At 39.1% G+C, this 814,033-nt stretch overlaps 4 protein-coding genes, 2 non-coding genes and 2 pseudogenes across 48 annotated transcripts in view; 4 read left to right on the forward strand and 4 right to left on the reverse strand.

The window, feature by feature from the left end:
• Nucleotides 1-184, reverse strand: part of PLAGL1 (PLAG1 like zinc finger 1) — a 109,397-nt gene extending 109,213 nt beyond the window's left edge. For 8 of the 9 annotated variants that reach the window (XM_040627914.1, XM_040627915.1, XM_040627916.1 and 5 more), the window contains exon 1: nt 56-184. The gene's annotated coding sequence lies outside the window, so the exon portion shown is untranslated. The remainder of the gene's footprint in view (nt 1-55) is intronic. The other variant, XM_040627895.1, reaches the window with a different exon arrangement.
• A 29,016-nt stretch (nt 185-29,200) lies between these two features.
• On the reverse strand, nt 29,201-29,956 carry SF3B5 (splicing factor 3b subunit 5). Its single transcript, XM_008695031.2, has one exon. The coding sequence runs from the start codon at nt 29,807-29,809 to the stop codon at nt 29,549-29,551; it is 261 nt and encodes an 86-aa protein (XP_008693253.1). The 5' UTR covers nt 29,810-29,956; the 3' UTR covers nt 29,201-29,548.
• A 25,171-nt stretch (nt 29,957-55,127) lies between these two features.
• Nucleotides 55,128-64,581, reverse strand: LOC103666979 (annotated as a pseudogene).
• A 6,283-nt stretch (nt 64,582-70,864) lies between these two features.
• Nucleotides 70,865-185,011, forward strand: STX11 (syntaxin 11). Of its 30 annotated transcripts, none has more exons than XR_005834388.1 (9): nt 70,867-71,141; nt 71,227-71,407; nt 115,525-116,479; nt 147,002-147,061; nt 166,604-166,750; nt 175,017-175,073; nt 177,292-177,358; nt 183,382-183,835; nt 184,252-185,011. XR_005834388.1 is itself a non-coding variant. In XM_008695028.2 (4 exons), exons 2-3 carry the CDS (start codon nt 71,341-71,343, stop codon nt 116,391-116,393), a joined length of 936 nt encoding a protein of 311 aa, XP_008693250.1. In that variant the 5' UTR covers nt 70,865-71,141; nt 71,227-71,340; the 3' UTR covers nt 116,394-116,396; nt 116,516-117,529. The 30 variants fall into 30 exon arrangements, 5 of the variants coding, with proteins under 5 accessions (XP_008693250.1, XP_008693251.1, XP_008693248.1 ...); XR_005834387.1 differs by having other exon boundaries at nt 184,778-185,011; XR_005834394.1 differs by having other exon boundaries at nt 183,779-183,835.
• Nucleotides 141,918-141,999, forward strand: TRNAL-UAA. The gene has a single exon. It is a non-coding gene; the product is annotated as a tRNA-Leu (tRNA).
• A 9,634-nt stretch (nt 185,012-194,645) lies between the features above and the next one.
• UTRN (utrophin) lies at nt 194,646-679,811 on the forward strand. 6 transcript variants are annotated; one of them, XM_040627923.1, is made up of 75 exons: nt 194,646-194,772; nt 199,826-199,996; nt 295,818-295,879; nt 310,924-311,016; nt 312,447-312,524; nt 312,881-312,973; nt 315,086-315,258; nt 317,630-317,745; nt 318,426-318,586; nt 322,554-322,757; nt 323,672-323,853; nt 324,560-324,710; nt 325,866-325,985; nt 327,633-327,734; nt 330,673-330,780; nt 331,063-331,242; nt 332,110-332,279; nt 335,781-335,904; nt 339,291-339,378; nt 344,810-345,051; nt 345,216-345,396; nt 347,951-348,096; nt 348,752-348,964; nt 362,469-362,582; nt 363,242-363,397; nt 367,155-367,325; nt 369,101-369,280; nt 373,364-373,498; nt 375,285-375,434; nt 376,727-376,888; nt 377,325-377,453; nt 378,158-378,331; nt 380,222-380,377; nt 386,780-386,950; nt 392,385-392,564; nt 395,279-395,407; nt 395,716-395,886; nt 398,281-398,442; nt 398,885-399,022; nt 403,855-404,043; nt 404,916-405,088; nt 414,032-414,182; nt 415,376-415,551; nt 419,413-419,548; nt 420,803-420,940; nt 424,175-424,250; nt 431,844-432,058; nt 434,148-434,265; nt 437,621-437,826; nt 439,634-439,788; nt 453,630-453,819; nt 534,404-534,576; nt 547,188-547,344; nt 572,489-572,618; nt 589,298-589,566; nt 594,841-594,987; nt 597,383-597,461; nt 600,958-601,018; nt 614,664-614,725; nt 616,373-616,447; nt 622,571-622,772; nt 628,226-628,311; nt 632,051-632,208; nt 633,757-633,923; nt 634,841-634,952; nt 649,526-649,662; nt 655,042-655,080; nt 655,306-655,371; nt 656,416-656,481; nt 665,186-665,344; nt 665,722-665,962; nt 668,569-668,677; nt 670,104-670,196; nt 675,378-675,400; nt 677,779-679,811. In XM_040627923.1, the coding sequence occupies exons 2-75, from the start codon at nt 199,918-199,920 to the stop codon at nt 677,785-677,787; spliced, it is 10,287 nt and encodes a 3,428-aa protein (XP_040483857.1). In that variant the 5' UTR covers nt 194,646-194,772; nt 199,826-199,917; the 3' UTR covers nt 677,788-679,811. The 6 variants fall into 6 exon arrangements, with proteins under 6 accessions (XP_040483857.1, XP_040483853.1, XP_040483855.1 ...); XM_040627918.1 differs by lacking the exons at nt 194,646-194,772; nt 199,826-199,996; nt 295,818-295,879; ... (46 more) ...; nt 439,634-439,788; nt 453,630-453,819 and having other exon boundaries at nt 534,392-534,576; nt 670,077-670,196; XM_040627920.1 differs by lacking the exons at nt 194,646-194,772; nt 199,826-199,996; nt 295,818-295,879; ... (46 more) ...; nt 439,634-439,788; nt 453,630-453,819 and having other exon boundaries at nt 534,392-534,576; nt 670,107-670,196.
• Nucleotides 399,975-400,883, reverse strand: LOC103666938 (annotated as a pseudogene).
• On the forward strand, nt 560,781-560,887 carry LOC121102336. The gene has a single exon (XR_005834455.1). It is a non-coding gene; the product is annotated as a U6 spliceosomal RNA (small nuclear RNA).
• Nucleotides 679,812-814,033: the final 134,222 nt, after the last annotated feature.

Raw genomic sequence — 814,033 nt, forward strand, 5'->3', positions numbered from 1 at the left:
CCCCCCCCCCCCGCACCCCTACTGCTGCCGCCGCCCCGCCCGCCGAGCGCCTCACCTTCAAGTCCTCCGGCTTCGCCGCCAAGTTTCCCCCTCTTGGAAAGTTCTGGGGTCCGATCCCGGGGCCCGGCGTGGGCAGCCGAGGGGAAGCGGACGGTCTGGGCGGCCGCCGGGCGAACAGCGCGGCTCCGACTCGGCGGCGCGGAAAAGGAGAAGGGGAAGGGGAGGAAGGGGCGGGGAGCCTCGGCGGGGTGATCCCCTCCGACCCCAGCCTGCCCGCGTTAGCCGCTCGCAGGGACTTGAGCGCTGATTTTCCGCCCCGCCGTTGGCGACTCTGGCTCTCTCCCAGTCGTCATCACCGCCAGTGCCTAAGACTTTGGGCTCTGGGGTCAGGCTATTTTCAATTTTGTTCCACGACTTACAAGTGTGTGATCTCGGGCAATTTACCCCTCTTTGCAAAATGAGGAAAACAATAGTACCCATCCAGGGCGAATCCAGGTTTTGTGGGGCCTGAAACTTAAACAATGAGGAGTGGCGGGCTTCTTCAAGGGAAGAAATAAAATTAGACTCAGGGCTTATGGAAGGGACTTGGACAAGAGACGAGGCCTGAACCTTCACTAGCTTTACACGCCAAATGCCTTGTTGGGAGAATGAGATGAAAGGAACCACGTGAAACCCTACAAATCGGCCTGGCACACTCGACAGGTGTTGTTTATAGTGATATATCTTTGTAGCCGGTCAGGTGGACCTGGGAGGGGAACAAATAACCCTGTCAATTATGTGTCAGGTGTTTTAAATACATACTGTGCTTAATTCATGCACGTCATGCCAATTTTACAGTTCAAAAACCCAAGGTTCAGAGAAGTCCTATGATGTGCTCATGGTCACATAGAACCCAATTCTGCAAGTACCTGGTTTTTCCACAATTTTACCTCACAAATACTAATATGTAAATATCTTCTGTAACTTTTTTGTTTGAACGAGAAAAGAAAGAAGAAGAAATTCCCCCATGAGAGAACAAAGTGTCTCAGAAATACCTGTGTTTCTGAATTTTCACTGCAAAATTTCCCCAGTTCGATACAACAGCAAATGGATTGCCCTTGAAATCCCACCCACTGCCTGTGAAGTACCCTGTTGCAAAATCAATAAATGGCTTTACTTAAATGTGTTCAGGTTACACATTTGCTTGCTCTGCTAGCACTGTGTGTTTACTTTTTCTATCGATTATTAATACTACTGCAATTCAGATTGATGGGTTTATAATCTATCCCCAAAGAGTTTATAAACTAAGACAAACAATAACATAATGAAAGGAACTCTCCTTGTGGAAGGCACCTTACATATCTTTCTCATCGAAGCTCCGCATCTCTTTGCTATAGATATAGTCACCCTCCATTAACTGACAAAATCTCAAAAGAATAATGTCTCTAAGTTCACACGGATACCCAGAATTTGAACCTAGTTTTGCTTGGGACCTAAACCTTGGCTCTTTTTCTACATCTTGGAGAAAAGAAACCAGCAAAAATACATGAAGTCACTATGTCTTGCAAAGTGCGGGAAAAGAAGATGTCAAATTCTAGTGGTTCTTTTCCAAATTAAGTTTCTATAGCAGAAAACTAAAACATAAAACTTAGACAATTTGGTTTTCTGGAGTGAGGAAAGGAAGAGTGACAAGTATAGTGTCAGGCACATAACAAACAGCGTATTTGTTGAATGAACTAATTCATAAAAGAATTCGTGAAACGGTATTTGGTGGTATTAAGTCACAACCTTTCGGTGGATGTGATTCTTGTAAAATGACAGTATAACAAAGAGGTGTCCATTCCCCCTCCCCTCCGCTATTTTTTTTTCCCACTGTATCTACTTTTGGGTCACTATTAACCAGTAAAATGGGCAAGCCAAATTTTAAGAGCGAGCAGAAGGAAGAAGGAAAGAACAGAGAAAAATAAAAGGGCCATAGGCAAGAGAGGAGAGGGAAGGAAGAGGGACATCCTTGCCTTTGCCTGCTGCTCAGAGGAAAGATCTTTTATCTGTAAGAAATATGAAAAAAAAACCCTCAAAGTTCAAAGGACATGAAGTCCTCTAACTAAATTGTGAAATTGAAGCCATAGTTTTGTTTTTATTGTGTTAGTGTAAAAACAGTAATATTTTGTTAAGACAGAAAACAAAACCTGCATTTAAGCAGTCTGTGCAAACCCCACCCCCACCCCGCACCACCCACCACCCACCATGTTAGTTCTGCAGTGGCTTTGGACGAGGTGGAGGATGGGAGGTTGCACATTTAGATAAAGAAAGCAAGTTCACTACCTCTCCCTTAGGCAGGGAAGCATTCATGCAGGAAGTGAACTTTCAAAGACTTTCAAAAACAAATTCAATAAAGGAAGTGAGAGAGGGGGGCATACATGCAACTTTCAAGGAACAGGTGATTTTTCAGAAATTCCAAGGAGGGGATGCAATGGTGGTTCTAAGGAAGGGAATCACAGCTAACGTTTTAATGTTTACCCAGGCAAACTGACTCCAGAGTCCATGCTCTTTAGCCCATGCTGGTAAGCACTTGGAAGTGGAGAGGTTAGACCATCCGATCTAAATATGGCAGGCTGGAGAATAGAGGGTGAGGGCAAAGGAACTCTGGGTGCTTTCTTAAGTGATCTGGATAGGAAGCTCTTGAGCCTGAAGTTTAAAGCCGATGGGTGAAGGGCGGCAAAGGGTAAAACAACAACAACAACAACAACAACAATCTGTTCAATGAATGAATATGTTGGCTGAACTGAAATCCGAATCGTCTCACGTATAGCAAGAAAACAAAACTGACTTTACATATCCAACTTTCATTCAATAAATATTATTTAGTATTTTAATCTAGCATTTTTATCATAATACATACATACATCTCTTAAATGAATAAACATAAAGTTAAGCATATTGAGATAAAACGATAACTCTCATTCTACATTTTTTTTCTGTTGAATACAAGTCCAGCTCTGATGCTAAGCAATTGAAGCATCATAATTTTTTTATCATTACATTCTCTATTTTTACTAGATTAATAGCAAATCACTTACTTATTGTATAATTCTCTAACAAGGCCAAAAATAAATGTATCGCTAAAAACTATAAATACATACCTACATTCAGTAATTAAGAAGGATACTTGTCTCTACTCACTGATTTCAAGAGTGAGGTTCATAATATAATGCATTCTGAAGTCTTATAGCTTTTTTATTGCACTAAAACTATAGAACTCTATTAAAATTATACAAAATATAAAATGCAAAAAAATGTTAGAAATTTCAGGAAAAGATGACACATACACTACTTGTTGGAGAGGTCATCAAGAGGAGTAATCTCCAGTTGACCTGAGAGACTGCCCCAGGCAATTGGAGTCTCACCATCCCCTCCCCGGTTCTTGGAATGTCTACTCTGCCCACTGTTCGTACAGTAAGAGCCATCTTCAAGGACACAGCCTTGAGAGAGTTAGGTGTTGTTGAGACCATCTAGACTGTGTATGTGATTGAACCCAGTAAAGGCCTCCATATGAACTTTTAAGATTCTGGTAGGCAGGTGTGGAGATCTACTCATCTTGTGGCCACCCAGACAAGCCTTAAAAGTAAGTTCCTTCACTTTTTAATCTGCTACCTACAAATCTGGAGTGGTCGGCCTCTTTGCTTTTCCTCGCCCTCCATATATAGGGCCAGTTTGTGAACTAACACTACTGTAGCTGGAATTTTAACAGACTCTCTCTGAATTCTCGTCAGGTTACGCAGACAATAATAGTAAGGATATAGGAGTTTTGAAAAACATAATTAACAGGCTTGTTCTACCAGACACATATTAAAAAATAATAATAAGTAAAGCAAATTTATTCCCTAAACCCAGATTGAGAGAACAGCTCTCTTTAGTTACATACCTAGTTGGGACAACCCTCATCTCTTCATCAAATTGCACAGGCACATCCAGTAGTCCTCAACTTACGGTATCTGAGTTATGTACAGTTGGCACCGTCGTGCACTCTATATTATACCTCCTCTCCCACCCCCAACTACCTTTCATGCACCAAATTCTGTTCCAGGCCATCATCTGCTTACCAAAATGTCAGGCTTTGGGGGAACCCTGAGTTGTGCTGGGGCCTTATGGCCCCAATGCCCACTACCCTATACCGAATGATGGTGTTCTGAACTTCTGCCTCCCCACAGATGGCATCTTGAAGGAGGCTGGGGAGTCATGTTCCAGAGCCTGGAACCCACTGCGCCCAGGGGGTGATGGGGAAGTTCTGGCAGTCAGCCTCTCTCTAGTAGTGACATCTTCAACTCTGCTCCCCTCTTCTGTTCTAACTACACAGCCTAGCATGGCCCTGGAAGCCAGGTTTAATCTCCCTAGGTACCCAGGACAGGAGTAGCCTGACATCAGCCACCTGTCTACCTCCCTGCTTGGCATTGCAGGGTGGGGGTGGGGAGGCTATAACTCCCACTTGCCTCCCAGGCTCCTCAGTCTTGAAGGATCCAGGGTTTACTGAAATTATAATGAGGAATTTTGCAATCATTTCTTTGTTGTAGTAATGAGAGCCATTTATAATATTTATGGTTTTCCTTTCCTTACACATTTGCCTTTTGAACACATTTCAGGAACTCATTAGTTACCAATATAAGGGACTGTCTTAGCCAATACATTACTCCAAGGATATAGATTTCTCTTCTCACACCACAGCCTCCTGTTCTGCCCCTCCCTGTCTTGCTTCCTTCCCCCCCCCCTTATTTTTCTTTATGACCTTTAATCCCTAGAACCCCTTCCTATTTTCTCAGTCCATTATCTCCATTCCGACTTCCCTTATCTCCCTACCCAGTGGAGGTCAGTTGTTGTTTTATTCGTGTTGTGTTTTTAGTATTTTTTTAATGCACGTTTCCTTACCACCAGGAGACCCTTCATTCCATAGACCTCCCTCCCTTCCCAGTCAGGAGTCTCTCCCCATCTACTTTCATTCTTACTTTCCCAAATTGTTACATGTTACTAGAACAACAGAAGAGTATGTGGATTGGATCCACTGTGAATTCATACAATCTGAGAAGAGCATTTATCCCTTCTTTTTTTAAAAGATTTTATTTATTTATTTGACAGAGATAGAGACAGCCAGCGAGAGAGGGAACACAGACAGGGGGAGCGGGAGAGGAAGAAGCAGGCTCTCAGCAGAGGAGTCTGATGTGGGGCTCGATCCCAGAATCCCGGGATCACGCCCTGAGCCAAAGGCAGAGGCTTGATTGAGCCACCCAGGCGCCCCAGCATTTATCCCTTCTTGCATCCTTTTCATCCTCTTTCCAAAGCATGCTCTTCCTCAATCCTAAACCTTTTCCATCCAAGACCTCAGCTGATGCCCCTCCTCACTGTCAACAGACAGGATTGCCTTCAAATAGAAAAGTACTTCCTCCCGGAGCTGCCACAGATACACTTGCATCTTTCCATTCTTTTTCTTTCTTCCTTCTGAGAAACAATTCCTCCTTGCAAAAGCTAATCCCTGTGCCTTAAACCCCAAACCCTCAACTTCTCCAGGACTGGACTCTATCGGTTGTCACCTTTTACTTGCGTTTTTAAAGTCCTCCACTTTGTTGGCTCTTGGGTCTCTGCCTTCAAGCTGCGTCCTCGATTACTCTTTAAATAGTAATTATTAACATTAATATAAAATTTCCCAACAGCTCTGCTATTCCCCTCAACTATTGACCTGTAGTCTATGTTCCCTTAGCCTCAAACTTTATGAATGAGTGTCTATCCTCATTCCTACAGATTCTGGCCCTTACCCTTTGCAGAACGCCTTAGAACAGCACACCCACCACCTATCCCCTGGAATCTGGACTTTCCAACCATTCTACTACCTCCTTCCTTAGAAATCAATAGTCACATCCACTGGGCCCAGCCTTAGCATTATTCACTTCTCTGAACCATTTACCAGGTTGACCTGTCCTTCCTCCTTCACATTTTCTTCCCCAAAGCTTTTTTTTTTCCCTTAAGGAATTTAGAGGATTTTTTTTTTAATTGGCTACATGACAACTACTTGATGTTACCCTTATTTAGAGGTCTTGGTTCCTTTGGTAGTCCATCCGGTTGAACACTTTAAAAAAGCCAGACTCCTGGGCATCCCATGCCATAGATCAATAATCCAAAATTATGTAGATTTTATATACCTAGATTTTATATACTTTTTCAATATTCTCTATCTGTAGACTTTCTGGGGAGAGAGAGGAGGAGTTGTAAACAGGCCCAAGGAAATAGCTAACAGCTGTAAGTAGAGGCAAAGCAATGATTAAGAAGCTGAAGGAAATCCTACATGAAATGATCTGTCTGTCCAAAGCTATGATCTCCGTATTGAGGAAATACTGCCAACCCTGGAAGAAAACAATTCCTCACTTAGCTTCTGTGATTCTGTATTTCCTGGTTCTCCAAACACTCCAAACACTTCTTTATCTCCATCCTTTTCTCTTCCCTTTTCCTAAATGTAGGTAGTCCTCCAAAGATCTAGCTTCAGATCTTTTCCTTTTCCTGTCATCTCTTACTCTCTTTTCGGTTTGTGTTCTGAATGAGCTTATTATTAACCACTTGGAGGCACACAAATTTCAAATCTCTAGCTCCAAAAGATCCTGAGTCATCTTCCCCTTGGATCCTATCTGTCCTTCTAACTCAACATTCCAACCTGAAGTCAGTATTATGTCACTATAACTAGTTTCCTATTTCAATTTTTGTAATAACAGCACTGCCAATTTCCTAGACACCCAGATCTGAAACCTCAGTGCATGTTTTGTTTCTTCCCTGTTCCTTCTCTCTCATTTCATACTTCTTAAATTCTATCAAAAGTGCACTTAGAATAAGCTTGGCATATATAGCTCTATGATACCTATCTTTGTCTCGAATTATAGTATGCAGCAATTGTAAGAGAAAAAATCTGTAAGAAGAAATTAAATAGTATTATTCAGATACTTAAGTTAACATCAAGGATAGTCACTCTGCAAAAAAGTTATTTATGGCAAGTACAAGATGTGGACCTCAACTTCTACCTTTAGAATTTAATTTTTTTTAAAGATTTTATTCATTCATTTGATAGAGGGAGACAGCCAGTGAGAGAGGGAACACAAGCAGGGGGAGTGGGAGAGGAAGAAGCAGGCTCCTAGCGGAGGAGCCCGATGTGGGGCTCGATCCCAGAACACCGGGACCACGCCTTGAGCCAAAGGCAGACGCTCAACGACTGTGCCACCCAGGCGCCCCTAGAATTTAATTTTAATGAGCTAAAATTACATGCAGTTGAAATATTTTTACCTACTAGAAAAATTAGTAATAGTTTAAAACTACATATCAGTCATTTTACAGGGTAACTTAATTTCATTATGTGTTAAGGACTGAATTACGTTTACTCAAAATTCATATGTTGAAGTCTTAACCTCCAAAGTGACTGTATTTGGAAATAGGGCCTTAAAACTTAAAACTTGTGGGACTTCATCAAGATAAAAAGTTTCTGCACAGCAAAGGAAACAGTCATCAAAACAAAGAGTCATCCCACAGAATGGCAGAAGATATTTGCAAATGACACTACAGATAAAAGACTGGTATCCAAGATCTATAAAGAACTTCTCAAACTCAATACACGAGAAACAAATAATCAAATCAAAAAATGGGCAGAAGATATGAACAGACACTTTTCCAATGAAGACATACAAATGGCTAAGAGACTCTTAATCATAAGAACCAAACTGAGGGTTGCTGGAGGGGAGGGGGGGGGATGGGGTAACCGGGTGACGGACATTAAGGAGGGCACGTGATGTAATGAGCACTGGGTGTTATATAAGACTGATGAATCACCGAACTCTATGTCTAAAATTATCATATGGTTTCACTCACTTATGGAACGTAAGAAATAGCAGGAAGATCGGTAGGAGAAGGAAGGGAAGAATGAAGGGGGGTAAACAGAAGGGAGAATGAACCATGAAAGACTGTGGACTCTGGGAAACAAACTGAGGGCTTTTAGAGGGGAGGGGAGTGGGGGACTGGGATAGGCCGGTGATGGGTATTAAGGAGGGCACATATTGCATGGAGCACTGGGTGTTATACACAAGTAATGAATCATGGAACACTACATCAAAAACTAAGGATGTACTGTATGGTGACTAACATAATAAAAAATTATTTAAAAAAATAAAACTAATAATACACTATATGTTAATTAATTGAATTTAAATTAAAAAATCATAAGTAAATACATTTCTGTTTTTTAAGCCACCCAATCTGTGAATTTTTTTTTATTATGGCAGCCCTAGCAGGCTAATACATTATGAAAATTTTAAATATACAAAGAAGAAAAAATAGTAAAATGAGCCCCCCCAAAAAAACCATTGCTAAAACTTAATATTATTACCAGATTTGGCTATATGCATATCACATATATTTTTTCTTTTCTTTCTTTTGCTGATGTGTTTAAAGCAAACCCCAGACATCAGCTTACTTCATCCTTTCTTACTTGATGACACACCTCTTATACAATATCTATACCATTATCACACTGACATAATCAACGATAACTTGGAATTGTATAAAACCCAGGTCACATTCAAACCCTCAACTGTCTCAAAAACACGTTTTCACAACTGTTTCTGGTATTGTTTTGTTGCACTTTAATCAAGATCTACACAAGTTCCGCCCAGTACATTTGATTATTATGTCTCCTCAATTCTATTTAATCTTTTTATTTTCCATGTCATTGATTTGTGGAAGAAACCAGGTCTATAACGTCTGAATGTTCCGCATTCTGCATTTGTATGTTTACTTCTTTCTTAGTGGTACTTGTTCCCCTATCCCCATATTTCCACTCTGTTTTATACAGTTCGTATTTTTTTCTCTACCTTATGGGTCATTCACAAAAACACTTCTTTCAGGGATGCTTTTTTTCTGAATTCATTTCAGTTGGTTTTTAATGTTTTATTCAATAGGCACCAATTGTGATAAGTTAGTCATAGTCTAGTTTTTTCTTTAAGATTAGAATGATGATATAATGTAGGATTTGAAGATATACCAACAGGAGTTAAATAAAAGAAAATTATTTAGAGGAAATTCCAGAAAGAGTTATCATTGTTTTATATAGCTATGATCATTGATTCAGTATGTCTACTATAAGAATATTCTCTCTTTAAAAATTTACCTATTTTAAAAGAAATAAAATTTTCCCATATATCAATTCTCTTTCTCGATTATGAGGGCTACATTTTTAGATGTACAGAAGCAATTATTTTTAAATTACTGGAGGTATTCAGCTTATATGTGTGCAGACATGTTATTTTTAGTAGTGTAGATGGGGAATCTTGTGTTTCATAGATTAAAAACCAGAGCTCAGTGAGTTTTACTGTCTTTCCCAAGTAAATATAGATATTACAGTTAAGTATGTTATCACATATGTATACAGAGGGGAGGGGGGTGGGGGAATGGGATAGGCTGGTGATGGGTAGTAAGGAGGGCGTGTATTGCATGGTGCATTGGGTGTTATACGCAACTAATGAATCATCGAACTTTACATCAAAAACCAGGGATGTACTGTATGGTGACTAACATAATATAATAAAAAACATTTAAAAAAATTTTTAATAAGTATATAGGTTTTAAATATTTTCTCTAGACTTGATAATTTTTCAATATTATGGAAATTTTATAAAAGATACAGTGGCACAATTATAATTACTCACATTTATTGGGTACCTACAATGTGCCAGGTATTAGTTTATGCTCATTATGTGTAATAAAACATTTGACTTCACAACAACCCTGTAAATAGGTTTTAGAATTATTCCTATTTAATGAATGAGGAATCAGTCACAAACCAATTAGGTTTCTTTCCAAGTTTTTTCTCGTAGCCAGTAAGTGGCAGAGACAGGATTTGAATCTAGGCAGCTTAACCCCCTGATCCTTAGAGACCTGATCCTGAGCCTTAGATCCTTACCCTTCATGCTGTGCAAAGCCTCTGTTAAAGTGGCCTAAACAGGGACGAGGAGGAAGTCACTAATTAGTTCTCAGCCTGTAGAGGCCAGTGCCCAATTTCCTTGTGGCTCCGTGGGGGACTTCTCCAGTTTTGGAGGGGCTTCAGGGAATCCCCATCCAAATAAAGCGGTGTGGGATAGATCTGAGAATACTCTTGAAGATCAGCGGAAAGCCCCGGCCATTGAGAGACTTGAAAGAGTCTAGCAATTTCCCTCCCTGTCTCTTCTGACAGAACTAGTCAGAGCTAGCTTACAGAGACTGCAGCAGGTCAAGAAAGAAGTGGATGTAAGTGCCTTTGGGAGAATGCAGACCTAGTCTTTGTAAGGCCACATTGTCTAGATCGATCTATACCATGCCTTCCAAGAACATGCAGGAAGATGAAGTCTGCACTTTGAAGATCAGTTCTGAGGGAATTGACTTAGGTGAAAAGTTGCTTGTCATACACGCCTTTTTATCCTTCATGCTGAATACCTCACTTTAGATCTTCAAAGACTTCTGTAAAGAAAACCTTTCTAGAATAAAAAGACATTGCATTAAAGATGCAATTGATTTGGTAGAGTTCTGTTTTGTTCTGTTGCAAAAATCCCTCTGTATATCTAAAACTTAAGTTTGAACACATTCTAAAGCTTTATATTTTTACTCCCCCCACCACATTTTATGTTTTTGATGTCACAATTTATATCTTTTTATCTTGTGTAACCCTTGACAAATTAATATAGTTATTTTTACCACTTTTGTCTTTTAACGTACATACTAGCTTTTTAAGTGATCTATTAGCCCATTACAACATTAGATTATTCTGAATTTTACTATATATTCACCATTACCAGTGAGATTTATACTTCTGTACGTTTTCCTGTTACTAATTAGTGCCCTTTCATTTCAGCTTAAAGAAGTGCTTTCAACATTTCTTGTGAAGCCAGTCTGGTGGTGATGAACCCCTTTAACTTTTGCTTGTCTGGAAAACCCTTTGTCTCTCCTTCAATTCCAAATGATAATTTTGCTTGGTAGAGTATTCTTGGTTGGCAGTTTCTTTTTTCACGTTTTGGATATATCATGCTACTCCCTTCTGGCCTGCTATGTTTCTGCTGAAAAATCTGCTGGTAGTCTTATCGGGTTCCCTTGTACTGAACAAGTTCTTTTTCTCCTGCTGCTGTTAAACTTTCCTTGTCTTTAAGTTTTGACACTTTAATTATAATGTGTCTTGCTGCAGGTTCTTTGGGTTTATCTTATTTGGCACTCTCTGGGCTTGCTGGATCTGGATGTCTGTTTCCTTCCCCAGCCTATGGAAGTTTTCAGCCACTATTTTACCAAATACATTTCTGGCCCCTTGCTCTCTCTCTTCTCTGGAACCCCATAAGGCTAATGTTCTTCTGCTTGATGTCATCCTTTAAGTCTCATACGCCATCCTCACTCTTTTTTCATTCTTTTTGGGATGCTCTGATTGGGTGAATTCCACCGTCCTGTCTTAAGTTTACGTTGAGTGTGCTCTTGAATCTCTCTGGTGTATTTTTCAGGTTAGTTACTGTATTCTTCAGCTCTGCGATGTCTCTGTGGTACTTTCTTATATTTTCTATCTCTGTTGAAATTCTTACTTTGTTCATCCATCCTTCTTCTAAGGTCAGGGTATGTTCTGATGACCAGTTTGAACTAACTGATGACCAGTTTGAACCCTTTGCTTTTTTCCCCTAAGACAGAGAGAGAGAGAGAGAGAGAGAGAGATGGGGGGGCAGAGAGAGGGGGAGAGAAAGAATCTTAAGCAGGCTCCATGTCCAGTGCAGAGCCCAACACAGGGCTCATCTCAAGACCCTGAGATCATGACCTGAGCCAAAATCAAGAGTTGGATGCTACTCTCAGACTTAGTGCCATCTTTTTGGAAACCTCTGCTCCATGAGAGCCAAGTGGAGGAAGAAGCGAATACACAGGCTAAAGCATAAAAGAAGAAATATGAGGCAGAGGTCCAAGTAAACTGCTAGCTTGTGCATCCCTGGAGCCACAGGAGCAGAAATAAGGAAAGCTAGAGGCCAGGAATGCTGGATTCAATTATTGCCTGCATGCCAACTTTCTAGGGCTTGATTCAATGGATCTAGACCATCCATCGCCATCTGACCACAACAACCACCTTTGAGAGACCCACCATGTTCATACCAAAACAGTCCCTTTTGGTCCTTTGCCCTGGACCTGTGACTTTCGGGACAAATTCTGTTTTCATTTGTGGCTGAATGTAACAAGTGTACAATAAATCATCTCTTCTGCTGTCTTAGCTGAAGAAAAGAAAAAAGAGTTGGATGCTTAGCCAGCGGAGCCCTCCAGGCACCCCTTGAACTCTTTATCAGGTAAATCACTTATCTCCACTTCATAAGGTTTTTTTCTGCAGTTTTATCTTGTCCTTTCATCTGGAACATATTCTTCCCTTTATTCATTTTCCTTGACTCTTTTTGTTGGTTACTATGCATTAGATAAAACAGTCTTGAAGGAGTGGCTTCGTGTAGGAGATAAACCTTATTGTTCAACCCTGTCCTAGCTCTTGGTAGTCTCTCAAACCTTGCTGATTATCCAAGCAGTCTACTCTATTTTTAGTGGCTCCCAGTATTTGAGGGTGCACCAAGACCTGTTAGTGTTCCAAAGGTGAAGAGCTCAGCCAGCATCTAGATTCAGGCTCATTAGAATCCAGCAGCTTTATGCAAATATGCCTCTTGGGGGGGGGGGTGGAGACTGGGACAGGAGTGTTTCTGTCTGCTCCCTTTGCACTGAGCCCTGGGGGTAACAGCCATTTAAGAACTGTTTCTTTCCTTGCTACTGTCCTGTTGAACCCATGAACACAAGCCTCACTTGCACCAGAGCCTGGCTATCAAGGGATGTGTGCTCTGGGTGGCAGACCCAAAATCTGGGGCATCAGACGTGCACACAAGCTCTTCTCTTGGAGATACTCATCTGGAGCACAGCAGAGAGATAGCATAATGATGGCATAGCAGGCCTCCCTGGTCTCTGGATTGGATTGTAATCAGCCCTGGATACGCGTCTAATTAGAAGCCTTCCCTCAGGCCACAGCCACGAAGACAAGTTAATAGACCTCTTTTACAGAAAGACTGGGGGTGTGTTTTAATCTGCTGTCTCATTGCTGGGCTCTGCGTAGAGGGTAGCTGGTTGAGAAGTATTTCTCCATTTTTTAAAAGATTTTATTTATTTGACAGAGAGGGAGATAATGAGAGAGAGAGAGAGAGAGAGAGAGAGAGAGAGAGAGAATGCAAGTGGGGGAGTGGGAGAGGGAGAAGCAGGCTCCCTGCTGAGCAGGGAGCCTGACGAAGGGTTCCATCAGAGGACCCTGGGATCATGACCTGAGCCACAGGCAGATGCTTAACCACTGACCCACCCAGGTGCCCCAAGTCTTTCTCCATTTGTAACAGTCCCACAAAATCCGCAAGCATTAGCCCTGCTGGCCGCCAGGGCCGTGAGAGTCAGATTTGTCTCCTGAGCAGCAGCCACAAAAGTTGGGGTGCCAGATGAGTGTGCAAGCCCCGCCCTGGAAGTTACTAGCAACCAAGAGTGAGGCAGAGGGAGAGCACAAAGATGGCACCACTGGCCTTCATCCCCAGGCACCACCTCAGTAGACTTCTTGATGTGTGCCAACCCAGAAGCCTGCCCCTCGTGCTGAAGTTCCAAGACAAGCAAATAGGTGTGTTTCACAGAAAGACCACGGTGTGTTTCAGTTTGCTGTCTCTGCACTGCGCTCTGTGGGTGGGAGCCAGCCAAGAACTATCTGTCCTTTTGTTACGGTTCCTGGGACCCCCAAATGCATGCCCCACTGGCCAGCAGAGCCAGGCAATAAAGGGGAGTCTCCTAGGTGGAAGCCGCGCAAACCAGGGCCCCACACACATGTAGGAGCTCTACTCTGGGAGATACCCGTGCTCTGGAGCATGGCAGAGGGAAAGCTCAAAGCTAGCACCAGCCCTCTGAGGTCTCTGGAGAACGTTAAGTCGGGGCTCTTAGATGTGTGTTTAATTAGAAGCCTGCCCTTCAGGCCACAGCTATGAAGATAAGCTAATAGGCCTCTATCATGGCAAGGCTGGGCGCCTCAGTTTGTGGTTGCCTCTCTGCTGTGCCCTGGGGGTGATAGCTGTTTAAGAACTCTTTCTCAGTTTGTTATAGTCCTGTGGGATCCATGACAATAAGCCCTGCCGCCAGGAGAGTCTAGTAATCTAGAGGTGTCCCCTGGGCTGCAGCCACAAAAATCAGGGCACCAAATGAATGTAGAAGCTGCTTTCTGGGAGATACTGGTGAGCTGGAGAGAAGCCAAGGGAGAGAGTAAAGATGGCGCCCACTGGCTCCTATCTCTGGAGAGTGTATCAGTAGGCCCCTAGATGTGTGCTAAATTACATGCCTGCCCCTCAGGCAGACACCTTAAGATAAGCAAATAAGTCTCTTTCACAGAAAGTTTGGATGCTTTTCAGTCAGCTGCCTCTGTGCTGAGCCGCAGGTTGGGATGTCTGTGAGGGCCCATTAAGAACTGTTTTTCAGTTCACTGCAGTCCTGTGGATCTTGTGCATGTAAGCCCTGTTGGCTTTCAGAGCTAGATATTTGGGGCACTTGGCCCTCAGGTGCAGGTCTTAAAAGGGAGAAGCTGGGGGTTGTGAGTTCCCTCCTGATTGTGTGTTGACACACCAGGGGTGAGGTTTGTGGTAAAATTGTGTCTCAGCCTCTCCTACCCACTTCAGTGTGGGTTTTTCTCTTGTTCACCCAATCTGTAGGCGTTGCTCAGTTACTTTTTGTTTTGTTTTGGTTTGGTTTTTTTTCCAGAGGAAATTTTTCCATATGTAGCTGTAGATTCAGTGTGCCTGTGGGAGGAGGTAAGTTCAAAATCCTCCTACACTGCCATCTTGAAATGGACCTGCTCTTCTTTTATTATTTTCATTTCTATTTCTTTCTCAGAATATTTTCTCTGTCTTCATCCTCCAACGATAGATGACAGAACTTCCTCCTTCTCCATTCTTTACCTGCCCCTTCTATCTCCTTCATCCCTTTTCTCTCTACCCAGTCCTTTCTTCATATTGATTCCAGGCTCATCTTTTTTTTTTTTTTTGAGATTTTATTTTATTTTATTTATTATTTTTTTTAATGATTTTTTATTATATTATGTTAGTCACCATACAGTACATCCCCGGTTTCTGATGTAAGGCTCGATGATTCATTAGTTGTGTATAACACCCAGTGCACCATGCAATACGTGCCCTCCTTACTACCCATCACCGGTCTATCCCATTCCCCCACCCCCCTCCCCTCTGAAGTCCTCAGTTTGTTTCTCATAGTCCATAGTCTCTCATGTTTCATTCCCCCTTCTGATTACCCACCCCTTTCTTTATCCCTTTCTTCCCCTACTGATCATCCTAGTTCTTATGTTCCATAGATGAGAGAAATCATATGATAGTTGTCTTTCTCTGCTTGACTTATTTCACTTAGCATTATCTCCTCCAGTGCTGTCCATGTTGTAGCAAATGTTGAGAACTCGTTCTTTCTGATAGCTGAGTAATATTCCATTGTATATATGGACCACAACTTCTTAATCCAGTCATCTGTTGAAGGGCATCTCGGCTCCTTCCACGATTTAGCTATTGTGGACATTGCTGCTATGAACATTGGGGTGCATATGGCCCTTCTCTTCACTACGTCTGTATCTTTGGGGTAAATACCCAGTAGTGCAATGGCTGGATCATAGGGTAGCTCAATTTTTAACTTTTTAAGGGACCTCCACACTGTTTTCCAGAGTGGCTGTACCAACTTGCATTCCCACCAACAATGTAGGAGGGATCCCCTTTCTCCACATCCTCTCCAACAATTGTTGTTTCTTGCCTTGTCTATTTTTGCCATTCTAACTGGCGTAAGGTGGTATCTCAGTGTGGTTTTGATTTGAATTTCCTTGATGGCTAATGATTTTGAACATTTTTTCATGTGTCTGTTAGCCATTTGTATGTCTTCATTGGAAAAGTGTCTGTTCATATCTTCTGCCCATTTTTTGATTTGTTTATTTGTTTCTCGTGTATTGAGTTTGAGAAGTTCTTTGTAGATCTTGGATACCAGTCCTTTATCTGTAGTGTCATTTGCAAATATATTCTCCCATTCCGTGGGCTGCCTCTTAGTTTTTCTGACTGTTTCCTTGGCTGTGCAGAAACTTTTAATCTTGATGAAGTCCCATAAATTCATTTTATCTTTTGTTTCCCTTGCCTTTGGGGATGTGTCATGAAAAAGGTTGCTTTGGCCGATGTCGTAGAGGTTGTTGCCTATGTTCTCCTCTAGAATTTTGATGGATTCCTGTCTCACATTGAGGTCTTTCATCCATTTGGAGTTTATTTTTGTGTATGGTGTGAGATAGTGGTCAAGTTTCATTCTTTTGCATGTAGCTGTCCAATTTTCCCAGCACCATTTATTGAAGAGACTGTCTTTTTCCCACCGGATGTTTTTTCCTGCTTTATCAAAGATTAGTTGCCCAAAGAGCCGAGGGTCCATTTCTGGGCTCTCTATTCTGTTCCATTGGTCTATGTGTCTGTTTTTGTGCCAGGCTCATCTTTAAACAGCATAACTGTGAACAATTAAATCTCTGCTCAGAAATCCCCATTACCCCAATACTCATAATATGGAGCCCAAACTCCTTTGTTTGGGATTGGGGGTCTTTCACAATCTGCCTCCAACATAGTGAAAACCTTCCACTCTTGACTTTCCCTGAATGACTCATTCTGGCTAGCAGCATCTTTCCTCATAAAGGACATATTTTTACCTCCATTTTTTTTTTTTTGCCATCTATTCTAGTCCTTCTGGAATAACCTCTCTCTTTTTCCTTTTTGTTTACTGGAGTCACAACCTTACTGAAATGCCAAGTTCAAGACCCACTTCTTTCAGAAGAGGGTCTCTGATTACATGATACAGCCCAATCTCAGAGACATAAAAATGTGATAAAATGTGCATTTAAAAATAAATAAAATACAGGGATGCCTGGGTGGCTCAGTCAGTTAAGCATCAGCCTTTGGCTCGGGTCGTGATCCCAGTGTCCCGGGATCAAGTCCCACATCGGCCTCCTTGCTCAGCGGGAAGCCTTCTTCTCCCTCTGTCTGCTGCTCCCTCTGCTTGTGCTCTCTCTCTCTCTCTGACAAACAAATGAAATCTTAAAAATAAATAAATAAAATACAATATGTAGCATGTAGTCGACTGACTGAATGTTTAACAGCCTTAGCATAAGCATCTATAGAGGACCACTGTAGTGTATTTTTGTTCAGTGTCCATTCAATCTTCTCCTGATAACTGTCCCCATATTTCTCTCAATGGGTCCACCCCGTTGCCTCCTGTAGGATCAGGTACCTCTGGAAGCAGTGACTCCACATACAATCCCGGGATGGAACACCTGACCCAGGCTAAATTAGTCGATGTATTAATACCCCTGTCCACAACGACTGGTTTAGGGCAAATCTGGGATTGGAACCTGGAAGTACAGAGTTCCTGGAGCTACTGGCAGCCATCAGGAAGTGGAGGCAGCCCCAAGGAATCAGAAATAAGAAATTAAGAGAGAAAGAGAGAAACAAAGTTCGGCTCACGTGTTTGAGTCTTGGATCATCAAGTACCAAGACAGAAGTACCTGGACTGGTAATGACATGAGTCCCTATGTTCTCTTCTTACCTCGGACAGTGGATCTCAACACCTTCTTTTGCAATTAAAATAATCCTGACTTAGAATAAAGAAGACAGATCCTTAGCTATAAAGACACATTCAACAAATATTTATTGCATGCCTATCATATACCAGCACCGTGCTAAAAATAAGTAAAATGTATCTCCATTTAAGCTCCTTTTAGGTAGGAAGCGAAAAGCCTCCAGCAACCTTGCCCAGGTCAGTGTGGCATTCTACTTGGATTCTTTTGTACACCCTGAATAGAATAAATACAACTTCACGTGAGTGGCTTAATCAGGAAGAATTGCTGTAAGTATTACCATATAACAGATAAAATTTGGACTTTATTAACCACATGTTTGTGGTAAACTCCATCCTTTTGAAAACCATAATCTCTCATTACAAAAAATTAAGACGTGACACCAATTTAAAATAGAGATTTAACATTATCTCTTCAAACCAGCAGGCTGTTTCAAGGAAGCTGCTACTAAAGATACTCACAGAAATTAGTGGGTAGTTGGAATTAAATCCTTTTTAGGTTTATGTGCCATGCACTACCGATATTCAAGGTTCAGTTACTTGGTGGAAATCTGGAAGAGAAAATATTCAGCAGATAAGGCTGAAGAACAAAGAGAAGGAGTACATTCATTCAAGTGTACAGCACTTGGTATACAAATAAATGTCATTTTCATTTCAAGGCTTAACATGGCGGAGAGAAGCCAACTGATGTTGATTATCAACATGCTGGGCATATAAAATTGCATTTTAGCATTCCCACAAATAGTCTGACACCAAAGATTCCAGCAATTTAGAGATAGTCGGAAGAAAATAGACCACTTCAAGCTCATAAAAATCAATATTATCACAGGCATACTTTAAAAAATAAGGTCGTTATTATTAATACTAATTGGAGTTTTAAAACTCAAAGCCTAAGCAAAACAGAGTTTCTGCAGAAATTTATACATGTATTAAATTATTATTTGAAACTTAAAAATGGACATGCATGCACACACAGTGAGAGCCAATTTTTACCTTGGTAATTGCTTAGGGCCTTGTGCCTGAGGCAAAAGTAGGCTTTTATATAAATTAAAAAGGATACATTAGAATTGAAAGAGACCTTAAAGGACTTTAAAGTTACCTAGATGTAGAGCAAACCCCTCATTTAGAAAGGAAGGGTAAATTGAATAAATACAAATACAACTTTCACGAAGGCACGAGGCAGTCCTCATTTGACCAAGAACAAGTTTGAGGCAACAGGCTTTGAATAACAAAGAAACTTTCTGTATGGTGAAATCTGTATCTATATATCTATATGTATGTAACTATACCTCTATCTATCTATCTATCTATCTATCTATCCTAAATATAATTCTTCTAGATATACAGAACCAACAACCATTACCTCCAAACACTGGTGCTCCAAAAAGTGGCTGTTGGGAGGAACCCTGGCCTTTTGCTGCTCATATGATGCTATGGTGAAGACGTGCCCTTTGTATGGCTCTCTGGTAACGGTGTCTAGACAGTTGCGTCTGCTTTCCCACTAGGAATTATTTCCAAGAGTCCTGGCCTGGGTAGCGCTGTAGTCTGTTTCTCATTATTACATTTGTAACGAGCAAATTTACTGGCTTAATTAGTGAATATGCTCTCACTCAAAAAATACTTTTGTTAAATAAATTCATCACCCTTAAATTTTTTTCAGAGATTTGGTATAGAAGTGTGAAAACCCAGCTAAAATAGAATTAGCACATTAAACATACTCAAGCGCTCCTAATACAAATGAATAACCCCTCCAATCTTCTGTACAGACTCATAAAAGTGCACATAGTATTAAACATTCTCTTTTCCATTAATTATGCTTATTTTATAAAAATAAATGTTATCAAACTATGGAATCCTTCACAGCAATAGGTTTTATTTACTATCTCTTAAAGAAATCGTGCCTCTATGATGCAAACTTCTGAGTGTGTGAAATTTAATTAGCACCACTTGTTTTAATCCGCGAATTCTAAAGAAGTTCTAGGGCTGAGGGAAAAGGTTAAAGATGTGTTGGCTTCACTACACTAATTATCTGTTAATTATCTTATCACAGAACAGCAAGAATCAAGAGGAGATAAATGGGATGGGAGATAGAGCAAAAGCCAAAGAGAATACTGAAGAGAGAAAGAAAAAATGAATGTCAAATCAGCTTCCAACCTCGAGTGTAAATATATTAACTTTTCATAATTCAGACTCTAATAATTACAGGTCCATTGAAATTAACTGGAAGACGAGGTGCCTATTTAGTCCTACGCTACCCCATTATCTTCATCAATCCCAAAGCGGGCCCTCACTGAGATGTATTTATCTCAGATTTCATTTTCCGTAAATCAATAGCTATTTTCTACTACATATTGGAGATATTTTATTTTTAACAAAATATCCTTTCCCCAAGAAACTAAGCAAGAATTCCTATGCAATTCTATAAAAATGGATATTGTGAAATTGCTTATTCAGTCAAAAATGTATTTTGAGATTTACGTTGCTTAAGGCTTTCATTTTATGTGAAATTGTCGAGTTATTTGGGTATTTGATATTTTTCACATCATTTATTTATATGTCAAGTGGCAGGAACAGGTGTGCAATTCTTTGAAAGATATTGAGGCTGGGGGGGGGAACCCTATCTTGCTTATCATACTTGATAAGACTAAAACCATTTAGGTGAGGTTTTTAACACATCACAATACATCAGAGTTCTGCTTTGAGCCTAAAGGGTGGCAAGATCCATAATCAATCTATGTTTAAGTCCATCTCAACTTCACCCAATTCCCATTGCTTCTTGTATATTTGTTCATTCACTTTCTCATCATTCAACAAATAAATTTATCAAGTGCCTACAGTTCTAGAATCTGGAGATCCATGGGTGCACTATGTTTTCCTTGTTAATCATCACCTTATTTTTATCATCTTTTCATCTCTTCCATGCCTAAGACTGTGCTTTATATGGTCTGTTGATAGACCCTACTAGTGTTGTTGGTCAACAAATATTAAAGCATCTATAGGGTGTTGGATGCTAAGCTACATGGCAGACAAAATCAGCTAAAATCATTGCCTGTGTTGAATACCTTATCACTCAAAGTACAAGTTAACCTAGTAGGAAGAAAAAGGTTATAAAAGAAGGTCAAATCCTAAATTTCATAGGAAATATACACTGTGTTCTTTTGAACTCATTTTTAGAAAAATTCCTTCCATGGCTTATACTCTTTTTTTTTTTTTTTTACAAGATGGGATGGAGTAGGTAAGGATAAAAGAAGGGCTCTTAACATAGGGAATATATTAAAAAATACTGTAATCCCTTTGGTAACAGATGGTGACTAGATGCATCATGGGGATCATGGAGGTCTGGGCTCGCTTTGTAATGTGTAAAACTATCGAATCACCATGATGTACACCTGAAACTAGTAAGATATTGTATGTCAATTATACTTTCATAAAAAATTATGAAATCCATTTTTTATTTTTTTAAAGATTTTATTTATTCCTTAGAGAGACAGCATGCACGTGAGTGGGGGAGGGGCAGAGGGCGAGGGGGAGAGGGAATCTCAAGCAGACTCGCCAGGGAGATGGGAGCCCATCGCAGGGCTCTCACCAGCCTGAGATCATGACCTGAGGCGAAACCAAGAGTCCGTCGCTTAAGCAACTGAGTCATCCAGGTGCCCCGATGAGATTTATCTTATATTTCACTATTAAAGTCTAAACAAATTTAAGTTTATTATTTTATATTTTATTTATATTTATTATTTTATATTAAGTTAAATATTAAGTTTAAACAAAATTCTTTTAAAAAATTAAAGAAATTCTCTTTCAAGAAGTTGGGATGATTAAAAATGCTGAGTGGGGGGGTTAGATAACAAATGAAAAGGGTGGGAGGGGAAGGGGCCGTGTGGAGGAAGGAAGAGGGAGAAGCTGGGCAGACGCGGACGACAACAGCAGAGCACAAGGAGCCGCCTCACAGAGACTGACCTGTTCAAGCGTCTGTCACTGCTGATTCTAGCCTAGTGGCCCTTCTTCCCCACACACTGTGAGATCCATGAGGGCAGTGACCCTGTTTGCCCCGGTGCAGGTTCAATAAACAGTCATTAGATGAATGGCTAATAGTACAGGTTCTGAACATGAGAACTCTACCTTTCAAAACACGGGATTCACGTTTGTGCCCTGAGTAGGACACCCTGCCCACACTGGGGCACGCATGTGAGGATGTTCCACTGTTTGAAATAGCGAAACGCTGGAAACAGTCTAAGAGCCCTTAATTAGGGATTGGATCTATAAATTGTGGTATATTCCCATCATGTTGCATTTTTTAAAAAAGCTACATATCTCTCCATCAGGATAGATCTCAAAAATATAATGTGGGGAAAAAGCCTCAAATTATATGTACAATATAATGCTATACATATATACACACACACAGCATATATACAGACACAACTTTATCAAGACGTAATTCACATATCATACAATTCACTCATTTAAAGGGTACAATTCAGGGGCCCCTGGATGGCGCAGTTGGTTGGGCGACTGACTCTTGGTTTCAGCTGGGGTCGTGATCTCAGGCACGGTTGTGAGGTCCTGATCTCAAGGTCGTGGGATCAAGCCCTGTGTCCGGCTCCCAGCTCAGGGAGGAGTCTGCTAAAGTTTCTCTCTTTTCCTCTGCCCCTCCCTGTGCTTGCTCTCTCTCTCTCTTTAAAATAAATAAATAAACCTTAAAGAAAGTGTGCAATTCAATGGTCTTGATGTTATTGATTTTTAAAAATTATAGTAAAATTCCTGTAACATAAAATTTGCCATTTTAATAATTTTTAAGTGTACAATTCACTGGCATTAATTACATTCACAGTATTGTGCAGTCATTACCATTATGTTTTTCAAAACTGTTTTGTTGCCCTAAACAAAAATTCTGTAACTATTAAACAATAACTCACCCTGGTGCCTCCCTACAATCCCTCGGGTAATCACTAATCAACTTTCAGTCTATGGATTTACCTATTCTAGATACGTCAAATTAATAGAATCATACAATATTTGTCTTTTTGTGTCTTGCTTATTTCATTTAGTATAATGTCTTCGATTTTCATCTATGTTGTAGCATGTATCAGAACTTCATTACTTTTTATGGTTGAATGATATTCCATCATATATATTATATACCATATTTTGTCTATTCATTCATCGTTGTTACACACTTAGATAGTTTTTACCTTTTGGCTGTTCTGATAGTGATGCATCGAAATTGGTGTACAAATACCTGTTTGAGTCCTTTCTTTCAATTCTTTTGGGTGTATACCTAGAAATGGAATTGCTGGATCATACGTAATTACGTTTAGCTTTTTGAGGAATTGCCAAATCTTTCCATTGGTTTATTTTTTAAAAACACTAAACACTTCGATAGATAGATGATAGATAGATAGATAGATAGATAGATAGATAGATAGATAGATAGATAGACAGAGATGTATGTTTGGTCAAATGTGTTTACTGGAAGAACATTCACAGAAGTTATTATTTTGTTGGTAGGGATGGAATGCACGTATGGAAAGACAAAAACTAGGCTAGGAGAGGTCAAAGGAAACAGTCTTATCTGTAATGCTTCCTTTTATTTTTTAGAAGGGCTACCTACACATAATTTGCAGAATTATCTTAAAAATAATTAAGAGGAAAGAACATTTGATACAATATAAACAGTTGTTAATTTGAGGTAGAAGGAATATCCATGCTATTCTTTGTATCTTTCTTATTTTTTTAATTAGAAAAATAATTTTTTCTAAGAAGTACCTATCACCTGATCCTCATATCGAAATTGATGAAGGAGGTAGGACTGTGATTTTATCCTCATTGCAAAGGCAGAATTCTGAAATGGACAGTGGTGGACCAGAACCAGAGACTCGGGTTCTGGGTTGCTCATGGGAGGGCTTGGTGAGGAGACGGAGGCTGAGGAGGAGGGCACCCTAAACTCTTTGATGCTGTGTGCCACAACCCCTAAATATAGCTTCTTAATTCCCCCCCTTCTCAATGGTATGATGACATTTCTGTTTCAAAAGCCACCGCTTTGGTGGAGAGACGTGAAGGAAGAAAGGATAAGATTCAGTAAAACAGGAGGATAGCATGATAAGAGGGATGGCTGGAGGACAAGATAACTCACAACAGTGGCTAGGAAATGAGGGAAGTGGAGAAAAGTAGGGATTCTGAGGTCATGCAGATCAAAGAGATAGGGGCTCAAAGGGCCATTTGTGGCAGACCATTTGTGCTGTGTGAGAGATAAGATGGATTCTTCCATGTCCTGGTGTCCTACCCGCACCCCTCACCTCTTCCCTCACCCCTTATTTCTGTGCTCAGTGATTAAGCGGGCAGGTGTGTGCGATGGGTGTACTGCAGGTAAGGAAAAGGAAATGATGGGGAGCCTGAAGGGAATGTGGGATGTGAGATAAAAAGCCAGTTAAATTAAGAACAAATTATCATCTCTCTGAAATAGAACTAACTGTTGGCTGCCAGATCATTCACTACTGATCCCTTGTCAGTATATATCTTCCAGAACGAATAAAATTAGTGAACAATATTGTCCAAATTCCTCAATAACATTGTTTTTTATGCCCTTGCCCTGGAAAAATAGCTTTGTCCCTAGTTTGTACAGTATAAGTCTCCTTTCTTTCTAATATCTTAAAGTTGCTAGTCTCAGAGAGATGAAAGGAATCATAGCTGAGAACAAAGAACGCTTCACTCACAAAGCTGAGGGAATTACAGTCTAAGAAGGAAAGGGAAGTTATCTGTGGTTATGTTTCCACCTACACATCGCCACCAAATCCATTTCCCTCAAGCCCAGGGTTGAATACATTTACTCTATTCAAATTTCTTTCCTTGCCAAAAGCAGTATCCCCCCAAAAGTATTTCTCAACATCATCTTGATAAGTGTTTCTTGAGAAATGAAACTCCAAGATCAAATAAGTTTAGGAAGTGATGAGTTAAGAAAAATTTCTTACTGCAGAACTTTAAAAAACTAATCTGAAGCATGACCTCCAAACTGTGGGGGCATTTCTGAAAATTACTTCACCGAGATATTCCCCTCTCTTTCTTCTCCCCTCCCCAACCCCGATCTATAACTTTTCGTGGAATTAGAATTCTGTGAAACATAGTTTTGGAAACTTTGACCTACCCTCTAAGAGCCTGGATGCTGGAAATCAGATTTGAGTTTAAGTTCCTGCCTTAACACTTACTAGCTGAGTGATACTAGGCAAACAATTTAGGTTTTCCTATGTCTGTTTGCTTACTGGTAGAATGCGATAATAACCTTCACAGGGTTGGTGTGAAGACTGATCGAGATAACTTATGAAAGTGTTTGGCATGTAGTGAGTACTCAGTAAACAGTACCTGTCACCTCATTGTTATTCTAGGATTTGAACCTTAACTTACTTTTCCAGCCTTATGAAAAAAGGAGTCAGAGGGTGGGGAATCTTATAGCCCACCAGAAGTTAATGAACATAATGGAAAGGTTTTAAATGGGAATGAGTGGTTTGAATTCTGCCCCCCTCGCTGGGACAGCTGGTATTATCTCCAAAGGCTCATCCTGCTTTGCCATTGTCTTAACACGTATACATCCTACTTATCACTCAAGGTCCTCCTTTATCACTCAAGCCTTTCTCAACAACGTCCTGTCCTGGCAGTTGGCAATAATCTCTTCTTGTAAACTTTAAAGCCTTTCTTCTATATCTTTCGTTAGCACTTACCACTTGCTACTATGAGTCGTTATTTCTGTGCTGCTGTATTTATTTCCCTAAGTGGCATCCTTTTAAGGGCAGGGTCCACATTATGTCTCATGCTTGAAAGCACAATACAGAGATTTGCAGTGTTCACTACGCATTTATCAAATGAAAAACATGCTATCACTTTATAGTTCACAGAGTGGCTTTCTAATGACATCGGTGTAAATGAATATAGAAAGAGTTGATTTTCTCCAGTTAGCAGAAATCTACAAGTCTGGAGCTCTTTCCAAAAGTAATTTCTATCAGAGCATCATCTACTGCCCTCCTGTGTTTGATATGAATATTATTTTATACCAGAACAAAAAAAGAATAACTGGCTCAATTAAATTTATTTTGACTGCATTTTGTTTACTTTCAGATCCTTGAATCAATTTTTCCCATACAAGTCATTTTTCCTTTTCCCATGAAAATTATCTTTACTCAATACATTTCATGTTACTTTTTTTACTTAGAGTTATACAGTATATAAGAGCTTTTCATACTGGTCTGATACTCCTTCAGTATAATCTACTAAACTTGTTACATTTTCACTTTTTTAATCTGAGACAATAACTAATTTCAAATTATTCTAATATGATTAGACCTGCTTGGGTAACAGTATATATAAAACTGTACTTTGGAGCTAGAAAGGCCTGGTTCAAATCCCAGCTTGGCCACATAATAATTGTATAACCTTGGGCAAATTACTTGTCTGAAACTTTTTCATGTGCAAAACAAAGGTAATACCCCCCCAAGGTTCAGTAAGATAAAACCCTTCACACACCATAAAAACTATTACTATTCAGAAAGCATGTTTTCAAATATCTTTTTTTCTTTGGTATTACCTATTTCGGTGAAGTTGAAGACTGCCTAAGGATATGAATTAGAATGACCCAGCATATTATCTTGATTGAGCTCTGTCTTTCCATATTCAACACTCAATATTTATTGAATTCTTGTGAGATGCCAGGCACCGTTCTAAGCACCTGGCCTTGTGCAGCCTAACAATATGAATGCTAGCCACCTCATGAAGTCTTTCTCTAAGTTCCTAACTTCCCTTTAAATTCTTGCAGGTCTTATTGTCCACATTACTTTTGGATTCTTTATACAAGCTACCCCATGTTATGTATCCAGTCCCTTCCTATCTCCTGTGCAAGCTGTCATCTCTCTTGGTCTACTGCTACAGCCGCTAGTTAGGGACGGAGTTTCACTCTCATGCCACTTTGTATACCTTCATTAAGTTTTTTAAGGATGGGGATTTACAGCTTGAATCTCTCCTACTCTTTGACATAAGGGGGGAGAAAGCATTAGCGTTGATACTTTTATTTAATTGCTGACAATTACAATCTATTCTGTTACCTCAGTCTATTCTCAACATAGCAGCCAGAGGGACCCTCTGAAACAGCAGGTCAGTTGTTTTCCTTGAAGTGATGTCTCTTTTCATTCATTTCTTGAGAAAAATGCCTACCAAATACTCAAGTCTAAATAACCATAGTTTAATCTACTATCGTTTTTCTCAAGCAAAAATGATGGGAAAGGAATTTCAGGGAATCTGTAAATTCAACACTATTTTCATAATATGAAGATTTGCCATTTTTAGCTGCTTTAGCATTTGTACAGATGATACAAAAGCAACAGAGAGTCAACCAGCACTTAGCACGAGTCAAGGTAGTGGCACCAAGCTGCTAAGCAGTCTTCGTATTTTCCACTGGCATGCACTCTCAAAAAAACCAAACATAACTAAAAAGTCAACTCAGTTTCACTTTAAAATGTCCTTTATGCAGTAAAAAGTAGTAATTTTATGAAATCTTAGCCCTTAAGGGCACATGATTTTAAATATTTTGTGTGACAAAATTGGTAGTATGCATAAAGCATTTCTGCTGCTGCCAAAGTACGATGGATTTAAGGGAAAGCACTTATTATTTGAGTTGCAAACTGAAGTGTGTGTGTGTGTGTGTGTGTGTGTGTGTGTGTTTCCTGAAGGAACACCATCTTTACTTGAATGATAGGCAAACTATAGTTACTCAGAATTGGGTAATTGGCAGACATTTTCTTGAAAATGAGACAAGTAGGACTGTCACTTCGAGGAAAACAAAACAGTATTTGCTACCAGTGATCAAATTGAAGCTATCAAGCAAAACCTAATATTGTGGAAAACCTATACCATCACTGTGATTTTTTTCAGCTTCCCAATACTGTTAAGACTTTCCTGATGAAATCAGTGGTGGTATTAGTATGATTTTTTGATGTGTATTATGAGATGTGTCAACATTGAAAGGCCTCTATTAGTCAGTGGGCCAATACTTTCCAAATGAGGGACGCATGATGTTACAAAATCATGTCTGGGTAAAGGATCCTTTCAAAGTTCAAGACAGATGAATGGATTCTAATGTAACAGAATGAGAAGTTCATTGATCTGAGTCCATGTTATAACTAAGTTTTAAGAAATTACCACTTTGGAATTTTGCTAGAGAATTAAAGACTATCCACAATTATTTGAAAAGGCTATTAGAATATTCCTCCCTTACCACATATTTTTGTGAAGTGGACTTTTCAAACTTCAGCCAAAACTTCGTATCACAATAGTTCAAATACAGAAGCAGATAGGAGTCCATCTGTTTTCTATTAAACCTGACATTGAAGACATCTGAAAAAGTGTTAAAAAAAAATTCTTCTCACTAAACTGCTTTTGGAAAAATGGTTATTTTTCATAAAGCATTTTTGCTAACATATAATGGTTTTGTTATTGTTATCTTTACACAAAGTACTAAATACTTTAAAATTGTTTTAATTTCTAATTCGGTGACTATCAACAGCTATAACCCTCATCAACAGACTCTGTGGGGTCTTCAAGAATTTTTAAGAATGTAATGAAGTCCCAAGGCCAAAATGTTTAAGAATTACTGATCTAAAATATGTCAGATCACATTACTTAATAAAACCATTTGTCCCAATGGCTCCCTATTTCCCTCAGGACAAAAGTCACAAGTCCTTGCACTGGCCTACCAGGCTGTACTCTTATCTGTTCCTCCTCCATTACCTATCCCTCTACTCTTCCCCTTGCTCACTCCCCCAGCCACATTTGCTTCTTTGATGTTTCTCCAATAAGCCAAACACAATTTCAGTATTAGCACCATTGCACTGGCAGTTCCTTCTGCCTGGAAAACAATTCCCCCAGTTTTCCCCAAGGGTATTTTCCTTCCCTTCCTTAAGGTCTTTTCTCAAGTGTAACCATCTCAATAGTCTAACATAAGCATCTTGTTTAAAACTGCAAACGTACTGTTACTCCCATCCTGCACACCACCTTCTAATACTTGTTTATTCCTACAATTTGTGCAGCCTCCCCCACCTCCAAGTATAACATAAGCTCCAAAAGCATGGCAAAATACCCGCCACATAGAACTCAACAAATATTTGTTGAATGTTGAATGAATCAAAGAACTCGTTTGACAGCCTGTCATTTTTCAGGGATGCGTCCAGAATCCCAAGAGAGAGGATGCAACTTACACACAGAGGAGTGGGCAATGCTAGCAAAGATTTTTTTGAATGGAAGAAAATGAAGGAGGAATACAGTAATCACAAACCTCAATACTGAAGGCGTTATGGGTCTGAAAAAAGGTGTTGGGAGAGTGTGCAAGGTGAATTTTAAGTGTCTGGCAATGAACGCTGGCTTTGTGCTTAACTCCCCCACCTCCCGCCTCTTTCTTCTCCTATGAAACCAAAGTCCCCAGAGCCTTCCCTGGACCCCTCCACCCGAACACAAGTAGTCCACACGAAAAGACTGAAAAATTTATAAACTTTATGGAAAAAGCAACGACGACAATCAACTAGCCAAAAAAGAGCCTCCAAATCCCGTCTCATTCCAGTGCCTTCTCCCCTCTCCTGGTTTTAGGATCTCTCCACCGTCTCAGTTCTCAGGGGTCCTGATGGTCTCCCAACGCTGTGTTCCGAAGGGTCCACAGGAAGGCAGGACAGGCCGGACGCCCCCAGGTAAGCACTTCTGTACAAGAAAGGGACGAGAAACAGAAGCAATGGAGAATCGGTGCACTTGGGGCAGGAACACTCGGGAATGATGGCAAACGGGAGGAACTCAGGTGAGGCTCCTGCACAGCAGTGACAAGACGCGGGTCTCAGTTCTCCTCCGGCTTGTCGGCTGGCGGTCCGCAAGGCTGCAGCATCTTCTCCATCAAGTTGAAGCGAACTCGGGCTTTGCTTTCATTCTCCGCAATCGCGAAGTAGTTGAGAAGGTCGAAGTGGCCCATGTAGGAGCAGTAGGAGTCGCGGTGCTGGTTTACCAGCCACTCCCACTTGGTGGTATCGGCGTGGCCCGTGCCGATGTACTTGGACTGCAGGTGCTCCAGCTGGCTGTGGATGGTGTAGCGGTCAGTCATCTCGTCGCTTTCCCTTTGCTCCCAGGTCAGAGGCCACAGAGGAGAAGCAGCTGCTCTAGATTTTCACGCGGGAGAGAGGCCACAGCACGGAACCTCCAGGCGGCTCAGTCGCAGGCGAATGGCGTCACAGTTACGAACCTGCGTGGACTCGCCGTCCTAGGGCTCAGAGGCGGAAGCGGAAGTGTATTCTGTCACGGAATTGGAGTTGCCTAGCCGACGCTACAAGTCGGCCGCCCTCCACAGAGAGCCCCTCCCCCTTCGTAGAGCGTTGCATTATGGTTCACTTAGCGGCCCTTTTTTTAAACCGGGAGCTTTGCATGCCGGGACCTGTGGTCTCCGAGGGTTTGTGCACGGCCGCTTCTGGGACCCGTTGTCGCGGTTTAAGAGCCCGCCGGCGACCTAGTGGAGCATGGTGTCGGGGAGGCGGGGAGCAGCCTTGGAAGGTTGAGAGCTGAGAAGAAATGGGAAGCTCACGTAGGACAGCGCCACAGGCAACCGTGAAAATGAACTCGGTATAATTCTGATTTCGGAGCTTATGTGACAGCCTGGTAGTCCCTTCACAGGCAGGGTGGATCACCCTGAAAATCAGTAGACGCAAGTTCTGGTCCCGACTACGTGTTTTTTAAGTCGTGTAGAGTGAACGTTATTTCAACGCTCGCAGGGCCGCCGTTTCCTGCTTGGTGACCGAAGTCCTATACCAGTTCTGACACGTTTCGGCTCCCACACCAAGCCCCTCCTTCCTCTCCAGCTTAATTTGATATCCTCCCTCCAACTCCTCGCCCCACCCTACACACCCCCAGCCTGTATTTCTCAACGTTCCGTGCAGCTCACTTCTCCAGTTCTTTGTACTAGATGTTCCCTGCGCTTGGAATGCTTTTGTTCCCTTGGCAAACAGCTTCTCTCTTTAAGTCAGCTCAAAAGCATCTCCTTAAAATCGGCTTTGGCCACACCAGACAGATGTAAATTCTCTTTCTTTTTTCTTCTTGTACATCTCTTCATTATTATCACTTTCTACCCTACTTTCTGGCTTAAGGACTTCCTCATGTGAATTCAAACTACTTGAGAAAAGTAATTTATACTTTTTTGGTGCTATTTTTTTAATCATATGCTTCTTTTATGATATCTTTTTATGATGTGCTCATAGCCCAGTAGAGTTTGTATTCTCAAAAAACATTTGATGAATGGATGAACAACTGTCTGGCAGCCAAATAGAAGGAACTCTTTACTGGAAGAAAGATAACTTTAAAATAGTTTTATGCTGTTACAAATTTGCAGTTATGTACAGATGAATAAGTCTAGAGATCTAATGTACAGCATGATGACTAAAGTTAATATTGTATTGAATATTAGGATTTGCTGAGAGTAGATTTCAGGTGCTCTGACCACACACACACAAAGGTAACTGTGAGGAGATCGATATAGTAATTAGCTTGACTGTAGTAATCATTTCATTATGTATATATATCAAATCACATTGCACACCTAAACAAACAATTTTTATTTTTTAAAAAAGGAATTAAAGGAAAGAAAATGAAAAAAAAAATTCCTTATGAGATCAAATGCCTGTACCAAAAAAGAAAAAAAAAAGTCTTATTCTTTGGTTTAAAACCATATTATAACAAACATTTCATCCCTAAAATGTAGAGACTATTATAAGACATACCTATGGATTCACCGTCCAGATATATCAAAGCTTGCCATTTTGCCATTGTTGTTTCCAACTTTGTTATGTTTGTTTTGGTTTTGGTTTTCAAAGAAATAAAACTATACAAACAAAGTTGAAGTTCTCTGTGTTCCACTCCCTAATCTATTTACTTTAGGAAACCAGTTTGAATTTAGAGTTAATCATTCTGGAGTCTGGTTGGGTTTGGTTTTGTTTTTGTTTTTGATTGCTGAAAGTTTATGTATCCAAGGGACAACTGTCATGCATGTTTTGAAGCTTTACATAAATGACACCCTGTGGGTATTTTCCCTCATCAGAATCCATGGTGATATATGCAGCTTTAGTCCATTTTTCCTGTTGTGTAGTATACTGTTAAATTAATATATCATAATATGTCCATTATCGCAATAATGGACATTTAATTTCACATCTTTTCTATAAGGAACAATGCTGCAATAAGTATTCTTGCACATATATTCTTATACACATGAAGGAGTTTCTTTAGGGCATATATATAGGTAAAAATTTGTTGAGACATAGGGATGAGTATCTTCAAGCTTTGCTCGTTTTTGCCAAATGGCTGTCCAAACTGGTTATACCAATTGGCTTTCCCAGCAAGAGAATAATTCCTATTGATCCACATCCTTACCAAAATTTGGTGTCCTCAGACATTAAAATTTTTTTTTTCAAATTCAATGAGTAGAATAGAATTTCACTGTGTCTTTAATTTGTCATCCTTGCTTACTAGGGAGACTGGGCATGTTTTTTATTTTTATTTATTTATTTTAAAAGATTTTATTTAGTTATTTGACAGAGAGAGAGTGTGGGGGGCAGGCAAAGGGAAAGCAGACCCTCCACTGAGCAGGGAGCCTGACATGGGGCTTGATCCAGGACGCTGGGATCATGACCTGAGCTGAAGGCAGACACTTGACCCACTGAGCCACCCAAGTGCCTCTGGGCATGTTTTTTTTAATGAATTTATTGGCCCATTATATTTCTGATTTGTGAATTGCATATTCGTATTTTTTGACAATTTTGAAAATTGGGATGTTTGTCTTTTTCTTACTAATTTTTTAGATCTTTATATATTCAGAATACCAAGCTTGCTAGTTATACGCAATGAAAGTATTTTTTTTCCAGTCTGTGATACATCTTTACCCTTTCCTTATGGCATCTTGTACAGAAGTTAAGTTTAAAGTAGTGAAATGTGGGACACCTGGGTGGCTCAGTTAAGTGTCTGCCTTCTGCTCAGGTCATGATGCTGGGGTCCTGGCATTGAGTCCCACATCTGGCTCCCTGCTCAGCAGGGAGTCTGCTTCTCTCTCTCTTTCTCTCTCTGACAAATAAATAACTAAAATCTTCAAAAAAATAAAAATAAAGTAGTGAAGTATATCAGCCTTTATCATTTGTGCTTTTTGCAATTGGGTTAAAAAAATGAAATCAAGCAAAACTTTTTTTACCTTAGGGCCATAAAAAAGTTTCCTTTATTTCATTCTAAAAGTTTTATAATTTAGCCTTTTTATATTTAGAGATTTAATCTACCTGGAAGTTTTTGTTTTGATTTGTTTGGCTTTAGGGATCTAATTTTCAAATATTTTCCTATATGACTAACTAGTCCCCTGTGATAAGGATCATTCATTAAATAGTACCACCTTTCCCTACTCATCTTTAATGCTTCTATTGTATATGCATAGATCTGTTTCTGGGTATTCCAGTCCATTAGTCTCTTTGTCTATGTGCGCATCAGTAACACAAGATGTTAATTATTATTTTAAAAAAATTTTAAAGATATTAATTATTATACCTTTATAATAAGTCTTGATATCTGACAGGGTGAAAGCCCATACAATTTCCTTCTTTTAGAAGTATCTTAACAATTCTTTTTTTTTTTTTTAAGATTCTATTTATTTATTTGACAGAGAGAGAAAGAGCACACACATGCAGGAGGAATGGGAGAGGGAAAAGTAGGCTCCCCGCTGAGCAGGGAGCCCAATGCAGTTCTCTATCCCAGAACTCTGGGATCATGACCTGAGCTGAAGGCTAGACGCTTAACTGACTGAGCCACCCAGGTGCCCCAACAATTCTTGATCCTTTGCTCTTCCACATGAATTTAGAGTTGACAGTAAAATCCTCATGGAAATCGTTATTATGTAGTCAAAGCCAGGGAAATTAATACTATTTCCGTATCATTAAGAATGATTCTAAGGACATGAGAGAATTCCTCAAATTCAAATCCCTTTAGAACTCGACGGAAGATACTTTTATATGTAGTAATTAAGAGCTAAGCTGTATTAGTTTGCTAGGGCTGCCCAGAGTACCACAGACTGAGTGCCTTAAGCAAAAGAAATTTATTCCCTCATAGTTCTGGTGGCTAGAAGTCCAAGATCAAAGTCATCACTTTGGCTTCATTCCCTCTCTCCTTGAGTTGCTGATGGCCATCTTCCCTCTGTGCCCCTCTGTATGTCTGTTTCCTAATCTCCTCTTCTTATAAAAAGGTCAATCATATTGTATTAAGGTCCACTCATATAACCTCATTTTACCTAAAGGTCCTCCATTCAAATGCAACCACATTGACTTACTGGGAGTTAGGACTTCATCATGAATTTTGGGGGGACACAATTCAGTGGTAATGGTTTTATACAGTAATGAGGACTATATAAGAAAATTTGTGTCTTTTTATATATTTGTAAGTTTAATTAATTAGATTTGTGAGCACAGTTTAAGCACATGAAAAAGCTTCATTTGTTAAGTCAGACAATTACAATACTTACAAGTAAAATGCAACATATTACATTAATAAGTGTGGTTTCAAATGTTGAAGAGTAAGAATTTGGAGTGGAACTAAATTTTATCCAAAGTCCTCTTAAGAGTGATTGTGAAATTTTGCTAGACTTATGAATAGCTTAAGATTTTTAACTGAACTTGCAAGCTTAAGGAAAAAAGGTAGTTTTTTGTTTTATAACTTTAATAAACAGAAGATTAGCTTTTAAAATCTACACAGATCTCTGAATGGTATTTTGTACATTTCCCCAAATGAACCTCAAAGTCACCGAAAAACTTCCATTTAACAAGACCAACTTGCAAATAACAGAAAAACCCTGCTTCAATTTTAATTGTTATTATATTGATTTTACAGATTTATTTGGGGAGAATTGTTATCTTAACTATATTGAGTTTTCTCATCCATGTACATAGGAAACATTACAATTTATTTAAGTCTACTTTTTTTTACTTTAAAGTTTGTATAATTTTTTCCCATAAAGGTCTTTCACATCTTCTGTTAGATTTATTCCTGAGTATCTGCTATATATACTTAAAGATGTTCCTTGTGAGTCTTGGGGCACCTCGGTGGCTCAGACGCTTAAGCGTCTGACTTGGAGGTCATGATCCCAGGATCCTAGGATAGAGCCCCACATTGCAAGCAGTCTGCTCCCTCTCCCCTCCCCCACCCCTTCCCCCTCCTCCTCCCACTCCCCTTCCCACTCACCCTCCCCCATCCCCTCCACTAGTGCTCTCTCACTTTCTCTCTCTCAAATAAATAAAATATTTAAGAAAAAAAAAAGATGTTCCTTGTGAGTCTTAAATTGTGACCTACTAAGGAATATCACAATTTCTTACATTTATTGCCAATAAGGAATTTTGGTCTCTAACCACTGACCTTAGAGAAGGCATGGGAAGACATACTAGGAGAGTTTTTACTATTTCCTGACCCAAGATATTACCTCAAGTCAATCCTGCCTCTTACTTCTATGTAACTATCAAATACTATCTTACAATTTGGCATTTGAGTAAGAAAAATATGCAAGAAAAGATGCTGTTGGAAAAAATATAGAATTAAAATCTAAAAGGAAAAGAAAAAAATATATTTTTAGACAGAAAATTATATTTTGTCTTGTCTGTTTTTTAATTCTGGAAGTGCAAGGTAACATTTTCTTTTTCATTATTCTTGTTCTTGTGCTGACGGCTTTACATTTTTTTAAAAGTTGTTTCATATTTTGTTCTTTTTTTTTTTTTAAGTAGGCTCCATGCTCAGCGTGGAGCCCAACATAGGGCTTGAACTCACAACCCTGAGATCAAGAACTGAGCTGAGATCAAGAGTAGGATGCTCAGCTGACTCAGCCACCCAGGTGCCCCAAAAGTCATTCAATGTTTTGAACAGTCAAGGTGTCATTCAAAAACAAAAGAAGTATACAGAGGATGCAGTTTCTAACATCTGTCTATTTTCCACCCCCATCCTCAATAAGTAACCATGGCTATGTGTATCTTGTGTATCCTTCCAGAGACTTTTTTAGTGGATGTATACAGGCAAAGACAAATATAAATGATATTTTACTCCTTTTAAAATGTAGATGGTAGCAAAGTGCTCAAATGAGTTTTTTGGTTTTTGGTTCATCTTCTTCGACCTCTCATGGAGATCATCCTGAAGCAGTACATGAAGAGCTTCCTCATTCTCTTTTTTCAGTCTTGTTTTATAGCTAATATTTCACTGTATGGATGTATCATACTCTAAATAACCACCCTCTTATTGCCAAATGTTTTCTGTATCCAGAAATTATATTTACATTTTATTATTATTGCAGAAAAATACAAACTTCAAATTGACATGAACTAAAGTCACATTTCCTTTGGTGGAAAATTATTTCAGATACCACTTTTTGTCTGTAAGCAAGTTTTAAAATATAAGGATTTTCAACATGTGCAAGTGTTGATACCATGTTTCACACTAGGGGTCGCCAAAACAGTATTTAATGCCAACAAATAGACCGGTGGTTGGGAACATTTTGTAATGAAGCATCGGGAGTTTCTCAACCCCGGTAAGCAGGAACCGTACCTGGGGCCGAGAGGCTGAAGACAAAACTTTGGTCTGCTGTATTTTTAAAAGCACTAAGGCTCTGATAATTTAGGACGAAAGCAAGCAATCCTTCCCTTCTCGTCGTGCAAATTTTACTTCGGGGTTTTATCTTTAGTTGGATTAAACAGTAATGTGGAATTTAGATGATATAGAATTTGGGAATTTTTTAAAAGAAGTTTGCTAGACATGATCTTATTTTCCTGTGGTTAAAAATGTCTTTAGCTTCAGCTTTTCCTTCCTGGATATCCTGGGTTTCATATATCTGAGCAGATCTACAACTCAATTTTTGAAGGGTTTTGCCTCTAATTGGGCATATGTTTTGAAAAAATGAAGTGTTCTGTATTCTTTGTTATAATTGCTCCTGGGGAAAACATGATGGCCACAGGTATGTATTCTTTTTTTTTTTTTTAAGATTTTATTTATTTATTCGACAGGATAGAGACATCCAGCGAGAGAGGGAACACAAGCAGGGGAAGTGGGAGAGGAAGAAGCAGGCTCATAGTGGAGGAGCCTGATGTGGGGCTTGATCCCATAACGCCAGGATCACGCCCTGAGCCGAAGGCAGACGCTTAACCGCTGTGCCACCCAGGCACCCCCAGAGGTATGTATTCTATAACTCTTCATTTGAGATATAAGAGGCTGTCCCTCTCTGTTCTTTAGTGATTATATTAAAACACAGGCTGGTGCAATTTTTGAACAAAAATTTCTCTGGAGAATTTTCACAAAGGAACTTTGAAGTATTATATACATGTTCCATTCATTGCAGTGATATGAAATCTTGCAGCACCAAGATTAATGGTTGACATATCATTAATATCAAATATTAAAATAATATTTATTGAATAAATGAATGAATGAATCTTTATGACAATGTCTTGAGTGACAGCAAAGGATTAAAAACAACTTTACTGCCAATAATAAAGGAATAATCACATAAATTACGGTGTAATCTGGGTACATATGATATATTTCACTTAAATGTAAGTTCTTTTGAAATATGTAATTTTTTTCTCCATTATATCAGCATAATGATTTACCCATTGCTGGCACTCCATAAATACTTGTTGAATTAGAATACTGTTCTCATGCTGGATTAGTCAGGGAGATACCCAAAATCTCACAGCATCCCCCAGGAGCTGGCATTAGCCACCACAAAGTTGCCACCAATCTTTATCCTAAGCTTAAGAGATGTGGATTGCAGGGGAACAATTTTTTCTATGGAGTTAATGGTAGAAAAAAAAGACCTATGACAAGGTTTTACAAAATTGTGAATATACTAAATTTTAACTGTTATAGAGTTGCTTCAATGAATTATCCAAAAGGATTGCAAGGAAAAGTTTTTCACAGCTGAGCCAGGTGCTTGAACATCAGTAATCACAAATTAGAACACAGAATCTAAGAACAAGAAGTGACATGGGTGGGACTGACCTTCTATGCAACATCTCAAGTACCCAATTAAACATGTGGTTCATTTCAGTCTACCTAGAGTAAAAGGTGCAGGTAAAACTGGAGGAAAGGAGCTGAGCTTAGACTTTCCTTTGATTTGAATTTGAGCAAGTGTAAGATTTGTCTAGTTCCTAAGGTAGATTTAATGCCTCTTGGTTTTATTGTTTTGTTTCATTTTAAGTAGGCTCCATGCCCAATGTGGGGTGTGAACTCACAACCCTGAGATGAAGAGTCGCATGCTCTACTGACTGAGCCAGCCAGGCACCTCAATGCCTCCTAGTTTTAAATCAACACAGGGAACTTTTTTTCATTTTGATTTTTTAGAATAGGCATGTGTATAAAAGAGAACTGATGACATCCTTTTCAAAGTATGATTTCTTTCACTTTCCACAAGTTGCACTTACTTTCATGCATCAAACAGACCATGTTTCAAAATCTCTGTGTGAATTTTTGTGATTTTCTTCATTCGTAGTATATATCCTTCATATGTCACCTATGAGTGTTTCCTAACTTAGAAATCCCAAAGGATCTGTGTTAATAAGCTGTGTATAATGGTCCAAAAAGAAAATGACATAAAAGGGCGCCTGGGTGGCTCAGTCGGTTAAGCATCTGCCTTCAACTCAGGTCATCATCCTAGGGTCCTGGGAGCCCCACATCGAACCCCACATCGGGCTCCCTGCTCAGTGGAGAGCCTGCTTCTCCCTCTCCCTGCAGTTCCCCCTGCTTGTGCTCTCTCTGTCTCTCTGTAAAATAAATAAATAAAATCTTTAAAAATAAACAAGTAAATAAGAAAATGACATAAAAGCAAACCTCATAATTTTAATGCTGTTAATGTGGTTAAAGTAGCTTAAGGCCAAAAAGGAATTTGGGGGTGGAACAGATTAGCACACACAGCCATGGCAAAGGACCAGTGGTGTCATTTGCTCACCCGTTTTTCTCACTTTTTCCTCCGATTACATAAACCATTGTACAAATGCAGTTTCAAATCTCTCTTCTCCCAAGTAGTTATCTGCCTCTAGGTCTCTTTTGGCTTTACATCCTTTAAATTCTAACATTACATCCACTGAGAACTTCTCTAATAATATGTTTCAGCAAGTTAAATGCTTTAGTTGTTTGAGGAACTGATTTGTTCTGTAGAGATATGAAAGCATTCCAAAGTCTCATCTATGGAGCCCTCAAGATAGCTAAATGCTGTTGGCATACTTTTTTTTTTTTTGAAAGATTTTTTTATTTTTAAGTAATCTCCACACCCAACATGGGGCTCAAAACCACAACCCTGAGATCAAGAGTCACGTGCTCCACTACCTGACTGAGCCATCCAGGCACCCCTGGCATACATTTTCATTTCTATGTTTCTGTCCCTTGATTTGCTAGGATAATCTTTGTATTTGGCTTAATAGCTTTACTTAAAAAGGTCCGAAAAGCCCCTGCAGTTTGTCTCAGTTTTAGTGCAGCTCTGCCCTGAGACTAAGACAAGAGTGGGCCTTGCCCTGGGCCCCCCTCACTGCAGAGGGTCTCGTTTGGCTTTCCCCTAGCTACACCCTCCCAAGAACTGAAAAGTCCATGGGTCAAGGAAACATACTCATCCATGCTCCCACTCCCCCAATCCCTGACTCAAACACACACAGACTAAGCTGGGAAACACAAATTCCAAGTACAAATGGCCCCAGCTCACTTTCAGGACCTGTGCAGGAGTCTGTCCCCCTAAGGGCGGATCTTGCTGCTGATGTGCACACCCCACGCTGCAGTGTGCCCCGGGAGTGGCTCGCTGTTGGCTGGGATGTTTACCTTGTGAACTCAGAGAGGCAGGTTGAGAAATCCCATCTGAAGAGTTTGGATTTGGAGACCATGTAACTTAGAGATGATTTTCAGAAGGACTCGGGTGCAATCTGTAGATTATCCTGTACTTAAACCTCCCCCAGGTCCCCATCCAGTCTCAAATTCCTTACTGGCAAATAATCTTACCATCATAAATGGTATACTTTGTAACAATGACTTGTTCCAGGTGGTAACCTCAGTTCTCCTAAAATGAAACTTCTTACCACCTTCAATGTTAAAGCTGCTTCATTTAGAAGGTGAGTGAGTTTTCAGAGGAAGATTTATAATACAAGGATGATAAATTAAATCATATCATTAGAATTAATATGTTAGATTGAGTACTAGTCTGTTTATGTAGTTAAAGTGTAATACTTTAAAAAACTTTGGCATTTTAGTCTGAGAGATTAATGTTGTGATTCTATTTATTTAAAATGTGAAATTGACTTATAATTTCAAATTTAAAAATGAATGTGACCAAATTTGTAAGTGGTATTCTAATATTTAAGAGAAATGGCTTTACCAAATACATGTTAAATTTAGATTTGTAAGAGGCCTTTGAGATGCTTTGGAATATTTTTCTTACTAGGAGCATGTGCTTGCTTGATCAGACATTTGAAATGCTTAAAAACAAACTGAATATATGAGGGGCGCCTGGGTGGCACAGCGGTTAAGTGTCTGCCTTCGGCTCAGGGCATGATCCCGGCATTATGGGATTGAGCCCCACATCAGGCCCTCTGCTATGAGCCTGCTTCTTCCTCTCCCACTCCCCCTGACTGTGTTCCCTCTCTCGCTGGCTGTCTCTATTCTCTGTCGAATAAATAAATAAAAAATCTTTTAAAAAAAACTGAATATATGAAACCCATTAATGCAGTTAAAGGAAGTCGATGGATACAAAATCAATATAAAAAAGAAACTGTATTTCTGTATTTCAGTAAGGAGAAAATAAAATCGTCCTGGCACAAATGGATACTTGCTATATGACAGAGGTATATTGCAGGGAGGTGGGAGAAAAGACAATATTTCTAATAATAGTATCATATGGTTTCACTCAGATGTGGAAATATAAGGAATAACGCAGAGGATCATAGGGACAGGGAGGGAAAACTGAACGGGAAGAAATCAGAGAGGGAGACAAACCACAAGAGACTCTTGACTCTGGGAAACAAACTGAGGGTTATGGAAAGGGAGGTGGGGGGGATGGGGTAACTGGGTGATGGACATTAAAGAGGGCACTGATATGATGAGCACTGGGTGTTATACGCAACTAATGAATCATTGAAAACTACATCTGAAACTAATGATGTATTATATGTTGGCTAATTGAATTTAAATTAAAAAAAAGAAAGTTGCATGCTAAAAAAAAGAAAAACAATTCAATTTTGATAGAAACATTCTGTTATTTTTACAAAGTGGAATTGGCTATAACAGTTGAATTAAACTTAGCAATCATGTACTCAAAAAAAGAGTCAAGATTAGTGCATTTAATTACATAAAAATGAAACACTTCTGTTCTAAAAATACCATTAGAAGAATAAAAACACAAGCCATAGACTGGGAGAAGGCATTCACAGTCCACGTAACCAAACACCACCACCACCAACAACAACAAAAATCTTGTTCCCAAATATATAAAGAACTCCTTAAATTTGATTTTTTAAAACAGGCAAAATCCAGTAGAAAAACAGATAAATGACTTGATCATGCATTGCACAATAAAGATCATCCAAATGGCTAGTAAACACTGAAAAGTTTAATAAACAGAGAGAGGTTGATTAAGCCAATGAGATGTCACTGCACACCTACCATAATAGCAAACTTTTAAGTTTTATAATGCCAGGTATTGGTGGGGAATTCTAAATTTTGGTGGGAATGTAGTACAAGCACTTTGGAAAACAGTTTGGGGTTATCAGAATTGAAGATATTTATACCCTATGTCCAAGCAGTTCCCCTCCTAGATATATCCCTGAGAGAAGTGGTTCTCAAAGTAGAGTCCTTGGATCAGCAGTATTAGCATCATCTAGGAACATTTAGAAATGCAAATTCTTGAGCCCTACCCCAGGCCTACTGAACCTACTCATCTACTGGGGATGGGCTGTGGGAAGTCACAGTGCCTGGATAGACAAAATCAGACTTGTATATGCCTCCCTGGATGGGACTAATTGAAAAGCAAAGGAGGAGTGCCTGGAACACTGGGCCTCCTTTGAAGTTTCTTGGCTGAAAGCAGCCAGATTCTTACTGCGGCTCAAGGCTCTCATCTAGGGAGTCAATGTTTAAATTTTGAAGAAAAACAGGCACCTGTGGTGGTCACGTATTTCACAGACTCCTTGCCCCCTTGTTTTGTGCTTGTGCTTGGTGTATCCATATGACCCCAATAAAAGTGGAGACAAAGCTTGGCTCGAGGCTTTTGCCACTAGACCGTCTGGTCCGCAGGTCGGTCCTTTCTCCCACTAAGGTGTCTGGAGTAATTTTTTCATTCACTGTCTCAGGGTTTGCTGGCCAAACCCAACAATGGGGTCCAGCCATCAATGTTTTAACAAGCCCTCTAGCTGAGTCTGATGCATTGTGTGCATGTATATATAGCAATACATCAACAAGGGAGTTCACAGCAGCATTATTCGTAATAGATCCCTAAAAGGAAACAGGCTAAACGTCCACTGTTAGTAGACAGGTAAATTCATTTTTAATTTGGGAACAAAGGAAGTATCTTTATAGACGGAGTCAGAAACAAATGGGAGAGCAAAGGCAAGAGTTAAAGGAGAAGATAATTTGATGGAATAAGTTGAAGATCAGATAAAATCTAACTGGGGAGGTTATTTGAGGTGAAAAAGAAACGGAAAGTCTTTCTGAGAGACTAGAGAAGGAATGCAGAAATTTTACTGAGGGTGGGAGAACAGGAGGAATTGATGAAGCTTTCTCATCCATGAGAGCATTTATTTTCTTTATTTGTTAGGAATCAGGGTCCTAGCAGAGAGGAGGGGATGGGCTGGGTGGCATGAGGAGAGTTATGAAGGTTTGAAATATCTCAGGAGCGGACTCGGATAAGATGTGGAGCAGCCCAGTTCTAACTGCACGTTTGGAACCTGTGACAGTCAGCCTAGGAATGATAAAATTGCACAGAACTGGGGCGCCTGGGTGGCTCCGTCGGTTAAGCCTCTGGCTCTTGATTTCAGCTCCGGTCATGATCTCAGGGTCCTGGGATCGAGCCCTGTGTGGGGCTCTGTGCTCGGTGCAGAGCCTGCTTGCCCTCTCCCTCTGCCCCTTCCCCCACTTGCTTTCTCTCAAATAAATAAAATCTTTTTCAAGAAACTGCACAGAACTGCCTTATACTTGGGTTGTTCTGTTATCTCTCTGGCAATTACATTCTTCATCCAGTCTTTGCGAACTAGTTATTTCAAGTAACTGCTTCTGTTGAAGAAGCAAGCTGCATCTCAAATACTTTTTTTTTTTTTCAGAGAGGGACAAGGTGGGAGGGCAGAGGGAGAGAGAGAACCTTAAGCAAGCTCCACACCCAGCATGAGCCTGATGCAGGGCCCAATCTCACAACACTGAGATCATGACCTGAGCGGAAGTCAAGAGTCAGATGCTTAACTGACTGAGCCACCCAGCTGCCCCTCAAGCACTCTTAATACAGTGTTACATTCTGTAATGGCTGCTCAATAAAAAAATTAAATCAGTGATGGAGGGTTAACAAATGGTGGTAGTTAGCATAGCAATTTAAGGCAGGAAGAAAAAGTTCAGCTTTGGCTGATCCCATAAGAGGTGATGGAGCTCAGACTGGCCATAGAGCTCATCTCACCTTGAAGCAGGAGTGTCCACAGTGAGTATCTCCAGGTCAGTCAGTTATTGGAATAGGCTATCCAACCTAGGGGAGCTAATGTCCCAGACAAGGGGACTTCTGCTTGGCCAAGGTCAGTTCTCTAGAAAAGGAGGCATTTGTGGGCCTTTAGAATTCAAAATTACCAGCAGCCTAGAGATTAGTGCATTAAGCTGGTTAAGGATATCTGGACAAAACCAGCATCCGCTACAGTGCACCACTGGTACCCACTTAGCTCTACTTCCTTCTCACCAGGTTTTTGGTTGATCACAATTTCTGGGAAAACTAACAGCAGAAAGATTAGTGGATCAAATGTCGCTTCTCACTGTTGCAGTGGACCCCAAGTTTGTAACTGATGTTTGTCATCTCCCTTCATCACCACCCACTCCAGATTCCCCTCCCCTCCTGTTATCACCTAGATTGGTCCAGGTGGCTTCCCTGGTAGGCTGAGGCAGACTCTCATCTCATACAGGTTACCTATAGGATACCCTACTATTATTGGGCTGTGGGTACTGTACTTCCAGGTATAAGAAAACCAAGGGACACACTAGTAGATGACGTGAGTGTCAAATATATCTGCTTCTTATGATGATAAGAGTCAAGTAACCCCAACAATATGGTAACTCCTTTCTTTGCTGGCTCATTTACAGCAGCCATAGCTTTAAGTTTAGTGGTTTTCTTACTATGTTCTTTGGTGGAAACATCCCCTTCTGGGAACCGAGACCTTTAGACCCACAGAGCCTAAACTTGTGAGAACAAGAAATATAATTTCCCCCCAAAGAGTCACAGGAAGTAATGGTGGGACCATTCTGGCTTTTATTCGTTGGTTTCCAGACCCACATATTCTACTGAATGGGGACACAGCCATATAGTGGTTGATGGCTTAAGATATACTCTGCATCCTGAAGAATAGTGCCCTGTCCCTTGCAGGATATCACCAAGCTTGTGCCTTGGCTGTACCTTCAAGATGCTATTGCACTGTTCTTTTAGGCTGGCAGTTTCTGGATGGTGCATATATATGATCTATAATCGTATACCTAGTGCCATACTTCCTTTACTACAAAGAAGGTCCCTTGGTCTAAAGATGATGTTAGGTGTGACCCGATGTCAGGATATCATGTGCTTTATGAACCGTCACATAGTGGTGATAGCTGAGGCACAACAGGCAGGAAAGGCAAATCCATATCTGGAATAAGTGTCAATCCCATTCAAGATAAAAAGGTGAGGGGGGACCTGTAATATGTAATCCATTTAGAGACCCAAAGGGAAGTTCTATGGAAATTCCATATGGCCTGGATCCCTTTGGACCATCATGGCAAAGAATTAATAGAGAATTAATATAACATTGGGGCAAGACCATGACTGTATGCTATTATCCAACCTGTATGATGGCAAACTGTTTCTGATCCTCATTCTGATATAAGATAAATAGATATAGACCATGTATCTGCAAACCATACACCAGAGGCTGTAGGAATCTGTTATAGTAAATACGCTACATCTAATATAGCAGGTGCCAATGAGGCTACTACTTGGATAAGTTTGTAGTAGCTCAATGTCATGCTCTTTTATTCACCTGTTAAGCCAGAATGGTGAATTAAATGGGGGATGTAGTGAGACCCATCACCCCTACATCCTAAATTCTGCCATTCCTCTCCTGAGATGAAAACTGTTTTTGATTTACAGTCTTGGATGAGAGTTGAGAGTATATTTTCAGGGACTTCTACTTGTCCGTCTTACTACAACTTTCCGTATTCTACAAATCAAGGAACTAATATGAAGGTTCCTAGCTATAATTTATTGTTACTCTTCCCCCCACAATTCTCAAACTACAGATTGTGCACTAGCTGGTGTAGCTCTTTCCCTTTTAGCCCATCAAACTCACTACATGCGAAGTCTGAGCAATCTCATCTCTATAGCATGCGAGGAGCTACCAGTTCTCTACCTGCTAGTAGTGACTGCCAGCTGACCAGTGAGTGATTCAACTCCAGATCCACACTCAAGAATCTATGTCTTAGGATGACTTTCAGGACGAGTTATCTTAGGTTGAAATTCCAAATAGCAGAACTTGAGGAAAAACAAAAAGTATATTTGCAGTTGTTGTTCCTGGTAGTTTCCTTTTTAAAAATAAAGATTTAATTCATTTATTTATTTGAGACAGAGAGAGCAGGTGTTCATGTGCACACATGTGAGCAGGTGAGGGGCAGAGGGGGAGGGAAAGGGACAAGCAGACTCTGAGCTAAGCAGGAACCTGACCTCACCACCCTGAGATCATGACCTGAGTTGAAACCAAGAGTCAGACGCTTAACCCACTGAGCCACTGAGGCACCCCAGCAGTTTTCTTTTTATTTTTTAATTTGTAATAATTATTGTTGTTATTATTATTAATTTTTAAAATTCTAGTAAGGTGAACATACAGTGTTATATTAATCTCAGGTATACAATATAGTGACTCAACAATTCATTACTAAGTGCTCATCACAAAAAGTGTACTCTTAATCCCCTTCACCTATTTCACTTCTCCCCCCACCCACCCGCCCTCTGGTAACCACCAATTTGTTTTCTATATTTAAGAGTGTGATTTTTTGTTTGTTTCTTTTCTTTTCTTTGTTTATTTCTTAAATTCCACATATGAGGGAAATCATATGGTCTTTGTCTTTCACTGACTGACTTATTCTACTTAGCAGTATACCCTTTAGATCCATCCATGTTGTTGCAATGGCAAGATTTCATTCTTTTTATGGCTGAGTAATATTCCGTTGTGTATATATACCACATCTTTATTCATTCATCTATTGATAGACACTTGGGGTGATTTCATGGTTTGGTTATTGTAAATAATGCTGCAATAAACATAGGGATGCATATATTTTTTCAAATTAGTGTTTTCATATTCTTTGGATAATTACCCAGTCGTGGAATTACTGGATCACATGATACTTCTATTTTTAACTTTTTGAGGAGATGCCATACTATTTTCCAAAGTGGCTGCACCAATTTGCATTGCCACCAAAAGTGCACAAGAGTTTCTTTCTCCACATCCTTGCCAACGCTTGTTTATGTTTTTGAGTTTAGCCATTCTGACAAGGGTGAAGTGTTATCTATACATTGCAGTTTTAATTTGCATTTCCCTGATGATTAGTGATGTTGAGCATCTTTTCATGTTTCTGTATGTCTTCTGCACATTTTAATTGGATTACTTGTTTTTTTGGGTGTTGAGTTATATAAGTTCTTTATATATTATGAATATTAACCAGAATATTCTAGATATTAACCCTTATTAGATATATCATTTACAAATATCTTTTCCCATTCAATAGGTTATTTTTTGTTTTGTTGATTATTTCTTTCACTTTTCAGAATCTTTTAATTTTGATGTAGTTCCAGTTGTTTATTTTTGCTTTTCTTTCCCTTGCCTTAGGAGACATATCTACAAAAATGTTGCTACTGCTGATGTCAGAGAAATTATTTCCTGTGCTCTCTTCTAGGATTTTTATGGTTTCAGGTCTCACATTTAGGAATTTAATCCATTTGGAGTTTATTTTTGTGCATGGTGTAAGCAAGTGGTCCAGTTTCATTCTTTAGCATGTGGCTGTCCAGTTTTCCGAACACCATTTGTTGAAGAGACTGTCTTTTTCCCATTGGATATTCTTTCCTGCTTTGTCAAAGATTAATTGACCCATATAATTGTGGGTTTATTTCTGGGTTTTCTATTCTGTTATATTTATCTATGTGTCTATTTTTGTGCCAGTACCATACTGTTTTGATTACTACAGTTTTGTAGTATATCTTGAAATCTGGGATTGTGATACCTCCAGCTTTGCTTTTCTTTTTCAAGATTGCTTTGGCTTATCAGGGTCTTTTGTTGTTCCATACAAATTTTAGGATTATTTGATCTACTTCCATGAAAAATGCTGGTGGTATTTTTGATAGGGATTTCTTTAAATGGGTAGATTGCTTTGGGTACAATGGACTTTCTAACAATATTCATTCTCCCAGTCCATGAGCACAAAATATCTTTCCATTTGTTTGTGCTATCTTCAATTTCTTTCATCAATGTTTTATAGTTTCCAGAGTATAAGTCTTTTACCTCCTTGGTTAAATTTATTTCTGGGTATCTTATTATTTCTGTTGCAATTACAAATGGTATTGTTTTCTTAATTTCTCTTTCTGCTACATCATTATTAGTGTATAGAAATCCAGAAAACTGCTGTATATTGATTTTGTATCCTTGACCTTACTGAGTTCATTCATCAGTTCTAGTAGTTTCTTGGTGAAGTCTTTAGAATTTTCTGTATATAATATTATGTCATCTGCAAAAAGTGAGAGTTTTACTTCTTGCTTACCAGTTTGGATGCTTGTCTTTTTCTGGTCTGATTGCTGTGGCGAGGACTTCCAGTACTATGTTGAATAAAAAAAGTGAGAGTAGACATCCTTGCTTGTTCCTCATCTTAGGGGGAAAGCTCACAATTTTTTCTTATTGAATATGATGCTGTGGGTTATTCATAAAAGGCCTTAATTATGTTGAGATATGTTCCCTCTAAGCCTACATTGTTGAGGGTTTTTAGGATGTTGTACTTTGTCAAATCTTTTTCTGCATTTATTGAAATGATCATATGATCTTTTCTCTTGTCAATGTATTATGTTGATTGATTGTGAATATTGAACCACCTTGCTTCCCAGGAATAATTCCACTTGATTGTGGTGAATAATTTTTTTAATGTATTGTTGGACTTGGTTTGCTAATATTTTGTTGATGATATTTGCATCTATGTTCATCAGAGATACTGGCCTGTAGTTCTCTCTCTTTCTCTTTTTTTGGTAGTTTTTATCTGGTTTTGATATCAGGGTAATGTTGGCCTCATACAATGAATTTGGAAGCTTTCCTTCCTCTTCTATTTTTGCACAGTTTGAAAAGAATAGGTATTAGTTCTTTTTTAAATGTTTGGTGGAATTCATCTGTGAGGCCATCTGGTCTTGGACTTTTGTTCATTGGGAGGTTTTTGATTATTGATTCAATTTCATTGTTGGTAATTGGCCTGCTCAAATTTTTCTATTTCTTCCTGATTCCATTTTGGGAAGTTATATGCTTCTGGGAATTTATCCATTTCTTCCAGGTTGTCCAATTTGTTGGTACATAATTTTTCATAATATACTCTTATAATCCTTTGTATTTCTCTGGTATTGGTTGTTATGTCTCCTCTTTCATTTCTGATTTTGATTATTTGAGTCCTCTCTCTACAAAAGAATATTTTATTCTAACGTGTTGGAAATGAGGAGCATAGCTTAGAAACTCATCTAAGCAAGTCTTGCACATGAATGAGGGTGGGGAGTGGGACAATTCCTTCCCACTTCACAGCAGAACATCAACAGCTTTTTCATCTTGAGGGCTTCACTGTCTCCACAGTGGTACACACAGCTATGCTGGGAAGACCTGTCAGTAGATAGCACTGTGATTCTGCAGGATGGTGGCAGCAAGTAACAGGTGCAGGCATTCATGAGTATATGTGTGAACCCTCTGGGAATTCTCAAGCATTTTCTAGAATCACCTACTCAGTGTCAGGCTGATAGATCCTTGGTTACAGCTCTAGTATACTATGAACACTCAGCAATGTACAGACACCTAGCAGATTCTCAATCCATTTTTCTACTCATCCCTCCCCAATTCAGTGATTTGACTGCTGCCTTTCTGTCACCAAGGAGGCAACCCTGAATACACATTTTAATTACTGTCAGTTTGAGGAACACTTGCTTCCTGACACACCCTCCTATATTCTCGCAATTAATGACAGTATCTATGAAAATCTGTTACTTTTTATTAAATTTCAAAATGGCAACAATTTTCAAAGTGGGTGGAGCAATCAACCTAGAAAATCTAGTATTCAAAACTAGCTTTTGCAAAAAGATACTGTTTTGTTGTTCTTGTTGTTATGCTTTGTTTTGTACCTAAATGATTCCATGAGTCACTGCCTGAATATTTGTCTTTTCTTTTGTTTTCCTTGCACTAGAAAGTTAACTGACTTTCCTTGTATTAAAAAACAACTCAAAATTGGATAGAGTTAGAACTGAAAATATTAACCTTATAGTTTATTTTCATTCCATCCATACACTTCCCTAAGCCTTCTTCTAGCTCAGGATTCAGCTGGAGTGATATGTCATCCTGAGCTCTGATTGGTGCCTCAACTCTTCCCATACAAATTAGGGTTAATACAAAGTGCATTAAATAGTTTTAATACGATCAGAAACAAGAACTATGGACACAAAAAGAGGTCAGAGAGGGTACAGATGAGGGATAGATAATATAAAAGGGGACAAATAATATAAAAATTACAAAAAGGTTAATATGAAATCCAATTTTTCAGGAAGAGGTGTCCTTATAAGGCCAATATGGGGTTGATTTTCAAATAATTTATTAATTTTAATTGGGAGTTTATTGTTTATTTCAAATTCTATAGCTGTATCTTCCTGTCTGAATCTAATACACAGACAGCTAATTGAGAAACTGAGAGAAATTGGCCAACATGGACAAAAGATTAATAATAAATAGGTCTTGTGGTCATATTTAGCATAAACAATTTAATGTTGAAATTACTTTCACTTCTACCTGCTGTCAAAAGACAATTAGCAGCAATCAAACTGTAATTTTCTTTTTTTATTATTTCTGAAGAAGCCTGAGAGTTAAAATAGAAAGTAAAGTAACACGAGTGACACACTAAATGACCTAGCAAGTGTTTGGCTGAGATAAGTTATAACACTTCTGCTAAAAATTGAAAAACTGTCACTTCCTTGTTAAAGCTGAAAATAGCTCTTACAAGTTGTTCTTTCTGATGCAAATCCATATTAAGCTTTGTATATTAACACAAATGACTCAAAACAATTCCACGTAAGTATGTATAGACTTAGAGAGAATTATGTAATAAATAATACTAGATTGTTGATAATAAATAATACTAGATTGTTGATAAAGCATTTAATCCAGTTTAAATGAGTATTTTATCAAAAGAGACCTGACTTTGAGATTTTTCTTTCCTTCTATAAATTTAGTGGTTACATACCAATTCCATTTAATAAATATGTGTTGTGCAGCTATTAGGTAAAAATTCAAAGACTAGGTGCTCCCAGGACTGCAAAGGTGAGTAATATGTAGTGAATACTGTGTAATTTACAATATAATCATGGTTATGAATATGAAAATTTATAACTTATTAGAATGGAAGGCAGCATGAATTCAGTGGCCATTCTGAGAACAGGTAAGTTATTTTTAATAGAAGTGATGAAAAATGAGTTTATAAAAGTAATATCATTTGGGATAGAATTAGAATTCTGTGCAGTGTTTCAAAAGCTAGTGATGGGCTTTTGGGGAGCTCATTCTGGTGGAGGGTCTTGTCATGATCAAAGTTATGGAGAACTGAAAGCTCATGGTATATTCATGGAATGGCTAGTTGAGAGGATAAAGAAGGGTAGGAAAGAAGAGGGAGATGAAATTGAAATGGTATTATGGAGGATCTTAATATCATGTTAAGTAAAAGGGTTTGGACTTAATCTACAAATAGTAGGGACCCAGTGAAGATTATGGAACAAGAGAGTAATGTAATTAAACCTTTACTTTGAATTCATGACTAATGACAGCGACCTAGGAGACTTTGAAAGTGCAGGCAGATTAGTTAGGCCAATATAACACAGGTGGAAGAGGAGGTCACATTTGGGAGAGCCTTGAAATGTTAGGTACCGTGACAAGGACAGTTTTTTGTCTTCCAATATCCATTTTCTCCATCTTCCTTTGAACAAAGATTAATTCTTGCCTCCCTTGCAGTCAGATGGGACCATGTATCTAAGGTCTGGCCAATGGATGAAGAGGAAACTGTGCAATTTCTGTGGGATTATATCAAAGGAAGAGGTTTCCTCTTTATCTTTTCTCCTTTCTGATTGTTAGAATATAGTGCTATAGACTAAATGCTTGTGTTCTCCCAAATCCCTATGTTAAATCCTAATTCTTTTTTTTTTCTTTGACAGAGAGAGAGTGTACAAGCACAAGAGGGGGTGGGGCAGAGGGAGAAGGAGTGAGAGAATCCCAAGCAGGCTCCCCGCTGAATAAAGAGACAAACATGGGGGCTGGATCCCAGCATGGGGGCTGGATCCCACCACCCGAGATCACAACCAGAGTAGAAATCAAGAGTCAAACTCTTAACCCATTGAACCACCCAGGAGCCCCCTAATTCTTCATTTTGGTGAAATATTTTGTTCCTGTCTTTGCCTGTTTTATAACTGGATTGTTTACCATTGAGTTTTGAGAATTCTTTATATATTGTAGATATAAAGCCCTCGTGGCTTGCAAATCCTGCATTCTCTTTACAAGGTCTTTCACAACAAAAAAGTTTTTAATTTTGGTAAATTACTAATTTCTTCTTTTATGGATCATACTTTGGCTCTTGTCTAAGAACTCCTTGCCTAGCCCTGTCCCAAAGAATTAAAAACAAAAAACAAAAACGAAAACAACAAAAAAAGAGCACACATCAACCTGTTGAAGTTAGTGATATAGAGAAAAATCTTAAAAGTAACTAAGAAAAAAGTTATGTCAAATATAGTCTTTGTAGTGCTGGAAGGGAAGGTACAAAAAGAATAATTAACATTTTAATTTCATATATCTATTTATCTGTCTATCCATCCACACACATACACATACACACACACACACACACACACACACACACACACACACACGGGGAGGTGTCCTTACACAGCTGAATGTGCAGACTATGTAAGGCTGATACCTGAGTTTGAAGAGCAGAGCACAGGTGGACAGGAAAGCAAGATGGATGTAAAGTGGGGAAACCAAGAAGCTTACAAGGACAGACTGAAACCCTTGTCAGTTCTCATCACCCCAGACCTTGATGGTATCAGTGTCCTGCAGAACCTGGGGCCCCTCAGGATGGAGCTAATCACACACACCTGGCCTAGGAGTCAGACAAGGTAAAGGAGGATCCTGGGGGAGGTGGCGCAGTCAGAAGCCTGGCTGCTGCTTTGTACCAGTGAGGTCATCCAGCAGATAAACAACCATAAAAGTGAGCTGCAAAAATTTCTCCCAAATCTCATGCAAGACTCTTTCCTGTGGCCCTTCCTACACAGAAACATACAGGCAGGGGAATTCTGGGAAGTATAATTAAGCCTTGCTACCACACGTGATGTTTTGGTTTATTTTAGAAAAAGTTTAATAAAGTGAACATAATGATAAAGATACCTGAAAAACATTTGGAGGAAGGAGTGTGCTTGTTTGGTAGATTGAGATCTAGTTTACTGTGGGATCCATACCCCAGAAGGTTCATAAACTTTGCTTAACGGAAAATATATCTGGCTTGGCCCCAATAGAAAACAAGTTCTTTTTAGGTGAGATTTTGATGAGAATCTGTTAAATTTACTTAAATGAAAAGAACCAAGAAGGAAAATGGAGGTCTCTAGAAGAGCACTGGCAGGAAGACTTTCCTTCTCTAAAATAAATAAATAAAAATTTAAAAACACCCCCAAAAAGAAAAACCCTAACCCAGTCTCATCCTTTGGGTCTCCTGGTAAAGCCTCCTAGGACTCAGAGCAGCAGATAGAATGGCTCAAAATGGATCTGGGACACAGACCGAGAACAGCTAGCTCAGTGAATGATATCTAACTCAGCCAAACTTCCTAACATTTACCAAAGAGCCTGAAATAGTTATGATGATAAATAATCTGGTGTAGGGTTTACATTTTTTTGTGAAACTGTTCTTTTCCACTGGTGTTAAAACATATTCATCATCATCTTGACAAATGCCATTAATTTTCATTTTTCCTCAAATGGAACATTGCCCTATAAATTATTTTCATAGCAAAGAGTGACTCAACTCTCAATAAAAGTGATTTATGGAAATCTGCCATGTTCTCACTCTGCTACTCATAAATTTTCCGCATGTAGTCAAACTTCTTTAAGTGTCCTGAGTCACAATAACTCATAGCCAGGCACTGAAATGCAATTCAACTATTTGAAAGGTGAACGCAAATAATGGGTTGATATGTCATTCAAGTAATAACATAAGAAAGCAAGCAGCTCAACAAAGTCAAAGCACTCAATGAACGTAGTTCAAAAAGTTGGTGGATTTTAACTCATAAAGTCAATGCCATAACAAAATACTCTCTATTGCACTCTCACTTCAAGTACAAGTTTAAACAGTCAAGCATAAATCTCTGGCTATTTCTTTGGAGTACATTCAGGGCTCACCCTCCCTCCCTCCCTCCCTTCTTTCTTTCCTCCTATTTTCAAGCACTTCCATGTACACTATCTTATTTACCTCTGAATAGAGGTATTATCCCCATAATGCAGACGATGAAACTGAAACCCAGGAAGTTTAAATAACTTGCTCACTCTATCCAGTCAAGAAAGCTAACACCCTATAAATTGAAAGCAGGTAACTTGCTTCCAAACACTCCAACTTCAATAAAATATTTTGTAATATTTTAAAAGGCCATTTACCTGCTTGCTGACTCTGTAACCTATACTTTCTGTGACCTGTCATCTTAAAAATCAGTCTTTTGACTTCACTACTATGAAGACCCTGCTTTGCAAGGAGGAAGCGTTAGTATAGCCTTATAGAAAAGCCTTTTTAAAATTTTAAATCCTCTTTGCAAATTTATCAGGTCTATAGGAGTTAAAATGAATAAACAAACAAAACCAACTCAAGTGGCAGTAGTGACCTTTGAAAGCCACTCTTTAGGTCAAGAGACAATAAGTTGACTATGGAGACAGAAGTCATCAAATGCATCCGAAACACAAATAGCCAGCTCAAAATCAGCTCAAAAAAGAAACGCTGCCAAAAGCTTGTGTTTGTCTGTTTAATCTTCTTCAACAAGCATTGGAGAATACAGAGTAGTGTGGAGGGTTTTCTCAGACATGTATTTTCAGGAAAGTCTACTCTTACCCGCCACTTTCCCTCCATTCACAATGATAATATTAATAGTATTTATTTGAGTTCTTACGTGCCAAGCACTCTCAGATCTTTACCGAGTAAACTCACTAATTCTCATGTAGACCCTGTGACATAGGTGCCCTATTTATCTTGGCTTTCAGATAACAAAGCAAGCAGAGAGAGGTGAAGTAACTTGGCTCAGGTCACCCAGCCACTATGGGCAGAGCCAGGCTCTGAGCCCAGATGGTCTTACTCTTAATTTCTGCATTATATTGCTCTCCAGCCCAAGCTTCATTGGGTCCCTTAGATGTGTTCCTGTTCACCTGAAATCTCCTTCCATAGCTGGGACCATCTGTACCAGTATAGTGCCCAGTACTACGAATGCTCAGCAAAGTTTATTGTATGATTGATAGAATGAATGAAGGAAGGAAGGAGGAATGAAAGAATGAGTATACAAATGTGTTCTGAGAAGTTGGAAAAAGAAGAGACTCTTTTTAGAGTAGGTGGGGTAGGAAGAAAAGGTTCCATCAAGAAGCCTTGAATAATGGTAGAATTTCGGTAGGTTGAGATAAAGAAAAGGGAATTTCAGGTGGAAAAATTATATAAAGTTGGAGACATTGGAAAGCCTAGAGATACATTCAGAGAACAGCAAGTTGCACCAACTGGCAGTGGCTTAGTCTTGGGTTACATGAATGAAGGTGATGCAGGGAGAGGTCTGATCAGGTTAACTTGACGTTAGTTGGCTGAATTTTTTTTCACCTTAAGAGTTTTTATTTAAAGCTGTATATAAGATTACTTTATTCCTGCATCTTCTCAATTGTTTCTTCCTTATATTTGCCCTTTTCCTTTCCTACTTGGCGAGATTTGGCATTATATTCAAGGATTTTTTTCATGGCCTTTGTCCACTTTTAGTCTAGTGATAACCACCTTGCTAGGCTGAATGGCCACATGGACAGGTGAGCCATTTGCCTTCTCTCACTGTACTCGCTCAATGTAGATGACCGATTTCTTCCTGTAAACCTTGGCCAATTTGCTGACCTTTGCAGTGTCCTTGCACAACCTGTACTTCATCATCCTTTTGAATGGGCACGGATCAAACATTGTACTTCTATCTCAGCTCTTTGGAAAGAGGGGAGGACATAATCTTCCTGCGAATGTGGGAAAGGGCATAGAAATGCTTTTTATGGTTCTTGCTCCAGTCAGGAGTCACAAAGGGATTGAACTTCACTTTGGCCGCTAGTGCTTCAGCGATGGCTGCAAAAGGAAAGAAGTGCTGAATGTCTTAAATAGCAGGCTGAAGGAATTACTGTTTAAGGAACTGGACACCTCTGGAGGAGTATGAAAGAAGATGTAAGAGGATGACAATCTTGGAACTGTGCTTTTAGAAAACTAAATGGGCAATAATATGTCAGAAATTCAGAGCAGGACCTGCTGCCCTATAATGAAAAAATACCTGGATGAGTCTCAGGAAGTCTGTGAATCCTTGAAAGACACACAGAATTTTGTCTGTATTTGTGTATGTACACATTTCCACTGAGACTGTCTACAACCTCTCGATGGTTTTCAAAAATTGTGACCCCCTACCCCAAACAGGACTGCCCCAAGGCAGGCATCCAAATAGATGCCACCATTCCATATATCTAAATATCTTAAGATTATAAATGAAGTTAAACTGTTAAATAAAATCTGTTCTTCATCCTATACTGTTATCATATGATCTGGCAATCTCACCTTTCAGTTGGTGAGTGGATAAACAAATTGAGCATATCCAAACTATGGTATATTATTCAACAATAACAAAGAAATGAGCTATCAACCCACAAAAAGCCACAGAGGAAATTTAAATGCATATTATCTAGCAGAAGAAGCCATTCTAAAAAAGTACATACTATATGTACTTCCAACAATATGACATTCCAATTCCAACTATATGACATGTTGGAAAAGGCAAGACTGTAGAGACAATAAAAAGATCAGTGGTTACCAGGGGTAGGGGAGGCAGGATGAATAGGTGGAGGAACACAGGAATTTTTTAAGCAGTGAAACTATTTAGCATGATACATGTGGATACATTTGTCGAAACACAATTCAAGAAAATTCACACACACACACACACACACACACACACACACGCACACACCCTCCAGAGAATACAAACTATGTGCTTTAGTTAATAACGTATCAACAGTGGCTCATCAACTCTAACAAATGTACCCCCTAATGAAAAAGGAAGGCTAGGGGTGGGGGGTGTACTCTGTACTTTCTACTCAACATTTCTTGTAAATATAAAACTGCCCTCCAAAATAAAGCCTATTAACTGAAAAATTAAGAGGAAAAATGCAAATTATAATGAATATAAAAACTTGAGAATTATTTAAATGGACCAGAATTGTATTAATTTATTAATTTGTGTATTTGGAAGCTGATACTGGTACATAAACCTAAGATTCTTTCTTCCTGATTAATTGATCTCTTTATTACTATGAAATTACTTTATCACTACTAATATATTTTTTTAATTCTTCTTTTTATTTTAATGTTTTTTTATTGTATTATGTTAGTCACCATACAGTACATCCCTGGTTTCTGATGTAAAGTTCGATGATTCATTAGTTGCGTATAACACCCAGTGCACCATGCAATACGTGCCCTCCTTACTACCCATCACCGGTCTATCCCATTCCCCCCAGCTCCCTCCCCTTTGAAGCCCTCAGTTTGTTTCTCATAGTCCATAGTCTCTCATGCTTCATTCCCCCTTCTGATTACCCCCCTTTCTTTATCCCTTTCTTCCCCTACCGATCTTCCTAGTTCATATGTTCCAAGGATGAGAGAAACCATATGATAATTGTCTTTCTCTGCTTGACTTATTTCACTTAGCATTATCTCCTCCAGTGCCGTCCATGTTGCAGCAAATGTTGAGAACTCGTTCTTTCTGATAGCTGAGTAATATTCCATTGTATATATGGACCACAACTTCTTAATCCAGTCATCTGTTGAAGGGCATCTCAGCTACTTCCACAGTTTAGCTATTGTGGACAATGCTGCTATGAACATGGGGGTGCATATGGCCCTTTTCTTCACTACGTCTGTATCTTTGGGGTAAATACCCAGTAGTGCAATGGCTGGGTCATAGGGTAGCTCAATTTTTAACTTTTTAAGGGACCTCCACACTGTTTTCCAGAGTGGCTGTACCAACTTGCATTCCCACCAACAATGTAGGAGGGATCCCCTTTCTCCACATCCTCTCCAACAATTGTTGTTTCTTGCCTTGTCTATTTTTGCCATTCTAACTGGCGTAAGGTGGTATCTCAGTGTGGTTTTGATTTGAATTTCCTTGATGGCTAATGATTTTGAACATTTTTTCATGTGTCTGTTAGCCATTTGTATGTCTTCATTGGAAAAGTGTCTGTTCATATCTTCTGCCCATTTTTTGATTTGTTTATTTGTTTCTCGTGTATTGAGTTTGAGAAGTTCTTTGTAGATCTTGGATACCAGTCCTTTATCTGTAGTGTCATTTGCAAATATATTCTCCCATTCCGTGGGCTGCCTCTTAGTTTTTCTGACTGTTTCCTTGGCTGTGCAGAAACTTTTAATCTTGATGAAGTCCCATAAATTCATTTTATCTTTTGTTTCTCTTGCCTTTGGGGATGTGTCATGAAAAAGGTTGCTTTGGCCGATGTCGTAGAGGTTGCTGCCTATGTTCTCCTCTAGAATTTTGATGGATTCCTGTCTCACATCGAGGTCTTTCATCCATTTGGAGTTTATTTTTGTGTATGGTGTGAGAGAGTGGTCAAGTTTCATTCTTTTGCATGTAGCTGTCCAATTTTCCCAGCACCATTTATTGAAGAGACTGTCTTTTTCCCACCGGATGTTTTTTCCTGCTTTATCAAATATTAGTTGCCCAAAGAGCCGAGGGTCCATTTCTGGGCTCTCTATTCTGTTCCATTGGTCTATGTGTCTGTTTTTGTGCCAGTACCATGCTGTCTTTGTGATCACAGCTTTGTAGTACAGCTCGAAATCCGGCATTGTGATGCCCCCAGCTTTGTTTTTCCTTTTCAACAGTTCCTTGGAGATTCGGGGCCTTTTCTGTTTCCATACAAATTTAAGGACTATTTGTTCCAGTTCTTTGAAAAATGTCCTCGGTATTTTGATCGGGATAGCATTGAAAGTGTAGATTGCTCTGGGTAGCATGGACATTTTAACTATGTTAATTCTTCCAATCCATGAGCATGGAATATCTTTCCATCTTTTTATGTCTTCCTCAATGTCTTTCAAGAGTGATTTATAGTTTCTAGAATATAGGTCCTTTACGTCTCTGGTTAAGTTAATTCCAAGGTAACGTATGGTTTTTGGTGCTATTGTAAATGGGATGGATTCCCTAATTTCTCTTTCTTCGGTCTCGTTATTCGTGTATAGAAATGCAACTGATTTCTGAGCATTGATTTTGTATCCCGCCACGTTACTGAATTGCTCTATAACTTCTAATAGTTTGGGAGTGGCTTCTTTTGGGTTTTCCATATAGAGTATCATGTCATCTGCAAAGAGAGACATTTTGACTTCTTCTTTGCCAATTTGAATACCTTTGATCCCTTTTTGTCGTCTGATTGCTGTTGCAAGGACTTCTAGTACTATGTTGAATAATAGTGGCGAGAGTGGGCATCCTTGTCGAGTTCCTGATCTTAAGGGAAAGGCTTCCAGCTTTTCCCCATTGAGAATAATATTTGCAGTAGGCTTTTCATAGATGGCTTTTATGAGATTGAGAAATGTACCTTCTATTCCTACACTCTGAAGGGTTTTAATCAGGAAAGGATGCTGTATTTTGTCAAATGCTTTTTCGGCATCGATTGAGAGGATCATATGGTTCCTGAGTCTTTTCTTGTTGATATGATGTATCACGCTGATTGATTTGCGAATATTGAACCACGCTTGCATCCCAGGTATGAATCCCACTTGATCGTGATGGATAATCCTTTTAATGTACTGTTGGATTCTATTAGCAAGTATCTTGTTGAGGATTTTGGCGTCCATATTCATTAGGGAAATCGGTCTGTAATTCTCCTTTTTGAGGGGGTCTTTGCCTGGTTTGGGGATCAAGGTAATATTGGCCTCATAGAATGAGTTTGGTAGCTTTCCTTCTGTTTCTATTTTTTGAAATAGCTTTAGGAGAATAGGTATTATTTCTTCTTTGAATGTTTGGTAGAATTCCCCAGGAAAACCGTCCGGGCCTGGAGTTTTGTTATTTGGAAGGTTGTTTATCACTGACTCAATTTCTTCATAATTAATTGGCCTGTTTAAGGAATCAATTTCTTCCGGTTTCAATCTTGGTAGTTTATAGGTTTCCAGGAAGGATTCCATCTCTTCCAGATTGCTTAGTTTATTGGCATATAGCTGTTGATAAAAATTTCTAATAATCCTTCCAATTTCAATGGTGTTCGTCGTGACCTCTCCTTTTTCATTCATAATTTTAATAATCTGGGTCCTTTCTCTTTTCTTTTGGATAAGTCTTGCCAGTGGTCTGTCAATTTTATTGATTCTCTCAAAGAACCAGCTTCTAGTCCTGTTGATCTGCTCTACTGTACTTCTGGTTTCTGCTTGATTGATTTCAGCTCTAATTTTGGTCAACTGCTTCCTCGTGCGTGGATTAGGCCTGTCCCTCTGTTGCTGTTCCAGCTTCTTGAGGTGAGAATATAAAAACTGCATTTTAGATTTTTCTATTCTTTTGAGTGAGGCTTGGATGGCTATGTATTTCCCCCTTAGGACTGCCTTTGCAGTATCCCATAGGTTTTGGACTGTTGTATTTTCATTCTCATTGGTCTCCATAAATTGTTTAATTTGATTTTTGATTTCCTGGTTTATCGAGTCATTCCTGAGCAGGATGGTTCTTAGTCTCCAAGTGTTTGAGTTTCTTCCAAATTTTTCCTTGTGGTTGAGTTCCAATTTCAGAGCGTTGTGGTCTGAGAATATGCAGGGGATAATTTCAATCTTTTGGTATCGGTTGAGACCTGTTTTGTGTCCCAGAACATGGTCTATTCTTGAGAATGTTCCATGGGCATTAGAATAGAATGAGTATTCTTTGGTTCTGGGGTGTAGTGTTCTATATATATCTATGAGGTCCAACTCGTCGAGTATGGCATTCAAAGCCTTTGATTCTTTGCTTAGTTTTTGCCAGGGTGTTCTGTCTATTTCTGAGAGTGGAGTGTTGAGGTCCCCTACTATTAATGTATTTTTATTTATATGTCTCTTTATTCTGGTTAAGAGTTGGCTTGTGTATCTTGCTGCTCCCCTGTTGGGGGCATATATATTTATAATTGTCATATCCACTTGTTGAATACTTCCCTTAAGAATAATATAGTGCCCTTCTGCATCTCTAACTATAGTCTGTAGTTTAAAATCCAATTTATCTGATATGAGAATTGCTACCCCAGCTTTCTTTTGAGGTCCATTTGCGTGAAAGATGTTTTTTGGGAGCATTTAGGCCATTTACATTGAGACTGATTATTGAGAGATATGATTTTAATGATGCCATGTTGCCAGTAAAGTCTTTGTTTCTATAGATTGTGACTTTCTGTTCTGTATCACTCTTGGGGCCTTTCCACTTTTATAGGACCCCCCCTTAATATCTCCTGTAGGGGTGGTTTCGTGGTTACGAAATTGGTCAATGACTGGCAATTCTGGAAGGTCTTTATTTCTCCATCAATTCTGAATGACAGCCTTGCTGGATAAAGGATCCTTGGCTGCATGTTTTTCTCTGAAAGAGCTTTAAAAATGCTCCCCCAACCCTTTCTCTCATTCCAGGTCTGTGTAGACAGGTCTGACGTAATTCTGATGCCTTTGCCTTGGTACGTGAGAAATTTCTTTGCCCTGGCCGCTTTCAATACTGTATCCTTGGATCTAATATTTGCGAAATGCACTATGACGTGACGTGGCGTAGGTTTGTCGTGGTTGAGCTTGGGAGGGGTCCTCTCTGCCTCTTGGACACGAATGTTTGTTTCCCTTGCTAGATTAGGGAAGTTTTCAGCTACAATTTGTTCAAATATCTCTTCTAGACCTCTGTTTTCTCCACCCCTCGGGATGCCGATGATTCTACGCATTGGAAGGTTTCATTAGTCAGTAATCTCCTAAGCTTCCATTCCTGAGTGTGGATTTTTTGAGTCCAGATTCTATTTTGTTTTTCTTCTACTAACCCATCCTCCAGTTTGCTGATACGTTCTTCTGCCTCATTCACCCTGTCCGTCAGATACTGGTTTTGCCGCGCATTTTGGCTCATAGAATTTTAATTTCTCCCAAATTACTTCCTCATTTCTGCCCTTAGAGATTCTATATTCTCATTAACATTTTTGTTAATACTTTTTCAAGTCTACACATCATCTTGACCATGACTGCTCTGAATTCCATTTCTGATAATTTGGTTATATCATATTCATTAGTTCTGTGGCAGAGGCCACAGACTCGTTCTTTTCTTTGCTGGGGGACTTCTTCTCATCTTCGATGAGGAGAGTTGCTGAGGGTTTCCAGAGCCCAAATTATGACGGGACCAGCCATGCACCCTGTTTTATAGGGATCTTAGGGATGCTTGCTCTTGATGTTTCAGCCTGCCTTCTGGGGGAGGAGGCCTGCCACGCTGATACTCAGCGAACCCTGTTTGGGTAAGTCCAGTCCCCATGCACAAGGGGATGGGGATGGAGCTACACTGTGAGCCGGTATTTCCAGGCTTTTATTCTCTGGCGGCTTTCCCTGGCGGTTTGCTGTGCCTCTTCTGAGAGTCAGAGTAGCAGTGGCCGAATCTCAGCCTCTGTCTCAGAACAGAGGGATCGCGGACCATTCTCCATTGATGTTCTGGCCACTTTAACTCTGTTACTGTTGGTGCTGCTCAACCCTGCAGCGTCCGGGATGTGCGCCCCACACCTGGCGTCCCAGCCCTCACTTCCAGGGCCCTCGCCTGTGTTTCTAATACCGCCAGCTGCCAGCCGCCAGCCACCCCCACGTGCTCTGAAGCTCCGGCCCTCAGTCTGGTCGTGCGCGTTCCCCGGCTCACAGTCTCAGTCTGCTCTCTCGTGGGTACCGGTCCTGAAGTCCGCCCACTCCCCTGTGCAGGTGGCTACCGCTTCCTGGCACCCGAACGCGGTGGCTCCCTCCCCCTTCCGTTTATCTTCTGATATCTGTGCACGGTTTCACGGCTCCCCACTTCGTACCTCAATACTCAGCGCTGGAGATGTTCATTTGTAGAGATCCAGATGTATCTTCTTGCATCTCAGGCTAATTCTGTGGATGTTCAGGCTGGTCTGGTACCTATCTAGCTCGACTCAGGGGACCGGATGAAAGAGGGGTCCCCTACTCCTCCGCCATCTTAACTCTTCTCCCCGCTGTTTGAATTCTTGTTCAGGTCCTGCCTGCACCTCCAAGCCTCGCGGCCCCCAGGCCCATTCCTGCCGCTGGGTGCCTCCACCCGCCCCCCACTCCCCTATTGCTCCACTCCCCACTACTAATATTTCTGCTCTCGAATGTATTTTGTCTGACATTAATGGAAACACTCTTGCTTTCTTTTGATTTGAGTTAGCATGCCACATCTTTTTTCCATTCTTTTGCTTTTACTCTGTTTGTCTTGATATTTAATAAGTGATTTTCTTGTAGGCAGCATATTGTGCTTTGATTTTTATCCAACCTGACCATCTCTGCCTTTTAATTGGGTTGATTAGACCACTAACATTTAATGTGATTATTATGTATTAGATTGAAATCTAATCTTGCTATTTGTTTTCTATTTGTTTCATCTTTGTTCTCTTTTCCCTCTTTTTCTGCTTTCTTTTGGATCATTGAGCATTTTAATGATTCCATTTTTTTCTCTTTTGTTGGCATGTTATTTTGTCATTTTAGTTGCTTTGGCTTTATGGTGTCCCTTATTCATTTATCTCAGTTTACTTCTGAGGGATATTATACCATTTTACAAATAGTTTAAGAACCTATTTTAAGGTTTTACTATTGTCATACATTTTTATTAACATATTTTATAAATTCCACAGTACATTTTTATTCTTTTTGTTTAAGCAATTAATTATCTTTTAAAGATACTTTATAATAAGAAAAAATGTTGTATATTTATTTATGTAGTTACCATTTCTGGTATTCTCCATTTTTGTTTGTAGATTTCCATATTTCCAACTAGCATCATTTTCTTTTTGCCTGAAAGGGCTTCCTTTTACATATCTTATAGTCTGCTGATAATAAATTCTTTCAGTTTTTATATGTTTGAGAAAATCTTTATTTCACCTTCATTTGTGAAAGATACATTCACTGGATATACAATGATAGATTGACAGATTTTTCCCTTAATATTTTTTCTTTTAGTCCTCCATTGCTTCCCTGGTATATTATTTCTGATGTGAAATTTGTTATCATACTCATCTTTTTATCTTTTCTCCTCTCTACATAATGTGTTTTTTCCCCTTCTGGCACCTTTTAAGATATTCTCTTTATCGCTGGTTTTGAGTAATTTAGTTATGCTACGTTTTGGTATACTTCATGTTTCTTGCGTTTGGTTCACTGAGCTTCTCAGATCTGTGGGTTTATAGGTTACATCAAATCTGGAAAAGTTTTGGACATTATTTCTTCAAATATTTTTTTCCATCTCTCTTTTCCTTTAGGGGACTCCAAGTGTGTGTGTGTGTGTGTGTGTGTGTGTGTGTGTGTGCGTGCATGCATTGAGGTTTCCCACTCTTAAAGAGTAGGAAGAGTAGATTATGTATTATACCTTGCTGGGTGCTAGGTATCAAGTGTTCTTGAAATTTGTTAAATTACTTGGAAACAGTTTGATCCTACTGAGACAAAAATTTTCTGACCACTCCTTCCTATAAATTATGAGGTTTTTTCAGTCTGTTTTGCCAAAATAGGTACCATTTCTGGTCTTGTGTAAGCAGCAGTTACTGCTTGCTCCAATCCTTTTACCTGGTTTTGCCCCCAACCCCAGGTAGTTTTCTGAAATGCATTAACTGATAAATCCTCTGCTGAATACTCTAGGTGGATCTTGTGCAAATCTTCTGTGATCTCTCTATATTCAGTTCTCTCTCCCCAATATTCTCTCCTGCGAACTTTAGTCACCTTGGTCTCCCTGGACGTTCAGATTCATCTCAACTCAGGAAATCTGCCTGGCTTCTTCTCTGTGCCATGTGCTGAAAACTCTTTCAAAGCAGCAAGCCAGGACAGGCAGGCCTTACCTTGTATGTTTTCCATATTTTGGGGATCACAGTCCTTCATCATTTAACATTTAATATCTTGAAAATTGGTGTTTATATATTTTGTCTCTGCTCATTATGCAGTTGGGAGGGTAAATCTGGTCCCTGTTACTCCATCATGTTTGGAAGCAGAAGTCAATGTGTAAGTATTAACTAAATAGTAGAACAGTACCTAGGCTCATTTTCCTCAGTTGGGTGCAGAAAAATGACTGTTAATAACCAAGACTTACAGTGCAATTCCACCAGTTGCTGGATTTATTTTAATCTTTTAGAATTAGAAAGATATACAAAATTATCTGGCCGAAAATGATAAAATGCCTGGGAATAGTCTAAGGTAGAAGGCATAAGGATAAAGGATTATACTGACCATGAGCTAATAAATATTTCAGCTTAGGGATTAACTATTCTAAAGACTTTTGTACAACCCCAACATTTGCCGTAATAAAAAGTTTAAAAAATTATCCAATCCAACTCTTTGATTTTAAAGATAGGAAAACCTGTTAAAAGAGGGTATGTGGTTGTGTTGGGGTTAGCATGATGATGATAATGATGATGATGATTACTACACTCAGCAAAGTACTTTCTCATTTCATCCCGCACAAAACAAAGAAATAAAAGAAGCAATGAATGCTTGCAGAAAGGTGAGTAGGTCTGACTTACTGTGATGGAAATTTGTGGTTGTTGCAAATAAAGCTGAAAAGTGATGATGATGATGATTATAGCAGCTTACTGCTTTCTAGGCACTGTTATAAGTAGTTTGCATGAGTATAAGATAGTCTGCAATTCATATTTTTTCACATTTTGATATTTCTGAAGTCAGGATGGATCTTTTGACTGTAGTATAGTACAGTTACTGTCAATCTGAATGGTTTAATATTTTCAGAGAGGGTGTACCTTTGTTTAAGCCAGTCGTCTGGTGACATAATCAAACCAGTCCACTATGAACTATCTATTTGAGGCCTTTTGTCCCACACAGTTAATATGAATTCAGACTCCAGATTTCTATGACTACCAACTTCATACAATTCTCAGGGGAGATTTTTACCTGCCTACATCTAGTGTCAAATTGAGATACAAGTAGGGCCTGGATTAAGACAAGATGGTAGGCCTGCAATGAAGAGTTGTGGAAGGATAAAAATTGGTATGACTAGAAGCAGATTTTAAAAGCAATTTCTATCAACATATTTTTTCCCACTATACCTGACTAACATCTTGGTTCTCTATGGCAGTAACAATAGTAAAATAGGTAATATTAAACAGGACTATCTTGAAACTTTTGTTTCCAATTCCAAATGGAGCTTTATATTGTGTTTGTCATAAATTTATGTATTCTTCTTTTCCAGATGACTATAAATGCAAAGTAGAGTTTGTTCTGACACTTTCAACAATGGATAGATCATCCACACAGAAAATCAATATGGAAACATTAGACTTATACCATGTATTAGAACAGATGGACTTAACAGAAATTTAGAGAATATTCCATCCAACAGTAGCAGAATGCACAGATCTCAAATGCACATGGAATGTTCTCCAGGATACATCATTTGTTAGGCCACAAAACATCTTTTAATAAATTTAAAAATATTGAAATCATATTAAGTACCTTTTGACCATAATGATATAAAACTAGAAATCAGTTACAAGAAAACTGGAAAATTCACAAATATGTGGAGCGCAAACAACATGCTACTGAACAACGAATATATTAAAGAAGAAATCAAAAGAGAATTAAAAATTTCTTGAGACAAATGAATATGGAAGCACAACCTACCAAAACTAATGGGATGAAGCAAAAGCAGTTAGAAGAGGGAAGTCCATAGTAATAAATGTCTACATAATGAAAAAAGAAAAACCACTTAAATAAACAACTTTACTCTACACCTCAAAGAAATAGGAAAAGAACAAACCAAGCCTAAAGTTAGCAGAAGGAGGAAAATAACAAAGATGAGAGTGGAAATAAAGGAAGTAAAGACTATAAAGACAATTGAAAAGATCAATGAAACTAAGAGGAGGTTTTTTGGAAAGGTAAACAAAATTGATAAACCTTTATCTAGACTTACCAAGAAAGAAAAAGAGAAGACTCAAATAAATAAAGTTAGAAACAAAGGAGGAGATGCTACAACTGATACCACAGAAATACAAAGGATCATGAGAGACTAAAACGAATAATTATATGCCAACAAATTGGACCACCTAAAAGAAATGGAAAATTCCTAGAAACATACCACTTACCAAGACTAAATCATGAAGAAATACAAAATCTGAACAGACCCAAATAAAGTAATTAAATCAGTAATAAAAACCCTTCCAACAAAGTCTGGAACCAAATGGCTTCACTGGTGAATTCTAACAAATATTTTAAGAATGAGTACCTGGGATGCCTGGGTGGCTCAGTCGGTTAAACATCTGCCTTCGGCTCAGGTCATGATCCCAGGGTCTTGTGATCGAGTCCTGCATCAGGCTCCCTGCTCAGCGGGGAGCCTGCTTCTCCCTCTCCTGCTCCTCCTGCTTGTGCTCTTTCCCCCCCCCCCTCTCTCTCTGTCAAATAAATAAATACATTCTTTAAAAAAAAAAAAAGAATGAGTACCAGTCCTTCTCAAACTCTTTCAAAAAAATAGAAGAGGACAGAACACTTTTGAACTCATTTTACAAAGTCAGCATTACCTTGATACCAAATCCAATTGAGGCCAACTACAAGAAAACAAAATTACAGGCCAATATCCCTGATAAACATAGATGCAAAAATCCTCAGCAAAATATTAGCAAACTAAATTCAACAGTATATCAAAAAGATCATACACCGTGATCAAGTGGGATTTATTTCAGGGATGCAAGAATGGTTCAACATCCTCAAATCAATCAATGCAATATATCACATTAACAAAGTGAAGAATAAAAACCTCACAATCACCTCAATAGATGCAGAAAAAGCATTTGACAAGGTTCAACATCGATTCATGATAAAATCTTATAATCAACTGGATATAGAGTGAACATACCTTAACATAATAAAAGTACATATGACAAGCCCATAGCTGTCATCATGCTCAATGGTGAAAAGCTGAAAGCTTTTCTTCTAAGATCAGTAGCAAGACAAGGACGCCCACTCTTGTCACTTTTATTCAACTTAGTACTAGAAGTTCTAACCAGAGCAATTAGGCAGGAAAAAGAAATAAAAGCCATCCAAATCAAAAAGGAAGAAGTAAAACTTCCTCTATTTGCAGTTTACATATAATAGATAGAAAACCCTAAAAACTTCCCCCCAAATTTTTAGAACTAATAAAAAAATTCAGTAAAGTTGAAGGATACAAAATCGATACACAAAAATCAGTTGTGTTTCTATACCATGCCAATGAACTATCAGTAAAAGAAATTAAGTAAACAATCCATTTATAATTGCATCAAAATGAATAATATATAAAGAATAAATTTAACTGAGGAAGAGAAAGATCTATACATTGAGAACTATAAAACGTTGATGAAAGAAATTGAAAAAGACACAAATAAATGGAAAGATATTCTGTGCTCATGAATTAGAAAAATTAATACTGTTAAATTATCCGTACTACCCAAAGCAGTTTGATAGGGATTCAATGCAACCCCTATCAAAATTCCAATGGCATTTTTTCACAGATAATATGGTATTGACATAAATATAGACACATAAATTAATGGAACATACTAAAGAGCCCAGAGATAAACCCATACATATGTGGTCATTAATTTTCCATAAAGTAGCCAAGAATATACAATGGAAAAAGGATAATCTCTGCAATAAATGGTGTTGCGAAAACTGGACAGACAAATGCGAAAGAATGAAATTGGACCTCTATCTTACACCATACACAAAAATCAACTCAAAATGGATTAAATACTTGAATGTAAGACTTAAAACCGTAAAACTCCTAGAAGAAAACAGGGGGTAAGCTCCTTGACATTAATCTTGGCAGTGATTTTGCAGAGAAGGGAGGGAAAAAATATCAGAGTAGAGGGTGGGGGAGAATAAGCAAAAATAAACAAGTGAAACTACATCAAATAAAAAGCTTTTGCACAAGAAACCATCAGTAAAAAGAAAAGGCAACCTACCAAATGCAAGAACATATTTACAAATCATGTATCTTATAAGGGGTTAATATCCAAGACATACAAAGGACTCATACAACTCAATAGCAAAAATAAAAACAAAACATCTTAAAAATGGGCAGAGGCGCTGAACAGACATTTCTCCAAAGAAGAATGGTCAACAGGTATATGAAAAGGTACCCAACATCACTAATCATCAGGGAAATACAAATCAAAAGTACGATGAGATATCACCTTCCACCTGTTAGAGTGGCTGTCATAAAAAGACAAGAGGTAACAAGTTGCAAAGGATATGAAAAGAAGGGACCCTCTGTGGATCATTGGTGGGAATGTTAATTGGTGCAGCGCATATGGAAAACAGTAAGAAAACTCCTCAAAAAATTATGGGGTGCCCGGGTGGTTCAGTCAGTTAAGCATCTGCCTTCAGTTCAGGTCATGATCCCAGGGTTCTGGGATCAAGACCCGCATGGCTCCCTGTTCAGCAGGGAACCTGCTTCTCCCTCTCCCTCTGCTTCTCCCCTGCTTGTGCTTTCTTTCTCGCCCTCTCTCAAGTAAATAAACAAAATCTTAAAAAAAATAAAAATGAAACTATAGTATGATCTAGCAATCCCACTTCTGGGTATAAATCCAAAGGAAATGAAAATAGGATAGTGGTATCTGCACTCCCATATTCCTTGCAGCATTATTCACAATAGCCAAGATAGAGAAACAACCAGAGTGTCCATCAATGGGTGAATGGATAAAGAAGATGTGGTGTATATATACATACAATGGGATATTATCAGCCATGAGAAAGAAGGAAATCTTGCCATTGGTGACAACATGGACGGACCTTATGGGCATCATGCTAAGTTAAATCAGTCAGATATAGAAAGGCAAATACTGGGGCACCTGGGTGGCACAGTGGTTAAGCGTCTGCCTTCGGCTCAGGGCGTGATCCTGCCATTATGGGATCAAGCCCCACATCAGGCTCCTCCGCTATGAGCCTGCTTCTTCCTCTCCCACTCCCCCTGCTTGTGTTCCTTCTCTCGCTGGCTGTCTCTCTCTCTGTCAAATAAATAAATAAAATCTTTAAAAAAAAAAAAAAAGAAAGGCAAATACTACATGGTTTCACTTACATGTGGAAACTTAAAAAAAAAAAAAAAGTCAAACTCGTGGAAACAGAGAGTAGAAAAGTGGTTTCCAAGGCCTGGGGGTTGAGAGAACTAGGGAGAGGTTGGTAAAAGGGTACAAACTTTCAGCTATGAGATGAGTAAGGTTTGAGGATTTAATGTAAAACATGGTGACTATAATTAATAATACTGTAAGTTTATATAATTGAAACTTACTGAAAGAATAGAACTTTTTTGCTTCATCAAAAAACCAAAAATCAATGCTGTTTATTTTAATATTTTAATTTTATACTTCTAATATGTAGATTTGTTCAAACTTTTCAGTTTTCTATTTTAATTCCAGTATAGTTAACATACAATGTTATATTAGTTTCAGGTATACTATAGTCTAGCGATTCAACAATTCTATACATTGCTCAGTGCTCATCATGATGAGGGTTCTCCTAAACCCCTTCACCTATTTCACCCATCCCCCCACCCACCTCCCTTCTGGTAACCGTTACTTTGTTCTCTATAGTTAAGAGTCTAGGGGTGCCTGGGGGGTTCAGTTGGTTAAGTGTCTGACTCTTGATCTCAGCTCCTGTGTTGATCTCAGGGTCTTGATCTCAGGATTAAAGCCTCATGCTGGGCTCCATGCTGGGTGTGGAGCCTACTTAAAAAAAAAAAAAGTTAAAGCATCTGTTTTTTGGTTTGTCTCCCTCTTTTTTTCCCTTTTGTTCATTTGTTTCTTAAATGTTCCACATATGAGTTATTTGAATTTTATAGTTTTCTAATGAGGCTGTAACTATAAGGAATTTATACCATGTTTATGTAAGTAACATTGTATTTATATTATATTCAAGTAATTTGTCAACACTGAGTGTCAGATATTTTTTTCCTTGAAGAGGGGTCTACTCACTACTTAAGTTGGAGAGATAATGTCCTAGGACCCTGAAAAAAATAAGGCATGAATAAATTATATACAGCACTCACATTTGCATTGTAATCAATCATGAATTCCAATTTGCCTGGGGGCATTTGTTTTGTAAATGTTTCTTTGTGACTAGGGATGTAGAATTGTGGCAAAAGTTCCTGTTTCATAATTGACTATGCCTATCACCAACTTGTAGAAAATAGCGTTTAAAGAAATCAGCTAGAGTGGCCTGCTTTCAACACTGAGACTTAGTGATGCAAGGCCATGTCAGCTCCTACCAAAGATTCCTATTCACGCTCTGGACGTGTAAGTAAGGTAAGGAGCTGTGGACTGAGAGGAACATCTGTCAGCTTCCCCAACGTCTCCTGAACAAGATCATCATCCCAAGGGCAGGTACCTGCAAGAAGACTGTCCACTGAATCTGTGAGTTTACTGCTGAGACTTCAATGTGTTTTCGCTGTGTCACTTCTAGTAAGCTCATCTTTAAAACATATTCATCATTTGAAACCCGTTTGTTTTTTGTGGTGCCAATATTGTACTTTTAAATTTTCCTTAGGATCATGGAAGGATGCTGGCCATGGTCCATGTGCTTACAGAAATTATAAACCATTTTTGAGGAAGGACTCAGTCCTTTTGAAGATTGTGTTAAAGGGAAAAATAAGACAAAGTCATGCAGCTGCAAGACGAGGATGAAATGGATGAAGAAAAAGAGAAGAAAATCATGTCTCAGTCCCAAAGTAAGGCTTTTTGGTGTAGAAATAGATGGTTTCTAAATGAATGGCACAAATTCATCTAAATGAACAAAATATGGATTATAAAAATGTTCAGTCTGTGAAAGTTATGTTTGTTGAAAACAAATTTAATTATTCCAATTCAAAACCAATATTTAAAGACTCATGATGAAGCCATAACTTTATTATTAAAAGGCATGGCTTATGTGTTAGATTCTGTTTATGCTTTTCTGTTTCACTTTCATCAGTTCCGCACGACAGGGCGATGGTGCAAAAAGGGGGTTACCAGAAGGGAGTGTTGAGTAACAGTCTCATCTTAAAATAGTTTTGCAACTTGCTATGCGAAATCACAGTTGCAGAAAAATCATCAAGAGCCATTAAGCAGATCAATTATACTATCTCTAGACCTGATATTTTTTTAGCCGATTCTTTTTCACAATTAGAATGTTCTATTTGTATGCATAGAACAGCCGTACATGCTCACCTTTGAGCCTCTTGCGTGTATGCCAAGATATCAGAGGGAAGTTTTCACTTAATTGCAATTTGGGTTAAAATAAAAATACAGCCATGTCATTTCAGGAATTGTAGGCAGGAATAAGATTTAATACCAAAATAGTACATTTTCACCACTAATTTTCTCTTCCATCTTGTGTACCATAAACAGAAAAATAAGCTCACTACACAATAAGAAATTTGCTTTTCTATGAGTTATCTGTTGCATTCTTTTCTTTCTTTCTTTCTTTTTAGTAATTTTTCTAAGCTTATTTAGATTTAGACATCAATCTTTGAGTGCAGGTAACAGGATAAAAGAATCATTTGCTTCAGATAGTCTTTATTTTTTGGTTCTTCTGTGGTCTCTAATGTTGTTCTTGGATTCTTAATTGGTGGTTAAGAATATGGACTTTTGTGTTGGATGCAAGGATTTGAATCTAGGCTCCTTTGCTTGCTGGCGTTGGGACAGTAGACAGGAGACTTTAAGGCTCATTTCCTCCTCTGTCAAATGGGGTTGAGCTGTACACACCTCATAAATTTGTAATGAGAATTAATATATGAAAGTATTAGCATAGTGGTTGGCATATTGTAACTGAGCAATAGGTATCAGTTATCTCTATTTTTTTTTTGAAGATTTTATTTATTCATTTGTCAGAGAGAGTGCACAAGCAGGGGGAATGGCAGGCAGAGGAACAACAGGCAAAGGGAGAAGCAGGCTCCCCACTGCGTAAGGAGCCTAATACGGGACTCAATCCCAGGACCCTAGGATCATGACCTCAGCCAAAGGCAGATGCTTAACTGACTAAGCCACCCAGGCATCCCCAGTTATCTTTAATATAGGAATTAGCATTATGGGTTTGTATATTTTTAAATGAGCTGATGTCTGCTAATAATTATACATTTAAATATTGAGCTTCAAAGGGTGTCTTAGTCCATGAAGACTATATGCTATAGCAAAAATACTCTAGATTTTATGGCTTATAAATAGTAGAAGTTTATTTGTCACAGTTCTGGAGGCTGGGAAGTCCTAAGATCAAGGTGCCAGCAAATTTGGTATCTGGTGAGAGCCTGCTTCCTGGTTCACAGATGGCTACTTGCTGTGTTCTCACATGATGGAAGGGGCTAGAGAGCTCTCTGGGATCTCTTTTATAAGAACAGGAATCCCATTCTTGAGGGGTCCATCCTCATGACCTAATCACCTCCCAAGGCACTTCCCAATATCATCACATTGGGGATTAGGTTACAACATATGAATTTTTGGCAGACACAAACATTCAGTGTATAGGAAAAGGTTAGAAACTGTGTTCTCTGGTAAGCTCTGTATGTTGAGTAATGATGGTTTGTTTGCAGTACTGAGGTATAGATTTTCTCACATCTAGAAGAAATTTAAAGCTTATCAGATGTTAAGATATTTAATATCCTCAACATTAACCTCTTTATTTTATAGCCTTCTTTATATATTTCCACAAATAATATTTTATGTAGAGAAGCTATATGCAAGATTTGCCTATGAATCAGAATATTTTTCTAGTCTGAGTGTACCAGAGAAAAATTTATATTATATGACATACAACATGGTTTCTTTATAATGCTAACCGGTAGATTAAAATAAAGAGATGCTAATATTATCAGGGAACATTTCTGGAAGAACTGTAGGTATAAAATTTTCAGAGCAGGGATTTAGACACTAAGGTCTAGCTGATTAAGGATGGCTGTTCAGGGTCCCAACATGAAACAGATGGCACATTCAAATTAGAATGATTCAATGAAGGTTTGTAAATAAAGGTAATATTATAAAGGAATAGGCAGAGTGGAAACCATAGGGACTCCCAGGCTGTCATACTCCAGGCCTGAGAACCATGAGTAGGGAGAGGTATTCAGAATGAGGAAGGAGAGGGAATCATATAGAACAGACCATCTTAGAGGAACAGTGACCTTCTGCTGAGGAACACAGATAGCCCTTCTGCTTGGAATAAATTCCCTGACCTCATCCCGTGCTTCTGCTCCCCTGCTAGATCCCTCTATTGGTTAAGCCCAAGGTAACCCAAAAGGGAGGAGCCTGTTGCAATAATCCATTAAGATCAATCACCCAGGGTAGACAGCAGAATGGAGGGAGGTAGAAAGTAAATCTGAAGGGGCAAAGAGAAGATGTCTGCACACATGCTAACATTATTAAAATCTAGAATTTATTTCTTCTTGTTATTACATTCATTGGTGGCCAGTGTTTATAAAAGAGCTGAAGCTTTATAAACATGCACTAGACAAGATCCTTACAGCAATTAAGTTTCAAGCTACTTTTCGAACAATGAGAGAGAAGAACGCGGCTTAAAAAAGAAAAAACAGTGCTAGATCCCTATTCCTAAATCTCATGACACCTGGGTGCCACCCTCTAAAATGTTATCTCAGTGCCCTGAGTTTCCGTGTTCAGCTCAGTGCTTACTTTTGTCATTCATTCACTCATCATTCAACAAATATTTATTGAGAGTCTCTAATGTCCTAGAAATTGTGTTAGGCTTTGGGTAAAAAGTAGTAAGTGGAAACATAATCTCCATTCTGAATCTAAAAATATTTTTTGAAACCAATGGTTTAGTAGATAACTGTTTGGAGTGACACAGAGAAAGACTTACATAATTCAGCAAATCTGTGTTCATAAAGGTAATCATCGAGAGCAACAGAACCACATGATCACCGAAAGTCCACATCTAATATTTAAACATAAAAATTTGAGACCTTGCATGGCAGCCATTTATAGACTAAGGGCCATAGACTTTTTAGGTAGCATATTTCCTCCCTCCTAAAAGAAAGCCCTTTATCTTAGATTTTAAGCTGTCCAATTCTGGAAAAGCTGATCCAAATACGATTTGTGAGACAAAGCACAGGGCGCTAGCAGGATCTGGAAAGCACTGCCCAGTATGGTAGCCAAAGAACTGGTAATGTTCATGGTGATGTTCTACTCTGCACAGTCTGATATAGGGGACACTAATTCCCACTAGTTATGGTGGCCCTTGTGCACTGAAAATGTCACTGAGACTGAGGAACTGAATTTAAAGTTTTGCTCAATCTAATTAATTTTAATTTAAATGGCTACCTGTGGCTACAAGAGTGGACAGTGCGGGTCCAGAACAAGATGTGCAAGATGGGGCTTGTTGGTTCATTTCATCTCGTTTCCCTTTTCAACAGGGTTAACAACAGCTGTTCGTTTACTCATACAACACCCCGTGCCTAGCAGCATGTCACATAGGGAGGAAATCAAAGAGAGGTCATTAAGAAGTAACAAGTGTTGGCAAAGATGTGGAGACATCAGACTCCTGTGCTTTGCTAGTATGAATGTAAAACGGTGCAGCTTCTGTGAAATGTGGTGTGATGATACCACAAAAAAATTACACAGAGAATTACCATAGGATCCAGCAATTCCACTTCTGGGAATATACACGAGAAAAATGAAAGCAATGACTGAAAAAGAAATATTATTCAGCCTTTAAAAGGAAAAAGAATCGGACACACGTGCTATAACGTAGATAAACCTTGAAGCCATTATGCCGAGTGAAACAAGCCAGTTACAAAAGGACAAATATTGTACCATCGCACTTATACGACATGTCTACAGTAGTCAAATTCATAGAGACAGAAAGTAGAGTGGTGGCTGCCAGGGGCTGGGGAGTGGGGGACTGGAGAATTAAGTGTTTAATGGGTACAGAGATGTCAGTTGGGGGTAGATAAAAAATTCTGGAAATGGATGGTGATGGTTGCATAACAATGTAAATGTACTTATGGAGTTGAACTTCACACTTTAAAATGGTGACAACGGTATATTTTATGTCACATATATTGTATCACACACAAAGAAGACAGGTTAAACATATGTCCTCAAGGAGTTTGCAAAGAGAAATTGTGGTTGGTGATTGCTACATGGTGGGTATAAAAAATGACTATATGGAGGAGTTATACCTGAGAGGGGTGGCTGAGCTAGATGACCTGAGATTCAGTGGGTTTATGAGCGCTTCGAATTTGGGATGGCAGTAGGATACAAGATGGTGTATACAGAGGACAGGATTTCATTTCATGTAGCAGCTATGGCCCCCTCCAAGAGCTTGTCCTGCTTTATCGGGTTTACCTAAAGTCCTCATCCATATTCATGGTTCAAAAAAATCCAGACTGCAGGTGAGAGTCAACCTTGCCAGGAAAAATGTATAAAACATAGGAGACCTACCTGGGAGCCTAGCAGGGGGTGGGCACATCAATTGCAGAAAGCCCAGGTCAGTCTAGACTTTGTCATTATCAATATCTTCAGCCCCTCCTCATCTAAGTCTCAAAGATCCCACTCTCTGACAACCAACTTGTATTTTTCCAACTGAATCTCTCTAATCCCTGACTGCACAATTCCTTGACACCCAGGAGCCTCCAATCCATTAACCTAACACTTTTTCACTTTGCCCTAACACCATCATTCATGTTCTCTCTTCTCTCCTTCCTTGGTTTAAATGCTATGGTCCTTCCCTATAGTCATTCCTTTGCATAGATGCACCACGCTCTTGTCCCTCTCTGCTCCATCATATTCAGCTGGCAACTCCAAACTCTGGTTGTATCTGGACCTCTGCCTAGCACTATTTCTACCCAAATAGGCAAATGAGACTGAGGAGAATACACAGCTATACCCACTGGCCTCCCTTTATAACATGGTCCCTGACTTCGAATGAACCCTTAGCAAACTGACGATATTTTCAATGTCTATATTTACTCTCTCACTGTCCCTGGATGATATTTCATACTTTCTATCCTCTTCTCAAACTTCCTCCCTTTCCACTGATAACCTTGTTTCTTCATTGATAAAACATTTTCTGCCTCAACATTTACCAGCATCTGTGCCCATATGTTCTGCCTCCCCTCCAGCTATCAGAAAAGGATTCCATCTTCTCTATCTTCTCCAATTTAACCCCAACATTCCTTTTGTGCATTGGACCCCATCCCTGCTCATCTACTCCAGAACATTGCTACAGCAATGATCTTTACTCTTCCGCATCATCACATTTTCCTTCCCTTTTGGCTCATGCCCATGAGCACACAACCAGGCATATGTTCTAATTAAAAATAAAAATCTCTCTCTTGACCATGTGTTTCTTCCAACTACTGCCCCATTTTTCTATCTCCATTTACTCTTTTTCCATTCTCTCTGGGCCCAATCCAGACAGGCTTTGATCACTACACACCACCAAAATTCTTATCAAGTGTGCCATTGACCTCCAGGTGGCCAAGCCCATTGCTGTTTTCAGTTCTAATTTTACCCTCTTGGGGCACCTGGGTGGCTCAGTTGGTTGAGCGTCTGCCTTGGGCTTGGGTCATGGTCCTGGAGTCCTGGGATTGCCCCACTTAGGTCTCCCTGCTCAGCAGGGAGTCTGCTTCTCCTGCCCCTCTCCCCGCTCATTCTCTCTCTCTCTCTCTCTCAAATAAATAAATAAAACCTTTAAAAAATAAATAATTTTACCCTCTTTAGCAGCATTTGATAGAATTGCTCATTCTTAAAACATTGTTTTCATTTGGTCTCTGGAACACCACTGTGAGTCTACCTCTTATATCACTGATTATACCTTCTCATTCTCCCTTTTTGATTCTTCATCTTCCTGATCTCTGACCTTTGGAGTGCCGCAGGGCTCAGATTTCACACATGTAAATTCTATCCGCACATCACCTATATGCTAAAGACTCCCAATTGATATCATTACCCCAGACTCATCTATATAAATGCCTTCTTGACAACTCCAAACTTAAAGTGTCCAAAATGGAACTCTTAATCCCCAGCAACCCTTCCCTCCCCAGCCCCACAACTTGCTTCTCAAGCAGTCTTCCCAGTTAACATAAGGAACCTCTTTTCTTCTAATTGCTCCAAGTAAAAACCTTGACTCATCCTCACTCCTTTTTTTTTTTTAAGACTTTATTTATTGGGACACCTGGGTGGCTGAGTTGGTTAAGTGTCTGCCTTCGGCTCAGTTCATGATCCCAGGGTCCTGGGATTGAGCCCCACATTGCACTCCTTGCTCAGCGGGGAGCCTGCTTCTCCCTAGGCCTGCGGTCCCCCTGCTTGTGCTCTCTCTCTCTGACAAATAAAATCTTAAAAAAAAAAAGATTTTATGTATTTATTTCAGAGAGGGAGAGAGAGAAAGTAAACATGAATGAGGGAGAGGGAGAAACAGACTCCCTGCTGAGCAGTAAGCCCACAAGGGGCTCAATCTGATCCCAGGACCCTGGGATCATAACTTGGGCTGAAGGCAGATGCTTAACCAACTAAGCCACCCAGACACCCCTCATTCTGACTTGTTTTACTCTCTCATGTCCTACATCCAATTAACCAGCCAGTCCTGTAGGCTTCTCCTTGGGGATATATCCAGAACCTGCCCACTTATTAGCTCTACACTAGAATTTTGAATCAGTGAAGGTTGTCAGAGAAACAGAACCATGTATATATGAATGAAACATTTATATTATGGAGGCTGAGAACTTCCAAGATCTGTAGTTGGCAAGATGCAGACCCAGGAAAGTTGGTGGTATAATTCCTGTCCGAATCCAAAGGCCTGAGAAGCAGGAGAGTAAATGATGTAACTTTTAGCTTGAGGCCAAGTCTGAAGCCTGGAAAAAACTGATGTCCCAGCTCAAAGACAGGCCCAGAGAGGACAAATTCTCCCTTTCCCAGCCTACTGTTCTATTCAGGCCTTCCAACAGATTGGATGAGGCCCACCCACACCGGGGAGGGCAATGTGCTTTACTTATTCTACAGATTCATCTAAAACACCCTTACAGACACATCCAGAATAATCTTTAACCAAATACCTGGGCACCCCATTGCCCAGTCAAGTTGACAGATAAACTTAACCAGCACAGCTTCTTACTGGTTGGACTTCCTCCATCCTCTCCCCTAATTTGTCAACATAACAGTAAAAAGCAACAACAGCAACAAAAACAAATGCCGTATCAGGTTAATATCAGGTTACTCCTCTATTAAAAATTTTTCAACGTCTTCCTTTCTCAATCAGGGTAAAATATTAAAACCATCATGACCACCAAGGCCCTACATACTCTGTTCCCCAACCCTAGCTCCACCACCCATTGCCCTTCCCGCACTCATTCTGTTCCACCCACACTGATCCTATTCCTAGAAGCCAAGCATGCTCCTGCCTCAGGGCCTTTACATCTGCAGATCTCTCTGCTTGAAATGGTCAAAAGCCAGATATCCACATTGTTTCTTCCCTCAACCTGTTACCTTAGAGGCCTTTGAAATAAACCCTTTGTTTTTGTTTTTAATTTATTATAACACCCCTCATCTCTCTTATTTTGCTTTACTTTTAAAATAAACTTCATTTTTTAGAATAGTTTTAGATTTACAGAAAAATTACGAGGATAATATAGAGGGTTCTCATAAAACATGTCCCATTTGCCCCCATTATTACCATCTTACAATTACTATGGCACATCATCATAACTAATGAACGAATCTTGGTACTATACTGCTAATGAGAGTCCATACTTTATTCAGAGTTTCTTAGTTTTAAAAAAATATTTATTTATTTGAGAGAGAGAGCACGAGCATCAGTGGGGGGGGGGCGGGGTAGAGGGTGAGTCTCAAGCAGAGCCCTCAGGGGGAGCCCTCTAAGGTTCCATCTCACAACCTGGAGACTGAACCCTGAACTGAAATCAAGAGGCAGACTCTTAACTGATTCAGCCACGTAGGTGCCCCCTCCTTAGTTTTTACCTACTGGCCTTTTTCTGTTCTACGATCCCATTCCGGATACCACATACATTTAGGTGTAATGTCTCCCTAGGCTCCTCTAGGCTGTGGCAGTTTTTCAGACTTTCCTCATTTTCGATGGCATTGACAGCTTAGAGAAATATTGGTTGGGTACTTTGTAGGATGTCCCTCTGTTGGAATTTGTCTGATGTTTTTCTTATGATAAACTAGGGTTATGAGCTTGGGGGAGGAAGGCCACAGAGGCAAAGTGACATTTTCATCACATATCAAGAGTGTATACTATCAATATGATTTACAACTGTTAATGTTGACCTTGATCATTTGGCCAAGGTCCTGTTTTTTAGGTGTCTCCATTGTGAAGTTACTCTTTTTCCCCCTTTCCTTACCTTACTTTTTGGGAGAAGTCACTATCAGTACCCCATACTTAAGCAGTGGGAAGTTATGCTTCTCCTCCTTAAGGATGGAGTACCCTACATAAATTTTTCCAAATTTTTCTACAGGGGAGATTTATCTCCTCTCCACCATTTATTTATTCATTCAACTACTTATATCATTAGGAACTCATGGATTTTCTTTTTACTTTGGATTGCAGTCTAATACCACTTTTTTGTTGCTCAAATTGTTCTAGTTTCAGCCATTGGGAACTCTTTGGTTGGCTTCTGCATTTCTCTGAAATTCTCTATCAGTGAGGGCTTTTTGGGGAGCATTTAACTTTTGAGCCTCAGTCTTATTTTTCAAGATACTTACCACCGTTGCACGTAATATACACTTTATCCGTTTATCTTTCCTCACTGGAACGCCAGGTCTTCCAGGGCAGGGTCTTGGCGCTATTTTTAACCAGGGTAGTATCCTCAGTCCTTGAGTGAACGCTCAGTTGGTACTAATAATGAATGAACTCAGCCGGGGTTCAGGGCTGCTTGAAGGGATGAGTCCGAGGGGGCTCTGGCAAGGCGGCGCTCAGCCTCCCCGCCCCGCCCGCCGCCTAGCGGGTCGCCCCAGGTGCAGGGCCCGCCCCGGCCTCTGGCAGTCACTCCCACTCTCAGAACCCGCCGCACGCGCCCGCGCCGCGCCGCACGCAGCTGCCCGCAAACGTCACCAGCGCAAGGGGGATTCCCGGGGAAAGTCCGGCGCCTCCGGCCCCCCCCTCCCCGCTCGGGGGTGGGGGAGAGGGTGAGGTGCCTCGGGCAGCACGCGGAGAGCGCCTGTGGGCGCACAGGAGAGGGGAGGCGGCTGGAGCGGGCCCGCCGGACCGCCAGCTCTCGGGGCGCACGGACTCCGGGCGGGGCGGGGACGGGCGCGCGGGCGGCTGGCGCTGTCGTCCCGGGGCGGGGCCTGCTCCCCCAGCTGTGGGCGCTGCCGACACCAGGGGCCGGGCCGCCGGCGTCCAGATGCGGCGGCGGCGGCGCGGAGCTCGGGTGGCTGAGGAGGAGCCCAGTCCGGGCCGCGGGAGGCGCCGGGAGCCTCGCCGCCAGGAGTCGCGCAACAGGTTTCCTTCCTTCTCACGACTCCCAGCGTGGGACCCGCGCCCGCGCAGGACAGGGCTTCTCGGTTCGCACGCTTGGTCCTGTTCCTGGTTCGTTTTTTCCCTTTGTACCTCTTTTTCTCTCCTTAACTGCCCCAGGGGCGAGGATGCTCCCCGCTAGGCTGTGCGTGGAGAGCCGCGGAGGGGCGCCGGGGTGGCCTCGCTGCCTGGGGCTTCAAGGGATGTCTTTGGGGGAATTTCGGGTCTGGCCCGGGTGCTCACGCCGCCGCCTCACGTCTCAGGGAACGCGGCCTTGGGTTTCTCACGTACAGCGGAGCGACTTTTTTTTTTTTTTTTTTTTCCTCCCGGTGGGCAAGGGACTGCGCATTTAGGGCTTCATCGAAATTATTTCATGTACCTATCGATAGGCTTCCCTTACGAAGTGTGCACCTAAGACTACTGGGGTTTTAAATCGAGAGGCTGAACTTCTTTTGAGTTACCGGGGGACATTACTTCGGTGTGATCACCTGTTCACTTCCTATTTTATTTTATTTATGAGAGTAAGGCGGGGGGAGAGGCAGGGTAGGGAGGGTAGAGAGATAGAATCTCAAGTGTCTCCACGCTCAGCGCAGAGCCGGACACGGGGCTTGATCTCAGGACACTGGGCTTGATCCCAGGACACTGAGATCAAGACTCGAACCGAAATCAAGAGTCTGCCGCTTCATCAACTGGGCCATCCAGGTGCTATTCACTCCCTATTTTAGGTTGCACTTTCTCATGAACACCAGAATGGGTACTTCTTGACTTGAACTTGACAATATGACTCAGGAGCCAGGAAATACGAAGACCTTGATATTGCCCTGATATAGTTCCTTCCAAGCTCACATAAAAAAGACTTTATTTCTGGAAGAATGAAGACAAGAAATAGTGGCAAGGTGACTCCAAGAGCCACACGTCCTGAGAGGGAATGCTAGACTCCCCTGACAATAGCTGAGCTCTGTATTACTTCCTGTGGTTCTCATGCACTTGTCGAAGCCGTTTCTCAGCAAAGGGAGGAGTTGTTATTTCCACACGGGTATCCAAAAATGACTCACAGGGCTGCTCTTTTAATTGTGAGACTTTGTTAATGAACTTTTGAAAAGTGAGGTTGGCTCAGGGTTGTGTGTAAAGTACGACTAAGATGTAAAGTGCGTGTACTGCTAAACTGGGGCTGGTGGTATAGGAAGTTAACAGCTCAAGTTTTCAGTTTCCTAAAGCGCCTGATGGTACAGCCTACCAGCTATGGTCACTAGGCTGATGTAAGATAAGCATTCAGATCATGTGCTTTGCTTTGCTGCAGAGGCCCAAGAGAAAATTAAGTTCATTGTTCAATAACTGTATGTTATTACTTTCACTGGTATAGTAGGGTAGAAATATGTCATTTTACATAGTGATTGAGTGTCACTCTCTGAATCCAAATGTTTTGGACAGTTTGTCTTTAGTAAATTAGTCCCACATGAAAATGGTGGATGCCTGTTGAAGGTGATATATCAAAATATTTAAGGTCCCATTGCAGCTGGATGACTGTACACTGTCTCACACAGTAGAGACGGGGAGAGCATCTCTGTCGGAGCTGAGTTGGAGCTGAGGTCAGCCCAGCAAACAGTTATCACGTACCTTCTCTGTGCCAGGCTTTTCACGGAGCTCTGGTTATATAATCGTGAATAAGACAGGGTGATGCTGAAAAGGGCCATAAACACTAGTGTGGAAGATTGGAAAATCCAATGAAGGAGATGGGCGCTATGACAAATCTGTGTCCACAGTAGAGCTTCTGTCCCAATATGACTGATGTTTCTGCAGATCTGGGATTTTGAATGAACTGTGTCATCATTGCTGGAAGAGTGAGGAAAGTTTTGAGTTTGATCCTCTACTTGTCTTTGTAGACAGTCTGTTGTGCTTATACAGTAAGTATTTCATTCAATGAGTGATTTAAAAATGTGTTAATTAGAAAGGCATGATTCTTAAAGTGTTTGAATTAACCATATTTCATATTATTTAATAACCATGTAAAAAGAAACCCAGCCTGTTATTACCCTTAGACAATCACAGGCACTTAGAGTTTCTTACATTTTAATAACAGAGTGGCTAGTTAATGGCCTATAACTTTATAACACCATATTGAAACAACTTTCTGATTATTGTTTTTTATAGTTGAAATCAATCTTTTCTAATACATCATAGCTGTACAAGTCAAAATGACTAAATCTACTGTGTCACGGTTTACTGTTGAGATTGAAGTCTGCTGGGGTACTTTTGGACTTGATGCCAAAATATATTCAATTTCTACAATTCCATAAGGTATTCCAACTGGTGGGGGTAAATATGCTAAATTTGAGACAATTCTACCTTAATTTCCATATTTCATTTCTCCCTCGAGGGCCTCAAAGTCACCTAGTTACTTTTTCTATGAGAAAGAAAGGATTGAATGTGTTCATCATTGTACTCCCTGACCTTGGTACAGGCATTACTCATAGCAGGTGTTAGGAAGTATTTATTGATTAAATAATGAGCCTCAATATAAGAGGGGGAGTTGTCAGGAAGATGGAGGGATAGTTGACCCAGCAGAAGGATCAGCACTGTACTGTCAGGGAACTCCAGCCTGGTCAGTATGGGCACAGGGTGAGGGCAGGGGAGACAGATGGGGCCACATCACAAAGTCCCATGTGCCATGTTGGACCTGTGACTTTATCCTATAGAAGTCTTCAGCAGGTGAATGACATTGTCAGATATGTGTTTTGGAAAGACAATTTAGAATCAAAATGGAGAATAGATTGGATGAGCACTACACTAGCCTTAGGGAGACACACAGGAGATTACTGTAATATTTGAGAAGAGAAATTGGAGAAAGCTTGAGTCAGGCAGTGATAAGGAGGAGTGCAAAAGAGGGAAGGAGCTGACATGTCTAATAGGCAAGACTTGGCCATATCTTTAGGGGTGGGCAGTGAAGGAGAGGAAGTTTAGGATGACTCCTACATTCCTACTTAATGACTAGGATTGAAACATAAGTAGAAGAATAGGTTTGTGCTAAAGGACCATGAGGACCTTATACAGTGCTTGGCACATAATCAGTGCTCATTAAAAGTTTTTGAATGAATAGTAATTAAAGCTAAAATGTATAGAGTGCTTATTAGTGCCAGACACTGTTCTAGGCTCATTATGTGACTCCAGTCTTTTACTTTTCATTGCAAGTTAGGTACTATAATAACTAAAAACACCTGTTTTTGACAGGTGAAGAAAGTATAATGTTAGTAATTGATAGAGCTAGGAACTGATCCCATGCACTTGGTTCCAGAGCTTATATTCTGAACCACATTGCTTTGATAAGGTATCTCTAAGAATGAATGAATGAATGAATGAATGAATGAATGAATGAAGTCTCAGACACTGTGGTAAACTCAAATTGGAGTCACTGTCTTGAAGCCAACAATTCTTTCTCGTCCAGAGATGGCCCAATATATAAGATGGGCTCTCAGCAGCCTTATTGTGCTGCATGGCATCCCTCCCCTACCTTCACCCCAAGATATATTTGGTTGATCTAGGAATAAGTCTAGAATAATCAGAAATTTTCTCCTGGGAATTTTAAACACTTTTATGGTATGTTACTCTCACTCTGGCTGAGAGTTTCCAGAACTTCAACAAATGTGTCTTTAGAGCTGCCTTGATTACCACTCACCCCAAACACTGAATGTTCACTGCTTTGCATTTCTTAGATGCAGTCAATGATCTGTTGCTGAAATCTGTAGTATCCCTCTTGTGGGGAAACAGAAAGGTTGGCCAGGGGATATTAATCTACAGAGCAGGATCCAATGGTAGAAGAATTGCTAACAAATTCAGTCAGGTGCAGAACTCCAAATCTTACACTCCTGGTTTGTGATCTGCCTTCTGGGGCCTGTTTTACTCTGGTTTTACCCTGAAGCAGGTGGTTACCTGCCCCTCTTGCCTCTAACTTCCAGAATGTTACTAAGTGAAGCTGGCCTGCAGTGTCCCCTGTCCTCTTGATTTTAACTAGGCAGAATGACTCAGATTTCTAGGGGTTGGGACCTGTTTTCTATTTTTAGCATCCAGGTAGATTCCTTTGGTCCCAATTAAGGTATTTTTGACAAACAAGCCCAGCTCCCCACTTCTCCCCAAAATCTGGCCCCACCTCTTCACTGTTCTCATTATTTCATGACTTGGATTGAGAATTTTATATTTTTTCAGCAAGTAGGGTCTAATTATCTTTTTCTCAAAAACCTCTACTTTGAACTATTTAAAGATTATAAATACTGAATTAATGTTTTACCTAAACCAAATCAGCAAACTTATCTTAAGTTTGAAGTTTTAAAATATTTTCTCCATGCATGAAGGAAATATTTCATTCAGGATTTCTTCAGGCTTAACAGGATATCAGGGTATTTATAGCTTCCCACTATATGGGAGACATGAAGCCTTCTGGAATGATCCAGACCACATGATCACCCCTTTGTCTGAATTCCTATGTGCCTGTCTATAATTCATTCAGTGCTCAAATAATAAGAAAGGGAAGGGTTTTGGTTAATATTTCATGTGGGTTTGTCTTGCCTCTTCATTTCAACTGTGGTTTCTCTGAGAGCAGAGAATCACTGAAGTTGGGGGCTTTTATAGGTCTCTCAGCTTCCTTCCAGTTATAACCATTCTGTGACTTTTGCTGATAATAAAGCCATCTGTCAGATTAAGTTGTTTGTTAGCTGCTCCTTCTGTATCTGTAAATACCAGATATTATTTGTATATCTCATTTAAGTTCTTGGTAAGGCTCAGTATTTGGTAATTTTTAATACAAAGCATAGTTTTAGGGGTGCCTGGGTGGCTCAGTCGTTAAGCGTCTGCCCTCAGCTCAGGGCGTGATCCCAGAGTCCTGGGATCGAGCCCCACATCAGGCTCCTCGGCTGGGAGCCTACTTCTTCCTCTCCCACTCCACCTGCCTGTGTTCCCTCTCTCGCTGGCTATCTCTCTCTCTGTGTCAAATAAATAAAATCTTTAAAAATAAATAAATGAATAAATAAATAAAATAAATAAAGCATAGTTTTAGAATTGATAACTTCCACTTATTCTTCTTGAGCTAACTCAGTGTTTTCAACTTGATTTGTGTATTGTTTGGTTGTTTTTTTTTTTATCTTTTTAGTGGATACAGTATCAAGGTAATTCAGAAAATACTTAGTTGCCTGGAAAAGTATTCCTCATTTTATTTACTTGTTTCTCTGTTCAAAGATGTAAAAAGATATTCTATTTACTCATTGCATAACTTATTGGGTAAAAATGTGAGTTCTGACTTTACAGGGTAGTGGAAATTTCTCTGTTGCTGTCTTCATATGGAAACAGAGTGAACAAATATTGTTCTGTCTTCTCTTTCAGTTTCAGGATTGCCGTAATGCTCGTCTGACCTCCTGGTTTTATTTCTAATTTTTTCTTTTATTATGTGCCTCGCTGTATTGATTACTAACACAGATCTGTTGATTTGAGAAAGTAGCACCCAGTGTGTAAGCTGAATTGTATCATATTGGTAGATATCCTACATCCTCCTCCCCTATTCCTTGATTACTGCATAGTAATCCAGGATATAGTGATGTGAGCTGATAGTATTATATAGCTCTGCATTAGTTACAAAGTATTCTCATATATGTTTTCTTTTTTAATTCTCATAAAAATCTGGCAAGACAGAAATGGTAGTATTGTTGTTGTTGTCTGTATTTGAATTCTATACTTGAGGAAGGACACACTTGGAGAAATTAAGTGACCACCCGATTACCCAAGAAGTCAGGTGCAGGGGCCCACTGCACTGTGCTGTCAGTGCTTGGCTGAAAAAGGCAAGTTCAGCATCTTAGGTCCCATTCCCTGCAAATAGACTGTGAGATTTGCGTACAGGAGGTTTATCGGGAGATGCTGTGGAAACAGCACTTGTCAGGAGAAAGAGCAGCAGGATTATGTGGAGGGAGAAATTGAACTTCAGTGCATGTACAATGACGGCCTCAATAGCAGGAAACTTTACAGCAGGAATGGCCCTTCAGAATTGTTCTGCAAGCAAGGGAGCTAGTCATCTGCATTCCCTGCATTGACTAGTCATAAGATATGGACTACACCCAGTCACGAGAGCCAGTCTTGAACTTAGCAGCTTCCTTCAGTCAAAAGCAATTCCTGGAGCTCTGAGCCTTCAGTAGCCAACATTTCTGGCAACTGGGGGAATGAGGGCCTTGATCCTGAAGGGGATCAGAATATCACACCATCCACCACCATGGTGTGGAAAGAGCATTCTCCTCTGCTACAGCCTTGTTTGTGTCTTTCTGACCCAGACTGTTGCCCTGCTGAGTGGAGGCCAGAGAGCTGGCATTTTTTCCAAGGCCCTTAAGGATTTAGAATACCTGACCAGATAGCAAGAAGACAGAGTTGCTTTAATCCTAGGAATATTAGGAGCAGAAGAGGAGCCCGATGAGGGAAGGCTGGGATGAGTGGAGTGGTGGTGCCTGGTGGAAAACTAACTTCTGATGCCCACGGCTAACAAAAAGCCCTTGGCTGTCCAGACCCAGAACAAAAGTGTAATGCATACTGGCCTTTGCTGTAATTCTGGGCTTTACCATTGTTGAATGGCAAACAATTTTGTGATATTAACCTACATTTTCTCTCTTTTCTCCCTTCTTCCCTCTCTCATCCTTCTACACCTTTGAAAAGCCCCAGACCAGTCCAGTGACTCTCAATATGTAGCCTGTAGATTACAATCATCAGAATTACTTGGAATCTTAAAAAACAACCCCCCCAAACCAAACAACAAAAAAGAAAACAGAAAGTCCAGGCCCACATTTGATATCTATTGGAACAGAATCTTTAAGAGTAGAGCCTATGAATTGATATTTTCAAAAAATTTTCTCCAGGTGATTTTTATACATACTATAGTTTGAGAATCATTGACTTAAACTGTTATGCTTTTGATGGTGACCAAGCCTAGTGGGATTCTTCAAATAAGCAGAAAGTTATGAAAACTGTGGGACAACAGAGGAACACTTGAGCCTTAATCCCAGCAGGTCTGATAGAGCGATATTCACCCCTGGTCTTTCATAACAAATCCCTGGTGTGGTCATGAGAGACTGTCCTGAATTCCTTGGCTGACTTCTGCCCCAGATTGCTGGAAAGAGAAAGGGATGGATCTGACTTGGCCTTTTGCTAGCTGGGTGAGAGATGCCAAATTCCTCGAATAGTCATAAGGGGGAAGTCAGTGAATTTATAGGAGTCAGTAAACTTTCTAGGAGAATAAGAAGGTTCCAAGAAATTTTATTTCAGATGAAGTTTTGAGGTACTGTCTTATAGCTTTAAATACCATCCAGTAGGATGAGAAAGAGAACTATGACAAGAAAATATATTATCTTATTGAAATAGGAAATAATTATTGTTCTTCAAAGGTAAAAGCATTTTTAAACCTACTAATTCTGAGTCCGGTCATTGTGGGAAGTATTAGTCACCTAAAGAAGAGTCTGATTAAACTCCTATGACAGTTTGATGCTGTATGCTGGGAGCTCTGGGGTACATGGCAAACACAACAGGTACAGTCCCTTATGGAACTTAGGGGCAAGCAGAGAGGATGGGCAGTCAAACAGTTAACAATAGAATATAGTAAGTGTCAGGAAAGAGGAAGTGCCAGAAAGTGTGAGATCATAGAGCCAGTCATCCAGCTTAGTCTAAGGTCAGAGAGTTTCCCATTCTCCTGAAATGTATAAAAATAGAAGCTATGAGGCTGGCTTTGGTTCTAAGACAAAGGGCCTCTTTGTAACAAAGGACAATCTTTTGCTCTATCTAGTTTAAAATCGACCAGTCCTTCACGTGTGTGTGTGTGTGTGTGTGTGTGTGTGTGTCCAGTGTGTGAGCATACACGTTGGCAAAGAGAGGTCAAGAACCTGACTCCTTCATTTAATGAGGAAAATAGATAGCAAGGAGGAGAGAGGAAGTCTCTTTGCATCTCATTCGATGTGCCATTGCTTGAAGTTAGTTAATGTTTTAATATATAATATATAGTAAAAGAAAATACATGAAGGCTCTGAAAATTATGAGCTTATATCCCAATTTTTTAAAAGTTAATTTTAAGAATCTGATGATTATGGCCTAGGAGGGTGCTTAACAGCTTTGTCTCCGGGCTCTGTTACAGATCAAGTTTGAAGCATATTTGCTTAGAGGTCAGTGTCTATTCTCACCCCTCATCTTCCCGCTTCACATTCTTGGCCCTGGTGAGAGAGGATGCAGCAATGGTGTTGAGGTTCAGAACCTCCGCCTGGCCTGGCAGCTCATGCCAGGCCCTTGTTCTCCTTTTTCTGGTCAGTTCTGGCTCTTTCAGTATTTCTGTACCTGTTTCCTTTCCCCCATAAATTATAAACTTCGTCAAGGGCAGGGATTGTGATCTCTGGATTTTTAAATCTTTGAATCTCCTGCAGCTCTTCTGTTATACTTTATTTACATTAAATAAATAACCTAAAATATAATATCTGAATTAAGAGGTGATCCCTGGGTTGAGAAAGTAACCAAATTAGCTCTCTTTTGAGAACATATTTCTTGTTTAACCTGATATCACAAAGCAAATATGCCAAGTGCTAACATGTGCATATTTATCCTGTGAATGTCTATTTTAATTACTAAAAATACCATCCACTTGGCTGAGTGTAGGGAAGGGAGGATTAAGTCATCATGGAGCAGCACTTATTCGATGTAGATGGAGGTATAGAATGTTCTCTCTCTCTTTTTTTTTAAGATTTTATTGATTTATTTGATAGAGAGAGACAGCCAGCAAGAGAGGGAACACAAGCAGGGAGAGTGGGAGAGGAAGAAGCAGGCTCCAGCAGAGGAGCCTGACGTGGGGCTTGAATCTAGAATGCCGGGATCACGCCCGGAGCCAAAGGCTTAACAACTGAGCCACCCAGGCACCCTGGAGGTATAGAATGTTCTTAAGTCAACTTAGACACACTGTCTACACCCTCCAGCATCTTGGAACAACATTTATACTAAAAGTTAGAATTAAGAACCATAGTGCAGGGGCGCCTGGGTGGCTCAGTCAGTTAATTGGTTAATCGTCTGCCTTCAGCTCAGGTCATGATCCCAGGGTCCTGGGATCGAGGAGTCTGCTTCTCTCTCTCCCTCTGCCCCCCTCCTGCTTGCACCCTCTAAAATAAATAAATAAATAAATAAATAAATAAATAAATAAATAAAATCTTAAAACAAAAACATAGTGCAAGTGAAAATATAACTCAGGCTTGAAGTGTGACTTTCAGTGAACAGACATGTGATGTCCTATGATGACCATTTGCCGTGTTTTCTTATATCTTTCTTGCCATGCTTTGGCATGTTCCTTGGTTTATGTCAAGTATGACTCAATTTATGCTTTAATTTTTTGTCTTGCTTTTACTGTAAATACTGTATATAGGAAGTACATGAATGGTTAGGAAATCATTCTTGACATTTGTTCTTCTACTTTCTATTTTGTGTAGTTCAAACTTGATTTATTGCTGAAGTAGAGGTTATAAGTTGGGCCACTATGAATCTGGTTGGATTCTCTGTTAATTGTAAATTAGTTCAACTTCTATATTTTCATTAAGAATGGGAATTTTTCAATAAAAGGCTATGTGGGTAAAATGAAATATTTTCTCCTTTTGAAAACTCTTTAGAAGATGGAGCTTGTTCCCTAAAGAATCAAAATGCCGGTGGTGTCAACTCATCTGAAGAGAGGAAAATCCCAGTTAGTATGTTTTTGTTGTTGTTTAATTGGAAAATCTGTCAAGTTCTTAATTGCTCTTTGCTGAAACTCAGAGTGCTATAGACACTTTCTCTTTCTGTTGATGTCTAGATACCTATACCCACCACTGATAACACCGTGAACACAGAATAAAAATTTTTTGAGGGCTTCAGAGGGGAGGGGGGTGGGGGACTGGGATAGACCAGTGATGGGTAGTAAGGAGGGCACATATTGCATGGTGCACTGGGTGTTATACGCAAATAATGAATCATGGAGCACTACATTAAAAACTAAGGATATACTGTATGGTGACATAACATAATAAAAAATTATTTTAAAAAATTCCTCTAAATAACTTCTAAAAATTTTATTTTTAATTGAAGCATGGTATGTACAATATTATGTTATTTTTAGTTGTACAACATAGTGATTTGACATTTATCTACATTACAAAATACTAACCACAATAAGTGTAGTTACCAGCTGTCACTGTACATTATTACAATATTATTGGCTATACCTGTGCTGTACTTTACATTCCTGTGACTTATATATTTTATAACCAGAAGTTTGTACTTCTTAATCACCTTCACCTACTTCTCCCCTCCCATCACCTCCCACACCTCTGCCACCACCAGTTTGCTCTCTGTATTTATGAGTCTGTTTCTGTTTTGTTTTTTCATTTGTTTTGTTTTTTAGATTCCATGTGCAAGTGAAATCATATGGTATTTGTCTTTGTCTTACTTATCTCACTTAGCTTACTGAGTACCCTCCGTGTCCATCCATGTACACAAAACGTGTTTTCATTTTGTATTCTTTCCATCTAGTCCTAGTAACTAAAGCATAGGTAAATCTTATATTCTGACTCCCCCACTCATTTTTGGCTAAGATAATAAATATAAACTAATGTATTATTTTTAATTTGTATTTATTTGCTAAATAGTAGATGGTAATTTCATATTTTTATTAAGAATATTTTGTCTCCTGTGAAATGCCTTTCTACATATTTTGCTCAATAATTTATTGTCATGTTATTTCCTTACCAGTTGGGGTTGTCTCTGCACATAATATTGAGTACCTACACAATGTCTATTATGTTTTGTGCAAATATTTTCTTCCGGTCTCTTGCTTTAATCCTTAATATTTGCTATTCTTTTTTGTTGCAGAGAGATTCCACATTTCATTTAGTCAAATTTGGTTATCTTTTTCTTTGAGATTTCTTCCATAGCCTCACATCTCATAGAAAGTTATTTTCCCAGAATACTGATATTTAACTTTACTTTCTTTTAGTGTTTCTGTTATTGATTTTACATTTTTAATTCTTTGATGTCCCTGAGGCATATTATATGGTCTCCAATAAGGATTAGAGAGGAATAAATTCTTGCTACTCAATTAAACCAGCCTAGTTGCTAATAATTCTTTTACTTTGCTATTACTTTTTGATGGTTGCTTCTTCATACACCAACATTTTATATATAATTGATCTATTTCTCAATGTTGTGTTCATGTCCATTAATCTAATTTTTATGTTTGCAAAATTCCTATGCTTTTAATTATTGTCTTATGACAAGTGGTAATATTTGCTAGGGCTTTCCCCATTTCAGCAGTGCTATTTTCTTTTTAATTTATGAAACAACTTTAATCATTTATTGTTTGAGCTTTATTTAAGGATCATTTTCTTTTTTTGGAATTTTTTTTAACCCTGGAGGGAATTTTGGATTTCATTCAGTCAAAAAATTAACTTGGGGAGAATTCCAGATTCCATTTATAAATGAGTGTTAAGTGTTCATTCTAAAGTGGAATCTGTAAAGGAATGGTTATGTGAGAAAGAGAGAGAGAAAGAGGTAAGCAGGCAGTATGGAGAGCTCCTGGGTACCCCCCAGCCAAAATTTACAGCATTGCCCTTTTAGTTAGTGTTTTGGATTCCCGGAAAGCCTATTTTGTTCTTTTTTACTGCTTGCTTGCTTCCTTCTCTCTCTCTCTCTCTCTCCCTCCCCCCTTGCTTTCCTTTCATTTCTTTTCTTTCTCTAGTTTTTAATTTTATCAAACATACATACATAATTAAAGACTCAGCTAGTTCTATAAAACTAATGAACAATGAAAATCTAATGAAAAAAGGCCAGTGGCGCCTAGGTGGCTCAGTCAGTTAAGCATCTGCCTTCGACTCAGGTCATGATCCCAGAATCCTGGGATCCAGCCCTGCCCCACGTCAGGCTCCTTGCTCAGCAAAGAGTCTGCTTCTCCTCCCTCTGCCTGCTGCTCCCCCTGATTGTGCTCTCTTTCTCTGTCAAATAAATAAATAAAATCTTAAAAAAAAAAGAAAAAAAGTCAGTCCCTTTCTATTTCATCTCCCTCTCCCCCAAGGCAACTATATTTACTATGCCTTTTCTTTATTATGTTTACTATGTTTACTGATTCTTTTGGTATTTATATTTATATCTCTAAAGAACATGCTTCCATTACTATTTCTTGGTTTTTCCGTTTGGGGCATTATCTGTTGATTTCCCTGTGCAGAAGCTGATGATTTAGCTCATTTTAGCCCTCGCAGCCAGAGACATGCCCCCCGTCTTGTTCCTTCATCCCATCCTCCCAATACAGCAGCATCCTCATTTGAGTTAGATCAGTATTTAATAATTATATGCTTATGGTTATGAAAATGCTAATCACAGGAGATCCATGTTTTATATCAGGATTACTGTCCTATAACTGCATAATCTGTTTTTGCTTTCCTAGAGGTTAATTGTCTAGGTTTGTTGCTGCTGTTGGTGTTAGTTGAGTTTTATTTATACTTAACAACCTATTCAATACCAAATTATCTAAATCTTCTCCCAAGAAATTTTGACCCGTCAGTAATTCTGAGTTTCATCTTTCTGAAGAAATCTCTCATGTCGCCTACTCACCTAATCTAGACAGATGTTCTTTCCAGTCAAATGCCCAGCTCTCATCCTAGAGTTTCCCGTTGCCATCGTCCTCGGCTGCTCTCTGCATCTCGCCTCTGTTGGATTTCAGGTTAGGATTCTTTTTTTTTTTTTTTTAAAGATTTTATTTATTTATTCGACAGAGATAGAGACAGCCAGCGAGAGAGGGAACACAAGCAGGGGGAGTGGGAGAGGAAGAAGCAGGCTCCTAGTGGAGGAGCCTGATGTGGGGCTCGATCCCATAACGCCGGGATCACTCCCTGAGCCGAAGGCAGACGCTCAACCGCTGTGCCACCCAGGCCCCCCTCAGGTTAGGATTCTATAGGCTGTGTCTTTTTTGCTTCACTTCCTTGTTTTGTTGGAATGCATTCCCCAGTCTCTTCCCAAGAAAGAATATAGGAATATTTTTTTCGAGACTTGTCTATCCGAATATGTTTTTGTTCTACTTCATATTTGATGGTTTGACTGAGCTTAGAATTCTGGGTTGAAAATACATTTTTTTCGAAAGTTTAAAGATCTTGTCCCATTATTTTTTAGTTTCCAGTGTTGCCATTTAGAAGTCTGGAGTGTCTCGACTCTTGATGCTTTGTAGATGATCTGTTTCTATACCCACTGCCCACCACCATATGATGTCTTCTCTCTGAAATTCCTGTTATTCAGAAATTGAATTTAAAGGCCTGGACCTCCAAATTTCTCATCCTCTTTTTACTATTATTTTTAAAGATTTTATTTATTTATTGGAGAGAAAGAGAGAAGAGAGAGTGAGAAAGCACAAGCTGGGGGAGGGGCAGTAGGAGAGGGAGAAGCAGACTCCTCGCTGAGCAGGGAGCCGGATGTGAGACTTGATTCCTGGACCCTGAGATCATGACCTAAGCTGAAGGCAGAAGCTTAACTGACTGATCCACCCAGGGGCCCTAATCTCTTTATTGTTTTTAACTGCTTTATTTCTCCCTTTGTACTTTATGGAAAAGATCTTTCATTCTCCTGCCTGTAGGATATGGGTAGCTCTGCTGGGCCATAGGTGAAGGAGAGGGCTTGGAGGTCCTCATTTCATATAAAAGAACATTCTCCTCATCCTCCTTTCTTCACATAAGTACCTCTCCCCTGGTGTAGATTCAGAGTCTAGCCTGTACTCTCCTGCCAAGGTGGGCTAAGGGATGACAGATCTTCCCCCTTCTTAAAAAGGCTTTGACCAAACTCAGTCGTTACTCCATTATCACCTCCTCTTACATAGGTATTCGGCCTTAAATTCTGATTCCTGGGTATTTATCTCATGGTTGTTTCTTGGCCTTCTCCACTGTTAGCTTAGGGTTCAACTTTTAAAATATCTGCTAGGTTAGTTATCCCTTGTCCACTTGCTTTATAACTTCCAGAATTTTACTGTTGCTCTCTTCTCTCCGCTCATTCTCCCTATTGGTGTATGCCTTTGTGAAAGTTCTTTTAGTGGGATTTTGGAAGGGAGCAGGAATACCATTTAATTTGCCTTTTTATCCAGAATATAGAGGTCATCTTTAAGAATACAAATGTGTTTTCCAGAACGAATGGTAAATTAAGCTATAAGCACATAAGGACGGATATATTCATCAAAATAGCTATTATTGCCTAAAAAGTAGAGACTGGAAGATAGGACTGGGATGCTTAAGTGGACAAGTTTGGATTTGCCTGAGGGGTGGGAAGGGGGGAGGGTCATCTCTGATTGGAGGGCATGTCTAGAAGGAGGGCAGATACAATGGCCGTAGTGGAGTTTCTTTAGGCCAAGACAGATTGAAGGCAGTAAGTAAAAACCAAATAACTCAACTATCATCAACAAACTTTCTGTTGATGTTCATGGAAAGTGTGTATGTTTACCATCAGGAGTAAAACCATCAGTATTGCATCTGTTGAGAAGTCACTCACTGCGTGTCAGGCACCTTACTGAGCACCCCTTGAGGTTGGTAGTGTTATTCCAGTTTGCTCAGAGCTGGGAGTTCAATGCAGGTTTATTAGACTTTGCTTCCTCTTTTAAATACAAACCTATTATATCTTTGTGTCATAGTGGACACCAGTTATTGAAACTAAGAAACTTACTGTCATTGTGCAGAAAACCAAAGATGTATCTCCTTCATTATCTTCATAGTTCTGTCTTCAAGTGTGTCGAAAATCAGGAAGTTGCATAAGTTGGTTTTGGTTTCAGCCCTGTCTGTACTTTAAATATATCAGAAGCCTATTTCACATTTCTGAATTTTCATTTTTTTCTTTAAAAGTGCTTTCTATAAGCTTTTTTTTTTTTCTTTTGCTGTTGTTGCTTATCTAGAAAAATACTTTGAAAGGACTGAGACCACATCTCTTTTGCTCATTGAGCTAATCTCATCCTCTCATATGGCCTGGCACACAGAAGGTACTCACTAAATACTTGTTGAATAAACACAGAAAAGTCTCTCTCATAGTAGCTCACACAAACACATGTGTCCTGAAAGACGTGCACAAGAACAGCAATCCCATAGCCTATTTTATGAATGTTACTTAAAAGCTAGTTCACTGGGTGCCCAACTTGGTTTATAAAAATAAAATAAACCTGATATGCCATCATTTCTATACTGTCATATATGTTTTAGCTAATAAAATTGAGCTATTTTAATATAATGCTAAAATCTAATAAATGCTCAACAGAAAGTTATGGTATTTAAAATTGTATGCATTTTGTGGTTATTGGAATTAATCTACAGGGATATCGACAGTCTGTGCATGGGGGAGTAGATAAAATTATTCTTTAGCTAGAGAATTTTCTGCAATTTTGGACAGATAGGAATTTTTTAAAAAGATTTTACTTATTTATTTGAGAGAGAGTGGGTGAGAGAGAGAGAGTGAGAGAGCACAAGCAAGGAGAGTAGCAGGCAGAGGGAGAGGGAGAAGCTGCCTCCCCACTCAGCAGGGAGCCCTATGCAGGACTTGATCCCAGGGTCCTGGGATCATGACCTGAGCTGAAGGCAGATGCTTAACCGACTGAGCCACCCAGCCACCTGACAGATAGGAATTTAAAAAAAAAAATTTTTTTTTAAGGATTTTATTTATTTATTTGACAGAGATAGAGACAGCCAGTGAGAGAGGGAATACAAGCAGGGGGAGTGGGAGAGGAAGAAGCAGGCTCATAGCAGAGGAGCCTGATGTGGGGCTTGATCCCGCAACGCCGGGATCACGCCCTGAGCCGAAGGCAGACGCTTAACCGCTGTGCCACCCAGGCGCCCCGACAGATAGGAATTTATCTATTGATTCCAATTATGAATATTACCAATACCACTGTAAAGATGCAATTTCCCTTTTATCCGAAATAGAAGCCCCCACACAAGGGAAATTGTAAATTCTGTTAATATTAAACGGTCTGTAAGATTACTTTTCAATGCCTAAAGGTGTTGATTCTATATAGCACTAAACAGCATAACTGCTACGTGGAACGGTTTATGTTGGGGTAAATGTGTAAGGAATTTGGTCAGCCCCTGCTTTTTAGTTTGTTTTTCAGGGAGTGATAGTTTGTCTTCCTTTGACAGGCACAATGTGAGATATTCCCTTTGAAATAAAAGTTTTCATTATAAATGAGTCTGTTTCCTTGGCCTTCCTTCATACGGTAAATGAAAAACATCCAACGCACACTTTGCTGTGGTTCTGAGTGAATACAGGGCGTTAATATTCTGTCCCCTGAGTAATTTAATAATATAGAAACTGGTAATAGAGTAGTTGTGTGTTAGAGGGTCATTTTAGATCACATGGTCTGTACACGTTTCTTAAGGGGTAGTGCTTATAGTATTTTGATTAAACTACCTAGTGAAGTAAACTGATTAGGGGTGGCACTGGTACAAAATAATTCCCAATACCATGTTTACAAAATACTTTAAAATACATAGAGTGCTTTTACATGCATTACTTACATCATTTAATGATCTCCTCCATCCCCACCTTCCCCAAAAAAGACCCTTACGAGATAGGTAGCGTCATTACTGTTTTACAGGTGAGATATCTGCCACTCTGAGGCATGAGAAGTTTTGCTCGACTTTGTACAGCTGGAGATGGAAGTGAGGCTAAGTCCTCTCACAGTCAGCTGAGCACCCTCTCTCCTACACCACGTTTGCTTTCAGGACTCATGTCAGCTAGCTGAGGGGCAAGACTCCTTCCCTCTGTGGTCCTGTATCCGACTGGAAAGCAAAACAAAGCCGACCACTACTAACAATAAAACTTTACTAGTGGGGTGGGGAATAGGGCTTGCCTTCATGAGACGTGTGTGAGGGAGATGCTCAGTGGATGTTCACTGAATTAAAATTGTTAATCTGCTCCCCAAAGAAAACCTGGTCACTGACTTTATGAACACTGAATCTTGAAGATAGCGGTCCTCAGACTGACTTGGTACCTTAAGACTCTTCTACCGGCTCTGGGGTGTGTGGAATTGGGGTCACCATTTTGAGATTCTTAAACATGAAAGCAAAACAGAAAGGTTCTCTTCCTTTTTAGAACTTCCTTCCCGTTTCCAAGTTGTTTTCATTGTTCCTGATTTCACATGCACAAAAATGTTGGTGGTAGAAAGTACAGTGGGACATGCCCTACAGGCCTGCATCCCTGAGGGATGTCCCTGGCAGGAAGAGACCCCAGAGAACTCCTCTGGTTTACCGTGGAACCATTCCATATTTCTCAGTGTTAGGATCAGTTCTGAATGTTGTCTTTTCACAACCATATAAGATAGAAAAGAGTCTGGATTGGTTTTTTTATATAGTTATTATATATAGTAGTATTAGATGATATGAATTTTTTACTTCCATGTAAAACAATTCTGTATGATTTGATTTCTCTTCCTCCTCCTTCTTCTTTAAAAAAGAGCATGTCTTGGGACACCTGGGTGGCTCAGTTGGTTAAGCATCTGCCTTCTGCTCTGATTCCGGGGTCCTGGGATCAAGTCCTGCATCGGGTTCCTTGCTCAGTGGGGAGCCACTCCCCTGCTTGTGCGCTCTCTCTGACAAATAAATAAAATCTTTAAAAAATAAAAATAGAAAAGCATGTGTTGCTTTTGTACTCAGAAAAAAAGAAATTTTACAATAAAGGAATTGAAACAAAAATTATTCAAACCCCCAAATATGAGTGTTCACTTATGACTATAGGTGAGATGGGTAATGAACTGTTGGTAGCATGTTTGCAAATGCACTATTTATACTAATAGTTGCTAAATATCCATTGGGTTTTTGAGTGAATTAAAAATCATGGAAGAAATAATAACAGCATATCCAGAGAGCTTACTCTGCCAGGCACTCTTGGAAGACCATTTTGTGGATTATCTCATTTCATTTTCTCCACCATCCCATGCATAAAGTATTTATACTTGGGGAAGATAAGGTAGAGAGAAGAAATGTGACATAAGCAGAGGTTTGAAAAGCACCCATCTGTTAGGCAGTGCCCTCTCTTCCTGCTGGGAACCCTGAAAGCGAAGCAGTCGAGGCTACACCCAGCGGCGGCAGAGCTGGCTGTCCAGGCTAGACCCAGCGGTGGCAGAGCTGGCTCAAGACTTAGCCACACTGTTAACATTTCCCTGAGCATATGCAGAATCCTAAGCAGATTCTACAAGTCAGAGAAGTATCCTGATTGCCTTTAACACTCTGAGAGGTTAATAGGGCCATAATCAATTTCTGATGTCTCTTCGAAATCTAGTTCACATCCCTCTACTTTTTATTCTTTTTAGTATGACAGCAAGAAACATCTCTGGTCCAGTCCTGGGTGACAGAGGAAGGTGTGGAATATGGCAGTGGAGTCATGGTTGGAAGTTGCATTTTGTCTGCCCAGTGTTCTTTATTTTGGCAATCTGAGCAACAGACTTGTGATACACTTGAAACCGTCTACCTCCATTTCAAAACTGGCTCTTCAAGTTCTTGGAACCTCTTATCAGACTGAAACTCAGCCACGGTTAAACGTGCTGTGTCTTTGTGCTGGCCTGCCCCCACGGCTCAAGAACTCTTACTTAGCACCCTGAATTACTAAACAGTTTCTGGCCTTTCTTGTGGAGGCTGCTTGTGTGTGAGATAATCTTTTTTTAGCATCTTTTTTTTTCTCCTTCTTTACTATGATTATGACCACAATCTTCAAAAGGAAAGGAAGGCTGTCCTCAGACATGTTAAGAATCACATACTCCCTTTTTGTGTATGCTTTATATTAATGTTTGCATACAGTAGGAACTGAATATTGTAAATGTACACTGCGTTAAAATCCAAGTATGCAAGTGAACTGTGGTCGTCAAGTAGGTGACATACAGCATCACAACAATCATTTGGTACATGCTGCTTGTGTTTGCGTTTTTATTTATTTTTTACTTCCCTCCCAAAATTAGTTATATTACTTTATTTTTTTATTTTTTACCTATTTTTTTAATTTAAATTCAATTAATTAACATACAATGTATTATTTGTTTCAGGGGTACAGGTCTGTTATTCATTGGTCTTATATAATACCCAGTGCTCATTACATCACATACCCTCCTTAATGCCCATCACCCAGTTACCTCATTCCCCCCCTCCCGCCCCCCAGCAACCCTCAGTTTGTTTCCTAAGATTAAGAGTCTCTTATGGTTTGTCTCCCTCTCTGGTTTCATCTTGTTTTATTTTTTCCTTTCTTCCCCTATGATCCTCTGCCTTGTTTCTTAAATTCTACATATCAGTGAGATAATATGATAATTGTCTTTCTCTGATTGACTTACTTAGCATAATACCCTCTAGTTCCATCCATGACGTGGCAAATGGCAAGATTTCATTTTTTGATGATTGTGTAATATTCATACACACACACACACACACACACACACCACATCTTCTTTATCCATTCACTTGTGGATGAACATCTGGGCTCTTTCCATAGTTTGGTTATTGTGAACATTGCTGCTATAAACATTGGGTAGCAGGTGCCCCTTTGGATTGCTAATTTGTATATTTGGGGTAAATACCCAGTAGTGCAATTGCTGGGTCGTAGGGTAGCCCTATTTCCAACTTTCTGAGAAACCTCCATACTTTTCCAGAGTGGCTGCACCAGCTTGCATTCCCATCAACAGTGTAGGAGGGTTCTCCTCTCTCCGCATCCTCTTCAACACCTGTTGTTTCCCGACTTGTTAATTTTAGCCATTCTGACTGGTGTGAGGTGATATCTCATTGTGGTTTTGATTTGCATCTCCCTGATGCCAAGTGATGTTGAGCACTTTTTCATGTGTCTGTTAGCCATTTGTATGTCTTCTGTGGAGAAATGTCTGTTCATGTCTTCTGCCCATTTCTTGATTGGATGTTCTTTGGGTGTTGAGTTTGATATGTTCTCTATAGATTTTGGATACCAGCCCTTTATCTGATATGTCATTTGCAAATATTTTCTCCCATTCTGTGGGTTGTCTTTTGGTTTTGTTGACTGTTTCCTTTGCTGTGCAAAAGCTTTCTATCTTGATGAAGTCCCAATAATTCATTTTTGCCTTTGTTTCCCTTGCCTTTGGAGATGTGTCTTGCAAGAAGTTGCTGCAGCCAAGGTCGAAGAGATTGCTGCCTGTGTTCTCCTCAAGGATTTTGATGGATTCCTGTCTCACATTTAGGTCTTTCATCCATTTTAGTCTATTTTTGTGTATGGTGTAAGGAAATGGTCCAGGTTCATTCTTCTGCATGTGGCTGTCCAATTTTCTCAACACCATTTGTTGCAGAGACTGTCTTTTTTCTACTGGATATTCTTTTCTGCTTTGCAAAGATTAGTTGGCCCTAGAATTGAGGGCCCATAGATTTGACCATAGAATTAAGGGTCCATTTCTGGGTTCTCTCTTCTGTTGCATTGATCTATGTTTCTGTTTTTGTGCCAGTACCATGCTGTCTTCATGATTACAGCTTTGTAATAGAGCTTGAGGTCTAGAATTGTGATACCACCAGCTTTGGTTTTCTTTTTCAACATTCCTTTGGCTATTTAGGGTCTTTTCTGGTTCTGTAAAAATTTTAGGATTATTTGTTGCAGTTCTGTGAAAAAAGTTGGTGGATTTTGATAGGGATTGCTATGTTTGTATTTTTAAATCACAAATGAAAAATCTGCATTCTAAATGCTTGAGCATTTACTTTAAAAATTATGATTTATCCATGATTCATGTCATTCTCTTAGTTCCGCTTTAAAGAAGGATACTTACTATGAGGTACAGAGAAACCTCAAGGGGAATGTCAGTCAGCTTTTTCAGTATAACAAACTACCCCTCAAGTCATCCTGTTAATTTCTCACAGTTATGAGGATTAAATGAGGTAATTCATAGAAAGCTTGTACAACAGTATGTGGCGGAGAGTAAGTACTGGGTGTTTCTTCTACTTGACTCAGCTGAACTCAGTCATCTGGCTACAGTGGTGGGTGACCTGGGGGCTGCCTCTATCTCCATGTGGTCCTCACCCTCCAGGAGGCTAACCTGAGCCTCCATGTAGTGGTTTCAGTGTTCTCAGCAGTACGAGAGGGCAAGCCCCATTGTGCTGTGTGCTTCAAGCCTCTGCTTGCATCATGATTTCTATTGTCTTCTTGGTCAAAGCAAGTCTCCTGGCCAAGCCCAGATTCAAAGGGTAGAGAAATCGACACAACTTCTTGCTTAGAGGTACAGCTGAGAATTTGTGGCCCTTTTTGTGCAATTAAGTATAGTCTGCCTCTGGCAAAGTGTATTCACGTTTCTCCCATGGTCCCCTTCATCCTGGGATTCCCAGAAGTCTCATTATGGCATCAGCTTCTAAGTCCAGAGGCTCATCCATGATCTGCATCACTTCTGGACACTTCTGGGATTCCTCAGACCCAGCTCTTTGCATGCGGATCCTCTTGATTCTGAGACAATGAACAACAACAACAAACAAAAACCAGTTATCTCTCCATACATACCCAACGTAGAATGATGAAATAGGGAAAGCATAACCAAAAGACATAATCCATTAAAACAAAAACACATTCACAGGATACAAATAACCATCACAGTTCCATGGCAATTCTATCCAGGTCCGTGTTGCTGGTCCCCGTGCTCCTGGGCCAGGGGGTGATTGGTTAGGACCCAGTTCTGCATCTCAGGACTGGTTCACGAGTACCTATTTCTCCACTGCTCCTGGCTCCACCTTCTGAAACATTCCTCTTTTCCCTTAAGAAATGGCTTATTTCTGCTTCTAAATAGCTTCTTTAGCCTACATCCTCCTCATAGGAAAGCAGGTACCCAGAGGCCTCTATTCCTCTGAATTATTTCTGCCTTGCGTTTGTGCTTATCAGGAAAATTCTCTTTAAAACCTTGTGGATTTCCTAAGAATCCCATAGAGTCCCCGCCCCTAAAACTCACATCCACACTTTTTATCAAGACAGATCTCTCTCTACTTTGGGCTGAGTGTCACGCTGCCACGAGATCACACATTTAGGCATCTCAGAGCCGCTTTTGCCCGGCTGAGAAGGTCTACAAAGCACCACATTAAATTTTACCAAGGTCTTTACTCTGAGGCCACTTTTTCCTATAAAAAAACTTTTCTTCGAACTGAAGAGCCTGAAGGTAGACGGTTTTATTTTCCAATCTTGCGAATTCCGGCTCTTCTCTGTTTTCTCTACCTAATGCTTATTAACTAGATCATTCAGGTTTTTTAGCACACCTCTGTCTTGCAGAACCGTATATGCAGCTAGAAGCACTCAACGAACACGTTCAGCCTTCTGCCTGGAGACCTTCACAGCTGGGTCCAGCCTTCACTGTGTGCATTTTCAATCTTCCATGCTGCCACAGACACTGTCTTGCTGCTACCTAATACGGTTTCTTTTCCCCCGACTGCTGCATAGTTTCCTCATCACTTTTTCTACCTCCACTCACATTTTGCATGCCATTTTCCCAGTTTTTGCTAACAGCTACCTCACTGCTTTTCACCTGCTGTCTAGTCCCAAAGCCACTGCTGAATGTTTTAGGTTTTTCTTATGGTGGCATGCTACTTCTAGGCACCAATTTCTGTATCAGTTAGTTTCTGCTGTGTTGTACTGCGGCTTTCTGTGGCAAGCCCTTTTGCACAGTGCCTTACAAGATGCTCGCATCATCCTTTTTTTTCCTCATCATTATATTTGCTGATGTCCCATTGGCCAAAGCAAGTCCCATGGCCATACTCCAATTCAAGGAGTTGGAAAATAGTCTATATACCTCTTGATGGGAAGAGCTACAAAAAATGTGTAGTGAATTTTTGTTTTACACTTCCCCAAAAGAGTATGTACAAGTTTGGAGAGGCTGAATAGGGGCACTTGGGAGGACAGGTCAAAAAAATAGGATGTGAATTGATGGACATCACATCATGGAAATAATAATGAAAGCAATTTGATGCTTTCACAGTTCAGAGACTATGAGGTACTAAAATAGTATAATTAATAACAATTATTTATCAAGGTTCCTTTATTAAAGTTCCATACTTTACATATATTAGAATCTTTTGCTATAAATGGAAATGTATATTCCATAGAGTTTCCCCCCTTACTAATAGCCATCTCTTTACCATTATTTGTAGGTTACATAAATATAATGAGCTCCTCTTTCCTCATCTTTAGAATTAAGGCATGAGTTTAAGATACTCATTAGTCTTTCTGCTTTTCTGATTTTACTTGACATAATTATTGGATTGATTGAAAAGGCAACACAATAAATAACTTCCCCTTACCCATCTGATTTTCATACCCATTGAAATAGGAGGAAAAAGCAGAGGCCAAAGTGTTGCCTTTGTTACCAACAAAGATGAGGTTGGAGGAAGTGGCTTCATTGATGGGGACTGTGCTTTATGTCCCTGAACCTAGAGTTAGATGGACGTGCCCTCACCATCAGCTGACCTCTTCACTCCCACACAGAAGCAAAGGGAAGGAGAACACGGGTTCTCAGTGGTAAGCCGCCTTTCAAACGGAAGAGGGAAGAAGAGGCTGGGCTATCATGGGTAATTTCTCCTTCTAGGTTCACCAATCAGATAAGCAACTCTGTGCCCTTTGGCAGGAGGAAGTGGCAAGAGATGGCTAGAGGGAGGAAAATGTCAAAGTGGTGACAAATGTTTCTTCTTAGCAATACTTACTCCATATATGCTTAACTCTTCACACAGCTTCAGTGCAGGATTGAGTGGACAGAACATGAACCTAGGATCTGGACAGATGTGGGCTTACATCCCAGCCTTCTCACTTACTCAGAAACTGGCTCCTATTGGACACTCAGTTTGTCACTGACATTAGCTTTTCCTTCCTTGCTTTACTTAGTAGGCTTGATTCCAGAGTGTAGTTGACCCACATGTAGTTTACCATGATTAAATGTTTGGCTTGTATCTAATTTCTTACTAACTTCTACAGCCTGTAAAGGGAATGAGAGGAGTATCTGTAGCTGGGAATAACTGAGGTAAGGTTTGACATTTTAACCCCGAAACCAGAGAAACATTTGAAAACAAAGTGTTATCACCACACAGTTCAGAGATGTTAATAATGACAATCTGAGTCACCTCTAAATTGTATCCAACATCTTCTCTTTAAGGAATGAAGTACATCAATACATTTTAGAAGAGGATTTCCAACAAAAATGAGTGAACACCTTTCCTATTTGAAGGGAGAAGATTCAGTTAGGCAAAGTTTGCTTACATGGAAAAACCTGCAGTGATGACTTTGGATAACTGAGATTTTTCTGAGCTCATGTAAAAATTGTCAGCTAGAAATAATAATTTGTTTCCTTGAAGGATTGAAGAGGAGTAAGCAGCCAACAGGATTAGAATCAGTGGCTCACGGGACTTTGTCTCAGACAAAGAGGAACAGGAAAAAAATATCTACAAATTCTGTGGGATTGTCCTTAGCTGGTGTTATGAGTTGGGAAAGAAAAGGTCATTAATGATTCTTGAAAACTCTACTGATTTCCCTTTTTTAAGAAAATACCCTGCGGAATACTTATAAAATATGAAATTTAGTCAAAGACATAATGGATGAACATTTATTCCCCACGATGTTTTTTTTTTCCTACAAAGATTTCTTCTGTATTTTTTGTTTGTTTCACATTCCAGGGCCAACGCTAAATCAGATGTAGAATACAGCAACTGGTTTTGTTTGTAAATCCTCATACAGATAGGAGTGGAAAAACTTGTACAGATAATTTGAACTTTGACCCTGGAACTCTATTGTCTTACTCTCTGCCTTGCCAAGCTCATTCATTAGCCTTTCCTCTGTTATCACTTCCACGGTCCTGACTGTAAAATTTCTATTCCCAAGTATCAGTGCTTGGTTATTTCAACAGTTGGGTCAATCGTAACTACAGTGAATCTTTTTTATAAGAGAATTGTCTATGAATGTTAATTCTGTGTACTTTTGGGAAGTTGCGATGAGTTACTTCTGTCTGATAGAGTAACAGAAGCTCTAATAATGAAAGCATTGCAATGTTTGGGAAACTCTGATGTGAGGAAGTTATGAGAAAGAAGGTAATTGTTCTAATGGTGCAGAGGTTTTCATGTGTTTATTCAGATCTAGGTTATTAGATGCTAATAATTGTTGCAGATATAAAACCTCAATTGGAGAAGAGTATGGTCTGAATGCTTGGGTCCTTCAAAATTCACATGTTGAAATGGGAACCCCCAGCAGGTCTTTGGAAGACAATTAAGTCATGAGGGTGGGGCCCTCATGAATGGGAGTAGTGCCTTTATAAAAGAGGTCCCAGAGAGCTTGCTTGTTCCTACTGCATTGTGAGGACACAGGGAGAAGACAACCATTTATGAACCAGGAAACAGGGCATCACCAGACACAGGACCCAACCATGCTGGCATCCTGATCTCAAACTTCTGGCCTCCAGAGCTATGAGAAATAAATTTCTGTTGTTTATAAGCCACCCTGCTTGTGGTATGTTATAGCAGCTCAAATGCACTCAAATTTTGATTTAAATTTTAGTTAGTTAGGATACAGTGCAATACTGAGTTCAGGAGTAGAATTCAGTGATTCATTGCTTACATACAACACCCAGTGCTCATTGTAAGTGCCCTCCTGAATGCCCATCACCCATCTAGCCCATCCCCCACATACCTCCCTCTATCAGCCCTCAGTTTGTTTTCTATCTTTAAGAGTCTCTTATGGTTTGTTTCCCTCTCTCTTTTTTCTTTTTCCCCCTCCCATATGTTTATCTGTTATTTATCTTAAATTCCATATATGAGTGAAATCATATGGTATTTGTCTTTCTCTAACTGACTTATTTTGCATATATATATTTATATATTATATAGATATCACAGGAAGAGTAAAGATTTCAAAGCCTTTATCAGGGAGTCTCTGGAAAAAGAAGCTAATATAGATTTGTGGTTTACAGATGGGTTCTCAAGTCAGTTTTTCTGGATTCAGGCCTCAGCTCCACATTTATTAAGATTGTGTCTTTAAGCAAGTTGCTTAATTTATTAGGCCTCAAGTTTCCTCTCCTGTAAAACAGGAATCCCGGTAGGGCCTCACAGGGACTGCGCAGTCCTTGCACTCTAAAATACTGATAGAGCTGATAAATGTCAGCTATGGAGCAGACTGTCTGGACTTGAATACAGAAGTAGCTGCTTTGATTTACAGTGCATATCTGCAGAATGCATTTGAAAGCATCAATATGTAAAGTAAATATATGTAATTAAATATGTAAGTAAAATCCATACTGCCCACTGGCTATTTACTGGCCTTGCATACTGGACTGCCTTCTCTTCAAACATTGGCTGCAAAGGCTGACTGAGGGAACTGAAAAGTGAAAGTTTCAGGAAGCATCAAATGAATAGAGTGATTAAAAAGTGGAGACTATCTGCTCTTTTAGATTAGATTCCTCAGAAATGCTTTGGAAAAACTGGCTTTGCTTTAGTGAAGAGGGGAAGTAAGAAACATTTGTTATTATTTCTTCTAGCTTCAGACTTTTATAATTAGAATATATCTCGAATAACACTCCTTAGACTCTCACGTTATGCTTTGAGTGAACCACAAAAAATTAAACAATTAAATGTGTTCTTGCCAATGCACTTTGGATCCCAACACAACTTTTGTTTTTGTTTTTTAAATTAAGCTTTAGAGCAGTAAGAAGATAAGTCTTTCTAGGGCCTCTTTCTATTTTAGCCTATAATTTTCCGAAATTCAAAGAAGGGTTTTACCTCTTAGCTGTGTTATTTTTTAAGTCAAGAAATAGAGCAGAATGCCAGGTTTTACTCATTTGAGCGAAATTACTATTTGTGGATCTGAATCAAACTGTTTGGGAAAGTACACTTGTTGGCCCGCTAAGTATTGTGTTCCTACGTTGTGTCCTTGAAGGTAACTGTTAACTTACCATGTCATAGGACCTATGGGACTTCCTGGCCCCACTGACTGGGCAGGAGGGTCAAGAAGGGAGCACTCAGGGCAACCACACAGGGCTGTGCAGACTGTGCCCAGTACAAGGGTGACTCGCCACAAAGATGAGGGAGACTGGAAATCCAACCCATGCCCAGTTTGCCAGACGCTGTGCCCTGGTGTAGGACTGTATCACTCAGAGAAAAGGGCACCCTTCTAGCATTCACAAGAATGTCATATGGTCCTACACAAAGGCTCATTAAGATGCCAAGATTTAGACATAAAGACACATTCTGATTTGTAATCATCATTTTATGTTTACCAGACTTAAAATATTGCTATAAAATCAGAACCTAGGAGATACAGATTATATGACCTGAAAATCAGAACATGGACACTTCATTATTGAAGTAAGGGAATCATTACTCAAAAGTCCTTATTTGGAACTATCTATCGTGGGGATGGATATTTTTAGTTTCATTAATAGCTGATAACTTTATACACAGTGTATGCACGCATGTGTGTGTGTGTGTGTGTGTCTCTCTCTCTAAATATGTTTTTTTAGTTCCCATTGAAACAAGAATCCAGAACTTTCTGAACTCAAGTAAAGAGGAATAAAGTCTCTAAAAACATTTCTTTGTCATAAATACAGAAAGGAAGTTCCTTCCATGCTTTTGGATTTGTTCCCTTCCTGTAATCTACAAGTTGATTTTCGTAATAAACCTCACATGATTGGCACTTTGCCTTGCATTGAACTGTGTCAAGTCTGAAGTTTCTCACTACTTGTAAAAATACTTAAACATATTTCTGTGAAACAAGGAAATGTATCGTTTCTGGGAATAGGCAAATTTTGCTTAATGTATGTGTTTAATGTAAAATAATATATAGATTATATAAAGTTCTCCTTTTAAATTAATTCCCTCTTTAAAGACCTTATCTCCAAATACATTTGCATTCTGAGGTGCTGAGGTTAAGGCTTCAATATATGAATTTGGGTGGGTGATATAATTCAGCCCATAACAATGTGTGAACGGTTTTGTTTTTGTTCCCCTTAGAATAAGTAGGCAAAAGTTTCTGTTGTATGGTCAGAGATATGACCGTGTGTTCTGTTTACAACTGGTTCCCTTAGAAGCAAGTAGGAACTTTCATGGCTGTTCTTTGTAGCATCCAGTATATGGGTTATTTGTGTATTATAACCCCCACTCATTGACCTTCTGAGGTATGTACAAACCTGCCTTCTGAATCTTTCTTTTCCTATCTTTCTGAATCTTTCCCTATCNCGTTTGTTCATCACCCAACCTGAGGACTATTATAAGTTGTCCAGAACGGCATTATGTTTATGGATCAGAAGCTGTCATAATAATTATCTATGGAATGGGTCACAAGTTTGAGTGTGCATTGGAATCAATCTGAAGATCATCTTAGATATACTGAGTCAGAAACTCTAGGGGCCCAAGAGTCTGTAGTGTTTGCAGCTCTCCAGAAAATTCTATTGCCTTCTAAAGTCTGAGAACCTCTGAGCTACCATCACTTCTCTGTTCCTATATGTTCCTATAGTTTTGTACATAAAATCTAATTGCCCAATTAGAAGGCTTGTGCAATTTCCCCTTCCTTCCCTGTGGGACCTTGTTCTCAGGACACATGATATGCATGCCTGAAAAGGAAATTAAAAGACAGAAGCAGATTTCTGGTAGTTGGTCATAAAATTTCATTTGAATTCTTCATCTCTACATGACTCAAAGCAGGATTTATCTTAGCAACTTTATGAATATAATTTACCAACATGTATTACATTATTCTTAACATAGTGAGACAGGATAGTCAATAGAATTGTTTAATTTTTCCATCTCTATAACATAGTTTCCTTTTTAGGATCTCACAGTACAGAATCAACCTACTGGATATGTAGATTAATTTGATGTTCTTTCAGTGCCGGCTTCTATGTTTTGGTATAACTACAGCAAGATATACATTTTAACCTTTTGGGCGACATTCTTAGAAATAGCATCTTCTTGGTTGACTTTTTTAAAATTTATATATATATATTTTTAATTTTCCCCAACTTTTTATTTAAATTTGTCAGTTAACATACAGTGTAATATTAGTTTTAGATGTAGAATTTAGTGGTTCATCACTTACATACATTACCCGCTGCTCATCACAAGTGCCCTCCTCAATACCCATCACCCATTTAACCCACCCCACTTCCTGCCACCCCTCCAGCAACTCTCAGTTTGTCTCTATAGTTAAGAGTCTGTTTCCTGGGGGCGCCTGGGTGGCTCAGTTGGTTGAGCATCCGACTCTTGATTTTGGCTCAGATCATGATCTCAGGGTCCTGGGATTGAGCCCTGCATCAAGCCCCGCATCAGGCTTCCTGCACAGTGGGGAATCTGCTTCGCCCTTTCCCTCTCCCTCTACCCCTCACCCCTGCCTGCACGCCCTCTCTCTTTCTCTCTCTCAAATAAGTAAAATCTTTAAAAAAAAATTCTTTCCATATTTTGGATACTAACCCTTTATCAGATATGTCATTTGCAAATATCTTCTCCCATTCCATAGGTTGCCTTTTAATTTTGTTGATTAATTCCTTCTCTGTGCAGAAGCATTTTATTTTGATCAAGTCCCAATAGTTTATTTTTGCTTTTGTTTCCCTTGCCTCAGGAGACATATCTAGGTAGAAGTTGCTATGCCCAATGTCAGAGAGTATACTGCCTGTGTTCTTCTCTAGGATTTTGATGGTTTCCTCTCTTCGATTGATTTTCTGTTGTAGTTTTCCTAATGCTTGTTCCCTGGCAACCAGGAGACCTCTGGGTCAGTGGGACCAAGTCAGGCTGGGGTGGGTTGGGCCAGGCAAGGTTGATAGGAAGGCAAGGTAAATGCCACCTTCTTGTCTACACCTCCATAGAGAATCTTTAATTCCCCACACTGTTCCTTTCACTCTTCTTACCTGATTATGGACTTGAACCTGCAAATGAGCTTAGGCCTTCACTTGATTTAGGATCCATGCCTTTATGGTTTTCAGGTCTTGAGAAGGAATGACTATCTCTGCTTCTTCCAAGGCCATTTTCTGTATGATTGAAGTGTGTTTTTCTGCTCATATTATGAATGAGATGATTCCCCCAAATAGCTTTTGTGTGGCTTTAGGAGAGCAATACAGAGCATGAGACCTGTCTAGGACTAGTGGGAGACCAGCAAACAGATTCCTAATATTGTGGTGTGTGGTGCTTTACCTTAATCACCCATTCATTACTTTCCATTGTAGTGCCTCCTAAGTCTTGGCCAAGAAGCAAGGATGACACCTATTCTTACCTGGTTCATCAAAATATATCCATTCTCTGTACCATCTACATGTTGCATAGTAGAATATATTGGATACTAACTTAAGCAGATAGATACAGCTCAACTCCATACCAGCTAACTAATGTACTTTGTCCAGGTTGCATAAGGTGTTAACTAATTGCAATGCATATGTCTTAAAGAAGGACCTTAAGGAATTAGTCTTTTATGCAAATAATATTTATAGTTTTGTGGGATTTTATTTAATTATAAAATCTACATGGGGATCATAAAAATTTTGGAAAATACAGAAAAGCACAAGGAAGTAATTAAAATCATTTATAATTCCACAATCCAAAGAAAACAACTATTAACATTTTGATATATATTATTCAAGTCCTTGTTTCAGGATGCATTTGTAGCAGCCCTACACATCGTCTTCTCTTTACCTAGTTTTTCTACCTAAGATGGTATTTCCTACCATTAGATAGCCTTCTAAACTGCAATGATTTAGCAGCCAGTAACTCATTTTTACACATTTAAAGTATTTCTGAATTTCTGTAAAAACAGCTTGGTGATGAAAATATTTACAGCAATGGGCTGCACACACTCTTGCATAAATTTTTGGAATAAATGTACACGGGGCAACACAAATACACATTTTAAAAGCTTTTAATACATATTGCTAACCTCCGCCCCCAGAAAGATTCTATCAGTTTGCTCTCCTACCAGCATTTTTTCAGAGTTCCCAGAATCCTCACCAATTTTTAAACACCATTATTATTATTATTATTATTTTAAATCCTTGGTGGGGCAACTTGGTGGGGGAAAAATTGCAGTGCTTAAATTTGCATTTTCTTGTTTAATAGTGAAGTCCTTCAGGACTCACTTTTATATATTTACTGAAGAAGTTAAGTGTAGTGGTTCAGTAGGGCTGCTCTGGGGCCCAAGTGTTCACTTCCTGGCAACCATGGGTAAGTTTCTTAATCTCCCTATGCTTGAGTACCAGCTCTGATAATGACAATACTTACTTCATGGAGTCTGTATGAAAATTAAAAAGGGAATCACATGACAAGTGCTTAGAAAGCACTTGGTATTACAGGAAGCACCTGATACGTATCGGCCACTCCCATGTTCTCTAGCATTTAGATTTCTTCGTATATGAGTTGTCTTTTCGTTGTCTTTGGGCAAGTGGTTTTGTTTAGTTTTGTTTTGGCAGGAGGTTTTAGTATATTAAGTATTTTAACCCATTACCTGTATATATTGCAATTTGCCCCAATTTGTGGTTTGCCTTTAAATTTTGTTCAAAGTGAGGAAATTTGGGGGTGTCAGGAAATTCAGGCTAGGGGATGGCATAGTTTTGGTCCAGCCTGGGTCTTTTTTCTGCCTCTCAGTCCTGCCTCTAGGACAGTCACTTCCTTATCATTGGGACGGTCTGATATTGATTCTTGTCACCAGATAGCAGAAATGGCATTTTTTAAGCAGAATATTAAAAATCATCATCTTAGAATAAAACTTCCATTTAATTTATATAAATAATGATCATAGCAGATGAGAGGCCATGGTTAATATTTCACCATTTCCCATTTATCACTAAATTCAACTTGTCAGCATTCTATGGTGAAATAAAATTAATTACTTCAACTTGAGAGAAGCTTTTAATTTGCGATCAAGATCCCCCATAGATTGAGTGTCCGTTAAGTGCTACTACATTTTCCTTCTTTTCTGCAAATTATGCAATAGGAAGAGAATCTTTCTAGCCACAAAATCTTACGCACAAGGGAAACACGTTCATTATTTTGACATATACACATGCTACTAAAAATGAGAGTTTTTCACTTCCTTGGAAAAAATGACATAGAGAACATTATTTTACCTTGCTATGTAGAAACGAATTAGAACCACCCTTATGAACACATGGAAATTCTGCTTAAGCTGCTAACTTGTTTCAAAAAGTCATTAAAAGTACTACTATTGCAGATAGCACCTGAATGCATACACAGATGCACAATCCAATGTAAAAGTAGCACCCGTGTTCATCCGTGTGTATGTCTGTTCCAGATCCAGTTTATACTCCACCCTGATTTGCTCAGTCTCCACTACCCCCTAGTTCTCGGCTGTCCGACCAGTGAAGAGCCAAGAACCCAGCTGCTCCCTCTATCTCCTCATCCCTAATACTGTCATCTGTCTGCCACCCCCGAGGACCAGACTTTGGCAAAGCCTCGGTAACGTCTGCTGTGGTGGCAGCCACCACAGCTCCTGTGCGTGGGGGGTGACCTGATGCACCCACAGAGGCTTAGGTGCCCTCATGCCTGGTTTCACAGCAGCACCAGGTCATGGGCACAGGAGTTGGTTTCCCCAGTGACTGCCCTGAGAATGTGTATAATACAACCTGGAGGAGTAGAGGGGTTCTAATGTCCATTGGCTGAAGTTTGACCAAGAAGAGACAGGAGACAGGAAGGAACCAATGAATAAATGACTCCCTTTTTCTCCTTCTCATGGACAATTCCAGGTGCCATGACTCCATGTGTCTTTCTGGAGACTTCCAGTTGACTAAGCAACTGGCTGTGTTGTTTTGTGAAGCTGTAGCCAGCTCAGTATTTGTCTCTGTTCTTTCCCATCTCACTTCCCTGTTCCCCCTCACCCTGGTGGCCCTGGGATTGTATCGAGAGTAACATGTTGGCACATAAAATTTGCTTCAGACTGTCTTCTTCTGGGGTAAGGCAGCATCTGAGAGCTTTCATACACATTTAAATGAATATTTTAAGGAGATAATGCTAAGTGAAATAAGTCAAGCAGAGAAAGACAACTATCATATGATTTCTCTCATCTATGGAACATAAGAACTAGGATGATCGGTAGGGGAAGAAAGGGACAAAGAAAGGGGGGGTAATCAGAAGGGGGAATGAAACATGAGAGACTATGGACTATGAGAAACAAACTGAGGGCCTCAGAGGGGAGGGGGGTGGGGGAATGGGATAGACCGGTGATGGGTAGTAAGGAGGGCACGTATTGCATGGTGCACTGGGTGTTATACACAACTAATGAATCATCGAGCCTTACATCGGAAACCGGGGATGTACTGTATGGTGACTAACATAATATAATAAAAAATCATTAAAAAAATAAATGAATATTTTATATTTAAGTACCGTATTTAGAATTCGGATACGAATAAAATACCAACATGTGCATAACAACAACAACAGCAAAAGTACAAATATTGCTACTATGTGATGGTTAAATGGGAGTGTGTTATGTTACTGCTACTAGGGTTATGTATGATTGAAATTTTCCATACAAAAAAATTTTCAAGTAGGTTTGTTAATGATACTTACTACTAAGGACCTTGGGAAAAACTGAACATCTTTTGTTTCCCACACTTCATCTGGTTATGCTGTGTGATTGCTCCTTAGATGGGTATCATCTCTCCTACTTATTAAAATCACATTAAACACTTTCTTATCTCTTTCACTTTTAGTATCTTCCATCAGAATATATTTTCAGATATCGCCCCCCCAAACAGGCACTCAAACTGAAGTCTGTATCAGTGATAATGAACAAAGCAGAAAGGAAATTTCAGCGTCTAAGTTTTATACTTCCTCATTAGATTTTTGTCGTTATTTTGTTGTTTTACTTCAAGCATGTTTTACTTTTATAACATTTTTAAGAGAAAACACTTTAAACCATGATTTACATGGTAACTGTATTAAGAACTGTTACGATGCATGGGACCAGGCATGCTCAGCAGTTGCTGAACTAGACAAAAAACAGCACTTAGGCCTCGACTTACTATGCCTTGGAATTACGTTGATTGTCCTTATTTAAAAATCTTTATCCTTCCAAATATTTTCTTCTTCTTTTTCCTTTTTCTGTGCCTGTTTTGATCTGCGATTATTGGAAAACATAAAGCAAGAAAAAATGATTGGTTACTAATGCAATCTGAAATTTTAAATTGCTGTTTGAGTTCCGAGCTGCAGATGCCTTGTGGACTATGAAGTACGACTGTATTCAGGCGTCTCGGTCACGTTAGTCCTCTCCTTGAGAGCAAAATGTCATTAGCACCTTTAGCGTATTCGTTGCCTACCCTCAGGAATAAAGAATTGGGAGCGCTGTGCACAAGTTTCTTTATTTTAAGCTTTAATGCTCTCAGCGCAAGTATTTGACTCGCTGGAGGAGTTTAACCACAGTCTCTACTTGCAGGCAAAATGAAGGACCGGCTCGCCGAACTTGTGGAGTTAACCAAGAACTATGACCAGCAGTTCCCAGACGGGGACGATGACTTTGACTTGCCCCACGAGGACATCGTGTTCGAGACGGACCACATCCTGGAGTCCTTGTACCGAGACATCCAGGACCTTCAGAATGAAAACCAGCAGCTGATGGCCGACGTGAAGCGCCTGGGAAAGCAGAACGCCCGCTTCCTCACGTCCATGCGGCGCCTCAGCAGCATCAAGCGCGACACCAACTCCATTGCCAAGGACATCAAGGCCCGGGGCGAGAACATCCACCGCAAGCTGCGCGCCATGAAGGCGCTGAGCGAGGAGGCCGAGGCCCGGCACGGCGCCAACTCGGCCGTGGCGCGCATCTTGCGGGCGCAGTACAGCGCGCTCACCCGCACCTTCCAGGGCGCCATGCACGAGTACAACCTGGCCGAGATGAAGCAGCGCGACAACTGCAAGATCCGCATCCAGCGCCAGCTGGAGATCATGGGCAAGGACGTGTCGGGCGACCAGATCGAGGATATGTTCGAGCAGGGCAAGTGGGACGTGTTCTCCGAGAACTTGCTAGCCGACGTGAAGGGCGCGCGGGCGGCCCTCAACGAGATCGAGAACCGCCACCGCGAGCTGCTGCGGCTGGAGAGCCGCATCCGCGACGTGCATGAGCTCTTCTTGCAGATGGCGGTGCTGGTAGAGGAGCAGGCCGACACCTTGAACGTCATCGAGCTCAATGTGGAGAAGACCCTCGACTACACTGGCCAGGCCAAGGCGCAGGTGCGCAAGGCCGTGGAGTACGAGAAGAAGAACCCATGCCGGACCGTCTGCTGCTTCTGCTGCCCCTGCCTCAACTAGCAGGTCGGTCTGGCCACCCCACCCCACCCCTGACAGGAATGGCCGGGAAGCATACTGGGGAAGACCTGGGGAACTTCTGCACAGGGGTGAGTTTCCCCAACCCTGTGGTCTTCTGTCCTTAGAGAAAGAAGAATTTTGAGGTGCGAGAATTCCGACCCAGCTTGTGTTTGGGAAGGGGGCTGATGCCATCCCGTGTTTCTTCAGTAAGGACAGGCACCCACTGAAGTTGTGTGAGGTCATTATAAGGCACATGGCACCCTTTCCCTCTTAACGGAAGCCAAATAAAGAACTGACGTTGTAGCTTACTGTAGGTAAGTGTCCAAGGCACGCTTCCTAACGAAACTCTAGGAGGAAGTCAGTTCTGCATTGGCTGATAGTATGAACTCATTATCAAGACTTAAATTCCTTTACCTTATCCTGAAAGTCCCTTGGTTCTGCTCAATTTCACAGGACACGGATCTTGAGAAAAACCGTGCATCTTCATCTGGCTTATCCTGTGTGATTCCCGCCTAGATGTATACCTTCTTTCTGCCCACCTCCCCTACTTATTAAAATCACATTTAACACTCATTATTTCCTTATTTCTTTCACTTTTAGTATCTCCCATCTGAATATATTTTGGATTTTTTTCCAAATATTTTTAAGCACTGAGTTTTGAACACGCACTCAAATTGACGTATGTTATCAGTCATATTTTATATATTTTTCATAAATAACTTAAAATTTATCTTTTTACTTGACGATACAAATGCACATAAATATGTAAATGTAAAGTACTAATATTAACACATGTACATAATGATCAATTGGTTTAACTTGACTTTTGTAAATATGGTCTATAGATATTAAGAGCAACACTTTTACTGGTCATTGGTGTTGGTTTGCTTGTTTTGAGTTTATCTCACTCCCATCTCCATTCTCACAATTCTATTTTGAACCACTCTGTGTTGGTTGTAGTGGTAGAGACAGATGTCAAAGGCTAAAATGCATACGGAACTGGAGATTATAAAATAACGTTCTTGGAAATACTGCCTTTGTTTTATTGTGAACTGTTCCTTTCATGTACCTAAATGGAGTAATTTAAAATAAAATAATCATGTTTCTCAATTTAGCTTAATAAACATTTCATTATAATATCCCCTTTGCATATTTGTATCTTGGCCATTTAAATCTTAGTTTGCTTTATCAATTATTATTCTTAAAAATTCCTCTACTAGCTGCATGAGGCTGCAACATCTGGATGGAGCTCTGAATAGAAGGGGAAAAGATGAAAAAGAATTCACTTATGGGTGTCTGGTTTTCTCTCCTGAGTTACTTACAATAGTTTAGAAAATCATCACGTTTTAGAGATTTGGTTTTGTTTGCAAACTTTGTAATGCCCTTACCCATGTTTACCATACTTCCTGTCTTTCTCTGAGTCAACTTTTAACTGTTTTTACTTGTTATTTACTAAATGAGCACGTTTACTCAGCAGTCAGAATTCTCGGGTCTTTCATAAGGCGAGATTTTAAAAAGGAGTAGAAAGAAGAGCATGTGAACTCTTTGGAATCTGCTGATGCCCCTGCTTATGCCCATGAACATTGAGCCCTGCATCTAATTTTAATTTCATGGTTAAATATGAGAATTGTGGGAACCAAGTTTCACTGGGCTCCTCTCAAATTTCTCCTGATTTCTTTCTCAGCTAACCCCACGGATATGTTTCACTTTTAACTGAATTGCCTTTCCCTAAAAAAAAAAAAAAAAAAAAGTCTTCACACAGCTCCATTGCTATGTCTTTCGTTGTAGAGAAGTGATATTGTGAATAGAGACCACCAGCTAGTTTCCCTGAGAGAGAATGGTTCATGAATCTGACTTCTTTAAACCCATAAAGCATTTTCTTTGCCTAGAACCAGTCATAAAAGTAAACAAGTTTGCAGGCTCTGTGTATTTTTTTAATTCCCCACATTTCACATTGGAGAATTAAGTAAAAACTGCACTTTGATTTACTAAGAGATTAGTGAACAGCTGCCCATGACAAGGTAAGAATTTTTCTTCCTTCTTTTTAGTAACTCTCTGAGTGTCTCATAGAAGTTAAGAGTACTGATTCATGACCTCACTCTCTTGGTTTAAATCCTGACTCTGCCACATACTAGCTGTATGATTTGGGTACATTACTTAACCTATTTTTGCCTCAGTTTCCTCTCTGTAAAATGGACATAATAAGGCCTACTTCATCGGGTCGTTGTAAGGAGTAAAGCCTATCTATGTTCGTTATTGTTATTATGTAGCTTTCTGGTAGACTGAGAGAGCTGTTACTAAGTTAATTAATAGTTATTAACTTATGAGGAAAAAGAAAGGTTTATTTCTCTCTTGATAGTCTTTAATAAAATAGAATAAAGAAACCAAGACCTATCTTCTTTGAGTACTAGGGCTTTTTTTTTTTTCCTACCACAAAAAAGCCATTTTCACAATGGCATTTTTATTCCTTCTTATATCCAAACATGTTCAGAAAAAGTATTAGATGTTCTGCTCAAAATTAGAAGTTAAGCAGGAAGCAGCTGTCCTGCCCAATTTGGCAAGTATATTCCCCTGATCTTCCCAAGCTGTGAGTCAGTAAGTCCCAGAAAGGGTTCAGTTGTGGAGGCCAGGTCACAACAGACTAAAGGGAACAGTTGGCTTTTCCCCCGTCCTGCCCGGTTTCCCTGAAGCCCTTCCTGGCTCTGACTGCCATGCCAAACAGTGTGTGAAAAGCTGGCATTTTCCCTGGAAAGGGTACTCCAGTGCTACCACGAGGTTCTATAGAGTTCGGCTTTACCCAGTCCCATGAGGCTCTGTCGGCAAACTCTGAAAGTTGACCTTGGGCAAGAAGAAAACTTGGTGGCAAAGCTACTAATTTCATACACTAACATCATTTAATGTACAAAATGAAAGAACCAATCACAAAGAACAAAAGATCCTTCAGGGGCAGAAGGTGGAAATCTACTTCTAAAGCTACTTTCACATATGCAGCGACTCCTTCTAACTAGCCAAATGCCCAACCTTACAGTCACGGCCACAGATTATAGGCAGTGACAACTCCAGAAAGATCAGAAATAAGGGAGAGGCTCACCTACGATGCATCAGTATCCAGGATAACGTGAGTTTGAATTGTTTACAAGTCGATCAATAATTCAAAAGTGTTCGAACTGTGACATCACGGGAGTAAGTTTATGGCCTTTCGAAATAATGACTTCGAAAGAAAACAGTGTTCTTCTTGTGCTTCATACTTATTTAAAACCAGTCCCGATGCTTTACAGTTGAATGTCACATGCACATATTTTCAGGCTCTACAGTGTAAAATTCCTATTCTGAACCTGCGGAAGATTGTGTACAGCTTAAAAATAATAAAATAGGGTAACTGTCATCTTGGATTTTGTGTAAAAAAATCCCACCATTCTATTTTCCACCATCAAACAAATTTCCACTCCTCTCTTTGAAATGTACAAGGTATCTCTAATGCAGCATGCAGTTCACTCATTTGTAATCGGGATGATAGTTTGAAACATCCAGTTGCCGTCAAAGTAACAGTTGACTTGCTTTTGGTAACAAGAATTGAAAATCCTTGCAATTAATAAAATGGGGTTATTAGAAACAGAAAATGAACAGGATCTAGAATGCAACCTCACCCTCATATAAATATTGACCATCTTTATTGACAACATGTGCTGTAAAGGAAGGATGAGATGGCCTTATATACTGGAGACTTTTATTGTAAAGACTATATATATATATATATATATATAAGAAAGAAGGCTTTCTGACCTGATAACATGGGTGAGACTGCATAGGATGCTTTTATTTTTTATTTTTTTTAAAGATTTTATTTATTTATTTGACAGAGATAGAGACAGCCAGTGAGAGAGGGAACACAAGGAGGGGGAGGGGGAGAGGAAGAAGCAGGCTCCCAGTGGAGGAGCCCGATGTGGGGCTCGATCCCAGAACGCCGGGATCACGCCCTGAGCCGAAGGCAGACGCTTAACGACTGAACCACCCAGGCGCCCCTGCATAGGATGCTTTTAAACCAGTGATACCCTAAAAACTGAGAAGTGAGAAACGACACCACAACACTATTATTTTCTAATTCTTTTTTTTTTTTAAGTAGGCTTCACATTGGCATGGATGCAGGGCTCGAATTCATGACCATGAGATCAAGACCTGAGTTGAGATCAAGAGTCAGACACTTAACCGACTGAGCCACCCAGGTGCCCTTCTAATTCTTGATATTTATTTTGAAAGTATTTTTTATACCCCATTTTAATTATAAGCATCTCTACATTTTCAAAGTCTTATAGGCAACTCTTTAGACATATCCTTCCCTCTGTATCCAGGTATCCCATAGTATTCTGTAGCAGATACAAATAACAGAGCATGAAAATTATATATTTGTCTCCCTATCTCTCTGTTTTCAGGTGGGCCCAGCTATGCGCATGTGCCAAGTTTTGCTATCCCAAACAGAAAAGCACTCAGAGCCATTTAGCAGGAACTCACATGTAATGCATGTGTTTCTGAATTTCTATGTCAGGATCTTTGCACTGCTCCATCAGTGTGCTCCCCAGTTATGTGCCCCCTTTCCCTGGTACCTCCTGCTGATCCTGTACTCACACTTGAGGATTTGCTCTAAGCCACCATGAATATATTCTGGAACGAGGCAGGGAAAGAAGAAGGAATGAGGAAATACCCACACCTATCAAAGCTCACTGGCTGAGGCTGAGTAGTACTTGTTTTCTAAGTGTTCTTGGAGACAGATGGTGCCTCATACCTGTTCTACACTCACCCCCACTCTGTTTCTTTGTTTTGCTTGCTGTGTGTGTGGATTTGACACCCAGCCTAACTCTTCACTCTTCAGTGTTCCTACTGATGGTCTAGTTTGTTTAATTGCTTGCTCTAACTCTACCACCTGACAGCTGAACGTCTGCAGGTTTTCCTGGCTGTTTTTTTTCACCCTGACTTTCCACTTCTGTACACTGCTGGCACTACCCTGAATCTGACCCCACTTTGCTCAAAAGTCGTCCCATCCCACAACAGATAGAAGTAATAATACCCATTGGTAGAACACCTTTCAGTTTCCAGGGTGCTTTGATCTCATTTTTTTTTCATGATAATCCTGTGAAGTAATATTGCCATTTCATTTTTTCTAAGAGGTGGGAACTGAGAATGCAGTCCTCTAATATTTGACAAAGTTACGTATTTGCGAGCGTCTATTTCTTCTTCTCATACGACTACGCTTCTCTCTGCATGTTCACATCAACGTCAAGCTGGAAGCATAAACTACATGACGAAAGTATGCATTTTCCTTGACTGATCTCTGTAACGTTAGGAAATCCGGCTCTTCCCTTGGCCTTCTGGCTCTGCATTTCTTTCTCCTACCTTTGTCTCCCACTTCTAAGTCTCCTTCACAGGTGTCTCTCCCTCTTCCCAGCCTTCATTGCGGAGCCCGCATCCGCAGCCAACTTCCCTGAGCTATTTCTTTCACTCTGAGGGTTTCAAATACCACCTTTCTAAACACTAGTGGTTTCCAGCTCTGTACCTCCAGCCCTGACTTTTCAGCTGAGGCCCGAGTCTGTACATCCACCCACCTAGCAAACATTTGCAATCAGCTGTCCCACCGGAACTTCTAATGCTACGGACCCTGCCATGTCCTCCACCCCAGCTACTCCTGCTCATTGTATCCTGCAGGTGGCGTCACCGATCACTTTCTACCCCACTGAGCAAACCAGCGCCCTTGCGGCAGCCTCCTCTCTAGGCCACTTTGCCTCCCCTGAAATTCATGCACTTCTCTTACACACAGTCCCTTTGCCCTGGTCAGACAATCGTCCCCTCCTGCCTCAGTTACTTCAGCAGCTTCTGACTGGTCTCTGGCTTCTAGTCTTGCCTTCTTAATTCAATCTCTATACTACAAGCCAGTGTTTTTTTTCTTTTTTTCCTTTCCTTTTTTTTTTTTTTTTGGCCATTACTCTGCTATGTTGGAATTTTTTTAAATTGTGGTAAAGTACATATAGCATAAAATTTACCATTTTAGCCATTTTAAAGTGTACGGTTCAGTGGGGTGAAGTACACTTCTGTTGTTGTGCACCTAATCTCCAGAACTTTCTCATCTCGCAAAACCGAAACTCTGCACCCGTTACACAACACTTCCCCATTCCCTGCTCCCCTCAGCCCCTGGCAATGACCATTCTACTTTCTGTCTCTATGAGCTGGACTACTGTATGCATCTCACGGAAGTGGAATCATACAGTGTTTGTCATTCTGTGACTGGATGATTTCACTTAGCCTGACGTCCTCAAGGTTCATCCATGTTGTAGCCTGTGTCAGAATTTCTTTCCTTTTGGTAGCTGAATAATACTCCAGTGGACCACATTGTGGTTCTTTGTTCATCAGTTCATGTCCTCAGTCTGCTTAGAACTCTGATGGTGGCCCCGTGCTGTTGGGATAAGGATTCAGGCCCCACCTGCTTCTTCAGCCTCCGCGCCCCTGCTGTTCATTACACCCCTCTCTTCTCCAGCTCTGGCCGTTCCTGTGGGCTGTTTCTCTGCCTGGATCACGTCCCAGGATTTCTCCCCTGTGTGAGTCTGGGGGCTCTGAGAAGCTGGCTCCAGGAAGGGATTCAACATGCAAAACTTTGATTCGGGGAAATGTGTTAGAGAGACACTGAGAGAACATCACAGCTGCCTTAGTGTCCCTGCAGCGCTCAGTCACGGAGGGCGGAGAGGGGCTCGGTGGTGGCAGTGGATGGATTTCAGCGCCCATCCCTCAGGCGTGCTGGGGCACTCAGTGAGGTGCGCTTTTCTGGCCAACACTGCCCTTCTCTCCACCACGCAACCTGTGCTTCCTCTGCGAGACTGCTTTTTGATTTTTAAGGGCAGACAATATCATCTTATTTGTTTTTTGATCTTAGCGTTCCGCGTAGTATCTCTGGCTTCATAGTACTCAAACATTTGTGGTTTGCATGCAGAAATAGAAATATTCAGCATTTGCTTTCTGTTATGGACGACTTTGTGTATACCTTTATATAATGCGTTGGGGCGCCTGAGTGGCTCAGTCAGTTGAGGGGTGGACTCTTGGTTTCGGCTCAGGTCATGATTTCAGGGTCCTGGGATCAAGCGCTGAATCAGGCTCTGCACTCAGAGGGGAGTCCCCTGAGGATTTTCTCTCTCCCTCTGGCCCTCCCCCTGCTCACACTTATAAGCTCTCTCTCTCTCTAAAATAAATAAATCTTAAAATAAATTTTAAGTAAAAAATGTGTTTATTTTATAGCATAAAGCCCAATATCTAGTCTCCCTGCCCAGTGGAGGGTCTGTGTGGGGTGCTGGGCCCATGCGGGTGGGAGCAGTGTCCTGGAAGTAGGGGTAGGACTTGGTGAGGGGCGGAAGGTGGGATTGGAAAAAATGGGGAGGAAGTAGCTCATCCAAGAGAATGGTCAATCTGAAACAGCTGTGCAGAGAGAGAATGAAGGTCTGAGTCACGAGCGCCGCCACAGAACTGGGGACAAACCATGACCGGGAGGGAACGTTTCCAGGCAGAGCCTTATTAAAGGTACAGACTCTGGCTGGATGCAAAGAAACTTGTAAAACTATGTTCTAATCTGGAAGGACTTATTTTCTTTTCATTCTTCCAGCCATATAAAACAAAGATTATTTTTTTTAATTTAGGGACACAATGTATTGGCTTGAGTTTCAGCCATACACATTCCTCTCTCCTGTGGCATCTAGCAGGGTAATTTATGCAAAATACCTTGCTCTTGGCTCCGAGGCAGAAAAGGCTGCTTCGGGGTGATGGCTTTGGACGTGAGTCCTGAGCTGTCCTCGGTCACTGAGGTCTCTGTACAGATGAGGTTGCCCATTCTCCGACGTATTTTAGGAGACCTGTACATACAGACTCCTTAGAGATTTATATAATGCTTACTCTATACCAAAATGTTCAACTGCACGTGTACTTTGAGAGAAACAACTGCAAGATCCCTCCTTTCCCTGCAGGAGTTGAAGACCAAAGAGAGACTGCAATGACCCTAAACTGCCCTCACTTTTATTGGGGAGCTCAGCTGGGCTGCAAGGCCTCAGCTCTGTCCCCGCTGCAGCGGGCCTTGCAGACGTACCATTGCGTGGCCCCAGGTGCCTTCCAGAGGACAGCAGCTGGTGCTCTAGCTCTTTCAAAACACAGCTTGGGACCCAATCACGGAGAGAATCTCCAGGGGTAGGAGGCTATACAAGGAATGTCACCCCTAGATAAAAGAAATTATTTAGCCTCCATGTGACACAGAGAGGAATTTCTCTGGCAGCTAGGAATGTTTAACTAGTTCATTCTTTTGCCCTGCCCTGTGGTTTCCCCTGGTCTAATGCACCCTTAAAAGGGCAGAGATGAGGTAACACGGTTTCTCTTCATAATCTTCATCCCCGTGTTGTAATCGGGTTCATGAAAAAACCTGTCAAACAAGAAATGTTACTGAGTGGCAGAATGTAAAAACATGTACTTCCCCAGGAGAAAGTAAAACTGTCTGGGAAAGGAAAGAAAGTGCCTGTTCTTTTAATGTTATAACTCATCTCTAGGGGAGCTTCTTGTGTTTGGCACCCGCATTGGCCATTATCAGTATTTGAAGTAACTCTGCAGAAAGTTCCCATTTCCAAAAAGCTTCATTAGCACAAGTTGCCCTCTTCACGCCGCTAAGAGTCTCAGTGCTACATGGAAAATGGACCCGCAGAACGTGAACGTGGTGGCAAGTAAAACTTTCCTTCTCGATAAGAGACAAGAGATTTATAGGAAAATTTTTGGAAGGAATAATCTAGTAGCGGGAATGAATTTTAGATTTAAAATAAAAAGAAAAGGAGAAAGGACGACCTCTTCGTAAGACAGAGGGTGGGTCAGAAAGCAAAAGAACCCCGGGCATCCAGAAGTGCAGAGTGGAAGTAGGAGGTGTGTCAAAAGGGGACCAAAAATTAGAAAGGGGAAGCTGAAAATACAAAAAGGAGATTTTCCTGTGAACTAATCCAATTAATTTTCATCAATGTATTAACAGAGAAATTATGAGTCAAGGACTTACTTGGTTAGCAATGGCTCTAACTAGAGGTTGGTAGGCTTTCTTTTTTTTCTTCCGTGTAGGCCTTGTGAGTACAGTTCGGTAAAATTGTGTATTCTCTAAAAAATTTGTTTGGGCTTAAATTCAATGTGGTAAGTGGGATGAAAATTTTGGAAATTCCTCTTAACATCTAAAGGTCTTTGTAGTTTTGTGATAATCCAACGCCTTTGTATTCATTTCCATATTAATTTCTTTTCCTGTTACTTTTTTGGTAAAAAAAAAAAAAGAAAAATGCCTGCCTGTTCTCACAGTTTGATAGAATATGATTGCCAACCCTCTTCTCATCCTACCATTGCATTGTTCTCTAACAAAAAATAAAACGGAGGGAAAAGGATACTATTAAAGCCATTTAGTTTATTATTTCTTTGCTTGGTCTGCTTTCTTACTCAGAAGAAAATTTAAAATACATATTTCCATTTTCGAAATTTTCACAGTCTTAAAAACAAAGTCGATACAGTTTCTACCTCAAATGAAAGCTCACGTAATTAAAGGTACCTCACACAGCACCTGAACAACTGAATCGTCTCCTTAAACTGTATTGCAACAACAAAAGGAAAAATTCACGCATTTAGATTTATGTTACCAACTCCTTTGATTTATCCGACAGGAGAAAGAGACAATCATTTGTGGAAGGCCACACACCGTGGGTGGGCTGACTGGCAGGATGTGCCCTCCCCACTGCCGCACCTGCACAGCACACAGCCTTAATAAATCATCTCATGCGGTTACGGCCACTACGAAAAAGGGGGAGGGCAGTGGTTGCTCCCCAGGGCTCGGTAGCACAGCAACACAGTTGCCTCATATCTGTTTCAGGATATTGGGTCAAGTGAGTTAGCCCACACGCTGACATGAGAAATGGCCCAGACTTCTGCCCGTGACTCTCTCTTCTCCGTACTTCTTTGTGGGCAATCTCATCCATCCCAAGGCTTTGCTCTCGCATGGTGGTAATTTCCAAACCTTTGTGGAGAGGAGACTGACCACCGACGGCTCCGCAGCTCCCTTCAGTTTGCCTAACGAGGAGCCAGCATGTAGTCGGCTTCACCCAAGGGCCTCCAGTGCTGTCAGCGTGAGTAGGCAGCCTCCCTGAGCAGCTGACCCCCAAGCTAGACTTCCTTCGGCTTGCAAGACTGCTCTTATTCTCACCTCTGGAAAGTACTGTTTTTGAGCAGTAGGGCTCAGCTCACAATGTACCCAGCTGGGTCCTGCAAAGTATACCATGGGATGAGGCAAGAGGACACGGGCATCATGGCGGGGCCACCCCTCTGCCTGCGATTCCCGCCCGCACCAGGTGACGCTGTGGCATTTGCCTAAGCCTTTCACTCAATAACCTTTATCTTTAGCCTGAATCTGTCGCCTGAGCTCCAGATGTTAATATCCTACTGTCTGCTTGTCCTCCCTTCTCCAGTGTCCCACAGGTTCCTGAGACTCAGCATTCTGTCCTTCCCCTATGGACCTCCTTCAGTTAATGGAATCGCTATCTTCCCAGATCTAGAGGCAAAACATCAGAATCACCTTCAGCATTCTGTCCTTCCCCTATGGACCTCCTTCAGTTAATGGAATCACTATCTTCCCAGATCTAGAGGCAAAACATCAGAATCACCTTCACTTTCCACAACCAAATGAAATGAAATTTAAATTGTTGCCAATACTAAAGAGAGAGAGCGAGATTAATATTTATGGACTATTTTGTGGTTAGCAAAATCGGAAATGCACACCAGGTACTTGGGGTGCAGTGTGAAGGCTGATACAATTTCCTGTCCGGACTTTCTTAATTGACCCAGCATGAAAGTGTTTCACGGATCAGGAATTATATTTTGATTTACTCTTAAATTGATATAAACCTTCATGTTAATGTAGTTGATCATTCAGTAAATGTCTAGGGGCGCCTGGGTGGCTCAGTCGGTTAAGCATCCCACTCTTGATTTCAGCTCAGGTTGTGATCTCATGGGTCCAGGGATTGGTGGGGGGGGGGGGTCTGCCTGAGATTCTCTCCCTCTGCTCCTACCCCCACTCACTCTCATGCTCTCTCTCTCTCTCAAATAAATAAATCTTTAAAAAAAAATTTCATGTCTACCAGGTGCAGATCTGGATACTAATTAATTTGGGTTTGAACTTCCACACATCTTTCTTTTACATAGGTGAGCTACCCGGGACAGCTTCCACAGGCCTGGTATTCCTGAATCATGTTTAATGGCTCCTTTTCTCATTTTCACAAGTGTCTGGGTTTGGATGACAAATTATATGGTCACCCAACATATATCTGATACATAATCTGGGTGTTCCCTTGTTTGACATTTTCTAAGCCGACCTTGCCCTTTAATATCTAACCAGTTTAGGGGTGGCTGGGTGGCTCAGTCAGTTAAGCGTCTGACTTTGGCTCAGGTCGTGATCTCAGGATCCTGGGATGGAGCCCGCTGTCCAGCTCCCCACTCGGTGGGGAGTCTGCCTGTTTTGCTTCCCCTCCCCTTCCCCCTCCAGCTTCTCTCCCCTCACTCTCCCCTGCTTGCGCACCTGCCTGGCAGGGTGTGTATGTGGCCCTGCATGCTCTCTCTCAAGTAAATCAATAAAATCTTCAAAAAATTATAATTAAATCCAACCAGTTTAGTCTGAGCCCCCATCCTGAGTGGCTACAGAAAGACCCTGCCTTTTGTTAGATTGTCCCTCTCCTTGGTGTGAAGCCCATGGAGACTGAGGATGTGGCCTTTCTTTTCTCACTTCCTCTTTCCAAGGCCATTATTTCTTACTAGCCAAAAAGACAAACAAAAAATTTAAAGTAAAATATCACAAGGAAGGGAGAAAATTAAGAAAAACTAAAATGTAGAAATTAAAAGTATAAGGGTTAAACTACACATGTAGTGAAAACAAGCTGTTACAAGATCCAATGATCACATTTAATTATAAGATAAAAATTAAAAGCTACCACATGTAAAATAAAATAAAAACATGGACATAGATTTAAAAAATTCTCAACTAAATTGGAAATAAACAAAAATTAAAAGGATGAAAAAGCAAGAATATTTTTAATGGAAATATAAAGGTGATGTAAAGCAAACAAGAAAAGGGCTGGATACTTAAAGAATGAAGAACTAAAATAGGAATGTGGGAAATTAGATAAAATCAATGAAATGCGATAACATATATAAAGTGCTTCTCACAGTGAAGTGATGCTGACACAGTGCTCCATCAGACAAAATTTGTCTCTAATAAATTTGGAAAATGAAGGAAGAGATGGGAAAGAGGGGAGTAGGGAGTAAAGAACCCCACTGAAAGCAAGCGAAGAGTCCCTGGCAATATTCCCACGGAGACTTCTCAGTAGTTGACTCCCGGAGACCTGGGAGATAGGAGGCAGAGGCAATTGAAGCTCCCTTCCCCTGCCCTTTGTTCCGGTCCTCTGTCCGCCCACATGTCCTTATGGTATCTGTGACCCAGAGCTGTCTGAAAGAGCCTCACCACAAACAATTTTGGGAGCGAGTCAGGGTTGGTTAACTTCCCCCATGCTCAGCCACCAATTCTGTTCTTTGAAATCCAGAAGAATACCAGGCTCGGGTATCTAGAAGTGTCTGGGAAGTACTTGTTAACCCCCAATGTAAGCAAACCGATGGCTTTTCATTCTCACCTTCAGATGAGAAAATATATCTTAGTGTTGATGGTGTTTAGTGATAATATGATCATTAATTTAAATAATGAAAATCTATGCTATATTTCTTCATAATATAATTGAGATAAAGAATGAGTTTTAAAGTAACCTGGATGTTGAAGCATTTAATTGATGTTGAAATAAAAGGGTGTTAGAATAATGTTGTAGTAATCAAAACAGTATGGTACTGGCTCCAAAACAGACACATAGATCAATGGAACAGAATAGAGAGCCCAGAAATAAACCCATGTATATATGGTAAATTAATCTATGACAAAGGAGGCAAGAATATGCAATGGGGAAAAGACAGTCTCTTCAACAAATGATGTTGGGAAAAGTGGATAGCCACATGCAAAAGAATGAAACTGGACCACTTTCTTACACCATACACAAAAATAAACTCAAAATGGATTAAAGACCTAAATGTGAGACTTGAATTGATAAAACTTCTAGAAGAAAACACAGGCAATCATTTCTCTGACATCGGCAATAGAAACATTTTTCTAGATATGTCTCCTCAGGCAAGGGAAACAAAAGCAAAATTAACTCAGTTGTGCCTATACCAAAATTAAAAGCTTTTGCACAGTAACAAGGCAATCTATTGAATGGGAGAAGATATTTGCAAATGATACATTCATTATGGGGTTATATCCAAAATATGTAAAGAACGTCTACCACTCAACACCAAAAAACTCAAATAATCTGATGAAAAATGGGCAGAAGACCTGAATAGACATTTTTCCAAAGAAGTCATGCAAATGGCCAACGGACACATCAAAAGTTGCACAATATCACTCATCATCAGGGAAATGCAACTCCAAAGCACAATGAGACATCACTTCACACCTGTCAGAATGGCTAAAATAAAAAAAGATAAGAAATGGGGGAGAACTGGCAGGGCCCTCCGAACCCCTGCCGACCTTCGAAGGCGCACCGAACCAAAACGCTTGGGCCCAGGCTCATGTTCACCAGCACCCTCACCTCGGCCCAACTCTCCGCTCGACGCACAGGTGGTGTATCGGGCCTGCGGGGCTCCTGGAGGCTAACCCTAACCATAGGTCGGCCACCCCAGGGCACTTCCCAAGGGCCTGGGCGTTGCAACGCTGGGGATGGGGACCCCGAGCTCATGTGCCGCACTCACCCTGCTGCCCTTCAGCCACCCGAGCCACTAGAGGCCCCGCCGGTCAATCAGGGCAAGAGATCGGGCAGGGAGAGGAGTTAAGATGGCGGAGGAGTAGGAGACCCCTTTTTCACCCTGAGTCGAGCTGGATAGGTACCAGACCAGCCTAAATAACCACGGAATCAGCCTGAGACGCAGGATGATGCATCTGGATCTCTACAAATGAACATCTCCAGCACTGAGTATTGAGGTACAAGAGGGAGCTGTAAAACCGTGCATGGATATCGGAAGATAAACGGAAGGGGGAGGGAGCCGCCCGCTTGGCTCCGGAAGCGGCAGCCACCTGCACGGGGGCAGGAGGACTCACAGAGGCACCGGCAGAGAGCGGACTGAGACCGGTGAGCCGAACGCGCAGGCCACCAGGCATCTCCCGGAACACCGAATCCCGGTGTGCTCACGGGATCCAGACTGAGACCGGGAATCCCGAGGCCGCGGGGCGGCTGGCGGCTGGCGGGCCACCTGCACGGGGAGCTGGCGGACTCCGCACGGCACCGCGAAACAGCAGACTGAGACCTGAACCGGGTGCACGCGCCACCAGGCTTCTCCCGAAACTCTGGAATCGAGGTGTGCTCACCGGGCATAGACTGAGACCGGGAGACCCGGAGCCTGCGGGGGCGCCGGTGGCTGGCGGCATTAGAAACACAAAGGACAGAGACGCCGGCCCTGGAAGTGAGGGCTGGGACGCCGGGTGTGGGGCGCACATCCCGGGACGCTGCAGGGTTGAGCAGCACCAACAGAAACAGAGTTAAAGTGGCCAGAACATTAGTAGAGAACGGGCCGCAATCCTTCTGTTCCGTGACAGAGGCTGAAATTTGGCCGCTGCTGCTCTGACTCTCAGAAGAGGCACAGCAAACCGCCAGGGAAAGCCGCCAGAGAACAAAAGCCTGGAAATACCGGCTCAGAGAGTGCCCATCCCCATCCTCCCTCGCAGGGGACACGGAGACTCTACCCAAACAGGGTTGCCTGAGTATTGGCGCGGCAGGCCCCTCCCCCAGAACACAGAAGGCAGGCTGGAAATCCAGAAGCCCACAACCCGAGGCGCCTGGGTGGCGCAGTCATTGAGCGCCTGTCTCCGGCTTAGGGCGTGATCCCAGCGTTCCGGAAAGGAGTCCCTCATCGGGTTCCTCCGCTGGGAGCAATCCCGGCGTTCCGGAAAGGAGTCCCTCATCGGGCTCCTCCGCTGGGAGCCTGCTTCTTCCTCTCCCACTCCCCTGCTTCTGTTCCCTCTCTCGCTGGTTGGCTGCCACATAAATAAATAAATAAAATCTTTAAAGAAGAAGCCCACATCCCTAAGATCCCTATAAAACAAGGGGCACGGCCTGGGACCCAGTCAATAATTTGGGCTCTGGAAACCCCGCAACCTCTCCTCATCAGAATGACAAGAAGAAGAAGCCCCCCCCAGCAAAGAAAAGACAGTGAGTCTGTGGCCTCTGCCACAGAAATAATGGATATGGATGTAACCAAATTATCAGAAATGGAATTCAGAGTAACGATGGTCAAAATGATGAGCAGAATTGAAAAAAGTATTAACGAAAAGGTTTCTGAGAATATAGAATCCCTAAAGTCAGAAATGAGAGCGAATTTGACAGAAATTAAAAATTCTATGAGCCAAATGCAGGCAAAACTAGAGGCTCTGACGGCCAGGGTCACAGAAGCAGAGGAACGGGTTAGTGAATTGGAGGATGGGTTAATAGAGGAAAAAATGAAAATAGAAGATGGTCTTAAAAAAATCCACGCCCACGAATGTAGGTTATGGGAGATTACTGACTCAATGAAACGATCCAATGTTAGAATCATCGGCATCCCCGAGGGGGTGGAGAAAAACAGAGGTCTAGAAGAGATATTTGAACAAATTGTAGCTGAAAACTTCCCTAATCTAGCAAGGGAAACAAACATTCGTGTCCAAGAGGCATAGAGGACCCCTCCCAAGCTCAACCACGACAAACCTACGCCACGTCACGTCATAGTGCATTTCGCAAATATTAGATCCAAGGATACAGTATTGAAAGCGGCCAGGGCAAAGAAATTTCTCACGTACCAAGGCAAAGGCATCAAAATTACGTCAGACCTGTCTACACAGACCTGGAATGAGAGAAAGGGTTGGGGGAGCATTTTTAAAGCTCTTTCAGAGAAAAACATGCAGCCAAGGATCCTTTATCCAGCAAGGCTGTCATTCAGAATTGATGGAGAAATAAAGACATTTCAGAATCGCCAGTCACTAACCAATTTTGTAACCACGAAACCAGCCCTACAGGAGATATTACGGGGGGTTCTATAAAAGTAAAAAGGCCCCAAGAGTGATACAGAACAGAAAGTCACAGCCAATACAAACAAAGACTTTACTGGCAACATGGCAACATTAAAATCATATCTCTCAGTAATCAGTCTTAATGTAAATGGTTTGAACCATCCCATAAAACGCCACAGGGTTGCAGATTGGATAAAAAGAAATGACCCATCCATTTGCTGTCTACAAGAGACTCATTTCGAACCCAAAGATGCATTCAGACGGAGAGTAAGGGGATGGAGTACCATCTTTCACGCAAATGGACCTCAAAAGAAAGCTGGGGTAGCAATTCTCATATCAGATAAATTGGATTTTAAACTACAGACTATAGTTAGAGATGCAGAAGGGCACTATATTATTCTTAAAGGAAGTATTCAACAAGTGGATATGACAATTATAAATATATATGCCCCCAACAGGGGAGCAGCAAGATACACAAGCCAACTCTTAACCAGAATAAAGAGACATATAAATAAAAATACATTAATAGTAGGGGACCTCAACACTCCACTCTCAGAAATAGACAGAACACCCTGGCAAAAACTAAGCAAAGAATCAAAGGCTTTGAATGCCATACTCGACGAGTTGGACCTCATAGATATATATAGAACACTACACCCCAGAACCAAAGAATACTCATTCTATTCTAATGCCCATGGAACATTCTCAAGAATAGACCATGTTCTGGGACACAAAACAGGTCTCAACCGATACCAAAAGATTGAAATTATCCCCTGCATATTCTCAGACCACAACGCTCTGAAATTGGAACTCAACCACAAGGAAAAATTTGGAAGAAACTCAAACACTTGGAGACTAAGAACCATCCTGCTCAGGAATGACTCGATAAACCAGGAAATCAAAAATCAAATTAAACAATTTATGGAGACCAATGAGAATGAAAATACAACAGTCCAAAACCTATGGGATACTGCAAAGGCAGTCCTAAGGGGGAAATACATAGCCATCCAAGCCTCACTCAAAAGAATAGAAAAATCTAAAATGCAGTTTTTATATTCTCACCTCAAGAAGCTGGAACAGCAACAGAGGGACAGGCCTAATCCACGCACGAGGAAGCAGTTGACCAAAATTAGAGCTGAAATCAATCAAGCAGAAACCAGAAGTACAGTAGAGCAGATCAACAGGACTAGAAGCTGGTTCTTTGAGAGAATCAATAAAATTGACAGACCACTGGCAAGACTTATCCAAAAGAAAAGAGAAAGGACCCAGATTATTAAAATTATGAATGAAAAAGGAGAGGTCACGACGAACACCATTGAAATTGGAAGGATTATTAGAAATTTTTATCAACAGCTATATGCCAATAAACTAAGCAATCTGGAAGAGATGGAATCCTTCCTGGAAACCTATAAACTACCAAGATTGAAACCGGAAGAAATTGATTCCTTAAACAGGCCAATTAATTATGAAGAAATTGAGTCAGTGATAAACAACCTTCCAAATAACAAAACTCCAGGCCCGGACGGTTTTCCTGGGGAATTCTACCAAACATTCAAAGAAGAAATAATACCTATTCTCCTAAAGCTATTTCAAAAAATAGAAACAGAAGGAAAGCTACCAAACTCATTCTATGAGGCCAATATTACCTTGATCCCCAAACCAGGCAAAGACCCCCTCAAAAAGGAGAATTACAGACCGATTTCCCTAATGAATATGGACGCCAAAATCCTCAACAAGATACTTGCTAATAGAATCCAACAGTACATTAAAAGGATTATCCATCACGATCAAGTGGGATTCATACCTGGGATGCAAGCGTGGTTCAATATTCGCAAATCAATCAGCGTGATACATCATATCAACAAGAAAAGACTCAGGAACCATATGATCCTCTCAATCGATGCCGAAAAAGCATTTGACAAAATACAGCATCCTTTCCTGATTAAAACCCTTCAGAGTGTAGGAATAGAAGGTACATTTCTCAATCTCATAAAAGCCATCTATGAAAAGCCTACTGCAAATATTATTCTCAATGGGGAAAAGCTGGAAGCCTTTCCCTTAAGATCAGGAACTCGACAAGGATGCCCACTCTCGCCACTATTATTCAACATAGTACTAGAAGTCCTTGCAACAGCAATCAGACGACAAAAAGGGATCAAAGGTATTCAAATTGGCAAAGAAGAAGTCAAAATGTCTCTCTTTGCAGATGACATGATACTCTATATGGAAAACCCAAAAGAAGCCACTCCCAAACTATTAGAAGTTATAGAGCAATTCAGTAACGTGGCGGGATACAAAATCAATGCTCAGAAATCAGTTGCATTTCTATACACGAATAACGAGACCGAAGAAAGAGAAATTAGGGAATCCATCCCATTTACAATAGCACCAAAAACCATACGTTACCTTGGAATTAACTTAACCAGAGACGTAAAGGACCTATATTCTAGAAACTATAAATCACTCTTGAAAGACATTGAGGAAGACATAAAAAGATGGAAAGATATTCCATGCTCATGGATTGGAAGAATTAACATAGTTAAAATGTCCATGCTACCCAGAGCAATCTACACTTTCAATGCTATCCCGATCAAAATACCGAGGACATTTTTCAAAGAACTGGAACAAATAGTCCTTAAATTTGTATGGAAACAGAAAAGGCCCCGAATCTCCAAGGAACTGTTGAAAAGGAAAAACAAAGCTGGGGGCATCACAATGCCGGATTTCGAGCTGTACTACAAAGCTGTGATCACAAAGACAGCATGGTACTGGCACAAAAACAGACACATAGACCAATGGAACAGAATAGAGAGCCCAGAAATGGACCCTCGGCTCTTTGGGCAACTAATATTTGATAAAGCAGGAAAAAACATCCGGTGGGAAAAAGACAGTCTCTTCAATAAATGGTGCTGGGAAAATTGGACAGCTACATGCAAAAGAATGAAACTTGACCACTCTCTCACACCATACACAAAAATAAACTCCAAATGGATGAAAGACCTCGATGTGAGACAGGAATCCATCAAAATTCTAGAGGAGAACATAGGCAGCAACCTCTACGACATCGGCCAAAGCAACCTTTTTCATGACACATCCCCAAAGGCAAGAGAAACAAAAGATAAAATGAATTTATGGGACTTCATCAAGATTAAAAGTTTCTGCACAGCCAAGGAAACAGTCAGAAAAACTAAGAGGCAGCCCACGGAATGGGAGAATATATTTGCAAATGACACTACAGATAAAGGACTGGTATCCAAGATCTACAAAGAACTTCTCAAACTCAATACACGAGAAACAAATAAACAAATCAAAAAATGGGCAGAAGATATGAACAGACACTTTTCCAATGAAGACATACAAATGGCTAACAGACACATGAAAAAATGTTCAAAATCATTAGCCATCAAGGAAATTCAAATCAAAACCACACTGAGATACCACCTTACGCCAGTTAGAATGGCAAAAATAGACAAGGCAAGAAACAACAATTGTTGGAGAGGATGTGGAGAAAGGGGATCCCTCCTACATTGTTGGTGGGAATGCAAGTTGGTACAGCCACTCTGGAAAACAGTGTGGAGGTCCCTTAAAAAGTTAAAAATTGAGCTACCCTATGATCCAGCCATTGCACTACTGGGTGTTTACCCCAAAGATACAGACGTAGTGAAGAGAAGGGCCATATGCACCCCAATGTTCATAGCAGCAATGTCCACAATAGCTAAATCGTGGAAGGAGCCGAGATGCCCTGCAACAGATGACTGGATTAAGAAGTTGTGGTCCATATATACAATGGAATATTACTCAGCAATCAGAAAGAATGAGTTCTCAACATTTGCTACAACATGGACGGCACTGGAGGAGATAATGCTTAGTGAAATAAGTCAAGCAGAGAAAGACAACTATCATATGATTTCTCTCATCTGTGGAACATAAGAACTAGAATGATCAGTAGGGGAAGAAAGGGATAAAGAAAGGGGGGGTAATCAGAAGGGGGAATGAAACATGAGAGACTATGGACTATGAGAAACAACCTGAGGGCTACAGAGGGGAGGGGGGTGGGGGAATGGGATAGACCGGTGATGGGTAGTAAGGAGGGCACGTATTGCATGGTGCACTGGGTGTTATACACAACTAATGAATCATCGAGCCTTACATCGAAAACCTGGGATGTACTGTATGGTGACTAACATAATATAATAAAAAATCATTATTAAAATAAAAAAAAAAAGATAAGAAATGACGTGTTGGTGAGGATGTGGAGAAAAAAGGAATCCTTGTGTGGTGCTGGTGGGAATGTAAACTGGTGCAGCTACCGTGGAAAACAGGATGGAGGTTCCTCAAAAAATTAAAAAGAGAATTACCCTATGATCCAGTAATTTCACTACTGGATAGTTACCCAAAGAATAGGAAAATACTGATTTGAAGAGATATATGCACCCCTATGTTTATTGCAGCCTGACTTACAATAGCCAAGATATAAGAACAACCCATAGATGCAAGGATAGAGATGTGGTATATAGATACAATGGAATATTACAGCAATAAAAGAGAAGGAGATCTTGCCATTGGCAACAACATGGATGCATCTAGAGGGTATAATGCTAAGTGAAGTAAGTCAGTCAAAGAAAGACAAATACCATATGATTTTACTCATACATGGAATTTAAGAAACAAATGAACAAAGAAATTAAAAAAGAGATAAACAAGCAAACAAAAAAACTCTCCTAAGAATGGAGAACAAACTGGTGGTTGCCAGAGGGGAGGTAGGTGGGGGGATGAGTGAAAGAGGTGAAGGGGATCAAGAGCACACTTATCATGATGAGCCCTGAGCAATGTATAGAATTGTTGAATCATTATATGGTACACCTGAAACTAATATCACTGCATGTTAACTATATTTCAATGGAAAATAAAAGAAAATAAGATAAAAGAAAATAAAGGAAAAAAAAAGAATGGGTTTAAAAGTAAACTGGACCTTGAAGAATTCAACTGATGTTGAAATGAAAGGATGTGTTAGAATGATGCTAGGAAATGAAAGATTCTGGTAAAGTGCAAGTAAAGATTCTCTCAGGACAAGACACACCCTAGGAGGAAGCAGTTTCAGGGTTCCACACAACAGTTTATACACCGATTTAAATACAAGAAGACAACAAGTATACCCTCAGGAGATAGTCTTACCTAAGAGAAAGAGGTAGATGATAAGAAATCAAGCCAAAGGTGGGGAAGTTGAGGAAGCGACCTCTCAGGAATACTGTAGAGAACTTCAAGCATTTCACATGTACTGTTAAGAGCCTTTGGGAATGCTTGGGCTCAGGAATGCTTTGGCAGAAACCTACTGTGATAATGGAGACTCTAAAACCTGAGCCTGCCTCAGATCACCCAACTCAAGTGTGCATTCAAGAAGTTGGGGTGGGGCTCGAGAATCTGCATTTCCAATAAGTTCCCAGGTGTTCTGGACACTCTGAGAGCCACTGGCTTGTATTTAAAGACATGTTCATTTTCTTACATAAGAAGCAGATTGGAGGTATGTGGTTTCTAGTTGGAAACAGAAAAAGGCTTAGTATCTTCAAGGGACAAGGGGGTCCCAACTTGTATGACTGGGATTTCAAGGGTTGTGGAAGGGGGTTACACATGCTACTTAAACTTTTAATGTGAATCTGTTTTAGAAAAGATATTTGCATTCTGAAAAAATACAGAGAGAGAAGTCAGGGTAGAAGCCACACATCAAAGGAATCTGGGGAAAAACTGAAAATAAATGGGTGCACTTGGAAAGTAGAGGTAATCCATTCAAGAGTTTGAGAGCAAATGGAGAAAGGAATATTGGACGTTGGCCAAGGGGTCAGCAAGACTATTCTTTTGAAATAAATATGTGAAAACAAAATACATGCTCGCGAATATATCATCCAAGCTAGAAACACTAGCTGGTAGGTGTATTAGTCATTATAGGTGCATAAAAATAACATCAAACTTAGCTTGAAACAATAAATATTATCTTACATACTTTCTGAGGGTCAGGAAATCAGAGCTTGGCTGGTGGTTCCTGTTCAGGGTCTCTTATAAGGTTGTAGTCAAGATGCTGGCCAGGGCTACAGTTAACAGAAGGTTCGACGGGGCAGGAGGACCCATTACTAAGCTTGCTCCTAGGACCTCGGTTCCTTGCTGGCTGCTCTTCACCACCTGGGCCTCTCAAAGGGCTGCTCATGAAATGACCATTGGTTTCTGCCAGAGGGAACAATCCAAGGGAGAGAAATCAAGACATCAGCAGCAGTGATGACCTAGTCTCTGAGGTTGTGTATCACCTCTTCGGTTTTATTCAATTCATTAGCAATGAGTCGTTGGATTCAGCCCACATTGCAAGGGAAGCTCCATCTCTTAAAGGGAGGAGTGTCAAAGCATTTGTGAACACATTTTTAAATCACCAAAAAATGCGTAAAGAATATCATGGCTTAAATAAACACACATGCACAGTGAAAAATATTTTAAATAGAGTAAAACATTTGCCCATAAGAAGTATGTCAAATTCAATTTCCTGAACATGAAGCCATTTCCATGCTGCAAAATTTGTCTTAATATTGTCACTTGCTTCCTAATTTGTCAGTTGTAACAAATGTCACTGCATAGTGCTTTTCACATTTTGTTTCAACACTCAAGTGGATATTTGTCATGCCTTGCAGTTGCCAGCATCTTTTGAACATCCTTCTGATGTTTGGGGAATGTCCTCCATTTTAAGGCCTGCTTCCTAAGGTAGAAGCCAGAACTTTGCTTCCTAACCTCCCTGTGGATAGGACCTCGGGATGGAACTTGTGTTCCTCCACCCAGAGAGTCCCAGGAAGGATGTCAATCTGGAAAAGGGCAGCATGGCCCAAAACCTGGTTTCCAGTAAGGAGGAGGGAAAGGACTCCAATGATGGACTCACACTTGGACTCTTCACTCGGGATGCTGCTTTCCCATGTTGACTTTATTCTCAGAGAGCCTGTTTCTATGTAATACTCTCAGTGCTCCACTATGCTATCCCAGTTTGTCAGTCTCGGAGTTTTCATTAACTATTGTTTCATTAAAAAAAAAACAACAACAACCAAAACTTAGTGGCACAAAAAACAAAACAAAACAAAACAAACCAAACCCTGACACATTTTTATTCTGTCCATCGAGTCTGTGAGTTAGAAATTGGAAAAGAATACACTAGCTTGTCCCTGCTCCATGATCTGCAGACTTAGCTGGAAAGATCCAATGGCTGGGTCACTTGATGGCGACGTGCTGGAATCAACTGGAGGCTCATTCACTTACATTTGCAGCAATTAATATTGACTGTTGGTTGGGCTGTTGGCTGGAAAAAGTACATGTGGCTACTTGGGTTTTGTCACAGTATGGGGGCTGGGTTCCCAGAGCAAGCATCCCGAAAGAACAAGATGAATGACCTCAGAAGTCGCAGAGCGCCCCTCTGCCACAGACACAAGGCTTTGCAGATTCAGTGAGGAAGAACACAGACTCTACGTTTTGATGGTATGGGTGTCAAAATCACAGTGGTGGAAGACGAAGTCATGTGTGGGTTGGGAGATATTGTTGTGGTCCTCTTTGGAAAAATACAACGTGCCACACAGCGGACTGAAATTTTCTCATCTCCAATAGCTCAGTTGCCTGTAACTCTGACTAGACTAACCTGTGTTCCCGCCCATCCTTAAACAGCGACCAAAGAAATTTAATACATCTCCAGGCTGCAGAAGAGGCACTTGGGTACCCTATGACATGGTGGTGCTGTTCAGAACTGGTTTATACCAGAAGCTTTTTGGAGGCTAAGTCTGGGGTTAAATAACAATATTCAAATAGTATTTTTGCGATGGTCCAGAAGATCATGGAGGATTTGATGGCTGGACGGTGGGCAAGCTCTGTAAGGGTTTTGAGGTGCCGGCAGCGGGTCTAGGAGGCATCTTCTTATATTTGAGTGAGTTTGTAACTGGGCTTCTAAATCTGGACATGGTGATATAAACACTTGCTATACAGGGTTGTTTTAAAAAATCAAATTAGATAATACATGTAAGGAGCTTAGAGCAATGACTGCCACATAGGGAGTACTTAGAACATTTTTATTACTACCATTTTAAGTACTCTGAAAGCCCCATTTTATGAAATCCGAAACCTCTTGACAATTTGGCGAGGTAAGATGGAGATGGCATTGTCCCCATGTGTCCCCATGTTCTGGTCGGCGCGCTGGGGTGCACCAGGCCTCACACTCAGTAGGAGGGATACCGTTGAGGCTGGGACGAAGATGCGCGCCACCGGTACGTCAGTGCTAAGTGGCCAAGTGAGCAGGGGCAACTCCGCCGGCTGCTGCCCTGAAGGGCTTTCAGGGGCAGTCCATGTTCTTAACCGGAACCCAGAGGCTGAGGGACACCCCAGGTCAGGGCAATATGCCCGGGGATCACAGAGGTTCGAGGAGGTAGCAGGGCGGCGGGTGACTTTCACAGTGACCCAGCAGGTGAAGAGCCAGCGGGTGGGGTCCCGCACAGTCAGGTGAACTTGTGCAGTCTCCAGGGTGATACAAGTTCTAGGTCAGACAGCCGCCTGCACTGTGGGAATAAGGGCGTGGCTGCCAGATCGCGCTCAGGCCCCAGGCTCCCCGACCCTGCACAACACCTAAGCCTTGGCTCTGTGGTGGAGTCGAGGTGCACAGAATGGAGGGAGAGCACTGCAGAACAATGAAGAGAACCTAAACTTCCAAGCGCACAGGTGGGTCGTGGGAACAAGGAGGGCCCTCACCGCCCCGCGGCCGTGCAGCGGGTGTGGTGCCCACAGCCAGCAGGGAGGGCCACTCGTGCCACGCGCCCTGCATGTGGCGTAGCGCAGGACAGACACGAATTTCTACAAACTTCCTTCCTGTGGGAGTTGTGAGGAAGAAAAGCGGTGCTGCTGCTCAGGCAACTCATTTCTTGAAGTTTATTCTATTTAGAATAAAACCAACCAAACCCCACCCTCGGGGCTCCGTCCTTGCACTCCCATTCCCGCGCGCCTCCAAAACATGCTCCTAGGAATCCCGAAGTTTACGAGTGTGTTTGTTTCCCGCGCCCGCGCACCTCGAAACCGAAAGCACAACGGGCTGCGCCTGAGTCGGCCCCGAGCGAGCCGCCGAGCTCCGCCGCCGCCACAAGCGCGCCGAACTCGGCTGCAGTTGCCCTCGCTGCCGCGGCGGGCCGGGGGCAACAGTGAGCTGCGGCGGCGGCGGCGGGAAACGGAGGCTCTGGCTGGGAGGTCGCTCCGGCTTGGGATGGGAAAACCGGGAAAGCGGCAGCGAAGGATCCTCAGAAATTCTTGAGGGAGGGTGCGAGGACGATGGAATACAGCTTGTAGGAAGAGTGAAAAGCAGACCGTTCGCCTGTACCAGGATGGCCGAGTGGTTAAGGCGTTGGACTTAAGATCCAATGGACAATGTCCGCGTGGGTTCGAACCCCACTCCTGGTAGATATTTGATTTTGCTTTTTTTTTTACTTAAAAATTTTATTTATTTTTTTAAACATAAATTTCACCGAGCACACCACGCGTTGAGCCCAAGAATTCCGCCTTCTAGCTGGGAGAGACGCACCCTTCCCCACCCCTCCCCAACACACACAACGCGCGGCTTCGCTTCCTGGGAGGGAAACGACGCGGCGAGCGGGTTGGGCGAGGGCCCGCGAGCTGGGGGCTGGCGCGGGGTGGGGGTGGGGGTGGGGGGCTGGCGCAGTGGCAGGGGGCTGCTGGCGTGAGAGGGGGCTCGTGCGGGAGGGGTCCGGCGGGCGGGGGGCGTGGCGCGCGGGCGGGATCCGGCGGGCGGGGCGGCCTGCGGGCAGGCAGGCGTCTCCCGGGCCCCAGCTGCGCGGCGTCAAGTGCTCGCTGGGCCGAGCCAGGGTGGGGAATCCGCGGCGTAGCCGGGCTCGGGTTCCCGGCTGCAGAGCGAGAGCAGGCCGGGCGGGGCGGACGCGTCTGCTGTGAAAGCTTAGTTAGATAGCTGCCCCTGCAGAAAAGTCAGAGAGATAAATCTCTACCTTTTTCCTTTTCGCAAAATTAATTGTGTGCACGCAGTTCTTCCATTAGCTCCTTGAAGGCGGAGACGGTATGCATCACGCCTCTAAAATCTTAGGACTCTAACTTACATTCGGCTTAGAATTTTAAAATACTAAAGGCATGCTCTAGTGTTTTTTTTTTTTTTAATACTAAATATGAAAGTAATCTAAAACCTAGAGGAAAAAGTTGCAACTACAGTGCAAAGAACACTTGAAAAAAGAATTTGTAAGATACCGACTAGATGCTCCAATACAACCATTAAAATCGGGAAATTAAGACTGATAATTTACTACATCTAGTGCCCAAACCGCATTCAATCACCGGTTGTTTGTAGTAAAAAGCTCCAGTTCAGAAGAATGTATTGCATTTCCTTGTCACATCTCCTTCGGCTTCTTCAATCTGTAACAAGTCCTCGGTGGCTCCTGAATTTCATCTTGACACTTGTGAAGAGGACGGGCCGGTCTTTTTGTAGAATGTCCCTGTGTCAATTTGGATTTGTCTGATTAGAGTCAGGTTGTGCTTCTGTAGCAAGAGTATCACAGAAGTATCACATTGCATCCTCCAGGTGGAGTGATTTTGACGTGTCCTTTTAACTGAGTTTAAGTCACTTGATTAAGCCTCTGCCGGCCTTCACCACTATAAATTCACTTTTCCCCTTTGTGATTAATACATATTTGGGGGGAAGTGCTTGAAGCTATATAAATATCCTATTACTCATGAAACTTTCCATTTTATTCAGTTATTTGTGGAATCATAAGTAATCTAAGTATGCACTTATGGTATCCTGTTTGAATAAATGCTTACAATCCATTCTATATTTGTTCGATGCTCAAAGTGTCCCAGATTTGGCCAGTGGACATCCATTCAAGCTCACTTTTGACATGTCTGCATCATTCGTTAGCACGTCCTTACTTCCTAGTCCAAGATATTCCTTGCTTACCTTGTATTTTCTGTGACCCAGCCCTAGAATCAGCCATTTTCAAAAGATTTCTGGTTCTCTTTAGCAAAGAAGGGTAATTAGAAACCAAGACCTCAGTTTAGACGTGCTCACTCTTTTGATGTGTTACTGTTCCCAGACCCTCTGGATGGACAGAATTAGGGAGAGAATGTGTGTGTATGTGTGTGTGTGTGTGTACACGTTTAAATTTATCTACCCTCTACTTATATTTATATCCAGGAGTTTATACCAATACCTCCAATTCTGAGGCAACACTGCAGATTTTGTTTTAGTTTTTCTAGCCATATTTGTAATTCCCTAAACTTACCAATGTAAAATTTACCTTGCTTGAGCCTATCTAATGTCTTTAGAGTTGAATTGCTCAAGAAGGGAAAAGAAGGAAAGAGGAAAAGAAAGTGTCTAAGTAGTTTGGAAATGAGCATCTTGGCAACATCTAAGAACCAGCTCTGAGCCAGTCGCTGTTAGACACTAGGGCTGTGCAGATAAATAACCCAGCATCGTCTCATGGAGCTCAGTTAGTGAGAGAGAGATTTTAGTGAATCATTTATAATGACAAAATATGAATTATATCCGAGATGCTAAAGGAGCAGTGTGGGAAGCCCTAGCTCTTTCCCAGAGTGTCAGCTTTAGTTGGGAACGGAAGGAAGAGAAGTAGGGCTCTGGGAGGGGAGGAAGAGAGGTACAGGTGGGGTAAGCCATCTTGAAACCATGCTAAGTATGGTCTCTGAAGTTCACTAAGGAATTCAAAACAAGAAGCAACCTGACTAGAGTTGCATTTGGAAGTTTCTCTATCGACATAGAAACTCTTGGTCTGTCTATATAGGTTTGGAAGAGGGGGGCATATTGAACTGGAAGGAAATATTTTTGGGTGAAGATTATTTAATTCAGTCAATAGCCAGTTCAACTGAGCTCAGTGTCCCTCTCTCTTTCTCCTTAAGGCCAAGCAAGAGAAAAACAAAAAACAAAACTTGACGCCTTTCCAGCCTGAGCACAGGGGCTTGGGCTAATTTAAGTGTTTGTATTACTATGCCCAAGTGCAAATATGGAACAGTACTACCAAGAGTAGGCAAAGAATAGTATGGAGTTTTACTTTGTTTCTTTGAAACTATATTGTAAATCAAGCTTCTAGTTTGTATTAATCAGTTACTGTGCATTAGCAGAGATGGTAAAAGACTCCTGAGTATTCTTCTTAAGACTGCTGAAATTCTGCCAGATTACTCTGAAGTGCTATGAAGAGGGATGAAATGATGTCTGAAGACTGCTGGTCTAGAAACAAGAAAATCTATTAGATAGATCCTCGGGCACTGAATCACAAATTTTCTATTGATTAGTATGTAGGGCCTACTTAACCACAACCTTCACGTGCCGATTTAGGTGGAATCTTTTGCTTTACTATTTCCCTCTCTGCATAATGTTTTATCACTGGTTTCCTCTGATTAGCAGTATTCTCTAACTGAATTTTGATTTACTGCAGCAAACATTAAGAATACGATTCAAATTATAAACAAACATTCAAATCACGCGGTGACTCAGTAGAAAGAGCCCAGGCTTTGGGGTAAGACAGGTTTACCAATTTTCTCAGGTTACCAGTCTGCCTTTTCTCATTTGCAAATTGGAAAATAATATTTACCCCCACTGAGTGGTTGTAAGGCTGAATGAACTATAATAATGCCTTCTTAATGATAATAATAATAAGCATTGTTAATAATATTATTAATATTAATATTGTTATCATAATAATGCCTTCTCACAAATCTAGGTGTTTCATACCTCTCACTTCTCTTCCCTTTTCTGGACCCATTCTTTGTGGGAAGTACAGAAGAACCACACTATGCAAGTGGGAAGAAATCTTACCTTGCATGTAAAGACCACTTTCAATTTTTCAAAACACTTTTACATCCACGATCTTCCTGGATAAACAGGTTCAGACAAGACTCATTGTACTTAGGTGGTAGATACAATTATATACCAATGTCTTCAACACATGAAAACATAATGCTTCCCTTCACTCAAAATAATATAGGGAGAGCTAGAGAACATCAATAGTTCCTAAAAATTGAAATCCTGTCCTAAAATGTAACAGCATCTTTACTTTCCCATGAAAAGTAGGCCTGTTATATTAGACTCTTTATTTTTAAAAATTCGTAAAAGATTCTGAATTTAAATTTGAATCATTTGTAGGTATACCACCACTAAACTTAGACTGATTTTCCAATAATTATTTTAACAATAAGAAATTAAGTAACTACTTAATTTGAATTACAACTATAAGTATGGGTTTGTAAGCATTCTGTATGTGGGTTTGAACGAGTTGTAAGTTATTAAAAATTGTTAGATTCTTTTCTGTTGGGCATCCTTACATAGAACTCTGTGGAAGACTGTTGCCAATACATTTAAACAGTGACACCTACTGGTAAATTGGAGGCAAATTTATGTGTTAAATTCAGTCAGCTTAATACTGACTATAAAATGCTGATAAATTGTTGTTCCACAGTCACTATGTGTAGGAGTACATTAAGGCTATTGTCTTATCCAGCCGGTATTTTGACTTTCTTTTTTCTCTTTCAATCATTGATGATAAATCGGCCATTGAAAAGATTCCCAAATCACTGACCAAGTTTGCACGAGCCATTATTTTAATTGTACGAACAGGGCCTTTATCTCATCATATCCATCATCTTTGTTTCAATATATTTTTTTTCAAACTCAGAAACTATGAGATTGAAGACGAATAGAGATTTGGGTTAGCCTCTGACTTTAAAACACAGAAGCCATGCCCAATTTGGGAAATCTTGAACAAGAAGCTTTCTTTGTCCTCAGTACCAAGTTGGAATTTGGAGATCTTAATTATTCCTTTTGTGTTACATTTTGCTTTTAGGTACAATTGCAGCTAATTAATGAACAATTTGAACACACATCGCACATTTGCTAATTGTTCAAATGAGATCAGTGTGATGCCTCCAGATTTCACGGGTCTGTTCAGTTACAAGGATGCTATGGAGGAGTCAGGGAGCATAATTCCAGGCTCCTTACATCTACACTCCTGCTGGAGAGAAGGCCACTGCGAACCACATGGTTCATTTGTGAACTGCGTGGTTTCATTTTCATTTAAATAGATTTTGATGTCTCTGAACCACTTATCAGAATACCTGAAGCAGAGGAAGCAGGCGAAAGGATGGGCAAAAACTTTATTGTGGTTTTCACGAGAAGGAATGGGTGAGGCAGGCTAAGCAGGCTTAGGATTTGGTAGTTTGAATAATTTCAGCAGGCTCTGGGGTGTGGGGACTGTTCTGAGGTGTCTTGCATCTCTAAGAATTGGCTAACCCTGGGAGGGGCAGTACCTCCCTGATCAGCAAGGGCCCAGATGCCAGAATGTCAGAAATACAGAAAATAGGAAAATATAGTTAATTTAGTATGGGTTCAGGTATCCTCACCCTTCTTTTTCTTCTCTTTCTCCTTTTGCAGCTAGGGTGGGCCTTACCTGTTTAGAAGAATCAGGATCCAGAAGCCCAGGGAGGCAGACACGTAAGTGGTTTTTGAATCATTTCCATCTGGGGATGCTATACACGGTACTTGTGCAATTCACATCTCAAATTTACCTCTGGGTTTAGATAGTCTTTTCAACTGTTTTATTCATGGCTATGGTATAGTGATGTTCATAAGTTACTGCAAAAGGTAACTTGTTAAATTGCATTGAAAAGATGGATCATAAAGAAGAGTGTTGAACATTTGTGTCAGTTCTACAATCTCCTTTGTACATAAATGCGGAAGTATGTGTATTTGTGAAATACACAGCCCAGGTCCTAAGAGGCAACGCAAAACTGGGGCTCATCGTCAGCCAGCCCAGATTTCAAACCCAGTTCCAACCCTGATTAGCTGTGTGACTTTGGACTGCTTATTGCACTTCGCCAACTCTTTGATTTCTCTTCTGTAAAATGGGGGTGATAATAGAAATACCTATCAAATGATTTCTTGTGAGAGTTAAATGCGCTGTTGACAAAGTGCTTAGAAATTGCCGATGTTTGGACAATCAATTGATTAAACTATGGCCATACTTTAGTGATTCTTATAAAGTGTACCTATAGATTAACTATAAGACCAGTTTTGCTACAAAGGTAAAAGGTGTTTGTGGAATTGATTCTGCTGTTGGATATACATCGTATTTGCTATAGCAGTTGCAGTAAGGTGAGATCGTTAGCAAAAGATTTTATCTATCATCTATCTATCTATCTATCTATCTATCTATCTATCTATCTATCTAAGGGAGAGAGAGAGCTTGCACAAGCAGGGGGAGTAGCAGGGAGAGGGAGAATCAGGCTTCCGCTGAGCAGAGAGCCCAATGTGGGGCTCAGTCCCAGGCCCCTGGGATCATGACCTGAGCTGAAGGCAGACGCTTAACTGACGAGCCACCCAGACATCCCAAGATACAATTTTTTTTTTGAGAGAGAGAGAGAGCGCGTGCGTGAGCAGAGAGTGGGCACATGTGTGTGAGGGGTGGAGGGTAGGGGCAGAGTGAGAGGGAGGGAGAGAATCCTAGGCAGGCTCCGTGCCCAGCATGGAGCCTGACTCAGGGGTTGATCTCATAACACTGAGATCATGACCTGAGCCGAAATCAAGAGTCAGATGCTTGACCGACTGCGCCACCCAGGCGCCCCAAAAGATATTATTTTTCAAAGACATGAAATTTGGGAGAGGGGCATAGATTGCATTTTTCTGATTTGTTCACTAAACTTTTTTCCACTGAAAGTCTTTAAATGTCTAACTTTCCATCAACAATCTTTTCTTAAATAAAATGGGTAATTCCTTGAATAATTTTTATGTTCAAAAAATAGCACAGAGTTCTAAACTCTAACTTTTCAAATTCATGATAAGTGAGCTTATTGTTTTCCCCTGGGTGTCACACCCACTGGGTTAGTCACAAACAGCTATATTAAGGATGTTGTTCACATTTTTTAAACGCTAGCATTCTGGCCCACCCAGTTCTGCTCTGATTTTAAATGCAACCTGACTTGATTTTTTTTTTAATTTCACATAAAAAGAAAAATAAAAATAAAAGACCTCTATTACTTGGGAGATGTTTAGAATAATATGTAATGTTATGCTTTTAAGTGGCAAAGTGCTTCATGGAGTGTAGACTGGCCTTCGAGTCTGTGATGATGCAGAAGTACCCCTTTACTGTGACTCAGTGCAATGCCTAATCCTATTAGTGGACTACAAAGAACGACATGTAGAAGGATGCACAGAACCAAAATGAAATTTTCAAGTGGCTTAATGAGTTGAAATGACCTCAGTAATATACTAATTGAATCAATTAGTCAATTTCTTTAATCCTGATTTTAGTCTCCCATGAGGAATCCTCAGACCAAAGCAAAATGAGGATGAACTTGGATAATTCTGGGTGGAGAAGCCCCTTGGGTAGATCTGGAGTGAAGAGGATGTTTTCCACTGGGTTTCTCTATTTTGCTTCTACATCTCTGCACTGTAAACCAGTCTAATGCCTGCTTAGAAAACACACAGCTACTGCTGCCTTTTGCCCATGTTTTCAATGTCTAGGAAAGTCTTGTAGAGAAACACCAGCACTGAAAGGTGGGCAGCCTGTAGTCCAACTGAACAATTCATTCATTCATTCATTCATTCATTCATTCATTCATTCAGTATTTTTTAAGTGACTAGAATGGGCAATGCCATGCTTGTTGCTCAGATATGGCAATGAATAAGAAAAACATGATCTTGTCCTCATAGAGCTTACATTTAGGGAATACAGGCACTAAACAAGTAATCATAACGTTAATTCTTTCGCAGTCATAGTTTTCTCCTAGAAGTGTGGGCATAGTTTGGAGCAGGAGAGAAGCGGTGGTCTTTCATGGAACAGATAGAATGTGAAGGGACAGTTTCTATCTGCCTATCACCAGGAGAGAGCCTGAATTCAGCCCACAGAGAGAGAAAGTGAAAGAAAGAGGGGGAGAGGGAGGGAAAAGAAGAGGGGAGGAAGAAAAACAGAAAGAGGAAGAGAGAGAGAGAGAGAGGTAGAGACAGACAGACAGACAAAAACCCAAGGCCTCACCCAAATTCCTGGAGCCAGTTGTTCTGAAATCAACTCCACATTTACATTTCCAAGTTAAGACTGTGAATTCTTCTTTTGTGTGCGGCTTCTTATTTGAAGCTAAAAGAGTCCTGTCCCGAATAACATAGCTTTTAAGTATTGGCATAAAGTTGGGTATCTTCTTGAATAGCAAAGGAGTTAAAAAAAAAAAAAAACTGTAATATTTCAGAAGGGGAACAAGCGATGGCTTCATGAGATTTAATCATGGGCTGTTGAGTGTTAGGGTTGGAAAGGATTTACTTAGACAAAGCTTCCAATAAAGCAGAAATCACCCACTGGCCACTCCTGGCAGAGGTCAACTCATCTCTAAACTAGTGGTCATTAATAGTGTTAGCACTGACCTTAGGGAGCATTCTGGAGGAATGTGGGGGCACTTTGGGCTTGTCATAATAATTTGGAAGAAGGTTCCTGCCATTAGGGAGGGGTCCGGGGTGCTGGGCATGCTGCAGTGTATGGGAGGGCCACGTAATAAAGAACGATCCTTCATCCTACAAGCGTTTGGACTGACCAGCAGAATATTCCTGTAGGTTAAAAGCCTGTTTGTCTGAACCTGCAACCTAACTGCACTTTCCATGTTAAACACAAAATGTTTTTGCAAGTTTTTAATATGGAGTGAATTTTCCAAGTACCCCACTACCATGTAAATCAAGGAAAAATTGTACCTCATTTTACTTAGAACTTCATCAAGAGCTAGTTTCCATGTTAGAAAACACATCACTCAGAGCAGCAGCACTGTTTGAGTAATTGGTATTTGATTCGCTAGTTCAACACACGTGCCTCAGCATACATTTGCTGCTGTTGTATTCCTGATGATGCGGTGGGCTCTGTCTTCTATGGTATGGTCGTGCTCTCGCACCTGCACATGGAGATATCCCATAGAACCGGATGTCTTCCACCTCTTCACTCATCAGGCTGGGCCTTTCATCCAACTCTGGCTCGTTTGTTCTTTTGCTGACATAGGCTCAGCCTGCCTGCTCGTGCCTCTTCTTGAAATGCCTGCTTCCCATATTCTCCTGAGGCCAAGTAGGCAAGATTACATCACCCCAACCTCCTTGCATCAGTTGACTAGGCCAGGGGTGGGTACCTGACTCAACAGGGCCAATTACGTTTGCTTCCAATCATTTGCAAGGATACATAAGGTCATTTTCTGCTATGTGCACAGAGAAGCAAGATATCCTGATGTGCAGAAAGAGAGATGGGTGAAGCAAATGCAGAGAAAAGCAGAGATGAGTGACCCTGTGGCCAAAGAGAGAAAAAGACACCAGTGAGCAGCTGCTTTGGTCCTCAGTGCGTTTCCTACTGCAAGTTTCGGACCTCAGGAAGCCTGGCTGGGTACTCTTCTGGTTGTACTTGTGATCGAATGGTTCCTGTCGCGAAAGGTTGCCTTCGACCTGGCCGTATGGGTGCACCAGCTCTTCAGACCCGAGAGTCAGGCAGATGAGTCTTGATCTACTCTAAGGTTTAAATTTCTCCTCTAACACTTTGCTAGTTCAGTTGGACTTATGTAACTGATTTTTAAAAACTTGTATTTGAAATTGTTTAAAACTTTCTGAAAAGCTGTAGAAACAGTGTACCCTTTACTCAGATTCCGTATTTGTGAACATTCTACCACGTTTGTTTCATCCTTTTCCCGTTCTCACTCTCTCTAATTCGCTACACCATTTGAGAGTAAGTTGTAGATGTGACACCTATTACTCCTACATGTTTCCCAAAACACAAGGATACTCTCCTATATTACTAGTTATAATCATCAAAATTAGGATGCTGATATTAATAGAATATTACCACCCAACACACAAATCCCATTCAAATTTTGATTTCCTCAATAGTATCGTTAATAAACACCCTTTCTTTTTTGGTTCATGTCTCTAGTCAAGGCTCTTCAATCATGAATAGGTCCTCCTTCCTTTTCTCACCTTCGTGACCTTGACTCTTTTGAAGGGAATGATCAGTTATTTTGATAGAATTTCTCCCAATTTGTATTTGTCTTCCATTTCTTCATGATTAGATCCCAGTTGTTAACTTTTGACAGGAATGCCAAGAACGTGATGCTGCGTTCTTCTATCAGGAGGCACATGATGTCAATTTGTCCTATTTCTGTGATATTGACTTTTAAACTTGGATAAGATGATGTTAGACAGGTTTCTCCATTGTGAAGTTAATTACCAAGTATTTTGTACTTCCATCCACTAGTATTAACTTCTGTTGATGATTTTTATCTGAATCAACTATTTCTATGATTTTTGCCAAATGGTGATTTTTTTCTATGTCCATCATTCCTTCTACATTTCTTAGTTAGCATTCTGCTATAACATAGACTTTTCTCCCTCATATATTCATTGAATTATTAAATATAAGCTCATGGATTCTTATTTTATTCAATTGGTTATAGTCCATACAGTCATTAAAATTTGGCTGTTTAAATTTTCCCAGATTTGGCCCATGGAACCCCTTTCAAGCTGGTCATCTCTTCTCCCTGACTCCATACATACCAGCCAAGAGAGTTCTGTGTACTTCCTCCTGACCTGACACCATCCCCAACCCTGCACCATACCCATATGCCAGGTAGCTCTGAATCTAAATGCTGAACTCTACACAGCTTTTAATAGCCTTTATTTCAGCTACTCTTTTAGGTTATTGAGATCATTTTAAAATTTTGATTCTGTCATCTGTGCATTCGCTGTTTCTCCTGCTTTTAAGCAACCCAAGCTTTTAATACATTTTTATCCAAGTTGTTGATAAAATCTTGAATACAACAGGGGCCAAGACTTTCTTGCCATCCGAGATACTTTTTCCAGGCGGAATTGATACATTAATACATACTTTTGTATGTTGTTGTTCAACCAGCTCGAAACTTACATTTAGTGGCTCTCTGGTGCAGTTATTCATTGTGACCGCAAGCATGTCTTGAGATTTTCTTCTAATTGTGTGCCAAAATTAAAATGCATTCTGTCTACGCATAGTGTAGTGACCTTATAAAAAAATAAAATTATAGGGCGCCTGGGTAGCGCAGTCGTTGGGCGTCTGCCTTTGGCTCAGGGCGTGATCCCGGCGTTCCGGGATTGAGTCCCACATCGGGCTCCTCGGCTGGGAGCCTGCTTCTTCCTCTCCCACTCCCCCTGCTTGTGTTCCCTCTCTCGCTGGCTGTCTCTCTGTCACATAAATAAATAAAAAATCTTAAAAAAAATAAATAAATAAAATAAAATTATGTTAGTTTGACCTAAGATGAAGTAAATGAACCCATGCTGACTTCTACTGCTCATTGCCTTCTTATCGGAGGGGTTAAGTAACTTGCTCAAGTGAAGACCCGGAATTGGAACCCAGGCTGGTATATCTACCTCTAAAGCTTTGATTTTTTTTCGTAATGCCTCCATCAGCTTACATGGAGATGGAGAAGGACCGCCTCTCTGTTTTTACATTTTATGTTACTTTTTTTTTTTTTAAGATTTTATTTATTTGACAGAGATAGAGACAGCCAGCGAGAGAGGGAACACAAGCAGGGGGAGTGGGAGAGGAAGAAGCAGGCTCATAGCGGAAGAGCCTGATGTGGGGCTTGATCCCATAACGCCAGGATCACGCCCTGAGCCAAAGGCAGACGCTTAACCGCTGTGCCACTCAGGCGCCCCCACATTTTATGTTATTTTAATGAGACTTTGTCAGAGTGCAGGTCTTGGCACTTAGGTGTGCTGAAGGGCAAGTCAAAGGTTAAGGCCCAGGAGTTAACCATTACCTCAGTTCTCTGGGGGTATACAGCAGCCATTCTTCCCAGTTTCTTAATCCCTTCCTAAAGTGTCCTACTATGTTGCCCATTTGATGTATAGATTGAAACCTAACTTAGAAAAGCAGATGTGGGTCTCTTTGATTAAGGGCAAAGCGTTTCTAAAACACAATTATGAAATGAAATTATTTGTACATGTGAAATATTTACCCAACATTATTTTATTTCTCAGAACATCAGTATTTCAAATATTATGGGTGTCTGTGCGACTTTTTAGTTCAGGGAAAGTTACGAATTTTGTTGTTGTTTCCTTTTTTTTTTAACCCCTTTAGTCTGAGGCTCACTGCAGCTTAGAAGTACCACAAAAAACCACAAAAGGTATATCCACTCAATGAAGGTGGCTTTGCTAGACACAGAAAGAAGGGGAAACCAACAAAAATCTCAAGTACCAGGAATGGTCCATTGAGGCTGTTTTGCTGGATTTGGTGAATGTTGTGTGGAAAGATCACATTCTTGTGGTTGTGGTTCTGTTGAAGGGATAAGAACACAGGAAGAGGAAAGATTCTGAACAAAGGAAGATTTAAGTTCACTAGCAGGGAGAAAAATCCCCACAGAAGAGTCTGTAAATTCAAGAGAAGTGGTGGGAGTCCTCATTTCAATGCTTGCAGATGAACTGCACAAAATAATAGAGACACTTCTGTGGGGAACAATCCCAAGCTGGCGGCCGTTCAGACAAGTCCACCCACCAGGACTTGGCCACTTACGGCTCTACAGCCTTCTAAGCTTCTGGGATAAGGGCTCCCTGCCTACCCCCTCTCAGGGAAATGGCCCATGGGCCCCAGAGCCCATCTCTCCTGTGATGAACCTGAAGCCGAGTGAGCCTGAGGACCCTTGAAAAGAACCCTGCAAGTTCACCGACTTTTTCCCCATACAAGTATCTTTTTTCTCTACAAAGTCTTCCTGAAGAAGTAGCATTTCCATCACCTGTTGTCATCAAATAAATCTAGATATTTTCTCCTGGCTTTATTCATTGTTTGAACACAATATTGTGGAGACTTCTGGTTGCCCACCTCCCCCCCATCTAGTCTCCACCTCATCCAAAATAATTGAAACACAATGTTTGACAGGAACACAGAGCTGCCTGGAATATAGACCACGTTGTACAGCTTTCTCTTAGCTGCAAGCAGCAATGTGAGTAAGATTTGGCCAGTGACATAGGTAGAAGTGCTACTGGAAAACTTCCAAGAAAACATCCTTAAAGGACTGTGTGAGCTTGCCCTTTGTCTGCTCCTGAGAACATGGATACGACTGGTCCACTGGACCACAGGGAAGGAGGCCACAGCCTGGGGCTGGGAGAAAAGAAAACTAAAAAGAGCTTTTTCTGGAGGTCTCATCTTAGTAAAGTAAAACCACTATCACAGCTCAGGACTACCGAACTTCAGATGTCCATGAAGACTGGAATAAATTGTTATTTGGGGAATACAAGTTTCTTTTATCTGCAGTCACTAGTCCTACCTCATAGTAGCACAAATCAGCATAAATATTAATATTAGTATAAGAAATACAAGAAAGAAGTCACTGACCATTGCACTATACTGACACTTTAGCTTTTTCTTTTTAGCACGTATTTTCTCAGTCTTGTCCTGAAATACTGACATACAATTTAAGGGAATTGTTAAATTTCCAACCTGACTACCTGAATATCAACATAGCAAAAAAAAATTGTCACATGCTTACTTTTTTTTTTTATTCTAAGCGAAATTATAGCCAATGATACCAACATTAAGATGTCAGGCAAAGCAGACAGTGTCTCTACGTACTTTTTTTTTTCCTTTTAAGTTTCTTTAGGGCACTAAAGGAGGAACAGAGTTTCTGTAACTGAAGGCTCTGGTCGCATTTATGTGTTCCTCTTCTCTGAATCCCTCCATTCTCTGCCTCCCCCGAAACCCTCAGATATATGAGAGTAAAACTTAGGAGACAGATGGGTGCCTCAGTTGGTTGAGCATCTGACTCTTGGTTTCAGCCCAGGTCATGATCTAATGGGTCGTGAGATCAAGCCCCACATTGGGCTCTGCGCTCAACTCAGAGTGTGTTTGGGATTCTTTCCCTCTTTCTCTCCTTCCCCCTCTGCCCCCCCATCACTCTCTCTCTCTCTCTCTCTCTCTCAAATAAATAAATAAGTCTTTAAAAAAAACTCAGGAGAGAGATAGGCTAGAGATATAAGATGGGAATCATCAACCTAAAGCTGACAATGAAAGCAAAGGAATAAATAAAATTACGCAGGAGTAAGGAGATGAGCAAGAAGAGAGTCCCTGATGGATTTCTGCAGAAAATTCACCTTTATGTAATGCATAGACAAAGAGATCTTCCTAATGAAGCCTGTGAGGAAGTGGTCAGAGATGCTGAAGAAAAACAAAACCAAACATTATCAACGTCTTCTATTGATCAACTGGTAAACAGCATCAACTTTCTGTGATCTGGAAAATAAGACGTGAATTGATAGATGGTCACTTCGATCTAGCAACTAGGAGGCCATCAGTGATGGCCGACACATGAGCAGTTTCAGGTGGCAGCAATGGGGCGTGGGGAGAGGTTAGGCAAGAGGTGGGGCAGGGCAAGATTCTGTGCATAGTTGTATCCAAGACTATTTCCAGCACACAAACTATTGGACTGCTTTTTTTTTTTTTTGTATTCAATGGCAAAGTCAGTGAAAAAGTCATTTATTTGATTGAGTGGACCTTCCAAGTCCTTTGAAGCAAATTAATATTTGTGTGCAAACCTCATCTATGGTAAAAGAAAGAGAAAACTGGGGGGCGCCTGGGTGGCACAGCGGTTAGGAGTCTGCCTTCGGCTCAGGGCGTGATCCTGGCATTATAGGATCGAGCCCCACATCAGGCTCCTCCGCTATGAGCCTGCTTCTTCCTCTCCCACTCCCCCTGCTTGTGTTCCCTCTCTCGCTGGCTGTCTCTATCTCTGTCAAATAAATAAATAAAATCTTTAAAAAAAAAAAAAAGAAAGAGAAAACTGGAAAGCAGCCTTTCTTGGAGGGTAAAATCTCCTTTATGGCACCGCAGTTCTGCCAAAGTGCTTCTCAGGGGCATCTGGAAAGGGAATGGAAGCCACCGCTTGCTTGGATATTCCCATTAGCCTTGAAAAGCATTAGACATCTAAGCAACTGCTCTGCTGCCTCCAGAATCAAGCACTTACCACACGGAGGGAGGCTGAAAAGTTAGAAAGAAGAAACCCAGGCAAAGGGCCTGAGAAACTGACCTGCCTTTCAGGGGCTAGAATTAGGATGGAAATTTGGAACTTGGAAGACTTTCTGGTTTTTCCTACTGTTTCTATTTTCTATCATTATTTCCTTTTTGTAAAAGCTTGGTATTTTGTAAAGTTCTCTAATCACGTAAAGACAGTTTCTTCCTATTATCTCTGTTTCTCAGTGCTTTGTGTTATCGTGTGCTAAATATATCTCACCATTTTATTTACTTCGGGCTGAAGTGCTGACACCATTATGTGACTTCTCCACATCCAGCTCCGAGCTGCACATTTCAAAGATAAATCACTGTAATTATTTATCCTCTTGAAAAGCAGCAGGAGGTGTAAAAGCCAAACTAATATGCACCTTTAGCTCATGTGAATGAGTCTTTGAAAACCAATTGCTCAGAACTCTTAACTTTGACTCTGTATTTCCAGATCCCCTAATGGTATGAGATAATTGAGGTTTGTGGAATGAGTTGGGAAATTTTGCTTATTTTTCAAAGACTCCCAACCATAGCTACATATTTATTAGGATTCTTATTGAGTCCTACAGGGTCAGTCCTCAGGGTTGGTTAAGTCACCAACAACCTCAGAAAGAACCAGAAAACTAGAGGTTTGGAATTCAGAGTGAACACTTCCGAAGCTAGGGCTCGAGAAGTTTCTATTTGGTTGCTTTGGTTTATTTTTAGAAGGCAATTCTTGTCTCGCTAGCACTTTCCTTAGGTAACTCAAAATGCAATCATTATCACAAATTCGAATCTCCTTCTCCTTCCTGATGGCAGAAAATGAAGTTTGCTAAAATTCATTTCCTATTCCACTCTGAGGTGGAAAGAGAAGTTTTCTGAAAAACTCTTTCCTCAAGTGGATGGACAAAAAATTGCCCACATTATAACTTGACCTGACTTTGAAAGGATAATACGCATAAAGGCAATCACTATTTTTATTCAGGAAATGTACTTTCAGGGCCTTCATGTCAGATAACAACCTATTACCCCAACAGAGTTGCCAAGTTCTACTAATTTTTTTTTCTCCTGCTGGACAAATTTCTTGGTTTATTGCTGGAGAGTTCCTTTCAGCTTCTTGGGAAAAACCTTGGCTGGTCAGAAGTGGTTCATGGTTTCCTTCTCTCTACTCCTGCCTTTTTTATTTTAAACACTTTCAAAATGCAATCTCTTAATCACATGCTATACAAGGAAATCTTGATGGAAAATACTAGGGTTTAAAATTTCTCAATAAGCAAATTTTTTAGATGATGGAAGCTAATCATAAGCAGAAGCCAAGAATATAATTTGCAGAATTCCAATTTGTTGAAGGCTAGTTTTCTAAAAGCTGATTTATAGAACATTCTGATATGTCACATTTATGTGAATATTGTAAACTTTTAAAAAATATTCAATTTCTCAAAATTCAGCATGTTCTATGGGAATCCATCATACTTTTTTTCTTAATATGCAGGATCATTTTAGGTAAATTCAGATTCATTTTGATGGTTTTAAACTTGAAATTAAAATGTAAAGCGGATAGAGATGTGACAATATTCCTGTTAAAGCTAATACATATGTCAGAAATAGCAATAAATCTGCTAAGGTGTTTGTTCGGTAAATGTGCTTGATGCTAATTTAATGTGTGGTGACTAGCTTAGGACATGTCTACCCTGTATAGTGCAGTATATACGCTGCATATATCCAGGGCATTATTCACACGAACTATGTTGTGAATGGGTCCACTCACAGTTGTGCAGGACAGAGACTGTAGACCTAAGATAGATCATAAGATGTCTGGCTCCAGCCAAGTAGCATGTTGGGAGCGCCATTAACCAGATCAACAATTCCAATTTAATTTGGAGGAACATACATATCCTAGTAGTTCAAATTAAGGGACTAAAGCAAGGCCAGAAGCATAGCTTGTAGGATATGTTAGAATTATCTGGAGGAGATTTAAAAAATTCTTATAACCAGTTTGCACCCCAGACCAATTAGTTCTTGGTAGGATCCAGGCATGAATACTTATTTTTTAAAAGATTTTATTTGTTTATTTATTTGAGAGAGAAAAAGAGCGTGCGCGCATGAACAGGGGGAGGAGGAGAAGAAGGAGCAGAAGGATAGGGAGAATCTCAAGCGGACTGGCAGGCAGGGCTGGATCTTATGACCGTGAGATCATGACCTGAGCTGAAATCAAGAGTCAACAGTTGAACCCTTAACTGACTGATGTTCGTGCCCCGAGGCACGAACGTTTTTAAAAGCTTCCTGACTGATTGCAATATGCAAGCGTTATATAATAAATAATTTGATTGGCACTTGTCCCTGGTTCTTAGGGAGGAGAGAAACTCTAAATTCTTGGAATTCCCCCAGTGATAGGAGTGCCTTTGTTTTTCCGTAGTGGGCCCTTGGACCACACCTGAGTTTATGCTAAGTAGATGACTCAGACTGGGGACTGGTCATGACTGAAAGACCAACCATTTGATTAAAAGCTGAGTTTTGAGCCTTAGCGATACTAGCACAGACTTTCAACTTCCAAGGAGGAGAGAAAGGCTCGAGATTGGGTTCAATCATGTAGCCAACGATTCCGTCAATTATGCCTACATGATGAAGTGCCAAGAGTTTCCATCAATTATGCCTACATAATGAAGTGCCCAAGAGTTTCAATAAAAACTCTGGGCACTGTGGCTTGGTGAGCACATAGATGTGCTAGGAGGGTCCTGATTCCATGGAGAGAAGCCTTGGAAACTGTATGTGAGACCTCCCAGATCTCACTCTCTGTGACTCTTCATTTGACCTGTCCTGATTTATATCCTTTACAAAAACCTGACAATCATATGTGTAGCACTTCCCTGAGTTCTGTGAGTCATTCTAGACTCTTATCAAACCTGAAAGGGCAGTACAACCTCCAAAATTTGCAACTAGTTGATCGGAAGTGCAGGTGGCCTGGGGACCCTGAACTTGCAGCTGGTACCTGAAGTGAGGGCAGTCTTGTTGGGGACTTCCCTTAAACCTGTGGAGTCTGAGGCTAACTATAGGTGGTTAACATCAGAACTGAATAGTAGAATTACAAAGATTTTATTTATTTGTTAGAGAGAGAGAGAAAGAGAGAGAGAGAGAGGCAGTCAGAGGGAGAAGCAGACTCCCCACTGAGCAAGGAGCCTGATATGGGGCTTGATCCCAGGATACCGGGATCATGAGCTGAGTCAAAGGCAGACGCTTAACCGACTGAGCCACGCAGGCTCCCCAAAGAGTATTATAGCAACAAAGTTGAGAACCACTCTTCTAGGAAAAGATGTTTCAGACCATTAAGGGAGTGCCAAAATCAAATTGTCCATCCAGGTCAAGGCAGGGACATTATCAGGGTCCAGTTAGCATGGGGTGGTGTGGAAGGAGGTTGAGGGCAGGCAGCAATGAGCTAGAGCTGCTTGACTTCAGAGTTCCATCTGGGAATGAGAGTAGAAATCATGAACCAGGACATGAGGTTAGTCATGAAAAGTATCTGTATGTTGTGGGACACTAGAGCTCAGTGCTCAACCAGATCACCTCCATTGTCCCCAGAGGCAGGCACATTGTCCCCCAGAGGCTTAGACACAGAGCCACAGACTCTTGGTGGTAGACCATCACCACCAGCAAATTCGTTGGAAGGAAGCTCTCTACTTCACCAGGGCTACTTTTATGAGTAAGGTGGAGTTGAAACAGCTGGTGCTAGAATTGTAGTTGCTATGGCTGGATGGATCTGGAGTCAGTGAGTATAAGATCTAAATAATTTAAATTCTTCCCATAAGTGGCTTCTTAAAAAAAAATATGCTGACCATCCAATAATTTGAATATATCTTGTGTCTTGCATTTCTTGATATTGAAGCCTAAATGAGACACTCTTGTCCAGGGTGGATGTCACTGAGCAAGGTCAGTGGACTGGCTGACTTCCAAGAGGCGGCCTTCATCCTAAAGAGCCTGCCACAGCCCGAGTCTTGCTCAGCTTCCCAGGTGTATCACTTTCATCTGAAGTTGGTTCTGCTCGGAGGAAACCTCAGCAGCCTGAGGTATATGACCCAAATGTGTGTCCAGTCATAATATATCAGTAGGAATGGGCTTTCTTTAGACACAGAATTACTTGGGAAAAAATGAATAAAAATATTATGGGGTGAGCATGCAGGTAAAACAAGATGAATCTGTTATACCGCACTTAGAGTGTCTGATGCTCTGAAGCCCTGTGGGACGGACGGCAGCCATCTCTACCGTGGGGTGGGCGCACCCTCTCTCTGACTAGCCTTCAGCCTCCCTGCATGGCCTCGGTCAGGCTCTGCAAAGCTTGCATCTGCAACTGTCCCTTTCCTTTGCTCTCTGTATTGATCAGTGTTCTCTGCTGATTGATTCATCTTTCTTTAGATGTGTTATTAACTGTAATCAGGTCACTGCCAAGTCTTACAGGCCTGAGAGCCATTTCGTCTCTTTATCAAGGTTACTTTACATCGCCCTCCGCTGGCCCATCGTGGAGTGATTTGACTCTCAGAGTACAATTTTCCAAATTTCCTCCAGATTTAAAAACACATTTTTAACTGGAAAATACATAAAAATATAAACATCATTCATAATTCCACCACTTCGTTGGAATATAATTATGTTCTCATCACTTACAAACTTTGTTTCTGGGTTGCTATGAGTATTCTGTTTTATGTATTTATTTGTTTGTTACCTATTTATTTAATCTACAGAGAGATAATTTGCATATAAAATCCACCTATTTTAAGTGTACAATTCAGTGAGTAAATACATGGAGTTGTATCCCAATCCAAGTTCAGAACATTTCCACCAGTTCAAATCGATTCGTAGACAATCTCCATTCCTCCCTCCAGTTCCAACAACCACTGATCTATATTCTGAATCTGCAGATTTGCCTTTCTGGACATTCACAGAAATGGAGTCATGTGATCCTTTTGTTACTTAGCATAATGGTTTTGAGGCTCATCGATGTGGCAGCATGTATTTGCAATTTGTTCCTTTTTATTGCATAACAGGCTTCCAGTGTGTGGATAGGCCACATTTTATTTACCCATTCACTGCTTGATGGAAGTTTGAATGGTTCCCACTTTTTGGTTATGAGAGATAATGCTGCTGTGAGCATTTATGTGCAAGTCTTTGTATGGACATATGTTTTCATTTCTCTTGGGTAGATACCTAGAAGGGAAATTGCTACACTATATGGTAAATTTATGTTTAGTATTTTAAGAGACTGTCAAATTCTTTTCTAAAGTGGTCTTGCCATTTTGAATTCCCACCAGCAAAGTATAAAGGTTCCAGCTTGTTCACATCATTGCTAACACTTGGTATTGTCTGACATTTTGAATATAGCCATTCGAAGCAGGTATGAAGCAGTATCTCACTGTGATATTAATTTGCATTTTCCTAATAACTGATGATGTTACCTATCTTTTCATGTGCTTATTAGCCACTTGTATATCTTCTTTGGTGAAATGTTCATCAAGCCTTTTGTCTCTTTTTCAAATCCAGTTGTTTGTCTTCTTATTATTAATTTGAAAGAGTTCTTCATATATTCTTGATACTAATCAGATATATGATTTGCAGACATTCTCTTTCTACAACTTGTCCTTTCATTTTCTTAATGGTGTCTTTTGAAGTACAAATGATTTTAATTTTTTTTTTTTTAAGATTTTATTTATTTATTTGACAGAGAGACAGCCAGCCAGATAGGGAACACAAGCAGGGGGAGTGAGAGAGGAAGAAGCAGGCTTCCAGCGGAGGAGCCTGATGTGGGGCTCGATCCCGCAACGCTGGGATCATGCCCTGAGCCGAAGGCAGACGCTTAACGACTGCACTACCCAGGCGCCCCTAATTTTGATACAGTCTAGTTGAGCATCCTTTTACAACTTGCTCTATGATGTATTTTGAATTATTTTTGTGCATATGATGTGAGGTAAGGATCTAAATTCATCTTTCTGCACGTGAATATCTAATTATTCCAGCACTATTTGTTGAAAACACAATTCACATTTTTCTTGACCCTTTTCCAAGAATCAATTGGACCATAAATATTTCTAGACTATAAATTCTGTCCCATCAATTTATATGTCTTTTTATATCAATACCACAGTGTCTTGATTACTGTAGTTCTACACCGAGTTTTGAAATTGGAAAATTTGTTCTTCTTCTTGACAATTCTGCTCTGCTTTTGAGTATAGTCACCACTTGGTATGGTTTTCTCTCACCTCTCTGGCTGTCAGTTCCCACACCTGGTTGCTATCAGGGTATCCAATACTAGAACACTCTCCTCCTTCCCCTCCTCCTCCTCTTCTTCCTACTTTTTCTTCTTGTTCTTCTCACCAGCTCTTGTTAATTATATGCTTTGGTCTGAAAACGAAAGAACACTGTCTTATATTGACGTCATGCTTTCTATTTCTCCCACCATGCATGGGTCACCAGCACAGAGAGGACTGGGAAACAATAGGCCCTGGTATAGTTTCAGAATGGAGAACACTCGCTCACTCACTCCTATATTGACATACGAAGTTCATAATACAGGAAGCAATTGTCCAACTATATTCACTGGTTTTACCTTACCCAGAGAACTGAGTTTATATCTGGACACACAATATGAGTTTTTCCAGTAAATACAATTTGTTTTCCCTCTGAGACATCAACTTTTTCCTCACCTAAGGCCATGCACTTCCAGTCAAGTTGTCTTTATTTCTTACTCCTGACTGAGCAGCATATTTGACTCTTTTGGTAACAGTGGTTAGCTCAGAAGAAAACATGTGACACATTCAGAGCTGGTAATGTACAATGAGACTTTTTCTGGATTTCTGAAAGATTCCCATTTGGCTCTACTAGACTTGAGATTGCAAAAAGGTAAGGCTGTATTTTTTAACCATGTTGCTCTTCTGAGGGAAAAGGCTCCCTGGATTTCTTTCTTAGAGAAATGGAGCTGTGAAATGAGAGAGACAGTGAATCCTGATCCCGGCCATCTTTCTGTGAGTGCCTGTTCCAAACCATGCCTTGAATGAAACTTACTCTGGAGTTTTTAATTATGTGAGCCAATAAGGCCTCCTTTTTGCCTAAGCTAACTGGGTTTTGTTTGTTTGTTTGTATGTTGTTTTTGGTTTTTTTTGCTATATGCAACCAAAATACTTTTTACTGATTCAGTTAAGAGAGACACTGATAATTTAGAATATAAACCCAGAGAATAATTGCCAGGGAGGTGAGTGTGACCAGAACTGTGTCGAAGGGGAATAGAAGAGTTTGACTTGAAGAAAGAAGGTCTGGTGTGTCTGTGTCACAGGAGAAGAAGGATATTAACAGTATGGGGGAGGAAACTAAAGAAAAGAGAAGTATCTCCAAATATTTAATTAGAATTGTTGATAGGAAGGTCCTGGGAAATACATGACAATGTTTTCTACATCCAGAAGGATTTTAAATGATTTATCAGAGATATAGTAGAGTGAATTCAAGTGATCCAATGGATGGTGTTTTTTAGAACTTTAGTCATTGAATATCATCTTTAAAGTTTTTGCCATATGGGAAAGGTACAAGTTGTACCATCTTTTGTTCAGTATTTTCCTTGCATCAACTCTTTATTCTTGTCTAAATAAGTTTATTTTAGAATGAAAGTTGAAATCACTTCAATACATTTTAGAAAAAGAATCAGTGGCCAAAAATAAATGTAATAAAACAAACCGATGTTATTAAATCCCAACTAGAATTTGCGTGGCCAAACCTCTGTATCTGTGATCTTGGGCTCTCTTTGTTAAAAGGAAAATTAATAGTTGAAGATATGATAACACCAAACTGATCATTTATCTTTCTCTGGTCAGAAGGATTAAACAAGAATTGAATAGGAAAGTTTTTTTCTCACTAAGCAATTCAGTGTTTTTAATGGCATGCCTGTGTGCCACCTAAAGTCATCCATCTATTCATACATTTGGAAAGCCTACAGCCTGGGTGTAATTCACACCAGCGCTTCCCAGTCTTCTCACAACTCGTCACACACAGAGAACCATATTATGTGGCACACTGGGGTAAACTAAGTCAGCTGCTCACCACCTGACACGACCAGCCAGGGGAGCTGACTCTGGCCCAGGCAGCATGCCACCCCCACCCTTGGGGTGGAGGAGATGAATATATTGATACACAAGAACTCTTGTAGTTAGCATTCTATTAAGAGTTCTTGCCAGGAGTCTACAATTCTATACTATTTACTCTTCAAGTTTCTGGAATCCAAAAATTCAGCTTGAAGTAGTTACTTTTTATATGTATGTCTGAGAGCTCATAGGCTGGGTAAAGACCATCCCTACACCTTCTGGAAAATTCTCTTGTGGGGTATTTGGCATCTCCCTTCATGCATATGACAGACGAGCAGCACTGAAATCAAGTTGCTATGTTACAGTGGGAAAACATATCCCCCTAGCTCCCTGACCACCAAATGAAACCACAGACAGCTTCTCTTCTTGGATTTATACTACCCTTTTCTCCAACTGATACGCTGGAAAGTCTGACTCAGTAAAAATGTGGGGTGTATGTGTGTGTGTGTGTGTGTGTGTGTGTGCTTAAAGAAACTTCCACAATCCTTCTAGTCTTACATGTATAAGTGCACTTTAGTTCTGACAACAATCAGTTCATTCTACAGCCAAAAGACAATCAGGTAAGAGGAAATCATTGTCTTTAAGAGCATAGCTTTTGGCTGGGGCTACCTTATTTGGAAGAATTTGAAATGTTGCTAGGGCTCCCGTGGCTCTATGACTGGAGAACATCTGATACCAGTTTGCAGATTCCATGATTCATTAAAGGATTTTGGTCTGTTCCCTACTCTTTAAGTATTTCCTCACAAACAGACTTGAGAATTTTTCTAAATGGACAGATTATTTCTCTGGGTTTGTTTCTGTCTGTTTTCTCCTGCATTGTCTTTTTTTCTAATTGCGGTGATTTACTGTCACTGGTGTTTTCCTTTCGAGCTCTTGGAGTTCGGGTGGGAGATCATTTTTGGCTTCAGACTGGAATGTCCCAGAATAACCACCGTTTAACAGGCTACTTGTGTGTTGCAATTTTAAGGAACTCTCGTGGTTGAGGCTGAGATCTATCTATAGGCACCAAATAGAGTGGAAATATTTATATTTCTGATTTCTATTTCTAAGACTCCCATCACTTCAAAATACATTTAGCCCAATTCTTTACTCAGACCTGGAAGAAGCAAAGCAGTGAGTGGACATCAAAGAATGTGCTACAGACTGAGTGTTTGTGTCACCCAAAATTCATGCGTTGAGACTGGTTCTGGGTAGTTTCGTCATAAGCATCTTTGCCACAAATGTTTTTGCTGCGTAACTAATCCATTGTCAGGCAATTTTGCCATAAAAGACAAAATCATGAAAAATAAAAGAGGGACAATCATTAAAAGGGATATAATGAAACATGAAAAATGAATGACAAAATTTAAAAGACTGTATTGCAAAATGCAAAACATTGGAATATATCTGAAATATATAACATAGGTAGGTTCATGGCAATGTTGCCCAAATAACTGATTTTATTTTGTGAATTGTACCTAAGTATTTGTCTTCAAAATATTTAATTAAAAAAAAAGCTAAAAAACCAAAACCAAAGTCTTTCATTCATAGCATTATACTTTTTTTTTTTTTCTTTTGCTTGTTGACTCGTCGCCTTCTTTGGCATCATGCTTTATCTTTTTTCACTAAAATTTCTTTCTTCATTAAGAGAGGTATCAGTTTCTAAATACTATGATGAGCATTTGTAGATGTGCTTTGTATTGAGGCATGAAAGCCCTTCACATTATTGTTTTTTTTGGCATATTGTTACATCTCCATTTATAGATGTTCCAAAATTCCGTGGGAAATGGGGCTAAAACTCTGTGCCACTGTGTAGACCATTATGAAGGCTAAGATTTATATAACATATATCTACAATATAAAAATGGATCTCTACATTAATGGAAAAATGAAACCAAACTATCAACAAGTTATTTTTTTAATCATTTACAGCAAAATTGTCTTATGGCCAATTTGTTATGCAATGAAAATGCTTGCAACAAAGATGTTTACAACAAGGATACTTACAGCAGAAATACCTGACAGAGTTTCAACTTCAAGCCCAGATGTGATGGTATTTGGAAGTGGAGTTTTGTGGAGGTAAGTAAGTCACGAATGGGATTCATGCCCTTATTAAAAAAAATAATAAAAAATTAAAAAAAGGCCCAGAGGACTCCCTTTCCCCTTCTTCCATGTGAAGACACAGCGAGAAGACAACTGTCTGTTAACCAGATACCGAATCTGCCGGCACCTTGGTCTTGGCCTTTCCAGACTCCAAAACTGCAAGAAATAAGTGTATGTTGTTTAATTCAGCCAGGCTATGGTGTATTCGTTATAGCAGCCCAAACACGTTAAGACTAAATGTTACAGTAAGAGGCAGGATTTTAATTCTAAGTGCTTTTCAATTATCCTGGACCTTGTTAAAATACAGATTCTGTGAAAATACAGATTCTGAATCAGTAGGTCTGTAGTGGGGACCAAGAAGTTGCCTTTCTGACAAAGTCCCGGATGCTGCTGAGGCTGCTGGTGCAGGCACCACATTTTGAGACCCATTGGTCTAAAGCATTTCCCAAATTTGCCTAAAGGTAAGACTCACCGGGGGTGGCTGATATACCGAACACTTACTCTTTCTCTTAAGAATATTGATTCAGAGGGGTGCCTGGGTGGCTCAGTTGGTTAAGAGTCCAACTCTTGATCTCAGCTGGGGTCTTGATCTCATGATCTTGGTCTCAGGGTCATGAGTTCAAGCCCTGCATTGGGGCTTTAAAAAAGCTATAGATATATATCTTAAAAGATAGATAGATAGATAGATAGAGAGATAGATAGAGAGAGAGAGAGAGAGAGAGAGATAGATGATAGACTGATTGATTCAGAGGTCTGCATTGGAATCTTCAGCCTGCCTTTTCAAGAGCCCCTTCGTGCTCTGGTTCCAGAGTACCTCTTTACCTGATCTGCTAGGACTCCTCTACTGTTCCATTCATTCATTTTCCTCCCATCCTTTCAATCTGTCTCTTTCTCTCCCCTCCCTCCTTTCTTCCCACATATATCTGTTGAGCATCTCCTTGGGATATAGATCTGAATAAGAGAGAGAGAGACTCTGCCTTTACAGACAATAGATAAGTAAACAGATAAATAGCAGAATTACAGTTTGTGACACAAGCTAAGAAGGAAATAAATATGGCAATATGATGCAAAGGGGTAAAGCTTAGGTGGTTTCCTAAGCCAAGGTTGTGAAGGGTGTTCTCTAAGGAAGACAGTTAATCTAATATTCATATCTAGCCCTCCAGTCTAAGCCATACTACTTGCTGAATGTGCCTGTGTTTGGGGGACACGTTGCCTGTGTTCATGCTGTTTCTTTCACCATGAATGCCTTCTCATTAATCCCATCTGCCAATTAAAAACCAACCTAAACGCCACCACCTTCATCCAGGTTCCCCAGCCATATGTGAGATCTCACCGCTCTAAGCCCCCAAAGCACCTGCTCACCTCTGATCTTGTCTTGATTTTTCTGCCTTAAATTGTAGTTGTTTTGTTATAATAATGGCTGCAGTTTATGAAAACATACTATTAATTTACATACATTATCTAAATTATTCAACAACACTGGCAGGTGATCTTATTATCTCCATGTCATAAATAAAGAAACTGAAACTTGGGAGAGTCTAGGTAACTTGCCCAAAGTCACCCAACAAATGAGTGACGGAGCTGAGATCAAGTATGCCCTCCCAATTGGTCTGTCCTATCTCCTGTAGCAGCTCTTAAGCAGCATGGGAGAAGTGACGACTTTGTCTTTATACCCTTAATTTAAACAAACAAATAAAGCAAGTTGTAGAAGAGCTCTAGCTTTTATGGAATACTGAGAGAAAAAAGAGAAGAGAACAGAATTCCCCTCCCAAATTATACTAGTTTGCTAGGATGCTGTAACAAAGTACCGTGTACTGAATGGCTTGAACAACTCAAGTTTACTGTCTCACAGCTCTGGAGGCTAGAAGCCTGAGATGAAGGGGTCAATAGGACCATACTGTCTCTGAAGGTGTCTGGGAAGCATTTGATCTGGGTCTTTCTCCCAGCTTACAGTAGTTCCTTGGCTTATGGAACCATAACTCCAACTAATCTGGACGTGGTGTTCTCCCCGTGTGTGAATCTCTGTGCCTGAATTTCCCCTTTTTATTAGAACACCAGTCCTATTAGATGACGGGCCCATCCTACTGACCTTGATTTAACTTAACTAATCACATGTGAAACAATCCCAGTTTCAAATAAGGTCACATTTTGGGGTAGCGAGGCTTAAGACTTCAATATATGAACTTTTAGGGGACACAGTTCAACCCACAATGTAATTCCACCACCTAGCATCTAGCACAATGCTGATCCCTAAGCCAGACAACCTGACGCAGTTGCTCTAGTTGTCCTCTCCTAAAGCCAACATGACAGAGGGGTCACGTGGTCAATTTAGACAAGTTGTGTTGCGCTAACATGGAACCTGGTTTTAGTTTTGGTCTTCGAAAGATTCTGTCAATCTGACATCAATATTAGTTAGCTTTTCACATAAGCAAAAGAGGTCATCTACTTAGTACCAAAAACTTGGTCTTCTTGAAGCTACTCTCACCTGTAATTCCTTCTGCCTCTCATGAAAGGGGGAGTCAATTTCTGTGGATAACATTGCAATACCTACAAGTTATGTTTGATGGTGCTTAAAAATACTTAAGTTTTATTTCAAAATGGGTTTAGCTTAGTGAGTTTCACTAGGTTTCAGCAGTAAAAGGAAATGAAATATTAATATCAAGAACTATTCCCATCAAGAAAGAAGTGGGGCTGGTAATTTAGGAAGCCCTAAATGGGAAATGATCTCTACAGAGTACATCATAATGCCAAATCGGTTAGCATGTTGCAAAGTCAAAATTTTAAATGTAAGGTTCAACCAAGCACAAGGCGCAGGGGCATGTAAGTGTGAAGAATATTGAAGAGGCCAAGTGTAGCATTTTGCTTAAGAGATTGCAGATTTCCTAGGAGAAGGAATCTCTCATCTCACTCAACTCTGCTCCTCAGCAGTGCCTTGCCCAGGGCATTACACAGAATCACTTTTAATACCTTAAGTTGAATGAAGTGTTTTTTTGGTTTTTTAAAAGTATCTTATCCCTCTTAATTGAGATAGGAGGCATTCACAGTTACATTGAAGAAGTTAAATAAGATGGGTGGTGGTGTACTATATACCAGGAACTGTTGTAAGTACAAGCAGGGAATGAGGTAGACTAGTATCTCCATCCTAAAGCTAAGGGAACAGAGATGAAATAGCTCACCTAACTAGGAAATGGTAGCCATGGGAATTCACACGTAGGCTCTTTACACTGAAAGCCCACATCGTGAACCATTGTACAATATGTCAGTTAACACCACTGGTGAGCAGTCGGAGAGAGCTTTTTTCCCCCCCTAGAGAATTCTTCAATTGGGATGTTTACTATCAGCTAATCAGTGTGTTACTTCTGTTGAATTTCACAAATTCAGTATGGTGACTAAGCATTCTATCTTTGACAGTTCTCTAGACCTAAATTTAAGCCCTGGCTTTGGCATAGCTTGGCTATGAAACCCTGTGTTACAAACTTTTTCAAGACTCCATTTCATCATCTGTAAAATAAGGCCAATGATTCCTACCTCACTGAGTTGTGATTACATGTTTAAAGCATTAGACACAGTGCTTGATGCATAATAGAAACTCAAGAACTGTTATCTAAAATGTATACCTATTTTATAAGTAGTATTTCATTGTATGGATCTACTCAACTTGATTATTCACTGTTGAGACATTTGGATTGTTACTAGCTTTTAACTATTACAAATAAAGCTACTATGAATATTCTTATACAAGTCTTTGTATAAACTTATGCCTTAATTTCCTTTGGGTAAATTCCTAGAGTGGAACAGGAGCATGCTTAGTTTTTAAGAAACTGCCAAAGGAGTTGTACCATTTCATATTCCCACTGGCCATGGGTGAGAATTCCAGTCCCTCCACATTCTTGTCAGTGCCTGGTATGGTCAGTTTTATTTATGTATTTATAGAATTTGTTTTACTGTGGTAAAAAATCATAGAATTTGTCATCTTCGCTATTTTTAAGTGTACAGTTCAGTAGTGTTAAGTCTATTTACGTTGTTGTGAAATAAAATATACATAATGTTGCTGTGAAACATCCTCAGAAACTTTTCCTTTTGCAGAACTGAAACACTATACCCATTGAACAACCCCTTCGCCCCCCCACCTCGCCCCTTCCAACCAGCATTCTACTTTCTGTCTCTACCTTAGATACCTCATAGAAGTGACATCATACAGTATTTGCCCTTTTGTGACTGGATAATTTCAGTTAGCATGATGTCCTCTAGAAGCATCCGTGTAACCTGTGATAAGATTTCTTTCCTTTTTAAGGTGGCATAGTATTCCTTTGTATGTATAGACCACATTTTTTTTTTCCATTCATCTGCCGATGGACATTTGTGTTTCTTCCGCCTCTGGCTATTGTGAGTAGTGCCACTATGAACATGGATGTACAAACATCTCTTAGACCATGCTTTCATTTCTTTGGGATATATATCCAGAAATGGGATTGCTAAATCATATGGCAGTTCTACTTAAATTAAAATAATATGTCTAATTAAATTAGTAATTAATTTAAGGTAATGAGTTAAATGAATAATTAAAATAGTATGAGGGGGGCACCTGGGTGGCTCAGTCGAGTCGGTTAAGCATCTGCCCTTGGCTCAGGTCATGATCCTGGGATCCTGGGATGGAGCCCTGTATCAGGCTCCCTACTCACCGGAAAGCCTGCTTCTCCCTCTGCCCATCCTCCTGCTTGTGCTCTCTCTTTCTAAAATAAATAAAATAAAATAAAATAAAATAAAATAAAATAAAACAAAATAGTATGAGGAACTGCCATACTATTTTCCAAGGTAGTTGTCCCATTTAAAAAATCCCACCAACAATGCTCCAACTTCTCTACTGTCAACACTAATTTTCTTTTTCTTTCTTTCTTTCTTTCTTTCTTTCTTTCTTTCTTTCTTTCTTTCTTTCTTTGTCTCTCTCTCTCTTTCTTTCTTTCTTTTTCTTTCTTGGGCTTTTCTTTGTTAGGAGGTATATATATTTTAATCTTTGTCCTTAGAAACTAGAGAGACTATACATGATTTGGAAATGAGACTACCAAGCAATGGCCAAAGAAGAATAATCAATCCATTCTATGCCTTCTCTTTCATCCAGAAGTGTATTACCTGCTATGATGATCATTGCCTGTCACCTGGAATTATTTTTATTTGTGCATTCACCTGAACCTACTTTTCCTTCCACATCAATTCAAGACCCCTTTTTACTTACTGGTATGCCAAGTGTCTGAGGCCTGACCATAATGCTGACATTCCGTGCCATGTTGTCTTTTGACTGACGTTGCCCATTTGGTATACCCCACTTTCCTCTGATCGCCACATCTCATTTGCTGCTAGAGAAAATATTGTTGCTGGATTTTTTCCTTCCGCCTATATCATGACAGAGTCCGGACCGACTTTCCCAAGTAACCGCACACAATTTAGAGATCTTTTGAGAACCAAACTGCTAGCTATTTGAGACTCATGTCTTACAAACTGATGAATACCTGTAATTCGGGTCTTTGAAACATGGCTTCTGTATTTTCTTACAATCTAATCTTTAGTCTTTCCTGATGCTCTAGCCCACACATCTATGAACCAGGGGAATCTGTTGGGAGGTTTTTGTTTACTGATGCAATCTTCTTAGGAATTATGGTCTGTTCAGAATTTTTTTTTTTTTCACTATGTGATTCAGTCTCCGTAGGTTGTCTGCTTCTAGGAATTTTTCCATTTCTTTTAAGTTACCCAATTGTTGGCATATAATTGTTCATAGTAGTCTCTTATAATCCTTTTTATTTCGGTAGCATTGGTTGAAATCCCCCCTCTTTCATTTCTGATTTTAGTTATTTGAGTTTTTGTCTTTTTTTTCTTAGAGAATCTAAGGGTTTCTCAATTTTGTTGATCTTTTTTAAAAGCAACTCTTAGCTTTATGATTTTTTTCTATTCTCTATTTTGTTAATCTCTACTTTAATCTTTGTTATATCCTTAAGATAATAAATTTTATGTTTTTTTAATCACAATTAAACCTTTTTTAATTAAAAAAAAAAAAGAAAGATGGGGCGCCTGGCTGGCTCAGTCAGTAGAGCACACAACTATTGATCTCAGGGTCGTGAGCTCAAGCCCCACATAGAGCTTACTTAAAAAGGAAGAAAGAAAGAAAGAAAGAAAGAAAGAAAGAAAGAAAGAAAGAAAGAAAGAAAGAAAGAAAATCAGTTTGCTTGGGGGAAGGAACAGGAGGGTGGGTTTATAAAGGACCATGAAGAAACTTTTGAGGCTAATGGATTTACTTGATTGTGATGATGGTTTCACAAATATAAAGATATGTCAAAACTCATCAGAGGCGCCTGGGTGGCACATTGGGGAGCCTGGGTGGCACAGCGGTTAAGCGTCTGCCTTCGGCTCAGGGCGTGATCCCGGCGTTATGGGATCGAGCCCCACGTCAGGCTCCTCCGCTATGAGCCTGCTTCTTCCTCTCCCACTCCCCGTGCTTGTGTTCCCTCTCTCGCTGGCTGTCTCTATCTCTGTCGAATAAATAAATAAAATCTTTAAAAAAAAACAACTCATCAAATCATACATTTTACATATGTGCTGTTTATTGTATATCATTATACCTCAATAAAGCTGCCAAACTACAGATTTTCTAAAAACAAACCATATTTACATTTGTAGGTATACATTAATACAAGTGATTTTTTCCTAAGTATAGTCTATTCAAAATTCCTTAACTAAAAAGTCAATATGAGTATAGTTGTCTCCCCTACATGTTTATAGCTCTCCAGTTTTGATTCTGATCTGCCGTTACAATTCTGAGCCCATTTTTCTCAGTTTTCTGCAGAAGAGGCAGTACCTCCAAGGATTGAAGTTCAACAGAGATACACTCACAAACATTTTCAATTAGGCTTTCATCATGACATCTTCAGATAGATATTCATCCCATCAAAAGAGGTTGTATCAATGAGATGATATTGTTCTCTTAATTTTTTAAAGCATGTAGCATTTATGACATTATTGCAGGCACTTCATACATTTAACATAGAAGTTTATTTTTTTATTTTTTATTTTTAAAAAATATTTTATTTATTTACTTTGAGAGAGTGAGCGAGAGAGCATTAGCAGGGGAGGGGCAGCGGGAGAGGGAGAGGCAGGCTCCCTGCTGAGTAAGGAACTTGCCACTGGGGCTTCATCCCGGGACTCTGGGATCATGATCTGAGCTGAAGGCAGATGCTTAACCGACTGAGCCACCCAGGCGCCCCAAAACTTTATTTTTCAAGAACTTTGTTTATCAACAACAAAACCAGCAATGATGTTATACTACCCCAGATGGCTTTAAGATTCTGTGTTGTAGAATTTATACAGTTTAAACCACAAATGTGACCACTTTTATACTATTGCCTTTAAATAAATCTAAAGTCCCTCTTTGTCAAAACAAACTGAACCTAAAACACTAACATGTGGTATATAATAAATGAAACTTTTTTTTTTTTTAAGTAGTCTCTATGCCCATCATGGAGCCCAATGCAGGGGCCCAAACTCATGACCCTGTGATCAAGACCTAAGCTGAGATCAAGAGCCAAATGTTAAACCAGCTGAGCCACCCAAGCAGCCCAAGATGAAACATGTTTTAAGGTAGCCAGATCTACGTGCAATTTGGCATTTTTTTCTTTGATTCTTAATGATTACCAATGTAATCACACCAGGTTCAATGCAATCACAAGACTCTTCCCTGCTTTTGTCTTCAAAACTAGAAATTCGCCCTATTCATCTAATTAATTCCATTATATACTCCACCCTCTTGGAGACATACAGCAATTTGAACTCCACATAGTGGCTTCATCTGCAATTTAAATCTTACTAGTTCCAATCACTCCTGTTGAAGGCTATGGCTTCTATGTAATTTATTCAGCATTTTGTTCAAAAGATATTTATTGAGCGTCAAACTATGTGCCAGGGCTCTATACCAGAGACACAGTAGCAAATAAGAAAAACATAGTCACTCTCCTAGAATTTATAGTCTAATTGGAAGACAGATATTGAACAAGCAATTATTAGATGGATGAGTGTTACAATAAAGGAATTCCAGGATGTTCTTCTGGGCTTCAGGAGGAAAAACCACCGGGTTAAAAAATGACTGCCCTCCAGCCCCCTGCTTCTGGCAATCCAAAGGAAAGATTCCACGTAGGGAGTATTTGTATCGAGAACTAGAAACAAGTCCCTGTAACTATTTTTTTTCCTTCCTTTTTAGGAATGTAGAAGCATCCTTCTTAGCAACTGGCATGTTTTCAGCTTAGCTGCTCCCTGGGTAAGACTAGGTATTTATAACAATTCTCTTGGTTTTCTCTTGGCAACTCCAGTTGTTCCCATTTTATTAGCTATCCCTGCCTGGGAGATACTTAGAAACAACCCACAAAAGGAGATTGCGTTTCTGTGTTTTCGAACAATAGCTAAGGCAGCTGTTGGACAACATCTACAAATTGGTTCCAGGAGAGCTTGAAGAGTTTTGTTTTTTTTTTTCCTTTATGTTTTAGATTTCTTGAAATACCTGGGAGCTCTCAGAGAAAAAAAGCCTCTGCTGATTTTTAAGGCTACAGTTACAAGTCCATAGTATTTTTGCTACGAAACCATTTGGGGGATCTCCACGCACAGTTAAGCTTGTCCGCGAGGAAGTAAATGAGCAACCTGGGTCTTCTGCAGGGTCCGTGGGTTCAACCTCAACCCCAGTGTCAGCAGCCACGAAAGAGCAGAAACAGAGGGTTGCATCTGGTTAAGAATACAAAAGAGAGATAAGATGCTTTTCAAAAGGCTAACCTAGGATTATTTTTCAAATCAGGGCTAAGCCAAAGAGAGATAAATGACTTGTTTACGTGCAGAGTCCTGTAGAATTTATGCCAGGCCAAGAATGCAAGCCGGCTCAAGTGAGTTACCTTTTCTCCCTGTTTGTCCCCCTAGCTCGCAGAGGAGGGGACAAGAGCTGTGGCGCCTGCCTGCCACGCAAGTCTCGCCCCCTCCCTCAGCTTTCTAACAGCCCTGGTATGCGGGAGGAGGGGTGCAGGTCTGTGAGACTAGGTCAGCGTTTCTAGTGAGTCTCTACCTCTTTGGGCTGGCAGGGATGAAAAATTGTCCTGGCGAGGGCCCTGGGATGACCAGGCAGCTCCTCCGTGTGAATGTTAACACCTGGCGGTAGAAAGAGCCCTGAACTTTGGGGAAATCATGTAACCTCTCTGCGTCTCATTTTGTTCTCATTTTAAAAGGGGCTAGAAGTCTGCGCAGCTGAGTCGCCTGGGATACTTGTTAAAAGTGGGTATTTCTGGCCCACGCCTGCAGATTCTGATTAGTGGTCGGACTTGGGGGTGGGAGGTGAGAGTAGGGTGAGGGCTGGGGGGATGGGTCGTGATCTCTATTTGAAAAGCTCTGACCTGTGACCGGTAGGGTTCTGCTCTAAAATCCTCAGGGATAGTTTTGGGAAACCACAAAGTTAATGCTCCCCAGGGAATGCACTAGTAGTGTACTAGATAAAGTCTCACAATCTATGCTGAAAATAAAGTATTTGTTGCTCTTTCCTCCCATCTCCCAATGAGTAATCTGGGTTGATCCCAGATAAATAGTAATAAAAACAATAATATAAAATTTACTATACAGCGGCCCCTGTTTTAAACATTTTATATGTCTCCATAAAATTCTCTCAACAATGCTGTGGGATAGAGTATTACTATTATCCCCATTTTACAGGTGAAGAAAGCCAGGCACAGAAAAGTCAAGTAATGTACACGTATAACACAGATAGCAAAGTGTCCTGGCTGGATTCAGGCTGGTTCAGGGGAATTTTCTGAGTGGAGAAACCCAAGTAGTGTCCCTTTTACTTCAGGAGGCAGTGGTGTTTTGGTGGAAAAAAGCCCAGGCTTTGGCATCACTTAGCCAAATTCTGGGGCAACTACTTACCAGCTGTGTGATCTTGGGTGACCTTACTTAGCCTTGCTAAGTGTCCTAGTCAGCTCAGCCTGCAGTAACAAAATACCATAGATGGGCTGACTTCAGCAACAAACTTCTATTTTTCACAGATCTGGAGACTGGGAAGTCCATGATCAAGGTGCCAGCAGGTTTTGTTCCTGGGGAGAGGCCTCTTCCTGGTTTGCAGAGAGAGAGGGGGCACTGGTCTCCTTCTCTTCTTAGAATGGCCCTAATTCCACTGTGCGGGTTTCATCTTTATGGCTTCTTCTAAATCTAATTAATGTTCAAAGTTTCTACCTTCAAATTCCATCACATCGGAGTTAGGGCTTCAACATAGGAATTTTGGGAGGACATAAACATTCAGTCCATAGCACTAAGCTTTGATTTCTTTATCTGCAAAATGTATATCATACCTACTTGTAAGGTTTAACAATGAAATAAGATTTTTATAAAGCCTTAGCTCAGTCTCATAATAAAAACAAGGTAAAGTATTCAAAAATTTCCTATGTATCAGGTACTGTTGAAAAAAAATCTGAAGAATAATAACGATTTATGGAATGCCATTCTTTCAGAACTATGCTAAATGCATTTATGCATTGTAGTCACTGGATCCTTCATAACACCCTAAGAGCATTATTAGTAAGTATTACCATCACTATTTTATAGATGGGGAAACTGAGAGGCTAAATATTTTCCTGAAGTCGTGGCTGGTGACTAGCAGAACTGGGAATGGAAACACATTGTGTGCTCTGAGTGCTAGGATATATTGCCTCTTCTGTTTATATGGGAATATATGAAATTCATTATTTAAAATGGTCATGAAATAAATATAGATGGATATTTTTGCCTAAGAGTTCCGAGGTTGCAAGAAATGTTTACTATGAGCCTCACAAGGAGAGAATTCAACTCTTTCATCTTAATGATGACTTATTTGCTGACTAAAAATAAAAATACACAGGGAGGGGGAATTGGGGAGATATTAGTCAAAGGGCATATAGTTTCAGTTACACAAGATGCCTAAGTCCTAGAGATGCACTGCACAGCATCGTGCATATAATTAATACTGAATTGTATACTTAAAAAACTGGTTAAGAGAGTAGATCTTATATTAAATTTTCTTTTAAAAAAAGAGGGAGGGTGGGAACTTTCAGGGGTGATGGTTATGGTTATTGTATTGTTCGTAGTGACAGTTTCATGGGTGTATGCTTATCTTCAAACTCACCAAGGTGTATACATTAAATATGTACAGCTTTCTCGTATGTCAATCACTTCTCAAAAATATGTGTATATATATAAAGACACATGATCTTACAATGGGACAAAATGGCCAAAAAGGAATACAGTAGCCCTGATCTCTGTTTTGCCCTTCTCCTCCCACCCTCCACTCTTGACATCTATTACCAAAGGCCAACTTCAAGGAGAGAAATATAGCTCTGAAATCATTGAGCCTGAGGGCAACATTCTTTTCTAGAATTCTTTAATGTGTGAGCTGTCACCCAGCCCCTAGTTTTCTGTTTCTGACTCATCAAAGGGGTATAGAAACATTTATACTCTTTCCTTTGGAAGAATTCTTCTGTGACCTTTTCTACCTCTAGCCCAGCCTGAACGTGTTGGTTAAAGACAGAAAAACTTAATTTTTAGAGAAGCCAATAAACAAACTGGGATTGAGTTTCCTTTTTAGGAAAATCTTCTGGATTTAAAAAAAATCAGTATTACTTTTAATACTAAAAAAATGTGTTGGTTATGAAATTCTTGGGAAAAAGTATCACAGTAGTATTGAAATTTTTTGAAGGAACTGCAGTATAATCACAAAACCACACAACTGGTATTAGAAACAAAGGCACTGACAGAAAAGCCTCTTTGCCAACATAACCGGAAAAATGATTATAACCACCGAATCTCTGTTTGGCAGGATCCAAACACTTGGCTACTCAAGGTAACCACTGGAGAGGCTGGAGGTCAAGTCCCGGGAAATGCCAGAGTAACCACACTATTCATCTGGCCAACCCCAGACAGTTCATCAATCACAAAGACAGAAAAATGAACAATGAGGACTTACAGAATTTAAAGACGTTAACCCTGGGGATCTTGGCACTGTTGATGCAATGACCCCTCAAGTGAATATTGAACAAACCATACCATTAGCCGAAGAAAGATAAGCAAAATATGTAGGGTTCTGGCGCAGCTGGATTGAGCCACTTGGGGGACTAGATCTCAGAGAAGGTTTTAGTAGGAGTGGCCTGGTAATAAATAACATTTTGTGATGATTAAACAAGGATTGTTACTCACAAGGATTGTGGCAAAACTCCAAGAAATAAGCCAAAATTTATTCATATGTTTTTTGTATTTTAATCTTGTTGCCGACCTTATCTTTGCAACGTGTAATTTTGATATGGTCCAACTTTCCCCATCCACTTCGTTTCAATTTTGTTTAATCATTATAGAAATAACCTTAAGTCCTGTAGAGAAATCGGTAAGTCACTTAATAGTTAAATACTTATTAAAACAATGACAGCAAGAAATTCTCGCTTTTTTTCTCTCCTCTCTTTTTTTTAAACAAAGATTGGTTGAGAATCCGGTGATCTCAGGCCTAAAGTATTTGGCTTTCCCCTTTGTTCAGGACTCCTGGTAAAGCAGGGATGGCCTGGTGATCTACAATTAAGATGACAACCCCTGCCCCCCATCTTTTGCCCCCAACTTAGCAAGTATAAATTAAGCCTTTGGGGTTTTAAAAGGTGCTCATTCGTTTAAAGACTGTTGATATTATTGCCGTTTTGGTTAACAGATTTGTAATTATTGTAACTAACCTCAGCCAAAAGATGAATTAGAGATTTTTGCAAATTCAAACAAAACCTACTAGTATTACTTTGAAAAACAAAAAACAAACAATGAAATAACTCCGCTTCCATAATTAATTTCAAAGGACAACCATCAACACAGTAGTCTGACCCAAAGAGTGGGAAAATTTTTAAAATATGTATTTTAAAGGATTTTGTAACTGCAAAACAGACAAAAGTCCCTCCACTTAAAATTTGAAGTTAATAAACTGCTCAGAAATCTTGCTAAGCTAATGAATGAGACCTGTTTCCTCAAACTGTCCCTAATCTGTTGTAGTTGAGGGGAGAAAAAGGTCCTTTTCCCACCCCTCCCCCAAGCGAAGAGCTGGAGCTGGAGGCTTGCTAAGAGGCCACAGGTAAAGGAGGGGTTTATCCCTTCCCTGTGCGCCTGGGTCCACTGAGTCCCCCTAGGACAGGATGCAGGTTGAGTACAAGTCTGGCTGGAATTCCCAAAAAAGAGGCACAGCCAGGATGGGGCGGAAGCACAGCCCTCCGAATCCACAGCTGCTATCAGTTTCCCAAACTGTTTTTAGAATCCTCAGCGCTGGGAGTGGAATAGGTTATGTTCACTTAGGATGGTTTGGTTTGCAAATCTGGGAAGAGAGCCAGATAGACCATTTTCTCCCATAATTCTGGAGGTGTTGTGTGCTCTCCAGAGATGTCAAGTCATAGACTCATAGAACTGGGCCTTCGGAGATTATCTAGTGAATCCATCTACTCATTTTACAGACCAGGTGATGGAGGCATTAAAAGTTAAGAACTTTGGGCCCCTGGGTGGCTCAGTCAGTTAAGCATATGACTTCGGCTCAGGTCATGATCCTGAGGTTCTGGGATCGAGCCCCTTGTCAGGCTCCCCTCCAAGCGGGGAGTTCGCTTCTCCCTTTCCCTCTCCTCCTCCCTCCATTCATGCTCTGTCTCTCAATCTATCTCTCTATCTATCTACCTATCTATCTTTAAAAAAAAAGTTAACTTGCCCAAGGTCATTACATAGTTGGTCTCTGATAGAGCGGGGACTTGAACCCAATGTTTTCTTCCAAATCATTCATGTTTGATAAACTAAGTAGATAGTACATTAAAAGTTTAGATATAATTTGAAGATTTATAAAACATGAATCTCAGTGTATATGTATTATATATATAATATAGATAAATTTCCTGTTATGTATGTTTTATTACAATTAAAATTATATAATACATATAAAATATATATAAAGTGTGTATGTGTATATATATGTATATATACATATACATACCACACTTCAGTGGTATTAAGTACCTTCACATTTTTACAATGCCCTCTTTCTACATGGAAATGAAAGAAGTCAACCAAAAATATTTTCCCCTTATTAGTCAATTACTGAATGGACACATACTATGCGGCCAACACCATGTTAGGATCAGACAGACTCTAGACCCTCAAGGAGCTTTTAATTTGTTCAGGCAACAAGATATGTAAATAAGAGGCTATAACTAACCATTAAAAAGCAGTATATGATATGTTTTAAATGAATGTACTGACAATAAAACGTTAAGAAGCCAAAGGACAAAATCATTATGGGATGAATACTTAGGAAAAGCTTCCAAGAGAAGATGGGCTTGAGCCACATTAATAAAAGGGAAGGAGAAGCCACAAGAGGACATTCCAGAAGAAAGCACAGAGTGACCAAAGGCATGGGGGTGCTCTACAAAGGACTTTTTGACAAAAAGTGGATTAAGAAGTCTGAGAATAGCAAGAGTAGTTTGCTACTAGACACAGTTGACCCATTTTATCCGATAGGCAGCTGCGGGCTGTTGAATACTTTTGAACATGATGACCACCATGCTAGTAAGTTGCTGTGACGGAGATGTGTAGGATGAATGGACTGAAGGAGGAAGAGTTGGATGAGTGAGGCCAATTAGGAAGCCATGACAGACGTTCAGGTACAGAGAAGAGAAGGGGTAATCGGTTTGGGAATGGGGAACACAAATGTGTGAAATAATGGAAAGGAAGAGTCAATAGAGCTTACTAATCCATTAGATATTGAGAATGGGGAAGAGAGGCAAGAATACTAGGTTCAAGCTAGGATTAAGTTAGAGGGACAAGAATTGTACCAATGAATGGACTGAGTAAGTCAGGAGAGAGAGAGAATACTAAAGGGAAGTTCCATTCTAGGTATGCTGAAATGGAAATGATAGAAAAACATCCAAGTAGGAAAGAAAAAGTGCACAACTGCAAGGTATTATTGAAAAGATTTTTAAGCAATTCTTTTAGTTTTCACCTGCATCTTTGGGAATAAAGTGTTGTTCTCAACCCAATTGAATTGGGACTGATTAAGGTGATCACAATGCATGATATAATCTTCATATGGACGTATAAAGACTGTAACTCAAAGGCAAATGTCAGGTTCATTTTATAATAATGGAGAAAGAATTGGAGAAATAAAAGCCTTTTAATATTGTATTCAGTTGAGAATAACCCTATGGAAAATTGAAAATATATCCAACAGCTTCAATACTGGTTTACATTAAGCTGCTGGGTTCAAGTATTTCAACATGATGTATCTGCTATGAAATAAGTTTAGAAAAATTAAGAGAAAACATTTTGTAAAATGGTTTTGTACTAATGGTATTGGGATCAGAGCAAACAAAGCTTTATTGTTTATGAAGTATTTTAATTTGCCATCATTCTGACCTAGAAATTTGATTCCCAGCAAAGGGAACTTTGTTACTTATAGAGAAAACATAAATCTGCGTTTTCCTCCTTCCTTTTTCCTGCAGGGAGGATTTATCCAGTAGGTGCAGTGCTTAGGGGTCAATGATATTTTTAAAGAGCCCATGAAATTTTATTGAATTTTGCCTAAGAAGAAGAAAAAAACTTGAAGTATTTTAAGTTATACCAAACAAATAATTTTAAATATTGATATTATAGTGGGAGGAGCCCAAAGTCAAAGTGCATAGGGCCCATGAAAGTCATAATATATCCTGCCTCCTGCACTTAGATCTGGGTCTCTGGTTCTAACCATAAACCACTGCTCTTTGCACTGTCTTGCATGAAATTCTGTGAGCTTGCTATTTTTATTAAAGTGAAATGTGCACATAATTTTAAGAATCAGCTAGTTCTACAAAGTTTGCAAAGACAAATAGTCTCCGACCTATTTTCTCCATATCCCTTTTCCCAGAGGCATCTACCTTGATCTTTTAAAGATACTTCTTCTTAGGCATCTGCCTTCAGCTCAGGTCATGATCCCAGGGTTCTGGGATCAAGCCCTACATGGGGCTCCCTGATCGGGGAGCCTGCTTCATTCTCTCTTCCTCTGCTGCTCCCCTGGCTTGTGCTCTCTCACTCTCTTTCTCAAATGAATAAATAAAATCTTTAAAAAAAATTAAGACACTTCTTCTATTGATGGACAGTGAGGTCAATAGACAAATGGATAGAGAAAATGTGGTGTATATATGATGGGATATTACACAGTCACAGGAAAGTTTGAGATTGTACCATTTGAGACAACATTTGGGTGGACCTAGAGGGTATTTTGCTAAGTGATATAAGTCAGACTGAGAAAAACAAATTCCATATGATTCCACTCATAAGTGGAATCTAAATAAATAAATAACAAACAAACAAAAAGCAGAATTAGATGATATAGATGACAAACTGATAGTTGCCAGAAGGGAAGGGGGTGGGGGGATGGGTGAGGGGATTGGGAGACACAGACTTCCAGTTATGGGATGAATAAGTTACCAGGGATAAAAGGCACAGCATTAGGGGGGAAAAAGCACTACTTCTGTTATTACCTGCATATCTTTAAGTACCAAGCTTGTGATATTACTTCTTGTTTTTTTCAGGTTTAAGTATTACCTGTTGACTTCCTGTCATGAAGATGAGGATTTAGATATCTTGTCTCTTCCACTCTTACCAAACCCAGTCATAAACACGTCTCAGCTCTTCATCCTGCTGATTGAGATTTAATTTTGATTGACTCAATGTTCAGGGTTACATTTTTATGACTCTGTAGGCTACTCAGTGTTGAGTCATATAGAAAACTATGATTACTTCTTCTTTACTGTTCAGCTTGTAGTTTTCCCTCAGTTAAGAATTGTCTTGTTTTCTCATTTGCCTAGTTTTCTATGTACGCAATTATTTCTATGTACACATGTCTACCAGATGTTGAAATATCTTCTTGGTACATTGATGTGTGTTGGGTATTATATCAATTTTATTTATTTTTTATCTCTTCTGAAGCACGTGGGCCTGTATAAGTCCAGATGTGTTGCCCTCATGCTTGGTGCATCATCCTGGGTAAATATGATAATTCCTTTGCATTTTTTCCTGTGTTGGATCTCTTTTATCCTGTAAAGCATGTCTTCCTTTTTCTTGGTTTACCTCCTTGTTTTGGTTGCATGTATTCTTTGGAAACTCCCTTAGAAAAGAAGTGTGTGTGTGTGTGTGTGTGTGTGTGTGTGAAGTGGGGGTAAAGTTTTTCACTGAAAAATCTTTACCCTCACACTTAGTTGAGAAGTTAGTTAGATATTTAATATTAGTTAGAATTAATTTCCCTTCAGAATTTTGAATGTGTTGCTCCATTTTCTTCTAACTTCCTATGTTGCTGTTGAGAACTTCAGAATTATTTGGATTCCTGTTACTTTGTATGTGATCTTTTCCCCTTCACCTTTCTGAAAACTTACAGCATCTTCTCATTGTCCCCTATGTTCTAGAATATCTCTATGATGTGTCTTGGTGTGGGTCTGTTTTTGTCACTGGACACTGGGTAAGCCCTTTCACAATGAAAATGCATATCCTGAAATTTTCAGAAATCTTAAATTATTTCATTGAGGAAATAATTGTTTTCCCTAGTCTCCCTTTGAGGGACTTCTCTTGGACTGGTCTTTTAATTTACTTATGCTTTCCTTCCTATTTTTCATGATTTTTTTCTTATTGATTTCTTTCTGCAAGATTTGTTCTACTTTATCTTCTGGTCTATGTATTGAGTTTTCATTTCTACAAACATGTTTACATTTTTTGTTGTTGTTCTCTGTGTCTTTATTTTTTTTTTTTTTTGGAGCTTCCTATTCTTATTTTATTAATTGAAAATCTTCTATTATCTTCTGTTGACACTAAATTTTTTTTCCCTGCCAACCTCATCATTGTTTCCTTCAAGTTGCCTTTTTCTGTTTATGTATTTTATTCCAACATTTATGTGAGGGTTTATATCCTCAGATGTCTGATAATTCTTTTTTTTAGGGAGGAAGAAAGAGGTGGGGGAAGAGAGAGAGAGAATCCCAAGCAGGCTCCACACCCAGCATGGAGCCTGATGTGGGGCTTGATCTCACCACCCTAAGATCATGACCCGAGACCTGAGCCATAATCAGGAGTCGGATGCTTAACCAACTGAATCCCTCAGATGCCCCAGATGCCTGATAGTTCTTAATTGTACAAGCATGACTAAGGGTGTGCAAATAAAAAAGCTGTGATGTAGGTGATGTGGGGCAGCTGTTTGTCTTAGCGCCTCTGTTGTCTATCTTTGAATTCTTCTTCTTAGGCTGTTCTCAGAATGTGCTGCTGGTCTCCTGTGTGGAGGATAAATGCCTGTCTGCCGTTATTCTGGGAGTGAGACTGGGAGGGGAGGCTGGGGATGTCAGCATACTCATACCCCCCTGGTTCTGGGCACAGTTCCCCTGCCCTTGACTTGGTTTTCCACACCAGAGATTCCCTGGTTTCTCTGATCCAGAGAATATATTTCTGATGTTCTGCTGGGGAGGGGGAGAGACAGTTGCTCAGCTGTGTAAGGAAGGCCAGTGACTTGAGAGACCTACCTACTACTTCTTACAACCCATCCTTTTTATCTTCTCCCCATCACCATCCTCCCCCAGGGTATCCAGTTTCTGGGCCTCAGGCTGAGGTTTCAGGGGAAACTAGATTTATCCTGAGTGGCCACCGCTGCTGACTTAGAGTGAAGCCTTTTCAGGCCTGCAAGTCAATTTCTACTCAACCACCTAGGTACAGCCTTCAGAAGTATTGCTGTCATTGCCATCTTCAACTTGTGGTTTTATGTCTTAAAATAAGCCTCTTTGGTGTAGTTTCAGTGGGGTTTTGGAAGAAGCAGTATTAGATGATGTTTTCAATCTCCATCTTTATCTGAAAGTCACTGCAATTGACTTTTTGACTATCTAGAGTTTGAAGTATTTAGCTTTTATACAAACACAGTGACTTACGGGGTTCTGATGTTTCTGAAAATATTTTATAAAAATTTATGATCATACCAACTGGTCTTTTTTTTTTTTTTTTAAAGATTTTATTTATTTATTTGAGAGAGAGCATGAGCACAGGCCCATGGGGGGAGGGTACAGGAGAGGGAGGAGCAGACTCCCGCTGCGCAGGGAGCCTGATGTGGGTTCCTGGGCCGGATCCCAGGACCCTGGGATCATGACCTGAGCCGAAGGCAGCCACTTAACCAACTTAGCCTCCCAGGCGCTCCATACCAACCAGTTTTAACACAGCTATTGTGTTAGCTAATGCCTTGCAAACTTCAGTAATGTTCCACTATTCAGGGAAAAATAAAATCTATGGACTTGAAGCACTGAGTTACATTAATTATAATATTACTTAAATGTGTACAAATGTAAGTATAGATTATTTATGCCTATAGCTCTTGTGCATTTATATAAGCAAAAGCAGAAAAACTAAATACAAGAAAATCACATGTTTAATTCAAATTAACAATATAAATTTAATGTGACTGATGTTATTTTAATGCAACTAAATTGCTACTCTAAATATAAACATGGTACTTACTGCTGTGTCATAGGTTCTTTTTAGTCCGCTGTCTGTGTGCTACCACGTGTTGCATGAGAAACAAATGTACCCCTCTCTCTGAATTTGAAGTAAGTATAGGGAAACCTTTTTTTATTTTTTTATTTTTATTTTTTTAAGATTTTTAAAATTTATTTATTCGACAGAGATAGAAATAGCCAGTGAGAGAGGGAACACAAGCAGAGGGAGTGGGAGAGGAAGAAGCAGGCTCATAGCGGAGGAGCCTGATGCGGGGCTCGATCCCATAACGCCGGGATCACGCCCTGAGCCGAAGAAGGCAGACGCTTAACCGCTGTGCCACCCAGGCGCCCCAGGGAAACCTTTTTTTAGATAGCAAGATTTGCTGTCGTATGGGCATCATTTAGCAAGAATGTATCCTCAACCTATTAAGCCTGCATCTGTTCCTTTCATGTTAGTCTAACAAACAAAGTAGCACTTCATGATGCCAAGACGATCATAAATGCAAACAAGAATGTGGCCCTTCTTTAAATTTAGACGTATCCTCCAAAAAAAGCTCTGGCTGCACACTTGAGTTGCGTGACGACCCCGTACGTCCTCAGATTTCTGGGACATCTCCTGGGCAGAGGGGACTGCTGTGCCCAAGCAGGGGCATGGTGTGTACCCAAGGAGAACTACAGAAATGGAAAACTCAATCCCAGGGCTCGATCTCAGGGCTCCGGGATCATGACCTGCACCGAAGGCAGACGCTTAACCAACTGAGCCACCCAGGCACCCCTTCTCCTTGCTTTTCTTCTTTCTGCATGAATGAAGATGCGTATTGGAAGAAGGGTACATTGGACTCGGTGACATGATTTCATTCTAGTGTAAGGCAGCCACTAGTTTGAGATCTGTGGTGATTGTAACTATGCCAAAAAGCAGTTTGCCCTAGCTTTGTAAAACAAAATGGTTGCATTTATTAAAACAATCAGTACTTAAAATTTTCTGCATAATACCAATAAACTGCCCAAATATTTTACCCTGTTACTGTGATTGGATCTTTAGCTCTTCCTTGGGGCCACGTGGCCATAAATGCCCAATAATCACCAAGGAGACCCTGACCTGTGCATCTGGGGCTCCAGCTAGCTCTTCGGGGGAAGGAGGCCACTGCCCTCCAGGCATGCGTAACATAGGATGGTGAAACCATGTGGCAATATGTGTTTTAAAAGCAGGGTAAGAACCCAAAAGAATTTGATATCCACTTGAAAACAGTAAGAGTGTTTCCAAGATGCAAAAAAATGGAGGGCCGGTTGGTTAATTTCATCACTTGATTAGGCTCAAGTTTAAGTCATGCTGGCCATCTCTCCACAATACAGAGGGGCCGTTGCCCAGAGGGAGGAGTCCAGGAATGGGGGGCCATGGAGACAGTCCAGTAAAGCCAGTCCCTTTCAAATCAGCCAGCTGGATAATGGAATGTTTGGCTTCCAGAGGGGCATCAAGAACATTGACCTCACCAAATCAAGCCTTCCTGTCGGCAGAGTGGTGCCGGAGCAGGAGGAGCACAGCCCTGGCTGGATTCTCAATGCTGGAGGGCTGTATCTCTTTGCAAGTAGACCTGAGGGTATATGCGGGAGCCTGAGCCTGGCCCTGGCTAGACCAGCAGGCAGACTTGGCTAAGGGTTAGGGCTCTTGCCGAACAGGGTGTGATTTAGGAAACATTTCAGTTTCAATATAGGGCACAATCCAGGCAGATGAAATATATGCAAATGGCTTGGAAATCTCCATGGTGATCCCACCTTACCAGGTTAAAGCAGTGGATGAATTTCGGTTAGCATGTCTAGCACTGCCTCTAGGGAATTGGGAGTAGGGGGGCTGGGAATCAAGCAGGACTTCAAGAAAAGGAATTGTTACTCCAGAAACTGAGCACCACACATACAAACCCTATGTTCTTTCTAATCCTCAAGCCTTCATCTGGGCCTCTTTTCCTGGTTACTTTTTACATTAGACTGGGCTTGGGCAGTTGCAAGTGATAGAATTCCAACACAAGCTAATGTTCATTAAAAAAGGGGGTTACAAAGAAGGAACAGCCCCTGTGCCTGAAAACCAGGGACCCTCACATCCTCAAGACTGTCTCTATTTTTTCAGCTCCTTGTTCGATGGTTTCATTTTCCCCCTTTGCAGGTACAGAACTCCTGCTAGTAGCAGGGGCAGGAAAAGGGCATGAAGGGATTGTGGGATAGTCTCAATTTTATGTTACTCCAGTGTATTAATCCGAAAGAGAAAAAAGAATTTTCCCTTCCAGTGTTATTCTGGAAATTCCTCTGGAAGGACATATGTGGATTAGGATAGATCTCCTTTTGTCCCTCTTGAATCAATCACTATGCCTGGGGTTGAGGCCTACAGTTGGCTGTACTTGAGTCATGAGCCTACCCTGATGCTAGGTGGAGAGGTGATTGACAGCCCCACAAAATTTGATTGGAGCAGGGAAGGAACAATAACCCAAAGGAAGGTGTAATGTTCCTTCACAAAGAAGGGAAAGATGCTGGGCAGAGGCAAGACGACAGATGTCCTTTAGGATTCCTATTCATCTGTTAAGGCTTGACTCAGGTGTCACTTCTTGATACCCCGTCTCTGTCCTTCTCCTATTGGGTTACACGTCCTTCTTCTGGGTCATGTTACATCTTGGCCGTACTGGTGTATCCATAATAACTTATAATTGTCTAGTTATGTGTTGGTCTCTCTCACTAGACAGCAGCTTTTTGAAGACAACCACTGTGGCTTATTGTCATTGGCACACCCAGCCCTTCAGCAGACAATGGGAGTTCCAGAAATTTTTTCAATAAAAATAAATGAAGATGATCACAAAACGGCAGCAAATCATCTTGAGTTTAAAAAAGGAGGAAATGACATAACAGTAAAAAACAGAGCAAAACAAAACAGCAAACAAACAAAAACCAGATACTGTGATAAATGCTCCCTATCAAGTAAATCATTTGATTCTCAAAACATTTGAGGAAGGTATTCTTTCTATTTCTTAGACAGGAAGCTAAAGGTTATGCAAGTTCCACAAGCTCATATGCCTAATAACTGTCAATTTAATAATTAGCACTCAGGCAACTTAAATCCAGCCTCATTCGCTTTCACAACTCTGTGTGCTGTTCTCCTCCTCCCGTTCCTGCTGCAGGTTAACAATGAACTTATGTAACCTAGGGATGCTCTCTTTATTTCTTAGTGCTTTGGACATTTTCCCCCAATAGATTCTTATTTTACCTAAATGCACTCCCTAGCCTGTTTTGTGTCTTTGTCATTTGTTTCTTTCGCCGCACAGTTAGAGGGTTGAAGGAGAAACTGTAAAATCCCTTCCAGTACCAACATCACAAAATTATACAAAGTAAATGAAACCAGCTTGAAGTAACAAGTCTGACAACGCCCACATAGGACACTCCTTTTACTCAGAAGGCTTTTGGTTCTCAGGGGCAGCACGCTGTGAAGGGGTGGGTCTGGCGGTACCCTCCACTCTGCTCGCCTCTTCCTTCTCTTATGGGGACCCCTTTCTTCTCTCCTTTTGTTCTGCCAGTTGCTCTTTTCTCCTCAACTGCTTAGTCTTTTTCTTTTGTCCATAGCTTCTTTGGACCCTGCATTTCAACGGCCCTACCTTCAACAGTCCTCTCCTCCCTGCCCTCCTGCGCACAGACTTCTCCTGCAGAGCATTTGGTCAGGACCGGCCAGGCTCTGTACCATAGGGCAGGCTGAATTGCCCAGAATGCTCCTGAGGTGTTAATGACCCTTGGCAACCTCAAGGGTGATCCACGACTGAACAAAACACTTGAGTTCAAAGAGATAAGGCTCATTGTGGGCATTTTGAAGTTACGATCGGTCCTGTGGGCAACGTTTTTCTTGTAGGGCAATTTCTCGACTCCTCCAATCATCCAAAGTGGCCTATTTGAGGCCGCTCCTTAGGGAACAATGGCTCTGAGTGAGATTCCCCAACCATCCTGATCTAACTTCAAGAATTGTTAAAACTGCAGCATCCTGGGCCTCACCAGACCTAACAAATCAGAATTTCTGGGAGTTGGTAGGCAATCTGAATGTAAAATATTCTCCTGGTGATTCTTAAGTTTACTCAATTGTGAGAAACTCTGCCTTCATTCTAATTATTCTCTAAAAGTTTCGTGCGTTAGTATTATTAGTTCCCTTAATTGTATTACAAAGAATTTTATTTATGTCTATTTTCAACTTGTACAATAAATACTAGATATTTGACGGAAGAATTCAACAACAATATTTAGCAAATATTCTGGTATCTATTATGTATAAGACACTTTCTTGACCTGGGAAAGATAAGAAAAGATGAATTCCTTAAACTTTGTCCCTTCCTTAAATGCTTCCATATGGGGCTTTATTCATAGTCAACGCCCAGGGTGAAGCTGAAGGAGTGCCTTGTTTTTAATACATTATGTAGTTCCCTATGTTTCTATTGTTTAAAGAGAAACTACATTTATATACTCTTGCTATATATATTATATTCATTATATACAAAGTTAAGTTAAGAAAGTTTTCTTTTGGGTTCTTATGTTAGGATGCAGTTCCTGGGGTGCCTGGGTGGTGCAGTCCTTAAGCGTCTGCCTTAGGCTCAGGGCGTGGTCCCGGCGTTATGGGATCAAGCCCCACATCAGGCTCCTCCGCTGTGAGCCTGCTTCTTCCTCTCCCACTCCCCCTGTTTGTGTTCCCTCTCTCGCTGGCTGTCTCTCTCTGTCAAATAAATAAATAAAATCTTAAAAAAAAAAAAAAGGTTGCAGTTCCCTACATATGAACGATATCTATGTAAAATCATGTCTATTGTATATACATACACATGCATATCTTTCTATATCTGAATCTCTATATACACTCCTCATCATATTTTCTCCTATGTCAAGGGCTTTGTCCCAGTGACATCAGTTCAGTTTTCTTGAATTTTTAACTGTTCCGTGGTGACTGTGGGGCAATTCAGAATCTGAGTTAATGTTAGACCCTGGGCCACCTTCCTACCACTTTCTCTAAACGCTCTACCTTGCTCTTTGAGGTGGGGAGACAAAACCCACTGAGTACTGTCATTACAAGCCAATGTCCCTGGTGCATGGACCCCAGTTGGAATGTTGGTTGCAGGTGCACTAACTGCTACCCACTGTCTGATAGTCTGTTTCCACTTTCCCCACAACTTGATTCTCAGGCTGGGAAAGAAAATCCCACTGTCTGCTGTATGGTAACAAAGCCTTCTGTGGTTAAAATCTTCCACTAAATGTGTTTTCTTCACTGCAAAGGAAACAGGGAGTAGGAGCAGCTTGGGACCTCCTCAACAGGAAGTTCTTTGTTTGGGCTCTGCCCAGGGCCTACAGAGAATATCGGTCTCTGCATGTGGGGAGAAGGGCTAGAAACAGGGCATAGGCTTCAGGTAATGCACCATCAGCCACTGAAGCTGGGGGTGTGGGTGGAGTCACTCCCTGTACAGATGGCGACTGTATTCTTACCAGTCTTTCCTTATGGCCTTTGGGGAAGCTTAACTAAACATCCCCTCAGAGTTTTAAAAACTCAGAAATTCTAGGTCCCCCCAAAACTGTGTTTTTTCAAAAACTTTGAGTTAAATAAAATAACATTTGTCCAGCACTTTGCAATGTACAAAGTGCTTTTCACTTACATCCTTTGAAGCAAGGAAATCCTTAAATGCTGCAATGTGGTTTTATATTAAAGGAGGAATCTGAGTTTCCTTCAGCTCAACCATGAGGATACAGCGTATGATGAACAGCTTTAAGGGTCTGTAGGATTATCAGTTAAACCTCAGTCTCCCTGGATACAGAGACTCAAATAGCACTTGATCTGTCCTTTTTTTTTTCTTTTTGACAATTATCACTGATCTTGCCTGTCCTTACTTGTTTACAGGATTTATCTCACATGCTAGATTTGACATTCTTTAAATCAAGATCTCTATCCATTTTTCCTTTGGATCATTCACAGGGCCGATGATGGAACTGGCAGTTCATAAATTGGCATTTGCTAAATGAATGAACCAATGAAAGTGAATGAATAAATTATGTGCATTTCAAGTTAATCATCCGGATGTATTGTGGATTTATACGGAAAAAAATCCCCCAAAGGAAGGAAGCTAAGGTAGAGACTTTATAAAGAACTATCTTTCAAGACCTCCGACCCCTCTAACAGCACTTAGGGACTGGGGAAACGTTCACTTTCTAACTAAATAAAAAACTAGTGAATTCTTTCTGGGGGGGAAAAAAAAGCATTTAAATCCCCTAGTGTTTTATCTTTGCTAAATCGTAAATTAACTTTCAAATATTAAGCCAGCAATAAGCCAGAGCTGCTCGCTTATCAATCATCCTTTCTCTTTTCCACGAACTAGGAACTTAGGTTGCTGGCCTCCCACCCCCGAATCATAATCATAGGAACACACGAGGAATGAAATATGTTATTCTCCATGTTTGTGTGTGTGTATATTGGAAAAATAGAAAAATAAGACCAGCATAGGCTCTGTTTGTAGGCACGACCGAATATAAAACGAAATGTCAAGTTTTTAACACTAAAAGCGACACTGAGAAAGCTAAAATAAATACACCCTTGGAACTAGGACCTACAAATCAGCAACGTCAGCAAACGGAGGTGGGGTGAGTGGAGGAGGCAAATGGAGATTTACCTCTAGAAGAGAACAAAATCGCCCGAACTGCCGGGGTTGCCTGGGGTGGGGGCGTGACTCACATTTTCGGGTAATCTGAATAAAGGGGATGGTGTTTGGGCGAGGCGTCCATTCTCGCTCCCGGCGCGTCGCACGCACCGGGAGCCGCGCGGGACGCGCAGCCCCAGGCCAACCGAGCGCCGGGCTAGCGGCTGCGGGCGGGGAGGGCGCGCGGGGCGGGTGCTGATTGACGGGGCGCGCGGTCAGGTGACCCGGGGCGCCACGTTCCCCGAGCCCAGCCCGCGGTGGCCGCCTGGGCCGGGCCCGGGCCGAACCAGAGCCGAGAGGGTGCTGCTCTCCGGAACAAAGTTGCTGGGCCTGCGGCGGCGGGGCCGGGGGCCGTGAGCCGAGCGGGCGCGGGAGCGCCGAGGGCGGTGCCGGCCCGGGGAGCGGTCCCGCTCGGCCGCCTCCTCCTGGGAAGAGCGAGCCCCGGGGTGCCCGGACGCGAGTCCGTTTCCCCGGGGGGGCGGCAGGGCGCCCCCGCTCGCTCCCGCGCCCCCTCCCTCTCAGCCTCCTGCGCAGCTCTCCAACAAAGGGGCAGGCCGGCGGCGGCGGAGGGGGGGTGCGGCGGCGGAGGAGGAGCTGCTGAAGCGAGCCGCTCGCGCACAAAGTTGTGGAGTCGCCTTTCCTCGGAGGAGGGGAGCGGGCAGCCGCAGCCGGCCGCGGGCTTTCTCCCGCCGAGGGCCGAGGAGGAGCCTCTGGTTCCCGAAGCCCATTGGGGCACCACGGCGAGCGGTGCCTCCTTTCTTCTGGGTCACTTCTGCAGAGGGAAAACTCTGTAGTGTTTGGCAAACTTGGTTGCCCGCGCTCCCGCTCCAGGTTTGCACTTGGACTGTTTTGTTTTTGTTTTTGGCGGAACTACTGGGGCAGGAAGATTGCACAAGTCGGGGGCGTTGTTTCAGTAGGGTGTCAAAAAAATTTTTTTTTTTCTTTCGGATTTGTCTGGTTCTTCACATTTCCTTTTAAAAACTCGTCGCCCCACAGAACTCACGCTCGCACACTCCCCCACGATCACTACGACCCAAACACGCCCGGAGGAGCCCTCGGCCCGCTCGGGACGCGGCGGCGGCGGCGGCGGCTGGCGGGCGACGCGGGCCCGCGGGTCCCGGGAGCAGGTAAGCCCGTGCCATGTCTCCGCCTCGGGCCGTGGGATGTGACCGCGGCCCCGGGGCAGTGGGGCGTGGGCTGCGGGGAGGAGGGACTTTCTGCGGCTCCTACCCTGTGACCCAGTCTCTTCTCAAGTCTGAGTCTAAGATGTCACCAACTTTAGCGTGCACTTTCCTCCGAACCTGAGTTCTGCTCCCCTCGGCGGGAGAGAGGGTGCCAGAAACGTGGCGAGAGCTCGGACGCGGAGGTTCTCGCAATCCGTCTAGGAGCGAATGACCCCAACTCCTCCGACCCGTGCAGTGCCGCCGCGGGGCTCCCCCAGCCCGCCTCCCCCTATGTGTGAGAGGGTCGCGTGCCTCGCGCTGTGATCTCCAAGAGGGGACGTGGCTTCCTCGGATGGCCTGTGACACACACCCCGGCCCCGGGAAGGCGGGGCTCCGAGGTGTCCGCCAGGACTGGGTGGGAAGAGGGTGGCGGTGTGGTGGAGCGGCAGGGGAGCGGCTCGCAGCCGTCTGGCAGGAAACGTGTTCACCCTCCACGCCGTTGCTGCTCTTGAGGGTGGGGCTCCGGGGAGGGGACAGGGGCAGCCAGTCGGTGCTTAGTGCCCACGGTAGCCTCTTCGACTTTCTCGGACTCTTGGCATCTCTTGCTGCACCAGGTAAGGTCATTCGTGCCTCCCTTTGGCCCCGGGTCCGAGGCTCTGGTTGCCCAAGGCCACTTAGAAAACCAACAAGGCACGAATTTTAGGCTGTGCAACTTTTAGAAGGCACGCTGTTACAGGAGAATTTTTTTTCTCCCAAGTCCCGGATTACGAAAGGGACTGTTCCAGGGTTGTTTCAAGGGAAGGAGAAAACGTGCCCGACCTCCAAGAGCCTGAGGATCCGCACGTCGTTTTACATTGAACTGGAGAGCCCCATATCTCACTTGGGGCGATCGGCTCCTCTTTCTGGGCTGTCCCGGGGCGCGTCTCCTCTTTCCCAGCCTCCAGCTCACCTGGATCACCAGGGCCTCACGGGTCACTTCCCGGTGCGGTGTTTGGGAGGATCAGTGCACCGGTTGCTGCAGCTGGAACGCACCGACTTTGCGGAAGCTTCGATTCCCCGGGTCCGGGCTTGGGCCGGGTCTCGCGGCCTCTGGGACACAAGGCAGCAGCCGCTTCCACTTATTTGTAACTCGCACGGGACTCAGGAAGTGCGGTTGGCCCCCTCCCTGCTGTTGCTGGTGGGCGTGGGGGCCGCGACCTGCGGGGAGCGCTGCGAACCAGGCGAGGGCTGGAGGAATGCGAAGCTCGTGGGTGCTTCAGCTTCGCGAGTACCCGGCGGCCAGGGCCAGGGTTTACGCGGAGTCATTCCCCGCCCCCTCTACCCGAGTTTATGGGACCGATGAGACAGCTCTTTAACTCTCCTTTGGGTGTTTACCTAAAATTTATTGCGCCTGTAAACAGTATTAATCACCCTAGTACCAACCTTCCCTTGGAGCGTTTCCGAGAGTGAATGGCAGTCCTTGGCACTGGGCGGTTTCTTGTAGTGTTTCAAGCTGAGCGGCAAATTCTTGGCTCCTTCGCTTCCCTTTCCACTATCTTCAGCATTCCTAGGTTTGGTTTCTAGTTTCAATGCATGGATGGTTTCTGCCCAAGGACGTATACCGCATTTCCGTCGTAATTGCACATTGTTGAACATATTTGTATTCTTACATTGTCTAATTGCCAATTGTTTTAAAATTGAAACATTGGCTTTACCTTTAAGGCCACCCCTCCACCCTTTCACCCCCAAGTTTATTGCCACATACTGATGGCTTCTGTTCCATATGACAGCCAGACACGTTCTGAAGAAAGAGTTGCTGAGTGTAGAGTTAAGTGTCTTAGTTTCAGTGAGAAAGATCTGGCTAAACTTTGCAAAACAGAATTCTGAGGGAACAGAGACCTGGAGCAGTGGTAACAATAAATGACAAATTGTATAGGGCTTAAAGCTTCTAAGGCAATAATATCCCATTCATTTATTCTCAGTTTCTCACCCAGCTTTGTGTGGAAGATGGCCTCTCTTACGCCCTATGGAAGTGTAAGGTCCTCACCTAGGCACACTGTCAGTGAAGAAACTTTGATTCTGTCTCCTGACAAGCAGTTATAAATAGCTGCAGCATTCAGCGATTTAGAAGGAGGTATCTTTTTCCCTGTGCTACTCAACCTGGGGTCGCCTGCCCATTCCTGGCAACAGGTGACGACAGTCCGTGGCTCTCACTGTTCCAGTGGCCTTCTGTGATTCTCCCTCCTTCCCATTCTTTCCTTGTTCTCTGGTCGTCTTTCTGCTGTATCTTTGTAGCATATAAAGGATTTTGATGATCTGGAAGAGAAAATTTGAGAAATTATCTTAGACTGGCAAAATTAAAAAAAAAATTCACGTGTAAATGAAGTAAAGTCCTGTGTAAACAGTTTACTTTTCTTTTTTATGGAGTGGGGAAGGTCTTTGTCAAGTGTTGATCTGAAGACCCTTAGCTAAGACCAGTCATGAAGGAGAGTGTCAGAATGCCTTTTAAAGGGAATAGTTAGTTGCTTTCCTGTAAAGAGAACTTTTGTTGGACAAAGCTGATTTTCCATGATAAAATTTTATATGCATTCTTCTGAACAAAGCTTTAAGTTCTTGACTATATTAAAAAATGCACTTAAGAACTCAGCAAATCTTTTACAGATATGTACCCCCAAAAAGGAACTTAATCACATAATAATCCCAAAGTCTTAACAGTAGTAGAGAAATATAAAAAATGAGAAAAAGTTTTTTATACTCAAAATTTGGCAGACTGATGATCTAATCCACATGGTCTTCTCTACAAGAGAGGAATTTGTTCCTAAATCTTTAGTAGTCCACTCGTTTTCTTCTGCCTCCAACTGTTAAATATTTCAAACATTTTTTCTAAGGTAATTTTGACCTCTTTATTATTAGAACACACACTTTTTCCAACTAGTCAGGAAAAAATATATTTTTTTACATATATTTATATTATAAAATAATATGTTATTTCTTGGAATATTACATATAATTAAACATAATATAAAAACTAAGTATTACATAAGTATGCCAAATGAAGCATATTATAAAATAATAATGCTATATGGCGTGTCCTTGAATGAAATGATTGTGTTGTCTAATCCTAGCTAGTAGTATACTGTGTTCTACTGTATGTTGTAATATATGAATTAATGCCCATTATTTGCAGGTTAATATTTGGGCATGTTGACTGCTATATTCCCAATTAAATGATTCCCAGTTAAATTTATTTAATTGGCATTTGGGGTCCACTTAAGGGGCTGTAAGGATACAGCGAAGTTGCTGGACTTAAAATTGAATTCTGATTCTGTTTGGGTTGTAGGGGCGATATGTTCCAGGAAGGATTAGGGCAATGCAGAGCTCTCATTATTGACATTCTTAAAAAAAAGGTGGTTCTGCCAAGTAGAATCCTCAATTCTTTAAGCTCTGAAGATGATTCTAATTAATTACTAAAGATTAAAATTATTTTATTGCTGGGGCGCCTGGGTGACTCAGTCGGTTGAGTGTCGACTCTTGGTTTCTGCTCAGGTCATGATCTCAGCGTTGTGAGGTTGAGCCCTGCCTGGAGCCCTATGTGGGGCTCCCGAGGTCAGCGCTGAGTCTGCTCAAGATTCTTTTTCCTCCTCCCTGTCCTTCCCTCTCTCCTCTCCCTGCTTGGGTGTTCTCTCATTCTCTCTCTCTCAAATAAATAAATAAATAAATAAAATAAAATCTTTAAAATTATTTTATTGAGTGATAGCTGTACTTAGCAGAATTCATATGATATACCTTCTAGAATAATATCTGTGTCATTGGGTATAACGTGTGACTATCCAGATTTATATTGAATCCAGACCATTTTTGAGATCAGACCTATATGTCCAACTGTCTTCTTTGTTATCTGCACTTATATAACTCAGAGGCACCTCACATTCAGCAAGTCCAAACCACATTCATGATTTCTTCCGCCAGTGGTTTATCTGCCAGTGTTCCTGAGCTCAGTGAATGACTCACCCTGCACGCATTTGCCCAAACCAAAACTCGGCAGTCGTTTTGCACCTTAGTATTCTAAACGACTCATATTCTATTAGTTCCCCAATGCTGTTGACCTTCTGTATTTGATATTTAAATATCCCATGCATCTACCCCTTTCTTTCCATGTACCCTTGTTTAGACCACAATCATTTCCTACCTGTAATATTATACTAGAAAGAAGAGTAAACACCCGTATGCTTTCTCTACATTCCCCACTTAACCATTTTCCAACATTTCCTTTCTTTCTTTCTCTCTCTCCCTCTCTCTCCGTATGTATGTATATAGGTAGGGAGATACCTGTACGTAGATAGATAGACAGGCATATGCTGTCCTGTTTGAACTGAAGTTGAAGTTATTATCACACTTCATTGGTAAATATTTCATCAGGTGTCTCCTGTAAACAAAGATACTCACTTGCATAATGACAAAATCATGAACCAATTCTACAGAACTTTAACACTGATAGAATGATATTGTCTAATAGTTAGCCCCAATTCCTATTTTTCACATTATCCCCCAGATGTTTATTTTTTTAGTTCTAGATTCAGTCAAGGATTACACTTGGTTGTCATGTTTCTTTAGTCCTCTTTAACCCACAAAGTTCCCCCTCCCTCAGGTGTTTTTGTTTTTCATGATGAAAATTTTGAGCAATCCAGGTCATTTATTTTGAAGACTACCCACAGTCTAGATTTGTCTGTTCATGATAAGCTCCATGGGGGTACTGTATAGATGATGTGGTATATCTCCCATTGTATCACACGATATTGGTCATATGAAGTTTGATCACTTAGTTAAAGTTAGGAATTAGTTTCCCCAAATTCTATTATGAAAAAATTTCAAATACGCAGAGAAATTGAAAGAAATTTTTATTCAACACCCATGTGCCCATGACCTAGGTTCTTGAATGAACAATTGTGAAATTCTGCCATACTCTTCATGGCTTCGCACTCATCATTCTTGTCCACCTACGAACCAGAATGATCTTTTCAGAAGGCAGATCTGATCATGTTACTTCCCAGCTTAAAACCATCTATTGGATCCCCCTTCCTCTTTAGAGAAAGATCAAGAGCCTTGACCTGGTCTCCAACACCCTGTCGCTGGTCCCGTCTACCCACTTCATGTAGTTCGCCAGATTTCTCTCTTCTTGGCTGTTTTCTCTCCAAAGACACTGGCTTAGCTTCTTGAATGCTCCATGATTCTTCCTGCCACTTCACGTGGAAGGCTCTTATTTTTTTCTCTTCCCACTTCATTTTTTTTTGCTAATTGAATTTTTCTCATCATTGAAGGCTTGGCTCAAATGACACTTCTTCAAGAAAACCTTTCCTAATTGCCCAGGGCAGGTCGGATTCCTCTGCTGTATGCTGATATTACTCTGTGCTTCTCATTCGTTCATTTGTAACATATCAGTATTATAATGAAATAATTCATTACCTAATTCACAGCTTAGTGTCTATAAACGTCATAATGGGAGAGTCTGCGTCTCTTTTTTCAGTCATATCCCCATTGCCCAGATCAGTGCATTACACATAGAGTGTGCTGAATAAATATTTGCTGAATGAATGGGTAGTATATATAACTATATTTATATATATTATAAAAATATATATGTATGTATACAGTTTTTTTCCAAGTCAATACATTCCCTTTTCTCTTTAGGTATTGATGTTAAGCTGGACCATTATAGGAAACTGGAAGTCTTAAGAAGAGGATTTAATACAATCTTTGGATTAAATTGAAACTCAGCAAAGATGGCCAAGTATGGAGAACACGAGGCCAGGCCTGATGACGGGCAGAATGAGTTCAGTGACATCATTAAGTCCAGATCTGGTAGGTAATGGAAGCTTAAGAAAATGATGGCTTATTAAGTATACGCTACTTAGAAGACATAAGTTTTTTGGCTTGTTTTTGCACTGTTCTTGTGAGACAAACTTCTTTTGAGAAACACAGTTCTGACAAATGACTATTCTATTGTAAAAGGTAACGTACTGTCTCGGAGTATCCGGTCTTAATTGCCAGTCCATTTTGGTCTTATTGCATGTTGATGGGCACTGCTTGGTGAAACTCCTACCTGTAGCTGAATGCTTTTCCTTGATGAGACTACCCCTTTCCACACAGATACACAGCTGAGCAGTTTTTTCTTGTTGGTCTGTTTTATGAAGTTGAAGGGATCACGTGCTTAAAATATGAAGTAGCAATTTCTGGTAAGGTGCATCTTCTTGAGTTTTGCCTCCATTACTGTATATCCTCACCCCTGTCCTTTTTGGGGGCCAGGGTTGGGTCACCAGGTGTCCTACCTATGCTTTCCTTTTTGAAACTTTTTATGAGTGTTCTGTGAAGGTATAGTTTTCACCTGGGTCCCCTAAGACAGATTGATGGTTTCATATGAACATTTAAATTGAGGACCTAATAATACCACTCCCTCCCGCAATCTTTTATATAACCGAGTGCTTTTTGACTCTGGCTGTGCAAATGAATCAGCTGGGGAGTTTTTAAAAAATGCAGATGCAGTGGCTCCACTCCAGACCTGTTGAATAATTTCTGTATTTTTTAAAAGCTTCGAGTATGATTCTGAGACAGGCTCTAAGGGGAGATATTTTTGAGCAGGCAAGGCCTTTCTGAGCTTTGGAAATTACACAGAACTCCACCCTGGGTGTGAACACTATACTTAAGTAACTTTGAGAGTTACTTTGAGGTATAAAATTACATCCAGTGTCACTTTAAAAATGAAAAAGGAACCTAAACTCTGTTTTTCCTCTGTGAACCATCTTTATATGATGTGAGGATCCTATTTCTTAATTATTTGAAATTGCAAAAATATGTATGGAAAATAAGCTGTAAATTAATAGAGATACATATTGAAGACACACCTTTCCCCCTGTGATATTGGTATCAGTTGGTTGGTAAAGATTTTGGTTATTACAGTCTTGGCTCTAAACATATAGCTACTATTGTGTAACTTTAAGGATCTTTTGGGGGTACAGTTTAATATCCTGTGTTAAAGTTCACTCTCAGGATGTTTTATTCCTCTAAATTTCTTTTTGTTTAAGTGCTTTAGTAGTATGAAGGGTGATGTAGATATACGGGATTATTAATATCTTCTTAAGAGCAGGGAATATATATCCAGAAATATGTAAATGTAGCAAGGAGGAAAATAAAAGACACAATGTATCCATGCTTGTCATGTTCTATAAATTGTGAGGTGGTATATTCTTAGTTTTCTGAGTCAATGTCCATTTCAGTAAGACCTTTGATATTTATAATTATGTATTTTAGCCATGTCCATAAAAAAGTCATCATATAAGTTTAAAAATATTGGGTATATATGATGAGTACATATAACTTCAGAACTCTAAGTTAAGTGTTATCATTTAAAAAGACTGACAATTCTCATACATTATTGGGGGACAGTTGAGCAGAAATTATCACGTTTTTACCATATGCATACCAATTGGCTCAATAACTCTATTTTTAGAGTTTTCCCCCAGGGAATACACAGACATGCACAGCAAGAAGTTGATCATGGCATTTTTATAATAGAAAAAAATTGGAAACACCATAAAAACCCAGTATTGAGGATTGGTTAAATCGTAATTTCCCAGTCATAATTTCCCATTATTTCCCGTAATTTGTGAAGGAGCACAGGTTCCGATGTATAATTCAAAAAAGGATTTTGTGAGCCAATAACTTTAGGAAATAAGTGTTTAACCTACTCTGTTCCTTTAGTGTGGGGCATCTCAACAGATCATATAGAATCTCAGTGGAACTAATTAAATTAGGGTATATCCATAAAGTGGAAGGTTGTACATTCACAAAAATGTTATGGATGTGTATAGAAGTACATTCTTGATATTGTTAAGTAAAAAAATGTGTGCAATATGAAGTCCTATATGTGGGAAATATTTTTTTCGAGAAGATATACCCGAACATACACTAAAATATTAATAGTGCCCATCTTTGTATTGTGGCATTATGATTTTTCTCTTTTTTGCTCATATGTATTTTCTAAAGTTCTTTAATGAGCCTGTATTACTTAGTTCTTGTAATTTTAAAGGCTCTCAAATTGCTTAGAGTGTTTTAATGCCAAAGCTATGACTGTTGTTTTGGAGGGACCTACTTCAAAACACATTGAAAAGCTAGCTGTTGCATAGCTGAGATACGAATCACATTCTTTTGGCTGGATTATGTTGCAAAAGCCAGTAGATAAATTTGGATTTGAATGGCTTATTAGTCCCAATCTTGCTTTCTGGAAGGTACTTTTTTTTTTTTTAATAATATTTTTTTATTTTATTATGTTAGTCACCATATAGTACATCCCTAGTTTTTGATAAAGTTCCATGATTCATTACTTGCGTATAACACCCAGTGCACCATGCAATATGTGCCCTCCTTAATACCCATCACCAGCCTATCCCATTCCCCCACTCCCCTCCCCTCTGAAGCCCTCAGTTTGTTTCCCAGAGTCCATAGTCTCATGGTTCATTCCCCCTTCTGTTTACCCCACTTTGTTGATTCTTTTACCGTGAATACTAGTAGACTGTGGTCAGCTCTTATAGTACTCTAAAATGTACATATTGAAAAGGGAGTTTTAGTTCATACCATGTCAAAAGCACCATCTACATGTAAAGGTCGTCGGATGTGTTCTATGCTGAATTTGTTGGCTTTTCAGTTTTTTAAAGGAATGTTTTCATATAAGAAAATTTTAATTCCAATCTCTTCCTGTTTCTTCCTTTTGGAGGACTGGATGTGGGGAGGGGTAGAGATTGGGTGGGGAAAAAAGCTAATATTGAGAGTATACTGATAAACTTACCTCTTGGTTTATGAAGAGTCTTTTCTTTTCTCCCCAGCCTTGAGTTTGGACAGTCTAAAAGCCTGGCATAATAGAAATATTTGTGCATTTAAGTTATTAGGATTGTTTATATTACCTTTATCCAGTATTAATTTGTTTTATGCTCTGTGTGAGGTTTAAAATTTTTTTTCAAGTCATTTGCACCATCTGAACAGATGTATGAAATCCTCAGGGGTAGGTGATGAAGTAACGTCATGAATGTAAAGACTGTACATTTCTTTATGGTTGTAGTACGCTTGTCTTGGATTTGAGTGAATTTCAGAAAAGAACTTGAAGGGATATGACCATTAATGGTTAAGGGTTGGATAAAAGTAGACCTTTCTGTCCCTAACTGAAAGACGTTAAGTCAAGTTTGTCATCAATGACTGTATCTTTGACAGCCTGAATTAGCTTCAGAAGGCTTAACAAGTTAGTAATGATTTTGAGAGAGTAGGCCAAGAATTAGAGATGGTTCGTTTTTTTTTTTTTTTTTTTTTGGTGTGTGTGTGTGTGTGTGTGTGTATGTGTATGTGTGAGATATATTGTCAATGTGTAAGCCTCTGCTTGGGCATTTTAAGCATGAAATAATAAAATGGTTTGAGATGCATATAAAATCAAAGAATATCCTTGTTGCTATTTCATTCTTACAATAGCTAACACACTTTAAAGCCAGTAATGTAGAATACATCATCCTTTTCTGTTCTCAGTGCTGTTGTAGTAATTTTTTTAGCACAGAGTCCCCCTAATGAGGGTCAACCTCAGGACTAAAGGCAGTGTGTCAACTAGCTACATGTGAAGATTTTGGCCATTTGGGGATTTGAATCAATAGACTCTGAGATGGGAAAGGGCCATTTGCTGAATGAATGAGGTGAGTCACACACTGTTGTACGATTCAGTATGCTCTTTAAAAGGCCTTGGGCAGGAAGCTGGAGTGTAACAATTTTATCATTTTTTCCTTCACCTTTTCTCTTCTTGCCTAATCCCAGCGTCTAATGGTTGAAGGAACCTCAGAGGCCGTATAACACGGCCATGACTGTGACATGTCTGTACCCAGCCCCTGCTTGGACATGTCCAGTGATGGGATCACACTGGTGATGATGATGATGATAATTCTAGCAGTTTACATTTGTTGAACGTAGACCACATGCTGATATGATGCTATGAATTTAATCCTAACAACCACTATTTTATAGAGGACAGACATGAGTCACATAGAAGTAATTTGCCACACCGGCCTGCCTTCTAATTCTCCAAAGGCCCAGGGCCTTTGCACAGCCCTCTTTTCCTTGTCTTTGCCTGTTAGGCTCCTTCTTGTTATTTGGATCTAGGCTTAAAGGTCATCACAGAGGTCTTCCCTGCTGACTTTAGAAAACAGATCTCCCAGTCACTCCTGACTATCACTATATTTAAGTTCCCTATATATTCTTATTTCTATCTGGCATTTTTCTTGGTGGTGGTGGTGGTGGTGGGATGTGTGTGTGTGTGTGTGTGTTAATGTCCCTCCAACTAGAATTTGTGTGTGTGTGTGTGTGTGTGTTTGTTAATGTCCCTCCAACTAGAATTTAATTCCAGAAGAGCAGGAACCACTACATTCCTGGCATCATGCCCAGGGCCTTGCTCCTAGTAGGTGAACAATGAATGGTTATTCAATGAGAAAGGCTACAGAGCTAGAAAGTGCCAGAGCTGGGATTAGAACTCGGTGCTCTGACTCCAGAAAGTCTGCATTTGACCTCTACATATTGCCGAGTCTCCTAATTTATAAGGTAGTTTATTCCATTGTCACTGGATGACTCTTCATTTGCACGTGAATCTATTGCTTATTAATTTTGCACAGTATTAATTCGACGTATACATCCCTCTGCCTCTTCCCTTATATCCATCAGGGTTGGGACCCTGGCCTATGAGCGAGAGCTTCTCTGGGCCTCCTTGTGCCACAGCCCTGCCAAGGGAGGGCCAGTAGTGGAAGATACATCCTGCTGCTCCCAGACTTGTCCTGTCCTTCCTTGGCTCCAGTCTCTGTCACTTTCTTTCTTTCTTTTTTTTTTTTAAAGATTTTATTTATTTATTTGACAGAGATAGACAGCCAGCGAGAGAAGGAACACAAGCAGGGGGAGTTGAACACAAGAAGCAGGCTCATAGCGGAGGAGCCTGATGTGGGGCTCGATCCCATAATGCCGGGATCACGCCCTGAGCCGAAGGCAGACGCTTAACCGCTGTGCCACCCAGGCGCCCCTGTCACTTTCTGTAAGAGTTAGCAAAGGGGAAAATACCAGAGGACAGGCAGTCTTCTGGATGGAAGGTAGAGAAATTGGTAGTTTGTTTCCGTTGTGAATTCCCTTTTCTTTTTTCCTCCTACTGCAGCTCAAGGCTTTACACTAGCTGGTGAAAAAACGTAGTGGATTTCAGATGCACTGCGATTTGGCACAATTTAAGCCCTGGTCTGATGCCCAGATGGATATCTCTGGGATTAAAAGAGTTGGTAGTGGTGGGGGAAGGGAGAGGGAAGAAAAGAGAGGCCAGTGAAAGAAAAATAAAATGAATTATTTAATATGGAATATTATACCTGGTTACATTTATAGCAGGTCTCCTGAAAATACACTGTGTTTGCAATAAAGCGAACTTGCTTAGCAAGATTCCGTTTTATAAAAATTATGAAGAAGATCACCTATTTGTTTATCTTCCAGGGGCCTTTCCTTAGGAAGGACACTGGTTACGTTGCATTTAGGGAGTCCTTGATTACACTTTCTCTTTCATTTAAAGAAATACCTGTGAGGGGATTTTTCCAAACAGCTTAAAGGGCTGTGAGAAATTGTTCTTTTTTTCTCCCCTGAAGCTTTCTTTCCTTGGCTGGAATACCTGTGCTTCGGAGGGAGCTCTTTGAGCAGGTTTGTTTTTTCCATGAACCCTGGGGATTTGTGGGGAGGGATGGTAACCCTGATGGAAATTCAACTCCGACAGAGAAGAGCAGCTATTCTTGTAATGCGTGTAAAAATATTCTCCGTGCTGTCGCCTCATTATGCTGAAGTAGTACAAACGTAGAAAAGTTTTCTGTGTTAATGTGATTCTCATGACCTGTTACTGTGCTTGTGGAAGCTTTGTAGGTGAACCATTCCTAATCAGGAAACATGAATTGCTGAGAATGTTCTAAGCAATGGAAGTACATTCATTATATGGACAGAATGGAAAACTCAATTTTATTGAACCTTACTTGAGGCCAGAAGTTTGAACTAGATGCTGATATGATGATTTTCTGGGAACAAGGGAACATGTGAGATCATTGCAGCAGTTGTAAATATTAGTTAAAATTTAATTGCGAAAGGATACTCAGGTGGTTTCAGATGTGTTGGCCAAGTTGTTTTTCCCTTTAGCTGTGTGTGGAGGCAGAGGTATTTACTACATTACTATTTTTAATATTTTTGTATGCCTCAACTGCTTAATAATAAACTCAAGTCAGCGTTTGAAATGTGAGTCATTGTGAGTTTTTAATATCGATTTACTCTTGAAATGATGGCTTGTGGACTGAGAAATCTAAGCCAGATGTAGCTCTTTCACTTTTGCTTCCTCTGCCCTTGGATTTACACCTGTCAACTATAGGAGGCCTTTGCACTCGGGCCTTTGAACAACTACCAGTCTAAGTTTTGTTTAAATCCTGTGGGTCTTCTGTCTCAGAAGCTTGTACTCTGGGCCTGGTTAATAAGGAAAATTTTTTTTGGTGTCTGTTCACGTGGCAGCTAAGATTAAGGTTTGGGGTGGTACAGTCTTACATTGGTTATGAGAACTCAGTTTCGTTAAAAAAAAATCAGTTCTATCACAGATGTTGAGCTCAAAGTGTAAAGTTACTAGAATAATATTTCATAGCTGAATATTTTCAAATAAATTTTTCTTTTGATGGGGGTGCTGACTGGTTAGTTGTTATAATTTCTGTCCAGTTCAATAATTTTAGCATTTAATTATGTAACAAAAATTTTTTTTTTGAAGGAGCGGAAAACGCACATAATAACATTTCTTACATAGCGGAGAAGCCCAATTAAAAATTGACTTTGTATCTCTAAAGTGGTACAACTTTGAAATAAATACATCAGCTGTAGTTTGAAAAGTATTATCGGTTTAGACATTCTTTTTTAATTCCACAGTTTTAATATTCGAGAACTTTTTTCATTCTACTTTCTAGTTAAGATTTTGGTATATGATATAGATATAACATTTACTGGGGGATGGAGATAGCATTTTAAGGTTGATACTCACGGATTGGTTCTCTTGCTCTTCATAGGCTATGTGTGAGTCATGTTATTTAACATTAATTCAGTAATTACCTAAATGTATATGTATGCTTTTATTGGGAAAGTTGGGTTTTGGGCTCATTGCTTGTGGTCTTGTTAACTCAGGCTGCACATCAGACCTGGATTCGGATTCAGTTGTGTGGGGTGGGGTCTGGACGTCGGAGTTTTAACAAGCCCCATTGCTTTATGGAGAAAGAAGGCCGGTTTAAGACTGTTGGAAGTATGGGGCGCCTTGGTGGCGCAGTTGTTAAGTGTCCACCTTCGGCTCAGGGCGTGATCCCGGCGTTATGGGATCGAGCCCCACATCAGGCTCCTCTGCTATGAGCCTGTTTCTTCCTTTCCCACTCCCCCTGCTTGTGTTCCCTCTCTCGCTGCCTGTCTCTATCTCTGTCAAATAAATAAATAAAATCTTAAAAAAAAAAAAAGACTGTTAGAACTAAGGTGAAAATGGTCTGTGCATTTCAGAGGAGTGAAGAGAGCTGTAGGCAAATGTTGAAGATTATTTCTACTTAGAAACACTGACCTTTAAGTGTTTTAAAATGGTAATGGATTCTTGGTATTGGACATTTTTTCTTTTGCTCTGTATTTTGAAGAGTTTGGGTTATGTTGAGCAAAGGTAAAACCATGGAGAGTGGGTCAGGGGAGTGATGAAATTTGGTGCATTTCTTATCGTGGCCCCTCAAACCAGAAAATCATTAGCAAAATATTCAGCAGCAAAGTATTTCTTCATTGAGCTCCTTGGTCTTCAAGTCAGTGTACTTAACCTCTTCTTGCTGCAAGTTTAATGTCATATCCTGAAGTCTTACATGGTGTCCTCGATCAATTCATTGTAAAAACTTAATGTGAATATTTTCTAAGAAATTATTTCTAAGACAGATATATTTTTGACTCATGGTGGGGAAAAAATTCTCATGTCCAATCCTGTATGCTAATTTTTCTTTTTTTTTCTTTTTAGTTAAGTTGTAATTTATTCATACAGTGGAATAATTTGAGGTAAAAAAATCACAAGGTTTTTTTTTTTTCCTGTATCAATATGGGGTGATTTCTAAGATGCCATACAAAGTATGAAACATAAACAACTTTTTGCTAGTTTTCTTATATTATTTAAGGTTAGAGACAATATTACATACGTATTTCCCTCCCTGTTTTTGTAATTTTAGATAGGTGACATCTAGTACTTATATTTAATATAACTAGACTTTCTTTTGATACAAAGTAATTTCCTTATCATTCTTATAAAATGTACTCATTTTAAAAGAATAATTGTTTATTATGTCAAAGATGAATTAGGAGTTAAGTGACTTTTGCACCACTATAGCAAGTTCCTTGAGGATCTGTAAATACACCCCAGAGGTCTTGAGATGTCCTTGTATTCATTTAACTAAACCAAGCCAAACACCAAACTCCCACTCTTACAGTCCTTGAGTTTTTTGCAGTAGTGTCTTTGAGCTCTAATCTTTAACCTCTTTGAAGATATAGGAAGGGATTTTCATTTCTTCATTGATTAAACAAGCTTTGCAGTGGATCAAAATATGTAATTGCTCTTTCTTTTTTTTTTAAAGATTTTATTTATTTATTAGAGATAGAGAGAGAGTGCGCACAAGCAGGGGGAGCAGCAGGCAGAGGGAGAGGGAGAAGCAGGGCGTCCCTGTAATTGCTCTTACAAAGGTCACTGTGTAGAATTTGAGGCAGGTGCAGACATTTACTCGTCCTGTTGCCCCCCCCTCCCCCCAAGGCAAGTGTCATATGTAAATTCCCTTGCTGATCAAACCTGCCACCTACCAACCTGGAGTGGTCTGCTCTTTCTTTGGGCTTTCCCTATCTTTTGCATATGGGGGCCAGTTTCAGATTTCACCCAGGGAACTCTTGAGGTTGTAAACCAACATATGCCCTTATCAGATAATATGATTTACAACATATTGTCTTTAAAAATTTTTAAGTATTGCAAGTATTGACTCAGAGCTGGGAGAATGAATCTGAGTCTTATTTTGTGTTGAAAGCTCCTGGCCTTATTCAAAAGCCACCTTCTGGGGGCCTCTTTAAATAAGTATGTTCTAGTTTACTCTGTGACCCTACGTAGTTCCTTCATAGGTGTTTAGAAAATGTCATACTGCAAAATGGAAAGATATTTATTTTTGTGTTTTTACCTGTGGCATCAATGGCCAGTTCTAGAACATGGCAGATCTTCACTCATAGATTAGATCTCATTTTAATACCATGTGAACAGAAAAAAACCAAAGTGACTTGAATTCTTTTAACTTATATGTGTTTTTTCCAGAGACATAACCTGTTATAGGTTAGGAGAGTGTTACTGTTTGGAGAATGTGCATATATGCTTGCTCTCTTTCTCAGACTGGCTTTATTGAGCATTTGTTGTAGGACAGATCTTATTCTGGGGACCTGGCATGGAGGCAGATTGCTCAGAGAGGGGCACTCATTTGCATGTATGTTTAAATGAAACATTTAGAGATGTCTGCCCCCATCTTATCTTCCTAGCAGCTCTGCCTTTCCCCCTGCCACCATGGTACTCTCTGAAGAGGCAGATGGCAAGGTGTGAGGACCACCCATGGTCCTTTTCTTGCCTTTGCGATGTGGCTTGCTTTGTTTTCTGTGCTTGGTTGTTTTTGCCCTCCCAACCCCCCAATTTTGAGACCTTCATTCTTCAAACAGTGTTAAGTGCTACAGAGCATTCTACTTTTGATCACCCAGCCAGAATCACTCTCTCCCTCTTGTTCAGTCTTTATTTTGATTTCTGGCTCTTCTTGCTTGTGTATGGTCCATGCTTCCCCAATTTGATTTTCTGATGCCAGCCTTTAGCTTAGACTCCACACACAGTAAGTGCTCAATGAAGGTTGTAAATGTTTTTTGAAAAAATTAGACATGCTTATATACATATCTTAGTCAATCAGCAAATGTCTGTTGTTCAATCATTAATGCTAGATGATGGGCTCAGAGGTGAGCAAGACATACGTCTGTTCTTAACATGCTCTCAGGCTAGTTGGGAGGAGAGGAATAAATAGACACCTTGCACAAAAAATAGTGTAATGCACACAAGGCCATAGGAACATGGAAGGAGTGAGGACAAGCTCTTGGCGTTGGTGGGGATAAGGGTATGGCTGGTATCAGCACCTTAACAAGAGGGAATTTGAGGTGTGGCTTGAAGGATGCTTAGGAGGTAGACATATGGACAGTGAGGGAAGGACCTGCCAGATTGGTGGAAAAGAGCAATGCATTTTGAGTCTGTAGCTGGTAGGTGAGTGTGGCTGGGGCATTGTGGATAGTGTGAGAGGTTGGGCCAGATTTTGAAAGCTCTTTGAAGCAGGTTAAAGAGTTGATCATTTCACTCTAGGTAACTGCTACAGGATTTTAAGTGAGTTAATGATGGGCTTAGTACTATTTTTCAGAAAGATAATTTGGTTGGCAGTGTGAAAGGTAAATTTAGAAGAGAGCAGAGTTGGAGGGAGGCAGAGGAGCAGGGAAGGGTTGTGAAAATAATTGAGGTTAGAAATTATGGGGGCTTGAACCAAAGTGGTAGAAGTGGAGAGGGAGTAGGGGAAAGGATCTGGAAGATGGTTAGCAATTAGTAAAAACATGTGTAAAGGCGCAATGTAAACTTCACCTGCATGGGGTTTGCTTTGTATTTTTCAGTCGGCTGGGTAGTTTTTTTTTCAAATAGTGTTTAATTCAGGTTCTGAGCACTTTTAATTATTAGCTTTTCCTCCAGAATGAATTTTCTTAACTTGCTTAATTTCTACATTTTATTTTATTTATTTATTTTAGAGAGGGAGAAGAGGAGGTGGGGGAGAGGGAGAGGGAGAGAGAGAATCTTAAGCTGGCTCCACACCCAGTGCGGAGCCTGACATGGGGCTCAATCTCACAAAGCGGAGATCATGACTTGAGCTGAAATCAAGAGTCAGATGCTTAACCCACTGAGCTACCCAGGCGCCCCTAATTTCTACATTTTAAAGGTAGTTTTACTCATCAGTTACATTGACTGCTGCTGTTTTTCTAAAGTATTGTCTCTTAGTCAATTTGTTTCAGTTACTTTGAATTGAATTGTTTCAATAGTATTTGTTTTTCTGTAAGTATATTCTGAAAGAAATGTCATGCTTCAGAGAAAAAGTAGATTAATTAAAATGAGAAGAAAGAGAAAGCTTATCATGTTTATTTAGTACAATATAAAAGTTCTTTGAAATGGTAGCAAAAGTAAAGTAATATTAATCTCATCTTAGAGTGCAGGTAATAGTCTTGGACAGCTAAAAGAAAATCTGTAGCAAAATGAGCCTGGAAAACTATTTCAGAGGAACTTTGATTGAAGAATAGAATGTTTCATGTGACTCTGTGAAGATGATGTCATCCTGTATTACTAATTTCAGCTCCAACAGATAGGCTAGAGTAAATGCAAATTAAGAATAAATTAAGAACAGATGTTGAGAAATACCTTTCATTTAGGGAATAATTAAATAGTGGAAAGGTCATTGGAGTTTAGTCAATAAAGCTGGGATGCTCAGAACTCATAATTATTCAAGTAACAGATGCTTTTCTTAATATGATGCTTTGCTGTGGAGGTTCGGCTAATGGGAGAAAGAATAGGCTGTTATTGTCGTATTGTTTTTCTTTTGAGTTCCATCTTCCAAATTCTTATATTCAGGAGGCTAACTTTAAATTCTGGTTTGTAAACTGGTATCTCAGAATGGTGGTTGTCTTGACCTCTAAGACAGAATAAAAGGTCTCATTTGAAAACTATGCATTGTTGCGTTGGGCATTGGTGGTGTGTAAGGTTTTGATTTGGCCAGTATAACTGTCCCTCTTGGTTGTGAATCTAGCTTTCTTTAACATTCAACTCTGTCTTATGTTCTGGAGATTGTTAGGGAAGGACTTGTCTGACTCTTTCTGTATCTATATTTATCTACTTTAGTCTATCTGTAAAAGATATTTTGTTTTATTTTAACTTTAATTATTATTATTATTTTTTTATTTCAAAGATTTTATTTTTAAGTAATCTTTACACCCAACCTGGGGCTCAAACTCACAAACCCAAGATCAAGAGTCATATTGCTCTACCAACTGAGCCAGCCAAGAGCCCCTGTAAAAGACATATTGAATGGCATTTTGTTACCTTGCTGGTACTATGTGTCAGCCACTTGGATTGTCACAGTGTGATGGAGACATAGCTGCAGTTGTCAATTGTTTTTCACCTAAAGAGGGCGGATCTCATCAGATTTGCTGTTCGGGAGAATAGATGCCTTGGGCTGGGGTGGTGGATGGGGCCAGACTGGAAGCCTGGAGGACTGCTGTGTGACCATCACAGTCGAACGGTAAGCAATACTGTGAACCTGAACTAAACAGTGGTGTTTGGGATAGAGGAGAGGGGTGAGATGGAAAGCTGTAGGCGGGGGACAGACTTAATGGAACATAGTGATATATGAGCAGTCTGCCTTCTGGTTTCAACTCTTGGCAGGTAAAGCTTTTCTATTAAGGCTTTGGTGTGAGGGAGGTGGGTAAGGGAATATATTTCAATAGATATCCAATATATAGGAGATATAGATACATCTCCCGGGAGAGTGGCCTGGGCTGGGATCACATCCTTGAAAATTGGCAGCTGGACCGTTGACTATTTTCCTCAGTAGTCCATGGAACTCTTTTAAATATATTCTTAAAATTCCTCAAAATTTCATCAAGAACTGGTTTATTTCTCTTTGTATTTTCTGAGATTTTTGACTGGCCCTAGAATAAGCCTCTGGAGAAAGAATTTAAGAGATGGTAAGATTATGGCAGTGGAAGATGAGAAATTAAGAAGTAGTCTTTGATTTTTATTATTTTTAGCAGATATTGGTACTTGACACCTTGGGAGTTGACTATATATTTATGTCCCAGGGTCATAAGAAGCCTACTTGCAAATGTTATTCTAGCTAACCGGGTTGGCTGGGGGAGGGAGAGGGAGGAGTTAAGAAATGCTTGCAATGTGTGCAAATTTTACAAATGTGCCTCTGCACATTTTCTGGGTAAAAGTGTCCACGGTTTTCATTATACTATTATAGGAGGCCTATGACCCACCAAGAAGTTGAATCTTTTTGGTGTTGTGTCTTTCATGGGGTTTCAGTCCTTTCTGATGGAAATGAAATGGGCTGTCGATACCCTGGCATGAGTTCAGGGTCCCACACTATTTTTTTTTTTTTTTTTTTAAGATTTTTATTTATTTGACAGAGAAAGACACAGGGAGAGAGGGAACACAAGCAGGGGCAGTGGGAGAGGGAGAAGCAGGCTTCCCGCTGAGCAGGGAGCCCAATGAGGGGCTGGATCCCGGGACCCTGGGATCATGACCTGAGCCCAAGGCAGATGCTTAACGACTGAGCCACCCAGGTGCCCCAGGGTCCCACACTATTGACACAACTCAGATTCTGGACGTTATGTTATAGCCCCTGTTGTCTCAGAGCCATCAGAGCAAAGGACCTGATTGCTAGAATTAGGATGAATAAGACACGAAGTTTGAAGGGCAAAATTTCTGATAATGTTTGACCCAGTTTTGCATATAATGAATTTTTATTTGTTGATGAATCTTCCCCTTTTGTTGCTAAAAGTGGCAAATAATCAGACATAAATTACTAATTAACAGTCTGGTTCAGATTTTTTCTTTTTAATTAATGGAACTTGTGCTTCATCAAGCTCAGGTGGAGTGGGTATCACAATGCCTTATTTTTTCTAACGTCAAAGGTAATTTCTTTTCCAAAAATATTGTTATATTTGTCACCTGAAAACAAGCCAGTCTTTCCCATACTCATGGAGTAAGAGTAGTAGTTCTCACTGGAGGACTCTACTGCCTGATGGCTCCTCATTTTACATTTGGACCAGACCCCCTGCCCCCAGCTTAAATCTCATGTCATCAAATTGCATCACCAACTAAAGCTCATTGTTGGGATGCCACTCTCTCCCCCCATCATTCCCTCTTATCTCTTGGTGACTTTAGGTCCTGGTTCGCTGTCACTGTCTATAAAAGTTACTCTTATACTTTGATTTCAGTGTAAGCATAGATGATCCTTCCAACACTCTGTCTCTCAGTTTTTGAACTTCTCTTTTTAGTGATCCTCTCTTCCCCTGCAATGGTACTATCTTGGCAAAACCATGTCGTCATTTATGACTGTGGCCCCTCCGTAATTTGAGTTTTAAGTGTCACACTTGCTGCCCATCATGTCTTACACTTCCGGCTCACTCCCTCTTATATCACTCCCTCTTATATCAGTCTCTGATCCAGTGGGGTCTGTAATCCATTGGGCCTGCCACCATTATGCAGTTGCCCATCCCTTCAGATCCCTTCTTTGCTCTTTACTGAGCATCCATGGTCAATCACAATCACGCCTTTGCTTTCCTCATCGTTCTTGCTTCATCACAGCTGTGTCAGACTCTACCCCTGGCTAAACCTGACTCTTCACCTGCTCTGTACGAGCCCCCATGCAGAGGCGTGAGGCTGGAGAAAAACACAAGCCTAATAATGCCTTCAGTGAAATTCATGATCACATGTGAGACCTTAAGGCTGTGTGGCAATCACTCTTCCACTGTTCTACATGATTATTTCATACTTCTTTTCTTTCCTGAAACATTTACCCCTTCCTCCCCATCCTGATGCTTAGCTGATGACATTGCCTATTCTTGTCCTAAGAAAATTGAAGTAAACTGAAGAGGAATCCGTAGTCTGCCTCCAACCAGCAACTTCCCAAGGCCACCCCAGCTGTGCCTCCTCTTGCTTGCTCAAGGACATCTCCTCTCTCTCCTCTGCATCCTTACTCTTTCCCTCTCTAGTGGGTCCTTTCTATTAGCATACAAGGTATTATTTTTCCTCTCCTAAAAGAACTATACTCTTGATCCCACCTCTGTCTCCAGCTATCACCGCATTTATATAAGAGTTCCTCAGGAATTTTATATGCCCACAGTTGCAATTCCTCCCCATTCATTCTCTCTTAAAACCGTTTTAAACCGGCATAGCCCCTACCATTCAACTAAAAGTGCGTGAAAAGTTGCTACAGACTTCCCTATCGCTCAATCTAGGGGTCAGTTCTCAGTCTTTATTTTATTCATCCCTCGGTAGCATTGATAGTTGATCATTCCGTCTTCCACGAAGCACTTTCTTCTCTTGGTTTCTAGGATATCCCATACTCTCGTGGTTTCCCTCTTGTTCTCCTTTTGCTGATTCTTCTTCCTAATGTTGGAGGGCATAGTCCTTGGACCTCCTCTTTGTCCCACTTACTCCCTTTCTCATCTTCCTTCCCCTGCTTAGAAAGAGCCCAGTGCTCTCCCGCCAAACTGCGTACGTCTGTTTCCTGTCATCCACTTGACAGCTCCACATGTTTGTTCAGATCTGAACTCTTGATCTCCCCTCCTATGCCTCTTACAGGCAAATCTGATTCTTCCAGTTGTTCAGGTTGAACATTTTGGAGGCATCCTTGTAGTCTTTTCTTTCTCTTAGAACCACATCCAGTCTGTCAGCAAATCCTGTTTATGCAGAATCCGGCCACATCTTACTATCTCCATAGTTACTGTGATGGTGTAGGCCACCATCATTCTTGCCTGAATTTCTACAGTGGCCTCCTCACTGGTCTCCCTGTTTGCCCCTTTGTCCCACTGAGGCTGGTCGCAGCCAGCAGCACAGTGAGCCTTTTTAAAATGGAAATAAATTGTATCACCCTGGGCTCACCATTCTGCAGTGACTTCCCATTTTACTCACAATAAAAGCTGAAGACCTTACAGTGATCCACAGGGTCCTGAGTGATCCTGCCTGACTCTGTCTCCCCTTACCCTTTTGTTCATTGTCCATAGCCATCGGCCTCCCAGAGCAGGCCCTTTGCCCTTGTGGCGCCTGCCTGGAGCGCTTGGCCCTCCGGTGACCGAATGGGTGACTCCCTCCTCTCCATGACCTTCCTGACCATGGGTGAAACTGCAAAGCCCGCCTTCCTCAGCACGCTGCACCACTTTCCCTGGCTTCATTATACTGCATAGCACTTATCACCCACTAGCGCACCTGACAATTTACTTGTTGGCCTGCTGATGTCTGTCTCTTTCCACTAGAATGTGAACTCCAGAGGGCAGGGTTGTCTGGGTTCAGTCGCTACTATCTAGAAAAGTACCTGGTGCATAGTGTATGCTCAATTAAATATATATTGAGTGACTAAACAAATTGTGTTTTTTATTGCTTTCAACAAATGTGTAATCCCCGAGACAAATATCATTTTGATCTTTATTGTTTCTTTATTGTACTGATTGATTGGCTCCATGCTCCTGTGACTGTTTCCTAGATGCTTATTGGTAGACCACTTGATGTTCTTAATAGTCACATGTGAAATGAGAAGGCTAAGGCCACCATAAAGTAGATGTGTGTCACGGCGGGGGTTGTCAACTGCACTTTCTTTTCCAGGTTTGTTCCTTATTCTGAGAATATGGTAATTTATTTGGCATGAGAATAACCATTTAATGAAAGGATGGATGGTGACCGGTTTTCTATGAGATGAATCCTGGCAGTAGGAAGCTTTCTTTAGGTTAAGCATTCCAAAGGGCCCAGGAATAGGGTTCTTTAAAGTAAGGATGCTAATACTTCACTTTGTTATGTGCTTTGCATCCTCCCCCTCCCGTCCTCCCTCCCTCCCTCCCTTCTTTCTTACTTGCTTTTGGAAACAAGCTTTAGATGGAGGCTCATTTTAGGAATGTGACAACGCATTGCAGTTCTCTTTAATGCAGGGTGGACAGGCAGGCGTAGCTTTCTATAAAGCAGGGTTTGGGGGGTGGGAGTGGCAGGTAGCTCATCCCAGGCCCCCGAGGGTTCTTCGTGGGTTTTGGAACATAATTTACAATCACTGTTGTAGTTGAGGGGCACCTGGCTGGCTCAGGGAGTGGAGCGTGGGACCCTTGATCCCGGGCTTGTGAGTTTGAGCCCCACCTTGGTTATGGAGATTACTTACAAACAACATCACTGTTTTAGTTGATAAATTCTGGAAAACTTGCACACCCTATTAAAAACAAAGATCTTACCTTAGTCGTAGAGGAGTTACGTTCTAATTTTGGTTCTGCAAGTAACTAGCTTTAGGACCTTGAATAAATCACTCAGTCTGCACAATTAATTGATTTGTTTGTAAGGTTAGGAGTGTGGACTAGATGACCTCACACTGATCACTTTATAAGCTCCAGAGAACCAAATTGCTGATGCTTAATTGTTGAAGTGGTGCTAGAGAAGGGTTGTGTTCTATTATCTTCTTCCTCATTGCTGGAATTTCAGTTTTGTGTGTACTGATCTTGTGACCTTCCCAAATACTGTATACACTTGGATTCTTACAAGCAATATTGTTTTGGGGATTATAGAAGGGATTATACAATAGCATTTGGGATAAGCATGTTATCTCTAAATTGGGTTAGGTATCAAGTATAGCGTGATGTTATTACTTTATACAAGATTTGAAAAACAGTGTAAGAAAATCCTATAGTATTTAAACATTTTATTAGCTCTCTCTTGTAGCTTGTAGTACATCTCTGAACAGTGGTTCAGAGTTACATTAGATGATGTGGTTTTGAATATGAGCATGGGTACATTTTGGCTCTGTGAACTTGGGCAAATTGCTTAGCTGCTCTGTGCCTCAGTTTCCTTATCAATAAGTCGAAGATAGTAATAGTACCTACTTCCTTGTATTGTTATAAAAATTAAAGAAATTAATATGTAAAGCACTTTGGTACATAACAGCCCTCAATAAATGTTAGCTATTACCAACATAATACAAATGCTTAGTATAATGGTGAGTGTATTCTTTTCAGTCTTTTAAAATAAGCATGTAACAATAGTTTTAATCATATCACACAAGCAAAATTTGTGTTTTTCTTTCCTAAGTAGATCTGGAATTTTGCTTATTGTTATTGTTATTTTAAGTAAGCTCTCTGCCCAATATGGGGCTTGAACTCATGACCCTGAGATTAAGAGTCACATGCTGTACTGACTGAGCCAGCCAGGCATCCCCAGAATTTTGCTTTTAAAATTCTTCTTTTTTGTATTTGATAAGAAGACCTTCTAGGATAGACTGAGAATTTATTTTCAGGTCATTTTATATACTTTTAGATGCCATGTTTAATTTTCATATGGAACTCATTTATTTTTTCTTGTGTGTTTACCATCTATTTGATACATTTTTCTGGTAGGATTTTTGAAAAAATAACTCTATCCATATAAAATTCCTCCTCCCTTTCCCCATTTCTTTTCTTCCCCCTTCTTCAAAGCCTTGGTACTGTACTCTTTTGTCTGGGATCACTGTAGTTGACTCATGGTTCTCCTAAGCATACTTTGCTTGAATCTAATTTACAACCATTTTATTTAGAGCATTTGCAAATCTATTAGTGAGAGAGAGGCTACGCTCCTGTACCAAGGAAACCTCAAAATTCAATGGCGTAAATAAGATCAAGGTTTATTTCTGTCTCACCTTATGGTTCGGAGTTGGTGGGTGGCTTGGGTGGCTCTGGTCTGTGTGGCCTCTCAGGGACCCGGGTCCCTTCGTTCTTGTTGTTTACCCTTCCACAGTGTTGTCTCGTCTTCTTGGTTATGGCCGGGCCCTCAGCACTATGTCCAAGTTCTAGTCCAAAGAAAAGGGAAGAGAGGGAGGAAAAAAAGCAATTTCCTTTGTAAAGGATGTGACCTAGTGGTTGTGTGCCCAAGTCTCTTGCCATCCCACTGGCTGCAGCCAGGTCACGTGGCCTCATTTTGCTGCCTTGGAGCTTGAGAAATGTATTTTGTGGTGAGGCGACCCTGTGCTGAGCTCAAACCTCCGGGGAGGGGGCGAGGGCTGGATTTCTGGTACCCAGAAGAAGGGGAGAATGGATAATCCTAAGTATACTTTTAGAACAACTTGGTGAGTCCAGTTTGAATTTAGAATTCTCCAAGTCCTCAGAGTTCTGTGCCAGAACACGGTGGCAGGGAGAGCTGGCATGGACTCTCCTTTGTTTTCCCATGTGGGCTTCGTTCTGCACGGAGGAAGGCTTTGCACACATGTCGGTGGTCACCCTGGCCAGACATCTGTGGTCTCTCTCCTATCCCACTTGGAAACAGTGGTGTGAGAAGTGAGCTCCTTGGGAAGTGAGCTCAGGGCTCATTTGGGCAGGATTACAGGGAGACTGGGTCCCTAGAGTGTGTTTTGAAAGAGGTTGTGGGCTCTCAGCATACATGTTCATCCGCTTGGCCCTGTGATCTCTCTATCTCATCGGGAGCAGTGGGGCTGGAAGGGGGCTACCATAAGAGCCTTGGAAAAGGCAGTGTTGCAGGCAGGGCCCCTGTAGTTTAGGTCTTAGGGTGGTACTTTAAAGAGAAGCAGTAATTTGATTTACTTCTTAGTTTTCCACTTTCCCCATGCTACTGCTTCATTAATACTCCTGTTTATCATTTATAGTGTACATGCTATATATTTAATTTACTAAGAGTGGAATATTTTTGGAATGAATGGAGTGTCGTTTTAATGGATGGTAAGGATGGATAAGGGCACAGTGAGGGAGGCTGGAGAATATTCACTTATTTAGCTTAATGTTTTCAACAGCTTAAAAAAACAACCCTTTGAGTGGCCCTTGTGATTCAGTGGCAGTTTGCCCAGACTCAAGGGAGCCAGTGTTGGGAATGAAAACTAGATTCGCTTTGAAAATCTAGAAAAAAAGTGACTAAACAAGTTATAAGAATATGGTTGATGGCCTGGGTCCTCTGAGAGCAAGTGAAGTGCTACAGCCACCTGGGTTTGTGCATTCTTCACGCTGCTCAGCCTTCAGCTCTTTCCTCCTCCAAGCCCTGTGCCTGGCCAGCTTAGACCAGGGTCCTGATTTCACCTGTCCGAAGGCAGGGCCACTGCTGCACTCAGCCTGACAGCTTGTCCAGGGAAATGTCCTTGCAATCTAGCATATCAGACTGCTCTTGGTACAGTCAGAAACCACCACCTCCTTCAGTTGAGGGATGGGTTATGATACACTCGCCATCTCTTATCCCAACCCTTGAACCAGGTGTGTTTTGGGATTATTGGTTTCTTAAAGTTTCAGATAGCTTATGGTACATATATCACATTTTATGCAGCGTCTCTGGGGGAGTTTGGGACAATACCCTATAATTAAATATATTAATATTTCTGAAGCAAAGTGTATGAATATTCATACTAACTGGGACACAAACAGGGTTATAAATAGCTTCAGGTTGGTTCAGGTCATGTTTTGCTGCCAAATGGGTTATGACAAAACCGTTGGTTCCCAGAACTTTTCGAAGGCTGGCATCGTGAATCAGGGATTGTGCACCTGGGATGGGGACTGTTTTCTCAGTGTTTACTCTGTGCCACATGCTCTCACGTATTGGATTTTGTAGTGCTCACAACAGACCTAGGAGGAAGGTATTCTATTATCTCTTCTTTATTTTCCTCCCTAACTCCCTTCCTTCCGTCCTTGGAAACGGAGGTGTAGTGAGGTTGAGTGACTTGCTTGAGACTAAGAGGAGGAGGCCAGGACCCCAGGCCTGGACACTTACCTGCTATAAAAAGTTTCTAATTTGCTTGTTTGAAACTTTGGAATACAAATTGCCTTGTAGAATCCTATTTCACGTTTAATGGTAGCTGAAAGACAATACGGCACTAAAAGTGCCATTGGAAGTAATGACCCCTCACAACATTGTTTCTTGATAAAATGCCTTTTAAGTTCACCCAGCAGGGGCAGGAAACGGGATCCCAAGACTTGCCCTTGTTTGTAGATGGTCCCCCTTCCTGCAGCTTCATGGGTCCTCCCCTAGGCCCGGCAGGGGTAGTCAGTCAGGGCACTGTTCTAGGACCTATGGGAGTGTGGGCAGGACCTGAGCACAGTATAGGGCGGAGAGGGGAAGGTTTGGGCTTTTGGTGTGATAGAAGAGGTCGGGGATGGGGAGACTGGCTGAGGTTCTGACACTACTTGGTCAGGGCCCCCATTCCAGACTCATGTTCCTGTTCTCATAGCAGTCACCATGGATGTTCCAGAAGCAAGCATCAGAAAGGGGGTGAATTTAGCCTATCTGTTAGGTAGAGCTGCTGCTTGGCTAGGTTTTGTGTGTGGCAGCTTGAATGTGGCTGCTTAGTAGGGATCTGCCATGTTAGAATCCTTGCACCTGCTCTGTGATGATTCCGTGGAATGAGTAGCTGTGACTGTCATTGGCAGATGAGAACACTGTGGCACACTCACACTCACTTAAGCTGCTTGAATTCATCTCCAGAGTTTTGCCTCATGGCTCCTTGTTACCCTGGTCAGGACAGTTCCCTGCACACGCCCTCCTCTGAAACGGAGGAGACAGCTGAAGGATTTCAGGATCTATCTCCCCCAAGTACTTCATCCTTTACCGCTTCTCTTGTTTCATTATGGTATTAAAAAGCACGTAGGCTGATATTGATTCTTATTTGGCCGTAAGTGGGGTTGGTTGGCACTTACTGGCCTCTTAGCTTTCCTTCATGTAGTTTGTGTTACGGTGGGCTCCTTGGTGTGCCATTGGGATTGGGAGAGGCAGTTATGTTAAAGGAAAACCTCGGAAATTAGAAGGTCTGGGTAAGTATGTTAGTATACCAATCCCTTTGTTAGCAGTACCTTCATTGACATGACCCTCATTTAAAATTCAACATCATTTGTTAAACTTTTACTTCACGTAATGTATACGTCTAGGAGTCTCAGCCAAAGTCAGCGCTTTTTATGGGAAGTATCTGGATATACATTAACCTTTTAAAATTGTAACCGGTTAGTTACACCATAAAAACTAGCAATGTGTGAACTAATTGGTTGCTTGCTAAATCCAGAGTACATGAGGAAAATTAATTTGATATTGCGAAATTAGTTCCTAAAAGCGTGGAAAGAGCCTGAGAGCTAAGCTTATGTGCTGGGACTTTTCAAACACATGATTTCATTTCCTCCCTACAGTAATTCTGTGGGGGAGATGTAATTTTACTGTTTCATAGATGAGGAAACATTTGAGTTAGTAGTCAAGTCTTACAAGTTTTTGGCAATATTTTAAAGATTACACTCCGGGACGCCTGGGTGGCTCAGTCAGTTAAGCAGCTGCCTTCGGCTCAGGTCATGATCCCAGGGTCCTAGGATTGAGCCCCTCATCGGGCTTCCTGTTCAGCAAGGAGCCTGCTTCTCCCTCTCCCTCTGTCTGCTGCTTCCCCTACTTGTGCCCTTTCTCTGTCAAACAGATAAATAAAATCTTCAAAAAAAAAAAAAAAAAGATTATACTCCATCTTATTCCAGAATCCTATAGAAAGTCACATCAGGAGTAGACTTTGAAAAAAATATATCAACGAAAATGCCGAGAGGGGAAGAATGAGTTGATTAGTTAGATAAGGCCAGGAGGGGTTAGTTCACAGAAGTTGTGCTTGCTTCAATATAAGGTGCCCCGTCCCATTGTCAAACTTTGGATGCAGATTTGTCTCAGAGTGTTGTATTAGGCAATGCAGAGAGGAAAATGGCTGTTACAAGATTGACATTATCCACTTTTTTTAAAAAAATATTTTTAATTAATTAATTTTTTAAAAGTAGACTTCACTCTCAATTTGGGGCTTGAACTCACAACCCTAAGATCAAGAGTTGCATGCTCTACTGACTGAGCCAGCCAGGAGCCCCTATCCATAAATGTTTAACAAGACGTTTACTAATGTGAAGCATAGTTTTTTCCCTCTGGCCTCAAGCCCGAAAAGGCCTTTTTTTCCTGGAACCTCATAATGGGACAGTGAATGATAGGGCGAAAGCTCTCTCTTCAGCTCTGTATGATATCTAGACTAACAGACTGTTGGCAGGTGGCATCCTTTATTGTATAAGCCAGGCACAAATTTATGAAATCATTTTTGAAAATAGAGATGGGAGGAAATTCTCCAGTGATTTGCCTTAAATCAGCAACTTTAAACGATCCTGGTATCTCAGTCAGTTATCAAACTGTTGTAATATGAGGATAGTACCTACTCTTTTTTTTTTTTTTTTTTTGAAGATTTTATTTATTTGACAGAGACAGACACAGCGAGAGAGGGAACACAAGCAAGGGGAGTGTGAGAGGATGAAGCAGGCTTCCTGCTGAGCAGGGAGCCTGATGCAGGGCTTGATCCCAGGACCCTGGGATCATGACCTGAGCCGAAGGCCGACGCTTAACAACTGAGCCACCCAGGCGCCCCTGGATAATACCTACTCTTATCTTTCTTTTCATAAATTGATTAAAAAAATTTGGTTCTCAGACTTTCCTGTCAAGAAATTCTTTGCTATTTGATCATGTCTCATGGAACGTTCCTTAGTTGTATATATATTTCTACTCTCATGCTATGTAATTCTTAATAGAAGCTTTCTTTCTGGGTTTTGTTCTTTCCTTCTTTCCTTTTCTGGAAATAGCTTCCAGATGGGATTATTATTATTATTTTTTTACAAACCTCTAGTCCTTATGTTTTACCATTGTCTGACCCATTATCTCTTTTCTGAGTTTCATTTTTGGCTTAGGTATTCTGCTTTTGGTATTTTTTAATACTCTGTGATGTATACTGAAAATACTTGGCCGGGGTTATGAGGCTGCACAATAATGTGGTAATGATACAGTGCTCTGGACTTCTCTGTCACTCCCAGTTTATTAAGGAAAAATCTGCCTTCACTGTATTCCTTCTTTCTTACTCCTCGATGTTTATTTAGAAGATAGCATGAAATATGTTGTTGCTTTGTTTCATTCCTTTCAATGTCTATTGAAAAAAAATAGAAAACAAGTTTGTTTAAAATTTGTTTGAATTGAATTTTTAAAATATTTAATGAGGCTTTTTGAAATTAACCTTCCATATTTTTCTGAATTAGGCCACACACATTTCACCCTTTCGCTATCATGGTGCAAAGTAGCGTGTCCGTTGGTCAGGACTTCCCCTGGAGAGTGCTGTTTAGGGGCATGTCTGAGTGCAGTGCTGTGTTCTCTACTTGAATCGTCTCTTTTGCCAAGACCTTGACACTTAAGCATTGGTTGCTAAAATGCTTTAAATTGTTTTATGAGACGTTTACTTGGCCTGGGAATTTAGAGTATTGCTCTCCAAGACTCATTTGGTTGACTAAAATCCTTGTGCCTCTTATTTTGTCTTCCTTTCTGTCGATAAGGGAGTCTAGTAGGTTTTCCTGTAGAATTTTATATACCATAAGATTTATGTGAAACTTTATGTCTATCTTCAGGCTTTGGAGCCAGGTTACTAAAAGTCAATTTTTAAAAACGTACCCTCTGGGGGCAAAGTGGAAGAACCAGAACGGTTGTGCTGTATTTGAGCAGGTCTGTAGAGTTGCTGCGACGGTTCAGTGAGTGAAGGGTGCTTGCCTGGCACCGTTAGAGGCTCTTTTATCCTTGTCATTGTTACTGTTATTTCCCGCCTTCATTCTTGTCCTCCCTTCCCCTTGCATCGATTGCTCTTGACTTCCTGGGGGCCGTTGAGGGAGATCGCCACTGCATCGCTTGGCCCAAGTTACCAGGGCTGGCTGAGTGGACTTTGGCCCTGGTTTCCAGCCTCTGATGCTCATGCACACACAGTTGGACCTTCTGGATGGATTTCAGAGGGTCGGGAGTCGGGGGGCAGCAGGAGATGGAGGAAGGATGGAAACCTGGGCAAGAGGGGCATTCTGGAGCAAAGGACAGTTGCTCATAGGAAGGATTGCGGAGGTACAAACATTAATCAAAACAAATTCATGTAAAAACATTAATCAGATAAATTAGTGCCACTTGCTCTGTTTTCCACCCCTTTCTTTCAGTTGTGGTGTGAAATATTAGAATCCAGACTCATGATGGATTCGCATAAGCCTCATTTACTACTGGGAGCATTCACCCGAGTCAGCTGTTTAAACTCTGTTAAGTACTTTTCCAACTCTGAGATTCTACTTGTGCTTTTTGTAGCAGCTTCTCTAATGGCCTCTTCCTGCTAGGGGGGATGGAGCGGGGGAAGGTACTGGTTGAAATCACTCAGATAAGCCTATTGCTCCAGTGGCCATATGGGCACAGATGTTTGGAATCAGCTGGTAATTTTAAACAATCTCTAACTCATCTTGTTAAATACATTTGCACATGTTTACTGTTTGCTTAGCTTGAACCTAAAACACTACATGAAGTAATGTGGTGTATAAGAAGCATTACAGTAACAAGAAGAGTAGCTTGAATGGTTTTTGCATGCTTACTATGCTCATCACTATCTAACTGTTTTAATATTACTTATACACCCATCCCACACCTTCCTGACACACCCACATATGTGTATATGTGTTTGTCCACCCTTGAATGTATATATAATATAGACATACACACATGAATTCATTTATTCATTTGTTCATTTATTTTTAAAATTTTTATTTATTTATTTGACAGAGAGAGAGAGAGCACAAGCAGGGGGAGTGGCAGGCGGAGGGAGAGGGAGAAGCAGGCTCCCCACTGAGCAGGGAGCCTGATGTGGGACCCGATCCCGGGATCCCGGGATCATGATCTGAGCAGAAGGCAGACCCTTAACCAACTGAGCCACCCAGATGCCCCCACATGAATTCATTTAATTCTCCCTATGAAAGTGGCACTTCTGTTATCATCCCCATGTTACAGTCAGGAAACCACAGTGGCTAAGGAACAACCCAGCCTAGCATAGGTAGTGAGTGCCAGAGTGAGAATTTAAATCGGCATCGCTCTGCCACACTCTTCATCACTACCCTGCAGAGCTTCTCAGTGCTTAGTCTCCAACTCCAAGCAAATAGTAATTATAGCTAATAAGTCCAAAGTTACTTTGTTATGAGAAAATCTAAAAAGCTATATAGTTTTAAAAAAGGAGCCTGGTTTCTGTTGAATAGCATGTATGGGCCTTTGTTTGGGGTTTGGCTGTTTCCGTTTGTTAAGTAAAGACTCGTTGGGATGTTTGTGTGACAAACAGTCTTTGTGACTCCCTACAGTGTGTCCTACCTAAGCGAGCTCCTGTTGAGTGTGTCCACTGATTTACCATCTCTCATCCGGGCACCTTTATCAGTTGATTCCCAGAAGTTTGCAAGTGGCCTTTCACAGTGGCCCTTCTGGTTGACTGTCGGCCAGGAATTTATTTCAGCCACCGCAACTCAACCTTGTAACTTACCATTGAGGGCTTCTATCTTTCCTTATTAGGTACTGGAAATTAAGGAAACTGACTTAGCACCCAGGGGCCTGTTAAATGAGACGGATATTTTGGTGGGCAGGGTGTTGAAAAAGTAAAAGGGTTTCACGGACCACTTCATGTCACTGCCATTGAAGAGTGTTTGACATGTAGGGACTGGGGATGTGTATCAAGGATTAGCGAATAGAACACTTTAGGCTTAAGTCATAGGAAAATGTGCAGGCAGGATTTGATTTTGACTTTTTTAGAAGGCACATTCTGTATAATTGTAGAGAGTGGTACTATTCTGGTTTGCCTAGGGATTCAAGGTCTGATTCCCCCATTTAAGTAACAAAGACATTTGTAGTTAGGAGGGAAACTTGGCAATTCTTAAATTTGGTGATTGGATTGATTATACTTCCTTCCCTATGCTATTAAATTATCATGACCATGGGGTGAATTGTGGATTAAATGCTATAAATATTATTTGTAAATATTTTAACATCATTCCTCTCTATTCCTTTTATCAAGACTAATTGATTATTATAATTGACAAAATTATTATCATTTGAATGAGAGCAGAACAATCCTCCCGCTCAAATTAATGACATGATGGGAAAGAGCAAGGAAATAAATTTTTCACATACTCTGTTTTGAACGTTAGGGACTGTTAAATATTCCTGATTCAGAAACAATGGAGCACAACATTAATATTTATTTGACTTTAATGTTTGAAGTCACTTAATATTATTTACTTTCATTTTTTTACTTCAGCTAATTCAGAAACATAAGGATTTAAAGAAAACGAAGGAAGACATTATGCATTTCTTGCTTTCTTTTATTTTTGTGATACATTAAAGATATATCGCAATGTGGGCAAAATAGGATTTCTAGGACTTCCAGTGACTTCATCAAACAGGCTATATGTGAGCTTCTAAACCAAGTAATTTTTTTTTAAAGATTTATTTATTTTGGGGGGGAGGGGCAGAGAGAATCTCAAGCAGACTGTGCACTGAGCACAGAACTGGACATGGGGCTCATCTCACAACCCTGAGATCGTGACCTGAGCCAAAACCAAGGGTTGGACGCTTAACTGACTGAACCACCCAGGTGCTGCTTGCCCAAATAATTTGGGCAAAAGTTTGCAGTTTTATGAATTTGCTGGCAAACCTTATCTTTCTTTGCCTGAGAAGTTTCCATACTCCTTGGGGCTCCATAGTCAATTTCACTGGGTTTTGTGGGAAATATTGGCATCTAGCTATGAAATTCTTTCTGGTTCAAAAGAAGGTCCTGAAAAATTATTTCTGTATTTCATAATGTTACTATTAAAAACATGCACGTTCCCTTTCAGCCCAGATGGGAATTACTGTCTGTGTTTTTAAAACTTACAGGCCGTCCTCTCTATTGGTCACAGGGTACTGAGCATTTGGGTTACAGGGCCATCTATATTTTGTCTTTCATTATTAATATACTTGATACAGTTATAGAGTTTTTTTTAGTAAATATAGATGAACTTTAGGTTTCTGTGTTTATTTTTTATTTTTTATTTTTTTTTTAAGATTTTAAATGAGCATTTGGGTTACAGGGCCATCTATATTTTGTCTTTCATTATTTGGGTTACAGGGCCATCTATATTTTGTCTTTCATTATTAATATACTTGATACAGTTATAGAGTTTTTTTAGTAAATATAGATGAACTTTAGGTTTCTGTGTTTATTTTTTATTTTTTATTTTTTTTAAAGATTTTATTTATTTATTCGACAGAGGTAGAGACAGCCAGTGAGAGAGGGAACACAAGCAGGGGAGTGGGAGAGGAAGAAGCAGGCTCATAGTGGAAGAGCCCGATGTGGGGCTCGATCCCACAACGCTGGGATCACGCCCTGAGCCGAAGGCAGACGCTTAACCGCTGCGCCACCTAGGCGCCCCTCTGTGTTTATTTTAACATATATTTTGAGAGATAAAATTTGAGTTTTTAATAAAGTTTTAATGCAATTTAGTATTTTCAGTATGTAAAGTGAATTGAGGTCCCCAAATAGAAGCTGTAATTTGGCTGGATTGAATTACTGAATGTACAGTAAATTTTCACATTTGAAGATAAAGGAAAGAAATGTAATTTGATGCTATATCTATAAAATTTTGCTATATATGAAATGACTATATTATCTTATAAATATTAAATTCAAATTCCAAATTGGACCTAATCATGAAGAGAATAATTAACTGACAGTTACATCTGATGTTATGAATATTATTGTACAAAGTCTGTACAATAAGATATTCAGCAAGATTGTCTTGTAGACTTTGAGGCTGTAAGAATCAAGTCTTGCCTGCATGCTACCGCTGTATGAAACCAGTGCCTGGCTTATGGTCATGAGACCCTTTTAGGACCCTACCTAAGAATAAATTGAAGAGAGCGGAACTTGTAGTTGAAAGTGGAAGAGTGGATATGAGTTTATCACTGCTTGCTGCCATGATAATTACAGCAAAAAAGAAAACAAAAAAAAAAAGGAATAACTAATACGGTCAAAGGGAAGTGAAGACAAAGTGGCTTTGGATGGGCAAGGCATCACATGTTGGAATATGATTGCGGAGGGGTAACTGCTGAGGGGTCCAGGGCAGAGGGTGGTGACAAGAGGCCTCCTAGTGCACCCCTCAGACTTTGTAAGCCTCCCGATTTAGAGTAACTAGTACTGCCTGAGGTTGGATCAGGGGAAAGTGGGAGATGTTTGGGCCTAAAAACTAGGAGTTTGGTTGCGATCTGTAAACAGTGTGCCTTCACTCCCAGGTCTTTCCTCTTCTTCCCTGCCTGCACAGGACCATATGGATTTATATATTCTCTGGAGAAATTGAACTCTGCCTTGGGATCCCTGTCCCAGAGAGAATGGTGCGGTTCTTGTTTGACACCAAGAAGATGAGGGGACACCAAGGGGGAAAACCCTAGAATTGCTGAAGCTATACCAGCCCCAAGTCAGAAGATGCTTTTATTGGGAAGATAGTTTAGTTACATCATGGAATTTGATGGCCTACTTCGAGTCCATCAGTTGGCAGGCGACACCCAAGCACATAGAACTTGGGCATTTGACTGCCTCGTTTTGAAATGTGAGGGGCTGCCAGGAGTCAGATGTTTGAGGAAAGCTTCCATTATTAAAGCCAAACCCAACCAACAGGAAAAAGAAACTTAGGGGAAAGGGAGGAAAATGATATATAATAAATATCCTCAGAGAGGTGGGAAAATAATTACATCTTTGAAGCAAGAAAAGAATGCTATAAAAATAAGATTCAGAGAATAAGAAAGGAATCTTGGAAATTGTATGGTATCAGAAATAAAAAAAACTGGAGAGACTTGAAGAATAGATGTAACAGATGTAAATCCTTAATTACTATAACCAAAATTTTATAAATAATGTCTGACTTATAATCAGAAAATAGTGTAAGTGCACTATTAGAAATGCATAAATGTGAGAACAAATAGATAATAGATGGAAGGGGGTAGCCCCTTGAAAGAAGGACTGAGGTAGGACTGCCAGATTTTGTTATAATCCTATTTGATTAAAAAAAGAAAAAGGCAAACTATGTGTATTTATTGCTTTAATAAAAATTGAGAAACGTGTAATGAAATATTTACTTTGGAGATCATTTTGTTGAAAAATTTTATTGACAGTATAGAAAATTCTGCACAGAATTAGTTTTTTGGCAGCCCCATAAGCCTCTGTGAATAATATGGTCCCCTAAATCTTTTCAGTAGTTGTCTTTTCTCAGCACGGGTTTCTAGCTGCAGTTAGGCATGGTTATTGTAATGTTTTGTATATCTTCCTCATGCCTGGCTGGACAAACTCGGTGGCTTTAGCAATCATTTATTGTGCATGTGAATTGTAAATGTCCCAATTATTTTGAGACAAACTTCTCCTCACATTACGGTGACATACTTTCTGTATTGCTAGTGATTATGGGAGTGTTTTCTGTTAGACATTTCACACATCGTGGTTGTAATGAAATACAAATGTTAAGGAACTAAACATTTGAGCACCAGGAGCAAGCAGATCTTCAAGCCGAAATGGTCTCTTTCCAGCATTTTTCCTGACTTACAAACTTTTTTTGTGTGTGTTAAGTGGCCTTCTGCTCTTCACTCTCACTTACAACCATGAGTGGCTGTTGTGGCAACATGGACCTTCACAGAATTGTAGAGCTGGAGGATGTTTTAAGGGTCCATCGTCTCCTCTTCTGTTGCCTGGTAGTTGAGGAAAGTGAGAGTCAAGGAGGAAGGAAATGACTTTCTCAGGATTAAACAGCGGTCCCAAACCCAGTACGCTCCTGCTGCTCTGGGCTCCCCGGGACCCTAAGGGAACTTTCTGCTCACTTTCCTTCAAATCTCATTTGATTGTCGATGGTTTTCTCTTGAATGTGCACCTGACAAAAAATGCTTTCACACCTTTCCAAGAAATGTTCTGGTGGGAATGAGGGGGTTGTCAACTTCTAGAAGGATTTTAGGTTTCTATTACTGTGTGAAGTTGAGGGTTTTTTGCTAATATGCTGGAAGAGATGTGACTCCTGCCTGTGGATTAAAGCAGGCAGACCTTGGGCTCCAAGTCCAAAGTGTCAGCATAAATAGGGAGAGGGGAAATGGGAGGAAGAAGAGAGCAAGGTTGTGAGGACATTTTCTGTCCTGTTGTTTTCCTTTTGGTGGGAAAGGGTGAGAAATTTATTGAACATAGCTGGAGCTGCTGAACTGAACTGGCCCCAAACTGTCTTAATTTGTGTGAGAGAAAAGCTGTGGTGTTTAGTCCTTCAGAACAATTCTCATCATGCAGCTGGGGCCTGCTGGCTGCCGTTAAGGTTCTGCAAAATTTGATTTTTGTACCTTCTCTGAACTTTTTTTCTGCTAACCCAGCCCCTGAATGCTGTTCACTGGCCTTCTAACTCCATCCAGGCTTGGCCTCTCCTTTCTCACCAGAGCTCCTTTTTTTTTTTTTTTTTTAATTGGTGTTGTGTTGTGGATATTAATGGTTGGCTGATTAAAGCAACTCACAGTAAGGTGTTAATGATTACTCTGTTACTCCTCCTGGTGGGGTATGTGCATATATTCACAGAGCTGTTACAGAAATAAGATGGGGCAAATCTTCAGTTGGTAGGTTGTAACTAAGGAAACACCTGGTAGAAAGGAGTGTAATCTATTTTGTGACCTTGCCTGCCTCGTATCCTCATTTTACAAATCCCAGGGCTCATTAAGTCAAATGTGTCTTTCTGGAAAAAAGTTGAGAAGTTTCATCATCATCAAGGATATGTCAAAAAAAAGTGCTCGATGTCATTAAAGACACAGAGACAATGTAAGTTTTTATCAATGGATGGATAGATAAAGATGTGGTACACACACACACACGCATGCACACATGCACGCACACAGAGGAATATTATTTAGCCATAAAAAAGAAAATTCTGCAAAAATTTGCAACAATGTGGCTGAACTTTGAGAGTGTAGTAAGTCAGACATGGATACTAGACAAAGATCAAATACTGTATGATCTCACTTGTATGTGGAATCTAAAAAAAAAACAAAAACAAACTCAAGCTCATAGATATAGAGAACAGATTGGTGGTTGCCGGAGGCAGAGAGTAGGGCGGAAGGAGAAGAGGAATGGGTGGAGGTGTTTAAAAGTATCAACTTCCAACGGTAAGATAAATAAGTCTTGAGGGTTAATATATAGCATAGTGGTTATAGTTAACAATATAGTATTGCGTAATTGAAAGTTACTAAGAGAGTAGTTCTCTCGCCACAAGAAAAAAAATTCTATGTGTGTTGATGAATGTCAACTAAACTTGTTGTGGTGATCACTTTGCAATATATACATATATTAGATCATTACATTGTAAACATATCGATTACATCTCAAAACAAGAAAGAGAGTATGTCAAGGATATCTAATAGTTGAATTGTACAGTAACTATTAAACTTGTAAATGTCCATTGAGAATTTCTTTTTTTATAGTTGTTCTGTACTGAAACTAATGAAATAAATATTTCTATTTATTATAAAAAATAACTTCTTTAATAATTCTGTTTATTTTGAATTGTCTTTCTTTCAGAAATGTTTTATTCCTTTTCCCCATGAGTAAAAATATGCTCAACCCATTAAAAACAGAATATAAGCATTTTTTGGTACATCAGATGTTTATATCTCATGATAATGATGGGGATTAAGGTTTTTGTTCTTTATCCTCATCACCCTCTACTCTTTTTGACCTCCATTGGCCCCTTTGGCAGTGTGTGGTGTACCAGATAAATGTTTTGAAATGCATAAAATAAACTACATGGCATTATAAAGGAAAAGCAATTATATTGAAATTCACTTATAAAATAGTTAAAAGAACCTGTGACAGAGTAATCTTTGTTTTTTGTGAATACGTTCAATGTCATGATCCAATTGTTGGTCCATAACTGTTGTGAGGGTATGACGAGCCAAATGATTTTTCAGCTGTAATGTGAAGTGAATATGGCTGTGATTTTTGTTGGTAATTCAGCCAAAGTTACTACAAATTGTGTGTTTTATGATCTGTCTTTGTAATAAAGAGGTGCAAATTTTTGTTAGGGGTTAATGAAATAGCTAATTTTCCTTCCTGTCCAAGTTCATGGACCCTTTGCCTTGTAATAACCCCTGATGAAGCTGATTGTTTAAGATCAGCATGTATATACTTAGAGCTTTGGCAGTGACAGCAGTGTGCCATGAAGAATATTTTTGCAGACAACAATTTGAAATGGAAAAAACTTTAAAAAACATATTTATTTTATTTTATATAGAGAGAGTGAGCACAAGCGGGAGGGGTAGATGAGAGGGAGAAAGAATCTCGAGCAGACTCTGTACTGAGCATGGAGCTCAATGTGGGGCTTGATCTCACAGCTCTGAGATCATGACCTGAGCTGAAACCAAGAGTTGGGTGCTTAACCGACTGTGCCATGGAGGTGCCCTGAAATGGAGAGAACTCTTTCTTGAGTCCTCCATATGCCAGGCACTGTACTGGGCATGGTCAACCAAATTGACAAACACAACAGTTTTGGTGCCCATCCTCTGGAATGTGGTGACTAGTAGAAGAAACCGATATCAAACCCCAGAATGTACACATAGTTAGATGTTTACTTCCTAGGGGATAGATGTCCTGAAGTGTGGTAATTGCGCGATGGGAAGGGGCCTGAAATGGGTGCTAGTGGTGAGGGAAGCCATATTTAAGTGGACGCTGGAGTGTTGACTGAGGGCAGAGCTTGGCCCACAGAAAACCTGAATGAGGACCGTGACTGGGAATGAAGTGAACAGAGGCTGCACCTTGAGGCTGGCAAGATATGCAGTTTGCATTTCATTCAGTAGTATTTTTAATCCTGGTTGAAGAGTGTAGTTTACCCTTGAGCTTGATGGCATACATATATTATTTAGCATATTAATGAGAGCTAGACACTTAAGAACATTTTTTATTGTTTAATTCCTAAACATTTTCCCTCACCCAGATTTTCATTTGGCACAAATTTAAGGAATACCTAAGGAGAATTGAGGAAGTGCTTGGCTCGTCTGCATTTAGCAATTCGAACAGTGATGTTTGTAGAAATGCATACCTTACCTGGCTGTTCCTAGCAGATAAGTGCTGTCACACCTGCGGATTTTAAGACCACAGGCTCCCTAGCCTGGCGGAGGCTCAGGTGGGGTAGACCAGGATTGGGCTGTGCACGGAGGCAGGAATGTAACCATTCTGGTCCGGGCAGTTGGGGAGGGACTCCTCTCTCCCTGGTTCCCATACTGTTTGGCTCTGCTCTTCAATTTGACTCCATCAAAGCACACTCTCGAGTGGACGGGTACGTAGAGCTTTGTGACTTCAGAAAACATGGATCGTTGGTTTCTGAATCGTAACCACCTTTGAAGGACATGCTGAGTCAACAAGAAATGGAAGTGACATCTGATTCTACACATGGAGACGACGAAGGGTCACAGGCAGGTAATGAACCCTCGCTTAGAATGTTATGGTTGCTTAAATTCTTGTCCAGTGGTTGTGGACAGGAAACCCAGGCATGACTCAGTTTGCCAAGAATTAGTGTGAAAATTATTGAGCAACAGATTCGAAATGGTTTTGTCCTCTGGGTGATCTTGGAATTAAAATTCTTTTTCTCTGAATGTTACGAAAGAAGTGAGTGACATGTAAAGAATCTTACAGTGTCCTTTATTAACAACGTTTCAGAACTACGATGTGCTCTGCTTACTAGCGTTGTTGATCTTCATGGATAGGGCTGCCTCCGGCCTCACAGCCTCATGCAGGACCTGGCACTTGAAGCAGGCCTGTGAATGTGAAGGAATTGGTGCCAGCAGCTAATGATACTCTGTGAAAATTATTCCATCACTTTTCCATGATGCAAGATTTGCTCAAAAGTGTTTGTTGTAGGACAGTCATGGGGGGATAGAAATTATCCTGCTCCCAACACTATAAATGGGTTAGCGAACTGTAGCCACGGTGCTACTCCGAATTTCCAACACGGGGTAATGAATTAGTGTTGGTGGGGCTCCTGCATTCGTTTAATTTGTCCATTCCTCTTTTGGTTTGTTCATTCACTCCATTTCATACGTGCTGGTGCCAAGTTCCATATAGAGTGCTGGGAAACAAAGACAAGTAAAGCAAAATCCCTGCTTACGGGTCCTAGAACACAAAGATACAGCACAGTGTGGTAAGAGGTATAATACTGTCACACAGGTGCTGTGGGACCACAGATGAGGGGGGATTAACTTCTGGTGTCTTTGCTCTTCCTTGGAGGGTCAGGAAATGTTTTCCAGAGGAGAGACCTGTGAGGTGGCAGAGGGGAGTGTGGAAGAGAAAGATTCCTGGCCAAGGGAAAGTGTGTGTAATGGCAAAGGCATGTCGGGGATCACGTGGTGAGATGCCATTTCCATATTTATAGTGTGCCTCCTCTCTCACTGCCTATGGCCCCGTCCATGGCTGGCTTGCCGCTCTGGGTATGGCCTCTTTTCAGGCTCTTTCCTCTGCCTGGAGTACCTGGCCTCTGGCTCTTGGCTAGCCCCTGCTATTCTCTCTGGGTTTGGGCACTGGATTAAATCGCCTGTCTTCCCAGATGCCTGTCCTGACTGCCCGTCTGGAGTAGGTCTCAGCTTGTCATCTCCTACCACTTGTCCTGTTGCTCATTTCAGCCCACTAGTCACAATGCCAATTGCTTTGTTGACTTTGTGGTTGATAGGTTCCCCCACACTGTGATCTCCACCAGGGCAGGGACCAAGATTTTCTTGTTCATCACTGGCCTGTAGGGATGATAGATCTTGCAAATGAATGAATGCAGGAATGGAAAGATGTCACTTAAAAAACAAAGCACTCTCGGGGCGCCTGGGTGGCACAGTCCTTAAGCGTCTGCCTTTAGCTCAGGGCGTGATCCTGGCATTCTGGGATTGAGCCCCACATCAGGCTCCTCCACTAGGAGCCTGCTTCTTCCTCTCCTGCTCTCCCTGCTTGTGTTCCCTCTCTCGCTGGCTGTTTCTCTCTGTCTAATAAATAAATAAATCTTAAAAAAACAAAACAAAACAAAACAAAAAAACCCCAAAGCACTCTCAATGTACGTGTTATTCCAGTTTATTCCTTGAATTTGAAGTAATTCTTAATTGGGCATTTAGGATCTCAGTTAAGAATTTTATTCAAGACCTTTAAAAGGTAAAAGAAAGTAGAGTTATTTTGGATCTTGGAAGGAATGACTTGAAAAATCTAAGCATTCTTTAAATTGAATATATAAGGATAAGAGTCATTCTACTTGGATTTCTTGTTATAAATAAAAGGGAAATTCATTAATTTAAAGAAAATTGAATGAAGAGTGCATTTAAATGGACTTACTCTTTTTTAAAAAATGATTTTATTTATTTGAGAGAGAGCACACGCACGAGTAGGGGGGAGGGGTAGAGGGAGAGGGAAGGAGAGAATCCCAAGCAGACTCTATACTGAGCACAGAGCCCAAAGTGGGGCTGGATCCCAGGACCCTGAGATCATGACCTGAGCAGAAGGCAGACGCTTAACCAACTGAGCCACTCAGGTGCCCCTAAATGGACTTTTTCTTTATGGTAATTTATAAAATTATTTATTACACTATAATTTTTATTTGTACTTCTCAGTTCTCAGACATCTCCTGATAATTTTGATGATTTAACTTATCTGTGCTCTGAAACTTTATTTTTATAATTAATATCATTATTTAAGCCCTTTATCTTATATAAATCAGTGATGTTCTCCCACTTTTTATTTAATACAGTATCCATGCCGCAGACATTCTCCATCCATGGGCTCAGTCTTATGTCATTTTCCTCTACTCCTTCTCTCAGTTTTTATAATTCATAGAATGGCTTCGTCTCTCCTACATCTCATCCGTACTTCTATTTATCTCACACACATCACATTTAGCACAGTTTCCATAACATATTACCAGTGGGTTATTTTTCTCTTGTTTGATATGATTAGACAATGAAATTTATTTTGTGTATTTTATAGTAATGGCAGGTGGAAACTGCTATGTGACATGGCATGTTGAAAGAAAGGAAAACCAAATTGCTCCAGTGGTTATGACTGTCTTCCCTGTTTGGTCTCCTCAAAATGAGAATCCCTTGTGCGTAGGTCTGTTAATGCCAAAGGGTGGCTGACAGGACTATTGGCTTCAGCCAGGGGTTGGATGGCTGTTTGGCAACTGCTGATCTGTTCATTAGTGAGAGCTCTTGCTCTCGGCTCCCGATTTCGACCTTCCGTTCTCTTTTTGAGGATGGGAAAAAGCACATTTGCATACTGCTCTGAAGGTAAGATTTTGTTACCTTTATTTGCGAAGACAACTTTTTGCTTACGTGCTCGTTTGTTTCAGTCATTCATTTGCTAAGTATATATTGCCCGCCTACTCTATACCAGGTGCTGTGCTAGTCACTAGGCATGAAAAAATGTTTGAGTATGATCAATGTTTAGATTATTTTGGAGTAAATTGTTTGGGGGAGAGAGTGATGTGAAAGAAGTCATGTGTCAGCAGAGACATATTTTGTGGTCCGTGTGGTAATTTCTTTTTTACAAAATTGCTACTGGCGAGAAAATGATGATGATTTGCACTTCTGACATCATTGCTAATGTTGGGTTTCTGGGCTTGGGCTCTTTGTGCTGCGGAGGCAAAAGGCGTTTTGAGAGGCTTAATTTAACCGGAACGCTGCACCTGTTGCTGGCTATTCTTGCGTATGAAATCCTGAACCTAGAGTCACTTGCTTTCATTTCCTTTTCCTCCCCCCTCATTCTGGTGTGGAGGGGGTCAGGGTAGTTGCTCATGTGAAGAGTCACCACCTTCTTCCTTCAGGGTATGATTTTAATGCCTTCGAGAGCAGAAGTGTTAGGTCCTTCTGTCCTGTTGCGGAAAGACTCCCACAGGAGCGGACGGCAAGATTCTGAGGCCAGTGTTTGTGCCAGAGTTTGGGAATGGGGTGCGGCGGGACCGGCTTTCTGCAGCTGTTGCTGCTACCTGATACTTGGAACCCACCTGCTGTTGAGGAACAGCATTTCCTCTTGGTTTCATATGGTTTTTGGCTATGACTCTGAGGAAGAGCGGAAGTACCGTATAGTATCATTTACTTTCAGGAAACTAAGTTGGAAATCTCTGGGCTCCATGTTGGTTAAGGCACTGCCCCGGAACACCGGTGAGCTGCTTTAGAAGGCTCACGACCGGTGGAAGGAAAAGCTGTGGGGCTAGGAGCTGGTTCTGAGGTTAAGAATGTGCAAAGTGTCTCTCTGTCGAGTGAATAAATAAAATCTAAAAAAAAATGTGCAAAGTGAATTTGTGTTTCATCTGGTGTCCTGAAACTCTGTTACTTCATCTTTCAAAGGAGAGTTGAGATATTGGTACAGCTTAACTTGTAGGAATTTTGCAGGCATCACTGAAAATAAATGTGAAGGAACCTTGAGGTTCAGAGGTCCCTGAAGCTGGTGGGTTTTTACTGAGCAGTTACGTACCCATGTTCCAATGGGGACATCAGGGCCTCCAGCGCTCTCCTGAGTTGGCAACCTCTCGGAAGATGTTTTAGTCCAACGTTTCCAATTTAAAACCAAGTTTGTTATATTTGCTTTATTTATACTTTTGTAGACAGACAGACTCATGGACCTTCTCCAAGCAGAAACACTTCATGGAAAGTAGAGCTTTGTGTGGAACGGTACCCAACTGATCCCAACCTGCGAAGTTGGACATGGCCTCTTAACCACCAGAGGCCTGACTTTTGTTTTTGCCTTCTTTCTGGATCACTGTTTTCTCTTTTGTACCTTCTGGAATTGTTTCCAAGTTCCACCCTGCTATCTTCCTCCCTGTTCTCTGTGACTTCTCAGAATACTTTAACAATACGCTGCTTGTGCGTTTCTTGCTTTCTGTAGCGAGCACTCCCACCTTGTTTGCTCAGCCTCTGCCCTCTCCTTTCCCTTTTTACAGGCTCCAGCCTGTCGCGGTGCTTCAGCCCGATCCCCGCGGTGATAGCAAGTGCCACGGCCTCCCTTCTGTGGCACTTGGTGTTGCGTCACTGTGCCTGGCCTGGGAACTGGTTCTCACTGCACTGCCTGGAACAGAGTAGGCGCTCAGTGATCCCGGCTTTGGGGCCTGGGACGTTGTTGCTAAGTGCCATGGCTCCTAAATTCTTGAGTGATAACCAGTACTTGCTTTTTCTGTTCCTCACCTGGTTACCTCTTGGAAACCCTATCATCTCAGAAGTCCTGGAGCTGATTGAAAATATGCCTGGTCAGTGCTTGGCATTGGTTCTGCCTCGTTATTACCTGGATCTTTCCTTCATAGTCTCGCCACGCTCAGCCCTAAGTTGTCGCAAGTAGATGATTACACCTCATTCCCAAGCTGAGAGGTAGGACCCATGGGAGTTTGGGTGGGTGTGCCCATAATTAGACAGGACTATCTTTGTGTGGTATCAGCTGCAAGCAGAATATACAGATGACTCACACATGTTAATACCCGTATCTCCTGAGTGGCCAACATCCTCAGATTTGCATAAGGGCATAAGAGCTCCACACAGAAGACATTGAATTGAGATTGTCACTGCAAGTGACTGAGGGGCAAAGTATTATATGAGTCCCATGTTTGGATTTGTAGGCTGGTGTGCCCTGTGGGTGTGACTTAGGTCACTTTTCCCACTAAATGTTTTTATTGCTAACAATGAAGAATAATTCCCCTGCTTCTCTTCTTCATACCTTCTCATGAAGCATGATGGTTCTAGAACCCTCTGAAACTGGAGAAGTTTTCCTCACAATGCCAGCAGATGTACCTCAAGCAAAAATCATTTGCTGACCTTTGCCCTATGGACCAGCAGGTTGCTTCTACTTTTAAAAATGATTCCGCCTTTATATTTCTGAAAGTGTCCTTCTCGCCTGGCCACAGCTCTCTACTCCCTTGTGGAGCCCCCTTCGCAGTTTTGGGGTGTGCCCCAGTGCTGCAGTTTTTCATTTTGCCCCCATCATAGACCTTGCCACCTCCGTCTATATCAGGTGGGCTTGTCACACGCACTGTGCTCTTTGGATGTGAGAGCCAGCTTGGGTTCCTCTTGCTGTCCTGCTCTGCTATTAACTTCTGCTCTGATGATGTCTTCCACATCAGCTCCTTTCTCTTTTTTTCACTAAATGTTCATTTATTAAGTCCTTGCAATGTGCCAGTCACTGTGCTAATGGATGGCAGCGTTTCTTTTTCACCTGGTTTATAAAAACAGAACATGCAAAAAATTGAGAAAAATCACTTCCATTTTCTTCCTTTTAAAATAATGTTTAAAAATTCCTCTTTCCTTTTAAAGCATTTGTGTTGTTTTATTCATCTCTTTTGGTGTCTCCTTACATAACTATTCCTGCTCCCTGCAGAACCCTGACGTTCCTTTCTTCTGCTAGGGTGGGATGCTTGCTTCTGGAGTGGCCATTCCAGGGACCCCTGCCTTCAGCAGCCAGTACTGCAGGGTTCCTTCTGCTGGCCTGGCAGACTGGATCCTGGCTTCTATAAAGCCTTGGTGTCACTCGGCAGCCATGTAGCGTCGGCCTGTTCTAACACAGATGGCATCAGCTCCTGGGCCTCACTTCTGTTGATTCCAGGCCGTGGCCATTTCTGTTTGGAAGTAGCATTCCTGGTGAGAAACCCTGCTACATGCGTGTACACACACACACACACACACACACACACACACACACACACACAGAGGAGCTTCCCTGGGAGGGAACCCTAGGTTCCTGCTCAGAGCCCTCCTCACCTGTCTGGGTGTAGAGCGTGGATGTGTGCACCTACCATCTCTCTCTACCCATCTCATTAAGCGATTTGGTGGTACTCATTCTTTACCTCTGAATCTCACTACTTTTGTGCAGTTTTTCTGAGCTAATTGTAAGAACGTTTATAATTTAATCCTGAAATACAACTTGTAGGAATTTTTTCTTTTAATTCATCATTCCAAGTAGGTATCTTTGACTGTTTGCATGCTAGGAAACAAAACTAATAATACTTAAAGTATGATTTCTTTCCTCCTTCACTGGCATGTTCTTAAAGTCTGCATCTGAGGTCAGCCTCTGCGTGATTGGGGATAAATTCTAAGCTCTTCAATGGTGGGTATTTTGGCTTAACTCTCTCTAATGTAATTTTGTTGATTATAATGTCATCCCATTCCATTAATATACTAATATGGAAACAAAGGCATGATTTCAGATTTTATTTATATCTTCGTGCTTTGGAAAAACAATCTCATGAGAAATCACTCAGCCCATTAAATACCATCCTTGATGTTACTTTTTTGGTTTTGCTTGTTTTTAGAAAAGTTTTCCTGGCTTTTCCTCTTTGTAATTGTTTCAACCATATCAACAGTAACGTTGTGAGTATTTTTAGATATGTTACTAAAATCATGTGAAAAATCCTTTTCATGTCAACATGTGGGATTTTGTTAGTAATCTTTAATGTGATCAAGAACTAAGCTAGAATTTCCTAGTTAGAAAAAAAATGACTTAAAATATCGTGATACACTCTGATTATTGGAGAAGTCGTATTCTAAACAATAATTACTCAGTTGAGAATATGAAAGGGATTGAATTCGACTGTGAGAATCTTGAGGGACAGAGACTATACCTTTTTTGTAATGCTGTGTGGATGGTCTGGACCACCAGGAGAGTTGGCTCAGATAGTGGAGACCTGTGTATACTTCATGAAGATGATTAGATTCCAACCCCCCCCCCTTTTTTTTTTTTGTCATGGGAAATCTTTAAGGATTATGAGACTAGGGAGTTGTAGATATTTTAGAAAGATCACTCTGGGGAATCTGTGGAAAGGTGGATTGGTGTGGAGAGAGCCTGGAGGCAGAGGGGACACTGCGGGTGGCTTCATCAGGAGATGGAGTGAAAGAGGATGTGGTTGAGATAGGCAGGAGGTGAGCAAGGCCGTGGATTTCACAGGCAGTTCCACCATCCCTCATCTGCAGTGATAGTAGTTTAAAAGAACTCTGAACACCAAAAGATACTTTCTTTGTAACTCATTTGACAGTAAGCCTGAGCTTGACCTGAATTCATTTGTTGGTGAAATCTGACTTGAACTGCTAGGATGCTTTTTAAAAGGCTCTACTTATTCTCACTTATCATTCATGACACACATTTGTTGCAGAACTATTAACGCGTTTGCTTAGGGGAAATTGCCCTGGATCTTGCTGTTTTGTTTTGTTTTAAAGTAACATATGCCCTCTGTGCTCTATTAACTTTGGTCAAGTGGGAAAAGTTCTAATTTGGCAAAACAACTGGTTCAAGGGTTTTGGAAAGGGCTTGCGAAGCTCCGTTTGATCTGTGTTTACATGGTAAGGTTGGTAAGACCGACAGAGTAAATACGAAGAGACTTGTAGAGGAAAAGAACATTCCTAGCCTGGAAGACTCCATGGTTAACGATGATACCTCCTCATTAGCATGAGAAGAAACAGAACTCTTGGAGGGATCAGAAATGTTCATGAGATAGTGCATGATTTATTGAAAAGGACACATCCTGGATTTTTGAAGTGTTGCTTGTGTGCAGGGTCTTGGACTGAATCATGAATCCCCAGGAAGACAGGACAAGTGGAGAAATCTGGACATGACCTGTACAGTAGTTTGAAGTGTTGCATCAGTGCTAATTGTATGGTTTGACAGTCATACTCTGGTTATGTAATATGGTAACGTTTGGGGCGTCTAAGTGAGGGGCATATGAGAACTCTGGGTACTATTTTTACACCTTTTTTTGGTAAATCTAAAATTAATTCAAGTTCTAAAATATGAGAAAAAAAAGTTGCTTTTCATACCAGGATATGGCATCATCCGTGCTGTTTTTAAGTAGAGAATATCTATTAGCTAGAGTGTAGTTTTCTTGGAGATTCCAAGTCTGTAACAGCAAGTCCTGTAAAATTTCAGTCAGGTCTCCTGCCTCCCCAATTATTTTTAAAGCTGACCTTGCTTTTATCATAAGATTAATTTAGCATTTTGTGATCTGAGAAAAATGTTTGATTCTCGCCTTTGTGCGTGTAGAAGAATTACGAAATGAAGCCAGTAGTGTCTAGAGAGTTCGCAGGAAGTGCTCTGACTCCAGTGTTCACTTGGGCCTCCCTGGTGTTGGAGGGTGTGGTTTGTCTCTAGTTTTCGTCAGCTGCTCTGCAGGGTTAGATGGAGGTTCCTTAGTTAGGACTGACAGTTACAGTGAGATGTTCAAAGCCAAGATGGTTTGTAGATAAGAGAAAGGATGAAGAAAATGCATGCCTTCAACAGCAGGGTCGGCTCCCACTGCCTGACTGTGTTGAAGCTGATGGGCATGTGCCTCCCCGCTGGAGAGAGCCTGGTCTCCCCATGGCTGTCTTGCTTCTATACCACCTCCTGTCGTTTCGGCTGATTCGTTCTGTGATTCTCTCTTGAGTCCAATCCTCTCCTTCCTTTTTGGTGAGACAGTGGACCTAGGCTGGCAGCCAGTTGCTGTAGAGCTATAAAAGAGCTAGTGGTATGTACAAAATTTGATTATTGCTGTCAACACCAGATTGAATAAGAAAGTGCATACCCTAGACAGATACTTGCAACATAAATGGTCTATTGGTTTCCCAAGAACTAGAAATGAGGTCAACGTGTAATCTAGAAGAAGGGGTCTGTGGATAGATGCATTTTGACATTGCAAAACAATTTTAAAAAGTGCCCTCCTATTAGATCTTTTTAGAAGAACTTTCTAGATACCTTTGATAAGCTGATTGTTGCTTCTGATTTTCTTCACCATCAAGTTTTTATAGCAACTCCCATAAAGCCTTTTTGCTTGTGTTTGATCAATGGTTTGCTTTTCCTGCATAGAATCTGCTTTAGAAGTTGTACTGGTTGACACAGACCATATTTGCTCCTGAGCTATGATGACATTTCCACTTAGCTTAATGTGAACGTTTTAGAAATTTCCCACAGTGGAAAGTTCTATTGGATATAGGAAAGTTCAGCGGCCAGTTTCATAGCTGTATGCCAAGAAATAACTAAAACAATGGATTACATAGTACAGCCTTGGGACATGGAAAATTTCTTAGGAGAGGGATGAATCATATTATTAATACGTGTTGTAAGGCTTGAGGTCTTATATTGGAAAAAAAGAAATTATTTTTAAAGCTTATAGCATTTTTGTTTTTTCTTTGTCATATTTTATTTAGGTTTTATTCTGTTTATCTTTCTTTTTTAAGGGATCGAGAAAATGAAAGTCCTAAGATAGGATGTTTTAGGAAAGAGATAATTAACATCTTTGTACATGAATTTGTTCCAACACCATAAAGTCTGAAGAAAACTATAATTCCTCTGATTTAGATTAGATAATCCCTTTGCTTTAGGAAAAAACCGATAATCTTTTTGAATTAGCATTTTTAAATTTGAAATTAGATAGTTCTTTGAATTAGATTGGACAATCCCTTTGAATTAGACTGGAAAATCCCTTTGAATTAGAATAATTAGTATCCTCCCCATATAACATTTCTTTTTTACTTGAAGTATGGATGACACACAATGTTACATTAGTTTCAGGTGTATAACATAGTGATTTGGCAATTGTGTATGTTACACTGTGCTTACAATTGGTAAGTATAGTTACCATCAGTCACCATACAAAGTTATTACACTATTATTGACTATATTCCCTATGCTGTACTTTTCATTCCTGTGACTTACTTATTTTATAACTGGAAGTTTGTACTTCTTAATCCCCTTGACCTGTTTTGCCTACCACTCTACCCCTTTCCCTCTGGCAATCACAAGTTTGTTCTCTGTATTTATGGATCTGTTTCTATTTGTTTGTTTTGTTTCTTAGACTCTACATATAAATGAAATCATATGGAATTTATCTTTCTGTGTCTGATGTATTTTGCTTAGCATAATACCCTTTAGCTCCATCTGTGTTGTTCTGGATGGCAAGATTTCATTCTTTTTTGTGGCTGAGTAATATTCCATTATATATATATGTATACATGTATACATGTATATACATATACACATATATACACACATATATACATATATACATGTATGCATATACATATATACATACACACACACACATATATATATACACACACACACATACACACACACACACACACACACACACACACACATATATGCCACAGCTTCTTCATCCTTTCATTTATCAAGGGACCCTTAGATTGCTTCCATATTTGGCTATTGTAAGTAATCCTGTGATAAACTTAGGGGTGCATATATCTTTTGACCAATATCACATTTTTCAGAGGTAAGGGGAAAATATTGCTAGTATCTGGATTCTGACTTGTTCCTCTTGGCTACCTTCAAAATTTGTGAGATTCTCAATCTTAAGTCACATCTGGTCTAAAATTTCTTCCTATAAATGATTATGGCTGTTCAGAGGCTGCTTTAGTTGAACCTATTTGTTTGTTTGTTTATTTTTTTTTTAGATTTTATTTTATTTTAGAGAGAGAGTGCATGAGCTGGGGGTAGGGGGAGGGACAGAGGAAAAGGGAGAGAGCAAATCTCCAGCAGACTCCCTGCTGAGCAAGGAGCCCCTCATGGGCCTCTGTCCCACGACCCTGAGATCATGACCTGAGCCAAAATCAAGTCGGACGCTTAACTGACTGAGCTACCCAGGCACCCCTGAAGCTATTTGTATTTAAGAGGAAGACACAAATAGACAGAAGGATAGGAATGATTTGTAAATGATTGAAATATCATATTTGCATTGAGAATTTCATCTTATACATTCTCTTAAGCAGCCCTTTGGTAGAGAATGAAGGGCCAACTGCTTTAGTGGAGATATGATTCAAAGGTCAACAGCTGTTTATCTGACATGAACCTGTACAGCTATACCAGTTAAAAATGTTGACATTTTTTATATCTGTTTGAAAATAGCCTGTGTTAAAGCCAGACACCTTTAAGATCTTATTTTGGCACTGTAGCCAGTACCCATTTTGATTAAGCAGTCCCTATGCCTTACTGGTTGTTCTGTATTTTGAGTATTGAGTCCTGCCTACAAGAATGGAGACATTTTTGGGCCACTAATAAAATTAGGCTTTGATAACCACCAGGCAAATGCATATCAAACCACAGTAAGGTGTCAGTTCATAACGACTAGGATGGCTGTCATTAAAAAGGCAGATAATAATAAGTGTTGGTGAATATGTAGGTAAATTGGAACCTTCATGCACTGCTGGTGGGAATGTAAGATGGTGCAACCACTTTGGAAAACTATCTGATGGTTCTTCCGAAGGTTAACCATGGAGTTACTATATGACCCAGCAGTCATATAGAGAAATGAAAACATGTCAGCATAAAAACTTGTTCATGAACGCTCCTAGCGACATTATTTGTATTAGCCAAAAGTTAACTACAACCCCAATGTCCATCATCTGATGAGTGAATAAATAAAATGTGGCGTATTTATACAAGGGAATATTATTCAACCATAAAGAGAAGTGAGGTACTGTTACATGCTACAACATGGATGAACTTTGAAAACATTATACTAAGTTGAAGAAGCCTGTCACAAAAGACCACATATGCTATGCTTTTATTTATATGAAATGTCCAGAAAAGACAAACCCATAGTGACCTGCAAGTAGATTCTCGTGGTTGTCTAGGGCTGGCTGGTGGGGGAGAAGACAGAGAGAGACTGCTTTTTGGGGTGATGAAAGTGTCCTGAAATTGATTGTGGTGATGGATGCCTATAACTCTGTGAATATGCTAATAATCCTGGAATTCTACACTTTAAATGGCTTAATTACATACTGTGTGAATTATATGTCAGTAAAACTCTTACAAGAAAAAATTGGGGCCACCTGGGTGGCTCAGTCAGTTAAGTGTCTGCCTTTGGCTCAGGTCATGATCTCAGGGTCCTGAGATTCAGTCCCACATCGGGCTCCCTTCTCAGCAGGGGGTCTGCTTCTGCCTCTGCCCACCACCCCCTCGTGCTCTCTCTCACTCTCTCAAATAAATAAATAAATAAATAAATAAAATCTTTGTTAAAAAAAAAAAAAAGAATTGGGCTTTGACCATGTGGCATAACCTGTAGCGGTGTGCTTTTTGCTGCTTGCTCCTCGCAACAATCCAAGGACACAGGTGGGGCCGCTGCTCCCATTTGACAGACTTGGAGATTGTATTAGAAAGTATTTTGCTGGAGTCCAACAGCTTCTTTTTTTTTTTTTTTTTTTTTTTAAAGATTTTATTTATTTGACAGAGATAGAGACAGCCAGCGAGAGAGGGAACACAAGCAGGGGGAGTGGGAGAGGAAGAAGCAGGCTCATAGCAGAGGAGCCTGATGTGGGGCTCGATCCCAGATCGCCGGGATCACGCCCTGAGCCGAAGGCAGACGCTTAACCGCTGTGCCACCCAGGCGCCCCATGGAGTCCAACAGCTTCTAATGTAGGAAACACATAGAGATAAGGAGGGGAAGAACAGGGCAAGTCCTGGCAAATTCTCTTGATCGTCCGTCAGCCTATAGCGGGGACAGAGATGGCTTTTACGTTAAGCCCCTGGGTATCCTGGCAAGGGTACATATTCTATGAAATATGAAAATCTTTGCTTATAAGTAAAAAGTTTCCATTTCGAAGCAGGAGAGAAAAAAAGAATAGAAAGAGAAGAGGGTGGGGCACTATGGGTAATGATTTTCCTTGCTTGTGTGTGGATAACGTGTGCCGAGCAAGAGACCACAGCACAGACACAGAATTGCATAGGCTGGAAAGTATGAGTCAAAAGTTTTACTTCTTATTTTATAACTGTGTGTGGTGAAGCTTATTTTTTGTTCCGTAATAGTAATGTGTAAGGAATTAAGAAGAAGTCCTTTTGAATTTCATTTCTTCAAGGTATCTGTGCATAATAAAGTAAAATAACAAGTCTAATTTCGTCCTTGAAGTATAGTTAATATGTAACCAAACTCTTCAGCTCGGTTGTGCACCTATTGCACATGCCTCTATTTATATACATAGTGGGTAGCGAGGTGGGCGGAGGTGTCCCTCTCCAGCCAACACTGTCAAAACAGGAAGCAAAGTCATAATCTCTTTGTTGTAGATTAGGAACATTCAAAGGCCCTGAGTTGTGACAGTTAAAAAAGAAAAAATTCGCAAAACAACAATCACAATAATAATAAAAACGACCTAAGGAGTTTTCACTGGCTGCGAAATGTAACTTCCTGTCTGGTATGTAGAGGAGGCTGGGTTAGCTTTAGTCAGATCCTCTCATGGGAAAAATAAAAGCCACCCCAAAACAGGACATCCCAGTGTGCAGTTCGCAGGCTGCTTTTGTTGTCCACTTCCTCTGCATCTTCTCCCTCGTCATTTAAGCCACTGTAGGTGATGAACAGCCCGGCAGCCACGCCGTTTCGTTGGAAAAAGTGCAGACTTGACTTGCCGGGGCGAGGAGCTCACCAGCCCTGCAAGCACTTACCAGGTAAGTTTGTCAACTTGCATGACTCCAGGCCCGGGAGGTTTTGAAAAGGGGACCACAGCAAAGACAGCGCTGTCTTAGTCACTTACTGAACCCGATTTGTTAAGTAACAGAGCCTCCGAAGACAGGGCCTGGCTGGTGAGGGGAACATACCAGTTTGTGCTTTCTGAAGCCACATCTGTCTAGACTCCGGGTAGTGGAGACCAAGGCTGTCTGCTTCATCCTTCTCTACAGAATGTGACAGTTTGCCAGTTATTGGCTTCTTTGGAAAAAAGCACTCGAGGGTCCATAAATCTGCTGTGACAAATGTGCTTCAGTTTACCTCCCTGTATTTCCAAAGTAGCTTATTATGTGGTTTGACTATTTATTGTCAAAAGTTTCCTCTGCTGTTGGATAGTGACAGAGCTCATCCCAGCGTGTACCTGATTTATTGTGCTGGCTAAAAAGATATTTTACCTTTTAAAATACGTAATATAGAGCTGATAAAGAGGCAAAGAGGACATTTGTACTTTGCGGGGCTGTAAATGAAGGGGGTTCCGTTTTAGTACCGTGCTGTCGAGGAGAAACAGAGATGCAGAACTTCACACTGGATGTAGTCATGCATGTTTCTCAGCGAGGTTTACTTCCAGGGTGACTTAGATTTTCTGATCCGATCAGATGTCCATGTCTTGTTTAATGTGTATATTTGTGTACTGGTTGTATAAGCTTTCTGAGGAAAAAGAACAAAAAAACAAAAACCCAAGTATTGTTTGACCTCACATTCATGCTTGAATGCTGGTTAGAATTTTTGCAATATGAGTTTTTTCCCTTCGGAATTGCTCTTTACCTCTTGTTGTTTTTCTTCCTAACTCCGTGTGAATGAGGTGGTCACTGCTAGTAGGCATGTTCTCTATGGAGCGCATTTAAACTAAAATATTTGAAGCAGTCCATATTTTCTTAATCAGTTTGGTTTCTTGGCCAAGTGTAATAGGGATCAGTGGGCTATAACTCACTTCTTGGCTATTACTTTTCTTTCTTATTTAAAGAACAATATGTTCTCAACTGAAAATTAAAATACTGTTCAGGGACCAGAATTAAAATCCCATGCATAGGAAAGCATTGTGGCATCATGGCCTTTCAAAGATATCTCTGGACTCTGATTTAATCTTCTTTCTCTGGCATTAATAGTCTCCACAGTCAGCTTGTGTGTGTGTTACTGTCTTGCTACAAAGGGCCTCAAGTGACTATGGTGGTGAAATCAAAAGACAGGAGAAAAATACAAACAAATCTTTAAATAGTAAGCACATTTCAAAATGAGTAGACTGAAGCTTTAAATATGAATTTTGGTCCATTTAGATAGCATTCTTTCCTGCCCTCTGATCAGTCCAAAGGCTTTAGGAAAATTGAAAACATTACAAAAGTTTTTTCAGGGCATGTTCTTTTAATAAAAATAGCAAACCAATGTGTACTTGATTTCAAAATCCACAAAGGTCTAGGCTCTCTTCTCATTGGTTTTTGATTAGCTGAGTATTTCCTTGTATCTGCTGAGTAGATCTCTAGTCATCTTGTTAGAAATGAAGATACAAAAAAACCCCCATTTTTAATGGATGTTGTATTTCATTGCAATATATGGCCTTTTTTTTTGGCTTCTAGAGCAGTCTCCATAATAGATTAAACTTTGGGATGAATTCTTTTTTTTTTTTTTTTTTGGGTGAATCCTTTATTTACAGACCTCAAGTAAGATAGAAAGAATGAAACCACAAGTTTTTTGCATTAAACTTTTGACAATACAGAGTTGATATGCAAATGACCGTTGTAGAATTTAAAGGGAATAATAAAAAACAAGGTATAAAGTGGAGTGAATTTTAGATACGTATTTGCTCAAAATCAGCCAGTCAGTGTTATTTTTGAAGTTGCTGATCCTTTGTTCTGTGGTGTGATCTGAAATGGGGACCCCAGTGTATTTTCCTCCCAGCCATCCACTGAGATACAACAGGGAAAAACTGAGGAAGTTGAAATCCAGATCTCCATATCACCAAATCTCTCTGTCATTTATCTTTCTTTGATACAGAATCTTTTTTTATCTTACAGTAGTAACCCAAAACTTTTGTGACATTCCTTTTCTTAATCTTGATGTCTGTGTACACATGATCAAGTGGTAAAAATAATCTAATTAGGGGCGCCTGGGTGGCTCAGTCGTTAAGCGTCTGCCTTTGGCTCAGGGCGTGATCCTGGCGTTCTGGGATTGAGCCCTGCATCAGGCTCCTCTGCTAGGAGCTGGCTTCTTCCTCTCCCACTCCCCCTACTTGTGTTCCCTCTCTCGCTGGCTGTCTCTGTCAACTAAATAAATACAATCTTTAAAAAAAAAATCTAAGGGAGACCAAAGTTTAAAAAAAGTCTTGAAAATGTGAAATAAAAAATTATTTGGTGCCATTCTACGACCTGTAGACATCTACTAATGCACAGATGATCTATGTCTAGAAATCGCCTTGCTCAGGAAGCCACTGCTGGGAGGCCCAGCTTTTCTCACCATCCTTCCTGCCTCCTTGTTGGCTGACAGGACTCTATGCCAGCCATTTCCTTTTTGGATGGATTGGTTAAAATATCCCCAACCTTGGCTCCACGTTAGAATCACCAGTGTTGAAGCCCCATGGCCAGAGATTCTGATGTAAGCAGGCTGCGGCCTTGACTTTGTAGCTTTTCAAAAACCCTCTGAGTGATTCCACTGTAGATTCAAGGGGGAGAAGCACAAGGTATGTTACTTGTTCCCTATAAGACTGAAAGCTCCATGAAGAGGGAAAGAAGGAAACTTTGTCACCATTGTACCCAGCACTTCACTGTGTGCCTGACATGCAGGAAAGGCTTAGTATCTCCTTGTGGAATGAATGAATCAATTCCTCTGAGCAACAGGAAGGCTGGAAGAGGGTTGGATCTCTTCGTTTCCTGTTGGTGCTGATGTAGGAGAGTATGTTATATTAGACTGTGAAATCCTCCAAATATCAGCTGTCATCTAGGAAGAGGCTCCTGGAAGAGATCACGGGGGAACCGGCTAACCTTGGGGCCCATTGAGCAGCCCTCTCAAGAGACAAGCCTCCCAGTTGGCAGTGTCTTCATGAAGCAAGGCAGGTTGAGAACTTTGGAATAAGAATTTCATCAGGGGCTGGCGTGTCTATATGTGGGAATGTGGAGGTGGGGCTGGTGGGGGACACTACCAGGAGGTTCTCTGGAAGGACCTGGAAGGACTAGTTTGAAAGGAAGGAGTGTGTTTATCTTTGCCAGATATTAAGGGCTTCCTGACCTGCCAGTTGATTGCATCAGAGTGTAGTGAAGTTTGTCTGGGAAAATTTCTCAGGCCTTGTGAATTTTTAGCTGATCTTAATGTTTATAAAGAAAATGCATTGGTGGTTGGGAAGACCAGGTGGAATATAATTTGCAGAGGTGAGAGAGAAAATTGTTAAATTGGAAGAAGAAGGGTGAACAGAGTGACTTGTTTGAAACAAAAGAATTTTGGGGGAAAATGAGATGTGTAACTAATATGGTATTGAACAGCCATTCAAGGTATGGACCCTGGTCTCAGTTCCCCTTACGACTGACTGTGTAAGTTACTGAACCAATGAGCTAGGTCTCCAACCCATTCATATTCCCCAGGGGGCATTTTAAAGCACCTTGCACACTATAGTAACATTCAAGGTAAATAAAAAGAATAAGTTCTATAAAACTTATAAAAATCTAGTCCGTTGATAATGGGCTTTGTCTGGTACCTAGAGTCTAGGAATAGGAAAACAAATATTTTGTTCATTATGGTACTTAAAATATATTTAAGCTGAAGCAGTGCACTCTGTCATCATTTTAGTTGTGTTTTTCCTTGGCATTACTAAAAGGTATGCTCATGACATGGGTCCTGGATCCGTTTCATGTTACAGTTGGGTTCTTTGACCCTTATTTAGAGGGCACCAGGTGCTTCCTACTCTAACCATTTGCAAATTCCAGATTTAATGGGAGGGCCAGCTAAAAGACTGGTAGGAGCAAGGACTGGTAGGAGCACTAGATAGGATCTGGGTGCAGTGACTCGTTCGATCCTGCCTCAATATTTTGCCCTTGATTTGAACAGTTCAGTGAACTGGCATCTCAAGTAGTTTTTTCCCACCGAACTAGAACTTTCATTGTTCTGCAGAGGAAGATGAGTCATAGCCTAGTTTTACCATTGTGTCAAAGTGAAATTTTAGTCTGGGACTAAAGGAACACAGGTCAGTCGTTCTGTCTAAACCACAGGATTGAAACTTGGACTGTGAACTGGGCAAAAGTAAGTGTGGCTCTCTGTGAGGGTGGCTGTCAAGTTACGTATTTTGTTGTAAGAAATTTTTGATCCCAAAAGTAATTTTTAATAATGTATTTAAGTACCTTAAAAAAAAACACCTTAAGAAATCAGCTTCTTTTTAAAAAAAATTAATTGCAGAATAAACATTATACAGAGTAGAAAATTGTCATTCTCTCTCCCCCTCCATAGCCATTGTTAATAGTTTTGTTTGTCCCGCCACACCTTTTCCTATGAATATACAAATGTGCAGCTTTATATCTAAGTTCCCACAAGCAGTGTGGTTTTTCTTTTTGAACCAAAGTTGAAACCATCCAGCATTAGTAGCATCCCATTAAAAAAAAAAGTTAGAAATAATGAAATGTGTACATATATCTTAGTTCATTTGGGTAATTGCCTGGGGCAGCTAAGTGTCTACTCTTAAGTTGCTGTCCATGAAGTGTGGAGATGAAAAGTAGTATATAAATGAATTTGCATTTCTTTTTTTCTTTTTTTTTTGAGAGAGAGAGGGAGAGAGCGTGCGTGAGCGAGGTGGGGGGAGGGGCAGATGGAGAAGGAGAGAGAGAATCTTAAGCAGGTCCCACGCTCAGCATGGAGCCCCACTCGGGGCTGCATCACGTGGCCCGGAGATCATAACCTGAGCCTAAATCAAGAGTCCAGTGCTCAACCGACTGAGCCATGCAGGTGCTTGAACTTGCATTTCTTTTTTTTGTGAAATCGAACTTTCCTACGTATGTTTAATGGCTCTTTGGACAAATTCTTCAGTGTATTGCCCTTCCATACATTGCACCCTCCCCCCCTTTTTTCTGTTGTTTGGATCTCTTTTTTTAAACTTACTGATTCTGAAGGAAATTCCTCCAAAATGGCAGATTTTGAATGACCTGAATTTCTTTTGAGTTTGAAGATGGTTAACTTCCGGCTTAAAAGACAGAAGTGATTTCTGGCTGTCTGGGATAGAGGTTTGGTCTTTGGATTTAGATTCTGTATTTTCTCTTTCTCTTCTGACTGGTGTCGCAGCTGTCATCATCATCCCTGATTGTGCTGAGACTGGTGATTCTTTAGGTGCCCTCACTATTTTATTACATTTTCCTCTACCGATACATTGCTTTCCTTGGGATGGTAAATCCGAGGGGTGTCTATAGAGTGCTCATTTTTCCATGTAATTTGTGGAGCACGATACACTTGGGAAGAGGCTGTGGAGTTGGACTTGCAGTTGAATCCCAGCCATCCTGCATCCTGGTTCTGTTTCCTCACTTACAAAATGGTGATAATGGGGCTGTTGTGAGTCTTTAAAGGTGTATCCGTGTAAAATACCTTGCACATTACTTGGCAAATTGCAGGAAGGATTATAGTAAATGGTGGCTGTTTTTGTTAGTAGAGCCTTTCAAGTTAATCCAGGAAAAATGAATACAGCTTAGTTAATAAATAAAGATAAGACATGACTTTAAATTAGGTCCCATATGCATCATCCTACTGAAAATTGACCAGTTTGTCCTCATCCTTCGATCTAGATCTAGTCAGTGATTTTTCACATCAAAGCATCAAGGCCATAATCCTATGCCAGACTCATTTAACTGCAGATCCAGTCCGTGGCAAGAAATATAGAGCTATACATGACAGTAAATGGCCTGCAGTTGCTTGGAGAATATCTTTGTGGCAAGGTGCCTGAAATGTTTTGCTGGTTTCAAAGTTCACTTTCATTTGTTCAGAAAGGTTTTTATTGTTTGCAAGCAAGCAAGGCAAGCAAAGCAAAAGGGCACACGGCCTCCCATATGATTCTGTGCTGTACGACCTATTTACCTTTTGGTACCTTATATAAAAAAGCTTTATTTAGTCTGCAGAGAGGACTGTTTCTCCAAATAGAGGAGAACTGTCATAATGGTCTGGAAACATGATAGATTTCAGTTTAATGCCACTGATCCAGATACTGTGAGAGGCTGGAATGCACGGAGGTTGTCAGATAGGCATCTCGCACAAATTCTTCCAGGTCACTTGCATAGCATCAGTGGAAATGCCTCATCAGATTGCAATCCTCTTGGCCCTCTTAGAGACAGCTCCTCTTGTCACACCAATCCTGACCTTTTTCTCCTGGCCCAGCCGGCTGGGAACCTGCTGCCAGAGTGAGTCTCCTGGCTTTGACCTGGCCTGTTTTCTTGTTCTAGTCTGGAATTCTGTGTCTTTAGCTTCTGTTTCAACGCTTACACAGTAACTCCCTTTCTGGTGTTAGTAGCTCCTGGATTGTGTTTGACAGCAGAAATTTATTTCCCCAGCAGATTCACTTTCTCTCTAGATAACTCCAGCCCACCCATGCAATTTGGTATCTGACATTGCTTGGAGAACTGTTTAGTTAGTTTTTAATAAATATTTAATGGCCAACTCAGAATAACTAGTGTCACAGCAGGAAAAGGAAAAGCGTAGTTTGTGTGTGTGTGTGTGTGTGTGTGTGTGTGTGTGATTTATGGGACGTTTGGGACTAGAGGAGAAAGACATCATGAAATGAAAATTCGTACTATATTTTATCTCTGCCATGCAAATTCTTTAAAACAATTGTTCCGTTCTATCTTTGATCATATGAATTTAAAAAATCATGGTGGATTTCATAGTGCTGGATTTTAAGCTGGGAGGTTATGGGTATTATGCAAGTATGTTGAGAAAACAATTCGCATGGCCCACTGGATCCTTCTTATCTGTCCACCTCCTTCCTACCTATTTCTTCTCTTGTTACAAGGAGAATCATGTTTTGTGATAAGAAGTAACTTTGTGGCTAAATGAACTGTGCACTATTACAAAAAAAAAAAAGTCTTTGAGATTGTATTCTGTGTATTTACTGAATTTGTTGCTGGGCTTCATGCTGCAAAATTTCTCAGAGTAATAAAATCTAAATAAAAATAAATGGTGTTGAAGGTATATCTACCTCTTGATTACTGAAATAAAGAATTGGCATTTACTTCCAATAACTTGGAAGTCTTCAGTAAGTAGTATGTGCCTGGTGTTTCATGGTGAACAATTCTTATCATAGTGGGCTCGTATTAGGAAGAAAGTCAGCATTGATTTCTCTGTAATTTTCTAAAATTTCTCATCTGCTTTGATTCTTAAATCAAGTAGTGTTTACTTTCTGTCAACCTTAAGTGATCCACACCTCTAAGAAACCTCTAAGAATTAGAAGTGAGGAAAAAAAGGAGCCCAAAATAAAAGATTGAAAGAACATTTATGGAGATCTACTGTTTTCTGGGTCCTGTTGTAGCTGCTGGGGTGTTTTAAGTCTGGTTTTATTTTTTTTTTTATTTTTTTTTTTTAAAGATTTTATTTATTCATTCGACAGAGATAGAGACAGCCAGCAAGAGAGGGAACACAAGCAGGGGGAGTGGGAGAGGAAGAAGCAGGCTCATACCAGAGGAGCCCGATGTGGGGCTCGATCCCATAACGCCGGGATCACGCCCTGAGCCGAAGGCAGACGCTTAACCGCTGTGCCACCCAGGCGCCCCTTAAGTCTGGTTTTAAACGTCACGATTCTCCTCACTGGTAGCCCAGAACCACTGTGTATACCCCACAGACTGCACAGAGGTGACAATCGACATTTGTTCCTTGGCGTGTGCAGTGCAGGGACATCTGTGAAGCACATTAGGCCCTCATCTAGTGACTGTTTTCTTAGTTCACACTTAGGTATTCAGTTTCTAGATCTAGGGCAGTAAATCAGAAGATCCAGCAGCAGGCTGGAGTATTGCAAAATATCAGCACAGTGACAATAATGAGATGTGCTGATTATACACAAGACCAAAAAGAAAAGATCAGTGCAAAATGCCTCAGAGCCAAGCAACCTGGGTCAATATGGCAGTAGCTTTTGCAACCTCTAACAGGCTGAAAGTGACAAACCATTAAGAGGTGAAAAAGCTTTTCCCCGTGAAATGGCTGCACAGTTGAGGAGAGCCAGTAGGGTTTTCTGGGCTGCAGCAACCGTTCGGGCTCTAGAATCCTATTTGCATATTTTGTCAGACCCCACTGAATTAAGACAAAGCCCCTTTCTGCAGCCCTGGAGTAGCCCGAGGTAGGCGCACATGCATTGCTGCTTTCCAGCTGCTGGGGCTGGTACTTTGTGGCCACCGTTCAGTGACTTCCAGAAGCACTGCACATGCTCTTGGTACTGTGCCATCCCCGCTGGAGGCAGGGTGTGACCTCAAGGTTTATTCTGCTGTTAAGTGATCAACAATTCACTTCTTTTCCAGGAATTCTTTCCTGACCTTCAAGTGTGGGTTGGGTGCCCCACTCCTCTGCTCCCACAGTTTCCCTCCTGGGATCAAATTCAGTGATGCCTAGATGTGTTCATCTGTCACGGCATTTATCACAGATTTTATAGATCAGTGTTTTTGAAAGTGTGGTCTGCCTCTGTAGGGTGTGGCCTGGAGACCTGCATTTTAATCTCTTCAAGTGGCCACTGTGCATGCTTGAGGACCTCAACTTTAGACTGTGACCTTGAAGACAGGCCCTATGCTTCTTTGTCTTTGAATCCTCAGACCTGCCTCAGCTCTTGGCACATTTTTGTGGCTCAGATATTTCTTTTGTTGTTGTTGTTGTTGTTCAATGAATGAGATAGAATTTCTTCAGAAATGTATGGAAAGCAGGTGTGCATGTGGAATCCAGCACAGTCAAAGCCAGGCAAATGATTCTCGACCACTTTTCTTTATCGTTTTATAAATCAACAGAATGTGAAACTGAAGATGTAATAGAGATATACCAGAATTAGCTTCTCTTATTTTCTTGCCCAAGAAAATATCCTGTATGTGATTATTTTTATTTTTACCTTGTTTGAAATAAACTTTTATTTTAGGGTGGTTTTACATTTATAGAGATGTAAAAGCAAAAAGTATGGAGAGTTCCTGTACGTCCATCACCCAGTTTCTTCTTTCTTCCCTGATTTACATCTTTTGTTACTGTGTTATATATGCTGTGTCACAATTAATGGATCAGTATTGATCCATTGTTATTATTAACTTATTAGTAATCTCATAGATCAAAGGCCTCCATAAGAGTTACTGTTAAAAGTTTGTAGATTAAGAGATGAAATACACGTACCAAGTCTTTCCTGAGGTTAGGGTTTTGCATTTGAAATATATATATTTTTAAAGATTTTATTTATTTATTTTTTTGAGAGAGAGAGCACATGTGGGGGGGCAGGGCAGGTAAAGGCAGAGGGAGAGGGAGAAGCACACTTCTGCTGAGCAGGGAGCCTGTTGTGGGGCTCGATCCCAGTTCCCTGGGATCATGACCTAAGCCGAAGGCAGATGCTGTACTGACTGAGCCACCCAGGTGGCCCGTGTTTGAATTCTTACCTGCAATCACAGTTGCAAGTGTAGTCACAAATCGAGAGGGCCACTTCCTGTGATTATGAAACAGATTTTTCAGGTGTCGGTCTTCTGGGATCTAGAAGAGGGGAAAGTTATTTTCAAAGGCTAACATTTGGTTAATATATCTGAAGTACTTCATAGTAATAAAAATACGACACCTCAGGTTTTGTTAGGATATTGTTTTATCTATTTATAGTATATTCAGGCAGAGTTGCTATTTAAAATATTTAATAACCCATAGGAGAACGGCGAGAACCTATCAGATTGATGTCCAATTAATCAGAAAGGGTGGTGGCTGGTAAGTATGTCCAACAGTCCCACTAATGTCTAAAATGCCCTAAAAATGTCTCTTGACATTGCCACATGTCTCGGAAGATCACTCCTTGTCGAAAGCCCCTGACAGAAAGCATTGAGAGCAGCCTGTTACTGCTCTCGTGAGTGCTATGGAAATATTTGCTGTCATTATGACTGTTGTCCTCCTTCATTTCAGTTATTTATTTCTGATACATTTAAAAACATACAGCGAAGAAAGACACATCAGGATTCTTTTCTCCAGTGAAATCGCCGCATGTGTCACAAATAAGGCTCTACTTTGGATAAGATTTACTCACAGTTTGTCAGAGCACATACATAAGGACTCTTCCACAGAGGACGTTTTCTATTTTCCTCACCTGCCGTCTTCCTGACATCTCAGTGCCCTGAAACTGGAGACTGGGAGGACAGCCTGTAGGTGTGGAATTGGAGACCAGTTGTTCCTCTGGGCTTCCTCCCACCACCCTGTAGCCTGCTTTGAGTTGATAACAGCTCTCAGCCAGGATAGGAGCCTGTTACTTTGGCTTATGCCAAATTCCCCTCGTTTCCTCATGATGATATGTTATTAGTATCCTGATCCCTCTTATTTGTTAAGTTAATCTGCGCTTCAGGGATCTCAGCAGATCACAGCATTTTGTTTTCAGGAACTTCATTTCATAGTATATGCTCTGGGGAGGTGAGACTAGAGATATTTAAGCCCAACAATTTAATATCTACAAATATTTGATAGTTAACCTTCCTATCCATTCCTCTTCAGCATTCTTGGAAGTAGATGCTTAAGTTGTTTACATAGGTAGTCCTGTTACTTATCTAAGGGATCCATTTTTCTGTTGAAAAACAGGACTGCCTTATAAGACTTATTTTTTAATCCCCGAATCCATAAGAACTGAATATCCAGTGGGACATGAGGACCAACTGAGATCCCCCCCATGTTAGAATCGTTGATCACGTGGCTTCTGGCGGATACTCTGACAACCTTATTTTTTTCTCCTTTGAATCCTCTCAGCAGTATTGGCAAACATTTATTTGTCAATATCCATTGAGTATTATAAAAAATAATTAAAAAATATCTAAATATGAGATAAAAGATCGGTTAAATCATTGTTAGGTCTACCCACACAATTAGTAAATGTGAAGAGAGTGGGTTTTACAACCATGTATCAGCTATAATCAGTCCATTGCTGATGGAGTGGAGGAAGGGTAGAGCCTATCTTTCCCTCACCACCACCTTGTTCCCAAGCACACTTGGGGCTTTGGAGTCAGACTGCCTTGGTTTTCAATCCAGGGACTTCCATTTACTAACCCTGTGAGCCCTGGGCAAGTTGCTTAATTTTAGAGTTTTTGACCTCCGCTGAAAAACGGGGATCATAAAAGCATTTACTTCATATGGATGTTGTGGAATTAGATTACGTAGTAATCCTATGTAGGAGGCATTCGATGCATGTTGGTAATAATGGCAACAATAATAATGTTACTACTACTAGTATTGTTACAATTATTAATACATTAAAAATTGTTTAAATTGCCATATATAATAGAGTTGCTAAAATGAGTCAGACTTAGCTGAATTAAAGTTTGATTCTTTTTGTTCATTTTCTTTAGGTGATAGTAAGCCATGAAATAACTGAAAGAAAGAGTGGTAAATATAAAATATAGGTTATTCATTCTTACACTGAACATTCAGTTGTATTGTTTCAGAATTTAAAGCACTAACATTTGTTGCTATTCCATGGAAATCCTTCTAATTTCTTGATAATAACTATCTTCTCAGCTTGTTAACTCTTGTGTTGTTAAGATAAGGCATTCCTGGCATTCCTGGAATAGAGCCTGTGGTTCTTGATCTCAAGGCTTTAAGTTCAAGCTCCCCATTGGGTGTAGATATTGCTTAAAAATAAATCTTACAATAAAATAAAATAAGGTATTCCTTATTTCATAAAAAAAATCATTCTTTAAAGAAAATTTCAAATTTCTTATCTCCAGTGTTGTTTTTTCTTTTAAAAATCAGAGTAATATCAAAGAATGTTAGAAAAAAGGAAAAAAAAATTCATTCCTATTTCTACCATGTTAACACAGTAGTAACTTTAATATCTTATCTTCCCGTTTAGTCTCTATATTCATACCTTAAAATAACTGTAATTATATCGTACTCCTAAGTTCTTATTCTGGTATTTTAGTTTTATATTATTTCGTAGGTATTTTTCAGCTTCTATTAGGCCGTTCTACTGTAATTTATTTAACTGTCTCCCTGTTTTTTGGTATTTAGTTTATTCCTAGCTTTCCAACATTATAGATAATGATAAGTGAAAATTATCTTTATTGATCTGTAACATGGAGGTAATAGAAATATCCTACGGTTGTCATGAGGATTATAAGAGTGAATAGATACAAGACAGGGTTTCTCAGACGCAGACCTCTTACCATTTGGGGCAGATAAATCTGTGCCGTGGGAGCTGTCCTGTGCAGTGTACGTGTTCCACAGCATCCCTGGCCTCTATCCCCCAGTTTTGATAAACAAAAATGTCTCCAAACATTGTCAAGTGTCTCCTAGGGGGCAAAACCATTCCCAGTTGAGAACTCCTGATATAAAACACTTAGAACAGCCTGGCACAGCTCTAGTGAGTGCTGTGTAAATATTTGCTATTACTATAATTGTTGTTGGTATCATTCTTTGTTCCAGTTATTTATTTCTGATAAGTTCCTAGAAATAGAATTTCTGGGACAAGGGTTTCTGACATCTATTACTAAATGCTTTCTAGAAGGACTGTGTTAAGTTTAATGCCCTCAGTAACTTTGAGATCCAGCCAATATTCAGATGTGAATTCCACATATTGTTTTATGTTCAATTTCTGTAATTACTAGTCAGGATGAGCATTTCCTCTGTTTCTTTACTTGTATTGCCCCATCTGAAGGTTCTGGTAATGGTTTTTGTTGATTTAGCCCTTCCCCCAACCTCTTCTCCCCCACTGCCCCTTTTTTGAGTTGCTTTACCATCCACCTCTTGAGGTTGAAAAGTCATACCTCAGTAACCAAGTCTGTGTTAAATTTCTTTGCTTGCCCTTTTTTTTTTTTTTTAAAGATTTTATTTATTCATTCGACAGAGAGAGAGACAGCCAGCGAGAGAGGGAACACAAGCAGGGAGAGTGGGAGAGGAAGAAGCAGGCTCCCAGTGGAGGAGCCTGATGTGGGGCTCGATCCCAGAATGCCAGGAACACGCCCTGAGCCAAATGCAGATGCTTAAGGACTGAGCCACCCAGGCGCCCATCTTTGCTTGACCTTTAATAGCATCCGAGTTGAACATTGTTGAGATCCTTTTAGATTATTGTGTTTTACTCAAACAGTCCTTTGCGATTTCAGATTAAGACATGGTAATTGACAGTGTCCCATAATAATAGAACTTTCAGGGTTTAAATATAACGTGGCATCCTCTTTTTTTGAACGATAATTTTGTGGAGGAGAGCTCAACTTTGTATTCTGTGATGTGTCCCCTAACTAATGTGGTTGCCTCTGGTTTACCCTTTTGGAAATAATCCTAATGTTGCTGTGGGAGGCAGTTGGTGCCCCACCCATATTCCTGGCTTTTAGCACGTCAGTGCCTGGGGCCTTCCAACTGCAGTCACTGACATTCCTTTGCCTGAGGGCATTCTCTGGCTGGAAGAGCTCACACCCAGGGTTGGCAGGAAGTGCCTGCCCGCTGCCAGCAGCCAACAGCCAGTGACTGCTAGTAGTATAAATCCCTTGCTCTCTTGCATCTCAGGTGAGCTACCCTTGAGACGAACATTTTACCCTGAGGTTCTCTGAGTTCCCAGTTGGATTATGATTCAGTGGTAATTTGCTCGAAAATGACCCTTTTATTAGTTACGTTTCCTTTCCTGTCTCATTTCTTCATTCTGCACCCAGTGTTTTTTGGGATCACTTCCAAAATAAACTGCAGTTGACCTTGAACAATACAGGTTTGACCTGCATGGATCCACATATATGCAGATTTTTTTCCCCAGTACATACAGTACAATACTGTAAATGTATTTTCTCTTCCTTATGATTTTCTTTTTTTAAAAATATTTTTTAAGATTTTGTTTATTTGACAGAGAGAGGGAGAGAGGAACAGAGAGAGGGAGAGCACAAGCAGGGGGAGCAGCAGAGGAAGAGGGAGAAGCAGGCTCTCCACTAAGCAGGGAGCCCGACATGGGGCTTGATCCCAGGACCCTGGGATTATTACCTGAGCCGAAGGCAGACGTTTACGAGCCACCCAGGTGCCCCCCCCTTATGATTTTCTTAATATTTTCTTTTCTCTAGCTTATTCTATTGTAAGAATATAGTATACAATACATATACAAAGAATGTGTTAATCAACTTTATGTTACTGGTGAGGCTTCCAATCAACAGTAGGCTATTAGGTAAGTTTTTTTGGGCGTCAAAAGTTACATGTGGATTTTCGACTATGCCGGGAGGGGGGGGTTGGCATCCTGAGCATTCAGATTGTTCAAGGGTCAGTTGTACTTATACATATGAATCCTTGTCTCAGTGTCCGCTTCTGGGGAGAACCTAAGTTGTTAGCCAACTTTTCCTTTGATCTTGACCCTTTTATTTGACCTCGATGAAAGAAGAGCAAAAATCAGACCAGGAGAATAGAAATCTTTTGAAGACCTGGCTGTATAGACAGTAAATGAATTTAGTTTCACTGATTCAAGAGACAACTGGGACAAGTAAATATTCTAGTTATGCTGCTGCCCAGGGAGTTTCGAGAAGGAGTTGCTGGATGGCATGATGGGATTAAAGCCACAGCAGGATGGCTTTTAGTGTCCCCACCTAATGTGACTTTCTGCCAGGTTACTTCCCGCCTTGGGTGGAGTCAGGCTTGCTGAGTGTCAGAAAGCCTGGTTTTTCAGCTTGTGGCTTTCTCCACATAGAGATTGACTAATGTTAGGAAGAAAAAAGAATCCTCATTTATTGCTTTTCTAATTTTGTCCTTGTTTTTGAGATATTATTAATGCTTTGGGACATTTTTTGGCTTGCACCTCTACTAGTTTGGCAGGCAGGGCATTATTTCAGTTGCAGGCTTAGTCCAGAGGGCTGTTTGAGTTAAAACCACTTCAGAATTGAGGGATGACCTGATGGGTCTATTTCTAGTTGCTAAAAGGGGCTTTGCGGGACGATTAAGGGTAACCCCTTTAAAATTGGAGGCACAAAGGGGCATCTGCATGGCTCAGTCTGTTGAGCACTGGACTCTGGATTTCAGCTCAGGTCATGATCTCAGGGGCCTGCGCTCAGCAGGAGGTCTGCTGGAGATTCTCTTTCCCTCTCCCTCTGCTCCTCCTCCTGCTCCCTTGAGCGAGTGCACTCTCTTTCTCTCTCTCTCTCCCTCACAAATAAATAAATAAATCTTTAAAATTAGAGGCACAGGTTGGTTGATTCCAGGGATTTCTGTCATTATGCTGCCACTTTCTTACTCAAATTTAAAGAATAGAAACAAAGGCCAAATTAATAGTAGTAGTAATAATAGGAAACAAAGAAAATTAGTAAAATAATAAAGTAAATATTTGCTTTGTTAATTAAAAAAATCAACTTATTCAAGCTGATTTCTAAAAAGTCAAATTTGTCTAGAATATAAGAGCTGAATTTTATGTGGGTGGAGTCAGAATGCTGAGGTCCTATGTGAGTATGCCACGCTAAGGCAGAAATTTTCTTTCTCAGGCACTTCCTGAAAGAGCCCTCCCAAGGAGGGTAATTGATCAGCATATTACATGGGCACCTGTCTCCCTGACCCATTCCACACTCTCCACCTGTGCCGTCATCCAGCTGGTTTCCTTTGGTGCCCCCTCTCCAGACTGCAAACCTCCAGGAGCACATGTCTTAAAGTCACATAGCTGTTTTGTTTCCTTGCCAGCAAAATATTGAATGTGGTTTCTCAAAAGCCAGGATCATCACACAGTTTCCAATGACCTTAGCTGCAGGTGAACGTGACCCAGAGTGAACCAAAGTGAATGTTGGCCGGCGTAGGTTTCACATTTTCTGTGTGAAAGTTCTTTCTTTGTTGTTTGTGATTAATAACTGAATAGGATATAAAGCCAAGTGATTTCATTGTTGAACCCAGACTTGAAGGTCATGAGAAACTGCGTGTTCATATTCGGCTTTGCCAAGATACGGTGAAAAGGTCAGCATTAACACCTGGATAGTTTTTGAAACATGGCAGAGAAACACAAAACAGTGACACACCATTCTTTATACAGTGTAAAAATTGATGTCAAGTAGATCGAATGATGTGTTGGACCCTTACGATAGATGACCAAGACCCTGAGTTTGCATGGGGAGAAATGCTTTAAAGCAAAGGTGTACTGAGGACCTAGTGTGGCCAAGTTGTTCAGAATGAGTTTGTTGTGCCAAGAAATGTGGCGAAGAGTTAGTTGTGGGTCTGACTACTTTGTTAATGGCTTGATCTTTAAGTTTAGTATCCTATCGGTTTGCTATTTGAAATAGGCTTTTGAATCAGGTTTCTTAGTACTCAGCACTTTGAATTTTATTGTTTTCAGTATTTCATTTAAGAGTCATACACAATAACTGATGAAAATACAGTGAGACTTAAATTTAAAAATAGTGAGACTCCTGCACATAACACATAGCATCTTCAAGAACTATCTTTTGTGCTTATTTTCTTTTCTGTGTATTCTCTAGGCTTTTGAATGTAGAAGTTATGAAAAGACTTTCTTCTAGTCTGTCATCTTTACTTTCCCCATTTGGAGAGGCAACTGCCCCAGTTCTTAGTTACATATTTGTAAACATACGTCCATTCGTATGATGAATTGCCACAAGACCTAGCAGCTGTAACTTTAAAACCCACAGGATGGGTTAATTTTGAAGACGACGCACTGAGAGCCTGGCTTTCGCAGGACTGGTGTGATGCAGATGCAGAGGGATGGCTGAGCCTGCTTGGGTCCTGTTCCTTCCTCGGTGATCACTTGCTTGTTTTCCAGCGGGGTCTTCAATTTCTTCTCCCGGGACAGCTTCTAGGCCCGAAGTCAACTGGTAGGAATCTGTGCGGTAGGAATAACTGTGGATGGGCGGAGACACCAACTACTCACTTCGTTCCCATTAGAATTTTTCCCTGCTGAAAGCAAACAAACCAAACCAAACAAAATCCTCTAAAACATTTTAATTTAATCAGACTCGAATGATCCTGTTGAAGAAGTTTTCTACATGGCTAACTCTTAATTTGTTGTGAATGATGAGAGTTTTACTCTTTTTCCCAAGGATACATCAAGTTATTTTTTTGGTAATTCAGTGAATATTTATTGTATATTTATGATGTGTAAGGAACTATGTGAGAGAGGCCAGGGGTTAAGACAGTTTTTTCCTTCAGGGAATTAAGAATCTCAGGAGGTGGGATGCCTGGCTGGCTCAGTCTGGTAGAGCTGGCATGCAACTCTTACTCTCAGGATTGTAAGTTCAAGCCCCACATTGGGCATGGAGTCTACATAAAATGGGGGTGGGGTGGATATAGGGGTGGGGAGGAAACTCTAAAGTCTTCATGAAAGAGGATGCCATTTGGTATGGAAACTGGTGGGAGCTCTGGGACCAGAGGAAAATATTCCAGAAAGAGGGTGCAGATCAGTAGGGGGTGTCTATAGGGAAGCACGCTGAATGCCATGCTAAGCAGGTTACTTTACCTGGTAGCGTGCAGATGTGCCTGACTAGAGGCAGTGAATGGCATTTGGGAGGTTTCGTGTGTGCAGAGTTTCATGAGCACAACAAGTTAATCTCTCAAAGGGGCTTAGGAGGCATATAGGTGGGCGGATGGTATGGGAGGTTGTTGTAATACACTGAGGGGAGGGTGCTGAGGAGCTGAACGTTGAGGTTGGTAGCTTGGGAATATCTTGGCTCTGTTGAAGAATTAAATTGAATTATGTCAAAGCTCACTTCATGGTTTTAATATTTAAGATTCTGCTGCCAGAAGCTGAGCTCACTCTCCTCTTGGGTGTAAGTATGGCTGAAAGAACTTGTGTGTGAAAGATTCTTTCCTCTCATATTTACAGTACCCATTGCTAGTGTAGGGGCTCAGCTGATACCTGCAGAGATTGCTTCTGATCGTGAGCTGCTTCCCGCCGCCGTCTCTTTTATGCTTTTCCTAGTTATTTTTGCTTGGAAAATAAAAGCAGGTGCTTAGGCCAAATTTCATTCTTTCGGGTCAGTTTGTGTGGGATTGCCCCTCTTTAGTTGTGTTCATAGGTGCTGATCTGTGCATTTTGCCCAGTTAGGGCTAGAGGCTTGGATAGTTATAGCTGTGCTCTCCCTCCTCTGTGTTTCTGCTTCTGATTTTATATTTCAGTTTGTGAGTCACAGGCAGAGATGAATGACTGAGAAATGTTGCAGATGAGTGGGTGTGTTTGTTTCCTATCGCTGCTGTAGCAAGCTAGCATGAATTTGATGGCTTCAAACAACACGAATTTACTATCTTATAGTTCTGGAGGTCAGAAATCAGACACAGGTCTCACTGTACTAAAATCAAGGTATTGGCTGCATTCCTCCTGGAAACTCTAGGGGAGAATCAATTTCCTTGTCTTTTCCAGCTTGAAGAGGCTGCCCCCATTCCTGGGCTCATGGCCTACCCCTACTTCAAAACCAGCAATGGTGGGCCAAGTCTTTCTCACATTGTGCTGGGTAACTCTAAACTTTCATTTTTTTTTTAAAAACTAGAACCTCTGCACAAATAATTTTGCACGGTGGTTAATTCCCCAGTCATTCCTGCTTGTTCAAAATAAATTTCACCACATTTGGGGGGGAGGTCAGCTGATTTTTAATTAATTTTAAAAAGTAGGTAGAAGCTTTTCTTTTTCATGTGTATGTGTGTACATATTATATTATGATGTATATGTTTGTCCCATGATGGGGAAAAGGGAAGAAAGGAGCCAAGTGCTTTCAACTGTACAGGCAAGGATTGGATTGAAATTCCGGAAAGGGTCATAAAGAGGAGAAATAACTTTGCTGTGACAAAAACATGTAAACCACTCATGATTCTCCACTTTTCACACTTTATTCTGAAGCCATGTACTTCAATTAGTGTGATTTAATGGCTTTCTCTCAGTGTTATTTGGCAGGATGTTTTAAGGAGAAGCATCCAAAATGGTTTTGAAGTGTATTTGGGAATAAAACAAGTGAGTAGCCAAACTAAAAGTGAAGTTTACAGAGTTTTATTTTATGAAAACTGAAGAAGGTCAGAGGTTAGTTAGCAGGGGTGTTTCTTTGTGGATTCTGTGATAGTTTGGCCTTTGGAATTTATTTTAGGTAAACCAAATATTATTAAGGCAGATTCTAGATATAACGTTCATTGCATTCTATTGCTGATGTAAGAACCCGGATGGCATAATTATCACATGAATATAAAAATTGATGTATTATAATCATACAATTCATGTTCACTTACTTGGAACTAGGGAGTATACCTATGGGAGATGTTACTTCCATGAAATTTCTTCCTGAATTTTTAGGAAGGAGTCTTACATGAGTTAAGGATTTCTTAAGAAAACACTTCTATGACAATAATAAATAAGTCACTTAGACCCACCACTTCTGCCTTGTTAATTTTATAGGTAGGATTTTTTCTGACTTCCTCCCCAGTTATCATTATATAGACAGTGCAGTTGCCATTGAATGCCCTTTAGAATTTTTAGAATGATAATATTTAGCATAATTTTTAGAAAATTTACATTTCTGAAATACTCAGATTACCATTAGGATTAAAGTAGGGTTTTGTTGTAGAGAAATACGATGTCAGTTTAATAACTGACGAGCTTAGCCACTGCCTAAATCTTTCATTTTCTTCTGATAAATTTGATTAGATTTTATTTTCAAGGAGGAGCTTACCTTCATGGGGGCAGTTGAGTTGGGTGAGGACCAAGAGGAAAAGTCTAGGAATGTTAAACCCCCGTATAAGGGGACGTTTGCGTTTCTTTTATTGCTGATAATACTTACTGATCGAAGGATTGGGGTCCTCTACCTTTGCCACTGCTCTTCCTTTGCACGTCCCCTTAAACAGCCATCATACAAGCAATTGGGACATGCACATTTAAGATGGCCTAATGCTGGACATTTATTCCTTCAGTTTCTTCATTCTGCAGTGTGTAGAATGACATTAATTAAAGGAACAGTGAGTCTAGCATGTTGTAGATCCCTCATAAACAATTTTTAAATAACTTGTTCGTTTATGTGGTTAAAGTTAGTTTTTATAGGGCAAATTATTTCTCTTTCTCTTTGCTTTAGGAAGGTGTTTGTATCGTGTCTAAAGGGAGAAACATACCTTTAGCGTTTAGAACTATGAATCTTAAGCTTAAAAATAAGATTAGCCCAGTGTTATGCTATGAACTACAGAAGAGGACCAAAGAGAGATCTAGTGCCTATTCTTTCATGATTTGAAAGGGTGTATCTATGCTGTGTGTGGCTTAAAGGGTGTTGTTTTGTTATGTGATCCTTTAATTTCTGTCTTGACCTTTCATATAATGAGACCATATAATATTCTTTTAAGATAGTGTTCTTAAAGTTTTTTTGGGTCAGAGAGTAACTTAAAAATTGATAGAAACTATGGAATTTCTGCCCCCACTCAAAAATCACTATGCAAACACATACTTCTCAGAACTTCAAGAAGTTTGTAAAGTCACTAAAACTTATCCAGATATGTAGCAAAATATAAACTTCTGTTCATTTATTCATTTTATTCATAGTTGTCCATTCATGTCTATAGCTCTATAGGTTTATAGGATTATCTAAGAGAAGGCTACCTTTTTTTTTTTTTTAAACAAAATATTATGTACTTATGTTTAAAAAGCCAAACATTTCTTTGGATAAAAATTATGCCCTGCTCCCAGGGGGGATAATACCCATCATTAGATGATTAAAAAAAATCTCTTTTGCTTGTATCCATATCTAGTGTATGTATCATAATATGTTTCAAATTGCCTATTTTTAATAAATACAAGATCATGTTGTTTATATTGTTTTACAGGGCTTGGCTTTTTTTTTTTTTTTTTGCCCTCGGTCTTTTTCCATGCCAGTATTGGTAGATCTATCATATTCTTTTAAACTACTACTTCACCCTTTATTTGGTGGACGTAAGTCTACAGACATACTAAAATTATTTGTAGATTAACTTTTATAGTTAACACGGCTGGTGGCAGAAATAAGAGGAAAATAAGGAGGACTGGTTGGAATGACATGTCAGTTGCTAAAACTCCCCTTTGTTCATCTTTTCAGAGAGTAGTTGTGTACGGTACGGCTGGGGGAGGCATACATTTTGAACAGGGGGTTGTGGCCAAGAAATAGGCCTCCACCTAACAGAACACCCACTGTGATGATTTACAATGTTTGAATCTCAGCAAAAATACCACTTGTATTCTGAATTCTTTTGTTTCAACTACATAACTCAATAGAAAGAAAGTTTCCTACAATTGAAAAGAATAGACACTGTTTACAGGCCAAGTTTTGCCTTTTAAGGCTGAATGTGCTTTATTTTAAGCTGCTCTTTCTTCTCAAGAAGACTGATATAAACAAGAGAAGGGCCCTCTGGTATTTCTATGCAAAGCATCACTCATACTGTTTCTTTTCTTTTCTTTTCTTCTCTTCTCTTCTCTTCTCTTCTCTTCTCTTCTCTTCTCTTTTCTTTTCTTCTCTTCTCTTCTCTTCTCTTCTCTTCTCTTCTCTTCTCTTCTCTTCTCTTCTCTTCTCTTCTCTTCTCTTCTCTTCTCTCTCTCTCTCTCTCTCTCTCTCTTTCTTTCTTTCTTTCTTTCTTTCTTTCTTTCCAGAGAGCAAGAGTGCCCATGAGTGCGTGGGGGAGGGGAGGGGCAGAGGGCTAGGGAGAAAGAGAATCCTAAGCAGCTCCACGCCCAGTGTGGAAACCAACGCAGGGCTCCATCTCATGACCCCGAGATCATGACCTGAGCTGAAATCTAGAGTCGAGTGGTTAACCAACTGAGCCACCCAGGCGCCCCAATACTGTTTCTTTTTAAATTAACTATTTTACTCCTGTTTATTTGAGTGCCCATTGCTATAACACCTGAGGAGCTCTGTATTTCTGACAGTATATCCTATGGATGAGTGGAGGCAGCTCGTCTGGGTTGGAATCTCTGCTTCAACTCTTAGTAGTTATGAAACCTCACACAAGTTTATGAACTTTGTCTCATCTGTGAAATGGAAGATACTCATAGCAGTATCTTGTGGTTGTTGGGAGGATAAGGCAAATGAAAAAACAACCCAGATGTGGGGGAAAATATTTGCAGATCTTACACAGTAGTTCTCCCTTACCCATGGATTCTCTTTCTGAGGTTTTAGTCACCTGTGGTCAGCCATGGTCCAGAAGCAGATAATCCTCCTTCTGACTCATGGTCAGAAGGTCACTAGTAGCCTAATGGTGTTTTGACAGTGTCTACGACATTCCCCTCACTTCATCTCATCACACAGACATTTTATCATCTCATATTGTCACAAGAAGGAGGGTGAGTATAGTACAAGAAGATATTTTGAGAGAAAGAGAGACCACATTCACATACCTTTTGTTGTGTATATTGTTAGAGTTGTTCTATTTTATTATTGGTTGTTGTTAATCTCTTATTGTGCCTAATTTATAAATTAAACTTTATCATGGGTATATACGTATAGGAAAAAACATAGTATGTACAGGGTTCAGGACTATCCATGGTTTCAGGCATCCATAAGGGGTCTTGGAATATATCCCCCACAGATAAAGGGAGAGTACTGTATCTGAGAAGGTTCTAATGTCCAGAATATACAAAGAATTCTTACAACTCTAACAATAAAATGACGAGTATCCCAATTGAAAAAAAGAGCAAAGATTCGAATAGACATTTCTCCAAAGACATACAAATAACCAGTAGACCTGTAAAAAGATGTTCAGGATTGTTAGTCTTTAGGGAAAGGCAAATCAAAATCACAGTGAGCTTGTACTTCACACCCACTGGGATGGATATAATAAAAAAATACGGAAAAAAAGAAGCGTTGCTGAGGATGCGGAGAAATTGGAACTCTCATATGCTGCTGGTGTAAACGTACGAGTGTAGTAGCTTTGGAAAAACAGTTTGGCAGTTCCTCAAAAAATTAAGCGTTGACTTGTCATCTAACCCGGAACTCCCCTCTAAGTTATATCCCTAAGAGAATTGAAAACTATGTTCACATTAGAGCTTGTACACGGATGTTCATAGCATCGGTATTCGTAACAGGCAAAAAATAGACACAACCAAATTGCCCCTCGGCTGATGAGTAGATCAACAAAATGCGGTCTCTCCATACAATGGAACATTATTCAGCTATAAATAAAATGCAGCATTGATACGAGTTACAGCATGCATGATCTTTGAAAACATAATGCTACGTCAGCGAAGCTTGGCACGGAAGGCCATGTACCGTATGATTCTATTTATACGAAATGTCTAGAATAGGAAGATCCATAGAAGGTCGAGGTGTGCTTGCCTTGGACTGGGGGGAGCTTGGGGGTGGGGAATGACTGCTCGTGGGGACAGGGTTTTTGGGGTAATGAAAATGTGCTGATCATTGTGCAACTTTGTGAATATACTAAAACCCACTGAATCGTACTCTTTAAATGGGTAGATGTTAACGGTGTGCAAATTATATCTCAATTGACAAAAAAGAAGATAGTGCGCGGGAGCTGGTACCATGCCTTCATAGTAGGGACTCTGTATACAGTAGCTACTGCTGCTGCGGCTATCATTATCATCATTATTATAAAAAGATAATTGCTTGTCATGTGGTTATATTATTTCTGGTTCTTCTCTTCAAATTACGCAAATACTAGCAATTTAGTGCTTGCAACACGTTTGTGAAGATCCGCATTTGTGAATAGGTTTTGTGATAGGGAGCCTTTGAGTGCCTCTGGGCATATGTGTTTTTCCCCTTTACCCGTACTGCATCTTCTTAGTGTGAAACATGGTACTTCTTTGACAGGTCATATGGCATTTAGAATTTTTTTTTTCTTTTTACTCTCTTTCATTTGATTTATCTGATTGGACATATTCAACTCCTGTGAGGGAGAGAAAGCAAAGAAACAAGGAATAGGATAATCTAGAGGAATTCCTCAGTCTTGGGGAAATTTCCCTTTCAATGTTTTCTCGTACAGTTAAACAGGGGTTTTTCTTTTTCTGGGAAATAGCTACATAGCTTGAGATTTACAGCAGTACAGTATGTTAACATAATCACACTTGTTTTTGAAAATCTTTTATATAAAATACATGTAAATACATGTAAAATACATGTTTTTGAAAATCTTTTATATAAAATACATGTAAAAATTGACTCTTTCTTTAGACTGAAATAACATTTGGACTGTGTTTGCTGAATATGTCGACCATATCCTAAACACTGTGATCCTTTAAGAACTACTAATAGAAGAGATTTGGGGGCATTTCATGTTTTTAAGGATTAAATGGTATTTATACAAGTATGTAAACTTTAATAAATTATAGCATGTTAGAATATTTGATTATGGCTGTGGAAATGCACTGTTATCTGCCTGTTACAGGATCTAAAATTGACCTGAGCTTTAACTTTCATTTCTGGATTTACTCTTTCAAGCTTAAAGGGTATTCTGCTTTCATTGTTATCAATACCGGGATAAGAAGATCATTTCAGTTTCATTGTAACTGAGTACCATGGTGGCCACCCCACCCCCACCCCCACCCCTGCTCTTTATATGGGTATTAGACTTGTCTTTGGTGATTATAGATCTCTACCCCCTGTCTGCCTTTGCCTGGCTACCAGTTTGCAACTTTGACCTTTGATAAAGCTCTTACACTGACTCTTTCCTAATGGGGACCCACCTGATTGTCCTGACAGTTGGATGCTTGGGTCTTGCTTGCTGGTTGGAGGATGTCCCTTGATGACTTTATGTTTTGGTACCCTTATTTTCTAGCTCTTGTCTGAGTACTGCCCAGGGGCCCCCTTTTCTGTTCTAGTCCATGGGCTGGTCTCCAGCAATTGTCACCTTCTGCATGGCAGGTTTAAGGCATGCTTCCCTGCCCCAAAGAGTAGCAGTCTTTTAATGAATTGTGTGCTTAACAAGTATTAATACTAAAATCTTACTTATATGTGAGTAAGTTATACATAGTTAGTTTTGATACCCAGTGTTATTCTGATTTGAATTTTTCTAAGTAATTATTATGTCTTAAATATTTATATCATTTATTTTCTTATTGGGAAGAAAATAGTTTAATCTGTCTGGTAATTTATACATTAAAGAATTATGTATACAATTACCATAGGTGTCTGTGGTTAGATTCTTTTATTAAAATTTCACTTTTAGTGAAGTGAAAAATTTACCACGGTAAAAATAGTCTGGCTTTATTACTTGATTTACAAAGTGAATAAGCATAGTTAATATTAATGATATTGTACTGTGAGCTAAGAAAGAAGATGTGTCCCTCATTTGTCACAGTGAGTGGAATGACCAAAGCGACAGTTTTTCAAACTCATTGACTGTTGTAGTTTTACTCTACCAAGTGACATTTATTTGTCTCTGTGCAAGTGTGTAATATACCTGTGTTTATATGTATAATTGAGTTTATCATATTCTAACACTATGTATTCACATGAATCTGTCAAGTTAAAATATGTGCCGTTTATCATTGTGTTTGGCACAATGATGTGTTTATATGTAAACTTTAAGATGTTGGGATTTAGTTTTGGTATGTGTGAATGTGAGCGGGAAGATGGATACGTGGTTTCTGTTGCTTTCCTGCCTCAGTGCCACGCACAGTTTCTTTTTCGGTTAGTTGCCGCCAACACTCCTGTGTGTGGCTTTGCCTCATAACCCACACTGTCTGCTCCCAGGCCCACTCTGGGTCTGGTTGCAAGTCAGCGTAGTGTTTCCTGGGATTGTGACTGGGTGTTGCCACTCTACCCTGTGCTTTGGCTTGCCCTTATTAGCGTTTCTTGGTTCTCCCATCAGTGGGTCTCTGATTTCTTTATCCACAAATAGTCTTGTGCAGAGTCATGATCCTCCTGCGTTTACAAATCAACCAAGCTCTGGCAAGGGAAATGATTATTCATCAAAACGCTAAACACCAGGATAAAATGTTCCTATTTAGATGAATCAGGGGTCAATTTAGTTTGCTAATGAGCTTCAGAATTGCTCTGCCTTTAGGGACTATTTTTATACTAGCTTTTCTTCTTTTTAATGTCCCTAGAAGTCACATTTTCATTCTTTGTCAATAATAAAAGGGTTCTTCAAGCACATGAAAAAGAAGAAGTGAGAAAGAAAATATGTGAATCATCTTGATCATGGTTTTAAAATTTTGTGGAAGGATGAAAAGGCCATAGATATAACAGTTTTTTTTTTTAATTGAAGTGGAAAAGTTAGAGGTCTAGATTGAATTATGGTCAATTCATAGTTTGTGTAGGCCCAATGAAAACATTACATAAACTCATCCAAGGATTTTTTTTTTTTAAAGATTTTATTTATTTATTTGACAGAGAGAGAGCAAGCACAAGCAGGGGAATGGCAGGCAGGGGCAAAGCAGGCTCCCTGCTGAGCAAGGAGCCCAATGTGGGGCTCCATCCCAGTACCCTGGGATCATAACCTAAGCTGAAGGCAGCCGCTTAACAGACCGAACCACCTAGGTGCCCCTGATTTTTTTTTTTTTGAATTGACAACCTGTTTTGGGAGCTGTATATAGTATGACAAGCAAAGGAAACGTTACTTGTCCTCATGGACTTATACAGATCAATACGTAATCAAACTGAGATAAGTACTAGGGAGCAAAAGAAAACAGGATGCTTTGAGAGACTGTGAAAAGTCTAGAAGTCTCTTCTGAAGAAAAGATGTTTAAAATTAGACCTGAGATAGCCATAGGAATTAAGCAGGTTGAGAATGGGGTGAAGAGTACTGTAGGCAGGCATAGCAGCATGAGCAAATATCCTGGGGCAGGAAGGGTTGGGTACACACATAGGACACAAAAAACGATGTGGTTGGAGCTCTTGAGAGGAAGGGAAAGTGTTGCAAGATAGTACTTGGCTTGGGTAGGGAAGGGTTAGATGAGTCAGAGCTTTGTAAACTATGTTAATATAATTGTTCCAAAGTTCATTGTCAAGCTGGCTAACATTTAGAAAGTGGATTAGAAAGGAACAGGAGCATAAATGTCAGGTTTTTGGCTTTAGGTTAGTGGATTCCAAGCAAGAGATGACAGTAGCTCATGTGGGAGGATCGCTGGGAGATGAAGAGTTGTGGCTGGATTCAAAGTATATTGAGCAATTGGAACCAACAGAGTTGGTGATAGGTTGTGGTGTCAGGTAGAATGTGGAATGCCGAGGATTGGTTTTAGGGTTTAGCAGGAACAAGTGAGTGGTTGTAGGTGCTGGGTACTGAACTAAGAAAGATTGGGGACTGAATTGATTTGAGAAAAGGCCAGCAGTTAAGTTTTAGATGTGTTAAGTTTGAAATGAGTCCATGAGATATCTCAGTGGAGAAGTCAGAGAGATGCTTGGAATTGTGCTGTTTTTATCTCTTGCTGCATAGCAAATTACTTTGAAACTTAGCAGCAAATCTACATTCATGATCTACTGCTGTACAACAAATTATCCCAGTCTTTAGCAGCTTAAAATAGCAAATATTTATTATCTCATACAGTTTCCTGGGTCAGGCATTTGGGAATGTCTTTGCTAGGTGATTCTGGCCCAGGGTCTCTCATGAGGTTGTAATCAAGGTGTTGGCCAGGGCTGCAATCATCTGAAGGCTTGACTGAGGCTGGAGGATCTGATTCCAAGATGGTTTATGCACATGGCTTTTGGCAGAAGATCTCAGTTCCCTCCTGGTTGTTGATGGGAGGCCGTCGTTCCTTGCCACGTGGACATCTCCATAGGGCTGCTTGAGTGTCTTCATGACATGGCAGTTGACTTCTCCTAGAGCAAGTGATATGAGAAAGTGCAAGGAAGGACAGCAATGCCTGTGACACAGTCTCAGAAGCCCTACATCATCGCCTCTGCCGTATTCTTCTTGTGAGTTACCAAATCTAGCTCACATTAAAGGGGTGGGGAATTATGCTCTACCTCTTAAATGGAGGACTAACAAGTAATTTGTGAACATATTTTGAAACCAGTACACATAATTTTGTAATTTAGTAGAGAGGTTTGGGTTGGCGATACAACACAGGGTCTTCTGCACATAGATGGTATTCAGAATTATGAGAGTAGATTAGAAACTACTTGCGAAGAGTGAATAAATTGAGATGTGGCCCAGGACTGATCTCTTAGGAAATCTGACCTCCAGAGGACCTGCTGCAGAGGAGTAGAGGAGAAGAAGGAAATTAAATCTGGAAAGACAAGGAGAGAGATTTTTGAGAGGCGAGGAGCAGTCTACTGTGTGGAAGGCTACTGAGATGTCTGTTTGACTTCACTTTTAAGAATTTGTTCTTTAAATGAATGAAAGACTGAATGAACGAGTAAATAAATGAGTCATGCATGTGTATAAAATTTTAACTCTAAACATGTTTGTTATAGAAATGCTTATAAACTTAAAAACAGGAAACAGCATCAGGAATGTACAATAACAGGGTGGTAGTGGGAAATAAATTATTGAATGTCCAGTCAATAAAATACCTATGGACCTTTAAAAGTGACATTATAAAAGCGTATGTACTATAACGGAAACATGCTCATAATGTCTTTTAAGTAAAGGTGATAAAACACTATGTTCTTTTTTCATTCCATTTTCATAAGAAAAAGACAAAAATGTCTAGGAGGATGGACACAAACATGTTAATAGTGATTGCCTCTGGGTGGAGGGAAATGGGGGATTTAAATTTTCTTCCTTTTGCTTATCTGACTCTTCCTTAATAAATGTGGATTGCTCTTGTAACAAAATGTTTTCAAACATCCTCCCAAGGCAAAGCAAAATAATTAGAATAATACTTATACTATCGGTACTTAAAACTTGATGGAGGAAAATTGTGACACCAAACTCTGGCAGCCAAGGCAGTACAATGTGTGACTGAAGTAGCTCCGTTGTCTAGGACAAAGGAGGACTCTGGCTGATCCGGGCAGCCTGCCTCGTTCCTGGTCCCCAAAGTGAGAGGATGGGATATACATTGCCTTCTAAAGCAATTTCACATCAACTACATGGATGTTCTTAAATTGTAGTGATAGCAGAGAGCATACTTTTATTTTTTAAAAGTTTTTTGAATTTCTTTTTGAAGATTTTAAGTAAGCTCTACACCGAATGTGGGGCTCAAACTCACAACCCTGAGATCAAGAATTATGTACTGTACTACTGAGCTAGCCAGGCACCCCAGCTTAGAGCATACTTTTATTTTATTTTATTTTATTTTATTTTATTTTATTTTATTTTATTTTATTTTATTTTAATTTTCATAGTTACAGATTTTATTTTATTTTTATTTTTTTATTTTAATTTTTTTTATTATATTATGTTAGTCACCATACAGTACATCCCCCGTTTCCGATGTAAAGTTCGACGATTCATTAGTTGTGTATAACACCCAGTGCACCACGCAATATGTGCCCTCCTTACTACCCATCACCAGCCTATCCCATTCCCCTCCTCCCCTCCTGAGGCCCTCAGTTTATTCTCTTCATAGTCTCCTCATGCTTCATTCCGCTCTCTGATTACCCCCTTTCTTATCCCTTCCCTACCCATCTTCCTAGTATATTCATAATGCAGAGAATATAGATAATTGTCTTTCTCTGCTTGACTTATTTCACTTAGCATTATCTCCTCCAGTGCCATCCATGTTGCAGCAAGTGTTGAGAATTCGTTCTTTCCAATAGCTGAGTAATATTCCATTGTATATATGGACCACAACTTCTTAATCCAGTCATCTGTTGAAGGGCATCTCGGTTCCTTCCACTCTTTGGCTATTGTGGACAATGCTGCTATGAACATTGGGGTGCATATGGCCCTTCTCTTCACTACGTCTGTCTCTTTGGGGTAAATACCCAGTAGTGCAATGGCTGGATCATAGGGTAGCTCAATTTTTAACTTTTTAAGGGACCTCCACACTGTCTTCCAGAGTGGCTGTACCAACTTGCATTCCCACCAATAATGTAGGAGGGATCCCCTTTCTCCACATCCTCTCCAGCAATTGTTGTTTCTTGCCTTGTCAATTTTTGCCATTCTAACTGGTGTAAGGTGGTATCTTAGTGGGGTTTTGATTTGAATTTCCCTGATGGCTAATGATTTTGAACATTTTTTCATGTGTCTGTTAGCCATTTGTATGTCTTCATTGGAAAAGTGTCTGTTCATATCTTCTGCCCGTTTTTTGATTTGTTTATTTGTTTCTCGCGTATTGAGTTTGAGAAGTTCTTTGTAGATCTTGGATACCAGTCTTTTATCTGTAGCATGATTTGCAAATATATTCTCCCATTCCGTGGGCTGCCTCTTAGTTTTTTTTTTATTGTTTCCTTGGCTGTGCAGAAGCTTTATATTTTGATGAAGTCCCACAAGTTCATTTTATCTTTTGTTTCTCATAGAGCGTACTTTTAAATGTAGATTCCCTGAAGGCAGTTCTGTAGGCAGAGGGCAGATTCCTGTATGTGGTTTAGGTATATAAGCTTTCTGATGATTTGATGTAACAAAGTGGTGAAGTTTGTATTCTCTTGAGAATGCAGAGCTAACATTCCCTTAGACCAGACTTTCACCCCCATCTCTGCGTGATGGTACCCTCCTGGCTCAGTAAGCCTGGTTGGGGTCAAGGAATCTGTGTTCCGTGGAAATTCCCTAGGGGAGTCTGATGTTTAGCTACGTCTGGGAATGTCTGCAGTTCGTTCAGATGAGGGTGACAGTCACTTTTCATTGAGCCTGGCCCTGAGCCCCTTGCTACATACTTTGATTATATTATCATTTATTCTTACTGCAGTCATTTTGAGTGTTGCATTTTTCTCCCCCTTTTACACTGGAGGAAAATCAGAGAGACTGAACGAGGTGTTGCAGGCATAAAGCTCTCAAAAAGCAGTTCAGTGGAGTGGTTGGGAGTGCGAGCTCTGCCTTGTGACGTAGTTGGGATTTGCGTTGCACACAGAATGTCTGGTCTGTGTCTGGTTTACAGCAAGCATTTAATAAATGTTAGTTTTATTATGAAAGCATATTTGTGGGGTGAGGCTCTGACAGCATCCTCAATATACCATCTCCCTATTCTAATCATCTTTTAGTGTTACCTTGTATATGGGGGCTGTTACATTTCAGTCTGGCCAATGCCCCTTTTACAGAGGTAGACTCTAGAACTCCATCTTCTAGACCAGAAATATTCCCGAATTTCTTCCCTCAGTCTTATCCCAGTGGTGCCAGATCGAATTAGGATTGAATGGAACTGTAAGGAAGAGAAACCCTACTATTCTGGGTTATAAGAAATAATTCCATTTTCTTCAGAAACTTTCAGTCTGAAGATAGGCAATCCAAGGCTGGTTGCCTGTTCAGGGAAATTGGCTGCTCCCGTCTTCCTGGAGAAGGGTGGAAGGCCCAGGGTAAAATATTGATGCCAGCTGTATCAGGGAGTTCGTAGCTCATCTGGAAGTTCCACCCATCACTCTTTTGCTCACCACTGGCCAAAAATGGGCTGTGTGGTTATCCCTAGTTGCAAGGGGAGGTGATTATTGTAATTGGCCACCTTGCCTCCAGGGGAAAAAATGAGATTAGACTTGTAGGCAAGAAGAGGGGAAAGGCGATTGAGAAGGTAACCAGCAGTATCTACAAGGAGTTTGAACAAGGAGTAAGAGGTCTAGAGGCATGGTCATTGTAAAAACAGTTTTGATTGTAGAATTTAGAATATCTGCATTTATTATCTTAAAGAATGATATGTTGAAATATGAATTTTAAAAGATGAAATTGGCACCAAGTGAAATTTCCCCATTCGTTCTCTTGGAGAATGTATGAGGTGAGGCATAGTAAATAGCTCTTCTTTGAAAGTCAGGTTGAAATGAGAAGGAAAATGTGTATTGCATATACCTTTTCCCCCCATTTTTGGGTGGTGAAATATATATAACAAAATGTAACATCATAACCATTTTTAAGTGAACAGTTCAGTGGTATTCCATACATTTACCATTATCCATCTCTATAGCTCTTTTCATCTTGCAGAATGGGAACTCTGTACCCATTAAACAATAACTCCCATTCCCCTCTCCTGCCAGTCACCGTTTTACATTCTGTCTCGAAAAATTTAGCTACTGTAGGTAAATGGAATCATACAGTATTCCACTTTTTGTGACTGGCTTATTTTACTTAGCAAAATGTTCTTAACGTGCATCCATGTTTTCTTCCTTATTAAAGGCTGAATAGTATTCCATTGTGTGTGTGTGTGTGTGCGTGTGTGTGTGTGTGTACACACCACATTTTGTTTATCTCATTCATCCATCCATGGGCACTTGGATTGCTTCCACTGTTTAGCTATTGTGAATAATACAACTATGAATATAGGTCTATAGACGTTTCTTCAAGATCCTGCTTTCAATTCTTTTGGGTATATTATTACACATGCTTGTACCTCAGACTCAGGTTTGCTAGCTTGTGCTTGTCCTGAGGGAAATGCTAAAGCTTTGAAGAAAAATTATCCAAATCTTTTTGTTTGACTCACTCTTTTTGCTAAAAACTTCAAGAAAAAATTTGTCATCATGAATTAGACTTCCTATAGTCCGGGATAATGGAAAGGAGAGAGTCACTGAAGTGTTCTCAGAGGCCACTGGCCGTTGGCTTGTTGCACTATAAAAGGACCTAGTTTTTAAAGTATCATTAGGAAGGAAACAGAGAAGAAAACAGAGAGTATTACCCGTCGTTTGCAAAGCTGTGTTGATTGTGCACATGGATGACCCTCTCAGATTCTGTTCTCCTAATTAAGAAATGATTTAACAGTGAGAGGAGTCTAGTGAAGGAAACTTAGAGTGAATCCGTTTGGTGTTTTCGTAAAAGTGACTGAAATGATTAGGACTCTTGAGTCTAAAATGATGAAAATAGAAAGGAGATATAATTACTGGGTATAAAGTCATTTATTTCAGAAGAGCAAACATGAACTTGTTCTTCTAATCTTCAACTGAATTAATTAAATTAATCTCCAACTAAGTTAAATTAATCTAGACTTTCTGATGCTTTAGAGAGGCACATTTTAGACAAAGAAAACAAAGAGCTGTTTTACACAGAAGGTGATCCCCCAGTTTGCTGTACCCAGAGATGGTATAGTCTGAAGTTATAAATTTTCAAAAAAGGCAAATAGACATTAGACCTACAGTAGAGTATTAAATAAAGATAGTGCTGATTTGAGGCAGGATCTTAATTTTCAACAGTAACTTCCAGGATGAATGATCATAAAGGATAACATTAGCATGCTGGGGAAGTGCCTTGAATATCAGGTTTCTTGCATTTTTTTTTTGTTCATACTGTGGATTTTATCTCTGTTGTCCAACTCTACTTGAATAAGCTTTTCAATAAAAAAGTATTAATGGCTCATGTGAACTTTTAACATAGTTATTAGCTATGTAAATTGAAAATGGGGGAATATGCATTTTCCAATCTGAGACTATTTAAATCATTTTACTTGTTAACTTTCAGTTTATACACTTTGAAGCCAGGAGTGCTGTGTTTCATGGGCTGATTTCTTAACGGTGAGGTCCACAGGAAGAAATCCTTGCTCCTGAAGTTTTAAGGGGAAACATAGTGTTCCTTTCTGGCATGTTCTTGGATAAAGAATTGCATTTTAATGTACTTGCAGTTTTGAAAATGTAATTACTAAAATGACTCTTCACCCTTTTAAATTATGTTACATTTGGTTTTAACTTGCCATGGCTTAATATTAGAATACTCTAAAATAGAGAAAAATTCAAAAAGTACTTCTGAAATACTCTATTTTCTATTTTAAAAATAATACATATATATGTATAATAAATGTATACACAGACACACACACACACACACACACACACACACACACACATACACTTATATACATACTTGAGAAAGTCCAGGTGGCTTGGTGTAATCTGTCAGTAACGTTTTGGTTTACATTAATCTTCTATTTTTGTCTTCCCATCTTCATAACTGATCAGTACCCTGATAATTTTACGTTGAAATACTTGGATTTATTGCAAGAAGCGTATTTTAAATGATGCAACTCCCTTTTCAACAATGTTTCCATAGTGCAGAGACGAGAAGAGGGGAAGGCGTGAACCCCCAGAAGCACAGTTACTTTACCTGTCCCCAGTTATCTCTTCAGACTGAAGTGGGAAACTCAGTGGAAAGACAGATAGAAGGAAAAGCAGTGTAACCTGGAGAGTTTCATTTTTGGAAATGTGTGACCTTCACTGCAGCAGTGTAGGAGCTTGGGGTTTGTCTCTAAGGGAGCTCTTCTTGCCTGCTGAGTGTTGGCATCTCCACTCTCTCCCTTCCTCCCTCCCTCCCGCATCCTTCCTGTCTGCGTGTAATTACAGACAGGCCATGTCTCCCTTATCCTCACCATCCCCCACCGAGGCAGGCAGACAGACAGACCTTCTCCCAGCCCAGTTTATTTTTATAGCTGCCACATTCTCTTCCCTTCCTACTTATTTACATTAAAGTAGAAAACCACACACCTTTTGCAGAATGGGTGTTTTAAAGAAAAAAATGGTACACAAGTATTATTTGTTATAGAAATTTGAAAACATAGTTCATAAAAATAGAACATAAGAATCTCTCAGGATCTTAGAAATAAATGGTGCTAATATTTTGCCTCTTGTCTTTCTAGTCAGTCCTATAAGCACACAATGTATAAATGAAACACTGTATACTCTTTAATGATCTGCTTTTTCCCCCTTTAATATATTGTGAAAATCTTAACATATCTTCACATATTCTTTCTTAATATCATTTTTTGGTGAGACTTTATTTTTAAATAATTTCTACACCCAGCGTAGGGCTCAAACTCACTACCTCGAGATCAAGAGTCACATGCTTCACTGACTCAGCCAGCCAGGCACCCTCTTAAATATCATTTTTTAATGGTTGTATTTTTGCATGAAAATATTGCATGAAAATATACTTTAAAATAATCCTTATGGGTGGGTATTTAGATTGTTTACAGGCTTTTTTTTTTTTTTGAGTACTTCGAAGAAGTTCATTCTTTTGAATGTGTCTAAGTACGTGAGAATCTAATTATTTCCTTAAGATAAATTTCCAGAATTTGTAGGTCAGTGGTCATATAATCTTAAATATGTTAGTACAGATGTTGTCGTATTGCTCCAGGAAACTTAAAATAATACACATACATGTTTGCCAACCCACAGCCAGCTTCCTTGCTCCCTTGGCAACAGTGGATACCAGCTGGTTCTGGGTGATTCAGTTCACCATCTTTCTTCAGGCATTCTTTTCCCAGCTCCTCTGGTCCTTTAACTTTGTTAAGTATGCCTTTCTTCTGAAAACTTGAGCTCCTGGGATGGTCTCCTGTAGGTGAAGACATTCTCCTCACCGCCCTAGTCTTTCATTGTCACAGACTTGCTTGACAACTTCACCTGAATATCTTGCTAACCCCTGATTCATGAGGTGCAGAGACTTCCTTTCTTTCCTAAGTGTTTTCTCTTCCTCTGCTTCTATTTCTCTTTTCCTTCTTTTTTTTAAATGGAGAGGCACTGCCATCCTACACATTGCCCGAAAACCTGGGACTTTTTTTGGCTTCTCTTCTTCTTCATTGCCCTTCTGGTAATTCAGTAGTCAAGTCATGGTAACCTCACCTGGACCACTCAGTGCCTCTTGCATCCATCTCTTCCTTCCTTTTTTTTATTTTTTTAAGATTTTATTTATTTATTTGTCAGAGAGAGACAGCCAGCGAGAGAGGGAACACAAGCAGGGGCAAAGGGAGAGGAAGAAGCAGGCTTCCCGCTGAGCAAGGAGCCCTATGCAGGACTCGGTCCCAGGACCCTGGGATCATGCCCTGAGCGGAAGGCAGACGCTTAACGACCGCGCCACCCAGGCACCCCTATCTCTTCCTTTCTAATTTCATTGCTACCTTACTACTTCTGGCTATCAGATGTCCATCATGGGCAACTGTAATAAGCCTCATGTTGGCTTCCTTTCTTCTGGCCTCTCTCTTTATGAATCCATTTTTCATGTGAAACTCACTACAGCACACTACTGATCATGTTATTCCTTGGCTCAGAAAAAGTCAGTGGTCCACATTGCTTGTTCTTTTGAACTTAGCTTGATTTTAAAAGTCCTCCACGATCTAGCTGCAGCGCATTTAAAATATTCAATGATAACACAACTGTCTGTGATCAAAAATCATCCAGCCAGAGAAACAACTCATAGTTTTGTCCCTGTGTCCTGTTCTTTATGCCTAGAGGACTTTATGCCTAGAGACAAATGCCCTAACGGTGTCTACATGCCTCAAATAAATCAATTCAAATGCAACTTATTCCGTGCATCCTCTTCTGATTCCCTCCTCAATCCCATCAAAAAGAAATATTTTTCCTCCACATTTATGAATGTATCTATACCTAAGATATTAATTATAGTTGTCCATCTCTTATTTATATACTTGTCTTATCCTCTCCCCACCCCGACCCTTCCCTCCATGATAACTTCTTGAAAGCGTCGTCTGAATCTCTTTTGGGACCAGCATAATAGATGCTCAGTGAAACACTATCTGGTGGTCAGTAAATGCCGCTTTCTGTTTCTTTGTTTCCCACAAAATAGATGAACAAGTAATTTTCATCTAAAGAGTAGGAAATATAAAACTTTAAGTGGTGACTATTAACAAAGAGTGGAAATATTTCCAATTCTTAGTATGTCTGTTTATCAGACAGGAAGTCTTATGAAACAACTTAAACTAGGTCGTTCATGCACAACTGTTAATTTTTGCTTTATTTTTGGTCAATCCTGTTTGCTCCCAATGCTTAAAAGTAGGTTATGAGCGCAATCGATTGTCCCACTGGGAGAGCTGCAATGAAAGCAGCTTCTCAAACCTGCCATGCACATTGGCATTCATTAAACGATCATTATGAGCAAGCAGGCTCAGAAACAGTTCATACAGCCTGTTTCATAAGCTTATAAGCGACAGCTCTCTGTCCTTCTGAAGGACATGAGAGTTTTAGTTGGAGTAAATGCAGCAGTATTCCAGAGCTGTGCCGTGTAGTGTGGGATGGCTACTGTGCCCTTGAACCATGACCAGTCTGAGTTGGGATGTGCTATAAATGTAAAATACACCTCAGATTTCAAAAGGGTAGTAAAAAAAAGTGTAAAATAGCAATAGTTTAAAAAATATTGAGTAAACGTCAAAATGATGCTATTTTGCATCTATATGGGGTAAAGAACACATATTATTAAAATTACTTTTACCTCCTTTTTTTTTTAACATGGCTACTAGAAAACTAAAAATTTAAATTTTTTATATATATAGCTTGCATTGTTCAATAGAACAGTGCTCTTTTAGAGAGAGGATTTAGTTAGACTTACCACCAGTATCAGGCCAAGGATCATCCCCAGCCGGTGGTTTTAAGGGATTGAGCCTCCCAGATGTGCCAGATTTTTATTCTTTTTAGTCAGTGGTGGAACCTGTCTGTAAAATATTTTGGCCAATCCACATTTATTGAATAAAACTAAACTCACCGGTGGGAGAGTGTTTCTAACCTTCTAATTATGTCAATTACCAAGCGCAGTAAAAGCACATTTCTCATGTTCATTAAATTAATTGGCAAAGTCTCTGGTGTTAATGGTGACAAAGATAACATAGCTTGGTAGAGGCCACCTCTAGGGTTTAGCCTTTCTAATTAAATTAAAACTTACCTTGTCTGGAGTTTTATCCTAGGTTGGGATAACATAAGCCTCTGAAATGGTTTGCGTGCTGGACTTTATGTGTTCCCCTGTGGCCAGCCTTTCCAGTGGTTACGCAACTTGCCTCTCCTTTCCTGTCTTTCCTCTCAGGATTCCCCTCCTCCACTTCACAAAAGAAAGACACACCACTCTCCCTCTCCAAATCTTACTGTGCTTCGTTACTGCATTATTGCAAACAAGGGGACAATGTTAGAATGCAAAGTAAAGAACATTCCCTTAAAAATTATTAAAATGGTTAGTGCTTTATTACATCCAGGGGCAAGGCTTTGTGCCTGCCATGCATGCATTCATGCATCCATCCATCCATCCCTCTCTGAATGAGAATTCTGATGGGAGCTGTTGCCCGGTTACCCTGGAGACACATATGAACATGGTTTATAAATAGAAAAGTCAAGTCAGACTTCCCTCGTCAGAAGATAAGTCTGATTGGCTGATTAGTTTGACAATGAGGACTAGTTTTGCCAATTAGGTAGTAGAAACATTTTCTAATAATTGAATGAGCTTAATTTGTGACTCCTTAACAATGTGCTGAAATTATATCTTTATAACTATTTAGATTTACCATAGATATTAATGCATGCAACTTAAAAATGTGCATGGGAATTCTTTTAGAGGTTCATGAACAAAAATGTTTGAAGCCTCTGACTTTAACACAAACATAGCATCACATTTTCTATGTTGCAGATGTATATTATAGGGGCACCTGGTTGGCTCAGTTGGTTAAGTGTCTGCCTTCGGCTCAGGTCACGATCGTAGGGTCCTGGGATTGAGCCCCATGTCTGACTGTCTGCTCAGTGGGGAGCCTGCTTCTCCCTCTGCCTCTGCCTGCTGCTCTCACCCCCCCCCCCACTTGTGCTCTCTCTCTTTCTCTCAAATAAATAAATAAAATCTTAAAAAAAATGTATTTTATAGACCTTGTACAGGAACTTTTTTTTTTTTTAAGATTTTATTTATTTGAGAGAGAGAGAGAACAGAGGGAGAGTGAGAGGGAGAAGTAGACTCCCTGCTGAGCAGGGAGCCCGATGCCGGTGATCCCAGGAGCTTGGGATCATGACCTGAGCTGAAGGCAGATGCGTAATGACTGAGCCACCCAGGTGTCCTATACAGGAGGTTGTAAGTAGAGAAAGAAAAGGTGCAGGAAGACACTCCAGGAAAGAAGTGGTATTTGGGGTTGCTTGAGGGTGGACACACCCATGCAGCCAGGTGATCTATATGGCTGAGAATTCCACCGAAATGGTGACCTAAGCCAAGACAGGTCCAGGGAGGGGTTTTGGAAAAGAATATTCAGAGAGGCAGGATGGAGGGATGTTTGGATGTTTAAAAAAGCAAGATGGGTGGAAGAAGGAGGTAAGTAATAAAAATTAAGAGGAGAGAAGGAGGAAAAGAGTCTCAGCCCTAGGGATTTTTCAAATGATGGGTTGTAGTCAAGGAGGCTGGTAGTTCTGGACATTTTGGAATATTCATTCTGGCCTCTAAGGTTGTGTAGAATTTTGCAAGTCAAATCTTGATGAGCTAAAGATAGTTTTTCTTTGAGTCTCGAATTCCTTGGGGCCACATTGCTCTTTGGGGCTACCCAGGGACTCTCCTGAGTGGCTGAATTGAAGGGCGGCACTTGAGCTTGCATGAATTGTGGTCTGGGTCTTCGTCTGCCTCAGGGTGCTTACGTGGGCCCCCACGCACACAGAAGTAAACGGAAGTAGTTCCAAGGAGGGAAGTCAAACAGTCCCGCCATACCTTTTACTTCATTGGAGTTGTTGGCTTCAGAATGTTATCACTGGCGTCTAACGATGCTCATTCACTCATTATTAATTTCTTGCTGCTTTTCAGTATGTATTTTTATCTGACTGTGATGACCCAAAGTTGTAATTATAGAACACATGTGGTCTACAGCTAAAGTTTTTCCAGCAGTTATACAGGAAATAATAGCATCCCTACATAGGAGTACGAGGAGATATTTGGGTACTAAAAGTATTTTCTTTTCCTTTGGGTATTTTTTGCAAGATTTTTTGTTTGAGAAATACTATTTATTGGACATTTTTGTTTTATTACGTGGACTTATTAGGAATCTAAAAGGAACCTAGACGAATCCCCTAGATTCTGCATAATATGGGGAAAATAATTAAATAATTAAAATGAGAACATTACTATGTGAATATTTAGCAGTCTTGAAAGGACATGTTTTTGCTACTATTTTAGAAAGTAGAACTTGTCATGAGAAAGTTTGAAGTCAGATCCCTGGAATGTTTTTTCCATTCAAAAAAATTTTTCCCCATTCTCATGAAAACTCATTTGCATAAATTTTCATACATCTGGAGATATCTGTTTATGAAGATGTCTGTAGACAGTTTGTAGAACATAAAGGATCTTTAATAGGAATAAAGTAAGAGAATTTCACAGATATTTTCTTTTTAAAAGTCTAGCTTTTTTATCACTAAAATCACTTAAAAAATTAGTTTTCTATTGACTTTTCATAACAGTGACTTATCATCGTTATGACTCATTCAGCTCTTCCTAAGTAACCTCTCCTTGTACTGTGACATTTCAAGCGATTTTTTCTTCTAAGGATTTTTAATTTATTTATTTCAGAAAGAGAGAAAGAGGGAGAGAGTGTGAGCAGGGGGGAGGGGCAGAGGGGGAGGGAGAAGCAGACTCCCCTCTGCGCAGGGAGCCCATGCGAGACTTGATCCCAGGACCCTGAGATCATGACCTGTGCTGAAGGCAAGACACTTAACGGACTGAGTCAGCCAGGCTCCTTGCAAGCGATTTTCATAAAACTCCTTCACTCCTGGGACAGAAATCCAAAATAAAGTGTTTGTATGTAAAATTTACAATTTCTGCCCCCATAAATTCAGTGCTTGTTCTTTTGCATTTGCAACATATATAATACAGTTTATGTCCAAGATGTAAAGAGTTTTTCCAGAAGATGTTTCCAGAGAAAAGGTTTCAAACACAATTCTGGGTACCTATAAATCTTACAGTCTTTAGGTTGAGTTTAGCAGCTCTAGAAAGTGAAAGTTGGAAAACATTCCCTCCTGTATTTAAAAAACTTGAATTCATCAACTAGAAAATAGGTAAGAGGTGAATAAACTCTAAAATTAGAAGATGGTCAGGAATTATTGGTTATATCTAATTTTGGAAATAATTCTTTAGGGAATAGATTGTTTTGCAGTGTTTTGTGGGTTAAATGCGAAAGAGCTATCTCTGAACCCCAGTGACTTTGAAGTAACGGGCTGTTGCACTTGGACTAGTTTAGAAAGTCTTCAGGATATCTCAGAGTTTGGTGGTTTTTGCATTTTCCAAGTGCAGTCTTATGGCCAGCGTCATTAGTCATTAGAGAAATGCAAATTCAAACCATAACATAGCACTTCACACCTACTAGGATGGCTATCATTAAAAAAAGGAAAGTTAATGTTAGTGAGGATGTGGAGACTGAAATCTGTGAACATTGCTGATAGGAGTATAAAATGGTGTAGTCGCAATGGAAAGCAGTTTCCATGGAAGGCAGTTTCTCAAAATCTAAACATAGAACGACCACATGACACAGCCATTCCATTCCTAGGTATATACCCAAGGGAACTGAAAGCAGGGACTCGAACAGGTACTCACATGCCAGTTTTCTTTGTGGCTTTATTCACAATACCCAAAAGGTAGAAATGACCCAAGTGTCTATCAACAGACGATTGGATGAATAAAATGTGGCATATAGGCGCATCTGGGTGGCTCAGTCGGTTTAGCGTCCAGCTCTTGGTTTTGGCTCAGGTCATGATCTCCATGATCTCAGCGTCGTGAGATCGAGCTCCGTGTCAGGCTCTGTGCTCAGTGTGTGGAGTCTGCTTGTACCTCTCCCTCTCTCCTTCCCCTGCTCGCTCTTGCTTTCTCTCTCTCTCCTAAATAAATAAATAAATAAATAAATAAATAAATAATCTGTTTTTAAAAAGTGGCATATACATACAATGAAATATTCAGCCATAAAAAGGAAGGAAATTCTGACACGTGCTACAACATGGATGACCCTAGAAAACACGATGCTAGGTGAAATAAGCCAGATGCACAAAGACAGGTACTGTATGATTCACTTACATGAAATATCTAGAAGAGGCAAATACATAGAGATAGTAGGTTAGATGTTACTAGCGCCTGGGAGAAGGGGGAATGGGAGAATTATCACACTTTATTTATTTTGTAAGTAGGCTCCACTCCCAATGGTGGGGTTGAACATACAACCCCGAAATCAAGAGTCACATGCTCTGTGGGCTGAGCCAGCCAGGTGCCCCTGTGAATGGGAGAATTATTGCTTCATGGTTATAAAATTTCTATTTGGGCAGATGAAAAAAGTTTTGGACATAGTGGTGATGGTCATACAACCTTGACAATGTAATTAATGCCATTGGATTGCACACTTTAATATGGTTAAAGTGGCAAACTTTATGTTCTGCGTATTTCACCACAATTTAAAAAAATTAATAATGAAATATACCAAAAAACCATTGAATTATAGACTTTACATGGATGAATTGTACGGTATGTGAATTGTATTGGAATCAAGATGTTAAAAAGCTTTGCAAGCATGGGAGGAGTACTGGATAAAGATATGGGGATTCTGATTTGATTTCTGGTACCACCTAACTTCATCTCATGGGATAAGCTGCTGATGTGTCTAGTTTCAGGATGGGGTTTGATCAGGTCCTCTAATTTTATATTCTTTCCTGCTCTGAGACGTGCTGATTCTGTGAGAGTAATAAGGTGGGTAGTTTGGGTGGGTTAGGTTGGTTCCNGCTGAAACAAACATTTTCCTCCAATGATAAAAATGACAGAAATCCCAAATACAGTGCAGGTGGGTGTGTAGACTTTTTGGAATCTAAGGGCTGCAGAATTGCCATGAATTTGGGAGGGAAGTGAATGGATCATGCTAGAAGAACCTGTGTTTATGTAAAGAGGTTGCTTTTCAAAGAATCCATATTTTCTTAAAAATTTTTTTTGAGCATGTATTTCTAACTCTGTACTTATCTTCTTTTTATGGGTATAAACATTTTTCAGGATTGAAAACTTTCTAAAGTTTGGAGTATTTTAGAATTATTCTTTTAATGTTATTATATGTTAAAACCCTCTGTTTTCTCCTAGATACACAATTATGTTTTAATTAAATATGCTCTTTTTTGTTAGGTATTGAGTTTGAGCCTGAAATGAAGAAGGTATTATTCTATTTTCTCTTACTCTGTTTAGAATGCCCCTCTTTGCATGAACCAGACTTCATCTGTCCTTCAGGATAGATTTTAAATGCCTTTTTTTCCTCATGAAACTCTGACCTCCTTGTGCTTGGCATTGAAGGCAGGCTGGGGAGTCAGTGGGACCTGGTTCTGTTTGTGACTCTTGACACTTGCGCAGTGGGTGACACTGAACAATTCATTCAGCTTTTGTCCCTGGATCTCAGGCTTCTCATTTGAAAAGTAAAGTTGTTTTCCTCTCGTCACTTCACCCACCTTCACATCTCCCAAAGAGACCATCGACTTGTGTTTTGCTTTTTATAGAGTGAAGTCTGAAAGTCTGTTTCAAATGCAGTTTTTGGCTTTAATAGCTTCAAAGTATAAATGCGATAAACATACGAAGATAACTTTTGAAATGTTAATTATCTAAACTCCACATATACTTAGGTAGTTTTGACAATTTTGAAAAGCACATTTTTAAGTTTGTTTTTTTTTTTCCAGGCCCTCTGAGGATGTCAGATTTTGAAACAAACTTGGAGTTTACACACTCTAATTGAGAGCAGTCTGTCTCCTCTTGTCTCTGTGTCTTTGACTACTTGGTTGTAACATTTGGCAGATTATTACATAATATTTACATATTTCTATGTGCCATTTTAATTCATGTTGTTTCAATAAATGAATTGGTGGTGTTCAGAGGCCAACTAAGTGGGTAGGAGACACCAAGAGAGGAGAATGATCTCACTAAGTCTTTGTGGTAGGTTTCTTTGGGCTTGATTAAATACAGTAGCCAGAAAAAGAAGAAGTGGGAGTATGATCTGAAATGCTTTCATTGCTTCCGAAATAATCTCTTTTGCTAATGAGAAACTGGCTTTCTAGGGTGAGTTGCATTTCATGAGAGGCTTTAATAAAGCCAATCCAAGTTTTAAATCATCCAACAAGGCATTTCTTTTTTGGCTTAAAGTGTAGGGACTTCTCCTCTGAATAGCTGCATTCGATGGAACTCAGGTTATTGCCAGCAAACTGGACACTCTTCAATTGCTTTGGAAGATGGACCGACGGATAATGCTTTCTCTCTAATACTAGTCTGGTTTTAATGGTGGTATACATGTTCCTAGGACTTGGGTGTCTCCATAAGGGAAACAAGTCTAATGTCTGTGCCACATTTCCAGTTTAAGATTTAAATTGAGATTTGTGGCTACGTTCTGCTGAAAGAATTTTTGATATGCATTTGAGCTGGTGAAGTGAAAAAAATTGCAAGCCAGTTTCCTGGAAGATTTATCAGGCAGTTTTGTTGATCTTTCTTGCTTCACTTCTCTCACCCATCACAGAAATAAAATTCCAGGCGAGACAGCAGCAGAGGCCCTTGGATCTGTGTGAGCATGTCAGAAGCATTTTAAGAGAAGCAAAATATTTAGAGGAAGAATTTGGAAAATCAGCCTTAAGGGATTTAACACATTTTTCTTCTCCTAATTCAGTCCCGTGTTTGTCCCCCTAATGGAGGAAGGTCATTAATGAATAAGATTTGCTAAGCCCCGAAAGGCTTTCAGAAGCTAAAGGGTTTTTCTAAAATCCAAATCTAAAGAAAATGCTTGTTTGGAAACTAGAATGAATACATTTAGAGTGTAAATTATACTAACTTATTTATATAAAATAATCCAGTTATATTTAAGATGGTGTTGTCTGCACATTTTTATTTTGGAGAAATTAAATGGCAGATGGGCTTGATAATGGAGAGCTGAATGACTTTGAGACTTTTGAAGTTCTGTATAAATTTCTAGGAAGAGCAAAATGATTGATCAGAAGTGCATGACTGAGATTTTTTAGTTGTCTTGCAACCACTTTGCGAGCATGTTTTCATCTCCCAGAAACAGGACCTGGGCCAGCGTTGTTACCTTAATTGTGGTGCAGAGGGCAGTTTTCTACTAGTAAGTGTTCCAAATTTGTTACATTTTAATCTCATAATTGAAAGGCTGCAGTCTAATTCCAGTTCTTTTACTGAATTCCTCTCTGGTAGAAAATAAGAGGGGTGTGTGTGTGTGTGTATGTGTGTGTGTGTGTGTTTGTGTGTGATAGAAAAGGGAAATGTGAACTAACACCTTTTTGGAGTATAAACTCTTTTCTCCCCCTTTTTTAACTGTACCAGGAAAATGAATACAGAGGCGTTTTTATAAATTTGGGAGTATTTTTGAAAGGTTTGGATGCCAGACAATTTATCGCTACAACCTCATACTTTATTTCATATTGGTTACTTAGACTCATATTCAAACTTTGATTTGACCCAAAGATCAAAGATTATTATAGAAACATTAACTTATTAATTTTTATAAACATCTCTGAATGGCAGGAATCTGTTTTTAGAATTTGATTTCCTTCTTTATGTGATAAGTTGAAAAGACTTGCTTACCATTTACAGTGCACATACTCATTTCTTTGTCCAGTCTACATCTGGAGAGGAACCTATGAAGTATTAAATATTTTAATGTTTTTGAAAATAAGAAGGTGAAATGCTCAGAAAAGAGGATAAGAAAAACACAAAATTTATTAATATTAATCCTTAAGAATGTTCCCCATTTTTATGGGGATAAAAGTTGTATGAATGTTATGAAATGAACATATATAAACATAATAAAATTTAATATTTATGACCTTTACATGTATTTTTGTTCATAGCATTATGGAATAATGTGTATGGTAAAATATACAAAAATAAATACTTTCTGAGGTGAATGGGACAAATAATTAGTTTTTCTAAGACTCCGAACGCTGATATTTAATATTATATTTATATTGGTGGGGCTGGTATAGTGCTCTCCGCAGGTCGATGTATGTGGCTGACTTCTAGTGTGTGTATAATCTCCGCTCTGTCCCTCTTAGGTGTGACTGCAAGGGGGGGGGGATTCAGAGTGTGTAAGCAAGTCCTCTTGGTTAATAAATGGCTTATATGTGGCATTGATCGATGGCAAAAAGCCTGAAATCAGGTCTGATGCTGACTGCATTGTCCTTTCTGGAAGGCAGGCTACCTCTCAGTGCAATTAACATCAAGAAGGTTCTTAGACAACAGTTTTGTTTTTCATGCTTGCCCCCTTTGTGTCTCTGAGTCAGTCTCCAATTACCTTTATGGTTGTGTAAAAGTGCACTCTTTTCTGGAGCTGCAGCTATCCTGTTTATTTCAGGAATGACCTTTTAATCACAAACTCTCCTTCCAGAAGGGAGTAAGGACCGAAGATACCACAAACTTGGTGAAGGGGTGGGTGAGCTTCTAATTCTGCTGTGAGAGATGCGTGAGGAGGTCTCTGTGGAGGGCAGTCCTTTGAGGTAGATGGACAGGGAGCAGAGCGCACGGGGGGCCTCTCTGTTCTTGTTTTGCTGTTACGAGGGGGGAGGCAGCCTGGCAGTGTGGATGGTACCCGGGCAGGCAGTGTATTCATACACACAGACAGAACCGCAGCATTCTGCAGGGTTCCAAATCCTCCGGAGGCCGCTTTCAGAACCAGTTAGGGATTGTTAATGTGCTGTTTTGTAGGTGTTAAGCCAACAGTGACTCTTGCTGGGTGTAATAGAGAACTGGGGAGCAGTTGAAGAGGATATCATTAGAAGTAACAGAGAGGGTACAATGGGTACTTATCTGCCATGTTTACATGTATACTGTAGTAATAATTATAGCAATAACAATAACAAAGAGCTCAATGCCAGCTCTTTGCCAAGTGGTTTCCGCTCATATTCACTAATCCTCAGAATGCCCTTGCAGGCTGGGTGTTATTTATCTCTCTTTTACAGATGAGAACCCGAGGCGAAGAGGCATAGTAATGATTTACCCGAGGTCACACACTAAGTGGATTGGGGTGCGGTCTATTTTATTCTAAAGCCCTTTGTTCTTTTTGATGTATCACATGGTTTCCTTGTGCTTAACTAAATCATTCTGCCCATCTTCAAGAAGTTCAAGATGCTGTAGTTTTTAAAGTCAACTTTTATTGGCTGTGGCTTAGAACACGAATTTGTAATCAAAACCAAAGTTGATCATTTAAAAAAAAAGACGCTGATTTCTCCACTTGTAAAATACTGATATATCAAGATCATTAAAACCTTGTCCTGGCAGTCTTCCTACAAGAAAACAGGTTGTGGAATACCCTTATGCTAGTTTTTGTTTTGGAGGGCGTAAGACTGGTACAAAAAAGGAGGAAGATCATGAGTTTCTTAGGTTTTTGTGGATAACTTCGATTTTTGTTTTGGACATGCTAACATCTTTATCAGGCTGAAATTTAATTAAACAAAATGCAGAAGAAAGTATTATGTGCAATAGTGTGAAAGTGAGGTGCTGATTCTATCCCACAGGCATGGCCGTAATGGTTGGTTGGCGATGGGGGGCCAGCTCCCTGGGGAAGGTGCCTGACCTTCCTGTGCGAGCTGACTCCCTCCGCCTTCCGTTCTTAGCTGTGGATCTCTGTGCCCGAGGAGCTACTTGCAGACTGCTACTTTAAACTCTGCTGGATGGGGATGATTGTATTTAGAACCCTTCCCAAAGGTACACACGTTCATACATTTCCCTTCTCTCCTTTTCCCTCCTACAGATGAACACAATGATGTGCAGAAGAAAACCTTTACCAAATGGATTAACGCACGATTTTCAAAGGTAACAGAGACTTTCAAACACTTCATGGTGATTCAGATGCCTCTTTCAGATTGACAGAGTTTGTTGGGAGGTGCAATGAATGTTCCCATAACATGGGAATCTCCTGAGTATGCAGAGACATTTATACTTTTTAAAAATTCTCTTTTCAAATATATTTAAACGGAAGTCCTGGTACAAACAGTTCATGGTGTAAACACCTTCATGGGATAAACAGCTTTTTATTTTTACCTGGCATTCTCCAGATACAGGCCAACAGTTTGCTACTTTTGACTCTGTGAATCCTGGGTACATTTAGGAAATGAATATATCACTAGGCAAATTTTGTGTTCCCTTAGCTAGACAGATGATGATTTCACTTTGCCTGGTTAAAATCAGCTTGTTACCCCGGCAGCCGTTTTACCTCCTGCAGAAACGGTTAGGGTTTTTCCTACCTGCGGGTGTGGCTAATACTGTTGATCTGCACTGTGGTTCTTTTTTTGTGCACTTTCTCACTTCTTTCCCTGAGGATCTACTCTTTCTTAGCATTTCTAACCGCTTGGAACAAAATCAGTGTTTTGAGTGATACTCTTTTTAGGGGCAGGGCAAACCGACAAAGGAATTGGCAGTGCTATTCTCAACCTCGTTCTTATGGAATTATCCATTCGGCATTGACACTGGAATTTGGTCCTTTAAATTTGAAGTGGGAGGGAAATTTGCAGGACTCCGCACTAGAAGGAGGAGAAATAAAGGTTTCTTGGAGACACATCATCATAGTCTTTTCAATAGTATGAAAGCTACTTTAATTACGAGTTATTTGTTTTCAAAATTTTCTATTTGAGAAGGTTGCAAAGGTCAAGAAAATAAACACTGGTATTTCTTTGAGGCAACGTGAGAATGTTTTAGGATTACTTTGTGCAGCGGCACGGTTTAAAAATTGCTTCACATCCCAGTGTTTACAGATGATTATTTGATTGCAGTGTTTTTTTAGGTTTTGCACGTTTTTGTTGAGGGATGTTTTATCTTGCCTCTGAGAATGTAAGGAATGTGGAAACGAACTTTGACAGAAGGGTCAAGAATATAGAAGTACTTGCGTAATTGGTGGTTTTATGTGTAGGATTTATTCCAGAGCAGACATAGGTATTTTGGGGGAAATTTTAATTTGTTTTATTTTAGAGGCACAGGTAACATCTGGGTGCTTGGGATTTGACAGTATCCGAAACTTTTGAAGTATCCATCTGCGTGTGACCATATTCTGGGCAACAGAGTTCCAGCAACTGAGAGAGTCTGGATATGAGAGGTTTTATCCCAGTGGTTTTATGGGTGCTCAGATGTGTGAGATTAGCCATCCTGGTTGCTATTGAGGATGATCCAGTGATTTCTAGGGAGAGCAAGTTAAGCAGACCTACTTTTTAGCAGCTCCGCGTGGTCATTGGGGAAGAATTACCGTAGAACTGATTTTAAAGATCATTTGGAAGCATCGTAGTCTTGGTAGACCTACGTTTGGGGGACATTTGAAACTGGGTGAATGACTTTTACCCCTGTTTATGAGAATGGAGAGAACTAGTGCAATGGGGCATGGAAAGGTGGAGAGTAGAAGAAGAGAGGTGACAACTGAGAAAGAATAATTGGAAAATGTCGAACTTTATCAGTATTGCCATGAATCTGGCTCAGGCTGGCTGGTACCGTGACAGGATTTGCTAGATGGTTGAGCTGGAGCATTACCCAGTAGACCTGCTTCATCTCCAGGCCCAGAGCTGTTGCTCATGGATGCAAGGCTGCCACCAGCCTGTCACTCATACCCAGTGTGGCCCAGGTACCCCCTTGCTGAGCTTTAAAAATATCCTCACTGAAGCTACTGTCCCTTGACTTCTTTTCCATTGGATGGTCTTCATTGTCATTGATCATTTGGGTCATGCACCTGAATTCTCTCAAGAAATAGCTCAGTATCGGGGCGCCTGGGTGGCTCAGTCAGTTAAGCGTCTGACTCTTAGTTTCGGCTCAGGGCATGATCTCAGGGTCGTGAGACTGAGCCCCACGTTGGGCTCCATGCTCCTTGGGGAGTCTGCTTGGGATTCAGTCTCTCCCTCGTCCTCTGCCCTCCCCCATGCTCACTCTCACTCTCTCTCTTTCTCTAATAAATAAATAAATCTTAAAGAAAAAAAAAGAAATAGCTCAGTATTTATTGCTGATTATTAACATCTTTAAAAAGACCTCAAATAACACAAAGTCCAGTACTACCAGGATAGTTTACTTAATGAACTTGATATTTAAACTTGTACATTTATAATGTATATATTATTCTGCAATATTAAGTGAGGGTTTTAGGTCCCATGTAAATTATTTGCCCCAGGAAGCTTGTAATTATTGCCAAGACAGTGAAAAGACCAGGTAATATCATTTTTAACATTTTTAACATTTTAACAGTTCCAGTTATATAAACTGACAGAGAAGCTAAAGGCTTATTTTGTTTGGAGAAAAAGTATCAAAAGTAGAGCTGACCCTGGAAACATTTCCTTTCAGATGACTTTGAGTAAGAAATCAAAGTAGAAGGAAAATTTGATAGTTCTAGAACAAACTTATCAAAGACATTATGAATATTTGGATAGAAAGAGATGGAGGGTTCATGGCAGTGACATTGAACTTCATCCACATGTTTTCTTTCCTCTGGCTGTCTTAAATCCTTAAATCAGATTGCTTCCACACTGCCCGTCAGGAAAGAGAATAACACATTTCTCTATGCTGGGAGATTTCCATAGATTCCCCATACAGCTTAATTCCACTCTGCTGGGAAAAGGTAGTTTTGGGGCATGGTGTCACTAGGTAATCCAGAAGCTAGCACAAGAAAAAAAAATTCCTGTTGAAGAGGATGAATTTGATTTCCTTTATTTTTTATCCAGGTCCTTTGGTATATTGTGGTAGCTTAAAATAGAATTATTGAGTCTGCTGCTTCCGTGCAGTGTGGGTCCCTCCCCAGAGCTGTCGGGCCCTTGTGCTGAAAAATGCAAATAGATAACTGATGGCATCTTCCACGGTTTAGGAATTTATTTAGAATTCCATCCCTGGACTTTTTCTTTGTGGTCCCCTGCCCGGCCCATTGTAATCATATATCAAATCTTATTGATTCCACTACTTATATATATTCAAAATGTCTATTTATCTCTCTCTTTTCTGACACATCCTTTTGCCAAGTCACTATCATCTGAGTTAGGAAAAAATGTGAAGACTTTAAGGTAGGCAAAAAGATTAGTGAGAGTCCTGTCAGCTCAGACATCTGGGTTATTGGCCTTCCCTTATCTGTGAGCTACTCTACAACTCTCAAGAGTTGTAGAAAACAGATAATAATGCAAATGATTCTTATCCATAAAAATGCAAAGTAGGTGGAATGCAATTGATTATTATCCTTGGATAGAACCATTTTTGCATCTGTTGTAAATTTATTTCTGCTTTCCTTTATTGTATATAAACATGTGGTCTTTTGAGTTCTCCTTTGAACCAGTCATAACACCTTACTGGTTCTCTTGTCAATGAGTTAAAGTCTTTGACACATGTTGATATTACGTGTGTATGAGACTCATGATTTTACTGTTTTTTTTGAAAATTATCCCTGAACACATGGACAGCTGTAATAATCTGCCAGCTGTTTCTGCCATGCAATGCTTTGCCTGTCTATTCCCTTCCTTCTACTTTCTACAGAGTAGCAGGAGTGATCTTAAAGTGTACGTTTCAATGCCCTTTTCTCTTCAGTTAAATCTATCAGTGGCCGCCCACTGTTTTTACTTGGCTTTTAAGGTCCTGAATTGTTGCCCACTCCAGTCTACTCCTGACTGCATTTTGCTTTACTCTGGTTCCCTCTTGATGCTCTAGTTATCACGATGAGCCTTCTCATGGCTTCTACCCTTTCTCCTTCTTCCATCTTTTCCTGGCCAACTCCTTCTCCTATTTCTTGCCTGAGCTGAAATGTCATTTCCCCAAGGATACCTTTTCTGAATTCCCAGATGAGGGTGGATATGCGCTATCCTCATAAAGCGTTATCCATTGATGCATTGATCAGAATTATACTTTAGACAGTTGCAGCTGAAAATATTTGTCTCTTCTTCCCTAATCAGTAGGATGCTCCTTGGGTGCAAGGATTGTTTATTTTGTTCACTGGCACCACTTCTGGCATTGGGGAGGCCCCCAGTGAGCATTTATAGGCTTGATAGATTAGTGAATGGCAGTGACAGAAACATATTTAAATACCTAATACTTTATATCCATAAACCAGTTGGAAGTGGTTATATTGGAAAGAGGAGGAGTGAGTATAGAATTGAGTACAAAATGGCATAAACAGTGTTATTTCATGAATATGAATACATTTTGCTGCATTTACTCACAAAAATTGGCAAACAGATCCAGCCACGCAGTTTCCCTATTTACCTGGTTTTTTTGGAATTGCACTGGAAAGGGTGTTAAATTACCATTTGGATTTAATACACAAGATTTTCACACTGGCTGCATAGGATTCTTCAAATAGAATCCTTCTATTAAATTTGGGTGATGAAAAATGAGATTTAAAAGTTAAAATCGGCTCAATTCATTCCTTGGTAAGGGATTTGGTGAAGAGCTTGAGAATATTGAATAATACGGATCTAAAACCGTCTTTTGATTTTTCACTATATGAAGAAGTATGATAGCTAAGGCATCATTCACTATAAATATACATTCTTTTTGCTGCAAATCCTTGTTGATATGTTACAGAGGTATGCTTTGGAGTTTGGGAATCCTGAGAAGTCAGTCACCCAGTGTAGAGGAGCTTATGGTTGATGGATTTTAAAAAGTTATGAAGAGCTCAGAAGAAAATGATTATCTAAAGGAGCTAAGAGTTAGGAAATTTAACACTTATTCGTGGATGTGCTCCTCATTTATTTATGACCTCAGGGAAATTATTAGCCAATTTTTTCAGGTCACTTGGTTTTTATTCCTTTAGCTATAAAACACACTTGATCGTCATTACTTGCCTTATACTGCTAAGAAATATTGAGGCATTGTTATGAAACATGATAGGAGATTATAATTACTTAGGAATGCTAAATTAGGACCCTCTCAGGTAACCCTAACTTGTGGTACCCCTGGTCTCTGCTATACATATATTTTAAAACAGAAACGGAAAAAAAAAAAAAAAAAGCATTGGCTCATTAAACCCACTTATTCCATTGTCTGGTGGGTAAAACGTGTTCCCTCTCATTTTTAAGAGCGTCTGGTTTGTTAGTGGACTGGTCTCCCAAGGGAGGCAGTGACGGCCTCGTTGCTTCACTGTTGGGAACTTCCTTTGGACTGCCAGCCTGCGTTTTCCTTGGCTGACTTTCAGAGCTGCTCATCTGGCAGAGCTGAGACATGCACATTGCAGAAGTTCTTTTATCAGTTTGGTGAGGCCATTCTCAAAAGAGGTTTAACAAATAGAGGTTAGAGAATGTGCAGACTTAAAAATGCTGAACTTTAGTTTGGGCAGATTTCTGCCTTTCCCTTTTGGAAGACAAAGATGAGCCAAGTTTTCATATAAGTCACTGAATTCCAAACTTGAAATTTAAATTGATGGAGCATAAAAGGAAAGTCTGTGAAGCATTTTTTTTTTTTTAAATAGATTTCAATGTGGAGAGCTATTCAAATGTGTTCCTTTTGGAGACAGTGGGACATTGCTTTGAGTGTCCCATTGTTTTCTCCTCTTTTTATGTTGGAAGTTGATGGTCACAAAAATGAGAGTGGGAAAAGATGTGTAGGGAGCTTTGTAGAAGATGGGGCAAGAAGAGCAGCCCGCAGGTGTTCAGTCTTCCTTTCCGTCTTGTGAGGGAGACAGTACGGGCTTCCTGTGTGACGGTCAGGAGCACCCACAGTAGAGATTTGAACCCCGTGAGTTACGCACTGTGGCCACTGTGCATGGAGCATGGCAGCTTAACTCATTGTTTTAGGCGCCATAACTGTTCAGTTGGTTCAGAAGTTTCAATTTATGTTTACTCACCATTACCTCTCAAAAGCAAACAATAAAGTGCACTCCATATTCCTAAACAGTTCCAAGCTATGTTTTGGCTACATTATGTAAGTTTGGTTTTGTTGTTATTGTTTGTTTTCATTCAATTTGATTTCTTTTGTTTTGGTTCCAAACAGTATACTTGCAAAATCACTTTCACCTGGCTACTGTGGTTAAGGTAAAAAAATAAAATAAATTTATTATGCTGTGTTTGTGTCTTGTACGTATTATTTAATAAATGATTTTGACTGAGCCCATTAGTATTTGTAATTGTTAAGCACATTTATAGTATTTGTTGATTCTTTTTAACGGATGCTCAGTTTTGAGGTTGATCTGCTGAGAGTAAATGACCTTTCACCCTTTACCTGGAAAGGGATGAGCCAAGCCACCGACCTTGTGCTTTTCCATTCAGCCTGAGTGACCCCACCATCCCCACCTTCAGAGATGGGCTCTGGTTGGTGCAGGGGTGGGGGTAGGCCTAAGCCGGTATGGGCCAGTGAGCGGTAAGGAGAGAATTGTTGAAGAGGTGGGGGAGGGTTTTGGGGGAAAGAAGCTCTTTCTGTTAAACAGAGCTAGGAGACCCTGGATCCGTTTTCAGCTGTACCTAACCTTAGGAAGCCTTTAGCTCCCATCGCTATAGGTAGCCGCCTGCCAACCACGAGTGGAGCCAGATTGGGTTGGGGGATGGGGAGAGTTGATACTGTTAATTTTGTTTTTGTCCTCTGTTGGGGAAATTAAAAAAAAAAAAAATCCTGCCAATAGAAAGACCTCTATTTGATATAGAATACAGAGCAAACACAATTCATTATTGTTACTATCAGATTTGGTGAATGTAAGCAGTTGATGAAAAACTGGAAGGTCTGGACAGAACTTCACACAAATATGCAGTAAAGTCAAAGCAAGAATGATGAACACTTATCTCCTGGAGAGATAAATGGAGGCACCTTGTCTGGGTCTCTTGTGTACCTCCTGCGAGACTCCTGAGTTACTCTGAGGTCTTTGTTATCTTGCATTAGAAAGCTGGAGATAGGAGTTTATCTAATTCCTGACCCAGAAGTTGGTGCTATTGTGTTTTTAAGGAGACACCCTGAGGGGAAAGAAAGGGCAGGGCAGCTGCCTCTCCTTTATTAAACAAAGGAAGTGTCATTTTATTTACCTCTATGTTATCATTATCAATGCCATAACTAATGCCTTGCCCTGGTCCCATGGTAGCCTGTGGTTTGAGGAACTGCACTCTCCAAACATCTCCACTGCTTTGCCAGTTGTGTATTGTTATAGATCTTGCCTGGTATGCATTTGGAGTGGGTTTATTCAGCCTGCAGACCTCACCTGGTTGTTTGTCCATGGAGTATGCAGTCGGCTCTGCCTCTGGCTGCCAGCTGTGTGAGCCCCACGTGTGGTTCCTTATCATCCCAGTTTGTCAGCGCTATCTCAGTTACTTTGCTTACCCGAAAATCAAGGTAAGACTTCTCTTACATGCTGTATGACTTTTGATTCTCAGAAAGGTATTATTTGGTTTAGTTTGTGCTTCATAGTATTTTGTAGTTTTTTAAGGAATCCTTGATTTGATTCCTGTGTGAACACTGCATAAATCATTGCTCTGTAGTGAATGTGTCGCTAGTGAGATTACCTGAGCCATGTTTCTCCAGTCCCTCACTCTCCTTCCTTTTCTTCCCTCCTTCCCTCCTTTCAAGCAAGCTTCTTCTTCTTTTTTTTTTTTTTTTTAAAGATTTTATTTATTTATGTGACAGAGAGACAGCCAGCGAGAGAGGGAACACAGCAGGGGGAGTGGGAGAGGAAGAAGCAGGCTCATAGCGGAGGAGCCCGATGTCGGACTCGATCCCGGTATGCCGGGATCACGCCCTGAGCCGAAGGCAGACGCTTGACGCTTTAACGACTGCGCTACCCAGGCGCCCCATCAAGCAAGCTACTAAAAGGAATCTTTTTCAGTTCTTAAGAACTTGTGCTGACCACCTTGGATTCTTAAAATAAATGGCCGAGAGCCATATGCTCACTGATTCTTTGTAGCAATCTTGCTGGCTTTCCTTTGCAAGGTGTTTAAAGACCTCCTGGCACACTACATCAAAAACTAATGATGCGCTATGCAGTGGCTAACTGAACATAATAAAAAAAAATATAAAGACCTCCTTAGGCATTTCATTGCACTCATTTTGCTCTTACTTTTCTCAGTCAAAAGCAGTGTTGCTTTCATCCTTTCCTTGTGGGGTGGAATCATAAAGTTGATATTGACCATCATGGTTCTTCATTTCATTAGTGAAGCTATAAGTTTATAGTTGTGATGAACCTAATTTTATCAGTTTGCTTAATCTTCACTAGACATACTATTCTTTGTTTTAATCTATTATTTATTTTATGCAATACACATCACAAAAAATTAGAAGAAATCCAAAGAAAGTATTCTTCTACTACTTTTAATTCCACTACCAAAAGTGTAACATTTTTGTTATAAAAAACTTAAAAAAAATATTTCTGTGTAAACATAATTAACCAGAATGGCCTTGTTCATAGTGCTCACTGATGCACTTACTGACTTTTAAGAAAATGAAGAATTACAAGAGCCAAAGGATGCTACGTTTGCATCAGTGCTGAGATTTGGGATTCATAAATGAAAGACTCTGGCTTTAAAAATGTTAAAAGAAATATTAAGTTATATTGCTTAGTTCTCTTTGAAGTTTTAAAATAACCGACCCCTCGCCAAAACTGATCAAAACCAAAAAACAAAAAAAAAAATAAGAGAGAGATGCTAAAGCTTACAGTACGTTATCAGCAGCTGGAGACCTCAGATTAATCTTAGATGAATCTGAGAAGAATGCAAATACATTATGGTATACATGCTGTATAGTATATGTGTACATATGTATATGCCGTATATATCCGTGTATATGATACGTGTGTGTGTGCGTGCACACACAGTACACAGTGGAGATAGTAACTGAATTGCATTGGCTGCCTCAAATCCTGTTTTGAAAATAGAGCATCAATAAATAACGGAATAGCTGAACAGTGTCAAAGGGTTCACATTTATTATTTGTTTGTAAGATAACATATCAGATATGTTAGTTGTGAAAGCATTTAAAAACTTATGTTTTCACTCATCTCCTTATTAAACCCAGTTGTAACTTGATTATTTATAATGAGATTAGGTAAATCATAGGACAGATGCTGTCTGTGTACTGTGTCTGTTACTTGGTACAAATTTGGCAGAACCACGCTCGCTCATGAGTCCTTCTTAATGTGCTCACCATGCTGTGTTGGTACTGGTTTTGTTTATGTCTAGGTTCTGAGGGCCTTGAAGCAAGGCCTGCATTTGTCAGCCACGAGTGGTCAGTGTCAGCCTAAGCAACTGCAGAGAGAAGGCACTGATCAGTCTTGCAAATGGAAAATCCAAGTCCTAATTCTGTCTGTGGTTGGTTGATTGTTGCTATAAAGACTTGGCACTTTGCCCTTCTAAGAACTCCAAACTACGCTTGCTAAATTTTACTTTCTTATTCAATCTTCTACAGATTTTTTTTTTCCTATTACCGCTACTACTATTGCTGAAAAACTTGGCCTCTATAATGGAAATAACTGTGACTTGGGAGTATTGAAGAAGGAGGAGAATCAGACAGTGTCAGATTAGAGACAGGGTGGGGACGTGATCGCAGAGGATCTTTTTCTTGGAGTTTGGATTGCCTTTGCCTATAATGGGAGCCCTTTGCCTATAATTAGAGCTATTCTGGCTCTTATGCAGAAGCAAAGGGATCAATTAGCCTAGTCCTGGAGGCATGAACTGGAGCGGGAGCCATGATGACAAGGAGAGGTGGTTACCTTTGGAATGTGTGTTTGGAGCTAGAAACATGAGGTGAGGAGTGAGTGAGTGGAAAAAAAAGAATCTGAAATGACCTACTTCTTTGTGTTTTGCTCTGACTGCTGGTGTCGTGTATTCAATCATGTTTTCTAGTCTTTGGATGGTGCGGTGTCTGCGTGTGTTTGTGCGCGTGTGTCCTTTCCACAGAGTTTATCAATCCCTCAGCGGACTCACTGTTGACTACGCGTACATCTCACCTGTGGTTATGCCCTGTGCAGAGATTGCTAACCAGTCGCCCGACGATCTGGTATGCCCGTGGACACAATTTGTTTATCTGCACAATGCTTTCAGGAAACTACAAATATCAGGAGTTGACACAGATACATTCAGATTTCCAGGTTCTTTTGAAAAACCAGAAGTCCTGCCCACAGTGAGCTGGGATTCCTACGTGGCTGCCGGTGGCGGGAAATGAGCACTAGCTGTCCCCGAAGCCTTTGGGCTGATTTCTCCAGGGGTGACGGAACCCATCAGGTTGGCTTTATGTGGTCGTACTGTCACAAGTCCCCATCAGTCTTGGCAGCTGCTGCCCTCCTACAGACCCTGGCTTCTCCTCATGCGCTGTGATGACAGTTTGTTTGTATCCTCTGACACTTTTTAAATCCAGTAGCTTCCATGTCCCAGCTGCTGGTATCAATACTGGTTCTTCTTGTCACAATGGTGGGGTTAAAGCTGGTGTCAGGAGAGTGCACAGAAGTACTGGGGGGGGAAAGGGTTGGAGGAGGACGTCACCAAGGCTGGTCACCTGTAGCATCTGTCATCTGGACTCATATCATGTTGCCTTTTCAATTTTTTAAGGTTAAATGTGACCCACAGCTTATCTACATTCCAAATTCAAGACTGTTCATTTGTACTATTTTGTGTTTATTGGAATACTATCAGAACCCTCTCTTGTGAATGAGGAGGGTGGCCTGAACTTGGCGTTTCTGCAGGGCCAAGCACAAAGGAGGCATTCACCATATATTTGTCTGATTGAATTATTAAACTGTATTTTCTCTGTCAGAGAAGGCTCTGCAAATATGTCTTTGTAAAGAATTAAACATCTAAATAAGAGGTTGACTGTCAGGATGAATTGGTTTTTAGTTGTATTCAATGATGACTTCTGACATTTCCAAACAATTTCCCAGGGTGGACCCCATGTTGAGAGCCTGTGATGTGAAAGCACAGATACACTGTAAAGCTGTGTGCTTGGGAAAAAATCGTCTTCATTTTGAGTTCGTTTCAATGTGATATATATTTTGTTGCTTTCTTTGGAAGTCATTAAATAGAACTCCCTCTATTCTGTCCCCCCCCCTTAAGTATTTCCTTGCTTCTTTGTCATAGTCCTGTCCCCTTGTAATTTTAGTGGCAGCTTAGCACAGACTTTGAAAACATGGATTTAGGAACTGGATTCTGTAGTATTAGATCCTGGTTCTGCCTTCACTTGTCACGTCACCCCTGTCTCCGTTTCCCTACTTCAAAATATTATTATCAAGAAATAACTAATACATGTGACTAATACATCTAAATCTCTATAAATCTCTTAGAACATTTCTAAGTCGTTGCGTTACTCGAAGAACATTTCATGTTTCCACGCCTGTTTGTGTACAGCCCACAAGCTAGGAATGGGTTTGACATTTTTTTGTTCCTGTTACAGTAGGATCGAGTAGTTTGGGTAGAGACCACCTGGCCGGCAATGCCTAATCTAGGTACTCTCTGAATCTTTCCAACAGAAATTTTCTGATCTCTGCCTGTAGGGCACAAAGCACTGAATCACCATACATACAGGTGTTACTCTCTTGGGTAGTAGATAGAACTTGCTCTTTGATATAGTCTGGTTCTTTCCATCTCTATATAGGACATTTGTAAGTTGTATTTGTCAGGAATACGTTCTTTTGTAGAGACTGGCCATGTGTGTGGTGAGTGTGGGTGTGTGTTTCTGTGGAAGCTTTGAACCACAGTTTTGGATTTGTACAAGCCCACGTACTTTCCTTTACTTTGTCCAGTGAGGAGATTCACAGGCTCTATTTCCCCCTCTTTGGCCATCCTGCAGGTGTAATCCTTCTGAGGATTCTCAATAGGAATATATACTGATAACACCATTACTGGCATGGGGTGGGAGAATGTTAGAGAAAGGGACACAGCACAAAACATGTATTTTATTGATCACCATCAATATTCATCTGAAATTTGGAGATAGATAGATTGTGTTGCTGTTACTGTAAGGTTTTGTTTTATGTTTTTAAAGAAAATAGGACATTTGTTATACTGCATAAATGATTGACTTCTAGAAAGACGGGTCTATGTCTGGGCTGTGTTTGTTTCAACAGAATGCTCCGCAGGGAGCTTTTCTCAAGGTTTGTTGCTCAGTAAACCAATGAACTGGACAAGAGAGGAAAAGAGTGTCTCTTCTAGAAAAATTAATGCTACTCCTTAATACCGTGTACTTTGCCACGGAGTGACAGTGGAGCTTAGGGAAGAATCTGGTGAGTTTGCTGTTGAATTATGGCTTGTCTCATGGTGCAGACCTACAGCGCAGTGTGGCGTGCTCTAGGCTGTCACGTTCATGGCTTTGGACTGGGCCATATCCCTACCGGTCATCATATTAGTGAATTTGGGACTGAGAAGGGCTTTGTCTATGAACTGACACTAACATGCACTCAGGTTTAGAATCTGCTTTTACCTTCTTGCCTGGGGTGAAGAAGTGCTTTTTTATTTGTCCTTTCAGATATTGTTGAAATTTTATGGCACTTTTATGATAGTAGAAACGCTGAAGTTATGCTCCTGCTATGAATGATAGTATCAACCATTTATTGAACATCTGTCATCTTAGTTTTTAACAGATGAGCAAATAGATGTGGAAGGGCCAAGTAACTTGCCCAGAGTTATATGGCTGGGGAAAGCCTTTTTTGTTAGTGATATCATTGATGGACATTCATAATTGCCATCTGGGCTAATATTTATATTTATATGATATTATGCGGGTTAATGTTATTTATTTTTGAAAATGGATTGTGGATTTGAGAAGACATTATTAGCTGCACTTGTTATCAGCAATTTTTAGAAAGTTATCAGCCATTCTATGTCTAGGTATCCATTTATTTATTTATTTATTTATTTATTTATTTATTTATTTATTTATTTTTTAAAGATGTTATTTATTTGAGAGAGAGATGAGTGAGAGAGAGCATGAACGGGGATAAAGAGCAGAGGGAAGGGGAGAAGCAGACACTTCCGCTGAGCAGGGAGGCTGATCTCAATCTCAGGACCCTGGGATCATGGCCTGAGCCGAAGGCAGACACTTAACTCACTGAGCCACCCAGGTGCCCCTAGATATCCGTCTTTATTTCTGAACCATGAGCTTTACCTATATTCCTCTTTCTTCATGCTAAGAGCAGAGTTATTCATCTCTCCCTGAAGAGGAATCTGGTTATTTGGTGGCTCGTTCTCTGAAGTGTACATATATTGGCTTTGAGAGGAGAAGGTAAGAGGTAGCAGATAACGAGGGCCACCTTTTCCCTTTGCTTTTACAGATGGCAGGTGGGAAGTCTTTAACATGCAAGGAGCTCCTCCTTGCTCTGCCTCCCGGAGTATCGCCTCTGGACCCTTGGGCCACATCTTCCACATCATGCAAATCAGTTTGTTATTGTGATCTGTGGAGATAATCCATGTGTCCCCGACACCATCACTGCTCACCAGAATGGCAGCTGGGACTAGAGTAGCAGCTTTGTTTCAGACACAAATAAGTCGTAGTTTATTTTTTTTAATGATTCTGTGGTGAAAACTTTACCATACTTCCCGTCATTTGGAGTATGTAAACTATTGAAAAGCCATGCTAGTCATCATTAGTTGACAATACTTTATATTTAATTAAAGATGTAAAAAATCAGGAGAGGAGGAAAAATGAAAAATGCTGAGTTTTAGGAAACCTCAGAGTGGCTCCCTTCCCCCTCCTCCATGTGAAGCTCACAGTAAAATCATGCTTCATATGACTTTATGTATATATATATTTTAAGATTTGTCTGTTTATTTGAGAGAGAGTTCACACACATGCGTGTGAGCTTGTGTGCGGGGGGGTAGGGAGAGAATTTTCTCTCAAGCAGACCCCCTGAGTGCAGAGCCTGATGCCAGGCTCCATCGCACAGTCTCACGACCCTGAGACCATGAGCTGAGCCAAGAGTTGGAGGCTCAACTGACTGAACCACCCAGGTGCCCCTGTTCATGTTTTTTAAAGTAAAAAGTGAAGAAGATGAAAGTTATCAGCTGATAGAACTAGGACTATTAATCTCTGTGGAGATTTCAGGTTAAAGGGAAATAATGTGATACAACATAATGATGTCACACTACATTGGGCTTTTAGTGGTCTAGACATTTTCACATCATATTATTTATTGGATTTTTAGCCTGTGATGCAGAGGAAGGCTGAGAGGTTAATTTAGGTTTACCAGTTTGTTAATGGTCAAACTGGAATTAAAACTGAAGCTTCCTGGTTTTGTGTGTAGCAGTCATCCTATTGTATACAGGATCTGCCTGTCGGTGGGTGGGATTTTCTGGCATCAGACACAAGGGTATGGTGGTCAATGGAAGTTGGTGCTATTTATCAATCAGGGATGCAAGTTTAGGAATTCTACAGGCGTTGCCATTCAAAATACTGGACTGGTACTGCACTTCGACACGGAGCCCAAAGTGTCATAGTTGTTTGAAATTATAGCTAGAAGTATAGGTGCGGTATTAGAGAGCTGAAATTGTGGACAAAATGACCTGTTCCTGTAATGGAAATGCCGCAAGACTCCATCATACCGTGAATGTAAAGTGTAGCAATGGAATGAGAGAATCTACACACTTTTCATGGGCCTCTGCACCCAGGAGATCCGTGCTCATTTATATTTTTTAGTGCCTCTCTTTATCCGTCCTTCTCAGGGGTATATACCATCATCAAGGCAGATGAACATTAACCATAGCTTTGTTTACTCCCTTTGTAAGAAATAATGCAATTTATATAAGAAATAATACAGTTTATATCATTCAGCTTAAAGCATTTGTTATGGATTTCAGAGTTCTCTGTAATTATGTTTCTTTCCATACAAGGCAAAGCTGAATAATCTGCAGCCCATCCAGACTTTTAATTGGAAAAAGATGAAACCACTCATTTATTTGCCACATATGTATGGAATTTCTGCTGCTGAAGAAACTGATAATTTACTTTTTCTTTTATAGAGTGGAAAACCACCCATCAATGATATGTTCACAGACCTCAAAGATGGAAGGAAGCTCCTGGATCTTCTGGAAGGCCTCACAGGAACATCACTGGTGAGAGGAGTCAGCTTTGAGAACCGGGCCAACAGAGTGTCTCTCATCATTATTGACTTAAAGACCCACTGGGGGTACTCACAATGTGAAGGCCCAAATAGAAAACATTTTTAAAAAGTATTTCAATGTATCTTTGATAGAGCAATATTGAGGCTTTATTGAGGGCTCTATTTTTATCAAAGATAAGATTATTTATTATAATTATAGGGAGTCCAGGAGAGAATTACAAAAGAAGAATGGCTATGGAAAGAGGGCATAACATTTTGAATAGTAGAAAACACATTTTTGCTTTTTAGAAGATGTTAGTTTTAGAAAACACATGTAAATGTTATTTAATAAATGTCTTAAGGAGTTGTTAAAAGCTATGGCCTTTATTTTTACTCAGTTTTTCAGTATTATCTTTGTTTCTTCATCAAACCCAACTCTTACTTTACATGCAAGTTACTTTATACTCCCACAGAAATAACTCTGCTAATGAAGAGGATGCATTTTATGGGTACAAACTTTAACACTAGAGGTAGAATTACTGTAAAAGGTATAGAGAAAGGCACTCCTGAAGATGAATTCCTTTCTTGCCAAAGTGTGAGGTGTTATACTCTGCCTTTTGCCTTCCAGATGGTGGGTAAGGTACCTGTTGGAGAGGCTGATCCCTCCCTCAGATAAGATTCCGTGGCCAGTGAGGCAGAAAGAAGCCTCCCAGATCACCTTGCCCCAGACGGCTATTCCTGCCTTCACAGTGGGCCCTTGTAATGGTACCTGGAACCTGGGATAGTGCCTCTGAATCCTCCCAGCTCTGTGCGCACTGGTGCAGTGTGAGGGTGACATGACTTCTCAGTCTTCCTATGTCCAGCCGAGCATTGGTTCCCAAACTTGTCTGCACATTAGAATCACCAGGGAAATCTTTTAGAAATTCCGAACCCCATGGGGCGCCTGGGTGGCTCAGTTGTTAAGCATCTGCCTTCGGCTCAGGGCGTGATCCCGGTATTCTGGGATCAAGCCCCGCATCAGGCTCCTCCGCTGGGAGCCTGCTTCTTGCTCTCCCACTCCCCCTGCTTGTGTTCCCTCTCTCGCTGGCTGTCTCTCTCTCCATGAAAGAGAGAAAGGAAGGAAGGAAGGAAGGAAGGAAGGAAGGAAGGAAGGAAGGAAGAAATTCCAAACACCTGCTACAGCCCAGATCCATTAAGTCATAATCTTTGAGGGTAGGGTTGGTACACAGGCTTGGTATTTTTTGAAGGCCAGTGTTCAGGCAAGTGAGAGAACTACTATCTCAAGATGTTAGTGGGGTAATTTGCATTGTCACCTCTAGCCTCCGTGGTGGCCTGAGAAGCCAGCCAGCGCTCCTGGCGAAGAGGGGCTCTGCATGCTCAGCTGCTCTGTGTGTTGGCAATGTGGAGAGTCTGTCTCATTCGATGTCATGTTTTGTTTTCTAGCCAAAGGAACGTGGCTCCACGAGGGTCCATGCTTTAAATAACGTCAACAGAGTGCTGCAGGTTTTACATCAGAACAATGTAAGTTTGCAGTGTGACTTTCGGGGTTCTTTGGTGCGATCAGGATTATTTATTGTCACACTGGCCATCTGTTCTGTGATTGTCATCAACTGATTTTTGGAAACATTTTTCTTACAATAAGTATTGAACCTTTTCTGTGAGTGAGGGAATAGTCATGCTTTTTCTGATTACTTTATTGATCTAGTTGTATAAATAACACATTTTTGAGATTTAGGTATACCTGATTCTCTAAAAGGAAATTTCTCTTATCATTCGCTTATATTGCTGTCCAAAGGTGCTTAACCAAAAATCCTGGCTTCTGGGGCAAAATTGTCGTAAGACGGTTTTTATGTTTGTTTTTGTTTTTCTCGTCATAGGTGGATTTAGTGAATATAGGAGGAACTGACATCGTAGATGGAAATCACAAACTGACTTTGGGATTACTTTGGAACATCATTTTGCACTGGCAGGTGGGGAAATTGTCAATTACTTCTTAATAGAAATTGACAATGGATCATTTGTGTGTTAGTTTCTTAGGGCTCTCATCACAAAGTACCACAGCCTGTGTGGCTTCAACAAGAGAAATTTGTTTTCTCCCAGTTCTGGAGGCTAGAAATCTGAGATGAACGTGTTAGCGAGGTTGGTTTCCTCTGAGGCCTCTCTCCTTGGCTTGCAGATCACTGCCCTCCTCCTGTGTCCTCATGGTACTCCTTCTTTCTGTGTGTCTTTGTCCTGATCTCCTCTTCTTCCAGTCATAATGGGGTAGGGCCCATCCATATGATCTCATCTTACCTTCTTGAGAGACCCTATTTCCAAATACATTTACATTAGCCGGTAAATGTATTTTTCTTCAAGAATTTTGGGGGGCACGGTTCAACTCATAGTAATTTGGAATGAAAGAGTCTGACAAACAGCTGTCTTCTCCTGGCATAGGAAAAAAAAAGTATCTTTTTTTAAATGTTAAATTTTAAAAAGTTGACATCATTTCAGATTTATAAAAAAAGTTGCAAAAATAGCTTAAAGAATTCCTGGATATCTTTCACTCAGATTCCCCAAATGCTGACAGTTACTATCTGTATTTCTGTGTTTTTTTCTCTCTTTTTCTCTTTGCCTGAATACTTCAATGTGTATTTTGTAAAAACAAACCTTTTTCCTAAAGTAAGAAATTCTCTTATATAACTAGAATATAATGTTAATATCATAGTATACATGTACAATATATAATACAGTGCTAATATTGTAAGCATATGATAATTATATTATACACTAAAATAATATATAATTATTAAAATCAGGAAGATAATATAAAAACAATACAATTATGTAATCTACACATCTTATGGAGATTTTGTCAATTGCCCCAGTAATCCCCTTTATAAAGAAAAAAAAATACAAAATCATGCATTACATTTATTTGTCACATCTCTTTAGTCCTCTTTAATCTGGAATAGTTTTTTGAGTCCTTCCTTGTATTTCATGATAGTGATCTTTTTGAAAAGTACTGGACAGTTATTTTGTCGAATGTCCCTCCATGTGGATTTGGCTGGTATTTTTTCATGATTAGATCCGGGTTATTCATTTTTTCCGCACAGGGGCCACAGAAGTGATGTTGAGTTCTTAGTATACTTTCCATTAGTTTTCCTTCTGGCAGTGTAAACTTTCATTGTTTGGGTTAAGGTGTCTCCCTGGAATGTGACTGCCCTTTGTTATTAAAAAGTAGCTTGTGGGGCTATACTTGGAGAACATAAATATTCAGCTACTTATCAAACTTTTTCCCATCAGGTTTCAGATCCATTCATAGTTCTTACTTGATCAGTTATTGTGATGCTTGGCAAATAGTGATTTTCCAATTTCATTATTCCTTCTACATTTATTTGTTGTCTTTCTACTTATAAGGAAGAGCTTTCCCTTGTCTCTTGTTTATCTACCTATTCCTCCATCCTTTCATTTATATATCACTGTTCACTCCTGGATTTTTACTTATTTGATAGGTCAAGAATCTTTCACTACCATTATTTATTTTGCAAGCAAACCCCCTTAAGTTGGCTCTTGTGTCTCTTTCATATGTCCACATCATTCTTCGAACACTTCCTTATAATATATGTACTACTTTAGAATAATATAAAATATTAGTTCTGTATTATAATTGTTATGACCATCATGAAATGTACTTCATTCTTTGATTTTGTGGTTAGTCAAAACTTCTTCCTTTCTTGTTTTTGTAGAAAATAAAAATTGTTTTCCTCTTATTAAAAGGTGTTTGTTAAGTGTATGGTATTACAGTATTACTTTGTGGCTATGGAAGTGATATTCAGTGTCACCAAACCTGATCTAAATACTGCTACGATGTAGAAAATACCATAATGCATAAAGGGGAGGTAAAAAACACCTCTAATTCCTAGTACCGTAAAATAATTACTGTTAAAAACACATTTATCTTTGCACTGTTTAAGGGAAATTTTTGAGGTAAAATGAATACCAATTACCTGATCCATAATGGTGAATTAATGTAATATTCCTTATTCAAGGACTTGATTCCAGCAACTATTTTAAGTTACAGGCAGCATGGTTGTTTTGAACAGGTAAAAGATGTCATGAAAGATGTCATGTCAGACCTGCAACAGACAAACAGTGAGAAGATCCTACTGAGCTGGGTGCGCCAGTCTACTAGGCCATACAGCCAGGTCAACGTCCTCAACTTCACCACCAGCTGGACAGATGGACTTGCCTTTAATGCCGTGCTCCACCGACATAAGTGAGATATGACCCTACTTAGATGTGGGCCTTACAGATTTGTATCTCCTCTCTGTCTCTCCCTTACTATTCCTCCCTAAAGCCTCTTCCCCTCTACCACCAATCTCCTCTCTGCACATGCTTAAACATTAAGAAAAGAAACATTATGCAAGAAAATACCCATTGAGTCTTCATTTCTGTAGGACTCAAATGCCATACTGCAATGTCCTTGGTTTCTTCTACATATTTATAAGTTTAAAAAATGTAAAATAATTCACATAGTTCAGTCCCACTCATTCAGCACTAACCAGTAATATAGACAATGAATTGTGTTAAGTTTTCATTTTCATACTGAAAGGGAAACTCTATAAATTCATTGCAGTCTCAATTAAATAAGGACAATTGATTTTTTTCATAAAACATGTAATTTATAAAAGACTAAAGGCCCAAGAATAGCCAGTACACTCCTGAAGAAGAACCGGATTAGAGTACCTCCCAAACAGAAATAAAATTAGTTATGAAGCTGTATTTATTAAGACTATGTATATAGTACTATAAATAAATACATGAATTTAATAATGGTCTGAATAATGTGAAATTGCAAACGTTTGACTGTTTTGACATATAAGAATGGCAGTTTCATATAGTTCAGCCTAACAGAATAAAGAACTCAGAAATAGCTCCATCCTCCTATACACCTGAGCCGATGTTGTAGGTGAGCAGATGAATGGATAGTATGGGACAACTGGTTACCCTTATGTGAATAAATAAATTGCATCCTTACCTCACCATACCCAAAAGTAATTCCAGATGCATCAAGGATTTAAATGTGAAAGGCAAAATTTATTTTATGTTTTATTGCTATTGTAAATTATTTATTATTTCAAGCTCTGTTTCTTGTATGTTTTTTGCTGATATGTAGAAAATGCAATTGACTTTTCTACCTCTTAGATCTCGAAATTTGTTAAATTTTTACAAATTTTACAAAAATGTTTCTGCAAATTGGGTGTTTCTGTAGGGTGGGGTTTTTTTTTTTTTTTTTTTTGACTATCCATGAATCATAATAGTTTCTTCTCTCCTCTTTTCTTCTCTTCCCCCCTCATTTGTGCCTTGTCCTTCAATACAATATTGATTTGAATTAGTGACAGTGAGTAGAATGTTTTGTTCTACATAATGAAGGGAGTGGTTTCAACATTTTACCACAAGATTGATCTATTTTGTAGCTTTTTTCATATACTTTTTATTCTACTTAAAGATCTCCCACACCCAAGTGTCTTCCACTTCTCTTATCAGTTTAAGAGGATTGGCCTCTCTTTCTAGCTGGTTTAGAGATGTTACCAAAGAACTTGAATTTTAGCCAAAGCTTTCCCCCAGCTATTACTTAATTAATTTAGCAAGCATTTATGGAGTGCCTTCAATGTGGTAGGTATGGGGCATATAGCAGAGAACAAAACAAGCAAAAATCCCAGTCCTTCTGGCATTTCCATTCAAGTAGAAGAAGGAAGACAATTAAAAAAATGATAATGTAGGTCATATAGCATTTAGAAATGGTAAACATGCTGAAGGAAATTAAATCAGCAAGAGGGGAGGAGGGACCTGGCATTTGGGAAGTCAATTGGTGCAGTGTCACCAGTAGGAGTGATAGGAGATGAAGTCAGAGGAGGAACTGGGTATGGGAATAGGGCAGGCAAAGCCCAGAAGTTAAGTGGGTCTAAGATGCAAGAACAGATAGAGTACAAAGAAAATGATCAACTTTTGGGTAAGTAAGAACAACAATAGTGTACAATTTGTTGGATTAAAAGAAAATCGAGATAGAAAGAAAATACTGGACAGTGGTAGTATGGAGGGGGATGATTGATGAAAAATTCTCTCAGGGTTTTGTTGCAGGGTATCCCGTGAGCAGATCAAAGCTGGATTTTCTATTCTGCTAATCTTGGTCTTTCAGTTGAAGAATTTAGTCCATTAACATTGATTGTGATAATTGATGTATTTAGGTTCATTTTTACTTCATATTTTAAGGTTCTCATTTCTTTTAACTTTTCGGTATCTTTTTTCTTTGTTGTCTTATATGGATAGGTTCTTCTTCCCTTTTTTTCCTTTACTACTTGGGAAATACTGTATACCATTTCTAATCTTTTTGTGGTTATTTCATAAATTTTAATAGGCATCTTTAACCAACACAAGAAACTTAGAATGTTTTACCTATTGTTTTCATATTGTAAATTACTTTAAAATATATATTTGACAAGCCTTTGGGATATAAAAGATAAAAATTTCTTCATTTAAACTCACAAGTAAAATAATCTAAAACCGAAATGTATTAAATTATAGCAGTGCCTACTTTTGTCCATATATTTCATTTTCATTCAGTTTTATTTACATTGTAATTTCAGACCTGATCTCTTCAGCTGGGATAGAGTTGTCAAAATGTCCCCAATTGAGAGACTTGAACATGCCTTCAGCAAAGCTCAAACTTATTTGGGAATTGAAAAGCTGTTAGATCCTGAAGGTATTATTCAGTGTTTAATTTCAACATTGATTTTGCTGTACAATTTGAATACTTGAAAAATAGTTTTTTCCCCCTTTTTAAAAGGAGTAATGAATTGTGGATTTTTTTTTTTTTTTTGAAGTATGGTGCAAGCCATTTCATTGCAGACTAGTTATTAGTACTGTTATACTTAATTCGTAGGATACTTCGGGAGGAAATTTAATTACATCATTGGAGAATGGTTACTTGATACTCGCATAATATTTAAGGTTTAGGAAAATGTAATTATTAGAGAAACAATTCAGTATTTGGCTTATTTAATTACAGTGCATTTTTATATGATCTTCTTGCATATGATGTGAAAACTAGTTAACAGATATTGCAGAGTTGAATTCTAGACTTATTTTCATATTATAAGTAGAGTCTGTGTCATCTTAAATGGTAGCTTATCTGAACATTTTGGGGAAGTTTTTAGGGAAGATTTTTAAGAAATAGGCTACTGAACAAAATAAATAATCTTCTTTGCTTTTGTCTCATCTATTATTATATGAAATAGAAATTTACTGAGCTCTGGTATTGCAAAGATTATATACTGGTATTGTTCATGGGTTCTAAGGGTAGTTATTTTATAGCTAATATTGAGCAATTCACATATTTTGGACATCTAATTTAAGCTGCTTCTTATTTTCTTCCACTTTTAGATGTTGCTGTTCAGCTTCCTGACAAGAAATCCATAATTATGTATTTAACATCTTTGTTTGAGGTGCTTCCTCAGCAAGTCACTCTAGATGCCATCCGGGAAGTAGAGACACTCCCAAGGAAATATAAGAAAGAATGTGAAGAAGGAGAGATTAGTCTACAGGTACAGGTCAATTTTTATTAAAAAGTTTGACTTGCCATATTTGTTTTCTCTTAGGTACTAGATTAGAACACTTTCAGAGGATTCTTTTCTTGACTGAGAACATCTTGGGTTCTCAGCTTACATAGGCATAAGAAGTTCAGTTTATCAGTTAGCGTGCTGTCATCCGTCACCTGCGTGTAATGGAAAACCGGAGCGCAACTGATTTTATTGAGAAGGAACAGACATTATTTTACACAATGAGGCTGAAGTTAGAGTCCAGCGCTGTGAGCACGCTGCTGCACGATAGGCTTAAGAACCTACATTTTCCCACCATCTGTTCATTTTATCTTTGTTGTCATGTGCTGAAAATGGTTTTCCCACATCAGCATAGTTTGTTCTAAGTATTAATCTTTCTTTTTTCTTTTCTTTTTCTTTTCTTTTTTGCCACCGAAAAAAAGATTTTTATCATTATATTCTCCCAAGGGCTATCAAAATATACACTTTATTTCCCCTTTCATTTAGGAGGAGTAATTGACAATAGGCTACTAGGTGAGTTTTTCATTTAAGGGCTTCCAGTGGTTTTATTCACCAGGATATAAATGTATATTTTGGGGGAGATATAAAGTCATGAATTTTTCTTCCTGTCTGAATTATCCTTCCTTCTTGAATTATCCTGTCTTGAATCAATCCATGTTTTCTTATTCTGTTTTAGTCTAAACAGTTCTCTTAATTCATAAAATGAGAGAATCTTAACAGTTGGTTGAGACCTTTTCAAAAGTCATTTGGTCCAACGTGTTAGCCAACTCAGCAACCAGGGGATATACGTGGATTTCAAAATGATATGAAATACATTTTAGAGAGACAGAGAACATGGGCTTGGAAGCTTAAAGTTCATTCCTGTTACTATTTGTTTTGAGTTGCTTACTTTCCTTTTCAACCACAATTTTAGCTGAAAAATCTGGATAAAACCACCCGCTTATAAAGGTAAGTCAAAGCACCTACACTGGTCTTGATAGACATTCAATAGGCAGCAGCTATCATTGCTATAACTTTTCCTTCTAAATTTGTTTTGACATTGCCATTTATCCTCATTTAAGAAGTTCCTTTTTAAAAAACTGTTAGTTAATTCTCATATAATGACAATGGTCTTGAATTGGCATAACACTTGTTTTTCATTCTCCAAGGCTCAGAGAACTTACTTTTCAGATTTTCTTTGGGTAGTAGTATCAATCCTTTTATGTTCTCCATTTCAAAAAAATAGCATGATTTACAGAAAAAGAAAATAACTTATTGAAGGAGAGAGGGCAAGAGATGGGCCAGATTCTGAACCCAGGACTCTTTAGTAGTTTTGAAAATCATTGAGGAAAAGCCCTAATGTTTTTTTTTTTTTCTTTTTAAAGATTTTATTTATTTATTTGACAGAGAGAGACAGCCAGCGAGAGAGGGAACACAAGCAGGGAGAGTGGGAGAGGAAGAAGCAGGCTCCCAGCGGAGGAGCCCGATGTGGGACTCGATCCCAGAATGCTGGGATCACGCCCTGAGCCAAGGGCAGACGCTTAACGACTGCACCACTCAGGCGCCCCAATCCCTAATGTTTTATAACTGACTTAAAAGAATGCAGAGAAGCATTTGTTTCGAGTAGCTTAGCTGTCCTTCATTAATGATGCCCCCTGCTAATTGGCTCAGATAATCTTCTGAGTTGCCTTTTGGTTTTAAAATCATTTCTTTATTGGATCAGGCTTCCTTTTGTTAAGAAAGATGGTATATTTTACTTTGTACGGTTAAGGCCATTTTAAAAAGGAAAGAAATTTCATTTGCGTTTCGTGATGTGTAGATAAAATAATAATTTCTGTTTGGTTCTCAGGATTACATGATAGGAATTGCAGAAGCCATTTGCTGTTTGATTAAGAGCAAGTGTATTAACATTAACCTCATCATTTTCATGCTTTCATTAGTGCTGTAGAGGCTGAATTAAATTAACTGAAGAAATAAAATGTGGTCAAGTCTTAATCATCTGCTCTTTGACAGAGTTCGCCTCCTGCTATTTTCTAGCGAACACTGATAGACTGCCTTCCTCTTTGGGCTCTTCCTACAAACATATGCTGTAGAGATTACGTCGTCAGCAAATAATTCTTGCATTTCTCTGTAAATCAAACTTTCAGTTGAAAGTCTCTCTTGTTTCAATTAATACCTTCTGAACATTTGCCGGTAAATAATGCCTTCCACCTCACCCCTCATGGATCCTAGGGCCCATCTAAGTGACTGTTGCCTGGTCACTAACTGTCCTTGTGCTCAGATGTCCTCACTGTAGTCTAGAAGTTTGATTCTAACTGATATCCAGGGTTATTTTGTCTCCACAGTTTCAGGATTTTAGGTCCAGAACTTACCTCATTTTCCCTTCTCTGCCTTTGGCCCCATCTGTGCCTTAATTAGCCTGGGTTTCATCTGTGTTCTCCCTGATTAACTCCTGCATATGGTTTACTGTGTCTGTTTGATTCTTCCGCCAAAATGTTTGTGGTGTGTGTTTTCTTTCTGTTCCAGCCTTCATGCTGATTAAAGGCCTCATCTTCTCTTTTAGTTTACAAGGCCCAGACTACCTCTGCAGTTCATCTCAGGCCACTGCACTGTAGTCATGGTGGACATTGTCTTCTCCTTCCCTAAGACTTTGCTCATGTGGGTTCCTGTCTATGAAATGCTCCGCCACCTACTATTTGTATGGCGAGCTTCCTGTCTTTTCTGTTTCCATGGGATTTTTTCAAAGAAGTCTTCCCTGAAAACCATCTCCATACACACACACACACACACACACACACACACACACACACACACAAGTCTGCACACACTGTTTCTTGCTGTCACAGTATTTTCGTAAACTGTGTTAAGAATTTTAAATTGTTTCTTATGAGTATTGGGAAAACAATGAAAGATTTTAAGTAGGGATGTCTTGTGATGTGATTATGTTTTCCAAAGCTCCTTCTGCTCCTCTCTGACAAGTGGATTGTGGAGGTGGGAGCATGGGTGACAGTGGTGAGCAGATGCTAGAAAAGTGAATTTGTCAATAGAAAGGTTATTGGTGACATTGTTCAAAGCCTTTTGAGGTGAGTGGTAAGGACCAAAACTGATCTGGAGTAAAAGGGAATGTTATCCAACTGTAGGTGCTAAATACACGAGCATTTCATATATTGTTCTCTGCAAGTTTTTGTATGTTTGAAACACATACGAATTGTGGATGAGAGGTAATAAAGTGGAGACAGGCTGCACGTGAATTTTAAAGAAGTGTTGCTCCAGACAGGAACCCATATGTGACCGAGATCGTTGATTTGGTTATAAGATTTTAAAGTATATGTGAAAATACTCCATTGCTTAGAAAGAGCTTGAGATAATTTTATCGCACAGGTCCTTAAAAAAGGCCAGCAAGTGAACTCGAGGGCAGTTGCCTCAAAAAATACCATCGGCACACCAGCCTGCATGTCTGACTATGTTTCAGTGTCTAAAATGCGATGAAAATGCAATGTAGTAAAACAGGGGGTCAAAGCAGAGTTCCAGTCTCTATTTTTCTTTAAATTATATCCATCCTTCAAGGCCCAACATGTTCCAGATTCACTCCAAAATTTTCCTGTTTTAGCCCTTAGTGAACTCAAATAGCATCCCTTGTTGGATCCATGGAATTTATAACTTTGCTAATAGCCATTTTATTTTTGTTCCAAAGTGATTCATGTGAGTTACTTCTCTCTCTCCAAGTGTATTAGAATTTCCGTGAGTACAGAATCCAGGAGTGCATTCCACTTTTGTGCTCTTTGCCTTCCTTGCACATTTAATAAATGCCTCCTGCCTAGTTCATGGCGTTGCGTGCCCAGCTCTTGAGAATTGGATGAATGCCGAGGTCATGGTGGAACCTCCCTTAAGGTTCTCCATACAGTGTGTGTTTGTTGAACGCCTTCTCGTTTTCATGATGCTTGTGGGTGTTTTCTTGGGGTGGTTCTTCTAGAGCTCAGCGCTGGAGGAGGAGCATGAGGGTCCCGGAGCTGAAACCCCGAGCACTGTCACCGAGGTTGACATGGATCTGGACAGCTATCAGATAGCGCTGGAGGAAGTGCTCACCTGGTTGCTTTCCGCCGAGGACACGTTCCAGGAGCAGGATGACATTTCTGATGATGTAGAAGAAGTCAAAGACCAGTTTGCCACCCATGAAGTAAGTAATCTGTAGCTGATGAGAGGATATACCCACCATGGTGTCTGCGCCCCAGTCAGGGGCTCTACCCCGATGTGTGTTGTCTACTGACTTCTCCACAGGGAGGTCATGGCGTATGTTAGGCCTTGTGATATTTAAATAGGGCTTTGTTATAAAATGGCTGTGGGTGATTAGCTGTGCATTGGAATTGGATTTCAGGTTTTAATCTTATCATGACTTGTATATTCTGTGGAGCCACTGACAAAAATTAATGTGTCGTACTGCTTCTTTCTGAAGTTACAGTTATAGTGTTATATTTAAAACACAGCATGGCTAATCAATACACCAAATCGTTAGGCTCTGAGTGCTCCCTAGAAAGTGACTGTTTGCATTTATTGGATCATGAAGCAAATGTCATATCCAGTGTTCCTGCATAATTTTATAAAATGAAAATATCCTATTGTTTTGAGAATATGTATATATCGTGTTGTATTTGATTATACGGCGATTTCCTTTGATTAAGTAGGTTTTTTTTGGTGTGTTGGGATATTAATTGACAGGTTTTATTTGCTATTTTGATTTGAAAATAATAGAAACGGTAATATTCCTTAAGCAGTTCCTCTTGGGTGAGCATGGTGTTTTATTTATTCTATTTTCTCATAATCCCATGTTCACAATTGGTAGCATGATCAGCATTTATTTAAAAACAGCTGGTATTATCAGATGTAACACTGTCCTCTTTGATCTGTTCCCCTTTTTACTTCGGCCAGCTGCTTATTTCCTATATTCAGAGCTTAAACAATTGGATCAAAGTCTACTTTATTTATTCTCTACATGGCTGCGTTTTTCTGCAGCACTGATATTAGGCACTAACAGTTTATTAAGATTTTTTCTTCCATGAGCAGCCCACAAATCATAATGATGTACCTTTCTAGGCTTTTATGATGGAGCTGACGGCCCACCAGAGCAGCGTGGGGAGCGTCCTGCAGGCGGGAAACCGGCTGCTAACACGAGGAACTCTGTCAGATGAAGAGGAATTTGAGATTCAGGAACAAATGACCCTGCTAAATGCTAGATGGGAGGCACTTAGGGTGGATAGTATGGACAGACAGTCCCGGTGAGTGGAAGCAAAAAAATCAACACTTTATTCCATCGACTGCGCTACCCAGTTTAGCTTAGTAAGAGAGCCTGCATGTCTGCAAAGACAAGATGATTTCAGAACTTGCCTTGTAAAATTTGCACCTTCCTTTTTGTAGTGTTGGCATTTTGTGTGATCTTTGTTTCCTCTTTGATATATTAACCGAATGAGTGGGTAAGGTTGGAACACAGAAATTAGCAGAAAAGGAGAAGACTTTCATATAGACGGTTATCTCTTCACACTATGAAAATCGGCTAGCCATGAACTCTATCTGAAGACAGGACTATGTAGTCTTTATCTACAATTTCATCTGGTAACATTTTTTTAGAGCAGCCCCCCCCCCCATGGTTCATTTTATTTCATGTATTGTGTATTAAGGAGCAAGCGGCATTCCATTGCAATTTCCACCTATTTAATAAGCAGGAATTCCGGATTGAAGAAACAATGATTCTGATATGAATAGAGGGGGCTGTGATTTGCATCCTTTGACTCCCATTTAATTGACTCCATTTAGGAAAAAAGTAAAAGTGTTTTTTTCTTGTTTCTATGTTTAAAGACCAAATGGTACTTTCAATGGTTAGGCCAGACTGCATTCCCTTGCCCCTTGTCTTTGGTGCCTGGAGCATGTGTTTGCCTTTGCAAAGGGAAAAGGGAGTGGGGCTGATGTGTGTTTGTCCCTGGACAGGCTGCACGACGTGTTGATGGAGCTACAAAAGAAGCAGTTGCAGCAGCTCTCGGCCTGGTTAACGCTCACAGAAGAACGCATTCAGAAGATGGAAACTTGCCCCCTGGATGACGATTTAAAATCCCTACAAAAGCTGCTAGAAGACCATAAAGTAAATCTGGCTCATATTTCTTTTATACCTTATCAAATATGAAAAGGCAGCACTTAGCCTTCTAAGGGCTGGTGGCTTCTGTCATTCGTGCAGAGATGGGACACTTCTTCAGTGTTCTCTTTTATTCAGTGTCTGTTAGGGTGGAGTTCGTGGGGGTGTTACTTTTCTAAAGCCCGGGATGACAGTGCAGATAAAATTTTACGTAAGTATGTGTAGTTTTCTTAGGAAAGTACTTAGTGAACGTTCATAAGGCTTTTCAGGGTTTTTGTTTGGACCCGTAAGTGGTTAAAGTCCCTAGTGTATTGGCATTAATGCAGGGGGTGGGCAAAGAGGCAACCCCTCAGATTTATCTCTACCTCATCCTTTAACGCGAGCTGTGTTTCTTCTGTGGTATAGGAGAGTGTCCGGCACTACATGAGGAATCGAAATTTGGTAGACAATATAATTTGGTCACACATTTAGAAGATAACTTTTCATAGTCAAGGAAGGGAAGAGTAAAATAGCCTCTCTGCAAATTGTTTGAAGAGTTTTGTTTTTCAGTGGATTATCTGGATAACTGATAAATAAAACTTAGGGATACATTAAACACGACTCACGAGGCATTTGACAACACTGTTGGTAGCATTTAAATAAATTGCCTATATACAAAAATTTTATGGCCTGTCATGCTTGGAGCCATGGAAAAGGGAAGAATGGAAGTTGTGCGTCTATCCTGAATTGCTTTCCTGGGTAGCTCATCTGAATAGCTTCTGACTTTCAGATACCATCCTACTTACCTTTCCCCTTGCATTATGCTTCACTAAAATGATCTGACTCTGTATGTTTTTTTTTGTCTTTTTTATCTTAATTTCTATTATATTCACTCAAGCCATCTATTCCACTTTTTTTTTTTTCCCGGAACTTATAATAAATGAGCGATGATATCTCATTTGCGATCTGTTGTGGCACTGCATTTTTCAACCTGCTTTGGTTCATAATGAAATGTAAAAATGTATAAGGGACTTGTTCATTAGTAGAACACTTAGGTTAATGATGGGAAATTTAAACACGATGCTTCATTAAGTGTCCTTAATTACTATCGACAGCTGAGTGGATTTTAAATAGGTAAATTTGAAGAGAGTAGAAATAACGGTGTATCTTAATCTTTTTCCCTAGCGTTTGCAAAATGATCTTGAGGCTGAACAGGTGAAGGTAAATTCACTAACGCACATGGTGGTGATTGTTGATGAAAACAGTGGTGAGAGCGCCACTGCGGTCCTTGAAGATCAGTTACAGGTATGGACCCTGGAGATGGGCTACTTGCAAGGACCCTGTGGTCTGAAACCCTGCTATGGCACTCCCCTATTCTTCAGGTCCTGTCTCACTGTTCATTAGGGGACTACCCTAACCTTTAGTCTGTGCTTCCCAGTTGGGGTTTCCCAGCTTCTGGGTTTACAACAGTACTTCAGTATCTTTCCTTCTCTGCCCTCAGGCTGGATGGGCAAGGCTGCTTGTGGTCCCCAGCTTCCTCCTGCAAAATGAAATCTAGATTGGGAAGCACAGGAATTGAACTTGACAAGTACTATACAGACCGACTTCTTGCTCAGAATCACTTGAGGACTTTGTTAAAATGTAGATTCCCGGGCTCCACACAGACCTGAAGCCCTGGGAGTGGGGCCAGTATGTGTTTGAGAATTTCAGCTGTGTAGGGTTAAATATCCCTGCGGCTTTGGTAGATCAACGCGTGAGTTTCAACAACAGTTTTGGGAACCCCAATAAATTGCTGCTTTTTGTGCAAAGGCTATAGTGTATCTGACAAGTGTTTAATAAGAGATTTATTAGTATTGTATTTGAACAGAATTTGGATTACCTGATATGATGTCACCAAATGATTTTCAGTCACTTTCAGACTATAATCTTATTATATGAAATTCTTTTTCTTTTATAACATTTAAAGTTAGCCAGTGGTTCTGAGCCTTTTTGCTGTAGCAGTACTTAGTTATTACAGTAACCTAAGAGCTAGGCATTCATGTCTTGCCTATTTAACAGTGAGGAGACTGAGATTCATTCAGAAAGGTCATGGGATGCCACTGAGATTTAAGTAGGCAAATTTTCACACCAAGACTGAAGACCTGTCTTTTGGCTCTGATTTCATGTTCTACAAAGCTTACTCTGATATTAAATATTGAAGTAGTATAATATGAATTAAATAATTCCTTGCACATGTAAGTAACGTAGAAATTAAATGTAGCATTTGTTCATCATTATTTATAAAATGGTAATAAAATAATTAGTTGGGAAAGTCATCATGAGTAATGATTTTTAAACAACCAAATTTATTTATTTAGCATTGCTAATACTCCTAAGATTCTATTCCTGATTTTTATGTAATATAAACAGAAAGAATCAATTAAGCATTTTTTTTAATCTTACAGAAACTCAAAACAGTTTTTGTAAGGTTAATTTTTTTTTTTTTTTGTAATTTTGGTATTCCATATGGAAATTTTCTTGGCATGTAAAAGGTGGTTAATTGATGCAATGAATTTTTTGAAAAGATAATTACAGCCTGAAAAATTTGAAGCACAAAAGGGTAGATATGTATGCTCTCTTCTGAAGATATGTGTAAAAATGTCAAATTGTCATATAAAAACCACTGATATGGAAAGAGCAGGAATTTGGAGTCAAAAGTTAAAGAATAGAGTTCTAGCTGTACCACTTTCTAGCTATGTAATATGCAACAGTTAAATTCTATGGAAATTAGTTTTTCTCATCTATAAATTTATAGGATTCATCTGTATTATTTTAAAGCAATTTTTATTAAAAATATTTTTCATAAATTGCTACTCTGTAGTAAAGGGCAATGGATGTCATGAATTTCTTTAAGGATCATTATAACTATCTTTTAAGGTTCTGTTGACAAAGGACGGTTTCTTCCTTTACTAGAAACTTGGTGAACGTTGGACAGCAGTGTGCCGTTGGACTGAGGAACGTTGGAATAGGTTACAAGAAATCAATATATTGTGGCAGGAATTATTGGAAGAACAGGTATGAAACTGTTATCCATAATGGGCAAGACAGATAGTGAAAAGTAACCTATCTTTAATGATGGCATTACGATAAACTTGTCTTAACTTTCCTTTGAAAGGAAATTACACAATGTTTATTATTTTCAAAATCAGATTTCTATGCATTTTATAACTGATCAGGTAGCCTATTCATAGAAATCACATTATATGGCTTCATTGTAGTAACACTTAATTTGATGTGTTAATTACTTAGAATGTTAGTAGTTAGACATTCTGCTTTCATGATTATGATTTTTTATTGTATTTGTGTTGGGTATTGAGTTTGAACTGGTATCAACATTATAGTGCCTAGCAAATTTAACTCAGTAAGTAATGCATAAATGAGTCCACTCAATGCTTTGTGAATTTTAAATCACCATTTTTCTTGATTTTTAACCAGAATAACTACTGAAATTAATAAGAAAATATTATTTAGCAACACCATTAATTTAATACTGGGTTAATACTGTATTGTTTCCAATAAAGATTACTACAGCAAATGAGACTTTCAGTCAGAGTGGTGGCCCTTTGCCCACCCTCCATCATTCCAGAAGAGCAACCATCAAAACAGAATAAAAATAAGCAAAACTTTTCTCCCAAAATGTCAAACATTTGTGGTTTTAGAAAATAAACAGATACTTTTTTCCCACATTTCAGTGTCCATTTAGATTCTAATGCATTTCATTTCCATCCACAAAAAACAACTATATTCTTTTCAAGGGATAAAAACAAGTGTAGGATGTTTTGTGGTTTACTAAATATGGTAGCAGAGAGAACATCTAAAAAGTAAGTTGTAAAATTTGTCCCAGTATAAATTGTTAATCACTACCTCCTGCCCCCAGTCTTTGGACAGAATTTTCTTATTAAGAATCCTTTGATGGATCTTATTCTGACTTCTGAAATATTTACATTTCACTTTATAAATGTTTATATTTACTTGGACCCTTGTATTCAGGTCAAGGAGTCACAGAGAGTAATTAAATTTTACTTCAGTAATGACAGTAGGAGACATTGATTGCTAGAGAAAACCAGTGTTACTCCTCTACTAAGTAAAATAATTTAAAATTTGGAAATACTTTTAATTTGGTAATTAAAAAATATTTTTAAAATAGGGAATGACTAGTATTTCGGCCGTTTTTATTACGTTAGATTTAAAACTAACCTTTGAATGGCTTTCTGTTAGTGTTAGGCATGGAGAGTCTTGTTAAGATGTAGAATTGGAGCCAACATTGGTACTTAATATATAGCTAACTTGCTTTTGCGTGGAATGAGACTAAATAAACTGAATCTGAATTAAAAAAATCTTTCAAGAGACTATCTTTCACTTGGTCGCAGAACCTTTACGACAGTTAGAAATGGGCTCTGAGAATTAGTTCCAAACTTGTGCAGGATAGGCCAAGTTTAAGTGTGGCATGCAGGTCTCCAACCTACCTTTCCAACTTCAGTTTTCCCTCCGTCCATCTATGTACCCGGGTTCAAACCCTGAATTCCCAGTTTGTAGCCCATTCCTAGACTGTCAGTGCCATGAGACTAGTGCTGGTTCTTTTTCACGGTTCTATTCCCAACGCACGGCACATTGTAACTTCCTCATGGTTTGTGTTATTGTTTTGTTTTCGTGTTTTTGAAAGAGTGAACGTATTCAGTTTGTTTTCTAGCCTCTGTTTTCATTTAAGATGGGGTATCTGCTATGGAATGTCTTTTTACCAGTTTTTTTCATTTTTGAGTTCTCCTCTTCCTCAAGGAACATGAAGTCATCTATAAACTACCTCATCATCCCCCACTACCCTAAAACTGGAAGTCATTTCTTCTTTGGATTTGCCATGATATTTAATGTGTGTGTGTGTGTGTGTGTGTGTGTATTTAATTACCAAATTAAAATAGAGTGCAGACACCATTATGTAATATTATATTTTTTATTACATAAATATATATTGTTATATATTACAAATATAAAATAAACTATTATAGATATATTTTTTATGGCGTCTGCACTTTCTTTTGCCATAGGTTATTTATGTGCATATTTTACGACCTTTACTATACTGAGGACAGGATCCCTGTTTGCCATTTAATTTCTTAATATTCACCTTTTTCTCTTTGGGGGGGAATATAGAAGCAAGGAATAACTATTAAACTGATAAATAAAATAGTTGGGGAAAGAATTGATCCTGCTGCGAACACAGAACCCAGATTTTCTCCTCCAACTATATAGAAAAGAGCTTCTGTGGCAGATACTATATTTTGGGAAGAATTATTCCAATGTAGCCATTGGGTTTTCCACCCCTCTTTCAAGTTTATCTTTCTACATTACTAAACATCTTCTGCATGTTGGCCAATGAGGTTTAAACATCTTTGTGTTGGCTTTGGACTATCCTTAAACTTTCTCTTTGAATCACAATTGCTGTTGAACTTGGAGCATTAGTGTGGTTTTCCTGAATGATGCTGTGGAAAACCGTTGGCTTTGGGGTGTGGGTCTTTGATCTGATTCTCTCATTAACTAACCAAGTGATCTTGAACATAGAATGGCTGATCTCTCTTTCCTCCCTGAAATGAGGGGCTGGGACAGGACAGTTCCCAAGCTTCCTCCTTCCTCTAGAGAGTTATAATGTGATTCTTTTGGAGACTTGGATAGTTGTTGTATTTAGCCTTTTAGATCCACCTACCACCCTGAGAGTTTAATTACCCAGGTGTGGGGCTAATGTCAGGTCGATCTGTTGCAAATCTGAGAAGGATACTATCTTAAACAAAGATGTATTTCTAGGCCATTCATGCCTCAAGCTTGGGTGTTTGAAGTCCTTCCTAGCCTAGGTAAGAGTGAAGCCTCAGTTAGCATAAAAGTTAGAGATTTGGGAACTTGATTGAATTGAATTACCAAATGATTCTCCAAATATATTTCTAACTTTTGCTATTACTTGTAGTGCTTGTTGAAAGCTTGGCTAACTGAAAAAGAAGAGGCTTTAAATAAAGTCCAGACAAGCAACTTCAAAGACCAAAAGGAACTAAGTGTCAGCATTCGACGGCTGGCTGTAAGTGTTGTCAATGTCGACATCTGTCTTGTAAGCCTGTGATGTTTTAGTGTTTCATATCGTTGGCTAATGCAGTTTAGTGAATACAGATTATGACTCATTACCTGACACTAGAGTGCTGCCGTGTAATGATCTAGAACCAGGAATCTTATGTTTTAGCATTAGTGAACTGCATAGCAAGTAAATTTTACTATGAAGTGTATGTTGACATTTCCTGACTGGGGAGCAGGAATATTGAGTCCTTTTAAGAGGGAGTCATCTAATAAATATTTGAAATACTAGATTTTGAAGGAAGACATGGAAATGAAACGTCAAGCATTGGATCAGCTAAGTGAGATTGGCGAGGATGTGGGTCAATTACTTGATAATCCCAAGGCATCTAAGAAGATCAACAGTGACTCAGAGGAACTAACTCAGAGATGGGATTCTTTGGTTCAGAGACTAGAAGATTCCTCCAACCAGGTACCTTTTGCTTTGGATTGTATGTTGTGCCGTGAAGTAGAAATTAAATGTTCAGGTTAGTTTTAGTTTTTATGCGGTAAAAGAATAGTAGGTAAACTGCAAACTAAAAAGCAGATTCCTTACGCCTAGCTTACCATAAAATTGAGAAATTGACATGTCAAAAATCTTTACTTTTCTGAAGTAAAATTTAATAGATCTTCAAAAAAACTTATTAATATCCAGTAATTTAACTCTTAGTAAACTGATAACGTTTAGATATGAATCCATTAAATCATCTTTAAATCTTAAATAATCTCATTAATTTAAAAAATATATATTAGTGAATTGATTGAAAATACAGCTTTGGTTTGTACATGGATGTTTGTAGCAGTGTTATTTACAATAGCACAAAAGTGCAACAGCCCAAATGTCCCATCAACAGATGGATGGATGAACAAGTGTGGTCTATCCATTCAATGGAATATTATCTGGTGGCTAACGACATGAAGTGCTGACACACGCTACAATGTGAATGAACCTTGAAAATACTATGCTAAGCACAAGAAGCCGGTCACAAGATTCAATGCACTGTCATTCTATCTCTGTGACATATCCAAAATAGGCAAATCCGTAGAGATAATAGATTAGTAGTCACCAGGGGTGGATGGGGGAGAGAGGATGGGGAGTGGCAGACTATTAATGGGTACGGAGTTTCTTTTGGGGAAATGACAAAACTTCTGCAATGAGAGAGCGGGGTGGTAGCACAACTCTGAACATACTGGTCACCACTGAGCTGTTACCGTTGAAGGGAGGACGGTATGGCCTGTGAATTAGAGCTCAATAAAGCGGTGACGAAACATTCAAACATCTGGCTGATTTATCCTTCAGGTGACTCAGGCGGTGGCAAAGCTGGGGATGTCCCAGATCCCTCAGAAGGATCTTTTGGAGACTGTTCGCGTACGAGAACAAGTAACTACGAAAAGGTTGAAGCAAGAACTGCCCCCTCCTCCTCCCCCGAAGAAGAGACAGATTCCCGGGGATCTTGAGGCTAAGAAAAAGTGAGAACAGATAGAGTTTTCCAAACACAGTACCACCCATCATGGATTTTTGTACTAATCACTAATCCTATGCACATCCAGATGTAATTATTGTTATGGAAATTCAGTTGCCAAACCTCTCACTAGCCCTGAGTTTTCTGAGTGTTCTCCTCCACACGGGCTAAGCACCCGAGGGTCTCAGGTGATTTTATTTATCCTGTGTTCAATCTGGAAAACTGTGTGGCGAACCCTTCCTTCTTCCTTTCCGCTGTCTGCTTCGGGAGGATCCTTGTTTGTTCCTTCTTCCACTGTGAGAACCCTGGCAGTTTTGCTTTTGATAGCTCTCCTGATTCTTTGTGCCTCTCTTTCCTCTTCTTGCCATTCAGAAATACTAAATGCAGGAAAGTCATTCCTTTGTAACTCCCTTTTTCCTCTCATTCTTTTTTCACGTTTTCTTTCTTCCTTTGTTAATTCCTTTGTCAGATTCATGGACACATTCTTTATGTTTGGCTTAAAGATCCAGTCTTTGACAGAAAACGTCTTTTTTTGGTCTTACTGATTCAGAGGAAACGCAGGCTCTTTAGAAAAGGACTAATCACAGCTGATATAACTTGGGCATTTACTAATGGCAGCTACTCTGCGGAGCTGGGCTGTGTGACACCCCGGTAATGTGCCTCACCCGTGCTCTAGCAGCCAAGCCGTAAATCAGCGCTTCTCTTCTGTCCCTTTTACGGGAGAATCCCAGTGCTTGGATAAATGGGCAATTATTTTGGGCCTGAATAAAAATGATACGATTTCCCCAATGTAGCTTCTGTTAGACGAAGCGGGATTCAATTTTACCGGATGATTTTCATTTTGATAATCGGGCTGCGTTTGTGCCTCCCGCCAGCATCTCCCTGCAGGGCCAGACCGCCTCCGAGGAGCAGGGGGCAGCTGCGGAGCCTTGGCTTTTGGAGCGAGCCAAGGCAGCACAGAAGAAGATGCTGCTGATGTTAACACTGCCATACAGCTCTTCTTCCCTGAGTGTTTATTTTCTGCCAGGTAGATCTGGTAGTGGGTCTCGCCAGCGCTGACTTGGTGCATTTGGAAGCAGGTTGTAAAAGACTAAGGGTGCAGAACTATGAAATCTACAACATGAGCATGTTGTTGAGAGAGTGCAGTCTGCTGGAGGAAACAGAATCCTGTACCAAAGGTGACCTAAACAATGAGGTCATTGATTCGCTCCCATTACAAGAAGTCCAGAGACACGGCATGTTGATGGGGTGGTGGGGCTCAGCACCCTGCCACCCTGCCTGTCCAAGTATGTGCCTTTCACCATCATGCTTGTCCTCTCGTGGTCCCGAGATCCTGCTGTACCACTGGGCATACAGCCTTGTATAACCTGATATATGTAGGAAGGGCAGTTTTTCCTTATCTTTTTTGTTTGTTTGTTTAAATCAGGGAGAAAGGCCTTGCCTAGAAGACATTGGTTACCTTCCCCCGTGGTCTCACTGGCCAGGATTCAGTCACTTGCCCCACCCTGGGTGCCTGGGACGTTGAGACTGTTTGGCTTTTTTGGTCTAACTGTGTTCCGGGGGAGTTGGACAGCACAGAGAAGTGTGGGGAGGGGTGTGTCTGTTGGTTGGGCACCCAGGTGTGAGTACCACACTCTTCTAGTCCATGATTTGACTGATGCAGAAATTCCTTCAGTTAATTCTTAGACAAGCAGAAGCTTGTGTATGTCCAGTTCATTATGTCAGAAGGCAGTGAGGTCTCGTTATTAGAAAGATTATTTTTATGGGCAGCCAAGTCTGCCCCCTTCATGTCTCCCCTTGTGTACTGGTTCTGTTTTCGGGGACGATGTAGAGTCCCAGCAGTCCTCTTCAGTGTGGGGCCTCGTCGGTATGGGAGGGGGTTTCACACTCCCATTGCTGTTGGCCTACAGTGGAGAGTATCCTTAACCACTCCGAGTGTGACCTGCCTTCGAGACCCTTTAATACCTTCAGTCTGCTGTAGAAACCACTATTAGCTTGTCTCAAAAATGGGCTGTCTGAGCAGATGTGAGCTCAGTACAGTTTAGAATACCTGCTTCAGAAATGGCAGTTTATGTCCCCCTCTTTGTCTTTCCTTGGTACTGCTGGTGGCTGTCTTTACCAGGGGGAGGGATGGAGGCACAATTCTTTCTGGTAATGGAGATCTCTGTTAATTTTCCGCTCTGTAAAAACCAAATATTCATAATTCACCAGAAACACTTTAAGCTGTTACTCAAAAAGAATCAGACAAGCTGTGCTTACCTTAAAGTACCTAAAAATCCTCAGCAGCTGTGTTGAGAGGCCGTGTGGGTAGAGGCCTGGTGAGGAGGACCCACCGAGCTCCACCATCTATAGCTTTGTGGCCTGGGGCAGTTATTTAAAACCTCCCTGAGCCCCATTTTTCCAGCATTAAAAGGGCTAATAATAGTCTAGGCCTCTCAGGGTTGTTGTGAGGATAACTTGAGTTAATAATACACGCAGAACACTTAGCAAAGGGCTGGGTACGTGGCCGACAATCAGTGAGTGTTCCCCTCTTGCCCCTCCTCATGGTGGTTTCCACAGGCCTTCTCGAGTTTGTCCACTCTTTTCCTTCCCATCGTCACATCTCTGCTCTGGCTCCCGGGACCACCACAGCTGCTATCCTTTGGTCTTGCCTCTCTTCTTTCTGCACGGTGAACACTATGTGATGAACACAATCATGCCAGTGCTTTCAAGCCTTCACTGGCTCTCTGTTGCCCTTCAGTTGTGCCCAGACTCCTTAGTCTGTCCTGCAGGGCCTTCTGGGAACGGGTTGGTGTGGCTTTCTGCCATGTTGGCAGTGGTCCTTCCCTACCTAGTACTCACCATTCCAGCCACACCTAGCCACTTGCTGTTTGCAGTGGGGTCCTCCTTCTCTTTGTTCTCCCTTTGCAAGGAATGCTCCTGGGCATAATACCGCTGTTGTGCTCCAGGAAGCCATCCCTCCCTGACTGAATCAGGAGCCATTACTGTGAATTCCTGGCATTCGCACCTGGCGAGTTCTCTTGTGTTTTTGCCCCAACTAGACTGGAAGCTCCACGGGGCCTGGGATTGTGTCTGAGTTACCTTCATATCAAGAGCCCAGTCCAGTGCCTGGCATATACCGGACTCAAGAATCACGTTAAATTAAAGGACGCATTGACTTTAAGGATCTCTTTACCTGTGTTTTCCTGTTAGTTTCTAATCAAGCCTTTTTCATTATCTACAGGAGTTTTCATTATCTACAGAAAACAAATGATTTCTTACAAAGTTTAAAAATTATTCAATTATCGAAACATTATTTATTAACACGACAATATTATTCCTCTCTTCAAACTTTTAATTTTAAATGCGTGATTTTATTTCGTGTGGTTACTCTACGTCTATGTTGCCTTTTTTTGAGGCATATTTAGAACACGTGCCTGGTGGGTGTTTTGATGGCTCTGTATCTTGAGCCAAGTGAAACAATAGAACAAGAGGAATGACAAACAGTAACATCTGAATCTTAAATCAGGTTTGATGCCGTGAGTGCAGAACTGTTGAACTGCATTTTGAAATCAAAGACTGCCATTCAGGCCGCAGAGATAAAAGGGTATAAGAAGATGCAAGAGACTTCAGAAATGAAAAAGAAGTTGAAGGTAAAACATAAAACAAAAATATCCTTGTGAATAAAATATTTCATCGGGTTTGATTTGCTGTTGACATAAAGGTGCGATGGGATCCAAAGGCTTCCTGTAAAATAAATATAGCCATAAGGTAGCTTTTAGAACATTGTAGTAAATTTTGAATCAATCAAGCTGGCTGGCAATCAGATCCCTGTGCGGAGGGACGTATTTTTTTGCCCCTTTTCCCTAACTGCTGAGATGTGCAGGAAGGAATGCTTCGAAGGTGATCCAGTTACTAGTATTATTTTTTACCTTGATTAGGTCTACCTTAATCTAGTCCCTAATAATTTATGACTTTGTGTATGCTGAAGATATTTTGCACTCTGAATGCAACAGATGATTTCAAATCTCAGAATCCCTTCAATATATCATTAGAGAAGAGACACATTTAAAAAAAATAAATACTGTGAGAACCTATGGGATCTTAGCTCTGCTACGTTGTACTTCATGTGTGTTACTGTAAATTGTGACAGGAGATTGTAGTGATTTAAATCTTTGGTGTTGATTAAGTGCGTGTACATCCTTTCATGACAAGTTTGGACACCTAGAGCAAGTGTGTACTCCCGTCCACGTTGGTGATGGAGTTTGTGAAGAGTTTGGAGAACATTTCCAAAACGAGATGTGTGTCAATATCAGTGATGTAAGGCAGAACCTGGTAGTGCCGTGGGGGTTGAGAGGAGGCCAGGACTGCAGTAGTCTCTGTATTCACTGGTGGAGCCCAGACGGTGAGGGAGCACCACGCTGGGACCAGAAGGCACTTGCTTGGAGCGGGGTGGGGAGGCACAGCAGGCGGGGGTGCCCCTGAGCAGAGGCATGGAGGTGGACACGTTGGTTGTGTGAGGTTTTTTTGTTCAGTTTAGTGCTAGGTGTGTGTGGAAGAGGAGTAGAGAGTTAAGGTTGGAGAGGCGGTTTGGAGTCACACCCTGGCTGACTTATTACGTTTGGGTGAGCACTTCGGACTGATTCCTATCTTATCGCTGCGTTGTATCTGTTCTTTATTTAGAGTCACCATGGACTGTTGGCTTCCAAATCCAAAGGATGGATTTGTTTCCTTATCAAACCTGCTGCCTCGGCAGCATTTGCCACCGTTTACCCTTCCCTTCTTCTTATAGTCTCACGGCCCTTGTCTTTTGTGGCCAAGGATTCTTCTAAAATATAAATCTGATCAGGTGGCTCGGGTGGTTGCAACTAATGGCTTCTCACCGCAATGGGGACAAAATCAACATGTCCTTGACGTGCGCCCGGAGCTACTGCCCTCCTGAATCCCGCTCTTTGCTCACTTCCCTGCCTTCACCACACAGGCTGTTTTCCATGCTCAGAATGGCCCTTATTCAGCCTTTGTGCTGTGTGGCTGAAAAGCCCTCTACTCCAGGAAGCCTCTTTTAGCCTCATTAGGAAGAGTTAAGTGATTCATCTTTGGACTTCCATGTTGCTTTGGCCGTACCTCTGTGAAAGCCCTTATTGCCTTTATGTCATTATTTGTTTCGATGCCTGCCTGTGAGTGCTTAGCAGTGAGGATAATTTCCCATCGAACCCTCTATTTTCAGCACTCAGCAAGTTCTTGGCTGATGGAAGGAGGGAGTGATGGCTGTGGAGAGGAGGACGTGGGAGGCTGTTAGCCTAGAAGCACCATTATCTGAGCCCCCTGTACAGGGGGTCGGGAGGGCCAGAAGGGAGAGCTGTGGTGCATCATTTCGTAGGCTTCTTACAGCGCTGAAAAACCAATAGATGATACTAATGGGCATTTAACAACCGGATTCTCAAAGGCAGAGAATTTGGAAGTTACAGTGATCTTTATGGAACAAGTTCCAGAAAATATTAATAAGTTAAATTCCATCCTATGATCTAGAAACAATTTTACTCCTAGAAGTTGTTACTGTAATATTTGAGGGAATAAAAATAAGGACTGTGTTTGTTACTGTGAGGCACGATTGGCAGTTCCCATGCTTTCCTTCGATATTTATAAGTTCACTTATTTTGTTGTTTTAGACACAGGTAGTGATAGATGCCAAAAGGGTTGGAAAAATGTAAAGTGAAGAAAAGTTAAGCATCACTTTAATCTCTAATTTTTCTTGGAAATTGGGGAAAGGGCAGCTTAACTGTGTTTTAGTGGAGGACTGCCTTGTTCCAACTGATGCCACAGCTGGGTGGAGAATCCCTCGTTCAGTCTGTCATCATCACACAAAGTAGCAAAAAATCAATGTGTATAGAACAGTTTGTAATAATTCTTCTCTAGTTTGGTGACTTTCTGCATTGATACTTAGTTTAACAAAAGCAAGTGGTGTTTCTTTGAATCTCTTGTTATTTCTTCATCTTTGACTGTAAACTAGTCACATTAAAGTTGTGCAGATCACAGTAGGATGCTTATCGGATAGTGCTTATACATACAGTAGTTAGAAGTGGGATTCTTCTCTGGGTTATCTGGTTGAAATAATACGGGTTTCCTAGAAGTTTTGATTGTGCAGTTATGGGCACTATTGGAGTAGTTAATTTTATCAGTTGTGGATTGAGGAGTGGGAGAAATTTCAGATACTGACTGTCCATGCATACACATGTGTGTGTGTATATGTCTTCATGATTTTGTTCAACCCTTCCTTACTACTTCTAGAAAGATTTTGTCTGCCTTGTCTTGAGATACAGGGACATTGAGAACATCAAACTATAGAGACATAAGTATTAAAATTAAGAGCTGCTCTTCAAACATATAGAACAAAATGCTTTAGTTTGTGTCCCAAATCATAGTCATAGTTTAAAATTATGTATGAATTATGCTTGTGGTTGAAGTTTGCATTAGATCCTAAACTTAATATAATATCAACAAATAATAACGAGGCTCAAATATTTCTATTTTTCTTGTTAATTAATTTTTGTCCAGTGATCTCGGTCATAGAATACTCAGTTCATTTGACTTGAACAGTTATTTTTATTGTGTGGCATGGACACTGAAGTTATGTATGTAAATAGATATCCTGGATCTAAAACACTAATTTTAATTGTTTTCTCTTGATAGGAACTCATAATTGTATTGTACAATTTTTTTCTTATAAAAATAATCAAAGTTTTTTTTTAAGTTACTTTTAAAGTAATCAAATTTGAATCAGTTTTTTTTTAAGGTAAACTTTTTTTAAAGTTTATTTGTTTAAATTTGCCTTTTGAAATTTAATCAGCTTTGGAATTCTGTAGGGCAGCTTGGAATTGCATAGTTTTGTCTTGTAGTATTTCTCCTATGTCAACTTTGACCATAACACTGAAAGATAATGTGGGAGGGACACGAACCCTGAAAAACTTACAATAGCGTGAACACTACGTTCATTGAGAAGAAAGTTTGCAGTATTCTTAAATTGGAATTTTATTTCCAGGGATTAGAAAAAGAACAGACAGAAAGAAGCCCCAGACTGGATGAATTAAACCAAACTGGACAAATCCTTTTGGAGCAAATGGGGAAAGGTGAGATGCTTGATTTTTTTTTTTAAAATGATTTTAGATGGTAGCATTGCATAATATTTATAGTTTGACAAATTATATGTTTAACACTGTAGACTTTTCCTTTTTTTTTTTTTTTTGCTAGAAAAGTGGTTTTCAAAATTTTTTTAGGTAACAGAATCTTTTTTCAAATGAAATCCTATGCTGAAGCTGGTTATATAAAACAGATAAAAGGGAAGTCGTTCTGCTTTTATATAGAGTCAGACAGCCCAAAACTCTGGTAACTTAGCGGAGCAGTTGAAATCCACTGCATGGAAGATTTTAGAATCTCCTTCTTTAGGTTATGTACTGGGAATTTGTTGTGGAGAGGGGTGGCAACAGAAAATTTTATTTTGGCGATATTTAGGGAATGAAGTTGCATTAAGGTAAATTCATTAAAGTTATTCGATTCTTGATCACTTTCAAATTAATATGTTAATTTACTGCAGATATCTTTTTATAGTTAAATTTGTTAAGGTGTTACTTGTATTTGAAATTTTTACCTTTATTTGAGGACTTTTTTTCTTTGCCATTAGCCCTCAGTGACTCAGGGGAGTGGAAAGATGAATATTTTTGCTATCGGGTTTGCATATGATACTTTGGTCTAGCTCTGAAAGACCTTTCTTGTAAGTCCTATTCTTATTCCAATGACGGTAAATGCTTTGGAGGTCTGCTGCAATACTCTTTGACATAAACCATACACACCCAAGGCAGAATTAGGAATATTAGTTTGATAAGAATCTTTGGTGTAGTGGTTTTCAATCTGTTTATTTTTTAACTTTTTATTCTGGAAAATATAAATATATGCAATGCAAACAGAATAGTATAATGAAACTCCTTGTAGCAATACCCAGCTTCAGTAATTAATGGTACTCTGCCATTCTTGAATTATCTATACCTCTACTCATTCCTCACCCCCGTGTTATTACTATTATTGTTTATAATTTTTTAAAAAGTGAAATTTGCGAGGCACCTGGGTGATTCACTTGTTTAAGTGTCCAACTCTTGATTTCAGCTCAGATCATAACCTTAGGATTGAGCCCTCATTGAGCTCCTGCCTCAGGGGGAGTCTGCTTGTCCTTCTCCCTCTGCCCCCTGCCCCCACCACTCACATGCTCTCTCTCTCTAAAATGAATAATTAAATCTTTAAGCAAATAAAGAGTGTAATTTACTTACATTTAAATACATGAAACTTAACTGTGTTGTTTTGACAAGCCTATACCCACATAACAGTATATAGAAAAATTCCATCTCTCCACAAAGTTCCCCGATGTCCCTTATGATTCATTGATCCTTCCCCTAAAATCACGTTTTTAAAAACTTTAGATTATTTTTGCCTCTGCATTTAAAAAAAATGTAAGTTAATTATACACACACACAAACTGGACATACACACATACACACATTTATACACAAAAATACATGGGTGTCCAGTATATGTCCATTTATTTGGAAATTATGCAAATATATCACTGTCAATCCATAGTTGTTAGTGCAGCTTAATTTCTTTCTTTTTTTAAAAAAATATAAATAGAGCAGGTATTTATTAAAAAAATGATATTTTCATTCAAAATCCTCCTGGCTCAATGTCTGGGTTACCTGGGTGTGAGCACCCCACTTGAAAGTTACTCTTTCAAAAATTTACTTTAAAGAGATCTAGAGATACGGAGAGACCATAATTTTCCTTGAGATGCAGATTCTTTCAATAATTACAATAAATTGTGTGTTAAATTTATGTCAGTTACAACTGGAGATTCTTCACTTGCACATCAATATTGCGGTTTGGGAACCAGGTTTTGTCTGGTGTGAACGTGGGCTACTTTCATGAGTCTGGGTACTGAATTTGCCCTCATTTCTGCATCAGCTTTTAGGTGGTGTGGCAGGATTTGGGTGCTAAGGCTGGTGGGGAAAACTACAGAGGAGAGAAGTTGGTGAGAGGTACTATGTTACAGTGAGAATAGCAGCAAACTGGGAAATCGGAGACCTTGAGGTCTCCTACCCTTTTCTAGTTTTGTGAACCTAGGCAAGTCATGTAACCCATTTGTGTCTTTGCTTCCTCACCTGGAAAGTGAGGCATTCACTAGCAGAGTATAGCCTTTGTTGCTTGCATTCTTACTGTGAATAGGCATCTACTAAAATACATACTCTGGAAACTGAGTTCACGTGAAAGTGCTACTTGTAAAATATCAAGTTCAATATTGGGGAATATATCATTCATGGCTTTGTAAAGGAATGAATTTCATGACATAATGTAGACTTGTTTAATTTCATGGGAAGCCCTTTATATTTTTCATCACCGTGTTTTTTGGAACATTGGTAGGACTGGAAATGCATTCATTACAGGATCCTAATTTTATTTATTTAGTTTTTTAAAGATTTATTTATTTTAGAGAAAGAGAGAAGGGGGAGGGAGAGAGAGAGAATCCTGAAGCAGACTCCCTGCTGAGCATGGGGGCTTGATCCCAGGACCCCAAGACCATGACCTGAGCCAAAATCAAGAGCTCGCTGCTTAACCCACTGAACCACCCAGGCACCCCCTAATTTTATTTATTTTAAATGACACATTTAGGGTGGGATGGGAATCTGGGCAATGGGGGCATTGATATGAATAAGGTGTTTATATTCTGGGTTTAATTTCTTGCTTTTTGAGGAGTGTCTGCTTCATGTTAGAGAATAAAAGTGATTTTTAAAAATCTTCCCCACTGTCTTCCCATTTCATCCATTATTCTAATTTTATAGTATTGTATATTACTTCTTTCCATGTGGTTTTAGTGCTGTTAATCCTACTGCTCTTATAAACAAGAAACGTTGAACAGAAATGAAAGCACAATTGGGTGCTTCTTGCCCCCCCCCGCCCCGATTTTCCCTAAGAAATTTGAAATAAATCCTGGAACACAGATAATTAACATAGAGGAAGTTTTTTTTTACAGAGTGTAATTTGGCAAGAATCTGCCTATGTAAGAATGTAGATAAATGATTCAGTCCATTAGAAAATAAGCCTTTGGTAAAACAGATGTTCCGATAATCACGTCACTGATTTCCTCAAACTAGTTCCATCAAAAGCCCCTCCACAGTGAAGTTTGATGGGACTTTTCTGCCTAGTGCATTTGAATTATGTTTTGTGGTATCTTGTAAACCAAAAAATGGTTTCATTTAATTTTCATTTAAGCAATGAAATTATCTGTTTCATTTAACTTTCTTGGCTATTATATTTGGTCTTCTTGGTTCAGCCTATCTTTTTCCTAGAGACTGTGAGCTAATAGAGTATGCGGGCACTTGGATACTATGGTTTATGAACTGCTGTTTATTATGACTAGCCTATGGAATTTGATAGTGGTCCTGTGTTTTGTAAATTTTCCTTCATTCCAATAGTGATAGACTGAAAAGTGTAAAGTCAAGTGAGAGTAAGTGTCAGGAATATGTTAAATTTAATACTTTTAGATAATAAGATGATGGTCTGTTGATTTGGGCTTTTGATTCGTCATTTAATAGTTGGATATTCTATGGAAATAGAAAATTTATAACTCAGGATGTCTGGGAGCAAAACAGTTATTTTAAAAGACAGTTTATTTTAGGGACACCTCGGTGGTTCTGTTGGTTGGTTGAGCATCCGCCTTCGGCTTGTCGTGATCCTGGGGTCCTGGGATCCAGTCCCGCGTTGGGCTCCTTGCTCAGCGGGGATTCCGCCTGTCTGCCTTTCCCCCTGCTTGTGCGCGCACGCACGCTCTCTCTCTCTCTGACAATTAAGTAAATAAAATCTTTAAAAAAAAAAAGAAAATTATTTTAAAAGACAATATATAGTTTTCCTTGCTTGATATGCAAATTATGCTTTAATTATTACTTCATATCTGTCCCACTTACAATATCAAGCTTGGAGGAAGGGAGATTTAAATTTTGAGAATTGGTTTGAAGGGGCAGAATGAATGAATTATAATGTATTGTCAGTGAATAACTACCTCTTACCTGTTTTCTAGATAAGTAGTGATAATTTTCTATCGCAAAATTTTGTCAGCTTAATCTTCTCTCTTGTTTAGCATAAATTGCCCCGACATGAAAGTGAAGCGGCTGGTGCTATTCCTTTGCCCCCTTAGAATAGAAATGATCTGGCAGATGGAGAGCCTAGATCACCATTGCTCAGACGGTTTGTCAGGAAAATGGTGATTGTTTTGTTTATGACCCTATTAATAGAGATGAATGAACTTGGACTGTGGGGTGGATGATTTGCCTGGGTCTAATATTCTATCCGATGCTGGCCAACGAACTTCAGCAACTGACATGGATGATACATTCAAATTATGTCATCTCATGTTTGCATTTCTAATTTTCAGTGGATACAGTGTGTTGTAGTATTTTTAAAATTGCATCGTCTCTGGATCCTAAGTGACCTTTTGTTTTACGTGCCATTTTATTCCTTAGAGATCTCATTACCCTGGATTTTGATTGCATATATTTACAAAGCACCATTGTTTTTTCCCCTCCTACTCAAATAATAACGATGTTAAGCCCATTCTTTCAACATGCATGCTCTCCTAAGGAGATAAAGATTCCTTTGTAGATTTCCCATACTTTTTCAGAGTAATTTTCAGAGCTTTGATGTATTTTATATTAAGGGAAGTGATAAAACTTATTATTACATATAACTTATTATTTCTACGAACATTCTTTACCTCTCAAATATATGAGAGAAAATGATAAGGTTTCAGTAATAAACATAATGCCAATTTCTTTTTCCTGTTGTGTTTCTAAAGTAGATCATCTTAGCCCGTGTTGATAATTTCGGTATTTGCTGGTCTGTGTGCGGCATGCCCAGCAGGCTTGCTGACGCCCTTGGGCCTGGCTGCTGGCTTGATGCTCCTACACTTACCACGTTGCTCCCCTGCAGTGGTTCTTGCCGTTCTCCCTGCAATTCCTATGACACTGTGGTTGGGTCACCAAAGACTCTTTGGAGTTACCTCCTCCATTGTTTAGCCAGCTGTCTTTTTTTGTGATGACAGAGGGTTTACCTTCTCACATGGGAACTTCAGACAGACCCACACAATTCACTGTATTTCCCAGTTCCATCTAGAAGCTGGAGGGTTGGGGGTTGGTAGGATGCACTACTCTCTATAAAAGGCCATGGCCCCAGCCCCACTGATGTGGCTTTGGGATAACTCCTCAACTACCCTTTCAAGCTCCCCCTCCCCCACTTTGGTCCAGGAATGAAAGAGTTACTCTTCAAGGCATCATTATAATTTTGTTGTTATGTTAAAGGGACTTAAGGGAGTATAATTTTGTTGTTATGTTAAAGGGACTTAAGGGAGTGATCTTTGTATGTGACATCACCTTATTTTGAATAGGTTAGAATGTTTATAACAAATTCAAAACAAGTTTTATAATAACATATGAAACGTCTGCTTATTTTTTTATGTCTGCATAGAGGGTATTCCTATGGAAGAAATAAAAAATGTTTTGGAGAAGGTGTTCTCAGAATGGAAGGATGTATCTCAGCGCCTGGAAGACCTGGCAAGAAAGATTCAGCTACAAGAAGATATAAATGCTTACTTTCAGCAGCTTGATGAGCTCGAAAAGACCATAACGGCAAAGGAGGAGTGGGTAAAACACACTCCCTTTTCAGAATCTCCCCGGCAGCCCTTGCCGAGTTTGAAGGAGGCCTGTCAGGTAAAGAGAGAAGCATCCAGAGCCTGAAAGCATTCTGTGCCCAGTCCTGTATTTAAAGGAGCTGCTACTTGTGTTAGGAACTTTAGGTTAATGCTGCTCTGATGAACTTTCTGTGAGGATATTCGTCTCCAGTCAGTTCCGTGACCCTCTTTTCTCTTCCGTAGCGGGAATTGACAGATCTGCTGGGCCTCCACCCCAGAATCGAAATGGCACGTGCGGGTTGCTCAGCCCTGAGGTCTCGTCCTTCTGCTCCGGATTTTGTCCAGCAGGCCTTCGAGAGCCTTCTGAACCGCTACCAAGCTGTGCGACAGGAGATCGAGCGCCGTCAGCAACAGCTGGAGAACGGTAAACCCCTTCTCTTGGTTTCATAGTAGATGACTCTACTCTCTTCTCTGTTTGCTGTCATTTAAAAAAATTACTCCCAGTATTTATTTATTTATTTATTTATTTATTTATTTATTTTTAATTTTTATTTTTTATAATAATTTTTTATTATGTTATGTTAGTCACCATACAGTATATCCTTAGTTTTTGATGTAGTGTTCCATGATTCATTACTTGCATATAACACCCAGTGCACCATGCAATATGTGCCCTCCTTAATTACTTCCAGTATTTAGACAAAGAGCACACTCACTCGTTTTGCACCAGCCACAACCTGTTTCCTCTGTGCCTGTTACTGTTCGGGGTCTTCAAATATAGTCAGGGTATTTCCTGGATCCGCACTTGTTTGAAAAAGTGCAAGCAGCTTTCACCTGCTCTAAAATCATGTTACTAGGATATAATGACTTTTAAGGAGTTTTTTGAAGGGTGCTATTCTCCCTTTTATTGAAGGAGGCCCGCTAATATCATTAGTAGTAGGGCCAAAAAGAATGATCACTTACTTCTGTTTGCTCAAAATGGTTTTAGCAATATCATTTCTTTGAAAAGAAATCATGTTTCTCTTTCAAAGTCTGACATTATTTATTTGTTTGTTTGTTTATTAGAGGAGGGAGGGGACGAGGGGTTGGGAGAGAGAGAATCTTAAACAGGTTCCACACTGGGCTCAACTTGGGGCTCGATCTCACAACCCTGAGATCATGACCTGAGCCAAAATCAAGAGTCAGATGCCTAACTGACTGAGCCACCCAGATGCCCCTCAAAGTCTGAAAAATTTTGAGGAGTTTTTACTTTTGGAATAAACCTGATTTTGGCAAGTTGCCTGTTAAATGTTTTGACAGCTCATTTCTCATATGTTCTATTTTTTTCTCCTTAGCTATATTGTGCAGTTTCAGGTCAGGAATTGTGTTGTATTATGTAACGTTATGGGTAATGCATATTAAAAAGCAATATGTTGAACTATATCCTTCCTTGTAGCAAATGTAGATTTTGTAATGACTTGTAGGAATCTGTATGTGAACATGGCAAGCAAATGTGTCATGTTGTCTTTCTTCTGGAAAGGCATTTGGACACCATGCTTTTTTGTTCATTGAATTCAGTTAACCTAGAGTGTAAAATAAATGTTTGAGAGTATTACTTTTTAAATTTACTCTTATAAAACATGCCATCATATTGATCCTTGTCAAAAATAAAAGCGTATTTTGTAACAGTAAATTGAAAAAGCAGTACACTGAAACATCGATTTAACATTGCATAATACAACACAGTTCCTGACCTGAAACTGCAAAAAAGTTCTAAGTCTATTGTTTTGTTGTTTTTAATTGTGGTAAAATATACATAACATAAAATTTATTATTTTAACCATTTTATGTATTTATTTTGTAAGTTTTATTTATTTGAGTAATCTCTACACCCAGCGTGAGGCTCAAACTCGTGACCCTGAGATCAGGAGTTGCACACTTCTCCGAGTGAACCAGCCAGGAGCCCCATATTTTAACCGTTTGAAAGTGTAGAGTTCAGTAGCGTTAAATATATTCTCATTGTTGTGGAACCACTCTCCAGACCTTTTTCCTCTTGTGAAACTGAAGCTCTGTACCCATTAAACAACAGCTCTTCCTTTCCTCCTCCCTCCAGCCCTTGGCAACCACCATTCTGCTTTCTGTTTCCATGCATTTGACTATTCTAGATACCTAGTACAAGTGGAATCATGCAACATTTGTTTTTTGTGACTAGCTTATTTCACTAAGTGCAACATCCTTGAAGTTCATCTGTGTGGGTAGCATGTGTCAGAATTTCCTTCCTTTGTAAGGCTGAATAATATTCTGTTGTATGTATTGTACCGCAGGTCATTTCTCCATTCCTTTGTCAAGGGCGTTTGGTGGCTGTGACTAATGCTGCTAGCTTTTTCACTCTTGCTTCTAGTTGGCTTCACATCTTTGTACTCCAAATGAGCTTACTTCCTTTCCACCCAAGTGTTGCTCGTCTGTGATTTTTACCTTGGTGACTGACATAGACATCATTCCGGCGGCCTTTTGCAGTCAGTACCTCTCAGAGGACCTGCAGTAGCCCGGCTGTGGCGTTCTGTGTAATGCCCAGCACTCTGTGGATGGCGGTTTGTCTACCCGCTTGAGCTCAGAGGAAGAGTGGTTGAGGGGATCCTGGCTTTCTTTTATTCTTTGTGTGGATAATGGGGGAAAAGAGATTAGAGGAGACAAAAGAAACATTGTAGTACCATCGTTAGAGACACATTTCATCGTGATGAAATGAAGAAAAAATGATAGTGAGTTGGTTAATATTTTAAACATCAACATCCGCAGGAATGAAGTCACTGTCTGACTCTCAGAAATGCCAGTGGAATGATTTATCTTAGTAGCTAACAGGGACCCTTTTAAATTTTAATTATGGAGTTTAACTTACTAGGTTTTAGGATTCACTTATATAGAGAAGATTAACAGTATGTATATAATAGTATTAGGTTCCTAACACTATTTTCTAAAAGTAAGTATTTTTAAATAAACAGAACTGAAGAGCCAACCTGGACGTGCATATTTGGAAACATTGAAAACACTGAAAGATATACTAAATGATTCAGAAAGTAAGGCCCAGACATCTTTGAATGTCTTGAATGATCTTGCAAAGGTGGAGAAGGCCCTGCAGGAAAAAAAGGTAATATATATTTTAGGTCTTAGAAGTCTAGGCTCATTTTTAATACCTCCTATCACTTATTTTGAAATATTTTTTCAGCTATTTAAAAAAAATATTAGTCATTTTTGGTCAAAATTGGTCAAAAGTTCCTTATAATTTGAAGGTTAGTTACTATAATGTAGTCCCTCAGCTAAAAGAAAAGATACTTATTGAGTATTACTAATACAATAAAAGCATATTTTCTCCTTCTGTTGTAATTAGTCTAGAATTCTCCGCCTGTTCATAATCTGCTAAAATATCTTTAATAAAATGGAATCGATGTGTTCTTTTTCTGAGTTGAATAAAAATGCTTCTCTGGTCATTTAGGATATAGGACTGCATTATTTCATCAGATAAAACAGATCAACCATTGAGCACTGCACACTTGGTCCTCACTGAGCGTATTGTTTTACTGGATTTTAATGTGGAGAATATATTATTTCTGGCCCACACACAATTCATGAAGGGAAAGCTTTAATTTTTTTGGTGATGCTTATTTTTTTTCATGATTTTTGTACAATTCTTTTTAAATTGTATACCTTTTAAAAAGTGATCTTAGGCTGTTTACAGCCCATATTATTATATCTATACAGACAAATTATTGTGCGTATTTTTAATCTTTAAAAATTCTTTCCAGGCCCTTGATGAAATCCTTGCGAATCAAAAACCTACATTATATAAACTTGCAGAAGAAACAAAGGCTTTGGAGAAAACTGTTTCTCTGGATGTAGAAAAAATGTATAAGCAAGAATTTGATGATGTTCAGGGAAAGTGGAACAAACTAAAGGTCAAGGTTTCCAAAGATCTGCATTTGCTTGAAGAAATTACCCCCAAACTCAGAGCATTTGAGGTAAATCCAGAGGCTAAAGGCATTTAAATTTATCAGAGAAGCAAAATGGTAATTTATCAAGTAAGACTCTAGTATCTATTATTTGGTTATTTTGCATTTTTTCATTTCCCATATTTATTATGTATGTAAGTTGGGATTTCTACTTGCTTTTGATGTGCTGGAGAATGCATTTATTTGCTTTTGCTTTGCAAAAGGACTTCTTCCTGGAGGTGAACTGGATCTTGAAGATAAGAGAAAATTACTTAAAACTAGTCAAAGTAATGTTTCAGGGATGAGGAACCTGCATGATATTCAGACTGGTGATTAGATTACAAGGAATTTTGTTGGAGTGGTAAAATTGCCAGGTAGTGGCAGACAGCTGCGTCCTTGCAGCTGGTTTTTGAAGACTTCAGACATTTGGAGGTAAAGATCTGAACCAGACCATCAATAAACAGTGTCAGATTGGGAAAGCAGGTAATTTGAGGGACATGAAAATCAGAAGTAGGATCCTTTGCTACATCTGAAAATGTCCACAGATGAAGCAGTGATAAAATTCCAGAGGAAAGGACAAATGTTAGGACAGAAGGAGAAAGTGATAAAAGTCCGTGTCAGATAAGACAGGATTTTAACATTTTACCTATGAGGAAGATGGAGAAGTGGTCTCCAACAAATCACCTGGTTTTCTACTAGAAAAGGTCTGGATGAAGAGTGAATCAATCATACTCTCCTCCCTATCTTCTTGATGTCTCCTTACTTTGGTCTTCTGTGTTGTGTTGTGTTTTCCCACTGTTGTATCTCACGGTGGACTTCTGGTATCATGCCTGGCCCAGAGAAGGCACTCAAGAAATATTTTTCAATGAATGAAATGAAATTAGTAATAGGAGATTTAAATTTGGATATATATATATCCAACATTAATATATAAATATATATATTATAAATAAATAAATAAATATGGATTTAGATTCCAAGGGAATATATATAGGAGAGTGTGTGTGTGTATATATATATATATATATATGTCTTTCATATGTATGTGAGAATTTGTGTAAAGGATGTTGTTAAAACAGTGAAAGGATTGAAAATGAAGACAAAATTCAGGAAAATGGTGTTTTAAACATCAAAACTATGGAACATTTGGTAGAAGAGGGGTGGGTAGACTATACAGATCAGTGTGAAGATATCCAGAAAGATGAGATGAGTGTGGTGACCACTGAACTTGCAGGGAAGCTTTGTGCCCCAGTGGACAGCTCTAATGAATGGCCAGGAGAATAAAGATGGTGAAGTTTCTGTGTGGGTGTGCGTGGTGGTCGTGGAAGGAACTTGTTTTTCCTAAGTGCAAACTGCAGTTCTATACCAAAACTGAGATCTCCTTAGAATAAAGCATTAATTTAGAATAGGGGTGTGTTATATGTAGCTTAGTATTTTTGAATCATTTAACTTGGTGAGTGGATCCATTTCCCCTTATATGTCTTCAGTTGTAGTTCTTCCCAAATTTAAAAACCAGAATTACCTTTATTCATGACTGTAAAATATGTGGTTATGGTCCAAGCATTGTGTTATCTTTGGTTCTCAATCAGGGGTGATTTTGCCCCCCCCCCAACGCCCCAGGACATTTGTTAATGTTTGGAGACATTTTTTGGTTGTCACAACTGTGGGGGGGAGGGGGTGTGCTATTTGCTTCTAGTGGGTAGAGGCCAAGGTTACAGCTAATGCATAAGATATCCCCCACAACAAAAGAATTTTCTGGCCCTAAATGTCAGTAGTCTGAAGGTTGAGCAATGTTGGATTAAATATTTCTCATCTTTTCAAAAGAGCATTGCTTTGTTTTCAAATTTAAATCTGAAATGTAGTTAGGGAAATTTGCAGGTGAAGATTAATCCAAAGGTTAATCTTATTTTGACTTTCAGAAGTGTATTTTAGGGTTAGCTAAATGTGTGCCAATATTTTAATATGGAATTTAAAGAGAATAAATAGAGTTCCAAAACACAAAAGAGAGCCTGTGGTTATAGTAATCCAGCCTTAGGCTTTAGTGGGTTGTTGTTACTAATTTAGTGACTAGGAACTTAGGGTGGCCAGTTGGAATGTGTGGCAAATTCATTCCATAATAAATACCCCAGATATTTAGATTTTTTTTTTTGTTATCACAGTAGCAGATTTGTAATGTCCAGCCATTCTTTATTTTTTTGTGTTTAACTACAAGATTGTTGACAGTATGTGTATTCCCTAACTGTGCAACTTCTTTACTGAAATATGTATTTTTTTATTCTAAAGAAAACTTTTACTCCTTTATTTGCTTTGCTTTGAAGGCATTACTTGTTACTTAACTACTTAAAATTCACTTAGGAAACCTTAGGTGTTCACCCAAAGCTAATTACAAATAAATATTCATTTGTAGGTTAGCATTGTTTCCCCCTTTTCAATGACCTGATGTACAGTTTTATAGCCATTTAAGTTCTATTTGTCTTTAAGGCATGAGGCAAAGGTTTTTGATTGAGTGCTGGTTTATGATGATGTTTCTTAGGAAAACAATGGTTGGCTTGTTTATTTTTAAAATGCATTTTTAATTATATAAGTAATACATAAAGAGTGCTAATTGTGAAGAAATTGGGTAACAGAAAAGTATTAGAGTGCACAGTTAGAGTTCCCTTTCCCCCTCAATACCATTTCCTTTCCTGAAGGCAGCTAATATTAACAATGGGTCCCAAGAGGACACAAAAAAACGGAAAGACATTCCATGCTCATGGTTTGGAAGAACAAATATTGTCAAAATGATCTATAGTTCCCAAAGCAATCTACACATTTAATGTAGTCCCTATCAAAATACCAACATCAGTTTTCACTGGAATAGAACAAACAATTCTAAAATTTGTATGGAATCACAAAAGACCCAGAATAGCCAAAGCAATCTTAAAAAAAAAAAAAAAAAAAAAAAAAGCAAAGCTGAGGCATCACAATTTGGACTTCAAATTATATTACAAAGCTGTATAATCAAAACAGTATGGTACTGGCACAAAAATAGACACATAGCTCAATGGCACAGAATAGAAAACCTAGAAATAAACTCACAGTTATATGGTCAGTTAATCTGACAAGGCAGGAAAGACTATCCAAGGGGAGAAAGACAGTCTCTTCAACAAACAGTGCTGGGATAACTGGACAGGAACATGCAAAAGAAAGAAATTGAACCACTTTCTTGCACCATACACAAAAATAAATTCAAAATGGATTAGAGACCTAAATGTGAGGCCATTTAGAGAACATAGGCAGTAACCTCTTTGACATCAGCCATAACAACTTCTTTCTAGATACGACTCTAGGAAAACAAAAGAAAAAGTAAACTATTGGGACTACATCAAAATAAAAAGCTTCTGCACAGTGAAGGAAACAGTCAACAAAACTAAAAGGCAACTGTGGAATGGGAAAAGATATTTGCAAATGACATATCTGATAAAGGGTTAGTATCCAAAACACATAAAGAAGTTGTAAAACTCAACACCCAAAAAATGAATAATCCAATTCAAAATGGGCAGAAGGCATGAACAGATATTTCTCCAAGGAAGACATACAGATGGCCCAAAGGAATGTGAAAAGATGCTCAACGTCACTTACCATCAGGGAACTGCTAATCAAAGCTGCAATGAGATATCACCACACATCTGTTAGAATGGCTATACTCAAAGACACAGGAAACAACAGGTATTGGAGAGGGTGTAGAGAAAAAAGAACACTTGTGCACTATTGGTGGGAATGCAAACTGGTGCAGCCACTGTGGAAAACAGCATGGGGGTTCCTCAAAAAGTTAAAAATAGAACTACTCTATGATCCAGCAATTGCATTACTGGGTGTTTACCCAAAGAATACAAAAATACTGATTCAAAGGGATACATGCGCCTTATGTTTATAGCAGCATTATTATAAGAGATAAGATATGGAAGCAGCCCAGGTGTCCATTGACTGACAAATGGATAAAGAAGATGTGGTATACACACACACACACACACACACACACACACACAGTGGATTATTAGCTATAAAAAAGAATGAAATCTTGCCATTTGCAACGATGTGGATATAGGGGGTGAGATAGGTGATGGGGGTTAAGGAGTGCACTTGCGATAAGCACCGGCTGATGTATAGAATTGTTGAATCACTAGAAAAAAAGGATCCTCGCTGGAGGATAACATATTCCAGGTAAAAAAGAATGTTAAGAAAGAATGTTACTAAATGAATGTTACTAATTCTAATTATTTTTTTGTTCACCCTAATAGAAACAAATGATGTTGGAGCTGCATGAGGGACATTTAAATAGTTAGGACACAGATGCAGGAGCTTGGAGTGTGAATCCCACTACCGAAAATAATGACGGTGCCTTTCATTGGCGCAGCTCATTTAAACTTCGAAAGTCTTTCATAACTCCGTGCTTACTTTTTTCCCTGTCATCCTATGGTACTTGTAAAAGGCTCTTGTTATTTGTTTGTGTGCAAATTTTAGTTTTCTGTTACTTGTTGGCAAATAGGGTTTTTTTTTTTTATCTGCCTCCATTTCCTTTGTGTGCATGGCTGGTTTCTCTGTACAGGTAGAGAGTTGGCCTGCATATTCTTATTCAGTCTCATGCTTATATACGTTCTTAAATTCTTTCTTTATCCATTCCATGCCAGAGTAATGACCTCAGTTCCTGTACTTAAGAATTAAAATGTTAATCGGTACTTTAAAAACTATTTCATAGAATATCCTCCCACTTCTTCCAGGCAGCAAAACATTTAAAAATACATGAACATTAATTTTTTTCGTTATTGATTCTACTTGATTTTCTTATGAATTGTGGGGATTAAATATTATAAACTTCTAGGAGGCTGGTTATATATCTCTTATCATCAGTAATGGTATCTTTGCATTGTTATCGTTGCATTGTTGTTTCTTTTCCCCTCTTCAAGATCTTCTCGGTGTGGTGTAACTGCAGAGTTGTGAAACCATCCCCAAGTCCACACAAAACTCTATCTGTATGTTTATTGCTGCTCCTGACTCTTTAGACACTCCTGCAGCCTCTCCCTGCTGTGTTTAGACTCCCAGAGAGTCTCTTGCCTTGGCAATCCCATTGCCCTTTAAAGCTGGCTCCCGCTTCCGATCTCTTCCCTCTCAAATTCCTCTTCCCCAGCGGTGCCAGAGTTCTACTTCTGGAAAGGATCTTGTTGTCTTTGCCATGGTGATACAGAGGGCACTCACAGTCGTCTCCTAGCTTCTGCCCCTTTCTTGTCCCAAAGCCCCTCCTGCACTGCCCCCCTCTCCAGTCCCTCCTTCATGAGCTGAGTCTGGTGAGGAAACAATGTAGTGGATCCCAAAGACCACATTGGACGATTGCCTTTCTCCGGAAATGTCACTTACTTGATAGGAATTCACATCTTCCTCATCTGAGCTCATCCTTTAAGAATAAGCTTGTTCTGCAACCAGTGTTCAGTCTTGCTCACCACCATGCCCACAGCTAATTATTCCCTCCTCTGGATTTTACTACGCACTATTTACACCCTCACAAAACCTCATCTCAGGCCAGCTTTTATTAAGGCTAGACCTGTGTGTCACTCCTACCCAAGGACTGAGCTCATTGACCACAGGAGCCCCGTGTGGGAAACAGCAGGTAAGTGGATGGGAATATCATTGCTCTGTAGGTGCCTACAGGCATCTTACTCAGTCGCATTTCTCTAGTGAGGTTGGATCTGTACAGTCTAAATGCCTGCTTTTCATAAATGGAAGGATTCTGTGTAGTCACACCCCTTCCTTCAATTGCTGACCAGTCAAATGTGCTCTGACCCAGAGTATGGAAGAGGATATGCTGGAGCTCTGAGAAAAGCAGAACCAGGCTTTGAAATGACTCTGGAAAGAATTTCAGAGTAAAAATGCAATGGTAAATACCTTGTAAGAGTAATCTGCAACATGGCTGATTTAACTCTTTCTAGGTAACATAATGATTTATACAATGATCTCATAAAGTTTCTTTTTTCTTTCCCATTTTGGATGCATTTTACTTTACTAAAGGTGCATTTTAAACCTTAGATTTAAGAAGTCTTCTTAGTTTCAGATAATAAATGTTGTAGCAATGTCATGCTGGTCTTCCCTATTAAATGAAGGAACACTTTTTAAAGAGTATCTTTGAGGTTCACTAATATTATAAAACCACACAAAATAGAAACCCCGTTACCTTAAATTACTGTTTTAATTCTGATTTCATCCTTCTTCTTGTCTGTTAGAAATTGTTTAAAAAGCTGTGGACATTCCAACAGATGGGGAAGGAACAAAATAAAATGCCAAGAATTTAGCTGTCAACAAAATCTTGGGAGGTAGCTGTGTACTTTGGAATCTTATTGTGTTTTTTTTTAAAATGTTTTTTTATTATATTATGTTAGTCACCATACAGTACATCCCTGGTTTTTGATGTAAAGTTCGATGATTCATTAGTTGCGTATAACACCCAGTGCACCATGCAATACGTGCCCTCCTTACTACCCATCACCAGCCTATCCCATTCCCCCACCCACCTCCCCTCTGGAGCCCTCAGTTTGTTTCTCAGAGTCCATAGTCTCTCATGCTTCATTCCCCCTTCTCATTACCCCCCTTTCTTTATCCCTTTCTTCCCCTACCCATCTTCCTAGTTCTTATGTTCCATGGATGAGAGAAATCATATGATAATTGTCTTTCTCTGCTTGACTTATTTCACTTAGCATTATTTCCTCCAGTGCTGTCCATGTTGCAGCAAATGTTGAGAACTCGTTCTTTCTGATAGCTGAGTAATATTCCATTGTATATATGGACCACAACTTCTTAATCCAGTCATCTGTTGAAGGGCATGTCAGTTCCTTCCATGATTTAGCTATTGTGGACAATGCTGCTATGAACATTGGGGTGCATATGGCCCTTCTCTTCACTACGTCTGTATCTTTGGGGTAAATACCCAGTAGTGCAATGGCTGGATCATAGGGTAGCTCAATTTTTAACTTTTTAAGGGACCTCCACACTGTCTTCCAGAGTGGCTGTACCAACTTGCATTCCCACCAACAATGTAGGAGGGATCCCCTTTCTCCACATCCTCTCCAGCAATTGTTGTTTCTTGCCTTGTCAATTTTTGCCATTCTAACTGGTGTAAGGTGGTATCTTAGTGTGGTTTTGATTTGAATTTCCCTGATGGCTAATGATTTTGAACATTTTTTCATGTGTCTGTTAGCCATTTGTATGTCTTCATTGGAAAAGTGTCTGTTCATATCTTCTGCCCATTTTATGATTTGTTTATTTGTTTCTCGCGTATTGAGTTTGAGAAGTTCTTTGTAGATCTTGGATACCAGTCTTTTATCTGTAGCATGATTTGCAAATATATTCTCCCATTCCGTGGGCTGCCTCTTAGTTTTTTAAACTGTTTCCTTGGCTGTGCAGAAGCTTTTTTATCTTGACGAAGTCCCACAAGTTCATTTTATCTTTTGTTTCTCTTGCCTTTGGAGATGTGTCATGAAAAAGGTTGCTTTGGCCGATGTCGTAGAGGTTGCTGCCTATGTTCTCCTCTAGGATTTTGATGGATTCCTGTCTCACATCAAGGTCTTTCATCCATTTGGAGTTTATCTTTGTGTATGGTGTGAGAGAGTGGTCAAGTCTCATTCTTTTGCATGTAGCTGTCCAATTTACCCAGCACCATTTATTGAAGAGACTGTCTTTTTCCCACCGGATGTTTTTTCCTGCTTTATCAAAGATTAGTTACCCAAAGAGCCGAGGGTCCATTTCTGGGTTCTCTATTCTGTTCCATTGGTTTATGTGTCTATTTTTGTGCCAGTACCATCCTGTCTTTGTGATCACAGCTTTGTAGTACAGCTCAAAATCCGGCATTGTGATGCCCCCAGCTTTGTTTTTCCTTTTCAACAGTTCCTTGGTGATTCGGGGCCTTTTCTGTTCCATACAAAGTGAAGGACTTTTTGTTCCAGTTCTTTGAAAAATGTCATCGGTATTTTGATTGAGATAGCACTGAAAGTGTAGATTGCTATGTTAATTCTTCCGATCCATGAGCATGGAATATTTTTCCATCTTTTTGTGTCTTCTTCAATGTCTTTCAAGAGTGATTTATAGTTTCTAGAATATAGATCCTTTACGTCTCTGGTTAAGTTAATTCCAAGGTAACGTATGGTTTTTGGTGCTATTGTAAATGGGATGATTCCCTAATTTCTCTTTCTTCAGTCTCATTATTCGTGTATAGAAATGCAACTGATTTCTGAGCATTGATTTTGTATCTCGCCACATTACTGAATTGCTCTATAACTTCTAATAGTTTGGGCGTGGATTCTTTTGGGTTTTCCATATAGAGTATCATGTCATCTGCGAAGAGAAACATTTTGACTTCTTCTTTGCTGATTTGGATACCTTTTATCCCTTTTTGTTGTCTGATTGCTGTTGCAAGGACTTCTAGTACTATGTTGAATAATAGTGGTGAGAGTGGGCATCCTTGTCGAGTTCCTGATCTTAAGGGAAAGGCTTCCAGCTTTTCCCCATTGAGGATGATATTTGCTGTATGCTTTTCATAGATGGTTTTTATGAAATTGAGGAATGTACCCTCTATCCCTACACTCTGAAGGGTTTTAATCAGGAAAGGATGCTGTATTTTGTCAAATGCTTTTTCTGCATCTATTGAGAGAATCATATGATTTTTGAATTTTTCTTTCTGGATAAAACCTATGACACTGATTGATTTGCGAATGTTGAACCACCCTTGCATCCCAGGGATGAATCCCACTTGGTCATGATGGATGATCCTTTTAATGTACTGTTGGATTCTATTAGCCAGGATCTTGTTGAGGATTTTAGCATCCATATTCATTAGTGAAATCGGTCTGTAATTCTCCTTTTTGATGGGGTCTTTACCTGGTTTGGGGATCAAGGTAATATTGGCCTCATAGAATGAATTTGGTAGCTTGGAATCTTATTGTCTTAAATCCAGAGTTACCAAGCTTCACATTCCCCCGTCCCTAGCTCAGGGGCCAGGCTGCGAGACGAGGTGTTTTAGGTTTAAAGGACTTGTTTTAATGACCTTGCATTTCTTTTCCATGACCCAGCAGCAGGTGTAGCCCATCTCAGACATGTACAAATCAGTGCTTTTGAGCTGTGATGGTCAGTGTAGAATTTTGGCCCTTCCAAACTAGACTATTTGATAGTTTGGTTTTCAAAATACCATATTAGTCAGTTTATATTTGTTTCAGAATTTGCAAGTGTAAGTGACAATGAGAAATGTTTGCTCTAGGTTAGTACTTACAGTGTATTTATTTTGTACATGTGAATTAATGCTAGATATTTATTGTAGAAGTTTACTAGTGTTTTAAAATGTTTTATATTGCTTCAAAAGAGCTGAGGTCCCCTAAAGAGGAGAGAACATTAGAAATTATCTGATCCTAAAACATATATAATATATTCAGAACATATAATACTATATATAGTAATATATATATTATATGTAACATACATGTGTGTATTCTGCAAGTGGCTGGAGGTGGAGAAAAAAGTTATTGTACATTAGAAACTCATAAGTGCATAAGCTAAGTGATTGTTTTAATGGGCAGAGAAATACTTACCCTGTGAGCTCTTGCTCTTTCTTTGGAATTTATTTCTTGGGTGATTGACTTCACAATGAGCAGAATTTGGGTATTTTTTTAAGGCACAGGAACTACCTGCCACAGGTGGATTGCGACAATATTTTCAATTTGGGGAAAGAGGAAGTATTGGGAGGGCAAAGCAGAGCTCCCTGTCTCCCACACTTGCCTGCACACACGCGGTAGCTAGGACTGATCTTACTAACTTCTTAACCCTTCCCAGATGGTGTAGCTGCAGGTGGGTGTCCTGCGAATGTGCTGCCACCAGGCATGCCTAAAGTTTGGGCCTTCCCTTATTTACTGGGTTTCCTTCCGCTGAGCTGAGTCTGGAAGATCTAGTAGCTCTTTCAAACAATTACTTTTAAACACCAGTAGGACAGAACAAGGATTGATGCTGGCAACAGTTAAAAACATTAAGCTGACTCATGCCAGCACGTACTCTCCCTGGCTTCTCAGTCCTGAACTTGGAAGTGGTAACTCTTTATGGGTTAATCTTGGTACTAAAGCACTTGGTTTTGTAGATCTTAGTAATAATAGCTAGCATTTACTGCACGCCTGCTCTGTACCAGGCCCTGTCCAAACATGAGCTCTGTTTTCCAGAACAACCAGACGAGCTAGTTGTCATTATTCCTGTTTTATAGATGAGCTGCTGAGGCTTAAAGAAGAGAAATTAGTTTCTCCAGACCTTGTGGCTGGTGAGGTGCTGACCTTGGTATTCATACTTGTTGCCTTTCTCTTCATGGGTACACTGCTTCTCAGAACTCAGTGTGACCAGGATTACGTGAAGAATTTTTAGTAGTGAAAACAGATTGTCAGATTCCTGTCTTTTCCTTTTGTTACTATTGGGATGATCAGTTGGTCTTCGTGGCTTGTCTGTGTCTGTTGCTTTCTTCTTCTCCTCCTCCTCCTCCTCCTCCTCCTCCTCCTTCTTCTTCTTCTTTTCTTTCTCATGTTGAAGGGTAAGAGAGAGAAGGAACAGGTGTGTGTGAATTGTGTGTGCTCACACAGGTCTGTGTGTATCTGGGAGAGAGAGGCAGGAAGGCGGTTCATTTCTCACATGCCAGTGACAGACTGTTGAGGCTACTCACTTCAGCTAAGGCTGGTTGTGATGAAAACCTCCATGGAGTGTAATGCTTCCCTATAAATTTCAAAAATCTTTGGTCCAGAAAACTATCCATTTTTTAACTTAAAACTGGAGTTAATGAATTGCCCGGTTATACAGCAGTAATGGTGTTTTGAGTTCTTAAAAGGTTTAGAATGGAGAGTAACGGTGCAGCAAGGGGCAAGTTAAATGGGCAGTTAAAAAAAAGTCCTCCCTGAACTCTGTAGATGCGTTTGTACTTTCTCTCTTTTTGCACTTTTATCTTTTTTGCATCCCACCTCCCCCTGCCCTGGGCCTGTCTTACTGCGTAGATCTTAAGACATGGAGCAGACACAGAAGAGATATGTCACCAATTAAAATAATCCATAGGAGGAAGAGTGCACGAGCTTGTGAGAATAGTGACAGGCAGGCGAAAGAACAGAGGGGAAGGAAGCTTGAGGGAAGCATACAACGTGACCGAAAGGGTTTTTGAAGCTGTGTTTGGAAGTGTGTGCAGGGTGCCCAGGGTCAATAAGAGAGGCTGAAAGGCCAAGCGAGTGCTTTTGCTTCCGTTTTCATCAGAGAAGGGCCCTGTAACTTGGAAAGTGTCAGATGGTCATCAGTGGGGGAACGTTCATGCCTCGATTAGGAGTTAGATAGGAAAACTACCCCAGATCCTGCAGATGCTACGTCTGCATCCCAGCTAATGTGGGAATTTTACTCTAGGTCTCAAGGCCACATCATACATCTTGTGAGAAATTACCAGGAAAACAGAGTTGGATGAATGTCCTGATTTGGGGGGAGCATTATTTTCTAGAAGTTAAAGACTTGCAGTAAGCTTGATGCCAGTTCCTGGCAGAACTGTAGATAAATGACAAACCAGAGATCTTGTGTACTCTTAGGAAAGAATGTGGTGGTCGCTCGGAGTCATCATAGACACCACCAGGGAGGCTTGCCCAGACTTATTTCCTTTAATTACTGCTTTCCTTTATTTATTTTTTGGAGGGGTACTAGATTATTTGATATACAGATTCATAATCTGCCATTTCATGTATGCTCTTTTGGTTCAGATAATGGCTCCCAAACTCATTTTTGGCAACTCTTGACTTCATCGGTAAAGTATTTGAGAAATCTCTTCCAACCTTATAAGAAGGAGGTGGTAAGCTAGTTAGATGCTAGTGTTACGTAGATTCCCATATTTTGAAAACTAAGCTAAAACTTTGTTGATTAATGAATGACATAGGTCCTCCTGGGGAAATGCTCAGGAAGGCCCTGTCATTGGCCCTGTTTTTCACCAGAGAAAAAAACTCAAAACCCACCAGCAAAAAAATTCCAGTAGAAAAAGGACACCCCACTGTCAGATTTGCAGATAAGATAAAGCCAGGAGGAATAGCTGGTACGAATGTGGTGAAACTAAAAATTCAAATCATTTTGTTGGTTTTTAATTATTACATTGGTAACTACTATTGTTAACATAACAAGGGAAGATTTAGTATTTATAAATACCAAGTCCTGAATTTATTCCAGAAGTCACTGAAGCAATATGAGATAAGGGAAATGTAATTTTGAGGTAGTTATGGGAATTTTGGAATCCTAACTAACCATAAATAATATTGTGACTAGTATATCCATAAACAAACAAATTGAAGAAAGAAACAAAAAACCCCACTACAGTAAGAAGAATAAAACTTAAACAATTTTAGATGGCATTTTATGAGTGTAAGAGTCATATGTGAAATAGGTTCTATCATTACCATTCATTCCAGCATTTTAAGGAGAAGAGTAGTTGGTTCTGGGTGGCATGTTATAAGGGCATTGAAAAAATTGATGTGGTTTCCTGAACATGTTGAGTGTGAACATGTTGAGTGTGGTGACTGCCATACCTGGATCTCATGTCCTAGAGACATCCTAGAAGGACTTTGGAATGCTTACCAATGGGAGTCTAAGGGAGGACACAGTCGCTGCCTTTAAATCTGAAGGTCCTTTTTGAGCAGGATTGGAAATGTACCTCCATTCTTAGGCGTTGAGCGCGAAGCAAAGAATCAACAGGATATAAGGGGACAAATTCAGCTCATTATCAGGGAAACTAACAAGTGAGACAGACCAGTGACAGAATGGGAGGGCTTGGGAAGAAATGACCATTACTTTGCTCTAATCCTGGAGATCAAGTTGGACCTACCTCATTGTATTAACGGCCCAGTTCCAACGTTACTGTCTCTCCTTTCTGCAATATGTTTTCTTTCTCACTTGTTTTTAATCTGTAGCACCGTACACGGTGAGGATTGCAGTGGATGCCTGGCAAATATTGGGTGAAAGGATGAAGCTGAGCTGGGACTGTCTTGAGTTCTTAGGTAACAAGGTGTCCAACAGCAGAACTAAGAGCAATCCATCTCTTGTATGCCCTCCAGAAGGCTATTCATTGATTCCTGCCTGGAGTAGCTAACTTTTGGAGAAAATTTGTTCTAAATTATATGAGAACAAAAGATTTTTTTTTTAGCTGATTACATCTAGAAAAGCATTTTTTCCTGTAATTTGAAGTTTTAATCATTGATATGGCTCACGTTTAAGCAAAGTAGCTTGGTTCACCGGAGAGTGTTTTGGAATTTTTAGAATGATCACCCAAACTGTCATCGCTTGAGGATTTTAGTCAATCATCCAGAAAATCATTATTTTCAAATCTGGAAGATATAACAAAAAGAAATACAATAAGTGAAAAGGATGCTATTGAAGTTGTGAAAAGTTGCCTTTCTTCCAGGAGCGATAGGTCTTGAGATGCTGGAGGTTGAGTGTCACTGAGTAATTTCCCCCTTTGTTATTGTGTTTGATTTAGGCGGATTTGCAAGTCATTGAGAAGTGGATGGATGGTGTGAAAGACTTCTTAATGAAAGAGCAGGCTGTCCAAGGAGACGCGGAAGGGCTACAAAGTCAGCTGGACCAGTGTTCTGTGAGTTCTGCTGACTTAGAGACTGCTGTAATAAATAACATTTCCTTCTGCTTCTTTGTTATTTGCTGTTATTAAAATTGCATGAATATGACATGACAATAAACCGAGATAAAGTATCTTTCATCAATAAACTTTTTTTTTTGACTTTATCATTATTAAAAGAATGACTGGTTATTCATATTTTCATTTTTGGCCAGGGGTACAGAATTTTGCAGAGGGAGAACAAGAGCAATTTTAATTCATCAGGAGCTGTATTTTATGTTCCAATGATAATTTTAGGGTCATAATTACCAATTGTATATTGCAGTTATTATGCCACATGGTGAGCCTTAAAGAAGAACGTGTTTAACAAGTGAAATTTGCCAGTAAGACTGCGTGCAATTTATATTTGGTGAAATCATTAGGCTTCTTAAAATTAATTGAGAGTACTATTCCCTGCCGAGAGTCAAGTATTTCTAATCTAATTTGGCAGATGGCTGTATGAAGCACCCAGGTGAAATGAATTTCTTAAGGAACAATATTTCTTAAGTAGTTAAATGTCCTAACTCCCAGGCAGTATGTTTTATAATATTTTCAGGAATGCCAGCAGAGACAAATTATAATTATGGCATCCACTCATATAGGAATGAACCCAACATGGGCTTGTTTTCTGTGTTCAGGCCTTTGTTAATGAAATAGAAACAATGGAATCATCTCTGAAAGACATGAAAGAAACAGAAGCTAACCTTCGAAGCTGTCCAGTTGCTGGAATCAAAACTTGGACGCAGACAACACTAGTGGACTACCAAACCCAATTGGAGAAACTTAGCAAGGAAGTAAGTCTTTCAGCTTTGCTGTGTGTGGCTTTTAAGAGGCAGACAGTGCCTTCTCTTCAGTGACTAAATTGATTTTATAGCCCATCCAGTTTGAAAAGCAGTGGTCTAGAAGAGCTACAGCATGGGCGGCAGGTGGGGGCAAAAGATGGATTTTTCTTTTAACGAAGGGAGGGTACTAACTGTCCAGTTTGGCTCCTTGGTGGGAATGAGCTTGGCATGTTCAACAAAGAACTAGAAAGGCAATGTAGTTGAAATAGAATGAAGAGAGGAGTTAGCGGGTGGGTAAGATCTGAAGTCAGAATGTAGGTGGGGTGAATTGTATATGGCCTTTGAAATAAAATTTCAAAATTTTATTTCAAGGAGGATTTCACACAGAAAGCAGAGGGTTTTGAGCAGGGAAGTGACATTACCATATGGATAATTTGCTCTGAGAAAGCCAGAATGAAAACAGAGAGATTATTTAAGAGGTTATTGCTGTCTTGGCCCTTCAGACTAGAGAGAGAGTGGTGGAGGTCATGAGGACTGTTAGGTTTGGACTCGATTTTGAAAATAGAGATAGGAGTCTAGTAATGGATGGGATGTGTGATCTCGAAAAGGGAAGGGTCAGGGACAGCTGAGGGTTTGTGCAGTGTGTCCACTTTGTGTGAATTGTGCTATTTGCTGGAGTGGTGGAGACTCAAGGAATGAGAAGCTTCTGTGAGAACAGGTAAAACAGTGATTTCCATTCTGGAAGGGTTAAGTGTGAGAGTATGAGGCATGCAGATGGGGCTCTTATCAGCACTTACTGCTGGAAAGAGAAAAGGGCAAGTCCAAGGATGCTGAGAGGTCAGCCGGTGGAGAAACGCCAGGAGGCTGTGAGGCCCCATGGCCAGATGGAGAAAGCTTTCCACAGTGCCCCGTACTGAGGATTGCTGAGGCCAAGGAGAACTGAAAGTCAGGCTTTAGAGCTGACAAGGTGGAGGCTTTAAATGACCCTGAGAAAAGGGTCTGGTGGCGTCGCAGGGAAGAGTCACATTGGAGAATGTTGAGGAGAGAATGGGAAGTGAGCATTTGGGACAACACGTATAACCAACTTTGAGGAGTTTCTCAGAGAAATGGGGTGGGTGCAGAGACTTGGGGATCCAAAGAGGTGTTTTTGTAATTTTTAGAAATAAAAGATGTTAATGCATATTTGCATGCCAAAAGAAGGACCTCACTGAGAAGGAGAAAACAATGAGGCAGAAGAGTTTGAGAGAAGATAGTTTCTGGAATGAAGTCTGTCATATGTGAGGATGAAGTCCACTCTTTCTGTGAAAGAGTGTTGGATAGTTTCTCCGTGGTGTTTGAAGGAAGGCAACTCTGGATACAGTAGGACTGTGGTGTAGTTCTCTTCTGATTGCTCCTGCATCGCTAGTGAGGTTACACAAAGCTGACGTGAGTGAGGAGGGGTGGAAAATGGGAGGAGAATGTGGGAAATACAGGACTGTTCCACAGACAGTGCTTAGATGGTACACATCTCTTCAGGCAGTGTTTTTATGTAGGAAAAATTGATATTTGCATCCTTGGAATATTTTGTTTTCATTGTTTTCCCCCAAATTCTGTATTTTGAATACGTTTAAACTTGAAGGTTGACATACAGAGAGAGAAGCCACATACCCATTCCTTAATTTGCCAGTTGTAATGTTCTACCACATTTGCTGTCTCTCTCTCCTTTACTCTCTTCGCACACACACGCGCGTGCGCACACACACACACTTTTTTCCCTGAAAATGTACTTTTAAAAAAAGATTTTATTTATTTATTTATTCATTATTTGAGAGAGAGAGAGAGAGAGAATGAGTGGTGGGGAGGGGCAGAGGGAGAGAGGGAGAAGCAGGCTTCCTACTGAGCAGGGAGCCCAATGCGGAACTCGATCCCAGGACCTGGGATCCCTACCTGAGCCGAAGACAGATGTTGAACCCACTGAGCCACCCAAGTGCCCCTAAAAATGTACTTTTGCCAGGAATTTGAAACTATCATGACACTTCATCCCTAAATACTTTAGCATGAATATTAAATGCTAAATACTTCTGTCATGAATAAAGACAGCCTTCTACAAAACCAAAATACTATTGCCACACTTAAGGAAATAATTTTTAAATTTCTTCTATTCTGGCCAAATTCAAATTTCTCTAAGTATGCTATAATCTGATGGTTTGTGCTTGAATTTTGAGTTTTGGGAAAAAGTAAATAAGGAAAATGGTTTGGAAGCGCCAGCAAGGAGCAAAGAAAGTGATAAATAGATAGATACGTAGATATTTAGATCTACGTATCTATCTACATAGATATATATGTACATACAGTTATGACGACATAGAAATAATTATAAATTACCATTGATTCATCATATGAGAGTAAATGTATGGGAAAATTTTAAGGGTCCTCATCATGGAGACAACCATGTGTTGTGTGAGTCATTACCTAAAGCCATTCCAGACTATTGTGTTTCATGGAATAGTATAAAGGTTGAAGAAGTTTTGGACAAATATAATGTTGCCAAATTTTTATTTTGCTAAGAAAGGATGGACATACAAAGTCAACCACAAATAAAAAGTCTATCTCATTTATTATATCTATGGTATCATGAAACAAGGAATATTTTAATGCCCAAAAATATAAAGTATATAATCTCAGGATAATTAATTATAGCTTTGAACTTTTTTTTTTTTTTAAGTTCATTGTAGTGTCTTTATTTCTCTCTGGATCTGTGAGAATTATATAATTGACTAGTGTCCAGAAACTACTAGTAAGGAGAATTTTCTGAAAGTGGAACCCAAGGTATCTGTATTTATATATACGTATTTTTTAAAAACAGCCGCCCCACTAAAGTGCTGACCAGCAGGACTGGGGAACCAGGGCTGCATAGACTGCTGGCTTCTGGAGCACCGTGTGGGGCAGGGAAATCAGAGCTTCTGTTTGGCCCCTTCCTGTTTTTATGTCTGTGGTCCTGTTTGGAGAGTGGGAACAGGAAAGCCTCTAAGCATTCTCTCTTTCTCTCACGAGAGCCGTCCTAGTCCTGTGCTGGCTTTTGGTCACTGTCAGCCTTGCAGCCAAGCAAGCCCCTGGCACCAGGACCACTCGTCTGAGTTGTGAGTGGGAGGAAGAGTGAATAGTGAAGTGAGCACTGGGTGATCTCCAGGGATGGTATCCACTCCCACAGAAGTCCGTTTGTGGTTGGAGGGAGGGTTCTCTGAACATATTTTTATATCAAGTATTCAATTATCTGAAATATTTAAGTTACTGAATGAGATTCAGACAAAACCTATTTTCTGTAACTTTTTTGTGTCTGTGTGCGGTATACAAGTATGGTAGATTATCAAGACCAGTGTACAGCAGTGTTTTATGGGAGAAATTGGACATTTTGGTTGCTTCTCGTTTTTTTTTTTCCATAATGAACAATGCTATAGTAAATTTCCTTAAAATATGTTTTTATTACTGTAGGTTAGATTCCTTCATTTGGGATTACTCTGTCAAAAGTTATGCAGTTTTAGAATTATAATAGATATTTCCAGATTAGATCAATATCCAAAATGTGGTGTAGCGTCCCAGTTATAATCATGTTTTCATTGTTCCTTATATTGCACAGCATCAGCACAAAGTGTATGAAGGATTTTATCTGAATGTTAAAACAAGACTCTTTGTGGAAAGTTATCACTGTGTCCTTAGATATTAGAAACCAGAACTTGACACTTAGTGTTTTAGCATTTGTTTATTTGGGTGAATGGCTTTTCCTTTCCAGATTGTTATTCAAAAAAATAGGTTGTCTGAAAGTCAGGAAAAAGCAGTGAACCTGAAGAAAGACTTGGCAGAGATGCAGGAATGGATGACCCAGGCAGAAGAAGAATACCTGGAGAGGGACTTTGAGTACAAGTCACCAGAAGAACTGGAGAGTGCAGTGGAAGAAATGAAGGTGAGCCTGGGCCAGTGTCAGTAGGCGTTATAGCTCCCCTTCTCCCTTAAATATGAATGAATGAATGAATTGGTGAATGAATGAATTGGTGAATGAATCTATCTATCTATCTATCAATCAATCTATCAATCATCTGTAAAGCACGAGATGTATATATAATCTTGCATAGTTGGATTTCAAATTGGAAAAAAAAATATGAAAGGATAGCTTCTTTGATTTCAGTAGGAGAAGGAAGCCGAGACTGCACATGTTCCATTTGGCCCATGAGTTGAATCCATGACAGCCTCTAAGACTGTCTCTTCCAAAAGAACCCCCATAGAGAATGACTCAAAAATTTAGTTTTATCAATTATGTTCACACTGTTGTGCCACCATCAGCACTATTTCCAAAAGTTTTGTCTTTTGTTAGGAACAAGGGCAACTTCCCAATTCGGTTGCAATTTATCTTCACTTTATCAAATTTATTCTTCCAGGGGAAACATATGAATATCAAAATTTTGTTAGAGCAGGTAAGAGTTGTGGTAGGAACATTGTCAAGGGATTTAATATTAGTTGGGTCCACAGGATGTATTTCCTGTAAACTTATATTCCTGTGTCAATAGTCTTGAATGCTTTCTTTTTTTGTATAATAAAAGAACTGGGCATCATTCCCAAATTTCTAACATTGCTTCAAGTGTCCTTCAGTGTTCTCACCAAAGGAGATAGTGTCCTAAAGGCTATTTTTTAAAAGAAATAAGATTAAGCCACACACTATTTTATGCCAATTTTAACTTGCCTAAAGTATAACTAAAGCAAAAATCTCTGTGTATCTATTTACAAAAGGATTATATTTCACCAGGGCATTATTGAATATGAATCAAAGTAAATACAATAAGAGACTTTAACTGTACTTATATGTAGTATTTTCACAGAAGCATCTTTTTAGTGTAGTTTTTTTGAACACTTTTTAAATATTCAGTATAAGGTATTTTAAAGGTAGCTTACCATGTTAAGAACCATCTTATTTAATTTATTCTCTTCCTTTATATTATTGGCATTGTAGTTTTGTGGTTTCTTAAAGTCACTAAGGATGAGAGCTTAGAGAAAAAAGTTTAAAACCCTTGACTGGGCAACATTCTGTTTGTTTTTATTCTTCCAAACAACCATTATGATTTTAAAAACCACTAGACTTAATTACTTTAACAACTGAGGGAAATTTAAAACCATTAAGCCGTAAAGAAAGCTAAAAGGGAAAGTGAAAACTGTTTTAAGTTGATTTTCCTGAAAGTGGGACTTCATCCCCAGTATGGAGGGAGAGTCAGGAAAGAAGCTATTTCTAGATTAGCTCTTCCTAGTATAACTTCATCATCTTTGAAATGTTGTTAATTATCAGAAGCATAGGTACACCTATGTTCCAGGAGAAAAAAAGATAGGTTTAAAGTATTTTTAAATAATACCTCTTATGGTGAAAATTTATTAAAGTTTAATATGCTCAGACTTACAGTGTTTAATTAAAACACCTCACTTAGATTATTATCATGGGCCCAAACTTTGAAAATACTTCATGTCAGTAACTGAAGTTGACTTAGGTGTTCATATTGCTTGTTATGAAATGTAAATGTTACAGTTAGCATTCTTATTTCAAAAGTACTCCCTCTAGTGATTACCTGAATAGTGTTCCAATTAGTTAGAATCGTGTCAGCATGTTAATTTTGGTTTAGTTATCTTTTTTAAAAAGAAAGAAATTGGTTACTGAGAGAGGGACACAGTTTTCAAGTTCATCCTTTCTTGGAACAGAGGGCGAAAGAGGACGTGTTGCAGAAGGAGGTGAGAGTGAAGATTCTCAAGGACAACATCATGTTACTAGCTGCAAAGGCGCCCTCTGGTGGCCAGGAATTGACATCTGAGCTGAATGTTGTGCTGGAGAATTACCAACTTCTGTGTAACCGAATTCGAGGAAAGTGCCACACGCTAGAGGTATGTTATTTTATCAGTGATGTATTTCAGAGACCAAACTCTGCAAAGTACTGACCATTTCCATATCTGGGAAAAAACTCGAATTTTCTTTTCCAGTACAGGATTGTAAAGGAAAAGTCGTTCTTGGATAACAGATTGATAAAGGGAAGTTGGGATAAAAAAAAAAAAAATAGGAAACCAAGATCTTCAATTAGTACAAGGTTCTTGGGAAAGCTGTTTCATAGAATTTACTTTTTTTAATATGTGAAATCAGGGTTTTCATATTTCAGGTGATCTGTAGGGTCTGTTCCAATTCTAAAATTCTAGAACAATGTGATGAGAGCCTCTCCTTTCATTTGTTTTACCTGGTTAGTACACAGAGGTGAACTGAGGTTTATTGTTATGACTGGTGTCTGAGAACCTGACAGAAAGAACTTGCATGTGTATTTTGCTGGACCATCCCCTCCCCCCGGCCATTGGTTGAAGATGTATCTGATGATGCCAAGAGTTTTTTGTTTTTTTTTTAAATAAAATTAAGTTTTCACTTGCTTGTGTTGACATTACCGTGACTTTGGTTGCATCTTACTGAAGAGATTTAAGAAGCATTTCAGTTTATAAACAATTTAATTTAAATTCAGTTCAACCTAAAACAGATGACTGTATGATGGTAAATCCTAAAATGGTAAACAATCACAGCTGTGATATTTAAATTCATTCAGTACTTGCTTGTTCTGAATCTATTTTGTGCTGAGATAAATATGTATAATTCAAACTGGTTAATAAGGAAGCTGTAAGTCAGACAAAACCTCATTTAATGTTAACATGCAGTTGATCCTTGAACAATGCGCAGACGGGGGGTGGTTAGGAGCACTGACCACACCTAATGTCACCCAGCTGAAAATCCGTTTATACCTTCTGACTTCCCCAGAACTTAACTACTAACAGCCTGCTATTGACCAGAAGCCTTATTGATGACATCAGTGGTCGAGTAGCACCTGTTTTGCATGTTGTATGAATCATGTACTGTAATGTGTTGTACCAATAATGTAGGTTAGAGAAAATATTAAGAGATCACAAGGAAAGGAAAGCACGTTTATAGTATTGTGCTGTGAAAAAATCCATGTATAAATGGATCCATGCAGTTCAAACCTGCATTGTTTAAAGGTAAACTGTATTGTCTAACATAAAATACCCGAGGTTACTCAATGGAGAATTTAAATTTAAAATTTTGTAAATATAATATATAATATTATGTATGCCTAATCTTGAGTCCTAGTGAATGATCTTGGACTTGAATTTTACTGTAGTTTTATCCATGTTTTTGTTTTCCTATTTATTTATAGCCAAGATAACAACTCATAATATGTTAAAATAATGAGCAAAGTCCCCAAGTTATACGAATCTAACAAAAGACCACCACGTGTTCTGTGTCATTTCTTCAAGTTGTGTTTATGACCCAGAGGTGACAATTTGAGGATGAGGAATGAAGTATGTATGTTGAGAATTTGGAATTGCTTTGGGAATTACTTTGGAATAATTTGAGAGAATTACTTTGAGAGAAGAGAAGGAAAAATGCCAGAAAAAAATGATAAGAGAGAAAAGATGAGGCCTTGGTATCTTTAAAGGGGGAAATGAGAAGATGAAAAAAGAAGTTCAAAAACTGAAATGCTCTTAAACGATGTCCAAGATGACTAAGGGATCTTGGGCAGAAATAGCCCAAATTCCTAAATTAAAGTAAGAATGTTTTTCTTTGGCAGGGTCCGACTTTATTACCTTGATTATTTCTAGATTCCTTAAATTTTTTAGATCATGAAATATTTCAAACTTACAGAAAAGTACAGACAATACTATTAACACCTATATAGCCTGTATAACCAATGTAAAACCTATGTATGTATCCTTCAGATTTATTTTTCCAGATATTGTTTTTAAAATAAAACAATTAGCATTCCAGACCATGTTTCCTCCTTTTCCAGCCCATACCATCTCTCTCAATCCCTCTCTTGAAGTAGTCGTTATCCAGGAGTTGGTGTTTAGATTTCCCAATCCCTGTTTTTATATGTTTAGTATATATGCTTATGTTTCAGTTATCTATTGCGATGTAACAAACCTCACCAAAACACAGTGGCTTACAAAAACAGCCATTTATGATTTCTTGGGATGCCGTGGGCTGACTTGGCCCTGCTGAGTGGCTCTTCTGCTCAGGGAGCTGCATTCATGTGGGAGCTCAGCGGGGGGCCTCTCCTCTGCAGCTCTTTCTCCACGTGGCCTGTTTTATGGCTTCTCTGCAGCAGGGCAGCTGGCTTTTAGGAGGGAGGGAGCAGAAGCTGCCAGTCCCCTTAGAGGCGAGGCCTGCAGTTTGTTAGATCACCTCTGTAGCTTCTTTTATTCTAAGCAGGTTGCGAGGCCAGCCCACATCCTGGGGGAGGAGAAAATTTCTCCACTTAATGGGAGTAGCAGCAAATAATGCGTCGCTATGATTAGTCTGCCAGAGTTCACTCTCTGGCCATAAATTCGTTCCATCGTTCCCTCATGCAAAATGCACTTAGGCTGTCCCAGGGACTCCCAAAGTCCTATCCAGTTTAGCATCAATCTCGAAATCCAGTGTCGTGTGATCTGCATCAGGTCCAGGTGCAGATGTGGCTGCTTGGAGCAGTTTCTTCAGGTGCAGGAGTGTGGGAGCAGGGCCTCTAAATCTGGTGACCTGGGCACAAAATAGACGGGTTATCTGCACCCCTTGTCCCCAACGTACATGGTGAGATGGGCACAGGAAAACCTCAGGGGACACTCCCATTCAAAAAAAGTTGGCGGAATAGAAGGAAAATAACAGTCACTGGTAATGGTGACTCTGAAATCTAGTAACAGTAGTTCTGGAATCCATCCAGGTACGTGTGTGTAGTCAGTGCCCTAGCCCAGGGGAGGGCCTGTTGCTTGATCTGGGACCAGTTTGTTCCTTTGGGAGCCATCCTTCTTTTCCCATCAGAAGTAAGGTTCTGGCCGCTGAGTAGATCTCGGTCTGCTTTCTGTCTGTGGAAATCTGGGGGACTAGACACCTTTTCCCTTTTAGTCTTAGCCAGGGGTTGGCAGATTATAACCTTAGGATTAATTCTGGTTTGTGGCTGTGTCTGTATGGTTTGTGAACTAAAAATGGTTTGTCTATTTTTAAGAGTGGTTCAAAAACCAAAACACACACACAATAAACAAAAAAGAATCTGTGACAGAGACTGAATGTGGCCTGTGAAACCTAAAAGACTTACTGTCTGGCCTTTTATAGAAAAATTTGCTGCCTCCCGACCTGCTAAACACACCTCTTGTGGAATGTGCTGGAACGTGCCTTCTCTGAGTCAATAGATCTGAAAGAGGATCGTCCCAGGAGGCTCCATGCTGGACTCTTTCTCTTAAATTTATTAATCAAATAGGCTCATCCTATATGGGAAAGGGTAGTTCCTCCCATAATTTTGCTCCTAGAAAGTGGAGTATAAATTTATCCCTTTCCTCCCAAAACTCCCCATAGGAATGGGGAATAAGTGATTAGGATTAATATAGTGAGTATAGTATAACTCCGTTTGGTAGAAAGTGACTCTCTTCACATGTAGACAAATTCATAGGAATTTAGGAAAAAATTGGGAAGAATATACAGCAAATTGTTAGATCAATGAGCTCTGAGTTGGAATAGGGTAGACCCCAGGAAATTCTAATTTCCTATATAATTGTTAAAAAGAGTTGCAGTTATGAGTACTAAAACCTTTCTATTAAAAAAAACAACAACGAATAATCTTTCCCTCCCGGTTTCTTCTACTAATTATATGGCTTTATTGTTGGCATTTAAACAGATCCTTGGAATTTTTTTTAGGGCACAGAGGGAGGCAACTCATTCTTCTTCATCCCCCGGCCCGCCCGCTACCAACTGGTCTAATATGATTTGTTGAAGAATTTTGTTTTTTCACTTATTGAAATTCCAACTTCATCAGTTTCTAAATTTTCAGATATGCTCCTATCTAAATGCAGTTGTTGTTAGTGGTTAGAGCGAATGTGTTGTACTGGAGATACAGCGCATCTGAAATGACTTCTTAGATGATGGAGCTTTTGTCTTGCTCACTCTAGGAGGTATGGTCTTGCTGGATTGAACTGCTTCACTATTTGGATCTTGAGACCAGCTGGCTGAGCACCTTGGAGGAGCGGATGAAGAGCACCGAGGCCCTGCCTGAGAAGGCAGATGCTATCAATGAAGCGCTGGAGGTGGGCACCTGCGTTGTGGGGGCAATGCTTTCTGTTGCAGTGAGGCCAAATGAGACTCCAAGGAGGAACATGGCGCCTTATGTTGGCACACACACTTGCTTTCTGGGTGGTTTTCAGCGTAACTTCTGTGGCCTGAAGTATTTATACAATCCTGTATATTTAGAGTATTGGTGACCCACTAACTCAGCCTCGTGGGGTGGGGGAGCTGTTTGATAATTGGTACATTTTCGTCATGAGTACATTTAGTGAAGCACCCTAGTGATTTTCCTGCTTGTTTTTACCTTTCTGGGATAAAACTGCCTTCTGTTATTAGGATAATTGCTCTCTTGTTTCTTCATAAAGTTATTTTTTTTTTTTTAAGATTTTACTTATTTATTTGACAGAGATAGAGACAGCCAGCGAGAGAGGGAACACAAGCAGGGGGAGTGGGAGAGGAAGAAGCAGGCTCATAGCGGAGGAGCCTGATGTGGGCCTCGATCCCATAACGCGGGGATCATGCCCTGAGCCGAAGGCAGACGCTTAATGACTGCGCCACCCAGGCGCCCCCATAAAGTTATTTTTGTTCATTAGTGGCAACCGCTGTGTTTGTAATAGCTCTTGCTCTGTTATCTTCCCATGGGAAGAGCTGGGGACAGGTTAGAGTGGTTTGTATTTGAGGCCTGGATCCTGTCCTAGGAGCTTGTCCCCAGGCCGAGGCTCGAGCTCCACGAGGCCAAGAAATGTACCTGATTTTTCATCGTTCTCAAGTTACCAGCACAGCGTGTGGCACACGATAACTTAATAACTTCTTTCTTCAGTGGATTAAATTGTGAAGAGTAGATTTGCTTCAAATAAAAGAGGAGGAAGAGGGTGCCTTTGCTTTTAAAATGGAAGGGACACAGGGTGGTAACTGAGTGGATGACTGGGCTGAAGGTTAGAAGTGAGTCCAAGGTGGGACCTGAAGTCTGAGAGCCAGGTGCGGTGCTGGAGGCAAGATGTCGCTTCTCAGGTAAAATCGCAGGGTGAGAGGTTGAGAGAAGAAAAAAAAAAGCGTGACAGGCTTACTTTAAAAACACATCTTTCTAATATGAGAATGAAAACATGTGCATTTCAGAAACATGGAAAATGGAGAGAAGTAAAAAGCAAGATAAGCACTTCTAAACATTTTGGTGTATTTCTTCCTAATTATTATTATTATTTCCTATCCACACTGGAAGGCAGTCCATTATAGTAATGGATAAACAAAGCCTTTAGAGTCTTAAAGTTGGAATCATAGCTCTACTTTTTACCGTGTGCTTTTGTATTTAAACTCTGTGAGCTTCAGTTTTCCCATCTGTAAAATAGGAATAGTATTTAGCCCATCCAGCTAATTAGATTTATGTATATACAAAGTGTGTATATAAAACAGTGCCGAGCATTCTGTGTCTGTTGTAGAAAAATGAGTACCTATTTTTAGTAGTATAGTCAATAACAGTTTGAGATAATTTTGCTTGTATTGTATTGTTTTCTGCTTTTAAACTTTGCATCATACCATGCACGTTTCCCTGTGTAATTAATAATTATTGAAATTATTTTTATGAAAGTCTCGTAACATGTATCATCATTCATACTGAGTTTTTAATTTTAGGGATTTATTAATACCATGGTGGATATTTTTGTAAGTTGACCATCTACCTCATTTCTGATCTTGTTCTTTAGGTAGATTTCTAGAGAATGTAATTACTTGTTTAGAAAAGTGGACGTTTTTAGGATCCTTGATAGGTTTTCGCCTCAGTCAATGCATATTTTGTCTCCTCTCCCTGTCTAGTCTCTGGAATCTGTTTTGCGACACCCAGCGGATAACCGCACCCAGATTCGAGAACTTGGCCAGACTTTGATTGATGGAGGGATTCTTGATGATATAATCAGTGAGAAACTGGAGGCTTTTAATAGTCGATACGAAGACCTGAGTCACCTGGTAAGAATTGGGGCACACGGGGTGCTGATAGGTTGTCACAGTATAGAGCTGACCGCAAGAACTTTTACCAAGGGGAAGAGTTGGTAACCAACGTGAATAGGGGTGTCATGGACACCCCTATTGTGGGTGGGGAAGAGTCGACCTAACACTTAGAAGACAAGCAGAACTTTGATGATTAAAAAAATCTGTCTTTGAGATTGTTTCTACTTATGAACTATTTAATTTCCTTGAAGGATATTATAGCTGTATGTAAGAATAGGAACTCATATTATCCTAGTAAATATTAGGACCAACTGAATTTGACTTAAGTTGCTGTTATAAAATGTCGTAATCTCTGGATACCTACTCAGAATGCATCACAACATGTGTGTTTGTATCAGTAAGTAGAGAAAGGAATTATCCTTTATAGGAGGGTTGGAGGGCTATTACATGCTTATTAAGACACATATTAAATAATAATGATTGATGTTTAGGTCGTGAATAGCATCAAGCCTATCCCAAAAGTGCAGCAGATAGTGGTTCAACATGTATGCAAATCTGTACAACTTGAGACTTCGGAAAAAAAGAGATTTCTATGTTCATTCTACTGATAGACATTCTTGTTATATTTTATGTTGTTATTGATAGGCTTATTGCAGATTCCTGTAAAGGTCCTATATATGTCATAGATGACATTTTTATTGTCTCTGTTTAATATGTTATATGGGAAACGTTTACTTTTTTTTTCTTTATTTTTGTTGAGATATAATTGAAGTATAACATATTACTTTCAGGTGATGACATAATGATTTGATATTTGTATGCATTGTGAAATGATAACCACGATAGGCTGAGCTAACATCCCTCACCATATATAGTCCCAATTTTTTTCTGGTGATGAGGACTTTTAAGATCGACTCTCTTTGTACTAGCAATCTGTTCTTGTCTCTGTGAGCTTGTTTTTTTTTGTTTGTTTGTTTTAGAGTCCATATATAAGTGAATGCTTTTTACTATTTGCTTTTCTCTGACTCATTTCCCTTAGCATAATGCCCTTGAGGGCGTTTTTATATTTTGTCATTGTATATAGAAAGAAGTAAAAATTAGTAATTCACTGTAAGATAAATAAGACACTAGAAGAATCTTTTCACTCTTACCTTTGCTGGTTACTATTTAGTTATAATGTAGGCCAAAGTTTTGAACTGACGCATTTATAATCTGTTTTTCTCTTGGCAACCAGAACATGGGGGTTTTCTTATATTCAGCTCTTTATATTGGTGCTGAGTAGCTAATGATTCCATTTTTCCCCTGTGTAGGCAGAGAGCAAGCAGATTTCTTTGGAAAAGCAACTCCAGGTCCTACGGGAAACTGACCACATACTTCAAGTCTTGCAGGAGAGCTTAGGGGAGCTGGACAAGCAGCTCACAACGTACTTGACTGATAGGATAGATGCCTTCCAGGTTCCACAGGAAGCTCAGGTACGGCCATGGAGTGGAGGGCTTTTGAGTCATAAAAAGAGCGTATGTAATGGCTTCCTAACCCACCAAGAGAACCGGCCCCTCTTGCCATTCCAAATTGAGTCAGTGAGACAGGCTGACCTTATGGGACCACATAGGGGTTTTGGAGTCCTTTTGGTCTCTCTGTGAGACCCTGGCAAATGATCACCATTTTAAAATTATAGTTATGAAGTTGGGAAAATGCCTTTTTTATAAATAAATGGTGAACATTAGAAATAACAAACGCAAGGATCTTAGTTCGTGTGTCCCACATGGAAGTCCTGCGACACAGGTGGCCTGTATTATTATTAAACGTATTAAAGCTTATACGGTAATCAACATATTCCTATGTATTGTGTGACTGTATGGCACTTTTAATAAAAAAGACCTTCTCCCCTTTCTAATCTCTTTGTTGTAGAAAATCCAAGCAGAGATCTCAGCCCATGAGCTGACTCTGGAGGAGCTGAGAAGAAACACACGCCCCCAGCCTCCGACTTCCCCAGAAGGCAGGAATGCCAGAGGAGGGAGTCAGATGGATGTGTTACAGGTGAAGAGGGAGAGCAGCTCCCTTTCACTTTTTGATGTGCTGGGCGTAAAAAAAAAAAAAAAAAAAAAAAAAAAATGAGGATGAGCCGATGACTTGGATGTCTTTGGTCTTCTCTATGATGTAAACAGTGGGATGGGAATGATGCATTGCACCCCGGGCAGAGAAACAGAAACAAGTTGTTGCATGGGTGGAAAATACGGAATCTGATTTTATAGTTGAATTGCAAAGAGAGAGCATGCTAGATTTAAAAGTTATCTTTATATAGATTTTTCCATTAATGCAGAGCCTCTGGTGTGGCTCCATTCTGGTGTGGCTGGTGGACTGGGCAGGTTGAGAGTATGGGATGTGGCACCCCCTAGTCCTTTAACGGTGGATGCAGGATTGACGTTGACTCTGGGCTTGCCGTGAAGGACATGTTGTTTTAGGTTCTTGAACTGGATTTTTCAAACAGGTGAGAAATTTTGTGAAGTTTTAATTCCGGCAAGGCCAGCTTAGCCTTTTCTTATGTCTTAGACTGATACTCTGTGAAGTAATTCATGACCCTGCGCTGTGCAGGGCACTCAGATGAGCGGGTAGCCTCTGTTCCTTTAAGGAATGTTTTTATACCTGCCTTCCCTTGCAGCTTGTGATTGCACCAGTATCCTCTGCTGAGAGGGATTATCATTCTGATGTGAATTGCTTATTTTGTTCATTTCTGGAAACAGAGGAAACTTCGAGAGGTGTCCACAAAGTTCCAGCTTTTCCAGAAGCCTGCTAACTTTGAACAGCGCATGCTTGATTGCAAGCGTGTGTTGGATGGTGTAAAAGCAGAACTTCATGTTCTGGACGTGAGGGATGTGGATCCTGATGTCATACAGAGCCATCTGGACAAGTGTATGGTGAGGCCATTGGGTGGACATTGTGTCCAGTGGGTTTTCCAGCAGCTAATATGGTTTCATCGAGTGCTGACGTACATGGCTTATTTAATAATTACCAGTCTATAGTGAGCTAAGAAGAGAGCTCGATGGAGAAAAACAGGTTAAAAATAAGAAGTGTGGTCCTGTCCTTTAAGGAAATTAGAAGAGATAAGAGAGACAGGTGGGAGAGAGTAAAATCAATTATTACAATGTAATGAGATAAGGAAGCTGGAATGGACATGCATATAACATGATTTAAAAAACAAGGGAAACACATGTTAATCACGGTATGAAGTTTGGGAAGATCTTGACAGAACGTGACTAATAAGCTAAGTTTTAAAGGATAAATTTGAGTCAGCTAGAAGAACCATACTGAGAATAGATGTCAGGACTATTACAGTATAAAAGAAAATCATTCTTAAGGAAAGTTAAACTTTGAATTTCAGCTTAAAAAGTTTAAGCCTAAAATATGAAAGAAAAAATTATACTTAGAATGGATGTCAGGAATATTATAGCATAAAAAAAATCATTCTCTAGGAAAGTAAAATTTTAAATTCAAGTTTAAACCTACGATGTGAAAGAAGAAATTATTTATAAGGCCTTATTACTATCTTAGTCTTGAACATTATAATTCAGTTGAGTAGAAATTTAAAAATAATGTAGCTAAGTATACACAGTCTTAGAATTAGTCTTCTCCTTGAGAAGAGTCACGAAGAAACTTACCATGACATTTGCTAAGACAAAAGTGTGGGGGGAGTTCTTTGTGCTTTTCAAAATTGCAGTCTCCTTGTTTATTACATGCTGAAGGTTTGTATACTCGAAAACTGGAATAGGTGAAAGAATGAACAAACAGGGCAAATTTGTGGTTGTGTGTGTATGTGTGAGTGTATATGTAAATAGTTATTGATTTAGTGAGACACAAAGACCAACAGAGCACTGTCCTTGACCTTGTATAACTTAGTCCAGTGGTCTGTTACTATGTGACAATGCCACAGGAGATGTTTCAGGTCAAGATCATGGTGGACGGAAATAAGAGAACTTACCCAGATAAAAGTTTTTTTTTTTTTTTAAATTATTATTATGTTATGTTAGTCACCATACAGTACATCATTAGCTTTTGGTGTAGTATTCCATGATTCATTGTTTGCGTGTAACACCCCATGCTCCATGCAATACATGCCCTCCTTAATACCCATCACTGAGCTAGCCCATCCCCCCACCTCCTCCCCTCTAAAACCCTGATCGTTTCCCAAAGTTTTTTAGTTTCAAGGTAACTAGGATGAGAACAGCTCTGAATTTGACCTACATAACTCCAATTTCTTGTAGTTACATACATCTTGATATATTGAGTATATATCTTTTCATCATATAAGCAATATGTGCTCATTTTGGTAGACTTTATACTTCAGAGAATTCTAAAAAAAAGAAAAAAGGTGAATGTTACTACTTGCAAATTTCAACAGCCAGAAATATAGCCAGCGTTGGCTTTTTCCTAATAGCATTTATGGTTTTAAAAAATATATAATTTAAAAAATGATAGACATTCAGTTTTTAGTCTTAAAATTTTTCCATTTTATGTGGGAAAAAATGTTTTTATTACGAAGTACTTTCATAAACCTTGAAAGTACATGTTTGAGGGTTTTTTAAATAAGTATTAATCTCTATTAGTTTATTTTCTTATCTGATTTTAAAAAGATAATACAACTTTGATTTCATTTCACTCATCCTTTGAAGCAAATCCGAGGAAGAAAAAACCCTTTGATCTCCATAGTTACTTTGTAGCTGTCAGTCTGTATAAGCCGTGTTCTGAAATGATTCCAATTAGCAACTTTCCACCACAGTATGTAAAATGTGCCTTGCTTTCTTTTAAAGAGACTCTATAAAACTTTGAGCGAAGTCAAGCTGGAAGTGGAGACTGTCATCAAAACAGGAAGGCACATTGTCCAGAAGCAACAAACCGACAACCCCAAGGGGATGGATGGGCAGCTGACTTCTCTGAAGATTCTCTATAATGACCTGGGTGCCCAGGTAAGGGCAGGTCCACTGCTCACCTGTGTCTCTCTCATTTATGTGCTTTAAAATCTTGCTCCTAGAAGAATGCATGTTTGAATTTTAGGGCACTAATAATTGTGCTTTCAATTATTACAGTATTTTAAAAATTATATTTCTTTACATCTGTATATTAATATCACAATGATGCATAATTATAGAGAAATTTACTTTTAACATTTAATCCAGACTCATTTTTATATTTTCAATGGCTAGTCCCTTTTCAGAAGTGATTCTAAGGAAACTCTACCAGTAATAGCCCCTGTATAAACTCAAGTTATTGGTCCTTGGATTTCTAAATTGAATAGTCTACTGAGAAATGTTAAAACATTGGGACTCTAATAAATGGTAAGTGACAGGAAGTTCACGTTAATCTAGCAGGATCTTTAAAATCCTTTTAAGAAACATCTATAACTTGGGCATCTGAGTGAACCTGCCGGGGAATTTTTGGCCATTTATCGTGAGTGACTATATTCAGGACATTGAATATCTTTTCTTACTGAGAATGCTGCCCTGAAACCAGGAACGCAAAGCAGAACAACGACAACAAAAGTGTTCAAGTGGCACCTACTTGGCGATATTGGAAAGCTGTGTTAGATAATATTTTCGATCCTTCTTGGGTTTTTAAATATTACCTAAGTTTCTACATAAGCCCAGAGAAAACTAGCTGAAATTTTGTTATCATTTTCGGATCAGCAAGAATGAGCAGTGCATACATTTCCTGGACAATTTTGACCTCCTCACTTCTGCAAGAGAAAATTGCTTATCTGATACATTTTCTATCATTTGGATACATTGCCCATCTAGAACACACGGTGTAGAGCTTCTTCTTGGTATTATACAGCTGAAGTTATTTGTCAACTATTACTGTATTTATTCATCAACTGGGCATTGTTTGGATAGGAATGGTGTTGCTAGTTTTAATATCAATTCTCCAGTTGTGACTATGGTTTTAGCATTAAGTCATTTTCTCATTCAACACAATTGAGACAGTACTGTGTGACAGGAATCATATAGGCAGTAGAGATACAGTGACACGCAAAAGCATACATTATCTCTTTTTCTATAGAACTTAGGATCACAAGAGAAGAAAACATTAATCAGGTAGTCATACAAAGTAATGTCACATTAGCAGTCTGAAGTGTTATGAAAGAAAGTATGTGGTGCTTTAATACCATATGATTTCCATCATATGTGGAATTTAAGACACAAAACAAATGAGCAAAGAAAAAAAGAGAGAGCAACAAACCAAGAAACAGACATTGGCTCTTAACTATAGAGAGCAAACTGATGGTTACCAGAGGGGAGGGGGGTGGGAGGGATGTGGTGAAATTGGTGATGGGGATTAAGAGCACACTTACCTTGATGAGCACTGAGTAATGTATACAGTTGCTGAATCACTGTATGTACACTTGAAACTCATTTAATACTACATGTTAACTACACTGGAATTAAAATTAAAAACTTAATAATAATAATAATAAAAGAAACAAGTGGGGAAAAAAAGAGCATATGTAATGGGGGATTTGGTCCAGTCTGGGGTTACAAAGCTTCCCTGAAGAAGTGGTGTGTAAGCCGAGATCTGAAGGATGAGTAGGAATAGCCCGGGTGAAAGCAGTGGAGGACCCTTTGAGGTTGCTGGGACAGCATGTGGAAAGGCCCTGTGGCAGGAGCAGCATGGTACATTTATGTGGCTAATGCAGAGAGAGCAAGTGTGGGGAACATGGTGTCGAAGAAAGGGATGAGACCAGAGCATACTAGTGTCTTAGAGTTTGTGATAAGGATTTTAATTTTAAGAACAATAAGCAGTGACTGCAGGATTTTAGCAGGGAGATAACAGGCTCATGTATTTGCTTTTTACAAGATCACTCACTGCAGTTTAGAGGATGAATTGAAGAAAGACAGCAATGGATGTGAAGGGAGCAGTTAGGAAGTCATCGTTACGTTCTTAGTGAGAAATGATGGTGGCATGAGCGAGGGTGGAGCAGTGGAGATGGCATGAGCAGATGGACCTAGACGTATTTAAGAAGTGAAGTGAGTAGGAGATGGTGATGGATTAGGATGTGGGAGTACAGGAGGTGGGAAGATGAAGGATGACCCCTGGGCTTCTGGCTTGGTTACATGAAAGATCATGGTGCCATCACTGGGAGGGGGCACTGGAAGGAAAGGCAGAAACATGAAAAAGTCTTAAGTATGTATTGGGCATGTTCGCATATTAAGGGCCTTTGTGAGAGTGAATTGAATATGTCAGGTACTCACAAAGTTATTCAAGTCTGGAGAATATATCTGGGCTGAAGCTAGGAATTTTATGAGTCATCTGCATAGAGATGGTAATTAAAGTTTTCAGTGGTGATGAGATTGTCTAGGGAGAGGATATAATGAGAAATGAAAAACTTTTACAGGCCACAAAATAAAAAATAAATGAGTGGGACTACATCAAACTTAAAGAGCTCCTGCACAGCAAAAGAAACCACCAACAAAATGGAAAGACAACCTACAGAATGGGAAAAAAATATTTGCAAATCATATATGTGATAACAAGTTAATATCAAAAATATATAAAGAATTCATACAACTCAATAGCAAAAACCCAAATAATCTAATGAAAAATGGGCAGAAGACCTGAGTAGACATTGTACCAAGGAAGATATACGAATGATCAACAGATACATGAGAAGGTACTGAAGCTTGACTGATCATCGAGGAAATGCAAATCAAAACCACAATGAGATACTACCTCACACCTGTTAGATGGGTAGTATCAATAGAAAGAGATAATGCTGGTGAGGATGTGGAGAAAAGGGTGTGCACTGTTGGTAGGACTGTAAATTGGTGCAGCTGCTGTGGAAGACAGTGCGGAGGTCCTCAAAAAATTAAAAATTAAAAAATAATGTATACTATAAATAATATATATAATAAACATAAATTAAAATTAAAAAATAAAAAACTACAGTATGATCCAGTAATTCCACTTCTGGGCATATATCTGATGGAAACAAAAGTACTACATTGAAGAGATATCTGCACCCTCGTGTTCATTGTAGCTCTATTTAGAGTTGCCAAGGCATGGAAACAACCTAAGTGTCCACTGATGGATATGGAAGATATGGTGTATGTGTGTGTGTGTGTGTATATATATATATATATATATATATATATATATAGTATATGGTATATCTCACTTAGCACAATGAGGGAATTGTGCTAAGTGAGATATATCAGACAGGGAAAGACAAATAATGTATGATCTCACTTTTATGTGAAATCTGTAAAACAACAACAACCAAACTCACAGAAAAAGAGATCAGATTTGTGGCTACCAGAGGTGGGGGACTGGCGGGTCTGGGAATTGGATGAAGGTGACCAGAAGGAACAAACTTTCAGTCACAAGGTACATAAGCCCTAAGGGTGTAACGTGCAACATGCTGCCTACAGCTAACAGGGCTGTGTGTGTACATAGGGAAGTTGTGAAGTTGTGAAGAGGGGAAATCCTGTGAGTTCTCATCACAAGAAAAAAGCCATTTTTTTTTTTTTGTATCTGTATGAAGTGATGGATGTTTAAAGTTATTGTGGTAATCATTTTGTAATATACGGAGTAAAGTCATTGTGCTATACACCTTAAACTTACACAGTGCTATATCTCAATAAAACTGGAAAAAATAAATTAAAAATAATTCTTAATTAAAAAAAAAGGGTCTGAATCAAGTCTTGAGGAAATTAGATCATTTAGTAAGAAATTTGAGGAAGATGTGTTTGCAAAAGAAACTGAAGTATATCTGAACCACACTTAATTTCTCTGTTCATCAGTGGACATTTGTTTCCATGTCTTGGCTATTGTGTGTAATGCTGCCATCAACGTGGGTGTGCAGATATCTTTTCTAAATACTGATTTCGTTTCCTTTGGATATATACACCCAAATGGGATTACTGGATCATATGGTAGTTTTATTTTTAATGTTTTGAGGAACCACCATACTGTTTTCCATAATTGTATACTTGAAATCTGCTAAAAGAATAGATGTTAAGTGTTTTCACTACTAAAAAAAAAAAAAGGTAACTATGGGAGATGAGGCTGGTTTGATTAACTTGATTATTGGAATCATCTCACTCTGTATATGTACGTAAAATGATCACATTGTACATCTTAAAAAATCACATGGTAGAAACTAAATATACATGTATGAAACTATAGTTAGTAGCGAGAAGTGGTAGCACACTAGGAGAGTGCTGGGGCTGGGAAGCCAGGGGAAAAGGGTTTTTTTGAGAATGGGTATAGGCACTGGTTTTGAATTATTGAACATTAAAAATGATGTCCACTTAACGATGTCCATGTAGGCCTGTTGCCCTTGGAGTCATTATTGAGTTCAGCAAAGACAGTTTCTGTGGAGTGATAGGGGCAGAAGGCAGAATGGGAGGAGGTAAGAAATGTGGGGAAGGTAAGAAAATGCTTTAGAGGATTAAGGGAGAGATAGGTGAGAGGAAGGTCTCAGGGGAGATGGAGCCAAAGAAGGAATTTTTTTTTTTTTTAAATATAAGAGACTGTGTGTGTGTGTGTGTGTGTGTGTGTGTGTGTATTCATTTATTTTTTTAGATTTTATTTATTTACTTGAGAGAGCGAGAGCAAGTGAGAGAGAGCGCCAGCATGGGAGAAGGGCAAAGAGAGAGGGAGAGGCAGACAGGAGAAGCAGACTCCTCACTGAGCAGGGAGCCCACTGAGTAGAGAGGCTGCTGAGCAGGGAGCCCCACGTGGGACTCCATCCCAGAACCTTGAGATCATGACTTGAGCCAAAGGCAGATACTTAACTGACTGAACCACCGAGATACCCCAAGATTTGAGTATATTTCATAGCTGATGGGGATGATCCTATTAAGAGGGAATGGTTGAATATCTAAGAGGGAGAAAGGATAAATGGTAAGGTAAGATCTCTCCAAGTTGATACTGCCTAATTCAGAATGCACTACATCTCAAAATATATTGGTTAGACTGAGAAGAGTGAATGGTTATAAGTTGAACTGTAAATTATTTTCTTCCTGATATGTACAAATCTTTGGTAGCATTAAGTTTTATGATGATTGTGTAGCTGCCTGGGCATGTCAAATCAGATAAGATCTTTTGAATACCTAATACCTTTTAATATAATTCTTGTATTTGTCTCCTTAAGTCTATACGGAGGGGCTATTAATTTAAAGTCATGAATTCTAATTAAACCCGTAGAGAAAATATTTAATTTTAAGAAGGAATTTAATAATAATCCATCCTTGAGGTATGAAAGAGTAAAATAGAACCTAGGGGACCAGAAAAAAGAAATGTAATTCCACATTACTTATTAAGAAAATTTCATCCCATACATATCACTCTACTACTTAGGTAATGCAAATTATCTCTACATATGTGCACAAAAAAAGAACACATTTTTATTTATGTATTGTGTTGTGTTACCCTTAAAAATGTTATCTCAGCTTTAGCTTATGAATGATAGTTTTGTTTGAGAGTACCATCACGTAATGTAAAGGGTCAGACCACGCTCAGTTCAGTGGCTGTGTCCCACTGATCATAGCCTTAGCCCCTTTCAGCTTCACTGCCCTGACCCGCAAGGTAGGAAGGAAAGTGCCTCTCAGAGGCTACTGTTGCTTACTGCACAGCACATGTAAGACTCTTCAGCGTGATATGGGAGCTATGTTAAGAGCCTGGTAGATGTTAGTTAAGTTCATTTTGCTTTCTGTCAACCACAAAAACAAAATAATAGTAACGGTTTATGTTGCATAGTCATTTATTGTATTTTAAGTTAATAGTTAATTGCAAAACAAAACTATGAGAATTATACTATTTCCCCCTCAGATTTCTAGAATATAGGGTGTATGTTTGTGTTTTTTAAACAGATTTCTTTCTTGAGAGGATTGTAAGGCATCTTCTGTTCAAAATGATAAAAGATACCATTTACTTATACCTTACTAAAGTTAAGGGTAACTTTGTTACAAGGCCTGGGCCAGCCCTCTGTGTATGTATCTTTTTCATTTGATACATAACAACCTTTGAGGGCTATGCCTCTACCAAGGTCATTTAGAAAGTAAGTGGGAAGAGCTAAGATGAAAACCCAGGGTTGCCTGACACTTAACCTCTATAGTATATTGTCCCCTTGTGGAAATACAAGAATGGAGTGACTTCAGATGGGAGAGGTAAAGGTTATGTATGTCTTGTGGGTCAAGTATGAATAGTTTGAATCTTTAGTTATTATTTGGATTCATTCTTTTCATGTTCTTTTCCCTCTTCCTTTCCCTTTCTCCTCCCTCCCCTCACTCTTTCTCTTTCCCTTCCCTCTCTCCCCCCTTCCCTCCTTCTCTCCTTCTCTCTGCCTCCCTCCCTCTCTTTCTCCTATTTAGGTGACAGAGGGAAAACAGGACCTGGAAAGAGCATCCCAGTTGGCCCGGAAAATGAAGAAAGAGACTGCTTCTCTGTCTGAATGGCTTTCTGTTACTGAAGTTGAATTGGTACAGAAATCCACGTCAGAAGGCTTGCTTGGGGACTTGGACATGGAAATCTCCTGGGCTAAAGTAAGTTGTAGTTCGGGTTGCCTGCCAATATTATGCCAGGGTCTCCCGTGGCATTTTGTTCAGGATGTCATTTATCTCCATTATTTTTTCTACTTCTCTATCTTAAGAAAAAAAGAAAAGACTATTTTAAAAGACAACAATTTTGGGGCACCTGGGTGGCTCAGTTGTTAAGAGTCTGCCTTTGGCCCAGGGCGTGATCCCGGCATTCTGGGATCGAGCCCCACATCAGGCTCCTCTGCTGGGAGGCTGCTTCTTCCTCTCCCACTCCCCCTGCTTGTCTCTCTCTCACTGGCTGTCTCTCTCACTGGCTGTCTCTGTGTCAAATAAATAAATAAAATCTTAAAAAAAAAAAAAAGACAAAAACTTTAAGAAGATATTTTTATTTTGATTCCAAAAACATTAAACTCACATGGCTCATCAGTAGGGCCTTTATAGGATTGTGCCTCTGTGGTGCTTAAAAACATTCTAATCATTCTAATCGTTAAAACATTCTAATCATTACCTTCACGATTGGTGATATTTTCTGAGTATTCATTTTTCACAAAGTATTGTGCTGAATTTATTTATTAATTCTTCTGTAATAACTTTTGTACCAGTAACTAATCTTTCTATTGCAAACGAACTGATGTAAAGAGCATAGGAACAGAATTAAAAAAAAAAAAAAAATCGATAAAAGATCCAAGCGTTTTCTGTAGCTCTGTAGTTATTTTGACATCAGAGATTAGAGAGTAGATTTGCCAGTTCTCCCTTTTTTTTTTTTTTTAAAGATTTTATTTATTCATTCGACAGAGAGAGACAGCCAGCGAGAGAGGGAACACAAGCAGGGGGAGTGGGAGAGGAAGAAGCAGGCTCCCAGCGGAAGAGCTTGACTTGGGGCTCGATCCCAGAACGCTGGGATCACACCCTGAGCCAGAGGCAGACGCTTAATGACTGCGCCACCCAGGCGCCCCCTGCCAGTTCTTTCTTTTGAGGTGGACAAAGAATTGAATGGAACACAAAGTACTTTTTTTTTTTTTTAGTGGAGGCGTTCTCTTTTCCTAAACTTACTTCCTAAGAAAGACGCATGTATACTAGAGATAAGTGCTGAATATATATGATCAATACGGTGATGGAAATTTATATAAAGCCACAGATATCAGTGTTGACATCTATAGGTGTTTGCTTGTAAGAAGTGGAGAGCAGATGCTATGAGGTCACGGATGATGGAACTATTTCTTAATTGGAACACTTTGTAGAGGTAACAGTTGAAAGAAAGTCAAGATATGAGGCGCTACAATAGTTCATGAAAAATATAGTTATGCCCTGGGCTGTGTGACGTGACAAGGAGATGGAGAAAGGGAGGCAGGAAAAAAAGGAAGAACACTGGAATTTGTCGATGAATGCAAAGCAATCAAACTTTCTTTTTGTTAAATTTAAGTGTTTCAAGGAAATATTCTTGTACAACACATTTTGAAGGCCATTTATTTTCTTATTAATAATGTAAGTCATATAAGCTAATTGAATGACATTTGCACAGTGTAATGAAAAAAGACTAGAGCAAAAATCATTTATACTCAAAGAACACACCGTTTCCATTTGTTTTTTAACACATATAAACACGTACGGATAGAAACATTTAAAAATAATTATATTGTGTCTAATGTTTCTTAACCTTGTTTTAAAAACTTTTATCTTTAATATTTTTCTTTATCTACAGGGGTTTTTTATCACATATTAGAGAGGCATACTATTTTATTGGGTATTTTTTATCATGCCATTCCTCTATTCATGTCTATTTAAATTATCACCAATTTCCACTATTGTAAAAAATGCTGTGGTGAATATACTTTTTTTTTTAAAGATTTTATTTATTTATTCGACAGAGATAGAGACAGCCAGCGAGAGAGGGAACACAAGCAGGGGGAGTGGGAGAGGAAGAAGCAGGCTCATAGCCGAGGAGCCTGATGTGGGGCTCGATCCCATAACACCAGGATCACGCCCTGAGCCGAAGGCAGACGCTTAACCGCTGTGCCACCCAGACGCCCCTGTGGTGAATATACTTAAAGCTAAATCATAGCATATATTCATGATCGTTTCTTTTTTTTTTTTAAAGATTTTATTTATTCATTTGACAGAGAGAGAGACAGCCAGCGAGAGAGGGAACACAAGCAGGGGGAGTGGGAGAGGAAGAAGCAGGCTCCCAGCGGAGAAGCCCGATGTGGGGCTTGATCCCACAACGCTGGGATCATGCCCTGAGCCAAAGGCAGACGCTTAATGACTGAGCCACCCAGGCGCCCCTCATGATCATTTCTTGAGGATAAATTCTTAGCCTTAAAAATATTGGTCAAGGGATATATCCATTTAAAATTCTTATACACATTATGAAATTGCCCTTTGGAAAAGTTGTGAATGAGAATTCCTATTTGCTCAATGGTAGGTAAATATCATGTTTTGGTTATTTAATTGCAACATTTTCCAAAGTTTAGAGGCCATTTGTAGCTCTTTTTACAAAATTGTCTTTTTTGGGCACCTGAGTGGCTGTCGGTTAAGCATCCAGTTCTTGATCTCAGCTCAGGTCTTGATCCCAGGGTTGTGAGTTCAAGCCCGGCACTGGGCTCCGTGCTGGGCATGGAGCCTACTTAAAAAAAAAAAAAAAAGCTTTTTTGTGGTTTTGACCATTTTGGTCTTTTAATTTAGAACTCATTACCTATCACAATAATAAATGCTTAGTGTGTTGTTGCATTTTTGTTTGTCTGTTTGTTTTGTTTTTTGCCTCTGCAGTTTCCTTTCTGTTCTGTATCTTTTTGTTTTAACCACTGTATTATATGTTTTTTAAAGAATTGGGGCACCTGGGTGGCTCAGTCGTTAAGTGTCTGCCTTCGGCTCACGGCGTGATCCCGGGGTCCTGGGATTGAGACCCACATCAGGCTCCTCTGCTGGGAGCCTGCTTCTTCCTCTCCCACTCCCCCTGCCTGTGTTCCCTCTCTCCCTGGCTGTCTCTCTCTCCATCAAATAAATAAATAAAATCTTAAAAAAAAAGAAAATATAATTCATCTTTTTCTTCTTTGTTTCTGTCTTTAGTGCCTTGAAAGTCCAACACTACGCTCTACTCCAAGGTTATATGATTATTTACTTATATTTTCTTCTAGCTCTTTTATAGTTTCATCTTTTACCTTGTTTTAATCCTTCTGGACCAAATAGTTAGCCATTTATTTCAGGACTATTTATTAATTATCCTTTCCTCTCTGATTTGACATGCTAAATTCATATATTCTTTTGCCTGTTGTTTTTCTCTGTTTTCTGCTTCACTGATCTGACCCTTCGAATTGTTCTTCAACTGTTTAACTATATGGCTTCATAATATATTTCAACATGGAGTTAACGGATTCCCTGTCTTTATTCCTCTGGGTTTCTTTGTGTATGCTCATATAAACTTCAGAAATATTAGCCTGAAATTATTTTAAAAAATTCTGTTAGAAATTTTGGTGTGAATTGCCATAAATTTATAGATTTCTTTTGACGAGAATCAGTATCTTTGTTATAATAAGTTCTCTTCGTAACATGGTATGTTTCATGTGTTTTTTTACATTAATTTTTTTATATTACTACATAATGCTTTGGTTTTTTTCTTCAAAAACATTATATATATATGCAAAGATGTTTATTCCTCATATTTATTTTTATAGGTATATAAAAAGTATGCTTTTTCTCTTTTTTACTAATTAGAGCTTTTACATAGGTGATACTGATTTTCTTGTATTTAATTTTTAATTATCTGTGTACTCACATCAATTCAATTCATTTAGTTGATTCTCATAATTTTTTTAAGGTAAGGACTTTTAAAACAATGGTACGTTTGTCTCTTCTGGTACTATTCATTTTAAAATTCCCATTTAATCTTATTTCAGGTTTGAAATAATGCAGATGGTAAATACAAATCACAAATTCACAGAGTAAATCTTTACTCTTCCCTAGAGTAAATCAAATGAAACATCAGTATGTAACATCACCACTTTCTCCGTGTTGTTTTCATATTTAAGAAACATTCATATTTTACAACATTTTAATGTATTTGCACTTAAAAATTATGTAAAAATTTTCAATGTAAAAATTTAAATAGCGTTTTCATTCCTGAACTTTAATAGCATTTTTATTCAGTAGCTTAAATATTATTTTCAGTGTAGTCATTTTCTTTACAATACAGTCTCTTAGTGTAGATAGTTGTGTGTACTCTTTACATTTAATTACTTGTAGCTAATTATTTCGTATAGTTCTTAACAACTGTTCTAGTCAATCAATACATTCCCAGTGAAGGTAGGTAGAAAGTCTTAACTTCAGAGAACATGGCTGTAGGTTGTTTTTTTTTCCTCCCTTCTGGAGAAGAACATTTAAAAGAAATGTTTTAGTGCCTTTATAAATATACCAGTATTTAATATGGCCAAGTGAATGTTTAAACCTTGACTCATCTGGGAATTTACAATTTTCATGCCTTCCAAAATGTAATTTAATGATGTGAGATTAAATATAAATGAGCTCCTTCAAATGATTTGTTTAAATGTTGGCTAAAAAAGGTACAATAGCAGTGGGGTAGATATGCTCATGTTACTTTTTGATTTTAGAACTCTGTAGTTTTAATTTTGGAATCCAGCATTTTTGCTGTATTTCTCCGAGTACACGTCTTGCCTGGTCAAACCTTATGAATGTGCAAATCAAATTATCATTATACCACCCAGACTATTATGTTTGCATATGGCAACTGTGTAACTACAGCTTCAACGTGCTAGTTCTCCTATGATTTAGCTAAGATGAAATATTTTTTATAATGCTCACACAACAGAGTGTCTATGAAGTCACCTAGGACAGGGTGTTATCCTTCCAAATCAACGTGGTGCACATCAGTAGTTTCCTATAGTAGTCTAGGAGATAAATTCATTATAAAATTTTGAGAATTGTGACTCTGGGATAGTTCTGCTTTGCCAGGTTATAGTTACCGAAAATAAAATTGATTCTTTCTCTTGAAAGCTATGATGAAGACACTTGGTGTTTGTGTGTAATAAATAGCATTTGCACTTAAAATTAATGAAATGATTACCTTTTCACAACTGAGTTTGTTACTTTTTTGTATTTGCATAATTGAACGTTCTAATTTTTAATAGGAATTTGAGAACTCTCAACATGTTAATCAGCTGTGGAGTTTTGGGAACCTTTGACATATTGTGAATTATTGGGGGAGTCATGGGCTACTAATGCATTTGTAGAAGACAAGGTTTTAAAAAATTAAAGTTGTATAAACTGGGTGTTATCTGCCAGTGCTGAATCACTAAATTCTACCCCTGGAACTAACACCACGCCGTGTGTGAACTAACCTGAATTTAAATAAAATCTTGAAACAAAAACAAAATCCTTTTCTAACGTTCTGAAAGATCAAGTGGATCTTGGTATTCTTCTTTTCTAGAATATTCTGAAGGATCTGGAAAAGAGAAAAGCTGACTTAAATACCATCACAGAGAGCAGTGCTGCCCTGCAGAACTTGATCGAGGGCAGCGAGCCTGTTCTAGAGGAGAGGCTCTGTGTGCTCAACGCCGGGTGGAGCCGAGTCCGCACGTGGACGGAGGATTGGTGCAATACACTGATGGTATGTTTCAGGGAAAATTGAACAATGAACGCTTTTCTCCTTTAATTATTTGGAAGCCAATACAGCTTTGATTAGAATCTTAAATCCTGGGGCACCTGGGTGGCTCAGCTGTTGAGCGTCTGCCTTCGGCTCGGGTCATGATCCCAGGGTCCTGGGATCGAGCCCCACATCGGGCTCCCTACTCAGCGGGAAGCCTGCTTCTCCCTCTCCCACTCCCCCTGCTTGTGTTCCCTCTCTCACTGGTTGTCATTCTGTCAAATAAATAAATGAAATCTTAAAAAAAAAAAAAGAATCTTAAATCCTGTTTTCTGTGTCACAATATTGTTTGGCTTCAAGTGAATTAATTTCATTAGACTACATGTTATTTTTTTTCCTTTGGAAAGATAGTAACTAGAAAGAGTTAAAAATGTCTCTATTAGGGGCGCCTGGGTGGCACAGCGGTTAAGCGTCTGCCTTCGGCTCAGGGCGTGATCCCGGCATTATGGGATCGAGCCCCACATCAGGCTCTTCCGCTATGAGCCTGCTTCTTCCTCTCCCACTCCCCCTGCTTGTGTTCCCTCTCTCGCTGGCTGTCTCTATCTCTATCGAATAAATAAATAAATAAAATCTTAAAAAAAAAAATGTCTCTATTAAGTAATAAACCATTTGTGACATACAGAGAAATATGTACTTTAATATCTTAGATGTGCCTCATTTGTTATATTTTAATGATTTGATTGTGTATTTAATTTTCATGCAAACATAAACTATATATATAATATTGATAATGTTCTAATAATGGCATACTAGCATCTGACAGCCTAAGTAAAAATTTTGACTACTAGCTGGGTGACATTGGTCAAGTCACTTAAATGCTCTCTTAATCTCATTTTTCTCTTATATAAAATGGACATTATTATAATTTCTACCTCATACAGTTTTTGTGATGATTAGAAGACATAAAACATGGATATTTGACTATATAACTATACTTAAAATAACCAGTTTTAGATATTATGATGATGCTTATGCTAATTATTAAAGGTTATATGTTGTTAGTCTTCGGTTATACCTCTGTTAATTATTTCATGGAAGTAGTGACCATTTAAATTTCACAGTGGTTTTCCCTCCCTCTTATACCAACAGTGAATATATGGCAACCTCCCTCTCTCTTCCCTTAGAGGGAGTTTCATTTATAAATTATTATTTTGTTTTGACGTATCTGAGAGGACTTTTTTTAAATTCACAGAATTACTGGGTAATAAATAGAGACAGAGAAAAATAAAGTATTGTGTGTTTGAACATTTACTGAAATCAGCCAGAATGTGTAGAGCATTGAAGCTCATGGGCTCACATCTTGGTCTGTCAGCTTCTTATCCAGAGTTCATTCACAACTTATTACCTGCAAAACTTGGGTAAATTACTTAAATATTGCTACATTTTAATTTCCTTATATATAAAAGAATAAAAGAACATATCTCACAGAGTTGTTAAATGTTAAATAAAGAATATGAAACTCTTGGCTTATAGATTATGTTCATTAAGTATCTTATATATTAATTTTTATCGTAACTAACTTTATTCCCCATTCTCACAGCCCGTCTATATTCTTCAGTCTGTTACCTTCCAAATTCTCCTTTCAAATAATACCTTTATAGTCCTATTAGAACATTTTTTAAAAAAAGATTTTATTTATTTATTTGAAAGAGAGAGAGAGAAGGAGAGAGCACGAGCCAGGGGTGGGGTGGGGAAGGGAAAGCGAGAGGCAGATTCCCAGCCGAGTGGGGAGCCGGACCTGGGGTTCCATCTAGGAACCCTGTGTTCATGACCTGAGCCAATGGCAGATGCTTAACTTACTGAGCCACGCAGGTGCCCCTGGAACATTGAACATTGAATAAGTCTGGTGGTTGTCAGTTCTTCATTCTCAGAATCCAGATCACTTTTCAAACTTTCCTTATTTATGGGTTCTCATTTTCTTTTTTTAACTATCCTTCCAAGTATGGATTAATAATTTGTTTTCTTGTCTTTTAAATACTTCTAAGGTTTTTTCTTGTTTCCATTGTCCTATAAAATACTGTTCTTAAAAGCTGTTAATTTCATCCAAAGGCTTCCCTACTCTTATTGATCGAGCCCCAAACTCTTGCTTGCTTTGCCTCAGCTATTTTGCTTTGTTTTAATCAGCTTAACTGTTTTCTTCTGGTTTTCACATTTATTCTCTCAATCACACTTTCTGTCCTGCTTCAGGAAATGTTAGGTCTGTGCCAACTCTACTTTTAAGTCCTGGTGGCACTGAGCTGACAAGCCACAGGCCTGCCAGTCGCTCAGTCTACTGAGCAGGCAGAATCTTATTCAACCCATATTTTGATCATTTTTATATTATTATTCTTTTATATTATTATTAGTTTTTAAAAAATATAATCAAGGGGGTAAATGAAATTATTAGAATGAGGAATAAAGGAGACAAACGAAATGGAACTGAAAAAGAAAGTTTCACCTTTTCTTCAACTTTTTACTGTATTGAGGTCTAAATCAAATAAATTTAAAAAAATACATAACCATAGCTGTGCATTTTTAGGAATGAGATTTATTCACTGGGAAAGAGCTTCACAGGAAGATGGAAACCTATCTTGAAATTCAGCATGCATTGGCTTTTCACAGGTCTTTTAAATGTCATCTAGGATTATTGTCTTAAATATTGCATGTGATTACATCAGGTTTCGTTAATTCCTTTCTAGAATCATCAGAGCCAGTTGGAAATATTTGACGGGACTGTTGCTCACCTAAGTACCTGGCTTTATCAAGCTGAAGCTCTGTTGGACGAGATTGAAAAAAAACCAGCAAGTAAACGGGAAGAAATCGTGAAGGTACCAAGCGCAGAGTATCTGTAACACTTCTGGAAGGTTTTGGTGTGGTCTTTCCTCTACTGCTCCAAGCTAACTTGCTTAACATCATTCTTCCCTTGCCGTAGATTCACTAGTTTTTATTTTGGTGGGAGAAACCAAGGTCTCATAGGAGTCCTTTATGAATAGCTCTTCATTAAATTGATTGTTCTAAAAAATTGTCCTGGGATCCATGAAATTCATTTAAACTGCCTTAAATTCTGAGTTAGCATCACCCCCATGTTTGGTTTTGATTTTTCTGATATGGTAATTTTGTGTTTTCTTGCCATTAGCGTTTACTATCTGAGCTGGATGATGCCAGCCTCCAAGTTGAAAATGTCCGTGATCAAGCCGCTGTTTTGATGAATGCACGTGGAGGCTCAAGCAGGGAACTTGTACAACCAAAATTAGCTGAACTGAATAGAAACTTTGAAAAGGTGTCTCAACATATCAAAAGTGCCAACGTGAGTAATTATATTTTAATATAAAACTATTTTTCCTGTGGGCATGTGTCTCAAGGATAGGTGATTATATGGTGTATACATCAAAGAATTTTGAATGAAAATGATTTTAGTCACTTTTTCTTTGAATGGAGCATCAGTCCTTATTTATTTGTGATTTTGCCTATGAAGGAGAGACAACAGGAAATTAGTATTGAAGGAAATAAACCCTTTGAGAAAAGCTTTCAAAGTCTCAATCAGAAATTAAAATGGGCTATAAAAATAAGACTCCCCTCTACCCCTCCCCCCATGCTTGCTCTCTCTCTGTCTCTCTCTCTCAAATAAATCTTAAAAAAAAAAAAAAGTTGGGGGTGCCTTGGTGGCCCAGTTGGTTAAGTGACTGACTCTTGGTTTCTGCTCAGGTCATGATCTGAATTATGAGATCAAACTCCGCTTCAGGCTCTGTACCCAGCACAGTCTTCTTTCTCTCTCCCTGTCCCCTCTTTGTCCCTCCCCCTCCTCTCTCTCTCTCTCTCAAATAAATAAATAAATAAATAAATCTTAAAAAAAAAACTAAGACTCATTCCCAAGCTTAGGCATGAATATTAAACCCATTACTGTATATTACACTTTGTAAATTTGTGCACACTACATGCTTGGTAACTGGTTTTTTGTTTTATGGCATCCAAAAGTTACAAGAAATTTCACAATTTAGACCTAATGCTGAAAAGCTACTATCTGCTGTTATAAATTTGAAAAAGGGCTTTATAAATTTAAATAAGAGGATGATAAGAGTTTTCCTTAAAAGTTTTTATTTATGCTTCCGTATTATAATTTTTTTTCTCTGTGTATATCTTACTAATTCTCTTTTTTCTTTCCCTTGTTTCCTGAGGGGGAGGGAACGAAGCCTTTTATTGTAGTGTTCTCCAGCCCTAGAATGTGGCGAGTGCTCAGTAAATGTTAACCTGGAAAGATAAGGACATTTTGATGGTTGGCTAGGCAAAAACCAAAACGGTATAGCTGACTTTGGGGGGGGTCATTCGAACCAGGTTTCATTCTGACAGAGGAGTATGAGGTTTTCAGGATCCCAGTGGGGCCCGTGGGTTGGCATTTTTGAGTATTTGGTTAATTCTACCTCTTGAGAGTTGTGTGTGGAAATTATCTAAGAGTAAGGACCCTCTATTTTGCAAGAAGTAAACATTATCCAAGTCTGCTTTAATTTGAAATATCTGACATAATAGGCCAAACTATCTTTCATAGCTCATGAATATACTTAGATTTTTCACAATTTATGGAAGACAAATAACTTGCTTTAACTTTTTTCTTCCTTAGCTTTGACCTTACTTCCCTACCTTCTGACCTAAGCTCATTTGTACTTTTCAGAAGGTATATAGGAACATTTTCCTGGTATAAAAGAGTAAAGCATGAGACATAGGGATGGAGTGAGAGGAAGTACAAAGAAGCAAAATTATTATTGTCCCCATAAATAACTTCTGCTAACATTTTGGCATACATGTCTACTCTTAGTCATATCTATGTGATATTAAAATATCAAGAATTTTAATTGTTTTGTATGTTCCCCTTTGACATGGCTTTCAACAGCTCTGGGGGGTTCCATTATATGATCTGTTATACTTTTGCAAGTCAGTTTTCCACTTTTAGTGTCCTTTTTAAAATACTGAATTATCAAAATCCTTTTATGCATGTCTTTTTGCTCATTTGTTAATATGCCCTTTAGGGTCAATTCTTAGAATTCCTTGAAATTGTTGTATAGTTGTGCATATAAATACCGTTAAGTAGATTTTCCAAAGGGTCCTACAAAAAGTTTGTGCCAATTTCTTCTTCCATAATCAGTGTGAGAGTGCTTGTTTCTCCATGCCTAGCCAATACCCTTATTAGGTTAGTTTTATTAAAGTTGTTACATTGAGTTTAGTCATATAAATATAAAGTCTTTCTATAGTGATACTGTCTGAAAATACTGCATTGAGAAATGCTTACTTTTTCAGAGTTTGGGTATCAAAATCCAAAGGGGAATCTACGGGGGAAGGTTACCTGGGGGACATTCTGTGGGAGGTCTCTATACTCAGTGGTGGCCTTTTTTCTTTCTGTGGCCGTGGCAGGGATGGTTTTGGATGTTGGCACTATTTCCTGCTTGCTCATGTGCCATCTCAGAATCCTCCCACAGCACTGCTGGGAGCCACGGTTATTTGCACACTAGCTCACGTCTCTGGCTGGAGTTTGGAGAAAATGGGTAACTCAGAGAAGCCCGAATAGATAAAATCATTGCTCGATGAATGATTGAAATTGAAGTCAATTCAAATAAATGCTAGCTCCTCTCTTGACCCGCCATCCCTTTGATTCACGATGGAAGGTCTGGTTAAGAATGTATCTTTTCAGAGAACACTTTTCCTTCTGCAGTTGCTAATTGGCCAGGAACCATTATCCTACCACTCTATGGTCACCACCAAAGCATTTGAAGCTGATGTACTTTTCTCTGACCTGGAAAAATTAGAAAGTGACGTAGAAAATATGTTAAAAGTTGTGGAAAAGCACTTGGAATTTGGTGACGAAGATGAAAAGGTCAGTTCAAGGAGATTTTCAAAACCATGGTGTTCTTACTTTTCTGTTCTGTTAATTATATTTTTACATCTGTGATGTTTATCCAAAGAATCTGCCAAGTCATGCCAAAGAATAGACCCAGATATGATTTTCTGCTGAGTGTCATCGTAAGAGTTGCCAAGTGATTTACATAACGCTTAAAAAAAAAAGACACACTTTGACTAAAGGTAGTGTTGTTTCAGTGTTCTCTAACTTCCTCTACACTAACATTCTTTACGAGATATTTTAACTTCAAATGTGAAATATTTAAAAAAACCATGAAGTTTTGTTACTTATCATTCAGATGAGCGGATCTTGACTGATCTCATACTTTGTAGGTATTTCTCTTACTTGGGAACCGATAAGTAAGCGATGCTATGCATTTTTCTTTTCAGTAAGCTGTTTTTTCCTATTAAACATTCAGGTGGATGAGGAGAGAGCCCAGATTGAGGAAGTCCTACAAAGAGGAGAACAAATATTACATCAGCCTATGGAGGATAATAAAAAAGAAAAGATTCGTTTGCAGTTACTACTTTTGCGCACAAGATACAATAAAACTAAGGTATTGTCTCGGGAGAGACTCTGTTTTCCTTAAATAACTTATTTAGCTCTTTCCATTCAGATATTTGATGTTGCATTTATGGATACCTTAAAAAACAGGTGGAATGGTATCTCTTTCTCCTTTCTAGTATACATTACTAAATAACATTTATATTTTTAGATGGGACAAGACTCAAAGGAAATAGACACAAAATCTTATTATTGGGATCTCTTTTGGACTTCTAATAATGTATTAAATCTAAAAGGCATCTATCCTTTTTAGAAGTGGCTTCCTCTTTCAGTTCTGTATTTTATATGTGGAGGTCTTAATCACCTGAAAAAATTTTTAGTTAAAAAGTAACTAAATTTGTGAATTGATAAACTACGATTTGCATTCTAGAAAAAGATTCACTACCAGCTCCCTTTTCAGTGGCCCTCATCCCAACTGCATTGTAGGTGTGCTGGTTTTCTCTAAAAGTCTGTTCTTAGGTAATCCTTCTAAGAACCATTTTTAGTTAACGATGTTGAGTCTAGTGGAAGATTCTACTCTCTCAGGTTTTACTGCCGGTTAGATGTCTCTGTTTGTACTGCAGCCTTGTACCATATCCCAAGCTAGACTTGTCCTCTCCCTTCCCCTTTCAACCCATGTTTCCTAATTTATTCCCTATCTTAGTTTATTTCCCTAAAAACTACCTGTTCTCAAAAGTAGAAAACTCAAAATCTTCTCAACCATTTCTTGTTCTTCACACCATATTGAGTGGGTATTAAAACCATCTCTTCTGAATGAAGTACGATGCCTCTGAACCTAAAGTTCAACACAGTTCTACCAGTTTCTTGCTTTATGCCCCTGGAGAAATGACTCAATTTCTCTTAGTCCACTATCCTTTCCATAACTCAGACTCTTATGATTTTCTCCTGTTAGTCACTGCAGTGTGTCCCAAGCTGGGGTTTTTTATGTCCAGTTTTTCTTTTTCTTTTTTTTTTTTGAAAGACAACTTTTTATTACTTTTATGTACAGAAAATTCAATAGCGTCCACTTAGCCCAGTTTGGTGGCCAGTTCTTTAGCCTTGCCTTTTCCAACTTGGCGATGCGAACCACAGACTTCGGCCCCAGGACGTTGCCTCCCCAGTGGCCGGCGGATCTTATCATATCTGTCATTGTCATTGGTCCTGATGGCTTCCACCAGCTTTGCCAGGACTCGTTTGTCTTCTGAGTTGACCTATGTGAAGGCGACAGTGGTGCAGGTCTTCCTGTGGACCAGACGCCCCAGCCTGGCTTTCCCCTTGATAATGCAGTAGGGAACCCCCATCTTAGGACACATGGCAGGCAGGAAAACCACCAGGTCAGTGGGACCCACATCATGTGCAGTCACTACCAGCTGAGCCTTCTTGTTTTCCTCCATGGTGGTGACAGTGTTAACCCCCGCTCGAAGGACAGGTGGCCTCTTAGTCGGGACATCCCCTTTGCCTGCAGCTTTCTTCTCGGCCCGGGCCAACAGTCTCTGCTTCTTCTCCTGCTTTGTCTCTGGTTGGTACGTGTGGGCCAGCTTAAGCAGTTGAGTAGCTGGCTGGCGGTCCAAGGCCTGGGTGAACTGGTTAATTGTGGGAGGCAGTTGTAGACGTTTATAGAGAATAGCCCTTTGCCGCTGCAGCTGGATGTAGCGGGGCCATTTGACAAAGCGGGCGAGGTCCCTTTTGGGCTGGATGTCCTGTCCGATGCCAAAATTCGTGGGCCTTTTCTCGAACAGGAGATTGACCACCTTCTTGGCCTCCTGCTTCTTCAGGACAGCAGGAGTCGGGGCCACCTTCTTCCCTTTCGCCTTCTTCCCTTTCGGCATCTTGGGCTGCTGGAGGAGAGAGAAAGAAAAGGGAATTGTGGGTAATATGTAGGTGACCTCGGAAGTCGCAAGATCTATGTCCAGTTTTTCTTAACTCTAGCCCACCCTCCATATTGTCCTCAGAATTATTACCCCCAATGTTATGGCTGGTCAGGACATTCCTTTACCTAAGAAAGTGTTCAGGAAAATACTGCAAAATACAGAAAAAGCTTTAAGCGCAAGGTTCATCACTATAATGATACACTAAAACTTCTATCTGGTCTCAAGCTACCTCTGATTCACTGGCACCTACCAGGAGTTAGCTATGCTGGTTTTCTGTACATTTTCCCAAACATATCAGTGCCTTTGCACCTTTGGGGTCTTGCTAGTTTTATTCTTACTCCTTGGTATGGATTTTATCTCCTTGTGTTACCTGAAAAATGTATCTTTTAAGGCTTGGCTCCATTTTTATTCCTAATATTTTTCAGATAATGTTATAGTTCTTTGCTTCATTCTTACTTTTAAAAGCATCTTACTTTCCTAGAACTTCATCTTTGGGTCCCAAAGCATAAATCATTACTGGTCCAAAATGGAAATAACTTTTGGACTTTTAACAAATGAGTAAATTTGTTTTTTAGGCGTACTAATATGCAGCACAACAGGCATTTTTCATTTTGGGTTCACTAGCATTGGTTACTGTAATTAAAATGTTTTTAAAATGCCCGAAAAGGTTTTGTCCTTATTTCATTAGCCCATATGCTTCTTCAGATTTGCAGTTCTTAAAACTGTTTCTTCTCTGAGCATTAGAATTTCGTGGGGAACTTAAAAAAAACTCTAACCTGCTAACCAGTTAAATCAAAATCTCTTAGTTTGGGTTTATCTGTGAACGCTCTTTAAACAAACAAACAGACAAACTTTCTAAGTAATTCTGATGTTCAGTCAGAATTGAGAACTACCAGCTTATAGGACTCATTTTCTTACTTGGAATGTGTGTTAAATGACCTTATCCCATTTGTTTGCGAGGGTACGTGTTACTATTTTTAAAATATGTGTGAGCTCTTTATAAAATAAAGATATTAGTCTCTGTCTTATTTGCTATAGAAGTATTATCTTGTTGATTTTCATCTTCTAATTATTTTATCTTTAACATGCAAACACTTAAAATTTTTGTTTAGCCCTACATGACTATGTTTTTCTTGTGTGTGTGTGTGTGTGTGTGTGTGTGTGTGTGTGTGTGTTTTCCAGCCTATTTGGGATCTTAAAAATCCTTATTTTCCACAGAGATGATGACTATTGAGCTCTGTTCAGTTCTGGTTTTTCCCTATGGTTTGACAAAAAACAAAACTTAGGAACTTTCTATAAAGTGTCCATATAATATTAACTTTTTAATCTATTTCTCTGGAATTAGGTTGTATATGATGTGAGCAACATCATGTAATACTGTCAAATGTTAGCATTGGCCTGCAGTATATTTGGATTTCTGTGTCCTAGCAGAGTTCTTTAAAAATAAAATTATCCAGAAGTAAAGTCTGGGTCAGATTTCGAGTACTTTTTTTTTTTTCCCTTCTCCTAGGACACTGATTGATCACTCTCTTGGGATAAAATCTATTTTTGGAATACAGAAAGCACATGGTTAAATTTTGAACTGCCTTGCTGCTTCTGCAAGAGTATGGAGGCTCAGGAAATCCTAGGTTATCTTTATAGTCTGAATAGAAAAAGGTAGTCTTTAATGAAGGTGATTTTTTTTAACTTGGAACGTCCTATTTACAATACCTACAGACCTTCCCATTCTTTTATATTTATAGCTTAAAAAATATAATTTGCCTTCTTTGACACATGGGTAAATATCTAGAAATGCTTTCTGACTAAAATTTGAATGCATAGCATCAGGATAATAAAATTAATATTAGTATCAAGTATAAATAATCATGTGGATAAAATCAGGAAATCTTTGGACTTTTTCTATCCTGCTATCCAAGACTGTCCAGCAATTGGTGAATGCATTTTATCACATTCTAGAAGACAAATAAATGCAGACCTCTAGATTCAACACCATGTTGTTGACTTACTGGTTTTACTCTTGAGTCTTGGTTTCATTTAGGAATCGTAACCATAGCCATTTTTAGGACAATACCTTCTTGAACATGTATTTATGATCATTTTCACTGCCATCTTTGAATTTGCAAAGGAGTATCATTTTTTAGAAGTTTAATAGAGGAAAATAGTGAAAGCATCAGGGAAGCCACCTTAATTCATGAAAGGATGCACTTTGCTATTTGCAAGTAGTAGACGGCACTTAATAAAGTGTAGCCATTTGGAATAAAGGACGTGAATGCCTCCAAGACGGGTGGCCCATCCCAGAGAGCACTTTTTTGTTGAGAGAGTTCTGATTGGAGGATATGTTAAGTAGTCCACTGGGCTTAGGATCTGTCTGACTGATTGTCTTATATAGGAGTCATGTTCTGTAATATTGTTCGCAAAGGTTAAGATTATATACTGCATTGCCTGGATATTATTTTAATCAAAACCACTGTTGCATTTCTTATGTTATGAATACTTGTTTCACTTATTTCTGTTTTCAACAGTGAAGCCTAGACCTGTTTAATCTAATTGTGACATTTTACAAAATGGGTAGAATGATCATGGTATTAAAACGTTTTATTTCATACGGAACTTTATGATTTGTGGCATATTCTCATTTCCCCAACAGCTCAAGAAAGGAGTTGTTACGTTCTTGTTTGCTACATGAGTTTAGATGGCGCATGTCTTAAAGAAAAACCTGTCAAGCTTCAACTTATTTATACTGCTTAAGCGCAGGCTACAGAAGAAAATCAGTATGGAGATTTGTCAAGGGTTTCTTAGCAATACAGGACAAAAATATATTAAAAAAAAAAAAAGCAACAACTTAGTTTTTTTTAATTTGGGTTCATGGTATTGAATTGCTCCACAAAATAGTATTGTGGTTTTTTTTTCTATTTGCTATTATTCATTGTGGGGATATTTTAAGAGATGTGTCCTATTATTATTGTTTTTACAGGCGGTCCCTAATCAACAGAGAATAGGTCAGCCTGCTCCTGGAAGTCGATCGCCACCTCTCCCCACAGATTATCTAGTTGAGATTAACAAAGTTTTACTTTCCATGGATGATGCTGAATTATCACTGAATGCTCCCGAGCTAAGCACTGTTGTCTATGAAGACTTCTCTTTTCAGGAAGACTCTCTGAAGGTAAATCTCCAGGCACCTCGTTTGAATAGCCATAGTTATTGCAGAAATAAGGCAAGGAATCTGTCCTTGTGCTTTTGTAGATGGCTATAATTTTTAAACTTTGTGCCAAGGAATTAAAAATGTATACGAATAATAAACCTTCCCCATTTCACCAAGGAAATATTATCAAATTTTTAATTTCTTAAGAGTAGGCATGGATTTTTAAGTATGCACAGTTATTAATTCTTGGCAATATCAAAAACTTCTTTAATCTAACACCTGCACGGTCCATATTCCTTTCTTATAAACTTGATTGTCAGTTGATGTAAAATATCACCATTTATATTATGTATAACGAGGTAGGATTGGCCATTGTTTGGGGTATGGAATACATGTTGCTTATACGTTAATAGAGATCTGGAAGTTTTTAGTTATTCACAAGACTATTAAATACCATTAAGAATTTTTCACATAATACGATTGCACTTATGTATAAATTTGCAATAAAATTGCTATAGATTTGTTATGTTTGCTAGCTCATTTCTGTCATTTAAATTAGCATTATTACATAAAATATAAATCATTCCAGCTTCAAACACTTCATTATCCTTTCAGAATACCTGAGGCTTTTTATATGTCCTGTACAAATACTGCTTTGAACAACTGTGAGGATTTTTCTTTTCTGCCGTTAGGATATTAGGTAGCATTTCTCACACTTTGGCCAATACAGGGTATTATATATTTTTTAAAGTTTTCAGTTTTGACGAGCAATAATTATTATATCTCATTATATTTAAAATTAATGTTATGCAAAATAAATTTTTGGTCTTCCGTGATTTCATTCTTCTTATCTCTTTGCTGGATTGTGTTAACGTGTGACAATGCATTTGTAGAATATCAAAGATCAGCTGGACAAACTCGGGGAGCAGATTGCAGTCATTCATGAAAAACAACCAGACGTGATCCTCGAAGCTTCTGGACCTGAAGCTATTCAAATCCGGGATACACTTACTCAGTTGAATGCAAAATGGGACAGAATTAATAGAATGTACAATGATCGTAAAGGGTATGTGTAAATTAAAATCTTACTTTTCTTAAAAAGGCCTGTAAGTACATGGGCCACGACAAAGGTCATATGTACACTAAGATTAATGAGAATAAGTTCCACATCCTTGTCCTAGGCGTTGTTTAATAAATTGTGATGAGTGTGGTTCCTTAAAGAGGAATTGCATCACATATAGATGATGGTTTGCAACATAATATCTTAATAATTAAAGGAAGCACCCTTAATTTTTAGTATCTGAATAGTGTGTATTTTCCTTAAAAAACTTAGAAAAGATTTTCATTAATGCTCACTTTCTCCACACCCTTGATGATTAATGCAAGTGAAGAACAGGGATAACTACAGATAATTTGAATCTATGTATAACCTTAAACCCTTTTTTTAAATAATTTTCTGTTTAAATTTCTCCTCTGTTTAAATTTTCTGTTTAAATTTCTCCTCCTCCTCCTCCTCCTCCTCCTCCTCCTCCCCCTCCTCCTCCCCTCCTCCTCCTCAAGATTTTATTTATTTATTTGGCAGAGAGAGAGACAGCCAGCGAGAGAGGGAACACAGCAGGGGGAGTGGGAGAGGAAGAAGCAGGCTCCCAGCGGAAGAGGGACTCGATCCCAGGACCCTGGGATCACGCCCTGGGTCAAAGGCAGACGCTTAATGACTGAGCCACCCAGGCGCCCCTTTTGAGCCTTCTTTCTCGATTTTGACCAGAACTATTACTAAGTAGAAATAAGAATGGTAAGGTTTTTGCCAGTAGCTGCATATGTGGTGAGAGGCAAGTAAGGGGTGAAACAGCCAATATAAAGAACTGTGTAAGAGGAGAGTTACCAGAAAATGTGTTGGAAAACGTTAAGAGACATACACACAACAACTAAGCATCACGTTCTTCATCTTTGTTTTAGCTGACATATTTCAAGTGAGTATACAGTCCTTGAACAGATCACTTTTAATGGCCTTTGGGTGTATTCCTTTGTATGCATTTTTAAAATCGTCTCTGTACATTTAGAGAATATTTTTTACATACATTTTTATGCATAGTTCTGCCTAGTTACACTTGATTATTAGATGATGATTAATTTGTTAAAACAGAATAACTCTTTTTAAAAGTCTTATGAAACACAGTAACGTTTAACAAGAAGGCTGTGGATGGCATCATGAAATTGTTTCTCATATGCCTGCCAACAGTATCGGTTAATATTGACAGGTTGTTTTTGTTTTTGTTTTTGACTTTTGATAATTGTGTAGCGATGGATTGCATCTCCATCTTATTTTCCTGTTTTCATTTCTTTGGTTATCAAAGAGATTTCAATATTCTTATATATGTTTACTGGTCCCAGTGTTGAATTTCTTCTGGATCATTAGGTGATCCTCTTTGCTTGTTTTTCTATCATGATACTACTGTTTACTTATTAATTTGCAAAAGCTTTTTCCACATTAAGGATATTAACCATTCATATTTTTTGTTTATCACTTAACTATTTACAGCTTTTCATGGGCCCCTTAATTTTGTTAATGGTGTTTTTTGATGTATGGAAGTTCTCATTTTATAATCCTATCTTATAAGTCTTTTCCTTTGTGATTTCATTTTGTTTATGTGAATATAAATTAGCTTTTGATTGTGAGATTAGTTAAGTACTTATATATGTTTAAAAAACAATTTTATTTGATTTCAAGTTTACACTGAATAACTAACCCATCTGCATTTTATTATGGTATGTACTTTGGGTTAAGCCTCTAGTTTGGTGGTTCTGTACACTGCCTCTTCAGTAGCAAGAGTAGATAGAGTCCATGCATCTCTACCTTTTAAACACTTAAGTTTTCCATAGTAACTGCCCCAATTTACATTCCCACCAACAGTGCATGAGGATTAACTTCTCTCCACATTCTTTCCAACACTTGTTATTTCTTGTCTTTTTGATACTCAGTTTTCTGACTGGTGTGAGATGGTATCTCATGTGGTTTTGATTCACATTTCCCTGATCAGTGATGTTGAACAACTTTTCATGTGTCTGTTGACTATCTGGATATCTTCTTTGTAAAAATGTCTGCTCAGGTCCATTCCACTTTCATGGGATCATTTGTTGTTTTGGATTGAGTTGTAGAAGTTCTTTATATATTTTGGATAACAACCCCTTATTGAATATATCATTTGCAGATACTTTCTCCCATTCAGTACGTTGCTTTTTTATTTTGTTGATGGTTTTCTTCACTGTGCAAAAGCTTTTTATTTTGGTCTGGTTCCAGTAGTCTATTTTATTTTTTTATTTTTTTTTCTTTACCTGAGGAGACATATCCATAAATATAAGTATTTATGGATACTTATGGCTAGCATCCCAGAGATTACTGCCTGTGTTACTTTTGGATAGTTTTATGGTTTCAGGTCTCACATTTAAATCTTGACTACATGTTTGCTTTTACCAGTGAAAAATTTCAGGTATCACATTTAAGTCTTGACTATGTGTTTGCTTTTACCAGTAAAAAAAAAAAGAAAAAATCGTTATTTTCTTACTTTTCTAGTTGTGGCGTTTTCTTTCCACTTGAAGAATTGTGGTGAACTCCTTTAACTTTTGTTTGTCTGGGAAGTCTGTCTATCCTTCAATTCTGAATGACCTTGCCAGGTAGAGTATTGATTGGAGGTTTCTTCCTTTCAGCAATTAAAATATATCATGCCACTCTCTTCTGACTTGTAGAGTTTCTGTGGAAAAATCAGCTGATAGCCTTGTGTAATGGTTTGTTTCTATGTAATGGTTTGTTTTTTCTTGTTGCTTTTAAGATTCCCCCTTTTATCTTTAGTTTTTATCATTATAATTATTCTGTGTCTTGGTGTGAACTTCCTTGGGTTCATCTTGTTTGGGATTCTTTGTGCTTCCTGGACCTGGATGTCTGTTTCCTTCCCACTGTTAGGGGTGTTTTCCACTATTAATTTCTTCAAATAATTTTCTGCCCCTCTTCTCTCTAACTTCTCTTTTTGGGATTCCTATAATGTGAATGTTATTACACTTGATGATGTTTCAGAGTCCCCCTAATCTATTCTCATTTTTATTATTATTACTTTTCTTTTTGCTGTTCAGTTTGGTTGTTTTCCATTACCCTGGCTTCCAGATTGCTGATTCATTCTTCTGCATCCTCTAATCTGTTGATTCCCTCCAGTATATTTTTCATCTCAGTTATTGTATTCATTAGCCCTGACTGGTTATTTTTTATATTTTCTGTCTTTTTGTTGAAGTTCTTACTGAGTTCAAGTATTCTTCTCTCAAGTCTGGTGAGTATCTTTATGACCATTACTTTGCTCTCTCTATCAGGTCTATTGCTTATCTCAGTTTGTTTAGCTTTTTTTTTCCCCCTGTGATTTTGTTTTGTTCTTTCATTTGGGACATATTCCTCTGTTTCCTCATTTTGTCTGACTCTCCATGTTTGTTTCTGTGTATTGGATAGGTCAGTTATATCTCTTGGTCTTGAAGGTAGTGGATTTGTGTGGTGTCCTGTGGTGCAATCCACACTATTGCATGTGCCCTCCTGTTGTGCTGAGCCATGATTACTATGCACAGTGGTGGGTCAGGCTGGCCCTTAGCCCAGCTGGCTACACTGACCTGCTTTGCCTGCTGTAGGCCCACTGGGCAGGGTTTGCTCCCCTGGCTGTGAAGAGACCTGGTTGCAGCCACCTTGGGCTTGTTGGTGGATGGGGCCAGTACTTAATTTGGCTGTCTACGGTTAGCTGGTGCAACAGCTGCAGGGGCAGGAAAGGGCAGGGCTTGCTCTCTGCACAGCCAGCTGAGAGGCCCAGCTGCAGTATGTGTGGACACTTTGGTATGTGGGGTTATCTCCTCTACTCCCCAGGTCAGGAGTCACTTTGGAGGGATGCCTGCCCAGGCGAATTGGTTGGGTTGGGAGGGTCTGCAGGGGAATGCCAGGATGGGCATGTGGTGCTACCAAGGTGGATGGATGGAGAGTGTCAGAATTGTCTTCCAGAACCATCTTACTATCTGTGTTGGGCAACAGCAAGAAAAATGGCATCTGCCAGCACTTTCGTCCCTGGGGAAACTTCCTGCAGATCCCTGTCCCTCTGGTAGTTTTGTGCTTTTCTTGTTCATTACTATACAGTTGGTGTGTGGTAGCTTTCTTCTGCACTGTATGTGCATGTGTGTGTGCATGTGCGTGTCTGGTATAAAATTGATTTTTTTGACCTTTGTAGTATCTTGACACATCAATTGTATATAATGATAACTTTTTTTCTTTTTAAAAATCTTCCTATTTGTGTATATGTATTTGGCTAATGTGGTAGAACTTTGAGAACATTGCTGATTAGTAATGTTGATGGCAGAAGTTCTGTTATTTTCTTGATTATAAAAATGTTACCTTTTAAAAAGGTAACATGGGAATTTTCAAAATTTTAAGCACCAAACTATATTTTACTATATTTTCTTATGTTAGAAGAGTCTCATCTGTCTTAACTTTTATTATTTTGTTTCCTTTGTTAACTTGATTGAACTTGCTGGAGGGTTGCCTCCTTTATTTTATCCCAGCACTTGGATGCATTATGTTCTTATTCTTAATTTTTGTTTTTCTCTCCCACTTTGGTAACCTATCTTAAATATTTATTTTTCTCCATCCATGTTTATCCACCTTTCACAAGTAGTAAGTGAGAACTTTTTTTGTATTCTGGTTTTTTTTGTAAAACATCAAGGCAGTGGCAAATGTCCTACATTTTCATGGTTTCTGTTATCAGTTATAATCACATGAAGGTGAGCACCAAGTTCATTTGTCTATACCAGGTCCCTGTGCCATTTGGCTGATAAAACTTTTCAAACTTTTTCAGGAGTAGAATTTAGTGATTCATCACTTACATACAACACCCAGTGCTCATCACTATAAGTGTCCTCCTTAATGCCCATCACCCATTTAGCCCATCCCCACACCTACCTCCCCTCCAGCAACCCTCTGTTCTCTATAGCTAAGAGTCTATTTTATGGTTTGCCTCTCTCTCTCTCTCTCTTTTTTTCTTTCCCCTATGTTCATCTGTTTTATTTCTAAATTCCACATATAAGTGAAATCATATGGTATTTGTCTTTCTCTCAATGACTTATTACACCGTATGTTGACTAACTGGAATTTAAATAAAAACTTGAAACAAACAAACAAGATAAAACTAATCTATGGGGGGAAAAACTTTTTGAACTTTGTTGCCCTATAGTAAAAGTAAGATAAATGCCATGAAAATATAACGGATCATCTTTCTTTTTTTTTTTCTTTAAGATTTTATTTATTTATTTGACAGAGAGAGAGAGACAGACAGCCCTTCGAGAGAGGGAACACAAGCAGGGGGAGTGGGAAAGGAAGAAGCAGGCTCCCAGTGGAGCAGGGAGCCTGATGTGGGGCTCGATCCCAGGACCCTGGGATCACGCTCTGAGCCGAAGGCAGACGCTTAACAACTGAGCCACCCAGGTGCCCCACAGATCATCTTTCTTTGAGAACTCCCTTATGCCTACTTCACACTGGTACATGGTGTTAGTTTTTGTATTTTTTCAAATAAGTAATTTTACAACCATCTTAGATAAATAATGGAGCCCCCTTTTCCTGGATGAATTTCTTCCCTTTCTTTGAGCGAGTTGTTTCTTCCTTCTCATCTTGGATCCTTGCATCCTTATATATCTTCTCTCCTAAGAATGTCTTTTCAGGTATTCGTATTTCCTTTGGTGGCTTTCACTGCTATGCAGACAAAGTTCAGACCTCTCATCTTGAACTTGGAAGCTTTTTATCAGTGTTCTCCAGATGGCTTGATTTCTTATGCCTTGTACCTATTGCTTGAAAAAAAGTTTCCTTCATTCATTTCACACAAACTTGGTTAAAATTTTCTTTGTTTTCTTTACCTTCCCAGTTTCTGATTCTTACTCAATTCCATCTTCTACAAGGAATAGTTTTCCTTCTTTCATCAGTCATTCTTTTTCTATTATTTAAAAATTTTCAAAATTCAATTTTAAGACTTCACCCATCCATCTACCTCTGTGTACTTGTCTATCCATCTGTCCATGCACCATCTCTTTGACCAGTATTTATTGAGTGCTGACTAATTCAAGGCACGTGCAGCTCCGTGTAAGTAGTTATGAAGGATTATGAGGCAGGTGTACTAAATAGATATAGTCTCTGTCTCAGGGTCCAAATGTATATGGTAGAAAAATATAGACATAGTGCCTAGTGCTGTGATGGGGACAATACAGGAGACCTTGCTAGGCACCTTGAAGAATTTGGCAAGTCTTCTTAGAGGTTACCCAGGCGAAGGAATAGAGGGAATACAACATTGCATAAGGTCATAGATAAGAGAGAGAGTGCAGTACAGTTGAGGAAATGGAAATAGTCCAGCAGAGTTAGAACTCATAGGAGAGAGATGAAACCAGAAAGGTCTGAAGGGACTATATCAGAAGGACCTTTTGTATCAAGTTAAGTACAGTTGACCCTTGAACAACATGGGGATAGGAGCACTGACCCCCTCTCCCCAATGTAGTTGAAAATCTGTGTATAACTTTTGGCTCCCCCAAAACTTAACTACTAATGCTTACTGCTGACTAAAGCCTTACTAATAACATAGTTTATTAACACATATTTTGTATGTTATATGTATGATATACCGTATTCATACAATAAAATAAGCTAGAGAAAAGAAAATGTTATTAAGAAAATCATAAGGAAGAGGACATATATTTGCTGTATTTATCAGAAAAATCCATGCGTAAGTATAGGGAGCCATTACAGTATTTTAACAAGGGAATGACAATTTGCTGATTGTAGAATATGCTGGTAGACGACAAGACTAAGAGCTAGGAGAACCAGTCTAGACTGGTCGCATGACGGTAACTCGATTAGGATAGTGGCTGTGGAAGTGGAGACTAAGGGAAAATTTGAGAATTAAATAGGGGAGTCAATAAAATGTGGTGATTCATGGGATGTTGGAGTAAGGAAGAGGGAAGAATGAAAAATGAGCCCCAAGTCTTTGGCTTGAGGACCTAAGTAGGTGGTAGTACCATTGCCAGAGATAGTACATCGGTGGTGAGATCAGTTTGTGGGGAAGATGGAAGGCCAGTTGAGATATTAGAGATAGCAAACTCATATGTTTATAAACCAAGGATGCAGTAAGGCTGGGACTTTGAGTCTGACTCTCTGGAAGTCCACAGCCTTTCACAATACTGTGCTGCTTCCCATACAAGCTGGCAGGGTTAGGGAGGAGGTGATGGCTTTCTGAGTCCTATTTTTGCATCCCCTCCCCCCGCTTTTTAAAAAACTCTTTCCTATTTAATCCATAGCTATTCTGCTTAGATTTATTTGAAATTTATGTTCTGTTACAATGATACTCATCTTTACTAAATATAATGTTTATGTTCTCAAGGTCTTCAGATCTTTTAGGCAGCCTTTTTAGCAACATTTTCTGTTGCAACATCTGAAAAGTTAGAATTCATGTTTCTTATTTAGTTATTGCCTGGGTTTATGAAAGGTAATGAGGATTGCCTCTGTATCTTCTCTTAGTGTTTTGTTTGAAGTGCTCTTATTTTTGTCATGCCCAATAGAATGTTGCTTCCCTGTGGGCACTCAACAAATATTAACTGAATTTTCAAAATGATTTTCATGGAAGAAGGAAATAGAAACATTTTTAGGAGTTCATGATGCCAGGCACCATTTTATTATTTTTTTTGAAAAGAATGTTATCTTTTTATTATGCAAAGTAAAAATTTTATTAAAATTGTTAAAATCTCAGGGATATCATCTAACCCTCTCCTGGCACTGATACATTAAAAAAAAAAAAAAAAAAAAAAAAGGCACAAGGAAATTTGCTAGGATCCAAATCCAACAAAGATTTTTCTTTGTAGACTTAGTTTATGTGTTCCAAATGTGACAAGCAGTGGAGTTTGACTTTATCCCCTTTCTAAAGGAGTTAGGTTTAAATAGAAACCGTGATAGCCCTTTGTCTTGTTGCCTTACGTTTCCATACTGTGTAGGCACTTCCGTACTGTGCTGTGTTCAGATAGAGGGGACACTCCAGGTTGGCCATCGCACAGAGTGTGTTAGCCGGCTAGGGCTGCCATCATAGGATACCAGCGATGGGGTGGCTTAAACAACAAACACATTTCTCTCAGTTCTAGAGGCTGGAAGTCCAAGATCAAGGTGCCAGCAGGGTTAGTTTTTAATGAGGCCTCTCTTCCTGGCTTGCAGATGGTCACCTTCTCACTGTGTCCTTACACACTGTGGCCTTTCCTCTGTGCTTTTGCAGACATTGAGAGAGAGAGAGATATCAATCTCTGGTATCTGTTTCTCTTCTTATTAAGACACCAGTCTAATGGGATTAGGGCCCTATTCGTATGACCTCATTTAACCTTAATTAGTTCCTTAAAGGCCCTCTTAAATATAGTCACATTGAGGGACTAGGGCTTCAACATATGAATTTTGGGGGGCACAGGGCAGCCCATAACACAGAGATAATGGAGTGCAAAGAAATTTTGAAGGGTTTTGGCCTTTTGGGTTTTGTTCTAGCTGGGAACTAAGTGTTGTGGAAGTAAAACACCTTTTTTTCCCCCCCCAAGAAAATAGAGTAATTAGTCATATTTTACATATTTACCGTGGTAAATGTTTAAAGTTGGGTCGGTTAAGATGGCTGCAGCTAATCAATCTTGATTTTCCAAGCTGGAGCAGGCTCTCTTTTCAGGTTAAAAAGCTGCCTAGTGTGTTGGTGTTTGTGTACATGTGTGTTAAGACAGAGAGGGGCAGGATTGCTCTTGATATGGTGCACGTTTCTCTAAGAGGAATCATGAACTGTAATCTTCTATGAAAACTGGTCTCATAGAGCAGTGAGCTGTGAATTCACTTGTTTTGGGGTTTCAGTTTAAATGAGATTTGTATTTCCTTTTTAGAAAAAGTGCTTCGAGATGGTCCTGGAAATTTTGGAAACCTATTTTGTCTCTTGTCCTCTAGTCATTTTGATAGGGCTATGGAAGAATGGAGACAGTTCCATTGTGACCTTAATGACCTCACACAGTGGATAACAGAGGCTGAAGAGTTACTGGCTGAAACCTTTGCTCCCGATGGTGGCCTGGACTTGGAGAAAGCCAGGGTCCACCAGCAGGTGAGTGCTTTCCTTCAGAGGCTAAGGGGCCACTCAAGAGGTGGCATATTTCTTTAGTATGTGGTGTTGAAGACTGATTTTGAAAGTAAGGGTATAAATATGTTAACTTTTCAGGAGTCGTAGATAACCTGTAATTTTTGTTCCACTTCAGCTCTCCAAGTTCAGAAGTTTAAGAAACGTTGGTATTTACAATTTTTAATCAGGGCTTTAGAAATTTACGTTAAAAATGCTCTTTAGTGGTTAATATAAAAAAACAATTTTATTTTTAAGATTTTATGGGCAGAATAACGTGTTAAATTTTGTATGCAAGACTTTATCAAGGACAGAAAGATATTTGCATACCTCACCTGTTTTCTGTACTTACAGACCAGGCATCTTATTTTTCTTTGTGTAATTGATAATTCTCATATAAATAAATTATTCTTGAGCTCTGTCAGGGTCTCTGCTCCTGTGAGTCTAATTCAGTCTTGGGGAAATATAACACAGTAGCTAAATCAGTTCTGTTGATATTGGGTCAATAAAAGTAATGGTCAAAAGCAAGCAAAATTTCAATTTACCATTGTTAAAAATATTTTCTTTTCAATCTTTAAAATATACTTTCTGTAGAAGGCTCACAAGGAGTTAGAAAATGCTTTTATTTTTTCACGAACATGTTAATTTTCATGAATTTTATTTTTAGAGTTATAGATGAGTGCTTAAATTTGACTTTAAAATATCCCTTCTTAGTTTGTTGCTTAAAAATTTACAGACTCATGAAGCAATGTCTCAATAAAATACACAATGAGGTTTACTTACATATGATGGGACATAGTGGTATGTGGGGGGTATATACATATAGATGTATTCAGAAATGCTTTCAAGCACATGTTTAGAAGAAGAGAAACAATCCACTTTACTCAAACAGTCTATGCTTAGGCCTCAATGTAAATAGCTGTTATTTACGCTATTAGGCTGTCCCTCTTCCAGTGTATTTTGCCTAATGGCATTCATGAGAATGAGTTAGATTTCAAAATAGATTTCATTTAGTGTGTTGGTTGAGAGGCAGGTAAAGTGTTTTAAAATGCCTTTTCCGTGAACATAGAATGTTCTTCCAGGACTTCGTTTCTCTGACACAACACTGACGCCGTAGTGCCTTTGTGGACCCGTTGCGTAGTTTAGTAGCGGAGTTCATCTTGAGTTGTACTCTGTTACAGGAGCTCGAAGAGGGCATCAGCAGCCACCAGCCCAGTTTTGCAGCCCTAAACAGAACCGGGGATGGCATTGTACAGAAACTCTCCCCCACGGACGGAAGCTTTTTGAAAGACAAGCTGGCAGGTTTAAACCAGCGCTGGAGTGCGATCTTTGCAGAAGTGAGGGACCGGCGGCCAAGGTGATTTAGCTGTGCTAACTCGAGGGCATGGGGGTAAAGAGATTTTGGCAGAGCCTTGCATCACTGTAAGATGCAATCAGATGAGTTCAGAATTCTTCTGTTGTCTGATACCATGATAGGAGTTGCATCGACATTTAAGACCGCTACTGTGATGTTCTGTATTTTTAGAATGTTGTCTCTTCCTGTATTTGTAGGCTATCCATAAAGTCTCACTTTTCTACTCAGATGTTCTACAATGTAAAAGATATCTTTCTCCTTCTCATTTCTGACATTTTATTAAGATATGGCGACTCGGTGGCGGGAACTTGAAGTAGATGGGGAACAGTCTGGACTTGCAGTCCGAAGATCTGGGTTCAGGGTCAGACTTCTCACTCACTCATTTCCTGGCTGGGTCTTGGGCTCTTCCTCTGAAATCCCTCTTACTTGGTTGTTCTTACTGTCAAAGGGTGTGTTACATCCATACATGCCAGTGCTTTGTAAATAATACGATTCCTCATCCCTGCAATATAATAAATACCATGAATTATTGTCTGCTTTCATGTCAGGTTCTGTTACAATGCCCAGATTTTATTCGGTGTCTTCTGGTTGCAAACATGTTTGATGACCGGTGAATATAGTACTCAGCATTACAAATTATTTTATATATTACTTTAAAATTATTGAAGTTATTTTTGAGACAGTCAAGATTTAATGGTTGATTTCTACTTTGTGTAACATATTTCAGTTCATTAATGATCTTTTTAAGGTTAATAGTAGTTTTGGGTTGAAAAGTCCCCCATTTTTTTCCTCCTAATTTTAACTCTGTGGATACTGTATTAGTTTAGCGATAAGCTATTGTTTTGTTAAAGACCGAGTTAATATTTTATCAAGTCCTGTTTTTCAGTGCAAAGTACAACATAAAATATGGAACTTTGAATATTTGGCCTATGGCAGCTTTTTATAAAATCACATCATCTATTGTTTTGTGAGTTTTGGTAAGAGGCAAATGATGGTTTGTGCGTTTGGGTTGAGAGATTGCCGTGTGGCGGAGACCGTGTTTGGCACGGGGCACACGTTGTTTCATTTTATCCTCTCAATGGCTCTGGGGGAGCTTAGGCCCACTGTACAGCTTTTGAAACTGAGGCTTAGAGGGGAGACCTTAAGTAGCTTGTCAAGTCTCACAAAAAGTTAGTGATAGCACGAACTTAGGCTCTCAGAATACTGTGCATGGACAAATTCGGCAAGAGCACAAAGCTCTCCAGCCAAGCTTCCTCCTCTGTAAATAAGAACTGTGATATCCTCTCAGAGGTGTCACGAGGATTCAATGAGACAATGTTGGTAAAAAGGATATTCCCAGACTGTTCATATAAACACTCAAAATACCCAGTTCTCACAATAGCAAGTTAAACTAAAACTTACTCTTGAAGCATGTTATTGCTGAGTTTTGCCAATGATTGATTGAGTGATTTGATCAATATTTATTGAGCTTTGTGTTTGGCCTTTGGGGTGTAAATATGACTTAGAACTCAGAGACTAAGATGAAGAAACTGTTTAAAGGGACAAAGGATATGGCGTGATTGAAGAGCACATCGTTAGGAAGATAACAGTGTCGTCACAGAGGCAGGGGTGATGGGATGTGAAATTTAGGCATCCCAGGGGAGGGATCCTGAAGCTGAGTTTTGAAGCATTTGTAACAATTTCCCATAAACTCATCCTAGGGAGGGCCTTCTAGGGAAAAGAGTAGAACACGTAAAGGTGGGAGGCATGAAGTAGCATGGCCAGGTGAGAGATCTGCAAAGTTACATGGCGAGGAGGGTTCAGGGGACTAGGGGTGGGATTGAAAGCTGAGGCCCCATAGGATTTTATGTGCCATGCTAATGAGTTTGCATGGAGAGTCATTCTAGCTTGAAAATCATCTAGCTCCCAGGTCTTCTTAAGGAAAAAGATGTGCCTTCTGGCATGGTATTAGCAATAAGAGCAGAAATTCTCCTAAAGATTTTCTAACGGATCTCTGGAATGTGGTAATTATTGCTCCCGGAACTAACAAGGTGAAGCTAATACATATTTTACTCATCTTGGGGACAAGATAAGAATAATGAATCTCTTCTCTGACATCTTGTATTTTAACTAAAGCAATATTTATTTTCATGAATTTATGTTTAACTTCATTTCAGGTTGTAACTTATCTTAAACTGGGGCCACCTTGCAATTTTAAGAGCTTGTATGTGTACTGTTATCAGAGTCATTGAGGAATAGCACACAGTTTAATTTGTTTTTATACTGAGTGCCTGTAGTTAAATATTTGCACAGTTCATCAACTTATGCCGTTATTCCTTAATGAGCAATTGTTATCTCCTGTTTGAACATAAATTTATAACTTGTTTTTACTCTTAGTGATAGCATTTAAAATGTGGATTATATTTAGCTAAGTTTGCGGATGAAAATTTTGTGTGACTCAAATATGTCTTCTTGAAATTACTTTGATGTTAGTTTCTTTCATAGATGTATTTTGGAAATATTGTTAGTCATGATTATGCAACATTGGAAATATAAATTCCAGCTTTTTAAAAAATAATACAAGGTTTATAATAGTATTTGGGTGCTTACAAAGTTGTTACTTAAGTTAATGAGTCTTCGATATAGAGGGTAAATTACCTGTCTTGGTATTGTCAGTCTCTAACAATTAGTACCATTGCCTGCTTGCTTGCTTGGTTTTAATCTTGAAGCAGTGTTCTCTTCTGGTGGATACTTAGAAATGTAAACTTGATGATTTTGTAGTGATTTTCATTCATTTTTAACAGTAAAATACTCTCCCTCAAGTATTACTCTCTGTTAAATACACAAATATTTGTTTAGCATCTGATTATATTTATATATTGCATCATATGTTAGGTTTCTTGTGATCAAAAAGACACAGTCATAAAAAAATGTAAATTTTTATTCAGGATGACACAATGCAATTCATTAAAAAATTACATTCAGTTTTTAAACTAGCAGCTAATAACCACAACTATAAAAATAATGATACCACCACCAAGCTGTAAATAGCTTTCAAACCCTCTCTGAAAAATACATAATCTTGTTCATCATATGAGTTCTAGTCACATTCTCATCTTCTGACAGATGGTTTATATACTTATAAATGTTATTCTTACAACATTTAAAAGATCTAATTAAGGCAGTTCCTTTTTTATATTCATATGACTATTTGTTTCCTTATATCCTTTGAAACTTTTGCTTTGTTTTTTTCTAGATCTCTTTTTATAACTTGGTGCTATATTCAAATATAATACTTATTTTAACGAGCTAACCAAATTTTCATTTTTTTCTTAGTCTTTCCTAATACTTGTAAAAATTTTCCATTCTCAGTATCTTGCCTTGCTCTTATTTTTTCTTTTCTATGAATAAAGTAGAGTAAAAGTTGCCACCTAATGTGAATAATATGTCATATAATGATGACTTTTTATCTCCATCCACTACTCAAAGAGAATTATGTGTTTTTCCTTATTTTCTTGAGATAAAGACGTTTTGCTTTCTTTTTTTTTTAACTTCCGTTATGTTGTACAATGGTCTCTAGCTTTAAAATAATCTGTTGTATTAAATTTCTGCAAAATTTTTCATGATGAGAGAAGATTATGTATATAGTTTCAGTGTTTTTGAATATAATGAAGGAAGAATTTTTATTCTCATACTATCAAAAAAATCTTTGGTATTGCAGAATGTATATATTAGTATTCACACTCATTTAAAAATAGATATTAAAATAATTATTAGGAATTTGTGTGTGTGTGGTGTATTTAGTTAGGATATCCAAAGCAAATATATGATGTTCTGCCTAATTGGATAATTTTTGTCCATGTTTTCAATAATATATTCTTTTAGGCTAAAAGGTGAAAGTAAGCAGGTGATGGAATATAGAAAAAGACTAGATGACATTATTTGTTGGTTAACGAAAGCTGAGAATGCTTTGCAAAAGACATCAACCACTGAGCTGGAAGAAAATCTGCAAGAATTAACAGTAAGTGGTTTATTTGTCTCTGTATTTGCCAATGCTTTCTGGTGCATGAACATTTACACTAAAAATAAGATATTGCATGACTGAAGAAGAAAAGGGGAAGAAACTTTGTACTCTGTGGTAAATGTGGTGAACTTTCAAGAGGAATTTTTTTTTTTTTAAGAGCAACTATAATTTTGTTCTTGCAGAGGTAAGGTTTCACTCATAGAAAAGTGGTAAATCATGTGGTCTCAAGTATTAGACTAAAGATTTTTAGGATATTTTAAACAGACTTCATCATTTTAGAATGTAGTAGTACTGTGAAGTATAGTTCTTTGCTTTTAGATTTAGAAGATAATTACTGATTACTAGGTATAAAATTGAGTCTTACAAGAAAACTCTAAGCGACTTGAGAGTATCTCACCTCAGCTTCAGGCTTAACATCATGCTTTTACTAATCAAATTTCCTTTGTTGATCCAGAAGCAACAAGAATTATCTATAGTTGTATATGTATACAATATATGAAAATATGTAATGATGAATATATGTAAACATATCCAAATAGCCATATGTTTTTATATCTACAAATTATATATTTTATATGCATGCACGTTCATCAAAGTATGCCTAAAAGGATACCCACGAATATGATAAAAGATTTTAAGGAGTACGATCGAGGCATTTTGGGAAAGAAACATTTAATAATGATGAAAAATATGTGGCAAACAATTACTAAGTTTTCTTTTCAAAATGTGACAGATATCTAACAAACTTCTTCCTGTTTTATCTAAAAATTTCAGTAGTTTTCTTGGAACATCCCGTTTTGTAAACAATTTGGGGGCGGTCACAGAGTGGGACAGTATATTAGGGTAGGTAGAGAGAAGGTAGAAATGGCTGTATAAAGTGTTCCTGTTGCTGCTGCTTCTTTTTTGCCTTTGATTAGAATAGACATTATTTTCATTATCTAAGAACAGTATGTTAAAGTATCAATGTAAATATGATATAATATGACCCTGTCAAGAGATGGGGGTCAAGGGAGGGACCAGAGTTCAAGTTCATACAAATGTGTGCGAAAAGTCGTTCCCATATCAGTTTCGGTTTGTTAACATAATTTCAGGCTTCTTATAAGTTTATTTTCCAAGAAAAGTTAAAGACATTAGAAGTCCACATTCATAAGAATATTTCCCAAAGAGATTTCTGATAAGTTCTTGAACTTTTCCCAGTATGACAACCTTCTCACCGCAACTCTGTTCTGACTCTTTTATGACTTAACCCAGGAGATGGACGTACAAGCTGAAAAACTCAAATGGCTGAACAGAACTGAATTGGAAATGCTTTCAGATAAAAGTCTGAGTTTACATGAAAGAGAACAAATTTCAGAAAGCTTAAGAAGTGTAAATTCAACATGGAATAAGGTGTGCATTAAGAATTACTGTGATGACTTTCTCATGGTTATTGATTTTGTTGTCAAAAGAGTGAGATCGTGTTAGCTCTTTTGTTTTCAAGTGTACCCAAATTTGGGCACATTTCACTAATGCTTACTAATGTTTGTAATTACTATTTTTTCCAACTGTCCTGAACAGAAACCTATATCCTCAGAAAATACTTTTTATTTTACATGGGATATTTTGGTTTGGGGATTTATATGTGATATACTACATTAAATAATGAATATGTATTCGATTTATGGAATAAAATGCCATATAAAATTATAAAATTGTAAATTAAGAGCATTAAAATAATACTCTGATGTTGCACATGACTTCTCACATATGTAGGTTTATTTTTAATGATTTTATTCATTTAATTATTTTATCTATTTATTTTTAATGATTTATTCATTTATTCACATATTTACTAGGTTCCAGGTGGAATGTAATAGCACGTGCTACAAATGTGACTAAGATAAGGTCCTTTCCCTCATGCCATTACTTTTCTTGCAGTTAAACCCAGGGGCGCCTGGGTAGCGCAGTCGTTAAAGCGTCTGCCTTCGGCTCAGGGCGTGATCCTGGCGTTCCGGGATCGAGTCCCACATCAGGCTCCTCCGCTGGGAGCCTGCTTCTTCCTCTCCCACTCCCCCTGCTGTGTTCCCTCTCTCGCTGGCTGTCTCTCTGTCACATAAATAAATAAAATCTTTAAAAAAAAAAAAACAAGAGCAGATAAAGTCATAGATTTCTATTTCTTTTGCCCTGGAACATACTATATCAGAGTGTGAGGTCTGTCTGAGACTGGGTATGTCTCTGTCCCTGGTTTGGGTAGATCCCTTATCAGTCATTTTTCCCTTCTCGATCCCCTTGAAATGACAGCCATCATCCTGTATCTAATGATGTGGATTCGTTACTGCCTTGATGAGTCACTGATACTGATGACTCACACATGTGTATCTCTGGCCTTGACCTCTCTCCATACCCTAGACTTGCATGTACAGTGGCCTCTTAGGCATGTCTACTTGGCTGTGTAATAGGCATCTCAAACATACAAAATCGAGCTCCTGATCTCCACCTCGTCCCTGTGCTTCACTGCGCTTCTCCTACCTCAGTTACTGGTAATTACTCATTATTGTTTGGCCAAAACCTTTGGAGTCAATCTTAGGTGAATTATATCTCAATTTTAAAAAACTCCAAAGCTTGGAGTCATCATCAGCTTCTCCTTCAGAATACATGTCTATATGATGTGTGGTCTGATGGATGGCTAGATGGTTAGATACACGATAAAGCAAATACAGCAAAATTCTAACAATTGTCAAAGTTGGGTGGCACATTGGGTATTCCCTGTACATTTCTTTCAGGGTTTTTTTAGGTTTGTAGAATTTCCCAAGTTTTACTGCTTTTCACTAACCCCATTGCCACTAACTTGTTTTTAAGCCACCATCATCTCTTGTCTTGATTACTACCATGGCCTCCTCACTGGTGTCCCTGCTTCCTCCTTTGCTCTTTGTCAAAGCAGTCAAAGTATTTGTTAAAACATAATTCAGATCGAGTAACTTCTCTGAGCAAAGCCCTCTAATGGTCTTCCGTCTCACCGGAGGAAAGGCTGAGGTCCTTAATGTGACTTATTAGGCCCCTGATGTTCTGGCTTCCTGTTTTCTCCCTGACTTCATCTTTTCTTCTCTCTCCCTTGTGCTCCTGTCCAGACATGTTGGCCCTGTGTCTAACGTGCCAGACTCAGCTTGTGTATATCCAGTCAGAGCACACGTGTCTTTTTAACCTGAAGGATGTCAGTAGAGACTGGGTAGAATAGGGTACCCTGGTTAATTTGGGAGCACTGTGTTAGAGAAAGCCATATCATACAATTTCATGTAAATTTAACTCTGTCTAGTGAATTATAAGTGTCCAATATCAGATAGTGCTTATTGTACGGAGAATTTCGATAAACGCACTTTAGGAAATACTAACTTGGGGTATTTCATTCATGCATGCATTTATTCATTCAGTAGTTTTGGACTGGACTCTTGCTTTATGCCAAGCACCATTTTAAGAACTAGGAATCCAGCAAAGAGTATGACACTGCTCCTAACCCAAAGAGTTTATTGTGGGTGAGACAAGTAACCAAGCAATTATAACGTAGAGGTATCCGCAGGGACATAAAGTAGAGCACTTACCTGGGTTTGGGAGGTAATCATGGAAGATTCTGTGAGGGAGATCATATCCATGTGAATTTATAAAGAATGAATAAGTATGGGTCAGGTGAAGATGGGGGAAGGGGTATTGCAGGGAGAAGCAGCAGCAAGTGAAAGGGTCTAGAGGAGACAGAGAATGAGCACAGTGCGTTTGGGTCCCGGAAGTAGCTCAATGTGAGGAAGGATGAGAGATGCTTGCAGAGACCAGATCCCAATGGCCTCCCCGTGCATCACAAGGAATTTGAGCTCCATCTTGAGAACGGTTCACCACCTTGAGAGCAGTGGGCAGGTACTGATGGGTTTTAAGCAGAAGAAAGTTACATTTTGAAAGATCACTATAGCTGCACAGTAGAGATGGATGGAGCGAACCTAAAGATGGATAGCCTTAGGACATCAGGATATCGGGCAACTCCTCTGAGCGAAGGCCACTATCCAGATCAGGAAAACTGATCCGAAAAGATCAGTTAGAGTCATTAGACACCCTTGTGAAGGGGGTGTCAGGGAAACAGATGATGAATTCAGATTTGGACATGTCCGAATATCAGGTTGACTGAATGAGCTGAACTAGAGATATATTTTTTGGAGTCTTCAGCCTCTTAAGACTCCATATGATAAATGAAACCATTAGAAACCAGCTCTGGGGGAGAGAAGCCAGGGTCAAGGGTAAGAAGACCAAAAAACCTACCCTGCAGAATGTCAGCATTTGATGGATGGGCAGAGATCAGTCAGAGAGGGAGGCATAAAGTCAGGATTGCAGAATATTAACAGTATCCCGGGGAGAGGGAGGGAGGGCATTCAGTGTCCCAAAGGGCTAGGACAACTAAGGACTGGCTGGCACTCTTCACAGTAGTGTCGGTGGAGGGAGGGCTCTGGGAAGACTGCAGTGGATATGAAGGCGGAGACAGAAGCTCAGGCGTTGAGGGGGAAGAAAAGCAGCAGAACTATCCCTTAGAATAACACTTCCTCTTTCAAAAATATAATCCTCTTTATTTATATAGTATTCTCCTCTTTGTTTGGCCTGATGCTGTAGATATGCAGAGAAGTGCCTAGCACATTGAAGGAACGTATCCAGGAACCTTGTTCCGTGTCTCAGACAAGAATTGCTGGTAAGATACTGTTTACTTCTTCACAAAAAGATTTTATGATGATAAGCATAATACGTCAGAAAATTTTATTTAAAATCACAATGCAATTGTGATTTCAGTTATTTGAAAAGAATGTGTGTTTTGTTTGTTTTGTTTTTTATTATTTTTTTGGCCTTTATGTTCCTTTCCTATATTTCATTTTTTTTCCTGTTTTTTAAAATTTTTTATTTATTAATTTTTTAAATATTTTTTATTATATTGTGTTAGTCACCATACAGTACATCCCTGGTTTCTGATGTAAAGTTCGATGATTCATTAGTTGCGTATAACACCCAGTGCACCATGCATACGTGCCCTCCTTACTACCATCACCCGTCTATCCCATTCCCCCACCGCCCTCCCCTCTGAAGCCCTCAGTTTGTTTCTCAGTCTCTCATGCTTCACTCCCCCCTCTGATTACCCCCCCTTTCTTTATCCCTTTCTTCTCCTACCGATCTTCAATTATCATATGGTTTCTCTCATCTATGTGTTTTTTTTTTTTAAACACAAGACATATTTTATTGCCCAGTGTGTGCAAGGTGTTCCTTCTCACGGTAGCTGAGACTTCTCACCTCTCCTGGGCCTGGAGAGGGATCTGGACCTCCTGCACAGAGGCCGCTGAAGGCAAGGGAGAGGCGAAGTGGGAGAATGGAGGACTGGTCTTCTGGGGACAGTTTTTCAGGACATCGGCTAGAACCTGCTATGTTAGCATGTTCTGGGGTCGTGTTAATTAGACACAGATCACGACTGCAAACAAAAAGTTTGGACGGATGTCCTTGGAATCGGGTAGGAGATGGGGGTTAAGAAGAGTTCTCTGTCCCAGGGAAGGTCTTTACTGACAAATGCTGATCACTAAGATTTGGAGAAAGAAGAGTTTTCTCACTCTTTCATTTCCTTCGCTCTCCTTGTCTGGAGTAGAGGGCAGGCTACTACCCAGTAGCCACCGTGGTCACTGCTCATCGCTGCCGCGCAGGCTCTCTAAACCTCCTTGCCCTGCTCTTCCTCTGTTGAGTCACCAGGTGAACCCCCAAGTGTGATGAACCCTAACTTTCCCCTTCCTCTGTGCTAGCTGTGGTGCTACTGCTGATTCTCCCCTTCCTCCTCTTCCTCTCCCCGCCTTCCTGTTCCTCCACCCTCTCTTCCCTCCTTCTTCCTTTCCTTCTTATTCCTCAAGTCTGCCTCACTCCTCCCCTTCCTTCACCCGCCTTCCTCCCCTCTTCTTCCCTCCCGTTCCACCTTTTCCTTGTTTCTCCCTCCTCCTCCTCCTGTTTCTCTTTAGGATTCTGAAAAAGTAATGAGTGACAGATTTTTTTTAAACTTTTTTGAGATGGCAAGCTTGATGAGAGCCAAGTTTGTAATCCGTTTTACTTGTATTTCCCAGTACCTTGCCCCCAAAATACCTGGGGCCTGATTGGTCTGTTGATTATATTCAAAACACTTGAATGAACATTTGGGTACTGCTGCCTTGGGAACACAAGCTCAACTCTATACCTACAGGGAACAGACTTGATGCATTTTATGAAAGAGCAATAGGTTATCTTACCTTTGGAAACATCATTATGACAAAGGAACAGAGAACATTTTAATACACAAAATTTTCATACACATTTAGAAGTAAAGTGGCACTACGCCTTCCGGTAGGTGGGTAGTTCATTCTCAATAAGATACTCGTCCCTGGCACAGGTATGGGACCTGAAACTTATTTCAGTGTGTCCCTCTCCTCCTACACAGAGTTATAATTCAATTTCTTTTTCTTTTTATTATGTCGAAAAAAATTAACCATTTTAAAGGGAACGGTCCAGTGGCATTTGCAGAATTGTGCAAGTCCCCCCTCCACCTAGGTCCACAGTATTTCCATCACTCCAAAGTAAAACCCCCTGCTTGCTTAGCAGTGTCTCCCCATTCTGCTCCACCCCCACGCGTGGCGACCACCGGTCTGTGCTCTCTCTCCGCGGGTCACCTGTTCTGGGGTATTTCTCGTCCAGTGTTTCTTTCACTTGGCCTGGTGTTTTTAAGGTTTTTCCAGGCCAGCTTCTTGCCGACGCTTGTCAAACAGGTGCTCAGCACTGATAGGCGATCCTACTGTACTTTGCTCTGAATGCCCCTGGCTACCCATCTCTCAACTAATGATCTCTTCTCATTTTTAAAAGACAAAATACCTTTTGTCAACGAGATCTTCCTTTTTCCCATCGGAGAATCCCTATAAGTAGGTTTTCCTACTACATCTGTCCTCACAAACTGTGCATGCTCTCTTCCTATCCCATGGAAGAGTCATCTCTCTCTAAGATCATCTCCTCCCCTTGTGCTTTGGATCCCATCTTCTCTTGGCTTTTTACTTCCCCTCCTTCTCTCCTCTCTACTGGGTCATTCTCACTGGCATCCATTTGGATGCACGCAGCTCTGGTCTGTGCATTTTCACTGATGTGCGGGGCACCACGCACAGATCCACGGCGGTCCTCGGAACTGGCTCTGCCGGTGCGCTCACCAGTCCCGTGGATTTAGCCACTTTTTAACTGTAGAGGGTTCGGCCACTTCTTAGGCCAGGACACTTGAAGTCACCCTTGACTCTTCCCTGGATTTCCCGTCAAATGGATCAGCAAGTTGTCAGTCCCGTGTCTCATCCCAGCTACTTCCATGGACTTGAATACCCTCATCTTTCTCTGTGTTACTGGAATAGTCTCCTTTCTCACTGTCCTGATTCTGTTCTTGCCTTTCCACTCTTCCATAATCTATTCTGATAGCAGCTAAGTCATGCTTTATAAACATATGTTTTATTGTGTCCCTTCTGGCTCACCACAATCTTGTCTCTTTCATCATCCATACTGAGCTGAAGTCTCGCTGTGGTCCAGGAGACGGTGCATGATCTGCCTGCTGTCCGTCCCTCTAATCTCGTTTCTTATCACTTTTCCCTTTGTTTATTCTACTTCAGACACACTGGTCTACTTGCTATTTCTAACATGCTGAGAACACTTCCATTTATGGCCTCTGTGCTTGCTGTTTCTTCTTTCCTTCTTCTTCAGATGTCCTTTCAGATATCTGCATGTTTCACACCCTCTCTTCAACCAGTTCTCTCCTCAACTGTCACCTCAGCTACGCCTTTCCTGACCCTGCCCACTATATCTCAAACACATCCTGCCTCTCTCCATCTTCTTGTATTGGTTTTACCTCATGTCCTCTGTCCGTCTGCCCCACCAGAATGCAGGCTCCGTGAGAGCGGGCTCTTTGTCTTGCCCGCTCCCATACCTGCGGCATCTAGAACAGTGCCTTGTACACAGTACGCCCCAACTAGGTATTGGATGATTTGAAACAATGAATGAATATTTCGGTTGTTTTGACTTTTTTGAAACAAAGAAAGTGACAGTGAGGATGGGGCAGAATGGTATGTGAGGTATTCTCTAGGGTATCTAGTGGTGGAATTGCTGGGTCACAAAATAGGGGGAACTTCTGTTTCAGTTCACGCTTCCACCAGCCCTGTGAGGGCTCTCGTTATTCTCCATGTTATCAGCACTTCAACATTGTGTTCTCAGGACCCCTTTATACTTCAAAAAAATTATTGAAGCCCCTCAAAGAGCTTTCATTGTGTGAGTTATGTTTATAAATATAATAAAACAGAAATTTGAAGAATTATTTATTAATTTGTTTAAAATAGCAATAATGAGGGGTACCTGGGTGGCTCAGTCGGTTAAGCATCTGCCTTCGGCTCAGGTCATGATCCCGGGGTCCTGGGATCGAGCCCTGTGTCAGGCTCACTGCTCGTCAGGAAGTCTGCTTCTCCCTCTCTCTCTGCTCTGCTTGAGCTCTCCCTGCTTGTGCTCTTTCGCTCTCTCTGTCAAATAAATAAATAAATAAAATCGTTTAAAAAATAGCACTAATGAATCCATTTATTATTATATGTTAGTATAAATAATATATTTTTATAAATATAATGTTAGAAACTAGTGTTTCTAAGACAAAAACAAATTTAATTAGAAAAGTGGCATTGCTTTGCATTTTTGAAGATCTTTTAGTATCTAGCAAATTAGAGGACACCTGGATTCTCATATCCACTTCTGCATTTGGTCTGTTATGATATCACATGTCATGTAGCCTTGAGTAAAAAACTGCTCAAAACCACAATGAGATACTACCTCACACCGGTCAGAATGGCTAAAATTAACAAGTTGGAAACAGCAGATGTTGGTGAGGATACGGAGAAAGGGGAACCTTCTTATACTGTTGGTGGGAATGCAAGCTGGTGCAGCTGCTCTGGAAAACAGTATGGAGGTTCCTCAAAAAGTTGAAAATAGAGCTGCCTATGACCCATCAATTGCACTACTCCAAAGATACAAATGGAGTGATCCAAAGGGGCACCTACATCCCCATGTTTACAGCAGCAATGTCCACAATAGCCAAACTATGGAAAGAGCCCAGATGTCCATCAACAGATGAATGGGTAAAGAAGATGTGGTATACATATAAAGTGAAATACTACTACTCAGCCATCGGAAAAAAAAAAAAAATCTTGCCATTTGCAATGATGTGGATGGAACTAGAGGGTATTATACTAAGCGAAATAAGTCAATCAGAGAAAGACAATTATTATATGATCTCACTCATATGTGGAATTTAAGAAACAAAATAGAGGATCATAGGGGAAGGGAGGGAAAAATAAAACAAGATGAAATCAGAGAGGGAGACAAACTATAAGAGACTCTTAATCATTGGAAACAAACTGAGAGTTGCTGGAGGGAAAGTGGGTGGGGGGATAGGGTAACGGGTGATGGACTTTAAGAAGGGCATGTGATGTAATGAGCAGTGGGTATTATATAAGACTGGTGAATCACTGAACTCTGCCTCTGAAACTAATAAACACTATATGTTAATTAATTGAATTTAAATTAAAAAAAGATTAGAAAAAGACTCTATACTTGGGAAAGAATGAGTGTGAAAAGGCAAATCACTTATTATGATAATCATAATTTGGGCATCCGCAGCCCTTGGAAGGGTTTCTGGGTACCCAGAGCTCCCCAGAGGTTATTTTGTGAACCTGTGACCTATAGAGAGAGATAGGGCATTTTATTTCAATTTGCATTTCCCCAGACGCCTGTGTGACTGAGTCTTTTTTTCATGTTTATTTCTTTCTTGTTCCTCTTTCATGGATTGTCTGTTGATATTTTTGGAGCTTACAAAATTATTTTGGTTACACATTCCTTGTTTAGAGTGTGCGTTGCAAATACCTTCTCCCTTAGTCTATGGCTTCTAACATCTTTATTAATGGTGCTATTTTCAGAATTCTTAAACATTAACGGTCTATTAATAGCTTACCCTTTTGGCGTGTTTTTAGAACATTTTTAGTACTCTGAAGTCATAAAGATTCTTTTTTTTATATTTTCAACGAACAGTTGTACAATTTTGGTTTTAATATTCAGGTCCTTAATCCACCAAGAATTAATTTTCCCAGGGTCCGTGTGAGGTCAAATTCTGTCCCATCATCTCCCCGCTCCAGCCGTGGGTGTCCACTCTTGCCAGTATCATTTATTGGCCAGTAAATTCCTCCTCATTGATCTTTAATGCAGTCTGTGCCAAGGTCAGGTTTCTCTGCCACCTCTGCTCTGTGGCTCTTCTCTTCCAGTGGTCTCTGCATGTCTGGGTCCATAAAACACTGAGTTAATCATTCATTATTAGCAAAGTGATACAACTAAATATCAGGTAGGGCATAACCCTCTGTTTTGACTGTTTGCGGCCCTTTTCTATCTTGATTTGAAAATCAGATTTTGAATATATGATTTTGTCAAGTTATGCACAGACTTGCTGGGATTTTTATTAGAATTGTGCTGAATTTATAGATTGACTATATTTTCTAGAAAATTATTTGAGTCTCACTTAATATATCGTATGCTGAAGTGAATTCCAGATGGATCTAATGATTCATTCAACTCTCTCTTATATCAAAACTAAAGAAAAAAACAACAGCCTCCCATTCTTAAAAACAAAACAAGACAAAAATAGACAAACAAAAAATAGAAAAAAAAATCAAATCTTTGGAAAAGACAAGAGTCTAACTTTAAAAGTTCTAGGAAAACAATCCCCCAAGACAAATTTATGGGTTTGATCACTACAGGTTTGTTAACATCGGTATGTTAAAAAGAAACAAAAATTAAATCCTAAAGTAGAAATGTTGTTTTCTGCAATATGGCAAAGGTTCATCTCTCCTGTAAAAAGAGTTCATTCCAACTAATAAGCAGATAAAGAACACAGTTGTAAATTATACCATATTTGGTTAATAAACATAAAAAAATTTGTGCTCATCGACAATCAAAAAGCAATAACTGAAGACCGTGGTGAAGGATGTGTTTCTCCACTGAAATAGAATATTGTTGGTGTGGACGTAGGAATTTCCTCAGTTTCCTACATTGCTGCTGGAAGTCCAGATTTCCAACTTTTAAGGAAAACAGTTTGTCAGCAAGTATGAGATACATTAAACTTCTTGATTTTCTGATCGAGGAATTCTACTTTGGGAGATTTATACTAAGGTGGTAATCAAAAATGTGCAAAATATGCCACAGAAGAAGGTAATCCTTGCACATTCCTTTTTAAAGTAAAATTTCAGGAGCACTGTAAGTATTAGCCAGCTGCAGGATAAGAATTAACTAAAAGTTCGTGAATATATACGTAGATTATAACAGAAGTATTCACAGTGGTTTTGTAGTTGGGGCGCAGAGGTGCAGGAGCCCCTGGCACCTAGGGTCCCAAAGAGACTGGGTTCGGCCACTGGCCGCCGGCAAAATCCAAAGGCAGAGAAACCAGTGGTGGTGAAAGAAGAAAGGGATGTATTTCAGTGAGGCCAGCATCGGGAAGACAATGGACTGGGGTCTCAAAGACTATCCCCAAAGTGCCGAAAAATCTTTCCAGGTTTATGTAAGGAAAATGTGGGACAAAGGTCGGTGTGTACCTGCAGGTGGGCAGTGAAGGTCAAGTCAGTCATCGTCCGGGAGTCAAGCACAGGGGGACTTGCTGACTCTGGGCAGTGCTCATTGCTTGACGGGGTAGCATGGCTTCCCTCCCATCAGGGGATGCTTTGCCCTCAGGGTCTTTTGCCTGAGTTCAGAGATACCCTTGAAAGAAGAACTTAATCAATTAGAAAGTTTGAGGTCAAATGGAAGTAGTTGAAGCCCTCTTTCAATTTTACTAAGAATAACTCATACTCCTCTTATAAAGTTAATTGGGAAAGAATAGAAAATTAGAATTAATTGACTTTAAGGCAAACATCTTGACAAAATAAAATCACGGTCCTAATTTTCCTGTGGTTGATTTATTTTTTATTTTCTCTTCTCTTGGTGTCAGTGACGTCTGAGTTTTTGCGGCCCCACAATGTTGTGGGACGATTTAATTGGCTTTATGGCTACATCAGACATGGAGAGAGGACAGGAAATGCCGTTGTCATTTTAGTATGAAAAAAATAAAAACTTCCTACAATTTTTTCTTTTTTAGTTAAACTAAATTTTATGTAAATATACACACACACATCACCACTAGGCCACCACAATCAGAACATCTGTTGCTGTATTCATACTTTGCCCTGTTTTTAAATTTCAGCTCATCCCGGTGTCCAAAAGGTGGTGCTAGTATCCTCTGCGTCAGACCTTCCTGTTCAATCTCCTCGTACTTCGGAAATTTCAGTTCCTGCTGATCTGGATAAAACGATCACAGAGCTAGCTGACTGGCTGGTCCTGATCGACCAGATGTTGAAGTCCAACATTGTCACTGTCGGGGATATAGAAGAGATCAATAAGACAGTTTCCCGAATGAAAGTAAGTACATTGTGTAAAGACTTATCAGGGAAATACCACAACACAGAAACAGACAAGATCTGTTTGGATCTCCCTTGTTTGTCCTAAACTCTGGGAGAATGAGCTTTAAAAAAACTCTCTGTCAAATTGCCATGCTATGTTTGGCTGGCTCCCAAGAGTAAAGCTTGTCTTGCCTTTCCAGTGTGTTTGTGAGATGAGGTTTACCAACGTGAAGTTAGAGATTCAGTGTATTTTAAACTCTAAAACTGATACCATACAGTGAGGCACATCAGTACAAAAGTAAATTCGTGAGAGATTTAATGCACCTTTTCAACTACTTCATAATGAGCTTATTTAACTGCTGACTTTAGAAGTGAGAATCTCCTGATTAGAATTTTGTCACTATACATAGACCATCTACGCTAAATGTTCAGTGTTCATTGTGTACTGGGTTCTAGGCTGTGTGTTGCAAAGGGATACTGAAGAGAACATACCAGATAGAAATTGGGAATATACCATAAAATAATAACAGTAGCTACTGCTAGCTTTTATTGGGTGCTTAGTGTGTGCTGGGTAGTTTTCTAAATATTTTACATGTTGTATCTCATTCCCTTTTTTTAACAGTCTTTTTAAGTAGGTATTAATTTTATCCCCAGATTAAAAATATGCCCAAAGTGTGGTGAAGCACTGAATTCACATAGGTAGACAAGTTGCTGCAGCAAAACAGAATCTTAGAGAAGCCGTGGGAGAGGTCTAAGCCACCTGTTCGGGGAGCCAGGGTGAGGAAGGAGCTTAGTTCACAGTGATGAAGGCAGACTCTGTGGGATTTTGACCTCTGGAGATAAAGTAAATGACATTCCTGACATAGGAAACAGAGTGAATAAAGACATGAGGCAGGGGAGCATGAAGGATGTTGGGTCAACATTTGTGCAATAAAGACGTGTAGTGGCAAGTAAGATAGCAAAGACAGGTTCAAGTTCACTTTGGGAAGGAGCTCGTTGACTGTTTTAAGCGTAGGCCCATTGGGCTTTTAGTCTGTAAGCAGTTGGCAAGCATCTTTTCCCCCTTTTCTTTTCCTTTTTTCATGGTGGCTGTGGACTGATGGTAACAGTGCTCTGCGTTGATGAGAAGGCTGGGTTGCTTTTTAGTGCTTAGGATAAATTGGAGGCAAGAGATGCTTAAAGCAAGCAAAGGAGCCCTTTCTGAGTGGCTAACATGATGCTATTGCAATTAGTGGAAATAAGGAATAGAAGAAATGGGGTGTGGATGAGGGTTTGAGTGATTTCGTTTCAGATGTGTTGAGAGGTTCCTGGGCCATTTAGAAGGAAATAATCAGCCTTCATTGAAATGTCTCTCTGGGATTCAGGATTAAAAGTTGTGAATAATCCATTTAGAAATAATATTTGACACTTTAGAGCTAATCGAAATCTGCAAAATTAGTGAATTTATAAAGAGGAAGAGCTGGGAGAGAATCTTTGCCATCCTGTTTGTACTTATTGGAAATTGTGTTTTCTAATCGTTACAGCTGTTTGTTAGTTCTATGCTTAAAACACACTGTATTCCTGATTTTTTAAACTTTTTGCCCCTATTTATTAGTACTGAGATGAACTCTTTAGAGCAGTGTTTTTCATGTCTGAGATTATTCAATTTGTTAAATAATTACTTAATTATTATATGTTATTCCAATAGCATCTTTTGAATGCCTCACCCCCATCCCTGTAGGTGACATTAGTTTGTGTTTATATCTCGTGTTATCAGAAGTCACTTCTAAGGTTTTTAGACCGTTTTCTCGTAGGGATTTTCTTCATCGAATCTCCTCAGACTTGATATGGCTGAGCTGTAAGTTTTCTATTATTTCTTTTCGTGAAGACAAAAACACAGAGACTGAAGTGCCTTGTCAGGTGACCCACATGATAAGTGGCAGAGCTGAGATTTGAACCCAGGACCTTTGAGTTCAAGCCTTGTTCTTTTCGGCTATATAGCTGATGCCTCACTCTCCTGTATAAGAGGAAAACAACAATTTTGGTGTCAGCACACCGGTTTTGCTTTGTTAGTAGTACTCTTAGGGTAAGGCTTATTAACTATCTTAATAATCATTTTTTCTTAACAGATCACAAAGGCTGACTTAGAACAACGTCATCCTCAGCTTGATTATGTTTTTACATTGGCACAGAATTTGAAAAATAAAGCTTCCAGTTCAGATGTGAGAACAGCAATCACAGAAAAATGTATGTTTTAAAAAAAATTATATATCATCCTCTTTCTCTGAAAATGGTAACACACACATTTTCACAGATTACTCGACCAGAAATTAATATTATTTGATATTTGATACTTTATTAATAACTATAGTTTTCCTTTGATTTTTATTTTTTGTGAACCTTGTTACTAGTCCATGAATTCGTTAAAGTGTTTACATTATTACTTTTAAGTAATTACTGGTACATTAGATTTTTTTCTTTTAGGTTAGGATTTCTTTTATTTTTAAATTTTTAAAAAAGATTGATTGATTGATTGGTTTAGGGGAGACAGAGCCTGTGCACGTGAGTGGGGGAAGGGGCAGAGGGAAAGGAAGGGAGAGAATCCCAAGCAGACTCTGAGCTGAGTTTGGAGACCAACCTTGATCCTGTGACCTTGAGATCATGACCTGAGCCAAAACCAAGAGTGGAACACTTAACTGACTAAGCCATCCAGGGGCTCCAAGTTAGGATTTCTCTTAATGGAATCAAAAAACAAAAGTTAGAGAAAACAATTGGAATGCAAACCCATGCTTCCATTATAATTAATTAAGAAAACCAGATCTTGTTATGTCTTTTAACTTCTCTTCTCCAGATTCATTCCAAAAAGCATTTATTGAGCAATGCACTTGTACCTGTGGGCCTGGTACTAATTTGGGAATAATTTAGCTAAAAGCAAAATAAAAACAAGATAAAAAATAAATGCACAGTAACCACAGCAAAGACCCCTGTTTCATTTTGCTTTCTGACTTAAAAGCATCTGTTAAATCTGTATGGTGTATAAAACAAAGTCTAAATTCTCAAAAATGTCACGGAGGGATGGTCACAGCCTGCTTTCATCATCCCCCCTCTCATACAGCCCTCCACCCATCTGTAGCCATTCTATATTGTAGAAATTCTTTAAAATGTCCTGGCCGTTCCTAATTATTTGCATTATTTTTTTCCTCTTGGCCTTTTCTCCCCCGGTGAAATTCTACTCAGCAGCTAAAATGTCACCCGCTTTGTGAAGTCTTTCCCACCCTCTACTAGTCCCTGGTGAACTGTATTTTCTATCTTTAGTTCCTGCTGTGGCTTTCCCCCCCAAATGTCATTGTAGATCTCACAATTAGTTTAATTTTGTCTCCCAGAGATGGTGAATATTCACCTTTCTGGCCCTGGGGCCTCCCACAGTGTCCAATACAAATTAAGTACTTAATAAATATTTGTGGCAGACTATAAACTGGAAGGTATTTTTTTACCTGGTCTAATATTTCTGAAGGGAAGAAAGTCAACCCTTCCTCCTATAAAAGGGTGTTTCGATTTTAAAACAAACGTGGCAGCAGCAATGTTATTGGAAGAGATGAGTTAGAGAACTTTGTGTCTTACAATGTTGGTTTATTTTTACTACATAAGCCATTTTCCTTCTTTCTCCCTCTTTTTAAAAATAAGATTTATTAATTTACTTGGGAGAGAGAAGAGAGAGAACATGAGAGGGGAGAGGGGCAGAGGGAGAGGGACAAGGAGAGGGAGAGAGAATCTCCAGCAGATTTCCTGCTGAGCACTGAACATGGTGTCTGACGCGGGGCTCGATCCCACGACCCCAAGATCGTGACCTGAGTGGAAACAAACCAAGAGTTGGATCCTCAACCTACTGCACCACCCAGGTGCCCCATCCCTCTTTCCTTTTTTAATTGATGGGTTGCTTGTGCCGGTTATGGAACTCTGGAGGGGTTCTGTTTCCCATCACATGGCAGAAGAGCTGCTCTGCCTTAGTAACACCAACTATTACAAAGTCGTCTCCATTTCACTTTTACTACTATCTTGTTATTATTTTTTTTTAACCACTTCTGTTTGTCCAAAGTTTCTTTTAAGGTTTTTGACAAGACTTTTCTTTCTTCTTCTGAATATCTTCCCTTTCCAATTTAACTCCCTCTCTTTGTTTTCTCTCTTTTTTTTTTTTGTTTGCATAGAGGCTGAATAATCTTTGTCATTATTCATCATATGAAAAAAATATTCTCAGCAGGAGTGTACTGCCTATAGTAACCTGCTTTTAGCACTATTCACAAAGAATAGAATAGTTGGCTTATTTTTAATGATAAACCTGTGATATGTGTTCTCACTTGATGTCTTTCATTTTATTTCAGTATTAAAAGATTCTATTAGTAATAGGATTGGTCATAAGTACTTTAACTTTTTAACTGACAAGTAGAACATTATGATAAATTCATTCTCTCTTTAAGTGAAAAACTTAGGCAATCTGTTTAAACTGTTAAACAAGATAGCTTAAAACAGAAAATCTCAATGAGCAATTTTTAAAAATTATTGCATTTAAGTATAATTTTCAGTTTTCTGAACCATTTTAATTGGTCACTCTTATGGCTTGCTGTAACCTTTTGTTATCCCAAGAATTTTACCAATAGGTCCTAATATGACTTAGCTGCAATGTTATTTTATAGTTCAGTTCTTGTTGGCCTGGTGTTTAACTATTGCTCTCCAGTCTGTGTGACATCTACTTTTAATTTCCTACCTACTTATTATCAATGGGTTGTTGAAGTTGTTCAAAGCTCTTCTTTACTAGTGCTTCAGTTCAAGATCATGAACTACTCATGAAGTAATTAATCAAAAGTTTAAGTTTCTTTAGATCTCTCTTTCTTTAGCTCCATGTTAAAAACAAGAAGAGGACAGAAGGTAGGGGAGAAAAAAGGAGGAGAGCAGACAGAAGAGAGAAAGAAAGAGAAATAGGAAGGAACAATAAAAAAGAAAGGAAAAGAACGAATATGGATTTTTTTATGGTAAAGAGCTATGGTTATATAGAACTTGAATCTAATTTGGTTTAGATTCTTGAACGTATAAAAATACTTTCTTGTAGACAGGTTTCATGCTACAGTAAAACAAATATGAAAAGTATCCTAAAATAGATTATTTCCTTGTAAAATCTTGACAACCTTAGAGTATCTCCTTTGAGGATGACAAGTGACTGCATCTGTGTGTTAAAGTTCTGTCATAGAGTATTGTTAAACTCTACCTTTATCAAACCAGGGAATGTGAATATACATTCGATAGGAATGGATAGGAATTATTTTCTTTATAATTTTTGGTTTATCCATAGCAGATATTTTTATTGTGAGATATTTCAGGGCAGTTAAAATAGAATTTAATTCAAGATTCTTCTTCAAGAATAGTTTCAGAAATGTATCAGTTGTACAAGAGTGTGTCAGACATGTATTAAATTCCCTTAAAATGTATATACTAATTGCCTTCATTTTCTTTTCTATTTATAACCTTACTTATGATAAATTTGGTATCAGGTATTCTTCCCCTTTCCTGATAGTTACTTTCTGGGATTATTTTTATATGCCTTCTCCAGTGGAAAAGGTCAAGAACCAGTGGGACAACACTCAGCATGGTGTCGAGTTAAGACAGCAGCAACTGGAGGATATGATTATTGACAGTCTTCAGTGGGATGACCACAGGGAGGAAACCGAGGAACTTATGAGAAAATATGAGGCTCGACTCTATATTCTTCAACAAGCCCGAAGGGATCCACTTATCAAGCAGATTTCTGATAATCAAGTAAGACTCATTAGATTTGTGTGAGGTTTTTTTTGGCATTATCAGTTTGTTGGATATACTTTTTTGTTCAATTGTTAACTGTAATTTTTACGACCCTTGTCATGATGTTTTCACCAGTGCTTAGAATATACGTTGAAATTTATATAAAGAATTTGACCGGGGCGCCTGGGTGGCACAGCGGTTAAGCGTCTGCCTTCGGCTCAGGGCGTGATCCCGGCGATCTGGGATCGAGCCCCACATCAGGCTCTTCTGCTATGAGCCTGCTTCTTCCTCTCCCACTCCCCCTGCTTGTGTTCCCTCTCTCGCTGGCTGTCTCTATCTCTGTCGAATAAATAAATAAAATCTTAAAAAAAAAAAAAAAAAGAATTTGACCAGGAAGGTTTTTGAAAAATTTTGGGAGGTACAACAAGTAAAAGAAAAAAAAAAAAAAGCCTGGTATACCGCTCACTGACTCTTTGTAAATGGAACAAAACCATGAACCAGGATCTAGAAAGAGAATATTTTCCAGATCTCAGGAACCCTCCTTTTGCTCTCTTCCATGTCTACCCTAAAGGTTATTTTTATTTATAAAATTTTCTGAGACTTTCATTTGAGGCTACTGTACTGAACAAATCAGGTAATTAGTTTAATACTTTTATAACCAAACTATTTTATCTATATCGTCAGAGTAGGTAACCTTTTTTGATAGGTTTGAATATAAATTTGATGATATTGAACATTAGTGGTACTTTTAAAGTTCTACTTTAAATTCTATCTATAATTACAGAAAACATTTTTGAATTAGAGTTTATAGTTTAAGGTTATATTTTGGCGTAACATTTATTTACCCTTTGAAGAGCCTAAGATAAAAGTGTACATTTGTGAAGAATATATGAGGACAAAATCTAAAACATGAGAGCATGTTTTTATAATTCACACTTGTAGACTTTCCATGGTTACAATTTAAAAATCAAGTGGCCAGGAGTCCTGGTTTTGTGGATCATTTTCTGTGTTTATGACATCTGCTGATTGTTTTCACCAAATGACTCAAATATAATAATCAGCAGGGCCCCAGGATACTTAACAAGAGGAATACAATTAAAAGTGAGATCAATGCTTCAATCATTGGATATTCAGAGTATTCATTTCTAAACAACAGTGTGGCTCTTTTCTACTCAGACTCTAGGATGGATTTTTTTTTTTTTTTTACCAGTTGCTATAAAAAGCATTATAGGAATATTCATTTGTCGTTTAGATATCATGGGGAGTGGCTTGATCCAGGGGCTCTGAGAGGTGGAAAACCAATGCCTATGGACACACTCAGCATCAGTTTGGATATTTAAGCAACTCTTAGTAAACCTTGCTTGGCTGTTTGATCTGCCCAAGCAGTTAACTCTGTCAACAGACATAGTGACCCAGGGGCACGGAAGACTTCCATATTATTGGCCCTTTTCATTTCTGCCAGGCATGTAGAAAGGAACTCTGTAGTAAATTCAGTCCTGTATGATGCATGTTGCTATAAGGATCAGATATACAGCAGAACAAATGAAAAAGATAAATGGTTTGAGGAAGTAAAATATCTCCCAAAGGAAAAGATATCTTTTAATATCATCTGCTTGTGTACCTGATCATTTCTTAGGCATTTGCCTTTATACTTCTAGAATTACTTTTATTTAAGCTTATGTTCAAGAATTTGTGCCATAATTTGCTTTTTTCTTTTGATATTTGTGTCTAAAACATGTTAAAACCTATGGGGAGAACCCGTGTTTAGGTAGTACTAGTTACTGAGTGACTGAATCTAATAATGACACCTGCAATTACACCTTAGATATTGCTTCAAGAACTGGGTCCTGGTGATGGTATCGTAATGGCATTCGATAACGTCCTGCAGAAACTGCTGGAGGACTATGGTAGCGATGACACCAGGAATGTGAAAGAAACCACCGAGTACTTAAAAACATCATGGATCAACCTCAAACAAAGGTAACATGAAGGGCCTGGCAGGTAAATGCATGTAGAGGCGAGAATTTGATTGCTTGGCTTTCTCATGGAAACATGCCAAATATGTGACTACTAGAAGTATACCTTATTATTATTACTTTTAAAAAATTTTTGTTCTGTGCTGGGTTAGTATTATCACGCTTAGCACAGAAGGTATATTTATACGTTATCTACTTGAATTTTTGCAATGGAGTTTTTCCTTGAATGAGTCTAAACCTTGTCAAAGATCATTTTATGTGTTCTGATTTTCCTATGCCTCCCAGCATAACCTAGAATACATCCTGTAGTACTCTGGGGGTAAGGACTGGTTAGGTATTTACAGATGCATTAGGGTAATATTATCCCTAATTATAATTAAAATAGCGTGGGGCGCCTGGGTGGCTCAGTCAGTTAAGCATCTGCCTTCGGCTCAGGTCATGATCCCAGGGTCCTGGGATCGAGCCCACATCAGGCTCCTAGCTTATTGGGGAGTCTGTTTCTCCCTCTGCCTGCCGCTCTCCCTACTAATGCTCTCTCTCTCTGTCATATAAATAAATAAAATCTTTAAAAAAATATAATTAAAATAGTGTGCTGTTTGGCCAGGTCGTCCTTAGTTGAAGCTGAGCACACATGGATCCGATGCCAGACTTCTGAAATCTACTATGTATATTTAGGACTTCGACTAATTTGTTTTCCTTGCATTACTCTGTCTAGTCAGTATATTTGGAACAGTCTAAAATAGCATATGTGTTTATAAGAGAGATTTTTCTGTCACTTGACACCTAGGATCTGAGGAACTATAAACAGTGGTTAGCGTCTCTTTAAGATAGCATGTTTATATTCATCATCAGGAAAAAGTGTTTACTTCTTGCATAGTACTGGGAATGCCTGTGTCTAATGAAATTATGGTTTCACACACATCTTTATATATTCAGATATAACCACCTGAAAGCTAATTTGTATCAAATCACATTTATTTTGCAGTGAATAAAATGGATGATACTAGAACACTTTATGATGCATATTACTGGTAATAAAGTACGACCAAGCATTTAGTAACGGTTTGACATGGAGGTGTTTTATACATTTTTAGAGTGTCGTTTTTAGTTAGAGTCTGCAAAGTAGATTTTAGATTTTTGGGAAACTCAAAGACAAGAGTTACGAGGCAGTATATGAGTGTTATATGTATATATGTTATATGTATATGTATATATACATATACATATGTATATATGTATATGAGTGTTATATATATGTATATGTATACATATGTATATATGTATATGAGGCAGTATATGAGTGTTATATGTGTATATGTTATATGTATATGTATGTTGCTACATATGTATATATGTATATGTATATATGTTATATGTATATGTATGTTGCTACATATACCTAGGATTCTGGAGGAAATAAGAGTAGGGTAGCAAATACAACACTTCCGAGTAGTTAAAGCGGAAGATACTAGAACACTGCTCTTTCTAGCATTTTAGTACAACTGTTTTCCTCTTCTATTTTTTTAAAAATAATACTTATTTTGTTAGATTAGTCACCATACAGTACATCCCCAGTTCTTGATGCAATGCTCCATGGTTTTCTTCTGTTGTAACAACTTACTTGGATATACTAAGTGTCCCAAAACTAAGGCAGGAAGAGGGTGAATTAAAAATGGCTTTAAAGCATAAACTCCTGTTATAGGACTAAATCCTAGGGATGTAATGTGCAGCGTGCTGACCATTAACAAGACTGTATTATGTATTTGAGTATTATCAAGTGGATCTTAAAAGTTCTCATCACAAGAGAAAATAATGTGTAACCATGTGTGGTGATAGATGTTAACTAATTGTGTTAATCAGTTTGCAGTACATACTTACATCCAATTACTATGTTCTGCACCTAAAACTAATACAATGTTTATATGTCAATTATATCTGAATTAAGACAGCTTTAATACTAAGATCATCCCTAAGCATACTTTATCTGCGTGTTTCCAAGACTCCATATGTAAGAAGTATGACTGTTTTTGTTGTAGATGATACCAGAAAAACTGATCACTTAGGAATGTGAAGCCTGCTTTATTTAGCACCTGCAATTCTTTTTTTTTTTTTTTACTTTTACTTTGTAAATATTTTAAGACAGCCTACAGCAGTAGTTAGATTAGATGGAAGAGGCAATTAAAAATGAATTATATTCCAAGGTGATCTTTCATTTGTCAGAGCTAAGACAAGCACAGTGTTCCAATTTTATGGTAGTTACAAGTCATTGTGCTTATTCTGTCTTCTTGCTGCATTTTTTGGGGGAATACATCAACATTAAAATTTAGACATGATTTAGGTATATTGCTATCTATAAAGCAAGGAAAATACAACAAAACTGTAGCTCACAGGATCCTGTTCATGAGTGACAGCTGGGGTTTCTATGTATTGCGAGGATTTTCTCTTTTAAACACAGTGATATTTACAATTTTAACTGTTTTAATTGGAGACCTTTCTAGAATATACAAATCTTTCCTTGCCTTAAACAAAACATATGGACTTATAAGAAACATTTTTTTAAAAAAATTCTTGGTGTTATTGTTGTAAAGATAGAATTAAGGAACTTTAAGAGCTATACACAATCTTACAGTGCATTTAAGCCAGGGTTTCTCAACATTTTTACATTATCAACCCCCAAAGAGCCTTGTTAGATCCCCACTCCCATAAAATTTTCATGCCATGGGTGCGCTGTGTATCTGTCTCTGTACTTTATAGTTGTGCTTTATACATAAAAAGGGTAGATTTTTTCCACTTCCCTCCCCAACCCTGCCCCACCAAAGAACCACTTCTCACCTCCATTGAGAATGCATGGTCTAATGTAATGCTCTCAGGCTCAGAGAAGGTGATGACGTGTTCAAAGTCACAGAGCATAGTCAAGATGATATTTTTCTATACTAAGTTATGATAATGCTCTTCCTACTCTGAGTTCTGAAGAATTGGTAGTAAATTTATTCAGGCTGCTATGCTTTGTGAGATTTTCTGTTTTATTTTTAGTGTATGAATTTTATTGGGTGTCTTCTCATTGTCAGGCTCTGTGCTAATCCCTGCACATGCATTATTTTATTTAATCCTCGAACCATAAGAGACAGGCCGCGTTTTCATCAACGCTGTGTCAGTGAATAAACAGAAGCAGAGGAAAGTTAAGGAGTGCCCGAGATCACACAGCTCATAAGCGCAGAGCTGAGACTGATAGCCAAACCTTTTGGACTGTGCAGTCAGGCTCTTACATTCTTTAAAAATAATTTTGTTTTCCTCCTTTGTTACCAGAATGTCAGCGATTGCTGGTGACTGCTCTGTGTACCCGCCTCTTAGATCTGTCTGTGATTCCACTTACTGTTCTTATCTGTGTCGAGTTTAGAAACCAGATCTGATGAAAGATATGGGGGCCTCTGCTATGAATAATGTAACACTCTTCAGTATGTGACCATTGTGTCCTCTGCAGTGGTCACTGAGAGGCCTTATATTACGGCTTTCTTATCTTCCAGCTGTATTCTGTGTATGTGTCATTGTCAGCCAAATTCGGGGGGGGGGGCAGTGAAGGGTTGTTACACTTGCTCATGGAATATGGTCATTGTGGCATAATGTGTGACGTTTAATATCAGCTTTCAAAGGAAATGTTTTGTATGAATTACAATTGGCCTAAGTAATTTGGCCATTCACAGTTACAGGGCCTCATTCCCTTATCTCCAATGCCCAAATCCAACACGTTCTGATAACAGAAAGCTTTGAATTGACATGAGGCTGTTTATTAGAGCCTCCATTTCTCCTGCTTGGTATAAATTGCCTTGTTCCTAGCTGTGGAAATATTAATGTGTTTGCTGCCTCAGACCCTACTTGGGTGTACTATGTCATACAGATACATTCATAATGATAATTTTTTATTGTACAGAAAATTCTTAGTTCTGAAACACAGCTAGCTCCCAATACGTTGGATTCTGCAAACAAAAGGCCCATCTCTAACATTTTTAACTAAGTGATATACATTGACCACTGCCGTTTTCATCTGTGACATGTTTTTGCCGCTTGTATCTCTTAATGCCAATTAACAAATTTTTTAGTGTGAGTTGAGATGTATTGACCGTTGAAAAATGCTCATAGTAACTTTTGAAGTGCAAATGTCTGATTTGGTCTGAAATGTTGTTTCGCCCCGGAGTGTCTATGTATATGTATGTGTACGTATACACGTCTACTCACATACATGCGTACACGTATACATACCTAGTTAACTATGAAAGATTCTCTGCAGTGGTTCTGCTCTCTTTATGATCCATGGGTATATTGTCAGTGAGGCTGGAGGTGGGGTTGAGAGAGATATGAATAGGATCACAGGTAACATCAGAATTCTGGTCGGTGGGGCTGAGAGCTTCCTGGGGGAACTTTGGTTTTTCTGGGCAGTGATGGCTGCCTATTTGTGGTTTATTACAATAAATGTTTAGCAATGCTCATCTACTCAGAGGCAAGTAGAAAGAAGGCAGATGGGAGGTCGGGAGCAGGGGAGAGGAAGGTGTTTGTAGAGGAGTGGAGCTAGAGATGGCCCCTAGCCCTAATCGTGTCTAAGATGTCCCTTCTGCTGGGTGCTGCAGTCCCTCCCTTTGGCTTGGCAGGCAGATCTTGAGTTGACTTTCAGACATCACTTAACTTTTGAAGTAGTGAGCAATTGTTATCACCATTATGCAGGGACCGTGGGCCTGGAGGTCAGTATATGAACATAGTGGATAAATGTCTTGTGCTTTGAAAGAGTAGGATTTTGCCTGGAAGGTGGGGGAACAATGGCCTGAAAGTAGCAGTGGAAAACAAGGAAGAGGACCCTTATTCCAACTACTCACCCTGGGGCATGTAGGATTTGTGAGGGAAAAGAAAAAACTTTGTTAAAAGTTTTCCAGGGGAACTGATGGTCCTAAGGAGACCAATTTCACTTAGGATAAGGTGAAGGACTTGATCTCTGGTCTGCTGATCATAGAATAGATTTCTGGACATAATAGAAAAAGGGCTTGGGGGGTGAATTGGGGCAGATTGGGGAAGGGGCAGAGTAGTATTGGAGGTCCATTCCAATATTGGTTGGCTAATGAAGACCGGCTATTTGGTAGTGATTTAGCTGAAAGGGAAGTAGGGTGTGGGGATAGAGATTCTGTCATGGAAACAGCTCTCTGGTCTTATGTATTTACTTGCTGGCAGTGGCAGCCCTGTGGAGAGCTGCTCCTTTCCGTTATACAAGGTCGAGGGCAGGCATCATGGAGTGGGTGCGGGGCCAGTGGGGGCTCTTTTCTTGAGCTTCCCAATTGGTGTGGCATTAGCAGCTTAGAGCAGTCTCCTTACATCCCATGGAGTGAATCTTTAAGTGCTTGATGATGATGACCCAATCTCTGGGTCACCAAAAGACCATAGATTGTAGGGTATTTTTGCAGGGACTAATTCTTCATCAAATCAACTGCATTTCCCCAAAGGGTGCTTTAATACATTTTTTAGCTAAATGTTATTTTATTTACCAAAGAACAAAATTACCTTGTGAAAGCATCCATTGAAAAGCTTAAAGAATTATTTCATTGTAAGTTTCCTACATGCCACTGAAACTTCTGATGCCACTATTTTCCTTTCAAAAGAGATAAATATATTTAGATCTCATGTAACTGTAAAGGTCACCTTTTAAGTACACCAAAATTTAGCAACACACATCCGTGGGTTTCTTAAGGTATTCTTTTCCATTAAAATAGAAAAAGAAGAGGGGTGCCTGGGTGGCTTAGTTGGTTAAGTGGCTGCCTTTGGCTCAGGTCATGATCCCAGGGTCCTGGGATGGAGCCCGTATCCAGCTCCCTGCTCAGTGGGGAGTCTGCTTCTCCCTCTTCACTTCTTGTGCTCTTTCACACTCCCTGTCTCTTTCTCAAATAAATAAAATCTCTAAAAAAAGGACATATCTAGTTGCATTCACTCTTTTAACCAATTATAATAAGCACATGCGCACTGGATTAATATATTATATCTTGTAGCTTAAAATATCAGGTATTATATAACATCTTTAAAATACCATTAAAAAAGTCAGTTATGTGGGTGGCCACGTTTTGTTATGCTACAAAATAACTATAAGCTATTTTGTAGACTGTCAGCTGCTTTTATAGCAGAAATCTCTTGAAAAGCTGAGAGTTTACATTTAAAAAATCCCAGTTCCCTTTAAGATAAACTATTATAAATCTGTCACCCATGGATTCCTCGAATCTTTTTTGAGAAGCTATTTATATTTTCAGTGTGCACCATTTCTTGTCCCAAAGAATTCTGTAGTCTTTTATTTCTGTTTGAAGTAAAAATTCTTGTTTCTGCTAAAGTTACCCTTCTAAACTTCAAATATTGTTACAGTTAGATTTTCAGCCTATCCTTATTCTTTATTATTTATAAGTTTAAAAAGATTAAAAAAAAATCTCTTCCTTTGTCTAGTAGCCACAATTCCCTAAACTTGAAATCCTTCTTCCCCCCCGTAACCGTGCTCCTTCCCCTGTATTCTCCCATTACATTTCTCAGAACCTTCTCTGGCTCTTCTGATCTTGAGATGTAGCGACCTGAACTGCCAGATATGAACTATTCCATGAGAATTATAGACAAATGTGAGTTCAGTGCTGGATGTGATCTTAGGAACTTGCACATGAACACTTCCCAACCTTCGTGCTGCCTGCCCTGCACTCATCCCTCCCCATCAGAAGCATTTCATTTACATGCAGTGATTCTTGATGAAGCTGGATTTGAAGCAAGGGTTGGGGGTGAAAATGGAGGATCTCTTCTAGCAGGTTTCATATTCTCAGTGATGGATTATGTGGTTTTAAAAGGACCCCCGGAGACTCTGAAGTGGGTCCTTTACTCATCTAGTCCAAGCAACTTATTTTAAGGATGGGAAAAAAAAATTGGAAATTTGAAGTGATTTATCCCAAGCCATATAACCAGTAAATGGCAGAGGTGGTGGAATTAGGTCGTTTTCTTCTGAGAGCAATGTGCAAATGGCATTAAAGGTAATTTATTAGCCTGTGCGATAAAGTGTGCATACACATTCCTGAACCTCTCATTTTAGCAATTATTTTTGGCCTTACGGTAGTATGATAAATCATGTGAAATTCCTTGAAAAGGGGTAAAAGATTCTTGTAGTGTGTCCAGTGTACCATACTTCAGCATTGGATCTAGTTTCAAGAAGACTAACATGGGTGGTATGTTACCTTTGAGCTATATTCTATTTGAAATTACATATGAAATTATAGTAAAAAATCAGATATAAATTAATATACACTATGATTATAAGGTTTTAAAATCTATATTTATTATAATAATATGAAGATAATTTGGACTGCTGTAAATAGAGTTTAGCTTCTAGTATGTTCACTATTTTTAATGATTAATTACATTCATGATAAAAAATATCTTTTACCCAGATATATGTGAATTTGAAAAAATTCTCCAGGACCTTTATTATTAAAGTGCACATTTGCATGCTGTAAAAAAATTAATTTCCCGATATTTCACTCAATTCATGTACAAGATTAGGGAAAATATAATTTATTGAGTGTTTACTATATCTTGATACATTTATGTGTGTATGCCTCATTTTGTCCTTAAAATACTGCAGGAAGAAAGACGTAATTCCTATTTTTGCATTAGTTTATTCAATATATACTTGAGTTGCTATTGTGTATAGGCCCTGGGGATACCAGGCACACTGATGATTCAGAAGCTTCAAACAGAAACAAAATATTCACTTTCACTCATGATTGGAGATGTAATATGGTGGCAGAATATCTTCCAAAGGTTGGGAGACTATCTTGGATCATGTGAGTGGCCCCGGTGATTACATGCATGTTTAAAAGTGAAGACGGAAGGAGTTAGGAGCCAAGGAAAATGGCTGACCTCCAGCCGGACGTTGGAAATGACAAGGAGAAAGAACTATCTCTAGAGCCTCCACAAAGGAACACAGCCCTGCTGGCAACTTGATTTCAGTCCAGCGAGCCCTGTTTCAGAAACTAACTGACGGAACTGTGAGATGATAAGCTCAGGTTGCTCTAAGCCATGAGTTTGTGGTGATTTGTCACAGCAGGATGGCACACTAATAGGGTAAGGGACATCATGCCATGTGTGGGGTGAGGTGCCATAGAAGGTGTCTGCACCAAGTTCTGAAGTGAAAGTAGAAATTAATTAGGTCGGACGGGGAAGATTGGTGGGAATGGGAATGGGGGGAGGAAGCATATTTAAAGTAAAAGAAGTAAAACGTAGGAAAAAATATAACAAGATGAAATCAGAGAGGGAGACACACCATAAGAGATTCTTAATTATAGGAAACAAACTGAGGGTTGCTGGAGGGGAGGGACGTGGGGGGATGGAGTAACTGGGTGATGGGCATTAAAGAGGGCATGTGATGTAATGAGCACTGGGTGTTATATAAGACTGATGAATCACGGACCTCTACCTCTGAAACTGATAACTCATTATATATTAATTAATTGAATTTAAATTAAAAATAAAAATTTAAAAAAAAGTAAAGCTCTGGACTAAGGATTAATAATTGCTTCATTTTTATAGGTAAATAACCCCATAGGATTCTCAGACATTGCATCCTTTTGCTTCTAGTCTGGGCATTCTTAAGGTTTAATAGAGCTAATCTATAATGATCTGCTTTTTCATTAGCTGTTTGCCACATAACCTATTTTATACATAGAAATAGTCTTAAAAATAAATGATACTGATTCTATAGAATTAAAGTATTTGACTTTACCAAATTTTATAGTCATTAATTTCATGTGAGTGTTAAGAGTTGCCTGTTCATGGCCGATTAATTGCATGTGTGTACTCATTTCGTTTTTTGCTTTTAGGTACCTTTTTGGCACAACCTTTTTTTTTTTTTTTTTGGTTATTCTTCACTTGATCTTAGCCAAAAGGCTGAGAAGCGATTTTGTTTTGGTTATTCTTAATACTTTTTTCTGTTGATGTTTTAAAAATTGAAAATGTGAGTGGGGTTAGGTGAAAGATAAAACACCAGCCACCACCACTAACCACCCAAATTCTAGTGGGTAACTTCTAAATTTTAGAAAGTAAAGAAATATATACATATGATTTAAAAATTAAAGGTTTATTATAAAATATAGCAGTTCTCTCACTACTCAACCACAGTCTCCCTCCTTAGGGGCAGCTACTTTTTCTTCTTTTGGCTTCTCCTTATGTCATTTATACATTTCCATACTCTACATAAAATGAGTATATTATTATTTTCCAAAACATCAGTATTAGACGTTGTCTATTGCTAATCCTGTTCTGGTAAACATATAGGGTATAGCTTTCTCATGCTATCATTCTCTTCCCTTCCTCATCATTGCATTTTTTTCACTTTTTTTTATTGTGCTAAAATACACATAACATAAAATTTACCATCTTAACCATTTTTAAGTATCAGTTCAATGGTAGTAAATATTCATGCTGTTGTGCAACTGTTACCACCATCCATCCCCATAACTCTTTTCATCTTGCAAAATGAAAACTCTCTACTCATTAGACAATAACTCCCTATTCTCTTTCCCCTACCCCTGGAAACCACCATTCTACTCTGTGTCTTTATGAATTTGACTACTCTAAGTACCTCATATAAGTGGAATTGTACAGTATTGTGTCTTTGTAACTAGCTTATTTCACTTAGTGTAATGTGTTCAGGGTTCATCCATGTTGTAGCAGATGTCAGAATTTCTTTCCTTCTTAAGGCGGAATGATATTCCATTATATGTGTATATTACATTTTTCTTATCCATACATCTGTTGATGAACACTTTGGTTGCTTCCATAATTTTGTGGAATATTCCATATATTGTGAATAATGCTGCTATGAACATGGGTGCACAAATATCATTTTACGACCCCATTTTCAATTTTTTGGGTGTATGCCCAAAAACAGAATAGTTAAATCATATTTTAATTCCGTTTTTAATGTTTTGAGGAATCACCATACTGTTTTCCACAGTGGCTATACCATTCCACTGCTGAATTTTTAGATAAACAGATATTCAGTGCTGACATTGTTATGTGTGTCTAAACATCATTAACAGCCAAGCACTGAAGTTTACTATAATTTTGCTTCCTCTCTGTTTTTTTCACCTGAAATTAGTAATTGCCTTGCTTTTATGTGCTTAGGTTTTTTTGCACCTATTACTAATGCTTCCCACATTTTCCAGTGGTCTGACAGTATAATTTCCCACAAAGTCAATCACAGTAAGCAGTCTGTCACATCTAGTATTTTTTTCTTAGAGACATTTCTTCTGTAAACATACTTTCTAGGCCTGTTGCACAGCCATAATCCTAGGGGTATTCCGTGTTTTCTCCTAGGTTAGAATCCCTGTTTCCTGGATTTCATGTGTTTGTTTGTATGTATGTGTGTTTTTCTTTTCTCTTTTGGGTTCTTTCCTTGTTTTGTCAGAGTGTATCTTTCATTAGTTTTGTCAAGTTAAAATAAGAAAATGTAGCAGTTGGAATGCTGATGACAGCCCTCATCTGGCCCAGTTCATCACTGTCTCTTCTGAGATCTCTTTTCACCATTAGCATGTGGGCCTGTTTGCTTCTCCTGCTCTTGGATCTCTTGTTTTTATGCTGCTTTATCTTTTTTTTTTTTTCTTGACTTACAAACTGATTTTTGTGTAGCCATCTCTCAGTAGCTTCTTGAAAACTGGTGTTTGGAAGGTAAGTTTAAAGACATTATAAATAGATTGTCATTATTCTATAAATACTTATTATAATACTGTAATAAGGACTCTGAGAAATATGGAGAACATATAAGACTGCTTCTGCCCGTAGTGAGTCTACAGAACAGGAGAACAGAAAACAAACCCATGTAATGCTGTCAAAGTAAAATTTAAGCATGAAACAAGATCACAAGCCAAGGGCTTTTTCGGGATACATGTGATTAATTTCTGTATAAAGAAGAGTAATGACCTTTTATGAACTCAGAGCAAGGAAATCTAATTGGGCTGGGTTGTTCTAAAGAAGGTAGACCTTAACCCTAAGGATCGGTAGGATTTTGGTAAGTGGAGGTGGTCAGAAGGACATTTTTATGTGTATATGAAGTTTTTGGGTGAGCATAGCATTAAGAGTATCCTGGGGGGGCATCTGGGGGGCGCAGTCGTTAAGCGTCTGCCTTCGGCTCAGGGCGTGATCCCAGCGTTCTGGGATTGAGCCCCACATCAGGCTCCTCCAGTAGGAGCCTGCTTCTTCCTCTCCCACTCCCCCTGCTTGTGTTCCCTCTCTCGCTGGCTGTCTCTGTCAAATAAATAAATAAAATCTTTAGAAAAAAAAAAAAAGAATATCCTAGAGAAAAAGGAGCATATACCACTTTGACCTGAACAGAGTATTAGAACTGGGAGATAAGCTAGAAAAGTGAATTAGTGATAGATTATGGAGGACATTGAGTTTCAGGAAAAACAATTTGGGTTTATTCTGTAAGCAGCCAAACACTATTGGAGGTTTCTTAGTACGTAAATGTTCAGATGAGGTTGATGACTTTCTAGAATGGCTTATGAACAGAAACAGATAGCTTTTGTGTCTGGCTTTTTTCACTTAGCAGAATGCATTTGAGATTCCATCCATGTTGTTGCATCTATCAGTAGTTTACTGTTGAGTAGTATTCCATTGTATGCATATGCCACAGTTTATCTATTTACCACTTGATGACATTTGGGTTATTACCTGTTTGGGGCCATTATGAATAAAGATTTGCATACGGATTTTGTGTGAGTATATGTTTTCATTTCTTTTGAGTAAATACCTCGGAGTGGGATTGCTGGATTGTTCTTGAGTACATGGTTAACTTTATAAATAAAAAAATCTGCTGGACTGTTTTTTAATGGGGGTACCATTTTACACTCCCAGTTGCAATATATGAGAGTTGCAGTTACTCTGCATTCTCACTAGCACTTGTTATAGTCATTTTCTTAAAGCCATTCTACTATGTAGTGATAGCTCATGGTGGCCTGAATTTACATTTCTCTGATGAGTAATGATGCTGAGTATCTTTTCATGTGCTTATTTGCCATCCATATATCTTCTATGATGATCTCTGTTTAAATTTTTACCCATTTATTTAAAGAATTTGCTTATGGATGTGTGAAGAAGATACTTGTTCATTATAAATTTAAAGAATACAGAAAAAGTACAAACAGGAAAGTAAAGCACCTAAATCCCAGCACCTAGAAATAACTTATAATATTAACATTCCTGATGTTTATCCTTTTATCTATGTATACAGACAGTCCTGTATATAGGACGTGGATGGATGCATGATGTACGGATAGATGAGTGGATGAAACAGAAAATGTGTATAAACGAGATCATATTACCCATGCTGACTTTTTATTGTGATATAGCTCATATCCCATGAAATTAACCCTTTTAAAGTGTACAAGTCAGAGTTTTTTAGTATATTCACCATGTTGTGCAACCATCACAATACTCTTAATTTTAGAATATTGTATCATCCCAGAAAGAAACTGGGATTAGCAGTCAGTCCCCGTTGCCTTCCACTCTAGTGGTAGGCAACAACTAATTTGTTTCCTCTCTGTAGATTTACCTCTTTTGGACATTTCATATAAATATGAATGGAATCACATAGTATGTGGCCTTTTGTGTCTGGATTCTCTTACTTGGCCTGTTTTCAAGGTTCATACATGTTGCAACAAGTAGTAGTACTTCATTCCTTTTTATGTTGAGTAATTCATGTGTGGGTATACTACATTTTATTATCCATTTCTTTATTGATGGACATTTGGGTTGATTCTATTATTTGGCTATAATAAATAATGATGCTATCTGAAAACTTGTATACAAGATTTTGTGTAGATACGTGTTTTCAGTTCCCTTGGGTTTAAACACCTAGGGTGTAATTGTTAGTATCCATTTTTAACTTTTTCTTTTCTTTTCTTTTCTCTTTCTTTCTTTCTTTCTTTCTTTGAGAGAGAAAGAGGGAGAGAGTGGCACAGGGAGGGGTAGAGGGAGAGAGAGAGAATCGTAAGCAGGCTCCATGCCCAGCATGGAGCCCTATGCAGGGCTCGATCTCACAACACTGAGATCATGACCTGAGCTGAAACAGAGTTAGAAGCTTAACTGACTGAGCCACCCAGGTGCACCTAAAATTGTTTGTTTTCTTCTTATGAAGCTTTGAGTTATATAAAGTTTTAAAGATTGAATATACAGGTATGTATATTCCTTAAATCATGCAACTCCATATTTCTGTGTATTAATTTTGATGTAGATTTAATGATGGGTTTATAAAAGCTTGATTTTCCAGTGTTTTTCAAATATAATATTATTAAATCAGCTTAAAGAACCAATTTTTATTGATCTGAGTTGTTTTAAAATACATAAAGTAAGCCCTTTAAATTATTTTCATTTTATCTTAAGTATTTCTTCTGATTTTAGTGCTTCCTAGAATTCATTTAGTCACTCATTGCATGAATATTTATTGATATTTCCTCTGAGTGTTAGGCATTTTACTAAGGTATTGAAATAAAACATTGGGGGATAACTTAATATACAATTAGGAGTTGTAAAATGGAGTCATAATTATTTTATGATATGGTTGTGATTTTGTTAATATTTATATGTCTCTCTCCCTCTTCTCACTATTCACAATACTCCTCCCATTAAGGATTATTCAAGCCACACATATAAATAAATGTCCCAGTTACATTAGGTACTTAAATAAATAAAGGCTCCTTGGAGGCTGTGTGTTAATTTGTTAGGGTGTGCGTGATGTGGACTTTTGCACTGTAAGTAACAGAGACGTGCCTGTCGTGTTGTTACCTGCAGCATTGCTGACAGACAGAGTGCCTTGGAAGCGGAGTTGAGGGCAGTGCAGGCCTCTCGCCGGGATCTGGAGAACTTCCTAAAGTGGATCCAAGAAGCGGAAACCACAGTTAACGTGCTTGCGGACGCCTCTCAGCGGGAGAATGCTCTTCAGGACGCGGGGTTGGCCAGGGAGCTCACACAGCAGATGCAGGCAAGCGCGCGGGGATCCGCACCCAGCGTTTTTATTTCCACTGTGCTCTTTTGATGCAGCTACCTGCACATTTGTTACCGTTGAAGGGTGAGGTTGTTACCTCATTCTGTTATGAGATCCATGCTCCCCTGTGAATCACTGGTTTCTGCAAATAAGATTTCTAAAATATTTTACTTAATAAGAGAGGAAAAACAGCTTGTTTTATGGAAGTAATAATTGTTTATTTAGACTTACAGGCTCATAGCTGTTCTGTTTTTGTCATTTTAAGCCCTATTACACTTAGCCTTATTGAATCCTAAATTATGACAGCATTTCCTTTTAATATGAAGTTGTTCCTTTCTCCATTTATTATAACATACTTAATATAAAAGCTGCAAAGGCTCTGTGGCTTAATTTACAACTAAGAACATCAGGCTTGGAGGTATTAGTTTTATGTCTTTAGCTTGATGGCTATGATTGTATATGCAGTCTGAGGTTCAAGTTTTTCTCCTCCACGAAATGTGCTAACACAAAATCTTTCCTTTACAAAAATTCATGAGGAATCTCAGGTAGCATGCCTGTACCCTTTTTCTGCCCCCAAGTACAACTGCTTCAGTGCCCTTGAAGTTACCACCTTTGTGTCGAGTGACCTAGTCTTGCCCATCTCAGACCTTTTCCTTTAGAACTTGGTTTTAAAAGCGATTTTCATGGAGCAGTTCCCTTGTCTACCACAGTTTCACATCTTACTTCTGTCTGCTATGTCATTCGCACATCATTTTGACCGTTATTATTTCTGATATGCCTGTGAACTCATGACCCAGTGTCATCTGAGGCACGTCTTCTCCTGTCCCAGCCGATCACACGACTCCTCAGGGGCAGAGATTATGTTACTCCATATTGTTGTCTACGCGGGGCTGTGTGTGTGGATTCTAGGTAAATACTGACTGCTGCCCGTGGACCCTAGCTTCAGCATTATGAAATTCCGTGTGATGAGCTTTTTGCGTCCTTTCTTAGAATTCTCTTCCCTTGAAACTCAGAATGTTCACAAATATGTGGCTCTGGGTAGAGGGTACAGTAGCTTCCTTAGAGCTATTCCTATTCTTATGAATTATCTCTAAGTTTGAAAGTGTTTTCACTAAAAAGTATAAACATTTTTTTTTTAAGGACCTTTTGGGAATAGACTTATTTGTAACTTGTTCCCATGCATATGGACTGTTAGGGTGTTTTATGGTGGAGGCCTCGAGATTAATTTAACAAAAATCTATGTTTACTTACATTACTTCTTATTTCTTATTCATTGCATAATACATTCGTGACTTGATAATGAGGGTGACCGAGCAGGTATAGAGGTTAAATACATGCTTTTGTCTCACCATCTAGAATCTCAGGAGGCCGCTATCTATGTTATTTGAAGAAATATTTAGCTGTCATCTCATTTTCAGAGGGTTAGAGAGGGCTCTAAGTGTGGGCCGATGCTAGAATGTATTATTTTTTATGATTTAAACAACTGGAAGCCTGACCTATAAATGCCCATGGATGCTTACTTTACGTAATGGTGTTCAACTCAGAAGATACCCGGGCTGTGCATTTGAAGAGGCAACAGTTTTTAGACAATGAGCCAAGGAGGCTTGAAATGAACCTTGACGATTAGCATCAGCAAAATGCAGACCTGTCTTAGAGTTTAATAATGCCTTCTGACACATTTTATCTTGGAATATATTCTTACCATAGCTCAAATTTCTTCTCGATATTTAGTGAATACCCAAACTGTAGAAATAAATGTAAATGAAGATGTTTAAATTCTTTCTAAATAAAAATAACTAAGCACAGGATTGCTTGTCTTATGGCAACCAGCACCAAGAAAGAAAGGTTACTGACTAAAATAATAAAGCACATTGTGACATGTATAGTTAATGCCTCTCAAAAATAGTTCCTGAAATTTAATGTTGTGGCTCACAAGAAGTATTAAAGAGGGCATTTATTAAGAACATATTTCAGTCTCTTTGTTTGTCTAAAGATAAACACATGTATTTGCTTTTGTTTAGGATATTTCCCGTTATGGTAATTTGCATGATTTTTCACTGCCTTGCTCCTTTTAAAAATGATCTTAATTTTAAAATGTTCTCTCCATTTTATTTTTAAAAAACTCCTATGGCTTTATTTTTGGCATCTTAGAGGTAGATGCGTTTAGAGACTTAGTACCTTCTGCTGAGTTATTTCTGAGACAAGAGAATTTAAATTACCCCATGACTTTTTGTATTAATGACACCTCCGTTGGTGTGAATGAACAGAGTTAAAATGAATGAAAGGTTTGGGGATGGAAATATGTCTGTTGAAGAAAATGAATGTACGAACAAGAGTGTCTGAAATTATAAAATAAATTTTCTGGTGTCGTGGTGAGGGATGGGGGCAGTTTACGGGTGCACCGAAAAAAATGGAGTCAGAACCTCAGCCTGTGTGTGCTCGTGCACAAGGGGTGCACCTGGCACTGCTTACGTGACATGTTCACTGACACGTTCACTGGTGGTACTTGCTTCATGTCTTATGACACGTATACGACAACTGGATGCAGAGCCATAGGAGCATTTCCTGAAAATGAAGAAGCCTGCTCTGTATTCAGTTTAAGGTGAATTTGAGTAAGTATTTGATAAAGGGTAGTTTGGAAGCACCATGGAAGATGGAGATTAATTTCTGGGATTATGCTATGATACATGCCATTTCTGTTAAGGTTGGATGATCATTGGGATTTATGTGTTTATGTTTTACTGCCTGGTTGCAAGGTGGTGAGGCTTTCCTCCTCAGCAGAGTTGGCAAGAGAAAACCCAGTCCTTTGGAGAGAGCAGCTCCGGAATTTCTGAGTGGTCCAGATCACAGAGGGTCTTGTTTGGCTTGCTAAGTATTTTATGTTTTAATCTGGTGGCCACAGGGAGAAGTTGTTAAAGAATAGTGAGCAAGAGAGTGATGCAATGGGATTTGTATTTTGTTAGGAATCTAGCCAATGGCATTGTTAGGAATGGATTTGAACTGGCAAAACTGACAGTAGGGTGTGCAGTCTGCTAAGATGGTCTTGCAGCCGTCTGGTGAGAGGGGGTAATGACCAGAAATGAGGCAGTCACCAGGGGAATAGACCTAATGACCTTATGGTATGGGTAGACAAGGGAAGGGTAGAGACTAAGAGGATTTCCAGGCAGGATTAGAGGCTGAGGCTGGGAATATAGGGAAAGAACGACTCAGGGAGGTGGTGTCAGTGAGTGTGGCGTGTGAAGGGGTGATCAATTTCATTCTATGTTGAAATAAGGCATTTGAGTAACATCCAGGAGGAGATGCCTCACTACGTGGCTGTCACTGTGGATCTGTATTTAGGTAAGGGAATCTGACTCAAGTGCAGAAACTTTTTTTTTTTTTTTTTTTTTTTTTTTTTTGGCGTTTGAAGGAAAGCCTATTATTGTCTTCCCTCTAAGTTTATCTATTGGTTCAAATGCATTTATTCTGAATTTTCTTGTCATATTCTAGGATATTATTATCATTTTAATTATATTTCAGAATACAAGCTTTACAGTTTTAGCAGGAACCAATTAATTGAGATGATCTGATTCTTTCTTGGGCAAAAGCCTACTGCCCTGGGTGGCTTTATAACAGGTGGCTGCTTTTGCTCTCACAAAAGGTGTGTTTGGGGATTGTGGTATTTTCATCTCCCCTGTTCTCCTTCAGTCTTATTTTCCTCCTCTCATTCCATAGGTGCGGGCTTTGATTGTTTAGACTGTTGTCGATCTTGCCTGGTACCCACCGCCACGACCGGCATGGTGTTTACGGGTTATACCTCTACTGTGTGAGCTTCAGCTGCTGGTTCAGGGACAGGAATTACAGCTTCGTGTATTTTTTTGATAGCAGCTTTATTGACATTTAATTCACATTCCACACAAGACATCCATTTAAAGTATACAATTTAGTTGTTTTTAGTGGTGTGTATTCACAGAGTTGTGCAATAATCACCACAATCAAATAGAACATTTTCACCCTCCCCCAAAAGAAACCACATATGGCTTTGCTATCGATCCGCCTGTACCAGCTCCCCAAACCCCGACACCTAAATAATCACGAATCTAATGTTGTTTCTTTATTTTTGCCTATTAACTTAATATTTTTAATTACATCATTGATTGCCTCTTCCGATGGCTTTGTATAGATATTTTGACGTTGTTAGCCTATCCAGAGGGAGGCAGTATAGACCTTCAGGGAAAAAACATAAAGCAGAAGCAGCAAAATATACAAAAACACTGCTTGATAAACACAACTCTATGAGACCCAGTATAGGACTTTCAATCACACTAACATGAAGGACTGAGAAGGCAGACAAAGTCAAAGAAGAGAAATACTTTCAGTGCTGCATTTCTTTTAAAGAGTCATGATGGTAGTAGAGAAATAGCAGCCTTACCTGAGTTATTAGTTCGAGCAGGACACTGATAATGAGAAACGTCTGGCTTCTATTTCTGGCTGTGCCCTTTGACCCAGTCATTTAATCATTCTGGGTTATTTTGCTCATTTCCTAAGAGTACTTTACCCCAATTGTTACTTGTAATAGTATTCAGCCACAGTAGAAAACACATTTCACATATGCACATGCATATAAAACCTTCAAATTCTGTCCTGGGTTTTTATATCATATAATCATGTTTTATGTTTCTTACTCATAAAATTAAAACAGCATTATGGCAAATAAGATGAGATCACGAAGATGCTAAGGGGAAATGTGGTAATTTGGAATGTTAGTAGTCCGTTACAGACTTTTTTTCTTTTGTATTTTATTAAATTCACTGTATAATTAGAGAAGTCCTAACCTAACATTAGAAATTCGATTTCTCATGGCTTTTCTCCTGGGCAAGCATCTGAGAGCCCATGGACGACCCTGCTTTTTGGGTGTCCTAGGTAAAGCCACATACCCCCTGCAGGTATTTCTTGTTCTGTTTTGTTTTAGGTGGTCTTGTTCTGAGACCCGTCTGGAGGTGATTTATTAGCACTTAATGTAGGGGCTGATATCATTAAAGTCAGGTACCCTTCTGCTCTTCTCAAGATTTATAACAATGTCTGTTCACTCATCCCACAGAGCACAGCCAGAGCTGCATGCAGTCGGGTAGTGAACGCATCTCTCTTTTAGAGTGAGTGAATGAATACCGCTCGATCTCTTAATATAAACTAGCCTTGAGGCATGCACTGTGGTGATGTGTTGAATCTCGGTTCCCAGGGGATGTCTGCTATGTATCTGCAGCTTTAATGTTTCACTTAATATCCTTTTTGGCTCCGGAGCGCACTCCTCTCCAGCGGCAGGCAGCATTTGGCTCAACAACTTGCTCATTGTGTCTGCCCGAGCCGTGCTGAGCAAGTACGGGCTGTGAGCATCTGCTGGGGGCTTTCTTTGTGGCATTTGTCTGTGTTTTTTTCAATTGAGAAGAAGTTGAAGGAATACCAGCCTCCTTTTGCCTAGCACCTAAACCCCTGTATCTTTCAAATGCATTCCTGGAAACGAGCATGCTCAGAGAACTGGCAAATCATTGTCCAGTGACCGGGAGGAAATGATCATTGCTCTTCATTTATAATGCAAATTCTGAGGTGTCTCCAGAAGTGTGGTAAACTTAAAATGATGGCTGTGGTGAGAACGTCTCTGCAGAAAGTTGTGGTTTTGTTACATCGTTTACAAAGGATGGCAGTTTCTTCTCCTCGGTATCAGAAGCTCTGTAAGGTAACTGAGTGATTGAAATGAGGATCTCGGGTGTCTGACAATTCTCCTGTTTCTCAGGCTCTAAAAAATAACCTTTCAGGGTTCTTATCAAGGAAAGATTCCTTTTCTTAGTGACTGATTATAAAAGCTGTTTAAGTGAATTGCTTCATTAAATTTTGTTGGGCTTCTGAAATAAGTATTGTTTTAGTGCATCTTTGATTTTGCATTTGACAAAATCTTATCTTCTGAGAAGGGCTGATAAACTGTTTGGAGAAAATATGGCAAAACTACATTCATTAAGACCTGTTACCTCTGTGATACTTTGTAGTGTCTTCATATTGAATGGTATATTAGTCTTGTGTAAATTTCAGTAAATTTTAAATAAGAGTTTTAAATAATTCAGTAAGATTACTTAGTAACTGTCTATCCCTTTCTAGCTAATTGTTTTTCCATTAAAAAATTAAAACACATTTTAGAAACTAGACTGAATCTCATCATAAAATATCCCCTATATTCTTGAATCTGCATATATTATAGCTAAACTTGAAGAACTTAATTTTATTTGAACAGGTGGATTAAGTACACTTTCGGGAGGCAACTTGTTTGACACTTGCAAATTTCAAATACTACGTCATCCTAAACATAATCCATTGAATGGGCTCCTGTGTTTTAAAGAAAAGTTGCCTATTGTATTTTTGATCATAGTTTTGTTTGCTTTATACCATGTTCATACTGTCTCATTACTTTGTCAAAAATTGGAGCAGTGTGATAGAGAAGGAAGGAAGGAATTGTAACAGGAATGGGAAAGCAATTTATACAGCACCGCAGTACCACAGTCTGCCTTCGTCACGCGCTGAGTACCATTCTAAGTAATGCATCTTGTTGCCCTGTCAGCTGCCCAAACTCATTTGTAATTGGAACGACTGTCTCTAGGACACTATGACTTTTCCGATGATATAAAATATGACATGTCCAAGCATCTAAACCGCATGTTATGTGGCAGTGCAGTAGGAGGGGAAAGCAGTATTCTATTAACTTGATCATATATTTTTATTTTTTACAGCTTGGTCAATTAAGTGTATTTCATGTCTAGAAACTTTTTTTTTGGAAAAGTTTTAGGAGACAGACTGGTAGCGGGGCATTCTTTGCAGAAATACTTATGAGGGTTTCGTTTGCATGAGAAGTTAATTAAAACTTAATACAACTTAATAATTAATTTGGTTATAGAAATTCATAAATTAATTATTTCAGTGTGTTGTGTTTTGGTTCACTTCAGAGAAATGTTTATTCTGGTAGAAACATTTTAGGTATATCAGGAACAGGCAGCTTTAATAACAATAAAAGCTCATTCACTAATGCATGTTATTTTTCCTCTTTAACTACAAGTGTGAATATATAAAGCATTTCTTTTTTATTAGCTGGGTTATTTTTCTGATCCATTTATATGCATACTTCCACAAAATCAGGTCTTTTTCTCAAGTCATGTGACCAAAGCATTAAGTTAGTCACGTAGGAAACAGTAGAAGTTCAAATACTAGATAAAGTTACTTAGTTTCATATTTATACCCCAAATAAGCACAGGTTCAACTACTGAAGTCATTGGGTAAATTAACTGCCATCAGAAGTATTCTTTGGATAGATTTCTTGAGACTTATAATTTCCTAAAGAAAGCATTAAAACTTAAATGTTTAGAATAAATTTACTTTTGCTTTTAAAAAATTAAAAGTTGTATTATTTGCAGTTGAAATATTATCTTCCACATTTCTTTCTTCAGATGCAAAATTAACAACTGCTTAATCAAATGAGAACTATGCAATTCCAGTACTTGCCAGCAGGTGTCAATATAAGGCAGTGATATATGAGATTTTGGCTGAGGAAGGGGAAGTCTAGAATAGGAAGTGGCAAAATTACTATGAAATAAATCAGCTAGTAACAGATATTATTTATTTGCTTGGTTATATTTTGAAAATTGATCTTAGTTACTGAGCTGTGTTAACTTATATGGTATAAATAAAAGTTTAGTTGCAGAACTAAATATTAACAGTTGCTATCCCAAATACTGACATGGGTAGGTATCTATCTATAGAAAGTGAAAATATATAACTGCATTATAATTATCAATAGTCTTTGTGTACTATTTAAAAGTTTAAACAAGTTTGGTGTTTATTTGCTTTAAGATACCATAAATTCTTTTCCCCTTAAATTGTGAATGTTATAATGACTGTCTTTCCCTATACCTCCTACATTCTCTAAATTTAGTTTCTTAGAAAGGAAATGCTGTAAGTTTCAGTGTTTCTTCATAAAAATATAGAGGTCTCTTGTAAATATATTTACAGATCAAAGTGAATGAGAAAAAAATGTTGCATAATCTAAGGGAGATGTGACTATTTTAAATTCATATTGGCATTTTGAAATCCAGTGTCTGTTAATATTCTGTTATCCTCTTTTCTTCTTCTTCAGGATCTCTCTTTTTACATACCATGTGGAAATTTAGTCTTTTATCAGACTTTCCTCTGTGATACCTTGTCTTTGCTTATTTTCATACTTCTCTTGAGTGTCAGAAAATAATTAATGGTTACACATTTGGAAATTTATGTTGAATATTCTCATTTTGTGTGTTTTCTCTATGTTTTGAAGGGAGAGGGATAGATAGAATGTGGAATTCATGGCCCTTGGAGTTAAAATATACTTTTCCTCCTCTCTACCTATTTACACATTCACTTGTATTTTCGCCTTTAAAAATATTTCTTCCTTATTATACATCCCATAAAATTTGGGTGGGAAAGTGAAACAGAAGTGCTTCTTACTTGGAGATAAAATTAGCAGCAATGAAATTGCCCTGATGACCTAAAATCACCTCATGCTGGATGCTAATTTTTCCAGATTTGGTTTTGATTGCTTAGTTCCTTTAAAATATTAATGATTATAAAAAACAGTGTTTCTTCTAATAGAGCACAGCAAAAACAACTGAATGTAAGTGATTGAAAAAATAAAATTGACTTTGTTTTTGATTTGTTTTTAATTTGTTTTTTATTTTGATTCCTATGATTATTTGGGATATTTTATCATTAAACCTTTATATAAAGCTGAATTTATGTTGAGTCGGAAAGGAATTTTATAAGTCTTGTTTTCTTCCTTACTGTCCATTTTCATGAAATATTTATTAATTGAGGACATGGTAAAAGGAGCTTTTTTTTGTAAAGCAGATTGAGATATGAACCGTTATAACAAAATAAGGAAAAAAGTATATAATTAGTGTTATAAATTGGAATCCTCGTGACTTAAGCATTTAAAAATTTTTGATTTAAGTAATAAACTTTTATTTGCCTACATACATATATAAATCACTTTAGCTTATGTGGCTTTAATCATCTGCAAACTTTTTTGATCCTGTAGTCCATATATATATATATGGTATATATACTCATATATATATATATATATATATATATATATATATACTCACACACATAAACACATATTCATTTTAAAATTATACACATATGCTTTGGGCAAATCACATATTAAATATTAGCAGAGGGGCGCCTGGGTGGCGCAGTCGTTAAGCGTCTGCCTTCGGCTCAGGGCGTGATCCCAGCATTCTGGGATCGAGCCCCACATCAGGCTTCTCCACTAGGAGCCTGCTTCTTCCTCTCCCACTCCCCCTGCCTGTGTTCCCTCTCTCGCTGGCTGTCTCTCTCTGTCAAATAAATAAATAAAATCTTTAAAAATAAATAAATAAAAATAAATAAATAAATAAATAAATAATATTAGTAGAGCATAATTTTGTTCTTACTTTCCACTATTCTCTTCTTACACCTCAGTCGGTTGTCCTTTTCTCTCTGTGTAATACACATGCCATTTTGGTGACCACTGATTCAGTGAAACTGTGGCCATTCCTGGCCTTGGCTTATGGGCACTCAGGCTTTCACGATGGTGCTGTTCTTGAAGTCATTCCTGAAAACCCATGTGTTCTGTGGTGTCAGAGTAGCTGTCGATGAGTACTCTGAAGAATGGAGACCAGAAGATCTTGAGATCTTGCCCCGCAAATCTGGATTGAGTGGAAGCCTTGCTCTGTGTGTGTGTGTGTGTTTGCATGTAGACAACACAGAGCCACGTGGAAGGATGTGCTGTCACGGGACAAGGATGTATGACCACAAAGGTACAGAGTGTCTGAACAGTTTCAGATTCATTGACAATGTAAATCTACACACCATTTTTCACCTACATGTGTGGGTTCCCTTTATTTAGAGGTAGTTAAGGTTGAGTATGTGTTAAGAATGTGTGGAATGGAATGGTGTATTTTCAAATGACTTACACCCCACATAGTTAAACTTTATGTTTTTTATTCCCAAACATTTCCCCACCTTTTTTCCCCCCCAGGTGGAAAACTACTATCCATGAGTAATCAAATCTTCACATGTTTTAGGGTGATGGTGCTTTACTTTGTGGTGATCTGAATGTTAAAATGTAGGTATTGTAAGGTCAACTGTCAGTCTCCACAATCAAATCATACATATGATCATTTGAACAGTAGAATGTCAGAGTCATGGTCTCTAGCCTGGGGGTAGAACTCCGGTTGATTGTATGAACATTGGCTCTTCTTGGTTTTATGAGAAATTCTTCGTTTGGTTACTTCAGAGGATTTGTGAAGGCTGAGGTTTAATGGAGAAACAAATCCATGGAAGGATTTGCATACATTTAACCAGTCACCATTGATGCATTAGGCTTGTTGCCTCACAGCTGTATGGACCCTGGGCAGACTGCTTCTCTTACTCTCCGTCTCTTTCCGCGCACTTGCAGGGGCCTGAGATGATAGATGAAGCGAGGTGGGTCAATGGAGACAGTAATTACATCTCTACACATCATTGGATATTTTCCTGTGGCTTCCAAAAGCAACAGCATAATTTTAGATGATTCTCTGATCTCTGTGTTGCTATAGCTTCCCAAGTCAAGATGTATATCAAAATCATTTTCTTTTCTTTTTTTTTTTGTTATTATGTTCAGGTTAGCCAACATGTAGTACATCATTAGTTTTTGATGTAGTGCTCAATGATTCATTAGTTGCATATAACACCCAGTGCTCCTCACAACACGTGCCCTCCTTAATCATTTTAAAAACCAGTTATCTAACTAACATTTTATTAATCAGAGAACTCATGCTATCAATGACTTAGGTGTAGTATAATTAGATATGATGTAATGCTTTGTCAGTTAACTAAAAAGTAATTAAAACCATTCTACAAGATTGCATTTTAAATAGTTCCTTAATAGCCAAAATACCACTATTTGCATAAGTCTAGATCTGTGATCTACAAATCAAGGACAAAGTGAACCTGACAGAGTTGGAGTAGCATTATGGATATGGATAAAAGTTCTCCTCTGTTTTTTGGGTAGCACTTGATAATTGTGACTAAAATGTTGATGGTCTGTGTTTACCTAGGGGTAAAGTTTATTAAATTTCAAGGGGAAATTTCCAAGCTGAATGTACTGCTGGATTTTAAATGTGCAGCCATGATCCACTCCCTCTTACTAGGGACTGTGAGCACTGCCAGCTTCTCTCGGTATACTTGGTGGTTTATTTTTAGCTCTCTAAAATAAGCAATTAGTAGAACTCTTACCATAGAGATAAAAGAATGTAGAAAATTTCATGCTATGGTAGCTTTCTCAGTTTCACAAAGTTTATTCATTTCTGGGCAAAGGTAAATGAGTCCGAATAATAGAAATTGGAAGGCATACGAAGTGCAGCGGATGGTTTCTTTTCATTTTTCTTCTTCTAGTTTGTTCAGTTCTGCAGAATTATAGAAGATTAATTTATAACAAAGCTCACTTATAAAAGCAGACAGAGCCTTTTAATGCTTAATAACAGGCTGATATGAGGGTATGGCTTGATAAAGCTTAAGCAAGAATTTTGGAAAAACATCAAATGGAAGACTGCGTTGTACTGTTTTCACAATAGACTCTTTTGCTTAAAGAAAATTGAAAGAAAAATGGTCAAATACAGCAATAAGATAACTGCAGGCTTTCAGGACTAAAAAATGTCTTGTTCCTGCTGNTGCTGATATAATTTCCTTTCATTTTTAGAGTGTTTTAGAGTTTACAGAGTGTTTTCTCATATTTCATCATTAATACATAGGATGTTAATTAATAATGATATTATTACTTATCCTTAAGACATAGGTAGGAAAGAAATCATCATTTTTCCCATTTAACAAATGGAGAAATGGAATTGGCACATTGACAGGTTAGGGAGCATGTCAATAATTGCTTAGCTAGGGGCGCCCGGGTGGCTCAGTTAGTTAAGTGTCTGATTTGGGCTCAGGTCATGATCTCAGGGTCCTGGGATCCAGTCCGGCGTTGGACTCCGTGCTCAGTTGAGAGTCTGTTTCTCCCTCTCCCTCTGCCCCTCCCCCTGCTCATGCTCGCTCTCGCTCTCTCAAATAAATAAATAAAATCTTTAAAAGAAATAATTGCTTAGCTAGTATGTGGCACAATCTGAACTAAATGTAGGTTGTCTGAATCTAGTGTCTCCTTACACTTAGTTTCAGATGGTTTTAGGGATTATGCTGGGCTAAAACGAGCCATGCACTAGAGAGAGTATAGAAAGAGAAATCACATTAGTAAGTAGTAGATATTGTTTTATTCTACATTATCTTCCTGTGCATTTCATTTTCTAAAGAAATTTAGCCTACAGCATCCTTTAAGACACGAGGAGATGTTAGAAACGCTCTGATTCAACTATTTCATTTTACAGATGAGGAGACAGATCATCTATGAGAGATATTTTATTGCTGCTAGTTTTGTAGGATGGAGATGTACTTGTTTTCTCCTAGAACTTGAAGCCTAATGAAATATGTCCTTTTCAAAACTACTTTGATATTTGAATTCTGGCTGTATAATTTTAAGAGAACAAAGATTTTGTTCTAGTTTAAAATTATACATTGGGCACTCTTTTAATGGGCTTATTTTGCAGTTTTATAAAAAAAGATGGATTGGTTCATTTTAATGCAAATTAATATAGTTGGTTCTAGGTTTTGATTCATAATTTGGTTTGAGTCTCAATACACAAGTATTGAATTATGTATTCACTGAAACTAATTCTCTATGCTCAAATGTAGTTTTTTATCATTATATTTAAAAGTGCATAATAGCCCTTTAAAAGAATAAATTGAAAATAGTCAACTAATTTTCTAGACTAGGTCTTTTCCAATAAGAAATTTGTGGGATTTATTTATTTATTTATTTATTTATTTATTTATTTGCAATTCAGCTCAAAGATCATGTGTTGAATGGCTGTCATGTGCCAGGGTACATGGTAAGCAGCATAAGCATAAAGTACAGTATTGCATTTTCCATGTACAATAAAGAAGTTCAAGTAACTTGTTCTGAAGACTCAGCTTGAAGTAGTGCAAGAAAAAGTTTTCCTTGACCGCTGAGCTCGTGACAGAAACTCTTGTAGGGTTCCTCAGTTTATGGGGGTTCCTCTAGAGTATTGCTTAGGCTCCCGCATGGCACTTGAAAATCTAGATAACCCACAGTGAAATTGATGTAATCTTAAATTACATCAGAAACCGCATTTGGAAGAAGTCCTCTTCCATTGCCAGAAAGTGAACAGAGCAAAGGAGTTATCTTTACTCTGACACAGGAGGAAAAACAAGCATGTTTGCTTAGAAGAGAATGGAAAGAAATTGCTGAACCTCTTAATGTATTCTCATCATTTAAGAATTATGGGTTTTGATGCCATTAGTTTTGAATCTAAGTTCACTCTCAAAACATTTGAATTACTGTTCGTGGTACAGGTATACTATTAATTAGCCTTTTATGGAAAGCTCTTGATATTTGGCTCAAAAATGATATAGAATGAGTTTAGTTTTACTTTTTTTCAGGGCATACATTGCAAGAGTTTAAAGACATAAAGGAAGAGAAAATTTTCTTGCTTGAAAACATTATCTGACACTATATGTACTCCAGGTTCAGCATTTGAAAAGGCCAAGGTGTGTGTGCACCTACCCAGTGTGAGGTGACAGGGGGCTGGCATTCCTCAGGCCAGGATGGTTGCAATATGGATGCAAGGAAAGTGGTGTTTGTGATTAGGGCTTCTTTTTTTTCCTTTTAAATAAACTTTCTTTTCAACTTTATATATCATGAATGTTTTTCCATGTCATTAAGTATTTCTTACGTTGTGATATTTTTAGTAGTGTTAAATATAATTCTATCGAATGGCTGCAGGATAATTTACTTTAAGTGATCAGCTATGGTTAGATAACTAGGTTATTACCAGGGTTCTCATGATAAATAATTCTGTGATGGACATCCTTCTACATCATTGAGTACATTCTGATTATTTCCAGGATGTGTTTTTAGAGTAGAATAACTGGACCAAATTAACATTTGATGGTTTCTGTTTATATATTGCCAAATTTGCCTCTTGTGAGGTATTACCTGTTTATATGTCCATTGGCAGCTTGAATGCCTAATTTCTTGTACCCTCCCATAAAACAGGGGATATCAATTAAAAAGTATTTTTATGAAATTGTTAGATGAAAAATGTAGCCATGTTGTAGAATGTAAACTAAGATCTAGCAAGGTTAACTAATTCACCTAAGAGTGGGACCGACTAATGTATTCCAGATACTGGGCTGGGAACTCAAACAATGTAATGTCTAAAACAGGATGTGACAAATACCACATAATAAAGCTAACCGTTTTTTGAACACTGAAGAAAAAAAATAAATTCTGATTTGAAAATGTCAGGGAAATGTTAGAGAAAAGGTAGTACCTCATAGGGCCCGTGAGGAGTAGGGTGAGTTTAACAGAGTAGAGAATTCTGAGAGCAGACAAGTGAATGAGCAAACACACAGGGTGCAAAAGTGTGTTCGTTATAGTTAGAAAACATGGGGTACTTGTTTATCAGAAATGGCTATGAAATTCACTCATTAACATTTTCATCTCCATAAAAAAAAATTATTCTTTTGGTGGCCAGCCCTGTATGCCAGATTGACTTTTGATTGTTTCCAAAATTGAGTCCAGTTTTAAAGGAAAAATATTTGTGAATATTGGCAATATTCAGACCTGAAGGGCATTTCCAAAAGGGAATTGTAAAATGAAAAATTGCACAATATCATGTCTTTGAAATAATAACATAATTCTTCCAGTGTCTCCTTTAAATGGAACAGCCTTCCTTTGGACCCTTTGGACATGAGTCATTTTGGTATGAGAGTGACAAAAACAGTTATACTTTTAATTGTAACTCAGTTGATGAGTGAATGACACAATATTATCAAGCAAAAATAAAAGATAATTCACAGTGGAAGTCAGTCTATCCACTGTTAAATTATAGATTTATAGAACTTTAAAGTTTATGAAAATTGAAACTATCTGACCAGTTTCCTCATTATTACATATGAGGAAACAAAGCCTTAACATTTATGTGGAGCTTTGCTCTTAATGTACTTTGCTTTATTATTTTATGCTGCCCACGATCACACAGCCAAGTGATTCTTGGCTACATATTTAAGTTTCCAGGAGATTACTCTAGTGTCCATTACATTTTATGTGTGCTTATTTTAATAGAATGTGTATTTAACTTTGCCTGGTATTATAATTTGATGTTTATTTCTGTGTTTCTCCTTCTGAATTGTCAGTTTCTTGAATTTGGGGCCATATCTTATTTTAGGAGTATTTGCAAATGTTGAATAAATAACCCGAATTTCTTTTTTTCCCTGAGATTTACAATGTGTTATAATATAGTAGAAATGCTGTGTTTGGACTCCATATTTTTCTTCTTAAAGAGTTTCATTGAAATATAATTCATATACAATACGATTCACTCTTTTAAAGCATACAATTCAGTATTTTGGTTTTTTTTTTTTTTATAGCATGCTCACAGATTGAGTAACAGTTACCACAAGTAAATTTTAGAACATGTCCCCTCCCCAAAGGATCCACGAACAGTCTCTCCCCGTTTTCCCCCACTCCACTCTCCTAGCCCTAGGCAAACACTGATCTGTTTTCTGTTTATTTGTTTGTTTTTTTCTTGTTTTTAATGTGAGATTAGGAATAAGAATTTGAAACCTTAAGTGTTAGGTAAAAGGGCTGGAAAATAATCCTAATTTACCATGATACATTTACTATTTTATCTTATAGAATTTGATAGTTTTTGAGTTTTAATTATCAGTAAAAGGATAGCTTTTTGTTATAGTACCATAAAATATTGCATTTATTTTTCATATTAATTATTTAGAGTACTGTAAAAGTGAAGTATATTGAGGAAAATGTTGAATTTGGAATCCGAAGCCCTAGGTTTGATGACCCTGCTTGCTGTTTGATCTTTTGTAATGTTCAAGTAATGTATCAGTCCTCAGTTTCTTCATATAGACACTGGGAACAATATGCATTCTGGTTACTTTAGAAAGATATTATAGGATTGCTAAATTAATGTTTATGAATTTGCTACAAAGGCTAGAGTATTACTAAAATTAAAATACTAAATTTTCTGTGAATTCTTTTTCTGTAAACCAACCAACCAACAAAAACAATGACAATGTTTACTCACGTGTGCTTTTACCTCGGCCCACTGCTGGAATAATTTTTGAAGTAATGAAAGGACACACTAACTTAAAGCTTCTACTTGTCTCAACTCAGGCAGCAGAATGTTGAATAACCAGCCACCTCACATCTTTGCAGTTCAGGGTCTTTTCATTTTTCTTCATTCCTATGGCACCAAACCGGCTTCCATATTAAGGTACATTCTCTGCCCGCAAACTCGTACTATTTCCAAACGACTTAGATTCACACTGAGGCTACATGAAAGGGACCATGTCTTCAGAGAAGGACTAATGGCCCCCGAGGCAGCAGGATCTAGTCAAAAGAAAGATTCTGAAATTTTTATGCAATCCAAAATTAGGGCAGTCATAATTTTTATAACCTGTACATTATCTGTCTCAGATGCTGGTGGGCACATATAAAACTTGGAAAGGCTTAAGGAAGGTCTTTCTTGAATCTCAATAATAATTAAATATTCTGGTAATTCTCAGATGATTTTGCATAATCTCTGTTTTGAGAGTGAGGTTTTGATAGGTACCGAATAACCTGAATTAATGACGATAATGACTGAGTGCTGTTTTGCGTTAATGCTTGAAGCAAATCCTAGATTGCTTCATTACATAGCCTGTCATTATGGAAGACCCTTACATAGTGTGGTGGTAAAGAAAGGGAAACATTTGCTCTTTTTGAAGTAATTGTGTCTAATGGAAGTCTAATGACCTATTATGCTTATTTCTAAAAGCTGAGCAGTGAAGCTTGAGAGGAAGCTAGTGAAAGATTTGAGAAATGATAATGTAAACCAAAATCTTAGGAAGTTTCATGTGGTTGAGAATCAGTACTTTAAGACAATTAAATAATTCAATAATTTACTTGTGCCAAGTGTCATCCTTACTTGAAAAGCTGGAGTGATTTCTCGAAATGTGCCCATATCACAGAGAGCTGGGGTAGAGGGCTGCTTTTCACTAGGTGTCTTGTACCCTTTAGGTGTCTTACGGTTTCTCTGAATTTAATATGCTGATTGAACAAGGCAGTCAGTGTAGTGTTCTTGCGGGTATGAAATCATAGAACTTACTAACCAGTGATGACTTGATTACTTTGGATGTTTTCAAGCTTATTTTCTTCATTTTTCAAGATGAGAAGACAGAGGCTTAGAGGCGTTAATTTGATCTGTCTTAGGACATACTAATGGTGCGTGGTAGTGGTTGAGTTGTTTTGACAAGGATATATTCTATTTTTGGATTCTATGGGGCTGTATGATTAAAAATGTATTTTATAGGTTTCTGAGATAGATTATTGACACCAAATGAATCAAATAGTTGGTATAAATGATTTACTTGGAGATGGATCCTGAAAATAAATGAATAAAACATACCCGTTTAGACCAAACACACACGGTAACCTCTTACAGTTGTTAAGTTGGTTGTCAGTATAGCAGCGCATACTTTGCTCTCAACTATTCTGTATCCTATTTTCATGATAAAGTGTTTCAAAAGTAGCAGCAACTCTACAGTGATAAAAGTTGGAGAGATTACTTGAAGCTCTGCAAACTTAACTATGGAGACTCATGAAAAAATTGCCATTGCCCTCTATGTATATTCCTCACATTTTCGCAATTTAGGACTAGGACAAATGCAAAATAGTTTAAAAGTATCTTGACTTCCCGATAGTAACTATTTACTGAGCCTGTAGCTTTTCATTCTTTTAGCTCATTTAAATTTGAACAAGTCATTTAAAAATTCTCATTTTTCCTTTACGAAAGCTGCACATGCCTGCTACAAGTTCGTGACTTCCCAAAGCATGAAATATGTAGTGTTGATACCCTCATTTAGTATAGTTTACTCATTCTTGTGGAGATTAGGAAGAAAATTGTCTTTGTGAAAGCATTCAGTGTTTGAAATTTAATCTAATAGGAAAGTTTGGTTTGTACCCCTACTTAACAAGACTTTCCAAGTCCTGTTTGGAACTGATAACCTTTTGTCCAGCCAGGCTTAGGGGTGCTTCACATAACATGTTCATTTTCATGTTTGTCGAGGTTCTTAAACACCCTGGGATTATCCTTACTTCTACTTAGGAGGGATATATCAATTTTTCCAAAGGAGCAATCTACTCATAATACATAATACAAGATACATTACTGCAAAAGCTATTCATATTGGCATCTTTTTGTTTTGCTTTTCTCATTTCTTCTGAGTCACTATTTAAAGCTGCTGCTTTATAATAATTTGACTTAATCACATATGGTATGGCTCTTTCAGGACTCATGCTGTTGTTTTTAAGCTTTCTGTCTCTTATACCTTTCTCTTTATACGTACGTATATATACACAAAACACTTTCACATGGCCAAATAAACCAAAATTTCTCATCTGGTGAAAGAATGATAGAAACCATACTATTTGAAACCTGAAGTCATTCTTTATTTACTGAAAATTATATGGAACACATTTTATGCTGTTTTCCAAGAATGAATTGGAATGGCATATTTGGATTGAATTGGAATGAGACCATACATAACTGAAGGAGTGGTTGGGAGCTTTCAAAACGTATTTATTTATTTATAATGTAATTTGTGCTCCTGATTAATTGCTCTTGATTAACCTCCCTGCTCTTTAAATCAAAATTAGCAAATATTTATTGCAGTCTCAGAGAAACCTCATTTAAGGCTTAAAGCACCATGGAGAGCAGTAGAATGTTTCCTTTAATAAAAGCCAGAATGTGAAGGTTAGGAACCCATCTCCCCATTTCTTGATATATACCTGTTGAGGACAAGTGCGAATCAAGAAATGGGGTGGTTGATTAGGCTGGAAGGAAGTGAGGAAGGGTACGCACTTAAATAGTTCTCCATGATATCATTTTACATCGAAGAAAATCTTTTGGGAGGATAAACAAAGAATTAAGGTACTTGTGAAGCAGCGTGGGGCAGTGGAGGGTGCCCTTAGAGGGACTGAGAGATTTACTTTCTGGACATGCTTTTTACTGTATCGAATGAAATAGGTAGGTCACTGACCTTTGCTGAGCTTTGCGGTTTCATCTTGAAGTTGGTATAAAAAAATGTTTTTTAGAAAAAACTGTGAATTAATATTGTGAAGGAAATATAATGACAGCTCTTACATATGCATATGTAGTAAATCACTTTTAATTTTGTTTGGCAAATTAAAGCAGATTTCATTAGTTCTAAAAATAGCATTTACAGTTTTACTCCTGGATGTGTTAAAAAGGAAGTGTTCCTTTTGTAAAATGCAGATGAGGAAGAAGAAAATAAAGCTTAACCATTAATTCTGCAACTCAGAAGGGAATATTATTAACGTCTTTTCCTATTTTATGTCACTCTTCCTTTCTTTGTTTATATGTATTTGCATGAAGCATATTCATACAAATTTGGAATCCTGTTTTATATAATACATTTTGCCTTTAAGGATATTGGTGTTTTACTCCTCGTAAAGGTATTCTGTAAACATTTTTATATTTCTTTATTTTAAAAATCATGGATTTTTTTTATGGTAGTGTTAGGTATCCCTTTGTATTTTGTGAGCTGATCAAATAACTTTTTTCTAATTTTGACCTTATAATGCTGCAATGGATTCTTTGTGTCTGAATCTTTGACTGTCATTGACTGTTATTTTTTGTTAAGATGAGTTCCTGTAAGTGCCTTTGCTGGGTCCAAGGTTATACACTGCTAGGTGGCTTTCCAGAAAGGCTGTTCCCAAGTATACTTCAATAGTGTGTGAGAATCTTGGTCCTACCACACTCTTGTTAGTCTTGGATTTTATAATTTTAAAATATTTGTCACTTTGATAGTTTTATACTACATCACTGATTATTTGTAAGAATTTTTTTCTTACTGGCCCTTTGTCTGTGTCAGAATTTTGAACTAGTAGACATCTGTTTGATGTTAGGGAATTCAAATTACTTGGGAAGCAATTGAAGCATTGAAGTTACGAAGTAGTTTCCATAGCATTTGAGAGCAAAATTGCAATTCTGAGTCCCTACAGTAAAAAATTTTTGACCTCTTACGAGAAAAAAATCAGACATTACAATGATTTGTAAAAAATGTTAATTCACAAATTTGTTAGTTCCCAAAATGAAAACAGAAGCTACAAGGATAGTCTCAGCATTATTTGAATAATTAATGTTTTCTGGAGAATTCTCTCTTACATTTTCAGTTAATTCTGAAAAGGTCTAGTCCACTCATGACACAGCAGTAATATCTCAATATTCATATTCTCGTTAAGATTTAAATAAATGAAGTATGTTTGAATTAAATGATTTCAGAATATGAATTAAATCTGCCTCTGCAAAAAACCAAAATCACTCAAGTCTGCAAGTATTTTTTCTGAGCCTAGCCTCTTTTAATGTTAATGGAAGGACCCACTCATCACAGTCAACCTGGCCTCCCCTAGAGCTCTGTTGCTGTTGAGCAAAATTGTACCACTATGAAGAAGTCTTTCCAAGTTCCCAGTGAACACAGGATTTCTCTTTGACACTGGGTTGCCATTACCTTTTGGTTCTCAGACCTGTCTGTGTATTGCCTTTGTACCAACTCATAGGACTTAACCCAAGTCATCATTTATTTCTGACAGTTCTATTTAAATCAGCAAAGTACAAACTTTGTAACAAAAATGGATTTTCCATGCATTAAAATTCTATAGCACATCTGTCAAAGGTTTGCTGTACGTGGAAAATCACAGCCTTGGTATCCAACAGTGGCATGTAATATACGATCAGAAATATTTGATGAAATGAATTAGGATAGAATATCCATTTACTAGGCAGGGTATTGATAATAGAACTTCCCTTGCAGTTTCATTGTTAAACTCTGATATGTTCAGATCTGTTCCCACTCTTCTTTTATTACCACTGAATACCTTTTGCCTTATCATCAGTTTGGCAAGAGATAACCTGTCATTTACTTGTGGAAAATTACTTAGTAATGAATCAATATTCTATTTATCCTGTCACCTCTGCTTTAAAAGGCTACAGTCCTTTGTTTCTTGTTCCTAATCCCCAAATTCTTTCACTGTAGTGTGGACACCAGGTTTTGCCTTCCATCTTTTGTATCTAATTCCTAAACTTCATACTAAGAATGAAGTAAGAAATCTTCATTGTTCAGATTTCATTAATATAGATGCAGGTTAAGGTAAGTTTCCTGATATTGAGGATATTTAGACGTTAAGCAGAAGAAATTAGTTTGAAGGTTTCAGACAGCTTTTTATTCTCATTTTGGATCTCCCTTTCTTTTTCTTTGTAAATGTTTGCCTTTGGGAGTAGCTAAAAAGAATAATTTTCAAGTTATATTCCTGTTTTAGTAGTATTTAAGTTCACACTGCAATGTTTCTTTCTTGGAAAGCTAACATGGAATATATTTTGAGATTTTTTTTTCCATGTCTTAACATTGTAATTGAGGGTATTTGATTGTTTGAACCTAATAGAAATAAATTCTGATTGTGCCTTCTCAATCTGAAATGTGGCAATGATCAGAGACCATAGATGAACTTAGTTTCATTCAGTATTATTTATAAAACAGTGTTCAACATTGGGAAATAAAATAACTGATCTCTTTGCTATTTTGGTGTGATGACATCATCCTACACAAAACACACTTCAAATCATATGCCGTTTATACATGCACAGATGTAATTGCTAATACAAACCAAAAAAGAGGGAGAGACAGAGCAAGAGTGAGCTAGATGTGTCTAGGGCATATAATAATTAGCATTTTTAGTAACAACATCTGTTGCTGGCAATATTGCTGGCAGTATTGTAGGAGAAAGCAGTCATTAAAATTAGCTAATGCTCAGTTTAAGTACCATACAATGTACTGACATTTTCAATATTTTTACTAGTTTTGCATTTTCTCATTCCAATAAATTTGTGTTTTTGAGTTTGTTTGAATGCCTTGTATTATATTAAAAATGTTCTTCAGATCCCTCCAAATTGATCAGGGGCTAAGGCTTGTATTTTCAATGGGTCAAAGTAGCATTGTTCCTAATCGTTACAGACAATTTATTATCTAACACCTTGGAATGGATTTCTGTTTGATCCTACTTGATTTAGAGTTAGAAATTCCCCTCCAACCTGTAACACACATTTTCCTCTCATTCTCTTACCATTCTAGAAGTTTCATTCTGAAATTCTAATTTGAGGTTTAAGGTCAATATGAACTTTTAACATTTAGTGAAGCTTGAGTCAGTTGGGTTAGTTTGATAGGTAATCCATTGACTCCCAACCTGTGATTCCTCATTTGTACAGGGGTGTGTTGCCCTCAAGCCATGGATGAACCCCTCAGAGGAGGAGGAAAATGAGGGGCTTCTGCTCCACCATGCGGTGACCTTGATCTTTTGGTATCGTCTTTGTTGTCCACCTGTTTGCTAGTTTGGGAGTATATCAAAGTGAAAAAGGAAAAGTAGTCTGTTTTCTCTTCAAAGATAAAATTTGCCTAGTGAATCAACATTTGAATCATATACAAAGATAGAAAACAAATTTGGAGTCTGCATAATTTTTCATGAAAATAAGCACAGAGTCAGAAATTACGTTTCTGGAAATACTTTGATGAGCTGAAATATTTCCCATTTATATTTTGTTAGTCCAAACTGGGTATCTATCAAACCTTGTCTGGGAGATCGTACTGTGAAAGTAGTTTCTGTGGTCCAATTAGTTTGGAAAATTCTGCGAATTATGTCCTCCTTTGGTGCCCCGTGAGGCACATTATATATTCAAGGCTATGAAAACTCTGCAGTAAAGAAACATACTGAACTTTGCTCATCTCAATGTTTTCCAAACATTTTTTTCCTGAGCCAGTTTTTATTATGGAAACCAGTTTAAAAAATGCCAATCCAGTCATCCCAAAGTTTAACTTGCCATTTATATTTGTCAAAGGTTGCAGAAAGGGCCTCTAGGTAAAGGCTAGTTGTCTGACTTGTAACAGGCTTTCTGGCTGTTTGTGATTCTGACAACATCTTCATGGTAGAATTCACTCCTAGACTTTATTACTACCCTTTAGAGATGGACACAGGTGATGTCAGAATTCACAAAAAATGGCTGTATAAACCACAATGAATTTATTCATTTGTATTGGAGGATGTCTTTCCCAAAGACTGGTATGCCCATGAACTTAAATAAATGTAACTTGGAAGGTCAGAAATAAGTTGGGATAATTATTGTCAAGATTTAGACAGGATAAGGACTGACAACAGGGTCAATATAGGTTGACCTTACTCAAGGTTGAAACTTTCCTAGTTTTAACTCTGAAGTCCCCTCATCCTGAGATACCCAGCAGTTCCAGACAAACCAGGATGGTTGGTAACTTCACTGCCCAAAGCACATCTGCAGTGGCTTCTTGTGTTCCCCACATTTCATTTTTTTCTCCACTCAAAATTTGTGATGGTTAATGTTATGTGTGAACTTGGCTAGGCCATAGTACCCAGATATTTGGTCAAACATTAGTCTAGATGTTTCTGTGAAGGTATTTTTTTTTAAATGAGATGAACATTTAAATTCAGTAGACTTTTTTTTCTTCCAAATTTTTACTTAAATTCTAGTTAGTTCACATATAGTGTAATATTGGTTTCTAGAGTAGAATTTAGTGACTCATCACTTACACATAACATCCAGTGCTTGTCATAAGAAGTGCCCTCCTTCATACCAAAAAGAAATAAAAAGCATCCAGATCAGCAAGGAAGAAGTCAAACTTTTACTATTTGCAGATGGCATGATAATCAGTAGACTTTTAGTAAAGTAGTTTATTCTCCATAATGTTGGTGGGCCTCATCCAATCAGTTGAAGGCCTTAAGAGAGAAAGACTGACCTTCCTAGACAGAATTCTGCCAGCAAATTACCTTCAGACTTGAACTGCAACTCTTCCCTCCCTCTCCAGCCTGACAGCTTACCTTATAGATTTTGGACTTGCGAAGTGTCTACAGTCATACGAGCTAGTTACTTAAATCTCTCTCTCCTCCTCTACCCCTCTGTCTCTCTTTCTCTTTCTCTCTCTCTCTCTCTCTCTCTACACACACACACACACACACACACACACACACACACACTCACATACACATTTTGTTGGTTTTGTTTTTCTGGAGAACCTGATTAATACAGACGTCAAGGACTGGTTACCAGATTTTGTTCTCCTCTGTCTTTTTCTATGTGGGCCACCATTTTTTCTCAGAACTTTGTGTTTTTAGACATATTAGTAACTTGATTAAACTATTCTCATTTCCACCAGACCCAAGGGACAGGAATTCACTTTCTTCTTATTATGATTCAAATGTAATTAATTTTATTTTTGAGGGCAGTTTTCCTGGGCGGTATCTCTTTTGTCACTACTGTGAACCAGTTTTTTAATATTGAAAGTCCACAACAGTGCAACTAACTAAGCAGATTTTGCCTACAGAGAAACTTGTGATATTTAATTGTTACCAGTCATGACACCCAATAACATTATGGACTCTAGCTCTGGGAGACATCTCACAAGGTCATAGTCTTACAAAGAAAGAGGACAGTAAATATTAAAATTCTGTTTTGCTTTCTTAAACAATGTTCAGGGAGAATGATTCTGTGGCTCTGTTTGATAGCCCCTTCTGATATTTAATCATTTTTACTCTCAAACATTTTTTTCTTTGTCAGAATCCAAGCCATCTTGTAATTAAACTCATTATTTTTACTTCTTATTAAAGATTTCTCTTTTTTGTAAGTAGTAAGCTCAAATATCCAACACATTACTGTTCTGAAGGACCTGAAGCTTCAAAGGGGCCATCGCTTTGCGTACCAAAGCCAGCACTCAAAGTTAGCATGGTCTGCTAGGATTCTCAATCTTGCTCAATCCCAATGAGATTGAATTGAGCAAAGATTTAAGTAAATTCCTGCACTCTTTTATGAAAATAAAGTGTGGAATTACAGAATAGAGGAAACTCACTCAATTTCTGCTGATTTCAGTTGAAGGGGTCCACAGAACACAGTGTAATACAGAAGTTTTGGGAAAACACTTAACTTTCTCTGTTTCAGCCTTATTGAGGGAGCAGGAAGCCACTGCTGCCCTTCTCACTGGAGTCTCGTCCTCTCCCTCTTCCCTCAACCATCCTATGAAACAAACATCGTTGTATTTTCAAAAGTCAAATTTTGGATTTCCTTCTCCTCTGGGGAAGATAGGCAGGCAGACGGACAGGCAGACACACACATGTGTGAACATTTTCAAGGGAGAGAAGAGTTTGAGAATGATTGTGCTCCTGGAGCAGCTTTCCTGATGACTCTTGGGAGGGAATTTGTGTTTTATCATGACAAGCGGGGCAGTTAGGCTGGATTATTTGCAAGGAAGGAGATAAACACAGTTTTGAAAAGTGAATATTAGTGAACGGCCCGAATCTGTGAGGGTGTCTCAGCATTGATCCCCTCCAGGGAGGCCGATGCACCCTTTTTGTTCATTTATTTATTCATCCATTTTCAGATTCACCCACAAACATCAGTCAGAGTACCTGCTGTGGGGCGGGCACTATTCTAGAGCTGAGGATACAGCAATGGGCAAATTCCACCAAAAGACCGGCCTTTCCCCTGTTCACACTCTAACTGGGGAGTCGGGGCAAGGCTGTGATGGGGAGGGAGCCCCATTCTTGAGTCCTCAGTGGAGAGACTCTTAATACTTGTAAGTTCATGATCAGTCAGTTCTGGTTACCCTCAACTGTGTTTTGGAGAATAACAACAGCTGCTGTGGGAGATATCTACCTTCCTTGGTTTCCATGTATTGTGAATATTGATATTGGCCAACTATTTTATAAAGGATGTAGGTTTGCAGAGAATTTTCGCCAAAGTATCATTGGAACCTTACAAAAAACAAAAACAAAACAAAAGCACAGCAAAACTTACAAGAGCTCATTTAAAGCTGTAAGTGCAGTCATAAAATAATTGTCCAGAAATGGCCCTTTCATTGTCTAAATGGTACCACGAGTGACTTCCATCTGCTTTATATACTGTCCTTTTCCCTGGTGGACAATAAATGGATTGAAAGTTCTCTATGGGGAAAGCACTAAATTTAAGTAAAAAAAAAAAAAAAATGACAGAGTAACTCTGTTAATGGCATTTTAAAAAGGTTTAATGAGCAGATGAGGAAAACAACATGTATTTTCCACAGTTAAGTCCATAAGCTGTTTTTTTCATCCAGTTGTAAACTCTTGATTTGATGTGTGCTTGAGCTTGTGGGTTACTTATGAGCTTGGGGTTCTAGAGGGAGTATTAGAGACAGAAACCTGAGACAGAAACTTACAAAACAGTGTGGTAAGATTTGATCATATTTTATAAAATAAAATATGTACATACATACCATTAAAATATACATATAAATATGCATACATATATATTTTCGAAAATATTATTTTCTTTATTCTGACTATTCCTGTCAGATTGTCACTAATTTCTCCCTCTCTCACCCAACCTGATTATGGTAGGAGGAATGGATTCTCTTGTTAGGAACCAGAGTGTTTTTCTATTTTTCTGAATTTTCAGTAATGTCTTAGCACTAGAAGTACTCTCAGTAGTGTGCTTTGCCCATTATTATTATTATTTTTTAAGATTTTATTTTTAAGTTCTCTCCATACCCAACACGGGGCTTGAACTCACAGCCCGAAGATCAAGAGCTGCATGCTCCACCAACTGAGCCAGCCAGGCACCCTGCCCATCATTAATTTTTAGATGAAGTATAATGTATATGTTTTTAGTATTATATAAAGTAATCCCCTCTTATCTGTGGTTTGGCTTTCTGTGGGTTCACTCACCTGCGGTGAACTGAGACAGGTGATCCTTCTGAGACGGCGTCAGAGGATCAATAGTAGCCTAACATTATGTCACAATGCCTGCGTCATTAACCTCACTTCATGTCATCCATAGCATTTTGTTATCTCTCATCATCACAAGAAGAGTGAGTACAGTACAGTAAGATATTTCTAGAGAAAGAGAGAGACCACATTCACATAACTTTGATTAGAGTATATTGTTATAATTGTTCTATTTTATTACTAGTTGTTGCTGTTAATCTCTTATTGTGCCTAATTTGTAAATTAAACTTCATTATAGGTATGTATGTATAGGAAAAAGCATAGTGTATGTGTAGAGTTCGGTGTTATCCGCGATTTCTAGCATCCACTGGGGGTTTTGGAACGTGTCCCACAGACGAGGGCCTCCCCTCATAGTATATGATATAATGTATCTGTATAATGTATACTGTAGTATATGATATAATGCCCGTATACAATGCTTTCTCTTGCTTCCAAAGCATGCTGCTTTCAAACGTGTTGAATTGAGATTCTTGGTGGTAAACAAGAGCGTCAATTCAAATGTTATCTTAAAACAGAATAGTAAAGCTTGGAGAAAAGATCCAGCAGATCCTAGGAAGAGCAAACGAAGGAGAAAAATGAATGAAAATGTACAAAAGTTTCTTAGGAGGCTCCCTGAATATGGACTGCCGAGAGGGTTTCCAATAAGTTTTGAATCTAACCATTGAGTGAAATATTTTAGTCTCAGATAGTCTTCCAAAATAAGTAGAAATTCTAAATAATTCTCATTTTCTCAGATACGTAATATGATTACATGCCAGTTACATATTCCTCATGCCAAGTAAATGAACGAATGAAGCAATGAGCGAATGAATGAGAGGAGCCTAGTTGTCACCTGCCCTTGGTCTGTGGTGCTTCCATCAGCAGCAGCAGAGCAGCCGATGAATCCTACCAATTAACTTGTAGATGACGTAGCTGAAAGTGCTTCTGTACAGCAGTGTGAAACACAGAAAAGGATAATTTTTTTTTCAATAATTTAACCTATGGAATCTGCATAGGTTGGAAAAAGGAACTTTTCCTAAGTTCTTAGTTCCCCTCCCAGGGAAGTTATTTCCATGATAATTATAGGAGTTTAGAAGCAGTTCGGTCGTTAAGCAAATATAATTTCTGGCTTTCAATATATGAATCTTTAAGAAAATCTGAACATTCTAAAGGCATTCCAAATCAGAACGCTTTATTTCCTCATATCAAAGGCTTCACCTTGGGTGGTAAAATAACAGACCCTTCTTTCCTGGTGTTTATGTAGAAGGGTGTAAAATATTTGATAGAGAAGATACAGAAGAAAATAATACTAAGTTGTTATAAAATATTGCTGCAAAATCAGCTGTAAGTGTTTTAGTTTGTGAAAAACTTGCAGTTGCTGAGAAATAAGTTGTTGAAGTATTGTCTCAAACTGGTAGATCTGTAGTTTCAGTGAGGCGTCAGAATATATATTTTACAAAATTGCACACTTCTCAGTGGGACGCTTCCAGGAGTCCTTTTGTTTATTATTTGGCCATAAAATATATTAATTCAGTTTTTCAAATGTACGGAGCTAGTCTTTTACTTTGGAGCCTTGATAAGTATTATCCCCTCTGACTAGGTAGAATGTTCTCATTAGGAGTCACATGTCTAACTCCTTCGGTTGCCAGCTCAAATACTACTTTGGGGTAACTCGCCCCGATGGCTTCCCCCTGTAGACGCTTAGCCTCGGAGTGTCTTTGTGCTCACCCTGTGTCCATTCCTACCCTGTCTTCATCATCCTGGTTAGTTTCCTTGAAGTGTGTTGACTCAAACCCAAACCCTCTGAGTAGTTCTTGATTGCTCATTTTTTCCACCTGATTTATGCTCCATCCCTGTTCACACCATGTCAGCAGGTTCATTGGCCTCTGCCTTCAAAGTATATTCTCCCTGAGACCATTTCTCCTGATCTTCATTGTTAATCAGTCAACGCCATACCATTTTAACTGGACGAATGTAGTACCCATTGAGTGTTCTTATTGCTTCCGTAATTATGTCCCTTAGAGTCTACTCAGCAGCCCCAGTGATCTTTCAGAAACATAATGAAGTCATGTCTGTTCTCTGCTGAGAATACACTAAAGGTTGCCAATCACACTTAGAATAAAATTCAAACCTTGTAAGCTGCCCTACCAGGCCCTGCATAATCGTCTTTCATCTGTCTGTCCCACCTTATTATTTTCTAAAAAAATCATTCTTGTTCCCCTGGCCCATCACATTTGAGCCACACTGACCCCTTTCCTCTTTCTTATACATGTCAGACTCATTCCCATCACAGAACCTTTGTACCACCGTCCATTTATCCTGAACCAATTTTTACTGATCTCCATGTGGTAATTCCTTATTAGTTGTGTGGGGGCCTCAGGATGTACACCATTTTGTCCTGTGTTTAACTCAGTTACTTTGAACTAGATTAGCAGAAGGCCATACAGCACATGATGGTGAACTCTTGAATGACTTGAGAAATTATTGAATCTGAACTACTACTTAAATAATTCTCAGAGTTAACTATAATTAGCATTGTTATTTAAGAACTACTTAATAAAGCAGGGTTTAGGGCTAGAATTTGAAGACAATTTATTGGATATCTTTAAATAATAAAAATGAGTCACATAGATGAAGAAATAATGTTGGAATAATTTTTTTTTGGATTAAGCCACAGGCTGTAGTAATTTGCAGCAGCAAGCACTGTAATACTAATCAGAATTGTGAATCACTGACGTTTGTTTCTCGTTTAATCATGGCTCAGTGGTTGCTTTGGAAGTTTGTGTTTTCTCTGACAAGTTTTTCTTTGCTAGCCTTTTAATTAAATTAAATTTAAAATTTTTGGATTTTAAAAAATTGAAGTGAAATTCACATTACATAAAAATTAACCAAACTGAACATCTCTGATAGATGTTAAATTTTGATTCTTATCTGTATTACTATAGTTATTTAGTGTCTTTTTAAAAGACCCAGAGTGTCTCATCTAATGTTCGAAAAGAATTTTTTCATCTCCCCAAATCATATGCCCACTGGCTCATTGGACAGGCTCTCTGAAATCAACGCCAGGTCTGCTCTTGTAAATTGCAAGCCTGCATTTCTTGTGCCAGGTTCTGCTCCAGGCGCAGGTGGGCTTCGGTTCAGCCAACCCACCATGGCACTCTACCACCTGGTGAAGAAATCTGTTAGGAATATGAGAAGAGTCTTTGTGGCTTTTATCGACTATTCTTTTGCTTTTGAATGTGCGAAGAGATATCCACTATCTAATAAAGCTGCATGAATTCAATTCAGACCCTGCATTATTGATTTTCAAGCAGAACCAGTGCCATAATACTGTTGCACTGTTGGTTACTTTTAGGATCAATAGGAATGTCTCTTGAGAAATCTGAGGGCAATTTTCATTGGGATTAGACAGGAATGTGTTTTGTCTTCCATCTGTCCACAAGTTTTAAGTTCTTAATGATTTAATTCCACTTTTGGATGAATTAGATCCACTCTCTCCCTACTCTGGCAAGTAGAAAGAGAAGCATTCTCTAGTATGCAGATGTCATGTTTAGTAACACAAAGGAAGGATATTTAAAATCACCCTCCGATCCCGCTATTCAGTATGGTCATCAGTTAATTATTTTAAAACCATCATTGTGATGTCACTTGATATTCTTTGTATTGAAACTAGTATAATTGGAAGTCTGAAAAAGCAGGTCGTCTCAATTTGGTACCCAAGTTTGCATTCGAGACCTAATTCCTCTTACCAACATTGGACCTACTGAGGTGATGTTTATGAAGGCTGAGGCTTTGAGTGTTGGATTATATTTTCTTTGAACATCTTCCAGTCTCAAGTCATGTGGCCATGCGTTGTGGATGAACTGTAGGAATTTGATCCCTCTTGGGTTTCTGTGAGAGTGAATTTAGCCCACCTACTTTTCAGGCCATCTTAGGAGAGTTGAGTTGGACTTCTCTTTAGGAGGGCATTCTTTTTATTCGGCTCCTCATACATGTCCGTCAGCCCCACTTTACACGGTCAGGTTGTTAAAGCATAATCACTTTGCATTTCATAAGCTACTTGGGGTTATTGTTCTACTGGGGAGTATACATACAGGGGAGCATAATCTCAAATTTATTGCCACCCGTGCAGTACCATTCAGAGCTTTCTTAAGAATTTAGGGAGAAATTAGCCATTCTTCCAGTTGACTAAAATCTATCCCCAGATTTAGCGGACCTTTGGGGTAGTCCCTGACTTTGACTGAAAAGTGTTGGTTCTCTAAAAGCTTGCTTTGATTAAATTGTACCTCGATATTTTAAAAAGAGAATACATGTGAGTGTTAACACACTTGCATTGGAATTCAGAAGACGTATCTTTAGCGACCATTCAGAGAAACCGTCTGTCACTATTTGAAAGTTATAATTAGGGTAATAGTTTTTAATGTCATTGTCAGATGTTGGAAAAGAAAAACTTTAGGACATCAATTGAAGGTTCTCCCCCCTTCTCTGTAAGGCCAGTAGTTCAAAATTTGGAAATCTATTTGGCGGAAAACTTTTCTTTCAATTTTTAAATTATATTTATTTTTTTATTGTTGATACTGCTGGCATAATGTCTTCTTGCATGCGATATCCCTTACCAAATATTTCTTCAATCATATGAATACTCTGCGACAGCCAACCTTCAATTTGAGATTTGAACACTTCTGTGTATTGATTAGGTAAGTACAAAACACAAGAAACTAGTAACTGCACTTTAGTTACAGGCTAAAAAACTTTACAGTTGATTTCAAAATCCATTATGTTTCAAATAATTTTACTAGTCAGTTGTTTACCATGAAATTAAAAAAAATAAACACCATTTCAATTTTATTTGTTCAACTGTTCATTCCTTTGACAAATATTTATTTTTGTGCCTATTATGTACCTGGCACTATGAAAACCTTTGTTCAGTTCTTGTTCTCTGTTATAATTATTTAATGTTTGAACATTCAAATATTTTAAGTTTATGTGCTCTACTAGTTAGAACGAAGTATGATGCTGTGTCACCAAACGTAGCAATAATAACAGCCCCCCAAAAGTCAGGATGCACCAAATTACGTTTGATTTATACTCAGAGATTTAATATGATATATTTAGATGCAATATTTAATAAGGTGTGTGTTCCATCAGAATTTATATTCTTTCAAGAAGATTCATTTTTGAGTTGAAAATTAAATTGACCATGCACAACTCTTGATAAAATTAAACTATTTCATCTTTAAAAATTGAACCATTTGATTTTGACTCTTAGCAAATAGTCCATTATATTAGATATAAATTGTTTTGTGATCTTAGGAAGTTTAAATCATAAATGACTCTCTCCAGGTCTTAGTAGCATATTAGAAGTTTGTTATTGATATGATTAAATAAGCACAACAAATTCATATCAAATTGGTGACCATACACATTTAATTTTTGTGCCAATAGACTTGTCAGCTTTCAGGTTATTATATTTTTAAGCAATAAGTAGAAGTAGAACCAGAATTTCTTATTCATTAGTAAAGTACAACTGCTTTTTAAGCCATTAGGATTATTAGGCATTTAAGCAATGCTTTCTACTTTAAATGACCCAATTATCATTTGAGAACTCTGCCTCTCAATTTGGTCAGTCTACAAATGCAACCCATTATAGGATGAAGTAGAATAACTACTTAATGAGGCAGAATACAGCTTTACAAGCTCTTAAACCAGAAAATGGGTGAAGTCCAGTTTACCTTTAAAACTGTTTGGTGTCTGTGTGGAAAAAAGTGTTAATATGCCTCATAAAATTGCTCAAGAAGTATGCAAGGGTGAATACATTTCTTGTTCTACATGACTTCTCTCTGAAGAGTTCCTCTAATCTATGTAAAGTTGCCCTGAAATTTGGTTGAGTTTGTCAAAATGTACCCAAAATGCAAAGTATCTCACCTTTACTACTTGTTGCATGGAATCTGGAGAAGACAAAGTTAGATTGACTCTAAAGGGAGGAAGAGAACATAGTAAATGATTTCTTGAGATCTCTCCCAATCCTGAGAATGTGATTTTGTGAATTGAATTAATGTTTATATTACAATTGGGTTAGAAATAAGGAAGCATTTGAAAACCATGTAGCTGATTAAAATACTAGACCACCCAGAAAGGCCATTCAGTGTCCTAAAACAAAGGTCTTTAACCCTGGGCTAGCTTACCACATGTCTTGTGTAGTGTGGGCTTCCCTTGAGACAGAGCTCTATGCCAGATATCCTGCATGCCTGTATGAATGCATCTACCTTCCTTCCTTCCTTCCTTCCTTCCTTCCTTCCTTCCTTCCTCCCTCCCTCCTACCTTCCTTCCTTCCTTCCTTCCTTCCTTCCTTCCTTCCTTCCTTCCTTTCGTGTGTTCATTCATTCTTTCTCTTTTAAGAATGTAAAAGGAGTGTAGTATATTGAATTCCTCTTGTATCATTGGTTTACTTTAGTCTCCTTCTGCTTATATTGAGCCTGGCTTATTTTGGGTTAGCTTGTGAATTTAATGAGATCATAACACATTGTGATGGCCATGATTGCAGAATGGAAAATGTCACTACTACGTGCCAGTTCATTTAAATCATTTTTAAGTACCCACCTGTGCTCTGAACTCTCCATTTGAATTTTATTGGCTAATACGTTTTTGCTCCAATTTCGGTTCCTTTAACTCTTATACTTTGGTAAGTTAATCTGGGAGCATGTGCTGTTGCCCTTTAAGCTTCTGTTCTTGTTCTAATAAAGGCCCCCTCTGCTTGATGGGTAGACGTATAGGCCTTTCTTATTTTTAAAAATCAATTTGAAAACGCATAGTTTCTAAAGGGCAAGAAGAACTGTAACGCTTTAAAACATATTATTTGGGAGGTGTTCAATTTCTGCTGTCGTGTGCTGAAATGTAGTGATTGAGAAATTGCATCCAAAACAATATTGTTTTTTTAAAAAACTACTTTTTTCCATCTTTTGTGTATGTCTGTTTCTGTATTTCATGGAAGTCTGCCTTCTCTGATAGAGGCTTGGTGAGCTGGGGACAAGACAGCTCTGAGGATTAACCTTTTTGCCTTAGACTGACTCTTTTTCCTTTTAATTCTGCTGCCCTGTTGGTGACATTACCATGAGAATGAGGGAATAAGGGATTAGTGTAGAGAAGAATGGTAGTTCTGAGGTCTGAAAGGATACAAGGGAAGAAGGAAAAGGAGAGGAGTGGAAAAATCTAACTGGTGGCAGGAGGTGAACCTGAGGTCTGGGATTCCCCTTCTTTTTGTCCAGAATATACTTATGTTGGGCAGATTTGAGAAGATGGGTGTATAGTGAGAGCACCCCTGATGCTGGATAATTAGGGTTGAGGCTTCAGTACTTGGGGCAGAGCATGGCTCTAAGGGCCTCTGGAGGTTGATCTGCCTTACCCTGGGCAAATTAGTTAATCCCTCTGGGTTTTGGTTTGTTCATCTGTAAAACGGGGAGACTCAATCGTGCTTACTTCTTAGGGCTGTTGTGAGGATTAACTAAGCAACTATAGGTAAAGTGCTTAGAAAATGCTTATTTATTTGTAATATTCATTTTTAATAATTAGGAGTGTAATAGCAGTGTGGATGAGTTAAAAAACATGAATTGTGAATCATTTTAGAAAAAATAGTTATTTCATTGCTAATGTGAATAGACCATAGTGGATCTCCAAAGAAACCATACACTTTTCTGATTTTGTGCCTCTCTTTTTGCCTAAAATATCTTTCTCCTAGAAAATTTTGCTGATCCTTCGGGGCCCATCTCAAATGCCATATTCTCAGCAGATTCTTTCTGACATTTCCTGGGGTGTTTGCCCCCTATCTGGGGTTCCCATGGCATTTAGTTAATATCTGTAATATGACACTTACTAAAAGTCAATCATCTTTTCAACATTTGGATGTTCTCTCCTTGCTGACAAATGCAGACTCTGATAATTTTAATAATCAACATGACAGGCAGATGTTGTTGACATTTGATTAGGAAAGGTACAGGATTCTTCTAGTGTTCAGGTAGGATCCTCTTAATACCTGAATCACCGCCATGCCTTTTACCCTGTGTATGAGATCCCATTTTGAGAGTGTGATAAACACCTGCTTCGGGTCCTAGGAAATGCTCAAAGGAGCTGGCAAGCTGATGTGGATGGTTGTGGAAGAGAAACGTTTATTTTCTTTTCCTTCCTCCTCCTCCTTCTCTTCATGCTCTTCTTTCTCTACCCCTCTTCCTTTTTTAGGGTGTAGTTTGTTAATTTAAAGCTCCTATTTAATTTGCTCATCCATTTAGAAATTTACTTAATCTTGGTATAAATAGATTTTCATTCTATTCACAAAACATTTTATCACATTTTCATGAAATTTTAAGTAATAACCAGTTGAATATTTTCTGTTATAAACTACTTATGTATACTTGTAAAAATTCCTTTCCAATCTGTTATTGAATCAGTGTTTTATCTTGCAGCAGATGGTGTCCTATAATTAAGAAAAAAAATAGTGTTATTATGACACTGAATTTAAGAATAATAGCCATATACAAATCTGTGGGATTGGCTGATAAGAAATATATACTGGTTTATTATTCTTAAATGACTTAATAATATATGTTTTGTTCTGATATCTTTATAAGCATGTTAGAAATCATCTGTATTATAATGTTGTATCATCTAATCCAAGGGGAAATAACGCATGGGCATTTATAGGCTTTTATTTATAAATGGATCATTTAGATATATTTCCTCTCAAAGGGGAAATTTAGCTCTAGAAAACAGGAAAGAATTGTAGAAACTCCCATGTGCTTTGGAAAGTGGCTGGCTCCCATGCTGGACCAGTGATTGTTGCAGATTATATCCATTTCACTGTGAATCACCTCTATTTAAAAATTAGGTAAAACTAATTAATATGAGAAAGAGAGTATTAGCAACTCCATAGATAATAGTACATAACGAGGGTGCCGGTAACTGTCCTTGGTTTGAGACGCAAAATATGAGAGATACTCTAAAGAAATACCAAGATGATGCTTTCAATGAACCAGGTTTCTTCTAGAAAATTGTAAAGAAATCTTCCATATAAACTTATTTTCTTGCTGGCTGTATTTTATCACCCAAAGTAGTGGCTGTGTTGAATAGAGAACTGGATGCATGGGTGTGGGTCTTGATTTTGCAACTTTCGGAGCTGTGTGAGTTGGGTCAAGTAATTTATGTTCTCTGAAACTCAGTTTCTTCATCTGTAGGCTGAGAAAATTTTAAATAATTGTCACCACATTTCATCAATATGAAAAATATCAATAAAAACATTAGTAACATCTGTAAAATTTGAGCTTATAAAGTCAATTATTATTTTAATAATTTATTACTGAAGTAAAGTCAATTATTTCAATAAATTAAGGAACTCAGATACAAAATGTACCTTTCAAAATCTCTACAGTGTTCTATTTGTAAATGACAGTGATAGTAAGGTTTAGTATGGAAGGCTATTTTGCAAATGGCATTAAATGATTCTAAATACCTATGACTACTCTGTTTCATTCATAGAGGAACATAGATCCCCTTTAGGACACTGGGGAGGTTTCTTTTAGTTTCATTATAGCACACAGAATTTAGTGAAACAAAGGGAGAGCCCCCTTTGAGGTAGATTACTAATAAGTCAGCTGTTTGACTTCTTGGTGTAAAAGGTCCTAGGGCCCTGCAAGCTATAGAAACAGGAAATGTAATTGTTTTCAATATTCCCGACTCTTTCTTTGTTTTGTCAGTGTTTTACACATTTCAAGCTGTTTTTGAAAAAATAGAATTTATTCCCTTCTTCAACAACAGGTTAGATGGCACACATCTTGGGGAAAGTATCTTGCATTGGTAGGGGAAAGAAAGATGTAAAAATGAAAGATATATGATGCCTTTAAAACTCTGGAATTTTGGAGCGCAGATAAAACTATATTGCTGAGGCAATAAAAGAAAACAAGTGGGATGAAGTTATTATCGAAAGAGAAGTACAGAGGCTTATAGTAATTCAGACCCAGGAGACATTATTTATAGTTGCAAAAATTGGCAAACTGGTGAATGTTTCTGAGGATGAGAATGGTGGGAAGGGGAAAAGGGCATTGGGGGCAGAGGGGGACACTTTGAGTGGTGGCTTAGGAATGGGATGAAGCCAGTGTTGCTGAGGGGTGCCTATTAAAAGCAGCATGGTGGGAAAATAAGGATAGAAAACAGCATGGTGGGAAAATAAGAAGAGAGAGGTAGAATTAAGTCAGATTACAGATTTCTTGGATTTCTTGTCAAAGAATTTTACCTTGATTATTTCTAAATTTGAAGAGGTTATTGAAGTTTTTTGAGCAAGGGGATACATCACTGTACTTTAGAAAGATGAATCTGATCACAGGGTATAATACTGTCAGAAAGGTAATAGGTGGAAACAAGGGCCAGAACCAATATGACGATATCATTAACATTTCAAACAAGAGTCAATAAACAACTAAAGAATGGAAATGTCGATGACTATCAACAGGCAGTAGTCGATTTGGGTGGTTAGAGTTAGTAGAAAATAGTCACTGGTACCCGCTTACCAGGGCCGTATGAGAGAGAGAGACGGAAGAGGGCAGGGACAGTTGGGAGGACCCTTACTGGAAGGAGGGAAGTGAGGCAAAGGTTGGTTGGAGCTGGGCAGAGGGGGTAGTGGGAAGGGATGAAGATTCATGCTATGAGTTGATTTAGATTTTGACATACACGTCAGCTGTCCAGCCGGAGATGTCCAGTAGGCAGCCGGCAATATGTAATAAGCTCGTAGAGGAAGTCAGACCTTCAGGACAGCATTGGAATAAATAGCCATGGGAACTTAGATTAAAAGTCAGTGCTTGATGAGGCAGTGAGTAGAGATATGTTTTTGGCAGTGAAAGTAAACCAAATACCATGAGTAGGTTGAGGGAGTGAGGGGGCTGAGGGATTTCTTTTTAGGAAAGTAAAATAGCCAAACGTGTTCTCACCCTGAGGGAAAAGAGCCAGGACAGAGGACAAGATGAAAAATATGAGAGACGAAAATAATGCTTTTGAAATTCCATTTCAGTCACCATGGCGTTGGTTAAAATTAAAATGAAGACACTCAGATGACTACCAAAAGTGAGTTACTGGATTGGTGATAAAGGCCTAATGGAAGTACTAGGATTTGTACCATTAGGCCATGTACATGAAAGAATTGATGAGATGCTTCTGGGAAGAAACCAATGGATTGTAACTGAGCTTGAGGAAATAAGCAAACTGAGTTTTAAATACAGAGCAGGCGCAGTAAACTTTCATAATTCTGGGTCAACAATGAGTTCATTAAAACTGGGTAGCCTTCTTACAAAAACTTCTCTTCCACGTTCATCAGATATTTCTGGTACCCATACAGGATACTTGGCCTATGAGAAGCTATGCAATTACACAATTCTGAGTTATATTTATACCTTCCCTGGAGAAATTTGATAGGATTATTCGTTGGTGAGGTGTTTCTTTGTATATTTATTTGACTCCTTAGCCTACCTGTGACTTATCCACTTTATTAGTTTTCAGAATTGAAAGCTTGAACTTGGTTAAGAAAGCATTTTGTTTACTTTTGGTTTGTAAATAATACCTGATGTAAAGTCGCTACCATGAAATTCCCTGGGATTTTTCAAGGGAGGTGGTTGAAAAGCTTGAGGATTCGGGTAAAGAAGTTGGTCTGCTTTGTTCAGTGAATAGCTGCCAAATTTATGAGGAAGTGCAATCATAAAATGTTTATAAATTGATTTCATCTTAATATGTTCCCTAGTGCCCTTTAACCCTCTGTTACTTGTTAGAATCAACCCTGTGCAGCATGAACAAAACCTAAATGCACAGCCTGACTGAAGTTCTTTCCGGTCCCTCTGGATCACCTAAATATACTTCCTTTCCATTCTGCGCGTGCCTATATGACAAAAATGGTGGAGCAGTGTTATGTGGTGCACCATGATTTTGACACCATCAACAAAATTGGAGATTTTATAACGCCAAGTCCTAAAACTGAAATGGGGAAAAAAAATCCATTTCTGGCTGAAAAACTTTCTGTTGACATTGGGCTGAGTAAACAGTTTTCTTCTCAGACAGTAATTCTGTAGCTGTATCACAGATATTACGGCCTAACAGTGGCCAGGAAATAGTTCATTTTCATTGCCTCAAGCTTAAAATAAAAAAACAACAAAAACCAAATATGGACTTCGAAAGTTACTCTTTTAAAATATATGTTGTGTTGGATGTTTATTTAAAGAATTAATTTACCTATTTTTAACTAATTTTCCATTTTTCCATTTTCAAACTAGTCTCCCGATTATTGCTTATCTTTTCAATTTGTGTTGCATGGTGCTACAAAAATTATTTCACTAAATCTGAGACCCCTGCTTATTACAGCATCAGTAATAAATGTCCATTATTCTTAACACGGCTTTCAGAAACATCTACAGATTTCCTGTCCACAAGGTACCTCTCCAACATCCTCTAAGTCTGGATCTCCCTCTCAAGTAAGGACTCGGCTCTGGAAGTATCCAGCACGGTATCCCCACCTCAGTCATGTCATTTGCTCCCTTTCCCCCCTTTTTGCATTTCTTGTCCACCCTCAGTAACAAACTTAAGGACTATATTTTATGAGAAGTTTGGTTTCCATTCGTTCAAAGTAATTTCTCTTGGAAAATTGGTAGTTTTGGCAACCACGGACTTGTACATGGCAGCAATGGCCTGGAAGGGAGCAGATGTGCCCCCGTGCTGCTGCTCCCCTAGATCCTGGCCAGCTGTCGTGTTGTTCCCAACACCGAGATTGTCTCCCATGTGCCATCAAGTCTGTGCTATTGTTTTTCTTCTACACAGATCACTTCGTGCATATCGTACCCGCATTTCAATTTGCAGCCTCTGGTCTGTTGGTTATGTCTGAGTAGATCGTCGGGGAACAAGGTTTGATTGACACAAATGAAACACCTTACCAGCTTCAGTGGCACGCTGTGGGGAAGAGGTGGGGTGGGATAGACTGGGGTGGGGTCAGTGTTGGCTTGTCGCCAGGAGAAGGGCTGTTGGGTGCAGATGTGTTTCGTTCAAGAGCATCGTGTCTGAGTGGTGTCATTCTCCCTGTGGAGACCGGAGGTTTGTCCAGGCTAATAGCTGGTACAATAATTTGTCAGTTCACTCTCTGTTTCTTCACATGGTTTCAAATAAAAGCCATATTTTCAATAATATTGTTAACCTTTATCTTTCTGTCTTTGGATTTGCAGCTCTATTTGGTTAGTTTGTAAACATGACCTTTTTATTGTTGTAAAATACACACCATATGAAATGTACCATTTTAACCATTTGTAAGTGTGCAATTCGATGGCATGAAATACATTCATAGTGTTGTGCAACTATCACCACTAGCGATTTCCAGAATTTTTGTATCCTCTCAAACTGAAACTCTTACCCATTAATCAGTAATTCTTCATTTCTACCCCCGCCTCAGCCCCTGCTAACCACCATTCTACTTTTATCTCTATGAAGTTGACTACTCTAGGCACCCCGTGTGAGTGGAATTAGGCAATGTTTGTCCTTTTGTATCTGGTGTATCTCACTTAGGGTAGTATTTTCAGGGTTCACCGATGTTATAGCATGTATCAGAATTTCATTCCTTTTTTTAACATCAAACATGGCGTATATTCATATTTATTTTACATGTAGCCACTAGAGGAATAAGCCTATTTTGAAATATATATATATATATATATGTATATATATAAAGTTTGTAAAATTATATGCTTCTATTTTATTTTTTAAAAGATTTTATTTATTTGAGAGAGAGCACCAGAGGTGAGAAGGGGCAGAGGGAGGGGAGAGGAAGAAGCGGACTCCCTACTGAGCGGGGAGCTTGACACGGGGTTGGATCCCAGGACCCCGGGATCATGACTTGAGCCGAAGGCAGACTCTTAACCAACTGAGCCACCCAGGCGCCCTGCTTATAAAGTAATTGCTTTTGGTACCATATTGGCTGACTTTTTTCTCTCTTTTTTAAATTGTGCACAGTACACATAACATACAATTTACCATCTTAACCATTTTTAAATATATGGTTCAATGATATTAAATACATTTACATTGTTGTGGAAGCATCACCCCCATCTGTCTCCAGACTTCTTTTCGTCTTGCACAACTGAAACTCTGTACCTATTAAATAATAGTCCTCCACTTCCCCTTTCCCTGAAACCCTGGCAATCACCATTCTACTCTGTCTCTATGATTTTGAGTACTCTGGGTACCTCATATAAGTGGAATCATACAGTATTTGTATTTTTGTGACTGGCTTATTTTGCTTTGGGTGTCCTCAAGATTCATCCATGTTGGGGCGACTGGGTGGCTCTGTTGCTTAAGCATCTGCAAGCATCTGCCTTCGGCTCAGGTCATGATCCCAGTGTCCGGGGGTGGAGTCCCACATCGGGCTCCTTGCTCAGTGAGGGACCTGTTTCTCCCTCTATCTGCCACTCCCCCTGCTTGTGCTCTCTCTCTGACAAATAAATAGATCTTAAAAAAAAAAAAAAAAAAAAGATTCATCCATGTTATACCATGCATCAGAATTTCCTTCCTTTTTAAGGGTAAATAATAATTCCATTGTATGTCTGTAGTAAATTTTGCTTATTTGTTTATCTGTTGATGGATACTTGGCTTGTTTCTACCTTTTGGCTATTGTGAATAATGTGCTATGAACTTGGATATACAGTAAGTCCCTGCTTTCAATTCTTTGGGTATTTATATATACATGACTTTTTAATAAGATATGTTATTCATCTCCCAAAGCTCTTGTCCCAATATATATTTCTTGTGAAATCTGTATGCATATAGCATTCTTGCATTATTTGTACTACTGGGAGGAGGTTGATAGCTCTTGTCTTTGAAATGGGCACAGAACTCCAGTGCTAGAAACTTCCATCTGATATCATTGGTTCCTATCCCTTAAGAATTCCACCAGAGCTCTGATCTTTAAAGCTGTGCTGAGCTGTTTAAATCATGTTTCTTTAGAACTTCCAACATTTTTAGCTTTTCTTTGAGTTTTTCTCTGGTTGTCTTGCTTTAGGTAAAGCTTCATTTATCCATCGCTGTTTGAACTGCATTTTCTGGCTTACTAGCTCATTCTAAATTGAGTCATCTAAATAGAGGACATAGAAATGTTCAGTTGGTTTTATTTTGGTTGGTGTGTTGAGATGGCAGCTTCTTACTCTGTAATGAATCTGAGTTCCTACCCTGAGTGCTCTGAGGTGTTATAGATTGGCTCAGTCACAACCTTCACCTCTTTGGGATACATCAGCCATCATTGTAGAGGAGCACAGCCTGCCTGGGAGATGGGGCATCTGGGAGTAGGACTGGTTCAACGAGTCAGGACTCTAAGCAGGTTGGATGCTCTACCTGTAACAAGTCATGAATCTTTGGACGGTATAGATAGGCTCTCTCCCTGTTAAATTCGATTGATTACCGTGCATGTGGAAATCTGATCATCACATTTGTAGCTCTCTTCTTGAAGTTTTCCTTTTGCTGAGCATGGACACCAGCAGCACTTACTCCTATTTTGGGAGATCTTTTCCTTTATGAGATGCCAGTCTTCATTGCTTACCTTTAATTTTAATGTGATGTGTGGGCAAAGTTGTTGCATATTTACTTATTTATTTCTCTTCCTTATTTTTCAAAAGGTGTTACATATATTTAGTTAAAAAAATGTGGAAAGGATGCATAGTGAAACATTTCCTCCCATGAGACAGTCGCTGATGCTGGTTTTTTGTGTGTTCTAGAGATACTTGCTGTATTGCTTTTTTTGTCAAGTACAGCATATGTACAGAATGGTGTGAAACGATATATGGAAAGCATAACGAATCATAATAAAAACAAGCACTCAGGAAAAAGTTATTGCTGGTCCTTCGAAGCTGTCTGTGTGTGTCTCCCTGGTAGACCTCTCTTCTCTTAAGAAGTAACCACTATTCTGACTGCTGTGATAACCATTCTCTGTATCCAGCAAGGATGCAGGGACACTGAATTATAACCATCCTTGTTATAGACAGTAGCTAAATATAGAGACGCAGTCTTTTCAGCACTGATGAATTGTTCATTGTATTTCTTTACCACATTGCAGATGCTTCCATGTGGTCACAGAGCTGCTTCTCCTCTGAGCTGAGACTTTGCTTCTCCCTTAGCCAGGACATGATTCAGATATTTGAAAGACATTTCTACTTATAAGAGCACTTTAAAATTTAATACATTCATGTTATTTTAGGCATGTTGCACACCTGCTAGTGCAGAATGGTGATTCGGAAAATGGAAGACAATTAAAAAATTTTAGAGCATTCAAAAATGGTGTTCTGATTGGAAATAGCTGCATTTATATATTATGGGAAGGATTAACATTCAGAAGGAGAGCTCAGCCTTGTTAATTTTCATGATTTGCAGGGTGCTTGATACATAGCAGGTTATTACTAAATGTTTATTGAATAGTACCGAATGGAACTCTCTGTCATATGCATACTTAAGTCATTCTGCACACCACTCATATTTTGTGCTCTGTGTGGTAGCTTGAAGATTTGGCTTGAGTTCAGTGTTTATCAGCCTGACTATATGTCCTATGCCCCAGCTGTCACCCCTCTTTGTCCCTCACTCACAATAAGTTTCCTAAGAAGACTTCAGGTTTCTTTTGGTCTGTGTGAGGCGAGAGAGAAGAAAAGATTTATTTATTATCATTTGATTATTTTGGTTTTGGTTTTTCTGTCTTCGTTTTCGTCCATGTGGTTGTATTAGCAGTGATGTCCCCTGACCGTGGTTGAAAGGAGCAGGGGCTGTCAGATCAGCTGCCATGGAGACTCTTCTCAGTGCTTGTCTGTTGCTGACCTCATAACTGCACTACTTCCTTGGATGCGGGTGGAGGACAAGTGTTTGAGACCGCTTTACCAGAAGCAAAAACTGTGTGTGTGTGTGTGTATGTGTGTGTGTGTGTGTGTGTGTGTGTGTGTTTGTAACTGTTGTTTTTAAGATGATCTGGGATTATTCCTGAGTAACATCCTGTCTGGAATTCACTCATTTCACCTGGCAAACTCCAGCTCTGCTGATGCCTGGATACCATACCACAAACTTGTGTTCCAAATGTTGGAGCAAAGGAAGCTTGTAAAGAAATTTCATTTTACAGAACTTGTAAAATATTCATGGTTCGTCATTCCTTAAATCCCAAAAACAACTGGGTAATTTGTGGGGATGAATAATTAAGAAAAAAAAAAAGATTGTGTGATGGAAAGGAGGAGCAGGCAGAGCAGAGAGGTTGGCATATGTATTGGAAAATCATGGTAATTTAGCAGGTAATCAAAGACATTGAGAGCAGTGCCTGTCATGATTTCAAAGGAGTGTAGACTATTTTCTTTCATTTCCTCTACCGTGGATCGGTTCTCTTCCAGTTTCCCCCCTCCCATTTCTTGTTTGTGAGGGCTTTGGGCTCTATCTTCTTTCCTTGTAGAAGAAGAAACTTTTTGTTTTGTTTCATTTTAAATGATATTCTAGTTGGCATTGGGAAGATAACAATGTCTTCTCTTTCACTGTTGCATGCTATTGCTCTGAAAAGAAAAACCAAAAAAAAGGAAAAGAATTTAGAAGAAGTAGAAGCTAAATTTTCCATGGTGAAGTAATCCTGAACTTTTCTGAGTAATCCTAGAGGATCGACATTCAGATGTTAAGGAAACAGTCAGACTCTTAGGCTTCTGAGGGACCTGAGGAGGCCCCAGGGTGCATCAAAATGTAACAAAATTTATTAGGACATGAATCTCGATAAGCTGTCTGAGTTCCCTGGGGATCCTCCAGCCTTTAGAGTATCTTGAGAGACAGAGTTGTGGTGGGAAAACAATTTCCTCCTAACTCAGTCCTGTTTGAAAACAGCTTTAATCTTAGCTGCTCTAAAGAATAGGAAAATGAATGAATTTGTTTTTATTTATTTGTTTGTGTGTTATTCATACTCTGTATTCTATATGACAATTGTACCCAACAGTTAAATCTTTTCTAAGTATGCTGAAACTGACAAAGAAATTAAGATTTGAGAGACATTTGGGGCTGTAGTTACAGATTCTCAGAAAGAGAAGGACATCTCCCCAAAAATAAGATCTAGGAAGTAGTAGAAACTTGCAGGCAGATTAAGCTACAGTTTTTATCTTAACTGCCTTTTCCCTTGGAAATTCCAGAAATACGAGGAGTGAGATAATGGCAAACATGGCTCCCATGTCCTCAGACCTTTAAGTGGTCTTTCTTAACAGCAGAGATAGGCAGTTTTGTAAAATGCTGTTTTCGATATTGAACCACAGAAATCCATTTCTCTTATGGCTGCAAATATTTAGTCTTGCATATTTATTTTCGCTCTTCGATGACAAATACCAGTGATTAATTTTCACAAGTTTTTGAGATGTTCTGTAAGAATATGCATAGTTTTATGTTCTAAACATGCATCTTTTTAAGGTTTTTAAGCAATTAATACACAGTATAATTTAGTACTTTAGCGGTACTTCATTGTGTCCGCGGTGAGGCATTTAACAGAATAAATTGGAAGTGTATACTTATTATAATTCTTTTACCTTTCAGTCAGTGTATTTCTTAAGGAGTTAAGAAACTTGAGACATAACCTGCTGCTTCTTCATTTTGTTCACAAAAATATGTTTTCCTCCGAAGTATGGCATTGAATTGTCTATTGTTTTGTAATGAGGACATTATCTCAGAGAACACACAATTTCTTTCAGGTGGTCACCAGAGTAATCATCCAAAGGAAAAGCACTATCATTTAACGTGCTGTACTGCATAAATATTGTTTTGAGTTCTGTTTGAGGAATTGACTGGATATTTTCAGTGATCCGTTAGGATAGTTTTCTTTCTTTCTTCCCTTCAGTAGGATGCATTCTTTCGAAATGATTTTATTTTATTCATTGAGAGAAATGACGAAATCTTATTTTGCGGTTTCTTAGAAAAGATTTCATCAAAACGTAACTGTCTCATAATCTCAAGGTTTGTTAGTCTAATGTCTGCTGACAAGGCAGAAGTTTCTGGGGTTAGATGCGCTGTGATGGGCATGCTCCCTGCCCATCGGTGCACAGCTGGACACAGAGGCTTAACTTGGCAGCTAGATCAGGTTGCCCAAGGGAATTCCCGCTGCCCAGCCAGGCAAACTACTGCACGGTGTTCCAGGCTGGTGGGTGGAGCACAAGGAGGAGAAATACCAGCATGAGATTTGTTAATGTGTAGTCTTTCCAATGGTTGGGAACTCAGGAACTCAGAGCCCATAAATAGGATAAATAGGCTAGTGAACTGGGATTTAGGAAAACCTCTAACAGCTAGGATACCAAGAAGTATCTTGGTTGTGGAATTTGGGCATAGAAGCTCTGTTATCAGTTGGGAGCCCTTCAGATGCCTGTCACTTTGGAACTGGCCTTTGGGGGAGTCTGTTGGTCATCCTTAGCTAGGGTTGCCATGTGGGTGACTATTTATTCATTCATCTATCAATGACACTTAGACTCTTTCTTTTTTCTTTTCTTTCTTTCTTTTTTTTACAGCTATTTCCATATTTGGATATTGTGACTAATGCTACAATGAACACATGTATCTTTTTGATTTAATATTTTCATTTTCTTTGGATAAATAGCCAGGCATGGAATTGCTGGATCACATGGTATTTCTAGTTTTTAATTTTTTGAGGAACATCCGTACTGTTTTCCAAGTGGCTGTACCAATTTACATTCCCACAAGCAGAACAGAACAGTGAATAAGGGGTTACCTTTTCTCTGTATCCTCTTCAGCACTTATTTCTTGTCTTCTTGATAATGGCCATTCTACCAGGCATGAGTTGATGTTTCACTGTGGTTTTCCTTTGCATTTCCCTGATGATTCATGATGTTGGCCATCTCTGTGTCTTTGGAGAAATATCTATTCAGATCCTCTGCCCCATTTATAAAAATGATTGCTTTTTTCTTCCTATTGAGTTGTATGAGTTCTTTATATATTTGGATATTAACATTTCATTAGATTTATGACTTGCAAATATTTTCTCCTATTCAGTAGGTTGCCTTTCATTTCATTGATAGTGTGCTGTGCAGGAGCTTTTTAGTTTGATGTAGTTTCATTTGTTTATTTATGCTTTTGTTGCCTTTGCTTGGGATGTCAAATCCAAAAACATCACTTCCAAAACCAATGTCAAGGAGATTACTGCCTGTTTTCCTCTAGGAATGTTATGGTTTCAGGTCTTACATTCAGGGCTTTAATCTGTTTTGAGTTAATTTTTGTGTATTGTGTAAGATAGTGGTCCTATTTCATTCTTTTGCATGTGCCTATCCAATTTTTCCCACACTGTTTATTGAAGAGACTCTTCTTTTGCCATTGTCTATTCCTAGCTTCTCTGTCATAAATTGACCATGTATGTATGGGTTTATTTCTGGGCTCTCTTTTGTGCTCCATTGATCTATGTGACTTTTTTTTTTTTTTTATGCTAGTACCATACTATTTTGATTACTTAGCTTTGTAATGCAGTGTGAAATCAGGGAGCATGATGACTCCAGCTTTGTTCTTTCCCAAAAGTGCTTTCATAATTTGGGATCCTCTGTTTCCATTATATTTTAGAATTGTTTGTTAAAGATTCTCTGAAAAATGGCATTAGAATTTCGATAGGGATTGCATTGAATCTGTAGTTTGCTTTGGGTAGTATTGGTTTTTTTTATTTTTGGACAGCTTTGTTGAGATGTAATTCACATACCATGTAACTTACCTTTATAAATTATACAATTTAGTGGTATTAAGTATATTCATACAGTTGTATAACCATTACCACAGTCTGTTTTTAGAACATTTTTATCACCCCAAAAGAAACCTCTTATCCCCTTGGCAGGGTATCCTAATCCCCACATTTCCCCAGCCTTGTCAACCTCAAGTCTGCTTTCTGTTTCGGTAGATTTGCCATTCTGGGTATTTCAGATAAATGGAATCACATAATTTGCAGTCCTTTGCAACTGGCTTTTTTCACTTAGTGCCATATTTTTAAGATTTGGCTATGCTATAGCTTGCATTAGTATTTCTTTTCTTTTTATTGCTGAATAATATTCCATTATATGGATATACCACAGTTTATTTATCCATTCATCAGTTGATGGACATTTGGGTTATTTCCACTTTTGGGCTTTATGAATAATGCTGCTATGAACATTTGTGCATAAGTTTTTGTGTGGATATATGTTTTCATTTCTCTTGAATATTCTACCTAGGAGTAGAATTGCTGGTCCTGTTAATGTGTTTTAAATTTTTTGTGTATATTTAGGAACTGTGTAAAATTGTTTGTGAATATGATCAGTAGTGTAAAACCTCTAGTTATTTGTGGTTTCCATTAAAAAGCTTTTTATATATATTTTATATACATGTATATGTTTAATAGATGTTTGTATGTTTCATATATGTTATATACATGTATGTTGGTACAATAATGTTTTCTGAGTTGAGAGACCTCTCAGTATTATTATCAGCCAGCCCATCTTATCTATTCAAATTATTAAAATATTTAATACTAGTTCCCAATTTCTTGGCTTATAACTTTTAGACAGCTATTGTTACTTTTTTTTATAGGAATGGGATGACCAAAAGCAGGTGTTTGCTTGTAATTTATATGTATAAATTTTAAGTACCTAAAAATAATAGTATACGTATGATAGTATTTTTTAAAATAGAAAATTCTAAGATATGTTACTGGTTATAAATAAGTGCTTCTCTTCCATTGAAATGGAAACTCTCATGATTTGATTTGCAAGTTTATTATGTTTATAATGAGATTAATCATTTTTAACTTGATTCTCCAAGAAAATTTTCCTTTAATGATGAAGATAATAAAGAAGATAGACTTTAGCGGCAGAAATATCCCTTTCTTCATATTCCCAGATATTGTCATAGTCATCTTTAGAGTTTACTCCACTGCCATAATTTGACATTATAGTGGTTTGCAGTATAGAATTTTATATATGGATTTTCATTTGCTTCTTGTGAGTCATTCTGCAAATAACTCTTCTTTGTTCTTTTTTCTGTATTCATTCTCTCTCTCTCCCTTTTATTCAATCTCTCATCAGTTTTGTGAAAGAACACAATGGGATTTCAACTTTGACCTATCTTTAAATTTGATTCCAAACTATAATAGACTAACACTGAGTTTTTGGATGGTAACTGTTTTGTGATGATACGGTTTTGAAATCATGCTTCTTTAATTTTATTGTATTATCATGTTCAGAATCTGAAGCAGTTATTTGGCCCTTAGGTTATACTGCTATCCACCATCTTCTTTACTGTTTTGCACTTATTTATATTAGATTTTTTTAGATTATTAAATACTGCATGTTTCTTGTGAGGAAAACATGAGTATAGTAGTATATAAATATATAAAGTGAAATATCTCCCACGCTATGATTCTCTATCTTCCAAGTACCACAACTCAGAACAACCAGTTTCCTATAAACCTTCCTGAAAATTTTCATATATATACAAGCATTTATATTCACATATTTTTTTAAAGAAATGCTGTTATTCTATACATTACACATGTTTCCGCATCCTACTCCCCCCCCCACCTATAATTGACATTGGATAGTAATGTAACTAATTTCTGCTTTTCTGTTGGTTTTGGCGGCCAGGGAACCCTGAGCTCATTTACCGTGGCCAGGAGCGCGGTGCTCACATACTTACCTACTCTAGCCCCAGGTTTCTGGTTGAATTTCCTTCCTCTCTTTAAAAAATTTTTTTTGTTTTACTAGGCCTTCTTTACGTCAGCCATTTAAACAATTTGAGTGAATAGGAGAATTGAATAATTATGATTAATAGGAGAGATATATTTGACCTTATACATCAGATATTGTTACATGCTACTCTGTATAATTTTAGTACTTTGGAAGCTGTAATTATCAAGGTGATATTTAAGAAATTGCTTTTTCAACATAATAGTTTGTACTGAAGTACTCCGAAGGGTTGCTGTAGTTCACAAACGCAGGAGAGCTTTTTATCTTAGGAGGACACTATGAAAAAAAACACAAAATGATTTTCCAGTTGAAACATTTAAACAGTTTTCAAGTACAGGGTAATTTTTTTTTTTAAAGGCAGTGACCATTTCATCCTTAAGATAAGCTCTTATGCATCTGTCATCATCCTTGCTGGTGTAATTACACTGCTTTTATTCTTTGGCACTATATTTATATAGAAAATATATTTCATGGTTTTTGCTGTTGTTGTTGGTCTCTCCATCTGCAGTATTTTATTTTGAATGTAGTAAATATTGATCTTATTACCCTTGGGACTGCTTATCTCTAAACACTAGGTGCTTCCCTTTTTTTTTTTTTTAAGATTTTATTTATTTATCCAACAGAGATAGAGACAGCCAGCGAGAGAGGGAACACAAGCAGGGAGAGTGGGAGAGGAAGAAGCAGGCTCATAGTGGAAGAGCCTGATGTGGGGCTCGATCCCAGAACGCCGGGATCACGCCCTGAGCTGAAGGCAGACGCTTAACCGCTGTGCCACCCAGGCGCCCCACTAGGTGCTTCCCTTAAACATGGATTCACAGATGGTAAATCACTAGAATTTTTGTTCAACAGTGAAAGAAGTCACTTAGCACAGGCCTATCATTGTTTACCATTGTTTATAGAATTTCTTAGTGGCACGGTGTCCATTTGCTTAGCAAGGAGATTAGGTCTAGGACATGTCTGTTTGGAAAATTAGATTAAAGTTGATTTTCAGTTCATCAGAGTTACTAATTAGTGCTCCTGATTACCAGTGGTATTTAAAAACTAATTTTGGAAGATGTGTGTGTTGTTCGTTTTCTTTTTTGAGATGATAGAATGCCCACACATTAAATTATGGCTCTTGGTTGAGATCCTTTCAGAGAGCAATGTGGTGAATTGGCTAATCTGTCATTATCAAGTAACTTTAGTGCTAAGATTCTAGTATTTAACCAAAAGAGCTAGAACTAGAATTACTGTTCTTACATTCTTGGAGCTGTTAGTGGTTAACTTAGCCAACTTTATTTTTTAGTATTTTCTTGATGGGTCAGGATAAGCTTTCTATACCATTCGTCAAGTCATCATTTGTTTCACAGACTTATTGAAACAGTTTCTACTCACATTGTCTTGACATCCGTCACTTCCCATTTGCCTTCAGTATAATGCACTCTAGCTTTTGCTTCAGCCACAAGTTGCCATTGCCAAGATCATTGATGACTTCGCCGCTTTACCTCTTCCCAGGTTTCACCTGATTTTATCTTTCCTTAAAAAAAAAAAAGATTTATTAATGTATTTTATATAGAGAGAGAGCATGAGCAGGAGGGACAGAGAGAGAAAGGGAGAGAGAATCCCAAGCCGACTCTGTGCTGAGTGTGGAGCCTGACTCAGGGCTCGATCTCACAACCCTGAGATCACGACCTGAGCCAAAACCAAGAGTCAGAAGTGTAACCAGCTTGCCACCTGGGCATCCCCTGATGTTATCTTTCTGTACCATTTTACATTGACAGTACCTCCTTCATGTGTTGTCATCTTTTGGTGTATCATGTACTCTTTTTTAAAAAAAATATTTTATTTACTTGAGAGAGAGTGAGCACAGAGGGAGAGGGAGAAGCAGACTCCCCGCTGAGCAGGGAGCCTGATGCCAGTCTGATCCCAGGACCCTGAGATCATGACCGGAGCCGAAGGCAGACACTTAACTGACTGAGCCACCCAGGCGCCCCTCCTGTACCTTAATTAATTTTATTGCTGAAGTTGGCTATTCCTTCCCTTTATCCTTTGTTGGCTTTCTTTCCTTTGATAAGTACTTAAGTAGTTTTCCAGAGTTCTGTCCTCAAACTTCTTTTGTTTTCACTTGATGCATTCCTCCCTGGCTTCTGTAACTTCAGTATTTGCTTGTGACTTTCAAGTTGAGTTGGTAATTTCATTTACCCATTAAAATTCAAATCCATTTCTCTTACTGTATTACCTTGTTTGTTTAATCTTGCCCAGTTACCTAAGCCAGAAATTTAGGTACCATTCTTAAATACTTTCCATCGCTCCCCATATCCAGTCAATCACATATTAAGCCCTATTGATTCTTAATTATTTTTTCTTAACTTATTGCTTTTACTGTCAATATTTCTTGTATCATGACGCCATGTAAATTAGCATTGTGTTAGGGTTGTTTGCAGGATGCCGCTATGGAAGTTTCTATGTGGAAGGGGAGGGGGGATACTTAATCAAGTTTTGAGAGGTCAAAGCAGACTTTCCAGAGGTGATCATCTGCAGAGAGTTCCAAAGAATGTATTGCCATTATCCTGGCCAGAGGGACATAGGTATTATCAGCAGGAGGAAAGAGGGGCTATTTTCAGGAAAAGCTCTAGCATGTGTCAGAGACCATGCAGACAACATTAAAATAAAACTATACAATCTAGCACCAAAAAGAAACATGGGGAAAATGGCTTGCTGGAAGAAAGTATTTTAGGGTAAAAAAGCAAAACAGAGAGAAAACTGAGGGAGTCATGATAATTACATTTAAATAGAGGAAGGATTGTCTTTTAAAAAACTGTGAATTTTTTCCTATGATATAAGCAGAAGGGGGAAAATAAGACATATAGAAGCCCCTTTTTTCTGCTTTAACATAGAGAAGTAATTTTGGAACCTGATGCATGGAAGAGCAATTCTCCATTGTGTCAGTGTTCACATAGAAATTGGAAAATACTTATCGATTATATTATAGATAGAATCATTATATTGATTATTATAATAATCATATCAACAATAATATAGTGATATTGAATCATTATATTAACTGAAATATTATACAAAGGTAGACTCTAGAGGACCTCTGAAGTCTACTCCAAGCATAATATGTTGAGAGTATCTTTTAGTATAATACTAAAGAAACTCAGAAAGTTTATGGTTCATTAAGCATGAAAATATTTGCAAGAATATACTACTGAGTAGACAAATTTAAACTCTCTTTTACATCTGTTTCTCAACAGATATTGTAAGTAAAATTTATAAATTTTTTCTCTACTTAGATTATTAGCTTATGATTTCTTGAGAAATTGCCAGAAGAAAAAAGTCTTACTTAGTTTTTATATCCCTTAAAGGGTATCTTGCACATACAGATTTGAGTCAGGGAGATATATGTGTCTATAATCATGAGTACAGTTTATATTTATTTGTTCAAGGCTCTGGTCTCATGAAAATTGCTACATAAATACTTACTTTAACAACTGTTGTTATTGGGGGTTTGTATGAAAGTCTGCCAACGTGGTCCCAATATTTATATCCTAGATCAAAATGTTTTGAAAAGAGCTGCTTCTCAACTGTGATCTTTGTTGTTTTGATATTCAAAATGTACTGGAATTATTTTCATTTAATGCAGTTGAAATAGTTTCTATTGCCAGGTTTTTTTCCTCTTTATTTAAAGACTAGAAGTTCTTGGACAGAGAATATCTATTTCGGACTAATAAGTAAATAAAATGAAATAAGAGAACTTTTTTTCTGGAACTGAGGAAGAAAGAAAAGCTTTGCCCTTACATCTTAGTATCTTAGTGATCCTAACCCACTCTCACCGGTGATAATAACCCATTATTGAAATTATTCCTTGGCCTTAAGATAATTATAGATTCTGAATACCATGCTTATATTAAGTGATATAACAAAATGCTAATTTTAGAGTGTTTGTCTTACGCTTTTAATCAGTTCAATTGAGCACAACTCAGTTATTAAAGAAAAAATACTGAAGATTTGAATAATATTTCCATGAATAAGGTAATTAATTTGTGATTGGTTGATTTTATGCTTTAGGTTCATAGAAATCGTAATGCTCAGGAATCTTGACACAGGCAATGCAGGTGTTTACATGAATATAAAATTAGCCACTATATTTAACTGTAATTAAAATTAGTATGGTATGTAAAACCTGTTTGTCTTTGACTGGAACTTATTCCAAGTTAATGAGACCTCAAACAAGGCACAAAGTGTATGTCCCTTTTTGAAAAGATGATGATATTTTCTTAATTACTTTGTGTGGGTTAGCCAATTTTGACACAGTTACAAAGCTGCAAAAGTATGGTTTGAACTTTATCGTATTATGGCTAGTTTTTCTTTACATTTATACTACTTGTACAAATACCCTGTAGTATGAGCCAGGAAAGTTTACAGGTGTGGATTTAATTTGTAGTGTTGTCTCTAGAGGTTGTACAGACTGTATAAAAGCTTCAGTTTCTTTTTTAGTTGCCCTAGTCATATTTAGATCTTCTTTCCAGTCATTTCTGTGTAACTTCCTGCTAATCTGACATCCTTTTCACTGTCATATATTTCTTTTTTTCGGGCAATCTTTTGTTTTTCTAATCCTAATCGCAAGAGGCAAAAATTTATCTAGTTTGAGGGATTGGAGAGTGATGTTTCTTAAATTCTGAGTTTTCTGTTTGCTTTCCTCCCTTTCAGACAAGCCGCACTGCTTATGGCTCAATTCCAAGTGTTGTGTGCACTCGTGACAGAAGGTCAGTTTAGAGAGAAAACGTCACAAATCAACGTACCTCCTCCATTTTCTCAAAGAACTCTATGATTTCCTATTCTCCTCTTAACTGGAAATGCTTTCTTTGTTTGGAAAAAATAAAACAAACAGAGGAACAATGATACACTCTGCCCAGCCCAGGAAGAAGTGTTTTTCCAACAGGGCACTTGTTTGATTCTGATTATTAGAACGAGGGGAATAAATATTGGTATGATTTTATTATATGGATTTCCCTGAATAGATTATACTTATGTAGATGATGTGCAGTGTTTTATGGGATATGTTTCTTAATAGATGTTCTACAACCAGGAAAATTTTGACCCTGAGCCTGATTTAATACCTTTTTTTTTTTTTTTTTTTGCTCCTTCTGGGTTTACATACACAAACTTTTAATTTTCTCTATGGAGTCTGTCAGACCCATAGCACTTGGTGTCATGCCCCCTTTTATTCAACATACTCATACAGCTTTAGGGAAAATAATAGTAGATTGTCCTGGAAAATTTATCGATGCATGGAGCAGAACTACGAGGCAAAGTTAAAGGTACGATGTCATCAAGGGCTCTGGACTCCATCAGAGAATGATGGTGTCTGGAACGTCAAGTACATGAGTGATCACCAGTTTAGAGTTAGAGCGGATTTCATGGAAGAAGCAGAGATAAGGATTTAAAGGTGGACGTTTAAATTTTGATTTATCAGAGGAGATTAGAAGATAATGTATTTTAAGGGAACTGCAAATACCCAAAGTCGATGTTAAGGTTCAAAATATTGTATGTTGGTGAAATAGGAAAGAAATTTAACTATATTTAGTGAGAGAGTTGGTTGGATTGGATAGTTTTTATGGAAATATGCAAGTTTTAGTTTATTTTGTAAATAATTGGGTTTTGTTAAAAGTTTGTGTTAATTTTGCTGAAGTTAACTTTGCTGAAGTGAAGAATTTTGCTGGTTCTGTATCTGGATCACAAATACTATTGTATCGTCTATGCACATGTACTCATGCTTTCTAAAATCGTGTTTTGCATGGACAGTTGAGTCCATGGTACCTAAGGCTTGCCATGTTTATTGTTTTGTTACTTATTTTCATTATCTTCCTAAAAAGGGCAAGATCACTGGGGAAGTTTTCTTCATAGTGCTATGTCACATATGACTTTATATTTATATTTGCAAAAGAGAGCTATATGTAAATAAAAGCATGGCTGCCCAGTGGCTGAAAGAAATCAACCCATGCGTAGGGAAAGCAAAACCCTATGGAACTATGTACAAAACTCCGTAGTTATTTAGTAAGTATTCCTAATCTTCCTCCTTGTCAAATGACAAAACTAAAACAATTTAGTAAGGAGTTTGATGTCCTTTATTCAAGGGAACACAATCCATGGGCTGGGGGAGTACAGTGCCTCACAAGCGTGGAGCACTGTTCCTGGGGGGGTTTAGGGAAAGAGTGAGTTTTATAGAGCCTTAGAAAAGGGAAGGTGGAAATAGATCATTCTTGGCTGGGAGGTGCGGAGATTTTCTCATGAGGCTAGAAGGTCTTATTTTCTAGGGTAAGGAGAGCTAGCTAAAGCTGAGTTGGAGGATGGTGACTCACGTATGCTAGGTGACCTTGACAAGGGGGCGTTTCCAGAAATGCAGGCCGATTTTGGCTTAGATTTGCGACATGGGCTGGGCCACAAGGGCAGCCTCCATTTGGTGGGTCCCAATTCATGCGAATTACCTTTTATCATCCTTTTATGCCATTTTATTTTTTTATTTTTTAAAAGATTTTATTATTTATTTGACAGAGAGCAAAGCAGGGGGAGTGGCAGGAGAGGGAGAAGCAGACTCCCTGCAGAGCAGGGAGCCTGATGCGGAGCTCGATCCCAGGACCCTGGAATCATGACGGAGCCGAAGGCAGATGCCCAACTGACTGAGCCACCCATGCGCCCCTATGCCATTTTAAATAAACTCTAAAATTAGTACTGAAAAACCTTGTCTGACTAGTTGAAATGGCTGATATTTATATGTCACTTTGGATCCAAAGATCCAAAATAGAGAGTTTCATAGAGGTACAATCATTTTCTAACAGAATTAGGCTTTAGGTATAATATAACAGGGTATTCAAAATTAATGATCTTTCATCTCAGTGATTGAGAATTAAAGAAAATATTTTATGACACGTGATATTAGTTTTACAAATTGTTAATATCCTAATAATCCAAGGAGCTTTAGAAATGAAGAGAAAATTATGATAGCTAATGTTTATGTCTATGTTTAATTATGTATTTGGTTATATGTTAGTCATACATTTATTTTTAGAGGCCTAATTTATATTTTTTCCCTAGCAGTTTATTTTTAGTTTTATTTTTTCCATAGTGCTTTATTTAAAAAAACTATCATTTCATAATTCTTAGTTTATCAGAGAAACGAACTTTATCTTAATTTCGGTATATAGTGCTAATGAATTTAAATCTTGTTGGCATAGAATTAGCTAACGGCCTGGGAATTTGTCCATGCCAGTTATTAAACTGAATTCTTCTCATGTAATTTTTTTCTGGAGAATACTGTAGTTTAAAGAATTATTTTTGTCGGTCCTAATTACTATGCATAATTTTTTTATGTAATAAAATTATAGTCTACCTTTTTAAAAATAGCCATAGAACTTAGATCCTGTTTAGTTTATAAAGTGTTTTGTTTTGAAAATTTAATGGCTCCAGAGACCACACTATTCCTCCTTGGGCTTTGCTCCTTGTTCAATTTGAAAAGAGAGGAAACCCAAGAATTTAAAAAATGGTGGAAATATGATCCACATAGTAGAATGGCCCTTGCAGTATGAAAGCTAGTTGATACAAGTCAACAAGGTAATTCAAGCTTAGCTCTTTGATTAATCCCAGGAGACAGAATCTTCAGGGTTAGAGGAAATACTTAAGAATCTCAAAAAGCCAAAATGAAACAAGCCAGAGAAAGCAGCCTTCATGTTGGTGATCAAGAAATCTGGGCAGAACGGAGGGGCTGTGGTGGCTTAACAGTAGCAGGAGAGAAAGATTTGGGGGATGCGCAGAAAGCTGCGTTGCTGATGGAGTGTTCAGAGCTGCTCAGAGCGTGGTTCTGACTGGCAGGAGTGTGAGATGCCCGGGTGGCACTGACTAGTGAGGGGAGGGGAGAGGAAGCACATCTTTAAAAAAATTTATGTCAAAATGGTGTTCAGTGGTCCATCGCCCTGAATCAACACACCTCTGTTGAAAACTTATTATTTAGCACACGCTGTGGTGGCACATTTCTCTTATTCTTTGAACTTGAAAACCTTCTCTTGTTGATCTTTGATACGGGTCACTGCACAGGTTCTGTTTTACCTGATTAAATAAAGGGTAACAAGACTTAGGTTGACTTCTTCTTATTTTACTGGACTTACTTAATCGTTTGCTTTGTCAAACTTCCACCCCTTCCACAAGATTAAGGGAATTAGTGGTTACAGTGTCATGTTATTCTATTCGGTTTGAAAAGTTATTGAGGCATATATTTCCCTGCCTTTTTAACCTTTATTTATTTGTTAGAAACATTATCCCTTGGGTGGATGATGAATCAACATTTCTTTTGCCTGAAGTCCAGTAAAATCAAAGCCCTATTTAATTTAAAATGTTATAAATCATATTCATGTTAATGCTCTTTCCTTAACATTTAATTGGCGATTTCTTCTCAATTAGTTCACCAAAATGTTACAGGGTTCCTCTGTGGCTGTCTGCTATTTGAACAGAGAGGCAACTACTTAGAATAATAGAACAGCATGATTGTCATTCCTGCATTTTTTATGGGTTGTTTTAAAAAGGGATTTTTCTAAGGAAGCTGTACCAAAAATGTAGTCAATATTAGACCCATACTCTTCCTTAAGGTGCTTTTTCTCCTCATTATCCAGACACTCCTTTATTCTTTATCATAATACCAATCAAAAAAATGGAATGTTTTCCCAAGTGAAGAAAACTTCTCATGCATAAAAATTCAAACTGCTAAAGCAAATGTATCAGGGGATGGCTTTTAATTTGACAAAAGATCGACATTACGAAAGAATTTCCTGAAGATTACTTGAAATATACAGCTCCCTTAGAGTGCTGAGCAGCAAATCAAAGAATGTTCTAAATTTTAAACGTGTTCTTTTATAGGCACACCTGTTCCTAATATTCCTATGTAAATGGTAACTATTTACATGTGTGTTCCAATGTGGTGGGTAAATGAAAACTGGCTTGTGAATTACTCATGTTTGGTAATGTTGGAGAAAGATCAAGATGGTTAGGTCTACTCTTACGATATACTCTTTGTCCAGCCTACCTCCTATCCTCTTTCCTCCCAGGCCCAGAGGAGAGGATGGGAGGGAAAGCAAAATTTCATCCTAAGAAGCTCACTCCATAGAAAAAAGGAAACACTATGGGATTGACACTAATTTTTCTTCCTCCTATTCTAGTTCTTGATACCTTTAGAATTGAGATGATCTATTATTTGTCACTCAAGTAAACTGACATGTTTAATTGGATCCTTAAAGCCCATGGGTTTTATAGCAGTCATTTCTGTGAATTGTGGATCTATTCACATTTGTTCTTCATGAAATCAGGGAATGGTTTTCCAGGCATTTCATGGATAGCAGAACGTGAGCTCCTTCAAAGTAATATTTTTATGGCACCTAGTCCTCGAACCATATAATAGATGCCCAAATAAAAGATGGCATATATTGCAGTTGTTAGACTTTCTGAGGGACTTTATTGTTAAATACCTGTTAAGAATGTAACCTTATTTATGGTAATATTATGACTATTGGTTCAACAATTTTTAATAAGTGCTTCCCATATGACAAAGACTACACTAATTACTTTACCTCTGGTATTTCACTTCATCTCAACACAAATCTATGCAATATGAGGTATTATTAAAATACACACTTTATATGTAAATCAGTGGATTAAAGACAGATTAGGCTCTTGCCCAAGGTTAATGGGTTGACTCAAAACTTCCCTCATTATCGTTGACTCATCTTCTCTGTCACTGACTGGCTCTTCCACTCCCCTCAGTAATAGAATATTTTAAAACTACAATCTTTCATTCATTCCTGTTTTCGTGAAGATATTCCAGTCATTCATTATTTTTTGGTTATAGTACAGTTGTGAGCAGGGCAAGCTGATGATCTGTTCCTCATTTGGGTGGAAAATTAACCAAGACCAGAAGGGAGAGACCTCAGGGGAAAGAGATACAACTTTGAGATAAACTCTGTTTTGTTTCAATGTTAAAATTTAACTTTTAATACCTTTGCAATATTTACTCAACTGTCCATGAAAAGATAAATCTTCTACCTCATTTCACAAGAGGGCAGCACTTTCTTTTAAAATTTAAAGTATGAGTCTTAAAAAATACAGTCAAGTTAACTTTTTGTCAGGAAGTTAAGCTTGAGTGGCTTACAGAAGAAGGACCAGAGCCTCTCTTTGAAGAAATTTATGAGTAAGAAGAGTACAAAATCTTTAGATTAACATGGGATCCTTTCAGCATATGGAAATATTTTTTTATTTGAAAACTGAATGAGATTAACTACTTTGGTAACTGTAAATATATGTGTCTGCCAAGATCATGGCTTTCTCTTCAATTGTAAAATCACATTAAGGATGTAAAATTTTATTCCTGTTTTATTCCTGTTAATTAACAACTGTTGAACAATGATTATATGTTTAGCATTCTGCTGGTTATTTGGGGGACAAATAAATTAAACTTTTTCCCCCTTTCTCTCAAAGAGCTTACTCCCTATTGGGGTTGGAGGGAAGATAAATTGACAGAACAACCTGTAAACAAAGCAAGGCAGGATGTGAGAAAGGTAGAGGATAACAGTGCAGCACGATAGAGAGAAGTGCCATGAATAGGAAGTTGTTGAATTAAAGCTATAGCACAAGGCTTTGAGCAGGGCATGGAAAGTGAATGGGGCCTTGTTGACTGGAGGAAATTTCCGTGGATAGGAAAAAAGGAGGCTGTTGTTTAGAAGAGAATCCTGTCAATGGAGAAAAAGTAGAGTGTAACTTGGACCAAGTTAAAGAGGCATATCCTTGAGAATATTGTGAAGAAATCATGCCTGGCATGTATAGTGATGTCACTAGCCATATGCGACTGTCTGCATTAAAGTTAAAATTAATTAAAATTAAACAATTAAATTAGTTCCTCAGGGGCGCCTGAGTGGCTCAGTCTTTTAAGTGTCTGCCTTCAGCTCTGGTCATGATCTCAGGATCCCGGGATTGAGCCCCGCATTGGGCTCCCTGCTCAGCGGGGAGCCTGCTTCTTCTTCTCCCTCTACTTCTTCCCCTTGCTTGTGCTCTCTCTCTCTCCGTCAAATAAATAAAGTCTTTTTTAAAAAATTTAGGTCCTCAGTCACACTAGCTACATTTCAAGTATTCAATAGCCATCCTACTCAATGGGGCATCAAAGATAGAGAATATTTCCGTCATCACAGAAAGTTCTATTAGATGCTGCATTACAGTTTAGATATCTTTGGGTTGGGATATGGAAAACATTAAAGAAAGGTAGAGAGCTGATATGGTAATGTAAAAAACTTTTGGATTTTAAAGCTGTAAGCAGGGAATGAGCTTTTTATTTATTATTGTTGCATGCTTTCTATGGACCAAACACAGTTTGCCAGATATAAGGGTATTGTATACATGTTCTAAAAAAGTCATAGTTAATTTACACTTGAAATAAGCTATAGATGAAGCAGTAGAGGGGGAGATAAAATATGTGGCTTTTTGATTAAAGTAGTTTTTGAAGAGAATTGTTTTGTCATTGCTCATTGGAAACAAGAGAATTTGAGGCAAGAGAGCATCAAGAAGGTGGCTTGAATCAATTGTTAGGAGGTGAGTGACAGAACTGTAGCAAGAGGGTATCAAAAAATATTAAGACATTTTGATATTTAAATAATTGGTCATTGAAGTATATTGGCGATTCCAAGTTGTGTGAAGTCTCAACATCTTATGAGCTTGTGTAGAGATCGTATATATGACATTGATTCAGTAATCCAGTGACTATTTTTTGATTGTCCACTGTGTATCAGGGACTGTTTTAACCTCTGGGGGTACATCAGTGAAAAAAATGGGAAGAGTATTGCTATTTCAGGAACCACTTCATAATGTGATAGATGTTTTATTACTTAATATTGCTTTTTAATAATTAGTGATCAGTGATGTACTTTTTAATATATATATATATATATATATATTTGTTGTTATTGTTGTTTTTAAATTTTTGTTGCTAATAATAACCAGTGTTAACACTTAACAAGTTACAGACATTTTGGTGAAAATATATAGGAATATTAAGAGAACATACATACGCTTCTCAAAATAATCTATTGTAATAATATATTTTTCAGAGTTTTTATTAATTTAGGAGGAATATATGAAAACACTCCTGGTAATGCATAGAATAATAAGTCTCAATTGTGCTATAATTAAAATTATCCAACTATCAGTGAATTTTTGTTGAAACGAATGACCAATCAACTATACAGTGCTGGTGAATGTCTTTCTTGATAAGAGTATTTGAATGTTTGCTGTGAGAGGTTCATTTTACAAAGAAAAATCAAAGCCTAGCCAAGGGTTCAAGTGTCTTTTCCTGGGTCAAGCAGCCAGATAAGTGTTATTACAGATCAAATCACAACCCAGGTCTCTTGACTCTAAGAGTGTTATTGTTTCTTATTTATCCCATGGAAGATATAATATATTAGGGCTGGGATGTAATAATATAAATAAGTAACCTAGTTCATATGTAACATTATTACTTTCTCACATTATTAAGATGGCTCTATATTGGTTTTCAGAGTATTACTGTAGTAGTAGGATCTGATTCATAATTTCTAATGAGAAAGTTATGTTCTAGTGATATAAGTTTTTGTCATTCTGAGCCATAATCCTTTCTATAAGAATATGTAGTGTTGACTGAAGGTAGTTAAGAGGCATTTAAAAAAATATGCCACAGGCAAACAGAGTAACCAATGTCTCTGGGAGTGGAAATAGAGATGGGTGGGATGAGTCAAAGAATATTGAAATTACTCAAAATATCTTGTAGCAACATTTAGATTGCATTTAAGTTTTCTAAATTTGTTTCGTATTTTCTAGTGTTGTGCAGTCTTTGTAACATCCTTAATAACATGCATCATGTTTTGAATTTACTAATTAATGGTAGACTTTAAACTTGTAAGTGTATACTTGGTTTTTGCACATTACCAACAGTCGTTCTAGTGATCAAGAAATCTAGTGATCAAGATGGGTATTATAAGTTTGGTAAAGAGGAATTATAATTGAAAAATGGGATCCATTTTATTGGATGGCTCCCCTTAATTATAAAGGTATTTCTGAAGCGATATTTTCCAAATACTTGTGCAGTGGCAACATCATTTGGGTATTTGTTCTGCTTCCCAGGCTTACTATTTTGATGCCAGTACTTGTCCTATAAGCATAAATACTAGTTCAGTGTTGTGCTTTTAAAGGCTCTATTACATTGTATTCATCCCATATTTTTATTTTAAAGTTAAAACACCGGCCAGATCACATCCTGGATTTATTAATTTATTTATTTAAATTCAGTTAATTAACATGTAGTATATTATTCGTTTCAGAGGTAGAGTTCAATGATTTACCAGTTGCATGTAACACCTGGAGCTCATCACATCACATGCAAATTCTGGATTTAAATTGTGCTTTAAATTCCTTGGTTTGGCAAAGTTAAAGTAGAGCTAGAGATTATAAACCCCTTTCTGTTACTAGATACAGTCCCAAAGAAGAATGTGCCTGACCTCAGTGTCTGTTGGCTTCTTCAGCCGTAGTGGTACATCTCCTTTTGTCAGAGTAACCTTCACAACACATGAAGCATACTTCTCCAGACATGAGAAGCAGGGCTGGCTTCCTAGTTACCATTTTCTCTCCAGCTACTTGAACTTAGATCCATGAACAAAATTGCTAATTGTATTGCACCAGCTCTGTAGTCAGTAGTCAACCCTGGCACTGACTCTGCCAGCCCCCTCGGTTGGATTACATAGCTCAACTTGAAAGATGAAATGATGCTTCAGTTGCCTTCAACAAGCCAGGCTGACTATTCTTTTGTGGGTATATGTCAATTGATTTTATAAACATTCCAAAAAATTATATACCATAGAATATCAAATATGAGATAACAGAAATAGATACCAGTTCCCTTGGAAAGAGAATAGTTTGAATTACATACTGCCTGTTTTAGACAAAGTTATTATTTAAGCTGGTGTTACTAGTTATTGAGTAACTTATAAGAACAAAAAGGCTTTGTCTCCCCTTTAGAAAAGTTTACCATTGACTAGCCCGGTGCTGTTGAAGGCTTATTTCTATGAAGGGCTGATTTGCTAGAATGTCAGACCATCTGGCACCTCAAAACTTCTGAAACTTTCAGAGGCAAAAATGATTGTCTCTGGTGGTATTTGCCTTCAAATCTAATTATACCACCATTAAAAAAATAGGTATCTACCCAGAAAGATAAATATGTTTTAGTTGGGAATTTCCCATCTATTTATTGATTTAATTTTGAGTAGAAAAAGTGTCATGTGCTTGTGGTAAAATTTTCATGCACTATAAAAGACAAAGCATCCTATTCAAGACAGTCAGATCTCCAGTCCCTCTCTCAGAGGTGACTGTCATTGCTGTCTTCTTAACACATCTTTCCAGAGACATTATCTGTATTTCATGTAATGTGCTTTTGCATAACTGTATCAACCCCCCCTTTTTGGCATATACATACATATCCTATATACAAACATATATGTTAGGGATTATTTCTTAGGAGCACAAAGAAATCATCTCCCTCTTTTCCATAGTGGCACAGCATTCCGTTGTGTGAAATCTGCCATAATTTCTTTACATAGTTGTCTATTGGTGGACATTTAGATTGTTGTCAGCTTTTTGCTATATCAGATAGGACTTGTTGAGCATCCTTGCACCTATGTCTGTACACATGTTTGCAAATTAGATTCCTAGGGATAGAATTTTTGACTCACAGGTTATATACACTTTAATGTTTGACGAATATTGCTAAATTATCTCCCCGCCCCCAGTTTGGCAGATTTTTAAAAGTCAATTCTGCTGCTTCTAATAATCTCCAGGAAACATAATGGCTTAACTTAATTCTATCAAATGTAGGAATTCTTCATTCTGTGATCAGCCTATTGATTTTATTATGAGCTGCATAATACATTGTCTGGGCTCACTGTCTATCCAGTCCTTTATCGAAAACTTTTGGGGGAATAAACAAAGGCACAATGTAGAACTCATTGCTCAGAGTAAATATATGAAGGAAATGAGATAAAAGTGCAGAAAGTAAATATAACTGAAGATACTCAGGAAAAAAAAAAAAAAGGATGATAGACTGTGTCTTTAGGAGGAGCCATATTTGTAAGTCTAAACGGCTCAAGTGGTAAATGTATTGACAGGTTATTGGTGAGACTAGTGAAGATGAATCATGATGAGGGAGTCAAAGAAAGTTTTCGGTGTGATTTCGCAGAGAATTCCAAAATGGACGCTAAGCAGGGAGATGGCAGGAGCCTGGAGCAGAGCTGAAGCATTGGCCTGCAGGCATCAGAAAAGCCCCTCCTCTTCGGATGATACACAGAAGCATAGCTGGTCTCACTGGGTCAGTTAGAGCTTCCTCTGGGTTCACTTAATGTCCAGTTCTTTCACTACATATCCACATTACAGGGGCAGCGCCCTCCTGGGGAAAGTACCAGTTTTTTACTTGTGAGTAAAAATAGCACTTACAATTTTTATTTATCTTAACATGTTCACTGTTGTTATTCAAATTTGTATTTTAATTTTGGCTTTAATTTTCTAAATCTGAATAGCTGAAGAAAATTAGAAAAGCCTGTACAAAACCTTTAGAAAACCTGTAAGAACTTTCTCCAAAGCCTCTGTGTATATCCCACAGGCTTGTGCTGTCAGTAGACATCTGGAATTATGAGGCTTGGCTGCCTGGGATGGTTTCACTCGTGTCTGATGCTGCATATTTTTTAGGAAGGATATGGTTTTGAAACATTAACTTCTCTTGGCATTATTTTTAGTCACCTAATAAAGTGCTCTCTGAATCATTAAATATTTAGAAGGTTGCTGAAGGCTGACCCGTGCACCTGGTTGGCTAATTCAGAAACAGATCAGCTGGCATTTCTCTTCCTCAACCCTTATCCCACCCATCCACTCCCCTTAAAAAGAAAAAGCTCTTTGTGCCTTTTAGAATGTCTTGTAGAATCTTCTGGCTGTAGGTTATGGGAATGAAAAAAGTATCGAGTCTTTTTCCTATGAAGTATAATTTTTATTTCCCAACTGGCACCTGTATAATTATCAGAATAGATGACATTATTGAAGAGTTAAACGTTAAAAATAATTCTTTGTGTACAAAGCATATCGCCTGAACTTTCTGGGATAAAAGGAGAGTTCCGCCTTTCATCAGGGGGCTGAGGCCTCCATTTTAGATTGAACCTTCTGCCCTTTAGGGCTGTATATTACTTTAAATGGCTACCAGCTGACAGACTTGGTTGCTGGCTGATGTTAACTAGAGAGCTGTAATGTATTGAGTGGACTCCTCTTAATAGAACTACAGCAGCAGCTGACAAGGAATTGAAATCCCAGATCATGATTTGGGTCTTGAATCTATTTTATTTTTGAATTATAAACCCTGAGTTAGAAAGGACAGGAAGAGGAGGATTGTGTATATTCTTTTCAAAGGCATTATAATCTGGATCTTTCCTTAAGTCCAAATGGGTTTCTAACAAGTGCATTTTTCTTCCCATGCCTGAAGCTCTTGATTTCCAAAGAAGCCATGATGTACTGATTTATTCGTAATCACCTATTGACCTCCAGATGCTTCACTTTAGAGGTTCCCAAGAAGCTTTTTCTTTTCTTTCCTTTTCTTTTTATTCTTTATATTGACCAATGTAAAAAGAAACCTGTTAGGTTTTGCATAGAAAACATACTTTATATATCTTTACAGGTTTTAAAAATCTGAACTCTGTGTTTAGACTACTCTATGGGTAAGACATAAATTGCCTTTCAGCAAAGCGTTTAGACTGCTCTTTTTGCTTATATTTGACTGAACCCCAGAGAATGTCTTGTTGCCTTGATGAAATTGCTAAATAAGTAAGTCATCTTTTAATAAATTAAATGAAATATAGTTTTTAGACATAAAAAGTTTTTAATTAGCCTAGCCTTTGAAAGTTTTTGCCAAAATCATATATACATTTACTCTTTACATTTTAGCAATGGAATGTGGTTTTTATGAAGTAATTTAGATTTAGATTTTATTGATTCCATTATTGGGGTTTCCTGTGCTGTTCTCTGGTTCTGTAACATTCGCCTCCTCATGGAATTTCGTGTCCATGTTTGAGACATGGCTTATGTGGCTGGAGAATCCTAGCATATTCAGTGTTGATCTGTTATGGGGCTTGGCAGTGTTGTGTTTTTTCCACCTCTTGAGGATTAGTGCACAATTTATTTGCACACTAGTTTAGATTGGCAAAATGTCAACTACTTCAAATTTCATCATCCAATTTATTAAGTCTCTCTGGTGATGTACTGCTTACACTGGAGGCCTCTATTTTTTGTGTTAATGATTGCAGGATTAGAGGAGATAACGTATATAAAACTATATTTTTAATGTCAGTTACTTGTCAATAAAATACTATTTTAGTTGCTTTTCAGTGTTTTAGTGAAAGTATAGCTACCTTGTTATTAAATTAGGTGAGAATTAACATTTTTTTTTCTTTTGAATGGTTCCATATGGATCCACTGAGTATTTTTTTTCCCCTTTTCATCCTAAAGAGGGTGTCATCATAGCTAAGTTTGTCAGTATCTTAGTTTTGGATATTTTATAACTGTAATTCGGGAGCTTTATTTAAGTATTTGAGCAGAGGATGTCTGTTCTGAGGATGGGTGTCAGGCATTTGCAGAGACAGTGAGAGAAGCTAGTAGTGGTTAGTACAGAGACTGACTTCTGGACACTCCACTTTAGAATTCTAGGTGGGAACATACTCTTCCCCTCTTTCTTTATCCTGCCTTTGTCTCTTCCAGGACACAGATACCTATCATGCTTTGGGGAAGATTCCCTAATATCCAGGATGATGCTTCTTTTTCCTCATAAAATTAGCCTGTTTAAAGATAGAGGATATTTGGAGTTCTAATAATAACATATCATTCTTGCTCTGGTATAAGAACCCTTTAAATAGAAGACTCTACTTCAGAGAAAGACTATGGTATTCTCTGTTGTTCCACAGAGTTTTTATTTAATTCGTTCTTCTGATATGTGCATGGGGGACTGCATGTTTGCACGTGTCTCTGATCACAATCATCCAGCATCCTGGGTGGTAGTTGGAAGTTTGCCCAGCTGAGAAAGATTGTTCTTTTTCACTCTCTCCTTTATTTATTTATTTTTTGTGGCGGTGGTGCTGCTGGTGGTGGTGGTGCTGACGGTTCCCTTTGTCTTGTATTTATGTAAAAAGTTTATTTGTTGCTGCTGAAAGATCTCAGCTTGTGGCTGCAGAGCCCTCACAGATCCGGGTCAGCCTGGTCAGTTTCTGTATAAGTTTCTCTGCTCCGTTTCTGATGACTGGTCTTCACGTCAATGCTTTTTTGATACAAACTGCACAGATTAATTTTACTTATAAATGTCTGAATAATCATTAATTTACCATACTTGTTTCTGAAATTAATCGTGCGCGCATATAAATCTGAATTGGGCACTTTGAGGTGCAATACATTTTGCTAGAAATCTCGTAAAGCCATTTTCCCCCCAGAGACATGTTGGTTTTATGAATAAATGATGAAAATATTTTAAAAGCTTGTTAAATTTTGTATAGATCCGCATATGTAAAACACATGCTATTGAAATACTGATATGAAAATAAGCTGGGAATGAAATGGAAAGAAAAGTGGTCTGGAAATCCAAAAAAATAATAACCATATTGTATATTGTTCCCCAATAGTTTTTTTTTTTTTCTGTTGCTAATGGAATCTCTTTCTCCATATGATCGAGTGCTAACATTTTGATATTTAAGTAACTCAAATAGCCTCTTAGGAGATACATATTCTAATTTCAGGGTTTTTTTTTTTTTTCCTTTGCTCTACACCCTGATGCAAAAAGTAAACTTAGTTATATTAAGATTAACATCATTCCGTGTGTGATCGTGTCACCTTTAAGAGCATTGCATATTTATGATGAATTTCTGCACACCACGAGAGAAATATATTTCATACGGACATATCTGTCAGACTTTTATTGGTATACTAAATAGCTATGTAATGCAAAAGCAAAGCCACATTTTTACCTTGGAATGATGTCCATAATATCAGTGCTGAGAATATATCATTTGGATTGAACTTTTTCCTTCAAAGCAATTACACTTAAACTTTGTAGAAGTGTTTTTGTGAGTGGCAGTAAAAATTTAACATCAAAATTTAACATTGAAAGTAATTAATTATTACATTTTGGGTATTTTCACTTAAATTTTATTTCAGAAGTAAACAAATTCTCCACGTGAAAGCAGTCTGAGTTACTTTTAGTAGTATCAGTGAGATAAACTTTCCTTTAAAGTATTTTCCCCATCACTTCACTGTCAAAACCTTTTTAGAAATAATACAGCTGATCACACATGTTTTGTTTGGTGTTTTGCGTTGGGGTTGGTGTTTTGCACACCCACCCCCTTCTATTTTCATGGGTGGGCTCCAAAGTGGAATATGGATCCCATGCTCTGTTCTGGGACCGAGACAATCAGAGAGACACCACACGGCAGTTTGGGGAAGGGAGGCCTCCAGGAAGTGGGAGTGAGCTTCACTTCAAACTGTGTGAAGGGTGGTAGAAGGGAGGATGCTGATTAAAATAATAAACAACTGCTGGAAAGAGAAGTGGATTACCACACCACTGTCAGATCAGTGAGGGGAACGGCGAAGTCGAGGCACGCTGCCCTCCCCTGCCGCCAACGCCGCAGAGGGGGCCGGTAGATCGGCTGCTGGAACTTTTCTCCGGACGGATAGAACAACTTTTCAAACAACTTAGTTCTGTTGCACTGCCAGCATCCCTTAGGTATAGCCTGACCTAGGGAAATGGACTGAAAGTAGCTTGGTGGTTGCCATAGCAACGCAGGCGGCGGCGGTGTCTGGGAGAGTGCACGCCGGTGGCCTCCTGTCCCGTGTTTGGGTGTTTCTTCAGACAAGAGTACACTCCTTGCTGTTCGAACTCTACATAAGTCATGCTCTTTGGAAACTGGCTCTTTACCCAGGATTTTTTTTTTTTTTCTTTTTCTTTCTGAAACCAGTCTGAATGGAGGAAGTTGGTAATACTTGGCTTTTTTTTTTTTTTTTTTTTTTTTTTTTTTTTTGCCTTCTCTCATGCAAGTTTCCAGGATATAGCTTCTTTTTGCTGTGTGTAATTGAGACCAAACTCTAAGCTTGGGGCCCAGGAGAGAACAGTTGTGGGCTGCAGGTCATTAGTGAGGTGAGCAGAAGGGAATCCTGGGCTTCCCAGAGAAAAAGGAGACCATGCCAGCCTCGTGGAACAGAGCTACCAGAAATTATAGAAGCAGGTCTATTCCTTGCGAACTCCGAAGTCCATGAAAAGACGGACCCACGGTGGGGTGGCTAAAATGTCCCAGCGCAAGCTGCTGCTGCTCATGGACCACAGCTCAAAGGCAAGGCTTGTAAAGGATTTTACAAAGGATTTTAAAGTATAGCCAGGAAAGATACGGATTTTAGAAGTTAAAAGCTGTTGTCTGAAGGAAGTTCGCCGGAAAGATGTAGGCTTCAAGGGCTACTGGACGATGATTGGTTTGAACTTCAGCTTACGGGAATTGCTGACAAAATTTGAAAAGGTATGCAGAAAGTGGACTTCATGAATGTACATTTTTCTTCCTTGTCTTTTTTTTAATAACTATACATTTACATGGCATATATTCTATTGACTCTTTGATTATTGAATTTCTAAGGCATATTTGATTTGATATCTTCTTTTACATTTTTTTTTTTCCCAACTAAAGAGCAAATTAGCAATTCTTTCCTTTGGTCAGGAGGGCTTCTCATGATGCCTGTCAGTTTTAGAATTCCACATCAGAAGAGATCCTTTGTACTCAAGTCGACTGGTAATTTAATTGAAAGTTATTTTGGAAAGGGAAAAAAAAAAAAAAAAAAACAACCAGCAACAACACTAGGTTTTCATGCCAAAGTCTGACTTCATCAGGCATGGGTTCTGTTTTCCATACCCCTCAGGTTCCTCTCCCTGCATTTGGCGGAGCACTGCCTCTCCCAGCCTGCTTTCTGAAGATTCAGTTCTGAGCTGGGAGAAGATGCCTCCCAGTGACAAGGGCACATCCAATCTTAAATGTTTTCTTTTTATTTCTGAGCGTCTGTTTTAAACGTGGTGTGCTTGCATGCACCGTGGAGCTTTAACGGTTGGATCATTAATTTTGCACTTAGTTCTTTTTTTCCGTAGGAAAGTTCTTGGCACACTCTGGGATTGAGCCCAGCCTGCCAAAGCTACCTTACATTTATAGTTAAACAAAACAGAAAACCTCAACGTGCTGCTCATGGGCTCCTGCCCTTCCTTAGCCTTTGAATGCCGNNNCACTTATCTTCTTTCAACTTCCAGTATGCAAAGAAAAAGAAAGAAGCGAAGTAATTTCACTATGTGCATAAATCAATTATTTGTCAGTTGTTAAAGATGTGCTCAGTGGCTTTCACCATCAATACCCCGTGGTTCGTTACAAAACAAATATAAGCAAGACTGTATTGAGTCATTAAAGGAATAATGGGCTTTTTCTTATGAAATTACAATTGCCAAAGGAAAAGGCCTAAAACCATGTCGTTTGAAAAATTTAGAAGCTTTTCCAAAACAATTGCAGTCATTGCTTCCCTCCTGGTGATAGAAACAGTGTGGTGGGAAGAGTATGGAGAAAGAAGAATGTAGCTTCTCCTGGCGGGAAGCTCCCCCCTCCCCCATCTCTCCTGCACCCCAACTGTAGTAGTAAGGATTGTAACACAGGATGCACTTTGACCTCTCGCTTTAATATGTTGTTAAGCATCTAAATTCCTGAGAATAGGGATGGTTCCCACTTGCTCACCATTTAAAAGGGGCAGAGGAGGGAGAGAATATCTTTTTTTATGGCAGCTGGGAACAGCAGGTGACAAACTTTATGACCATAAAGAGGTCTGTTAGCTTCGTTCGTATAGATTTGTCTGTTTCTTCCTAAAAAGGTATAGGGCATATGTTGCATGAATAATTCATTACTTAGACCCCCTGAGAGGCAGTAATTGTGGGCAATAGCTGGACTTTTGTATTGTAATTGCTGCTATTAGTCTTAAAAGCCTAGGTCAGCTACCAGAGGTTAGTAATCTGCCTCAGTCTGTTACAAGTTCTGATCATATTAGTATATTGCCTCTTTTAACTCCCAAACCTTACTATCTGCCTGTTTCTTCTTATGTTAGTGGTTGAGTTGACAGTAAAAGAACTCTGATGGCTTATTCCTATCAAAGACTTGATTTCGGATTTTTTTTTTTCTTGGGCGGCGGGGGGCTGCGGGGGCGGGGGACAAAGGCAAATTTGAAGAAACAATCCTGCTGCCATTCACAATCCGAAGTTCTCCGTGTATGTTTACTTTTGTGTTAGACGCCTTTATAAAAATCTATATGAGAGTTAATCTCTTTGCCATATTTCATTTGTAGAAAGTTGTCGTACATGAATATATTTTTCTCCAAGTCAAGTATTTAAAAAAATCCTTTGTGTATTTTCACAAAAGCTGTCTCATATAGCCTTTGCTACGTTGATTCATTGCCAGGAAAACTGGTGTTATGGAAAGGTACCACTACCTCACACTTCTCAAATACAACTGCCTACCTTCCCCCAGCTCTGAAAGCAATAATGCCATTTTTAAGGAAGTACCAAGGCCTACTGCTGTAATACAAAAGCCACATGATACCTTCAGAAGCTGAATGACAGACTTTCCATAGATCTTTTACTCTCAATTCCCTTAGACCTGTCTTTTCCTCAGTATTAGTGATCTGCTTCTTGAGAAAATACTGACCGTAGTGATTAAACACATCTCATGTCAGTGGCTGAAATTCTGCAGCCTGAGGTTCAGGTTATCAGAGCCAAAAGGTGATTTTACTTTGCTCCTGAAGCCATTTCAGGCTTTAAGAACATGAGGGTCCGTAGTTGGGAGGGGGTGGGTCTTCCAATGATGGTTAATCTGAAAAATGGTAGACTGCTCAGTAATTGAAATTTCCAAATGACTGCAGACCTTCACCATTATTTATTTGTGAGAACAATTGAAAGGGGGTATGATGGTTAACATTTTTGAATTTTAGAGAAACCCAGTGGTCTTGTGATTTATATTGGGTATCCGTTCATACGTGAATGTTTGGCGCATGATTGCAATCTGTATTTTGGTTACCTAGTCTCAAAATGGGTGATGCCAGGATTGGTTTTCCAGCATAGTCAGGATGGACAAATTACATTTGGTACTCATTCCTAATCTCTTAGAGCTAGAAAAGTCAATGCTGAACATCCCTGGGAATCCAGAAGGCAGGAGCCATTCTCTACTGCTCCCTCAAGGTGGCAGCTCACCAGGGATCAGGAAATCCCAGCTGATGGAAGCCATGGGTACCCCAGAGTGGTCCTAAAGAGGAGGTTGAGGCTGGAAATTCTTACCAAGGGAGGATGACCTCGTGGCAAGATATTCCCGTCAGCAAGCAGGTCCTTTTCATCTAGCAAGTGAGGGGCAGTGAGGAGCGGGGAGCGCTGGGACCATGTGTACAGTGTGATCACTCGGGCCACTCAGAGCTGACTTTTGACACAGAAAACTGGTCCACCAGAGCACCTTTCTGAAATCCTGCCTATGAGTTGGTTTTAGTGCCCCCCCCCCCCGATTTTAGTGAATTGATTTTCTCCTTGAAAGTACTTCACAAAGGAAGTATCAGATGGCTTCGGTGCCTAATCTGTCATGCTTGAGCCATTTGCGTTGTGTACTGTCTATTCTATTTAGTAGTCATAGAGGATAGAGTAACGGACTGCTGTAGCTCAGTGACGTTTTGAGTGACTGTTGTCTTTTATTAATTTATGTGGTTCTACTGCCAGGTGATTAATGATAATGACAGTTTTCTAACAGGGTGTGTGTGCTTGTGCAGAAGTCTGTATCTGAGTAGTTACTACTCTTTCTCTCTTTTTTTTTTTTTTTTAAGATTTTATTTATTTATTTGACAGAGAGAGACAGCCAGCGAGAGAGGGAACACAAGCAGGGGGAGTGGGAGTGGGAGAGGAAGAAGCAGGCTCCCAGCGGAGGAGCCTGATGCGGGGCTCGATCCCAGAATGCCGGGATCACGCCCTGAGCTGAAGGCAGACTCTTAAGGACTGCGCCACCCAGGCGCGCCTAGTTACTACTCTCTTGATGAGTCCTTTGGGGAAGGTGACTTCCCATAGTGACAGAGAGAAGGCACGCAGTGATAAATTTCCTTTATAGCTTTTGCCTCTTTTAGGATGAGTACTTTTAAAAATTATAATTTGGAGCTGTATTTTACTGCTCAGTTTGCAGTGTTTAATTTTAAAACAAATGTGTACATTAAGGCACAGTAAACTTCCAACTTCGGGGTCTACTCATTTGTTCAATAGTTAGCAAATATTTATGAAGTGAATAGTATGTACGGGGCACTGGGCTGAGTGCAGGGATGGAGTGGGGGAGAGGGTAGACATTCCCTCATTGAGCTTGCAGCCTAATGGGAGGATACAGACCTTAGACAGGGAAAATGTTTTACTACAAGTGTGTGATTCAGCAAATGTAGAGGGAGCTATGAGAGTAACAGGTAGGCCTAATCTAATCCAGGTGCGCAGAAGTCTTTCCTGCGGAAGTGACATTAAAACTGGGACTTAAAAATGGGTTTGAGGTTTATGTAGGGGAATGTGGATGGGGGAGGAAATTGAGAACTTTCTGGGCCATAGGACAGATCAGGAGGCAAGGAGTTGGGTGCTCAGGATTATACGCTTAAACATTTAACATGCCATAACTTTTGGGTTTTTAAACCTGTTCAGTTCTGATTATACTGTCTGATTTGGGGAATTAAGGAGGGGCAGTAATTTGGAATTTAAACTGTAGTTTGCTTATTGATTCTATATCATTGCAAGTTGACTTGTTCAAATTATCTTGGAAGGGCGGGTACTTGTGAGGTTGGCCCACCTAATAATTTAATTTTTTTCTACTCTGTTGTCTAACATATCTATAATCATAGATAATGGGGAAAGGAACATTACTGGCGTGGATTTCTTACTTTATAAGTGCTGCTATAGACCAGGTAATACTACTTTCTATTGTCTGTTGAATATGATTCCCTAGTTATTAATAGAATAATTAAAATCTGTGAGATTAGTTGTGAATGAAAATATAGTTTATAAATAATTAATTGATAATTTATTGAAATTAATAAATTAATCATAATTAGTTGAATCATTAATTACAATTACTCACTATCCTAGAAGCTTCACAAAAGCTTCGAAGCCTATTTACATATCATATTTTGACCTTTGATGGTGTTATTTGGTTGTTGTATTATTTTTAGGTAATGTCTGACTTGTTAAAAAAAAAGTTATGATTCCTCACTTTCAAAACCTAAATCTCTGGCAGCAATCCCACTGAGCTCCTGTTAATCAATCCCAAACTGTCTCTGAATTCCAGTCTTATTTTTGAAAGGAACAGTGGATTTCTTTTCCCCTAATGGTTAACTTTGTTGATTTAGTCCGAACTTTGGGATATGGTAGGGAAGTCGTTGCTGACCTCACTTCTTCACCTTCAGGGAAGGGGTTAGGACTCCTTCAGAGAAAACATTACCGTGGCCATGTAGGGTTAGGTAAATATGCCGTGCAAAAATAAACCAAAATCATGTCAACAAGGTCCGAAGAGGTTGAATCTTATTCTAGCACCAATTCAGTTGTTGAAGACTTTGTAGGGGTACTGTATTCTTAATCTCTGTGTCCTAGCAGAGGGTTCGAGCAGTTCTATTTATTATAGTCCAAAGGAACACTTTTGCTCACGTGGTTATAGCCACTGCGTGATTATAGAACATTACAAAGAAGTAAAATGTATGTGACATACATTGTAAAGTGTTGGCATATACTGTCTCTATGGGTTACATAATTAGAGAAATGTCCGGTTAAGGGCAAAATTGGTATGAAAATACCAGTTATTAAATAAGCAAGTAAATAAACATTTTCCTTTATTCATGAGGTTAATTTTGACCTGGGTAAGTGGATGTTGTGCGCAAGTGAATCTCTGAGCTTCGTAGCCTTCTGGAAGGCTGCACTGACAGTGTACATCTTACGCTTTTGATGGTGTTTTCCTCTCTTGTCCTCTTATCCTAACCCTTGGCTTCTCCTAACCTTCTACATTCTGCTTATATTGGTAGAAGGTATGTTTCCACTGAATCCTTACATATCCCTTTGTCTCGTTTTTAAATGCTAGTTCAACTGCTTGAATACTTTGCTTTGGCCTCTGTGTTCACATGACCGGCTTATGTTAAATGCTTGGGAGAGCATTGCTCTGTGCTTCTGCATGGATTACATTCCCATAACTAATTATCAATAACTATTTTGTGCTGCTGAATGTTCAGAATGGCTTGCAGGTGACAGAGGTAAGCATTAGTAGGGCAAGTCCCCCAGAGATGCGGTGAGAGTAAACCTTCCTTCACGGAATTTCAATTTATTTTAGCATTTGGCGCTACATCAGGTCATGATCTAACAGCCTCCTGTGCTGGCATCTTGATTCTGAAACCAGTGCATCATTGTACAATCATCTATGAAGGATCATAATTCATTAGCTGCATGTAATTCTAAATTTCCAGTGAAAGATTAGGCAGGGCTTTGCAGTGCAAGCTTCTAAATAATTTTAGGTTCCCATATTAAATTTTTTAAATGAAGAGATTAAACAAAATGATTACTGCACTCCCTTCCAATTGTGTAATTGTCTGATTTTCTTTGGCATTATAGTGGCTAATATGCCAGTCAAGATGAACTAGATACTTCCATTCATGCATTTATACATTTATCAATCTGTCTCTTTTATGCTAGGCTCATTCTGTGTAGGGGAGACTGTGAAGAATACAGAAGAAATATTAAGATGATTTTTCTGATTTTAGGAGCTTTTAATATATTTGGCTAAGTAAATATGCCACCAAATGTTACATAAAACAAAATAATGTATGCCGATTTCCTTTTCTTTGATCATTTTCTGGTTGTTGATTTTTTGTCCTCATTTTTGTGGAGGCTTACGTGTGGAAGGGTTTTTCACATACTGAAAGTTGCATTCCAATATGAATATATGATGATTGGTAGTCCTCTTAACCCAGACTTGGTAGAAATACCTTCCATCATTGACTGGCCAGTGATGGAGCTCTGTTCTACTCCATTTGTCTTCGTGGCTGTGTTGGAAAAGGCATCACTTGATTGGATGTCAGGAGCCAAATTTGCTTTATGTTCTTGGTATACAGATCTCCTGATGTTGTAGAATACTTCTGCGAAACTTAAAATAAAACTTATTTATGGATGTTAGTAGACTTCTGTCTCCTTACTTCTCTTGACTATGAAAGGAAGCAAATATGTCAGGCTACTTCAGAAAGTAGTGGTTTGAAGTTTCCTTGTGATTTTGGATGTAGTTCATGGATAATAATGTTTAGGAACCTATACAGGAAATGGGAGTCCAGATTCATGTTGGCAATAGAGAGCAAAGAGATGCCTTGCTCACTGTGCTGTTGAGCTGCTGTTTCTTCTTCTTCTTTTTTAAGATTTTATGTATGTATGTGTGTATTTATTATGTTCAGTTAGCCAGCATATAGTACATCATTAGTTTTTGATGTAGTGTTCAACGATTCATTAGTTGCATATAACACCCAGTGCTCATCACAACACGTGCCCTCCTTAGTATCCATAACCTGGCTACTCAATCCCCCCAACCCCCCTCCCTTCTGTAACCCTCAGTTTGTTTCCTGGGGTCTAGAATCTCTCGTGGTTTGTCTCCCTCTCTGATTTCTTTCCATTAAGTTTTCCCTCCCTTCCCCTGTGGTCCTCCGTGCTATTCCTTATGTTCCACATATGAGTGTAACCATATGACAGTTGTCTTTCTCTGCTTGACTTATTTCACTCAGCATAATCCCCTCCAGTTCCATCCATATTGATGCAAATGGTAGGTATTCATCCTTTCTGATGGCTGAGTCATATTCCACTGTATATATGAACCACATCTTCTTTATCCATTCATCTGTTGAAGGGCATCTCAGCTCCTTCCACAGTTTGGCTATCGTAGACATTGCTGTTATGAACGTTGGAGTACACGTGTCCCTTCTTTTCACTGCATCTGTATCTTTGGGGTAAATAACTCGTAGTGCAATTGCTGGGTCATAGCGTAGTCTATTTTTAACGTCTTGAGGAAACTCCATATTGTTTTCCAGAGTGGCTGTACCAGCTTGCATTTATTTATTTGAGAGCGTGCACATGCGAGAGAGAGAGAGAAAGAGAGTGAGCATGAATGGGGGGAGGGGCAGAGGGAGAGAAGCAGACTCCCCACTGAGCAGGGAGCTGGATGCAGGGCTTGATCCCAGGACCCTGGGATCATGACCTGAGCTGAAGGCAGATGCTTAACCAACTGAGCCACCCAGGCGCCCCTGTTGAACTTCTTGAAAAAGATAGCTATCACTCATATGTACAGCATGAGCTTAAAACTATTGATCTTTAAATCTATCTCTTTAGATGTCTTAAAATGCATTTCAGGACACAAAAATAGAACAGTTACATCCTAAAGAATAAGGACTAAGTTCAGAAGATAATGCCAAAGAACCTTTCAAGAGAACTTTCCTTACCTTTTTCTTTTTCACCAAAAATTTCTATTTGAAGCATCCCAAACTGAAATTATGTTGAGATTGCCATTTTATGTGCATAATGTTGTCCAGCCTGCGCACCCTGAATCAGGATCTGGCTCTGTCCCCTGCTCCCCTGTTGGTGTCTGCTCTGCAGTCTGTGGGATCGAGGTGCTAGTGAAATGCACAAGAGTCAACAAGCTCAGAGTTTTTGTTTGGTGGTGAATACCAATCCTGGGTGTACCCAGATCACACTTTGCAGGCGGACCTGATTTGGCTTTGTTATTAGGGTCAGCTCACCCCAGAGACCAACAAGCTTGCACATTTGGAGCATAAATTTCCAGAAGCTGTCCATCAAACTCTGTGTTCATTCTCCCCCTCCTCAGATCCGACCCTATTCGTGTCATGTTAGGCATCACAAATCTCCTCAGAAATTATAATACAGCACTTTTGCCCTTAAACCTCATGGAAGTGACACCTTCCTCCCATGCTTACTGCATAGGGAGGTACAAAAGGCCTTTCTTTCCATGTGTCCTTCTGATTAGTCTAGGTCTGTAGAGACAGGAAGAACAATCTTTTAGATCCTAGCCTCTAAGCGTTGGTTCTTGATAGGGAATGATTTCTAAATTAATGAAAGCATTCCGAGTATTTAAAGAATTTCTATTTAATTTTTCATCATGCTCATTTGGAATTGGAAAACTTAAGATGAATGGGGCTTATAAAGGAAAACTGAAGATGAAAAAGGTAATAAAATTATGGTGTTTAGCAGTTTATTCTTTTACTAATTCAGATTCATTACCTGAAATAATTTTTTAATTTCTGTCATGCGTTGCCCGCATATTCATTAACAGCTAACGCCATGGAGACTCAGTGCACACCTTCACGGCCCCTTGGGTGTTTGCTATTCTGTTTGTTAAGTCCACTTTCGTGTATTGTATGGTAGTGACTGTCGCACTAGAGTTAACTACGACTAGCTTGCTTTCATTTTATTCAGGAAGAAAAGATTGTCAAACTAATAGATAATTGTATTGATGCCCTTGTAATGGAGAGTATTAAAAAACTGATAAAGACCCTCTGTATTTTAAATGTATTCTATTTATCTAATTACAAAAAGAAACCCTGTTTTTGTAGAATCTTGGAAACTCAGAGAAGCGTATAGAAGGAAACCAAAACCACCTTTAATTTTCTTGTACAGAGATTATACTATTTTGATATTTCTTATAGTTTTTGATGTATGTGTATACAACGATATACAAAAATGTATGCTAATTTAAACACCTACCTTAAAAATTATATTAACATCATAATATAGTTTTGTATCCTTCATTTTTCAACTTAATATTATATACCATTAATATATTATGATAGTTTCCACTGTTTCACTTTAAACACAATTAATGTGATAAATGCATATACACAAATCTTCTCAGGACAGGTAATTTCAACAATTTTAAGGCTTTTGATACAGATTGCCAAAATGCTTCCTCAAAGTCCGGACCAGTTTTTATTTTTAATTTATAAAAATTCTTATTTTACTTGATACTCAGATTTACTTTAGAAAAAATTTTTTTCTATTTAACATGAGAAATATTACTTTGTCATTAGTTTTTATTTCTTAATGAAGATAAATATTCTTATGAAAATGTTCTTTTAAAATTTTAGGAATAAATTTTATTAGATTGGAAGGACAAACTAAGGTTGTCCAAATGTAAAAAAAAATTAAAAAACCAAGTGAAATTATGTAATATCTCTATAAAACATCACAGTTTGAGGGTGGTTTTGCCCAGGTACAAAGAGGAGAAAGAACCTGGGTGTTAAGCAGCATTCAGTGATTTGGCAACAATAATTACATAAAATTTCAAAAGTTTCTGAATCTGAATTACTCACATCTAACCAATTGATACATGAAATTTAGATTTTAATACATTCTGTTTTTAAGAATCAGGGAATCAATATAGTGAAGATTTGGAGACTATTATTTTCAACATCAGAATTGTGGAAACACTTGAATTTGCTATCATTTAAGGCAAATTTAACTATTTTGCTTAAAAAAAAACCCTTATCTGTGGAATATAAAAAAATAAAGTTCTATAAAGCAACCCCAAGACAGTGTGGACACTAATACCTAACATTTTCATTGTCTCTGCTCTTTCCTCCTTAGGACATCCAGGCGGAAATTGACGCACATAATGACATATTTAAAAGTATTGATGGAAACAGGCAGAAGATGGTAAAAGCTTTGGGAAATTCTGAAGAGGCTACTATGCTACAGCATCGCCTGGATGATATGAACCAAAGATGGAATGACTTAAAAGCCAAATCTGCCAGCATCAGGTCAGAATAGTCAATATCAAAATAAAAATGATGGGAGAGGGAGATTTTTATGATTTTTGCATATCAGAAAGAGAACATACTACTTTCTCAGAAGTAATTTAAGATTAAACGCAGGGACACCTGGCTGCCTCAGTGGATAAAACACGCAGCTCTTGATCTCGGGGTTATGAGTTTGAGCCCACTTTGGGTGTACAGATTACTTAAAAATAAAATCTTTTTTAAGTTGCAGTTTTAGCTCCATTTATATCCAGGGCCCGCTGCCAGCTGTTCTCGACTATTCCCAAATTTGCACTTCATTTTTTAAATCTGATACTAAGAAGAATAATGTTACCAACACCTGCTAGTTATTGTTTTCCTTGACCAAGTACTATGTTAGCCTCTTTACAAACATTACTTAGTATTCAAAATATCCCAGTAGGTGAATAATAGTAACATCTTTCCTTACACGAGGAAACAGAGGCTTAATGAAAATAAGGAACTTGCCAAGTTTTTCAGCTAACAAGTGCCGAGCCAGGATTTGAACCTAGATCTTTCTGACTCTTGGCAGTGAATGTTTTGCTTCATCATGTTATTTTATGTCCAGTTGGAAAATGTATTTATAGAAATTAAATATTGTTCATGGACACTGAAATGGGAAACTGATGATTCATGTCTGCTTTTGGAGAGAGTAAAATTAAATCAGGATGAATTTGAGGACCAGAATGCTGACTAGGAAAGGACCCTGAAAAACTATCAAGGGTGACAATTATTAATGCTATTTAGAGTCTAGAATTACATTTAATAGATGGTGAACAGTACCCAACCAGATATGAGTTTATGGGAAACTGCCTGATAATGTGCTACTGAGCAAAGATCCAAAAGAGGAATGTTGGTAGAAAGACCTAGATCTTCGGGTGCCTGGTGGCTCAGTCGGTTGAGCATCCAACTCTTGACTTCAGCTCAGGTCATGATCACAGGGTTGTGAGATTGAGCCCCACATTTGGCTCCTTGCTCAGCTAGGAGTCCATTGTCCCTTTCCCTCCTCCTGCTTGCTCTCTCTCTCTCTTCAATAATTAAATAAAATCTTAAAAAAAAAAAAAAAAGACCTAGATCTTATATCTGGGTCAGTTTCTCTTAAGGTTCAGAAACTGGGGGCAACTGGGTGGCTCAGTCGTTAAGCGTCTGCCTTTGGCTCAGGTCACGATCCCAGCATTCTGGGATCCAGCCCCGCATTGGGCTCCCTGCTCAGCGGGGAGCCTGCTTCTCCCTCTCCCACTCCCCCTGCTTGTGTTCCCTCTCTCACTGCCTCTCTCTCTGTCAAATAAATAAATAATATCTTTAAAAAAAAAGGTTCAGAAACTGTATGATGTATTGATGAAAAGTGTGCAGGCTTAAACAAAATGATCTTAAGTTTGATTCTTTGACTTTGCTGTTTACTTGCTGATCTTAGACAAGTCACTCAGTCTCTCTGAGCTTTAGTTTTCTTATTCACACAATCAAAATATAAATATTTAATCCACATGATTGCTGGGAAGATTGAATGGGATAATCTGGTAGTTCCTTAACCTACGTAAAGGCTGTCTAATGTAGCATCTAGTTTATTTTTTCTTATATAAAGAAGCTCAGTGGATCTGCTTCCTCTGGCTTCTGGATTCATGGACCCAGTTCCTAGAGAGTAGAAATCTTTAGTGATTATTTGTTGTGAATAAACTTTAAAAAAATATTTCTTTCTAAAGAGATGTCCCCAAAGGTTTTTATTCTTCTGGATCTCATAGAGGGAGATTCATAATTCTTTTTGCCCTTAAGGAAGGGGATAATTGAGCATGACCATGGCATGATGATGTATTTCATCAATACATCTCAGCTGACCATGCTGATGTCAGCATCAGCCAACTACCTTTTTCGATAAGAGGACAATTTGGGAATATCATACAGGGAGAAAATATACTTACGCTTATTTAAGATTGAAATTTCAACTGACCAAATCCCATTGAGTTGTAACTTTCTGTTCCCCATAAATAAAAATAAAATAAAATAAATAAAATGATTTAAAATGTTAATTCAATGAAAAACATTCACAGGGGTTCTAGCAAAACCAACATCTAGTCTAACAGATGAAAAGCCACAGTGCTGGTTCTGGTGAAGATTGCGCACTGGTGCTGGCATTTGAAGAGTTTGGAGGATGAAGTCTTTAGGAAGGAGAGTTTATTGAAGGCCCACATCATAAAGAGATCATTCCAAATGGAAAGCTACAGACAGAAAATCTTTGGTCTTCTGCAGATGCTATTCCTAAGCCTACTAAGTCACATTTTTTTTTTTAAGATTTTATTTATTTATTTGACAGAGAGAAAGACAGCCAGAGAGAGAGGGAACACAAGCTAATGACTAAGCCACCCAGGCACCCCCACATTTTTTTCTAACCTGAAAAGAGAGCTTATAAAGTACTGTTGCAATATAATTTAATAAATAAATTAATGTTATTTTTAGAAGATGGGAGAGTAAACTTTTGCCAATGGACTTCTACATCAAGATAGATCATACATTCCAGTAAAGCGTGTTATTTTTATTTTTTAAGTTTTTAAATTTTTTTTAGATTTAAATTCTAGTTAGTTGACTTGCAGTTCAGTATTGGTTCAGGAGTAGAGTTCAGTGGTTCATCATTTACATATAACACCCAGTGCTCATCATCACAAGTGCCCTCCTTAATACCATCACTCATCTAGCCCATCCCCCACCTCCCTCCCTCCCTCAACCCCCAGTTTGTTCTCTATAGTTAAGAGTCTCTCATGATTCGTTTCCCCCTCCCCCCACCGAACGTTCATCCTTTAGTAAAGTGTGTTATTAATGTGATAATGAATTAAGAGAATGTTTAGCCTCATTACCCACCTCTGGAGATTCAAGCATTTATTCAAGCACTTAATAAGAACAAACTTCTGTGTATAAGGCATTGCAAATAATAAACAAGATACGGCTCCTGTCCTAGCAGGCTCACAGGTCTATCCAGGTTAAGGTGGGTTCAGTAAAGGCAGTGGTTACTTTGTCTTCAGATGATCATCAAAGGCTTCATAAAAGAGGAAGTTACTAAGCTGAGCCTCAAAAGGGTGTATAGTTACTCTCCAGATGGACTGCGTCAGCCCTGGAGAAGAACATGCTGGCAGGAGGCTTGACATAACACTGTTTTCATGGAACAGTGAAGAAGTTCAGTCTGGCTGAGAATTTGCTGTTGGTGTGGAGGGGAAAGATTGTGGCCAGAAAAAAAAGGTGGAGAGGTGAGACACACTCATGGAATAGCTGTGTGCACCATGCTCATTCCTCTGGTAATAGAATTTGAAAACTTTCAGGTGACATAATTAGATGTGAGCTTTGAAAAGATCCCTCCCACACGCCCATGGAGGATGCCTTATTAGCTAGCGCAGTTCTGAAGATGAGGAGAGCTGCTGACAGACCTCGTCAGTATCCGGGAAAGGGAAGAGAGACTGAACAGGTACTCGGTTCATGTTGTTGAGGTACTAGTGAGACATCCAGAACAAATCACCAGCAGCCGTTGGATGGACATCTCTTCAAAAGAGCTGTCGGCCAAATGAAGAAATGGCGAGATGGGGAATACCCAGAATAGAGGTGGCAGGCAAGGCATTGTGAGTAGGCAAGAGGGTGAAAAGTTAGAAGAGGGCACAGCAAAGAATCCAGGAAGGCCTAATAGATAAGGAATAGGTGAAGGAAAGGAAAGCCAGCAAAGGAACCTGAGAAGTGGGTGGCCCTGAGGAGAGGAGAACCAGGAGTGTTGTCAAGAGCCGGGGGAAGAGGGGTTTTGAAGGGAGGGGCATGGCTAGTGGTGCAGGCCGCTGAGGGAGTGGAGTAAGATCAGGGCTACAGAGGCCAGGCGCAATGGGAAGGGCTTTGGTAACTCTTTGCTGGGATAGCGTTTTGGTTGAGGACAAAAATCTGATCTCAGAGGACCAAAGAGTCAGAATGGGAAGTGGAGAGGTGGAAACAGAACTAGTCTATGCAGCCTCATTTTCTCAAGTAACTCTGCTATGAAGGGAAGGGGCGAGAACACATTGCTGTAACTATGTTCTTACACATAACAGCATTGTAAATGTGTAAGAACTGGAGACCGAGATCTATACCTGTATTGATTTGTCTGTGCTTTCATAGAGGTCAGATACGCTTCACTAAAGAAGTAAATGATGTAGTCTTTATTTTTAACTTCAAAAAATGGGCAAAACAAATTCTATTAACATTCATTATTACTTGGGTATTTATAAAAGATGTATAGTTCTTTATACAAATATATATAAATTTGTAACTGTATGTGGTGATGGATGTTAGCTAGACACATTGTAATCATTTGGCAGTATATACCTATATTGAATCATTGTGTTGTGTACCTGAAGGTAATAGAATGTTACATGTTAATTATATCTTAATTAAAACAAAGATAAAACGGTTTCCTAAAAAAGATAGAACAGGTTATTATACTCAGTGACAGGCCCTCGTATAGGAAGCACACCTCAAAGAGAAGTGGTACAGGGTAGTGTTTAGTAGTGTTGATCTTGTGGCGCTAACTGGTGGCTTTGCCACGTAGCAGCTGTGCCACTATGGGCAGGTTACTTAGCCGATATGTGTCTCCTCATATGCCAAATAGAAATAATAAAAGTAACTTCCTTATGGGGTCATCTTGAATATTTCATTTAATTGGCCTATGTAAAGCACCTAAAAGAGTGGTACACAGTAATCACTCAATAATTGTTAACTATTATTATTTTTTCAAGGATTACCATTCTGTTTGGCACTAATTAGTTTAAAAGGCCTAGAAATTCTCCCTACCTCATTTTTTTTCTTCATAATTAATATTGGGAATTTCTGAGAAGGTCCCCAACAGTGTCTATTTATCCTGCCTGGATTCTGAACAAATATGAAACAAAAGTATGTCCAAGAGAGAACAATGTTGTCATGTTAATTACTGTCAGAGGCTGGGTTGGAGGAGGCGACTTAGAGTGAGGGCAGAGTGGGCCCTGATAACTTAGCCCCAGAATGAGGCAGTGTTACCAGCAGTCACCAGAGAGGGTGGCCGCCCAGGTGAGAAACCCTACCTGGAAGTGTGGGGAGGAACTCCATCTCTGCAGGCCTCTTTCAAGAGGCAAGGGTGGGCTGATGAAGCACCCAGTTATTCCCCAAATTGACAAATCAGGTTCCTCACTCCATCTTATTAGGGACTGAGAGAGGGGAGGGTTGGAGAAGAGATCGGGAGCATGCTCAGTGAGAAAGTCCCTCCCCAAGGGGTTGGACGGGGAAGTGTTCTCATTAATAAATATGGAGAGGCAGCCTATCTCCCAGCCACTGCCTCCCTTGGTCCTTGCTGAAGACGATGGCTGGTGGCACACTGTGACTTTCCGTCCCTTTATTCTTTCCTCCCATTCCTTTATAGCACAATCTGTCCTTACACTGGCTTCTCTTGTGCAGGAATTCTGTTGTATCTTTAATATTTCTGTAAAGTCTTCCGCCACTATTCCGTGTACTTGAAAGTTGGCTTTCCCCTTAGTGGCTCACTTCACCTAAAGCTCTCTTTGTTGGAGTGTAAGTTTCCCGTTTTCCTCACCTGGCAGCTGGTGGGAATATTTTGGGTATTTAATAACTGCTACAGATACCAAGCAGCCAGAACAGCAGCCATCCCCTTCCGGCATGGAGCTGCAGACATAATGGCTGCACGGGCCGGCCACACAGCGGTAAGCTAGAAGTTGTCAGCCTCCTTGCTCTATCTTAGGCATTGCTGCTCCATCTCAACACTTCTCCTTAGAAGTGAATACATTCGTTATTCTACCATCTACCATCTTCCTCCTGTTTCCTCCTGCTCTGTATATGTTCTTCTGCTTAACTCATTAATTTGAGCATCTGACTTCCCTTTTATTCTTCATCTCTTCCTCAGCTGTTATCCTTGGTGTCAATATCCATATGGATAATTTTTTATTTTTTGACTTCCAAGTTTCTTTTTACTTTGTCTCAAGAGCCTTTCCCCTATTGTGTTTCCACAGACCTAGCCATACCTTGGGCTCAGTTAACATCCTGTGTTCTCTTGGCATCCCTGAGATGATAATCTCCAGGAGACCAAGTGCAGACTGTTCTCCAGAGCACACATTTTATTTTCCTACATTCCACCTGGCCATGTGCATCTGAGTACCACTGGGTTTGCCTTGTTAGTTAGAGAGGAGCCCTCTGTTGCATCAAATCAGAATTACGTGCAACATCATTGGTAAATCAGTTCTCCTTCACATTACAGTTATGGCCCTAACGAAGAGGGTACCTTTCATTAGCTTATTATATACCAGGATCATCTATACCTTATTACCTGACTTTGTATTTTTATCCTGTGTATATAATTCATCTATATTTCAAGTCGATTGTTTCATGCTCACTTCGGTAGCACATTTGCCAACTAGACTGTTTAGAACTGGACGTCCTTTAATATTTCCAACTCTGGAACTCTTAGCTTTTAATTTTATTCCTTCTTTCAAACCTGCCTCCCTTTCTCCTAATCTTTTTCAGACTCCATCCACCCCTTCTACTCCATTTGGATTCTATCATAAGCCATTTTAATAATGTGAATTTCTTCTCTCCCTGGAATTTCTTGTCTCCTCCTTTTAAATCCCTGACACTCTGATGATCACACTCTCTCTCCTCCATTCTTTTTTTTTTTTTTTTTTAAGATTTTATTTATTAGAGAGGGAGAGAGAGCACGAGCATGGGTAGGGGGGCAGAGGGAGAGAGACAGAGAGGGAAAAGCAGATTCCCTGCTGAGCAGGGAGCCTGATGTGGGGCTTGATCCTGGGACTCTGGGATCATGACCTGAGCCAAAGGCAGACGCTTAACCGACTGAGCTACCCAAGCTCCCGTCTATCCCTCATTCTTGATTCTAGGCTTCCTAGTGTTGTACGAGAAAGTGAAAAATGATGACAGTTCTTCTATAATTTGACCCTTTCTACTTACAATTGGTGTTGTGATTCTGAATGATTTTCTATCATATTCACCACCATCTTTATTTTGTAAAGATTTTGCTTCTTCATTAGCTCCCCAAAACTCTCCCTTTGCTGTGGCCTTCCTTCATTCTTTTCTGAGAATGAGGCCATTTGATAGATGTTCCTTTTGTACATTCTGTATTTCAAATTGTGCTTTAATTGTGCTAAAGTCAGTGTTGTCGTGGCAGGGAGCATTTGCTCTAATTTATCATCATTTTTAGAGAATGTCTGCCAAAGATTATAATAGCAGCTAATATTTATTGAATATTCATGTGCCAGACCTACAGTAAGGGCTTTATAGGCATTACCTCCTTTACCTGTGGCTTGGTCATTGGAACTATGTAATAATCTGAGGCTCAATACCTTGGGTTAGCATCTTAAATATTATTTTGCAGTCTTTTTGGATAACTTTGATTAGACTTTTAAATACTGAAGTCCAGTATGTGAAATATTCTTTGCAATCTAAAAACAATGCATACAAGTATATATTTCACTCAGATCAATAGAAGAGACTATAGCTAATGATTTGAAACGTCAGCTAGAAGATAGGCTCCTAGGAAATTTGACAGTATTTTTTAATCCCTGGAAAAAATGTGAATTGGAAATAAATTTAGTAATGTGAATGACACGGCCTAAGTTTTTATGTTAGATTTATTTAATTTAGAATTATGTTAATTAAATACCCACTTATCAGCTTAATGATGTTTAATAGAGATTCTTATTAACATATGGTTTCAAAGGCCAGTGAAATTGTAAAATCTAATGAAAACAGAGTTCAAAGATAAAATTCTATCTTTCCTTTCTTTTATGAGCCTCTTAAAAATTCAGGGCACCCTTTTAAGAGCCCTTAGAGAAGATTAACCTTTAACATCATGATTACATCTAATGTTATCACATTTTACAATGTCACTGACACCACTTTTAGCCCTAGCCAGTTGATTTTGCTAACCATATTGTAAAACTACTAAAATTTCCTTTTCTCAAGTTGAATAGAGGGAGATTCTGTTCCTCTCTTCTTTCTTTCCTCCCCTCTGGTCCAGCACTTTCTGATGGTACTTTCTGAGAAGGTGGAAATGTTCTGGCTCTGTACTGTTTGGTGTGGTATCCACGAGCCACGTGTGGCATAGTGAGTGCTTGAAATGTAGCTAGTACAACTGATGGTGTGAACTTCAAATTTTATTTCATTAACGTCAGCTTCAATGGAAATAGCTGCATGTCATTGGTGGTTACCATATTGGAAGCACAGCTCTGGTGTTCTTCCCAGCACACACTGAATTCCTCTTTCTCCTTGTCATCTTCGTTCCCTTTCTGGGAGAAGGAATAACTCCTTTTACTGTACCTGGTTATGCTTGCACTAATAAAGGTATTTCCTTTCATTATAACTCGATTTATAATCTATGGGTTTTACCATACACTAAAAATCAATTTCATTTGTCATGAAGATGCCACATTGGACATTTAATTCTGTGTATTCCTTACAGGATGGGCAATAGTATGCATTTGCTCCCCCTAATTTGGGTCGTTGTATTCTTTGACCTACTTTGCAAATGGATCTTCACTTGTCTATAAAATATGTCTGGGCAGTTTCTATCTGCTGTCTTAAATGCTGCCCATCATGAAAGCGGGGGAGTGGAAAGAGTTTAGACTTCAGTTTGGATCCCAAATTCTCTCCTTGACCAAGTTTTTTTCTTCTCCGAGCTCTGGTTCCCTCAGAGAACTGTGTTTTAGGTTTCTTATCTCAGAGTATATTTGGTTAACTTGTCTTTCTCCCACCTTGATCCCAGGACTTTTTATTTCTGAAACCGGGTAGTGCCCGATAATCAGTGTGAGTGCTCCATACGTGTTTGTTTGTGGTAAATAAATGGAAAGTTGTGTTTTATTTTTATAAATGCGCCTGCTGACTCACTCACACTGTTTGCTCTCTTTTTCCTATTTGTACATTAGGAGAAGGAATAGAAACTTCTTTGAAGACACATTGAAAAGTAGAGGCTTTCGTGATTTATTTATTTATTTTAGAGAGAGATAGAGAGCGTGAGCAGGAGAGGGCCAGAAGGAGAGGTGAGCCACCCTGGTGCCCCAAGGCTTTTGTGATTTAAAATAGATATTAATCTACATTTATTGCCATATTATATTTGAATGATGGGATACCATTTTTTATGGATCCTTACCTTAAAGAAGTTTTTGCATTATATATTTTTTAAAATAGTTGGTCACTTAAAAATGTTTAGAGACTTGTGAAATAAATGGTTCAGTGTAACGAGAGCTAACTTGTATAAAGCATGCTCTGTAGTAGACATCATCGTAGGTTGATACATTCAGTGAAAGCATCTCTAGTTTTGCACATGTCAAGTACCCAAAGAATAAACTGAAACAGGTGAGAATTAGGATAGTAAGTCAGTTATCCAGAATGTGAGTGCCCACAGATATGAGTTAGATAAAGAAATGTTTTAAGATTCTGAAAATATGATTGATGACTGACTGGTCATCTATAGTTGTGAGGAAGGGGAAGCTTTAAAATGTTTGGAGTAAAATTGAGAAAGTACAAGTACACCAAAAACAAGTTTAAGGTTTCTCCTTGCAAAGCATTCAATCCAGTGCCTAAGAAAAGGCTTTCATCTTGAAAGATGAAAGAATTAAATTGAAACTAGAACACTGAAGGCTACTATGGAAGCATGCATTTATTTGCGCATATGGTAGTAATCCACTGAACATATAGTTATAATCTACTGGAGAATAACCAGAACAGATTTTCCAGGCAAGGATTCTGCCAGATCAGCTTGCTTTTTATGATGGAAAAAGGAAGATGCTGAGAAGTATGTACACCAGTGTTATCTCATTTATTTCAAAGTCACTTCAGTGTCTCTCTATAAAAAGGATTGCCTTCATCTTTATGAAAAGTCCTGCAGGTGCTGAATGTGATAGATTTCAATGATCAATTTCATGATTTTATGCAGTCAAAAGAGTTAATTACACTGGGGAAAAATTTGCATGCTCTTCAATACGATGAGTGTGTGTAACCAGATTTCAAAGGAATGTAACGTCTGATTTAGTTATTGATTAAAGAGTTAAGCTACAGACATTGAAGAAGCAGGATCAAATAATCTAAAGTAAGAGGTCAGGGTATGTGCTTAAGTGTTTTGCACACAGAGACATTAAAGCACGTCTTGATTGACTAAAGGCCTCTGATGTCTAGCTGTCTTTTTTTTTTTTTGCATTTAAAAATACTAGAAAGAAATTGCAACACCTCAGTCAAATATATTTATGGCAAAATGATTTGTAACTGGCAGAGTTTTCAGTTAATATAATTGAAATTATTTAGTTCTGCTCTGTGACAAGTAAAATTACTGTTTACCATGGATAGCTAATTACATATTTGGCCTAAAATTAATCAATATGAACACAGAAAAGCTGGCACTCATGCAGAATCAGGATCTCATTAAAGCAAAATTTTGTAAAGTGAGGTCAATCATACCACCTGTAGAATGAATAGAAAAGATTATAAATGCAAGAGAATAGAACGAACTTTTTAATCATACAGTTCCCAAAGAATTATAAAACATCTCAAACTTCTTTCTGTATTTACAAATAATTTTTTTTATTATTTCATATCTAGCTCTTTTGAATAAGATGTATAGTTTTAGGGTTTGAATAGTTTGTTTTATATTAGCCCGCTGACAACGGATCTATAAACAGATTGCAGGATAACTGGCCTTTTGTGTAACTGAATGCTGGTTCGTGGTATTTCAGAGATATGCGAACTCCATTTTTTTTTCTTTTAGACAAGAATATTGGCTGATAGACCATGGTCATTATTTTATGAACTAGCGATGAACTAGAGATCAGATCATTCTTCTGAAAACATTATGAACTTTTAAACAAAGACAGGATATTGTTGAATGTTTATTGCTGGAGTACCGCCTACTGTGATCAATGGGAAAATACTTGTTTGAATTAACTATAGCAGAGCTATCAGCTTTAGGAAGAGAGAGGCTCAAGTCGGTCAGATAGCCAAAAAGGAAATTACTGATAAGACTGAGAGACAGTAGTGGCTGTCTCTGGTGGATTGGCTTCCTATTGCTCAGGGAAGGAGCAGTTTTGTGGAAGAGGGGATCATAATGCCAGTGTGAAGGTGATATAGCTAACTGAGAGGATCTGAAGCCTGGTCAACAGAGGTTCTGAAGTTGCCCCAAATGAGTCATCTTTTGCCATCATGTCTTTAGTCTTTGAAAGCTGGTGTGCAACAGGGCTTAGGTCTGTTTCCATCAGCCCTGCAGCTCTCAGTCTGAAAGGTCAAGGTAATTCCATTTCACACAGTTGAGTGCTTACGTCCACATAAACCGTCTGCTCACTGGGGTGGTGAAGGGTTGAGTAAACGCTGACTCCTAGAGTCCCTGGAGCTATTTCTGACTGATCCCCCTTTTCAAATTCAGCCCATGAAGTGTGGGCTTGAGACTGGGTAAGTGGGCTTTCTTCAGGGCCCCAAACTGGTGCTTTTATTTGCATTTCTATTCTCAAGGGCTTTTACTCTTACTGAAATTTTAATCATGTAAATATGTATTTCCAAAACATGGTTTCCTGAGTATAAAGTTCATAATTTAAGAATCTGAAGAATCTGTACTAAAAACAGAAATTGTTATTGAACCAAAGACCTCACCTTTATTTTAGTTTTTTAATAATATTTTTTATTATATTATGTTAGTCACCATACAGTACATCCCTAGTTTTTGATGTAAAGTTCGATGATTCATTACCTGCGTATAACACCCAGTGCACCTTGCAATACGTGCCCTCCTTAATACCCATCACCAGCGTATCCCATTCCCCCACCGCCCTCCCCTCTGAAGCCCTCAGTTTGTTTCCCAGACCTCGCCTTTAAACTGGAGTATGAAGTACTGTAATCGATGATTTCTGCTCAGTTGTTTTCTGTTTGCAATAGACACATGTCGCTGGACACCGGTCAGCCTTAAGCCAAATAGCGTTCTAGCCAAGAAATGGCTAATTGTTTCCCAGCTTTCTGAGGTAAATGCTGGTGATGTTCTGAGTTTTAAGGGAAATTAAGATAGTAATTTCCTTTACTAAAAAATTAATTAGCTCTTTTAGAAAGAAAAATAACATGGGCCTGTTGTACATACTCAATTAGTACATAAATATATAAAAATTGTTTACTGTGTTTTCAGTAATAACCCTATCTAATATGTATCTTTCCAGACATGTTATATGCATATAGTTGCTTCCTTTTCTTCTCTCTCTCTCTCCATATATATGGATGAAAGGAGATGAAAATTATATTTGAGTGTGTGTATATATTATACATAAGCTACTGAAATTTGCTTTTATAATTTTACATTATATCATGGACATTCTTCTTGAAAGACTCATATTTATGCCTTTGTGGTGTGTAGTTATTCATTTTAAATTTTGATAGATATTACCACCGTATCTGCGTATTTCATCTTCTTCAAAATAACTGTTTCATACAGGATTTTTTTTTAACAAAAAGCCTCTTTCTGCAATGTTAACATTAGTTGGTTATACAAAATTATGAGTCTAAGAGAAGATATATAATTTTTTAGCACAATTCAAACTTCTACATGTGGTCAATACTGTGTCTCTCAACAGGGCCCATTTGGAGGCCAGTGCTGAGAAGTGGAACAGGTTGCTTACATCCTTAGAAGAACTGATCAAATGGCTGAATATTAAAGATGAAGAGCTTCAAAAGCAAATGCCTATTGGAGGGGATGTCCCAGCCTTACAGCTCCAGTATGATCACTGTAAAGTAAGTTGACTGCATATGGAGGGGATCTTCTTAAATTTTTTAAATTAATTTTTTTTATTTTCAATTAGCCAACATATAGTACATCATTAATTTTTGATGTAGTGTCAATGATTCATCAGTTTTGTATAATACCCAGTGCTTATCACAACAAGTGCCCTCCTTAATACCCATCAGTTGGTTACTCCCCCCACCCCCCTCCCTTCTGTAACCCTCAGTTTGTTTGATTCATTTTGATTTTTGGCAAAGTAAATACTCAAAATTCTAGATGAATATCTGAGTTGAAGCAATCAACACAGGGTTTCACCCTCACCCCCAATTTCTTTTATTTATAGATTTTATTTATTTATTTGAGAGAGAGTGCAAGCAGGGGGAGGGGCCAAGGGAGAGGGATAGAATCCTCAAGCAGACTCCTTGATGAACACGGAGCCTGATTCAGGGCTCCATCCCACCACCCTGAGATCATGACCTGAGCTGAAACCAAGGGTTGGACGCTTAACTGACTGAGCCACCCAGGCACCCTCCCACCCCCCATTTCTAAATATCAGTATTTAGACACTTAATTTAGGTTGCATGTATTACTTCCATTTGTTTCAGATTAATTTGTCTCTTCATATTCAATTAATTTTTTCAAACATTACAGATCTCTAAAGCATCATATTGCTTTTAGCTTATCATAACATTTATCTAACTTTCTAATAGATTTTAAAATATTAATATATTCTATTGGGGAAATTTTGTTACTACAAGTGAGTCTTAAATTGTGAAGGCATAGAGTTATAAAGAATTGCAAATTATCATGTTTATAATAAATGGAATGAAAAAAATAAGGACCTGTAGAAGTATGAATATAGGATAAAGTCTTAAAGCAAATGAGGGCCATAGTATTTAGATCATTTTATATGTTTTATTTTTCTAAACTTAGACCTTTTTTTGAGTTACAGTTTTATTCTGCTCAAATTTCTGTCTGTATGCAAATTTGTACTTTTACTCTCAGAAGCGGATATGCTGACATGTTATCAACTGACATGTTAATTCTTAGAAGTTTGTATTATTTAAATTCTTTGCCTTATTAGCTTTCCATTTGTTGATTTAATATTCCTTCATGCCCATTTTCTCATGTACTACACATGGGCTTGTTTTATTAAATATACATTTTTTTACTCTTCACATGCAATGCAAGTTCTCATTCTAAATCTGTATGTTTTAATGTGATGTTAGAATTCTGTTCCCATTGGAAAAGCCACAACACTAACGCATGCATCTTCTAAAGGAAGAAAGGAAGATGTCATCTAGGTAATAAGGTTGCCTCAGAATGATAAGACCTTGAAATTTATTTTACTTTGGGCCCTTGTGACTACGTTATTCAAATTACCATTTGGGTAAATTTTTCCCTTTCTACTTGAAAAGAGACTGTGATAGAGAAATAGTTCTAAGATGAGAATAAAGAGGACACCGCTGGAATATAACATGCAAAACAATCATAACAAAAACAACAACAACAAACAATGACAGAAGATTTTAAATCACTGATTTAGGAAAATCACGTTTCTCCTTTTTTCAGCTTTCCCTTCTATTAATTATTTATATACTTTTTTTTGTGGATTCAGATGATGAGATAGAATAATATAAAGCTCTAATGGAAGTGCTCTGTTAAGGAATAAAATCTGCTTGTGACCATGTTCTGCTAGTTTTGATTAAAACCTAATTCTTGAGGCATGAAATGATTTCCTCTTCTGGCCTTAGCAAGTAAAGTGCACATCAGTGTTTCCAGTAGGTGCTGGCTATGTTCTTCATAAGCCCTCCTCTGAGCAAGGTCAGCCTATTTTAGGCTGTGTTTCACGTAGAGTGTTAGAGTGCAGTTGTCTGCACCAATCCTCTAGGCCTGGGCATTTGGATAATAAAGGTAATACTGCTAATGGTGCCGATGATCATACTGGTGCATTCATTCAGCAAGTATTTCTTGAGTGTGTAATATGCACCAAGCCCTATTCTAAGCATTGGTGAGTCAGTAATGAACAAGAAAAAGTTCTTGCCTGACTCCGAGCAGTAAGGGACAGACACTAGACAAGCAATAAATATATAATATGTCCCATGGTAGTAAGTGCTATGAAAAAGGTGAAGCAAGGTCAAGGAGAGAGAGAGGAATGGGAGAGTATAAACAGCAGAGGTGCTGTTTTATGTGGAGAAGGTCAGGAAAGTGCCATAAATGAGGTGGTTTTTGAGAAGAGAACCGATTTAAATGTGAGGCAGCAAGTAATGCTACTCCCCAGGGAGGACAGCATAGGGAAAAGGGGATAGAATCACACGGGCCATGGAGGCTGCAGTGTTCTGGTCATATCTGAGGAATAGCATGGATACCAGTATTGTGGAGACACTTCAGCCAAATAGAGAGGTGGAAGATGAGGCTGGGGTGGTGGCAGGGGGAAGGGCTTTAAATCACATAGGTACTTGAAAGCCCTCTGTAAGGGCTTGGCTTTTATTCCAAGTGAGATGGGAAACCATGATAATTATACTGCTGTGATCTTACCTACATTGTATAGTAATTATAGGTGAAATTATGGAGAAGAAAATATAGAGGAGTCCAGGAATGCATTTCAGTAATCCAACTGGGGGATGGTGATGACTTGAACAAAGGTGTAAAGGGAGAGGTAGAAGTAACTGGTTTCTGAATATATTTGGGAAGAAGCAACAGGATGTGCTCATGGGTTGGAAATATGGAATGTAAGAGAAAGAGAAGGGCTTATAGTGGCAGGAATCCAAGGTTTTTGGGCCAAGCAAATGGGGCAGTGCCTGGAGGGAGAATGTGGGGTCAAGTAATGACTTTATGAGGATGAGGACAAATTCTACATGTTTCTATGCTGATGGGAATGATCTTGTATAGTGGGAAAAATTAATGATGCAGAAGAGAGATTACCAGGTAGGGATGGGATGAGATCCAGGGTATAAGTACAGTAGTTGGTCTCGGGTAGGAGGGCGAAGAATTCATCCAGTCGAACAAAAGGTAGGTTTGTAGATTTGTGTGGGGGAACATTTAGATGTCCTCTTTTGGTTGCCTCTGTTTTCTCAATGAAATAAGGGGCTAGGTCATCAACTGCATACAAGAAGGAAGATGATGTGGAGGTTTGGGGAGAGAGGAGGCAGAAAATGTAGTCTAGAAGTGGGTGAGTTAAATTAGGAATGTACAAGAAGACCACAGGGCATTAGGAAGGGCCCCCATGAGGTCAGTGTTCATGAATTTAAAGTGAGAACAGCCAATGTGAATGTTTTCCTTTGCCCATGTTGAGTTGCCTCACCGAAGGTAAGGAGCGAATTGAAAAGTTGAATTAAACCAAGCACATGTGATGGAGGAAGAGAGGGGCAAGGGGGTTACAGAAATACAAAAGAGCTATGGTAATGATCACACATGGAATCAAGACCGGGGAAAGGGAGATGTGAGGATATCAGAGCGATGAGGGACAGTAAAGTGATGTTAGAAGTCAATGAATGGGACACGGCAGGGGGAGCTGAGAAATCATTCAAATTGGGGACACGGGGAGGGGCAGAAACTGTAAAGAAAGCTGGTTGTAGTCTGAGAGGGGGAGTTAGAGGGGGCATTTATTGTCAGTGACAATCTCTGGTGTCTTTTTGCGGGAGAGAGTTGCACGGGTAGGGTGGAGAACACGGTCCTTTGGGAGGGATAGGTAAGGAGGTGAGAGGCAGTTAGCTGCACGGTCATCTACAGGGACAGCAGAATCACCAAGACCAGGAGAGAGAGCCTGATAGCAAAGTGATGATTAGGAGAAAGAAGGGTGATTGTGGGATAGGTTGGGATTGGTGTGGTATGGAAAAATGATGTTTTCACATTCCTTTTATCTTTTGAGTCTTACACCCTTGGTTGGGCATGGGGGAGAAGAATAGTGTAAATTGGATACAGTTTAGCACTGCTTTCTAAATTTCTTAGTGCCGGCTACTGGATTTTTCTTGGGTTACTATTACGTCTTTATGACTTAGCATGTTGTACATAATCCAGACTACTGTTGAGGGATGTTCTTTATCAGTAAGTAGGACTTATCGGGAGTTTCCATTTAATGGTCTGTACTTCAAGTTTTATATTAGAAAGTTTATATGAATAGCACTGATCGAATTTGGGGCCCGGTGGCTTCTCCCCTCATTCTTATACCCTCACTGGAAATAATCCTTTGTGGACTTTCATATTGATCGTAGGTTCTGGAATATGATACTTTATTGTGATCTGTCATAGTTTGCCTTCCAATTTATCAATGATCTTAAACTACAGGCTTTCTTACTATCATCTATTATTAATGTTTTGACATGAGCTTCATTTTTAACTCTGAGAACTGAGCAGCCTCTTATGCCAGAAATAAATTATGGAAGAGATATCCAAGTAAAGTTTGTGGAGGTGTGTATCACTTTGCGAGGGCCACCATAACAGAACACCATAGATTGAGTGACATAAAAGAAATTAATCTTCTCACAATTCTGGAGGCTGGAAGTCCGAGATCAAGGCGTATGCAGGGTTGATTTATTTCTGAGGCCTCTCTCCTTGTCTTGTGGATGGCCATCTTTTCCCTGTGTCTTCAGATGGCCTTCCCTCTGTGAGTATGTCTTTTAAAACTGCTCAAAATACCCTCTTTTTTAAAAGGACACCAGTCATAGTGGATTAGGGCCCACCCTAATGACCTCATTTTAATTTAATTACTTCTTTAAAGACCTTATTTCCAAATGCAGTCACATTTTGTCAAAAGCAACCTTCTTTCCCAACTGTCAAGTATAATGTTTCTAATCACTATAAATTATTGGAGTGAGGGCAAATCGCTATACATCGGTACTATTAGGGCAATATTTAAAGACATGGCCCCTACTTGTAATTATTTACCTATCTTATGAAACTTTGCCAGCCATAATCATTGAATAGCCTTACTGTAGCTGAACCTCAGCCTTGCCAATGTTCTAACTTAAATATAATTCTGTAAATTATCCATGATCTTTTCTTAAATTTAAAATCCCTTTGGGTGTTCATGTGGTTACTCTATTTCAGGATAGCTTTTTCTTTCCTGTGTCCTTGGAGATGTCTTTTCATCAGGAAAACAATCTTTATTTAGAATTAGAATTATCAATGATTAAAACTGAAAGAGGCCCAAGAAATAGGTTAGTCCAATCCCCTTATTGATAGTGGAAGAAAATGAGAGCCATGGTGTGTTTTGATGAAATCTGAGTTTTCGTCCCTTCCTTCCTTTCTCACTTCCAACAAATCCTTATCATTTGCCCACGTGTCTGGCAGTTTCTAGGACACCAGAGAGACATGGATACATAGAACAGACACAGTCCCTGCGTGCACAGCACTCACAGTCAGGGGAGAGCCTGTGCCTGCCCTTCTCAAACTTACAGTCCCTGTTTCTTCCCTGTGTTATTAGAAATCATTTCCAACAGGAATTGTGGCTGAGCTGTGCACTGCACACTGCTGTCCCAAATCTCTGGTTGTCTGCCCAACTATCCATTTCTCTGACCTCCAACTTCAGTCCCTTTGTGATAACTCAAGCCTGCTATCAGTTCTTGTACACTTTTATTTCTGATCTTTTCTATTTAAGAGATCCTTTAACTCTTTTCAATTATAACATGATGATGTAGCTTTGAACAGAACAAAATAATCTTTAAACTGTTTTTTGACAGGTATGTTTAACATTAATTTTAGATGCCTTTTAGTTTTGTCTGTTATTATAAACTATTTTTTTCTAACTTCTTGCCATTTTTGGTCTTTAATTGTCAAAATAAAGTTTAAAAGATCTCTTTCATTTTAAAGAACTCTTGCTTTAGATCTTAAAAGTACATGGTTAGAATCAACCAAAATCAACCCTTAAATGGCTTGATACTAATAGTAGGCAAGTTATTTTGCTTCTTAAAGTTTCCCCATAGAAAAAGTGGGACCTTATATTTGATTTCTGTCTTACTCTCTCTTCTCGCAGATAGCTGTCTAAATTACTTTATTTATTTATTTATTTATTTATTTATTTATTTTTAAGATTTTGTTTATTTATTTGACAGAGAGAGACAGCCAGCGAGAGAGAGAACACAGGCAGGGGGAGTGGGAGAGGAAGAAGCAGGCTCTTAGTGGAGGAGCCTGATGTGGGGCTCGAACCCAGAACGCTGGGATCACGCCCTGAGCCGAAGGCAGATGCTTAACCACTGCGCTACCCAGGCGCCCCTAAATTAGTTTATTTTGAACAACACAGTACTATGTCAAACTAATGGGACCTAATCTCTTGATACTAAATTAGAATGTCTAGTGATTCCCAGATGGATTTTTTTTTTTTAACTGAGACAAAGAAATTTAACACTGATTTCTTTACTATTCTAGGAGATATGATCTCATAAATGCAAGTCTTGAGTGTCATTTTACACAACGCTTTTAAAGATCAGCTTTAAAAGGAGTACCACATGACTTCCTGTTGTGGTCAAGACGAGTAGACATTCACAAGATGCATTAAAAACCACACAAATTAGCACTTAAGTTTTACATCAGCATTTCCAGTGACATTATATACAAAGTAAAACATAAAGTGAGGTCTCAGTACCTTAGGTGGACGTGGGGTTACTGTGTGCTGGAAAACCGCTCTGTGACTTAAAAGCTGCTTCCAGGGATGTCTAACTCTGATGTCAAAGAGTTATGGGAAGAATTTGAATAAGATCATTCTAAGTAGACATCTGACCAACCTCTATCCTCAGCACCTTAGGAAGTTGACTGAAATTTTTTTGGCTCTTCCCCTCTGGATAGTGGCATATTACCCTCTATTCTGAGGTATCTTCTGTTGGGACTTTCCATACAAAGTTAGTTAGTGAACTTCACCTGGGCTCAGGCAGACATGGTTTCAGAGCTCCCCTCCTCCACTCACTAGCTGTGATCGAGGCTCTGGAGTGCGCTGTCCCATCTCTTCAGTCCTGTTTCCCACCATCAGGATATAGAAAGCACTTAGCATAGTACATTTAGTGAGTGCTCAACAAGCAATGACTGTTGGAGTCCTAATTTCAACTAGGACCTATATTTTCTAGTGTGTTTTTCATTTAGTTGTCCTGTGTCCAAATTTTTAATTTTTCCTCAGATTCATGATGTTTGGGCAACCACAAGTTTTGATGTCATAACATACATTTACTATTTTTGCCTGTTGGTGGCTTCAGAGATAATTTAGACTACTCAGGAAATGGGATGAAGTCATTAGAACAACAATTTTGAGGCTTTATGTGGGATAAGATAGGAGTCTAGAGATGGCGAGATGATTTATTTCTTGTTCTTAATCAAAGAAAACAGCTTACCATGGAAAGGCCAAGCTCATAAGACATGTCTATATACACTGCTTCAGTTAACTTATCAAAGGTTTCTAGGCAAATGATAAATGTTTAACCATGAATCTGATTACCTTTAGAAGCAATATTTGAATGTTACCATAATCTATAAGCAAAGAAGCAGAATTACTATATCTGATCTTACATTTGCATTTGCGTGACCTTATCCTGGGTCCAGTCTGCTTTCACGGTCACAGATGACGGTGGTTAGAGACTCTGGTATCTCAGATTCATGTGTGCAGGCTCCTCGGATACTAGGAGCTTGGTTTTGGGGAACTCACATACTCTCAAAGTCTTCTGGTTCCTACCTATATTTCTTTTTTTTTTTTTTTTTAAGATTTTTATTTATTTATTTGACAGAGAGAGAGACACCCAGGAGAGAGGGAACACAAGCAGGGGGAGTGTGGGAGGAAGAAGCAGGCTCACAGCAGAGCAGGGAGCCTGTTGTGGGGCTTGATCCCAGGACTCTGGGATCACGCCCTGAGCCGAAGGCAGACACTTAACGACTGAACCACCCAGGCACCCCATGGTTCCTACCTATATTTCTGTATTCTAGATCTTTATATGTGCGTCAGTGACTTAATGACACTGTCTCATAACCATTCTTCAATAATGGCAGGGCTAGTCACCCCCCACCCACCCACACTATTCACTGAATGCATTCTTATGCGTAGAAGACAATGTTAAATATACAAAGGGTAATAAGGCACAGCCTCTATACCTCAGTGACACCTTTTAATAATTTCTGTTCATAGAAGCTCCATGCTTGTGGCTGTATCCAGATGGAATATTACATATTTAAATGTTTTGGGGATGACTCTGAGACTTTTAGTTAGAATGGTACTGTAAGGTCATGCTTCAGATCACCTTGTCTGCTTAACCACCCAGCAATTATAGATAAAATGTAATAACAACAACAAAAAACCTAGGAAACCAAACATGGCAAAGTTGGGCTCCAGACCACGGCAGGCATTCCACAGACCAGAAACAAAGCAGAAAAGCAAAGTGGTTAGTAGGGTTGATGGTACTGGGGGTCCCAGTCCTGGGTGCTGAGCAAGCAGAAGCCCCCTAGCAGCCTCTGCTTAGAATCTCTCTGACACATTGAAGTGAGTGACTCACAGATTGGCATTCTTTTATTCTGAAAAAAAAAAAAAAAGTCCCAGGAACTGATATTATAAAACATCAATGCATTTTGGACCCATAATTAAATGCTTATACTTTGGATAAGCTGGATATTTTAACCAGTGACTCAGAACATTGATAGGTTTTCAGCAACAATAATAATAAATACTCGTTCAATGCTTTAATAGCACACACACATAGGAAGACTCATTAAATAATAATAAAAATTAATACTACGTCAAAGGGCTCTGACAGGCGTTTGGCCCTGGGCCTGGCACACAGTAAAGAGTGGTGCATTTCTCCTCCTGTAACTGCTGGGAGTCTATCTTGATAGTTTTAATCATTTTTGTCTTGTTTAAAACTGTCTAGGCTATATGAGTTGTCTTAATTAAATAAAGGCATATTAATACCTAGTATTTACCATCTCATACTGCCCTGTGGAAGTAGTCCCCCATCACTATCTAGGATTACCTTATAAAATTAGACAGAGTCACCTTCCAATCAGTTTGTAAACAACACGATCGTATTGTTTTATTCTCATGTGAGTACATATTTAATATCCTCAAATATCAAAATAAATTACTACTTTAAAACATACAGTGTTTTTTTAAAAAAATATTTCGTGTTTTTAGCGATTTTTAGAATAAATGGATATAGTTGAATTTTTCCATCTAATGACCTAAATTTTTCGTATCATCTTTAAGTCAGCTTCACTTTCAAGAATGTGAGATTATTATTCAGTCAACAGTTAGAAAGTACCTACAATGCACGTTGCATTCATTTCTAATGTTAGGGATTTATTTCAGTCACATACTTTAACACTGGATAAAGTTGCACATGCAGTGTTTGCTGTTCACTCAAGACTTCATTTTCTACACAAAGTAAATTCTCAGTTACGTGGGGGCAGTTGTCAGAGCCATGCCTCCCTTTCTCCAACAGAATGCGTGTTTGATTTTAGCAAAGAAAATCACCAAAAATAATTGAAAGTGTATGATTCTGGTATAATTTTTTTGTAGGTTTAGGTCCATTCCCTCAGGGCCCCTCTGTCCTTTATTTAACTCAATTTAATTCCCCTGTTCAAACCTCATTATATAAGAGTCAGGACATTTGGGTCTGAAACTGACTTGCTGAAATACATTTGCAAACTTGCTTACTAAAGTAACAAATTCAAACATTGTCTTTAAATCAGCAACATGCCACCATGAAATTGAGGCTGTGTGCGCGTGCGATCGTTCTCCCTACTAAAGTAATCTGAGACTCTACCTGCAAATCTGTAACTTCAAGGTCTTGCTGTGTGATGAAGTTACCAAATATGGGAGATTGACCTTTTCTTTCCAAAATTGATTAAATTAATTTCCAAGTTCCCCCTCTAGCCTTTGGCACCTTCTTTGACTTCCTTCTTATTAAATGCATAGCCTACTAAGGACTGTGTGGAAAGCTATTACTTGTATTTCTTTCCAAAGCAGCAGTTCTAGAAGTGAGGCTACATCTGTGGGCCACACTCCATTTAGTTGTCTGTGGCTGATTTATCTCCTATGCCCAACAGGTGTCATTGGGACTTTACCCCAAAGGGCTGTGGATCACCCAAGTTTAGAGGGAAAGGCAAGGCAGCACTAATAGCTGGCACTGTCTGGTGGTGAAATTGAGAGTGGACCACAAATGTAGCAGGAAGGAGAGGTAGGGGAGACCAAGCAGTTACAGTCCACCCCCTTAATATAACAGCCCATTTCCAATGAACTGCCTCTGGACATATTTAGCCCAGTTTCATTTATCTGCCAGTTTATGTATTCATTCAACAAACTTCTGTGTTGCTGCTGAGATTCACCACATACTTTGCTAGGCACTGGGCATGTATCACTTTAGAAGACTAATTTTGCTGTCACGGATTTCACCATCTAGCAGCAGAGACAGGCTTGAAGAAAGTCACTACACTGGGTACCAAAAACACGGTAATGGGAGCATGAGCACACGGCCAGGGGGGCACAGATGAACCATGACTCTCTGTACTTGGGAGGCTCAAGTAAGTCTTCACAGAGTGAGGAGCCTTTGAGCTAAAAAGAGATCTCAAAATAAGAATGCAGTTAAGACTGTTATCAAAACTCCTGGAGGGAAAATCCTGCAAATGAGTCCTGGCATGACTTGGAGTATGCAATAGCAGGAGGTGTTGCTTACCTCCCTTTTCAATTTTACTTGAAAGAGAAAAAAAAAAAAATACAAATTCAGCACCTTATACGGTGCCTCGTAATAGTAGGTATTGAATATATTTGCCAAATGAAAGAATACATTTATGTGTGCATATATTTTGAAAAGCGTAGGGAAGAGTACACTTTTATTTACTGTGAGACGCTGGAGGACTCCTATCTTAGTTTTAGCATTTGTTCTTGTATCTGACTCAGGCATCATTTTTTATGTCAATGGGGTGGAACCAAAATGAATTTATATATTAAATGTTCATTTAGGGACGTTAACCAAAACTTTTAAAGCTCTATGAAGGAGATTTTTAAAAAAATTTTGTCTGCATACTAATGAAAAGTAAGCCTGTTTTCTTTCCCTTTTCTCATGTAGTTTTATTAGTGCTATCAAATTTAATGACTCTTCTGCCCTTTTTTGCTGTCATACTATAATGACTTCAGATCCATATATGCTGATTTAGCTTTGAAAGCAAGTTGGGGAAAAAAGTAAATTACATTCTAACAGATTCTCCTTATGTTTGTATCATTTATTTTTTCTGTTTATATTCTCCAATAAGTAGTTAAGTGTTTTTTTGAAACCAGAAGCTAAGAAAGCCTGCTGTACTAGCAATACTTCTATTCATTATCGTTGAGATGCATTGCATCAAGGGCCAGCTTCGTGGGTGTGTGCCCCATGCAATTACAATCACACAAGGCTCCACTCTTAGAAGGCCCTGCACTTGGTTTAGTGCTCTGCTGCCGCCATCTTGGAATTCTTAGTAATGTTTGAACAAGGGGTTCTGTGAGTTCTATGGTCAGATTTGCTGACATTAAGAAAAACATTAATGTTTATGTTTTGACATATGTAAAACAACACTTTTACAATAATAGAAGCCTCTTAAAACTTACTGCAAGCATTCTCTTTCTCAAGTAAGCCATCCTGAGCCTCTATTCTCACTTACATGCCCCTCACTGTAACTTCTCCTGTCTCTGTGCATTAGTGTCAGCTGAGATGTGACCAGGGCTCTATTTTCAGTCCTTCCTTTCCTGTCAACTCACTAGCTGTTGCTTTATCACTAGCTGTTGCTTTATTCTGTCTCTTTACTTGACTTCTAGGACACCACTCTGTGCTGGTTTTCTTCTTACCTCCCTGGTAACTCCTTTTCAACCACCTCTGCTGGCTGCTCCTCCTTCTAAAATTGGGATGCACCAGGGGCCAGCCTATGCCAACTTCTTTGTACCTATTCCTTCCTGAACTCATTGCCTCCAGGTGTTACATGCCATCTCTATGCCAATCACTGCCAAATGTATATCTCTTTACGTGTCATCTCTACTTGGGTATCTAATAGACATCTCAAACTTAGTAAGTCCAAACTGAATTCCTGAACTTGCAGCTCAAAATCATTCTACCCGATCTTCCCGCATTTCAATGGAAAGAATTCTGTTGTTGCTTAGATAAAAAATAATAATCACCATATTCCCTCTGTTAGAAAATCTTGTTGGTTCCATGTTCAAAATATAGAATCAGAATCTGGTTATATCTTACCATCTATTAGGAGCTACAATGATCAGTCTCGGTTATTCTTAATACAGTGGCCAGAGTGTTCCTATTCCGAGGAATCAAAACTCAAAACTCTGTAATGTTTTCCTATTGAATTCAGAATAAAAGCCACTGTTCTCAAAATGGTCTACAAGACCCTACATGGTAGGACCCACCTCCTACTCACTCCTTGCTCACCTCATTCTTACTATTTTCTCTCGTCAAGTCTGGTTTCAGCCACACTGGCCCCTAGCCATGCCTTCAGTTACAGTACCATGTTGTCTTCTGTACCTAGAATGCTCTTTCCCTGGTAGCCACATGATTAACTCCACTGTGTTCCAATGTTTGTTCTATGGCACCTCCCCAGTGAAGCCTACCCAGACTTCTCTATACCAGTCGAAACCCCCTTCCCAGTGCCCCTAATCTCTGTTACTCTGTTCTACTTTTTTCTTTTTCCATAACATTAATCATCCTCTAATATAATTACTTATTTATTTTCTGTTGTCTCTTTGTCTGTGCCTGACACATTAGACAATCAATATTTGTTGAATGTGAAAGGAATGAAATATACCCAAAGATAACAAATACACCCAAAGATAACCCAAAGGTACTATTGTTCCTTTTTTTCTCTTTATCTCTCTTTAATCCCTTTTTACTTATTCATGTTCAAAAGAATATCCCCTTTTGAAGATATTTCTGCTTTATATAGCTGAATCTTTAATAAAGATTAGCTGGCAGAAATACAAGTAACAGTATTTCCAGCTAGAAATAATTTCAATTATATGACATACTTGAAGTTGTAAGAAAACTAACACCATTATACTCTAAGTTTTAATATTATAACCAGTTAAGAGGTTACCTTCTTTCTGTTTTATTACCTAAATTATTCAGATCAGGACTTGGAAAGATTTTTGTATAAGTGGGAAAGAATTGACATATCTCTAATTGTTGAGATAGCTTTTAAAATGTAGCTTATTTTACCCTTATGCACTGAATATTGCTGGGTTCTCTCTTGTGTAGAGATTTGACACTGAAAGCTTGGTAGGTTAAGACTCCTCCCAGACATAGGCAGTACCTTAAACACAGGCAATGCCTCATTCAGTAACTCTGTTGTCATGTGTTACATGTTTAGAATACATTTAGCTTCGGAGAGGTCATGAGGTAAAACATCGTGGGAAAGTTTCAAGTTATTATAGATACAAAAACTATGCTTCTAAAATACATTTGTAATTATTAATAATGCCATTCTTTAAAATTATTAATTTGTGCTTGCTTCGGCAGTACCTATACTTAAATTGGAATGATACACAGAAGATTGGCCGGACCTCTGTGCAAGGAGGACATGTAAATTCGTGGAACATTCCATATTTTTTCAAAAAATTAAAACCAGAACTACCATATGATCTAGTAATTCTACTTCTGGGTAATTATCTGAAGACATTGAAAATGTCAGTTTGAAGACATATATGCATGCCTATGTTTATGTACAATAGCCAAGATATGGAAGCAACCTAAGTGACCATTAATAGATGAAGAAGATGTGGTAGAGATACGATGGAATATCACTCACCCATAAAAAATGAATTAAATCTTGCTGTTTGGGGCAACATGAATGGACCTAGAGGGTATTATGCTAAGCAAAATAAGTTAGGCAGAGAAAGACAAATACTACATGATCTCACTTGTGGAGTCTAACAAACAAAACAAATGAATAAACAAAACAAAACAGAAACAGACTCATAGGTACAGTAAACAAAATGTTGGTTACCAGAGTGGGGAGGGGGTGTTGGGTGGGTGAAATCGGTGAAGGGGACTAAGAGGTACAAACTCGCAGTTATAAAATTAGTAAGTCATGAGTATATAACGTACTGCATAAGGGATATTGTCAATAATATGGTAATAGCTTTGTATGATGACAAATGGTAACTAGACTTATTGTGGGGGTCATTTTGTAATGTATAAAAATATCAAATCACTATGATGTACACCTGATACTAATAGGATATTGTATGTCAATTACACTTCAATAAAAAATGAAAAATAAATAAAAGTAATAATTTGTTCAATGATAAATGAGCTAGAGTCCATTTAGTATTCCTTTCTTAGAAGTATAATTTTAAAAATTATGAAAATAGTATCATTATAGTTTTTATAAAAATAAAGAACAAAAAATTAGCCTTAAGTTTACCACTATAACACAACCATTTTCATTTTGCATGAGTGTTTTCTTTTTGCATATTTATCTTTCACACAGTTCTAATAGGGTACATAGTTTTTATCCTGTCTTTTTTACTTAGATATATGTCATGTCTGTTTCCTCATGTTGCTATGTAGTCATTATCAAGAGTAATTTTTCAAAGTTACATAATGGTCCCTAGTGTAGCCATACCGTAGTGAGCCTAAATATTTTCCAGGTGTTAGAAATTTAAATTGCTTTCAAATTTTTTTTAATCATAAATAACTTTATAATGAAAACTTCTGTGTTTGTAGCTTTTCCTGGATCATTTTCCTAGGATATATTCTCAAAGGTGAAATTCTTGTTTCACACAATATGAACATAGTAATGACTCTTGATATATTGCCAACTGACTTTCCCAAGTGATTGAACCAATTTTCCGTGTGTAGCAGTGTATGAAAGTGAAGTTTCACTGCACCCTTGCCTGTGATTTCTCTTGTCCCCCCCCCCCTTTCCTTGAACCTTGTATTGTTAGCATTAAAATGCTGGTATCCCATGCCAGAATGGGAATTTAGAAAGCAGTGTTGGGATGTCAGATGTCTGATTCTGTTTTTCTCTCCAAAAGAAGGGAGAGAATTGGTTGAATGTGTTTGACTTAGTTGTATGTCAAAGGATTGGGAAAAAGATATACATTGTTGGACTGATCAGTTGAAGAAATTTGATATTTATATCACATTAGTGTATGTGATGTAATCTGGCTATTTTGCCATCACAGAGCTTTACTTTGCTGTTTGAGTCTGGAACAAATAGGTTCACAAAAAGACATTACATTTATATGTTGGTTTTCTAAAATCTTAAGTGATATAAGAAACATGCAACCCAGTTTTATATTTCCAAACATTTTTGCTTAATTTTGGAGGATCACATGATTCCACTTAATTCCATAGAATAAATAATTTATCCCTTAAGAGAGTTAAATTCAGTTGTTTCTGATGGAGTGTTGGATATTGGTCATCCAAAGCTGTAGATAAAGCATCTAGAACTTTCCTCCACAAGTGATGGTGAATAGAGGCTGAGGGAAGAATTCTGTCTTGGAAAAGAGGTGAGAATGTTGGTAAGACTTTAGGTCAGCATCATTTAATAGTAACGTTGTTCTACAACACTAAATAGTTTTGAAGTACGTTCACATTCACCGTCTCACCTGGGAAGTTAGTAGAATGAAACATTTTGCTATCAACACGCAGAGAAGTTTCGGGACAAACCCAGGGACTCATGGTGGATTAGGGTGTGCCTGCACGATGTGCACTAGACTGTCATACAAGGCTTTTGGCTGCAAATCTCCGATTTTACTATACCACAGAACAGTTTTTTAAACATCTCCTTATTCTTTCATACGTACGTTCATTGAGCTCATGCTCTACCCTCTGTGGCATAGATGTGTGCCTTCACAGACAGCCCAGTCTGGTGTAGGAGTCAGGTCTGCAAAGACGTCAGGGCAGCATGTGTGGTTAAGTGCTGCAGCACAGCAGATGTCAAGGGCTGGAGAGGCTCAGAGAAGGGAGGGCTGGCTCTGCTGGAGAACCAGGTGATATTTATATTAATGGTGAAGGTGGTATTGGTGCTGTGTCCCTCAAGGGTCAGGAAGGACCACCCTTGTGGATCTCTTTGACTGTGGCCAATGAGGGCTGGTGAGATTGCTAAGAAAGCACACAGATACTGTGTCAAGATTTCTATGAAGGGCTAAAGGAGATGACTCCTTCCCCCTCTGCTGTGCAGAATTATTCCATGTTGCTTTCTTTGCAGACCAGCTTTGTATGGGCTACTCCCGTTTCTCGGGAGTTCTCCTTCCTTGATTCTGGATTACATAGGACATGAGGAAGGAACACTTGGGATATTCTAGGAACAGAAATAAAGACATTGAGACTAGAAATTAGGGTATTTAGTAGTTGAAGTTGGAGAGCAGGGAAGATCCAGATCTTGGTAGGAAGTTTAGAATTTGTTCCAAGTGCAACAGGCAGCTATTGGAGGGCTTTAAGCAAGAAGCCAAAGGATCTGCTTTATCTATAATTTTAATATTATGGTCTAGAAGAATTTTAGGAAAAGCGTATCTCAGTGAATTTTGGCACTTGGTACACAGACGATTTGGATGATGGCTTTAGATTAAAGAAAGGAGAGGAGACAGTTGTTACTTAAAGAAGAGGGGATGACCACCAGGATTTAGTTCACACCCACGTGTGTGCTTTTTTCCTCCCCTTGGTCTCAGGCCATTTGGCAGGTTGCCAGTTCAGGACAGAACGGGACGTCAGGGATTCCTCTCCTCCCTCCAAGTTTTCTCAGACCTTGTTTTCACATTAAGTGACTTGCAAGATCCTGCCCATGAGTAACTGATATTACTGCTCTTTGCTTGGCAGCAACTCAGCCACTCCAGTGAGCCAATGCCATGTTCATGATGAAAATGAACAGCCAATTGACTCAAGAGACTTTCAGACTTAAGCCACCGCAGTCATTTCTTTATGCAGACAGTCCCTGACTTAACAGTGGTGGAGTTACAGTTTTTCAACTCTGTGATGGTGCAAAAGCCATAGGATTTCAGTAGGAACTGTACTTAGATTTTGAACTTGGATCTTTTCCTGGGCTAATGTTATGCGGAATGTCCTCTCTCCTGATGCTGGGCAGTGGCAGCCACAGTTCCCAGGCCACCACACAATCAGGAGGGTCAGTAACCAATCCTATTGACAGCCATTCTGTCTCCATGCAACCATTCTGCTTTTCACTTTCAGTACAGCATTTAATAAATTACATGTGCTGTCCAACTTTATTCTAAAATAGGCTTTGTGTTAGATGATTTTGCCCAGTTGTCGGCTAATAAGTGTTCTGAGCATGTTTAAGGTAGGCTAAGCTCACCTATGATGTTTGGTTAGGTTAGTGTATTCAGTGCATTTTTGACTTACAATATTTTCAGCTTACAGCGGGGTTATGGAGTTGTAACCCCATCGTCAGTGAAGGAAGATCTGTACCTTCTTATCCCTTAATCCCCCGTCCTTCCCAATTATACCAGGTGGGGAGAAGTGTTCCTAGGTGTTGCAGGAGGATCATTGAGTGTCTCTCTTTAGGCATTTAAAGTTGAATAAGGAGCAATGGATTCTGCTGCCTGACACTGATACTAGTAAGCTGCCAAACTGTACCCTGAGACTGAAAGGGGCAGAGAAGTGACAGGAAGGGTGGGCTCTGCCAACTGGGGCTTAGGGCTTGGAGAAATTCTGTTGAGAATGAAAACACTGAGATTTTACTAGTTAAATTCTGATATTCAAATCAGATCTTCACTAATCTGACATTCCAGAGCTTCCTTTAGTGTAAATGAGCATGCAGAAGCTGCTTAACAGGGAAAACAATGGGAGACTCAATTTCTTTACCTGTTTATTCTGGTTCCTTGAATTGCTTTTCCCTTAATTACCTGTAATCTAATTCCAGTTTCTTTTTCAACACCCTGTTGCTTGTGCCCTCACCACCTCCCTCCGTCTTCTCTCTGTTTCCTCCGTGTCCTATTTGTTCTTCTCTCTAAGATTTGTGGCACTTACCACATTGTGACCGACATTCTCTTCTCTTTAGACTGTAAGTTCTCTGAGGGTTAGGATCATGGTTTATTAATTACCATCTCCTCTTGTGCTTGGAGGATCCTTCAGATTATATGAATTTAATATGTTTTAAGTTTTTTATTTTGGTGGAAATCGTTGTTGGAAAATTCTATCATATACTCTTATGCCACCTTAGGATGAGAGAGACAGTGAACATTTTCTTATGGCCCTGAGACATTGTGCTCTCCGTTTATTATTCTTGACTTCGGAGGTATCCGAGACCATATTTCCTTGTATTAAAAACTTCGGAGCCTACAACTTTTAAAATACAGTTTCAATTTTAGTTTTTTGAAATTATTTTGTCTCTTCCTCCTTGTTACAACTGATCTGGTCTACTGCTTATAGGCCAGAGCTTGATTTCACACCTGCTTGCCTGGGGGGGATTGAGGTCTTTGAACTATCTGTTAGAATGGAAAATGCGTAAGCTTTACACAGCATTCTTAGGTCAATGGTCGGGCCTTGAGTCAGGAAGGCAGCTAGATGTCTGCTGTATAAAGAAGTATGTGGTTACTATCAGCCACAAAGACTTCCTTCCTTCTAACTTTCATGATTTGAAACATTTTTACAGAAGCAGTCACCCTCCTCCTTTGTTGACCTAGCTCTGACAGGGCCAGCCTGCCAAGCCAGGCGAGCACTTCCCTCAGGACCTTTGTATGTGCTGTTCCTCCTGCCCAGATTGCTCTTTTGACAGACATTCTTATGGTTGGCTTCCTCACTTCCTTCAGCTCTTTCTTCAAATATCTCGGTCTTTGTGATGCCTTCTGTGACTGCTTATATAAAATATTACCTATCCCCATGCCTCCCCCAGCCCTCCCTTTCCCATTTATCCTGTGTGGCAGATTGTTATAATAATGAATCATGATTCTCTGTATCTCAGCCCCTATGCTGAGGATCATTGCTGTTGCCTTCCCCAAGAAATGCATTATACTTGCCTATTCTCTTGAATCTATGCTGGGCCTCGTGACTTGCTTTAAATAGAATATGGCAGAAGTGCAAATTCTAGAGCTGTACTGTTTGATGTGGTAACTCTTAGCTAGCTCTATATGGCCACTTATATTTAAATTAAATTAATTACAATTAGATAAAATTTAAAATCCAGTTCTTTGATTCAGTTCATCATAGTTCAAGTACCAAATGTTGCATGCCACCAGTGGTTACCATATTAGACAGCATGGTTTTAGAGCATTTTTATCAGTGCAGGAAGTTTGATTGGACAGAGCTGTTCTAGAGTCTATGCCTTAAGAGATCTTGCAGCTTTCACTCTACTCTTTGGGAACACTAATTACCAGGTTTCGAAGAAGCCCAGTCCAGCCTACAGGGCATTTAGAGACCGTAGAGAGAAACTGTGGTATTCCAGCCAGTAGCTGACAATAATTTCTAGACATGTGAATGAACCCATCTTGGACTTGCAATCGCAGTTAAATGACAGATGACCATAGCCGCAGGAGTAATCTCTTGTCACACCAGCAGGGGAGCTGGACAACTTGCCAATCCAAAGAATCTTGAATAATAAGTTGTCATTGTTTTAAGCCAATACGTTTCTGAAGGATTTAATGCACAGTAGTAATAACAGAGTCACCCTTCAGTCTAATGACTCCAGTAGTTTTGAAACTATGCTCTATGCAGTTACCTCATGGATTAGGATGTAGAAAAAAAGGGGAAGATGGAGTGAGTGCATACCACACTTTTCAGTGAAATCTATTACTTGTTTATCTAAGGAGAAAAAACAATTTTTGCTAGTAATTCCACAATAATCAACAATAAAGTAAAATGCTTAGTATTGACTAGCTGATAATTAGTTAATAGGAAGGAGTGCCTGGCTGGCTCAGTGGGTAGAGCATGTGACTCTTGATCTCGGGGTTGTAAATTTAAGCCCCATCGTGGGTGTAGAGATTACTTAAAAATAAAATCTTTCAAAAAATACTTCTGATAATTAGATTATAGGAGAAAACTAACTTTTCCTCAAAAAATTATTTACTTAGTAATTTGCAAAGTATACAGATCAAATAATCCAGAGCTAACTGGAATCCAGTAATTTAGGATATCGAATTTAGTATAATCACATGTGGGAGACTTTGTTATATTTTGTTCCTCCCTATTTTGGAATCCTACCTGGTATTTAATCTGAAAGCATTCCTTCTTTTATTCCTTATTCCCTAAGCATTTATTGAGTACTTTCTATATATGTCTAGGCAAGCACTGAAGAGAATTTCGAGTGATTAAGATGTGAGCCTTATCCTAGAAGAACTGACAATGTAAAGGAGGGGACAGATGCATGGTCACAATATATTAGGATGAGCTATGCCAGAGAAATAGGAAGTGCTCTGGAAACCCTGAGGGGGAACATACTGAACATACAGAACGAGCTACTCCTTTGCGGATGGGTGGGGATAGAGGTTAGACATAAACAGATTACCTTGGGAACTTTTTTGGGAGAAAGAACAGAATTATTATTTTAATAGTAACTTTATTGAGATATTATTCACACAGCATAAAATTCAAAAAACAGTTCAGTAGCTATTATTATATTCACAGAATTGTACAGCCATCATCGTTATCTAGATTTAGAACATTATCCCAAAAAGAAACCCCACAGCCATGAGCCGTCACTCCCCCATTCCCCTAACCATCCAGCCCTAAGCAACCACTGTTCTACCATGTGTCTCTATAGCCTTACCCTTTGGGCATTTCATAGTAATGGGCTTCTGTGTCTGCCTTTTTTCACTCAGCATAACATTTTCAAAGTTCCTCCATATTGTAACATGGATCAGTATTTCATTCATTTTTATTACTGACAAGGACTCTCATTATACGGATAGACAACATTTTGTTTATCTGTTCACCAGTTGATGTTTGGGTTGTGTCCACATTTTGGCGATTATGAATAATATTGGTATGAACATTCATGCATGAGTTTCTACGTAGACGTATACTTTCAGTTCTCTTGGGTATGTACCTAGAAGTAGAATTGCTGGGTTATGTGGTAACTCTATGTTTAACATTTTAAGAAACTGCCGAATTGTTTTTCAAAGTGGCTGCACCATTTTATCATTCCACCAGCAGTATATAAAGATTCCAACTTCTTCACATCATTGCCAATACTTGTTATTGCCTGTGAACAGAATTGTTTTGAATGAAAATATAAAGTCATTAAAATAGAAGAATTCCTATTAGATTATGTTATACTCACTTAAGGCAGCCCATATATAAGTCATGTGCTATTAGAACCTAAAGCTGAATGCCACTTTGTAGCTCTGTATACAAAACAGCTCTGTTAAGGTCTAATTATCTTATCATTAATGTTCACCAGGTGGTTAGGAAATGCTGGTTTTCTTTTATGTCTAATTGAGAGGTAAAGGGTGGTGAAATGATTATATGTATAATACTGTTGAAAGTTAAGCCCTTTTCTGACATGCAATTAAATGTAATTGAAATAGGACAAATTGAATAATAAAATTAAATTTGCAAAATATCATATAAACAGGTATTATTAAATGTACACTCTTCTCTGGGATATTTGGGTGGTGAATTGGCATTGGGGCTCGAGCCCTACATTTTTACTTACTTGGCACGGTTCCAGCTGCCCACACTTGCCTCTTCTACTTCCCTCTCTTGGCATATCAAAGGGGGTCACGAGACGGTCCCCTGCCAACGCCCTATGCAGAGAGCTTGTTTTAAAAAGTGCTGAAGTTTCATGTGGTTAGGAAGGAAAATAGATTCTCCAGTCCTGTGAGGCATTCTCAGACTCAGATTTGTTTTTCATGAATCTGGGAGACCTGACAATGATACTGTGAAAAACGGAAATGTGAATTGGACAGTCATAGCCCCCTACTATCTTGTCCCTCTCTTCAGTGGCTTCCCAGTGCCCATTATTGGTTGTCTCAGATGCTTCGTTAGGACATCATACAGTCTTTTTTGTGACCTGATAATCTGCTTAGCAGTTCAGCACTAAATGTTTATAGTTCCCTAAGTGTGCGCACAGTCATACTCCCTTGTACTTTTGCTAGTGTTTCGTTTCCTCTTTTGGAAGCACTCTTCTCACTCTACAAGACTCCGTTTAGACACCACCCCCACGAGGAAGCATTTCCGATCCCCCTACCTCTACCAGGCCCCAAAGCACTGATGTTGGGTGCCTTGTTTACCACAGTGAAAAACAAAAAGCAAACAAACAAAAAATCCAGAAAATGCCCTTTACCTTGTGGAGGTTATATTTTATCCAAGAGAAACAGATGAGAAACAATAACCATAATAACTAAATACCTGCTTTGCCTAGTAGAAGGCGATGGGAAACGTAGCAGATGGGAGAGGTGGAATTCTACATTAAATAGCATGGGTGGGTGGGCCTCACTGAGAAGGCCTCTTGGGAGGAGGAATATACCACATGGATATCTGGGGAAAGAGCCTTCCAGGCAGAGTAAACAGCCAGCCAGTGAAATCTCCCGGCACGAGAGCATCTGTGTTAAATTGGTAAAATTCCAGCCATGAAGGAAGTTGACTGGCTAGTGTTCCCAAGTATCCTTTCTGTAGACAAATACATATTCCCATTTAGATGTCTGAAATTCTAAAAACAGTTTTCACACAAATGTCTCTGATGCTGTTTCTGCTCCCCAGACCCCTAGCCACTGTGCATTTTGTGGACTAATAACAATCCAGAACTCCCATTTGGGCACCACTATACACCTAAATCGTATGGATTCTATTATCTTCTTTCTCCACCGTGAGATCAGAATTCACATTCTGTGAAATATAACCCATAATCACTGTGTGTTTCCAGAGGACCGGCCCTGCTTCTGTGCTCCCTTCTCTGAGTCACATTCCTTTATGCTCTGTCTTCTCTGTTTTTAATTTCCTTCCCCATCATCACCCAGTTGGTGTTTCTTGGCTTCCCTTTTGTGCCAAGTCTGTAAACACTGCCTGTGGATCCTCGTCCTACTTGATCAACCAGAAGAAGGAGATGTTCTTTGGGTTCCTTCACTTTCCTTTTAGCAGCTTGCATCAAAGGGGTTCATGTCTGGGACTTCACTTTCAGAAAGAAGAAATCTAACACAGCCCTTGCACATTATTTTAAGAATCTTTACCTCTCTCACATTTACTGGTTGGATTTGGGCTTGGGGGAATGAATACTCTGGATCACTAAAATTTTCATAAATCTGCTACATTGCCCACTATGTTTCACTGCTGGCTTTTAAGCCACATGCTCTTGCATATCATTATTTTATATTTTATATTTCCAGGTGCTTTGGGAGGTAAATTCTGGGAGTATTTTCATCAATCTGGAGCTTCTTGCTATAACAACACAATAATCTAAATTTAAAGGATAGGCTCCAGACCTGAAATGTGTGTATATATTTCTGGATTAAAATGTATTTTCCCCGTTTCTCTTATGTCTCTTCTATTTCCACATATCAGAAACTTTAAATGTCAGAAGATCATCTTATTTGTCCTGAATGTCACACCTTGGGACTTCTTCACAAGCCACATTTCTCAATAGAGATGGTGAAGGTTTTGTCGCACAGTCATTTCATGCTCACAGGTGCTAACTGATATGGGGGTTTACTGATTTGTGCTTGCTTCACAGTCTGGTTATATAGATGCTATCAATGTACCCAGGGATTTTAGAGAATGGTCCTTTTTTGCTGTTGTTCACTTTATCCTTTTAATTAAAATTTTTTGTCAAGATAATAATTGTAAATCATTTAAAAGTCAACTAATATTCACAGTGCTTATTGGAAAAACCAGTGTTCTGTCATTCATCTCCCCTCACCCTTCCCCACCAGTAATGTTCTCTTTTAAATTCATTACTGCTGGGGCACCTGGGCAGCTCAGTTGGTTCTAACTCTTGATTTGGGCTCAGGTCATGATCTCTGGGTCCTGGGATCAAGCCCCATGGGCTCCTGTTCAGCAGGGAGTCTGCTTGGGATTCTCCCCCACCCTCGCCCCGCTCACTGACACTCTCTCTCTCTCTCAAATAAATAAATAAATAAATAAAATATTTACAAAAAATAAAATAAAATTAATTACTGGTGTTTTTCTGGTGTTTAGTTCTGGTTTTCACAGAGATGATTATTCTGGTGTTTCTAGATTTTTTTTCTTTTATTTACTGTAGAAGATGAGGATTTAGCCTGCAAATACCCTGTCATCCCAACATAGTTATGCCAAATGCTATTTTAAAAAAATAGTTGTGTTCAGAAGCAAAAACTGTATTGATTCTAAAATGGTTCTAGAATACAGTATTTTAGAAAACAAAAACCAAAGTTTTCATAATGCATTATCAGGGAACTGCACTAAAAGGAAAATATTAGAGCCAGGAGGTGTTTATATATATAATTTTAAGAGGATAACAATAATATTAGCAACAATTTTGATTTTGCTTCAGCATTCAAATGGCACAGGAAAAATCTTCATTTCCTCTTACCTTGCAGTAGTCCGTGAGTGAGCTTTGTTTTTAAACTCTAGTCAATTAGAGTCTTAATCACCAAACATTTTATGGGAGCAGAGGTGAAAGTTTAACCCTACTTAAAAGAACAAAAGTACTAAAGGCAGACTGTTCTGAGAATCATCAAATTGCATGAAAAACCTCACAAGGGAAAAATCGTAATTGCCTCAGCGTGAGAGGTGGAACGTATTTGAAGATAATTGGAGACTGTCTTTTATGTGTTCTCTTTGGTTTAGTTTTGATTTCATGTACTTTAATTTGTTTCCATCTTAGTTTTTTTCTTTAATATATTCTAAAGAATGTAAAACACTTCCGAGGATCTCATTACTACTTGTGAAATTGCCTGCTTCTGTACTATTGGATGTAATTTTTTTTGTCAGTCTTATAAGAAAAAGGTATCTTTGAACAGGCTATTCTATTTTAGCAATCTGACCGGAGTGATAACCCTAAAAGTACATTTTGTGTAAGCTCAAATATACTATAACAATTTCCCTTAGGTGGCTATTGTAAAGATTTTTGTTTTGCATCTTTAAGTCCTATCATCTTTTTGCTTTTATTCATGTTTCATCATTCATGTGTGTAAAATTTGTATTTTCACTTCGGACTTTGCTTAAATGGTTATTAGTCATTCCCTTGACAAGTATGGTCCGTAGTCTAATTGAAAATGTTTCATTACTTGGTGAACACAATAGGTTACAGATTCAACTTTTGCTTCTCTTTGCAAAGGCCCTGAGACGAGAGTTAAAGGAGAAAGAGTATTCTGTTCTGAATGCTATAGACCAAGCTCGAGTTTTCCTGGCTGATCAGCCAATTGAGGCCCCTGAAGAACCAAGAAGAAACCTACAATCAAAAACAGGTGAGATCGGTTTCTTTCGTACGTCATAAAAACACATACACATGTGAGGGGAACAAAAACCCGAACTCAAGTAGGAAATTTCCTTACAGTATTTCAAGATCAGATATTACAATTTTTTTTCTCAGTGTTAGTTTAATCAAATGTGTCATTATTTAACAAATATCTAGATTTTTACATTAAAAATGAAATGACTGTATACATCAATATCCTTATTTTAAAAGGAAATTAACTGCAGACAAATAGATTTAGTAAAAGGCATACTATAACTAAAAGTAATTTCTTTGAGAAACAAAAATTTATATTTCTTATATTCAAACAAATTGCATGATAAATGCAACTAGAGGAGTGGTATTTAGAATGCAATATATATAAATATATAAATAAAGATTTTTTTAAGCTTCTGTTTTTTTTCAAATTACTTTTTAAAATAAGACACTAAAATAAAACACCTTTCTTTTACAAGCAGACAACAGAATTTATTTAATTTAAAATTAATCTATTCATGTACTATTTATGTACTTTGGCTGAAAAATGGAAACAGTAACTACCTTCTTAGCAAATAACGGTAAATCACGCAATAAATTTAAGAGATGAATTTGGGGCCACCATAGATCTTTATTATGATTTTTAACTGTTGGCAATAAAAGCATTCTGATGCATTTTTAAAAACAAACATGCCATTCAAAATATTTTTCATCATTCATTTCACATAGTGAAGGCAGACCTGAAAGACTGCCTCATGCGGTGTCCGGCAGCATAATTCATAAGCATTTATTACTTGTAAGAAAAGTACAGTTGCAAAATGCTTTCTTTGTAGCTGAAACTGGAGCAGACATTGAGACAAGTAGCCATTTTCCTTCTCAGCCTTTGTCAGAGTAGCCCTGCTTCAACCTGAATAAATTTCCCATCAAGATCATGATGTTCTTAATCCTCTGAGCCTAGCTTTATATGTGTGTCTATACACACACACACACACACACACACACACACAGCTTACTTACTATCTTTCCTAGCGTTCATTTTTATTTTCTGCGGGTAGCATCCTTCTCTTTCTAGTCAGCCTACTGGCGACTTAAGTCATTGCTGGGTCTCTGCCTTTCAACAAACCCCACGGTCTGCAAATCACTCATAATTGATATTTCTGGCTTTGAAGAAGTATTCCGTCTGAGGATTCTGTTATATCTGTATTACACACACACACACACACACACACACAGATGCACACAGCGTACACACGTACACGTAATAGGTGCTTACTGCACAGTTGCTGAATGAATGTGTGCGTGAGCTGAGCACCTGTGGGGATGCTTGGGCAGTGAGCAGGTTCAGGGAACAGGAAGACCACACTGGGACAGCATCATCACAGCAGCAGGGAGGAGCGGAGCAGCAGTGTGCCTGGGCAGGAGGCGGGAACGAGGGGCTTGTACGTGCTGTCTGGTGCAGATTGCCTAGGACCTGGAAAGTCCGACAGAACATTTCAACTCAATACAACAAGAAAGAAGGTGCTGTTACAATCATCTCACCTTATCCAACGTAAAGTCCACCTTAAATCAGCGTTTCTTGTCTCCTTGCTTCCCCAGTACTTTCCAGAGAGTAGAGGCAACATTTTTATAATAAGCTACTTTGTAGCAGCAAAAAAGTGTTATTATATCACTAAAGCTTTGCTTTGCTATAAATTTGCCTTCTTGGTGATTAGTCAATTTAAGGGGTTCCATAATATTGCTTTTTTGAGTTCTTATCTTGCTGTTACATTTGGTATATTTCTAAGCCCCATTTCAAATACCATATCGGGGGGCAAGAAAAAGAGTCATCAATTTAACTTTATGATTTTCTTGGTTTTTGGTTTTTTATGATTAGCAATTTTTATACTTTCCTCCTTTCCTGATATTGCTTTCTGCAATGCTGGTTGATTTTACCTGCTGGTAAAAGTAAATGAAAGAAAATTATCCATAATAGCTTTTATACTTTTGTTGTTTACCATGCATTATGGAGCTGCTATCAGAAATAGAGCATTTGAACATTAGTTGTCCTTTGTGATGCTACTTGAAGTACTCACTGTTGGAGGGATAGAGCAGGGACAAATGATATAATGATTTTTTATTCCATTTAATAAGCAGTTATTTATTGGGTATGCTCTGTGTACTGTGCATAGGGGCACACAATGGATCCATATCTTTACTTTTAAGTGACTATTTCAGAAAGTACTTCTCTGCACAACTTTTCGAAATACCCTTTATCTTCCAGCTCTTTTGTTTCCATTTTTTTCTATTATCGATTATCTTATAGTGTGTTTGGGGGGGAGGTGGCAATCTGTGGCATTTTACTTTATTGCTGAGTATTACAGGTATGAATTGCTCTCAGGAATCTGTTAATTGAGAAATGCTATTAAAAAGAAGCAAATTAATTATTTCAGCCAAATGATAAGTTGCTGACAAAGAATCTCATCAGGTATGCTCTACTAGATATTTCCCTTCCCCCCCCCCGGTTTTAGTGAGACATAATTGACGTATAACATTATAGAAGGTTAAGGAATACAACATAGTGATTTGATGTATATATAGCTTGTAAACTAATTACCACAATAAGTCTAGTTAAATTCGTCACCGCACACAGTTACAGATTCTATTTCTTTGTGATGAGAACTTTTAAGATCTAGTCCCTTACCATCTTTCAAGTATGTATATTTTAAATATTTGAAAATCATTACTAATATTGCTGCCTTACTTTAAGCCCTTGCCATTTTTTTGTTAGGACTATTTTAAGTTCTTTCTTCTTTGGTATCTTGGCATCAACATAGAAACTACAGTGATAAATCTGACACTCAGAACTGGCATTTGCTCCCCTGGTTTAAAAACCACCAGTAGCCCCTGGACAGGCATCTGAACTCCTTCCCCTGGCACACAAGGCTGCACAGGGATTTGGCCTCAGTTTTCCTGGGTGGCGGCATCTCATCTCTCTCTCTGCCCCAAACTGATGTCCATTTGACACCCAGCTGCTAGTGACGTTCTGCGGTTAATGGTCTTCCTTCCCTTTAGCCTGTTGCCTCCTATCCTGGTTTTTTCTGCCTGGGGGTCTATCTTACCTGGTTTCCGATTCCTTCCTTATTTGCCCACCCAGCCCCTGCTCATCCTGTCCCAGTCGGCGAGGGCTCACTGTCTTCCTGGCTGCCTTCCTCTCTCAGCTGTCCTCCTCTCTCAGCTGTCCTCTGTGCTTCCCTGCCATCTCTCTATGTTACCAAGATCTGTGTCCAGAGCTCAGCCCTTCCCTTCGTTAGTGATCTTTCTCACTTATTGAGAAGCTGACAGAGTGTGAAAAATTATCTGAGCAGCCAAAATTATACAGTGAAGATCCTACTCTTACTCATGGAAAAGCTGCTCTCTCAGAGGTATTAACTCTTACTTTAGACACTGTTGTAACTAGTTTAACTTGTTTCCCAGTGAATGGTGGGTATGTGGCAAAACAGAAATGACAGGACAGGGGAAAAGAGTGACAGGGAGCAATGGCTGCTGGCAGTCTGACTGTAAGGAGGAGAAAGAAATTCTAGAAAGGTTATACGAGACTTCTAAAATAAAAAAAACAGAGTAGCCTTTGGGGCTTTTTACAATTAAAAAAAAAAACTGAAGCTATGAATTATGGTTTGTTTATTTTTGAAGACAGAATATAAATCAGTTAAAAGAAGGCATAGGAATTTATACTACGTTTTAGTATATTTCATTTTAAAATGGCAACCATAAAAATCTAGGGCTAAATAGGTAAAGTGTAGCTGTCTGGAACACTAACTCCTCAGAATTACTCATTCCACCTATAAATGGTTCTTAAGTAAATATAATTTTTAATTAAACTGAAATCATCTGAATAATTATATTTTACAGAGTTCACAACTTTGTCAGTAGCCCCCTTATCTTGTTGGAGCCATATGGAACTGTTTAATTTGATTTAATCTGTATCATGTCACTATATTAATTTTCTTTTTAACACAATTGAATTGTTTTTCATTTGATTTTAATCACCTGGTTTGTATCTATGAAGAGGTAGAATGATAGAGCAGTAAATCTTTCATCATCCTTTTTATTGTTCATTGTACTTCTTTTTTAATAATAATTTTTATTATATTTTGTTAGTCACCATACAGTACATCCCTAGTTTTTGATGTAAAGTTCCATGATTCATTACTTGCGTATAACACCCAGTGCACCATGCAATATGTGCCCTCCTTAATACCCATGACCAGCCTACTCTTTATCCCTTTCTTCCCCTACTGATCATTCTAGTTCTTATGTTCCATAGATGAGAGAAATCATATGATAGTTGTCTTTCTCTGCTTGACTTATTTGCTTAGCATTATCTCCTCCAGTGCCGTCCATGTTGTAGCAAATGTTGAGAACTCGTTCTTTCTGATAGCTGAGTAATATTCCATTGTATATATGGACCACAACTTCTTAATCCAGTCATCTGTTGAAGGGCATCTCGGCTCCTTCCATGATTTAGCTATTGTGGACAATGCTGCTATGAACATTGGGGTGCATATGGCCCTTCTCTTCACTACGTCTGTATCTTTGGGGTAAATACCCAGTAGTGCAATGGCTGGATCATAGGGTAGCTCAATTTTTAACTTTTTAAGGGACCTCCACACTGTTTTCCAGAGTGCTGTACCAACTTGCATTCCCACCAACAATGTAGGAGGGATCCCCTTTCTCCACATCCTCTCCAACAATTGTTGTTTCTTGCCTTGTCAATTTTTGCCATTCTAACTGGCGTAAGGTGGTATCTTAGTGTGGTTTTGATTTGAATTTCCCTGATGGCTAATGATTTTGAACATTTTTTCATGTGTCTGTTAGCCATTTGTATGTCTTCATTGGAAAAGTGTCTGTTCATATCTTCTGCCCATTTTTTGATTTGAGTATTTGTTTCATGTGTATTCAGTTTGAGATATTCTTTGTAGATCTTGGATACCAGTCTTTTATCTGTGGTGTCATTTGTAAATATCTTCTCCCATTCCATGGGCTGCCTCTTAGTTTTTCTGACTGTTTCCTTGGCTGTGCAGAAGCTTTTTATCTTGATGAAGTCCCACAAGTTCATTTTATCTTTTGTTTCTCTTGCCTTTGGAGATGTGTCATGAAAAAGGTTGCTTTGGCCGATGTCGTAGAGGTTGCTGCCTATGTTCTCCTCTAGAATTTTGATGGATTCCTGTCTCACATCGAGGTCTTTCATCCATTTGGAGTTTATTTTTGTGTATGGTGTGAGAGAGTGGTCAAGTTTCATTCTTTTGCATGTAGCTGTCCAATTTTCCCAGCACCATTTATTGAAGAGACTGTCTTTTTTCCACCGGATGTTTTTTCCTGCTTTATCAAAGATTAGTTGCCCAAAGAGTCGAGGGTACATTTCTGGGTTCTCTATTCTGTTCCATTGGTCTATGTGTCTGTTTTTGTGCCAGTACCATGCTGTCTTTGTGATCACAGCTTTGTAGTACAGCTCGAAATCCGGCATTGTGATGCCCCCAGCTTTGTTTTTCCTTTTCAACAGTTCCTTGGAGATTCGGGGCCTTTTCTGTTTCCATACAAATTTAAGGACTGTTTGTTCCAGTTCTTTGAAAAATGTCCTTGGTATTTTGATCGGGATAGCATTGAAAGTGTAGATTGCTCTGGGTAGCATGGACATTTTAACTATGTTAATTCTTCCGATCCATGAGCATGGAATATTTTTCCATCTTTTTGTGTCTTCCTCAATGTCTTTCAAGAGTGATTTATAGTTTCTAGAATATAGGTCCTTTACGTCTGTAAATGGAATGGATTCCCTAATTTCTGTTTCTTCAGTCTCATTATTCGTGTATAGAAATGCAACTGATTTCTGGGCATTGATTTTGTATCCCGCCACATTACTGAATTGCTCTATAAGTTCTAGTAGTTTGGGGCTGGAGTCTTTTGGGTTTTCCATATACAGTATCATTTCATCTACGAAGAGAGACAGTTTGACTTCTTCTTTGCCAGTTTGGATACCTTTTATCCCTTTTTGTTATCTGATTGCTGTTGCAAGGACTTCTAGTACTATGTTGAATAATAATGGCGAGAGTGGGCATCCTTATCGTGTTCCTGATCTTAAGGGAAAGGCTTCCAGCTTTTCCCCATTGAGGATGATATTTGCTGTAGGCTTTTCATAGATGGTTTTTATGAAATTGAGGAATGTACCCTCTATCCCTACACTCTGAAGGGTTTTAATCAGGAAAGGATGCTGTATTTTGTCAAATGCTTTTTCTGCATCAATTGAGAGGATCATGTGGTTCTTGAGTCTTTTCTTCTTGATATGATCTATCACACTGATTGATTTGCAAATGTTGAACCACACTTGCATCCCAGGTATGAATCCCACTTGGTCTTGATGGATAATCCTTTTAATGTATTGTTGGATCCTATTAGCCAGGATCTTGTTGAGAATTTTGGCGTCCATATTCATCAGGGACATCGGTCTGTAATTCTCCTTTTGGATGGGGTCTTTGCCTGGTTTGGGGATCCAGGTAATACTGGCCTCATCGAATGAGTTTGGTAGGTTTCCTTCTATTTCCATTTTTGAAACAGCTTCAGGAGAATAGGTATTACTTCTTCTTTGAATGTTTGGTAGAATTCGCTGGAGAATTCGTCAGGCCCTGGACTATTGTTTTTTGGGAGGTGTTTGATCACTGCTTCAATCTCTTCATAATTAATCGGTTGTTTAAAAAATCAATTTTTTCCTGTTTCAGTCTTGGTAGTTTATAGGTTTCCAAGAGGGCATCCATTTCTTCCAGGTTGTTTAATTTATTGGCATAAAGCTGTTTATAAAAGTTTCTAATGATCCTTCCTATTTCATTGGTGTTGGTTGTGATCTCTCCCCTTTCATTCATAATTTTATTAATTTGGATCCTTTCTCTATTCTTTTGAATAAGTCTTGCCAGTGGCTTATCGATCTTATTTATTCTTTCAAAGAACCAGCTTCTAGTTCTGTTGATCTGCTCTGTTGTGCTCCTGGTTTCTAATTCATTGATCTCTGCTCTAATCTTGATCAACTGCTTTCTTGTGCATGGGTTAGGCCTGTTCTTCTGTTCCATCTCCAGCTTCTTGTTCATTATACTTCTAAAACCACTCTCATATTTTCCTAACTATCCCAATGAGTCAGGCAGATAAAACAGTATGCCTTTTTCTTTCCCTCCCTCCCCCTTTCCTTCCTTCCTTCCTTCCTAACTTCCTAACTTCCTTCCTCCTTCCTTCCCTCTTTCCTTTCCTCCCACCCTTCCTTCCTTCTTTCCCTTCCTCCCTCTCTTCCTTCCTTCTCTCTTACCCTTCCTTCCTTCCTTCCCACGCTTCCTTCCTTCTTTCCTTTCCTTCCTCCCTCCCTTCCTTCCATCCATCCATCCATCCCTCCCTTCCATCTTTCCCTTCCATCCTTCCCTCCCACCCTTCCTTCCCTCTTTCGTTCCCTTCCTATGTCCCTCACACCCTTCCTCCCTTCTTTCCCTTCCTTCCTTCCTTCCTTCCTTCCTTCCTTCCTTCCTTCCTTCCTTTTCAGTAAAAACACAAAGGTCAAGAAAATACTGTGATGCTGAACAAGGTCATCAGCTAATGTAGCATAGGTCAGGAACAGAGCTCCCAAAGCTTCTATATTAGTGACCTTTCCTAACCCACAGTGTTTTGACTGGCTTTCACCACATCTCTTCCTTTTTATCTCCTCTCTCTCTGCTTATTGGCCACTGACTTGGCTCCTTCTCCACTTTCAGTGTCTAGAGTCTCTTAACCCTGCACAGCTGTTTCTTGGCTTCTCCTTTATTCTCCCAACCTCCCTTTACCCCTTAGTGTTCTCAGTCCTAGCTTCCAGTTCCTTTTGGAAACCACATGGCTGCAGAGGGAAGGTGGATGTGCGAACGTCGGCCAACTCAGCCGCAGTCAGGCTTAGTCCGCTTCGGACCCCAAACCCCTCGAGATAATCAGGGAGTACAAGAGCCTTCTCACTTATTTGTCACCTGCAGTTCAGGTTAAAGGTCGGATTTGCACGGGGGAGTTCGAGCTGTTGCATTGACATCTCTCTCTCCACATCGCATAGAGATGGTGGCACACACTCATACACATGCATATCTATTTTATGATGTGTGGTTATGGTATCAATTGCTAAGTAAAACTGCTAACACTTTTATAGGATAGTTCACCTCTAAAAATGTTTAGAAAGTTGTACAGTTTATTGTATATGTAGGTGTAGAAAAGCTCTTTTCCTCTTCTCAGCTTTTTCATTTTTAAGATAAAAAAGACTGCATTATTTTATTCATCAATTTCCCCATGAGTCTTCTTTAAAAATAGTTGCTGCAACTATTATTTTATTCTAGACTGTCTGAACATTATTTCTTTTTTAGCCTGGTATACTTGATTAGTTGATTTTGTTTTATTTAAATGATAGTTCTGGAAAAAAAGACATCTATTAGTTTATTGTATTCTTCCTCTACTTTATATATGTGTGTGTGTACTTTATATAGTTATGTATGACTGTACTTGTGATTAATGGTTAATCATTTTTTCAGATACAAAAGTATTATGGATTCATATTTTTCCTCTTTGGTCTTTGACAGCTGGCTATTTATATTTACTAGTAGGTAATATTTTAACTCAGGGTATACTGTTTTCTTTTAATTATTAAATGTTTCATAATATTTTAGAAAGACGGTTATTAGGAGCATTTTTCTCCTATGTGAAATCTTATATATGATGCAACATAGAAGTAATAAATGACATTTTTCAGTCCACTTTGTCAGTCCGTTTTATGCCAATATTAGCAAACTTGTGCAAATAAAGTTTCATGATCATTAAATGAGTGAAAATGTGAAATTATCATATAGTTTAGTAGAAGTTACTTTTATACTGATTCTTAGTGTAACTTAAGTTTACAGAAAAAGATGGCAGTAATTATTTCCCTGCATCTCATAAAATGAGACCAAATTACACATTATAGCCTAAGTAATTAGGCTAGTAAAACTGATGGGTGTTTTTTCCCAGGGCATTTTTGTTTTCCTAATAACAGCTTTATTAATTAGAACCCTAATCATAGTAAATGGCAGACACCCAACTTCCATAAATAAAGGCACAAGGGGAAATGTATTAGCCCCCATAGCCAAATTATAGTAGGGGCAACGTCACAGCCGGCCACATGGACTGGAATGCCACCCAGAAGCCCTTTCTCTTTGTCTTCCTTTCTGTCTCTCTCTACAGGTTTTTATTTTCTTCGCTGTCCTATAACCATCTACCTCATGACCTCCTACCAGGGAGGGACAGCCCTTCCTTAGAGCCGGCCCATTACAGGAAAGGGCTCTGGTGGACTCAGCTTGAGTAACGTGGAGCTCAGGGTCTACCGGGATTTGCATGGCCATGCTATAGACATCATGTTAGATGGTGGAAGAATTAATGCCCAAGGAGGAGGGGAGAGAAATGTTAGTAGACATACACGTTCACAAGGCAACCTTGATCAGGCACTTACAGTGTGCCAGGCACCTCACAGGCCTTGTTTCCTTTAATCCTCGTAACAGCTCATTGAGGTGTGAATACTGTTACTGCCCATTTGACAGATGAGGAAACAAAGGCTTAGAGAGGTGTGGGAACACACTGTCACTTGTGACAGAGCCGAGGCGCCATGTCGGCCTTCGCTGCTAAACTTGGTGCTCTTCACCACCATGGTGTACCCTCTTCGTTACCCCCGTAATCCTAAGTGCTTCCAGCTAGTTAGTTGAAGTAATTTTCTATATTCTTCTACTTTAAAGAAATTTGATACAATAATTAAATACATCTTATAACTCTTTACTTTTCCCTTTACTGTTGCTTTTTCTTTTCTTTTCTTTTTTAACGATTTTATTTATTTATTTGACAGAGAGAGAGAGAGAGAGAGCACAAGCAGGGAGAGAGAGGCAGAGGGAGAAGCAGACTCCCTGCTGAGCAAGGAACCCAACACAGGGCTCTATCCCAGGACCCTGGCATCATGACCAGAGCTGAAGGCACATGCTTAACCAACAGAGCCACCCAGGCGCCCCTACTGTTGCTTTTTCTTTACTGAAATATCAGGCTGCTTAATAGAATGGCATCCCAGTTCACCGGTTTTCCTAGCATCAAGGGAGAAAGTGGTTAGGCAACATCAGACTTTGTCTTTTTAATTTTCATATAAAAACCTAAGGATAAATAATGGCTTTCAGGCTTGTAGACCAAGACAATAATTTAATTAGCTTCTCAAGTCCAAATTAGATTAGTAATCTTGTAATGCATGAAAAAGCACAGAAAAATATAATGTTGCTTTCTTTTTTAGTGTTCTTAACTACAGAGCAGCAATGCGATCCTTCCCCAATTAAAGTTCTATAATGTACGTATAGATGTAATGAGTCCAGTGTTCAGCTTTCCTAAAATAGACGAGTTGGCTGACTAAGCCCACTGATTGGGTAAAAATTTCAAAAACTTTTTTGCATGGTAATGAATGCCATAGTGATGAAATCCAATTTAAATGAACAAATCAACATTCTTGATGGAGAATTACAGAATAACAAAGGTTAGTTTGATGGGCACAACATTTTAAATTAATTGTTCACCATCTGCTATGTTCTCTAATCACTATTGCAACCATCCATAAATTACATTTGCCTCATAAAAAAAGATGGCAGTATTTTACATGTATTTATTTTATTGTAATCAACATCTGGGCTGTTACTTTTTTAAACATAAAGAATAGAAGGATACTAAACTCTTTCAATGGGGTGGTGTACTTACCTTGTTGTTTTTGGTGTTCCTCTTGAAAGCTGGAATCTTCAAGAGTGAGTGAGTTAGAGGGTTTGCCGTTTTTTTAAAAAGTTTCATGCCAGCAAAGGCATAAAATCTTCTCTTTAGTTAAACTCCTCTCTAATTATGGCAGTACATAAACATAAGACGTACCTAACTTCTTTTGTAGGAATGGCTAAGTATTCTAGATACTGAGGATACAATAGTGAAGGAAACACATCCTTCCCATCCTGAAGTTTACATTCCCAGCTTCCCTTCTTTCTTCCCAGTACCATCCCTCAGCCCCAGGGACATGTCTGCTGCTGTTCAGCATTCATAAACGACTTGAATAAATTACAAAACAGCCATTAGTATGAGGAAATTCAGGGAATATTCAGTTACAGAAAATTGAAAGCTGGATCTCAGGTTGCTTAGTGAGGTCTGTTCCAGAACATCTCTCCTGCTCCTTTCTTTGAAAGTTCATTTTCTTAATGATCAGTCCCTTACTTCTTCCTCAGCTCAATGCTGGGTTTATTTACTTTGGCCACTTTACAGGAAGAGTAAAACTTCAAAGTGTCCAGACTTTGGTTCTACCTCCATTAACTTCTGATGAGAAGACCCATTTATCTCCCTCCATGGTGTGCTCTGCATTTCTAGTTTCCTCTCCATTTTCCTGCCCTCTCTTAAGACCTTGCATGTGGAAGATACTCCCTAAAGGTCTTTACTTTGGAGTTCTTGCTTTTCTCTAAATGTATCCTTTTTTTTTTTTCTTGAGGATTTGAGAAGCCCCTTGGCAGCATGGATGGATTCATATCATCTTTATGCTATTCCTACTGAAAGATTTAGGCTACACATTAGCAGGTTAATCTAGTCTGGCTAACCTCTTAATATTGTCACTCTTACAATGTTTTCGATGAACATAATTTAGAAATATTACAGTAATCAGCTGATGGCCCTTGATGATGTACTTGTAATCTAGTTCATAATGATTGTTATCATCATACAAAATAGGAAATGGGTGGAGTCCTCTTAAACAGTGATCATCAGAGAGATTAAGTTAATCTTAATCATGTAATCAGAAAACGTGGAGAGAATATATTTCCCATTATTTTAATTAGAAGCATCTTTTGGTTATGAAGGAAAGAGAGAGAAATGGAGGGCAGGTAAAGAGAGAGAGAGTAAGAGCAAGTCGAATCTCTAGAGATATGGGGATGCTTTGTTTTTTTCCTGTGAATTCTTGTTGGCTAATCTATTGGTTTGCTTATGTAAAAATCCCTAGAGATGTCTAAGCCTCCCAGACTTAGTAATACAATCATAAAAGGAATCATAAAAGAAATTAACCTTTGTTGAGACGCTTCTGTGTGCCAGGCATGTGCCAGTAGCTTTATAGTTATTAACTGAAGTTCAAAGAGATAAGGAATATACTTATGATTACATAACTTGTTAGTGTTGGAACTGGCATATGATCTCCTAATCTTTCCTTGCACTAGATTGGCCAGAAGTGAAAATGCTACTCTGGAAGGTTTTGGGGCTTTTTTCCCCCCTGTATTTGCTTGTCTTAATATTTCCTTTTTATCGCTTGGTGAAATGCAAGATTATAGATACATGTAAAAAAAAAAAAAAGCAAACAGTACAAATAAGATATTTGGAATTACCATACTTAAAATAACTTTGTAAGGTTTATCCTTCTCTTTCACAGTAAAAACCTTTTTGTAATCGCTTAATATGGGTGTAGGGAGGAGGAAGGAAAAATAAGTGGAAAGATTTTCACTTGAAGTTAGAAAGTTGAGTATTCTCAGTAAAGAGTTAAGCTAAAAGTTCCACTGAGCCCAGCTCGGTTCACTAATTATATATTGAGGATATACTGGTCTCTAGACTAGGCATTGCTGCACCAAGATGGAAAGAAAGAAAACATGAAGGACATAAGGCTTTAGAACCTATGAATAAAAAATCACAATGGAGATTATAAATGTCAATTTCATGTTTAGAAAGAACATACAATAAATATGGAAGATCTTTATTTAAAGCAACTGGGCTGATTCTAAGAGTTCTATATTATTTCATAGGAGAAACATACAGTTTAATGTTTTTATTGTAAAATGTTTTTTATAAGCACACATAAGGAGATTGTTTTCCTTTTTACTGTCAAGATTTCTTTGAGAGGTATGGTGGCTTTCACTTTCTTATAGAATTTAATTTTAGAGGTAAAAGAAGCCCTTGGTATAAAATGTTTTCCCAGCATGAGAAAATAAGGTTCCCACTTGATAAAAGTGAGATGAGCAGGTCATTTAGCTCTCCTAGGACTAAAGGGTATGATGGGGTCAGGGCTGGCCCCAACCCTAGTCTCTGCTCTTGATCCAGCTTTGTTTTCCACCTGCATTCCAGGGAACCATGGGGGCAGTCTTTCTCTCCATGGTGTAGAAGGTAGTGAGGTATAAATGCCACCAATTAATTGGCATAGTTGAAGAATAAAGATAATTGGACAAGAGAGAAAAATTCAGGATTGATCACTGCTTTCTATTCTCTTGTGTCTTCTTTTTCTTCTCTCTTCTTTCCAAAAGGTAGTTATTAATTCTGTCCTAAAAGATAGTTATCTATTGTAACACAATAAAGAAATCACTATTTTAAATGTACATAAATAAGAAACTAATATAATAATATTTATAATAAAAAGTAATTTATATATTATATATAAATATATAATATAAATATAGAGAGTAAATATAATTGTACCCTCAACGTTTGGTCAGTTAAATGGGAAGGCCTGAAGAGAAGAGAATGGAGAAACAGAGTGCTGCCGCTCAAAAAAAATCCACAGAGAAGGACACACGTGCGTGTACACACACACACACACACACACACACACACACACACACCAGGGAATAGGAGTGACAGAAAAAGCTCTTCTGGTCTGAAAATTGTCAGTAGATTTATTTGGTTTTATCCTGCGGTTTCCTCCTTCTCTCAGATTAGCCTCTATTACTGCCTTTTCAAATGCAAATTAGATTACCCTCTTATCTCTGAGCTTCATTTGCTCTCAGGGCCTTTAGTATTTAGTGGCCCTGCCACTGCGTGGGAATGACACAACAACTCACCGGAGTGGAAATACTCCAGCTTCAGCAGCAGGGACCAGAGCAATCAGTTTGCAAGCCCAGAAGCTGGCGGTGCTCCGTCCTGGCTACACGTTACCGTCATCGGGGGAGCCTTTGAAATACATCCACGCTGCCCTTCACCGTTGACCAACTAAATCTGAATCTCGTAGTATTTTGGGGTAGGGCCTCTGGGGATTGGTATTTAAAAACCAACAGGCAAACAGGCTCGCAGAGGGGTTTTTAGTATGTCCCCTGAATTCTGCGCCACTGGGTCCACAAGATTCTCCACTCCTGCATAAGGGTCTTAAAATTTATGGCAAAAAAAGCTGTTCAGCTAAAAGGAGACTTTGTCCTTTGATTTTCAAATAACTAGAGGATTTTAAAAATGTAATTATATTTCTTTATTGTTTTCTTCTTTTATGCTTTTTTTTCGCTGTTTTTTAAATTTGTTTTTCTATTCTTTTACCCCACATTGTCGTAACATGGTATTTTATATGTTGCTGCTTATTACCTGTTTCACAAACGTTCTGGAAAGTTTTTGTTTGGTTTTGCACTTCCCTCTGTTCTTGGTTTAAAGTATGCATTAAGCAGATTGGTACTGTAATAGGAGGCACTTTTCTTCTGACTCCGAGATCAGTTAATATGTATCCTTTCTGGCAAACAGATGGGGAATTGAACATAGAGCTTTTCTTTTCTTCTGAGTAGCTGCTCGAGTAGGGATTATATAATAAATACCACAAAAGGACTGCTCAATCAAAAGATTTTATATTAAGTGAAGACAAAAATGTCCCAGCCATGTCGGGTGTTTTGTCACAGGACAAAGACGCCGTGTGTCTCCCTGTCAGGTTATTCAATGACTCAGAAACAGTTTTTACTTTATCCAGGGAAAAAAATCATCATAATTAAGTTGTCTGTTCAGAAATTAGTACTGTATCTTTTTCTGTTACAAAAGCCAGTGAAACACGAGGCTTAAAATAGATCTTTGAAAAAGCCTAAGTGACTTATTAACAAACACAGGTGCTGCCATCATAAAAATTACCACTCCCTTTCTCATGGGGCGATTAAGGATGATTTTTTTTTTATCTCACATAAATAGCATTTGTTTATTTTGTATATTTTATATTATTTATATATAAGCATTTATGTAATAAGGCATATACAAATAAAGCATTTTATGTTTATATAAAATACATTACATGTAAGTGTACTGTATTTCTCGTTTTCTAGTTAAGGATTTAAAGAAGGTTTGCCTAATGACGTACCTTTCCTCCAGTAGTGTTGTCCTGGAATGTATCCCAGCTCAAGCATCCCTAGAGGCTGGGCGTTTAATTCACTTGTTTTCCTTATTTCTCCCTTTCTGGTGGGTTCAGTCTATCTACCTATTGTGACACTGGATCTCCTTGTAATCAGTTCAGTTGCCAAGGGATTATTCACAACTCTCCGTAGCCTTTAGCACTTCAGCCGTGCAATGCGGGGTTCTATGGCTGCTAAACTCTTCGTGGTCCACTACTTCCCAGAGATTTATTACAGCTGTTTTCAAGTCTAAATATTGATGTCTAGAATTTTCTGGAAATTTAGATAGATAAAAGTACGTGTTCTGTCCCTTTCAACTTGACTTTTAAATAATACTAAAGACATACAGGGGGACGAATTTACATTGAATATGAAAGTTACGGTTTAGGAGAGCTCGCTTTAGTTCATCTTACCAGGAAGTTCAGTGAGCTTCAGTTCATCTTTACCAATGATTTGAAATATTTTGAAGTCAAGTGGAGTTGCTAATGTGATTGATACTAAAAGATGGGATATTATCACAAAGAAGAGCAAGTATTTCTGTCTTAAATTCATCTACAGCTTACCTTGATTGTATTTTTCTGACTGGCCTCTGTTTTCAGAGGACAAGCTGGACAACCATCAGAGCAGCGAGATAGGAAAGGGGGACCCTTGGGTATTGAGGGAACCGAGGCCCAGGAGTTGTTTAGCTGGAGAGCTATCTAACCGGCTTTGAGGGTGTCTGCTTTGTGTTCATCAGATTCCTCTGCCCTTGTCTTGTCAGCTTCTCATCTCTGTGTTTCTGACAGTTGGGTTTGAACTTGACTTTCGTTTCTGTCTGTATCTTTTGCTTGTCTTCTGGACTCTTACTCTTTCTTCCTGCTCCTGCAGGGCCTTGCATTATGCCTACCCTTTCCTGTCTGAAAGTCTAACTTTATTTCAGATATCCTGGAAGCTGTTTTGCTCTATGAAATATTTGGGGTGATCCTTGAAATCTTGCTGTCTTCCCATTGAAATGTTTGTCAACGTGCTACACGTCTAGGCTATAGAAAGTGCCCTGTATTAAAGATGAATTGCCAGACAGTTTCAGCAATGATGAAGTATCTCAGATAGATTGTCTTCAGTTATTGTTTTAAGGAACACGATCAATTCATCTTGTTTCCTCAGAGTCTTTCCTCGTAACTGAAAGCTATTTCTCTCCTAATTATACTTCCCATTTGATTGAGGACAATGAAACGAAAGACTATCTTTGGATTTTATAGAGCTGAATTTATGTTCAAGAAAAACTGTTTTATTTTTTGAGGGATTGTGTTACATTTCAAGGTTTGTAAATATATTAAAATTCAAAAGTCACCAAAACCACGGGGTCACTTATTACTCTGAGTAACTATGTTCTTCTTTTGAGAAGTAGCAGGGAATTAATTGGTGACAGGAGTATGGAGAAATTTTTCTTCCTCTGGCTCGTGTAAACTGTGTCTCCATGAACCTGGTAGCAAACTCGTCAAAAGGTGATGTTCTCGCTTGGCTATTGATCACGCTTCCAAATATTTTTTTTTTTTTTTTTTAATCACAGAATTGACTCCTGAGGAGAGAGCCCAAAAGATTGCCAAGGCCATGCGCAAACAGTCCTCTGAAGTCAAAGAGAAGTGGGAAAGTCTAAATGCGGTCACTAGCAATTGGCAAAAGCAAGTGGACAAGGCCCTGGAGAAGCTCAGAGACCTGCAGGGCGCCATGGATGACCTGGACGTTGACATGAAAGAGGCGGAGGCTGTGCGCAATGGCTGGAAACCCGTGGGAGACTTACTCATCGACTCCCTGCAGGACCACATCGAAAAAACCATGGTCAGCGTCACTGCCTCAGATAAAGGATTTTAAGAAATGTTTTATTGCTGAATCTAACACAAAGAAAGTCACATATAAAAACCATCATAAGGGATTTTATGAAGCCAACCCCATTACAACTCCACCAAAATCAAGATAGAGAGATTTTTCCAGTCATGACAGATGTTTTCCATATGCCCCTCACCGTCAGAACCCCCTCCCCACCAAAATAACAACGAATGAGTCTTTCACAATAATGTACTTTTATTTTTCTTTATCCTTTTTTTCACCCAACTCTGTGTTCTAAAACACTTCATTACTTAAAAAAAAATAACGTAAAGTCTTTTTTAATGTCTAGATTTCCCCTCTATCCCTTTTATGTTTTCTTTACAATGTATTTGTTCAAGAAACTGAATTGTTTGTTTTATAGTGTTTCTTACAGCCTGGGTTTTGCGGAATGGCATCCACATCGTGCAGTTGGACAGGTTCCTCTCTACTCTGTATTTCCTGTAAATTGGTAGTTGGGTTTAGAGATTTAATCAAAAACGTACTGTTTTACTGGGGACTCTTATGTTCAAATTTTCTCTCACTGTTGGAGTAGATTATGGAAGGATTAGTTTAGCTATGAATTTTGTTTGTGGTCAGGAATTGCTGAAAATTAAGGATGCTAGATCTGTGGTCTAGAGCCCCTTTGGCTCCCACATTCTAGAACACATCCAGAAAAAATTTAATAGAATTTAGGCAATAAGAGATACAGTAGTCAGGTTTGTGGTAGCATAGCAAAGTATATATTAAGTAGTCATGAGTCAAAGACTGAAACATCAGAAAGTGTTAGACTGACAGTATCAATATCATGAACGTGATTGTATTGCAAAAGACATATCTTTTGTGCACAAACATTGGATAACATTTCCCTTTGTTTATGCATGTGGCTGAAAAGGAAGGAGAAAGGGTCTAGGAAATGAAATGAATATGCAGGCAAATTATATCAGTAAATATATGTGTGTGTAGATGTAGGAATAATACTGGCTAGCATTTATTGAGGCCTCCTGTGTGCCAAGAACTGTTCGTAGCCAGTTTACATGGATACCTCTTTTAATCCTCACCCCAACCCAACGAGATAGGTATTATTATGCCCATTTTACAAATGGTGAAAATGCAGGCATTGCTCAAGCCCAGCTTGGTCTCAGCTGGTAAGTGGTAGAATTTTCATTTCTTTCTTGCTCTTCCCTTTCATTGTAGAGACCTCACTCATACTAATGGAATTAAGTACAACTTTTATCAGCCATTGGAATTCAAAGCTTTAAAAGTTACGTATTAAATTTTAAACTTAAGAAAATTTCACTACTAAAAGAGTGTTGGTGTCTGCCACCTTTCATTATAAATATACATAAATGTGCAGAACCCTATGAATTAATTAGGCTTCTTCCTACAGCTCCGGTGTCCTGAGAACCATTTCCATGGACGAATCTGAGTTTCAAATAATGAACTGAAAATAAAGCCTTTTAGTAGAGGTTCTTTGGAAGTTACACACTTCTTGCAATTTAAAAGATGGTTTTTAAACACTGGAAATCTTCAATTCAGTGGTTTATAAACAGTATGTATTTTTGGACTACAAAATGCCTCTTGGTTGGAGCAAGAACGTACCCATTTGAATTTGAAAGTATCCATTTTTAATGCAGGATGATTAGTGTTGAAGGAAAAATGGAGAGTTGCATCTGGGCTTGTTAAAGACCTGAAAGTTTGGGAGTTGTTAATCCCATTTGATTAAAGAAATTACCCACCTCTGCATCCAAATCCTTTTGTTCAAATCTACTAAAGTGGAAAGCCAGGAAAAACACAATTAATATTTAAGAGAAAGGGATAAACTGTGGATTAAAATATTCTCACATCTTATTAAGAAAAAAGAAAATAAAAACCCCACGTCTCATTAAACCAAATAAAATGGATTCAAAGACTGGGATGTTTTACATGTCCTCTAAAGTATATGCCAAATCCCACTGAAGCTGTTGGTAGATGAACATAAGTACTGGTCATTGCTAAATATTATTAAATATGTCAAAGCAACTGGAAAACAAAATCTTTGGGGCCAATCAAATAAATTTAATGCCCTAAAATTATCCTTCTTCTTTGCAGAATACACACCTTTCCAACAGAAGGTGGTTTTTGTTTTTTGTTTTTTTCCACATCTGCCGGCAGGCTGCCAGTCAGCACCTTTAATGCTAGCAGATGTTCTTGTTTTTGTAGCAAAGACCACATAGACTCTATTCTCCTATAGGAAAGTGCAGCCAAACATGATAAATTGGTCCTTTTTCCTGGAACACACAGCAGATCTGAAACCATTTTAAAACTTGCTTTACTGCAAGCCCCTTAATTTGGAAGCTCTTAAAAAGCAAAAGATAAATTTTCTGATTAGAAAGATTCCTCACTGCCATAAAACACCCACAAAACAAAACCCAATGACCTTGTTGGTCAGAGGTCTTTTAATATTTTCACCTGTGGCTTATAAGAGAAAAACATTATTTTTACAGAGGAAAAATTGAAACTCCTTGATCTATAAGATTTTTAAAATCTGTCTTGAAGTTATAATCTAATTTTGAAAAACTTTTCCCATCTTTTAAAATAAAGCTGTTATTATTTAAAATTATAGAAACCTGAGAACACTTTCTAGCCTTTCACTTTTTAATCTTTGATACCTACAAAATACAAAGACACTGATTTTAAAAGCTGATTGAAATTCTTGAGTCCCCCCAAGTCATCTAGGAGAGAATATTAATGTATAATGTTAAAATACAACTGAGGAAACCTGGAAGGATTTGAGTTCTGTCTTTATTCTTAAACTGCATCTGAGGGAACTGAGGTATCTTCCAAGTCCAGACTGAAAAATTCCCTCCCCGCCACCCACCCACCCCCTCCCTCCCCGCAGTCCCACTTCTGTCTCTCTCATGCTTCCATGTTAGTGGTTCATTCTTTAGACCTAGAACGCCTGTTACCATATAAATACTTTTCTCATTGAACTGTATTCGTGGGTCTGTCTGTGCACATATTCTGTCATCCATGAGAGACCAGTATCTGCAGCCATGGAGAAAAATGATCACAACTTTAAAAGCCTTTTCTTTCCTTTATCCAGCAGCTCAGATGCCTTTGTGAGCTTCCCTTCTTCTGCCTGATTTTTGAAATGTTGGTGCCTTCAGGGTTCTCGCGATGTTTCTCACTTTACACACGTTGACTTCCATGGTCACTGTTTCAAATGTCATTTATACACTGCTACTTCCTTTGTGTGGACCTTTCACGTTGACTCTGGATCTAGGTCTGTTCTTCTGACTTTCCATCTTGAGTTTCTTCTTATGGCTTTTGAGCATGTTCCAGAATTTTGAAACACTGAAACGTATTCTCTGGTTTACCTAAACTTAATTTCCTTTTGGAAGTAAAGTATTCGTAATACTATTTTGATTTTTATCAACCGTGATGATTATTTTTAGCCTATACATACTATCTAAGGGGAAATTATATGGGGTAACTGGTTTTGGAAGAGAGAAGGAAGGAAGGAAGTGGTTAAAGAGGCTTTCTTTTTATAAGCATAATGAGGAAGCCGAGTTAATACTGCAGTGTTCCAGTGAAAATTCATGGTCTTCAAAGCGCTCTGATATATAATATTTCATTAACTAAACTTGGTATGGTGAAAAGGGAGAAGAAAGGAGGCTTGTAGACATATTCCTGTCTCTTAAGGGGTGGGATAGAAGAAATGATGTAACTTGAGGGCTGGTGCTGTGTGCTCACAACACCTAATACGTATAAGTTCAGTTTGGTACATGATTAACCCTGATTTTGTGACATACTAAAGAAATCACAATATACTGTTCTCTTTTAGTATCTCAGTTCTGTTCCCAGTTGTATACTAGCTTAATCGTGCCTCAGATATCATTTTTGTGGGCCTTCGTCAATAGAAGCAAATTCTCCCCTCTTGTATGGCAGACTTTGTGCTGAATACTGGAGAGTGTCTGTTCTCGTCTATTCTTCTTGAGGGACATCAAGAAAATGGATATACTAAGAGCTCTGATGAGGAATGTTATTTAAAATATCTAACAACTGGCTTGTATGGCAGAGAGAAGGCAGAGAGAATGCTGGAAGCACGTAGTGGGGCCTCCAGCCAAGAATGCTGCGGGAAGGGCCTCAGGGAAATCTTCCCTAAAATAAGATGCAGGGCACCTGAGTTGACCCTTTCGGAGCATCAATGGAGTCTAGGCAAAGACTGTTGGAAAAAGGGAACATGAGCATAGAGTCAGGGGGAATTATGTGGCGAAGGGAGAAAGCTTAGTGTTTTCATTATTCTGTTTGCTCTTATAGGGCGTACTACTGTCACTGGCTCCAAATATCTTGTATTTGTTTTTCTCTTTCCCTCTTCCCATACATCCTCCACCTCCCACCTGTACCATCTCCCTGTCCTGTGCCCAGAGGTGGCATTTGTCACTAAGTCTCATTTACCTCTTTTCTTAGGGACACTACTCTTCCTGCCCCTCCTCTAACCACATGATCATAATGATTTGAAAGGATCAGAACTTACCTCTTGAGTATATAATAGTCATAGGTTTTGTGGTTAGGGAAGTTGTTCTTACTGGCCACCTTCTAACTTAATTTTTTTTTTTAAGATTTTTTTATTTATTTATTCGACAGGATAGAGACAGCCAGCGAGAGAGGGAACACAAGCAGGGGGAGTGGGAGAGGAAGAAGCAGGCTCATAGTGGAGGAGCCTGATGTGGGGCTCCATCCCATAACACCGGGATCACGCCCTGAGCCGAAGGCAGACGCTTAACCGCTGTGCCACCCAGGCGCCCCTCTAACTTAATTTTAAATGGTAACGTGTTCAAATCAAATTGTTGCATCCAATGAAAAAATAAGGTAAGGTAGCCATAAAAAGAAAAAAGAAAGAAAATATGAAAGAAAATGAAAAATAGGAACAAGACTAGAAATTAGTAAAGTGGATAATAATGGCAAACATTTTCCAGACAAAATTGCATAAAATGGTAGATTTGCAGGAAATACACAATCCTTTCAGTGAGTTTGCATTAAGATTTTTCTCTTCATGCAGCTATTTAGATTCTTTCAGGTTACAAAAGATGACTCTGTGACTGGTGGTCCCCATTGCTGAAGACCTGAGCTGAGCTGTCATTGAATGCACAACTGTTGTCAATGGCCTCTCAGCTGGTCTTGCCATTTTCTTTGAAGAAAGGTTCAAAATACTACCTTCTGTTTTATGCTTTTCCAAGGTCATCATTTTTCTTTTTATTCTCCCAGGCATTTAGAGAAGAAATTGCACCAATCAACTTAAAAGTTAAAACAGTGAATGATTTATCCAGTCAGCTATCTCCACTTGACCTGCATCCATCTCTGAAGATGTCTCGCCAGCTAGATGACCTTAATATGCGATGGAAACTTCTGCAGGTATCAGTTTATCCCTCCTCATGATCCAGCTTTACACAGTTGGTCCTTAAACCCTGCCTGATTATTCTAAGGCACACCAGCACTTTCTCCTCCTTTACTAGTTGTAGTTGATAATGGATTTGTAGCGTGTAATTTCACCAAGTATCTGTCTTTCCAATCTTGAACCCAGAGGCCTCACTTATTTATGAATATAGGTTTTAATGTAATTTTATGATGTATTATTCGTATGATATTTGTAGAAAATTGTAAAGGGTCAGATAAATCACAGTAATTGAGACCTATGATAGGTCACAGAAGCATTTTCCCATAATGGCTCATGAAGGAGTCATTTTTCTTACTTTAATCATGTATTTTTTTTTTCCTTTTGCAAAGTTAAGAAATCTCCATCCTTCTTCCACTGTTTCTATTTAGGTATCTTGTTCATTGTTTCCAGCTACGGCATTTCTACTATTGGGGTGTTTTTACCTTTAGCTCTTAGGTCTAGGTTGTTTTAGTGACTCTAGATATTACTTGCTCATCCCAGATTTAATAGAGCCAAACCCAGAAGAACCCTGTTGAGTATTATTAGGTATCAGCATTTGCAAGTCACCACACATGCCAGTCAGTAGTTTGGGGCTTAGTCTTTGCAGAGCTTTGTCATGTTCAATGGCCAGTTCCCTGGAGTTGTAATAATCATTTCCCTGAAAACTAGCAAGATAATTTAAATGGAATATTGAAAAAATAATTCTTATGCATTTCCCTCTATATTTTGGACCTAAAATGCAGGATTTAATGAGATAAATGTGCAGTTGGAGGTGGTACACAGAAACATGTTGTTTTAAACCTATAACATTTTATAGAAAACTAGGTTTCCTGAATTTACTCAAACATTGAATACCCAGTGGTTCATATGTTCTTCATGAATATGAAGATTTAAAAAATGAGTGTATAGTATTAAACAGTCTTTTCTATGTTTGAAAAGAGTGTTAATAATCTGGGAATAGTAAAGCAGAATCTGTTAAACTCATGCATGCTTTTCTAGTGAGTGGAACACAGAAGGGTTTGACTTTCTCTTTTTTTTTCCTTTTGCTCCATTTCCCTAATTCATTACCTTCCTGTAGGTATTCCTGTGGTCCCTCGTGATCGCCTTCTGCTTGTGTTATCACTATCTCCAAAGACTAAAAGTCGGGGAATACACTGTGCTTGAAAGAGGATATGTATTCTCTTATCCTTATCTCTGAGCATTGTGACTGCTAGAGCGCAGAAGTTAGTTGTTGGTTGAGTAAGACTGGAAGGAATCTATGCCGACAGCGATGTCACTCTGTTTTAGGACTAGCATCTTCTCTTCTCCTGAATGTAGAGTGTGGCATTTGAGTGCTTTCTTGGCTTTAATGAACAAAGCACTCACTAATGCAATTTCAGTAGCTAACCGGGAGAAACTAGAGCTGCCCAGTGAGCCAGAGATACACGCATTTCATTTAAAGGCAACTGAAAATAAGATGGACAATCTAGGCAGAACAGCTGACTTGCACTACAGAGACCAGGGCCAGGAAAAAGAAAATGAAGTGTCAGTAGGACTTGTGCCGTTGTTACTGATTTGCATTTAGTTTCTCGGTGGACCAGCTCTGTGTTTTCATAAGGTAGAGAGCTAACGGTGGAAGTTGTGAGGACAAATTCGGAGAGTATACTGATGGGCTGGTAGACACTTGAATGCCCCCAAGTCGAGATGATTGGACCCAAACGTGGAGGCAAATAAGAGATCCCATACTCCTCTAGCTTGTACTCTCCATCCACCTCTCTCCATCCATCAATCCATCGTCTAATTCGATCTCTCTGTCATCTGCCTGTCTTTCTGTCTGTCCAGTTGTCTGTCATCATCTATCTGTTTTTCCCGGGGAGTATCTTAGACTTCTTTTTCATTTGCTTCCTGTGGCGCTTCTGCCACCTTCCTTACAGAAGAGAGATAAGTAGCCACTGGCTTGACTTGAGATGCTTTCGAGCTGTACTGCTTTCAAGGCAATGCAGAGTAACAGCAAAGCAGCAGCTTCTGGAACCAGATTAGCTGGGTATAGATGCTAGGACTGTCATGTACTAACTTCTGTCCTTGGACACCTCTTTGTGTCCCAATTTCTTCATCTGTAAAGCGGTGATAATAAATAATATTTACCCAGTGTGGTGATTGTGAGTTAAGAGTTAATTTGTATGAACTGCTTAGAAGAATACCTGGCGCTGTTCGCTGTCACTTGGTACCAGAAGTCTATTTTAATCCCAGTCATTTGATGCCAGGGATAAAGAAGGAGTCTATACACGCAATCGTATCTTGGGTCGTAGCATCGCTTAGTATAATACTTAAATCAAGTATATTATTAAAGCCATTGTTTTCAAATCAAATTATTTCTTGCATGTGTATGTGCAGGTTTCTGTGGATGATCGCCTTAAACAGCTTCAGGAAGCCCATAGAGATTTTGGGCCATCCTCTCAGCATTTTCTTTCTAGTAAGTACTAATAAACTTGATTGTTCTTGTTAATTGAACGAATGAGCATATTCTTTCACTTTCCCTCAAGGAGCCAAATTCTTTGTTACAAATATATTTACTTATATTACATAAATGTACAAAAAGTAATACTAAAATTAATTACAATATTGTTTATTGGTTATGAGTTGTAATAATCTGATCATAATTGATAAGTCTCTGATGTGGAGCAAGACTGACTTTGTCTTTAGCTATGGTTTTCACTGGACCATCGGCCCTAATAATAGTATCATATCATCATTGCTGTATCATAAGCAAAGGTTATGAACTTTTTCACAATAAAGAAATAATTTTAGGGGCACCTGGGTGGCTCAGTCATTAAGCGTCTGCCTTTGGCTCAGGGCGTGATCCTGGATCCCTGGGATCGAGCCCCACATCAGGCTCCTCCACTGGAAGCCTGCTTCTTCCTCTCCCGCTCCCCCTGCTTGTGTTCCCTCTCTTGCTGGCTGTCTCTATCTCTGTCAAATAAATAAATAAAATCTTTAAAAAAAACAAAAAGCAATCATTTTAACGTTTTAAGATTTCTAATTAGTTTTTCTTCTTGAAAAGCGTTTATTAATTTAAAATGTACTTGTATCTTTAGCAATAAAAAAAAATAACTCCCCATGAATCTGAGGTTTTTGTTTATTAGGTTCACTGTTATCATACTTAACTTTTCTGGTCAAGTATTACAGATGTAGCCAAACCACATATGTAGATTTTTATGTAATATTCTCCCACTGAAATGTTTAATTTATGAGATCTTATTTAAGTAATTTGAGCTGCTACTTTCTTTATCACTCACTGCTGGGGAAACTAAAGAATGTAGGATTCAGAGTCATCCAAATTAAGATTCAAATATTAAGTCTGCCTTTTGCCAGACCTGTAGATTCCTGAAAGTTAATTTCTTTATCTGAAAATTATTACAATAATACTTATTTTTTCTGATTGCCTTGAAAATTAAGTGAGAAAGCACAGTGAGTTTCACAGCACCTCGCACAGTTCTTGGCACTGACGCTTTCACTATTAATTTCTTTTTTATTTTTGCTGGCAAACATGTGCCAGAAAAGTTTGCTTAATTCAATATAAATGTTTAAAACTTAAGACACAGTGTATTTCCCAATTATGGTAACTTCTTTGTATCTATAATAATAGAGAAAACTGAAGTAATACCCTGTCTTCCAACTAAATTGATTACATTTATATTTTCCCTTAATCTTTTGTCATGGTTGATAATCTGCTTTATCTCAATTCAAGGTCAGGCTTTTCTATTTTCACAGTTTCAAGAATCTGAATTAGTCATTTCCTGCCCCTTCTGTCCTCCAGTCCTTATGATCCACCCCTTCTCTCCCCCCCCCCCCCCATGTTTTCTGTTCTGCACACCTGAGCCCTTAGATAGCCTATCTTTGAGTGATTGTAGTCCTTCCTGGAATATATGGGGTCCAAGGGTGCATTTCTAAAGTGGGGACGCCATCAGTGTTGATAAAGTAAATAAGTTTACAGTCTCTTCATTAGGTATGAACTACTTCAGATTTCTTTTTTTTTTTTTTTTTTAAGATTCTATTTATTTATTTGACAGAGAGAGAGAGACAGCCAGCGAGAGAGGGAACACAAGCAGGGGGAGTGGGAGAGGAAGAGGCAGGATCCCAGCGGAGGAGCCTGATGCGGGGCTCGATCCCATAACGCCAGGATCACACCGTGAGCCAAAGGCAGACGCTTAACGACTGGGCCACCCAGGCACCCCTACTTCATATTTCTTAAACTTAATTTAAGCTATGTGCTAAGGCCAAATTAAAGAGGAATTTCACAAATAATTGTGACTCTATTTACAGTTCTAAAGATTAGCTATCTATGAGTATTGATGAAACCCTACACTTTCACCTAGCAGCCATTCTTTCATAATAAAAATCCAACTCATGTTCTTTAAGAAAGGAAACATGGTAAAATTCACATGTACTTTGTGAAACCCAAGCATGTTGCCTGTTACTGTCTGTCACTGATAGTCCAAGGAGGTCAGAGTTTTTCAAATCAAAACAATCGTTAACATGAATGGAAAAGTGTAAACAAAATCCCAATTAATAAATTGAATAATTGTTATCTCTTGCTGCTTGGAATCGTTGGCTTTATAATCTCTCTTGGACTTTGGCCATGGTTATAAAAGGAGTCTGTTTAGTTAGACACAAAAAAACCCTGACCTATTAGCCTGTTGCCAACACTGAAATGAGGTTGGTTCTAATGAGAAATTTATTATACCTACTTCCATGTTTCCATCACCCTTTTATGTTTTCATGTATGATATAGTTGGAGAAGGGAGTGCTCACATCTTATAAAGAGAAGAAGAATTGTTGAAGAGAAAAATTGCTGAAGTAGTGGTCGGAAATCTTGAGATCATGTCTGAGCTCGGCCATTTCCTTATGGGGCAATTCATGTCATTTCTGAGTATCTAGTTCCTTATGTATCAGCTGGAGCTCTAATATGGAGTTGTTGGCTTCCTTATCAATAGATACATTTGAAAAGGCTTTGCAAAGTTTAGAATGTTATATTTTTGTAAGACGTTAATATGACATGAAATTCAGAAAAAAAAAACATTGATGACAACTGGCTCTATGAGAGCCTGGTGATAATTGTAAAGATTTGCTTGAATTGCTTGTTTATTAGTTTATTTAGTAGCTCTAGCTTTACATGTTCAACTCTTCTTAAATAAGTCTTCAAATAATTATAAAAGAATAGTATATTTTTATAAATAAAGAATAACTGGAATTGTAAGAAATAAGTACCTCAACAAAAATAAATACCTAAAACAAAACATAAAATCTCAATCATAGTGATATCTAATGTAAAAGTAGGAAACTGTATTTTCTGTGCATTTCAGATGAAAGTATTTGGGATTCTTCTATCCAGATAATTACCTTGTGTTTTTGTTTTGTTTTGTTTTACAACCCTTTGCCTCTGTTTATCTTAATCTTTCCTTTTTAAAATTCATACAAATGAGTTTGTTTAAATGCCATCTGTCCTAGATAGTTATTCCTATGAAGCAAAGTAAAGCATGTTATTAATGATCTGGAAAATTCAGTCTTGCAAAATCTAGTTTATAATCTGGATGTACCAGATCAAATTAATTTTGGTTTTAGCTTAATCAAAAATATATACAGAGTCCATTTTCTGGATAGCACGAAGTTTTAAATTGGGGTGGTTATAAACAGTAAAACTTGATTTTGAAAAGTATTTTTAGCAACAGGTTCAATTAGTTAGAGGTGGCATTTGAAGTTGAACCTGTGTTGTTTCATTCCTTGCTTCAAATGAATCTTTAAAAAGCCACTCTTTGTTTAGCCTCGCAGATTTCGTAATTATAGGAATCCGGCTCAAACACCAGAGCAGTTCCCATTGAATTGGCTATAAAATGTGTTCAGTTGTTTTGCATTATGGCATAAGGCTTTGGGTGAGCAGTGTTTCCAGTAACCTCCCTTTGTTTCTTCAGCTTCAGTCCAGCTGCCATGGCAAAGATCCATTTCACATAATAAAGTGCCCTATTACATCAAGTAAGTTGATTTTAATTCTCCTTTATGATACCAAAAAAACAAAGTTCTGTTGATAACTTAAGAGGCTTTCCCCTGTAACTTTAGCAAATAGAATTCAATCCTTCTGTCTGAAGGAAACTGTATATATTTAATATTTAAAAGAAGTTAGTTTAAAAATCAGAGTAATATTTGTAGTTTATTAGGTTAAGGCTGTAGGTATGTTTACCATATATTTTTTTAAACAGATATTAAAATATTTGGGGAAAATGACAAAATTTCTAAATATGTCAGATTCTTGGGGCACCCGGCTGGCTCAATTGGTGGAGTGTGAGACTCTTGATCTCAGAGTTGTGAGTTCAAGCCCCATTTACATGTAGAGAGTCCTTAAAAATAAATCTTTAAATAAATAAATATGTCAAACTCTTGACACGATGATGTTTCTCAAACTGTCCTGATTCTAAACCATTTTTATTTCTCCCAGAAAATCCACTTAAAAAGTGCTGTACTCGTCTCATTTTAATCCACCAAAAAGAAGCAGTGTTTTTATCATTAAAAAATTCATATTTTCAGGGTTTTTTGACTTAAGGAAATTATCTGCAATATCAGTTTAGGTTTATGTCATCCTTTCTTTTTTATTGTCAACTTGACAGTTTCTCCTTTTTACATACTAAGTTTCTCCTTATTATGTAACATTTTATACATTTTGTATCTTTTATACAAGGTCTCAGTAGGATTTGATCCTTGGCTAGGCTAAGTATTGTCCTAGGACAGAACGATACAATCCTTTGAGGTGTAAATTAGCAAAGCTGTTGATTTACAATGTGTTAAAGTGATGACAGCCCTAGCTGACTCTGTTTTATGTGTATGGTGAACAGCATCATAATTATGGGGAAAATAATCACTATTATTAGGAGTCAACTCTGTCTCAGATTAGCCAGCTGACCTCAGGCAAGTTGGGAAAAGATCTCTGGGCCAACTTTCCTCTGTATCTTTCCTAAATGGCATGTGGATCTCCAAAACCCATGCTGACACTAATAATCTACTCTACCAATACCTCTCTTCCTGAAAAATTTGTGTATGAAGTCAGTGTTTGTGAAATAGTATTTCCTTATGTGGGTTTTATTGTGGTCTGGGATGTATCCTCAGGGTAAAAAAAAATCACCATACCATATATGAAATATAATAATAGTATATGTTATATTGCCGCAATGGAATTTACTACTTCTTTCACTGTAGAGTCTATAGTGTACTGGGTTGCGAGAAACTTAAGGATAAGGTAGCAAAGCAATTGGCTGGTATCAAATTTGTGCAAGCATGAATGGAAAGAAGTCAGAGGCTGAGTAAATTGACTTATCTATTGAAAGAAGGTGTAATCATCGGATCCAAATTTAAACGATTTAAAAAATTTTTACCTTCTCATTAGAACAACAGTAATATAATAATAATAATAATAATAATAATAATAATAATAATAGCAGGTGAAGAAGGGGCCATGAGTCAGGGAATGCTCGCAGCCTCTAGAAACTGGAAAAGACAAGCCAATGCGATTCTCTTTTAGAACCTCCAAGGAGGACCACAGACTTGCAAACCTCAATTTGGGCTTAGAGAGACATTTATTTTGGAGTCGTTTGTTACAGCAAAATAGAAAACTAATACATGTATTATACAAAATCAAGAAGTCCATGAAATTATTTGAAATTAAATTGTTTTACTCCACTGACAAAGAATCCTTACTGTCTGATTTTTTTTAAAGTGTTGATTCAATCCAGCAAGGCAGATTTTTGTCTTTACTGAATAAAGAGTATATTAATTCTCTTGTTTGATTATGTTATGCAGTGATTATTTGATTTGCCATTTTAAAAAATCCATCTTGAATTTTAGCACTACTATTAGAAAGGAATTTCTGTATGTCCAGGTTGGTTATATATGACTAAAAATGACATTGAGTCAAAGTTTCACTAATTCAGAATTTTTATAATTTTGGTAGGCTCTCACAGGATTATATTCTTGTTCAGACTGTGAGTTCTGATGGGACAGACCAGTACAGCAAAAGCTAGTTTCTCTGACATCTCATTGGCTAGAGCGCCATGACCATGACCAGCACTTGAAAATATGTATAATACATAATGAATCATCGAGCCTTACATCGAAAACCGGGGATGTACTGTATGGTGACTAACATAATATAATAAAAAATCATTATTAATAAAAAAAAAAAAAACAATTTATAACGGAAAAAAAAAAAAAAGAAAATATGTATAATACAATGATGGCCAATATGTTTAATGTGACGTCTAGGATTGTAGCATCCTAAAATATCTTCAACGTCATTAGTGAAAGATTGAATTTTCTTGAATATATATAGTTTTACTGTTAAATGTCTTTTAGGACTTTGAAATATTTAGAGATCTCTGTAGGTATATGGGATGAATTCTCTTATATTTAGAAAACTTTTTAGCCAGATTCTTTCATTACGTGCTCTGTTGTATAACTTAACAGGTTATTTCTTCATAATAAAGTACATCAATCTCTGGAGGTAGGGTTAATATAAGCCAGTATTTCCAGATGAAGAATTGTTATGAAAACAAAATTTAATTCCCAAGTAAATTAATAAGCAAGTAAATAATGAGTGAAAGGGCTTTTAATATACACTTCCCTTTGCATGGCTGCACAACTAAGTAGAGGAAGAATGTTAAAAACAAATTTAGCATGATTGTCATGCAGCTAGAGTTTCCTGGAGCATATTAGGATGTATTCATTTAGCCAAAAAGAAAATAGGAGTCAGGTAGAAATGTAGTTGTTTTCAGTATGGAAATGTATAATTTTGTATACTCTAATGCCAGAATATAGTGAGAAAGTTGAAAGGAGAACAGGAAGAACAAATTGTCTTTATTTCATATTTTAATTTTATTGATTAGCTAAAACGTACTTTGATGGCTCCCCAATGCATTTCTTTCTCTGTAAGCGTTTTTTTCATTAATATTTGGAGGTGAACTGCAGTGGTTCCAGACTCATTTGTTTCTATAAGATGATAGAATATAGATCTGAACTGTAAGGGTCTGTGTAGTATCAATCCCTCTATGTTAATATCTTAAGTTGAAACTCATATCTTTAAATTATATTTGCTGCTTCTAAGGTGGGCTCTCCAAATCTGATCTAGTTATTTTTTCTTTTCTAGTGTAATCCAGTGACAACTCATTGTTCTATCAGTTTAAGGAAACCTGCAAAGGTTCCTGCTGCCTTTACAATATACAAAAATCTACCGTAAAAGCCAGATTTCTTTCTCTGTGAATTTTTGGTCATGTGTTTGTGTTTTGCACACGTTTTTCACTTCCTCAGCTGAAAGTTAATATCCAGGGCGTTTCAGGCGCAAAGGGGACAATGAGCAAAAGCTTTGGGTTGAACTTTCCTAATATGTCCCATTAATCATATAAAACTCATTGCTTCTCATTTTGATCCAGAAATAATAATAATAAATAGTCATAGTGGGTGATAATAATGATCATTGAAACGAATTATATTTTTTGAATATTCATTTGCCAGCCACTGTGCTAATCCTGTAATTATCTCTTAATTCTCACTGAAGTGTCGGTACTGTCATTACCCCATTTACAGACAAGGCTTAGATAACAAGTACACACATAGCTTGCTTGAGTCACACAACCAGTACGAGAAAGAGCTAGTGTTCGAACCCAGGGGATGACTCCAGCTCCTGCCCTCTTGACCGCTACGCCTCCAGTTCTCTGCATTGAGTGAAGTAGAGAACAGAAATTTTAGTCACATGGAAAATTTGGGTGGGATGAAGACTTCTGTTTAGGAAGGAGCAGTCAGGTGGAGAAAATTTGAGCAAACATCCTTTTTTACACGCTATGGATTGGTTGCCATTTATGATGCATCTACTCTGGGCCAGCAATTGAGTGGAGAACTAATTTTCATAGGCTCATTTCCATAGAGTAATGTATGCTTTATATGTTTAAGGAAATGTCACACTGTGGTGAGGTCATGGACAAAGGTGCTTTTGTATAGATAGAAAAATATAGTTCTCCACAGTCCTGCGCATCGGATCTTGACGGGAGTTCAGAGGTAGGGGAGCAAACTGTGTATCCCTCCACTATGTTTCCTCAGTTCCATGGTCAGAGATTTCTGTCACTGGGTAGATTTCCATCCATGATTAGGATCCCTAAGAGAGCTGGCTCATAAGTCCCGTAGGGCTTTTAGCATAGATGGTTCTGTACATGTCCAGTCTGTTGGTAAGTCGTACTCTTTCATAGAATTTAGTAAGCTGTTAGGAAGTACGGTTTTCCTTTCTCCCTCTGCTATGTCATCTCTAAAGCCAGAGTGCATGACTTTGCAGTAAGCCTTGGCAGAAATGCTGCTGCTGCTCTCACATCTGAACAGTTTTTCCACTAGAATCTGAGGGGCAAACCTAAATTCTTTATAGAATCCTAAGTGTGTTCACACACATACAACTTTAATGGGAACATTTTAGTCATCTCTTAATAGATAATCCATATCACATTCTCTGAAACTGACATTTCTCAATATTACAGTGTATTAATCAGAATAAACTATCTTTACCTACAGATACCGATTCCATGCATTCTGTGCCTTATTCTCACTCCCCTGGACGAAAAGGCCTAAATCAGAATTTTCCTCCATTTATTACATCTCCTTTGCATTTTCCTTTTCTCGTGTCCATTAAGGATAATTCCCCTTTCTTGCCTCCCAAGGGCATTCTCTGCTGCCCTAATCCATCAATTGCTGGGAAAAAAACCAAAGTTTATAGTTGTAAATGAAATCTTGGAGAGCAAGTAGCTGTTCTTTATAGCAGTCATGCAGTTTATTTGCATAAACTGTATTTCCTTGTCTCATTATATATGTACAGTCTAACGGAGAGAATTAATGCTTATTTCTTTAGAGGAATCGTGGACTCATTTCGATGATGTAGGTGAAATATTTCTTCCTTAAGTAAGAGCAGGTAAGAGTGGCAGCAAAGGGATATCCACATATTCAGCCTAACAAGAAGGTCAAAGCTAACGAAGGTTATGTATAACAAAACAAAGAAGAAATTAACATAAAGCATTTTCTGTTCAGAGATTGGAGGAAACTCGTCCCAAAACAAAATAAATCCATAACAAAGATGTAACTAACAATGAAAGACAAATACAGCTTTCTCTGAAAGGCCTCCTACAGCTGTCTTCATCTCTCTTCCTCCTTAATCAAGATGAGAGACGGCATCCTTTTGGTGCCAGATTTTTAGTGGAGAAGTCTTGGGACACACTTTGAGTCTCTTTCCAAGAGCAGAGCTTGTGTTTTGGTTTTAATGATAAAGAAATGAAATAGAAGCCTGAGAGAATGTACTGAAGAGTCGATTTTTCCAACAAACAGTCTAGGACTTTATCTATGTTGAAAATAAAGATTTAAAGCTCATTGGCCCAACTCTGCTGATGAGGAGGGAAGAACGGAGTTGTATTATGAAAGAATGTAAGCATCTTGGGATCCTACACGTCCTGCACTTGGAGGCGGCTTCAGACAAGTGAGCTCACCTTGGCCGACGAGAAAACTAATAGCCTGCCCTGCGGCAGCCTTGTATTGGCAAACCGTAACCGGACAACTTCCAGGGAATTTACCAGTGCCCTGACTTATTGAGATAATTCCGGTCGAAGTTACATTGTCTGAGAAAGGCATTGACTAGTGCAGGACTTAAAAAGTTATTTTCCTGCCATTCATCTATACATTACTGGGGTCGGTGTTATTAATACCATGAAGTGGAATTTGGGCTTGTTATCTTACAGATTACTCAGTTCCCTGTGTTATAGGGGCACCATCAGCCTTACCATGCAGTCTGACTCTTAGGGTCAAATTTGCAACTAATAAAGGTTTCCTATACAGTACAAAAAGGTTACTATGGGGCCACTAAGGAGGAAAAGGAGATATTTGTACTTTGGTTTGTAAAGATTAAATTTTTAAAAGTCATTGAAACTAGCAAAAGTACAAAAGCAATAATGATCAAATAAATTGTGAAAGAAATAGACTATCTTTTTCTCTATGGATTATAAAGTAAAATGATACAGTGTTAAGATTCAATATGACGATATAGAAAAAAATTAATTTCTCCTTTAAATAATACATATGAAAGAGATAAAGTAATAAATTTAAAAAATCTAAATAATATAAATTCAGCTTTAAAAAACAAGCTAGAAGGATACAATGATAAACTCAACTATGGTGGGAAATAATCCTGGAGTTGACACCCCGGGCAGGGTATAGAGGGCGCCCCAGAGCCAACTCAAGAACAGATGACCTGCAGGAATGTTGATTAACGTCGATTACTGGTCCGATCCTCCCTAGTGTGAGAACTTAGAGGGACATGGGGTAGAGTTTGGGTCACAGGTGAGGCTCCTTCTGAGTTCTGGGCCCACGCAGAGATACTACCAAAGTAGGGCTCCCCTGGGTTTACTGAGTGTGTGATGTTCGTTCTTCCAATCTTCCAGTGCCCTCAAAACAAGTATCAGCCAAAGCTCCCTGCACACCCAGGCACATCCATTTTTACATGAATTCTGCTACTTCACTTAAAAACAAATACAAACAAACCTTGTCGTAGTGTTTTGTAACAAATTGTTCTATCAACCATGCCTGGAATATTGACATTTGTATTTAGGGTTGCAGTAGGCTTTGTCTCTATATAGCCCTTTACATGCTTGTGTCTTTTAACCTACTCCTGAGCATGAAATTATTTTCAGTGCATTTTATAGTTGAATCCAATAGATTTGCAGTTATCTATTGTTGACAGTTTAGTCTTCCGGCCTTGTGTCTTCATTATCGTGACAAGCTAGTGGCACTTTCTTTCTTTCTTTCTTTCTTTTTTCTTTTCTTTTCTTTTCTTTTCTTTCTTTCTTTTCTTTTCTTCCTTTCTTTCTCTTTCTTCCTTTCCTTTCCTTTCCTTTCCTTTCCTTTCCTTTCCTTTCCTTTCCTTTCCTTTCCTTTCCTTTCCTCTCCATGCCCAATATGGGGCTTGAACTCATGACCATGAGATCAAGAATTACGTGCTCCACTGACTGAGCCACAGGCACCCCAAACTAGTGACATTTTTTTAAGGAAGACTATGCTTTTACAGGATCTGTTATCAAATAGGATCCTGTATCTTATTTGGAATTTAAACAGAAAGGCTTTTTCCCTGAAATGTTGACATTCAGACTTTCTTAAGTTTTCCCTTAGATTTATTCTTATATTTTAAAAACTGTAACCTTGGCTTTCCTGCCTTTAAAAGCCTAGATGATGGCAGAAAGTGTTTGTGAGGGTTCAAGAAGTTCTCTGTAACCTGAGCACATATGTTTCGTCCCCTGGAGGAAACTGTTTCCTCATCTCCTGCCCAATCCATCCCCCACCGGCCCCTCAATTAGTCGGGCACACAACACACACGCACACACACACACACACACACACACACACACACACATACACGCAGTAAGAATCTGCATACTGGCAGGAGTACTCCACATTCTTCATATATTCTGGTCTCAAGTGAAATAAAGGATTGCAGAGATTATCAATTCCAAGATGAGAATGTCACCTTTTGGATCCTTAAGAAGATACTACACAGATAAATACCATTGCATCAGATTGCCAGAATTTGTTTTCACTCTTTATACTTTAATCACCTAAATGCAAATTGATTATTTGGGACCTCCTGCTTGATTCCTATATTCCTATATAAACTTTCATAAGCATATGTAAAGAAGGTGTTAGCAGAGCCTGCAAAAGCCCGAGCCCACGTCGTCGTTCTGGAGATTCTCTCTTTTCCATATAGCACCTGTTAGCTTCTACTGTGCTTTTTGACTTACGGAGTTGATTTTCTCTCCCTTATTTCTCCCCACACTGAGAAGCGGTCTGGGGCATTGATGAGAGAAAAGCAGCCACTCCATCAGACAACACGCAGTTCCTTCGTAATTTTGATAGGGCCAGTGGGTTAGAGGAGTGAAGTTGGAAGCAAAATAAATGTGGGTTCAATAATGAATGGGGCATGAGGTTGTGCACTCCTCATTTGAGAATTTTGTCTGTGAAGAAGAGGAAAAGGTAACAGCAGGAAATGTAGAGTCAAGGTAGGGATGAAAGAGAGAGAGAGAGAATGTGTGTGTGTGTGTGTGTGTGTAAGGATGGCCAATCCTTCAACATTTATATTCTGAGAATGATCGTATTGAGAAGGGGGCTAATAATGCAGGACGAGAGATTTTAAAGAAATCTTTGGAAAGAATTGGCCTTTGACAGGAAGAGGGATTCCTCAAGAAGGAGGAGAGAAGAAGACAGTCTGGCTGATGGAAGGTGATTTATTGATTTGGTGGGGAGAAGATGGAGGAATTCTAATCTGGTGGTTTCTAGTTTTTTCAATGAAGTGTGAGATCAAGTGAAATGATAGAAGGCAGGGAAGGAAACTGACTTAGGTTTGGGAGAGAGAAGGCAGTAGTAGATTGTCTTGGGGTCTGGGAAGCAAGTTTATTAGGGAACGTTGTGTGGTTGCCAGCAGTTGGACATTTGAGGTTTGAAGTTAAATATTTAAAGTAAAATTAGTCTGTCTGTTGAGTGATTTTCTCCAGCTGTATTCATGCACAGCTGCTCAGGTCCAGAGAAGGCAAGTAATTGAGCTGATCCATGCTTGGGTTTTGCCAGAAGTGAGTGAGAAGCAAGGCAGATGAGATTGTTTGTAATGATTATAATGATGGACCATGGACTCAGATTTAGACAGATTCATCAGAAAGATGTTAGAAAAATCTCAGTCGTGCAAGTATACTTCCATATTAAGAACACAGGCTTAAAATCAGACCATCTGGGTTCAGATTCCATGTCTACTACTTACTAACTCTGAGACCTTGAGCAAGTTATCTAAGTGCCCTCGCTGCCCTAGTTCCTTCATCCGTAAAATGGGGATACTGTTGGCACCCAACGCATTGAATTTTTATGCTGATTGAATTTACACAAGGAAGGTGTTTGGAAGAACACCTGGTACAGACTGGACCCTCAAATAATAGGCTATTACTGTAATTAATATTATGCATCCTGACCTACTGTGTCATCTTCTACTGTGCACAGCAAAGAAGAAATAGTTCTCTTTCCGTGATTGTCTTATCCCTGAACAATATGGGTCGTTCTTTTTCTCTCACAGGTATTTTTAATTAACTGACTCACCTTTAATTTTTTTCTTCTCTTATATGCCCTTAGAATTGTCATTGAAATGAAACGACACATGGCAAAACTCACAAAATCCAGTTTCAAGCATAAAATTGAGTAGATGAGTAACAAGTAAATGTGTTTGACTAATGTCAGGTTTGGGGTAAGCAGGATGCCTTCTTGTCATCTTTTAATGTTTTATGGGGAAAAAATGAGGCCACTCTAATAAGGACAAATGGGTTTGCAAAGTGTCTTCCCCAGAGCAGTCTGTTGCCCAGAAGTCAATATCTTATCAATCTATCAGAATTACATGTACTTTGCTGTTGGTTCATTGTCTCATATATTGGACCATGTTGTTTTACACATTTTTGTGTTCTCTTCATGGGTGTACAATCTTATTTGTGTTTTACTTTCTGTGGCACATGAGAATACATTATGAATAATAATAGGTAAAAACGTGTATTGCTTATTAACCTTATTGGTTCAATATTTCATCAAAGTCCATACAATACAGGGAGCACATGTAATCTTAGCCAGGACACTTAAAGAGTACCGGGGTGCTCTTTTAATAAGTATATGGGATAGCAGGTAGAAACCAGAACTGTCCAGGGTGTTAAAGGATGTTTAAAAAAAAAACAACAACAGTTAACGGAGATTTCATGTGCAGCACAGGGATGACTCACAACAGTACTATGTTTTAAACTTCAAAGTTGCCAGGAGACTGGATTTTAAATATTTTCCCCACAAAACAGAAATGATAATTATGAGATGAGATAGAGGGTTAGCTCACACAACTGTGGTAAGCCTACTGCAGTGTATAGATGTATCAAACCAACGCGTTGTACACCTTACTCTTACACGGTGTTACATCTCCAACAGTAAAAATTTAAATAAATCAATCAAATCAAAATTAGGGAAAGTCTTGAAAAATATAAAAGAACGTGCATCAAAGATTTCATCTAACTCACTAACCACGGAATGGGTAAGAAGTTGTAAGAGGTTCCCAGGAGAATACTAAGAACTGCATCTTTATAGCCAAATAAGGGAGGCTAAAAGGAAGTTTACCGCTGGGTGCGAAGCTGATTCACTGGTCTGTGTCCACAGGACAGGAATCAGTTGCATCCCAATGGACGCAATTTGCATTTCTATGGATAAGAAACATTTGCATTGCTATCAGTTTTCTTCAGTTTCCAGAGTTTAAAATAGCTCCGAGACCCACTAACTTTTCCGCCCACGTGAAAGGCCTTCTGTTTTTCCCTTCACCAGCAAACCTAGCACGGCTCGGTGCCCTACTCATACGTCACAGGCTCTCACATCGCTTGCTCCATATGATTTTGCACTTACCTGTTGAGTGCTGCCTTGTTGGATTTTTTTATAGTTTATCAAGCTGTACAGTATTAGGTTCTACTCCTCTTTCAGAGATGAGGTTGGCCAGGACCTAAGCTATTGTTATTTGTCGCGGGGTGGGGGGGGGGGCGGAGAATGCTACTTTCAATTCTGTTTTGGTTGCCTACTCTGGGAGGACTTGGAAGCATTTTGGCTGGATGAGCTGAGCAATCTGCAGCTGTTCAAATACTTAGAACCTTTGGGTTGATTGTGGGTTTTGCTTTAAAATCCTCCCCCCCACTAAAAAAAGAGAGAGAGAGAGAAAGAAAAAAAATCCAACAGCCAACTGCATCTACTACGTTTTTAACTGTTGTTTGGTAAGCTGCAGTTATACTTCTGTAACCAGAGGCTGTGTTTATTTTCAGCGTTGGCAGTTCTGCCTAATGAATCAACTGGTATTGAATTCACAAAGGGAGATGCCATTTCCCTCCCTCCATCTGTTTGCCAAATGTGTGTGTTCCCTCAGCTCCTAGTAGTGGTTTCACTCAGAAGAGCCATTAGCAAGCGGGTCTTCTCATTGAATTCGCAGCCGGGGCCATGCTGCCCAGCGGTATTTTCCCCTCATGGTTCCATAGGAGTTGTTTGCCAGAGCTCCACACTTGGGATTCTTGAGAAAGAATACTTCCATTTGTTGTTTCAGTGTAAAGTTTGGCTCTGCATTGCTCAGAGCTTTAGTTTGGTTCTTGAGCTTTGCTTTGGTCCTTGATGATGGGATGTCTGCCTCTGGACAGTAGGGTTGCCATGGGGATTTAAATTACTCCAAAGAGACGGGGCTTGTGGGACTACTGGTCCGCTGTCTAACACTGGGAGCTCCTGATGGAATTTTTTTAAATTACACTCTTATTTCCAGCAAATTCTTCTTTAATTCTTATGGATGGTAGAGAGGAAGTTGTTTTATTAACAAAATCTGGAAAGGTCTTTATTTTTTTGTTTTTGTTTTGTTTTTTACTTCATGCGTTAGAAGCTTTTTAGGTCAGTTGCTTCTCACACGTGAACGTGCATATCAATCCCATGGGATTTTGTTAAACTGAAGATTCTAGTTCAATAGGAGTAGAGGTTGGAGATTCTGCATTTCTGTCAAGGTCTGGGCTACACTATGAATAGTAAGAATTTTAGGTCAGACAGCTTCAGTACTTTCTCTGTGGTCTTTGGAGCAACTTGGAGGGTAAAATGGTAGAATGGTTTGGTTGGTGTTCAGTAGCAGAATACAAGGTGGAAACATTTTTTCTCCGCATTGGTGTCAACAATCAGGTATGGGAGCTAGACAACTTTCCAGCTCCTCCTGGGATAGAACTTCACATTTTAGGCATGTTAATTTGTGTGAGATTTTTGGAATTTACAGGACCTTTTACATACCCGATTTCATATCTAAGCTTTAAATATTTTTCAAAACAACTTATGAGTTCTTGGGGGTTCTGTCATATATGCATATGTAACGGTGATTATGTCCTTTTCCCAGTGACATGTCCCAATTTTTGTTATATTATCTAGATTAAAAAATAATCTCTCTTAAATTTGATTGCTTGAATATTTTAATACCACTCTCTCGTGTACTGTGCCATTTCACTTAGCTTACTAAACATTTTTGTAAGAACTGAGTGTTATCCAAGAAGTCTTTGGAGTACTATTAAATGTTATTACTCTATTCTGACCTAGAAAAGAGACAGTAAACTATTTTTAAATATAAGGACATTGACCCATTGAAGTTAGGAACTGTTTACCACACACACACACACACACACACACACACACACACACACGGAACCTAATTTAAGCACTGTGTGGATTTCTTCTACCAGCATCTTATTCCCAAAAGACTTCGAATTTTGTGACTTAGTTTTGGAATTTACAGAGAAAGAGAAAATGTAAAACTTGCTTCTTAAGTGAAGAATAAACATCATAGGAAAAAGTGTTCAATGTCTATCAAAAAGGACTGGATAACTGAGGGAGGCTGATTGCTGAGAGGAGCACGAAGTCACATTGGCAAGAGATGCACGCAGAAGGGGAGTAGAGAATCCAGATACGCAGGAAGAGGGTGTTGGGAGGAAAAACAACTTTTCCTCCACCCTTTTAGAGTTAGTTTCCGGGGGTCTGTGAATGATGCTGACAAAAGACAGATTAGCCAGAGAAGAGTGTGGTTTATGTGTGCAAGACACATACAGTGATGAGTAACTCAAGGGGATGGTGAGAATTGGGGACGTATGTACCCAGCGTAGCAGGGGAAAGAAGCTGGGGAGAAAGGGCTCCTTTGTGAAGACGCAATAGGTTTCTTAGGAAAGATAAATGGGTCTTCTAGGAGAATAAACACGAGATAAGAAAGTGTGTGATAATGTTTGTTTATGCAGGTGCAAGTGGTTCTTCTGTCTTCTTCATAGCCACGAAACTCCCCCAGAGAGAGGATTTATGGTAGCCTTGTTTCCCAGAAGTTGCTGCGTTTAGTCAGATAAAGGAAGCTCTGAAAAGACTTCTTTCTACATCTGTTCAATCTCAGATGTCTTTAGCTTGAAATAATCTTTATATCAATTCAAGGGCTCTGAGTGAGCCCCCACAGGGGAAAAGGGCTAATTTACACCAAGGAAGGAGAAACTGGAGGTTAAAGAGGAGAGAGCCTCACCTGATTGTGAGGTGAAGATGTTATTCAGAGTTAAACTCTTCATTTCTCAGTTCTTTGGAAATTTCATTAGGACTTCTAAAGTTTAGCAACTCTTTACAGCACTTCTGCTCTCAGGGGATTTATTCTGAATGAGGATCTATAACTGCCTAACACAAGTAGAATTATTCTGGAAACTACATTGATCTGGCTGCATCAAGCCTGAGGCCCGAGGGTCACACTTCATATCTGGGTTTTAATTTGTAGTGGCAAATCTTTTCGAAAGAGATACAACAGCATTTTTTACTCATATTTTCACAGTATAATTACTCAAATAAAAATTTATTATTGCTGTTTCAAATGTTAAGTAATAACTGGACATCGGGTTTCAGAATGATCCATCATGGGGATCATTTTGCATGTATTTTAAAAACTTAGAGTAAACATTCTATTTGCATATGTTCTATGTGACCTATATTATTTTGTCTGTTCTTTAATTTAAATATATTACCTTTTTTCCCCCAGCCATCAAACACAGACAACCTGTTGGGATCATCCTAAAATGACTGAACTCTTCCAATCCCTCGGTGAGTGCTATTTTATTTAATTAGCCTAAACAACTGATAATTGTATATTCTTACCTGGAAGCTAAGCACCAGTTTTTCCTACATGGCATGCTATGTTTAAAAGACTGTGTCACTGACATAGAAAAGCAGTTGAATTTCTGAGGGCAGTGCAGGACACACTTTTTACCTTTTCTTCTTGAGAGAACACATGGTTTGAAATCACATGAAGTTGATTTTAAAAGGAGGCATGCAAGCTCCTTCATATTGAGTCATCTTAAACTTCAGCTCTGCCTGAAAACACAATGACAGCACAGCAACCTCTAATTCCTTGCTTTAAGTTTCCTGTTAGCTCACATTTTATTCTGTTAATCTTACTAAATTGGCTTGCCTAATTTCATTCTGTCGAAGTAGTCATGAAAAGCTAAAATCATTTCAACCTAAAAATGTAAGAAAACACAGGTGGTGAGAGAGAATTCTGATCTCGTAGATTTTGAACGGGTGACCTAGCCTGCTTCCTTTAGGTTGGTCCAGTGGTTTTGAGAGAGTTTTCTCTTTGGGGAGATAAGCACTGCTTGGGAGGGGAGAGCAGCGCCTGAAGGCTCTCACACCCACTCCCACTTCAACAGGGAGGGCACCCCTCTTGATCTCTTTAAATGTCAGGCACCCTTTGAGCTTTCATTTGGATGGGTAAGGGCGGCTACAAAGGCTGAACAAATGAGAGAAAAACCAGGGGTTTTCTTTTGTTTGTAAAGTGACGATACAAACTAGGATGATTTCTGAGTTTGCTTCCAGTTCAACGAGTCTCTAATACAGACACTCTGTCTTTAGGACACAGAGAAAGAAATTATGATACCTTTTTTTGAACTTAATACCAAATCTTTCTTGGTACCAAACTTTGATACCAAAGTGTTTTTTTCTTTTTCACTGAAATAAATAATTGGCATCCAAGATTATATTAGTTGTGGGTGTACAATATAATGGTTCAATATTTGAATGTACTGTGAAACTGTCCATCAGAGTAAGTCTACTTAACATCTGTCACCTCACGTCATTACAACATTTTTTTATTCTTGTGATAACTTTTAAGATCTACTCTTTTAGCAGCCTCCAAATGTACAATACCATATTATTAACTACATTTAACCTCTTGTTTCTAAAGATCTGAATATAGATTATGGGATAATTTTAACCACATCTATAAGAGAGCAGAAGAAGCAAATAGATCAGGATGGAAGAAATAAGACTAGCTTTATGAGTAGTGAGAGGAAGAGCCTCATTGACAGAAAACTAATGGTCCTTGAGGAAGATTCCCGGGAGGAGAGTCCCTCCCAGCAGTAGAGAAGGAAGGGCCCTGAGCCTGCAGTGTGATGGATTTATTAAGCCTTCAGAAGTTAACAGGCCATGTTTCCTTTCCCTCATTGCCCTCCTTTTCCTATTGGATAATGCCCTCTTGAAAGCCGCGTAGCACTGCTTTGGAATGTATCTCACTATGGTGCTAATGAACATTTAATTATTCTCTTAAATAAATGCTGTGGATTTTGAGAAGACTTTTCAGTGAGAACAGACATAATACTTTTCCATCATCTGAAGTAAACAAATATGTTCTTGCCATTCAATAGAAGTTAAATAATAAGCATGCTTTTGAATGTGTTCCCTTTTCCATTTCAGCTGACCTGAATAATGTACGTTTCTCTGCCTACCGCACAGCCATCAAAATCCGAAGACTACAAAAAGCACTGTGTTGTGAGTTATTCTACTGAAGTTAACCACTCTGTTCTTTGGATTGCCTTTTTTTTTTTTTTTTTTTTTTTTTTTGAGACAGAGATAAATGAAGAGGGTGATGTGTTTGTAGAGTTAATCTCATTTTCAGTGTATCTCACTCAAGGAATTGGCTGTGTTTCTATAAATGCTCTATTATTTGCCCCATCAGCATGCATGCAGTAATAAAACAAATGAACATATGCCATTCTCAGTTGGAGAGCAAAATTAGCCAAAATACAGGAGTAACATAAAAAGCTTTTTCAAAAATTATGCTGCCACCCAATTTAAAGTGATTAAATCAGGAAATCATGGTAGATCATCGCCTTCTTAGTACTTTGTATTCACGTGGAGGTATACGATTCCAAACAGTGTGATTCCATGCAATCATATAATAAAGAAATACTAAAAAATAATATTCCTGATCCAAATTTGAACTGGTATCTAGAAAATTAGCTAAAAGACTCTGTATTTATTTAAATATGTCTTGAGACATTTGGTCTTATCAACATGAATTTTTCCTGCGGAGAGTTTGTTCAGAATAAGGTTCTGTGATGGCCATTTTACCAAAGAGGTATTCCGCTCCAACACACATGCCCAAACAACCTAACTTTAAATAGAAATATGAATACTTGTAATAATAAAGCATAGATTTAATCTCTCTGAATTCTCTTTGTGGTCATAGTTTTAATGATTGAATCTATTCAAAGAGCACGTAGGCCTTGTCAGATAGTTAACATGGAAACTGACGTCCACCCATATTTTTGCGGCCCGGTAATTTGAATAATTCCATGTATACTTGTTGCTACCTTTTGTTAATAATTGTTATATACCTAGGCAGTTCAGTGAAGCTTTGAATATTACTCTTTAAAAAATGATATATTGAGGTTAAAAATCTGTTCTTTAAAAGTCGGTAGAAATTAGAACTATATTTTGAGCTGGTTACGTGAGGAAAGGTGAGGAAAGAGAAGTGTAGAATCATTCAGAAAAAAACCCAGAGCCATGGAAAGCTTTAAAATAAGAAAAATGCAAGTTATGTGTGCAAGAGAAGTTTCCAGGGCTAAAAAATATCTCCAGATTTATGGATGGAAGAGAAAAATGAGATGATTTTGACACACATAATCCGCAGGGGCCCAGATAACTGGAAGCCACTGGTGCAGAATGACCAGTACAAACCAGTAAAGCCAACGCACCCTGGCCAGTGATCTATACACTGAGCCAGAAGGGAATAGGAAATGAATTAGGAGCACACAAAAGGGGTGTTCGGTGACAGCAGTTTTGAAAGGGGCTCAGCTGCATGTCCAGTATCCAGCTGACAGATCTGGAAGGTCCTCTCAGGCCTGATGAGCTATAAAATGAGGACAAATGACTCAGCCACAAAATCTCCATTGACCGAAGACTGCTTTTTTGTCATGATGAACGTGGCCCGAGTTTTCAGTAGTACTTGTGGCTGGATAAACATATTAACACATTTGGTGTTTTCCTCTGCTGGTTCTTTTGAGTGCGCAAGAAAAAAACTCCCTCCTTCAGCTCATTCCTTCAAACCTGAGAGGAGCAGAAGAGGAACGCCTCCCTCTTCCAAGCTACATGACACTTAGATACGCGTACTGAGAAAAGCGCTGGGTTGCCTGGGATTGTAAATATTCGAGGTGATGTGTTTGGAGCCACCTGGCGTCACTTTCCCTGCTGCTCCTGCCCCTACTGCTCGTCAGCCCCGGGGCCTCTGCACCACTTGTCAACTCACCTGTTCATGATTAATCTGTTCCTCCTCCTCCCATCTTTTCTGTTTACTTGAAATGCCCTGACCCTTCCTCTGCAAGGTCTATAACCCTTTATTCCTCCCAGACACTGTTAAAAATTTACTTCTTTTGGAAACGTTTACAAGCTAATCCCACCTGCCTCCAATTTTTCCAGAACTTTATGATTGCCTGTAACGACTGTTTCTCACCTAAGCACCATATGCTTGCCTTTGTGTGATAGATAATGTTAGGAGGAGTGCCCCGCCTCCATTGCGAATGGCTCAGGTCAGGGGTCGTCTCATTTTGTGTAAACCCCCACCCAGCATCAGGTCCTAATGTAGAGGGTATGCTGTCACTGCTCTGTCACTGTTCATTCACTTATTGGGCTCCACGATTGTGCAGGAGATAAGACCATGTAAAGAGACTTGGTTCCCACACTTGAAGAACCTACATTCAGAGATAGCATGTTACACATGGACACAGGCTTTCAGCAGATTCCTGTTGCCCTCATAATGGAATGGGCTTTGCCATAAAGAACAAGGCAAGCTGCCTTGAGTAGGAAGCATATAAGCCAGGCCTTAAAAGTCACACAGGATTTAGGCACATGGCTATTAATCAGGGGTAAGGAGGAATGGAGTCTGAGTGGAGTGGGTTATGAGTTATCTGTCCAGTATTCAGACGTGTCCTTAAAAATCAGTTTAGATCCACTTGGAAGGTCATTTTCCCCCACAAAACCTTTTCTCATTCCTTTAGTTTTTTTGTTCCTCAAGCTCTCAAAATGTTGCATTTAATGTTTGCATTTGTTTTTCGTAGAGTGGGTGCTATAGCACCATTTCTGTTTTGTGGGAGTTAGGAAGTAGCCCAGACAAGATGTACGCTTTAGACAGTAGCTAAGGCAGAAGGAAGGACCAAGTGAACAAGTACATAGTTCAGTTAAAAGATCATGGGGGCTAAACCGGTGGGTGGCAGTAGTGGGGGAGAAGAGGGTATGGATTTGTAAGGAGGAGGAAGAACTGATGACTGGGGGGATTTGCTAGTTGAGAACCGGCAGAGGGTGAAAGAAGGACAGTGTTAGCACATTTCACGATTTGCAGACTCCTGGTTCATAGAAGGGGTAACACCATTCCTGGATTGCAACATAATAAGACCTTTATTTGGGACATATTAAGGGGGAGGTCCCAGAAACAGAATAGTAGAGTTCTGTTTGGGAACAGAACAGCAGGAATGTGGGTCAGGTGTTCAGGCAGGAGATCGGGATGAGAAAACAGAATCAGGAGCCATCCAGAGAGAAGGGACTCCTGAAGGATTGACTGTGAGTGAGGGTATCAGGATTACAGAGTGAGAGGGCGTGGATGCAAGACCTTGAGCGCCACCTGTATTTCCTAAGTGTCTGGGGAAGAGGAGGTAGGAGAGGTGTTAAGAAGGAATGTTCAAACAGTTCAAGAACAAAAGAGCTACAGAAGCCCAAGGTCAGGTGCTAACCTGTGTGGTTTTGCAGAACAGCAGAATGATGATTCATTTCCATTCGACCCCCTGTGCCTCATATGTGGGATTAAAGAAAAAGCCTGAAAGTTGGTTAGAAAATGATTCTGCTGTTTGTTTCATTTGCCACATGACTGAGCTGTCATTTGTATCTCCCTTTGAAAAGAGAAAATCATAATTTTGTGTGATTTAAATGTAGTGCATTTTTTAAAGGAACCTAAACTTGTCACATTGCAAGGAGGATAGATGCCTGGCTTAGGCACTAAGGCGAAGTGTCAAAGTAAATCACTAAAAATTGAAGACATGATCATCTGTGGGATGTGGCAAATTACTGTCACAGCTACAAAGTGTATCACAAAGGAAACTGTTCTAGAAGAAATGCAAGGGCAGCACGATCCAGGAAATGGTCTTTTTGGAATTCGGTCTGTTGTCACTTGATGCCATGTGTGGATACAATAGCTGTGCTGAGTTGCTGGCATAATTAGTGTTGGAATTCAGAAAACTTAGAGCATTTTGGCAGTATTTGAGTATGTTTCTTTGTGTCTGTGTGGAATTATAATTCCATTGCCACCATCATGAAACACTTCTCTTTGTCAAGCACCGTGAAGGATGAGTTTGAATTTTGCTCCTGCCCTCTGGAAGTTTAGAATTGAAAACAGCGTACAGTGCCAAGAAGTAGGGTACAAATGATATTGAAGATTCCAGATGGTTCTTAGCTTTTTTTCTGATACCATCTCTAACTCATGTGAAGCTTACACAAGTTATTTTTGCAATTAGCTTAAATTTTTGCAATGATATATTTGACATCGGAAGGAGAGGGATTGACCTATTATCTAGACCTGTGTTGTATATTTGTCTCTTTCTATCTCTTTTTTTAAGTCTTCTGTGTTGAGTTTAGGAATAATTTTAATCTGTATAATTTTAAAGCAGTTCTCTTCCATTATAGGTAACTTGAAAAAAATAAATCATTCTATGGTATTTAAGCAGCAAGAGCGGACACATTTCATAAATGTCTTTAAAAATTCAAAATTAGTGGTTCTTCAGTGGTTAAAAATAGATAAATACAAAAGAAGCTATTCATTCATTTTATTTAACTGTCAAAATATCTGATATTTTTTGAGGGGCTAGTTTTGCATCAGGCAAGGAGGAAATAGTTGGTTATCTTAAAATAAAAAGCTCCCCTGAGCTTATTTCTTTTAATGTTAAAAAGTTAAATATGGTGGGGTGCCTGGGTAGCTCAGTTGGCTGAGTGTCCAACTCTTAATTTTGGCTCAGGTCATGATCTCAGGGTCCTGGGATCGAGCCCCATGTTAGGCTCTGTGCTCAGTGGGGAGTCTGCTTGAGGATTCTCTCTCTTTCCCTCTCCCTCTCCCCTACTCGTGCTCTCCCTCTCTCTCTCTAAAATAAAAATAAATAAATATATTTTTTTAAAAAGTTAAATATGGAGATAGGGAAAACATTTTATAAAGTGGGAATTTCAATGAGCAGACCTTAAATTCATATGGGTTCTGTATTTTTCCAAACCCTTGTCTTTAGATTTAGAAGAGTCATTTCTACACTCAATAAATGTATAGATATATGGTAATTTGATAATCTACTGTTTCCCTGTTTTCAGTTAGCTAATGAATGACTGAAAGTTGATTAAAAAGAAAGATTATGTAAGGTTTTTTCCTTTTCTGTCTGAACTCTTCCTCCTGGCCCTTGAAGATCTCCCCTAGTGCAACACATGCCTGCCCCTGAGTGCCAAGTGTCTGCCGCACCATAACCAGTGCCACCGCCGTGTAAGCCCAATAGCCTCCATACCGCCATTGTCATTTCTGAGAGCCCCCTAGGCTTCCTTGAATTCTTGTCTTCTCCCAAGCAGTTCTGTCTTCCTAGAATTCTTTCCTTGCTCTACGTGGTCTCTTGTATCTTATATTCTTTAAGGCCCATTTCAAATCCCCACCTGCCCAGGGAGCCTTTTTCAGGCTCCTTCTACTTCCCTGCGGTAATAGCTGTCATAGAAATCTATGTATTCTTATTGCATTTTCACTCCTTTTAGTAAAGTTATCAGTATGCTTACCCTCCTTCTCTGACTGGCCATCTTTGAGAGTAGGGGCTCCAGCTTATCCTTCTGTGCCCACCCTGCTTTAGCACTGGCCAGTCCTTCCGTAGATGTTCTGCACATGAAGTATAAAAGTGGGAGCAAATACACGAAGACCCATGGATGTGGGCCTGTACTGTGGACCTCTATGAATCCCACGTAGCTAAAATGGTCTCTATGCCAAAGCATCACGGGAAGCAAACCAGGTTAGGGCCAGATTGGGAGGGCATTCTAGATCAGGTTTGTTCAGCAGGCAGTAGAGAACTACTTTTTTTTCGACAGAACCCATTTTTCAACTGCACATTTTCAGTGAATTTTGTATGTCATGATGTACATATTGAGAAACAGAATGATTGATTTGGCCATGGTATAAAGGAAGACTGGGAGGGGGCGAGCAGGCTGTTCTCAGGAGTTAGGAGAAGAGCAGTGCCATATTTTAGACATTCTACTATGTGGACTAGATTTATTTATGCCTTCCTATGTTTAACAGTAGAAAGAGCCTAAAGAGAGGAAAGCCAGAAAAAGAAAGTAGGAAGAACTGATATTCCAAAGAGCAAAAAATGGAATCAGATTGAAAAGTAACAGAGTTTAGATGCAAAAGCACGAAAATAAGAGATTACAGATAAGAGTTTAGAAGTGTAAGAATGGAAATGCTATTTATTTCTTTAAAAATTGAAATTAGCTGGAAAGGATAGATTCTTAAGTTGGAGAATCAAGCTAAATACTCAAGATGAGAAATGTTGTTGTTTCAGTGTTGTTATGTAATAGAATGACTGTGCATATTCCTGTCTATCACCTGATTAGTGGACCTCTTAGAGTTGAATACAACAAATGAAGTTTTCAAGCAGCACAAACTGAACCAAAACGATCAGTTGCTTAGTGTTCCAGATGTCATCAACTGTCTGACAACAACCTATGATGGCCTTGAACAAATGCACAAGGATCTGGTCAACGTTCCGCTCTGTGTGGATATGTGTCTCAACTGGTTGCTCAATGTATATGACACGTAAGTTTGCATTTTTTTTTCTCCTTAAAATATAATCATTGAATGAAATATATTGATAACGCAAAATGTCTAAATTTTGAAATGAGTTTTTTAAGAAGTACTTTCAAAGTACTTTTCCTAGTGGAAATATTTATGTTAATTGTTGAAAAGAATGACTTTCCCAAAATTTGAAGTCTTAGCCAACAATATAACAAAAAAGAATGTCCACCTATTATTTCAAGATTTTGCTTCAATTTATAAATGCTGTCGGATTTGTAGTGTCACATTGGCTATGGGAAGCCTGATATAAATAAGTCCTATTTCCTCCTGTCTTCTTTTGAAAGAAAAAAATTTATATTTGTTGTTATGAGTTACAGTAATTGGCTGGCTCATAATAATCCACTCTGCAATTTTTGTATGACAACTTAAGAGCAATTTGAATGGCAATTAAAGGGACTTAATTTGTCTTTTGGTATTAGCTTTATTTATTGTAATAGTGGTTATGTGTATATGTGGTGTTTAAACAATTTATGCTATAGGACACTCTTAATATCTGTAATTTAATTAGATGCTCACTGTTACATGAAGAGCACTCTCAACTTCCAGCATAACTCATTCGCCATTAATTTGGCTGTTTTGAATGTGACAGTGCATTTGTGAAATAATCAATTCTAGAAAGACCTGCTGTGGGCTGACATTTCCAAAACACTAGGAATTATTCATTCTTCTGGTAGGGGGTTAAAGTATGCAAAGATGAAATAAGAAACTGTTGATTTTCTCTCAGAATCTAAAAGTTATTTTCCATTAATTAGCTGCATGAAAATTTGTGTCTGTCATCCTTTATTTGATTTAGAGAGGAAGAAGATAGATGACAGTTTATAAGTGTACATGTGTTTAGCATTGGATTGATTCCGTATAAGAAGTAAATGGTGACAACCATAGCTTTAGGGATGATTTAATTAAAATTTTCTTTCTTTTGATTAGAAAAGTTTGTTATCTTTCAATATTCACAAATATCACAACAGTTTTTTTTTTTAATAATTAAATAGCCATCGTGTGCTTGAGGACTCTTAAGAAACTCACTGAAGAACAGATAGGTAGTATGAATCTCAATTATAATAATGAATGTGGGATTTACAATGTCCCTATCTGATATCTTTTAATACATTTCATTTTATCCTTTTTTTATCTTTTTAGGATAAAATTTGACTGTTAGCATTAATTCACTATTTAGTTGATCTTCAATTTTTTAAACCTCTAAAAGAGACGTTTTCTATGTAGTTAATTCGCCAAAATAGCTGGTCAATTGGGTATTTTAACTACAAAGCCTATAACTTAATTTGAGGATCCAAAAAGAATGCTAAATTCATAGAATACTTGGTTGAGATCTTTGTTAAGCACCATAGGGGGATGGTAGAGATGCATATTTTGAGTAATAATTTCAGGAAGAATTGGAGAGGTGTTAAATCCCCCTCCTCTAGTTCTAACACACTACATTAGTTTGCTAGGGCTGCCATAACAGAGTACTACGGACGAGGTAACTTAAATAACAGAAATTTATTTTCTTACAGTTCTGGAGACTAGAAGTCTAAGATAACATGTCAGCAGGGTTGGTTTCTTCTGAGGCCTCTCTCCTTGGCTTATAGATGGCTGTCTCTCCCTGTGTCTTCACATGGTCTTTCTTCTCTGTGTGTTTGTGCCCTAATCTTATAAGGACATCCGTCGTATTGGATTGGGGCCCACCCTATGACCTAATTTCTAGTTAATTACCTCTCTAAGACCCACTCTTCAAACACAGTCACATTCTGAGGTTCTAAGGGTTAGAGCTTCAACACATGAATTTTAGGAGGATCTAACTCATAATATGTAACACCTACATATGCTGTTTTCACTGGACAGCCGAAGGGACTAGTGCCACTTAGTTGTGAAGGAAGCAGAATGTGAAATGTTGTGATTCGTATTCTAGGGAATCAAATGTTGGCATACTTCCACTTTCCATCATCAAATGTGAACACATGGGAAATGCTACACTAAGGTACTCTTTCTTATTTAGAAAAACAGTTTCTTGAAATTTTCCATTTTAAAGGAAAAAAAGGTTTTCAGGATTTATTTCCCTTCCATGCCAAAGAAATATAGTGAAGACCATGCTGGGTCGGATGGTGTATGTATTCAGTCTAGTTTTCTGTCTTGGATGGGAATATCATGAATTAACCTAAGGGAAAAAAACACAGTTAATCATAACATGGCAGTCTCAGATGGCCAGAGTTGGTTGCCCAAATTTCTGTAACAACTGTAATTCATCAATTCATGTAAACAAGAGTTATTAACTCTTTTTAAGTTATTAGTTTTCTTTGAGAATCTGATGGAACTATGATGCAGAACATTGGACCCCAAGAAGTCTCTGAACCTTGGAAATGGTACCATGATCTAACCTTTCCATTCATTCAGCTATTTTGATATTTACTCATTAACCATATATTTTTGACTGCCTTACTTTGTGTGATATGATACAGCCAGAGTGGATATTTTCAGCTCTTGAAGTATATTCAAGCAGTTCTTGAATTAATTGAGTGATGCACACACAGGAAATCATAGAATTCTAGAAGGAGAAGGACTTTGAGGACCTTCCATCTTCCATTCTGCCCTCTTCATTTTAGTCTGCCCTCTTTTTTATACTGATTAAGAAATTGACCCAGTGAGATAAGAGAATTTATCCATATTAGGGGGATAAGATTGTATATTAGTGGTAGATAGGGAATGAATACTCAGGTTTTTTTGATAATCACATGTTTATTTCTGCCATATTGCCATATCTAAGAAAAAGAATACTTTATAAGTTATATTAAGTTTACTATTTGTTTTCAAGTTTTAACATGTATCCAACTCCTAATATTCTGAATTTTTGCAAGAAAAAATCTATTTTCTTCTGTTGTGAAGGATGAGAATCCAAATTTTTGGTTCTTGTTGCTTTGTACCTTGGCAGCCACTCAACTTTTGGCATCTCAATTTCTCATCTGAAAAATTGAGATAAAAATATCTGCTCTGCTTACCATACATAAGATATTTGTGAAGGGCAAATGAACTAATATATGTAGAAAGGACTTTCTAAACTATAAAGATAAAATTTATTCCATTTATGAGTTCACAGCCTCACTCAGTCTTCATCTTCCCAGGTTAAAAAGTCTTAACTTCACAATCTTCCTTCTAAATTTAATAGAAATCAAAAATGTTTAAATCATGATTTAAAGCAGTATTCTGGAATGCTTGGCTTAAATATTTTTGTCCCTACAGAAAATATTAACCTCATTTGCTGCAGTGTTAAGTCATTTTTCCACTGTGCCAAGATGGATATAATTTTATAAGGTACATATCTTTCCAGTTAAACTAATTTCAGGAGTTACTTATGAAGACTATCTGGGAACCAAATACTTAAATATTGGGTTATGTCACTCACTAATAAATTTCTTTGCCTCCTTCTTCTTTTTCAAATCCAGATATCTTATTTAACATCAAAGCCCGATCATCTGGTCTCAGATGATATCACTTGGACAGCTTTATCGACTGTTCAGCCTTGGTGCAAGCCTTTGCTGCGCCTGAATGCAACTGTCCCTGGTGCTCACACTCCTGCTTGGGTTCCCTTGCCCAGGCTTTTCCTGTGATAATCTGCTTTCTCCTAGGGACAGTCTAGCCATGTCATGCCTTCAGTGTCCGATTTGAGTCTTATCTTCTCTATCAAATGTTGTGAGACTAATAACTACTCAGACTAATCACCAGTCAGAATTAATGAGTCAGCCACAACTTTCTTGTACTTATTTCCATGCATAAAGATTGCTCTCTTATTTTCTTGTGTATTTCCCGTTGTTTTCTTGTCTCTCTTCTCTAGCTGTGTGTGACCTTATCATGGGTGGAAATTGTGTCTTGTGCTTTTCTCCTGGACCTCATGGTACACAGAACAATGCTGAGATCACAGGAAACCTTCATAACTGTTAATGGTGTGATGAATGGGTGATTGACATTTTCAGTAGCCTTCCTGATGACTTCCTTTCTTGTGTTGTCACCGTGGTCTGGAGATCATCCTCCAATATATATCATTTTGATCTTTTTTCCCTTAAAGGATTCCTTTCTCCTTAGCCACGTCCATGTACTAGTCTATTCACCAGCCTTTGGTTATCTTCTGCAGGTCTATTGTCTGATTATCCAGAGAAAAAAATTTCCTAATTTTTGGAGGGAAGAAAACAGATATAGGGTTGATAATTAAGAAACACCTAAAAAATGTGAACTAGAGACACAATTTGTAACATGGCTCAGTTTAAGGTTAATTTGATATTATTTCTAAAATGGCAAGGAACCGGAATGAGTACATTAACTCAGATTTCTGCTTATAATGGCTATATCTATTTGAAAATTTAAGTATTCATTATTCCATAGGTCACTTCTGAATATTGTACACATGCGTATGAAGGGTTTAATAAGTTTACTGGATATGATTTAATATAGATTCTAAACTCTAGGCTATTGAAGGACTGCTTTGAAAATACATTTCACTGATCTCTCACCATGTTTTTCTTTTTTATTTATACTTTATATGTCACGGTATATATACAGAAACTTACCTGAGTAATTATAATTTGAGAATAGAAGGTATCAATTAGTATTAATAGTAGGAGTATCAATAAGAACAAGATTTAAACACAGTTTGACAATAAGACCACCTAAAATTAAAATTACATGATACAAATATTTATCTTTTTTTTAGATAGCATGAATTACTAAATTTTATGTAATGATAAAGTTACATAGACATTTAGTTATGGCTATTGAATGTATTATACTTGTGTATTGAAAACATAGCTTGAGAAAAATTAATGTTAAAAACCTAAACTGAAAGCAGATCCTGAATATGAAATAATAAAGATAGCAATAAAGACTTTATTTCTGGATTGTGTGTTATTCCATAGCAAGGATTATGTTACCAATTTTTGTAGTTTCTGCATTTCCCGCTCCCCATCCCCTGGCTCATTGGGACATTTGGTAGACAGCTCAGAAATTCTTTGATAAATGACGAAAATAAAGACAGCCACATGCATATTATATATAGCTTTAACTATCTATTTTAAATCTTACATTTGTAATTATTAACGGATTTTAATTCATACTATTTCTAAAAATATCTTTGCAGCTTTATAATTATCATTTTCATTTTACTTGTACTTGTTCTTCTTAGTTCCTGTGTTCCATATAAGTGATTTCAGGTGATCAAGTCTTCTAGACTGGGTCAAACATACTGTTAAAACATGTCCTGAAATTATGGTATGGGTTTAAAATTAATTATTAAAAGTGAATAGAAAAGTTGCATCTCTAAGATGCAGTCATTTTTAATAGTTTACCCTGAAGAAAATAGATGTTTGGAAATAATTAGTGTCCTGTATACAGCTTTAAATGCATCTAACACATTGAGATTCTTATAATTACAGGGGTCGAACTGGAAAAATACGAGTGCAAAGTCTGAAGATCGGATTGATGTCTCTCTCCAAAGGTCTCTTAGAAGAAAAATACAGATGTATGTAAGACCTTTCCGGTGCAGTAGTGTTTTTAGTAATAATAATGGTAATAACAATTGATTGGAGGCTTACGTTATATGATTTGCTTGTAATAACAGTTTCCATTCTTTTTACCCCTGACCACACACATCCCAGGCTAGACAAAGGGTATCACTGAGATGTAACATGGATTTGTGTGAAATGAGGTGAGGTGCCTTGGCGGAGTGAGAACCAATTGCACATTATATCTCAGCTAAGTCTTTAATAACCACCTCAGAATGTAGGCATTGTGGCTTCTGTTTTCCAGCTGAAAAAAAAAAAAATTAATTCTGAGATGGATTAAAAATCTAGTCAGTGGCTCCAGAGACAATAAATTATGGGGGTAGAATTAGATCGTAGATTGTTCTGACTCTAAAGCCCAAGTTTCTATCTCTTTATACTTCCAATGCTTGAAAAAAATAATTAAGATGGACTAGCACCTTCATACTATTCTTTATGCTAGAATCTTGTGTACTTCTAAATGCCAAAAAAAAAAAAAATCAAGATGGACTAGAACTATTACAGACATTGGCAAATAATTATATTTTATCATGTGAGAAAATAAAAAATGTTGTTTGTATTCCCCAAATAACTCCATGGTACCCTTTTAGCTGTCAGTTGATGAAAGGCAGGCTTCTTGGCATTTTGAAAGGGATGGGCTCAGGAGAGAGAAATACCTGCCATCAGGTCTCAGCTTTGCCACTTAGTGGCTGAGTGACTTGGGGCCAGTTACCGGATCCCGCTGAGGAGCACCAGCTAGGCGGCAATATTACTCCCATTCCACATTTCAGGAAGCTGAAATGTAATGAATTTCCTTCAGCTGAAGAACGAAGCTAATAGTTCTTGCTTTGAAAGCAATTAGAGATAAAGTGGGAAAAGTACCTAGAAATCACAGCCGTGAATAAATGGTAGCGCTTGCTGGTGTGGCCGCAGACTCTTCACTACTGTAAAGCTTTTCTGATTTAATTTTGTCCATATAGTGTGGGTGACGTGACCCTACCATGCATACCCCTGACGAGTCTTCACAGAATCTATTCATACATTCCGGGGAGAAGGGTAGGGGTATTTCACGAATGTGGAGATACCAAAAAACCAGAGGATGTGTGATCACGGGTTTTGCATCTTCTGTGAACATACATACGTTTTTTGCAACTTCTGTTTTCTGGGATGTCTGTGAGGTGATTCGACTGTGACTATCAGGTCTAGATCGTGCTGGCTTGTTTTTCTTAAACCGTTTGACAAGAACGTCAGTGAAAAGAGATGTGGGATTTGGATGAAGCAAAAAGCTGATTGTAGAAAGATGAGGAGGTAAGGGCATTGATGGAGTCGGAACCTAGTAAACCCTGCAGGGAAAAAAAAAAAGCTTTGCAGAAGGCTTTGGTTGGGTGGCCCTTTATTTATCCAAAATTTGAATCATCTTCAGCATCGTAATTGTTGAAAGATAATCATTTTCAAAGCTAAAAAAGTTATTTTTTATAATGAGTGGGAAAGGAAAATGTTAATGAAAACATCCCTGTAGCACTATAAGAAAAGGACTTTTTTATCATTTATCGTTTGGGGTTTTCATGTGCTCCTGAAAGAATTTAGGTTTCCTTAAAAGTAACAGTTATATCATGGTGTTCATCTTACTCTGAAACAAATACAAATTCAACCTCAAGGTTTATCACGGATCTTAAAATGTAAGCATGATCTGCTTTCTGAGATCAATGATTCCTCCTCCCTTTCTTTGCAAGTTGATTTTCAGAGAGTAACCTGAGACCAAAAGAAATAGTTACAACATGGTGACTGTAGTTATAGAGCAAAAACCAGATTCTACACAATACAGTATATAAAGATTTCTTTTATCTGTACACATGCCTTCAAACATATTTCTGAAATGTATAATCTTTCAGATGAGGAGCGTATTTCAGGATACAGATACCCGTGCCCTCGTCATACAGTGGGGATACTTTCTACAAATGTCAGCAAATTTAATCCTCTGTATTATTTCACATTAAGTTTTCAAATTGTGGCAAGGAAAGCCGGAGCCCTGCAAGGAAAATTTCTGATATTTATCTTAATCCATGAAGTATGCCATTTTAGTACTTAATTAAATAAGACATCTCTTGGGTTGAAATCTTGACATCTTCCCTAGGAGTACTGAGACTCTGGAAATGTTCTGGCGCTTTGTTTTGTTTCTGGTTTTGAGGCCCTTAGGAACTCTGATTTTAGTTTTGATTTCCCCAATTATATCAGAACACTCCCTCATTATTATTTCCTTTGTTAGATTAAGATTGAAGACAATTTGCTCTCCAAACTCAGCGGCAGAGGTGGCATTCTCGGTCAGTTGGTATCCATGTGCACATTGATTTTGCAATGGCTAATGTCCGTGTCTTCACCCTGGTGACACCTTCTCTCTTCGTGCCTTCTTGAGAATATCCCTTGATTAGGTTCTAACAACAGCTGGACCTTCTTACTTTCTCGCCTCATCAAGAACACATTCACAAAGATACTTCAGAATGACCTTTTGCATCTCTTCTGTGCCAATTTGTTGGAACTTGAATTTTAGGTTGTGACCTATCCCCACATCCTGATAAGTCCTTTTTGTTTCTGCCTATAATATGAAATGTGGACTTCTATCAGAATCCAGAAGGATATCAAAATGTTAAGGAATCTTTTGTTTTGTGTGCCTTAACTGTGGCATAGAATAGTTGTCTTCCTCAAAAGAGGAAAGTTTGGCAGTCATTGAAACGTGTACTTTTCTGTGTAAAGCAGTATTACCTAGGAGGTCTCTTCTTAGAAATGGGTTTTAAATGGCATCCTAAGAGTCCTGGATAAATATTTTGTGGCTTTGATAGTCTTATTTTTAACAAAGGGAAGGGGGGTGAGGGAATGAGCAAAATAAGTGACGAAGAGTGGGAGATACAGGTTTCCAGTTATGAAATGAGCAAATCACAGTAATATAAGGTACAGCAGAGGGAATACAGTCAGTGGTATTGTAAGAACATTGTATGGAGACAGATGGTGACTATGCTTGTGGTGAGTACAGCATAACGTATAGAGATGTTGAACCACGATGTTGTACACCTGCAACTAATGTAACATTGTGTCAACTGTACTCAAATTTTTAAAAAAGAAAGAAAAAAAAGAAAAACAAATGGAACTCTAACCAAATCTAAGTGAACAAATGATAATGAAATTAAATTTGTCTAACTTGGATTTGCTTCTTCTACGTATGCTTATACATATGTTCATATATGTATGCATATAACATTTCATTATAATTACTATGTCAGTATCACTGAGCTTGGTTCAATTGTCTGAAAATTCACTGTTGGCAGTGTTAAATTTAGCATTATTTCCCTTAAAAAAATCCAAAATGATACACTTTGATCCGATATCCATTTACCAGATATTGTTTGAAAAATGGTTTTTAGGATCAAATAAATATTTACTCCCCTTTTTCCTGTTCTTATAAAACTTCACATGAAAAGCCCTGAGAATTTGTGTGATTTTTGAATTTTTAGAACTTGGAAATTGCTTTTCAAAAAGTATTCGTTTCTGTAAGAAAGTGGATCATTTTTACATAGAATTTCTCCGTAGGTAACTAATGTGATTCATGTCCACATGATTTTTTTTTTTTTTATCCACATCATTCAATTGACAAAACCAAGGATAGGCTTTACATAAAAGAACAGTCTCAGCACATGGAAATGAACCTTGTGGCTCTTCTCCTTGCAGATCTCTTTAAGGAAGTGGCGGGGCCCACAGAAATGTGTGACCAGAGGCAGCTTGGCCTGTTACTTCATGATGCCATCCAGATCCCTCGGCAGCTGGGGGAAGTAGCGGCTTTCGGGGGCAGTAATATCGAACCCAGTGTTCGCAGCTGCTTCCAACAGGTAAACGCGAAGGACCGCTGGTTTGTAGAATGTGTCAGGAATGGGGTTGAGGATGTTCTGAGAATTGGAACGGGGAACGAAATGGTAGAAGACGTTGAGTACCATCCCATTACATTTGTGTCTTATTTCTTCAAGCACATTTGATTCAAGGAACAGCAGCCTCCTCAAAGAGACTTATTACTTGCCAATGGATAAAACCCCACATCTTTACAGTGCGCTCTTAGATTACTGTGATTTGGCCCTGACTTTGCCCCGAGCCTCACGTTTTCCCACTCATCCCCTTGCTGTCTGCTTTCAGCTGCAGTTTTCCTTCCTTCATTCCTGCCTTTGCACCTTGGGGCGTGTGCCCTCTGTTTAGAATATTCTTTCTTACCCTTCACCTACAAACTCTATTCTCATTGCTGATCCTTATTCTTTCTTTTGATCTTATCTCACATTCTCTGGAAATCCTTCTCTGAACCCTTCAGGTGAGGTTATATGCTCCTACTCTCTATCTTCACCTGAATCTCCTCTGTCTTCTTTTGATACTCATGAAAGTGTAACTACATACCGAGTACATAATTGATTGATTAGTGTTTTCTCTTCCATACAAACCCCAAAATTCTTTTTAATGCTTGCTGTATACAAAAGCATTCTAAAAATGTTACTACTGGTGTTATACATATGCATAAAGGAAAAGGCTACAGATATTTTGCCAAAGCCTATTCAGTGATTAATTATTGCTGAGGAAAAAAAAATGCTCACACCATCTCTTTAAGGAGAATTGATGTTATGGCTTATTACATTTTATAATGGTCCTTTTACTTGTTTCAGAGATACAAAAAAAAAAATACCAAATGAACATTCTAAATATGATTCCCCCATGTACTGGTTCATAGGGTGACCTTGACAAAAGTGGGAGGATGTTTTTTATTTAACTTTTTTTTAACTTTATTTAACTTTTAAATTTAACTTTGCACATATGAAAATGAGTCAGTATTAGGTTCTAAAGAGAGACTAAGACATTTAATGCAATTAATCATAATAAATTGGGAAATGTCGCCAAGTATATTCATAGTAATATATTCCCAGTGTTACGTTCTAACAGGTGGAGCAGGACACAGAGGTAACAGTTTTTCTTTAGCATCTATAATGACCTTCAAGTTTGGGAAGTTACCAGTGAGTCTTTACTTTCTTAAATTTTTACTGTCTTAGATGAATGAGTTTTGTAGGATTAAAATATTTATGTGAAAATAGTACCTACAATTGTGTGGTTTGGGTTTTTCGTTGTTTTTTTTTTTTGTTTTTTTTTTCAAATCTGAGTCTATTAAGGTATTGGGATTTTTTTTTTCTTCTTCCTAGATGATAATTTCTGCTTTTTCTAATTTTAAATTCTAGAATTTTCTCTCCATGAAGAACCTTAAATATTTTGTGATGTAACAGACCTGGAAAGAGTTCTGTAACTTCTCTTTCACTTCATATCGATTTTCAGAAGATTATAAAGCAACACCTGCTGCAATTTAAATGAAGAGATTTTCTTCACTTTGAATGTATGTGTTTCTTTACCAGAATAACAACAAGCCAGAGATAAGCGTGAAAGAGTTTATAGACTGGATGCGTCTGGAACCACAGTCCATGGTTTGGCTGCCCGTTTTACATCGTGTGGCAGCAGCTGAGACTGCAAAGCATCAGGCTAAATGCAACATCTGTAAAGAATGTCCAATTGTTGGCTTCAGGTGAGATGATCTGGCGCCAGTGGAAGCGGGAGACTGTGTTCTGTTCTGTTGTTGCAATTTCAGCATACGTTCATCATCGCTTCCCACTGATTCCCACCGGGGGGGTGTGTCCTCAATAAATGGGACACTTAGCATATTCCATCTATCTGAAAATGGCATTCCTTCTTACAGCTGCTACATGAAGCTTATTTTATTTTTATTATTATTGTTATTTATACCACTCTGCTCCAGAACCAGAGATTTTTCTGAATTTCCATTTACATAGATCCGAGAAATGTTCATGCATGATAACTGTATGACTCATTATATAGATACGGCCCCGATGGAATCTGGTGATGTCGCACGGCCTTTGGGGTCAATCTTAGTAAGCAGAAAGCGACTTTTAAATAGTGAGAAGTACCCAGATCACTTTGTGTTATTTCTCCCCAAGTTTATCATGAAGTTGAGTAACCCTGCTGTTCGCCCTCACTGGAGGAAGCTTTGTCAGGGAATTTTGAGACTCATTTCTTATTGATGGTGTAATTGATTTTTTAAAATTTGACGTGTCAAGCTAGTAAGCATGACTCTCCTTCTCGGCCATTTGCATTCACTTTCACACGTTACAGAAAACCTGCCGTGGATATTTGTCTACTCACAACGTTGAAATCGATGGGAATGTGCTTTCGAGACTTGAATTCCAAAAATTTTCTTTTCTTTTTTTTTTTACTTGGGAGGTGGGTTCATTAATTTCCCTTATGAAAGCCAAGATTCTCACGGCCCTAATTTAGACTAAAATACTAAGAAAATGCCACATTTTTTGGCCAAACTACCTTTTATTTCCATGGTGATTTGGATGAATAGCATTCCTTACCACAAACGAATGATTTGGACTAAATAATAGGCATACAAGCTAATGAATTTTCTTTTTGTCTCTTTAGGTATAGAAGCCTAAAGCATTTTAACTATGATGTCTGCCAGAGTTGCTTTTTTTCGGGTCGAACAGCAAAAGGTCACAAATTACATTACCCAATGGTGGAATATTGTATACCTGTGAGTACTGAGTCACTTCTTGTTCGTTTGTTGGTGGGGAGGACAGAAGGAGAGGGCGAGAGAGAACCTTAAGCAGGCTCCATGCCCAGTGCGGAGCCCAACTCAGGGCTAGATCCCATGACCCTGAGAACATGACCTCAGCCAAAATCAGAATGGTTGCTTAACCAATTGAGACATGCAGGTTCCCCTCTTGTTTGTTTTTAAAAATGGCCTATTGCTTTTGAATTAACTAATGTCAAAATTATTCAGTATATTTAGACTTAAATTTTTATGGGAAAAAAATCACTTTTAAGATTGCTTAACTGATTTTTTTGTGTTTTTGTTTTCTTTTAAATAAATACATCTATGTCGAATTCATTAACATAGAATAATTATACTTTTTTTCAGAAAAATTAATTTATTACATTTTGTTTACATCTGTGTTTTGATTTTAAACTTAACTGTCTTGGTAGCAAACTCTTTTTAAGAGCTCACACTGGCCTGCATTGAAAATGATACTATGTGATGAGAAACTGTGTCTCTTTTAGACACATTTACAATATATTTTCATAATTAAATTTATTTATATTAGCAAAAAAGTAGAAAACAAAGAAAGTAAAAAAATCACAAATCTAGCTCCTGAATCAAATCAAATCAAATCAAATTTCTGATTTTGTTAAGTTTTTTTTTTTATATTTGTGTTATTTTGATCCTGCTTTAATCACTGAACATGTGGTATAGTAAGTGCTTTCCCTGTTGTCACACCTTGTAATTTTCCTAGTTACAGAATATTTAATTGAGAGAATTACTAAAATTTATCTAACCACTCCCTCAAATTTATTTGGATACTTAAGTTTATTTTCAATTTTCTGATACTATCAACAACACTCATATAAATATCTTTGTGAAAATAGGTCTTTCTCTATATTGCATAAATTATATTTCTATAGAATAAAACGCTGGAAGTAAGAGACCTGGTCAATGAATATGAGTATTTTTATGGCCAAAATTCTTCGTGTCAACTTATTTCTAAAAGATGTTTATATCACTTTACGTTATTATCACATTTTGTTAATATTCCGATTTTGTTACAGTCTCGCTAGCATTGGGTACTGATTCTTGTTGTTCTTCTGATTTAAAGCTATTGTTTCTAAGTTATCTTCATTTGCTCTCAAGAGCTGTTTCTTAGCTTCCTTCCAAATAGTGAACCAAAATTTATTCATAGAGGTGTACATTTTCTTGAGGTTTAGGGAATTGAGATACTTTTTTGGATTATAAATTGACAGAAAAATAGCAATACTTATAAAACACATGCATATAAATCTCACAGTCTTGGGTATCTTATCTGAAATAAATAGGTACCCGATATATGGAGAGGAAATCTCTAGAAAATGCTGTGGAATTATAATAGATGAAATACACATAGTGCATAATAACTTTAGAGAAAAAAATCCTCCAAGAAAATTTATGAAGCACCATTTATTACTATGATTAACATATTTATTCACTCAACAAATAAATATTGAGTATTTACCTTGTGTCAGACACTGTTCTCCGCTCTCATTCATCAGTGTACTACCAGAATAGACAATATTACTGTCTCTCCTGCTACTTTCCATTGAGGAGGAGGGGGAATGTGTGACAAAGAACAAGGAAACAAATAAATGAGATCATTACAGATTATAGTAAGTGCCTTTAAAGAAATAAATGGATAATGAGAAGATTAGAGGAGGCACTTTAGATAAAGAAATCAGGGAAGGTTGGCCAGAGAAGTTAACATTTGAGTTGAGAATGAGGGATGAGAAAGAAGCAGGTGTGCGAAGAACTAGTAGAAACATATTTCAGAGAAGAAACAGTAGACATGGAGGTCTGGAAATGGGAAAGAGGTTGGTGTGGTTAGAACACAGAAGATAGTGGAGCATATTGCACTAGGAGAGGGTAGAAGGTAGCACCAGCTGTGTCATTTGCAGTGCCCAGAGTATCATGAAGAGGTGGGACCCCTTGTTCAAAATGTTTTATAATTTTTAAGATGGCAATAGCAGAACATTAAGCCAAACTTAGGGAGCTTGTGAGTGTGGGACCCCTGCAACTGCACAGGGCACACATCCATGCAGATGGTAAAGAAAGAGGTGGGAATGACAGGGGAACAGAAAGAAACAGGTGAATTTCTCCATCCACAAAAGGGAGAGTGGTAGGAGATGAGATGGAAGAGAAAGATGGTATCATATTGTGCAGAACACTGATGGTCATTATAAGAAATTGGGGAGAAGTATAGTATTGATATTTGCATGATTAGAAGTAGGCATTTAGGAAACTGATGTCAAAAAAAGGGAAAAATCACAAAGTAAATATACATTAAAGATGTATAAAAATGATGATATGTTTAAAGATGTATAAAGTAAGTGAAAATATATAAAATTACTATTTTTCTTGGTCTTAAATACAATTCCAAATGATTTTGTGAAATACCCACACAATTTGAAATCTACATCTCCTCAACAATAGTCATTGGCCAATGGGGCCATGCTTGAGAATCACCCATACACGGATGCCTTTCACTGCTGCCTAAAAACTGCCATTTTAAAATGAAACCTGTAGGTTACCCAAAGCTCTTCTTGTTACATAGATTTTGCAAAGTCATTGTTGTCATGTCTGAGATTATGGCTTCTCCTGCATTGTAAGGGATGGCTTCCTTTTCATAGGTGTGCTTTGGGAGGTCCTTTGCCCCTTTCTGGAGTTTATGTAGTGATCTTAATCACCACCTACTCATAAATCATCTTATGACAGGTTATTTTCTGCATTTGACCCCACAGCTTTTGATAAAGTAACTAGAAATATATGTAAATTGAATTTTTGAACGGTATACTCTTGAATTGAATAATAATGAATTAATACATTAATGGTTCTCCAATTTTCTTTCTTTTTATCCACATTCTTTGGATTTTTGGTCTCTTTTAAGGGAGCTTTTATTTATACTTCATCTGTCTTTTACCCAACATTCCCTAAACTCATTTGATGTTTGCCTTAGAAAAGGAGCTCAAATGTGAGTTTTTCAATGCAATGATAATAAGCACTGCCTGTATGTAAATGGATCAGACCTTCCCATGAAGCTCTTGATGTTTACATCTCCATTTGTGGTCGGGATGGTGCTCTAGGTATATTACTGACTTCATTTCTTTCCCCTTCAACTTCCCTCTTCCTGAATCTGAATGTTTCTATTGTTAAAGGTTTTCCGAAGTCTTATTTTAAACCCTCAAAGCTCCAGAAATATTTCTTCCAACATATCAGCTTGCTGTGACAATGTTTGTCTTCAGATGTAAGCAGACTAATGGTGTGTGAATTCTCTATCATAATTTATGAAGGCATTTTATGAAATCGATAGTAAAACATTTACATACAGAAGTGAAGTAGAATTCTTTCTCTCAAAAATGACTTTTTTAAATGCATATTTTTTCCACCGTTCTGTCACCCAACTTTGTACATTTAAGGAGTTCAAGGACAGCGATGAGGCTTATTAAGGGTTCATCTAAAACAGCCAACATGACGTAGATTCTGTTTCATCGCTGTCACCACTCTCTCTCCATCCCTCCAAGTCCCACCCCTTCTCAGAAACAGCTCAGCTCTCACTGTGTGTGGACAATCTCCCCGGCATCCTCTGGCTTCCCCTCCCAGGAGGCCTCACCCTGTGGGCTCCACCAGGAGCCCCTGTTCACGGATGAGTACTCCATTGTGTATTATCCTGCATTGTCTTCCATGTGGTTTTTCCCCCTCCACTCTCTTTTTAACTCCTTTTTTTCTTACTACGCGTAGTTAAAGCCGGTTCATAAAAGCCAAATGAGTTCATATCTGACATTATAAATACTAATTATAGAATATTAAAGCTGGAAAGATCAGAGAAATCATCTAATTCATTCTCATTTTAAAGAGAAAACTAAGTCTTACAAAAGGTGATTTGTTCAAAGTTGGTGGCCTGGATTTAGTGATTTTACTCCCTTAGAGAAATATATATAATTTGGCTCATTAGCAAACTGTTTCCGGTATACTTGCTGGAGTGTTATGTTTGCTGGATATCCAATTATATAGGCATTTTGCTGCAGACTGGAGATACAGTGAAAATATAATGAAGGAAAGTAAAGACCTCTACGTGGGGAAATTGAAGACAGTGTATTTTTTTCTTAAATGACTAAGTTTATGGATCAAGATAGTAGTCAAAATTTTTTAGTGTTACCTGTGACCTACATGTTTGAATTCAGGGATTATTATTTATTTAAAAAATGGTGACATTTTATATTATAGATGTGCAGAATTTCAGTTTTTTTTTTTTATTGGAAAAAGAGTTTGGGATCATTTAATTCCACAATGAAAATGACCCTAATTTTATCTTTTTAAAAAATTGTCTATATTCTCTGTTGCAAATAACCAAAATTTAATTCACATTAGATACATTTTTGTATATTAGGACTTATAAAAAAAGATAGTCCTTTAAACTAGAGAGAGAAGATGAATTTCATTTGTGATTTATAAGAGTTTCTGCAATTGCTGCCAGTGAGAGAGCTGCATAGGGTTAAATATTAAGGAGAATGGAAAATGTTTGGAATTGCTACTGGGGGCAAGTGTGAGTCAACAAGAGATGAGTAAATTGATTGCTACTTTGCAACAGGAGTGCAGCTGAGGTTAACTGGCAAGGATTTGCACTGACTCCATCATTGCTCAGTCCCTTTGGAATTAAAGGGTGGTAGAAGTCCAAGGGAGTGAATGATACAAAGGGGTTAATGATACTGGGATTGCTTTGGGCTGTTCCCATACTGAAGAAATCCCAAAAGGGGTTGAAGGACTATGGGGGAAAGAACAGGTTTGTTTGTATTAAAGAAGTAGGAGCAAGGGTCACATTTTTTTTTTCCAAGTTAGAAATTTGGAACCAAATAATGTTTTGAGTGGTGATGAGGTCTGAGGTTTGGACATACCCCAGTGTGGAACATAAAAGGTTTTGAGATGAAGTGGCATTTAGAAGATCATCAGTATGTCTCTAGAAGGTGACAGGTGGTAGCTGTGTCTGGCCACGTATGGTCAAAGGGGAGTGGGTGGGCACATTCGTTTTAGTTGGTGAGAAGGCTGAGGCTAAGGGCAAAATGCTGTAAACCTCCTTTATTCTTGGCCTTTGTGGGGGAGAGATTACACAGCCCATCATGGAGAGGGTGGTAGGGGAGATGTGTTATCATGGGAACATCATGATTCACGGAAGGAGAAGGGTTTAAGTTGCATTTATGAACAAGATATAGTGGAGTGTGTCTATACATCAAAGAACACAGGGTCCACGATCATGGGGAAAGGAAGGTAAGTAAGAAGAAGCTGTGTGCATCTGGTGAGGGGCAGTGGTCCAGGAGAGAAAAGGAGAAAGGGGGGAGGGAACAGGGTACTTGCTTGTTGGCAGATAAGGAACTGAAGTGTGAGCCAGGATAGGAAGGTGGTTTGAGAGATGTGTTAGCTCAGGGAGAAGAAATGGGATGTTTGCAAAATGTTATTGCTGGAAAAGTCAGCAATGTCAGCTATTCCCAGCATTCAAATTGATGGAGTCGGAATCATTACCAAATTATCTGCTTATGTGCAGGTTTTGGATAGGACTAGTTTGTACTGATAGTTTCATTGAGATTTCGGTAAGAAGAGCGGAGGACAGGAAAAACACATCTCTATGGGAAACAGTTTATTACTTTAATAATACTTAAAACGCGTTTATATTGCACTTTTTAAGCAAGTGCATCTTACTTTTAAAGCAACAGATTCAAGTATATTCTTGCCAATATTGATTAAATAAATGGGGAAATAAAGTTTCATATGTTCAGTGTTTCTAGAAACTGTAGAAAAATCAGTTTTGTACTAAGAAAAAAACCTAGAAAAAGTTTTCTTTTTAAAGTCAAAAGTGAAATCACATCTTTTCTTTGCAAACTATATGTTGTTAGCAAGAAATGACAACGACAATGGGAAAAACTAGAATTAGTTGTTCTTTCTACTCCCCTCCACCCTGCCAGCATTGGTGTGTTTGTAAGACTATGAAAACCAGATCTCAGAAAATGCTGGTTCATTCTTTGGAAAGCTCTGCATCGCATTAGCATCATTTGTTTTTGGCAGTCTTGCTTCATCAGATGAGGCTTGGGACGTTTGCCAGCAGGCTCAATATGCAGCATCATCGCTCCTTCTCTGACCTCAGCATCCTGAAGTGGCTTTCCAGTTCTTGCTCACCTTACCCTGTGTTCCCAGTAAGTGGAGTGCATTTAGAGTGTGTCATTAGCTCTTAAGTTGAGGTTTGGACAACATCCATTTTCCTTTGGACGCCTTATTACCCTCCTTATTCTTGACCCCTTGGTGATTCTGTTAATGCTAATTTTTAAGTTTCATGTTTTTCCATTAGAACTTGAAAGGCTCCAAGCTTGTCTTACTGATTTCATCCTATTCATGGAGTCAGTGTATCTGAATTTCAACTTTTCGAGATCAATGAAACTTAAATCAATCCTGAGAAGTTGTTTTTGCAATTAGAAAAAAATATTGGAACATCTTTAAGATAAGTCCTGTGATAATGATGGATGGACTCCCTAGAAGTATGCATATGCCACTTGGGATTATTGACTTCTATGTTTAAGAAATAAATCTTGCAAATGATGATGCTGTTCTACAGTGATTTTTGCACTCGTGCATAGTACCCAAATGGTAGTGTTTAATTATTCTACTCATGTGTCAAATGGCTGTGTTGTTTCTTATATAATCTTGGTTTTCCTCTTTGTACTTCCTTTTTTACTCAGTCTAAAAGTTACTCATTTTTGTAGTTCACAGTTAAAGCTCTAATGATAGGAGTATTTGTTAAAGAATTAGATAATATTGCCATCCCATGTTATGAGCCAACCAAAGGAATTTGGGAGAGATTTTAGATAAATATGGTTTTGCTTATTTATTTGCAGTTGTTTTGGTGTTTTGCTTAAATTGCTAAGTATTTAGAAGTTGGATGTTTTGGCCTCTAGCTTATTTGACATCATTGTTAATAGTCCTTTTTATGTTTTGCTTTGTAGACCTTCCGTGTTAATAGGAGGCGTTTTTTGAGCTGAAGTAGTAAAGCAATTTATTCAAGGATCTACTTGACTATAATACTACGAGGGTTCACATTTCTAAATTCGAGATTCTTTTGTACCTTAGCCTTGTTGCTCCTTGTAATTCACATTAATGAGAAGGAAAAGACTCTCAGTCATATATCCATGTTTTTGAAGTTCAATAATACACAAGTGTCAGCATTTACAATAAAAATACATAGTTTAAAACATGAGCAGAGATATGTAGAATAATACACATAGATTTATATGTAGATATACAAACGCAATTAAAAGAAAGATTAACTCTAAATTTGCTCTATATGATGTCTGTATTTGTCTTCAATCAAGTAATAAAATGAAGGAAAATTTAAAATACTACCAACTTCAGTTGGCAAAATAGAGCGCGAGTGAAAAATCGTCTGATGCCAACTTACACAGGAGTTTTTAAGGTTTTGGTAGAGTTACATGCATAGACTTACCCCCAGGGTAGGTTTTATAATTCAGCAACATGTTTTTATATTTCATGCATTCATTTGCATTAGTTGGTGGGGTGCAAGTTGTGAACTAATTACTTGTTATTATCCAAATAAGTTTTCATCCTTATCTCTGTGCTACTTAATAGCAGCATAGTGCGGGGAAGTATAATTTTGAGTATTCACGTGCCCACTTATCTGTGTAGGTTTTGTTTTAAAATGTTTTTCACAGTGACTCACTTTCATTAGCTTTCCAAAAGTGACAATTTGAAAGACAGTCCTCGTTTGGATATGTGATTTCTTATGTGCTTGTTAAAAATCAAGCCAGAAGGATTTGGGGGAGATGGTGGTAGAGTTTTTCAATATCTTTTGTCTTTGTCATTTTCTTCCCATTTCTAAATTAGTTACATAAAAAGAGAGCAACTAGACAAAAAACCAACTCTCTGAGCAACATTTACAATAAAACTAGCTAATAAGATATACCCCCAAATAAATCTGGGTGCTGACAAGCCACCAACAGCCATAAAACCTGCATGAAGATATCATTATCTGTAAGCGAAAGAAAAGGAAGCAAGGTGCCTGAGAAATGGAGAACCCCAAAACAGACAACAGATATTCAATGGAGAGCTCAAAGGAGCAGAGCTGTAAACCTGGGAGGAGCCCAGAGGAGAAGGTCTGAAGGTGCTGGGGTGCTTTGGGCTTCTGGAGTTCTTAGACCTGACCCCCCAGGGCTTCCTTCCAGGAAAAGAGCCTCAGCCTGGGTAAACTGTTAGGAATGACACAAACATAGCAACAGAGATGAAAGAAAGAAATGGTCTAGTCCAAAGTAGGGCAAGGGAATAGGACTAGGAAATCCCCAAACTCAAGTGCCCTATTTTTGAATACCCCACAGAAGCAATAGAAGAAGGAGCCCTGTGAAGTTAGAGAAGCTTTCCTGAACCTTAACAAAGATTTCCTGAGTTAGGAAAATTAATTTCACAACAATGACAAAATTGAGCAGCAGAAAGTATCAAGATCAAATCTCCTATAAAGCAATTATAAGAAAAATATATAAGAACCAAATAATATAAGTATAGTAAAGCATACCAGAAATAGGTACTCCTTGAACAGATCAAAAATGTAAACTACTAATTTAAAATAAGCTCAAGAAAATGATCCAACACATGAAAGAAAACGTAAATCAGATCTGGAAAATCTTGGAAAGGGTGAGGTGACAGAAGTCAGGAAAGAATTAGAAATAAAAGAAAAAACTCATTTCAAAAGTTAAGACTAATTAATTTTAGTCTTAATAAACAGAACAGGTAAATATCTTGAGAAAAATAGACGGTGGATAGGAGACAAACTTTAAAAGTGAAAAAGAAATGAAGAAAGTAATATAAAAAGAGAAAATGACAAATGTTGAAGATAGGGGAAGAAATTGAAAGTATGACTAATGGGAATGCAGAATAGGAAACCCAGAGTAAGACAGAATAAACACTACAAATGAAAATTCAAGGAAAACCTTCCTCCCCACCAAAAAGAGAAGGGGACTATATCCTGAGAGTATGCATGCCTCAGAACACTGACTCAGAGTGACCAAACTATAATATGTTCTGATAAAATTACTATACCTTAAAGTCAAAGAAAAAATCTTCCAGTCATTTAAACAAAAGGAACAACATGACTTAAAAAGGAAAGAAAATTAAATAATCAACAACAAAGCTTTATACCAAAAGAAAATGGAAGGACATTTTTAAGAAACTCAGGGGGAAAGCATGTGAGCCAAGGATTTTATATTGAGAAAAACCAGCCTTCTACTATCTAGTAAGGACCCAGGAAAATTATCACCAACATAAAAGAACTAGGTAAGATTGGTCCTATGAGCACTTCTTGAAGATTTGCTAGAGACCAGGCTTCCGACAACCAAAATAACTAGAGAAATAACATCCTAAGGACAGGTGGAGTCCTATAATATATATTGTTGAATATATTGTTAAATATATCGCTACCTGTAGAAACTAAACTAGTGGGGTTAACTGGAAGGGGCTCCTATTGGCCAAATGTAGGACAATTTGATCTTCAATAATGATAATAATTGCAATAGACCAAAAACCCATCAAGTATGTTAAAAATCTACAAGTTCATAATGATACACGAAAAAAATTTTAAAATTGATCTTCTTTGAGGATGATAGGAAACCACTGTGTTACTGGGGAAATCGGTCAATAAAAGGGAAAAATCAAACATGTAATCCTGTCTTTCCTTTTTTTTTTTTTTAAGATTTTATTTATTTATCTGACAGAGAGAGAAACAGCCAGCGAGAGAGGGAATACAGACAGGGAGAGTGAGAGAGGAAGAAGCAGGCTCCCAGTGGAGGAGCCTGATGTAAGGCTTGATCCCAGAACGCTGGGATCACGCCCTGAGCCGAAGGCAGACGCTTAACGACTGAGCCACCCAGGCGCCCCAATCCTACCTTTCCTGAATGAACTGCATTACTGCGTGGCCAAAGAGTAAACAAAGAGACATGGCTTCATATAATTATTTCAACTAATAAATGAAAACGAATGATAGAATTAGAATGCCACCATTTCGTTAATAAGGAGGGCACATATTGCATGGCACACTTGGTGTTATACGCAAGTAATGAATCATGGAACTTTACATCAAAAACTAGGGATGTACTGTATGGTGACTAACATAATATAATAAAAAAATATTATTTAAAAAAAAAAAAAGAATGCCACCATTTCGAAGCCCCCAATGGGTAGAAATAGGCATTTAGCATGAAATCTGCTAGGATCACAGGTTAAGCAGACCTCTTGTGCCTACGAAACACTACTGATAGTCTTGCCAGATCACACCTGAAGCTGATCCTTTCTCTGGACTCAGCTGCCAGTTTGCAGGATATACGAAGGACTGAGAAATGTGCTGAAGTACACCAAATAATATGCAAGCAGCAAAGTTTAGCTAGATCGAATTGCCTGTGTTTTCCAACAGACAAACTCTAAGGAAATGGCAAGTATGGAGGGGAAATCTGTAGATTAAAAATGAGTTAAAATATATCAGATTGTTTGGAATGAGTAAATACAGTATCTAGGGATAGACTTTGGGATGGAAAAAAGTATTTTTTACACACAAGGTAGTTATTGCTTATAAAAATGATTAGATATCGGTTATTATGGAAAGAGAGGGGTGGAACGAGGCATGTGGAAGGGGGCTTCTGGAATGTCTGGCAAAGTTCAATTTCCTGACTGGATGGTATTTGCCTTATAATAACTTACTAAGCCATGCATTTGTTGTGTATAGCTTTATATATCTTTGTTTTGTTTTACAATAAAACAAATTAAAAAATAAATCAGTCCAGTCACAAGCATTTTAAGAGTGGGTATCCCTAGATGGTCAAAGAGCAGGTCTTTTTAATTTTTTTCTTTTTCTCTTTCATATGTAACTTTTTTCTAATTCTCCTTACACGAAATGTGTCTTGGACATGCAATTTAAAAGTCACAAAAGGACATTTCAATAGGAATTTGGTAAAAATCAGCCACAGGGTAGCTTAATGTAATAGTAGGTATTTTAGACGATGGCTATGGGCTCTTTCTTTTACAAAACTTAGAACTATTGCATTTTTCTAGGAGGAGGGATATAGTGCTGGATTAGTGAAAAGACCCGGGTTTGCAAGAGCGGCTTTCTCCTTACTGACTTGTAGGTCTGAATCCCTGAAAGCTTTAGTGTCAGCTTTTCGGAGGGGTGAAAAAAGTAATGCTAATCTTACCACCCTTGATGGTAAAAAGAGAATGAAGGAAAGCTATTTATAAGGTGCAGAGTTCTATGCCATTATGTTCCCCTTGTCTCATATAATGAGATCTACAAAATCTTTTGTTCTCCTTCTTTTCTTACAGCAATAAATAAAAACCTAGTCTTTCAAGAAATAATGGATAACTTAAAATGTTGGATAATTTGTGTCTTAATGAATGATTCTTTCAATTTCATCCTCAGATCATAATATCAATAGTTATTTGCTTGAAAAAGAAAGAGAACAAAGTATTATACCTAGTGTGAAGATAGAGTTGAATTTGATTATATTCATTATGCTAGGTAGGTGGTCCTCTTTTTTGCTTTTTACCAAACTATTGCTCTAGTGCTTTGAAATAGAGAGATATTAGGTACTGTCATTAGATAGCAAATTAGACCAAATATGTAAAAATATCTTCTAACTCTTTTTTTTTGGTGAGAAAATAGGTGTAATTCATTTTCTTGGCTCTCTTTCAACAAAAGAATTACATTTTGCTGACCTGGATATAACACCTGATTTTTGTGGGATGAATTACTTTCTACTTTTTCTTTTAATATTGCATAAAGTTTACGGCATTAGTGAATTCAGCGCCTTGGGATTATAACTATTGGTGGAAGTTTTTTTTCCCCTTGCTATGAAAATTGAAGAGGGAATAAAAATAGGCCATTTCTGCATGAGAATGCACTCTTTTCTTTCAAATATTAAATTTGAGCATTATCACAATTAACTTCAGTCCCTGCTATAGCTTTCTGGGAGGCAGGTAGGTGTTTTTATTTGTTTTTTGTATTTTTGTTTCTTGGGAGATGGGTGTTTTTGATTGGTGGTTGGTTTTGCTTCATTCTTCGATGCCTTGAATGTCTGTAGCTAAATAATGTGATGTGGAATTGGTCGCGTACTTTTGAATGATGTGTCATTTGTTTCCCCAAGCAAAAGTTCATGCGGAAACCTAAATACAGATAAGCTAGAAGAACGTTATGCTACGTGAAAGAAGTCAGTCACAAAAGACCACATATTGTATGATTCCATTTATAAGAAATGTCCAGAATAGGCAAGTCCATAGAAACAGAAAGTGGGTTAGTGGTTGCCAGGAGCTGAGGGGAGGTGACGGGTTAGGGTGGGGGTGGTAGTGATTGTGAATGGGTACAGGGTTTGTTTTTTGAGGTTTTTTGAGGTGATGGTTGCGCAACCCTGTGAATATATTAATATATATATATATTTTTTATTTATTATATATACATATATATATATAAAATAAACAGTACAACCCTGTATTGTATACTGCCCTGGCAGAGGAGGACTGCTGGCCTGGTACCTTGCCCCCCTGGCCTTTTCCCCCACCCACCCCACTCAGGGCTGCCTGAATTGAAAGCCTGGCTATGGCTTGAATACCACTGGCCTAAGTGGTAAAAACATTTTTATTGCCAGAGGAAGGTGGACCAAGTAATGGAGGCCAGTACTCCTGTATCTCACTGTATATTAACAAGGTGTTAAGAGCAGACATAAAAATACGTTGGGTCATAAATGCTTATCTTTGCATCGGGGCCTTCTTTTTGTATTTCTATCATGAAAAGCTTCTTCCTTTTTTTTCCTCTTTATCAAACATTCAGGGAGAATGTATCTAATAAATGGAATGATCCACAGTGGTGATGCCCATCGCCAGAGGTCCAAATGTCGTTTACAGTAGGTGATAGGTCCTTTTGGCTTTATTCTCAGTCCCAGACCTTCCTTCTCTAAAAATTTCCTCTTTACTCCCAAATGTTATTCTGCTTATTTTTCCTGTCCTATCTGGTTACATCTTAGTACCCCCAAACCGTCGTCTTTCTTAGCAACAGTTTTCCTCTACGGAGTGCCTTGGATTCTTCTTCTTTTCATTAATAGCTTATTTTCTATAGTTCTTCTTTATCTTTGGAAGGATCTACACCAAAATAACTAGAGACATTATATAGTTTCTTCTGTGTTATTCAGGAAAAGATTGGACACTGTGGGTCTGATGGCAAGGCCTAGTGACAGTGTGGATGGTCCTATACTTTTTTTTTTAGTAAAATGAAAATTGATGAACTTACATTATAAATAGCTTGGGCTTATTCCTCTCTGCTCTGCAAGCCTAGAGAATCAAAAGTTCTCTAAATTGTGTACTAGAAGCTGACATATTTCGGTAGAATGAGAGCAGATGGAAAGTAACAAAACCACATAAGGGCTGACTCAGAATTTAGTTGTTTTAAAAAATAGTTATATTTTTTAAGCTTCTGTTTGCAAAACAAGTTTGTATGAGTCCTGGGTATGCTTGTCATGAAGGAAAAGATGGACTGGGGAGGGTGCAAGGAGAGGGGGACAGGCAGCAAGTAAGCAGTGTATTTAGCACTAGGTTTGTTATTATAGAAAAGTTCTCGGTTTTGTTTGGTAAAGTGATAGGAGTGAGGTCTGTCCAGGTTTAGGTCGAATAGCCAACTAGGAGTCAGACGAACAAGGTTTTAATTCAGATCTCTGCAGGTAATGTAAATATTTTAAATGCCTCTTCAGAAGGACTAAAGTTGGTATCTGTATAACATATTATAAATAAAAACCAGAATTGGTGATAGAGAGTAAGAAGTCTGAGGCTTTGGGAACAGTTCATGGGATGGGAGGAGGGGATGGGTGGGGGTAGATTTCAGCCCACTTCACCCTAAATGATTATTAATTAATCATCTTGAAATGGTTAAGGAAACAGTAACATATTATATCATATTACGAATTTAGTCCATGCCAAATAATTATATGTTTGTATGGTTGGGAAAGAGAAACAGAGTAGTCCTTACAATATTGTGGCCCTGTTCCTTCTCGCTTATTTATTGCTTTCTCCTTTTCCAGACTTCGGTATACGCTGGCTTGTGCAAAGTCAGTAGGAGCTATATAACTCACCCTCATTTACTCACCTTAGTTAAAACTATATAATATCCAAAATCCTTCATCATCACGAAACACTTAATAGCAAATTACAACTCTTTTATTAATAGAAATGAACCAATAACATTGCCAAAACTAATTTTAATTTTTGGCCCAATTTTTTAAATATTGGGGAAATGAGCTAGTTATAAAAGTAAAAAGTTATGAACTGATTGCTGGATATATTTAATGATGACTCCTGGTTGTCATGTGATTTCATGACATGGTTTGTTGTTCCAAAAATACATAAAGCTACTGAAACTGTTGTCATATATATCTGCTTGAATTTTACTGTAGTGAGATATCTCCTTCCCTTTTCGTGAAAGAAGTATAATTTTTTCAACTTCCTAGACAACATCTGGGGAAGACGTACGAGACTTCACAAAGGTGCTGAAGAATAAGTTCAGATCAAAGAAATACTTTGCTAAACATCCTCGGCTTGGCTACCTGCCTGTCCAGACAGTTCTTGAAGGTGACAACTTAGAGACGTAAGTTTAACTTTAATATTAAAACTTCTATGTAGTCTTTTTTCTGATGTTGTCTCTTATTATGTTAGTGACACAAGAGAAATTACCTGATACCAGAAAGAATTTGTGTTTTGGTAAAATGTTTCATTTTTTAAAATTTTTACTTTATTTTTTTATTTAAGTTCAATTAGCCAAGGTATAGTAGTAAATCTTTGGTTTTTGATATAATGTTCAATGATTCATCAGTGCGGTATAACACCCATCACATCACGTGCAAAATGTTTCATTTTTAAAGAGGTAAATTAACCTTGGAATCAGTCTTCATAACATGAATTTTTGCTATTTGCTTTTGACAATGCCACAGCTAAAATGTTAGGTTTAATTTTGCACGTGTTCCTCCACTTTAAAAATATGTATTACTGTGTGTTCGACCTTTGCCTTGGTCATCTCTTTTCCTCTTAAAAATACTTAAAGCAAATTGTGTTACGCACTGTTTCATGATTTTATTCATTTTCCATTTTTCCTCTTGTGGGGATATTTTGCTATTTCATGTAGTATGTTTTACACTTATTTTACATGTTTTCACTGTAAATTTATTAATAATATTGAATCTCTTACTTCATATACACCCGTGCTAAAATCTCATCAAAATCTTATATTTCTAATTTCTTTTCTCTTGAGCATGAAGGCAGCAAAATCAGATAGCTTTATAGGTACATAAAATAGATAAAATTTCTTAAAAGTACGTAATTTGAGCTTATAAGCATAAATGAAACAAAGTCTCAAGATAGGAAAATTACTATGGCATTATAAAGAAAAGAAAAATAACAATCGATAACCTGAAATGAAAAGAAAAAGAATTTTTAAAGCAAGCCAGAAGAAATGCAAGAAGTAATTTTAAATTATTTAACAATGATATATCAAGATCAAAAGAGATGTGATTTTAAATCTTTGAATGACTTTTTAAAATCTCAGCATAAATATACCTGCTGAGGCAATTTTCTTGTGCTTGAATCTTGGGGAAAATTAACTTTTATTGCTAATCATTAGCAAAGTGCCTAGTCATAAAAATAGTGACGTTCTAGTTACAGAAAGATGTCCTCTCAAATGACTCTAGAGAAGAAGCTCAGAGGTGTGAAGTGCAGAGTTTTCTACATTCTCCAGTAGAGAGAATTGTAGTGAGAAGTATAAAAAGTGTGTTGAGTGTGATTTTTGTGAAATCTGTCTTTCTTTAACCTTCAGAATTCTTAGTTCCTTTTATTGTGCGTAGGAGAGAAATGCGGAGAGCTGTCATAGTCTAGTATTACGACAGTCCAAGACTCAAAGATGTCAAAATGGAGAGATAGACTGTTTAGCCTGAATTTTTGTTTTCCTTATAAAGCTTTGTAGACTGTTGGCTCTGCTGAGTTTGTGTACAAATGTATGTTGTTATTTGTTGATTTGGGGACCTTCTAAGAAGTAGAAGAAAGACCACAGCCAAAGCACAGTAGATATTTGATCCCTCTATAGATAATGTTATGGGTGCACAACTATATGTGTTGATAGATCCCAAAATACCACACATTTAAAGCATACAGAAAAATTCTAACTTCCTGATAACTTTGCTTGATATCAAACTGTGTACAATTAAAATATTATGCCTCCCAGTTATTTTTTCCACAATACGTTTTAGAATAAATTTTATTGGAGCAATTTCAGTTTAAAGAGAGCTATTCATATACTTAAAATTCATAAGGAAAAGTGGATTTTTGGTTCTCTCTTTGTTTTATGGGTATATTTTTGTCTTTTTCTTTAAAAGGTTATATGATTTTACATTCTTATTTGTTTTACTATCTAATATATAGATTAACTGTGCTGAACACCTCATGATAAACACACAATTTTACTTCCCTTGGTATCAGATCTAATTAACCTTTGCAGTAGTTGCCTGAAGCATAGAATTACCACATAGCGCTTTTATTTACAGGACAATTTGATAAGCTTAAACTAGTGTCGTGCCTTTCACTCTTAGGCTAAACCATTGGCATTTTGTGTCCCATTTCAAATAGCTACATCCCTCATGTGAATCATGCCTGTAGGTTGATCTTTTATACTCCTTTTAAGCATTTTTGATAATTTGCCTTTTAATGTCAAAATAATCATTGACATCAATCATTCTATTCTGAGTGACTTAGTTAAAGTCACTCAGGAGAAAAAGAACAGAAAAGCCTACCAGATAATTTTGTGCTATGATTTTTGGCTGCAATTCTGAAAATCCTTCATTTTATCTATCATCAATTTACCAGCATGTTCAGGGAGAGGAAAATAAGAAGAAGAAAGGAAGGAATATATGATTAAATCAGATGTCACAAGATGCTTTCTGAAAAAGATTTATGAGATACTGGATAGAGTGGGCAGGTTTTCTTCTTTTTTTTAATTCTAGAAAGCGTTCTTGAAGTTGGTATAGTTCATTTTTCTGCTGAGCCCTTTCTAGTACAGGGCCACTTAATCTTCTGGTATAACAATTTATGTGAGTGGGTAGTAAAGTTTGATTTCGTTTATTCTCCTATTTGTGGGAGAACATTGGAGAAAACCCCGTCAAGTGGTAAATGTGTTGAAGTTATTTATGAAGCTGATTAGAATTTTCTTTTGTGTCTTTCCCTTTCATCCCTGCAGAATTCAATGTCCAGTAATTATACATGCATACATAGAGGGGATTTAGGAGAAAAATGAGTTATTACTAAAAGGAGGTAAACAAACCCATGCTAGGTTTATTCAATTAATTCGGTAACTATATGTGCAAGAGTTTTCAAAAAATAAATCAAAATAAATGAGTAGGACTTGATTAAAGAGTTACCATTGAAAATAAAGCTAAGAAACAGGCTAAAATAGTGGCAAAAGTCATTTGAGAATTGTGAGAGATTATCATTGGCTAAAAGGTAGGTTGGTTTCCCTAAAGATTAAAGAAGTAAAATAGACACTTCTGCCTGGTATTGGTTAAAGTGGAGTAGATGAGTTTCATGCTCCTTTCGAGTTCTTACTGGAGCAAGAACCAGCTCATGGCCTGGGAGGAAGTGACAGCTAAACTGAGACCTGCAAGATTCACAGGGCCAGATGTGCAGGGTTTGGTGTGGGAGGAGGAGAGAGAGAGTTTCTAGGTAAGGATTTTCAAAAGCCCAGAGACAAGATCATTTGGGGAACTGGAGTGGGGAGCTGGGAATAGTGGCAAGAAATGAGAGTGGAGAGAGAAGCAGGACCCACATAATGAAGGGCTCTGTAAGTCAAGGGCTCTGTAAGTGGTGCCAAGGTATTTGGATTTCATCCTGAAGACAGTAGGGAGCCATTGAATGTTTACAGGTGAGAGCACACTGGGGCCCCACCTAATCTGGGGCAAATGGGTTGAAGAAGGTCAAAGACTGGAAGCCTAAGGCATTGAAAAAATCATGAAGTTCTTCAAGGAAAGTCTAGATTATATTTCATATAATATTTAGTAGAGTATTAATAGAGTCTGATTCATTGCATATTAGTGTGTGATTAACCAAAACACCCCATTCAGCCCCCGCTCTGGAAAGCAGGGATAGGCTACTGTGTCTTATCTTGAACCCTCTAACTATAGGCTATAACTATACAGTGGAAATACTGCCGTGTTTTTATCTCCCAGAATTAAATGAGAAAATTTATCACTTAACCTTTTTTATTTTCTACAAATCGAAATACTTTGAAGTCAATGAGGCCTAAAGTTTGATTTTTTTTATCTTTATTTCTTTTCTTAGAATTCTGTGTTCTCAACGTATAAAATACTTTTGAGAACTTTGGTTCTGCTTTCTACCTGTGCCATTCTTATCTTGGTTCAATGAATCACTTTTGTGCTAACTGAATGAACTTCACAAGAACTCGTCATGCAATTTCACAAAGCTTTTCATATCAAAATATCAAAATTAATATCAAAAATACATATTTTCCTTGTGCTTCAAGTTTGCCGCAGATGTTGTAGTACACTTGAATTTTAGAAATGCTCTCTCTGAGTAGCTATGATTTTTTTGGAAAGTTTATATCAAATCATTCACTTGACATTTAACATCCATATCTCAGAGTTAAGGAAAAGTAATGATGTAAAAGACTATTGAATAATACTGTGTTGTTTCATTGTTGTTGTAACTAGCTTATATGTGAATGATTAAGTCTATTTACAGATAGTCTGACAAACACAGCCTGGATCAATGCCTATTTTTGAAAGTAGATCCGTATAGTCTTAGTTTCTCGGCCCAGTAAGATGCCCTTCATCTCCTTTTAATCTTTGCTCTTCAGACCTTAAGTTGTGCTTCCTAGTAGGAGCTAATGAGATCATTAACTTTTTCTTAAGTTTCTGTGTATAATAGAAATAGCAGAATCAAGTAGATTTAGAATGATTTAAATTTCCTTCTTTGTTTCAATCAACATGAGATCGTGTGGGAGACTTTTATTTATTTAATTTAATAAATAAGTCTTTAGACTTTTAAATTCCCACATTCATCAGCACCTCCCCTCACCGCCCTCAAAAAACAATTAAAATTAGGGTTTTTCATTATGTTCAGTTCTTTTCAAAAGATATTTCATGGATACTTGGAGATTTGTAGGCAGTTTTTGAGGTTGGAGGGTCCCCAGGGCTGGGGATTTCTAGGCAGTTTTTGAGGTTGGAGGATCCCCAGGGCTGGGAGGGTACTGAAGGATCAAGCTCCGGACTGAGGCAGAACACATTTCCTTATCATCTGCATAGATGGAACTTGCAGAGAAAATTGCATTTGAAGACAGTTTATCATCATCTAGTTGCTTTCAGCTTTATTGATAATGTGACATTTGGGGCTGGGTGTAGGGGAGAGGATCTACGTGTAGTATCTTCTTTCGGCATCTCTGGGAGTTTGAGATACTTCGTGCACACTCGGATTTGAATTTATATATTTAAAACTGGAGAAAGAATCAGAAAAATCTCATTTTATTGCAACTCTGCCGTCAAGATATAATGTAGTCTTTGGACTTTCTGACCAAGTTTCTTCTCCAGGAAAAACAAGAATCTGATTACATCATCTCTTGGTATATCATGGAGCATTATCTGTATTATCTTTTCAATTATTCCATGTTTTTGAGCTATTGTAGAGCATTTTGTTTTTTTCAATGAGACTACTTAAGATGCATTTGCTATCCTGTGACAAATGTCCTGTAATATCTGTGAAAAGCCCCTACAGGCACTTGAATGCACAGCATCTTCTCTAGAATAAACAGGAACTTCTACTTTTGATTTCCCCTTGGTGCACCTCAGGGCAACCAAACGTGAGAGTGGAAGACAGTTGAGAATGTCTTCTCCCCCAGCCTCCCATCACTTTTGTCTGCAATCGCTCTCAAGTGCTAGTTCTGTGACTTCTGTTTCCCTCTCCCCCTCTGCAGTCCTGTCACACTCATCAGCATGTGGCCAGAGCACTATGAGTGAGTATTCACAGCTCCCTCTGCAGGAGCCGGTACTCTGATCGGTGTCATTAGCATGGGGGTGATTACAAAACTCTTGAGCTAAAAGAATAGTCTGCCTCCTGGGTAACAATCCTCATGGTTTGTTTGCATGGCAAATTCGCTGTTTAACTAACCTAACATTCCTAATAGTAACATCTATCAGTATTTGGGCATAAAACTGTTTCTTTGCTTTTTCTCTTATAGCCCCTCACAGTCTCCTCAGCTGTTTCATGATGACACCCATTCCAGAATAGAACAGTATGCCACACGGTAAGAGACTTCGATAGGAGCCCTCCGCTGTGCTGCCACCCAGAATGTATCTATTTCTGTTTGCGCCTGTATCATTGACATGCCTTGATTGAAGAGATGTTTTGCAAGAGTCGTGACTCCATTATATTTGGAATCTGAGTTCTCATCTTTCCATGTAGTGATTTGCACTTTACCAAACACCTGCTATATATTCTGTGAAGAGTGAATCTCCATGGGATGTGATTTTTGAGCTCATGAGAATCCAAACACTAGACAAGCAAGATTTAGATAATATAACCCATTTCAATGAATGAGAGTAGGAACTGAAAGTGTTCTCAGGAGATGGTGTACATATGAATTACAATATGTAATTAAATTTATGCTAATGCTTTGTTATAGAGCTTTATTTTAGAGTCCTTCAACAGTATAGAGTATAGGCTGGTCTTGCTGGCATGCACAGACTTCCAGAAAAGAAGTGTATAGGACATGTCTATGGTGCTAGCAACTAGCTATTCCTAAAATGGTTAGTTCAAACATCATATAAATAGTAACATTTCAACTGTGTCTTGGCCAGATAGAATTTCTGGGAAAAGGTAGGCTTAAACTAATGGAAAAACATACTTAAAAGCATTGAGCTGGGAAAGAACGTGGCTTGTTTAAAGGAGTGAGGAGTGAAGGAGTAGAAGCTGAAGTCTGCTAATGAAGCCCCATTTGCTAAGGAGTTGAGTTATGTCTTAGGTTAACGGGGTCATGGCGAGTCTTTAGACATGAGAGGAACATAGTCAGATTTGTGAGAATGGAGACCAATGGTCAGGTGTGGGAGATCAGTTAGAAGCCTCGGTGAATTAGGAGTCTATATAGCACGGTAAAAGATGAAGGCCCTCAAGCCTTAAGGCAGCGGTGATGGAAAGGTAGATGTTGTTTTAAATTCCCAATCTTATTAGGAGATTTGGACCTTTTCCTATTTTGTCAGAATTATGACATTTGAGAACGACAGGGAATGGACCTCAGTTGACCATGCCCTATGGGGCCACATGATGAAAACTCTTTATTTTCATTTTTCAGGCTGGCCCAGATGGAAAGGACTAATGGATCTTTCCTCACTGATAGCAGCTCTACCACAGGAAGCGTGTAAGTAAATCATGAAATTAGCCCTACCGGAGAAGCCCGGGTCTTGTATCATGGCTGTCAGGAATAATCTTCATTGATTGTGGCTCTGAATTTTGATCCCAATCAAAATTGATAAGTGTGGTTACAAAAAATCTAGATAGATTTTATGCTTTCAAACCATGATAATATAAATTGGATATGTTTATTTAGTTTCATGTAAGTTAATGAAAAAATCCTGTATTTGTCAACTAATTTGCCTCAGGAAATCAGATTGTTCTGTTTATAAATACAGGCATAGATATTCATTCCATTTGTCACATATTTCTTGTTGATATAACAAATGTATTTCCACAAAATACATGCCCTTCTGTAGAATCCTCTTCCTTCTGCTGGCTCACTTTTTCTCCATAATCCCTGCCATTTAACCACTATGACCACACAAGCTTGGACATATACTCCCCACTTCATTGAAAAGTGTTATTTTCTCTGCCAATATTTTATTATATTAGCAACCAGGAAAAGTCTTGTTGACTTTAGAAAAATACTAAAAAAAAAAAACTTTCGAGGCAAATATTTTATCTTTGATTATCCTACTATTGTGTGTCATCTTGCTTTGGAACTTTTCCCTTTTTTCCCCCTCCTTGGAATTAACGTTTTGGATTTTGCATGATGTCTAAAAGATTTCAGTAGTGTCAAGTTTACTCGAGTTAAGTAGGTTCACTGTTGTTCGCATTTGGTGGGGAGCTGTAAGGCAGCCAGGAAGGTTACAGAACATAGTACTCGGGTGTTCTATACTAAAAAAGGCCATGGAGAGAGCCAAGTTGCAGTACCTTAAGCACTCTAATATAGAATAGCTCCCTATCAATATTTTAAAAATTGTTTTACTATCATTAACTTATAAATAAAAATGTCAGGAGGTTTTCCAATCTTAAATTTCAAACATTAGCATGTTAATAGTTTACAAGAATACAGTAATGATTATTATTCATGTACTATGAATATGAAACAATTCCCAAACCAAGATAATAGCATATTTATAATGCTTGTTTCATATTTAGCTGTGAGTATGTATTTTATATAAAGCAGTTAGATATCGTGCGTATCCCTTAAATCAACATAATTTCTACAAGGTTGACAATAGTCAAAGAATTAGATGAAATAAAAAATAGTAATTAAAACCAAATTTAAATTCTTTAAAATGTGTTTGTCATGCCCTGTGAACAGAGTGAAGGTAATGCTCAAATTTAGTACAGCCTGTCTTCAAATTAAAATAAACACTATTTTAAAATTTAATACTAATGTCTGAGAAGAAGAAAAAATAATCAGATGACTAACAGCTGAATACATTTTAATATACTATCATTAGCTATATTAACTCATTCATCTTGTCCAACAAATATTTATTATATACCTACCATGCAGTGGTGTGTTAGAGCCAGTTGTAAGAGCCAGTTGTCACATTTTCGGGAAGTTTGTAAGCTGTATGTTAAACAGAGCCATTATAGAAATTAATTTGTGTACACTTACAATTAACTAAATTAGATTCAAATGAATACAAAAGTAACACTCAAACCCCATCATGCCCTAGTTATTCTACTTCATTTTACTATTATCTGTGTTCTTGGGGTAATTTATTGTATTTGTCAGATGGTGTTCAACTGTGTATTTTTTCCAAACTCTACATTCAGTAAAGACATTAGCTTGAAATTGGGCTTGATGAAAGTATTTAAACCATAGAAATTGCAAAAGCTACAATTCAGGGCCTTTTTATTCATTTATTTTTTTGGAAAGCTCATTAAATGTTTATCAGCATGCCATTGCCACACACCCAGTACCATAAAAGTCCGCAGATGTAAATATTGTCCCCATGAATCTGACTGGCTAGAGGAAAGATCCACTGATAGATGTTTATAGAGGAAGAACATGGGGAGGGCATTTCTTAAAAGATATATTTATTTATTTTGAGAGGGAGAGACAGAGAGCATGCAAACAGGGGGAGAGGCAGAGGGAGAGGGAGAGAGAGAATCTCAAGCAGATTCCCTGCTAAGCACAGAGCCCAAGGCTCATGACCCTGAGATCACAACATGAGCTGAAACCAACAGTCAGATGCTCAACTGACTGAGCCACCCAGGTGCCCCTGAAGGGCATTTCTGATAGACAGATGAATGACCCCCAAAGAACTTCACATCCTAATCCCTGAAAGCTATGCATGTGTCACTTTATATGGCAAAAGGGACTTTGCGCATGAGAAAAGTTAGGGATCTTGAGATGGGTAGATTATCCTAGATTAGTTAAGTAGACCCCATGTAATCCCATGAGGGGAAGAGTCAGTTAGAGAAAGATACAGCCATGGAAGCAGAGGTCAGATACAGAGAGATTTGCAGATGCGAGGCTGCCAGCTTTAAAAATAGAGGGATGCAGGTGGCCTCTAGGTAGCGGAAAAGGCAAGAAACAAATTCTCCCTTAAATGTAATATTCAGTTAAATTAGCAGTGTAAGAATGTATCTATCCGCCACTAAAGAGAAATCGTTTTCTAGTCACTGGTGCATTCATATTTTCTTAGGGACTACGTTAATAAATCTTATTTTGATAAAGCCAATCCTGGAAGTCCTTTGCTCTTTCACAGTTTGAATTACTGAGTATTCTGGGGTTCTTTTCCTGTGACTATGGCAGTGAACTGCCATTCAAGTGAGATTGCAAACAAGGACTCTGAGTCCTTGAAGCCCTACCCTGGATCTAGAATCCACTGGTTTGACTTGGAGTGGTCACCTTTTCTCACTTAAAGGTGTAATAGTTACTTACCTAAGCATTTCCATTTTAGTCGATACTATTGATTTGACAAAGTGAATAAGTATTACACATACTACAATAAATACCTTCTCTCCCGGTGGATAGAGCCTTCCAACGAGAGTGCTTCTTACCTCCTTTGGGCAGATGGTGCTCCACAGAATTTGTGATGGAAGGGTTAGGAACCAGGCCCACTATTTGTTTCTCCAACTGTCCTTCTGTGTTTCCCCATCTAATAATTTAGCATCTTAGATCACAAGATACAGGAAGAAATCTTCACTGCTTTTAACAGGATGCTATGCTGTTCCTTCTTTGCTTTCAGCTTTCTTGTTTCCTACAGGACCTTAGTGTAGTAGCAGGAACTCTAACCCGGCCTTTCCCTGGAAATTTCCTCAAGCTCTAGCATTGACAGGGTCATGACACAATCCTGAGACAACAGAGGACAGTTTTCGGTCCACTTAACAGTATCGCCAGCTTCTGAACGAGGGTTCAGTGGCTTCTCAAGGAAGCCTTGGCTCTTCTGCTTCACTCTTAGGTCTGTCTTGAGGCAACCAGCATCAAAATACTAGCAGTTTGTACTGTTGCTGGGAAAAATTGGAAGCTAGCTCAGAGTGCCTTAAGCCAAAAACAAAAAAACAAAAACAAAAACAAAAAACAACGTAATAGCAAACTTCTACAATACATTTTGGAATTTTTCTCATTTTTGAATTTCTCAACCTCTCCTCCAGGCCTTTGAGTGGAGGTTTTGTTACACCAGTAGGTCATAAAAATATCATTAGGTTTCTCTTGAATAACAACAGGGATGATAGAAAAACTACCACCATCTCTCCCTCTGTGAATAGCATCCTGGGAGCCGGCACTGCACTAGGCACTTTGCCCATCTTTGCTTCTTTAATCCTCGCAGGACCCCTTGAGATGCTACTCTTGTTTCTGTGACCACCATTTTACAGATGAGTAAATTGAAGCCCTGAGAGGTTAAGGAGCTTGCCAGGGTCTCACTGTCAGTAAGTAGTGGAATTCAGACCCAGGCAGCCTGGCTGGAGGCACAGGCACTCCTGACCACCCCTGACCACCTCACAGTTGTGCCTCCGCTACGTAGGAAGGGAAGGCTTGCCAGACGGGAGCACTGCAATGGGGGTGGGGATGGAGGGGGTCAGAGCATCTGCAGGCGTCCTTGAGGTCATCACTTTCCTTGTCCCAATCCTGCCCATTCTCCATCCACGCCTCAACTTCACAGTCCGGACCTAATTAGAAGATTTTGTAATTCAATACATCCAAGACTGATCTCCTAAATGTGGTTTGGGATGATCGCAGTCATAGGTGATAAAAGAAATCCTTGTACTTTCAGGTGTGAATTTTGAAATTTGAACTTGTGATTCTAAGTTACTCAGGGTCCTTGTAGTCATTTGTGTCTTCAAAAGCAGCCATCCTACAGTTTGACCCTTTCTCTGTCCCTCAAATTGGTCTATGGACCAATGCTGGCTCCTGACCGCATTCATTCTTTGTGAAGCTGGTTAATTCGTTGTTGCATTCCCATGCGTCATGGGCGGCTGCCTCCCCAGCCTAGACATGAATCAGTCTCATAGCTCTTCCCCCACATAGACCCAATTCCCAGTGCTCCCTTTCCTCCTGAAAGTTGCCTCTGGACAATTTTAAAAGGCATTGATTTTGAGGATATTAATTTTTTTCGAAGGAGGAATTGAACATCCATGACTTACATCGATACAGGACCCAGGATAGTCCTGGGGAATTTCAGTAGCAGGAACTCAAGGACGGATCTTTAGACCACTGCCATTAGGGTGTCTCCTCCATCTGCTGCCTGCCTTGAGTGACAGTGTCTTATGTGGAAAGACCAAACTTGGGTATGGTTTGCGTTGGCATTGCTGTTTCCACCTCTGAAGCCTGGAACAGAATAATCCTTAAGAGGAGGGAAATTATTGTTATTTTTATTTATGTCTCGTCTTTCAAAAGGTCATTGAATGACTCACAGTTCTTTTGTCATTGGATATGTACTAATTTTGTAATCTAGATGTGTGACTTAAATATAGTATAATTATATTCCATTTAATGGTATTTCATTGGTGCAGACTTATATTTTTGCAACCTTTTCTATTTTAGAACTATTGCATGTAAAGGCCCTCGTCTGGTACCTCATGGACTATCTATCTTTAAAGGGTATTCTCTTGGTTTTTACTAGATATAATTAAGAACTTGAATGTATTTATTTTTATAATTAACTTTTAGGACTAATAATCTGTGAGAAATACTTAAGGCTGAAATTGTGTGTTATACATAAATGATTTTTTTTTTAGAAATTACCTTAAATCCCTTTCAGATACCTCAATAAAAGAATGTAATGATAGTGGTGATGATGGTGATTACAGTAATAAGTTAAACCCCATCAACTCCCCAGGAGGAATAAAGCTACGTAATGTTTACAGCAAAATGTATCTCAGATCTAATTTTGACTTGTTTGTGTAGATATTTGTTTCACTGTGGCTAGTCCCCAAATCTTGAAAACAGAAAGTTAGTTGGTGCTAATATCGAGCACTGAGTACAGTCCCTGAGTCAGATGCTTGCTGGCGTGAATGTTCTAAGGGCCTCAGTGGTCTGATGCTGCCTTGTGACAGGGAGGAGCTCTGTGCTAGGATCCATGATCAGGTCATAGACCCACCAGATAGCTTACAGGCCTCAAATTTTCCTTTGGCTTATTATATATATTTTTTTACTTTTACTTTTAGTCCTCAATTTCCTTTTAGGTGAATTGTTCATAGGAATCATAGGATTGTTTTTTTAACCAAAGTGAAAATCAGCTTACCTCTTATTTATGGCAATACCTAAGGTTAACATCTGCTTTTGTTCTATTTTGCATTATGCTTGCTTGCTCTTTCTTTCTTGTGTTTTATGGACAAAGTGGTTTGCTGGCCATTTGCATGGTCTGGCTGGTCACAGGAATGGCTGGGGTAGACATTGCTCCTTAGCTTTTTGACATTGGATATTATAGAGAGCAGGAGCCTAAATCTTTTACTTCTTTTGCAAGAGTTACTGTCTCGTTTTGATTTCTGGTTGATTGCTTGTGATGCTTTATCCTTAAAATAGAGAAATTTCATGGGGGTTTCTCTTTTGTTGTTGTCTTGTTGTTGTTGTTGTTGTTATTATTATTATTATTATTATTATTGGATGCTCAGTCTTTTTAGTTTCTATACTTTATTTCAGCCTGAGAAACATTACAAAATGTTGCATTATACTCTTACTTTGCTATTACTTTATTTTATGCCCACTGTATCTTTATGCTTTGTATCTTTCCTCTCCATATTTTAGATTTCTACTTGTTGTCCTCTCTTACTATGACTTCTCTCCACTCGAACTGGATAAAGTGCCTCCTAACAGTGATAAAGATCACTGACTTAGAGTGTTGCCATCTTCGACAGCTAATGGGTGTCCCAGTGTGCTGATGCATTAGCCTGATCTCCAGCTTCTGCTGCTTCATAATAGTTAGGGTTAGTGGGGCACCTGGGTAGCTCAGTTGGTTAAGCACCAACTCTTGATCTCAGCTCAGGTCTTGATCTCAGGGTCATGAGTTCAAGCCCCATGTTGGGCTCCACACTGAATGAACGAATGAATGAATGAATGAATGAATAAATAAATAAATAAATAAATAAATAAATAAATAAATAAATGTAGGTATGTATGTGTGTATGTATGTCTGTTAGGTTTAGGGTATTGGCCATAGAGTTCCCATCAGGAAAATGCCCATCCCTCACCCACAGCCTTTCTGTCTGATTTAGCTACATGGGCAGCCTAGGGGCTTTTAGATGCTGCTCTGCAGTGGTGCTGTATCTGTTCCCTCTTATCCTCATCCTTCCACACTTGGGAACAAGCATGTGATTCTTCAAGAGGCTCCTTTATTGACTCTTCAGTGACACTGCATTTTCTCAAGAACGTTAATCCAAGGTGACGCCATGGCTTATCTCAGCCTCTGCCCCATCCACGCTCCTTCTCCCAGTTGCTCACTGTGTGGTTAATGTCCTTCTCCTCCCCCCATTGAATTTGATCGTAGAAGGAGGGTGAGGTTCGATAGTGATATTTATATTGTGATCCTAACCAACGTGTATGACCTTTATTTTTGTTAAATGTATGTCCACACACACTGTCTCCATATATAAATTTAGAGAGAGGGAGAGGTTACCAATAAAGGAAGCAAAAGAAATCAATCAGTAGTTCATCTGAACCTTTGCTTTGGCTGTCCTGCAGGCATAACACTCATTTTTCTCCTTTGCTTCATTATATCCTTCTGATCACAGGGCTCAGGACCCACCTTTCCTATGAGTTCACTAACTCTCAGATGCAATTTCAAGTCCCCTTTTCATCCCAGTAAACTTGTGATCACACAGGGCTGCATTTTCAAATCGGACTCAGAGGAATCAAAGATCTTACGTCGTATGGAGTGTTGCCTGTCAGCGGCCAGGCACCAGTCTGAGATCCCAGACTGTCACCACCACTCCCCAGACTCTCCGGGACTGCATTAGGGTGTGCTCTGACCCCAGTGCAATGGACGAGGTCTCTAAGGGACGTTTGCAGGCACATCACTGCCAGACGAGCTGGTGCAGTCATGACACAGCTCCATTTTACACCTTCAGAGCTACTCACTTGTTGTTTTTCTAAAGCCCTATCCTGTAAATCCATAGATTCCAGGATTTGTTTACCAAACACTATCACAACAGACCAGGTCTGATCTGCTGAAGTCTTCATGCTGTCGCTAGAACCTCCCACTGGCATTAGCCAGGGGGTCTGTCCCTTGCACGATTACAGGGAGATCTGACTGAATCTCCCCATAAAGGAAGAGAAGGGCTTCCAGGCATGCTGCTGAGCATTTCCTTCTCGAGAAAGTACCAGTTTTGTCTATCTTATTATGCTTCCGTTTCTGTCAATCATTAGATTCGACCATGTAATTGATATGTCTAATTGATCAGATAAGTAGGTAGAAAAGTAGGAGAGTCTAAGTAGCTGTAGTTTCTTGTTTTAATGCAAAATGATTGATCCTAGTGAAGATGTGCTGATAATATCAAGTAAATATCTGCAGATATTTTATAAATATCTACAGTTATAATTTTTGCTATGTTATTTAAATGAAAGAATATGAGGATTATATTCTTCCATTCTGTGGGTTACAAAGCATTACAAAATAACTTTCAACCAAATGCTAAAGCCAGTGAAATCAATTTAGGCCTTAGTCCATGTGGGCTGCTGTAACGCAGTACTATAGGCCAAGCAGCTTAGAAACGAAATTTATTTGTCACAGTTTTGGAGGCTGGGAAGTTCAAGATCAAGGTTCTAGCGGATTTGGGGTCTGGTTAGAGCCCTCTTCCTGGTTCACAGATGACTCTCTTCTCACTGTGTCTTCATGTGGCAGAGAGGGGAAGCCAGCTCTCTGGACTCTCTGTTCTAAGGGCACTAATCGTATTCATGACCAAATCACCTCCCAAAGGCCCCCCTCCAAGTGCCATCCCACTGGGTGTTAGGCTTCCACATAATGAATTTTGGAGATATACAAACAGTCGAGAGCAGTTTATTTTTGATTAAGTCTTTTAAACTACTCATTTGGTATTCAATTATGGATTTTGCCTCAAGTCTCTTTTCTATTAACTGTGTCAGTGGTGTACCTTCTCTGATACCTCTGCTGAATGGAATCTCTCCTGAGGCTTGTGATATACGCAGGTTAGTCTAAGGCAAAGCACGGAATGTTGATATGTGTAGTACACATACCTGTTAGGTAAATATCTTCCTAGAGTTTTTAAGGGATGATAGAGGGACGTGGAATTTCAAGGCAGATGTGGCCCAGCAGCCACCCCCATCATCATTGTTTCTACTTCCCTTACAACCAGAGACGTCCACCTGCAGACGTGCGCCCCAGCGTGTGTCCGTTTTGTCTTCCTAGGGAGGACGAGCATGCCCTCATCCAGCAGTACTGTCAGACGCTCGGAGGGGAGTCCCCGGTCAGCCAGCCCCAGAGTCCAGCTCAGATCCTGAAGTCGGTAGAACGGGAAGAACGTGGAGAACTGGAACGGATCATTGCCGACTTGGAGGAAGAACAAAGGTGCGCCGACCTGGGAGAAGAAGCTATGTCCCCATGGGCAAAACTTCTCAAGGGAAATTCTGGAATGATACTTTCAATATGACCCCTACCCCTTCTCTCTTCAGAAGTGTTTTCTAAGAAATCCAGGTGGAGTCCAAGTTTTAGAGGAGATTGAGAAGCCAGGACATTGGCTAGATCACACACGGAGGGTTCAGGGGTGATGTCTGTTAGAACACCTGCTTGAAACTATGGGGTTCATGCTGACTCATCTCGCTGTTAATAAATGTTTTTCCCTAAGAAGAAAGCAGGAGCCTGAGTTAAGTCTGGAGCTCGTGGGCAGTTTCAGAGAGAAGGCGATGCACACGGTAGTGATTCCGGTCTTTCCTTTTCTGCATTAGAAACCTGCAGGTGGAATATGAGCAGCTGAAGGAGCAGCACCTGAGAAGGGGTCTCCCCGTCGGGTCACCTCCAGACTCTGTTGTGTCTCCTCACCACACGTCCGAGGACTCGGAACTTATAGCAGAAGCGAAACTCCTCAGGCAGCACAAAGGCCGGCTGGAGGCTAGGATGCAGATTTTAGAAGATCACAATAAGCAGCTGGAATCTCAACTCCACCGCCTTCGCCAGCTGCTGGAGCAGGTAGAGTGCGTGGACCTCGGGTGGGGTGGGGGGGCGCCCACCCCCCCTCCCAGCCCGGCGGGCTCCCCGAGCATGCTCCCAGCATCAGCAGAGAGGCTCACTTGCGGCCTCTCACCTCCACGCTCCACTGGCTCCAAAAGTGTGTTTGCCCCGCTTAAGATGGAATATCCCCTTCTTCTATAACACGGAAATCTATCTCAGCTCCAAAGAAAAGACCCTGTAACATACATCTGTGTAAATTACACGTGGGAGCGCTGTGGAGATTAAGGGGAAGGAAGTCAGTGGAGCTCTTCATACTAAGCCTTTCTTCCAGTGAGCTATTTCATGAAATTCGGTAACAGATGTTTATTAATGGACAGCTATCATTTCCTAACATCAGACCATGTTTTATGGCAATTGTTTGCACACTTTCTTGACAATAAGAAATACAACTTACATTATGATGAATGCATACTTGTATGATGAATACAACATAATTGCCATAATAAAGAAATGCGATCTCTTATTTTCTATTTTACTAACTTCCTTCCTTCCTTCCTTCCTTCCTTCCTTCCTTCCTTCCTTCCTTCCTTCCTTCCTTCCTTCCTGTGTTTCTCTTTCTCCGTCCCTCCCTCCCATTTTTCATCTCTTTCTCTTTTCTTTCTTTCTGCTGGTCAGCACCTACCAAATCAATTTTATAACTCATTAGTAGATAACAGCCTACAGTTTTGAAAAACACTCTTCTTTGGGACGTAAAAGAAGCATCAGACACAGTTTTTGTCTTCTTGGTGCTTGCAAGACAAGACAGTACAATATACATCAAGATAGTATTGCACATAAAGACACAACACTGTAGAGACTTAAGTACTTGATCACGTCCAGCAGTGAAAGGACAGGAGTCATGTCACCGAACTGTCAGGAAGATGCTTTGGTAGCAGGTGCATAGTGGGCAGAATCCCCACAGATGGGGCTAGACTTTCTCTTTCTTGAAGAATCCCTGACATCAACACTCATGTCACCTTTTGCCTTTTTCTCTGGCCTGTGCAATGTGGGACCCCAGGCGTGATTAGGCAGTGCCTTTCTCCAGAAAGGATTTCTCCAACCAAAGGCAGAAGCAACTTTTTCTCCAGTGATCTTCTCAAGTGTCCGAAAACCATCTTGTCACAGTTGCTGTCAGCATCTTTTAACTTGTCAGAATCATTCCAAACAGCGTGATTTCTGCCTCACCTACATAGCACGCCACAGATCTCGCCTTTCGACCACATACTTTTCTGTATGTCTGTCGCTGTTTCAGGATGTGCGTCAGACTGTTTTAGGGAAGGCTTACTTTGTACGTCATTAGAAAACAGTAGTTCCCCTAGAGTGCCCCAAAGCCTGGCTTTCCCTAAGCCTTCTGGAATGTTTGAGTCTTCTCCGGTCCCACATTGTAAGCACTGTGAATTTGAAGTTTCTCAGTGGTGCCTGTGTGAGGGATGCATTTTCTCTTGAAATCTCTGATTTAAAATATGAAGTGTTATTGTTAACCTCATGCAGCAATAGAATCTTTGCGAAGGAAGCCGTGCTCGAAACCTTTATTTTCCATAGCCTGTTGGAGAGCTAACGGCTCTTCTGCTTCCCTCACTCCCCTCTCCTCCCCCGACTCTCTCCATCCCATTAGACAGAGCTGCCTAATGGCTCATGTGCCTTCAGAATTGCACAGTAATGCTTTTAGAGAGAGCTGATACCTAAATAGCTCTGTATATCCCAGACTGTGGACCTCTTATCTCTTCTTAATGATTTAGCATGAATGCCAGAAGTAGATGGAAAATTCACCTGACAGTAAAAACTGGCAAAACCACCGGACTTCAACTAATATAAATTTAATGGTAAAATCGGCATCAGAAACATTGTAACTTCTGCATTCCCTATAAAATGGATCACACTTTCTAATTTGAGCTCATACTTGTCAGTGTATCCAGCACCATTTCCAAGCTTGTGCAGAGTGGGCTTACAAAGTGTTTACTGTGTGTCAATTCTGTTCTGAGCTCTGTGGAAACTGATCGGCCTCCTCACAAAATCCTTCCACACAGGCACTCTTTTTACCATCCCCAGTTTATAAATAAAGAATCCAAGGCACAGAGGTTTATAAAATTTGCTCAGAATTAGGTAGGTTCTGCGTGGCGGAGTTTGAATTCAAGCATGTGAATCCAAAGTTATGTCCTTACCTCTCCAGTGTTGCCTTTAAATAGTGATTTAAATAAAGAAATGAGCTGATTTTGAAATTGGATACATTTACTGTATGGGAAGCAGTGCTCCTTTTTTAAAGATGAATGAAACCTTTTCTAAGTCCACTTGGTTGACATGAAAATCATGATAGAAAAATTGAGAGATGAAGCTGACACTGATAATTAAATCTCACGTTATAACCAATCGAGCTCTTCAAGGAGCCCAAACCGAGGGGGCCAGACCACCCAGTACTCAGAGGAACTACTGGTGAGCCCACCAAACTGAGGAAAACAGGTATTCTAAATGTCTGTGGCCAAAGAACTTGGTGTGATTTAATTATCCATGGAAGTCAGAAACAAAAATGTTTTCCTTAGCAGTTGTTGGAGTCCTTCATCTGCTTTAACCTCTGAATGTGATTGCAGCCTGAATCTGATTCCCGAATCAACGGTGTCTCCCCCTGGGCTTCACCTCAGCAGTCTGCCCTGAGCTACTCTCTGGATCCCGACCCTGGTCCTCAGTTGCACCAAGCAGGTTGGTATCCCCAAGACCTGGCTAACCCCCCTGCTCTGCTCTGAGCTTCACCATTAGTTTGTCTTTCATTTTATTTTTTTAATTTTGTTTTAAAGTTTTATTTATTTATTTGGCAGAGAGAGAGAGCACAAGCAGGGGGAGAGGCAGGCAGAGGGAGAAGGAGCAGGCTCCCCAATGAGCAAGGAGCCTGATGTGGGGCTCGATCCCAGGACCCTGGGATCATGACCTGAGCCGAAGGCAGAAGCTTCACCCACTGAACTGCCCAGGCGCCCCTTTCATTTTAAATAGCATTCTTACCGGTGCCTTAGAGCATAGAAGAGTTTCATATTCTTTTCGTGCTCAGCTGCATACAAAGACATTTTAACAACACCCCAAAAGCAAACATTTAAAAATAATCAGCTATAATATATTTGTTTATATAATGTGTAGTAGCGGATTGAATTTTGGTGAGAGATGAAAAGAAGTGCTCTTTCCTTTTGGGATGAGCAACAATTTGTTTTTTTGCTTTGCCCTCAGAATGATTCTTTTTTTTTTAAATAAATTTTCCATCTCTAAAATGTATATGTGTATATATTCAGAATATAATCCTAAAGTATATTATACCTAGCATGGTTTTCTTTGCCCAGATCTGGGAACTGAATATTCTGCTTTTTCCTTGCTAGTCCGTATAGACATTGCCCCCTCTCCCCCGCTCCCGGTCTGAGGCCAAGGTCTCACCCAGCTTGTCCTTGGTCACAAAAGGGCTTGTCACTGCTGCTGGGAAGGGCTCTGTCAACCGGCATTCAGGAATGACATTTTGTTATTGATGAAATTTAAGTTCTAAAATTCTACTGAGGACCACAGATTTTAACCAAATTAATTTGTTTATAAGATATCTTTTGCTGCATTAATCAGAAGAAAACCTAAAGTATTCATATTATTTTAATTGTTTTAAATAAGTGAATTATTTTGCTATTTATTGGTTATAGAATAAAAAACATCAAAGTAAAAAGTATCTTCTAAAACACCTCTAGATTTGCGGCAGCATAAGCTAGCCCACACCAGCGTCTCTGAGAAGAAAGAAGGAAGGAAAAAGGAACTGGTAGATTTTTTTTTCTACATGAAAAAACACTTGGAATGCAAAATAATGGAATTCTAAGAAATTGAAATAATATGACCACGTTACTTATTTTTCACTCATAAATTTCCCCCGGCACATGGAATCTTCCAACAGAAACATCTAATACATTTTCTTGATATGAAATTATATTACCAACAACTTGATACAAAAATGGTTTTGGTGTTATTCCCTAAAATTGTTGTTTTCAAGGAGAATGATTTTCACATTGATATTTCGAGGCCAGGATTAGTATTTTCTCCTGATGCTGGGTTTTGGTGGAAGGCTGGACGTTCCTTTCAGAATTTTCTGTTCTTTCTGCTGTCACAGCAGCCGAGGACCTGCTGGCTCCCCCACACGACACCAGCACGGACCTCACGGAGTTTATGGAGCAGATCAACAGTACATTTCCATCTTGCTGCCGTGAGTATGAAGGATCCCAACACCACACAACGCCGTTCCCTTCCATGTCTTTTTTCCTGGTTGGGGCTCTTCGTCTTCTTTGGTAAGATAGCAAAAACTGATAGTAAACAGGATTGAATATTATTTGGAAATAAATCGAACATTGTACATGTCAACAAAGCAAGTGGAGCTCAGCCTGGATACCTTCACGTCACTGGGCTGCAGTGATAGTCCTGCTCTTTGAGAGGTTTCCTGGTGCCTCACGGATGACAAGGTGAAGGTGAACAAAGCAAGCTTCTTTGTAAGAAGTTTCCTGTCCAGTGCAAACTCTAGTAAGAAATGGGTCACTACTTCAAAAAAGAGCTTCTAGCAGCACACCAAACAAGACAGGAAAATAACTTTTTCTGATGTAATTCCCTTTTTTTTTTATGATTTTATTTTTAAGTCATCTTTACACCCAACGAGGGGCCCAAACCCACAACCCCAAGATCAAGAGTCACAGGTTCCACTGACCAAACCAGCCAGGCGCCCCCATTCTCTTTGCTTCAGACATTGTTCTCTGATGGCATCAGATTCAGTTCCGGGAGGGGATTATTTTCAGATTTTTTTTTCTCTTTTCTTTCTTTCTTCTGGTTTCTTTCCTCATGGAATCAAACAGTCCCTGCGTAAAGGCCAAATAACGGAAGGCATCACAGATTATGACCCTGTGCCTTTTCCATATGAACTACCAAGAACCAGAAAATAATCAAATGAAAGCAGTCCAAATCCCAGAGGAAATTACATAATGTTATTTATTGATTTTTTTCCCCAAACTTTTTGACTTCAGCCTCTCGTCACCGCCCAGCGAGCTCTCACCAGAATCACTCGTGCTGTCTCAAACCGAAGCCGCTTACTTGCACGCCTCCACACTACTTGATGTGCAGTTTGTTTTATATTTTTATTTATTTTTTTTTACTTTTTTACTGTCCATGGATGTGCAGTTTATTTTAAATAACCCTTTAAAGAAATAGGTATATATTATTATATAATTTTTAGGGTAATTTCCTCTCAAATTGATTTTTAAATCTAGGCAGCCGCTAAGGTAAGATTTTCGTACGTACATACGCTACTGTATGTACTGGATATATTGTATGTGGGAGTACATATATAGAACAGCTTCTCGTATCCCCCTGTTTCATCCTGTCCTCAGAAAATGCCATCTTAAGTGATGAAGAAAGGCATTACCAGGAAGGTAGTTAAATAAGATATTTTGACTTCATTAAAAAATATGCTTCAACTTATACAACTCTACAGTTTATAAAAACGCCATCATTAGCAGGAAGTGGAAATAGCTATCTGAAATATAGTCTTCCCTGAATTTTCAGAAGTATTTGCCTAAAGGACGTAGTACAGTTTCCACAAATGCATAAATAGATTTATATCTGGGAATGTGTCATTTTCCATTTATTATCTGTGATTATACTTCTTGAAGTTTCCTGAACTGTATTTACTATATGTCAGTCCCCACACACACTTTTTTGGCCCTCTAGAGTCTCACGAAGGCTAAAGAGGGTTGGTTGAAGCCCATATGCTTTCAGATTGTTGCCTCTATTCTTGGCTCTATAAGAGCCACAGTAGATGAGCAGGTTACATCTTTAATATTAAGGTTGGATTTTCTAGAGATTTTGATTTTGAGTCATATGTTACTTAATAGCTAGGTAAGATCTCATCATAATCGCTATAAAGCCTAGAATTTCAAGATTATATTTCTAAATGAAATTACTTTTTGTTTCGGCTTAAATCCAAATACATTAATAATTAGTTAAGAACAAATTCTATAAATCAAAGCCTGTTTAGAAGTTTGCATTTAAATGTCATGATGGACATGTTCAATTTGGAAGTCAGTTGGCCGTGAGAGTTAGGACGGGAAGTATGTCTAATTGAACGCTCTACAGTGACTATAGATGTGTAGTTTCCATATTAACATCTTTTATATTAAAAATTCATGATGTGTCTTTTTTTAAAGTTTGTCATAAAGCAGTGACTCTTAAATCTTTTCCATAATATATTCTTATATCTAGATATTAAAAAAGACGAATCTTATTTTAGAAGAGATAATTAAATATAAATAATAATCATAAGAATAGGGCAAAAATGAGTGAAAAAAAGAGATGAGTCTGTTTATCTCATTTTATGGCCTCCCTTAATGGGACGTATAAAATTCCTATTGGTTGGAATCTCATTAACAATTAACGGATTCATTGGTTCCTGAGAAACGTGTATACCTTCAGTGGAACCTACATGACAGGTTGCCCTCTCCACTTGTGCCCTTTTGGGTTGTGAAGGGGGGTTGTGGAGCCCTTAAGATTTCTTCATGGTACTCTGGCCCCATGTTCTCCTAAGTTTGTAAATTCACAAATATTTAACATTAATTATAATTTTCCATGCATGAGTATTACTAGTCATGTGTTATTTTGAAGAGTTCAAGTATATCCCGTGTAAGAAGTGATGAATCGTGTCTTTTAGAATCCTCTGAATTGTACATCTTATTATTTTTGGTTTCTGAAGTTCTATTTGGCTTTAGTCTGCTCTTGTTCATATTTATATTCTGTATTTTGCTTTGGTCAGATAAAAATCTCCAAGGTAAGAACAGCTTTCCCTAGAAATAAAGGATGAATTTACTTATTTATAAAATTGAGACACATTTTTAAAATTGCATCTAAAGTTATTAAACCTTTTAAAAAATGGTGCAGAATAGGAATAGCACCACTTAGACTTTGTGCTCAATACATGTTTCTGAATTGAATGAATGAATGAATGAATGGTTACATTTTCTAACCAGGAAGGTTTAATTGGTAAAGTTTCCCTAGATAGTACATAGAAGGTTTATAGGATTCATTTGCTTTGTTGCCCCTTTGAAGTTGCTCAGCTAGCAAATCTTTTAATAAACCTTTGCATTCCCAAAGCTTCCTGACCACCTTTGGAGGATTTTTCTAAGCAAATCGGATTGGCACTCTCCCAATGCCAAACCAATCCCTTGAGCCCCTGTTGCTAATGAGAACTTTAAAACTGCTTGTCACCAGCATACAATGAATTGATCTGCATGTTAATCTTGACTTTTGGTCCTTTGTGGATTAAAAATTAGCATGGTCACAAGTGAATTTACACTCCTGGCAATCCTGGAATTAAAACGAAACTGTATTCATAAATCCTAATCGCATGAATTGCCTACTTAAACATGGCATTTTTTTTGGTCTGGGTCTGTATACTGTAGCACATAACACTTTAGAATTTCTGTCTCAGATTAATATCCCAGTTGTTCCTGATCACATCCTTGAATTATGGCCTTTTAAAGTCTTCTTTTAATTATTTACATTAAGTTTCAGAGCAGATAGGAAAGCATTTTCATCTTTTCTTGACAAGGCGTTAATGAAGGGAATTTCATTGTGGTGCCCATTAACTAATGTACATACTAAAATTTTCACTGACTGCTCTAACATTTCTTTTTATGTAAATGCCTCTCAGTTTTTGCATTTATGTCATCCAAATATACAGGATACTAGTACCAAATATTTCTGGCTGACAGACCATTAAATGCTTTTAAAATTATTTTTTATCTACAGGCGTATTGTCACTGTGAATTGCCTGTGTTTATTAAACTTGAGTGACGTTCATCACAAACTCAAAACCTACTAAAATGCAAGGATTTCCTGGTTTCTTTTAGAAATAGCTTTGTGCAGTTTGTTCAGGGGAGTACTTATAGCCTTTTATTTGATACAAAGCTATAGGGGTAGGGGTGCCTGGGTGGCTCAGTTGGTTAAGCGTCCAACTCCTGATCTCACCTCGGATCCTGATCTCAGGGTCGTGAGTTCAAGCCCCGTGTTGGGTTCCACAATGGGTGCAGAGCCTACTTAAAATAAAATTAAATAAATAAATAGCTACAGGCTTAATTATGCTGATTTGGAGCAACATGGATTCTGTTTCTGGTTGGGGTTGGCTGTTATGCAGAAGAGAAATGTAGGTGTCTGCATTAATTCTAATTCTAATGCAACGGAGCTCAGTGGGAAGGACACCCACTCTTGTATTTTCCTACTGTAACTTATGTATCTGGTAGGACTAGGCTGGGTTTTAGCCTCATTCTTCCCCCAGATATGGAGGGGGCTCACACTTTCTCTCCAGGCATCATAAAGTTTCCCTTCTTGTTTCCTCTGTTTTTCTCACAAAGCACCCACTGTGTGGTCATGGATCTCTCTCTTTTTTCCCTTCAGCACAAAAAAAAAAAAAAATGAGAGATGGAAGGAGTGCAACATGGTAGATGATTAGGGATGATTCTTATTTGACCCAGAACAGATGTTACCCTCCTGGGGGCGGGGAGCAGAACATCCCCCGGCCCACCTGCCTCTGCCCGCCCTCACAATGCCCACCGGATCAACTCCACTGGCCTTGCTTTCTGTAACCAGGAAGGAAGGGAGTGGCTCAGCGGCAAAGGCGAATCTGTCACCATATTCCGCCTTCTCCAGCTGGGCCCCCCCAAGGCTCAGTGATTAGCCTAAGTGCCCAAGAGTCTACCAAGGGTGAGGCCAGCCCTGTGTTTGAGGCAAGCACATTGCCACCAGTTTCCTAGGCCTTTGGGGCCAGGGTGAGCCAAGGGCGGCAGAAACTGAAGACACGTGCCCCGCCCTTTCATTTCCCTAATCACCTGTTAGTCAGAATTTGTACGTTTCAGCAAAATATGCAGAACTTGCTCTGTTCAGATACATTAACCAAATACATGGCATGGTTTCAATAGGAAATTTTGAGATTTTTTTTTCAAATCTAATGATTCACTGACGCTTCGGTGTGTACTTATTTGAGAGAGCAAGCATATGTTTTGTATATTTCGGTAGAACTTTTATATCTTAAAGGACCTACGGTATGAGAAACTAGGGAAAAGAAACTAGTCTTTGTTAAAGCATCTAGCCAAAAAAAGAAGAAAAAAGAAAAGAAAGGAAGGAAGAAGGAAGGAAGGAAGGGAGGGAGGGAGAGAGAGAGGAAGGATGAAGGAAAGAAGGTAGGAAGGGAGGGAGGGAGGAAGGAGAGACCAAAACCTGTTTCTTATTTTCTTACTAGCACCCGTTTAACAGCTGGGAGCTGGGAACACCCCCCAGTCTTGCATGCCTCAGAGGGGGAGCCAGCAAGACAACCAGAGCACCTTCAACTGATTTCTTTTGTTTTCTCTTTCAGCCAATCTCCCCAGCAGGCCACAGGTAAGAGTTAACGGGGTTGATCAGCTCAGGGGTTGTTGATTACAACCTAGAGGAAGCAGATGAGCTGCTTTTGATTTTAGTGCTAGACGTTATTCCCCATGTAAATTAGTAAACTTGCTTGACATTTAAATGTTAGTGAATTCTGTCAGTCTGGGGAAGGGGAGCCCCTCTCAAGCCAGTTCTTCCAGATGCCCCCCAATACCAAGTGCCTGATGGTGTGTGTGCTAACAGCTTTGTACTGGCCTCATGTGTTCTGTGCAGAGTCACCCTGGATAGATGTGGCCGACCACTGTTCTCCAGATTTGTACTTGAGGCGGCTATCACAGAACATTGACTTAAAAACAGTGCTGGCAGTGGCACATGAAATGATTTTGTTACTTTGAGGGGGCAGATGTGTTGATTTTACTTTTAAAAGTTTGCTGAGGAGGGGAGGGGAGGAATTTACTGAGAAAGGTCGGCAACTATACTTTTATAGTTTTCCTTACCAGGTACTCTTAGTGCTAAGGAGCCACAAGACCACAGCACATCTTTGGAGAACATTTTCTTCCCTGAATATGTTTATGAATCTTTAACCTTCTGATTGTGTCATTGTCTTAATGGCAAGAGGTGTTGGGATCTTCACGAGAAGCACAGTGGTCTTTAGAATGGTCTTTAGAATCCGGAGGGAAGAAAAGGAAATCTCAAGTCAATTAGCAGATGTGAGGTATGAGCTCAGGAGATGCGAGGTGAGAGCTCAGTGAGGAAAAGTCTTCTGATTGCTCGTATTGTCTCAGTGAATCGGAAGCCAGGGCTTCAGCAGAGGGTGAGGACGGAAGGAGGTATCAGAGGTGTGAGGAGAGACTGGAAGATGTATGTGCCTTAGCTGCTTGGAGAGCAGGAGATGATGGACAGGGAAGTAGTGTGACTGCAAGGCAGCATTCAGCCTGACTTCTGGGGCCTGCCTATGATTTTAATGCGAGGCCATCTGCAAGGCTGTGTGTTGTCCCCTGGGCACATACAAGTTCAAAAGCACAGGAACCAGAGTTGACTGGGTGTTGCATTTAACCAGAGTTGATGTTGTGGTTTGGCGAAGAGAGTGTAACAGTTCAAGGGAAGAAGCAGGGACATGCTGATAATGATTGAACCAGGCATCTAAGCTTGTTGGGAAAGAAGTGATGACATGCTGGGTACAGGAGACAGAGAAAAAGGTGGGAGGAGCAATGGATTGTGCTAGCAAAGGGTGGATGGAGTTGGGGTCCTAATGGAAGTAAGTGGAAAACTAGGAGTAGTTGTCAGAAGGCAGGATGAGTGAAATTGAAGTGTTGCAGGGGTTGAGGTATTGGTGATGGTCCATGTGGGAGTTTGCATGGGTGACAAGGGTGGATCACAGGTTCACTGGAGGAGAGGAGTTCAAGGAACTGAGAGGCCAGAGTCTTGGAAGAATCATCTATGTGGGTATTGAAGTCACTAAGATTAAAACATAGTTTTAGATTGATGACAGTGAGCCATTCTTCAAAAGTAAGGGAACATGATCCAAGGGGTCCGAAGATGGCTGTATAGTCTGATGGTGGTATAGTCTGACGGCATGAGATTCAAAATTGGGTGAGGAGGGAGAGGAGGTCTGGAAAATCATAGTGTGGACCTAGAAAGCACTTGTCCAATATATGAAGAGTATAGGAGATAAAAAACAGTCATATGTGAGGAAGTTGTGGAGGAAGCTGTGTCTTTAAGGGAGATCTGGGTATTGACCAGAGCAAGCAGCTGGAGGATGCACACAGAAAATTGAAGGACGTGGATTTTAATGATGACGGATCCAGCTATTTGACATTCCCTTTAAAAGATTGATGCACTCCCCTGAGTGTGGCCCCGATTTATATCTTCTCTGGCCGATGTCCATTGGCCCTGGTCCATTAACTGTACCACTACACACCCTGAGACTAGGAGTCCTGTCTTTTGTTCCTCTTATCTGGCCTCCAGTGTAGGTCGGAGAGCAGTTAGAATTGTCAAGGGTACCCCGTCAGCCATAGACTTCCCCCAGGGAGAGATGAGGTGCTCGCACCAGCCTCATTCACTCACCCTTGGTACCTCCAGCAAGAAAAAGCCAAGTCCTCTCAATTTTAACTTAGTTTCTAGCCTGGGCAAGAGAAGTCTTCCAAACGTCGTCTATATTGGCTGCAGTGATAAAAAGCAGACTAGATGCCTTCAGCATGAGAGAGAGAGACCTCATCTCAGGAAGCAAAAGTCACAGGGGAGTAGAGGGTCCCCTTCAAACACAACAAAATGGGATTTGACTCATTCTGAAAGAAGCAGTTTTATTTCTCAGAAGAGTTGACAGGTCCCTCCTACCTGTAATGTTCTGTGTAAATGTTGTTCTGACAGGACTCTTTCCCTTCCCGCAGGCAATGTGAAGTATTCATCTAGACAGCCAACATTTCCTGACTTCCAGCATTGCCCTTTTCAGCAAATGCCAATTCTAAGTTCCATCTAATCAGAAGCTCCGTGGCTCCTTGAAACATGCTGTTGAGCGCTGACTGTGTGTTCTACTGAAGGAGTAAAACACTGACTATCCAAAGAGAAAAGGATATTTTTGTTTTTATAATAATCATATATTATTGTTTATTGTTTCCTTCTTCCCTTTCTATGCAACTGTAAATTAATGAACAGAGTGGTATTTGGAAATGGTAATACATTTGTCACTGATTAGTATACTGTATACAGCATTGGGAAAGTGGGGGGGGGCTTTCTAATATGATACCTTCTTTTTAATAACCATGACAAAAATTGCAAGAATTAGAAAACAATGTTACATTTTTACATTCCTTCATATTAACCTTGTACAATAACTTCATTTATTTTTTCCACTCTTTTACCATTACGTTTTGGTTATTTATAACTCATCAGCCACATGACCAAATAGATTTCCTTGTATTTGTTTCCATGATTTGGCCAAATTAATAAGTTCGTATGTTTCAATCAAAGATTTATGTATATGAATTAGGCTACATCTCTGTGTATACCGCTTAACTCTACTTGACGACATACGCTTCGGTTCTTTAGTGACCACTTGGATAACCACAGGAAAAGTCCTGTGGGGCCTACCTGAAATTCCCATTGGGATTTGTTTCCTGCATTTTATTTCCCTGCTCTGTGTAAGTACGTCTTGATTCCTTTATTTATTTCATGTCCCAATCTATATGCTAGAGGAGACTCCACGCAGGATTGTAAGAATCTCAAAGATCATTTCACCAAAGGTTACCCATTTAAGTCTATTTTCGTTTTGACATAGAAACAAAACATGAGATAACATTTCCTTAGTTGCGGAGTCTTGATTTTCATCGTTAAATACACAGCAGACCTTGACTTAATTGTGCTACCAGGACACATCTTTGTCTTTAATTCCCTTTGAGGCGGATTTTATTTTTGTTTATGTATACTCAAGCCATTTGTAATTCTTGAAATTCCCAGTTGTTTTCTTTCTGACAGCAGACACAAATTTAATGCATGTTTCATTTTACCTTTTGGGTGAATGATTACATTTTTTATTACTTTTCATTTGATCAATATATTTGGAAAGGATGTTTATCAAAAGCCTATGTCACTGCTTCGTAGAGGAATGAAATTAATACTTAGATGGTGGTACCCCTCCCTGTACCTCTGAGTGCATTCAGTTAGGCGTTTGGTTCAGCTTCTGATTTAACATTTAATTGATTAGTTGAAACATGTTATGTAATCACCAAATGTAGAGAAACCAAAAAAAAAAAAAAAGTGAAAATAATGTGTTTTGATTCAAGCATACATGCATTTAAAACATCAGGACGTTTTAACTTTGGGTTCTCTTGACCTGGGTTTGGCCAGACGGAGGCTTAAAGTTAGAAATTGCTGTTCTTTTAGAATAGGTTGGGTGGGTTGGGGGGCAAGGGTGTCTATTTGCAGCATAGATATTTTGAGAAGAAAATTGTTTTATATAAGAGGAAAGCCATGACCACCTTTCTACCTCAGACCCATCTTCCTCCATTGTGTTGGAGAGAGCTTTATGCCGCTGCAGTCTGCAAAATCTAGAGCTTTCATCAGGCCACATCAAACCCAAGAAAAGCACCTATTTAAAGAAAAAAAAAACTTTCCCTGAACTCTGAACTACAAGTTGTAGATTTGGTGTCTTCCTTGTTCTTACTTTGAAAAAATATGTATTCATTTTTCTTCCGCTTGTAATTGTGTGCAACAGGTCTTCTCTCTGCTATTAAGGAAAAGCTACAGAAAACACTACATTGTAACCTTCTAAGTAATAATAAAAAAGAAATATATCACAGTAACAACAAGGGGAAATAAGTATGTAGTTCTTTTGATATATATGGTAAAGAACTAATCATAGACTATCATCTAATCTGGTTACATGTTGTATTTTTCATCCTGAATAAAAGTAATTTTAACACAAGATGACTTTGATATTCTTCAGCTGTGTTCATTGATAGAGTCTGAGCTTTGAGTGTACATTTATGAAAATAAAATATAAAAAGAGCCTGTATACTGATAAATCTGCATGTTTTCCTCTACTTTCTCTTCTACCGACTAAGACATCGCTCTTCGTGTTCTCATTGTCTCATTCTTCCTCTGTGTCCCTCTCTTCTCTCATTTATATAATTCTCAATTTCCTTTACAAATAGAAAGCTCATCGATAGGGAAAAAATAATGTTGGATGTTAAGAACATGTCCGTGAAGCCCTATTTGGCTTCTGTTTTAGTAACTTAAATGCTGTCAGTATTTACTTGATTACTCTTCCAAATCCACTTTTAGCCTCATGCCCTTAAATAATGTGCTTTTTACATGTGCACTGAATTTTAACCATTCTGGTAGTGGGTTTAATCCCTTCCTGAAGCCATCCCATGGAAAATAGTGCTGAGAATTGTATTAGTTGATTCTGAAAGTAAAAGCTCTCTATGACATAGAAAAATCCCCAAACATGTAATTTGTTAAAATAAAATGGGTATATTCTAATGAACATACATTTCAAACATCTTATCTACCCCAAAGTAATAGTCACATTAAATATTCCTAAGGAAACAATTGTTGAATTCCAGTGACCTACTGAGTAGATAGTTGAAATAGAAGTGAGAACAGAAAAAAAGTTTTGTTTTTACAGTAAGCCTTCAGCTTGTTACTTCTCTCTATCATTGAGATTATATGAACTTTTTTTAAAGGGTTTATTTACGTAAGAGAGAGCACATGAGTGGGGGGGAGGGGCAGAGGGGGAGGGAGAGAGAATCTCAAGCAGACTCCCCCCTGAGCGGGGAGCCCAAAGCAGGGTTGATCTCACGACCCTGAGATCATGACCTGAGCTGAAACCAAGGGACAACCGACTGAGCCACCCAGGCGCCCCTATGTGTACATTTTTAAAGAATGTAGATTGCTCTTGGATTTCTCCCTGCCCACCCACTCCCCCATTCAACTGTTTCAGTCAACCAACTTTTTCAGAGGCCTTTCTGAATTCATTAGTTGAAAATTTAATGTAAATACAGTAAAACACCACTAACACCACACCACCCAGCTCTATAGGTAGGATCTAAAAACTTCATTGCCGTGCAAAATCAGCTAGTGTTTTGGTGAGGTTCATTAAGTGGTAAGAGTGAGCCCTTGAAGGAGGCCAAGGGCCAATCTCATTCATGCTATGTCCATTTCCCGGGGGTAGGAGTTTTCTGTTGGCATAATAATTGGAACGGCAACCAGAAAACCTCAATGAGAAGCATGCATGTCTTTAGCTCATGGGATGTGAGGTTCAGTTGATCTCAGCAGGACTCCTCTGCTCACAGCTGGACTTGTTTGGATGTCTTCGGTTAGCTGGCTGTTGAGGGGTGTGGGTGGCCAGACTGGGTGGTTGCAGCAACCTGGCTGTGTTCTTTCACTCACTGGGGAGCTGACTAGTTATGTTCTCCTACACTGGCCCATGCTGGGTTGCAAATGGAGGACTTTGCTGAGAACTGGCACACCACCACTCCTAAATCCTGTTAGTCAACTTGATTTTACCTCTTTTTATGAGAGTAACGGCAAAGTCGCCGAGGGTGTGGCTATAGAGAGGGGCCATCAGGTTTCACAGTAGGAACTTCGAGGGAGGTAAAGGGGCACTTAGGCCAAAATACCAAAATGTCCATTTCCTTGGGCATTATGTCCACTGTGTCAATGGAATGGGAAGGGGGTGGACCTTTTACAAGGCTTTCTTTGAAAACAAAGGTCAAGATCAGTCCCTCCTCCCAGGCTACCAATCCAATTTCAGAAAGAGACGCAAGTCAGAAAACTTGACATGTCTCTGCCCAAAACTCTATTATGAGAGGGAGGAGACCTCACGACTGATACTAATATTAGAAAAATAAAAAATAAAAACAAAACAGAAAAAAACCTAGGTGAAAAATGGAATAGAAGGGATATTATTTTTACCTGCTCAGGTTTGTTCAAACGGAATTGTTAATTTTTCATTGGAAGACCACACGATACATAGGGGGTCTTCACTTTGACCAAATGAGTAGGCACATGTGATACTGTGTCCCTGCCAAGCATTTGTTTAGAAACATGTAATTTATTTGCATTTTCCATAAAGGTAACCAAGCTGGCACTAACCTCTCATTTTGAAGGCATTCCAATTGGTGCCATAGTTTCATATTTTAGAATATTTGCAGAGCATGCTCTGCTCAGACAGGCTTTTACAGACAGCTTATTTTTTGGGTACTCTTTGGAGTTTTGTATGTGGGTAATTAGGAAAAATTAATTGACAGTTTGCCCTCAGCCTAGCTCTGTCCTCTTCCAGAAAGCACAAATGTTGAATTTGTAATTAAATGAGATGAGTTCCCAGGCTGCCTTGGATGTAATTACAATTAGTTCCTGATATTACTTTTTTAAGACCACTTTTCAGAAGTATTAAAATACTGATTTTTAAATTTTTGCTTCAAATCAATTATTTTTTTAATTTACATAACATAAAATGACATTGTAAAATTGTTGGAAAGAATTGAGTCATTCTAGTATATATCTGACCCAAGTGAACCCATCAAAATCTAGAACAGTCTCATTATTATACCTTGTGAATCTCCTGAGCCATGTTTACTGCTTGGTAAATTGTGGACAGCCACACACAACAGCAGGGATGTCTAGGGGTACACTTCCAAAAGCTCACCCCCACCCACACAATCTTCTTGTATCCCATTCTCCTCTCCTCACTTCCTCCCCCACCAAGCAGGTTTATCTTGTCAACGATGCCTAGAATAAGGTGCTGCTTAGTGTAAAACAAAAAGCTGGCTGGATGCTATCTCCCCAAAACATCAATGATGAGTTAATACAATGAAAAAGGTAAAGAAGAATCTTAGGATTAACCACGGATCAAAATTTTGCCTTGGCTTGAAATTTAGTGCCTATAACTGCATTAAACACAACATCTCCATGTGCCTGGGATGTGCGAGGAGGGGCTGCTCAAGCTGGCAAAAGCAGAATGAGGGAATGAATCCATGCCTGGGGGCTCCTGATCTGGTGGGAAGCCCATCATAAGCAAGTGGTTCCAATAATAGTAACGGGAGCTGGAAGGAGATTGATAGGTCCCTATAAGAACATGTAGTCCATTCTGGACCCCACAGGGTGTGTATCCAAATATAGAGATACAGTTCAAGAAAAACATAGGAAATTCACCACCCCCTACAGAGAAGCACATCCCAGTAACCTCACTGGGATGTTTCAGTGCACTTACTAGTGACGTTAGACTCCTAAGCCGACATCGCAATGATCACTAAAAACGCGCTGGACGTAGCAGCATTTCCCCAGTAAAAGGATTCCCTAGTTAAATATTTTCGGAAACACTGTAGGCTCTAATGCCCTTTAAAGCTTCACAGTGCACAGGAACATGTTAAAAGCTTTTAGAAATCCTGAAGTAAAGAATGGCGCCTGTGTGTCACTCTGCATTTCTAAAGCATTTTACAACAGAACCCTTTCGAGCCTTACCTATTCACATCCTGCAGTGTATGCTTGGGTGCTCAATTAATGTTGTAAATTTTAATCTTGCACCTATGCATGGGTAGTGATCCCATGCAATCTAGAGAAGTGATAGGTGAATAGTAAAAGAATTAGTATTAAATCAAGAAAGTAACCTTGTGTGACAACCACATATTCCTACCATTACGGGGATATGCTAAAGCATGTGTGAGAATCAAGACAGTTTGCCCTCAGCTTAGCTCTACCCTGGGCTCAGGAAACCTAAAATTTCTAGAGGAAAATGATTTCTGTTTCTAAAATCCATGCCTTCCTGGATGAGCCATGCACACACTAAACCAGGCATGAATTACAGAACAACAGCCCACGGCTGGGCTATCCAAATACCACTTCCTAAGAACCCATTTTTTAATTTATTTACTTAATTAATAATGGGGATTTCTGGGGCGCCTGGGTGGCTCAGTCAGTTAAGCGTCTGTCTTCAACTCAGGTCATAATCCCAGGGTCCTGGAATCGAGCCCCCACCTCAGGCACCCTGCTCAGTGGGGAGCCTGCTTCTCCCTCTCCCTCTGACCCTCCCCCCTGCTCATGCTGTCCTGTGCCCGCATGCTGTCCTGTGCACATGCGGGCACCCTCTATCTCTGTCTCTCTCAAATGAATAAATAAAAATCTTTTTAAAAAATGGGGATTTCTGGTTTCTGCTAAAACTGACCAAAATGTTATCCAATCACCATGTGGTTGTCATGTAGTACGTAGAGTTATAAATACCATTTATTGTCTCTCCTCCAATAGCCCCTTTCTTTTGAAGTCTGGATCTTTTGCACGCAGGTAAAAACTCTCATTCGCCCCCACCCAGATCTATGTGTAAGGTTCCATAGCTCTATCATCAATCTATCTATCTATCTATCTATCTATCATCTATCTATCTATCTATCTATCTATCTATCTATCAATCATCTATCTATCTATCTATATATCAACAAAACAATGCTCTAGTTTGTCACCACCTATTTGAATTATTGCCCAACTCTATTCCTTTAGTATATTGAGCAAACAGTGCTGTAAATTGTCACAATCTGTTTGAATTATTCTTTTTTTAAAAAGATTTTATTTCTTTATTTGAGAGAGAGAGAGAGAGAGAGAGAAAGTATTAGTGAGCCCAAACAGGGTGGGGAGGGGCAGAGGGACATGGAGAAGCAGACTCCCCACCAAGCAGAGACGCAGGGCTCGATCCCAACCTGAGCCAAAGGCAGATGCTTAACCAACTAAGCCACCCAGGTGCTCCTATTTTGTTTTTTTAAAGATTCCACTCATTTATCTGAGTGAGAGAGAGAGGGAGAGGGAGCACGAGAGAGAGCAAGCACCAGAGGGGGGAGAGGCAGACGGAAAGGGAGAAGCAGGCTCCCCACCGAGCAGGGAGCCTGATATAGCACTGGATCCGAGGACCCTGGGATCATGACCTGAGCCGAAGGCAGAGGCTTAACCAACTGAGCCACCCCAGTGCCCTCCTGTTTGAATTATTTTTTAAATCTATTCATTTAGTGTATTAAGTAAACACACACTGATTATTAATTTCATTTCCCACATTTTACTGAAAATAATAAAAGGAGTCTTAAATAGTGGTTATTAGAACTGTGCCCTGTGAATGTGAACAGATCCTTTTGAGATTAGATATCAAGCATCAGGGCTCCTGGGTTTTATCTCCCATGAATACATTGTTTACGTGGCATTTCTGAATCAGAACAGTTTAGAGCCAAACCCACGAACAGAGGGACTAGAGGATACGCCACTGCAATTGGCCTAGGCTCGAAGACTAATGAGTTAACTAAGTCAGTCTTCATCAGTTTTTGAAAGGATAAACACAGCTAGATGATAGAGCATTAAATTGTGGTCCTTATACCACCTTCTTCAGAATCATCGGGAGTCTGATTAGGCCCTTACCAGAGCTGCTGAATGAAGCTCTCCAGCCCACGCTCAGGAATCTGTTCCATAGGCCTGCTGGTTCCCCAAATAACCAGTTTCTAAGACCAAGTTGAGGGCTTTTTTGTTTGTCTTGGTAAAAGTAGTAAGAGAGAATACTACTTGACAGCATTTTCGTAGTGTCTCCAAGGGGAAAGGGCTTGGTTAGGACTGCAGAACGGGGATAATATAATAGTTTAGGATTGGTAGGCATAGCAAGGGGAACATTCGGAGGCCAGGTTTTGAAGAATGTGGGGGAATACAGTGGTTTGATGCTGTCTGCTGAAGAACTGACTAGTTTGATTTCACATAACTGGGTTTTTCAAGAAGTTTCTGGAACAAACCATGAAGTTATAATGCAACCATAATGATGAAGACAGAGGAACACTAAAACTATGTTAGTGAAGACAATGGAATTCTAAACTCGTGATGTAGACAAAGTTGAGTGGGCGTAGGTACGCTTGGTTCCCAGCTTCTTCAGCCCGAGCTGAAGGATGACAGATCATTAATATCTGGGAACATGATCAAGCCACAACCTCACCACAATTTGAGGTGTCATGTTTCCAGTGTGATCATCTCACCTGCCGTTGAGTGTCCGTTTTCCTGTTCTTTTTGCCGAATGATCCTTCATTAGATCATTAGATGGGACCGCAGCTACGCAAAGTGCGCAAAGCTCTGGAGATCACAGATCTCAGCACTGCGGCTCAGACAAAGAGCAGGACCAGGCTTCCGATCAGGGTTTGCGTCCGACTTTTCAGCCAGGAAGTATGAGCACCCAAACTAAACTCAGAGACCCGTCTGATGAGTCTGCAGAAATAGATACGGAGTTACTAGCAAAAATCTTTTTAAATCTTTTGTAATTTCTTTGTTTGCATCCTGGATTCTCTTAGTAATATTTTAGATACCAAAAAGGTCTATGGAGCTGTAATCACAATATCCTTTCTCTAAGATAGCACCTGTTCCCTTTAGAGGTCGATATTACTTGGCAGCTCTATTCTGAACCATCTGTTATTTTCTCTGTTTCAGTGTTAAGATCTATCCCATCAACAAACAAAAGTAAGTCTTGATTTTCTAAAGTAGTTCCTAGCATATCTATTCAAGGGCCTAGACAGTTCACAAACAGATGTTAGACAGTCATAAGTGCCTCCTTCTTAAAGATAATGGAAGAAGAGGAGCAGGATTCAAAGCATTATAATGATGTATAGAAATATGTCAGGGAGAAAAGAATAAGATTTTGTAGGAGGTAAGCCTACTTGCAGAGAGACGTTCATTTTCAATGAGCAACAATGAATTTGCCCCAAGAGAGACTCCAGTTTAAAGAAGATGCTAAAAAAGGAGTTGATAGAGGCCCCCCCTCGTTTAGCTCTTGTGGCCAGTGCCCTTAGCAAGGTGAGTAGACTTTTGCCACCAGATCAAGAGAGAAACTGTAGTACACTTGGGCCCTGGTGATGCACAAAAAGCTGAGTCAGAACACCCAGGCCTTGTTCAAATCTCTCATATGATATAGAATTAGACAAACGTGTGGTAATTAGGTAGGCCCAGAGTGGGAGGTTTTTGAAGAGTTCATTGTCACTCAAGAAAGAAGTGTTTGTGCTTAGATTCCCGAGGGGGCTGGCTACTGAGGATCTGGTTGAGTCATACAAAGATGTAGAGATTCAGAACAGCCAGAAACTGCAGTAGCCAGTGAGATTCTAGAACCCTCTCCATCTCTCCGTTCCTGCCCTGGGAAAGTTCGGCAAGGCCAAGCCTGTTAAGAGAAAGAAATTTACCTTCTCGGGATAAATCTTGTTCCAGGTGATGGACTTGACTTTGACAAAACTGTTAGGTTCTCTTTGGAAATCTTATGCTGCCTCTGAGCTAAAACAGTAAGCCGAGGGATGGCATCAAGCATAGAGCTCACCCCACCTCAAGCACACAAAAATGGTCATTCACATATTGAATAAGAAGCGAATCATGAGGAAATTTAGGTCCTAGAGTTGGTGGTTTGAAGAACTTATGAAAAGTAGGAGGGAGCTTTCATAGTACTTTTGGCCATACCAATCAGGTATATTGTGGATTTGTCAAGGAGAAGGCAAACAATTATTGATTACTTTGACCTAAAGGGACACCAAAACAAGCAGAACACAGATATACTAGTGTACAATGGGAGCCCCAGGAGCCACTAAAAGAAAATAGTATTTGGGTTCGGTAACTGCAGGGAAGCAGGGAGTATCATGGCCTGGACAAACATCTATTCTACCCCCAGACTATTAACAGTGATGATACCAGTGTTAAAGGAAAGCTGAAAGGTATATGAGTCCTTTATTAGACTTTTGGCTATGGGTCGTAGTTGTAGTTCACCTTTAACTCGGGCTAAGAAGCTATCATGCGAGTTTGGGTTGACATTTAGACGGGGCAGTCTTAACCCTGACGGTTAAGCCCCAGGAACGCTATCTATCTGAGAAGACCATGCCCGCAAGAAGTCTGGTGTCTCCTTCAGATCTGCAATGTGGGCTTGATTCAGATACACTGACATTGGTAAGTCACTGTCCAAATTAGCTATGCCATTAGGATGAATAGGGGGCCCGCAGGTATTTCAAGAAAAGAACTATTAGCATATTTAGCCTGGCAATTCAATTTGCACAGTAAACTACTCTTTATGAAGTTAGCAGGTGCGCGTGTTCATTAAGGGGGGAAACGTGTTCCTTGCTTAGAGACCCCAGGGCAACAGTTATGGACTGGGACACAGGGAGTGTGTGAGGATTATTAGAGACCCCCATCACCTGAGTATTCGAATAGTTCTGTGTTCTGTTTTAATACAGTCTAATAGTCCACTCCAAAGGCAAGGTTGTGTAACTGGTGGGATTTCAGCTAGATATTGCTGCACCTGTATCAATAAAAAATTTGCAAGGTTTCCCTTTATTATTTAAAGAAATTCCTCCTCGTACGTTTGAAGCTAACACAGCTCCCGCTCGGAGCACCTGCACTGATCATGCCCTACATTTTGCTCCTGTAGATTCTTGGCTAACACAAGATCATTCTTTTTCTAATGCATTTTTATTTACAGTAACATTTTGTTTACGCTTTACGTCTTCACAAAAGATGGCCTTTTCCCACATAGACTGACTGGGGTGGGATCGTCTAGCCAATTTTTTATGTTTTTGTTTTCTGTGAAGCCACATATTCACCCAGAGTCTTATCCTGGGTGTGTTCTAAGTCTTTTTCAAAATATTCAGCAAAGTATTGAAGGCCCGCTAATGGGGTTATTAACCATTCAAGTTTTTGCTCTTATATTAAATTCCCTCTTTCTAGCTTAAGACTATTAACAAAAAGTGAGAAGAAAGCTGGGATCACATCTGCCTCAAGATCTACTTCTAAATTTTGCCTAAAAGTAGTAAACAGCCTGTTCTCGAAGTGCCAGATGAACTCATCCTTGCTTTGGTTGTGAGACTGTATCCTAGCCCAATCAATCTATTCTCACCGGAAAATCTTTGGGGATAGTCACCAGAAGACTGTGCCCAGCATTTCTGTCTTTTCCAAACCTCTCCAGATCCCTACGTAATTAGGGCTCTTTTCAGTTGCTCTCGACATCTTCCCAATCTACCCTATTCTCCTAATTTGCTGCATCTGAGTACCCACTAATGCATTAACTAATTAGTATAAATCTGGACGCCTTGGACTGTTGGTTTTTAAAAGCTCTCCTGCATTCCTCTGCAAATGTCCTTCCATCTTTTGGAGGTTTGGAAACTATTTGACAATGGCTCTCAGCCCAGAGTGAGACCTGGGCTTAAAACCAAGTGTAAGAGGTTTTTCCTGCTCTGAGTGCGCTTTAAGAGTTAATTGAGCTTTGGGGGCTTTCCGACCAGCCGGGCAGCAAGGGCAGTGCCAGAGGGAGAGATCTGATGGAGGAGAGCGAAGGTGTGTCGAATGGTGGAAAAGGAAGAACAAGATAAAGTTCATCTTGTGATACAAGGAAATCCAAGGGGGAGATAACTTCACGTTTTTCACATTTTCTTTTGCTTTGGTTGAAAGTTTTCTTAAGGAAACAATTTTGGATCTGAATTTCTTTTAGATATTTCCTTATACCAAGTTTGCAGATGGTGGATGCTTGCACGGTTGTTCCCTTTCTGTTTCTAAGGTGTCTCTCCAATGATTCTACTGGAAGTTCCCCTAAGTGACTATTGTGACTAAATTATCCTTGGTGAATTGTGTCACTTAGAAAGCAAAGTTCATGATTTGGAGCTGGAGTGGAAAACGTGAGGACTGGACACCCAGCCAGAGGGTGTGCGGATGTACGGGTGAAGGGAGATCAACCCGTGGGAGTCTGGGAACAGTCAGTCAAAGGGGTGTTTGTGTACCTCATGGCTCAAGCCCCTCAGCCTGACGGCCGGGGCTCTCTGATTAATCACAGAAGGCCGAAAAACTTGAAGAGATCTTTCCCAGAACCGGACTCCCATGGACAAAGCAAATCAAGACTGAGGAAAGTTCTCCTAGGTTTGAGAAGTGAGCAGGACAGTTTGTTCAAAGGATAAGTTCAAATAAGAAAATGTCTGAAGTTCTGTTTCAAGGGCCAGTTTGATGAAGGGATTTATTGGGACCTCTTTTCTATAAACTTTCTCTTATAAATGTACAAGCGAGGCAACAAAGACAGATAGAAACAAGGAGTTGTACTAAAGCAGTTTGCACCAAGAAAAAAACTTTTTTTTTTTTTTTTTTCCCAAATCTAAGCAGATAAGGAAGCATTCCCAAAGTGAGTTTCTTTTCCCTGGAAGTTAAATCAGCACTTTGGAAGCTCACCACCAGAACTTTTGATTGAATAGGTTTGGGGGTGGGAGAGGGGTAAGGTTAAGACTTGGTATTTCTAACATGTTCTCCTAGCAGGAGGTCAAGGACACTCAGGGTAGTAATGTCCTAGTCAAGAGCCTTGGGCTGCGACAGAGAGGAAGTCTAAGTAGAAAGTTCTAAGTAGAACTCCAGCATTGTCAAATTCTGGCTCCCTAAAACAAACACAGAAACAAACAAACAAACAAATAAACCACTAAAATAACCTATCGATAATACAAAGCTGAGTTTATTTTTTTGAGAGCACTGCTTGACGAGGTCCTGGACAGTAAGGCATACGACGTTCTGGAGTCTGCTTTGTAGTGGATCTTTCAGAGCCGGTGCTTGATTAGGCCTGAATAAATATCATGATACAATAGTTTCGGATTTGTGGACACAGCAAAGCAAAGATTTTAAGTCAAGGGCTTTAAAGAACTGTGAAGAGTCAACAGATGTCTGATGCTATCTAGTGAAGAGCTGAATGCTTTGATGTTCATTTAAATGGTGTTTTGGGAAGCTCCTGGAGTAAGCAAATGGGGTTATTTGCAACATTTATCTTCCTGGGCAAGAGATTCTTGGAATAGTAAAACCATGTTGACAAAGAGCTATAGTGGCACGCTGAAGTTATGTTAGTGAGGACAGCCTAATAGCAGAATTACGTAAGCAGTAAGCTGTGCACATGTAGGACTTGGAGATAGAGTTTAACACTTCATTTCAGTTATACCCCAAATTCCCGGCATATGCAACTGTCATATCATTGATAAAAATAGACCGTACGTAAACTTAGCAATAGTGATATTACAATCGACCAGTGAGCACGTAATTAATAGAGCTGAAATAACACATCTTCACTATACCTTCATCTTCTACACCATAAAAATATTTATTCGAAGTTACATTGTGATTTTTATATTTTGAACTTGAGGAAGCCTCATGATAAGGGTCAAGAAACAGAACAGGGAATTTATTTTGTCAGGGGTGGGGCATGAGGTAAGGAGTGGAGGCGATTGTCTGATTTTACCAACTCCAGCTAAAAACACAATGCATACATCTGCTTAACTTACTTTTGGATACACAGAATTTGGGTGAAGGGAGTGGGGAGAGTGGCTTAATATATTTAAGAGAAATCCCAGTAATCTTTAATCAAGTGAGAAAACGGTTGCCAAATTTTGAGGGGAAAAAAGAGCGATTATTGATAAAGTGGAATATTAGACGATCCTTCTAAGCAATGTAGTCAGTGTATTTAGAGTTATTCTTTCAGATGGCGCGACTCCAGGGGTTGTGCCTGGACCATCGGCATCAGCATCACCAGGAAACTCGTTAGAATACAGACGCTTGGGCCCCACCTCAGACCTGCTGACTCAGAACTCTGGGATTGGGTCCAGAAATCTTGCTGGTTCTGATTCAGGTTCAGGTTTGAGAGCCCCTCGTGTATGGGCAGAATCAAATTGCACTGAAACAGATCGCCATGTTTCTTCCGGATGTTTTGGGCCCCAAAGATTACAGGCACTGAAGAAACCAATCAGGAAGTCAACCGAGGCTGGGAGAGTTTCTGTTATAGTAACAAATTAGAGTTTATAAATGTTTTTGGAGATCTCTGAGGTCCCATAGAATTAGAAAACAATTGTTATAATGTTTTTAAGAAGGTAAAATTATGACTCTCATAACATGAAAAATATAAAAGAAACACATTTCAAAATTTTTATAATTCATTAAATTGAAGAACTAGAAGTTGAACCCATGCAATGGAATATTTCAGACTGAAGCAAAAACAACAAGGTTAAGACTAGAGATTTGCAACTGAGAAATGTGTGAGTCTACAAACTTTTTGAAGGAGGCAGTGTAGGTAGGAAAGAATAGACACCCAATGCATGTAAGGAACTTATAGATCAAGAAAAGGCATGAAAATTGATGCAGAGATCATTAGAAACTTTAAGAGTACCTTTTAATAGAGGGTATATGCAGATTACAGGGGACTCATTGAAGAAGGGGGTCGTGGGAAATGATTTGTATTAACTCATTTTAAAAGTATAAATGTAAAAGGGAAGGAAAATGTAATACGACTCATGGAGTAGCAATGGAGACACAGGAAGTTCCTTTAAGATGGGGTGTCTGTTTCAGAGGGTTCTGGTCTGCAAGGGAAAATGCGAAGATCAAAGAGAAGAAGCTAAATCCAGAGCAAGAGAGACTGCATCTGGAATCTTAATATTCTCTTTCAGTCAAGCTTCATAATATCCATGAAGAGCCTGGAATTCAAGAAAGTTCTGTATCTGCTTAGTTTGCAGTTAAAGAAGGGGGAAGCCTCTCTGAAACTTCACTTGGGGGACCCAGAGCTTTCTGATAGAGAGTTGACCCGTATTCATTCTATTAATAACTGTCTAACTCTGTCTCTCTGTCTCTCTCTCACACACACACACTACACACACATTCAAAGGCAAAGGAGAGTTTGATTTAATTCTTTCGCTGACAAAGGAACTCCACATAGAATTTACAATGCTCATTTGCTGTAATCATCCCAAGATGACCCCCATTTACCATTAAATCTTATGGCAAATGGTAGAGAAAGATGATTCTTAATGCTGAGAAAGTAATTTTCTTTTAAATATAGGAGTTTTCCTGCTGCCAACAAAGAGCACTCTATGATCCTTTGAATGGGGGTCTTTCTTACTTAGCCACCTTTAAAAGTTAGTAAGTCCCTGAGCAGTACAGGACTTCCATATTTTACCATTTCTTGGTCCAAGGTCACCCTTTTCTCTATGATTAACAAGAACTAGGTGTTTTCTTCAGGGAATCATGGGATAATTCCTTTGACAACACAATTTCTGAAAAAGTTAAGAAAGAGCATGTGCTGTTATTAGTGAATTCCGGCAAATACCTTTAATTATGGCAGCCATGTGATAAGCACAGAACGTCATGGCTTCATGCTTTCATATGTGACTTCCCCAAGGTAAAACGGGTCACTAAGTCTGGTCACTTTTTAATTGTCTGTGGGCCTTGGGAAGATACAGTCGCCTCTAAGCATCTCAACCCATCCTTCCCTGACACATCACTCGAAATTAAAAGAGCAAACCCTCCCTTCTTGTCTACATTGTCAGACACTCATGCTAGACTCCTGACACACACTGGTCTTGTCCTCATAAAACCCTGAAGCGGGGGTAATTTGGTCCCAGCTTACAGATGAGAGAATCTGTTCCTCGTGGTGATGGGAAGGCCTGGGCCTTGAGCCTAGACATGCCTCGCTCCAAAGTTGTGTTCTTACTGCAGAAATCAGCCTCTCAAAAGAGCAAGTCTGCCACAGATAATTCAACATCAATTAGGCTAAAATTCCAAGGAGGCAAGGACACCACGATGTAAGGCTTGGGAATGACAACCACTTTTAGCAAAACTCCAAGTTTTTCGTCATGTTTATTGCAAGACGATGGCTCAGATAAGGCAGGTTGGGTGTTTCAAGTGTTTTCCCCAACTCGCTCACATTGGAGACATTTTGGGCATGGGGCCCCTTCTTTCCTTTGCTTGATAGGTGTGGAAGCCCGAGTTAATCATAGCCTCTGGTTCATGTCACACTATTGCCCGGCTTGGGGCCAGATCCCTCTTCTGTTTCTATCTGTCTGATTTTTCTCTTTTATCACCATTATTCACTCCCTCTCACTTCCCCCTACCACCAAGGCAAACATTTTAATGTGTCTGATGCTATCTTCTTGTTTTTCATGTTCTTGAAAATACTTGTTGTGGTTTCTGTGCAAGTGCGTGGATGTCGGGCCTCACTGTGAGGCATAAATCTGGCACTGGGAACACCATACAGCCACGAATGTGAACTCCATCCCACCTCCACCCCTCACCAGCCAAAGCCATTTCCAAGACTAGGTATCCTGTGCGAGCCTGTTCTTCCATCTCGAAGTAAGGATAAAGCTACCTGCCTTGCCTCTTTCTCATGGCTGTAAGAACCAAATGAGATAATAATTCTGAAGACATTTTTAAGCTATAAAACATCTTAAAGCTATAAGCCATTTAAAGCTGTAAAGCTCGTATGTATGGTTTTATCTCAGAAATCATCTGTGCTACAACAAGTGGTGGCTGTTTTGACAGGACCACTTTCTAAAGTAGTCCCATTTAGGAGAACTTTGATTCCAAGCTGTTAATGGGCTGAAATGTGGTACCCCAAAATACGTTACGCTGAAGACCTAACTCGCGATGTGACTGTATTTAGAGACGGGGCCTATAAGGAAGTACTAAAGACTAAACCAGGTCATGGGGGTGAAGCCTTAATCTGATAGTACTGGTGCCTTTATAAGAGGAAAAGACACCGAAGACCTCTCTTTCTCTCCCCATGCATGCACAAAGAGGCCACTTGAAGACGGGGGGGATGGGCAGCCATCTACAAGCTAGGAAGAGAGGGCTTACCAGAAACCAACTCTGATAGCACTGTGATCTCAGACTTCTCCCCTCCAGAACTGCATGAAAAGTAATTTCTGTGGTTTAAGTCACCCTGTCTGTGGTATTTTGCCATGCCAGTCTGAGCAGACTAACGCAGAGGCACTTCTCAGCAATGTACGGTTTGGATGCAAAGAGAGCACATGTGAAAGTATATTCCCACACCCGTGGATGTGTCTCAGACCCTGGAATGACAACATATTCTCTCAATACGAAGTTAATTTGCATTTTACTTAACATAATATGTGATAGATGGTACTTCTTTTGGGGGATGGTCTGGGTACAATATACTTTATTGATGGTACATGACAAAGTAGGGCTGCCCAAGCCCCTTCCCTTGTTCAGGGGGTCTGGGATGGAAACTGTGGAGGTTGGGAGAGTCTCAGTGTGTTGGAGAATGAGTTGGGGCAAGGACTCCCCAGCAGCTGAAGGCCTCTCTCTTTCTCTTCCTCTTGCTGGGGCTGGTGGTCCAGGGGGCTCTTACTCTTGGAGGCCATGTGGACCATAAGGTCTACCACCCAGCTGCTGTAGCCAAATTCATTGTCATACCAGGAAATGAACTTGACAAAGTAGTCACTGACAGGCGACAATCAAAAGCTGGCACTTTTGAAAGGGAGCCACAAAATCAGCCAGCTCTGCTTTAAGTGACAGCAGAGTGGTGAAGCACCCATCAGGGAGGTTACCCTTAAGACCCAGTCACCCAACAGTGGTTCCTCCGAGGTTGTGTCCCTACAGAATAACACAAAATTCTAGAAAATCCATTTGTTGCTCTCTAACACCTAGAAGAGGAAAACATAAGATCTGAGAAAAGTCTGGCTAGGTAACAGATAACTAACTTTAATTAACTAACTTCTTCCGCCCCCACTGCCCCACTTTGGTGCTTTATTTTTCAGTCTCTTCTTTAGCAACTGGAAACGCAAGCGTCATTTCTAGGATGGTCAATAGAATTGAAAAACATCTGACACCAGAATTCCCCTTTAGAAGAGAATTGTTTCTGTGTTTGGAAAAATACCTTGGCAGAGCTTGGGGATAACTAGTGACATTTCATGGTCTACTGGAAGAAATACAACTGTTCTGTGGAAGAAGAAAGGAGAAATGTGTTTATTATTCTGGAAAAGGGGTTGGGAGGGAGGAGACATCGGGGTCAAGGTACCTCCAGTAAAGCTAACATCCTCATGCATGGTATGATGTGACTGCATCTATCATGGGCTCAGGTGAAAGTGAGGCTTTTGTCTTGTCACTGACTTAGGTAACTCACCTGTATACAAAGTGGAAATAGGAGGCAGCCTAAACATCAAGAATTGGGAACAATCGTGTGTGGGCTCCAGGTTCTTAAGGCCTTAAAATTAAGTATGTGAGTTAAATTGACCTATAAAAACCAAGGTAGACATTTAAACCACATGAATTGAAGGAGAGAGCCAGTTGCCTCAAATTTCTTAAACATTTGAGTGGAGTTTGGAGGAACGTGGCTACCAAAATATCTTTACTGCAACCTAACTCCCTCCTCTCATGCTCAGCCTCATGCTTCCTCCTGGCTGGCCTTCCCAGGAAGCTTGAGACTGGAGCAGCAGAGTGGAGAACAAGAGTCAGGTCAGGTTGCAGGGCTGACCGTTAGTTGGCCTGTCAATGTACTTCGGAAACTCTCGGCTCTTCGGTGCTGAGCTAGTGCGTCCGCCATTCCGCCCCACGGCTACAGCAAGCGTGGAGTCCCGTAACCTTTTCGGACACACGGGGAGCAGGAGCCGGCTGGCCACAGGTGTGAGTCGGAGATGGCGCGTCATTTTCCTGGATATTTCTACCCTCCTTCACTTCTTTCCTAGCAGCAGTTTTCTGAGGCTTGTGCTCAGTGTCTTCCTCTATGGAGCATTCTAAATGGTTGCATCATTTTAAACTTTGGAAGACTAGAAATAGAAAGGCCCGAGGTGCATAGGACGGGCAGTTTTGCACCGAGCTACCAACCAGTAGAAGATGTACTTCTCTGACTCCCGACAGGTAAGGGGCCAATTTCATTTGTTGTGCCTTCTCTTGGTGGATGGTGCTAACCAGCTTCTCATCCCTAAAAAGAGGAGAGAGTGGCAAACGGTGTCTCTGTTTGGATGCCTCTCCTTGGCCTCTGAGGCCCTCTCCACAAGCAAATGAGTGGGTCTGACCTCTTTCTCGCCAACAGTAATTACAGCCCCTATTAATTTTCCATAAAAAGGTAGATGTGAAAAAAAAAGGTGAAAACTTAATGGAGCAAGACATGAGGTTGAATAAGAATATCACGTCCCCTCCCCTGCTCCACATTTTTATTCACTGTAATGAACACATTCCCTTGGAGGCAGAAACCCAAGGCTCGTTGGACAGAAACGAGTATCTAACAATGCAGGTTCATTGCCATAGAAGTGTTATGATTCAGTTTCAGTAGGCAAGAGGTACTCAGGGAGTCTTCTTGTCTTGTATGCTCTCATATGTTCTCATCTCCACTCTTTACTAAATACACTTAATCAGAAATTAGAATTTACATTACGGGGATAAGGATGTTCTTTCTCTGCCTCTAGGGCCATCACCGGGAACATCCTTATCATGGCGTCCACTCCACAGCAAGATGGAGGGGTTGCAGGAGACAGAATGCTTCCCTGGAGGAGAACTGACACATTCGGGCTTTATCTTTCCTGCCGGCATAGGCACTAGGGACACAGGTAGGAACCCCTGGATAAATTAATGTGGAGCTAGCCAGGAAGAGACTAGCTCCTTTCTAAGGGTGTTGTGGGTTATTTAGAAAGCTCAGTTTCATGATAAAGGTGTCAGCAGGCTCTCAAACATCTCATGATGGCAAAAAAGACAGAGTGGGGATAAGACTGGAGGCTGTGTGTGACTCACAGGTTCAGTGTTCAAGGTGGGAGGAGGGGGGCACCAAAGCATCGGGTAAGGTGGACTTAGAGAAAGAGAAGACAGAGACAGGAGGAAGCCCACCAATGGCCAATGGCCGGCCTGCCCTTGGGCCCTGCTCACTGGTGCTTTGAAATGCATCTTCTCTTGAGGAATGCTTTGAAATGCATCTCCACCTGAGATGAGATGGGTGGCTGAGGACAGAGATTTTCTGGCTGTGTCAAAGCCCAATTGTGCCAGGAGGCAAACACTTCACGATGGGAAAAATACAGCATTGCAAATACAATACGAATGAAACAACATTAAGTGTTCAGAAATGGGAAAATAATTGATAGAAACACAGCTCTCTTCCTTTACTGCTTTCATATATGACTAATTACCAGTTTACCCAGATACAGATGACATGAGACAGCTCCAGGTGTCTCATTGTGTGATTGACGGTGACAGTTTTTGGAAATGTTCAGTCTGGTTGGCCAACAGCAAATACCCATCGCTTTCCTAAAACTCATGGAGTTCAAGGTCAGCCTGCTGTGCTCAGAGGAATCCTTGGTAGAAGTCCCTGCTTGTTAGCTGACACAGAAAACAGAGATTTTCAAACGAAGAGACATCTGGTTGAACGTTGCTCATGTGCTTTGATAAATATTCACGGAAACAGCACTGCCCAGCGTGTGGAGCTAATACCTGCTTGACTCGAACTGTGGGAGTCCTCAGAGTCTGACGTATTTAATGAAGTTCAGCATCCTGGCCAGTCAGAGAATGAGCCCAGGGCTTTTCAACGGGGATGGAAATCCAGCCAGCCTGTCAGTGGGTATTGTTAAAAATCATAAGTTTTTTAAAATAGACCATGTGGTTCTGAGCTAAGGGGCCAACTCCACTTTGGAAGAATCAGGGAGGCTGAGCACGCAGGGAACAGTGCAGACCGTAAGAATAGTGGAGCCCTTGGAGCTGAGCCCGGGCTCTCATATACCAAATGTGCGTGAATTTCCTAAATGTTTCAGGGAAGGATCCCAGGAAAGATTTTTTTTCAGTGGTGCAACACATCCTTTCCTTCCCTACTGTGGTCTGAATCATGTCCCCTAAAATTCATATGTTGAAACTTGAATCCCCGGGACCTCAGAATGGGACTGTATTTGGAGACTGGATTTTTAAAGAAGTGAGCAAGCTGAAGTGATGCCGTTAGGGTAGGTCCTAATCCAATGTGATTGCTATCCTTATAGGAAGAGGAAATGTGGGCACATAAAGAGACACCAGGGGTGTGCACACAGAGAGAAGGCCATGTGAGGGCATGGGGGGAGGCAGCCTTCTGCAAGCCAAGAAGAGAGGCCTCAAAAGGAACCCAACCTGCAGATATCTTGATCTTGGACTTTCAGCCTCCAGAACTGTAAGAAAGTAAATTTGGGATATTTAAGCCACTCTGTAGGTGGTGTTTTCTTACGGCAGCCCTAGCAAGCCAGGACATTCTCTTTATCGGGACCTTTGTTTCCTTCCCCTTCTCCATTCTGGTTTTGGCTCTTCCATATGAAAACTCAATTTAAAGAACATTGCAAATTCATTTGCACAAAGAGGCCTGGAAATGTCCCTATCTCGGGGCTGTCAGATTGCTTGAATTTAACATAATCCGTACCGGGAGTCCCGGGATGGAAGATCCAAGTGGATGACCAGGCACCAGGGGGAGTATGGGTGGACAGAGGTCCTCTCTGAGTGGTCCCTGGACATCGACCCTCTGACTCGGCTCCTTACCCTGGAGCCTCAGGCCAAAGGTCAAGATATGGATCAGAAACTGACTTTTGTTTCCTGCTGCAATGGGAATCAGGCCTGGATGTGAAATATCAGGGCCCGTGTTTAAAATTTTCCCCTATCATAGGAAAACTCCAATGGCTCCCCAAATTTCTCCACCGTCTTCATTGTAAGAAATCTTCAACTGAAAAGAAGGGGAAATTCAAACCTCCAAGGACAGGCTGTACATGGTAATAGGAACTCAACTCAGACACGTTTAAATGTAGAAGAATTCTTACCTTGAACAATGGCAAGGCCAGGAGTCGGATTGACTTTAGGCTGCTTTAATGCCTCAGGTCTGTCACCAAGGACCTGTTTGTCCTCTTTCTTTGCTTTCCTCAGTGTTCACTTCTTTCTCAGACATGCCAGCAACCAGAAGACTATGTCTTCCTATAGCTTTTTCTTGGGGGCAAGAACACTCCTCAGGAGCCTCTTGGAGGATTTCTCTCCATATCTCGGGTTTCTGCAAAGACAGAATGCCACTGGTGGGAACAGATGTCTCGTAGTGACCCTGCACTGCTCTCGAAGTGATTAGCAGATCGGAGAGGCAAGCACAGCAGTGACTGCACAGGAGAACGTGTATTGGTTTAGGCCATTTGATGGTCCGGAGCTTACTGACAGCCACTTCCGTCAACAGGGCTGCAATGAGATCAATAGCACGAGGAGACACTGGGCTAAGGGACACAGGACAACGGTGCCTGGAGGTGCACGGCAGCTCCAGACTAACCTAACTTATTTTACCCCTGTGACTGTGCTACCCTTTCACCTCTGCTTATATTTGTATATTTCATTTTTTATGTCTTTCGCTATCCACCCACTGGCCATTTGCTCTTACCGCCCTATCCAGATTCCTTCCAGAGACAGTCTGTGTGGTCTGCCTGGAAGCATCTTTTGTTCTTGACCCTATACTGGACTGCCTAGCTTATGACCAGGTTGCCCTGAAGTGGGGGTCTATCTCTGGTCCCATCAATGACGGTCTCTTTCCCTTCAGCAGGGACCAGGAACGTTGGCATATTCAATGTGGTTATCAACCTCTCTCTTACAAACTCCAAGAGTAAATTTGTATTAAATTTTCTTAACTATGGTAACACCAAAAGAGAAAAGTATGTTACGGTCCAAATCAAAATTAAGTAAAAACCTAATGTCATTATCTTCTTAAGTAATATGGCATATTTTCTTCAGTGTATGAGAAGGGAGAAACAGAAAAGGTCAGGGACTATAATTATTTATGTTTTTATTTTACTTGTTAGACCTAAATTAGAGTTTTACTGCAACATTAAGCCAGATTGGGGTATTTAAGGATATTGAACAAATCCCTAAGTCCTTTATTTTCACTGTTATCTAAGTGCTCTTCTTTCAAAGGCCACCATGGAGCATAGAATAAGGGAATAATGATGCAGGAATTTAAAAAATCCAGATCCACATGTTGTTCCTGTAAAATACTCAGCCACCACCCAGGTGGGCTTGCATTCTGTCCAGAGCCAAGTCTATGAGAGGCAACTTCTTTCTCTCTCTCTCTCTCTCTTAGTCTCTCTCTCTCTCTCTCCCTCTCTCCCTCCCTCCCTCCCTCCTGGAAACATCCAAAGAGAAAAGAGGAACTAGGGACATAACTCCATCATTATTTCCACATCTGTCATTTCTAAGATATTCGCTAAGGGTCTGCTACTGTGCTGAGCTAGCAAAGTGGCCACTTTGGTAAGATCACATAACTGGACAGAATAAATACAAGAGGAAGGAAATGCCTACAGAGAAATCTGCATAGATGAGAATAGGGCAAAAGGAGAAAAACAGTCTCTGGGAACTCAGGAGCAGGTGTGCGGGGGCGGTAGCAGTGGGAATTTTCAAAGGGGAGAATTTTATTAAACTCAGCACATTTTATTGTTTTATGACTTTCTCTGATTGTTTCATGTCTTTTCTTTCCTGGCTGGATTAACAGAGACAGGCCTTACACACGAACACTGTGTAATAGTAATACTCTGAGCACATAACAAGCAATCAAGGAATCCTTGTCAAGTTTGCCAACCAAGGAATGGCCGTGAATTGCTATAATCCAAATTATAAGGACGATTGCTATAATAATCAGTTCAATCATGATTATTAAAAGTGATTGTCGTGGCAAAAGGCTAAGGCTTATTTGATGTTAAGGGATCAGTCCAAAAAGGATTTTAATGAAGGTTGGATAGGACTGAAGCAGAGTGGCTAAAGGAGAGATGTGGGTCCATGTGAACTCAAATGGACAGAGTTAATAGAAATTTAAGATTAAGTGAAACACAGTGGGAAAATGACAGTCATATCATGATGTCTTTGGAGTTGAAGCAGAAATGAAACAGGACCAATAAAGTGGGACCTGGTATGGTCTGAGAAGCATACTCTGTTGAGACCACTTATGCTAGGGAGAGTCTGAAGCAAAAGAGATTAGAAATAAGAGACACCATGAAAATCATTTACAACTGTGCCTTCTATATAGAAAGAACTTAGTAAATGTCAGTATTATCAATACTGCACAAAATCATATCTCAGTAATTGCTCAATTTTCAGACTTTAAATTTTTCCTGAACATACACCCATGTGCTTAGGTAGCTTTTTCTTTTCCTGTTGGCTACTGCACAAATCCATGTAATAGTGGAACAGACAAATGTGTGACTTTCTTCTACACCTACAAACATGCCTGTCACAGCAGTTGTGGATGCCCAGAGAAGCCCTGATTAATAAAAGTCTTTCTTTTTTCTGTGTTAATGTTGTGAAAGCCTTATACATACTAATTTAGATTTTTCCAGCATGTAGAGAAAAACCACACCTGACTAAAATATTAAAGTCATCTTGCCATTTTTTTTTTTTTTTTTTTAGTAATGTTCACTTTGGTATGTTGACCATCAAGTGCTTTCTTGTCCCTGCTTGCTCATTAGCAGCAGTGGCTGGGCTAATTGCCTAGCCTAGTAGATATTTTACTTTTTAACACTTTCATGCTCACCTATGAATACATTACACACATAGAAAAACTGGCATGAACTTGGATTCACATCAAAAATACCAAGAAAATGAAATTTCCTCAGGGCGTCACATCAAAACAGAGTCAAGCTGCCATCTGCTTCTCGCTGATTATGGCTGGGCACTCTGAATGAATTATGGTACCTATTAACTACCCATGTTTCTTTCTCTCTTGCTTTACCTGTATAAAAATTAAAGAAATTTATTTGGAAATTAGAATGCTGTATCTGTTCACAATTTTTTTCCTTTGCCTTTTGCTTTCCCATTTCCCATATAAATAGCATTATTTTAAGAAAATTCTAAAGAAACATAAAATATTTTTAAAAACAGGAGAGTAACACATTTGTAATTGGAGGTTCAGATCTTAGCTAACCGAGTAATCTTTATTTTGACATCCACTGTAAGATTGAACGTAGAGTGGCATATATTTTCCTTTGAATTCCTCCACTCAAATCATAGTAAAGAGTTTCAAGTCCAGACAAAATGAAAAGAATGGAAAAGAAGCTAACAGTTGATTAAAATTTCAAAACATATATGTTGTCTTAGTCACAGTCCTTCAGAGAAACAGAAACAATAGGATATATATGTACATATTAAAATATTAATTTTAAGGAATTGGCTTATGTAATTGTGGGGTCTGACAAGTTTGAAATCTGNGCTGGAAATTAGTCAGGAGCTGATGCTGTTATTTTGAGGCAGAATTTCTTCTTCGGGAAAACTCAGTTTTTCTTTTAAGGCTTTCAACTAGTTGGGTGAAGTCCACCCACATTCTGGAGAGTAATCTCATTTGTTTAAAGTCACCTGATTGTAGATGTTAGCCAAACCTATGAAATACCTTCTCAGTATCACTGAGATCAGTGTTTGATTAAATAACTGGGCATGGTAGCCTGGCCAAGTTGACCAATAAAACTAACCACACGTGGGGACTGATGAAATAGGGAGAAGAAATTTGCAAAACAGAAATGACTGCAGACCAGAGGTGCTGATCATTCTCCCTCTACTAAGACACACACACACACACACACACACACACACACACACACACACACACGCTCTTATTCCTAAGCACAAAACACTTAGAAGACAGATCCTAAATGATCTCCAATGATCCCCACCTTCGAGTATTCACATCTTTGTAGGATCCCTTCCCCTTGAGTGTGGCATGACTTATATCTTGTGTCTAACTACTTGACTCTGACAAAGTTTGCAGCATGTCACTGCTTCGGTTGTGTTACATCATCTAAGTTTCTGTTTCCTAAGGCCCATGCTAGAGCTTCTTCTGTGGGTTTGAGAAAGTAAGCAATCATGTTGAGGAAGCCCACGTAGAAAGAAATTAATTAGAGGTGACCTCTTGCTGAAGGTGACCTCTGAATGAATTCTTCCAACATCCTAAGTGTTCTTGGGAGCAAATTCTTCCCCAGTTGAACCACTAGAAAAGAATTGTCTTTATTCATAGATGCCATTGTCTTTTATAATGAAGATATGAAATCTCCAAAAAAAGCTACTAGAAATAGTGAGTTAAGCAAAGTTGTAGGATATAAGATCAATTTACAAAAATCAACTGTATTTCTAAACAAATAACAACAATTGAAAACTGAAACTTAAAAACCAACACCATTCAACATTGCACAAAAAATATAAAATGCTTAGGGATCAAATTAACAGAGGTTGTGCAAGATCTGTTCATGTAAAACTATAGCACTTCACCAAGAGAAATTAAGGGAGCTCTAAACAGATTAAGAGATATACCATGATTATGAATCGGAAGATGCATTTTTTCAGATGGCAATTGTCCTTAAATTAATGTTTTCAAAGTAACTTTAATCAAGATCAGTACAAATTTTCTGTAGAATTGATAAGCTCATCCTAAAATTAATGTGGAAATCAATGCAAGATATCTAGAATAGTCAAAGTAACTTTGAAAAGGAAAATAGTTAAAGGACTTACTTTTTACTCCAAATCTTATAAATTTATAATAATTAAGACAATGTGATATTGCATAATGATAGATCAACAGATCGAGGGAGAGGGATAGAATCCAGAAATAGAGTCATACATATGTGGTCAATTGAAAATTCAATAGGCTTTTCAACAACTGGTGTGGGACAATTGGAGATGTATATTGAAAAAAAATGAACCGTAAACTATATCAAAAATGAACACATAATGAAATATAGCCATGAATGTAAAACCTCTAGAAGAAGGCTTACAGGAAATATTTGTGACATTGAGTTAGGAAATATATTTTTAGACATGACACCAATAATACAATCCATAAAAGAAAATATTAATAATTTAACTTTTATCAAGATCAGGACTTTCTGCTCTTATAAACTCACTCTTAAGAGGATAAAAAGACTAGCCACAGAATAGAACAAACTATTTGCAAAGCACATCTCTGATAAAAGACTTGTATGTAGACTATATAGAGAACCCTAAGAATGTAGTAATAAGAAAAAACAAACCAAACAAAATCCAACAAAAGTGGGCAAAATATATGAAACAGCATTTCACCAAAAAAAAAAAAAAAAAAGAAAAGAAAGAAAGAAAGAAAGAAAGAAAGAAAGAAAGAAAGAAAGAAAAAGAAAAAGGTGTATGTATAGAGAGCAAGTCCATGAGAAGATGCTCAACACCATTAATCATTAGGACAATGCAAATTGAAACCACAAAGAGATACAATTACAAAGCTATCAAATGACTAAAGACTGACTATACCAAGTGTCCCTACAGATATGGAGCAGCTGAAACTCTTATACACCATTGGGAATATAAAATGATACAACCATTTTGAAAAACAGCTTGGCAGGTTTTTTAGCATATTAAATATATACTTACCATATCAACCAGCCATCTCAATCCTAATATTTATCCCAGAGAAATGAACGCATATATAACCACACAAAAATTGTACAATAATTTTAGCAGCTTTATTTGTAATAATCCCATGTAAGTTTCCTAGGGCCACCACAACAAATTACTACGAACTTGGTGGTTTAAACAGAAATGCATTGTCTCATGGTTCTGGAGGCCACACATCTGAAATCAAGGTGTCAGCAGGGCCATACTCCTTCTTAAGGCTCTAGGAGAGGACCCTTTCTTGCCTCTTCCAGGTTCTGGTGGCTTCTGGAATTCCTTAGCTTGTGGCTGCTTATATTGGCTCTCTGCTTCTGTCTTCACATGGCTTCTTCCCTGTACTTCTATATGTCTCATGTCTCTCTTTTCCTATAAGAACACCAGTTATTGGATTTAGGATTCACCCTCAATCAAGGATTACATCCCCAAATCCTCAGCTTAATTACATCTGCAAAGACCCTATTTCCAAATAAGGTCACATTCACGTGTACTGGAGATGAGGACCTGGGCGTAGCTTTTTGGGTGATGCAATTTACTCCACTACAGGCCTAAACTAGAAACAACCCAAACTTCCAACAATATGGAATGCATAAACAAATTTCAGGATATTTTTATAACACGATACCACTTTATAATAAAAAGGAATAAGCTATTGATACATACCAGAATATGGATGAATTTCAAAAATAATTATGTGAGTGAAAGAAGCCAGACAGAAGAGGAGGAATACTGTATGATTCAACTTTCTAAAAATTCAGAAATTGGAAACTAATTAATAATAACAGAAAGCTGATTGTTGCCTGTGGAGAGGAACAGAGTGGAGTGGGAAAGGAGAAGACAGGGGGTTACAAAGGGACATGATGAAACCCTTGTGAGGAAAAGCATATGTTCATTATCTTGATTGTAGTGACAATTTTGCAGCATATATTTGCACCAAAACTTATCAAATTAAGTCAGTGGTTAATATTTGATCTGCCTCTGGATGCTTCCTTTGCTTAAGCTCCCGTTTCCCCACTGCATGGGATTCCGATAAACCTGACAATCAAAGGAGTGCCCAACTCCTCTACCAGGTAAGGCTAAACAGAGACCTTTGTAGAGACTGATTTGGATGCTGGAACAAAGAGACCCCAGGTATAGACCATGAGTGCCTGGAGCAGCTGCAGCTTGGAAGGTCACCTCTGCCACATGGGGAGAGAGTCTTGGTTTAAACTAAGTCTGCAGAAGAAAGCAGAGAAAGGGAAAAAAAAAAAAAACCTCTGATGACATTGTTTGAATCCCTAGATCCAACCATTCCTGAAGCCAGTAATAATCTTGGACTTCTCAAATAAATGAGCCGAATGATGCTATGCTCTTTCAGACTTAAGATAGTCTGAGTTTCTATTACCACAACTGAAAAGACAAATGACTCACAAAATGCTGAATCCAAATTTGTGTCATTCCAGACCCTAAGCTCAAAGCAATGGTGCTACCCCACCTCGATGAGCGTCTTAGTGTGCAAGAATCAATCCAGTGGAAATGTTGCCTTGGAAAGTAATAAACAATTGAATGAAGTACAATCCAGATTACAGGGAATGACAGTATTATTTTCTCTATAATATAGGAAGATAGAGACATCAAATAATTTAGAAATAATTCAGAAATCTGCCAGAAGAATGGAGTTGTATTGTCTTTAGAAGACAACAGAAGAGCATAGGGCAGAATTGTTCAGATGGTACTGTCAGGCTAACTTAATTTCTTTCTCAGAATAAAATGCCTGCCAGATAGATGAATGGTGAGTTTTGCTGTAACAGAACATTAGGCTCCAGACAGCCCAGCCTCAGTGTTTGACCTTGGGAGAGCTGCATTATCCCTTGGGCCCTCAATTTCCTCATCTGTAAAATGAGGTCATCTCAACATCTGCATTGTTCAATTCCATAATTTCATTTTATTTTTTTAAATGAGGGGGGTATTTGGCTGATGGGTTGGAGGGGTGGGTTCTAGAAAGCCTTCTTTAGAGGGACCTTGCCAAGGCCCCTGGGGCTAAATCTTCCTCTGGAGCAGGGTCCCTCAGGCTCGGCACTACTGGCATTTTGGGCTGGATAATTCTCTGTTGTGGGGCTGTCCTGAGCATTGTAGGTGGGATGTTTACTAGCATCTCTGGTCCCTACCAATTCGATGCTACTAGCAACCCACTCCCCTGAGTTGTGACAACCAAAAATGTTTCCAGATATAGACAAATGTCCCCTGGGGTCAAAATCACCCCCAGCTGAGAACCTTTTGAGGTTTTGAGAACCTTTTGAGTGAATTGCTCAATATGGAGCTGCTTTCAGGAAGGTAATGAGGCCAGTGGTACAGCACCTAGGTAAACAGGATCTGAATGGAACCTGAGGACTTAGAGGGATTGGACAGAGGCAAGGGGGCTGGTGCTCATCCAGGTCCAGTAGAAACAGGCACCCTTCTGTGGAATGGGAAAACGGGCTGGGGGTGAGAGTACGGGTAAGAGCATTTGGATCTCAAGGGAGAAAAGACGCAATAGCATATGACCAATGGCGAAAGGACCAGTTGTGACTTGAGGTTGGAAGAAGTATTTTTAATGAAAATCTGGAAGAAAAGCATTCTCCTTTGAACCAAACTAGTTGCACTTGGTCATGAACCTGTGCTGCACAGGCCAGTGCTTAGAGAACTGGAGGAGGTAATTAAAGAATCATCATGGAGTACCTGTGAGGAAGGGCTGGTCAGCCTGCGGAAGGATGGCTGCCATTGCTTCATGTGGACAGACTGCAAAGTCCAGCCCGGAGAAGTCATGGTCCCCCTGCTGTATGGGTTTCTGGTATACCCCTCTCTACCTCCCACAGCCCCAGGGGGCAAGGTATTCTTTTCCTTCCATTTCTTCTTCTTATGGTACTTTGTAAACTCTTTGAACTACTAAAACTTTGTTCCTTTCTCCTGATCGTTTAGCTTGCCTTAAAGGGCTGACTTACTTCTGTCATTGCGTCTATGTAGAGACCTAAATTAGACCCTCTGTGTTTAATTTGCTCCACTTCTTTGTTTGGAGTCCTGCCTTTTGCTTATTGAATGTCATGGGCGATTTAGTTAAAGGATACTAGGCAGGTTGAGTAGGAACTATATCTTTGATTGAATTCATGCAAAGATCACAAAAGAAGCAAAGGAAGCAGTTGTTGAAACTGCTCCCTCTCTTCCTTCTTCTTTCTCTCTCTCTCTTTTTGAAAATACATTGTGAATCTTTATCTCAACAAAGAGAACCTATAAAGGGTGGGAAAGATAAATAAGGACCAAATGTAAAATATGTCAGGACTGTGGGAAACTAAGATGCATAGGATAGTTTGTCTCTGAGAGACAAAGGCTGTGGTAAATCAACAAATAAACAGCACAAGAGCAGGACGTCCAGGTGTGGCTGTTGGTGTGAGCAAGCAGAAGGTGACTGCAAATTTATTCACCCAAAATGGAGACTTCAGGGAAAGTATAACTTTTATTCTTCTGTCTTACCGATCATTGTTAGAGCCCTCACCCACTAGATAGCAGGAGACATAGGATGCGTGTATGTGTGAGGGGAAAGAACTGATTAGTCCAATCCAATAGTCTTAGTATGATAAATATAGCATGTTTTTCTGATTCGATAAATCATTCAGGCTTATCATAGAAAATCAAAACAGTACATAAAACTAAGAAGAAAGTAAAAATCATTTGAAATTTTGTCACTCCTGAACGTGCTGGTGACCATCCTTTCGCTGATTCCATAATTAAAGCAGCCCTTCTGGGTTGAATGCTTGGTCTTTCAGATCTCCTCCCCTTCTTTCTCTTTCCCAGCATGGCCTCTGGGTCCATGAAGAGGCTTCCCGTGACTTCCTGCCAGCAGAGGGAAGGGGTCCTTATATTTGACTTCTCTGGTCTCCGTATCACTGTTTGTTGTCCACAGTCTCTCCTCCCATTCATAGTCTGAAGTTGGAGCTGCTGTAAGTCATGGTTGCATCTTTTTTGGCTTGCTCAGGGCTCTTGGTTTACTTGCTCTTCCCTCAGCTCCTGCTGCAACTATAGGCCCTCTGAGCCTCTGTTGTATCTTCTGTTGTCTCCCTTGTTCCAACCAAGACAGGTCTATGGCAGGCCCATTCATGGTCAACTGAGCTATCTTCCCAGGCTACTTGAGGGTGGCAAGATGGGTAAGTTCTGGGGATCAAATGCAGCATAATAATACTGTATTGTATACTTCAATTTGCTGAGAGTAGATCTTAACTGTTCTTACCCCCAAAAAAGAGGTGACAGATGTATTCATTTCCTAAAGGATATGCATATCAAATCATTACATGTGGTATACCTTAAATATATACAATTTTATTTGTCAAGTATGTCTCAATAAAGGTGAGGGTGGGGAGGATTTCTGCTGCCAGGCCATGAAGTGAAGGCAGCCTCCAGATGATCTGTCCAGAATCCAAATGTGAACCAATGCAAGATCACGTGGGTCCACATCATTCCCCTCAGTTTATCTGTACCACCTTCCACTCTCTTGGCTAAAGCCTGGAGCAGGGCCATTGGTTCTGTTTCACCGCTGTCCCTGTGCTGTTCTGCAGGGTAGAAATGATGCGCCTCTCTCCCTCCATCTCAGCCCTAATCCCCTCTCCATGCCCCTCCTTGCCCAGCAGATATTCTGGTGAGTGAGATGAGAAGAGAGATGAGCTGGTTTACCAATAAGGGGAATATAATGCCTGTTACAAGACACAAGCAGAGACAGGATGTTCCTGAAGCTGAGGACTGGCCCACTGGAGAGAGAATAAAAGGAAAGGGATTATGCTTCTCAGATGAGCCGGCTTTTGCAGTGTTGCTGAAGACTGTAAGATTGCTCCCTTTCTGGAAGTTTTAAAATTGGCTGTCTCAGATCTATTAAACCTGTCCCCCTTCCTCCCAGACCAGGAAAGATGCTCCTCATTTGTCTCAAAGAGCCCATGGTCATTAGATACGTTGGCTGTTTCTCAAATTATACACGGCTGAATGCTTTGCACCTAACCCAGAGCTTGGCACACGGTTGGCTCTTTACAAACATCTGTTGAAGGGAAGAAAGAAAGAAGAAATGATAGATAAATGCTGTTCTACAGACCTAGACTACAGTTTATTTTGTTCGAAGACCGAGGAACAGAGACGATGCCCCTCCAAGGTCACGGGTGAGTCTGTGTCTGTGTCCACATTCCCATGGCTAGACAGCAAGATATTAAAATCTGTCAACGTTTTCGTGCTGTCCACCTAGCCGGCTGCTCTGCTCGGCACTGACATCTGTAAACAGGTCATTTGTATTCTTCTGTCACCTGCATTCCTCTGAAGGAACATCCCTCAGGTTCACAGAAATTAGTTATCCGTCAGGCTGGACAGATGATGGATAGGTGGCTTTTTCACGAGCTGCACTTGGTTTGGAAAATGCCAGATGCCGTCAGTGTTCCGCCTATGCTGTGGGTGCACATGATCAGAGAGCCCGGGACACACTCAGGGCAGGAGCGCAAGAAGCAGATGTTTCTCCCCTAGCGGAGCTGTCTCAATGGACCCAGGACTGCCCTCGCACTCGGACCATCTGGGACGTCCTTTCCTCTTCCCACCCTCCTCTAAGAGAACCTTGACGGAGTTGCAAGCTTGGAGCAAGGAGGCTGCCAGCCTCTTATCTCCATGGTTCCCGGTGGGGTCTTTCTCTGCCTAATTGTTCCATTTACTCTTCCTGTCCTCTTTTAAAGCCTGGCATTCAAAGCAGAAATAATTCTGTTCTAGGTTGTGTTGCAAGGGAGCAACAATAAATCTACCCGCATTTGAATGCGAAAATCTAGTTTATTCCTCTGCTTCAATAAAAGCAGGACATTTGTTGGTATGTGTTCTTCTGATGCCTCCCTCTTTTTTCTTGATTTCTCAGACAGAACCCTCTGTGTCCACCATTCCATCAATTAAGATGAAAAAGACACTCATACTCCTAACGCCATCCAGCATCTGTCTTTGAACCTGCTGGGCAATCATGGTCATAGCTTGGGGCACCCTGGGACGTAGGAGATTGGCTCAAGGGACGTGCTTACCTCCTGAGCCCTTTAGAGTCCTAGGACATCATGAGCATTTCATGAAAAAATATCTGGATTTCATCCCCCATTCTTATCTCTTGTGCTTTAGACAAGTCCCCAGAAGGCAAACTTCAGTGTACTACCTTCGACACTCTCAAGAGTATGGCATTTTATGTGTCTTGGAGTATAGTATTGACAAGAGCATTAGCAAATGTTCTTTTTATTGTGTGTTGATACAGAGTCCACCATGCCAATGAGAAAGGGGCTCTTCTGGGGGCCTTACGTTTCTTACTAATGCACAGTCCCCATTGCTTAAACATGGAGCTCATGCCCTTGGATACTGGCTGAACACTGTGTTAGCTTGCTGGGGTGCTCATAATGAATTGCCACACCCCAGGGGGATTAAACAATACTCTGGAGGCTGAGAAATCCAAGACAAGCTGTCAGCAGGTTTGGTTCTTCTGAGGCCCCTCTGCTTGGCTTGCAGATAGCTGTCTTCTCCTGGTGTCCTCACGTGGCCTTTCCTTCACACGTGGGAATCCTTAGTGTCTCTGTGTGCCCAAATTTCCCCTTCCCATAGGGACACCAGTCATATTGGATTAGGACCCACCGTCATGGCCTCATTTTCTTTTAATTACCTCTCTAAAGGACTGATATTCAAAAACGTTCATATTTTGAGGTACTAAGGGGTTAGATTATCATCTTACAGAATTGTGTGTGTGTGTGTGTGTGTGTGTGTGTGTGTGTATGACAATTCAGCTCACAAAAAACACCTAAGGATTTTTTTCCTGAATATTCTTTTGTGAGAGCCACTGTGATAGACACTTTATGCTCTCGTTTGAGCCACACCATGATACGGAGTGGTAGTATTGTCTACCAGGTCAGCTCCTGTAAGCCAGCCCAATGCATCCATAGATTACCCACACGGTTCTCTATGGAAATTTCCTGGCAATTAACCTCCGTTGTAGCTATACCTCTTCCTTCATCCCTCTAAAACTGCAGCCCATCTTTCACCCATGATCTCGGGCTCAACACATCCAACCCTCCTACAAGGTGTGCGGCCTGGAGCCTGCAGGTTCCAGCTCCCTCTCTACTGAGCCCAGTCCAGTAAGAGTTGCTTTGCAGAGGAGGAAATGAAATGAAAGAGATCCAGTGACTTCCCCCAAGGTCCAGCATGTGACAGAGCCATGATTCTGACCTCTGGATCAAATCCAGCCCTGCCTTCTTCACCCATGTAGCCCTCAGCTAATGGTTTGAATCAATTGGAACCAGTAACACCTCCCCTTAGAACCCTCAAGACTCTCATCATGTCTTTAAAACATATATTCTAAATAAGTAGCCTCATCAGCCCTATGTCTATTGACTCAACTAATTTCTCAATTGGAGGTAGAATAATTTACTCTTCTCTGACAAAAATTCCTCACCTCCTTTAGGAAGAAGAACAGGGGAGGAATCTATTTTCATCCTGATACAGTTATAATTCTATTTGCCAATGAGGTGCTCTAAGCAACTTGGGGCTCAGTCATTGAAGTTTCCAAGACTAGGTGAAGGTCAAAGCCTGTTGTCGTCAGTATCTCTTATTTCCACAGGTGACTCAGGGGTTTTCCTTTATGAATTGCCAGAGCCCTCATTTTTTATTTATAATGCTCAAGAAAAATACTCTGAATATGTCTGAGTAAAAGCATGATTTAGGGCCTTGTGCACGCTTGTTCACAGCCCAAACTGATTCTTTGAGGCGTTTTTCACGATGAATTAGAAATTTCTCTTGGATCTGACTTTGATCTCTGTTCTTGGGGATTTCTTGAAAGTTCCTCCTAATCGATGAGGTAGTTGGGAATCAGGTGATGTAAGGCTTTATGACACGGAAAGCCTCCCTCCTTCTTGCTCTTGTTTGTCTGCCAGGAAAAAATGTGCCCTGGGTTCCCCGCAATGACAAAGACATCATGGAAAAAATATTCTGCCCCTACAGTTTTATTAAGTACTCACTCATTCTTGGAAGCTTGCACATATTTTGTTAAATTTATCCCCAACTATTTCATGTTATTGGTGCTTTTCTGAAATGAACTTTGGTATTTTTAAAAATTTCATTTCCCAATCGGTTTTTGATAGTATTTAGAAATACAATATTTATCCTGTATGCTAGGGCCTTACTTAGTTTTTTGTACTTGTGGTTTCTTTATATTTTTACTCACATGATTATGGATCTGTAAAAAGAGAAATTTTCTTTCTTTCTTTCTAGTCCATATGCTTTATATTTCTTTTTCTTACCTTATTGCACTGACTAGGCTCTTCAGAACTGTGTTGAATTAGAAATGATGAAAGTAGAAGCCTCGCTTCATTCTTTTTTTTTTTTTTAAGATTTTATTTATTTATTTGACAGAGAGAGACAGCCAGCGAGAGAGGGAACACAAGCAGGGAGAGTGTGGGAGGAAGAACAGGCTCATAGCGGAAGAGCCTGATGTGGGGCTCGATCCCAGAACGCCGGGATCATGCCCTGAGCCGAAGGCAGACGTGTAACGACTGAGCTACCCAGGTACCCCCCGCTTCATTCTTGAATTTAGGTGAAAAGAGTGCAGGCTTTTTCTAGATATAAAGCCAACTGCAGGGTTTCACATACACACAGACACACACACACACACAGACACACACACACAGTATCATGTTATACAGGTTTCCTATTACTAGTTTACTGAGAGTTTTTATAATATGAATTATCTTAGCTTTTATTTGATAAGATTTTTTTCTTCTTTTTCCAATTGGAGAAAATCAAATTGCCTGTTTTTACTGAGATAAATTCACATAACATAAAATTAACCATATTAGAGTGTACAATTCAGCAGCATTTAGCATATTCACAATGCTATCCAACCATCATTTCTACTGAGTTTCAAAATATTTTCACTACCGCCAAAGGAGACCCTTTCCCATTAAGCAGTGTTTCCTTATTCCCTCATTCCCTCAGCCCCTGGCAATGCTAAAAATATGGACTTACCCATTCTGGATATTTCATATAAATACAATAAGTGACCTTTAAGGTCTGACTTTCACTTTGTATAATGTGTTTGAGGCTGATCCATGTTGTGGAATATCACAGTACTATATTCCTTTTTATAGCTGAATGATATTCCATTATATGGACACGCCATAATCTGTTTATTCATTCATTCGTTGATGGGCATGCAGGTTGTCGTGGCTGTAACAAACAATCTGCTATGAATATTCATGTATATTGGAGTCCCTCTTTTCAATTCTTTTGAGTATATATCAAGGAATGAGTTATTGGGTCATATGCTACTACTATGTTTTACTTTTTGATGAACCAAACTGTTTTCCACAGCGGCTGCACCATTTTACAATTCCACTAGGAATGTTATGAAGGTTCCAATTTTTCCATATCCTTGCCAACACTTGTTATTTTTCTTTTAAAAAAATTACTATTATAGCCATCATAGTGGGTGTGAAGTGGTATCTCGTTGTGTTTTTTTTTAAAGATTTTATTTATTTGAGAGAGAGAAAGAGTGAGAAAGCAAGTACGAGTGGGGCAGGGGTGGGGCGTTGGGGGGTAGGTGTGGGTAGAGGGAGAGGGAGAAGCAGACTCCCTGCTGAGCCAGGAGCCTGTCTCGGGGCTCAATCCCAGGACTGGGTGATCATGACCTGAACTGAAGGCAGATGTTTAACCAACTGAGCCACCCAGGTGCCCCTCAGTGTGTTTTTGATTTTCATTTCCCTAATGGCTAAAAGAAGGGCATGGCATTTTGATAGGGATTGCATTGAATCTGTAGAGCACTTTGGGGAGTATTGCCATCTTAATATTTAAGAATTTCAATCTAGGAAGATAAGATGTCTTTCCATTTATTTATGTATTCCTTAATTTCCTTCCACACCCAGGACGGTGTTGAAAAGAAGTGTTGGGAGGGAGCATCTTTATCTTACTTCTAGTCTTAGGAGGCAAGCTTTGAGTCTTTCACCATTTAGCACGATGCTAGCTATCAGTTTTCACAGATGTTCTTTATCATTTGAGGGAATTCCTTTCTATTCTCAGTTTGTTTAGTGTTATAATCAAATGCTTTTGGTCAAATGCTTTTTGTGCATCAACCTCAGTTGATGTGTTTTCCCCCTTCATTCTAATATAGTGTATTATGTTATTGGTTTTTGTATGTTGAATTACTGTTGCATTCCTGGGGCAAATCCCACATGATTCACCTTCACTTTTGAAGGGTATTTTTGCTGGATATAGAATTCTAGGTTGGCAATATTTTCTTTCAGAAATTGAAAAATATGCCATTATTTTCTAGCTTGCCTTTTTTTCCCCCCGACATAAAATCTTCATTCATTCCTTCTTCTCTGGCTGCTTTACAATGTCTCTTTATCACTGGCTTTTAGTGGTGTTATTAGGATGTGCCTTGATATGGTTGGTCCTTGTTTCTTCTGCTTCTAACTTGTTAATTTTCTTGGATTGGCATATTGATAATTTCCATTACATTTGGGAATTTTTTGTCCGTTATTTGATCAAATGTTTTTCTGTGCCTACTCCTTCCCTCTGGAGCTTCAATTGCAGTCTATCAGACCAGAATATTGTCTCAAAGTTCATTAAAGAGCAAGTCTTTTTAAATTATTTTAAGTCTTTTTTCTCTCTGTGCTTCAGTTTGTAGACTATTGCTGTTTTCAAGGCATTGAGGTTTTTTTTTCTAAGGCACTGATTCTTCTCAAGGCAGCAGGACTACTATGTTATTCTTTGTTTTCCCTTTCCTGAGCTTCGGTAGGGAAAGTGCTTCCAAGCAGAAATCCACAGCAATTGTAATGTTTACCTTGTTTGATTCCCTTCGCCAAGGATCACGGTTCTATGCTGTTTGTTGTCTAGTGACTAGAGGTAACTAGTTCATATACTTTTTCCAATTTTTAATTTGTTGGGGAGAAGACTTTGGTGTTAGTTTCTCCATTATATCCAGAGGCAGAATTCGCTTACTACTTTTCTTCATCTAATGCCAAAATGATAGTTCAACTTCACCTCTTTAACTGACTACCTTACCATATATATGTCTCCAAATGGTAACTTGACTCTAAAATTGATTGATAAATCAAAAGATCTGTCACCAAGACTCCAAATATTTAAAGCAGAAAGTAGATGTTGTTTCGTCTAAACAACTGCATTGAACAAATCCCAAAATCCAATGACCTGTGTGAGGGTCTGTCTTGAAAAGCTAGGTTAGAATGAATGTCTCTTACTCTTAGATTAGTTCTCTTGACAACGCATTTGACTTCCATCCCACCTGTCAGCAAGGGACAGGTGTTGGCCCTAAGTATTCTAAGAAATATCATCACCAACAGGAAACCGTCCATGGTCATTAGCATATCGCTCCTACTCATATTTCGTGTACATATTTGTGGAGCACTATGTATAACTGCATTTAGCACATCAAGTGCAGAATAAAAGAACTACAATTTCAAAGGGATTGGAAAGACAATTTCAGCAAAAAGTTACTAGCGCATCCACCGTATATCGTATACCTAGGTCCCTTGTACATACTACTGCTCGTCCTCATAACCATGCTGAAAGGAAGAAAGTCTAATTACCATTTCACTGAGTCAGGAACTAATACACAGTGAGACAAAGTACTTTCAAAGTCCCAGGCTATGTGACAGAGCTAGAATTTAGATTTCTGTCCGATGTACTTGGAAGCCTTGTTCTTTCTACTATATCATATTGACACCCGCAGATTTTGGAAAAGAAGCAAAACCACAGGCTCTTATTTATCTCTTATTTTGCATTCTGTGGACAGAAGATCATCATGCTTCTCTCAGCGACGGTTCCCTACTGGACGTATACTTGGTTCTATTGCTAAGGCACAGATGGGAGTCTCACATACAGGGATTCTCACACTTAGCACAGTTTCCTTTATGCCTCCAGAGACTTCATCCTGTTCAGATCCCAAATACTCCTCTAAGGCCTCTATTCTCTTTAGCAATGACAATATGACTTACAGAAAAAACACGAAGATTCATTATAGTAAAACCCCAGAGGTTCCAGCTCCAGCATGGATAGTCCGTGTATTAGTCACATGGCTGGATTCAAATTTTAAAATCCTGAGGTCAATAATTACACTCACTGAAATTATAGTTAACATCCCAAATGTGACTTTTGTTAATATAAAAATTAAATAAACCTCTATATAAGCCTACATCCATGTAGCTATTCTGAGGGATGATAAGATCTTGTTATTTCCCTTTGTCTATGACTTAAAATCAGATGTGGAAATAGTTTGAAAATATTTTCAACAATCTTGGGTTGAAAGAAAGCATGCCAGGTACAGAAAACAAATTGTGTCTGTCTGAAAATCACTTGCAGTATGAGATTTGGAGCCCCCATTAAAAAAAAAAAAAAACCCATAGCATTTTTCCTCCTATTTTTTCAATTGACAGTAATATTAGCTTATGGCTTTTGTCAATGGTTTATTTCCAGTTATCTTACAAGTATGCCCGAAAGCAAAGAGATACTATTTTCCTTCCTATAAAAAAGGCATACTGAGTTAATTCTAGGAGCATCTGAACAGTAAGGTTGCTTCACTTTCATAATTTATCAGTGCTTTTTCTGGGACTAACAGTTGTATTTTGGCCAGAAACAGTGAACTAAATTTTAAAATTACAAACACTAATACTTCTTTTCTTAAAAAAGATTTATTTATTTATTTGAGAGAGAGAGTCTGGGGGGGAGGGGCAGAGGGAAAGGGAGAGGGCGAAAGAGAATACTCAAGCCGACTCCCTGCTGAGCATGGAGTCTGTCTTGGGGTTCGATCCCAGGATCCTGAGATCATGACCTGAGCTGAAATCAAGAGTCAGCTGCTTACGTGACTGAGCTACCCTAAACACTAATACTTCTAACAAATTTAAAGATGAACTATGAACACACAAGTAATAATGTTTCCTTTACAATTCCTTTTATAACTTCTTACATAATTTGTAATGTATATTTAGGAAAATAAAAGTTCAAACTATTTCATTCCCTAAAATGTTCAAAAATACATCGTCAGCCTCACTGTAGGAGATTCTCATGAACGTTTATTGAGGATTCTTCATATATGTATACACACACAAACACACGTGTATATATACACACACACGTACATATTTTTAAGAAATTTTTTAAAAATTGGAGTGGTAAAAACAATACAAGTACCCATATTCCTGCCATGTTGAATTAATAATGGTTACCATATGCTTATATTTATTTCCTTTAAAAGAAAGAAACAGCAAAAGAGCATTGTAGATACAGTTAAGGTCTTTTCAATGGCGCTTCTCCATTGTCACCCCTCCCCTTATTCAGCACACAACCAGCTGCTACTATTATACATATCCAAATATATATATTTGCAAATTTGTTTTAATTTGTATAAATGACATAATATGGTATGTATTGATATTTATCCTGATTTTTTTACTCAGCATGGTGTTTTGAGATTTGTTCATGTAGGTATGTTATGCATCCATTTCATTCTATTTAATGTCTCTGTAGTACTGCATTGTATGGAGTTCCAATCCATTTATTTATCCATTTCCATTTTGGTGTTTATCATTATAAAAATTATTAATACTATTAGTTTACGTAGTTAATCCTTATGTAGATTTATGCACATTTGCCTGAGATTTTGCTCATAATTCCTTTACCAGTATGTAATAAAATAGAAAATGAACACAACCTGTGGCCAGAAATCCTATTTTTGGTACATAATCTGGAGAAATTCTTACAAATGTATACAAGGAGATGTATAGGGTGTGTAGCTTAGAGTAGGTTGTATTAGGCTTGTTCCTGGGTCCACTCTCTTCTTTTCCCTGGAGCATTAAAGTATATCCATTTGGAGCATGTCTATCTGAATGGCTTTTTGTTCACCTTCACTCTTTGCTGGTCTGTATAAGATCTTAAACACACCGTTATTTTCTCTCAATGATCTGAAGATATTATTCGATTCTTTTCTGCTTTCAGTTATAGACATTGATATATCTATATTTAGTCTAATTCATTCTATGTTAACAAACAACATTTTCTTTTTTAAAAAAAAATTTTTGATACTCCATGTATTCATTCTGCTATTTGTAGATTTCTTTTTATTTATCTTGCCTTAGATTAATAAATCGAAAGCTTCCTTATTCTGACGATTCATATCTTTTACCAATTCTGGAAAATTCTCAGCTCTTCCCAATCTCTCTAATCTCCCCTTCTGAAACAGTGTTTAAATGGAAGAGATGGGTTGCATCTTCTCATTCTCTCTTTTCTGTCTCATTACTTCTTCTGCATATTTTCTAACTGTTCAATTCTTTTGATGAATTTGGGTTAATTTCTTGAGCTCATTCTTCCATCTTATTAATGATCTCTTTAGTAGTGCCTAATTACTATTTAGCTTATCAACTGAGATTTTAAATTATAAGTCCATTTAAATTTCTCTATAAGTATTTAATCATTTTAACTTTGAAACTATATTTGACAGTTCTATCATCTCAAGTTTTACGGCATTAAGTTTGTTTTTCATTGTGCCTGCTGGCATCTGCCTGTGAAGAATTCCTTCCTTGTGTGTGAGCTCATGTTTGGTGGGGCATGATCTGTGGGGCTCTGTGTATCTTGAAGAAGATAATTTCTTCCAGAGAGTATGACCTTCCCTATGTAGGGACTATCACCATCTTGGGACAATTTCCATGTTGATTTCTCACCCTGTTTCTCTAGGGGTTCTTAGATAACACAGATAGCATAAATTCAAATTTGAAATTTGTGTGAACACAGGCCTGACCTTTCTCTTTTTTCACCTAGATGCTAGCCCTAGGCAGATAAAAGGTATTGTGATCTCCCTGGGCTGATGGATGATGTGTTCCTAATCTACACTTTCTGGAGGGTAGAGCCCATCAAGACTCCACGAGGTCATTAGTTCCAACCCCTTGCCTCAGATGAGCTCCAAGCCTCAAATCTTTTCCCGTGTGACTGTTAGAGCCCAAGCCCCTTTGTAACTGGGAAAGGTCCCTCCACTTTGCACAGCCACAGCTTCGGCTTTTGCTTGCTCCTTGTTTATAAGTCTCCTTTCTGTTTTGGCCCTTGGGAATTGATAGTTTGAGATATATTTGTTATATTTTCTAGAATTTCTAGTGTTTTTTTTAAAGAAGAGAGTATTTCCAGTTACTGGTAGCACACTGCATTGTCAGAAACTGATGTGTCTATTGGGTTTTCTAGGTAATCATATTTTCTGTATCAAATAATAATTTTATTTCTTCCTTTCAAGAACGTGTATTTTTTTGTCTCATGGTTTGATTTTCTAGGACCTCCAGTCTTGAACTTAATGGGAATTTCACCATTCAGAATGATGATGGCTATAGATTTTTGGTAGATTTATTTAATCAGGCAAAGAAAGTTCTAATCCCAATTTCTTAAGAGTTTTTAAAAAATCACAAATGGGCATGTTAAATCATTATTTTTTTCTTCATTAATATCTGGATTTTGAGAATCACACTGACAGCTTTACTAAAGTTGAACTGTATTTTTATTTCTGGGATGAATTCAAATGATTATGATATGATTTTCACACTAGCTTTATATTTTGAAAAAATTTAAACCTGTAGGAAAGTTTAAAAAGATAGTTCAGTGAGTAACCATGCATCTTTCATCCATATTTGTTAACTTTTGGCCATATATGATATGTCTGTCTCTCTTTGTGCTCAAAGACACACACATACACACACACACACACACACACACACACACGCACAAATGACAAGAAGCAGACTATATCATCTCAAAATATGCTACTTTGGCATAAGGATTATTTTGAACTGAAGGTATTTGAGAAGAAGCAGACACAAGAAAAGCTCTCTAGTCTCCTTCTGTTTGCCTAAAGAAAGACCGAAATTTATAAAGGTGTCTCTTCTCCCCTATCAGAAAGGACAGAGGTTAATCCCTGGAGACAACTCTAAGCCCTTATCAGCCCAGACACAGCACCAGAGGAATCTACATAAACGTTGTTAAAACTATCCGTTTTCAACTGCTAGTTTTCCTATGTATTTGCCTTCCCACAGTTTGCGCTGCTAGAAGCTCAAAGTGCTTTTCCTTGTCTTGCTACTTCTCTGAAAACTATTGTTCTTTTGTTAAGATGCTATCTAACTCCAAGTTCAAACCACACCCTTTGGGTTAGTCATCGCTGAGTGCTCCCAGACTTCTGTACAGTGCACACGTTAATAAACTTCTGTTTGCTTTTCTCTTGTTATCTGTCTTTTTTTGGTCTAATTTACAGGGCCCTTGCCAGAGAACACAAGATAGGCAGAGGAAAAAGATTTTTTTTTTTCTTCTGCAAACACACATAGTATATTTCCAGGAACTATTTTAAGGTAGACTCTAAATACTTATGCACGTATCTCCTAAGAGAAAGAACATTCTCTGACATAATACAAAACTGTCATCATACTCAAGAAATGCTATAATACTCAATAAACCATTATTAGTAAAGGAATTAAAGACATTGCCTAATTTATATGTCAAGACTCACACACTAATATGAATGAAGCGTTGTTGCTACAGCAAGCTCACAGCTGGCTACAGAAAAGAATAAAATGCAAAACCAAAAAAATCATGTTTTGATGGATTGACATGACACTTCAGTGGGAACAAAGTACAGATACCGCCTTGGCTTTGGAAAAAAATAGGTCATTGCTGACTTTAAGGAGGGCAGCTCTAGGAGAGTGGTGAATATGAAAGCCTTTATTGGAGGGGCTAGAAGAGAAAAATGATGGGAGGAGTTGGAAACAGTGAAGCCAGAAACCTTTGGAGAAATTTCATCATGAAGAGAAGCAGAGAGATAAATAGTGGGTGAAGGGGGACATGAGGTCATGGAGGATTTCTTTTTTTAGTTGGGTGATATTAAAGTGTGCTTATATGTCAGTTGGAATAATCCATCAGGGAAGAATAGATTAACAACAGAGGGAAAAGGTAGCTAATTGGACAAGGGACATCCTTGCGAAGGAGACTGTAGCAGTGAGTGGAGGGATAGTGTTAGCTGGAGGAGGGCTATTTCTCTTGTAATTGTGAAGCAATCAAAGAATGAGTCAAGCACTGGGAGTTTTGTGAGGGAATGGACTTTTGCTAGGCTGGGAGTTGGCAAAGTTTCTCTGTAAGGGCAAGAGAGTAAATACTGGAGACTTTGTGGCGAGCTGTCTCTGTTGCCACTGCTCAGCTCTGCCGCGGCCTCACGACATCAGTCACAGACACAACGTAAGCAAACGAGCGCGGCTGTGTTCCAAGAAAAGGACTTTACAGACACTGAAATTTGACTTTTCATGTGTCATGAAATAATTTTCCTTTCCCTTTTTTTCCAGTTGTTTTGTAATGTAAAACACATTTTTAGTTCATAGGTTGGAGAGGAAGGAAGCTGGGGACCAGATTTGAGCTGCGAGACTACAGCTGGCAGACATCTGTCCTGCACTGTGACTATTTTTCTATTAGGTATGAACCAGGACCGTCATCATCTGAGAACACGAAGAACATGGGGTGGGATGATAAATTTTGAGAGGTGTTAAAGAAAACCAGAGCCACACAGTGGTTCAAGTGGTAAAAACAGATTTTAGTCAGGGATTACAACAGATAACAGTATGGGAAAAGAGATTTCTGTATAGAGCTGGACTCAGTTTCAAATCGACGAGAACAAATGGGATTGATAAGCCAAGAAGAAGGCTTGGGGTGGGGTGGAAGTGGGGGCCAGTGGTTAGAAACTACTGAGGAGACATCAATTGTTGGGGGAGGTAGTTCTCACTGATTTGACCAAACAGGATTCCTGCTGAAGGCAGGCCAGTGGGATCATGTATCACTGGGAGGATGATGGAGAATGAGGAATTTGATCAGATATTGAGGGAGCTCTGATATCAAAGATGAGAGATTCTCACTAAACTGACTTACCAGCGTTGCTTGCTAAAACTGGGCCCAGCAGGCCTATTTGAGAAAAGGGGTTGGAGGAGCCTGACTAAAGTTAGATCAGAAGAGAGGCTTTGTCAGGGCAGAAGAGAGGAAGTAACATAACCATTTTGAGGTGAGCGAGATAAATTTTATTAAGGGTATATAGTAGCACTATTTTGCCAAATGCGTTGTCCAATTGAGATTTGTGGTAAAGAAAGAAAGAAAGAAAAGAAGAAAAGAAAAGAAAAGAAAAGAAAAGAAAAGAAAAGAAAAGAAAAAGAAAATGGAGGCGAGTTCATTGAAACCAGCTGTGTGAAATTCTCCAGGCTCATCCAAGCTGATTGGGTGCAGGTGAGGAGGAAGCAGTTACTCAGACGCCACCAGAACTGGGTGTTGCTGTTGGAGGTTCAGAGGGAGAGGAGCTCAAAGACATTAGCAGTGTTGGCTCCACACTGAACCCCAAATAGCTACAGGGAGAAGTGAGGACCTTAGTGTTTATAATTTAGTGAGAATGTGGCATTACTGGAGGTCTCAGCAAGGTCAGCACATTACAGGAGTGGAGTTACCAGCGTACCGTGAAATACGAAGCTGAGAGTCAGAAAGAGAGAAGTTAGGAGATGATATGGTAGGAATGATGCGGTCTTTCTTGTTGAGGAGCTGTGGCCATAAGTTGCATGGCCACGGTGGGGCTGAGAGAAGAATTGGAGCTAACAACATCAAGAGCCTAAGAAGTATCGACAGTGTTTGTGGAAATCACAACAAGCCGTGCCAGCAGGAGAGGTGGACAGTGAGGCCAGCATGCAGGTCCCCAGTCACCGGTGAGTAAGGGGTAAGGGGCCATATTTGAAGGAAATAGCAGTGGTCAGGAGTTTGAAGTTGGCCTATATGCAATTCAAGAAAGCAGGTGGAATATTTTGCTTTGTTTTCTTTGTTTCCCAGAAGAAGAAAGGAGTTCCGGCCCCACAGTGTCTACGCAGGTATTTATTGTTCTCGGTTGAATGCTTCCATGAATTAAATATTCTAACTGAAATGCTTCTCTCTGGATCCAGTTTAGAACTTTTATACTGTCATCTTGTTGATTACGTTTCCTTTAGGGTCACTGTTCTTTTTAACTGTGTCATACAAAGGAGTGCCCTTGTTAGACTTCCAAATAGTTCCCCAACAGTACTTAAGAACTCCCTGTTCTTCATAATATTCAAATTAAAATTCAAAATGTAGCACATAAGGCACAGTCGAGCTGCATATCTGCATATTCTTGGTAAAATGTGTGAATTGGCCTTTGACCTGCTTCACAAGAATCAATAAGCCATTGCAAATGCAAAACACAGAAGTGGGAAGAGACAATTTTCTCTCTGGGCTGAAGCCACATTGCTTTTTCTAGCAGGAGACGAAAAACCTCCTTAAAGAAGCTCTGTGTATCACAGTCCCAAATCACAGGACAACAGTTGGGTTATACAACATTCACTGGTAAGTTTGGAAGGAGCCATGTTTCCTAGCACCTGTAGGGGGCACTAAACACAGGCTAGTTAGTATTGGCCCTACCCAAGGAGATAACTGAACTGGTCAGCTGTCAAGAGTTTGTTATCTATCTGATAAGAGCTTGAGAGCAAATCATTAATGCAAGGATCAGAATTTTTTATGATTAAGAGAAAGGAGATTGTTTATGGAAAAAATGGAAAACAGAAGAAGTTAACATTTTTAAAAGAAAATGATAAATTACTAGCTCCTGGGTGGCTCAGTGGTTGAGCATCTGCCTTCAGCTCAGGTCGTGATCCTGGACTCCCTGGATCAAGCCCCATGTTGGGCTCCCTGCTGGGCGGGGAGTCTGCTTCTTTCTCTGCTCCTCACCTCGCTCGTGCTCTCTCTCAAATATAAATAAAATCTTAAAAAAAAAAAAAGAAAATGATAAATTAGAATAATTGACTCAAAAGAAACAGAAAACCTGCATAGACTGATAACCATTAAAGAAATCAAATTCTAATAAAAAATTTTTCCTTACCTACTCACCTACCCCAAACATAAACCAGGCCAAGTATAGAGGCAAATTTTTGCAAATTTCCAATGAGTAGTTAAACTGTATCTTATAAAAAATGTACCTAAAAATGTAAAGAAAGCTAAAGCTATCTGACACATTTTTATTACCTTGATATAAAAACTGGAAAAAAAACAGTACAAGAACATAAAATTGTAGGCCAGGAAATTGAATCTGTGTATTACAAATAATCATCATAACCAAGTTGGTCCATTGCAGAATGAAATGGTAGTTCAACATTAGAATATCTGTCAGTATAATGCTCCACATTACCTGGAGATTAATAAAGAACCACTTGCAGAAAAAAAGCATTTGATAAAGTTCAACATCAACGAATGATAAATCTGGTGGCAATAAAAACTCTTAGCAAGCCAAGAGCAAAACGGAATTGCCTTAGCCTGGTAAAGGACACAAAATAGCAAAAGTAAATATGATGTTTAATGGTCAACTATTAAAATGTATTTCCATTAAACTCAGGAGTAAGACACCATGCCCACTATACCTACTCTTGTTTACCCTGCAAGTGTAGGTCCTGATCCTTTTAATAAGAAAAGGAAGGAAAAGGAAAGATACAACGATCAGAAAGCCAACAGTAAAACTGAAACTGTCATTGTTGAAAATCTTAGTATCTCTTAAGAAACAAATTAAGAGAATGTAAGTGGGCAGACTCCTTGGGCTAAAAAAGAGCTCAACCATATATGAGGTTCAGTAATGTTTCCTTACACCATACGTAACAAATGAAAGAACATAATAGAAAAAGTAACACCAGCTTTAAAACTATAATAAATATGGAAGTCCTTTTCGAGAGCTAGTCCAAAGTATGGCTTGGCTGAGGGTTGAAGAAGATGACCGTGACTTCAGGGGACACGTGGAAGCAGAAGAGAGCTGAGTCAAGCACTGTCATGTTTTCAGTGACGTGTTCTGCTAGCTTGTGCTCTAGACTCCTGCTTTTAGTCGTGTGAATTCCAATCATTCTCACCAACGGATGGTTGCTCTTTATAGGCATCTGCTTGTTACTCCGGCAAAGACTGAGCTCCGGGAAGGTCTGATTGGGTCTCGTTCAGCTCTGTATCTTCAGTGCCTGACAGTGTTTGGCCCTATGTTTGGCTCATAGGGGAGGGCACAGCACAGCTTTCTTTCACGTGGAAGAGAAGATCTTTTTGTGTGCATATTTTTATACATTTCTCTATGCTTGGTCACCTGATGCAATAGATTGCAAGTGCTTTTGTGTGTGCCCCACACAGGCGGACGGTGGGTGTTATAACTTGCATATCACATAATGATACCTTACCTTAAAAAATTAGATGTCTTGTAGCACTTGGTCAAAAGAGACTGCTCTGCAGGAGCTTTAAGCCAAGGGCACTGAGTTTGTGTTAGTGATGAAATAAATGCCCTTTTCCCAGGGAAAGGCTGAGTAGGGCAGTACTTTAAAGTAAGGCCAAACCCAAAAGCTGCTGAAAATACACCCTTTCGAGGATTCTGTGGAGGCCCGTAACACTTGATTGTGAATTGCATACTTAGTCATTCACTGGGAGCCTTTACCACTCCTGCTTTTGTTTTGAAGTCATCAAACCAGGATTGAATTTCCTATTCCTGCTTACTCTATTAAATGATCTCTTTTAGTGGCTTCTGATAGAAGAGTACCTTTTACAAACTGACTCAATTTCAGGGAGGGATGTAGGGCGGTTCCCCTGCACTGCCTGCCCTGTCCTATGCCTACAGCATCTGGGGCTTTGCTGCTATCCTAAGTGCATTGCTTTTTTTTCTTTATGATTCCGTTTCTGTCCTAACAGAATAACAACAATACCTTATATTTTTGCATTGTTTTATAGTTTATAGTTTTCTGGTTTTTTTTTTTCTCAAGCAAAAAAATTTCCTATCTTCAAATAAAATCTTACATAGATTTTATATCTATGTAAATAAATAAGCACGTTAGATGACCATGCTCTGGTTAGCATGTGTGTATGGTAGAAAGTGGGAGGACAGGTGTGCCTCAGAGTCTGAAGGGCTCCTAGCACTTGGGGGATCAAACTGCAAAGTCAGTGACATGATTATTACCTCAATCCTTCAAACCAGATTGGGCAGGTATTTTTCATTTGAATTTTCCGGGTAATTGAATTTAAACAAAAACTCAAGCTCTTGCACCTAGTAAGTAAGAGAGCCGAGGCTCTGGTCAATATCTTTTCAAAGGAGCGTGGTATTCTTTTCACAAACATGATGGGTAATTACAACCTGGGTAAAAAATGAATCGTACATGTGAAATGAGTAACCCTGCATTGATTTTACTTAAAATTATCATACACATAAATATTTTTCTTCAACTGAAAATTGATCCATCATAAATTATGATACATCCTTTCAATGCACAGTTTTGCAGTCATTAAAAAGAATAAGGCACTCTATATGTACTGCTACAAAATGATTTCATTGTTAAATGGAAACAAACAAGACAGAACAGTGTCTTGCATATAGTTTATAGTGTCCTATTATTCATGTAAAATACATACATGTATACTTGTATGTATGTGTGTATGTCTAGAGTATAATGAAAGAATATACCAGAAATTGTTGACACTAGACCCTCCAGGAGAGGGACAGGATGACTGGGGATTAGGAGTGGGAAGGAGAATTACTTTTGGCCTTATATCATGGTACATTTGGAATTTGTGTCACCTGCATTTAATCACAATTAGTAATTATTTTATATAAAAACTTGGTCTATGACAATACATTTTTATTAAGGGCTGCTTTCTGACTCTGAACCATATCAGGTTCCCCATGATATATTCTCATGCCCCTCTATGCCACGTCTTTAAATTATTCATCAATTGGTCATTATTCAGCTATTTTGTGATTAGCAGATTAATATCAATCTCTTTCACAAGACTGTTAGCTACAGAAAGTCGGGATCCTATTTTTGCTCTTATAAGGAAAAATTGTCTAAGACTTGAAAATGGGTGAAAGAGGTTACTGGAAGTCCTTTTCTTTTCTAGTGGACCCTCCAAACATGATCTGACTCTCTAAGAGTCTGCATCTTTGATTATTTTTCTACCAACTAAGCTGTTTTAGAGCTCTATACTGTATGGTGACTAACATAATATAATAAAAAAACATTAAAAAAAAAGTTATAGAAAACGATAGCTATGCAAATTATTCTTGTCCGTAGGAATGTAAAAAATGTGTGCTAGCTTATGCCTTATTGCACAGGTAATACCACAAACATTACATTTTATTGCCTTATGTGATATTGATCTGTACATCCCATAGATGTATAGGATATACATCTGTTAGTCAATTAATTACAGGTGCTTGATTATATATATATAATCTATACGAGTGTGGATTTTATATATATTCTTCTTTGAACCAGTGTTTACTATTTTAGCACTTCTTACTAAGTCAGAAACTGTGAAGGATCTGAGATGTTCTCTTACTTGCAGTCACACCTTTGTTATTCACAGCAATAGCAGTGTGGTGCTGGGTCCTCATGCCCAACACCTTAGTGGGTAATGCGATGAGCACCAGCGGGTTCACTGGTGCCCACAGGAGGTTATACCACAGGATGGAAACTCCAAAATTATTATTCTCAGAGCTTATATAGGAGCTGGAGTACTTCCCTCTCTTCCTCCTAGAGTAAGAGAAAAAGATTATTTTTTACTCAGAATGTAAACATATCCTCTTGAGGAGGAAGGGAAGATCTCCACCCTGGAAAGTGCATTTGGTGCTGGGAGAGAGAAGAATGATTTTATCCATCTGAATGGGAGCAGACATCTCTCCTGTAAAGGAGGCAAGCAACTTCATGTGGAATATCCTTAAAATGTGGAGGGTAAATGCTGCCGGCAGAAAAAGGAGATATTCCCTATCACTGTAGCATGGCAATTTCAGGGCTCAGGGGGCCCGCACTGCTCAGGAATATGGAGTAATAGAGGATAGATTGCTTGTCAACAGTTCCCGCATTAATAACTTGAATAAAATCTTTGACATGTATTCACTTTGTAATTATACAAAAGTCGTAATTTTAGTTCTGGAAATTATTCTTGAGAAATCCCAGTATCTTTTATAGTATCCCAAAATAAAAGAGGTTCAATAAATATTTATTGAATAAATAAGTAATAAATAGATAAAAATGTAAGAATTTAATTTGTCCTATTTTCCAAAAATGATTATAGAACTTTAGTAATTTAAACAACACGGTAGAAAATGCCTATCCTCCCTCCCTTTTTCCATTTTTTTACTGGTAGGACTTTTGAAGTAAGCATTATTAATTGATCTGACTTTATTCTAAAAATAAGTTCATCTCTGCACATTATGTACTACATTCCTTCGTTTCTTTTCAAGAGAGTAGCCCTTCGCCATAACATATCGTGTAGCAGGTAGCAGTGAGAAGGACTTGATGATCACGTGCGATGCTTTGAGAAGGAGAAAGGGTCTAAATAGGCAAGTTCCAAATTCCCTTGATTACAGTTTGTATTGATTAGGACTCTTTTGCTTGCAAATAACAGAAAATCAATTCAGACTACTCTAAGCAAAAAAGAAAATTTATTGGAGGGATAATGGACTATGTCGTCGAATTTGAGGGCAATGAAGCATCTGAATCATAGGAATAAACTAAAGACTGCAGTGCTGCAGGGAACCCTGAGAGCCCTTTTTCCATCTCTCATTTCTGTCTCTCTCTCTTTGGACATCTGTTTCATTACCCTTTCGTACCACTTTCTTATTTGCTGCATGGCCTGGTAGAAAATGGCGGTGCCCCTGCTTCTAAGTAACAGTTACTTATTGTAGACTGGTGACCCACTAGAAGACAGATCTCTTGCTCGCTCTGGCTAAGGAATTGCTTTCCAATTCCCAGGGATGAAACTAATTGCCCAGCTGGGTCAGGTACCCAATCAATGAGACCAGAGAGTGTGGGGATAGGATGACATACTATACAAATGTGTTAGCTTCTGGGATGACCTTTTGGGAAGGAGGTAAATTCTAGAAAAGTAGAGTTAGTTAGAAAACTCAGTAAGTGCTCACCAGAGTGACTTTTCAAAACAGTTTGTGAAAAAGGAGAACATCAACCCAGCAAACTGGGGAAGCATAAGAGAGGCAAGTCACAGTCTGGTAATTAAGAAAAAGAATGGAGAATATAAAGTTGTGGGGAAACAGAATAAATGAGACTCAGAAGGAAAATGGAAAAGGTGGAAATTTTCCAGTAAGGTGATAATGATGCTTGCATTTTCCTGGAGGTGTGTGGAAGTCTAACGAACAAAGTTGTGAAAGCGTTTTGTCATCTCCCATGTACCGCTCAATAGAATTTTCTGCAGTGGTGGAAATGTTCTTTATCTGCACCACCCAGTTCAGCAGTCCATTAGTCACGTGTGGCTATTTAAATCTTGGAATGTAGCTAATGTGACTGAGCGACTGAATTTTACATTTTATTTAATTTTAATTAAATTTAAAAAGCCACATGTGGCTACTAAATTGGATAGTGCAGCCTCACGCTGAGGACGTGAATCTACAATGGTCCTACCACAAATAAAAATAGGACTTTTACCCACAACCTGCAGCAAATCACCAAGGAAACCAATCCCCTTATCTACAATAACCAGCCCAGGAGGCCAGCCTGCTCTATGTCAGACTTGTAGGGAAGCTAGGCCAGTATATGGACTAACAACCAGGAAGCCAATCAGTTACCACTGTAACATTCAGCCTCAGAAGTTTAGGACTTGATTAATAACAGATAGCTTCACTAACTTTTTCCCCTCCTTCCAACTTGGGACTAACCAAAAAAGCCAAATACGTACCCCTAACCAATCATGCAGGATGCTCCATTTCCAGTTAGCCACCTACAGCTTCCTCATGCCAACAGACTCCAATCAGTGAACACCGGAAGCCATTGCTTTTCTCCACTGCAACCTTTCCCCCTCCTCTGTCTGCCTTTGAGTTTCTGCCAAAATGCAAGTGATGGTGGTTGACCACCTTGCTATGGCAACTCTGAGTATATTTACAAGTCTTCACTTGTTCTCATTAGTGTGGTCTTTGTTTATTTCCACATAGCACTGATTTGATGTGTTTTTATTCTTTCACAGGAAAAGGTGGAGAGTTAGAGATGACCATGCCTTTAACTGGCTTGGCATGTGGTCCTTAGTGCTGTATTCTCCTGGTTTTCTAATGCAAAACCACTGTTTCATAGGATTTATATTTAAAAAAAAAATGATAGGAGCCCCAATCAGCTTTAATATGGGGTCATGCACTCAATTATCTGTGTGTATTTATTATATGTGTCTGTTCATGAGTGTATAGCTTAGGCTGGCCAGAGTTAGCACACAGAAATAGAGGATTCTCAAGGTGCCTGGGTGGCTCAATTGGTTAAGGGTCTGACTCTTGATTTCAGCCCAGGTCATGATCTCAGTGTTGTGAGAGACCAAGCCCTGCGTCAGGTTCTGTGCTGGGTGTGGAACCTGCTTAAGATTCTTCTCTCCCTCTGCCTCTCCCCCAACCCGCCCCAAATAAAACATTTAAAAAATAGGATTCCCAGTCAAATCTGAATTTCAGATAAACAAAAATTAATTTTGCATATATTACACACAATCGTTGTCCTTTTATTCTAAAAAAAGATTCATTGTTTACCTGAAATTAAAAATTAACTTAGCATCCTATATTTTATCTCTCAGCCTTAGTATACATGGTCTTCTCAATACATGACTGTCTCTTACACAGACTCACCCTGGCCAGGTTTGATATAGGGCAGAAACTTCAGGAGGAAGGGCAGGCAGAACCAGAAATGTTTCTAGTTATCCAACTTTGTCATGATCCCCTTTCCTTGGGTGGAAGGAAAGAGTCAGAGGACGATAAGACAGGAGAGCAGAGCAGATGGCTGGGGAGGTTTGCATTTGCTTAGGTGGGGCAAGAGTACCAGAGTGGACGGAATCCCTGGGAAAGCAGCCCTGTGTCACCCATGGCGTCTGTGCTTAGTGGTTCAGTGTTGTGCAGGATTCCAAGGGAGATTCTATAACCTCTCTAATCCTTCCAGAGACCCAAAAATACTGTTCATCTCACCAAATTTAGAAAGGTTTCTGTATCTGCTTTGTCTCTTGATCTTGGCTTAGCAAACCTACAGAGCTCACTCTTTCTTAGCAATTGTAATGAGAACTTACCGTGTGCCAGACATTGTTCTAGTTGCTAGAAGTTTTGCTGAGAGTAAGACAGAAAAGATCCCTGCCATTATGGATCTTATATTCTACTCCAGGAGAAAGATAAATAAGCAACAAATAAATGACTACATATGTACTGTTAGTAATAAATGATATGAATAAAAATTAAACAGGGTAAGTAGAAAGAAAGTGGGCAGAGTCAAGAACCAATTCCTCCCCTAAATCATCAAAATAGCCTGCTGATAAAGCAAAGCTAAGTAATCACCTCTGTGATTTCAGTGCTGACAGGGAGAGCACTACCTTGACAATGTCAGAAGTGCCTCCAATGAGGGGTTTGGGGGCTCTGGTTTAAGGTAGGTTTTTCAATGTCAGGCCTGATTATGATTGGTAGACACAGAGAAGCTTGGGTTTAGAAGAGATCATCGAAGAGGAAACTGTGTTTGATGAGCCCAGCTGAGCAATCTGTTGCCCTGAGATGGAATTTACTTGAATGAATTTTAGTGTTGCTTTGGATAGATAGATATTGGTAATTTCCTAAAATAAGCAATAGCATTATTGGCAAATTAATTTTTCTGGGCAAGAGTTTCCCAAGATGGTGAAGTACTGTTCTCACAAATAGTGATCTTTGAGATACTTTGAGGGCTAGGCACTATTTCAGTTTGGGTGGTAAGGAAAGACCTCTCTAGTTGATGACATCTGGGTAGAGGCCTGAACGGTATAAAGAGTGAGCCATAAGCAGTGCTGGAAAAGAGCATTCCAGGCAGGAGAAAGATAAGGGCCAAGCCTCTGGAATGGGAATAATTTTGAGTGTTCAATGACCAGCAAGAAAAACAGGGTGGCTGGGGAGCCTAGTGAGCAAACGGAGAAATGACTTTGGAGATATGGTCAGATCCAGCTTGTTCAGGACCTTCTCAATCCCAGGAAGGGGTTTGAATTGAATTCTAAGTGATGTGGAAAGTCATTAATGTTTTTCAAAAGAGGAGTGATCTGATTTACAGGGTTAAAGAACTCCGTGGCAGGGAGACCAGTTTTGGCAAGGAGACTATTGCAGTTGTCCAGGTGACAGATCAGGTGGCTTGGTCTTTGGTAGTAGCTCTGGAGGTGAGGAGAAGTCACTGATGTAGAGATATATTTGAAGGTAGATGGCTAGATGTGTGATGTAAGGAAAAGAGGAACCAAGGGTAACTCCTAGTATTTTGGCCTGAACAACTAAGCGAAAAGTTATGCCATGTGTTATAGACTGAATTCTGTTCCCCCCAGATTTATATGTTGAATTACTGACTCCTGATGTGACTGCATTTGGAGATAATACCTTTTGGGGTTGAGGTTAAAAGAGTTCATAAATGTAGGTCCCTGATCTGATAGGACTAGTGTTCACTGGAGATCTCTTCCTCTTTGTGCTCATACAGAGATAGGCCAGGTGAGGACACAGCAAGAAGCTAGCCATCTGCAAGTCAAAAAGAGACCTCTCACCAGGACCGACCCTGATGGCACTTTGTTCTTAGCTTCTGGCCTCCAGAACTGTGAGATGATAGATTTCTGTTGTTTAAACCATCCAGTCTGTGATATTCTCTTATGATAGCCCTAGTAGGCTAATAAGCTATGTCATGGTATACAGAACACTATGGAAGGAATAGATTTGTTGGGATGAAAGGGTGGGCTGAAAATCAAGAGTTCTTGTGAAGGTGTGGTTGGTTATATGAGTCTTAAAATCAAGGTAAACGTTGTTGAGATAGAGTGCTGGGAGTCAGTTGTCTGGCTCAGAGACTTTGATTTGTCTTTTCTTCCTTAAACATCTGACTCCATGATAACCATCAGCTTCCTGTCCTGCCTTCTCCAAAACTTATTGCTTTTATTCCATTTCTCATCTTCTTACTGAAAACTACTTTGTGAAAAGAATTAGCTGTGGTGGGGTATAAAAATCTCTGGACTGGGCGTTAAATATGCTGCGTTCAGGTGCCATCTCTAACCCTTACCATTTCTAGCCAGGAGGCCTTGGGCAACCAAAGTACTTACCTCACTAGGCATCAAGCTCCTTTTCAGAATAAGAACAAGGATGTTTGCCTTACAGGGTTACTGTAAAATAACAATGCGGAAGAAAAATGAATGTGAAAGCATTTTACAAAGTGAACATTTCAATAAAAATGCATGGGTTCATTAGTATTCAATTACATTTTGGTATAGTGAGTTAGTTTCCTTGGGGTGATTGCACATAAACTGTAGATTACAAATATCTGACCCATGAAAAATATGTCTGGAATTAATGATGCAAGAGAACTTCTGTCTACTCTCCTTCCCTAAATCTCTCCATATAAATAAGTGACTAAAATCTATTTACAACCGAAACCAGTTTGACCCTCAATTCTCTTTGGAATGGATCTATTTCTGTATACAAACTAGACTGCCTTGTTCTAGAAGATATAATACAGAGTATAACATAGAATTATAGAATCATAGAATGTTAAAGTAAAATAATCCTTAGATATATTTCCAAGGATGGCAAAACTGCAACTTAAATCACCACTCCCCCATCCTTTGACCGTGGAAAACATTGCTTATCCATCGGAGTACACTTTTCCACTAAAACATTATATAGCTTCAAACCCTTTTCTTTGTAGTACTTATACAGCCATTGCTGTTCAGTTTTAGTGGGCAAATTTTATTTCCCATCTGCGATTTTAGTTAAAGCCCCTCATTATTCAGATGGAAAAACTGAGACCCTGAAAGGCAGGCTAACAGTGCTTAATGTTTTCAGTGGGTGCTGAAACTATCCAAACACATAGTTGATTCCAGTACTATTCCTGTGTAAGATAAATGTGCTTATTATGAATGTGCATGGCATCTCCCCAATATCTTCCCACAACATACGTCCAGATCGTACTGATAATTGCTCATTTGAAGTCTTTCTTTTTGATTGAAGATATCCCTAGAGAAGCTAGAGATGGCCTTCGTTCAACAAATCTTTCTTGACCAACATTGGCAGTATTGAAGCACTGCTTTCTGAGAGATATGACTCTTGCCTTTTGCTTAATTAATTATTAAGTGAGTAAAATAAAAGTAAAGACAGGAATTGTTACATTCTTGTAATCTGTTGTTTATTTACTATATTACAACCAAGCTCTCCCATTCTTAAATCTCTTTTAACTTCTGAAAAAAAGCAGGCAGAGAGGTTTCTTCTCCTTTGATCTTCTTAAGGACAGTGACACATTAAGGGATGTTATCATTTCTCAGGCTGACCAAATAAGAGACTAATAACACTGTGATCTCTCTAAACATAATATCCTTCCTACAGTATCTTCCCTAGACAAGCACAATTACTCCAGTATCCACAGGGGCCTCTTAATGAAACTTTTCATGTTTGTGGTCACTTTTGTTTCATTTAATAGCTGTCTGCATGAGAAGCACATGAAAATAGTTGCCTCCTTCCACAAGGAAGGGAGAATGCCAATTCATTTCTAAGAATGGATGAAACTGAATGTAGCTAAATTAGAAGACACTTTCTTTTTGGTGTAGGCAAGCCCCAAATATACAAGCACCCATGTTACAGTATATTTTGCCACTTAACTTTACCTATGAATTTGCAAACCTTTCATCAGATTACTCTTATAACAGGATGTCAAATGGGACTCTTCCTATCTCAATGTTAATTGAGGCCAAAGACAATAAGTGCTCCTTCAGACGTGAATTCTAAGTCAAACCATCATGGTTCAATTCACTCTTAAACCACACTGAAGTTCTAAAACTTGTTCAGTTATTGAGCATAAAGAGAATTGGAGAGGATTTCTTTGGAGAAATCCACCCCATTGAGTCCGCCCTACCAAAAGAGAGAAGCGTGTGTGTACAGGGGACAGTGCTTCCTAATCCCCAGTCTAGTGAGAGGAACTCCAAAGTGATCATGTTGAAAGCTTGGTATGGAATCTCTGCAGGTGTAGGACACAGATACATGAGGCTTGGCTCATGCCTGAAAAAGCTAACGTGGCTGGCACAGAAGTGGGCTGTGTCTGGAAAAGCACTGCCTGACTTCCAACTGCAGATCAGAGGGTGTGAATCCTAGGGACCAAATGTGAGGCCCACACAGGTAATATCAGCCTGAAATCATTTTTAAAAAGGCTTTAAAAGGACTTCCAGTTATGGTAATATGAAAAAGCTGGTGAATCCTCTCAGACAAGTTGGACAAAATTCTAAAAAAAAAAAAAAAAAGTTCAGGTCTCTGAACCACAGAGCCCAAGTTGTGTAGACCAGAATTGGAGAAGCATATATATGCATGTGTTCTTAAAAAATTGGAGTGCTCCGGAGAAGAATAGCAGAAGTCTATGGCTTTTTTGCTTGGGCTACTTTCATTCTCTCTCCCACACCAGCACGGTTGTCAAGAAATGTTGTATTACAGCTAGGAGCTGGTCAAAAAACCTAGCAGCTTTATTGTCAGTTGGGACATAATCAATTTGGGGAGGGTGGCAAAAATCAATAGCCATGTCAGGTCAAAGTGAAACATTTGGTAAAAAATAGAGAAAAACTGTACATTTATTTGCCCAAGTTTGTGGTCCTGGTTAGAGTGAGCAGTAGACTAGCTGAGGAAGTCTTGGAAAAGAGCGATCTACTGAGGGACTGAAAAGCTCTCCACACACCCTTCATTTACTAGGAAACTATTTATCCCAGCTTTATTGCAATAGGAAGTATAACTCAAGAGACCTGAGAACTTGCTGCAACTTGGAATGTACTTGCCAATCCATATACAGATCAACAGGCAGAAGGCCTCAGCCAAAAGTATTGGATGATCACCAAGCTAGGCAGCCACAGGGATGACCCATAAGAATCTAGACTAAAGTAAAACAATAAGAATGAGAAAACGGAACCAAATCATCGCAGGTGCACACTGTGGGCAGGCAAGCATTGCAGTTTATATCCAGGCAAAGGAAAGCAAATCTCAGAAAAATAAAACAGAATGGTTGCTATAATGGCTTATCTAAATTGTCCTGTTTTTTAACCAAAAACTATAAGACATGCACAGAAATAGGAAAATGTGACCCATACTCAAGGGAAAAAAACCAAAAGACAATAGAAACTGGCCCTTAGGAGGCCCAGATGTGGGCTTTAGTAGACAAAGATTTCAAAGCAACTATTACAAATATGCTCAGAGAGCTAGAGAAAAATACTATGACAATGATTCAGCAAAACACCTAGCAACTTAAGAATAGAGACACTAAAAGAGAGCCAAATAAAATTCTGGAATTAAAAATTCCAAAAACTGAAATGAGGAATTCACAAGATAGGCTCGAGAGCAGATTTGAGATAGCAAAAGAAATAATTAGTAAACTTGACATTGGATAAATCTGGAGAACAGAGAGAAAAAAGACAGAAAAAGAATGAATAGAGTCTCAGAGTCCGGTGGGATAATGTCAGTGTACAAATATACTTGTGATGGGTCTCCCAGAAGGAAAGGAAAGAGAAAACAGTATTTGAAGAGATAATGGCTAAAAACTTCCCCAATTTGATGAAAACAGTAATTTACAAATCCAAAGAGCTCAACAGACCTCAAGTAAGATAATCACAAAAGACTCACATAATCACAAAAGACTCACTTCTAGGCCATCATGGTGCAACTGATGGATGACAAAAACAAAGGGAAAATACTGAAAGCAGCAAGAAAAAAGTGACTCATTACATATAGGGAAATATCAATACAATGCATGGTTGACTTCTCATCCAAAACAATGGAGTCCAGAAGGCAGGAGAATGATAAAGAAAAATAACTGTCCATTAAGAATTTTATATCTAATGAAACTCTCTTTCAAAACTGAAAGAAAGCTAGTCCCAGATAAAAACTGGGGGAGTTTGTTGTTGACCGACATGTCGTACTAGAAATACTAAAGGAAATTCTTCAGGCTGGAAGGAAATGACATCAGACAGTGACCTGAATTCACAGAAGGAAATGAAATAAATATGTGAATGTATGTAAGATCGTGTGTGTGTATTTGTATGTGTATATTATACATATGTATGTATGTGTACATATTTGTGTGCATGTATGTGTATATATTCTTTCTTTTACAAAGATGTTGGTCTGCCAGCCAGGGGCCAAGCAGTGAAAAGGCAGGATAGAAACTCAGGGGAAATCAGGAGTAGTTAGTTGGAGGACAGGGCTCTGTGCATGATGATAATTACAGTCAGAGGGGCCCAGAAGGGGGATCTGCGAAGAAGGCACAATAGTGCCCTTGAGAAAAGAATAAGCTTTATTTGCCAGATTTAGAGAGCATGTAGCCAACTTTAAACAGGAATAGTCAAATTAGAAATTTCCAATCCTTCTTATTCCTCCTTCCACCTGGCTCTGCTTTCATTCTGGCAAGGGCTGAAAAAGCAGTTAGTCGGGGGGGGTGGGGAGAGAGAAGAAGCCAACCACACCCCTTCCCAAGGGATAGGCAGCCCACCTGTAACCAGCTCTGACTCAAGATGAGGAGGGAGACAAGGCTCTTGTTCAATTGGGGATGGAATTGTGGATTGACAGAGAACTGAACAGTTTTGATGACTGGCTTGCCTGTGATTGAAAGGATCTATAGAATGTTCACCACCTGAGAGAGGCCAGCAGAGCTGCAAGCCTCCCCATCCAGGGGCAGAGGACATTCCACCCCTTGCCCTTATCTCACAGGTTTAAAGAGTGAGTGGGAGCCAAAAGTAATGTTCCTTTTATAAATTCATCCATCCTTCTTGTGTGTTACATATACACGGTATCCTTGCTTGTTCTCTGCCATCATTGAGATTTCTAGACCCTCAATTCATTTTTTCCCCTCCCTGTTCATTCTTCTTATGATTTAACATCCTTATCTTTTCAAAGCAGTTCTCAGAATTTATTTACTTCAACCAAACTCTTCCCTATGTGTTTAATGATTACGTCTGTTTTTCCATCACACAAATCTTGAATCAATCTAACCTTTAGAAAAAATTTCGCACCTGAGTTCTCGGCACCAGGATTACTCAGATGGGCAATGTGCACCACTCATCAAGACTTTTGTCTGCCTCTGGTCAGTCTCCTTTCCCATTCACCCCATGGTTATGACAGATTTTAACCACACTGTGTTAAGCTCCACTGGCCCTTTTCTCTTTTAGCTAGTGAAGCTGCTGTCTACCTTCCAAAGATAATTGAAGTTGAAGTGGGATTAAAAGGAAGAAAAACTTTATGCTCACTCACATCTTTGCTTCTTGCCCTCTAGCTTTAGGAAGAGAAGCTTCTATTTACAGCTCATCTTGAGCTCATTCGTCCTCTTCCGTCTCTTCTATATTTACCCCTCTTCTGTATTTTTAAACTTATCCTCTTCACTGGCTTCTCAGCATCTTATGAACATGCTAAAGGTGTTATCACTTTAAAATTAACCTCTCGGTCAGACCCTTGTATTCCATCACATAAAGCCCTGTATCCGGGTACCCTTTTACAACCAAGCATATTGAAAAGGGTTTTCTATTTTCTGTCTACCCTTTTTTTAGAACCCTTAACTCTGCCCCTAGAAATAGATGTTTACATCTTGTACTTGACAAATAAAAGACTATTTTCTCATTAGCCCTGTGAGATTTGATACTGTTGACGACCTCTCTCCCTGTAGACCCTCTCCTCCCTTGAGAACCTTTTGGGACCCCACTGTCCCCGGTTAACTTTCTTCTCCCCTGGTGCTTCACTCCCTCTGCCCATCCCTTTATTTCTGAGAGTTCTGTTCCCAGCGCTTCATTCTCTTACTCTACGTTTTCTCCCTAAATGAAGACATGTGATCTCAAAGTTTTAACTGTGGACTTACATAACCTGGGTCCCTGGACCGGAGCTCCGTCTATTCAAGAGCTTGGACTTTTTTGCTTAGCTTTCCATCCCCCAAGAACTACAATTTGTCTGACAGTCATCGTGCCTCGTCCCAGCACATACTTGCCTATCTTGGTGAATGGCACCACCTATCACTTTACTATCCAAACCATTCACCCGACATGAATTCTCACCTATGTAATTTACTTCCTTTCTGTCTACTCATATGCAGTTGATTCTCAAATCATGTAGATTTTATCACCTTGGCATAGCCTATAGTTCTTAACTTCTGTAAAATTCTCAGTCTAGACCCTCAAAAGCTCTAATGGGCAATTACTACTCTCCATTTCTACAACCCTGCCAGGCTAAATGTTTTAAAATGCACTGTCTTTAATCTTCATGGCTTTCAAGTTAAAGCGTAAATTTCTTATCAGGCTTATAAGATGTTTCATGATCTAGTCTCTGCCTCTTTCTCACACACTATTCCCTACCTCCCTGGACAATCCTTGCTCCTTACCTTCCCAACACAGCTGAGCCCTTTTTATCTTCACTCAACTATTTGTTCTTATTCAAATCTACTATGTGCTTCATGCTTCTCTCCTTTTGTGCACGTTATCCCCTTTGTGTTCCTATGCCTTTCCCTACTTGCCCCTTACCCTTCAAGTCTTAGAACTTTCTCTTTAGTAGAACTGTTTCCTCCCTTATTTCTGTTTTTACTCACTTCTATAAAGATACTACTGTGTCACTTGGGATTCAGTCAGGTTTTCTGTAAGATTCTTGGGGACAGAACCTCATCTTGTACATTATTATATACACAACACAGAGCCTAGTGCCTGGCACATGGTAGACATTTATCAATATTTCTTCAAAACAATTAAATAATAGCAATAAGTTGTTCTGTGTCTAGATAGCACACTTCTTCCTTTTACCAGTAATACTCTTTCAGGCTCTGTACGGGGGTCAGGACTGACAGCCCATACTTAACTAGGTCCAATTTCATCACTTGCAGCCAGGCTGCAGGTGGACTTCTAGATCTTTCTTTGGATCACTGTACGGAGACCCTTCAGAGAGCATTCAGGCAGTCAGTTCAAGTGGAAAAGGTCACACCCTATTATTGTTTCTCCTATTTATTTATCTCTTTTAAAAATAAATAATCAAGAATTTTGGAATATTTTAATGTTTGGCACAGTGCAGTTCATCTAAGCTGCTTAAACTAACTGAAAAACATAGCCTAGTGTCGTGTCTTCTTTTTTCCCAGAAAAACAATGGCATGTGAGGTTCAATGACTTGCCAAAGGAGGTTTCTAAGTTTTTGGTGAATTAGAAAGAAATGCTTGCTTCTCCTATATCCAGGCCTGGACCCCTTCCCATGTCTTTTTTAATTAAACCAGAAATTGAAATTGAGGTGTTATAGAAATGTTCTTCTCAAATCGCTAATTTTTTATATTTAATTTTTTTTTTACTTCATTCACTCTCTTATCACCCAGTCCATCAAATGATACTGGCTGACCACCCTTTGCATTAAACATGGTGCTACGATTGACTTACAACTGCCTAGAGCTGATCTTAAATCTCATCCTGCCACCTAGAATCTGTGGGATCTTGGACCACTTGGTAAACCCCCTTAAATCCCATTTTCTCAGCAAGTAGAATGGGTTTGAAGGAATTATAAAAAGCATGATTGACTCTGACCCTAAAGATTTGTTCATTAACTGGATGAATGTGCATAGTAATCCCGAGAATAGCAGTGCCATAGCATAAAGACATCATTGCCGGGCTGCAGTTCCATGTCAGGTAGTTAGCATGCAGAAAAGGAAACTGGCCACAATGGTAGGCAAGGTCTCATTGAAGCGTCAGCTGGAACCCAAAATATGTGAAGTTGTGGATAGGAGCCATTGATTTCTTTTTGTAAACTTGAAGTGTCTTCTTGGCTCAGTCATGGTAGAAGAAATCGCCCTCTTTGAACCTCTTCCCATCCTCATTTGTTTTCCTCTCTTGCCTGTCTCTGTGGTGGCTGTCCTCCTTTAACCCAGGTCTCTTATATGGTTATTTTTCACAAACTATTAGTCTGTCATGCAGGCTTATTTTCTACCTGGTCCTTCTTTAGAACTTGGAAAGCTCATTGGTCTGGTTGATAAAGCCATGGCTCAAAGCTCCAGAATTCTAGAGGTCTAATTCTGGGACAGAAAATCCATGGTGAACTCAGGGAAAGAAGCTATTTGTCATCACTACATTTTGTTTTACTGACTTTGTAGATTTGACGTAAGTATAACCTACAGAATGCATGTCAGATACTCAGCTTAAATATTGATAATTCAAGATAGTTTATGTATAGAATACATATTAATAAAACAATCTCTTGAAGGTAACGTCCCTTCCATTGATTTATTCCTTTTCTGTTTGTCCCACCAAACCTTTGAAAACTGTCAAGAGACGCACGTTCTATAGCCACACCACAAATAATGATGAAGGAAGGCTGCTTAACAAAGCCTCTGAGCTTCCCTTGCATGCTCCCTTCTGTACCTGACCTGACATCTACCCCAAACATCAAGGGGCAAGTCATACTCCATTTGTGAAACAAATGTTTCCCTTTATTTGAGGTACAGTCAGGATATACCAAAGCCCTGGGCTATTTCTTTTTAGTAGCAGGGAAAACCAGGCAAGTGGAAGGGGTGGCCCAAGCACTAATCTGTCAGTCCTGGCAGAAGTGAGTTAAGAAAAAAATATCATAAAAGTTGATGACACTCTTCCTTACATTGTAAGCTGTCTGTGGGGAGGCGTGGATTTCTGAGCAAGCAAAGAAAGGTTCTTTTTAACTGCTATTGTCTTCTAACATTAGAAATAAACAGACTAGACTCTTGAGATAATCCTTGGGAGAAAATAGAGTAATAAAACTGTCAATCTGATGCCAAGTAATTGTTTTGCCTTCTGGATTATGGCTACGAAAAATTTGTGAGACCCTAGTGATGATTTTCGGGAACGTCCCTTCAGCTGCCTGAAAACTCCTCATAGGCTTGATTCATTGACCTTAGAATTGGATGTGGAGGTTTTAAAATATTTTTGGAGATTATTTTGTAAAAGACTTTAATGATGGCCAATTATAACATGATATTAGGTAAATGGTTTGGAACAATGTATCGTAGAATTCAAGAATATAGAAATAAGCAGAAATCATGAAATTTAGGGAAAGAATGGTGAAGAGATAATTTACTTAGAAGTAAATAGTGCAAAATGGGACAAAAATCTTCCATAACTCAAGGATAAGGTGACCTGATAGGGCCAAGGACAAGTAAAAGAAAGGAAATATTGATTAAAGTAGTTACTGGTGGTGAGCTTTGGGACATTCTTCAAGTACATTTACTTCTGTGATCCAATGCCATTGCAGATACAAAGGACACCGTGCTATGTCTGTGAATCATTCATGAAGTGACGTTAAAATGTTCTCTTTAATTAGTGATGACAACCAGCTGGCCAGTTTAAGGGCCTCGGTGGACCGGATTAGATGAAGTCCACCAGGGAGAGAGTTCAGTGACCCAGCACATGGGAGTAAGTCCTCCCATCTCATCAGAGCTTCAGTGAGTGTAAACTCTATGTCTGAGCTGGCTGGAAAAAACAAAAGCCAAAAAACAAAAAAACGGCCTTTGACTTTAAGAAGAGACTTTTTAAAAGTGGGCATAATTGAAGCAATGCATTTTCTAGGAGAAATTCTAGGAGAATGAGACATAAAGGAAATTGACTCCATGGAAAGCAAAGGCCTTTTTATATTAAAAAGAAAGAAATGAAAAACAGTGTGCCTGACTCTCCGAGGGAGCCAGAAAATGCACTTTTCTAGGGAGTAGAATAGGGACTATGTTTTCCAAATTCTGTGTTTTTTTCCTAGGATGCCAGCACTCACACAGAGGATCTCTAGGCCCAAATTGATGGTACCTGCATTGTGCCAGTTAAAAACGGCATGGCCTCTTTGGAAGACAACTTAGCAGTTTCTTTGTGAGACCCTAGTGATGATTTTCGGGAATGTCCCTTCAGCTGCCTATGACCTCTTACCATATGACCCAGTGTTTATGGTCCTAAGTATCTACCCAAATGGACTGAAAATCCACATCCACACAGACCTGCACACGAATATTTATAGCGGCTTTATTCATAATGGCCACACTTAGAGGCAACCAAGATGTTCTTCAATAGGTGAATGGATAAACAAATTTTGATACATCCACACAATGGGATATTATGCAGCAATAAAAATAGAGCTATCAAGCCATGAAAAGACACGGAGGACACTTGGGTGCATATTGTTAGGTTAAAGAAGACTGTCTGAAAAGGCTACATACTGTAAGATTACATCTATATGACGTTCTGGAAAAAGACAAAACTATAGAGACAGTAAAAAGATCAGTGGTGGCCAGAATTCAAGGAGGGGGTGCTGTGAATAGTGGAGAACAAGGGATTTTTATAGCAGTGAATCTATTCTGTTGGATAATGTAATGGCATTTGCCAAAACCCATAAAACTACACAACACAGAGAGTGAATCATAATGTAACTGATGGGCTTTACTTAATAGTAATATAGGAGTATTAGTTCATCCATAGTAACTGATGCAAGATGTTAATGATAGAGAAGACTTGGTTGGGGGACAGGGGACAGAGGGGAAATCTCTGTATGTTTTGCTCAATTTCTCTATAAACCTTTAATTACCCTAAAAAAATAAAGTCTATTAAAAAAAAACTTTGATAACCTACTAGACTCAGGAGTAGAGATGAGAGAGGGCACTGGGGATCAATCGAAGGAAGAGAATATCACCTCCTTCTTCAAACAGTATATTAAAGTGTCCAACATGATCCAAAGCACACTTTCTAATTAATGTTAGAAAAACACCAGCCTCTGAGGCTGGAAGAAATCAGCTCTCCCCGATTGGGATATGAACCAAAGGTCAGTTGCATTTCTTGGCCCAAATATTGGAGCAGAGGAATACAGTCTCTTTGATGATGTATTAGCGCCTGATTTTTTGACAGAAAGTTATTTGCAAGATGGGCTATGACCTGAGTTATAGAACAGACCATTAAAACTTCCAAAGAGGATTTTTATTATATTCACAGTGCTGGTCAATGTCAGTGAAGGGCAAGTAAGATTTCTGTTCTAGTGAGAAACAGCTGTGCCAGGCTATGACTCCGTGTGCCGTCAGAGCATCCCACGTTTAGAAGTTGTTTTCCTACGAGTCAGGATGAGTTGCCCTGTGATAAGTACCTACATTTGTCCAAACTATTCTTCAGGCTGGTGTTGAGCCTGAATTTTATGCCCAGACAGGAGACTTGTTTGTTCTTTCTAAGCATTGAGGACAAACATCAGGGCACAGAACAATCTTTTAAAATATTGAAATCTGGTCATTTAATTCTCCTGCTTCAAACCTTCAAAGCTTCCCAGTGCTCTTAAGGTCATGTTCAACATTTTCAAAGAGGCTCTAAGGTCATACAAGTGTCTGCTTTGTATCTATCAGCTTTGTCTTCTGCCACCATGCTTTGCTCACAGTGCACCAGGGACAGTGACCTTCTCAATGTTCCTTGAATTGTACAAGCTGCTCGTCCTTTCTGGAGCTTCTTTCCCTGGCACACCTCTCCCTCTATACTTACGTGACCAATTTCCTCTCATTTTTCAGGTCTTAGATTAACCTTGCCTGACATCTCCAAAGATGGGGGGCCTGGGGCTTTATTATAGCACCTTGTACATTTTTACAACCACCATCATGGTTGTAATTATTCAACTATTTTCTTCTTTATTGGACCGCAGACCCCACGAGGTTAGGAGTCGTCTCTGTCCCAGACACTGCTCTAACTTCTGTTCCTTGCTTAGCATCTGGCACAAATTAGGTGGCTAGGAAATACTTTCTGATGACTGAATGATTTGTAACCATGAGTTTAGTCATTTTAGTTTCATGCTGAGATTGTTGTATAATGAAACTGCATTGCTGGAAGATCCTTTAAGGCAAAATATTTTAAGCTTAACAAAGGGGATTTTTTTTTTTAATGTAAAAAGGCAACAGCAGGATTCTAGCAGAAATAAAATTGCAAGAAAAATGCAGTCCTCATGCTTCAGAGAGTAAACCAATCACCATTTCAGGGGATGTTGAAAGATGTTTTCCTCTTGCCTCATCCATCAAAGTATTATAGTTGGCAGACTTCTTTATGAATTCACTTTTCTTCCTCTGAATGATCTTGGATGTGGCCTCGTACATTTCTCAGTGACACTGCAATGGCAGAACATCAGAATATTCCAAAAAGAGAGATGTCTGTGTCCACAACTCAGTGTGAAAGGTGACTATCCAAAGGGTACCACTTTCTCAGAGTAAGTGTGGCCTACTACCCCTGAAAGCTGAAGGAAGCTTGTGGCAAGGTTGATTCATTAAGGTTCATATCTAGTGCTACGGTGGCTAAGCCCTTTAGAGTTCTAAGGAGGAGAGACTCTGTTCTTAAAGTCAATAAAGGCAGCGCTGTTCCAACTCCCGAAGAAGATCTCAGAGATGTTTGTCATCTCCCAGCTCAGAGAGCCAAGCCTCCTCTTCGTGAAGAGGGAGAGAACTTTCTTACTATCGTAGAATTCAGGATCTTTTTTTTTTTTTTTTAAGATTTTATTTGTTCATTTGAGAGAGAGAGGGAGAGCATGATAGGGGGAGGGAGCAGAAGGAAAGGGAGAAGCAGACTCCCTGCTGAGGAGGGAGCCAGACAGGGGCTCAATCCTAGGACCCAGAGATCTTGTCCTGAGCCACAGGCAGACCCTTAACCATCTGAGCCACCCAGATGCCCCAAATTCAGGATCTTGACAATATTTGTGATTAGCTCCTCTGAGACTTAAGCGTGAATGAAGAGACATGATATAGATTATGGAATTTGATATGCTTATAAATATACAATATATTAGTGTTTATTAATGTATTAACATTAGGTAGAGATCTTTCTAACATGAACCTGATGTTATTTAGTAAATTCAATACCATGAAAATAATCCATTTTTCCTCGAACACTGGGGAATTTCCTATGTCTCCCTGCTATGAATATTAGTTTTTATTTTCTAGAATTATGATTGCAAATACAGAAACTATGAAAGATTGGAATAAATGTTTACAGACCCAAAGACAGAATCTGCAAATTTTATTTCTTGGAATTATAATTACTAGTACGACTTTATTTTCTCTTAACTTGTTCCTTCCCACTAAAATTATATGCCAAGAAAATTCTAACTGAGTAAGTCATCTAATTTGAGGACTTCCATTTTTGGGAATACTTGTAATAAATTTAAGAGATGTAATAATTAATAAATCTTTATTTCTCCTACAGTATTCCTCAGGGATGACACTTGTTTGGTCTAAACTTAGATAGGGGAGAAAAACCCTCAAACCAAATTAATCTGAGTTTTTGATGTCTAGGAATCAAGAGTTTTTAAAGAGTTTGAGAGGCAAGTTGTAAATAGATTTGTGTGTGTCCGTATGTGTGATTCTTTCATCTAAACAACTCCCTATGGAGGAATAACTTTTATTAATGCTTTACTTTGATTGACTGCCTACACCAATGTACTTCTAGAAAGATAAAACTGTCCTATTGTTGCCAATAACGAGAGCATTGCAAGTAGAAGGCAAATTGCATGAATAAAGGTGGAAAAAGAGAAGGGAAACTAAATGGTTTTCCTTATTTCCTGCCTGGGAAAGACAGATTTGCTTGTAGGCGACATGTGCAAAAATGATGACCTATGCAAAACACTAGTATTCCATAAATATGGAAGCTAACATTGTGGGCCTACTATGTGCCTTATATTACATATACCTGTATTTCATTCCGTCTTTATGGTAGACTTGTGAAGTAAATGCTATTATCTACATTTTATAGAAGTTAAAGTTACTGCCATAGTATATGTGATCAGTAGTGAACACATCTCTTTGACTCCAAATTTATGGCTTTCTTATTATACTGATCATATATCACATAAAAATAATGAGATTTTTGCGCATATTTAAGATTGAAACAGCTAAGGAAAATGCCTGTCTAGATCTTGGTTTCTAGTGAAGGAAAAATATCCCTTCCTGAGAATTGATCATCACAAGCCCGCCCACAGGTGGGTTTAAAAACCTCAAACCAAAAATTTTACTTAAAGTCATCTCAGATTTGACCCCCAGGTTAAATAAGTAAGTAAGTAAATAAATAAATAAATAAATAAATAAAAGTAAAAATACAAATCACAAAATATACAAGGAAGTGAGACACCATGAGCGAGAACAAGAACAACCAGAATCGAATCTGCAAAACTTCAGGTATTGAAATTATCAGACTGAGAACATAAAGTAAGTATATTTTGTATGATATGATATTTAAAAGATACTCATCAAAATCTGTGCAAACATCAAGACACTATAAAAATGGCAAAAAATTCTGTCAAAGGAACAATGGGGAATTTCTAGGAACAAAACCATTACAATTAAAATTAAAGAACTGCTGGATCTAAACAGAGGTTTAGAAACAGCTAGAGAAAGAATCAAGAAAATTCAATATAGTTCTGAAAAAGTTTTCTGTAATTCAACCTGGAAAGAAAAAGAAAGTAGTTAATCAGTTTGGAACATAGAGTGATAACTTCTAATATATATCTAATACCAGAAGGAAATAATAGAGAAAAATGGGGGAAAAAAGAAATATTTGAAGAGATGATAGCTGAGAACTTAAAAAGTTGTTAAAAGACATCAAGCCTCAAATACACGATTGCCAGCAGGGCAAATAAAATCCACATCAAGTGGAGAGTGGGATGACAAAGAATACATCTGAAATGTGTGGAGAGAAAAGGTTGGTCACCTCAACAGAAAAGCAGTTGGACAGAGGGCTAGGGCTCAGTGACAAAAAATGAAAAATGACTGTAATATTATCTTCAATATGCTGAGAAAAAAAAAGCAAACCTGAATTTAGAATTCTAAGAATTGGAACTCTAAACTGAAAGAAACTACTTTTCAATAACAAGAACACAATACATTTTCAATCAAATTAAAAATTGAGTTTATCACACTAGTCACTGGTAAAGGGAAATCCTAAAGAATGTGCTTTAGGTAGAAAGAAAATAATCCCAACTGGAGGGTCTGAAATCTGGACGTGAATGGCCAGGGGGAAAGTGGTAAATATGGGGTGAATCTAACAAACTCTAACTTCATAAAATCATTACTTCCAATTTGTGGTAAAGCAAGATGAAACCAAAATATTGGACAAAACTAAAATATAAATTAGAAGGGGATGACTAGAGTTACATTGTTCAAAGAGCCTTGGATTTTTTAGGAAATGGGAAAAGCTTGACCTTAAATGTAGCAAGAATTCATGTTACAAAACCTAGGATAGAGAGTATATAATTTGCAAACTAATAGAGAACACAAAGAAGAGTGAAAAAATGAAAAGAGTAATTACTTTAAAGTAATTTATGATGTACAGACATTTATAAAGTAACTTATAAGGTAAATTTATAAAATAATTTGTAATTAATCCCTCAATCATAAGGCTAGAGCGATGGTTTTCAACCAGGGGTGATTTTGGCAACACTTGGAGACATTTTTGATTGTCACATGTGGGGGATGGGGACAGAGCAGAGGCCAGGGTTACCACAGGGCAGTCCCCTATAACAAAGAATTATCCAGTCCCAAATACCAAAAGCGGTGAGGTTCAGAAATCCTGGAATAGGGANAGATTGGAAGTAAAAGAGTTAAAGAAGATGTCCAAACATGTCAGTCATGATTGGTTTGTTGTGCTGTCAAACTACGCCAGAATCCCAGTGGCTTAAAACAAAAACATGCATTTGTCACTCATGCCTATTGCCCTCACTTGGGGTTCTGCTCCGTGTCTCCCGCCTTCAAAGCCTGGGATGACGAACAGTCATTCCCTGGAACTGGGCTAATCATAATAATAGCCGAGGGTCGAACGCCAGCAATTTTATATTCCTTGAAAGTGAGACACTTTGTTTCCATCTACAGATCATTCGTTGGAATTTGTCCCATAACTCAACAAACCACAAAGGGTCCAGAAAGTACGGTCCTAATCTGTGCCCAAAAGGGAGGAGAACAGAAGCATTTGGCAAGCCAGAAGAATGACTACCACATCAGGCAAATATGACCCAAAGAAGGCTACCATAGCCAGATTAGCATCAAATAAAACAGCTTTGAGACAAAAGCATTCCTAGAAATAAAGAGTCCCTTCACAATGAGAAAATAATTCAATTCACTTAAAGCCATAACAATTCTAAATTTGTATTCACCCAATAACACAGCCTCAAGAGAAACAGAGCAGAACTTGACAGTCTACAAGAAGAAGAAGGAGAAGGGGAAGAAGAAAAAGAAGAGGAAGAGGAAGGGGGGGAGAAGAAGGAGGAGAAGAAGAATCCATCAACGAGGCTTCTGAGAAGGGGTTTACGTAGTAACAATGAAATTTTCAGGTTCTGCAGGAAGATAGATCAAGTACAGATCTACACGGGTTTTGCCCCAGACCTCTTTAGGGACTACTGGTCATTCTAATCTGAATGAGCTTTTTCCTTCTCTCAGGAGACATGCCCATCTCCTATAATTGAAAGTTAAAATGTAAGATCGTTTTACTCCTCTGCTCAAAACACTCCAGTGACTTCCTATATCACTCGGAGTAAAAGGAAATGTCTTTATAATGACCGTTAGGGTCCTTCACAATCTGACTTTCCTCCCACTCACCTTTCTGATCTAATCTAATACTCTGTTCCTAGCTCACATCGCTCCAATTATACTAGCCCCTTCGGTTCCTTGAAAACACTAGTTACACACTGTTATGGACTGAATTATGTCCCTCCCCCCCTTTTCCTAAATTATTATGTTGGAATCCTAACCCCCAATACCTCAGAATGTGACTGTATATAGAGACACAACCTTTGAAAAACTGATCGATTTAAACCGATCCAATTGGACTGGTGTCTTTGTAAGAAGAAAATATTAGGATAACAGAGAGACACAAGGGGCAGGCATGCACAGAGGGACAGCCACATGAAGAAGTAGGAAGGTGGCAATATGCATGCCAAGGACAGAGACCTCAGAAGAAACCAACCGTGCAGGATCTTGATCTTGGCCATCTAGGCTCCAGAAGTGTGAGAAAGTTTCTTCCGTTTAACCACCCAGCCTGTGGTATTTTTTATGGCAGCCCTAGCAAATAAATAGACATAATCACCCCCAGGGCCTTTGAATGTGTTCTCTCTGCCCAGAACACTCTTTCCACAAATACACGCAGGTCTCATTTTCTTACTAACTTCAGGTGTGCCTTTATACAAATATCAGCTCAGCAAGGCCTTCCCTGGCACCCTACATACCCACGGTGAAACCTGCCCCTCCCAGCACTCGCTATACCTGCTGTTTTCTCTGCACAGCACGTCTCACCACTTACCTTTCATAGATCTTACCCTTTTTATTGTTCTCTGTGTCCTGTTACTGGAGTGTGAGCTCCATGGGGTAAGATCTTTGTCTATTTCATTTCCTCCTTTATTCTCAGAGCCAGAAGAGTGCTTATCACAAAGTAGGCATGCAATGAACATTTATCAAGTACATTTTAACAAATTACTCTCAGTAATCCAAATACTAAGGGTTTAAATGACTTACTTTTAAAGGAGAGGGCAGGCATCCCTTACAGAGAAAAGCAAGCTCACTGGCAAGGAGATCCACGGCCTGCCGAGGCAGGGCTCATCGTAATTTCACCCAGAAAGCAAAGCAAACGTGCCAGTTGCAGAACTTCTCTGGGGTTTCAACATTCAGTCAATAATTTTGAGAGTTAGGGAAAAAATGGTTTCCCTTTGCCCAGGGTGGCATTAGCGGATATAAAATTGTCTCATTAATGAGCAGTTTCTTCTACTTCCATTTTTTTTTTTAGAAAGTAGAACTTCCGTTGTTTAATTCAGAGGATAGATATTTAATAATAGCCTGCGCCGTAAAGGAGAATAGTACTCTGCCTGTTTGTGTGTACGACTAGTTGGACTCACTTCAAGTTTAAGGTACTGAAATGTTTTGGGGAGCCAGGCTGGCTCAGTCTGTATTTGTGGAATTCATAATTCTGAAATGTATAAATGAGGATCCTAACACTTACCTCATCTAATTCATGCCAGGTTAGATGAGATAATGCACATAAACTATTTAGACACCTAGTACATGTGTAATAAGTGTTAACTATCATTAATGTCATTATCTCATGCCTTGACTTTTATGCTTGTTTCCTCTGTGTTTCTCTAAGTTTTCACACTGGCAGGAAGGTTTCTTTAAAAATATAACAACACACAAAAAATCCATAATCTTACAATGCACTCCCCTGCAGAAGGGTCTACATTAGGAAAACTCAAATCTCAGGAATCAGGCCACCTTTTCCCCTTCCTCATGAGATCTCCACAGTCACACTGTAGGGGCATTAAACTGGCAATGTGAAAAATCCTTATTACTGTAAGTTTCTCTCCAGCATCTTTGAACACAATAGAATGCAAACAAGGGATTACCAAATAAACCTATTGTTTTCTAAAATGTGTCTATTTGTTCTTTTATTTCAAGGCCAGAGAAATAAATTAGGGACAAAACAGTTCTTTGGTAACTTATTTGCCTTAATTTGATAGTTGCAGGCTCAGGAGTCATGGGCAAGCTGCACCTCTCTTCGGCATAGAAAAAAGGGCCCCTGCTTGGGAAGTCATGCTTTAAAGGGTCCTGTTTTGGCCTTCCTTTGGCCAAGCCCCTTCCCATCAAATGAAGAACTCAGGGGACCAAGTGTCTGCCCCCTTTGTAGACTACACATGATGTACGTAGGACCCCCAAATTCCCTGCTCCAATCCCCTAAGTCTGTCTTCCTTAAGCAGACCATTGACAATGTGCACACCTGTGTTCCAGGCATGGTCAAGGAGCAATGGTTTGGGGAGTGGGGGGATGGGGTGGGGGATAAAAATGCAGCTGCATGTGTAGATTGGGGTGCCTACATGTGTATATACAAGGCCTCTCATCATGAAGGATAGAGCCTGGGATGAGAAATGAAGAGGAAACAAGCTGTAGCATAAAGGGCCTGGGTACAAAGGGGCTGCCATATTCTAGAATTCTAAGGAACACAAGAATTTTAATTTAAATCTAGCCTCCCACTTCTCTGAAAGGTAAGTTATCAAACATATTTCGTTTAGGACTTTGTTTCCTTGGTTTATATAACTTTTTTTCTGTGATATGATGCTTTGCTATGTGACATGGAACTCCATTTGTGCTCCTGCTCTGAATCCCACAAATGTCAGATGTAGGCCGCAGCAAAGGGCGTATTACAGGGAGCCATAGATTATAGAATGTCAGAGCTGGCAATTGTCAAGATCAATATAGTGCAATCATTTCATTTTACTAGAAACAAAATTAGACTGTGTAGGGATTGACAAAAATTTACAGCTTTATAGATTCTTTGATGAAAGACGACACAGGTGCCATGATTCAGTAGATATGATGGTTAAGAATGGCTTCAACCATGTTAATTACTGTGTTTGAAATTTATCAGAAGATATTGGTATTTTATGGTATATTTTGTGCACTGAAGAATGTGTTTGGGAGCACCTGGCTGACTTGGTCAGCTAAGCATCCGACACTTGATTTCAGTTCAGGTCAGAATTTCAGGGTGGTGAGGCCAAGCCCTGTGTAGGGCTCTGTGCTGGGCATGGAACCTGCTTAAGATTCTCTCTCTCCCTCTTTCTCTGTCCCTGCCACCCTTCCCGTGCTGCTCAATCTCTCTCTTAAAAAAAAAAAAAAAGTTTGGTTAACTTTTCCTGGTGGGTGGTGGTTGAGGTATACTGGTAAATTAGAGTTCAAGCCTCCCACCTCCTCAGGTAGCCCCTTTCCACTTCTAGAAAGTTCTGGTCTAAGCCCTTAAATGAAAAGCAGACCCAAGTGGATCCTTGTATCTAGATGACCATATTATGTTCCACCTAATGCCCTCATCCTGGCCACTACTGAACACACCAGGAGCAGACACCCAACAAGGGAGCTCACTTGACTTGCCAAATACCTAGTAAACAACTGATGGGATTATTTTGCCAGACAAGGATATTGGTGACTAGTTAGACTCTCTTTTAGGAAATCTGAACGTAAAATAGAGAGGAAACTGAGGGTAGGTATGGAAACAGAAGTTAAGTGCCACACAAGAGAAAGCAGCATGGGGGCATCATGAGTAAGCAGAAGCTGAAAGGGTAGAAGCAATGAGGACAAGGAGAGAGTCCATGGAATCAAGGAGAAAAGCTGAGTCACATTAGTGGTAAAGACTGGGTGAAAATAGATTTGTGGCTCAGGTGGCATAGGGTCAGGGGTGGAAGCAAAACAATATGGTCGTTAACACTACTCAAGTTCCCAATGACTTACCAGTTCAAGACATTCCACACTTCCTGAGGCCTGCCTGACTGAAACTGATTATACCCCCCCCCCACCAAGAATGCTTGCCCTTTAGCTTCTCCTGGAGCCTAGGAACTTAACACTGATCATGAATAACATTTATTGATCCCTCACTTTTCACCAGACCAATTTCAAGAGTTTTTCCAAGGATTTTCCCTTTAACCTCAGAACAATTATTTGAAGTAGTTGCACTAACCCCATTTAAAAATAAGAAAACCAAGGCAAGAAAGGTTAAATCGGTTGCCCAAGGTCACATAGTAATCAAACAGGGAACAGAACTTGGAAGTCAAATGTAGGTATGATTTAGAGCCCAAGCTCAAATCAACCATACAATACCACCTCTGTATGTTTGAGACTTGTTTTCTGTCTTCCCTGCGTTTATTATTATTTCACTGCTCACCCCCTGCATGCTGTATTTTCTAGTAGGTTTATGTTCCTTGCAACGCAGAGTTCCTAAGTAATCCAGTTCTCGGCAGCAACAGACCGGCCGTTTCAATCACTAGGCAATTAATTTTAGCTTTCTTTTCAGGGGCATGTAGTCAGAGGGTTTTTGCTGATTCTGCTGTGCACACAGCAGGCCAGCTCCTTGGAATATAACGTTCTCTTTGACCTGCTCCTAGGAAGAGAGGTCCTCTAAAATGGCACATCCTGTCCTAAGCTCAGCTAAATTGTAGTCTGTCTCCTCCCCTAGACTGAGAAATCCCGAGAGCGCTAATTGTTCTTTTCTTTTCCTTTTTGTCTCTGGTAGGTCTCACAGTGTCTGGGATAAAGACGCTCCAAAACAGGTCAGTAAATGAACATAGTACCTTCTTATTTGTACTCTGGACTGCAGATGTTCATTCACGCTCTGTTCTAGCCTACCTTGGGAACAAGCCAACTTGGTCAGTAGAGAATATATACCTAATCCAAGGTGGCTTTCAACTCAGAATGGTAATATGTAGGCATTTAAGAAAATTAACTTTGGTATTAGAGACAGAAGGCCAGACCAATAATTTTGTATTAGGCTATATATACCTGAGTTAATAGTATATAATTAAAAAATAAGACTTTATTTGTATAGCACTTTATAGAGTGAAAAACATTTACATTGAAATGGTCTCATTTCATGCTCGCGGTATACCTTTCAAGACTTATTATTCTGGCCTTGAAGTCTGCGCCTGTGCTAAACCGTGCGGGCAGCCATGTGGGTCAGTGGGGTCTTCTCCGCTGTTGCAGTTCTATGGGACTCTCCACTCTGGGCTCCTGGGTGGCGCTGCCTAGGAAACCCCAGGATTGGGGTGGGATGGGATTATGATGGAGGAGTTCTTCCTCAGCTCCGTCTGTGATCAAGCCTCTGAGAATGAGGGGGGTAGGTGATGGTTTGTCCCCTGGGGGTCGCCCTGCTTCTTGTCACCAATCTGCCAGTCTCCTCCAACCCATCACACACCTAACTGTGATGGAGATTGAGAAAGTATTTTTCTAAAGGATCAAATTTCAGAGGAAATGGTATCTCTCTCTAAGGGGAGTGAACCAGGGAAAACTTTCTCTCTCCTGATCTCATTCATCTCTGCCCTTCTCCTTTCTATGCTGCCTTTCCCTTCAATCCCTTTTCTCTAGTCCTCCATAGCTGTCCTTGATAATCTCCATTACTCTCCATGTAGAGATGCTCCCACCACCATTTCTCCCTTCCTAAACCTTAGTCCAATTATCAATTCGAGGTTCTGCTCTGCTCAGTCATTCATTATTCAGAGGGGAGACTATGGGCCATAGTCCTGCAAATGATGATGGCCAGAAGCTCTCCAAATCCACTGTAGTCTCCCCCCCAGCGATAGCCAGTCCAGTCTCCTCACAGGTTTAGCTGGGATGCTGGCTCACACTGCCACAGCCAAAACTTTCTTTGTGATAATACACTCAAATTTCATTTGCACGAAGTACAGTCATCCTACCCCCTCGAGAACAATAAACTCGAGCATGGTTGTAAGGGCCTTAGAGTCTTTTCTGGGCTCGGATCAGGTTACCAGAACCTCTACTAGGTACAAATCTGTTTCTTTTTGCTGTCGAAGAAGGATAAACCACTTCTGATTAATTTTTAAAAATTTCAAATGCTTTCTTCTTCCACACCAAACCCAGTTCCCCTTTCCCAAGGGAGTGGGGTTAATTGATTCTAGCACAGTGTAAGAAAATGGAACTTTAGAGAAATTAAGTGAATTACCAAGCAATGGCAGATGCACGCCCTGCAATGTCTCACTCATAAATATTAATTGTATACTTTGCAAGAGATTTACTGGCAGCTCTGAGGAAACTTCTGATGGTAAATTATTGAATCTATTTGTTGATCTCATTTTCCATATTTCCTTCATTTCCTTTCCAGCTCCCTCTTTAAAAACAACAACAACAACATAACAGTGTTAAATACATTCAAAAGCTCTTGATTTATAATGATCCAAGATATAAAGTTTTGTCTCTTACATTGACAAAGTAGAAATTTCTGAAGGCAAGAAGGAAAAGGTTAAATATTCTTTATGTCATAACTTCTTTCCAGATCCCCCAGAGTTAATGCTCATAGCACCTATATTCTGCTTGATTATCCTCTTCCCCAACCCTGGACCTTACACACATTAGGAACTCAAGAGAGTCTATTAGAATTCCGTGTACGATTTTATTGAGAATGTTTAAGTAAAATCATCCCAGAAGTCTGATTCTTGCCAATAGTATTCATGCCAGGTCAACTCCCCACCAACAAATTCTGCTCTGCTGTTGAGATTTTTTTTTTTAAATCAAATTATGTGAAAGTTAATGTGTTTACCAAAATGGAAGGATCTGAAAAATATTCTTTCCCTTTATTTCTGAGGAGTATTCTTTCCCTTTATTTCTGAGGAGTACCACTTCTGGCAGAAAAAATGATTCTGGCTCATTATTCTCTAAGCAGTGACTTGCTTAGGGAGATGTGTACTTCTCCCCCTTCCTCACTTAGCTTTTCTCATCAAGCCTAAAGACTGAGGAGTTTAAAAAAACAAAACAAAACAAAACCATCTCTTCCTCATTTTGCCTCCTTCTAAAAATCTCATTTCACCTTTGTGCAGTCTCTTCTCCCTACCATATTTTGCTTTCTCTCTCTCTTTTGGTCTCTCTCTCTCTTTCTGTCTCTCCCGTATTTAATATACACCTGCAGAAAGTGGAATTTCCTTTGGCAAATGCTTATTACATATGTTTTAACAACTGCTTGATGTGCCAGGAATTGGTCTTTTCACTTCTGCCAGTAGCTAAGCATCCCTGGAACATATTTTCAGATTTTCAAGGAAAGAAGCCCTGTTTTCAAGTTAAGGATAATGAGCTCCCCTCCCTTTTTCAGATTGGTGGGTATGCCACAGGGTGGGTCTGACCTAGGGTCTTTCCAGTAGCCATGAATGAATGTGACAGGCACTCCAAGGCATTACTTTCAAGTCAGGGAATTGTAGAGGAAGGCGTGCTACATAGCAAGAACGTGGACTCTGAGTAAACACCTGCATAGGATGGACCATGGAAGAAAAATAAACCCACTAAGACCTTCATAGAATGAGGCCTGATTCCCACTGTAAGGGACAAAGTCACTCCTTATTCTTCCGCGCTTCTGCCACCGCTCCCCTCCCCACAGAGACCAAGGACAGCACAGTGGACTAGAGGGGCAGTGAATGGGGAAGCTGAGCAAATGGGGACCAGCCAGAGACTCTTCCTGCTAGTCTGTGGGTTTTTGAGCCTGAGTTAGGAACGTGTCAGGTGATCCAGAAAAACTTTGTATCAGTTGAGAGATTGAGACTTGATATGATAGGACTAGCTTTTTTTAATATCTAAAGATGATACGTTTATTATTTCCTGAAAACCATCGGAGATGCTATGAAATCTGTCCAGGAAATTGCCCAGAGAGAATGAAAAGAAGGCAAACATGAGAAAGAGTAAAGATTCCTTTTTTTTCCCTCTTCACACAAACTGTGCCCAATTTATTCTGTAAATTAGTTATATGTTCCATGAATAAATTTTGGGCAAAAACTTTATATCAATTTATTTTACTTCGGTTGAGAAGCCCACATCACCAGATCCCCGTCAGCAATATTAACCTTAAATAAACAAAAGAAATTCTGAATGACTTGGGCAAGAAGGAATTGTTGCTGATTTAAATAATGAAGATTTAAATATCCTCTATGAGCTTTTCTAGCATTTGTTCAAGATGCTTATGAGCTCCTTTTGGTTAAGCAGTACTTCAAATAAAAATGCTCTCTGACACTGGGAGTACAGCTTGGAGCAATTCAAGTAATGCCTCATAGCCTTGGTCCTTGCTAGAATTTTACTTTACATAACACAACGCATTGTTGAGAATTATGAAGAAGTTCATTATCTTCCTTCGAGTAGGAATGCAGGAGAACTATTTATTTCAAGTATTATCTTAGATAATGTGTAATGTTCTCTTAGGCTAGCTAACTTTGGCCTGGCTATGTGCCTGAGTGTAGTTAATACACATGGGCGTTGAGGAAATTTTACTGTGGTGAGTTGAATAATTTCTTGAGGATGGATATTCCATTTCTTCCAGTTGTGTAATAATTTTGATATTTACTCTTTGGGGACTGTTCTGAGATAGTCTAAACTCTTAACCTATAGTGTGCCAAACTGTAGACGAGGCACCTGTGCAGTAAATTAAGCCCCCAAGCAATGAAGTGTTGGGGCTTCTGTGATAGCAACGGAAATGTCATGAAACAGAGAATATGCACACATTGAGAATGTCAGCCCCACCCCATGTGATTGCCAAGAGTTAGATGCATTTTTCTCTCCAGAAGAAATTAGACTGGTAATCTCCAAATAGAGGAAGAAATGTGTACGCAAATGGTAGTTGGTTTCTTCTTTCTTCTCATATCCCATATGGCTAAAGAATATCCAAAGGATTAAGTAGAAAATATAACATCTAAGATTTAGATTAGACAAAATAAGAAAAACTTTCAATAAGGATTGCTAAGAGAGTGTGGATTCCCTTGGACCAGTTCTGTAGCAAAGGCAGTACCCTGGTTTTGATGTTGAGATATATGTCACTGAGGGCAAGTGACTGAGCTCTAGGGGTTCATCCAGCGCCCTGAGCTGCATTCCCCATGTTCCTGTATTTCACAAACATTTCAGTTCAGCGTGGAGAGAGGCCTGTGAAATGCTGGCCTCCTCCTATGTTGCCTTCCGCCTGTGGGTTTCCAGAGCATCAAACAATAATTCCACTTTAATTTAAACTAGAACCTAGGCTTAAATGTTTTCAAACTCAACTGCTTTTCCTAAAAAAAAAAAAATTCATAACTTTGACATTCAAAAATAAAATCAAGAGTCTTATTTATAACCAACTGTTTAAAAATCAGCAAGCATTTTACTCATTTCCATGTGGGAACAAGGCGCCTATTTGTAAAAAGCTTGGGAATAGGCAGGCATACCCTTGCGGAGATGCTCCTGGAACCCACCATTTTGGAAGTTTCAAATGCTCATGTCATTAAATAGGGTATTCCTATCAAATTGTGTGGTTGGTGCGTAAAAATCTAACACCTTGCCACTCAAGAAATCATAAGGAAATCTAATCTGTGCTCCCAGTTGAGTGACTCAGTGAAATCATATATGATGAGCTTATTATCCTAAGAAATACAAAGCAGAAAAATGCAAGTTTCTATCATTCTTGTGCAGGCAAACTCTTTAGGAAAAATGATGATGACAGATTCAGTGAATCTGTGAAAGATAGTTATAGTTTCAATATTAACCTACATATTTATATAATCTATGGGCATAAAACCATAATAAACATACTTCTATGAAAACATCATTTATCTTGAAAGTTCCTTATTATAATCTTCTTAGAATTATCCAACCATTTAATGCATTATTTAATATCTATTAAAAAGAAAAATCATTCACCTTAGAAGACAAATTATAGAATTACTTTTCTCCAAAAATATTTTCTGTAATCAAAAACAAAGCTTTTCTTCCTTTGACTCTCCATTTCTTCCCACCAATTCATGCTACCAGCAATTTTCTTCTTGTATTTTTATTGTCATCTTAAAAGAATTTATAGGTTATAACTATGTCCCTCTGAGTCTTCTCTTCAACGATCTAAGTTTAGCTTTCCTGGGCTCTTAATACGTCATCCTGTCTAATGGCTGAGTCATTCCAGGTTGTCCTCCTTTGCATCTCCATGTGGTTGTTATTACACATGTTGGCCAAGTTGTTGGGAGCTGAGGAGCACGTGATGGCCTTTGTGCAATCAGTCCCAACCCGTGTCTCCTCTTATACCTCAGATTAGATAGAATCTACTAGGCTCTGTGTGGCCTCATAGCAGGGCAAGGACAGAAAGAGCCTCTTCTATCACTGGGTTTGGCTTAATGGGGCAGTGGCCCATTAAGGAGGAGGAGACCAAGTGCTTTCTCTCCCATGGCATCCTTCAGGGAACCTTCTCCTAATGCGTCACCAGCAACCAAGCAGAAAGGTAGGTGCTGAGAGCTTTCGTTTGATCCTAAATCCAGGGCTTCTTCTGTAGGTAAATCCAGGGCTCTGGTCTGTTTGTTATCACAGCAGCCTCACTGTATCATAGCCATGCTGTGAATGAGGCAAAGGTACCATCACAAATATTTGAAAAAGTAAAGATGAATACCTTAGGAATTCTGGAATCCCCTACATGTGGCATTTGAAAATAGATCCAAATTCTCTAAGCTCTGTCTGGACCCTTCTATAAGGAAGCGGTAGAAATAGTCACAGCAGCAGTGGTGTGCTAGCGAGTGTTTAACAACAGGCTCTCAGAAAAAAAATTATGCACTTATATATGCACGAAGTGCATTATAAGTTTTACTGATAGAAAGGATGTGTAGCACACAGTTGACAAATAATAATCAAATATACAGTACCCTTTATTGTAAATTCATACAGCCAATTGATACTCACAGATTGATGTGGTTGAATTTTGCTAAACTCTATTTGTATGTGGCCAACCCATGGTTGTAATTGATGAATGAGTATAGTTCTAAAATGAGGGACGGTTAATATTTTTTTTTTTACATTAATGAGTAAGACTGAAGTGAAAGTGAAACCATGAAGAGGTGTCAGAACTTCATCAGTGTATCAATGATGTCAGAAACTTTTTGCTTCAAATCCTGGGAGAATAATCCTCAATTTTTTGTGCTACTCATGTTGTAATGGCGATAAACACTTACAAGTTTAATCTGCATTGTTAACATTTTCTCCATTACTTCTCATGACGACACAATCAAAAGAGGAATAAATCAGGCTCTGACTGGTAACCACCATGATCAATTTAAAGCTACCAACACAGTATTACTGATTGCAGAGCTGAAGAGGCGCGGAGTCGCACATCATCATGTATTCTTCCTGCCGTAAAAATAGAACACGTGGTAATAACCTCAAAGGCATAAATAATAGAAAAATGTAGTACAACACTTAGGATGTGATGAATTTGGGGGTGTTTGCTAATTTTCCTTTTAATATGATTCATTTAATATGTAAGTTTGCATGATGTAATTTTTAAGAATGGCTTTGTTTAACAGCTGGCTCACAAAATCCCTGAAAAGTTACTAGTCAGCTCTTGTAACCAGCACAAGTGGGCTCCAGAGTACCATGGACCACACCTCAGAGGTATTAAAACATTATAATGATGGGAAATTAGAGCTGGAATGGATCTTATCCATTGTTGCTGGTGAGTGTGGACTCTGATGTGCCATGGTTTGTAGAGGAGACTCTATCAGCACAGTAAGTTCTGGTCTGGTTCCCAGATTCCTGGCGTTATGAATCACTGAGATAGCATCTCTAGTACAAATTGGCCCCTTTCATGGGGAAGCTTGGCAGGGAGGTGGCAGTTCTTGATAAAGGCCAGGCCAACTCCTGTGTCTGTTTGCCATACTCCATGTTTTGTGCACGTGTGGGGGGGAAGGTGCAGCAAAGAAAAAGGCACATGTTGGGAAGTCATATCTTACCACCCAGGACTCTAAACCCTAAGGCAATCTGGAGCTTTGGGAATGTCTGGGTTCCTCCAGGAGAAAGATTTTCTCTCTATATTCAGAAGCAATCAGAGGGAGTAAGCATGGAAATGGTAAAGATTAAGGAAAGAAATGAAGTTTCAATATTGTGATTATGCAGAATGGGAGAAGGAAAAGTTAAAATCATCAACTCCAGCTGGGACTAGAATCATAATAGCTCAGAACAGTTAACATCTACTGTTTCACTGCATATTTATAATATGCTAAGCACTTTACATGCATAATTTCACTTAAACTTCACCACGACCATATAAAATAGATATTATTTTTCTTGCCATTTTTCAGATAGGGAAATTGGTTGAGGTAGCCACACAAAATAATACAGATAGAAATGGGCAGAGTTGGAATTGATAGAAATCACAAACCTTTGAATGATGAATATATGCAATTGTATGATATTCTCCATCAGCTGCCCATATATTGGGACCAAGAAGAATAGGGTTGGGTTTTAAATAGGGTTTGGTTTTACTGGTTAGATTGGACAAAAAAAAACAAGGGAAGGGTGGATAGAGAGTTGTTTCTCAGTCCTCTGAAATTCTTATCTATGACGAGGATGAAAAAGGGGATTGACTTAGCTATTGGACCACCATTAAAACCCAAGGTCAAATACCACTAAGAATAACAAAGTGTTATGAGTAACCAAGATTGTGAATTCCAGGGTCCTGACACCAGGAATGAAGACTGTAAAAATAGTTCCCTCACCTTAAGCTTCTGGAACCACTTAACTATTTGTCTTAATGGAATGTGATCTTTACCCCAAAACTAGCCTGAGAGAAATAGAGGCAAATGACTGCTGGCTGTCATACTGAAGATAGGGGTTAATTAAGGAGTGGTGGTGGTATCTGTCCCTGGATGTGGAGTCATGTCTCAACAGGCTGGTCTATGACTGTCTGAAGCTCTGCTGGTAGTGGGAGTAGACAAGACAAAGTGGGAAAAAGATCTGTTGCACAATGGCCCATGGCGAGTCCTGAGTGGGTCTGCTCCACTGTTGTCCTGAGTTGATGGTTCGGATTCAGTATGGTCTTGATTTCTTGTACTACCAGCTCCACTTTCCACCTTCAAGGTGGCAAAACTACTGGCAACAATTTTCTTTCTGTTACACAGGTCATCTCTCAGCTCATTTAATGTTTAAAGATAAAGCTTATTATAACTGTTACCATGGTGGTTTTAATGGCAAGACCCAAATGCAAGTTTGAGGATGAGGATGAAGGAAAAGGGACATGCTTCCTAATATCATCTATGGCAATTTTAAAACATGACCTTAAAATACCAAGGTGGAGGTCTCTGTCTTTTCTCTAGCTACAGCTATGAGCTAGGTGGTGATCTCTGAGTCCAGGTCAGAAAGACCTGTGCTACTCCTACCTGGTCTTCTTGAGATTCCCCAGGGCCCTCCCCCTCAGAACCCAGTCTCCACGCTGTGAGACGCTCAGGCCTCATGGAGAATGACAAGCAGATGCTCTGTTTATCAGTTCTAGTGCAACCAAGGCATCTTTGCCAGACAAGTGAGTGAAGAAGCCATCTTATAAATGGCTCCTCTCCTTCCATATACATCTTGTTCCAGCCACATAAGTCTTTCTGGCTAAGTCCCTAGACATTGATGGGCAGAGAAAAGCTGTCTCAACTGTGCCCTGTCCTAATTCTTGACCTACAGAATCTGGCATGTGACAAAGCATCTTCACGTTTTCGTGTGCTTTCAGAGGCAAGAGTTGCCTGCGTTGTTGGCTCCTGGAACAGTGGAGGTTCTGTGAGTCAGAGTCCCCTCATCAACTTCCAAGAAAATTGGCAGTGGCCTAACATTTCAAGTTCAAGTTGGTAGAAGAAACACAACCAAGGAATAAGGCAGTTATTATAATCCCTATAATAATGATACTAGACATCTATTTTCACTGCAGTGCTGATTTGGGGCTATTTCTGTATCTTACTCTATTGCACTTCAGTCTTTCAGTGTTTTGGGTACATAGTGTGTGGGGCTATTTCTATATCTTCTTATTCTATTTATACTTGAATCTTTGCATGTTTTGGGCGCACAGTGGCAGCAAGCATTCAGAGCAGTATTATGTGCCCAATGGCAACATGAAGCACAGGCAATGATCATACTGTGGCCAAAATCAAATATGGAATAAAATGGTTCATGTCTCTGGTTGCTCCCGAGAGGTCAACAGGAATGTAATCGGTGAGATGCTTGCGCCAGTTCCTGGGATGATCAGACCCAGGCAAGCTGTACTTGAAAATTGTTCTGGGGGTAGGGGATTTCTATGACCATACTTCCAAGATGATATAACCGAAGTGAGCTCCATATTGAAAAAAATGTCCAAAGGATGACCAGTTTCTACAATTGTATCAAATATCAAAATTGTCTTTTTACATATAGCTTCCTGTTGATGTTTTACTGAATGGCTTCTGGGTTAAATTATTACTACAATGGGTTAATTATACTATATGGGTTAATTATTACTATATGCAAATTGGATTAATCTTTGGGTTAATGGGTCTGCTTGTTCAATCCAACAATTGGTCATTTCCCTCAATCTTTGGTAGCTTATTTCCTAAGAATCATTCAGCAGTTTTATTGAATGAAATGGTTGTTTTTATGTAACATTGTTATGATCTAGTGCAGATACATTATTAATAATACAAGTAAATATTAAGTAATGTACAAATTAAGCATTTGCATTATCTGTAATCAAAACAAATCAAAACATTTCCAGAAATTATAATTGCTTTGCCATCCAGAGTTCTTCCTACAATTACAGAAATCAAATTTCTGGGCAGTATATTAACTTAAAAGGAAATATTGCATATTCTGGGAAAAGCCTTATTAACTGTAACTTTCTTCTAAAAACAGAGCTGGACTGGTGAAGAAGGCATGAATCTTGGTTTTCCCTCTGTTTAGAGTTCTATAGGCTGAGGGAGGGAGAAAATGTGTCCCCTCCCCTTATAAGGGATCACCATATATCTCAGTTTGCTCTAGCAGCAGTCCAATTTTATATCTGCTCTCCTGATATAATTATTAGAACCCCTTTTCACTCTCATAAGTGTTCTGGTTTGGATGATAAATTATATGGTCACCTATTCACAAGGCTAGGAGAAAAGTTCAAGCTCCCTACCTACACATACACACTTGGTCCAGACTCCCTTTATGTACATAAATCGCTGGTCATAACACAGAATCCTGTGTTCAATTTCTTCCATCATGTAAAATGGAATCCATTAAATCTATATACCCCTTGGTTTTTCACTATAAAACCAAATTACCCACAATCAAAACTCAGTTTGTTTCATTTGTATGAATCAAACACCTGTAACTTTTATGGAACATCATTTGGGATTGGTTTAAATTTTGCAAACATTTGTAATTATTAAAGGCTTAATTTAAATGCAGTACTTACTCTAAGGTGGGCTAAGTGCTATTTTCCAGGAGAATTCCTTAGTTTAACTAGATTGAAAGGTCAGATACAGTATAGAGGAAAGAACATCAGACTTGGGGTCTGGAGCTCTATGCTTAAGTTCATACTCTGCCCTCTATGTGGAGAGGGATAATACCTGACAGTTTTCCCAAGAGTGTCCCGATTTACACCTGCTATTCAGTGTAGCTGTTAAGAGTACCCATTTTCATTCTTAAAAGCGTCCTGGTTTGGAAAGTAAAGGATATGGTCACTCTATTTATAAGCCATGTAGATTCAGGCAAGTAACTAACCCTTTTGTGTCTCCATCTCTTATTTGCCTAAAAATACCCGTTCCAGAACGTTATTTTGAGAAGTGAATAAAAGTGCAAACATGAAAAAGCATTTAACAACCCAATATATTAAGCCAGTGTAACATATGAGATGAGCTTGCTATTTTTCATACTTCTGCCTAGGGTAAGCCAGATCAAGGGTCTGTAGACTTCCCATGGCTGAGCCTGATTCTTGCTCAATGCAATTGCTGCCTTTTCTCTCAGGGGCCCAGCAAGCTCAATGAGAGGGTCAATGCCCCTTTTGTTTCATCCTGTCTGAGCCCTCCACTACATCCTATTTTCACCATACTCACCTCTGCTTCCTAACCCTTCTGCATATTCTCCCCATTTTCTGGAATATCTTCTCTTTGCCACTCCCACTGTTTACCTTCTTAGCTAACGTCCAATCTTAAATCACGTCATTTGAAAAAAGACTTCTGTTAGTATGTTTAGGAGTTTGGGGGTGCTATCTAAGATTCTGGCCGCTTAAGTGTAGGTACAAAAACAATAGGTAGGAAATGAAGTATAGTTTTATCAATTATGGAAAGCAATTATGCTACAATGCAGAGCTCTGCCCAATGGCTGGATTCGCTCTAGGCTGGAGTGGATAATTCTATTTGCTTCTCCAGATCCAAATCTTGACATTCACATGCTTAGATGTGGGAAGAGAGAGACAGGAAAAGGGAGAGAGGAAAGAAGAGAGGCTGGCCTATGGAGCTGACTCAGAGCCCACCGATTAGACGACCTGAAGTCTTCTCTCACATTTGAAATCATGAAAGGATGACAAATTCTTTCATCCCAAACTAATGATGCCCTTCTTTAACACCATTTTTACTCAGAGGCAACACTGCATAGTTTAATGAATTGTTCTCTGATTGTTTCTTGACAGTCATTTTTTAAACAGTGATGATATTATCAGCTCTTGGATATCACTGATTGGTTCTTCACTTCTTCAGTGTCTTTGAGAGAATCTAAGATGAGCTGACTCCTACTAGATAATTGTTATTGGTTGAATGATTGAGTTGCAGGCTTAAATAGCCAAAGTTTTGGGGAAGAAACTTGATCTTTTTAAATTTGTTAAGATCACATGGTGGGACCGTCCCCTAATGCTGAAAATCTCCCTGTCACTATATTGCGATAAAAGCCTCCCAGTCCTTCAGAGAGGGAGAGGTGCTGAGATCGCATCAGCAAGCACTTGCCCAACTCCTTCATGCTCCTGAAAACATCAGAACAGAGAAAGCATGGTGAACAATTCAGAAAGCCTATGGAAAAGACCAACTGCTGATCAACAAACTCATTTCCTCTTCCTCCTGTACCTGTAGCAACATTTTATTTCCCAACCTCCCTTGCAGGTAGTTGTGTCCATGTGATTGGGTTCTAGCCAATGGAATTCCGGCAGATGCGTTGTAAGCCCACACACGGTCTCCCGCACTGGCCTTCTATACTCTTGCCCTTCTGCCTGGTCAGAATGGAAAAGACCCACAGGGAAACACCGAGAGTCCTGGACTGGAGGGCTTTCATTGGGAGTTGGTCCCTTAGTTAGTGCTTGCAGGAGAGCTACCCAAAATGGAACACTGGCATCGGATTTAAAGAGGAATAAACTTCTTTATCTTGAGTTGCTGAAATTTGAGGTTTATCTGTTGTTATTATTAGTAGTAGTAGTGTGCTAGTCCCTTCTTGATCTTATCGGAATAAACAAGGATGTCTTTCCCTCACAAATTATGTCACTGACAGTTACTATAAGAATCTATTGGCTGTAAAATGTAACTTGATTTCAGAAAGGTTAAACGATGAAAAAATGTGTATCTTAAATTGATGAAATAGGATAATTCAAAGTTCCTGCATGGACTTTTTCATAACCGTTGTGTGAGTCCCATAGCGGGTGCCTTGAAGAATGGAAAAACTACTCTCTCTGATGATCAAAGCATCAGCTCTTAGAGGACGTACTGTTCATCTGCTTTATGCTCTCTCATGTCTCACACCCAGAACATTGCCTGGTACACTGCTGGAACACAGTAAAATTTGTCAAATGAGGGACTAATGTCCACATTTCAGAAACCAAATGGTAATTGATTAATTTGTGATAAGAAATCTAACTTGATCATGCTGCCTGCGGCATTCAGGTCTGTGTGAGGAGGAATCTCCCTCTGCAGTTAAGCCTCGTGGGAAAGTGAATGACAGGAGCATGGATTTAAAATGCAGAGATTTCGGGTGTCTCATGGCATCATGGTGTGACGCGGGTTAGCAGAGCTTCTAAAGCATGCGGGAGGAGAGTATGCGGAGGCAGAAACCTTCCCTTTTTATGCGGACTCCAGAAGAGCTGCCTCGAGACTGCAAAACTGAGTTTATATATTTATATGAACTGTAGTCTTCAGTGTTAAAACATCTAAAAAGCTGTTTGCTCTATTTGGTTCTAAATAATTTCAAGTGGAGGCTTTGTTTCTGATGACTGTGTTTAGGTCTCTGTGGGGATGTCTCTGTCACTGGAAGAGGGACACACACCGTATAAGAGCTTGTCCTAGTCTCACGTGCCTTGAGTTGGCTCTTTATGGCAGGGCAGTAAGGAGGGACCGTGTCTTGCCCATTGCTCTATCCCCAGCGCCCACTATAGCACCTGGCACAGAGCTGGAGCTCGATGCATATTTTATAAATAAATTTTATGTAACTATTAGTTAGAATGGCTGGAAGGATGACTCAAAGCTGAAAACCATATCAACTCCTATCTGGAACTGGAAAACAATATTAGCCCCATTTTTTGAGGTTTTTTTTTTTTTATGAGCCAGACATTTTACATACACCATCTTGTCTAATATAAAAGGAAAGCACTAGCATTATTTCTAAAATAGAATTTGAGACTCAGAAGGACAAGCCATTTGCACAAAGTCACAGAGTGACAGAGCTCAGGTGTGAGCTGAGGTCTGATCTCAGATGAAGCCGTTCTTGCCCACTAGGCCTGAGAAATGGTGTGCTTTGAGCAATGGAATAGCATCATTGCTCGGACATGACACAGCTCCAGCTGTATACACTCCTACCTTCTTGGTGGAGGCGCCTGACCTCAAACCAGCAAGTCCACACCGAAGTGAATACTGTTTTTTGAGAAAAAAATAGTTCTCATTTGAGCCCTACCCTCTCGGGTACCAGCCTGTGGCATCTGCGGTACCAGGTGAGAGCGAGCACATTGACCACATGCCGTCTGTTACTTCAGCGGCTCAGGATCTCCAGTGACTTCCAGATGCCAGTTTCTGCAGCATAGTATTATAGGCCGAGTGACCAAAACATTTGCAAGGACGTGGACTTCTTAGAGGTGCTAAAGCTACGTCTCCCTGGGAAATGAGAAGGTTGCAATGTCATCATCCTTTAAGTTATAACAAAACACTCCTAGCTTCCCTTTTCATCTGAATGAAAAATCAATACAGTTTTACCCTGTGGCAGAACAGAACGGAGACTTATATTTCAAAATAAACATCTCTGACATCCTGTTTTATGCACAGTTTATTTTGATTCAGACAGTTACAATTTGTTTTTCCTCCAGGAAGCAGGGGTGGCATGTCACCCCCTTTCTTCCTTCTCCGAGTCCTCACCATTCTTATGTTTATTCATGACAACATACTGGCCACAGATTGAAAAGATTTGCCATGTGCTGGAATAGTTCAAGATAGTTCATGTTTCAGATTGGCCAGCAAACATATCACCTCTATTTAATTCAGTGCCGGGAACTCCGCTCAGTGAGATCATTCTCAGGGGACTGATGATTTGCCAGGCATCAGTTTCTATAATAGTGCTTTATAGTCGTCTCTGCAGAAGTCATGAATGCGGTGCTCTCCATTCTCTGAGTGCTGGTTGGAAACCAGGGAAATTTTTAAATGTGGTGATTCTACCCAGAATTTTTCATGTAGGTACAAGACCAGTTAGAGTCTCTGGTTACTATGCATGCAGCAGGGGGCCCTGAAAAAACCCCAAGTGCGAGGCAGGGTACTCTCTTTTATCAGTGAAATGCTTCTACCCTAGTTTTTGGCCTAAACAATGAAGAATATAAGATGTTCTACAGAATTTAAAGCCAGTCACTTTCACACTGTTTCTCAAAAGAACATGAATAAATATCCTTAGGTGACATGGACTGTCTTTGTAATCATTGTCAATGAAAATAATGCCCTTAATATTTTCTTTAGCTCGTGTCATACCTCTGCCTATAGTGACACAGGTTTGTTACCAACCTCTCTGATGATTGCGGTGGCCTTCAGAAATCGTACCTCACATGCAATATTGAGGTAATAATGGGCATGCACTTGCAACCACAATCTCAACCTGAGTGTGCAAGCTGTGTTGTATTTCTTTATTATCCAATAAAGTCTATCCTGAGCCCCCGTCTTGTCAAGTTGGTGAGAAGCTGGTCATTGTTGTAGACTGGGAAGTTTCCAGTTTATTCTAGAACAACAAAGGCAATCAAAATGACAAGAGTAACAACAACAGCAAACCCTAACTTCAAGGTGGCCCCTTTAGTTTCCTGTAAGAATATAACACCCCAAGCCTTTAAGGGCCTTAAAAGTCAATGTCTATGTGGCTTCCATGCCTCGTTTTGACAAGGGAAAGTTTTTGATGCCAAGAATTCAGTCTCATTACACACACCTATTAGTCCTTCTCCTTGAAGTGCTTACTGGGCAAGGCATGTTTTTTTTGCTTTCCGACCCTGATGTTTTTATATTGACAGGTGGTGGGTTTACTATAAAGCTAATTAAAATTGGCTTCCAGGGGCCTTTTCAATGAACTTGGAGGGGTCCTGACAATGTGTTTACATGATCGTATGTTTTGTAAAATTTTCAAATACAAAATATTTTAACCATCATCAATGAAGACCACTGTCTCCATTCTGATTTCTTCTCATGTTAGGTGTCTTTGGTATTTACTGGCATCTTGGCAGTCACACTACATGGAGTTGAGGAAATGTTTGGTTTGTATAGATCATATTCAGTGCCTTATGTATATGATTGTGTTATTGCTAGCTGTAGGCTAGTAGTGTAGGAATGGCTTCCAGGGACCCTCCTACGTATGACTCTTTCAGCATTGTGAAACAATGGTGTGGGACCAGAGGTTGGTTGTTATATATAAATATATCCTAAGGCACCGGAAATATATGGGTATTGGAGGAAAAATAAGGTTTGAAACGTTTGGAGCCAGAGGCTAGTCATGGGGAATTCTTAGTCATCAGGTATTTAATGTTGAAACAATTCCTGTTGATACCTAGTGAAGACGTTCTCTAAGAGGAAATACTTGTTGATGCATTATATAATTATAAATGTAACATATATTTTTCTTTTTAAAGTGAAAATCATGAAAACCAGTATCAGAATTTTTTGCATTTGTAGAGCAGAAACCTATAGCAGAATTTTAAATACTAAGTCCTTCTCTGTGTGAAATCACGTGTTTTACGCATCCCAATATATTAGCTCACATCTTGGAAGAGTTGAGGCATATTGTCATGAAGTAACCGGGAGTTCCAGATGAATTGGCATACAAAATTACCACCAACACAGCAAAAATCCTCAAGAAAGAAGTGGTCTAGTGACAGAACTCCTACGTGGATTCATTGATCTGTTACTAATACTAATTATATATTACTCTGTTAATGCTATAATATTTAATATATTAGTTTTATCAGTGTACATAATCATGTTTTAATCTATGTAATTGCATGTCTAATAGAAATACTATATAACTATGTAGCTCACTATAACACAGCAGCAGACTAAAAATAAGTTTTTTTATATGCCTTTGTTTCAGATTAAGAAATGTCATACGTTGTTGTCCAGAATTATTAATTATATATGAATTCAGATGCTATGGTAAGAGAGTACTCTAGTGGAAGCCAAAAATGTAACAGAGATAATTCAGGCAAAAAACAATTTGATAAAGGGGCACCTGGGTGGCACAGTCAGTTAAGCTTCCAACTCTTGGTTTTGGCTCATGTCATGATCTTAGGATGTGAGATCAAGCCCCGTGTGGGGCTCCGCACTGAGTGTGGAGTCTGGTGAAGTTTTTCTCTCCCTCTCTCTGCCCCTCCCTGCCTCACTTGTGCGCACGCTCTCTCACTCTCTCTCTCACTCTCTATGAAATAAATAAATAAACCTTTTAAAAAAAAGACAATTTGGTACAAAAAGACAAAATTTGGCATATCAAACCTCACTGCAACCAAAACTAAAGATCTGTATGGTCATCAGAGCACACAGGGATTTCAAAAACAACTTTATTGGGAAAATTCATAGACTTTGATAAATTCCATGCTTGTCCTTGTAAATTGACTTTAGCACTATTTAATTTAAAAAAAGCAGTTTTTTTCTCCTCAGAAGCACGATGCTCGTTATATTTACAGGGAATTAAACAGAATGTAGAACAGACAGTAGAAATATTTTTCAAGTACCTATGAACAACAAGAGCAGGACAAATAAAAAGAGCAATATTCAAACTGCTATAGGTTCGCAGGTAGTGAGTACAAGATAAGATGTTGTATATATTGTATAATTTGTAGAGTATCTCAATAAGTCAGACATAACTTACTGCAAGTCAGGAGGACTCTCCAGACAAGAAGGTACTTGAATGACACAACAATCAAATACAAATGTACGAGATGGACACCTTGAAGAGCAGAGAAGAAAGAGCAGTCAGTTTTATTGGTAAGGTTTTGTGTTATTTTTAAGCATTTGAAACAGTAGTTATGCCTGTTACATTTTTAAGTGAGTGGGATTTGCCCTTCAGAGGGTACAGTGAAAGATGGTGCTCCTTAAATAATGATAATTACTGAAATCATGGGAATTTTTGAACAAATCACTGCATTTATTCACTTCTATACGAGCACACTGAAAAATGTCAAAATGAAAAAGTAAATGTGACTCAATTATCGCAAATCATTTTTCAGAATTAAATCACGGGAAAATGTGTAAGAATGAAATATTAGCTAAGTAAACAGGATATCAAGTATTACTACTTCATTGTTGACTCTACACTAAACGTGATTGGTTGGCCCTTATCGTATGCTACTGTTCTCACTGAAACCTTATGAATAACTTGTATTTCTTTGGCCAGCCAAAAATTCTGTGTGAGGGGAGTGATAAGCAGAGATAATGAATATGCCCTTGGATTGCTTGGTAATCCAATTAGTGAAGAGGAGTGACTCATACACACACATTGGAAAAAGATTTAAATTTCTTGCTGTTTTGACATAAAATAGTGACTTCAATGACTATATATGGTAAATGCATAATGCGACCCTCCAGTGAAGACATTGACGTGACAAATGGGTCAGTGGGTATCATCATCGAAAGAGTGTTTAAAATTGGTGGCCAAAAAAATCCCCTCAAAACAACAAAGAAACCTTGAAATGACCTGAAATCTTCCAGCTCATATATAAATTAGAGACTTAATAGGATCTTAAATTTGACAACTCTAAAGATTTACATGATATTACCAAAAGGAGTTATAGAGCTGAAAGAATCTTTTCTAAACTTAAATAAAGATCATAATATTGCAAAATTCAGTGGACCATGCTAGAAAAAATACTGAATTATCTACCTTTTCTATAGAAAATACACAAATGTCGTTGAAGAGTATGCAGCTGAAAAGTGTAAGCAAAAGCAGTATTACATAGGTGTAACAGTTCTTTTAAGAAAAGAAGTTTTACAACTAAAGCTACTACATTTATGGATTTTTTATGTTTTCTGTTTTTAAATACTTTGACAATTTGTGATCTGTTTTGATTTCTCCTCCTAAATTTATTTTGAAATCTAATTTTTAATTCATAATTTTTTATTTTTTTAAGATTTATTTATTTGAGAGAGAGAACAAGCAGGAGGGGCAGAGGGAGAAGAGACAGAGAATCCTCAAAGCAGACCCCTCACTCAACGTGGAGCCCAACTCAGAGTTTGACCTCGTGACCATGAGATCATGACCTGAGCTGAAACCAAGAGTCAGATGCTCACCGACTCCCATAATTTTTTATTTTTTGAGGGAGACTCATTCAATTGTAAAAGTTTCACACCCATGAAACCCTTGGTCTGTCCCTCTTACTTTAGGCTCCATTCCAGTGTGAAGGTTTCTTCTTTTCCCCTCTTTGGACTGCTCTGCTTTCTTGCTTGGAACCAGTTGTGCTTTATACTTTAGCTGGGAAGATCAGAAGGTGACTTGAAGAGCTTTAGAAGCAATCCCCTGTTTCTCCCCAGCAGCTCTGGAGCCCAACAGAGAGGGAGAATGTCAGGGAAGGTGGGGGAAACAGAGACCAAACCAAAACTCTACCTCTGGGTAGCATTCTGCTGTGTTCAAATTGTTAATAAGTGTGCCTGCCCCTTGCTATGTCAGCCCTTCTGTTCATCCTCCACTGCAAAAGCAAAAATTAACGCAATAAGTGAAGGCCTCTCGTGATCATATGACTCTCACTGATTTATTTATTGGGTGCCTTCTCTGCCTGAACAATGCCGTGCTGTCCACTGGTGTTGTTTTCAAAGATTTGGGGCTTTAAAGAAGGGCCATGTGTGGAGGTTGGAGGCAAGGTGGTCCGGTGGCCACTCCGCAGCCCAGAAGAGCTATGACATTTTCTAACTGATGTGCTGGACTTTAGGATAAGATTTTCTGAAAGAACGTGTCTGTGTTTAAAAGGATTTCGAATATCATTAGTCTTTATGCAATTGTAAACTCACGATTTGTAAGGCTCCTCTTAGATCCAGCCCAAGCTCATTGACTACTTGCCCATGATATGCATCCTCTATGCCAGCCACAGAGAACCACTTCTCTTTTCTCAAACGTGCTAAGTGCTCGCGACCTCCACACCCTGCACACGTTCTTCCCACCTGTATCCAGGAGCCCCTTCCTTCCCTGTTCCAGAGACAAACTTCTTTTCCTCTCCCTTCCAGCTTAAAAGCCACATCTGCTCAGTGGTGGCTCTCCTGACCCTGTTCTCATTTCTTCTTGCCCTCTGGCAAGCCCAGGCAATGATTTATTTATTGATTCAATTTCATCACAGGACTTTGACATTGCCTTGTAATTGTTTGTCCTGTTTGCTCATTATAAGTTTTCCTACAGCATTTATCTTGTTAATCTTGTATCTTTGAGACCTAGCTCAGGACCTGGCAGGTGCTTGGAAAAAAAATTACTCAGTGAACGAAGAAGAGATTTAAAAATTAGATAAGCTAAACAGTGTTTGTCAAGACAAAGGAATACTTCAACGAAAAACCATTTCTTGAGCTACAAACCTCTAGGTTGTGTTTGTACTAAACAAACGATATGACAGATATGTCTTGCCTTCATCCTACTCTGTAATCCCTCTTCCCTTCCCTGATTCACACTGCCTTAGGCTCTCCACATGGTGTTTCCTTCTGGTCAGTCTGAGGAATTATATAAATCAATGGTTTCTTTTCTATCAGTTGCTTCCTCCCTTTGAAATGAGAGAGTGCAGAACATGTTTGTCCATTTCTTTTAACTACTTTTTTCCAATGCTTATTCCACTGTGGAAAATCTAATGTCTGTTTTTCAGGCATCTAAGGAAGATTCTTTTCTTCTTCTTTTGCTGCATTTCCGAAACAATATCCTCAAACCACTGCGTGGTGTAGGAATCATGTGACTATTGCATTTTTATCAAGAAAAGGGAAGTTTCCATTAAAAATACATGAATACAACAAATATTTATTGAACACAGACTATGCTATGTAATGGGGTTATAGAGGTGACCAGGACAGACTGCGTCCCTAACATCACAGAGCTTGTCTAGCCGGAGAGATGGGATAAAAGAAATACTCAGAACAAGTAACTATATTAATTCCTAGTAATTATGATTGAGATAAATGCATGAATGCCCAGCCCAGGACACTATGCTGTTTTAGAAGGGCGGTGTCAGGTGGATGGAGCTCTGTTTGACATCTGAAGATGAGCAACTGTGTGATGTGGGCAAGATGGGGCGAGGAGGGGAGCTTTAAGGACGGAAGCAGCAGCATGTCCAGAGATCCTGAGCGTAGAGGAGCTTGCAAAGATTGAGGAAGAGAGAACAAGTCTGTGAGACGGGAGCAGAGAGGGCCAGAGAGAGTGATTGGAGATGAAGTTCATTAACAGAGTAAAATGACAAAACAGTGTGGTCAGCTTTGAAGTTCTGATGCTGTCCAGAGGTTCTTTTTCAGACTGACTTTCTTATCTCAGCTTGATTGCTTTTTCTGCTGTTTAATTATGAATAAAACACGATATTTTCTCCTTTTTTCCTCCCAAATGTAGTGCATTTTAGCCAAATTATGGGTAATTTAGGCATCTGTGGGCATGTGTGGAACTCCCACCATCTTTTATGTGTTTGCCTCAAGGAAACAAAGCCTCCCGAAATTCAAACAGCCTACTTCCTGTGTTCTTCTGGAGCGCCCCGTTTCTAAGTGGGGAAGTGGCTGCCTTGCTGCACAGGTGTCTTGTCTGTGATGGCTGCTGAGGAATGAACATTAAACTCATTCTGAATAGCAAATGGTAAAGCTCTTCTATCTGCCAGGGAAATTGTGGTTTACATAATTTTATTGCTGAAGAAATAGTTGTCATGGCAATAATTTACATAACTTTGAACAGCCATTGGTTAAGTACCGTTAATGGTGTGCTTTCAATGCACCAAGAAAGTACTGTATAATGAGGATTTTCTCAATGCTTTGTCAGAGTTGGTGTATTTCCTGGTTTTACTGACATAATTGATCAAATTTTTAGAGCCTCAGGTGATTTCTATACATGTTTATTTTAACCCCTCAAGATGTTCCATTATGGCAGGAATTGTCCGTTTGCTTCTTTGTGCTTTAACCTCTTGCTCAATTCATTCGGTTCAGTTGTGTGGGTTTACAGAATGCATTTGTGAGACCTGAATCTCAGCAACTGTAAAATAATTTAATTGAATTAAAAAAAATATTTTTGAATGCCTACTGTGAAAAGGGCATAATGCTAGGCTCTTCAGAGGATAGAATGGATTCTGAGGCATGCGCCCAAAATATGCAGAAGGAAATTTGGAAATAAAATAAATGTTGCTTGATGTTATGACTAATGTCAGAACATTATGAAATAAATATAAATGTTACTTGATGTTAGGATTCTGTAGAGTAGCATTGCTCTGAGTTAGAATTTGCAGCTCATGCCACTAAGAGTGAGGTTGGTGTGTGAGCACTGGAAGTCATGGCTGAATTTTCTGTAATCCTTTCTGGTTTATTTTCTTACGGTTCTTGTAAAAGGGAGGCAACATAATGAAGTCACTAAGAGTGGACTCTGGGACTCCTTCATTGAAGCACGTTTCTTATCTTCTCCACTGAGTTAGTTTCCTCTCTGTAAAATGGGTTATGAAACTATTTTCTTTAGAGATTCATTCTGAGGAGTAAATGAGTTTGTATGCACAAAGCGCATAGAGGAGTGACAGCCTATGCTGAGTAATTAATAATAATAATGACAACATTATGATGATGGTGGTGATGATGCATGAAGGATGGCGATCCAGTTAGGTACACGGGACACATCTTGGTTTCCTGACTTAGTCCAACTTTGGGTCTTTCTAATCAGTGAATTGTTCAAAAAGACGAACACATCCATCCCTCCATCTATCCATTCATCCATCCAGTAATCATTGATTCAGCAAACTTAAACTGGGAGGCACCAGTTAGATGCTAGAGCTATAGTGAGGAATAGACAGTGGCAGGGTATGGGCAATAATCAGTGGTTATAGCCAGTTTGGATTTCATGGAGCAATAACATTGCAAATACAAATTTGGAGATTGGCACTGGGTTGCCAACATTTTACTTGGCTGAGTCAGGATGTTTAAAAGAGGCAATCTCATTTTGTGTCACCACGTTTTAACCCCACAGCAGAGGAAGAACACAATACCACAATAGATCAGTCTGTAAAATGAAATACATTTAGCATCGAGGAGAAAGGGCCCAAAATAGGTGCTCGATAATTACCTGTTGAATGAACGTGGCATATCCTTGTTTTCTGCACGTCTGTGCAGACCAGTGAATCTTTATTTGCAGACCAGTATTTAGGAATGTGGGAGAAAGCGGGCTTCTGTTCTCGCGTTTAGATTAGACTCTGCAGCCACCGCTTACTTCATGCATCTCCAAGAGGAAAATGAAATGCAGAGGTGTAGGGTTACCCATTTAACAGAGGTAGTCAATGATGTTTAAATAAAAGGAGTTATCAAGGGGAAGGCTTGGAGCGCTCTTTGATAAATTATGGGAATGGATTTCAGCTCATAAATCAAAAATTTGTATGAGCTTTTTGTGAAGTTTATATGCTTTGTGGTTGAAGGTTATATTCCTGAGAGTTTAAATAGGAACTTCATGGTTAACAGTTAAATATCTTTGGGAACACAGTGCTGCCGCTCAGTAGAGATAACGAGACAGGACCCACAGACATAGGACTTGAGAGACCTTTTATTCACTGGGATCATCTTTTATCAATGCCCTTTGTTCACTATGATCCTGTTTTTGAGGAATGTTACTATTTTCTCACCTTCTATCCTTTATCTTTCCAGCACACAACTCTAATAGACTGTGTCGGCAGGATGTTTCTTCCTAAGGCTTATCAGATACCACCGGGTGCAACATTTTCTCTTAATTTTCACAAAGGCGGAACCATTTTTTTTCCTTAATAGCTTTATATGCACAGGAACCACTGATCCAGGATTAACTATAATCTAACTGATTTCATAAGATTGAAAGTAACAACACATCCTTTCATAGGATGTAATATATGTATCTAATAGAAAGGTGACTTTGTGCTTTTCAAAGCTTTTTAAAGTGCCACAAGTTGAAGGACAGCAAATTAGTGTGGGAACAGCACATTGAAAGGGTGTACTTCTCTTCCTTGTGATTGTCCCTGTAAACTTGGATTCTCTGGGGCTGCGAGAGCCTGACTGATGAGTGGGGTTTTTTCCTAAAGACGTCAAATTGCAGACTGCAGGAATGAAGAGTCACGTTTCCTGAAAATCAGAGAGTCCTCTTAAGGCCTGTCTCAAGTGCGCTGTGACAGACAGACAAGGGATGACGATACTGCCAGGAGCCCACCTCGGATTCCCTGGGATATAGAAATCAAATTACCTCCAGGAAATGGCATTATGATCATTTACATTTTCTATTTTGATTTTTTCAACTTCCTATAATGAAAATAAGTTATTTTTATAATCTCCGAAAAAGAGCATCATGCTTTTTCAAATAAAGGTTCAAGTAGTATATGTCAAACACCTAAAGTTCTTAAAGAGTAGTTCACATTTTTATTCCAAACCTATTTACTCTTATCCTAATGTGTTGGGTTATTTGTGTTATTGGCTCGTATTAGGGGAAAAGGTGTAAACAGCACAAGATAAAGAACTTGCAGTTGCAAAAGCAAAGGCACCAATTATAATTTCAGAAAAAAATAGATCCTGACAGCAGGAAAAGTGGCAAAATACTCTAAATCTAGACATAAAATAACTTTTTTTCTTAAATATAAAAAAATTCTAATCCATTCCACTGGGTATAGGGGCATAAACTTTGTGTTCTTCGATTCTTTCCCCCAACAAAATAACATTATACTTTATGCCTTTTAATTAAGAAGACAGAGATATATGTATTGTGCATAATTTTTTTCTTTGAAACATGTTAAAAAAGAAATTTATTATATGGGTTGTTATGTGGGTCTTGCTTACCTTATTTGAGACTTGGTTTCTTCATCTCTAAAATAGGGTATATTAGTCAGTGTTCTTCAGAGATGTAGAACCAGTGGGATTTATAAAAATGATTTTCATATTATTTATTTATGTTATTGATAATGATTGGTTTATGGTAAATGGTGACAAATTATTGTTTATAGTATTATATTTATTATATATAATGATGTTTATCATAAGTGATTGGCTCACATGATTACGGAGGCTGAGAAATCTCATGATGCTGGAGTCCCAGAAAGCCAATGGTGTCGTTAGAAGGCCTGAGAGACAGAGTCAATGTTGTAGATTTCAGCCCAAATCTCGAGCGCGGAGAAGCAGGAGCACCAGAGGCAGCAGATTGGTGTCCCAGCTCAAGTAATCAGGTAGAGAACAAAGTCAACCCTGCTCTGCCTTTTTGTTCCATTCAGGCTCTCAGCAGATTGGATGATGTCCACCCTTGCTGGGCTAATCTCTTCCAGAAACACTCTCATAGATACTCCCAAAATAATGTTTAATCAGAAATCAGAGCATCTCATGGCTCAGTTATGTTGACGTATAATATTAACTACCATATTAATATATGATGCTAACTATAACTGCCGGTCAGGATCCAACTAGAATATAAAAACTACACAGAAATTATTTAAAAATAGTATAAAAAATTGTAAATTATAACAGAGGATTACTATAATGAGGCATTGGCTAGTAGGAAGGAAGAAAACTCTAAAGAGTATAAAAATAATGAAAGCAAGGACCTCATCCCTAGGGCTGAAATAGAGCCTCCAGGGAAAGGATTCTTCAGAACTGAGATCCAGACCTCATTGGAGAGGGCATGGCCATGGCTCAGTGAATGGCCCAGAGAACACTGTGATGCCATGCTTATAGCTCTTGCTAGAACTCCACTGAGGTGCCAGTGGAATTTTTTTGTGAAGCTGCCTTGGGGAGTAGATAGGGAGGGCTGTGTCAGGAGAAGTTTCTGGATACGCATCCAGAACACAGGAGTCTCTAAACTTGTTCTCTAGTTAACACTCTATCTTCTGCCCGGTATCCCTGACTCCAACTGCACTCTGGTATGAAACAGGTCAAGTCTCTGGAAAGAGTGTAATACATTTTAAGTCCCTTGGGAAAAAATTAGTTTTGAGTCAGAAGTAAGGAGAAAGTGAGGAAGGTAATGTACATACACTGAAAATGTTGAGACCTTTCTCCAGAAGGATTTAAGGCTCATTTTCAGCAATATGCTGAAAATATAATTAGCTTGGTGGTTTCCCAGCTATATCCCAAAGGAAATATTAATTTGATTTCTTTAGGTTGCAAGAAACATAAAAAATCATTTCTAGCTTTAAAAAAAAGAATTCATTGAAAGATATTAGGGAAGCTCAGAAAATTAAAGGAAGGGTTGAACAGCCTTTGGTTTTTGGAAGGGAAGGTCCTGAAACGGCACTGGAGTCTCAGAATCAGAAATTAATACCCTTTCTATCTTTACCTGTTGCCATGACCTCAACTCAGCTCCAGTGAATGTCAGTCCCCAGGCCTCACCATTAGGTACAGGAGACAGCCTCTGACTGATCCAGCTTGGGCAAGATGGAGCCCTTGCCTGAATCCTTCAGTGATGACCCAGGGCATGGGTTACGGGGTGTGGTCATGACCAACAGACATCAAACTGGGTATCAGGGTTGGAACCAGAAATACTGGCACACTGTCAAGTTAGGCAGCCAATGGAGAGAAAGCTGCATGAAGGAGAAATTTTACCTGTAGCGTGTTCTTGCTAACAAAAATGTGAGGAGTTATCTGGAAGCACCCAGCCCTGTTCTCTCAATTGATAGCTGGTCCTCATTTGGGAATGTTCAATTTGTGACTGGTAGGTACTTCCATTTCCATCAGATAAAGCCTGGCAATAATGAACATCTTCCTGATAACTCTTGTCACTCCTTTCCAAGGAGCTGAAAATGGTAATTAATGCAAAAGCTGTGTTTATTGGTTCGTGAAATTGAGTGTGTACACTCCTTTGATACTGTGTCTTCTTGATAGTGAAAGTTTGGGAGGGGGCAGGAAGCATACTGCACATTAAAGATGCAATTTCTTTTACAAGATATTACAACAAAGGCAACCTCATGTATATGAAAATCTTGGGCTTTTGTTTGCTTTGCCAAAGTAGAGACAAAAGAGCAAGAAGCAGGTGTTCTTCCCATTCTCCCTCCTCCCAGAACCTCAACCCACTCCTGTACTTTGTTTACCCCTTTAAGAAGGCAACCACAGGGTTGGAATGACATTCTGTTTTGCTCAAGGACACAGCTCAGAGTTCTGTCCCTAAAATGCCTCTTACTCTTGAGATCTTAGTGGGAGGCCAGGGCGAGCAGTTTTATCTGATAAATTCCCAAAGCCCTCAAGGAGATATTGAGACATAGAGGGGTAGAAAGACCCTTTCTGCAGCAGAAGGAAATAAGAAACTGTGTTTAGCTAATAAGGATTCTAGGACTGCTAGCCTCATAGCTTGAAGCCTTGAGTATGGTTTGCGTTTCATTATTTTAAGTTGTGAGTTTCAGCTGCAGCCAAATCTGGACTGGGTGGGGTTTTGTGATCAAATATTAGTCATGATGGAAGTGGAAGAAAGACTGAAGGGAGTCTCCAAGGAATTTTACACACACACAAAGACGAGGAGGAGGCCGTGTGACCCCAGAGACAGAGACTGGAGTGATGCAGCCACAAGCTAAGGAATGTCATCAGAAGCTGGAAGATGAGTATAGGCAAGAGTTGGAAACTTTGAACAGAAATAATAGGAAAGATGCTCAAAATTTGGGAACTTTCTGGATTGGAAAGTCTAGTGTTTTGGACTCTAAACACTGAGTATTGAGAAGGAAAAGAAGTTTGAACAAAGACTCAGCATGGTTTTTTTGGGGAGGGGGAAACAGAAACTTTATTCTTGCAACAAAGAACTTATTAAGAACATTTCCTTCCCACTGAAATCTATTTTTTACGTGACTTCAAAGAGGCTACCATCAAGCTGAAAGAGAGACATAGTGGCAAGTCCATGAAATTAAGCGGTATTGGATAATATGTCACAGGTTCTTGGCACATGGAGCTGAATAGAAACAAGTAGATCAGAAGCCCAATAAGTTGTTGGGGGAATTGTATTGTCAAAGTCATCACAAGCCTGGACTAAAAAAGCCTGTAATTCTAAATCAGCCTGAAGGCTATTAATTTACAATAGTAGGGTATGGGCTACAGAAACTGTGTAGCCCCCAGAGAAGAACCCTTCCCAATGCCCAGTTCAAAGGTGACCACAGAGTATAATAGATAGAAACTCCCGGAGAACAGAACCAGGGGCCACAGAGAGCTACAGGCAAGAAAATTTCTCATAAAAAGCGGACACAGGGTCAAAGTGCGGAACTTTTTCCATTGCTAAAGCAGGGGAGGTCTTTATTATTTCTTCCTGGAAGGATTCCTTTTTGCTGTGGAATCTCCCATTCTTCCTCTTACACAAGGAAATTTTAATTGAACTATGGGTCACTGGCACACAAGGAGACACACTTATCCCTGATGGAGAACACCATATGCCACCCGGGGACCCTGGACTGTCTGAGACACAGTGCCAGGATGGGACTTTGGGAAGGCAGTGAGTGTTTTATTGGTGGGGAGAGGGTGTACCAGATGGTCAGACTGTGCAGAGGTGGCTTATTGTCCATAAACGTGTATGCTTCCCCTTCTATCATACGGCTGAGAAATGGTGTCTTGTTGAGGGTCACTGTCACCAGCCTTGCTTGCTTCAGGGTGAAGTCATATGATCAGTACTTGCCAAGAAACTGTGAAAGAAAGTGATGTACATAATTTTTGGTTTAAGAAGTGGGCATGCCTTCTCTTCCCTCTCCTTCCCCTTCTGCCTGGATGCAGTGAACTCCGAGACCTTAGGGAATGGCAGAGCCATGGATGGCAGGAATGAGGGTCCCTGAAGATGAGGTGAAAACATTCACCAACTAGGAACACTTGCACTGGGTTGTTGCATGAGAGAGAAGAAACACCCTCTGTGTTAAGTTGTAGGATTTATATATTATACCATTTTGTGTCTTCCTAATGCATGCCTCATATACATGTATCACACACACACACACACACACACACACACACACACACACACACACCACGTTCTACTCACAGCCATACAGACACAGATAATCATATTCACCTTCTTATACTCCATTGGGAGCCTGTCTGACTTCAATGCTTGTGCCAGCCAGCACAAGTGCCAGAAGGTCCCCAGATCCATGACTTCTTGGGATCATTGAGGACATATTTACACTTAAGAGGCCAATTCTTGATTAGCAAAGACTAATATTGTAGTTTGGGATTTATCTAAAATGCTTTGTTCCCTTGAGTCTTATCTCTATTAAAAGGGCAGGAAGACTTTTGCTGTACATGGACATTGGACATGGGTGTGTGAGGTGGTGGGGAATTGAAGCAGCTAGAAGTGGAATGGACTTCATTACATAGATAGGGAAGTGAGGCAGTTTTCAGATGACTTGCTGGTGGTAGAATGAGGGTTAGGGGCAATATCTGCTAATTCTTTGTTCCGTGGTTGTTCTACCTGACTGGTTTTCTTCCCAATTTCAGAAGTCACTTAAATCACACACTGGGGACAAATCAGTAGCTCTAATAAAAGGCTTATTCCTAGAGGAAATTAAAACTATTGACAATGATAAAGTTCAAGATTACTTATAAGCTCCCATCATCTCGCTCTACATAGCTTCATGAATTATTAAATAGAAGGTGGTTATGGCCAAGAATCAGTGCTGACTCTTCACTCATTATGGGATTTACTGTTTTCTAAAAGAAAATATTTTCAAATTTGCATCCTTAATATTTTCTTTTTTAACCTCATTATTTTTCTAAATTTCAAAAAAGCATTTAAGTATATTTTCTGTTCCTTGCTTCTTAAATCCTGAGCAGATAGCCTTGCCATGCTAACAAGGATTCTGGGGACCATCAGCATGAGCTGTTTTAAATTGTGACTTCCATCCAGACCTGCCTGTGCTGCCACCCTTTCTTATCCAACTTCGGAAGACTGGAACTTCTGCTTCCTGCCTAATGCTGAAACTTTCACCCGACTCCTGCTGCCATTCTGTCTAGTGCTTCCTGAAGTTCGCACTGCCAACTACTAATTCTCTGTATCATATTTTTAAAGTCTCATCTTAGCCTGTATATGCTTATGTCTCTTTAAAAACAATCCCCAAATTAAATCTTTCAACCTTGAATCCTCTTGCAGCTAATACTTTATCTCCTTCCTTCTCTTGGCTATCTATCATCAAAGTTCTGGAGTTTTCCATATTCACTCTCTCTACCTCATATCTCCTTTACTCCATACCTCATTGCAGTATGGATGTTCCTTCAAAAGTCACCAATAATTTCCTAATTACAAAGCATTGGAATTATTTTGTTCCTGCCTCCTTTGACTTCTTTGTAGTATTCAATGTTGGTTATCACTCCCCTTTTTTCCTTGACCCCCTCGGTTCTCCTTCTAGCTCTCTAATTGCACCTTCTCCATCACCTTTAACAAAACATCTTGTTTCCCTTGGGATTTAGCACTAAACCAGAGATTCAAATAGCATCTTGCTCTTGAGATTATTGTATGAGTGAAGTGATATAATTTATATAAAAGTTATGACAATCACTTGAGACATAGTAAGTGCTGGAAAAAAATGTAGTCACTATTAATGAATTCAATTTTAGATTGGTTGATTTGAAATGGTTGTGACAGCTAGAAATAGGCAGCTAGAAATAAGGAACTGGATTTCAGGAGTGAGAGCTGGTGTTGTGGATCTGGAATCGTCAGTACACGCACGACAGCTAAAAATATGGGAATCCATGAACTCACCCAGGAAGTGCTTACCCACCAGGATAGGCTAAGTTAGGCTGAGGTAGCATCCCCAAGACAGTAACTTTTAGCGACAAAAGATTAGTTTCCACTCATGTTATGTGTCTACTGTGGGTCTGCAGGAGTTCTGCTCATTGCTGTCGTTCAAGAACTCAGGCTGCCTGAGGAGCTGCAGACTTAAATGTGGACAAGACAGAAAAGAGCTCTAGAGGGTCTGACATAAGCAAGGAAGTGATCCAAATTTCTTTTGCTCACAATTTATTGGGTAAAACTTATCACGAGGTGAACTCATCCATAAACATGGGTAGGAAGTGCAATTCTATCTGAGACCGGGGAGGTGGAGAGCTGAAAATATTTGGTGAGTAGCTCTAATCTCTATCAGAGTATGTTTAGAATGAAAAGCAGAGAGAATACTTAGGAAAATGTGCCATATTGCCTTTCATTACCTTCTACATTTTCCTTCCCCACCCCAGTGCCTACATTGTTTTTCAAATCTCACTTTTCCAGATACTCAAGCCTGATACTTCTTTTTTAAAAAGAATATTTATATTTATTTATTTATTGGGGGGGGGCAGCGTGTGTGTGCTGGGGGAGGGGCAAGGGAGAGGGCGAGAGAGAATCTCCAGCAGACTCCCTGCTGAGCACGGAGGCTGACTTGAGGCTTGATCCCAGGACTCTGAGATCATGACCTGAGCTGAAATCAGGAGTCAGAAGCTCAACTGACTGAGCTACCGAGGTGCTGCTCAAGCTTGATACTTTTACATATCTTTAATCTTGCTCACTTTAATCTTGCTCACTCTTTTCCTCTAATTTGAGTATAAAATTCTATCAATTCAATTAGCAACATATTTGCTGAATCCATTCCCTCCTCTCTATTAGCTCTGGGACTCTTATTAGAGGCTCCAAACTGCTTTCAGTCAGAATGACCTTCTAAGGCACAAATTTTGTCATCCCACATGGCTTTAAAATATATATTTTTTAAATAAAATAATTATCAGGATAGGATAAAGATGGAGTGATGGTGGTTATGTACTTGAGTTTTCATTTATTAAAATATAGACTTGGAGTAGAAAAATTATAGGAAACAAAAAGTATAAAGGCACAAATGTACAGGTCTCCCTGTGGCATTCGATATGATCAGCTACTCCTTTTTGAAACTACTCATGTGGTTCTAGCACTCTCTCTAGTTTTCTTCTCACTGCTTCTCTGCCCTTTACCAGCTCCTTCCTCCTCTGCAGGATGCTTAAATACTGGTAATCCTTGGGGCCCCATTTTGGTTTAGGTCTCCTCTTCTCTTACTCTGTATCTTCTCTCTAGTGATCTCAACCATATCTTACCATAATTCCCCCCACCACACCCAGCACCAACCTTTTTCTTAATGTTCTCTTAGAAGGTAAATCATAGTGTGTTCAAAAGTTAGCTCATTTCCTACCCCCACCAGTATTCCTCTACCGAATTCTTTACAAGTTGCACAAGCCAGACATGTGAGAACCATCCTGTTTCCTGTCTTCTCTACTCTCTCTACATCATTAGAACAAGCACTCTTGTTTCTAGGCTAACTCCCTGGAGCCCTCTTACCCTCTTCTCCACCCCCATTGCCACTGCCTTGATTCAGGCACTCATCATTTCTTCCCTGGGGAACTGCAACAGAGATTCTCCGTGCATCTTCCTCTACCCCCACGTCTTTCCCCCAACCCTCGGCCCGCCAATATATCCTGCCTCTACTGTAGAAAGAGACTGATTCTTCTAAAACCCAAAGCACATCATGATATTCCTATTTTATTTCTTCAACAGCTCTCTATTGACTTCAGGATAAAATCTGAGGTCCTTAGCATGGCACAGAAGGATTCCATGACCTGGTTCTCACTTGCTTCTCAGTCTTGCTTGCAGTCTGTCTCCTTCAAATTCCTCAGGAGCACCTTCATATTCAGAGATTCCAGTTTTCAGTATTTTAAGGCACCATACTTCTCTGTAAAGATCATGCATAGTCCCTTCTGCCCGGCACGCTCTTCTTTTACCTTTCCTCTCTCTACACACCTGTTTCCCTATGAGGTCAAGTATATTCTACTCATCATTTAAGATGCCATTCTGGAGTGAATTATTTCCAAAAGTTTTCTTACCACTCCTGAAACCTCCCTCTCTGTTCTACGTCCATTCTCTGGTTTCCATAACATTCTGTACCCTGGCAATTGGTTATTAAACTCTAGGGGAATTTTGTATTAACTGTTTTGTATTCTCCTTGAAGGAAAATACTTTTTGTGTATCCCTAGCACCTAGAATAGTACCAGGCACAAATATGGATTCAGAAATATTTGTGAAATAAATGATCATGTTCAGTGCTCCCATGGCAATTTGTCCAACAGTTTTCTCAATGCCTTGTGATTATTTCATTATATATCTTTCTCTACTAGATTATGAAATATCCCCAATATTTATGCAATTCTAGACACAAAGTAAGTACTATAGAAATGTTACCTGATGTTGTCTAATTAGAAATTCTTTTATATTTCAAAATACTGTTCAATGTAAGGATTTATCTTAGAGTTTAATATAAAGCAAGGTATAGGAACTGTTATTATTTTAATGGTGACTGTAAGATACAGAAATGGGGAAAACGTGATGCTAATTTCATTTAGACTTTTTTCCTCTTCTATAGTTATTTTAATTCTCTTAGTTTTTCAGGGTTGTTCCCAACAACCATAAGACATTGTACCAGTGTCTTCCTAAGGGAACTGGAAAGAGTAAGAGGAAAGTAAGAACAGAAGGGGAAAAAAAATGAGCAAAGAATAAAGGAAGGGAAAGAAGGGGAAGGAAAAGAAAAAGACAGGAAAGTTTACTTACCCAGAGTTCTGATATTTATTTAAAAATAAGGAAAAATTTTAAAAGGTATTTATTAGTCAAGTTCCATTTCATGAAACAGACTCTAAGTTATCTTTATATATATTTAAAACCACATATAAATATTTATACATTTTTAAAAGATTTTATTTATTTATTTTAGAGAGAAAGAAAGAGGCAGAGGGTGCACTTGGGCAGAGGAGGAGCAGAGGGAGAGGGAGAAAGAAAATCTTACTCAAACTCTCCGTGGAGCACAGAGCCCAACTTGGGGCTCGATGTCACAACCCTAAGATCATGACCTGAGCTGAAACAAGAGTCAGATGTTTAACTGACTGAGCCACCCAGATACCCCTAAATATTTATCCATTTTTAAAGAATTAACAAGTGCACTAGATCTAACACCATGTTTATTTAACTTGTAGATTTAACATTTATTAGAAGAAATGAATATGTTTTATTCCCTCTGATATTTGGTGTCATACCACTTTTTCTTATATACTACAATGAGAAGACACTGTAATAATGCTGGCGTAGAAGAAACATTAGCATTTCCAGCACATCTTAAATGCAGATAGGCAATATTTGAGAATAACAAATAATTTCTGATGTGTTTTTCCTTATCTATCCCATTTTTGTATTGTAACAAACTCTTTAAATTTAGTGGTAAAACTACCCCATCAGTTTTGAATTATTTTCTTGGGGGAAATGATGAAGGAAAAAAAAATCTCTGTTAGGGGAAAAGTTCTCGGTAACTTGAGTTAATCAAAGTACAAATAAAAGAGGATTAAATTCAATGAGGCAGCTACACTTCTAACTATGTTTTCCATCTCTTCAATCAAGACAAGGGGCTTGTTTTTAAGAGGCTTATAATCTAATTAGGGAGACAGAGCATATACATAAAAACATGAGTAGCACTATGGGGAATCCAAATGAGTAGTCCAGACAGTAAATGTTTCCAATTTCAGGATCCAGAGGAGTGCCTAAAAGCTGGGGTGGCTGGACTTGAATTGATCTTCACAGAAATGAGGGGATCTTCAACAAGGGATGGGAGGAAGTAGGAAGTGACTGTTAATGCATACAGAGTTTATTTTGGGGGTAATGAAAATGTTCTAAAATCGACCGTGCCAACAGTTTCTCATCCCTGTGAAAATACAAAAAATCACTGAATTATACATTTCTAATTAGTGAATTGTATAATACCAAAGTATATCTCAATAAAGCTGTTATATTTTGAAATATCAGCTATGGTCTTGGCACCGTTATAGAAATGGGGCCTTCAGGAGCTGTGGATGTTATCGTCCCCCACCTTTTCCCTTTCTCTAGTGTTTTGTAAATGGGGGCTGGTGGTGCTTAATTTCACAATCTAGTTCATAAGTCACCAGACAGACCAATGAGAAGACATATCCAAAATGGATGTGGATGGCAGCATATTACCTGGAGTTCCTGAATTATTGACACAGTATAATGAGTGATGCACTTATGTCTCTTTTCTTTGAGGAGAGCAGGAGAACGACTGTCTACAAAAAATAGTTGCAGCATGTTAGGTAAGAGCTTGATAGTGCTATTTGGAAGTAAAATATGATGGAAGTCCAGAATGAATGCAGAATGATCCATCTTTGACCTGTTTTGCTCTCATATCCATTCCTCTCTCTTTTCTGACTGGGCTCTGTATAACCCACCCTGTGGCTGTGGGTGACTTCTATGGAGGGCATCTTCCAGGTTATAATGGCTACTGGTTTCTGGATTAGTTTGACGAGGAGGAGCCACTAGCTGGTTGGAGGACAAGAAGAAGTGAGTATCAGGGGTATTTCTCACTCTGTCTTGCTGCTTTAAATAGCATCTCTGGCAACAGCTGCCTCTTTTCTCTTGCTATAGCTTGTGTCTTGGCTGCAGCTTTGCCCCAGTGACCTTAAATCTTGAGCTTTCTATCAAAACCTCCTCTCTTCATTCTTCGGCCGAGATTAGCTAGTATTAATCTATATGTTGCCTCGCCGTTGCTTGTTTGGCTTCTGGGCTCTTCCATCACCTGTGTATCCAATTTCTGCCCTAAGTTCCCTCTGTTTAAAGCATTTTGAGTGCTTTCTGGTTTTCTGTTTGGAACCTTAAACAGTATGAACTTAATAAGCATTTGTTGAATGAATACACTTAGTAAATGGGGAACTGGAAAAATTCTGGGGCTGCTACAAACAAGGGAATATAAGAGGTAGAGACATTTGGGTGGACATAATGAGTTTGATTTTAGACATTTAGAATTTGGGAAAATAAGGGTGTAATGAATCATTGGCTAAAGTAGGGAAGAGTACTGGGACTTGAGGTCCGTTTTCATAGAAATAAGTCCTGAATTAGAAGCAATAACAATAGAAAAAATGAACAAGTGGGAATATATAGAAGATGAAGAACAATAAGAGATCATGGAGGAAAACTTGGGGACCCACAGGGACAGACTATGAGGGAATCCATAAAGGATAAGAAAGGTTAGCCATAGAGGTGGGGAAGGGATCTGCTTAGCATTGAGGGCAGTGTCACGGAAACCAGGTAAAATAGAGAACGAAAAATTAGTTAAAGGCTATGTAATACAGGGTAGTCATGGAAAAGAAAGACTGAAAAAGATAACCGAGTTTGGTGATTAGGAGGTCATTGATGATCTTGAAAGTGCAGTTTTATTAGTAGTGTGATGGCTGATTACCCATTGCCAAATGAGTAAGGAGGTGAAGAAAAATTGAGGTTAAAAGTATAGAGAGGTAATGTGATTATAGAAATTCAGAAATGAAAGACAAAGCTAGGGTAATAGGTAGAATGGTAAGATAGGTAGCTTTTTTTTGTTTTGTTTTGCTTTATTTTGTTTTTTTAGGAAAAGTAAAATCTTAAAAAAATTTTAGATGAAGGGAAAATACCAATGGTTATTACATGAATGAAAACGAAGAAACCACAGAGGATAAATGATGGAATAAAATGCTGGGAAAAAGAGCAAAAAGATCACTCAGGACACAGGGCAATAAACACACTGGGGAAAAATATGAACTGCTTATTTTGAAATAAAAAGTCACAGGTACTTACAGGCAGAGAAGAGATTGCAGAAGTTAAGGAGCTTGTGGTAGAGAGCCTGGTGAGAGTGAGAGGTCCCAGATAGTGATGAGCAGTTTGGAGAGAGTGTTTGAGGACAGAGAACAAGAAATCCTGACTGGTGTCAGCAGAGAAAGTGGTTTGCGGGCCAAGTTAAGGAAATGATGGTCGGCAAGGGTGGGTTGGAGAAGTAGGGTAGGGTGTGGTGGGAGAGTCACTAGCACTTGGTAACCATATGAACGAGACAACTTAGAAAGTGCTAAGTGAAGGCTGCTCCAAGTTTATTGCCACTGATAAAAAATATTTCTGTGGGGGGTGGTAGGTAAAAGATAATGAGCTTGATGGATGGCATCTTTAGTTTGAATTGAAAATATCTAACATGCAGTTAGAGATTTTGAACTACATTTCAAAGAAGCAGATGTAAATTTGAAGTCAAGGGGGTAGAATTGATAGAGAAGCCAAAAAAGTAAGTAAGAGCCCTTAGGTACACAGTGTAGAAGAAGAAAGTTAGGAAGCCAAGGACTGAATGCATCACCACACCTGGCGGTAAGAGAGGAAATGGAATCAGAAGAATATGCAGATATGAAAAATTAAGAACCTTTCTCACGTGGAAAGTAGCAGTGCTTCTCTCTAAGTTAAATTCTCCTAACTCAAATGTTTCACAAGTAGAGCTACTGGTTTTGTCCATATCCTGCACATTTGCATCCCTAATAGACATCTTGCAGAGCACTTTGAATGGCCTAAATGTTTTTCCACATTTACGAAGATGAGCCCATTCAAAGAGAAGCGCACTAACTGAAAAAGAAATTTCTACAAATAGGCACATTCACAGCCTACAAAGCCCACTGAAAATTCCTGGAGACATGTATGTAAAAGCTGAATTGATGCGTGTAGATGGTTGAGAGTGAGAACATGGAGTTGTCATTGTCAAGCCATCCAATTCTTTCTTGAAAATTAGAAAGATGACTTTTCTGTTCCAAGTCCTTTGACATCGATTACTGCACTGCCATGTTCTCTCAGGAATTTATTGTGGCCAAAGACTACAGTGAGGTGATTTTGTCTTTTGTAGGACATTGAACACATTGATGGGCCACAATGTTATTTTATCCATCTGGGATAAGCTGTTTACAACATTAAAAAGCTCTAGTTCCTCAGAGTTGACATACTTTTGAAGCTGGAGGCAGAATCCTGGTAACAGTCATCTCCCATCCCCAGTGGAATCAAGGCAATTTGCTTAGACCAGAGGCCAGTAAGGGGCTTGGAGGCAGAAATAGGGGTTATACCAATACCTGGCAAAACACAACCAACTTAAATTCACTTTAGGATTCTTTCTTGTAGTTGTTAAAAGGAACTTCTACATTAAAAATAAATCAAACTTTCTGCTTTGAGGCAAAATTTCTGATCCAAAGACCTAGAAGCATCTAAATATTTCTGTGCCAGCCATCTAGCAATTCCTTTAAACTTACAGGTTGTGCCCTGGTTTCAAAATGAAATCTTACCCACATAAGATGATTCTAACTATTTGATAGGATTGAGATCTGTCCTGTCCTCTCCATTTGACTGCCATGCACAGCTCAAACAGCCATCATCTCTGGCTTGCTTATGACATCTCATTCTTAACCCTCTCCTTACCTTTCGTCTCATTCATGCAAACTTGTTTTCTCATATTGCGAGCAGTGTAGACTTTTTAGAACACAAATTGTTAATGTTATTCATTTATTCATGAAGATTGGTTGAACACTAACTACTTGTCAGACACTATCTTTGATGCCAGAAATAGAATAGTGATAAAAAAGAGTCCAATACAGTCAAGTATTCACACTGAAGAACATATGAATATATAACAAGAGAAACTGACTTACACAGTGATGTCAAGAAAGTGGAACCTGGGGGCGCCTTGGTGGCACAGCGGTTAAGCGTCTGCCTCCGGCTCAGAGTGTGATCCCGGCGTTATGGGATCGAGCCCCACATCAGGCTCCTCCGCTATGAGCCTGCTTCTTCCTCTCCTACTCCCCCTGCTTGTGTTCCCTCTCTCGCTGGCTGTCTCTATCTCTGTCAAATAAATAAATAAAATCTTTAAAAAAAAAAAAAAAAGAAAGTGGAACCTGATCATGGAGGAGGGTGAGAAGCAGGGAGGGGAAGAGGGAGATCAATGCAGACAGAGGGTAGAGTATGTGCAGTAGGGGTGGAGGTGGAAGGACGTGGTATGTTTGAGCTGCTGAGAGAAGCCCAGAGAGCAGGATGGCAGGAGTTGGGAAAGGTAGCAAAGGCCAAATATGCTGTTTATTATGGGCCCTTTTATGGCCTTTGGTTTTCATCACAAGAGTATTGCAAAGTAATAGCTTTTAAATATGGTCAAGGTGGGATTAGATTTACATTTTAAATAGATCTGGCTTTGATGTGAGTATCAGATTGGAGGAGAATCAGTGCATTTGGGGAGCCTGGACAGTTCTTTATCACCATAGGCCAGATGAGAGATAATGGCAACTGGGACCAGGGTTGTGACAGTGGAAGAGGAGATAAATGATGGATCATAGAGACATTTTCATAGTGAAGTGGGGGCAAGATGAAGGTGATTTAATATCAAGGCTGCTGCTTATGTTTCTGGCTTATGAAGCAGCACAGATGATGGTAACATTCACTGGAATATGGAACACCAGATTGGAGCCAGTTTTGGAGGGAAACTAGATGTATTGAGTTTGGATACATTGAGTTTAAAGTGACTTTGAGATGTCTGATTCCAAGTGTTTAATGGTTTCCCATTGCCCAAAGAGTTAAATTAAATCTCTTTAAAATGGGTATTTCTAATCTTAGTGACCTTATCCCAGATCCATCTTCTGTCACACTCATATATGCTCTGTATTTCAACCATTTTGAACTAGTGGAAAGATCCTGAATGCCCAAAGTGTTTCACAGCTTGACAGCTTTGCAAATACTGTTATTTTTGTTGGACAGATTTTTTTTCTCTACTCCCTTCTAGCATACCAAGTTAATGCTCCTTCTTCAAGACTCAGCTTAAACATCATCTCCCTCAGAAAGAGTTTTTTTTAGTTTGTCCCTAACCTTATATATGTGTGTATGTCTGTGTGTGAGTATGTCTGTATATACAGACACATTACATATATATATATGTATTGTGTATGTATATAATTTTTTATGATTATCAATTTATTAATCTCAACCACTAGATTGTGAACCCCTTAATTTCAGGAGCTATATTTTATTCATTTCTATAAACATATTTCTGTAAAATGCAGCAGTCAACAAATGAATTGAATTATGAAATCAATGAAAAAATGAATTTTAAATTCTTTTCCTTCTTTCCAGGAAAATATTTTTAAAAATAGACCATTTTTGGTTAACATAACCAGAGAGCACTGATAAGACTGAAAAAAATCAGAGCTCTGTCTTTCTTTTTCTTCTTTTTTTTTAATTGAGCAATTATTTATTGAGGATCTACTTAGTGGCCCATCAGCAAAAAGACACATTGAAACCAAAATAAATGCAAGATGTCAGTCATCAAATGCCTGTTTCATGAAGGGCACAGTACAAGGGTGGGCTTACAATGACAAATTGTCAGCCCTTGAGGACCCCGGTCTGATGCAGGAGATTGGACAAGGAGTCTGACCTTGAGGTGCGCCTGGCTGTAAGGAGAAATGGATCAGGAGCTCTTTGGGCAACTTGGGGGTGGTTGTGTTGTGCACTATGGATGGTAAAGAATGAGGCTGCAAAGCAAGAATTTCTGCTGAGACTTTGAAAGGTCTAAGTGACAAGTTGTATATATCTGCAAAGACTTGAAACACCAGGGCAGAGTCTAGATTTGAGCTGATAATGAAGACCCCTTACAGTTTTGAGCAGGAGACATATTGAGGACATACATTTTGAGACCACACAATCACTTAAGCAGCTGATAATGCATTATAATTATTATGATAATTTTGAGGGTAAAGTACTATTATTCCTGTTTTACATAAGAGTTTAAGAAGCTTGCAGGTAATGCAGCTAAATAGTGACAAAGCCAAGATTTGAACCCATAGAACTCCTTTCCTTATGAAAGATTTCTATTAATAATATTGAACTGAAGACTGTATCAATCTCTCTTTCCCTGCCTGATCAAAAGTAAGATCCCAATTAAATGCCATGTCTTTCCTAAGATTCACAGAATATCATTTTAACATGACTGTAAACTGAAAGTCAAAACCAGTATGAAATTTCTGAATTTTTAAAATGTTTTTCCACCTGATTATAGAAATGATATAGGTCCACTAGGAAAAATCTAGAAAAAGTACAAAACATATAAAATGTAAATATAATCTTACCACCAAAAGAAAGCCACATTTCATGTTTTATTTGTAAATCTTTCCTGTCCTTTTTATGTGTTACCACCTACATTCTGGCAGCTTTCCTAATGGAAGAAACATCTAGATGTGCAAAAGGCCAACATTCCAAGCCATCTTCCAAGGGGTGATTAGAGTGATTGTGTGTTCAAAAATACATGAAAGTTTTCTAGTTCTCTCCAGGGCCTGCACCTCATGCTTCTTCTCCAGAAAGGTTAGAGAACAAGACCGAGTCTTGGGCAGGTTGGCTCTTCTCTCTTTCCCTTTGCAGAAATAAACAAACTTGGCATCTTTAAGAGTCAGGTTTGGGGGGAGTTAGTAAAAGACCACATTTGGTCTTCAAGGCTTGAGCTTTGTACTCAACACAATTTTTAGACAAGCAGCCTTGCTCTGGGGGGTATTATTCAACTACTGGGAGTTATTAGCTCAACAGCTGGAATGGATGAGTCATACTCTGAGTCTGATTTATTTTCTTATAGATACCCCTCTAAAGAAGTATGTGGGGAGGACAGATGATTGTTAAGCAAGTACACAGGCATTTCCAGCTTCCCAGGACATGAATGAATTTGAAATTCTACATCTGAGTTTTAACACCATGCATCTTGTAAGAGTAAGGGAAAAAACAGTAACAAAAGTGTATACAGATGACATGTTTGTCCAGCCAAGTGAGATACTACAATACAGTCTGAAGGATTATAAAATATATACACACACAATACATATATAATTTATGCATAAATATGTACACATATCCACATATAGGCACACACTCACATCACCAAAAAGTAAGTTCCAGACTTATGATATTTGTCAGAATTATTTCTGTTTATTTTATGGCAACGTTGAAAACCCCAAATATGTTTGCTTTACACTTGTTTAATTCTACAAAATGACCGTATTTTTAATCAGTTGGTATAGTTTAATTCTAATATGGCAGAGTGGCTTGTTAATTACTAGACATCTTTTCCCCTAAGTGTTCATTCATTCTCTTATTACTCACTTGGTTACTTGGCTGAGGAGAAATGTCACAATAATTGGCTGTGGATTTTTTCACTTCATTTTTAAGGCAAAATGAACACTGTCAATGTTTCCCTCGCCTTGTGTGTGTCTGTGTCTGTGTCTCATCCTGCCATCTGCTCATGCCTAGGTATAGAAGTTTGCATATACTTTATTCATGGCCCCAAATCCCTGTTTGCTCTCCTACCCTATGAATTACAGTGAATTGTATGGAAATGTAGAAAGAAGGCAACATGACAGAATACCAAAAGTACCAAAGCTCCTCTGCCTCTCCTGTTCAGAGCCCAGTTGGTACCATCTTTCAATCCATTGCTTGTATGCCTCATTTTCCCAAAGCCCCCATTCAGGTGGCTGTTGAAGATTTGGAGGGGACCCATTGTATTACAAAATACTTCTAGGGAAATGTCAGTCTGTTCAAAGGAGTCAAAAAAACCTTCTCAGGTTTCTTTTATCCAGAGGATCTGAGAGGGCTACTCTCTGTGAAGTGTGGGTCAAGCAAATGAGTCTTCAAAAAAATGTCTTGTTCGACAGTGGGTGCAGCATAGTCTGACCATGGCTCAGAAGCATGTATTCTGTCAGGGAGCCACTGAACAAAAAAGAGACCAGTGGTCCATTTGTAATTTTCTTAGCTTAAATTATCTGGTATCACTATTAAGTTTCCTCCTTTATTATTCTTTTTTGTCTTTGTCTTAGTTTCCTTAGAAATAATAATTTAAAAATCAACCCGAGTTGTTATTTTTATGGTCATCCATCCTTTCATTCTGAAATATAGGTGACTTTTATTCAAATCATCGGTCCTTCTTTGAAATATTGTATATTCTTACTTACAGAGCACCTAGCTAATAACATGAATGCAACTCTAATCCTATACTACAGATTGTTGATGTGCATTAATCACCTTAAGTAGTTTCTAATTAAAGAAAAGAATATACCCATGGGCTTTAGCAACTCAGATCTTTAAGAATATTGTCAGATATTGAATAATTTAATAATCATGTTTTATCTATTTGAGCTATGTGTCCCAAATCAATGACACATAAAAATCACATCATTAAAAACAAAGTGAAGCAAATACTCTGGATACAAAGGTTACATCAACCAAATGGAAGATATTTGTAGTACACTTGTAGCATTTTTTATTTGTAATGTTTTTCCTAGATTCCCTCTTGAGGACCAAGACTTTTATTTATAAAAATAAATTATTTTAATTATCTCACAAATGATGATTTTTGAGCATCTATTATTTAGTAGGATGGTGGGTAAGACAGACATGGTCTTTACCCTCTTTTAACATGGAATCTATCAAGGTAGATGGATATGGGACAACTAATACATTTGATGACTAATTTGACAAGAAGCACAAGATAATGTAGGAAACTTATATTAAAGGTAATATCCTATTTTAACTTCCAGGATTGTAGAATAACAAGAAGACAATTTCTTGAATTTGGAAGTTTCCTTCATTGATGAAAGTCCCTTGCAACAGACAGAAATATAGTTTTATGATTTCAGTGTGAAAAATAGAAACAGCACCCCACTCAGTCTCATCTGGCTTTAGCTGTTTTGCTATAAGCCTTGTTCTTAGCTTTCTCATGGTTGGCTCCATTGCCTTCTTCAAGAATAGTCCCCATTCCAGCCTTTCTCTGAGTGTATTTCTTTTCTGTATCCTGCTTATTTTCATCATAACACTTGATACTATTAATAACCACTTGATATCTTTTATTGCCTGTTCTTTATTCCCAAATGACAGGACCCGTATCTTTTTTATTTCCCTATGTATTATCCAGCAGCTATTATTATGTCAACATATAGTTTGCTCTGAATAAAAATTTGATGAATGAATGGATAAGCAAAACTCATAAGACAATGAGACAAAGTTGAGTTTCTGGTTGTTCTAGAGAATATAAATGATACTCTTATCCACTTGACTATTGTTTGTTAAATTATGACCAGTTAAGTTTCAAGAGATTTTGTTGTTTTTTAAAGGGTGCTACAGTTGCATATGTTTGGTAATCATTCACTTAAATAAACTTAATCTGATTCCCTGACTGCTGGAATTCTCAGAACACATATATATTTTACAAATAACCTCTAGTAATGTGCACACACACACATACACACATGCACCCTCCATGGGATATAGTTTGGAAAATGCTTATTTATTTTGTTAACAGGTGGGACATACTGTGTTAAGTGACAGATAACCAAATTTTGCAGTCTCTTTCAACAACTTGCAAGAGTTAACATAGCTGGGTCTGATTCGAAGATGGCCTCAGGAAAGCACTGAGACATGAATTGATCAAATGGGTTGGGCCTCTAGACTTTTGGACTTCTGTATAAAGAGACTTCCTGGTCACAGCAAAGACTTCTGCACCATGTGAAGTAATCGAAAAATGATCAGTCAACTTCCTGCCCTGCTTCTTCTTGCTGAGCTGTTGCCTGTGTTCTTCAAGGTTCATCCTGCTGAGATTTTCTGCCCTGGAAAATCCTTATATCACACTTGCTATTTTTTTCTTAAAAGTAGTTTGCTGGTCTTACCCCTGCACTCCAGGAATCCTATATCAATACACTGCATAGCAAGAAATATTTTAAGATCAATAGAAGCTGATGTCTATCATCTGGACAATTCATGCTCAGAGTCCTTGTCCCTCTCCAGTGGGTGTTCTTACTTTCCAGACCAAAACATAAGATCTTCTGGAAGTGACAGGGAGACAGACCTCTGGTGAGGGTCCATCTGGCCACCCCCTTCTGCAGATGGTCCAATAGGCAACTTATAAAGAAGAGGGAGGGTGTACTCCTTTGTGCCTTTGCCTCAGTGTGGCCACTATCTGGTAATTCTCCCCTCTCCTGGGGTCACCTTAGAGATCCTACAGCTTCCCAGAAATATGCTCATTTGGAACAGGGGAGTTGGTGAGTGGCAGGGAACCTTCCAGACACTAGCCACTTCCATTCAGCCTGTGCCATGCAATTCTCATCTGCCAAGGCCTGAAGATGGTATCCTCACCCACCTCTCTAGAGTAGCCTGGATTTGTGTATTACTTACAACTAAAATTTAATTTGACAACAGCAGCATGTTTCAAAATTTGTTCCTATCTTGATTCTAACCTATGCAGTTGTATTCTAACCCTGGCCTGTGGAAATGAATTTGTCTAGCATGGTAAGAAGTGTCACTTGTCCCAAGAGGGTTACATTGTGGGTCACTGCTTCCCCCTTTCTTGGAAGCGTCCCTTCCGTGCTGGGAATTGCTAGTGATGCCAACTACCTTGAAGACATTAACATTCCCTTTTTTTTTTGATAATATTTTTAAATTATATTATGTTAGTCACCATACATCCCTAGTTTTTTGATGTAAAGTTCCGTGATTCATTACTTGCGTACAACACCCAGTGCACCATGCAATATGTACCCTCCTTAATACCCATCACCAGCCTATCCCATTCCCCCACCCCCCTCCCCTCTGAAGCCCTCAGTTTGTTTCCCAGAGTAACATTCTCTTGAGCACAGCCATTTTTGCTCAGAGTAGCCAATACTTGAACCTTAAACCAGAGACCATTGCATCATTCTGACTTGGAGTAAACTCTTTTCTCTTTATCTTTAAATTGAACACAAAACTATTGGAGACATGAATAATAGTGTCTTCAAAGTGTTTTAGCACCATAAAGAGTTGGGATATTTTCTTCTTACAACAAAGTTATTGTGAGAATGTAATAAAATATGTAATGTGCCTTGCACATTGCCTGGCACATGTTAGATGCTCAAACTTAATTCTTTTTTTTTCTTTCATAAATCTAATACAAAGAAAATGAAAATACATTTTTATGCTTGCTTTCAGTATCCAATTTTTCTCTACCAGAACCCTAATGCTTCTGGGTCAGAATTCTAGCTGTTATTAAGTATAAATTAAATTCTTCTGCAGGTTATTCTGATGATGGGAAGGAAGTTGGGGTATCTCTTCTGAACTCTATTTTTAAATCAGTGAACAAAACCGGAAAAGCCAACTGCACAGACTGAGTATTCATATCTGTATCTCATTGACATGCAGCTGAGTTAATACCTTCAGCATCCCCAGCCCTTCCATCTTGGTGGCCCATAATCTCTTCTTTCTGCAAGGGAGGCAAATAGTATTTTTGATCCTGATTACCTGGATTAATATTGAAAAACCTCTTCAGGCTGGTGTCCTAGAGAAATTGGAAAAGTTCCCTTTCTATTTGAAGTGACTTAGAACTGTGAGGCTGGAACAGAGGACTCATCTCTTCGATAATCATCTCACCTTCTTGTCGCTCGGAGTCCAATTAAATAAATGACTCCCTGATCTTTTGTCAATTGTCAGCAGATCTGGCTTTCACTTTTAATCAGCCTGCACATCATGTGGACTTTAAATTCTCTTTTCACCCTTTGGGTTGTCCATGAATATGATGAGAGCAGGAGTCAAAAAGAGTTGGTTGAAGAATAAGATAAATATGCAGATTTCTCTAAGCATTCTTCATATTTCTTATAAGCCACCTTTTCTCTTTTCTCTGCAAAAATAATTAGGCTGCTGGTTTAACTTATCAGGATCACCAAATGACTTCTGAATGCTACAGGAGCCTTCCATTCAGAAAGATGATTTTAAAGTCTGTTTTTTTTTTTTCTCACTTTCACTGCTGTTTCTATCTTTAAAGCACAGAGTTTCCATTCAAACAACAAAAACATGCTCTTTAATTGGAAACTGGTTAGGGGAAAAATAGGTCCTTGAAAAAAGGAATGTGTATGTCTCTGAAAGACTTTGGAATCAGTCCTCCTCATCAGTGGCTATGGTCCCGTAATGAGTGAGATCTGATCCTTTTTTTAAAGAAAAAGTCCTTGACTCAAGGAGGAATGCAAGGCAAGGTGATACTGGGAGGGTAGACAGAAATGTCACAAGAGAAGAAATAAAGATACAGTCGCATCACACACACTGATCAGCAGTGTTAATCTACACTTGTGTAGAGACTCGGCTTCAGTCATACCCTGCAAGGCAGGCAGCAGTGCCATTGGGAGGGGAGTCTCTGGAGGTTGGAATCTTTGGTAGCAGTACAGATGTCCAGCCTGGCACCTGTGATAAGTTTACCTATCGTGTTTTCCTTACCTTCAACTCAAATGCAAATGTAAGCTTTCAATTAATGTGAGTCAGTACCAAAAACAAAATGACAAAGGACATTTAAAAATAGCTGTACGCCTTTTATTTTTAGCAGTATGACCTACCAGTATTCTACACCCCCCCACCCCAATGTTGCTAGGCAAAATTTAACAAGACACTTGGATTGCATGGCTAAGTTTGAAAGCAAGAAAATTAAAATCCCTGTAAGAGGAAGGTGAAAATCAAAGCACTGAGCTGTCTCAAGGGCATTTGCTAGATTTTGTGGCCAGATTTTAATTGCCCTTTGGGGTGGGAGATGAAGACTTGCACTCCATAGGTGGGGAATCAATGAACTTTTCCATGTACAGCCAGTATCCTCACATTTGGTGAAAGGATGAGCTAAGAAAACAATATGTATACTTACCAGCAAAGATAGACTAGGAGAAAAACTACATATGTTGACTTTGGTGGTGGTGGAATAAAAAGAATTCCTCTCTAAGAGAACCCTAGGCCTGGCCCCATTTCATTCAGTGTTTTGAAGAGATAGTGTTTACCTGTTGAGAACACTGGAGGTGATCATGCATATTAGAATAGTCCCCAGGGAACACTGAACTGAAGCAAATGCAAATCCTCTCAGTGGGGCCACGCTCTCTACACAGGCCATGAGCAGGTGTCACTGGAAGTAACAAAAAGGAAATATAGGTCCCCCAAGAACTTCAAATGGAACATCAAGATCCATCTTACTTTCTTTAAAGGTGTAATACAAATAGTTCTAAAAAGAAAAGATGAAATAAATCTATGATCAATTAATAAGATATTAGAACAAAGCAGGCAGGTTTAGAAAAGAACCAAAACACAGTTTCTGAAAATGAAAAATGTAATTGTAATGAATCATTTCATAGATAAGTTAAAGGATAGATTAGACAGAATAAAGAGAAAATTTATGAACTAAAAACTAGACATAATGAAATTAATTAGAATACAGCAAAAGAGGTAAAAATAGAAACTGAAAGGGATGTTAAAAGATGGAGAAGAGAATAAGAAGCTCTCACATACATTTAACCAGTACCCAGGAAGACCATAGAAAAAATGAGAGGCAACATTCAAGGAGGCAATAAGTCAGAACTTCCAAAATTGAAAAGAGATATGAATCTACAAAATGCAGTTGACCCTTGAGCAATGATTGGGTTAAGGGTGCTCACACCCTGCATAGTTAGAATCCATGTATAATTCTTGACTCTCTAAAAACTTTACTACCAATAACCTACTGTTAACTCGAAGCCTTACCAATTATATAAACAGTCAATTGACACAGATTTTATATGTTATATGTATTCTACACTGTATTCTTACAATAAAGTAAGCTAGAGAAATGAAAATGTTGTTAAAAAATCATAAAGAAGAGAAAATACATTTACAGTAATGTGCTGTACTGATTGAAAAGAAAAATCCACATAAAAGTGGACCTGCACAGCCAAACCCATGTTATTCAAGGACCAGCTGTAAAAACAGTCCTAAGCAGGATGCATTCCTTTTAAAGAAACCCCCACATAAACATATTGTAATGAAACTGTACAACACCAAAGACCTTAAAGCCTCCAGAAGGAAAAGACAGATTACTCGCAATGAAACCACTCTTTAAATGACAGCGGTTTTCTCTACAACAGTTAGAAAAGAGGGGAAAATGCTCGGAACATAAAAACAGAATACAGAGCTCAAATAAACTGGTTGGAATCAATCTAAATAAGCCAGTATTTATAACAAAATTAGTAGAATAAAACTATCACAAAAGTTTTCTTCTCTGAAGTTTTTTACGTGATTTTCCCCCAGTTAAACAGCAAGAACGAGTTTTTTGCTATCAATGAGGCCATTCATTCATTAAATATGAATAAATTCACTTCTCTATTTCCAGCATCTCTTAGGCATGTAATGCCTACTATGTTCCAGGCACTATTTATTTTATGTGCTGCAAATAGCAAAGTGAATGAATGTGGTAAAGTCTTCATTGTCATGGATCCTACATTCTTTCAAAAAGCAATTCACTAACTGGCTATAATGTGCAAGGTGTTTCTTAAAAGATATCTGCATGTTAAAAAAAAAAGGCAAAGGTTTTGAGTCAAGGATATTTTCTTAATTTTCCTGTAAGAAAATTAAAATTAAAACTTCCTCATTTTTATTTAAGTTACTGTAAAAAAAAAATAACAAAACTCTGTAACCAAGATTATGAACTGTACTTTCACAACCAGAGCATAGTTCAGAGCATTTTTTGCTTCTGAATTAATGGTATCTGAAAGTTTTCTGCCCAAACATCCTACTGAGAGTTGAGAAAATATCAGACAATTAAATTTAATTCAATAATTAAATCCACTAGGTAATCATATCTTACTGGATAAAGAAATGATCAGGAAATTAAGAAATTGAATGTCTAGAGTTTATTTCCAGTTGACTAGGAAAGCATCCGAAAGCTCCTCAGAAGTAGGAACTGTGTCTGTTCTGTTGAGTGTTCAATGCCTACCATGTAGCACAGCTCCTGGCATGAAGTGAGTACTCAATAAATATTGATTGAATACCATGTTGTTAATGAATGACCATTGCAAGTCAACTAAACTAAATGGCACCAGGCAAAGTCAGTCAGAAAAATGGAAATCAAAATTAATTCCAGTTTCCTGTCTACATTCTAGGGGACTGGAGAAAATAAATAAACTAGGACATAGGAAAATACGTATGACCCTTTAAATGAAACCCTATACGATTTGAACTGGGATGGTTATGATAGTCTTAAATTTTATGATCTGAATTTGTTCTTCACCCAATTGTATTAAATAGCAGCATAAGTAGAGAAAACCCAGTCTTATCATACTTGTCAGCTAGAATCACTCATTGGCAAATCTTCTGTGTGTCTGGGATTAAATGGATAATGCAGTGTGTATAATGTAAAAGAAAATGAAATACAATGGCTGTCTACCTCTGATAAAGAATATCCTTAACATTTGCTGATCTCTTCATTTTTTGGGTAAGAGGATGAGCTCTGGATTAACATAAAACGAAGTAAATTGAAGACGAATTTGTGCCAGAAAATTCAGTCTGCATTTTTCAGCCGGGGATGAATGGGTGAATATCGTGATCCTACCTGAAATCTAATTAATCTCAAAAAGAAAGCCCTCAGGGGCCAAAGGGCACCTCTTTAAATTTTTTGCATCGTACCTGGTGTGGTGGCAACGTGTGTAGATCTGATCCCTTTTCTGTGTTGCAGTGATGGTGGTGAATAAAGCTCACCCAAAGATACGAAGCAGCCAGACCCCAACATTGACTTTGAAGTGGCAAATATTGCTACAGGGCAGAAGTTTATCATTTCAAAACCTTAAGGTGAAGAAGGTTCTCAGTAAATACTAAGGATCATTAGCAATTGGCTGCAGCACAAGTATATTGGAAAGGGACATCTTTAGACCATAAACTGATTTGGGTTTTAAAAAAAAGATGCTGGTGATAATTTGAACACATGAAATCATTCCCACAAGCCTGATTGCAGCAAAAGGTGGAGGAAATGGGCGACAAAAGTAATCTCAATGTAGGATATCAAAACAATTAGATCACCCAAATCAAAACAAACACTTAAAGTGGGCCCTTGGGCCTGTTACCCAGAGCCTAATAAGTAGGGGAAAGGATACATAGATAAGTAAGCTCTCATTTACTGATTTTTTTTAAAAAGTGAGTTTATTATAAAGATATTGGGGAGCTAGGAAATTGGAACAAACACTAGGGAGTCACTTGTTTGGTAGATAGTATCTGAACTGCCTGGGATCCTCTGGGGGCCATTTCTCTTTTGGGGGATCATCATTGGCAAACACTGAGAAAAAATATCTTAACTTTCCCTCAAGGCTCATAATAATCATATGCGCTGTTTTTTAATTCACCATTACGAAGCTAGGAATTTTTCCTTTCCCCAAATAAATACAGCAAACAGAATCTACATACATTTCACAACCTCTCCTCACTGTCCTACTGTAATGACTGAAGACACATTAAGTTTTTAATTATTAGCAATCTGGCTAGCACTTCATAACAAAGTCTACTCGCTAATTGAGATGAAATGCGTTTTGTCATCAACAAATTGAAACAATATTGTCTATGCATGCTGCAATATTTGTTTCTCTCTTTTCATAGCCTTGTATGAAAACATCATTAGTTTAGCACCATTTGGTCACCATACCCTCTCTGAGTTTCCAAGTAATTCCAAAGGAATCAGATATTCTGATACAATGCATAAATATGTTAAGCTCCACTCATTAATTTTGGAAATTAAATGGTTATGCTTATTACTTTGACCTTTTACCACTCTCTAAGCTTTTAAAATGGAACTGAAAGAAAATGGCATTACATGAATCCACATCGGGAAACTGTGGATAATGCCAGTGTTCTTTTTTGGTGGGGGAGGCATTCTTCAAGGGCAAACCAAATTGTGTCTGTTCTATACGCATAGGTTGGAGAGAAGCAGCTTATCAAAAAGACAGGAAATAAAAGAGCAGGGTAACTCTTATAGAACTTCAATTTAGAATTTTTGAATTCTTTGTGCTCAGCCTATTGGTCATGGCGGTGCATCTGAAAGCCACAAACCCAGTCTGATAAGGTTTTAGAAGACACACAGCATGAAGGCCCAATCTGCTGCTTAAATGCCTAACTCCTCCGGGCTGTCAAAGAGGTTCACCAACATCTAGTTTTGGATTTACATGTATTTCAGGTCGGGGTGCCTTCGTTCAAAAACAGGCATATGACCGGATAATTGGCCTCAGTGTTACCTTTGACCACAGTATTTTCTCTTCAAATCAATGAGTCTCAGAAAAAAACAGCAGAGGAACGTCCTAGGTTTTACCTTAGGACTCACGTATGCTGAGGCAGCATGAAAGAGGGATGTGCCAAGAAACATGAGGAAAAAGCCAGTGGTCAAAAAGTTTCAGATGAACTGTGAACTCTTTCTTACTCTCCTCACATAATCTTTTGTGGCAAAATCCATAGCATTGAAAATCAGGCATGTTTGTTTCTGGCACTTCCTGCAAAAAAGAGTTCATTGACCTTACCTGGAGAAAGAATGATGCCGACAGGCAGTAGCCCGCAATGACCTGAACAATTTCATCTTCCATGCTGTCATCTTGTGTCTCCACCCTTTGTTTTAGAGTCATCGTGTGCCTTAAAGAAATGAGACTGCCATCTTCTGGTGGTCTTCAGTGTAATTAAGTGACTGTCACTAATATTTTCATTTTCTTTGCTCTCCAGATGACTGTATTACTGTTTGTAACATTAAAGTATGTTTGTCTTTCATCCATTTTGAGTTTATCTTTGTGTATGGTGTAAGAGAATGGTCCAGTTTCATTCTTCTGCGTGTGGTTGTCCAATTTACCCAGCACCACTTATTGAAGAGACTGTCTTTTTTCCAGTGGATGTTTTTTCCTGCTTTGTCAAAGATGAGTTGACCATAGAGTTGAGGGTCCATATCTGGCCTCTCTATTCTGTTCCACTGATCTATGTGTCTGTTTTTGTGCCAGTACCATGCTGTCCTGGTGATGACAGCTTTGTGATATAGCTTGAAATCAGACAATGTGATGCCCCCAGGTTTGTTTTTCTTTTTCAACATTTCCTTGGTGATTTGGGGTCTTCTCTGTTTCCACACAAATTTTAGGATTGTTTGTTCCAGCACTTTGAAAAATGGCATTGGTATTTTGATCAGGATGGTGACAGGAATCCATCAAAATCCTAGAGGAGAACACAGGCAGTAACTTTTGGCCACAGCAGCTTCTTTCATGACACATCTCCAAAGGCAAGGGAAACAAAAGTGAAAATGAACTTGTGGGACTTCATCAAGATAAAAAGCTTCTGCAAAGCAAAGGAAACAGTCAACAAAACAAAGAGGCAACCCACAGAATGGGAGAATATATTTGCAAATGACACCACAGATAAAGGGCTGGTATCCAAGATCTATAAAGAACTTCTTAAATTCAACACCAGAAAACAAATAATCAAGTCAAAAAATGGGCAGAAGATATGAACAGACACTTTTCCAAAGAAGACATATGAATGGCTAACAGACACAGGAAAAAATGTTCAACATCATTAGCCATCAGGGAAATTCAAATCAAAACCACATTGAGAGACCACCTTACACCAGTTCGAATGGCAAAAATTGACCCAGCAATTGCACCACTGGGTATTTACCCCAAAGATACAGATGTAGTGAAAAGAAGGGCTATATGTACCCCAGTGTGCATAGCAGCAATGTCCACAGTGGCCAATCTGTGGAAGGAGCTGAGATACCCTTCAACAGACAAATGGATAAAGAAGATGTGGTCCATATATACAATGGAATATTACTCAGCCATCAGAAAGGATGATTACCCAACATTTGCATCAACATGGATGGAACTGGGGAAGATTATGCTAAGTGAAATAAGTCAAGCAGAGAAAGGCAATTATCATATGGTTTCACTTATTTGTGGAACATAAGGAATAGCTGGGAGGACATTAGAAGAAGGAAGGGAAAAAAGAAGGGGGGGAATCAGAGGGGGAGATGAACCATGAAAGACTATGGACTCTGGGAAACAAACTGAGGGTTTTAGAGGGGTAGGAGGTGGGAGGATGGGTTAGCCCTGTGATGGGTATTAAGGAAAGCACGTATTGCATGGAGCACTGGGTGTTATACACAGACAATGAATCATGGAACACTACACCAAAAACTAATGATGTACTGTATGGTGACTAACATAACATAATAAAAAAAATTTTTAATTAAAATGAAATAAAATATGCTAGTCTTAGGTTTTAGGAATAAAAATTCAGATTTGATCAACAAAATGGAGAACCAACTGTGTACCAATAGTTTTGCTATTTTTTTTCTTTTAAGATTCATAAGAACCCATCTGTGCTGTAGGTATTGCAGTGGAATAAAAAAATTACTTGATGATTCATTTGTAGAATCAGCACATCAAGCAAATACTGCATGTAGTCACAACTATATAAGGAAAATCATTTGAATTGCTCACAAAGTGTAATAAACATGATTTTGTGTATACAATCATACACAGTAATATGTATATCACCAGCGCACAATGAATGCAGTATGATTATATATAATAGAGTGCACAGATATAAATTATAACCTTATGGTATTTTTTAATTATGTGAAAGAGAGCCATATGGTTGAATATGCAAAGTTAAATGCAATATAATATCTTTACTTTACAAATGAGATAATTAAAACTCAGATAATATATGCTCCAAGTCATATATTATAAGAAGCAAAATTCAACTGTATACTAATATTTTCTGAATCCAAACCTGAGGCCAATTGCTGTCTAGTTATAAGACCTTAACCTTTACAGAAATACCATATGCACTGGTGTGCAATACTTTTCAATAAGATAAAATTTATCTGACTCCTGTTTTTCAGCACTGATATTTGTTGACTAGATTAGTAATTCCAAAATATTTTTTCCTTGTATCTGCTCTCTCTCCTGATCTTGTCTGTTTGAACAGATACCATGTGTCAGTTCATTTCTTTTTTCTTTTGTCCAGGGAGAATTTAAAGAACATATAATTTCTGTTGGGGGAAAAATGTTTTCTAGTTCTCACACTTATTATCCATAGTTATATACTATCTTGTTCCAGAAAGGATTTTAGTTGTCTGGTATACAACATGAAAACATGTCTACTGGTCAAGGAAAATCTATGAAAGCAGACATTAGCAGTATGCAATGAATTTAATATAACATGGTCTACTGCTACCAATAGAACACTAGTAACATACCTGTGTCAAACAAAGTTAAGTTTATTAGTGTTATTATTGATACATACCAAGTAACTGTAGAGTGTTTCCCAAAAAAGTGAGTTAGGGAAAACTACTTGCAGGCTGGAGTTGATTGCAGGCCCAGCGTCTCAAGAACTGGTCAGAATTTGTAAATGAGGGAGTTTTTCAAACAGAAGTTTTACAAATCCAGGCAAAGTTCGATCAGTTCATCTGTGGCTTATCTTGGGACATATGGGTCTGAATAAGGTGGAAATTGAGTTTAGATCATTTGCTTACATGTCATGATTTGGTATAGTTTAATCTGTTTTGTAAGTGAGAGGACAGTTTTGCAAGTTGTTTCTTCTATTTCAGTTTTCAATATCAAAATAATTTCATCATTGGCAGCCGTGATTCTGTAGAGATAAAATTTGTGTTTCTTCCCTCTTACCCTCTAATAGCTGTTTTTTCCATTCATTCTTCAAATATTTAAAAATGATCAGACATGTGGCAAGCATTGTGCTATTGTTACATGGAGCTTATAATCTAGCTAGACAATGATTTAACTATATGATTAGAACAAGCATATTTTATTATTATTATTGTTTTTTAAGGTTTTATTTTTAAGTAATCTCTACACCCAACATGGGCCTTGAGCTCACAACCCTGAGATCAGGAGTCACGTGCTCTACCAGCTGAGCCTGCCAAGTGCCCCATGACAAGAGCAACTTTAATCTGACTTTTCCCAGTCTTCATTTTTAAGAAAGATTCTAGGTTGTTTTTTTTTTTCTTTTAAGGAAAGATTCTAATTTTTCAGAATTACTCTCTGCAAAGGACTGAATGTTTGTGTCCCCTCCAAAATTCAGATGTAGAAATCTTAATCTTCAATGTGATGCTGTTAGGTGGTAGGGCCTTTGGAAAGTAATTAGTACATGAGGGTGGAGCCCTCATTAGTGGAATTAGTGTGTTTATAAAAGGGACCCCAGAGAGCTTATTCAATTTCTTTCCACCATGGGAGAATACAACATGAAGAAGGCAATCTGCAATCTGAAAGAAGACTCTTACCAGAACTGGGCCATGATGGCAGTCCAACCTTGGACTTCTAGCTTCCAGAACTGTAAGAAATAAATTTCTGTTTTCCATTTGCCACCCAGTCTACAGTACTTTGCTATAGCAGCCCAAGCCAAGATGACTCCTAGCTCATGTGGGAAAATGTTTGGTTTTTACCTATGAGACAGAGAATGTTGACACGCCCATAACAATAGAGGTACTGTTTTGTAGATGAGCACATGGCTGTCTTAAATCACAACCTGATTTCTCTGATTTTATAATTAAGTGCAGCCACTCAATGAAGTTATGGCAACAGGGTGTGAGAATGGGGTTTCCCATTCCAGGAAGTGTATTCAATTCAAAGGGAATGGGTATGCCTTCTTTAAAACTTTTCCCCTTCTGATGGCTGAAATGATGTAATGGCTGAAGGTTGACCAGCCATCTTGAGCCATGAGGTGGGATCTTTACAATGATAATGCCAGAGGGCCAAAATAGAAGAAACCAGAGTCACTAAGGATGATTGAGTCCCATGGACCACCAACCTCCAGAGTTCCTTTACTTGAGCAAGAAATAAATATTTATCTTCCTTCTAACTCCATTTCTACTTTAAAGCTTCTGTCACTACTGAAATCTACTCCTCTCCAGAGGAAAATAAGCATATGACAAGACCCTCCAGAGATGGACAATGGTTGGATTATTGAATATTTTAAACTTTAGAAATTTTCAATCACGAGACTATGAAAAGCTTCTTATGTGGTACTTCTTACATTTCAGGAAATTTTGCAGATGTGAGATTGTTTGATCCCTATGGCAAACTTGTAAAGGAAATAGGAAAAGTATTACTGACCTCATTTTAGCACTAAGGGAACTGTGATTCAAAGGAATTATCACATGCCTAAGCTTACCAAGTAGAGTAGTGACACATCCAGGGTTAAATTCCAGGCCATCCCTGGTCTAGGGATTTTACGACTACAGTTCTTAAGTGGCAACTCATGCTTTCTCTGCACTCAAAATCATGAAAGTCTAATTAGAACTCCATGTTTCTGTGGGAGCAATTTGAGTTTGAATCTCAATCACAACAGAAATCTTTTTGGAGACTCCTAACTGGAAAGGGTCATATCTGGGAGCCCTGGATCCTAACTCCGACTCTGTTCTAATTTGACTTCTTGTCTGTTAAATAAGAGAGGTAGAAAAAAAGTATCTCTAAGGAATTCCTTCTTTCTAGGGTTTCATTTAGCACTGATACCTTTTGACTGGTGACAAGAGTCTTGTCTAACTGACATTCACCTGTGTGTTTCCTATTTTGGGAGAAATTATAAAGAATCAGAAAATGTTTATTGGTTTAAAAAATTTTTTCATTAAGTATTGGGGGCCAGTCTATTGTGGGAATCCTTAACTGAGAATAAATATCACCAAAGCTTTGTATGAATTGGGAATAACTTTAATTTCTATTGGTTTCCATGGCAGTAGGGTTGCCATACTTAACAATTAAAAATACAGGAAGCCCATTTATGTCTGAATTTCAAGTAAGCAATGAATAATAATTTTAGTATCCGTATGCCCCTTGCAATATTTGGGAAATACTAAGAATTATTTGTTTTTTATCTGAAATTCTAATTTAACTCTATCTTATATTTTATCTGAGAATCCTATGTGGCAGATACTAGAAACTGGCTTATTCACTCTACATTTCAATCTCTTTTCAGTGCCTTGCTATGGCTATACCATGGAAGCTGTAAAGCATTTTGCATGTGACTTAGGTACTGTCAATCTCATGCACTTTTCCAGGACTTAAATTCAGAACTGGCTTATACAGTAAGAGAAAGAAGGCATGAAGCCCCATCTCACTGGGGCAGATCATACAAAGGCAATGTTCTCCTGGAGCTAACAGATGTGAGCAGAGCTTTCCAGTTTTGCAGGCTGCTTGCTGTTCATGGCAGGAGAGGCAGCCCTTTGGGGAGCCCAGTTCTATGGTATGACCTTGAGAATTACCCCTGGAAACTCAGCCGAGTCTATTTCTCTAACCATTGCCTTGATCCTATAATAAACACCATTCTGCTTAATTGGTTTGGAATGGTTTCTCTTCTTTGTAACTGGACCATGACTGATAAGTTCCTAAATTTTTTTTTTTAATATTATGTTAGTCACCAAACAGTACATCCCTGGTTTCTGATGTAAAGTTCGATGATTCATCAGTTGGGTATAACACCCAGTGCACTATGCAATACGTGCCCTCCTTACTACCCATCACCAGTCTATCCCATTCCCCCACCCCCCTCCCCTCTGGAGCCCTCAGTTTGTTTCTCAGAGTCCATAGTCTCTCATGCTTCATTCCCCCCAATTACCCCCCTTTCTTTATCCCTTTCTTTCCCTACCTATCCTCCTAGTTCTTATGTTCCATAGATGAGAGAAATCATATGATAATTGTCTTTCTCTGCTTGACTTATTTCACTTAGCATTATCTCCTCCAGTGCCATCCATGTTGCAGCAAATGTTGAGAACTCGTTCTTTCTGATAGCTGAGTAATATTCCATTGTATATACGGACCACAACTTCTTAATCCAGTCATCTGTTGAAGGGCATCTCGGTTCCTTCCACGACTTAGCTATTGTGGACATTGCTGCTATGAACATTGGGGTGCATATGGCCTTTCTCTTCACTACGTCTGTATCTTTGGGGTAAACACCCAGTAGTGCAATGGCTGGGTCATAGGGTAGCTCAATTTTTAACTTTTTAAGGGCCCTCCACACTGTTTTCCAGAGTGGCTGTACCAACTTGCGCTCCCACCAACAATGTAGGAGGGATCCCCTTTCTCCACATCCTCTCCAACAATTGTTGTTTCTTGCCTTGTCTATTTTTGCCATTCTAACTGGCGTAAGGTGGTATCTCAGTGTGGTTTTGATTTGAATTTCCTTGATGGCTAATGATTTTGAACATTTTTCATGTGTCTGTTAGCCATTTGTATGTCTTCATTGGAAAAGTGTCTGTTCATATCTTCTGCCCATTTTTTGATTTGTTTATTTGTTTCTCGTGTATTGAGTTTGAGAAGTTCTTTGTAGATCTTGGATACCAGTCCTTTATCTGTAGTGTCATTTGCAAATATATTCTCCCATTCCGTGGGCTTCCTCTTAGTTTTTTTGACTGTTTCCTTGGCTGTCCAGAGGCTTTTTATCTTGATGAAGTCCCATAAGTTCATTTTATCTTTTGTTTCTCTTGCCTTTGGGGATGTGTCATGAAAAAGTTTGCTTTGGCCGATGTCATAGAGGTTGCTGCCTATGTTCT

Source organism: Ursus maritimus, unplaced genomic scaffold (genome assembly GCF_017311325.1).
Source record: "Ursus maritimus isolate PB19 unplaced genomic scaffold, ASM1731132v1 scaffold_13, whole genome shotgun sequence".
In the NCBI taxonomy this organism is placed as follows: domain Eukaryota; kingdom Metazoa; phylum Chordata; class Mammalia; order Carnivora; family Ursidae; genus Ursus; species Ursus maritimus.

What these genes read in the sequence shown, in the direction of transcription:
- SF3B5 (XM_008695031.2), bottom strand. Translation starts at nt 29,809, where the DNA reads ATGACTGACCGCTACACCATCCACAGCCAGCTGGAGCACCTGCAGTCC.
- STX11 (XM_008695028.2), top strand. Translation starts at nt 71,341, where the DNA reads ATGCAGCTGCAAGACGAGGATGAAATGGATGAAGAAAAAGAGAAGAAA. An exon ending in AATCATGTCTCAGTCCCAAA is followed by an intron (nt 71,408 to 115,524) that starts GTAAGGCTTTTT and finishes CTCTACTTGCAG; the next exon opens with GCAAAATGAAGGACCGGCTC.
- UTRN (XM_040627923.1), top strand. Translation starts at nt 199,918, where the DNA reads ATGGCCAAGTATGGAGAACACGAGGCCAGGCCTGATGACGGGCAGAAT. An exon ending in TCAGCATTCGACGGCTGGCT is followed by an intron (nt 330,781 to 331,062) that starts GTAAGTGTTGTC and finishes TTGAAATACTAG; the next exon opens with ATTTTGAAGGAAGACATGGA. An exon ending in AGCTCACACAGCAGATGCAG is followed by an intron (nt 453,820 to 534,403) that starts GCAAGCGCGCGG and finishes TTTCCTCCTTAG; the next exon opens with GACATCCAGGCGGAAATTGA.